The sequence below is a fragment of the Ovis aries genome, chromosome 5, assembly GCF_016772045.2.
Source record: "Ovis aries strain OAR_USU_Benz2616 breed Rambouillet chromosome 5, ARS-UI_Ramb_v3.0, whole genome shotgun sequence".
NCBI classification, from domain to species: Eukaryota; Metazoa; Chordata; class Mammalia; order Artiodactyla; family Bovidae; genus Ovis; species Ovis aries.
The window spans coordinates 88,770,222-89,923,654 of NC_056058.1; the positions used below are offsets into that span (position 1 = coordinate 88,770,222).

The 1,153,433-nt window shown below is 37.0% G+C and overlaps 2 non-coding genes and 1 pseudogene across 2 annotated transcripts; 1 reads left to right on the forward strand and 2 right to left on the reverse strand.

Annotated features, from left to right (window-relative positions):
* Positions 1-164,353: 164,353 nt before the first annotated feature.
* On the reverse strand, positions 164,354-164,426 carry TRNAH-GUG (transfer RNA histidin (anticodon GUG)). Its single transcript has one exon. It is a non-coding gene; the product is annotated as a tRNA-His (tRNA).
* Positions 164,427-332,052: 167,626 nt separating this feature from the next.
* On the reverse strand, positions 332,053-332,474 carry LOC101107352 (large ribosomal subunit protein uL14-like; annotated as a pseudogene).
* Positions 332,475-940,307: 607,833 nt separating this feature from the next.
* On the forward strand, positions 940,308-940,379 carry TRNAW-CCA (transfer RNA tryptophan (anticodon CCA)). The gene has a single exon. It is a non-coding gene; the product is annotated as a tRNA-Trp (tRNA).
* Positions 940,380-1,153,433: the final 213,054 nt, after the last annotated feature.

Here is a 1,153,433-nt window from a genome sequence, read left to right on the forward strand (position 1 = left end):
TCACTTTTTAAAAGTTTTATGCAATTTTAAAGGTTATTATCCATTTACCATGATCACAAAACAGTAGTATTACCCACGTTGTGCAATTCATCCTTGAACTTATCTTATACCCAACAATTTCCACTCCTCCACCCTTATGTTGCCCTCTCCCTGCACTGATGACCACAAGTTTGTTTTGTATATCTGTGAGTCTGCTTCTTTTTTGTCATATTCACTAGTTTGCTGTGTTTTTTGAATTCTACACATAAGTGATATTATACAGTATTTGTCTTTATCTGGCTTATTTCACTTAGCATAATGGCCTGCAAGCCCGTTTGTGTTGTTACAAATGGCAGAATTTCATTCTTTTTATGGGTGAGTAGGATTCCATTAGGAGAAGGCAATGGCACCCCACTCCAGTACTCTTGCCTGGAAAATCCCATGGATGGAGGAGCCTGGTAGGCTGCAGTCCATGGGATCGTGAAGAGTCGGACACGACTGAGCGACTTCACTTTCACGCATTGGAGAAGGAAATGGCAACCCTCTCCAGTGTTCTTGCCTGGAGAATCCCAGGGATGGTGGAGCCATGTGGGCTGCCATCTATGGGGTCGCACAGTGTTGGACACAACTGAAGCGACTTAGCAGCAGCAGCAGCAGCAGCAGCAGCAGCAGCAGCAGCAGCAGCAGCATTCTATTGCATGCATCTATACCACATCTTCTTTATCCATCCATCAGTGATGGATACTTAGATTGTGTCTGTATTTTGGCAGTTATAAATAATGCTGCTTTGTACATTGGGGGCACATGTATATTTTCAAATTCTTTATGAAATTAAAAATCTCATTTTTTTTTTGCTTTTCAGTTTTTTATTTTTTTAATTTTAAAATCCTTAATTCTTACATGTGTTCCCAAACATGAACCCCCTCCCACCTCCCTCCCCATAACATCTCTCTGGGTCATCCCCATGCACCAGCCCCAAGCATGCTGTATCCTGCGTCAGACATAGACTGGTGATTCAATTCTTACATGATAGTATACATGTTAGAATGCCATTCTCCCAAATCATCCCACCCTCTCCCTCTCCCTCTGAGTCCAAAAGTCCATTATGCACAGCTGTGTCTTTTTTCCTGTCTTGCATACAGGGTCGTCATTGCCATCTTTCTAAATTCCATATATATGTGTTAGTATACTGTATTGGTGTTTTTCTTTCTGGCTTACTTCACTCTGTATGATCGGCTCCAGTTTCATCCATCTCATCAGAACTGATTCAAATGAATTCTTTTTAACGGCCGAGTAATACTCCATTGTGTATATGTACCACAGCTTTCTTATCCATTCATCTGCTGTTTATTCTATGAATTTGTGTTTCTTTGCTCACTTGCTTGTTTGTTTTCTGTTTATTTTATTGTAGTATAGTTGCTTTACACTACTTTACATGACGGAACTGACTGATTTCAAGTCATGCTGTAATTTCCCAAGACTTTGTTGGCAACTATATGTATGTGGGGAGGGTGGTCTTCAGGAAAGTATGAATTCCCATGTGAGAAATGACATATTGAGAATCCAAATAATCTTGAAGATGTGCTAAAGACATTCATTTTTGTATAAGAAGATTAGTATATTACAATCAAACATTTTGCCTCTGAGACAAAGTTATGGTTAAAAATAAACTAAATATGGATTGATTTTAATAACTTGGAGGAATGCAAGAACAGGATATTTATTTGCCTTTGATGCTAAGAGTATTCTTCAAGGTATCAAGAAGAATCCTGATATTTCACACATAGAGAAGAAAAACCATGTTTGCATACCACGTGGCTTTATAGTGAAGAAAGCTAATGTTACATACATATAATTCTTTGGTTTTGAGTTTTGTAATCAGCCTATAACCAAAGCATGAGGAAAGCCCATCATTGTTTAAAATTCCATTTAAATATAAACAGTGTGGATAGTGTGAAAGCTAAAAGTGAAAATGTGACTGCAGAGGAAGGAAAATAGAGAAGGAATGTGGGGAAGAAAGGATTTAGGTACTAACATCATCGTTTCGTGTAGAAAAGAGTCAATTGACACTGGAATTTAAGAAAAGTCTAAAAGCATTCTTAAATTTACTTAGTTACTAACAAAATATTTTAAAGTAATAATTTTTCTGTCAAATATTGCAGAACAAGAAGAGGAATGGAGGCATTGTGAGTGTATTCATTTCTTCTATTTTATAGCAGGAAATCATTAGATATTACATGAAATGAAATACAACTGGCATAAGTATGTTATTTAAAGTCTCACAGTAGCTGTGTGAGGAATTCAAATCAAAAATAAGTAAGAGAGGTTTACTCTGCAGGGTGAAGTAGGATGAATAGGGAATAAGATAGAAATTTGGGTCTCTATATAATTCTGATTATTTTATCAACTTATGCATATGTCACTTTAATAACAATTTAAAAGTGTTTATAAAAGTATCACCTGAAGATACCACAGTTTTCTGATGTGATAACTTCAATAAAGCAAGCTAAAGCTTTTCCATTTTGAGATCAGGCTTGAATCAAAAGCGTTCTGGAATTGGGGTGAAGAGGAGACTTACAGAAAGACAAGGTTCTTTTTGTCTCTGACATAGGGAACAACGTAAGTGAGAGTGAGAATCCTGAAAGAGAGGGTAAGAGACAGCTAGTGAGATAAGGTCATAAACTAACTTGATGAATAGATACATGAAGAAAAGATTCAATTCCTTTTAATTTCTTTGAGTTGTTAAGACTGTTTATTTGAACAAGATTCAGTAGAGTTGAGGTTACAAAGAACAACTGGTTATATTAGTATTTTGAATACACATAAGATTTTGTAATGAAAGCAGCTTATTTTTCTTAACATTTCTCCTTTCATTCATATCATCATTTTTCATCAAGTTATTCTTCTGCTCTCTAAACTCTATTATATTCTAAAATTCCCTTTCTATCTGAAGTTCATATCGCATACCATTGCCAACTGTATCTTAGTAAAATACCTCTTTTATTAGAGTAACTCCTTGTTCAGAAATTCAAAATGACTTGTGCTGTATAATACATTCAGGAAAGCAGTGCTATGTAATTTGTTACGGTTAATGAATTATGCTGAGACTGTAGGCATGAACTGGGGATGTCTTGGACTACCTGAGATATATATGGTCACCCTCACTTTTAGTCTGTGATTTTATCTGTAGGATTTTCTTTAACAGTGACTTTTCTCCTAGCTTGAAATTCATCCCTTTCATCTCTCTCCCTCCCTCTCTGTGTCTTGAAATCCATCCTAATTTTCTAGAATAAGAAATCCTCCCCAATGCTTTCCTGTTTTGTTCACACCTCCTTTCTTAAAAATATAGTTTCTGTTACATCATACAGTTCTTCATTAAAGTGGTCTTATATTGCTTTCCCATTATTCTACAGAGATGATTCCTGCTTTCTCAGAATCGTAAACTCCTTGACAACAGAAGTTGTCAAGCAAGCTTGACAATAAATCCTGTGTTAGTAAAGGCCCCAGGAGGAAATAGTCAACCATTCATGCTGGGAAATTGTAAGATTTTCATGAGAAGGCTCTTTGCAAAGGTGTGGGCCACAAACGCCAAGAAATAGCCCGGCATCTTAGAGCTATAACAAAAAGGGAATGTAAATATCACAAGTACCCTGACCTGAGGGATCAGGCAGATGGAGGTGTTCCCAGAGCCCAGACAGTAGCTGTCTGGAACACAGCTATTTAGGGACACAGCCATGTGGAGAGAGGCCAGAGTAAGAAGTGTGTGTGTGTCCACGTGTGCATGCTTAGTCACTCAGTCCTGTCCAACTCTTTGTGACTTCGTCGACTGTAGTCGACCAGACTCCTCTGTCCGTGGGATTTCCCAGGCAAGAACACTGTAGTGGTTTGCCATTTCCTTTTCTAGGGAATCTTCCTGACCCAGTGATTGAACCCACATCTGCTGCCTTGGTAGGTGGATTCTTTATCACTGAGTCACCTGGGAAGCCCTATGTGGCGTGGCACATTTAAATCATTGCAAATAAACTGATTCAAATTCATTGTGAACTTAAAAATCATAATATAACCTCAGAAGAACCTACCTTTGATCCACGCAGATACAGTGGTTGTGCATCTGGCTGTTTCTCTCTCTGAAATTCTTGAGAAAAAGGTAATACTGTTCAAACAAATCACTTGGTGATATTCATATCTTATTCTTCTTACATCTGTAGTGCTATCTTTTAAGGGGACCCAAGTATTTGTTTCTCTGTTTGTGGTGCTATTGTGGGGGGTGCCCAAGTATTCGCTTGGGCAAAAACCCCACCAGGGGTTCCCTGGTGGCTCAGAGGTTAAAGCGTCTGCCTGGAATGCGGGAGACCCGGGTTTGATCCCTGGATCGGGAAGATCCCCTGGAGAAGGAAATGGCAACCCACTCCAGTACTCCTTCCTGGAGAATTCCATGGACAGAGGAGCCTGGTAGGCTACAGTCCATGGGGTCACAAAGAGTCGGACACAACTGAGCGACTTCAGTTCACTTCACTTCTTCAAGTATTTGCTGGGAAGGATTGAAGGCAGGAGGAAAAGGGGACAACAGAGGATGAAATGGTTGGATGGCATCACCGACTCAATGCACATGAGTTTAAGCCAACTCCAGGAGTTGGTGATGGACAGGGAGGCCTGGTGTGCTGCAGTCCATAGGGTCGCTAAGAGTCAGATACGACTGAGCGACTGAACTGAACTGACGGAATTATATATTCCTACCTAGACTGGTGAACTGGCCAATTCTGTGGTCCTGTTACTACAGTGAGGTTACTGCTCTCCCCAAAGTCCTCAAATAAAGCATCAGGAATGGTTCTCAGTCCTCCTTATCTTTTCATCTCCCAGTCCTTTTCCATTTATACTATTTTTCACATCACAAAGCAGAATATAGGACTCAGAGCAGATAACCCATAAAAAAGTGTTGACGGATTGTTGATGTGTTATCAATTTTTGACATTTAATTTAATGACTTTTAAATGTTAATTGGTATTTTTCTTTTGCTCATTTTCTGCCAAAAAACCCTACATAATTCCCCAGTTCTCACAATTAGTGTATTATTACTAAAGGTAAAAGAATAAATCCACTTTTAGAGTTATTTCTTATTTCCTCTCACTGTTGATGGGTCTACTTGAAAAGATAAAGCTCAGTGTTAGCATACACTACAGAGTTTACAAATCACTTTGATATATATCATCTATTTGCATCTTCAGCTCTTGTCTTTGAGTTCTCAACAAACAGTTCTCTTTTGTCATATTTCATATCATTTTAAAAATTCTTTTTTCTGCCCTCATTTAATTGCAGTTGATGATAAATACTAGACTAATGTCTTACAGATTTCACTCCCTTCTTCATTAGCTCCACAGATTTTTCTTGGCCTCAAGAAAGGTGTGGAAGGTTTTTGAAAGATGCATTTTTAAAGATGCAGATTTCTACTCTTATACATTGGAAATCGTGAATTTCATATCCATTTACATTTGCCCTGTAAGTGCAATATTGAATTTCTGTAATGCTTTAAAAGTGAATCGGTCTATAAGCAAACTGTTCGCTATACTGAATTTTAGTGCAGCATTTTCTACTAACTGTAAGTTTTTCTTTTGCAAGAGTATTTGTCTCCTTTTTGTATTCTCAACTATGAGTTGATCTTGTCTTTATTGTAAACTGATAAACACTTGTATTTTTAGTATTCCCTGGTGCTAATAGAAGACCCACTCTGGTGCATTCCCTACTATCATTTAATCCTTGTCATTATCATTTCTACAGACTTCCCTATTTCACCATGCTTCTTTCCTGCCTCTGTATTTGCTCATTTGCATGGTTTGGTCCCATTTTTCGAGTTTTAATCAAGTTGTTTCCCTCTAATTCTTGGTGGCACTGAGGGCTAAATCTCCGCCTGCCCCCAGTATTCTCCTTCCATTGTTTTTCCTTCTTTTACAGATTCTGAGAAAAATGTTCCCTTCTGTTTTCAGTTTCCCCACTTAACCAATAATCTCTTAATTAGCTGCACAGATTTTTCTTGGCCTCCCAGAAGGTGTGGAAGTTTTTTGAAAGATGCATTTTAAAATGTATTCTAATTCATTTTGTTTTTTCTTGCATCACTTCTTATTTAGTCACTTTATAGTTAATACCTGTGAAAGTCAATGCCGGCCACATTTGATGAATTTTTTTACAGAGAGGGCCATGAGGATTTATTCTCTTTTATTCTCTTGCATCATTTACATGAGGCAGGCATGCTGCTTTATCCCACTCTGAAGTAACAGACTTGGTGTAGCCTGATGCTTGGTTCATTTTAAATAGATATTCTACTTAATAGCAAGGTTGAGAAACTCCTGCCAAGTCTAATAGGCATACATGCTTTCAGGTAAATAGAGCTCATAACTTCACAGCCCAGAATAGCAGGGGTTGAGTCAACTAAATTTTTTATTATAGTCATTTAGAAATTCATTTAAATATTGCTCATCAGCATCCATTGATCTCAACATTCTTCATACAGCCTGAAAGGCTAGTATATATACAGCCCTAATGTGTTAGAATGTATCAGATTGTTTATGCCAAATTTCTTGTACAGTGTGTTGATTTCATTTTATGATTTGTTTTAGGCTGTAGGAGTACTGGAGTAAATTCCATTTCAAATTAGACTGATGTGTCTTGTTTAGTTCTAGTTACTTGGGGTTGATTGGTGTAATGAATTTTTCCTTTATTGATCCACCAGTTAATTCTTTCAAAGCCAATAAGTTTGTATGCATGATATTACAAATACACATTTCTGTTGTTTCTGGCTCAATACTTTCTTGCAGAAAGAAGTGGTTTTGCTGCTTAATGAATGAAAATCATTGCTTAGAACTAGGAATATGGTAAATGTTCATCTGCACTGAGTGAATGAAGTTAAAAATATTAGGCTTCAGCTTCATTTGGCATATTCACATTTTATGATTCAGATATGAATTTTGGGATGCATCATGTCTTTTGTTACTCAAAAATGTTATATTTTCTATGACTTACCGTATGAAAGGTTTTGAGAAATTTTACGAGGAGTCTGTGACTACTTGGCATGTGTATAATTAATGTAGTGTTCTTGTCCACCCAGAAGAGAAGATTCATCCTGTTAAACCTTCGTGGCTCGTCATGAACTTCAGTATTTCAAAGAAGCATCTATCAAAGAAAGTAGGAACACCTGTTAGAACTTATAGATGTTGCTGATTTTAAATAGTATTATTAAAATACAATGTATATGAAAAATACATGATTTTTTTTTTGTCTCTTTAAGAACAGACCTTTAACCCCTTTGTAACAGCACTGAGATTGAAGTGAAAGATGACAACTTTAGAACATTAATGATCCAGAGACACGGGCTTTGCTGGGACTGTTTGGCACTCTCGGCCCTTGTACTGGGATGAGTGCTGACGACGGTGGGACAGACTGTGAGAAAGGACTCCCTCCAGGTTTCAGCTTTCCCCCTTAGCCACACCTTCTTCACTGGCTTCTACCCATGCGCAAGCCCGTGGCCCCCTGTATGGAATTATGCAGACACACCAGAAACACTTGGCTTATATTGTATTACAAATGACATTTCCATGTCTCTACATCTCAAGAAACGATACCATTTTCAGAGAGGCTCCTGGGGAGGATGGGTGTAATGTTTTTTTCTACCAGTTATCTCTGAACTTGGCATGGTGTCTGTCACCTTAGAAGCACTAAGTAAAATCCCTAAATGAAGGCTTGTTATAAAGTGCTTACCATAAGTGAGGAAGAATGAGAAAACTTTTAACAAGGGATATAAAGGTCTGCCGTTGAACATCCTCTAGTTGCTGAAATGGTAAAGATGCAAAAAAGGCCCAAGGCTCTGGATGAGTAGTGCCAAATGCACATATTCTCTGAGGATTAGTTGGAAAAAGACTTTTCTTTAGCCTGGAAAAGGGTTTGCTGTGGAGAAAGAACTTCAGTGGATTGTTCAAGAATATTTCATATCCACCTTTAGTCCAGGGTGGATTAAACACAGGGATTTTGTGATCATTTGTTTTTGTATTCCTATTGCCTAGCACACTGGTGCCTAACACACTGGTACAAAGTAGGTGTTTTAAGAACCTCTGTTGAAGGCCTGTTAGACAAAGATGGCAGGAAGTATGTTAGAGATCAGAGCATGAGGTGTCCAGAGTTATGAAATTGCGTGGCCTATTTAAGCAAGGAAGGGTTACTGGAACTTCTTAGCTGTAGCATGAGACTCTTGTGGCTTGAAGAGCCATGGGATAAACATGGAATACAGATTCTACTCATGACTGCAAGCCGTGGCTGAATTCATGACTGAATTTTTGTGTCCTCCCTGAAATTCACATGTTGAAATCATAACCCCCATTATGATGGCATTAGGAAGCAGGGCTTGGGGAGCCAAATTAGGTCATGAGGGTGGAGGCTTTATGATTGGGATGAGTCTTCTTATAAGAAGAATCAGGAGAGGCCTCCCCCACTTCTTCACCATACCCAGTCTCTTTCTGTGTCTGTCAGCACCTTAATACTGAACTTTCCAGTCTCCAGAACTTTGAGAAATAAATGATTCTTGTTCAAGCTGCTGAGTTGATGGTGTTTTTGCCATGGCAGCCCAAACTGAAACAGTATGTCAGAATGCCTAATTAGGTGCTTTGTGTGAAAAGTTCTTAATTAAAATGTTTTTAAAAATGCAAGATGAAAGTGGAAAAGGGATATGGAAGCCATCGCTGCATTTGATCCTAGGATAAAGAGCTAAGTGGTACTTAAACATTGTTCTTCATGCTTCTTCTGGGGACAGCTCAAGCCGTGCATCAGCACCATCCAGAGCAGTTCTTGTGTCTTGTAAGAAGAGAGCCCATAGTGTTTGTAGACATTGCTATGACTGTAAATCCCTGGCCCTGATTTGTTACGAGACCACGTTTTTTTTCCCTTGGCTATAGATAAATTGACATCCAGGGTTCACAACCAACAGGAGCTTGGCAGCTTGCTCCTATGGCTCTGGAGGTCCCTAATGGGGATGTACATGTTTGATAGAATGATGGTCTTCTCTGCAAATTTTTAATGCATGTATGTGGAATCTAGAAAACTGGTATACTGATGAACCTGTTTGCAGGAAAGGAATGGAGACACAGATGTAGAGATGGGCTTGTGGACACTGAGAAGGAAGGAGAGGGTGGGATGGTTTGAAAGAGTAGCACTGATATATATATATATGTATGTATGTATATATATAAATATAGATATAGGAATAGATCTATAGATAAGTAAATACTACCATGTGTAAAATAGATGGCTAGTGGGATGCTCTGTGATGACCTAAAGGGCTCGGATCCAGCTGGGGTGGGAAGGAGACTCAAGAGGCAGGGGATACGTATAACAGTTATACATATACGTATAACTGATTCATGTTGTTGTACAGCGGAAGCTAACACTACATTGTAAAACAACTGTACTACAGTAAAAGATTCTGATACATATAGTAACTCTCGGACTTCACTTGTGGAGTTTCTGTGACTCTCATAGGAAGGGATTTAAGACATTTTCTAATTATCAGATCCATTCAGTTATATCATTTGGTGATGGGGGAAAGCTATACTACAGAGAATTAATAGTAATAAAATATTCTTTAAAAGCATTTCTTACTAAAGGCTTGTGCTCAGTCAGGCAAATCCATCATCAGATTTGAACAGCAGGACTTGTTACTCCAGAGTTTGTTACTTTATTCATATAGATGCAAGTGAGTTTTGCATATAGGTACTTCTTACCTGATTATTACATGTTAATAAAACCTAAAAAGTGCTAGTGCTTAGGTCTTGTTTACTGTGAGGAACAGATTTGCAAATGTTAAAGTATTCAGAAGAATGCTGGAAATAAAAATTAATTGCACACTGAAATGAGCATCTAGATGCCAGGTTTGGCATGAACAAATGTTTGTTCCTAATAAAAAGTAGATCTTTGTAGAAGATGTCACTTTCAACTGCACTCTAGCCAGTTGCAGTTGAAAGTTTTGCCTCCAGTTTTGGGCTTTTCATTAAACTTGGTTCCTTTCGGCTATTAGGTTTATGTTTGAAATATTGCTATCTCTGTATTTATTTGGTGTATGTTTGATCTTGAAACACAGTAAGAAATGCATCACTAGGATATTAAAAGTACATACATTAGTGAGTAGAAGATGGAATGAGGATGCTTGTGGATATTTATATATGTTGACAAAAGCCACATGATGTGAATTTATATTGTGTTCAAGAGAAAACCATCATTAGGCCTGATTAGAATTTACGTGAAAATGAGAGAGATAGAAGGAGTAAATTGTTGGCCTGAACAAAGCATTATCTTTATCTTTCAAGGAACATATTCCAGTGCTTTTTTTTTTGCTATTCGCATTTCACCAGGATGTATTCTTGAGTGACAGATGAGTATTTGACAAAAAAAAAAAAAAAAAAAAAAAAGAAATTCTCGTCTTAGGCAGAATGATCTAGCACCACATTGCGAAGATGATGGTAGTTAATGTTTTATTTTTAAAGTATACATCATATTATTAAAAACCTAATAGCTTCTCTGTCCTGTGTTGTCTCGGGCATGCTGACAACAAAAGGATAAATACGGTGCATACCAGGGTTCCTCTGGTAATACCGAGAAATGACACATGTCATCCTATGATAAATTGGCTCTTTGTCTGTTCAATTTCAAAGCTAAAGCTCTGGAGGCAGAAGTGTTAGGAAGCAGGCATAATTCTGGCGTACAGAGGCCTCAGATGCACAAAATTAGTGTGCATGGAACAGATAACAGAGAAAGAGATCCACAGTGAGAGGAAGTTTGCACAGGTTTGTGGACTTCCTGGGGTTTAGGTAGTATTGGCAGATGTTAGGTGGGGAAAAAACATCTGTAAGCATGATAATGAGCATTCCCAGAATCTGAAGTGACAACTGTATCCAGCACAAATGCTGTCTTGTGGCCCTATTTGCATACCAATTAAATTTTAAAATAAAGAAACAAATATTGGGTTACTGAATTTGCTTGACAAATAATCTGCAGGGCTTACTCAATACAACTGGGTCAGGCATGTTGGCTGTTTGACAGATGTTGTATCTGTGAAAGATTTAAGCAAAAAATGTACCCAGATTGTTACCACCCACAGTTTTATAAGTAGGAATCTGAAATAGGTTAGAGATGGTTTGATACCCTGAGGCAGCCACAGTGGAGTGCTTTTTCTCTGTGCTCTGCTAATGCATTCAGTAGATAATATTTAACACTTAGTTGTCAAAGTAGGAGGTTTAAAAATAAATTGTTGTAAATCTAACATTGCATTTCTTGATATCTAGTATTATAGATTTGAGTTGTACATTATACATTAAGAATTTTTAAGAGATAATTCCAATCTTAACAGTCATCAGAAGCTGAGGGTAGGATTATATGCAATGAGGTTGTCAAGACTGTTTTCCTGAAACTTGAAAAGTTGGAAAACAAGTACATATACTCCTCCGTTTGAAGTATTCTCAAATATATTTCACAGTTTCTGGATTTTGAAATACAAAACATGTGTTTAAAAACAGACCTTTTGAAGGGATGAATTTACTATCTATTGGATGTGACGTATTAGGACAATAAAATTTCAATATAGAGTGCAGTACAATAAACAGAATATTTGCTAGGTACCAGGTGCTATGTTAAGTCCTAATAGCATCGACATGAATAAGGCATGGGCTAGGGTCTTAAACGCTTTATTACCTTGCTTGGAAGATGGACACAATCAGATTATTTCATTATAATCGATTCATGCAAGAGGAAAGGTAACACACCATAAACCTTACTTCTAGGAGTTTATATGTGAAGTTGGATACCAATTCATCATTATTTTATACAATGAACATTTTTCTGAAATGTGTGCAAATCAAACAGGTAAACTGAGTCATATTTCCCTTGATAAAGTCTTCAGAAGCACATTTTATTGCTATTTGCATGTTCTTTCATTTGGTTTATTTTCAGAAGGGATCACATTTTCCTGTTCAAGTACTTTCTATTTCACTTCCTCCTAGTTTTCTTGTCAAGTAGTTAATCATTTAAACCCTGAAATGCACTAAAAGCATTTGCTATTTGAAGGACACCTGGGGTGAACCATCATTTAAACTGAAAATTCCTTTGTTTGAGTGAAAGATATTTTTTTCTTTTATCTGTTTTGCAAAAATAACTGTAATATTTTCCAGTAGAGCATTAAAATAGCAAAAACTAACTTTGGTGGGTATTTTCTTATCACTGTACATTCACTGGTTCAACCAACAGTTGTTGAGATGCTATCAAGTGCTATGACAGCTGAACTGTGTGAAGCTTTTCTTCTTGAGATAGTTTATACTCTGGCTTCCCTTGTAGCTCAGTCGGTAAAGAATCTGCCTGCAGTGCAGGACACCTGGGTTCGATTCCTGGGTTGGGACGATCCCCTGGAAAAGGAAATAGCAACCCACTCCAGTGTTCTTGCCTGGAGAATCCCACGGACAGAGGAACCCGGAGGGCTGTAGTCCATGGGGTCACAACAGTCAGACACGACTTAGCGACTAAACCACTACCATATTCCAGTGGCAGATATAAACCAATGGGCGGAACACCAGAAGGCAGAGGAGGAAATGTCACAATAGTGGTATATTTGAGGTGCTTTGTCAGTTAAAAGAGCCAGAGAACATCAAGGGATAGAGGTGGGAGGAGAGCACAGTGAGATAGGCATCCCAGAGAGGGTGACCCCTGACTGGCTTCTTGAGGAGCTGGTAGGTGAAAGTAGATGGAGGCATCACAGGTAGAGAGTAACTTCTGCAACAGTGTGGCAAGTTGAGTGCATGGTGTAACAAGGGGAATTTCCAGAGGTCTTTTTGATCTACATTCTAGATTAAAGGGCACAAATGAAGTTATAGCAGGAGAAGAGGTTGGAAAGATGAGACATTAAAGGGCAGTGGATGCTACATTAAGTAAGGAAGATCACTTTATCCTAAAGAGATACATGGGTCCCTTCAGTATTTAAACAATGGAATGATACCATCTCATTTGCATTTTACTTTCTTCTATTTTTTTTTGCAAACTAAATTTTTTTAGACCCTAAAATATAATTTATTTCATAAAAGTTAACTTTGTTACAATAGGAATGCCAAATGTTATTTATAGGTTGTTATTTACGAAATAAATAGAGGTGGGATTGGGGCCATTCATATAGCCCTGCATCCCCAAGTCATATAAGCATGCCCACAGCCCAGCTGGGTGGTCCAGCTCTTTGCCCCTAGGAGAGTTGCTCCCTGAATCCAGGCTCTTGGTCATCTCTCCTCAGAGGGCCTGCTAAGGACCCTGGCTCTGCTTCTTGGTTGCTGGGAAGGGGACTGGGGGCTCTGGATCATCCACAGAATGGGGAGGGTCCCTCTGGAGCCCAGGGTGCTGGAAGAGAAGGCAGGGAGAGAGGGCACATAGGAAATAGATCGACTGACCCTGTGAACTCAGAACAGGTGACATTTTATTTAGAAAGAGTGCTCTGACAACAGTTAATGGGTCTAGACGTTCTGGAACAAACAATATAAGGAAAGAAAAAAAAAGGAAGATGATTTGAAAAAAAAAAAAATCCTTAATGGTGCCATGCGTTTCAAACCAAACATTGCCAAATAACCTAATTAGGTTTGAGGAGAAGAAAATGGCCGCCCACTCCAGTATTCTTGCCTGGAGAATTCCATGGACAGAGGAGCCTGATGGGTCTGCCGTCCAGTGGGTCTCAAAGAGTCGGGCACAATTGCGTGACTAAGCAAGCAAGCAGTCGGGTTTGAACCACATTATTTTTACCAGGTAGATGAGACTGGAATGGTTCCTTGTTTCCACTTGGCCTCCCTAGTCCAACCACGCGTCCCTAGGGCTGAGTCCCACTGGACATTTCCTCTCGGGTTGGACAGAGGCTTCCGCCGACTGGCCCAGCCCCTGGGCAACCAGCCCACCTCCTGCTTGCTCTCTGTGGAAAGGCTCTCAAAGGGCAGACGCTTTCTTCTCCCTTTTTGCAGCTGATGTTGCCATTGCCAGAACACCATGGACAGAGTCCCAAGTTCTTTCAACAAAGCAGACTCGCATGCGATGTGACAGGTCTATAGAGCTGCTTATCAACTGGGAAGAGGCAAGGGGGTTGGCACTTCCAGGAATATGACAGAAAGAAAAGGAAGAGCAAAAAGCTGCTATCACACCTGCCACAGAGGGCAATAAGAGGTGTGAGATGGCAGGGCAGAGAGCTAGTGAGGGAGCGGAGTGCTTGGTGAACAAATGGCATATCTAGGGTAGCAAAAGTATGTTAGAAACATTTTTTTTTTAGGTCAAATTACTCCTTTTTGAAAGAAGAGGGTCATTCTGAGTCACATGATTATCACGGTGCTGTAGGTCATTGTTGGCACTAAGGACCTGTGACCTAGCTGCATGCTTGCTTCCAATTCTCCGGTCTGCAAAAATAGAAGACCTTATATATACATAGATTATCTAAAGCGTTAGTCACTCAGTCGTGTCCGACTCTTAGCGACCCCATGGACTGCAGCCCACCAGGTTCCTCTGTCCATGGGATTTTCCAGGCAAGAGTACTGGAATGGAGTGCCACAGAAGGACCAAATAATTCTGGAAATTTTAGGACATTTTCTGAATGCTGTAGATGAATATCCTGCTGTAGATCTCAGCTATATAGGATTAGAATAACAATGAATTTAGCTCTGGAAATCCAGTGGGTCATATAAGTCATAGACCAGAAACTTTGGTGAAAGGTCAATCAGTCTCATTGAAGAAAGTTTTATTTAGGGTTAAATTTTCTTATAGATGCTGGAGTCATTGAAAGAGAAGTCACTCAATTCTTAGCCTTAGTGAGTGTATGGAACCATTGATGGTTAATTGAAATTCTATATGAAAAGAGCTGTTTTAGAGTAATTAGTGGGATCATGGGTAGATTTGGGTGTGAGGAGGCTGGGATGACATCATCACAGCTAAGAATGGTCAATGATATCTTTCTAGAGAAGGCAGAGCAGCAGTGTCTGTGAGAGGGGAGCTGAGGTGCATTCTAAAAGAGGCAGTATGTGTGGGAGACTTTGGGGTGTTTGATTTGGCTGAAGCCTAAACTGGGACGACAGGCATATAAGAGTTAAAGCTGGAGACATGGGCTGGACCTGGAGTTTGGGAAACATATGCCTGCTAAGGAGGCATTGAAAGTTTGGGTGTGGGAATCACTGATGGGTTGTAATCAGGGGTGTAAGTCATTTGACTGGTGGTGCATTTTTTAAAATCTCTCTGATGGCTTTATCAAAGATGGATTTGGGGAAACGGTCTGGGGAGGGGAGATACTTGGTCTGGAGTAGTGGCAATAGTGATGTAAGATACAGATGAGAAATATTTTAGCATTTAAATGGGCAGTAGATGACTGCCATGGACACACTCAGGGTTGTTGGGAGAAAGGGGAGCCAATTTTAGTGAGAAGGTAATTACTTCCATTTGAGACATGGTGACTCAAAGAAAAAAATACCTTAACTTTGATTTTTGAGCAGCACTATCAGTCTGTGCGGTACAGTAGCATCAGGAAGGGGCACAGGTCTTATAAACAACAGCCAAGTATAAAGAAAGAAAGTAGCACAAAACTCAGAAAAGGTGCATGTCAGCACAGGTCAAATGGCTGAGTTTCACTGCTACAGAGATCTCTGCATTGTAAATTTCTGTGTTTTTATGTGAATGTGATTCAGAGTGGCAGAATTTTTGAACTAACTAAGGGCAGGCCATGATGAGAAATGGCTTTCAGTAAATTTTGTGTGACTAGAAATCATCCTCTAATTTTCTCTTAGTAAAATTGATGATCCTGTTCATTTTGTCAGAAGTTTAGTCAGTAGTAACTAGAATGTCTAAGTTCCTTTCCACTGTAACTCACCACATGATCAAATTGTTTAGAAAAACAAATTTTATAGTTCTACCTTAGCTTCTTTTTTCTTTTCATGGCACCCTTCTGATGCATCTCTCTTTTGTATTTTTTCCCTTTATTAATGGAATTGTACTAATTTAGATAGTGTGCCTATTTATATTAGTCCTATTCTATTTATTGATTTTCTTCTCATCAACAAAGCAGGGCACATACTGTCTTGTCCTACTTCTGCTAGTATTAAGTTCTCATTCTTTCCTTGGACCCTTCACTCTAATTTCCCTCTTGTAACCTGTGCATCGACCAGAAGAAAAATTGTCTTTTCAAGCATCCTGTGATTTTTCAGCAACTAAGAAGTGAAATACACAGGTCTTTTGTGTTAGCTATTTATTCATGCAAGCTTAGCAATAAAAATTCAGTTTCATCGGGAACATATTTTGCTAAAAAGTGTTTTTAGAAAGGATATGTATCCTTTCTTGAAGTTGTTATGCCAAAATCCTCAGCATATTTGCCTCCCATGTTTGGATACAAGATTTTCCAAAACAAAAATATTATCCAAAATTCTCTGTTAACTAAGCAGGCAGAAGTCTGTATGGTTCAGGGACAATCCAGGCTGGCTAAACATGTTTTGGGCCTAAGAGAGCTTGTGGCCACTGAAAGACTGATCTGTATCAGGCTCTTCTGAATCTGTTATCTCACTAAGAGCTGGCATTTCCTAACAATACAAGTTACTTCTGGTTTAATTTCTATCTCAATAAATGTTTTAAAGTTTTTACAGATATACTTAAATTTTTACTATTGTCTACATCTATGTTATAAAAGTAATTGACATTCATAATGATGACCCCAAAGTCATACAAAATGTTGAATCAAAGCAATATCACATTTGTTCTATAGCTTCTGAGGCTATACAGTAGATTTTCATAAACAACGTGGAGTGAAATTGAAAGATTTCTTTAACCTGAAGCTTAAGTCTAGTTCAGCCAGAATGCCTCATATTTGACCTCTTTGGTTAACCCTGGTTTGGGTCTATAGCCTTGCTGAAAGCACAACCTTATGGTAGATGGACAGAGGGAATTATCTAGATTTATGGAAGGTACACGTGATAATGAAATATTTAAAATGCAAATGGGTGAAATCCTTTGCACTTCAGTGTATTGAATGTGTTCAAGTCTACTTGGCATAAGGAAGCCAAGTAGGAAATTATGTGTTTAAGGATGGCAAACTACCCAGTCACCTGGAACACCACATCACTTCCCTATGCAGAAGAGAAATTGAAAATGCCCTGAATAAAGGCAAGCAGAACGGTAATGTGCCAACCCAACCTATCAAAGAAAGAAATGGAGAAAATGTGGGGTTGTCAAATTTTATATGAAGACAATAATACATATACTTTTTTAAATACAGAAAGAGATAATTCTAGCTGCTTGAAGAAACAAAGGGGCAAGTTGGAATGCAGTGACAGCTTTATAATACAATAATAGAATGCATGTCTTTGGAGTGGAGTGGAACAACTGGAAAGTAAGGGTCAACATCACTAACTGTGATGAATTAATCAGATTAGGCTCTTGACAAAAGCCTCTTGGAGTTTGAAATGTTCTGCTGAGAAGCCCAGAAACTCCCATATTTCTCAAAGACGCTTACTTAGCTGAGGTGCGAGAAGGTAACTTCCTATTAGCTGGTCTTTAACAAGATGAAGATGTGTGCCTCTAGAGGGAAGCTTTTTTTTTTTTTTTTGCCTATTGATGTATGCTGCTGCTGCTGCTGCTAAGTCGCTTCAGTAGTGTCCGATTCTGTGCGACCCCATAGATGGCAGCCCATCAGGCTCCCCTGTCCCTGGGATTCTCCAGGCAAGAACACTGGAGTGGGTTGCCATTTCCTTCTCCAATGCATGAAAGGGGAAAGTGAAAGTGAAGTCGCTCAGTTGTGTCCGACTCTTTGTGAACCCATGGAGTGCAGCCTACTAGGCTCCTCCACCCATGGGATTTTCCAGGGAAGAGTACTGGAGTGGGGTGCCATTGCCTTCTCCGATTGATGTATAGTTGATGTATAATGTGTTCATTTCTGCTGTACAGCAAAGTGATTCAGTTACACATATATAAACAATGCCTTTAAAATTCTTTTCCATTGCGGCTTATCATAAGATAATGAAGATCTTGTGCTATTCAGTAGGACCTTGCTGTTTATCTATACTATGTATAATAATTTGCATCTGCTAACTCCAAATTCCCACTCCATCCCTCCAACAACCCCCTCCCTCTTTGCAACCACAAGTCTGTTGTCTATGTCCGTGAGTCAGCTTCTGAGATAGGTTCATTTGTGCCATATTGTTGATTTCACGTATAAGTGATATCTGATATTGGTCTCTTTCTAACAATGTCACCTAGTATGATTGTCTCCAGGTCTATCCATTTTGCTGCAGGTGCATCGTTTCACTCTTTTTATGACTGAGCAGCATTCCATCGTATATATGGACCACATCTGCTTTATCCCATCATCTGTTGTTGGACGTTTTGGTTGTTTCCATGCCTTGACTATTGTGGATAGTGCTGCTGTGAGCATTTGGGCGCATATACCTTTTTCAGTTGTAGCTGTGTCCAGATATATGCCCAGGATCATTTGACAATGATAGTTTTTGAGGAGCCTTCATGTAGTTTTTTTGTAGTGGCTCTACCAACTTACATTCCCACCCACAGTGTAGGAGGGCTCTCGAGGGAAGCTCTCTTTCTGGTAGTGAGAGCCCAACCAGAAGTCCAGTTGCTGATGTGATACCTACAGTTGCCATACCATCTAGACTTTCTCAGAGGGCCAGCCCGATAGCACCAGCACCCCAGGCTTCCCGACTTCTGTTTTGAGTTTCTAGTTTATCACAGTTCCATCTATCTGAGTTCTATTTAAGCCAATAAGAAACCCTCAAATAAAATATGTCCTAGGTTCATTTGATTTTGCTGGTATGTTCAGGTTTAATTCTTAGACTCCTTACTATCTTAAAAATGTCCTCCTGCCAGATATGCCATTCTGCCATCAGCTGTCCTTCTAATGAGTTTACATGTTCTGAAAACAATGAGAGATTTACTTATCATGTGCAAAATTTCTATCGCATCTGTAAAAACCTATATTTTTGTATACGTTTAAAGTTTTCCTTACCAAGAATTATCAGATGAGCTCTTTGTTCTCTTTGTCTATATGTTAAGTCGCGTCAGTCATGTTTGACTCTTTGTGACCCTATGGACTGTAGCACATCAGGCTCCTCTGTCCATGGGGTTCTCCAGACAAGGAATACTGGAGTGGATTGCTGGGCCCTCACCCAGGGGATCTTCCCCACCCAGGGATTGAACTCATGTCTCTTATATCTTCTGCACTGGCAAGCAGGTTTTTTTTTTGTTTTTTTTTTTAAACCAGTAGCACTACCTGGGAAGCTTGTTCTCTTTAGGTGCCACAAATGAAAGCACTCTGTTTTATATGGGACAATATGAAACCTATAATAAGTGTCCTGCAAAAAATGATATATGAGCAAATATTTATTGACTCAGTTAGATACTACACATTAGCTACTCTGAATTAACAGCTATGAAACCAACAATTTTCTTTTGCACTTAACAGCTTAATTTTCCTGCTACATAGGTGACAATTTTTATCCATGTTATATTCATTTATGTTCAGTTCAGTTGCTCAGTCGTGTCCGACTCTTTGCGACCCCATGAATCGCAGCACGCCAGGCCTCCCTGTCCATTACCAGCTCCCGGAGTTCACTCAAACTCATGTCCATCGAGTCAGTGATGCCATCCAGCCGTCTCATCCTCTGTCGTCCCCTTCTCCTCCTACCTCCAATCCCTCCCAGCATGAGTCTTTTCCAGTGAGTCAACTCTTCGCATGAGGTGGCCAAAGTATTGGAGTTTCAGCTTTAGCAACAGTCCTTCCAAAGAATACCCAGGACTGATCTCCTTTAGAATGGACTGGTTGGATCTCCTTGCAGTCCAAGGGACTCTCAAGAGTCTTCTCCGACACCACAGTTCAAACGCATCAATTCTTAGACACTCAGCTTTCTTCACAGTCCAACTCTCACATCCATACATGACCACAGGAAAAACCATAGCCTTGACTAGACGGACCTCATCATACCTTTGGTAAAATAGGTATTTGTATTGATTATTCCACATCAATTTATTCTGGGGCACAAGGTGGCATTTCAGTCTGTATATTCAAGTGTTCTTTTATTTTGAAATGATTTTCGTGATTTGTACATTTAAACTTTTGATCCATGACTTTATTTCCCGTCTTTGGTGTTACCAGTATGCATAGTCCGAGTTTCCTCCACCGCCACTTTATAAGCTGCACTAGACCTCTGTTTCAGTACTTGGGCTCCTTGGTGCACAGGCTCTCTCTCTAGTTGCAGTGCGGGGGCGTCTCTCATATCAGCACCCAGACTCCAGAGCATACCTAGTCAATAGCTGTGGCGTGCAGGCTTAGTTGCCCCACGGCATATGAGATCTTAGTTCCCCAATCAGTATTCAAATTCATGTCCCTTGCATTGGCAGGCAATTCTTAACTACCTAGGAAGTTCCTCCCTGGTCTTTTTTTTTTTTTTTTTAAGCCAAATTTATTGATTTATAATTTACACCCAGTCAAGATGCAGAATATCAGCTGTCACCCCAGAACTTCCCACATGCCTCTTTGTAGTCACAGACATCTGCTTTCATATAACTTTTTGCACCAGTGATCCTGTGTTTTGATAGGTCCATTCTTTGTGGCCTGGGAAAAGGTTTACTTTAAGTATTCATGAAATACAAATTAAACAACAATAAATACCACTTTGCTCCGTTTTACTGGAACATATTAAAAATATGAGATTCATGATAAACATAGTGTAGTTGGCAATGTTTTTATCTTACTTGTGGGAAAAAATATCAACATATTTTTGGAGGGAATGATAAAATTTTAAAATATCTAGTTTGTTAAACTATTCTATTTTTAAAGGAAGTGTTGGAGATATGCATTGGTATTAATATATAAAGCTATTAATCACAGCATGTTTTTATAAAACTCAAAAGCTATTGCCAAATGAACATTCAGCTATATGGAATTCATTTTATTGTATCTGTTTAATGGGATATCATGCAGCTATTAAAATATATTAATATGTGCTTAGTTGCTTCAGTCATGTCTGATTCTTTATAACCCCATGAACTGGAACCTGCTAGGCTCCTTTGTCCATGGGATTCTCCAGATAAGAATGCTATAGTGGGTTGCTGTTTCATACCTGTTATAGGATATGATCATTTTAATAGGTAAAAAATGAGTTAGGATTGATTCCTTGGCTTATAAATATTGGACTTCCCCAGGGGCACAATGGTAAAGAATCTGCCAGAAATGCAGGAGATTGAAGAAATGCAGGTTCAATCCCTGGGTTGGGAAGATCCCCTGGAGGAGGAAATGACAACCCACTCCTGTATTCTGGCCTGGAGAATTCCATGAACAGAGGAGCCCGAGAGACTACAGTCCACAGGACCACAGAGCTGGACACGATTGAGCATGCATGCACTCATAAATATTACTCCTTTCTCAGAGATGGTCTGACTCCCAAAGATTCTGTCTCTACCACACCTTGTTGATCTGAATTTTCCAAAATTTCTATAATCAACATGGTTTCTTTTACAACCCCATTTAAAAAAGGAAGTTCAGCTATTTCCTGTGGATGTTATATAATGAATATTTGTTGTTGTTTGTCCCTAAGTTGTGTATAGATGACATTGTCATCTATAATGAATATAGATGCTTCTATATTCTTTCATAATGAATATAGATGCTTCCCTGGTGGCTCAGACAGTAAAGAGTCTGCTTGCAATGCGGGAGACCCTGGTTCGATCCCTGGGTTTGGAAGGTCCCCTGGAGAAGGAAATGGCGACCCACTCCAGTATTCTTGCCTGGAAAATTTCATGGACAGAGGAGCCTGGTGGGCTACAGTCCATGGGAATCACAAAGAGTTGGACATGTCTGAAGTGACTTAGCATACATAATGAATATAGATGGTATATAATTAATATCATGAATAAATGCTTCTGAGGCCACAATGCCAAGTTTGTATGCCAAAAATAATTTTTAAATGCAAGGCTTTCTAGAGTTCATTAAAAATTTTAGAAACTACTTTTATAACAAATAAGATGTCAAGGAAAAATTATAGGTCTTTAAATGCTAAAGTAATACCATTCATTTAAGAACTATTTTAAGAGAAAGTACCTTGAGAGAAAAGACCTGAGCTAATTAAGTTTCCTTTAATGGCTTTTGTGGGAGACATTTTATTTTTTGTTGGTCTTTTGATCTTGATGGCAATCCTTAGACTTTAATTCATGGGTATATAAACATGAAAGGCATATTTGATACAACATTTGGCTGGAATTGATCTACATAGTCATCTGAATAAATCTTCAAAAATCTGTCATGGCAACAAGAATGCAGAGCATAAACTCCTTGACACATGTGACCTGCTCATGTCGGAATTGTTTAAAATGTCTCTTTCGTTTCAGCCCAGTCCTTCCTAGTGGAGCTTTCTTTATCACTTCTCACTTTCATCCTTCTGGATGTTTATATCTAATAAGAACACACTTGTTTACTTGTTTCAGTTAAAATTATTTTTACATTTTTTCACATTTCAAAAAAGCAAATATTCACTTTAATTTCCAAGTCAGATTATGTGGTAGCAAATGTCTGTTTTTTTTTTTTTGAGACATGAATTATGTTCACAGAAATAAAATATCATTAACGATGCAAACTGAATTGTCTTTTTATCTAAGCTGTGAATCCTTGAGAGTAGAGAATGTATATTTTGTTCACTAATTTTTTTTTTTTTGCTTAGAAAATAGAGGATCAATAGCTACTGGTTATAAATGAATATCATACTTACATTGTGAAAAATCAACCTAATTGACAGGGTGTCAAGATAATCTAAGTGACATAGACATATTCAAATTCTCTCTCTCTCTCTCTTTTTTAAAAAGAATGTTTATTTTTTCCAGATATTAGAAAGTGGATATATGAAAAATAGAAATGAAGGAGCATAGAATTGATCTGATTAAGCAAAACTCTGTTGTTCTTCTCTGTTCTTTCACGTGTCATCGCGTGACTTTTTCCTTGTTTCTAAATGGAATGATTTCCCCTTTATTTAAATCCTACAAAACAACCAGGAGTCATGGAACATTTTGGTTCCTCTTCACTTGAGCACTGCTTGTGTTCACAAATTGCTTTCCAGGATGACATGCCTTTAGAGTCTTATGAATCATTAGTTGGTTATGGTTGTAATTTGATAAAGGGACAAGGTCTCACACTGCAGCACTCCATGGGTATGTAAGGTTATTAAGATTTTCCTATCTAACATAATCTAAGTCTAGTAGGACCTTTCATCCATAGTAATTACTGGGATTCTGTTAGTGAACATATAAATAAAAAGAGAGTGACTGTAGACTCACAGAACAAACTAATATAAAACCAATTTTGTCATATTTTTAGTAGATCATGCTCTAAATTGGATGCTCCTTAGATATCGCAACTGTATGGACTAGTTAAACTCAAACCAAACTCTAGGAAGTCCAGTGTCCCTATGGGTAAACTATACCCTTAAATCTTCCTTTCCCAGCATATCAAGTCACCTTGACACCCTTAGTGAATTCTGCTTTTTCTTTGTCAGTGTAGCTGAAAATCTGGTTTGTTTCTAAACAAACCTCTATCAACTCACTGACTTCCTTGGTGAAATACTTCCTGGATACATCCTTTGGGCTAAGTTTTGATCACATTGAGGGCTTCCCTCATAGCTCAGTTTGTAAAGAATTCGCCCGCAATGCAGGAGACCCTGGCTTGATTCCCGGGTCAGGAAGATCCACTGGAGAAGGAATAGGCTACCCACTCCAGTATTCTTGGGCTTCCCTTGTGGCTCAGTGGGTAAAGAGTCCACCTGCAATGTGGTAGACCTGGGTTCGATCCCTGGGTTGAGAAGATCCCCTGGAGGAGGGAAAGGCTACCACTCCAGTATTCTGGCCTGGAGAATTCCAAAGACTATGTCCTCCATTGGGTAGCAAAGAGTAGGACAGGAATGAGTGACTTTCACTTTCATGTTCAATCACATTATCGAGACTTTGCTTAAAAAATGTTTGGAAAATGTTATGTGTTGTATGTTCATTGTTCTAGCTATACAAAAACCTTTCAAGACAGAAATATAGATAGAAATGTAGACATTAGAGGCATTGAAAGAGCAATTTATTTCCTGAGACATGTTCACCAAAGTGGACCCTGTTCAACCCTTTCTTTAAGAGAAAATGTTGGACTTATGGATGGTAATGCATTATGAAAAGAAGAATTACAATGGTGAAACACTAAAGGATAAATAATACTTCTTTTAATGTACTTGTTCCCCAAGGATGAGGGACCAGCCATGATCCTGTTTAGACTCATCCCCAAGCTTGCTGCGTAAATGTAAGAACTCTCCTCTTTTTGTCCCAGGTTTATGGCAAACGCTTCTGTTATTCATAGGCTTGCCTCTGTTTATACACTATCACATTGTCATGGGAAGGACTGAAATGGCAGTGAGAAATTAATCAGAGCTCTACTTAAGGTGAAACCTGAAGATTATTATATACATTCTAAATTGGCAAAATGTTATTTAGGCAAGTTCAGTATATCAGGTGAACTCTATATTTCTTTGGAGCCTACTGGCTCCTCTTAGCTTTCAGAAGAATGGCATACATGTATCTTACAGAAAGGTGTGATTGGACTTATCATGATTGACTGCTCTCTAGTCTCATGGTCTAGTCAAGATTCATCCTAGAGCCCCACACAATTGACATGTACCGTACAGAGATAAACTGTATCTTCTTAGGGTTAGTATATTTTTATTTTCAAGAATGTTAAAGAAAGATCAGAATTGAGAAGTCTATAACCATCCTTCTTTTATTTCTATGGCCTGGAAAAATGTTCCTAGTTTGTCTTTACTCTAGATTTTAAAAATATAAATAAATCAAAAAGGAATCCTGTTTTCTACTCCACTTCTAAAAGCAAGACTTAATAACATTTCATTCAGGGTTTGATCCTTTGTACCAAAACAAAACAAAAGGATAGATAATATCCTAGAAGATTATCTCAAGGCAATAGCCTTTTGCAATGTGTGTTTCATCATAGAACTTTTGCTCCATCCTCGACTGATGGTCATGTTCTGCTATAAACAGGACTGTGACACCTGTCAACTCTACATCAGATCTGCTTCTTGAGGTTTGCAGAATTGTCCAATAAAGGTCATTCAATTCCTGACAAACCACACTAAAATAGACTTTTCACAGGATTGGTGGTTTTATGAATATGGTAAAATGTTCCTAAGGTCTTTAAGCTATGCAGTTAGGTACCTTCCTGAGATAGACTAGGCTGGATGGAAATAAAAACTAGTGGCCGTTCAATATAAAAGAAATGAGTAGTCTGACTCTGAAGTCTTACTTTGGTAGAAAATGACTTGTTTTTCATGCCATGAAAATAAAAACTGCTGATCAATGGAGAAATGAAGTTAGCTTGAAAAAATATTTCTCCTTTTCTGACACTATAAGAAGACATACTTGTGTTATATCATTGAACAAGACAGACTTTTCTCTAAATCATCTGTTGTGATCTGGCGTCTTAAAATGGAAACTATTTTTTTCATAATCAATTAGTTTTTTTTATGATTGACAAATTTAATTTTCTTGTGCTCCAAAATCACTGAGCACGGTGGTTGCAGCCATGAAATTAAAAGACTCTAATGCTGGGAAAGATTGAGGGCAGAGGAAAAGGGGGTGGCAGAGAATGAGATGCTTAAATAACATCACTGACTCAATGGACTTGAGTTGGAACAAACTCAGGGAGATGGTGAAGGACAGGGAAGCCTGGCGTGCTGCAGTCCTTTGGATCGCAGAGTCGAGCATTACTTAGTGACTGAACAGCAACAACAATTGGCATAAATGGTTAAAAAAAGAGGTTAAAAATAAATCTATGTTTCTTTTCCCTAAAAAATAGTAACAAAATGCACCATTTATATCCTTCAAATTAATTATTTCATTGATAAAAAAGACTGCTTAAAATCTTGATCAGTGTAAATGTGGCATAATTATTGTGTTGGGGAGCTTTTTTGTTTTAATTAGAAAATAAAAATATTTGAAAAATTCTTTTGCCTATTGATTTTACCCTGGGATATTTGTGAAAATAGTTGCATTGATAATTCATAGATGAAGGAAGTTTCTTCTTAATATATCAAGATACTTTTACAATAATTTTTTTTTTTCTTGCTGTTGTTTCCCCATCTCTTATCCCTGTCTTTACTGCCAATTCCTATGTCCCTTCCCCATAAAGAGATTGCTGACTTTGGAGAATTGTTTCTCTCAGAGTCAGCATGTGGTGAGTTGATTTTTAAAAATTTATTTATTTTTAATTGGAGGATAATTGCTTTACAATATTGTGTTGGTTTCTCGCATGAAACAATATGAATCAACCACAGGTATATGTATGTTGCCTCCCTCTTGAATCTCCCTCCCACCTCCCACTCCAATCCACCGCTCTAGTTTGATTATTATAACATATCCAGAAAGAAGCTTATACAGGTCTTACATGCGGGACAGAAGGATACCTCTAAAGACTTCTTGACAGATTGGTTACCTAATTTGTGGGCCCATTGCAAAATGAAAATGCAAAATTTCTTGTTCATAAATGATGAGGAATTTTAAGATGGAGACAGCAAAGCATTTGAGCAAGTGAGGGCCCTTTGAGCAAGTGAGGGCCCTATGAAGCTGATCCTGGCTCCTTGTTCTGGGAGCCTCTTAACTCTTCTCTTTCTCTGTTCTTTACATCGCTGAGAAACATTTATTCCCTCATTTATCACAGAATTTGTATTTTCTGTCCCTTCAGCAGTTAGGATCCTTAATTTTCCTTTCTGTCAATTTTGGATTCATACGTTGCCTAGAAACTGTCCAGAGTATCTTTTTTGACAACTTATTCCAGTATATCTTTGATTCAACTACTTCTTTGGTTTTCTTCTTTCCTTTGAAAGCAGATTTTTCTCCTACCCTGCCTTGTGTGATCTGGTTCCCACACTGTGTTCTTTGTCCTTCATCCAACGCTGTTATTGCCTTGATTGTCAACTGTCGTGTGGGGCTCTGGGATGAACCTTGACTAGACCGTGGGACTAGAGAGCAGTCCCAGGGTTCCATTACCCTCACGGGCCACTTTCCCTCAGGATTCCCTCAGATGCTCTCAGGTTATGGAGAGATCTAAGAAACAAATATGCACTAAGAAACAAATATGTGGTTTAGTTTTGAATTTATGGCCTCATTTCTACTTTTATGTGACCTGAACTAGACACTCACTTAGAAGGAGACTAAGGTTCCATTTCATCATCACCAGGAACTCTTAAGAAAACTTGAAACCTTTGGCTTTTTTGTTATTTGTTTTTCTCTCTCCTGGGCCCCACCCAGACTCTTCTAGCTCTGTAGATCAAAAACTAATTCTCAAGGAGGAAGAGGAGGACAGCTCAACAGAAAAGGAAAAGGATGTTTTTAAAAGTGTTTACCTTAGTTCAGCACCTCGAGTACTCAACCCGGAGAGGTAAAGCCAAGAAACCAAAGAACATATCAAGATTCTTTTCAGTATTATCTCTTCTAGCAGTTAGGTCATTTTCTCTAGAGAGCAGTTCAAGGATCTGAGCCAAGGAGATGAGTGAGGTTATTTGTAATTCATCCAGCCTTTTATGTTCCAAAAATAGTTCTAAGTGTCTAAGCAGCTTCTTAATTCCTCCCAGTAACCCAATAAGGTAAGACAGGTAGTGATAATCAGTTTTTGTTCATAAGGAAACTGCGCCTCATGTGACTTGTTTTTTCCAAAGTCACAAAATGAGGGATGGAATGGGGAGGGAGGTGGGAGGGGGGTTCAGGATGGGGGACACATATACACGCATGGCTGATTCATGTGAATATATGGCAAAAACCACTACAATATTGTAATTAGCCTGCAATTAAAATAAGTAAATTAATTTAAAAATTTATTTGAGAACTCAGAATTCTCCATTACCTAATTAAAAAATATTGCTGCTGTCATCAAGATGTTTATTTACCAGTAGAAAAAAAAAATTCTGTCACTGTTATCACAGTAGATGTCCATGTTATCTCTCTAGATTAGTATCATCTGGGTCTCTAACATAATTTGCTATATTCTACTCCTTTCCAATTCTCATCATTCCTAAGTATGATAATTCTTTAGTTTATATGCTTGTAATTAAAAAAAATAAATTCCTTTTTAAGCATTTGAGGTTAATTCTTAGATATTCATTATTTTGATAGTAAGGCAAGATAAAGACTCATTATTGCAATTTTAAGCTGAACTGAAAACTAAAGTTTCCATATGTGATTGGGTATTTGGTGCCACATGTGATCTGTCAGTCACTTTTAATACTTTTTTGCAATGAGCCTTGGGAAATAGATGGGGAAACAGTGGAAACAGTGTCAGACTTTATTTTGGGGGACTCAAAATCACTGCAGATGGTGACTGCAGCCATGAAATTAAAAGACGCTTACTCCTTGGAAGAAAAGTTATGACCAACCTAGATAGCATATTGAAAAGCAGAGACATTACTTTGCCAACAAAGGTCCGTCTAGTCAAGCCTATGGTTTTTCCAGTCATGTATGGATGTGAGAGTTGGACTGTGACTGTGAAGAAAGCTGAGCGCCGAAGAATTGATGCTTTTGAACTGTGGTGTTGGAGAAGACTCCTGAGAGTCCCTTGGACTGCAAGGAGATCCAACCAGTCCATTCTGAAGGAGATCAGCTCTGGGTCTTCTTTGGAAGGAATGATGCTAAAGCTGAAACTGCAGTACTTTGGCCACCCCATGCGAAGAGTTGACTCATTGGAAAAGACTCTGATGCTGGGAGGGATTGAGGGTAGGAGGAGAAGGGGACGACAGAGGAAGAGATAGCTGGATGGCATCACTGACTCGATGGACGTGAGTCTGAGTGAACTCTGGGAGTTGGTGATGGACAGGGAGGCTGGCGTGCTGCGATTCATGGAGTTGCAAAGAGTTAGACATGGCTGAGCTACTGAACTGAACTGAACTGAACTGATTCTCTTAGCATTAAATATCATCCTGCACTTAGATGAGGATATGAAGATTGTACAGTTGCTTAGTTTTTTGCTTTTTTCATTGCTTCCCATTGAAGCCAATGACTAAATGAACAATTAGGACTTCAGTTTTGTGAAATATGTGTTTTATTTGGCATGGACCCTAATGATCAGATAATGAACAGCTTCATTCCTATCAAGAGGATCTTCTAAAGGATGGTTTCATTTTTTAATGTTGACCCTCACTCTGAGAGGCAGGCTGCTCTAATCATGATAGTTAATGACCAATAAGTGGCCATTTGTCACATTTTCATTCTTTATTCCAGGCCTCAGCCAGTCTCTAACATAAAGGATTCAAGCTATGATGAAATGCTTTAACAGGTAATGATGAGAGAGATGATGAGAATTTTTAGGGCAGGGTTCATGCTGCATATGTTCACTGTAGTAATCAAGGTGAAAAATAGTAGTTTAGTTCTGAGGCACTACACAATTTCATTTACTGGACGTTTATTGACTACCTTACTTGTAAGTTGTAACAGTTGAAAAAGAAATGAATTTCAAGGCACAAATCTCTGCCTCGAATAATTCTATAGTAGGAAGTCAAGTTCTGATCAAAATTTAAATAAAATAGTCCAAGATCTACTTGGTTACTAGACTTGTGTGCAGAAAATATTATAAATTCAATGGAAATATCAGAAGTCTCTAAAAGGTATGAAGACCTTTGAGTTGTGTCTTATGTACCCTTGGCTTCTGCATACTTGACTTTAAATATAAACATAACCCAACATTTGAAAAGTTCATAGTTAAATTGTGGAAGTTCATTAACTGCATGATTAAAGCTGATTTGTTATGTTTCAATTTCCATAATCCATTTACAAGGTTTATCCATTTAAAATCTCTAAATTAGCAGTTTTCTCTGCTTCTATTATTCAGGTCATTGCACCTTAGGTAAGCTAAATGTTTAAGTGCTCCCTGTAAAGAAAGCAAACAAAATTTAAATATCTGCCATAGGAAGGTCAAAACAAGGAAAGTAATCAGTAGTCTGAATGGAAAACTTCTATTAGTTTTTTATTTTATCTTTCCCACCTCATCACCATAAAAAATTACAACTGAGTAAATATGATGTTGTAAAATATTTTCTTTTAAAACAAATATTTTAATTCTAAAAGAGAAATTGTAATGTGTAAAAGTTAGGTCATTTGGATTCCTTTGGCACATAGTATTATCAATAACAGGCACTAAAAGAGGCCTTTTAGTTTATTTTTATTTTAAATTTTAGTTGGAAAATGCATCATGAGAAAGAATATAAGATATAAGGCACATCATATCCAATTGAAAAATGATGTAACATTTTATACCTTATTAAATATTTTCCTCTAATTTATATTTTGCACTATTAATTAGATAGAAGAACACACATAAGTGGAAATCAATAAAATGCAAAACACCAGTGGTTGCCAAATGTTAACCTCTCAAAATGGAGTCTTTGTAATAAGAGAGAATTAATAGTTCATAAATTCTTTTTTTAAAAGAAATTTTCTAAGGTTACAGAAAATATCAAGATATAAAATCATTATTGACTATATTTTTAAGCATTAAGAGAACTTTTATAATACTGATGAGAACTTTTTGATTCCTTTAAAGAAATATATATTTACTTAGTTTCTACTGTGTGTGTCAGACTTTGTAGGATATATAAATATCTTTCCTAAGAATCTTAAAATCAAATAGGAGAAGTAAAATGTCAATATAAGTAACTTCAGTAGTATGTAGAACACACACACAAAACATAATTGAGGAACACAAAAAGTAATATGAATATTGACAGATGCAGGTGTCACTCCCAGCTGGTGGGATGAGGAGTGAGCCGAATCATCAGAGATTCCACAGATGAAGTGCCCGTGCGCTGAGATGGACCTTTTAGTGATGAAAGTATAAAGGAAAGTGTTAGTCGCTCAGTTATGTCTGACTCTTAGCATCCCCATGTAGAGTGAGCTAAATCATCAACGATTTCACAGATCAAGTGGTGGTGTACCGAGATGGTCCATTTAGGGATGACATATGTCAAATTTAGAGGTGCCACTCTACAGAAATGAAGGGCATGGTGACATTCTGCCTGACCGAGATGGGGCGGAATTGAAGATCAGGAGCTGAAAACTTTTGGAAAATATCTGTGTGAGTTTATGTATGGAGAGTCTTGAATGCCAAGTTAAAAGAATGAGTATATATCAATATATAAATGAATTATATCAATGAATATATATCAAATGCTTTACTGTTTCTGCTGTACTAAATCTGTGGCTATTTAAAAAGTCAAGGCAGCAAGGTCTTACGCCTCAGGAAGCTCACTTGATGCGTTATGTAGATGCCATAAAAATCAGGAATGGAGTTAGATGATTATTAACCAGTGGAGGTGATGGAATTCCACTTGAGCTATTTCAGATCTTAAAAGATGATACTTTTAAAGTGCTGCATCAAATATGCCAGCAAATTTGGAAACTCAGCAGTGGCCACAGGACTGGAAAAGGTCAGATTTCATTCCAGTCCTAAAGAGAAGCAGTGCCAAAGAATGTGTGAACTACCGCACAATTGCACTCTGATCTCACACGCTAGTAAAGTAATGCTTAAAATCCTCCAAGCCAGGCTTCAAAGTACGTGAACCGAGAACTTCCAGATGTTCTATCTAGATTTAGAAAAGGCAGAGGAATCAGAGATCAAATTGCCAACATCTGTTGGATCATTGAAAAAGCAAGAGAATACCAGAAAAACTGCTGCTGCTGCTGCTGCTGCTGCTGCTGCTGCGTCACTTCAAACCTGTCCGACTCTGTGAGACCCCAGTGATGGCAGCCCACCAGGCTCCCCTGTCCATCTACTTCTGCTTTATTGAGTATGCCAAAGCCTTTGACTGTGTAGATCACAGCAAACTGGAAAATTCTTCTAAGAGGTGAGAATACCAGACCACTTGACTAGCCTCCTGAGAAATCTGTATGCAGGTCAAGAAACAACAGTTAGAACTGGACATAGAACCAAAGACTAGTTCCAAACTGGGAAAGGAGTATGTCAAGGCTGTATTTTGTCACCCTGATTATTTAACTTATATGCAGAGTACATTATGTGAAATGCCAGGCTGGATGAAGCACAAGCTGGAATCAAGATTTCTGGGAGAAGCATCAATAACCTCAGATATGCAGATGACACCACCCTTATGGCAGAAAGTGAAGAAGACCTAAAGAGCCTCTTGATGAAAGTGAAAGAGGAGAGTGAAAAAGTTGGCTTAAAACTCAGCATTCAAAAAACAGGGATCATGGAATCTGGTCCCATCACTTCATGGAAAATAGATGGGGAAACAGTGGAAACAGTGACAGACTTTATTTTTGGGGGCTCCCAAATCACTGCAGATTGTGACTGCAGCCATGAAATTAAAAGATGCTTGCTCCTTGGAAGAAAAGTTATGACCAACCTAGACAGCGTATTAAAAAGGACAGACGTTACTTTGCTGACAAAGGTCCATATAGTCAAAGCTGTGGTTTTTCTAGTAGTCATGTATGGATGTGAGAGCTAGACTATAAAGAAAGCTGAGTGCCGAAGAATTGACGCTTTTAAACTGTGGTGTTGAAAATACTCTTGAGAGTCCCTTGGACTGCAAGGAGATCCAACCTGTCTATCCTAAAGGAAATCAATCCTGAATATTCTTTGGAAGGACTGGTGCTGAAGCTGAAGCACCAATATTTTGGCCACCTGATATGAAGAACTGACTCATTGGAAAAGACCCTGATGCTCCAAAAGGTTGCGGGCAGGAGGAGAAGGGGATGACAGAGGATGAGATGTTTGAATGGCATCACCAACTTAATGGATATGAGTTTGAGCAAGCTCCAGGAGTTGGCAGTGGACAGGGAAGCCTGGCGTGCTGCAGTCCACGGGGTCGCAAAGAGTCAGATGCGACTGAGCGACTGAACTGAACTGTAGAGAGCATTTCTAAGTGGAATGAGGCTTTTTTTTTTTTTTCTCCAGGACTCTCACACTAATGTTCTAATTTCATGTAAGTGAAGGTACTTCTGACATGGAGTAGTCATTAGAATGATTTATTTCTTTTCTCTGCACGACTTCATTCCAGACCATGCAAGTTCCAATGTTCTGCCCTTCCAAAGGTGATCTTCTCAGCAGCTCAAGATCACAGCAAGAGAGAATAAGTGATAGCAAGGACTTGGGTGAGAGGGGAGAGAGTGGCGGAAGATGGGAAGAAAGATTTTTTTGAAATTAAAGAAAGGAATAAATTGGTAAAAAATATTAATACAACAGTTTTAGAGTGAGGGACTGTGGCATGCTTGAATGCTAAATTACTGCTGTAAAATTATGCTGCTGAATTATTAAAGTAATTTGACTTTTCTTCTTATGGTAGGCAGAATTCTAAGATATCCCCTAAGATCCCTACTGGCTGAAGGGCATGTCCTGTAGAGTTCCTTCTCTTTGAGGGTAGATGGGACTTCTGAGTTGTGAGGCTATCTCTCCCATGAGTAAATTAAGTTGTATGGTAAAAGTGATGGAATTTTTGCAGTTGTGATTATGATTCCTTTAATTAGTTAACTTTGAGTCATTCAGAATTCTGAGTGAGCTTGAACTAATCAGACAAGCTCTTAAAAAAGGGTCTAGAATTCAGAAATGTTCTCTGCTGTTGGATTTGAAGGATACTGCTAATTCCAGGGACAGCGGGAAGGCAATTGAGGCTTCAGGGGACAGAGGAAAAGTAGATGCTTCAGAGGACAGCAGTCAGGAGGTGGCAACAAAAGTAGCAGATTCAAAACAAAAGCCAGAAGTGGAGTTTTAATGAAGCATTCAGACAGCAACCTGAAGTAGAGGATTTATTTGGCAAAAACAGAACTACGTTCAGCAACATGGAACTGAACATTATTTTTCATGCAAAGTTAAAAGCAAATTATATTTTCTTCCTGACCACTTGCCCAATCCCTATCTCTTCGAGAGAGACAAGCTTCATCTAAATTATTTCATCTGATTGATAATTGTCATTTATAACTGTATTGCTACTTCTGTCTCTGGTATTCCTTTGGAAAAGGTGAATGGATTCATTACGTATTCTAATACATCGTCTATAGATTATATGATAAAGTCAAGCATGTATCAGCTGATACTTTTTAAGTTGACCTGTCTTTATATTTAGGAATGTGTCTTAATAGTAGGTTTTCCTGGTGGCTCAGATTGTGAAGAATCTGCCTACAGTGCGGAAGACACATGTTCAGTCCCTATGTTGGGAAGATCCCCTGGAGAAGGAAATGGCAATCCAGTATTCTTGCCTGGAAAATTCCATGGACAGAGGAGCGTGGCAGGCTGCAGTCCATGGGCTCACAAAGAGTTGGACACAACTGAGTGACTATCACTCACACTGGATTTGAAGAGTAAGACACCATGAGTTATCCAACTGAAGATAAATGAATTCTGCCAATGACCACATGAGCTTAGAAGAGGATCTCAGGCCTCAGATAAGAAAGACCATGGCTCTGGCTGACGTCTTGTTTGCTGCCTTGTCAAATCCCAACCAAAGGACGCAGCTAAGCACAGTCCAGACTTCTAATCTATAGAAACTGTGAGATAACAAATGTTTCTTTTCCCTAAAGTTGCTAAGTTTGTGGTAGTTTGTTACACAGCAATAAAAATTTAACATATTCCTCATTGGATAAATGCTCTGAGAACAGGAGGATGGGGATAATATATATGGAAAATACTTTTACTAAAAATTGAATGAAAACCCATTGTCACTGCTCAGTGGCTTAGTTAACCTAAACATATTCAGGCAAGTAGACTTATTTCCCCCAACATCTGGTTGTTACTTTTAAGAGTTAGGTGTAGTTTGGGACAGAGTAGTTCATCAACTAGGGCATAAAATGGCCATGTGATACTGTCACAGAGAAAAAATATACCCCTCTTTATCTCCCTTAATGATCACTGGGAAATGATCATTGGTTTGCTAAAGGGAGAAAATGGGCTATTTTGGATAGAAATGGACATGGATTCGTTAACATTATCAGTTAATTTATTGTTAAACTCTATAATTCATTCTACCTCTTTGCTTCTGTCTGGAAAGCATTTTCTTATATTCCACTGAAGAATGTAATTAAGAACTGAATCAATCATTGGTGTATCATAGAGATAGAAATAATGGTTATTAGTTTTATGACTCAGCAGGTAAAGAATTAGTCTGCAAAGCAGGAGACACAGGACACGCAGGTTCAATTCTTGGGTCAGGAAGATTCCGTGGAGAAGGAAATAGCAACCCTACTCTAGTAGTCTTGCCTGAAAAATCCCATGGACAGAGGAGCCTGGAGGGGTACATCCAAATGGCTGCAAAGAGTCGGACAACAACCGAGTGACTGAGCACACACATGCACTGCTCCTTTCCTGCCAGCTTTCCTACTTGATTCTAAAATAATAAAAATTGATTCTTAAAAAGGATGAAGAGATGAACAAAAACACTGTGAAAAGAGTAAAGCTCCAAAGTTATACTGAGAAACAGCTTGGCAGTTTTTTAGGAACGAAGAGAAAATAGGGTGGTTCTCTATAGGGTGAAGCGAAGTCACTCAGTCATGTCCGACTCTTTGCGACCCCATGGACTGTAGCCTACCAGGCTCCTCTGTCCATGGGATTTTCCAGGCAATAGTACTGGAGTGGATTGCCATTTCCTTCTCCAGGGGATCTTCCCGGCCCAGGAATCGAACCCGGGTCTCCCGCATTGTAGACAGATGCTTTATCATCTGAGCCCCCAGGGAAGTCCTCTCTATAGGGTAGCACATGGAATTCATTTATAAGAAGTGCTTCAGTGGCACAGCAGAAAGGTTTATTAGTCCTCTAATTGTGTCCTCAGGAACATGAGCTTGGAAAGGTTGCTTTACCCTTCCCTTCTGAAGTCTAGATTTGATGGCCCATGCCTTATTGTAACAGTAGGAATGGAAATCAGATAGTAACAGAATCTCTCAAAAAACGGAATCAGAGGCTAAGAGGAGATACAGGAACCCAAGCAGGGAAGGCAGAGGAGTAAGAGGAGGGAAGGGAAAAAAAAGAGGGAGCAAGAGAGAAGGCATACCCTAGTGTCCTTTGATGAACATGTTTTGTACCGTCTCAGTTCAGTTCAATGTTCATTCCTGTCCACTCTTTGACCCCATGGGCTGCAGCACACCCGGCTTCCTTGTCCATCACCAACTCTCAGAGCTTGCTCAAACTCATGTCCATCGAGTTGTTGATGCCATCCAACCATCTCATCCTTTGTCGTCCCCTTCTCCTCCTACCTTCAATCTTTCCCAGCATCAGGGTCTTTTCCAATGAGTCAGTTCTTCACATCAGGTGGCCAGAGTGTTGGAATTTCAGCTTCAGCATTAGCCCTTCCAATGAATATTCAGGACTGATTCCTTTAGGATGGTCTGGTTGGATCTCCTTGAAGTCAAGGGACTCTCAAGAGTCTTCTCCAACACCATAGTTCAAAAGCATCAATTCTTCAGTACTCAGTTTTCTTTATAGTCCAACTCTCACATGACCCCGCAGTGAGAGATTTTCTTTGCCCTCATCTACCATGTTCCTTCCTGAATAATATCCAATTAAATATTTTTCATCTTCATAGGGAATTAAAGTTTACAAGTCATTTTTACTGGAATTATGACATTTTAGGGTACAAAGTATATACATGCACGCTTTCATATTCAGTTAGCCTTATTTAGCTTAAAGTTTCTCATCCTCTTCATTGTTTTCCTACAACCACACATTGACTAGCTATGGCCTTTGAGTCATTCTAATGTTTCAGGATACCACCCTTGAACTTCTCATTCTACCTAAGCCAGAAGCTCAAGGTATTTTTTAAAACAATTTTCTAATTGAGTTATAGGTAATTTACAGTGTTCTGTTTCAAGTGTTCAGCAAAGTGAATGCTATACATATATCTATTCTTTTTCTGATTTTTTTCCTGTATAGGCTGTCACAGAGTATTGAGTAGCATTTCCTACGCTGTAAAATAGGTTCTTGTTGTTTATCTACTTTATGTATAATCGTTCTGTGTATATGTTAATTTCAAACCCCTAATTTATCTCCTTCTTCCTCCATGCCCTACTAAAGGTATTTTTACCACGTATTTTGTCCTGAAAAGGTAGTGTACTTTCTTTGTGGTCTCTATTGTTTTTATGACAAAAATATTATCCTTTAATTATCTGTATGTGGATTCATTTATGTATTCTGCGGAGAAATGTGAATACAAATACTTGTCACAGAGCAATGTCATTGGTAACAAATGCATTGAGTTGTGTAGGAAACCGAGGTCATGTTTCACTGAGCTTGAAGATGGGAGCCTATTCCAGGCCTCTGAACAGAAAGTTTGTTGTCACTTCTTGGCCCATCTGCTAAAGTGGTATCCAATGCAGGGCCATGACCTGCAGTAATCATACTCTTCATCTGGAATCTCAGTCTGTAACTTCTTTGAAATAAATTTTGTTCCCCATGCTCTCCATCACCCTCTGTTCTCTGCCTGAATCCAATAGCTTTGCTGTGTCAGAATCATGAGTCTCTAATCACAATCCATCAGGAAACCACTCAGATAAATTTTTCTTAGATATTTTGTCTTTAAAAAGGAACACCAGAATAGGATGTGAACATACCTGTTACTATTATTGTGTCGTTATTCAGACTCCTATCACCCCTGTTCTTTTATTTTTTTAAATACTAAATTTTTTTTTTTTGAAGAGGGAGAAATGCTTACCGCACAATTAGTAGGACAGTATATAATCTGGATAAAGGAATTTTTGACTGTATGAAAGACTCCCTTTAAGCTGACAGGCTTTTCTACAGTTCCATCAGTAGCTTGGTTGAAAATATGAAATGCACGCTCATTAAAAATATGCCTGATCAAAGCTTGAATGGGATGGAAATATTTGACAACAGATTTTGGATTTCAAGAAAATGAATGATGGCCAAAATAATCAAAGGGAAACAATAGAAAGATATATGTAAATACTGAATTTGAGCTCAAAATGTCAATTGCATAAGTACAGGTTAGGGTAATACCTGGCTTGGGAGCAGATGTTCATCAATAGTAATTAATAACAAAGCAGAATAAGAAACAGAATAAGCTACAGCTGCTGCTGCTGCTAAGTCGCTTCAGTCGTGTCCAACTCTGTGCGACCCCATAGACGGCAGCCCACCAGGCTCCCCCGTCCCTGGGATTCTCCAGGCAAGAACACTGGAGTGGGTTGCCATTTCCTTCTCCAATGCATGAAAGCGAAAAGTGAAAGTGAAGTCACTCAGTCCTGTCTGACTCCTAGCTACTCCATGGACTGCAGCCCACCAGGCTCCTCCACCCATGGGATCTCCCAGGCAAGAGTACTGGAGTGGGGTGCCATTGCCTTCTCTGAATAAGCTACAGAGTTTCCACTTAAGCAATAAGATGATGTTTTCTCTATAGATTATGTAATCTTATCCTACATAATATTATTAAAAGAATAAAATATCCTATGTAAATATATATATATACAAGTATATTCATAATTTATGTGTTGATATGAATTGTAGAGTGAGGCATGAGAAACCACACAGAAAACCATCACATTGGTTAACTTTGGAGACAAGTTGTTTTTTATCTAATCTTGTTTTAAAAATTTGAAGTTATAATTGCCATATATAAAATAATGTCAAGGGTATATAGAACTCCTAAAGAAGTAAAATCAATTAATCTCAGATATGCAGATGATACCACCGTTATGGCAAAAAGTGAAGAGGAACTAAAAAGCCTCCTGATGAAAGTGAAAATGGAGAGTGAAAAAGTTGGCTTAAAGCTCAACATTCAGAAAACAAAGATCATGGCATCTAGTCCCATCACTTTGTGGGAAATAGATGGGGAAACAGTGGAAACAGTGTCAGACTTTATTTTTCTGGGCTCCAAAATCAATGTAGATGGTGACTGCAGCCATGAAATTAAAAGATGCTTACTCCTTGGAAGAAAAGTTATGACCAACCTAGATAGCATATTCAAAAGCAGAGACATTACTTTGCCAACAAAGGTCCGTCTAGTCAAGGCTGTGGTTTTTCCAATGGTCATGTATGGATGTGAGAGTTGGACTGTGAAGAAGGCTGAGCACTAAAGAATTGATGCGTTTGAACTGTGGTGTTGGAGAAGACTCTTGAGAGTCCCTTGGACTGCAAGGAGATCCAACCAGTCCATTCTGAAGGAGATCAGCCCTGGGATTTCTTTGGAAGGAATGATGCTAAAGCTGAAACTCTAGTACTTTGGCCACCTCATGCGAAGAGTTGACTGATTGGCAAAGACTCTGATGCTGGGAGAGATTGGGGGCGGGAGGAGAAGGGGACGACGGAGGATGAGATGGCTGGATGGCATCGCTGACTTGATGGACGTGAGTCTGAGTGAACTCCGGGAGTTGGTGATGGATAGGGAGGCCTGGCGTGCTGCGATTCATGGGATCGCAAAGGGTCGGACACGACTGAGCGACTGAACTGAACTGAAAGAAGTAAAAATAATAATAGCATCTATATTTCTGTTATATTTGTATAGAAAACTACAGTTTATATTATATAATAAGTTAACATTCTTAAGTGAAATTATTCTTTAATTTTGACTTTAGTTTTTTCCCTATAACTCTGTAAGATAGGTAAGGCAGGACGTTTTTACTTTTAGGTGTTAATATAAACTCATAGAGGCAAAGTATCTTAATTTGATCTGAGTTCCAGTGATCATAACAGTAACACAAATATGTCTTTCCAGAAGCACTGTTCTGGTTGAGTCAGGTTAGCAACAGAGGAAGAGAGGCCTCATTTGGTATTCTGTGTTGAATGTATGCATGTCTGAATGGGAAAATATAATATACAGTGTAAAATAATATCTTAATGTATATTTTATCTGTATAAGAAGTGTAATAGAAAATAATGCCCTATAATGTAAAATCACATAATAAAGTTAGAGATTTAATCATATATTCAGTTCATTTAATGTTTTAGTAGGGATATTAAAAAACTGAAACTCATCAAAGATAATCATAGAAAAGTGTGCTAACATTCTAAAAATCATGGTTTAAAATTTTAATGTGAAAGAATTGAGAAATGTTTTTAAAGAGCAAGCTCCAAAGGAGTAGAGACCATTTCTATAGGCACAGAATAATAATTTGTTCAATGACATAATTTCTGTCATTTATTTGAAGAAAAGACATTTGCATTACTTTAGGGGATAGTCATAGAAATAAGTACTGAAAGTTATAGTGAGACAAATTCCAGCTATGTTTCTATAAAGAAGAAATTTCTCATGATAAGTGCTTTTTTAAGGCTTTTAAAAATATTTGGGATTACTCAACTGCAGAAGTCTCTTAATTTTAAGTGTCTACTTTTCAGTTTAAGTACTAAAAGCTGTTTTGCTAGTAGCAGAATATTCACAGGTAAATAATAAGCCATATACATGTGATATTTTTTACTGAAACTTAGACTATTATCAAAATTCATTATTTCCATGACCTCAAGGAAAGACTAAGTAATTCAATGAGTGCCTAGGCTCAGTAGTTGTGAGTGCAGGCCTAGTTGCTCCATGGCATGTTGGATCTTAGTTCCTGACCAGGAATGGGACCCGCATTCCCTGTATTGCAAGGCGAATACTTAACCACTGAAACTGCAGGGAAATCCCATAGTTTTTCCAATTTTTAATGTAAAATGGCCAAAAAGAAAAAGGACCACAACTGGAGGAAAGCTTTATGTTTGGGTTGGAGAGTGATTATGGATAACATGCATAGTGTATGTGTGTGTGTGTGTGTGTGTGTGTGTGCGTCACACACACACACGCTTGTTGCAGTCCAACTCTTTGCAACCCCATGGACCGTAGCCCACCAGGCTCCTTTGTCCATGGAATTTTCCAGGCAAGCATAATGAGGCAGGTTGCCATTTCTTCCTCTGTGGGATCTTCTTGGCCCAGGGATTGAACCTGCTTCTCTTGTGTCTCCTGCATTGGCAGGTGGGTTCTTTACCACTGTACCACCTGGGAAGCCCCAAATGCACAGTATACTTTGCTTATTGGGAGAAAAATATGTTTTGGTGACATACCAACAATTATTAGATTTTGTTTTTAGTTTCCTTTATTATGGGTAAATCCTTTGAAGTATTGGGTATATCAGGAAATTGTATATGGGATATTGTTAATGGAGCTTCATTTTACCTTTCAGAAGAACTGAATTTAGAGAAGCTAAATTACATGCTTTAAGCATGTAATGGATCTTGATAGTCACCAAGGGAACATATTTTTGTCTTGCTTGTTTTAAAATAAGTGGCCTATCTCTTTTTTCTTTGATGGTCAGTTTATTTCTTAAATATATATCAAACCAAATTGATTTTGTTGAGAGTTAACCTCATTATCCAGTTCATTTAAGAGAATATCTGTAAAATGCAAGTTAAAAAATTACTTGAAATTTAAGCCAAAACTATTGATGCTGACATATATATATATATTATTAAATTTTGAAGCACGTTTAAAAATCTACAGATTAAAGAGCAGATATTTATACATGAAAGACAAGCCCAGAGATCTGATTTTTTGGAGTGATAAAACTTTTCATCTTAGAAGTTACAATATTATACATTGAAACGTGTTATATATTTTATGTATGTGTGTATGTGTGTATACACACACACACACATATATATATATATATATATTTGGTGTAGAAGGGTTATAGACTCATTTTGTAAGGACATATTATATAATAACTTAGAAATATCTTTTTTGATCAAGTGAGTATAAACTCAGGGTTCAAGGCAGCTTAAAGTTTTGTGGTGGGTGTATTTCTAAACACAATATATACTAAAAACTGTCACGGTAAATATAAAATATGAACAAGACTCTTGAAAGAATTAGAGTGAAAGTTTATAGTATTATAGTATGTATTTCTCAAAATGACTGTATTGCATGATCACTGCTTCAGTGTTTACAGTTAGTTGAAGGCCCAGCTTGCCTATCTGAATGGTGAAATTTTGATATTTTTGCTTAGCTTGTGTTTTAGGAAAGGCAGTTCTGAATCCCTTGTCTACTTTCATAGACTAAGAAAGGCTTCTTGAGGCTATACAGAAGCAACAGAACAGAATTTATAACTATGATTTTCAGAGTAATACTGTGTCTCAAGGAGTGATACAAATAACTGACTCATTTTCTTTCTAGTTGTGTGATAGGATGGCAATCTTTTGCTTAAAGTTTCTCCATGTAAAAAATGGATATATCATGACTACTATCTATCTTTTTGTGAATGAAAATAATTTATAGGATGTGTAAGAGTACTTTGTAAGTGTATAATTTTCTGCAAAGGCTCAGTAATTAACAGAACAGCTCATTTAAAAATATAAATCGAGCATCTTAGATGGGGGAAGAATTCCAGGAAATAAACTAGGCAAGTGCCACGGTGTCACCGTTCTAGGCAGATTGTTTAGCTGCGGCGAGGTATGGTAGTTTTAGCAACTTCTTGAAGCATAAACCTGGCAGACACCAGGTTGCCCTTAGAGCTGACCTTGCCTGGTGACAAGATCTCTGACTTGAAGTCCTATGCAGTTACTCAGTGTGAGTCACTCTGCGAATAAAGGACATGAGGTTTTCAAGAAGCTTTTGGTTTAGTAGGGAAAGCCAGGGTTAAATAAATCTTGATAATTAATATCTTGCATGGAATTGACAAGTGTGCAGGGTAAGTGCAAGCTGCTCAGAGCACACAGTAGGAACACAGAAGCTCTTTCCATGTGGATTAAGAGTTGGTTGGCAAAACCTTTCCAGGGATGTGCCTTGTATTTAGCTCTCTGCTACTGGGCACAAGTTTGTGATGGGAAAGGGGCATAGGCTCCAAGGAGGTAACACTATATCAGAAAAATTCCAAAACAGATTATTTAAGAATTTTCGTTTATTTTATTTCCATCATTTGTTGACTGTTATCTCTCTTCAGTCTGTATTTTATCATGTGTCCTCCCATCCTACCTTCCAGGTTTTTACAGTTTCTTATGCACGATAAAGTCCTGAGTTTAGCTTCCAAGTTTCCCCACAATCTGACACTTACTCATAAATCTTAAAATTCAATCAAAAAGAAGCACTCTCTAGACAGGATGGTATTTGAGATTTCTTGTATGTGAATTTTGGTCTTCACATATCTGAGCCTGTAAAAATAATTTAAGATGTAACCAAAATCCTATCTTCTTCATAAATTTTCTGATTCCACTCTTTGGAAGAAGACCTTCTTTCCAGAGAAAAAGATTTATTGTCTATAATGTTAATTTGTTACTCACTCCATGTGATATTTTCTGGGATTTCACTCACAGAAAATATTCAAATTATAGAATTATTTAATCTGAAAAGAAAGCATGACTACTTCAAAAATAAGTGAGAAAGTTATTTATAGGCCATAATTATATTTTGAGCTCGTGAGTCTTAATACCATAAAGTTTTCACATACTTTTTATCCCTGCTCTGCCTCAAACTCATTCTGAAGAATACAACACATCTATCTTATAGCTTGAGAATTTTTTTTAACAGTTCTGATTTTAACATTATAAAATTGTGCCTAAGATATTATACTTTTCTGTAGCTTATATTTGGTTCTCTAGCTAGTTTTTCACAAGCCTATTAGATAAGAACTTTTATGCCTTCTGTCCTGTCTTCCTTGTCTTTTCCCTTGCTTTTTCTCTCTGTTTTCCCACCCTTCATTCTTCTTTTCCTTCTCATCCCTTCGTGTTTATTCAGTAAATGTTAAAATACACATGCATTTAGGGAGGATGTGACTAGAAAAGGACTGGCTTCCATTAAACAGTCTAAGATAAAGAACTACCAGGATACACAATGGACTCCTTGTGGAGGTAATATAGTTAGATTTCAAGAGATTCTAGAATTAGAATCAGGAAGATGTTTACTTACCAAAAATAGCTACTCGATTTCTTTTTTTTCTCCCTGTAAGAAAAACATATTCTCTTACCTCCAGTTGTCTCTTTTGTATCTGCCCCAATTTCTCCTTTTCTTTGTAAATCTGTCTCAACTAGCTTTTCATCCCACATAACACAAAAAATCACAGCACATCTTTCTTTCTCTGAGAAGCATGATCTAGATTCAGAACCACAACAAACTGATGGGTATATTTGTATTTCAGAGTCCAAATTCTGGAGAGAGAGAGAGAGAGAGAGGTGAGTTTGCTCAGTTCATGAGTTAGGTCTTCACTCTTAATTCAAACAGAAGAAGGTGAAGGATTATGAAGGGACAAACTTGTCAGGTGATGCTACTCCTTCATGGCAGTATGGAGATAGTTCATCCGATAAGAGAGCATCCTGAACCTGTCAACCGTATTTGTCACATGTAGGCATTATGACGACCAAAGGGTGACATTTCAGGAGACAAAAGTTGAGCTAGAATAAAGGAATGAAATTAAAAAAGAAATAAAGAGTATAGAGCTTCATAAGTACATCAGCTGCTGCTGCTGCTGCTGCTGCTAAGTTGCTTCAGTCATGTCAGACTCTGTGCGACCCCATAGACGGCAGCCTACCAGGCTCCCCTGTCCCTGGGATTCTCTAGGCAAGAACGCTGGAGTGGGTTGCCATTTCCTTCTCCAATGTGTGGAAGTGAAAAGTGAAAGTGAAGTTGCTCAGTCGTGTCTCCTAGTGACCCCATGGATTGCAGCCTACCAGGCTCCTCTGTCCATGAGATTTTTCAGGCAAGAATTCTGGAGTGGAGTGCTATTGCCTTCTCCAAGTACATCAACAAATTTAAACTATTATTGACACATTAAATGAAAATACAATTTAAGAAGAATAAAAGTGCAATACAATTTTAAGTGAAATATTTTTTGAATTATTTTCTTTTAAAACTAACAAACATGGATTAGATGTTTCAAGATAATTCCTTCAGCTATTTAATGAAATAATACATCATATGTGTGTGTATATATATATATATATATATATAATGTGTGTGTGTATATATATATGCCTACATATTTTATTTTCTGTGCTAGATTTTAAGGAGATAATAGTGAAAATATTGTAGATGATTTCTTCAAGTAGTGCTGTTATTAGGGGAAACAGACAAGTGAACAGAAAATTACAATGCATTACAAGTTATGTGAAAGAACAGGTTGATTGTGGGAGTGCATAAGGAGCAATTATCTTCAGAGTCTGGGAAAGCTTGCTGAAAGATATTGCATGTAAGTTGAAACCTTAAGAATGAGTAGGAATTAGTCAGAGAAAGAGGGAGGGAAAAGAATTGCAGGCAGAGGAACTGCATGTGTAAAGTCCCTAAGACTAGAGAGACCATGTTTGGTTTCAGTTCAGTTCAGTTCATTCGCTGAGTCATGTCCGACTCTTTGCGACCCCATGAATCGCAGCATGCCAGGCCTCCCTGTCCATCACCAACTCCCGGAGTTCACTCAGACTCCCATCCATTGAGTCTGTGATGCCATCCAGCCATCTCATCGTCTGTTGTCCCCTTCTCCTCCTGCCCCCAATCCCTCCCAGCATCAGAGTCTTTTTCAATGAGTCAACTCTTTGCATGAGGTGGCCAAAGTACTGGAGCTTCAGCTTTAGCATCATTGCTTCCAAAGAAATCCCAGGGCTGATCTCCTTCAGAATGGACTGGTTGGATCTTCTTGCAGTCCAAGGGACCCTCAAGAGTCTTCTCCAACACCACAGTTCAAATGCATCAATTCCTCGGCGCTCAGCCTTCTTCACAGTCCAACTCTCACATCCATACATGACCACAGGAAAAACCATAGCCTTGACTAGACGGACCTTTGTTGGCAAAGTAATGTCTCTGCTTTTGAATGTACTATCTAGGTTGGTCATAACTTTCCTTCCAAGGAGTAAGCGTCTTTTAATTTCATGGCTTCAATCACCATCTGCAGTGATTTTGGAGCCCCAAAATATAAAGTCTGACACTGTTTCCACTGTTTCCCCATCTATTTCCCATGAAGTGGTGGGACCGGATGCCATGATCTTTGTTTTCTGAATGTTGAGCTTTAAGCCAACTTTTTCACTCTCCTCTTTCACTTTCATCAAGAGGCTTTTTAGTTCCTCTTCACTTTCTGCCATAAGGGTGGTGTCATCTGCATATCTGAGGTTATTGATATTTCTCCCGGCAATCTTGATTCCAGCTTGTGCTTCTTCCAGGCCAGCGTTTCTCATGATGTACTCTGCATATAAGTTAAATAAACAGGGTGACAATATAACAGGCTTGACATACTCCTTTTCCTATTTGGAACCAGTCTGTTGTTCCATGTCCAGTTCTAACTGTTGCTTCCTGACCTGCATACAAATTTCTCAAGAGGCAGGTCAGGTGGTCTGGTATTCCCATCTCTTTCAGAATTTTCCACAATTTACTGTGATCCACACAGTCAAAGGCTTTGGCATAGTCAATAAAGCAGAAATAGATGTTTTTCTGGAACTCTCTTGCTTTTTTGATGATCAAGCGGATATTGGCAATTTGATCTCTGGTTCCTCTGCCTTTTCTAAAACCAGCTTGAACATCAGGGAGTTCACGGTTCATGTATTGCTGAAGCCTGACTTGGAGAATTTTGAGCATGACTTTACTAGCGTGTGAGATGAGTGCAATTGTGGGGTAGTTTGAGCATTCTTTTGCATTTCCTTTCTTTGGAATTGGAATGAAAACTGACCTTTTCCAGTCCTGTGGCCACTGCTGAGTTTTCCAAATGTGCTGGCATGTTGAGTGCAGCACTTTGGAATTTAAAGATATTGACAAGTCTGAAACATGAAGAAGCAGCAAGGGATGTGGCTTGAGAGAGGAGTCACAGATCAGGAAGTACCTGGTAAGACATGGTAGAGTTTACAGGGTGGAAAGTTACAACTCTATAGAGCCCTTATAGCATTTTATTCAGGGGCAGAACATGATCAGATTTGCCATTTGTAAAGAAGGAAAACTGTTCAGCATGGCAAAAACTGGAAAAAAGCAACTTGAATTTGAGTGTTGCAACAATTCTCCTGTAGGGTTATCTGAGTTTATAAAATAAGTTTACAGTGGAAATGGAGAGAAGTAGAGGGGTCAAGAAGTATTTTGAAATAAAATATGTAGAACTTGTTGGTTGTAGAGTGTAATGAAGACAGAATTGTTCCCTATGACTCTCAGGTTTCCATTTGAGGATACTGTCTGAATTGTGGCATCATTCACTAATATAGAAACCCTGGAAGAAGAAAAGCAGGCTCCTTGGAAAAGGAAAACAATAATTAGAGTACTGAATAGGTAAAACCTCAAGAAACTGAAAGGCACGTAAAAGTGTCCTGTGGAAAGTCATTGTTTGCTGCCAATTTTTAGTAACAATTTCTTATTTGTAAGATATAGTTTAGTCCTGATAAGAATATGTTAAATACCTTGTAACTTTCTGACTTTAATCTAGCCACATCCCACCCCTCGATTGAGTTTTCTAAAACACGTTTCTGATTATGTTACTTACCATTCAATATCTTTGAAAGTGAAAGTGAAACTGAAGTCACTCAGTTGTATCAGACTCTTTGCGACCCCTTGGACTGTAGCCCTCCAGGCTCCTCTGTCCATGGGATTTTCCAGGCAAGAATACTGGAGTGGGATGTCATTTCCTTCTCCAGGAGATCTTCCTGACCCAGGGATTGAACCTGCGTCTCCCGCATTGTAGGCAGACGCTTTACTGTTTGAGCCACAAGGAAGTCGTTTAATAAATATTGCTGCTAAATGAAAAATAAGTAGTTTATTTATTATTATTGTTTTGCTACCATTTTATAAATAGAAGATACTAAAATTTTTTTTAATGATTCCTAGTTTTCTTTAAATTTACTTATTAAGTGCTTATAATATGTAACACACTACTGATAAACAGAAAGGAAAGTGGAATGAGGTGATGATCTTCAGTAGAGTTTAAATCTGTATAACATTCAGTTTAATTTTACATAATTGTGTATCACAAGAATGAAGTAGAAATAATCAAAATAAAGAGTGCCTTGAAAGTGCTGTCATTCAATAGAGCCTCAGAAACCCAGAAATGTTAAGGAATTAATAAGGAAATAAAGATTAACCATGTGGGTATTGAAGATACTGAAAATATGAAAAAAAAACTAGATTCTCATTTATCTAGTGATGAAAAAGGTCATTCATTATTTTTGTGAGGGCAATTTCAGGAGATCAGTGAGTCCCTAAGTCAATCGTGAGAATATCATGGAGAGAAATGAAGACAGCAACCATAGTCTACATTCAATTGCCTTTTATATAAATGGATGAAGCTGATGGATAAAAGCTGGAAGTAAAACTGATTGATGTGTATGTGTGTCCCTGTGTGTATATACATGTATGAGTGCATATATATATATCATTGTGAAGCTTATAAAGAATTCAGACAATTGGGATCTTCAGAGAGAATATTGTGACAATGTTATAAATTAAAAATAATATTCAGTATCCTATGTTCTTGAGTTGGAATAATTAATATTGGGAAAATGACCATACTACTGAAAGCAATCAGTCAGTTTAATGCAATCCGTATCAAATTAGTCACGGCATTTTTCACAGAACTGAACAAATAATTCTAAAATTTATATGGAACCACAAAATTGCCTTGGCAATTCTGAGGGAAAAGAATAAAGCTGAAGGCACAACCTTCCTGGGCTTCGGATACTACTATAAAGCCACAGCAACCAAAACAGTATGGTATTGGTGCAAAAACAGACATATGGGTCAATGGAACAGAACGGACATCCCCAAAAGAAACCCACCCATCTACAGTCACTTAATCTTCAACAAAGGAGGCAAGGATACACATTGGCAAAACAAGTCTCTTCAAGTAGTATTGGGAAAGTTGGGCAGCTGTATATAAATAAATGAAGTTAGAGCACTCCCTCACAACATACACAAAAATAAAAATGACTTAAAGTCTTACATATAAGACAAGACCCCCAAAACTCCTGGAAGAGAATATAGGCAAAATATTTTCTGACATAAATTGTAGCAATGTTTACTTGGGTCAGTCTCCCAAAGCAAAACAAATAAACACATGGCACCTAATAAAAATTATAAGCTTATGTATAGCAAATGAATCCATAAACAAAACAAAAAGACAACCTACAGAATAGGAGAAAATATTTGCAAATTATGCTACTGACAAGGGCTTAATTTTCAAAATACAAGAATAGCTCAAGCAGTTCAATATCAGAAAAACAACACCCTCCTCTCCAAATAAACAGAAGACTTAAATAGACATTTCTCCAAAGAGACATACCGGTGGTCAACAGACACATGAAAAGGTGCTCAATATCACTAATTATTAGAGAAATGCAAATCAAAATTATATTGAGGTATCACCTTATACCAGTTAGAATGACCATCATCAAAAGTCTGCAAATAACAAATGCTGGAGAAAGTGTGGAGAAAAAGAAGCCCTTCTACACTCTTGGTGGGAATGTAAATTGATGCAGTCATCATGGAGAACAGTAGGGAGATCCTTTAAGAAACTGAAAATAGAGTTACCCTATAATCCAGTATTCCACTCCTGGGCATATATCCAGAAAGAATGAAAACTCTAGTTTAAAAAGATACATACACCCTTTTGTTCATAGCAGTACTATTTACAGTAGCTAAGATAGGCAAGCAGCCTAAGTATCTATTGACAGTTGAGTGGATAAAGAAGATATGGAGCATAAATACAATGGAATATTTCTCAGCCATAAAAAAGAGTGCAGTAATGCCATTTGCAGCAACATGGATGGACTTGGAGATTATCACACTAAATGGATTAAGTCAAAGACAAATATCACATGATAGCATTTATATGTGGAATAAAAAAAAATATGTGTGTGTTAGTTGCTCAGTTGTGTCTGACTCTTTGTGACCCCATGGATGTAGCTACCCAGGTTCCTCTGTCTGTGGAATTCTCCAGGCATGAATACTGGAGTGGGTTGCCATTCCCTTCTCCAGGGAATCTTCCCAACCCAGGGACTGAACCTGGGTCTCCTGTGTTGAGGGCAGATTCTGATAAAAAGAAGATATAAATGAAATTATTTCCAAACAGAAACAGATTCATACATATAGAAAACAAGCTCTTAGTTATCAAAGGAGAAGGGGAGGGATAAATTAGGAGCTTGGGATTAACAGGTACACAATACTGTGTTTAAAATAGATAAATGACAAGATCCCACTCTACAGCACAGGCAGCTATATTCATTGTCTTATAATAACCTATAATGAAAGGAATCTGAAAAAGTATATATCTATGTACATCTATAGCTTATATGAGTAAATACATATTAAAAGAGTTTTGGACAATTTCATAGATGTGGAAAGACCATACAATAGAGTTCAAGACTGCCAAAGCAATCAGGACTTGAGGGAGCAAGGTCCTAGATAAATGGCAGATACAACCAAGGGTCCAATGTTCACCAGCTTTCTCTCTTGAGAAGTTTGTGGGATTCTTAAGTTTCACAAGGTAAAACAAGCAGAAAGCCTCTAAAAAGCGGAGAGCCAAATTAAAATTGCAAGGAGACAAAAAGCATAGATCCAGAATTGCCAATGAAGAAAGGTCATTCTAAATAACCTAGGTTTTTAGATCTGAAGGGCTAGGTTCTAATCATAGTCATTAATTAGAGGTAGAGAATCAACGTTACAAAAACTGCAGCCCAACCCTGAGTCATGCACAGACAAGGAAAAAAAATACTGTTAGCAGAGAGAGAAAAAAAGCCATAAATTTTAGAAGAGTAAAATAAGACTGAGGACTACATTTTCAAGCAAAATGAAAGCAATCAGAAAATGATGGAATGGCATTTTAAAAATTGTGAAAGAAGACAGCTGTTTACTTGGAGTTTTAGAAACTAGTCAAACCATCCTTCAAAGGTGAAGATACAAGTAAATATTTCCTGATAAAAATGGGAGAATTTTTCCAATACAAATTAAATTTTATACATTGAATAATACTAAGGGGCATTCTTAAGGTTAAGGAAAATGCTGGGAGATGGAAATACAAATACACATGAAAAAGTTAGACCCCTGAAAGGGCAAACATGTGAGTCAGTATGAATGAATATTCACTGCACAAAAACGTAGCAAAAATGCATTCCTACACTAGCACTAGAACAGGTAGGTCTGTGGAGTGAAAGTGAATATTGTAATCTCTAGGACAGTCTTTCTCACTGTTTTTATCCTAGGAAAACCCAAATGGAATAATAATTTTGGGGTCTCAGGAAAGTTCTACATAACAGTTGTCATAACTATATTTCACAGCACATTAGTATGATCAGTTAAGTTGTAGATATAATGATGTAATATTATTTTCAATGCTGTTTTTAACAGAAAATGGCATTTTCTGTCTATTTTTTCACTATTAGCCTTTTCTTTTTGTGTTATTTTTTTCCACAAAAGGAAATTCAACAGCATAAGTAAAAAAAAAATTTAGTTTCCCCTTTAAAAAGTTATAATTGACTTTTATCTAAGAATGTTTATACAAAGTAGAAGATATGGTGCATAGCATGTGGTATGCATAAGAATGGTTTTTCCTCCTATTTAAAAATAAAAATATTTTTTTACTCAACTTTCTCTTAAAAATTAGATATTTACATTTAGCTAACTTTTCTTAAAATTAATTTTCATTCTTCACAGATTTTAGATCAGATAATTTTACATATATATATATATATAGTTTATAAACTAACTAAAACCATCAAGCCAAGAATACAGAAAATTATAAAAGCACAAGGAAGGCTAAATACACATGAAAATTACATTCTAAGCGCATTATCCTGATACACACTTAAAGGCAAAGACAAAAAATATTATTAGTAGAGAGAAAAAAGACATTGATGTGCTTTTCTCTTAGGCATTGTATTGTTGGGTCTTATCTTTGTAACCAATCTGATAATGTCTGCATTTTAAGTGGACTTTTAATGTTATCATATATTTAATGTGATTAGTGATATGAATAGGTTATAATCTAGGAGCTTCCCTCATAGCTCAGTTGGCAAATAGTCTGCCTGCAATCCAGGAGACCTAGATTGATTCCTGTGTTGGAAAGATCCTCTGGAGAAGGAAATAGCAACCCACTCCAGTATTCTTGCCTGGGGAATCCCCATGGACAGAGGAGCCTGGTGGACCATAGTCCATGGGGTCACAAGAATTGCACGTGATTTAGTGACTAAACCACCATCACCTAGATTTTTATCTACAGTCATGTTATTTCTTTTCTATTTGTCCCTTCTGTTCTTTGTCATTTCTTCCCTTATTTTCTATCTTCTATTGTTCAATTATCTCTTATGATTTGTTTCATCTCCTTTTGGCTCATTTCAGTGAACGAATATTTTAGTGTTTGTTTATACTAAAACAATCACTCAAATAACAGAACAATTATAGCAGTGTTTGTTGTGTTATCTGAATGATTGCTTAAGTGTTAATAGTGTGTATTTTTGATTTATCACATTTTACCTCCAATTACTATTATACTACCTCATGTATAGGGCTTCCCTAGTGGCTCAGACAGTGAAAAATCCACCTGCAGTGCAGGAGATCCAGGTTCAATCCCTGGGCTGGGATGATTCCCTGAGGAAGGGAAGGGCTACGCACTCCAGTATTCTTGCCTGGAGAATTCCATGGACCGAAGAGCCTGGCAATTTACAATCTATGGCTTGCAAAGAATTGAACGTGACTGAGCAACTAATACTTTCATGTATAGTAAAGTAACTTTAAAACATTATACATTTACTTTTCCTCTCCTGGTCTTTGTGCTATTATTGTCTTATGTTTTGTGTTTATATATGTTATTAAACTCCTAGATACATTGTTCTAATTTTTTATTTAAACAACTAATTATCCTTGGAAGAGATTTAACTAATGAAAAGTTTTACATTTATCCACATATTTACAATTTCTGGTGGCCTTAATTTTTTTTGTTGACCTAAGTTTCAATCTGGTAATATTTTTTTTTCTGACTGAAGGACCTACCGTAATGTTTCTTCCCGTGCAGATCTAGTAACGAGGAACTATTTCACATGTTATGTATCTTAAAAAGTTATTATGATTCTTCATATTTGGAACATATTTTGACTGGGTAAGAAATTACAGGCCAAATCTCCCCCAGTACTTAAAGATGTTGCTCCACTGTTTATATCACACTGATTGATTGATACTTCTATCTTAGTAAAGATGAATTTCAAATGACTTAGTGGTGCTAGTTGAAATTGGCTATTATTTGACATCAGTCTGAAGAAGTTTTCTTGTCTATTTGTAGAGGCAAGTTTGCATTCAGGGGCACTTTCCCAAAAGGGATAAAACATGAAGTAGTGATGAAAGGAGAAAACTGTCTAGCCAACTATACTGACTTATTTAATTTTTATGGCAATAAATAACACACAATCTATTTTTTTTTTCAGGAAGAAATTTTAGTGGTCAATGTCTAAATTCAAGGAGACTTAGAAAAGAGATATTTTGTTGGAAGTTTAGAAAAATGACAGTATTTTTCAATATAAATTTTGTACTATTTTGTAAACTTATTTCAAATAAAGTTGCATATTATACATTCAGTCAATGTGAGCATTTGGGAGTTGTTCACAAAACCTGCACAGATGCTTTCTAAGTGTGAAAGAAAAAAAATAGATAAACTAAAGTTTGTTGAACTTTAGGCAATAAGAGTAATTGTTTTGCACTTTTACTTCAAGAGAGACAACTCATTTGTTGCTTTATTTTGCTTCTAGAATGTAATTTATCTTGTGCCAAAGAGAGCCAACAGGGAATCCAAATCAGACAATGAATGTAGAAAACTTGGTTTTCTACCCAAATACAACTAAAATGATGGCAAGAATACAAAAAACATTTTTCATAAACCCATAAGGCAAAAGATAATTAGAGTGAGGGGATAAAATAGCAGGTAATGGAGATCAACCTGATATTTTAAAATATAACTAAAACAACCTAGACAGCGTATTCAAAAGCAGAGACATTACTTTGCCAACAAAGGTCCATCTAGTCAAGGATATGGTTTTTCCAGTGGTCATGTATGGGTTTGAAAGTTGGACTGTGAAGAAAACTGAGCGCCAAAGAATTGATGCTTTTGAACTGTGGTGTTGGAGAAGACTCTTGAGAGTGCCTTGGACTGCAAGGAGATCCAACCAGTCCATTCTGAAGGAGATGGGTCCTGGGTATTCTTTGGAAGGACTGATGTTGAAGCTGAAACTCCAATACTTTGGCCACCTCATGTGAAGAGTTGACTCATTGGAAAAGACTCTGATGCTGGGAGGGATTGGGGGCAGGAGGAGAAGGGGACGACAGACGATGAGATGGCTGGATGGCATCACTGACTCAATGGATGCGAGTCTGAGTGAACTCCGGGAGTTGGTGATGGACAGGGAGGCCTGGCGTGCTGCGATTCATGGGGTTGCAAAGAGTAGGACATGACTGAGCGACTGAACTGAACTGAAAACATGCAAGTGGCAACTCCCCCAGCAAACTAGAAAAACCTGAAGTTTTAGTTAATATTTTGTTCAGTTCAGTTCAGTTCAGTCACTCAGTCGTGTCCGACTCTTTGCGACCCCATGAATCGCAGCACGCCAGGCCTCCCTGTCCATCACCAACTCCCAGAGTTCACTCAGACTTGCGTCCATCGAGTCAGTGAGGCCATCCAGCTAGCACATCTTCTGTCATCCCCTTCTCCTCCTGCCCCCAATCCCTCCCAACATCAGAGTCTTTTCCAGTGAGTCAAGAAATAATCATATTTGTCCCACAGGATCTTGGGATTTGCAGCAATGGCAAATTGGATACTGGGATACAGTGATGGGAGGGTGGGTAGAAGCAAAGAAGGTTGGAAGTTGGTAATCCAAAGCAATTAAGTGACTTGTTCTATTTCTCTGCTCCAAACAACTGACAGACTACTACTCCCTCTCCAACTGTAGCCTAGATCTGTATGTTTATTCTTCTGGGAAAATGAACCAGAACGACTTTGGATTTAGGGATAGCAGGCACGGTTGAACAAAATGGTACTATACTCAGGCCATGGGTTTGTATCTCCATGGGTTAAGAGTGAAAGATTCCTTTGCAGAAATTGGTAAAACCAAGAGAAACACTGCACTTTGAAGCCCTTCAGCTAATAAACTCTCCTCATGTAAAGTAGGATTTTAATCAACTTTGAAAGTGTTAGTCCTTCAGTCGTATCCGACTGTTTGGGACTCCATGGACTGTAGCCCACCAGGCTCCTCTGTTCATAGAATTCTCTAGGCAAGGAATACTAGAGTGGGTTGCCATTTCCTTCTCCAGGGGATCTTCCTAAACCAGAGATCGAACCCAGGTCTCCTGCATTTCAAGCAGATTCTTTACTGTCTGAGCCGTGAGGGAAGCCCCTATGGAGGAGAATGGGGTAGCCTATTTATGGGGTAGATATTTAAGAACATCTCTTACATGGGAGACAGAGACCAAAACAAGAACTCATAGGAGGCTGAAACAATTCAGGAGATTAAATCAACCCCAACAGATATAAGATCCACAGATGAGAGAATATATTGTTATCCTTGAATTAAAAAGTCTACAATGTAAAAGGAATAATCGGAGAACAAAAAAGAGCTCTTGAAAGTAAAAATGTTGTAACAAAGATATAAAAGATAAATATATAAGAGTTAGAATATTAAGAGCTTGAAGAAATTACCAGGAAAGTAAATAAAAGTCAAAGAGAATGTTGGTGCATACATGATCATGTAATTTACAAAAAAAGGGCATCACTGCAAACCTGCTCGTTAAAAATGGGCTTAGGAAATTATGTCTTTCATTTGAAATGAAAAAAAATTCATTTTCAGATGAAAAAAACTCAACTCCTTACTGTACACTCTGCACCAAAATTAATTTGACATGGATCATAGACCTAAATGTAAGCAATACAACATGAATACAATATTAAGAGTTTTGGGGGGGAAATTTAGGAAAGTATATTCATAAGTTGGATAATCAAAAATTTCATAAATAGAATATAAAGCACTAACCATTAAGCTATGTATAAAACTGAAAACTGAAATTCACTAAAATTATTAAATTCTGTTCAGTTTGCAATGTTTTTCAGTAAAAGATATGTATGATAAAGTTTATAGTAGCTTTGTTCATAACAACCCAAGACTAGAAATAACCTCAATGTCCAACAGTGGTTGAATGAATAAATAAAAGGCTTTATATTCATATATAATCAAGTGTAACACAAAAGTACTTTGTTATGTGCTGTGGTATTGATGCATTTCATCAATACATGTCTGAGTAAAAGAATTCAGACACAAAGGAGGATATGATTCTCTTCATATGTTGTTCAAAAGTGGTTCAAATGTATTCTTTTTAATGGCTGAGTAATACTCCATTGTGTATATGTACCACAGCTTTCTTATCCATTCATCTGCTGATGGACATCGAGGTTGTTTCCATGTCCTGGCTGTTATAAACAGTGCTGCGATGAACATTGGAGTACATGTGTCTCTTTCTATTCTGGTTTCCTCAGTGTGTATGCCCAGCAGTGGGATTGCTGGGTCATAAGGCAGTTCTATTTGCAATTTTTTAAGGAATCTCCACACTGTTCTCCTTAGTGGCTGTACTAGTTTGCATTCCCACCAACAGTGCAAGAGGGTTCCCTTTTCTCCACACCCTCTCTAGCATTTATTGCTTGCAGACTTTTGGATCGCAGCCATTCTGACTGGTGTGAAGTGGTACCTCATTGTGGTCTTGATTTGCATTTCTCTAATAATGAGTGATCAGTTCTGATGAGATGGATGAAACTGGAGCCGATTATACAGAGTGAAGTAAGCCAGAAAGAAAAACACCAATACAGTATAATAACACATATATATGGAATTTAGAAAGATGGCAATGATGACCCTGTATGCGAGACAGCAAAAGAGACACAGATGTGTAGAGTGGACTTTTGGACTCTGAGGGAGAGGGTGGGATGATTTGGGAGAATGGCATTGAAACATGTATACTATCATGTAAGAAATGAATCGCCAGTCTATGCTTGATGCAGGATACAGGATGCTTGGGGCTGGTGCACGGGGATGATCCAAAGGGATGATATGAGGTGGGAGGTGGAAGGGGGGTTCATGTTTGGGAACTCATGTACACCCGTGGTGGATTCATATCAAAGTATGGCAAAACCAATGCAGTATTGTAAAGTAAAATAAAGTAAAAATAAAAAGTGGCATAATTAATCTGTGATGATAGAGGTCAGATTAATGGTTACCTTTGGGAGTATTGACTGAAGGAGGACAGGATGAAGTCTTTGGGGGTGTTGGGGATATTCTTGATTTGGATCATGATGCATGGGTATATAGTGTTAGTCGCTCAGTCATGTCCAACTATTTGAGACCCAACAGACTGTAGCCCGCCAGGCTCCTCTGTCCATGGAGTTCTCCAGGCAAGAATACTAGAGTGGGTTGCCATTCCCTTCTCCAGTCATAGGTATATACATATGCAGTGATTCATCAATATATGTACTTAAATTGTATATACTTTAATCTCATATAAGATGAGTCTCATAAGTAAAAAGGAAAAGAGAGAAGCATAATAGAGTATCCTTCTAGGAGACTTGTTATAGTACACAGGTTTGTTCTTTAGTATTCTGGTTGTCTTCCATTCAAGGACCTTGTGAGGTTACACTTTCCCACTCTTTTGCAGTTAGGCATAAATATGTTGCTTTCTGTATCTGATAAAGTGTGAATACAAATACAAGTTTCTTCTGGGTGGAGGTTTTTAAAGTCATCATATGACTTGTCATGTTGCCTTTTCTTTGCTGCAGGCTTGAGATCCTTTGGAGAGTGGAGACTCTGTCACCGTAACCTCTGTGTAAAGTCAGCATGGAACAAAGCCCTCAGCTGGTTTCTTCTGGACTTACAGTGTCAATGAGAAACAAACATTTGCGGTATTATTAAACCATTGATGTTTGGGTTTGCTTTTTACTGCAGTACAACTTGTTTTGACTCATGCTAGGGTGCAACATTCAGAAGGAGAGCCAATGGTCAAAGAAATAAGGGAAAGCATTTTCTAGAATTGATGGACTTTAATTTCAGGTTTGAAAGTCCCTCCTAGAACTAAGTACAATAAATGAATGAAACACGACCCACATAATTCATGCCACTGTGACATTTTAGAATATAGGAGTAAAGAGACTGTCCTAAAGTTTCACAAAGCAGTGTACAAAAGGATCACAGACAAAGATTTAGGAATTACGTGAGACACGGAGTTCTCAGCATCAACTCTGGAACCTAGAAGACAAACATTTTCAAAATTCTATTAAAAAACATTTACAATCTATTTTTATATATCAGCCAAGTCTATCAATCAAGTGATAAATAAAAATAAAGACATTTTTAAAGGAGCCAAAGCCTCAGAAAAATGGATCTCTAGCTTATTCATTTTTAGTAACCCAAATATTGTCCCTCCTTCTTTCTTTGTAATTCAGTTCAGTTCAGTCACTCAGTCATGTCTGACTCTTTGCAACCCTATGTAATGCAGCACGCCAGGCCTCCCTGTCCATCACCATCTCCGGGAGTCTGCCCAAACCCATGTCCATTGATCAGTGATGCCATCCAGCTATCTCATCCTCTGTCATCCCCTTCTCTTCCTACTCTCAATCTTTCCCAGAATCAGGGTCTTTTCAAATTAGTCAGCTCTCTGCATGAGGTGGCCAAAGTATTGGAGTTTCAGCTTCAACATCAGTCCTACCAATGAACACCCAGGACTGATCTCTAGGATGGACTGGTTGGATCTCCTTGCAGTCCAAGGGGCTCTCAAGAGTCTTCTCCAACACCACAGTTCAAAAGCATCAATTCTTCTGTGCTCAGCTTTCTTTATAGTCCAACTGTCACATCCATACATGATCACTGGAAAACCATAGCCTTGACTATATGGACCTTTCTTGACAAAGTAATGTCTCTGCTTTTGAATATGCTATCTAGGTTGGTCATAACTTTCCTTCCAAGGGGTAAGCATCTTTTAATTTCATGGCTGCAGTCACCATCTGCAGTGATTTTGGAGCCTCAAAAATAAAGTCAGCCACTGTTTCCACTGTTTCCCCATCTATTTGCCATGAAGTGATGGAATGCCATGATCTTTGTTTTCTGAATGTTGAGCTTTAAGCCAACTTTTTCATTCTCTTCTTTCACTTTCATCAAGAGGCTCTTTAGTTCTTCACTTTCTGCCATAAGGGTGGTGTCATCTGCATATCTGAGGTTATTGATATTTCTCCTGGCAATCTTGATTCCAGGTTGTGCTTCCTCCAGCCCAGCGTTTCTCATGATGTACCCTGCATATAAGTTAAATAAGCAGGGTGACCATATACGGCCTTGATGTACTCCTTTACCTGTTTGGAATCAGTCTGTTGTTCATGTCCAGTTCTAACTGTTGTTTCCTGACCTGCATTAAGGTTTCTCAAGAGGCAGGTCAGGTGGTCTGGTATTCCCATCTGCTACAATAAAGACCTCAATTTCCTGTCCCCTTGCAAATTGGCATGGCCTTGTGATGAAGTGCTGCTTATGGGGTTTAAGTGTAGATAGTGTGTGCAACTTCCAGGAAGAGTTAAAAGGGAGTGGACTTGCACTTCCTTTTCTCTACTGTACACATAACAATGGCAGAAACTTGGGCAGCCAGCTTTCACTGTGTCTCAGGGAATGAAAAGCATCAAGACAAAACTAGGAGATTGGAGGGTCGCTTTACCCCTGGATCACTTTTTTTTTTTTTTTTTTTTGCTGATAATAAGTAGACTCTTGGTTGATCCCTTCTCCTTCTGTGGAGTTTCTGTTTCTCAGAAACAAAGGAAACTCTCACTCAAAGGGATTCTGTGAAAGAGGATTGAATATGAGTGACAGGAGAGCTCCAGAACTGATAATGACAGAGAATCTTAGGTTTTGAGGGTGTGGTCTTCTAAAAGGGCTGTATCTTATTTTTTATCCTCGAGAGTCAAAATGGAATATCTGAAATTGGAACATAGAGATTTAGTAATATAGATGAATTATTTAGAAAAATGCGTTAACAATACCAGAGAGAACTTCTAAGAGTTCCAAAATGGGTTGCCTCTGGGGAGTGGGAAGCAAAGGGGAAAGGGGTGAAAATGGGTGTCACAGAGGCATGTTATTTTCCATTATGAGCCCTGGTGAGCTAAGTCAACTAAACTCTGCTCATGTATTACCTTATCATTTACTGTATTTAGAGTGATAAATAAAAAAAAAATTTTTTTTAAGAAAATAGATATATAAACCTATGATTTGTATTTTCCACTGCATCTGAATGAGAAGGGTAAGAAAGTTCTATTGTTTGTGCTAGTTGACTTACCAGGAGGTAATTTAAGGAAATGGCATTCTTAAATTGAGAGACAAAGGTCAAAGACAAGCAATGCCTTAGCTGTTAAAACGTATATCATGAGGCACGGATCCTTAACTGCGTACAGTGGCAGTCCACGGGGAGTGGGGAGGAGTGCCTTTAGTTTGTATCTGTGACTTATTGCTGTGACATGACACTATTACATTTTGGGTTTTAGCATTTTTAAAGAGGAAGTAATAGTTATGAGAGATGAAGAACTCAGAATTAAGTACTGTAGTTATACACAGAAGGGTAATTTGGTTTTGATGTATTGGCTCGAGGCTGTTAACTAATAATACCAAATTTTAAGTAGCATCTCACCAGTATGAAAAAGAGGTAGCGTCATTATTAATGTCTAAACTATAGTGTGTTTCACACAGGATTATGGTAAAGGTCAGGCCATGTTTCTCTGAATTAAAAGCTATTCTGAGCTATCGCATTCCTAATCAACTCAGACCTAAAGGTGCATAGCTCAGTTATAATGAGGCACAATGAATTTAAATAAACTGCAAGATACTGTATAGTGATTTATATGTGCACTGTGGTATCCTTTTAACTCATTAGCAATGAATGATACTATGTGTTTGCAACTGTTTTTTGCTGTATAACTATTTTTTAATCACAATATTTCTTAGTAAAAGTGCCTTATGCTCCCATTTTCTTCCTGTATGTGTAAAGTAAAAGGTGATGGGTGCTCCTGGCATATACCCAAACATGAGTCACAGCAGAAAGAAACCAACACATATCCACTCAAATAAATTTCATAAATTAACCATTTGTGACTATGCTTACATGTTTATGGTTTCATGGTATGGAATGGCCATGGAATTGAGAATAAGAATTGAAGGTTCTATGGAGGTTTCTGAATTCCACTTCAGACTTATCTTTGTGGAGGAATTTTAAAAAATCATTGACCACATTTTAACATTTGTTTAAAAAGCATCAAAATTTACCAACAAACTTTTCTGCCTAATAATTCAGTAGTTTATTTACCATCTTTCATCATCTTATGTATACCCAATAATTTTTATAAACAGATCCCTATAGCTTTCTCATATACCAGGTTTTCATACACTCTAGGGCTTTATTTTATTTAGTAAAATCCTTTTGTTGCCTTTATTTCTAGATTAAGAGAAAATCTTATGCATGGCGTGCATAATCAAACACTTAACTAAAAAGGGGAAATGATTGCATTGGTAATATTCTTTTTATAACTGGCTCAGTTATGTCTACTTTTTTTGTGGTGGTCAAAGGAGACTGGTTATAATATCCTAAAAAATTCTGTTTCTCCTAATGATCAAGAAACCTATCAGATACTCTATTTATCTTCAGTTATACTCTCCACACATGAAATAGCTTCACTACTCTTAAAATTGATTTAGTTTAATACAACCAGGTCATTGCATTATAACAGGATTTCTGTCTTGGGGCTCAACTGCTTTTGAGTTTCATTGTCAATTATTTATCCTTCCCATTCTTTTTCTTGGTGAGTTTTTATCTAATATAGATTTGGCTTTATACTTATTAATTCTAAAATAATGGGCCAGATGTTTCTAAATATTCCTCAATATCTATTCTCTTTTCTTTCCTTTAAGAAATAGGAGTAAAGTTGCACTTAGCTAAATGGCCATCCTACTACAAACTTAGTCTTCCTTGAAGTTAGATATCATGGGCTGAATCATGTCCTCTCAAAATTCATATGTTGGCTTTCTTAACCCTCAGTACCTCGGAATGTGACTGTTGAGACTGGGCTTTTACAAAGATAATTAAGGTTAACAAGGTAATTAGCATGGGTCCTAAGCCAATATGACTGTTTTGTCCTTATTAAAAAGAGGAGACTAGGAGACAAACTTAGAGAAAAGACCACATGAAGACCCCAGAGAAGGCAGCCATCTTTAAGCTATGAAGAAAGGCCTCAGAGGAAAGCCACCCTCTGATACCTTGACCTCACACTTTTATCCTTTAGAATTGTGAGGCAAATACATTTCTGTTGTTTAAACCGCTCAATTAGTGACTCTTTGTTATGGCAACCATAGCAAACTAATACAGTGGGAGTGGCCATGGGATCGAATTTGGGTATAAGCAAAAATGATGTGTGAATTTTTTAGGTCGTTCTTTAAAAGAAAAGTTAGCATATGCTGGCTTATCTCATTTTCCTTCTCACAGGCTTGAACACAGATGTGACAGGGACTTCACTTAGAGCGTTCAAATAAGGATACTACATGGGATGTGGTGGAGCAACAATATGGAAGAAACCTGGCCCCTGAATATTCGACTTTGTGGTGAAGAGCCAGGCAGCCAGCCAGGACTACTCATATCTGAACCATTATGTAAGAGATAAGTAAACTTTTGTCTTGTTTAAGCCACTGAATTTGGGGGTCTCTATTACTATAGTTTAGCCTTTGTTGTTGTTTAGTCACTAAGTCCTGTTCGACTCTCTTGCCATCCTGTGATTGTAGCCTGCCAGCTCCACTGTCTACGACATTATTCAGGCAAGAATACTGAAGTGGGTTGCCATTTCCACCTCCAGAGGATCTTCCTGACCCAGAGATTGAACCTGTGTCTCCTACTTGGCAGGCAGATTGTTTACTACTGAGCCACCAGGGGAGGCCAGTTTAGCCCTTACCCAAACTAATAAAACATGTATTGAGTAAGTGCAGGCAGAGAACCTCTCTTCTGTTTCCACTTTAATTTTTCATTTATATTCTATACATAATAAATAATGTATATATGATAAACTATAAACATTTATAGTTTAAATATATAAATGATAACATCTATATACTATTTGATTGTATATTACATTGTCACACAACTACTATTTTCATTACAATTTTGCTGCAGTGCTAGCAGTAATATATCTAATGGGTGCTGGTCTGTCTTTCCTTTTTTGTGGAGTCATTATCCAGGTGGTCTTTATGAACTAGTATTAAACTCAGTTTTATCCTTCACAAAGATCATCTGAGGGACCAAGGACATCATATAGTCATCATTGTGCACGGGGTCTATCCACAGCCCACCCATAGCCAAGCACTTGTCTGAGGTTTTTATGATTAAGTTCTATTATTACTCTTCTTATCCATATTTTACCAAATTATGAAGCTGGAAAACATGGTGCTTTTCCCACAGGCAGGCTTATTGATGTTCCACATTTTCACCGCTAATCATGCTGTGTGGGTTTCTTTTTTTGACAGACATTGATAGCCATGGTATGTGAGTTCAGTGGGCATAATATCCACCCATTCCATCTCCTACTTATTTCTAAGTCTACTAGATGATTTATGCTAATTTTAAGAAACTTCATTGTATAGAGCTCTTTTCTTATTGTTTTTATAGTCAGACAGTCCAACTCTCTTTCTAACCTAACTTTACATAAAATTACTGCTCTTTTTTGTTATCTGTTATGTGTTGAATAGGCCTGTCTTAATGCGTCAATCCTAAAATTCACAGCAAAGGGAAAAATGATCCTCCTGGAATGAAGTAGGGCATCAAATGCTCCTAGAAGCCATTTAGAAATTCTTTCCCTTGTGACTTACATAAAAACAGCTTGCAAGCAAAGCAGCCTCACGACCACATGTTTAACTGGAGTACTAAATGGTGGGCATTTGCTTCCTCTCTAAAGAAAAGGATAAGTTTAGCTTCACTGGTGGTAATTCCATATCCCCACTCTTACATTAAGTGATTAATCCACTGGAAGCCTGTGATCTGCTTTAGAGTCCTTAGCATTGAAAGACACCCCACATGAGACCTATTCATATAAATCTGAATTCTTCTAAATAGAAAAAAAATCTGCATTTACTCTTAATTTGTTTTTCAGTTGATGGAATATCTTTGAGCATCAATTAGATTTTGAGATTACCATAATTTCTTCTAAAATGCAATACTGAGAAAGTAGAACTTGAAGGTCCTGGTACATAGGGTTTATATCTTAGTATGAAATAATACATTACATAGTCTTTTGGAACATGAAGGATCCAGGGTATCATAGGAACTGGAAAGTTGTGCTAGAGAGTAGCAGAGGGAGGAGAATGCTGAGAGTGTGGTTCTTGAAAGATTTCTACAGAGCTAATAGGTGTTATTTAGTATAACCTAAATGATTCACATAAAATGAATGCTCACAGAACCAAAATCATTAGCATTATCTGCAAAATTAGAGAATGACAATGGTGAAAAGAAATTGATTGATTTGAGGTTGAAACTAAAGCTTCCAAAAAGACATGATTAAATATGCTGTTTATTGTGATTTTGGCTTAGGCATATCTGGTTCTTATTATCTATTGGGATGAATGTGTTAGTTTCTCCCAATATAGCTGCCACATATTTACCTTCCCATTTTTTTCTTCTTTCTCCCTTAATCTCTAAGTTTTCTACTAAATATGAAATATTTGTGTATATGTAAGTGCTGCTGTGCTATGTAATGTGCTCAATAGTGTCTCTTGCCACCCCATGGACCGCAGCAAGCTAGTCTCCTCTGTCCATGGAATTCTTTAGGCAAGAATACCATTTCTGTCCCCAGGGCATCTTCCCAACCTAAGGATCAAACCTGCTTCTCCTGCATTGGCAGGCAAATTCTTTACCACTATGCCACCCAGGAAGCCCGTATATGTTCATGTGTACATTTATTTTTAGCTTTATTGAGGTATATTTGACAAATTTGTAATATATCTAAAGTGCATAATGTCATGATTTGATATTTATATTGTATATATATCTAAAGTGCAGAATGTAATGATCTGATATATATATATTGTATATATATGTGTGTGTGTGTATGTGTTAGTCACTTAGTCATGTCTGACTCTTTGTGACCCTATGGACTGTAGCCTACAAGGCTCCTCTGTCCATGGGATTCTCTGGGCAAGAATACTGGAGTGGGTTGCCATTTCCTTCTTCAAAAAATATATATACACATACACACACACACACACACACATATGTTGTGAAAGGATTCCCACAATCTACTAAATTAATTATTTTCCTTTTTTTCTTCAAAATTCTACACACAATTGATACCATTATGCAGTATTTGTCTTTCTTTGTCTGATTGTTTCACTTTACATAATGCTCTCCAGGTTCATCCATGCTGTCACAAGTGACAGAGTTTCTTTCTTCTTTAAGACTGAATAATATTCCACTATATTTGTATGTGTGCATGTGTATAAAATACTGTTTTTCAATGCAATATATATGTATAGACATATGTAGCTTTCATTTTTATCAGTTCATCCATCAACAAACATTTAGGTTATTTCCATACCTTGGTTACTGTGAATAATCCTGCAGTGAACGTGTGAGCACAGGTGTCTCTTTGAGATAATAATTTCTGTTGCTTTGGATATATACACGAAGTGGGATTGATCTATCATATGGTAGTACTAGTTTTAATTTCTTGAGGACCCCCATACTATCCAGAGGTGAATTATTTTTAAAGTAATGTAAGTCTTTGGAGGGAATGATGCTGAAGCTGAAACTCCAGTACTTTGGCCACCTCATGTGAAGAGTTGACTCATAGGAAAAGACTTTGATGTTGGGAGGGATTGGGGGCAGGAGGAGAAGGGGACGACAGAGGACGAGATGGCTGGATGGCATCACCGACTCGATGGACGTGAGTCTGAGTGAACTGTAGGAGTTGGTGATGGACAGGGAGGCCTGGTGTGCTGCGATTCATGGGGTCGCAAAGAGTCGGACATGACTGAGCGACTGAACTGACTGAAGTTTGTGTGATATGAAGAAATTCCATCTGATAGAAACATTAGCCTAAAAAGGGACTTGTACATATTGTATGCTAACCTAGAATGCCTTGCCCTTAGGCCTTTACCAGTCTACCTTCCCTTTGTCATTCAGATCTCACCTCACATTACCTCTTTTTTTTTTTTAGATTTTATTTTTTAATTAATTTATATATTTTAATTGGAAGCTAATTACTTTGCAATATTGTGGTGGTTTTTGCCATACATTGACATGAGTCAGCCATGGGTGTACATCACATCACCTCTTTTTTGAGGTCTCTCTTAGTCACTCAGGGCTTCCCTGGTGGCTCATTGGTGAAGAATCTACCTGCAAGGAAGGAAAATAGGCAGGAGACACTGGCTCCATACCTGGGTTGGGAAAATCCCCTGGAGAAAGGAAATGGCAAATTCACTACCAGTATTCTTGCCTGGAAAAAATCACAGTCCATGGGGTCACAAGAGTCAGATACGACTGAGCGGCTAAACAACAACTTAGTCACCAAAGATAGGTAGCTGTCTCCTCATACTCTCCTGTTATCACAGATAGATTCTGTCCCACCAGTCTAGTTTATATTATTCTTCAGAACATTTATTGCTGCCTCATATTATTCTTTCTCTGGTATATTTACTTCTTTATTAACTGTTTCCTTCATTAGTAAATAAGCTTCATGAAATAATGAATGTTGTTTGCTTTGTTCAGTGTTAGTTTGAAAGTTCCCAAATTATTTCTGATGCACAGCACACTCATAAATTAAGGAAACCACACTAAATTCATTTTTTCCCTGAGTATATTAACTGATTTTTCTCCCCTTTTTGTCATGAATTAGTTCACCATTATTTGAATTCCATATTTTATATTTTCACTAAGATTTTCTTTTTTCTTCTTTTCCCAATTAAGTCTTCTCAATTCTAGTTGAGGAATAAATGTTTGTTTGCAGTTCTGTTTATTTTCCATTTGTATTTGTGGCCTAGACTGTTGGGAAAATAAATGAAAACTAGAATCTGTCTTATTATGAACAATTTATTTCAAAAGTATGAAGGTTATATGAGGAACAGGGCTTTATCAAAACTTAATTTGTAGGATGAAAAGAGTTGCCAAGTTCCATCACCAACTCATATATACCGTATGAAAAGATTAGCCCCCACGAGAGGCCCTTCAAAGACATACTTTCTGGTTTTGTTTACTGCAATCTAGTTTGCTTTGTTCTGTAGGTTGCTTAATATATCATTTGGTTCTACATGTTTCTTTTTCTTGATATTTCTTTTATACTGTCAGATCCTGCCATGTCCATTCAAATCTAAAATTGTCTGAAACTATCTAAGTCACAACAAATCTGCTGTGTGAATAAAATCTTTATGGAGAGCTGTGAGGTTTCCAAGGCACATGCATAATAGAAATTCAATATCACTTCATTTGAGTACAAGCAGAACTACCAATAGCTTCATATCACAGAGACCTACAAATTTGTGCTAAGAAAAGAATGATTATGACAGAATGCCAGGCCTATGTACAGGAGCCTGGTAATATATTCCACAGGCAGTTGTGTGGTCACCCCAGGGTGCTGGTGTTAGGAGAAAGGGGCACTCCTGAATTTACTGTAGTATTAGAGCTTCTAATATAATCAAATCTGATTTTTAATAACATACTCCTCAGTATAAAATTTAAAATGAAATAGGAAAAATGACAGTCTCTCCAATCTACTTTAAAATGGAGACTCTGGCATTAGCTTCTTTAGCTTTAGTGCTAACAAAGCAATTAGCACAAAAGTAAAGCTTATAAACAGAGAGTTTAACATGTTATCTATTTTATACTTAAAGTGTTAGTAAGAAGTAATTCTCTGGACAAAAACTAAGGTAGGAAAAATATGTGTTTATGTATACAGAAGAGGCAGAGAAAGTTCAAATGCGATTAGGATAAATATTACAAGATTTATTTCCTTAGGATAATTTTGTTGGAATAAATGTTGCTTTAAATAAGGAGGAAAAAAGTTAAAAGTTAATGAGGATTAAAATCATTTAAGAGCTATTTTAGACCAGTTTGTGATTAAATTTACCTATGTAGACTATGACCTTTATGAATACAACATATAAAATTTAATATGCTGAATTATGTTTATATTGATATTTTTCACTTTGGGGAATATTTTTTTAACTGATATTTTTACCTAATACCTACATTTACAAAATAATTATAGAATCTAAATTTATAGTTTTAGCTAGCAACATATATGAAAAATTAATGATCTAATGATACTCCTTGGAACAACTAAGATAAGTCTTATAATTCCTGAAGTCATATTAAAGCTCAGAAGTCTAAAGTCATTATTATAATTGATCTTAATTTAGTATGAAAATGTATGTCTATATAATACCCCATCTTAATAACTAGAACACCTTTGGATGACTCTGACACAGTGATTTTTTATAACTTGTAAAAGCAAAACAACTCAATAATATATAGTTATAAAGCAATAATGAATTAAAATCTTTGTTAAGTTGATCCAAGATTACCTTAACCATTGATTACTTTGAAATAGTCACCATTCCTGTGAGATCTGAGTCACAAAGAGTTAAGATGATTTTAGGCAGAAATACATTCAAGATATAGGAATAGATGATGGAATAGGAAATGGCAGCCCATTCCGGTATTCATGCCTGTAAAATTCCATGGACGGAGGAGCCTAGCAGGCTGTACAGTCAATGGGGTCACAAAGAGCTGGACATGATTAAGCATCTGAGCACGCAAAGAGCACGCACATTCAAGATATATATGCAATTTTTTAAGTTAAAACTTGGTAAAAGGGTGCAAATTTTCAGTTATAAGATGATTCAAGTCTGAGGATCTAATGTCAAACATGGTGACTATAGTAGATAATACTGTATTATTCAGTGGGAATTTATCAAGAAAGTAGAACTTAAATGATCTAAAAAAAGTGATATATGAGGTGATGGATTTGTTAATTGAGTGGGGTGAATCCCTTCAAAATATGTATGTATAGCAGGTTGCCAAGATGTAAACTTCAAATAGCTTACCATTTTATTGTCAACTGTACCTCAGTAAAGCTGGAAAAAAAAATAAGACTTGACTGTGGAATGAAAAAATAAAAGTCTAACCATAAAATTTGACCAGCAAAAATTCTACCCAACTCCTTAAAGAACCATGATTTAGCAAAGAGTATTCTGATTACCTAAAAAAATGACTTCTGTTGTGTTAAGATAGCTTAAGATTTAAAATAATAAATTCTAGAAGCATAAAAAGAGGTTTTATTTTCCCATTCAAGGACTGCTGCCAACAAATGTAATCCATTTAAAGTAAAGGAACCATGATAGGAAGAGTAAGTATGGTTTGGTTTCTCTGAATTAATTAGGTCTCTATGAATTGTGGACCAAGTCTGAAACTCTTTGAAATACTTTTTAAAAAGTGACTAAATATGAAAAGTGTGATCCTAAATGGTACTGCTGAAATAACATTTTACCAGAAAATGAAAAGTTCATGTGCTGTATTATCAAATATTTAAAAAAAATATGTCAATTATTAATGTGATTCTAACTATATATATAGTAAATTGGTTTAACAAGCATGATACTTTATTCAACAGTGTTTCTGGACATCTATAAGATGATTATAATCATTATTTTTATTGATCCAGGTGTTAATAATAGCTGTCACTTATTGAACATCTATAATTTTCCAAACATTGTATGCTGGTATTATATGATGTTTAAGGCTATTGATTTTTAAGTCAGAAGTTGTATTCAAATCCTATTTCTATCATTTACCTTTGGGGACTTCGGGAGATAATTTGTGCCTCAGTTACCTTTTCTGCAAAAGGGTAATTTTAACTACCTCATAGTTTTCTGGTGAGGAAGCATTACAGAAGTTAATTCACTAAACCCCTTAGACTAATGACTGGAACATAGTGTTCAATAAATTTTAGTTAATATTACTTGATAGTTTAGATATTTTATTATGATAGATTTACTATAATTATTTTACAGATTAGGAAATTATGACTAAGAGATTTTATGCAAGTTTCCCCAAGTCACAGAGCTAGTAATAGAATTAAAAACTCCCAAGTTTATTCTCTTTTTGTTATATTGTACTGTCTCTAAAAGCATTGCAAGATTCTGAATTCTTTTCTTTTTAACACTTGTTTTTTTAATTGAAATACAGTTGATTTACAATACTATATTGGTTGAAGGTATACAGCATAGTGATTCAGTAATTTTACAGCCTACACTCTATTGAAAGTAATTATTATAGGATAATGGCTATACTTCCCTGTGTTATACAATATATCCTTTTTGCTTATTGACTTTATGCATAGTAGTTTGTATCTCTTAATTCCATACCTCTAATTTCCCCTCCCAACTCCCTCCACCTTTGATAGCTGCTAGTATGCCTTTTATATCTGGGAGTCTGTTTCTATTTTGTATATAAATTCTAATATTTTTTAGATTCCATATATAAGTGATATCATATAATATTTGTCTTTTTCTCTTTGATTTATTTCACTAAGCATTATTTTCTCTAGGTTCATTCACATTGTTGCAAGTAGCAGAATTTCATAATTTCATTCTTTTTTATGGCTGAGTAATATTCCATTATATATATATATATATATATACATATATATATATATACACACACACACACATATATATATACATACTACGTGTTCCTTATTCTTGTCTGTTGATGGGCACTTGGGTTGTTTACGTATCATGGCTATTATAAATAGTGCTATCATAAACACTGGGATGCATGTATTGTATCCTTTGAAATTAATGTTTTTCTGAATATATACTCAGGAGTAGAATTGCTAGGTTATATGGTAGTTCTGTTTTTAGTTTTTTTAAGCACCTCCATAGTGTTTTCCATAGTGGCTGCACCAGTTTCCATTTCCATCAACAGTGTGTAAGGATTCTCTTTTCTTCACATCCTCACCAACATTTTTAATTTGTAGACTTATTGATGATAGCCATTCTGACAGATGTGAGGTGATAGCTTACTGTTGTTTTGATTTGCATTTCTCTAATGATTAGCAGTGTTGAGCATCATTTCATGTGCCTGCTAGCCAAGTATATGTCCCTTTTTGGAGAAGTGTCTCTTCAGGTCAGCTGTCTATTTATTTTAATTGAGTTTTTTTTTTATATTAAGTTGGATGAAATGTTTATATATTTGGATATTGACTCCTACCAGCCATTTTATTTGCCAATATTTTCTCCCATTGCCTAGGTTGTCTTTTCATTTTGCCAATGCTTTCCTTTGCTGTGCCAAAGATTTTAAGTTTAATTAGGTCCTACTTATTTATTTTTGCTTTTATTTCTTTTGCCTTTAGAGACAAATCTAAGAAAATATTGCTATATTTTTGTCAAAGAATGTTCTATGTTCTCTTCTAGGAGTTTTATGCTTTCAGATATTACATTTATGTCTTAATCCACTTTGAGTTTATTTTTGTATGTTGTGTGAGGAAATGTTCTAATTTCATTGTTTTATGTGTAGCTGTCCAGTTTATTAGATCTAAATTGAAAACATTGTTTTTCCTGCATTATCTATTCCTGCCTTCTTTGTTGTAGATTCATTAACCATAAATACATTGGTGTATTTGAGGGTTCTCTCTTCTGTTCCATTTTTGCATGTGTCTGATTTTGTCCCAGTACCATACTGTTTTGACTATTAGCTTTGTATGATAATCTGAAATCAGGGAGGGTGATAGCTCCAGCTTTGTTCTTTTTTCTCAGGATTCCTTTGACAATTTGGGATCTTTTGTGAAAGTGAAAGTCATTCAGTCATATCTTTGTGACCCCCATGGACTGTAGTCCATGGAATTCTCCAGGCCAGAATACTGGAGTGGGAAGCCTTTCCCTTCTCCTGGGGATCTTCCCAACCCAGGGATTGAACCCATGTCTCCCGCAATGCAGGCGAATTCTTTACCAGCTGAGCCACAAGGAAAGCCCAAGAATACTGGAGTGGGTAGCCTATCCCTTCTGCAGCAGATCTTCCTGACCCAGGAGTCGAACTGGGGTTTCCTGCATTGCAGGCGGATTCTTTACCAACTGAGCTATCAGGGACCTTTTGTAGTTCCATGCAAATTTTAGATCTGTTTTTTCCAGTTCCGTGAAAATGCTATCGGTATTTTGATAAGCATTGCATTAAACCTGTAGATTGATTTTGTTAATATTTTAACAATATTAACTCTCCCATTATTTAACTCATTTCAACCACTCAGGATAAGATAAGAGCTCAGGATATCTTTCCATTTCTTTGTCTCATTTTCAATTTGCTTCATCAGTTTTATAGTTTTCTGAATTATTTCTTAAACTACTAAAGAAAAAAATATGAACAACAGCCATGATATAATAGGTTTATGTGTCCAACAAGTATATTAACTTAATAAGCAATACTACTTTCATCATTATTCCTATTTTGCATATGAGGAAATGGAGAACCCTGAGGAAATTCCTCACTTGCTCAGTGTCATACAGCTAGTAAGTGGCAGAAGTACAAATACTTTCAGTATGTCTCTGTGTCCCCAGGTAAGTCTCTGTATATCTCACATTTGCTCAGAAATGGGTCAGCTCCTAAGGTCTCCACCTACTTGCTCAGCACTGATAGGCTGTATTGCTGAAGTTCAGCTCCTGAGGCAAAAGAGACTTCCTATTCTTTGCAAGCCTTATGACCCTGCTGCTGCCTCAGAGCTGCTCTGCACAGCACAGTGGACACTTCTGCTGTTCCTCTGCTGCTCTGAGCTCTCTCTCCCATTTTTTTTTAAATCATTAATGACACTGTTAAGGGATTCTAAGGTAATACTGCTGTGTTCACTCTGTATTGCAGCTTTCCAATTTTTCACTTAGGCTTCTTTTCCTTCAGATCATGCATGCAGGACTATGCTAGCAGTGGTTGAATCTACAGCCACCATATTGTACAGAGCGTCTCTCATCTAGATTAACTGAGGATATGATGCTGACTTAGGGTAGTCATGTTGGGCCTCTTGAGACTTTTCTCTACTCATCCCTAGTTTATAAGACATGCTTTCAAATAGCTGGAACCCAGAGTGGATGTAGTTTATATTCTTTCTGAGGACTCTTCTCTGCATACATGCAAATTAAATTTTGCTGGCTCATCAAATATACCCAAGCATGCTTGGATCTTGAAAGTTGCTGATAGAAGGCAACAACTAATTCTGAGAACTCCACTATCCGCACATACAAAGAATCAATAATAATCTTAGAGTAATTTACATGTTGACCAAACCAGTCTATATATTCTTTTGACCAATACTTCTGAACTATATTCAGAACTTAGTAAATTTATAATACTGATACACAAGCCAAAATGTAATATGAAAATATAGCTACTACTACATATTTAAATACTTGGGAAAGTGGTTATAGTCTTAGATATTTTATGAAATAATCTGTATTCTTATTAAACAATTAGGTGAAAGAAAGTGAGAGTGAAAGTTGCTAAGTTGTGTCCAACTCTTTGCAACCCCATGGATTATACAGAGGGCTTCTCTTGTGGCTAAGCTTGTAAAGAATCCTGCAATGTGGGAGACCTGGGTTCCATTCCTGGGTTGGGAAGATCCTCTGGAGAAGGAAGTGGCTACACACTCCAGTATTCTGGTATAGAGAATTTCATGGATTGTGTAGTCCACGGGGTTGCATAGAGTTGGACATGACTGGAATTCTCCAGACCAGAATACTGGAGTGGGAAGCCTTTCCCTTCCCCAGGGGATCTTCCCAACCCAGAAATCAAACCCAGGTTTGCTGCATTGCAGGCAGATTCTTTACCAGATGAGCCACAAGGAAAGTCCAAGAATACTGGAGTACATAGCCTATCCCTTCTCCAGCAGATCTTCTGGACCCAGAAGACAAACCGGGGTCTCTTGCATTGCAGGCAGATTCTTTACCAACTGAGCTATCAGGGAAGTTCATCACCAAATATAATATATATATGCGATATATATATATCTTACACATATATATTTATATATATATAGCTCAGATGAGCTGACCCCAGCTCCTGGCTTTAGATTGGGATGTCACTCAGATCAATGGCCATACACTGCATCACATTAATTGGATCAGGACGGGGAATGTGACATGAACTGTGACAGTCAAAATGCTTCACCTTTTGCTTGAGCTATACAGAGTACTATTAAGTCCAGTAGAGTCACTGTTGACCATCTTTGCCACCACATAAGAAGAACCTGCTTGAGAATAAAACCAACAAGGAAAAGAACCAGACAAGAAGGGTGGAGAGGAATAAGTCTTGAGAATGCTGATTTTTACTTGTGGGACTTTTTACTAATATAAATTGATCACTTCCCTTTTCTCTTTAAGAATTGAGTTCGGTATTTTCATCTGCAAGAATCCTACTAAGAGGGAAGAATAAAATTGGAACTGTAAGTGAACTTTCCTAATGCACACTTAAACAAAAACCTTGAATTCCCATTTGAAAAATTAGCCTTGGTGTTACATTAAAAAAAATTAAAAAAAATCTGTAACTAATTTTTGTCTTAATATTACTCATGTCAATGATAACTTTTTAATTAAATGTAATAAAGGTTTCATTGATATTCTTATTTCTCTTCTTTCTTTTCTCTCTTCTTAACATGCTCCCTCTCTCCTTTCATGCATCAGATTTAGAGAATAAAAAATTAGCTTCCATTAATAAAATAAATATAGCTTTTATTTTTATAATATTAGATTTTAACAGGCTATCCACTCAGAGGGAAAAAAGCAACTCTGTCAAAATACTGTTTTCATTACTCTCATCAATTAATTATTTGCTAACTGATTAGTTCATAAGTGATTTGGATGGAATTGCTGCTTGGTTGAGCAGTAAACCAAGGGCTTCCCAGGTGGCTCAGTGATAAAGAATCTGCCTGTACTGCAGGAGACCTGGGTTCAATCCCTGGGTCGGGAAGATCCTCCAAAGAAGGAAATGGCAACCCACTCCAGTATTCTTGCCTGAAGAATTCCATGGATAGAGGAGCCTGGTAGGTTACAATTCATGAGGTCGCAAAGAGTCAGACATGACTGAAGCGACTAAGCATGCATGTATGAATGGCCTAGTGGTTTTCCCTACTTTCTTCAATTTAAGTCTGAATTTGGCAATAAGAAGTTCATGATCTGAGCCAAAGTCAGTTCCTGGGTCTGACCAGTAAAGCATTATTTTGCCAAAGCCCTGTATGCCATGGTGACAAGTTTCAGTCTTACTTCTTGAGACATTGCTCCTTATGTCTGACTTTTGCAGACTCAGAAATTTAGAAACAGAGCTATGTTAAATAACTCGAAATTATGACAGTTCAAATATGAATCCAAAGTTTGACATTCAAGTATTTCAAAAGCTTCTCAGATGTGATATTGTGGTCTTAATTTGTATTGTATCCTTTGAAGACATTTTATTCAGAAGTGTCTGATTTTTTTCTCATTGTTAAAATAGTAAATAGTTATACATATTCCAAGTCACCCTGCTGAAAAGAGTCATCCCATGCTTTCTCTTTTGACTAAAGATATTTAATCTAAAGAATTTAATGCAGGTATACTCTACTTTTAAAATATTAACTTAATATAGTTAATTATATAAAAATAATGTATAATGCAATTGTTTAAATTCCAAATGATGTTCCTTATGGATTTACTGAAATGGCAAGTTCTTGGAAGCATTAAATATTTTATAATAATACTCTGCTTTATTTATTTCCTCTGTATTTGCATAATAAGTTTCTATGTTGTAGAAATAATAGATCAAAAGGAAAGTTTCATTTTATTTAATAGTCAAACAGAATTTCTTGAATGTTGATTGTGAATCAGGAATTTTTGTAAGCATTGAACTATCCCTTAAGGAGCTCTGAGTTTAAATAAGGGTACAGATAAATTAATATAAGTGACAGTGTCCATGACATTTCTTTGTGTGTGAAGAAAAATAAATTATAGTTATCATCTTCCAAGAAACTTAAAATAGAGTTTGGGAAAGAACACATACAAACAGTGAATGATAAAAAATATTGTCGTAGGGTAAATTAGAAATACAATTCTATGGTATTGGCAGTGCTCTATGAAAACAGAAAAAGAAGTTATCGCTTTTAATTGGAAGCACAACTAGTAAAATTTGGATGTACAGGGGCATATCCAAGTGGCAGAATATTCCAAATTAGAGCAAAGGCGCATTAAAAACCTCAGAGGTGTGAGAGCCCCAAAAGGGGTATTTAAGAGAGGGTAGTTTCACTTGACTGGAACATAAAACAGCTGGCAACTTAAGTGTAAAGTTGGAGTGCTTTTGAGATGAGTAGTTGGAGAATGGCAGTGGTATTTTAAAAAAAATCTGGTGGTGGGTATATAAATAGGAATAAAGATGAGTGACCTAGGAGCAACTCTGCTTTTCTTTGAAGGCAGTTTCATGACTAGTAATACTAAGGGATTGTAATATGAAATAGGTAAGACAGGGTAATGTAAAAGGAATACAGGGAATTGATGGCAGGATCATTATTATAATTGTATAGTTCATGTGTCTTTCTGGCTAACTAAATGTGAAAGAGAAATAGAAGAAATTACATTCTAGGTTATATCCAGTATTATGAAGTTTAGTGTGCCAAAGAGTGCTAGTTATGAAACTACGGCTAGCATTAACTTCATTTCTTTAGCACTTCCACAACTACGACCATACTGTTAGCTACTCTTTATAAATGCCATTTCCCTCAGTGGTGAGCTGCAGTTTGGATGCCTCTAGGCAAAAGTGCTAGAATAAATATGACACCATTTAGATAATAGAAAAAGATGTCAGTTCACATATAAAGAATTATATACTTGGTATATTTCACTACCTGAAGAATTATATTCTCTAAAATCGAAGTAAGAATATTACTGTTTCCTTAATGATAGTGGAAGTAAAATGAAAATTATTATACCAATATCTAATTATAAATCAATTAGATATTAATAAATCATGAAATATTAGTGTGGTTCTTAGAACCATGTCACTGGAATATATTTCTTAGTTTTTTCTTTATTGTGGAACATGATAGTTACATTAATCACACAATAGTCATTGAAGATTATAATAGTTATTGAAGACATAATAGACATAATATTATTGAAGAGTTATTGAAGAGTTGCTTCATGTTGAAGAAGGAAACAGTTAAATCCTTTAAAAACATTCTAGGTTGAAATTTCATAGATAATCTGAGAGAAAGAGTCCTTTTCAACAAAACTTGAGGAATTCCTCTTGGGGCCTTTATACACCCAAAGCAAAATTATTTTTCTCATTTGAATTTTTTTCTAATCTTTTTTTAACTCTTGAAAAACTTATCTAATGACTTTAATTTAAAAATGGTGACTTCCTATTGGGTTTTAATGACAATGTCAGTTTTAGAACAGATCCTGGTTTCTTAAAAGAAGACAAAGGTTAATGAATCCTGTAAGAGCCTAGTAAATGAGTTTTTCTAATTTTTTTTTTAACATGCAGAGAGTTTCTGAATTATAGATTTTTTTTTATATGGAGAGTGTCTGTGTATATCCTTGAAAGACCATGTACATGTGGAGCTACTCCATATAATGAAGCAGGTAAAGCTGTGTGGAATATGTATATAAACTAACTTTATGTTTATGTGACTCATGCATGCATACATTTATTTCAGTGTGTGATTATTTGATAATTTCAATTCACACATTAAAGTTTTTCCTTTAAAAATATGTAATGAAATCCATTGCCAAGAAAAATCCACCATCCTAAGGTTTGCAATATTGAATACCCTCCAAACTGTCAGAATCAGATATTAAATACTCTAAGTATATTTTGTTCTTGACTTGGATTGTTATCAACTTATATTAAAACTATTACAGCTCCATAATATAAAATGTGCTGTTAGTGAAAAACTGTAATCAGGTTCTGATTTTCTCTCTTGGTTTAACTCTGAGTTTCTCTGATTAGATTATGGGCATAAATTGGCCTCTGTTATTACTTCCGTTTCCACTAAGCAAGTTGGCAAGGCAGAATCAGAAGTGCCCTGGCCCTGGACATAGATAGGAATGCAACGGAGGAGCAGTAGAACAGAAGAGGCAGATTTTTTTTTTCTTTTTTCTTCTAATGGCAACGCACTCCAGTACTCTTGCCTGAAAAATCCCATGGACAGAGGAGCCTCGTAGGCTACAGTCCATGGGGTCACAAAGAGTCGGACATGACTGGGAGACTTCACTTCACTTCAGCACAGATTCTAAGTAGATTGTGAGGGCTATTGTGAGGGTTTGGTGAGGAAGCTTCTTGGACAGTACCAGGGGTTGAGGGGCTGGCAGTTACAGGACTTCTTATAAAACATTATCCTCACACATACTCTTTTATGGATAATTGTGAGTTCCTACAATGTGCCCAAATTTGTTCTACGTGTTTGGTAAACCTTGGTGAACAAAACTGAAGAAGGAGGGCTTAAACCTCATCGCAGGGTCAAATGTTAACAGGTGTTTTACATCTAACAGGGACAGGACAAGTCATGTTTATTACTTACATCCTAGAATGTAACCATTTTTTACTTCTTCTAACAACTACATGAAGCAGATATACTGACCCAGATTTATAGATGAGAGAAGAGCCCATAACATTTAAGTAAATTACCCAAAGTCATATAATCAGTAAGTGATAGACCATGATTTAAGCATGTCATTCAGATTGAAAATGCTGATCTTTTTTCACCACAGCACACATGCCTTAAGAAGTTTGTGGAATATTATAAACTTTATGTAGTTCAGCAAAATCACTGGGAATGTGGGCTTTGGAGAGGCAATCTTTTTGTGACTTTCAGCTTTGCCTCTTAGATCTGTGACTTCAGGCTGGTTTCTTAAAATTGTTAGCCTCAGTGGAGTAATCATATGTCTGTCTCATCGGATTATTGTGAGGATAAAGACAATAAATATAAAACATCTAGCAAAGTTACTGGGACAGAGTAAGTAAGTGTTAAAATATGCTGTCTCTTCTTATCATGATCATCATTATTTACAATATTTTATTATTCTTTCCTGGTGAGAAAAGCTGTTTACTCATTTAAAATTTGTAACTAGGATTAAGAATCCTGGCTCATGGGGCAAGAAAGAATCTAAGTGTAGATTTGAAGATACAAAATGAGAAATACCAGGTATGTAAAAAAGTGTGCTATTGATTTCAACATTTAAACAATTTTAGCTGACCTGTCACCAAATCCTTGGGTCCTTATGGTGTTTTCCAACATTGAATACTTAAATTAGATACATATCTTCCATTATTAAATTATTTTCATTTGAGAACAAATGAGTACATTTAATGAAGGCATTGTTTAAAAAAGCACAGCATATTTAACTGAAAACATAAATGAGTGAGTTATAATATTTACATAATACATTTGTGCCATATACATCCCTCTTTTCTAAATTTAATGTAATGTTGTACTGCATTTGCCCATTAACCTTACAATTAGACACAAGCTATGCAATTAAATGCTCACTTAAAATTAGCAATTATAAATGTCCTTGCATATATAGTAGCTCCTAAAGAATGCAATGCACTTGCAGTAATATCTACTATATTGTGTGTTGCTTTTCTGCTGTTCAGCAGAGGAATTGAATGGGGAAATAATTTCACACTGCATATAATGCATCTGATATGAAGGAAACTTGAAAATTATTTAGTTACAGATTTCTCTGACCAGGCTTGCAAAGTGGCATATATTATGTTAATGGGCAAGCATTTGAAAATGAATTTGAATATTAAATGCACTAAATTTGGGTTCTGACATGAAGGCAGGCAGAGTTTGATATACAATTTACAAACAGGTTCTCTTTTAACTCTTTCATTGCCATGGCTCACCGTCATGCTTTGTGCTTAACATTTTTAGCCTCACAATTTTTTCATCACTGAAAATTCCATAATATTGGAATCTAATGATTAGCCTGTACAAATGAAGTTCCACTATAGTATTAGATTTTTATATTCTATGTTTAGTTATACTCCATGTTGTTCAGTGAAAAATAGTTGCTTATTCATGAAAGTTATAAGTAGGAAAGAAATGAGACACATCAATCACTTTATTAATGGCATACTATATTTTTTTGCTTTCGTTTGTAAAGTAACACATTTGGGTTGACGTCCATTGGAATGTATGCTACCAAGCCACTGTTATATACTCAACCAAAATATCTTGGTTTCAAGTGGAAGCAGAGATCACCAATTTACTACTAGTGGAATCATCATGTTTAAATTTATAGGAAATGAATAGTTGATAGTAGACCTACCCACCAAAGCATATTTTTATTGAAAGAGCAAAGTATTACAGTACACCGGATGTTTCAGGTCATTTATTTTGTTTTTGCTCTGGGTCATTTTACAAAAGCACTTCTGCTCTCTAGCGTTAAAATGAGAGCCACTCTACTCCCCAGATATTACCCAGCAGCACTTGGGGGCTCTTAATGATTAATACCATCACCGTCCAGCCACAAACCTTTCTGCTGCAGATAATGCCAGGCAGCAAGCGCGCTTGACACTTTTAATGTATAATTAAGTAGGAAAAGTCAGCACTCAGTATGCAAATTTTTCAAAATGATAAATGATGCCATACAGCAGTAGGGATTGATTTGGTGTAAATGAAACTAATTAAGGAAATGTCAAACATAATTAATAAAACAGGTTTAAGCTGCAAAACATTGTCAATTGAATGAATGAGGAGGCATTGGCTCCCATTGTTTCTGCTTTATTTAGGGCTTGTGTTTAGCTTGTACTCTTCCTAAATGCACTTTCGCTACCTCACACCCTCCACTACCAATTCCCAGAGAGGGGGAAAATAAATTTGCTTGTCTCTCCACTGACTGCCGAAATTAATTGCAGAAATCTTGTCCCATCCAAGTGTTACATTCACTCACAGGACATTAACATAACTAATTTGAAAGAGCCCAAATGACTGCATAATAGAACACTGTCAGTATGCCTGACAGTCTTTGGTCATACCAAATTAGCTTGGTTTTCTAATTGAAATTTTTTTCCTTGGACTCTTTTTATAATTTTTTCCTCAGCTATTCATTTTTGATAAGAACAAAGGTTTTATAATTTACAAAAGAGTGCTTGACCTATAATTACTAGGAGGAAATTAGGGGAGGTAGAAAAGTCAGATTTAGTCCTGGTAATGATGCTAGAGACCTTGCTCCCTCTAGGGAGCCTGAAGAATAATGGAATCTTCTATTTTTACGGGCGACCTGTGCACTGGTGCTGACTCTAACTGTGAATCCACTTTACTTTGCAGATCACTTGCTTAACACTAAAAGTGCCAGCCGAATGGCAGGCCATTACTCCAAATGTCATTCAAACCAATGCCATTTCCACACGCCCTTCCCATTCAAAGAGTGAATTGAAGAACATCTGCCAGTCCTCACGTCTCACTTGTAAATCTTCCATGTAGAATCTCATGCAACTTAGTTTGTGAACCATTTAGGTAGATAAGGGTGAAAGGGGTAAGGGGCTTGTTGAGAGTAGGAAATTTAAAGAATGCTGAAATGGGGAAATATTATTACCTGCATGCTATGGATGATGCAATCTTATCATACATGACAGTTTTTCAAAAGAAAGATTCTGCTACCACTCAATCTTCAGTTTAGAGAGCTTTTCCTCAAAGGCTAGTTTTCCTTTTGTGTATGTCATAAAATGATTCAATATATAAGAATGGAATCAGTTCATTTTTTTATACTTTAGTTATGAATTATATACTCACATGTTATTTTAGATTAATTGAGGAAATTGTATGGAACTGCAGATATGGAGTGCATAAGAACACAGATGGCATATAAACTCTCTTAGTCCATGAAGTTTCTGCTGAATAGATGGGTAGAGGTACAAGTGCTGTGGCATGGTTTTATTTGTTTAAAGTCTTGCTTCTATTAAACACTCGACTTCTATGTCTTCTTTCATTTGGATACAAGGAAGTAAGTAATGTTTACATGTAGTAGTATATAAGATTATAAAGACTCCTGACTTTGAACTGTCCAGATCTTTTGGGGCTCATTCCTAAATGTTCTCCACTATATTCTTTCTAGTTTTAAAATAATACCTGCTTGCATGCGCCAGTTGCTCAGTCGTGTCTAACTCTTTATGACCCACAGACCATGGCATGGCAGGCTCCTTTGTTCATGTGATTTTTCAGGCAAGAATATGCAGCGGGTTTGCCATTTTTCTCCTTCAGGGAATCTCCTGACCCAGGGATCAAACCTGTGTCCCCTTTGTCTCCTGCATTGCAGTGGATTCTTTACCTGCTGAGCCATCAAGGAACCCCACATGTAATTATCTATTAATTTTATAAGATTGATTCATTCCATTTTTAAAATCAGCATAATATTTTATATGTTGTATAGAACTGAAAGGAAAGATGGGTGGTTGTTTTATACAACTTTAGATGGAATAGATATGGAATAAATCAGTAAGATTCAAAATAAATCAATTATTACTTCTTTTCTCTTTGTTGAAATAGGACACAAAGAAGTACCTTAGGTTTATTTTATCCAACGTTTATGTTGGTAACTTTGAAAATGTTTTTCTGAGGCACATTTCATATGATCTAATTCTAATTCCACTCCCCCATGCTGTTATAAAATAGGAGTTAAGGAATTTATTGACCAAGAACTATCTGAGGTCAGTTTTCCAGGACAGTCTTTAGCCATAGCTAAGCAAAGTAGATTAAACAATGTCATCAAGACCAGAGAGTTCTCTTTCTCATCCCTTGGCTCTGCTTTCCATTGGGTTGGTTGCATCTTCAGACTCCACTCTTGGGTCCCAATAGCTTCACGATTAAGAGTGTAGCAGTCCAACAGTTCATTGCAATGAGAGAGTTGTTTTCCAGGCGATTAAAGAATTATTCCAGGATTATCCTTGAATGAACCATCAAGGAAGAGGTAGTCATCCTAAAATCCATCACTAGTACAGGCATCTGGAACCAGTTTAAAGACCAAGTCTTGGACTTTATGCCTCCCCTAAAACAGACCCATCCAAAACCAACTAAACTGTGGGTGGGGAAGAGGGATTCCCCAGGGAAAATTGTGCTGTTTTTATCAAATGAAAGAAAAAATGAGAAAATACTGGTAAAAGTGATAGATATACACTCCATAAGTATATAATATAGTTTCTCTAAGCTGAATATATATTGTGTGGTATTCTTATTCACTGCTGGATGTTATTGAATACTTAATTAAAATGGGAAATTTTAAGACTTCTGTGAGTGAAAGGATTGTTTTATACTGAATTCACTTAAAGGAGGAGATAAAGAGAATATTGACTTTTTGATGGTTAATGCTTGGATATTTATAACTGAACAAAGGGAAATATGCTTTTTAGACTTTCTGTTTAAATTTACACAAGAGTCACAAAGATAGTATGGGGAATTCACTATCTGCTTCACAAATCTTCCCCAAATGTTAGCTTACATACTTCTGGTGTGCTTGTCAAAACTTAGAAACTGACATGGTACATGGGTATTAACTATAGACTGTATCAGATTTTTACCAGTTTTTCACTGTTGTTTTTTTTTTTTCTTTTAACTCCCCATTTTTAATGCAGGATACCCTGTGTATTGGGCTTCCCTGGTGACTCAGTGGTAAAGAATTCATCTCCCAATGCAGGAGACATGGGTTCAGTCCTTGGCAGCACACTCCAGTATACATGCCTGGAAAAATCCCATAGACAGAGGAACCTGGTTGGCTGCAATACATGGTGTTGCGAAAGAATCAAACACAACTTAGTGACTAAAAACAACAACAACCCTGTGTATTCGGTCATTGTGTCTCTATAATTCTGTCTAATTTGTGATAGTCTCTCAGTTTTTCTCACCTTCCATGACCTTGACAGTTTTAAGGAGGACTGGGCAGTGTTTGGAGAAGGCAGTGGCACCCCACTCCAGTACTCTTGCCTGGAAAATCCCATGGATGGAGGAGCCTGGTAGGCTGCAGTCCGTGGGGTTGCAAAGAGTCGGACACGACTGAGCGACTTCACTTTCACTTTTCACTTTCATGCATTGGAGAAGGAAATGGCAGCCCACTCCAGTGTTCTTGCCTGGAGAATCCCAGGGATGGGGGAGCCTGGTGGGCTGCCGTCTCTGGGGTCGCACAGAGTCAGACACTACTAAAGCGACTTAGGAGCAGCAGCAGCAGCAGCAGGGCAGTGTTTTATAGCCATTTGGGTTTGTCTGATGTTTTTTCATGATCAGTTTGAGGTTATGCACCACTGGAGAGGATACCACAGAAGCAATGTACTCTTTTCACTGTATCATATCAAAGAAACTAGTATCAACATGATTTATTACTGGTGATCCTAACCATAGTTACTTGGTTACAGTGCTCTCTGCCTGGATCCTCCACTGTAAAATTATGATTTTTCCCTTTCCATAGTCTATTTGTTAGAGGTGAATCATTAAATCCAGTTCACATTTAAGGGGAGAAGAATTAAACTCCATCCCTTCATGGAGGAGTATCAGATAATTTGAAAATATGTGTTCAAACCACTATGTACATGCTCAGTTGCTTAACCGTGTCTGACTCTTTGTGATCCCACAGACTGTAAGCCTCCACGTTTCTCTGTCCATGGATTTCCCAGATAAGAACACTGTAGTGGGTTGCCATTTCCTTCTCCAGGGTATCTTCCCAACCCAGGTATTGAACCTACGTTTCCGGCATTGCAGGCGAATTCTTTACTGCTGAGCCACTGGGGAAATGCCTAAAACCACCATAGTAACATGAATATTGATCTGTGGTTCCTCTCCCTTTTCTAAATCCAACTTGAACTTCTGGAAGTTCCCGGTTCGTGTACTACTGAAGCCTAGCTTGAAGGACTTTGAGCATAAGCTTGCTGGCATGTGAAATGAGTGCAATTGTACACTAATTTGAACATTCTTTGGCATTGTCTTTTTTTGAGATCGGAAATAAAATGGATCTTTTCCAGTCCTGTGGCCACTGCTGAGTTTTCCAAATTTCCTGGCATAATGAGTACAGCACTGTAACGGCATTATGTTTTAAGATTTGAAATAGCAAAGCTGAAATTCCTCCACTAGCTTTGTTCATTGTAATGCTTCCTAAGTCCCACTTGACTTCACTCTCGAGGATGTCTGGCTCTAGGTGAGTGACCACACCATCGTGGTTATCTGGGTCATTGAGAGCTTTTATTGTACAGTTCTGTGTGTTCTTGGCAGTTTTTCTTAATCTCTTCTGGTTCTGTTTTTTGTCCTTTATTGTGTCTATCTTTGTATGAAATGTTCCCTTAGTATCTCTAGTTTTCTTAAAGAGACCTCTGGTCTTTCCCTTTCTATTGTTTTTCTCTATCTCTTCACATTGGTCACTTAAGAAGCCTTTCTTATCTCTCCTTGCTGTTTTCCAAATCTCGCATTCACTTGGATATCTCTTTCCCTTTCTCCTTTGCCCTTAACTTCTCTTCTTTTCTCGGCTATTTGTAAGAACTTCTCACACAATCACTTTGCCTTCTTGTATTCCTTTTTCTTGGAGATGTTTTGGGTCATCACCTCCTGTACAGTGTTATGAATCTCTGTCCATAGTTCTTCAGGCATTCTACCAGTTCTAGTCTCTTGAATCTACTCGTCACCTCCACTGTAAAATCAAAAGGGATTTGATTTAGGTCATACCTGAATAGCCTAGTGGTTTTCCTTACTTTCTTCAATTTTAGTCTGAATTTTGCAATATGGAGCTGATGATCTGAGTCACAGTCAGCTCCCAGTCGTGTTTTTGCCGACTGTATAGAGCTTTTTCATCTTCGACTGCAAAGAATATAATCAACCTGATTTTAGTATTGACCATCTTGTGGTGTCTGTGTGTATAATCATCTCTTGTGTTGTTGGAAGGGGGTGTTTGCTATGACCAGTGCATTCTCTTGACAAAACTTTCTTAGCCTATGCCCTGTTTCATTTTGTTCTCCAAGGCCAAACTTACCTGTTACTCCAGGTGTCTATTGACTTCTTGCTTTTGCATTCTAGCCCCCTATCATGGAAAGGACATCTATTTTTGGTGTTAATTCTAGGAGATCTTGTTGGTCTTCATAGAAACGTTCAACTTCAGCTTCTTCAGCATTACTGATCAGGGCATAGACTTGGATTACTGTGATGTTGAATGGTTGGCCTTGGCAATGAACCGAGATCATTCTGTCATTTTTGAGACTGCAGCCAAGTACTGCATTTTGGATTCTTTTGTTGACTATGAGGGATACGCCATTCCTTTTAAGGGATTCTTGTCCATAGTAGTAGATACGATGGTCATCTGAATTAAATTCTCCCAATACAGTCCATTTTAATTCACTGATTCCTAAAATATCGATGTTTACTTGTGCCATTTCCTGTTTCACCACATCCAATTGAACTTAATTCATGGACCTAACATTCCACGTTCCTGTGTGTTAGTGTTCTTTAGGGCATCAGACTTTACTTTCACCACCAGATACATCCACAATCGGGCATTGTTTCTGCTTGGGCTCAGCCTCTTCTTTTTTTCTGCAGTTATTTCTCTGCTCTACCTCAGTAGAATATTGGGCACCTAAAAGAGATGGGAATACCAGACCACCTGACCTGCCTCTTGAGAAACCTATATGCAGGTCAGGAAGCAGCAGTTAGAATGGGACGTGGAACAACAGACTGGTTCCAAATAGGAAAAGGAGTACGTCAAGGCTGTATGTTGTCACCCTACTTATTTAACTTATATGCAGAGTACATCATGAGAAACGCTGGACTGGAAGAAACACAAGCTGGAATCAAGATTGCTGGGAGAAATATCAATAACCTCAGATATGCAGATGATACCACCCTTATGGCAGAAAGTGAACAACTAAAAAGCCTCTTGATGAAAGTGAAAGAGGAGAGTGAAAAAGTTGGCTTGAAGCTCAACATTCAGAAAATTATGATCATGGCATCTGGTCCCATCACTTCATGGGAAATAGATGGGGAAACAGTGGAAACAGTGTCAGACTTTATTTTTCTGAGCTCCAAAATCACTGCAGATGGTGATTGAAGCCATGAAATTAAAAGACACTTACTCCTTGGAAGAAAAGTTATGACCAACCTAGATAGCATATTCAAAAGCAGAGACATTACTTTGCCAACAAAGGTCCATCTAGTCAAGGCTTTGGCTTTTCCTGTGGTCATGTATGGATGTGAGAGTTGGACTGTGAAGAAGGCTGAGCGCCAAAGAATTGATGCGTTTGAACTGTGGTGTTGGAGAAGACTCTTGAGAGTCCCTTGGACTGCAAGGAGATCCAACCAGTCCATTCTGGAGGAGATCAGTCCTGGGATTTCTTTGGAAGGAATGATGCTAAAGCTGAAACTCCAGTACTTTGGCCACCTCATGCGAAGAGTTGAGTCATTGGAAAAGACTCTGATGCTGGGAGGGATTGGGGGCCGGAGGAGAAGGGGATGACAGAGGATGAGATGGCTGGATGGCATCACCGACTCGATGGACATGAGTTTGAGTGAACTCCGGGAGTTGGTGATGGACAGGGAAGCTTGGCGTGCTGTGATTCATGGGGTCGCAGAGAATCAGACATGACTGAGCGACTGAGCTGAACTGAACTGAATGACCTGGGGGGTTCATCTTTTAGTTTCCTACTTTTTTGCCTTTTCATCCTGTTTATGGGGTTCTCAAGGCAAGAATATCGAAGTGATTTGCCATTCCCTTCTCTAGTGGAAGGAATGATAATTCCCTTCACATTTTGTCAGGTACTAGCTAGGTAGCAGGTATCAGAGAAGGCGATGGCACCCCACTCCAGTACTCTTGCCTGGAAAATCCCATGGATGGAGGAGCCTGGTGGACTGCAGTCCATGTGGTTGCGAAGAGTCGGACACAACTGAGTGACTTCCCTTTCACTTTTCACTTTCATGCATTGGAGAAGGAAATAGCAACCCACTCCACTGTTCTTGCCTGGAGAATCCCAGGGGGAAGCCTGATGGGTTGCTGTCTATGGGATCACACAGAGTCGGAATGACTGAAGCGACTTAGCAGCAGCAGGAGCAGCTAGCAGGGATTGGCCTTCAGGCACTCAGTGTAGCTGGAGAACATGCCTAGTGCCCTGGCTGTCCCGGTGCTGGTCCTTGTTGAGTGTTTAAACCTTCACTGGCCATCAGGTGTCGGTCAATATGCAGCCAGAGGTTGAGGCAAAGGCCCTGCTGGAGTGACTGGAAAGGAAGTCTGGGTAAGGTTGGAGCTGATGTTGGATGATGCCCAAAGATCAATTGCCAACATATGGTCATCATACAAAAGCAATGGAAGCAGGGCATTCAAAAAAAAAAAATCTACTTCTCCTTCATTGACTATGCTAAAGCCTTTGACTGCATCAAAACAAACTGTGGAAAGTTCTTAAAGAGATGGGAATACCAGACCAGCTGACCTGCCTCCTGAGAAACCTGAATGCAGAGCAAGAAGCAGCAGTTAAAACTGGACATGGAACAGTGAAAGTAAAGCAAAATTCACTCAGTCATGTCAGAAAGTGAAGAGGAACTAAAGAGCCTCTTGATGAAGGTGAAAGAGGAGAGTGAAAAACTAACTTAAACTCACCATCATTCAAAAAACTAAGATCGTGGCATCTGATCCTAGCACTTCCCGGCACACAGATGGGGGAGATGTGGAAACAGTGTCAGATTTCATTTGCCAGACTGAAGCTGAAGCCGAAGCTCCAATACTTTGGCTACCTGTTGAGAAGAACTGACTCACTGGAAAAGACCCTGATGCTGGGAAAAACTAAGGGCAAGAGGTGAAGAGAGTGACAGAGGGTGAAATGGTTGGATGGAATCACCAACTCAATGGACGTGAGTTTGAGCAAACTTAATGAGACAGTGATGGACAGAGAAGCCTGTTGTGCTGCAGTATGGTCACAAAGAGTCGGACACAAGTGAGTGAGTGAACAGCAACAACATGAATATTTGGGGAAGATACCCAGAGGCCCTACAACTATCCTGTTCCTCTTTCATGTTTTGCCCAATAAAATGTTTTAGCATTCATTAGTGGATATTGCCTGGAACAATTATTAATGTAAAGTCATAATGGTGATTTTATATTTTCCTTTTCCTTCAAATTATTTTCAACTCTTCATTAAGTAGGTTCTGCTTCTTTCTTTCTTCTTTTTGCTCTCTCATTCTTTCTTTTTCATTCCTTCCCTTTGCTCCCTGCCTGTCTTTCTTCCTTTCTCTCTCTCTCTCTCTTTTCCTTCCCCCCTCTATTCCTTCCTTCCTTTTAACATGTTTATATGATAATGAAAACTATTTGATAAATAAATAGATTTGGAGAAATCACATTACTTGATTTTAAGACTTACTGTGTGTGCTCAGTTGTTCAGTCTCGTCTGACTCTTTGCAACCCCATGGACTGTAGCCCTCCAGGCTTCTCTGTCCATAGGGTTATCCTGGCAAGAATACTGGAGTGACTTGTCATTTCCCCTCCAGGGGATCTTCCCGACCCAGGGATTGAACCCATATCTCCTGCCCCTCTAGCACTGGCAGATAGATTTTTATCACTGAGTCACCTGAGAAGCCCCGATACTTACTATATACAACTACCATTATCAAGGGATTGTGACATTGGTATAGAGAGACGTGGATGAAAGAAACAAAAAGAAAAAGTGAAACTTGGTCTAAACCTCTACCCTTATACAAAAAAATTCACTCAGAAAGGGATCATAGATCTAAGTGTAAAACCTAAAACTGTAAAACTTTTATGTGGCCTGTGGTAGATGAAGGAGTCTTAAATGTGACACTAAATATGTAGTTCATAAAAGAAAGAGAAACGATAAATTAGGCTTTATCAAAATAAAAAATCCTTCTCTCTTTGTAACAGACAATTTAAGAAAATGACAGACTACAGACTAAGTAAAAATATTTGTAAATTACGTATCCAGCAAATAAAATGTATTTTTAATGTATGAAGAACTCTTAAGATTGTACAGTCATAAAACAATACATTTAAAAATAGGTCAGAGGATTCGAATAAACACATGCAAAAGGAGATTCGATGATGGCAAAAAAAAGGGCCCATGAAGATGCATTCACCTCATTCCTTTAGTGAAGTCGCTCAGTCGTGTCCGACTCTTTGTGACCCCATGGACTGTAGCCTACCAGGCTCCTCCCTCCTTGGGATTCTCCAGGCAAGAGTACTGGAGTGGGTTGCCATTTCCTTTTCCAGGGGATCTTCCCAACCCAGGGATCGAACCCAGGTCTCCCGCATTGTAGGCAGATGCTTTACCATCTGAGCCACCAGGGAAGTCTCACTCCTTTACTGAAATGCAAATTAAGGTCCTGGTAAGATACCACTGTGCTTCCCAGGTGGCGCTAGTGGTAAGAACCCGGTTGCCAATGCAGGTAGACATAAGAGACACAGGTTCAATTCCTGGGTCAGGAAAATCTCCTGCAAAGGAAATGGCAACCCACTCCAATATTCTTGCCTGGAGAATCCCATGGACAGAGAAGCCTGGCAGGCTGCAGTCCACAGGGTCGCACAGAATCTGACATGACTGAAGTGACTTAGTATACACCCTTGCATACAAAATACCACTACATATCTGTTATCATGGCTAAGGAAAAAAATACTGGCAGTCATGAAAACTGAAGATCATAACATTTGCTGGTGGCAAAATGGTATAGTTACTCTGAAAGCATTTTGGAAGTTTCTTATAAGAGTTAAACATACACTTATCATTGGACCCAGCTATCCTGCTCCTGGGTTTTTAACCTAGAGAATTGAAAACCAATGTTTACACAAATATCTGTATAAATATATTTATGACACATCTATTCATAGTTGCCAGACCAAACCAAAACAAACATTAATGGGAAGAACTCAAACGTCCTTCAGTGGGTGAATGGATAAACAAAATATTCTCATCCATTCAATGGGATATTACTCAGCAACAAAAAAGACAAACTGCTGATATATCCAACAACTTGGGTGAATTTCAGCGGTATTAAGCTGAGTTCTTATTAGGCTCTTTGTTTCAATTTGTATGACAATTTCAGAAAGAAAACAAAAAAACCCTATACTTTTTGAGAACAGATCAGTGGTTACCAGATGTAAGGTTACGGGAGGAAGTAACTACATGAGGATTGCAAAAGTGAGTTCTGTATAGTGAAGAAACTATTCTGTTTCTTGACTGTGGTGGTGGTTACACAAATCCAATATATATTAGAATTTATTGAACTGAATTTTGAAAGAAAAAAGTCAATCAGTTCAGTACAGTTGCTCAGTCCTGCCTGACTCTTTTCAACCCCATGGACTGTAACCTGTTAGGCTCCTCTGTCCATGGACTTCTCCAGGCAAGAATGCTGGAGTGGTTTTGCCATTTCCTCCCCCAGGGGATCTTCTCAAGCCAGGGTTTGAACTCCAGTCTCTTACGTCTCCTGCGTTGTCACTAGTGCCACCTGGTGAAACCCATCAATACATAAAACACTGCATAATCTGTTCAACACTTTGAACATTGAATGATGTAAGTTGAAGTTTTGAAATATCAAGAATTATATATCAACCCATATGATAGCATATACTATTTAAGTTAAACAGAATTAAAACAGTATTATTACAACTTTAAAGAAAAAGCTATCTGCATGGAAGTCATGATGACATCCAATAAGAAGGTGAACAGTTCTACTGCTTTTGATTGCTACAGTGTACTAGATGCTAGAAAGCCACACTTATATTCAATTTTCGTATGGCTATTATCATTCCCCAACCACATTATTATATACCTGAAAAAGATAAGCAGTAATAAAAGTCAACCAATCCTATATTTCAGTGTTTATAAGACAACAAAGTAAATTTAGCAAGCATATCCAGCATGTTTATGTTTGAAATAACTCTATTTTAGGGTGTACAGTAGTATTTATCTATTAAAAAGCACTTTTGTTTTAAAATTCTCTTTATGTCCATAAAGACAGAAAAATCAAACAACTTGCTAAGGATATCACAGGAACGCTATGGCCACTGTGGCAATCATGTGTTTATTTAGGTTCTCTTCCTCGATGGCTCAGCAGTAAAGAGTCCTCCTGTGATGCAGAAGACACAGGAGACACGGGTTCGATCCCTGTGTGGGGGGGATACCCTGGAGGAGGGCATGGCAACCCACTCCAGTAGTCTTGCCTGAAGAATCCCATGGACAGAGAAGCCTGCCGGGTTGCAGCCCACAGGGTCGCAAAGAGTGGGACATGACTGAGCACAAAGCACATTCAGGCATTAAATCTAGGAAAATAAATTAAACATCCAAATATGATATTGTCAAGTCCCTTGGGAAAAGTTATGTTTTTAATATAAATAGTTTTGTCAGGATGTTTATATCATCAGTATCTTTGGATGAACTTCATTTTAGACTTCTGGATTTTGTAATTACAATCATGGCATCAGATCCCATCACTTCATGGGAAATAGATGGGGAAACAGTGGAAACAGTGTCAGACTTTATTTTTTTGGGCTCCAAAATCACTGCAGATGGTGATTGCAGCCATGGAATTAAAAGATGCTTACTCCTTGGAAGGAAAGTTATGACCAACCTAGAAAGCATGTTGAAATGCAGAGACATTACTTTGCCAACAAAGGTCCGTCTAGTCAAGGCTGTGGTTTTTCCAGTGATCATGTATGAATGTGAGAGTTGGACTGTGAAGAAAGCTGAACGCCGAAGAATTGATGGTTTTGAAGTGTGGTATTGGAGAAGACTCTTGAGAGTCTCTTGGACTGCAAGGAGATCCAACCAGTCCATTCTAAAGGAGATCAGTCCTGGGTGTTCTTTGGAAGGACTGATGCTAAAGCTGAAACTCCAGTACTTTGGCCACCTCATGAGAAGAGTTGACTCATTGGAAAAGACTCTGATGCTGGAAGGGATTGGGGGCCGGAGGAGAAGGGGATGACAGAGGATGAGATGGCTGGATGGCATCACCGACTCGATGAACATGAGTTTGGGTGAACTCCAGGAGTTGGTGATGGACAGGGAGGCCTGGCGTGCTGCAGTTCATGGGGTCGCAAAGAGTCAGACACAACTGAGCGACTGAACTGAACTGACCTGAAAAGAAAACATTCTATTATGGGGCAGAATTGGAAAAATTATTTACAAACATTGACATTTTCTTTTAGACTTAACAGTAGATAGAGTTTATATTATTGTTATTAAAAGCATTTCAAAAGTCATAATAAAAAGCATTTTCCAAGCATTTACACAGAAAATAGAAAAGGAAACACTTCTCCTGTTATGGATTTGTCAATATTTTGTAGTCATTCACTTTTTTCTTTCATATTTTGAAGCTATGTTTTAGATGCACACCAGTTTGGAATATTCTATCTTGGTGAATTAAACACTTTATCCATATATGTAGTTTCTCTTTAGCTCTACTAATTGTTTCCCCTAAAATTTATGTTATCTATAAAATTAAATGGCCGTATTGGTTTTCTGTGGTTACTATGGTTATGTTTTGGTGTAAAATATTTCCCCTATAATTTTATCTTCTGTCTTTCAATACTGTGGTTACTAGTGTTTATTATAGATAGCATATAGTTGGATTTTGCAGGTATGCAGTGTAGCTCTTAAAATGAGAGTTCAAAGTGCTTTAACTGCAAACATTCTTCCTCTCATTACATGGTATTATTGCCAGGATTTTAAAATACTTTTTAACCTCCTAAACTAAACAGTTATATTATTTACTCTATCCATATTATTTTAGATTTATCCATATGCTCATCATTTTTTCTAGGTTGATTTTCTCTCATCCTAAAGTCCATCTTTATTATTTCCTTTAGTGAAGGTCTTATTCTAGCAAAGTGTCTCGATTTTTATTTGCTTAAAATTATTCTTTTCCGCTTATTATTGAAGGATAATTTCTCAGGATATATAGATCTATTCTACTTTATATTATTATTTAAATATAATATTCCAATGACTTGTGGTTTTCATTGTTACTATTAGATTTTAATTTGTGTTCAAAATTATGAGTGCATTTTTGGATGGCTTTTAAAATACTATCTTTTTCTTTAGCATTATACATTTAATTGACATGAGTCTAGGTTTTAGCTTATTTTGAGATAATGATAATCTCAGTGGAGAAGGGATACCTTATTGGGGGCAAGAACTCACTAAGTTTCAAATGTGTGGGAACTGTTTTACTTTAAGCTGGGTGATGAGTTTTTTGTATCCTATTTGGAAATATTAAACACATATGAAAATTTAAATTTAAGAGTGTTTCATTCTCTAACCAGTCATGCTATAAAATTAGGTACATTATTATTTGTAACAATATTATACACTTATATTTTAACATAATATTCAGTAATTTTATTATGCCCCATTTCCTCAACTGGAGTGTGAGCCTGGTTTATTCTACATTGCCTTGTTAATTTTTTAGACTCTTGGGCATGGAGTTCTTCAATGAATAAGCTTCAGTTGATTTACTCATTAGAAAGTGATATGAAATAATGTTAAGAATACAGTTTTCTCAGCTAAATCTCTACAGTATTTAATCTAGTTTCACATTCTGAAATTTTTGAGTTGTTAATTGACTATGCTTAGCATTTTCATTTTGCATATTACTCACTTGTTTCTTGCCTAGATTCTGACTTAATATACCTTTTCATTTAAACAACTCCCATCTTCAGAATGAATATGTCCTGCATAAAACCACAGAAGACCTAAATAAATAACATACTGTGGGGGCTAAGTACAATATCAGGTTAGTCTGTTTCCTTCAGAGAGCCCTGGACCCAAGAGCCCTTCAGTTTTACAATTTGTTGAGGTGCAAGACAGTTCTTGGCTGAGCTGACTCTTTTTCAAAAAAGAAAGGAAAAAGAAGCTTTACTAAAACAAGTGCACACTTAACCCCCACCGCAGTTTCATTTGCAGTGGTGTTTACAATGGCATTTATTGCAAATTTTCTATTTTCTCTTGTAAATGTTTGGAAAATGCTTTCCATTGTAACTTTTGAAATACTTTTAATAACAATAATATAAATTTTATCTACTATTCAGTCCAAAAGAAAATGGCAATGTTTATAAATAGTTTTAATTTTTACTTCTTGACAGTTATTGTCCTTCATGTATCTTGAATTTATGACTTTCTGGAAAATCCTCTATTACCGTTCCACCATTCTGCATATACTCTCTCTAGTCTTCCTCTCTTCCTATAATTTTCTGATGAGTTTTGAACCTTTCTTTTCCTCCATGTCTCACAACCTCTCTCTCAACTAAAATTTCTCCATGTTTTTTTTTTTTTTAATTTCTTCAGATCTATCTTCTTCAACTTCTCAACTTCATATGTGGTAAGTGAACCTAAAGCTGTAATCCTAAGGTGATGTAGTAATGTATTGGGTTGGCCAAACTATTCTATAACATCTTACAGAAAACCCAAACAAACGTTTTGGTCAGCCTAATGTCTGCCTATCGGCTGAGGAGTCCCTTTCTGAGCTGTTTTCTGCTAAAGCATGAGGTTTTAAATGTTTTTGTTTAAATATTATATTCCCATTCTGAATGTTATTTTTTTCCGTTTTATGGTTTTACTGAAAATAAAGCTTATGTTCCCAATAAGCTTCATATAAACAAGAGAAGATTCATTATTCAAACCACATATAATTTAACTAAGAACAATATACAGACTGGCCAAAGGTGATGTTTCATCTGTGTTCTTTAAAAAACAAAAAATTCCCTGGTATGGCCATCTTCAGACAGGATTTTAAATTTGGGAGAACGATAAAGGAAGGTATTTGGATTCTAACCTCTGCTACAGTCTGGCCGTGGGAACATTCCAAATATATTTTGGGGTCCTTTAAAATCATTTCACCAGGACTGAAATGCTTTCACTGAAGATGGCCTTTGCATAATAGTTTATTATTCAATCTAAGAGGTGATTTAGTTATTCTAATTATTAGTAATTTTTTGTAAACTGGGAGTAAGTGATGGAATTCAAGCAATAGGGTATATCTAAAGTTGACTGCTGTCGTTGTTGCAAAGTTGCCAGTCTGTCCATTAGAGATTAGGGAAATATTCAGGAAATAAGATTGTTGATTCTTCCAAGTACATGGAGGATTTATAATAACGATGCGTTCTAATTCTTTATCTTCATCTGTAACATATTGCTAATATTTCTGTTTGAAGTGATAAACAGAGCAGTCTTCTTGCTTTTATAAAGGCTCACTCTTTTCAAGGCTGTGCCAGTTGTGCTAGTCAAAATGACAAATGCCGTATATTACTTTTCCTTTAACTCTCTCCCCATAAGCAATTCTGAGAAGAGACAAAGTTCTTCTGTGTCTCTGAGACTTTGCACAAGGTCCTCACTGTGGGAAAGGTTCCTCTTTTCGTCACCATTCCTCAGCTTTACTCCTATAGCACCCCCAGATTTTTACTCTATCTTTGTAACTTGTGATTATCCCGTGGGATATAGTCTGTATATATTCAGTCTGAGATAGACAGATATTCTCTGAATTCTCTTAACACAGTATGCAGGGTACTGTATTATAATTATCTATTTATTTGAATGATTCTTTATTATTCTCTGATTATTAGATTAGGAGCTCATTGAAAGCAGAGATTTTCATCATCTCAGTTTTTCCAGTGCCCAGCATACTACAAATAAAGTAAACGAAGAAAAAAATACAATCTGGTTTAATTACTAGGCTTTAAATAAAGGGTTTATTAAATTATAAAAATGATCTTTGAATACAGTTGCTATAGAGTTTCTACTGTTCTCCTAAGAAGGACAGCATTTCATGACAGCTATGTTTAGCTAAGCAAAATCATTAGTCAATCTGAGTGTGAACACAGGAACAATTTTGTTAATTTCCTTTCTCAATTTACCTTCAGTTGTTTGTGTTATCCTTCAGTTGCTAAGTCATATCCGACTCTGCGATCCCATGGACTTCAGCATATCAGGCACCCCCCATCCATGTTTACTATCTCCCAGAGTTTGCTCAGATCTTCAGTTACTGAAGATAACACAAAATTTACTTGCTGACTTATATCAAAACATTTTCATGGTAGCAATGGTGGAATTAGAAATACTTTATTCTCACCATGTATAAAATTTGGGGACTGAAGACTGATTCAGATTGTAGAATGCAGAAGTTTACTTTTGTTCTGACTCCTCTCTCAGTTATGAAAGTCTTCATCCTACTACCTTTTGGTCCAGAAAAACTGATATAAAAAACAAAAACTCAAGCCTTTGTTAACAAATTTATGGACATATTTGTATAATTTACATAATTATATGTTTACTATCTGTCTTACAGAAATTCAGTTATGTCCTAACTGGAAATTTATGGAGGATAATTCTCATAAATTCAGTTTACACATTGCCTGGTCTAGCACAATAACAGATGTGGAATGCATGTTTTTTTATAATGATGTAAAAATGTTCAGTTGCAAAGGTGGGCTGTGGTCACATAATCTTCCTGTTCCCTACTCAATGAATAATTCAAGCAGTAGCCTTCACACTCCCCATAAGATTGAGAAGATATACCTATTCCCAAGTCTTGTTTTCTATTATTGAGATGTAAGAAGCTACTGCAAATGCAGAGTCTCTGGGGCCTTGTTACAGGGGCCAGCTTCAAGTTTCTATTGTGAACTCAAAAGGATATGTCAGGAGAAACTTTAGAATCACTAGTGAAAGAGCAGGCATAGTTTCAGCGGCAGTGTCTGTATTACATGGACAGTGTGTGTGTATTTGGCAAAATAGTGTATGTGTTGAGGGGTGTTCCTTCACTTGTTTTGTGTTTTATGAACATAGTCAGGTATTGAAATCTCTCTAAGGATGTTATTTGAAAATATATAATCTTACATGGAGAAATATAGATAACATATTTTGAAATTATGTATTATATATGGTAACTACACATTAATTAGTTATAATTGACATATATGAGAATCTTAAATAGTTGTATGTTTATGTGAGAGGAGAAAATAAAAAAATAAAATGTAAACTTAAATGCAAACCTATATGTGACATGGCTATCTGAGTGATTTTGTAACAATTATCCACTGGACAACAGCAAATGAGTCCATTCATTAGGTTCTTGGAACCTGGGGAGAAGCTATTTCACTCCAAATATATAAAAATAATTATAACAAAATAAATTTTCTGTGTTTATAAAAGGTATTAAATATTTCATGAGGGAAAATAGTGCTAAACTTTAGTAACAGATTTCCCATAATTAAGGAAAACAACTTACTGTGTTTTTTTTTCCCCGAACAAGGTTCTGATTGAATGAACCAACCACTTTCTACACTGCTAAGTTTCCTTTCGCAAGCGTTGCCTGGAAAGAAAGTCCTAGGTGAGTAGTCTCAAAAATATTGCTTCATTTACAATTTTAAATGATATTTTCATAAGAAGTCCGTTGACAAAGACAGCCCAAACAGGAAAACAATAGAAAACTTTATGATGTATAAAATGAATTCTTCAAAAGAATTTTGTTTCGAAATGCCAAGGGTTATAAGTCAAATGTATGCAGCACATATTACTATTTATTACCTTGCATTGGCTGAAATTCATCTCTTCTGACAACCCTGGGTAAATCATGTTACATATTTCATAAAATATGAGTGCTGGTCCTTTTCTGAAGATGCCACTTAGTGTGTGAACTCACTGCCATTGGCTGCCTCCCAGTTGCTGTAAGCTCCCTTAAGACCACTACTTCTGCAGAGTCCTATGGCAGTTGAATCAGAGAAGAAAAGGTATTTATAGAAAACATATGCAAAAGGTTGATAGCTCGTCCAGTTTTTAGTGCACAGACTGACAGCTAAATACAAATTGAGAAATGTAAGTTTCACTTCAAGCAAATTTACTGGGTGAAAACCTCATTTTTTCATTTCATTTGAATACATTCACTGGCTTCTCAGAATATGCAACTTTATAGTGAGCATATTTTTTATTCTTGAAGGCTCATTATTTTACAGTGAGGTTACTGAACCTAGACCACGTAGGGCAGATTACCCAGCATAATATTAATCAAAATATACATGGCAAATGGGATTCCATATAGTGCCATACAGGCATCTGTTTTTAACACAGAATAAAAAAGTGTGTTTAGCTCCTTTATTAAAAGGTATTATGGACAGTTTATTTTTAAGCCATCTCTCTAAGACTGTTAACTGGCATATAATTTAATGTACTCTCAAGGAACTTGACTTTTACTGTTTCCTTCAAAACAATGATATATAAAAGAACCTTGATATAAAGATGCCTTTGACCCTGAGAAAAGACTTAAATAGATAAGAATAAATTAAATGATATTTTAGATGCATGTAACAGTTACTCTGGATCTTGTAAAATAATGTATTTTCTGTTGCCATGTATGCCTTGATGGAAAAATGAGGCCAGTTCTGTTTCTAAAGGCACAACTTTTGTTCTCTGAATAAACCATATCAGTTTTGTAAGTTTTGCTTAAATCTGACAGAGTTGCCAAATGCCTAAATATTTCTAAACCAACGAATGAAAGGAGATCCTGTGAATTTTTATAAGAGAGAAATAAATTCTATTATGTCTGTTTAGGAAATTTGGGACAGTTTAGAGGGTACTAGATTTTATACTATTTGTATAGTATTTTCTTAATAGAGAAAAGGAAGCCAGTTCACTTCCATTGAAATATAGTCAGATAATTTAACACTAAATAGGCAATGATAATGATAGGGATTATGATAGGAGAAGAAAACTAGGCTAAGAAGTATAAAAGAAAACTAAACATTGTGACATTTTTAATTGAGTAAATTGTTTGAATGCTAAGTGGCAAATAGAATATAAATCATAAAGGTAATGCAAGAATGCATGCTCTTTTCAAAGAATTGAAAATATTTGAGAATAATACTAGTAAGTGAAAAACAACAACAAAAGCAGCAATAAAACCTTGACATCACCCCCATTCCTCCTGCAATAAGATTTCATGTCTTGCTCTAGGTACCTAATATAAATGATTTGGAAGGCATCCTAAAAACCTTTATATATATTTACATAGTTATATATATTATTGTTTATATCTATATGTTGACTGTATATACATGTATGTTTACATAAAGGTATTATACACTACATATGTTTGTATATATGTATGGGAATCCCATGGACAGAGGAGCCTGGCGGGCTATGGTCCATAGAATTGTGAAGACTCAGACGTGACTGAAGTGATGGCACAGCACATGTGTGTGTGTGTGTGTGTGTGTGTGTGTATCTATATATATATGTATACACATATAGTCCACATATAATTTAAAAAATTTTTCACTTGAAGTAAAATGAATCAATATTTTGGTATTGTGTCATTTGTCTGGCTTTTTCATACTGTTTTTAAGTGTGGCTAGTACATGGAGAAGGCAATGGCACCCCACTCCAGTACTCTTGCCTGGAAAATCCCATGGACGGAGGAGCCTGGCAGGCTGCAGTCCATGGGGTCTTGGAGAGTTGGATGCAACTTCACTTTCACTTTTCACTTTCATGCATTGGAGAAGGGAATGGCAACCCACTCCAGTTTTCTTGTCTGGAGAATCCCAGGGACGGAGGAGCCTGGTGGGCTGCCGTCTATGGGATCGCACAGAGTCAGACATGACTGAAGCGACTTAGCAGTACTAAGTATCTTAAGCATTTCCCTACTGATAGACTCTGGATTAATTTAAATTTTTGTTTACAAATGTAAAGAAATATTTAGGTCTATGAGGTAGATTTCTAAGTGATTAATTGATTTTTCTGGATATTCTAAAATTTTATCTAAGAAGATTATGCTTGTTTGTATCTCTTCCCCCAATGGTAAGAGAACTCCTCTCACATCCTCATCAACACTTTATATTATCAGCCTTTGTGGATAATCTACTGGTAAAGTTTTTCATTAATTTAACATGCATTTCCATTACTACCAGTGAACTGAGTATTTGTACTTCTTTGTTGCCTACAGACAGACATACACAGACGCACAATCATACATGGATTATAATCTTCAGTTCAGTTAGTTCAGTTCAGTCGCGCAGTTGTGTCCGACTCTTTACGACCCCATGAATCGCAGCACGCCAGGCCTCCCTGTCCATCACCAACTCCCGGAGTTCACTCAGACTTGTGTCCATCGAGTCAGTAATGCCATCCAGCCATCTCATCCTCTGTCGTCCCCTTCTTCTCCTGCCCCCAATCCCTCCCAGCATCACAGTCTTTTCCAATGAGTCAACTCTTCACATGAGGTGGCCAAAGTATTGGAGTTTCAGCTTTAGCATCAGTCCTTCCAAAGAAATCCCAGGGCTGATCTCCTTCAGAATGGACTGGTTGGATCTCCTTGCAGTCCAAGGGACTCTCAAGAGTCTTCTCCAACACCACAGTTCAAAAGCACCAATTCTTTGGCACTCAGCTTTCTTCACAGTCCAACTCTCACATCCATACATGACTACTGGAAAAACCATAGCCTTGACTAGACGGACCTCAGTCGGCAAAGTAATGTCTCTGCTTTTCAATATACTATCTAGGTTGGTCATAACTTTTCTTCCAAGGAGTAAGTGTCTTTTAATTTCATGGCTGCAATCACCATCTGCAGTGATTTTGGAGCCCCCCAAAATAAAGTCTGACACTGTTTCCACTGTTTCCCCATCTATTTCCCATGAAGTGATGGGACCGGATGCCACGATCTTCATTTTCTAAATGTTGAGCTTTAAGCCAACTTTTTCACTCTCCTCTTTTATTTCATCAAAAGGCTTTTTAGTTTTTCTTCACTTTCTGCCATAAGGGTGGTGTCATATGCATATCTGAGGTTATTTATATTCCTCCCGGCCATCTTGATTCCAGCTTGTGTTTCTTCCAGTCGAGCGTTTCTCATGATGTACTCTGCATATAAGTTAAATAAGCAGGGTGACAATATACAGCCTTGACGTACTCCTTTTCGTATTTGAAACCAGTCTGTTGTTCCATGTCCAGTTTTAACGGTTGCTGCCTGACCTGCATACAGATTTCTCAAGAGGCAGGTCAGGTGGTCTGGTATTCCTATCTCTTTCAGAATTTTCCACAGTTGATTGTGATCCACACAGTCAAAGGCTTTGGCATAGTCAATAAAGCAGAAATAGATGTTTTTCTGGAACTCTCTCACTTTTTCCATGATCCAGTGGATGTTGGCAATTTGATCTCTGGTTCCTCTGCCTTTTCTAAAACCAGCTTGAACATCAGGAAGTTCACGGTTCATATATTGCTGAAGCCTGGCTTGAAGAATTTTGAGCATGACTTTACTAGCATGTGAGATGAGTGCAATTGTGCGGTAGTTTGAGCATTCTTTGGCATTGCCTTTCTTTGGGATTGGAATGAAAACTGACTTTTTCCAGTCCTGTGGCCACTGCTGAGTTTTCCAAATGTGCTGGCATATTGAGTGCAGCACTTTCACAGCATCATCTTTCAGGATTTGAAAGAGCTCAACTGGAATTCCATCACCTCCACTAGCTTTGTAGTGATGCTTTCTAAGGCCCACTTGACTTCACATTCCAGGATGTCTGGCTCTAAATGAGTGATCTCACCATCGTGATTATCTGGGTCATGAAGATTCTTTTTGTACAGTTCTGTGTATTCTTGCCATCTCTTAATATCTTCTGCTTCTGTTAGGTCCATACCATTTCTATCCTTTCTTGAGCCCATCTTTGCATGAAATGTTCCCTTGGTATCTCTAATTTTCTTGAAGAGATCTCTAGTCTTTCCCATTCTGTTGTTTTCCTCTAATTCTTTGCACTGATCGCTAAAGAAGGCTTTCTTATGTCTTCTTGCTATTCTTTGGAACTCTGCATTCAGATGCTTATATCTTTCCTTTTCTCCTTTGCTTTTCGCTTCTCTTCTTGTCACAGCTATTTGTAAGGCTTCCTCAGACAGCCATTTTGCTTTTTGCATTTCTTTTCCATGGGGATGGTCTTGATCCCTGTCTCCTGTACAGTGTTACGAACCTCATTCCATAGTTCATCAGGCACTCTATCTAGCAGATCTAGGCCCTTAAATCTATTTCTCACTTCCGCTGTATAATCATAAGGGATTTGATTTAGGTCATACCTGAATGGTCTAGTGGTTTTCCCTACTTTCTTCAATTTCAGTCTGGATTTGGTAATAAGAAGTTCATGATCTGAGCCATAGTCAGCTCCTGGTCTTGTTTTTGCTGACTGTATAGAGCTTCTCCATCTTTGGCTGCAAAGAATATAATCAGTCTGATTTCGGTGTTGACCATCTGGTGATGTCTGTGTGTAGAGTCTTCTCTTGTGTTGTTGGAAGAGGGTGTTTGCTATGACCAGTGCATTTTCTTGGCAAAACTCTATTAGTCTTTGTCCTGCTTCATTCTGCATTCCAAGGCCAAATTTGCCTGTTACTCCAGGTGTTTCTTGGCTCCCTACTTTTGCATTCCCCGTCCCCTATAATGAAAACGACATCTTGTTTGGGTGTTAGTTCTAAAACGTCTTGTAGGTCTTCATAGAACCGTTCAACTTCATCTTCTTCAGCTTTACTGGTTGGGGCACAGACTTGGGTTACTGTGATGCTGCTGCCGCCGCCTGTGTTTAGTGCGCTGGTCGCAGCCGCCTCCGCCTGTGCTTATCTCTGATTGTAACCTTAATCCCCCTAAAACAACTCATCCTGGTAGATTTTATTTTGTTTATTTTATTTTTTTTTTTATGGAAAAGAAAACAGGGTGCATAACCATTATGTGACTTGCCTCAGGAGTTCTGGTATGGTTTTGCTGGAGGGCTCCACCTCAAGGTCTTTTATAAACCTGTTATCAATGTGTCAGCTGGAGCTGCGGTCGTCTCAAGGCTAGACTGGGGTAGACCGCTTTAAGGTTGGTGTCAGGATTCAGTTCTTCAGGGCCTGTCAGGTTTTTGCTGCATGGGTTTCACTACAAGTCAGCAACATGGCCTCCGACTTCCTTCAGAACCAGACAGAAAGAGTGGTAGAGGCTGAGCAAACAGAAACTAGAGTCTTTTTGTAACTGATCTCAGAAGTGCTATATCTCAGAAGCCCATTACTTTTGCCATATTCCATTCAACAGAAGTGAATGATTATGTCCAGTTCACAAAGTTAGGGCATTGTACAGGGGCATATACGCCAGAAGGTAAGCATCCTCAGGGTGCTAGAGGCTACCTCCCAAAAATGTGTAGGATGATGGAGGCCTGCTTTACAATATTGAATTCTTCCCATAGAAGAATATGGTAGGATTCCTTAATGGAATCGTTTTAATTATTTTGTTATTGTGAATGTGTTTGATCACTCAGTTGTGTCTGACCCTTTGCAACCCCATGGACTGTAGCCCATCGGGCTCCTCTGTCCATGGGCATTCTCCAGGCAAGAAAACTGAGTGGGTTTCCATGTCCTCCTCCAGGGGATCTTCCCAACCCAGGGATCGAACTGAGGTCTCCCGTATTGCAGGCAGATTCTTTACCGTCTGAGTGAATGGGATTTTACAAATTTCTACTTGGAGGTGGCATTGCTGTTAAACAAACGTTTCTCTCTCTGTGTATGAGATGTTTATATATTTTATTTTTATTTTACTTTTTGAATTCAATTAGCATTTTGATCTGCAAATAATAATGACTTAAATTCATTTATTTTAATGAAGTATAGTTGATTTACAATTTCTTATTAATTTCAGGTATTCTGCATAGTGGCTGAACATGTTTGCTGATTATACTCCACTTAAAGTCATCACAAAATAATAGCTATATTGCCCTGTTCTGTACAGTACATCCCTGTAGCCTATCCATTTTGCATATAGTAGTTTGTACCTCTCAGTCACCTATCCCCATCCTGCATCTCTTCCATTCCCTCTGGTAAATATCCATCTGTTCTCTGCATCCCTAGGATAAATCTTACTTGATCATGGTGTGTGAACCTTTTATGTATTGTTGAATTTGGTTTGCTAGTATTTTGTTGAGAATTTTCTCCCTTTTTAAAACAATTTATTTTTTAATTGGAGGAAAATTGCTTTACAATGTTGTATTGGTTTCTGCCATACAAGAACACAAATCAGCTATAATTATACACATATGACCTCCCTCTTGAACCTCCCTCCCCTGTCCCCTTCCCACCCCTCTAGGTCATCACAGAGAAGAACTTCCCCGTGTTATATAGCAGTTTCCCACCAGCTCTCTGTTTTACCCATGCTGCTGCTGCTAAGTTGCTTCAGTCGTGTCCGACTCTGTGCAACCCCATAATAGTGTATGTATGTCAAGGCTACTTTCTTCATTGTCCTGCTCTTTCCTTATCCCACTGTATCCACAAGTCTGTCTCTGCATCTGTGTCTTCATTCCTTCCCTGCAAATAGGTTTATTAATACCATTTTCTAGATTCCATATATGTGCATTAATATACATTTTTTTTCTCTTTCTGAATTACTTTACTCTGTATAACAGGTTCTAGGTACATCCATCTCACTCACCTGCACAAAGTCACTCATTTTATGGTTGAACAATATTCCATTGTGTGTATGTGCCACATCGTCTTTAACCGTTCATCTGTCAGTGGACATCTAGGTTGCTTCCATGTCCTAGCTGTTGTAAATGGTGCTGCTATGAACATTGGGGTACATGTGTCTTTTATTTATTTTTTTAAAATTTATTATTATTTTTTTAATTTATTTATTTTTTTAATTTTAAAATCTTTAATTCTTACATGCGTTCCCAAACATGACCCCCCCCTCCCACCTCCCTCCTCACAACATCTCTCTGGGTCAGAATTGAGGTTTCCTCAGGGTATACAGCCAGTATTGGAATTATTGGATCATATGCTTTATTGACTATGCCAAAGCCTTTGACTGTGTGGATCACAATAAACTGTGGAAAATTCTGAAAGAGATGGGAATACCAAACCACCTGACCTGCCTCTTGAGAAATCTGTATGCAGGTCAGGCAGCAACAGTTAAAACTGGACATGGAACAACAGACTGGTTCCAAATAGGAAAAGGAGTGCATCAAGGCTGTGTATTGTCACCCTGCTTATTTAACTTCTATGCAGAGTACATCATGAGAAACGCTGGACTGGAAGAAACACAAGCTGGAATCCAGATTGCCAGGAGAAATATCAATAACCTCAGATATGCAGATGATACCACCCTTATGGCAGAAAGTGAAGAGGAACTAAAAAGCCTCTTGATAGAAGTGAAAGAGGAGAGTGAAAAAGTTGGCTTAAAGCTCAACATTCAGAAAACGAAGCTCATGGCATTTGGTCCCATCACTTCATGGGAAGTAGATGGGAAACAGTGGAAACAGTGTCAGACTATTTTTTTGGGCTCCAAAATCACCGCAGATGGTGACTGTAGCCATGAAATTAAAAGACGCTTACTCCTTGAAAGAAAAGTTATGACCAACCTAGATAGCATATTCAAAAGCAGAGACATTACTTTGCTGACTAAGGTCCATCTAGTCAAGGCTATGGTTTTTCCTGTGGTCATGTATGGATGTGAGAGTTGGACTGTGAAGGCTGAGTGCTGAAAAATTGATGCATTTGAACTGTGGTGTTGGAGAAGACTCTTGAGAGTCCCTTGGACTGCAAGGAGATCCAACCAGTCCATTCTGAAGGAGATCAGCCCTGGGATTTCTTTGGAAGGACTGATGCTAAAGCTGAAACTGTAATACTTTGGCCACCTCATGCAAAGAGTTGACTCATTGGAAAAGACTCTGATACTGGGAGGGATTGGGGGCAGGAGAAGAAGGGGACAACAGAGGATGAGATGGCTGGATGGCATCACTGACTCGATGGACGTGAGTCTGAATGAACTCCGGGAATTGGTGATGGACAGGGAGGCCTGGCGTGCTGCGATTCATGGGGTCGCAAAGAGTCAGACACGACTGAACGACTGAACTGAACTGAACTGATGGTAGTTCTATTCCTAGTTTTTAAAGGATTCTCCATACTGTTCTCATAGTGGCTGTATCAATTTATATTCCCACCAACAGTTCAAGAGAGTTCCCTTTTCTCCACATCTTCTCCAGCATTTATTGTTTGTAGATTTTTTGATGATGGCCGTTCTAACAGGTGTGAAGTGATACCTCAGAGTAGTTTTGTTTTGTATTTCTCTAATATTTTGTGACGTTGATCATCTTTTTTGTGTGTTTATTGGCTATCTGTATATCTCCTTGGAGAAGTATCTGTTTAGGTCTTCTGCCCATTTTTTGATTGGGCTTTTGTTTTCCCATATTGAACTCTATGAACTGCTTATATATTCTGGAGATTAATCCTTTGTCAGTTGTTTCATTTACAGTTATTTTAGCCCATTTATTGAGAATTTTTGCATCTATATTCATCAGAGCTATTGACCTGTACTTTTCATTTGTTGTAGTTTCTTTGTCTGAATTTAGTATCATAGTAATGGTGACTTCATGGAATGAATTTGAGTTTCATCCTCTTCAATTTTTTAGAGTAGTTTGAGAAGGAGAAATATCAATAAACTCAGATATGCAGATGACACTTCCCTTATGGCAGAAAGTGAAGGGGAACTTAAGAGCCTCTTGATGAAGGTGAAAGAGGAGAGTGAAAAACTGGCTTAAACTCATAATTCCAAAACTGAAGATCATGGCATCCAGTCCCATCACTTAATGGTAAGTAGATGGGAAGCAATGGAAACAGTGACAGACTTTATTTTCTTGGGCTCCAAAATAATTGCAGATGGTGACTATAGCCATGAAGTTAAAAGGTGCTTGCTTCTTAGAAGAAAAGCTATGACTAACCTAGACAGCATATTAAAAAGCAGAGACGTTGCTTTGCTGACAAAGGTCCGTCTAGTCAAAGGTATGGTTTTTCCGGTAGTCATGTATGGATGTGAGAGTTGGAACATAAAGAAGGGTGAGCACAGAAGAATTGATGATTTTGAACTGTGGTGCTGGGGAAGACTCTTGAGAGTCCCTTGGACAGCAAGGAGGTCAAACCAGTCAATCCTGAAGGAAATCAACCCTGACTGTTCATTGGAAGGACTGATGCTGAAATTGAAGTTCCAATACTTTGGCCACTGGATGCAAAAAGCCTACTAATTGGAAAAGACCCTGATGCTGGGAGAGACTGAGGGCAGAGAAGGGGACAACAGAAGATGAGATGATTGGATAGCATCACTGACTCAATGAACATGAGTGAGCAAACTCTGGGAGATAGTGGAGGACAGGGAAGCCTAGCTCACTGCAGTCCTTGGGGTCACAAAGAGTCAGACATAACTTAGTGATTGAGCAACAACAAAATATAAATATAAATAGTATAATAACATAAATATATAGTGAATATGTAAATAATATACAGTAAAATAATATAAATAATATAAACATTATATTATTTGAATGTCTAGTTTCAACACTAAGGTACCAGATTTGCAAAGAAGCAGACAAGTATGGCCCATGGACAGGAAAAAATTTAATCAGTAGAACATGTTCTTGAGTAAGCCAAAATACAGTAGTTAAGAAACATCTAAAATCACCTATTATAAATATGTGAAAAGAACTAAAAGAAACAGTGCCTAAAAATTAAAAGAAAGTAAGGTCTTCCCAGGTGGCAATAGTAGTAAAGAATCCACCTGCCAATGCAGGAGACACTAGAGATGCGGGTTTGATCCCTGGCTTGAGAAGATCTTCTGAAGTAGGAAATGGCAACCTACTCCAGTGTCCTTGTCTGGAAAATTCCATGGACAAAGGAGTCTGGCAGGGTACAGTCTGTGGGGTCCACAAAACATCAAACACAACTAGCAACTGAGCCCTCATGAGAATTGTGTACCAGTATATAGACAATGTCTGTAAGGAGGAAAAATTTGTTTTAAAAAGGACCAAATAAGCCTGTATGCGAGAGAGCAAAACAGACACAGATGTATAGAACAGTCTTTGGGACTCTGTGGGAGAGGGAGAGGGTGGGATGATTTGGGAAAATGGGATTGAAACATGTATAATATCATATATGAAATGAATCGCCAGTCCAGGTTCGATGCAGGATACAGGATGCTTGGGGCTGGTACACTGGGATGACCCAGAGAGATGGTACAGGGAGGGAGGTGGGAGGGGGTTCAGGATGGGGAACACATGTACACCTGTTGCGGATTCATGTTGATGTATGGCAAAACCAGTACAATATTGTAAAGTAATTAGCCTCTAATTAAAATACATAAATTTAAAACAAGGACCAAATACATAGTCAGAAACTAAAAGTACAATACCTAAAGTGAAAGATACAAAGTAAAGACTGAAGAGTAGGTTTGTATTGGCAGAAGGAAAAAAAATTAGTAAACCTGAAAGCATCTTAACTGAGATTAAATAATCTGAAACAGAAAAAAAAGCAATGAAGAAAAATAACTAGAAAATTAGAGATATATAAGATACCATCAATAATAAAAAATATATATGTAATGAGACTTGTATAAGCCAAGGAGAGAGGTAAAGGATCAGAAATAATATTTAGAGATTAGAGTCAATAGTTTTCCAGATTTGATTAGAAGCTTGGGCTTCCCTTGTGGCTCAGCTGGTAAAGAATCCACCTGCAGTGCGGGAGACCTGGGTTTGACCCCTGAGTTGGAAATATCCCTTGGTTAAGGGAAAGGCTACCCACTCCAATATTCTGGCCTAGAGAATTCCATGGACTATGTAGTCCATGGAGGTGCAAAGAGTCGGACATAACTGAGCAACTTTCACTTCACTTCACTTTAATCAATATATCTAAGAACTTCCAAGAGCTCCCAAGTAGCATAGAGTCGTAGGTTCACATCTAAGCACACCATAATCAAACCACTGAAACTAAAGGCAAAGAGAGGAATGTTGAATGCAGCAAGGGAAAAATGATTTATCACTTGAAATTATCCTCAATAAGATTAACATTAGGTTTCCCATCAGAAACCACTGTTGGCTAGAAAGCAGTGTGTCCATTTGTTCTCTGTAGTGTCCAACATTGAAGTAACCTAGTTCAGTGTTGAAAGAAAAAGACTGTTAACCAAGAATTCTGTATCCAACAAAACAGTCAGAAAATTAAGGAAAAATTAAAACATTCCCAGATAAACAAAAACTAAGATTATTTGCCATTAGAAGACTTGCTGTACAAGAAATACTAAAGGAGTTCTTCAAGAAGAAATGAAAAAAATCTCAGGGACGTACTTGAATGAATATTAAAAAAAAAAAAAAACGATCACAAAGAGGAAATGCAAATGGCCAACAGGCACATGCTCAGCATCACTGTTTATCAGGGAAATGCAAATCAAAACTACCATGCGATAGCACCTCACACCTGTCAGAATGGTGTCGTAAAAAAGAAGATAAATAACAATCACTGATGGAGATGAGGAGTAAAGGGAACTCTCCTACACTGCTAGTGGGAATGTAAATTGATGCAGCCATTGTGGAAAACAGTATGCAGAATTGTCACAAACCTGAATATCGACTGTCGTAAAACACAATAATTCCACTCCAGGGTGTGTATCTGAAAAAAACAAAAGTCTAATTCAAAATGAAAAATGTACCCCAATATTCATGGGAGCATTATTTATAATTGTCATGATATGGAAGCAACCTAAGTGTCTATCAAAGAAGATGTGGTGTGATTTTATATATATCTATGATGAAATACTACTCAGCCATGGAAAAGAATGAAATTTTGCCATTGACAGCAACATGGATGGATTTGGTAGGCATTATGCTAAGTGAAATAAGTCAGATAAAAGACATATACGGTATGATATGTGAAATCAAAAAAAAAAATGCATCCAACTAGAGAATAAAACAAAAAAGCAGCAGCCTCACAGATATAGAGAACAAGCTAGTGGTTGCCAGTGGGGAGAGGGAAGGAAGGAGGGGCAGTATAAAGGTAGCAGGTTAAAGAAAGAATTATTATGGAGTATGTGAAATCATGAATGTCACACTTTTGAAATCTGTGAAGCACTATAAAATTTAAAGAATCTTCCATTTAACTAGGAAAAAAGTTAGCAAAAAAAAGCACCAGTAATGCGACTAGATAGATAAACCTAAACGTTGGTAATCCTTTTCTCATTCTATTAATAATTGACATAAAAGACGTCTTCACAAAGCATAATTTTCATGTTTGGGAACGCATGTAAGAATTAAAGATTTTAAGATTTAAAAAAATAAAAAACTAAAATTAAAAAAAAAACTGTATTGATTATTCTGGACAGACTGAGTTCCTGTCATTTCCATATGAATTTTAGTATTAGTTTGTCAGTTCTGCAGAGAAGCTAGCTGGAATTTTAATAGGGATTACTTTAAATCTGTAGATCAATTTGGAAAGTATTCCCATTTTAACAATATTAAGTTTTTGGAATATGAGATGTCTTTCCATTTATTTAGGTTCTCTTTAATTTTTCTCAACAGTATTTTATAGTTTTTAGAGTACAAATTTTCTACTTTTATTATATTTACTTCTAAGTATTTTATTATGTTTATGCTATTATAAATGACTTGTGCTCTTAATTTTCTGTTGTATTGCTCATTCCTGCAACTGATTTTAAAATTGCTTTATAATAATATATTTATTTACTGCTAGGTATCTTGGATATTAAATTTGACTTTATTAATGGAAAAATAGGTTGATTCAAGATTCTTACGTATATCTTGAATGATGATCCTATAATTTAGAAGTATTTTGGTCATGTCACCATTTTGAAAGAGATGATATGAGATAGATAACTATGCCAGTGTTTCAGTGCTAAAATACATTTTTATGAGCGTTGATACAGACTTTACCAGATGACCTCTTGGGTTTGAGGACAAAGATATTGATAGAAATTCAACCCATATTCTTATAAAATTCAGCTACTCATTTATGCCATTCTGTAATTCTGTAAAGATGTTGTAAAGTGAACCATGAGAACTTTGGTATCATTTTCTAAAGTATATTTATGTGAGTTTTTATTTTAAAGCCTTGCTACCATAAAAATACAAAATGTGAAATCATTTAATATCTAAATAAATTGAATGTACCATACATGTTTTTAGTTTCTCAAGCTAAACAATGGCAGCTGTCTGTTGAAATTAACTTTTATGCAGAAATAAAATTTATATTTGATTTTATTTGTGTAATTTGCTAAAATTATTTTTCAGGAAGTGTTATTTTGCATGAAAAATTATAATGAGAAAGCTGTAATTTTGTCAACAGTGTTTTTATGACTTATGTGGATAAAATAAAATTTCCAAGCATAAAAATTAAATGTATGCACATTTTATGTGCGTGTGTTCATATGTCTGTCATCAGCTTGTGGAGAGATCTCAAATATCTACTAAGTTAGAAACAACTGATGTATCCAGTGGGCTCAATTAACTCAATATAGGCTCCATGGATTAGTACATTCATTTTTGAATTACTGATTTGTATTCTTTTTTTTCTATTTTATATCCGGCTACTTTCCCAAAGTATACTTTCAAATATTTAAAATAATCTCCAAATTAACAATGCCAATATTGAACTCCTGAATTATTCCCTTAAGAGTGTTTGCCCTGGTTTTCTCATTGCTCAGGAAAAAAAGCCTTAAGAGTCATCCTGGATTCCTCTTTCTCTCATATCTTACATCCAATTTACCAGATAATTATTAGTTGTTGTACATTTATTGTCTAATTTAATGCTAATATGAAGTAGGTATTATTATCCTATTTTCAGATAAATAGAAGATATTAATAATTATCCTAGCAAACACACAGTTCTTACTACACTAGGCACCGTTTAACACTTTGAACTATTTTACTTATTGTAACCCTAATAATACTCCTGATAACCCTGTACGGTAGGTTCAATTACTATATCCATTTTATATGTGGGAAAATGAGGCACAAATTAAGTATAAAAATTTGTTGCCTAAATTCTTATAAATAATGTGTGTAGAAGCCAAATTTGAAACCTGAAAATGGCACCCAAATGCAGTAAGTCCCTTTCAGCTGAAAGGAAGGTTTTAGGGAAACTTAAATGAAGTACTACACAATGAATAGACACTAAATGTATACAATTTTAGTTTTCCTCCCTTACCAGTATCCGACAGGCATTTACCTGGTGCCCAACATGTGCCAGGCATTAGTGCACAAAGACGGGCACAGTGTGCTTCTTGCACACAGGAAGGTTATGATCTTGTCTGAGAGATCAAAGAAACATAAATAACTGAATATATTGTCATCACTAAATATATGAAACATGTGGAGATGAGAGTGAGAGAGAAGCTGCAATAAAAACTTGTGATAGACAAATCACTATTTGTAAAATAGTAGTCAGGGTATTCATATATACATATAAGAAAGAATGTATTCTATTCTTACTCTCTGTTTCCAATGATCCGGTGGATGTTGGCATTTGATCTCTGGTTTCTCTGCCTTTAAAACCAGCTTCATCTGGAAGTTCATGGTTTACATATTGCTAAAGCCTGGCTTGGATCAGTGCAATTGTGCAGTAGTTTGAGCATTCTTTGGCATTGCCTTTCTTTGGGATTGGAATGAAAACTGACTTTTTCCAGTCCTGTGGCCACTGCTGAGTTTTCCAAACTTGCTGGCATATTGAGTGCAGCACTTTCACAGCATCATTTTTCAGGATTTGAAACAGCTCAACTGGAATTCTATCACCTCCACTAGCTTTGTTCGTAGTGATGCTTCCTAAGGTCCACTTGACTTCACATTAAAGGATGTCTGGCTCTAGGTGAGTGATCACACCATCATGATTATCTGGGTTGTGAAGATCTTTTTTGTATAGTTTTTCTGTGTATTCTTGCCACCTTTTCTTAATATCTTCTGCTTCTGTTAGATCCCTACCATTTCTATCCTTTCTTGAGCCCATCTTTGCATGAAATGTTCCCTTGGTATCTCTAATTTTCTTGAAGAGATCTCTAGTCTTTCTCATTCTGTTGTTTTCCTCTATTTCTTTGCATTGATCACTGTGGAAGGCTTTCTTATCCTGCTTGCTATTCTTTGGAACTCTCCATTCAGATGCTTATATCTTTCCTTTTCTCCTTTGCTTTTCTCTTCCCTTCTTTTCACAGCTATTTGTAAGGCCTCCTCAGACAGCCATTTTGCTTTTTTGCATTTCTTTTCCATGGGGATGGTCTCGATGCCTGTCTCCTATACAATGTCATGAACCTCCCTCCATAGTTTATCAGGCACTCTGTCTGTCAGATCTAGTCTCTAAACTCTATTTCTCACTTCCACTGTGTAGTCATAAGGGATTTGATTTAGGTCATACCTGAATGGTCTAGTGGTTTTCTCTACTTTCTTCAATTTCAGTGTGAATTTGGCAATGAGTTCATGATCTGAGTCACAGCCAGCTCCCGGTCATGTTTTTGCTGACTGTACAGAACTTCTCCATCTTTGGCTGCAAAGAATATAGTCAATCTGATTTCAGTGTTGACCATCTGGTGATGTCCATGCATAGAGTCTTCTCTTGTGTTGTTGGAAGAGGGTGTTTGCTATGACCAGTGCATTCTCTTGGCAGAACTCTATTAGCCTTTGCCCTGCTTCATTCTGTACTCCAAGGCCAAATTTGCCTGTTACTCCAGGTGTTTCTTGACTTCCTACTTTTGCATTACAGTTCCCTATAATGAAAAGGACATCTTTTTGGGGTGTTAGTTCTAGAAGGTCTTATAGGTCTTCATAGAACTGTTCAACTTCAGCTTCTTCAGCATTACTGGTCGAGGCATACACTTGGATTACTGTGATATTGAATGGTTTACCTTGGAAACGAACACAGATCATTCTGGACAGAAAAACATCTCTTTCTGCTTTATTGACTATGCCAAAAGCTTTGACTGTGTGGATCACAATAAACTGTGAAAAATTCTAAAAGAGATGGGAATACCAGACCGCCTGTCTCTTAAGAAACCTGCATGCAGGTCAGGAAGCAACAGTTACAACTGGACATGGAACAACAGACTGGTTCCAAATAGGAAAAAGAGTACATCAAGGCTGTATATTGTCACCCTGCTTATTTAACTTCTATGCAGAGTACATCATGAGAAACCCTGGGCTGGAGGAAGCAAAAGCTGGAATCAAGATTGCCAGGAGAAATATCAATAACCTCATATATGCAGATAACACCACCCTTATGGCAGAAAGTGAAGAAGAACTGAAGAGCCTCTTGATGAAAGTAAAAGAGGAGAGTAAAAAAGTTGGCTTAAAGCTCAACATTCAGAAAACGAAGATCATGGCATCTGGTCCCATCACTTCATGGGAAATAGATTGGGAAATAGTAGAAACAGTATCAGACTATATTTTTGGGCTCCAAAATCACTGCAGATGGTGACTGCAGCCATGAAATTAAAAGACACTTACTCCTTGGAAGCAAAGTTATGACCAACCTAGATAGCATATTCAAAAGCAGAGACAGTACTTTGCCAACAAATGTCCATCTAGTCAAGGCTATGGTTTTTCCAGTGATCACGTATGGATGTGAGAGTTGGACTATAAAGAATGCTGAGCACCGAAGAAATTATGCTTTTGAACTGTGGTGTTGGAGAAGACTCTTGAGAGTCCCTTGGACTGCAAGGAGATCCAACCAGTCCATTCTAAAGGAGATCAGTCCTGGGTGTTCATTGGAAGGACTGGTTGTGCATTGGATGCTGAATCTGAAACTCCAATACTTTGGCCACCTCATGAGAAGAGCTGACTAATTGGAAAAGACCCTGATATTGGGAAAAATTGATGGAGGAGGAGTAGAGGACGACAGAGGATAAGATGGTTGGATGGCATCACCAACTCAATGGACATGGGTCTGAGTGAGGTCTGGGAGTTTGTGATGGACAGGGAGGCCTGGCATGCCGCGGTTCATGGGGTCACAAAGAGTCTGATATGACTGAGCAACTGAACTGAACTGACTCTCTGTTTACACGCCTCCCTGAGATACTTCTAAGTTCAAGAAAAATAAAGACTCTTCATGGTCTCAAAGTGCTCAGCCTTTAGGACCATTTTGATTCTCTTTTCCACTAAGGAACACAAAAATCCCATCTACAAGGTATGCTAGGTAATAAAATGAAAGTTCTGAAAGATGAGTTTAGAACTAAACAAAATATAACTTTAGATTTATTTATTTATTTTTGTATGTGAATACATTGCATTTTTCTTATATAAGCATTTGTCAGATAAAATCTAGGCTGTAAATTGTATAATTGGGACAGTATTACATGAGATGTTAAATATATTAGATGCAGTATTTAACCAAGGTCCTTCCTCTTTTTTTACTTCAAGAATTCTTATGTAGATAAAAATTAACAATTGATAAACAGATTCTGAAACAAGGGTCTTAAATATTTATAGACACTAAAAAACCAGTGTTTTCCCTTTTCAGCTATATCATGTTTATGGCTTCTCAGATTATTTAACTTTTTGCTTTCTGCCTCTCTTTGTTTCTCTAGCTATCAAATATATAGTAGAGAAAATGAGAGAAATTGGTCAAAATCTGCGGAAGCATGTTAATTTTAGCAGTAAGTAAATCTTGCTGCTTGAATACCTTTTTTTTAAGGGACAAGATTCTTATAAAGATGTAAAGCAACAGTCTAGTAGAATAAAGTACATGTGCTTTCTATGTAAATTGCTAAGATGGAAAACATTTTATTTCATGGCATTAATGTCACAGGTCAGTCAAGAGTTTATTGCCAATCCAGAGGAAATTCTCTTTTCAATGACATATGTCATGACCTTCAACTTCTAGTAGTTGTAGAATGCTTAAGGTCAACTATTCTTACATTCAGAAAATCCAAATGATGTACATGACAAATGGTAGAGTATATTGTAAATGATTTCTTGGGCAAACACAGTAAAATATTGCACTGTGGGCTGAAAGGTTACTGACCCTGTGATATTATGTCTGACACTAATCATTATTTCCCAATTGAGCTATTTGAAAGGATAGTCAATATTTTGTTTGTTAGACTTCTCCTTTTAGTTTATATGAATTGGAAAGATGCTGCCCCTCCCTGTACCTCACCAAATGGAATATAGCTACTGAAATTTTATCAACTAAAGACAAATTGTAATGAAGAGCAGGATTTCTTTCTTTCTGTACACTTTTTCTTTCTTTTTGCTCTGATTTTAGTTAGTTTTTTTTTGTTTTACTCAATGGAAAAAAAAATAGAAACTTCATGTAAAATTAAAATTTCAGTGTTAATAGTTTACTATCTAGAAAGAAAAATAAATATTGAGCATCCATCCTTTATATGCTATACACTGTACTGATTTTTCCTTTCTTGCTGTTTTCCTTAAATAACAGCCTTAATGTACAATGTTTTAGAAATGATTTATCTGCCTTGTCTCTAAAATGTGCATTTCTGAGTTCTCAAAAGCAACAATGGATTTTTTTTCCTTCTCCAAAGTTGACACGTCTCACCTCTTGTCCCTTTCTACAGCTATCCTCCAGCAGTCCACTGCTCCCCAGAGATTTTTCTCATAACATACTGGATGAAGGGTGCTGTCCTGTTTCACTATATGACCCATTCATTATAGCACTTGTCTATTCTGTGTTTTGAGAGATTAACGCATCTAAGTACCAGATATGCATTCATTTGCTGCTCTTTTTGTATAAACCATGGCCTAATCTTCTCTACACTAGAAATGCCTTAGAAATCACTGTTTACTTTTATTTTAGACTGTCAAAGAGATTAAGAGAAAAAAGTACTACATGAATTAATGTATTTTATTTCTAAATCCTCTGATTGGTAGGGATTATGAAAGAGAACTTCCAGAACCTGTATCACTGCTTTACATAGCTTCTCATTTCACCCCATCCATGACTCTCATAGTTTATGGCACATAACCTAAAACAGTAAACTTGAGCCACTTAGAGAACTTCTGTAACTCTGAGACTAGTACATCTGGGACCACACACAGAAAGTATCTTAGGAGCAAAAACAAACAAAAACCCTAGGAGCAAACACAAACAAAACCCCCTCAAAACCAAAAACCTGCTATATTTTTTATTATGCAATATTTGTGTTTAGCCATTTTCACTGTTATTACATCTCATTATTACATGTTTTGCCATATTTATTACTACTACTCTGCATATCACAGTTACTGTCTATCAAATTCTTTTATTGTCCTAGAATTAACTTTATTCTGCCCCTATCTTTGAAGCAACAGAGGAAAGATTTTTCTATTTAAAAACTAGTGCTGAGATGACTCTAAAATAGAGTGTAAAGAATTCGGAATGTGGGAGCAAGTATCATAAGAAGCTTTCCAGCCAACTTTGGCCTAAGAGCTACAAGAGATGTATATTATCACTGTGCAGATAGAGTGAAGTGAAGCATGTTCATGAGACTCTAACATAAGCCAAGTTAAATTAAAGGCATTCTTTCCTAGATAGGTGCCCAAGAAAAGAACTCAAAAGGTCTTGGTACTTTCTTAAGTAGAGTGATCCAAGAATAGAAATGGCACAGATAAAAGGCAACAACCCATCCTCATTACTGTTAAAGACACATCCTAGTGCCTCCCTCCACTAAAACGTCATTCACCCTTGTAGGATGGTTTGAGAAGTAGTGCTGTTATTATTGTTGTTTAGTTGCTAAGTTGTGTCCAACTCTTTTACAACCCCATGAACTGTGACCTGCCAGGCTACTCTGTTCATGGGATTTCCCGGGTAAGAATACTGGAGTGGGTTGCCATTTTCTTCTCCAGGAGATCTTCCTGACCCCAGGGATCAAACTCATGTCTCCTGCTTGGCAGGCGGATTCTTTACCACTGAGTCATCTGAGGCGTATTCCTTCCCTCAAAATCCTTTATTTTAATTGATTAATTAATCCATTAGAATTGTTTTGAGTGATAAATGGAGACACTGATGATAATTGAGCAAATTGATGTGTAGTCAGCCATGATTGAGTTGTCATTATTTGGGGAAAACAGGAATGATTATCTTCTCAAGACTAGAGAGGATTTACTGAGTAAAGAAGAATTAAAAAGTAACTAGCATGAAAGAAGTATGTTCCTCAAAATTTGGCCTATGACTAGACTTATCCATTCCTTCATCATTCAGTCAAAGAGAAAAGATATCCTCTCTCCCCATATATAAACAGAATAGGAAGAGTACAGTTAAAGCATTACTAATGAACAAAGGTAGTGGAGGTGATAGAATTCCAGCTGAGCTATTTCAAATCCTAAAAGTTGATCCTGTTAATGTGCTACACCCAATATGTCAGCAAATTTGGAAAACTTAGCAGTGGCCACAGGACTGGAAATGGTCAGTTTTCATTCTAATCCCAAAGAAGAGCAATTCCAAAGAATGTTTAAACTAGTGTACAATGGTACTCATTTCACATGCTAGCAAGGTAGTGCTCAAAATCCTTCAATCTAAGCTTCAACAGTACATGAACTGAGAACTTCCATATGTACAAGCTGGGTTTAGAAAAGGCAGCGGAACCAGAGATCAAATTGTCAACATTCGTTGAATCAGAGAGAAAGCAAGGAATTCAGAAAAACATCTGCTTCATTGACTATGCAAAAGCTACTGACTGTGTGAGTCACAACAAACTGTGAAAAATTCTTAAAGAGATGAGAATACCAGACCACCTCATCTGTTTCCCGAGAAACCTATATCATATCAAGAAGCAACAGTTAGAACCAGACATGGAACAATGGACTGGTTCAAAATTGGAAAAGGAGTACCTCAAGTCTATATATTGTCACCCTGCTTATTTAACCTATTTGCAAAGTACATCATTCAAAATGCCAGGCTGGATGAATCACAAGCTGGAATCAAGATTGCCAGTAGAAATATCAACAACTTCAGATATGCAGATAATATCACTCTAGTGGCAGTAAATGAAGAGAAGCAAAAGAGTCTCTTGATGAAGGGGAAAGAGGAGTGTGAAAAATATGGTTTAAAAGTCAATATTCAAAATCTAAGATCATGGCATCTGGTCCTATGACTTCATGGCAAATAGAAGGGGAAAAAGTGGAAACAGTGACAGATTTTAATTTCTTGGGCTCCAAAATCACTGTGGATGTCTTTGGAGCCATGAAACTAGAAGATCCTTGCTCTTTGGAAGAAAAGCTATTACAAACCTAGACAGTGTATTAAAAAACAGAGACGTCAGTTTGCCAACAAAGGTCCATCTAGTCAAAGCTATGATTTTTCCAGTAGTCATGTACGGATGTGAGAGTTGGACCATAAAGAAGAATGAAAGTGAAGAATTGATGCTTTCAAAATGTGGTATTTGAGAAGATTCTTCAAAGTCCATTGAACAGCAGAGAAGTCAAACCAGTCAGTCTTAGAGAAAATCGACCCAAAATATTCATTGGAAGGACTAATGTTGAAGCTCTAATACTTTTGCCACCTGATGCAAAGAGCCAACTCCCTGGAAGAGACCTTGATGCTGGGAGAGACTAAGAGCAGGAGGAGAAGGGGGTGACAAAGGATGAGATATTGGATGCATCACTGACTCAATGGACATGAGTTTGAGCAAAACCCAGGAGATGGTGAAGGACAGGGAACCCTGGCATGCTGCAGTCCATGGGTTCACAAAGAGTCAGATCAGACACAACTTAGTGACTGAACAACAAAAACCATTTTTATTTTGCATATTTCTGCATCCATCTTTTTACTTCTCAAGGTAGCTGAGTTTCTGTGGGTTCCTCAACACAAGGAAACCCTCAGATGCCCTCATCTATGTGAAATGATTTGTATTTTGTGAACGCCATGCAAATAATAGTTCTTCCCGTTTCTTTTGGAACCAGGTATCTATGTGATAGATAGGTTGTTCTGAATTCTTGACCAATTCTTGTGTGAGAGAGCTTGACTGGAGAGTCTGCTAGTGACTATAGTACTTTTAAAGCCAGGAGACATTTTAAATTGCAGATAAGCAACACATTGTTCTTAATAGCTCAGTCATGTCCAACTCTTTGCGACCCTGTGGACTGTAGCTGGCCAGGCTCCTCTGTCTGTGGAATTCTCCAGGCAAGAATACTGGAGTGGGTAGCCATTCCCTTCTCCGTGGGATCTTCCTGACCAAGGGACCAAATCTGTTTTTCCTGCATTGCAGGCGGATTCTTTACCATCTGAGCCACCAGAGAAATCCCACAGATAAGCAAACAAGACCCAAGATTTTTAAGCTATTGCTGTCATGTCATAAAGCAATCATTTGATAAAGCTAGCAATATGGAGAAGGCAATGGCACCCCACTCCAGTACTCTTGCCTGGAAAATCCCATGGACGGAGGAGCCTGGTAGGCTGCAGTCCATGGGGTCGCTAAGAGTCAGACATGACTAAGCAACTTCACTGTCACTTTTCACTTTCATGCATTGGAGAAGGAAATGGCAACCCACTCCAGTGTTCTTGCCTGGAGAATCCCAGGGACGGGGGAGCCTGGTAGGCTGCCATCAATGGGGTCGCACAGAGTCGGACACGACTGAAGCGACTTAGCAGCAGCAACTTAGCAGCAGCAGCAGCAACACCTGAAATACTTGGTTCTTTACCTTCAGTATATATATTCACTGCTTCTTCAACCTCAGTTGACCAAACATTCTCTTATTTAAACTCTGTTACAAGTATCTGTTTTTTATATACTAAAATGAAATAAGTCTTGAGATTTGTTTTTACGTCTGTAAGAAATACTGTAATTATTTTTGTCTCTATTTCAAAGAAAGATCATCTGAGTCTTAAGGGAATTTTTCAGGCCACATCATACATCAAACTGTAAACTGTGAATTTCATAGAGAACTATAGATATCTTAATTTGCATTATCATAGTATGAGTAATGAAACTGGTCAGAGAAGGAAATAATTTATGTACGTTAATAAGAAAGTGTAATATCAGGTTCTGAGTGGATCCCATGGTTCCGAATGCCAATTTCATAGGCTCTATACTCCTGATTTGATCTAATCCGAGGAAAGTGCAGAGTCTTGATCAAGTTCAGTTCATTTGAGTTTCACCCACACAGCAGTTAGAAAGAAGTAGAATCCAAGGATGCCGCAATATAGTACCTTTCCACTTGAATTAATCATTTTCAGAAAAAAGACTAAAAGTACAGTTAAGAAGCAACAAGGGCAAAAGGGAGATTTACTGCTGATTGAAATGGACTAGTAATTCTTTGTTCATCCTCATAAAAATCATGCAGTGCAGCAGGAGAAAGAAATTAAAGGAGCGTTTGGAAGGCCAGTGGCAATGGTGTATCATTGTGAAAAAGGAAAGAAGGAGAGTATATTAGGTGAACCGTAGCACCAAGGAAAGAGAAGCAGGTGTCTGCTGTCCTCCTCTGATCTTGTATTATTCATTACAGAGAACTTGTCCTCATAACAGAGAAAGTTTCTACTTGTAGGAAAGAAAAATATTTTGTAAAAGACACATGAAAACTTTTTTGTGTGCAATTCTTTATGTATATGGAAATATGTTTCTGCTGCCAGAATCAGAACTATATTTGTGGCATTTGCTTAAATGTTTATATTTTTATTGACTGCAGAGTTGACAACAGATATAACTGATGTAAGTGAAAAAGACTACTTTTGTCATGACTTGAAAAATAACTCTTTCTATAGATATTTTAACTTTCCCAAGTGTTTTCATGTCTTTTATGTCCTTCGTCTATTTGTTTACAGGTATTTATTAAGGGTCTGCATCTATGCTAGGCTCTGTTCTATATACTGATGATGCATTGGTTAGTAAGATATCCTTAGAGAGTAGTATTATGGTGGAAAGATAAACAGTGAACAACTAAATGAATAAAATTTTTTGGTGAGTGATACAGAAGCTAAAATCAGGTTGCTAAATTTACGCACAGTTTATTAGTAGCATGCCACTGCTGCCAAGTTGCTTCAGTCGTGTCCAGCTCTGTGCGACACCATAGACACCAGCCCACCAGGCTCCTCTGTCCCTGGGATTCTCCAGGCAAGAATAGTGAAGTGGGTTGCCATTTCTATTAGTATAGCCAGAACTAAACCCAGACCTCCTCATTCTCAGGCCAATACCATTTCTGTTATACAAGCAATAAAGGACAAAATAAGATTTATAATATATGTGGTAAAACAGACGCAAAACAAAGGTGGTCACTATTCTGCAGTGATGTGTGTTTTCCTCGTTATTATTGGATTTGTTTTTTGTCCTTTGTTTTAGTTAAGCTTGTACTGCTTGTTGGAGAAGGAAATGGCAACCCACTCCAGTATTCTTGCCTGGAGAATCCCATGGACAGAAGAGCCTGGCAGGCTACAGTCCATGGGGTCGCAAAGAGTCACACGTGGCTGGGGGCTTAACACAAACACATACCTGCTTGTACATTAGAAACCACTGCTTTACAATATTGGGCTTTCCAAGTGGTGCAGTGGTAAAGAATCTGTCGGCAATGCAGGCAAACCCTGGAAGATCCTTGGGAGAAATACTGGAGAAATACCCCAGTATTCTTGTCTGAGAAAATCCCCTGGACAGAGTAGCCTAGCAGGCATACTACAGTCCACGGGGTTACAAAGAGTAGGACAGGACTAAGTGACTGAGCACAGACTCTTTAGAATATTCATTTTTAGATAAAAACAAAAAACTCCAAAGACTGCTGCTGCTGCTGCTGCTAAGCCGCTTCAGTCGTGTCCGACTCTGTGCGACCCGGTAGACGGCAGCCCACCAGGCTCCCCCCGTCCCTGGGATTCTTCAGGCAAGAACACTGGAGTGGGTTGCCATTTCCTTCTCCAATGCATGAAAGTGAAAAGTGAAAGTGAAGTCGCTCAGTCGTGTCTGACTCTTCGCGACCCCATGGACTGCAGCCTACCAGGCTCCTCCACCCATGGGATTTTCCAGGCAAGAGGACTAGAGTGGGGTGCCATTGCTTTCTCCCAAAAGACTGCTGCTGCTGCTGCTGCTGCTGAGTTGCTTCAGTCATGTCCGACTCTGTGCGACCCCACAAACGGCAGCCTACTAGGCTCCCCCGTCCCTGGGATTCTCCAGGCAAGAACACTGGAGTGGATTGCCATTTCCTTCTCCAATGCATGAAAGTGAAAAGCGAAAGTGAAGTCACTCAGTCGTGCCTGACTCTTAGTGACCCCATGGACTGCAGCCTACCAGGCTCCTCCACCCATGGGATTTTCCAGGCAAGAGAACTGGAGTGGGGGGCCATTGCCTTCTCCCCAAAGACTGCTAGTAAACTTAAAAATCTTGTATATTTATTTAATAGTCCATATTTTACCAATAAAGAGAAAGATTTCAAAGTAACTATACTGACAGGGACTCAGAGTCAAATATGTATTTTTTTTTGTCTGAAATGTGCTCATGCACTAAACTTAATTTTGAAAAACCCCCACTGAAGGTGCAACTGACAGACACTAAGTTTCCCAGTACTTCTGCTTGTCTGAGCCGACTAGAGCCATCACCCAGCTTCTGACTCAGGAACTAGTAAACCACAGAGGAAGGATAGGATGCATCTCCATGTCAGATGGAAGAGGGCTGACACTTCATGTTCCAGGTGGAGCAAAAGGACTGGGCTATGTTTGTGCCGACTGCCTGGAGCTGGTTACAGTGGAGCCCAGAGGGGCAGCTTCTGGAAATCAGTGCCCAGCAGTGTTCTCTTGGGTTGGGATTTGGGGTGTGATTTTGATTACTGCTCTGGCTCTTGCCTGGCTTTTTTGGTTTGCTCAGTTCTGAATCTGCTAGTCAGACTGTCCAGCAATTCTTTGAGCGACTCGATATATTATCAATAAATGCATTCTCTGGTTAAATAGTTTAGAGGTAATTTCTGCTGCTTGCAATGTTAAAATCACTATAACTTTCTGAAGAAAAATCATATATGTATATATTTTTTACAGCTATTAGTTCTATTAGAAACAGATATCAGGTTTTGGATAGGCAGAAGGAGACAGATATATGAATATAAAAAAAAAATCTCTCCAGGTGTTTCTAGCAAATTCTACTACTCCTGTTGAGAATCTCTGGATTAAGACACCTTTCCATTGTTTTAAATGTCACTAAGTAATTATTAATTCATTGAGTCCTGAGCAGAAACCTGGAGGGGGAAAAAATCAAGGGACCATTTGGTAGAATCTTGGCTTTTGTGGGCACAGGAGCCTGGACGTTATGAAAATGCGTTTTGAAAACACATTTGAGGGAGCTGGAGACTTGTGGGAGATTTAATCTTTGTGAACAAAACCAGTCTCAGTTACAACTTCATGTTAAATACACACAAAAATATAAGTATAGAGTATTTTTTAAAGTTCAGAAACACGTTTATAGCATATATTTTGTGAAAATATATTGAATGTAATGAGAGATAATTTCTTTATCAATTTTGTCTAAATGAAAGCATCAGTTTTCCTATTGGTATGAATGTGTAATTAAGAATCTCATGTTTAGGGGCAATGATCAAGCCTTTCAATAAACAAAAGTAACAAAAGCAAAAATTAATGAAAGTAAACAAACAAAAAAAACAAATAACCAGATCTCCCCTCAGAAAGGGAGGAAAAAAATCTATTTTCCATATTCTAAATAGTGAAAGCCATAAACTTCCAAACTTGTAATATAATACAGATTTACTTATTATCTCAGATTTAACTGTTCCAGACCCTGCAAGGAATTGAATTCAATGAAACAGAGTAACCAGCAGTATTAAAAACTTTTAACTTTGGCCTTAAAAAGAACTTTAGTAAAGTGAAGTGAAGTCGCTCAGTCGTGTCCGACTCTTTGCCACCCGTGGACTGTAGCCCACCAAGCTCCTCCGTCCATGGGATTCACCAGGCAAGAATACTGGAATGGGTTGCCATTTCCTTCTCCAAAAAAGAACTTTAAAGTAGACCCATTTCTGACTGTCTAGGTTTCTATGCGCATGCGTGCTAAGTTGCTTGTCATGTCCATCTCTGTGTGACCCTATGGATTGCAGCCTGCCAGGTTCCTCTGTCTGTGTGATTCTCCAGGCAAGAATACTGGTGTGGGTTGCTGTGGCCTTCTCTAAGGGATCTTCCTGACCCAGGGATCTAACTTGCATCTCTTAGGTCTAACCTCTATTGGCAGGTAGGGCCATGAATGCTAGTGCCACTGTTTCCAAGTCCCGCTCAAATCATCTCTAAACCCAGACTTGGAAGACTCTTTTCTTCCCTCTCTGGTCTTGTCCTTTTTTCCTCTCTCCTGCTTTGGTTCCATCACCTTCACCTGAGTATAGACTTCATCTCCCTTCTTCTGGAAGCTTCTGTGTTTCATTTAATTTTTCCATGGTCTCTGTTTCAACATTTTAAAACTTCAGGAGCTCATTTGATTGAGGCAGTCCCTCTTCAGAAGGTGGAGAGAGATGAGGGAAGCTTGACTGAATAGACAAAGACCGCTATGGGACTGGGAAGAGGAGGCTGAGGTTAGTTAAGGGTAAAGATAACAATTTTTATACTATTGTCCCCAAAATGCATGTAATGTTGTGCAAGGTGAAAATATATTAATTTTCTTTGATTTCTTAAATATCTTACATTTACTATTTGGGGGGCAATATTGCTATTTTGTTTTCTCTTTTTGTAAATCCCAAATTTCATTTTATTTTCTTTTCCACAAAAAAATACTCCCCAAAATCTGAACAATAAAATGAAGATAGGGGAAAACCAACTTTCTATTGGATTTTTAGAATCCTAAATTATGTGTCATTTAAGAAATGGCATAACTTGTGCAACCTAGGTAATTGTATATTATGTTCCTGCCCTCAGAAACCCAGACCCTGGAGTGCTACTTTCTCTGTTTAAATACCTGAGTTTTGTATTACTAATACTGTTCAAGTTTATAGAAGTATCCTGAGAAAATCTAAGTAATATCTACATCATTTAAATTCCCTCTCCGTGAACATCTTACCTGCTCAGCTGCTTAGTCATGTTTGACTCTTTGTGACCCATGGACCTTAGCACCCCATGCTCCTCTGTCCATGGAATTTGCCAGGCAAGAATGCTGGAGTGGGCTGCTGTTTCTTACTCCAGAGCACCCTATAGACTTTTCTAAAATACTAATATCTATCTTTCCACCCATCTATCTATCTACATACTAATATGAAATGTCTATCTGTATCTGTTGCGATATACAAATATATTGCTTTTTATGCACCCTGAGAGTCTCAGTTTTCAGAGTTTGAGAACTTTTATCTTCAGATCTATGTTTGAGATTGAACTGGTGCTGGGGACAGTTTATGTTAAAGAGTTGGTTGTGTTATTCAGTTGGGTGTATGCCCCTTACACCCAGGGGATGATGTTTGATTGTTACTATTAGATGAATGTTACTGTCATCTGATTTTGGTGTTGACCGTCTGGTGATGTCCATGTGTAGAGTCATCTCTTGGATTGTTGGAAAAGGGTGTTTGCTATCACCAGCATGGTGGCTCAGAGGTTAAAGTGTCTGCCTGCAATGCGGGAGACCTGGATTCGATCCCTGGGTCAGGAAGATCCCCTGGAGAAGGAAATGGCAACCCACTCCAGTATTCTTGCCTGGAGAATCCTGCGATTCTCCTCCTCCCGGATGGAGGAGCCTGGTGGGCTACAGTCCATGGGGTTGCAAAGAGTTGGACACGACTGAGCGACTTAACTAACTTTCTCTTGAGAAAACTGTTAGCTTTTACTCTGCTTAATTTTGTATCCAAGGCCAAACTTGCCTGTTATTATAGATGTCTCTTGGCTTCCTACTTTTGCATTCCAGTCCCCTATAATGAAAAGAAGATCTTTTTTTTTTTTTTTAATTTAGTTCTTGGAAGGTCTTATAGGTCTCAGAGAACAATTCAACTTCAGCTACTTCAGCATCAGTAGCTGGGGCATAGGCTTGGATTACTGTGATATTGAATGGTTTGCTCTGGAATTGAACTGAGATCATTCTGTCATTTTTGAGCTTGCACCCAAGTACTGCATTTCAGACTCTTTTGTTGACTGAGAGTTACTCCAATTCTTCTAAGGGATTCTTGCCCACAGTTGTACATATAATGGTCATCTGAGATAAATTCACCCATTCCATCCATTTTAGTTCACTGATCCCTAAGTTGTTGATGTTCACTCTTGCCGTCTTCTGCTTGACCACATCCAATTTTCCTTGATTCATGGACCTAACATTCCAGAAGTTCCTATGTAATATTGTTCTTTACAGCACTGGGCTTTGCTCTTTCTACCAGACACATCCACAACTGAGCACCATTTCCCCTTTGGCCCAGCTGCTGCTTCTTTCTTTCTGTAGCTATTAGCCATTGCCCTCAGCACTTCCTCAGTAGCATATTGGACACCTTCAGATATGGGGGGCTCATCTTCTGGTGTCATATCTTTTTGCCTTTCCATACTTTTCGTGGGGTTCTCCTGGCAAGAATACTGGAATGGATTGCCATTTCCTCCACCAGTAGACCCTGTTTTGTCAGAATTCTTTACTATGACCCATCCATCTTGGCTGGCCCAGCATGGCATGGCTCATAGCTTCAATGAGTTATGCAAGCTTCTATGCCATGCCATGACAAGATTGTTATCTGTGAAGGTTCACTGGTCATGGCAAAGCCCTGTTCCAACAACCCAAGAGACTACCCTATACATGGACATCACCAGATAGTCAATGCCAAAGTCAGACTGATTATGTTTTTTATTTTATTTTTTGCAGCCAGAGATGGAAAAACTCTACACAGTCAGCAATAATAAAACTTGGAAGTGACTGTGGCTCAGATCATGAGCTCCTTATTGCAAAATTCAGACTAAAATTGAAGAAAGTAGGGGCACCCCTAAATAATTCAGGTGTGACCTAAATCAAATCCCTTATGATTATACAGTGGAGGTGGCAAATAGATTCAAGGGATTAGACCTGGCAGACAGACTGCCTGAAGAACTATGGACTGAGGTTTATAACCTTGTACGGGAGGTGGTGACCAAAACCATCCTGAAGAAAATGAAATGCAAGAAGGAAAAGTGGTTGTCTGAGGGAGCTTTACAGTAGCTGAGAAAAGAGAAGTGAAAGGCAAGAGAAAAAGGGAAAAATATACCCAACTGAATGCAGAGTTCTAGAGAATAGAAAGGAGAGATAAGATCTGCTTAAATTAACAATGCAAAGAAATAGAGGAAAACAGTAGAATGAGAAAGACGTGATCTGGATAACCATGATGGTGTGCTCACTCACCTAGACCCAGACCTCTTGGAGTGTGAAGTCAAATGGGCCTTAGGAAGTATTACTATGAACAAAGCTAGTGGAGGTAATGTAATTCCAACAGAGCTATTTTAAATCCTAAATGACAATGCTGCTAAAGTGCTGCATGCAGTATGTTAGCAAATTTGGAAAACTCAGCAAGGGGCCGCAGGACAGGAAAAGTCAAAAGAAGGGTGATGCCAAAGAATGATCAAACTACTGGAAAGTGCACTCATTTCAAATACTAGTAAGATTATGCACAAAATCCTTCCAGCTAGGCTTCAGCAGTTCTGTGAACCAAAATCTTCCAGATGTACAAGCTAGATTTAGAAAAGGCAGAGGAACCAGAGGAACCAAATTGTCAATGTTCATTGTATCATAGAGAAAGAAAGGAGTTCCAGAAACAGATCTACTTCTGCTTTATTGACTATGTTAAAGCCGTTGACTGTGTGGATCATAACAAACTGTGGAAAATTATTAAAGAAGTGGGGATACCAGTCCACCTTATGTGTTTTCTGAGAACCTATAATATACAGATCAAGAAGAAGCAGTGAGAAATGGACATGGAACAATCAGTTGGTTCAAAATTCATAAAGGAGCACAACAAGGCTCTATATTGTCACCCTGCTTATTTATTTTCTATGCAGAGTAGAAAATAATGGCATTTCTTATGCCACGTGAAATGCCCAGCTGGATGAAGCACAAGCTGGAATCAAGTCTGCTGAGTGGACTATCATCAACCTCAGATATGAAGATACCACTCTAATGGCAGAAAGTGAAGAGGAACTAAAGAAACTCTTGATGAGAGTGAAAAAGCTGGCTTAAAACTCAACATTCAATCACTTCATGGCAAATAGAAAGGGAAAAATTGGAAACAGTGACAGATTTTATTTTCTTGGGCTCCAAAATCACTGCAGATGGTAACTGCAGCCATGAAATTAAAAGACGCTTGCTCCTTGGAAGGAAAACTATGATAAACGTAGACAGCTATTAAAAAGCAGAGACATCACTTTGCCAACTAAAGTTCATGTAATGAAAGCTATGGTTTTTCCGGTAGTCATACATGGATGTGAGAGTTGGACCCTAAAGAAGACTGAGTGCTGAAGAATTTATGCTTTCAAATTATGGTTCTAAAGAAGACTCTTGAGAGTCTGTTGAGCTGCAAGGAGATCAAACCAATTAATCCTAAAGGCAATCAACCCTGAATATTCATTGGAAAGACTGATGCTGAAGCTAAAGCTCTAATACTTTGGCCGCAAGAGCTGATTCATTGGAAAGACCCTGAGCTGATTCATTGGAAAAGACCCCGATGCATTGGAAAAAATCTTAAAAAAGATTTAAGGCAAAAAGAGAAGGGAATGTTAGAGGATGAAATGGTTAGTTAGCATCACCAACTTAATAAACATAAATTTGAGCAAACTCTGGGAGATAGTGGAGAACAGAGGAGACTAGTATGCTGCAGTACATGGGGTGGTAAAGAGTCGAACATGACTCAGTGACTGAATAAGTGTCAACTAGTGGGTGAAGTCCAGGAATACTACTAAATACACTACAATGCACAGGACAGCCCCTACAACAATCACCCAGTCTAAAGTGTTGATAGTGCCGAGGTTGCAGAACCCTAGATCAAAGATTTGTGAGGTAGTTTCACCACTTCTTTTTCTCTATGCCTTTTACAGCAGCCAATATATGAAATTTCAAGCTTTTACTGCTCCACCTCTCCTGTGGAATATTTTCCTCAAATATAGTTTTAGAAAATATAACTTTTAGGCATTACATCATAATGTAATCTAAGATAGATTTCAAGTGAGTGAATTTGCTCAGTTGTTTCCGACTCTTTGTGATTCCATGGACCGTAGCCCACGAGGCTCTTCCATCCACGGAATTTTCTAGGCAAGAACACTGGAGTCAGCTGCCATTTCCTTCTCCAGGGGATCTTCCCAACCCAGGGGTCGAACCCGGGTCTCCTGCATTGTGGGCAGATGCTTTACTGTCTGAGCCACCAGGGAATCCCAAGATAGGTTAGGTTATCAATATTTTAATTAACTTATCATTAAGAAATAATGCAATATTTATAAATGGATAAAATATTTCTCATGTGAATATTATTTTATATTTCTCCACTTTAGAAGATTACATATTATTAAATATATCCCAGTGATGAGAAAATAGTCTTAGTTTCAGATGGTTTCTGAACATATGTATGTTGACAAAAGATTCTAAAGTAATTATTTAAATTAATGATTAATTTATAAACTAGATTTTTACTTTTTACATTTATTTAAGTAGAAGTATGAGATCCTAGATGGTTAACTTTTATGTAATTTAATGCAATTTTTAATCACTTTTCCAAGAAAAAGAATTTTGAATTTTTTTCCAGTATTTCATTTGAATCAAAATACTGATAATGTACTACCTCCACAAAAAGCTTGTTTTTATATATTTCATATATATGGGTAATAACCTTGCTGAAAAAGTTGACTTAAAGCTCAGTATTCAAGAACTAAGATTCCAGCATCCAGTCCCATCACTTCATGGCAAACAGATGGGGGGAAAAAATGGAAACAATCGCAGATTTTATTTTCTTGGGCTCCAAAAGCACTGCGGACGTTAACTGCAGCCATGAAATTAAAAGACGCTTGTTCCTTGGAAGAAAAGCCATGACAAACCTAGAGAGTGTATTAAAAAGCAGAGACATCACTTTCTAACAAAGGTCCGTCTTGTCAAGCCTATGGTTTTTCCAGTAGTCATGTGTGTATGAGAGAGTTGGACCATAAGAGAAGGCTGAGCGCTGAAGAATTGATGCTTTTGAATTGTGGTTCTAAAGAAGACTCGTAAGAGTCCCTTGGACACCAAGGAGATAAATCCTGAAGGAAATCAATCCTGAATACACATTGGAAGGACTGATGCTGAAGCTAAAGCTCCAATACTTGGCCACCTTATGTGAAGAGCCAACTCACTGGAAAAGACTCTGATGCTGGGAAAGACTGAAAGCAGGAGAAGAGGGAGACAGAGGATGAGATGGCTGGATGGGATCATGGACACAATGGACATGAGTTTGAGCAAACTTGGGGGGATAATGAAAGGCAGAGAGCTTCCCTCCACCATCCTCACCTCATCCTATCCCACTAGGTCTTCAGAGAGCCCTGAGTTGAGTTCCCTGTGCTGTTTAGAAAGAGATATAGAAGTATACTTTTCTTCTAAAATGACATTAGAAAAGGAAAAACACTGAAGAACAGTCTTCTATGTGCCATTTCATTTGCACCTGTATTTTATCAGAAAATAAAATATCTACTTAATGCTAGGAAAATATGTTTATATGGGCTATCTTGTTAAATAGCATTGTTGTAATATTTTGATATTTTAATATAAAGCTTAATGGGCTGGCTGTAAAGGAAAAAAAATTTTAAAATATTTCTTCTTTTAAAATTTTTGCAGTGTTGTGTTGGTTTCTGCCATACAGCAACACGAGTCAGCCATACTTATACATATTCACCCTCCTTTGTGAGCCTCTTCTCCCCTGATTCTACCCTTCTTGGTCACCACAGAGTGCCAGACTAGGCTCCCTGTGTTATACAGCAACTTCTGGCCAGCTGTTGGAGAGTCTGCTAGATTACTGGGCACGTTGCTTTAAATGCCATTCCTTTATTTCCAAGGAAGCAGGCTCCAGACTGGAAATATTATTTCAGATTAACAAGAGGTAAATCAGCCAGGCAAATCTTTCCCTTCCACCATATCATTAAGCTCATTTCATGTGAAGAGGGTAACCAAAGAACTAGAGGAATTTGATTATTTATACTTAGTTGCTTGGAAGACCTTGGAGAAATTTTTTTTTTTTTCCTTAGAATGTTGGATCTCATGAACTAGGTCATGAGCAAAAGATCTGTGTTAAGTCAGGCAGATTTAGTTTTCACATATTTGCTGAGAGGTCTATGCCAAATACTAGGTACATGCAGTACATGGATAATTTGTTCAGTTTCTTTTCTGTAATTTAATACTAAGGAAAGGTGTGGCAAGCTGCCATCATTTAAATGATAACCAGCAGATTTTATAATAGTCTTAGTCTCATAGTCTTAACTAACCAAAATTTTTGGTAAATAAATCCAAAATTATCATACATACTAGAAGGTCTAATTGTTAATAGAAACAAGAAATCATGTTTAGTAGAACAAGGTTGGGGCAAGACACACTGTTAACTGCCTACAAAATACCCATTGAATATTTCTCCTTTGCCTAGAGTTCCTGTTCCCAACCTTAGGAAAGTATACTTCATTGTTTTAAGTCAGTCATAATAGTTTAGACTTGTGATACCCCAAACAGTAACCACCAGTCATATGCAGCTTTTGAGAACTTGATATGTGATGAGGCCAAATTAAGATATGCTATAATTATAAAATAGTTATATCAAATATTGAAGATTTAAGATTTTATAAAAATATAAAATATTTTGTTAATCTTTCCAATGGTAATCTATTAAAATCATATTTTGGTTATATTGGGCTAAAATATATTATTAAAATTACTGTTATTTCTTTCTTTTTATATTTTTAGTACAGGTATTTCAAAATTCAGGATTATGCATGTGCCTTGCATTATATTTTTACTGGCTAACAACATGTAATAATGAATTTTTAGAGTTTGCATTTACCTTAAATATTCTTATTTTGACTTCAGTTTTGAATGAAGAAATGTAAAAAAACATGCCCATCTGGAGGAAAGAAAATGATGCCAAATGGAACTCTGAATCTATACAAAGTAGAAGAGTTTTAGGAAAAGTCACTATATAGGTAAATATAAACTAAATGATTTCTTATTTTTTTCTCTTTTAAGTTGAGATATAGTTGCTTTACAATACTGTGTTAGTTTCCCGGGTACAGCATGGTGATTCAGTATTTTTGCCAATATATTTTGCTATTCCATTGTAGATTTTTACAAGGTAATGAGTGTAGTTCCCTAAAACTTACTTATCAATTTTATATATAGCAGCTTCTATCTGTTAATCCTGTACCCGTAATTTCCCTCTGCACTTCCCTCTCCCCTTTGGTAATGAGAAATTTTCTTTCAATACCTATGAGTCTGTTTCTATTTTGCATATGCATTCGTTTATATTATATTCCAGATTCCATATATATATGTGATATCATATATATAATATTTATAATATTTGTTTTTCTCTGACCAATTTCACTAAGCATAGTGTTCTTTAGGTCCATCCACATTGCTGCAAATGGCAGGATTTCATTCCTTTTCATGGCTGAGTAATATGCCATGATGTAGATATATAGATAGATAGATACGCACATTGTACACACACACACAGACACCACCTCTTCTTTAGCCATTCATCTGTGGATGGATTTTTGGGTTGCTTGGCTATTGTAAGTAGTGCTGGTATGAACATTGGGATGCATGTATCATTTCAAATTAGTGATTTTGTTTTTTCTAAGTATATATCCAGGAGTGGAATTATGATCCCTGGATCAGGAAGATCCCCTGGAGAAGTGAATGACTACCCATTACAGTATTCTTGCCTGGAGAATTCCATGGATACAGGACCCTGAAGGACTACAGTCCATGGGGTTTCAAAGAGTTGGACATGACTTAGTGACTCAACAACAACAGCAAGCATCTCAATGTCACTTTCACATTTTTTTTTCCCTGTGGTTTAGTTCTACTTATTATTTTTTATGAAACAACCATACTGTTTTGCATAATGGCTGCACCAATTCACATTTCTATCAACTGTGTACAAGAGTTTCCTTTTTTCCATGTACTCTTCAACGTTTGTCATTTGTAGACATTTTCATGATGGCCATTCTGACTGGTATGAGGTAATATGTCATGGTAGTTTTGTTTTTCATTGCTCTAATAGTTAGAGACATTGAACATCCTTTTGTGTGTTTATTGGCCATCTGTATGTCTTCATTGAAAAATGTCTATTTAAGTCTTCTGAGCATTTTTTTGGATGGTATTGCTTGTTTTTCTTTTAATATTCAAGTTGAATGAGTATGTATGTATGTATATATGCTCAGAAATGTCCAACTCCTTGTGACCCCATGTAGTGCAATCCACCAGGTTCCTCTGTCCATGGAATTTTCCAGGCGAGAATATTGGAGTGAGTTGCCATTTCCTTCTCCAGGGGATCTTCCTGACCAGGGATTGAACCTGTGTCTCTTGTATCTCCTACATTGACAGGCATATTCTTTACCCCTAGCATCACCTGGGAATATTAGCCCTTTATCAGTTGTATCATTTGCAAATAGTTTCTTCCATTTAGTAGGTTCTCTTTTCATTTTGGTTGTGGTTTCCTTGGATTAGATTAGTTTGATTAGATTTCATTTATTGATTTTTCCTTTTTTTTTCAAAAGAAGTAAGTACCTTGGGGAACTGACCCAAGAAAATATCATTACAATTTATGTAAAAGAATGTTCTGCTTATGTTGTCTTCTAGCTGGTTTAAGCTTTCATGCCTTTCACTTAGGCCTCTAAACCATTTGGAGTTTATTTTTGTATGCAGTGTGAGGAAATGTTCTAATTTCATTGTTTTACGTGTGGTTGACCACTTTTCCAAGCATCACTTGTTGAAGACACTGTCTTTTCTCCATTGTATATTCTTGACTTCTTTGTCATAGAATGACCATAGGTACATGGATTTATTTCTGTGTTCTCTCATCTGTTCCACTGATCTGTGTGTCTGTTTTTGTGCCAGTGTCACACTGTTTTGATTACTGTAGCTTTTTAGTATGGTCTGATGTCAGGGAGAGTTATAATTTCAGCTTTGTTCTTTTTTCTCAGAATTTCTTTCACATTCCAGGTTCTTTTGTGGTTCCATGTAAATTTTAGGATTATTCTAATACTCTAATTTATTATTGAAATACTCTGTCCTAAGTATTTTGATAGGAATTTGCATTAAATCTATAGATTGATCTGAGTATATGGATATTTTAATTATACTAATTCTTCAAATTAAAGAGGATAGAATATCTTTCTATTTATTTGAATCATCTTTAATTTTCTTTATTTTGTTTTGAAGTTTTTAGAATATCTTTCACCTTGGTTAAATTCATATCTAGGTATTTTTATTCTTTTTGATGTGATTTAAATGGGATTTTTTTCTACTTCTCTTTCTGATTGTTCATTAGTATATAAAAATGCTACAGATTTCTGTATATTAACCTTGTATCTTGGAATCTTGCTGAGTTCATTTATTATTTCTAATAGTTTTTGGACAGAGACTTTAGTGTTCTCTATATTGAGTGTATTATGTCATATGTAAATAGTAGTGGTTTTACCTCTTGGTTTCCTATTCAGATGTATTTTACTTCTTTTACTTGTATAATCACTGAGACTATGCCTTCTAAAACTATGTTAACTAGAAGCTGTGAGAAGGGGCCTCCTTTCCTTGTTCCTGAATTTAGCAGAAAGGATTATAGCTATTCACCATAGAATATCATGTTGACTGTGGATTTGTAGTAAATGGCCTTTATTATGTTGAAAGATGTTTCTTTAAAGTATACCTCAATCATCACTTCCTTAGACTTTGCATTATTGTCATTTATTTGTTTCTATCTAGCAATACATTCGGAGAAGGCAATGGTACCCCACTCCAGTACTCTTTCCTGGAAAATCCCATGGACAGTGGAGCCTGGTGGGCTGCAGTCCATGGGGTTGCTAAGAGTTGGACACGACTGAGCAACTTTACTTTCACTTTTCACTTTCATGCATTGGAGAAGGAAATGGCAACCCACTCCAGTGTTCTTCCCTGGAGAATCCCAGGGATGGCGAAGCCTGGTGGGCTGCCATATATGGGGTCGCACAGAGCCGGACACACCTGAAGTGACTTAGCAGTGGCATCAGCAGCAGCAGCAATACATTATAAATCAGATAATCCATTGTTATTGTTTTTGTTTTAAGCTGTTAATTATCTTCTAAAGTGATTTTTCAGAATAAGAAATCACTCTTTAAGCATGCATGGAATATTTTCCAGGATAGACCGTATACTAGGTCACAAAACAAGTCACAACAAATTTAGGAAGTTAGAAATAATATCAGGCTTCCCTGGTGGCTCAGCTGGTAAAGAATCTGCCTGCCATGCAGGAGATCTGGGCTTGATCCCTGGGTTGGGAAGATCCCCTGGAGAAGGGGACGGCTACCCACTCCAGTATTCTGGCCTGGAGAATCCCATGAACTGTATGTAGTCCATGGAGTCACAAAGAGTCAGATAATTGAGCGACTTTCACTTTCCTGTTTCTCTATGTCCACTTTGATGATAGTTTTTTTTTTTTAATCATAAATGGATGTTGAATTTTGTCAAATTTGTTTCCTATTTCTGTCAAGATCATCATGTTATTTTTGTCTTTCTTTTTATTGTTATGGTATAGCACATTGATTGAGTTGACTGTGTTAAGCCATCCTTGTGACTGTAGAATAAATCCAGTTTCATCATGGTGTATGATCATTTTTATGTATAGTTGGATTTGGTTTGCTAATATTTTGTTGAGGCTTTTTGCATCTATATTCATCAGTGACATTGGCCTGTGATTTTCTTCTTTTTTTTGTAGTGTCTTTTTCTGGTTTGGGTATAAGGATAGTGTTAGCCTTAGAGAATGACTTTGGGAGCGTTCAATCTATTGCAATTTTTTGGAATAGTTTGAGAAGGATGCTATGCTGTGCTGTCCTTAGTTATTCAGTTGTTTCTGACTCTGCAACCCCATGGAATGTAACCTGCCAGGCACTCTGTCCATGGGGATTTTCCAGGCAAGAATAGTAGAGTGGGTTGCCATGCTCTCCTCCAGGGGATCTTCCCAACCCAGGGATCAAACCCAGGTATCCTGCATTGCAGCAGGATTCTTTACCATCTGGGCCACCAGGGAAACCTGATATTGTTTCTATCTTCCTAAATTTATTGTGGCTTGTTTTGTGACCTAGTATGTGGTCTATCGTGGAAAATATTCCTTGCATGCTTAAAGAGTGATTTCTTATTCTGAAAAATCACTTTAGAAGATAATTAACAGCTTAAAGCAAAACCAGTAACAATAAATTATTTATAATGTATTTATAATGATTTATAATGTGTTGCTAGATAGAAACAAATATATGACGATAGTGCAAAAGTTAAGAAGGTGATGACTGAGGTATAGTTTTTTAAGTTTTTTATGCTCTACTTCAGGGTAGATTTGATAATTAAAGATGTATTTCAACAATGGTAATGAAAATCCCAAATTAGAGATACAGCTAATAAGCCAACAAAATTGAATCATAAATATAAATATCAGTTCAGTTTTCAGTTTAGTCGCTCAATCGTGTCTGACTCTTTGCAACCCCATGAATTACAGCACTCCAGGCCTCCCTGTTCATCACCATCTCCCAGAGTTCACTCAGACTCATGTCCATCGAGTCAGCGATGCCATCCAGCCATCTCATCCTCAGTCGTCCCCTTCTCCTCCTGCCCCCAATCCCTCCCAGCATGAGTCTTTTCCAGTGAATCAACTCTTCACGTGAGGTGGCCAAAGTACTGGAGTTTCAGCTTTAGCATCATTCCTTCCAAAGAAATCCCAGGGTTGATCTCCTTCAGAATGGACTGGTTGGATCTCCTTGCAGTCCAAGAGACTCTCAAGAGTCTTCTCCAACACCACAGTTCAAACGCATCAATTCTTCAGCGCTCAGCCTTCTTCACAGTCCAACTCTCACATTCATACATGATCACAGGAAAAACCATAGCCTTGACTAGACGGACCTTAGTTGGCAAAGTAATGTCTCTGCTTTTGAATATGCTATCTAGGTTGATCATAACTTTCCTTCCAAGGAGTAAGCGTCTTTTAACTTCATGGCTGCAGTCACCATCTGCAGTGATTTTGGAGCCCCCCAAAATAAAGTCTGACACTGCATCTACTGTTTCCCCATCTATTTCCCATGAAGTGATGGGACCAGATGCCATGATCTTAGTTTTCTGAATGTTGAGCTTTAAGCCAACTTTTTCACTCTCCTCTTTCACTTTTATCAAGAGGCTTTTTAGCTCCTCTTCACTTTCTGCCATAAGTGTGGTGTCATCTGCATATCTGAGGTTATAGTTAATCTCAAAGGAGGCAGGGCATGAGGGAAAAAGAATGTAAGGAAAAGATGCTATCATGGAATATAATTAGCTATTTGGTAGATTTGAACTAAAAATTATCAATAATACCTTAAATACAACTGGTATAAGCCTCTCAGTCAAAAAAAAAAAAAAAAAAGAATGTGTGGAAAAAAAGCAAGATCCAAATGTATGCTGCCTAAAAACATGCCAAAACACAAGGTTAAATATAAAAGTATAAAAAGTGATCTCATACTAACTTATTAAAGGCAAACTGGAGTGAATTGAAAATGGATATGTAAATAGATACTTGAATGTGAATGTTCATAGGAGCACTCTTTATACTTTTCACCAGAATTTTAGTAATTAAACATTTACCGACATATTCCTATTCTTAATAGATGTAAAGAGAGCATTTCACCAAATTCAATATTGATCCATGGTTAAAACTCTTAGCAAACTAGGAGTAGAAGTATACTTATCCTAATAAGGGACATCTACACAAAAACTTACAAATAACACTGTGCTGCGTGCATGCTAAGTTATTCCAGTTATGTCTGAGTCTTTCTGATGCTATGAACTGTAGCCTGCCAGAGTCTGCTGTCTAAGGGACTCTCTAAGCAAGAATATTAGAGTAGGTTGCCATGCCTGCCTCCAGGGGATCTTCCTGACCTGGAATCGAACCCATGTCTCTTATGTCTCCTGCACTGGCAGATGGGTTCTTTATCTTTAGAGCCACCTGGGACAACATTGTGCTTAACTGCAAAAGACTTAATCTTTCCACTTAAAATTGACACCAAAGAAGTGAGGTTGCTCTCATCATTCCTGCTCAACATAGTATAGTACATTCTCAGCAGTGCCGTAGGGTTGTTATTGTTCAGATACCCAGTTGTGTCCGATTCTTTGTGATCCCATGGGCTGCAGCACATAAGGCCACCCTGTCCGTCATCAGTGCAATAGGGTTAAATTATGTTAAAAGCCTACAGGTTAGAAAGAAGTAATAAAATTGTCTTTATCTACAAACATTGTGTTGTCTACATAGAAAACTTTAAAAAGAACTATTTAACCCTATTGCACTGATGAGGGATAGGGAGGCCTTATATGCTGCAGCCCATGGGATCACAAAGTCGGATACAACAGGGCATCTGAACAATAACAACCAAACGGCACTGCTGAGAATGTACTATACTATGTTGAATAGGAATGATGAGAGCACCCTCACTGCTTTGGGGTCAATTATAGGGGACTAGAATGCAAAAGTAGGAAGTCAAGAAACACTTGGAGTAACAGGAAAATTTGGCCTTGGAACGCGGAATGAAACAGGGCAAAGACTAATAGAGTTTTGCCAAGAAAATGCACTGGTCATAGCAAACACCCTCTTCCAACAACACAAGAGAAGACTCTACACATGGACATCCCAGATGGTCAACACCGAAATCAGATTGATTATATTCTTTGCAGCCAAAGATGGAGAAGCTCTATACAGTCAACAAAAACAAGACTGGGAGCTGACTGTGGCTCAGATCATGAACTCCTTATTGCCAAATTCAGACTTAAATTGAAGAAAGTAGGGAAAACCGCTAGACCATTCAGGTACGAGCTAAATCAAATCCCTTATGATTATACAGTGGAAGTGAGAAATAGATTTAAGGGCCTAGATTTGATAGATAGAGTGCCTGATGAACTATGGAATGAGGTTTGTGACATTGTACAGGAGACAGGGATCAAGACCATCCCCATGGAAAAGAAATGCACAAAAGCAAAGTGGCTGTCTGGGGAAGCCTTACAAATAGCTGTGAAAAGAAGACAGGCGAAAAGCAAAGGAGAAAAGGAAAGATATAAGCATCTGAATGCAGAGTTCCAAAGAATAGCAAGAAGAGATAGGAAAGCCTTCTTCAGAGATAAATGCAAAGAAATAGGTGGAAAGAACAGAATGGGAAAGACTAGAGATCTCTTCAAGAAAATTAGAGATACCAAGGGAACATTTCATGCAAAGATGGGCTCGATAAAGGACAGAAACGGTATGGACCTAACAGAAGCAGAGGATATTAAGAAGAGATGGCAAGAATACACAGAAGAACTGTACAGAAAAGATCTTCATGGCCCGGATAATCATGATGGTGTGATCACTAATCTAGAGCCAGACATCTTGGAAAGTGAAGTCAAGTGGGCCTTAGAAAGCATCACTACAAACAAAGCTAGTGGAGGTGATGGAATTCCAGTTGAGCTGTTTCACATCCTGAAAGATGATGCTCTGAAAGTGCTGCACTCAATATGCCAGCACATTTGGAAAACTCAGCAGTGGCCACAGGACTGGAAAAGGTCAGTTTTCATTCCAATCCCAAAGAAAGGCAATGCAAAAGAATGCTCAAACTATCGCACAATTGTGCTCATCTCACATGCTAGTAAAGTCATGCTCAAAATTCTCCAAGCCAGGCTTCAGCAATACGTGAACCGTGAACTCCCTGATGTTCAAGCTGGTTTTAGAAAAGGCAGAGAAACCAGAGATCAAATTGCCAACATCCGCTGGATCATCGAAAAAGCAAGAGAGTTCAAAAAAAACCACCTATTTCTGCTTTATTGACTATGCCAAAGCCTTTGACTGTGTGGATCACAATAAACTGTGGAAAATTCTGAAAGAGATGGGAATACAGACCACCTGACCTGCCTCTTGAGAAATCTGTATGCAGGTCAGGAAGCAACAGTTAGAACTGGACATGGAACATCAGACTGGTTCCAAATAGGAAAAGGAGTATGTCAAGGCTGTATATTGTCACCCTGCTTATTTAACTTCTATGCAGAGTACATCATGAGAAACACTGGGCTGGAAGAAACACAAGCTGGAATCAAGATTGTCGGGAGAAATATCAATAACCTCAGATATGCAGATGACACCACCCTTTTGGCAGAAAGTGCAGAGGAAGCCTCTTGATGAAAATGAAAGAGGAGAGTGAAAAAGTTGGCTTAAAGCTCAACATTTAGAAAATGAAGATCATGGCATTCGGTCCCATCTCTTCATGGGAAATAGATGGGGAAACAGTAGATGCAGTGTCAGACTTTATTTTTGGGGGCTCCAAAATCATTGCAGATGATGACTGCAGCCATGAAATTAAAAGACGCTTACTCCTTGGAAGGAAAGTTATGACCAACCTAGATAGTATATTCAAAAGCAGAGACATTACTTTGCTGACTAAGGTCCATCTAGTCAAGGCTGTGGTTTTTCCTGTGATCATGTATGGATGTGAGAGTTGGACTGTGAAGAAGGCTGAGCGCCGAAGAATTGATGCTTTTGAACTGTGATGTTGGTGAATACTCTTGAGAGTCCCTTGGACTGTAAGGAGCTCCAACCAGTCCATTCTGAAGGAGATCAACCCTGGATTTCTTTGGAAGGAATGATGCTAAAGCTGAAACTCTAGTACTTTGGCCACCTCGTGTGAAGAGTTGACTCATTGGAAAAGACTCTGATGCTGGGAGGGATTTGGGGCAGGAAGAGAAGGGGACGACCAAGGATGAGATGGCTGGATGGCATCATGGACTCAATGGACATGAGTCTGAGTGAACTCTGGGAGATGGTGATGAACAGGGAGGCCTGGTGTGCTGCGATTCATGGGGCCGCAGAGAGTGGAACACAACTGAGCAACTGAATTGAACTGAACTGAACTGATAAAAAGTTATTAAAACTAATAAGTGAACTTAACAAGGATACAAGTTACTCAGTCAAGATAAAAAAGTCAATTCTGTTTTCATATGCACGTTATACGCAACTTGAAATTTAAATTAAAACCCACTACTTATATTTGCACCAAGAAAAATGTGCTTATATGTAAACATAGTATAATATGTGTAAGATGTTTATACTGAGAACTACAAAACACAGATGAAGGAAATCAATGAATACACAAATAAAAGAAGAAAGTTTAGTTTAAGGATTAGAAGACTCAGTATTGTTTAGATGTCACCTCTCTCCAAAATAACATATAAATTCAAAGCAATTTCCCAAAAAATCCAAGTAGGATTTTGCAGACATTGCCAAATTGATTCTAAAATTTGTTCATAAAGACAAAAGAATAGGAAAGCAAAAACAAAATTGAGCTATAGAACTTTCTGTTTCTAATAAGATTTATGATGAAGCTATTGGGTTCACACTCCAGGATGTCCATCTCTAGATGAGTAACCACACCATTGTGGTTATCTGGGTCATCATGACCTTTTTTATATAGTTCTTCTATATATTCTTGCCACCTCTTCTTAATCTCTTCTGCTTCTCTTAGGTCATTGCTGTTTCTGTCTTTTATTGTGCTCATTCTTGCATGAAATGCTCCCTTGATATCTTTAGTTTTCTTGAAGAGATCTCTAGTCTTTCCCATTCTATTGTTTTCCTTTATTTCTTTGCATTGTTCACTTAAGAAGTCTTTCTTATCTCTCCTTGCTAAACTCTGAATCTCTGTACTTAATTGGGTATATCTTTACTTTTCTTCTTTACCTTTCACTTGCATATATTAAAATGACTACTCAAAAATTCACCAATTTTTATGGTTTTTTAAAGGTATGCTTACATGACAGCTGTTACAATAAAATGTAACAAAATTATTTCTAATGATGTTAAATACAACTAGGTCCTCCTAGAGCCATCTTACAGGGAAAAAAAGGAATAAGTTATTTGGCCAACCTCATATAATAATCTTGTCAGGCAGTAGTAATGAAATAATAGACGTGTAGATCAATGGAACAGAATATGGAATCTAGAGATAAGTCTACACATCTAAATCAATTGATTTTTGACAGATATAAAGCCAATTCAATGGAGAAAGGATTGTAGTTTCACCAAATGGTGTTAGAGCAATTAGATCTCTGCAGACCCAAAACCTGAAAGGAAACTTGATACATACCAAAAATTAGCTCAGAATGGTTCATGTACTAAATATATTATACACAACTAGAAGAATTCAAGAAGAAAACAGTAGAATCTTTGTAATCTTGCCTAAAGATTTCTTAGATAAAGAAAATGATTGATTAAAAATTGCTAAGTTAAACTTCATTGAAATTAAATATATAAGTTTTTGAAAGACACCTGTTGAAACAATAAAAAGATGAGTCACATACTATGTGAAAATACTTATTGAAATAAATGTTTGCAAATATTTTTATCTGGTATTGATTTATATCCAGAATAAATCAATATAAAGAACTCTCAACACTCAATAAGAAACAATCATCTCAGTTAAAATATATATAATCAATTTGATCATTTATGAGGTATGAATTTAATTTGCATTTTGCAGATTAATGACATTGAGAATTTTTCATGTTTTTTTATTGTTTCAACAATAATTTTTATTTATTTTCCATTTTATGAGGTATGAATTTAATTTGCATTTTGCAGATTAATGACATTGAGAATTTTTCATGTGCTTATTTTACATATGTTTTTTCCATAAAATGGAAAAATAAATAAAAATTAAAAAGTGGTGATACCAAGCACAGGATATGGAGCAAATGGTAATTGCATCCATTGGTGGTAAGATTTAAAATGATAAAACCATTTTACGGATTCATGTTGATGTGTGGCAAAACCAATACAATATTGTAAATTAAAAAAAAAAAACACTTTACAAAAGTGTATTTTAGAAAGTTACCATTCCTTTACACAACCTACCAATCATGTGAAACTTTATGTTTACACATATATCTATTTGTAAATCTTTGTAATATTATATTTCTTATCCATATAAGCATACACACACCTAATCCAACATTATTCTTAACAGTTAAATATAAAAGAATGGATTTCTGTTTTCATCTATGATGGAGTAATAAGTATTGGCCTTAACCTTTCACTGTAAACAACTCAAAACTAGAACAATATGTGAAGCAATTATTTTTCTGACATTGGAAAATGATGGTAAACAGCTGTTATCCCTGAGAAAAGGAAAACAAAGATGGTGAGCCTTAATATCACCCAGGATTTCTGCCTGATGACAGTTTTCAGACTCTTCGCATGGTCAGAAAACCCAGACAGTGTCTGGTGGCCTTGCTGAGTTAAGAAGCTGGAAACTGTAGTTCAGGGAGGCTGAGACAGTTAGAAATGTCATCAAATAGTTCGAAGAGGGAGTTATACAGAAAAAGCTGCATCTGTGTCCTTTAGTATTTGATGGCGATCAGGCTGCACATGAATAAAGCAAAAGTCCACAAGGCTGCACAAAAAATGACTGATAGTCATTTTTAAATGAGCAATGTCACTCTTCAGTATCCATGCACTTCTAGATGTACTCCTTGTCTTACTCTTGGAGTTTAGGACTACATGCACACTGTGTACATACTAAAAAGTATTGTCCTCTCTAGCTGTTTCCTGAATCCCAACCAAATCAAACTTTCTTCTCTCTAAGGGCTCCAATAACACCAACTACTCACACAAAAATGCTGCTAAACAAACTCATTTGAATAAAAAAGAATTGCTCAGTAGGAATTATAGACAGTAATGAAGATGGTGTAATATTGGTGAAGAGACACATAGAAATCAATGGAAAAACGCATAGACATACATGAATATGGCCATTTGATTATTGTCCAAGGTATAAAGAAATTAAGCAGGTAAAGATTGGTCTTGTTAATAAATACTGTTGGTCATGCTTTTGTAAACATGTCAACTTATTTCTTTACTCAAATATTAATACAAAATATAGATTTAAATGTAAGACATGAATCTTCCAGTTCAGTTCAGTTCAGTAACTCAGTTGGGTCCAACTCTTTGTGACCCCATGGACTGCAGCACACCAGATTTCCCTGTCCATTACCAATTCTCAGAGCTTACTCAAACTCATGTCCATTGAGTTGGTGGTGTCATCCAACCATCTCATCCTCTGTCGCCCCCCTTCTCCTCCCACCTTCAATCTTTCCCAGCATCAGGATCTTTCCCAATGAGTCACTTCTTTGCATCAGGTGGCCAAAGTATTGGAGTTTCAGCTTCAACATCAGTCCTTCCAATGAATATTCAGGACTGATTTCCTTTAGAATTAACTGGTTGGATCTCCTTGCAGTCCAAGTGACTCTCCAGAGTCTTCTCCAGCACAACATTTCAAAAGCATCAATTCTTCTGCGCTCAGCTTTCTTTATAGTCCAACTCTCACATCCATACATGACTACTGGAGAAACCATAGCTTTGACTAGACAGACCTTTGTTGACAAAGTAATGTCTCTGCTTTTTAATTGCTGTCTAGGTTGGTCATAGCTTTTCTTCCAAGGAGCAAGCATCTTTTAATTTTATGGCTGCAATCACCATCTGCAGTGATTTTGGAGCCCCCAAAAATAAAGTCTGTCACTGTTTCCCCATCTATTTCCCATTAAATGATGGGACTGGATGCCATTATCTTAGTTTAACTTTAACAAAGAGAAATAGAAGACATTGCCTATTACTTGGGGTTAGGCCAAGAATTTTAGAAATGGCTCTAAAAGCACGACCCATAAAAGAAAAACAACTGAAAAATTGAACTTTATCTAAATTTAAAACTTTTCTTTGCCAAACTGTCAAGAGAATGAAAACTTACAGAGTGGGAAAGAATATTTTTAAGTCGTGTATCTGATGAATAATTTGTATCTGGAAAATATAAAGAATTCCTAGATTTCAATACTAAGAAAACCAAAGCCCAATTGAAAATTAGGCAAAGGCTTGAACCAACACATCACCAAAGAGGATATAAATACAGAAAATAAGCACATAAAATACCTTCTACATTATTATCCAATAAGAAAATTCAAATTAAAACCATAATGGGATTTCTGTGTGTTGATTTTATATCCTGCAACTTTACTATATTCATTGATTAGCTCTAGTAATTTTCTGGTGGAGTCTTTAGGGTTTTCCATGTAGAGGATCATGTCATCTGCAAACAGTGAGAGTTTTACTTCTTCTTTCCAATTTGGATTCCTTTTATTTCTTTTTCTGCTCTGATTGCTGTGGCCAAAACTTCCAGAACTATGTTGAATAGTAGCGATGAAAGTGGACACCCTTGTCTTGTTCCTGACTTTAGGAGAAATGCTTTCAATTTTTCACCATTGAGGATAATGTTTGCTGTGGGTTTGTCATAGATAGCTTTTATTATGTTGAGGTATGTTCCTTCTATTCCTGCTTTCTGGAGAGTTTTTATCATAAATGGATGTTGAATTTTGTCAAAGGCCTTCTCTGCATCTATTGAGATAATCATATGGTTTTTATTTTTCAATTTGTTAATGTGGTGAATTACATTGATTGATTTGCGGATATTGAAGAATCCTTGCATCCCAATCCCTTGCATTCCTATACACGAATAATGAGAAAGTAGAAAAGAAATTAAGGAAACAATTCCATTCACCATTGCAACGAAAAGAATAAAATACTTAGGAATATATCTACCTAAAGAAACTAAAGACCTATATATAGAAAACTATAAAACACTGATGAAAGAAATCAAAGAGGACACTAATAGATGGAGAAATATACCATATTCATGGATCAGAAGAATCAATATAGTAAAAATGAGTATACTACCCAAAGCAATTTACTAATTCAATGCAATCCCTATCAAGCTATCAGCCACATTTTTCACAGAACTAGAACAAATAATTTCAAGATTTGTATGGAAATACAAAAAACCTCAAATAGCCAAAGCAATCTTGAGAAAGAAGAATGGAACTGGAGGAATCAACCTGCCTGACTTCAGGCTCTACTACAAAGCCACAGTCATCAAGACAGTATGGTACTGGCACAAAGACAGACATATAGATCAATGGAACAAAATAGAAAGCCCAGAGATAAATCCACACACATATGGACACCTTATCTTTGACAAAGGAGGCAAGAATATACAATGGAGTAAAGACAATCTCTTTAACAAGTGGTGCTGGGAAAACAGGTCAACCACTTGTAAAAGAATGAAACTAGATCACTTCCTAACACCGCACACAAAAATAAACTCAAAATGGATTAAAGATCTAAATGTAAGATCAGAAACTATAAAACTCCTAGAGGAGAACATAGGCAAAACACTCTCAGACATAAATCACAGCAGGATCCTCTATGATCCACCTCCCAGAATTCTGGAAATAAAAGCAAAAATAAACAAATGGGATCTAATTAAAATTAAAAGCTTCTGTACAACAAAGGAAAATATAAGCAAAGTGAAAAGACAGCCTTCTGAATGGGAGAAAATAATAGCAAATGAAGCAACTGACAAACAACTAATCTCAAAAATATACAAGCAACTTCTGCAGCTCAATTCCAGAAAAATAAACGACCCAATCAAAAAATGGGCCAAAGAACTAAATAGACATTTCTCCAAAGAAGACATACGGATGGCTAACAAACACATGAAAAGATGCTCAACATCACTCATTATTAGAGAAATGCAAATCAAAACCACAATGAGGTACCACTTCACACCAGTCAGAATGGCTGTGATCCAAAAATCTGCAAGCAATAAATGCTGGCGAGGGTGTGGAGAAAAGGGAACCCTCCTACACTGTTGGTGGGAATGCAAACTAGTACAGCCACTATGGAGAACAGTGTGGAGATTCCTTAAAAAATTGCAAATAGAACTACTTTATGACCCAGCAATCCCACTTCTGGGCATACACACCGAGGAAACCAGAATTGAAAGAGACACATGTACCCCAATGTTCATCGCAGCACTGTTTATAATAGCCAGGACATGAAAACAACCTAGATGTCCATCAGCAGATGAATGGATAAGAAAGCTGTGGTACATATACACAATGGAGTATTACTCAGCCGTTAAAAAGAATTCATTTGAATCAGTTCTGATGAGATGGATGAAACTGGAGCCGATTATACAGAGTGAAGTAAGCCAGAAAGAAAAACACCAATACAGTATACTAACACATATATATGGAATTTAGGAAGATGGCAATGACGACCCTGTATGCAAGACAGGGAAAGAGACACAGATGTGTATAATGGACTTTTGGACTCAGAGGGAGAGGGAGAGGGTGGGATGATTTGGGAGAATGACATTCTAACATGTATACTATCATGTAAGAATTGAATTGCCAGTCTATGTCTGACGCAGGATGCAGCATGCTTGGGGCTGGTGCATGGGGATGACCCAGAGAGATGTTATGGGGAGGGGAGGTGGGAGGGGGGTTCATGTCTGGGAACGCATGTAAGAATTAAAGATTAAAATTAAAAAAAAAAACCATAATGGGATCCCACTACTTACCTATTAAGTGGCTAAAATTAAAAAAAGTAATGACAGTATCAAGTGTGGTGATGACAAAGAGAAAATACAACTCTCATACATTGCTGGTGAGAATGCAAAATCATACATCTGCTCTGGAAAACAGATTGGCAGTTTCTAATGACGTTAAACATATACCTACCATATGAGTCAGCAATGCCATGTTTGGATATTTTCCATAGAGGAGTGAAAACTGATATTCACACAAGAAACCTGTATACAAATATTGAGAATAACTTTGTTAGAGTCGGAGACAGCTGAGTGATACAGGACAGAGCATGGCCAAGACTTGCCCCAGAGAGGAGGGGACATCACAGGGAGGTAGTGAGCCAAAGCGTCTCACCCCGATGTGCAAGTTCCATTACACCATTGAACTTCTCTTTCAAAAGACAAATTCAAAGATAAAATCAAGCATAAAAAAAAAAAAAAAAGAGTTTAATATTACCACTGCAGAACCCAAACGTGACTCCCTTATGAGTGTGAGGCCTGTGTGTCTACACTGGTCACACACCAATGAAGAGCCAGTCCTTACTCCAAGTCATGTTCCTAGATAGGAATAGACACATAGCCTTCTAAATCTCTTTGTCCTTTTTACTGATGAGGAGATGAGGGAAGCTTGAGCAACCACTTTAATGGTGAAACAGGGACGCCACAGGTTGAAGATGGTAGAGCTTTCCTATTGCTAGAGGATATATTGTCTATGAATGTTATATGAAAGATAAATAAACTTCTGCATTGTTTCAGTCTCTGTATTCTTGAATATTTTGTGATAGCAACTTCTTCACTAATGCATTTTTTTCTTGGCTTATCTTCATAAGACCCAATCCCATTGACAATATGCAAGGTGTCCTAGAAGGTTTGATGAGAGAAAATAAGGGAGATGTCTCTCATGCTGAAAATACTCCTAAAGACTTGGGGAGAGGAAAAAAAAATGTTACATAAACTATAAAATTGGCAAATTTTTGTGGCATCTCTCTGAAGACAGCACACTAGGTGCTGAGAAAAGCATTAAGCAGCAGAGATGGCAAAACTGAAGGGATGACAAGGATGATAGAATTAACTGAGCTGACGTTCCCACATTTCAGTGGTATGGGGAAATCTAAGTTATTGACTGAAAAGAATTAATGAAAATGACTTTTGTTTACACACCTGAACTTGTTGCCTTTGTCTTATACCCACTAAAGATATGAATTCTTCCTGTTTTTTATTCTTAAAGATATTATTCACACAAGTCTTGGAGAAATGCATATGACATCTCTGTATGTTTCAGAAAGTTTTGTTATATTTAGTCTTAATGGCACCCCACTCCAGTACCCTTGCCTGGAGAATCCCATGGACAGAGGAGCCTGGTAGGCTGCAGTCCATGGGATCACTGAGGGTCGGACATGACTGAGTGACTTAACTTTCACTTTTCGCTTTCATGCACTGGACAAGGAAATGGCAACCCACTCCAGTGTTCTTGCCTGGAGAATCCCAGGGACGGGGGAGCCTGGTGGGCTGCTGTCTGTGGGGTTGCACAGAGTCACACACGACTGAAGCGACTTAGCAGCAGCAGTCTTATTACCTGGCTCTTTATCTGTTTTATTGTAAGGGCTTACTTGGCTCTGCTCACAACATAATTGAGGAGTTATATGGAGAATATAGGGCTTCCCCTGTGGCCCTATGGTAAAGAATCTGCCTGCAAGGCAGGAGATGCAGGAGACGGGTATTCAATTCCTGGGTTGGAAAGATTCCCTGGAGAAGGAGATGGCAATCCACTTAGAGTATTCTTGCCAGGAATATTTTATGGACAGAGGAGCCTTGGTGAGGTCGCAAAGAGCTGGACACAACTCACAAGTGAGCACTCACTCACTCACCCATGCAAAATATACTTTTAATATAAATGATGATACTGTAACATATTGGCATACTATTTTACATGCCTTTTGCTTCTCTGGTGCATGGACTGTTGTATAAAATTGTATGTATATATTCACTCAACAAACATTTAAAGATTATTAAATATGCACCTGCTAGAACTCTAGTTCTTGTCTCTTTAGGAAAAAAACAAAAAACAGAAAGTTGCTTGTTATTGTGCCTGAAGACACATTTATGATTATTTGATAAAATTCCACCATGGATTTTGGGGTGCCCATCAAGTTACCAGGAACTACCTGTTTATCTTCAGTGATATGTGAGAATTTCTGGGAAAAAATGGATGCCTACTCTCAAAGTTAGGTAGATTTATCCCTCACCTTTAACACAGTAGACAGTGATATATTGTTAGATCTTCCAGAAACGTGAGTTGGAATTCTGAGACAGCATTAAATTGGTTTGAAATGTAATTATCTTTGTCAGCAGACACAGTATTCTATACTTGGTAGCAGCTCATCGGAAAGTTATTGTAAAATGTGTGGTCCCTCAGGGCTCTGTTCTTGTCCTTTTATTTTTATATGTGTTTCATGGCAGTGTCATTAATAAATCTTGATTTGATTATTGTATCTTTGCCAGTATTATTCAGATTCACTAACTGGTTCTTGTAGAATCAAGTCCTGTGATTTTCCAACTCATTTTTTGCTTTATTAAGACATGGGATTGAATGATAAGGATAGTTCCTTCAGAAGAATGTTCATAAAGACATATCTAAGTTATTTTATAGATTTTTTTCATACTTTGCACTTTTCTTCAGCTAGATTACATGCCTTCAATTGAAAAATTACAATAAGGATACTAGGCTGCCCCTATTGGCAGTTTATTTATTTATTTTTATTTTGATGTGGCATAGGAATTTCACAAAAAGATTTTTCATTGTATTATTAACAGAAGATTAACATTGACTTTTTTACTCTGAAATTCTATAATTTTGAACCAAATGCAGAGTTATGTAAATCCAGTGGGACCATCCAATTCTATCACATTATAATAGAATCACTAATAGAAATGTCCCTACAGCAAATTTTATCATTCTCAGGGTTTGACATGATTACAAATGTGTGATGAGGAATTTAATGTGTTTTTAGAAATAATCTCACAGTAAAATCCTGTGGTGGTTCTATCTGGACTATACGGTCAAACTTCAACTCTTGAGAATATTCTTAAGATCCTGAAGCCCCCTTTTCAGCTTTGTTTCTTAATTTTTTATTTGTTTTTTTTTTTTGTTTGTTTGTTTGTATAGATGTGTGAGTCTTTTGCATCCATCAAGCGGTTACTATCTCCAAATACACGAGACTGAGGTTCCCTAATTCTGAATTATACATTAACCTTGCTTTTCTTCCCCATAATTTATGTTAAGTGAGTGCTTCTCTTTTAGTTTTATTTGAAGCCTCAAAGGCTGTACCTACAAGAGAGTCAGGTATTCCTTCCTTCTTGAATACGGTGTTTCCTTATCTCTGCAGCACTTGCTAAGAGTCCATAAAATCAGTTCTAGATAATGTGATTCAGGCTAAAAAAAGAGATTCAGGAGCCAAAAGAATTTTTATCATTGCTAAAGCAGAGGGAGTAAAAAGAATGAAAATACTAGCAAGACAGGCATGGAGTTACTGATGGAGAGCCCTCTAATCCTTGCATCTATTCATATCTCTTTTGGAAACAAGATAACCAACTTTTAGCTGGGTAGGAGGGTGTGGCAACCCACTCCAGTATTCTTGCCTGGAGAATCCCATGGACAGAGGGCTTGGTGGGCTACAGTCCATGGGGTCACAAAAAGCCAGACATGACTGAGTGACTAAGCACAGAACAAACACTTGAGATAAATATTATATTTTCCAGTTTATTTGTAGCTAGGTATGACTTTTTATTAAGTTTAGGGCATTGTGGTGTGAGAAAATGAGTTGTATCACTTATAGAATCTGTCCTCCAAGGTAGAGACTGTTCTTCCATTTCTCTCTTCTCCATTCTGCTTTTTGGAATGTGCTTGGGGTAGTGAACCATCTTGGATTATGAAAGTCAATGTTAAAACCTAACAAAGAGCAAAGCAGCAATGTAGAAAATTGGATCCCTTCATGATAATGGAAGTAGCACTGCCATGAAACTCTAAACTGCCTTCCCCAGGATTGTGCTAGTAAGAAATTAGTTCCTAGATTAAATCACTCTTTTGTTGGATTCTATTACTCACAGTTTAGCCATATCCTCAGTAAAGTAACATATTAAAGATTTTTCACTGTATCTTATGGGCAAGAATTTAATAGTTTTATGAAGTTATGAAGATGAAAGACAAAGACTAAGACTGGAAAATGGATTGGGGAAGAGGCAGAGGAAGGTGAAAGAGGAGAGCTTTTCAGAGGAATGAATCATTTGTGTGGTACAATGAACAATACAGTTTTACAAAAGGAATAAGCAGCGTAGATGCTACTGTAGAAGCTTTCAAGAAGTAGAACTTGAGCAGGAATATAGAAGAAAAGAAGACACTTCTAGAGAAAGGCTCTATTGTTTGTGGTAGAGAAGCAAGACAAAGAAGGAGGGCTTCAGTGTTGAGGAGTAATGGGAACTGAGGGAGGAGGGTAAAATAAAGGCAGATAATGTTAAAACTCTGAATGTCAGAATGAAATGGGTTTGTACAGGAAGTCCATGAGGAATCATCATGTAAATACTTGAGAGGACTGATGTATCTTTAGTAGTTTTATAAATATTGGTTTGATAGGATTATACAGTTATTGACTCCATTGCATGTGTGTGTGGGTCGGGGGGAGCATGCATTGACTACAGAGGAGTACCCAATACAATATGTTGGAATACTAGAGCAAGATATAACTCTTATACCATGTACTTTGTAAAAAAACTCAAACATTTCCTATTTAATGTAAGCAATCTTAGACAAAATATCAGAAGAGTCACAAATTGCATACCGTATATGGAGCATTATCAGGGCAGGGAGAAGGACCCGCATCATCTTATAGTCCACACACACTATTGTTCATTTGCTTTCCATGTGTTACTACATGTTGCAGTTGATGGGTATTTCATTTATGATGATCCATGTATGTTTTGGGCTTCCCTTGTGGTTCAGATGGTAAAGAATCTACCTGCAACGTGGGAGACCTGGTTTTGATCCCTGGGTTGGGAAGATCCCCTGTAGGAGGGCACCTTGCTTATTTAACTTATATGCAGAGTACATCATGTGAAGTATTGGACTGGATGAAGCACAAGCTGGAATCAAGATTGCAGGGAGAAATATCAATAACCTCAGATACGCAGATGATACCACCCCAGAGAGTGAAGAAGAACTAAAGAGCCTCTTGATGAAGGTGAAAGAGGAGAATGAAAAAGTTGTCCTAGAACTCAACATTCATAAAACTAAGATCATGGCATCCAGTGCCATCATTTCATGGCAAATAGATGGGGAAACAATGGACACAGTGACAGACTATTTTCTTGGGCTCCAAAATTACTGGAGATGGTGACTGCCACCATGAAATTAAAAGATGCCTGCTCCTTGGAAGAAAAGCTACAACCAACCCCGACAGCTTATTAAAAAGCAGAGACATTACTTTGCCAACAAAGGTCCATCTAGTTCAAGCTATGGTTTTTCCAGTAGTCATGTGTAGATATAAAAGTTGGGCCATTAATAAAGCTGAGTGCCAAAGAATTGATGGTTTTTTAACTGTGATTTTGGAGAAGACTCTTGAGAGTCCCTTGGATACCAAGGAGATCCAACCAGTCAATCCTAAAGGAAATCAGTCCTGAATATTCATTGGAAGGACTGATGCTAAAGCTGAAACTCCAATACTTTGGCCACCCGATGTGAAGAACTGGCTCGTTTAAAAAGACCCGAATTCTAGGAAAGGTGGAAGGCAGGAGAAGGGGATGACAGAGGGTGAAGATGATTGGATGGCATCACTGACTTGACGGACGTGAGTCTGAGCAAGCTCTGGCAGTTGGTGATGGATAGGGAAGCCTGGCCGGGGGTTGCAAAGAGTCAGACATGACTTAGAGACTGACCTGAACTGATACATTTTCTGGTTTTATCTAATTTAAATCTCCAAAGATTGCCAGTGAATTTTAAAACATCCTGTATAGCAAGTTCATATTGAGGGCAGTACTAACCGTACAAGAAGAAGTAAACTATAAGAAAACTGCTGAGTTGGCAGTTCTTTTACACTTAGTTCAGGTTTTTCTCTGCTGTGTTATCAGATGAAAATAATGATTGTCTTGGTATGTTTGGTATGAATCTATCAGTAAATGTTAAATTAAGACATGAAAAATGAGGGTTTTAATCATAAGTCTCACATATTGGTGGTCAATCATGAACACAATGTCTTTGAGGAAGGACACGTGAAAGATGCCTGAGGACTCTTGAGTGGCTATTTTTGTAGCTTCTAGGTTTATTTTTTCTCTAAAATCAAGTTAATTTGTATAAATGGTGATGCAGGAACCTAGATTAAATTGAAGACAGCAAGGATTCTAGGAAAAACTCATAGATCTTAGATGTATTTTGAGTTTTATTCCTTCATGTTTATGTTCAAAACATTTCATCTACCATAACCAGCTGTTTCCTAGACTGTAAACAATATTGTTTTAAACTTTTACCATCCAGTTACTCAATCTCTATTTGAAGCTCTTCTGTGCTTTTAGTCTTGAGCTGTGGACTTTCTCTGGGTCCTTTCTAGGTCTTTTGGTTTGAGCATTTTGACAGAATCTTAAATAAAAAATACAGGAGAGTTTTAGCCCTTACTCTCCATAATAACATCCACGCCCATGTTTTTGAAGTTTTATGATTTTCCAATTTCACATCTCCTACTTTGTAGATTGATTTTTTTTGTAATTACTTTTTTCAGTTGGTCAAGATATAGTAAGAATTATGTATGTTCAAATACCCTAGAGAAAAGAGGCAGACATGTAGGATGGAGTTTTCTTTACAAAGGTAGGTGTTTTCCAGAGATATACATGATTACATGGTTTAAGTTCTTGGTACTGTCTTAATCTGTTTGAATTGATATAACAAAATACCATCGACTGAATGGTTTATAAACAACAGAAAATTTATTTCTCATGGTACTGGAGGCTGAGAAGTCCAAGATTAAGGCACTGGCAAATTAAGTGTCTGGTGATAACTGCTTTTTGGTTCACAGATGGCTATCTTATTGCAGAAGGGGCAAAAGAACTCTCTAGGGTCATTTTTATTAGGACACTAAAAGGCTCCACCCTCATAACCTATTAATACCTCCCAAAGGCTCACCTTCCAATACCATCACATTGGATGTTAGGCTTTCAATATATTAACTGGGGAAGGGAGGTCTACATTTAATTTATAGCAACTACACTTGGTTTGCTCACTATATTTTTTATGCAAAGAATTAAACTACATTCTATATCCCTTTATAGCCATGATATCTTTTAATTATCTACCTTTTCCTGCCTCATTAGATGATGAAATTATAAGCAGAAAAATGGTTAAATTATGAATCTTTTCATGTGTTTACATTTTGTTGATAATTCTCTGTGAAATCTATTACACAATATTTTGGAGAAATTTGCAATACTAACCTTTATGTCAGTAGTCAAATCAAATGAAAAAATTGGATTCTATGTTTATTTTAAATTAAGTAAAATGTCTAGTGGCTTTTACTTTATAATGTGCAAAAGGTCATGATTTTGAAGTGTATGAACTCTTCTAGGATAGGAGACTGGAGTACCATTCCAAGGTGAAAGTCTATGTTCAACTTCAAATCTGGGAAATTCATTTGCTTCTCATAAATCAGCTTATCTACAACAACAACAACAAAACTGCATTGCAGGGAACTAAAGGTAGCCTGTACTTGATTTTTAGTGTATTATTAAAGAACATGTTGCGACATCAAATGAAAACAAACTAAATCCCACTGAAAGAGACCACTGGAGAGGCAAATAGCATCTGACCTATGTGATTTAAAAAAGTAGTCATGAAACAAAACAAAAAACAAAAAAAAATAAAAGTAGTCATTATGCTTTCTTTTCTCAGTCTTGATCTCTGACTTAAATTTTTACTTGTCAGTCATTGTTTTGTTTTTACAACTGTATTATGAAGGCCTTTCTTGAAAAGATTACATACACACGTGTGTGTGTGTGTGTGTGTGTGTGTGTGTGACCAAAATAAGCATTTTCCTTCCCTCTGCCTGGGAAGATCATACTCAATCATTAGTATTTACATAGCATTTGCTTCCATCGAATTCTAAGAGCAGAGGGATTCTCTTTTAAAGTCATTGGTAAGACAGTTTGTTTTTTCCATGAACATACTGAAATTATGCACTGGGCAAATTAGTGAATTTTACCAAATATGTCTCAAGGATAAATATAGCAATTTTCACAGTGAATGTTTTCCATCTCTCAGGAAATCTGTTTGTCATAAAATGACAAGATTTTTTGGAGGGTTGGGGGAATGGGGCGATTGCCTTTGCAAACTGATTTTGAATTTCATTAAATAACAAGGCAAACCTGAAAAATATTTTATATTTAATGGAAGTACTTAAGCATGATCTTTTGGTGGAAAGCAAATGGAAAGAATTTTTAGCACATCTACTAAAGAAACAGATTTTCCTTTACTGCTCCAGGGTGATCATTATAAACCATAACTTTAAAATTTTAAATTATGAAAAATATCTCATCTTGGGAATTCATGTGAATTTATACCAATAAACTAGTCTTGTAATGTTGTAAGTGAGAATTAGTGTGCTTTTATAAGATAATAATTTTGCTATTTTTCTGTGCAGTAATGCCAAAGTAATCAGGTTTAAAATATGATGGCTTACAGTGAAAATTGACATAAAATATTTCATATTTGTATCTCTACTGCCATATTTTTGGGAGAATGAAGTGAATGAAATACTAGATGGAGAAATAGCTAACATTTTATGCCCTCTCAAGCATATAAATAATAAAAAATCCAAAGTTTACAGATGACCTAAATTCTGTGTTTCACCAGGTAACTCTCTGAAAGATGCACGTCTTCCATCCAGTTATTAAAGCCATAGTGAAAGTTAACTTTGAGAAAGCTAATAAGCTAATTATAATTATGTCACAATACTACAGGGATGTGAGTGAAGAAATACTCAAATTTAAAAAAAAAAAACCTGTTACAGATTTTTCACAATTATTTCACTAAGAAATGTTCTTCCTGGTGGCTATTTTAAAAAAGCAACAAAACAGTGTTGAAGTGTCTTACAAATTGCACCTCAAATCGAAAAGTGGCAAAGTTTTCATTTTCTTTCCATCTCTCTTCCCTCTGTGAATTCCTTCTATTTTGAGTGATCTCTCCAAGGAGGCTTAAACAGTTCAATGCTGTTGAAGCAACCTGTTAGCTTTTCTTTTTGTCTATTTCTCCTATTTATGTGGCATCTGGCTTCCTGGCACCTTCTAGTGTTGCTGTTTTTATTCATACCAAAGCTATGTGGATTTTAATGTAGTTAGTTATTTAAGTTTTGACATCATAGTCAATTCATGTTTTAAGCCAGTCTCTGGTTAGAATGTCTATTTAAGACACAATTCTCAGTATAGAAAGGAAGGGGCAAGAAAAGACCAAGATTTTTTTTTCTTATGAAATTGCCATGCTGTCAATTAGAAATTGTATTATACATGGCACTCCTATCATAACCATATATAACAGAGGTTTGATTGACCAGAAAATTTTTTATAAATTGATGTGATTTGTCATTAGTTTTTCACAAAGGTTCTGGCTGACAGCTTAACAAAAGAGATGTAACACCACTAAAGAGCAGTCATGATAGTAATCATTTTATACATTAAATTATGTATTTTCTTTTACTAATCTATAGCCAATGTTTATTTCCTATTATGCTACCCATATAAATGTAATTGATAATGATCAACAAAATTCCACTATCATTTTAATAATGTATATGCTAATTCCTTATTATTTTCCTAGCAACTGGCAGAATTTTGCTCTTTGCACCTGGAGGATGTTTGAGATTCTGCATAACCCAGGTTTATTTTCTGTGTATTGCAAAATGTGGGATATTCCCTTTAATAACCTGAAATTTTAATAAGGGTCTAAGAAATAGTTGGAAAAAAATCAGTGAACTTGTATTTAAATTAGGTCTTTGAGAGCTTGGAGATTCTATCTTGGTGAACTCTAATTAAATCCCTTAAGGCCACTGGGTCTGCCTCCCTAGTTCTTGATGGTGAAAGTAAGGTCTTCAAAAAGAGTCCCTTGGCAGTATACAAGTGGAGGGGAAAAATCCTACAGCCCTTCGCTATAGCATTTTACAAAGCTAGAATTCCAGAAGGAGTACCAGGCAAGGGGAACTACAGAGGCTGAAACCTGAGAACTAGTAAAGCTGGAAAGTAGAGGAAAAAGAATTTGGAAAGAGCAGTAATTCAAGAACATCATTCACGGAGACAGCAGTGTGGATGTGAAGCAAGACAAAGGAGCAAATGAGATACACATGTGCTGGTAACGATGGAGCAAATCTTAGCTGGCACATTTTGCAATTAACATTTCCAGGAAGAAATGCTCAAATACAAAATTGTCATTTTTTTAGTTCTGACATTAGAGTGTTTTTTTTTTTTTCCTCAGGGCACATTTTCCGTATAAATATCTAAGCTTCCCTGCCGCCCCCCCAACTAGATTCTAGTTGTGTGGGTGAGTTTATCTATGATTGTGAGAACAAAATAGGTATATTGAGTCTTCTTAAGGCCAAGAGGAAATAAATGATAGGCGATCAAAATATGTGGAACTTACATTTGTCTGTATTCTCAGTAGCTTTGCCTGTTCAGTAATGTAGAGGACATGAATTAAATAAACCGTTGAATGAATGCTTCTTTATTTTGTCGACTTGATAGAGGCTGGAGCTAGGGAGATTTTTGTACTTTCTCTTCTCATTTAAGATATATTCAAAAGTAATATTTATTAATAGTTTTCATAATTTAATCTCCTTAACTCATTGTGCACTAAATATTCCATATTGCCTCTTAAAAAACAGAATTGTCAGCCTTGCAGAGAGCTTTTTATTTTTTCTTTTCTTTTTTACCCTAATCATTCATTTTCTACCAAAATATCCAGTTTGGCTGCCAAAGTGTGTGTCAGTCCTTGCCATAGATACCTGTATTGTGTTCCTTTTTTACTTTTTGTCATTTACACTCCCTTTTACTAGACTGTATTTTAGTAGATTAAGACAGGACAAGGATCTGCCAGTAGTGTCAAATACCCACAAAGTTTCCTTCCCCAGTGGGTTCCTGCGAAAATGGACACAGAGCTAATTGAAAAGGAGAGGCACGCTGTTGGGTTCTCATTAGTCTATTTCAGTGCCACGGTCACGTGGACTAGTGCGTTCTTTTATATGTGATTGATATGTGATGTTCTGGCAGCCCCTATCCTGACCAGATGCTCTACAAAGTAGGAATAATGTAGGAAAACTTAGAATTTATACTTTTGTAGTTTGCTCTGCTTTTTATTTCAAAAAGGCTTTTAAAGTCCTATGAATGCTATTTAGATCACTTATATGTCGAGATGGAAATACTGATTCTTGATGCTTTGAATAAACCCCTAACCCCAAAGGCATATTGAGCTACTGGGTGCTAGCTTTGTTCTTGAATACAAGTTCCAAAAAGTTTTATTTACTTTTTGAACTCTTTGCTAGGATGAAAGTGCCATAGTGCTTTTGTGGTCTGCCACTTAAGTGGCTTCATCTTTTCTTGAGGGAAAAATGAAAGTAACAAGCAAAATATAGAGGAGGTTTTAGTTTGTTCTCTGATCAAAAGGGTCATTTATTGATCTGGTGCTTGAAAGGAAAAGATCTGTTTGGAGGAAAGTCATTGTACTATCTAGAGTCTGAACTCTTCTTTTCTTATTATCTATTAGAGCACGATAAGTCTACAATTTTCTTTCTGCTAAAGCAAAACTCATAATTAAAATAAGAGCTCCATCACCATTATGACCATATGACTGTTGTAGTAAACTTGCAAAGCTGAAAATAAACATCCATGCTAATTGAAATGCTGATATTTTAATTAGTCTTAAATGTAGATGATTTCTTCCAAGTGATAGTTCACACTGTAATATTTTCGTTGTTTCCTCTCTTACCCAAAAGAGAAAATTGGGAAGAATTGTCCTTTGAAATTAAATATTATCTACTTTCTTTTCTCCCTTCTCGCTTTTCAGACTTCACAAATTAGCTTGAATACACTACTGAAGGATTGTCTTGGTTACTGGAAGAATACACTTAAAGCAGAAATTGTAATTTCATTTCAACTGTAGACCTACTACATCAAATTGAACAAGTTAGTAAATCCTTCCCACATTTGTTTTCTTCTTGGAAACTTCTAATATGGACAATAAGGAACTAGAGTTTAATATGGGCTTCCCTAGAGTTTAATATATATTGAGAAATTGAGGTACATAGGGCATTATACAAAGAAGACATTTGACCCCTTCTTAGAATCAAGCCTAAAAATTATTGGATGTATGTAATATATATCTAGATAGATAGAGATATATATGTGTATGTGTTGTAGGTATAAATCATTGTAGTAAGTGATGGACTTGGATATATTAATATCATATAAATATTAAATACATGTTGTGCTGATACAACTTTCCCAAACTTTGTCCTTTGGGATACCAGTGTCTTATAATATGTCATATTCTTTGAGGGGAAAAAGGGGCTCCCTGTTGAAATAAATGTAGACTTTTTTTTTGGATATTTATAACATAAATTGGAGAACTAGAGACTCTGGGAAAGAATGCAGAACTAGAACTAATGATTCTAAAACCTATTTTGTCTCACTATAATGATTAATGTAAAACTTTTATTAAAAATTTCATCACTGTTCCAAATATACATTTGGAAAAGAAAGCTTTATACCAACAAAAATGTGCATTAAAACCTTGTAACACTTGTATTTGAATACTGGCTCAACTATTTAACTATAATACTAAAGAGAAAATATTTAGCTTTCTTAGATGTCAATTTTTATTTGCAAAGTACTGTGGGAGATACTATTTATCCCATCCTTGTTGTTTTTATAATGTGTGGCTTATGTGATGTATCAACTTACTGCCCATTCCACTTCTGCTCCACTATTTTAGTTGAGATTTCTTAAAAAAAAACAAAACAACAACAAAAACTTCCTATTTTCCTAAGATTGAAGTCAGTGTCTTTGTTAGATAAATTCCACATATGAGATCATGAATTTCAAGAGTTGTCACTCAATATACAAAACTAAGAATCTGTATCAGTTAATAATGCATTTGGCTAGAAGTCTTAGGAAATCTAAGAAGCGCTTAAACAGTTTTTGTTTACTTTTCTTTTTCTTCTTTCCTATATGGCAAGAAGTCCAGATCAACAGTTCTATCTTTCTATTCCATCGTCATCATTTGCATACTGTATCATACAGCTCCTTTGCATGCCAACCACTTTGGGTGCAGACTGTGGTGTGCCAGACCCCAGGTCCAGAGATGAGGGATTTTATTCAAATTTGAAAGTAGAGGGAAAGGCTAAAAACTCCAGGCATGCTTGGTCTGTCTGCCTAGCATGTGGCAGCTGCCAAGAAAGGACACCTCCATACTCACAGAAGATGATGGGCTGAGCTTAGCGGCAGCAGTGTGATCCAGAATGTGTGAGGGCTATGAATATGAAAAAGAAACTTTTTTTTTTTGGTCCAATTCTTTTGTGTGCTACCCACCAAATGACAATTTGGTGTCGGTAGTCAGGGGATGGGGCATGGGAGGAGAAGATGGTACCCTCACACAGCCAGCAAGCAACTCTCTGGACACTGACTGGGAGTCCTACAAGTCAAACCAATCTAAACTATCTACCTGGTGGCTCAGATGGTAAAGAATCGGCCCACAAAGCAAGACATCCGGGTTTGATCCCTGGGTTGGGAAGATCGTCTGGAGAAGGGTATGGGGGATAGCTACCCACTCTAGTATTCTTGCCTGGAGAATTCCATGGGCAGAGGAGACTGGCAGGCTACAGTCCATGGGGTCACAAAGAGTGGGACATGACTGAGTGACTAGCACTTTCTACTTTCCACAGGTCGAGGGTTCAGTCCTAGGAGACCACCTCCTACCCCCACCCCCACAACATAGGTTGTTACCTGTACTTCTAACTCCCTGGCTACAAATTGGAGGTTCCAGTAACACCCTCCAGCTCAAGATGTCAACGTACGTTGTTACCGATATTTCTGACCAACCAGCTATAAATGAAAGGTTCCCATGACTTCCATCTTGGGTTTGACTGATTTGCTAGAGAGGCTTACAAGAACTCAGAGAAACATTTTACTTCTTAGATCACTAGTTTATTATAAGGGGCATAGCCCAGGAACGGCCAGATGGAAGAGATGCATAGGGCAAGACAGGGGAGAGGGCGCAGAGTTTCTGTGTTCTCTCCAGGAGCCTCACTCTCCCAGCGCCTCCACAGGCTCTCCCACCTGTCCTTTGGGTTTTTATGGGGGCTTCATTACACAGGCATAATTGACTAAATTATTGACCACTGGAGATTAAATTCCAACTTCAGCTCCTCTCCCTTCTCTAGGTGTGGGGGTAGGGCCAAAAGTTCTAACTTTCTAATCCCAGGATTGGCTCCACTGGCAACCAGCCCCCATTCTTCACTGATTTCCAAAAGGCATTATTTAACATAATAAAAGATACCCTCCTTGCTCTTTGAAAGAAAGAAAGTGAAGTGAAGTCACTCAGTCCTGTCCAACTCTTTGCAACCCCATGGACTGTAGTCTGCACCAGGCTACTCCATCCATGGGATTCTCCAGGCAAGAGTACTACAGTGGGTTGCCATTTCCTCCTCCAGGGGATCTTTCTGACCCAGGGATCAAACATGGGTCTCCTGAATTGCAGGCAGATGCTTTACCCTCTGAGCCACCAGGGAGGCTTTACCCTTTACCCTTAGGCAATTTCAAGGATTTTGGGAGTGTGATCTGGGAACCAAAGATAAGACCAGATACAGATTTATTACTATAAATGACAATATCACACTGATAGACTGAATTGAAGAGTTGATGACTTTAGATGTTAATTTATCTTTGGAACCTAGGGTAACTCTGGGTCCAAAAGAAAGAAAGTGTAATCATTCAGTCGTGTCTGACTCTTTGCGACCCTGTGGACTGTAGCCCACCAAGCTCCTCTGTCCATGGGGTTCTCCAGGCAAGAATACTGGAGTGGGTTGCCATTTCCTTCTCCAGGGAATCTTCCTGACCCAGGGATCGAACCTGGGTCTCCTGCATCACAGGCAGGTGCCTTACCCTCTGAGCCATCAGGGAAGCAGAGAGAACCTTATTTTGGTGGCCCTACAATTTTTACCAAAGTTTTAAAGCATCTTGATTATAAACTGTAATACTGGTAGACAGCATACCACATTGGTTAAGAACAGGACTTTGGTTTCATACACAGTTGGGACTTGAATCTGACCAGTGCTGTTGCTTATGTTTGCCACCTTGGGAAAGTCATTTTGCCACTCAGCTTTGATTATTTTTTCATCTAAAAAAGTGAAAATGTTAGTGCTCTTTCCCTTTAGGGTCTTTTGGGAGGATAGTATCTGAAAATCTATTTAACAGACTTGGTACAAAATAGGGCTTTCCTGGTGGCCCAGCTGGTAAAGGATCTGCCTGCAATGTGGGAGATCTGGGTTCAATCCCTGGGTTGGGAAGATCCCCTGGGGAAGGGAAACAGCTACCCACTTCAGTATTCTGGCCTGGAGAATTCCATGGGCTGTATAGTTCAGGGGGTTGCAAAAAGTCCGACACGACTAAGCGCCTTTCACTTTCAGTTTCTCTTCTGCTCCTCGTGTATAACTTTCTATTCACTTCCTTCTCCCTTGGCCATGTCGAAATTTTCAGGAACCTCTGTTTCTCAGGTGGATTCACACTCGCGCAATCCTAATGGCAAAAATGAAGTGGGAATTTCTGTTTCATCCCATCTGCTAGTCCAGACAGGCCAGAATAGGCCACAGAACTCCCTAACCAATTCTGCTTTCAGAAATGCACACTGCTGAGCACATTTTGCTTTCCTTGGGGAAAAGACTCAGGTAACAGATGAGGATGTTGAAATAACACCACACCCACCACTTTCCAGAGAAGCTAATTTAAAATCACTTGCAATCTGGGAGAATCTGTCTCAATATCTTCTTGCAAGAAACTACAGCTAACTGTTTACTGAAAGGTTTCCTGAGAATAGGATTTTATCCAAGACTTGTGACAGTGGTAACATAGAATGAGGCTACAGAGATCTAATTAAAAAGGTGATTTCCTAACATATGGAGCTGCTTTGTGAAATCCAGAGGATGTGCTGTGCTGGGGGAGATTCTGACCCTGTAAATTCTTATGACATTAGACTTAAAACTTAACTGCTAAACACCTTTCAAATATTTAACTCTCCCCAAGTCAATGCACTCCCTGCAAAGCTCTATTTGTTGACTTTTATCCCAGTTGGATCGACTTTGGGGACTGTCTCACTGAGACCTGTGCATTAAGTGGTACATATGTTGAATAAACAGCCAGACAGCTACCAACTGTCAAGTTGCTTTACTAGAGTATAAAAAAAGGCACATATGCCATGTTGAAAGCAAAGGAAAAACAAAAGTTTATAATAGAACTAGGAAGTGGTTCAGGTAAAATTCAGCCACAGGCTTATGTGCATGATTATTTTTGTAAATAGCATTAGGATTATTTTGGAGAAGAAATCATAATCTGGAAGTGGTTTCAGATATAGCACTAAATATGATACCTCCTCTGCTGGCTCATAATTCATTTCTGTGTTAATAAAACGAGGGAGGGGACAGGCCGTATTAATATAAGCAAAGGCTGGGAATGTGCTCAGTTGAGGAAACACAGGTTTGATTTTCTCACAAGCAACAGATGGAAATAAAGGCACAGGTTGTTCTTTGCAGGTATGGAAGAAACAACAGAACACACCAGCTTTTCTGGCAAAGAGATTGGAAGTATTTATAGATAGTTTTCACTCTTGTTACCACCAGCGTGGCTCTCCTGTGATGCTCTGGTGGAACAACATTGACTATGCATCCAGGTGGCCACCTGCTGAGCAGAAAATCCTGGTCACCAGTGATTGATTTGCATAGGAGGCAGAGTAGCCGTGTTATTTTAAAGCATGTTTTAGTTTACTTTGGTATCTTCCCAACTCAGGGATCGAACCCAGGTCTCCCGCATTGCAGGAGGATTCTTACCATCTGAGCCACCAGGGGGTGTTAGGGAAATGGACTCCCAGACTTCCTGTAATCAATGGAGTATCTATTAAGGGGCAGTGGAAGCTGGGACCAAGACTGAGTCACAGGTCCAGAAGGTGTATTGGAGGCAGGATGCACTGAAGCTAAGAGAGAGGGAGGAGGAGAAGGGAAAGACTTCAGACTGTGATGCAGGTCTGATATCTGTGAAATGAAGGAGGTGCGATGGAGAATTCGATGGAAAAAGTCTCACATGGCTGTCCACTCTTCTCAATAGCCAAGACATGAAACAACCGAAATGTCCACTCACAGGTGAATGGATAAAGAAGGCAGGGTTCATATATATACATACATATATATATGTATATATGTATGATGGACTATTATTCAGCCATAAGAAAGAGTGAAATAATTCCATTCGCAGCAACATGGATGGTCCTAGGGATTATCGTACTAAGTGAAGTAACTCAAAGAGAAAGACAAATGCCGTATGACATGACTTATATGTGGAATCTAAAATATGACACAGATGCTTATCTATGAAATAGAAACAGACTCACAGACACAGAGAACAGACTTGCGTTTGCCAGGGGGCTGGGGAGGTATGGATTGAAAGTTTGGGGTTAGCGGTGCTGTGTGCTTAGTCACTCAGTCGTGTCCGACTCTGTGTGACCCCATGGACTGTAGCCCGCCAGGCTCCTCTGTCCATGGGGATTCTCCAGGCAAGAATACTGGAGTGGGTTGCCATGCCCTCTTCCAGGGTATCTTCCCAACCCAGGGATTGAACCCAGGTCTCCCACACTCTAGGAGGATTCTTACTGTCTGAGCCAGCAGGGGGTTTTAGCAGATATACAAACTTTTACATATAAGATGGATGGATATACAACAAGGTCCTACTGTATAGCTTAGGCAACCATATTTGATATCCTGCAACAAACCATAATGGAAAAGAATTTTACAAAGAATGTTTGTATATATATAACTGAATCACTTTGCTGTATAGCATAAATTAACACAATATTATAAATCAACTATACTTCAATAAAGTAAATTTTAGAAGAAGAAAAGAACACAGTACCTTCCAGACAAGGTGGCTGCTGGCCCAGTGATAAACTCTGGAGGAGAAATGCCTAGAAGAAGGGCCTGTGATGGGCAGATATGGCCAGGTCCTGGAACTTGTCACTTCTGCCATCACTGGGTGGAGCTGCCTATGGAAAGTGTGCTCTTACGGTAAAGACCGGGGTGAACTCCCAAAGTGCTTGACTAGCGGTTGTTGGTTGACAGCACTCCTGCTGCAAGTCCTCCTTAAAAGGAGATCTGAGGGCAGTTCTGCAGCTGGCACAGCAAGCTTTCTGAAGATAGCATGGAAGTAGAGTTGTAAGAAGGAATGACTTTTATACATTCATTTGTAGCAAAGGGCAAAGATGACTTGACCTCTGTGGCTTCCTGAGTTTACATTGATACAAATCCTCCAGACTTGCAAAACATTCATGTTGGCTTCTCTTCACTTTCCCATCCTTTCTTTTCTGCATGACTTGGGAATAAAATATATTAGACAGTCAGGGGACGATTTTCCTAGGGTGGAGGAACGCTATCCAAATCTCAGAAAACAAATGCACTTCGCTGGTTCAGATCCCAGTTTTGCCTTCACCAACTTTAACATTTTAAGTAGCTTACCTTCTTTGTATCTTATTTTCCTTATAATAAAAAAAGCAAATCAGTATCAAATATGTTTTATTTGAAGACTGACTTGCTGAAAGATTTTATTTTAGAAATTTTATTTTTGTGAGGTTGGTTCTATTTTTTATAATAATATGTATACCTTTATGATATTTTCACTACAAATGTATGAAAGACTTCAGAATAATCACAGTTCAGAATCAATAAAAATAAATATGCAATTATTTATTGGGCCCTTACTTAGCTCGTAACACTGGGGATGACAAAGGTTGTTAAACAGGAGAGCAAGAATTTGTAGATAGTATTCATTCATTTCAACACTTTGCTTGTTGTTGTTTAGTCACTAAGTCCTTTGAGACTCATTGCAACCTCACGGACTAGCTCACCAGGCTCCTCCATGTATGGGATTTCCCAGGCAAGGATACTGAAGCGAGTTGTCATTTCCTGTTCTTCAGGATCTTTCCAACCCAGGGGCTGAACCCACATCGCCTGAATCACAGGTGGATTCTTTACCACTGAGCCACGAGGGAAGCTTCATTTCAGCACTTAGGTATGCTTATCCTTTTCTTTGGTTAAAAGCAACATAGATTTGTTATCTTGCAGTTATGTAGATCAGAAGTCTGGCACGTGTCTCTCTGGGCTACACTCCAGTTACTGGACTGGGCTGCTGTTCCTTTTGGAATGCTCTAGGGGGCAGTCCCGCTGGAGAAAGAAATGGCAACTCAGTCCAGTACCCTTGCCTGGAAAAACCCCATGGAGAGGGGAGCCTGGTAGGCTACAGTCCATGGGGTCACAAAGAGTTGGCCACGACTGAGCAACTTCAATTTCACTTTCACTTGGGGCAGTCCATTTACTTGCCTTTCCAGGGCAGAAAAACTGCTCACATTTCTTGGATCTTGGCTCCCTTCCTCTAACTTCACAGCCAAATATATTTCATTTATCTGATCATTTTTTCTATGGTCATATCTCCTTTTGAACATAACTAGGAAAATTTCCTAAAGGAAATCAGTCCTGAATATTCACTGGAAGGACTGATGCTGAAACTGAAACTCCAATACTTTGGCCACCTCATGCGAAGAACTGACTCTTTGGAAAAGACCCTGATTGCTGGGAAAGATTGAAGGCAGGAGAAGGGGACAACAGAGGATGGGATGGTTGGATGGCATCATCAACTGGATGGACATGAATCTGAGTAAACTCTGGGAGTTAATGATGGACAGGGAGGCCTGGCATGCTGCAGTCCATGGTGTCGAAAAGAGTCGGACACAACTGAGCAACTGAACTGAACCGAACTGAGGAAAATTTCACTGATTTTAAGGACCCTTGTGATAAGATTGGACCTGGCTGGCTAATCTGGAATAATATTTTTATATCAAGGTTCCAAACTTACTTCACACCTGTACAGTCCCATTTGCCATGTAGGTAGCCGAGTCCCAGGTTCCAAGGATTACATCATAGGCATCTTCAGTGGGCTAAAGAGCTAGGGCAGCATGTCGAAGCTGAAAATGTAAGGAAAAGTTTTATGCCCTGAGGCCGCCAGAAAGGAAAGCAGCAACAGAAGAGGAACATTCCACCCTACCTACCTGACTTTATTTTTCACTGCACTATGGTACACTTTCCTCATAGATATAGCCCTCCTCTGCTTTACCCCAAGGCGTGAACCTGCTGGTCTGGCTGGCTAGCAGACATCCCATTCAATTAGTCCAGCCTCCTAAGTGTCTGTTGTACTGTTGCACAAACTATTTTATTTCCTGTCTCAGTCTTTTTCTTTATGCTCTTTCCAGCTTTTTAAGAATTTTTTTGTTTTTTTGATGTGGACCATTTTTAAAGTCTTTATTGAATTTGTTACAATATTGCTTCTGCTTTATGTTTTTGTTTTTGTTTTTTTTTTGTCTGTGAAGCATGTGGGCTCTTAGCTCACATGCTGACCAGGGATCAGCTCACATCCCTGACCAGCGATTGAACCTGTACCCCTTGCTTTGTAAGGTGACATCTTAACCATTGGACTACCAGGGAAGTCCTGGTGCTCTTTCCAGCTTTGAAAACAACCTCAATCATTGGCTCTGCCTTTTCAAATCAGGGTATTCTTCAAGGTTCTATTAAAGACTTAGATCCTTCTTGAAGATTTTTCTACTTACTTCATCCCACCCTGAACGTTTCTAACTGAAAATCCCACTGGTATTGGGATCAGAGAGAGCCAACTTAGCTCAAAGTGTTTCATATTAGCAATTATCTCCACCAACCCAAGCACTGTTAAACTCCTTAAGAACAAGAACAATCTGTTATGTATCTTTGTGTCTCACTCAGCCAATGCTACATAGCTGGTGCCGAGGCAGTGTTAAATGAATACTTTGTTTATTGAGAAATAGTCAACATTTAAAATATAAATATCTCTAGGAGTTATTTCATCCTTGCAGTTATTAACATTTCACTGTAGTTTGTGTGATGATTTAAGCTACAGTCTATATAAATTGAGATACGATCAGTGGGTTCAAGAAGAAGACTATCTAGAAAGAAAGATAAATGCAAACAACTAGGGGCTGTTAGCCTAGAAGGGGAGCACACGTGGGCTTTCCGTGAAGCCATACGGAAGCCTAAGCATAGACAATCAGGGGATGAGGTGGAAGTGACAGTTAGGCAGACTGAGATAAGGAGATGGAAAGAGAAGGGCCCGTTCTACCCGTTCCATAATTTTGGCCTGACCAGACACATATTTAACATTTCCCTGCATTCAAAGAGCCTGTGATGTAAGAAATGAAATATTTAGTATGTTTGAAAGTAGGATAAAATGTATATTTCATCATGGAACAGATGGATTTTAGAAATTTTGTAAAGAAAAAAAATGGTAGAATTTGGCTGTTTGAATGTAGAAGGGAATGTTGCATTTTGGAATTTCCCATTTCTTTTTCCATTTGCAATTACAGTGAATTTATAGTCATACCTGTCTCTCTCTGTGTCTTTAAATACAAATATGTACATATATATATATACACACATCATCATACAATATATGTTATATATATAAAGACACTATCTGTATATTATCTATATATTTGTCATCAGTTTTGTTAGTTGCATTGCTAAAAAGTGTGATGGACTGTTTAAATTTTTTAACTTTGATACTATAAAATGGATAACTGTATAAAAATGAAATTAAATATGCAGTCATAGGCTAATGTTTGTATTTTGAAAGAATATGTGTGCTCAACATTTATTCAACCACCAAATATCTGACAATTCTTCTGATTCTAAATCATTAATTTAGATTGTATAAGACTGAGTTACAAGATGATTTATTAGTAAAATAAAATTTGCATTTCATTATCCCTTTAATAGTTCTGTGGACAAAATTATATTAATATGGCTTTCAATGGATAACTAGAGAGTAATATCTACATTTTTTTTGGTGCAAAATTTCCAAACAAATTAGGGTGTAAGTTGTACTTCCCATTTTCTTATGCATTCTTGAATAAGATTTGTTTTCATTAACTCTCATATTCTTACAACTAAATAACTCAAAAAAATGTATTCCTCGGCATTACCAAAGAGTCTTTTCCATTCTGTATGTTCTTAAATGAAGCACTTTAAAAAAAGAATTTATTTTCCCATGCTTTGTGATTCAGTGTATTATGCTACATTCTGATTATACTGAGATGCATACATAGCACTTACCTTAATGAACCAACCACAGTGTCTGGCTTTTAACGTGTAAGACAAGTGTTATGAGTTTGATATGAAAATGAGTGGGAATTCCTGCAGACTCCAACAGAGAGGTTCATAGTACAGGGGACAGAACTATGCTCCACCCAGAGTTAGTTTTTATAGCCTACACTCTCTTGATACTTGTCAACTAACAGGAACTTATGTGATTTTTTTGTTAACTATGTGTGTGCTTGTCGGCTTGTCATCTATATTTCAAACTGGGAATGAGTTTCATGTCTCTTTGTCACAAAGTCACAAAGTGCTTTGAGCCCACGACTCTTAGGAAACAACTGACTACAGCAGGTGAGTCCATTGTGGGACCACACTCCCACAGCTTGTCTGGACATCTTTACTAAACCAGAGCCTTTGGAAAAACCTGATCCTTCTGTACTTCTTGAGTATGTCAGGAAAAAGAGTCATATACTGTGATTGCCCATTTAATTTCATTTTAGGCAGGTATACTTTGTATAAATACCAAACTTAAGAATTCAAACTGTCCATCATGTTTTAGAAATGTAATTACCCAAAGGAAAAGAATGTTGAGCTGGTTATCTAGTTAACTAAGAGGTCTCTGACTTTCAGAAATAATCCAGGGCAATATGAGTTCATTACATCTGAATTGACCAACATTTGAAATGAATTCTCACTTCTACAGACCTAGTTTTTTATATGTATTTATTTTTCTTCAGATCCGCTTTATAATTCTCCTCTCCTGTGGTGAGTACAGTGTTATACCTGGCATCTATCAGAATTCTTATTACATACAATAATATGTAGTATAATAAATGTTATAAATATTAGTTGAAATAGGACATAAATAAAGTATTGATGTCAATGAATGATCAATCCAAAGTTATACCTATCCCAATGATTAAGGCATTTGCCAGGGCAGTCTTTGAGGATATCCTCTAGTTCTTTCAGGGAAGAGAAAAAGGCCCCAAATATCTGTTATCTCAGAAGTTGCCTGCCACAGGGAGCCACTCATGTGAATTCATTCCAGGCAATATATTCAAGATGTTTGTGTTTGTCATGCCATGATTTACACCTTGGCCATACAGTCCTTGACTCTCTCCTGACATTCTAGAAGTGTATGACCTCTCTAAAGTGTCTGGACTTTAAAAAGATAGACTAAAAGAAAACCTCCAGTAGAATCTAATGTATTTCTAATAATGGAATTTCAATATAAATATGGGATATTTAAGGCTCTGAATTTCATGGAAATATGTTTCTTTGTCTCCAAAGGCAAGGGATTGTGGCACAAAAATATCAGTGAATTAGTCCCAGTGTCCTTACTGTGAGAGGGCTTCTGCCAGAGTAAAAAGGTTTTGAGGCAATAGTGGCAACTAGAATTACAGCTGGAATTGGGGTGTGTATTTTGGTTTGAAGTAGAAGAATGTGTGCAGGAGATATGGGTTTGATCCCTGGGTCAGGAAGATCCTCTGGAGCAGGAAATAGCTACCCACAGCAGTATGCTTGCCTGGGAAACCCCTTGGACAGATGAGCCTGATGGGCTACAAATTGTGGGGTTGCAAAGAGTTGGGCGTGACTGAGCGACTGGGCACACACAGAAGAATGTGTATGGATTACTCAGTGTGTGGTGGTGTTACACTGATTTGTAAAGTTACACCTTAAAGTTAATAATGATGAGAATGTCTGGGCCCTTTTCCGTGACTTCCCTGATTCACAGGGATTTCTCAGGTTTATGCGTGGATGTGTGGAGAGTGAGGGGTGTGAAATATTGCAATGAATAGCATGTCTGTGATGGTGACAGTAATAGGGGCCCTTGAGATCAAGCTGCTGTGTCCTTTCCCTAGGCTATGGCCACAGGCAGAAAGAGGATTAGAGTGTATATAAATATGTGTGTATACACATATACACACATACACACATACACATATATATATTCAGTTATGACATTGCTATGTCTTTGTCCACTGTTTTCAAAATTTCAAGGATTGACTTTAATATTTTTTCATTCTCCGACTTTACTTCCCTGGTGGCTCAGATGGTAAAGCGTCTACCTGCAATGCAGGAGACCCAGGTTCAATCCCTGGGTTGGGAAGATCCCCTGGAGAAGGAAATGGCAACTCACTCCAGTACTCTTGTCTGGAGGATCCCATGGACAGAAGAGCCTGATGGGCTGCAGTCCGTGGGGTCACAAAGAGTCAGACACGACTGAGCATCTTCACTTTCCTTTTCCTTTCCTTTTCTGCTTTACTTGGAAATGGAAATCTTTGAATTTCAATAATTTTTACCTACAAAATATGAGATTTAGGACAAAGAGCTAACTATAGAAATGATCTTGGGCACTTTTACTCCCTGCATTTACTTTTGAAATTAAATAAGTACACCAAAATAACAAGTCTGCACCAGGGAATTAAGCCAGCTTGCTGTCCCCCAGGCCAACCTAGTACCCCTTCCGGTTCTTTGAATGACTCTTCCAGGATGTATAATTAAGAGGATGGCCTCATAAAATTCTCCAAAATCATGGTTTGGGCTGTGGCTCTTTTGCCTTGTAGTTTTCTACTGAGCAGTGTGTTTTGCACATCTTGAATCTGTGTCTAGTTATGCAGTGGTGCTCACTGACCACATTTCCAGGCGTGTGCTGGAGGGAAGATCCAGACTCAGTGCTTTGGTGGTACCGCTGCAGTAGAACATATCTGAGAACACAGGGACCTTTCTGCAGATAGTAAGATTTTTTTGTACCATTGCTCTATGGGTACATCTTCTGTGTTTTGCCAAAATCAGGCCGGGATATTTCCATTCCTATTCCCTCTCTTTTAACTACCCCCTGGGTTCCTGTTGCTCCTCAGAAATGTATCAACACTGAACATGATGTCTCAGTATAAGACAGGAACGGTCGACCCATCTGGGAGTCTAAGCTTCCTCCACTCATTTTCAAACGAATAGTTTCAAAAACTGCTATTCCTGTTTGTTCCACACAAGGACTGGATTTCCTAGTTCTTAGATGGTTTTACAGACCATTTCCTTACATATTGAGCTGTCAGCCATTGTTACTTTTTACAATCCGGAAGAATATGCTAATTGTACTGACATATAATGCAATATGCTTAAGAACATGCCACTCAAAAGTGTAGGTCTCAGGAGACTTCTACCTGCAAGAAACCTCATCTATAAGGAAATATCCCCTTTGAGATAAAGGCAATTCTTTTGTAATAACATTGGGGAAGGCTAAAATGTGATTTGTAGCACACCACAACACACTATAGTGTGATTTGACTGTTGTATAAAAACATATAGATTTAGGTTGAATTTAAATAGATGGTAGAAAGGGAGGGAGAGAGAGAAAATGAAAGAGAGGAAGAGATGAAAATACCAGATGACTTTTAACTATAAAAAGTTCTCTAAGAAATGACAGAATAGTTAATGCATAGATTTCAAAGAAAATTACTGTTTCATAGTGTTGGGTATTAAACCTCTAATTTCTATAGAAATCTCTAATTTTTCCACATATTATGTCAAGGAACTAAAAATGTCTTCTGTGGATATTTTTATAATAATATTTTCTGTTATATAAAAGGCATTGCCAGACATTACCATCTGCCGTGTAGACTGACAGTGTACGAATCTGATGTCTTTCTGTGACTTCCTATCTTATATAATTGGAGGTTTCAGCCCAGAATGATGCTTCATTTCCACCTAAGGACAACCAAGTTTAAATTTGCCTACAATATTTTAATCAGTTCCCTGCTATGCACTGATAAGACCAGCGCTCTGTGTAGTTAAAAGCTATAAATGTATCTATTGAGAAGGTGTTAAACATTCTCTTCGGGGCTTCTGGCCATCATCCAGAATTCCGTAATACCTTTTGAAATGAGACAGAAAATATAATACATTACAATTGATAAATGTTTCATTTGTACTTTATTTGAGAAATTTTAAGCATTCAGAATGTCTTGGCTACATCAACATTGGGAAGTGTTTTTTGCTTTTTTGCTGAGGTAAGAAAGATGTCTTTGTGAACTTTCCATGTAAAGATTAGAACATTTAATATATATGTCTACCATGCTTTAAGGAGGGTTCAAGGACAGTGCAAGTAGTCTCTTGACTCAGATGAGTTGGTGCATGTGTTTGTGTGTGTGTGTATGGGGAGGTTTAAAGGAGTAAATGTCATCATCCAAGTCGATGAGACGAGATGACTGAGAAAACTTTTGTAGTTATTTATTTAAAAAATAACACCCTTTTCAATAAAAGAGAAATCCTTGTAGTTAGAACCTGTTAATTGGAGATAATGTCTGTGGAACTGAACATTGTCAAAGGGTAATGACCTCCTGCTGCTAAGCCCTGCAAATGTTGACTGGAAGCCAGCACATTTGTTTAGAAAGCAGGAGACGTGGGTCCTTTGACATGGTTATTTTAAAATGGCTTCATTTTTGTTACACGCCAAAATAGAAACTCTATCATTCTAGGCCATATTAGAATGTGCCACTTTTTCTGCCTCTAAATATCTTTGCAGGTTGTGTTTTCACTGCTCTTAAGTGTACCAATTGGCACCTCTGTTCTGCTGAGTGGCTTTTCTTAGAACAATACAAGTTAGTTCAGTTCATCCTGGGGTTTGCCAAAAAGTCTTGAAATGAGTTAGTATTCATTAAGGTATGCCACTCAATATAATAAATGCTCAGTGCTCTATAATTTAGTGTGGCTGACAAAATAGGTTGCGTAATTAAAATGAGACAGTGGAAAGTGTCCCCGACTCTCTGTCCCCTTATGCACTCTGTTTGGCCAGTGTCTGAAATTTCATCTGGCTGAGGTATAAAATTTCACTTAAAATGTTCTGGGTTGACTGAGATTTCTGTCAGTAGGAATGAAAGATCTAAGAACTGGTTTCCTTATGGGACCAGATGCAAATGAAGAAGTGTTACCTGAGATGAGAAGCTCTGAGCGTATTAAGGTATAATATCTATAATATGATTGTGCATGTGCGAGCAGTTGTGTCTGACTCTTTGACAGTCCATGAACCGAAGTCAGTCAGGCTCTTCTATCCTTGGGATTTCCCAAGCAAGGATACTGGAGTGGGTTGTCATTTCCTACTTACAGGGATGTAGTGTGAGGACTCAGTTCAGTTTAGTTCAGTTGCTCAGTCGTGTCCAACTCTTTGTGACCCCATGAATTGCAGCACGCCAGGCCTCCCTGTCCATCACGAACTCCTGGAGTTCACCCAAACTCATGTCTATCGAGTCGGTGATGCCATCCAGCCATCTCATCTTCTGTTGTCCCCTTCTCCTGCCCCCAATCTCTCCCAGCATCAGGGTCCTTTCCAATGAATCAGTTCTTCGCATGAGGTGGCCAAAGTATTGGAGTTTCAGCTTCAGCATCAGTCCTTCCAATGAACACCCAGGACTGGTCTCCTTTAAGGTGGACTGGTTGGATCTCCTTGCAGTCCAAGGGACTCTCTCAAGAGTCTTCTCCAACACCACAGTTCAAAAGCATCAATTCTTTGTCACTCAGCTTTCTTCACAGTCCAACTCTCATATCCATACATGACCGTTGGAAAAACCATAGCCTTGACTAGATGGACCTTTGTTGGCAAAGTAATGTCTCTGCTTTTGAATATGCTATCTAGGTTGGTCATAACTTTCCTTCCAAGGAGTAAGCGTCTTTTAATTTCATGGCTGCAATCACCATCTGCAGTGATTTTGGAGCCCCCCCAAAACAAAGTCTGATACTGTTTCCACTATTTTCCCATCTATTTCCCATGAAGTGATGGGACCGGATGCCATGATCTTTGTTTTCTGAATGTTGAGCTTTAAGCCAAGTTTTTACTCTCCTCTTTCATTTTCATCAAGAGGCTTTTGCGCTCCTCTTCACTTTCTGCCATAAGGGTGGTGTCATCTGCATATCCGAGGTTATTGATATTTCTCCCGGCAATCTTGATTCCAGTTTGTGCTTCTTCCAGTCCAGCATTTCTCATGATGTACTCTGCATATAAGTTAAATAAGCAGCGTGACAATATACAGCCTTGACATACTCCTTTTCCTATTTGGAACCCGTCTGTTGTTCCATGTCCAGTTCTAACTATTGGTTCCTGACCTGCATAGAGGTTTCTCAAGAGGCAGGTCAGGTGAGGACTAGAGATGCCAGCTCCAACTCCACTTCCATCTTCATGCTTTTCAGAGGCATCTTTGCTGATGGTGTTGGAGCCACTTACATCAGAATTGCGTGGAATGGATTAAATTGCAGTGATTCTCTTTTTGACTAAGGAGGGGGAGGTTTTTGTTCATTTTTAAAGTATCTATATTTCTGTCCTGTCTCATCCTCAGTTGTTTGATTCAATTGTTTCAGGATAGGGCCCTGACATCAATATAGAGCTATATTTTAATTTCCACAAGTGCTTCTAATTTGCAGTCAGTGTTCTCCGACGTAAGCATGCCTCAGAATCTCTTGGAGGGTTGTTGAAACACAGCACGCTCTCCCTGCCCTGCGGCCTGTGAACAACACAGAGCTTCTGATTCAGTGAGTCTGGGAGGTGCCTGAGAATGTACATTTCCAACAGGTTACTGAATGATGCTGCTCTAGAAAGTATGTTAAGCCATTTGAATGATGTCAGCTTACTCATGTATTTTTTCTTGATGACACTGAAAAGAAAAGGGACAATGAAGTACAAGAAGAACAGACTAGGGCAAAATTAGGTTGGGTTTTCCCATCATTAACTGCCACTTTGTTATAGCTGAGACACTGTTTTTTGATTTCTTTCAGGTTTCCTATCCCTTTAGTTTGTCTAGAATTGTTTCCATTCTCAAACTCATAAAATTTTTAAAACAAAAATCCTATAGTTGACTCATTGGAGAAGACTTTGATGCTGGGAGGGACTGGGGGCAGGAGGAGAAGGGGACGACAGAGGATGAGATGGCTGGATGGCCTCACTGACTTGATGGATGCAACTCTGAGTGAACTCCGGGAGTTGGTGATGGACAGGGAGGCCTGGCGTGCTGCGATTCATGGGGTCGCAAAGAGTCGGACATGACTGAGCGACTGAACTGAACTGATGACTAGTACTTACTGAACATTAGTAACCACCAGGACTCAGTTTAAATATTTCATACATATTATCTCATTTAATCTTCACCATTAAATGAATATTTTCTTATCATAATCTGTAACTATGTTCTTAAAATCACACAGCTAATAGGTAGCAGGTTTGGAATTGGAAGTCAAGCAAACTATCTCCTGAGCCTGAACTCTTTGTAACTCCTCTAGGCGACTTCAGCATGGTAGAGGCGTTAATCGCTCAGTCATGTCTGACTTTTGCGACTCCATGGACTGTAGCCTGCCAAGCTCCTTCTGTTCATGGGACATCCCAGGCAAGTATATTGGAGTTGCCATTCCCTTCTCCAGGGGATCTTCCTGACTCAGGGATTGAACCCAAGTCTCTTGCATTGCGGGCAGATTCTTTCTTTCTGAGCCACTAGGGAAGCCCCCTAATTCTGCATGCATGCACAGTCACTTCAGTTGTAACAAAAACCTCCCCCTCCTTAGCCAAAACAGAGACTCATTGCAATTAATCCGTTCCACACAATCCTGATGTAAGTGGCTCCAAGGTCATCTTTGCAACCCTATAGACTATAGCCCACCAGGCTTCTCTGTCCATGGAATTCTCCAGGCAAGAATACAGAAGTGGGTTGCCCTGCCCTCCTCCAAGGGGTTTTCCTGACCTGGGGATTGGACTCACATCTGCCTGCATCTCCTGCATTGCAGGTGGATTCTTTACCCACTGAGCCACCTGGGAATCCTCTACTTTGGCAGTCCTAATGGATTTTCAAATATATTATCACAGCTCTGTGAAGGAAATATATCAGTGATTGTTATTGAGTTATTCCCAATGATAAAAATCATGATAAAACAGCTTCCATTTATTGAATGCCTACCTTGGGTCACAGACTATGTTTAGCACTATTAGCAAATCAACTTAAGTGATGAGACAATTAAATGGCAAAATTAGGGTTTAATTTAGGCCTTCTCCTGGGTTTTGGAGTGTCTGCCTCCAAAAGGAGTTGTTCATGTTCCTAAATACATGGTAATTTCTGGTCCAACATTCTGGAGAAATTCAGCTACATTTCCAACAACAACCCTGTATAACTCTGGTAATCTTACCTTTTGCCTAAGCATGTCTGATATAGCCTGTTGTTACAATAATAGAAAAAAAAATGACTAAAATGGTGGTCATTCTGATGTGAATAGTGAATGTGAGGTTCCTAGGCTTGGAGAGTTGCAATGACTTAACTGAGATCGCCCAACTTATGAACACCAGAGTCAGGAACCAAGAGTAGCACCCAATGGACTGGTGACATTTTGGCTTGTTTTCTCTCTGCTACGATAATCTATCCCCTGTGTCTGGTTTGGCACCTTTTCTCGGATCACGTGTGGGAGGAAGTGTGAGATCACCATGCAGATCGTAAATAGTGAAAGTTTGTTTTCACACAGCATTTCTGAGAGCTGGCTCAATGAGTCTTCTGAGCAGATAAGAGGGAAGGGTTGCTGCTAGTGGGTTTCAGGAGTGGTGGATAGCCCTCTGAGGGCCATCAGCCAGACCTCACAAGGTTGTGGTTGGAAATAAATGAGATAACAGATGCAAAGTGCCTGCCACCTGGGAGGCACGTGGCTCAGCAAACAGTAGCCGTTACTGATATTCTCCGGAAGTGGCAAGAGCAGGGAGAGTGAGTGGGTGGAGACAACAGATCACTGGGCTAATGACTCAGATGACTCCCAGGTTTCCAGGATATTACATGAGTCCTAAGAAACACTTGGTTTGTATGGAGAGGGAAATGAACATTTTCAAAACCCAGTATCAGTCATTTTTACACTCTTCTTTACGAGGTTTATCAAGTCATATCAACAGGTTCAGTTCAATTTGACTTTTATAATCTGAGCATTTATGGAGATCTGGACTCAATGCAGGTTTGTTATTGCATGAGAGGTTTTTTTCTGATCATTTAGTGCCGAGAAACGTTTTAAACTCGTGGAGAGGTGGGGTATGTACAAAATGCTCAGACACTGAAGAGATACATATTTTTCTATTTGCCATTCTGTCTGCCTGCTTACTTTATATATCCTTTCCCCACCACACCCCCAGCTCAATTGACTTTCCAATTTATTCATTGAAAAGCACCCATTTTGCAAAGTTGTGGGCACTACCTTACCAAACTCTAGGTGATATAAATTTAGCATAAGTCTTTGATATTACCCGGTTTTTGCTGCTTGCATCTCAGTATTCTGTTTAGTGTCACTTGCCCTGATAGTGATTTTTTCCTGAGTTTTAAAGGTTAGACCCAACTATATTCTCTAACTTAGATAATTCCTTCACTCATCCCATACGCATCCTACTGGCATCAATGAGTGTATGTGAATCCCACTGGTGAGGGGCAATACTTAACAAAACATTTATTATTGACTTTTATTGTCTGTCCCTGTCAGTTTTGATCATGCTCTTCCTTATCTCAGGATTTAGGATTTTTTTTTCTAACAGCTTTCATTTGTAACTTCTTTTAAAAACATAAATGTAGAGAACCCATCTTAGAGAAAATGTGAAAAATAGGCCGAATGTAAATAGTGCATCTCTGAATCCAACTGCTATTAGAATTTTAATATATTCCACTCAGTTTCTTAGAAAGTATTTACAAGTGTACTCATGATAATTAACTATGATAATAATTATAATAATAAACAATTAAAAAGTGTACTTATAATAATAACCAGGGCCATGTAAGTTTGCTTCAGGCAATGCTTATTTTAAATACTAGCATTTATTCTTGAACAGTCTTTAGTAGTAATATTCTAAAAATAGCCAGATATCTTATCCAGTGGATCTGTGATAATATCCTAAAACATTCTCCTACTGTTAGATGGTAAGTTGCTTCTAATTGTCCTTAGTGTAAAGCTGGGCCTCACTAAATTTAACTTCGCATATGTTTTGGCTGATTTCCTTAGGCTAGATTCCTTGGCCTATGAATAATGAGTGCAACTTTGACAAGGTATTTGCCAAATTGCTTTCTAGAAGAATTGCACTAATTTATATTGTCATCAAGAATGAATGGGATGGTGAATTCATTGCACTTTTACCAGAACTTTAGGCGTTTAGTTACTTATTTTTTCCATTTTACATGTCAAATGGTATTTGTTTTAACTTACACTTTCTGGCCACTAGGAAGTTTAAATATTTTCAAGACTATATTTGATACTGTTTTTATTTTTCATGTTAATTGTTTAACTTATTGCCGTTTTACCTGTTATATTCTTAGTGATTTTCTTTGGAAGTTTGAATATTCTGTGTTTTACATGTATAAAAATATAATCAAGTTTTTAAGCCACTGCCACGTTGGTTGAAAAATTTCCAAAAGTTTTTTTTTTTTTTAATAGTAGCATTTCAAATGTTATGATGACATTTGCTATTTTGCTTGGTGTATTCTTTGTAAATTCAAAGTGTAGAAACTGATTTCTTTGTCATTTGGTTTGATAAGTATTCAATATTATTTTCATTTTCTTTGGCTTGATTTTCAAAACATTAAACTTTTTAATACTACATCTGGAACTTGTTTCAGCATATGGTGTGAGGTGAGCATATTTGACTTTTAAATAATTTACTATGCTATGACCCAGCTGCTTGATTTCCCTTACAAGTTGCCAAATGCCCAGTGAAAGAAGAATGCTCTTATATTTTGTGTTCATTGAGATAGCATCTGTTACTTTATTAAGTACGCCAGAATTTTTTTATTGAGGAAACTATGCCTTAGCTGAGCGTCACGTTCAAAACGCTGAATTAATTCTTTCAGATGGGAAGGATATAACTTATTATTTGGTATTTTTTTAATGGTACTCTATTTATTATAAGAGTACACCTTAGCAAAATAATGTAGATACTCTCTGGTTTTTTCAAAAGTGCTTTAGCCTTTAAAATGTTACTGTATCTTTTAAATCTTATAGATGGACTTAGATATCAAATTTGAGTTTGAACTATAGCTCAATAACTGATTGTTTAAGTGGTTTTATGCAAAGTTTTCAAACTTTTGAGACCGTTTTCTCAGTAGAAAATGTGGATAATAACACCTACCTCACAGGACAATGGTAGCTATTAAAGTGAGGAAACATATGTAAAATGCCTGGTTCAGTTCAGTCGTTCAGTCGTGTCAGACCCTATGGACTGCAGGCACGCCAGACATTTAAAAATAATGCCTGGTAGGTGACCTGATAGAGAAAATACACACTCATGGTTTTCTTTTCCGTATGGTACAAACTATTGACCATTTGAATTGGTAGAAAAGAACAAATACTCCTGGAAAAGCTCACATAGCCACTCTTTGAAATATGTCTCATTTAAATTTAAATATAGTTATTTCTGATCCACACTGAACACCAAAGCAAATCTTGGCCTTGGCTAGAGAGTTTATTTGACAATCCTCTGATGTTATAGAAACATTCAGCCCTCTAGATGCACAGAAGCTGGCCTTTTCAAATAAGACTACTGCTTTTTCTTGCATGCATGCTTCAATAGCTCAGTCTTGTCCAACTCTTTGCCACCTCATGGACTGTAGCCCACCAGACTCCTCTGTCCTCCTCTGGCAAGAATACTGGAGTGGGTTGCCTTTTCCTACTCCAGGGGATCGTCCTGACCCAGGGACTGAACCTATGTCTCCTGCATTGGCAGGAGGATTCTTACCACTGAGCCACCTGGGAACCCCAGGACTTTTTTTCCTTAGTTGGACTTGCAACCCTTTCAAGGCAGTACAGTATAGCAGATTGCATATAGGCTGTGCTTTAGTCTAAGACTTTTCAGTCAATGTGTTGTTTGATTATTTTATCCCCACCTTTTCTACCAGTAAAAAGACAACTTACTGGATTTCACCAAAAGAATTATCATTCTTATCCCATCATCAGTACCTGTAAAGATTAGCTGGAAAATAGTGCTGATTTGATTAATAATTTTCTCTTTACTTTCTCTGTTAACAGAATCCTGATCTGACAGCTGCCTACCAAACAATTGCCAAGTCTGGGATTGAATGATTAATTGAAATATTCACAAGAAAAAGTATTTTTGCCATAAAAGGTATGAAAATAGCAAATATATTTACTGTGAGAATACAAAGACTCGACTTAAAAACTAGTTAGTATTATAGTCCTGGAGTGTGAGTCAGCAAACAGTTATCAAGTGGTCTTTTTGAATCAAAATGAAGATCTTTGAATTCAAGGTGGGTTGGTTATAGCATGAATGAAATGGGAAAGAGGAAGCCATAGCTATCACCTCAGAGAGAATCAGCAAGATGGCTACTCGATGCTGTAGATACCATAGTGCTTGGTGCTAGTTCTCAAAAAGAAACTTTGTGGTATTTGCAGAATGTGCTGATGCGTCTCATATTAAAATCTGTCCTAGTGTAGGTACATATTCAGGAGTTCAGTGCATATGCATTGATTTCCAGAAGTCTTGAATTTATCATGCTTATGTCTTTTATCAGTTAGGAAAAATACTTCAAATAATTGCATCTTAATTTCTTCATCTGTAAAATGGAAATATCATTGCATATTTCATAAGCATATTACAGGAAATCAGACAGCATGCATGATAATGCACAATATAGATATTTTGCCTTAAAAGTACTGAAATGGCATTTGGGGTTTGATTTTGTTGATTATGATTGAAACTCTAGTTCAGTCGGTTCAGTCGCTCAGTCATGTTTGAGTCTTTGTGACCCCATGCTTCCCTGTCCTTCACAAACTCTTGGAGCTTTCTCAAACTCATGTCCATTGAGTCAGTGATGCCATCCAACCATCTCATCCTCTGTCATCCCCTTCTCCTGCTTTCAATCTTGCCCAGCATCAGGGTCTTTTCCAAGGAGTCAGTTCTTCACATCAGGTGGCCACATTATTGGAGTTTCAGCATTGGTCCTTCCAATGAATGTTCAGGAGTGATTTCCTTCAAATTGGACTGGTTGGATCTCCTTGCAGTTCAAGGGACTCACAAGAGTTTTCTCCAACACCACAGTTCAAAAGCATCAAGTCTTTGGCACTCAGCTTTCTTTAGTCCAACTCTCCAATGGTCCAACTCGCTTGTTAACATTATTTAAAACTTTGCATTTATTATATCTAGCCTTCCCTGAGGGTTAGTTTCAGGGATATTTTATTTATTCTTGACCTTAAAAAAGAATATCATATTCTATTTTTGCTCTTGATAATTATAAACTCAGGCCCTCTTTATGGACATATACCATGTCTTTGAAGATGTTCCTATCTCTGAATGATTTCTTCACTAGCTCTGACCGTGTTTTATAGCCTGATCTCCATTTGATCTTGGCTTCATGTGGCTGCTAAATTCTAAAATTTCTAGTGAAGCTCATTATGAAAATCTTCCAACCCTTTTCTGAATCTGGCAGGGAATTTGAAAATAACTTTCTTCAAGAAAATGAGAGCATAAATAATAATGAAGCTAAAATGAAAATGAGAGGATGTAATCCACTTGTGAGCTAGAGAAGAGCAAGGTTACTACTCATTTGGTTTGTTGGTGGCTCACCTGATTTTGTCAGCCTATAAAGATTGCTTTTTTTTAATCACTTTGCAATTAGTGCTCTAGTTTTTTTTTTTTTCTTGTGAGGGAAAAAAGCAAAAAAAAAATAACTGTATGCTATGATTTCTTGAGAACTTAAAGCAAAAAAAAAATGAGTTCTTATTCCTTCTTTTCTAGGTTCTAATACTTCTCACATTGAGCTAATGACTGAGTTCTATTCAGTCCTTTGACCTCCACCTAAACGTGGGATAAGAAGTAAAAAGAGAGGACCATCATGGGAGCTCCAGACTTGGGCTCTGTAATCAGTGTTGTATTTTTCGGAGAAGGCAATAGCACCCCACTCCAGTACTCTTGCCTGGAAAATCCCACGGATGGAGGAGCCTGGTGGGCTGCAGTCCATGGGGTTGGTAAGAGTCGGACACGATTGAGCGACTTCACTTTCACGCATTGGAGAAGGAAATGGCAACCCACCCTAAAAGCTCTGTGTTTCTCAGTTTTCTTACTTATTAAGCAGGGGAAGTAATGGCTTCTTTACATCATGGGGTTATTTTGAGAATCATATAAAGTGATGAATGTCAAAATCTTTTGCAAAACCAAAATGTCATTTTTAGACACATGTAAAATACCCCAAATAAGTGATGCTTCCCCCTTCTCTTTTATACTCAGTCTAACACATTCAATTATAAATATCAGTGTAACTTAATTTCATAGAACTGAATATAAGTAAAAGTCTTATGGAACACACACATGTACATTACTTTTGCTCATTTGCCATCGTCAATGACGCTTGTCGAATTACCTTCTTGGCACAGCATTAACTTAGGGCCCAGGTATGTCATAATTCCTCATTGATGTGGTTGCTCTGGAAATTTACTTAAAGTAATTTGATGAAAAGCTTTGGTAATTCAATTATTGAATTCCATGCTTTATATTTAAAGTCTATAAACAAAAATTACAGAAAAGTACTTAAGTTATTGCATTATTTTAATACTGTGATTGAATAGCTTTTGTATTTGAGATTGGTAGGCCACATATTTAAGTGATATATTCATGAAAGTGAAATATTAAAAACAGCTTATGAAAATCTCCCATCTGGCAGTTAACGATTGATCAGAAATCTACTCTTCAGCATTATTTTGAAAATAGCATGAGTTTTTAATTAAAACTGTTCATTCGATTTATTAATGTAAGTAAAACCTCCCATTTGAACAGGTTTAACTTGAGAAAGTGGTTTTCTAAAGCCCCTTTAGGGATTGAATGATACAATTTTCAATAAAGAATAGTTATAAAAGATGTCAGACGTTTTTTCTCCATCGATCTTTTTTGTGTTCTCTTTAATTTTGAAATTGAACTGTGAACATAATTCTGCTTGTGTAAAGATACTTGATGAATTCATGATCTTAATTCTATTATTTTAAATCTAAGCTAACTAAAAGGATCTACAGAGAAAACTCTTTCATAAACTGTGTGAAGGTATTCTTTATATCAGGTAATTTTAGTAAAGCTGGCATGGACAAGAAATAAGCACATTATTTAGCTTAAAATGTCTCACTTGGAAACAACATGCAAAACATTTTATTTAGATGATATCCAATGCTTATGCAGTGGCTGTGTTCATTACACACATCATCTCATTTAATCCTTTCAATAATGCTGTTCCTCAGCATTTGTACTATCTACATTTTACCTGGAAATAAACTGAAGATTGGGAGCTATGCACCTTGTGAATAAACTTCAGGAGAAGGATTCCAGGTCAGGCAATGGACCCTCAATCCACAGGTACTTCCTCACTGCTCTGAACTGGAGTCCAGCCCCTGCTTGTCCTGTGACAGGTTTATAAAGACAGTGCTACTAACTTCTCTCTGAGAACCCCAGCACCTGAATTACAGGCTGTGGTGTTTCCCAACCATAGTGATTGATCAAAAGTGGATTATCACAAATGTGAACTGAGAAACTGTAAAATGGGAAACCCCCTTTTTGACATGTCTGTTCCCCAGGGAAATGTTTGTTTCCCTCATGTTTTACACTGGTAAACGTCATGCTGATATGTTAGATCACAAATGGGTAATTTCTCTGTGTGTTCATTGCACAGTGTTATTGCTGATGTGTTCATGATAATTCCTCTCCTTTCCAGGTGAAAATTTAACAGACGGAGACAGTATATTTGTAGTTGAGCCCTCTAGGTTCGAGAATAGGAGTGAATGGGTAAAGAGGTGCACGCCTGACTCTCCTGCCCTGGTGATGTCTTTATTTTCATGACACCCCCCATGTGAGAGGTTTCTGCAACCCATTTAGTAGCTAAGTGTAGCATACCCATTCACCAGGAATTGAAAGTCAATGTGCTTAATTATTGGCAGTCTTCTTTACTGTATGTATATATGTATAGACACACACACATATACACATATGTCTGTGTGCATATATGTGCATGTGTGTATGCATATATATGTGTGTGTGTGTATATATACACACATATAATGAACATGGGCTTCCCTGGTGGCTCAGATGGTAAAGAATCTACCTGCAGTGGAGGAACCACCAGTTCTCACTGGGTCAGAAAGATCCCCTGGAGAAGGGAATGGCAACCCACTCCACTGTTCTTACTTGGAGAAGCTGATGAACAGAAGAGCCTGGTGGGCTACCGTCCATGGGGTTGCATAGAGTTAGACAGGACAGAGCGCCTAAGCATGCACATAAGATGATGAACATGATTGCTCATGAACTTAGAGTTCAAAGCTGTTGCTGTTGTTATGGGACTCTTCGTCTATTTTGTAAATCTTGGATAAATAGGCTCAGAGGATCTTAAACCTTATGTTATGAATAAGTAGGGCTTCCCTGATAGCTCAGTTGGTAAAGAATCTGCCTGCAGTTCAGGAGACCCCGGCTTAATTCCTGGGTCAAGAAGATCCCCTGGAGAAGGGATAGGCTACCCACTCCAGTATTCTTGGGCTTCTCTTGTGGCTCATCTGGTAAAGAATATGCCTGCAACGTGGGAGACCTGGGTTTGATCGCTGGGTTGGGAAGATCCCCTGGAGAAGGGAATGGCTACCCACGCCAGTATTCTGGTCTGGAGAAATCCATGGACTATATAGTCCATGGGGTTGCAAAGAGTAGGACATGACTGAGTGACTTTCACTTCACTATGAATAAGTATATGGTCATGAGACCACCAGTATCTGTATCTGCCACTGAAACCATGTATAGATATAGATATGCTTTCTTGTTCAAATTTTCCAGTGTGCTCCTTTAATATATTGCTAATAGTCATGTGCCTCAGCATGGGAGAAAGGGAGACTGGAAACTGGTTCTACCAGCAGCTCAGCCTGTGTCTCTTGTGAACCCAGGAAGCTTAACTGTGCTGTTTTTCCATCCATGTCTGTAATTCATATTCTGCTTGTAACACCGAATTACAGCTTTATTATTTTATCGACATTACTCAGAAAAGTAATTTCCAAAAGCTTGGAAGTTTGTATTTCTACTGCTATTTCCTACCTTTTCAACAAATAAGTTCCATGAGCTCTGGAATATGTTCCCTTGCAAATAAATTCCAGAGTGTTTAGTTTTTAGTTGTTTATTTACCAGTACTCTGAGTTATAACAATAATTATGCATCAGAACTTATAAATACTCATACAGATTGAAATTAATTTTAAATGTGTGACAAAGCCAAGATTAAGGGAAAATAAACTGGGGGTTAGGTTGGTATATAAAATATTTGCCCTCAAGTTCTAAACATTTTTTAGAGATAGATCACAAATTTGACTCCAAGGTTTCTAGAAACCAATCAGAAAATAGAAATGTGATCTCTGTCTCTAGTGTAAAAGGAAATGAATTGCTTTGAGGAAGCATATTTACTATTCATGGAACCAAGATCAGGTAGCAAAATTTTATATATTTGTATATTGTAAGGAAGAAAAATTGAAAACCTATTTATCACAGAGTAAGGTGTATCATAGGTCTGTTTTGTGTAAAATTCCTAAATATTGGGAGGTATGACCTTGCCAGGACCTTCCCTAGTGGCTCAGATGGTAAAGAACCTGCCTGTAATGTAGGAGACCTGAGTTCAATTCCTGGGTCGGGAAGATCCCCACCCACTCCAGTATTCTTGCCTGGAAAATTCCATGGACAGAGATACCTGGCAGACTACATTTTGCAGAAAGTCAGCTACAGCTGAGCAACTAACACTTTCACTTTGAGCTTCCCTGGTAGCTCAGCTGGTAAAGAATCTGCCTGCAATGCAGGAGATCCTGGTTCAGTTCCTGGGTTGGGAAGATCCCCTGGAGAATGGATAGGCTGCCCATTCCCGTATTCTTTGGCTTCCCTGCTGGCTCAGTTGATACAGAATCTGCCTACATTTCAGGAGACCTGGGTTCGATCCCTGGGTTGGGAGCATCCCCTGGGAGAGGGATGGCAACCCACTCCAGTATTCTTGCCTGGAGAATTCCCATGGACAGAGGAGCCTAGCAGGTTGCAGTCCATGGGTTGCAAAGAGTCAGACACGACTGAGTGATTAAGTATAGCATGTCACCTTGCCATGGTATAATACAATAAAAATCATATTGTATGATCCAGTCATGCCACCCTTTGATGAGCCAGCCGGTACAAAGAGAGATTTTAGAATGTCAGAAGTGAGGCACAATGTCAGGTCTATAAATGGCTCTAAAGCTTCGACTTAAACCGTTTTATAATGAAACATCAGTTCAGTTCACATGCCCCTGATCCTCCTTAGAAACGGATGGCACTTGTTGCTTCTGAGTAAAAGATTCCTAGTTACCACACCAGCTTTAGCAAAGAAGTTCTAGAGCCAGGAGTAATAAAGGCCCAGGTTGGGGTGGAGGCAGGAAGGGGGAGAGACCATTTCTAACTCATCTCCACCACCCCAGGACCTGCTAGTGGAATGCCTGGCACATGAAAGGACCTAGGTACTTGTTGTCTTATGTTGAGGTTATTCCTGACCCAAGCTTAAAAATTAATTCACTATTTTAATGGAGGTACATAACTTTGTTTTTGAAAGGAGAGGATGATACTGATCTCAATGGGATGTTTCTAGGACAAGATAAATTAAGATATAGTAACACACTGACCAATAAAAAATGCTTGGTAAATATTTGCTGATTCAACTACTGAACTCTAAACAGTATATAATGTAAGAGATGAGAAATGAGTGGAATATCTCAGTTCAGTTCAGTTCAGTCACTCAGTCGTGTCCGACTCTTTGCGACCCCATGAATCGCAGCACTCCAGGCCTCCCTGTCTATCATCAACTCCCAGAGATCAGTCAGATTCATGTCCATCGAGTCAGTGATGCCATCCAGCCATCTCATCCTCTGTCGTCCCCTTCTCCTCCTGCCCCCAATCCCTCCCAGCATCAGTCTTTTCCAGTGAGTCAACTCTTCTCATGAGGTGGCCAAAGTACTGGAGTTTCAGCTTCAGCATCATTCCTTCCAAAGAAATCCCAGGGCTGATCTTCAGAATGGACTGGTTGGATCTCCTTGCAGTCCAAGGGACTCGCAAGAGTCTTCTCCAACACCACAGCTCAAAAGCATCAATTCTTTGGCGCTCAGCCTTCTTCACAGTCCAACTCTCACATCCATACATGACTACTGGAAAAACCATAGCCTTGACCAGACGGACCTTAGTTGGCAAAGTAGTGTTTCTGCTTTTGAATATACTGTCTAGATTGGTTATAACTTTTCTTCCAAGGAGTAAGCGTCTTTTAATTTCATGGCTGCAGTCACCATCTGCAGTGATTTTGGAGCCCCCAAAAATAAAGTCTGACACTGCATCTACTGTTTCCCCATCTATTTCCCATGGAGTGATGGGACCAGATGCCATGATCTTCGTTTTCTGAATGTTGAGCTTTAAGCCAACTTTTTCACTCTCCTGTTTCACTTTCATCAAGAGGCCTTTTAGTTTTTCTTCACTTTCTGCCATAAGGGTGGTATCATCTGCATATCTGAGGTTACTGATATTTCTCCCAGCAATCTTGATTCCAGCTTGTGTTTCTTTCAGTCCAGCGTTTCTCATGATGTACTCTGCATAGAAGTTAAATAAGCAGGGTGACAATATACAGCCCTGACGTACTCCTTTTCCTATTTGGAACCAGTCTGTTGTTCCATGTCCAGTTCTAACTGTTGCTTCCTGACCTGCATACAGGTTTCTCAAGAGGCAGGTCAGGTGGTCTGGTATTCCCATCTCTTTCAGAATTTTCCACAGTTTGTTGTGATCCACACAGTCAAAGGCTTTGGCATAGTCAATAAAGCAGAAATAGATGATTTTCTGGAACTCTTTTGCTTTTTCAATGATCCAGCGGATGTTGGCAATTTGATCTCTGGTTCCTCTGACTTTTCTAAAACCAGCTTGAACATCAGGAAGTTCACAGTTCACGTAGTGCTGAAGCCTGGCTTGGAGAATTTTGAGCATTACTTTACTAGCATGTGAGATGAGTGCAATTGTGCGGTAGTTTGAGCATTCTTTGGCATTGCCTTTCTTTGGGATTGGAATGAAAACTGACCTTTTCCAGTCCTGTGGCCACTGCTGAGTTTTCCAAATGTGCTGGCATATTGAGTGCAGCACTTTCACAGCATCATCTTTCAGGATTTGAAACAGCTCAACTGGCATTCCATCACCTCCACTAGCTTTGTAGTGATGCTTTCTAAGGCCCACTTGACTTCACATTCCAGGATGTCTGGCTCTAAATGAGTGATCTCACCATCGTGATTATCTGGGTCATGAAGATCCTTTTTGTACAGTTCTTCTGTGTATTCTTGCCATCTCTTAATATCTTCTGCTTCTGTTAGGTCCATACCATTTCTGTCCTTTATCGAGCCCATCTTTGCATGAAATGTTCCCTTGGTATCTCTAATTTTCTTGAAGAGATCTCTAGTCTTTCCCATTCTGTTGCTTTCCTCTATTTCTTTGCACTGATTGCTAAAGAAGGCTTTCTTATGTCTTCTTGCTATTCTTTGGAACTCTGCTTTCAGATGCTTATATCTTTCCTTTTCTCCTTTGCTTTTTGCTTCTCTTCTTTTTACAGCTATTTGTAAGGCTTCCCCAGACAGCCATTTTGCTTTTTTGCATTTCTTTTCCATGGGGATGGTCTTGATCCCTGTCTCTTGTACAGTGTCACAAACCTCATTCCATAGTACTGCCACAATAAATATTTTAGTGGCAAAATATCTATGCTAGTATTCTGACTGATGTTACTTTTTTAGTAAATAATCTCAGTTATAAGAATGCACTTTTCCCCATGAGGGTTGATGTAAGTATATTTTATTTTGAATCAGTTCAGTTCAGTCGCTCAGTCGTGTCCGACTCTTTGCGACCCCATGAATTGCAGCACTCCAGGCCTCCCTGTCCACCACCAACTCCTGGAGTTCACTCAGACTCACGGCCATTGAGTCTGTGATGCCATCCAGCCATCTCATCCTTGGTCATCCCCTTCTCCTCCTGCCCCCAGTCCCTCCCAGCCATCAGCTTCTTTTCCAATGAGTCAACTCTTCGCATGAGGTGGCCAAAGTACTGGAGCTTCAGCTTCAGCATCATTCCCTCCAAAGGAGTCCTAGGGCTGATCTCCTTCAGAATGGACTGGTTGGATCTCCTTGCAGTCCAAGGGACTCTCAAGAGTCTTCTCCAACACCACAGTTCAAAAGCATCAATTCTTCGGCGCTCAGCCTTCTTCACAGTCCAACTCTCAAAACTAATTTGTGTTTTATTTTGCTTTTTCCTATTTATGTTAACCTTCTTTCAAGAAAATTGCTAACCATTGATCTAGATTCTAAAATGAGTTGACTGCATAATCTTAATGATCCTCTCTAAATATTTATTTTTCTCTATATTAATATTTTGACTGATATTATGCAGTAGTAAGTTCAGATCATATTACCTAATTTAGTAGAGTCTAAGTTTTGTCAATTAAGTGACAATAAGTTGAATGATGGACAAACCCTTGGTTTCTATATATAGTTAAAATTTCTAGCCTAATCTTGTTAACATATTGTCATATTTATTAGTAAATAATTTGTCCTCCTCCATAGATTATCCTTCAATAAAATAATACATTTTTTTGTCTATTCAAATGATACAGTTTTCTTTAATACTGCCTTGGAAATCCAGTCTCCAATATTTGTTCTTAGATTCTCTTATACTATATATTGTACTGTTAAGGTATAGATTTCCAAACTGGCCAAAGTTTGGTTTGAAATTACATTTTATTTCAACGGCCTGTTTATTGACAACACTTTCTTGAGCATTACAAGGCACAGTCATAGATGTTCTGAAAACTCCCTTTGACTAGGAATTCTTTCTTTACTCCACGTTTTATTTATTTGGACATAAAAGTTGTGTAGAATTGAAGAAACAAAAAACAGTGTCATTTTGAAAATAATTTCAGTTTCATATTTCTGCAGGTATATGTATATGTTTAATCTTATCACATTGTAGATTTGGGTAAACTTTCACCCATGCAGAAGTCCAAGTTTTCTCAGCAATTTTTCTTTTCTTTGATCTACCTCCTGAAGGATTTTTGAAAGTTTTGGTTTTATCCCTGAGAAATGTTTACCTTTTCTTCTAGATCCTTTGTTCTCTTCTTATTCCTGCTAATATAGGGTTTTTTCCAGATATTTAAAATTTTAATTTTATTATCTAAAGTTCTATAATACATTTAAATATGATTTCTAATCTGTTACTTTCCAATCTACTGCTTTAGGCTAACATAATTTAACTCATTATAATAAAGACATTATTTGGTCATTTTGAGCCATCTGTGGAGAAGGCAATGGCACCCCACTCTGGTACTCTTGCCTGGAAAATCCCATGGACAGCAGTCTATGGGGTCGCTAAGAGTTGGACATGACTAAGCTTCTTCACTTTCATTTTTCACTTTCATGGATCGGGGAAGGAAATGGCAATGCACTCCAGTGTTCTTGCCTGGAGAATCCCAGGGACAGGGGAGCCTGGTGGGCTGCCGTCTATGGGGTTGCATGGAGTTGGATATGACTGAAGCGACTTAGCAGCAGCAGCAGTGTCTTTCCTGACTTGATGATTTCAAATTTTATAATTTTACTTAATTATAGCCTTACCTTGTTAAAAGTGATAGTTTAGATATTGACTTCATTAGGCACTGTGGTGGTTATTAATTTGCCAACTGTTTTCAGTTTTCACCTTTTAGACATATGACAGTATATAGCTTTCAGGTCTGTTGTGGTTGTGAGAAAGGGTCCGTAGGACTAGTTCTGTCTACAGAATTCTGAGCAAGAATAATGTACGTCACTTCTGAATCAAACTATTTCCTTAGCTCCAGGCCATGGGATCGCAAAGAGTCAGACACAACTGAGCGGCACACACACTTTGATCGACTGGAATAGGTTGTGTTTGGTTTGACCTTTTCTGGGTGATGCTAATGAAATTTGAAATTGCAGTGCTCCACTCAGAACCCTGCAGATCCTACTAATAATCTACACTCTTTGCCCACCTTCTGTGAGCTTTTACATCTCATAACATGCGCTTGAAAGTCTCATCAGTGGCCTGTCCTCAAGTTACTCGTGACAGTTACTCTTGGGAGCCTACAAACCAGTGATTGACTGGCACATGAAATCCCAGCTTCCTTACCTGCGGAGAGGACAAGTTTGAGATAAACATACCCTCCCGAATTCCCTGTCAGGATCAGTGTAAAGCTACCTCTGTGGGAGCTTACCTGAAATCTCACCCTTGCTTACTGCTTCCCCTTTCTATGTCTTGCTTTCTTGGCACCCTTTTAAGTTTCTGCTGGGAATTTTCTCTTGATAAGTCTCTTGTGCCTCATGTTAAAACCTGTCCTATGAAACCCTACCTAAGATTGGGAATGAAATATATAATATGTGGTTTCATAACAGTGCTTAAGGACAGGACTATAATCACTGCAGATGGTGACTGCAGCCGTGGAATTAAAAGACACTTGTTCCTTGGAAGAAAAGCAATGAGCAACCTAGATAGCATATTAAAAAGCAGAGACATTACTTTGCCAACAAAGGTCCATCTAATTAAAGCTATGGTTTTTCCAGTAGTTATTTATGGATGTGAGAGTTGGACCATAAAGAAACCTGAATGCCAAAGAACTGATGTTTTTGAACTGAGGTATTAGAGGAAACTCTTGAGAGTCCCTTGAAATACGAGGAGATCAAACCAGTCAATCCTAAAGAAATCAGTCCTGACTATTCACTGGAAGGACTGATGCTGAAACTCAGATACTTTGGCAACCTGATGGGAAGAACTGACTCATTGGAAAAGACCCTGCTGCTGGGAAAGATTGAAGGCAGGAGGAGAAGGGGATGACAGAGGATGAGATGGTTGGATGACATCACCGACTTGATGGACATAAGTTTGAACAAGCTCTGGGAGTAGGTGATGGACAGGGAAGCCTGGTGTGCTGCAGTCCATGGGATCTCAAAAAGAGAGAGATATGACTGAGTGCCTGAACTGAACTGAGACTTTAACTTACCATGGTATATTAGAAAATCCCCAAATTTAGAATGTTCCTTTTTAGGTTCAAAGCTTTTAAGCCAGGAATTTTGTCGTGTTTAATGTCCTGTTATTTATCAGATTGAAACAATATTGCTGCTTTAATTTTTTTGTTAAGGCTTGATTTTTATATCATCATTACATCATTTCTTCGCTTTGGGTGGTGGACTTGTAATCATTCTATCTGTTTATAGTCTTTAAACATCTTCAGAGCTCAGGTCACATTATAAGATACATTTGGGTTTGGGGCAAAGCTTGTGATCACATAAAAAAGCAGAGCTTACTGGCCACACACAGGGGAAATTTACCAATAACCTCTCATTATTGTAGTGCTTTCATAAACTGTTGTAACTGGCCATTGATCATGATGGCATATAAAAGTAAATGGGGAAAACCCCACTTCTTTCTTCTGTTGCTGCTTTTATGTGTGGACTGTTAAATGTTATTAACAAGCTTTATCCTTTTTACATGCTATCCAATTTGGTGTACAATTCTGAATGATTTTCTCCTTGCTTTACTTAGTTTCTGAAGTGATATGAATATTTATATGTTGGTTTGAAAAGATACAGTCCTTTAGCAATTTTCAAATGTGGAATTTATTTTGAAGTATCCTTACATATCTTTAGGTCACATAAGGAAAAGCCAAGTGGAAAGCAGATCCTCCAGACCAACCTACTGAAATGGTGAGAATCCTTCACTGCATCACCTGATAGACTAACAGGGCTCATATTGGCGAGCGAACCAAAAGCAGGCCGCCACTGTGTCGCTTGTTCGAATGTGTATTAGACTTTGAAGAAATAAAGCATTTCCCTTCTTGGAAAATGTCTCTTGTGAGGTAAGGGTCTTTGAACTTTATTTTTTGGTCAAGGGTAGAAGTGGCGGATAACTCATAATACATTATGATTAATGTAATTAAACCCCTATTAATTTAATTGCTCTTTATATTTTTATCAGCCATTTCTAGTTTTTCCTTCTTACATCGTTTCTTGAGATGACTTTTATTTACATCTGGTTAATGAGACCAAAAGTTACTAGAAAATCTTTAGGTGCCATGCATTTTATATGGATGCAGGTGACACCCAGCTATCTTTTCTCTGTGCCTCTGAGATAGAGTCAGGGCTAAACAATAAATGATGTATCAGCTCACAGTAAACATTTGGAAAATAATATGCCACATTTTAACATATGCCCATATCTTTCAACTTAGCTTATTCATTTTTAGGAATGTAGTATATAAAAACAAAAGTGATAATATATAAAACATATATATATATATATATAAAATTGGGGGTTATTTTACCCTTGCTTATCATTTCAAAGACCTGGAATTACTCTGAATATCTAAAAATAAGTGAATGGTTATATAAGTGAAGGTACAATTTTAATAGAGAATGTTTTGCAGCTATTAATATAAATGAGTTAAACTAATACATCCTAATGTGAATAGATGCTCTTGATTTGTAAAAGGGCAGTTATAGAAAAACAGGTATTATATGAACCAGTTTATCTTAAAAGAAGAAGCTCTCTGTATTGGCATGAGCATAGAGTCCAGCCTCAAAGAATATATACTAAAAATTTAACATTTAACCCAGGGGCAGCATAGCTGGGGAAAGAATCTGAGCTAATAACATTTTAATGCTTCTGTATTATTCAGCATGACATAGCAGCTACACATTTCTTTTGTAATTTTGAAAATGATAAAGTTTACAAAGTTTTCTGAAGAATAATTCAGAGATAAATGTGTCTACCTCTATTATTTAGGAAACACTTTCATTATCGTTAAAATTATTTTCTTCTAGGTAAGCGTATCTGTTTTTCTCTAAGGGTTTCTGCTTTTGGCTTTTGACAGCAGATTTCTTTTGTAGTATATAAGCAGGAAGACTCATTTCAGACCTTATTTATATGTTGTATCTGTAACTGTTGTCTATGTTGTAGAAAGAGAGAAGTAAGCTATGCAAAGATGACCAAATAAATTCTCATTGTATCATGTCACTAGACAGAGATAGCTCTTCTCCTTTATAAATTCACCTTCAAAGAAGCAAAGAGATCAGATATCAAGTGTTGATTTCATAGACATCACTAACACTCACCAAACCTCTGTGTCTTTGCTGCTTCTGGACATACAAAAGACCAGTTTTCCATTCCCTTAAGTTTAGGCATGGGCATGAGACTTCCCCAGCCAATGACATGAGAGCCAAAAAGAGTGCGTTATTTCCAGTGAAAGCAATACACCTTTTGTTGTTGTAATTGTTTACTTCTGCAACATAAGCTATCATGCCCAATTGATAACAGTTACCGAAAAGACTTCAGTTGTCTGTGTAATACTTGGATCTTATGCTCTAAGTGTTGTCAGAATTTTGTATGTAGGAGACACAACCTTTTAGAATTATCTATGAGATAAAAGAGTTTTTTAGTTATATGAAATTTAATCTCTTACCTAGTGGGCTATGTCATCAGACAGATCTAGGTTCTTATCTTGACTCAAACATTTACTTGGTAATATTGTACAAGCTACTTTACTCATCTGGGTGTCAATTTACAAAAGTGAAACCAAAGTATGCATCCTCATATCAGGTGGTTCTATGAATTAACCACAGTAATGTATGTGACCCAATGTTCTATTTGTAGTGTATGCTCAATAACTGTTAGCCACCTGTTTGGTAGTTCTTGAGAAAATATTCTAAGTGGACTTGAGAAAGTAGAGAGAGAGCATTAAGATAAAAGGAAGAAAACTGTTATTGTTAACAGGATTCCCAGTCTCATCAATTTGGTTAGCTGTATCCTTTGAGATTATGGAGTAATGTTGAAAGAGAATCTGTCAGCCTTTTCAGTGTTTACTTGGGTTTATGATATTTATTCCATCATAGAAGAAAAAGCTAAAGATTTCTCTCATCTACCTCTAATATACATATAGACTAAGTCCTAGTTCATTTTCTGTTTTAAATTTATTGGAATACGTTATAATTGAAATACATTATAACTACATTATAGTTCAGAGTCCCTTTCCCATCCTCTTCTACCTCACAGGTATTAGTCTCTCAGGCAGACAAAATATTGTTCCTCTGTCTCCCAACTCTACTTCTATTCGGAGACAGCAAATACCAGGAGATATATGAGCAAATAGCAGGGGAATTGGAATTGAAAATGCTAGTACTTACACTTTCTGGAAATTGAAGTAGTTCACAGACATCATTTGTTCATATACCAGACAATGGAACAATGGGATATGAGAGCTGCCATCTTGATACGTTAAGCTGTTTATTTAAATATATCCATGCTGGTTCTGGGCTTCCCTGATGGTTCAGAGGTTAAAGCGTCTGCCTGCAATGCAGGAGACCTGGGTTCGATCCCTGGGTCAGGAAGATCACCTGGAGAAGGAAATGGCAACCCACTCCAGTATTCTTGCCTGGAGAATCCCATGGATGGAGGAGCCTGGTGGGCTATAGTCCATGGGGTCACAAAGAGTCGGAAATGACTGAGCGACTTTACTTTCACCTTATGCTGGTTCTGACAGTTGGGATGGAAATGCTTAGTAACTTAACTTCCACTTACAGTTTTGGAAAGTATGACCTATTTAGACAGATTGGGGCAATTCAAACTTACCAGGTTGTGGCATGGTAGTTAAGATGTCTCCCTTACCAAGGATTTGTTTAGGGATGGGCAACTCTGGCCATTGATACATGAGAGAGTCTAGAAGGCAATTCTGGCAAAGGTTCCCTTACTCCCTCAGTAAAGAGAGATTCACAAATACTAATAGTGTCTTTCTTCCTCTAAATATTATCATGTTTGGACTTGATGTCTGGAGTGACTGCAGTTACTTTGTGACCATGAGGGTACCATTTTTGAGGACAGACTTGACACACTGAGATCTTTGATGATGGGGTTAAAACTCTAATTATATCAATCCTGAAATTATGTTGCTAGAGACTTCATGTTGTGTAAGATGATAATATTTTTAAAAGAAGAAATTTGAGTTGGATATTTTTTTTGTGGCCCAAGACTGTTAAATTGATATAGGGTTAAAGATTTGAATTGGGAATATGGTTTGTAATTATTCAAGACTTTGAAAATATTTATTAGGTTTGTGACGAAGACTTTGCAAGAGAGAGCACATGACGAGGAACACAGATGTAATCTCTATCTTCGTATTTTGCAATTTGAATTGGTAATGAGACAATTCTACCTTACAACATACTGTTAATATACAAGTATATCGTGTGACATCATATGATAAGTGCCTAACTAATCACATGAGAAGGGTGCCTAACTCAGTCTTCGGATGTTGGAGAAGGGTTTCCAGAGGGTTTTCTAGTCTGGGATCAAAATGATGATAAGATATACAGCTAGTATATGATAGTCAAGACAGTTGTTTTCCTGGCAGATGGAAGTAATTATTGGTTGCTGTAACCAGGAAGTGCAAGTGGTAATTTCAGTCCCAGCTATATCCAGAGGCTCAAATTGTATCATCATAAACAACCTAGAGTGTGGAGGGATGGAGTTGCCATCAAAAAGGTGAGTTGGGCCTGTAGGTTTCAGAGAGAATTTCAGGAACTCACTTTTGGGCATATTCATTTTGAGATGCCAGTGGTATTGTCAAATGCGTACGTCGGTAGGACAATTTAGTTTAGTCACTCAGTCGAGTCCGACTGTTTGTGACCCCATGGACACCATCACCAACTCCTGGAGATAACTCAAACTCATGTCCATTGAGTTGGCGATGCCATCCAACCATCTCACCCTCTGTCATCCCCTTCTCCTCCTGCCTTCAATCTTTCCCAGCATCAGGATCTTTTCAAATGAGTCACTTCTTCTCATCAGGTGGCCATAGTATTGGAGTTTCAGCATCAGCATCAGTCCTTCCAGTGAATATTCAAGACTGATTTCCTTTAGGATGGACTGGTTGCTGTCCAAAGGACTCTCAAGAGTCTTCTCCAACACCTCAGTTCAAAAGCATCAATTCTTCAGCGCTCAGTTTTCTTTATAGTCCAAGTCTCACATCCATACATGACCACTGGGAAAACCATAGCTTTGAATAGACAGAACTTTGTTGGCAAAGTAGTGTCTCTGCTTTTTAATATGCTGTCTAGGTTGGTTATAACTTTCCTTCCAAGGAGTAAACGCCTTTTAATTTCATGGCTGCAGTCACCATCTGCAGTGATTTTGGAGCCCCCAAAATAAAGTCTGTCACTGTATCCATTGTTTTCCCATCTATTTGCCCTGAAGTGATGGGACCAGATGCCATGATCTTAGTTTTCTGAATGTTGAGTTTTAAGCCAACTTTTTCACTCTCCTCTTTCACTTTCATCAAGAGGTTCTTTAGTTCTTCTCTGCTTTCTGCCTTAATGGTGGTGTCATCAGCATATCTGAGTTAATTGATATTTCTCCTGGAAATGTTGATTCCAGCTTGTGCTTCATCCAGCCCAGAATTTCTCATGATGTACTCTGCATATAAGTTAAATAAACAGGGTGACAATATACAGCCTTGACATATTCCTTTTCCTGTTTGGAACCAGTCTGTTGTTCCTTGTCCAGCTGTAACTGTGGCTCATTGATATGTATACAGATTTCTGAAGAGGCAGGTCAGGTTCTTGCCTGGAGAATCCCCTGGATGGAGGAGCCTGGTAGGCTACAGTCCATAGGGTCGCAGAGTCGGACACGACTGAGCGACTTCACCTTCACCTTCCTTCAGAATTTTCCACAGTTTATTGTGATTCACACAGTCAAAGGCTTTGGCATAGTCAATAAAGCAGAAGTAGATGTTTTTTCTGGAACTCTCTTCCTTTTTCGATGATCCAGCTGATGTTGGCAATTTGATCTCTGTTCCTCTGCCTTTTCTAAATCCAGCTTGAACATCTGGAAGTTCACAGTTCACATACTGTTGAAGCCTGTCTTGAATTTTGAGTGTTACTTTACTAGCATGTGAGATAAGTGCAATTATGTGGTAGTTTGAGCATTCTTTGGCATTGCCTTTCTTTGGGGTTGGAATGAAAACTGACCTTTTCCAGTTCTGTGGCCACTGCTGAGTTTTCAAATTTGGTGGCATATTGAGTCCAGCATTTTCACATCATCATCTTTCAGGATTTGAAATAACTCAACTGGAATTCTATCACCTCCACTACCCTTGTTCATAGTGATGCTTTCTAAGGCCCACTTGACTTTGCATTCCAGGATGTCTGGCTCTAGGTGAGTGATCACACCATCGTGATTATCTGGGTCATGAAGATCTTTTTAATATAGTTCTGCTGTTTTCTTGCCACCTCTTCTTAGTATCTTCTGCTTCTGTTAGGTCCATACCATTTCTGTCCTTTATTGTGCCCAGCTTTGCATGAAATGTTCCCTTGGTATCTCTAATTTTCTTGAAGAGATCTCTAGTCTTTCCCATTCTATTTTTTCCCTCTATTTCTTTGCATTGATCACTGAGGAAGGCTTTCTTATCTCTCCTTTCTAGTGTTTGGAACTTTGTGTTCAAATATGTATATCTTTCGTTTTCTCCTTTGCCTTTCACTTATTTTCTTTTCACAGCTCTTTGTAAGGCCTCCTCAGAGAGCCATTTTGCTTTTTTGCATTTCTTTTTCTTAGAGGTGGTCTTGATCACTACCTCCTATACAATGTAACTAGTTGATTGAATAAACTAGGAAAATGGCTGTATATACACATTTGTGAGTTGTTGGTGTGTATATAGACAGTATTTAAAGCTGTGAAGTGGGATAAGATTTGAGAATAGATAGAAAAGATCCCAGAGATCATTCCCTGAGATTCCAGCATGTAAGAGTGGGGTAGATAAGAGACAATCAGTAAAGAATACCAAAGTGAGCGTCCATAGATATAGGATAAAAATTAGGAAACTGTGGTCTTGGAAGCAGAGATATATAAATATAAAATGTGGGTAGGATAAAAGAGAAATACATTCACAGGCCCCCTCTAGAAACCTGTGTCTATGCTTTAATAATCAGCCTTCTATTCAGTTTTAGGGATGGAACTCCCATATTCCCAGGAAAGGTCATCCTTCCTTTTTTTGTATTTCCCCATTCTCTCTAATGGACAGAGAACAGTTTGAGCTAACTACAGAGGTATTGATTTATTTAATAGGTAAAAGTCAGGAAGGAAATAAACAATACTACAGAAGAATCAGCAAGTAATTACTGTCTTTATTTTCTTTCTCTAGAATCCTTCAAACCCAAGTTCCAAGGGGTAGCTGGGGAACTAAAATCCCTGTATCAGAGGGATTATGGGTTCCAGACCACTGCAATAAATTGAATATCACAATGAAGTAAGTCACATATATTTTTTGGTTTCCCAATGCATATAAAAGTTATTTACACTATACTGAAGTCTATCAAATGTACAATAGCATTATGTCAAAAAACACCAATGTATACTTTCAGTTAAAAAATATCTGATTCCTAAAAATTCTAACCATCATCTGAGCCTTCAGTAACTTGTAGTGTGCTCAGTTGCTCAGTCATGTCCAACTCTTTGTGACCCCATGGACTGAAATCTACCAGGCTTCTCTGTCCATGGGGGTTCTCCAGGCAAGAATACTGGAGTGGGTTGCCATGCTCTCCTCCAGAAAGTTGTAGTAGGAACATCAAAGCTCACTGATCGCCATAAAAATTTGATAATATTGAAAAAGTTTAAATAATGCAAGAGCTACTAAAATGTGACATATATACAGGCCAGGAAGTAAGCAAATGCTGTTGGAAAAATAGTGCCAATAGACTTGCTCAACACAGGGTTGCCACAAACCTTCAATTTGCAAAACTTCAGTATCGGAGAAGTGCAATAAAACAAGGATTGCCTGTGGTAAGTTGTTCTGCCTCACCTTCCTTGACCACAGGTGTCTGCCACCAAAGTTCTAAAATCTGCTTGTCAATGTTAATATTCCTATAAAGTTCAAGAGTCAGAATGTTTAAATAAAGGTGATTTTTTTTAGTTTAAGGCCTTCACCATAATGGAACTTAATGGACAAAAAATGTGAGATACAGGCAGTGAACAATGAAACCTCCTATTCAGGAGAACTGAATCTTCTGCTTGGATGAGTCATGAACAAAAGTTCAAATATGAGTAGATAAGCTTTACATCCAGACAGTCTGACTCTAATCCCATACTCCCTACCAGAGCTTTGACTCCATTTTAGACCCTTGTGAAGATAATACATGTGAAAGTGATTGGGCAACTTTAAAAACATTCTGCACATATAGATACTAATATCCTTCCCTCCACCCCCGTATTTCAGAGATCAGTCAGGAACATCTGGACACCACTTACTTGTTCAAGATTCCTTTCTAAAGAACCTGTGTGTGAGTGTGTGTGTGTGTGTGTGTGTGTGAGTGTGTGTGTGTGTGTGAGTGTGTGTGTGTGTGTGTGCGTGTGTGCGTGCGCGCGCGCCCCCATATATGTGTGTAAAATACTGGTTACTGTAGATGGATTTGTTGAGCCTGTTTAGAGGATGTTTTTCTTTTCTAAGCACCCATTGGCCTTTTGTCACTAGATGGCAGAAACAGATCCTACTTCTGTGGGAAAATGAGAGTTCGTTTTGCATTCGAGGAGGGCACAAAAAAGCTTCCCACAGACAATGTTTACAGGCTTTCTTTATTTTGACATTTCTTCTGAATACATTAATGTTTTGGAAATTCCCTGTTAGGTCCCCTGCAGGGGTATGCCACAAAGTGATCTTGGCTTACACAGAAGAGGGATGGTTTGCATTATGCACTTTGTGTTTCAGTTTATAATTTTAGAATTGAATACTACTTTATTTAAAGTGGGGGGGGGGCCGAGTGGGAAGGGGTTGGAGTTACAGACTAAGAGAAATCAAGATGCTGTCTTACAATACTAAAGCATCGCTACCAGAATATTTTCTCTGAGCCAGAGATGCCTTCATTATAATTCACTCTCTTTAGAATAAGGGAATTGACAGTCGAGGTGTCAAATATAAATATATTTTAAAATTCTCTATGTGAATTTCTATACGGGTGAGAGAATGATTTTTTTCTTTCCCTTTTCTACAAAGTAGTTATTGCTTCAGAGTGCTGTTAGTTTCTTATAAAATTAAATGATAGAGGCAGTATTTATTTTAAAAGCCAAGCTGATGCTCTAGAGGCTGTACAAACAATGTTTTACTATCCAACCATTGATCTCTAATTGCTCACATACCAATTATGACCTTCCTTAAAATTCCCAAATAGAATTGTCTTAATTCAAAGAAAGCCATTACAGCATCTTGAGGCTGAAATTATGGATTAAAGGTTATGCCCTATACATTTGTTCTCATGTATCTTTGAAAACACTTTACAACATAATGTTATATTAAAAATAGTTTTGTTTCTCTTGGAGAAAAATTTAATTCTCTTAGGATTAAAGGACAGTTTTAGTCCTATATTTACTTGCTTAAAATTCAACTTTAAAATATACGTGTCATTGTAGTTGTGGCTGTGGGAATTCCAAAACCATAGGAAGAAATGCTTGGTGAATTCATTTGCATACCAATACCCAGAATGCTTTTCCAGCTCACTGCTATTTAATCGAAGTCAGCTGGTGTCAGAGCTCTGGGAACAAACTGAACCATTTTGACATGCTTCTCTGTGCATGTACTGAGTTCTTTTTCTGCACCAAGGACACAATGAAAACTCCAAATTTGATCACTGCTGTGAATTTTTTATAGACTTGACATTTTTTTTTTTGATCTGCATTTTCTTTACAACTTTCTTTTAACCCTTCCTATGAAACATGATTATTGCGATAAAATTCTGATAAGTGGGTCCAGGACTAATTACCTGGAATATAAGTTAACTTGAATAACTTGTGACTTAGAACACAAGTCAGAGACTTGGGAGAACATATTCTTCAATTAAAAAATGTCAACTCGGAGAGAGTGGTGTAAAATTGGGACACTCTACAGGTTTGGTCCTGGAAGTTGGTGAGGTCTCATGCAAGTCATGGATACTGTGGATCTATTTTAAATTATGTTAGATGATACTGATCATGTTAAATCATGTTATTTTAAATCATGTTAAATGGTACTGATCAGAGTTAAGTGCTAGGGAGGTGGAAGGTGTGAGTTTTCTGGAGAGTGTATCAGAAGGAAATCAATTATGGCTCCTTGGTAATATTAAGAATTATGTATTATGGCATGGCAATAACATTGTGGATATGGTTTTTAAGTATCATATTTTAGAGATACATATAAAAATATTTACAGATTAAATGATATGATATCCAAGATTTGCTTTAAAATAATGTGGGAGAAATGAGTATGGTTACAGATGAAATAAAAATGCCGTGTGTTGATAATTTTTGGATGTGGGCAATGGATATGTGGGGGTGTTTAATAATTGCTCTGTTTACTCTTGTGTCCATTGAAAATGTTCTGCAATAAAATATTTTAAAAGGAAAGGTAAAGACATAAGTTACATAGGACTTATTTGAATTTACTCTAAATTGTCTTTCAAAAAACAGTGATTTGTGTCCTTAGGTATTGTATCACATACATCTGTGTGAAAGGAAGTTATTTCCTCAGTTAATAAATAAGAAAAATGAAGCTATGCAAGCTTTCCTTCATTTTTGACCCTGCCCAGCTGCTCCAGAGCTTATTCTCTCTCTCCTGAATCTGTGTTTAAATTCTCTCTTCTAGATGCTATTTAGTGGTGGTAAAAGTCTCCTTCATCTTGTAAGACTTTTGTATATCTTGGTCTTTTCTCATAACATCTTCTGTCATACTGCTGCATCTCTGTTCAATTCACATGATAGTATACAGCCGTATCATTCTTAAAGAAAATAGTGAAAAAAAAAATAGATTCAAAGAAGTGTCAATTACCTATGAGTAAATGGAGTACTACCAATAACTTAAATTTTTAATGTAGCTCTCCTTACTCATATCTCCTTTTTTATCATATTGTATATAATTCAATAAGATAGATGTCATATTAAAATTATTGTTTTTGCTGTGTTCTTGTTTATTGTTTTGCCACTATGTATATAATGCTAAATACTATTTTTTTTACTTTTAACTGCTTGATGATACCTTACACAGTGGATCATTCTGTAGTATTCTTCCATGTTATGCTTTTGAAATTCATCTATGTTGTGTGGAGTTCATTTAATTTAAAAAATCCATTATATTGTGGTCTATCATATTCTTATACCACTTATATTTATCTGTTTTATTGTTTGCAGACATTTACTTCCAGTTTTGTACTCTTAAAAATAATACTGTGTATATGCACATTCTGGTGTATTTACATATGATATACATGTGCACAGATTACTATAGGACATTTTTGGGTCACAGAACATGGGTATCTTTGATTTTTCTAAGTAAAGACAAGTTGTTTCCAAGATGTGTAACATAACCGGCAGTGTTTAAGTGTTCCTGTGGTTTCACGTTATTGTATTGGCAGTACTTGATATTGTTAAAATGGAATATTTTTTGTTAATCTGGTGTACTGGTATGTGAAATAACATAGAATTTTCTTGATTACTAAAAAGGTTGAGCTGCTTTTCCTATGTTTGTTTGGCCAATCAAGTTTCCTACAATGTGAATTATCTCTTCAAGATATTTGACAATTTCTATTTAGTTTTCTATTTTTATAACATAGACTCTAAGGAATTGTGGTCACTCTCCAAAACATGCAATTATTGTCGGGAGCCAGCGTGAGGAACTCCGCCCATGGCAAAGGTCATGAGGAAGGAAGCTTGGCATACGCAAAGGTGTGATCAAGCCTCAGGAAACCCCCTGTTCCCGAGCATCTACCCCAAAACCAGAGTACTTTACGGGAGCTCTCCCCCATAACCATTTCTCTCAGAGAAGGAGTTAACTTGCAGCTCCAGTTAATAAAAATTCCTGGGCGTGACAAGAGTGTTTCAACTTACGAACTCTGAAGGTTCTCTGGCCTGCCTGATCGGGCTCGTCCGGCCCCCTGTGATTGTTTACAGCCTCCCAACTGTGAGAGGCACGTGATGTTTTAAAACTTTCTAAATACAGACTCTTTTGAGAAGTTAGAAGATCGTTAGTATAGTATAGTGGGTTGATTAAGAATTATATTGGTGAAGGGTTTTTTCATTTGTCCTGCCAATAATTACTGCTAACTCCCTGCCCTGGGTGTGACAAGGATGTCTCAGGTCAAACCTCTCTGCTGACAGAGTAGCTTGTGTGACAACCCCTCCATCATAAACAGCACAGAGCGTTTGGGGTATTAGCGTAGGGCTTTTTTCATTGATGAGTCAATGATTGCCATCAGGCCTCCATATCCTTAGGCACCTGGGAATATATTAATCAATGTATTTGGAATATAGAAAAGGAAATATAGTAGTTTTTTGATGTTAGCAATACTAGACTTTTTGAGTTAATGAATTTTCTCTTTTATTATAGACCACTGTACTTTGCTATAAATCACTATGTCCTTGCTATGCAAAAATGTAACTTTATCACTATCTTAAGACAAAATAGATCTTAAGGGGAACATTGGTGAAAGGTTTACATTTGTTGAGCCAATATTTGCTGCTAAATCTCCATATTCCTGCCCTTATAATGAATATAACTAGCATATAGGAGAAATATGTATTAACCTTTAAGATTAATCATGTTAAACCTTAGGTTAAGTAAATTCCTTTCTTGATTGTAACTCGCTACACCCTCACCCTATAGGAATGCAGCTTTATTTAGAGGGTGGCGCCTGATTTAAGAAAAAATCACCCCTGGAAAAATAAGTTTTCTGGTTAACTGACCGACATCAGAAAGGGTCATAAAATGTCAGCAGACCTCATGGCTAAAAGATGATGAAACTCATAAGACCTTTGTATAATTTTATATGAAGCACCTGATTGTGACAAGGGTCAGGTCTGCTGACCCCCTCGTGACTCTGTATTCATCCCTATGTATAACAAAAAGGTATATAAACAAACCTGAAAAATAAAGAAATCGGATCAGTTTCTGTAAAGACTGATTCCCCCGTGTTGTTTCTTTTTCGCTCCCCGTTTTCCTGGCTGAATTCCCATCTGAAATGTGGGTACTCACCAAGCCTGCTAATTCTGCCTGGGCTTCTGAGATCAGACCGGGAGGCCTCAGTGCCTCCTCTCCTTTGGGAGAATGGAAAGACGCCTGTGGCCTACGTAGGTGGTGATTGGTATTCCATGTAAACCAGTTATTCAGCCTCTTTTCTCCACTAATTCTCCTACTACACTATCTGTTTCTAATCTCCCTCTATATCTGTAATTAAATAAGTTTTTTCCAGGTGCCGACTCCATACCCACCTTCGAATTACCCTGGATCCATCGGGGCTGGACCCTGGCAAATTATAGTTGCTACTAATGTCATCTCCAGTTGAGGTCTTTTCTGAACTCAGTGTTAACAATTCCAATGGACAATTTAAAGTCTTCATTTTACTTGATTTTTTTCTTTTCAGTTGTATTTTAAAACTCCTTTTTTCCTTGACATTATACTCTCCAGATTTTTCAACTCTAACTTTCCTCAGTCTTTGCCTGCTTCTTTTCTATTCTTTATTTTTTAAATCAATTTCTATAAACTAGAACACTATTAACTAGTGTTCTTCGGATTACCATCCTGAACTCTCTTCTCTTTTCATTATTCATTGTATACACAGGGCTTTTGTATACGTGACTTCTGCCTAAAACCTAAAATACATTCTCTTCCCCACCCTCTGCAAACTCTCTTTATATCTGTATTTCTTTTTCTATTTCGCATCTTCTCCTCTGTGTCTCTCATCTGTTTTCTTTCTCTCCTCCACTGTCACCCAATCCTCACTGATTTTAACACTCATTTAACACTCTGTGTTTCAGATTCAGTGAAAATTACCCTGGGAGATCTCCAACAGCTCAGTCCAGATTTTATAATCTTTTCACACCCTAGGCATTCCTTGTATGTCTAGTCCTTTGTGCTATTGTTTCTTGACCACATGCCTCACTAGACACAAAGATTCATGTGTTGAATCCACACCTGCTTTCCCTGGTCTCAATATTATTTCTGTTATATAGTAGGATCTTAATAAATATTCTTGAATAAAAGGATAAGCAGGCTTAGGCCTATGACTTTGCATAAGTGGGATGGTGATACCATTTAGCAATACAGGGAATTTAAGAGAGAAGAGAGTTTATAGAAGAAGATGAAGAGTTTGACTTTGGATACATGATGTTCAAAATGCTTTTGAGTGGGACATTCAAGAAGAGGGACAATAATGCTTGATATGAGGATCTGAAACTGAGGAGAACAATATCGGTTGGGATTATTGACCCATAAGTTATCCCTATGTAGGGGATATATGGGATAATGAGAAAAAAATGATTTGTATATGTAACCTGAAAAAGAGGACCATACAGATTTGTAACTGGCAGTGATCTAATCAAATTCAGCACTTTTTTCATAGGCAGATTTTCTTAGCTCAGCCCATTAGACCTAAGAGTCACTGAGTTACAGAAGGAAAATGTTTAATTCTGTAACATTTCTAAGCACCTGTTTCCTCATTTCTATATAATAAATTCTGAGCAGTCTAGTGTATATACAATAGCAAGATGTATGTGTGTGTGTATTTATTGTTTTTAAATAATTTCACTTCTCGCAGCCCTAGAATGGTCTCCTAAGACACTGAGAGTAAAACCCAAGGTCTTTATATCATGGCCTATACCGTCTTGTGCCTCCCTGCAGCTCACCTTTGTTCTCACTATCTCTTCCTATTTTCTCGTCTGCTCTGCCCACACTGGCCACCTCTGGAGATGCTCTGCCCCTGGCCACAGCTAGGACAGGTTCCCCTCACATATTTGCATAGTTTGTTTCCTCTTTTCTTCATGGTTCTGGGCAAGTGTCACCTTAAAAGAATGGTTTCAGTTGACTTCTAGCTAAAATAGCAATCTCAGCTGTAATACTCCATTCTTTTTTCTGCATTTATTTATTAATTTTTATCTCTTCTTTATCAATTTAACTTGTGTTTCTTCTGCATCCCTCTCCTGAATGTGATAAGGTTAAGGAGAATGTGAATTACTATTCAGCTCATTCTAATAACCTCAGTTCTAGAACAGTGCTTAGCACTTAAAGCCACTCAGTAAATGCTTGTTAAATGACTGAATGTAAGAAAACATGGTAGAAGAAACAGAAGAGATATGGTTTGGTGGTTAACTGCAGGGATTCCGAAGTTCCTATGCCTATGTGACTCCATCATTCACTAGCTGGGGAAATTACTTCAACTCTCAGTACTTCATTTACCTTATATTTAAAATGAGGATCATCATTTCACTTTATACAGTTGCCATGAGGATTAAAAAAGATATTACACAGAAAACCATTGTTCCAAGGCCTGGTGCATAGTCAGCACTCAATAAATATTTAAATATTATTAATATTCAGTTCAGTTCAGTTGCTCAGTCGTGTCCGACTCTTTGCGACCCCATGAATCGCAGCACGCCAGGCCTCCCTGTCCATCACCAGCTCCCAGAGTTCACTCAGACTCATGTCCATCGAGTCCGTGATGCCATCCAGCCATCTCATCCTGGGTCGTCCCCTTCTCCTCCTGCCCCCAATCCCTCCCAGCATCAGAGTCTTTTCCAGTGAGTCAGCTCTTCTCATGAGGTGGCCAAAGTACTGGAGTTTCAGCTTTAGCATCATTCCTTCCAAAGAAATCCCAGGACTGATCTCCTTCAGGATGGACTGGTTGGATCTCCTTGCAGTCCAAGGGACACTCAAGAGTCTTCTCCAACACCACAGTTCAAAAGCACCAATTCTTCGGCGCTCAGCCTTCTTCACTGTCCAACTCTCACATCCATACATGACCACTGGAAAAACCATAGCCTTGACTAGATGGACCTTTGTTGGCAAAGTAATGTCTCTGCTTTTCCATATGCTATCTAGGTTGGTGATAACTTTTCTTCCAAGGAGTAAGTGTCTTTTAATTTCATGGCTACAGTCGCCATCTGCAGTGATTCTGGAGCCCCCCCAAATAAAGTGTGACACTGTTTCCACTGTTTCCCATCTATTTCCCATGAAGTGATGGGACCAGATGCCATGATCTTCATTTTCTGAATGTTGAGCTTTAAGCCTACTTTTTCACTCTCCACTTTCACTTTCATCAAGAGGCTTTTTGGTTCCTCTTCACTTTCTGCCATAAGGGTGGTGTCATCTGCATATCTGAGGTTATTGATATTTCTCCTGGCAATCTTGATTCCAGCTTGTGTTTCTTCCAGTCCAGTGTTTCTCTTGATGTACTCTGCATAGAAGTTAAATAAGCAGGGTGACAATATACAGCCTTGACGTACTCCTTTTCCTTTGGAACCAGTCTGTTGTTCCATGTCCAGTTCTAACTGTTGCTTCCTGACTTGTATATAGGTTTCTCAAGAGGAAGGTCAGGTGGTCTGGTATTCCCATCTCTCTCAGAATTTTCCACAGTTTGTTGTGATCCACACAGTGAAAGGCTTTGGCATAGTCAATAAAGCAGAAATAGATGTTTTTCTGGAACTCTCTTGCTTTTTCGATGATCCAGCGGATGTTGGCAATTTGATCTCTGGTTCCTCTGCCTTTTCTAAAACCAGCTTGAATATCTGGAAATTCACAGTTCACGTATCAGTTCAGTTTATGAAGTGTGCCATTTATTTAGGAAATATTTGCTGAGTACCAATACATGTTAGATATTTTTTTTGAGATTAGCATCACAATGATTAATATAGATTAACCTTATCTATATTATATATATCAGGTATACCTTAAAAACTTTCTTGAGACAAGAATTTAAAGATATAGTTATCATTTAAATAACTGTGAATCCACTTGAAATTTATTATCAAGTATCTAACATTCAAAGACACTTTTGAAGAGTAGCATATTTTTCTTTTTTACTTTTCACATACATAAATAGTAATTCAAATTTCCGTCAGAGCTTAGCAAATTGATATTTACTAAAACTCTAACTCTGGGAAAATTCTCCCCTCCGTTCATATACTATTGATCCTCAGCTCAATGAAAAGAAACATAAAAATCTTCTAATAATTATCCTTCTACTCCAAAATCTGGCTTACAAGCATAGAAAGTAGTCGATGATAAATTCAAGATACTGCCTCTTTCTCGTTTATCTTACTTTAAATGTTATTCATCTGTGCATTTCTTTCTTGTGAATTGAGGAAGCAGTGAGTAAATGTGGTTTATGACTTAAAATAACTTGTATGAAAGTTTTCAAAAACTATTCATGCTCCTCCAGCCCTACCTTTCACACTAAGCATGTGTCCAGGTAAATACCAGGTAACGCTTCTTGGAGACCAAGTTTTCTTAAGAATGCTGCCTTTCTGATTTTTTTCTAAACTCCTTTACAGGGACTGTGATGGATCGCCTAATCCCTTGCTGTCACCTCATGAGTTGTGTTTGTTAGTTGGCTCCTGATGTTTTCAGGGCCCTGCAGCATATGATTGAATCCTAATTTCCTCAGTGTTTAAAACAAAAATTAAATTAATTTTTAGAAAACAAGCTAAAGGCCTATCTTCAGACCGGTTCTGATAGGATTTCCAGGAAATTAACAATACATCTCATCTTATGAGTAGTTGTTATAATCTAGGCGGCATTAAATAGTTTTCTCTTCTCACCCCATTCCCCCAGAAAAAACAGTTCCACCAATTGTTAGAGTCAAAAATTAACATTTGAATATAATTCCCTTAAGTCTTGCAATTTTTTTGGTCTGTTAAAGTGCCATGTTTAAATAAAAGTTGTCACGAAGGAGTAGAACTTCAGTCTTTATTACACTATCATTCTACTATCACTCTTCAATCTTTATTACACCATCACTCTTCAGAAATATCATGGGTGGCTGGAGAGGTGGGAGATACCATCTGGGTGCTTAGGAAGGGCACGTTGTCAGAGAGGGGAGAGACATTGCGTTAGGAACTATGAGAATGCCAAAGAGCACATCATGTATTTTACACTTTCCTTACCCTTCCATGAGAAGAAAGATTTAGATCTGTGTGTAGTCTAATAAAATGTGGTTATAGCCCTAAAATTTAAGAATAAAAATTACTTTTTATTCTTAATGGAAGGACAGAATATTTGAAAAAAAAGTATAGTCTTGCTAAGTTCTTCCTGTGCCATAAAAACACTTAATTTCAAAAAACATTTCCAATTAAATTTGTGAGTCAGTTACCAACTTTCTACTGAGCACATAGCGATATGAACATTTAGGGTTGCCAATATCAGATTATAAGTGAGCTGTTCTAAATAGTGTCATACATTTTCAATAACTTAGCCCAAGACATACCTCTGCTGTCATCATTAGTTTATTTTTGCACCAACATGCTTCAACTTGCCCCCAAAAGATTTTGTGAGCTAAGCCTCATGATTGTTTCTAAATGAAAAAGCTTAACATTGCCATTAGCAAACTAGTTATAAAGCTCATGACTAAAAGAATTATGAAACTCCTAGGGATGAGCTGGAGATTTTAATAGTGTGCTTAAATGAAGGTGAGAAATTAGATTCAATGCTGAGAGAAGAGAATACTATTTAGCAGTGCACATCTGTTACATGCCTGCAACAAACCAGGTTCCATACCAGATGAAAACAGCAAATTCCTTCTAGTCAAGAAGCTTATAATGTGTTGAAAAAAGCAAGTATGCAATCCTTTAATAGGCACTGTAAAAGAAACCAAAGAGGTGTCTTAGAGAGAACCTTCAGCTCTAGCTTGAATGTTGCTCAAGAATTTGGGTGAAAAAGAAGGATATTGCAGCAGGAGGGAAGCATGTGCCCAGGAGAAGGCATGCTGGGTGTGCTAAGGTGTCTAGTAAGGCAGGATGAGAAAGATACCAAAGAATGCTGAGAAGTATACAAGAGAAGAAGGGATTTTGAAAAGCATGATTAGGAGCATGGACTTCGTCCTGTAGAAACCATACCATTGTAGAAAACCATAGCTTTAGAAAGATCATCTAGGTGCATTTTGAAAGAGTTTGGAGTCAGAAAGATATGGCTTTAATGAAGGCCATAATGATGAAATCAAAGGAAACTGGTTAAAGTGGTGCTTGCCAGGATCCAGAAGACAAGAAGAATTTGCAAGTTGGCTTAATTAACTGAAACTGGTTAGAAAATGAAAGGAAAGGAAAAGCAGTATCTGACTTGGACAGCTAATTCAAGGGTGGAGAGAGAAAACCTAAGAGAAAAAGGATTTGTAACTTGAGAACATTTAACTGAAGGTTAACAGAATCTATGGATAAAATGGGAAGTTAATAACAGATTTTTTACTCTATCAAGAGATCTGTCCAGCTACAGATTATTTGAAGTTGTCAGGAATAGGAATGGGATTACACAGAGAGTGAGTCATGTGAGACTAGAATGAACTAAGAAGGGAGCTCAAGACAAACATCAACATTCAAAATGCTTGCAGAAAAGACAGACCTCCAAAAGGAAGACAGATAGTGCTGTGAGAAAGTAACTAGAGCAAGAAAAGAATGCTGCAGTATCAAAGGGAGAAAAACTTTCAAAGCTGTGGGACTGGTCAGTGGTTCCAAAGGCATATTTGGGATCAAAGAAAATGAGAATTTTAAATGTGACCCTTGATTTTGATGATTAAGGAGATAGTTACTGATCATAACAAAAGTATATTTACTGGATAGGAATCTAATGCTAGTGGTTAAATGGGAATTATAGAAGTTGCAATAGTGGATGTATATCATTTTAGAAGCTTAATTCTGAAAGAAAGAAGAAATAAAAGAGAAAAAAATGTGATCTAAACAGTGAAAAAGCAAGAAATATACATATTTTTGATCTCACATTTTTTCTTTTCTTTTTCAAGGAAGATGAGTAAGGTAGAAATGGATTCCTCAGAATGAACATGGACACTGATATTAAACACTTTGTAAAAAATTCCTATTTCTTTGATCATTTTGATCAGTGAAAACTCGATCACTTAGCAGTACCACTGATTTAGATAAGAGGCAAAGGTCTGTTCTTGAATATAAATAGGGCTGTTCTTCCCCACTCCTGGAAGCAGCATGGGATAAGGGTATAATGTTTTAGGAGTAAATCATTTTGTTAAAATAAGAGGCAGGAAGTTGAGGAAATACATTCCAGATGACCTTGGTTTCCAGATATATACTGAGAATAAAGTAGGTAAAAGTTTAATAATCACTTCAAAAGAATAATAAAACTTTGGACAACTACTCTAGAATTGGAAAAGAGAACTAATTAAAATCATTTAAAATTACTTATCAACCTAGAGGGCATTTTTAAAATCTGAAGCCCTATATTTGTAAATGTATCAAATAATATGCTTCTGTGATTTTTTCCTAACACAGCTCAGTATGTATGTAGTAATGTAGAGAGTAGATGACTGGGCTTATCGAGAACTAAATATTTACAGGACAGGAACACAGGAGTTATGAGCCTAAAGGAATTGAGATGCTAGCAGGAGAGAGACTTAAGCTACTGTCCAAGGATTCTAGTCTGGAAAGGGAGGAAGGTAAAGTCAGGAGAAAACCCATTTAGAGACCTGGAAAACAAGGGTGTTGTGTGGTTTTCCTGGAAGCTTGGACACTTGGGGGAAATAGTCAAGCACTTTTCTCAGAAGTATTGGGACCTGTGTACTTCATTTCTATTGTTAAGGGCTGAATCATTGAGAAAACTAACAGTGAAAATGAAAATGGCCTTGAGGACATAGGAAAATGACCTAACAAAACACATCAGGATGAGTTTCAGTTGATATAAGTGCAAAGTTGGCATCCTTTGGGGAAAAACTGAATGATACAAATATGGAGTAGAGAAATAGACAAAGTTAAGTGAAAAACAATAGATTTGGGTAATATCTAAACCAAGGTCTGTGCATTTAAGGCAGTTAATGGGAGGAACTGTGTTTCAGAGTCAGAGCTGTGTTTGAGTGTCTCCTGTGGGGTATGGTCAGCAGTGGCCTGCCGCAGGGGCAGGGGCTCTGGGTGAAGCAGACTTGGGTATGGCCTAAGCTCTCTTGGAGGAGGTCGCCATTAACCCCACCATAGAGCTGCTAGAATTTACACAGGACTGGGGAAACAGACTCTTGGAGGGCACAAACACAACCCTGTGTGCACCAGGACCCAGGAGAAAGGAGCAGTGGCCCCACAAGAGACTGACCCAGACTTCCCCGTGAGTGTCCAGGAGTCTCTGGCAGAGGCGTGGGTTGGCGGTGGCCTGCTGCAGGGCTGGGGGCACTGAATGCAGAAGTGTGTGCGCTGGACATTTTGAAGGAGGTCACCATTATCTTCCTTACGTCCACCATAGTTTGGCCTCAGTTCAAACAACAAGGAGAGAACACAGCCCCACCCATCAACAGAAAATTGGATTAAAGATTTATTGAGCATGGCCCTGCCCATCAGAACAAGACCCAGTTTCCCCCTCAATCAGTCTTTCCCATCAAGAAACTTCCATAAGTCTCTTATCCTTATCCATCAGAGAGAAGACAGGATGAATCAGAGAACCACAATCACAGAAAACTAACCACACTGAATGGAATTCCAGTTGAGCTACTTCCAGTCCTAAAATATGATGCAGTGAAAGTGCTGCACTTAACATGCCAGCAAATTTGGAAAATGCAGCAGTGGCCACAGGACTAGAAAACATCAGTTTTCATTCCAATCCCTAAGAAAGGCAATGCTAAAGAATGCTCAAACTACCACACAATTGCCCTCATCTCATATGCTAGTAAAGTAATGCTCAAAATTCTCCAAGCTAGGCTTCAACAGTATGTAAACCGTGAACTTCCAGATGTTCAAGCTGGATTTAGAAAAGGCAGAGGAACCAGAGATCAAATTGCCAGCATCCATCGGATCATCAAAAAAGTGAGAGAGTTCCAGGAAAACATCTGCTTCTGCTTTATTGACTATGCCAAAGCCTTTGACTGTGTGAATCACAACAAACTGTGGAAAATTCTGAAAGAGATGGGAATCCCAAACCACCTGACCAGCCTCCTGAGAAATCTGTATACAGGTCAAGAAGCAATAGTTAGAACTGGACATGGAACAATAGACTGTTTCCAAATCAGGAAAGGAGTACATCAAGGCTGTATATTGTCACCCTGCTTATTTAACCTCTATGCAGAGTACATCATGAGAAATGCTGGACTAGATGAACCACAAGCTGGAATCAAGATGGCTGGGAGAAATATCAATAACCTCTGATATGCAGATGACACCATCCTTATGGCAGAAAATGGAAAAGAACTAAAGAGCCTCTTGATGAAAGTGAAATAGTGGAGTGAAAAACTTGGCTTGAAAGTCACCATTCAGAAAACTAAGACCATGGCATCTGGTTCCATCACTTCATGGCAAATAGATGAGGAAACAATGGAAACAGTGAGAGACTTTATTTGGTGGGGGGGCTCCAAAATAACTGCAGTAGATGGTGACTGCAGCCATGAAGTAAAAGATGCTTGCTCCTTGGATGAAAAGCTATGACCAACCTAGACAGCATATTAAAAAGCATAGACATTACTTTGCCAACAAGATCCGTCTAGTCAAAGGTATGGTTTTTCCAGTAGTCATGTATGAATGTCAGAGTTGGACTGTAAAGAAAGCTGAGTGCTGAAGAATTGATGCTTTTGAGCTGTGGTGTTGGAGAAGACTCTTGAGTGTCCCTTGGACTGTAAGGAGATCCAACCAGTCCATCCTAAAGGAAATCAGTCTTGAATATTCATTGGAAGGACTTATGCTGAAGCTGAAGCTCCAATACTTTGGCCACCTGATGCGAAAAACCGACTCATTGGAAAAGACCCTGATGCTGGGAAAGATTGAAGGTGGGATGACACGGGTACAACAAAGGGTGATATGGTTTGATGGCATCACCAACTCGGTGGACTTGAGTTTGAGTAAGCTCCGGGAGTTGGTGATGGACAGGGAAGCCAGGCGTGCTGCAGTCCATGGGGTTACAAAGAGTCAGACATGACTGAGCAACTGAAATGAACTGAACCAAAAAGGAAGAAACAACCTAAATAGATTCTTTTCTTTTAAGCAGTTTCAGAAACTTGAGGATTTAGGGAAATTTGGAGATTTTTTTTTAAACAGTTGGATGTGATAAGCAAGAAGTGAAAGTGAAAATTTTAAATAATCAGTAAGAAATTAAATCTCTGAAGGTTTCTCTCATCTCTGCCCATAGAACAAACAACAGCCTTTCAAGAGCAATGTGCCAAGAAATCATTTGTAGTATAGACAGATGTATTTATTTCAGGCGGAACACCAGAAATCTATATAATGTTCTTAGTATAGTTTAGATTATGACTTTTATTTTGTTAAGAGTACTAAGTAAAGTAAGATTTCTCCAGAAATAGATGATTATATACAAAGCAAGCATTAGCTAGTTTATTAATGTAGTAGAGTAGAATTTATAATCATGCAATACATTGAATGGAGTAATAATGATGACTCAGTGGAGAAGGAAATGGCAACCCACTCCAGTACTCTTGCCTGGAGAATCCCAGGGACAGGGGAGCCTGGTGGGCTGCCATCTATGGGGTCGCACAGAGTCGAACATGACTGAAGTGACTTAGCAGCATGGGTGGATCAAATGACAGGTCTCATGTTTGACGTGCATGCAGTCTTATTCTAGGCCACTGAGCCAGACTTTCAGATGGGCCCTTACCTTTCACTGTTCTGGGCCAGAGTTGTCATCAAGCAATGCTCCTTGGTCAGCTGGATCTGCCATGAACCATCTGTATTTCCTCCTCCCTCATGATGCCCATTAAGAAAAGTTTCAAGTCCTCAATTTCACCTTTAGGGAATCTATATATCATTTAATGAAACACCCAATGGCACATTTGTAGGATGATGTTGGCCATAACAAAAAGTGTTTGGGGGAGTTCTAGCAGTTTTATTTTTAAAGAAATAACCATATAAAAATTATTTATTACTAGAAGAAGTCCATGTTCCCAAGGAACACTTAACATAAATTGAGCAATTACTCTGTGCCAGGTAATGTGCTAAGTAATTTAAATGCATCATTTCACCACCTTGGGAAGTAATTATAATTTACAAATTATGAACCTGAGTTTATATAGGTTAATTGACTTCTCCAATAAATGGAAAGCAGGATTATAAACTCAAAACCATTTGAGTGTATAGATTTCTTCAAACTTCATTTATTGATGACCTGCTGGGTTTAGGATATCATTTTGGGTATAGAGAATAAGAGGATGTATAAGCTGTTTTCCTTCCAATCAAACAATTCAGATAAATATGTAAACCACCTTCCATAAGATAATATGACAAGTTCTAAAGTAGAATCATGTATACTGTTCCTGGCAGGGGCAGCAGGGGGTGGCAGATAGGAAAACAAACATTTTTCCCTGAGGAGAGAGAAATTTCACAGTACAGGTGAATTTTGAACTGGAATGTAATGTATGATGGGATTTACCTTGAACTTTTTGTTCTCCACAGTTTGAGAAAATTTATAAAGTATCATTGCAAAAAATTTCTACTGCTGCCTAATTTTTTGGCAGTGGAGGAGTCAAGGAAGAGGAGAGAAATTCAGAAGTAGATTTATATAAAATAAAGATAAAATCAAAACAAGAGTATGACTGATTTTAGAAGTAACTGGAAAAAAGAAAGACAGAAATGGAAGAGGAAAGAAATATCAGAGGACTCTAGGAAGTAAAATACAGAAGAGTTATAGTAAAGGAGATGACGAAATTTTGGTGAGATGGCAAGAAAATTTTAGAGTATCTGACTGCAATGTTATTTTGGGCTATTATACTGAAATATAATATGATTGTCATGAAAAATTTTCTCATAAAAATTAAAAATGTTTGTTGAAAGTAGCAAAAATCAAGTCTGCCCAGAATGAGTATTTGACAACCACACCTTCAAATATAGCAGGTAAAGTCTAAGAGAATGTTAAGTTGTAGCCTCCAAGTAAATCTTATTTTCTTGCTATACGTCTGAGCCTTATTTTGAAAACAAAAATCAATGACGCTGATTTTAGAGTCCATCTTCTGAAAATAAAGCTTAACTTTTCATGGTGAATAAATGGCTTTGTTTTGGCATTTTCAAGAAGGTAGTCAATTCATATGTGCTCTTTTAGAGTATGATTTTTCTTTAAAAATCCTGATGTTTTAATACTTACAAGCCTGTGGAGTGATGTGCTTCCAAAAAACAGAAGACATCTTCAAGAGATGATTATACAGGACTTTGGTGCTTCATGAAAAATCCATTTCTGCTTCTCTAGAAATGTTTGCATCTCAGTTCCATTCCTATCCGCCGTTGTTTTTTTTGGTTGTTGTTGATGCTCTTCTGATGTCTTTCAGGTCGTACATGTGTTTGTGTGCATGTTTATGGCTTATGTTGCTGTTGTTATTGTTCTAATAGAAAGAATTTGAGGTGTGGCAGACTCTTCTCACTCTCTGGCTATAAACTCTTGCAACACATAACAGCCGATCAGAGAAATGGCGAACGTTGTCTGTATTCTCTGTGCACTTGGCAGGGATTTTTCATATTGTATATTATTGGCTCTCCTGTGTGATAGCACAACAGAGCCTTTGTAATGCTCTCAGCAGAGCTATTTATATACTGCGACTCTGCTAAGTATCCTTCCCTCTGCTGGGGTTCTTCCACAGACTCAAAGAGAAAGTGATTCACCCAAATAAAAGAAGTATGGATTGACAATGCTCAGAGCACAGGCTGCTGCAAAGGCAAAATAAGGCTTTATATAGCTCACATTAAGTATTATTATTTTCAGTTGAATGGCAAAATGGAGGTTAGCCTGAAATGAAGTAAAAAGATATTTCTTTCTAGCCTTCAAGATAATTAGAATCAGGTTGGCATGCACCTGTGTTTGATGCTCTAAATATGTTGTGTCAAAGGGTCCCAGACCCTGGTCACCTAGCTTTCAGTGATTTCCTTCAACAACTGTTCAGCTACAGATTTTAAAAGATGAGTCTCAAGAGGTTCCCTGTCACCTGTGGTTACTTTTTGAAATGGATTACTGAAAATCTAAATGACTTGGCTATACACACTAGGGCTTCCCAGGTGGTGCTGCTGCTGCTAAGTCGCTTCAGTCGTGTCCGACTCTGTGCGACCCCATAGACGGCAGCCCACCAGGCTCCCCTGTCCCTGGGATTCTCCAGGCAAGAACACTGGAATGGGTTGCCATTTCCTTCTCCAATGCATGAAAGTGAAAGCGAAAGTGACGTCGCTCAGTCCTGTCCGATTCTTGGCGACCCCATGGACTGCAGCCTAGCAGGCTCCTCCGTCCATGGGATTTCCCAGGTAAGAGTACTGGAGTGGGGTGCCATTGCCTTCTCCACAGGTGGTTCTAGAGGTAGGTAAAGCATCCGCCTGCCAATGTGGAAGACGTGGGTTCGATCCCTGGTTGGGAAGATACCCTAGAGTAGGAAATGACTACCTACTCTAGTTTTCTTGCCTGAAAAATTCCATGGGCAGAGGAGCCTGGTGGGCTCAAAGAGTTGGGGTTGCAAAGAGTTGGACATGACTGAGCTGACCCTTTAAGGAGAATGAATGTAAAACGCAACATCAAAAGGAACAAATGTTATTTTATTTTCAAGGCATCCCATTCAAACTAGTCACTAACAGTCTGAATGGAGAAGGCAATGGCACCCCACTCCAGTACTCTTGCCTGGAAAACCCCTTGGATGGAGGAGCCTGGTAGGCTGCAGTCCATTTGGTTGCTAAGAGTCGGACAAGACTGAGTGACTTCACTTTCACTTTTCACTTTCATGCATTGGAGAAGGAAATGGCAACCCACTCCAGCGTTCCTGCCTGGAGAATTTCAGGGACGGTGGAGCCTGGTGGGCAGCCATCCATGGGGTCACAGAGAGTTGGACACAACTGAAGCGACTTAGCAGCAGCAGCAGCAGCAACAATCTGAAACTGATAGTTAAATTACCTGGGATTATCAGGTAATTAAATTTAATTAGTTAAGCAAGTTAAAATTTTCCTTCATATCATATTGAGGTTGATACTGGATCTTACAGATGTGAAGCTTTACTTTATTCTCAAAATTAACCTGAAACATTTATGTTTTCCTGAATTTATATCAAATTATGCTTATGGAATTATGCTTGCGCTTTTATCAGGATAAAATGCTGGCATTCTAGCATTACCTGGACATGAGGTCTGTTCTTTGTTATCTGATTCAACCAGGGAGGGCTTGCCTGCAATCTGACATTTGTATTCATGTTAAAAGTTCTGATATTTGGATTCACTCATATTCAGTCATGCCGTGTTCAACAGCATGTCTTTAAAAATAGCATAAAATGCATAAAAATAATAAGGGAAAGAGATACTAGCAGAATGTGATGCTTCAGTTAATGTCACACTAACCCGAGGATATGGGAAATGTCAATTTTCAGTGGTTAAGGCAGACCACAGATGTGTGTATAATTCTGGGAAAAAATGATTATGTAAAAAAGTGATGATCTTTTATTTGCTATTTGCTCACTTCTTGGTTATCTGTATAAAAAATTAAGGGACACAGGCAGAGTAACTTTCTGGTTTTTACTGGCACAATAAGGTAAATTCTTGGAAGAAATATGAAAAAAAAAAACTTTCAATTTTAAAAAATAAGGTTTGTCATGTACTTGCTTAATGAATGACATTATTTTGATGAAAAAAGGCAGGGTTGCTGCTGCTAAGTCACTTTAGTCGTGTCCGAATCTGTGTGACCCCATAGACGGCAGCCTACCAGGCTCCGCCGTCCCTGGGATTCTCCAGGCAAGAACACTGGAGTAAGTTGCCATTTCCTTGTTCAATGCATGAAAGTGAAAAGTGAAAGGGAAGTCACTCAGTTGTGTTCGACTCTTAGCGACCCCATGGACCGCAGCCTACCAGGCTCCTCTGTCCATGGGATTTTCCAGGCAAGAGTACTGGAGTGGGGTGCCATCGCCTTGTATTCTTTTTCCAGTAGAGTTCTGTAACTATTCTCTTTTAGGGAAAATAAAAAAAAAATTTTCCCCCACCACTATATATCCAGGTAGTAGCTGACTTGTTTTTTCCTATGTAAGATATGATATAATTTGATTACAAACAATTAGCTAATTTGTTATCAAAAAGGTTTAATAGATTATATTATATGAAAATTCATTGAGATAATAAAAAATTGAAGTTATTAGGTCATTTGTATTCCAACTTTCAAATCTTATGGGTGTGACAAGATACTTAAAGTAACAAAATTATATTTGAGTAAGAAGCCAACTGAACTTGAAATACAGAGGATTTAGCTAAGGAAAAGAAGGCTATACTTAAAATTAGTTTCCTCATTTGATTCCTCAAGAGGCTGTAGAATTTTTTTTTCCCCTGAAAAATAGCTATGCTAGATCTTTAAAAGTATGGCATGGCCTTTGAAAATGCTATTAGCTCTGCCAAGTAGAGTATAGAGGGCTTGACTATCCTTGAATGACTTTTCAGAGTAGAAATTCAGGCAGAGAAGTATCTAAAAAATTTTTCTCCCAATGGTACATCATGTAAAATAGTAGGCCATTTAAATATTTGGGGAAAATGGAATGGATTCTTATGTTAGATACCTATGGGATACTTTTCATGTTATAAACCTCTCTTAAATTTCACAAGTATATTAAGTTATCAAACGCTCTGAGAAGTTCTACAATCAAAAAAGCTGTTTACCCTTGTTTGACACAGAATTTTAAAAAGTATTTGACCATGGAATCGCTTTATTATAAGGTACTCAGAGAAACTAGCATTTTGGGTAAAACAAATTAGGTGTATCGCCTGACAGTGCAAAAAAGTAACTACATTTAAAAGATGATATTGATTATAAGGAATTAAGTACTTCCACAGGTCCTCATGCATATTAATGCATTTGCATATGTAGTATCTGTGTTCTATTTTCCCTTGCTAATCATGGAATAAGTTTTCCTTATTTCTGTAACCAAGCACTTTCCTTTATATGTTTCTCCAAAATTACATATGTTTATCATCAAGAATTTTCCTTTCGGACTCTGTTGAACCCACTTCAGTCAGGCTTTTGCTCCTATCAATTCACTGAAATAGCTGTCATAGGCAATGGTGACCTCCATGGTATAAAATGTATTGATCTCTTTTCAGCTTGACTTTACAGTAGCATGTTTGACATAATTGATCACCCTCTTCTTTTTTAAAGCTTCTCCAGTCAGGTTTCAAGACCCTAGGTTCTTGGTTGCCCTGCCTAATGGCTACTTCTTTTAGTCTCCTTGGTTGGTTCCAGAGAGCCGTAAGATCACTGGACCACTTCTCATTTATTCAGCTTCCATTGTCCAGGTAAGCTCATCTAGTCTACTGGCTTTAATCTTTTCTAGACCCCTAAGTATCCACACTGTTTTTTTCCTTAATTTTATTACATTAGTTGTTTTTATTTTGCTAAACATAATATAGTCCAGTTATAATACACTTTATGACTTTAATATAACCGTGACTTTTCAAAGTTTATAGCTTTTCCACACTGATATTTAATGGACACTTCAAATTCAAAGTGTCAAAACAAATCCTGAAACTCTCTGTTATCCTTCCTCATTCTGCAGTCTGTCCCATCTCAGTAAATAGCAACTCCATTTTCTCCCATATTATTGCTGGTTCAGAACAAACACTTTGTCATGTGGGACAGTGATTCAGTGGCTCAAGACATCATCTGCCAGTTGAAACCATTGCATTTGCTAGACCATCCTTCAGCTCTATAAGTTCATCTATTTTGGTAACTGATATGGTGAGAACCGGAGAAGGCAATGGCACCCCACTCCAGTACTCTTGCTTGGAAAATCCCATGGACAGAGGAGCCTGGTGGGCTGCGGTCCATGGGGTCGCTAAGAGTCGGACACGACTGAGCGACTTCACTTTCACTTTTCACTTTCATGCACTGGAGAAGGAAATGGCAACCCACTCCAGTGTTCTTGCCTGGAGAATCCCAGGAACGGGGGAGCCTGGTGGGCTGCCATCTATGGGGTCGCACAGAGCTGGACACTACTGAAGCAACTTAGCAGCAGCAGCAGCAGCATGGTAAGAACAATGAAACTTTTAGGCATCAAGTTTCCTTAATTATAAAGTAGATTCCTGCTTCCTTAATTTTAAAGTAGATTCCCTGTTGATAAGTAACCAGATGATTTTGCTGGCAGAAACATGGTAGGTGGATAAGAAAAATCCAAATCCAGAAAAGTTTTTTTTTCTTTTCCAGTGAGCTGAATCTCTGCTGGAAATAGTTTAGTGTAATGAGCAAACTATCAAGCAGATGACTAGATGATTGAGTCTAGGCATATATTGATTTTATATTGATCTATCATGGCATCCTGATATTTAACAGTGATAGTATCCATATCAATTTGGGTACAGGGGGACATGTTTAACTGGGCTCCTATCTAGCCTCTATCTTTGCCATGCTAGCACTTTGTTTGTTAGCTCATTGTGAAAGTATTGGGCTTAATGAGATACTGTGAAGAAGAGGCTACATGTCATCCACAGGGTGAATGATTATTATAATCGTCTGCCTGATTATTGAGAACTTTTGTGACAATGGATGTGAGCATTCAAGCTTACAAACATCTTTCCACACTGAAACTATTTCAACAGATCTACCCAGATAGATACCTTCTCTTAAACCAGTTTGTTGTTAATCTTCAAATTAAAAAAAAATTTTTTTTTGGAGTACAGGTGCTTTAAAATGTTGCATTAATTTCTACTGTACATCAAAGTGAATAAATTATATGTGTGTGTATATGTGTGTATATATATATATATATATATATATATTCCCTTTTTTTGGACTTCCTTCCCATTTAGATCACCACAGAGCTTTGAGTAGAGTCCCCTGTGCTATACAGTGAAAGTGAAAGTGTTAGTTGCTCAGTCTTATCTGACTCTTTGCGACTCTGTGGACTGTAACCCCCAAGGTTCTTTACCATCTGAGCTACAATTCACTGAAATCCTATTGTGTCATGCATGTGTGCTAAATTGCTTCATTCGTGCCCAGCTCTGCAACCCCATCGACTGTAGTCTACCAAGCTCCTCTCTCCATGGGATTCTCCAGGCAAGAATACTGGAGTGGGTTGCCATTTCCTACTCCAGGGGATCTTTCTGACCCAGGGATCAAACCTGGGTATCTTGCCTGGTAGGCAGATTCTTTACCATCTGAGCCACCTGGGGAAGCCCTGGTGCTATACAGTGGGTTCTCATTAGTTACCTATTTTATACATAGTATCAGTAGTGTATATATGTCAATCCCAACCTCCCAATTCATTGAATTTCTCTGTCTAGGTAAAGAAGACAAGGAAATATGTCATGCAAAGTTCGACCCTATATAAGATTTTCTTTTCTGTTCTTCCTGGCTTGTCCTTAGGGTACACAAGAAAACAAATTCCTTTTTTTTCCTCCTCAGGTAACTAATCCCACTTTTGAGTCCAAAAGTAAGTATGGATTAAGTACTTGACAGAAACAAGTCATGTGAGTGTATAAATCAAGTTTTTTGTGAAACTTGCATCTTCAGGCCCATTTGGCTTTTACAATAAGTAAATCTTTCACTTGGCAGTCAATGGATGTTGAATACAGTTGAGTTTGTCTTTAAATAACTCTAAGCAGCAGTGTTATCATCATAACAGTATGATTATCTGTTATGTAATAGTGAAGGGTAGAAAAAGTCAAGTCATGTCTCAAAAAGCAATCAGCTGTTTATAGAAGAAGACTTGATGTTGCTATAAACCCTAAGATATTGTGACTATTTTTTGTATGTAATAAGCTCTAGATGATAGCTCAAACCATCACAGGTATGGAGTACCAGTAAACCCACTGGTTCATAAGGACCAAACAACAGAAACATTTATATTAAACCTAAAACATTTGAAGAACCTCTTCTTGTTCTGAGTTTTATACAGAGCTGGCAATATTTGGGGTATTCAGAAATTGGGGTAGAAATGCATGTATAAATGTGGTAAATGCATGCATTTCTGATATAACCCTTCCTCTGAAAGCACAAATTTCAGTTGATAGCTCAGGGCACAGATTGAGCATAATGAAATTTCACGTTTCTTTAGTTGTGATTGTGAGAAAGACTAGGTGAATGCAGAAAACTGCTCAGTTGACTAGAGCCACTTAGGAATACACAAAACACACCCACCTACCCACCCATAAACCAGCTTCAGACATCTACTAGATCTCCGAGTTCGTTGTGTATATTATGAGTCGTAGCTATCCACATCTGGTGTTAAGATGTTCTATCCGGCTTCAGATAACCCTCCTCCCACCACTTCACACTAACTCACCTGCTGTATCACTACCATCACTCACTTGAGCAGATGTTGGGTGTTTATCAAGGTAAAATACCATATTTATCATAGTATTTATGAATTTCTTAATAATGACATATACGAAACTGTGCTACTATTTTTGTTAGGTTTTAAAATTTTTAAATGTGTCATTGATGAAGTGGTGTCCCTAGCTCTACTTTCCCCTTAAGTCAAGTGATTTTATTGTATAATTTTGCATAGCATGGTAATTTTTAGGAACAGTTATGCCATCTTAGAGCAGAACTTCAATGCAATGTGGGAGAGAGATTCCCACAAACAGGAAGATAAGTTGGATATTTAGTGGCCAAGAAATGGCAGTTTTCTACGGAAAACGAAGTAATAAGGGTTGGGAATTGAAGCAAGAGAAAGGGTGCAGTATCAATGTGTTGTGTTTGTTGCATTCTAGACAGTGTGTTATTTTAAAATTCAGTATTTCATGGGAGAATGCTCATGGTAATGTCAGAATGATAGAATGAACATCGTATGACATGGAAAGGAGTAGGAATGACTGCAGAGGAGACAGTGTTGATTACAGGCACTTAGAGATCCTAGAGCCATCTGGTCCTTATAAGATAGCTAGACTCTGCCAACAGGTGGCTTCTTTGGCATGGATGAAATAATAGGCAAATAAATGCCTAAATATAAAATCCTCAGGCTTTCTCCCTTCAAGCAGTTTAAAATTTATCGTGAGAGTTAATATGTTCATAAAACAGTGTTGGTAGGTGATATGTTATCAGTGTCAAATGTGTGCTGTGAATTCTTAGGGTCACAACCATGACAGAAGGCTTTTTGGAGCAATATTGATTTTGCTATGTCTTAAAAAAAAAGGTAGTTTGAATGGAGAAGAGGGAGAGAGAACTCATTCTCCGAGGAAGGCAGAAGAGGGGCACAGGAAGGGGTAGAATGTGTTTGACAGAATAGAAATAGTTTCAAGAAGAAGGAAATACAAAGAAAAGGGGTGAAAGAGAGAGAAATAAACCAAAGACACTAACAAGACAAATGAATGGTGTGCTTAGAAAAGTGTTTTTATAGGGTAATTGTGGGGATGGAAGTCAAATTAGCTTATCAGGAAGAGGGTGGTGAGGGAATAGAAGCGGCGGGGGGACAGACTGTTTATTTTATGAAGTCTGATAGAAAAGGTACCGTAGTAGATCAAGGGTTCAGAATGTTCACAAATTTATTCAAGAGTGGAGTGTGCATGCTTTAAGACAGACAGACTTGAAAAGTGTATAAAAATCTTAAATCAATATACATTTTTGACCTAAAGGATAAACTATCCCTGTGGGTCAAAAGTAATTCTTTTACTTTTTGTTGCCTTTTCTATTTTTATTTATGTAGGCTTTTTTTTTTTTTTAGTTTTTATTTTTTAAATTTTAAAACTTTAATTCTTACATGTATTCCCAAACATGAACCCCCTCCCACCTCCCTCCCATAACATCTTTCTGGGTCATCCCCATGCACCAGCCCCAAGCATGCTGCATCCTGCGTCAGACATAGACTGGCGATTCAATTCACATGATTGTATACATGTTAGAATGTCATTCTCCCAAATCATCCCACCCTTTCCTCTATTATCTCATTCATAAAGTAAAAACTATATTTTACCCCAAATATATAGCATTTCAATTCTAACTGAAAGTATGATTATTCTTATATTTTTCCACTTAAAATTATTTGTAAATATTATTTCTACCTAAATTACCTTGATTTGGAAGCATTTTATCAATTTTGTCATATTCAATTGTGTTCCCCAGACTACAAACCTTTTTTTTTGGTATAGTAGTCTAGAATATGTTTAATTAAAAAAAATCTATCAAGGAAGATGGCATTAGATGGTAATCTTTATAAATATCTGGTATGAATTTGTCATTAACATTCTTGAGGAATACTTAATAACACATAACAAGAGTCTTAAAAATAATCATATCAATTGATTTTAAAACGTCAGTTAAAATAATTAGGAATATATTTATAATGAATTTCATAATAGTGCCATTTATAGTCACAAAAAATTAACCAGTTTTTGTTTTGTTTTTGATAATGGTGGCTTTAAAGATTTAAAATTTCTTGTTTGTACTTGCCTGAATTTTATAAATTATTTTAGGCATAAACTAATTTTATTATCAGAAAAAATGTTTTAAAATATATGAAAATGACAAATACACAGTAACATCAAAATTACAAGATAGCAGGTTAACTCTAACAAAGCTTATACAAGGACATGACATTGTGACATTTTCCACTATAACCTCAACATGAGGAGAGTGGCTATGATTAGGAAAAGAAAGCTAACACTTAAATTTCAGTGTAGCCTTGGAAGATGCTGATGACACAAACAAACGGGAAATTGGATTTTTTTTTTTTTTTGGCAAAGGGCAATAGTGCACAGTTGGTGGTCTGCTGAGTCTAGTCTATCTGATGCTACATGTTGCATTTTTTGAGGAAGTATTACCTCAAGAAGAATCTCCATCTCTCAATGATGGGAGAAGGTGGATTTTTTTCCTTCTTAGAATGCAACCTCTTATTTTTAACTATCAGGGGGATACCTTTGCTTTTATTGGCAAAGTGGTATCCCAGAAATATTTTGCCAAGATCTCAGTTTTGATTTTAGGAAGAGAGAGAAAGAGAGAGAGAGAGATGCAAAACAGTAAATCTCAGAATGTTAAGATCTTAGCTTTGCTTTCACAGATAGATAAATAGATAGATAGATGAATGGTAGACAGGTAGATCTCTCTCTATGTGTCACAGCAATCATAGGCTTATTTTTCATCTTGTGTTTAAAAATTGCATTGATTTCAAGAGCCTGAACAAATGTGGTATATGTTAAGGTATGAAGCAACAAGTGACTTTTCCATTCATCAAAAGTTTGTTGAAAGCATGGTTAACCAGAAGACAACAAGAACCTGTGGAGCAGACAAAGATTAATTATACCTGTACCCATGCAGCAATGTTTGTGTTCCAAACAAATTATATTTGCTTGTGTTTAAACGATGCATAAATCTGATGCGTGCAGATGAACGTGTGTTCAGGATGGGTGAGCACACTTGTTTGAATGTCATATTTATCCCTGTATTTTGTCAGAAAATTAACTTCTTTGGAGTTTGTGCTTGAGCTGAGCATATGGTTGTTGATCTCTGGAGATGACAGCCTATCTGAGCAATAGCTCCTTATGGCTCCAGCTCTCCTCGGCTGGCAGATGCTTTGGGCTTTTCTACAATTAAGTGGAGATCATCACTGTTTTCTTTGAGCACTGCTGTGCCTTGTACTCTGAAGTGTTTTGTTAATCACTGTCTGCCTTCGACAGAAGCTGCCAAAGCTCTCATTAAGTTTGAATTTTGAGATGTCATGCTCGAATGATGGAATTTTATCCTTTTTCTGCATGAATGGAATTGGCTATGGAAAGGTGCCAGAAAAAAAATCATGTCACTAAAGTATACTTGCTTTATATTTGGGGGATGAAACAAAAGGCAGTTGGGGGGGGGCTCCCAATAATTTGTCAGTTCTGGAACATATAGTTTCTTAGGTGATCCAGTTGTGGGGTGCTCCTCCTTACTAACAGCAATGGTTCCTTTACTGCATGTATCAACAATCAGTCATTTCCTTGTTCACAAAGTGAACTTTGAATCTTTCTTACTTACTCCAAGACCTTTCATGATATTTGATATCGATGCTCGACTGTTGACACAGAAACTAGAATGCAAGTTGCACAAGAGCAAAGTGATTTCTTTAAGAACCTGTCTGTCTAACTGGGGCAGGAGAAGATATTTGATAGCAAAGGGGAAAAGAAAATAAGCTACTTTTGCCCTTCAAAACGATTATTCGAAGTTGTATAGACTGAAAACGAAATGCATCTGTTGACGATTTAATGATTTGCTGCAGGAGACTAAGTGTTATGGGAAATATGGTTTGAAAAGACATTACCCATTTCTCTTGGTGAATCTAATTGTTTCAGTTGAATGAGGCAAAGTAGGAAGTAAGCCTTGAAGAAAAAAAATACTCAGAGTAATTAGCTCTAATGCCTAATCACTGGAGTCATAAAGCATTTAGAAATTTATTAAACTGATAAATACAAGTCCTACACTTGCAAAGACTGACATCTCCTGCTTGTTCACAAACTTCAGAAGCACCATTGCTTTTGTGTCTGCTTTGTCTGTAGCTCAGTTTATTTTACTCCACAACACATGTGATGGATATTTCATTGAAATGTCTTAACGGGCATACACAAAACAAAACTCGGACCTCTTTGCAGCAGGAGGAAGGCTGGCTGGTCTGACTACAGTCAGTCACGTTAGTATCCTTACTCCTGTATGAATACAGCATACATTATTCATAAGGCCAGAAATAGATTTTGTAAAACACCCTTTGAATACAGTGCCTGCTCCTTTTAGATTATTTTCATGTATTTGCATGTTAGAAGTGCCTGAGTAAAATGTTGATTGAGATTTCTGAGGCAAAATATTAGTTAATATTTTCCCATGGCTGAATAAAGACAAGGAAACTGTTAGTTTCCACATCCTAGGAACAACTGAGAAACACACTTTAGGCACCTTGCACTATAATAATGCGAACTGTGTGATATGAAATAGGAACTAGAGGAAACAGATAAACACGTGCATGTAAATCCAGTTTTAATCTTTTATTCTGTATTTAGACAAAGAAAGTCACTCATGTTACATACCTTGACTCATGTATTGAGATCCTATTGCCTAAAAGCTTTCCCTCACCTGGATTTAAAGAGCTGTCTTTAGAAAGAAAAAAGATGTTACATTTAGAAAATACAGGACTATAAGATTTGGCCTCTATTCATAGATTTGGGACCTATTGGCTGAGAAAGCCACAAAACCCATCAAATTCATTAAATATTTGGCCTGTGTATCTCACAGTGGCATTGTAAGAATAGTATATTGAAAGATCTCTGAAAACATAATACACTCTATATAAGGAAAGGCAGCTTAACTCCTAACATTCAAGTTCAAAAGTCTACTCCTCTCTTCATAGACCCCTCTTCTTTGGACTCAAAGTTTAAGACATATCAAGTATCCAAAATGAACCAAACGTATTCTTCTAATGAAAATTTCTATAATGGTGTAATAGAGCACTTAGTAATGCTAAGTCTCAGTATAGATATTACTTAAGAATTTTTGAACACTTTTAAGCCAATTCTTTCATTTATAATAGCTATATGAATATATTTCTATCATATTTAGTCTTCTTTAATATTGTCCTAAGTTTTTTCTTATGTCTTAAATAAATTCAGTTATTAAAATTTATTTTCATTAAGTGATTTTGAAATTTGTTAAAGTAGAGTCTAAAATACAAAAGGACTTCTCTGTTGGCTCAGACGGTAAAAATCTGCCTGCAATGCAGGAGGTGCAAGAGATGCAGGTTCCATCCCTGGGTCAGGAAGATCCCCTGGGGAAGGGAATGGCAACCCACTCCAGAATTCTTACCTGGAGAATTCCACGGACAGAGGAGCCTGGGAGTCTTCAGTCCATGGGGTCACAAAGAGTCAGACACAACTGAGCAACTATCACTTTCACAAAATGCAAAAGCATCTGTGACATTAGCAAGTAATTTGTGAGATAATTTTAGGAGATATAATCAACTTCAAAGTGAAAAATATCTTTTAATTAAAAAATCTACTTTAATATGTATATATGGGATAGTAAGATAAGCTGTTTGTAACTTTAAATGCATTCGTTTTTAAAAATAAACATAGTGAATTCTCATTGTAGAAAATGCAAAGAGTAACTGAATAAAAACAGAACACAAGGGGAAGAATAAATAATCCAATTATTCAGAGATAACTACTCCCAGATGTTGGTACTGGTCTCTTATGTTACTTTTTAAAAATTTTATATAATAAAGACCATCTGAATTTTTACACAATAGTGAATCCTGTGCTTTCCTTCTAATATTATATGATACTATATGAATTTAAGACTCTGAAAAGTCTTTATATATAATTTTTACATATGTATTATTATCACATAGATAGCACACACAAGTAAATATAAATATATATCTATATAGACGGTTGCAATTATGAGCATTTAGCATTTTGTCAGTGTTTTACTGTACACTAAATATTTTTTTATATTTAAAACTGTATGATTTTGGTATCTTTTTAAAGAATTTTAGATTTGAAAAATTTAGTTACTGCCTGAAAGGGCATGAGGATTGTTAAGGTTTTGATATGTATCTGTTCCATTCTGTTCAGTCACCCAGTCATGTCTGATTCTTTGTGACCCCATGGACTGCAGCACACCAGGCCTCCCTGTCCCTCACCATCTCTCACAATTTGCCCATGTTTATGTATATACATATACATATATATATATATCAATTCAGTTCAGTCACTCAGTCATGTCCAACTCTTTGTGACCCCATGAATCGCAGCACACCAGGCCTCCCTGTCCCTCACCATCTCTCACAATTTGCCCATGTTTATGTATATACGTATACATATATACATATCAGTTCAGTTCAGTCACTCAGTCATCTCCAACTCTGCGACCCCATGAATCACAGCACACCAGGCCTCCCTGTCCATCACCATCTCTCACAATTTACCCATGTTTATGCATATACATATACTGTCCATCACCAACTCCCGGAGTTCACTCAGACTCACGTCCATCAAGTCAGTGATGCCATCCAGCCGTCTCATCCTCTGTTGTCCCCCTCTCCTCCTGCCCCCAATCCTTCCAAGCATCAGTCTTTTCCAATGAGTCAACTCTTCGTATATATACAACATATATATGTGTGTGTGTGTATATATATATGTACACATATTTGAGATGTACATGTAAGGTTGCTTCCCTGGTGGCTCAGTTGGTAAAGAATCATCCTGCAATGTGGGAGACCTGGATTCGATCCCTGGGTTGGGGAGATCCCCTGGAGAAGGGCATGGCAACCCACTCCAGTGTTATTACCTGGAGAATCCCCATGGACAGACGAGCCTTGTGGGCTGCAGTCTGTGGGGTCACAGAGTCGAACACGACTGAGCGCTTAAGCACAGCATACATAAAGTCAAATTCCTTATTTGGACTTTGTTTTAAATCACGATAGAGATCCTGTTTTTTCATTAATCATAGAATTGTATCCCTTTGAATTTCTGATGAGAAGAGTGAAAACATTGTTTTTTAATTTTTTATTACACACACACATTACAAACTGGAGAAAGCAGCATTTTGCATAAAAATACCTGATACCTTTATAGAGGGAAATCTAGACAATGATGTTGAGCTCCATCCGTATCTGTTGGTGATATAACGACCCAAGTGTTAGCAGAGAAGGCAGAAGTCTTTTCCACCAAGATCACATTGAGTTTAAATGTCTCCTAACACTAGTGTTATTGTCTTCTTGGTACTTTCTTTTTCTCTCCTTCCTCCATACCTGCCCTCACATTCCCACCCCTTCACCACTCTCATATTGACTTTTCAACATCATGAAGACATTTGGAAAGAATAAAATTCAAAATTCAAAACCATCTGCTAGATCTGCAGTGACATAATGAATGTTTTGTTTTGGTTTTTTTTTTTTTTTTTTTTTGCTTACCTATCCCATAAGATCTTCATGAGGATTAAAGTACTGGGTTGGCCAAAAATTTTGTTCAGATTTTTCTATAATATTTTACAGAGAAACCCAAACTTTCTGGCCAACCCAGTAGATAAGCTATGTGAAGCAATTGCCGGTTTGTCTAGCATATAACAAATGCCCAATGAAGCATGACTTTTGTCTTTTGTTATTAATAAATTGGCAGAGCAATGATATGACCCTAAAAAACCTATAAGAGTCTATAATAAATTTTCAGTACAGATTAAGAATAGAATAGTAGGGAGAGAGAAAAATTCCTAAAATTTAGAAGCCTTCTTCCTCACAGAGAACAAGAAGTTCTGTCATTAAAGACATGACTATTTAGAGACCTACATCCATTTACTTCCTGATAAAATTCTGGAGAGTTTTTTCTGGAGTATACATCACTGAAATTAAGATATTGCAGTTTATGGTAATTTTTTTCTTATTTGGAAACAAGCAAAAAATAAGTTTTAAGATTGATTGCTGCCTTGTCCCTAAGTTTTGGTCTCTTTTTTAAGAGAGCAGTTTTTATCTGAAATTCAATGTCATCAGTATGAACTAGGTGCCAAAAAATTTGAAGTGTTAAAAATAACTTTAAAAATACTTGGATTTAAAATGTAAAACTGATTTAAATCATATTCATATTTTAGTACCATGGGTATTTTTGAGTATTTCAAAACAATCCATTTAAAAAAAGACGATGTGCTTCTTACTTGAGGGAAAATCTTTCACCAGCCAGTATATCATAGGCACTATGAGATGGCCTGTGGTCTGGAAATAGTGATATTTCCTCGTTTCTAAAAAGAGAGTATAGGATGGCAAATCATGAAGAAAACACAATTCTCTATTGTGAAATCTGTAATATTTATACCTAATTCACAATATGTCCTTCTGTATTAATCATATCAAAAGATAATTAATTATCAAGAGGCATTTTTGAGCCTAATTATTAGCAAAATGTTACCAGCATCACGTGTAATGCATAGTATACACATTATACCCTAACCTGAAATGGAAATGGAAATGAAAGTAGATTGAGCTAAAGTACCAATACACCAAATAAAACTAAGTCCTAGTCATTAAAAGGTGACATAATGAAATATTTTGGTTATTCTTGCAGGTGTGTTTTAAAAATATTCTTCCCCTAACAAAATTACTTTGTACTTCACTCATACATATTATTATAAACCAGATCAGGCTGTTCTCTCTTGGTACAGCTTCCCAGAATTACGCTTTTTATAACCAGAGAAATTGGGTGTGCTCTCTAAAGATCACTACATAATTATCTCCCTTCAAAACAAGCCCCAAATTTTGAATGTTGAAGAATACAAAGCAGAACCTATCATTTATAGATCCTTAGACTAATGGGTAAGGCTGATTTTTTTTTTTTGAACTTTGATTTAAGGACAAAATCTCTCTTTATCTCTCTTTCTCTTTCTCAAGACTGTTTTCTCTTTTAGAACAAAGTGATGCATTTATTACAACAGATGACAAACCTACATTGATATATATAATATCCATAGTTTACATTAGGGTTCTCTCTAGGTTATACCGAGTATGATTTAGACAAATAGATAATAACATGTATTCACTGTCAAAAGGTATATTTTCACTATGCTATCTCTTTTTAATATATGTGAGTTCACAGTTGCAAATATGGATTAAGATGTTTCATATTATTTTTATTTATTCAGTTTTGAAAACATGCCTCCTCTGAGCACACTGATTCTGTTCTTTCCTACGCATTGCCTTAGCTGAGCTCCTAGAATCATTGCTTCATCCTCCTTATCCTTCCTTCCTGTGTACAGCCTATTCTCAAATGAAGGTACGACTGCTATTTCAGTCGGTATTTCTTCACCAGGAATCAGACTCCCAAGACAACAATTCTTATTGCATTGCTTATATATTTATTTTTTCCTAATTGTTATTCTAATTATTTCCAAGGAGGGAAAAAAACTACATACAACATATTCTACTGTCAGGGAGTTGACACTTGAAAAAGAAAAGGAAGATATAAGCTTGTATACATAATGGCAGTACAAAAAAACTTAATGTGCTTTTATCTCTAGCTCTGTAGAAAACATAAGCTTCTCCCTAGCCATCAAAGTCTAAAACGAAATAGGTGTGTGTGTGTTATAAGGGAATATAATGGGACAGACTTAGTTGATATTCAGCTTCTGATATTCAAAAGTAGAATTACAAATTTGGTACCCAACTTTTGCAAACAAAGTAATTGCCTTGAGGGAAAAATTTCCAAATTCCCTCTTTTTTTTTCCCCCTTGTTTAGCCTTTGATCCTGAAGGATTTGCATCTTGGAATGCTAGTGATAGGTAAGAAAATATCCTTATTTGCATTTAGTGTTCCCCAGGGAGTTGAAGTACCAAAGGCAGAGGATATGATACAGTAGAAATGTCTTCTTTTTTAGTCTATGTAGTGTGTTAGTCGCTCAGTTGTGTCCTACTCTTTTTTTTTTTGAGAATAGTCACTACCCACATTAGGGTCTTTTCATGAGTTGCTGAAGAACAAGAAGGACCAATAGAAACATGATGTTTCCTAAAACCATGGCACAACCTAGAATGTTGTCACTTCTGCCTGGCATCTCTTGGCCTAAGAAAATCACACGACTAGGCCAAAATCAATGGAGAAGAGACGTATAAGCCACAATTCTTGTCAGAAGCACAAGAATATCCATGACCCCATGGACTGTATCCCACCAGGCTCCTCTGTCTGTGGATTTCTCCAGGGAAGAATACTGGAGTGGGTTGCCATTCCCTTCTCCAGGAGATCTTTCCGACCCAAGGATTGAACCCTGGGTCTCCGGCATTACAGACAGTCTTTACCATCTGAGCCATGGGGAGGCCCTTTTTTTCAGTCTAGAGTGGTATTATTAGAAGCTGTGAAGAACAGAAGCAGAGAAAAAGAATCAGCCAGTGTATCTCTTGTCTTAGATTTAGAGAGGGCGAGGAGGGCTTAATAAGATCTTTGGAGAGGGAGGGCAGGAGCTCAGGCACAACACAGCAGTTCTTTGTGGACAGGTAATAAGAAATCAGAGCTTAGCTAGTAGGACACAGACCACACCAAGAAGCCGATGGCAGTCAGTCTAGAGAGTTTCCAGAGGAGATGTGGTCAATCGGGTTATTGTTCCTAATACATGTGACTAGCCTCTGCCGCAGATATATATGTTCATGCCCTCTAGTATTCAAATTTTTGGTGCTTCTGACAAGAATTGTGGCTTATACGTCTCTTCTCCATTGATTTTGGCCTAGTCGTGTGATTTTCTTAGGCCAAGAGATGCCAGGCAGAAGTGACAACATTCTAGGTTGTGCCATGGTTTTAGGAAACATCATGTTTCTATTGGTCCTTCTTGTTCTTTGGCGACTCATGAAAAGACCCTAATGTGGGTAGTGACTATTCTCGAAATAAAAAAAATACATGAAAAAGACCTGAACAGGACCTAGAGCTTAAAGTAGAGTCATTCAAGCCATATCCAAGTGTTTATGATTAACTGAAAGAATTCTGTGACTCTAGCATGAACCTCGATGAGGCCTAAATCATGCCGGAAACTGCCACTTCTTAAAGAGACTAAGAGGTTAGGTTAGGTTGTACCATCGGGGTGTTCCCCATCCACAGCCTGCTGTGTGAGAAGTATGTCTATAACCTTGGAGTCCAGAGGAGACCATGGATAATTTATCTGAAGGCCTGACTTCCCCCTGCTTCTGTGTCTCAGACACTTTACTACAACTAGACTTCATTTTCAGAGAAGACAATGGCAGCCCACTCCAATACTCTTGCCTGGAAAATCCCAAGGATGGAGAAGCCTGGTAGGCTGCGGTCCATGGGGTCGCTAAGACTTGGACACGACTGAGCGGCTTCACTTTCACTTTTGACTTTCATGCATTGGAGAAGGAAATGGCAACCCACTCCAGCGTTCTTGCCTGGAGAATCCCAGGGACGGGGGAGCCTGGTGGGCTGCTGTCTATGGGGTCGAACAAAGTCGGGCACGACTGAAGTGACTTAGCAGCAGCAGCAGCAGCAGACTTCATTTTACAAAGGAAAATATGAAGTGGAGAGAAGCAGAGAATTTTCAAGGCAATGAACACTTCTCAGATAGACAATTTATATCATTACTTAGTTTAGGCTTTACAAATTTGCCTTTTTTAATTTCTTGTTTGCTTATTTATTTCTTCCTAATAACCCCAGTTTTGGAGTTACGAGGAAGACTAGAGTGATTCTAGCTAAATAAAGGTTTTCTCTACATAACCAAATTATAAATTAAAGAAAGACTAATTAAGATGGTTTGTAAAGGTTTCAAGAGGACTTAAGCTATAAGTAGAAGTATGAAAGAATGGGAAGACATAGTTTGGAGAAAAATGATTGGGGTGGATCTCAATTTCATCTGAATATGGTGCTTGGATGTTTGTGGTTGTTTCTGAAGAAGAAAAATGACTCAAAGTCCAAGAGTTTAATTTTCAAATTCAAAGGAAATCAGTGTTATAGCTTAAATTCCTTTATGTGTGTCGAGGCAGTTTTCACTTCTGTGTTTATCTGATTAAAGTGAAGAGCTAAGTAAGAACATGCAAATGGGTATAATTTTGCTTTAACTTAAAGTTTCAGCTGATTTTGATAACACCTTTCTAGATAAACTGTATCCATGAAGGTTTAAAAGGCAAAAGAGGAGACAAGCATTGTAACCCTATTAATTTTTCTGAGAAATCACTACCAGTGGAAACTTTTGTACTTTAAAGTATAGTATCCCAGCCAAATAAGTCTCTAATAATTTAGCTGTCACTGTTCCAATTATTTTTGTTTACATTAGCTGAATCACAGAGGATACTGATATGCTTTTGAAATGCATAAAACATGTGGACTGATAAAGAAAAATAGGTATTTAAAAAATGTACCTTTGGGCATGTTTTCTTAAATCAATAACACCTAGTTATGGATTGGGTGAAATTTTAGATATAGTCCATGATTTTGGTACTTATTATTGATATTATTGGTCCTTTGCCACATTTTATATTAAAATACCATGTACTCTTATACAAACATCTAAAATGAGCAGTGACGTTTTCCTGTTCTATAGATTATAAATCCAAAACATAAGGGGCTAAATTCATTTTTCAAGACTGTTAATGAAGTCAATACCTGCTAACTTAAAAAAAAGTCACAATAGAGATTCATTTCTAATAAAATGATAAATATTAAAGCATATTCTCTCTTTAAAGCCTTTACCTCATTGCATGCTTTTCATATTTCACTAAAATATTCCCATTCAGATAATAGTGACAATAGCCGTTTGAACCAGGTTAGAAATACAAGTGATTCCTCTATAGGAAGATGCCTCAGAGTTTCAAAGATTCTATTCTTTGCATAGATTTTTAGTGAAATATTTTCACTGTTGTGTGTGAAACACTTTATTGATGAAAATCCTTGACATTACATATATTCATTGATGTTATAGCCTTACTGCATATGATTCTGCAATGATTTACAAAACTATCCTTACTGATGGGAAGTGAAAGGTAATGTTGCTTATTCTTAGTTCTTTAACAAACATTTAAATCATGAGTCTTGAAAATATCAGCATATTTTCTGATCCTGATGACAACAAATGGAATTTCTTATCCAGACATCATTTTATGATTTAGAATTATATTTTACAAAGAATTATGTTATAATTTATTGCAGTAGACAGTCTTTTTGTCCTTTGCTTTTATAAAAATATTCTTAGATTTTTCCTTAAAAATAACATATGTAAGACACGCCTTCTAAAATACAAAATTACCACTCCAAAGCATTCAAATATGGCCAGTGATATAAACTTACTGAAGCTTTTTCTGAATTTAGTTTTCCTTTGAAATACAAGTATACTGAAATTCTCTGGGATTGTTTCCAGATTTATTATATCAGTATTATAAAAGTCTCAATTCCTCTGAAAAGAATTGCTCTCCAGATTCACTGGTCAGCATGGATCTATTCATTTTCATCCAACAGAGACACCATGGTAGTTTCATTTCTTGGGCTTTGGCTTCTACATGAAAAAACAGAGCACCCCTCTCTGCAAAAGCTCAGTGAAATACCCCTCTGAGGGAACCCTGCTACAGGTGCTAGATGTAAGCAGTGTTCATGTTTTGATGTTAATTGTTTTCAAAACATTATTAGATTATTTTCAAAATGTTTACCATACAGTGGCATCACTAACTTGATACCAAGTCAAAGTAAATATTGGAGAATTTTCAAAAATCATGTTAGATTTTGCCAAGTTTTTACAGAGCTAGGTAAAGTGCCTTTGGTTAACTTATAAAAGGCTAGTACAAGTTAGCTACTGTAGGATAACTTCATCATTTATGCCACTGCTAGTTAAATATTCAAAACAAGTTCATGTTGTCATATGATTTCAGCACTCTTAGGTAAAGTGAAAAAATACCATTTGGGAACTAATATGTTAAAGTGAAAGCAAAAGTGTCAGTTGCTCTATCTTGTCCCACTCTTTGTGATCCCATGAGTATAGTCTTTGTCCACAGGATTCTCCAGGGAAGAATACTGGAGTGGGTTGCCATTCCCTTCGCTAGGGGATCTTCCCAACGCAGGATTCAACCTGGGTCTTCTGTATGGTAAGCAAAGTCTTCACCGTCTGAGATACAATGTTCAACAACAATAAAACATGTAATTTTTAAGTAGACCAACATATCATCTACTAAGATTAGTGTAATAAGTCAAAAATTTAAAGTGTTAGTTTTACAGTCAAGCTCTAGATTTTAACATAAATAAGTTTCCTTTGAACTCATAAATCATGCTCACTTTCAGTAATATTACTCTTTAGCTCCATTTCCATAATATAATGTTTTGCTCTTTGGAGTTTCCCAGAAGTAACTACCTTTCAACTCCTTTAGAAATAATATGCAAAGGCAAATGAATGTATGTGAAAACACATACTCACTCACTCATCGGTAGTAAAGGAAACTTTTGAAATTCTGTCAGATTTCACAGGTTTGTTCAGGAAAAAGAGGTATGGGAGCCACTGAGAGTGCCTTGATATCTAGATGCTATTCCTCGAACTAATCTTTGGTTTAGACGCACTAGATCATTATTTAACATATTTCCTTTACATGTTCATATGGAGCCTTTTAAGTGGCATTTTTCTGTTGTGTCTTTCACACACCTTAAGCATTTCAAAAGCTGTATTAACAGCATCTTTTCAAAGTTCCCTTTATTATACTTTCTTATAGAGGCATTTTCATTATTGCACATATCTCAATGAATTTAGAAAGTTTAACTGCCTTGAGATTCAGTGTTTGTGTGTGTGTCTGTGTGTGTGTGCGTGAGCACATGTATAAATACACAAACAGACCTTCCGATGAAACATAATACTGAGTGGGTTAGAGCTGTTTAGAAATCTCATACATAGATTACTGGTCAGATTGTAGAGATATTTGAAGCAGAAAAGACGTTAGCTCAGCATAATGAATATGTCTGCCAGCCATTTTTATAATGACTTGCTGCAGTTTTTATTGTCTGACAAACCGTATGCTGTGCTGTAATGTGAGCTTTCTTGTTCGACATAATAAAAAATGATACAGTGTATCCCTCGAAGTCTAGCTGGGTGAAAGGCAGGCAGCAGAGTGCTGCTTCTGCCAACAGTTTGGTTGTGTATTCTGTTGAAATTATTCTGCAGGTGATAAATACACAATTATCATCCTTTATAATGCATTGTTCATGATCTGTAGTGGAGATGTTATTCAGATATAGAGCATTTAAATCCATTCATACACCTAAAATTTCCTTCCACATATTAAATAAGCCACCAGGTGCATCTGAACCTTCTGAGATGAAAATATTTACCTATACTTGGAGAGCCACAGAATAACTTACTTTTGGTTTGTTAATTTATTGCTGTGTTTCACGTGTCACAGGTTTTTGAAAAATTTTCCCATCAAAGAAAACAATATTTCAAAAGATAAAAGGTTCCAGTTACTTCATGGTTAAGTACATTAATATTATATGAAAGATTTAGATTTAATGTGAGTGATCATTTTCAATTGAATGTTCCCATACATATGAAAAGAGCTATGTGTGGTTTTAATAAAAGTGTATTAATATAAGGTCTATGAAGTACACTGGGCGGGAGTCTAATACAATAGAACGGCATGGTATGTATATTCACTTTGGTGATAAATGCTTCATTCTTTCTTTAGAGGATTATTAAAAGTGTTCTCTGGAGGAATAAAATGGTGGAAGTCACACATTTAATAGCTCAGGTACAAAGAGTCAGATTGTGCCAGTTGGCAAAAGTTAGCAGGAAGCTGTCACAATAAATGGCAGCAGCTGCTCATAGTTCTAAAGAGTATGTCCCAGTCAGAACTGAAAACTGATGGCATCTACATTAATACTACCTTAATGGCCCATCTGCTGCTCCATAGGGTCCCTCGCTGCTGTATGGAGTCATAGGCATTTGACAGGCAGTCTCTGTATGCCAGACGCACATGGTGCCAAATGTTTTAGGCTGCTTCATCTCGTTCTGATCTGTCAAATTCTCCCTACTCATTTATCAGGCAAGGAGTTATGAGGGTTTTTCTTTTCTACACATCATTGCCTTTCAGCGTTGGGGAAGCTAAGAGTTTGGAAGGCAAACTATTTTCGTTATTATTATTTTTTTTTCCCTAATTGACAATGCAAGGCGAAGTTGTCTGATACACTGTACTGTACTGGGTAGGTTAACAAAGCGCTGTGACAAGCAAGCTCTGTGGAGAAATCAATTGAGAGCATTTTAAAATGCAACACTGCATAAATATTTTCCTGTGGTTGTACTGGAAGGAAATAACATATATTTCTGTAGAGAATTATTAACTGGGTGAATATTATGAGAGCTTACTTTCAGGTCGTTGAGCTAGAAAAATGCTAATATACACTGGAATACTGTTAAAAATACCTTGATAGGAAATGCAGAGTTCACATTTAAGAACATCTCTTAAACTTCTGTTTCCAGAGTGGAATAGGTTTTACACAGTAAGAGTCCAACATAGAAACCAGTGTGTGTTTTGTAGCAGTTGGTTAAATTGTGCAGAAGTGATATTGGTCACTATTAAGGATAAACTAGTATTTATTTTGAAGGTACTGAAGGTTCAGGCAGTGCAATTCAAATATCAGTCAGGGACTAAAGGAAAATATATAATAAGATTTATAATGCTTTTTATGTTAAAAACTGGAAAACTTCATTTTTGGAAAAAAAAAAATTCTAGACAGTGGGATCAGACCTTGCTTGGGTTAGATGACTGACTTTCTCATTTAGGAGACCAGTTATAAAATGACTGCTAAATCCTTACACTTAAGAAGGTCTACCCCCTTTCTGATGATGGCAGCTGTTTCCACTGGGATCGCCATAGCTTGCCTGGTATTTTACATGTTTTCAAAACAGCATTGTTCTATATTCACTGGAGGTTTTCAGTCAGTGTGATGGACTATGTGGCCGGTATGTTTTGGCGTGGCAATCCTTTTTCTTACTTATTTTACCTTCTTACTTTTTGTTGTCAGTTTCTAGAGTTACTGGGCTTTTTTGGTCTTAATTATTTTAAGAATTTATGATAAATCAAAAAATTGTGCACAAAAAGAAGTCTGTTAAATGGGTGTAAATAAGCCAGATGTTCCAGATGTTATAATGTCCAAACAAGAAAGTATAGGTGGAACACAGTTGTTTTATTCCAAGTTCCAGTAGATTTCTCAGTCACAATCATTTACAGCACTAATATTACCAGTAATTTAATAGCAAGTGCTAAGAGATGTTGCTATGTTTTCTTAGAAGCCTAATTAACCTTTCTTGAAGAATAGATCATGTGTATGTGATAGAAGTTAGTGCCAGTGTGGGTGTATGTTTATACATGTTTATATGCACACGTGTTGTGAAGGAATGGAGACTGTTTTTAGTGGATCCACATATTTAATTATTATTGTTAACATTTTCTTAATTTCTGTGAGTATGTACTCTTTCAATAGACTTTTTAAAAGACAATAGTTAATAGGTAAGTTTAAATATACTGCTATACTTAAGGAGAAGGAAACAGCAACCTTCTCCAATATTCTTACCTGGAGAATTGAATGGACAGAGGAGACTGATGGGCTACAGTTCATGGGGTCACAAAGAGTCGGACACAACTGAGCAACTAACACTTTCACTTTCAAGGTTTATTTAAGGTTCCACCCGTGGCTCAGTGATAAAAAATCCACCTACTAATGCCAGAAAAGTTATGACCAACCTAGACAGCATATTCAAAAGCAGAGACATTACTTTGCCAACAAAGGTCCGTCTAGTCAAGGCTCTGGTTTTTCCTGTGGTCATGTATGGATGTGAGAGTTGGACTGTGAAGAAGGCTGAGTGCCGAAGAATTGATGTGTTTGAACTGTGGTGTTGGAGAAGACTCTTGAGAGTCCCTTGGACTGCAAGGAGATCCAACCAGTCCATTCTGAAGGAGATCAGCCCTGGGATTTCTTTGGAAGGAATGATGCTAAAGCTTGAAACTCCAGTACTTCACTCATGCGAAGAGTTGACTCATTGGAAAAGACTTTGATGTTGGGAGGGATTGGGGGCAGGAGGAGAAGGGGATGACAGAGGATGAGATGGCTGGATGGCATCACGGACTCGATGGACGTGAGTCTGAGTGAACTCCTGGAGTTGGTGATGGACAGGGAGGCCTGGCGTGCTGCAATTCATGGGGTTGCAAAGAGTCAGACACAACTGAGCGACTGAACTGGACTGAACTGAATGCCAGAGACTCAGGTTCAGTCCCTGAGTTTGGAAGATCCCCTAGTGGAGGAAATGACAACCGGCTCTAGTATTCTTGCCTGGGAGATCCATGGACAGAGAAGCCTGGCAGGCTACAATCCATGGGTTTGCAAAAGAATCAGATACAACTTAGCGACTAAACAACAACAACAACAACAACAAAGGCTTATTATTTCTATTTTTAAATAGATCCAATACTATTGTGACTGTTTCCCAATCTGCCAGTAGAATTGAAAACTCAAATATTGAAACTGGTTTGTAACTTGTGCTGTTTTGATATTATGAGGGCATACTGGTGGTGGTTTAGTCGCTTAGTCATGTGCAACTCTCGCAACCCCATGGACTGTAGCCCACCAGGCTCCTCTGTTCATGAGATTGTCCAGGCAAGAACACTAGAGTGGGTTGCCATTTCCTTCTACTGGGGATCTTCCCAACCCAGGAATTGAACCTGGGTCTCCTGCATTGCAGGCAGATCTTTACCAACTGAGCTACAAGGGAAGCCATTGTGATAGTATATCTCAGGCGTATTGTCTGGGCAGATACATAGCTCCAAGTTTTTTTGATAAAAAAGATCAGAAACAGCCCTGTTTTCTTCTTACACACTCAGGCATCACTGATTTTTTTTTACATTTGGGAAGCTTCTAGGATTTAAAAAAAATTGTAAAATTTGGTATTTAGAATATGCTAGAGATGGTGTTAGAAGCAAAATGCACTGCATTTGAACTTTGCAGCAATGCCATGAGAAAAATAATCCTCCTCTTCTCATAAACAGAAACTTAGGCTTCAGGATAGTGATGTGCCCTGGGTTACAGATGAGATTGAATTGAATTGGAACCAAGCCTGTGAGAAGGCCACACCAGGCCACTGCTTACAATTATATTTCAAAAACAGTAAAACGTCCGACACACTTGGGATCTCTCAGCAAAAGCGGGACTGAAAGCAGAAGTGTAGTCCCTGAGAAAGGGCTCACTGTAAAAGGAGTCTGAGAGACAAAGCATGCCCAGGGTCAAGGCCTAGCTTAGAGCGGAGCGTGAACTCTTGCACAGCATGTTGGAATCAGCAGAGCTCATGACTCAGCCATCTGTTTGACATTTGAAGGCCCTTGGGGATAGACCTTGTCATGGATTAGAAGGGCTACAAAGCTTTGGTCTCTAGGCTATTGTACTGGGGGACAGCCCTTGATGAAATGTAGTACAAAGAGACAGAGTGCTCCTTCTCACTCGGAGGTAGGTGGCGCCGATGATGAATGTCTAGTGCAAAGAACGTCCAGTTGGCTTCAGCAATTGCTCGTGAACCACCACTGAGGTATCTGGCCCAGAGAAATACTCCTCAGTTCTAGCTTCTTTCACTGGAGACAGCAGTGTCCAACGAACAGCTTGATTTGTGGAGGCAGGTTAGCAGGCAAAGAACTAGAAAAATTGGAGAGGAAAAACTCGGAAAAGAGAAGGCCACCTGTGAGTCAAATAAAAGAGGACCCAAAAGATATGAATATTTGCCTCTGTTGATTCATGAAAGCATATGAAGCCGAAGGCTGTAGGATTCATACTTTTGGCTCCTCATTGTCAGAATTCATTCTCCCACAGATACTTGAGTGCAACTTCAGTAGGGCAGAGGTATAGACGGTGGATAGCTTATTTCCACATGGCAATGGCTAGCAGGTAGGAAGGCATCCAAAGGAGTGGGTCATTTTTCATACTGTTGTTATTTGGAGTGGATTTTTTCCCCCAGAATTTTATCTTTGAGTACATGTATTGTTTTCCTGGAAAAATAATTTAAAATAGCAAAAAAGAGAAGAAACAGTAAAAAAAAAAAAAAAAAAAAAGGCAAGGAATCTAAGGACAGAAAAGAAAGAAAAATCATTCTCTTAGTTGTTTATAGCTCTAATATGATGATTTACTACAGAGGTCTTAATGTGCCATTTCCCAATTAGACATTCTTCTGCCTTTCTTTTTTTTTCAGTACTAGAAAAGCTATATACACGAAAGATCATTTTTACAGATCTTTTCCAATATTTCTTTCTTTGTGGTGTCCACGAGCTCATATCACGTGTATGATACAGCATAGTCTCACAGAGAATAATAAAGAAGGTGAGAGCAAGATAACGGCTCACTGTTTCCACTGGATAAGTTGACAAGATCCCATTCTGACAGGTTCTGCTGAGTTTAAGAGTTTTCTGGGGAGAGCTGAATTTTTCTTAAAGCACAATCCTGAAAATAAAAGAATAAATGTGTAAGAGAAGCAACAGCATTGACCTTAACAAGAAAATTACCTTGAAAGAAAATGCCTCCAGATATATTTTTAAAGGAAACTGATGTTGGGAGTAGAATAATAATGGAGGCTTAGTTGTTCTCGGGTGTTCTTCTAGTACTTCTAATGGGATCCTGCCTGCCGTTTGCTCCTGGAAATAGTTTCCTCGTTCAAGCTGAGCTCATCTAGAGCTCATCTGGCAGAATATGTCTTGTAAACATGGCTAAATTTTGCAAGTCTCTGTTGTTTTTTTGTTTGTTTGTTTAGGGTCACGTGTATGTGAGCATGCGTGTGCACACATGCACGTCTTACTTTTTAATATATATTTTATTATTTATTCACTTGGTTATGCCAGGTCTCAAGTGAAGCACGTGGTATCTAGCTCTATGACCAGGGATGCAACCAGGGCCCCCTACATTGGGAGCTTGGAGACTTAGCCACTGGACCACTATGGAAGTCCCAATATTTCTTTATGTTAATGATAATAGGTTATATTAGGTTGGCCAAAAAGTTCTTTTGGATATTTCAATAACTTCTTATTGAAAAACCTGAATGAACTTTCTGTCCAATCCAAGTTTTACTCAGATAAACTTTGTCTTATTGTGCAATGAATCAATATATTATCTCTTTTAAGTAGTCTATCCCTGATAGCCCAGTTGGTAAACAATCCGCCTGCAATGAGGGAGACCTGGGTTTGATCCCTGGGTTGGGAAGATCCTCTGGAGAAGGGAAAGGCTACCCACTCCAGTATTTTGGCCTAGAGAATTCCGTGGACAGTCCACAGGGTCACAAAGAGTTGGACACAACTGAGTGACTTTCACTTTCACTTTTCACTGCTATAATAGTTAAAACCAATTGAAATTTTATAACTATTAATCAGTCAATATGTAATTGACACAGGAATTTTGGGGGTGAGGTAGACTCTTCATAGCAAGTTGATCTTAGACTGTCTAACAGATGTTAAGAGAGCCCTGATTTGTCTTTGTAGTGTCTCTGTCTTTCAAAGGATCCTGGTATCTCCTCAACTGCAGTAGGCAAATCTTGGTTTGTCTACACTATTAAAAGTGACCTCACTCTTCTTACCAAGTGATTGATTGAGAGATGGAAGCTTGTCATAGTTCTGTGAAGATTTTAATATAGCAAGAAAGGTTTAGCAGAAAGTTGGAAATAACTTGTGTCTTTTATGTCATTGAGCTAGTAAAAGAAAAGTTGAAAGAAAACACAAGAATTTTTGCTATGTGAGATAATAAAACACTTACTATTTAAGGAATCTTGAATTGAGTGCTTAGTTGCTGCCAGTCAAATCAAATTATTCCAGCCCATGTATTCCTTTTATGAAAGAGTTTACAGCAGAATGTATTGTAGTGAGTTGGTTTGACTATCCTAGTCTAGTCGGAGAAAGACTTATGTAAAGGGTGAAAGTGAGGAAGGCAGGTTGGGATTGGACTACAGTGGCCTTAAATTCCAATTTTAGGCTTTCTACCTGCAGTACATAGATAATGGGAAAATAGTGTGTTGGTGACATTGATCTTGCTCTTGAGGTGGTACATATAATCTATTAGAGGAAAAATACTTAAAATAGAGAAATAAATCAGGAGTCCAACTATGAAGCAGTGAGGGCTCCAATAGTGGTTATAGTGAAAATGAAGATTTCAGATGAGAGAAGCTTGAGAAACAATTGATGGATTTCGTGACGATTAAATACAGGGGAAGAAAACTTGGATGGGACAGTGGATGCTCTGAGCTCTCAAGTCTGAGTAAATAAAAGAATGGAACCATTAATTGAAAACAGGTCAATCAGGAAATGAAGCTATTTGAGAGAGAGAGAGAAATCAGGTTTTGTTTAAGATAATAGTGAAATGTTCAACAGAAAATATTTACCATGCTGTTGGAAATTTAAAATCATTCTTTAATTTGAGAGCTTCAGAGTGATTTGAACTGTATTTTTGGATACAAAAAACAACTTTTTAATGCATCAACCACACCTTTTCTTCTTCGTGTAGTGTGGATCTCAGTAGAGGAGCTCTCATTTGGTTAGCAGTAATAGACATTTGAAACTCCTACATCTTAAATTTTAGCTCCCATTTATTATATGGTAGCTAATTTGTTCTCAAGTACGTGATAATAGAGATTGAACTCTTAAAATAGAGGCTGATTATTATGTCATTAGAATGTGACTTTTAAAAAAACTCCTGGAGACTGTAGAAATGAAGAAAAATACATTGGCGACAAAGGTATTGGAAGATATGATTGTATATAAAATCACTTGACCCAGCCATGTGAGGGAAAAAAAAAACACACCCATTTTTATTAACTCTGGTAAGTCAAACAACTGTTTTTGACATGAAAAAAAAAGTTTGTTGTTGCTTTTATTATTCTACTTGGAAATATCAATTGTACTAAGGAAAGATAGAAGCAAACACAAACAAACAAAAAAAACACCCGGTAACATGTTTTTCTGCAAGGAGAAGCCATAGTACATGAAGCTGCTCTAGGGCCTGGAAAAATGAGATGATAAAATTTCTGGTTGGGGCACTCATTTTTTTTTTTTTTTGTTTAAATGGACCTAAGGAAAGCACCAAGAGCAGCATCAATATAGATGTATGATAACACAGGAAGGATCTTCGGAGATTGGACAGTCTGTGACTTGGTTCAGTTGCTAGCACATTATATAAACTCAACATATGTTGGCCAATTCAGTGCAGTGACTGCATGGTTTAAAGAGGGTTGGGGAGAACTCAACACGTGACTGCCAGAACTGGGTTTGTAATTGTGTAGCTGAGGAAGCTAAGCGAGGTCTCTGGCTATCATGCCAAGTTCCCCTATCTGCTCAATGGGAATAGCACATTCTCCATATTACAGAATTGTAGGCAATGTTTTTAAATGTTTTGTATGTTTTGAAAAACAAAATTTTATAAATACACAGGAAGTTATGGTCATTTTATTTGAGTAATTTTTGACTATTTTCAGCATAAAAGCAAATGCAGCTAATTGAAAAACTAGGAAAAGAGAGGCACTAGGAAACAAGAAGTCTGCCATTTAAGAAATAATGCAAGCAAAAACAGGAAATTATTTTAGATTGTAGTTTTACACATTTGCTCTATGCATCGTTTTATTTTACTCCTTCAGGGGTTCAGATGATAAGAATATTATTCCTTCTTTGCTGTTCTTCGATTTCTATTACTTCCTTTCTAAGCTTTTTGACTTCTTTCTTTTTTTTTATTTGTATTTTCTTCATTGCTTTCCTGCCTATTTTCAGTGCCCTATTCAATTTCTCTTTGATTATATTCTTCTTTGGGCGCCTTGTGATTTATTCTTTATTTCTGAGTTAATGTTGCTTTTAGTATTTCTGTTTCTTTCCTGAGTTCAGTCAACTTCTTTTTATTATTTCCCTCTATTTAGATTTGCTTCTGTTTATTATATTTGAATTTCTGGTTCAAATTGTTTTTTGTTACCCTATCCTTGCAGGCTGGATTGGACATATTTAATCATACTTTAAAAGTTGATTTTTTTTTCATTTTGTCCTGCTTCCTGTTTTCAGAAAGGAGGATTTTATTCAATTGGCCTATTCGACATTTTCTTTCCTGATATTTTACAATAGCTTAATATGGACTTATTGAGCATCCTCTTGTTCACTTTTAAGGTATTTGGGTGTTTTAAGATTCCTAGCTCAATGCCATTCTAATTTATTAGTAGAGCACAGTCCAGGTACTTTGTCTTTTTGTTTGTTTGTTTTATATTGGTGTGGTGAAACAGAGGTCGTAAATCCTCTGATTTATGGTTCCCTTTTGTTATGACATAGCCTAGATTTCCCCCATGTACACATATACATCTAGGACTTTGAGGCAAGCCAAGGAAAATGAGAAAAACTTTCCTAAATGTCTGGTCTCCTTCCCCTTTGGTTTTGCAATACTTCAATTGGCTGCCTACACTTTTATGAGGGTATTAGGCAAAAATTATTGTACTCTAGACTTTCCCCTTCTCCACCCAGTGAGTGATTTTCTCATTTTTCTTTATTCTGTTGTCTACCCCCAAAGATACACATTTTGAAAAGTACCCCTTTTAGATTGAACTTGTTCTCTTAAATCATATATACTTTGAAATTCCTTCCTTATAGCCCATGCTCAGATCTGCCTAGACACTTAAGTAATCTTAGGTGTCAGGTGAGCTTAATGTTCCTGATACTTATTTTGATCCCTCTCAGGCCCCTTCATTAGTTCCCTCTTTTTTCCTCCTTGGGTTTTTTCCTGGATCTGCCTTTGCTTATCTAAAAGCCCTGCAACAGGGCAGGGGTCGAGTGGGAGAAGGAGAGAGAGAGTGAAAGGATGTGTTCTTACATTTAGATCTTTAATCCATTTTGAGTTTTTTTTTGTGTATGGTGTTAGACAGTCTTCTAGTTAAGATCAGAAACTATAAAACTCCTAGAGGAAAATGTAGGCAAAACACTCTCTGACAGAAATCACAGCAGGATCCTCTGTGACCCACCTCCCAGAGTAATGGAAATAAAAGCAAAAATAAACAAATAAGACCTCGTTAAGCTTAAAAGCTTTTGCACAACGAAGAAAACTCTAAGCAAGGTGAAAAAACAGCCTTCAGAATGGTAGAAAATAATAGCAAATGAAGCAACTGACAAAGAATTAATCTCAAAGATATACAAGCAGCTCATGCAGCTCAATACCAGAAAACTAAACGACCCAATCAAAAAAAAAAAAGAATGGACCAAAGAACTAAACAGACATTTCTCCAAAGAAGACATACAGATGGCTAACAAACACATGAAAAGATGCTCAACATCTCTCATTATCAGAGAAATGCAAATCAAAACCAAAATGAGGTACCATCACATGCTGGTCAGAATGGCTGCTATTCAAAAATCTGTAAACAATAAATGCTGGAGGGGGTGCAGAGAAAAGAGAACCCTCTTACACTGTTGGTGGGAATGCAAGCTAGTACAGCCACTATGGAGAACAATGTGAAGATTCCTTAAAAAACTGGAAATAGAACTGCTATATGACCCAGCAATCCCACTGCTCGGCATACACACTGAGGAAACCAGAATCGAAAGAGACACATGTACCCCAATGTCCATTCCAGCACTGTTTACAATAGCCAGGACATGGAAGCAACCTAGATGTCCACTGGCAGATGAAAGGATAAGAAAGCTGTGGTACATATACACAATGGAGTATTACTCAGCTTTAAAAAGAATGCATTTGAATCAGTTCTAATGAGGTGGATGAAACTGGAGCCTATTAATCAGAGTGAAGTAAGTTAGAAAGAAAAACACCAATACAGTATATTAACACATATATATATATGAAATTTAGAAAAATGGTAACAAGGACCCAAAGAGACACAGAGATAGAGAACAGACTTTTGAACTCTGTGGGAGAAGGCAAGGGTGGGATGATTTGAGAGGACAGCATTGAAACATGTATATTACCATATGTGAAATAGATAGCTAGGCCAGGTTTGATGCATGCGACAGGGCGCTCAGGGCTGGTGCGCTGGGATGGCCCTGAGGGATGTGATGGGGAGGGAGGTGGGAAGGAAGGTTCAGGATGGGGGACACGTGTACACCTGTGGCTGATTCGTGTCGATGTATGGCGAAAGCCACTACAATATTGTAATTAGCCTCCAATTAAATAAATTAGTTTTAGAAAGGATATAGTGATTTTTTTTTCACTTATAGTTATTTTGGTGTTTTAGTATTGTCTGTCTGCAGCAGCATCTGCAACTGATGTTGATGACATAGTTTTGTGTAGAGTTTGGTTTTATCTTCTTAATTGTTTGGGACAATATTGGGGGATAGGAAGCTATGCAGCTGCCACTGCGCTTAGCCTTGCAGAAGCACTGGAATTTCATGCGTAACTGTTATGAACGTCTGAGTACAAGTCTTTCTGTGCAGTATTTTTCATTTCTCTTAGATAAGTATCTAGGCATGCAGTTGTTGGATCATAGGATATAGAGGCATCATCAGAGGATGGGGTGGTTGGATGGCATGACTGATTCAGTGGACATGAACATGGGTGAACTCCAAGAGATGATGAGGGACAGGCTTGGTGTGCTCCAGTCCATGGGGCTGCAAATAGTCAGACATGATTCGGTGGCTGAACAACAATAGGATATAGATGGATTTAACTTCTTTTAAAGAAATTGTCTGAGAGCTCTCTAAAGTGTTTGAATCAGTTGGCTCTCTCACTTGCAACAGAGAAAACTATATATTCTTCCAATACAGACATTACAGAAGATTGAAAATATGCCATGTTTTGCTGCTGAGAAGTCAGCTGTCAGTTTTATTTGGGTTTTTATTTTATCTCTGGTTACATTTAATATCTTATTTTTGTCTTTGATGCTCTACAATTGTGCCATGATTCCAGATATGATTTTTGTTTATAATGCTTGAATTTCATTTGAGTTTCTTGGTTTCAGATTTAGGGCTTTTTCATAAGCCTGAAAAATTCTTTGCCATCATCTCTGATAATTGCCTTATCTCTATCATATTCTTCTGAAATTCAAATTTCTAGTACATTAGAGCATTTTAAACTGTCTTTTAAAGTTTCCATTCATTGGTTTGTTTGAATGTTTCTTTTGCATAAGTTCTTTGGTTCTGTGTTCCAATTCAGTAATTCTCTCTTCATCAGTGAACATTATGCTCTTCAATATGTCAAATTTGTTTTATATTTTAATTATGTTATATAGTTTAAGAGTTATGTTTTGCTATTTTTCAGTATGATCAGGTATCTTTTATAGACTTTTTTCCTTGCTTGACTTTTTGAGCTTCTCTTTTACTTCTTTTTTCATATTAGTCATACTTATTTTGCATTTGATTCCTGATAACTGCAATATGTTAAGTCTTTAAGGATATGACTCTGCCCTCTGTCTTTTCTTTTAGATATCATCCATGATTCCTTTTCCCCTTGTGTGTTTTGTGTTTTTTTCTCTTTTAGTGTTGACTTCTTATTTACCAGAGAAGTTTCCGTATGGAAATTTATTCCTTGTTGGGGTAAAATTATACTCTTCCAAGAGGAGTCATGCTTGATTCTGTTGATTCCCTCAAGCACACCAGAAATGCTTTAAATTTTCCTCATGAGGCTTTTCAGACAACAGTTATTATATATTATAGGACTCACATGATTGCGACAAATTCATAGGAGAAAAATTTTGTCTATTCCCTTCCACTTCCCAGGGGGCACAGTGGTACAGAATCCTCCTGCCAGTGCAAGAGATGTGAGAGACCTGTGTTCATCCCTGGGTTGGGAAGATCCTGAGGGATAGGGAGTAGCAACCCACTCCAGTATTCTTGCCTGGAAAATTCCTTTGACAGAGGAGCCTGGCGGGCTACAGTCCAGGAGGTTGCAACGTCAGACATAGATCCATCCTGTTACTTAGTGCCAGCTTTCAGACAGTCGGCTTCTCTTGTTCTTTTCTTCATTGTGGCACCTCCTTTTTTGCGTCATCATTACACTGGTAGTGTGTCCTTTGAGGTCTTACCTTGATACGGAGACTTTCTCATTACATTCTCTACCTTATCAGGTTCAAGGCTTTATATCCTGTTCCCTCTACCTTGCAATCACTGATGGAAAATCGAGGAAATCCGGACTTTGCAAAACACTTCATGAAAAGATTTAAATTCTTAGGGTCCTCTTTTCTCTAACTTTTAGCCACTGTGAATTATTTCACTTCATTTTAACTTTTCCTTTTCTTATTATTCATTTCAGTGGATTTTACCTGGTTGATTCTCCAGGTCCTCATCTGTCGTTCTATTAGATCTGAAAATCTGCATGCAATTGTAAGAGAGTATTGAAATACTGGAAGTCTAGATAATTGGATAAAATTAGATACTTTTTTGATGTTTCCTAGAGCTTTGAAAAAATATTAAATAGTTAAGTTTCAGAAATTAGGACACATTTCTTGTAGCAAAATATTTATATCAACAATTTACGCTCATTTGAAAGTATATTATAATGAATGTAAAACACCAGTCTTCCCTGATACTCTTTTATCTGTTTCTATGAAAAAAATTTCAGGTACACAAAGAAATCAATGCCAATGTAATATGTTAACCAAATGATGTCAAAGTTATGCAGTGCCAGTATTTTTCAGTCAGACTATTGATAACTGTAGAGAGGAGACACAGCAGAAAGAGAGTTTTCTAGGTAAACTATTAAAGTAACACTTTTAAAAATTGAAAGCTGTTTAAGGAGTTAATTTGTTTAGCAACTGAAAAAAACAAAGGCAAGAATATTTTTAAAAATGAAAATGAGTTGATTTCAGAAACTAGTAAAGCTGATAAATCCTACTCAAATAAAGCAATCGGCAAGGTAAAAAAAAAATTAACTTTGTTAAACCAGAACCATTTTGAATATGAAATTTAACTTTATTTCTAAGAGGATTAAATTTTAATTGTAGGTTTTTTTTTTAATTTTTAGTGAATCTAGTGCCAAAGTTTAAATAAAGTCAATTGGTATATACCTTTTATAAAATATGACAAAAATTTGGGCATATATTGAAAGCTGTATGGCATTAATTTAAGACTTTGAACAGATAATGTTGTCATCACTAGTCCATTGGCAATAGAACATACATAATATAAGCCTTCTGAATGTTGAAAGTACCTATTAAATGTTTATTTTCTTGTAAATTAAAAAGCAATCTAAAAGCAGTTTAACTTTTAAAATGTGCTCAGAGATTGTCATAATGAGTGAAGTAAGAGAAGGAAAAATCTGATATCACTTACATGTGTAGACTTTTAAAAATAAGATACAAATGAACTTATGTAAAAAACAGAACTAAAGTTACAGGTATAGAATATAAACTTATGGTTACCAGGGCGTAAAATGGAGGACAGATAAATTGGAAAATTAGAATTGACACTTATAAGCTACTATATATAAAATAGATAACTAATAAGGATCTACTGTATAGCACAGGGAAGTCTACTCAATACTCTGTAATGGCCTAGCAGAGACATTACTTTGCCGACTAAGGTCCATCTAGTCAAGGCTATGGTTTTTCCTGTGGTCATGTATGGATGTGAGAGTTGGACTGTGAAGAAGGCTGAGCACCGAAGAATTGATGCTTTTGAACTGTGGTGTTGGAGAAGACTCTTGAGAGTCCCTTGGACTGCAAGGAGATCCAACCAGTCCATTCTGAAGGAGATCAGCCCTGGGATTTCTTTGGAAGGAATGATGCTAAAGCTGAAACTCCAGTACTTTGGCCACCTCATGCGAAGAGTTGACTCATTGGAAAAGACTTTGATGCTGGGAGGGGCTGGGGGCAGGAGGAGAAGGGGATGACAGAGGATGAGATGGCTGGATGGCATCACTGACTCGATGGACGTGAGTCTGAGTGAACTCTGGGAGTTGGTGATGGACAGGGAGGCCTGGCGTGCTGTGATTCATGGGGTCGCAAAGAGTTGGACACGACTGAGCGACTGAACTGAACTGAACTGAATCTAGAAAAGAGTCGATGTACATATATATATAAAACTGATTCACTTTGCTGTATACCTGAAACTAACACAACATTGTAAACTGACTATACTCAAATAACAATTTTAAAAATAAATAAAAGTGCTCCATTTTAATATTCTGGCACTAAGTGGTAAGAGCCAGTAATTGGAGTCTTTTTCATATATAATTTTGTGTGTTTTGTTTATTGAACTGTTTCTTCCTATTGAGAGCCATTAATTGGTTATTTAATTTTGGTCTAGCTTAAGCTTTGCAACTTTTAGGTGCTCAACAATATTTCTGAATCAATAGTGTAGGGAATTCATTTCTGAATGTTTGTAATATACATATTGGCCAAGTTTTCCCATATACGCATGCCTCCGTACTTCATATGTAGTGGTGGTGATTTAGTGGTTTAGTCACTTGCGACCCCATGGACTATAGCCCACTAGGCTCCTCTGTCCATGGGATTTTCCAGGCAAGAATACTGGAGTGGATTGTCATTTCTTTCTCCAGGGGATCTTCCCAACCCAGGAATAGAACCCAGGTCTCTTGCATAGCAGGCAGATTCTTTACTGACTGAGCTATGAGGGAAGCTCCTGGTTTATATATGTGTGTATCTTTAATTATAGAAGTCTTTATGGAAGTAGTGTATTTTCTAGTGTGAGAAATGAAGCCTTGAAAGATTAGGAAAAATAATTTTTCCAGATCACTATATGAGCATGGGCCAAATGTGACTACAGCTGAGATTTCCTATGTCAGCTACATGTGGATTTCTTTGAGACGTAAGAGAATAAAATCACTTTGTAAGAAAAAATAATCACAGACTTCACACTTGCAGTCTCCTACCTATTCATGTTTAGAAATACTTCGGAGCTTTGGCCAACATCCAGAATACAATATGGACATTTAGAGGTTATCTATTTCAAACTCCTGCTTATTAAAAGAAAACCTAGTTCTTTGGGGGTTTTATTTAGGTTATCTTTCCTTATCTAACTCTATTCAGAGTTGAAAGCACTGCAGTCCAATTTCGCTTTTCTGCCTTTGTGGGCTTGTTCTGGTTTTCTCTTTTGTTTGAACATGTCTATATATTATCCTACATTTATGTAGTTTTATATTTGACAACATTTCTATGTCTATTATCTCATTTTATCTTTACAACAACCATCTGTGCTGCATAGGGAGTTATTATTATTACTATTTTCCAGCTGGAGAAAATAATACGAAGGAAGGTTAAGTGTTTTTTTCCATATCACATAATTATTAGTGGAGCCACAGGATGAAAACCTATGGGTTTTAAATCTTGGCCTAAAGAAGATCTTTCTCTTTAGATCATACGACAGGCTTTACGTATCCAAGTGAAATATGTTAGTTGCTCAGCTGTGTCCAAGTCTCTGCCACCCCAGGGACTGTAGCCCACCAGGCTCCTCTGTCCTTGGGATTCTCCAGGAAAGCATCTTGGAGGGGGTTGCCATTTCCTTCTCCATTTTATATCTATAGTGAAATTAATTTATTCTATATGTGAGAAATATAAACTACATTTTATCAAATTTTGATTAATGACTAAATATTTTTAGCTGACAGTAATCATTTGATTAACATGTTTTTACTCTCAATAGGCAGTCTTCTAGGCAGTATTTTTATCCTGATGATAAAAAAATCAATTTTTTAAAGAAAATTAGTACATCTTCACTTGGCTAAAAGGAAATAGTATGTGAAAATTTAGAGTTAAGAAGAAAGAATTTGGACCTCCTCCAGTTTATACTGTATTCTGTTTTACATTCATGTGGAAATATATATGGAAGTTGAGAAGTCCAAGTATCATTTTGACATATACCCCAAATTATATTCCATGATCATAAAACTGTATGTATACAAAGTGATTTGGTAACAATGGAATAAAATAAATCAATGCATTATTTTTCATCAGGAGGAATAAAATATTCACATAAGTAAAATCTCTGGACTACTGACTGTTAACAATATAAAGGAAAATATTCCTGAAATTTAATATACAATTACATTTTTCTCAGTATTTAACTTTATATGTTTGTGGTGATTCAGTCTTGTCTTAATGCTCAGTGTTTCAGTACACTATAGTGAAGAGCTCTAAGGCACTGTGTGCTTGGTGGTGGTCCTGGCTTTAAACTTTCTCTTCTTTTTAACATATGTTATCCTGTGAGCTTCTAAAACAACCTTGTTGAATGTTTGTTTGTTTTAATTTATTTGCTGCATACTGTAATTTAGAAAGAAACCATCTTTGAAAGGTAGACATGTATGTAGCTTTAGTTTAAAACTAGCTTACTTTCTGTTAGAGACAAAATTATACAATGCAAAAACTGAATATAAATATATGGCTAATGCTTCATATCACTAAACACAAAAATGCCTATGAAAACAATAAAATCCCAATTTTCTCTCAGGAAATTGGTAAATTTTTATATTACTACTCAAAAATTTAAATGTGAATAAAATGGTCATTTTGAATACTGTTGCAATTTAGCAGTATGTATTTATGTATTAGAATCCACATAGAAACCTTTATCAGGTCAGGAAGCAACAGTTAGAACTGGACATGGAACAACAGACTGGCTCCAAATAGGAAAAGGAGTACGTCAAGGCTGTATATTGTCACCCTGCTTATTTAACTTATGTGCAGAGTACATCATGAGAAATGCTGGGCTGGAAGAAGCACAAGATGGAATCAAGATTGCCGGGAGAAATATCAATAACCTCATATACGCAGATGACACCACCATTATGGCAGAAAGTGAAGAGGAACTAAAAAGCTTTTTGATGAAAGTGAAAGGTGAGAGTGAAAAAGTTGGCTTAAAGCTCAACATTCAGAAAATGAAGATCATGGCATTTGGTCCCATGACTTCATGGGAAATAGATGGAGAAACAGTGGAAACAGTGTCAGACTTTATTTTTGGGGGCTTCAAAATCACTGCAAATGGTGACTGCAGCCATGAAATTAAAAGACGCTTACTCCTTGGAAGAAAAGTTATGACCGACCTACATAGCATATTGAAAAACAGAGACATTACTTTGCCAACAATGGTCTGTCTAGTCAAGGCTATGGTTTTCCAGTAGTCATGTATGGATGTGAGAGTTGGACTGTGAAGAAAGCTGAGAGCTGAAGAATTGATGCTTTTGAACTGTGGTGTTGGAGAAGACTCTTGAGTGTCCCTTGGACTGCAAGGAGATCCAACCAGTCCATTCTGAAGGAGAGCAGCCCTGAGAATTCTTTCAAAGGAATGATGCTAAAGCTGAAACTCCAGTACTTTGGCCACCTCATGCGAAGAGTTGACTCATTGGAAAAGACTGTGATGCTGGGAGGGATTGGGGGCAGGAGGAGAAGGGGACGACAGAGGATGAGATGGCTGGATGGCATCACTGACTAGATGGACGTGAGTCTGAGTGAACTCCGGGAGTTGGTGATGGTAGAATCCATGGGGATTCTCCAGGCAAGAATACTGGAGTGGGTTGCCATGCCCTCCTCTAGGGGATCTTCCCAACTCAGGATTGACCCCACTTCCCTGGTGGCTCAGACAGTAAAGCATCTGTCTACAATGTGGGAGACCATCTACAATGTGGGTTCCATCCCTGGGTTGGGAAGATCTGCTGGAGAAGGAAATGGCAATCCACTCCAGTACTAATGCCTGGAAAATCCCATGGACAGAGGAGCCTGGTTGGCTACAGTCCATGGAGTTTCAAAGAGTCAGACACGACTGAAGGACTTCACTTCCCATTTTTACCATCTGAGCCACTGGGAAACCCGTATTAGGATCTACAAAACAGTATATAACTTTAGCATAGAAATTATGCTTCTATGCATTTATACTAAAAATTGTAGATAATTTCATGATTATATAAGTAGGTAGGCATATACATATATTATATATTATTCCTTTGTATTTTCTCTCAAAGAGATACGTAGATAGATTTACAAAAAGATAGAGACAGAGAAAGACAAAGGACTGTGTATTTATATATAGTAGGTATAATAAATTATTAGACAAAATCAAGTTTTAAGCATTCAATGTTTAATAAAACTTTTATAAATTTGTGAAGACATAGAAATAGATGTTAGTCTTGAATGGTTGATACCAAATGTCAGTATTGGTATCCCCTAGAGTTATCTCTAGGGGATAACAATATGAAGGGTTTCCTTTATTTTTCATATATCTTTGTAAGTTATTTAAAAAAATCAGGACACATTTTCATTAAAATATTCATCTTAATGGTATACAAATTAGGGAGTAAGAGTGTTCATGAATTAGAATTAAGGGACAATGGTATGTAAATAACAGTGGTGGCAGCTTATATTCTATTAGGAATTGATGTCACTCTACTGAGTAAGCACTTTGATCTTCCAGACACCACTGTATATGCCATTTTCTTTAGTCCATGCAATGTATTATTTTTCCCATTTTATAGATATGAAGCTGAGACTAAGGATAACTTATGTGTAAGGTGCTATTTTTCTTTCTTATCAGCATATATTATTTCTTTTTTTTTTAATTTTAGTTTTTTATTTTTTAAATTTCAAAATCTTTAATTCTTACATGCATTCCCAAACATGAACCCCCCTCCCACCTCCCTCCCCATAACATCTTTCTGGGTCATCCCCATGCACCAGCCCCAAGCATGCTGCATCCTGCGTCAGACATAGACTGGCGATTCAATTCACATGATAGTATACATGTTAGAATGTCATTCTCCCAAATCATCCCACCCTCTCCCTCTCCCTCTGAGTCCAAAAGTCCGTTATACACATCTGTGTCTCTTTCCCTGTCTTGCATACAGGGTCGTCATTGCTATCTTCCTAAATTCCATATATATGTGTTAGTATACTGTATTGTTGTTTTTCTTTCTGGCTTACTTCACTCTGTATAATCGGCTCCAGTTTCATCCATCTCATCAGAACTGATTCAAATGAATTCTTTTTAACTGCTGAGTAATACTCCATTGTGTATATGTACCACAGCTTTCTTATCCATTCATCTGCTGATGGACATCTAGGTTGTTTCCATGTCCTGGCTATTATAAACAGTGCTGCGATGATCATTGGGGTACATGTGTCTCTTTCAATTCTGGTTTCCTCGGTGTGTATGCCCAGCAGTGGGATTGCTGGGTCATAAGGTAGTTCTATTTGCAATTTTTTAAGGAATCTCCACACTGTTCTCCATAGTGGCTGTACTAGTTTGCATTCCCACCAACAGTGTAGGAGGGTTCCCTTTTCTCCACACCCTCTCCAGCATTTATTGCTTGCAGATTTTTGGATCGCAGCCATTCTGACTGGTGTGAAGTGGTACCTCATTGTGGTTTTGATTTGCATTTCTCTAATAATGAGTGATGTTGAGCATCTTTTCATGTGTTTGTTAGCCATCCGTATGTCTTCTTTGGAGAAATGTCTATTTAGTTCTTTGGCCCATTTTTTGATAGGGTCGTTTATTTTTCTGGAATTGAGCTGCATAAGTTGCTTGTATATTTTTGAGATTAGTTGTTTGTCAGTTGCTTCATTTGCTATTATTTTCTCCCATTCAGAAGGCTGTCTTTTCACCTTGCTTATATTTTCCTTTGTTGTGCAGAAGCTTTTAATTTTAATTAGATCCCATTTGTTTATTTTTGCTTTTATTTCCAGAATTCTGGGAGGTGGATCATAGAGGATCCTGCTGTGATTTATGTCTGAGAGTGTTTTGCCTATGTTCTCCTCTTCAACACACAGAAATCCCTTGCATTCCTATACACGAATAATGAGAAAGTAGAAAAAGAAATTAAGGAAACAATTCCATTCACCATTGCAACGAAAAGAATAAAATACTTAGGAATATATCTACCTAAAGAAACTAAAGACCTATATATAGAAAACTATAAAACACTGATGAAAGAAATCAAAGAGGACACTAATAGATGGAGAAATATACCATGTTCATGGATTGGAAGAATCAATATAGTGAAAATGAGTATACTACCCAAAGCAATTTACAAATTCAATGCAATCCCTATCAAGCTACCAGGCACATTTTTCACAGAACTAGAACAAATCATTTCAAGATTTGTATGGAAATACAAAAAACCTCGAATAGCCAAAGCAATCTTGAGAAAGAAGAATGGAACTGGAGGAATCAACTTGCCTGACTTCAGGCTCTACTACAAAGCCACAGTCATCAAGACAGTATGGTACTGGCACAAAGACAGACATATAGATCAATGGAACAAAATAGAAAGCCCAGAGATAAATCCACACACATATGGACACCTTATCTTTGACAAAGGAGGCAAGAATATACAATGGAGTAAAGACAATCTCTTTAACAAGTGGTGCTGGGAAAACTGGTCAACCACTTGTAAAAGAATGAAACTAGATCACTTTCTAACACCGCACACAAAAATAAACTCAAAATGGATTAAAGATCTAAATGTAAGATCAGAAACTTATCAGCATATATTATTTCTTACTTTCAAAGGTATTCAAATTTACTATTATCACAGGGAAATATATGGTAAGTCCATAGGAATTACTATTTTTTCAATATACTTTATTACATGACTACTAGGTATAAGCAGTGGCTTAAGTTCTGTGTAGGATAGTCTCTTTCCTATTTAGTCTCTTTCACAAAGTAGCATTAGAGCATCTAAGTGAAAAGTATTAACAATTATCATAAGGTAGGTACAAGAGAATTATATTAACTGAGAAGAATCAGGAAATACTGACTAGTCAGTTTTTAAGTTGGATCTTGAGGAGTGGATAAGATTTACCAATGCAAAGATGGGTACATGCATGGTGTGTGGACATTCCAGTATTGGGGGATCATACATATAAAGCCAGACATATGAAAAAATGTTGGATATGCACTTGGAACTGAAAGTGGTTCTGTAACTTTTACACGCAAGGACTGTGAGAACTGCAGAGGTTGTGTAGAAAAATATGGGGCTGATGAAGAGCGTGATGGTCTCCTGGGTTTTCAGCTGGATCACTAGACAGTCTTGAGTTTTTGGCAACAGAAGAACACAGTGACCTTGTTGCTAAAGAGCAAGCATCTGGCAAAGCAGCCTGCATCAGAGGAGAGAGCAGTGTGAGGACACCTGCCACAGAATGAAGGAACCTAACCTCAAGAAGATGCAAGAAGTGTAGGCGAAGTATTAAGCTCTGAGCCAAAGAACAACAATGATTGTGTCACAAAGTTAAAATTGGAGAAATTCAGCAAGAACATTCCCCAAAACACAGAAAAAAATGTTATATTTAACCATTTCCCTGGAGAGAAGTAGAGACCATTTTATGATTGGAGCAATCATTTGAGAAATTTTTGCCTCCTCTGACTCCCCTGAATCCTTCCACATCTCTCTGAACTTTACTTGCTTTAAGCTTGTTTGGAATTGGCATAAACTCTAGGTAGTAACAAAAGGGATAGATAGGTTGTGTAAAACTACCACGTGGAAAGAGGGAAGAAGGAACTTACACCCAACCTCCTCAAGAAGCTATGGGGGTTTTCCACTAACAAGTGCAGAAGTTGGAAAGATTAACTTGTATCAAGTTCAAGCTTTAAATTATTAATTGAGTTGGGATTATTTCAACTTTGAATTGAGACAGTACTAGAACCAGTGAACTCAAGGGACCTGCCTGAGGTTTTCTTTGGGTATGGAGACTGGGGAAGAAATGTACACAAGTCAACTTGACTTAAAAGCAAAGTGAAAGCATGATAAAGTTCCTTTAATGTCTTCATTTCATGACTTCTGCTTGTTTAACTCAACAATATGGTATTGCAAAAATAAAAGTGAAATTGAAATTTATGAAAATGATGAAATTTTTCCTGAAATCAATGAAAATGATATTGGGATCTATTTAACAAACAAAAAATTGATGGATTTAGGAATTTAACAACTAAGAAACAAACTGTTAAGTGTGATGATGTTCAAAGAGTATACCAGGGCATGAATGTCTTCTCTATAATGATGTAATAATGGTTAGAATAAATACTATATACAGAGGTCATCAAGCTGTCCACTTAATATTAGGGGATGTTATTGTATATAAAGTATGCACCAGTCAAAAAAGACAGAATGAATGAAATCAAAAGATTAAATAAGAATCTTGGGAAAATGATGAATCGTTTCAATAAAGTTTGCCGAAATGACTATTTGACCTTCTGAGAAAGTAAAATACGAAGTACAGTAGATCATTTCAGGTTACCATATAATTTTGTCAGAAGAAATTTGACAAATGAAAAACAAAATATTATTTTTGTTTCATATTCATTTAAAAATAATTTTAAATAAATGCCTATATTATATTTGAAGCAAATAAAGCATGCATATATTCATAGTTTCACTAAATAGCTGAAGATGAAGTCCAACTCATGTATTTAAGTTTATCATCTACTCTTAATTCGTAATTATTTTGTAAATTTAGCTTTAAAAAATCAGAGTACTCATATACATATTTATAAAAGAAAAATAATATTAAACTCACAGAAAACTTCTTTTGCCTTCCAAATAAAGTTATATTAAACTTTTGGGTAAATATTCACAACTTATATTATTTTTTCCTATATAATCATTTTCACAGTTAAATCATAAAGTATATCATGGTTATATTTCCTTTTTTAAAATTTTTTTCTTAAAGCTAACATATTTTTTAAAATTTTAAGTGATTTATACATATCTAATCCCTAATATTACCCAAAGTTTCCAACAGAAATATAAACTTTCGTTAAATGATTGAACATTTTAGATGGTTCTATCAATACTTTTTTTCACTGAATAATTGCCTCATAGAACATTTCATTTAGACGTATGATGCATTTGAAGTTAATTTTTGTGTATGGTGTGAATTAAGAATACAATTTTTTTTTTTGGCATGTAGATATTCATTTGTTCCAGCACAGTTTATTGAAACACTACTCTTACCACATTTAATTGTCTTGGCACTATTATTGAAAATTAATAGACCATAAATATAAGGATTTATTTCTGGACAATCAATTGTATTCCATTGGTTTATATGTCTACCCTTATGCCAGTATCATAGACCTGCACATTGTGATATTGTAGTAAGCTTTGAAATTAGAAACCTTGTATCCTTGCACTTTGTTCTCCTTTTCAAGATTATTTTGGCTCTTCTGTGTCCCTTTCATTTCCATATGAATTTTAGGACTAGCTTGTCAATTGTGCAAAAATAATTTCTGGGATTTTAATAGGAATTGCTTTGAATTTACGTATGAATTTAAGGAGTATACCACCTTAATAGTGTAAGTCCTGCAATCCATGAATGTGGAATGCCTTTCCATTTACCTGTCTCTGATAATTCCTTTCAGTGATATTTTGTAATTTTCAATAAAATTGCATGACTTTTATTACATTTAGTACTGTGTAGCTTATTTTCATTTCCTTGAAAGTGGTTATTCATTATTCCCTTAATTTCATTTTTATGTATGCATTTTTGTTGTACATATCGCCTGGATAGAATTATTGTAATATAAGAATATATATGTTTCATGTGGGTATGTATATGTATTCTAGTTTAGCAGATGCTACCAACTGCTTTTTTTCAGAGCAGTTTTGCCAGTTTGTTTCCTATAAGAAGTATACGAGAGTTTTGCTTGCTCCACGTTCTTGCCAGCATTGTACTATCAATTTTTAAAATTTCAGATATTTCATGGGTGTATCTCAAATTTGACGTTAATTTGCAATCCTCTAGTGGCTGACGAGGTGACGTATATTTTCGTTTGTCCATTGGACATCAGGCTATCCTCTTTGGTTAAGTGTTTACTCAAGGGACATGGAGTAATACTTTTATTATGTTTTCTATAATTTTTTAGGAGTTTATATATACTCTATGCATATTTTATCTTATATATTGGTGTATTCCAAATATCTTCTAGATTAAGAAGTTCTCATATCTTAGTTTGCTGTTTTTATCTAAAGTAAAAACTTTTTAGCAAACTACTTTTCTGTCTTTTGAGATGATTATATGAAATTTATCATTTATTTCTTAGTTCATACATTTCTTTTCTAGTATGAAACCAATCTTGTGTTTTTTAAATAAAGCTAACTTGGTCCAGATGTGTAACAATTTAAAATTTTACTAGATTTGACTTTCTGTTATTTTGTTTAATATTTTGAAATTAATTTCACAAGAGAAATTGGCCTGTAATTCCCTTTCTTAAAATATTTTTTCCAGATTTGGTTTCAGTCATGCTACTTACTTAAAATGACTTAGAGGATATTTTTATATTTTTCTGTTTTTTCGGAAAGTTTATTAAAATTGGCACATTCTTTTTATATGTTTAGAAAAATTTCTAGTGAAATAATCTAGGCCTAATGTTTGCATTCTGGGTAGGTTTTTCTTTATGAATTCAGTTTATTGATAGCTGTAAGGTATTCAGATTATTTTTCAGCCTGTTTTGGTGTTATATTTTCAAATTTTTGACATATTATTGATCATAATTAACTGTTATTATCTTTTTCATGTTTCCAGATCTGTTTTGACTACTGTGACACAAATAATTTTGAGAGTGATAATCCCAGATTACCAAGATGTGGCATAAAAAAACTCTTCTCAATTTTAACTACAGTGAATGTGTATGCCTCCCTTGGCTTTGCATAGGGCAATATTTCTCAAGCTTAGCTGCATATCAGACTAAGGCAGAGAATTTTCAAAAATACTAATGACTGAACCTCACCTGCAAAAATTCTGTCACTGCTCTGAAATGTGGCTTGACTACTGTAATGACTTAAACCCTCACAAGTGAACGTGTTATCAGTGAAGGTGTCCCATCAAGGTTAGGAACTGTGGGTTTGTATGAATACATTGTTTATATATTAACTCTATTACTTTCTCATTAGACTTTAATTAATATTGAATTACTTGGAGCTAACAGTGGAGTAAACCAGATATAATATAGAACCAAATATTTAATGACAGTACTGGTTATAGAAATATTAGAAAGCATGCTTTATCAATTATTTCTTAAAAATTTGTCATTGAAAAAGAACCCAAGTCAAAATTTTTGAAAAGAAATAGTTTTTATCCAGGAATATATCTGGGGGCAAATAAAAGTCTACACATTTCCATTTGAACAGTGTCCCATAATTACCTAGCCTTGTATAAGCATGAAAAATAACCTGTTTCATTAGTTCCCAATATACATTAAAATTATCTGCTATATTTTTTATTGAGTTGTAATTGGCCATTGTTTTTTTAAATTTTAAAACCTATCCCATATCCCACCTGAGAAGAACTCAATCCCTGGAAATAAGAATACAGTATCAATACCTTTTTCGTTTTCCAGGTGATTCTTGTGTGCAGGCAGTGGTGAGAATCATTGAAACAGATTATTATTTGCAAAAAATATAAGCCAAATTGAACATTTTATGAAAAATGCAGATGCAGTTTAATTTTAAATTTTATATAATAAAATTCTATTTATAATTCTATTCAATTTTAAAAAGTATATTTGTAGATAAATTATAAATAAAATCTAATGTTTATAATTTAACAAAATATAAATGTACTTCCATATTTAATTGTTATTCTCATTTATTTTAAAGTAATTTTAAAAACCCTCGAAGTTGATAACTATGTTTCACCTATCACTTACTGTCTTCTTAAACTGTTAGCATGGGACAAACCTGACTTGAACTCTTTAGAAGATTCCTCTTTTTTAGGAGACAGAATGGAAGAAAGATTGACAAGTTAGAAAAGATTTGTATTAAGTTAAAATGTGGTGCAATGAGGTGGAAATAAAATAACAATGTGCATTGTAAGGTTTTGAATAAAGTGATCTGCAAATTACTTAGAAAGTTTAGAAAAATAATACTAAGATAATTTTAATGACATTTCATTCAGTAACCATGTCCTGGAGTATTCTTAGTAACACTTCACACATACCATATATATATGATTGGCAGAAGATAATGTCAAAACACCTATAAATATGTGATAAATTCTGATTTAATTTTTATGACGGCTTTTAGTAAAATTACATTAAAAAATTACCCTACTCTTGTTTGATGTTTAGAACATCTGGCATTGTATCTGAAATTTTTTGTACAAGGGATTTTTTTTTTGCAGGAAACATCATATATTTCTAATATTAAAAGTATTATTTCATTCAGTGACACTTATTTATTACCTACTATGAGTCAGGCACAGTGCTCAGAGCTAGGGAGTTACAAGTGTAAATTTATTATTCTTTATTTTTTGAGCCATGGACAAATCAGTTAGCACTTACAATTTAATGTGTTATAAATTATATTATTACTGTTAAAAATAATAGCAACTAACACATGAAAAGATGCTCAACATCACTCATTATTAGAGAAATGCAAATCAAAACCACAATGAGGTACCACTTCACACCAGTCAGAATGGCTGCGATCCAAAAATCTGCAAGCAATAAATGCTGGAGAGGGTGTGGAGAAAAGGGAACCCTCCTACACTGTTGGTGGGAATGCAAACTAGTACAGCCACTATGGAGAACAGTGTGGAGATTCCTTAAAAATTGCAAATAGAACTACCTTATGACCCAGCAATCCCACTTCTGGGCATACACACCGAGGAAACCAGAATTGAAAGAGACACATGTACCCCAATGTTCATCGCAGCACTGTTTATAATAGCCAGGACATGGAAACAACCTAGATGTCCATCAGCAGATGAATGGATAAGAAAGCTGTGGTACATATACACAATGGAGTATTACTCAGCCGTTAAAAAGAATTCATTTGAATCAGTTCTGATGAGATGGATGAAACTGGAGCCGATTATACAGAGTGAAGTAAGCCAGAAAGAAAAACACCAATACAGTATACTAACACATATATATGGAATTTAGGAAGATGGCAATGACGACCCTGTATGCAAGACAGGGAAAGAGACACAGATGTGTATAACGGACTTTTGGACTCAGAGGGAGAGGGAGAGGGTGGGATGATTTGGGAGAATGCCATTCTAACATGTATACTATCATGTGAATTGAATCACCAGTCTATGTCTGACGCAGGATGCAGCATGCTTGGGGCTGGTGCATGGGGATGACCCAGAAAGATGTTATGGGGAGGGGAGGTGGGAGGGGGGTTCATGTTTGGGAATGCATGTAAGAATTAAAGATTTTAAAATTTAAAAAATAAAAAAAAGTAACTTAAAAAAAATAATAATAGCAACTAACTTCAGAGAGCATTTACTATATGCCAGACTGAGTTCTAAGCATTTTTCATATATTAACTCAGTTAACAATAGAACATAGGCTGTTCCTGTTAAGCAGTGAATGGATAGCTATCTCACTCCTGTGACACCAGTGAAACCTTTCTGGAGAAGCTGGTGACTGAGCTGAGTCTTAGAGCAAAAATGAGACCCAAAGAAAGAAAAACTAGACAAGTAGTCGAAATAGAGGGGATAGCGTTTAGAAATGCATGGATACATAAGACAACATGAGTTGTTTATTGAACAGCAAGTAACTTAGTATACTTGGAGTCCTGGGTTTGTGGAAGAGTGATGGGGAGCAAGAATGGAATAAATACAAATATCTGATCATGAGTGACCTATATATCATCCTTATGAGGATGGAGTCTCCAGAAAGGGAAGGAAAGATGTTTAGTCATTTTAAGCATGCTGTTAACATAATCAGAATTTAGTACTTTGAAATGACAACTGTGGTGGTCATTCCTCAATATAGAGAATGGACTTGGAGGGAAAAAGTTGTAGTCAGAGATTTTAGACACTCTTGCTATGGTCAAGGCAGGAGATGATAGCATGGGCTTCCAGAAGAAGGGAGTGGATGCAGGCAGTTGATAAAGTTGATAGATACAAACAGGTAAAATAGGTAGGAATTTTATGATGAGGGAGTGTGATGGTTAGTTTTATGTGTCAATTTGGCTAGACCCCCCTTATCAAGATCTTTTGTCAGATATCATTCTAGATGTTTCTGTGAAGGCATTTTTAGGTGAAGTTAACGCTTACATCAACAGGCTTTGAGGAAAGCAGAGTATCCTCTGTAATGTGAGCAAGCTTCATTCAATCAACTGAAGGTCTTAATAGAAAAAAAGACAGACCTCCCCAGAAGAGGAAATTCTGCCAACAGACTGCTTTTGGACTTGAATCACAATTATTGCCTGGGTCTCCAGCCTGCTAGCCTACCCTGCAGAGTTTGAATTTGCTAAGATTCTGCAATCATGTGAGCCAATTCCTTAAAATACATCTTTCTCCGTATTATACATCTGTTGGGTTCTATTTCTCTGGAGATCCCTGATTGGTACAGAGGGAAGATGAGAAAGGGAACCTAGGATTCTTCTTGTACTGGGTGGTTGGTGGAGAAGAGACAACTTCATGGGATATGAATAATTGAGTTCAGACATATTTCATATGAAGTATGCGGGCACATATAAATGAAGAGGGTCAGTAGATACTTTTATGAGGCTGAAAATCAGGCAAGAAATTTGGGCTAGTTATTGCATTCTAGGGAAAGGGCTAGTAGTAGTAGAAGAAAACTTATTCAGGAAAATAACAACAGCAAAAAAAAAAAAATAGAGACATACAGCAAGAATAGCCACTGAGGATAAGAGGACAAGGAGGCTGAGGAGGATCTTTTAGGGCTGAAAATAAAAACTAGGACAGGGTGATCTCATGAAAGTCAAGAGAAGAGAGAATTTTAAGAAATGATGAGTCAAATGCTATTAAACCATATAAATTTGAATCTTAGGAGGACATCAGTGACCTTAGAAAGAAGGGTCATCTAGAGCTATAAACTAAGATTATAAAAAGTCAAATAGCACTTATAACAATATTTTTGAAAAGCAAACCATATTTTTAGCCATCATACAACTGTGTTTGTCATAAAATAGGAGGGAACATTTCATTAGCATCCATATATTGATTTGATCTGCAGAGTAACTCTGGGGCTGAGAGAGTTCAGGAAACTTGCCAGCTTTCCCCTAGGCAAGCGGCAGATCTAGAATTTGAGCTTGGATGTCCAGGGCTGCATAGGGGCTCATAATAATACAGTGAGTCCCAGAGCTGAAAAGACAAGATAAGAACCTACATAGAGCAACAGGTGAAACAGAGAGGAGCAGAGGAGGAATCCTACATAAAAATTATGCTTGTTTATAAGGGAAGAAAAGATCTGAAGGATATTAGATTGGATGAGAAAGACGTTTATAGCTGACACTGAAGAACAAGACGTAAGGACGCCAGAGGGATCAGTATTAAAGAAAGAGTTCAAGTACTTTTCAAAGTATAACAACATAGAAAATATGTCAATAAATTGTTCTTTTAAGATACTATATAAATCATTTATTTGATTGAATGAATGCTTTTTTGCTTATTAATATTCAGAATGTATAGGGATAAATCAAAAAGATCTTAGTGCACAAATTTTGAAAAAAAACTATAAAACAATCAGTGCCTAAAACAACTTCTAATGCTATTTTTTGAACAAAAAGGTATTGTTTGTGTGCTAGCTATAGTGAAAAAAAAGGTGTATTTGAAGTATCACTCCAGAATTAGCGACTTATTTTTATGCTTGCTTATAATATTATCTAATTTGAAATGTCATCACATTTTTAAAAATAGCTGTATCAATGAGACTTTCAAGGACATACACCAGCAACTCTCACCCTACCCTCCAACATACACAGTTCTTGATAATCTTGTCTTTATTGTCTTTTGTTTCCAGAAGTGGAAATAAATTTTGATTTTCAAATAAATGATTTTTATCTTGACTGGCTGGTAAAATTTATTATCTTGTTCACATAAAATGATTGCTTTAGGCAGTTTCACCTCATAAGTCTTATTATTTAAAGAACAATTTTTGGAAGACCTAGAATATCTTGGTGGAAGTATGTTATTCACTATCCCTTCAAGAAACCCTTGGGATATATGCAGGATGAACACACAGATCTTCTGATCTGCATTTTCCCATTGTCTTCTCGGTGTCATGCACCCTCAGAATTGTTTGCATATAGCAACATATTAACACCTGTCCACCAATCCTGGCTCATTTTGTCATCATAATCTCTTTGTGGTTGTATGCATCGTTTCACTATACTCCTAGAAAATAAACGTTTTCAATTTTTTAAAAAGTTACTAGCCTACATCTTAATACTGACCTACTTGAAAATAATTGAAAGAATTTTTTGATCCTTTACCACTCATGTTGCTTTTATTTATAACTTTGTTATTTTACTGTACTACATAAATAATATGGGTATATTGAAGTCTAACCTCCCTTAGTAAGTCTAATGTTATACTTATTGAAACTTTGTTAGACCTTGCCATATTGATTGAGTGGTTAATTACGGCAATCCAGAAAGGAGAGACGGAAAACATGAATGCCTGAATTTGAAGCTTCTGTTTATTAATTTACTTAGTTTTGCTGAGGATGGTCTTCGTTGCTGTGGCTTTTTCTCCAGCTGTGGTGAGCAGGGGCAACTCTCCAGTTGTGATGCACGGGCTTCGCATTGTGGCAGCTCCTCTAGTTGCCGAGCAAAGGCTCTGGGTACGGGCCTCGGGAGTTGCTGCTCCCCGGCTCTAAGAGCTCAGTAGTTGTGGTTCACGTGCTTGGAGGCACGTGGGATCTTCCGGGACCGGGGATAGAACCCATGTCCCCTGCATTGGCCGGCACAGTCTTTACCACTGAGCCACCGGGGAAGTCCCAAACTTTAAACTTTTAAAACTGATATTTGTATTACCTGGATGTTTTCCTATAAAACTAAATATTTTAGCCAAAAATCTCAAATTTATCTTCTTACAAATCTATTTTTCCAAAATTGCCACATATTCAGTCTAATAATTTAGTCCTTTCAAGTATGAAGCTCTATTTTTCCTTTCTGAAATTCATTTAAATCAAGTGTGCATGTATGTGTGAATGTGAAAGTTGCTCAGTTGTGTCCGACTCTTTGCAACCCCATGGACTAGACAGTCCATGGAAATCTCCAGGCCAGAATACTGGAGTGGGTAGCCTTTCCCTTCTCCAGGGAATCTTCCCAACCCAGGGTTCGAACCCAAGTCTCCCGCATTGCAGGCAGATTCTTTACCAGCTGAGCCACAAGAGAAGCCCACGTGTGTGTGAGTGTAATTTAAGTGATAAGTTATATAGATTTTCCTAGAGTGGGACCATATGATTAAAAGCTTATTTTCAAATGTAAACTTTCCTCAACATATACCTGTATTTAGCACAAGTGCCTTAACTTTGACAAAATTAAACTCTGAATATTTGCTTTTATAATTGTACTTCAATCTGTGCATGACATTTCTTGATAAACAAAATGAAAGGCTTCTATGTTATGGGAGTGATCACTGATGGCAAACAACAGGATGGAAAAATGAGTGGAAGTAATTTATTTTACAGACAATTTTGAAGTGATTTTTTTCCAACAACACTTTCTCTCCTTTAAAATTGCTATATCATGCAGTAGATTTGTAATTTATTACTTTATATTGATAACAACCAACACATTCAGTATAAACACTGCAGAAAACCATCCTTATGGTAGAAACAGACTGCATTTTCTTTCCAAAGAGCTTTCTCTGTGCCAACAGTAAAGACGGCAGGCTTTGTACACCGTTTCCTAGCACAAAAGTTATGTAAAATTTCTTCTTTCAGACCTGTGCAGAAAACAGGAAACTTCCCGTTTAAAGTAAGATCCCTATGCCTAGCCTTTAGTTCTCAAATCACAAATGTTTTATGATAAAGCTCTTCAAAATTTCTTAGTTTTCAAACTTTTATCATTTTCCTCTCAGTAGTATGTAAAGTTCATGCTACCTGGATGTTTTCCTCACAGAAATCACATTACCTGAATATCCTCTTAGGTTTGAATACATTTCATAACTGTTGTTATAGTAAATCCAAATTTACTTTCCTTAATTTATGTATTTATCCCTAAAAGTCTTTGACATTCTTTGTCGCAGACTCATATTTTAAGCAAATCTGTCTGTCACTCAGATCCTGAAGAGTGTGCTCTTGGATCGATGCTTTAACCTTTGGTTTTGGAGGCAAAGGAATATTTATTTTCTAAATTTCCTGATTTCACTGAAGGTGTGTTTATATTTGCCACTCTTCTCCATGTGCTTCAAGATTTCACAACAAAAACCATAGTAACTAGGAGAATACAAGGTACACATTGCCACGTGGCCAGTGGGTTTATATATTTTATAAGATTATTTGAGGCCATATTCATTATTGAGTTTTACTAAACTTTTATACATAATTTGATAAATGGAATTTGAAATGGATATAATGTTTAGGGAATCTTTATGTTAATCTTTCCTGGGTTTTTTAAAAGTTGTGCTTTTAAATTTAGAGAAATAAAATGTAATAAAACCACATCAGAGGGATCAAATTTAATGCTATTCTAATGCCTCTAGAGGGCAGTATTAAATTATTTGAGACTATACCTTAGAATTTTCTCAGGCAAGCCACTCAACATTTGACGAGACTGGAAATGGGAGAAGTGGTATTCTTTGTATAATATTATTCATGGACACACATGTCTGTGAAATCCAGACCCTCACACTTGAATCAACAAGTGTTATAGGAAGGGAGTTTTTAAACTGAGCTTTTATCTTTTTTCCAGAAAAGAGTTTCCTTTCTCTTCTTAGGATCTATGGAGTGTTATTGGCACACTCAAAATATGTGAAGCTTAGAATGTGAAAATAAGGACATTTGTTTTCCAATAGGCATACTTTCCATGCAAGCCACAGAAAGAACCACAGTTTTGACCAGATCACTTTATTTTCACATATGTGGTTTTAAATAATGGATTTAAGGGGAAAAGGATTTAAATTTATTGATAATTAATAACCTTTTAAAAATTGTATCAGTACGAGTATAATTTTTATCCTCTGAGGATTCTTTCTCTCTTTATATCTATCTATTGATAGATATTTATATCTAGATATCTCATATATCCCATGGCCTGTGTATGTGTGTATGTGTGTGTATATATATATATAACAAATAGTATATATTACATGTATAGAGAGTTAGAGTTCTAGATGTAGATATTTATAATATTTTAACTTATCTCTTAGTATGTCTATGAATGAAGAAACAAGTATCAGGGAGAATGAAACCCTTACCAGCTGTTCTCACTTAACTTCATCCTTTTCACACAGAAACTGTGCTCCACCCCTGGAGCATAGGAGATTTCCCTGAGATCAGGATGGATCATTTGGCCTGCTCAAGTAGAGAAACTATAATTTACAGTTTTTCATTTCATTTCTTTCCTTTGTAGATGTATCTTCCGAAGGTATAGAGTCAATTTGATTTTTTTCTGAATAATCAGGTCACACCCTGAGGTGATGAAAGAACAGTGGAGGCCCCAGCTGCTTTCCTGTATTCAAAACGGGTTGAAAGTGTGAATGTTTATTCCTCTTGTTGTTGATGTAAAAGGTAGGATCAGCATGACTGCTTTACTTGTTCTTTTGGCATTCTCTTTGGGAGTGTAGAATATATTTTCTTTTGTAGAATGTGCTTCCAAACCGAATACAGAATCTGAGGGATGGTTTTGCATTTCTTCCAATATTTTTTGTGAAGGAAATATTAAACATACCCTTTAAATTTGTAGAAGCCATGCTTAATTTAAAATTAAGTACATAAGGAAATGTAGATTTTGGTAAAAGAGGAAAACCTTATTTAAGATAATTTATATGTAGCTCATCTTTCTGTGTTTGTACAGTATTGTGAATATTTTATGGAACCTTACATAGTGTCTGAGAGGTACAAAGTATTATTTCTACTTTAAATATGGAAATGCTGAATTTTAGAGTCAAAAGTGACTTCTGTAAGGTTGCACATAGATCAACACTGGCACAGGCAAGGTAAAAAATTCTTCTGATTTCTTCCTAAAATTTCTTCTTACAAAGAAATCCTTTCTCTAGCAGAAAAGAGACATCCTCTGAAAATAAAGAGGAAACAGAGTCCATTTGCTTCCAACTTTCTCTAAACATCAGGAGCCTTCTCAAAAGGCCTGTCTCTAGAATCACACACCCTTTGGTAGTCTGTGAGGCAGACACACTGAACTATAGATATTGTCCCTCCTCCTAAGTCCAAAACAACCATGAACTGATGGTTTTGCCTCAGAAGAGTCTGTGCTTCTACTGTAAATACATAGGATAATCAACAAATAGATTTAAGGCTCTTCTGACATTCAATTTATGTAATTGTAATACACATAAGCATTGTCATGAAGTCTCTGGTTTGGAATATATAATTAAAATGTCTCACCAGCTCCCATGGTAGATAAGGTAACATAACTGTTTATGGTTCACCCGGGGACATTCACACCTGGTGGCAATAACCCTAGCCTTATAAGGGGTTCTGCTCATGACGCCCATGTTCACTCCAGTTCATGAAGCTCTGAAAGGTGGCCTGGCTTGTGACAAACTCTGAGTTCCAGCTATAGCCCCATGCTTGGCAGGCCAAAGTCATTGTTCCCAGTTACTGGACATGTTACAGTTACCTCTGCCATGGCTGCTCATCAAGTTATGTACAAACTGAACGATTCAAAGCCCTCTATAAACTTGCCCAATTTTGCTCACTTAATCAAGCAAATTTTCTTCTCCTACTATCTACACTCAATACAGATGTATCCTATATATGCCCCAGACTTCCAACACTCTTTATTCAATCTAGCTCACGCTTTGGCATTCCAGTTCCTAGTGTATTCAGTGACTTCTTGGGTATCAGTTCTTGGATGTCCCATAGACAGGAAATGTTTACCCTATCCAGCGTGCAGTTCATCATCACTCACACACACATGTTTTCCTTCTGTGATGACAATCCCAGTGAGGCTTCCAATCACAATGAGTAGATTGCTCAAACCTGAGAATGTCACTTCTCTTGTCCATTAGTTCTGGATATTTCTGAAGTCCTTGAATCCATACATTTTTCTCTTCTTCCTGAGACTAGACCATCTTCATCTCTTGCTTAAATTACTATAGCATTTCTCATGATTTAGGCATTCCCTTGTGGCTCAGCTAGTAAAGAATCTGCCTGCCATGTGGGAGACCTGGGTTCAATTCCTGGGTTGGGAAGATTCCCTGGAGAAGGGAAATGCTACCCACTCCAGTATTTTGGCCTGGAGAATTCCATGGACTATACAGTCCATTTGGTCACAAAGAGTTGGACACGACTGAGTGACTTTCACTTCACTTTCCTCTCATGATTTAACCACAGTGGTTAATTATTTCTTTACTTAAAAACTGTAAGTGACTCTTTAGCTTTCAGGATTTAGTCCTTATCTTATAAGAGACTGTAATATCTGGACTTTTCTTATTAATCCAACCACAATCTGGGCTCTGGTGAGAATGGCACCAGTCATAAAAGACTGTATTATTTATTTAGTAATATCTTAGAGGAGAATAATTTCCACAGTGATTTTTAAAGTGTGAGGGAAATTAATGCCTCTGAATGCAGTGATCCAACATTTCTGTTTGTCAAACACATTGCCTTATCTTGTATTTCCACACATTAGTTCAGACTATTTCCATGTAGATCACTTACGCACACCTACTCCTAGATAGCATATTAAAAAGCAGAGACATTACTTTGCCAACAAAGGCCCATCTAGTCAAGGCTATAGTTTTTCCACTGGCCATGTATGGATGTGAGAGTTGGACTATAAAGAAAACTGAGCGCCAAAGAATTGATGCTTTTGAACTGTGGTGTTGGAGAACACTCTTGAGATCCCTTGGACTGCAAGGAGATCCAACCAGTCCATCCTAAAGGAGATCAGTCCTGGGTGTTCATTGGAAGCTCTGATGCTGAAGCTGAAGCTCCAATACTTTGGCCACATGATGTTTGTTATTATTTCATACTGGTTGGTCTAATAATCCCATTCCAACTGTAAAATCCTGAAAACATAAAGACCATAATTTATAAATATTTTATATATATTTTCAACATCATATATAGTGTTTCACATAAATATCTACTTTTTTATTATATTCTCCCTAAAATATTCATCTTTGCCTCTAAATTTAAAAGTCAGGTATTTTGTATATTTCTATTATAATTAAAACATTACTTAGAAAAAAATGATCAAACAATACAATTATAAGAGCAGAAATTTATTTAAATGGCTTTATTATAATTTTTTATTTTCCTTTATTATGAAAACATAGAATATTAGATTTGAAAAAAAATTTATACATGATCTAACTCAACTCCTGTTATGGACTTAGATTCCATGGACTGGAAATGAACGAAAGTCTAGTAGACTTTCATAATGCCTTTCAAAATAGTCCTATATATGTTAGCCTGAGTTTTGCAAAACATACAAGCTTGACTACATCAGATTCTTTTGAATTATCCTTTGGATCAAATACAAAACATTATCTAAGAAATATGTCTATTAATATATCTAATCTATTTATTATTTGGATTCCTCTTTCTTTAATGTTCTTTGTGTCCATTACTCTGCTACCATCCCCTATATTATATTATCTAGCAAAGTCTCTTACCTTTTCCCCACATGTAGACATGTGTCTCCTACTGTAAAGTCTATTATCCAGGAGGTATGAGAGGCAGAATATTATAGTGCTTAAGAGCATGAACTCTGGAGCCACTGACTAGATTAGAAACCCTGCTTCTCCACTTGCTGACTGTGGGAATTTGGGGAATCTAAATTAATCCCTCAAGACCCCTGTTTCCTTATATGCAAAATGAGGGGGAAAGTAATACTGAGCAGTTAGGATGGTTGTAAGGATTAAACTATTTAATATATTTAAATAGGTTATTTAAACTTTATAAGTTATAGTTATTTAAATTTTACAAGTTATAGTTATTTAAATTTTACTTTTTAAAGTAAATTTTACTATTTAAAGTTCAAGGTGGGCTTCCCAGGTAGCTCAGTGGTAGAGAATCCACCTGCCAATACAGGAGATGCTGGAGATGTGGGTTCAGTCCCTGGGTCTGGAAGATAAACTAGAAGAAGAAATGGCCACCCCTCCAATATTCTTGCCTGAAAAATTCTATGGACAGAGGAGCCTGCTGGGCTACAGTCCATGGGGTTGCTAAAGAGTTAGACATGACTGAGCAACTGAGTACACACAGCACAAAGTTTAAGGGAAATCACAAATACTTAGTGAGTTTACATGATGCTTGTATTATAATCGCTGGTACATATCAACTTATAAAAGGACATTCTTAACATGCAATGTCTGAAGAAGTTTGTGCATGAAAATTTCAGAACTATCTGTGCTCTGATATGCTGTGCTGTATTCTAATACATCTACACGTCTTTATACGTGTTTGCCATTTATGAACTCTATGCAGTTTCTTAAGACATTTTTGAATAAAATGATTCCAGTTTTGTATTGCTCAATATATTTCCCAAATCCTTAAAAATGAGTTCCTTTTGAGTTATAAAAAGTGAAATCAGTAGTAAAAATGATGTTATCTTTGTACTTTTAAATCTTTAATGACTTTCATGATAATGTAGCATATTGAATTCTAGACAAACATCATATAACCAATGTATAGTGATTGATATAAGAAGGAATAAATCTAATTTTAGCAATTTTCTAAACAAGATATTTGATTTCACAGTTGGTTCAAGTGTGCAGTGGCTTGTTAAAGGTTACTTAAGGTTTCCACCAGATTAGGCTGGAATAACTAAGAGGAGTTGATATAGAATGAATAGTTGAGCAAAAAAGAGCTGATCATGAGATCAAAGTGAAAATAAAGACTAACACTAGCTTTTGTGAGATGAAAATACAAGATAATGATAGTCAGTAATCCTGGTTTATAGATTCTGTAGCGCTTCACTTACACGATTACTGTCAATATGTTACAGGGAAGCATTTCCTAATCACTCAATTCCTACCTGGGTTTGTACCCTTTTAAACTACTGAAAGAATGTATTTATTTATTTTCTGATTTTTTTATTTTTTGTTTTTATTCGGTAAGTCATGTCCAACTCTTTGCTTCCCCATAGACTGTAGCCTTCCAAGCTGTCTGTCCATGGGATTTCCCAGGAGTGGGTTGCCATTTCCTTCTCCAGAGGATCTTCCCAACCCAGGGATCAAACTCGTGTTTCCTGCATTGCAGGCAGATTCTCAACCACTGAGCCACCAGGGAAGCCCCCATTTCATTTTTACTTACTTTTTATTCCAAATGCATTTTATGTATCCATTTAATAATAATTTTGTATTTTCTTTTATATTACACAATTCTGAATAACTCAGCCAGAAATTTTTTTCATCTGTATAATTTCCATGCAGAAATTTCATACTTCTTGTGCTCAGCCTCTTGGGCTCATGAGGAAGTGTTGGTGCATTGCTAAGAAGCATCTTGATCCCCTGCTGGGTCTGTTGGGTGAATTAAGAGGTGGGGAGGTGGGACAGGAAAAGGGACAGGGCAAAGAAGAGCCACATTTCTTGCTCACTTTTTCCTCCATTGGCAACTCAGTCCTTTTGTGTTAACAAGCTCTTCTGGGAATATAAATCAAGAAGGCCAGAACTACAGATCATTTGTTTTTGTACTCTGCCTAAATCATATCGACAGCTAGCAAGAATTATGTTACTGTTTGAGAGGAAGGTGAAAAAGTCTGGAATGCAGGAACAATGGGGTAAAGGAGAAAAAGGAAAGGGTGAAAAGTTCCCAGGGCAGCTTAGGCATCATTCCCCTATGGATTCCTCGCTAACTCTTCCTTCTTCATCTTTCATTAATTGTTGGTAGCATAGGGTATCCTGTACTATTGGGCTTTCTAGGAGATACCTGCAGTAAATATGCAGATTATCCTTGATTTATTTTGTTATTGTTCAATCACTCAGTCGTGTCTAACTCTTTGCCACCTTGTGGACTGCAGCACGCCAGTTTTCCCTACCGTTCACCATCTTTCAGAGTTTGCTCAAACTCATGTCTGTTGAGTCGATGATGCCATCCAACCATCTCATCCTCTGTCGTCCCCTTCTCCTCCTGCCCTGAATCTTTCTCAGCATCAGGGTCTTTATTTATTTTACATCAACCTTTTTACTGGGTGCCTGTTGGAAAAGAGTGTTACTCAAAGTGATCAGAAGTGGATACCATGTTTCCCAATTATCTTTTCCTTCAAACCAAACTCTAATTGACCCTGACAGGCATATATGGCAGAGTGTCAAAAACAGGAAGTCAAGATTTGTTTCATCACCTAATTCATTCTCTTGTGTCAAAAAAGGGGAGTGGGGGTCATAGAGTTAGGCCCTCCACACATCTTGATCCCTTCCAGATCCTCATCAGTGCTTCTAAACCTCCATACCCTGTAATCTAACTCGACACACAGGCATGCATGCATGTATGTGTCCTCTCAGACCGTCTTTAACCTCTGATTTTTTGGTTTTGCCAGGACATCCTTGCATCAAAAATATGCCTGTGTATTTTTTGATCTCCATTGTCATAGGCTTCCATTACAGACTTTATCCTTTTTATTTTTTTTCAATTAACTCTTATTCTGTCAATAGTAAGATACAGACTGAACAACCTAGCAACAACCCTGGTTAATTTCTGCAAGAATCACTTAAAAGTAAGAACAGTAATCTATGTAGTCTGGTCTCATGAAAAAGGCACATCTCTTCCATAGTGTGACTTTGATCCTAGTCCCTGAAAATAACAACTCAGTCTCATTTCACTATGCGGTATTTTACCAGACTTCTAAACCAGTTTATAAAAATAGGCCACTTATAAGCTAAGAAGAACTTTGAGCCATTCAGCACAGGTGACATTGGCAGCTTCAACCTTTATCTCCTGAGAAAAATGGGTGGTTTTTGATTCGTCCCATTTTAGGCAGTGGGTTTGGGATATGCTAGCTTTCTTACAGAAGAGTCAGAAGGCTAACTTCGTCTCTGCCAGTTAAAATTTTAGATAAGTTGAAATTATTTTATCTTGTGTATGAATGACTGGATCTTGGTAGGTGTTCAGAAATACTTATTGAATTGAATGAGTCAGGCAGGTTTTATGGACCAACTCTCCCATCTGTACAAAACTACTAGAAAAACCATAGTCTTGAGTAAGCCCCATTACTCAAGGTGGCCTATGGGTCCCTCCACCCAGCTCTGAAAAATTCTTCTCTTTAAGTGGAATCGAGCTCAGACTGAGCTCTGGCCTTCTCTGCTTATCTCAATAGTCTTGAATAAAGTCCTCCTCACCTGTTTAATTTTGTGCAGTGTTTGCCTTGACGAGTTTTCCATTACATGGTGGTTAATACTACAAATGAACCAAGTGGTTCATAGATGCATAGAATATTCTACTATATAAACTATTTTGTTTCTTAAGTAGCATTAATGAATCATCTACTATAAATACTTCTGTAGAAATTATATTTAATGTAACAAGTTCAAATTATAAGAATTTTGTATCTGTTTTATCATAAATATATCATTTTGTTGTATATAAGAGTATGTGGGTTTGTGTTTATTCTTGAATATGTGATACATCTGTTTGTCTATAGAGAGAACACAAAAAAATTCTATTTCTTTGGCACACCAGTCAATAAGCCCAGAGATGCTGTATTTGAACTTTAAATTTCTCATGCAGAGAATCCAATAAATTCTTCCACAGATTCCCTTTGGCATCTGAGTAAATTTCTAGTGCCCTTTAAATTTTTATGGCTGTTTCTTCTCCTCTCTTACCCCAGAGGCAGTGTTTCACTACTTTCACAATATCTCCTCACCCTTAGTTACTTGACTCGCCCCCCACCTCCAGTGTTGAATTAACACATAGCTTCTAGACTTCACTGGTTTCCCCCCGGAATATGTCTTTCCAGCCCCTCCTCTTTTATTCTTCCTTCTTGCTTTTTTTTTCTTTTTTTTTTTGACACTCTATCACTGCCTTTAGTGTATAAACATAAGATACCCTTAGTATTCCCATAGATTAGCCTAAAACCACCCAAGTCCAGGTTGCTCTGTACATTTGTATGTATGGTATGTATGTTCATATTTATAAATGCATTAAATTTTGCACAGGGTCATGTAAGATAAAACTAACAAAATGCACGTTTATATTATAATGAGTGCTGATTCATAATAAAACTTTAAGGATACACAGTTCTTTCTATGACAGGCTTATATGTCACTAATTTACTTTCTCAAATCTGATAAGAAAAATGTCAGACGTTTTTGATTAGTTTTGGTTCTTAGAGGCTATGTGCTGCAAATATTCTTGAAAAATATCAGAGTCAAGGACAGCAAAAAATGGGAAAAATATATTCTGTTGAACATATTGGTTTGACAGTTAAGATCTTAAATATACAGTGAACATTAATTAAATAGGTAAATATTTATATGTACTATATCATCACACAAAGATAATTGAACCAAATGAAGTAGAAACCATCTTTTAAGTGTAAGATATCGAAGCTGGTTCAAATTATATAAATTGGTTGGGTTGAGGTCATCTAATCTGCTCTTCCATTTTGATGATGACTACGGATCACCCATCATTGATTTTGCCAGTATAGTGGGTAGTGAGGTTGGAGGAATCCAAAGTGATGGAACTGACATATGGCACTTATTCTATTGCCCTCATATCTATGTGGTGCCTATAAAATATCAATGATTCATGCATAAAATCACTGAATTCTTAGTCCCAGTAAAGTTAACTGTTGTAAAGTGTTGTTTAAAACCTCCTTTATGCTGTAAGGTAGCAGCTTCTTTAGCTTCTTAGGAAAATAATCTGCATTATTTATGAATTGATTTTAATTTCAAATGATGAGATTACTAGCTATGCACTCCTTTTACCTGTGATGAGACACATCCTGATGAATATAGATGTTCTTTGATAGGTAGCACCTCGAATGTGCAAAATTTTACTGTGAAATTATATGAATTTGAATGCTACTTCAGTTTATGTTGGATTAAATTCATATTTCTAAATTCAGCAGCCTCTTCTCTCTCTTTCTTGGTTCACTTTCAACTGTCAAAAGTCACAGCTTTCCCCAAAGCATTATAAATAACATAAAACAAATGTAAACGAATGAGAAATAAGGATGACAAATTCCCAAGTATTTTGGGGAGGTGGTAGGGGACGTGTGTGAAAATGCACTCCTTATTCTATCCACAGTTAAATTCTGTGTTATTCTTACAGATTCAGGACATTATAAAGCAGAAATACATGTTTTAAATTTTCCTTTAGTCTTCTTGTTGTTGTTTAGTCACTAAGTCATGTCTGACTCTTTTGCAATCCCATGGACTGTAGCCTGCCAGGATCCTCTGCCCTTGGAATTTTCCAGGTAAAAATAGTAGAGTGGGTTGACCTTTCCTTCTCCAGGGGATTTTCCTAACCTGAGGATCCAACCAGTGTCTCCTGCACTGGCAGGTGGATTTCTTACCACTGACCCACCGGGAAGCATTCATTTAGTCTTAGGCCTTTACTAATCTTTCCCGTTCTTAAAAATTTTTTGGGGAAAGTATAGCCCACCCTGTTTTTATTGTCTGTATTATGGAAAATGTATGGCAAATATAGATAGTGAAAAGAAATCATTGGGTTTTTTTTCCTTTATATACATGTCAAAATATATTGGCTATATTTCCTGTGGTCATGTATGGATGTGAGAGTTGGACTGTGAAGAAAGCTGAGTGCCGAAGAATTGATGCTTTTGAACTCAAGTGTTGGAGAAGACTCTTGAGAGTCCCTTGGACTGCAAGGATATCCAACCAGTCCATTCTGAAGGAGATCAACCCTGGGATTTCTTTGGAAGGAATGATGCTAAAGCTGAAACTCCAGTACTTTGGCCACCTCATGCGAAGAGTTGACTCATTGGAAAAGAGTCTGATGCTGGGAGGGATTGGGGGCAGGAGGAGAAGGGGACGACCAAGGATGAGATGGCTGGATGGCATCATGGACTTGATGGACGTGAGTCTGAGTGAACTCTGGGAGTTGGTGATGGACAGGGAGGCCTGGCATGCTGCGATTCATGGGGTCGCAAAGGGTCGGACACCACTGAGTGACTGAACTGAACTGAACTGAACTGATTGTAATGATTTAGGATCAAATTTCCTCCCAGGTGGAAGAATTTAACACTAATTTTACAATTTATATAGTAATGGGAATGTGATCAAATACAGTTTCTGTTATTTGATAATCATTCAAGAATATTTGTACTTGAATCATATCTGCTATCAGTGTATCTCTGAAAATATAGGCCACCAAAATCTTAATTCAATACTGTGAATAAAATTGAATAAATGTATGTATTTTACAAGTGGAAGATAAATTTTTTATGTCTAAAACTTTAATGGGATTGTTTGAAATGATCATTTTTCAATTTTTCTTCACACAAAAATTTACCAAAGTTAAGTCTCTTGTATTTCTTGGAGTAGAGGATGTTCTTAACAATAATTAAGACATGTCAACATTAGAATTATTAAAATGTATTTTTCTTATAAATTAAAAATATCAAAGGAATGAATAGATTTTATGCTAAATAAAGTAACCAAGTTACATTTTTTATTGTTTTTAAACTAAACCAAAGTTTATATTTTGGTAAAAATAATAAGTGCCGTTTTTAGAGCATGATGTTGAAAAGTCAGAGGCCATTTTATGTTTTTTATTAACATTCAGCCTCTACAATTACTGATTTTTTTTTTTTATTTTAGAAATCATCATCTACATTTCAAAACTCACCAAGCACTGTAAAACATCTCTATGGCTACTTGATAAACCATTCTAAACTCAGAGATTTAAGCGGTATTTTATTTGCATACAATTATGTTCCACAACTTTCATGCATTGGAGAAGGAAATGGCAACCCCTCTCCAGTGTTCTTGCCTGGAGAATCCCAGGGATGGCAGAGGCTGGTGGGCTGCTGTCTATGGGGTCGCACAGAGTCGGACACGACTGAAGCGACTTAGCAGTAGCAGCAGCACGTTCCACAAAAGTCGAAATCTTCAGCTGGAATCACATGGAATACTGAAGCTGTCACATAGTTAGATAGCTTGAATGAGATGACATGTATAGGTTATTGGCTGTGAATGTGAACTCTCTTTTGAGTTTCTCCTCCAAGTAGCCACTGCATATGTCCAGTGGGCTGGACATATGGGCTACCTCAAAGAATGATTGTTTCCAGATTCCAAGAATATTTGATCCAAGAAGCAAGCCCATAGTGTTTTAACAAGCCCCTGCTTGCTTCATGCTATTTGGCCAGAGCAAGTCACATGACCAAATCCAGTCTCAATGTGGTAGGATACCACACAAAGGTATAAATATCTAGAGGAATGATTCGGTCATCAGGGGCCACTCATGTAAGAGTTTACTGCAGCATTATTGATCAGAATATAAGAACCCCTACTGATTGAAGATCAAATCTGAATATAGCCTTCCTAGATTCATTTATAATTTTTATTATAGATTCTTTTCATTTACAATTTAAAAACCATAGAGAAAATCATGAGAAACTGAATTTCATGCTGAAAGATGGTTGTGAATGTTAAGATTTTCTCTATAGTTTTAAGTTAACAGTTGAAATGGAAAATAAAATGAGACTGTGGACAGAGATTTGGAGTTGTAGACATAATCAAATTATATAGACATAAAACAAACTGGAATATTAGACTAAGAGATCATTATAAAAATATCAACGACAGTTTACACATTTTAAAGTAGTAAGAATGGGTACTATATAATTTTTATTTATCATGTTATAGTTGATAAAAAACCTTTCGGGTCCTTTCCTCTAAAGTTTAAAGGAGATTCTCATATTTTGGGCTTCCCTTGAGCCTTAGCTGGTAAAGAATCCACCTACAGTGTGGGAGACCTGGTTTCAGTCCCTGGGTTGGGAAGATCCCCTGGAGAAGGGAATGGCTACCCACTCCAGTATCCTGCCCTGGAAAATTCCATACACTGTATAGTCCACGGGGTTTCCATTTTTCCTATAACAAGTATTCTGAGTAGCTTTTTCATTTCTTCATTTGTGCCTTTCAACAAATATGTAATGTTTTTGTGTTTTTATTACTCTAATTTGTTGATTCTCATCTTTCATGTTTGAAAGCATAGGACATAGAGTAATGTGGATGCTTAAGCGAAAACACTGTTTCACTTTATATGACCTCCTCAATATCACTAAGTAGATATTTTACAAACCGCCTCCCTTATATCCTGGGTTACGTAGTCTTAAAAATGTCACCCAAAATAACTTTCTGCCAAAGCACTTGTCATCAGCCCTCTTTATTTCCATCTATTTCTTTTCTCATCTAATGTGGTTTTCTGATCTGAATTGCCTTTTCTTTCCTTTCTTTATCTTTTCAAAGATTCTATTGTAAGAATCTCTATTTCTAGACAACCCACTTTAACTTCCTTCAGAAGTTCCCAGCACCCAGTTTCCTTATTCAAAATGATCTTCAGTAGAAGTGAGAGAAACTGATATTCTAGCAGTTGCAAAAAAAATATAGAAATAAATTTGCATATATTTGAAATTCACATAATAGGGACTAAAATTGGAGAGGGATTACTTTACATGTAAAAGTGCTTTTCAGATTGTAAAGTGCTGTACAAATCTAAGGTATTATTATGAATAATAATGGTGATGTTGATGGTGATCATGAAATCAGTAGCCTTTACTAAAGACTAGTTCAGCCATGAGGAGTTGTTCAGTTAATTTAATATTCATTGTGGAATGCCTTCCAAATCATTGAACTGTCCACATTATAATAGCAGCTATTTCAGGAAGATTTTTAACATGGGTTCATTTACATATCAGAGTCTTCCTGAATGTTCACTTTCAATGCTAATCTGTATAAGATGAAACTATAAACTTGGAATCCCTATTGTCATGTGGTATAATTAGCAGATAATTTGATAATTGACTAGTTCTGCCATTTTAAATAGAATTCCTTCAGTCTGTTAATGTTTGGTTTATTTTAAAACTCATCCTACAACAAAATATAGAGATATATATGTTATTTTGCACAAAATGCAAAATCAATGGTAAACCATAAGTACAGAAGGGACATCATTGTAAACTAGTTATTGATGTGCTAAAAGTCATTTATACCTGCCATGGAAGATAGATTGTGACACTATTAAATTAACTGGCATTAGGTATACTAACATAGCTGCCATGTAAACCAGAAATCCACCATCTGTAAAATGTTATGCATTTTTTTTTGTGCAGATAGCTATACAGTATTTTGACAACCCCAAATCAGTTTTAATCTGTCAATTTCAAAGTTTGTCACCAGAAAGTTCATCTGAAGGAGAATGTCTGTTCAATTCATGTTAAATGCAAAATGATTACAGTAGATAACACTTAAAAATGCACCATTCTTGGAAAAATAAAGTTGTTTAACATGGTTATTATGTACTTTCAAGGCATAATACAGTTTTTTAAAAAGCTCATCTTAAAATGCCGATATGAAGTAGTATAATGAAAGATATATTTACTCACAGAAGGCATCTGGCAATAGCAGTAAAAGTAAAGATGCTTTTCTCTGCAATAATTCTTCATTCACATAACAATATGTAAGGGGGTAAAAAATGGTGTAGTGCTGAATTTTCATTTCTGGTTCAATTTGAGGGAGACTTGACACTCTCTTCCAAAGTGAACATTTTTTTTTCTTTTTTTTTCTACCGTGTCCACAGCCTTTTCCCTCTGCGTTTAAAGCCATTTGGCTTTAGTGAGGAGTGAGTCCCTTTACAAAAGAATGAAGAATCTCTTTCTACAGCACCCTGTCACTTAAACATTTCACTGGCAACATTGAGCAGCAGCCCAAACTGTCAAGGTATAAAAAAATTTCTGCCTTTTATTCTCAGAGAAATTATATTAAGAATTGGGAGAAAAAAGATGTCCTAAGACAACACGGTATCTGGCATCTGATTGCTCATGATTTTTGTTGTTATTTTTTCTAATTTTGATCTATTTTGCTTAGATGTTATATGTTACATTAAGTTCAGTTCAGTCACTCAGTCGTGTCCGACTGTTTGCGACCCCATGAATTGCAGCACGCCAGGCCTCCCTGTTCATCACCATCTCCCGGAGTTCACTCAGACTCACGTCCATCGAGTCTGTGATGCCATCCAGCCATCTAATCCTCTGTCGTCCCCTTCTCCTCCTGCCCCCAATCCCTCCCAGCATCAGACTCTTTTCCAATGAGTCAACTCTTCGCATGAGGTGGCCAAAGTACTGGAGCTTCAGCTTTAGCATCATTCCTTCCAAAGAAATCCCAGGGTTGATCTCCTTCAGAATGGACTGGTTGGATCTCCTTGCAGTCCAAGGGACTCTCAAGAGTCTTCTCCAACACTTGAGTTCAAAAGCATCAATTCTTCGGTGCTCAGCCTTCTTCACAGTCCAACTCTCACATCCATACATGACCACAGGCAAAACCATAGCCTTGACTAGACCGACCTTAGTCGGCAAAGTAATGTCTCTGCTTTTGAATATACTATCTAGGTTGGTCATAACTTTCCTTCCAAGGAGTAAGCGTCTTTTAATTTCATGGCTGCAGTCACCATCTGCAGTGATTTTGGAGCCCAAAAAAATAAAGTCTGACACTGTTTCTACTGTTTCCCCATCTATTTCCCATGAAGTGATGGAACTGGATGCCATGATCTTCGTTTTCTGAATGTTGAGCTTTAAGCCAACTTTTTCACTCTCCCCTTTCACTTTCATCAAGAGGCTCTTTAGCTCCTCTTCACTTTCTGCCATAAGTGTGGTGTCATCTGCATATCTGAGGCTATTGATATTTCTCCCAGCAATCTTGATTCCAGCTTGTGTTTCTTCCAGTCCAGCATTTCTCATGATGTACTCTGCATAGATGTTAAATAAGCAGGGTGACAATATACAGCCTTGATGTACTCCTTTTCCTATTTGGAAGAAGTCTGTTGTTCCATGTCCAGTTCTAACTGTTGCTTCCTGACCTGCATACAGATTTCTCAAGAGGCAGGTCAGGTGGTCTGGTATTCCCATCTCTTTCAGAATTTTCCACAGTTTCTTGTGATCCACACAGTCAAAGGTTTTGGCATAGTCAATAAAGCAGAAATAGATGTTTTTCTGGAACTCTCTTGCTTTTTCGATGATCCAGCGGATGTTGGCAATTTGATCTCTGGTTCCTCTGCCTTTTCTAAAACCAGCTTGAACATCAGGGAGTTCACGGTTCACTTATTGCTGAAGCCTGGCTTGGAGAATTTTGAGCATGACTTTACTAGCATGTGAGATGAGTGCAATTGTGCGGTAGTTTGAGCATTCTTTTGCATTTCCTTTCTTTGGAATAGGAATGAAAGCTGACCTTTTCAAGTCCTGTGGCCACTGCTGAGTTTTCCAAATTTGCTGGCATATTGAGTGCAGCACTTTCACAGCATCATCTTTCAGGATTTGAAACAGCTCAACTGGAATTCCATCACCTCCACTAGCTTTGTTCATAGTGATGCTTTCTAAGGTCCACTTGAGTTCACTTTCCAAGATGTCTGGCTCTAGATTAGTGATCACATTAATGTTACATTAAACAAAACAGCAAAAGGAAAATAATAGTTCATGAAAAAGTTGTGAAAGAAACTGAAGGAACAGCATGGTTCTTCAACACTTATAATGGATTATAAACATGAATGCATGAATGGGGCAAATATTTACCTCAATATTAGGATCTTTGAAAATATATACATTCCAGGTAGGTACACAAAAATATTTATTTTTATTTATAATTTTAATATTATTATTTTGCCTAATTATTATTATCATTATGCTTTTTAAATGACTGAAAAACATTCATCTTGGTCTTTCTCACTATTTTACAAGAATTTTGAACACAGTTTAATGAAAGTTTACTTTTGTACAATACCCTCTGTTCTAATTGTGTTCTTCAAAATGTTGAAGAATATTTTTTATGGAAAAGAAGTGGGTTTTATTTTTTGGGCTCCAAAATCACTGCAGATGATGATTGCAGCCATGAAATTAAAAGACGCTTGCTCCTTGAAAGAAAAGTTATGAGCAACCTAGACAGCATATTAAAAAGCAGATGCATTACTTTACCAACAAAGGTCTGTCTAGTCAAGGCTATGGTTTTTCCAGTAGTCATGTATGGATGTGAGAGTTGGACTGTAAAGAAAGCTGAGCGCCAAAGAATTGATGCTTTTGAACTGTGGTACTGGAACAGACTCTTGAGAGTCCCTTGGACTGCAAGGAGATCCAACCAGTCCATCCTAATGAAAATCAGCCCCGAATATTCATTGGGGGACTGATGTTGAAGCTGAAACTCCAATACTTTGGCCACTTGATGTGAAGAACTGACTCATTTGAAAAGACCCTGATGCAGGGAAAGATTGAAGGCAGGAAGAGAAGGGGACTACAGAGGATGAGATGGTTGGATGACATCACTGAGTCAATGGACATGGGTTTGGGTGAACTCTGGGAGTTGGTGATGGACAGGGAGGCCTGGCGTGCTGCAGTTCATGGAGTCACAAAGAGTCGGACACGACTGAGTGACTGAACTGAACTGAATGGGATAATCTATTTCAGATCTCTCCCTATCCCTCCTTGTCAGAGCTAAGTCCTTTATCCAAATGTCCACTAGACATCATTCAGTCATCTAGTATTTATTCATTTGTAAGTATATAGGAAAAATCAACATTGTCATTGTCACCATGGTGCTTCAATTCTTCCTAGAAAATAAAAATTCAAGTAATCACACACATCAATGTAAAATTAAATCTGTCAGGAAGAGTACAAGTGGGAATGATGTGAGAGCATGTAATAAGAAGATCTGATGTAGGGAAAGTTGCTGTGAGAAGTGATGCTTAAACCGACATTTATCAACATGTAAAGACAGGCAGTGAACATTAGCTAGGTGAGGAGAGAGATGAGTGTTCCAGGCTGTGGAAAAATCAGTTTTAAAGATTTTTATAGAAATGTCCTTGTCTGTTTGTCTCTTAAAAAGGCCAGTGTAGCTTGAGCATGTGTCAGCAGATGCTAGTCAGGGGAAGTCAGATCTTACTAGCCTTTGTAAGCTGTGACAAAACATTTTATCTTTATCTTAAGAGCAAATTTTCAAGCAGTCTGAGGGGTGGTATGTTATGATAGATATATTAATTTTCAAAATATGACGACGCTAGGTATAGATTGGAGAAAAGACTTGAGGGAGACCAGAGAGATGGAAGAGGAACTACTGTGTGGTGTACCTAAGAGGAACTTGATGGATGAGGCCAAATATACTTTGGGGATAAAACCATCAGGGCCCGGTGATGGAGTGATATTGAACGGGGAGTGAGAGAAAGTGAAAGAAGGTAAAGATAAAATCCTGACTTCTAAATAGGGCTGCCAGAATACTGTCCAGTTACACTGGAATCAGATATATAATGATTTTTTCTTTTAGTATGAATATGTTTCCTGTAATATTTGAGACATATATATACTAAGAAATTATTTACTTGAAATTCAAATTTATTTGCTAGATCTTGCAACTCCCTTCCTAACTTGCCATCTCTGAATTATAAACTTCAGTAGAGAACCAGGAGGAGAACATGAGTGAATTTTCCTCTTCAAGAGTTACTTTTAATTCTAGTACACCAGAGAAGAAATATCAAAAAGGTACTTGGATCTGGATTAGATTTAAAAAGATTTGGGGGAAGATATTTTTGTATGGCTTCTAATTCCTTTTGAATGAAATCATTTTTTAAACCATCAATTCATTTGTTTCCCTTAATTTCTCATTTTTGTTAGTAGTGTTATCATTATCTCAAGGAAATAGAAATTTAATTATTACTATTGGTTACACTCCTTATTTTAAAAAATAGCTTTATATATTAGAAATATCTAGTCAGAGGAATAAAACCACCATATGACCCAGCAATCCCACTTCTGGGAATATACACTAAGGAAACCAAAATTGAAAAAGACACGTGTATCCCATTGTTCATTGCAGCACTATTTACAATAGCTGGAACATGGAAACAGCCTAGATGTCCATTGACAGATGAATGGATAAAAACGTTGTGGTACATATACACAGTGGAATATTACTCAGCCATAAAAAGGAACACATTTGAGTAAGTTCTGATGAGATGGTGAACCTAGAACCTATTATACACAGGGAAGTGAGTCAGAAAGAGAAAGATAGATATCATATTCTAATGCACATATATGGAATCTAGAAAAATGGTACTGAAGAATTTATTTACAGGGTAGCAGTGGAGAAGCAGACATAAGGAATAGACTTATGGACATGGGAGAGGGAAGGAGAGGGTGAGAGCCCCTTGGACTGCAAGGAGATCCAACCAGTCCATCCTAAAGGAAGTCAATCCTGAATATTCATTGGAAGGACTGATGCTGAAGCTGAAATTCCAATACTTTGGTCACCTGATACGAAGAGCTGACTCATCTGAAAATACCCTGATGCTGGGAAAGATTGAAGGCAGGAGGAGAAGGGGTCGACAGAGGATGAGATGGTTGGATGACCAATGGACATGAGTTTGAGTAAACTCTGGGAGTTGGTGACAGACAGGGAGGCCTGGCGTGCTACAGTCTTTGGGGTCACAGAGTCGGACATGACTGAGTGACTGAACTGAACTGAGGGATATATTTCATCTCCAATGGGATGACATGTGCTAAGTGATTTTGCAGTTATGAATCAAGTCCATTCAGTTCCTATGGATGATTTTCAAAGCAGGGAAAGGCAGGGATGAAAAGAAGGAAGACACTAGGCTAATTTGGGGCCTGGGATTGTTTTTGATAGATTAACTTCTGGCCATCTGTCAAAAACATATAAGTAGAAAACCAACTAGTTTTTCTTCATTGTTGTCACTTTGAATGAGTCTTGCTTTTGCAGTTAAAATAATTCCTAGACCAATATTGTTTATACTAGGAGTCAATTTTTGGGTTCATTGTTATTGAAGTTTGTCTCAACAAACAAGTGGATCTAATCAGTAGTTAAAAATGACCCTTAGCATTTGATATCCTCTGTATCTTAAATCATAAATGCAACCTGACAGAATATTAAGTCCTCACATTCAAAACTTTTGGAGTCCTTTCCAGAAGTCCTGCTTTTACCTGACTCATTTCCTAACCTTTCACTGAGAGTGAAAAATGATATTTGAGATCAGTAATCATGAGCAGACCATATAAGTAAGCATACTATTAACTTGTCATATCAGCGCTTAGTTACTAAAACAGAATTTATTTATTTTTTTGCTTGTCGACATAGGCATGGAGTTCAGAGAATCCATGACAATAACCATGGTGATGAAAAGATTGACACTGAGGAATCATTACAGAGTTAGGCAAGTTATCCTCTATCCAATTAACTTAAGCATTAATGTTTGAGTTACCAATTGAAAAAAAATAATGTTTCATCAGAGAGGAAGGAAATGTCTCTATAGAAATCATTGCCTAGATTCCAATTATTTTTGAAATATGGAGCAGTAAATCAGAATTATCTTAAGCAACTAGATGCCATAGATTGAAAGTCATACTTTCTAAACAGTTTCTGTTATGGCAATAAATATTATTTTTCACTATTCTCCAAAAATAAAGAAGGATAAAGAAGACTCCTGATCCCTATTTTTCAAAGCTTAGTTCCTGGACAATTCACTTTGAAATCATGAGTACTTTATTCACTTATTCTATCATTAGTAGTTTTTTTCAAAACTATTCATTCATGAGCTATTTATTAGGTATTTATCATATGCCAAGTGGTGCTTTGGAGCTTCGCTGGTGGCTCAGAGGGAAAAGAGTTCTCCTGCAATGCAGGAGACCAAGGTTCAATCCCTGGATCAGGATGATCCCCTGGAAAAGGGAATGGCAACCTACTCCAGTATTCTAGCCTGGAGTATCCCATGGACAGAGGAGCCTGGTGGGTCTCAAAGGGTCAGACATGACTGAGCAACTAACACTTTCACTTTGTTTCAAGTGGTGCTTAATCTTCTGGGGCTACGGTGATACCTAAGGAAGCATCTTCTCTTGCTACTAGAGATGTGTGTTTAGAAAGGAAATTGCCCTGAGACATCACAGATCTACCAAATAAGAATATCTGGTGATTGGGCCATCTGAACTTTTGCCCTCGATTTATAGGGAACATTGCTAACAGGGAGAAAAGCTGTCTACCATTAGTCATTTCTGGAATTGGTACAACTTGAGATACAACTTTAAAAAGTATATATCTTTTGCCATCTCTTTCCCAGAAATTTCATATATGAAATAAATGAGGAGTTCTCTTTTCTTATTTACCAGTAAACACACATGCACAAATCAACAAACTTTCACTTTTCTCACTAACTTGAGAGACTAAAGGCAGGTACTGGAAATTTATCTTTTTATCTGAGTGGATGTTTCTGTTATGCATGAAGTCTTCGATTGACTTTATTCATACCTCTTCAGTTTTTCTTTGATTTCCGCATTTGATTGCTTCTTCCATTCTGTTTTCCTCCCTCTACCATCTTTTTAAAAACATCTATTTAATAATGTATATTCAATATAATTTGTTGTTTCATTTGCTTCATCAATGGCAGTAATATTTTCCAGCTTGTATATTTAGGGCTAATGTTAGTGTTTCCTTATATTAAAGCTATTCTACTCTGTTGGCCACTTTAACTATACTTTTAAGCCCTGCGTTTTATGTTTTCTAACTGGATTATTCTTCCCTCATAACTTCTCTAATTATTCTTTCAATAGTACCATTTTGGGGTAGATCAATATCTTAACTGCACTTCTTTATAATATGTCATCTGCTTGTGTTGGAAGGCCTAGGCCCCACACAGCCAATAAAGTTAGCAAAGTCACTGCCCCAAAGATAAAGTGAGACTAATTTGCTTTGGCAGCCAACATACCCCAAGAGGTTTGGGAGCCCAGCCAACCTGAACTTGGAAACAGTGATGAAGCTGTCGACTGCTCGAGACTCTTTTAGTTCTGATTCAGTGCAAAAAGGGTGACGTGGGACAAAGTGGTACCCAACTAGATTCTATGGGGCCTAGATTTCATTCCCTGAGTGTTGCACCATGAACCAGTTTAGACAGGAAATAATGTAGAATAAGGCAATTCATCTCTGACAGAAAACATTTTTAGTATTAAATATAATATGTTAATTTTACGGTGCTCTTTCTGCAACTGCAGGTAAGGGACAGCCATAAATACTTTTTAAAGTATAATTTAAATGACTTGATTTGTTGCATTTCATGACCCAATATTCTTGTGATTTTGCTGAAGTATATTTACAATAACAGAGTTGAGATTTCAACTATTTCGTTTATGCTTTCAGCTGAGTTTGTTTTTTTTTCCTGTGAGTTATGGTGAAATACCTCCTCAAAGGGCATATCCAGGATATTCTTACTTAACTTCAGTGTAGGTATGTGTTGCTAACAATTTCTCAGTGTCACAATCAAATACAGTGATTTTTCAATACATCATTTCTTATTTGGAAATCCTCAGGGAAATTTTAATCATGTAGCAGTCTTAAAAATCCTGAACACCAGACTTTACTGTGTACAAGAAAATAGGTGAATACAGCAAAAACGAATGTGATACTAATGCACAAATAATAAACACACAGAGTTTAAATAACTTCTTCATCAAATTTGCCATCTTTGATTTGGAAGACATGTTTACTATATAACAGTTATAACTCTGTAAAGTGATATGGACTTAATTTTCAGGTAAATTTGAAAATTTTAGAATTGTGCAAGAATTGTGCAAGAATTTATAAAACGTGCTTACTTTAATGCTATTTTAAAGATACTTACAACATTATATTTTGAAGACTTTTATCATGAATAAATATTCTGTGCATTGCACAGGATCCCATGGTTGGTTTGATGCTAGAGTCTTCCTTTGAAGCCAAGCCAAGACAATGAAATACTTAGATTCTTATTCCTAATTTCTCCTCCCATTAATTTCTGTCATCCTGATGGTTGGCAGCTGCAAACCTAGCTCTTACCTCTAGGCTAGTGGTCAAGCAAGCTTCTCTTTCCTGAACTAATGGCTGTACAGCTCCTTGGATTAATTGGCAAGTCGACGGGGCAGCCTGTGTGTTGCTTCCCCCAGGAGACCTGGACCTTGACAACAGCAACTTTTTAAATTCAGTTTGGCCTTAAGTTTGCTCCCAAACTTAACCCTTGGTAAGCCACTGGTATTCTGATGGATAGCCATATTACATATTGAGTCTCCTGGGAAAGGATTGTCTTTCAAAAAGACTAAAGTGGGAAAGAACACTGGTTAGTTGTAAAGTAAGTAAACCAACAAACATCTTTGAAAGGAAGATGTTTCTTTTTCTAAAACCAACTGTTGTTTTGCCTGTTTATGCACAGAAAGGACTTTCAGAGAATTTTAAGAAAAACTTTTTCTGATGAACTTTGCTGGATAGTTTTTTTTTTTTTAAGATTATGTTTGAATACTTGCTTCCCTTATACTTTTTCAAAATTATGCCAAGTTGATTTTAAATTTAAAGATTTTACTTTTTAAAAAATTTATTTTTAACTGGAGTATAATTTATGATGTTGTGTTGGTTTCTCTGTACAACAATCAGCTATATATATATATCCTCCCCTTTGAGCCTCAAGATTTTGCTTTATATTTGACCAATAAACTTTCTAAATGACCTTGGAAATACAAGATGAAGTACACTTTCTTCTGTGTAAAATTAACAGTTTGGATAAGATGAAGTCTTTTCCAATTCTAAAATTCTGGATATAGTTTAAATTCAGCTAGTGATTCTATATTTATTCTCTAGAAATAGAAACAAAACCTCAAATACTTCTAATTAGTTTTTCTGATGAACAAAGATAATTTCATCTAAGTTCAGGTGTTCTTTATTTTTATTCAATCACTCCCAAGTTGAGTGTTATATAACTAAATTTAGCAGGAACTGATGCTGCTAAAAAACTATTCTCCTCAAATGACCTGATGCTCCAGACCAGCAATGTCCAATAGAAATATCAATTGGGTCACAGAAGTAATTTAAAATTTTCTAATAGTCATATTTAAAAAAGTAAAAGGCATATATCCAAAATATTATCATTACAACATGTAGTCAGTTTTTTAATATGGTATAATTTGCCCTGTTGTGTGTGTGTGTTTTGCATTTTCTACATCTCAATTAAGAAGTCAGAAGACAGAAGTGAAAGTCGCTCAGTCGTGTCCATGGAATTCTCCAGGCCAGAATACTGGAGTGGGTAGCCTTTCTCTTCTCCAGGGAATCTTCCCAACCCAGGGATCGAACCCAGGTCTCCTGCATTGCAGGTGGATTCTTTACCAGCTGAGCCACAGGGGAAGTCAAGGCACTACATTTTAATCAGAAATATTTAACATGTATCTGACTTCATGAAATTTAAACCTGGAAAAATAGAACCACACCTACAAGTTTTTTCACATGTACTTCATTAATCTTTCAGTTAAAATAAATTTGAAAACTAAGTTTCTTATTGGCACTAACCACATTTCAAGGTCTCAGTAATCACAGCTGGCAAGTGGAACCACATTACACAGCACATACTGGATGTTGATCCACTTTTCACTGGAGATGGAATGAAGTTTTTCAAGCTTCTTATTTAACAACAAAAAAAATTCTATAAAGGCTGAAAGACACTTTCCTGTTAAAATCATGAATTAACATTTAATGAAATGCTAAGATGAATAGGTTTATCTGAATTTTTAAAACTCTAGTTCTCTATGAATGCCTATTTGAATGCCTATTGCCTGCACAGAATAATTATTCTAACCCTTGTTTTTGAAATAATCGAGGACACTATCTTTTTTAAGTAAAATTCTAAGCAAGAGGTAATTAAAAAAATAGTTTTCTATTTTTTTGCTGAGCTCTTATAATTTTGCCAGTTTATGTTTCTACCTCAAGAATGATGAGAAAACCTTATCCAAATCCAAATATCTAAATAATTTGAGTATCAATTTCTTAAGTACACATACTACGAATGATCATTTTGAAGCTCAAATATTCTAAGCTATGAGGAGGAAAGATTTCCTAATTTTCAATATAGTATTTAACAAAGACAAAAGTCTATATGCTCATTACAAAAAAGATATCTATACATCAAATTTTAGAGTTTTAGAAAGAAAATTAAATGTCATATATCTAAATTGCACACTTCACAAATAAGAGAACTGAGCTGCAGGGCCAAGTGACTTGTCAAAATCACCACTATTTTCTAGCAAATCCTGAATTGGAACTCATGCTTTCTTAGTATTCTTAACATCCTTATTTCCTGTTATCCTTGCTTAGTGCTTTTCTCAAATGTATGCAATTGCATGTACATAAATGTAAGATCACAAAATTATTATATACTTGATTCCAGAAGTGTGTATGTTGTGGGTTAGTCACTCAGTCATGTCAGACTCTGAGACCCGTGGACTGTAGCCTGCCAGGCTCCTTTGTCCATAGCATTCTCCAGGCTAGAATACTGGAGTGGGTTGCCATGCCCTTCTCCAGGGGATCTTCCTGACACAGGGATCGAAACTTGGTCTCCTGCATTGCAGGCAGATTCTTTACTGTCTGAGCCACCAGGGAAACCCATAATTCCAGAAGGCTGCTGGGCAAATACATACAACAATAGAGACATTTGTAATACCTCTGCTTCTTACATACTAAAAATGTGCCCTAAATTTTAGCAGTAATAATGTTCATTTTATGCTTTTATCTTCTCTAACCTGCAAGATGCTTAGGGCCCCATACAGATGTACATAATAAAAAATAACAACTTCAAAAAATTTCCTATAAAACATTTAAAACCAGAAAACTTATTGCAAATATCCTCTTAAAAATGTCGAAGGTGAGGATCAAGTTTAAAGAAAATAAACAACCTTTGCGTGTATAATAATTTGTTTTAACTATTAATTAATCAAAATAAAGCAAAAATATATCATTTGCATTACCAAATATATTTTACCAACAAAATAGCAATCTACCTAAAAATCCTGAATAATGTTTTGTTTGTTTTGTGAATATAAGTATAACTTTGTTAACAAAGCAAAATTCAGAAATTCATTTAAAAGTCAGGCATTTATAGACTGTCCTGATAACTGGTAATACATTATCCCCCAAACATTTCAAATTTGTAAAGAATTCCTAATTCAAAATTGCTAATGTAATTTTGTAAAGTTAGTAAAAATTTGCTACCTAAAATGTTGATAATTATGGAAGCTGAATGATAGGTACATGGCAGTTCATTTATCTATGTTTTATACTTTGAATATATAATTTTAACATTTTCATAATAAAAAGGCAAAAAATAAAGACACACCTATTTTTAATGATGGAATTGTAGTACTCAAAGTCTTTGTAGAGATGTAGTTAAAATGAACTATCAGTGATAAAAGGAAGGTATTAATACCCAATAATTTGTATACTTATTATATGCTAAGGATATCATGAAATAATGGGATAAAAGGATTTAAGAGAAAGCTCAGAAATGGGAAGAGTCAGGATGTATCTATGCTGTAAATAGCAGGAACTCCTGGGTCTTCACTGTAGTTTTCACTCTAACATTAATGTAGTTTATCCTTAACTTTCTTAGAGTCTCAAATTCATAATTCAGATTTTTGAGTTGAGAAAAATATTTCTATTCACTTGAGTCAGTCAGCGGATTAGCTTATTCTAGGTCAATTTCCCATTTCAGGTCCAATCAGCTGAGGCCTGAGGATTGAGGTCCTTGTATATGAAACAATCCTTTTCTGAGTAGTAGACAGAACAAATTCTTCCTAAAGGGTTAGGAGAAGGAAGGAAATTTTGAATTTTTTTCCCCATTAGTATTGCACTTGCTTGCTATGTGCTTACTGTGTGGCTTCAGTCATCTTTGACTCTGTGCCAGGCTTCTTTGTCCCTGGGGATTCTCCAGGAAAGAATTCTAAGTGGCCTGCCATTCCTATTCCAGGGGATCTTTCCAACCCAGGGATTGAACCCAAGTGTCTTATGTCTTCTGTATTGACAGGTGGGTTCTTTACCACTAGCGCCACCTGGGAAGCCCCAATATTGCACTGTCCCCCATGTTCCTGCTGGTCTCAATGTGCCAGCTCTTTCACCAAAAGTTATATGCATTCCAAAATTTTCGAGAAGGTCAGCCCATTGTTGTTTGATTCTTATTCTTGATTAGAGCCTACATTTTATTAGCATACATGTCATATTCATTTTATTTCAGTATTGTGCCAACATGCTCTAGTCTGGGTTTCTCCAGGTCACGCTGACTTGGGAGTGATGAAAGGGTCAAAAAATTCTGTAACGAAGTGGTATTTCAGTTGCCTCAGATATGGACTGGCACAGTTTCAGAGTAGAGAATAACATGGGGCGATATCTAGGGTTTTTTCTGGACTCTCTTTGAGTATTCTCAAGATAGCTAATATTACTCCAATCCTCATCCACACATGACTGAGTTCAAAGATAGGAAACAGGCAGCAGCTTTCCAATAAATGTACTGATAAGTATCTCACTGGTCAGATCTAGGTCACAATCCTCTGCCTGAGAGCAATGGATCTCAGCTTGTTCTCCACGAAACACTGAAGTTTGATTAGAAAGTAAGGAGAAAGTACATAGCTTTGTTGTAGACATGAAATAGTGTCTCCTCTTACACCCCTTCACTGTAGTGCAGACACTAAAATTTGGATGGAATTGACTGTATTCCAGTGGTCTTTGATTAGTGAAAGCCAATGCCCCATTCATTTCTTTCCATGGAGGTTAGTTCAGTTATCCAGGCTTTAGCCAATTGGCACATGGCATTTCTCTGGCCACAGGAATGCTTTCAGGCCTGGTGTGATCAAAACTAAACTGACAGGTTTTGCTGGATCATCTAGAGAGCAGCAACTCTTTCTTTTCCTGGAAAATTCCTTAATGCAAAGGACTCCTTTGACCATTTTGTCTCAGTGAGAAAAACCAAATTTAGGATGAATTTGGCTCTACAGAAGGCCAAGCAGAAAGAAAAAAATAAATTAGTTTTCACACTGACATTGTTGAGCTGCCAAATCAAACCATGAATTCTACCAGTTAAGAGAGCCAGTCAATCCCCTTGTGTATTAGTTTTTAAGAATCAGAACTTATGAAAAATGTGTATTTATGTAAGGAACATGCTTTACCAAATCTGTTGTAAGGATTTTTTAAAACCAAACTTTTACTAAGAAGGGTAAAAGTTTTTAAATTATTGCAACTAATTATTAGATCTTTTTCACTGCAAGTTAGCCAGTCCATGCCAAAGAAAAGCCTTTACCTTGAAGTTTTTCAAAGAGATGTTAGATACTTTTTAATTTTGTGTCAGTATATGTAAAAGATTTCCTTTTTACTGTATATACAGTATGTTTGTGTTGGTTTTATATACAATCAAAACTTTGATTTTTTTCTTTAAAATTTACAGATACGGTTTATGTGGCTTAAGTGTAGAAATGCTGAATATTTAATTTAAATTTGCTTCATCTGTACGTGAGTACAATAAAATTGGAATTTAGTCTGTATGTTGCAAGATTCCTAGTACTCCATTCCCAGAAATTTTGAAGGCGATAAAGGAATTCCTTTCACACCCTGAGTTATCATCAGGGGCCTGTGGTTTGGTCTTTCTTTACACCTTTGCTGCCAATGCTGCAGGTGCCCTTTTTGCCCTCCACCTGCTTAGAGTTACCAACCTTGTTCTGCTTGGTTAGGCCCAGTGGCCCAAGACCGCTTGGTTCCCATGCAGGGATTTCTTAATTTGGATTATGCAACATTTATATAAAGGAGTTATGGAATGATTATTCATTAATAAATATACTTGCTGCTGTGTTAGTTGCTCAGTTGTGTCCAACTCTTTGCGACTCCATGGACAGTAACCCACCAGGCTCCTCTATCCATGGAATTCTCCAGGCAAGAATACTGGAGTGGGTTGCCATGCCCTCCTCGAGGGGATATTCCCAACCCAGGGATTGAACCTGGGTCTCCCACATTGCAGGCAGATTCTTTACCATCTAAGCCACCAGGGAAGCCCATAAAATATGCTTGAGCTGTTCCCAGATATTTCTCCCCTTGTCAGGTTGACCTGTGAATCCTGATTCCTTGTGCCACAGACACACAACCAGAAACTCACGTTTGAGGTTAGTTTATTTGAGCTTAAAATACAACTTATAAAATTTATGTGTGGGTATATTTATTTCCCAGGTGGAACAATATGAGAAAATTCTAGTTGGCTTGCTTTCCTAAGGCTTTCAAAATTCAAAGTAGATGGTACCTAGGTTAGCAACGATATAACCTCTGACCTTCTAGCTCTGGCCTTTCAGTGACTGATGATGTATTTAAGATGCCACTGGGAGTTTGAGCAGTCTTATGGATCGCTTCTCAACACTGTAAGAAATCAAAGCATAAGACTTAGACATTTTTGTAATATGGACTTTTCGTTAATTATTTTTGTATTAATTCAGATACTGTCATTAGGAATGTTTATTTCTCCTGTATGTAATTTTTGTCTCTAAGTAACTATGAGAAAAGTAAACTAGTTTTCACTTTTTTAATCTATCTCATTGTTTTTAAATGTGTTTACCTACATAAGAGAAATTTCATTCAAGTATTTACACATGAATGTATTTGAGTTAGTGTCCTTTTAATATTTTCTTAAAATGTGATGGGCAGATGTATGTGAAGACTGCATTTAATGAATTGATACCACCCTGCTGAGTCTTAAGCATCGGTGCATGCCTGTGCTAGGCCAGGTTTCATTTCCAGTTTATTTCAATTAAGTGTCTGTAATGTAATTACATGGCACAGGAAGGATCTGTTGATGTTGTGAATTTGATTTTTAATAAGATTACTCTAAACTATCATGTGCCTTTATAACTTCGAAAATTCCTGTTAGGTAATTATCTTTCTATCAACTGTTACGAAAAGTCTCATTTACACAATTATCGGCAAGATTTCCTTTAAGGTGGGTTACAATGGGAAAGGTACCTAGACTCACTTCTTGGTTTATTAACTGTAGAATCTTTTTTAATACACCTGGCATTTCTTAGCTAGAGATAATTCCAAAATATCATACATAGAGTTTTCATTTAGAGTAAAAATTCATTAATTACATTATAAAATTTGCCTTTTCTTAACTTTTTATCCTACTACTTCTCTATTCTTCACGTATATTTCCTTCATCTTGTTCTCAAATTTCCAGAATTTTTATTGGGGAATGAAGCAGTTTTTAATATTCCTGTTACTAATGATTATTTGGGTTTTTGGTTTTGAGACATCATTTCCCTGCAAATCTCTGTGTCCTGAGTTTACTGAGTTTCACTCTTCAATTGATACTTACTTGGTTAATATTCTTACTAACAGTGAGCAGGAAATTGTAAAAATTAGTGGCATGTGTTGTTGAAGAGAAACATCCACAATAATAATTTTGTATGACTTACAATATTAAGTACTATCTTAAATATTGACAAGTACATATATACTTCCTTTATTTTATTCATTATTAATCATTCATGTCTTTCCCCAGAAGATTTCAAAATTAGAAGCATGTTTGCAAAAATTGCTAATTAAGGTCAAGCTTAATAAACACTGAATTGAACATATTCATATAACCTAAATATGGTAAGTTGATAAGCATGAGTTTGACTTTATTTTACTATAAACTTATACTGAAACACAAATGGAGTTATTTTTAATGTAAGAATTTCCTTTTTTTTTTAGCTGTGTCATCAGGCTAGAAAGAATTTATTTTATTTTTATATATTTTTGGTAGAAAAATTACCAGTTTAAAATTTTTCCAGGTTTTCTAATTTTAAAATCTAATCCTCTAAATATAAACAGTGTTCAGAGGCAAAAAGGTGGGGTCTAGATAACTGTATAAATATATGTTAATAACAAATACAGTATTAATACTAAATCAAATTATGATGAAGACTGTATATATTTATTCAGAATTGTTTATTGTCACATACTTAAAATAATTCAAAGATATAATGAAATCTTATTAAATATAGAATTTCTATGACTACTGATAGCATATTCAAAGTAGAATTTTTTTCCCTCTGTATTAAAGTATTAGGAACCTAAAATAGGAAATATAATTGCAACACTTTTTAATTTAATTTATTCATTAAGTTTTTACAACACTGATGTGTAGATAATAGACTTAAATCCTCTCTGTTAAATAAAATACTCGATGCATATTTGTCACGGTGATGTCTTTCATCCTGAAAATTGAAGGTGACGTCATAGCACTGCCCTCCAAGAAAACCTTTGGCTGCAATCTCTGACATTCAACCTCTCTGCAGTCTTTATCCTGGACATTTGAGACTCAAGCTGCCACATTATGTGAACTATAGTCAGTAACATACCAACTGGTTTTACTCACCAGGGAACAAGCTGAGATTGAGTAAGTAGCATGCTATAGTTCTGAAATTAACAGTTATCTTGACAAGAGTTGTCTGTCTTTTTCTCTTCTTTTAATTGATGAACACTTATTGGATCTCTAGAGAACTGTTAAGTGACTTAGGCTAGTTGGTTCAAAATAGTAGATTGAACCAATGAATTTTAACCCTTTAGTTTTTTTCTCTCCCTGACTCCTAAAAATTGAGCAGATTGTCCAGTTATTTTTTTCTCTGATTATATAGTTTTTCATGTGTAGCACCACATTGATTTTGTTCTTATGTGAACCAATGACCTAACATTTACTCAAATTTATTTGTTAAATACTCATAAAAGAATGATTTAATATCTTAATTCACAATAGGCTGGGATGGGTAGGAAGAATTTCTCCTGGTATATTGATTTACATTTGTAAATCTCAATCCTATAACTATGTTTTGAAATGACATTTACCAATTCTGGCCCTTTTGCAATAGCAATGACAAATATTTTATTTGGAAGAGAAAATGCAATTTTTGAAATGTTATTTTTTATTAGTACTTTAACATGTGTCAAGATGTGCTAGTTATTTGTTGACCTGGTGTCTGTGAACTCATAATTTCATCTTCTTTTCTAGAAGAGAGAAGACCCCTGCCTGCCAAGGGTAACTCTTTGGTGAAGGGGTCAGAAGTGAGCTGTTAGCAGCCAACACTTACAGTAGCTGATGGATGGACACACTGCCTGGTGAAGGGAATCTGTGTGGAGCATCAGAGTCTGCTGCAGTTGGAAAGGGATACTATAAATATTTCTAAAGTGATGAAATGTCATATAAGGTAGGTCTCAAAAATATGCTGAATGAAAAGCTTAAGGAGCCATTCCTGGACACGACTGAGTGGCTTCACTTTCACTTTTCACTTTCATGCATTGGAGAAGGAAATGGCAACCCACTCCAGTGTTCTTGCCTGGAGATTCCCAGGGATGGCGGAGCCTGGTGGGCTGCCATCTATGGGGTCGCACAGAGTCGGACAAGACTGAAGTGACTTAGCAGTAGCAGCAAGATAAATTTAAAAGTGATATTCCATACAAAGAATAATTTTTATAAATCATTAATTAAGCATTCAGTATATCACAGTCAATTAATATGAGTAAAATGTAGATAAGTATTTGAATGAAAAAAATTATAAACATTTCTATGGGAGAACATAATAATACTATCTTTTATGATTTTTTTTGTAAGGATGACTTTCACTTGAAGTGTTGATTGGCAATAAGATTAACTATGACATACTATATGTATTATATTGATATATTCATTTATATATTTAATACATATTTATTGAAAACAAACTATGGATACAGTGCAAAGAAAGTTTTACAGAAGTGAGCATTTGTGATTATGTAGTCTTACAACAGTATTATCTTATAAACTAAGGGTTGAATGCTACAAAGAAAAATTTACTGATGTACAAGAGTATATTTCAGGTATGAGAGAGTGAGTCTTGGAGTGTAGGGAAGGTTTCCCTGAGGAAATGATGTTTGAGCTGAGGTGTGAATGGTGGAAAGTGTTAAAGAAGATAGTGGAGACTATTTGAAGCCAAGTGGACACAATATTAAGATGGAAGGGAGAATGGTGCTTTCAAGGAACTGAACAAAGTCCAAAGTAGTAAAAGATTTGTGAATATAGGGAAAAGGGTTTGAAATGATCATTTAGAAATAAGCATAAAACTTAATTTGAAACTCTGAAAAAAAAAGAAATAAGCATAGGCTAGTTTATAAAGAATCTTGTAGAGCATAGTAAAATTTGGATCTTTATTCTAAAAGCAATGAGACATCATTGAGGAGCTTTAAACAGAAAAATAACATTACCACAATGAATTTTTATTTTTAAATATCTCTCTGGTCTATAAAGTGGGACAGGAGTGGATAGTTGCAGGGCAGTGAGTTCTCTGGGGAGAGATTGTGAATTTAGACAAGTGGGGAAATGGTTGGGATAAGGTGGTGGCTTGTGGGGTATTAGGCAAGAACAAAGAAGAATCTTCCATTTCTGCTTTTCCTGCTGGACAGATGCTCTTGGATAGGAGAGTCTCCTCTTCTCAGTGGGCTGATTTTCCTCTCATTCTGCCCTCTTGACATGGCTGAGGGACAGCAGAGGGGCCACAAAAGTGCAGGGCTACTTCCAGCATTCTGGATAAGAGGTGCATGAAGGTTATAACTTTTTGTAACTCTTGTGCTTGTTATATTTCTACTTCTAATTCTGAATCTGTCTAAGTTATGTTGAATTGACTTTTCAAATTACCTGAGTGATTCTGGTTAGAGCGTCAATATGTTCTCAAAAAATTTTTGTTTAATTCTCCCTTTTTTCGATATCAGGCAATCCCACTTTGAAATGCCTAGCATGAAGCTGGGCTTCCCTAGTGGCTCAGAGTTAGTAAAGTGTTCTCCTAAAAGGCAGGAGACCCAGGTTTGATCCCTGGGTCAGGAAGATCTGTTGGAGAAGGAAATGGCAACCCACTCCACTACTCTTGCCTGGAAAATTCCATGGATGGAGTAGCCTGGTAACCTACAGTCCTCGATTATCCATTGGTTACCTTGATTACCCATTCTTCACTATCTAATCGATAGGGACAATCTGGAAATCCATGGAAATGGGGCTAAGTCAGCAGTTCAAGCATGTACTTAAAGGAAGGTACTGCGTCATTCAGGTTCCTCCCTGATAGTCACTAAGGGAAAGAAGATTTGGTGAGAACCACTGAAGGCGTGGCATAATTCCTTTTGGCATAGTTGAATTTTTGGTGGAGATTTTCAGTGGAGACCTCAACTAGACTTCTCTCAATGGAGCTCTTTGGTTCAGGGTCATGATTTGTTCTAATAATGTAAACTTGAAAATTGCTAACACAAAGTGGCACATTGGGTGGCTTCCCAGGTGGTGCTAGTGGTAAAGAACCAACCTGCCATTGCAGGAGACATAAGAGACACGGGCTCATTCCCTGTGTTGGAAAGATCCCCGGAGAAAGGAATGGCAATCCACTCTAGTATTCTTGCCTGGAGAATCCCATGGACAGAGGAGCCTGGAGGGCTACAGTCCATAGCATTACAGAGTTGGACATTATTGAAGCTACTTAGCACTCACCCACACACAGCACATTGGGTCACCATATAATTTATTGTCTAAGCCAGAACAACTTTGAAAGTAAAAGAGTGTTATGGACCATCATACTGAAACAATAAGCGATTGAGAATGCCCTAGAAACATCACAAAATGCAGTCATGAGCAAAGAAAGAAGCCTTGAATTTGCTTTAAATTATCAGCAATTCCTTATGTAGATTTCATCAATGGAGATTGGCGCTGTTTATAATTTACATTGCTTTATATGTCACTGTCATTCACAACTCATTTAATAGGAAAAACCAACATTAACTTGAAATTTAAAAGCCCACCTTTTTTTTTTTTTTTGTCAAGGAAAAAGAAATGTCATAGGATTATTGTTTAGATAGTTGTCTTTAGCGATTATAATTTTGGAAGGTTCTGTTTAATTAGAACCATAGAATGTGAAATTATGTTCAGAGGGAATATGTCATTCTTTGTGGCTGCTCTGAACCCTTTGACCATCCTTGTTCTCCTGGTTTTTGACATATGCATTCCTAGACTCCTTCTTGACTAAATGATAGTTTAGGCTGAAGTAGAAATCTGATGGAATCTTCTGAGAAGCCTATTGTTTTCATTGGTAAAAATTACCCTTAAGTGAAAGTGAAAGTGAAGTCACTCAATCGTGTCTGACCCTCAGCAACCCCATGGACTGCAGACTTCCAGGCTCCTCTGTCCATGGGATTTTCCAGGCAAGAGTACTGGAGTGGGGTGCCGTTGCCTTCTCCGAAAAATTACCCTTATCCAGCTTTAAATGGAGAAATGATGCCCCAGCTGTAGTGTCAGCCTTGTGTTCATGAAGAAAAGCCAAAAAATAGATATCCTGGACTTGAATTATTGAGCTAGTTAAACAGTATTCAGTGTTAGCAGCAGCAGCTGGGTTTTTGTTTTTTGTTTTTTCCTTCTCTTTTTGAGAAAAATTAACTCGTCTTATGTAACACACTGTTCATCAGTTTTGCTTCCCTGGTGGCTCAGATGGTAAAGAATCTGCTCACCATGCGGGAATCCCAGGTTTGACCCCTGGGTCAGGAAGATCCCTTGGAGAAGGGAATGACTACCCATTCCAGTATTTTTGCCTAGAAAATCCCATGGACAGAGGAGCCTGGATGGTTATAGTCCATGGGGTTGCAAAGAGTTGGCCATGACTGAGCTTCTCACTTTCACTACATCTTTGCATGAGAAGCACTCCAAATTGTCCAGAAGGTGATTATTAAGCAACTATCCAACAACTTCCTTCCATAAAAGTTGTTCAGTGTGATCATTATCATGAATTCTGTTTGTATGCTAACTTGCTTCAGTCGTGTCTGACTCTTTGGGACCCTATGGACTACAGTCCACCAGGCTTCTCTGTCCATGAGACTGTCAAGGCAAGAATACTGGAGTGGGTTGCCATGCCTTCCTCCAGGGGCTCTTTCTGATCCAGAGATCGAGCCTGGATCTCTTATGTCTCCTGCATTGGCAGGCGGGTTCTTTACTGCTAGAGTCATGTGGGATGCCCAGTTTTATGTTTATATCTAGTAAAACTTTACTGGTAAGTGAAAACATGGGCCCAAAACGTTCAGTTAGGTAAAATGGACGAGAGATCACATTTACACAAGAGTAGTGACGGGACTGGAGCAAGTCTGTCTACTAACTGGTCAGGGCTCTCTGGGTGCTTCTGAATGGCTCAGCACTGCCCTGGCCATGCTTTGGCCTTGCCTGGTGGTGTGCCAGGCCTGAGCCTCACTTTGTCCTATACAGATCCCTCCCCTTTCTTTGAAAATTTACCCTTCAAATCTTTGAGAACTATGCTTGGTGAAAGATAAGAATCAAGATCCAATTCAATTAGGTATAAAATCACCTTTCCATAGAATTTTGTTGGGGGCCTCATTGTACTGTGTAGCTATACTTCAAAAACCTGTGTACTTTGCACAAATAGCTACTCATTAAAAGTCTATTCTTATCTGAAAGACAAAAGGTTGAAAGATAAAAGGTGTGACACTCACCTGACTTCTCTTTGACTCATATCAGAAATACTGAAGTTTCTAGGAGGCTGGTAGTTTAACAGTAAAGAACACCTCTGGCTCTGTGTCTTTCAGTGCAGTGTCTTAGCCCTAACTGCTTTAGGTTTTTTCCTTAACAAAAATTCAGCAAAATTTTTGTTAAATGTCCTGATACCATATTTTCTAATTGGATTCTATAATCATATGCTTATATAAATTTGAAAAATATAAACATTATTCTTAAAAAATATATATATAAGACTTTTTACAACTAACATTCCTGAACCTTTATGGTTAGTAGCATAGCAAATGTCTTAGACTCATTTGATCCAGACTTTTTTGCTGGAGGTGACTGGGGGACTGATGTCTCATAAAACACATGGGGTTTTGTCAAATTCACCTGCTAAATTTGAAGGTGTACTTTTTTCTGGATATGGGGTTCTACTGTTTGCATAGTGAGATATCTCTTTTTTTGTGCCCCCCTTTCTAAGTATTAGGTGTTTAATTTTCCAACATATTTGTATCTGAGGCCTAATATCAGAGTAGTCTCATGACATAAGCTGAATTTTGAGAGTGGGAAAACTTTGCAAGTGGGAAACTGTTCAGTTTGAGGTATCTGGAGCAGCAATCTGCAGACCCATGGGCTCAATGTACATTATGACATGCTATCTGACTGAAAAATGAAAAATTCAGTAATGAGCTTTAGAGCTGGAAGATTCTTAGATATCTACTTCACTCTTATTTTACATAAGAGAAAATTAGTCATCATAAAAGTAGACTGGCCTACTCTTGGTTAGCAGCCAGTTGGTGGAAGAACCAGAATTAAAATCTTAAATTATACTTTTTCACAATACACTACACTGTCCCACAATCCTTGGAATACAGAACTGACTTAATACATGTTTCTCGAATATATACATGTTTAAATTAATACAAGTAACAGTATGTTTTCTCTGAGGCTTCCTCTCTATACCTCCCTTCAGTCAGTTCAGTCTCTTGTGTCTGACTCTTTGCAACCCCATTAACCACAGCACGCCAGGCCTTCCTGTCCCTCACCAAATCCCAGAGTTCACCAAACCCGTCCAAAGAGTCGGTGATGCCATCTATCCATCTCATCCTCTGTTGTCTCCTTCTCCTCCTGCCCTCAATCTTTCCCAACATCAGGGTCTTTTCAAATGATCCAGCTCTTCACATGAGGTGGCCAAAGTATTGGAGTTTCAGCTTCAAATTCAGTCCTTCCAATGAACACTCAGGACTGGTTGAATCTCCTTGCAGTCCAAGGGACTCTCAAGAGTCTTCTCCAACACCACAGTTCAAAAGCATCAATTCTTCAGTGCTCAGCTTTCTTTATAGTCCAACTCTTACATTCATACATGACCACTGGAAAAACTAGACTTGACTAGAGAGATCTTTGTTGGCAAAGTAATGTCTCTGCTTTTTAATATACTGTCTAGGTTGGTCATAATTCTCCTTCCAAGGAGTAAGTGTCTTTTAGTTTCATGGCTGCAATTACCATCTGCAGTGATTCTGGAGCCCAGAAAAGTAAAGTCTGACACTGTTTCCACTGTTTCCCCATCTATTTGCCATGAAGTGATGGGACCAGATGCCATGATCTTCGTTTTCTGAATGTTGAACTTTAAGCCATCTTTTTCACTCTCCTCTTTCACTTTCATCAAGAGACTCTTCAGTTCCTCTTAACTTTCTGCCATAAGGGTGGTGTCATCTGCATATCTGAGGTTATTGATATTTCTCCCGGCAATCTTGATTCCAGCCTGTGCTTCCTTCAGCTCAGCATTTCTCATGATGTATTCTGCATATAAGTTAAATAAGCAGGGTGACCATATACAGCCTTGACATACTACTTTTCCTATTTGGAACCAGTCTGTTGTTCCACGTCCTGTTCTAACTGTTGCTTCCTGACCTGCATACAGACTTCTTAAGAGACAGGTCAGGTGGTCTGGTATTCCCATCTCTTTCAGAATTTTCCACAGTTTATTGTGATCCACACAGTGAAAAGCTTTGGCATAGTCAATAAAGCAGAAATAGATGTTTTTCTGGAACTCTCTTGCTTTTTCGATGATCCAGCGGATGTTGGCAATTTGATCTCTGGTTCCTCTCCCTTTTCTAAAACCAGCTTGAGCATCTGGAAGTTCATGGTTCACGTACTGCTGAAGCCTGGCTTGGAGAATTTTGAGCATTACCTTACTAGCATGTGAGATGAGTGCAATTGTGTGGTAGTTTGAGCATTCTTTGGCATTACCTTTCTTTGGGATTGGAATGAAAACTGACCTTTTCCAGTCCTGTGGCCACTGCTGAGTTTTCCAAATTTGCTGGCATACTGAGGGCAGCACTTTCACAGCATCATCTTTCAGGATTTGAAATAGCTCAACTGAAATTCTATCACCTCCACTAGCTTTGTTCATAGTGATGCTTCCAAAGGCCCACTTGACTTCACATTCCAGGATGTCTGGCTCTAGGTGAGTGATCACACCATTGTGATTATCTGGGTCATGAAGATCTTTTTTGTACAGTTCTTCTGTGTATTCTTGCCACCTCTTCTTAATATCTTCTGCTTCTGTTAGGTCCATACCATTTCTGTCCTTTATTGTGCCCATCTTTGCATGAAATGTTCCCTTGGTATCTCTAATTTTCTTGAAGAGATCTCTAGTCTTTCCCATTCTGTTGTTTTCCTCTGTTTCTTTGCATTGATCGCTGTGGAAGGCTTTCTTATCTCTCCTTGCTATTCTTTGGAACTCTGCATTCAAATGGGTATATTTTTCCTTTTCTCCTTTGCTTTTCACCTCCCTTCTTTTCACAGCTATTTGTAAGGCCTCCTCAGACAGCCATTTTGCTTTTTTGCTTTTCTTTTTCTTCGGGATGGTCTTGATTCCTGTTTCCTATACAATGTCATGTACCTCCATCCATAGTTCATCAGGCACTCTGTCTATCAGATCTAGTCCCTTAAATCTATTTCTCATTTCCACTGTATAGTCATAAATGGTTTGATTTAGGTCATACCTGAATGGTCTAGTGGTTTTCCCTACTTTCTTCAATTTCAATATGAATTTGGCAGTAAGGAGTTCACGAGCTGAGCCATAGTCAGCTCCCGGTCTTGTTTTTGCTGACTGTACAGAGCTTCTCCGTCTTTGGCTACAAAGAATATAATCAATCTGATTTCGGTGTTGACCATCTGATGATGTCCATGTGTAGAGTCTTCTCTTGTGTTGTTGGAAGAGGGTGTTTGCTATGACCATTGCGTTCTTTTGGCAGAAGTCTATTAGCCTTTGACCTGCTTCATTCTGCACTCCAAAGCCAAATTTGCCTGTTACTACAGGTGTTTCTGGACTTCCTACTATTGCATTCCAGTCTCCTATAATGAAAAGGACATCTTTTTTGGGTGTTAGTTCTAGAAGATCTTATAGATTTTCATAGAACTACTCAGCTTCTTCAGAGTTACTGGTCAGGGCATAGACTTGGGTTACCGTGATATTGAATCATTCGCCTTGGAAACGAACAGAGATCATTCTGTCGTTTTTTGAGATTGTATCCAAGTACTGCATTTCAGACTTTTTTGTTGACTATGATGGCTACTCCATTTCTTCTAAGGGATTCTTGCCCACATAGTAGCTATAATAGGTATCTCCCTTAGGAATCTATAAAATGTTTCTCCTAGATTCTTTCTTAACTTCACTTTTAAAATCTTAATTCTAAACTAAATTAGAATTAAGAATTAATTCTTAATTAAATTAGAATAAGAATTAATTCTTAATTAAATTAATAATTTAAATCTTAATCTAAATTATTTTTCTGAGTTTCTTTTTACCAATCATAAAGATCACTACTTCATTCTAGAACTCTTCCTTGGTTATCAATAAAAGAAATAAGGGAAAAAATTGAGTGGCATGATGCTTGGAAACAAAGAAAAAAGTAAGAATTATAAGTGAAAGTGAAAGTCGCTCAGTTGTGTCTGATTCTTTGCAAACCCATGTACTGACTATACAGTCCATGGAATTCTCCAGGCCAGAATACTGGAGTGGGTAGCCTTTCCCTTCTCCAGAGGATCTTCCCAACTCAGGGATCAAACCCAGATCTCCCACATTGAGGGCAGATTCTTTACTGGCTGAGCCACAAGAGAAGTTATTAGAAAAGAGTTCCTTTTCATGCTTCATGCCATTTCCTGCCAATCGATGACAAAAGTACATTTAATCATTTATGAGTGCATCATGATTGCCAAATATGTCCCTGATAGATGTTTTTCTGTGTTTTTAATTTGTGAAGAACAGTGGCCTCTGAACCAGTGAATCCACACTTCCTCACTTTGATCTTGTATTAATGTATTTTCTGAAGATATATAACATACTCTTGATATTTTTGTATTTTTTATTATATTTGAGTCCATGACATGCAATTAATCCAGAACCCCCAATCCCCATATTTTATACCAACCATTCCCCCAAATCTGAATTGAGAGACACAGTTGTGTGAATATGAAGACAGATGCAAAAAAAAATTATATTTGTGTACTGAAAGATCATATAATGAAGATCACAAATATGAGCAAACAAATCCATATCATGAAACCAAACTTTGAGGCACATATAATTCCCTTAGTAATCTAAGATTTTAGGGAGAATTTCCCTCAAGTTGGCAGAATAGGCAAGAAGCTGCTACACACTCTATAGTGATCTGTTTCTGAACGAAGTAGGGAAACATTCCAGAAGGACATATTGAAGACAATTAATTCTCCAGATTAATTGACACTATTAATTGAACTAGATTTCTTCTTTACAACTAGTTCCCATTTCTCCCAGCTGTTTCATATTCATTTGTATCACATACTATGCCTCACCCCAGGGTTCTGGATATTGAAATCCATAGATCAACTCATTTGTGTAAGTAGTCTAATTTCTCTTGATAACCTACCAGGAGCAAGGTAGGAGGACACTTTGTCAGCTTCTTCTTGGTGCTGGCTTTTTTTTTTTGCATTTTTAAATTTAAATCTGATAGTCTTTATGATACATAAGGAAAAAGAGAAACTTCATGAACTATATGAAATAATTTATACCATCAGGGCAATCCCATAAAAAGAGAAAATGAACGCCAAAATGATATAATTTAATATGGCTTGAAAATTTTTCTGTGTTAAGATAGCTATTGTTTTCTGTTTGTTTCAGTGTTTGTGTGTGCATATGCATGCTCAAACTCAGAGTTTTTAGAAGCATTTTCCCTCTTGGTCTTCTGTTAAAACAGAAAACTTTAAGGGAGAGTAAAATGTTAAACCTTTGCTACCCTGCTGTCAGTGAATTTATTAGATACTTTGTTCAATTGGTGAAAGTAGAAATACTGAGTTTTGAGACACCAAGAAGATTTTGTCCACTTCAAAAATTTAAAATAGGGCACGTATGAAATTGGAGGGACTGAAGCTATACTTAATAGTCCCAATTGTATTTATAGGGATGTTTGATATATCTTGAGGACCTGCTAATAGTAGGAAACAGTCTGTACACATATGGAGGTAGGTTAAAGAGCCATCATGACTTAATTGTTAGAAGTGTATTAATTTAGTAGAGACAAAGTCAATAGCACTCACGCCATCATTGAAGTCAAATCACTCTTTATTCTTATGTTCTGCACTTGATGTACTTGGTGCTCAATAGGTTGAATCAAAAATGATTTTCAAAGTGAGTTGACAGTGGTCAGATTTCCTTTATAATCGGGTGCCAAGATGATTAGGCACACATCACATTTACGAAGGCCTTCTCCTCAAGTAGCAATTTCTATAATACTGGTTAAAAAAAAGAAAAAGCTAGGCAAGATGTGGTTTTTGAGTACAGGTTCTCAAAAAATGTGCAGAGCTGGAATGTAATTGTAGGCTGTATTATGAACTCAAAGGTTGGCATCATTTCAGCATAAAAAATAACAGTTATGGGAATGAGGACCCCCTTTTTGAATCATGAAAGTGCTTGTGTATGGATATTATAAGGGATTTTCCTGAGCCTTATTCTTAAACAGATTACACTATTCAAAGTCTCAAAGAATCAAAATCGTGCTCAGCTGGGGCAGTCAATGTGCAGTCTAAACATGTGACAGATGCAGAGAAAACTTCAAAGATGCCATTACAAATGCCTGCAGAGATATTTAAGGAGCCAGATGCTACTGTTTCATGTCTTCCCGCAGCTCTGAATGTGTCCTGTGATCACCTTCCAAAGAGGAGGTGTGGTTCAATCTGGTGAGGAACAGAGCACCACCTCATCTTCCCGGTGCTGTCCACACACATTGTATGGCCGCGGTGCGAGGCTTTGGGATCAGGGTTTCTAACAGGGAGGACACATATATGAATTTGCTATTCCTTATGAAAGCAGGAAGGTACAACTGCAAGGAAATATGTGTCCGATGTATTCTCTGAAAGCTTTCCTCTCTAAAAAGTGTGATTTATAGGTGTGCATTGCCATGGAAACAATTTTTTTTTCTTTAACTTTTGCAATGTATTTAGACTCTAAAAGAAGTAATGAACATATTCATATGGTCCATGTTTATTTTCCATTTTGTTTGGTGGTGAGAAGTAAATTACTTGGGACAAAGTATTAAATGTTTTGTTTCATTTTCATTACTAATGCCTTCTGGAGAAGAACTTAATATTTTGAGCTGACATGAAGCTCCAGGTAAATACAAAGACTATGAGATTTAACTAAAAATTTAAAAATGCCACCTGCTTTATTTCACAAGGATTCCTTTTAGTTTTCTTTTCCGTTATAGTCTATGTAAGATAGTTTGTTTTACTGCAGCTTTTAAGAACATACATTCATAGGCTTATTCAAAAGAAGCATAAAGCATCAAAGATAAATTCTAGGAAATATGTGATATAGTATTAAAACAATCTAGAAAATTTAAATCACTATGTAATGTCTGACCATATTTTTTTTTGCTTTGAAAAAGTGATTCTACCCAACTTTGTTCCTTTTTTATTATATGAATGATGTGCCCTGGCTCATCCTTTTTGAATTCAATCTATGGAGAGATTATTTTATTAATTTTTAAATTGAAATTTGTGGCATATTATAAAAGACAAAAGGCATAATTATTTACATGAAAAGGGATGGCTATAAGTGGAAAATAAATAGCAAAGGATATTTTTCTTTCTAGTGTAAACATCTGGCAGTAATCCTTGCTTACACAATTAATGGGCATTTAATTGGCAATGATCAGTTTATTGCCACAATATGAAGTGAATGTTTCCCCAGGAACAAACAGCTGTTGCAAGAATTTCACAGTGATTTAGCAAACACCAGGTGATAGCTGTATCTAGAATGAAGTGTTCTGTCTCTCAGCAAATCACAGTGCTTCGAAAAAACAATGAAAAGTAGCATAGCCAAAGAGATCCTATCGTCACTAATGTTAACATCTATCTAAAAAGCAAACTTCATGAAACAACACACTAATTTTGCTAGATGTTATCCATGCCTCAAATATAAAGAAAGAATACCTCCAAGAAGCAATAATAAATTGGCATGACATTCTTCTCTTTAAAAGTAGTATTTTATGTCTTGTTTTAAAGACATAACAGTTGACAAAACTTTTGTTGTATTCTAATACTTTATCCTTTCAAAAGTCTGAGAAAATTTGATAATCATGATCTAATTTTTTTGATTAAAAAGTTATTGAAGTCATTCAACGGTTACTGACAATTATATTCTTTCTTAATAGATTTTATTCAACTATCTAAAATTAAATGTACCGTTTTTTAATTTGCATTGCTTGTGAGCTGCTTTCCCATTAAGTTTTAAATAAAAAGTTTTTCATTTTTCATTAGGCACTCTTATTACTAATTTAATAAAATGATAATAGCTATGCAAAGTTTCTGTTACTACTCAGCTTTTGGCATATATTGAATTATACATTTTAAATGTAGCACACTGGCAGACACTGTTATTTCATAAAGCTGAGTTTCATTAGCAAAGAAAGTAATTTTGCTTCAGCAAAAAAATGCTTTTATTTACTATAGTATTTAGTATTAGCTCATACTAGAGTCTCTGAACAATGAACTCAAATGAACAAAGCATCAAGGGCCAATTTAGAGAACAATGCTTTTATTTTTTTCACGTATGCATTCTACAATAATTCATCTCCATGACAAAAGCAGACAATCAATCATCTTCTATTGTGCCTTTCTCAATAAAATTACCATCCTTGATGTAACAAAAAAAAGCTGCTTAAGTAATAGGAACAGCTTTACACGCTCAAATCAATAAATTGACCATACTTCAAAAAAACTTTACCCATTAATATGACAATACAGTTTTATGTTTAACTTATCCACATTAATATACATTATTAAGTATATTGTTCTTTTTCAATTCAAGAAAGTGAAAAATAAGAAAGTGTGTTAAAAGAGTGCTTTCAAGGGTCTCTGTGACAAAACTTTGCAGCTTACATATGTGTTGATATAACTGTGTATAAACTGGAATACTATATGTAAATTGTAACAAGAGCATGTAAGAATGGGAGATTTAAAACAATCTTTTGATATATGATATTATTCTAAAATGAGATATTTATATGGTAGTATATGTTAAACATACAAACTTATGCACATATTTCAAAAAGTGAAATCTGAAAATGTCACGTGAATGTAAAGGAAACTTAAGTTCAAATGTTAAGTACAAGTTTCCACACTGGGAAGGTGAAGAAGGAATATTAGAGATATAGGTATAGCTGCATACACATTCTAAATAACTTGGTCTTTACTTTCAACTATAAGGATAGAAATTTAACATGATAAATGAAAGTTTTTTGAAGTTTTTTAGCTAATATAGAGTACAAACTGATATATGTATTTTATTTTCATATAGTTTGTATATATATAAAATACTATTTTGAGTCTTAAATTTCTCTCACAGAGATCAAAAGGAATTGCAGCAAAATTCATAGATTAAAATATAAATAATTTCTATATAACCTAACAGAGCAACAGGATAAACTTAAGCTAATAACACTCATGTCATTAACCACTCCGAAATTCAGATGACTTTAGAACCTCTCCTTAATTGTATTTTCTTTTTTCTGAATTAATGAGGCCAGGCCATAACATGTTTCAGGAAGATGAAATCCTTTGTTATAGAAATGCAAATGCTGTGACTTAGCTTCTAAGATCCTGTATGGTATAAACAACTGTGTGAATAGTTTTATTGCAGTATATAGAGCATCATAATAATTCATAATTTTCAATAACTTATCTACCAGTTACATAATTAAATTCTTAATACTTTGTGCTCATATCACCTGTAAGTTTACAGTATGTTCATGAGTTACACCATGTCACAAGAATGACATTCTAAATTTGATATTAAATATTCTATTTGATTTTAACCTCATAGTAATTCATCTGAAAAATTGCAATCAAAACATATTACTATACCTGCAAGTTTAAAGTAAACAGTAGTGAATTTTTTTTGCTGCATTTCATTCTAAAATAAATGTTTTAATTGAAATGTTTTTAGCTTGTAAGGGACTTGAAACAGTTGCTTATTTTATTGCCCTTTTCTTTCCTCATGAAGTGCTTAATTCACTTTGATTTAATTCCCACTCAATGTGATGTATAGTTATTTACTGAGAGAAATTTATTAGGAATCAGTTCTTACTATGGAATCTTGCTTTCTTATATATTACTGTTACTCAGTTCAAAGAAGGAGATTTCAGGGAAAAGTAAAAGTAGAAAATTTTATGTTGGATGTTTCACTTTTGTCTTGCCATCTTTAGCTTTATTTGCTGAAAAAAGAAAAAGCGGAATGTATAACTTAATAATAAGTCAGAATGTTGTTGATCATGCCATCACAACAGTGTCGCTCAATTTTCTTGAACTGTTAACTTATCTTTATAGGAAATCTAAGCCTTAGGAGTGCGGTCTTTCTCCCAGGTCTCAGGAAACAACTTTACAGTTGGGTTATTTTCTCTTGTAGTCATCACATCCATCCTCTCTTCTCTGTGTTCCTTTCTCTTTTCCTCCCCTTGTCTCCTCCTCTCTTTTCCCTTTCTTGTTCCCTATGATCGCCAGAGTTCTTTAAGTGTAATGAATAACCTCCTGATGATTTCGTTGCAGACTTCACCTTGGAGTCAGGGCTCAGGAAATTTCCAGCAAGTACATCTGTTTTATTAATCCTGGGACTTGTTGCGTGTGTGCTCAATTGTGTCTGATTCTTTGCAACATCAAGGACGGTAGACCACCAGGCTCCTCTATCCATGGAATTTTCCAGGCAAGAATACTGGAGTGGGTTGCCATTTTCTACTCCAAGGTATCTTCCTGACTCTGAACTTGAATTTCTTCAGTCTCCAGAGTCTCCTGCATTAGAAGGCAGATTCTTTACTACTGTGCTACCTGGGAAGCCTCTGAGACTTATTGAATTTAGTTTAAATTATATAACTGGTACCACTGTCTATGGAAGTCGTTGATTTCTTTCTTTTATGGATGGCAATATTTCTAACAGTAGTCCAAAACTGAAGAAACTAGAGCCAGCTATGTTTATAGGTATGTAAACCCAGAGTATTCCATCAAAATTTGAAGGTTTTTTTTCCCTAGTTTTTAAAAAAACTTTATTTAGATCACTATGGTGCTTCTTTTTATTTTTGTTTTTAGCTGCATAGCTACTGAGTGTTTTTCTTGCCTGGGGTACAAGAAATCTCTTTCTTTCCTTGGAGTAAGAAATTATTTTGAAATATGTTGTTTTAATTGAAAGATTTGGTAGAGAATATGTGTTGAAACCATAATATCATTAGAGAGAAGTCAAGGCAGACCTATTGGACAAGACAGTTTACTCCAGTTGAATGACTGTATTGCCGTTGTATGCACCAGGAGCATCTGGAGGGCTTGCTCAAAAACAACACACTGGGCCCCACCTCCAGAGTTTCTGATTCAGCAGCATGGTGGGTGACAGAGAATTTGCATTTTCAACAAATTCCTAAAAGTTTGCTGATTTTGAGAACTACTATTAAGTTAAGCTAGAAAGATAAACCCATCTGAATGTCAGACTTTATTTTGGGGGGCTCCAAAATCACTGCAGATGGTGACTGCAGCCATGAAATTAAAAGACGCTTACTCCTTGGAAGAAAAGTTATGACCAACCTAGACAGCATATTCAAAAGCAGAGACATTACTTTGCCAACAAAGGTCTGTCTAGTCAAGGCTATGGTTTTTCCAGTGGTCATGTATGGATGTGAGAGTTGGACTATGAAGAAGGCTGAGCGCCGAAGAATTGATGTTTTTGAACTGTGGTGTTGGAGAAGACTCTTGAGAGTCCCTTGGACTGCAAGGAGATCCAACCAGTCCATTCTGAAGGAGATCAGCCCTGGGATTTCTTTGGAAGGAATGATGCTAAAGCTGAAACTCCAGTACTTTGGCCACCTCACACGAAGAGCTGACTCATTGGAAAAGAGTCTGATGCTGGGAGGGATCGGGGGCAGGAGGAGAAGGGGACAACAGAGGATGAGATGGCTGGATGGCATCACTGACTCGATGGATTTGAGTCTGAGTGAACTCCGGGAGTTGGTGATGGACAGGGAGGCCTGGTGTGCTGCATTTCATGGGGTTGCAAAGGGTTGGACACGACAGAGTGACTGAACTGAACTGAACTGAATGCAGAGTTCCAAAGAATAGCAAGGAGAAATAAGAAAGCCTTAAGGGAACAATGCAAAGAAATAGAGGAAAACAATATAATGGGAAAGATTAGAGATCTGTTCAAGACAGTTAGAGATACTAAGGGAACACTTCATGCAAAGATTGGCAAAAAAAAAAAAAAGGACAGAAATGGTATGGACCTAACAGAAGCAGACAATATTAAGAAAAAGTGGCAAAATATAAAAAAGGGTCTTAAGGACCTGGATAATAACAGTGGTGTCATCACTCACCTAGAGCCAGACATCCTGGAGTGTGAAGTCAAGTGGACCTTAGGAAGCATCACTATGAACAAAGCTAGTGGAGGTGATGAAATTCTGGTTGAGCTACTTCAAATCCTGAAAGATGATGCTGTTACAGTGGGACACTCTATATGCCAGCAAATTTGGAAAAATCAGAAGTGGCCACAAGACTGGAAAACGTCAGGTTTCATTCCAATCCCAAAGAAGGGCAATGCCAAAGAATGTACAAACTATTGCACAGTTGTGCTCATTTCACATGCTAGCAAGGTAATGCTCCAGTTCCTTCATGCTAGGCTTCAACAGTGCATGAACAGAGAGCTTCCAGATGTACAGACTGGATTTAGAAAAAGCAGAAGAATCAGAGATCGAATTGCAAACATCCGCTGAAGCACAGAAAAATCAAGAGAATTCCAGAAAAACATCTACTTCTGCATCATTGACTATGCTAAAGCCTTTGTGTGGATCACAATAAACTGTGGAAAAATCTTAAAGGGAAGAGAACACCAGATCACCTTACCTGCCTGCTGAGAAAGCTGTATGCAGGTCAAGAAGCTACAGTTAAAACCAGACATGAAACAATGGAGTGGTTCCAAATTGGGAATGCAGTATGCCAAGGCTGTATGTTGTCACCCTGCTTGTATAATTTATATGCAGACTACATCATGTGAAATGCTGAGCTGAATGAATCCACAAGCTAGAATCAAGATTGTCAAGAGAAATATCAATAAATTCAGATCTGCTGATGATATCATCCTTATGGCAGAAAGTGAAGAGGAACTAAAGAGCCTCTTGATGACGGTGAAAGAGGAGAGTGAAAAAACTGGCTTAAAGCTCAACATTCAAAAAACTAAGATCATGGCATCTTGTCCCATCACTTCATGGCAGATAGATGGGGGAACAATGGAAACAGTGACAGACTTTATTTTGTTGGGCTCCAGAATCACTGTGGATGGTGATTGCAGCCATGAAATTAAAAGACGCTTGCTCCTTGGAAGAAAAATTATGACAAACTGTATTAAAAAGCAGAGGCATCACTTGGCCAACAAAGGTCTGTATAGTCTAAGCTATGGTTTTTCCATTAATCATGTACAGATGTGTGAACTGATCCATAAAGAAGGTTGAGTACTGAAGAATTGATCCTTTTCAACTGTGGTGTTAGAGAAGACTCTTGAGAGTCCCTTGGACCACAAGAATATCAAACTAGTCAATCCTAAAGGAAATCAACCCTGAATATTGATTGGAAGGACTAATGCTGAAGCTGAAGCTCCAGTATTTTGGCCGCCTGATATGAAGAGGAAGAGACCCTGGTGCTTTGAAATATTGAAGGCAGAAGAAGGGGATGACAGAGGATGAGATGGTTGGATGGCATCATTGACTCAATGGACATGAATTTCTGCAAACTCAGGGAGATAGTAAAGGACAGGGAAGCCTGCCATACTGCAGTCCATGAGGTCACAAAGAGTCAGACATGTCTGAGTGACTGAAAAACAACAGAAGATACTTTAAATCTTATAATTTTGAACCTTATAATATGATGGATATGTCATACCATTTAGGGCCCTTTTAAAAATTATGATTTAATAGTTTCCAAAGACTGCCTTATTTCATATAATAAGGATTACATGCTGAATGTGTTTTGATTTCTTTTTGCATGACTTTATTTATAGCAGTTTTTGGTTCATAGAAATATTGAGAGGAAGGTATACAGAGTTCCATATATTCTCTGCCCTCACATACATATGGCTTCCTCCATTATCAACATCCTCCACCAAGAGGCATAATTTTTACAGCTGATGAACCTATATTATGTATCGATACAATCACTCCAACTCCAGATTTTGCATTTGGATTCACTGTTGCTGTTATAAATTCTATGGACTTGAACTAAAGTATAATTGTGTGTATCCACCAGTACAGTAGTGTCTATGTGTACGTGCCGTTATAGTTTCTCTGGTGGCTCAGGGGCAAAGAATCCTCCTGCTAATGCAGGAGATGTGGGCTTGATCCCTCAGTTGGGAAGATCCCCTGGAAAAGGAAATGGCAACTCACTCTAGCATTCTTGCCTGGGAAATCCCATGGACAGAGGACCCTGGCAGGCTATAGTCCATGGTGTCACAAAGAATTTGGATATGACTTAGTACTTTGGCCATCTCATGCGAAGAGTTGACTCATTGGAAAAGACTCTGATGCTGGGAGGGATTGGGGGCAGGAGGAGAAGGGAACGACTGAGGATGAGATGGCTGGATGGCATTACTGACTTGATGGATGTGAGTTTGAGTGAACTCCAGGAGTTGGTGATGGATAGGGAGGCCTGGTGTGCTGCAATTCATGGGGTCGCAAAGAGTCGGACGCGATTGAGCGACTGAACTGAACTGAACTGAACTAGCAACTAAATGAAGCAAACCACTACAGTATTGTACAGCAACGTTTCACTGCCCTGGAAATCCTCTGTGCTTTACCAATTCATCCTTCTCCAGCACTGGGAACCAGTGATCTTTTTGCTATCTCCATAGTTTTTCATTTCCAGAGCATCATACAATTGGAATCTTATGGTGGGTAGCCTTTTCATATTGGTATCTTTTATTTAGTAGTATGCATTAAAATTCTTTCAAGACTTGATAGCTCTTTGTTTTTTTTTCCTTAGTGCTGAATAATATTCAATTGTCTGAATATACCACAGTTTATCAATTAGACTGCTAGAGGACATCTTCATTGCTTACAAGATTCGGCGATTGTGAATAAATCTGCAATAAGCATTCATTTGTGGGTTTTTGCATGGACATAAGTTTTTAACTCCTTTAAGTAAATACCAAGGAGAAAGACTGTTGAATCATGTGGTAAGAGTTTTAGTTTTCCAAGAAATCACCGAACTGTCTACCAAAGTGACTATACCATTTTGCATTTCCATTACCAATGAATGAGATTCCCTCTTGTTCCACATCCTTGTCAGCATTTAGTGTTTTCAGTGTTCAGGATTTTGACTATTCTAATAAGTGTGTAGTTTTATCTTGGTTTTAATGTGCTTTTACCTCTTGGCTTATGATGTGAATCTGTTCATCTTGTTTGGTGAATTGTCTGTTAAGGTCTTCAGTCCCTTTTTTAATTTGGTTGTGTGTTTACTTATTGTTGAATTTTAAGAGTTCTTTGTATATTTTAGATAACAGTCCCTTATCAGATGTGTCTTTTACGAATGTTTTCCCCTCATCTATGGCTTGTCATCGCATTCTCTCGATTGTGTCTTTGGCTCATTCAGTTTGTGCCTTAGGCTGATGTCACCAGATCCTAAGATTATTCTGCAGAGCTGTGTATTTTTACCAGATGTTGCTTCTAGAGATCAAAATTATTTATAAGCTGGAGTGTCAATGGTCTGACTAAAGATAAATTTCTTTTTATAATTGTACTTCAGCGAAGTGAAGATTTCTAATGCCTTGACCCCTCTTGTTTTTTTTCCTTAGAATTAAACAGTCCTGCCTTCATTTGCTCTACTATCCAACGTAGTCTACAACCTATCACTTCAATCACTCTCTTGTCAGTTACCTCCCTTCCCATTTCTGTTTGCTGTTCAAAATTCTACCTCTATATCAATCCAATGTTGGTATTTCCCTCAGCTATACCAGGGATGCTGAGTGCTGCTGGGAGGAAATCACACTGAAAAACCACTGCGAGGGGTTTCCCAGGTGGCACCAGGGTAAAGAACCTGCCTGCCAATGCAGGAGACATGAGACATGGATCCAATCCCTGGGTTGGGCAGATGCCCTGGAGGAGAGCACGGCAACCCACTCGAGAATTCTTGCCTGGAGAATCACTCAGAGAGAGGAGCCTGGTGGGCTACAGTCCATGGGATTGCAAAGAGTTGGACACGACTGAGCGACCTAGCATGCATGCACTCAACCACTGCAGATCCATACTCTCCACCTCAGGTGGATCCTCATGCTGTCTGGAGGTCCTTTCTTCAACTGACTCTCTTTTCTATGCATTATACTTACTTTGAAGCTTTTCTTCTTTCAAACATTTTAGTCAACCACATCAATACTTACACTCAGAAAATGGTTGTGATTCCTGCTTTACAGGGAAAATGCTAGAAACTGGATAAAAATACAAGTTGCCACCAAATCTACCCTACCCCTAAAAGGGAGTGAGAGCGAGATCTTCACTCCTAAGAGAAATGCCTGTTTCAGTGCTCTGAACAAACCTGTTCATTAGTTAAGTTCAGTCACTCAGTCGTGTCCAACTGTTTACAACCCCATGGACTGCAGCACGCCAGGCCTCCCTGTCCATCACCAACTCCCAGAGTTTACCCAAACTCATGTCCATCAAGTTGGTGATGCCATCCAACCATCTCGTCCTCTGTCGTCCCCTTCTCCTCCTGCCTTCAATCTTTCCCAGCATCAGGGTCTTTTCCAGTGAGTCAGTTCTTTGCATCAGGTGGCCAAAGTCTTGGAGTTTCAGCTTTAGCATCAGTCCTTCCGAGGAATATTCAGGACTGATTTCCTTCCATACAAATATTTAGATATGTATATAGCCATGCACACATATATACATGCAACAGGATATTACTCATCCATAAAAAAAGAATGAAATCATGCCATTTGTAGTAACATGGATGGATCTAGATATATATATATATACAGACAGAGAGAGAGAGAGAGCACATGGAACCATACTCCGTACTTTGTAATAAACCATGAGGGAAAAGAATCAGAAAAGGACACGCTGAACCACTGATGTATACCAGAGTGTGTGTGTGTGGGTGTGTGTGAGTCAATCAGTCATGTCCAACTCTTTGTGACTCCATGGACAGTAGCCCGCCTGGCTCTTTTTCCATGGAATTCTCCAGGCAAGAATACTGGAGTGGGTTGCAATTCCTTTCTCCAGGGATCTTCCCATCTCAGGGATCGAAACTAGGTCTCCTGCATTGCAGGCAGATTTCTTTATCATCTGAGCTACCAGGGAAGTATACCAATATAGGACTGTGGAAAGATCCTGAGCCAAAAGACCTGCTGGTCCTTGAGCTGCAAATAACCTTGTTTTGTGACCTTTTAAAAGCCTCTTTGGTTTCAAGGGGCTCAGTTTATTCATTTGTAAAATAAGGGGGTTGGAGTAGCTGATCTCTGAGGTCTCTTCAGCTCTAAACTTCATCATTCTCTCATTCTTGTTTTATCTGAGAATTTCATTTGTCTATGTGATTTCTTTCTTGCCTCTGAAATGATAATTGAGGGTTGATTATACGTAGCCAGTCCAATTATTCATAGATCATAGATTTTTATTATTATATATGAAAGATTAAGATGTATGAAGGGCATACGTTTGAAGTCTCTACAAAGCCTAATGATTAAAACCCTATTATATAGCTAAAAATGTTCTTCTTTAGAATATTATACTGGGCTTTTCTGTAAAAGATGGAAAACATTTTAATAACAGTGCTTAATATTTAGTGTGTTTCCATTCTTGAAGAGAGCTGAGTTTTAAAAATATGTGTGTTAAAGCTGCTTTCATATACATTTATATTACATCATTATTGGAAGCACTGAGCCATGGCAAGCGATCTATTACATCATGATTTACTATGCTGTATTATGTCAACTGATGGATTATAGCATGTCCTGTTTTGATATGTAAAATTTTTAAGATAATTAAAGAAATAAAGCACAAGAATAGTTCATGTACTGTTTTAAATAAAAATCTCTTGTTTTTTCCATTCTCCAAAGTCTTTTTAGATATTTTAGAGTATTCTATATTTTGGCGTAGCTGAGTGTCAGTGTATTAGCTCAGTGAGTATATAATATGCCCAAGGAAGGTGGTTAAAATTGGGAATATGATTTAAATGGTAGATGATACCTTTTGAAGGATCTAAGAACTAAGACATTTTACAAATCTTCACATTATATCTACTTTTTCTGGTTTTTCAGTATTACATCAACCAGCTCTGTTTAATAAAAAATAAAAATATTTTACCTGCTATACTACTCAGCTCTTACTATCATCATAAAGTTGCTACCAAGGAAACAAGAATAATTCTTTGTTGGCCAAGGACAAAGAAGATCAGTTTTACAGAAAAGTTATCTGTACTTTTAATCTGAATGATGGCATAACAAATCTGATGCCGACTACAGGTAAACAAGCTAATAAAACCACAAATTTCTAGAATTAAAATGTAATCTTACAACAGTACAATTTCTAAAATGCCTAATATTTATTGTTTACATATATTTCATTTGAAAATATAAGTGTTGTCCTTACTAAATATGATAGATCTAACTTCATAAAATCAAAGGATAATAATGCAATAATATTGTTATGAAATGAATAGGATTTGGGTATCAGAGCTAAGTTCAATTCCTGCCTCCACAATTTGCTAGCTGTGTGGACTGGACAACTACTTAAAGTCTCCAAACTGGTTTCCTTTGTGTAAAATGGGAAAAATAATCCTCTACTTCTTTGGAATGTTGTATAATGTGATATGACACATTAAATGTGCCTAACAGAATATGGTTGACCCCAAAAAACCCTCAATAAATATTAGCTATAGATAGCATATTCAAAAGCAGAGACATTACTTTGCTGACTAAGGTCCGCCCAGTCAAGGCTATGGTTTCTCCAGTGGTCATGTATGTATGTGAGAGTTGGACTGTGAAGAAGGCTGAGCGCCAAAGAACTGATGCTTTTGAACTGTGGTGTTGACTCCTGAGAGTCCCTTGGACTACAAGAAGATCCAACCAGTCCATTCTGAAGGAGATCAGTCCTGGGTGTTCTTTGGAAGGAATGATGCTAAAGCTGAAACTCCAGTACTTTGGCCACCTCATGCGAAGAGTTGACTCATTGGAAAAGACTCTGATGCTGGGAGGGATTGGGGGCAGGAGGAGAAGGGGATGACAGGGGATGAGATGGCTGGATGGCATCATGGACTCAATGGATGTGAGTCTGAGTGAACTCCAGGAGTTGGTGATGGACAGGGAGGCCTGGTGTGCTGCGATTCATGGGGTTGCAAAGAGTCGGACACAACTGAGCGACTGAACTGACTGACTGTAGTCTGATTTAGGCCTGTGCAATGGGTGGTGTGTGTGTGTGTTCAGTTGTGTCTGACTCTGCAACCTCATGGTCAGTAGCCTGGCAGGCTCCTTTGGCCATGGGATTATCCTGGCAAGAGTACTGGAGTGGGTTGCCATTTCCTTCTCCAGGGGATCTTCCCAACCCAGGGACTGAACCTGGGTCTCCTCCATTGGCAGGCAGATTTTTTTTTTTTTTAATACCACTGAGCCACCTCAGTGAGGCCTGTACAATACTTCATATTTACTATCTGCTCATCAAAGAGTTTCTTTCTCATTTTTCATCAATTAAATCTTTCATAATTTTAGAGACTGTACATTCTCTCAGACCAATGTTTTCCTTTTTTGTTTGGAGAGTTTCTGCCACAGTCATACACCATAGGTCTGTCTGAGGCTGTCAGCATCCCTTCATCATCGGGCGCTTACTCCTTCTGGGTGGCCGTGTGACAGACCTCTTTCTGTCTCACTTGGTTCTGGTAATTGTCCTCCTCCCGCTCTCTCAGGCCTAAGGGTGGGGTGGGGGGCAGGTGTTTTGTTAGTGCTCTAGCCCCTGGTTACTGCACTAACCTATGACTTCCCTACATTCTGCCTACACTTTGTAAGTCTATATGAGATTCTCCTTTAAATACTTAGTTTGACTTTGCTTTTAGTTTCTTACTGTAGGACCTCAATCCCTTAATGTATCTTCATGTTACTGTTTAAATAGTAATTTCTTGAAAACAAAAGATATTTAATACTTTTTTTGGTGGGGGGAGCAAATGATTTTTTTTTTTTTTTTACAAGTACACCAAAGAATCATGCCATGCTGCCAGCATTGGAAGCAATCCTGGATGACAACTCAGCACATTCCTTTGCAACTGGTCCTGTGATGGCAGAATCTTTCATCTCGCCTTTATGGTTTGCTATGACCCCAGCATTATCTTCAAAATAAAGAAACAAACCATCTTTTCTACGGTATGACTTTCATTGCTGAATTACCATCGCTGGATGTACCTTCTTTCTGAGCTCTGCTTTGCCTTTCTTGACTGTGGCCGTCACCATGTCACCCACACCAGCAGCAGAAGTCTATTCAGTCGTCCCTTGATCGCCTTCACTGATATGATATACAGATCCTTGGCTCCTGTGTTGTCAGCACAGTTGATCAGGGCTCCAACCGGAAGACCCAAGGAAGTCCGGAATTTAGCACCAGAGGACCCACCACAACCTTGCTTTGACATCTTGAACGCCGGAAAGGGACAACAACAACAACAAAAAAGCTTTACTAATTTTTAATTTGCACCTTTTACAGCCATAAAGTTGAGGATTTGTTGGTGGCTTAGATGGCAAAGAATCTGTCTGCAGTGCAGGAAACCCGTGTTTGATCCCTGGGTCAGGAAGACCCCCTGGAGAAGGGAATGGCTACTTTAGTATTCTTGCCTGGAAAATTCCATGGACAGAGGAGCCTGGCAAGCTACAGTCCATGAGGTCACAAAGAGACAGACACAACTGAGTGACTAACATTTTCACTTTTTTCTTTTTTTTCTTGAAGTGGTGGATTAATAGGAGAAGAAACAGTATATAAGTTAAATAACAGTGCTAGAATTGAGGTTTTGTAAGGATATGTGTGGGCAAGGGCTGAGGAATCTTTCCATCTTTTACCCATACCCTGCTAGAAGTCAAGAATGCTATGGAGAAAAACTGCCAGTATTTCCAGGAGCTCACTGATGAGATGGGGCTCCATTGGCTTCTATCGCCACTGTTTTGTAGCAGCTAGAGAAGGAATGAGGATAGAGAGTGATGGCAGAGCTCTTTAAAATTTTCCCTTTTTTAAAATTCATATTTCATGGCATATAAGGCGATAATCATGTTGGGTTCAGCTTAACCTTCCTTCAGTGCCTCTTTGGATACTATGGCATCAAAGTATAGGTAAAAGACAAATGTTGGTGGTTTCCCAAGGCATTTCAGAGCTGTCTATTCCTAGTTATGAAATATGGATATGAATATGATATGGATATTAAAAGAAACTGAGATTGCTATCTATAATCTAGTAAAATAATCTATCCGTGTATATACATATAGATATATTAATATATACTTGACAGTCATATTCATGGGGAAAATAGCTTCTAAAAATGTCTGTATAATCAACAGAAAATGTTTTTCAAATTTGCTGTCATATTCAATGTCATTTACTAATGTTCACATTTTGCTTAGGTTTTCACTAAATTTATAGTTTTTCAAAACTAAATAATTTGAAAGGATTGTATATTGCAAGGTATTATCTCCTCATAACCTCTAGCACATCTGTATGGCTCACTTAACAATCCATAGAACTGCAAACTTGGATTAGAGAAGATAACAGGACGGTCCTTAAACCTGTCTAATCCCTAAAGGTACACCTGTGGAAAAAGAAAGCTGGAGGTGGGATTATGAACACATAAAATATATTGTTTTTCTAAAACTACCAAACTTGACTAAACTCTATCCTTTGGTTCTAAATATATGTTTGGAGCCCAGGAAATAAAACTGGAACACTATTTACTTCATTACAAAATTTTCCATTTAATACTTAACTCTAGCTTTTTTAGCAATGGGGGTTTGAATTCAGTAAACCATTTAGGCATTATTTGCATACTTTTGTGAAGGTAATGTGATAAAAGAATCATCTGTAAATATCTAATAGAGTTGAATATTTAGGTGAGTATATTCCCATGGGAAGTCTTACAGTTGCTATAATTTTGCAGAAGAATGTTGTTACAAACATCTGATTAGTTTAAGCTACAGATTTAGAAAAAAATGAAAAAGAATAGTCGAAGGCAGTGCCTATAAATGTTTTTTCATCCACTGTACTTAGGAAATTGTATAGATTCTTAACTAGAGAGAATTAATATTTTGTTTTTTATTAAAAGATGAAAGGACTAAACATTTCCTGTATCTTGTTAAGTGACCTATAAAAGCTGCTTTAATCATTTTATAGCTTCTTTTTGCTCTCAAATTTATTTGAATATGGTTCTTTACTAACTAAAAATACTAAGTACTAATTTGAATTACATTTTGCCAGTTAACAATACTTTAAAGGGTAGGGGTTTCATTTTTCTCAGATGTTAGTTTACCTGGAATCCTTTGGTTTTTGAAAAATAAAAATATATACCATTAGATGGTGAAGGCACACACCTAAGTAGTTAGGATTGACCAATGATTAATATATCCTATGTGATATTTTTGAGTAACGCTTTCAATTAACATATTGAATGAGTGCTACAGGGGAAATTATATGAAAATTGATTATTAGTGATGGTATGTCAGCATTAGTGAAAGTGGAGAGTGAAACAGCTGGCTTAAAACTCAACAGTATAAAAAAAAAAAATCTTAAGATCTTGGCATCCAGTCCCATCACTTCGTGGCAAATAGAAGGGGGAAAAGTGGAAACAGTGATATATTTTATTTTCCTGGGCTCCAAAATCACTGCAGATAGTGAGTGCAGCCATGAAATTAAACACTTGCCCCTTGGAAGGAAAGCTCTGACAAACCTAGACAGTGTATTAAAAAGCAGTGATATCACTTTGCCAACAAAGGTCTATATAGTCAAAACCTACTAGTTTTTCCAGCAGTCAAGTATGGATGTGAGAGTTGGATCATAAAGAAGGCTGAGTGCCAAAGGATTGATGCTTTTCAACTGTGGTGCTGGAGAAGACTCTTGAGAGTCCCTTGGACTGCAAGGAGATTAAACCAGTCAATCCTATAGGAAATCAATCCTGAATATTCATTGGAAGGACCATTGCTTAAGCTGAAGCTCCACTATTTTGGCCCCCTGATACGAAGAGTCGATGCATTGGAAAAGACCCTGACGTTGGGAAGAATTGAAAGAGAGGTGGCTAGCAGAGGATGAGATGGCTAGATAGCATCACCAACACAATGAACATGAATTTGAGCAAATTTCAGGAGCTAGTGAAGGACAGAGGAGCCTGGCATGTTACAGTCCATTTGGTTGCAAAGAATTGGACATGACTTAGTGACTGAACAACAACATCAACAACAACATGTATTTGGAATAGTACATGCAGGAAAAAGTCCTGTCTATAACTTAAGGATAGGTTTATAGAGAGAAGAATTCATACAAAAATTTTTAAATATTTTGCTTTATGAATATTTCAGATATTTAAATCCAAAGAGATTTTTTTTTCCTTTTCATGTAGACATAAGTTGTCAAACATCTTAAAACCTATAACTTGATTATCATCCCTTATGGAAAGTCCCTGTAGCAAGTTTTTACTACCATACTGGCTCAACATATTGTAATTCATACACTATCAAGATCTCTGAAAAATCATTGTTCATCTTTGTGTGACTAGGAGTATGAAATACCCTTTCTTTTATGGACCTTTGTCCCATAAATGTTAATGCACCCATGAAACTGATCTGATGTCTTTTAACTTTATTTTTAAAATCTGGTACTGAATCCCTAGATTATACTATCAGGACAATGTCATTGAAGAACAGCTCTGGGCAAAAATATGAAGTATGAAGCTTATTTCCTTCCCATTAGATTTATCTGTGCTGTCCTGATAAACTTCCCATGCCTATCACAATAACCAAAAATAAATTGAAAAGCTTAATGTCAAGTGAAAGTGAAAACTACGTCTCTACAGAATATCACAGAATTTATTTCCCTAATGCTCACTCAGTACCAACTATGTGTCAGGCACTTTTTGAGGTGCTCACTAATGATACGTTGAACAAAAATAACAAAGTCCCCTATCCTCCTAGTCTCATTGTCTAATAAGGAGAAGACAGAGATATATTTTTGGAATAAAATGAAAGTGTTGTCTTGGTTAGGGAGAAAGGTGAAGCAGGCGATAAAAATATGAAGTTTCAGCTTTTAACAGAGTGGTTGGAGAGGGACGGTTGAAAAGTGATACTCAAGCAAAGACCTGAAAGAGGACGGGAACTGATCCCTGGAGCAGAAGAGGGGAGAAATGCACTCTTCCAAGGAGCTTGGCTTGTGTGAGGAAACGTGAGGAGAATTGAAGGGCTGCCACAAAGAGTGTGGGAGCAAAAATAGGAGTAGACGTGACCGGAGGTTGGATCTTGTCAATCCTGGCAGGTTGTGTAAAAACCACACTTTTATTCAGAGAGGGAGTTCACAGCAGAGCGATAAAGAAGTGTACATTTATGCTTTAAGAGGAGCATTCTGGTTGCTGAGTTGAGAACAGGCGCCAGGCTGTGAGTGAATCAGAATGCTGATGATGAGGGGATGAGAAAAGACTGAAAGTGAGATGATGTAAAAGTTCAATCTGTGGGTTGTAGAGATTCCAAAGGCCATGTTAAGAAACAAAATGTCCTGTTTTGAAGGTGATGGAATCTTTAAGAGTAAATTTTAAAAAAAGAAAAGGAAAAAAGCTTCTGAGAGTAGAAATCCCTTTTCACATGGTCGTGTGATAATCATGTTTGTATATGGTACTGCTCTGTGATATGTCAGGGATTCTGCTATAGATCATCTGACTGAAATTAAAAGGAACAGAAAAAAAGATGTTTATCTGGATTAGCCAAGGAATATGATATGTTAACAATATGGAACTTTAGCCTGAAGTAGTTGGTAGAATGTTTCATTGGTACTCTATTCCTAGGAATGAAGTATGTTGTTCATAAAATCCAAAGGAGGAGGAATGTAGTGAGTTGACCCTGATGAATAGATTGCCACCAAATCAAAATTTAACTGGTTGAACCTTTAACATTAAGTGATCAAGAGAGTTCTATGCAAACTTCTAGTCAGAGGAGGAGGAAAAGGAGAAAACAGGGAATTAATGTTCAATGAATGTTTACTGTGTTCTAGAAACCATACTGTCTGCTTTTCTTATATTTCCTCATTTAAATTTCAGAACATTTTGGAAAGTGGAATTAAGAGAAAAATAATTATGGAAAAGCATTGAGGGTAGTGTGGCTGGGAAGTATGAAAAGGGAAATAGTCCATGTGCCCAAGAAACTGGATTAAGAAGTTGCTGAAAAATTTTAAGTAATATTGTGATAATCATATTTGCTTAAATTGTTTTGGTAACTGTGTGAAGACTGGGATTACTTGGAGTTAAAGCTGGAGACAAAAGACTAGATATGAACATGTGAAATCAACAAATAAAATAGGTAACTATGACCAGAAGTAAGGCAGTGACTAAGAATATAGTGAAGATGGACTAGGTCCAAGATATATTAAGAAATTAAAACAGCAGGACTTGATGCTTATGTGGTAGGATTACATATAAGTCTTAAAAGGACAGAGATATGTCGAAAATGATCCCATATGATCTGGGTTGATGATGAAGAAGAGAATTTTGCTGTTAGTCCAAAAAAGAAGAGGGGAGGAGAGGGCTGCAGGGGAAGAGTTGTGGCTTGGCTCCCTTAAATGATTATCTACGCTTGGACATGTTGGTTCTAAAATTCTCTTCCACCATTCAAATGGACAAGTAGCTTGATTACACAGTTTAGGAGAGTGGTATAAATGAAAGAGAGAGATTTGAAACTGATCTCTATAGAAGTCTTGCACATAGATAAGGTCATGAAAATAGGTAGAGTTAGGACAGAGTAAAGGAAAACAGCCAACACTGAGAGAAAGAAGAGGAGTTCATGGGAAAAAAAAAAAAAAAAAGAAAAACTATGGAAGATCAATGAAAAATTTGGAGGAAAAAGAAAAGGGCAGCATGGGAGCCCCAGGGAAAGAAAGTTTAAGGAAAAGGGAAGAGACAACAAATAAAAGTGTAAGAGTGTAGTCAGAGAAGATAGGAACCTGCTTAGAACATTTAGCTCAGGCTTTTCTTGTGATCTGAATAAGAACAACAGAAGACCAGTGGTTGAGGCAAAAGTCCAATTGAGTTATTTTAAAGAAGGCATTAGGAGTTAAAGAAGTAGAGGGCAGAATGGAAAAGCTCTCTGTAGGAGCTCTAGGAGGTGTCATAATGATCCCCAAAGATGTCCACATCTTGTATTCAGCACTTGTGAGAATGTTACTTTACATTGCAGATATGATTAAATGATGAACTTTGAGCTAGGGAGATTGTCTTGAATTATCTGGGTAGGTCCAATGTAACCCCATGGCCTTTTTAAGCAAACAAGGCAGGGCAGTCAGAGAAGGAGATGTACTGATGGAAGCAGAAGCCAGAGATGCAGTGGCTGGCTTTCATGATGGGAAGAGACTGAAAGTTAAGGCATGTGAGAAGGCTCTCGAAGCTCTAAAATCCTAGGAAATGGATCCCTGGAGCCTCCCCAAAAAAAGACATTTGGGCCAACACCTGAATTTTACACAGGTTGAAACCCATGTTGGACTTCTGAAGTTTATGATAAATGTTAGTGATGTGCTTTACTCTCCAGGTTTGTGGTAATTTTATAAGAGCAACAGAAAACTGATACATTACCTTTGGCTTCGGAAGAGGAGGAAGAGAAAGGTAAGAGCACAGTGTATGAATGTGTGTGTGTGTGTGTGTGTGTGTGTGTGTGTTTGTGTGTGTGTAAAATCATCAAGGATTCTTGAGACTACCCTCCTGAAAATTCTGTAATATTAGAAGGTTTTATTTGCATGCAACTATATAAATGGTCGTCACTTATGATAGTTTTACTTGCTTCCTCTCGTACATGTTTGCGAGGGCTGAAGAAGCAGAGTAGAGAGCTGTACTTTTGGATACTTTGATATTTGTGTACTTGTGTTGTCGCATTTTTATATTCCTCTCATTTTATTTTATGTATGTAAATTCTGTTCCCATGCTATTTTTATGCATTTTAAAGAAATCTCTGTTCAGAGTGTTATTCATAATAATAATGTGTTCCATTTTTTTAAAACTAGTGGAAAATAAGTTCCTGCAATATAATGAGGACCCATGACACTATTCAGGCTTTCAAAATGAGGTGAAAATCCTTTGATTTTAACTTTCTATTGGTCTCCATAATCATCTCCAACTCATTCCACAGCATAAGCATCAGAGCAGCAACATGTAAAACTTCTCAATGTCTGTCAAAATGACATAATACCTGGAAAGAAATGGCCTAGTTTAAAGAAAAGTTCAAGTGTTTGCAATCAGAGTAATCAGTAAAAAGTGATTAGATATTAATAATGGAACGGAATTCTCAATGTTCTCCTACTTAGTCATTAATTCATATTTTTCTCATTGTTATTGACTACAAACCATAATTATAATTTATAAATATTTTAGATCAAATGAAATATTTGCCTCCACTGATTATATACAAATCATGCCTTACCAACTCAATGCACACCTTAATTCTCAGACCATTGAAGCTAAATGTTAATGACTCCATTCCCTCCATCCTCCTATAAACAGAAGTCAAACTCATTTTAAAGTGATTAAAATACAGATTTTAAGGTTAACCAGGTTTTCTGGCTTGTACCTCCTGTTTCTGGAGTTGTCTAAGAAAATTTAATGTTCAAGACAATTTTCTCTGACACTCCTATGTAATTTTATTTTAAATTCAAACAGCATTTTTTTTTCTCTAAGCAGTACTTCCCTCTATGCAATACATGCCCAGTGGTTTCTTTTCTCCATACAATTGCGTGTGCTGATCTTTCTGTCTGCACTTCTCTCTTTCTCCATCTTCGTCTATCTCAAAGCCTAACTGCAGTTCAGCTTCTTTCCTGATGCTTTGCTTGATTTTAAGGGATATAAATGCACCTCCACTTCCTTTTGCAATGTAACATAGCTCTTTGTGAATAGATCATCCCTTCTCTTGGATAGAGTGAATGCATCTAGGTGAAGGGAAATGATTCGTCTTCTGATAGCTGCATCTATGGTGCTCATAGTGGGGGCTTTCAACAGGGCAGATCATCTATAATGAGTAAGCAAAGAATGAGATTCTATTCTCCTCTCTTAGTAGGTTGCTGTATTAAAAAAATTATTAGCTATATTCAAATTGTTCTTATGAATTTTGATAAGTAATGATCTTTAGTCCTTCAGGGTAGCATTGCTTAAAAAAAGAAACTCTTCATGAGAAATATCTAAAAATGGAGAAAACAGATTTCAAATCATAGCTACTCAGCTTTGCTTAAAAATACCCAGATATGCTTCCTAATTCATCCATTTGTGATCATGACTCACCATTTCTTTTATTTGAGATTCATGCTGCAGTGGAATTATTTGATTTTATTGAAGTTCATTTAATTTATACTTAAAGTATATATTTTATATAAAAATCTAAAGTAACACCATCATTATATTTTTGTTCACATTTCATATCTCTGATAAAATATAAAAAATAGTGTATTTGGCAATTAATCTCATTTAGACTGTCTGTGGTATTTCCAGTAGTCATGTACAGATGGGAGAGTTGGACAATAAAGAAGGCTGAGTACTGAAGAATTGATGCTTTTGAAGTGTGTTGCTGGAGAAGATTCTTGAGGGTCCCTTGGACAGCAAGGAGGTCAAACCAGGGAATCCTAAAGGAAATCAACCCTGAATATCAATTGGAAGGACTGATGCTGAAGCTGATGCAAAGAGTTGACTCATTGGAAAAGACCCTGATGCTGGAAAAGATTGAGGGCAAGAGGAGAAGGGGGCAACAGAGGATGAGATGGTTGTAAGGCATCACTGACTCAATGGACATGAGTTTGAGTAAACTCCGGGAGATAGGGAAGGTCAGGGAAGCATGGCCTGCTGCAGTTGTAGGGGTCCCAAAGAGTCAGACATGACTTAGCAAGTGAACAAGACTATACTAACTCATTTGATCTGTATAACTGCTTTACTGTTTACATACAAACATAATCCATATGTAATAGATGAAGAAAGTAAGGCAGAGTTTAAGTAACTAAGTTAACTGGTTATCAACAGAGTATAGGTTTGAACCTGTAAACTATAATTCTCAGCAACTATATCTGAGTGACTCTGAATACTCTTAAAGGCTTTTCTTGATTTTTCTAGAGTGAGATTCATGCCACCGTTTTCCGTTTCTTCCTGTCTTTCTTGTTGCTTCACCTCTGCGATTGAATCTAGTATGGAATTTTTATATGGTATTGGTATTTAAATTCTTGAATGTACTTAGTTCACAAGATTTGAATGCATTGATACCAGGAGCATGATATTTATCATCCCTTTCTCTTAGTGCAACTAAGTCAAATGTAACTTTAGTCTTCTACTTTATAAAATGAAAATGAAAATAAATGTTCAAGACAAATGAGGATATCAATTCAGGTTAAATATATAAAATAACCAACATATTTCTTAAAACATAATTGCTGCTATATTTTTTTCATTTAGCTCTATTTATTTTATCTTGCTTTAATACTCGGTTTTAGAATTGGAGAAAAGTATCTGTGTCATGAGAACATACTTTTTTATTTGTGAAAATTTCTAAATAAAAATGACTATCTGTGGTATGCAGTTGATTGCTGACTGTGTTTTCTAGTTCTTTTCCATATGGCAACCCTAAACTGTCCCTATCCACACTGATTACCCACCTTTTTCATTTACTGACTACAGATTTCTGGGACACAAACACAGTTCAGGGACAATGGTAAATGTTATATTGTTTGTGTGTGTATATATATGCATACATTCCTAATCTTTCAAAAAATACTTTGCAGGTTTAATTATAAAAATGAACATAAAGGTATAAGTTCTAAATTCTGAAATCTGTTTATTTATAGGATCATGGAAAAAGCAAGAGAGTTCCAGAAAAACATCTATTTCTGCTTTATTGACTATGCCAAAGCCTTTGACTGTGTGGATCACAACAAACTGTGGAAAATTCTGAAAGAGATGGGAATACCAGATCACCTAACCTGCCTCTTGAGAAATCTGTGTGCAGGTCGGGAAGCAACAGTTAGAATTGGACATGGAACAACAGACTGGTTCCAAATAGGAAAAGGAGGACATCAAGGCTGTATATTGTCACCCTGCTTATTTAACTTATATGCAGAGTACATCATGAGAAACGCTCGACTGGAAGAAACACAAGCTGGAATCAAGATTGCTGGGAGAAATATCGATAACCTCAGATATGCAGATGACGCCACCCTTATGGCAGAAAGTGAAGAAGAACTAAAAAACCTCTTGATGAAAGTGAAAGAGGAGAGTGAAAAAGTAGGCTTAAAGCTCAACATTCAGAAAATGAAGATCATGGCATCCGGTCCCATCACTTCATGGGAAATAGATGGGGAAACAGTGGAAACAGTGTCAGACTTTATTTTTTCGGGCTCCAAAATCACTGCAGATGGTGATTGCAGCCATGAAATTAAAAGACACTTACTCCTTGGAAGAAAAGTTATGAACAACCTAGATATCATATTGAACAGCAGAGACATTACTTTGCCAACTAAGGTCCGTCTAGTCAGGGCTATGGTTTTTCCAGTAGTCATGTATGGATGTGAGAGTTGGGCTGTGAAGAAGGCTGAGCACCAAAGAATTGATGCATTTGAACTGTGGTGTTGGAGAAGACTCTTGAGAGTCCCTTGGACTGCAAGGAGATCCAAACAGTCCATTCTGAAGAAGACCAACCCTGGGATTTCTTTGGAGGGTGTAGGGAACTAGGTTTAAAGAAGGTTGAGAAGTGCTTGCAAACGAGACTCTCAACCAGGGCTGAACATTCTTGCAAACGAGATGTTCTGCCCAGTGTAGGGAACTAGGTTTAAAGAAGGTTGAGAAGTGCTTGCAAACGAGACTCTCAACCAGGGCTGGACATTCTTGCAAACGAGATGTTCTGCCCAGTGTAGGGAACTAGATTTAAGGAAGGTTGAGAAGTGCTTGCAAACGAGACTCTCAACCAGGGCTGGACATTCTTGCAAACGAGATGTTCTGCCCAGTGTAGGGAACTAGGTTTAAGGAAGATTGAGAAGTGCTTGCTAACGAGACTGTCAACCAGGGCTGAGCATTCTTGCAAACGAGATGTTCAGCTAAAAATCCTGTTTGTTCCCATGGGAAAAGAACATTGCTTGCACACAAAGATGTTTCTCTGATTCCTCAAAAGGAACAGACCTTGGGACAAAACGGATTCTAAGTTGATAAGGAAGTTCCCCAAAACAAAGTCTTAGCTGCAGTAAATAAGCCAAGGTAAAGGTTATCTCGCCCTGCGCCTGCGCACTGTATAGTCTCTGAATCATAGTGCTTGGCAGCTTGCCCTGGAGGGGGTTGTGCAAAAGATATAAAATAAAGCAGCTGTAAAAAGCAAGTGTTAAAATATAAAGATTTAAACCACTCTGCAGTGTTGGTGTTTCATTCCGTCGCCGACAGGAGGGAACGATGCTGAAGCTGAAACTCCGGTACTTTGGCCACCTCATGCAAAGAGTTGACTCATTGGAAAAGACTCTGATGCTGGGAGGGATTGGGGGCAGTAGGAGAAAGTGACGACTGAGGATGAGATGGCTGGATGGCATCACGGACTCGATGGACATGAGTCTGAGTAAACTCCGGGAGATGGTGATGAACAGGGAGGCCTGGCGTGCTGCGATTCATGGGGTCGCAAAGAGTCGGACACAACTGAGCAACTGAACTGAACTGAATGTGATTATAAAGCTTAATTTCAGGGAAATATTTGGGTTCCACAAAACATAGGTCATAAATTATAAAATATACTCTTCTTTCAAGTAAGCTTATAAAATTCATCTTCAAATAAAATAAAAATAGCAAGGCTTTATACACTAGAATTTTCCAAACTATTAAAAAAACATTTCTTTCATCTCTGAAGCAACTATTTGTATTCCAGGGAATGCAGTTTGGAAAATGTTGATTTGATATGAGACCATTACAAAAGTTAAACCTATGGTTCCAAGGATGTATGATATGTTTAAAGCTGTTACTTGAAAAACTGAGTTAGAAAATGATTTAGAAAATTAACGGTTACATTATTTTCTCTTATAGAAATTCTTAGAAATTTTAATATAGTAAATATGTTTGTTGTGAATGCTCAGCCGCTAAGCTGTGTCCGACTCTTTGTGACTTGATGGGCCATAGCCTGCCAGGCTCCTCTGTCCATGGAATTCTCCAGGCAAGAATACTGGAGTGGGTTGCCATGCCCTCCTCCAGGGGATCTTCCAGACCCAGGGATCAAACCCTCATCGCCTGCATCTCTTGCATTACAGGAGGATTCTTTACCGCTGAGCCACTGGGAAGTCCTCCAGAATTTGTTATTAGTATGCTAATAATATGCGACAGTCTCTAGGAGCAGGGGTCCCTAACCCTGGCTGCAGACTGATACCTGTCCATGGCCTGATAGGAACTGGGCAGAGCAGCAGGAGGTGAGCCATGTCTGAGCAAACAAAACTTCATCTGCTGTTCCTCATTTCTCTCGTTACTTCCTGAATCTTCCCTCACCCCCCACCCTCTGCTGTGGAAAAATTGTCTTCCATGAAACCACTCCCTGATGCCAAAAAGACTGGGGACCCCTGTCTAAGAGGATAATTCCTTTTTTTTTTTTTGTATGTGTGTGTGTGTGTGTGTGCGCGCACGTACACGCTCAGACTGTTGTGTCTGACTCTGCGACCCCATGGACTGTAGCCTGCCAGGCTCCTCTGTCCACAGAATTTTCTAGGTAAGAATAATGAAGCAGGTTGCCATTTCCTCCTCCAGGGACTCATCCTGACCTAGGGATCAACCCATGTCTCTTGTGTCTCCTGCATTGGCAGGCGGATTCTTTACCACTGTGTCACCTGGGAAGCCCCACTTCCATTTGTAGCCTAGCCCCAAATGGTTTGATTATTGGTCATTTTTTGGAGAGGGAGCTTGAACAGCTGTTAACCCTTTGCCTCTGAAGAAGCCTCCTCTGCCTCTGCTGTGGGAGTCTAATCTATTGCAGTCTCCCTCAAGCATTCTGTAGACCCTGAATGTTGAATTGCCACCTGTTTGCTATGACTTAGATATTTAAATTTCTTAGCATTTTATAGTTTTGTGTATGTATTCATAGTTTGTATTAACAAAGCAATTCTTTGTTTAACAGAAAAGTCCTTATTAAGATCTCATGGAATACTAGTGCTACAAATATAGAGTTAGAAACATGGTCCGAGATCATCGGTTCTCAGTGTGTAGCCTCGTGATGAGCAGTATCAGCTTCACCTGGGAATTGGTCAGCAATGCAAACTCCCAGCCCCATCCCAGGTCCATTGAATCAGAAAGGTAGGGTCTATAATTAGTGTTCTAACAAGCTCCCCAGGTGATTCTGATAAACATTACAGTTTGGCAACCAATATTTACATGTTTGTAAGACTGAGCACAATAATAAGTGCAGATATTTTTTAACTGGACTCACATTAGAAAAAAACTTGTAATGAAATTTTAAAGGTATTGTTTTGGGCTGAGCTATGTCTCACCAGATTTCAAATGTTGAAAAACCCCTCATAGTATAAGGACTTTAAAGAGATAATTGGGGTAAAATGAAATCATATGGGTGGTCCCTACCCCATGTGACCGGTACCTTCATAAGTAGTGGCAATTAGGGTACACAGGCACACAGAGAAGACCGCGTGAGCAGGTAGGGGGAGGCAGCCATTTGCAAGCCAAGGGGATGGAGGCCTCGGAAGATGCCAGACCTGCAGATTCCTGAATTTTGGACTCCTTACTTCTAAAACTGTGAGTCAATGAATTTCTGTTGTTTAAGCTATCCAGCCTGTGTATTTGTTTTGGCAGGCCTAGCAAATTCGTACACATATAAATTTAAATCACTAAACTCTTGGATTTAGAGTCAAATCTGTTCAAGGGGATTTTCTGCTATTATAAAGTGCCGTGTTTACTTTGGATTTCATCTTCATGAAAGCTCACAAATGTTGTAATATTTTGGAAGAAATGATACAAAGCATTCTTTCAGTTGTTTAATTATATCTTGAGTTGAATAAGCCAAAAGATAGGAAAGAAAGTTTTGAGCAGAGATAATAACTCTTGTTAATGTAATTAGCCTCTTCTTTCTTTTTATTTTGTCTAATTTTAAAGTAAAAGCTTGTTTCTAATCACCTCACCCTTTGGGTGTAAAATTTTTTTGTTTTTACACATAGCAATGGTAGCATTTACTATTTTGTCTAGAAAAGAAAGACTTCATTGGAAGACACTTAAATTGTCTTGTATAAACTCCATTACTTTTGTCATTTATGAGTACAAAGTATATTAAAATAGAAAGAGTAATATATTTCCCTGGTTTTAAAAAATATTTATCTCACACCTCATTAATAGATTTAATACCATTATTGATTTAAGTGATGTCTGTGTATTGAGTATTTTAGGCCTTAGGTGGATAGTTAATTCTTTCTATATATCTGCTTGTTATGAGTCCTATGCTGACATATATTTCATAATGGTTCCTGTTGATTGATCTAATTATATGCACATAGTTTTATTGGAGCTTTGTGAATCTGGAGATACCCATGTTTGCTAAATGTTCTACAAGCACAATTCAAAACCCTTTAGGCTTACCAGGATTGTTTCCATAATCCTTAATTGAGAATAGTAAGCCTTGAGAATTTTGAGATACCCTGCCTAAATCAAGCTTTGGGGCCAGAAAATTTTCTCATTAGATTTTTCTTTTAGAGAATCTTTTAAAAATAGGTTGTGTATTGTTACAAAAAAAATAACGAATGCCATTTTAGAATGAAATGAAACATTTATTCCTGTGAGTGCATGTAAATGTCCTTGCTTTATGGTCTTTGATTTTCAAATTTAAAGAATGCTTGGATGCTTGGGGCTGGTGCATGGGGATGATCCAGAGAGATATGGGGTGGGAGGGGGGTTCATGTTTGGGAACTCATGTACACCTGTGGTGGATTCATGTCAATGTATGGCAAAACCAATACAGTACTATAAAGTAAAAATAAAAATAAAAAAAATGACTCTTTTGCAAAAGAACATACAGAATTACATCATAGTAAGCAGTGAATAGCAGAGAAATAGTAATATTTCAAAGCAAAGTTAAATAACCCTTAAATTACTATATTTTATGTATAAAGATAAATATGGCAGAACTATATTAATTTTCATAACTTCAGGTTAATTTTATTGAACACTCCTGAATGGCAGATATGAATCTGTGAATTGTAGGGTATTTTTTATTGGTTTACATAATACATTAAGAGTATCATCCCAATGCTTGAAACATGAAATTGTGTCTATGATTTGTGAGCTTTCTTTTCTCTCTGCAGTTTTAGCTATTTTTACATGTTTTTTCCTTTGTATTGCTTGAAGAATAGTTCTGATAAATAAGATTACTCTGTTTTCTATCCACTCCAGTGTTTTGGGGTTTCAAGTGTCATTTTTTTAACAAAGCTTTAGTTCACCAAAAGCCCAAGACAAACCTAAAGTTTTGAAATGTAATTCCATAGATATATTAAATTTTTCCTGACTGAATCATTTTATTTAATAACTAAAATCTTGTGAAGCATAAACTAGCAAACCAGTAATGCTGATTGAGGTTTCTCTCATAAATCTTACCTGCCACCCTCATCAGATATACACATGCTTAGCAGCAGTAAGACTCAAGGGAAGGCAGTATTGGAGCTGAATAATAGCAGCAGGGGTGGGGGGCAGGGCTGCTTAAAAAAGGAAAAGAATAACAAACGAATGACTTGTTAAATGGTGGAGAGCTTTGTGAACCATTAATTTACATTCTTGGAGCAGCTAAAGTAGTTTGCCTTCTTGGTACTTCTAACCTTGATTGGAGAAGAATTGTCTAATACACTTTGGCAACCAAAATGATAACACCCAGTTCCTACAGGAAGCTAACTGGGTTTGGTTCATCTGAAGTTTTCTGTCTATGGATGTTGATAGTTGCAGTGTAATTTTTAAGAAGTTATTTCTAAAAGAAAGACAATGATCAATACAAGTTAAAAGATCTTTATGATTCAGAAAGGATCAAAAAAATCAAACAAAACCTGAGAATATTTGAGCGGGACTCCAGTGTTAAAATGCATCCGTGTTTATCTACGAACATCTCTTGTCAGGAAAACACCTATGATCAACTCATATCTGTCTATTTGCAATACTTTGAGACATTTATTGTTAGGCACTATATGAAATACTTTATCTTCTTAAGAGACTCATGAAGGTGACACCTATCTTTTACATACCTTTTACAGATGTAAAAACTGAGGCTTAAAGAGATTTACTTAAAGAGAGTTTGCTCTTGGCCAAGGGTTGGGGCAGGAGTCAGTCCTAGGCCTTTTGAATGCATTCTTTAAGCGGCATTGCCTGATGGTGAAATAATTGTTGAAGGCTTAACATTAATAAACTGGAGCACTTTTCTTAACAAAAACCACACTGAACCACAGATACTAAGAAATTGGTAATCTCTAGTTTCAAACGGAAAACACAAGAGATCTGTCTGTATTTGCATCTTCATATCTGCCTTGTCTTCTAGTTCACTCTTGATCCCTTAGAGTGTATTAACATACTAAAGTTGAAATTTAAAAATTTAAATTTATAAAATATGCCTCCCAGCATGTATACTCCTGGTTAAAACACACGTTTTCCTTTTTTTGTATCTGTCCCATTCAAAACCTTTTTCTCTGGATAATGCTTTTAAATTTCTTTGTTTATAATTCAATTGTCTTTTTCTTTTTTCCACGTATTTTCAAATAGACCAAGTATTGATCTTTAAAACTGTTAGTGATGTTTTGTTGAAACTTTCGGCTATGATTCAGTTTTTTTGCCTAAATGTAATGATATACATAAACAGAGATGGGATAAAAAAGTTGAAATAGTTGAAATATAGCTCTGTTTTAAATCAGAATTAGCAGCAGTTGTCTTGAAAACATTGTGAGTTAACAGTATGAAAATGTAGTATGCAGCTGTAGTTAGTGAGTTTGCTTTGTTATGTGCATAATATGAGCTTGTAATGGAAGTAATGTCATATAGTATTTAACTCTGACATTTAGTGTTTGCCCTAGTAGATGGTCTTCCTTTTTACTTAAGTGCCATTACTTTTATGTAGTCCATTTTCATTGCATTTAGTCCCATTTTAGTAATAATGCTTGCATGATTTACCAGGCAAATGCAATCTTTGCCCTGAATGGCACAGTGCAAGAAAAAATGGAAGCTGTTAAGAGGCTGAATGGCAAAAAAGTATTATTGACCTATGCTGGCAGCCATGTGTTTCAATTATTTTCAAGAATCCATTTGTCAAATAAGTGAAGCGATGTGGGACGTCAAGTTCAAGCTGGGGTTAGTGCCTTTCTACATCTGATATGATGTATCTTCTGTAGCCATTTAATTGAATTACCCAATTTATTTTTCAAGCAACAATGCTCTACCAAGAGCCATGACATTAAATAATTAAATATGAGTTTAAAAGTCTGCATTTTGTGTAGTTCATCATTCCTCTGCAGCAGAAAGTGAACCCGAGAGCCTGAGAATTTCTGATTTTGGTGTAGTAAAAGCTTAGCTTCTGGGGAACAACCCTAGCTGTCCCAGGTGGAAACATTTTAAAAGTAATACTTCATAATTCTTCTCTGAACCCACCGATGGCATAAACACTGAGAATTTAACTGAGATGACTCAATCATTCCTTGAGAAACACCCCTAGTTTACTCATTCCTATGTGGATGAGTAAACTAGGCTGTGATTCTCTTACCTAATTAGAGCTCTTGATTTAGGTTTAAGAATGGTTTTCTGTTTGAACTGCCTCCGTTTTGTGACTATCAAACCTAATGCATAGAACAATCAGGCTTTCAAAGAATTTTGAAGTGGAAATACAGCTAAAAATACCTGTGTTTTCAAGTCACTCAAGTATTTTGAGCCGTTATCACTTATAAAGTTGTTGAAACTTTTAATGAAAACCAAGTTAAGTGACCATAACTCTTCCGTTCATGTGTTTGAGGGGGTACAGTGGGGGAGAATTCAAAGCAGATGCATGCTGGCTTTAGTTAAGATAACTACTGTGGAAAAGAAATTATTTTTTTACAGGGGTATTCTATACCAACTATTAAAACACTTTATTTCAGGTTTTCTTTTGTTGCTAACTTTGACATAGAGATGTGTTTTTGATCTGAGGAGAATAATTACTGAAATGCAGAGAACAGAAGCGATTTATATTTTTTTCAATTAACATTCAACAATTAAATTTTAATATGGTCAGGGAATTGTTCAGATTCTTTTGTATAGGGATACTGCACCTTTAATTATCTGCCCTCTGGTGCCAAGCCTTTTCTTTGAGTGCTTCCATAAAAGCTTATTGCAGCTAGTTATTGAGCAAATTAGTACTTGAGTTTTGGTGAAAAATGTCTTTATTAGTCCTAAAACTGGAGTCTCTGTGCATTCCCAGAAGGCGTGATTTTGTTTGATGAATAAATCTAGTAATTATCCTGCTGTTAGGGCTGTACCGCAAATGTCATAAGCAGATAAACAGAGGGAGTAAGCCTTCCGTAAATTCTCTAATTATCTATGTTGGACTACTTATCGCCTGCAGATGATTTATGAGCGTATTGATATATCCTTAAGTATGTTCATTTGAGTCCACAGATGCAAATAATTAAGGGACTAGTCATTTGCAAAGGAGGCTTCAGGTCAGGGTCATTTCATTATAAAATTTCAGCCTGGCTTGTACTATAAAACAAGATATAGATATAATCTCCTCGACCAGAATATTTCCTAAGAGACATTTAATTTTCTTTCCTTGTATCCCTATCTGGAGATGTTATTTTCACCCATTATTTTTATTAAATAAGACTTTTTCAACTTTCCTGTGTCACCTATTTGTATTTCATTTTGAGAAATAACAGCTGTCCTGTGTTTAACATTTCTAAATTTCTTAGCAAAATGATCAGTGGGAAAAACTAGAAATACTTTCAAATCAAATGCCATGTTAGAATTCATAAAACATGTTTTATTCAAATACAGGTGTTTTATTTTTTTCTTTGACAATTTCAGTTAAGGTAACTGATTTCCTTTAGCTGTATAAAATTCTATAAAGACTATTTTGTGCTCTTACTTTCTAATGAAGAAATCAAATGTTTCAGCCCCTCAAATAACTTATTTTAATAATTAAAGCTAATATACCTGTAAATATTGGGGAAAAAATTACTGAAAAGTTGAATGTGAATAGTTAATAAAAGTACTTGATACTAGGCCTCCAACACATGCAATTACAGTTTAAGATGATGAATGACTTTAAGCTATCTGACATATTTTGGTACTTTTTGAGCTCTGATGTTTTGGGAAGAAAATATACCTGTTAAAGGAGAATGTAGACATCACAGTGTATTTTAAAAATTGTACCAAAACAAAATGTTTTTGCTTAATGCAAACAAAAACAAATTGGTATTTCTAGAAGTCAAAGAACTAAATAGAATCACATGGGTCTAATCATTGACTTGATTATTTGGTTTATGAGTAATGAACAAATGTGTTTCTGGCCAAATCCGTATTAAACTGAGCTTTAGGTACATAATTCTTGAAGGCTACTGATGGTGTTCTCAAAGGATTTATTTCAGTTTCAGGTCATTGTATTTCCCAGCTGACAAGAGCAAATTAATTGGAAATTTACGTAAACTTAAAAAAATTGAGGGTTGCCCCAAGAGTATCAAATTAAGAGGGCCAGTTGTTCAAACCGACTACAATCAATTCAGTCTACACAGAGCTCTTTGTAAAACTGATCTGAAGTTTGATATTGGAGGCAGATTCTTAGAGTTGCTACCAGCTGAAAATAAAGATTAGCTTAGAATTTGGTAAATAAAGGGACATTTCTGTTTAATATTCTGTTAGTAAGGTGGTATTCATGAATCTACCATAAAAAAGCAATTTTGTATGTGCCATTTCTTGCTTTTTTTCCCCCTCCCAAAACATTCACAGACCTCCCTTTCCTTCTCCCCCCTGTCTACACAGTCATGTATAACAGTGATCACATTCACTTGCTTCGGGTTCCACATCTCGGACCTGATATTCCACTATTCTTTCTCTTCCACGGTGGACTAAAATGGTTAAGGATTGTAAAATCTACTAACAAGAAAAATCCAGTCAGCTTTTATCTCAGCTTGTCTATAAAGATGCCTTGAATTCCAACCCACTTCTAGAAATGAGCTTATCATAGGTGCATAGCTGAAGAAATGCATCTTATCATACAAATAGCTTATCAGTAGTAAGTCATGAAAACTAAGTCTTAGAATTAGAGCTCACCCCAAAACCACTTTTCACATTCTAGCAGTCATATGCAAAAATTGACATTTTACAAGTATTGCATCTTTGAAAAGTCCTTGGCAAGTTGTTTGTGTAGATTTTCCCTAACTGAGGTGAATATGCAATTGAGGCTAGCTTCATCTTATCAGGAAAATAATACAGATGTAATTCATATTTTTATAAATAGAATACAGATAAGTTAAATCTTAAAAGTTAGTACTTGAAGAGTTAAGCTTTTCCTGAAATGTTATTTCAGCATGTATGAAATTATGCATCTAGAAAAAAAAAAATCCTTAAGAGCAAATTACATAATTCATGTTCTCAATGAGTTTTGTGATTCATCCAAGGTCATGTAGCTAGAACAAAATAAGAAGGTAAGTCTTTCAACTCCCTCCCAGTCCCTTTGCCCTTACAGCGTTATGTCTAATTACTCCTGCTCTTCAGTTCTCTGAGTATACTTTCTACTCAATTCATCATTCTCTTGACATATAAGTAAATCTAGAAATGTTAGGTATTAAAAGTTCTCACTTTAGAGCATTTTGGTATCTTTAACATTTTTAATTGCTCACTAAAACTAGTAAGAATAGAGTTTCCCCTTAATGACAGAAGTTGAATTTTATCTTTTACATTTTCAAATATTAGCATGAAAACCAATCACACAGTTAATAAACATGTGACAAGCAAAATTTTTGAAGGATTTAAACAAACACACACGAACAATTTTGCTTTAATACATGTACTTATTTTTCCATAGCTCCTTTTTTCTATCATTCTAATCCATCTCTTTATATGGTGCTTAAGTTAAAAGTCTAGTGCATGACTATTAATTAGGATATGGTTAATATCATTAGTAAAGAAGGAAAATAAAGCCAGTAATTAATAACTATTTTCTTCTCATTTAAAGTATATTTTGTTTGTTTATATACAAAATATTATACAGGTTGTATGTCTAAACATGTATGTATATATGTATATGCATTTATATATGTGTACCTATCTATATAGTTACTGATCTCAAAACTCCTTCTGCACTGTAATTATTTGTGAGCAAGTTTGTTTTTCAGAAGATGAAAAACACAGGTAGCAAGCAATTGCAGTATATCTAAAATTGTGCTGAAACTGTGATGCCTCAGATAGGATTGGCTCAGACATCCTGGGTCCCTAAAATTACATCATGGGAATCTTTACTCTGATTAGCTGCACTGCACAATGATTTCACTGTTTGAATCGTAGCCACTGAATTGCTGGAGAGCTGGGAGGCAGAGAGGGGTCATGCAGATGTCAAGGAGATTGAAGGCAATTTTTTTGGCTTTCTGATGTTGACTTTGTAGTATTGGGGTCAGAATGTTTTTATTTCTTGACAAATCCTTTGGAGAAGTAGTTTAGTCATTTTAGCTTAAGTCCCCCTCCCCACCAGTTCCTGAATATTATAGGTCTTTTTGTGCCTATTTGTTAAATATAATGGAGAAAGAGGACAAATATAACAAATAACAGTGTCATTGACGGTGCTTACCCTGAAGTTTACAAATGGTTACATTTTTATCAAATGAGCATACTCATATCCCCTCACTCTGTATTTCTTTCTCACTCTATTTCTCTCTCTCCCTCCCCAACAAATACTAGAACACCTTTTTATTTAATTTTGGTTCCTGAATCTGGGAATGCATAGAGAAAAAAGTGAATAGCAGTCTTTCTATGTGGACATTCAATCACTGTCAATAGCTTATTTTTATGAGTAGTAAATTTGCTTTCAAAATAAGCACAGTGAAGAAAAAGAATGTGATGCTAGAATTTAAAGAGCAGTATATCACTTGACTAGTGTTCATGCATAAAATAGAATCAGATCCTACTGGGTTTGTGATAGGACTGTTAACTGACCTACAAGGATAAAGGCACAAAGGTAGATATTTAATTCCCTTGCTCCCTGCCCAAGTGAACATTTTTCAAAAGAGCTAACTAGTAGAGTCATTGATTTTCCTTTTTGCTCTTCTTTGATTCTCATCAACATTTGAGCTTATTCCTATTATCATGACTTCATTAAATCTCATAGTTTATTACAGAGGAAACATGCCTGGTAAGGAAGTAAACTGAGGTTCAGGAATACCATAGATCATTATTTCCAATTTTTATAGCAATTTTACTTACGTCTTACAAAATTGTCATAGTACTTTGTTAAGATATTCTCAAATTATATTGTATCTTTTTCCTTGTTATTGAGGACTTTTCCTTTTTCTTAACAAGTTTATAGAACCAAGTTGGAGAAGTTTGTGTGCATTTGGTTTAAAATCATTGCCTTTGATTTTATATTTGATAATAAAAGCAAAAGCAAAATGCCAGGCAGCTTATCATAACTCAGAATTGTGCTTCTTATTTATATATATGTATATAGTATGTGGTTGTAATGTTTTAATTTCCTACCATGTTATTTATTGAAAAATTATATGACTATCTTTACATAGTAACATTTTTGTTTGGTTTACAGAGCTGAATCTTAGAAATATTGTAAATGCTTCAGTTTTTCTAGTTTTTAAAAAGTCGCAAAACAAGTAATTTGCTTTTACTTTTTCATCTAGAAATATCAAAGTTGAGTCAAAATTTAGAAGAGTTAAGAATGAAATAAAATGCCAGTAATTTTCATTATTTGTAGCCTATAGACCTTTGCTAACTGAACAATGAGGAAAAACATATTTTAAAAATTTTCCAGTGTTTATAATCTTGAGGATTTTACCCAGTTATTCAACATCAGATGAAAGGTCATCAGCAAGTAATATATGAATTGTTCACTGTATGGAATATACTTTGGATTTTGTCTGATTCAAGTCATTTGAACTCAGTTGCTTTTAATTTCTGATTGGATGTAGTCTTACATGTGGTGTACTGTAACCAGAGGGAGTGGACAGATCCATAGAACACCCCGTTTCCATGATTCTGTCAGTAGTTTACACTGAGCAAAGAAAGAAATTCACTTACAAACCAAAATTACAACCGAAGAATTTTAAAAGTGCTTTGTTTAAGTTAGATGGAAAATCTGAGTAGTATGTGTGATTTCTAAGATTATCTGGTGTGTTGCACGGGATTACAAAGGATGACTAGATTTTAAGAAGTATAAAACTTAAGACGCACAGGCATTTCTTTCCCCTCACATCTTTGTAAAGATTATTCTCCTCCTTTGGCCAGTGGTCAGTCTTCAGCTTCTTTGACAAAGATTGTTGAAGGGGGTATGATAACTTCTTAATGTGACTCAAGGCCAATTATTTTGGTTAAGTGTGCTGTGAAATATTATAAACTTCCAGCTAAAGTAGAGCACATGATTATAATTAGCATATATAGAAGTTATATATGGGGAAACTTGTTAATTGTACTTAACTAGCATAATTTACCGAGAAGGCAATGGCACCCCACTCCAGTACTCTTGCCTGGAAAATCCCATGGACAGAGGAGCCTGGAAGGCTGCAGTCCATGGGGTCGCTGAGGGTCGGACTCGATTGAGCAACTTCACTTTCACTTTCATGCATTGGAGGAGGAAATGGCAACCCACTCCAGTGTTCTTGCCTGGAGAATCCCAGGGACGGGGGAGCCTGGTGGGCTGCCGTCTACCGGGTCCCACAGAGTCGGACACGACTGAAGCGACTTAGCAGCAGCAGCATAATTTATTGCCATAGATACACATAGGTGGTAACAATTTTCTGGAACTGAGCAGGTCTGCTTGTTGATATTTAGTCCTTTTGAGGATGTTGCAAAGAGTAAAAGTATGAATTAATATGAAGTGGGACAATGCAGTGGAGCTTGGTGAAACATTTGAACCTTGAGTTACACCTCATATACTGCCTTTGTCTCTAACTATTTTGTCCCACCTCTGTACTTGTAAATGTTTATAATAATTGTAAAAATTTATTTGAATCATAAAATGTCCATTTCAAAAAACAAAACGTTAAGAAAATCACCCATTTACAACTCAAAAAGTCAAATTTTTAGTGTTTTTATTTTGTTATTTCACATGATCTTACAGTACACATAAATGGCAGACTTGTGAGAATAACTACATGGCTTAACTGTTGAGTGGAAGAACAGTGTTCATCATACAAAGTAATTTTTAAACTTTTTTCCTATAGTCACACATTTGGTTTATCTCAGATATTTGCTATTGTATATTTATTCTGCATATTGCCGGTGTAGTCTCAATTTTCTACATTTTTGATACTTTGTGTTAACATAAATATTTATATAAAATATTTTATAATATACCCTGATATGTCTAAAGATTTAAGTTGAAGTGTAATTGCATTCGGGCCCAACTTTCTATATAAGTAGACTAGCTATTTCTGTGTGTTGTTTGGGAAATACAGGAACCACGTGGGTGTTATTCCCATTATCTTGTACTACCTGCAACTTCATCACTCAAGAATCACTTTCTAAGTTAAAACTCTGCTCCCTACTGGTATCTCATTAAATTATTATCAATCAGTCAATCTGCTGGTAAAAATTTATTCAGTGCTCTTTCTTGACAAGTAGAAATCAACACTGGAATAAAACATGGATCAAAGGAGAGAGAGAAAGGGCATTCTCACATTTTAGGCATTGCCACACAGATAACTTTACTTTGTTCAACTCTGGTTATGAGGAAAACACAAAGGATAAATGTTCTTTGTTCAAGGGGAAAATCCTGAAATGAGATGAGCTCAGAAATGAGAACCCACATGATAGGTAAAATAAACAAGCACACGGGTAATGACAGCAAACCTATTACCTATCCACTTGTCTAAGATAAATAGTTAAGCAGATGCAGAGGATGAACTCTTGTCTGTTTTCATAGTACTATCTAATATTGGTCAAGGATAATAAATGCAAATATTACAACACTGTGGATCTACACGGGAATATGAACTGACATTGCATATTTTAACAATGGCAGATATTTCCTTATATTGATGCCTTTCATTCCTTCATTCTCAGAAAGATATTGTTTATCTGAACCCCCATGTTCTACTGGAATCAGCACTATTTTATATGTTTAATCTTTCCTGGATCTTCATACTTTCTTCTCTTCCTTCATCTAAGTCTCCAAATAGTTCCTTTAAAACACACACACACACACACACACACACACACACACACACACAAAAGTGCTTTAAAAATAACTTCTTAGTTTCCTACCATCTTATGAAGGGACCACTATGCAAAGCCATCTTTAGTGTCAGTGAAAGTAGGTTGTAAATGTTCTGTATATTTATTTTCCTTTTCACTATGAAATGACGTTTTAGGACACTACTATTAGGCTTATTCTTCTAACACTTGATCTAATGAAACAATACAATTCTCCAAATTGACATTCATTTTCATATCTCATCTCTTTTATAACTTCTCTGTTGCCTTTTCCTCCTCTCACTACTTCTTGACATTCACTTTCTTTGGCTTTTGGTTGTCATTTCTCCTACTTTTCTATTCTCTTATCTTAGCCTTCATCTTTATGACTCCTCCTATGTGCTATGGCAATCCACTCCAGTACCATTGCCTGGAAAATCCCAAGGACAGAGGAGCCTGGTAGGCTACAGTCCATGGGGTCACAGAGAGTCGGACACGACTGAGCAACTTCACGTTTGTTCACTGTTCATATATAGATATATATGTGCTGTTTAAATACAGATAATTTCTAGGGTTCTTCTGGGTTTTTCTCCACATGGTTACTCTGTAGGATCTCATCCCCTGGGAGAGATCGTGTCTTTTACCATCTGTTTACTAGTGATGCCAGAATTTATATCTCAGGTGTCAATCTGTCTCCTGAGCATATTTTCTATATTTCCACCAGGACAGATGCCCACTCTGCATTTGTAAAATAAAATTTATATTTCTTAGCAAGGTGTAACCCTTGTCCTGTATTCTGTCTCCAAGCTAAAAACATTTAGGTTCATTCTTGACTAGTTTTTCTCATTCACGTCTTACATTCAACCAGTTATTTTGACTCTACTTCAGAAATGTCCCTAATATCTGAATCTTCTCACTCAATTATCAATGCCTCAAATCTCATGAAAGCATTCTACGCAAAGACGCTACTATTTGTTCTGGGTGGAAGACCTTGATTTGGAGAAGGAAATGGCAAGCCACTCCAGTGTTCTTGCCTGGAGAATCCCAGGGACAGAGGAGCTTGGTGGGCTTCCGTCTATGGGGTCACACAGAGTTGGACAGGACTGACACGACTTAGCAGCAGCTGCAGCAGCAGCAACACTATGTGTAAAGGTGATACAAGGTACTTGGGAAAGATGAAGGAAATATTTACCCACTTGCCTATTGTTGCTGATCTGGACTGTTGAATTAGCCTTCTCATTTCTCTCCCTGCCCCACAATCTCCAGTCGGCTGTTATCTTTTTGCTTATTGCAACTACAGTATTTTTCTGTAGAGACGATGTACCAACGTTCATTTTGTTCTATTTATTAAAAATTTCTTCTAGAATCCTGTTGCATATGTAGGAACACAGAATCTGGGACACTGAATGGATCAGGCATATTTTCTCAGCTCCCCTTCCTCCTCTACATTAAATTAATCCTTTCCAAGCACAGCAAACTTTTCACTATTTCCCAAACTCTGTCGATTTTTAGGTGCCTTTGTAGATGCTATTATGTACCTTGGAATGGCATTACCCATCACCACAACACATTTCTATGTTTGATTAAGATTAATCAGTTCATTCCTGTAAGCATGTTTTGTCACTAGATTCTTCCCTCCTTGTAACTTTTTTTTTTTTAAGTTGCACTTTGCTAAGTCTACATACAGTTAAATCTTTCACAACTCTATGATAGTTTCAATTGACCTTGTGTTTCTAAGGGACTAAAACATTTTCCTAAATCTTTAGCACTTTTCCTAATATGTTAGTTGAATGATTTAATGAACTTAAATTTGGAGGTGGTTTTTTTTTTTTAACCAAGACTACATTTCTGACTTTAATTCTGATGCAAGGGAAAAACAGCAAAGCACAAAGAACTCCAGCAGGAAATAATGTATTTTGAATATAAAAGGTAAGCTCTTCAGTTTATAAATATGAGGCCTTGCTTGATTCAGAGTATATTAGAAGTTCTAAGGGAAGAACAATAACCATGAAAAACTATCAGAGGAAGATAACTGTTCACTGGTTGGGTTTTGGGCTTTTGTTTTTCTCATCATTTACAAGTATATTTTAGTAAAGGCACTATATCAGTTCAGTTCAGTCGCTCAGTCGTCCAACTTTTTGCAACCCCATGGACTGTGGCATGCCAGGCTTTTTAGTCCATCAACAATTCCCAGAGCTTACTCCAACTCATGTCCATTGAGTCTGTGATGCCATCCAACCATCTCATCGTCTGTGGTCTCCTTCTCCTCCAGCCTTCAATCTCTCCCAGCATCAGGGTCTTTTCCAATGAGTCAGTTCTTCGCATCAGGTAACCAAAGTATTAGAGTTTCAGATTCAACATCAGTCCTTCCAATGAATACTCACGACTGATTTCCTTTAGGTTGGACTGGTTGGATCTCCTTGCAGCCCAAGGGACTCTCAAGAGTCTTCTCTAACAGCACAGTTCAAAAGCATCAGTTCTTTGACCCTCAGCTTTCTTTATAGTCCAACTCACTTCCATACATGACTACTGGAAAAACCAGTTTTGAATAGATGGACCACTGTTGGTAAAGTAATGTCTCTGCTTTTTAATATGCTGTCTAGGTTGGCCATACCTTTTCTTCCAAGGAGAAATATTTTTTTTTTTTAATTTTCATGGCTGTAGTTTTTGGAAATTATTCATAGGTGGTTTGAAACCTAATACAGAAGATTGCCCTAATAGTACAACTAACAGTAAGGAGTATGTAGCCTAGAGTGAAGAGCCATAGAAATAGTGCAGATAACACAGTGCCTAGACATTTACAGGGGCAAAAGCACATGGATCCAATAGTGGTTCTGGTTATGAGAACTGATTAAGAGACAAACAGAAGATGACACTAACATGGAAGTCAGCAATGCTGCCTGTGGTATTGTAAGAATGATGGGGAAAGTGTGTGTGTTTATCGGAGGTAGAGACCAGCACAATGAAATCTTTTAGATGCTGTGAAAGAGTCAAAACATTGGGTAACAAGTAGAAATTTAGAGTGAACTTTCTTCTAAAATCTACTTTATGGCTTATTTTACATTGATATGTGTACATCAGTAAACACAGGACTAAATAACAAAAATAACGGTATGATAGTTCTCACAGATGTATCACTTTATGGAGCTTTATTATATGTTGTGAATGGCACTAAACATCATCTCCTTTCATTCCATAACAACCTGATAAGTTAGATATTAACCCAATATTGGAAGTAAGGAATCTGAGGTTCACAGAGGTTAAAGAATTTGACCAATATCACACACCTAGAAACATGCAGAGCAATGACTTGAGTATGGGAACTTTAATGCAAAGCTCCATATTTTTAATAGCTACCATTATATTGTACCCTTCTGAAGCTATTAGACATTTCTACAATGTTCTTTTTATGATAGCATTTTATATTGAAGTTTATGTTGACTTAAATCCTTATTAAAGACGTAGCCAACCTTCAGAAAGGCAGTTCAGAAGTGTCTGTTTTCTTATATTGCTGAGAATTTATCTAACTCATGCTTTCATTTGAATATTTTTATAGTTATTAAATACAAAACTGTGTATTTCATCTTAATATGTGAACTGATTTTAAGAGCTACTTTAAGATTCTAATTCTTTCTCTTTAGATCAATATTTATAATTCTATGTAACTTTTGTGGAGTGGCATTTTAAAAATAGAATATATAGCTTTTCTTAAAACTTTGGGTTGTGCAATCTGTATGTTTGAGTTCATTCTCATTGCAAAGTTTGTTCAGGGCTAATTATGTTGTGTGTGTGTGTGTATTTGCAGTTAATAAGCTTAGATACTAGGGGGGAAAACAGTGGAAAGATTATACCACAGATAATTAATAAAAATCAATTAGTTTGTTAATGAGTACTCTGTCAGTACCCAAGGTGGCAGAAACCAGCTGGGGGAAAGAAATCAGGATCTCTGAATAGGACATTTAGAATGCCTGAGTCCTGCTGAGAATTCAAGAGGAAATAACTATAAGAAGCACTTACTTGGGTTAAAACTGGCTAAATTTCCTCTTGAGATTGCAATTCCTCTAGCTAATAAATCTAGTAAAAAAGTGATTCACCTTTAGTGTATGCCATAAAGCATTTTCTGAGGCCTTAAGTACATTGCTCACTGCCCTGTATTAAAAACAAACCCATAGTTGTAAATGTCAATGACTTAGAATATTAGAGCCCTTGCATCTTTCTTATGTTAGTAGAAAAGCTGGAAGCACCCATTACCTCTATGACTTTTTACATTGTATTTCTATAAATGGCAAAAGTCAAACATGAGCTGACAGGGAAATACAATATTTGTCTTCCAATGGTCCTTGGACAAAAAAAAGCAGAAAATTGCAATGACAGCAATTGACCTTCATAGAAAGTTTTTCAGAACCCATCCTCCCATTGTTAATTATATTTATGTTAAAATTATTACATCTCCATCATATGTAATTATGGATCATTTATAACAGTAACACAAAAGATGATTTACATAAAAATAAATCCATTTGATATATCTTCTCTAAGGATTGAGGAAAAATGCATTCTAGTGGACTCATAGCTTTTATGTGAATTTGTATGTACAGTTACATTGTAAATAAATATTTTCCAATAGTTGTTATGAACCCAGATATGATTGCTAATGGATCTCCCTCTTGGATAAAAAATCAAGTCTAAAAGATGTTTTCAGTACTGTTTACTCTTTGTAATAATTGTTCCAATTTCTATGAAGTAGATTTATAGTATAGAATAAGATGTACAAAATTGGTATGGAAAAATTTTGCCTAATAGCTCCCTCTGAGTATGAGTTAGACTCCTGAGGGTAAAAGATCATTGATTTGACTTAACTCAATAGTTGGCTTCCATAGATAATAAGGTCCTCTAATTATCTATACAATTTCTGGATAGTGAAACGGAGAATGCTCACATGTGGGTAGGAGAAAAAATAGACTGCATGCATATAAATAAATGACTAAGAAATTTTAGATTATTTTTAGTCAACTAAATAAGTCAATAGGTTAGTGTGCTTTTTTCTTCAAATATATACAGAACTACGTGCTTAAAAACCGTGTTCATACAATGGGCAAAAGTGGTATCTACACTCATTTAAGTAAATTGGATTACAGTTTCCTTTTTAGTGCTTTCTGATTTTTCCTCTAGTACAGTTTTAATTTCCTAGGAGGCAACAGTAATAGTCTCAGTTTCATGACCTTACATTTCTTTTAATGCATGGGATTTTTCAGAAGTTCTTGCTTCTGCCTACATATAAAATACAATTATGCTCTATTTCAAAATATGTTGAAAAATGAACTCATCTCATATTCATTTTAAGAATACATATAGAGAGATTACACAGAAATGAGGAATTCATCTGTGAATAGGTGAATTTTCAGAGCACATATGTTAGATTTATCATTTTCCATTTAGCCTTTGCTACTCCATCAAGAAACTGGATAACATTCTTCATACTTATTAACCAGTTGCATGATTTTTTTCCCATCAGCTGAAAAGAAGGAATTTTTTGAGGCCATTTCCAAATTCTTGGAAACCCTGAGAACTCAGGGACAAACCAGCCTGACCTGTGGGATGGATCTAACTCCTTTCAAAGTTTCATGGCCCCATGAAACATGGCAGAGTTAGCTCCAGCTTATCACAGAATTAAAATTTAATATGGGAAATTAAAATTTTAGCTTGTAGAATGCATTTCACTTTCGCTCTTTTAGGTGCTGCAGACTTTCACATAGGCAGTATATGATTTTACCCTTTCTCTCTTTATTGCTTTTTAATTTTAGTTGAAGGATAGTTGCTTTACAATATTGCCTTGGTTTCTACCATACATCAACATGAACTAGCCATAGGAATACATATACCCCCCCCCTGCTGAACCTCCCTCCCACCCCCTAACTCTTCCCACCTCTCTAGATTGTTATAGAGCTCCAATCTATAGTTGGAGTTATAGTTCCCTGAGTCATATAGTAAGTTTCCATTTTTGTCTATTTTACCCCTTCTCTTCAATGTTAAGGAAATTGAGGCTTTACATTACTTATTAATATGGCTAGACTTGTGAATGAACCGATGACCTCCAATATGGGAAAGCTGAGGAATAAATGCCTGTTCTGTCACTATATACTTAGACTTTTAAACCCCTCTGTCTTGGCTTTCCAGGTGGCACCAGTGGGAATGTCAGTGCAAACTATGTAAGAGGCAAGGGTTTGATCCCTGGGTCAGGAAGATCCCCTGGAGGAGGGCACGGCAACCCATTCCGGTATTCTTGCCTAGAGAATCCTTGGACAGAAGAGCCTGAGGGGGCTACAGTCAGTGGGGTCACAAAAGAGTCAGACGTGACTTAGAAACTAAACAATAACAATAAACTCTTGAAGCGTAGAGCCCAGTAACATTGCTTTCATTTATGTCACAACTAAAATGTTTGTGAATAAGAGTCAGATATGACTATAGCAACCTAGTATGGAAGCATGTGTCTTGGCTAGTTCATCTGAAAATAAGGATACTATTTCATAAAATTATTGTGAATATTAAGACAAGGTAACTTTTTAAAAGAACATATAATCATAGTACACAATAAGTGTAGATAAGTTTTTACAAAATTAATTTTAATGCATTCAAAATGTATAAACTATTCCTTTGAAAGATTGCCAACCAGTGGAGTTGCTAGAAATAAACACTTATTCCCTCATTTGGTATTAGATACTGTGTTATTAGCGCAACAAATTATGGAACTCTTAGTATTTGCCAGGATTAATGGTAGCTGCTGGAGATCAAGAGGAAAAAAGTGCTGCCCTCAAAGAGTCTATTCTGGTTGAAGAGATTGAAATATCTAAATAAATAATTAAAACACAATGTGATTGGTGCTATGAAATAGCGTCAGAAAGCTATAAATTTCAACTTCCAGGGAGGCCTCACAAAGGAGTTTCAGTAGTTCTTGAAGTTTTAATAGAAATATTTCTAGCAAAGACAGAGGAAAATACATCTTCATTAGTGCAAACAGAAAGGATGGATGAGGCTGCAGCTGCTTTGGCTCTGCTCTAGGCCTTTCTCATTCAGGGAGAAGAGGTTAGAGGATCAGCCCAGTGTGGGGCCTTCCCACTGTCATGCAGAAAGGAAGAGCAAGGGGGTGAGCCCAAGCCTGCAGTCACACTTAGAACTTCTGTTCAGATGTGCTTGTGACGCACCTCCACATTCTGTGAATCAAAGAAAGGTACATGGTCAGCCCCAAATCACTGAGTAGGGTTCAGTATACTGTGTGTTTCTCTCTCGAGGGTAGTAGAGGCCACGTGACAATGCGCAGGGATGACAGTCTCCCTGTGGAAGAAAAGAAAAGAAAAATTGAACTGTAAGATGAACCATCCCATGCATTTAGGGAGTTGGGGTGGGGTGGATCTTTTGTGATTGGACTAAGACCATTTAATTGTAGTGAATGGGGAGCAATAAAACAAGAATGATAAATACTGCCAAATTGTACAAGATCTTGTATCTTACTGAAACATTGACTTTATCCATGATGAGAAATACATTTTTAGAAATACGACCCTGGCCAAAATGTAGAGGAAGGTCTGGATAAGGAGAAAGTGGAAGTATACAGGCTGGTAATGGGAAGAAGCTTACAAATACATGTAGAGGACCTGGGGAAGTTAGAATTGGCAGACAGACCCACTGTGGGAGATGAAAAGTAAGAATGTGAGAAGAAAGTAAGAAGGGGTCCAGCTTGGATGGCTAAGTAATGAGATTGAATGAGCCGGGAAATATGGGGAAAATCAGTCATGACTAGCCAAGAAGGAGAGTCTTCTGCTAAGGTCAAGGTATAAGTCAAAGGGAGGTTTTAGAAAATGAAACTTGTGGGCCGATTTCAAGGGAAAGCAAGACGCTAGAGTGAGAGGGATCCCTGCAAAAGCAAATAGGAAATGGCAGTGAGAAAACGAAAGTGATATTAAGCAGCAAGCTGTGATTAGAAATTTTAACATATGTATGGCCACAGAACTGATAGTCAAAGAAGGAAAATGCTGAAAAAGTCAGATATACTTGTCTCAGTGTTCTGGCCCATTTTCTTTGTCAATGTTCCATCTCAGTTTAAGAGTACATGGACATTGAGAATGACATGAATGCAATGAAAGGAACAAGGTATAAAGTCTTTTCTAATTAGGTAAACTCAATAAGGTTAAAGGCCAACCATAAACCAAGTTATATTTGTAAAAGGAGTTTTGAAAATGACAAACGATCAGGAGAAATATACATTTAAAACATCAATTTTTAATTTTCGTACATAGTAATCTCATGATAATTATTTTTGTTATGCTTTTTTAAAAGTTACTCATTTCATTTTAGGAATGTAGAAACAGTCAAACAGAAATTAGCATCAATAATTAGCACAAATGGCAACCCACTCCAGTGTTCTTGCCTGGAGAATCCCAGAGACGGGGGAAGCCTGGTGGGCTTCTGTCTATGGGGTCGCACAGAGTCGGACACGACTGAAGCGACTTAGCAGCAGCAGCAGCAGCAGGTCTCTGTACTAAGGCTTCTTGAGGGGCTCAGTGGTAAAGTCTCTGCCTGCCAGTGTAGGAGACCTGGGTTCGATTTGTGGGTCAGGAAGATCCCCTGGGGGAGGAAATGGCAACCCACCCCAGAATTCTTGCCCAGAGAATCCGTGGATAGAGGAGCCTGGTGGGCTACAGTTCATGGGGTCACAGAGAGTCAGATATAACTTAGCGACTGAGCATGCACACACTCTGTATTAAGTTAGCCTAAGTGATTATGTGGATCACTTCTTGATCAATTTCGTTTATATAGCCAGAGTCAATATTAACACTGTAAATATCATGTACTATTCTTGTACAAAGCTAACATAAGACAGAATAAAATTTTATAAAGGAAAATATTGTTGTTATAGATTTTAAAATGAGGCTGGTTGTCTAGCTTGGACGGAAAGCAGCAGGTCAGAAAGGTCCTATTGGGTTTAACACAATCGAGTCAGATTCTCAGCTTAACATTTCCAGAAATTCAGTTTGAAAAGTTACTCAATTATTAACTTCTTAAAGACTGACTCAAGTTTAGTGTGAGCTGAAAAAACCCATCAAACCCTAACTTATAAACCATAATGTTCATTTATTCATTCACAAAGTATGTCTTTTCACTCAAGATTATATGAAAGAAAATTTTCCTGAGGTAATACCATACATATCTTGCATGGAAGTAAATAAAATAAAATTTAAATACAATTCTAATCTGAATTAGAATTGCTATCAGGCTAGAACTGGACAAGATTCCTTTCTGTAGTCTAAAGATAATTTTCTCTACATACCCAATATTGACTGAATTCCTGAGGCCCACTCTGGATACAGTGACTTGGGGCTTTCCTGGTAGCTCAGACGGTAAAAGCTCTGCCTACAATGCAGGAGACCTGGGTTTGATCCCTGGGTCAGGAAGATCCTCTGGAGAAGGGAATGGCAACCCACTCCAGTACTCTTGGCTGGAAAATCCCATGGATGAAGAAGCCTGGTAGGCTACAGTCCATGGGGTCACAGAGTTGAGTGAGTGACTTTACTTTCACTTTTAGGAGTTCCAAATATGGGACCAGGAATCTAATCACAGTGTCTCAGATGATTCTGATCCTGAGATAAGTTTCAAAAACATTGGCAAGAGATATCAACACTTGCTCAACTCCGTTTTCAAATATGGTTTGTGCAGATTTCTGACTTCTCTTTCCAGATTAAGAATAAAATTCTTGCACTTTAATAGTTTATTCTTTAACATTTCTTAGTTGCTATGGCTTATGTGAGAAATAGGCTTCAGTTCATTTCAGTTGCTCAGTCATGTCCAACTCTTTGCAACCCCACGGACTGTAGCATGTCAGGCCTTCCAGTCCATCACCAACTCCCAGAGCTTATTCAAACTCATGTCCATGGAGTCAGTGATGCCATCCAACCATCTCAACCTCTGTCGTCCCCCTCTCCTCCCACCTTCAAGCTTTCCCAGCATCAGGATCTTTTCAGATGAGATTGTTCTTTGTGGCAGGTGGCCAAAGTATTGGAGTTTCAGCTTTAGCATCAACCCTTCCAATGAATACCCAGGACTGATCTCCTTTAGAATGGACCGGTTGGATCTCCTTGCAGTCCAAGGGACTCTCAAGAGTCTTCTCCAACACCACAGTTCAAAAGCATCAATTCTTCACCACTCACCTTTCTTTATAGGCAACTCTCATATCCATACATGACTACTGGAAAAACCATAGCTTTGACTAGATGGACATTTGTTGGCAAAGTAATGTCTCTGCTTTTTAATACGCTGTGTAGGTTGGTCATAACCTTCCTTCCAAGGAGCAAGCGTCTTTTAATTTTATGGCTGCAGTCACCATCAGCAATGATTTTGGAGTCCAAGAAAATAAATTTTTTCACTGTTTCCATTGTTTCCCCATCTAGTGCCATGAAGTGATGGGACTGGATACCATGATTTTAGTTTTCTGAATGTTGAGTTTTTAGCCAACTTTTTCACTCTCCTCTTTCACTTTCATCAAGAGGCTCTTTAGTTCTTCACTTTCTGCCATAAGGGTGGTGTCATCTGTGGTTATTTATATTTCTTTTGGCAATCTTGATTCCAGCTTGTGCTTTGTCTAGCCCAGCATTTCTCATGATGCACTCTGCATATAAGGTAAATAAGTAGGGTGACAATATACAGCCTTGACATACTCTTTTCCCAATTTGGAGCCAGTCTGTTGTTCCACATCCAGTTCTAACTGTTGCTTCCTGACCTGCATACAGATTTCTCAGGAGGCAGGTAAGGTGGTCTGGTATTCCCATCTCTTTCAGAATTCTCCACAGTTTGTTTTGGTCCACACAGTCAAAGGCCTTGGCATAGTCAATAAAGCAGACGTAGATGTTTTTCTGGAACTCTCTTGTTTTTTTGATGATCCAGTGCATGTCAGCAATTTGATCTCTGGTTCCTCTGCTTTTCTAAACCCAGCTTGAATATCTGGAAGTTCATGGTTCACATACTGTTGAAGCCTAGCTTGCAGAATTTTGAGCATTACTCTGCTAGAATGTGAGATGAGTATAATTGTGCATCAGTTTGAGGATTATTTGGCACTGGAATGAAAACTGACCTTTTCCAGTCCTGTGGCCACTGCTGAGTCTTCCAAATTTGCTGGCATATAGTGCAACACTTTCACAGTATCATCTTTTAGGATTTGAATAACTCATCTGGAATTCCATCACTTCCACTAGCTTTGTCCCTAATGATGCTTGCTAAGGCCCACTTGACTTCACATTCCAGGAGGCAGTGATCAAGACCATCCCCAAGAAAAAGGGGATGGTCCGCTTTTCATCACTAGAATGTGATGGTCCACATTCTAGTTCTAGGTGAGTGTTCACTCCATCATGGTTATCTGGGTCCTGAAGATCTTTTCTGTATAGTTCTTCTGTGTATTCTTGCCACCTCTTCTTAATATCTTCTGCTTCTGGTAGGTCCATACCATTTCTGTCCTTTATTGTGCCCATCTTTGCATGAAATGTTCCCTTGGTAGCTCTAATTTTCTTAAAGAGATCTCTAGTCTTTCCTATTCCATTGTTTTCCTCTATTTCTTTGCCGTGGTCACTGAGGAAGGCTTTCTTATCTCTCCTTGCTATTCTTTGGAACTCTACATTCAAATGGGTATATCTTTCCTTTTCACCTTTGCCTTTAGCTTCTTTTCTTTACTCAACTTTTTGTAAGGACTCCTCGGACAACCATTTTACCTTTTTGCATTTGTTTTTCTTGGGGAAGGTCTTGATCACTGCCTCCTGTAAAATGTCATGAACCTGCATCCATAGTTCTTCAGGCACTCTATCAGATCTAATCCCTTGAATCTATTTCTCACTTCCACTGTATAATCGTAAGGGATTTGATTTAGGTCTTACCTTAATGGTCTAATGGTTTTTCCTACTTTCTTCAATTTAAGTTCGAATTTGGCAATAAGGTGTTCGTGATCTAAGCCACAGTCCACTCTTGGTCTCGTTTTTGCCGACTGCATAAAGCTTCTCCATCTCTGGCTGCACAGTATATAATCAGTCTGATTTTGGTATTGACCATCTGGTGATGTCCATGTGTAGAGCCTTCTCTTGTGTTGTTGGCAAAGGGTGTTTGCTATGACCAGTGCATTTTGTTGAAAAAAACCGTTAGCCTTTGGCCTGCTTCGTTTTGTACTCCAAGGCCAAATTTCAAGTCAGTCTCTTGACTTGAAATGAGCATAGCTTTTGATTTTATAGAAACTTGGTCTCTGTAGTATCATGGTTCCATACCACACAAGGTGAATTATTTTGATGATAAATAGTGTCACTTATTTCAGGTGGCTTCCCTGGTGGCTCAGAGGTTAAAGCGTCTGCCGGCAATGCAGGCAACATGGGTTCGATCCCTGGGTCGGGAAAATCCCCTGGAGATGGAAATGGCAACCCACTCCAGTATTCTTGCCTGGAGAATCCCATGGATGGAGGAGCCTGGCGGGCTGCAGTCCACGGGTCGCAAAGAGTCAGACATGACTGAGTGACTTCACTTTCACTGACTAATTTCACAGGAAGATTTCAAAGGAAAATCTCATCAGTGCCTACATATAGTTCTTTTCATTATAGTTTACAATTTGTTGTTCAGTCGCTAACTTATGTGTGAATCTTTGTGATCCCTTTGACTGTAGCACACCAGGCTTCCCTCTCCTCCACTATCTCTTGGAGTTTGCTCAGATTCATGTTCATTGAGTCAATGATAGTATCTAACTGTCTCATCTTCTGCCACCCTCTTCTCCTTTTGCCTTCAACCTTTTGCAGCATCAGAGTCTTTTCCAATGAGTTGGCTCTTTGCATCAGATGGCCAAATTATTGCAGCTTCAGTATCAGTCCTTCCTGTGAATAATCAGGGTTTATTTCCTTTATGATCGACTGGTTTGATTTCCTTTTAGTCCAAGGGACTTTCAAGAGTTTTCTCAACACTATAGTTCAAAAGGATCAATATCCCACAGAGCCACCTAAGACGTGGCAAACTGCAAATCTACAATAGCTTGTCCAAAACTTTGCCAATGAATATATTAGAAATTCAGAATGATTTGCATTTTAAAAATTTAATGGGGCATTTTCTATATATTAATTGTATCATACACCAAGCGTAGTTGAAGCTGTGCTCTGTAATAAGTGGAGAAAAGTGTGTGTGTGTAAGTATGTATCTTACTGTTTTGGGTTCAGATCAGGTTCTCACCAAGTGAGTCTTCTGTGTCATGCTTGAGATTAATCCTGTGTGTGTTTGTTTCTACTTTGAAATAGCAATGAACAGATCATAAACCTATATAATAGAAATGAGTGAGAGGATTAAGAGAAGTGAAGTGAAAGAATGTATTTATGTCATTCCTCAATCAGATATGAATCCTTATCCTTGTTTTGTGCCAGGTACTGTAATTCTATGTGAAGACTATGGTTATAGTTCCTTTTAAAATTGACTTGAGGAATTAATATTGTTAACCCGAAGACAGTATTTGAGAACAGACAGCTATATCTCTTATGGGATGTCTGTTTCATGGTGTATCTCTCCGAGTTTGATCAGGATCGATGGACTGACTTTTCCTGGAGACTTTTTACCTTCAAAGGTAAAAAGAGACTGTGGAAACCCAAGGGTTCTGTCACCCGTGTCAAAGCAAGAACAGTGGTGGATTTTGCTGAAACTGATTATGAATGTCTCCCACTACTGGCACAGCTGAAGTACAGTCTGTCCTTATCCATGTGAGGGGAGAGTAGAAATGAAAATGAAAGCAGGGCTTGGCAAAGGTAAAGTTAAGATTTGACTATTAGGCTAGTGCTTTGATCATAAAGATTCAAACATATCTTCTGTGAGAATGTATTAAAAGGTTAATGAAGTTTTGTACCTTTTTGGACTTAGAACTAAATTGTCAGGTCAGCAAATACGAAAAATTTTTGTACTGTGGACTATCCTAGGAAATTGTCTGGGGGAAAAATGAGATGCCCTTATGATTTATTTCAGAACATGCAGGATCTTCAAACTGTTCTACACAATTCTGAGGCTGTTTCAAAGGAACTATATAGAGGTAATCCTGTTTAAAAAGAAATTGGGAAGGTTCAAGAAAATCCCTTATGTGAAAAATCAGGACAGTATTTTTTTCCCTGTGATTTATATACAATTTATAGACCTTTGAATCAAATATTCACCATTTTAATAATTTTTGAGAGACAACTGCTTCACTGCAGTCTGTAGCATGAGAATCACATCATAAGGCTGCATATAATTGTTATACTGCCATGGGTTAAATGAGCAGAGCTTGAAGTGTTATTTTTTGAAAAAATTGAAAGGTTGTGGCAGTAATAAAAAGGTTGAATGGTAATGCCTCTAATTGAACAGTAAGGCCTCTTCCCTATTAAGTCACTCTTTCATCTGTCTTTTTAATTATTTCATTATCATTTTGTACTGCAGTTCACAATGAAATGACCATTTGTGTTTAAGTGAAAGCTAATTATTAGGACTGAATTATTGTGCAGTTTATTGATCCCTATGGTGGATTAAGGGTTTTAAGTTCGTCTAGACAGAATAGTTAGCAAAATGACAAAAGGAAACATATAAGACCCTTGGGAAGAATCCCTGTGCTCCATAAGCAATTAATGCCTGCCAGGTAATGGAATTTAAGTTTATACTAAATCCAGCAGAGCTTTGACATTTCAACTGCCTTATAAACACATTAGTCTAATGAATTAAGACTTATGAATTGTGTTTAGACACAAGTAGGAATAGTAAGGCCAGTATATTTTCAGCCAGCATTGATTGAATGAAAAATAGATCATTTTCTCTCTGAATCTGATGAAAAATGGAATGTGTTCTTCTTTGTGTTTATCTCTGTTCATTCTGTTCTGTGCTGATGGATGTGTATTAACAATTTCCATTTCCCAGAGAACACTAATCTCCCTTATGGATGTGAAAAGTACGCAGTGATAAACCAAGAAAGGGAAACATACATATATGTGTGTATATATAGTACTGCTGAGTAAGAAGCCAAACAGCCTATTCATCTCAATCCAGTGCTGGGCAATTTTTAAAGCCATCTGTCATTACAGTGATGAATGAACCCTGGTCTGAGCTGATGATACAGCCATTGCTGTTATTTATAAGAGCATGTTTTTGAGTGGGCTTCGAGGAGATTTTACCCAATCCTTTAGTTATGTGACTTTTTTCCCCCTAAACTGCTTGGTTATCAAAACTCTTTTGACAACATGGAATAAAGCATTTTTGAAGGAAAGAAAAGTGTTAAAACTCTATTGATAGCAAAGATTTTGGCAACTACCTTAGGAAACCATGACAAATTAATTCAGACAGAGATGGTGCCAATTTTTCAGGTATTCTTTGCTATCTTCATTTTCAGCCTTCCCACAAAAATCTCTTAGTGTACCAACCATGATTATTTAAGGATTAGGTAACAGACTTTTAAGTAATATGCTATAAAAATCAGGTACATTTTACCTGCATAGATTTATCTGAATGAAAAATGTGGTTTGTTTTTTTTGCTATGAAAATTGGAACAGTATTGAGTATTTTAAGAACAGACTTCTGTTTTATATATATATATATATATAAAATCATGTCAAAGACTATTCAATGAAGAGGTACCATACCAGATAGCCAGAGGCACAGTTTAAATATTTAAGTATATTTATACAAAATATGTTTTAGGTACTTATCATATAAGTTTGCATTATATTGAAAGCATTTTATGCACCAGATATAATCTATTTAGCAATTGCAAAAATGTTTGCTTCCATTATATTTATGCACAATTTTATTGCTTGCATTTGACAGTGGCAAAGTAGCGAGTTTAATAAGCAAGCTTAAGTTTTTATAGCAATGGTTATGGACTTTTATGGTATTTAAACTAGATTAATCAGTGAAGTATGATAAAGTCGAAGAATTGAACAGACTGTGTGCTCTTAAATATAAAACACTAATGGGGAAATCTTGCACGAGGCTGTATTTGTTATTATGAAAATATAATAAAAGGATAATTGGTGGGGTTCTCTTTCTAGGAAAAAGCTGGGTTTTCTTAGCTTACGAAGTCAAATTAATGCCTAGGGAAATAGGGCATCCTTCTTATATATAGACATGGTGCCACCTACATGAGAGTCGTTTGCTTTTTAAAACCTAAAATAAAACTTATGCCCTACATTATGCCATTATATGGCTGAATTGCAACTATTATCCTATAGAAAATCATACCAAGCATTTTTTTTTAGTTTTATCTTTGTAAAATTGCATATATTCCCCTAGACAGACATATTCAGATGTTGATTTATAATGTTTGTATGACTGGACGATTTTGTTTTCTATTTTGAAGAAAAACTGTTCACTCCTAATGAACAAAGTCGTAAACTATTTTTCAGAATGCTTGAAGTTTGAATGCTTCAAGTCTATTGGGGGGAGAGGGGTTAAAGTAAGTTCAAGCAAAGAGGATTAATTCACTTTATAATAAATAATAGGCATATATGCTTCAGTCAATTAAGTCATGTTCTCTAAACTTAGAAATACTAATACTTGTATTCATTACTGATTATGCATAACATACAGCATTAGATCTTAGCACTTTAATGTAGCAAACATTTATTGTCTCAGTTTCTCTGGCTCAGGAATCTAGGAGCTGGGTTTCTCTGTATCAAAGTGAAGTCACTCAGTTGTGCCTGACTCTTTGAGACTCCATGGACTGTAGCCCACCAGGTTCCTCTGTCCATGGGATTGTCCAGGCAAGGATACTGGAGTGGGTTGCCATTTCCTTCTCCGGGGATCTTTCTGACCCAGGGATCAAACCAGGGTCTTCGCATTCCAAGGCAGATGCTTTACCGTCTGAACCATGGGGAAGCCCTCTCTGGACCAAGGAGGATCACAAAGTTTCAGTCAAGCTGCCAAGACGGGATGGCGTCACACCGAAAACCTTGTTGTCCTTTCCTAAACTCACTCATGTGGCTATTGCCCTCCATTCCTTGCCACACGGGCCTTGCCATAAGGCATCTCACAAGGCAGCAGCTAGTTTCCCTCAGGCCAAGGGAGGGAGTGACCACCTAAGATGGAAGCCAGGCATTTCGTAACCTAAGATCAGAAGGGACATGCCATCATTTCTGCTGTATTTTGACATAGGACTAAGTCAGTAAGTCAAACACACTTCAGAAAGAGGACGGACAATCTCCAGGAGGTGGAGATTGTCATGGGCTCTTTTACTCATTGCCTCCTACAAAGTTGATGGCCTAGCAAAAGAGAGGAAAGAAAGAAAGAATGTGAAGTCTCTCTCAGTCGTGTCTGACTCTTTGTGACCCCTTGGACTGTAGCCTACCAAGCTCCTCCATCCATGGGATTTTCCAGGCAAGAGTACTGGAGTGGGCTGCCATTTCCTTCTCCAGAGGATCTTCCTGACTCAGGGATCGAACCTGGGTCTCCCACATTATAGGCAGACACTTTACCATCTGAGCCACCAGCGAAGCTTTACAAAAGAGTGAAAACCAACTAATTAGAGCAGAATGTTGTGTCATGTTAGGAGTGCACACAGAGTGAAAGGACAGCTCTGTTGACAGACTGTTCTGTAAACTGTTCGGTGGGAAAGATCATCCAAAAAAGATGGGAAGAACCAGTATCCAGTGACATATACGGTAGTGGCAAAAAGAGTGTTTCTGGTTGAGGGATATGTAAAAAGGTTTGCAGGTAAGTTTACAAGTTGATGCCTGCAGCTAGAAAACAGTCTGTAGTAGGAAGGATGGGAATTTAGGCTTATGTTTTTGTTGTTGTTCAGTCACTAAGTCATGTCTGACTCTGGGAGTCCCTGGACTGCTGTACACCAGGCTTCCCTGTTCTTCACTATCTCCCAGAGCTTGCTAAAACTCATGTCCATTGAGTTGGTGATACCATCCAGCCATCTCATCCTCTGTCGTCCCCTTCTCCTCCTGCCCCCAATCCCTCCCAGCATCAGAGTCTTTTCCAATGAGCTCAACTCTTCGCATGAGGTGGCCAAAGTACTGGAGTTTCAGCTTTAGCATCATTCCTTCCAAAGAAATCCCAGGGCTGATCTCCTTCAGAATGGACTGGTTGGATCTCCTTGTAGTCCAAGGGACTCTCAAGAGTCTTCTCCAACACCACAGTTCAAAACCATGAATTCCTAGGCACTCAGCCTTCTTTATGGTCCAACACTCTAGGTTGGAAAAACCTAGAAAAACCATAGCTTTGACTAGATGGATCTTTGTTGGTAATGTAATGTCTCTGTTTTTTAATACACTGTCTTGGTTTGTCATAGCTTTTCTTCCAAGGAGCAAGCATCTTTTAATATAAGATGGTATAAGATGATAGTTGATTGATATGGTGCATACTCACAATCCAAGAAATTGTTTATAAGAAGTTACATTTTATGTTTATTACACACCTTTCTTAAGGGCTTCCCAGGTGGTACTAGTGGTAAAGAACTTGCCTCCCAATGCAGGAGATGTAAGAATGAAGCTTTGATTCCTGGGTCAGAAAGATTCCCTGAAGTAGGGCACAGCAACCCTCTCTAGTATTCTTGTCTGGAGAATCGCATGGAGAGGAGCCTGGTGGGGTATAGTCCTTAGGGTCGCAAAGAGTCGTACATGACTTAAGCAACTGAGCATCACACACATACCTTCCTTACAGACTTTTCATCTATTTATTCCTGTAGGGACTACAGTAACTTTATCCAACTTCATAATGTGTATATTAAAAAAGAAGAAAAGAATGTGACAGGGTTCTAAAGACCCAAGCCTTAGAAGAGCATCCAGGTGTTACATGATGGCAACTTTGGTTAGAATTTTCAGGTATACATAAACGACCCTTGGATAACAGGCAAATTAAAATGCACCCACCACTTACCCTAGATTCTCCAAATCCAGAAATAATAAATTATATATTAATACATTCCCAGACAACTACTAATTCACTGGTAAATTGTGCCTGTTAGTGTGTCTTGGCCTTCGATGATACCTGCAATAGAGTCAAAGCCAAGCGATGCTGTGTTGTCAAGTAAGGATAATAACAGAACTGACCTCAGATTTCATTTCCTCATAGCTCAGAGGTGATGCATTGTTTCTTGTGTATTTTGCAGAGGATTTTGCCAGTTGACTCACTCACTCTGTTATCAAGACGGGAGTATGTGAGCCTTACAGAGGGATGGACTAACTTTCTACAGAAAATACTGTGAATGATGTCTCTCTATCAAACCAGAACTGGCTAAACTTTTGGGTTAGAAGTGTCTTATCATTGAGTCACCTCTCTAACATGCATACAAAACGACATACACACTAAAGCTATGATCAACCTAGACAGCATATTAAAAAGCAGAGACATCCCTTTGCCAACAAAGGTCCATCTAGTCAAACTATGGTTTCTCCAGTAGTCATGTATGGATGTGAGAGTTGGACCATAAAGAAAGCTGAGCGCTGAAGAATTGATGCTTTTGAACTGTGGTGTTGGAGAAGACTCTTGAGAGTCCCTTGGACTGCAAGGAGATCCAACCAGTCCATCCTAAAGGAGATCAGTCCTGAATATTTATTGGAAAGACTGATGCTGAAGCTGCAACTCCAGTATTTAACCACCTGATGTGAGGAACTGACTAATTTGAAAAGACCCTGAATGCTGGGAAAGATTGAAGGCAGGAGGAGAAGGGGATGATAGAGGATGAGATGGTTAGATGGCGTCACCGACTGGATGGACATTAGTTTGAGTAAGCTCCAGAAGTTGTTGATTGACAGGGAAGCCTGGCATGCTGCAGTCCGTTTGGTCACAAAGAGTTGTATCTGACTGAGTGACTGAACTGAACTGACTGAAGCTCAGTTTAATAATGAGCCTAGTATTTGTTGGGAAATTTACACTGAATTCATAAAATGTCTTTAATTATAGCATAGCTAGTGAAAAAATATATACTAGTAGTTGAGCATTAAGATTTTATTTTCTTCAGGAAAAACTGAAACTTCCTAAATATTTGCTCAAACAACTAGCAAGCACATAGGACTGCATGTTTTATAGTCCTGTAGGAGAAAATGGAAATATACTATAGGTGTTAATCCTAGGCTAGAGTTAGACATCATGGATTTAAATCTTGGTTTCATTGCTGGAAAATTTCTAGAAAGTACCAACTTCTCTAAGACTCAGTGTGATCATTGGGAAAAAAAAAATGAAATAATAATGATGCTATTTCACAAGGAGGTTCTGCAGTTCAAATGAGTAAGCAACTGAAAAAGTTAACAAATGCACTGCCTAAATATTAAGGTAAAGTCACTCAGTCGTGTCCAACTCTTTGCGACCCCGTGGGCTGTAGCCTACCAGGCTCCTCTGTCCATGGGATTTTCCAGGCAGTAGTACTGGAGTGGATTGCCGTTTCCTTCTCCAGGGGATCTTCCCGACCCAGGGATTGAACCCGGGTCTCCCACATTGTAGACAGATGCTAAAGGCACTTAATATATTTTAGCTATTCTTATCATTAAATTGCCTTTCAAAAATTGTTCTTATTTGGTTTTATTTTCTGATTTTTGTTTTTATCCTTTTTATTTATTAAATAACAGAAAGCTTAGTATAACTTACAGAAGCTAAACATGAGAAATTGTTCTTAAGATCAATTTGATGAGTTGATCATCAGAAACCACTATAAGTATTCATATTATTCATTTGCTTATTAATCAGTGCTGGGTGTTTTTTTTAAAATCTTTTATCACTAAGGCACTGGGGCTATAATCCCTGCCCTCATGGAGTTTACAATCTATTGTGAAATAAAGATGCTAATTACGTAAACAAATGCAAAAACTGAAACTGACGTGCTGGTTATAGAATTTGTTGCACTCATATTAAGAATATGATATTACATGCTAGGAGTAAAAGTGTCAATCAGCCTACAATTTTGCTAATAATAATTGTGAATTTTAAAAACATGCCTTTTTATTTGAATGTATGGTTAAGTAATATGCATCTAGCTTAGTGACTAGTGAATAATCAGAACCTAATCTATTTTATATAGCCATAATTATGTGCATATTTACAGGTACTATTAAAAAGGAATCATCATTTGGGGCCATAATCAATGTTAATACCAATATGCTACCCAATATACATCAAAATAAGTTTTTGCTACTGAGAAAATGAGTAACCTTCAGTGATATGTCATACCTAACTATAATAGAGGTTAGTTTTGTTTTTGAGACTGTTGTTCTAACACTCAATATAAAACTTCACATATCTTAGTGAATATCAGAATCATAGACCCTTAAAATCTGCTTACTCCAAATTTTCTCCAGTGCCTAAAATCTCTATTTTATATCCGGAAAATAGTTTCACTATACTTTGGAACACTCTTGTGACCCTTAATTATGTTATAATCAATAATTTAAACAAAATTGGCTCAGACTATATTGAACACTCACACAGTTCACAAAACTTCTTTGAAAGTTTTAAACTTTATGATATGATAATTTGGTGAATGTTCAAGAATGGTTTAGCCTAGTAGCATACAGAGCATGTAAGTGCCCAGGTGAGTAAACCATTAGTTTCTTAATATAAGAAGAGTTAATTCTGAAAGACAGTTTGCTACATTTACTAATATTTTGAGTTAAATCTAAATGCACACATTTGATAATGAAAAAGTCAATGGAGTGATCACTCTTACCTACATTTGCTATTTATTAGTTTTATAGAACCACATTTTCTCTTAGAATAGTGGAAAACACTGTGAATTGATTAAATTAGTGCATTGATTAATTTTTAATAAGATTTCATTGAGTGAACAGTTAATAAAACCTAAGAAAAAGTTGTACTATGAACCTATGGATTATAAAAGAGAAATAATCTTCTCTGGTAGGTTTTATATTAGAAAAAGTATAACTAGAAAGGTTTGGGTTTTAGAAACTGAGATAATATTAGACATATTGACAACTTAATGTATTTTCATCATGAGAAATTTAACCTCAGAATTCTAATTGTAAGGCAAAACTGGAGGAAATAAACAGGAAAATGGATGCATTTTCAGGGTACTTCGGACTCATGTGAGATATAAGCATTCCATTATGTAAGCATGTTAGATGCCTATATAATAATCTAGAAGTCTCTAATAAAGTCTCCTTTTCTTTAAAACAAATGATCAAATCCTTCCATAATTTATTTTGATTGATCCTCTTCATTCCTGAATTTCCTAAGAAGGGGTCATTTCTGATATCTCTGTAACCTTGCTGAGGCATTAATCCTTATTAAATATCTAGCTTGAGTCATTTGTTACCCCTTCCTGCAAGTACTCGTTTATTATCCATAGAATGATTAACATTTGTTGACCCATTCTAAGAGCTTCCTCTGATTATAATTAAATGTATTTAGAATTTGAACCTCAGACTAAAATAATTTGAAGATGTAGACTAAGACATTAAAATCACATAATTAGAGTTTGAAAGAAGCAGAAGGGGTGGGGACATTGAGGAAAACTGGGCTACATCAGGCTTTGGCACCTTATCTGCTAACAGTTGATTATGGCATTTGCTGTACTCGTATTAGGTCTCCCCTGGTGGCTCGGAATCCGTGTGCAATGCAGGAGACCTGGGTTCAATCCCTGGTCAGGAAGAGCCCCTGGAAAAGGGAATAACCATATCAATGTGATATTACATGCTAGGAGTGGGCATTTTTTTTTTTTCAAGTACGCTAGTGAGCTTTGAGATATCAAGTGAGATTCAGAGAAAACAGAACGAGATGTTCGCAACTTGGAAAAGTGGGGACAGAGATAAGGCCCCCAAAAGAAAGAGAACATAAATATACAGCAGATACTGAAGAACTGAGAAACCAATGATGAAGAAACAGCAAAATTAATGCATTATAAATCTGCATGTGGCAAGTTCTGTGCATAAAACCTGTCTCACTACAAATGGAGAAGCGCAGCCTGTAAGAAGAAGGCTTACTTGTTTAGCGCATGCATGCTAAGTTGTTTCACTCTGTGATCCTGTGGACCACAGCCCCCCAGGATCCTCTGTCCTGAAAATTAAATATAAACTTAGTAGGCATGTTCTAACAAAATGTTTTTTTAAAGCATGTATATCCAGGAAGATAACTATTACTCAAACTACTTGTTAACATACACACCAATTCTAATAAGTAGATATTAATCTAGTATGTTAAATTATTGAGCTAATTTGTAGTTTAATTCTATTAAATTGTATTTTATTCATTGCACTAGAAATTTCTCAGGTCTCTGAACTAAGAAATTATTGACACCACTTCTGCATCTTCTGCTATCAAGAAACTTACTTCCTAATGTAAGAACTCACAGCATACACATATGAATTGAGATACTTCTCAATGTGTGTGACTGGATAAGAGAACTTGGCTGGTCTGTACCCAAAAGAAAATTTCAGGATCCCCCTAAGAGCTTTGAGAATTAAAGAGTTAAGTTTATTGAAAGAAGGTAAACCTAAAAAAAAGGGGGGAGGGGCTTTAAAAAAACATAAGGCTGCATATTTCTGAGTGAGAACTTGTGTGTATGGCAAGTGTCAAAGGAAATTTACTTGAAAGGGTATTTTTTTTTTTGTCATTTAACATTTTCTACAGGTAAAGCATTTTGTGTTATAAATTTAATTGGCTTAGATAATACATTTTCTACCTACATGATCAATGCAGAAAAATGGAACTCTACCAATTCAGCCTAAAATGAGTCCATTTATTTTAATCTCTCTAAAGTGTGTTTAGCTATAACCACCCAAGGTCTTTATTCTACCACACTTGTATAAGTCTGTGTGAATTTTTGAAGTTTATTTCATGATTATTTTTCTTTTAAAACTTTCCTTTTTCTGTTTGATTTTGATATCTTTCCCATTTTCTTTGAAATGTTCTAGCTTATTTAAATAGACTTACAGCTAATAGGTTATCACAACACTATAAATTGACCCTTAATATGTGGCCATGACTCCTTTAAATTTTTATTGTGTTTTCCCCCTCTAATTACTTTATTTGCTTCTGATAAAAAAAAAAATCCTTGGTTAATGTTCTATTTTAGACTTGCCTTCTGGTTCAGGTGGTAGAGTCTGCCTAAATGCAGCAGACCCAGGTTCAGTTCCTGGGTCAGGAAGATCCCCTGGAGAAGGGAGTAGCAACTCAGTCTAGTATTCTTGCCTGGAACATTCCATGGGAAGAGGAGCCTGGCGGGCTACATTTGGTGGGGTCCCAAGAGTCTTCATGACTGAGTGACTAACACCTTCACTTTCATGTTCTATTTTACTGTTTTCTTTTACCTAAAGATCAAAAATTTGATCAGACATATCATTGTAGGAGATTTCTAGAGATTACGAGTGAAATGACACAAAACAAGAAGACACACATGCAAGAGACAGACACCACTCTGGCCAGAGGAAAAATAACTGCACAAGCAAGCAGGCTCGCGGTTTATTTTTATATAGCCCCCCTGGGCAGAGTTGCAGACTGTATGACCAAACTTGTTCAGTACAGTGCATGTGCATAAATGTTATCGTACAGCAAAAGGGAGTGAAATTCCGGCTTACTGCAGAGTCTGTCCAGAGCCCTTATCACAAGAAGGGAATGGTCCCTTATTTGCAAGGGGCCATTAATCTCAGGGCTGTGTCCGTCTCCTTGGCAGAACATCCTGTTTGCAAGCAGCACATCTCCACTTTCCCTATCGTGGCCGCATTAACCCTTCATATCATTTTCTTTAGGGGCTTCCCATAGGTGGCACTACTGGTAAAGAACATGCATGCTAATGCAGGAGACATAAGAAGCACAGGTTCGATTCCTGAGTCAGGAAGATCTCCTGGAGAAGGGCATGGTAACCCACTCTAGTATTCCATGGGGTCTTAAAGAGTCAGACACAACTGAAGTGACTTAGCAGCAGCAAATCATTTTCTTTAGTCTATTTTTTTTTCCTTTTTAAAATTTCCTGTTCTTTCTTAGCACTCCTTTCCCCTGTTCTCATTTCTAGAATAGAAATATATGTTCATTTACATTTACTCTCCTATATTTATTGACAAATGTTATGAATTTTTTCCATACTTCATGTTTGTCTGAACTGTTTGCAATATTTGTTATACTCAGAGAAATGTTCTAATGACTTAACTGTGAACATAACAATTACAAGGAGTTAACTTTTATAATGACTGATACATTGTTTTAGTTTATTGGAACAGCATATAATTATACCTTTCAATTGAATTTGATTAATATTTTCATTACCATAACTTATAAACTTTGTCTCACATTTTTATTTTTAACTGGAAAAAATACATTTAATTAACTTACATGCAGGGTACATCATGAGAAATGCTGGGCTGGATGAAGCACAGTCTGGAATCAAGATTGCAGGAGGAAATATCAGTAACTTCAGATATGCAGATGACACCAGCCTTGTAGCAAAAACAAAGAACTAAAGAGCCTCTTGATGAAAGTGAAAGAGGAGAGTGAAAAAGCTGGCTTAAAACTTAACATTCAGAAAACTAAGATCATGGCCTCTGGTCTCATCAGTTCAGTTGCTCAGTTGTGTCTGACTCTTTGCGACCCCATTAACCACAGCAATGTTTCAAAGGATGGAACAATAATTGTGTTGAGTGTTTACAAAGTATTAAAAAAACTAGAGATTAATGAAAACCTAAATAAAATATTAATACAGAGAATTTCAGCATATTAAGAAATAATCATGACCAAGTTATTGCAGGGATATAAGCATAGCTTAATATTAGGAAATCAATATAATTCACATATTCTTAAATCTTACCACTAACATTAATGCTAAAAAGGCAAAACCAATACAGTATTGTAAAGTAAAATAAAGTAAAAAAATAGACATTCAATAAAATCTAATATGTAGTCATGATTTTTAAAGATTGAAAAAAAAAAGTTAATGGGAGATAATATTTCCTTAATATGGTAAAGTATATGTACCTCATTCTAAAAGTCAGCATCTTTTTAAAATTAGGAAACATTTTTTCCACTAGAGTCAAGAAAAATGAAAGTATACATAATGTCTCTTCTCTGATTTTATTGGAGATACCATAGGTGTTAGTAAATGCAGTCAGGGAAAAGTTATGGGACGTGAACCCTGGAAGAGGAAGTTTCTCTGGATTGGTGTAAGACATATTAGTGCACCTGATGAAAAATCAAGAGAAACAATGGGAGTAACAGGATACAAAATTAATATATTAATAGCTAATACCCTTCAGATAGAAGGTGAAAAAGTGAAATTTCTTGGGCTTCAAAATCACTGAAACCATGTAATTAAAAAAATGCTTTCTCCTTTGAAGGAAAGCTATGACAGATGTAGATAGCATATTAAAAAGCAGAGATAAAACTTTGCTGACAAAGTCCATATGGTCAAAGCTATGGTTTTTCCAGTAATCATGTATGGATACGAGAATTGGACCATGAAGAAAGCTGAATGCCGAAGATTTGATACTTTTGAACTGTGGTGCTGGAGAAGACTCTAGAGAGTTCCTTGGACTGCAAGGAGATCCAACCAGTCCGTCCTAAAGGAAATCAACTGGGAGAACTGATGCTGAAGCTAGAGCTCCAATATTTTGACCACCTGATGCAAAGAGACCACACATTGGAAAAGACCCTGATGCTGGGAACTATTGAGGACAGAAGAAGGGGGCAACTGAGGATGAGATTGTTGGATAGCATCACTGATTCAATGGACATGAATTTGAGCAAACTCTGGGAGATAGTGAAGGACAGAGAATCCTGCAATGCTGCAGTCCATAGGGTTGCAAAGAGTCAGACACAAGTTAGTCACTGAACAACAACAAAGCATACTGTAACTCACTAGAAAACCCAATGAAAGAAGATTTCAAAAGGAGTGAAATATACTTTACCTAGGAATGTAAATAGGGAAACCACAAAATCTGGAAATTTCAAATACACCTGCACATCAAAATAATCAACCCTAAAAGACATAAGTGTTCTAAGGCTGATTCTACATCATGAGAGTTTAGGTCTACAGTTACTATATAAATCAAATAAAAATTTCTATAGAAATATATTCAAGACCAGATAGGAAAACTCTGAAAGTAGGAAAAAAGGTGAAGGATAACTCTGCCAGATATTACAACATAATATGTGAAATTGCTATTAAATCAGTGTTAAAGCTGTGCATTTTGGCACATGATTAGATAGACCAATGAAGTAGAATGGAAATCTAGATGTAGATCCCAAAATAGAAAATGAAATATGGTCTATGTGGCTTCTAAAATCAGTGTGCATGTGGAGGGGGAAATACAGACTTAAAAATCTGAGGTGTCTGGCTAGCCATTTAGTAAAATATAAATGGGTCAGAAATCTATATTTAAAATAAAAACTATGGATTTACTAGTGCAAAATGAGGATGAATTGCTTTATAATCTCAGAACATGAAAAACCTAATAAGATTCCAGATTCAGAATCGGTAACAGAACTAATTACTAAATTCAAATATAGTTTTAAAGTCTGTGTGTATGGGGTAAGAGAAGCTCCACAAAGCAACTTTAAAGTGACTAACTAGAGTGAAATATTACCAGCTTTTTTCTTAAAGGGATAATCTCCAAATAAATATCTTTCAAAAAGTGAAAAGATCCAAATTAATTGTTTAAATGGAAATAAATATAAGGATTAATTGAAAGGAAAGGCAAATTACCCATAACCATATGACTCTATGTTTAACCTCACTTGCGTGAAGTCAAATTTAAATCAAGATTACACTGAAATACTGCTTCTTACTAGCAGAGAGGAAAACGTTTGATAGTTTGACCATATACTCCTTTGGCAAAGCTTTGGAGTACAGTCGTTCTCATGTACTATTGATAAAGATGAAAAATCCTACAAATCCATGAGAGGATTATTTGGCAGGATCAGAAAAAAAAGACAATTTTCTCTTTGACCCAGAAATTCCACTGATTGAAGTCTACCCTAAAGGTAGATCTTCACAAATATGAAGCGACATACAAGGTTTGTCACGTAGGTTCTTGGTAAAAGCGGAAGAGTGGACATGAAATTTCCAGCAAAACGAGGCTGTGGTATACCTTCAGTGAGCCTATTTGGTGAGCTTATTTGTATAAATTCAGGTTTTTGAGATCAAGAAATCTGTCTCTCTCGCTGTGCATTGTGATGCTTCTGCTCCTTCCTCTGGGAAACTAATAATCTTCTTAGATATGATTTTGTGCCTTCTTTTTACATGTTATCTTAGTTTTTAATCTCTCTGTGCATTCTGGATAAGTGTCTCAAATTTATCCTCCATACCACTGACTTGATTTTCTGTAATCAAATCCAATTGGGACTACCTCCAATGTGGATTTTTATTATGCCACTCTTTTATGCTGCCAGCACCCTTTCCATCTTAACTCAGTTTTATCCTTAAGGCTTCTTGCTTCTGCTTCCTATAATTCATTTCCTCTTGCATTATTTTGAGGACAACAAGCTGCTGCTTGATTTTTTTTTTTAAGTATATATTTTTCCTGTGAAGGTTATCATCAAAGTTCTTTTTTTCCCTTGACTATTAAGTGTAATTTCCCTTTTCTTCACACTGAGGTTGTAATTCATAGATGTATTTTTATTTGTCTTGAGTGGGCAGAGTGTTTACCCTCAGGGTATGGTCCCATGTCTCACAGCTCCCCTCACTATTTAGTTGATGGTAGGTGGTGTATCCTCTTATATCTCAGCCTGAAGCATCACCCTGAGCTTGATTTGCAATTCGTAAAGTAGTCCTGTAAACTGAGTTTCCATCATCTGCTGCTTCAGCGCTAAACTTCTCCTGTTCCAATATTCATTTACTGTTGGAAGTCTTCTTTGAACATAATAATGCTAAATCCTTACTTCTTCCCCAGTGCTGCTCCTTGCTTTTTTTTTTAAGTTCTATACTTGTGAATATAACGTTTGGATCAACATAATTCTACTTAGGTATAAGAGGGAGCGAAGCCAATACTTGTTGGAGGTAGCGCTGTTCACAGTATTTTGAATTTTTGTGCATATCCTGTCTTATTGGGGGGAGCTATTTTGGTCCAGAGTGTGAATTGTTTTACGTATAGTACAGGAATGGATCATGAACTAATAAGCAGAAGTGGCACCCAGAGTTAAGCCCATAGCCTTTCCTGTGGCTCCCTTTGAATCTTGAATACTTCAATTGGTGATTAGTAGGAGCAATATTACGCATTTCTTATGTACCATCATTTTAACCCAGAAGCATTTTCTAAAGTTTTCTTCTTTTTTCAATGAAAGATGCTGTCCAGAGATATCTTCCTTGAGATCAGATGGAATAACTTTATCTTCCTTGAAATCAGATGGAATAACTTTTTAAAATTAGCTCCTCTATAATAATTTTGTATATAATAGTCTGTGCATCCATTTCTTCATTCCTTCCATTTATCCTTCCTCATTTTACATAAATAGAGATCAAAACAAACATGTGTTTAAAAACTTTTCCTTGATTTCCAAATTTGTTAAGCTGGGTAGATCTTCATTAGAAGATTGTGTTATATAGCTCCCTGTCTGGCTGTCAGAAGTTAGCAGTTACTTCTTTATTGTGACTTTGCCATACTTAAAGTGGCCTACTTTGAGTACCTGTTTCAGGGACTGGCATATGCAGTAAAAGAAAAAAAAATTCCATTTCTAGCTTAAACTCACAAGTGTTCAAGTATTGTGTAAAGAGGGTGGTCTCTTAGTTGCCTAAATTCTAAATGATAATCTTTTCTGATTTGGTTATCTGTGTGTATGATATATGTGTGTGTATGTATACACAGATGTATTGCAGCCATGAAATTAAAAGACACTTACTCCTTGGAAGGAAAGTTATGACCAACTGAGATAGCATATTCAAAAGCAGAGACATTACTTTACCAACAAAGGTCCGTCTAGTCAAGGCTATGGTTTTTCCAGTGGTCATGCATGGATGTGAGAGTTGGACTGTGAAGAAAGCTGAGCGCCGAAGAATTGATGGTTTTGAACTGTGGTGTTGGAGAAGACTCTTGAGAGTCCCTTGGACTGCAAGGAGATCCAACCAGTCCATTCTGAAGGAGATCAGCCCTGGGATTTCTTTGGAAGGAATGATGCTAAAGCTGAAACTCCAGTACTTTGGCCACCTCATGCGAAGAGTTGACTCATTGGAAAAGACTGTGATGCTGGGAGGGATTGGGGGCAGGAGGAAAAGGGGACGACAGAGGATGAGATGGCTGGATGGCATCATGGACTCGATGGATGTGAATGTGAGTGAACTCCGGGAGTTGGTGATGGACAGGGAGGCCTGGCGTGCTGCGATTCATGGGGTGGCAAAGAGTTGGACACGACTGTGACTGAACTGAACTGAATACACATGTGTATATACACAAGCTTCCTCGGTGGTTCGGATGGTAAAATATCTGCTTGCAATGCAGGAAATGCTGGTTCGATCTGTAATTGGATAAGATCCCCAGCGAAGGGAATGGCTATTCTCTCCAGTATTCTCACCTGGAGAATTCCATGGCTTAAGGAGCCTGATGGGCTAGAGTCCATGGAGTCTCAAAGAGTCGCACATGACTGAGCTACTAACACAACAGCAACGTGCATATACACACACACATGCACCCATTTCAAGATATCAATAAAAACTGATTCAAAAGTGATAGCCATTTCCAAAAATAAGAGTTCCTGTGAATCAAAAGAGTGTCCACTGTGATTCTTGGGGCCAAAGCTGCAAATATGTTGAGCCCAGGACAGCTGCAGAAGGCACTGAGGTATTTTATTGCTCTGTGGGAAGTAGAGACCGGATATACGATATTTCCAATAGCCCCTCAGGACAGGAGCCACTGAGAACCATCATTGAACCTACTTTTGGATGAAGATGCCAAAAGCACCTGTGGAAGAAAATGAAAAGTCTTTACACAGATAATTAAACACAGAAGAAGCTGAGAGAAGGAGCAGCAAAACTTAAGAAACCTCACCTAGCTTAAATCTCTAAATCACAATTGGAAAACATGGTAAATAATAAAGTTACTTTAAAAAATAAAAAATTCAGTTACCTATTGCAGGAAAAAGAAACGTAGAACAACCTAAAAATTGAAAATGTGTCTAGGAATCTTTAAGAATTAATGAAAGACTTTCTTTATATATACATGTATACATATCTATATGTATTATGCATCTATGTACACATACCAACTTCCAAGGAATTATAAAACAACACAAGTAGGAATATGAACTTTCTCTGCTGCAGTTTTCTAGCGTTCAAGCTTCAGCTCTTAAGATGTTAAGGCACAGTTTAAAGGCATCAAGAGCAGAGTCTTCCTGACTTGGCTGATTCCTGGATAGGCGGTTGTTTCTCCAGCTCCCTGGGAATCCAGAGGCAGTTATTGTAGTAGCAATTGTGGTGGCTTCTTGATTCCAACGTCTGTCAAGGGGAAATTATGCTTAAGAGATGGCCAGTTGAGTATTTTGGAAATCACTCCAGACCTAGAATACATGTCTACAACTCTTCCAACAATTTTTACAAGCCCTCGATTTCCTGAGTTAAATCACTTCTTATTTACAGTTCTTAAGAGATCCTGAAGGATGGGAATAAGGTTTGGAGATTTGACAGGATTTGGCTTGAAGCTGGTTTTCCATGATCATTAGAAATAGGGAGGTCTGTAGTATGTGGGGGTAAAAAATGACTCCAGTGTTATCTGGAGTAGTATGAGAAGGGGTGTCGAGGATAGCCTTTGGCAGACTAAACATTTGCTGTTACAGGTCATTGAAGGGAGAACTGGGTATACAGACTGGCTCTCTCAATACAATAAAGAGAATAAAGAAAGAAGAACACTTTCATGTCCTGGCAAGGTCACAGACCAAGGGGTTTCTATGAGGCCCTAAAAGTCTCTCTGACTCCTTCTAGTTTGAAAGCCTACTCAGCTGGAAATTAGATGCATAGCTGGTAGTTGTTGTTCGGTTGCTCAGTCATGTCTGATTCTTCGCAATCCCATGGACTGCAGCGTAGCTGGAGTCCGCTGTTGGTCAAATTTCAAAGCAAGTTCAATTCACAACTTTGCCAGATTCCTTATATAATTGTCAGTACATTTATTGGGAGAGCATGGACCCCCAAGAATTAGAATAGGGACTTTTAAACAAGTTTAGAAATGTCTAAACCCAAACACCAAAACTCTAATGAATCTCTTTGAATAGCAGAAGCAATCTCTTCAGTGACTAAGAGGCTTATCTTGTCTCATAACCTTACCTGAAAAAATAACCTTTTAAAGGAAGCCTGCTTTTTTTTCATACCCTTAAGCTTAGTTCTTATTACTTTCAAGATATATAACTCAAATCATATTAGTCACACATATGTATATTTTATTAATTATATATATAATTTTATATATACATTTCTGTATATGTGTATATATATATACAGAGTCTTCCTGACTTGGCTGATTCCTGGATAGGCGGTTGTTTCTTTCTCCAGCTCCCTGGGAATCCAGAGGCAGTTATTGTAGTAGCAATTGTGGTGGCTTCTTGATTCCAATGTCTGTCAAGGGGAAATTATGCTTAAGAGATGGCCAGTTGAGTATTCTGGAAATCACTCCAGACCTAGAATACATGTCTACAACTCTTCCAACAATTTTTACAAGCCCTCGATTTCCTGAGTTTTATATGTATATGTATATATATATATATATATATATATATACACACACATACACACATACACACATATACACACATTTCTGGTCACAATCACTGCAAACCAGTTTACTTACAGTGATTGTGATCAGAAATGTACTGGAGTGGGTAGCCTTTCACTTTTCTGTCAACTCCAGGGATCGAACCTAGGTCTCTCACATTGCAGGTGGATTCTTTACCAGCTGAGCCACAAGGGAAGCCCAAGAATACTGGAGTGGGTAGCCTATCCCTTCTCAACTCCTGACCCAGGAATTGAACTGGCGTCTGCTGCATTGCACATGGATTCTTCATCAATTGAGCTAGGAGGGAAGCCCATTAATGATACATATAGTATATACATGCTTAACTAATTTACTTATAGTGATTTTGATCAGAAATGTTTGGAGATTATTGTACTAGTTAGCAGTTTTCAAAGAAGCCAATTAAAGACCATATCTTCTTTAGGAAGGCCAGAAATATAGGCCAATGTTAGCATTAGCTAGAAAAATCAGAGTGGATAGACAATATGACAGCTGGCTTCTAAACCTCATTTTGTTCATGGACTGTTCTTTTGATTTCACTTAGTCCTCTGTTTTCTCTTGTATCTCACTGAGCTTCCTCAAAAGTTGATTATTTTGGTTTCTTTGTCAGCCCCTTTGCAGATCTCCATTTCTTTGGAGTTAAGTTATTGAAGCTTTCTTAGTTTCCTTTGGTGGTGTCACGTTTCCCTGATTCTTCATGATTACGACAGCCCTGCATTGGTGAATGTGTGTTTGAAGGAGAAAATACCTCTTATGGTCTTTATAGGCTGGTTTTGGCTGGTAAAGACATTCTTCTATCAGGTCCCTTGGTCAATGGAATTATCTCTGGGGTCCCACTGAAGCAGGGTTGGAACCTGGTTCATGGTTGCTGCTATGCCCAAGTGGTTTTGCTGTTGCTGGGTCTGTTACCAGAGGGTTGGGTGGGCATAGACCCTGTCTAGTCTCTGGACAGGCAGAGCTGCCTCCAATATCTTGGTCAGCAGGGCTAATACTAGGGCAAATGTCCCAGTTGGATCCCCAGATAACCAGCCTTTTACCAGGCGCATGGACAGATGTGGCTTCTGCCAGTTCTCTGAGAGGACTCCCACCAGATTCCTGGACAGGTTGCTGGGAAGTCAAGGCTGGCTTGGGAATGTGTTTGTGGGGCTGGATTGAAGACATAGGGCCTCTTCAGGGCCTCCAGCTATGACTGAGGTCTGCAGGGCTGCCTTTGGGGCACATAGACTGTCTTCCTTGGTTTTCTGGATGGACAAGTTCTGCTCTTGATCTGTGGGTGAGAAAGGGAAATGGTTCGTAGGCTCCTGCAAGGTCCTCGCTCAGAATCGAGGTTGGTGTACCTGTTACCCAAAGCATGGATGGGTGGCTCTCCTCTCAGGTCTCTTGGTGGATAGTACTACTGAGATGAGATGGAGCTGTAGCTGAATCCTTTAGGGACTGGGGCTTGTAGCCAGGACCATACTTGGTGCCATACAGTCCTGCCATCTGGGCTTAGACCTACCTTCTCAAAATGTTCTTACACTACCTTGGGCTCCACCAGGGTTTTACAAGCTCTTATCTGGATCTCAAAGCTCCTACAAAGTTGTTTCCATTCATGCATGACTGCTAAATAATAGTTGCTGTTGGATGAGTGGGGAGACTCCTATTTAGCTATTCTGCTTATGTTGTCATTTCACACATTTTGATGAGTTGTGTTTTCATTTTTGTTCCAAATATCTTTAAATTTTTCAAGATTTTTTTTTAACCTACATGTGTTTAATCTTTCACTGTTTGGGGATTTTTTTCAGCTGTATTTCTGTTACTGATTTCTAGTTTACTTCTGTTGTAGTTAGAAAGCAGACATGATATGATTTCTATCTTTTTAAATTTGTGAGGATGTGTTTTATAGCAGAGAATATGGTCTTCCTTGGTGAATGTTTCATGTAAGCTTGAGAACAATGTGTATTCTGTCATTGGATGAAGTAGTCTATAGATGTCAATGATATCTAGCTGATTGATGATGCTATTCAGTTCGGCTATACACTTACTGATTTTTTTTTGCCTGTTGGATCTGTGCATTCCGCGTCGAGGGCTGTGCAGGTTTCCAGCTATAATAGTGTGGATTCATCTCTTTCTCTTTGCAGTTCTGTCAAGTCTTGTCTCATGTAGCTTGATGCTATGTTGTTAGGTGTATACACGTAATGGTTTTCATGTCTTCAGGAAGCATTGACCTCTTTATCCTTACATAATGGCTACCTTTGTCTCTGATAACTTATTTTGCTCTGTAGTCTGCTCTGTCTTTAATATGGATACTCCATCCTTTTTTTTTTTTTTGGCTAGTGTTACCATGGTGTATTTTTTCTGTTCCTTTAATTTTAATCTATATGCGTGTTTATATGTGTGTGTTGTAAATTAGAGTTCTTGTAGATTACATATATTTGATTCATGTATTTTATTTTATTTTTTTTAATTTTTTTGTTATAGTTTTTTATTTTTTAAATTTTAAAATCTTTAATTCTTACATGCATTCCCAAACATGAACAATCTATTATTAGAATCTCTGTTTTGTAGTTGGTGTATCAATGGTCATTGATATTTAAAGTGTTTTTTTTTTTGTATAATTGAAAATATATACCATATGATTTACTGTTTCTGCTTGTGGTCCATGTTGTTTGTTTCTATTTTTCTCTTAATACTTTAAATATTTCATTTTATTCTCTTCTTGCTTGCGTGGTTTCTGAGAGTATGTGGAATGCAGGCTTTTCTTTGCTTCTCAATAAATAAGGTGCCAGTATTTCTCCACCGCACCCCTCAACCGAATTCTTTAAGATTTTTTTATCTTTGATTTTTCTTAAGTTTGAAAATGATATGACTACATATAATTTTTTGCATTTGTTCTGCTTGGTTATCGCTGAGATTCCTGTGTCTATGGTTTTGTGTTGCACATTAATTTGAGAAAATTCTCTTTGTTTTAAATATGTCTTCTGTTTCTTTCTTCCTTCATCCTCTACCTGAAAAATATTCCTAAATCCTTTTGGGTTAGTCACTTCAACTGGAATCCTAAGGATTCTCAACCAAACTAAGTAGAGTATCTTCTGCTACCTGGTTACACCCAATGCACAGCTTCCAGTTTTATTCCTCATCAATTTGTCTGAATAAATCTCAGATTTATAAGATCATATGACAGACTTTTGAATTGCCTGTATTCCATATATACTTATGTTGATCAACCCATATCAAATCCAATAATTTTAAGAAGAGAATGTTAAAGTTGAAATAAATAAGATTTAAATGCAGTTGGAAACAACTGATATTTAACTCAGTAGTTTTCACTGCAGGCAAACCATTGTTGCCTCATTATTTTATGTTCAAGAAAATATGAAAGTGAAGTTGCTCAGCTCTGTCTGACTCTGCAGCATGGACTACCAGGTTCCTCTGTCCATGGGATTCTCTAGGCAAGACTACTGATGTAGGTATCTCTTCCCTTCTCCAGGGGATCTTCCCAACCCAGGGATTAAATGTAGGTCTCCCACATTGCAGGCAGACTCTTTTCACCATCTAAGGCACCATAGTGGCTCATTTGTAAAAATCACCCCAATGAATAAACGCAACTTCATTCTCTTCAATAAGTTGTCAGCACTAATCATGCCATTCAGCTATCCTGAATCCTGACTGTTGAAGGTTTTTGGCTTTATATTTGTGTATGCTTTCAAAGATATTTACTTAGAATACTATTTGGGGGTATAGAAAGTAATATTAGCATTTAACTTTCTGTGGTATTTTCCTCTGAAAAAGGAAACTTTGTTCCACTATCGTTAATTTTTTGTGCATTGATTACCATTTCAACAGTTTTCCTACGCCGTGATCAATTGTCAAGGAATTCTCAGCAATTCTGACATATCTGAATCAATCAAATTAATGAAATTGAGTACTACAGAAGTTGAAGTTACTGAATTCTTCTCTCCTTTTTTCATCTGTAGCTGAAAGTTAAGGCAAAATAACTGTCTGTATTTCCAAATCTCATGAAATTTTAACTTGTTTGAAGGTTGGAGTTATAGCGCTGCTGCACCAGATACAACCTGCTTGTCTTTGTTGCTCAGTGTCTTACATTTAAATATGACTCTTGGCATCAGTAATAAGATTTTTGAGACACCCTGTTAATGTCCCTGTGGAAGAAATGTAGAACACAGGCGCTTACCTATCATCATAAGGATAGGCTATTTTTGCCTTTTCTCTCAAATTTCAACTTTAATAGGCACAGTAGAGGACAAAATCTTTAGTCTTAAACTTGTAAATTTCATTATGCTTATTTTTCATGAAATGAAAGTAGGGTTGAGTACAGAGCTTTCCTTCAAGTTAAAATATTTTGTAAAATTGAATTTATGTAATGTTAGTTTTGTACATAAGTAATGTGAAAACCATCTTTTTTTGCTTTTATTGTCACTATATGAAATAGTCTGCTGATAAATATTTGGGTCCTTTAATTAGACATTACAATCTTGAACGTTTCTTACTTCTTTAGTTGTATATCCATACCATTCAAAATTTTGTTTAAATGTAGTATGACTATTTATTACACTTCATCTTTTTTCAAAGTGTGCTTTTATGTTTAGATTTCTGTAACTAATGAAAAAGTAAATCAAATAATCTACTGATTAAAAAGTGAGCATTTGCAAAGAACATACCAAGTTTTCACATTTCACCTAATTTTGGACATGTGTTTTCTCCTTTCTGTGGCGGTGGGGCGGGGAGGGGGGAACACACACACACACACAAAACTTCAGGCTTAATTTGTCTGAACTTTTGAGTCATTATAATAAAAATGGTATAAAAGTATCTTCTATAGAGGAATCTGGCTGCTACCTAGAAGGAAAAATGTTCTCATGAGGTAGGGTCAGTTAAAAGGATAGGAAATTATCTCTGCAGGGAAAAGAACATACAAAGTAACAACCTTTCCCATCTCAATCTTCTTTTCTGTATTATCCTTAATTTGTGGTGCCACTCAGTATAGGAACAGTATATTCTACAAAGCTTGTGGAAATGCTACTTCTTGATTCATCTTTTTTTACAACTAAAATTGATGAGATCTCATGTAAGATTTATTCCAGAATTGACTGTGTAACATAATTTTCCCCCAAAACACTGAGAAAATACTTCATGGATTTAATTTTTCTAGAGAGTCTTTCACAATTTCTTTTTGGTACTAAAGACAATGTGTTCAAATGAGAGATCACTAACTGGAAACACTTTTAAATTTAATGAGCGTGGCTTCTTCTTTGAAATTGTAGGTTTTAAATCCAGATGATACTATGTCGCTTTAAGAAAACTTACTTATACTGAGTATTTTGTCATAACCTATAAGGTAAGACAATTTGAAAAAAAAAATGGACACACATGATGTATAACTAAATCACTTTGTACGCCTGAAACTAACAACATTGTAAATCAACTATGTTTCAATAAAAGAGAAAGAAAATTTAGTACCCCTACAGCAATGTTTCTAATACATCACAACAAAGCTTTCCAATGTTTAACCTGGATAAGACTTAAAGTTTTCTAAGACAGGTTAAATATTTGTTAGTTGGTTTCCTTGGAATCTTTTACAACTTCTATTTACCTAATTTGTATATTGAATAACAATTTGCATATTCAACAACTTGTTCCAATTACTGTGTCTGTGTAAGAAATTACCTCATCTAATAATGTATTATGATCATGATTTGTATAAGTCAGGAAATAAGACAAAGCATAAAGGGTATATAGTCTGTTTTTGCTTTAAAATATCTAGGGTCTCAGCTGGCGGACTCTAGACTGAGTGACAAATTCATCTGAAGGTCTATTTATTTGCACATCTGGTGGTTTATATTGTCAGTTGAGGCCTCTGTTAGGATAGGTACAAGATGACTGTTTCATATTAAGGCATTCTATCCATTATTCTTATCCATAAGCCAAGTAGAAATCAAATGAAAATGGTAGATCGGAAAGGGAAATTCTTGTTAGGAAATACAGCAATGTATCACATGGCAACTCTAGATCAACTCTGGAGAAGCAAGCATTATTTAACTGGGAACAGAGCTGCTACAAGTAAAATTGTGGTTTCATTATTAAAGCATATTAGAATGTGTATTATATGGGCAATTATCCATATCTGTCACTCTTGGTATTCTCTAAGCCTGTGTTAAAATTCTCTTAAGCTTTGCGCTTGCCTTTGCTATACAGTTTTATCTGCTACAAAGCTTCTAATTCAATTCCTGCTTTCTAGGGCTAGAGATAATTATATTCTAGTCTGAACCATATTTGAAATGAGTTGTTTATCATTCTGTCTGCATTCATCCCATTTTTCTGATAAATTTAAATTCAGAGTTACAGTTATGGATTCCCAATCACCAAGCTGGAGATAAAAATAGGGAAAGTTTTCTATCCATGTTTCCCTAGTTGCATCTTGTAATCCAGGAAGCTTTATTAATTGATTAGTTATATGCTACCTGTAGAATTCACATTTTGAAAGTGGAAAGTTTTCATATGTACCCAGTATTTTTCATTTCTTAAACTTATATTAAAAGAAATATAACTTTCTCTTACAAATATATATTAAATTAGCAGTTAACGCTAACTCAAAACACTAAGACTCAGTAATAGAATGGGAAGGTGATCTGATGGGCAACTAGTTCTCTTACCAATTCATTCACTGTAAAACATTCATTTTGTGTTTTGGCTTTAAATCTCATTGAGTTTTGCTCAATTCCCTATTAAAATTCCCTATTTAAAATGGTTTTAAAACTCATTGAGTTTTGCTCTTGATTTCCTCAGAAGAAAATATCCAGAGACCCAGAGGTGGTGTTTTAGTTTTAAAATTCCCTTTTTCTAGTGCTGAATGCAGCAAGTATTACACTGAATAGACTAAAACCCAGTTTATTTAGTCGCTCTTAACCTTACTGAGATTTTAATACTAAAGCAATCTGTTACCAGTAAACTATGCAGTGCCAATTGTCTTCTAACTTTTAAATTCATTTCTTTCTCTTGTGTTAATGGTAAACAGGATAGCTGAGCAAAGGTGTGGTCTGTACCACACCAAAGTTACTTGGCAGAGATCATATCTGTGAAATTAGTGTTTTATTACTTACAACATAACAAAAGCTTAGGAAGTGACCATAATTTACCAGGTGCTGAGCTAGATCTTTCAGAGACAAATTAGTTCTTGTTTCACACTTAATGGAAAGCATAGAGAGCACAGATAATTGTGGTGCCCATAATAAGTACTACTTGGATAAACACAGTTTGTTACAGAAACCCTGTGACTTTTGCCATTTGAACATACTAGAAGAAATTGAAATTTGAATATTACAAGATAAACAGCAAGAGCCAGATCTTTGTTTGTAAAGTAAATTGTTATATTAAATATATTTTATTCTTCTGTAAAAGTATTTTTGCCTATCAAAGCTAGTCAAGGTGAATCTTGGTAGAATTGGGTGCAGAAAATAAAATCACTATAAGAGTTTCATCCAAATAGATGGTTAGATAGAACAGAGTGAAAGCTAGACTAACAGATGGGGAAATATACAGTTTATGTGATTTGGGAATAAAGATGTAACATCTGTATTTGACCAAAGAGCATGAGAAAACAAGTTGAAAAGCCTCTCATCCTATGATTCCATAACCTTTATAATGTTAATGCTGAAACTGCTCTTAATACTGGGATTCATTACTTCAAATCAGAAAATTCAGTTTTCAAAAAATCTCCCTCCTTAAATTTCCAAATCATATTACAAAATGCCTTCCTTCCCCACTCTTTTTAAATTAGGGACTCAAGTATTTTGCTTTAAATTGGAAATGAATTGTGTAATTTACTGTTTAATATTAAAAATCCTTATCACATCCAATTGAGGACCGAAAAGAAATCTAGAAGAATGTTGCTGTTCAGTCGTTGTCCTGTCCAGCTCTTTGCCACCCCATGAACCGCAGTATGCCAGGCTTCTCTGTCCTTCTCTATCTTCTAGAGTTTGCTCAATCTCATGTCCACTGAGTCAGTGATGCCATCCAATCATCTCATCCTCTGTCACCCTTGTCTCCTCCTGCCCTCAATCCTCCCAGCATTAGGATCTTTTCCAGGGAGTCAGCACTTCATATCAAGTAACCAAAGTGTTGAAGTTTCAGCATCAGTACTACCAAAAATGAATATTAAGAGTTGATTTCCTTTAAGATTTACTGGTTTGAGCTCCTTGCAGTTAAAGGGATGCTCAAGAGTCTTCTCCAACACCACAGTTCAAAAGCATCAATTCTTTGGCACTCAGACTTCTTTATAGTCCAACTCTCCCATCTATACATGATTACTGGGAAAGCCATAGCTTTGAATATATGGACCTTTGTTGGCAAAATGATGTCTCTGCTTTTTAATTTGGTGTCTAGGTTTGCCATAGCTTTTATTCCAAAGAGCAAGTGTCTTTTAATTTCATGTTTGCAGTCACCATCTGCAGTGATTTTGGAGCCCAAGAAAATAAAATGTGTCTCTTTCTACTTCACCCCCTTCTATTTGCCATAAAATGGTGGGACTTGATGCTGTGATCTTCGTTTTTGAATGTTGAGTTTTAAGCCAGTTTTTTCACTCTCCTCTTTCGCCTTCATCAAAAGGCTCTTTAGTTCCTCTTCACTTTCTGCTGTTAGGTATCATCTGTATTTCTGAGACTGTTGGTTTTTCACCCATAAATCTTGATTCCAGCTTGTGAGTCATCCCACCTGGCATTTTGCATGATTATACTCTGCATATAAGTTAAATAAACAGGGTGACAAAATACAGCCTTGACATACTCCTTTCCTAATTTTGAACCTGTTCATTGTTACATAAGTTAGTTTCTCAGTTGTATACGGCTCTTTGCAATCCCATTGACTGTAGCCCACCAGGCTGCTCCTCTGTTCATGGAATTCTCCAGGCAAGAGTACTGTAGTGGGTTGCCATTTCCTTCTCCAGGGGATCTTCCAGACCCAGGGATCGAACCAATATCACCTACATCACAGGTAGATTCTTAACTGTTTGAGCCACCAAGGAAGCTTGGCTTTCCACCTAAAGGGTCTAACAGTTACAGTTGTTCCAGGTAAAGGTCTGACCATCACTTCTTGTCCTACATAGAAGAACGTGCTAAAGCCCAATTATTACTCATTCAAATCATATGTTCCAACCCACAGAAGACTCAGAAGGCTCATAGAATTAGGGTCCAGAGCATTTTCTTCATTTTCATTCAACTCAACCAAATTTCTTCATTGATTAGTTCCTATTTTCCTTTTTAAATGTGAAGTCCCTTAGACTTGTCACTACTTTTCTCCTTTTAGTCCTGTTCTCCTATATGCCCTCAGTCTCTATAGCTTCTTTGGTTACCCTACCAAAGTGCTCAGTTTTTCTCTGAATCTCTAAGACATGCTATCTGAATCAAGATAACTCTAGATAGTTATTTCTCTAGTTACCTCCACTCTGCAGAGATTCAGGTTTTAGGGTGGTAAGTAGAGTTTAGAAAATGCCAGATCTCACAGGTAGAACATATTTTGGGCAGTCAAGTACTTCATACAACCAAGACAGAGTAATGGGGTTTCCTTCTCTAGCCTTGCTTGATCTTCTTTGTTATAGCCAAATGACCCCTCTATCAGATCATTCAATTGCTGTTCGGATTTTTCTTAGCTAAATAGGTCTCAGGAGGAATACTCATCAAGCCACAAAACTAGTAACTTTATTTACCTGCTTTTCCCTCTTATCCTGACTTGGACGTTGAAAACTTTTCAATAAATTTGTTATTAGTAAAATTTCCTTAAAATAGACTGTTTGCATTAGGTAAAACTTCCCCACACAAATATTTAACTATATTTCTAACTCTGTCTTCCATCATATGAACATTTTATACACTTAACACTAATTTGAGTCATATTCAAAGAGTCCTGACATAGATGTTTTCCTAACACTCTTTGTCTTACTCCGTTCATTTGAAGATGAACTTTTTGGTTGATTTGAAGGCTTATACACATTTATTTTTTTGCCCTCTGTGCAGAACTCTCTTGTTCATTTTTCTCTATGGTAGTTGGCTCTTCTTTCTCAGATTTTTGTTTTATTTTCTATTTTCAGTCTTAGGAACATCTTCAAATGGGAAAACAAATCCATGTCCTTTTTTGGGGTGGGTAGCTTTCTCAGACTGTTTCTGCCCTTAGAAGTTTGGGAAACCAATCTTTTAGAGAAGTTTAGATCAATCTGTGGTTTGTTTTGCAATCTATCTCACTTAAAAACTTATTAATCTTCTTGTTTAATAAATATTAGCCCTTAAAAGATATTTCCTCCTCTATTTTATGAAAAAGAATTACTATTTACTACATTCTTAATGTGATCTTTGCACTGAGTCTCCTTAATTTTTGAAAAATCTTAAGGTATGGAAGCAACATTTTTAGTTTCCTTTTTATAGCAAAACTGAGTTTAAATTATCTTTACCATTTAAGTTACTTAATTTTATTTCCTGGTGTTTGTTATCTCCTGGTGTTATCTCTGAACACTTGGTTTGTCACATATTACAAATGAATGTCTCCATTTTGTTTCATTTTAACATGCAAATTAGCCAAATCTTATGTGAGGTTACTAATTTTGAATCAGTCAGTTCAGTTGCTCAGTTGTATCTGACTCTTTGCGACCCCATGTACTGCAGGCCTCCCTGTCCATCACCAACTCCCGGAGTTTACACAAACTCATGTCCATTGAGTCGGTGATGCCATCCACCATCTCATCCTCTGTTGTCCCCTTCTCCTCCTGCCCTCAATCTTTCCCAATATCAGGGTCTTTTCAAATGAGTCAGCTCTTCACACCAGGTGGCCAAAGTATTGGAATTTCAGCTTCATCAGTCCTTCCAAAGAATATTCAGGACTTATTTCATTTAAGATTGACTGGTTGGATTTCCTTGCAGTCCAAGGGGTTCTCAAGAATCTTCTCCAACACCATGGTTAAAAAGCATCAGTTCTTCATTGCTCAGCTTTTATAGTCCAACTCTCACATACATACATGACTACTGGAAAAAACATAGCCTTGACTAGACGGCCCTTTGTTGGCAAAGTAATGTCTCTGCTTTTTAATATGCTATCTAGGTTGGTCATAAGTCTCCTTCCAAGGAGTAAGAGTCTTTTAATTTCATGGCTGCAAATCACCATCTGCAGTGATTTTGGAGCCCCCAAAAATAGTCTGTTTGCCATGAAATGATGGGACCAGATGCCATGATCTTAGTTTTCTGAATGTTGAGTTTTAAGCCAACTTTTTCACTCTCCTGTTTCACCTCTGTCAAGAGGCTGTTTAGTTCTTTGCTTTCTGCCATAAGGGTGGTGTCATTTGCATATCTGAGGTTATTAATATTTCTCCTGACAATCTTGATTCCAGCTTGTGATTCATCCAACCCAGCGTTTCTCATGATGTACTCTGCATATAAGTTAAATAAGCAGGGTGACAAGATACAGCCTTGACGTACTCCTTTTCCTATCTGGAACCAGTCTGTTGTTCCATGTCCAGTTCTAACTGTTGCTTCCTGACCTGCATACAGATTTCTCAGGAGGCAGGTCAGGTGGTCTGGTATTCTCATCTCCTTCAGCTTTTTCCAGTTTATTGTGATCTACACAGTCAAAGGCTTTGGCATAGTCAATAAAGCAGAAATAGATGTTTTTCTGAAACTCCCTTGTTTTTCAATGATCCAGCGGATGTTGGCAATGTGATCTCTGGTTCCTCTGCCTTTTCTAAATCCAGCTTGAACATTTGAAAGTTCATGGTTCATGTATTGTTGAAGCCTAGCTTGGAGAATTTTGAGCATTACTTTGCTAGGGTGTGAGATGAGTGCAATTGTGCAGTAGTTTAAGCATTCTTTGGCATTGCGTTTCTTTGGGATTGGAATGAAAACTGACCTTTTCCAGTCCTGTGACTACTGCTGAGTTTTCCAAATTAGCTGGTATATTGAATGCCCCACTTTCACAGCATTATCTTTCAGGATTTGAAATAGCTCAACTGGAATTCCATCACCTCCACTAGCTTTGTTCATAATGGTGCTTCCTAAGGCCTACTTGACTTCACATTCCAGGATATCTGGCTCTAGGTGTGTGATCACACCATCGTCATTATCTGGGACATGAAGATCTTTTTTGTGCAGTTCTTCTGTGTATTTTTGCCACCTCTTCTGAATAACTTTTGCTTCTGTTAGGTCTATATCATTTCTGTCCTTTATTAAGCCGATCTTTGCATGAAATGTTCCCTTGGTCTCTCTAATTTTCTTGAAGAGATTTCTAGTCTTTCCCATTCTATTGTTTTCCTCTATAACTTTTTACTGATCACTGAGGAATGCTTTCTTATCTCTTCTTGCTATTCTTTGGAACTCTATTCAAATGGGTATATCTTTCCTTTTCTCCTTTGCTTTTTGCTTCTCTTCTTTTCACAGCTATTTGTAAGGCCTCCTCAGACAGCCACTTTGCTTCTTTGCATTTCTTTTTCTTGGGGATGGTCTTGGTCCCCTGTCTGCTGTGTAATGTCATGAACCTTATTCCATAGTTCATCAGGCACTCTGTCTATCTGATCTAGTCCCTTAAATCTATTTCTCACTTCCACTGTATAATCATTAGGGGTTTGATTTAAGTCATACTTGAATGGTCTAGTGATTTTTCCTACTTTCTTCAATTTAAGTCTGAGTTTGGCAATTAGGAGTTTATGATCTGAGCCACAGTCACTTCCTGGTCTTGTTTTTGCTTACTGTATAGAGTTTGTCCATCTTTGGCTGCAAAGAATATGATCAATCTGATTTCAGCGTTGACCATCTGGTGATGTCCATGTGTAGTTTTCTCTTGTGCTGTTGGAAGAGGGTGTTTGCTATGACCAGTGCATTCTCCTGGCAAAACTCTATTAGCCTTTGTCCTCCTTCATTCTGTACTCCAAGGCCAAATTTTCCAGCTATTCCAGGTGTTTGACTTCCTAGTTTTGCATTCCAGTCCCCTATAAGGAAAGGAGATCTTTTTTGGGTGTTAGTTCTAGAAGATGTTGTAGATAGTCATAGAACCTTTCAACTTCAGCTTCTTCAACATTACTGTTTGGGGCATAGACTTAGATTACCGTGCTATTGAATGGTTTGCCTTGGAAATGAACCAAGATCATACTGTCATTTTTGCATCCAAGTATTGCATTTCCAACTCTTTTGCTGACTATGATGGCTATCACATTTCTTCTAAGAAATTCTTTCCCACAGTAGGAGATATAATGGTCATCTGAGTTAAATTTACCCATTTTAATTTGCTGATTCCAAAAATGTTGATTTTCACTTTTGCCCTCTCCTGTTCAACCACTACCAATTTGCCTTGATTCATGGATGTAACATTCCAAGTTCCTGTGCAATATTGCTTTTTACAGCACTGGACCTTTCTTCAATCATCAGTCACATCCGCAGCTGGCTGCCAGAGCTTAAACAGGACTGGGAAATAGACTCTCGGAGGGCACAACAAAACCTTGGGCACCAGGACCCAGAAGAAAGGAGCAGTGACCCCACAGGAGACTGCCCTGCACTAGCCTGTGGGTGTCTGGGAGTCTCTGGCGGAGGCGCAGGTCAGTGCTGGCCTGGTGCAGGGTTGGGGGCACTGAGTGTAGGAGTATGTGCATGGGATCTTTAGAGGGAGGTCACCATTATCTTCATTACCTCCACCATCGTTTGGCCCAAGGTAAATAGCAAGGAAGGAACACAGCTCCCCTCATCAACAGAAAATTGGATTAACAATTTAAAGAGCATGGCCCAGTCAATAAGAACAAGACCCAGTTTCCCCCTCAGTCAGGCTCTCCCACCAGGAAGTTTCCATAAACCAGTTATCATTTTCCATCAGAGGGCAGACAGACTGAAAAATACAATCATAGAAAACCTAATCACATGGACCACAGCCTTGTCTAACACAGTGAAACTATGAACCATGCCATGTAGGGCCACCCAAGATGGATGGGTCATGGTGGAGAGTTCTGAGAAAATGTGGTCCACTGGAGAAGAGAATGGCAAACCACTTCAGTATTCTTGCCTTGAGAACCCCATGAACAGTATGAAAAGGCAAAATGATAGGACACTGAAAGATGAACTCCCCAGGTCGGTAGGTGCCCAATATGCTACTGGAGATCAGTGGAGAAATAAATCCAGAAAGAATAAAGGAGCCAAAGCAAAAGCTTTACATAATACTTTGTCAAAGTAGATAATAGAAGTTATCTCAGATGAGTAACATTCAGTTTTCTGAAGTCATTTCTTAGGATTTCAAATTCATTAGGTTTATGATCTAGCTACCCAATCATATTTTGTCACTGGAAGCAGTAGAAATATCACTGTCTTTCCTGATGACATTAATCAATGTCTTCCTCAACCTGTCGAGGAAACAAGGCCACACGTTTTAGTTACTTGAGTCTGAAGCTTCCAACTTATAGAATTAATATCTGTTAGGATAAGCTGAGTGTGTTACAGTGAGAACTACCTTAAAATATTATTAGCTTAAGAAGACAACCATTTATTTCTTATTTCTGCAGAATCCACTGCAGACCTGGATATGTTTCCAATGCAACAACAAAGTAATCTAGGATGACCAGAGTCCTGTCCATTTTATAGTTCTTCCATCTGAAATGCACAGCAGTCATTGGTGTCATAAGGAAAGAGGTCACTAAATGGATTCAAACAGCAACAGAAAGCTTCTATCTGGAGATGATGTACATGACTCCCTCTCTCTCTCAGCCCCTTAGTCAGGCCTGATCGCTTGTCACATGACTCTGGTTTCCTGTGAAGAAATGAACAAGAATAATCCTCTTCTATACCCAAGAAAGAAGACTTAGATGTGAATGGGTTATACCACACTCCCATATCTTTCTTTTGCAGATTTCTGCCTCTTAACCTAAGAAAGGAAAATCAGTATCCATCTTAGAAAGTAGAGAGAGGTATGAGATGAGTACGATCTTGTCTTATGAGTAAAACTAAGATCTAATACGATCAACTGTTGACTGTAAATATAGAATGTTTCTTCATTTCAGATGTTAGTTGTGGTCAATCAGCTATTAAGGTCGACATTAAAATCAACTGGAAAACTTGCACCTCGTGGCTTCAAACATGGTGCAGTAGAATTTCTTTGACTTTTAAAAATTTCATTCTGCTGCCCTTCTTTGGTGCATGATTGAACATGATGTGAAATATCTTCTCTTTCCATAGCTTATACATTCGGTGTATCTCCCTCCTTGCTTCTCCCTCAGTCTCTTTTCCTCTCTCCCTCTGTCTCTCCATCCTTCCCTCTTCATCCCTTCTTCCTCTCTTTCAGTAGCTATATAAATGGAAGAATTTATTGAGAATTTGGGATATTTATTTGGGATATATATTGCAGCAATGCAAACCTCAACTTAATATTAGTCACCTCTATTTTATAGAAGTTCTCCTGTAACAGTTCTTGGATCAGCCCTTTTGGCTCTTTATCCTCTTACCATCTTTCTACCACCTCCTTTCTCATTGCTGCCCTTCTCTATTAGGTGTAAGAATATTCCTATTTTCTGTCCCATTCAGTAGCATCTGAAGCATCAAACTCCGGATTTAGGGCCATATTATTCCCCATTCTCTGAGAGAGAGGATAGAGTTCCATAGCTTCATTTATACCAGGATAAAGATAGAATTCTTCTGGGGTTGAAATTCAGCACTCAGCAGCTTGATTTCTGCCTTCCAATTAGGACAAAGGAAGGTATCATATATGCCTTACTTCCAGAAGCCAGTGTTCTTTCAATTAAAGCATCAGATAAAACCCTTATAGGAAGACAGATTGGATTTCATTATCTTAAAATTTCAGTTATGAAAAAACATTTAGATGTATTTATTAATATCTAGGATCTTATAACTACCCAAGAATTATAAGTCTAATAAATTCATTTAATGGATTTTCAGAGCTTGTAAATTTTCACTTTATTCTTAGGGAACTGTTCAAATTAATACTTCAATCTCAAAGGCAAACGTATTTCCTAACTGCAAAGTAAGAAGTATTTAGCAGGTAATTATCTTGCAACTTTCACATGTAGTTATTTTGAAAAAGACAACCTTACTTTCAAGGTCATCACATGTTTGATCCAATGAGACACATCTTAAAATTTATTGAATTCAAAATTCTAAAGAAAGAATATAGTTCCTTCATGTGACTTAGTGGCAAAGCAAATTAGATTGCAAATGTATGTATAAAAGAGAGCAACACTTAAACAAGATACATCTTCAGGTTCATTTCTAATCAACCTTTATCACTTATTATTCACCCTATTAAAAATGGAGAAGGCAAGCTTGATAGGCATGTCAGATGAATCCCTCAAAGAGATACATGTCAACATTTAAATAGAAAATATGGAAATGCTAAATTACAAAAAGTGCATTTTTATTCATTCATTTTTAAGCAATGAAAGATAATGAGCAAGTTCCTGAAACTTTGAATAGCAATCCAGTGATGAATTATTAGGACATTTCCCCTTGCTCAACAATCTGACTTCTGGATTGGGATAAGCTCATATGGACAGTTTTAATGGTAAGATTATAAAATAATTTGAAAACTATGTAATAATTAATGAATAATTATATAACATTCAAACTTTTTTTTATCAACAAAATAGACTTTAAAAGCAAGACCGCTGGGGAGAGGGGAGGAGAGGGTGAGATATATGGAAAGAGTAACATGGAAACTTACATTACCATATGTAAAATAGATAGCCAAAGCGAATTCCAAAAAAAAAAAAAAAGACCACAGAAAAGATAAATTTTTGTGGCTCTGTAAATATTTTCCCTTTTATAAAAAACATGACTTCTTTGCTTCACGTTTTATGGCCATAGAAAGTCACTTTTATTTCTTTAAATAAAAATTAGAATTACACTTGCTATACATCCTTAGTTTAGAACATTTGGTTTTGACAGCAAATTATTACATGATTATGGGCAGATGTAGATCATATTTCAGAGAAGGCAATGGCAACCCACTCCAGTAATCTTGCCTAGAAAATCCCATGGATGGCGGAGCCTGGTAGGCTGCAGTCCATGGGGTCGCTGAGTGGGACACGACTGAGCAACTTCACTTTCACTTTTCACTTTCATACATTGGAGAAGGAAATGGCAACCCACTCCAGTGTTCTTGCCTAAAGAATCCCAGGGACGGGGGAGCCTGGTGGGCTGCCGTCTTTGGGGTCGCACAGAGTCAGACACAACTGAAGCGATTTAGCAGCAGCAGCAGACTCTCTTTAGGGATTTGAGAAGTATAAGTTAGGAATAAAAAGCAGAAATGTATGCAAAAATTCTCCATTGAGGGATATTATTATTTGCTACTGTCTAAAGTGAGAACAAGAATGAAATATATGCTACCTTGTGAAATGTTAGAGTTAATAATGTTACTTCCTAATGCTCTTTTCTCTAAAAAGCCTCCTGATTTCTTATTGCCTGAAGATTCTAACTGGGTCATCAAAGTGACCTCCAAAAACTCCTACTGTCTAGAGAACCTGTGATGGATGTGAAATTAATTGGCACACACAGTACTTCAGTTATGTGATTAAATATGACCAAGAATTGATATCATGGTCTCTGTCATGTTAGGAAATGTAATGTAGAAATGATCCTCACCTTAGCCCAAATTGTTAATCTATAATTAATTTTAATTCATATTTCCTGGTAATTTTGTTAAAAGAAATAATTATATTCTTATAAGTTTTTAAATATTTTAATATACTTAAAACAGGTCATCATTTATCAAGAAACTTTAAAAAAGCATGTGGGGATTGAGAATAATAAACATAACCTTAAAATATTTTTGTGTCTTTAATTCATTAAATATAAATTTTAGATTCTCTTTAAATAAAAGAAGTTCAATGTATTTCTTAAAGAATAACAAGCCTCAACTTTTAAAATGTTTTATAGAAAAATTGAGATTGTAAAGGTTTTGTAGAGCTTTTAGAGGATGATATGGTTGGATGGTATCACTGATTCAGTGGACATGAACTTGGGCAAACTCCAGGAGATGGTGAGGGGCAGGGAAGCCCAGCATGCTGCAGTCCATGGGGTCACAGAGTTGGACACGACTTGGCAACTGAACAACACAACAAAAGATTATTTATAATCTTTTTATTCTTCAAATCTGTATGGATAATGTTTCAGAAATAAGGATGGGAATCTAGATTGCATAGAGAAGAAAATTTCTCCTTTACCTCTCTCAAGACTCAAACCCTGAACAATTTTTTTAAAATATAACAAAACCTTGTCAGTTATTACCTCACCAAGTAAATTGCAATAAGATACAAAATTTATGGTGAAAAGACAAATTTCCATCATGTTCCACCTAAGATATCATAGTAACACTGGTTCTATTGCTTTGTTCTTTCTGCCAGTTAGGATTCGCCTTAGCTTCTGAGAATGTGTCTGGACTAGGCAGCATCTAACAAGTACCATCCTTGTTGCTCTGACTGTATCAAGTTGTTTTTTTTGTTTGTTTTGTTTTTTACAAAAAGTTGTTTCCTGGCCAAGCATAATGCAGATTGACCTAATAGAGAAGATTTCTTGACTTATGCCATATGGGCAAAATAGTAACATATCCACAAAGCTGTTCAACTTAAAATGAAGTTGCATTTAAAAAATGAATATAGAAATGTTTATTTTATAAAAAGTCATTCCATAATTAGTTTTCAGGTAAGCAGGGCTTTAGAATAAAATAATTCCCATGTTTTTAATTTTAAAATGTCATAAAAGTTTATCTTCAAATTTTTTCATCTATTACTCTAAATTCTGATAAATTAAACATTTAAATGAAAGTTTAAATGATACAGTGCTTAGCTTTTAAAACATTTCTGAATATGTGAGAAAGCTCTTCAATTTCTTTGTAATAGAGTAGGTACAAAATTAAGATTTTACAGGAAACATGGAAATATATTTTCAAATATGAAAAAGAATGAGAATCCCATAGCATATAAGGGATATTAGCTTATTTTATACATTTATAGCTTTTCTAAAGATGTATCTATAATTATGCTTCCAGACATTCATATTTTGAATAATCAGCAATGACAAATCATTTCAAATTTTAAAAATTCAGTTTATGTTTCAAATAGACACAAAATAATAATCTCTAGAAATGAATACATGGGGGAATTCAAATGAATTGCCATTAGGATTTCTAGATATAACATAAAAAGTCTTGGCATTAAGATGTACTAACAGCAAAAATATTGTTTAACACTTCAAAGGAACATTACAGCAACATTTTAGAAGAAGAAAATTTGAGGTGTAACTTCATCAATAATTTTACTTAAATCAGTTTTAAGGACTGTCTGATCTTTGGTTCTGGATCAAAGAAAAATAACTTGCATTGCAAAATTTTAACCTTTTAAAAGAATCTTTGTGCAAACTTGATGTGGATGGAGCAAGACTGTGACAGTAAACAGGAACAATATCTCTTGTCTTACTGATAAAATTTTATAGTTGTCACACCTGACCTGAGTTGTGGTCATTTATTTCTTTTAAACTGTCCAAGATCCCCATTTAGCAAAGTCAAAGCTGGACGCTTTTATAGAGGGTGCATGTATTGCATGTATTATAATTGTGATTAAATATTAAAATTCATGGATTCTGAATTTAGCAAAAACCCATTGTAGATGATTCAAGGTGAATAGACAAATGATTTTTTTATCACCTGTTTTTAATTTTTATTTTTCCTAGATTTTTTGAGGCATAATTGACAAAATTGTATATATTTGAAGTGTATAACCTGCAAGTTTGACATATGTATACATTGTGAAATATTCACCACACTGAAAGCTTCATTTCTGTGTATATGAAACTCATAGGTCTCCATGTAGATTCAACCAAAATAAGATTTCACTGAGAGATACATTAAAAAACTGTCAAAAATCAGGTAAAGGTTTTGACCATGTCAAGGGAAAAATAGGAACCAAAACAAACAGCTTCATTTCATAGAGGGGAGTGCCCATAAAGCTGTCAGTGGGGTTTACAGCTGAAACCTTGCAGACTGTGAGAAAAGGAGATGATATAGTCAAAGTTTTGAGAGAGAGAGAAAAAAACCTGCCAACCAAGAATGCTTTACCTGGCAAAACTGTCCTCCAGCAATGAAAGAGAGAGAGACTTTCCCAGACAATAAAAGCTGAGGGAGTTCCTCTTATCATTAGACCTGCCTTGTAGTAATGTTGAGAGGTTTCTTCAAGCTGAAATGAATGAAAATTTGCTAATTAGTTAAACAAAAACATAAAACCACACTGATAAAGATAAATATGTAGTCAAATCAAGAAGGCTCTAATACTATAATAAGGGTATATAAATCACTTTAGTATAATGTTGAGACAAAAGCATTAAAAACAACTGTAGCTACAATTATTTGTTAATAAATACACAGTATAAAAAGATGTAAATAGTGACATCAAAACACAAAATGTGAAAGAGGGAAGAAAAAGGGTTGACTTTTTGTGATGTGATCAAAGTTAATTCATATTTTTTCAGGTTCTTTCCATTATCATTATAAGACACTGAATATAGTTCCCTGTACTATATAGTAGGACTTTATTGTTGATCTATTTTATATGTGGTAGTTATTTGCTACCACAAATAACTATATATAAATATATATAATAACTATATAAATATATGTGGTAGGGTATTTGCTAACCCTAAACTCCTAATTTATGCTACCCTCCTTACCCTTTGCTATATGCTGGAAACTAACACAACATTGTAAATCAACTATACTTCAATCTTTTTAAAAGTTAATTTATCAGTTTAGAATAGATCACTATAACTGTTATATGTAAGTCTCAAGGCAACCACAAAGCAAAAATCTGTAGTAGATATAGAAAATATTAACTTAAATATTTAATTTTACTGCCTTGGTTTCTCTAATTCTGAAATTTTGACCCAAATGAAGCCATGGTATTCATAAAAATCATATTAAAAATATGTGTGTATATACGTATGCTTATGGGGCACACACCAAAGCTTACGTGCATGGATGAATGAACAGTTAAATGAACGACCGTGTAGGTTTTTTTCACATTAGCATTGATGTCAAAAGATATAACCAGTCTCCCAAGTCCATTCACATTGTGTCACTATAGGAATTTCAAGTGTTTAGTCTATGGCTTGCTTGAATATATTGAAATTTCTTTTATCCAGATATATTAGAAGCCCAGAATTTTCTAACCTGAAGGAAAACTGGCACTGAATTCTAGGAAGAACTCTTTTGAAAACCATTTGTGATCTTTACTTTAGAACCTAAGGATTCATGTTCAATACTTTTCTCTGTGGCTGGAGTAAAGCCCGTTTCTAATTTTCTGGGATTATTGCAAAATAAGGCTGGGCCTCTAGCCAGGTATTAAATGTTGGTCTAATTCAGTCCTCATGTACAACTGTGTATGTTTTGTAGTTGTTCTAGGTACAAGTTTAAACAACTTAAACTGAAAAGCTGGACAGTATCTGTCTTATTGTGAATCTCATTCAACCTGAAATTTAATTACGTTACTATGTGGTTTTGTAATGTGGATTAATAGTTTTATTGTACTTGTGTGATTAGTTTCTGTTTGTTCTAATTTCTTTTTTGCTCTTTCTTGACCTTGAGGTGGAAAAAGCACAGAAGATGTATTCCTTCAATTTAATGCCAGTTTGAGGTGTTTCTCTTGCATCATCAGATCAATGAAAAGTAAATAGCCTACACTTCTTGTTTCACTGTGCAGTATTGATCTTTCTTCAGCTTTTGCTTCCCTTTTTCCCTGCGTCTTGTGTCTTTCAACCCCTGGGACTGAAGTGATTGCCATAGATTGGACAAGCTAACAAGCGCACGATAAGGAACGCGTGTTTTGTGGCTTACTCACACATGCCTGGTATATAAAACCTGCTTCCGCATCGAAAGAAAGGTGCCATTTTGTGTGCGGGACACAAGCCACTAAGAGAAAGAACTGGAAGGACAAAACCAGGAAGGAAGATTTTTTTTTTTTTTTTTTGCTGTCCCAAATCTTTGCTGATAGTGCTAAATTAGGTGATGAAACTCCGTTGAAAAGTAAAAGACAAGTAGCCTGCGGGGAAATGTCATGTGCTTTTAGCTTTAGCAAATGACTGGATGTTGGCAGCCTGCGGGTAAGTATCTACTGTCCTTTAGCGTCTGTATTTTCTCAGGAATATTTGCTTTGGTTTTTGATCTGTTTGGGTTTGGTTTTTGAAGACTAATGGACAATCTTAGAGCTTGAAGTATAGTTATTAAAATTTTGATTTTATATCTAATACCTGGAAATATAGATTTAAGCCACATACTTTACTTGACAAGAGGCATTAGGAGATATATCTGCTCCTTTAAAAATCTGACTTATTTACAGCTTTTGAGGTAAAAAGTGTTTTTTTATAAAGATGTGAACTAGTCTGCTTTTAAAATGTCAAGTAATGGAAGGAAACAATAACTTTATGAAGCTTAGAAAGAATTTGTTTACTTTCTGCCTGTCTTTAACATACTCACTGTAGAAATAGAACCCCCCCCCCCCAACCAAGTTTTATTTTTGGGCCCTCTGTGTCCATAGATTTCTCAAGCATTGAAAAGTGGACAAATAAATAATTGATATTCTATCACACGCTATTGTCTCTTACAGAAGCATATTTTATGCTGTGCAGCTCACAGGTTATCTGACATCATGTTAGGATGGTGGGAATACAGTTTCTTGACTGAGGGCTTTTTAGTCATTGCTACTATTGGTAGGCAATTCTGTAAAATAAAATATATGGAAGCAAGGAAGTTACGCTTAATTTTTTTTTCTTTATGGTTATTTAGTTTGCAAACCTACAGAGTACCATTTTGATCTCCATGAATGAAAGGGTCACATAGCAGAGGAAATAAACAAAGGTTTTGCTTCTCATCGGGAAACTTTAACCTCTCTTAAGTGTTGAGATAGAATGAGGATGTGTGTAGCATGTTTAACATTTTACTGACTTTAAGAAAGAATAGTTACAGTGCACAGGTTCCTGAGTCTGATATACAGATCTCTGTCCGGCTATACATGAACTTCATAGGGACACCATAGATACCCCTGCAGTGCAGCTTATTAGCACACTGTTTCAACACGACACTTTGGTATCATTAGTCTTTTGTTGTCCAAATAGAAAACAATGTGGAGGGAATGAATTAAGCATCATGTTCAGGCTGTTGTATCTTTCTCAGATCTTTATGGCATTTTATGCTTTTTGGAGTTGGATGAGTGTTCTAACTCAAGCTATTATGTAATCCTTAGGGTAACCCTAGTGCTGATTTGAAAGCTATTAATTTTCTATTATAGTGTGCTAAAGATGTTCTATAGTGTGGCACTCACCTGCATTATTGAGTCAATGACCAATTGCAGAGTTGCTCTGTGGTGGTTGGAGCTTAACTCAACCCTCTGGGATCTCATTTATTATTTGCAGATATTGATTTTGGAAATAGAAAAGCTAAGATGTGTGAATACAATACTGACTTAGACCTGGCCTAGAGCTGTTAACTCTTAATGGTCTGCATATTGTATGTGTTAATATGCAAAACTATTAAATGTTTTATGGATTTAGCCAAAATAAATTTATGCTGGTCACAATAAATGTTAGTTTCCGACAGTGTGTAAATACAGAGTCCCCAGATGATTTTGCTGTATGTTCATAGAATCTAAACTTAGCCCTTATTGATGATTTTCTGATGTCTTATAAATGCAAATAGGAGAAGAATAATATATCATAAACAATATGCTAAAAACAAATCCCTGGTGTATCTGGGATATGATCTCTAATTAGTGTCTATGTGTATGTATGGGGGAATCTTAGTGATAATTTATTTTTCTTCAAGAAACACCATAGTTTGGACAGTTCTAGGGGAGTGTCCTCAAACAGCTTCTGACACTGTCAAGGAAAAAAAAAAAACCATATAAATTGGGGAAAGGGAGGGTTTCCCCTTAAGGAATCTAAAATTCAAAATAAAGCCATGGCTTAAAATGGCAACCTAGCATAAAAGGTCTCTTGACTGAGGGGACCCGGAAACTCCAAAAGGCTGGCAAATTTGCAAAGACAGGTTCTCATGAACTATACAAGGATTATTCTCCTATGCTCTGTGTTAATTCTAAGGCTTAAACTGTATACATTTTCTAAAAACTTGGATTTCTCTTTCAAATGTCTTCATTATTTTAGTAGAGCAACATTTCTGGATAGCCAAATTCATTGGAAACACTTACAAAATCATGTTGTTTGATTTAAGGTAGGCCTTTAAAAAAATATTTTCTGCCACTTTTTATTTAACAACAAATGTAAAAGAGCAAAACCTATCTTATTAAAATTTTCAATCAACTATCTTCACAAGTAATAAAATGGGATTATGTTAACAATCCATTTACTCATATAAATTATGTGAAAATAATTGACTATGTAATCAGAAACACTTAAGTAATTTCTTGTGAGCCTTACATGTTCAAGATTAAGCTATATCATGAAAAGTAGATATGACCTTTGCATTTCTCCCTCTTTAGCAATGCATTTCATTTCAAAACTCACCAGTCTTGTCTCCTATTTGCAACTATTGCATGCCAGTGTCCTCAGTAAATTCAATTATTCCTTCATTTCCTGCATTAATCAGAAATTTATCATATCTATGCGTTCAGCATGACAGATAATAAAAATATAAAGGAAATGTGATTCAAACAAAAAATTCAATACATGTTAAAGGAAAGTAATAAGGCCAAACCTCTGATTTTAATGAAGCTCAATTATAACATTATAAATAAATATTATAAAAAAGCTCTAACACAAAACCATAGTATTTTTTAAAACAAGTTGTTTTCTGTCAGAAGCAAAAGTGATGCACTGTATATGAAAATTCACCAAAATATAGAATGAAAATGTTTTTCAGTATGAATTTAATGTTTAAAAAATATTCCTTCTGGTTAGTGATAAGTAGAAGGATGTCTAGAATTGTGTAATGAGATTGTTTAATAAACAAAGATGTGTTTAGTATCAATTATGGGACATGGGCTAGTGATATAAAGAAAAAGGTATATTTTCAGCCCTTGCAAGACCACAGAGTAGAGAGGAAGACACACCAAACAGTAATCAATTTCACTCTCTGGAACATCTCTATTCACTAAAGACGTTGTAGCAAAATATCTAAGGGGATTTTTTACATTTTTCAATATATTTTTATAAATGTTAAATCATATTTAATTGCCTTTCAGTTCAACTTTAAATAATTAAAAAATTCATATGATCATTTTGTTGGCTCACGACATGTTTGGTAGCACATTTATAATATACACATGACCTGGAGGCTTCTGTAGGATTTTATTTCAAATATTGATTGGACTGGGGACAGTTTGAGCATCAAGCAGAGATGCTCATAAATTAATGACACTGAATTTGTCTTAAATAACCACATACCTAGTAGTGAAATAAAATACCAAATCCCAAACATGCTTACAGTAGACCTAATATTTATAGCTTAAATGCCAAGTTGGCTACTGACGTGATATCTCTTGAGAAAGTTTTAACTAGGGTAGAGATCCAAAATCAAATCTTTAAAACTCATGGCAATGACGACCCTGTATGCAAGACAGGGAAAGAGACACAGATGTGTATAACGGACTTTTGGACTCAGAGGGAGAGGGAGAGGGTGGGATGATTTGGGAGAATGACATTCTAACATGTATACTATCATGTGAATTGAATCGCCAGTCTATGTCTGACGCAGGATGCAGCATGCTTGGGGGCTGGTGCATGGGGATGACCCAGAAAAAAAAAAAAAAACTCAAGATTATATGCTTCTGATTTATAATCCCAAAAGTACATTTTCAATGACACATTGGTGATCTGACTCTGCAAATATTTGTCTAAAATGTTTAACATTCTCTTGTTTAAAGTAATTGTAGCTTTTTTAAAATATGAAAAATATAATCAAACAGGAGTCAGTAGTTTTAATGAATACTCTTTCCTTTTTGTCAACAAATTACTGTGATAATAAACTGACAAGGGTCAGTCACAAACCTTGTCCCATAACTGACAAGGTTTTGCATGATTAGCGAATTTCATGTGTGTGTGCTAAGTCACTTCAGTCATGTCTGACTCTGTGACCCAATGGACTGTAACCCAACAGGCTCCTCTGTTCATGGGATTCACCAGGGAAGAATACTGGAGTGGGTTGCCATGCCCTCCTCCAGGGAATCCTCCCTATCCAGGGATTGAACCTGTGTCTCCTGTGACTTCTGCAATGCAGGTGGATTCTCTGCTGCTGAGCTACCAGGGAAAATTCAGGTCAATATATGGATAGCATTCCTTTCAACTATACAGAAGCCAAATAGCCCATCACTGGTGCAAATTACTATCCTCTAACTCTTCATAATGACTATGAGGATATATGGCTTTTCTTCTTCCTTTTTCTTACATGATTGTCATTGTCGTTACACTCTACTGGCTAACATACAAATAGCAAAAAGGAAAAGAAAAAAAATCACAGATGTGCTATTTTCATTAATTTAGAAGATGCTTTTTTCTGGCGCAATACTTTGTTCATATGAATATCAACCAAGGGTGATCTGTTCTTTCAAGTGAAGTACCCTATGAAATAGTACCGTAAACATATTTCCAATACAAAGTTTCAGCAGTGAGATTTGAAGCACCCTGTCATGCAAAAGTAAGGCATTACTCAAGAGAGGCAGTTTTAGCAAAAGGTCACTGTTAGGCTTGAATGGGTAGGCAATGAGTGCATAGCTGTTTTATCACTATCCGTTCATCCAATGGAACAATTTTATTTTTGAATTTAAGAGTTCAGAGGTGCTACTGACCCTTGGTCGGAAAAGATGCTGATGCTGAAACTTACTCTTCTTAATGCTTTACTGTAATTTACCTACTTATATGTCTAGGCACCTACAGTAGCAGTCACCACTGATATCTATTTGACCCAGGCTTTTAGATTCTTTTGGCTTTACGTGGCTTTTATCCAGGCTCAATATTTTATAAGAAAATTATTTAAATTCACCCTGAGGATTGCAATGTAATTTCCTCTCCCTTGACTCTCAACTATGTTAGTTCATAGTCTTTCTCCTTGTACATTCTAAAAATCAAAATCACACAAGGACTGAACCATCATAAACCCATGATCTCAAATTAGACCTCTGGTACTACTTGATCATGCTTTTATTAAGCTTTTCATGACTGCCCTATTTCCCAGTAGCTCTGTCAAACATGTTCCCCATTTCCAAAGTTTCAGACCCCACTTCTTTCTTTGTCTTAGATTTCTGGTACCAATTCACATTTAGTTCATTTGGTTCTCTTTCGAACAAGGTTAATTTTAATCCTCCACTTCCTTTGAGTAGGATCAGAGCATTCTGGATATTAACTGAAACAGATTGAATTCATCACAGTGGAGGACAGGCTTCTCTTGTGGCTCAGCTGGTAAAGAATCCACCAGCAATGCATGAGACCTGGGTTCAGTCCTTGGGCTGGGAAGATCCTCTGGAGGACGGCATGGCAACTCACTCCAGTGTTCTTGCCTGGAGAATCCCCATGGACAGAAGTGTCCGGTGGGCTACAGTCCATGGGGTCGCAAAGAGATGCACACGACTGAGCAACTAAGCACATTGGAGGACCCTGAGCATTCTTCTCCCCTCCCTTTTTTTAACCTGGAGACTGTGATCTGAATCAGAAAAATTACAAAGTAGTAGAACTTCTGTCAGGCTGAATTGTTAGAGAAGCATGGAAACCAGTTGTCTTGGAGTCAACAGATTATATTTTCACAAGAAAGTGAAAGTCGCCGAGTTGCTCAGTCGTGTCCGACTCTTTGCGACCCCGTGGACTGTAGCACTCCAGGCTCCTCCATCCATGGGATTCTCCAGGCAGGAATACTGGAGTGGGTTGCTATTTCCTTCTCCAGGGGATCTTCCCAACCCAGGGATCGAACCCAGGTCTCCTGCATTGCAGGCAGACGCTTTAACCTCTGAGCCACCAGGGAAGCCCAAACAGGGAAGCAAACAACATAATTTTAAGCCAATGAGATGTTGGGGATATTCCACTGAATAGCCAAAAGTGTCCTTACTAGTATGCCTTGACATTTAGGTGATGGTCTTCTTATCCATGATCCTGAAAGAACTGAGATAGAATCAGAATATTTCTGTATCTTTTTGTGCATCATTGTCAAAGGAAAAATTGGATAGTGCCAACTTTGTAACTGTAATCCTTAAACAATGCTTGTCTGCTTGTTCTGAGACAATGTTTAAATACATATCTTCACTCTAAATAATAAAATATTTCCATCTCTATAAAATAATGCTGCAGTCCATGGGGTCACAAAGAATCAGACATGACTGAGCAACTGAACGACAACATAAAACTTTACATTGAAGTTAGTATTACACAGCACTACTGACTCCATGGACATAAATTTGAGCAAACTATTGGTGATAGTGAAGGACTGGCGAGCCTGGCATACTACAGTCCATGAGGTCACAAGGAGTCTGATACAACTTAGCGACTAAACAACAACAATCAAATATATACTTTATATACACATACATCTAGTTTTACACATTTATAATTATCTACTAACATCTTCAAGATCATATTGCTGGTCTAATAGAGCCAGATTTTAAGACCAAGTATTTATGAGCACAGATCCATGACTATCCACTCTGCTATACCATCGTTTTTCTGAAAATCTTTATTTCCTTGGCTTTACTGTATGCACTATCCTAAGTATTATTTACTACCTATTAGTTATTGTATGCTACTTGTATGACTTATAAAAGTAACTTTCTTTGAACCTAAGTATACTCATGTATAAAATGAACCCAAGACTGTATTTGACAGTTTTTAATTAGACTAAGTGAAATAATATAAAGATATTGTGATAGCTTAGTCTCTGATGCTTTTGAGAAATGTTCTCAAAATGCTCTAGCATTTGAGAAATGTTAGATGTGTGTATGCTTCTTTATACTTTGCTTATATCATTACCCTTTTCCTGAATTGACCAGTTTCTTTGGTGATGAAGTTGTTACCGATTTTAAGATTTGTACCCCATTGTCTTCCAGGTGGTGCCGTGGGAAAGAATCCACTTGCCAATGCAGGAAATGCAAGAGACAGGGGTTCGATCCCCATTACGGGTCGGGAAGATCCCCTAGAGCAGGAAATGGTGACCTGCTCCATTATTCTTGCCTCGAAAATCCCATGGACAGAGGAGCCTGGCAGGCTGCAGTCCATGGAGTCACAGAGTCGAACATAACTGAGTGCCCACACAAGCACACATCTTCTTTCCCAGCCTCTTTGTCTTTTGCTTGAGTGTTTAATTTCTTATTTGTTATACGTATTTTATTTTTCTGTTATGTACATATGTCTTATTTTCTCATGGATTCTGAATTCCTTGAAGTCCGAACCTAACTTGTCACCATTCTTTATTGTACACAAATATCTGATGCCACTGATGATTTTTATGAATAGGCACATCCTACTTGAATATTCTAGTAAAAAAATATCCTTTATGTTAAACTGTATTTATCAACCACTGCACTTCTTGGAATTCTGAATGTAGTGTCAACCGGACATATCATTCATACCAAGCCATTACTATTGCTTGCTGCATAGTGGCATTTTCCTAGCTCAGCTCAAGGTACAACATTGGTGAATTTAGGAAATGGGTTCTGTTGTAAACCAAGGGGAATAGCTTTTGACTTTTATTCCCTAGTCTTACTCCAGAATGAAATAGATTTAATACTATTTTTTCTCATTCAGAATTTTGTCTCTTCTATCCAAATATGTTGAGTTCATTCGTTCAGTCATGTCTGATTCTTTGCAACACCGTGGACTGCAGTACACCAGGCCTCCCTGTTCATCACCAACTCCTGGAGTTTACTCAAACTCATTTTCCATTGGGTCTGTGATGCCATCCAACCATCTCATCCTCTGTTGTCCCCTTCTCCTCCCATCTTCAATCTTTCCCAGCATCAGGGTCTTTTCCAATGAGTCAGCTCTTCACATTAGGTGGCCAAAGTATTGGAGTTTCAGCTTTCTTTATAGTCCAACTCTCACATCCATACACGACTACTGGAAAAACCGTAGCCCTGACTAGACAGACCTTTGTTGGCAATGTCTCTGCTTTTTAACATGCTGTCTAGGTTGGTCATAACTTGGTCCAAATATGTATTAGTTACAAATGAGTGGATAAGATGTACTTTTATCTATAAATATTTCTTTCAGAGATGTTGTTCGGATAACAGACCAATGAAATAACAGTTAAAAAATGTGTAGTGGAGTTAAGGCTGGAAAATTATGGCATCAGATGAGTTATGCAGTGGAAGTGCAGGTGCTTAATCACATGCATTTATTTCCTGTCCTTTGCTGGGTTTTATTAGTAGATTCTCAAAATAGGATTTTATGTAATACACTTATTAGCAAATACTTTGTGTCACAGAACCATCCATCAACATTGCATATGGTACTGCTACTATATTTCTATGTTCATTGTCTGAAGTTGGCTACCATAGCCTGTGTTTAAAGCTTTTAACTCTTAGATTCAAACCCATAATGTTTCTGGACATGTTCAGTGTTTTAAATGCAAAGTGCTTCTATAGAAAGTCATGATATGACGTCTCAGAAGATGGATGGAGCTTCTGTGCCGCTTTCCTTTTTTTTTTTTCTTTTTTTAAAGCTACACTAGTATATGTGAAGACTGACATTCATCAAGATTAAAGTGCTTCAATTTCAGAAAGTAACAACAACTCAAGAGGGGCCATCAGTGACTCTTACTATCCTGCAACACTCATGCCTAACAAAGGATTGAGCTTTTCCTTGTTCTCTTTCTTTCCTAAAACACCTACTCGTAACACTGATTTAGTTGTTTTAAACTGAAAATTTATTGGCCCACCAGATCCCAGATACAATGTCTACTATTCCTTTTTTACCCAAAATACAGCAGTTGTGGAAATCTACAATAAAACAGTTGGTCAGTGAAGTCACGAGATCATTCCTAGAGTAGAATCACTATGGAAGAAGTAGAATGAAGCCTGAAGCACAGGCTCCAAAGCCTGGCAGACTTGTAATTGCATTTGTGTTCTACTGCTTATGAGGGATCCTGAGCAAGTAGCCTAAATGCTTTGCAACTTAATTTGTCCACGAAGAGAAAAATGAATATAACAATACAATATTAATGTAAGGACCTACATTACAGAGATGATATGTGCATAGATTAAATGAGATAGTGAATTTAAAGTCTTAAAATGCTCAGTATGGTGTCTGGGATGTGGTAAAACCTCCAGTCCATTTTAGCTTCATCATATGATCTTATTGATGCAGTCGCTGGTACTCTTGATCATTCAGTGTTGACTGGTCTCAGAAAGACTGTCTAACACTGATTATAATACCTTAAAATTCTCATTTTTCAAATGCAGTATGAAGATACAGTTTTTGGCAAGTGCTGCTGCTTCTGCTGCTAAGTCGCTTCAGTCGTGTCCGACTCTGTGCAACCCCATAGATGGCAGCCCACCAGGCTCCCCCGTCCCTGGGATTCTCCAGGCAAGAACACTGGAATGGGTTGCCATTCCCTTCTCCAATGGATGAAAGTGAAAACTGAAAGTGAAGTCGCTCAGTTGTGTCCGACTCTTAGCGACCCCATGGACTGCAGCCCACCAGTGTCCTCCGTCCATAGGATTTTCCAGGCAAGAGTATTGGAGTGGGGTGTCATTGCCTTCTTCATTTGGCAAGTGCAGTCTCTCCCTATAGGCCATGTTAGCCATATTATAATCAGAATATTACTTGTAGGCTGTATTCAGAAGAACAAGAGTTTGTGGGGGTAATGGCACTAGGCTGTATCATCATTAGGCACCCCATCTTTTTAGAGGTGCATCACATCTGCTCTCAGAATATCCTCTCTCTGGATATGTTTGAGTTTGCTAACAGAATGTGTTATGTCAGATGCTTCATTTAATTGTTACTTTCTTTTTTTATGTTAGAACTTCAGTCAGGTTTTTTAAGTGATCCACTGTTTTGATTTTCTTGTTTAACTTTTAGTAGATACCATTATTTGCATTATTCCTACGTTTTCGAGGGGTGCATCTCTAGAACTCTTGGAAATTTTTAGTGTGTACTACTTATAGAATAGTTTCTTAAAAATTGCTTACCTTTAATGTGTCTTGTTTCTTTCTTTTCTTACACTACTTTCTTCCTGTGAGATACAACGATTGCTTTGCCAAGTGATTTATATAATTTCGAATGTTGATATTGATTCTACCTTTACTTTGAAAAATGAATAAGTATTTTGTAAGAGGGCTCCATGGGTTTCCCTGGTGAATCAGACAGTAAAGAATCTGTCTGCAGTGCAGGACACCTGGGTTTGATCCCTGGAGAAAGAAATGGTACTGACTTCAGTATGCTTGCCTAGAGAATTCCATGGACAGAAGATCCTGGCAGGCTACAGTCCATGGGGTTGCAAACAGTCAGACATGACTAAGCAACTAACACCACCACACCAAGAGGGTTCAAATTCACGTTAATTCTCTTTCTGGTTAAAAATTGATATGAAATAGCATACGGAATAATAGAAAATTAAGTCTTGGAGATCATTTATTAAATGTCATTATTAGTAGAAAACTTACTATATTCAAAGATGCTATCTAGAATTATGAAAACATGTAAACTTTATTACTAAAATTAATAATAGAAAATCATGTATCCCGTTATTTTCATTTAGTATACACATATCCTAAGTTTATAACTTTTAAAAGGTCTAATACTTTATATAAATTGATGCTGTAGATCATTGCTTAAATGAAATATAAAGATGTTACATAGTATTAATGTTATAATTCTTTGTATGGCTGCTACTGCTGCTGCTAAGTCGCTTCAGTCGTGTCCGACTCTGTGCGACCCCAGAGATGGCAGCCCACCAGGCTCCCCCATCCGTGGGATTCTCCAGGCAAGAACACTGGAGTGGGTTGCCATTTCCTTCTCCAGTGCATGAAAGTAAAAAGTAAAAGTGAAGTTGCTCAGTTGTGTCCGACTCTTAGCGACCCCATGGACTGCAGCCTACCAGGCTCCTCCATCCATGGGATTTTCCAGGCAAGAGTACTGGAGTGGGGTGCCATTGCAGGTGTCAATTCATTATCTATCTGGAAAAGTACAATACTGAATTTTAGTTAATTGATTTATTATAGAAATTAAGATATTTCTGTAAGTTATAAGCCAGAATAGTGTAAAAAAGAATATGAGACAGAACTAATAATTCCTTGATCTCATTCAAACTCTTTACTTAATATAATCAAACTATCAAATTTGTGTATGACCACATTTATTTCTCACTTGGGAAAACAGAATGTGAATTATTTATCAAAGAAATGTTAAAAGGCATTGTATATTCTTAGTGTATTCAGTATGCAGAGTCATTTGAATGAAGGAACAGATAATTCAGGTCAAAAACGGATTCTTTTCATGTGTAAGTTATTTAGTGTATAAAGTGAAGTGAAAGTTGCTCAGTCATGTCTGACTCTTTGCTATCCCATGGACTATACAGGCCATGGAATTCTCCAGGCCAGAATACTGGAGTGGATAGCTGTTCCCTTTTCCGGGGGATCTTCCCAACCCAGGGATCAAACCCAGGTCTCCTGTATTGCAGGCAGATGCTTTACCAACTGAGCCACCAGGAAAGTCCTGTTTAGAGTATGAGCACATTAAAAATGATCACTTAGGAATGATTTACTTATTTTCCTTGATCTGTACTTTGTACATGATTTTACAGATTAGTTATTTAGTATAATTAAGTATTCAAATAACCAAAAATTTTTTGTCAGCCTTTCTAAATTATGTAGGTAAAGGTGATAAGTTTCAGAAGCTTTAAGGATACTCCTCTGTAGGGTACAGAATGCTAAGAATATTGAAGGAGTGTATGTGTCTGCCAGAAGCACTATTGTCTCTTTCCAAGGGATCCTGGTGCAGCCTGTTGAAAATGATGAGGTATACAGCATATACTGTTAAGATTCCTCCATAAACCCAGCAGTAATTCTAGAGAAATAGAATATATATATATATATATGTGTATGTGTGTATATATATATATGCATAAAGGTGTGTATGTGTATATATATGTATGTGTATATATATGTGTGTGTGTGTGTGTATATATATATATATATATATGAGAAAGAGAAAAAAACAATTCTTCCCTTAAGGACTTTTCAGATGGAAGATAAAGAAATGATCAAGTAAACAAGAATAATTATTATTGATCAAAAAACATGTTTGATTGCAGATTGTGGCCCAGTCTTGTGCAAGAAAGTCAGGATACAAAGGAGAATGATGCAAACTGTGCTCTCAAGGAGCTCATAGTAGAGTTCTGGGATTAAATAAAATAATTTTGAAGAGGTGCAGTGGATATAAAACCATAAAAGACAAAGAAGTCTCAGGAATTTGGATCTTTATATACTAGAAAAAATATATTTTAACATTATATACTTTTTTGTCTACATAATTAAATTTTATTCTAATAAAATATAAGCTTTAAGAACGGAGAATGCTACCAATTTTGTTCGCCAATTAATCCCTTTCGTCATTTTGCAAGGAGCCTGGACTGTTCTATGTCTTGAAAAATATAACCCTGAACACTGAAATCTTAGTCCAAATGAGAAATTGTCACGCTTTTGATACTAAGTTAAAGAAATAACAGCTATTATTCATTTATTCATTAGTTTAATTTTCCATTTTATACTTTTCCATTTTGGAATTTAAATATCTTTAAAAGGATTTGTGTGTGTATATATATAATATATGTGGATAGTTTGAGTAGCAGAAAGGGAACTCTGGGTTAATCGATTCTTCAGTAATAGGATTTTTTAAAAATCTAGAAAAACACATGATTATTGGTAAAAAGGTAGAATCTCAAGGAGAAGTGTAGGTTTAAGGTTTCAAAAAAGTACAACTAGAAGTACTGTGTGGGTATATACGTTTATGACAGCAGGATTTCTGCTCTTGGATGTCTAGGTGAAATCATGAGGAGGCAAAAGCTGCAAGAGTGGGTCTAGTTTAAAGAATCCTTGTGCCCCATTGTGCCCCTCACCATAGCAGGGATGAAGGACCGCAGGACAGACGTATCTGGAGGGGCCGGCTAAGAAGAGCAAGGTCAGCGGGGTCTGAGGACGGCTGGGCTGCGGTGTGCTTCCTCAGTGGTTTCAGCTCTCTCTCATGCTCAGTCAAGACCAAGCAGAAGAGTTATCAGAGATGGCCCCTCAGTTAAGCACTAGAGGGGCCTCCCAGCCTCCTTTTTTTTTTTTTTTTTTTTTTTTTGAGGAAGTTCAGGAGTACGTAATAAACTGGGGTTAAGTTTATTATAGTCCCTGGAGCCGAGAGCAGTCTGCCGCTCCCTACATCATGGCTGGGAGCCCTCGGCCAGACTGTGGGCAGAACAGGCACAGAGCTGCTTTACTGAGGGCCACGACGCGGCCCGGCTGGTAGCAAACATTCAGAGAGGGCTGAGTCACTTCGGCCATGACAATCTCTGCCTGCTGCAGACAGGCTGGGTCCCGCTGACAGATGAGCTTGTCACTCCCAGTAGTCTCTTCCCCATTTCCAAAGTAGAAACTCAGCCAGATTTCAGGCCAATCACGCTACAGGAGCAGGATCTGCTAAAATCCTTAAGTCCTCCTTCTAGGCCCTCTTCTGCTCACAGTGGTGCAGAAATGACACTGCCTTCCCAGTCCCATCCTCGTAGAACTCCGTGCTGGTTTCCCTTCCCCAGTTCTTGTGAGCCCAGAAGTTCGTGGAGTTTCCACTGGCCCCATGATACTGACAGTAGGCTGTCCCTCCATCCCAGTCTTCTGGGAACCTAGGCCTAAATTCTGCTGGACTTGAGCTTCATCCTCACTGCTGCCTTCATCCAAGAATGGGGCTTCTGCATGCTTTGCTTTTCTCAGAGGTTCCTCAGAGACCAGGACTTTCTGTATATGTGGCTCATAGAGTGTCTGGGGTAGGGGAATCGGGGAATGTAATCTTGAATCCGCAACCACAAGTCTTTTTTTTTTTTTTTTCTGCTTTGAGCAGGAGTCTTGTCTCTGACAGGGGGTTCATTAATGAAGGTCAGAGGCTCAAAAACAAACAAAAAACATCTTGACTATTTTGAGTGTATGTTTCCATGAGTACCTAGTGACACTAACAGAGCACAGGTGTGGAGCAGGAACCCCAGAAGCCACAAATAAACCAAACGTACTTCTTTTTAAAATCTTTACCGTTTTCTTAAAATTTACTGTCATTTAAAAAAGGCAGATCTGGTAACATGCTAGGAGGATGTCACTGGAGTTGGCTGCCATCCCCTATATACAGGACATGACCTCAGGAAGTTCCATTACATCCTGTGTGCCTGTAGTCATTTCAGTAGTATCCAACTCTTTGCGACCCTATGAACTGTAGCCAGCCAGGCTCCTCTGTCCTTGGGACTTTCCAAGCAAGAACACTGGAGTGAGTTGCCATACCCTCCTCCAGAGGATCTTCCTCAGCCAGAGATCGAACCCATATTGTCTGTTATGTCTCTTACACTGGCAGGTAGAATCTTTACCACTAATGCCACCTGGGAATCCCAAAGTGAAAGTTTTAGTTGCTCAATTGTGCTTGACTCTTTTGAGACCCCATGGACTGTAGCCCACCAGGCTCCTCTGTCCATGGACTTCAGACAAGAATACTGGAGTGGGTAGCCATTCCCTTCTCCAGGGGATCTTGCCAACCCAGGTCTCTTGCAAGGCAGGCAGATTCTTTACAATCTTAGCCACTAGGGAAGCCCATTACATCCTATTGTGTTTCAACTCTGGGGTGGACATTGTTTGTCGTTATATTTCATACTTCTTAAAAGAATTTAAAACTAAAAAAAAAAAAAAAAAAAAAAAACAAACACTTTACATGTAACCATGCCGTCCCTGCATGCTTAGTTGTGTCTGACTCTGTGTCCCTTTGGACTGTAGCTTACCAGGCTCCTCTGTCCATTGGGTTTTCCAGGCAAGAATACTGGAGTAGGCTGTGATAGCTTACAGTGAATGGTGAATGATGTCACCAGATTCGTGGTCTCTGAAGGAGAAGAGTAAACTTTGGGACAAAAGACAGTCTCAATCACTCAGAGCTTTGTGTAGATGTTATTTAAAGTGCAAGTGACAGAAAAAGCTTCTGACATAGACATCAGAAGGAGGCAGGAGAGCACCTGTCCCACTAGCTTAAGTGGGGCCTTATATTTTTCTCAACTAGCTACTGAGAATAGATAAAAAATACCTCAAGTCTGTGAGAATTTTGCCCAGACCCTTTCCCATAACATACATCCAAAGCTCAAAAAAAAGGCATGTTCTTGAACAAGAGATAGAGCTGCCTACAAGGCCTACTTGTCTGAGGCAAAAGAATGTGAAAAAGAGAGTGTTTACCCCTTCCTTATAGGGGCTTTAGACTTAGACTTCTTATCAATCTGCCTAAGTTAACTCTCTCAGTTGCCATTTCCTTCTCCAGCGGATCTTCCTGACCCAGGGACCTAACCTGTGTCTCCTGCATTGCACACGGATTCTTTACCTGCTGAGCTATTGGGGAAAGCCCTGACATACAACACATCCTCCAACAGGCTACTTAATGCAAGGAAAATTGGAGTAAATGTTTTCTTAATGGAAATATAGACTTCTGCTGTCTGTTTAATGTGCACAGTGTAACTTTTTTGAAAATATGTCATTGTGAAAAAAAAATCTGTAGATTTTTTAGAACTCTAAATACACTTCAGAAAAGATATATGATAAAAAACCTTAGTGAAATGAACAGATAATCAAGAGTTTCAATAATCATTGTTTTGGAAAGCAAATGAAATGACAATATTATGAAATAAAACTATTGAATAACTAAAAATATAAACCTAACAAATTTTATATTTAAACTTTGACGTTTAAAAAATATCATCTATGTAGCAATGTAAGAATTATGTGTTTCAAACAGAAACATTTCCAAAGGTAGTTTAATAGTATTGCTTCATTTAGTCTTGCATATGGACAGGGAGGCCTGGCGTGCTGCGATTCATGGGGTTGCAAAGAGTTGGACACGACTGAGCAACTGACCTGATCTGATACATATACTGTGGTGTTGGAGAAGACTCTTGAGAGTCCCTTGGACTGCAAGGAAATCCAACCAGTCCATCCTAAAGGAGATCAGTCCTGGCTGTTCACTGGAAGGACTGATGTTGAAGCTGAAACTCCAATACTTTGGCCACCTGATGCGAAGAGCTGACTTATTTGAAAAGACCGTGATGCTGGGAAAGATTGAGGGCAGGAGGAGAAGGGGATGACAGAAGATGGGATGGTTGGATGGCATCACTAGCTCAATGGATATGAGTTTGGGTAGGCCCCAGGAGTTGGTGATGGACAAGGAGGCCTGGTGCGCTGCAGTTCATGCGGTCACAAAGAGTCGGACGTGACTGAGTGACTGAACTGAGATGAAACAGTTGAACTTAGGAGAAGAAATAATTTGTGGTTCCTTCCTGTCATCTCATTTTACAAAAGGTCTTAAAATGTATGTGATGTGTATATTGAAGAAGGCAATGGCACCCCACTCCAGTACTTTTGCCTGGAAAATCCCATGGACGGAGGAGCCTGGTGGGCTGCAGTCCATGGGGTCGCTAAGAGTCGGACACGACTGAGTGACTTCACTTTCATGCATTGGAGAAGGAAATGGCAACCTTACTCCAGTGTTCTTGCCTGGAGAATCCCAGGGATGGGGGATGTGTATATTAGTTTGTGAGGTCTGTTATAACAGTACCTCAAGCTAAGCTAGATCTATTATAACAGTACCTCAAGTTATGATACAGAAAGGTACTGAATCATAGTTCTGGAGGCTATATCTCAGGTCAAAGTGTCAGCGGTCCATGCTCCTTTTTGAAAGTACGAGGGAAGAATTGTTTCAGATCTTTCTCCTAACTTCTCTTATTTCCTTGGCTTGTGGCAGTGCATCTCCAGTATTTACAAAGTGTTCTCCCTGTGTGCATTTTAACTAATTACACTGCAGTGACCCTTTCCCAAACAAGGCCACACTCTTAGGAACTGGTGGTTATGGTATGTAGCTCTATATACTTTCAACATATGGATAAGGGGCTATAAGATACAACGCATAATAATGCAATGAAAGCCATTTTTGATTAGTTTCTCTGAGAACAATAAACAATTATTTATTTTTATATGTTAAGGGGCTTCCTAGGTGGCACTAGTGGTAAAGAACCCACCTGCCGATGCAAATAGACCCAAAAGACTCAGGTTTGATCCCTAGTTCTGAAAGGTCCACTGGAGGAGGACATGCAACCCACTCTAATATTCTTGCCTGGAGAATCCCATTGACAGGGGAGACTGGAAGGCTACAGTCCATAGGGTCACACAGAGTTGGGAATGACTGAAGTGACTTAGCAGGCACACATATGTTAAGAAATGTCTTAAAATTAATAGAAATAAGCCAAAATTACAAAAATCTTGTTTTCATTGGTTGCTATTGAAGCTGGTATGGGTACAAAAGATAAATTTAAGTGACACTAATTTGAACATAGTTCTCTTCATTGCATTATTCTCCAGGAATCATTTTTTCTTTTGTGGGGGTAGGATAAAATAATAAAAACAGAGCAAGTCATGGATGTGGTCATGATTATCATGGATTAAATAATCTTGATTTAAGTCACAGTAAGTTTACGACTGATTGGTGAATGTAGAGGTCTGGTGTACTGCACAGAGATCAGATGACACTGTTGGCATAATACACCAGGAGATGATTTTTACTTACGAGAGATACCAATTTGTTAATATCATTTGAGAAAGTGCCTATGTCAGCTCGCTAGAAAATATTGGCTCAAAGACTTGGCTTTTTAAAAAATTGGCATTATAATTCATTTGAATAAACACTTTGAATAATTCTCTGCAAATGAGTTCAAAAGTAGTTATACAAATATGTGCTTTAATTCATTTGGAAAGGAGTAACATGTCCAAATTTTCTATCCTGGTATCAGATTCCAGAAATGAAATAAGTGATGGCCTGGATTACTTTCCAAAAATTAAAATTTTAAAGATTGGACACTCATATATATATATGGATTTAAAAATCTCAAATATTATGGGTACTTTTCAACTTGCCTTCTGGTATTAAGTCAGAGGGGTAATAAACTGCTATTAAGCTTTTATTCATGTTCTATATTTATTTTAAAATTAAAAATATCTAATTAAAACTATAATGCTATATACAGTACATAATTTTTTTAAAATAGATTTTGTTATATTCCCATTAGTTACCTTTTCTTATGTATACATGATGCATTTTATTTATTATACAATAGAACTGTTCTACACATTATTAGACATATTGAAACACAAAACCATTACTCAGCTTCAAATTAAATTGTGCTGCAGATTAGACTGCATGTGATAATATTTCAAAGTTTTTAACATACTTAACAGATTATTCATTATAAGTATTTACCACTTTGACATGTTAAAATAGCACTCATTCTTTTTACAGTGCCAAACACTGTTCTAGGTAGATATGAAAGTACTACCATTTTACCAAGGAGGAGACCAAGATTCAGAGCAATTACTTTCTAAGACCAGACCAGTGATTGATCAACCCAGGATTCCTTCTGAGTCCAGAGTTCATGCTCTGATATATCAGAGCATGTTGCTTCTGTTTGTAGTACAGAGTATATTATCTGTATGAACATATATGCATTCAAAAATCTAAATTATTTAAACAATCTGAGGAAAAATAGATATATAATTATGGCTGGAAGAATGGCTGGGAAAATTCTTCTAGCAGTTACTGTATGACTTATGAGCTTGAAAGCATGGGTTTGAAGTCAGCCTGTGTTGGTGACCTGAGGAAAATCACTCAAACCTTCTAAGCCTCAGGTTCCTCAGTCAAATGGGGTTAATCATGCGGTGGCTGTGAAGATTATCTGAGATGATGGATGTTAAGGCAACCATATAGTAACTCATAGGGAACCATCAATAAACTTTCCCTGATAAAAGAGATCTGTTTCATGCACTGCAAATATATTCTTGCATTCTTTTCCTTTTTCTAATATCTTTTGATGAAAAAATTTTAATAAGCATGTTAAGTGTAAATATGTAGAGAAGATGGCACACGTCAGAATTGTACAGAAGTGATGTTTTGTTAAAGTGAACCCATCATGTAAGCAGCACTCAGAATTCAAACTGGAACATTATCAGCATCTCAGAAACCCTCATCCTACTTTTTGTTCTTGCTCTCAAAGATCATCATTATCCTAACACCACAGAGCAGTTCAGTCTGTTTTTAAACTTAATGTAAATGGCATCATAGAGTATGTCTGTTTTCCTGCTTGGGTCCTTTTATGTGACGTTATATTTGTGTGATTTAGATATGTTGGTGCATGTCGTTGCGATTTGTTGATATGTATCACTATATAGAAATTCATCATACTGATATTACATCATTGACCCCCCCCCATATTGTTAAAGAACATTTATGCAATTTCTATTTAGAGTTACTATAAATAATGCTGCTATGAACATTCTTCTATAGGTCTCTTTGCAAACAGACGTGTACATTTCTAGGATACATATCTAGAAATGAAATCACTGGTTTATGATGTATGCCCATGTTTAGCTTTGTTAGATATTGCTAAAATGTTTTCCAAAATGATCACATCAATTTACAGTCCCACCAGGAGTGTGTGCATGTTCTAGTTACTTCTAACTCTTCAACATTAGCAACTTCAGTTTTTATTTTAGGCGTTTCGGTTGGTGCATACTAGTGTTGCTTTGTTTGATTAATTTGTTGCTTTTTGGTGTTAAATGATAGTGATCATATTCTCTGAAGTTTTGGCTACATATGTGTGTGTGGTGAATATTAGGCCTAGAAAGTTCTCTCATACTCTCTCTATCCCTTTCAAAGGTAAAAACTGATTTCAGTATCCATAGATTCGTTTTTGTAAGTTCCTTGCCTTCACCTAAAGAGAGTCACAGGATACGTAGACCTGGCTTCTTTGGCTCAACAAAGAGTGTACAATTCTTCCATGTCTTACATTTATGAGATATGTTTACTTTTTATTGGTGAGTAGTAATTTTTAATATAAAGTTACCAGTATTTATTCATTCGCCTATTGATTATACATTTGGATTATTCCTTGTTGGTGAACATAGTATTTTCATTATTAGCTTTTTTAAAGTTCTTAATACTATATAGAATAGCTCTGTCCAGCAGAGCTTTAGATACAGTCCACTAGCCACATTTGACCACTGAGTATTTACGATGAAGGTAGCAGTAGTATGACCAAGGAACAAAAGTTTTAACTTTGATTTAAATAGCCACATGTGACTAGTAGCAAAAGAGACAGTATAGTTCTAGATACACATCTTTTTGTCTGATATATGGAATGTTCTCTCCCAGTCACTAGCTTGCTTTTTGGTTTAAAAGTTTATTTTCATTAACAGTCTTAATTTTGGTAAACTGCAGTATTAATGATAATTTTATTTTCTACTCGTCTGTTGCTACTGTACGTTTTTATATATATGTACTTTTTAAATGCCGACCCCTTTATATTGAGACTGTTGAATTCCATTATTAGATCCAGTAATGTTTGGGCTTTGTTTTGCTTTTCAATAATTCTTTAGGAATACACACACATGCAATTATGTCAGGAACTCATAGATCTGAATCATGCTAGAAATACTATTAATACAGGTCTGGTTTTATCAGGACCTCTTGAAATCAAAGACATAAAATAACAAAAGCATTAAAAAGAACAGTGAGAAAATATATTTCTCTAATTTAGTTACTTACAAGGACAGTTTAAATTCTGATTTTTGAAGTTTGCTTGGGAGGATATCGTACCAGTTCATCAAATTCTTTGTGCATCATCTAATGGCTGTTTTGTGTCAGTTATTCAAGTCTCTCCCAGTAATAGGTCTCAAAGATACAATACAGAAATATGCTGAGTCTGTAGAGTCTCTGTCTAAGCCCAAAAGTATGCTCCAAGTGAGTGAAGACCCTTGACACGAGAAGATTATATGAGAACATAATAAAAAGAGCTGTAGCTAGGGCATTTACAAGAGCTAGACTGACACATTAAATCTCTTGAGACCCTGAGGAGAAGCTGGAGTAAGAGCTAAGAATCTTTCAGGGTTACAGCTCTCTCTAGTATAAAGAACATGGTTAAAAGGATATAGAGTTAACAGGTAAATTGGTTTAAATAATTCAGGTGAATATATATGAATAGTTAATTATAAAATTACAGTATACTTCTAGTTTCCTATAACTCAAATTAGTTCTATCTGTAGAGCCTTATATCTGTGAACTCTACATTTAAAGAGCACATAATCTCAGAAATGGAAATTTCAAATTCCTTCTTGATATTAAATGGGTGCCTACATACACTTATAGTGTAAGCTGTAGGGCAGAAACTGAATCCATTTCCACTTAAATATTATGGCAGAAGCCTCAAGAAATATCATAAAAATGACTAAAATATATGATGCTGTAATGCCTAGCATTAAGTTGCTGCTGATTCTTCAAGTAGTAAACAGTGAAGAAGAATAAGATGTGTAGCTTTTGAAGTGACAAGAGCTGTATCTAGTCACTGGAGTATTATTTAGAAAATCTCTTCTCAAGGCAGTACAGTATATTGATGTTTCCCATATATTTTCCCCCCTAAAAAGTTATCTTTGTGGCTAGAGCCTAAAAACAGAGAGAAAATGGGACAATGATGATGAAAAGAGATGTCAAACATGCATGAAGGGTAGCCAATGAAATGAGTTTAGTGGTGAAATGACGTGACTCTGGTGAGACTGGAGGATTAATCTTTATGTAATACTGAATCAAAAATGCAGAGTGGACAAGAGAAGAATCAAGCTTTGATACTGGGTTACTGAATTGGAACTTTTGAACAAGGCCATGACCAATTATGAGAACTAAATTAATTCATCAGGAGAAAAATCAAATTGCCTGTGGTTTCTAAAATTGTAATAATTGCTTAAAGCTAGGTATGCATATAAAATCACTGGGTGAGCTGTGGGAACTAATTCACTGGAAACTCCTGTGGGTGGTGTACAACTTTAAAAATATTAAAAATTGCTAATGATTAAGCCCCATTGAGTTGGCAAGTTAATAACATTCCAGTGAGATCTGTAGTAGAAAATGCTTCATCAGCTTAAAAAAATATTAAAGATCAAAGTGTAATAAAGAATTGGCTATTTATTTTAGCACATGAATTGGAAATCCAGGTCTCCAAATGTATTTTATTAAGGTATTTTCTATCTAAATTAATGGTGATTATCACTAATTTTGTTAATATCAAATTTTCCAAACTTTGATTTTGTGTTTGTATCTAGTTTTTGTATCATAGTTGCAAAGTGAAAGCAAAATAACCACTGTCTTTATTACTTTATTATACAGAGGTAACAGATCTTATGTTATTATATATTCTAATATTTATATTAAAGGGTCGTTGCATTGGTAACATGAAGTCTTAGAAACTAGACTGCAAGGGAAGCCCCTATGTCAGCATATTTAAATTTGTAGAATGAAGTGGGATAAGGTTGGAGTTAAGAGAGAGACTTTCTACTTTACAATTTTTGGAATTGCTTGAAGTAAATAAATAAATGCAGTTCAGTTCAGTCGCTCAGTCGTCCGACTCTTTGCGACCCCATGAACTACAGCACGCCAGGCCTCCCTGTCCACCAGCTCCTGGAGTTTACCCAAACTGATGTTCATTGAGTTGGTGATGCCATCCAGCCATCTCATCCTCTTTCGTCCCCTTCTCCTCCTGCCCTCAATCTTTCCCAGCATTAGGGTCTTTTCAAATGAGTCAGCTCTTCACATCAGGTGGCCAAAGTATTGGCGTTTCAGCTTCAACATTAGTCCTTCCAATGAACACCCAGGACTGGTCTTCTTTAGGATGGACTGGTTGGATCTCCTTGTAGTCCAGGAGATTCTCAAGAGTCTTTTCCAGCACCACAGTCCAAAAGCATCAATTCTTTGGCGCAAAAGCACTGGTAGTTTAGGTACATATGACTGGATATACTATAGGCTACTATTACCTATCCAGCCCTGCTTTGAATCAGAGTAGGGTAAATTTTTAAACTGTTGGACATGGGAAAAGTGTATACAGAAAGTTAGGCCAGAAGATGAAACTGCAGGACACCTCTTTTGGGGAAGGAGAAGAGGAGTAGGAGTTCCCCTTAACCCTAGTATTCTCCTGACCCACACTCCATGCCTTAGAAAATGCACATTTACCAGCCATAAAATTTACTAAAATAATGGCCACTGTGCTAGAAATCAGGGAACCACAGTGTTTGATTCTTCCTATATATTCTTTTTTTATATAATTAAACTTATTTTTAATTGAAGGATAAATGCTCTACAAAATTGTGTTGATTTCTGCCAAATATCAACATGAATCAGCCATAGGTATACCTATGTCCCCTCCCTCTTGAACATCCTTCCCACCTCTCTCCCCATCCCACCCCTTAAGGTTGTTGCAGAGCCCCAGTTTGAGTTCCCTGTGTCACAAAGCAAATTGCCAATGGCTATTGATTTTACATATGGTAACATACATGTTTCCATGTTACTCTCTTCATACCTCCCACCCTCTCTTCCTACACCTTTGCTCTGTCCATAAGTCTGTTCTCTATGTCTGTGTCTATATTGCTGCTGTGCAAATGGGTTCAACAGCACCGTATTTCTGGATTCCATATATATGTGATAATTTATGATATTTGTTTTTCTCTTTGTAATTTACTTCACTCAGTATAATAGGTTCTAGATTCACTCACCTTATTGGAACTGACTCAAATGCATTCCTTTATATGGCTGAATAATATTTCATGGTGCATATGTACCACAGCTTTATCCGTTCATCTGTCAGTGGACATTTAGGTTGCTTCCATGTCCTAGCTACTGTAGATAGAGCTGCAATGAACCTTGGGGTACCTGTGTCTTTTTCAATTTTGATTTCCTCAGAGTATATGCTTAGCAGTGGGATTGCTGAGTCATATGGTGGTTTTATTCCTAGTTTGTTAAGGAATCTCCATACTGTCTTACGTAGTGGCTGTTACAATGTATATTCCCACCATCAGTGCAAGAGGGTTTCCTTTTCTCCCCATCCTCTTCAGCATTTATCATTTGTAGATTTTTTGTTGGCCATTCTGACAGATGTGAGGTGATATCTCATTGTAGTTTTAATTTGCATTTCTCTAATAATGAGCGATGTTGAGCATATTTTCATAGGTTTATTAGACATTTGTTTGTCTTTGGAGAAATGTCTGTTTAGGTCTTTTCCCCACTTTTTGATTTTTTTTTTCTTTTTGTCTTTCTGGTATTGAATTGAATAAGCTGCTTGTATATTTTGGAAATTAATCCTTGGTCAATTGTTTCATTTGCTATTATTCTCTCCCATTCTGAGGGTTGTCTTTTCAACTTGTTTATAGCTTCCTTTGCTATGCAAAAGCTTTTAAGTTTAATTAGGTCCTACTTGTTTGATTTTGTTTTTATGTCCCTTACTTTAGGAGGTGGCTCATAGAGGATCTTGCTGTGATATATATATGAGAGCGAGCGAGAGAGAGTGTTCTGCTTATGTTTTCCTGTAAGAGTCTTATAGTTTCTGGTCTCACATTTAGGTCTTTAATCCACTTTGAGTTTATCTTTGTGTGAGGTGTTAGGAAATGTTCTAATTTCATTTTTTTACATGTAGCTGTTCAGTTTTCCCAGCAGCATTTATTGAAGAGACCATCTTCGCTCCATCATATATTCTTGCCTTCTTTCTCAAAAATAAGGTACCCATAGGTGTGTGGGTTTATCTCTGGACTTTCTATCTCATTCCATTAGTCTATATTTCTGTTTGTGCCAGTACCATACTGTCTTGATGACTGTAGCTTTGTAGTATAGTCTGAAGTCAGTAAGGTTGATTCCTCCAGATCCATTCTTCTTTCTCAAGATTGCTTTGGCTATTCTGGGTCTTCTGCTTTTCCATGTGAATTGGAAGACTTTTTGTTCTAGTTCTGTGAAAAATGCCATTGGTAATTTGATAGGGATCACACTGAATCTGTACATTGCATTTGGTAGTACAGTCATTTTCACAATATTGATTCTTCTAACTCAGGAACCTGGAATATCTCTCCATCTGTTTGTCATGTTTGATTTCTTTCATCAGTATCTTATAGTTTTCTGTGTACAGATCTTTTGCCTCCTTAGGTAGGCTTATTCCTAAGTATTTAATTTTTTTGTTGCAGTGGTAAATGGGATTTATTTCCTAATTTCTCTTCCTGATTTTTCATTGTTATTGTATAGGAATGCAAGTGATTTCTATGTATTAATTTTGTATCCTGCAACTTTGCTAAATTCACAGAGTAGCTCTAGTAATTTTCTGATGGTATCCTTAGGATTTCCTATGTATAGTATCATGTCTCCTACAAACAGTGAGAGTTTTACTTCTTTTACAATCTAGTGTCCTTTTCTTTCTTTCTTCCTTTCTTTTTCTTTCATTGCAGTAGCTAGGACTTCCATGTTGGACTTCAACTATGTTGGATAATAGTGGTCATCCTATATACTCTTAAAATGGACAACTGCCAGGTAGCACAGAATTGAAGCTGGATCAGGATGGTATGGAAGGGTCAGGTTTATCTTACAGACTTCTGCCTAACTAGTTGCGCTGACTCATTTCAGTTACCTTGATATAAAATGACTCTATGAACTACGTATGCAAACTTTTTGTACTTCAGTTAACTCGTTATGGGGATTTCCTTTAATTATGTTAATTACATAACATTTTGTTCAAATGAAGGAGTTAGATTGATTGCTATAATTTTCTGGTTCAACTTATTTTTTTTAACAATACATAATATGTGCCTAGCTTTTCTTTACATCTGTTAACAGCTTATTTGTTGGTTTCGCCCATACCACAAACATGTTAAACACTGATAATTTCCTTATGGGTTCTCAGGTGGGTTACTTAAGGATTACTTTGACTGGTTAATTCATTTTATTTAGCACTTTTAGAAGCTGTTTATAAACTCAAATATTGTTTATATTTGGTCTATGTTGCATGATACTAGTATAGACAAAATTACTTGATGGCATAAGAGAAGACAATTATTTGACCACCCTTGTTCTCATCTTACATTGCAAAGTAACCTAATGACAAATTGATTTTGCTAATAGAGAGAGCATTTTGTCAGCAGTTATGGAAAATCCAGTTGACTTTTTTGGTCACTATTATGATATTCACCAAAATAACTTTCTAGACACAGAAAGAATAGTACTTCTCTGCCTCTCTGGAGTTTTGTGTAGTCATGGATCTTGCTTTGACCAATAAAATTTGAATTGGAATGATGCATTGATATAGGAGATGCCATAAATTTAGAGAAGCCCTGAAGAGCTACCTGGACCCACAGTGGAATTTATGTGACCGAGAAATAAACTTATTGTGATGTGGCACTGAGATTTGGGGTTGTTTTGAGTATAACATAACGCTAGAATATCCTGACTGAAAAACCTGAAACTTTTTGATAGACATTTAGCAGTGCCTAATGAAGAAGGCTGAGCACTGAAGAATTGATGCTTTTGAACTGTGGTGTTGGAGAAGACTCTTGAGAGTCCCTTGGACTGCAAGGAGAGCCAAGTCCATCCTAAAGGAGATCAGTCCTGGGTGTTCATTGGAAGGACTGATGCTGAGACTGAAACTCCAGTACTTTGGCCACCTGATGCAAAGAGTTGACTCATTGGAAAAGACTCTGATGCTGGGAGGGATTGGGGGCAGGAGAAGGGGATGACAGAGGATGAGATGGCTGGATGGCATCACCGACTCGATGGATGTGAGTCTGAGTGAACTCTGGGAGTTGGTGATGGACAGGGAGGCCTGGCATGCTGCGATTCATGGGGTTGCAAAGAGTCGGACATGACTTAGCGACTGAACTGAACTGAATAACACAACATCATTATGTTCTTAATGAACCCCATGAATTAATTATTTTATATATTCTACATGGGCTTCCCTGGTGGCTCAGATGGTAAAGAATCTGCCTGCAATATGGGAGACTGGGGTTCCATCCCTGGTGAGAAGATTCCCCTGAAAAAGGGAATGGCTACCCACTCCAGTGTTCTTGCCTAGAGAATTCCATGGACAGAGGAGCCTGATGGGCTCCTTCAAGGGGTCGCAAAGAGTTAGACACGACTGAGCGTCTAACATGCTTTGCGTACATTATATGAAATTAATTTCTGTTGGTTCAGATAATATTTAGGGGTTGCATTCAACATATTTTATAATATTTAGTATTCATTTCCCTATATTTGTTATTTCAATCTCATTACATTTTCATTAAGTACAATTCTCTTATTAATATATCTTTTTCCAAACCAAAATAACCCCTCCTTAGAAGCAATTACTGCATCTTTTTTGTGGAAACACACTTAGAAAACTAAAGATAATGTTACTTCAGTGTTTCCATTCAGCTATGAAGGCTTCCCCAGAGTTTCACTGTTGAGCTTTTGACACTAAACCCAGACATTGAGCATCATAGCAAATTCTCAACAAGATCGTTATCTAACATATGAAGTATCATTCCTTTAACATAAACACATATGCTTTTAAGTGATTTCTTTCTGGATGGCTTAATTTAAGAACCCACATCTTGCATGTCTTTTAACTGCACTTTAATAATAAGTTTTCATGGACAGAAGCCACAAAATCATGATAAAACACATGGCCTGTTCACTGGTAGTATCAGGGTCTATAAGACATTATGGGATTTAATTATAATTCATGTAGAAAATAAGAACCTGAACAAATGGAAACTGGTGTAACTGAATTGGGAGAAAATATTTCAATATTTTTGGTGTCCTCAGGGACTTTGGCTACACAAGTATTAAAATGGAACATGGATATTGGTAAAATTTCACATATTTGGAAGTTTGACATAAAATCAGGTATTGTAGCTCAACTGGTAAAGAATCTGCCTGCAATGCAGGAGACCTGGTTCAATTCCTGTGTCGGGAAGATGGGATAGGCTACCCACTCCAATATTCTTGGGCTTCCCTGGTGGCTCAAACAGTAAAGAATCCTCCTGCAATGTGGGAGACCTGGGTTCTATCCCTGGGTCAGGAGATCCCTTGGAGTAAGAAATGGCAACCCACTCCAAATTCTTGCCTGGAGAATCCCCCTGGACAGAGGAGCCTGGTGGGCTACAGTCCATGGGGTCACAAAGTCAGATATGACTGAGCAACTAAGCACAGCACATTCTTTTTCTTCTGAGTAGAAATATGCTCAAAATATGACTCTCTTTACCATGATCACCAAACTCAAAACATGAGTTTTATTAGGAAATTTTTCTTTAAGAGAATTAAGGGGATATATTGAGGGTGGAGTTAAAACAACCCACCTCCTGCCTCCTCAGATCTCCACAGGTATATGGGTGTGTGAGCACTCTAGTGAGGTGGCTTGTAGTGGTAGGGGTATAAACACTTACCATAACTGACAGGCCTGGGAAGAAGATGGAGAAAGAGAGGCTAAATATAGCACCAGGGCAGGATTGTTGGGTACAGCTGAGGATGCCCGTACATAGGAGGATCTCTTCTCAGAACCCAAGTGACCGAGGAATTTGGCAGAGTATAGCATGGAGGTAGGGTAAGACCAGCAGGTTAGCACAAAACATACCCCTAAGAGTTCATACAGTTCTCTAGGTTTCCCAACCATCTTCAGAGACACAGAAGTGGACAGTAAGAGGCCAAGAACAGGAAACAGAGGAACGAGGGACAAATGAGAAAGTAAGATCGACACATAGCTGAGACATGTATCGATCCCTGTAGCATCCTCCACTGTTCCCCTCCACATTATTTAGGAGGACTGGAAGGAGAGGAACATACGCGTCACTTGTCCGCTGTTTCAACCCATATCCGTGAGAGCCTTTGAATGAAGTTTGGAATATTGGTTAGTAATTTTGGCTCTGAAGCCAGACCGCTTAGTTTGGTGCCTCAATATCACTAAGCAGGTGGGTCCTTAGGGAAGGTTAATTAACTTTTCTTGACCCTCTGTTTCCCTATCTATTAAACAAAAACAGTAGAAGTTTCTTGAGGTTGGTATGATTAATAAGTAACATAAACAAACAGCTGGGTATATAACAAATAGTATTTGCTACAACTGCTAAAACTACTTTTATTACTACCTTGTAATAATGGCCATTTTTCTGAAAGGCAGTGAAAATGAAATGGGTGTATATAACACTATGAACTCAGATCTCCTTTGAATATGTAGATGCTAGAGATGTGATGAATAGCAACACTAATCATGTTTCCATTTTTGATGTGAATGTTCAGTGGGTTTGATACTATGACTCTTTACTGAATGAAATGGCTAATTTTATTTTACCATTTTTGTGTATTCTTCACTCTGCCTTCTTCATCTAGTTACTTTTATTTTCTTTGAGACATTTAGTTTCTCTAATCATTATCAAATACTTTTAGGTGAATAAATGATATTGGTGTTGGTTGATATAAAGGGTTTGTGAAGAGTCATAAAAACTGCACTTGAATATCTGAGAATGGAAAACTTTGCCAAACAAGCAAAGATATTTACACAATGAGGGGGTGAGTGAAAATGCCTGAACAGGAGAGAGTCATAATGACTTTGGAAATTATTCTGTCATCAGTGTTTAAAAAGCAGAAAGGTTAGGGGACTGAAAGTATGAAGGTGAGTTAGGAGGTAAAGAGGTGAGGTGATGACTAGAATGTATAGCAGGTTGTGTAAGACTAACACACAGAGAGGGTAAACTTGAGATTAAAGTGGTAGAACTTGGAAACAATTGAAAATTGGAACAAATAAATGGAAGTAAATACACATATGGAATCAAAGTGAAAGTGGAAGTCGCTCAGTCACGTCCAACTCTTTGCGACCTCATAGACTACACAGTCCATGGAATACTCCAGGCTAGAATACTGGGGTGGGTAGCCTTTCCCTTCTTCAGGGGAGCTTCCCAACCCAGGGATCGAACCCAGGTCTCCCACATTGCAGGCGGATTCTTTACCAGCTGAGTCACAGACTATCCCAAATAATAGTTAATGATCGGGAGGCATTTCTTACAGAGCTTGATGAAGGAAAAGGAAAATATTCTTACTTGTATGGATAAGTAACTTTGAATTTTTTATTTAGTGCAATTAGAGAAACAGTTCTGTGAAATTAATGATAAGGTCCTTTGTGGTAGCATGTGAGTTCTTTGGAGAAGGAAATGGCAACCCACTCTAGTGTTCTTGCCTGGAGAATCCCAGGGACGAGGAAGCCTGGTGGGCTGCCGTCTATGGGGTCGCACAGAGTCGGACACGGCTGAAGTGACGTAGCAGAAGCAGCAGCAGTGAGTTCTTCAGTTATATAGAAATTGTAGAATCTGAAGAACCTCTGAGAAATCCCACCTAGATGCTATAGACAGTATTCCCCAGTCATAACTGAGAACTTTTTTTTTTTTTTTACTATTTTCAAAACTGGTTTCATATTAGAGCAGAGTTAAAGAATGACAACATTAGTTTACAAATTTTGCATCTCTGGGTCACAATCAAAGTGAAAGTGTATTACTGTAACATCCCTGGGTTTCTGAGCAATTCCTTGGGACTTCTGTAGTGGGAAATAGAGCAAGACAGAGAAGCTGGGATGTGGATTTCTAGTTGCCCCTTCAAACTTGAGCCATTCCTCTGTTTTATGTATGGAGTTAACCATTATAACATTCTACTTGAAGGAATAATTTTGTGACCAAAAGAACTGGAAATTATCTTTTTATGGTATTTGTAATACTCAAGTACACTTGTTAGAATAAACTTTATAGCGATGTCTTTCTCGTTTTCTAGTATCCATGCAGTGATTAAGTTCTCTGCAAAGTCTTGAGTCAAAGAAGCCCTTATGGATATTGATTTGAACAGTATGTGGACTTGATGGTATGCAGTGACAATTATATTCAGGCTTCTAGTTCTCAGAGTGTGTAGGACAGAAAAGAGGTCCTTCTCATGGACTCACTGAATCAATCCTCCAGGCCTCTGCTCTGATGAGTTACATACATATCGTGCCCTGGGCAAGGTCACTTGGCCTAAGGCATTTTTATAGACAAGATCATTCTAGAGGCATCTGAGGCACACATTTAATTTCTCAGGTCCCAAACCAATGTATCTTGAAACACATAAGTTCATTAAGGTTTCTGCAAACATTGTAGTGGGGAAATGCTAGAATAAGTGACAGTTTCCTTTGACACTGACATGGTCAGTGTTAAGAAGGGCTTTGGCAGGGGACAGACTTCCAAGGTGGGGAAAAAGGCAGCATGTAGATCCTGGTGTAACTGTTTGAAAATACAACTTTGAAAGATAAGAAATTGAAAGATGTGGTGGATTATATTAGTTATCTGCTGCTGCGTAACAAACGACCCCCCAAATTTGGTGGTTAAAACAAAACAATTTATTATCTCTCATGATTTATGTGCCAGAAATGTTACTAAGGAAGTCATAACAGAGATGGCTTGTCTCTTTCATGACATTTTGGGCTTCAACTGGAAAAGTTCAAAGTTAAGTGTTAAAATTATCTAAAGTCATGCCACTAACATGTCTGGTGGTGGATGCTGGCTATCAGTGGGGGACTTAGCTAAAACTGCTGCCTGGAAGACTAACATAATGTCTACATAAGGCCTAGCCTTCCTCACAACATGTTGGCCAGGTTCAGAAAGACAGAGAGACAGAGAAAGAGAACCAGGAAGAACTCACTGCACCTGGTATACTATAGCCATATAAATTAGAAAGTTACTTTCACCAACTTCTATTTGATGCAATTATAAAAATGCACCAAGTTCAAGAGGAAAGGATGTGGACTGCATCTCTTGATAGTTGTATTACTGTAACATCAAAGAGAAATTTGTGAGACAGAATATACATAGGTGTATCCATTTTGGTATGATGCAATCTGCTAGGAGAGAAGTAAAAAGTGATGAAAAGTGATGAGCATATTATTGTGCTTTGTTCTGGGGTGCCAATGATACCTTTCTTCCCATTGGCTCTGAACCATTGAAAAATATATACAAGAGTCAGCTTGATAATGGATAAAGCTTCAGTGGAAAATGCAGGTCAAAATCTAAATCAAAATGGTTTTCCCATTGAAATGAATTACTCACCAATCCACAGAGATGAGAAAACTTACCCGGTGAGATTTTCCTCACTTTGAGCAATAGGAGCAGATGCTATGAAGAGGAGAAAAATATGAGAAAGAAAAAAAAAATGGATGTACATCTCTGGCCAAGGTACATTTTCTTTATATTGTGGAAACATCTTCAGTTGGAGTTTGCTTGCAATGCTGCCAGATATAAAATGGAATCGAGGGCAGGGAGAGTCTTAACAGGTGTTGGTACAAACTTAAAGCTTCAAAGGGACTTGCTTTTTGCTGCCAAGAGGATTGATGCAGATGTACGCTTTGGCTTCTGTAGACTGAAATGAAAAGTTTGTGAATTTATTCCATGTTAAACCCCACTGTTATCTGACCAGCAAGGAAGCAGTTCTCCCTTAGAAATGGCCTCTTGTCATGAAATATTCAAATGAAAGATGGGCAAGGTTTTGATTTTTAATGATTCCATAAAATGTACTTTGTGCTATGGGTTTGTGTGTGTGTGTATGTTTTTCGGAGCCAGACTTTTTATTTAATGCCTATCTTCCTCTCTCTCTTGTCTCACTCTCTGAGTGGATTTGTGAAGCTCAGGCTTGAGGCTTGCAGAACTGAAAGGCCTTTCTAGCAACACAGGTAAATCACCTGCAGCTGTGAACACTCTTCACAGAAGGTTAAATTTATTCCACGCTATAGAGTAGGAGTTCATCTTTGTAAATAATTGTATTATGTTCCTTTATAAACACTTTGGTAGAAGAAAATTCCTGGTTTAACTCAATAACATATTACACTTTCCCTGCCCTGCGAATTAGATTGATTATGGTGGCATGTGAGATTGATAATACATAGATCTGTGTTATGACAGCCATTGTTTTAGTGCCAAGTTGAAGAGAAATGCTTCCTTAAATGTATCATTGTATAAAATATTGACCTGGAGAACTTCATTATTCAAGCTGGAGAGACAGTCACTACTTAGCAGTAATAAACTGTTTCTGTGTTACATTGAGAATACTTCGGGAAATATGAGAGTTGTCAAATCTCTTGAAAATCCTGTCTTTATAGTACACATGACACTAAAGCTATAGCTGTATTTCCTGCTAATAAAAGCAAAGGCACAGACAGATGTGAAGGCTATCACAGCGCACTGACAAGAAACTAAGAAAAATGAATACCTAGTTGAGGAGCTGGAAAGACACAGGCCAATGACCTTGAGAAGCTTTACTCTTTCGAGATATCTTTGTTCTTGTAAGGAGAGCAAAGATAATGCTGCATTAGTGTAAAAAATAAAATAAACCTGAGTCTCTAAACTGAATACATTTTATGAAAAATATCCTGAAGTGTCTCTTAACAAAAAGTCACGTGAGATAACATAAAAATAAGAAATGCTGAATGCCTGCCAAAATATCTTAGGAAAGAAAGACATTTTAGCAGTTTCCAAAAATGATATAGAGAAGTGCAATTTTTTAAAAAAATGACAATTTGAACTAGTATGACATTTATTTCATTTGTTAAAAAAAAATCCTTTCTTCCAATTAAACTCAACATCTCTTTTCCTCTTGTAGCAATGGTAATGAAGTCCCCCCACCACCCCACTTTTTAAGAAATGCTGTGGTTAATGTTATTTAAAAAGTAAAAGCAACTTGCAAGGCTTTTTGTGAATTGCTGTTAAAGTGACCTCCAATTTGTCTGAAATAGAAACAATAAAAATTAAAGAATAATCAGGAAAAATAAGCATGTGAGAAAAATGCTAATTAATATTTAGTATAACTAATCATCCCAAAATGCTTCATTAATAATTAGAGTATTCATTATAGCTTTAGTGATTTATTTGATATTATTTACTTATTTTTTTTGAAACTTAAAATTCCATTAAGAATATATGTGGTAATGCTCAGTTATTTACACAATTAAATTTAATAGAATGTGTGTACATGCTAAGTCGCTTAAGTTGTGTCCCACTCCGTGACCCTATGGACTGTAGCCCACTAGGCTCTTCTGTCCATGGGTTTCTCCAGGCAAGAGTTACTAGAGTGATTGTCATTACTTCTCCAGGGGATCTTCCTGATATAGGGATCAAACCCACATCTCTTATGTCTCTGACACTAACGCCTCCTGATTTCTTTACTTTTTAAAAAAATTTAGAATTACATTAAGAATACATGTGATCATTCTCAGTTATTCAGACTATCAAGTTTAATAGACTACTTATCAGTTCAGTTCAGTTGCTCAGTTGTGTCTGACTCTGCAAACCCATGGACTGCAGCACGCCAGCTTTATCTGTCCATCACAAACTCTTGGAGCTTGCTCAAAATCATGTCCATCCAGTCGGTGATGCCATCCAACCATCTCATCCTCTGTCATCCCCTTCTCCTCCTGCCTTCAATCTTTCCCAGCATCAGGGTCTTCTCAAATGAGTCAGTTCTTCACATCAGATGGCCAAAGTATTGGAGTTTCAGCTTTAGCATCATTCCTTCCAATGAATATTCAGGACTAATTTCCTTTAGGATGGACTGGTTGGATCTCCTTGCAGTCCAAGGGACTCTCAAGTGTCTTCTCCAACATCACAGTTCGAAAGCATCAATTCTTTGGCACTCAGCTTTCTTTATAGTCCAACTCTCACATCCATACATGACTACTGGAAAAATCATAGCTTTGAGTAGACAGACTTTGGTTGGCAAAGTAATGTCTCTGCTTTTTAATATTCTGTCTAGGTTGGTCATAGCTTTTCTTCCAAGGAACAAATGTCTTTTAATTTCATGGCTGAAGTCACCATTTTCAGTGATTTTGGACCTGAAGAAAATAGTCTGTCACAGTTTCCATTGTTTCCCCATCTATTTGCCATGAAGTGACGGGACCAGATTCCATGATCTTAGTTTTTTGAATGTTGAGTTTTAAGCCAACTTTTTCACTCTCCTCTTTCACTTTCATCAAGAGGCTCTTTAGTTCCTTTTTGTTTTTCTGCCATAAGGGTGGGGTTATAGATAATTCCATTTTAAATTTTTCAGAAATTTAAGTTGGTTTTATTTAACCAAAATTTCTTTGTTACAGTAAAACTTCATTTATTTGATAATACCTATCAGTAAAGGTATAAACTGCATACTTATTTTTAAAGTGACTATGAAAACTTCTAAAGAATGGTATTTTGATTCTTAGGCATCATTTTATTGTCTGAAGTTTAGATATTGTAAGAAGAATAATTTTCCACTATGTACTATAAGTATTTTGCTCTTATTGTGAACATTTTAGTACATAAAGAGGCATTACATTAGCAGATGCTCCAAAATGTTTTCCAAAGCTCTTAAGAAAAATGTGATCCTAGAAGGAAATGCAGGAATAAGTACACACACATACACACACACACCTCAAAGGAAGTAAGGAGAAAGAGACTTTTTAAAAGGAAGAAATGAATGATGTCATGTACTAATGGAGATAAACAAGGGTAGAGTAATAAAAATATTAACAAATCCCCTTCCTACCAAAATTTGCTTTGGGGTTTAGCATTGAATTTAATCTGTTAATATGAACACAATATTTATTTGTATCACATGATTTTGATTCATTTTAAACCAACTAAAAATTAGCTCTTATATTCCATTGTTCCTGAAATCTTTGTTTTTAGCACTTTGGTCAGGAGTTCTGAAGCATCTTGAGGCTTTCCATTTCATTACCCTACACAATCATTTCTTGTATCCTCCTCAGTGGTGGGATTAGGGAGAATAGCCTCCTCTTTCTCAGACTTTTCCCCTTGAAAGTTGATTGAATATACATATGTCAAAATTGCCAACATCCACTGGATCATCGAAAAAGCACGAGAGTTCCAGAAAAACATCTATTTCTGCTTTATTGACTATGCCAAAGCCTTTGACTGTGTGGGTCACAATAAACTGTGGAAAATTCTGAAAGAGATGGGAATACAGACCACCTGACCTGCCTCTCAAGAAACCTATATGCAGGTCAGGAAGCAACAGTGAGAACTGGACATGGAAAAAAAGACTGGTTCCAAATAGGAAACGGAGTACGTCAAGGCTGTATATTGTCACCCTGCTTATTTAACTTATATGTAGAGTACATCATGAGAAATGCTGGCCTGAAAGAAGCACAAGCTGGAATCAAGATTGCCAGGAGAAATATCAATAACCTCAGATATGCAGATGACACCACCCTTATGGCAGAAAGTGAAGAGGAACTCAAAAGCCTCTTGATGAAAGTGAAAGAGGAGAGTGAAAAAGTTGGCTTAAAGCTCAACATTCAGAAAACGAAGATCAAGGCATCTGGTCCCACCACTTCATGGCAAATAGATGGGGAAACAGTGGAAACAGTGTCAGACTTTATTTTTTGGGGCTCCAAAATCACTGCAGATGGTGACTGCAGCCATGAAATTAAAAGACGCTTACTCCTTGGAAGGAAAGTTATGACCAGACTAGATAGCATGTTAAAAAGCAAAGATATTACTTTGCCAACAAAGGTCCATCTAGTCAAGGCTGTGGTTTTTCCTGTGGTCATGTATGGATGTGAGAGCTGGACTGTGAAGAAAGCTGAGTGCCAAAGAATTGATGCTTTTGAACTGTGGTGTTGGAGAAGACTCTTGAAAGTCCCTTGGACTGCAAGGAGATCCAACCAGTCCATCCTAAAGGAGACCAGTCCTGGGTGTTCATTGGAAGGACTGATGCTGAGGCTGAAACTCCAGTACTTTGGCCACCTCATGTGAAGAGCCGATTCATTGGAAAAGAGACTGATGCTGGAAGGGATTGGGGGCAGGAGGAGAAGGGGACTACAGAGGAGGAGATGGCTGGATGGCATCACCAACTCAATGCACATGAGTTTGGGTGAACTCCAGGAGTTGGTGAAGGACAGGGAGGCCTGACGTGCTTCGATTCATGGGGTTGCAAAGAGTCGTACATGACTGAGTGACTGAACTGAAAAGTTCTTGATGATTTTATGTCAAGGAAATAAAAAATAGTTGAAGAGAAAGCAAACCGATTAATTAAAGTACATGTTACTACCAGTTCAATATCTTCCACATGCAAGTAATTAAGGAAAGTATCCACAAATAATCAGCGAAGTGAATTCAAGGACTTTCTGAGATACAGTGCTGTAGTAACCCATTCATGAGCTGTCAAGAAATGGTCTACTTTCTCGACATAAGACTCTAAGGCTTACTGTCTATAGTCAGGTGATTTTCTTAAAGGATCTTTCCCTTATAGCTCAGCTGGTAAAGAATCTGCCTTTCTTTAGGAGACTCCAGTTCAATTCCCAAGCTGAGAAGATCTGCTGGAGAAGGGATAGGCTGCCCACTCTAGTATTTTTGGGCTTCCCTTGTGGCTCAGCTGGGTAAATAATTAGCCTGCAAGGTGAAGGTCCTGGGTTTGATCCCTGGGTTAGGAAGACCCCCTGGAGAAGGGATAGGCTTCCTACTCCAGTATTCTGGCCTGGAGAATTCCATGGACTACACAGTCCATGGGGTCACAAAAAGTCAGACTGAATGACTTTCACTTTTGCTTTCATCTTTGCCATCAGTAGCAATTTGACCATCATATATGACATACATTATAGATAAGTCCATGTCTTTCCTTTTTATGTGTTGTTATACTATCAATTATAAAAAATTACCAAGTGCCTTAATATTTATCAAATATAAGTCACTATATAAATCTTGCATCAAACTGAAAAAATAACTAGAACTTCACAGTGTACTCAGAAAAAGGTCTACTTTCACTTGGACCATGGAGAACTTCTTGCATGGAACATTATACTTGAATCCTGGGTGTTCCAGTAAAGTGAAACATACTTAACACTTCTTTTCTTCATAGCAATGCTGTGTTTGATTAGAGATATTTCCATATCAGTGTCCTTATTCAAACCATTATTATGTCTTTTAGTAATAAGATAGAATGTGAAAGTGAAGTTGCTCAGTCGTGTCCAACTCTTTGCGACCACATGGACTGTAGCCTACCATGTTCCACCATCCATGGGATTTTCCAGGCAAGAATACTGGAGTGGGTTGCCATTTCCTTCTCCAAAAAATAGAATGTAAGAGATGCTAAATATTAGTTCCAGGCAGATACAAGATGTCAAGTGGTACTGAGGTAGTCAACTTGTGTGTCAATCTAAGGTTCTAGAAGATAACATATCCATTTAAATTGCCATGCCCCCCTTTGCATGCTGGCAAACAGGCTATTTATCACCTCTTTCTCTATTTGGTTCAGTTCATTTAGTCACTCAGTTGTGTTTGACTCTGCGACCCCATGAATCGCAGCACGCCAGGCCTCCCTGTCCATCACCAGCTCCCGGAGTTCACTCAGACTCACATCCATTGAGTCAGTGATGCCATCCAGCCATCTCATCCTCTGTTGTCCCCTTCTCCTCCTGCCCCCAATCCCTTCCAGCATCAGAGGCTTTTCCAATGAGTCAACTCTTCGCATGAAGTGGCCAAAGTACTGGATTTTCAGCTTTAGCATCACTCCTTCCAAAGAAATTCCAGGGTTGAGCTCCTTCAGAGTGGACTGGTTGGATCTCCTTGCAGTCCAAGGGACTCTCAAGAGTCTTCTCCAACACCACAGTTCAAAAGCATCAATTCTTCGGTGCTCAGCCTGCTTCACAGTCCAACTCTCACATCCATACATGACCACTGGGCAAACCATAGCCTTGACTAGACAGACCTTAGTCGGCAAAGTAATGTCTCTGCTTTTGAATATGCTATCTAGGTTGGTCATAACTTTCCTTCCAAGGAGTAAGCATCTTTTAATTTCATGGCTGCAGTCACCATCTGCAGTGATTTTGGAGCCCCCCAAAATAAAGTCTGACACTGTTTCCACTGTTTCCCCATCTATTTCCCACGAAGAGATAGGACCAGATGCCATGATCTTCGTTTTCTGAATGTTGAGCTTTAGGCCAACTGTTTCACTCTCCTCTTTCACTTTCATCAAGAGGCTTTTGAGTTCCTCTTCACTTTCTGCCATAAGGGTGGTGTCATCTGCATATCTGAGGTTATTGATATTTCTCCTGGCAATCTTGATTCCAGCTTGTGCTTCCTCCAACCCAGCGTTTCTTATGATGTACTCTGCATATAAGTTAAATAAGCAGGGTGACAACATACAGCCTTGACATATTCCTTTTCCTATTTGGAACCAGTCTGTTGTTCCATGTCCAGTTCTCACTGTTGCTTCCTGACCTGCATATAGGTTTCTCAAGAGCCAGATCAGGTAGTCTGGTATTCCTCTCTTTCAGAATTTTCCACAGTTTATTGCCACTTGATATAAAATAAAAACATCAACTCTGGTTCCAAAATTCTTCAACAGTAGAAGTATCACATCTTGACATGGATGCTGTCTATCTGTCTTAAGTTGCATCATAGAGTGATAGGGGGAGAACTTAAGAAAACATCAACAGAAATCTGGTCAGCCTGTCCAGCTAGGATTTGTCCTGTTTTCGTAGAGTCTCATTCTAGCAATATCTCAGGCTTTTTTTTTTTAAGATTATCAGTCAAACAAATTTTTTTTTTAAAGTGTGTCTTATGGAGGTATATATTGGATTGGCCAAAAAACTTGTTTGGGTGTTTCTGTAATATCTTTTGGGAAAACCCGAATGAACTTTTTGACCAACCCATATTTGTGTATTCTCATTCACTTTATACTCCCACATTTTCCTACCACCTGTTATGACAAAGATGATAGAAATAGAGGCCTTTGTTAAAGGTTCCCTTTGGCCTTTACCCACAGAATCCAGAGCTCCACTTCTCCCTTCTAATTACACAACTGGATGCTTTTGAATAACATCTACCTATTCTGAATACTGAGCACATAATGAAACAAAACTACACAGTTTTAGGTTGAGGCAGAGGTAATCAGGGAGCTGGAGTGAGAGAGAGGTAAGGAAAGCAGGAATTGAGTGAGCCAGACAAATGCTATTACAGGATCGGCCATGGGTTAACAAATGAGATACTGTAGGCCACAGCTGAGGTGCTACTCTTAGACCTTCAGTGGATAGAGCTTTACAGCTTGCAAGTCATGATGCTGACCTACAGTGACAGGCGTTTTGTGTGTTCTCAGGTTTTCATGTGTAGGACTAGTGTTTTGTTAAGATATCTGGCTGACTTTATTTTTCTGGGCTCCAAAATCACTGCAGATGGTGACTGCAGCCAAGGAATTAAAAGACACTTACTCCTTGGAAGGAAAGTTGTGACCAACCTAGACAGCATATTAAAAAACAGAGATGTTACTTTGTCAACAAAGGTCCGTCTAGTCAAGGCTATTGTTTTTCCAGTAGTCATGTATGGATGTGAGAGTTGGACTGTGAAGAAAGCTGAGCACTGAAGAATTGATGCTTTTGAACTGTGGTGTTGGAGAAGACTCTTGAGAGTCCCTTGGACTGCAAGGAGATCCAACCAGTCCATTCTGAAGGAGGTCAGTCCTGGGTGTTCTTTGGAAGGACTGACGTTAAAACTGAAACTCCAATACTTTGGCCATCTGATGCGGAGAGCTGACTCATGTGAAAAGACCCTGATGCTTTGAAAGATTGAGGGCAGGAGGAGAAGGGGATGACAGAAGTTGAGATGGTTGGATGGCATCACAACTCAGTGGACATGGGTTTGGGTGGACTCCAGGAGTTGGTGACGGACAGGGAGACCTGGAGTGCTGTGGTTCATGGGGTCACAAAGAGTCGGACACGACTGAGCAACTGAACTAAACTTGGTGATAGAGACTTCCCTGGTGGTTCAGTGGTAAAGAATCTGCCTGCAAAGCAAGGGACATGGGTTCAATCCCTGGGTAGCAGAGAATCCCTGGAGAAGGAAGTGGCAGTCCACTCCAGTATTCTTGCCTGGAAAATTCCAATACACAGGGGAACCTAGTGGGCTACAGTTCTTGGGGTTGCAAAGAGTCAGACAGGACTTTGTGAATAAACAGCAACTTGGTGACACACTGTATTCTGCCTCTGTGTCAACATTAGTAATGGTGTTGGTTAGATGGTACAGTTTATTTGGATGAGGGAGTGATAAAATAGTGTAGGATTTAGTTTTGAAGTAAATGTTGGCAGGGAGGGGAGGATATATTAGTTACCTTCTGTGTTTCTCCTCTCTTTCATTGGGTTTCCTCTAGCCAGCCAATGCATAGATGCAAACTGGTCATCTGTTTATAGATGAACTGCACGAGATAGTCTTCTTAAGTCAGAACCTTGGGGTATAGCATCTGGTACTTTAGCCCTATGAAAGGCTGACATTATGATAATTAGTAGAGACAAATGTGCAAATCCTATAACCTACATTCTTGGATGGGTTTGTAAATGAAAATGCAAGTATACTAATTCTAAAACGTACTGGGAATCAGTCGACTATCATAGCAAAACATTGGTGTCCAGTGGTTCAGGAGTCTGTTCCAAGAATTAAGGCACTTGAAAAACTTAATTAATATTGGAAATCTACTTTGTAGATTTAACTTTAAGAGAATATATATTTTTAAACCAGCTGGTAGCCTGTGCCATGATTTCCAAGGTAAAGTACTTTGGGAGAACATGAGGGTACATGTTGTGGAGTACTAATTTTACTACAAAATTTTATTTCTTCTATCAGGAATTAGTTAAACCATTTAAAATATTTGTATGAAAAGATACACAAGTTGTGGAAAAACGCAAAATGCAAGCAGGTATTTTTAGATCAAGCACAAAATACAATTTCCATTTTTGAGGAGATTTGGTGGTAGGAAAAAAAAAGAAAAAGGTTCAGCACACACTGGATTGTGTACCAGTAGTTTATTTCCTATCTTTTTAGTGAACTATAGTCAGAAAATTTGTGAAAGATTCATTGGCTGAATTGACACCCTGCTCTGGGGAGAGGCTGGAGATGCATTTCCATGGTGGGGGAGATTCACAGACATATCCTTCCCCTCCAACACATCTTTGGACAGGCTCCTTGCTGACCGTTGTCCATTTTACTCATCTTACAGCCTCATTCATTCTTTTTCTTAATATACTTTCACAACTTTTCTAAATTTATGGCTTATTTTATATTGATTACATTTTAGGTTGACTGCCTCCTGATGATATATAAAGGGTATCTTAATCTCATGAATTACCTGTTTCTAAATCACAATGCAGATTGAGTTACTTTATAAAAGGTTTGCTGGCTCCATCTCCATTACGTGGATTTTGATCAACAACAATTACATGGAGCAGACCATCTTTTCCTGAGTGGTTTTGCATTTCCTTTACCCTTGTCTTAACTGTTTTTTGACCTAGATTCTTAGATAACAATGCTTTCAAGCTTTTACTTTTTGCTTATCTTCAACAACATTTTTTGAGAGATTCTTACTTTAAAAAGTTGGGGGCTGATGGTAAGGTTGTCCCTAATTAAAAACCATTGGTTTAATAAATTCAGAAATAGCATGGATCCAAACCTATTTGCTTTCATATGAAGAGACACAAAAGAACAGGACCAAAGGAATCTCCTTAAATAGACAAATGAAATTATGGATAGACAATCACTTTTCCAGAAGTTGGAGGCTGACATGGGGCAGGGAGATCAGTAAAGCAATCCAAACCACATATGCAAATTAAGGATTAAGTTGAATGGAGCCATTTAGAATTCTAGCATTTCTGGAGTGCCAAGTGCTTCGTTTGTCCCTGGGTGGTGATTTTTATTTTTTTAACTGATCCATTGCAAAATGACAGTCTTCTAACCTGCTCTTATTTTGGCAGGACAGTGTTTTGCTATCAATTGACTGAAAACAAAATAAAACCTACTATAGGAAGCTATTTTTAAGCAATGTGAGTAGCTTGAACATACATGCATTTCTTTGTAACTTTCTAAGTGGTTGAACAAACTTTTATTCTTCGGATTAGTAAGGAGTTAATTTTTGTGATTACAAATAAATTGATGGGCTAAGTTTCACATATTAACAAATTATAAACTATATGAATCAAAGTAGCCTTCGCTTTTTTGAGATACTACAATAATGTTATTTCACTTAGAGTTATTTATCTGAGATCCAGTAGCTAGTAAGTGCATTTAAATTTTGAACCCTGATTTATATAAAGCCAAAATGTTACCAGTTTGCTGGGATGATGTCCTATAAATATAATTTAAAGCCCCAAAGAGTTAGTTTTTTAACCTCAATAAATATTGACTATATTATATATGTCAGCAGTTAAAATGTTAAAGATATGTAATGTCATTTGCTAGAAACAGTTCAAGACTAGACCAGAGATAATAGCTATGTTTTGCTCTGGGATCTTCATACTTGTTTAGTTTAAGGACAGGTAAATTCATCCAGAAACCTGCTTAACTATACTGTCTTCTGGTTTATTTAAGTATTTTGTCTAGGATAGCAAACTTTCCCACACTTCCCCTTTTTATTTAATTCTTGGTGAGAAATTGACCATTCAGTCATGTTCCACTCATTCATTCATACAACTTAAGTCAAGGAATACATTAATTTCTGCAACCAACTAGAAGATATAAGACTGTAGATCTTTGTAAGTTACCTTAGGGGTGAAATAATTCAGATATCCTTTTCTAATTTTTCACTGAGAAGTGAGCTACAGTAACACTTTGCATTGTAGAATTCAAACAGTAGAATCAATTTGGTACCCTAGCCTTGTGAATTCACAATTATAGCAATTGTGCATGTTTGGCCAGGAATTATTTGAACATTGCATGAAAATAGAATAATCAAAAATAACAAGTCATAATTTTATCATTAAAGCTTTTTCAAACGATTGTTTCTAGTTATTTAATATATGTAGTAAAGTAAAACACTAGCAAATCCTTAGTGTACATAGGAATGGTACACAAGGTGGCCACTTTGTTTTATATTCTTTAATGAGACTAAACTTATTGTAATTGTTGATTTCTGATATTCCTCAGGGTCCCTTGACAGGGTGGCTTGTTACCATTAAATGGACTTGAGTTTCCTTTTTTAAAGGCTCCTCCTTTTTGATCTCTGATCCTTAGGATACTCATATCAACTAAACCTTTGATTTCTTTTTAAAGTATTTTCCAGAAAATGCTTACAATGGCAGCAACTTGATCATTTATGTCATTTTGGGGTTTACTTTTTCAACTTTTGGAAATGGCTTTTCCTCATAATTTTCTAATATATTAAAATTTAAAGTTTTAAAAAAATTCAAGAGGTTTCAAAAAGTATTTGAGTTGATGATAATTTCATGTCATGCTATACATTCTCACAGCATTTAGTCAATTGGTAAAATGTTTCTATTATTTTGAGATAGAATGTTTTTGTTTTAATGGGTATAAAGAATAAACTGACCTTTTAAACATATTTTTGACATCTGTATAAATTTATCAGCAACATTCTCATTTAGATACACAGGTATGAAAAAGATATTTAAGATACAGTTATATGGATTAACAAGTCTGGTGAAAACTAACTTTTTATGAATTTTTAAACATTTAAAAGTAGTATATGTTCAGCAAAGAAAATTTAACAAATGTAGAAACCTAGAAAAGCACCAACAATAATGACCATAATATTTTCATTTATTTTCTTCATTGGTTTTAGATACAAATTTATATTTTCCCTACATCATCACCAACATTATATTTTTTATATATGATTTATTTTCCCAAGTATGCTTGTGAATTTAAAATCATGTATAAATTTTGTTTTATATATAATTATATATATGGATGCAAAATTTCTGTGGGTTACTTTGCTGTGGTATCAAAGAATAATAAACTCTTACAGGTGACGTGTTTCCAAGGGGAATTTCTTCGGTTGAATTGTATATTGGTTTTCATAGTTAGGGATAATGCAGTAGTTCGCTTTTAAGGAATAGACAGGTATCACAAAAAAGGTATGTTATACTAATGTTTAAGTGAGTGCATTAGAATAGCCAGTCAGATATGGTTTGCTGAGGTAATTTTTTAATATATACATTTCATGGTACCTTGGGTATTGTGTAATTGATAAAATATGTTATTACTATTGTTATATGATTTATGCAATCCTGGGTTATTAGTTTTAAACTTTCTGTAGAATAGGTGAATTACATCATCCACCAACATTTTTACATTTATATGTATGATGTGTTTCTCCTTGGCTTCATGTTAGTTTATATTTCTGTAACCCTCGCATGAGAGAGGGTTACAGAAATATGATTTAATTAGAGTAAAATTCTTACTTCACAAATTTTTCCTTCCAGAATTCTCTACTGAGCTCTGGAATTTGATACTTCAGGAGAAACATTCTAATGCCCCCAAATACTTATATGTTTGAATCTTATGTGTATTATTATTTTCGGAGTGCTTGGTGGATTCTCTTTCATTCTTGTAATAGAAACTAAACTATCAGTATATTATATGTCCATCTTGCCTAATAATGTTGATGTGTTCCAGTCTTCATATTGATGTAAAAAGAACCCTGATTCACTTATCAGTTTGATCAGAAGTATGATGCTCATTTCCTGGCTTCTAGCAGGCTTTCTTTATAACTTGGAGAAATTGCTTCAGCAAAAATTTATCTAGCGAAGAAAGATTGTAGAATTAAGACTAGGAGTAATTGCAGTCAGTTTTTTCCAAAGAAAGGCCAGATTAAGAGGCGTTGTGCTCTGGTGGCGCTTATATTGTACTTTTTAATGGGAGGATGTTGGGCAGGAGGAAATAGTATCTCAGCTTTTGTTCAGATGGTCTAAACAGAAGTGGCACATAATGAAAAAATTTGTAAATATTAGTTATATTGTTTTTAGTTAATGGAAATCCCTATGAAATTCTGATAGGAGATTGGACATTAATGCTGATTTCTAGGGCTTATTTTCAATGATATATATATATATCTGTATAATTTCCTGAGTCATTAAAGGTTTTCTATCAGAGAGTGGACATAAGATATTTTAAATAAAAGGTTTACCCTAAAGCTTCAGGACAGTATGAGAAAAAGTCAGTCTCTTAATTGTGTCGGATTCTTTGTAACCCTATGAACAGTAGCCCACCAGGCTCCTCTTTCCATGGAATTCTGCAGGCAAGAATGTTGGAGACAGTAACCGTTCCTTTTACCAGGGGAACTTCCTTGACTCAGGGATTGGACCTGGTTCTCTTGGACAGTATGAATACTGGATCAAACAAAAAACATAAATTGAATTTGTGGATTGTAATAGTATATTTTATGAAAAGGGAATGATATAGCTTTGCTTTACTTTGCATTTATATGAGTTGATAATACTTGAAGCTTTGCATCTGATGCTTGGAATACTCCTTAATAGATCACCTAGAATGAATTCAGAGAAAATAGAGCAATATAATGAAGTAATTTAATAATAAAAACAGCTGTCAGTATTGAGCACTGACTTGTAATGATACTTTATTCATCAGTTTTCTTCATTTCCCTTAACAGTCCTACAGAGGAAGTATTTCCGTTTCCATAAAGAGAAGGAAAGTAAGAACTCTAAGACATGAATATTATGAATATGTTTTACTCATTGGTAACTCGCTCAATAGTGCATAGCTACAAAGCAGAAGCTCCAGTACTTTGGCCACCTCATGCGAAGAGTTGACTTGTTGGAAAAGACTTTGATGCTGGGAGGGATTGGGGGCAGGAGAAGAAGGGGATGACCGAGGATGAGATGGCTGGATGGCATCACTGACTGGATGGACCCGAGTCTGAGTGAACTCCGGGAGTTGGTGATGGACAGGGAGGCCTGGCATGCTGCGATTCATGGGATCACAAAGAGTCAGACACGACTGAGCGACTGAACTGAACTGAACCGAACTGACAAAGCAGAAAAGCCCAGGAAAAGTGACTCTAAGAACATTAGTGTAGTGATCATACCCTCACTGTTGAATTTGGAGATGGTCAGTAAAAGAGAAGACTTGCTAATAAAATTGTTCAATGCTAAGAGAAATTGATGTGGATGAAGTAAGTCCATTGCCACAACTAATGTCCAAATCTGTTCTGGTAGGCACGGAGAGGAAATTCTGCAGAAGAGGCTTAGACTTTGGTGGTAGATTGGACTGGATAGGCATTAGAATGCTTCCAGTCCTGAGATTCTAAAGTTTTTATAACTATTTTATGTTAGTTCAGTAACATATTGGGCCTCCCAGATGTGGGAACTTGTCACAGTGGTAAAGAATCTGCTTGCCAATACAGGAGACGCGGGTTTGATCCCTGGACTGCAAAGAGCCCTGTAGGAGGAAATGGCTACCCACTTCATTATTCTTGCCTGGAAAATTCCATGGACAGAGGAGCCTGGCAACTACAGTCCATGGTGTCGCTAAGAGTCAAGTTTGACTTAGTGAGTGAGCACACACACATACACCCGCAGTAAAATACTGCTTTCATTTTCTCCTCTCTTTACTTAACTTTTCCAAGCTGCCATTTCTCTTTGTTGATTTCATATATGCCTTGCATTTTCAGAGATGAATGACAACCTGTCTCTTGTACTAGGGTGCAAAGCAACCTTTCCTTTACACATTTTCTCAAGTTTACAGCTTTTCTGGCAACATTACTGGGAAGCATAGAGAATTTTAACTTTCCTTGAAGCTTTACTAAATAACCTACAAAGGGAAGGATAGAGGTCGGTTTTAAATTATAAATGTGTGGATCGCCACAGGAAAAAATACTATTTTTACTTTTGTCTTAGCCCATACCAGTAAACTCTGTTTCTTTACAAATGTAGAAAAATAATCATCTTAAAAAGTGCTATACTCAGATCTGAGAACTGGAAGAGAATTCCCCATGTTAGAATCAAGCAATGAGAATTATTTGATCCAACTACCTTCTGAAGATAGATTTTGGCAATGGCTTCAGACTGCTGATCATGTACTATTTGTTAGTGAATATTTTGTTCTTTCCATAAATATCCCCCAAAGAGGAATTCAGTTGAATCAAAAAATCCATTTATTGAGTCTTGATACTTGACAGATATGTAAACATATTAAGGATTCTTTAAATATATGAGTGGTTTAGTTGTAAACACAGCTTGAATATATCCTAAAATATACCTATTAAGCTCATTAATTTAAAATACTGATAAAAGGCCAATAAATTGATCTCATCAACAAGGCAAAATGCATTGATTCATCCAACAGATTTTTTTTTTGTGAGAAATTTTACATTCAAGGGGGGGAAGGAGAGAGAAAAAATGTAATATTTCATCAATTATTTGGTGAATTAAGAGAGATTTGGATTGTTAAAGTCAACTCAGGATAATTATAGTTCTCAGAAATCCCAGATGTGTACACCCACAGGCTGAGAAATAAGAAGTCTGGGACCTTCCACATGATTCCTTGGGCTTCCTTTCCACACTGGGTCAAGCATTCTTTGGCCCGGAGTAATAGACCAGGTCCTGAGTTTTGTGGGTCACCTCAGTGGGGAGCAGAATTTCTGTTAAGAAACATCCATTGTACATCCAGATCATTCGAGAGTTTATTTGACATTCTTCAGGGAGCCAGTGACTTTATCAGCATTCATCCGAGAAAGCCAAAACATAGGTCCTGTCTGTAATATGTTTATAGTGTCTTTAAACTTAGTTTTAGTTAATCTAAAACTTAGAATGTAAAGTAAATCCATCCTTGGGGATTCCATTATTCTCTTTTAAACCTTTTATTCTATATTGGTGTATAGCCTATTAACAATGTTGTGATAATGTCATATTTACAGCAAAGGAACTCAGCCATACATAAACACATATCCATTTCCCCCCAGATTCCTTGTGGATTTTAACTTCTTAAATTACATTATGTAAAGGCTTTTATTAAATTATGTACTGATTTTGTCCTTCTTTCTTTGATCATACTATCAAAGTCTTTCTCTGTTTTACACTTAATATTCCTAGGACTGTCAGTCTGTATATGTTCTTGTACTTTTGATAGGCGGATTGTATTCTTTAAAAAAAAGTCTTAAGCAGCAATACCATGCAAATGTTAAATATAATTTCATAAATATTAATGACAAAGATCAATAAGTGTATCCTAAATGTTCCGAAATGTTTATCAAAGCTAACAAACAATCTCAGCATTCTTTTAGTATATCTTCAAACCCTGAGTATTAAATGACTAAGAGAACATAAGACTCAAGCTTATTATATTTTAGAATTTTGCATGAATTCTTAAAGTCTTTGGAGCTTCTGGGCAAAGTGGAAGGTTCAAATCTGCCCTAAAATTTAGGGTAATTATATTTTATCACAAATATAATTACAGTTTTAATTAGAGAAATATCAATGTCAAGTTGGCAGGTGGTTCAGCTGGAACTGTGTAGTAATTAAATAGATATAATGCCCCCCAAAGTCCAGCAGACAAAAACAAATAAATTTTTAAAAAATTGTTTAATAAAATTTATAGTGTGATATAAACTGGCTTTAATTTTTTAAAGCTTTAGAAGTCTTGTATCTACAAATATATGCATGGTTACATAATGTAATTTTAAAAATTATCATAAATGTAATTTTATTGGTTTTAAATATCTTTCATATGCAACTGTGAAAATAACTTTGACTTAATGCTTACAATGGATAATGATAATCACAATATAAGTTTTTTGTTTTGAAAAAAACTCAAATTGCAGCTTTACTCTGTTTAGAAATTCTATAGCTTTGTGCCTAGTCTTATTTTATGTTTTAAAATGAGTTCATTTAACATGATCACTGGATCATCAAAAAAAGCAAGAGAGTTCCAGAAAAATATCTATTTCTGCTTTATTGACTATGCCAAAGTCTTTGACTGTGTGGATCACAATAAACTGTGGAAAATTCTGAAAGATATGGGAATACCAGACCACCTGACCTGCCTCTTGAGAGACCTGTATGCAGGTCAGGAAGCAACAGTTAGAACTGGACATGGAACAACAGACTGGTTCCAAATAGGAAACGGAGTATGTCAAGACTGTATATTGTCACCCTGCTTATTTAACTTATATGCAGAGTACATCATGAGAAACGCTGTGTTGGAGGAAGCGCAGGCTGGAATCAAGATTGCCAGGAGAAATATCAATAACCTCAGATATGCAGATGACACCACCCTAATGGCAGAAAGTGAAAAGGAACTGAGAAGCCTGTTAAAGGTGAAGGAGGAAAGTGAAAAAGTTGGCTTAAAGCTCAAAATTCATTCAGAAAACTAAGATCATGGCATCTGGTCCCATCACTTCATGGCAAATAGATGGGGAAACAGTGGAAACAGTGTCAGACTTTATTTTGGGGGGTTCCAAAATCACTGCAGATGGTGACTGCAGCCATGAAATTAAAAGACGCTTACTCCTTGGAAGAAAAGTTATGACCAACCTAGATAGCATATTCAAAAGCAGAGACATTACTTTGCCAACAAAGGTCCATCTAGTCAAGGCTATGATTTTTCCAGTGGTCATGTATGGATGTGAGAGCTGGACTGTGAAGAAAGCTGAGCCCCGAAGAATTGATGCTTTTGAACTCTGGTGTTGGAGAAGGCTCCTGAGAGTCCCTTGGACTGCAAGGAGATCCAACCAGTCCATTCTAAAGGAGATCAGTCCTGGGTGTTCTTTGGGAGGAATGATGCTAAAGCTGAAACTCCAGTACTTTGGCCACCTCATGCAAAGAGTTGACTCATTGGAAAAGCCTCTGATGCTGGGAGGCATTGGGGGCAGGAGGAGAAGGGGACAACAGAAGATGAGATGGCTGGATGGCATCACTGACTCGATGGACGTGAATTTGAGTGAACTCCAGGAGTTGGTGATGGACAGGGAGGCCTGGCGTGCTGCAATTCATGGGGTCGCAAAGAGTCGGACACGCCTGAGCAACTGAACTGACACCGTCACTAGAAAACCACGTAATTTGTAGTGTACACAGTGTCACTTTAAGACCATAACTGTGAATTTGTTTTCCGTCTTACTCTTATATGTCCTAAAACCGCCTTTCTAAAAGCTGCAGACCCGAACTTGTTAAAGTCTGTTTGAAGAGCAGTAACGTTTTTCAGCTCTCTCAGTAGATAGAATAAGTTTCAGGAAGTGAACCATTGATGTGGGGATGTGTTGTGAGGAATATCACTTTGGATTGACAAAGCAAAGTCATTCAACTTTCTGAGAAGGGGATGTTTATATCTGTCATTTCATAACTGTGAGCTACTGGGATTTTAGCAAGACTTCAAAAAAAAAAATGGACAGGTGTTTGCATACCCTGTTTGGAGAGGGAAATTTATTTTTCAGCTCCTTTCCTAGTTTCAGTGATGATAAAGAGATGAAAATAATTTGAGAATCTGAATTTTTTGGGTGAATAAAAAAAGCTACCAAGTTTCTTTTATTTGATTACTGGATTAATAAGTACTCAGTCATCTTCCTACTTTCATAGACTTTACTGAATTCTATTAGGTTTATTGAGATATTGTATAAATGCTATCTACTAATGGATATAAGAAAAGCAGATGTTTTGTTTGCATTGCTTTGAAGGGATACAAAATTTGAAGTTGTGTGAATTCTGCTAAAAACTCCAGATCTGAAAATAAAACCTTACCAGTCTAATGAATACAATGGCCCAAGAGAATAACTTCTAAAATTAAGAAATAAAAATGCCTTCCTTAAATGAGTTTGGCATCACACATAGTGAATGAACAGAAATGATTTTAAACACTGATGTGGCTCTATATTTAAATTTATTGACTTTATAATGTACAGTATGAGTTAGAACAACCGGTGCTATTTATTTGTAGCATTTAAGCCAGAAGCCTCTGTAGACAGGAAAATAATTCTATCCTGGGTTGTATCCCATTTTTCCCCCACAGAGTTTTAAGTACTTCTTAAAAACTCTCTTGGACAAATTGTGAAAAATGTTCAAAAGTCTTATAATAATTTGTACAAAGCACCTTCTTGTGTAGAGTCATGTCTCAAATGGATATTTATTTCTGTTGAATATTTTTGTATTTTGCTGCTAAGTAGCAAGAACCAGCAGTTGGGAGTTATAAAAAGAGTTCTAGAGAAAATTTCTCTGAAAGTGTAGCAGAGGAAAGGATAAAGAAGAAATATCCTTTTACTAGCCAAATGTCCTTTGAGCCAACACATATTAAAATGATTTCTGTTAAAGCAAACTTTTATATCACAAAGTTTTGGATAAAGCTTGGGTCAGTAAGTACTTGTTCTAAGGTAATATCTATGTGCAGTGTTCAATTGACTTAATATTTAACTAAGGTGTTTATGCTAAATTTCCAAGTCAGTCGTCAGGAAGGGGTTCATTTTTAAATTTTATATTTTGAGGTAAAATATAAATGCTTTGAGATACATAGTCCTTAAGCAGACAATTTCATGAGTTTTGATGAATATTTATACCCTTGTAACCAACACCTCAATCAAAATATAATATTGTGTTTCTCACCAGTGTATTCTATCATTTTATTGGCACGTACTGATCTGATTTCTGTTTTTATTCATTGATTTCACCTGTTCTTGAAAGTCTCATGCATGAAAACATGCAGTGGGTACTCTTTCACCAGGTTTATTCACTCAACATAATTTTTCACATAAATGGTTAGTATTTTATGTATTTTGATGCATGATTCTAAAAACTCACAGTAAGGCTGAAAGGTAAAGTTTAAAACAGACAGTTTTGTAGGGATATTTTATAACAGATGTACTAATTATTTGCTCTGCAATACCTTGATCATAGAACTTATGAACACCTAGCTGGTGGTAGCAACCAGGTTTTCCAAATCGTCAGTCATCATTTTTCTCTTGTCTGCATAGATTACTACTCTTTAGCTGCCTGCTGAATGACAGCCATTCATGTTTTTACATGAATTGGTACCTTTTATTATTATTATTTTTGTCACACTGTGTGGCATGCAGGATCTTAGTTTCCTAATCCGGGATCAAACTAATGCTCCCTGCAGTAGAAGTGTGAAGTCTTAACCATTGGACCACCATGGAAGTCCCTGAATTTGTACTTTTTAAATTACTTAGTTTTTAATGCTGAATAGTACTCCATCATATACATACACTACAATATTTTTATTCATTCATGTTGTCAGACACTTCGGTAGTTTCCACCTTTTAGCTACTATTAATATAACTGTAAAATGTGCTTATAAATATTTTGATGTACATATATTTTTATTTTCTCTTGTATTGAAACCTAGGAGTAAAATTGGGCCATAGAATTGGTGTAGATTTAACTTGAAAAGAAACTGCTAAATATTTGCCAAGTTATTTTAAACTTCCACTAGCAATGTATTAAAAAAAAAAATCTCATTCTACCTCCTTGCTAAATTTTGGAATTCTCAGTTTGTTAAATATTAGCCATTTTAATGTGTGTGTGTGTATAATGGTATCTTCAGTTCAGTTCATTTCAGTCGCTCAGTCATGTCCGACTGTGTGACCCTGTGTACCGCAGCACGCCAGGCCTCCTTGTCCATCACCAGCTCCCGGAGTCCACTCAAACCCATGTCCATTGAGTTGGTGATGCCATCCAACCATCTCATCCTCTGCCATCCCCTTCTCCTCCTGCCCTCAATCTTTCCCAGCATCAGGGTCTTTTCAAATGAGTCAGCTCTTCACATCAGGTGGCCAAAGTATTGAGTTTTAGCTTCAACATCAGTCCTTCGAATGAACACCCAGGACTGATCTCCTTTAGGTTGGACAGGTTGGATCTCCTTGCAGTCCAAGGGACTCTCAAGAGTCTTCTCCAACACCACAGTTCAAAAGCATCAATTCTTCGGTGCTCAGCTTTCTTTATAGTCCAACTCTCACATCCATACATGACCACTGGAAAAACCATAGCCTTGACTAGATGGTATCTTAGTTTGCTTTAAGTTTCCCTGATTAGGAATGATATCGAATATTTTTTCACATGCTATTGGCGATTCATGTATCTTCCATTGTGAAGTTGCTATACAAATCATTTTTATCAATTTTTAAAGCTTCATTTTCTTTCAAAATGCTTAGCTTCATAGCAAAATTGAGAGAAGGGGACAGAGACTTTCCATTTATTGCTGACCCCACACATGTGTAGCCTTCTCTCTTACCAACATCACTCAACAGAATGGCACATTCATTACAACTGCCTATCCTAATTTGACATATCAAATCACCTAAACCTCTTATTTTTAATGTTTGATATTAATAAAGCCACCTCAGCTTTCTTCTGCTTTCAGTTTCCATGATACATTTTTCTTTACTTTCAACCAGCTTCTCATCTGTGTCAGTTCAGTTCAGTCACTCAGTCGTGTCTGTGGAGTCTCTTTGTGACCCCATGGAGTCCCATCTGTATACTTAAGCTAAATCTCTTGTAAACTGTTTTTGATTATGTCTTTTTTATTCTAAAAAGCTCTGCTTTAAGTATGAGTGTTTTGCATATATACTGTAATTATTTATAACTTTGGATTTGTAAACCAGTGTTCTTTTTTTTAAAGAATTCTTTTTTCGCTTCTGTCTCTTGTTCTTTCATTTAGATAATTTTAGTGCTTCATCTTAGTTACTCTATTTGCTTTTTATATATGTGTTTGCATTATTTTTCATAGTAGTTGAGATGTGTTTGCTTGATGCATCACTGTTTATGATAGTATTAAATTTAGTCTTGCACTTGCCCCTATATTTACTATTTCCAGTGTTTTTAATATAATTCCAATTAATCTGAATTTCCAACAGGCTTTCTCAACTTTTTTCAACTGAAAATGAATTTATTTCCCTATCATTTTGGAAGCATATTTTCACTGGTTACAAGATATTAGGACCTATTTTCATGTGTGCAACATTTGGGGAATCTCATTTCATTGTCTTCTAGCCAACATTTCATAAGAAGTTTGTCATCATTTATATTACATATCATACTGTTTTTCTGAATGCAATTCATCTTTTTCTTTGTTTTTAGAGTTTTCCTTTGTGTTTTATTTGCAAGAGTTTGTTGTGATATGGCTGAGTGTGATTTCTTTATAGTCCATTGATATATTTTGCCAAAATACTTTAGAATAACTTTATCCATTATTGCTTTAGGATTGTCATTCATTGTTTATGTTTGTGTGTGTGTGAGTCTGCTTGCCCCCCACTATTTCACTCCTTTCCTGGAATTTCAGTACATGTAATTTTGAATACTTAATACCATTTTTTATGTTACTAAGCCTCTCTTTCTCCACTCTTCAAATTCAGTTCAGTTCAGTCACTTAGTCATGTCTGACTCTTTGTGACCCCATTAACTGCAGCTCATCAGGATTCCCTGTTCATCACCAACTCCCGGAGTGAGCTCAAACTCATGTCCATCTAGTCGGCAATGCCATCCAACCATCTCATCCTCTGCCATCCCCTTCTCCTCCTGCCTTCAATTTTTTCCCAGCATCAGGGTCTTTTCCAATGAGTCAGCTTTTTGATTAGGTGGCTAAAGTATTGGAGTTTGAGCTTCAGCATCAGTCCTTCCAATGAATATTCAGGACTGATCTCCTTTAGGATAGATTGGTTGGATCTCCTTGCAGTCCAAGGGACTCAAGAGTTTTCTTCAACATCACAGTTCAAAAGCATTAATTCTTCAGTGCTCAGCTTTCTTTATAGTACAACTCACGTCTATCCATGACTACTAGAAAACCATAGCTTTGACTAGACTGACCTTTGCCGGCAAAGTAATGTCTCTGCTCTTTAATATTCTGTCTAGGTTGGTCATAGCTTTTCTTCCAAGGAGTAAGCATCTTTTAATTTCATGGCTGCAGTCACCATCTGCAGTGATTTTTGAGCCCAAGAAAATAAAGTTTTTCACTGTTTCCATTGTTTCCCCATCTATTTGCCATGAAGTGATGGGACTTGATGCCACGATCTTAGTTTTCTTGATGTTGAGTTTTAAGCCAAGTTTTTACTTTCCTCTTTTACTTTCATCAAGAGGCGTTTTAGTTCTTTACTTTCTGCCATAAGTGTGGTGTCATCTGCATATCTGAGGTTATTGATATTTCTCCTGGCAAACTTGATTCCGGCTTGTGCTTCTTCCAGCCCAGCATTTCTCATGATGTACTCTGCATGTAAGTTAAATAAGCAGGGTGGCAATATACAGCCTTGCTGTACTCCTTTCCCAACTTTGAACCATTCCATTGTTACATGTCTAGTTCTAACTGTTGCTTTTTGACGTGATTGCAGATTTCTCAGGAGGCAGGTCTGGTGGTCTGATATTCCCATCTCTTGAAGAATTTTCCAGTTTGTTGTGATCCACAACAAACTCTTAAATTAGACATTATATGTTACTCTGTCCTCAAGTTTATTGAATCTTTCTTCTGTAGTCTTCAGTCTAGTGTTTATCACATTGAGTAAAGTTCTGATTTCAGATGTTATCTGATGAGCATGGGCTTTCCTGTTTCCCTATATAAAAGATAATCATACCATGCTATTTTCTAGTGTTTGTTTGGAAAAAATCACCTTGTATGCTTTGTCTGGTTTTATAATTTTTTGTGTTAGGTAGTTAATTCCAGTAAGAGTTACTCAGTCCTGTGCTAAATAAGAAATCACCTGTCATGTTTTTTTAAAAAATTTCTTCAGTGTTTATTACTTATAACTGCTATTACTTTTTTGCAGGTATAGCTGAAAGAATGATTTCATAGTACTAAGCTATAGAGGTTACTAAAAGAATTGACTATAATGATTTGAGGTTCTATATAAAAAGTACAATTGTGCTATTACAATTAGATTTAGAATTAATGATATTAGATGGTCAAATTCAATCAGCTTTGATATACTTATTTCTTTTGATATCTCCGCTTAACTCTCAAAATGTCTTTTTCTCTATTCAAAGTCCGGTTTTAGAAGTTTAGATAAACTTTATATCAAATACTACAAATGAAAAAGGAAATGATAACTCAAATTTTCTATTCGTAAACTGGCAATATTTGAAAATGATCATAAGCAATAATTTTTAGTTGAATTATGCCAATTAATTACTTACAGAAAAAGAATATATGGAATCTAATTTTTGTATTGTTTTGAGTTAATCAGTTATATTTGTTGAGTTTGAATTTTTCAAATAAGTTGCTCTTAATTTTAAGTTTTTAATAGAACATTACAATTAGTTTGTAGATGGTCTGTATACATGAAATTTGGCATTTCTCTACACTCACAAATATGCTTTCTTGAAATTATTGACTGTTCTACGTCTTCTTAAACTTACTCTAATTATTAAATTGTAGAATAATTATTGGTTATAGAATAATGCCTTTTAATGTACAATAAAACAGGAAAGTTATAGTGATCTATTTCTAAACTTCAACAGATTTTCTCAGCTCATCTGACTCAATTTTAAAACAATAGTATGTATCATTTATAATCTCATAGCATATTTTTTACCATACTATAATATGATAGAAAGTGCCTCCAACAAATTGGAGTCCTGGTTCTATTTCTGTCTCTTACTTTCAACATGTGAAAATTTGTGATCTTTTCCATCTTTCCAGACCCAGTGATCTTATCTGTAAAATTGTACTGATGCTTTAGATCAGTGTTTCTTAACCAATGCATGCACAGAATAACTGTCAGTATATCTGCCTAGTGTTTACTTATACTTTTTATTATAATATTTAATATTGCCAAACACAAAACTTAGGTAGTTTAAGATGGTATAAAACCTGTGCTATTCCTCAAGTTAAGAAATAGTCCAATTTCTCTTTCCTTAAATTGGGGTTGGATTTGTTGACTCATTTGACATAGAATATGATAGAAGTGACAATGATCGAATCTCTAAGGATGTGAAGAAACCTTTTAGCTCTACTGGAGAGGGCATCTTGAGCATTCTTGCTGTGAGCCCTGAGTAGCCATGTAAGAAATCAAACTACCCTGAGACTATTTGTTGGGATAAAATTAGCCATGGGTCTCTAGTGTTTCTGCATATCTCATGAACAGAGTCATTGATTGTCATTTTGAGGGGGCTATCTTTTCAATAACGTTTGTACTGTGAACAGTCTTGATAGATGCAGATAGTGTCTCCTGCAGAGCAGAGGGAAGGCATGCTTGCCAACCATTATGAAAATTTTAGGTTCCCCAAGTTTAGGATTTTTCTCATGGAACACAAGTTCCTATATGTTTTGGTCTACTTTCCTTATCCTGTAGGACCTGAAGACATGGAGAGCTGATACAACTATTTCATTTCACTTATATATATAGAATTCAAACAAAAAGTAACATACCAATTATATACAACCCAAATGACACAACTAACATGTTTAGGTTCTGTTTTTAAAATGTTTTCAATTTTAATACATTCTTTCTGTGGGGATAAAAATTAGCTATCATATTGCTCTTTTGTTAGAAGGTGATCAAGTAATTTAGAATACCCAATTGGATAAAGGTTCAGGAGTAAAAGAAAATACGATGAGAGATGATTATGTTATCATATATGACATATAGGACAAAAACTCCTCTGGATGCAGAAACATAAAAAGTTATCACAAAAATAAACATAGAACATAAATTCACTTTTTATCATTATTAATCTTTCTTTAACAAATATTAAGAATTGTATAATTTCTCCATAAGATAGAGGCCTTAGATAAGAAGGAAGACTTGAAAGAGGTTGCGCTCATGGTGCCATATACGTTAGAGAACTTGTAACTGGTGCCTAAGACACCAAGCGTGAGAACTTGTAGAGACTCAAGATATCACCGTACCAATGTTTTAAAATGATTTGGTGTCTGAATCTAATACTTTCAAAGATGAGGCAGCTTGTTATGCTTTCTAGTTATGAATTCAATTAAATAATTTTTATTTATACTGTGTAATTTAACGGAGAAGGCAATGGCACCCCACTCCAGTACTCTTGCCTGGAAAATCTCGTGGACGGAGGAGCCTGGTGGGCTGCAGTCCATGGGGTCACAAAGAGTCAGACATGACTGAGCGACTTCACTTTCACTTTTCTCTTTCATGCATTGGAGAAGGAAATGGTAACCCACTCCAGTGTTCTTGCCTGGAGAATCCCAGGGACGGTGAAGCCTGGTGGGCTGCCGTCTGTGGGGTTGCACAGAGTCGGACACGACTGAAGTGACTTGGCAGCAGCAGCAGCTGTGTCATTTAAGAGATTTTGCATTAGGACTAGTTAAAAAACATTGAATGGTTTCAAATAAAGGAGTGAATAGTTGTATTAGCATAGGAACAAGATGGCCCTGTGTATATGATAGAGTTGTGAGGAGAAATCTATTGTCTGTAGATAGATTGATATACACACACAGGTCTTCTCTAACCCCATTAGGGTAGTCTAAAGTGGGGTAGGTAGATTGGATGTGGATAGAATTAAGGAAGCATTTGTGATAATCAGTTGATTTGAAATTGAGGAGGAGAATGTTTTAGGAAGCATGGTAATCACTGTAGAATGTTGGTGGAATCATGCAAACATAATTAAAAATAATGAACTTCTATTTAATGATTATAGGTTGCCAACCACTATCCTTTCACTTGATATGCATTCATTTGCTATTCCCAGAAACTCTGAGAGACAAAACTATCATCATCATCATTTTGCATATAAAGACCTTGAAGAGCAGAGAAATGAAGTAAACTGCCAATGTGACACAGTTAGTAAGTGAAGCATCGAGGATTTGAACTTGGCTAGCTTCTACAGTTTTGCTTGTTGTTGTTTATTCACTCACTCGTGTCTGGACTTTTGGTGACTCCATGGACGGTAGCCCACCAGGCTCCTCCGTCTATAGGATTTCCCAGGCAAGAATCCTGGAGCAGGTTGCCCTTCTCTTCTCCAGGGGATCTTTCCAACCCAGGAAGCAAACCACATCTCCTGCATCACCAGGCAGTTTCTTTGAAAATGATCTGTTTGGTATAGTATCAAGCAAGTCATTAGGGACTTCAGTGAGAGTTGTTTCAATGGAACAGTGCAGGTAGAAATTAAAAAACAGTCAGTTGAAGCGTGTCTATTAACTTTCATTTTCAGGGAAGAGTAAGAGGTAGCAACATTGCCCTGAGTGGGAGACTGTGCAGATTGTATGGATAACTGAACTGATCTAAGGAATTTTCCTTTGTGGCAAAGCAGGCAGTATGTATACCTGATCAAAGCTGATATCTTTATTTGGCCAAATTCAAGGCAGTATTGATACCTTTGGGCTTCCCTGGTAGCTCAGCTGATAAAGAATCCACCTGCAATGCAGGAGACCAGGGTTCAATCCCTGAATTGAGACAATCCCCTAAAGAAGGGATAAGTGACCCACCCCAGTATTCTTGAGCTTCCCTTTTGGCTCAGATGGTAAAGAATCCACCTGCAGTGTGGGAGGCCTGGGTTTGATCCCTGGGTTTGAAAGATCCCCTGGAGGAGGGCATGGCAACCTCCTCTAGTATTCTTGCCTGAAGAATTCCCATGGACAGAGGAGCCTGGCAGGCTATGATCCATGAGGTCACAAAGAGTCGGACACAATTGAGTGACTAAGCACCTTGGTACCTTTAGGGGCTTTTGTATCACCCCAAGCTCTTGCTTCTCACTGGAGAAATGAAGCTCCTTCAAAGTCCACAGGCATAGAACATTAATCAACTTGCACTAAAAGAAGCATCTTTTTGTAGTTTCTGAAGCCATTCATGATTTGCAAGGTCTGTATGAGCAGGCTTGTAAAACTTAAGGATGCCGTATCCCTATTTGTAAACAGTGGTCCTGTGAAGAAAGCCTTTTGCCAAAGGCTTTCTTTTGCCACCTTTTGCCAAAATAATGACTTTCTAGACTTTCTAGGGGTTAATTGGCCTCTGCTCTCCAAAATTTTTGTATCCATATAAGAGTCAAAACATATAAATGTGCATCAGAGATTAAATACACACAAATTTTCTGATTGCAGAAAACAAAGTAAATAGGATAATAAAGTGATTTTGGTTTCTAGATTCTGTCACTCTTTTTCTTTCTAATATGTGGCTTTAATTTTCCAGCAATGATAGCAACTGTCATATGGCAAGACAGTTTTCCCTTACAAATTTGGATTAAAAAAAAACACACACAACTTCCTTTTATAGATCAGCTATTCCAATAGTGGATGAACAACAATTCAGTTCAGTTGCTCAGTCATGTCTGACAATTTGTGACCCCATGAGCTGCAGCATGCTAGGCTTCCGTGTCCATCACCAACTCCTGGAGCTTGTTCAAACTCATGTCCATCTAGTTGGTAACGCCATCCAACCGTCTCATCCTCTGTCATGCACATCTCCTCCCACCTTCAATATTTTCCAACATCAGGGTCTTTTCCAATGAGTCAGTTCTTCGCAACAGGGAGCCAACATATTAGAGTTTCAACTTCAGCATCAGTCCTTCCAATGAATATTCAGGGCGGATTTCCTTTAGGATGGACTGGTTGGACCTCCTTGCAGTCCAAAGGATTCTCAAGGGTCTTCTCCAACACCACAGTTCAAAACCATCAATTCTTTGGCGCTCAGCTTTCTTTATAGTCCAACTCTCACATCCACACACGACTACCGGAAAAACCATAGCTTTGATTAGACGAACACTTGTCGGCAAAGTAACATCTGCTTTTTTGTACGCTGTCTAGGATGGTCATAGCTTTTTTTCCAAGGAGCAAACGTCTTAATTTCATGGCTACAGTCACCATCTGCAGTGATTTTGGAGCCCAGTACAGTAAAATCTGTCACTGTTTCTATAGTGTCCCATCTATTTGTTGTGAAGAGATGGGACGGGATGCCATGGTCTTAGTTTTTTGAGTGTTGAATTTTAAGCTAACATTTTCACTTTGCTCTTTCACTTTCATCATGAGGCTTTTTAGTTCTTTGCTTTCTGCTGTGTGGTATTATCTGCGTATCTGAGGTTATTGATATTTCTCCTGGCAATCTTGATTCCATCTTGGCTTCATCCAGTTCAGCATTTCACATGATATATTCTACATATAAGTTAAATAAGCAGTTTGACAATATATAGCCTTGACATACTCCTTTCTCAATTTGGACCAATCTATTGTTCCATGTCTGGTTGTAACTACTGCTTCTTGACCTGTATACAGATTTCTCAGGAGGCAGATAGGTGGTCTGGTGTTCTCATCTCTTGAAGTATTTTCCACAGTTTATTGTGATCCACAGAGTCAAAGGCTTTGCTATAGTCAGTAAAGCAGAAGTGGATGTTTTTCTGGAACTCGCTTGCTTTCTCAGTGATCCAGTGTATGTTGGCAATTTGATCTCTGATTCCTCTAAATCCAGCTTCAACATCTGGAAGTTCATAGTACTGAAGCTTGGCTTGGAGAATTTTGAGCCTTACTTTGCTAGCATGTGAGATGAGTGCAATTGTGCAGTAGTTTGAACATTCTCTGGCTTTGCCTTTCTTTGGAGTTGGAATGAAAACAGACATTTTCCTGTCCTGTGGCCATTGCTGAGTTTTCTAACTTTGTTGGCATATTGAGTTCAGTACTTTCATGGCATCATTTTTGAGGATTTGAAATAGTTCAACTGGAATTTCATAACATCCACTAGCTTTGTTCATAGTGATGCTTTCTAAAGGCCAACTGACTTTACATTCCAGGATGTCTAGCTCTAGGTGAGCGATTACTCCATCGTGCTTATCTGGGTCATGAGGACCTTTTGTGTATTGTTCTGTGTATTCTTGCCACCTCTTCTTAATATCTTCTCCTTCTTTTAGGTCCATACCATTTCTGTCCTTCTGTTAGGTCCATACCATTTCTGTCCTTTCTCCTTCTGTCCATACCATTTCATACCTTTGCATGAAATATTCCCTTTGCATCTCTAATATTCTTGAAGAGATCTCTAGTCTTTCCCATTCTATTGTTTTCCTCTATTTCTTTGCACTGATCACTGAGGAAGGCTTTCTTATCTCTCCTTGCTGTTCTTTGGAACTCTGCATTCAAATGGATGTATCTTTCCTTTTTTCCTTTTCTCCTTTGCTTTTAGCTTCTCTTCTTTTCTCAGCTCTTTTAAGGGCTTCTTAGACAACCATTTTGCCTTTTTGCATTTCTTTTTCTTGGGGATGTTCTTGATCACTGCCTCCTGTACAATGTCATGAACCTACATCCATAGTTCTTCGGGAACTCTGTCTATCAGATAAGTTAAGTATGTAATAACAACAGTAAGATTTTGTTAATCAAAATATTAATCAAAAATTAATAAATGAGAATTACTGTAACATTTATGCCAAGTATTAGATCCATAATAACTTTAAATAACTTCAATTTTATTGTATTTTGTAACAAAATATAGTACTTTTTAAAATGAGAAAGATATTTTATACTTTACATAGTATCTCTGTAAAACTGTATATGAATTTCTTCTGATCTCACTCAAGTTGAATCAAAGCTCTTTAGTAGAAAGGCCTATTAAAGTTTTTCATCAACTAGCAGTGAGCTAAAAGAACAGAAAGAAAAATACTGCCATGATTTTCAACTTACCCATTAGTTTCTCAACAGAGTAAACTCAACTTATACAGATATGCCTAGCTAGCTTGAAGTCACTTGCCTTGGGCTAGCAATTAACTATTTGCCAAGACTTGAGTGTTTAATAGGAATGAAACATATTGTTAGATTGATGAGGACTATAAATAATAGGTGTACTTTTAATAGGAAAAAAACTCACAAACTTTCCTTTCCCATTCCTGACTACCCACCTATACCATTTTCTGCATCATCACAGACAATTTTCTAATTGTGTATTTTAAATATTATACATCCTATAAATGAGATTTTAATAGTAGGGGCTCAGAAGAACAGTAGTCTATATAGCATTTAATCTTTGTTGTTTTATTATTAATCAAAAGATTGACTTAGTTTTCTCTAAGAATTATTAATAGCCACAAGAAAATTATTGTGAAGGCAATGGCAACGGAGAAGGCAATGGCATCCCACTCTAGTACTTTTGCCTGGAAAATCCCATGGACAGAGGAGCCTGGTAGGCTGCAGTCCATGGGGTCGCTGAGGGTCGGACATGACTGAGCGACTTCTCTTTCACTTTTCACTTTCACTTTTCACTTTCATGCATTGGAGAAGGCAATAGCAAGCCGCTCCAGCACTATTGCCTGGAGAATCCCAGGGACAGCAAAGCCTGGTAGGCTGCCATCTATGGGTTTGCACAGAGTCGGACATGAAGCAATTTAGCAGCAACAAGAAAATTAGGATGAAAACATTATGATATTCTCAGATGATTTTGGCATCTATAGACACTAGTCTAAATATTTCTGTGAATTAGGATGAATATGGTAAAGATAAGCTTACGTTTTCTGTGTAAACTCTTGCCTGATTTTGCAGAGTAATGTTATAGAGTGCCAAGTTTTTATACCAGAGTTGCCTGCATCAGAAATCTGCAGGAAGTGTTTCTTATTAATTTAAAAGGGAAACATGAAATTTATTTTTATGCTGTTCATTTAAAGAATTGCAAACTTCAGCAGAAAGCAGGTTTCTTAGAGGAAGTTTTAAATCGATCTCTTAGTTGGTTGGCTAAAAAAGAGCTCCTAATTGTGAAGACAAGTTACTCTAAAGGACTTGGGACCTAACAGGATGTACAGTGCTCCCTCCACTCTTGGGGCTTATTCACATGCAGTCTTTGCTCTAGAAGAAATGAAAAGAGATTTCCATTCAGTGTAATGATCACTGCTCTTTAGTCCTTTCAACAGTTAAAGTTTTCAAGATGAGTCTGGCCAGGCTTTGAAGGGCTGTTCTCTTGTTTATGTGATTAGCTAATCTAGACAAGAGTTTAAGGGAAACGATCTATAGGAGGTGCTGAGAACCAGCGGGAGGATGGACAGAGGTGAAAATAAGGGAAGAAAATTCATCTACATACCCAGCAGGTATTGGTCATTTATATATTCATCTGTTTTCAGTTCTCAACTTGATAAGAGTGTGTCCATTTCATGGTGCCATGCAGAGAAAATGAAGTGTGTAAGGTCATTCAATAAAGATTAAATTAAAAACATATTCCTATTGCACCCTCAGGGTCCATTAGCCTTGATGAGTGTACAAATACGTTCTTTGTTATGTGTGCTCCATCCTGAAAGAGATTGTGTGCTTCGCTCATTATAAATGTGCACCTGAAAAGATTGAACATTATCCCCTCTTTTTTAACTGACCTGTGGCCACCGCTGGGTTCATTAGTGCAGAACATCTTTTCCACTGGCTGAGTCTGCCCTATTGTTTGCCTTGGCCAGGGTCAAGTCAAGGGCACCCAGCCTAGATTGGACTCATTTGTCACAGGGTCTAGCAACAAAGCTGATTTCAGCAGAGACGGGGTGAATTTCATGGGGCTGAAACACAACCTTTGACACCGAGAGCCCAGGGCTGCTCAGAGCTGCACAGATGGCCTGCCACCCTTAGGCATCTAGGAACAAAGAATTGGTGAATTATAACAAAAATAAAGTTTCCACAGTCAGCATATATTTTAAGTGTTTAAATTATTTGTGGGGATTTTTGACAGTCTAAAATTGCATCTTGAGCACTTGTGATAATCGCTGTGCTTTTTAGACTATGAAGGAAAAAAACAATTCAGTTGGGGGCTTATTGCTTAACTGGTGTAACGTGTAAAGTGTAGCAATTTAGTGTGGAGTGCAGGTTTTCCACGGTCAGCAGGAGCCGGCATGAACAATGGGTCGTGCTGAGGTAGCATGTGGAAAATGACTTTAATACACTATATAGAATGGCTTATTGCCTTGGTCAATAGGCTGCAGTGAAGATGGTGTATTCAGCCACTTGGGAAGGTTAAACCTGTCAGGGAACACCGTGACTGATATGCAGGGGCTGCTTATGAGGTCTCTAATGGAAAAACCTGACAAGCAAAGTTATAAAGGTTACACTTGACACATACTTCAGCATTATGCCTTATATTAATCCATTTTTTTAAAGGTAGGGTACTTTATATTTGTTAGAAATTGATGCCACAATAGTATTAACACTCCAGAGGAAACATTTAAACTTTGCAGTAAAGTAAGGAGCATTATGGGATGAGATCACTGCTTGGGTAAGGACACTTGTCTAATACACTAGCAACATAGTTCTCATAGAAATAACTCTGATACATTAATACTATACTTTATTAAAATCATTCAGGATCCATAATTTAATAAATGAATAAATCATGGTATTTTCCTCTTTTGGAGGGAATATTTTTTTGTAATTGCATTGTGGAAGATACTGGAAGGATAGGAGGAGGATAGGGAATTAATGTTTAGGATGTTTTTCTTTCCCTTCTCATTTGAAAAAAGAAACTATAGAATAAAGTTTGTATCCTTGCACTGAAATTTGGGATGGCAGTATATTTTTTTAAAAGTGGATGGCTTGAAATTCTCAAAATGATTTCCCTAGGATTCTATTCCTATTGGAATATAACTCCAGAATAATGTTATTGATAATCATATGTTCTTACCCAACTAGATATGTGCGTGTATATATATTATAGTACAAATATATTAAGGTGGATATAAGTGGGCACTTAGCTTCAATTTATAAAGAATGGAAAGTGGGTAACAACTCAAACATTCCTGAAAGAGTTGATATTATCTAGAATCCTCAAATTTTTGTTGTTTTAACAATCAGTTATCTAATATTCCTTCAAATTACATATCATAATCAAAGAGATTGACTAAGAGCAGGGTATTTTGTTCTGTTATCACTAAGGAGACTATTATATTTACTTATTCAAATTATGAAAAAGCCCTGAGAATTACATAATAGTATATATAGAAGATAGACATACAGTATTTTACTTCCTCTTTTGCTCTCCTTTTCTAACTTAATGAGAAGCATAGGAATTGTTTGTAAGTTTTAGAAGAGTTGTCTATAAAAAATTGACAATACTGGAGCGTGAGGCACTTCATGGTCTTTTTAATTGAGAAGAAACTGTAATTGAGTGTTAGATTTCTAGCAACATTTTTGACACTTAGACATAGGAATGTAGGAAGAATTAGAAGTGGAACTCCATAAATAGCAATTTCCAATATCTAAGGTAAATTGTGCCTGGCTAACTTACCCTTGTGAACATATAGAGGTCAAACTTATCCAAAAAATCGAATTGTAAAATTATATTAAAATAGTTAAAATTAAACTAAATATAATTGCAGAAGTTTGACAAAATTTCAGTTGTAACAAAGTTAATATTCCTGTGACTATACATATACACACATAATTTATACACACATGCATGCACACGTTTTTTCGAGTTAGGTATAATTAAAGTTAAAATCTGGTACTTAAAAGAGTACCATAACTGTAGTTACTGAACAGTATAGATTGATTGCATTACAATCCAATCTTTAAAACATATTTGGAAAGAAGTTAGACTTTAAAATAATTTCCTTTGGTCTTAAGTAAAAACATATAGATGTTCTCTTTATCTCCTGTTTTCCCTGCTGAAACTGTTCTTTTTCTTTTGAAGTGTTCTCCCGATCAAAACTGAATGAGTAGGAGTTCAAATGAAGTATTTGCATTTTATATGTTCTTTCACAATTCATTGTTTTAGCAATACACAAATGTTACCAGTTTAGCAAAACGTTACATGCGGTTTAAAAAGTTTTGTGTATATTTCATGTATTCTATATATTTTTCAAATATTTCTGATTGGATACTTAAAGCCATGCTTGAGTTTATGCATACTATATGTCCAAGCTTATAGATATGGATTATTTCTTTATGTTTTTCTTCTGAGTCAAAAGAGATACGTATGCTCTGAAAACTTCAAAGATTTATGTATGGGTGCAGGGAAACGTCTATGATATTAAAAGTACTTTGAGAGAAGGTAAATTGATTAAATCTTCCAAAGCACCAAGCCAAAGTACCCAAACAACTCTAGTCAGTTAAGCCACTGAATCATAATTAACTCAAATAATGTGAGCAAAATTGTTAAGCTGAAAAATTGATATTTAACACTGTAGTTGAAACCAATATACTAGGCTTAGAAACATTTTCAGTCTCTTAGAACTATTAGACAATTTTACTGTTGCTTTCATTTTTTCAGTTTTATCATTTATATGCAAACAAAAATTGGAGGATAAAAAAATAGCACAAGTAGAACATATTATAATGGTCTGTGGTCCTTTTATACCTGATCTTCCAACTAAATGGAAACCAGGCTTCTTCTGTTAACAATATGAAATAAGTTGGTCATGCCAGTGCACTTCTCAGTGAACAAAATGGATAATATTAAAAGAGCATCAGTTCGTATTAACCAGCAGTTTCAGCGGAGGCCACAAACTGAGTGGATAAAGAAATCAAATTACTTTCTCAGTCCTTGGAGCCATTATTAAAGTTTTTGAGGTTCACAGAAAGAAAGATTGTGCATCTTACTTCTCCTTTGCCTTTCTTGCAGATTATCATAAAATTTTATTCCCACAAGTTATCCTCAGCACTAAATTTTCTTAAGAATGATTTTTGGTAAGTTAGGATTATGTGATTAAGGTTTCACCAAGTCTCAACTGGAATTAATTTCTGGAAGACACTATCCTATATCCCCTGATTCAGCATTTCATTCTTTATAGTTTCATAATAATGTCAGCCTACAGGCAATCTTACCAACCAATTTTTTGCTCTATATTTAGATTATTATTATGATAATATGTGTGATACATCTGAGAAAGAGAAGCAAAATAGTCTGAAAAAGACAATATTAATATTTATAAAGCTAAGTTTTATGAAATCTCAGTTTCAGATAATTTTGCTTCAGAGGATTAAAGAACTCCCCCTTAGGCACAATTTGTTCATTCTTGCTCACTCATCTAACATCTTAAACATCACTTGATAAATGAGATTGCATTTTCAGAAATAGTTTCTCACTTAAGCATAAAAAAGGAACTGGATATTTTGCTGTTGAAAGAAATTGTACCATTGTCAGATTGCTCAGAGACAAATATTGTGGAGATTTCTTCTTAAATTGAATAGGAAGTATAATCAACTTTGCATAAACTTGCTAAGATACACATCTCATGCTGAGAAAAAGGAAAGTTTATCTTTTTTTGAAGAAATTTTTTATTTATAAGCCTCACAGAGTGAGTAAGACAAGTAAATACATGAATGCTGAAAAGTTAAGCCCTTTTTTCCCTCAGCAAATGTGTGCTGTTTTTGAAGTTAGTGATGTGCCATTTGTAGAAATATGAGCTGTGAATAGCAGTCATCCAAAGTTAAACATGGCTTCCTGGTGGCTCAGACATTGAAAAGTCTGCCTGCAATGTGGGAGACCTGGGTTCAATCCCTGGGTGGGAAGATTCCTTGGAGAAGGAAATGGCAACCCTCTCCAGTATTCTTGCCTGAAAAATCCCATGGACAGAAGGGCCTGGTGGGCTACAGCCCATGGGGTCCCAAAGAGACATGACTGAAGTTCAGTTCAGTTTAGTAACTCAGTCGTGTCCAACTCTGTGACCCCATGAACCACAGCATGCCAGGCCTCCCTGTCCATCACCAACTCCTGGAGTTCACCCAAACCCATGTCCATCGAGTTGATGATGCCATCCAACCATCTCATCCTCTGTTGTCCCCTTCTCCTCCTGCCCTCAATCTAGCATTAGGGTCTTTTCCAGTGAGTCAGCTCTTCGCATCAGGTGGCCAAAGCATTGGAGTTTCAGCCTAAACATCAGTCCTTAGCACAAAGTTAAATAGTGTAACAGAAAGGCTCTTGTTAAGCACATGCACACTTAGATGGAGGTACTATTTTGTTTGTGAAGCCAGTGTTTTCTGCTAAAACTTTTGAAAATTAGGATGGGATGGGATTACATAGGGGAAAGAGATTGCAATCACTGTATTTAAAATGATACATGATGTTTTGAAAGCAAATTAGAAAATCCATTTTTATTTCTTGTTTATAATTGAGTCAGGTCACAACCTCATTGAAAATTACATGATACATGTTACTTATGCCAGAAGACCTGCTTGATCTTGGGTTGACTTAGAGCTTTGACCTTGCCTCCAGAACATGAAGCATTCTTGTTAACCGATGGAGAGGTCACTGAACTTACAGCATAGTCTTGGTGTTCATTTTAATAGATCAGTAATAAGGTGAAGGGGAATACTCCTGAGAATGACTCTAGTAGACTTATCGCCTTTTCGTTATTAAGACCTCTTAAGATAATTGTTTTCCAAATTATAATATGATCATTTTTAGAACTTCTAGATTTAACATTGATTTATGCTAGTCAGATTCCATATTTGCTGTTTCACATATTGCTAATTGTCATTGTTTGATACATTCGAGATCTCTTAGGTTTATTTAAAATTCTTTGCTGTATATTTTTCTCCTAAGATAACAGGAACAAAGTTATGGTTCTCTTCCTCAGAATGACCATATTAAATATATTAATGCTGCTCATGTGTTAAAGTCATTTACTTGTGTTTAAGCACATCGAATTTTATACACAAGTTTGTATTTAGCATAGGTAAGTGCATAAAATGTGCTTCAATTAGACTTTCATATTACAAATATCCTTTAGGTACTGAGAGGGCTTCAGCAGATTTAAAAAAAATCAACATTCTCTTTTAGAATGAACCATGTCTGATTAAAATATCTAAGTATATGATTTTTAAAACAGCAGTCTATAGGTTAGTTTTCCTCAATGTCATTAAGGACCTGAATGTTTTAAAATATTTGCTAATTTTTACTAAGCATTACCTTGTAAGTGAGATTTTAGGATCATTTCACTTCTAAGTATCTAATCCGAGCTAGTAAAGGCTATATAGACATTAGAATTCATGACGCACCCTTTTGTAAACACTAATTCATCTAGTCCCAGAGTTTTCGAGGTTAAAGAAAATGTTTACAACATGAGGAGAAACAACATATTAAGGAATTGGGAATATAAATCTTTATCATATTCAGTTAGCTAGCTTTTCATTAATTATAGCCATGATTTTATTTACATAAAATCACAGTGATCAACTTTGCATGATTTTTTTTTAAAGGGAGAGTTTTTTTTAAATGAGTTAATTCTCTGTTTATTCAGAAATTTTACCTTAAACATTTTCTAATAATTTACCAAACTAAAAAAAAAGAACTCATCTCATTATTTTTTTCTTCCTTTAATATGAACTGTATTGATACATAGTTAACATAAAATTGCACATATCTTATGTGTATATTTTGACAAGTGTACACATCAGTATAAACACCATCACTATCAAGATATTGAACAATTCTCTCACCCCAAAGAGTACCTTTGCTACCATTTGAAGTCTTATTTCCCCAAACTCTGGTTCAGGCAACCACTGGTCTAATTTCTATCATAGAATAAGCATAAGTACTCTAACATAAGGTAAGTTATGTTAAAAGTTATGCTTGTTCTATAATTTAATGTAATTGAAGTTGAGCAATGTGTTTGGCCCAGCCTTTTTTGCTCATAATGCTGTTTGGAGATATATTTAAAATTTTCCATGTAAGCGTTTTTTTTTTTTTTTTAAAATATCTGAGTAATGTAATACTTATAACAACATTGATCGATTCATCTGTTGACGGAAATTAAGTTTGTTCTCACTTTTCATCTATTATGAATATTATTATTATGATCATTCATTTATGAGGTTTTATGTAGATAAATGTTTGCATTAACTATCCTAGGTGCCTAGGATTAGAGCCACTGGTCCTTTTCAATTTCTCTCAGCAGTGTTTTATAATTATCAGTGTTCAGATCCTGGGATAAAACTCAGTTGGGAATGATATACGTATTTTAAATTATTTTTCCTTGATTCAATTTGCTAACCTTCGGTGAATTACTGCATCTATATTTATAAGTGGATTGTTCTGTAATTTTATTTTAATAGTAACCAATTACTATTTAACATAACATGTTATATTTAATAGTAATCCAACATAACACATTTTATTTTAATTTATCTAATAGTAACCAATTACTAGTTAACATAAACATGTTATGTTTAATAGTAATCAAATACAAATATGTTTGATTTGTTTTCATCAGTTATGTCATTTTCTGATTTGTGTATCAGTTTTGGAGACCAGCATTATGGTCTCTAAAACTGACTTGAAGTATTTTGTCCTCCTCTATTTTCCAAAAGCATTTATGTAAGCTTGTACTAATCTCTTCAGTATTTGATAGCATTCACCAAAGAAATCATGTGATCCCGGGGTTTCATTACAGAAATCCTTTAAAATTATAAATGTAATTTCTTTAATATGGATAGGGCATTTACATTTTCTGTTTATCCTTTTGCCATTTTTTAGTAACTCGTGACTTTCTAGGGATTCTGTTTAAATTATTGAGTTTGTTATTGTCAATCATTTATAATTTTTTTCCTATATCATTTTCATATACATGGATTCCATAGGATGGCACTTTTTCATTCTTGGTATTGGAGATGATTGCTTTTATTTTCTTCTTGTTCAGTTTTATTAAAGATTTATCAATTTTCTTGTTAGTTTTTAAAAAGTAACTTTTGGTTTCCTTAATTATTTTTCTCTCTGTTCCACTGACTAGGTCATTGCTTTCTGTTCTTATCTTCATTATGTCCTTCTATTTACTTTGGGACTTTTCTCTCCTTTACCATGACATCTTAAAACAGAAGCTTACAATGTTGATTTCATATATTTATTACTTTCTTAGGTAATCATATTAAACCTAAAACTTTTATCCTGAAAACATTGTTTTAGTTTTGTCCTATAAATTTTCGTATGTCACACTTGCATAAACATTTTAAAATACTTTCTGAATTTACTGTGATTTCCTCTTTTGCCAGAGGTATCTTGATAGAAGGTGCTTAATTTAAAAAAGAAAGGGATATTTGGAGTTGATCTTGCTGTAGTTTATTTTTCATAACATTCCATTGTGTTCATGCTCTCTATAAATCCAGTCTTTACAATGTATTGATTTTTTTGGTGCCTCAGCAAAAGTTCAATACTGGTGAATGTTTTATATACAGTAACACGTAATATATATTCTGCTGTTATTGAATGAAGTGTTTATAAATTGTTTTATATATTCTTTAAATTCAAGTCTTCTATATACTTATAAATTTTTTGGCTACTTATATCATTTAAAAGAGAGGAAAACTTGAACTCCAGAATAATAATAGAATTGTCTATTTCTTATTTTAGTTCAATAGTATTTGATGTATTTGTTATGTATGCAAATGTTATATATATTTGCATGTATGTATATTTGGTATATTAGCTATATATGCATATAAATATTTCATAAATGTACAGATCTATATCCCTGCAGATTTAGACATATAATATCATTATATGTACATAAACATTTAGATTGTCTGAGTATTCTTAATTAGCATCCCCATTGTTAACATATTTCCTTCTATCTACTTAGTATATTCTTTATTCTGAAGCTAACTTTGTTTGCTTTTAATATAGATACTCCATCCATCATGTAATTTGTGTTTTGTATGCTATATCTTTCCCTGTAATTTTAACTTTTCTGTATATTTAAAGGTTCAATTCTTTAAGAGAGGGTATATTGGGTTTGCCTTATATCCATTGGACTACTTTACCTTTTATTAAAGTAATTAGCTCATTTGCACTTATTATAGTTACTAAAATCCTCAGATTTAAGTCTATAATTTTTCTGTTTTCCATTCATCCCCTGTATCCTTATTCTTCCCCGCCTTTTTTCTTTATTTCTTTGTATTGATTTTAATACATCTTTTTGTGTTGGCTAATTTTGTTGTTCAGCCACTCAGTTGTGTCGGACTCTTTGTGACCCTGTGGACTGCAGCATGCCAGGCTTCCCTGTCCTTCACCATCTCCTGGATCTTGCTCAAACTCATGTCCATTGAGTCAGTGAAGACATTCAACCATCTCATATTCTGTCGTCCCCTTCTCCTTGTGCCTTCAATCATTCCCAGAATCAGGGTCTTTTCCAATAGTCAACTCTTCTCATCAGATGGCCAGAGAATAGGAGCTTTAGCATCAGTCCTTCCAATGAATATTCAGGGTTGATCTCCTTCAGAATGGACTGGTTGGATCTCCTTGCAGTCCAAGGGAATCTCAAGAATCTTCTCTAACACCACAGTTCAAAAGCATCAATTCTTCAGCACTCAGTCTTCTTGACAGTCCAACTCTCACATCCATACGTGACTACTGGAAAAATCATAGCTTTGATTAGACAGACCTTTGTTGGCAAAGTGATGTCTCTGCTTTTTAATACACTGACTAGGTTTGTCACAGCTTTTCTTTCAAGGAGTAAGCTTTTAATTTCATGGCTGCAGTCACTATCTATAGTGATTTTGGAGCCCAAGAAAAAATATCTCTCACTGTTTCCATTGTTTCCCATCTTTTTGCCATGAAGTGATAGGACCAGATGCCATGATCTTACTTACTTGAATGCTGAGTTTTAAGCCAGCTTTTCCACTCTCCTCTTTTACCTTCATCAAGAGGCTCTTTAGTTCCTCTTTGCTTTCTGCCATAAGGGTGGTGTCATCTGCATATCTGAGGTTATTGATATTTCTCCTGGCAGTCTTGATTCCAGCCTGAGCTTCATCCAGCCCAGCATTTCTCAAGATGTACTCTGCATATAAGTTAAATAAGGAGAGTGACAGTATACAGCCTTGCTGTACTCCTTTCCCAACTTGAACCATTCCATTGTTCCATGTCTGGTTCTAACTATTGCTTCTTGACCTGCACAGAGATTTCTCAGAAGGCTGGTAAAGCGGTTTACTATTCCTATCTCTTTAAGAATTTTCCACAGCTGCTTGTGATCTCAGTAGCAAATGGATTTAGCATAAAGTAAAAATAGACGTTTTTCTGGAATTCTCTTGCTTTTTCTATGATCTAGTGGATGTTGACAATTTGACCTTTGGTTCCTCTGCCTTTTCTAAATCCGTCTTGAACATCTGGAAGTTCTCGATTCACATACTGTTGAAATCTAGCCTAGACAATTTGGAGCACTACTATGCTAGCGTGTGAAAGGTTGTTGCTGAACGAAAAGATGCCAGGATTCTTGGCTGCCGGAGGAGAATAATTCAACCCAGGCTAGATATGAGGCTTGATCGCTCAGAGCTTTTGTGTAATAAAGTTTTATTAAAGTATAAAGGAGATAGAGAAAGCTTCTGACATAGGAATCAGAAGGGGGCAGAAAGAGTACGCCCCTGCTAGTCTTCAGCTGGATGTTACATAGTCACTAGCAGTGTATTAATGAAAGAAAGGAATGTCTTAAAACTCAGAATGGCACCAGGTCCCTCGTCCATAAGATGTATTTTGGGATAATCTTGGCACCAGAGGATTCATCCCGGGCCATAAAATGATTGACTTGAATCTTGTAGAAGGGCAGATTACCATATAAATAGTTTCGTTTACATAGATTAGGGGAACAATGTCTGAGTATAACATACAGTTTTGTCAAGTAGGTTCTGAGTCCCAGAGTTTGGGGTAAATGCAAACATAAGCATTAATATAGCTTAAGACAAACATTTCCATAAGAAAAATGCATTGGTTAACTTAAGGTTTCAGAATAGTTAACTTCAGGTGAAACCAGGTGTCGTTATGGCAACACAGTATTTTAAGAGAAACCTCCTTTTAAATTTGTATAGAGAAGGAAAAAAAAATCGCATTTGTTTCCTCCTGCCACTTAAGAGAGATAAAAATGTCTGAAACTTGCAGCCTATTTCCTCCATTTGGAGACCCCTGGCCTTCCTGCCTGTTACCCTCTCACCTGTGAGATGGGTGCAATTGTGTGGTAGTTTGAACATTGTTTGGCGTTGCTCTTCTTTGGGATTGAAAGGAACACCGACTTTTTCCATTCCTGTGGTCATTGCTGAGTTTTCCAAATTTGCTTACATATTGAGTGCAGCACTTTCACAGCATCATCTTTTAGGATTTGAAATAGTTCAACTGGAATTCCATCACCTCCACTAGCTTTGTTCATAGTGATGCTTCCTAAGGTCCATTTGACTTTACACTCCAAGATATCTTGCTCTAGGTAAGTGATCACAGCATTACAATTATCTTGGTCATTAAGATCTTTTGTGTATAATTCTGTGTATTTTTGCCACCTCTTCTTAATATCTTCTGCTTCTGTTAGGTCCATACCATTTCTGTCCTTTATTGTACTCATCTTTGTATGAAATACTTGGTGTCTCTAATTTTGCGTGAGATACTTGATATCTCTAATTTTCTTGAAGAGATCTCTAGTTTCTTCCCTTCTATTGTTTTCCTCTATTTCTTTGCATTGTTCACCTAGGAAGGCTTTCTTATCTCTCCTTGTTATTCTTTGGAAATCTGCATTCAGATGGGTATATCTTTTTCCTTGCCTTTCGCTTCTCTTCTTAATTCAGCTACTTGTAAGGCCCCATCATAAAACCATTTTTCTTTTTTAAATTTCTTATTCTTGAGGATGGTTTTGATTACCACCTCCTGTACAATGTTGCAAACCTCTGTCCATAGCTGTTCAAGCACTCTGTCTATCAGATCTAATCTCTTGAGTCTAATTTTACTTCCACTGTATAATCATAGGGATTTGATGTAGGTCATACCTGAATGGCCTAGTGGTTTTCACTACTTTCTTCAATTTCAGTCTGAATTTTGGAATGAGTTCATGATTTGAGCCACAGTCAGCTTCCAGTCTTGTTTTTGTTGACTGTATAGAGCTTCTCCATCTTTGGCTGCAGAAAATATAATCAAACTGATTTCAGTATTGACCGTCTGTTGAAGTCTATGTGTAGAGTTTCTGGTGTTTCTGGAAGAGGGTGTTGGCTATGACCAGTGTGTTCTCTTAACAAAACCCTGTTAGCCTTTCCCCTGCTTCATTTTGTGCTCCAAGGTCAAAGTGAAAGGAAAGTGAAAGTGAAGTCGCTCAGTCATGTCCAACTCTTTGCGACCCTGTGGACTGTAGCCCTCCAGGCTCCTTCGTCCATGGGATTCTCCAAGCAAGAATACTGGAGTGGGTTGCCATTTCCTTCTCCAGGGGATCTTCCCGACCCAGGGATCGAATCCAGGTCTCCTGCATTGCAGGCAAACGCTTTAACCTCTGAGCCATCCAGGTATCTCTTGACTTCCTACTTTTGCATTCCAGTCCCCTTGAAGAAAAGGACATCTCTTGGTGTTAGTTCTAGAAGGTCTTGTAAGTCTTCATAGAACCATTAGATCTCAGATTCTTCAGCACTACTGGTTGGGGCATAAACTTGGATTACTGTGATATTGAATGGTTTGCCTTGGAAATGAACAGAGGTCATTTTGTCATTTTTCAGATTGCACCCAAGTACTCCATTTCGACTCTCTTTTTGACTGTGAGGGATACTCCATTTCTTCTAAGGTTTTCTTGCCTGCAGTAGTAGATATAATGGTCATCTGAATTAAATTTGCCCATTCTGATCCATTTTAGTTCAGTGATTACTAAAATGTTGATACTCACTCTTGCCATCTCCTGTTTGACCATTTTCAATCTACCTTGACTCATGGGCCTATCATTCCAGATTCCTATGCAATAAGTATTGACTTATTATAGGTATTTTAAATATAATTTAGTGATAATCATAAGGTTTGAATATGCATCATTAACTTTTCCTTGTCTGCATTCAAATGATTTGATCTAGCATTCTATTTAATATAGAAACCTTCCAGAACTACATTTCCTATCCCTTTTTCATCATTTTACTGATTGTCTTGCTTTTTACTTCTACTTACGTTATAAACTTTAAAATACGTAGCTTTTGATTTTGATTTAAATATCCAATTATTTCTTTTTAAAGATATTATATAAGCATATAAGTATAAATGTAAGCATAGACATATTCATATACATGAGAGAGATTTTAAAGAATTAGCTCTCCTGAGTATGAAGACCTGATAAATATAAAATGCTTGGGTTAGGTTCCTATGCTCATACATCAGGAACAGTTACAAGTCGAGTCTGAAACCAGTCCGCTGGTCATAGTTCATAAATTGGTGGCCATTCAGTGGTGATTACATATTATGCAGGATCATGTCAATCAGGCCTGGGTTTTTCCTTCGTGTATCAGCTGATCATTGGGAACTCCCCTTGAGACCTTAGTACAGCAGGAGTGGGGTAATGGAGATTGGGGCCTCTTCTTTGTGTAACTTATTTGCACCTTCAGGAATTGTTTGGGGCCTGATTTTTATATACCACTTCCGTTTAACGATGGAGTCCTCCTGTGTATGCTCAAGTCATGACTTGGTGGGTTAAATAATGTCTAGTTCATTACGCACAGTTCAGATCATATGGTACTTGGTGGTCTGTTATTAAAGCATTCCACAACTACCAAGGTCCAATGGTAGGGCAAAAGCTGTTTCTCAAAAGGAGAGAAGTAATTTTCAGAGGATGGCTGGGATTCTATGGCCTTGCAATGTGGCTTCACCCAACAGTCCTGCCAAAGGCACCACCAGCTTCCCTATTACACTGACACTCCAAGCACCCCTGGACCTACTGTATCACATGGGGCAGGTGGCAGAGCAAGTTGCGTGGTAGCCTGGACTTGCTAGAGAACTTTCTTGAAAAGAACAACAGGAGGCCCTTATCCCCATCCCTTAGTCCAGTCCTGTTCTCAAGAGGCAACTACTTCCATCGCTTTCAGCTTTTTTCTTACTATGGTATACATTTCTGTTGTTATCAAACCAAACTCACCTGACATACAACAAAGTCAATCTATCAACACCAGGGTATGATGAAGGAAAGAGTAGTGTTTTTTGTAGGGTGCCAGGCAAGGGAGTGGGAGACAGCCTCAGATCCACTTGGTCTTTGAGTTAAGGGTTTCTAAAATCGAATAGGTGAACTGGGATTAATGATCCATTGTGACATTTCTCAATCTAGTTTCAGCAGCCAGGATGCCTATGCTTACAAGTTGCTGGTCTTTTGATCCATATCTGGAGGCTGTGTTAGGTCATCTCGCCCTCAGAAACAACCTGAATCTGTACATTAACCATGTTATTGACAACAGCAATTGCCGTCATCTGACTCTGGTTGGTTATTGTTTAGGCAGCACAAGATTGCGATCATACGGGACCACAAAGGGAATAAGGTTTTGGGTAGAGGGGTTAATCATAATCAACTCAGCAGGGGAACTTGGTTTTAGGGAGACAGCTTCATTTCCATACTTATTAAAAATTTACATCTATATCTGTTCATTTCTTTACATTTGTGCATATGTTAAGTTGTGACTATGGAAAACAGGATTGATTTTTCTTGTGTCCTCCTGCCAAAACTATATCCCTATTCTCTTATTAGTTATAACTTGAAAATCAGCATTCGTGCAAACATTCCTTTGATTATTGTGCATTGCTGAGACATAGTGTACTGTGACTATTAAAACTGTACAATTTTACTTTTCATTGAGTTAGTAATTCCCTTGTTTTTTGTTTGTTTGTTTAATGTATATGCTGCTGCTTAGTTGCTCAGTCGTGTGTGACTGTTTGCAACTCCGTGGACTGTGGGCCACCAGCTCCTCTGTCCATGGGGATTCTCTTCAGGCAAGAATACTGGAGTGGATTGCTATGCCCTCCTCCAGGGGATCTTCCTGACCCAGGATTAGAAACGGGGTCTCCTGCACTGCAGAACCCTACCAGCATAAGCTACTCCCTAAATTTTCCCTAGACTCTCTACCACAGCTAAAACCCCTTGTTACAGTCACACATGACAGGTGTTTTGCAGCCTGACCTCTCTCTTCCTCTATCATCTCTCTATCTTTCATATCCCGCATCTACTTCTCTCAGTTGAGACCTTCATGCTGATATGGACGTGCTGCTTGATAAGCCACTTGTGCAGCTCCCATCCTGGGCGTCTTCCTTCACGATTGTATGGGGGAATTCTCTTCATCTCCTTCTTATGTTGATACCTGGCTTCCTGGACTCCATTTCTCATTCACCCTTGGTTTACTTCTTTGTTTTACTGCAGTCAACTTCAAAGAGCTTGCTAAGAAGGTGTGATGTTGTGATTATAATAAGTTTATATTTGTTTTTTAGATCAGATTTTTGTTCTTCAAGCTTTTTAATTTAATTGAAGTATAGTTGATTTACAATGTCATGTTAATTTCTGCTGTACAGCAAAGTGACTTATTATATACACATATTCTTTTCCATTATGATTTATCCTAATATATTGAATAGAGTTCCCTGTGCTATACAGTAGAACCTTGGCGTTTATATATTCTCTGTGTAATAGTTGGCCTCTACTAACCCTAAACTCTCAGTCCCTCCCCGACCCTGTATCCCCCATGGCAGCCACAATCTGTTCTCTATTTCTATGAATCTCTTTCTAATTCATAGATAGGTTCATTTGTATCATTTTTATTTTAGATTCCACATATAAGCAATACCCTATGGTATCTGGTTTTTTTTTTTTTTTTTCTGTCTAACTTCACTCAGTGTGATAATCTCTGGGTCCATCCATGTCACTGCAAATGGCATTATTTCATTCTTTGTTTTCTTTACAACCAAATGGTATTCTGTTGCATGTATGTATCACATCTTTTTTTATCCAATCATATGTCAATGAACATTTAGGTTGCTTCCATGTTATGGCTATTGTAAATAATGCTGTAGTGAGCATTGGTATACATGCATCTTTTCAAATTATGGTTTTCTCTGGATATATACAGAGGAGTGGGATTGCAGGATCATATGGTAGCTCTATTTTTAGTTTTTTAAGGCACTTCCATACTGTTCTCTATGGTGGCTGTACCAATTTACATTCCCACCAACAGTGTAGGAGGATTCCCTTTTATTCACACCAAAAACTAGCAGTTTTTCAGGTCACTTGTTAAAGGGCCAGAGTAGCACACCTAAATAAAGAATATTTTGCCTTCAAAATTCAGAAAGGCCCAGAACAAGATATAATTTAATTTGGTTTCAAAATTTATCTTATCATTCAGGCCATTTCCAAATTATTTCCAACGGGTCAGCTCCACTTGGAAATGAAAGTAGAAAATCCTGCCAAGGTGTGTCTGATTCTGTAGTAGAAATCACCATGCAAGATTTATAGAACTTCTGAATAAGTCTCTTAGATTGCAGCCTAAAGAAAATACCTGTTACTTTAGTATAGTAATAGCAGAATGTCTTTTAATAGAACATGTTCATTTGTTATCTAAACAGTTTACTTTTGTGAGTAGTTATATGTTGATATGAACTGATCTTTCAGTATTTTAAGACATGAACTAAGCCAAGTCACCTAATTTTCTATAATTTGGAAACCATTAAGAATTAGAATAAATGATTCCATATGTATAGGAAAGGCAGGAAAAATGAATAGTATATTACATTTTCACTGATCTGAAATTTTCTGTATATAAGAACTGAATGCTATAATAGGGCCCCATCTTTCACAGATACTGAAAAACTGCTGAATGTATTTTTTGAATTAAAATCCAGGTTCACAGGCATAATATATGTGAGGTAGCAAGGCAGAATACTTTAAACAGGAATATTTCTAAAACTTCTAAGCATAGTGTTCTATAAAATTTTGAAGAAAATGAAGTTTTGAAGTTACCATAGATGAGTTCAATAATTCATAATGTGTAATAATTCTTTTCTCCATGAATGAGCTGGCACAGGGACAACCACAACCTGAGGAGAGGATTGTAGAATCCTGCAGATAATTTAATAAGTTACCATTATTTAAAAAAATTTACTAGATACAGTCAAACATTCTTTGAGAAGTGTAGTCTTTGTCATTAATTCTTTCATAATTAAAATGTAGAAAGAACAGAAATAGTAAATTAAACAAAGCTACAGTTTAAAGAAGTATACAGAAAGAAAAAAAAAGTGCCATCAGGCATATGGAAGAGTCAGAAGCTTTTGTGGTTATTCAGTCATTAAGTCATGTCTGACTCTTTGTGGCTCCATGGACTGCAGCATGCCAGGTTTCCCTGTTTTCCGCTATCTCCAGGACTTTGCTGAAATTCATGTCCATTGAGTCAGTGATACCATCTGACCATCTCACTCTCTGTCACCCCCTTCTTCTTTTGCCTTCAAATCTTTCAAAACATCAGCATCTTTTCCAATGAATTGGCTCTTTGCATCAGGTAACCATGGTATCAGAGCTTCAGCATCAGTCCTTCCAATGAGTATTTCGGATTGATTTCCTGAAGGGGCTGCTTTTCCCTTGTGACACTCCAATCCAGCAACAGTTCATGAACAAACTTCTTTTGTGAGAAATCAGAAACTCATTGAAAAGGTCTTGCGTGTTGCGAGAATGTGAAATCAGACTCACCAGAGCCTGCAGGGAGACTCCAGACTCCATCTCTCCAGAGACCCTACCTTTGTGTAGCGCCACATGATCAGGAGAAGGAAACGGCAACCTTCCTGGAGAGGAAATGGCAACCCACTTCAGTATTCTCGTCTGGAGAATCCCCGTGGATGGAGGAGCCTGGTGGGCTACAGTCCACTGGGTCACAAAGAATTGGACACGACTAAGTGACTAACACACACACAAACACACACATGAACCCATGATCAGGAAGAAACCTCCTAGTTCCCAGGTTCACCAGGTGGAAAAAGTTGGTCTGTACATCCCACACCACTGCTTTTTGACAAGTCTCCACAAAAGACTGGCTTCTGCTTGCCAATCTTGGAACTCTTGCTGGACCAGCATACTCTGGCTGTCTAAAGGAAAACACACATGATTGCTTGGATTGGTAAAAGGCCATACACAAAAATCAACTCAAAATCTATTAATGGTTTAAAATTAATACCCCAAATTGTGAACCTTCCAGAAGAGAGCATAAGGGGAAAATCTTCATGACATTGATCTTGGCAAGAATTTTATGGATATGGCACTAAAAACACAGTCAACAAAAACAAAAATAAAGTTATATCAAAATAAAAAGCTCCACAGCAGAGGAAACAATCGACACAGTAAAAGGCAACCCACGGAATGGGAGAATATATTTGCAAACTGTATATCTAATCAGGATTGAATCTCCAAAATGTATAAGTAAAGCCTATAACTCTTAAACTTAACATAGCAAAAAAACTAATAACCTGGTTTTAAAATGGCTTCAGCACCTAAATATATGTTTTTACAAATGGCCAAAAGATATATAAAAAAATCCTTAGTCACCAAACATCAAAAAATGGAAATAAAACCAAAGAGAGATTTCACCTCACATCGATCAGCATGGCTATTGTAAAAATAATAATAAAAGACATGTGTTGGCAAAGATTTAGAAAAATTAGAACCCTTGTATATCACTAGTAGGAATGTAAAATGGTACAGTTGCTATGTAAAACAGGATGGAAGCTCTGCAAAAATTAAAAATAAAACTACCATATGATCCAGAAATCTCACTTCTGGACATTTGTGTAAAATAATTGAAGTTAGGATTTTAAAAATATATTAGCACTCACGTGTTCATTTTAGTTCTAAAAGTGGCAACCTAATTGATGGATGAATACATAAAGAAAAAGTATATACAATGCTACAGTCATTTCTTGGTGTCCACAGGAGGTTGATTCCCTCCGATAAGCACATCCTCCCTTATACTTTGAATCATCTCTGGACTGCTTACAGTGTAGAACAATGTGAGTATTATGTAAATAGTTGTAAATACGATGTAAATGGTAGGTAAAGAGTTCTCTGGGTGTGGCAAATTCAAGTTTTGCATTTTGGAACACTCTGAAAGTTCTTTTTTTTTTTTTAATATTTTTGATCCATAGTTAGTTGAATCCATGAATGTAGAACCTGCAGATAAGGAGGACCGACTGCATACTATTCAGCCTTAGAGGTGAAGGAAATTCTTCAATATGTAACAATATGAAAGAACCTCGAGGACATTATGCTACATTAAAAAAATCTAATCACAGAGGCAAATACTCCATGATTCCACTTTTCCATTTATTTTTTTAAAGTGTTTTTCTAAGATATGTGTTCACACAATCTAAACTGATTCTTAAAAGAATATAATGACCCCTTGCAAACTAATAATTTCCTAAATTTCAGTTGTTTTTAATAACTGTCATCAACCTTATATTTTTTTCTTATTTTGATTTAGGGAAAAAGCTATTTCTATATAGAGCCTCAAAGAACAGGAATGTCTGTATCCATGATTTCTAAGCTTGCTGCTTATATATCTCAAAAGACTTTCTATGTAGCTATTTGTCCCCATTAGAAGAATGGCCTTTTCATGCCCAAAAAGGATTTAGACTACTCTGACTGTGAGATAGAAATTTGGATTCTACTAGGGAAACTATCGGAGAAGGCAATGGCAACCCACTCCAGTACTCTTGCCTGGAAAATCCCGTGGACGGAGGAGCCTGGTAGGCTGCAGTCCATGGGGTCGCTAAGAGTCGGACACGACTGAGCGACTTCACTTTCACTTTCATGCATTGGAGAAGGAAATGGCAACCCACTGTATAATTTGCACAGTATTCTTGCCTGGAGAATCCTAGGGACGGGGGAGCCTGGTGGGCTGGAGTCTATAGGGTCGCACAGGGTCAGACACAACTGAAGCGACTTAGCAGCAGCAGCAGCAGCAGCAGTTGTTTTCAAACTGCTTCTCAGAACATTGCAGCCCTTTTACTGGGAGTTTTAAAAAATAGATCTGAACAAAAGTTTCATAAAAGACAATGTTATTACCAAGTTCATTTTGTAGTTAGAAGCAAAGGACAGTATATTAGAGTCAAGAATTAATACTGGACTTAAAATCTAACAAGGAGATAACTCCAGTTACTTATGTTACTTTTATGATTACTTTTGGTCTATCCCCTATTTCTGATCCTGGAAAATTAATCTACAAGCTTCACTTACATTCTATGCTTTAATTACTTACTTTCCCAACCATTTAAAAATAGAAATTACATTTATCTTCTAAAAAGCTTAAAACATAAAAATAACAAATATCCAAGCATTAATTATGAATTTTTAAAGCAGATGAAATAATTATTAAAATGTAAAAAGCAACATTTAAAAGAAAACATAATAAAATCATCAAAATATCTTTTGCAATTAGAACAATAGAGAAGAATCCAAAAAATAGAGAATAATAAAAAGTTAGTGTTCAGTTCAGTTGCTCAGTCATGTCTGACTGTTTGCAACCCCATGTACCACAGAATGCCAGGCCTCCCTGTCCATCACCAACTCCTGGAGTTTACCCAAACTCATGTCCGTTGAGTCAGTGATGCCATCCAACCATCTCATCCTGTTATCCTCTTCTCCTGCCTTCAGTTTTGCCCAGCATCAGTGTCTTTTCTAATCAGTCAATTCTTCACATCAGATGGCCAAAGGATTGGAGCTTCAGCTTCAATATCAATCCTTCCCATTAATATTTATGACTGATTTTCTTCAGGATTGACTGGTTGGATCTCCTTGCAGTCCAAGGGATTCTCAGGAGTCTTCTCCAACACCACAGTTCAAAAATATCAGTTCTTCGATGCTCAGCTTTCTTTGTAGTCCAACTCTCACATCCATACATGACTACTGGAAAAACCATAGCTTTGATTAGACAGAGCTTTGTTGGCAGTGTAATATCTCTGTTTTTTAACATGTTGTCTAGGTTGGTCATAACTTTTCTTCCAAGGAACAAGCATCTTTTAATTTCATGGCTACAGTCACCATCTGCAGTGATTTTGGAGCCCAAGAAAATAAAGTTTTTCACTGTTTCCATTGTTTCCCCATCTATTTGCCATGAAGAGATGGGACTGGATGCATGATCTTAGTTTTCTGAATGTTGAATTTTAAGCCAAGTTTTTCACTCTCCTCTTTCAATTTCAACTCTTTAGTTGTTCTTTGCTTTCTGCCATAAGGTTAGTCTCATCTGTGTATCTGAGGTTATTGCTATTTCTCCCAGGAATCTTGATTGCAGCTTGTACTTCATCCAGCCCGAATTTTGTTTGATGTACTCTGAATATAAGTTAAATAAGCAGGATGACAATATACAGTCTTGATGTACTCCTTTCCTGATTTGTAACCAGTCTGTTGTTTCATGTCCAGTTCTAACTGTTGCTTCTTGACCTGCATACAGATTTCTCAGGAGGCAGGTAAGGTGTTCTGGTATTCCCATCTCTTGAACAATTTTCCACAGTTTGTTGTGATCTACACAGTCTAAGGCTTTGGCATAGTAAATAAAGCAGAAGTAGATGTTTTTCTGGAACTCTCTTGCTTTCTCGATGATCCAATGGATATTGACAATTTGATCTCTGATTCCTCTGCCTTTTCTAAATTGAGTTTGAACAATGGAAATTCACTGTTCATGTACTGTTGAAGCCTGGTTGTTAGAATAACAGTGTGTTAGAATTAAAGAAATTAATGCTTTAAAGGACTTATAATACTGTATCTGGGGCAGGCAATGGCAAGCCACTCCAGTATTTTTGACTAGAAAATGCTATGGACAGAGGAGCCTGGTAGGCTGCAGTCCATGGGTCACAAAGAGTTGGACATGACTTGAGCGACTTCACTTTCACTTTTCACTTTCACGCACTGGAGAACGAAATGGCAACCCACTCCATTGTTCTTGCCTAGAGAATCTCAGGGATGCGGGGAGCCTGGTGGGCTGCTGTCTATGAAGTCACACAGAGTCTGACACGGCTGAAGCAGCTTAGGAGCAACAGCAGCAGCAATACTGTATAGTCACTGAGATAGTTATGTAAACAGTAGCAGTAGACCACAACCTAAATAAATCTTGGCATAGTAAATGAAAATCACACCCTGATACTATTTTGCTAAATAGATGCCAGGAAATCAAGTACAGTACACTTTTAAAAGAACAAGGAGCTTACATCTGACAACTTGATGTGTTAATGCCAAAGTGTACTTGCGCATATTCAGATGATAGAACACATCTAAACTTGTAGGAAAAATATAGTAACCTAGTAAACAATTAAGAAAAACACTAAGAATTCTGAAATTAACAGGGCTAAGCAACCTGAAATGATGGGAAGGGATCTGAGGTAGTAAGTTCAAGCAGAGGCTACAGATGTCCTATAGCATTTTCCAATCACAGGAAATAGAGTCTTGCCTTTAATAGTCAAAAGGAATAAGTGCCAACACTGAGGGGGTCCAGCAAGATGAATAGGAACACTGAAAAGGCTCTGACTTAGAAAATAAGTAGATTAAATTTCAGCTAGCAAAAGGAGACAAGATAGTCTGTTTTACACTGAACTCCTGAGTGTGGAGGAGTAGGGGGGGAAATTCTCATCTATGAATTTCCAATTACAGATTTGATTATGTAATTTATATTAAAAATTTGTTCAAGCCCCAATATATAGAACTAAATTAAAGGAATCTTATTGGGAATTTGAGTTTCTGAAAGGACACATCCTCAACCTGAGATTCTCAAGTTTCCCAAAAATAAAGCTTCATCAAACATACATTTCAAAAACAAATTTCAAAGAAAAAGTGTACATGGGAAGAACAACAACAACAACAGAACTAAACTAAAAATAATTTAGAACTTTAAAAACTTCAGTAAATGGCATTGGCAGAAACGAAATGTGAAATGTTTTAAGAAGATTAAAATATTTAAGGTATTACCAATTCTGAGAAAATGAGATAATGTAATTTAAAAACTGTAATATATTAGGAAAAAGTCTTCAACAGGACAAGTAAAATTTTTTAAAAATTAAAACATCAATAAATTGCATAGATATAGCAAAAGAGAGAATTAGGGAAATAGAATGTATATCTGAAAGAAGTACCTATTATATAATTCTAAAAGAATAAAATGGAAAGTATTATAGGTTAAAATATACAGAGTAGAGTGAAATGTGGCACCTGCTTATTTAGTATTCTATGGGATGAAAGATCTCCTGGAGAAGGGCATGACAACCCACTCCAGTATTCTTGCCTGGAGAATCCCTATGGATAGAGGAGACTGGTGGGCTCCAGTCCATGTCACAAAGGGTCACAAAGATTTGGACATGATTGAGCAACTAAGCACAGGATGGGAATAGAATAATAATGGCTGATAATTTTCCAGAACCTTTAATTGACGTGATTTTTTAGGTCCAGGAAGTTCTAAAAATTCAAAGCAGGACAAATAAAAAATAAATGTTTATTCACATAACATTAAACCTAGGCAGCAATAAAAGTGAAAAGACTGATTCCTGATATTAAAAAATAGCAACTGATAACCTGCTTAGCTGCCACAACAATAGAAGCTTATAAACAACTGGAAACATAACTTCAAAAATCAGAAAGGCAATGACTAGCAATCTGGACTTTTATTCACAAACAGCCTTTCACCATCTGGGTAAAATAAAGACTTTTAAACAACAAACTAAACCAAATAGTTTGCTATAAGGAATCTCTAATGTCACACTTCAAGGAGAAAGAATTGATCCCCTGAAGTGTGTTTGCACTGCAAGAAGAAATGGGAGCTATAAAATTAGTAAAAACATGGCAAAAGCTACATCTCTTAACTTTAAAGCAAAGATACAGTCATAAGTAAATGTGAAACTATAATAGAGTATAGAGGATTGGTTAAAATTATATAATTAATGACTGCTGTAGTAAGAAAAAGTCCATAAATTTTATACAGCTGTTATCAAGCACTGAAGATTTTTTAAAAAATCAATAATTTCTAATTCTTTTAAGCAACAGAGAAGAGATAGTTTTAAACATTTTAAACTTTGCTAGTACATTCATACAAGGGCAATACGAGTAATATGTCAGTGTTTTTACTTCCAACTATAGCTATAAAAATATTGAATATTTGCTATCAATGTATAATGCCACATTTCTCATAGATACAATTTCTATATTAAATAAGTGAATAGTTGGTCTTGACAATATTCCATTGGTTTGTCTCTGTTAGTATTATACACTGTAGTTGTTCGTATTTTGATATCTGATATCTTCACCTCGTTCTTCAAAATTGTCTTGAGTGTCCTTGGCTCTTACTTTCAGTACATAAATCACATTTTGATACCTAGATTTTGATAATTTTGATGATACCTAAAAATTTTTTTAGAATTACACATAGCTTACTAAGTATTTTATCATGAATGACTATTGAATCTTTTTGAATATTTTCCTCCATAATTTTCATTAATCTATTAAACGTGAAGAAAATGACATTAATGTATTATCTAATGTAAAACCACTTTCCCACTTCTGGGATATGTCTAATTTTTCCTAATGTATTACTGATACAGTGTTGACTATCTTTTCATACTTTCCTTGTAAATATATTTATGTCTTCGTCGTCATTACCAGGTTGATAACATAAAAGGCCCTGTAAGGAAGATTCAGAGGACTAAATCACACAGGCAATATTGAGCATAATACCCTTTCATTGTATTAATAAACCATACATGCTGCTTTAAAATGGTACAATTAAGGAGATATTATCTCATCTTACAAAATATCATCTAAACAGCTGAGTGAAACAAGGCTGAGATAGAAAAGAAATCCAACAATGATCATGGTCCTAATTAGCAGGATGATAAATTAATCATGATTATCACAGATTTACAAACCAAATGCCTTTATTTATGCAAGTAAAGAAAGGCAAGTAAGCAATAAGTTAGTGATAGAAACTTGGGAAAACACTACTGGCAGTATTATTTATTATTACAATGATGCAGTCATGCTAATAATGATCCCCAAGCCCAGAGTTCCTCCATATGAGTAACAGGTAGCATAACTCTTGTAGAGTATGAACCCTAGTGGGTTTTAACCAGTACTCACTATTGCTCCTTTATGATGACTAAATTAATGAAATATGAAACATTTAAGGCACATGCATTCAGTAAATTTAGCCATTTTCTGTATCAGTGACATGTTTATAAAAAATTGTGCCAACTTAAATTCTGAAAATGTTACATTTATTTCACAATTTTTATGATAGTTCTAGCTGTATGATGGTTTTAAGAAATTACCAAAGAGTATTAATAGTACTGAAGATAAACCATGTCACTTTTTATCCAAAATGGCATGTTTTATTTTTTTATGTGTCATGGAGGTGGAGCATCAGATGTGTCCTGAGCCAGTTAACATAGTTCTTCTGGATTTAGTTTTTACCTGTTTATGCACAGGTCAAAAAATGTGCATAAACACAATTGAAAATTGTGGAAATTGCAAGAAGAAACAGTCATTCCTAGAAAACAATTTAAGAATAAAAAGAACTACAAAGAGAGAAAGAGAGATCCTAAATTACTTCTTAATGCATAACTACTAGCGCATTCCAATAAAATTAGGAAAATTTAAAATATTTAGAAATACATATGGCAGAATCCAGCAATAATCACTCTTATTGAAACCTATGTATAAATATATATATGTCATTCCCTCTGAAAGTTATGCTCTAGACATATTATTAATATTATTTACTGCTGAACATCTACACACACATTTTTATATATACATTTTTATTTTCTTTAAATATAGAGTACCACTTCATGTCTGAACTTTAAGGGAGTAGTTAAACATAGGAAAATAATTAAATATAAGTGTTTGAAAACCTGGAAATGGAAGTATAAAATATGCTTGTGTTAGTAACACTGTCTAACAACTCTAAGTATAGTTTCTTTAACTAACTTAGTTGAGTGAATCACTTTTCCTTGATTGGGCTCTAAATCTGCCACCCTCTAGTCTTGTGACTCAACTCACTTTCTCTGAGCCTTAGTTGTTTTATTCATGAGTTGGATGAGTTATTTAATAACATGCATTAAGTTACTCAATAATGATTCCAAACTTTTAGGATTAAATATCTAGGAAAGTCTCAAATAAATATAAAAATAGATATCTTTCTCTACTCACCAATTTACACAGTTGAGAGTAAAGAGTGAAAGTGTTTTGAGATTGCCCATGGTCAGGAAAGAGGAAATTATAAATTCACTTACACTGAATGGTTTGATTTTGTTTTTGTTTTAATAACAAGTGAAAGTAACTATTGCAAAAAATTCAGAACATAGCCTTAGTATAGATCTTTGGAAAATACTACCTGAAATGGATAAACTGACAAAAAATGAACTGTCTGGAACAGTCAAGCTTAGCAAATCTTGTTAGGACTTTTCAGGGGTAAAAATAAATCTGTAAAATGGAACAAATTTTCCAACTTAAAATTAGAAATGTGGCCCATGTCCATTCTTTAGCAAACTGATCGCTGTTTTTATTTAAACCCAGACATCTGTAGCCTCTCCACAGATTATGAGAATTGTGATCAGAAACACAACATATGGTACCAAGTGATGAATCTGAGGAGACACAGCTAAGTTTAGATCTAACTAAAATTTCTAGGTTTCACTTTAAAACTAAATGTAAGATAAATTCTGGCGTCATTTATCATTACATGGAATTAATATGTGATCTCATTCTGGCTGCTAAAAATAGATGTACAAATGTAACGCACACTTTTTTTGGGTCTTTCCAAAAACACTTGCTGTTTTCTTTTTGTTTTTGTTTGCTTGCTTTGCTTACAGATATAATAACTTAAGACTTGACTATGAGGGAAAGGTAAATATAAACATGTATACATGTTATCTAAAACTTCCAGTGAATATGTAGATATAAAATCAATAAAGCATGTAATAGATTAAGATGTTACTTACATACCAAAGCAATTCTTATAAGATGTGGATAGTTATTTAGTCTTTCTAGATTCTTATATTTTAGACTACTATGATGATATCCATACATTCACAGTCACATAATTAAAATATACAGATACTGTAGAATTTTTTAGTCCTGAAAACTTGTTTTTCAAAAAAGTAACCTATAATAGATATATGCAAAGTGAAAGTGAAAGTGAAGTCGCTCAGTCGTGTCTGACTCTTTGCGACCCCATGGACTAGTAGACTACCAGGCTCCTCCCTCCATGGGATTCTCCAGGCAAGAGTACTGGAGTGGGTTGCCATTTCCTTCTCCAGGGGATCTTGCTGACCCAGGGATCGAACCTGGGTCTCCCGCATTCCAGGCAGACGCTTTAACCTCTGAGCCACCGGGCAAAGTAAGCTATGATACCTCTTTGTGTGAAATACCTAATGAAGACAATGGATCAAATCCTATTTGTAAAACATCCATTGTATGTCAATATCAGAATAAACTATGAGACTTGTATTTAAGAATACTTCATATACTGATGGAGAAGAAATGGGCAAATTTAGCTCCCACTGGTTACCAAGCTTCTGGGGGAACTGCCTGTTCTTTACCCTGACTTTGAGATACTTTAGGGTTCAGTTCTCTACTAATGCTTTGCCCCTTTCAGGGGTAAAGGATGATCTTATTCATCTGATAATTTCACCGTATATTGGAAAAATGGTGAGGCCATCCATCTACAATCTTCCACTAGCATATCTGGACACAAAACGATTACTGTCGTTCTATCATGTCATTTAGAGATGCATAGATTGGGATGGGCTTCCCAGGGAACTTAGTGGGTAAAGAATCTGCCTGCAGTGTAGGAGAAACAAGAGACACAGGTTCAACCCTGGGGTTGATAAGATGTCCTGGAGAAGGGCATTAAAACCCACTTCAGTATCCTTGCCTGGAGAATCCTGTGTACAGAGGAGCCTGGCAGGTTACAGTCCATAGTGTTGCAGAGTCGGATACAACTGAAGAGAGTGAGCACAAATTGGGATGGGAGAAGCAGGTGTATCACAGTGTCTCTCTAGACCATTCCCCTAAAAACATCATGAAAATGGTTGTCTTCGTCAGTTTTTTCCCAGCTTTCTTAAAACTTTAGGTTAGTGCTTAAGAGCCCAAACCAAGGAACCAGAGTTCAGTTCAGTTCAGTTCAGTCACTCAGTCGTGTCCGACTCCTTGCGACCCCATGAATTGCAGCACGCCAGGCCTCCCTGTCCATCACCACTCCCAGAGTTCATTCAGACTCATGTCCATCGAGTCCGTAATGCCATCCAGCCATCTCATCCTCTCTTGTCCCCTTCTCCGCCTGCCTCCAATCCTTTCCAGCATCAGTCTTTTCTAATGAGTCAGCTCTTCCCATGAGGTGGCCAAAGTACTGGAGTTTCAGCTTTAGCATCATTCCTTCCAAAGAAATCCCAGGGCTAATCTCCTTCAGAATGGACTGGTTGGATCTCCTTGCAGTCCAAGGGACTCTCAAGAGTCTTCTCCAACACCACAGTTCAAAAGCATCAATTCTTCGGTGCTCAGCCTTCTTCACAGTCCAACTCTCACATCCATACGTGACCACTGGGAAAACCATAGCCTTGACTAGATGGACCTTAGTCAGCAAAGTAATGTCTCTGCTTTTGAATATGCTATCTAGGTTGCTCATAACTTTTCTTCCAAGGAGTAAGCGTCTTTTAATTTCATGGCTGCAGTCACCATCTGCAGTGATTTTGGAGCCCCCCAAAATAAAGTCTTCCACTGTTTCCACTCTTTCCCCATCTATTTCCCATGAAGTGATGGGACCAGATGCCATGATCTTCGTTTTCTGAATGTTGAGCTTTAAGCCAACTTTTTCACTCTCCTCTTTCACTTTCATCAAGAGGCTTTTTAGTTCCTCTTCACTTTCTGCCTTAAGGGTGGTGTCATCTGCTTATCTGAGGTTATTGATATTTCTCCCGGCAATCTTGATTCCAGCTTGCGTTTCTTCCAGTCCAGCGTTTCTCACGATGTACTCTGCATATAAGTTAAATAAGCAGGGTGATAATATACAGCCTTGACGTACTCCTTTTCCTATCTGTTGCTCCATGTCCAGTTCTAACTGTTGCTTCCTGACCTGCATATAGGTTTCTCAAGAGGCAGGTCAGGTGGTCTGGTGTTCCCATGTCTCTCAGAATTTCCCACAGTTTATTGTGATCCACACAGTCAAAGGCTTTGGCATAGTCAATAAAGCAGAAATAGATGTTTTTCTGAACTCTCTTGCTTTTTCCATGATCCAGCGGATGTTGGCAATTTGATCTCTGGTTTGTCTGCCTTTTCTAAATCCAGCTTGAACATTTGGAAGATCATGGTTCAAGTATTGCTGAAGCCTGGCTTGGAGAATTTTGAGCATGACTTTATTAGCATGTGAGATGAGTGCAATTGTGCAGTAGTTTGAGCATTCTTTGGCATTGCCTTTCTTTAGGATTGGAATGAAAACTGACCTTTTCCAGTCCTGTGGCCACTGCTGAGTTTTCCAAATGTGCTGGCATATTGAGTGCAACACTTTCACAACATCATCTTTCAGGATTTGAAATAGCTCCACTGGAATTCCATCACCTCCAGTAGCTTTGTTTGTCGTGATGCTTTCTAAGGCCCATTTGACTTCACATTCCAGGATGTCTGGCTCTAGATGAGTGATCACACCATCATAATTATCTGGGTTGTGAACATCCTTTTTATACAGTTCTTCTGTGTATTCTTACCACCTCTTCTTAATATCTTCTGCATTTGTTAGGTCCATAGCATTTCTGTCCTTTATAGAGCCATCTTTGCATAAAATGTTCCCTTGGTATCTCTAATTTTCCTGAAGCGATCTCTGGGATTCAAATCTTGGAGCTTGTATATATTTCCTGTAAGGATTTGGGAAAGTATTTATATTATCTGCACCTGTTTTTCACTTGCAAATTAGGGAAAATAGTAGTTTAACCTTACTATTTTTGTAAGTTTTTTGTAAGTGTTAGGTACAATAATTAGCTAAAGTAGCTTGTATCAGTGTCTGGCATTTAAAGATCGGTTAACACACGTTACTTATCAAGATTTGTCATTTGTTGACCATTAGTATCACCAATTCGGAGAAGGCAGTGGCAACCCACTCCAGTACTCTTCCCTGGAAAATCCCATGGATGGAGGAGCCTGCCTGGTGGGCTGCAGTTCATGGGGTCGCTAAGAGTCGAACACGACTGAGCGACTTCACTTTCACTTTTCACTTTTATGCACTGGAGAAGGAAATGGCAACCCACTCCTGTGTTCTTTTTTTTTTTTTTTTTTTTTGCTCAAGACCACTTCACACTTTTTTTTTTTATTTTTATTTTTTTTTAGTTTTTTATTTTTTAAATTTTAAAATCTTTAATTCTTACATGCATTCCCAAACATGAACCCCCCTCCCACCTCCCTCCCCATAACATCTCTCTGGGTCATCCCCATGCACCAGCCCAAGCATGCTGTATCCTGCGTCAGACATAGACTGGCGATTCAATTCTTACATGATAGTATACATGTTAGAATTCCCATTCTCCCAAATCATCCCACCCTCTCCCTCTCCCTCTGAGTCCAAAAGTCCGTTATACACATCTGTGTCTGTTTTCCTGTCTTGCATACAGGGTCGTCATTGCCATCTTCCTAAATTCCATATATATGTGTTAGTATACTGTATTGGTGTTTTTCTTTCTGGCTTACTTCACTCTGTATAATCGGCTCCAGTTTCATCCATCTCATCAGAACGGATTCAAATGAATTCTTTTTTATGGCTGAGTAATACTCCATTGTGTATATGTACCACAGCTTTCTTATCCATTCATCTGCTGATGGACATCTAGGTTGTTTCCATGTCCTGGCTATTATAAACAGTGCTGCGATGAACATTGGGGTACATGTGTCTCTTTCAATTCTGGTTTCCTGGTGTGTATGCCCAGCAGTGGGATTGCTGGGTCATAAGGTAATTCTATTTGCAATTTTTTAAGGAATCTCCACACTGTTCTCCATAGTGGCTGTACTAGTTTGCATTCCCACCAACAGTGTAGGAGGGTTCCCTTTTCTCCACACCCTCTCCAGCATTTATTGCTTGCAGATTTTTGGATCGCAGCCATTCTGACTGGTGTGAAGTGGTACCTCATTGTGGTTTTGATTTGCATTTCTCTAATAATGAGTGATGTTGAGCATCTTTTCATGTGTTTGTTAGCCATCCGTATGTCTTCTTTGGAGAAACACTCCTGTGTTCTTGCCTGGAGAATCCCAGGGATGTGGGAGCCCAGTGGGATGCCATCTCTGGGGTCGCAAGGAGTCTGACACAACTGAAGTGACTTAGCAGCAGCAGCAGTATCACCAACTACCTCTTCCTGGGCTTTTGCCAGCAAAGATGACACAAACCTCCCTGTGGCTTAGATTCCCCAACCTATGTGTTTCTTAAATCCCTAATTTCAGCCAAGTCTTAAAGAACAGAAAGGTGAGAAATCTCTTTCTCAAAAATCCAGTGCCATCTAAAATCTTGCATGTTAAATCGATTACCGTCATTATTGTTTAAAAACTTCTTTTCCAAGCTCATAAGAGACTTTATCTTACTTCCTTATGCCGAAAGGACTATAAGACTGGAAGCCCCACTTGACTCATGATGCATTCATTATTGCCTGTGTCTCCTAGGGTCTAAAGTTTCCAAATATCAAGATTAGCTTATTGGCTCCCTAAAACAATTTTATCCTGGTGTAGTAGTCCATTTTGTTTCTTTTTAAATTGGAGTGTAATGTATTACCATGAATTTAGAAGCTTAAAACAATACCCATTTACTGCTCATAGCTCTGTACATGAGAAGTCCAGGTGGGCTACACTTGGTTCTCAGCTTAGTATCTCACAAAGTCATATTCAAGGTATCAGTCAGCTTTGGCTTTTATTTGGAGACTTACAGGAAGCATCTCCTTCCAAGCTCTTTATTGTTGCAGTATGCAGCTTCTTGCATCTATAGAACTAAGCTCCTGCTTCCTTGCTGACTGGTGGCTCAGGATGCCTTTAGTTTCTAAAGATCTTTCTCAAGTTCGTTCCAAATGGCTCTTCTATTTCCCAGCCAGCAACAGTGCACAGATTCTCGTCATGCTTACACTCCTTGATTTCCCCTTCTGCTACCAGCTGGAGACAACTCTGCTTTTTAGACCCATTCCCTATTTTTAAGGCAACTTAGTAACCTTAATGGCATTTGCAAAATTTCTTTACCATGTAGCAAAACATAATCACAAGAATAACACTAGGGAATAATGGTCATGGGACTATTTTAGAATTTTGCAAATCACACTCAAGTGGTACATGAAGATTTAGAGATCTGCTCCTCTGTAATCATATAGTGTAATAGTAAATCACAGGAAGAAATATAGTCAAATAATAGCAACAAACATTGAACCAACACATACATAGTGTGCTATTTCTCATATATCGTTGCTTGCCCCAAAAAATTGCTTCATAAACTATTAACTTTATCAATAAGTAAAAGTAAGGCTGGAGGCAAGGGACATATCATTTACCCATTTTCCATTTGTTAGGATAGAGAATATTAATTTTGAATATTAATTCAGGCATCTTATTCTGTAAGTCAAACCATTCCTTACCACATTTTTAAAAACTTAATATCTGTTTTTCAAATGTGACTTAATTTGTTATTAAGAACAGTGGGGTTTTTTTTCATTATAAAACATACTTATTTCAATTATTCTTGTTTTTAAATTTTTATTTTGAACTTTGTTTTCATTTTTCTTACCAATTATTGTCTAGACGTTAAGAAATGTAGGCATTATTGTCTATAGTTTCTTTTTTTGCTCTAAGGTATTAAAATCACTTCAAATCTCATTAAGAATTATAATTGTCCCTCCAAAAAAACTTCAAACTATCCAGCCTTTTAGGGAAAATTTAATATAAATTTCTTATTCTCTACCGCTCTCCTATGAAAGAAATACTCATTTCATTGTAAATTCCTAGGTATATTTTAATTTTTTAATTATGGGAAATCTGGAATAAAAATATGCAAAAGTTGTTTTTAAGGTGCTTCATATCATCCTCTGGCCTGAGGCTATGTTCTGAGAACCTAGCTGTGCTGAGACTCAGCAGATCACCCTGCACAACAATGAGTTTCATATTTAAGGATTAAAAAGTAGCCTTTATGCTTCTGTTTCTTTTAAATGTGCACAGACTTTGGTTATGGAGGAGCACCAGTTTTTTCATTTGGCTTCTTTATTTAATAAACAGGTAATTGAAATAGTAGCAATATGCACGTACCCTGTCTAATGAAAATAGAATTTAGTATTTGGGTACTTTTATCTGTCATGCAAAAACATACATTTGTTAGGAAGAAAGCACTTCCATAGTTAGCTGCTGATGGGCTTAGCTTTTTATGACCACAGAAAGTTTCACTCTCTAGTCTTCGGATTTGAGCTTTCTTTTTTTAAATTTTACTTTAGACTTAAGAGTGAGATTAAAAGATGCTTACTCCTTGAAATTAAAAGACGCTTACTCCTTGGAAGAAAAGTTATGACCAACCTAGATAGCATATTCAAAAGCAGAGATATTACTTTGCCGACTAAGGTCCATCTAGTCAAGGCTATGGTTTTTCCTGTGATCATGAATGAACGTGAGAGTTGGACTGTGAAGAAGGCTGAGCACCGAAGAATTGATGCTTTTGAACTGTGGTGTTGGAGAAGACTCTTGAGAGTCCCTTGGACTGCAAGGAGATCCAACCAGTCCATTCTGAAGGAGATCAGCCCTGGGATTTCTTTGGAAGGAATGATGCTAAAGCTGAAGCTCCAGTACTTTGGCCACCTCATGCGAAGAGCTGACTCATTGGAAAAGACTCTGATGCTGGGAGGGATTAGGGGCAGGAGGAGAAGGGGATGACTGAGGATAAGTTGGCTGGATGGCATCACTGACTCGATGGACGTGAGTCTGAGTGAACTCCGGGATTTGGTGATGGACAGGGAGGCCTGGCGTGCTGCGATTCATGGGGTCACAAAGAGTCGGACACGACTGAGCGACTGAACTGAATTACTTATCTGTGATCTATCATTCAAAAGCATTTCTTTTAAAGTATCTGCCCCAGAAGTCATAGTTTTCATTTGAATCCTTCTCCTTTGCTCATAAACTTCTTATATATATATTCTCTGCTTCCTATACATGTTGTCTTGCCAAAACAGCGAGATATATCATGTACCTGCCACTTACTAGAAATGCCTGATTTCTGGAACCATCTGTTTCCTGTTGCTGCTAAAGAGCAAGAAGTCCAATTAAGAATGGTTATAGAGGATAGAAAAGTCTTCTTGATTGTATAGGCAATTAGCCAATGGAATTTAACATGAAATTTCTGTTCTTAGGGGATTTCAATTACATGATAGATGAGATTTTTCTCCTGAAAGATGAAACTAAATAGAAAGACTTCAAAAATTTTTTTGTCTTTTATTACATTTATTTCCACCAATATTGAGTGATTATTTTTATTGACTGCTACTATACATGGAAGGGAGAAGACAAGTGTTACTTACTATAAATGTCAAAGGATCTATGCACATTTTATGAAGTTGTAATAATTGATAAACTCAGCAGAGACCAAATCAACTGAAAATAGATATCTGGGAGTAAGTCTGTGAACAGCTAGAGAAATTTACACCTACTTAACTCAAATGGCATGCTTACATAAAGAAGAATGGCCAAATAAGTATAAATTTTGTATAAGACTTTATTATTTTCTCTACTTAGTTGAATTCCACTAGTGTTCTTTTTTTATGTCAGAGAAAGAAAATGTGACCATTACTGTAATTCCTTTTTTTTTCTGTTAGTGAAAATTGCAATACAAAATAGGTAATGCAACCCTCATGCTGCCCATGAACAGTAGTACCTCAGCATATCTCTACGTGAAAGCTTATTTTACTATCACTTAAGGAACTCATTACCCTTTTATGAGGCTTACATGCTGCTTTACAAATATAGCACTCTAGTAACATTAAGGAAGCATCATTATTCTTGCCAGTGGCATTTTTTAAAACAAGGAAAAACTAGTTTGAAAATAACTTCCTTAGCATTCTTAGTCTTTCATACCATGCTAATATTTCCCCAAACTCTTGTTGAAACCTTAGTTTTATTTTAGTTCATCTATCATCTGGAAGTTGAGAAATGTGAGAAAGCTTTTATGATTCTGATTGAGATAAGAAACTGGATCATCTTTAATAGAATTTCAGGTCCACTTCTACATAGCCAATGGATGTTCAACATGAAATTTGATTTAACATTGACATAATTTGATTCAAATATGAGAACATGTACTTAAGGCCCAAAAAGTCCATTAAGTTAGAACCCAGCTATACTACATTATGGAAAAGGCAATGGCAACCCACTCCAGTACTCTTGCCTGGAAAATCTCATGGATGGAGGAGCCTGGAAGGCTGCAGTCCATGGGATCGCTGAGGGTCGGACACGACTGAGTGACTTCATTTTCACTTTTCACTTTCTTGCATTGGAGAAGGAAATGGCAACCCACTCCAGTGTTCTTGCCTGGAGAATCCCAGGGACAGGGGAGCCTGGTGGGCTGCCGTCTTTGGGGTCACACAGAGTCGGACATGACTGAAGTAACTTAGCAGTAGCAGCATACTACATTAACAGTGATAGAGGTGTTTTCAAAATCTCATGTGAGGTCTTCCCCAAGGTGTCTTGTGAGTGAGTCAGTGAATGAGTGAAGTCGATCAGTTGTGTCTGATTCTGTGACCCCATGGACTGCAGCTTACCAGGCTTCTCCATCCATGGGATTCTCCAGGCAAGAATACTGGAGTGGGTTACCATTTTCTTTTCCAGGGGATCATCCCCACCCAGGGATTGAACCTGGGTTTCCCGCATTGGAGGCAGATGCTTTAACCTCTGAGCCACAAGGTGTCTTTTTTTTTTTTTTTTAACAAAAACTAAAATATGAAATTTCCTAAGTGATTTATTTCACATAGAGAAAAGATTCAAGGTTGAAAGTGTGAAAGTGTTAATCGCTCAGTTATGTCCAACTTGTTGTGACCCCATGGACTATAGTGCACTAGGCTCCTCTGTCTATGGAATTCTCCAGGCAAGAATACTAGAGTGGGTAGCCATTCCCTTCTCCAGGGCATCTTCCTGATCCAAGGATAGAACCCAGGTCCGAATTGCAGGCAGATTCTTTACCCTCTGAGCCACCAGGGAAGCTCCCTCCTAGAGAGAAGGATATTTGATATATCATGAGTGAGATATTATGATAGGATTATTTTTCCAAGTGACTATCAATGAGACATGTGAAATATAATTTAATAAATTTGTTAAGGCAATAAAAACATTACTTTAGAATTGAGGTAATGCCCTGAGTACAGCAGCATAGATGACTAAGGACTTACTAGCTTCTATTTCTGTATGAAATGTTATATTTCTAAGGATGTTCTGTACTTTCTAGAGTTAATATACAGCAGCTGCTTCAAAATATGAATAAATTTGTATGATTTATTAGTATTAACCACCATCTGTTTTACCAATACTTCCTGATTACAGTCTTTCTTAAAACAAAGATTTTTGTCTATACCATGGAAAAGGACCTCTAAGAGTTACCTGTTCAACTTCATTTATTTATTTATGTTTGGCTGGCCCTGATTTGAACCAGGATGTATGCCAGGGCAGCTGGGGGAAGATGACACTACAGGGATATGAAAAATTCATAACTATAAAATATCAGGTAATGAATAACAAATATATTCACTATTTTGTACATTACATGACAGCTAGCTTCAGAATGCTACATGTTTTTTTCTTATAGTGGGAGCTCATTATAAAAGTATTAATAGAAATTTTATTGCCCATCCAGGAACTTTTAGAAAGATAAAGAAGACACTGAAAAGGGGGCTTTTCTACCTTATTATGCAATTGTTGATACTAACATTCTAAACACAATTTGTGGTTTTATAACCAAACATAATACTGTGTCAAGTAAACTTGTCCCAAATTTCACATTTCCAGATGGACATACAAGAACCTGTATATCAGATTCAACTATTTCAACATTATAATATGGTACCTCAATTATATTTTCATTAGATTCAAGGTCATTTTTAGAGCTTAGGTGATAGATTTTGTAATCTTTGTGAAAGGACCTTTGATTCTTTTTAACCTGTCATTATTGGCAAAAATTAATGTTCTCTTTTGATAAAAGTCCTGATAATGCCATTCATGGAACATGAACTTGGCATATCTCTCCCACTAACTCTGTCCATTCCATTTTACCTCTTTGCATCTTAATCTTGCTTCATAGGAGGAATAACATTTTAAATGTAGCTATTAAATTCTAAAGAGGAGAAAACTGTTCAAAACTTTTATCTAGTGTGTGTGTTGTGTGTTTCAGTCGCTTCAGTTGTGTCCATTTCTGTGACCCTATGCGCTACAGCCCACCAGGCTTCTCTGTCCACGGGATTCTCCAGGCAAGATTACTGGAGTGGGTTGCCATTTCCTCAAGCAGGGGATCTTCCTGACCCAGAGATCAGTTGAACCAGTGTTTCCTATGTCTTCTGCATTAGAAGGCAAGTTCTTTACCACTAGCTCCACCTGGAAAAATAACACATGTGTTTGCTTACTTCTTAGTTTTGTTTTAGCTTAATCAGGTACATTTTAAACACAAAGTATCAAAGCACAATATCTTGGTGACACCTAGGGATTAGTAATGGAGGAGGCAATGGCGCCGCACTCCAGTACTCTTGCCTGGAAAATCCCATGGATGGTGGAGCCTGGTGGGCTGCAGTCCATGGGATCGCTAGGAGTCAGACATGACTGAGCGACTTCACTTTCACTTTTCACCTTCATGCATTGGAGAAGGAAATGACAACCCACTCCAGTGTTCTTGTCTGGAGAATCCCAGGGACGCGGGAGCCTGGTGGGCTGCCGTCCATGGGGTCACACAGAGTCGGACACGACTGAAATGACTTAGCAGCAGTAGGGATTAGTAAAGACAGAGAACCATTTAGAAAAGCTTAGAAAAAGCTTCCTCATTTCCAGTTTTCAGAGAGCAGCTTTTCAGGAAATAGGTAACATTTTATTAGGAAAAATGAGGAAAAGAAATGTAAGTTTTTTACGTTAGTGACATGATCAGAGTTGGGTTTTAATTAATAAAGAGTTAAATAGGAGTTTCTATTGCAGGGAGAGTCAAAAGATGCTTTCCACTGTCTTTGCCATCTTTTTGAGTTGATTCAAAGTATAAAATAATTCAAACGTTAGAGAAACTGTGAGAAGAATATCACTCTCAAGGTGTCAGTAAACTGATATTTGAACATTCATTAGATTAAAAATATTCATTAGCTATAACCATATGAGTAGCACAAAAGCTAGATACTATTGACACCAGTATTATTGTTAAATAACATTAAAGTATGACTTCAATTGCAATTAAACTTGGAAAATTATGTATAGAGAATGATTGACCGACATATGAAATTGTCACATCAGTGTCCATCTGGTAATTTGGGCCTCAAGATAAATATAATTATTCTTATATTTAGCTATGAATATACAGATTACTATGGAATTCTCTGGTAGCTCAGTCAGTAAAGAATCTGCCTGCAGTGCAGAAGACCCAGGTTCAATTCCTGGCTCAGGAAGATCCCCTGGAGAAGGAAATGGCAACCCACTCCAGTATTCTTGACTGGAAAATCTCATGGACAGAGGAGTCTGGCAGGCTACAGTCCATGAGGTTCCAAGAGTCAGACAAGACTTAGTGACTACACCTCCACCAGGTGCATTATGATTAGAATTTTAACATAAACAGTTGCAAATGAGAGTAAACAATATAAACATGGAAAAGCTAAAATTCAAGGTATTTCTTAAGCAGTGATTATGATTTGATGAATTGAGTGTTAATATATTTTTATCCAACATCTCAGTGGAAAATTCTGCAGACACAATATTGATGATACTTTTTCTCATGAATCAACTGATTAGCTTTATTTGTTAGCAAATATTTGTGTATGTATTATGTCTCCAGGCTTTGTTCAAGGCACTAGGAATAAAAGGTTAAATAAAATAGACATGGTCCCTTTTGCAAACATGTGTTGGATATAAGTTCTAACAACACTAGATTTCCATTAATTATTGATGAAGCCTTGGTTTATCTCAAACTTCTGTAATGTCAATATCTCATGTGGAAAAAGAATGTGCATGGGTACCTCAGGTGAACCTTTATCCCTCCTGCTGTCCCCTTTTCTCCTACTTTATGCCATCTGCATCTGCTGTAGTTTATTCAACTGTATCTCATGCACTTATTTACCAAATATTTCCGAGCACCTGGGATGGTGGAGTCATTGATTTGATCTCTGGTGGTGTAGAGGTAGCCCAACTGGTGAAGAATCCACCTGCAATGCAGGAGACCTGGGTTCGATCCTGGGTTGGGAAGATCCCCTGGAGAAGGGCATGGCAACCCACTCCAGTATTCTTGCCTGTGAATCCCCATGGACAGAGAAGCTTGGGGGGCTACAGTCCATGGGGTCGCAAAGAGTCAGACATGACTGAGTGACCAAGCACAGCACAGGTGTAGAAGGAAATATAGACGGAAAATCTGTTCAGAAAAAATCCCCTAACTAAATCTTGGTAATGCCCCCAGTGAAATGACGAAAATAGCAGGTGTTGCCATTGGAGGGGATATAGAAAAAATTTCCATGGGAGTAGATGGAGACAAACATAAAGAACTACTAATACCAAATAAAGAGAAAATTTTAATATGAAATAGGTGTTTAAAAATCTGTGAGGTGTCAAGATACATTAAGTCTGATAAAAATAGCTTGCTTTTTGGCTAGTAACTCACAAAAATAATGGGAAAATTAAAAAAAATCAATTGGACGTATAATTTACAACAATGTTTCCGCCCCCAAGAATTAACTAATGTGACAAAAAGGTGATACCTGATTTTTCTTTTAATTTTTATAACTGCCAATTTTATTCTGGTAGTACTAATCTAGACTAATTTATAGAAATCAGGTTATAGTATCATACCACAGGCTGGACAGTATGTATTTAACCAAACACTGTGTAAACCCAGCATGTATTACTTTAGCAACTGAAAATCAGTGAATTAGTGTTTTATAAATGTTTATGTCTACCTATAGTATAAACCTTTACTGACATTTTTCTTCAGCCTCACTTTTATTTTCAATGCTTTAAAATCAATTAATAGCATTGTGATAATATAAAGTATCTTCAACTAGAACTGCAATTTTAAAACTTCTATTTGTTTTAATATATAAATAATAATGTATACTGTTAACAATATAGTGATTGATTTCTCCTATTTATCATGGAAATCAGAAGTAATATAAGAATAAACTTAGATTAAGAGAGGAAAAAGTATATCTAATCTGGAGACATTGCTGGGAAATATTTTCTGTAATGTGTACCTGGAATGTTGGTATGCATTGAGGATCTCTGATAAAATATATTGGAATATGTTGTGAAGAAGGCAAACTTTTTTTTATTGCAAGGCTTTCCCAGATCTGATAGATCATAAAATCCACAAGGTCATAGTTTATTTCTGTCTAATCTACCTCTGATACTGTGTGTGATTATCAATAAATATTTATTGAACTAGCATATATCATGATACAACTGCTTTTCCATAGAAGAGCGAAAATAGACAGTCATTTTCAAATATATTTGATCACAGGACCAAATTTTCCCAGAGAATTTTTTGGTATAGACCATATTTTGAGAAATGCTAACATTTATGTCATTCATGAAAGAAGAGACTGTATTACTAGAAATACTTTTCTCTAAAACTTTCTCTAGGGCAAGTAAAAAGAAACAGTCTATTATAAAGAAAATTCAGTAAGCACTTATTGAATGCCTACAGCTCTAGTTTTTGTGCAGTGTATTGAGAATACTGATATGGCTTGAATCAAGCCCGCCTGTGTGTTCCAGACCTTGCCACAGGGTATTGAAATAAATGTGCTTACCTGGCTTACTGTACTCTGAACACTGGTATTCATAGCAAGGCAGAGACACAAATAGGAGGCTCTTTCCCCAACTAGGGTGTTGAGGGGTAGCTTGGAAGGAGGACAGGCAGAGCTGAGTCCACCAGTTCAGTTCAGTTTAGTCACTCAGTCGTGCCCACCTCTTTGCAACCCCATGACTGCAGCACGCCAGGCCTCCCTGTCCACCACCAACACCCAGAGTTTACTCAAACTCATGTTCATTGAGTCGGTGATGCCATCCAACCATCTCATTCCCTGTCATCCCCCTCTTCTCCCACCTTCAAACTTTCCCAGCATCAGGGTCTTTTCAAATGAGTCAACTCTTTGCATGAGGTGGCCAAAGTACTGGAGTTTCAGCTTTAGCATCATTCCTTCCAAAGAAATCCCAGGGCTAATCTCCTTCAGAATGTACTGGTTGGATCTCCTTGCAGTCCAAGGAACTCTCAAGAGTTCTCCAACACCACAGTTCAAAAACATCAATTCTCCGGTGTTCAGCTTTCTTTATAGTCCAACTCTCACATTCATACATGACTACTGGAAAAACATTAGCTTTGAATAGATGGACCTTAGTTGGCAAAGTAATGTCTCTGCTTCTTAATATACTGTATAGGTTGGTCATAACTTTTCTTTCAGAGAATAATCTTTTAATTTCATGGCTGCAGTCACCATCTACAGTGATTTTGGAGACCCCCAAAGTAAAGTCTGTCACTGTTTCCACTGTTTCCCCATCTATTTGCCATGAAGTGATGGGACCAGATGCCATGATCTTAGTTTTCTGAATGTTGACTGTTAAGCCAACTTTTTCACTCTCCTCTTTCACTTTTATCAAGAGGCTCTTTGGTTCTTCACTTCATCCATGAGGGTGGTGTCATCTGCATATCTGAGGTTATTGATATTTTTCCCGGCAATCTTGATTCCAGCTTGTGCTTCATCCAACCCAGCATTTCTCATGATGTTCTCTGCATATAAGTTAAATAAGCAGGGTGACAATATACAGCCTTGACATACTCCTTTCCTGATTTGGAACCAGTCTGTTGTACCATGTCCAGTTCTAACTGTTGCTTCCTGACCTGCATACAGATTTCTCAAGAGGCAGGTCAGGTGGTCTGGTATTCCCATCACTTTCAGAATTTTCCACAGTTTATTGTGATCCTCACAGTCAATGGCTTTGGCATAGACAATAAGTAGAAGTAAATTTTTTTTTTGGAATGCTCTTGTTTTTTTGATAATTCAACAGATGTTGGCAATTTGATCTCTGGTTCCTCTGCCTTTTCTAAATCCAGCTTGAACATCTGGATGTTCACAGTTCACCATACTGTTGAAGCCTGGCTTGGAGAATTTTGAGCATTACTTTACTAGCATGTGAGATGAGTGCAATTGTGTGGTAATTTGAGCATCCTTTGGCATTGCCTTTCTTTGGGATTGGAATGAAAACTGACCTTTTCCAATCCTGTGGCCACTGCTGAGTTTTCCTAATTTGGTGGCATATTGAGTGCAGCACTTTCACAGCATCATATTTTAGATTTTGAAATAGCTCAACTGGAATTCCATCACCTCCACTAGCTTTGTTCATAGTGATGCTTCCTTAGGCACACTTGACTTTGCATTCCTGGATGTCTGGCTATAGGTGAGTGATCATACTATCATGATTATCTCATGATGATCTTTTTTGTACAGTTCTTCTGTGTATTATTGCCACTTCTTCCTAATATCTTGTGCTTCTGTTAGGTCCATACCATTTCTGTCCTTTATAGAGCCCATCTTTGCATGAAATGTTCCCTTGGTATCTCTAATTTCTTGAAGAGATCTCTAGTCTCTCCCTTTCTATTGCTTTCCTCTATTTCTTTCCATTGATCACCGAGGAAGGCTTTCTTATCTCTCCTCAATATTCTTTGGAACTCTGCATTCAAATGGGTATATCTTTCATTTTCTCCTTTTCCTTTCTCTTCTCTTCACAGTTATTTGTAAGGCCTTCTCTCACAACCATTTTGCCTTTTTGCATTTCCTTTTCTTGGGGATGGTCTTGATCACTGTCTTCTGTACAGCATCACAAAGCTCCATCTATAGTTCATCAGGCACTCTGTCTATCAGATCTAGTCCCTTAAATCTATTTCTCACTTCCACTGTATAATCATAAGGGATTTGATTTAGGTAATACCTGAATGGTCTAGCGCTTTTCCTACTTTCTTCAATTTAAGTCTGAATTTGGCAATAAGGAGTTCATGATCTGAGCCACAGTCAAATCCCAGTCTTGTTTTTGCTGACTGTATAGAGCTTCTCCATCTTTGGCTGCAAAGAATACAATCAGTCTGATTTTGGTATTGATCCTCTGGTGATGTCCATGTGTAGAGTCTTCTCTTGTTTATTGGAAGAGGGTGTTTGCTTTGACCAGATTGGGGAATCTTCCTTGTAGCTCAGCTGAGTCCATACGTGAAGGAATCAGTGACAGGAGAGTGTAAGGGAGCTGTAGGTAGACGGAGCTACAGTGGAGAAGCAGCAGGAGTTTTAAAGGAGCTGCTGCAGCTAGAAGTCAAGGCATAGGTGAAAGTAAAGTTGAGGTCACATCAAGCCAGGTCTGGAAGGTGTGTGAATACCTTGCTAGGCATGTGCTCAACCAAGTGCCAGCTATTATGGGAGCCTCAGGAATTGTATGATCCATCTACACAGACAAGATATGAACAAAAGTTAATCACAGATAGACATGGTAGCTTGAGGTAGTAACACATGAGGAATGAAGCCAGTGAGACGCCAAATGATATTTGTTATGCACTTATGTGCCAAGCAGTTTATTTGATTTTATCCATTTAATGGCTGTCTGAGGAGGCCTTACAAATAGCTGTGAAAACAAGAGAAGTGAAAAACAAAGGAGAAAAGGATAGATATAAGCATCTGAATGCAGAGTTCCAAAGAAGAGCAAGGAGAGATAAGAAAGCCTTCCTCAGTGATCAGTGCAAATAAACAGAGGAAAACAACAGAATGGGAAAGACTAGAGATCTCTTTAAGAAAGTTAGAAATACCAAGGGAACATTTCATGCAAAGATGGGCTTGATAAAGGACAGAAATGTTATAGACCTAACAGAAGCAGAAGATATTAAGAAGAAGTGGCAAGAATACACAGAAGAACTGTACAAAAAAGATCTTCATGACCAAGATAATCATGATCACTCACCTAGAGCCAGACATCCTGGAATGTGAAGTCAAGTGGGCCTTAGAAAATATCACTATGAACAAAGCTACTGGAGGTGATGGAATTCCAGTTGAGCTATTTCAAATCCTGAAAGATGATGCTGTGAAAGTGCTGCACTCAATATGCCAGCAAATTTGGAAAACTCAGCAGTGGCCACAGGACTGGAAAAAGTCAGTTTTCATTCCAATCCCACAGAAAGGTAATGCCAAAGAATGTTCAAACTGCCACACAATTACACTCATCTCACATGCTATTAAAGTAATGCTTAAAATTCTCTAAGCTAGGCTTCAGCAATACATGAACCATAAACTTCCAGATGTTCAAGCTGGTTTTAGAAAAGGCAGAGGAACCAGAGATCAAATTGCCAACATCCGCTGGATCATGGAAAAAGCAAAAGAGTTCCAGAAAAACATCTATTTCTGCTTTATTGACTATGCCAAAGTCTTTGACTGTATGGATCACAATAAACTATGGAAAATTCTGAAAGAGATGGGAATACCAAACACCCTGACCTGCCTCTTGAGAACCGATATGCAGGTCAGGAAGCAACAGTTAGAACTGGACATGGAACAACAGACTGGTTCCAAATAGGAAAAGGAGTACATCAGGCTATATATTGTCACCCTGCTTATTTAACTTCTATGCAGAGTACATCATGAGAAACACTGGGCTGGAAGAAGCACAAGCTTGAAATCAAGATTGCTGGGAGAAATATCAATAACCTCAGATATGAAGATGACACCACCCTTATGGCAAAAAGTGAAGAGGAACTAAAAAACCTCTTGATGAAAGTGAAAGAGGAGAGTGAAAAAGTTGGCTTAAAGCTCAACATTCAGAAAACGAAGATCATGGCATCCAGTCCCATCACTTCATGGGAAATAGATGGGGAAACAGTGTCAGATTTTATTATTTTGGGCTCCAAAATCACTGCAGATGGTGACTGCAGCCATGAAATTAAAAGACGCTTACTCCTTGGAAGAAAAGTTATGACCAACCTAGATAGCATATTGAAGAGCAGAGACATTACTTTGCCAACAAAGTTCTGTCTAGTCAAGTCTGTGGTTTTTCCAGTGGTCATGTATAGATGCGAGAGTTGGACTGTGAAGACAGCTGAGCACTAAAGAATTGATGCTTTTGAACTGTGGTGTTGGAGAATACTCTTGAGAGTCCCTTGGACTGCAAGAAGATCCAACCTGTCCATTCTGAAAATCAGTCCTGGGTGTTCTTTGGAAGGACTGATGCTGAAGCTGAAACTCCAGTACTTTGGCCACCTCATGTGAAGAGTTGACTCATTGGAAAAGACTCTGATGCTGGGAGGGACTGGGGGCAGGATGAGAAGGGGACGACAGAGGATGAGATGGCTGAATGGCATCACCGACTCTATGGACAAGAGTTTGGGTGAACTCCGGGAGTTGGTGATGGACAGGGAGGCCTGGCGTGCTGTGATTCATGGGGTCGCAAAGAGATGGACATGACTGAGCTACTGAACTGAATAAGCCTTTGAGTTTAGTCAATATCATCAATTGCCGGTTCAGAAATTGAGAGGCAAAACACACACACAGACACACACACACACACACACTGTACTGCATAAGAACATGGACTCTAAAGCCAGGGTGCTGGAGTTTGAATCCTGTTTGTGCAACTTGCCATGTGCAGACATGGACACTTTACTGTAGAGATCTGGAGACTTAGAGATAGACACATACATTGTGTGTCAATCCCTTTACCTCCAGAAAAGCACTGAAAACAATGCCTATCTATTATGAAAGTGAAGTGAAAAGTCAAGTAACCTGCCCAAGGTCATGGAGCTACTTTGTATCAGGGTCAGGATTCATCTCAAGTCTGGCTGATTTCGAAGCTCAGCTCTCTTTTCACTGTCTGAAGACAATGCATGATTAATTTCTAAACACATGGTACAGATAAGAATTTCTAGGGGGCTAACAGCTGGGAGAATTTATTTCAGGTTGAGGTAGTCAGAGAGCTCTTTATTGAAGAAAGGGATTTGAGGCAGGCCCTGAAAGATGAATGGAGTTGCTTGAAATGAGAAGAAAAGGAGTGGTTATTTTAAGTGAATGTGTTAGCATCAGCAGAGTACAGATATGCAAATATCCATCTATCAATATATTTTTCTTCTGACTTTGGTAATACTAACAAAAGAATAGCCAAGTAAAATTAATATGAAAGAAAAGTATTAACTTAAAATCTCACAACTCTTGTTGTGATATTTTTTTTCATTTGTTATATTATCTGAAAATGTTTGTCCACAGATGATTTATTTTATAGCTGTGATCATATGAAAAATCACTGGTAAACTGTTGGTTAGTCTAGGACTATGTGGCATGTCTCTGTTACTATACTATGTAATAACTGAGAAAAATCACTTCAGCTGCTACTTACCAAATCATATATATGTGCATATATGTGTACAAACATACACATATATAATACACATACACATATATAATACATATATATATAGTATACATACACATATATAATGCTTTAATATATGCCCTAATATTTAAATAAACATCATTATAGAAAAAAATGCCTGAACAACACTGTTGGATCATAGTACAAAAGGAAGAAAAAAACATTAAACATTTGTGTTAGTTAACAGTTTATTAGTTTCAATTGTAGAAAATGATATTACTTTAAAATCAATGTGCAAATGAATTCTTTTTAACGGCTGAGTAATACTCCATTGTGTATATGTACCACAGCTTTCTTATCCATTCATCTGCTGATGGACATCCATTAAAAAGAATTCATTTGAATCAGTTCTGATGAGATGGATGAAACTGGAGCCGATTATACAGAGTGAAGTAAGCCAGAAAGAAAAACACCAATACAGTATACTAACACATATATATGGAATTTAGAAAGATAGCAATGACGACCCTGTATGCAAGACAGGAAAAAAGACAGCTGTGTATAACGGACTTTTGGACTCAGAGGGAGAGGGAGAGGGTGGGATGATTTGGGAGAATGGCATTCTAACATGTATACTATCATGTAAGAATTGAATCGCCAGTCTATGTCAGGTGTAGGATACAGCATGCTTGGGGCTGGTGCATGGGGATGACCCAGAGAGATGTTATGGGGAGGGAGGTGGGAGGGGGGTTCATGTTTGGGAACACATGTAAGAATTAAAGATTTTAAAATTTAAAAAAAAAGAATAAAATAAAATAAAATCAATGTGCAAAGAGAAATTGACTCTCATAATTGTGATTCCGGAGTTCAAAAAATGTTCTATGTTGAGCTCCAAGCATCACTAGTAAGATGAACTCAAATCTCACCAATTCAGAACTGATATAATTACAATAACAATAATAGCTAGCTTCTCTAGGTGCTTGTGGATGGAATGTTTCAGGTACCCTTCTGAGCATTCTTGAACACTTAATTTATAAGGTCATTTAATTTTCACACAGCTGGATGAGGTAGATGGTCAGGGAACTGAAACAAGAGAAATTAATTACTTGCCCAGATCCATAGTCTCAGTTGCGAAGAGGATGGAGCCCTTGAATTTTCCAGACCGGAATCATTATCCTTTCCAGTGATGTTCCTAATGGTAGAAGGACTCTGTCTCACCAAAACGCAAGGACGGACATGGGAAAGGATTTCAGAGCAGGCAAAATGGTAGATATCCACTACTGGAAACCACTTATGAAAGACAAGGATCTTCTCTTCGTCCCAGGATCTTTCCACTCTCCTCCAAATTTGCCAGAATAAAGTGGAGACAAAAGAGCTAAAATGCTAAATTCTGTTTTTATTGGACAGATTATATACTCCTACCATTTAGATTGCATAATTTACTGAATAGAAGAGTTACATGAGAAGATTGGAATTGCTCTGCAACCACTAAAATGTAAATGCCTGTACATATTTGATAAACAGCATCTTAAAGGCAGTATTTTACTTTTTAAATCTGAGACTGGGTTGATTCATCCTTTGGCAGCCTGAACGTTCTGAAGCACAGAGTTTAAGTATTCCAGTCTAAACCTGGATAGATTATTTGTATAGCCCATCATTTCCCAAATTCTAATTATTCACCTACCAAATTTATGAACTAAATACTGAACTGAATACCCTCTCTAAATACTATTAGATTAACTAATATTTCTTGCTTCAAATGGAATATTTTAAAACTTAATGTCATGTTATAAATGAATACTGGATATTTTCCAATATATTTGATTGTAATTATTCTAATTTAAAAATGTATCAACATAGTACCAAAATCCAAACTTTGGGCCATCAGTGACAGTCATATATCAGAAAATACTAGATTTGGTTCTTTTCAAGGGCTTGATGAAGAAAGATGCCATAGTATCCTTGATGCTGACACTCCTTATATGTCCTTCACTGACACCAGCCTAACATCACACTGTGGTTTCTATCTTTGAATTATATCTGATCTCGTTCATAAATGGTATCAGCAAACACCATACAGCAGTAGTCATCTATTTTTCAGTTTATACTATATTTGGAGACTGTCCATCTTTACAGTTAAAGTAAAATTGAAGGCAACATAAAAACAATATGTCAAGAAAGGTACAAAATATAAACTTATTCACTGTTTTTGATATTGAAAAGTTGCAATGAGTTGAACAACGTAAAAGTTTAAGTTTTGAGAAAAAGGACCTCTTAATTTCTTCTCATTCTTAGTTCCAGAATTTAGACTCATGTTAAGAGTAGCTTCCCCAAGATTGAGTAAGTCAGAGCTTGGTTGTCTCGGGAAATATATTGACCAGCAAATACTTGGAAGGAGAAGGGACGCGTGTGTACTAGTTGGGATGGGAGGATAGGAGGGAGAAGAAAGATACATTAGAATTGTAGTCAGCTATTGAGAAGTGATGAATCGAAAGGAAAGCCATCCAAATCAAAAGAGAGATGCCCATTTTTCTCACTTGGCCATGACTGCTTCCCTCTAAGAAAGAGGAGGCTGCCGTGTCTGTTTCATCCTGAGTTCCATTCTGTCCTGGAGTCCTGCAAGACAACTGGTTGTATGTCTAAAAATACATCTTGGACATAGAATGGAACTTAAGGTACAAACTTATAAGAGGAAAACAGTACTAGGCTCCAGTAGACTTGATTAACCCATAGTTTTGCCCGCCTCTGTCTATGCATGTAATTATTTTATGCATTTGTTTACTTGTTTTCAAACACATGTGCCTCTATCTCTGGCAGAATATGAAGTCAGGAGCCATGCCACATTTGTCTCTATCACTACAAGTGAGGATAAAAGTACTATTTCATAAGGTTATCATAAGATTAAAGGAATCAATTCATTAACAGGTTTTGAATATACTGTAAGCAACAAAGACCTTGATATATGTCAGCCATTTGACTGGACCAGAGAACTGATGAATGGCCTAAAATCAGCTTCTTCCTAGATATCTTGACCATATTGAAACTTTTATGATCACAAAAGAGTTTTCTTTATAAAGAGCTGTTTGAAAACATTTATCTTGCCTTCATCCCACTACATCTTAATCAAGTCTACTGGAAACCAAACAGTACATGGAACACAGCATCAATTTTGCAGGCCACTGTCTAGCGTTCTTTAAAGTTCCTCAAACACCTCATTCAGACAGCACAAGCACTTATGTTCTTCCCTCCATGTATTCTTTTAAACAGAAGTAGTGGCTAAAATTGAAGCCACTTCAATAGAAAAAATTTGTACAGTTGATTTACTCTTGTTTCCTAATACTAATAATAATGAGAGCTATTGATTTAAAACTGAGCAGCACTGTGTGCCAAGCATGGTTCTAAATGATTTTATGTTTGATAATTTAATTTTAAAAGCAATATCACGAGATTGATATTTTAATCTCCTGTGTATCAGTGAGTAAGTTGAGGCATTGAGAAGTTAAATAATAATGCAAAGATTGAAAAATTAATATATCATAGAACTTGAATCTAAACCAGGATTTCAATCTTATGTTTTATCTTTTAAAATACCCTTTTTTTTTCTGTTGATCATATTTTTTTTTTATTTCTTGAGTGGGAAGAGAGTTTATATCCTGCCTTTATAGTACTGTAGGCATTTTTATTCCTGTTTATCATGTTGATAGAATCATTCTAACTTTTTTATCTTTTATATCTAGCAGCATAAAAAAGTTGCGCTTAAATTACCCACTACATTTTTCCCCCTTCATGTAAATCTGAATTTATATTAACAAAAGAAAAACAGTCTTTCCATGTTCAAATATTTTGGTCTCTGGGAATATTCCCCTTGAGGGGTTCTCCTCTATACCTCATAAATCATGGAATCACTATCCGATTTTGTCATGCCAACTAAGTAGTCATAGATACATCACTAAATGACATGTGATTTATAGTTCTAGTAGGTAATGTCTGATGGAAAATATCCTTTAATGTCATCTTTCATGAGGCTAAGTGCCCTTCATTAGCGATTACTGAAAGTTTTTAACAATCAAAATAGAAAAAAATTTTAAATGTTATCAGAACTGTTTCAGTGTCCTTATCAGACAGCATGAGTATATGTGTTTTATCTGACCTCTCACTAACATCTGACTAACTTTTTATTCCTTAAGTTTAAAAGCAAAATACAAATCCTGTGAAAACACGGAAAAACAAAGGATTGTGATAGTGTTTTTGTGGAAATAGTGTCAGATTTTATTTTTGGGGGGCTCCAAAATCACTGCAGATGGTGATTGCAGCCATGAAATTAAAAGATGCTTACTCTTTGAAAGAAAAGTTATGACCAACCTAGATAGTATATTCAAAAGCAGAGACATTACTTTGCCGACTAAGGTCCGTCTAGTAAAGGCTATGGTTTTTCCTGTGGTCATGTATGGATGTGAGAGTTGGACTGTGAAGAAGGCTGAGCACCGAAGAATTGATGCTTTTGAACTGTGGTGTTGGAGAAGACTCTTGAGAGTCCCTTGGACTGCAAGGAGATCCAACCAGTCCATTCTGAAGGAGATCAGCCCTGGGATTTCTTTGGAAGGAATGATGCTAAAGCTGAAACTCCAGTACTTTGGCCACCTCATGCGAAGAGTTGACTCATTGGAAAAGACTCTGATGCTGGGAGGGACTGGGGGCAGGAGGAGAAGGGGACGACCCAGGATGAGATGGCTGGATGGCATCACTGACTCGATGGACGTTGAGTCTGAGTGAACTCCGGGAGTAGGTGATGGACAGGGAGGCCTGGCATGCTGCGATTCATGGGGTCGCAAAGAGTCGGACATGACTGAGTGACTGAACTGAACTGATGTAAAGTTTTCTTCAATATGCTTTTCATGCCCATGTTGTTCTTTTAGTTTTTATAAAAATACTCCGTAATTAAGATTGTGAATATATGTAAAAATATTTTTAAAACATAGAGAAAAGATCCATCTCTTATCATACCAATTATTATAAGTAGTTATTTAAAGGTATAATTATAACAAGTTTAAGTGCTATACGGAAGGAAATTCTCCAATAATTTGGACAGCTGAAATCAGTGCCTGAGAAACATTTGATTTTGTAGTACAAAATCTAAGACCAGTGAATTTTTAAAAAGATCCTGGAAATAATCTTTTTAATTATTAACAGTGTGTGTGAAGTTATAGCTACTATTTACCAACTCGCTGTCATTTTTATCTTTCTATTTGAAGAATACGGCAGCTCTCATGGTCATCCCTGATGACTCAGTTGGTAAAGAATCCTCCTGTTAAGGCAGGAGCCTCAGTTCGAATCCTGAGTTGGGCAGATCCACCGGAGAAGGGATAAGCTACCCACTCTAGGCTGGAGAAGGAAATGGCAACCCACTCCAGTACTGTTGCCTGGAAAATCCCATGGACCAAAGAGCCTGGTAGGCTACAGTCCATGGGCTCGCAAAGAGTCGGACACGACTGAGCGACTTCACTTTCACTTTCACCCACTCTAGGACTCTTGGGCTTCCCTTGTGGCCCAGCTGGTAAAGAATCCACCTACAAAGCGAGACTGGCTTCAGTCCCAGGGTTGGGAAGATACCCTGGAGAAGGGAAAGGCTGCCCACTGCAATATTCTGGCCTGCAGAATTCCAGGGGGTCGCAAAGAGTCAGACAAAATTGAGTGACTCTCATACTTGAGGAAATGTCCCTTGATTCTATGCAAAATATCTAGGAGCTATTTTCCAACTCCCTCTTACACTTAACTCTTTAATGTGACTTTACAATCATAGGCGCTGCTGCTGCTGCTACTGCTAAGTCGCTTCAGTCGTGTCCGACTCTGTGCGACCCCATAGACGGTAGCCCACCAGGCTACACCATCCCTGGGATTCTCCAGGCAAGAACACTGGAGTGGGTTGCCGTTTCCTTCTCCAATGCATGAAAGTGAAAAGTGAAAGTGAAGTCCCTCAGTGTCTGACTCTTAGCGACCCCATGGACTGCAGCCTACCAGGCTCCTCCATCCATGGGATTTTCCAGGCAAGATTATAGGAGTGGGTTGCCATTGCCTTCTCCGAATCATAGGTGAGGTGAGGTGAAAGTCATTCATAGCCATATCCCTTTACAGTCATACCTGCCAGTCAATATTGAGTCCCCTAGGAAAGTACTGAGATAAGGATTTTAGGGTTCATGTTTTACTGAGGGTGTATTTTACAAATTTGTAAAGAAGAAATAAGTCAAGAATGGAAATGACCCTGAACAAGAGAGGTTTTAGATAAAGTCTAGCCCTGGCATGGTCCACAGGGGAAGGTCTCTAGACCATAGGGCTTATCCCTTTACCCACTCGTTCATATTCATGCCTATAAACAATTTGGTGTGCAAACTCCCAATCTTTGTTACATTCACTTGCATATGTATTTAGAAGCATATTATTTGCATCTGATAAAATTTAGTATACATATTTTCTTGAAATTTTGCCCTTCTTCTTTCCTTAATGTGGCTCTGTGTATATATGTCACTCTTCTTAAGAGGTAAGTATTATTCCAAGGAACATGTTGTTCAGTTGCTAAGTCTTGGCTGACATTGCAACCCCATGAACTGCAGCACATCATGCTTCCCTGTCCTTCACCACCTTCTGGAGCTTGCTCAAACCCATGTCCATTGAGTTGGTGGTGCCATCCAACCATCTTATCTTTTGTCATCATCTTCTCCTCCTGCTTTCAATCTTTCCCAGCATTAGTGTCCTTTTCAGTGAGTTGGCTCTTTGCATCAGGTGACCAAATTATTGGGGCTTTAGCTTCAGCATCGGTCCTTCTAATGCATATTCAGGGTTAATTGCCTTTAGGATTGATTGGTTTGATCTCTTTCTGTCCACGGCTCTCAAGAGTCTTCTCAAGCAACGTAGTTCAAAAGCATCAATTCTTTGGGACTCAGCATTTTTTATGGTCCAACTCTCACATGCATACATGACTACTGGGAAAAACAGCTTTGACTATTCAGACCTTTCTCAGCAGAGTGATGTGTCTGCTTTTTAGTACACTGTCTAGGTTTTTCATAGTTTTTCTTCAAGGAGCAAGCGTCTTAAATTCATGGCTGCAGTCACCATCTGCAATGATATTGGAGAAAATAAAATCTGCCACTCTTTCCACTTTTTACCCATCTATTTGCCATAAAGTGGTAGAACTGGATGCCATGATCTTAGTTTTTGAAAGCTGAGTTTTAAGCCAGTTTTTTCACTCTTGTCTTTCACCTTCATCAAAATGCTTTTTAGTTCTTCTTAATTTTCTGCCATTAAGATGGTGTCATCTGCATATCTGAGGTTGTTGATATTTCTCCCAGCAGTCTTGATTCCAGCTTGTGGTTCATCCAGCGTGACATTTCACATGATGCGCTCTGCATATAAGTTAAATAAGCTGGGTAACAATATATAGCCTTGATGTACTCCCTGCCCAATTTTGAACCAATCTGTTGTTCCATGTCTGGTTCTAACTGTTGTTTCTTGTCCTGAAGGTAAGGTGATCTGTTATTCCGATCTCTTTAAGAATTTTCCACAGTTTGTTTTGATCCACATAGTCAAAGGCTTCAGTGAAGTCAGTGAAACAGAAGTAGATGTTGTTTTGGAACTCCCTTGCTTTTTTCTATGACACAGTGAATGTTGGCAATTTGATCTGTGGTTCCTCTGCCTTTTCTAAATCAAATTACTTTTTAAAAACTATCTGAACAATTATTATTTTACAAATTAGAAATATATTAGGCAATCAAGTGGCAATTAAACTAGAAATTAATAATAAAATCAGAAAACAGCATAACATACTTTCCCAAGAAAACTTTTGAAGCTATTTGTTAAAAAAAAGGCTGTCATCAAAGAGGAGCCAAACTAAAATTGAGAAAGTTGTTAATAATAATGAAAAACTTTATATCAAGATCTAGGCAGTGAAATAGAAAACTAATAGCATTAGATATGTATAGGAGAAATAAATAATAAAAGTGAGTTAATGCATAAATCAAAAATGAAAACAAAAGGAAAGCATAAAGTAAAACATAATAATGTCATAAATTCATTAGAAAATAGAAAACAGCCTAACCAATATGTGAATAGAATACCTTAAAATCATTAGGCAAATCCTAGAGAAATTAATCAAGAAAAAGGAGAAGAAATCACAAATATATAAAATATAAAGTAAGGAGAAACTAACATTAAATCCCAGGAAAAAGTTAAGACATTCATGAAAATAAATTTGAAAGCACAATGTAGTAGATAATTCCCTAGGAAGAAAAAAAAAATAATTCCCTGCATTAATCTCTGAGAGAAAGTAACTTTACTTAAAATAATACCCAAGAAGCAATACAGAGTTATCAATTTCCCAAGAAGCAATAAGCATAAGAGGTTACACAGGGGAATGTTTGTTTATGTCAAAATTATCAGCAAAATAATAATATTGTCTTAACCTATGTTTTCTTGAAAATTAAATAGATAATATTTTTATTAATTTAGAGTCCATGACTTTTGACTGCCTTTTTTAAACAGATATTAATTGTCTGTTAGGTATATTGCATGTATTTTATTTCAGTCTGTTACCTGATGTTTATGTCATTTATGGCTACTTTTTAAACAGAAGCCCACAATATTAATCAACCCTACAGTCTCTCTTTGTGTTTTCAAGTTACTGCTCTTGCTTGGGAAGGCCTTTTTCATGCAAATTATAAAAAGTATTCTTTTATGTTTTATTTCAAACCTTAAGAGTATTTAAAAAAGTTGTTTCTGAAGACCATCTGGTACATATTGTTGTGCATTGTGTAATAAAAAGCTATAACATTCAGCTTCCTTCATATGTAACCAATGTCCTGATATCATAATTAATACATCCAGTACTGATCTGAAATTCTGTCTTTAACATGATCACAAATGTTATGCATAGATCTTCATTGATGTCTGTAGACTCTTTCATTTATTTGTCATTTGTACTCACTAACATCTTTATTTTTCTAGTATTCTTCAGTAATTTTTATTAATTTATATGAAATACATACTTTTGCAAAAGATAATAAAAATTATAGTAAGATTATAATGAAACACTTATCCACTGCTTTCTTACAATCAACTGCCAGTTTCAGAAGAAGTTACCACTTTTAATGTTTTTTTCTCTTAGACCGTATCTCTAAATAAAACTAATACAAACAAATTTCACTTTACTTATATATCAACTTTATACATTACTTTTTATTTTCTAATTTAATTGAACTCTCCATGCCTCCTCTTTCTCATGCCAATATATTCACAACACTATTTTTAGCTACTTTATTGGATATTTTGGGACTTTAAAGAATATAGTTATTTCTTTTTGTTCCTTTCTTTATAGATACTATCTCTTAAACCCTGACTCTGATAGTTGAGGGTATTGGAGATTCTAGAATTTACTCCTTTTATCTTCCAACTGCCATCACTTCTTAACTGAATTTTTACTTTGAATTTATAGATTGGTTCCAAGTCAAATATTAATAAACATTTCTATGACTTTGAAAACATTGCTTGTTGCAGCTCACAGTATTGATAGGCAACTGTAAAATGTTTTATCTCTTGTGCTGATTTTTTAAGCATTTTGACTAGTAATTTTTACAATAGCTAATTTTTGTTTAAGTTTGTAGGTCTTCCAGTATTTCCAGAGTAACATCAAATCTGTGAACTCTTTTCCTTGAAAATATATCTGGGAGTCCTCTACCACTTGTTCCAGTCTGGACCAAGTATTCATGGGTTCTATTATTTATCTTGAGATTCCTCATAATTCTCATTGAGTGGATTCTTTTTCCTTAGTCTTGTGTATTTCACTTCCTTGTCTATTATCTTATTTTTTCACTATTTCACATGGTAAGAAATGTGTCACATATCTGAAATAGTTTTATTAACAGTTTTCTCCTATACTATTTGGCACTGGATTCTAGATACAATTGTTTTTAAAATATTCAACCATTGTAATTCTAAGCCTTTGAAAGTGATCAGTTTCTTCTTCCCCTTTATCCTTTCCATCTTGGGATAAACCTTCCTATTTATAGAAGGTTTATCATTTTCCTTTTGTTCTTAGGCTTCTAAAATGTCATGTTTGTGTATCTTGAATTCATTAGAATTACTATTCTAATAATAACTTATTTTATTAGATCTACTAATACTTGATGATATTTTTCATTTTGAAAAGTCATGTATTTCCTTTAATAATACCAGGTGGTGCGAGTGGTAAAGAACCCACCTGCCAGTGCAGAAGACATAACAGTTGTGGGTTCAACCCCTGGGTCGGGAAGATGCCCTGGAGTAGGACATGGCAGCCCACTCCAGTATTCTTGCCTGGAGGATCCCATGCACAGAAGGGCCTGGCAGACTACGGTCCATAGGTCACAAAAGAGACATGACTGAGGTGACTTAGCACAACACTTAGCGCAATAAAAATAATAGTACTAGACCTAGCATTTGCATAGCAGTTAATTTTGCACTGCCAGACGCACAGATATCAGATATATCTGAACTCAGGTAATCTTCACAGCAATGCCATACAGTTTTTGCATCTGGCATTTTTCATTTATCATATACTTTTTGTGATTCAGAGATATAGTTGCATTTATCATTATTGGTTTACATTTATTATTAAGTAGTAATTTCCTTCATGAATATACCATGATTTGTTTATCTCTTCTGCTATAGGTGAACATTTGTGTTCCTTGAACTTTTTAGTTATTTCAATGAATGCTTCTATATACGTTAGTGACAAATCTTTTTCTGGACATATGCTTTCATTTATTTTGAGTAAATAGCAAGGGCTAGAATGGTCAAGTCATATGGTGATTATGTACTTATCTTTTTAAATGAATTTTCAAATTGTTGTCTAAAATGATTTTATCATTTACATTTGGTCCACTGGTTGCTCTAAATCCTCACCAATACTAGGTCTAGTCAGTCTTTTATTTCTTATTATCTTTTTAATTTTAGACCTTTTAAGAGATATGTTCTAGTGTTTTATTGTGTTTTTTTTTGAAGTTTTCCTAATTACTAATAATTAGCATCTTTTAATGTGATTGCTGGGAATTAGATATCTACTTTAATGAAAAATATTTTCAAATGTTTTGCTCTTTCTTTTTTAAATTAAGGCTTTATATTTAGAGTAATTTAAGGGTTACAGTAAAATTGATAGGGAAGGTACAGAGATTTCCTATATACTCCCATCCCACATATGATTGCTCTCCCCCATTATCAACATCCCCTACCAGAGGACTGCATTTGTTACTAATGATAAAACTGCAATGACATATCATTATCACACAAAGTTCATAGTTTATATTAAAGTTCACTTTTAGAATTTTGCATTTTGTAGCTTTTGACAAATATGCAATGATGTGTATTTTCACTGCTCTAAAAACCCTTTGTGTTCTACCTATTCACTGCAACCAACATTTGTAAACTCTCGTAACCACTGATCTTTTTTTTCTCCATAGCTTTGCCTTTTTGCCTGCAACCAACATTTGTAAACTCTGGTAACCACTGATCTTTTTTTTCTCCATAGCTTTGCCTTTTTGCCTTTTCATACCGTTCATAGGAAGCAGCACTATGAACAAATCTAGTGGAAGTGATGGAATTCCAGTTGAGCTATTTCATATCCTAAAAGATGATGCTATGAAAGGGCTGACGCAATATGCCACCAAATTTGGAAAACTCAGCAGTGGAATGGAAAAGTTCAGTTTTCATTCCAATCCCAAAAAAAAGGCAATGCCAAAGAATGATCAAACTACTGCACAATTGCACTCATCTCACACACTAGCAAAGTAATGCTCAAAATTCTCCAAGCCAGGCTTCAAAAGTAGGTGAACTGTGAACTTTCTTATGTTGAAGCTGGATTTAGAAAAGGCAGAGGAACCAGAGATTACATTGCCAACATCCGTTGGATCATCAAAAAAGCAAGAGAGTTCCAGAAAAAATATCTATTTCTGCTTTATTGACTATGCCAAAGCCTTTGACTGTGTGGATCACAACAAGCTGTGGAAAATTCTGCAAGAGATGGGAACACCAGATCACTTTACCTGCCTTCTGAGAAATCTGTATGCAGGTCAGGAAGCAAGAGTTAGAACTGGACATGGAACAACAGACTGGTTCTAAGTCAGGGAAGGAGTACATCAAGGCTGTATATTGTCACCCTGCTTATTTAACTTATATGCAGAGTACATCATGCAAAATGCCGGACTGGATGAAGCACAAGCTGGAATCAAGATTGCTGGGAAAAATATCAATAACCTCAGATATGTAGATGAAACCATCGTTATGGCAGGAAACCAAGAGGAAACAAAGAGTCTCTTGATGAAAGTGAAAGAGGAGAGTGAAAAAGTTGGTTTAAAGCTCAACATTTAGAAAATGAAGAACATGGCATCTGGTCCCATCACTTCATGTCAAATAGATGGGGAAACAGTGGAAACAGTGTCAGACTTTATTTTTTGGGGCTCCAAAATCACTGCAGATGGTGACTGCAGCCATGAATTTTAAGATGCTTGCTCCTTGGAAGAAAATCTATGACCAACCTAGAGAGCATATTGAAAAGCAGAGACATTACTTTGCCAACAAAGTTCTGTCTAGTCAAGGCTATAGTTTTTCCAGTAGTCATGTGTGGATGTGAAAGTGGGACTATAAAGAAAACTGAGCACTGAAGAATTGATGCTTTTGAACTGTGGTGTTTGAGCAGACTCTTGAGAGTCCCTTGGACTGCAAGAAGAGCCAACCAGTCCCTCCTAAAGGAAATCAGTCCTGAATATTTATTGGAAGGACTGATGCTGAAGCTCCAATACTTTGGCCACCTAATGCAAAGAGCTGACTCATTTGAAAAGACCTTGATGCTGGGCAAGGTTGAAGGCAGGAGGTAAAGGGGACAACAGATGAGCTGGTTGGATGACATCACCGACTTGATGGACATGAGTTTAAGCAAGCTTCAGGAGTTGGTGATGGACAGTGAAGCCTGGCATCCTGCAGTCCATGGGGTTGCAAAGATTTGGACATGACTGAGCAACTGAACTGAATAGTTTTACTTTTCTAGAATGTCATACAATTGGAATCACACAGTATTTAACCTTTATGCATTGTCTGCACTAGTAATATGTACCTGAATGTCCTCTACTTCTTTTCATAGCTTGATAGCTTAGTTTGTTGTTATTTAATCACTTAGTCACGTTCAGCTCTTTTTCAGCCCCATGGATTATAGCCCTCTAGACTCCTCTGTCTAGACAAGATTACTGGAGTGGGTTGTCATTTCCTCCTTCAGAGGATCTTCCTTATCCAGGGATCTAATATGATTCTCCTTTATCTTCTGCACTGCAGGTGAATTCTTTACCAGAAAGCCACTGAGAGAGCCCAGCTTAATTCATCCTAGCATTAATAATTTTTCCTGATTTGTCATAGTTTTTTTTTTTATCCATTCACCTACTGAAGTACACCTTGCTTACATCTAAGCTTTGACATATGTAGATAAAGGTACTATAACCACCTGCAGAATTTTTTTTTTATAAATATAAGTTTTCAACTCATGTAGGTAAATACCAAGGAGTTCAATTGCTGGATCATACATTAATACTGTATTTAGTTAAAAAATTGTGAACTAATTTCCAAGGTGACTATGACACATTTTATTCCCACCAGCAGTGAATGAGAGTTTCTGTTATCCCATGTCCTCCTCACCATCTGAAGTCAGTGTTTCAGATTTTAGCCATTCTAACAGGAGTGTAGTACTTTTCATTGTTGTTTTAGTTTACATTTCCCTGATGATATATGGTGTAGAGCTTCTCTTCATAGGCTTATCCATCATCTGTATATCTTCTTTAAAGAGGTGTCCATTAAGGTCTTTGTCCCTTTTTGAAATTGGGTTGAATCTTATTGTTGGCTTTTAAGAGTTCTTTGTATATTTGGAATACATCTTTTATTAAATGTGTCTTTCTTATAACTATTTTCTCCCATTCTGTGGCTTATCTTCTTATTCTCTTGACATTGTCTTCTGCAGAGCAGATGTTTTTAATTTTAATTAAGTTTAGCTTCTTACTTATTTCCTTCATGGTTTGTGTCTTTAGCATTATATCTAGAAAGTTATCACCCTACCTAAGGTCATGCAGATTTTCTACTAAGTTACCCTTTGGGGTTTTATAGTTTTGTATTCTACATATCAATCTGTAATCCAATTTTTTGGTTAAGTTTTGTGAAGAGTATAATATCTGTATCTAGATTCATTTTTTTTGTCTTTGCATAGATGTCCAGTTGTTCCAGCAATGTGTGTTGAAGAAGCTATCTCTGTTCCATTTTGCTGCCTTTGGTTCTTTGTCAAAGATCAGTAATTAGTTTAATGTTTCTATGGGGTATATTTCTGAGTTCTCGATTTCATTTCTCTGTTTGCATATTCTTGTACCCACTTACCAGGTGGCTCAGTGGTAAACAATTTGTGTGCCAAGGCAGGAGACACAGAAATTGGGGTTCAATCCCCGGGTTATCCCCTGGAAGACAAAAGGCAACCCACTCCAGTATCCTTGCTTGAATGATCTCATTGACAGAGGAGCTAGATAGGCAAAGTCCATGGGGTTGCAGTGTGATACACAACTGAGTATCTGAGCACTCACATGTGTACATACATTCTTGTAACCATAGCACACCCTCTTGAGTACTGTAGCTTTACAGTGAAGTTCAAAGTCAGCTAGCATTAATTCTCAAACTTTCTTCTCCTTCAATATTGTCTATGCTATCATGATTCTTTTGATTCTCTAAATAACCTTTAGAATCAGTAGATTAATTTGAAAAGAACTGACATATTGACAGCATTGAATCTTTCCATGAACATGGAATATCTCTCCATTTACTTAGTTCTTCCTCAAATTTCATCAGAGTTTTCCTCATGTGTCTTGTATGAATTTTGTTAGATTTGAACCTAAGTATTTCCTTGTTTGGGTGTTGATTTAAATGATATTGTAGGTTTTTTAATTTAAAATTTCACTTGTTCATTCCCAGTAGATAAGAAAGCAATTAACTTTTGTATATTAAATTCATAGCATGCAACATTGCTTATTAGCTACAGGATATTTTTCTGTTGCTTCTTTCAAATTTTCTACATAGATGATCATGTCATGAGTAAATAAATGTAGCTTGTTTCTTTTTCTTTTCCATTGATCTTTTGTATCCTTTGCTTATTGATAAATTCCTCTAGCTCAGAGATTATTTCCTCACCTGCATTCACTCTATAAATGAGTCCATCAGAGGCATTCTTCATTTCTGTTAGTGTTTTTAAACTTAGCATTTTTTTTTTAGTTCTTAGAATTTCCGTGTCTCTGCTTTTGCATGGTATCTGTTTTACTCATTAGAACCCTTAGAATATTTATTATAGTTGTTTTAAACCTTACTCTGCTAATTAAAACATCTCTGGCTTATCAGGTTCTAATGCTTGCTCTGTGTCTTCATATTGTATTTTCTGCCTTTTGGCATGCCTTGTATTTTTTAAATTGATAGCTGTACATTTAGAAATTTGTATACTATATAAAGGATATATATATATATATATATATATATATTAATAAATAGGCCTTCAGCAATATGGTGGTGAGGTGTGAGGTTCTAGAAAGTGAGCTTGTGCCTCTGGAATGTGATCTTCACAGTTTCTCAAATTTTTTCCAATCCCTTTAGTTGGGATGGGAAATCTAGAGTTGATCTTGTTCTGCTCTGGTAAGCCAAGATTCCCTGTATTTGCTTGTCTGTATTTTCAACCTTGTGAATGGTGGTTTGTCCTATGTATTGTTACCTTTCAAGGACTCAAGGTGATTGTTAATTTTTTAGTTTGTTAAACTTTTACATGGTATTTGGACAAAACTACAATGTCAGGTCCTCATGTGTAGAAATAGAAACTGGATGTATGCTTCTTTTTGTTTTTTTCAAACTGTGTTTTTGTTCTACTGAGTTTGGGTGGTTTTTTATATCCTCTGAATATAATTACTTTTTCAGTTATATTATTTACAGATGTTCAATATCTTATATCAATGTTTGGCTTTTGGATTTTTAAGGAGTAACTTTCACAGGGCATGAGTTCCTATTTTGATAGTCTAATAGTTCATTTATGTAATTATGAAACATGGTTTTGACATCATATTGAGGAAACATCTGCTTAAGTTAGGGTTAAAACAATGTCTATTCTGTTTCCCTCTGTAAAATTGTATGATTTTAGATTTTTACAATTAGGCCTATGATTGATTTTGAATAACTTATCTGGCATTAAATGTGGATTAAAAGAATTTATTATTATACATAGATACCTAATGTTTTCAGCAGTACATGTTAAAAAGATTATCTTTTTTTCACTCAGTTTCCTTTGAAACTTTGTCAAATATCCATTTATAGTACATGTGTGGATATATTTCTTAAATTTATGCAGCTCTAGTGATCTATTATCATGCTAAAATCCCACTGTCTTATTACAATAATTTCATAACACATAGAGATGAAGTAATGTAAATTATCCAAACTAGTTCTTTTTAAAAATTGTTTTGATTATTCTAGGGTCTTTGGATTTTCATCCAAATTTTAGAATCTGGATATTTTTTTCTTTGAAAACATTTGCTGGATATTAAATATAACTATATCACTATGTCAAGTAAGTAGATCAATCAAGAATTTACATCTTAAAATTTTTGAAACATGAGATCATGAACACATTTCCATTACTTAGGTTTTTTGTATTTCTCTCAATAATATTTTATATTCTGTCATTACATAAGTCTTACACATCTTTTGTTGGATTTATGCTTAAGAGATTTATACCTTAATGGTACTATAAATGATATTCTGTATTTAATTTCAATTTAAGTTGTCTTTGTTAGAAACAAAATTTATTTTTCTATATTGGTCTTGTATCCTGTAATGTTACTAACTTATTAGTTCTAGAAGCTTTAATGTAGATCCTAGGATTTCCAATAGACAATTATATCCTCTACAAATAAAGATCTTTACACCTACTTTACATATGGTAATATAAGTGTCCATGTTACTCTCTCCATACATCTCACTCTCTCCTCTCCTCTCCCCATGTCCATAAATCTGTTCTCTATATGTTTTTCCATTGCTGCCCTGAAAGTAAATTCTTCATTACCATATTTCTAGACTCCATATATATGTTAGTATATGATATTTATCTTTCTCTGTCCAACTTACTTCACTCTGTATGATAGGCAGTATGTTTATCCAGCTCATTAGAACTGACTCAGAATGGGAATTTGCTGTATGTCTCAGTTCAGTCAATTCAGTTCAGTCGCTCAGTGGTATCCGACTCTTTGCGACCCCATGAATCGCAGCATGCCAGGCCTCCCTGTCCATCACCAACTCCCGGAGTTCGCTCAGACCCACATCCATCGAGTCAGTGATGCCATCCAGCCATCTCATCCTGGGTTGTCCCCTTCTCCTCCTGCCCCCAATCCCTCCCAGCATCAGAGTCTTTTCCAATGAGTCAACTGTTCGCATGAGGTGGCCAAAGTACTGGAGTTTCAGCTTCAGCATCAGTCCTTCTAAATAAATCCCAGGGTTGATCTCCTTCAGAATGCACTGGTTGGATCTCCTTGCAGTCCAAGGGACTCTCAAGAGTCTTCTCCAACACCACAGTTCAAAACCATCAATTCTTCAGCACTCAGCCTTCTTCACAGTCCAACTCTCACATCCATACATGACTACTGGAAAAACCATAGCCTTAACTAGATGGACCTTAGTCGGCAAAGTAATGTCTCTGCTTTTGAATATGCTATCTAGGTTGGTCATAACTTTTCTTTCAAGGAGTAAGCGTCTTTTAATTTCATGGCTGCAGTCACCATCTGCATTGATTTTGGAGCCCCCAAACATAAAGTCTGACACTGTTTCACTGTTTCTCCATCTATTTCCCATGGAGAGATGGGACCGGATGCCATGATCTTCATTTTCTGAATGTTGAGCTTTAAGCCAACTTTTTCACTCTCCTCTTTCACTTTCATCAAGAGGCTTTTTAGTTCCTCTTCACTTTCTGCCATAAGGGTGGTGTCATCTGCATGTCTGAGGTTTCTCATATTGATATTTCTCCCGGCAGTCTTGATTCCAGCTTGTGTTTCTTCCAGTCCAGCGTTTCTCATGATGTACTCTGCATATAAGTTAAAAAAGCAGGATGACAATATACAGCCTTGACATACTCCTTTTCCTATTTGGAACCAGCCGGGAACTCAAACAGGGGCTCTGTACCAACCTAGAGGGTTGAGATGGCGGGAGTGTGGAAGATGACAGGAAGGTTCAAGAGGGAGGGGACATATGTATACCAATGGCTGATTTATGTTGAGGTTTGACAGAAAACAACAAAATTCTGTAAAGCAATTATCCTTTAATTAAAAAATAAATTAATTTAAAAAAAACAAGCCAAAAAAGACTTTTACTTCATCTTTTCATTATGTCAGTTTATTTGTGGTGACTTAGTGATTTATAAGGGAGTAGGAGATGGCAAACCTCTTCAGTATTCTTGCCAGGAGAGCCCCATGGACAGAGGAGCCTGGCGAGCTACAGTCCATGGAGTCACAAAGAGTCAGATACAACTTAGTGACTCACTCAACAACAACGATTTATCATTGCTTATGGTTTGTGTGTTACTGGGGTCATTTCTAATTGCTTTTGCCTGAACTCATGTGACTGCCTCAGGATCGTCTCTGTGTTATCAAATCTCTGTGTTATTTCTATGGACAGGAAATAGACCGAGAAAGTCACTTAACTGAAAATATGATCCATTTAAAAGGAAAGGAAAGGTATCTAAGACCTTTGATGGAAGAAGCTATAAATAGTATTTACATTTAATGAGAGTATTGATACATTTTTCTACATATTGCTTCTATATATACATATGATTCTAAATATTAATATTTTAAATTTGGTCTGTAGCTAAGGATGTTATCTTGTTAAATATATTGCAGTAATCTAATAATCATTAATATCCATGAACATTAAATGGACATGAAGTAATCTAAATATCTATGGTGATATTCTGTCTTTATTGTTGATATTGGTCACTTCTTTTCTATTTGATCAGTCTTATGCAGAGCTATTACTTTTACTGATCTTTATGAAGAGTCAACTTTTGATTTATCTATATTTCACAGATTTTTTAAAACACTGTCTTCTAATATTTGTTTCAAAATCTTTAATTTTTTTCTTATTTTACTATGATTCATAGGCTATTTAGACATATATTGCTTAATCTCTATTTGAGAATTGCTAGATATATTTTATATATTTCTAATTAGAATTAAGTCTGAAAATATGCTCTTTGTAATTTCCATCTTTCAGATTTGATTGAAACTTGTTTTATGGTTCAGCTTAACAAGATAGACCATCAACATATGGTCTATCTTGTTAAGTGGTCCATATGCACTTGAAAAGAACATGTTTGCCACCATAGTTTCAAATAGTGTGCAGTAAATTGGGTCACAGTTTGGGGATTTCTTACAAAACTAAACATACTCTTACTCTATGATCCAGCAATTATGTGTCTTGATATTTAGCTCAAGGAGTTAAAAACTTATGTCCACAAAAAGTCCTGCGCACAGATGTTTATAGTAGCTTTATTCACATTTTCCAAAACTTGGAGGCAATGAGGATATCTTTCAGTAGGTAAACAGATAAACTAATCTACCCAGATAATATGTTAATATTAAACACTAAAATTGAGTGATATGTGAAGGTGTGAAAAAACGTAAAGGAAATTTAAATGCCTATGACTAACTAGAAGAAGTCAATGTGCAAAGGCTACACGCTGCGTGATTCCAACAATATGACATTCTGGGAAGACAAACTATGGAGACAATAGAAAGATCAGCTCTTAATAGGGACAGCAGGGTAGGAGATATGAGTAGGTAGAGCACAGAGCATTTTTAAGGCAGGGCAAATACCCTGCACGATTTAATAACAGCTATATGTTATTATACTTTTTCTAAATCCTTGGAATATACAACACCAAGAGTAAGCCCTAAAGTATATGGACTTTGTTAATTACGATGTGTCAATCTTCATTCTTGGTTAAAAAAAATTACCATTCTAATGAATGATGTTGATAATGAGGGAGACTATGCATGTGTGGGGTTAGTATGTTGTTAGGAAATATCTGTACCTTCCTCCCAATTTAGCTGTATAACTAAAAGCTGCTCCTACAAAATAGTCTTAAAAATAATAGATTGGGTCGTGATGGTAGAAATGTTCCAGTCTTTTATATCCTTATATTTTGTTCTATATTAATCTACTCATTATTGAGAGGGAAATGTTAAAATCTTCAAGTAGGATAGATTTGTCTATTTTTTCTGTGTCTGTTAATTGATAATGAGAGATAAGACTATATGTATATTTTAAATATTGAGCCATTAGGATATCCTGAGTTGGAAAAACTCTGCTGTATATCTTCTGATATTAGTGGATCCAAGAGATTTAAATTATGTATGTGAATAATCTATGTGGAGAATAGGGGACGTAATGGATATTGAAGAGTTTGAGGGGCCAGAGTTGTAGAAGAATTACTGAAATTAATGTACCATCACTGTGATTGAACTCAGAATTCTCCTAGAAATGTTTTTCAGTAAAATATTTCTCCGAGAAATGTTTTCAGAAAGTGAAAATCTCTTTAGTATTTATATATTCAGTTAGAAATTATCATTTAGTTTGTTACATATTCCCTTGATTTACTTTTGTATTATTTTCTATTTGACTTTACCTACATCTATTTTAAATGTTAAAGCAGAGTACTTGCTCATGATTTCTTCTTTGTTTCTACATGGTGCCTCGAGTTCTCTAATCTACACAAATATGAGCTTATGAATCACAAAATACCTGTCTTGAAAGGACTATCTAAGACGATCTCACCTGACTGCTATCCTTTATGAGAGTCCACACTACCAAATACCAACGAAGGAATTAACAGCTTTTTCTAAAGCATTTCCAGTAACAAGAATTCATTCTCCCTTGAGATAGCCAATTCCTTTAATTGATCTACTAAAACTTATACTCAACATTGAATGAGAATAGGTCTTGCTTTGTAAAATTAATCAGAATGCTTACATCCATAATTTTTAGAAAATGCTACATCTGTAAAAAATCTGATTCATAAAATAGCCATGAAGTAGATAATTTACTTTTTATATCTTTCAGGATATCTACAGACACATATATATGTACTTATACACAAACTAACAAATTTCGGTATCAGAATCCTTTTTCTAAGGCTACTGGAAATATATATATATATTTTTCCAATAGTAGGGCAGGATAGTATTAATATTTGATAGAAATTCAACCAAGGACTTGCTGAGCAAAAATCAACAACAAAAAAAATCTGAATAAATAAAAGAATTAATGAGTTCATTCTTTAATAACTCATTTAACTGATGTTTTTGGTAAATCTGAACTATGTTCCAAATGATCACTCTAAGTGCACAGGCTGCAAATAAGGGAGGGGTGGTCATTCAGAGAAACATGCATTTTGTATTTGTTCTGGTGGCAGAAGTAGGGAAAATGGACAACAAAATACAACAAATGTCTGCTAATGTAAACATAAATCTGTGATAAGGATTGAATGGAAAATTAATTTCAGTGCAGGGAGAGGCAAATCAATCAATGGTCTACTTTGTGGCAGGACATGTTACAGACTGGTTACTAGGGACCTTGGGCTTCTCCTGTAGCTCAGTTGGTATAGAATCTGCCCGCAATGCAGGCAGTTCAACTCCTGGGTTGGGAAGATCCCCTGGAGGGGGGCATGGCAACCCACTCCAGTACTCTTGCCTGGGAAATCCATGGACAGAGGAGCCTGGCGGGCTACACTACATGGGGTCACAAGAGTCGGACATGACTTAATGACTAAACCACCTTGCGGAAGCAGCAGTAGTGTCTGACCTTGTTCTCAAAGTATTTTATTAAGATGGTGACCAGAGTTCAGATAGAAGTAAAGAAATTCAAGCCATATAGCTCAGCTTAGGGCTCAGAGGTTAAAGCATCTGCCAGGAATGTGGGAGACCCAGGTTCGATCCCTGGGTTGGGAAGATCCCCTGGAGAAGGAAGTGGCACCCTACTCCAGTACTCTTGGCTGGAGAATCCCATGGAGTGAGGAGCCTGAAAGGCTACAGTCCATGGGGTCGCAAAGAGTCGGACACGACTGAGTGACTTCACTCTGTATCACTCTGTGTATGGTTTCCAAGATATAGATAGCATTCCATTGCTGCTATACAGTAGTGCCATATGCATTCTGTAAAAGTCTTATTTACTTGGTGTATTTTATTATGCCACATTATAAGGCTAGGCTAAGCTAGACTAGGCTAAGTCACTTCAGTTGTGTCTGATTCTTTACAACCCTATTGGACCATATCCTGCCCAGGCTCCTCTGTCCATGGGGTTCTCCAGGCAAGAATACTGGAGTAAGTTGCTGTGTCCTCCTCCAGGGAATCTTCCCAAGCTAGGGATCAGATATAACCCCCATCTCTTCATCTCCTACACTGGAAGGAGGTTTCTTTACAACTAGCACCACCTGGGAAACCCCAATATATACCTTAGTGTGCTATTTATATAAGGCCAGGAACTAAAAGTAGTATAGTTATTACTGGCGAGTTAACTGCCATTAAGTGTATAGTGGTGTTAAGACAATTTTAGTGAACATTTATCTGTTATAAAATTTTTAAAGATACTGGTCCCATTTAACTAACACTATGATCCACTAGTCAAGATTAAATATTTAGTATTAACTTATTTTTGTTGCTTTTTACAAATGTTGGTTTCCCCCCCACCCCCCTCAATCCGGGTCATTCTACTTCAGAATAATCTTATTTAAATAAGTAGTCTTTCTTGTGCTATCATGAAATGGCAGTCTCCAAGCATTTCTCATGGTTCCTTGGTGGGATGGTCACTTAATGATCAAATTAGAGCTCACTCAACCAGATCCATGGTAACAACAGTTACTAGACTGCAGTTAGTTGTTCTTTTCAGATTTACAGAGCATCCAGGTGGAGTTCATTACTGTGAATCACCCAGCATGCTCCCCTGGCAGCAGATTAAGAAAACAGTCTAAATTAGAGATGGCTGCACTGCTAAACTTATTCGTTGTTCAAAATAAAGGCCCCCTGCGCTTAGCCACATACATCTTATCTGTAGCAGCCTTCTATCCAGGGAGGTCTCTATTACTATTATGCTGCTATAGTTGTACAATGCCTAAAATATTTATGAAGCTGAAAGCTGAAAAATTACAGATCTGCAGCTAATACATTCCACAGCTGCATGTTCTTGTTTGCAAATTTATAACTGGGAATTTACTCTTAACAAACTCCAGCTTTTGAACAATTGGATATATTTCTCCAACTCTCTGTGTTGCCCAATCTCTGTTGCTCTCGCTCCCTGGGCTGGGATGGCTGCAATGGTGGTGCAGCCTCTGGGGAGGGAGGGAGAAGAAATGGATAGAACTGCATGCCATCAGTCACCAACAGCCCCTCTGGCTGATTAAGTAGCAGGTGTTAATAGGAACCCAGGGGAGTGCTCTCGGGTTCCCTTTAGCTGGAATGATAGTGACATGATTCAAGGCCTGAAGGGTTTGGGGCCCTTATAGGGTGGGGGAAGGGAAGTAGACTTATAAAGTGGAAAATAATAGAAGAGTATCTTTTTTTGATAGACATCGCCTAGTGCTTGAAAGATTTGCAGTTTTTGAAGATTTGAACAATGAAAATTCTGATACAAATGTGCCAGGCATTTAAAAGAAAATGAACAGATGTACTAAAAGCACTGCTTACTCTGTATAATTTTGGTTTTATTGGAACTTTATCATAAATGATTTTAATTTTTACTTAGAACAGATACTTATTAGGTAAATATACAAGGGATTTGATGTTACAAAAATATGAAAATATGTCACAGGACTTTTAAATTGCAAAGCATATGCTTTTATATAAAGTGTACAAAGTTCAGTAGATGTGATTGATAATCCAAATCAGTGATTATTAAACTATTAAAAAATGAGATTTTATCTGTAAATTAATTTGAATCTTTTGTCTATCTCAGAAGAGTTGTTTAAAACTTGTTTTAATTTTGATATATACAGTATCAAAATACTTTAATTCTCCAAATGCTATCATGCTTCCTTCTGTTCACTAAACACCCCTTGACTACTAACACCATTGATTATCTTTTATACTTTAACAAGTAAAATTTACAAGGAGTACAACAAGGCTGTATATTGTCACCCTGCTTATTTAACTTATATGCAGAGTACATCATGAGAAACGCTGGACTGGAAGAAACACAAGCTGGAATCAAGATTGACGAGAGAAATATCAATCACTTCAGATATGCAGATGACACCACCCTTATGGCAGAAAGTGAAGAGGAACTAAAACGCCTCTTGATGAAAGTGAAAGAGGAGAGTGAAAAAGTTGGCTTAAAGCTCAACATTCAGAAAACGAAGATCATGGCATCTGGTGGCATCTGGTTCCATCACTTCATGGTAAATAGATGGGGAAACAGTGGAAACAGTATCAGACTTTATTTTTTTGGGCTCCAAAAATCACTGCAGATGGTGACTGCAGCCATGAAATTAAAAGACACTTACTCCTTGGAAGAAAAGTTATGAGCAACCTAGATAGTATATTCAAAAGCAGAGACATTAGTCTGCCAACAAAGGTCCATCTAGTCAAGGCTATGGTTTTTCCTGTGGTCATGTATGGATGTGAGAGTTGGACTGTGAAGAAGGCTGAGCACTGAAGAATTGATGGTTTTGAACTGTGGTGTTGGAGAAGACTCTTGAGGGTCCCTTAGACTGCAAGGAGATCCAACCAGTCCATTCTGAAGGAGATCATCCCTGGGATTTCTTTGGACGGAATGATGCTAAAGCTGAAGCTCCAGTACTTTGGCCACCTCATGCGAAGAGTTGACTCATTGGAAAAGACTCTGATGCTGGGAGAGATTGGGGCAGGAGGAGAAGGGGACGACCCAGGATGAGATGGCTGGATGGCATCCCGGACTCGATGGATGTCTCAGTGAACTCGGGGAGTTGGTGATGGACAGGGAGGCCTGGCGTGCTGCGATTCATGGGGTCGCAAAGAGTTGGACATGACTGAGCGACTGAACTAACTTTATAATTACATTTTGTACTTGATATAATGCACTATATATTTTGGGGGCTTAGTTTACTTAATATGTTTGTGATATTCATGGATATTTCTGTATGCAGTTATATTCAATATTATTTTGTGTAGTATATAACTGGGTGAATATACCATATATTACTGGGTGAATAGACCGTAATTTTGGAGAAGGAAACTGCAGCCCATCCCAGTAATCTTGCCTGGGAAATCCTATGGACAGAGGAGCCTATAAGGCTATTGTCCATGGGGTCACACAGATTCGGACACAACTGAGCAACTAAGCAGCATGATGTAATTTATACAATGTAAAACTGATGGATATTGAATCCTTCCAAAACAGATATTAAACATAATATTTGTGAGGGCATTCCAACCCATGTCTTTTGGTGAGGATAGGTACACATTTCTGTTTGATATAAACATAGGAGTTAATTTCTGGATCATAGGGTATTTAAATGTTCGCCTTCAGTAGATGTTGACAATTCTTTACTCTCACTGCTGGAAATAAGGTCCTGATTGTGTGTGTGTGTGTGCGCACGCACGTGTATTCAAGTGTGTGTATTGGAAGCGGGGGGAGAGAGAGAGAACTATTTTTTAGCATATATATGACTATTCATGTTTACTGTCTTTTCTCTTTATAGTTATAATAAGGAGAATTTTCTTCAGAAATTTTTTTCCAATTTATACAAATTATGAAATTTACTTGCATGAGGTAGTAGATAACACATTCTACCCCTTGATTATTTTTTTCATTCCTGATGTAGACAGTTTTTTCTCTTTTATTAGTTGTTCCAAAGGTATTTCATTTTTATGAGCTTTTTAAAAGAAAATTTTGCTTTTATTTTTTTCTCTCTCATTGCAAGGCTGCTGGCAACAGCTTTTCTCAGTTTGTCTTAAAATTAGTTTAAAACTTTATTTCAAGAGTTTTTAGAATTTTTTGAGTAGAGAATTCTGAGTTGCTTTTCATCTTAACACTCTAAGTATTTGCTCCATTGACTTCCCAGTACCGTGATTATTAGTGACAATTCAGATATCATTGTTTCACTCTCTCCCCCACATGGACTTTTCCTCCCTACCATCCTTTGAAAGCAACATGTCTTTTCTTTGATTTTCTTAAAAGTTAATTTTTATTGGAGGTGGCAGTAGTGGTAAAACAAAAAACAAAAAACACCCTGCCTGCCAATGCAGATTTAAGAGATGTGGGTTCGAAACCTAATTTGGGAAGATCCACTGGAGAAGGGCATGGCAACCCACTCCAGTGTTGTTGCCTGGAGAATTCCATGTACAGAGGAACCTGGCAGGCTAAAGTCCATAGTGTCTCACAGAGTAGGACACAACTGAAGCAACTTAGCACATATCACACATAATTCATTTACAATGTTGTGTTACTTTCTGTTGTATATTGAACTGAATTAGTTATACATGTAAACACACTTACAGAGAAGGCAATGGCAGGCCACTCCAGTACTCTTGCCTAGAAACTCCCATGGATGGAGGAGCCTGGTAGGCTGCAGTCCACGGGGTTGCTACAAGTCAGACATGACTGAGTGACTTCACTTTCACTTTTCACTTTCACACACTGGAGAAGGAAATGGCCACCCACTCCAGTGTTCTTGCCTGGAGAATCCCAGGGATGGGGGAGCCTGGTGGGCTGCCATCTATGGGGCTGCACAGAGTCAGGCATGACTGAAGCTACTTAAATCACTTGTCACTTGCACAGTCGTGTCCGACTCTTTGCGACCCCATGGACTGTAGCCCATCCTCCGTCCATGGGATTTTTCCAGGCAAGAATACTGGAGTGGGTTGCCATTTCCTTCTCCAGGGAGCATAAACACACTTTTTCAGAATGCATTCCTGTCTAGCTCATTGTAGAGTATTGAGTAGACTTCCTGTGCTCTACAGGTTCTATTAGTTACCTATTTTATAAAGAATTATGTGTATATGTCAATCCTAATCTCCCAACTTATCATCCCTACACACTCCTTTCCCTGTTAATAACCTAAGTTTGTTTTCTACATCTGACACTTTCCGTTTTGAAAATGCATTCCCTTGTACCAATTTTTTAGATTGCACATTTAAGTAATATCATCTAATATTTGTCTTTCTGTCTGACTTCATTCAGTATGACAATTTCTAGGTCCATCCATATCACTGCAAGTGGCATGATTTCGTTCTTTTTATCAGTTCAGTCACTCAATCATGTCCTACTCTTTGGGACCCCATGGACTGCAGCACACCAAGCTTCCCTGTCCATCATCGACTCCTGGAGCTTGTTCAAACTCATGTCCATCAAGTCAGTGATGCCATCCAAGCATCTCATCCTCTGTTATCCCCTTCTCCTCTTGCCTTCAATCTTGCCCAGCATCAGGGTCTTTTCAAATGATTCAGTTCTTCGGATCAGGTGGCCAAAGTATTGGAGCTTCAGCGTCAGTCCTTCCAATGAATATTCAGGACTGATTTCCTTTAGGATGGATTGGTTTGATATCCTTACAGTCCAAGGGTCTCTTGAGTCTTCTCCAAGACCAGAGTTCAAAAGCATCAGTTCTTTAGCACTCAGCTTTCTTTATAGTCCAACTCTCATATCCATACATGACTACTGGAAAAACCATAGCTTTGACTAGATGGGACTTTGTTGGCAGTGTAATGTATCTGCTTTTTAATATGCTGTCTAGATTGGTCATAGCTTTTCTTCGAGGAGCAGGTGTCTTTTAATTTCATGGCTGCAGTCACCATCTGCAGTGATTTTGGAGCCCAAGAAAATAAACTCTGTCACTGTTTCCATTGTTTCCCCATCTATTTGCCATGAAATGATGGGGCCAGATGCCATGATCTTAGTTTTTTGAATGTTGAGTTTTAAGCCAGCTTTTTAATTCTCCTCTTTCACTTTCATCAAGAGGCTCTTTAGTTCCTCTTCACTTTCTGCCATAAGGGTGGTATCATCTGTATATCTGAGGTTATTGATTTATCTCCTGGCAGCCTTGATTCCAGCTTGTTTCATCCAGCCTGGCATTTTGCATGATGTACTCTGCATGTAATTTAAATAAGCAGGATAACAATATACAGCCTTGATGTACTCCTTTCCTAAAATCTTGCCATATTTATTACTATAAGTGTGAAATGTAAAGAAAATTTCATTGTTATTAAAGTGAAAAAAGGAGAACAGAAATACATCCCTTAGATGACTGAGATATTAAAGATAGCAGAAAAGACTTTGAAATATCTATCAGCAGTGTAATTAAATATAGGAAAAGATAGATAAAGTAGAAAACAATGATAAAGTATATCCTGATAGAGTTCTCTTTATGGCTGAGTAATATTTCATCGTATATATATATATATATATATATATATATATATATATATACAGTGGCATCCCACTCCAGTACTCTTGCCTGGAAAATCCCATGGATGGAGGAGCCTGGTAGGCTGCAGTCCATGGGGTCGGTAAGAGTCGGACATGACTGGGCGACTTCACTTTCACTTTTCACTTTCATGCTTTGGAGGAGGAAATGGCAACCCACTCCAGTATTCTTGCCTGGAGAATCCCAGGAATAGAGGAGCCTCATGGGCTGCCATCTATGGGGTCTCACAGAGTCGGACACGACTGAAGCGACTTAGCAGCAGCATATATCACCACATCTTTTTTTTTTCTTTTATAAATGTATTATTTTAGTTGGAAGCGAATTACTTTCCAATACTGTAGTGGTTTTGCCATACATTGACGTGAATCCATAATGGGTGTACATGTGTTCCCCATCCTGAACCCCCCTCCCATCTCCCTCCCTATCTCATCCCTCTGGGTCATCCCAGTGCACCAGTCCCAAGCACTCTGTCTCACGCATCAAACATAGACTGGTGATTCATTTCATATATGATTATTATACGTGTTTCAATGCCATTCTCTCAAATCATCCCACCCTCACCCTCTCCCACAGAGTCCAAAAGACTGTTCTATACATCTGTGTCTCTTTTGCTGTCTTGCATATAGGGTTATCATCACCATCTTTCTAAATTCCATATATCTGTGTTAGTATACTGTATTGGTGTTTTCCTTTCTGGCTTACTTCCCTCTGTATAATAGGCTCCAGTTTCATCTACCTCATTAGAACTGATTCAAATGTATTCTTTTTAATGGCTGAGTAATACTCCATTGTGTATATGTACCACAGCTTTCTTATCCATTCATCTGCTGATGGACATCTAGGTTGCTTCCATGTCCTGGCTATTATAAACAGTGCTGCAATGAACATTGGGGTACGCATGTCTCTTTCAATTCTGATTTCCTTGGTGTGTATGCCTAGCAGTGGGATTGCTGGGTCATATGGCATTTCTATTTTCAGTTTTTAAGGAATCTCCACACTGTGCTCCATAGTGGCTGTACTAGTTTGCATTCCCACCAACAGTGTAAGAGGGTTCCCTTTTCTCCACACCCTCTCCAGCATTTATTGCTTGTAGACTTTTGGATAGCAGACATTCTGACTGACATGAGATGGTACCTCATTGTGGTTTTGATTTACATTTCTCTGATAATGAGTGATGTTGAGCATCTTTTCATGCGTTTGTTAGCTATCTGTATGTCTTCTTTGGAGAAATGTCTGTTTAGTTCTTTGGTACATTTTTTGATTGGGTCGTTTATTCTTCTGGAATTGAGCTGCAGGAGTTGCTTGTATATTTTTGAGATTAATTCTTTGTCAGTTGCTTCATTTGCTATTCTTTTCTCCCCTTCTGAAGGCTGTCTTTTCACCTTGCTTATAGTTTCCTTTGTTGTGCAGAAGCTTTTAATTTTAATTAGGTCCCATTTGTTTATTTTTGCTTTTATTTCCAATATTCTGGGAGGTGGGTCATAGAGGATCCTGCTGTGATTTATGTCGGAGAGTGTTTTGCCTATGTTTTCTTCTAAGAGTTTTAAGGTTTCTGGTCTTACATTTAGATCTTTAATCCATTTTGAGTTTATTTTTGTGTATGGTGTTAGAAAGTGTTCTATTTTCATTCTTTTACAAGTGGTTGACCAGTTTTCCCAGCACCACTTTTTAAAGAGATTGTGTTTTCTCCATTGTATATTCTTGCCTCCTTTGTTGAAGCTAAGGTATCCATAAGTGTGTGGATTTACCTCTGGGTTTTCTATTTTGTTCCATTGATCTATATTTCTGTCTTTGTGCCAGTACCATACTGTCTTGATGACTGTAGCTTTGTAGTAGAGCCTGAAGTCAGGCAGGTTGATTCCTCCAGTTCCATTCTTCTTTCTCAAGACTGCTTTGGCTATTCGAGGTTTTTTTGTAATTCCGTACAAATTGTGAAATTATTTTTTCTAGTTCTGTGAAAAATACTGTTGGTAGCTTGATAGGGATTGCATTGAATCTATAGATTGCTTTGGGTAGTATACTCATGTTCACTATATTGATTCTTCCAATCCATGAACATGGTATGTTTCTCCATCTATTTGTGTCCTCTTTGATTTCTTTCACCAGTTTTTTATAGTTACCTATATATAGGTCTTGTGTTTCTTTAGGTAGATATATTCCTAAGTATTTTATTCTTTTTATTGCAATGGTGAATGGAATTGTTTCCTTAATTTCTCTTTCTGTTTTCTCATGTTAGTGTATAAGAATGCAAGGCATTTCTCTGTGTTAATTTTATATCCTGAAACTTTACTATATTCATTGATTAGCTCTAATAATTTTCTGGTGGAGTCTTTAGGGTTTTCTATGTAAAGGATCATGTTATCTGCAAACAGTGAGAGTTTTACTTCTTCTTTTCCAATCTGGATTCCTTTTTATTTCTTTTTCTGCTCTGATTGCTGTGGCCAAAACTTCCAAAACTATGCTGAATAGTAGTGGTGAGAGTGGGCACTCTTGTCTTGTTCCTGACTTTAGGGGAAATGCTTTCAATTTTTCCCATTGAGGATAATGTTTGCTGTGGGTTTGTCATATATAGCTTTTATTATGTTGAGGTATGTTCCTTCTATTCCTGCTTTCTGTTTTTTGTTTTGTTTTGTTTTTAGATTCTTTCTTCTGCCCTTGTTTTCAGCCTTTTGATTCTGATGTGTCTAACTGTAGTTTTCTTCATATTTATTCTGCTCATGGTTTCTGATTTTCTTGAATACATAGGTTGATAGCTGATATAAATTTTTGGAAAATTTCTGCTGTTATTTCCATAGTGTTGCTACTATACTGTTACCTCTCTTCTTTCCCTTTTTATGCTCTGATTGGATATTTTCTCTTGATCACTCTTCAAGTTCAGTAATCTAATTTTCATTTTTATCCAATTTGATGTTCAGCCATTGAGTTCTTAATATATATATTGGTTGTCCAGTGCTATAGTGCCTATTTTGTCCTTCTTTATACATGTCCTTTTTCCATGGATATACTCTAGCATTGATTTTCTACTTTATCTATCTTTTCCTATATTTACTACACTATTGATAGATATTTCAAAGTCTTTTCTGCTCTCTTTAAGACTCAATCATCTAATGGTTCTGTTTCTGTTCTCCTTTTTTACTTGAATAACAATCAAATTTTCTTTATTTTTCACATTTAAGGTTATTTTTGGATGTATGCTAGAATTTGTATATTAATTAACCAGGGGCTTCAGATGATACTATCTTCCAAAAGAGTTTTCTCTTTTTTCTTTGTTAGATGTGAAGGAGAGATAACATCTGTCCAATTAATGATCGGGACAGTTGAAAATAGCCTGCAGTTTTAGTAAGATTCATCTTCCTCTAGTCAGTTCCTAATTCTAGAATGTGGTCTTTGGAGCTTTCAAGATGGTGCCAAGGGTGGCTTTTCCTCAGACCTAAGAAAGTATTGGAAATTGAACTCTGTTCTTCAGACTTCTCAGCATATTCCTCTAGTCTCCAACCCCAAGAACCCAGTCTGGTAAATATCTTGAGAGTGAGACTAACTCTGTGATTGAAACTTGCCTCTACCCTAGAATACAATTGTTTTTTGAGAACTTATGACTACAGAAGATTTACTCATTTTAGAAGATTTTGTCCTGGCTCTCCTTCATACTGTGCTATCCCTAAAATTCTAGGTTGTTCCTCTAGCTGCATGCAGTGAGGGCTTGAAAGATTCTTCTCTTCCCACCTAGTAGAGGTTCATCACTTATACTAATCAAAGTCTTCAACTCAAGCCTACGATTACCAAATGCCTTCAAGGGAAAAAGCAAAAAGGAAAGCTATCTCACCAACAAAGCACTCTTTACTCTCTGATATTTTGTTCATCTAGTCTTTGTTGCAATGATGTCTTTGTGATATCTTTAAATATTATAATTTAATTTCAGTTTCCTAGTTTTAATGTAGGAGCATTATTTTTATATGACCTACTGTATCATATTCAAGAGCAGAAAATAATTTTATTTATTAGATTTATATAAGCACTGTGTCTTCATCCTGCTAAGGAAAACAGAAGTCCTTCCTGTGGAATTTTAAATCGGGGATGTACTGGTAATTGTTTAACAATTCTGCAAACAGGAAGTTCTGCAAACAGTTCTGCAAAAAGGAAGGCAGAGTGGAAGAGAGTGGAACCCAGATTTTTAGGTGTGTTCATTTGCATGGTGTAAATCCTCCAATCGTGGCCAATTCCAAGAACCCCACATGACATACTGAATGCAGAGTTAGGAAAAGATGCACAGTCCTGCTTGAATCAGTGTCTAGAGTTGCAATATGTTGAAATGATTTTCTGAAACAACTAAGGGTTGAAACCATAACTTTTCCTAGTATAATTTTGGAGTTGAATCAAGTTGACCTTTCAACAGGGAAAAAGAAAGTTTCAAATGCAAAGAAATTCAAGATTTGGACTTATGTTAACTCAATCATTGAAAACCAGTAAGTACATTGTTAAATCACTGGTATCTACTATTTATAGGTATTATTTCTCATCATTATAGTTATCTTAATAATTTATTGATTGTACATTAGCAAGATGTTTTAGCTAGAAACATGAAATTAAGTTTATATACATTAAAATATTTATGATGTCTTGAATATTTTCCCTTGAGACATTACAAGCAGCAATAGTAATAGAAATATGTAAGAGATATTTTTTTGGAAAAGTATTGTTACAATTAAATTATAACTGAATGCTATAAAAATAAACAAGGTTGTTCTTTCTTTTAGAAAAGGAGAAAGTATAACATTTAGAAGACCGCAAATTATTTACTATGTTAGAGAATATTGTGAACTCCCATTTTCCCGATTCTCTGGCTCCATAATTAGAAATTAAGACTCAGTGATTAAGAGAAAAATGTAATTACCCCACATTTTAAGAGAGAAGAAAATCGTTTCTGGGTGGCCTATCCAAGGCTTTTTGCAGGTAGCAGAAGTGACTCTCAAAGGGTTCCAAGTAAACTTTAAATGGGACACACATACACCAACACACCAAAAAAAAAAAAAAGAGAGAGAGAGAGAGACAAGGACACAGAGTTATGTAGTTTACTTCCCCATCCTAGCTGATGAAAAGCCAGGAAAAGATATACCTGACATTTTCAGCTGCTAAGGTGAAAATTTGCCTCCTTTGGTAGGAAAATTCCCCAAACAAAGTTCTAGATGCTTGATAGTCAAATAGGATGATAAGTACAAATTGTATCACCTTGAAAGTAATTTATGGTTTATCAAACCAAGATAGTAGAATTAAAATAAATGTATTTTATTTTAATAAATAAAGTAAGGAAGCATTACCATCTGAGTGACCATACAGTTTAATATTTATTCTGCATTGTCTTAATTCTTGCATTTTATTTCCTGACCTATCAAGTTAAAGTGATACAGCGGGATTAAGTGTTTGCTACTTAATTAGTTGATTTGCAGTGGTATAGTTCAGCCTACATTAATATTATTCAGCTTGCTGATGCTCTTCATACATTAAATATACAATTGTCTTTTCAACTTTGACACCTAAGTTCAATTCAGTTCAGTCACTCAGTCATATCCAACTCTTGGCAACCCCATGAACTGCAGCACTCCAGGCCTCCCTGTCCATCACCAACTCCTGGAGTTCACCCAAACTCATGTCCATTGAGTCAGTGATACCATCCAACCATCTCATCCTCTGTTGTCCCCTTCTCCTCCTGCCCCCAATCCCTCCCAGCATCAGAGTCTTTTCCAATGAGTCAACTCTTTGCATGAGGTGGCCAAAGTATTGAAGTTTCAGCTTTAGCATCAGTCCTTCCAAAGAACAGCCAGGACTGATCTCCTTTAGAAGGGCCTGGTTGGATCTCCTTGCAGTCCAAGGGACCCTCAAGAGTCTTCTGTAACACCATAATTCAAAAGCATCAATTCTTTGGCACTCAACTTTCTTCACAGTCCAATTTTCACATCCATACATGACCACTGGAAAAACCATAGCCTTGACCAGACAGACCTTTGTCGGCAAAGTAATGTCTCTGCTTTTGAATATGCTATCTACGTTGGTCATAACTTTCCTTCCGAGAAGCAAGTGTCTTTTAATTTCATGGCTGCAATCACCACCTGCAGTGATTTTGGAGTCACAAAAAATAAAGTCTGATGCTGTTTCCACTGTTTCCCCATCTATTTCCCATGAAGTGATGGGACCAGATGCCACCAGATGCCATGATCTTCATTTTCTGAATGTTGAGCTTTAAGCCAACTTTTTCACTCTCCTCTTTCACATTCATCAAGAGGCGTTTTAGTTCCTCTTCACTTTCTGCCATCAGGGTGGTGTCATCTGCATATCTGAGGTTATTGATGTTTCTCCTGGCAATCTTGATTACAGCTTGTGCTTCTTCCAGCTCAGCATTTCTCATGATGTACTCTGCATATAAGTTAAATATACAGGGTGACAATATACAGCCTTGATGTACTCCTTTTCCTATTTGACACCTAAAGTTAATTAATGGATACTAAACCAAATATTGGGACTTTCCTGGTGGCTCAGTCAGTAAAGAATCGGCTTGCAATGGGAGAGAGCCAGGTTAGATTCCTGGGCCAGGGAAGAGCCCCTGGAGAAAGAAATGACAACCCACTCCAGTATTCTTGCCTGGAGGATTCATGGGAAGAGGAGCGGGTGCCTCAAATGGGAACCCACATTCCATGAGGTCACAGAGTTGGACACGACTGAGCAACTAACACACACAAACAAAACATTACTTTAATCTTTGAAATTTCCCCATTTGCCCACAGAAAATCAATTCCACCATCAGATAGAATCCTAAGAAATATTTTATTATCTACTCAGTCTGGATTTTTCAGGAATACTCATGCAATTGTTTACTTCTTAGGAATGCTGGATCTACTTCCATGCCTTCCCATCTACATTTACTCTTCATATCTCAGCTCAAGTTTTATTCTGACTCCTATGGTAAATGTGTTTCGAGTACCATGGGATAGTATTTTATAGTACTTAACCGAATTGTAATTTATGATTAAATTGTCTCCCTCAGCAAAAGGATCATTCCAATGAATCAGAAAATTACACCTTTGACCTCAGTTCCTATAGATATGAGAATACCTGGTGTGAATAGGTAACCAGTATTTGTTGAATAGATAAATCAATGAAAAGTAAATAGAAAGACAGTTGAATTTCAATAAAAGGCAATCAATCAATAAACATTTTTGAACCAATTAAATGAATTATGTATGCTTATCAGTTACATCTATTCAAGGCTATGGTTTTTCCAGTAGTCATGTATGGATGTGAGAGTTGGACTGTGAAGAAAGCTGAGTGCTGAAGAATTGATGCTTTTGAACTGTGGTGTTGGAGAAGACTCAAGAGACCCTTGGACTGTGAGGAGATCCAACTAGTCCATCCTAAAGGAGATCAGTCCTGGGTGTTGTTTGGAAGGAATGATGCTAAAGCTGAAACTCCAGTACTTTGGCCACCTGATATGAAGAGTTGACTCATTGGCAAGGACCTTGATGCTGGGAGGGACTGGGGGCATGAGGAGAAGGGGACAACAGAGGATGAGATGGCTGGATGGCATCACCAACTTGATGGACATGAGTTTGAGTAAACTCCGCGAGTTGGTGATGGATAGGGAGGCCTGGTGTGCTGTGATTCATGGGGTCTCAAAGAGTCGGACATGACTAAGTGACTGAACTGAACTGAACTGATCAGCTATGACAGTCACCCATCAAATTTTATCTTCATATCAACTCTGTGGTTTTATTGTACAAAATTCTTGGCAGGAAGATTTAACTACTATTATCATCATCAGTGGACAGATATGAAAATTGACAGTTTAAGACCTGGGATGATACTTCAAGAATCATTTACCAAACTAATGCCTGGAGGATATGTACTAAATGGTACTAATTTTGTAAGTTCAGTGACCGAATAGAAAATGCAAACCCCTTTCCTTTCCTTAATGGAACTTTGTACAGTGTCTTAGACTTTTGACTAAGATATTACTAATGGCACTAAATAAGTTATTAAAGACTGCTAATATTTATTATGTTAAACTAAACGATTAATTCAGTAAACTTGTTCATAACTCTAAGTTGGTATTTGCTCAAGAAGTATCACTACCACACAATGTTTGGCAATACAGTAAAGCTCTTCTTGTATGTGTGTGTGTGTGTGTTTTAGTAATTGGAAATCTTGCAATTTTAGAGGCGGATTTTTTGTAATCAGTGCATTGCTGAATTTTTTTGATTATGTTGTGGTTTTGAATAGCTGCTATTCTTGAAAATCTTATGATAGATTTATCTTCATCATTATCCAATCCACTTGTTGGGTTCGTGTTTGAGGGAACACCCTCCTTTGGGAACCACTCAGTTCAGTTCAGTTCAGTCGCTCAGTTGTGTCTGACTCATTGCGACTCCATGAATCGCAGCACACCAGGCCTCCCTGTCCATCACCAACTCCCGGAGTTCACTCAGACTCGCGTCCATCGAGTCGGTGATGCCATCTAGCCATCTCATCCTTTGTTGACCCCTTTTCCTCCACCCCCAATCCCTCCCAGCATCAGAGTCTTTTCCAATGGGTCAACTCTTCGCATGAGGTGGCCAAAGTACTGGAGCTTCAGCTTTAGCATCATTCCTTCCAAAGAACACCCAGGACTGGTCTCCTTTAGGATGGACTGGTGGGATCTCCTTGCAGTCCAAGGGACTCTCAAGAGTCTTCTCCAACACCACAGTTCAAAAGCATCAATTCTTCAGTGCTCAGCTTTCTTCACAGTCCAACTCTCACATCCATACATGACCACAGGAAAAATCATAGCCTTGAATAGACAGACCTTAGTCGGCAATGTCTCTGCTTTTCAATATGCTTTCTAGGTTGGTCATAACTTTCCTTCCAAGAAGCAAGTGTCTTTTAATTTCATGGCTGCAGTCACCATCTGCAGTGATTTTGGAGCCCCCAAAAATAAAGTCTGACACTGTTTCCACTGTTTCCCATCTATTTCCCATGAAGTGATGGGTCCAGATGCCATGATTTTCATTTTCTGAATGTTGAGCTTTAACCTGTGTTAATTTTTATACGTAAGATTAACATTACTGAAGTTTGTCTTTCAAACTTAACTCATAATAGCAGTAAAAGGATTATTTAAAAATATTTATCCTACCTCATTCACCAGGTCTGGAGCTATGACTTGTAACCTGTTTGCAACATAAACATCCCCAAGGTATTGTATATTATGTTTTTCAAGGACAGCACTTAGAGAGCCAGTGATAAAAACGTATGGTACACAAATGAGAAGCATCATAAGCCTATCCCTAAAACAAATGATAGTATGTGCATTATCTCCTGCTGTAAATCAATTGTCTTTATCATCTCAGATAGTTTTAATTTCTCCACTGGAGACTTTTTTCTGACTCTTTAAGTAAAAAGTTGGCAAGCTGCTACTTTCAACAAATAGATCTCAACCCTTTGTCAAGAATTTTGTCCTATTTTTGAGCTAAAAGCACCTGGTGGTCTCTTTTGAGTAAATTATCAGTAATAATAAAGTAATGAAGTTTGAAAATGACATGCATCATAATATGCTTACATATAAAAATTAGAGTAGGTTCAAAAATTATATCATAAAACAACCATTTTTATTCCCTTCCATTCAGATAGAACTTCCCATTTTTGCAGTAGGCCAAGAGGGTTAACTAGCATAGGCAAAGTTAATTCTAGAGAGAAAAGCCACATTAACTTTGGTGAGACTTGGAGATATTATTTTTATCAAGTATGAACTTACAGAAAATTATATTGAATAGTGAATAATTAGCATTATTCTCAGCCATTTATCAGTTACAAATACTTTAATGTAATTGATTAGACTTTTAAACAAATTGTCACTATAACTTAAAAGAATTCTCATTTAGAAAGGTAAAGTTGGTAATAGCTTTAGTTATATACAATAGATGCAAAGTAAGAATAAAAATCTTCCCCACAATTTGATGCTATAGGGATAAATATACATCAATTCTTGCCAAATAACAAGTATATTAAAATATATTTAGTTTACATAGGTGGAGATAGTTCTGAAAATTCTTGGAGCAATTTGAAATAATTTGCCGAAATTAAAACAAGTTATAAATGTAGATTTGAATGTATCTTTAGGTTTCTTATGAAACTAATTAAATCAGACTTAACCTTTTCCTGCCTAAGGTCCTTATAGTTTCTCCAGGTTTAAGGCAAGAAATATAAAAATAGAAAGCTTTAGAAATTTGGAGGGAATTAGAGTAAATTTATAACTTAATCTATAATTCAAAATAACAGACTTTAGAATAAGTTCCCAGAAGTTCTAATTAGCTCTGCAAATTGGCAAGTTTTGTTCAGTTTCATCTGATAGCTTTGAAGAAGTAACTTCTGAGTTTAGGTAAAGTCTATTCCATATTTTCTGGCATCCCTACTAGCCAAATATTACCATAAATTACATTGTAGTTTCCCAGATTGTGTTTCTGCACAAATGTCTTAGTAGGACTTATGATGAAGCAAACATGAGTGGAACAAATTCAAGTTTCTTTATATAAAATGGCCAGACCATCTCATAGCTAACATGCATTGAAACTCTCTAAGAGAGGGAGGGATATGGTATTGGCAAGGCAGAGAGATGGAGAGAAGCAGAGACAGAAAAACTGAGAATTCAAACTAATTTGAACATACTGTTTGACAGTAGTATTGCAGTAGTATATTCTGCTATTTCTTCTGAAATCACAATCACATTAAACTTTGGTAACATTTTTTTCTTCCAGATTTGTAAATCATCAAGTTCACTTCATGTCTATTTCTCTTTAGATTTAAGAACTTGCACGTTAATGAGTCTCCATGTTCCTCAGAGACCCAAATATCTTTAAAATGTTATTTATTAATATTTACTGCCTTAGTAAGAGTTCTATAGCTCTTTTTACTATTTTCCAAAAGTGCAGGTGGCCAAATCATTTCTTTTAGGAGTGTTCAGATTGCTGTTCCTCAAAGCCTGTTCACTCAATGAGGCTAAATACACATCCATGCAGGATAAGGATGGTATTGAGGCAGAAAAATCCTGAAGGACCTAGAGACCAAAATAAGCATGTTTTCAACTCCTCTGACATCTGGTACTCAATGTGAAATAGCAATATTGAAAAATTGCTAAAAGAGGCTTATTTCAAAAATTTAATTCAAATAATTATATATTAGTCTCTGTCAGTATCATTGAGATAGTGATACAGAGAAGTTCACTAGCATGTTCAATTTGAGAAAGCTATTCCTAAAATAATACTTTACTATAGTACAATTTAGACATGATGATTCATTTAAAAATATTTTTTGTTTGTAACAAGAGGACATTTTCCCCCCGCCCCGGTATTGAATTGGAGAATATAGAGAACACTTTTTGTGACTCTAAGTTAAAGCATTTTACACTGCTCAGCTTAATAAGGCTCTTATGATGATTGTTGAGAATTTTAGTGCAGTAAATTTGCACTATAATAGAACACTCTTCCCCTTCAAGCAAAGCTTAGTCCTAGGAGAAATTTAAAAATTCCAAGTCAGAACACCTTTCATCAGCCTGAATATTGAAAACTGCCTTGAATTAGAGGAAACCTGTTGGGAAATTTTATTTGACATATTTGAGCTAATTAATGTTTAGTTACTTGGTTTGTTAATTATTCCTCGACATTGTACAAACATTTATTGTCCACTATATATCGGACAGGCTTCCCTGGTGGCTTAGATGGTAAAGAATCTGTCTGCAATGCAGGAGACCTGGCTCCCATCCCTGGTTTGGGAAAATCCCCTGGAGGAGGACATGGCAACCCACTCCAGTATTCTTGCCCAGAGAATCCCATGGACAGAGGAGCCTGGTGGGCTACAGTCCATGGGGTTGCAAAGAGTCAGACGCAACTGAGCGATTAAGAGCATATATCAGACACTAGTGTAAATGACAAAGAATAAGATAGCATATACCAGTTTTATATTTTAGTGAAAGAGACAGAATTTTTTAAAAACACATATAATATCAAATAATAGTAAATTCCATGCAGATATATCATGTGGCCATTGTACACTGGATGATGAATGGAAGATAACACTTAAATTTGAGTGGCACAATAAACCAGTTAAGCAGAAGTCAGTGAAAAGAACATATCATGCAGAATGAGAAGCTAGCACAAAGATTCATTCAAGCAAAAGTTAGTTTGAAAGAATAGAAATTCCAGTGCAGTTGCAAAGTGGATGATGGGAAAGAGATGGAAGTTGAGAAGAAAACAAAGTGGCAGCAAAAAGAACATTTAAGTCAGATTAAGGAGGTTTTTAAGTCTTAAAGTATTTTAAGTAGAGAGTGATCATCTGGAAAAACTGCTAGAATAGCACAGCTATAAGCAAAGAAAGAGACTATTGCAATAGGCAGAGATGGTAGTGAATTCCAATTCACTAGCCTTGTAGTATTGGAATTGAGAGAAGTGGATGTTAAGGGAAATTTCTGGTTGTCCACAGAGACTAACTAATGGGTTGAACATTGCATGTGAAAATAAAAAAAAAAAGGTTAATATATAGTATTTAGTTCAGTCACTCAGTCGTGTCTGACTCTTTGCAACCCCACGAATCACAGCATGCCAGGCCTCCCTGTCCATCACCAACTCCCGCAGTTCACTCAAACTCACGTCCATCGAGTCCATGATGCCATCCAGCCATCTCATCCTCTGTCGTCCCCTTCTCCTCCTGCCCCCAATCCCTCCCAGCATCAGAGTCTTTTCAAATGAGTCAACTCTTCACATGAGGTGGCCAAAGTACTGGAGTTTCAGCTTTAGCATCATTCCTTCCAAAGAAATCCCAGGGTTGATCTCCTTCAGAATGGACTGGTTGGATCTCCTTGCAGTCCAAGGGACTCTCAAGAGTCTTCTCCAACACCACAGTTCAAAAGCATCAATTCTTCAGCACTCAGCTTTCTTCACAGTCCAACTCTCACATCCATACATGACCACAGGAAACACCATAGCCTTGACTATCACTTAGTTATGATCTGATAGTTATGACTATCACATAACCATCACTTCATGGGAAATAGATGGGGAAACAGTGGAAACAGTGTCAGACTTTATTTTTTTGGGCTCCAAAATCACTGCAGATGGTGATTGCAGCCAGGAAATTAAAAGACGCTTACTCCTTAGAAGGAAAGTTATGACCAACCTAGACAGCATATTCAAAAGCAGATATATTACTTTGCCAGCAAAGAGTATAATATAGTCTGAACATATTCTACTCAGTTATTGCTGTCAGTTTTTAACTTATTATGGTATTTCTTGAAAAATATGACCAAAATTTCTGTTTAGTTTTTCTTATACTTGATAAATGAAACAAAGATTTTTGAGAGGACTTCTAGCTTTAATAAGTGAAGATGGTAATGAAACCATAAACAAATCAATAGAAAAACACAGTAAGGCAATATGATTCTCTGGGTTAAAATGCCTCCCTATGCTTATTTCATGTTAATATGGGAAAGTTCTAGTTATCAAATGGTATAAGGAAATTGTACCATAATCTATCTTTACTACCTAGATAAAAGTTCAAAATGACAATATATAATGCATTAGCCTCCAAAAAATATTTATTCAAAGAGGAGTTTCATGATTCAGTGGCAGTATGTTTGTAAAACATTGTGTATTTGCAAAACATTTTATATACACATACATGCATGTGTATGCTAAGTCATCTCAGTTGTGTTGACTCTGGGACCCTATGGACCGTAGCTTGCCAGGCTTCTCTGTCCCTGGAATACTCCAGGTGAAAATACTGGAGTGGGTTGCCATGAACTCCTCCAGGGGATATTCCCCACCCAGGAATCAAACTCCCATCTGTTATGTCTTCTGAAATGTCAGGGGAGTTCTTTACCACTAGAATCACCTGGGAATCCTATATACCTACATATGTATATGTAAATATGAAATATATATATATATAAACACATATATATATGAAATAAGAAGTAATATTAACATTTAAATTATGTAAGTTCTTTGGGAAAAGCTAATATAAATGCCCAGATACACAATTTATCAATATGTTACAGAGCAGCAAAATCATATTCTGCTTTTATGTCCCAGGAATGAGAGATCTTCAGGGGAACCATGTTACTGGTAAATAAGTTAAATTTGCTAAAATATGGAAAAGCTATATTTTATAAAAGTTATCTTATATAATTAGGTATTTAAACCACCGAGAAGTAGAAAGTAAGGTCCCTCTGAATTATTGCCCAAGAATTTTAGACTTCCGTGGGATGCTAAAACTGAGTAATAGTTTGTCATGTATATCAAAATTAAAAAAACAACTTAAGCAATAGAAGTATGTGGCAGTTACAATTTGCTATGCCTAATTTATCCCTCCCCTACATCTTTCCCCTTTGGTAACCATAAGTTTGTTCTCAAAATCTGTGAATCTGTTCTGTTCTCTAAATGTTTCATTTGTATAATTTTTTTTTAGATTCCACATATAAGTGATATCATATGATATTTGTCTTTTTCTCTTTGACTTCACTTCTCTTTGACTCACTACTATATATAAAATGGGCATCCCTGGTGGCTCAGATGGTAGAAAATCTACCTGCAATGTGGGAGACCTGGGTTTGATCCCTGGGTCAGGAAGACCTCTGGAGAAGGGAATGGCTACCCACTTCAGTATTCTTGCCTGTAAAATTCCATGGACAGAGGAGCTTGGCAGGCTACAGTTCATGGAGTTACAATGTTGGACATGACTGAGTGAATAACTTATGTAAAATAGATAACCAACAAAGACCTACTGTATATCACAGAGAACTCTATTCACTATTCTGTAATAACCTATATGGGAAATGAATCTGAAAAAAGAATGGATATATGTATAATTGAATCGATTTGCTGTACACTTGAAACTAACACAGTTTTGCAAATCAACTATCTTCCAATATAAAATAAAAATTGAAAAAGAAAATATTTAATTCTAGAGAGTAAAATAAACTAAAAAAATTTTTGCTATGTCTAGAGCTAAGATACACTATGGAAATATTAGGATGGAGGTGAGTAAACTTTTCACAAATATAAATAAACTATACCCGTGAAGAGTTGCTGCCTAAAACTTTGGGTTATCTCAGAATAAACTTTTCCTAGAAGTGGTTTTTTTTTTTTAATATAGTAAACATTTCTTACTCAAAGAATATGAAAGTAGATTTTCCCTCTGGGATTAGCATTTATCATCAGTTACAATTTGTTTTTTGGCTGTGCCGGATTTTTGTTGCTGTGCAGGCTTTAATTGTGGTGAGTGAGGGCTACTCTCAAGTTGTAGTGCATGGACTTCTCATTTCAGTGGCTTCTCTTGCTGTGGATCACCCGCTCTAGATGCCCAGTCTTCAGTAGTTGTGGCTCCCAGGCTCTAGAGCAGTGTCACAGGAGCTTGGTAGCTCCAGGGTATGTGGGATCTTCCCAGATGAAGGATTGAACCCAGCTTCAGCATTGACAGGTGTACTCTTTATCACTGAGTCGCCAGGGAAGCCCAGGATTAGCATTTATTGATACAAGTTGAAATGTAATCTTGGCAGTGGAATGAGGCACAATTGTGTCGTTTGACTTCAGACTGAGCGTTAGTCCTAATTAGAGGTTTTATAGTTTAAAGGCCAATAGATTTTGGCTTTTGTATCAACACTACTACTGAGGCTGAAAACTTGGCCTCTGTGTACTGTGCAGAGCTGAATCTGGAGTTTTGGATAAAGTAGAAAAGGCTAGCTTTATTGATTTGCTAGGCAAAGGGGGCCACAGTGTGCTAATGACCTCAAAACTGTATGTCCCATCCCAAATGTGGGAAAGGAGGAAGGTGGGATTTGGTGAGCAGATTCATAGCCTAGGCTCAAGGGGAAGGTTGCTGATAAGGATCAGGGTGTATGCAGGACCGGCATTCCTATGATCCCTACTCCAGTAGTCTCCCCGTGATCTTCCCTGGTTCTCAAGGTATCAAACTATGACCTCCTCTCTGAAATGAAGACTGCTTCATCAAGTTGTTGTTGTTCAGTCCATCAGTCCTGTTCAAATCTTTGTGATCCCATGGACCACAGGCTTCCCTGTCCTTTACCGTCTCCCAGAGCTTGCTCAAACTCATGTCCACTGAGTCAGTGATGCCATCCAAACATCTCATCCTCTGTCATCCCCTTCTCCTCCTGCCTTCCATCTTTCCCAGCATCAGGGTCTTTTCCAATGAGTCAGCTCTTTGCATCAGGTGGCCAAAGTATTGGAACTTCAGCTTCAACATTAGTCCTGCTAATGGATGTTCAGGACTGGTTTCCTTTAGGACTGACTGGTTGGATCTCCTTGCAGTCCAGGAGACTCTCAAGAGTCTTCTCCAATTCCAAGTAGTTAACATTTTCCATTTGTTGGGAGTTATAGCTCTGCAGAAAAGCTCGAAGATATTGTGATGTGTATTCCTTGAGGCAGAACCAGGATCCTGGCTCAAGGCTGTACTATTATTTCTTAACTGCTCCTCCCTCGTCCCTGCATCCCCTCCTTTTCCTGTTTAGAAGCTGTTTGAACCTGTTCTTTGAAAATTAGGGAAGGTCAGGAAGGCTGAAGTCTATTCCCTACAAACAAGAACCAAAGGACACAAAAAGGCTTCCATGCCCAGTAGTCCCAGTAAGAAGTACCCTGCTTGGTATCACTATCTACCAGTTGACAGTCTAGCCATTTTGTGTAAATTTTATCCCTTTCTTTGTCAAAATAATGGCAAGTGGTAACTATGTTCATCTGATAGACTGAGTGGGGGTGGTTAATAGGATAATACAAATAAAAGCATTTGTTAAAATTTCTGTACTCCTGTATTGTCCCTATTAAGATTATAACTGCCTCAATAAGATGTGAACCTTTGGCAGGAAAAATACAGAAGACCAAAAAACTAAATGTAGGAATCAGATGGTTTCTATTCAGGAACTCTTATGTTGATGTTTATCAAATTAGAGATTGAATCAAAAAAATTTTAAACTTTTTTTTTTTTTTTTTAAATAATAGCAGTCAGAAACCTACTGCTGTTGTTCAGTCACTAGGTCCTGAGCAACTCTTTGTGACCCATGGACTGCAGCATGCCAGGTCCCTCCATCCTCTGCTATCTCCCAGAGTTTGCTCAAACTCATGTCCATTGAGTCCATGATGCCATCTAACCATTTCATCCTCTGTCGTCCCCTTCTCCTCCTGCCCTCAATCATTCCCAGCATTAAGGTCCTTTCCAACGAGTCAGCTCTTCACATCAGGTGACCAAAGTATTGGAACTTTAGCATCAGTCCTTCCAATGAATATTCAGGATTTGATTTCCTTTAGGATTGACTGGTTTGATCTCCTTGCTGTCAAAGGGACTCTCAAGAGTCTTCTTCAGCACCACAGTTCAAAAGCATCTATTCTTTGGTGCTCAGTCTTCTTTATGGTCCAAATCTCACATCCATCCATGACTACTGGACAAACCATAGCTTTGACTAGACGGACCTTTGTCAGTAAAGTCATGTTTCTGGTTTTTAATATGGTATTTCGGTTTGTCATAGCTTTTCTTCCAAGGAGCAAGTGTCTTTTAATTTCATGGCTGCAGTCTCTGTCTGCAGTGATTTTGGAGCCCAAGAACATAAAGTCTGTCCCTGTTTCCCCATCTATTTGCCGTGAAGTGATGGGACTGGATGTTACGATCTTTGTTTACTGAATGTTGAGTTTTAAGCCAACTTTTTCACTCTCCTCTTTCCCTTTCCTCAAAAGGCTCCTTAGTTCCTCTTGGCTTTCTGCTATTTGGGTGATGTCATCTGCATATGTAAAGTTATTGATATTTCTCCCAGCAATCTTTTTCCAGCTTGAGCTTCATCCAGCCAGTATTTCACATGATGTACTCTGCATATAAGTTAAATAAGCAGGGTGACAATATATAGCCTTTTTGATCTCCTTTCCCAATTTTGAACTAGTCAGCTATCCTATATCCAGTTCTAACTGTTGCTTCTTGACCCTCATACAGGTTTCTCAGGAGACATTTCTTAATAGGAATAATGTGCTTTTAAAGTTTTTAAAAAATCCTGTTTTTTAAAACCACATATTAGAAACAGAAATCATATTTTTTAATTGGTATTTCTTGAATATCTGGCTTATTAGATGTCTGCTTCTGCATTTAATCTTGTGGGATGTGTTGCTTAGGAGTACTTGGAAATTCACTCTTAAGCAGATATGTGGTCAGGAAAGTGGGGGTGTCATGGACTGCCCATAACTTCCCAGGGTCCCCAAAGAATATTTTTCACCACAAGATAAGGACTCTACTCTAGTAAAAGGGAAGAGTGAATGAATTAAGAATATTAGTGTTCCAAAAAGTAACCTTTTATTTCTAAATATTTTGGCATAAAGGTAAGCTTGAAGACTGATATTTTGGTTGATGGAAATATTCTATTGCAACTTTTGGAGCAACGTTTTGATTCAGAGTGAATAATACTTTTAAAATAAGGGACAAGGACTATAAATGACTGAATTAATTCAGAGAGGTCACACCTTAAAGTGTAAGAAAAATTTAGATAATTTAGCAAAATTTTGCTTGATTTTAAGGGAGGCTTCTGAGAATCAAAGAAGCCTCTTTTGAACAAAGAAACTCTTTGTTACCTTCAAGTTGGTGAGCCATCCAAGGTTTTCTTGTTTCACTCGTGGCTTTGGTTGCTGGGTTAATTGGGAATTGAGTGTTGCGCCGTTTGCTATGTGAGATATTTTGATTTAGGATCAGTCAGAGGCCAAATGCAGTGGTGAGCATCTAGCTGTTCAATAAAGTAGGAGCTATTTAGTCTGATTTGGGCACTATGTTCATCAGAGTGTGATGCGACCCAGTGTTGGGCCTGGTCAGCTATAATACTTCATAAGCCCTCACGACAATCTAGAAGGAAAGTTATAACTGTTTATGATTATTGATTTATAGATAAGAAGTCTAGATTCACAGAGGTCAAATGTCTTCCTCAAAATCCGTAAACTAATATGTGTCAGGCTTGAAATTATTCCCACCACTGTCTGCTTGCAAAAACCGCATGTTTTCAAACCCAGGTCATATTTAATGGTCCTTATTTTTAAAAATATTTTATTTACTATGGCTATGCTGAGTCTTCACTGCCGTGCAGACTTTTCTCTAGCTGTGCTCTATGGGTTTCTTGTTGCTGTGGCTTCTTCTGTTGCAGTGAACAGTCTCTAGGGCGCACGGTCTTCAGTAGTTATGACATGATGGCTCAGCAGGTGGAGTTCCCAGGCTCTAAGCACAAGTTGCATAGTTGTGGCACATGGGCTTAGTTGCTCCATGGCACCTGGGATCTTCCTGAATCAGGGATCAAACCTGTGTCCTGCATTGGCAGGTGGATTCTTTACCACTGAAGCACCAGAGAAGCCCTTTAAAGGTCTTTAGAAACACTAATTTCCCATTCTCAAGAATTTACTGAGGTGGGGACTTGGGAAAGCTTGGTCTTTATGAAGTTAGGGGCCTAATGTGCAAGTGTGAGCTCTGATAAAGCAGTTTCAGCAGGAAGAGTGGCTATGCAGAAGCAGTTTAAGGTACTCAAGACTTCAGCGGTCAGAAACAAGACTGAGCAGAGGTTCAAAATGTCTTTCTTGCTCCACTTTGGAGAATCTCAGTAATACAATGTGAGAAACTCATATAGACAAAAAGTATAAGTTTGGTTGGCTGATTGAAGTATAAACTGCAGTCTTGGAGAAAGGCTTTTATTAGAGGCAAAAGCAAATTTGGCAATTAAAATATGTGGACATAGAAGACTGCCAGTTTGCAGGTGATTCTGAGGTGGAGATCTAGTTAATTAGAGCCCTATAAATTACATCTAACCCTCATCTGTGTTGTTGTTGTTGTTGTTCAGGTCCAGCTCTTTGTGACCCCATGAACGGCAGCATGCCAGTTTTCCCTGTGCTTCACCATCTCCTAGAGTTTGCTCAAACTCAAGTCCATTGAATCAGTGATGCAATCTGACCATCTTATCCTTTGTTATCCCCTTCTCTTCCTGCCTTCAATCCTTCCCAGCATCAGGGTCTTTTCCAGTGAGTCAGCTCTTCACATCAGGTGGCCAAAGTATTGGAGCTTCAGCATCAGTCCTTTCACTGAATTCTCACATGCATACATGACTGTTGGAAAAACCATAGCATTGACTAGACATACCTTTGTTGGCAAAGTGATGTCTCTACTTTTTAATATACTTTTGAGGTTTGTCTTAGCTTTTCTTCCAATGAGCAAGTGCCTTTTAATTTCATGGCTACTGTCACCATCTGTAGTGATTTTGGAGGCCAAGAAAATAAAAGTCTGTTATTGTTTCCATTTTTTCTCCATCTATTTGCCGTGAAGTGATGGGACCAGATGCCATGATCTTAGTTTTTTGAATGTTAAGTTTTAAGCTACCGTTTTCACTCTCCTCTTTCATCTTCATCAAGAGGCTCTTTAGTTCCTCTTGGTTTCCTGCCATAAAGGTGGCATCATCTGCATATCGGAGGTTACTGATATTTCTTCCTTGTGGCTCAGATGGTAAATAATCCACCTGTTTCCTTCTCCAGGGCATCTTCCCAACCCAGGGATTGAACCCGCATCTCTATGTCTCCTGCTTTGGTAGGCAGGTTCTTTACCACTAGTGCCCCTGGGGAACCCAATGCAGGAGACCTGGGTTCAATCCCTGGGTCAGGAGGATCCCCTGAAGAAGGGAATGACAACCCACTCTACAATTTTTGCCTGGAGGATTCCACTGACAGAAGAGCCTGGCAGGATATGGACCATAGAATCACACAGTCAGACATGACTGAGTGACTAACACTTTTATAAAGTACCCGTTGTGAACATATATATTTCTATTTCTGTAATGAGGCAGATTTTACTCTCATATTCCCTTCTTGACATAGAGCGGGTCATACGGTATGGAAGCACAGAAACTGCACAGACACACAGATACACTTTTAAAGGTATAAAAGCAAATTCTTTCTAACTTCACTACCACAGAATTTGAAAGGCCACTCTGTCATACTAATAACTGACCTATTCAGGTCATTTTGCCCTCTGTTCCAACCAGTGTTAAGAATAATCAGAGTCTTCTAGAGGAGGTAACTGTCTTGGAGGAAATAGTATCAGTAGATTTTTCTTTTTCCCTTTTAGCAGGGGCATAGGTAGTCTGCCAAGTAAATGTAATCTATTTATAAGTCATGTCTACCACTTTCATTGGAAATTCTAGATTTTAACAGTTCATTCCTCTCTTCTTCTCTTCCTTCTTCTTTTCTCATTGTTTTTTTTTTTCCCTCTAAAAATATCACTGTATCTATTATCTTTGTACCAGGATTAAAACTATGAGTGGTAATGATTTCCACAGTATATTTCTTTGTTCTTTTCTAATTTCTTGATAAATAACACAGGAGCCTTAGAGTGTTGAACAGAAAATGTATACAAAAATGAAATATTTAGAAAAATCAGTGTATGAACAAGTCACAGGGTGAGCATTTATGGAACTGAATAGTTTTCCTGGAATTGTTTTTATCTCACTCCCTGATGAAATGAGCATTTTCAAGATGTTTTCTAAAAATCATGAGAAACTTTTTATTTCTCGAGGTTTTCTACACTTTGGAATATTTACAGCTAAAATATGCATATATATTTAACTTAAAGATGGAAAGAGATAAGGGAAGCTTGTTTTTCTCATGTAATATATTACAGAATGCATGAATATTCTATAGCAAATGCTTATTTTCTGCCATCAAGAAAGTCTGTATTAAAGATGGAATAAAAAACATTAAATTGTGAATGCCATTCACTTTAAACCTTGATTCCAATGTTCTAAATAGGACTAAGTCTGGTGTAGTATCTTAATATTTTTTTTAATATATTGATAGCAATATACACAAAAAATACCTAGGCTAGTTCTAGATAAAATCTTCGAACATTTGGGTTCAACTATAGAAATTCTAAAGACCAAAAAGTGACCATTTACTAGCTTAATACAAATATATCAACTTTCTCTTGTCTCCTAGCTTACTGTCATATTTCTTCATTTTCATTCTTCTTTTTTTTTTTTTACTTTTTACGATTGTTCTGTACATTAACAACTTTTTTAAAAAGTTAAAGTTCTGTGATTAGCTAGAAGCATTACTTTATCACTTGGAAACATGTAGGGTCCTGAGCCTTGGATGTGCTGTATTGATTTAGTCATAAGGCACCTAAGCACACAGTGCCATTTGTACAATAAGAAGTTGAAAAGCTTTTCCTATGCAGCTAATATTGCAACTTTTAGCCCAATCAATATCTAGTCAGCAAGTCAGAAATGGTGGTAGACCTCATTCTACACCAGTATTTTAGATAATAAAATGTTAAATCATTTCATGAAATATAACAAGTTTTCTGTTGCAGATTTAATGTGACAAGATAGTATTTTATACTGTTTTTATTAGCAGTATAACAAATGGTGAGTAATAAATTCAGATACAGTGCAGACAGACTGAGGCTGTCAGAAGTACTGAGTGGTTTTGTTTGATTATTAGAGCACAAAGCCAGTAGGTCGAATACATGAAGAAAACCTTTTTGTTCTTGCCAACAAATGACAAATATTTTAGGGTACTATTTTACAGTTCTTTTTTCTGAGATGCTATTACCATTCACATAAAACACATGTTCCAGGATGTCCAATTATGACATAATGTATATATAAATGACTTCTAATTTCTGTAGAAATTGGACATTTTCTAACATCCTTAGATGCAATAACTATAGGTGACTAAAAGGGAGAAACATCATACACATTTTGCTACTCATGATAAGTGGAAAAATATTCAGTAATCTTATTTATTTACTAGCACATATTTGGTACTCAATGCTTGGTGAAAGAATGTGAGGCAGAGAACTTTTAAGAATGGTTGATCATGTCATTGTGCAGCAGAAACTAACAGAACATTGTAAGGCAATTATCCTCCAATTAAAAAAAAAAAAGATAGGATCAGACCTGGACTAGGATTCTGGAATTGCCACTTACTGGTTATATATGTTTAAATTAATTGAAACATCTAGATCCCAATTTTCTGATGCATAAAATGGGGGCAAGCTTTGTTGAATGTATGCTTAAATATCTGGCAGTATATTCCTCTTAGATGCTGTTGTTGTTCAGTTGCTTAGTCATGTCCGAGTCTTTGCAACACCATAGACTACATGCCAGGCTTCCTGGTCCCTCACCATTTCCCAGAGTTTTCCCAAGTTTATGTCAATTGAATCAGTGGTACCATCCAACTGTCTCATCCTTTGTCATCCTCTTCTCCTCCTGCCTTCAATCTTTCCCAGCATCATGGTCTTTTGCAAAGAGCCCTCTTAGATGAGAATACCCTAATTTGAATCTGTTCTGTCCCAAGTTAGCTAAAAATGTGAATAAAGAAATAACCATAAAAAAGGGAAAAAAAAAAGAAATGTTACAAATCTTGAATTTTAAGGTCATTATATATATCCTTAGTTATTTAGAGGAAGGTCTACCTTCCTCTAATATGAGAAACTTATTCAGAAATATATCAAAAATAGAAAACCAAAACCACTGAGAAAATCATACATATTTTACACTCCTCTTGGCTAAATTTCAGAGATAGTCATTTACCTTCAGGACAAATGTTTGAGCCTTCTGGTCTAGGTAATTTTGACTAAAAATCTTAAAGGAGCTAAACTAGTGGTTGCAGACCATGGAAAAAACCTCTCTTTCTGGCCATTGAATGCCACAGAATGACCAAATCTGCAACACTCTCCAGCCAAAGCCCACATCACTAAAAGCCTTCTGTGACTCATTGTTAAATATTGTTTCTGCAGTTGGCTGAATATGTATACCACCCACCCCCCAACCAAATTCAGATGTTGAAATCCTATCCCCCTAGTGTGATAGTATTGGGAGGTAGCGCCTTTGGGTGGTGACTAGGTCATGAATGGAATTAGAACCCTAAAAAAGGAACCCCAACCAGCCCTCATTCTCTTTCAAAAATGTGAGGATAGAGTGGGAAGTTGGCAACACAAAAAGTGGCCTTCAGCAGATACAAAGCACACTGGCATCCTGATCTTGGACTTCGAGGCTCCAGAAATGTAAGAGGTAGATTTGCATTGCTTGTAAGTCTATGGCACTTTGTTATAGCAGCTCAAACTAGCTAATAGTTTCATAGAAATGCTGCAAAATTACCACAAACTGGGTGACTTAAAGCTGAGGAAATTTATATTCTCATATTTCTGGAGGCCAGAAATCAGAAACCAAAATATAAGTAGAAGTGTACTCCCTCCAAGAGCTCTCATGGATAGTCTTTGACTCTCCCAACTTCTAGTTAGCTACATGTGCTCCTTGACTTGGGACTATATAGCTCAATTATATACCTCCATCTTCACATGACCTACTGTTCCTCTTTGTATCTCAAATACCCTTGAGTTTTGTCTTATAAGAGCACCAGTCATTGTATATAGGGCTCACTTGGATAATCCAGGACCTTGAAATCCTTAACTGAATTACATCTGCAAAGACCCCTTTTCAAAATAAGGCTATCAGTTTAATTCAATCACTCAGTTGTGTCCTATTCTTCACAACCCCAAGGACTACAGCATGCCAGGATTTCCTCTCCATCACCAACTCCCAGAGCCTACTAAAACTCATGTCCATCATTCAGTGATGCCATCCAATCATCTCATCTTCTATTGTCCCCTTCTCCTCCTGCCTTCAATCTTTCCCAGAATCAGGGTCTTTTCCAATGCGTCAGTTCTTCCCATCAGGTGGCCAAAGTATTGGAGTTTCAGCTTCACCATCAAGTCTCTCCAATGAATATTCAGGACTGGTTTCTCCTTGCAGTCCAAGGGACTTTCAATGGTATTCTCCAACATCACAGTTCAAAAGCATCAATTCCTCCACACTCAGCTTTCTTTATAGTGCAACTCTCACATCCATACATGACTACTGGAGAAACCATAGCTTTGACTAGATGGATGTTTCATGGCAAAGTAATGTCTCCATTTTTTAATATGTTGTCTAGGTTGGTCATAGATTTTCTTAAGGAGCAAGAATCTTTTAATTTCATGGCAGCAGTCACCATCTGTAGTGATTTTGGAGTCCCCCAAAATAAAGTCTCTCACTCTTTTCATTGTTCCCTCATCTATTTGCCATGAAGTGCTGGGACCAGATGCCATGGTCTTAGTTTTATGAATGTTGAGTTTTAAGCCAACTTTTTCACTCTCCCTTTTCACTTTCATCAAGAGGCTCTTTAGTTCTTCTTAGATTTCTGCCATAAGGGTGGTGTCATCTGCATATCTGAGATTATTGACATTTCTCCCAGTAATCTTGATTCCAGCTTGTGCTTCATCCAGTGTGGTCTAGTATTACCATCTCTTTAAGAATTTTCCACAGTTTTTTGTGACCCACACAGTCAAAGGCCTTGGTGTGGTTGATAAACAGAAGTAGATATTTTTCTCGAACTCTCTTGTTTTTTTGATGATCCAGTGGATGTTTGCAATTTGATCTCTGGTTTCCCTCCCTTTCTAAACCCAGCTTGAACATCTGGAAGTTCACATATCACGTACTGTTGAAGCCTGGTTTGAAGAATTTTGAGCATCATTTTGCTTGTTGTGAGATGAGTGCAGTTGTGCAGTAGATGGCAATTGTGCTTTGCTTGTAGTGATGCTTCCTAAGGCCCACTTGACTTTGCATTCCAGAATGTTGGGCTCTAGGTGAGTGATTACACCATCTTGGTTATCTGGGCTATGAAGATGTTTTATGTATAGTTCTTCTATGTATTCTTGCCACCTCTTCTTGATATCTTCTGCTTCTGTTAGGTTCATACCATTTCTGTCCTTTATAGTGCTCATCTTTGCATGAAATGTTCCCTTTGTATCTCTAATTATCTTGAAGAGATCTCTAGTCTTTCCCATTCTGTTTTTTTCCTCTATTTCTTTGCATTGATCACAGAGGATCACAGAGGAAGGTTTTCTTATCTCTCCTTGCTATTCTTTGGAACTTTGCATTCAAATGGGTATATCTTTCCTTTTCTCCTTTACCTTTGTGTCTTTTCTTTTTTTTTAATTTTTATTTTTACTTTATTTTACTTTACAATACTGTATTGGTTTTGTCATACATTGACATGAATCCACCACGGGTGTACATGCGATCTCTCCTATTTGTAAGGCCTCCTCAGACAGCCATTTCACCTATTTTCATTTCTTTTTCTTAGAGATGTTCTTGATCACTGCCTCTTATACAAGGTCCTGAACCTCCCTCCATAGTTCTTCAGGTACTCTATCAGATCTAATCCCTTGAATCTATTTGTCACTGCTACTGTAAAGGATTTGATTTACGTCATACCTGAATGGTCTAGTGGTTTACCCTACTTTCTTCAGTTTGAGTCTGAATTTGGCAATAAGGAATTCATGATCTGAGCCACAGTCAGCCCCTGGTCTTGATTTTGCTGACTGTATACAGTTTCTCCATCTTTGGCTGCAAATAATATAATCAGTCTGATTTCGGTATTGACCATATGGTGATGTCCATGTGCAGAGTCTTCTCTTGTGTTTATACTCATGGGTTATAGGTGGATGTACATTTTTGGGAGGCCACCTCCCAGTCCACTACAAATATGAGAGAATAACCAAAGAATATTAAGCATTTGAGGAAAATATTAAGGGAAAAGACTAACATAAAATTACAGAAAAAGGGATTATGATTTCAGCAATATCATATTAGTTGGTTCAGCCCACCTGCAGATGATCAAAAACTGGAAACAAAATATACACACACACATGCAATTATTTGGTGACAGTGACTGAAGAAAAGCAATAGGATAAGAATATATTTCTTAAAAGAAAGGAAATACATTGGATAAGATTTTATCTTATGTAAATTTGGCTAAATTCAAGCAGAAAGCTTATTAAAACTTATTGACTGGAAGAACTGGCAGATGGTCTTGGTTTTACCAGAATAGCTGGAAAATGAAGGAGAAAATCAAGGAGACCAAAGGCTAGGAGCAGATGGGGGGAATTCAAAATGTCTATTGAAGGTCTTCCCTAATCCTGGGTAACACTAGAACTGCACATGTGTAAAGAAAGTCCAATAATACTGACAAGAAAGCAACAAGCAAAAAGTCTAGAGGGCTGAAATGATCGGCAAAGACTTTAGCTGCTTCCTATAGCAGGGTTAATGAGATTTGATTTGACTCCAACTTACTAGTTGGCTAGTAAAATAAACAAAAGCATTTTTCAAGTGTACTAATATATGCCAGAGTCTCTACAGTATATTATTCAAAATGTTCAATGAAGGACTCCAAGACCTATGAAGGAATATAAATATGAGAAGTGTAGTCAAGAGAAAAAAAAAAAAAAGGTTACCAGTAAGTGACCCTTGAGACTACCCAGATGTTGAAATTAGTAAACAGATTGTAAAGGAATAATTTTTTATTTGCAGATGATGTAATTGTCTACATAGAAATTTCTCAAGACTCTATAAATCGACTGTTATGACCTACAAGTAAACTAAACAAGGTATAAGGATCAATATACATACATGGATTACATGTTAGTAGAAAACAAATAGAAAATAATATAGAAAAATATTTTTAAATTATTGGGAACAATTTTAAGAAAATAAAGATTTCAGTAAATGTAAATATATATCATGCTCAAGGAATCAAAGACAAAATATTGTTAAGATCTTTATAGATCAGTTTCTTCCCAAAGTGACCTATAAATTCAGCATATTCTCAATCATAAACCCAACTAGCTTCTAAAGATGAAAACTTACAATTGTTCTAAAATTCATATTTAGTATCTGAAGTGAATTTTTACAAGAGACAGTGTAGGTGAAATAAAGCTGAGGAATAAAACATGAGAAGGTAGGAGCACTTAGATTATGTGACTTTAAGACCACCTAAGTTACTATTATACATTCGCTGGTGGCTCAGACGGTAAATCATCTGCCTGCAATGCAGGAGACCCAGGTTCCATTCCTGGATCGGGAAGATACCCTGGAGAAGGAAATGGCACCCCACTCCAGCACTCTTGCCTGGAAAATCCCATGGACGGAGGAGCCTGATTAGCTACAGTCCATGGGGTCTCAAAGAGTCGGACACGACTGAGCGACTTCACTTCAAGTTACTATTATTAAGACAATGTGGCTCTAGTGCAAGAAAGTAAAATGGATCGCTGAAGCACAATGGAAATTCCAGAAATAGGCAAACACATATATGGTTAATCCATCTGAAACATGAAGTCAAGCATATGTCAATGGAAAAAGAAACAAAATATTTTCAACAAATAGTGCCAAAACATCTAGATATTTATTTTTATAAAGGACTCAGTCTCTGATTTATACACATGCAATATTTAGTTTGAAATGAATTGTAGATGTAAATGTAAACGCTAACACTATAAATACTCCAGAAGAAAATAAAAGTAAAAAAGATTTCCAAGACAGGTCACAGAAAAAACTATGAAAGAACAATTATAACTTGGACTTGATTAAAATTAAAATCTTCTGATCATCAAAAAAACTCATATCCAGAATAAAGATATCCTAAACCCTACAGTAAAATACAAACACAAAAAGTGTACATATGATTTGAAAACACTTTTCGCAAAAGATATATGTGTATATGTATACACATATATGTATGCATCTTCTATTTAAATTTTTTCTCTGAAGAAACGTCTAATGCACTATTGCTCCAATAATAGGGATGCATCATGCAGGTGAAAGTGAGCACAAAATAAGCGATCCCATTTATATCACATCTGTGTAGCTAGTGAGAGTGAAAGTTATCTTTCCCAATTTGAAAGTCGAATAATGTCCCTGCCTCAACTCTATTTTTGAGAGGTGCTTCCAACTAAGAGGTTATTATTCTAGTGAACAAATTTCTTTTTCAGCAGAAATCTAGTGTGATTCTATACATAGCAATTATTTTCTATATGCTTTGTATTCAGGGTTTGGAGCTTTGTTAGGCCTTTGGTACTTTCACAATTTATGTGTCACTTGATATTTGAAAGATGCCATTTTCTGGCTGGAGCCTGGTCTTAATCATATGAGCAAGGGTCAGTTAACTGGATTGTTACTCTTGAATTTTGAAGCTCCACGGAGTAACTAAAACATGAAAGAACAGAATGAAACTCTTCTAGGTTGGTGGTGATCGTGGAGGGATGAGAAGAGGGCAGCCTATCAGAATTAATGGCAGCAGCTCTAGTGGTAGCATCCTCCATTGATTTCTATGTTGGTCCTTGGCTTTCCACTTCATATCTTTATCTCTATGTATTTCCTAATCCTGATTCTCCAGTCTTTCCATAATTCAATGTGCTCTCCACTAGCTTTGTAACAAATACCTTTTTTTACTTAACCAGAGACAGTTGCTGATATTTGCAACCAGGAATCCTGATTGCACATTACATACATCTTAATTCAGTTGAGCATGCAAGTTTTAAGAAATACTCTTATTTGGACATGGGCAATTCTCAAATTTCCCTCTGTCCACAGCACTTTTTAAAGGTTTTGTTGGTTTGCTTAGAACTGCAGTTGACTAGCTGCTGTAACAGGGCTTCTCCATGCATTGATATGTGCTGTCTTGCACAAGAATTTAGAGGTTGAGGGAAGGAGGCTAGTGTTTGCTACACAGACTTTCTCCCGGCTTCCACAGCACTTTGCATGCATGCTTAGTCACTCAGTCATGTTTGACTCTTTGTTACCTCGTGGACTGTAGCTTGCCAGGCTCTTCTGTCCATGGAATTCTCCAGGTAGCCATTTCCTTCTCCAGTGGATCTCCCCAGCCCAGGGATGGATCCTGGGTCGCCTATATTGCAGGCGGATTCTTTACCATCTGAGCCACCAGGGGAGTCCTCCACAGTGTTTATTGAGTCAGAATTTTAAACAGTTATTCAGGTGCATGCCAAAGATGGGATCCACTGGAATAAATGTGGATTTATTAATTGGATTTCAAAGTGAGTTGTTTTCTGATAATTTAATCAGGTTCTTAGTGCAGGTATGAATAGAAATCTTGTTTTTTAATCTGTTGAGAAAAATTGCTATTTGACAGAGGCCCAAGGTATTTCAGTTGCTTTAGCTACTATTTGTGGGAAAAATGGAATGTAAATAACTTAAGGTTTTTAAAACCAGGCTGTGTAAATGAATTAAGGATTAGGAGATGGTGAGAGAGGAGACTTCAGGATTGCTGGAATCACTGTCCTAATGAGTGGGTTTCTGGGGAAAGCTGATCAGCTGTTTTTCATTTACATTTATTCCAGACAGAATAAATACAAGTACACTGTTTCAGAGTGAATGTTAAGAGCTGGCGATAAGGTGGATTGAGGGAAGAGGAAATGTCTTCCCCAAATTGCTGTAAATGTGGGAAAGAATACCAGGATGAATGACTGAGGAAAGTTTCTGACTAAAGAACAATAAAGTGGCTTAAATCATCTGCTCAGTTTCCTTTAAACCCTTGGCACCCAGAATTCAGGAGCTGAGAGGAACATCCAACTTCTTAGCAGCCAAAAAACTATATTAAGGAACACATTTACCACTAAATTGTTACTGAATTTAAAGGAAGCTGATGAATGGCTGGCAAAAGGAGGCTGTCTCATGATGTTCTGAAAGCAAAAACCAGTTAAGAGGGTCAGCAGATCTCTAATTATAATGAAGCAGTTAACACCACTATAATTAAAGCTGTATCAGCATTTCCCTTGCAAAATGCTTTTCGTGAGTTGAAACTCAGCTGTAAAGATTCAATCTGGGCTGAAAGTTGGCATGTAAGGCTCAGGAACTCAGCAAGGGAGGGGCATAGAAGGGAGATTTTTAAAAATTTATTTACCAGACTTTCAAGTACAACATATAGCCATTAAGCTGTTTTGAGGAAATAATAAATAATGCATTCTTTCAAAATTTGAGTGCATAGGAAACCCCAGGTGCCATAGCCATAGTGAAAGAGAGCATTTAAGTTGTACACATTGGAAAACAAACAACAAAACAAGTTGAGCTGAAGGATAAGTTTCTGATTCTGTGAGTAGTGTCTATTTTGCAGAGAATATGTAGATGTTGCTAAGAGCATATTTAGTGATCTTAAATATTTATTTGCCCAAGAAATTTAGATGACTCCAATGAAGCTGCAAAACATACAGCAGCACAGTGGGTTAGATTAGAAAGGATGCTATATCACTTTATCCCCTCAGACTTCTTTGATAAATACCTTTAATCTAAATGCCTTCATTTCTATGTCTTCATTTCTTCACTTTAAACAAATGACTTTCTGTATGTTGGCTAATAATGATTTCTCGTGATATAGAAATCTTTATTTTATATATATTCCATGTTTGCACCCTAAAATATGCAATGAATAATTCATTAAGAAAAACAGTAAGACATTAAGGACCTACTATGCACCAGATGTCTAGAGACTCATTTTAAACTTTATAATGATCGTATTATGCATTAATTTTATTTCAGAATGTTAAACTTGCATTAAAATATAATTGACTTTGTCATGTTTTTGCTTTAATATATATTACTTTGCAATTATTATTACTTTTATTTTTAGTTTGTAGTGTAGGCACTCAAAGTTCTGTTTTTAGAGTAGTTAAGATCCAGTTTGCTCATTCTCATCTAATCTATAACTTTGTTAGGGTCAAGGTGATTAAGCTAAAAAAAAAAAAGCCTCAAATGAAAAACCAGTTGAGATAACTCTCATATTAAGAAAAATTAGTTGAATATTCAATACATATATATATACATGTATATTTCTATATAGACAGTTATCTAGAAGAATAATCATCAAGCTGATTAACATGATTAGTGATGGGAGACAAGGAAATGAGAACCCAGATTAAGAATCATAAGAAAGTGAGTTTAAACTTTATTGTTACTTTATATTTTTATAAGAGAAATACATTTTTGTATTTCTTTGTTTAAAATAAATTTAAACAATAAATGTTGAAAGAAAACCTTGTTCTAGCAAATCTGGTCATTATAGAAAGATGTACAGTTAAGTTATACACAGGGAATAATATAATATCATCTGTCACCTTTTATTTGCACTTGCATCTATGGTTTAAATGACTTCGTAACACATGTTAACTCAAAATGAATCTGAAAACTTCTTACACAGAACAGAAAGTCATCAATATAGTACAAAGTTTCCACAAACTAATCCAAAAAGATTTTGTATCTTCAACCATGCCAATAACCTTCCTGCCAAATGTGTGATTGATTACAATTAAGAGAGGAAAAGCTGTAGTAGCTAAGAGATTGGACACATTTTGTGTTTCTAGCCTTTTCTAATCCACCATTTCTCCTTGCATGTATTTCAACTGTGCTTGAGTCCACTGTCTTTGTTAGTTTCTCCGTTATCAAACTCTTGGGAACACTAATCTTAGTAGCAGCTCTCACTGCCTGTAGATTACCAGCAGGAGCAAAGTGGCAGTTATTAAAAATCAACTAACAAAAAGTGGAAAGTAGGTTTTAGAGGCTGTGGACACGTGCCAGGTATCTTTAAAATAGGTCCAGCCAATTTGACCTGAATTAAGAAGTTATTACTCTGGAATAGCTTTCCAATAGGGATGTGGCCAATCATGTTTCAATTTAGACAGAGAAATTGAGTTTAGCCAAATAATATGTAGATAATCAGGAATAAAAACTGGGGACTTCCTGGCTGTCCTGGGATTAAGACTCCATGCTTGCACTGCAGAGGCGCAGAATCAGTCTCCGGTCAGAGAACTAAGATCTGCCATGTCTCATGGCCAAGACAAACAAACAAATAAAAACAGAAGCAAACTTGAAAATTTCAAGCAAGCCATGATAGAAAAAGGAGAAAATGAAGGCACAACCTTATCACTTCAGATTGGCTTGGAGCTCCTCACTTCTTATTCACTGAGTCTGTTATCCAGTCGATAACTATGTAGTGACCATCTACTTTGTCATTTTTGACATCAGGTCTGAGAATACAAAAAGAAATCAGCCATGATGTGACTTTCGTATTTATGAGCCTTAAAATATGTTCTCATTTTCTTCAAAATCTCTTGCTGAAAGTTAGTTTGATACAAAACCAAAGATAAAAGTTACTTTAGGATTATCATCTTGTGCCCTTAGCTCTTTGCTCTGATCTCCAAGAACTGATTTTTCCTCTTTAAATGCTCAGTTTCTAACCCCACAAATGTTTCATATCAATATTTACACATAAACATATGTGCAAATATGCTCAGACTCAATCCATTAGAGGGTAGACAAGGTAATTTGCAGGGAGAGAATTAACATTAAAGCCAACAAAAAAGGAATAGAATAAAACGGAATTGAGTGTGCTAGATAATGAAATGGAGTAGATTTATGGTAGTGTAGGTTAGATACGTGTGTGTGTGTTAGTCTCTTAGTCGTGTCTGACTCTGCGAGACCATGGAGCGTGGCTCACCAGGGTCCTCTGCCCACAGGATTCTCCAGGCAAGAACACTGGAGTGAGTTGTCATTCCCGTCTCCAGGGAATCTTCCTGACCTAGGGATTGAACCCAGGTCTCCCACATTACAAGTGGATTTTTACCATCTGAGCCACCATATATATTGAATATAAATAAAAATATAAGTATAGATATATGCATATATGTTTCTTGCCAAATAACACTTTCTTCTGTAGAGGTACTTATATTTTATTTCCAACTGTTTCCAGAATATCAGTATCTTCTATTAAAAGAATTTATACTGTTAGTCGACTCTCCTGGTGGTCCAGTGGCTAAGAATTGATATGGTTAGTAAAACATTGGAGGACAGGATGATCACTTTTCGTTTTTAACAAATACCAAGAAGGAACTGCCTATTTTTGCCTATGTATAAGGTCATGATCTCATGGCCTTTATTTAGGAATAGCCCAGTGATTCCTGTGAGATTTTATCCCAGGTAAATAAAAATATGCATCTATCCAAGTCTTTTTAGTGGGGAAATACCTTTAAAATGTTGAATAAGATTGCTTGGTTTTTCTGTATTCCCATGTAGAATAACTTGTGTATGAAACACTGCACCGAAAGTGAAAAACAGAATGGTTGTACAGGTACAGGATGACTATAAGTGTGTTGGTTGTTCATCCTGGTGAATGCGTGACTAATTAACCTGTGGCTCCTTGTTGCTGTCCAGCCTCAGAGACAGTACATACCTTGTACCCCTAGCCTAGGAAAAGATAAAAATTCAAAATTTTTACTATGGTTTTTACTGAATGAGTGATCACTTTCACACTATTATAAAGAGGAAAAATCTTAAGCCAAACCTAAAGGGGACCTCGTGTGATTACATAAGATGCAACCATTGGAGGAAATGAGTTGAATAGTACACTGGACCTCTCTATACTATCTTTGCAACTTCCTATAAAACTATAATTCTTTCAAGCTAAATAAAAACTTTTTAAAAATGAAAAAAGAAAACAAAGTCTGAGGATATTTCCAGATAAAGATGCAATAATTGATGGGCAGAGAAAACAAGCATTTCTACTACAGATAAATTATTTGGTGGTTGGTTTCTATCTATGTTGATTTTTGAAGAAAATGCTGTGGCTTGATACAATACAAATTTTAAAATATATGATTACCTTTGTTTTTGTTTTCTTCATTCTAGAAAGCCAACCAATCATCTTAGCTACTGATATTAATACTGTTGTTGTTCTTTTTTAGGTTATAAACTTCCCTGTGCAAAGGGAATGGCAGGCATCTTAGAAATCTCTAATTGTATTCTGCTGCTGCTATTGGTACCAGTTTGCCCTTTCCAAAGTACAGTCCAACATGCCTGATATTTCTGTTCTAATCTTTTTCCTCCAAGTGAAGTATAGTGATAGCTATCACTAAATATTAATACTTGCTTTATTTAGTCTTTGTGAAATATTTCATAATCCAGTTTGCAATATGTTTTGAAAATAAAATGCTATTTATATGCTGAGAGTAAAAGGAGAGAGGGTTTAATTATTTCACCAAATGATTAGCAAATTTGGGTGAATTAAAAGTTTCAAATAGCAAATTTTTATAATCAGAGTTCTTAAGATTTTGGAAAAGTACAAATATAAAAACTACATTCAGAACTTATGAATAAATAATTTGAAAAAAATTGAATTTTTAAAATTAAAAAAGCAATTTAATAACATATGCTTGTTAGTAAGAGTTTAAGTGTAAAATTTTCCTTGAATAAGCAATCTTACTAAACTGATGCTCTGAACATCCATATTTTAATGAATTCCTTACCATGTAATTAATTAAATAATAAAAATGTAAGAAACTTAAAGTATACAAGAGGATTTTGTAAAACTTCAGACATTTGAGAAAAATTATATATGAATATGTTCAGTTATCACACTAATCATGCTTTATCCTTCACAGATATCACTGCAGAATACCAGACCCTAATCTTTTCAGGGTTTGTGATTAAGTGGGCTGATTTTCTACCTGATTGTGGCTCTGGGAGTAAGGTACTAGAAATGGGTATCTATTAAGTTTTATTGACTATTCATAAAGGCATATAATAACCAGCTGGATCCTGTAAACTTCACGGTGGGTGTTCAACTATATTTACCATTAACTCTGCAAACAATATGTATACTTTCATTTCAGGTTAACTAGCAAAAATCATTACCCAAAATTTGTACAATCTTGTTGTTCCAAGCCAAGTTAAAATGCACAGGAGACCAAGAAAACAGCACACCCTTACTTTCAAATGGATAGATTGGTTTTGGAAGCCCAAACACTTGAAAAATATTCTCCGTTTGCATTTTTTTTTTCTGACATAAATGAGGCTGTCCTGTAGAAGTCATCTTACTATGAGGATGGAAAAACATTTCTTTTTAACTTTAGGCATTTGTAGAAAATCAACTAGACTATGAGTGTCAAAAGACAAGTCCTTTGGTAAAATAAAATGTTCAAAATGGTAAAATCAAGACTCACATCAAATATTAGTTGAACATGGGTCAAAAATTGAACTTTGGAGGTTTTGACTAATCAAAGATACTTGATTAACTGAGGGAACTGGTAAGATATTATCTGCTGGAATGAAAATTTGACTTAGATTTACTATTACTGTTGATGTTCATTTGCATTGTCATGAAGAGAAATGAGTTGTGTTATCAATTTTCTATAATGTAATTTTTATACAGTATTTCAAAGACAATTAAAATACACATTTCAGTAGAGTCAGATAGTCCCCAGAGAGTCTACTAGTCAGTGAGAGCGTTTCATTGAAAGGAGAACTACTAATATCTTTTGTCCTTTTCTAAGCCTAACAATGTTTGCTGACAAATTTGTCTACTTTGCTCACTGCTTATATTTCCAGTGTGAAGAACTATGCTTTCCTTTTTGGATGTGTCTCAGTTCAGTTGCTCAGTCGTGTCCAACTCTTTGCGATCTCATGAATCGCAGCACGCCAGATCTCCCTGTCCATCACCAACTCCCAGAGTTCACTCAGACTCGCGTCCATCGAGTCAGTGATGCCATCCAGCCATCTCATCCTCGGTCGTCCCCTTCTCCTCCTGCCCCCAATCCCTCCCAGCATCAGTCTTTTCCAATGAGTCAACTCTTTGCATGAGGTGGCCAAAGTACTGGAATTTCAGCTTTAGCATCATTCCTTCCAAAGAAATCCCAAGGTTGATCTCCTTCAGAATGGACTGGTTGGATCTCCTTGCAGTCCAAGGGACTCTCAAGAGTCTTCTCCAACACCACAGTTCAAAAGCATCAATTCTTTGGTGCTCAGCCTTCTTCACAGTCCAACTCATTTAAGGTTTATTAAATGAATATATGGAAGAATTCAAAGAAACCAAAGAAAACCTTTCCAAAACAAAAATGAAACCCAAAGAAATAAGCAAAGAAGACTTATACTTTTAGAATTCAGTGCAGTTCAGTTGCTCAGTCAAGTCCAACTCTTTGCGACCCAATGGACTGTAGGATGCCAGGCTTCCCTGTCCATCACCAGCTCCCAGAACTTGCTCAAACTCATGTCTACCAAGTTGGTGATGCCATTCAACCATCTTATCTTCTGTTGTCCCCTTCTCCTGCCAGCATCAGGGGTTTTTCCAGTGAGTCAATTCTTCGCATCAGGTGGCTAAAGTATTGGGGCTTCAACTTTAGCATCAGTCCTTCCAGTGAATATTCAGGACTGATTTCCTTTAGGATGGACTAGTTGGATATCCTTGCTATCCAAGGGATTCTCAAGAGTCTTCTCCAACACCACAGTTCAAAAGCATCAGTATTTCGTTTCTCAGCTTTCTTTATTCTCACATCCATGCATGACTACTGGAAAAACTATAGCTTTGAGTAGATGGACTTTTATCAGCAAAATAATGTTTCTGCTTTTTAATATGCTGTCTAGGTTGGTCATAGCTTTTCTTCCAAGGAGCAAGTATATTTTAATATCATGGGTGCAGTCACCATCTGCAATGATTTTAGAGCCCAAGAAAATAAAGTCTCTCACTGTTTCCATTGTTTCTATTTGCCATGAAGTGATGAGACCTGATGCCATGATCTTAGTCTTTTGAATGTTGAGTTTTAAACCAGCTTTTTCACTCTTCTCTTTCACTTTCATCAAGAGGCTCTTTAGTTCTTCTTCACTTTCTGCCATAAGGGTGGTGTCATCCGCATGTCCTATCTTCCCTGGTGGCTCAAATGGTAAAGCGTCTGCCTACAATGCAGGAGACCTGGGTTTGATCCCTGGGTTGAGAAGATCCTCTGGAGAAGGAAATGGCAACCCACTCCAGTACTCTTGCCTGGAAAATCCCATGGATGGAGGAGAGTGGTAGGCTACAATCCATGGGGTCATAAAGAGTCAGACATGACTGAGTGACTTTGCTTTGCTTTCATCTGCATATTTGAGGTTATTGATATTTCTCCCGGCAATCTTGATTCCAGCTTGTGCTTCACCAGCCCTGCATTTCACATGACATACTTTGCATATAATGGTGATATTATACAACCTTGATGTACTCCTTTTCCAATTTGGAACTAGTCTGTTGTTCCATGTCTGGTGCTAACCGTTGCTTCTTGACCTGCCTACAGATTTCTCAGGAGGCCAGTAAGGTGATCTGGTATCCCTATCTCTTTAAGAATTTTCCACAGTTTGTTGTGATCCACGAAGTCAAAGCTTTTAGCATAGTCAATGAAGCAGAAGTAGATGTTTTTCTGGAATTCTCTTGCTTTTTAAATGGTCCAGTAGATGTTGGCAATTTAATCTCTGGGTCTCTACATTTCTAAATCCAGCTTGAACATCTGGAAGTTCTCAGTTCATGTACTATTTAAGCATAGCTTGGAGAATTTTGAGCATTACTTTCCTAGCATGTGAAATGAGTACAATTGTGCGGTAGTTTGAACATTGTTTGGCATTGCCTTTCTTTGAGATTGGAATGAAAATTGACCTTTTCCAGTCCTTTGGCCACTCCTGAGTTTTCCAAATTTGCTGGCATATTGTACTGTAGCACTTTCACAGCATCACCTTTTAGGATTTGAAATAGCTTAGCTGGAATTCCATCACTCCCACAAGCTTTGTTCATTGTGATGCTTCCTAAAGCCCACTTGATTTCACACTCCAGGATGTCTGGCTCTAGGTGAGTGTTCACACCATTGTGGTTCTCTGGGTCATGAAGATCGTTTTTGTATTGTTCTTCTGTGTAATTCTTGCCATATTTTCTTTATATCGTCTGCTTCTCTTAGGTCCATACTGTTTCTGTCCCTAATTTTGCTCATCTTTGCATGAAATATTCCATTTGAATCTCTAATTTTCTTGAAGAGATCTCTAGTCTTTCCCTTCTATTGAAGTAAAGTCGAAGTGAAGTGAAATTGCTCAGTCGTGTCTGACTCTTTGTGACCCCATGGACTGTAGCCCAGCAGGCTCCTCCATCCATGAAATTTTCTAGGCGAGAGTACTGGAGTGGGTTGCCATTTCCTTCTCCAGGGGATCTTCCTGACCCCGGGATTGAACCCAGGTCTCCCACATTGTGGGCAGATGCTTTACCATCTGAGCCACCAGGGAATCTATTAGTTTCCTCTCTTTCTTTGCATTGATCACTCAGGAAAGCTTTCTTATCTCTCTTTGCTCTTTTTTGGAACTCTGAATTCGGATGGATATATCTTTCCTTTTCTCCTTTTGCCTTTAGCTTCTCTTCTCTTCTCAGACAAAATCTATTTGTCACTACCACTGCATAATTGTTGGGGATTTTATTTAGGTCATACCTGAATGGTCTAGTGATTTTCCCTACTTTCTTCAATTTCAGTCTGAATCTTGCAGTAAGGAGTTCATGATCTAGGCCACAGTCAGTTCCTAGTCTAGTTTTTTCTGACTGTATAGAGCTTCTCCATCTTTGACTGCAGAAAATATAATCAGTCTGATTTTGGTACTGACCATCTGGTGCTAGCCACATGTAGAATCATCTCTTGTGTGTTGGAAGAGGGTGTTTGATATAACCGGTGTGTTCTCTTGGCAAAACTCTGTTTGCCTTTGTCCTGCTTCATTTTTCACTCTGAGGCCAAACTTGACTATTACTCCAGGTATCTCTCGACTTCCTACTTTTGCATTCCAGTATGACAATAAGGACATCTTTTTTTGGTGTCAGTTCTAGAAGGTCTTGTAAGTCTTCAGAGAACCGTTCAATGTTAGCTTCTTCAGCATTAGTGGTTGGGGCATATACTTGGATTATTGTAACATTGAATGGTTTGCCTTGGAAATGAACAGAGGTCACTCTGTTATTTTTTGAGATTGCACCCAAATACTGTATTTTGGACTCTTTTGTTGACTATGAGGGATACTCCATTTCTTCTAAGAAATTCTTCTCCCAGTAGTAGATACAATGATCATCTGAATTAAATTCACTCATTCTGGTCCATTTTAGTTCATTGATTCCTAAAGTGTTGATGTTCACTCTTGCCATCTCCCTGTTTGACCACTTCCAATTTACCTTGATTCATGGACCTGACATTCCAGGTACCTATGCAATACTGTTCTTTATAGCATCAAACTTGACTTCTATCACCAGTCACATCCACAACTGGGCATTATTTTTGCTTTGGCTCAGCCTCTTCATTCTTTTTGGAGTTATTTCTCCACTGATCTCCAGTAGCATATTGAGCAGCTACTGACTTGGGGAGTTCATCTTTCAGTATCATATCATTTTGCCTCTTCATACTGTTCATGGAGTTCTCAAGGCAAGAATAGAACAGAGAACAGAAAGAGGAAAAAGAGAGTAGGGAGGAAATGCAGGTGTATTAATTAAAGTTTAATCAGAAAAGCTCTTTGTACTTTTCCTTGAACTCTCTTTTGGAGATAATTCAATATTCTAGAGAGTAAATAACATTTTTCTCAATGTGGTTTCAGTTGAAGTTCTTTTAGTATTCCTTTGGCAAAGTCAGTTTGGGTTAGATTTTTCAGACTGCAAATTGACCAAATAAATGAGTACTGAAAAAACAAGCATCTGACATCAAGCGGCTACCTAAGGAAATGTCCAGGTGTATGTGATTCAAGTGTTCATATGAATGTTGGATTTTGGAGTTGTATTTGAAAATCCATATTTTTTAATAAGTTTTTTAATTAAGCAAATGTAATGCTTTGTGATCAGAACTTTTCATGTGCTGGATAGTCTCATAGGACTTGCTTTTAGTTACTGATCCAAAAATATTGTCTAAATCTATATATGGTAAAGAGTATTATTGTATTTTTAAACAGAATATCCTCCCAAGGACTTTATATGTTTAAATTATGTTTTCTGAAAGAAATATTATATACTGTCTTCTTTAAGAGTGCTTTATAGTAATCATTATTCACCGAGTGTCTCATACAGTACATTGGGGAGTGGGAGGCTTAAATGTGGCTAATAACTATTCATTCAGATTCATTAAATGATTGTTTGAATGAAAATGGTATGTATAATTTTTCGTAAATAAATCCTAATGCAAGTAAATAAATTCCTGAACACTACATTTATATGCAAAAGATAAATATAGTGACATGACATAATCTATATCTATACAGATATAGATCTGAATCTGTATCTATATAGATGTCACACTATATCTCATGATCTCAAGATAATATCATGCTTATATCATTTGTAAAATATTAGGGCCAACTTTTACATTTTGATTATAGGAGCTCTTAGTATTCACCTTAAAACATCAAACAACCTTGTGGATAGACAAAGAAAAGACCATAAAAAGAGTCTTTTACACATTGATTTTTATAAAAGCGTTTTCCTGTAGAATCAATAGATGCATAAAGAAATAGAAGACCATTGATTTTAGAGTATGAGAATGGAGTTTATGAAGATGGCAACCTCCAACTGCAGTATATCAATACCCCTTTGGGCATTTTTGCAGGTGTTTAGGTGTTAAGATCCCTTTCAAATTTTGAGTTAATTATTGTATTGTGTGAGTGTGTTGCATTCTACTGCTTATTTAAATCATAACTATAACTTGAAATCTGAGTTGTTAGACACAGAGTTGGATTTGGGGAAAGAATTTTTACTCAGACTCTTCAGGATATTTGCTATATCACAATATTTTAAAATAATTTTTGAAATACTAGTACAGGTTAAGGAATAATAAATCTGCTGTATTATATCTATAATGGCTGGAATAAATTATTTGAATTTTATAATTTAAAATATTCGTAGAAGTACTACCACATTTTCAAAGTTTTAAATATGAAAATTATATTAGTCTCCTGTTTTTTTTTTTAAAAACAGTGTATTATCTCTGATGAACTTGTAATAATTTGGAAACATTTTCCTGGACCTCTGAGCATTTATGTCTGATATATGGGTGTATGGACTTCCCTGGTGGCTCAGATGGTAAAGCGTCTGCCTACGATGTGGGAGACCTGGGTTTGATCCCTGGGTTGGGAAGATCCTTTGGAGAAGGAAATGGCAGCCCACTCCAGTACTCTTGCCTGGAAAATCCCATGGGGGGAGGAGCCTGGTAGACTACAGTCCATTGGGTCGCGAAGAGTCGGACACGACTGAGCGACTTCACGTTCACGTTCATATGGGTGTATAGACCGACAGGTGAATTGGTGTATGGACAGATAGATAAATATACAATTGAGAGATAGATGGAAGAAAAGAAGGAGTTTTGGTTAAAAGGGAAGGAACAAATATTTGTCATATGTATATTGCTTACAACAAATATGCTTAACAAAAAAAGTGTAGACTTTATTGAACAGCAGTTGTATTTTACAGGACTAAAATTGAGATAAAGATCCTTAAATCCTGAACTCCAAAAGTTGTAAGCCACATTTATATGGGTCCCAGTTTCTTTCCATATATCTGACTTGTGGGGAAGTACTATATGTATCTATTAGATTAGGCCACTATAAAAACTCTAGACTCTAGATGAGGAAGATAACAGGTGCCATAAGTGTTTCATTATATTAACATTGCTGAATAATCAAATTAGTCATCTTTCCCCTATTATCTGTTCTATCTACTGAATTCCGCATTTTGTGTGTTTCTATGTTCTTCTTGGGAAAGTCAACAGTAGTTGTGGGCATAATCTACCTTCTGATGTTCTGTCTCTAATCTTATCCTGGCCAGGCCATTTCTCTTTTATTTTTTATGCTTCACAGTTCCATCTATTTCAATTCTACACTATTCTCTACTAATACTGTCTGGTTATGACTTTTATTGTGTATCACCTGAACTTTAACAATATTTATAAAAATTGTCTCTAATATCAGCACATCCTTAAATCTTGCTAACAGATTTATATGTGAGCATGTTATTTCCCTGTCTCCAAACTTAAAAGGTATGCCTATCTATTATTCACAGAACAAAATACCTCACTTTTAAAATACAGTAAAATAAATAAAATAAAATACCTGCACTATGAAGGCTCTCTAAGGCCTTATCCTTTTCTCCATTTCTAGCCTTTTTCCCACATATCCTCATTCACTTATGTCCTTCTTAGACAACTGAATCCTCTTTGAATGGAATATATTTCCCATACCACAGCCTCAAAGAAAAAGCCTTTTCATTTAATTTTGCATGCTCGACATCAATCTAGTAATTGTAGAACTTGATAAATTAATAAATGGATGAATAAGTGATACTGTTTTAAAAGAAAAATCTCTCTAAGAAACTAACATCTATTTATAAAAATAATATATATTGTGGTATGCTAGATCAAACTATAAATATCATTAGTTCTCTTCCAAATATTGTGAACCTAGAGATGATTAACAAGTTGCAGACAGCCTATCATCAAAATAATTGAAAGCCTTGAGCTTCAGGACAAGATGAAACTGAACAAGCATATGAAAACCGTGGTGTTGTAAGGTTCACTGTGATAATAGAAGTATTTGCCATACTAGATTAAATTGGCTAGTTGTCTCATGGGCTGCCATGACAAAGTATCACAAGCTAAGTAACTTAAAAACAAACATCTTTTCTCACAGTTCTGGAGGCTAGCTCTGAGAGGAAGGTAATGTCGGTAGGGTTGGTTTTTTTCAGAGGCCTTGCTCTTTGGCTGTTTCCATTCCAGTGGCTATTTTTTTTTTTTTTTTTCTTTTCCATGCCTGAATTTGTCTTTACTCCGTTCATGACTGGGGCTTCCCAGGTAGCACAGTGTTAATGAATCTGCCTGCCAGCGCAGGATTGGGACGATCCCCTGGAGTAGGAAACGACTGTCCGCTCCAGGATGCATGTCTGGGATGCTGCCTGGACAAAGAAGCTTGGCAGGCTACAGTTCATGGGGTCACAAACCGTCAGACATGACTGCTTGACTGAGCACACCCACACTGTCCATGTCTGTGTCCTGATCTTCCTGTCTTTTACTTTCATTTTAAATACACATACACACACACATACATATATATTTAAAATTTATGATGTGTTGGTTTCTGCCATATACAATGCAAGTCAGCCGTGATTATACATACCCTGTCTCCCTCCTCTCTGCCCCTCCCATCACTCCAGGTCATCAAATCACCTGGCTGGACTCCCTGTGCTATGCAGCAACTCCTTAAGAGCTGTCCATCTGATACCTGATTGTGCGTGCATCTTGATGCTACTTTCTCCATTTGTCCCACTCGTTCCCTCCCCAGCTGTGCCCACGAGTCCATTCTCTACATTTGCCTCTCCATTCCTTCCCTACAAATAGGTCCATCCAGCAATTTTTCTAGAGTTCATAAATATGCATCAATATACTACATTTGTTTTACTCTTTCTGACTGACTCTGTGTCACAGGCTCTAGGTTCATCCACCTCAGTGGAAATGACTCACATGTATTCTTTTTTACGACTGAGTAATATTCCATTGTGCATATATGCCATATCCTCTTTTAAAGGTGTTATTCTCATAGGATTAGGGCTTACCCTCATCACTTCATTGTAGCATAGTTTCCTCTTTAAAAAATTATCTCCAAATAGGTCACATTCTGATGTACTGGGGTTAGGACATCAACACATGAATTGGGTAGGAGGGAGCATACACAGTTCAGCCCATAACACGTTGAGTTCCGAGATAATAAAAATAATACTATAAATAGTTGTAACTTTAGTCAGTTGAAAAACAGAATATTAGTAGATGGTATTTTACCAAAATCATTTGAATTTTCCATTTTCGAGTTTAGGTACAATTAAGAATGTTTATTAGACATCTTGAAAGTGAGGATGCAATTGACTTTATATTCAACAAGTTCTATTTGTTGCTCTTGTTCAGTTGCTCAGTTGTGTCTGACTCTTTGCAACCCCATGGACTGCAGCACACAGGCTTCCCTGTCTTTCAGTGTCTCCCAGATCTTGCTCAAAATCATGTCCATTGAGTCTGTGATGCCATCCAACCATCTTGTCCTCTGTCGTCCCCTTCTCATCCCACGTTCAATCTTTCCCAGCATCAGGATCTTTTCCAATGAGTCAGTTCTTTGCATTAGGTGGCCAACTTCAGCATCAGTCCTTAAATGAACATTCAGAGTTAATTTCCTTTAAGATTGACTGGTTGGATCTCCTTGCAGTCCAAGGGACTGTCAAGAATCTTTTCCAGCACCACAGCTGGAAAGCATCAGTTCTTCAGCACTCAGCCTTCTCTATGGTCCAACTCTCACATCCATACCTGACTACTGGAAGAACCATAGCTTGGACTCTATGGACTTTTGTTGGTAAAGTAATGTTTCTGCTTTGTGTTGTCGTTGTTGTTAATTAATTAACTTATTTAACTGGAGGATAATCACTTTATAATATTGTGATGGCTTTTGCAATACATCAACATGAGTCAGACGTGGGTACATGTGTGTCCCCCCATCCACAACCCCCATCTTCCTCTCTACCCATCCCATAGTTCTGCATTGTCCTGGAGCATGGGCTTTAAGTGCCCTGCTTCATGCATCAAACTTGCACTGGGTCATCTCTTTTACTTATGGTAGTATTCATGTTTCATTGCTATTTTTTCAACATCCTACCCTTGCCTTCTCCCACAGAGTCCAAAAGTCTGTTCTTTACATCTGTGTCTCTTTTCCTGCCTTACATATAGGATTGTTGTTACTGTCTTTATAAATTCCATATATATGCATTAATATACAGTATTGGTGTTTCTCTTTCTGACTTACTTCACTCTGTATGGGCTGCAGTTTCATCCACCTCATTAGAACTGACCCAAATGTGTTCCTTTTTGTAGTTGAGTAATATTCCATTGTGTATATGTACCACAATTTCCTTATCCATTCATCTGCCGATGGACATCTAGGTTACTTCCGTGTCCTAGCTATTGTAAACAGTGCTGCAGTGAACACTGGGGTACATGTGTCTCTTTCAATTCTGGTTTCTTGGTGTGTATGCCCAGAGGTGGGATTACTGGGTCTTTTGGCAGTTCTATTTCCAGGTTTTAAAGGACTCTCCACACTGTTCTCTATAGTGGCTGTACCAGTTTGCATTCCCACCAACAGTGTAGGGGCTTCCCTGTTCTCCACACCCTCTCCAGCATTTATTGCTTGTAGACCATTCTGACCAAAGTGAGATAATACCTCTTCGTGGTCTTGATTTGCATTTCCCTAATAATGAGTGATGTTGAGCATCTTTTCATGTGTTTATGAGCCATTGTGTGTCTTCTTTGGAGAAATCTCTGTTTAGTTCTTTTGCCCGCTTTTTGATTGCATCATTCGTTTTTCTGGTAATGAGCTGTATGAGCTGCTTGTATATTTTAGAGATTAATTCTTTGTCAGCTGTTTCATTTAGTATTATTTTCACCATTATGAAGGCTGCCTTTTCACCTTGCTTATAGTTTCCTTCATTGTGCAAAAGTTTTAAAGTTTAAGTAGGTCCCATTTTTTATCTTTGTTTTCATTTCCATTACTCTGGGAGGTGAATCAGAGAGGATCTTGCTGTGATTTATTTCAGAGTGTTGTACCTATGTTTTCCTCTAAGAGTTTTATAGTTTCTGGTAGTACATTTAGATCTTTAATCCATTTTGAGTTTATTTTTGTGTACAGTGTTTGCTTTTATGCTGTCTAGGTTTGTCATAGCTTTTCTTCCAAGGAGCAAGCGTCTCTTACATTCATGGCTGAAGTCACCATCTGCAGTGACTTTGGAGCCCCAAAAAATAAATATTAGGTTTTCCTATCCTTAAGTATGGAACATCCTTACATTTATTTGTTTTCCTTCATTTTTTTTTCATCAGTTTTTGCAGTTTTCCACATAAAGATCTTGAACATATCTTTTTAGATATATAACTATTTCATTTTCATGGTGCAAAAGTAAATGATACTCACTTGAGATTTTTTTCTTCCACATTGATTGAAATGGAATCAACATAGAACACTGTGTAAGTTTAAGGTGTTCAGCATAGTCATTTGACAATACATTATGAAATGATTTTCACAATAAGTTTAGTGAACATCCATCATCTATACAAAATTAAATAAACAGGAAGAAATAATTTTTTCCTTTTGATGAGCAGTCAGGATTTACTCCCTTAACAACTTTCATATGTAACATATAGCAGTGTTTATCTTTATCAGGTGTACATTACATCCCTAGTACTTATCCTATGATGGGAAGTTTGTACTTTTTGATTGCCTTCATCCAATTCCCCTTCCTCCCATCACCAGCTCTAGAATTCTGACCTCATTTTCTGTGAGTTTCTTTGTTTATGAAATATAATTGACCTACAAAACTATGTTAACTCCTATTATACAACATAGTGATTCAATATTTCTATACATTTCAAAATGATCACCATAGTAAAATCCAGGTATGTCACTATGGAAAGTTATTACAAAGCATTGACTGCATTCCACACACTATGTTTCATACCTATGACTCATTTACTTTGAAATTGGAAGTTTGTACCTCTTTCTCTGCTCCTTTGTTTGTTCTCTGTATCTATAATTCTGGTTCTATTTTGTTTGTTGATTTGTTTTCTTTTTTAGATTCTACATGTAAGTGAAATCATACAGTATTTTTCCTTCTCTGACTTATTTTACTCAGCCTAAAACTCTTTAAGTCCCTCCGGGTTGTTGCTAATGGCAAGATTTCATTCTTTTTATGGCTGAGTAATATGCCAGTGGGTGTGTGTATATCACACCTTCTTTATCCATTTACAAATCCATGGAAATGAAGATGCTTCTGTATTTTGGCTAGAGTAATAATGCTGTAATGAAAAAAAGAAGTATATATCTTTTCTAGTTAGTGGCTTTTTATTCTTTGGTTTAAAACCAAGGAATTAAATTGCTAGGTTACAAGAAAGTTTTGTTTTTAAAATTTTTTGAGTCATTTCCATGCAACTTTCCACAGTAGCTGCACCAATTTTCATTCCCATCAACAGTTCATGAGGATTCCCTTTTCCCTATATTCTTACCAGCACTTGTTATTTGTTGTCTTTTTGATAATAGTGATTCTGATAGGTTGTGGGGGGATATTTCATAGTGACTTTGATTTGCATTTGCCTGAAGATTAGTGATGTTGAGCATCTTTTCATGTGCCTGTTGGCCATCTGTATGTCTACTTTAGAGAAATGTCTATTTCTTAGTCAGATTTTTTTTTTTTGAGTTGTATGATGTCTTTGTATATATGACCTATTAACCCCCTATCAGATATATCATTTGTAAACACTTTGTCCTATTCAGTGGGCGGCCTTTTCATTCTTGTTGATAACTTCCTTCATCTGCTATTCAACAGCTTTTTAGATTCATATAGTCCCATTTTTTTGTTTGTTTGTTTGTTTTGCTTTTGTTTCCTTTGTCTGAAGAAATAGATCAAAAATACTAAAGCTGATGGCAAAGAGCTACTGCCTATTTTTATGATATCAGGTCTTACACTTAAATCTTTAATTCATTTTGGATTTTTTTCCATGCATGGTATGAAAAAATAGTCCAGTTCAATTCTTTTGCATATAACTGATCAGTTTTCCCAATAACGTTTATTGAAGAGGCTGTGTTTTCCTCCATTGTTTGTTCTTGTCTTCTTTGTCATAGATTAACTGCCCGTTTAAGTGTGAGCTCCTCTCTGGGCTCTCTATTTGATGCCACTGATCTGTGTGTCTGTTTTTGTGCCATTACTATACTGTTTCAATTACTGTGGTTTTATAGTGTGCTTTAAAACCTGAGAACATAATACCTCCAAGTTTGTTCTTCATTTGCAAGATCACTTTAGCTATTCAGGGTCTTTTGTGTTTCCACACACATTTTTAAATTATTTGTTTTAGTTCTTTGAAAAGTGCCATTGGTGTTTTGACAGGCATTGCACTGAATTTGTACATTTCCTTAAGTAGTATGGTCATTTTAACAGTATTGCTTCTTCCAATCTATAAGCACAGTATGTCTTTCCATCTGTTTTTGTTGTCCTTAATTTCTTTCATCACCAGTGTTTTATAGTTTTCCGAGTATAAGTCTTTTAACTCAGGAGATTTACCCCAGGTTTTCAATTCTTTTTTATTAAACTGTAAATGAGATTTTAAAAAATTCTCTAATAGTTTGCTTTTAGTGTATAGAGATGCAAAAGATTTTTATATATTAGTATTGTATCCTGCAACTTTACCAAATTCACTGATGAGATCTAATAGCTTTTTTGTGACATCTTCAGGATTTCCCATGTGCAGTATCATATGTCATCTGCAAACAGTGATACTCAATTTTTCCTTTCCTATTTTGTTTCCTTTTATTTCTTTTCTTGGTCTGATTTCTGTAACTAAGATTTCCAATATTATGATAAATAGAAGTTTTAAGAATGGACATCCTGTCTCATTCGTGATTATAGATGAAAGGCTTTTATCTTTTTACCATTGAGTGTAATGTTAGCTGTGGGCTTGTCATATATGGCCTTTATTATGCTTATTAAATATGTTACCTCTGTAACCACTTTGGAGAGTTTTTATTTTAAATGGTTGTTGAATTTTGTCAAAAACTTTTATTCACACATTGGTATGATCATATAATTTTTAGTCTTCAATCTGTTAATGTGGAATATCACACTGATTGATTTGTGGAAGTTCAACTGTACTTGCATCAGTGGCATAAATCCCACTTGATCATTATATTTTATTCTTTTAAAGTATTATTAACTCAGTTTGCTAATGTGTAGTTGAATTATTACATATTTTCCTCAGTGATATTGCCCTGTAATTTACTTTTTTGTGTGACATCTGTTAAGATTTGGTACCAAGGTGATTCTGGCCTTGTAGAATGAATTTGGAAGTGATCCTTCCTATGCAGTTCTTTTTTTTTTTTTTTGGTGATAGTTTGAGAAGGATAAGTGGTAATTCTTTTCTGAATGTTTGTAGAATTTACCTGTGAAGCCATCTTGTTCTGAACTTCAGGTTGTTGTTGTTGTTGTTTTTAACTGATTCAGTTTCATTACTGGTAAATTTCATTACCAATTTTCATTATTGGTAATAGTTCCTATTTATTCCTGGTTCAATTTTAGAAAATTGTACATTTCTCAGAATATGTTAATTTCTTTTAGGTTGTCCATTTTATTGGCTTATAATTTTCATAGTAATCTTATGAAGGCTTCCCAGATGGTGCAGTGGTAAACAATCCGCCTGCCAATGCAGGAGCTGCCAGAGATGTGGGTTCAATCCCTGGGTCAGGAAGATCCGCTGGAGGAGGAAATGGCAACCTGCACAATTATTCTTTCTTTGAAAATCCCAAGAACAGAGGAGCCTAGTGGGCCACGGTCCCTGGGGATACAGAGAGGCAGACACAATTGAGTTACTGAACACACACAGACACACACATGCAATCTCTTATGATCCATTGTGTTTTGCCTAATGTGCTGTTTTCATTTTTGTTTTGTGGTAAGATGGTTGCATTTCCTATCCTTGGAGAAGCTGCCTTTTATAGGAGACCTCCTGTGTATCCCAGCAGCAACTCCTCTCTGGCCACCAGAGCTAGGTGCTCTAGGGGCACCTCCTATATTGGCTTCATGAGTACTTCTGTTGTGGTGAGCTGACTACTGTGGGCAGTTAGGTGTGGCTGGCCCCCACTCTGGTTGGTTGCCAAGCAGTGTCTTACAAGGATTCTGACAGCTCCTAGTGGGTGGGACTGAGTCATGAGGCTGCTGATTGCAGCATCCCAGTGGGCCCAGGGTTAGTGTTGGTCCACTGGTGGGTGGGGTCAGGATCTAGGGTGAGAGGTTAAAGGGCTGAGGTCCTAGATCTAGCATGGGCCTGCTGGTGGTGGTGCTAGATTCTGACACAGCTGGATTGGAAGTTCAGAGTGTCTTGAAGCTGGGGTCAGCTTGCTTGTGGGTGGAACCAGGCTCCAAAGGGTCCCAGGGCTAATGCCAGCCAACGACTTAATGGAGCCAGGTCCCAGGATCTCTGGCTGCAGGGCCCTGGGGGTCCCAGAGCTGGTGTTGGCATGTCACTGAGCCCAGCCAGTCCTTGTGATGGCTGCTGTGTGTCTGGAGTGTCCTAAGGGTGGTCTTAGCCCAGTGGTGGGGGGAGGGGCATATTTCAGGGCATCTAGTTGAGGAGCCCACTGTGTCCCAATTAGTATTGGCCTGATGGTCCTGGGGTTGGTGCAGGCCTACTGGTGGGTGGGCTGAGTCCCCACATTGCAGGCTGTGGGGCTATAGTGGTCTTGGTGCTGGTGTCTACCCACTGGTGGTTAATACTGCAGCCCAAGCTGGTACCCCAGAGCCAAGATCTGAGGTCTCTGGTTTCAGGGCCCTAGAGATCCAAGAATTGGTGTCTGCCTGATGGTGCAGAGACCAGGGCCCATGGGTTCCTGGGATGGTTACCTGCCTGTTGATGTGCAAGTTGGGCCCAGGGCTAGTGATGGCCCACTGGTGGGTGGCGCTCCAGGTCCCCAGGAGTATTCAGGAGGTATTGCCAGTGCCCTGGTGGGTGGCATTGAGTCTTGGGCCCTCTGGGGCATAGAGCTGGGTTCTAGGGTGGCTGTGAGCTCAGGAGGCCTTAAGACACAGTTCTTCTAGTGAGTAGGGTATCTCTGCCTAACTAGCTGCTTGGCCTAAAGGATCCCAATACAGATCAGCTGGTGGGTGGGACTAAGTGCTGGCACTAAGTAGGGTTTCAAAATGATGCTTGCCAACACCAGTGTCCTTGTGGTAGCACAAGTTCTCCAGGGTAAGTTGCAGTTGACTCCCACTTCTCTGGAAGTATCTCCAAGTTCAACATGGGATTGTAACACAGGCTCCTTTCAGATTACTGCTTCATGATCCCAGATCATGTGAGATTTTATATATGACACAGACCTCTGGTTATCCCAAGAGTAAGCCCTGCTGACATTCAATGCCAAATGTTTTTGGGGCTCATCTTCCCAGTGCAGGATGTCTGATATGGGAAACCCAGTGCGGGGCTCAGACCCCTCACTTCTCGAGGAGAACCTCTGCAATTGTAATTATCCTCTTGTTTGTAGATCACTAGTGATGTGGGCCTTGACTCCATGTCCCTCCTACTTGCCTGTTGTGGGTCCATGTTTATATCTTTAGTTGCAGAAGACTTTTTCTGCTAGACTTCATATCTTTCTCATCAAAAGTTACTTTGTAAATAGTTATTTTGGTGTGCCCTTTGGAGGAGGTGAGCTCTTGCTGTGCTCAGTTGCTCAGTTGTGTCTGGCTCTTTATGACCTCATGGACTGTAGCCCACCAGACTCCTCTGTTCATGGGATTTCCCAGGCAAGAATACTGGAGTGGGTTGCCACACCCTCCTTCAGCGGATGGGACTGAACCTGCATCTCTTATATTGGCAGGTGGATTCTTTACTACTGAGTCACCTGGGAAGCCCAGTTTAGGATCTTCCTACTCCACAAATCTTGCCCCCTTTTGTAAATGATGTGTTTTTAATTTCACTGCTGACATAGAAGAAAAGGACTGATTTTTGTATATTTACCTTATCTCTTGCAAACTTGCTATAGTCACTTATTAATTCCAGGAGGTTCTTTCCTTCTTTCTTTATTTTGTCAGTTGTTTGGGATTTTCGACTTAAACCATCATATTACTTGTGAACAAAGATGGCTTTATTTCTCCCTTCCAAATCTCTGTTTTTATTAGTAGTCTTTTATTATTGCATTACTAGGACTTGTAGTATAAGGTTCAATAAAAATGGTGAGAAGAAATAGTTCTACTCTGTCCCCAATCTTAGGGGAAAATCATTACATATCTCACCATTAGGTATGATGATATCTGTAAATTTTCATAATTGTTCTTTATGAAGCTGTGGGAATTCATTTTTATTCCTAGTTTGCTGTTTTGTCAAATGCTGTTTCTGCACCTTATTGACAGATCGTAAGACTTTTCTTTTTTAGTCTGATGATGTGATGTGTTACATTAATTCATATTCTAATGTTGAGCCAGCCTTGTATTCCTGAAGTAAATCCCACTTGTGCATGAAGTATACCTTTTTATATACATTGTTAGATTCAGTTTGCTCACGTTTTGGTGAGAATGTGTATGTCTGCGTTAAGGAGAGATAGTCATTTGTAATTTGTCCTTTTTCTGTTTGGTTTTGGGGTTAGGGTAAGTTTGTCCTCATGGACTGAGTTTGGAAGTTTCCTTTCTACTTCTATTTTATTTAAGAGTTTGCAGAAAATTCACTTATTCTTTTCTCTTTCTTTTTTCTGTTTTAAATTATGCAAGTATGATAACACATTTACAGGAGACTTGGAACATAAAAGCAGTTATCTATAGTTACACTATATATTACAATTTTAAGTAGCTAAATTAAGATTTTTTAGTTGGTATTTTAACATCAAACTCTCAAAAATTAATAGAATGAATATACGGAAAGTAGATGGATATAGTAGACCTGAAAAGCACCATGAACCAATTCAACATAATTACAATTTATACAATTTTCACACAACAGTGGGATACAAATTCTATTCAAGTTCCCATAAATTAGGAGATACTGAAACATATCTAGGGATATAAAACAAGGTGGAAAATTTCACGGTCTAAAGGTACTGCAATCATAGAATATGTTCTCTTATCACTGGGATTATATTAAAAGTCGATATCAAAAGCTCTTTGAAAATAACCTGCATACTTTCAAGTGCAATGTCTTGTCACTTCTCTCAATGCTTGTGGCATTCAGCAGTGAAACAAAATCAGTCTGTTACTTTCTATTTTGCGTGGGCATTAATTTTTCATACAATTTGTTTAATAGAGAAGACCCATTCAGATTATCAGTTATTGTGAGTGGTGGATTGTATCTTTAAAAAAGTTAGTCTGCTTTATCTAAGTTATCAAATTTGTAGGTATAGAGTTTTCCCAGCTTTACTGAAGTATAACTGACAAAGCCATAATATGTTTATAGTGAAAAAGGTGATTATTTGATATACATTTTAAAATGATTACCACAATCAAGTTAATTAAATCCATCACCTTGTACAGTTTTGTGTATGAAAGAATGGTCAAGATCTATGCTTTTTGCAAATTTCAAGTACAAATACATGTTATTAAATATGGTCACCATGTACATTAGATTTTCAGAACTTATTCATCTTATAACTGAAAGTTTGTACCCTTTGAACAACACTTACCCATTGTTCCCCACCTCTCACCCCTGGCAACCGCCATTCTACTCTTTGTTTCTATGGGTTCATTTGCTTTTATTTTGTTATTGTTGTTCAGATTGACAAATAAGTGATACCGTACATTATTTGACTTTCTCTGTCTGACTTATTTCCTTTAGGATAATGTCCCCTACTTTCATCTATATGTCACAAATGGCAAGATTTCCTTCTTTTTCTAAGACCGAATAATACTCCATTGTGAGTGTGCATACACATCACACATTGTCTCTATCCATTCATCTGTCAACAGACATTTATTTCCACATTTTGACTATTGTGAATAGTGCTACCCTGAACATAGGAGTCTAGTAACTCTCCCAGATAGTGATTTTGTTTTCTTTGGATATATAAAGAAAAGTAGGAGTGTTGTATCACGGGGTGCACGCTCAGTCACTCAGTCATGTCGGACTCTGCGACCCCCAGGCTCCTCTGTCCATGGGATTTTCGAGGTAAGAATACTGGAGTGGGTTGACATTTTCTCCTTCAGGGGATCTTCTCGAACCAGGAATTGAACCCATGTCTCCTGTGTCTCTTGCATCTGCCGGCATATTCTTTCCCACATCGTATGGTAGTTCTCTTTTTAATTTTTTGAGGAAGCTGCATTTGGTTACCATAATGGCTATACCAAATTACATTCCCACTGAAGTGTACAAAGGTTTCCTCCTCTCCACATCCTTACCAGCATTTGTTACCTCTTGTCTTTTTATTTGTCTTTTTGATGATAGCTATCCTAACATGTTAACATCTCATTGTGGTCTTGGTTTGCATTTTCTGATGATTAGTGATATTGAGCACCTTTCAAATCTCTACCAGCCAGTTGTATGTCTTTTTTTTTTTTTTTTGAAAAAATATCTATTCAGATCTTTTGATCATTTTTAATTTTGGTGATTTTTTGTTTTTCTCAGTTTTACTTTTTGTTATTGAGTTCCAAAATTTTACATTACATTTAATCTGTAGATCATTTTTCATGCTATTAATTTTAACAATATTAATTCTTCTAGTCTTAAGTATGACATATATTTCATATTTTCACTTGTTTCTTTCAGTTTCCTTTATTAGCATCTTACATAAGTGTACAGATATTTTCTTCCTTGGTTCAATGTTAATTATTTTATTCTTTTTGATGCTATTATAAATAGCATTGTTTACTTATTCTTTTGGTGGCTTGGTGATATTGTATAGAAATGCCATTGATTTATCTTATATGATGACTTTGTATCCTGCAGTTTACTGAGTTCATTTATCAATTCTAACAGATTTTTTGGTGGAGTCTTCAGAGTTTTCTATATGTAAGATGATGTCATCTACAAACAGAGACAATTTTACTTCTTCCTTTCTTATTTGGATGACTTTTACTTCTTTTTCCTATTAATTGCTTTAGCTAGGACTTCCAGCACTATGTTGAATAAAAGTTATGAACAAGGGCATCCTTACCTTAAAGGGAAAACTTCACCACTGAGTATGATATTAACTATGGGCTTATCATTATAATTTGTTGATGTGCTTTTTTTAAATATCTAATTTGAGAGTTTTGATCATGATTGGATGTTGAATTTTATCAAATACTTTTTCTGCATTTATTTAGGTAATTATGTTTTTATCCTTCATATCTTAAAGTGGTGTATCACATTGCTTTATTTGTGGACATGTAGCCATCCTGAGGTCCCAGGTGGAGCAGTGGTAAAGAATTTGCCTCTCAGAACAGGACATGCAAAAGACCCAGGTGCAATCCATGGGTCAGGAAGATGCCCTGCAGGAGGAAATGGTAATCTGCTCCAGTATTCTTGCCTGGAAAATCCCATGGACAGGGGAGCCTAACAGGCTACAGTCCATTCGGTCACAAAAAGTCAGACATGACTTAATGACTTAGCCTGCACACACACACACACACACACAGCCATCCTTACATCCCCCAAGATTAATTCATACTTGAGCACAGTCTATGATCCTTTTAATAGTGTTCAGCTTGATTGTTTTGCTCATGTTTTGTTGAGTATCTTAGCAACTATGTTTCTCAACGTTATTTGCCTATAATTTTCTTTTCTTTTGGTGGTTCTCATCTGGTTTTGGTATCTGCTTTGGTTGGGTTTGGGTTTGGGTTCTCATCTGGTTTTGGCCTTGTAAAATAAATTTGGAAGCGTTCCCTCTTCTTTAATTGAGGAGGATTGGCATTATTTCTTCTTTAAATGTTTGACAGACTTTACCAGTGAAACCATCTAGATTTTGAATCAGTAATCAAAATCTCCCAAAAGAACAATCACCTTACTAGTAGCTGGTATGTTCAGACTGTCTGTTTCTTCATGATTCAGTCTTGGTAAGTATGTTTCTAGGAATTTACCCATTTCTTCTGGGTTATCCAGTTTGTTGGTATATAATTGTTTTAGTAGTCTCTTATAATCCCTTGTACTACTGTGGTTATCAGTTGCAATTATTCCTCTGTAATATCTTATGTTTTATTTGAGTCTTCTCTTTAAATATTCTAGCTAAATATTTGTCAATACTGTTCATATTAAAAAAAAACAGTTTTTTTAAAATTATTATCTTTCTAGTCTCTTTCATTCCTATCTGCTTTAATCCTACTTCCTTTGTTCTCCTAACTGTGGACTTAGTTTGCTCTTTTTTTTTTTTTTTTTTTTTAGTGTTGATGTAAAGTTAGATTGTTTGAGATTTTTCATTTTTTCTTTAAGCACTTATTGCTACAGGCTTCCCTCTTACACTGACTTTGGTGCTCTCCATAAGCTTTGATATGTTGTATTTCCATTTTCATTAGTCTCAAGACAACTTCTGACATCTTCTTTGACCCATTAGTTGCTCAGGAGCATGCTGTTTAGTATTCACATGTTTGTGAATTTTCCAATTACCTCCTGTTACTGCTTTCTCATTTTGTACCATACTGATTGGGAAAAAAATCTTCGATATGACTTCAGTCTTCTTAAATTTGTTAGGACTTGATCTGTGGCTTAACATATGATCCATCTTAGGAAATATTCTGTATGAACTTGATAAGGATGTGAATTCTGCTATTGTTGGCTATTATATGTATGTCTGTTAGGTCTATTTGGTCTAACGTATAGTTCAGAATGTTTCTTCCCATATTGATTATTTCAATGACCTTTCTGTTTCTGCAAGTGGGTTTTGAAGTCCCCTACTATTATTATCATTCTGTTTCTCCCTTCCAATCCATTAGCATTTGCTTTTTGTATTAGGTGCTCCCATATTGATGCATATTTACAACTGTTATATCCTCTCGATGGATTAGTCCTTTATCATTATATAATGTACACTTTTGTCTCTTGTTACAGTTTCTTACTTAAAATCTGTTTTGTCTAATGACGTATAGCTAACTTCTTTTCTTTTGATTTCCACTTGCATGAAATATCTTTCATTGCTTCACCTTAAACCTGTATGAAAACTTAAAGCTGAAATGAGTTTCTTGTAGGCAGCATATGGTTGGGTCTTTACTCCTTTATCCACTCTGTCTTTTGATTGGAGAATTTAATCTACTTAAATTCAAAGTGATTATTGCTAGGTAAGTGCTTACTACTGCCATTTTGTTGATTGCTTTCTGGATATTTCAGAGATCTTTTGTTTCTGTCTTCCTTTTGATTATTAACTGCTTTGATTCCTTTCTCTTTATCTACTGTATATCTACTATAGGTTTTTGTTTTGTAGTTACCATGAAGCTTATAAAAAAAAATCTTATAGTTCAGTCTAAGGTGGTAACAACCTAACTTCAACTGTCTACCAAAGCTCCACATTTTTTGGATTAATTAGTTATTTTTGTTAATTATTTATTTAAGGTATGGGCTATTAGGAGTTACAAGTAGTAGATACCCAGAAGAACATTTCACTCAGGGACATTTCTCACACACCTTCTCCAGTCACTCTTGCCTCATCAGCTACGTAGTCTTTTTCTGTTTCATTCTCTTTTTCTGTCATTCTATAATTCTGTCTAAATATTTTCTCTTACAAATATACCTTAGCCTATCTCCTGTATTTTAAACCTTCCTATATGACGATTGAGCAACTTCACTTTCACTTTTCACCTTCATGCACTGGAGAAGGAAATGGCAACCCACTCCAGTGTTCTTGCCTGGAGAATCCCAGGGATGGGGAGCCTGGTGGGCTGCCGTCCATTGAGTCGCACAGAGTTGGACACGACTGAAGCGACTTAGCAGCAGCAACAGCATACAGAAGATAACTGATTCCAGATTTTCTGCATGTATTCCCTCTAAACACATTAAATACCATCTTCAAATTTATAAAAACCTATTACACTAAAGATGTTAACTTCATGCTAGGGCAGAGTAAATATTATTATATAGACATTTACATAATATAGCAATATAACTATATGGCAATATAATTTTATGTTTATATACATTTTATATATTTTATGTTATATATATACACATATATATGTATGTAATATAAATGCTTGAACATAGATATCACTAAATAACATTACTAAATATTTAACTATGAATGAAATTTATCTGACAGGTATATTCAAAAATCATTTTTAAAACTTTTCCTGTCATATATAACTAATTTTAACATAAAATTTCCAAAATGTATTCAGAAGTAAAGATTCTTTAATCAAATTGTTTTTATTGATGAGGAAATTGGGGCTCTAAGCTACATAGTTTTACTAACAGTATTAGTAGATGCACTAACTTGTAGTGTTCTCCCCATTTTACAGATGTGAAAACTGAAACACGCCTAATTTATCCAGTGTCATACAGTTGACCAGTGAGGAATCAGAGAGTTGAACCCCTGAAATCTCTTAGTTCTGGGCTCTAAAAACTGTGAAATACTGCATATCTTAAAATCTTTTATTTCAAATACTCTTTCTCTTATGCCCAGTTTAATCTTAAATCTCATCTAGTTAGAAAAACAGAAAACTAAAAGTAAAAGCAATCTTTTTTCAGTGGGATGTTGCTTACATGGTTTTTCCTCTTCCTTCTGGGAAAGATAATCATTAATTATAAATGATTGCAGGTGAGTTGCAGTCAGCCCAGGAACAGACAAATGACAGTTTCTGAGAGGAATCTCTAAGGTCTTCATGTAGCTGACAGTTCATGGGAAGGACAAACCCAACTTTCTAGAGGAAAAAAAATAAAACAGTAATCATTATTTGCCTTAAATTATAAAAACTAGACTCTAAAGCTAAAGATGAGTAAAGTTCCTTCTTAGAAATTCTAGGACAAACTATTCTTTATTTCTTCCATGTATTACAGATCTTACAAATGTTTCACATTGCAAGTATTACAAAGAGTCACCCTTTTCCAGGGTCTCATAAAACCTAATTAAATAATATTTATGTGAATTCAGTTGATCAAGAAGAAAATTACATCTAAATCTTCACCAGGTAACTTTGACATGTAAGCTTTTTTTCAAAACTACTTTCAAGTTAGGATTGCATTGGCTCACCAAATTTGGCCTCTGGTTCTTAGTTACACTGCATTCCCTAATGCTGTTGCAGTGGAGATAATTATAATTCATTCTTATTGATCAAAAGAGTGACTTTCTTTTTTGGGTCTTAGCTGACAAAGACTTAAAGCAATTGCTCCTGGCATTTTCACATTATTATGAAAGCTGTCTTTCCTCCTCTTTACAGTAAGCAATAATGCATGGATTCCTATCCAGTGCTCTCATATCTAATAGTGCATGAGCTTAAATCAATTACAAATTTATATTATATACACTCAGTGTAAAATATTCAAGAGGATGAAAATATACCAGTGCAGAAAGCAAGATAACAATGGAAAATATATATTTCATCTTTTATGAGCGAAGATATTTTAATACTTATATATAAAAATACCAATTATATTAGTATTTAGTTCCTTAAATCATAAATTTATTGATAATTTTTTGCAAGGGATTCTGTAATCTTAAACGTCTTTTCCTTATTTAATAGCTTAAGTCAAAGAAAGAAAATTATGAATTGCTGAAGCTCAAACACTTTTATTATAAATTAACCCTTTTATTTCTTTCCCTTCATTGGTCCTGTGTTCAAAAATATTTTTTGCTTTTCATTCTTCATTGATAAGCTAATATGTTTCTATTTTTAAAATTAAATATTATATAACTACTAGTAAAATGTTTTAAGCATTATAAAAATGGTGTCATGATAGTTAAGTTGACATACTTTTAGTCAAAATGAAGGAAGTTAACATTTTATTTCACTGTCCATTATATAGTTTTAATATCTTGATAAGAACTTGGAGATCAATTTTACTGGTTTCACCATTTGCAAACACTTGGACTTCTATATTGAAGTCACTGTTATAAAAGGAGTTTTGTTTATTTTTCTGTTCTCAGGATACCCTTTCTACTCTAAGAATCATAAAATATTTCCACTCACTTTTTTAATTAAAAAAAAGTTGTATACTTGCTCAATTTCAGTTAACATGAAACATCTAATTTTTTGAATCCTTTCCTTTGGTATTTTTAATGTCTCAGAATTCACATTAGTAAGATTTAACTACATGGTTCTAAGTAGATAACAAAGAATATGACTAAAATGAAAATATGAAGGTTTTACATCCTTAGGCCAGTGGCTTATCTATTGGAGCATGTTCAGTCCCTGGTGTGGCACAAAAACACTTGATTTCACTCTTGCTCCAAAAAGAAATACCTCTGTATAAATGGTCCATGTAGCAATTTGATCATTTACAATTGAAGGGCCACTTTAAACCAGAGTAATACACCCAAGAGAGTCATGGTTTCCACCAAAAAACAATCACAATAGACTGATGCAGTGGTTTCAGGCACCAGAGGGACCAACTTCTTCATAGAAAAAACCTTAAAGTGAAGCAGCCTGTTCCACAGAACAAAGTGTCTCCTTAGAATGAACAAGTAAGGTGGCTTGGCTGAAAGTGCAGATGGTTTCCTCCAAAACTATTGTGATTAGCTGATATTTCCATTTCTCTTTGGCCTAAATCTTCTTCACCTTGACATGCGATGACATTATTAGAAGGGTTTCAGAAATTGTAAAATAGAAAAAAAATTATTCGTGGAGATACACTATTAATATATTTTAAAAGAAAGACATAGCTCTACTATGAAGGATAATGTAAGCCAGACCAGGACACAGGCGCATTAATGCCTCCTTGAGAGAGAGAGACAGAGAGAGACACAGAGAGAGAGAGAGAGAGAGAGAGCAAGAGAGAGAGAGAGAGAGAGACAGTGTGTGTGCGTGTGTGTGTGTGTGTGTGTGTGTGTGTGACAAACTCAAACCAAAGGAGATAGCAAAGGATCTTGGAATGAACCATAATCCATAGAAGTATGCAGCCAAAGTTGAAGAAGGAGTGTGAATATTCCTGAGAGCTCATGTTATGATCAGGTGGCAGCAGCAAGTTTTTCTCTATGAAGTTTTTAGTTCATAAAGAAATAATCATAATATATCAGATAAAATTAAATATAAGTACTATATTTTGCCGTAGATAGAACTAGAACTGATTCTAATTCTGTGTACAGGTATCCCTTCCTTTGCTGAATAATTTGTGCAGCCAAATTGCCTACAAAGCAAATTTTGCAGCACTGTTCTCAAGTCATAGAGAAGACAAATCAGTTGGAATCCGTGTACTTAGATATTAGTCCCAACAGTTGCACTCCTGATGGCTGTGTGAATTTGAATAAGTTATTCTCTAACCTAAACTCAGTTTCCTTACCTATGTACAATTGAAAGTTTTTCTGGTTCCTGGAAATATCCAGTAAAAAATAGGCATGAAGTATGTATATATGGCTCCTAATGCTTGGAAACTTGGTTAATGCGATTTTTCTTTCTCCCTGTATTTATTTGTTTTCTCTCCTTCCCATATACTTTCTAGCTTATTGTTGAAAGCCAGAAAGAGAGAGAGAGCACAATGCATTTATGGGAAATTCCTTCAGTAAGTTAACTTTCAAAAGATAGGAGGACTAGGTTAGTGCACAATATCCTTGGTTTATCATATAGCACGACTTATATCTCTTTACTTATTAGAGGATTTCATATTTCCATGCCTCTTCAGAGATAATTCTCAACATCCAATCATTCCCATACTGAATTATCTCTCCCCATTGGTATGCCGGTAGGGACTATTGTATTGCAAAATAATCTGAGGCTGTATTCAGATAAAGCAGAGAAGAATGTCATTCATTACAATGTTTCATATATGCTAAGTTCAACACATTTCCTTCTCTGGATTTGAGGTACGTCTAACAATCAATGACATGTCACAGTGTTAATTGGGACTATTATTTTTGCTTTTAAAATCAACCTGAAATACTGATGTATCAAATATTGGTGGGATCTTAAAGTCAAGGAAACATGGCGACAACGTCTGCCATAGGCGCAGGAGAGACCATATAGACCAGCCTTCGATTTTCATACAGTGTATGAAAGAAACCTTCCAGGGTCTATGAAATATTTGTAGAAGTCAAAGTTTTACTGTAGAGAAATGTCTTTTTTTTTTCTTACCTTGAGACATTTTGCTCATTTATATATTATTTTATAACTAAGTGTGTGTTAGTCAGTGGCAGCCAACTCTGCAACCCCATGTAGACTGCCAAGCCACTCTGTCCATGGGATTCTCCAGGCAAGAATACTGGAGAGGACAGTCATCCCTTCTCCAGGGGATCTTCCCAACCCAGGGATTAAACCTTGGTATCCTGGATTGCATGCAGATTCTTTACTGTCTGAGTCACCAGGGAAACAGTCGTATACTACAGGAAAAAATACAAAGATGTAAAGTGTGATCCTATTAAGTTCAAATAAGTTAAATCAGTTATTTTTTAAAAGAAATCATTAAAACCATGGCTAGAATCTTACAGTCTGTATCTGCTGTAAATTATTATAGTTATATAAATATTAATATTTATATACTATATATTTCTGGCTATATATGCATTGATTCAAGGCCACTAATTCTAAATTTTAACTTCTTTTAAAGAACTTATAATCAAAGACACATTATGACTATAATTGGTGACTTTCTTTCACACTGATACCAAAAATCATTGTACATTCTACAGTGAATGGGATCTTACATTTACTGTAATACTGTTGAAAGATACTTATAAAAGTAAGTAAAAGACTAACTTATTTATTGATTATATATATATATATATGTCTGTTACTATACATTTTTTCCTCTTAAAATAAATTGCCCTTCTAGAGTATATATTTTAGGAAAGCATATTACAAACTTATAACTGCATTTAAGAGCAGCTACATTTCTATCTAAATACGCAAAGAACTCAGCGTTTTGAAAGCATCCTTTTAATTCCAAAAAAGTAGTATTCCAAAAGTATTCCAAAACTTTATTGATGAATAATACTACATCATTTGCATAGAACCTGAGTTTAAGCTCAATGATTACAGTTTTCCTGGTGTTAAGAAACTTATTTTGAGAAAATATCATTAAATTATGTTCTTTTAACAATATTATAAATTTTACACTTGATTTAATGGGAAAAATCCATGAAGAGATTTACAAGTTCATTAAAATATGCATTTTAAAATGAGTAAAAACACATAGATTGAAAAATTATAACCTTTTATCTGGCATAATTAATAAATTTGAGAATGCCTTGTATTGTTAAATGAAGATGAGTGAGTAAAGATATAATTGTGAATATTTATAATTTTGTCTTAATATTGAAAAGCTGCAAAGTTATTTCACTGGTGGTTTGAGTAAATACATAATAGTTTGTTCATACAATAGAGAGAGTATGCTGATGTTTAAAACATTAAGAAAAGAAACAGGCCCATCTATGAACATAAAAATTAGTGTCCTTTAAATAAGGTTATTAAAACTACTACAGAGTTACCCATGTTTTGAGAAACACAAATGCTTATGTTTCTAATATTTGAAAAGATGTGTACACTTCTGATTTTCCTGTAGTGAATATACCTTGCTTTGTATCAATAGAAATGGACAACAATTTTAACATAAATACACCTTATTCAACAGAACTTAACAAATAGAACAGCTGGGAAATATAACAAAAATTTAAAGACAAACAGTTTTGTCCTCTCACACATTTTCTTTCCTAACTTGTGTAAAGAAATAATATGTGTATTATTTGACTTTTTGAGTGTTTCACTTTAGGAAGGCAAAGGGTTTTGGAACCAGCGCATGTACAGAAATAGCTCTCTTCCCATGTAGACATTCCCTGCACAAACTGGGAACTTATATGATAAGGATCTCTCTCTCACACACACCCTTAAATAATGATTCGATTGAAATTTGGAGCCTTCTTTTGCTCATATTGAAAGTCATTCCCAAAAGAAGTTGTTTCAGATTGTATCATTACTATTTGAACTGGCAGCAGTGACCTGATCTGAGCACAGGGCCTTCATCCTGACCTTTGATGTGCTGTCAGAAGATAGGTTAAATCCCAGGCTTTTGGCATCGGGTTTTAATTTGATATTGTGGAAATGAATTGCATACTCAGTAGTAGGACAGATAGTGACTGCTTATTACCTATCTTGTGAAGCCGTTGGAGGCACTGCTCAGGTGGAACAATCAGGAAAAAATTAGAATTTGTCAGCTTCATTATGTGTCTGGTAATTTGCCTCATTCATAATAAGTGTTTAGAACATTTCTGATTAGCTGTCAGGAGTTTATTACTTCTGACAATAGACTGTTGCCACGTGTATTCTGGGAGAGCACTGGTTAACAGCATATGGGAACTGTTTCTCCTGCTGCTTGAAGAAATATTTAGCAGTCCTACAGTTTTAGGAACTATGAGAAAACAAAGTGCTGAGATCAAAACAAAGAGGATGTGAGCTTCTTACAATACAGAATTCATAAACGTTTTCCACTATGTGTCTGACAATGATATATATGTGTATTATAGGTATGTACTTAAGTGTGTGTGTGCACATGATTTTAGAAGAATGTTATGTATTTTAAAAGTAACAAGAAACCTTGGAAATTGAAATTCAAAGTGGATTTATCCTGAACAGCAGGGCAAAGCTCTGTTTTAGGAAAAATTAAAAGCATATGTTTCAGAATTCAGCTCTAATTTGCAATGAATTGCTTCAGTAAAACCACTTATATCAGTATTGTTAATCTTAATGGTTACAAGTGACCCACGTTTTAATAATCCAGACCATCGGTCGAGTACAAATCTTTTTTTTTTTTTTTTTCTAATTAAAAATGTTTGACCACAAGAGGGAGTTCCTTGCCAACTGTTTACTTATCCTCAACAGATATTACAGGCCTGGATTTCCAAAGAAAAATACCTTCAGATATATTTAGTTTGTTCTGTGCTTTTGGACTAAGAAAATGATGACAATCTATTTAAATGTAGGCCTTCATAAATTTCCAGATTAAAATATAATTTGCAATATGAAATTTTTAAGCTAACATGCTAATCACTTTTTAAGAATAAAATGATGTACCACGTTTTTGAAAGAGCTTCCAAATTTGTACCTGCAAAATTGAGATGTACTGGTTTGTGAACAGAACCCACAGAGACACACCGAGGAGCTTTTGAGGGTGCAGGTTACCTTTCTGTACACCAGTTTGCTTACTTTCCATGAGTAAAGATAGCTTCACTTACGTAAGTTAATGCATATATTTTTGCTGAACTTGGTACCATCAGTGAACAGTGCATAGGATATGTAATGTGACATTCAAACTACAAAATTAACATATTTGGAGAGGAAAAATGTGTTCCAACTAGCGACCTCCTTAGAATGTAAGTAAAGGCCATTTCCCTTATGATTAGGTGCATAATATACACACTAATTGATCCAAAGATTAGAAAGCTAAAAATATTTCCTACTTCATAACAATTTGAGTTAAAAGTGTGTGTAACTCAGAGCATCCCAGTGAAATGTACACTGAGAAAACTTCGAAAAAGAATCAGCATAATTAGGAAATGTGGTTAGTTATTGAATACTGTTCCAGGCTACTTTTCATTTCAGGTAAAAGGGTAACTTGCTTTAAAATTTGTGAACAATCCCCCCAAGAGCGTGATTTCTCTTGTGACTACTTCCAGAAGGCTACGCCATAGCATTCAGAAGTCACACTCCACAGCATCTTTCCTTATCTTTTGATTAGAGCAAGAATCGCCTCCAAGTCGAAGCACATGAGCACTTAGAGATAGACCCTCCAGAAATACATATCGAGATAATTAACAAGTATAACCATAGTACATGCAGTAATTTTGGCAAAACTTATTTGGAGAAAAGGACTGCATCTCACATGTGTTCCTGGTGTGCCTTTACTGCACTGGCTGTAAATATGGGATATAAGAGAGGAAAATACCAGTAATTCTTTTTGCCGTTCCCTCCCACCCCCTATGGTTCTTAGGGTTGTATTATTTTAAACCATTTTTGACACATTTGACCACATGAAGTCATGCATTTTTAAGAGCTGTTCTTTTTACAGTAACTCGAACTGACAAGTCAGGGAAGCAGACTTCTTTAGTGACCCAAGTAGTCCTGCAGCTCACTTGAAAGGGTTCTCTCCACCTGTTTCCAACACACACACACCGTGAGGAATAAAAAGACAGTGCAGGTTTGCATATATTTGAGAGCAAGAACTTAAATAAAATACAGAGTAAGTCATGAGACATTGTGAACACACACGCACATGCACACACACATTCAATTACAGACAGTAATACATGTGAAATGAATATTCTTTGTTCATGTAGAGAGGAGGTCATGAAAAATCTTTTAAAATTGAGACTGAACTCAAGATGACATGAAGCTGGATAGATGGAGAATCTCACTCATTTTTTCCGTGCAGTGGTTGTAGGATATTTTGTGTTATACACTATGGAATAGGAGCCTGGAAATTCTCTCTCTCTCTCACACACACACACCCCATACATGCACTCTTCTTTGTGATTTGGTTATATTGATTTTCAATGGATGTATTGAAAATATGCCTAGCACTAAAACTCAGGGAAAACATCTGGACATTTTGGTCTCCTTAATGTAAGAGATTCAGTTATTTGAAAATACGCTTAGTGACCGATATGTGTGTGTGTACATGTGTAATTTTTTCTTCCCTGCTTGGTTCCATGAAGACAAAACCTTTATCATCATATGTTGTCATTATGAAACATGGTAATTTCCCAAATTTACCTCACGCACATCTAACACGTTTACCTCTCGAACGCTCCTTGGTAGGTCCCTCATACTATCAACATAAGCACATTTGAAGATGAATTAAGGAATAATGCCAGGGGTCTGGAAGAGAGTGTCAGAGTCCACAAGCCAAACTTCAATTAAACAGAAATAGCAATGGGAAGCCAGAGAGAGACAGAGTGGCTTGTTCATGGGCCACTTTCCAGAACTTTCAAAGTAAAAAAATTGTAATTTAGCATCCTTACATGATAAGATAAAGACTGACAGAGGATGTCAGCCTTAATAGTTGCACTAAGAATTTACATTTATGTGAACTTTTAAGAAGGCTGCTGCTGCTGCTGCTGCGTCGCTTCAGTCATGTCCAACTCTGTGCGACCCCATAGACAGCGGCCCACCAGGCTCCCCTGTCCCTGGGATCCTCCAGGCAAGAACACTGGAGTGGGTTGCCATTTCCTTCTCCAGCGGGTGAAAGTGAAAAGTCAAAGTGAAGTCGCTCAGTCGTGTCCAACTCTTTGAGACCCCATGGACTGCAGCCCACCAGGCTCCTCTGTCCAGAGGATTTTCCAGGCAAGAGTACTGGAGTGGGGTGCCATTGTATTTCTAGTAATGTCCTTTTTTTTTTAACTTGATTCACAAATTTTAAATATTATCAGTACTATTGATGCCTTTATCGTCATGTTTATGAATAAATTTTGATTTCACAGAACCAATTTACAAGCAAGTGTAATAGACAAATTTCCTTAATAAGAATTCTGAAATAACAGAACTTTCTGGCCCTGTGTACCAAGTCAGGTAAGGTGAGTAAGTTTTTAAAATCAAAATATCTTAGATAAATTACAATAATCCATTCAAAAAAAGCCCAGTTTAAAATATGCCAAAATATCCACACGCCACCACTGGACTGAGGGCTTCAGTTAACACTGCAAAAAGCTATCTTTAATAGCTATTGGATGCTCAGCAGGATGAGCAAGGCTGGGATTAGAGATAATGATACTTGTTGGAACGGCAGGGAGGCAAAGGAAAAAGCGATTGGCCTCCCTTGGCTTTGTAAAAGCATATTGGGAAGAAACTTACATTCAGGAGGACATGATACCAGACAGTGATACATTTAATAATCTCAATATTTCTTTTTTCTTTTAAGTTGATCTGAGACGGCTCTTTCGAATTTAAATATAGCATTGAAATACATTGTTAAATCTCTTCATGTTGATGCCTTCTTTTTTTTCCGGTTTCCTTGCCTACATTCTATCTCAATCCTTGTCCTCTTAAGTGAATATTAGTGTGTTGATGTTGTGAGTAGATGGTCGAACACCTTAACCTTTAGTCCAAGCGAATTGGGGAAGCCAGATTGATGTGTCTCATGAGTTGCTGTGGCTGTGTTACTTCCATCTTCTGAAACTTAGAGACCTTCCCATCATGTTCAACAAAATACAAATATCATAGACTGGAGTTTAAGTTCCCCTCCTAAAAGATATTAGTCTTCCATTTTAACTGACACTGCCCCCATGTGAAACAGTCTTTGAAACATTCCTTTCTGGCTCTTGTACCACGAAGATAATTTTCCTCAGGCAGGAATATCCATACTGTCCTGATAGAAATTTATCTACCATTTAAAAACCTACATCAATAGGCATGTGTTCTATAAGTCATTCTCCACATCTCTTATGAATGAAGCACCTACTGCCCATCTCTTGATAACAATCATTTTGTACCACTGAAATAGCATGTATGCTGGAATTATATCCACTCCAGTGTTCTTGCCTGGAGAATCCCAGGGACAGAGGAGCCTAGTGGGCTGCCATCTATGGGGTTGCACAGAGTCGGACATGACTGAAGGGACTTAGCAGCAGCAGCAGCAGCCAGAATTATAGATATTTATGTAAGGGGCTATCTTCTCATCATATTTTGGGCTTCCCTCACAGCTCAGTTGGTAAAGAATCCACCTGCAATGCAGGAGACCCTGGTTCGATTCCTGGGTCGGGAAGATCCCCTGGAGAAGGGATAGGCTACCCATTCCAGTATTCTTGGGCTTCCCTTGTGGCTCAGCTGATAAAGAATCCACCTGCAATGTGAGAGACCTGGGTTCGATCCCTGGGTTGGGAAGATCCCCTGGAGAAGGGAAAGGCTACCCACATCAGTATTCTGGCCTGGAGAATTCCAGGGACTATAAAGTCCATGGAGTTGCAAAGAGTCAGACACAACTGAGCAACTTTCATACATAGCACAGGCCATGTCATGCCTAACTTAATTGCCTGTTTTTTATGTAACAGACTCCACATAAGTTATCTGTGAATTGATGAGTTAGTCAAAGTTTGACTAAAATAATATATTGCACTGACATGTTTATTAACAAAGATAACCTAACTTGTTAAGATTTTGCATCTATTTAAATTCATTACATTTATCATTACCTATTGTTCTGGATTGTTCCTCCAGTGGCCTTAGGAAGTACTTCTGTTTGTTCCCTCATTGTCAAGGACGTACGTTATAAGAGGATTAGGTCCAGTGAGTAAATTGAGGCCCAAGTGTTTAATTTTCTGGCTCATTCTCTGACAGGTTACCTTGGGATGACTATTTCTTTTGATTAAACGTCAGAGCTCCCATCAGGAGGTCCTCTTCCCATCTTTCTTCCAGTTCCACTAACTGTCCCCTCTCCTCTTAACCCTTCAGACTTAGGTCTGATACTAAATCTCTTTTGTTACTAATCCTGAGAGACAGCACTATTTCTTGTGGCCATTCCCCATTCCACACATGCCACGGATAGTACCTTTAAAACTCTCTTGGTGTGTTTCCTATTTAATTGTGTCATCTACTTTCCAAAAAGATCCCAAATTATAATACTTCTAAAAACATGCATGGGTTTTGGGGCACATATACACTGTCATAGTATAACTACAAATTGACAATACTCAACAGCCATGGGGACTTACATAAACTAACAAATAAATATGCTTTCCCAAGAGGACTGTAGAAACAATCTGGAATAATTCGGTCACCATTAATATGATTGACTGTGGTGTGAGCATTAGCTTAGGTACTATTTTTAGCCGTTACTATATAACAAAGACCCTGGCTTCCCTGGTGGCTCAGAAGGTAAAGAACCAGCCTGTGATGCAGGAGACCCAGGTTCAGTCCATGAGTCAGGGAAGATCCCTCGGAGAAACGAAAGTCTACCCACTCCAGTATTCTTGCATGAAGAATTCCCTAGACACAGGTATATATAAATATACCTATCTTTTCTTTTCAGTATTTAAAGTAGCTGAAAGTGATTATAACCCTTGCACAGCCATCTCTTGTCAACCAATGCCTATATAAACTCAATACACTCATTATTCAAATTATATATATATATACTCAAATTATAAATATATATACATTATATATAATTATTAAAATTTTATATATAATTTATATATATACCTTAACGATAAACACCTTTTATTTAAAAGAAATTCTATATAAATTGAGCTACTTACCACTGAGAAGTTACTGATGTAATTTGTTATTCATCCGTAAGTAGGCAACACTGATTGCAAAATTGTTCTTTAACATGTGTAAACTGTCTTGTTTCTGTTAGGGGCTGAAGAGACCCAATTGCAGTATGCAGTTTATCAAGAGTGGAGATAACAAAACTGTGTATTTAAAATAATTAATAAAGCATGTACTTGAAATAACCTCTTTTGGAAGTCTGAGAATTAAAGTGGACAATTTGTGTATATAATATCAATCTTCTGGTGGGACACTACACACAAAATCAACAAACATAAAATGCTACAGTAAAAATCATTTTCTGCCTTAAAGTTAAAAAAAGTTCAAGTCAAAAGGCTTGCATTTTAAAAGAAAACATAATTTTTTGGTTAGTGTGCTTAAATGCTTTTCTCTAGCTACAATATGGCTGAACCAATTTGAATCCAATTTTATAATTAAAAATTGCTCCCCCTCTGTGAACTTGTAGTAATGTTTCATCCAAAAGCAGATTATTACAACCAGATTATAAACCCCTAAAAAGAAGGGGGGGCAGTATAAATGGAAACACCCACACAACCTTAAGTACAATATAGCAGCGCAAACAGCATTGCTCTAATGACAGTAATCCTGCTTGCTTAGCTGTATTCATGCAAATGACAATTTAGTACAGATGTGGCACACATTTGCATGGTTAATAGCATCATTTTTTTCTCCTTTTCTACTCCTCTGTAGTATGATCAGCTGCTGTGCCTAACATTACAAATTCTGTGTGCTATTCTAACATTAGTGAAAGCATAAGGCTGGGAGTTTCCTTGTCAGTGATTTGCCTAAAACACGCATATGCACAAAAGGTCGGGAGGTGGAAGAGGTGGCAATGAGGGTTGAAAGTGGTGATTGGTGCTTCACTGGGGCTTTCTCCTTGTAAGAGACTCCCTTTCAAGAATGACTCTGGAATAGAAGCAGTTTTTATTACCCAAATGACCTCAATAGTTTCCTTCTGTTTCAACTACAAATTCAGAAAATTTCACATCTATGTTCAACTCACATAATAGTTTCTTAACTAGATTTATGTACACATCTCTCCCCTTCCATTTGAAAACAAGCATCTCAATTCATGAAAAGAGCACTTCCAGTTTTTGTGAGATTAGATGAAAATAAATATGCAAAATAAGGACAGTTTGGTCTACGTGGAAAACTAATACACATGTAACTTATTAATCTTATTATTAAACATTGCCTGATGCTTAAAATGGGAGCTTCCCTGATAGCTCTGTTGGTAAAGAATCCTCCTGCAATGCAAGAGACCCCAGTTTGATTCCTGGGTTGGGAAGATTCGCTGGAGAAGGGATAGGCTACCCACTCCATTATTCTTGGGCTTCCCCTGTGGCTTAGCTGGTAAAGCATCCTCCTGCAATTTGGGAGACGTGGGTTCGATCCCGGTGTTGGGAAGATCCCCTGGAGAAGGGAAAGCCTACCCATTCTAGTATTACGGCCTGCAGAATTCCAAGGACTGTAGAGTCCATGCTGCTACTGCTGCTAAGTCACTTCAGTCGTGTCCATACGGTCACAAAAAGTCGGACACAACTGACTGACTTTTATTTACTCACTCAATGCTTAAAATGCTGGTATGAAAAAGAACACTATATTAAGTTAAGGAGCTGATGCATTTATAGCCAAGAAAAGTGGTATGTTATCTCATTTTCTGTTGTTGTGCCCAATGCATAGATACACATAAAGAAAGAGAGTCAGGCCCAGAGAAGAGAGCTAAATTTATTCTACAGTAAATACTTGTAGACTTCTGTTTAACATAACACTACAATAACATTTATGGATTGTTTCATTTTAAGAAAAGACCCTGATGCTGGGAATGCTTGACGGCAGGAGGAGAAGGGGATGATAGCAGATGAGATGGTTGGATGGCATCACTGACTCAATGGACATGAGTTTGCACAAACTCTAGGAGCTGGTGGTGATGGACAGGGAGGCCTGGCATGCTTCAGTCCATGGGGTTGCAAAGAGTTAGACATGACTGAGCAACTGAGCTGAAATGAACTGATTTTTAAGAAATTATGGAAGATTCTTATATTTCATTTTTTAATATGGAAGAACATTTCATATGTTCTGTGTTTCTCATCACTTTACTAAATTTCAAAATTATATCAGTTATTCAATCTAACCCTTAGCGAAAAGGAGCCCTAATTCTCACTTCAATATTTTCTGCATTTTTCTTCATTTACTTGATTTTACGCTTCCTCCAAACCTCTAGCCAATCCCAAGTTACACGCTACCATTTCCTACTGTCCAAAGATACTCTTTCCTTCAAATTACATGTCTGACATCTATGACAATTCTTGACCTTTGTACAGTGCTGTTTAGACAGTATTGGTATCATTTTTCAAGGACATAGATAATTGATAGATTTATGTGGAGTTTTATATAGAGAAAGTTTCTATAAAATAGTTACATATGTAAAAATGTAAGTACATAAAATTATAAATTGTACATCTAAGCCATTAGATTCCTTTTCCACTTTCTTCATTCTACCTAAATGTTTAAATAAAAAATAAGGCCAGTTTGACCAGTAAGCAGTAGTATAATGTTTGATATATGAATGTGACTTCTATGTACTAGGCTTCATTGCTATGCAGATATTTTACTATATCTTACAAAGATTTATAAATATTGGAGTGGCATGATAAAATTATTGATTGAGAAAAATATTCATAGCAATGTAGAATGGAATGGGAAAACACAAAAAGAGGGAAATTTTTATTTTTGATGTTAAATTTTAATTAGAGTCCCTTGACCAGATTCACAATTTTTCTTTCCAGCCTCAATATCTGTAAATGATTTTTTTAGAATTAATTTCATTTTATATTGGAGTATAGTTTATTTACAATGTTGTGTTCAGTTCAGTTGCTCAGTCATGTCTGACTCTTTGCGACCCAATGAATCACAGCACACCAGGCCTCCCTGTCCATCACCAACTCCCCGAGTTCACTCAAATTCACGTCCATCGAGTTGGTGATGCCATCCAGCCATCTCATCCTCTGTCGTCCCCTTTTCCTCCTGCCCCCAATCCCTCCCAGCATCAGAGTCTTTTCCAATGAGTCAACTCTTCACATGAGGTGGCAAAAGTACTAGAATTTCAGCTTTAGCATCATTTCTTCCAAAGAAATCCCAGGGCTGATCTCCTTTAGAGTGGACTAGTTGGATCTCCTTGCAGTCCAAGGGACGGACTCTCAGGAGTCTTCTCCAACACCGCAGTTCAAAGGCATCAATTCTTCAACGCTCAACTTTCTTCACAGTCCAACTCTCACATCCATACATGACCACTGGAAAAACCATAACTTTGACTAGATGGACCTTTGTTGGCAAAGTAATGTCTCTGCTTTTGAATATACTATCTAGGTTGGTCATAACTTTTCTTCCAAGCAGTAAGCGTCTTTTAATTTCATGGCTGCAGTCACCATCTGCAGTGATTTTGGAGCCCCCCAAAATAAAGTCTGACACTGTTTCCACTGTTTCTCCATCTATTTCTCATGAAGTGATGGGACCGGATGCCATGATCTTCGTTTTCTGAATGTTGAGCTTTAAGCCAACTTTTTCACTCTCCACTTTCACTTTCATCAAGAGGCTTTTTAGTTCCTCTTCACTTTCTGGCATAAGGGTGGTGTCATCTGCATATCTGAGGTTATTGATATTTCTCCCAGCAATCTTGATTCCAGCTTGTGTTTCTTCCAGCCCATCATTTCTCATGATGTACTCTGCATATAAGTTAAATAAGCAGGGTGACAATATACGGCCTTGATGAACTCCTTTTCCTATTTGGAACCAGTCTTTTGTTCCATGTCCAGTTCTAACTGTTACTTCCTGACCTGCATATAGGTTTCTCAAGAGGCAGGTCACGTGGTCTGGTATTTCCATCTCTTGAAGAATTTCCCACAGTTTATTGTGATCCACACAGTTAATTTTAGGTATATAGCTAAGTGATTTGGTTATACTTCTATCCATTTTTTTTTCAGATTCTTTTCCATATAGGTTATCATAGAATACTGAGTAGAGTTCTCTGTGCTATATAGTAGGTCTCTGTTGGTTACCTATTTTATAAAATAATGGTGCATTGGAGAAGCAAATGGCAACCCACTCCAGTGTTCTTGCCTGGAGAATCCCAGGGATGGGGGAGCCTGGTGAGCTGCCTTCTGTGGGGTGGCACAGAGTCTGACACGACTGAAGCGACTTAGCAGCAGCAGCAGCAGTGCATCTATGTTAATGAGAAACTGCTAATTTATCCCTCCCCCATACATTTTTCCTTTGGTAACTTTAAGTTTGTTTTTGAACTCTGTGACTCTCTTTTGTAAGTAAGTTTATCTGTACCTTTTTTTTTTTTTTTAGATTCCGCATATAAGTGTTATCATATGACATTTGTCTTTTTTTTCCCTCTGTCCCTCTTACCTTATTTTTTAAGCTTTTATTGGAGTATGTATATTTGATTTACAATGTGTTAGTTTCAGGTGTACAGCAAAATGAATCAGTTATACATAGACATATACCAATTTTTTAAAAAATATTCTTTTCCCAAGTAGGCCATTACAGAGTATTGAGTAGAGTTCCCTGTGCTATACAGCAGGTTTTCATTCATTGTCTATTTTATGTATAGTAGTCCGTGGGGTCACAAGAGCTGGACATGACTTAGTGACTAAACCACCACCACCAGTGTGTAAATAGTGACTAAACCGCCACTACCAGTGTGTACATACCAATCCCAATCTCCCAATTTGTCCCTACCTTCCTTCCCTTGTGGCTCAGCTGGTAAAGAATCTGCCTGCAATGAGGGAGACCTGGGTTCGATCCCTGGTTTGGGAAGATGCCCTGGAGAAGGGAAAGGCTGCTGACTCCACTCTTCTGACCTAGCGAATTCCATGGACTGCATAGTCCATGGGGTCTCAAAGAGTTGGACACGACTGAGCAACTTTCACTTCCTTAAACCCTAGTAACCATAAGTTTTTTCCTACGTCTTTGACTCTATTTCTGTTCTGTAAAAAAGTTCATTTGTACCATTTTTTAAGTTTCCACATATTAGTAATACCATATAATATTACTCTTTCTCTGTCTGACTTACTTCACTCAGTATGACAATCTCTAGGTGCATCCACGTTGCTGCATATGTCATTATTTCATTCTTTTTTGTGGCTGAGTAATATTCCATTGTATCTATGTACCACATCTTTTTTATCCATTCACCATTCCATAGACATTTAGGTTGCTTCCAAGTCTTGGCTATTGTGAAAAGTGTTGCAATGATCATTGGGGGTTCATATAACTTTTAGAACTATGGTTTTCTCCAGATACATGTCCAGGAGTGGGATTGATGGATCATATGGTAAATCTAATTTTAGTTTAAGGAATCTCCATACTATTCTCCATAGTGGTTGTACCAATTCATATTCCCACCAGTGATATAAGAGGGTTTTCCTTTTCTGCACACCCTCTCCAGCATTGCTTATAGACTTTTTGATGATGCCATTCTGACTAAGAGTCAGATATGACTGAGCAACTTCACTTTCACGTTTCACTTTCATGCATTGGAAAAGGAAATGACAACCCACTCCAGTGTTCTTGCCCAGAGAATCCCGGGGATGGGGGAGCCTGGTGGGCTGCCGTCTATGGGGTTGCACAGAGTTGGACACGACTGAGTGACTTAGCAATAGCAATTCTGACCAATGAGGGGTGATACTTCATTACAGTTCTGATTTGCATTTATCTAATAATTAGTAATGTCGAGCATCTTTTCATGTACCTTTTAGCCACTTATATGCCTTCTTTGGGGAAATGTCTGTTGTCTGTTTAGATCATCTGCTCCCTTTTTGTTTGTTTGTTTGTTTTTTTTTTTTTTGATACAGAGTTGCATGAGCTGTTTGTATATTTGAGATTAATCCCTTGTTGGTTGCTTCATATGCAAACTTTTTTGCCATTCTATGGGTTCTCTTTTCATTTTGTTTATGGTTTCTTTTGCTATGCAAAGCTTTTATGTTTAATTAGGTCCCACTTGCTTATTTTTGTTTCTATTTTCATTAGTCTAGGAGGCGGATCCAAAGATTATTGCTGAGGTTTATGTCTAAGAACATTCTGCCAATGGTTTCCTTTAAGAGTTTTATAAAATCTGGCCTTACACTTAAGTCTTTAATCCATTTTTGAGTTTATTTTTGTGAATAGTATTAGAGAATGTTCTAATTTCATTCTTTTACATGTAGCCCTCTAGTTTTATCAGCACCACTTATTAAACAGACTGTCTTTTCACCACTGTATATTCTTGCCTCCTTTGTTATAGATTAATTGACCACAGGTACATGGGTGTATTCCTGGGCATTCTCTCCTGTCGCATTGATCTATATTTCTACTTTTATGTCAATACCATACTGTTTTGATTACTGTAGGTTTGTAGTAAATTCTGAAGTCAAGAAGCCTAATTTCTCCAGCTCCATTTTTCTTTCTCAGGATTGCTTTGGCTATTCCGGGTCTTTGTGTTTTCATAAAATTTAAAACAAAATTTATTTTAGCTTTAACTTTAAATAAGCTATGATAATAATGCAAGTGACCTGTGTAGATGGATCTAGATATAGAAATTTTTGTGCAAATGAGAAGAGGAAAATGGGTTCTTGAAATGCTTAAAGTACATAATTAAAAGGAATTGGTGACTTTTGTCTTCTGGTTCTACATGTAATGATCTTGAAAGTATTCGCTCCTTCCTCACGAGTAAAAAACTAAGCAAACTTAAAATCAATGACTTGTTTGCGTTCTATAGGAAGACACAGGGCAAACCACTGCCCTCAAAATTAGAGACAGAGAGACAAATATAGGGAGTTGGCTTACCAGAGCGAAACTCACAAACAGAAACCTATGCTGAGATAGAAAAACCTGAACTCTGATTGACAAATTGCTGGAGGTATAGTGTGGATACATCTGAGTGTTAAAAACTCCAGGGGACCTTCACAAGGTGGCACCTTAGTATAGTGGAGTTTAATTCCAAGAAATCAACCAGGTTCCTACATTAAAAAAAAAAAATCAGAGGAAAAATATCCTCTTGTTTCCTTCCCTGGAGAAGGGAATGGCAACCCACTCCAGTATTCTTGCCTGGAAAATTCCATGGACAGAGGATTCTGGGGGGGCTACAGCCCATGGGGTCATAAAGTGCAATTAACAATATCACTTTCACTTTCTGGTAGGAATATAAATCATTTTGAACAATGCCAGAATGCTCTATTTCTCCTAATAAAGGCTGCCCTCAGGAGAAACCAGTTAACCAGAGCTTAACCTACTGGACTATTTTCAAAATCTAACTGACATTAGAGAAGAGAAATGCCCAATGCCAATAAACTTTAGCCATTCTGTTGTGTCTAAGGGGAGAAAAATTCTGACAAGTTTTTATGAAATCCATAATGCAGAGGCACAGACTTACTATGAGGCTATGACCTAATCAAAATTTGTGGGCTTGAGTGAAAACAGTGCTTAAAGAAGAATTTATAGCATTAATGTAGATACCATTGACTATGAACAATGCAGAGATTAGGGGTGCCAGCCTCATATGCAGACAAAGAATCTGAGTATAACTTTACAGATGGCCTTCTATATTGCTGATTCCACATCCATGGCTCTGCATCGGAGAACCTTGTGAGAGTGGTATTGGGTATGGTGATATCTTTTCAGATAACAACACTAAATGTGGAATCCATGAAAGAAAAAATTAACAAGCTAGACTATATTAACTTTGAAAACATCTGCTCTGAAAATGACAATCTCCACAGAATAAGAAGACCAGCCACAGGCTGGGAGAGAATATTTATACAAGAATATGTTTTCCTCTTTTCTAATAAGGGACTATTATGCAGGGTTACAAAGTCTACTTCAAAATCAACAATAAAAACAGAAACAGCCCAGATTAAGAAAATGGGGCAAAGACCTTAACAATAACTCACCAAAAAGAGAAACAGGGAAAATAGGCACATGGAGAGATGTATCATCAGGAATGAAAATTAAGACAGCAGTGAGATACCATTACACACTTACCAGAATAGCTGAATCTCAAACAATGAGAACATGAATTACTGTCAAGGATCCAAAGCAACAGAAATTATCATTCATTGTTGGCTGTGGTTGTTTTTTTGTGTGTGGTTGTGGTTCAGTCACTCAGTCGTGTCCAACTCTGCAACACCAAAGACTGCAGCATGCCCGGCTTCCCTGTCATTCACTATCTCATGCGGTTTTCAAAACTCATGTCTATTGAATCAGTGATGCCATCCAACCATCTCAACTGTGTTGTCCACTTTTTCTCCTGCCTTAATCTTTCCCAGCATCAGGGTCTTTTTCAGTGAGTCAGTTCTTCATATCAGGTGGCCAAAGTACTGGAGTTTCAGCTTCAGCATAAGACCTTCCAGAGAATATTCAGGGTTGATTTCCTTTAAGATTGATTTTTTGATCTCCTTGCAGTCCAAGGGACTCTCAAGAATCTTCAACATCACAGTTGAAAGCATCAGATCTTTGGTGCTCAACCTTCTTTATGTTCCAACTCTCACATCCATACATGACTACTGAAAAAACCATAGGTTTAACTACACAGACCTTTGTTGACAAAGTAATGTCTCTGCTTCTTAATATGCTGTCTAGGTTGGTCATAACTTTTCTTCCAAGGAGTAAGTGTCTTTTAATTTCATGGCTGCATTCACTGTTTGCAGTGATTTTGGAGCCCAAGAAACTAAAGTCTCTCACTTTTTCCATTGTTTCCCCATCTATTTGGCGTGAAGTGATGGGACCAGATGCTATGATCTAAGTTTTTTGAATGTTGAGTTTTAGGCCAGTTTTTTTCACTCTCCTCTTTCACCTTCATCAATAGGCTGTTTAGTTCCTCTTCATTTTCTGTCTTAAAAATGTGATCGTCTGCATATTTGAGGGTATTGATGTTTCTCCCAGCAATCTTGATTCCAATTTGTGCTTCATCCAGCCCGGCATTTCGCATGATGTACTCTGCATATAAATTAAATAAGCAGGGTGACAATATACAGCCTTGATGTACTCCTTTCTCAATTTGGAACCAGTCTGTTGTTTCTTGTCCAGCTCTAATTTTTGCTTCTCTACCTCTCAGGAAGCCGATAAGGTCACCTGGTATTCCCAAATCTTTAAGAATTTTCTAGTTTGTTGTGATCCACACAGTCAAAATCTTTAGCATAGTCAATAAAGCAGAAGTAGATGTTTTTCTGGAATTCCCTTTCTTTTTCTATGATTCAACACATGTTGGCAATTTGATCTCTGGTTCCTCTGCCTTTTCTAAATCCAGCTTGAACATCTGGGAGTTCTCAGTTCAAACACTGCTGAAGCCTCGCTTGGAGAAATTTGAGCATTACTTTGCTAGCATATGAGATGAGTGCAATTGGGTGGTACTTTGAGCATTTTTTGGCATTGCCCTTCTTTGGGATTGGAATGAAAACTGACCTTTTCCAGACCTGTGGCCACTGCTGAGTTTTCCAAATTCGCTGGCATTTTGAGTGCAACACATTAACAACGTCATCTCTTAGGATTTGAAATAAGTCAGCTGGAATTCCATCACCTCCTCTAGCTTTGCTCATAGTGACCCTTCCTAAGGCCCACTTGAGTTCACATTCCAGGATGTCTGGGACTAGGTCAGTGATCATCCCATCGTAGTTATCTAGGTCATTAAGATCTTTTTTGCATATTTCTTCTGTGTATTCTTGCCACCTGTTCTTAATATCTTCTGCTTCTGATAGATGGATACTATTTCTGTCCTTTATTGTGCCCATCTTTGCATGAAATATTCCCTTCGTATCTCTAATTTTCTCAAAGAGATCTTTAGTTTTCCCCACGCTATTGTTTTACTCTATTTCTTTGCATTGTTTACTTAGGAAGTGTTCCAAAAGTCACCTCATTAACATAAACTCAAGTGTGGTTGAAAGGCAGTTGTTGAATAACAAAAGATAATTTGTTGCTTTAGGAAATTCCAAGGAGTTTAGGACCTTTACACAAGGAACAGGGACAAAGACCAAATATACATTTCTTATAATCATAATATCACTTGTGCTCAGCAAATCAACACTCTTCCCCTCCTTCCAGTTTAATTAGCTTTTCATTAAGAATCTTTTGACATACCCACACCTAGGATTTTATTATAGGGCAACCTACAAAGAAATCTCTTTCCCGAATTCCAGATGTAAATTGAGACAAAGGCTCAGTGTTTGCATTTCAAGATTTTACCTGATGTTCCACTCTGGGATGAAACATGGAGAGACTGAAACACAATCAGGTTGCAACCTCCGAGTCTGTGCTTTGATCTCCTTTCTTTTTCCAGCAGTCCTAGTACTCCTGTGAATATTAGATTCTCCTGATCCTCAATACCCTATTCTGCTTCTTTGTATCAGGAAGTGGTGTTGTTTGCTTCTTTTTACTAAAGGGGAGAAAAGTTTTACTTGACCCTTTCAGGGTCACTAGCCAGGTCGGAAAATTGAACTGACAAAGACAGATTAACAGGCAGAAAGCATATACATTTTATTGAATGTTTTACATGTACATGGGGGCCTTCACAAGAGAATAAAGACACAATATGGTGACCAGAGCAAGAAGGTCTTATACTTTGTATACAAAAAAATAATAAATTTGTAAAAATATTGACAAGACGAAGGGGTTTGGGGTTAGGGATAGTACCTGGTCAAGAAGTAACTAGGAAGATAGGGGTAAAGGTAGCAAGGTTTATTTGTACAGATTTCTTGGCCCCAAATTCCCTATCTCAGGTGACAAGAATGTATTATTTTCCTCCTAATACAGGGAGGAAACTTTCATATGCAGATCTATCTTTTGCATTCAGGGAAAAAGAGTGAGCGGAGGGAGGTCAGAGTGTTCCTTTCCTGCCTTGCCAATTTCTCAAATTCTTTTAAGATTTTCTTTCCTTTTTTTTTTTTTTTTCTTTTAAGATTTTCAATAGGCCAAGGTGCCATATTTTGGGGTAGCATGTCCTAAACCCCACCATCACATTCAGTTCAGTTCAGTCGCTCAGTCGTGTCTGACTCTTTGCGACCCCATGAATCGCAGCACGCCAGGCCTCCCTGTCCATCACCATGTCCCGGAGTTCACTCAAACTCACGTCCATCGAGTCGGTGGTACCATCCAGCCATCTCATCCTCCGTCATCCACTTTTCATTAGAGAGGCAATAAATTTGAATTTTATTTTCTCTTTTAAGAAAGATAATATCAAGCCTACTGTTTCACTGTGAACTTGGAAAAATTCTACCTTGTCAGTGGATGCGTTAACCCTTTCTTTCTCACATGTATTTGGATGGGGTTAGTTACACAGACAGATTTTCCAAACCCACCAAAAAAAAAAAAAAAAGATTCATTTCCAGATATTTATTGGCTAAAAAGATCACTGAAGGAAAAGAATTGGCTTCAGGGCAAAGTTCAGAACAATTCTTAATCTTCAGAAACATGGTGCAAAATTGAGCTCCAAGGGCTCAAACTCTTAAAGCTGGTTACTCCAAAATTAAGCTCTTTTGCTTCAATAAGGAAACTGTTGGTATTACTAAGTAGTCTTCCAATCAAGTGGTCATTAAACACAGAGTCATATTGCCTCTCATAAAAAAATCAAGTCTTACACTGTGCATCACATCTCACTTTGCATTTTCAAATTGAAATCATGTATGAGAATATATGATGCTCCTGCTGCTGCTGCTAAGTCGCTTCAGTTGTGTCTGACTCTGTGCGACCCCATAGACAGCAGCCCATCAGGCTATATATGACTGGGTGGGTGCTAAATCAAACCTGGAATCCTAACTATAAAAGGATCTAAAATGTAACTTTAACTTAGCCCATGGTAACTCATACTATAAGGAAGTTGAAATGGATATTGAATATGCCAATCTACAGTATATTACATGCCAAACAATGAAGACAGTACATGGTACAGGATAATTTAAAAAATATTTTTAAAGTGTTTTTTGGTTATCGTTGTTATTATTTGTGTTAGAATTTAAAATTTTAACTTCATTTTTCTCACACTCAGATAAGTTCACTATTTCCCTGACCATATGAGATCTAAAATATTCAGGGTTATTTAATGGACATTTGCCATTTGTTTAAACCCACCTGAAACAGAATTGTAAATGGTCCAAATGAATATCTCGGAATTTACTTTTTCCTAAAGCTAATATCTCCTCTCCACTCTAATTGTCTTTGATTTGTTCTAGTCTCTTCTATTTCTCTTTTCTCACATTTTTGGACTCAGTTTTCTTACCTGATTTCCTTTCCTTTTCCTTTCCTTTCCTCTTCATCTTGCCTTTTATCATTCCTCTGCCATTTATTTTTTATCCTTTATGTATTTGCATTGCATGGACATTGAAGAAGCATCTTTTCACTTTAACAATTTTTCCAAATTAGCAGTTAAATTGACTTGAAATACTTAGCCATGTTTATATACTTTAATAACATGTTATAAATTAATTTAATAACTTGCCTATTTTTAAAGATTGAATGCTTACTTTCATCCTGTCTTTGTCAATAATATAATTATATTCCTATCCAATAGAAATTAATAATTTATAGAGGAAGATGATGTGGTTCCTGGTTGCTTGTGTCACTTTTACATATTTCTAAAACTGTAAAGTGTTTCACAATATGTAAACCCCCAAAAATAGCTAGGAAAATTCTATCACAGTTGACACTTAATGCTTCTCCATTAGAATCTGTCTCCTGGCTGGCTTACTTTTATCACCAGTATTTATGGCACCATTCTCAAGGAGATTCAACATTTTCAAAGATATCAGAGCAATCAAAACCAGGCAGGCAAATGAGCAAAAGAGAGCATTGCTTTTGAGAACCAAACAAAAAAAGAGTTTCACGTAAATAGCTTACAGGTAGGATTGACTCAGCTTCAGGTGATGGAGAGAGCAGATGGAAATCATGGTAATGGGTCAGAGAGCCAAGAAAGTTATGTTAGCTGAGCTAATATGCAATGAATTATTCTAAACTCTGTGCAGAAAATCAAAAGAATTGCACGGCAGAGTGCTATTTGTACAAAACTTGTCTATAATCTATATACAGCACAAAATAGGTAGCAGTTTATCTGATGATAGGAAACTATAGTAACGCCTCATCTAGATAGCATTCATTTTAAACTATATATCTCATATATATAATTTTTACAAATTCCCCTTCATAAACTATTTAAAAAATTTTGATCCAGTTAAACTACATTTTCCCACAATATATTATTTTGTACAGTGTATTTTTCTAAATTACTGAGATTAAACACATTTTAGCCCTTTAGTGAAAACATGGGTCACCATTTTGAATATTTATCATCAAACATTTTTAATATCACAAATCCTTGTCAGTTTTTGTGTACCCAGTCTTTCCTCTTTGGTACTAAGTGATCACTTTTACTTGGATCATCCATTTCCTTCTGGCTTCTGATCCTAATGTATTGTGGATTAGAAAGTCTGCTCACTAGCTATGAAAATTTAGCCAAATTACTTAACCTATATGTACCTGTTTCCTCATCTATATGTGGAGGCAATGGTAGCATACTCATGTAAGGCTGTTGTAAGAGATGACAAAATATTCCATGTGAAGTATTTAGAAGTTTGTCTGAAGTTCATTGTTCAATAGATTTTATCATTAAACTACAGAGGAAATTTGAAAAGAATCATTGAGAGTTTCTCTTTACTCATATTTCTTTTCCAGCAAATGACTATTCCGGGTTATACATGTTATAAATTTGTTTAAAGTTCCTGTTGTGACATCTGAAGTACATGTGTGCATGTAAATGTTGACACATTTCAGAACACAATTTATAGAGAGCAAAAGAGAGTCAGATTCACTTTTACATGTTAAATAGCTTTTCTAGAGTGTCAAAAGTTGATAGCATCTTTTCCAAAGGGTGCCTTATTCATATGAACTAATTAAGTGAATGAGTTTTCTAGCTTTAATTAAGTGGAGTGTTTATATAGGTATATGCATGTTTGTATATTCAGAAGCAATAAGGGTGAGATTTTAATACAGAAAGAAGAAATAGGCACTAAGAAAGTTCAAGCCTGTTCAATTAAAAATTCTACCTGATAGTTTTATGCAATGCAAAGTTAATGGAGTGGTTCGAATTCCATAAAGTGGTACTTTTTTTTATCATCTGAAATGGCTCATGGATCTCATATGAACATACCTAATGTTTCTGGAGCATTACCTCTTCAGAGGTATAATCACACTGTGTATCAATAAAGATGAAATACGTGGTAAGTGAAATTTTACTTTCTAGCTGCTTTGGGATTATATGGCTAATAGCCATGGGGCAGACACTTAGGCAATTAGAATAGGGAGACTGCTTAGCTCTGAAAGCATAGGCAAGATGCTAAAGTGTGCAAAATGAGCTCACCAGATGGGGCAAAATTGGACCTTCATGGAGGATCTTAAGTTTTGGTGTTCAGGAGCGCAGAGAGCAAATATGCTTAGGATATTATTTTAGGGAAGATAGAAGAAAATGGAAATAGTGGGAGTATACCTGGGCCAACTGCATTGTCTTTTGTGATCTAGTTCTGTGGGAAGATTGATAGACCTACAAGAATCGGGACTCAGCTTCTAGCAAAACAGCTGAATGGCTTTAGACAAGCTATGTCTCTGTGAGTCTCAGTTTTACCTCTTACAGAATAAAGATATTCAGAAACGTTAGCTGAGTGCCTGCCATGTTCAAGCTGTCAAGCTAAGCTTGGGACACTATGAAAGATGACACAATTCCTTCTTTTGGATTGGGAGCCTTCCATTACGAAAAGGAAGATTGATATCCAGAGAGGTACTACAACTTTTATTTCTCCTATAGGAAGAGAGTGGGAGAAGAGAAGGAGTGTATCATCTTAATTGCAGATGGGGGCAAAGAAGTGAAATAGTAGGTATTTGTGAGGGATATGGAGATAGCAGAGACTTCAGACAGGAAGGGCATGGTGGAAATTCTGGGTACAGCAAGCCCTCTGACACGGGGGTCAAAGACTAGAATGTAAACGCTGGCAAGTAGTTAAATTATCAAATCTTGAATGCCTATGTGTTTTGAGGAAAACAAACACTCTTGTTGAGCTAAACAGTCAATTGTCATGGCACTCTGGAGTAGGGTGAGAAAGATTGTAAGATTTCAGTGCAAACAGTTATCACACTATATCCTGATAGGATTCTATTCTAACTCCATTGATATGAATCAGACAATTGTCCTGAGCTGTGTAGAGTCACTTTTCGCAATAGCTTCTCACTTTGAAAATCCTTGAGAAACTTTCTCATGTAAATGTTTTTACAATTATCTGAGGCTATGAATCTACATCAGGATGAGTGCTATAGCATCTTCAATGTAACTATAAACTTTTAAATTTCATGTTTAGACTCCCTCAGGGTGATTGCTATAAAGATTATTCAATACAATGTAAAAAAAATGGAAGGGATAACAAGCATGAAAAGTGTCCCAACAATTATCACTTTCTATTTAAAGGAGAGAGTGATTATCCTCTAAGTTTAACTTTGGTCCTACAACCCCTTAAAATGATATAAGGGGAAATAAACTTAGGTTCATTTGGGAATCCTCAAAATGCAGACCAGAATATTAATAACTAAATGCACTGCAGGTAGCATTGCACATCCCCCATGTTTATTGAATCCCTTTGAATATCTGACAATTAGGGAAAACTATTTAGAACAACACGTGGGACAGACTAGCAATGTATCCTATGAATAGCTTATATCACATAAGGTGCCAGATGATCAGTTTTAGTAAATCCTACTTTATGCTCTTGGTCCTAAATAAAGCTTCTAACATAAAGGTGATGGACAGGGAGGCCTGGCGTGTTGCAGTCCGTGGAATCACAAAGAGTCGGACACAACTGAGTGAAGTGAACTGAACATAAAGGAAGCAACTGTTCCATCATGATGTGTCATAGCATTTTAGAAATGGAAGAAAGTTGCATATGCATCAAGTACAATTCCCTTGGACTATGTATTAGGGTCCTCTAGGGAACCGAATCAACAGGAGATGTATATCCTGCTGAAAGAAGATAGAGATTTATTATAGGAATTGTTTTATGTGATTATAGAGGCTGAGAAGCCCCACAGTCTGCCCTTTGTGAGCTGGTGTCATTCATTCTGAACCCAAAGGCTTGAGGAGTGCCAGTGTCCAAGGACATGAGAAGATGGGTGTCCCAGTTCAGAGAGAGAGACCGGGTGAGGGAATTCACCCTTTCTCCACATTTTATTCTGCTTGAGCCCCTAAGGAATTGGTGGATGCCCACCCACATTGGGGAGGGGCACGTGCTTTGTTCAGTTTTCCAGTTTGAATGCCAGTCTCTTGGGGGAACATCCTCACAGACATACCTGCAAGTAAAGGTTTACCAACTAGCTGGGCATCTTAGTCCAGTCGAACTGGCATATAAAATGAACCATCATAGCCTAGGTGAAGAGAAGTGAAAGATATGCCCAAGTCCACACAGACCTAAACCTTCCCCCTGGCTCTTAGTCCAAGGCTCTTGCACAAGCAGCTTGATGCTTTGTTATGCAGTAATAACACTAAATACAAATTTTAATAGTTCTAGGGAACTTGTGAGTTGTGAGAACATATATTAAGCAAACTTAATATAAGAAAATCTATGTTTATGTACATGGTTGAATTTCAGTAATTTGTATCTTTGTATAAGTGTTTGCACTGAAAGCTTCCTTTAAGGCACAAACCATTAGCTTATTCAAAATTTTATTGGTTTGTACTATATTAATGGCACTATGTATTTATAATGTAAAATATACTCATAACTGCTTTTTAGTTATTTGCCTTTTTTCTGTTCTTGGAGGGTCTAAATGTGTTAATGGATAGATAATACAAAAAGAAACTTGATTATTGCCCTGGTAACAGGCAGCCAACAAAAATTATTTCAAAATTTATGGCACTTATTTTGCATAGAAATATAGGGAAATGTCTTGAAAGTTATGACCCTGGTTCTAATATAGGGAGGAGTAAGCCTGAGGAGGACTGGAACAGTAATATCTAAGTATCTAACACTATTGATTGGTCAGAGAATAAAATATTAAAAAAAATAAAAGAGTTAAAAAATTTGATTCTCTTATCTATATACCTTATAAAATATTACTACTGTTTGAAAAACAAAATTTGAAATTTTCTTATACAGTGCTTCTTCTAAAATCTTTTCATTAGATCTTAAACATTGTTGAAAATCTTAACATCCTGGATAATATGCTCGCTGTTTCTCCTCTCATATATGCCACTAAGTGCATGCCACTTAGTAGACACATAACACAAATTTGTTGAATGAATACATGGTAATTTTCAATGTAGGAATAATTTTAATACATCAAAGAGAATTATTCAATTTCCTGGTCTTTAAACATTTTATTAGAGGAATAAATTCTCACTGCGAATGATCGTTATCTCAACTTTATTATCTCCTGTTTATTATGGATGTTACACAGCAAGTGGAAACCAGGATATCAATTGCTCAGTAACCATAACTACTAAGGATTTTCTCATATCGGTATAACTAGCCAAAGAAGTTTGATCAAAATACCAAGGAGTGTTTCACCAATAATCAAGTAATGCATTTTAACTGTGTCCTCAATCATTGAGTCCAACCAAAAAATCTATACTAAGAAGTTTATGTTGTGATATTAAAGTCTAGATAAATTGCAAACTGCAGTCCAAGATTACTTAGATCATGTCTTTATCTTTTTTAAGAAGCTGCAGTAACTAAGGAAGCATCTGTAAATTGAGTTTAAACTACTCCATAACACCGCTGACTTCCTGTCCATTTTTCTGTGACTAAATATTACAGGGCCCTAGAACTGACAATAGCCTAGCCTGTCCCCAGTGCATGTCCTAGAAAAGAGTCAACAGAGTCACGAGCAAGTGTTAAGTTCCTGATGTGACTCCTGCAAGTCTGCAGTGATGGTCTCTTGTCTCTCACTTCCATCCTCTGTGTGCTCCTTAGATGAAGACCCAGCCCAAGGCAGCTTACCAGAAACCCAGCTCTTTTTCATTTGAATTGACCAATCCAGACTTAGGTCAGCAACAACCCCCAAAAAACTCTGCCCGCAGACCCTACTAAAGGCATATGCCTCAGATCCTGTAGCTCCCTCTCTGCCTGTATCCTACCTGGATCACCCTATATAACTGTTGTAGGCATGTCCATACCTCCAGGACCTGTAATAATCTTATCTCTCACCTTGCCTTCAAATCTTTATTGAATTGTTGAACACCCTGGAGGCTCTACTTAAATGTTCAGTTCAGTTCGGTCCCTCAGTCATGTCCAACTCTTGTGATCCCATGGACTGCAGCGTGCCAGGCCTCCCTGTCCATCACCAACTCCCGGAGTTTATTCAAACTCATGCCCATTGAGTTGGTGATGCCATCCAACCATCTCATCCTCTGTCATCCCCTTCTCCTCTCCCCTTCAATTTTTCCCAGCATCAGCGTCTTCTCAAATGAGTCAACTCTTCACATCAGATGGCCAAAGTATTGGAGTTTCAGCTTCAACGTTAGTCCTTCCCATGAACATTCAGGACTAATCTCCTTTAGGAACCTTAATGTTAATTTAACAAAAATCACATGGTACTAGGACTTCTGTTTCTAGAATATAGATAACATTATCAATATGATATAAATACATCAATGACACTCAAGTAAATATTTGGCTACTGACAATTGCAATAATTTTGGAAATACAAAGAATTTGGTGTAATAGGGTGAATTTTACTTTGTGCATCATTCTTCTTATAGCCTATGCCTATAGGTAAGCAGCATTTAAAATACTCTATTGAAGAAGGAATCTTGGCCAGATTGCTTGCATTAGCTTTGGAAACTCTTTGTTAACTATTCTTCTACGATTACAGTGAAGCCTGAGGCCATATTGAAGGGTAATTGAATGACGATTCTTGGTAGTAATTTGCAGAAATTAAGGAATAATTTTCCACACTGTGTTTATTGACCTTGTGAAAGCTATTGATGTCATTAAAAGGCCTGGCTACATAAAGATAGTCAAGTATTGTGGTAGACTTAGCTTTCTGCCACTAAATCCCTCTGTCAGAGTTGGGGTCATTTCATGCCTTTTTTTTTTTTTTTTTCACTTACTCAATAAATGGTTATTGAGTGTCTGCCCTGTTTCAAGCCTCTCAGTTGATGAAGGAGCAACAAATAATAGTGAATAAGAAATGATTTTTTGTGTAGCTTGACATTAGTAGCTTAGGAGATTCAGATTTAATACTGGGCTCATTTTGACCTCCTATGCAGATTCAAACAGCTGTGTCTCCCACTTGTCTTCCTATCTCTGAGTTATTGCCTTGTTTCCTAGCTTGGTACTCCTTGAATATGGGGGATCATTTTGTACATGCTTCCTTCTAAGTATTTCTAATTCTACCCCTGATCCCCAGAAGGTTTTGCCCCACTATCACATTCCCTACCTCAGCATTGCCATCACAAGCCATTACCAGATTCCTCTGATTGTCTGTTTCTCTTCCATTCTGGGACTTTGAGATAGATTTTGCTATTGGAACTTCTCAGTGCAAAGTGCATGCCAGTTTCAACTTCAATTATTTCATGACAGTCTTAGGACCTTTGCTATATATTGAACAGTAAGGATGCAGAGCAAAGAAATAGAGGAAAAGAACAGAATGGGAAAGACTAGAGATCTCTTCAAGAAAATTAGAGATACCAAGCGAACATTTCATGCAAAGATGGGCTCAGTAAAGGACAGAAATGGTATGGACCTAACAGAAGCAGAAGATATTAAGAAGAGGTGGCAAGAATACACAGAACTTTACAAAAAAGATCTTTAAGACCCGGATAATCACGATGGTGTGATCACTCATCTAGAGCCAGACATCCTGGAATGTGAAGTCAAGTGGGCCTTAGAAAGCATCATTACGAACAAAGCTAGTGGCGGTGATGGAATTCCAGTTGAGCTATTTCAAATCCTGAAAGATGATGCTGTGAAAGTGCTGCACTCAATATGCCAGCAAATTTGGAAATCTCAGCAGTGGCCACAGGACTGGAAAAGGTTAGTTTTCATTCCAATCCCAAAGAAAGGCAATGCCAAAGAATGCTCAAACTACCGCACAATTGCACTCATCTCACATGCTAGTAAAGTCATGCTCAAAATCCTCCAAGCCAGGTTTCAGCAATATGTGAACTATGAACTCCCTGATGTTCAAGCTGGTTTTAGAAAAGGCAGAGGAACCAGAGATCAAATTGCCAACATCTGCTGGATCATGGAAAAAGCAAGAGAGTTCCAGAACAACATCTCTTTCTGCTTTATTGACTATGCCAAAGCCTTTGACTGTGTGGATCACAATAAACTGTGGAAAATTCTTCAAGAGATGGGAATACCAGAGCACCTGACCTGCCTCTTGAGAAATCTGTATGCAGGTCAGGAAGCAATAGTTAGAACTGGACATGGAACAACAGACTGGTTCCAAATAGGAAAAAGAGTACGTCAAGGCTGTATATTGTCACCCTGCTTATTTAACTTCTATGCAGAGTACATCATGAGAAATGCTGGACTGGAAGAAACACAACCTGGAACCAAGATTGCTGGGAGAAATATCAATAACCTCAGATATGCAGATGACACCACCCTTATGGCAGAAAGTGAAGAGGAGCTAAAAAGCCTCTTATGAAAATGAAAGAGGAAAGTGAAAAAGTTGGCTTAAAGCTCAACATTCAGAAAACAAAGATCATGGCATCCGGTCCCATCACTTCATGGGAAATAGATGGGGATACAGTGGAAACAGTGTCAGGTTTTACTTTTTTGGTCTCCAAAATCAATGCAGATGGTGACTGCAGCCATGAAACTAAAAGACGCTTACTCCTTGGAAGGAAAGTTATGACCAACCTAGATAGTATATTCAAAAGCAGAGACATTGCTTTGCCAACTAAGGTCCATCTAGCCAAGGCTATGGTTTTTCCAGTGGTCATGTATGGATGTGAGAGTTGGACTGTGAAGAAGGCAGAGCGCCGAAAAATTGATGCTTTTGAACTGTGGTGTTGGAGAAGACTCTTGAGAGTCCCTTGGACTGCAAGGAGATCCAACCAGTCCATTCTGAAGGAGATCAGCCTTGGGATTTCTTTGGGAGGAATGATGCTAAAGCTGAAACTCCAGTACTTTGGCCACCTCATGAGAAGAGTTGACTCATTGGAAAAGACTCTGATGCTGGGAGGGATTGGGGGCAGGAGAAGGGGATGACAGAGGATGAGATGGCTGGATGGCATCACTAACTCGATGGACACAAGTCTGAGTGAACTCCGGGAAATGGTGATGGACAGGGAGGCCTGGCGTGCTGCAATTCATGGGGTCACAAAGAGTCAGACACGACTGAACGACTGAACTGAGCTGAACTGAAGGATGCAGATATGCAAACAGCTTTGCAAGGGCTTAGAATGTTTGTTTCTACTTTAAATAAGATCTGCTTTACCTTCTAGGCTGTGAGTCTTTGAAAAATAAAACTGGGGAGGAAAGGCTTCTCTCTGCCCTTTTGGCTAGTCTTTTGGCTAGTCTTGGAATTAAATTAACATGAGACAGATTAACAGGAGGAAATAAAATTTAATTTTGTACATATGGGAACCTCATATACATGAGAGGTTCCAAGACAAAAGTAAAATGAAGCATATATGTCATCCTGAGCTAAGGAATAGAATAGGAACCTGGGTCTTCCAAGAATAGAAAGGTTATTCATAGGATGATAATGTGAGGAGGAGATATTTACTAATTAGATGTCTGCCCTGCTATGTAGAGGGGGCGACTTAGATAAAATTTATCTTCTGTAATAACTCTTTTCTGGGGAAAAAATTCCCAATTTAAATTCTTCTAGCTAGTTAAAAGAGAGCCTTCTCTTGAACTCACAGGATATCAATTGCCTTTAGTTCAAAATAATCCTTATGCAAAAGTAATGCATATTGGAGAGACTCTGTCTGAACCCCTACAGACCCAGACTGTATTAGGTTGCATTCATGTCCTGTCACTCAGCATTTAATACATGGTTATTTTGTTTTATTAAATACTTCAATGCTTAATATAAACATTATTACATAGAATAGATGAAGAGGATCACTTCTTTCTCATCCATGCGTAACTCAGCTCTTTTTTTGCCAAGGGAAAGGAGTCACTTAAAGCTATCATTTCTAAGTCAGCATTATTCACTGCTCCCTATTGTGTTAACTTCAAAATAGCCTAGTACTTCAGCGATTGGTTAGGCAGAGTCTCCCCTAAATTCCCATAGTAGCCTTCTTGTTGACCTCTTTGGTATTGGCCTAACTAGCCACAGTTTAAAGAAAAGTAAAATCTAATTCACATGCTAAAATATTCACCATTTTAAAGTGTGCAAGCTGGTGGTCTTTAGTATATTCACAGAGTAGTGTAGTTGTGGCAACTATTTAATCTCTGGTATTTATAACTTGTACCCATTAGCAGTCAGTCTTCTTCCCCTCCAGTCTTTTGAAGCAGTCGCCTCCTTTCTGTATCATTGGGTTTGCTTATTCTGAATACATTTCCCATAAAAAGAATAATGCAGTATGTGGCCTTTCGTTTTAAAGACTCATCATGTTGCAGCATGAATCATTCTTTTTTTCTTTAAGCATAATAATATTCTAGTCTATGGACGTGTTGCATTTTATTTGTCCCTTCATCTGTTGATGGACATTTGTGTTGTTTCACTTTCTGGCTTTTATGAACAGGGCTGCTATAAGCATTCAACTACTAGTTTGTGTATGGACATATGCTTTCAATTCTCTTGGATATATATGTAGAGTTAGAATTTCTGGGCCATATGGTAACTTTATGTGTAACTTTTTGAGGGACTGCCAGACTGTTTTCAAAAGTGCCTGCACTATTTCACTTTCTGACCAACAGTGCATGAATTTATATTTCTCCACATTATTGCCAATACTTATTATAGTTTGTCCTTTCAATTATAATTAGAATTTGTGAAGTTTTCAGTATCATTGTGATGTGTAATAACTCCCATGACCATTGATGTTGAATATGTTTATCATCTATTTGTACATCTTTGAAAAAAATTCTATTGAAATACTTTGTCCATTTTTTCAGAGTTACTGGATTTTTTTTTTTTTTTACTGTTGAGTTATAATAGTTCTTTATATATTCTGGATACTAGCCCCTAATCAGATGTATAGTTTGCAAATATTTTCTCCCATGCTATGAGTTTCATTCTATGACTTTTTTATTTTGTTCTCTGAAACACCAAAGTTTTAAAATTTAATGAGGACAATTTCATCTTTTTTCCTTTGGTTGTTTTCGGTGTCCTATCTAAGAATTCGCTGCTTGATCCAAGGTTACACACTTTTATACTGATGTTTTCTTGTAAAGAAGTTATACTGTTAACTCTTACATTTAGATCGTTGATCCATTTTTAGCTAATTTTTTTTAAAGTGCTATGATGATCACAACATTTTTCTTTTGCATAGTTGTCTTCAGCACTGTAAGTTGTCAAAAATTTTCTTTCCTCACTGAATTATCTTGGCACCCTTGTCAAAATTTAATTGACCTTAAATATACAGGGTAATTGTACTCACAATTTTATCCCATTGATCTATATATCTAGCCCTACAGCAGTTCCACAAAGCCTTGATGAATGTAGGCTTACAGAAAGCTTTGAAATTAGGAAGCATGAGTCTTCAAACTTTGTTTTTGCTTTTCATGATTGTTTTGCGTATTCTGAGTCCCTGCATTTCTATATGAATTTTAAGATTTTGAGAGGATTTTGTTGAATCTGTAGATGAATGTGGGGAGTATTGCCATGTGAACAAGTCTTTCTTCCACTTTACAAACATCGGATATTGCTTCATTTATTTAAATCTTTTAAAATTTCTTTCCATGGTATTTTATAGTTTTCACTGTACAAGTCTTAACTTATTTTCTTATTTTCATACCTAAGTATTTTATTATTTTTTATTTGCAGCATATATTCAACTATGTAGACCGCACTTACAAAACTCTACAAGTAAACATCTTGTAGAAAATGGATGATAACAAAAGTAAGCAGGCCAACCAAACGCATGCTCTCTCACACTGACACACATACAGACACACACAAATATATGACCAATTTTTTTTTTTCACAGTCCAACACCTGCAGTAACCAAAGAAATGCTACTTTAAAAAATTAGATGTCATATTTTTCACCAGTAAGTTGGCAAAGTTTTGAAGTATTTGGCTATAGTGGATATTGTTTGTTTGGTTGTTTTAGTATTACCGGAATTGATCAGAGTTTTGTAAAATGGACATTAGTGGAAGATAGTAAACTGTTATAGCCTTCAAGAGAGGGATCTAATAATTCAAATACAAAAACTTGTATATATAAGCTTCTAACCTACTATTTTACTTAAAGAATTTATTCTAAGATCATTATAGATATGCACAAAGATTTTCCTAGTATTTATATTGTTTCAAAGGATTAAAAATTAGAATAACCCTAGTGTGTTCTAGACTTCCCTGGTGGTGCAGACAGTAAAAGTGTCTGCCTACAATGCGGGAGACCCGGGTACAATCCCTAGGTTGGGAAGATCTCCTGGAGAAGGAAATGGCAATCCACTCCTGTATTCTTGCCTGGGAAATTCCATGGACGGAGGAATCTGGTAGGCTACAATCCATGGGGTCGCAAAGAGTCGGACACGACTGAGCGACTTCACTCACTCACTCAGTGTCTTCTGACTGGCAATTGGTTAAATCAAACAGAACAAATCCGCAACAACCAAATGTAAAAGGACCATTAAAAATGATGAGTAAGAATACTACAAATATGTAAAGAAATGGAAAGATGTTTACAGAATAGTAAGTTTTTTTTTAAAAATCAACCTACAAAATAAAACATTCATTTAAAATAATGATCATATAGCAAGGAAATACACCAAAAAATTAAACCAATGTTTTGGCTACACACATCTGTGTGGTTAACAGTGAATTTAATTTTCTTCAAATTGCTTATAATTTAAATGAAAATAAAAAGAAGACCAAACCTCCCTCTAAGGTGCAATGGGGAACCACAGACCCTGGCATCTTTGTTTATACCTTGGTCCCAACTGCATGTTGGCAGCCTTCCTAATGCTGTGCTTTGTAGTCTTGGTTTTCCCTTCGGTCTGTGAGTCCCTGATTTGGGTTTGGACACGACTGAAGTGACTTAGCAGCATCAGCAGTAGCAACTTGAGTTCACTCATACTTTGATACTCCCCAGAGCTCACCACCCTGGCAGCTCTCTGCTGCCCTCAACTGCCACCAGTAGACAACCATCATGTCAGTCCAGCGGGACCCGGTTTACACCAGGCCCTTGCCTTCTTCTGAAGACAGCTTTTGCATTTGCTTAGATCTAAAAGTCCATTATACAAGTTCTTGTTTAGATGACGTAGTTGGGAAAAACAAACAGAATTCACAGATCATTTGCTCTTTGCACCACCAAGCTCTAAAAACCTCCAATAACTATTTGTCTGTCTTCAGCTGGAAGATAATTGCCCAACACCAAATTGTAAAGACCTGTGTTTTTATTTTTTTTCTTTCTGCATCAGTTTCCCATTTATGATCACCCCATTTATGATTTCCCCAGCTCAGCTTTCATAAATGGATCCTTCACTCATGGAATACCTACTATGTGACTGGATCTGAGTTGTAGGACCCCAGATGAATAATAATTTATCAGCAAGTGCTCTAGACTAGCACCGTTCATTAGAACTTTCTGCAGTGAAGGAAAGGTTCTCTAACTGTTCTATTTCAAGAAGGTAGCTACCAGCCACATATGGCTATTGACCACTTGAAGTATGACTAGTGTGACTTGGGAACTGAAATTTTATTTAAAAATTTAAATTTTCATCATGTATTTTAATGGTTTTATATTATTTTTCACACCAGTATAAATAGAATTTCTCATTATTTGTGTATAGAAATACAATTAATTTTTGTATAATGATCTTGTATTCTGCTCCCTTGCCAGACTTCTTTGTTAGCTTAGTAATTGTGGATTCCTTGGTACTTTTGATATATTAATATAAAATTATGGTACCTTCAATTATAAATGAAGTTACTTATTTCTTTTCAGTCTGAATGTCTTTTATCTTCTTGTCAAGTTTCCCAGGCTAGAACTTCAGTACAGTGTTGAATAAAAGTGGTAAAAGCAGGCATCCTTGTCGAGTTCCTGATTTTAGAGTGAAAGCTTTTAAACTTTCATCATTTAGTCTCAATTAGCTGTGATTTATTATTTATTTTGAGGTGATAGATATCCATTATTAGGGTGAGGGAATTTTCTCCTACTCCTAGTTTGGTAGGTATATTTATCATGAAGTATCTTGATTTTTGTCAAATGCTTCTTTTTCTAATCATGTGGAACGTGTTGTATATTCTATTACTATCCTATTACTCTGGTTTATTACATTGATGGAGTTTATAGGTTGAACCAAACTTGCATTTCTGGCATAACCCCACATAGACATGATGTATAATTCTTTTCACATGTTGCTGACATACTGTTTGCCAGAATTTTGTTGAGGACTTTAATGTCTATATTTTTTGGAGGGAAGGTTATTGAGCTAAAGTTTTACGGTATTGTTTTGATCAGGCTTTGGTATTTGAGTAATAATAGGTTGTATAGAATGAGTCATGAAGTATCACTTCATCTTCTACTTTTTGCACACAGTTGTTTCAGTTCAGTCACTCAGTCATGTACGACTCCTTGCGACCCCATGAACCGCAGCACGCCAGGCCTCCCTGTCCATCACCAGCTCCCAGAGTTCACCCAAACCCATGTCCATCGAGTTGATGATGCCATCCAGCCATCTCATCCTCTGTCCTCCCCTTCTCCTCCTGCCCCCAATCCCTCCCAGCATCAGGGTCTTTTCCAATGAGTTAGCTCTTCGCATTGGGTGACCAAAGTACTAGAGTTTCAGCTTCTGCATCAGTCCTTCCAATGAATACCCAGGACTGATCACCCCTAGGATGGACTGGTTGGATCACCTTACAGTCCAAGGAACTCTCAAGAATCTTCTCCAACACCACAGTTCAAAAACATCAATTCTTCAGTGTTCAGCTTTCTTTATATTCCAACTCTCATAGCCATACATGACCACTGAAAAAACCATAGCCTTGACTAGACGGACCTTTGTTGGCAAAGTAATGTCTCTGCTTTTCAATATGCTGCCTAGGTTGGTCATAACGTTCCCTCCAAGCAGTAAGGGTCTTTTAATTTCATAGCTGTAATCACCATCTGCAGTGATTTTGGAGCCCAGAAAAATAAAGTCAGCCACTTTTTCCACATATATCTGCCATGAAGTGATGGGACCAGATGCCATGATCTTTGTTTTCTGAATGTTGAGCTTTAAGCCAACTTTTGCACTCCCCTCTTTCACTTTCATCAAGAGGCTGTTTAGTTCCTTTTCACTTTCTGCCATAAGGGAGGTGTCATTGCATATCTGAAGTTATTGATGTTTCTCCCGGCAATATTGATTCCAGCTTGTGCTTATTCCAGCCCAGCGTTTCCCATGATGTACTCTGCATAGAAGTTAAATAAGCAGGGTGACAATATACAGCCTTGACATACTCCTTTTCCTATTTGGAACCAGTGTGTTGTTCCATGTCCAGTTCTCACTGTTGCTTCCTGACCTGCATATACGTTTCTCAAGAGGCAGGTCAGGAGGTCTAGTATTCCCATCTCTTGAAGAATTTCCCACAGTTTATTGTGATCCACACAGTCAAAGCCTTTGACATAGTCAATAGAGCAGAAATAGATGTTTTTCTGGAACTGTCTTGCTTTTTCCACAATCCAGCGAATGTTGGCTATTTGATCTCTGGTTCCTCTGCCTTTTCTAAAACCAGCTTGAACATCAGGAAGTTCATGGTTCACATATTGCTGAAGCCTGGCTTGCTGAATTTTGAGTGTTACTTTACTAGCATATGAGATGAGTGCAGTTGTGCGGTAGTTTGAGCATTCTTTGGCATTGCCTTTTTTGGGGATTGGAATGAAAACTTTTCCAGTCCTGTGGCCACTGCTGAGTTTTCCAAATGTGCTGGCATATAGAGTGCAGCACTTTTACAGCATCATCTTTCAGAATTTGAAGTAGCTCACCTGGAATTCCATCACCTCCACTAGCTTTGTTCATAGTGATGCTACCTAAGGCCCACTTGACTTCACATTCCAGGATGTCTGGCTCTAGGTGAGTGATAACTCCATCGTGATTATCTGGGTCATGAAGATCTTTTTGTATAGCTCTTCTGTGTATTATTGCATCCTTTTCTTAATATCTTCTGCTTCTGTTTGGTCCCTACCATTTCTGTCCTTTATTGAGCCCATAATTGCATGAAATGTTCCCTTAATATCTCTAATTTTCTTGAAGAGATCTCTAGTCTTTCCCATTCTATTGTTTTCCTCTATTTCTTTGCACTGATTGCTGAGGAAGGCTTTCTTATCTCTCTTTGGTATTCTTTGGAATTCTGCATTCAAATGGGTATATCTTTCCTTTTCTCCTTTGTGTTTCACTACCCTTCTTTTCACAGCTATTTGTAAGGCCTCTTCAGACAGCCATTTTGCTTTTTTGCATTTCTTTTTCTTGGGGATGGTCTTGACAATTGTTTATAACAGTTTTATTTATAATGTCCAAAATTTGGAAATAACCTTCATTAGAAAGACGAAGAAACATACTCTGGTACACATATATTGTTTTTGCTCTTTAGTTGCTAAGTTGTGTCCAACTGTTTTGCGGCCCCATGGACTGTAGCCCACCAGGTTCCTCTGTCCATGGGATTTCCCAGAAAAGAAGGCTGGAGTGGATTGCTGTTTCCTTCTCTAGGGGATTTTCCTGACCCAGGGATGTAACCTGCATCTCCTGCATTGGCAAGCAGATTCTTTACAGCAGAACCACCAGGGAATCCCTGGTGCACGTATACAATATAATATTATTCACCTACAAAAAGAAATGAGGCATCAAGCCGTGAGATCACATGGAGCAAACCTAAGTATATGAAGCCGACTGAAAAAGGCTACATATTGCTTGATTCTAATGATAAGACATTTTTAGGAAAAGAAAGACTGTGGAGACAGTAAAAAGATCACTGGTTGCCAGAGGTTCAAGGGGTGAGAGGGAAGGAGGAATAGGTGGAGCCCGCGGTAATGTTAGGACAGTGATAAATACATGACATTATGTACTTGTCAAAACACATAGAACAGTATGACACAAAAAGGCGACCCTAAGGTGAATTATAAACTCTAGTTAGTAATATATGAGCATTAGTTCATCAGATCAGCAAATGAAGATGTTAGTAATAGGAGAAACTATTTGTGAGTGAGCAATAGAAATTCTATTTACTTTCTCCTCAAATTTTTGGTAAATCAAACTGTTCTAAAAATCAAGTATACTAATATTAATATATTATAGTCTAATTCAGTTAAAACCAACTTAATCACAGTAGCATTAAAGTGTGCCTATACATTCCTGTTCCCTCTTCCATACTTACTGCTATTATATGTGAATGAAATTACATCTTCATAAATTATAAGCCCACCTACAAGGATTTGTAATTATTTCTTTATTTGCTGTTATTTTTAAAAAGATCAGCAAAAAGGAAAAAAAAATGCATTATCAAAAACTGTAACATTTATACTGTATTTTTATATTTATCTATGTTACCAGTGTTCTTTTCCATGTGCCTTCAGATTATAGGTGGTAGCTTAGCACCAGGCTAGGTACCCCCTGGTAACTTGAATGCATTTCACCCTGAAAGGTTAATTCATCTCAGTCTGAAGAAGTTATTGTGCTCATGGTTCAAGAAATCTTCCTAGTAATATAATGAAATCAGCTCCAGGTGTCTCTGCCACAAATTCCAGAAGAGTTCTTCCATGTTAATAAACTCTTCCTTGTCCTGCCATATATTCCACCTTCTCAGGCACAGGTTCTTCAAGGTGCTAATTCAACTCTCAGGATTTATAGCCCCTTTAGCCAGATATTTCAACTCTTTGGGTACATGTGCTATTTCCCCATAGGTAATAACTTATTTCCCTGCATAGATTATGCTGTAATATAAAGCTTATTATCAATATCTAACTGTAGTAATGAGGGAAGGCACAGGCAGACCACTAGGACAAGCATTATCTTCTCTTAAAGCAGTATGAGTTGCGGTATTCAAAATATCTTCATGTGTGGAAAGCCTTCTCTGCTCTTGGAAGGAAAATTATATGCTTCTCTTGATCTAGAAAATTTAGAGAGATTTTGCACACTCAGTATTGGTAGGCTTATTTACCCAGAAGTCAAACTTCATCTCAGATTTCCCTATTTCCCTATCGAGGTCCTGACTTTGACATAGGAATACCATAGGGTGAACATGAATCTGTCTCCTCTGCAGTTCAGTCATACTCAAACCCAGATTCTGGGCTTGATTTTCAACATGTCCCTCCCTATGGCTGTGAGGTTGGGATCTCTAAAACTCCTTTTCAATTCATTTGCTTTTCTTTGTTGTTGTTCAGTTGTCAACTCATGGCTGACTCTTTGTGACTCCATGAACTGCAGCGCTCCAGGTTTCTCTGTTCATCCTTATCTCCCATGGTTTGCTCAAACTCATGTCTGTTGAGACGGGGAAGTATTCCAACCATCTTATCCTCTGTCATCCCCTTTCTCCTTTTGCCTTCAATCTTTCCCAGTATCAGGTTCTTTCCCAGTGAGCTGGTTCTTCGCATCAGGTGCCCAAAGTATTGGAGCTTCAGCTTCAGCATCAGTCCTTCCAATGAATATTCTGAAATGATTTCTTTTAGGATTGGCTTGTTTTATCTCCTGGCAGTCCATGGGACTCTCGAGTCTTCTCTGGCACCACAGTTTGAAAGTGCCAATTTTTCAAAACTCAGTTTTCTTTATGGTCCAACTCCCACACCCATATATAACTACTGGAAGAACCATAGCTTTGACTACTCGGGTCTTTGTTGGCAAAATGATGTCTCTGCTTTTTAATACACTGTCTAGGCTTGTCATAGCTATTCTTACAAGGAGCCAGAGTCTTTTAATTCTGTGGCTGCAATCACCATCTGCACTCATTTTGGAACCCCCAAAAAGTGATATCTGACACTGTTTCCACTGTTTCCCCATCTATTTGCCATGAAGTGATGGGACCAGATGCCATGATCTTAGTTTTTTGAATGTTAAGCTTTAAGCCAGCTTTTGCACGCTCCTCTTTCACTTTCATCAAGAGGCTCTTCAGTTCCTCTTCACATTCTGCTGTAAGGTTGGTGTCATCTGAGGTTATTGATATTTCTCCCTGCAATTTTGATTCCAGCTTGTGCTTCATCCAGCCCAGCATTTCACATGATGTACTCCGCATAAGCAGGGTGACAATATACAGCCTTGATGTACCTGTTTCCATTTTTTATACCAGTCCATTGCTCCATGTCTGGTTCTCACTGTTGCTTCTTGTTTCTCAGGAGGCAGGTAAGGTAATTTGTTACTCCCATATCTTTGAGATGCTTGTCATAATCATGGATTAAAGCAATAGTTTATAGCCTTCTTGTTTTTCCAAAACCTCCAGTATCATTCAGTTCAGTTCAGTCGCTCAGTCGTGTCCGACTCTGCGACCCCATGAATCACAGCACGCCAAAAGGAGCCAAGTCACTTCTGTTACTCACTGAGGAAGTTTTAGCCTCCTAGAAACTTGGGCATGAAGTAATATTTAAGTCTAATGCTTTACTGGGGTTACCCTGGTGGTACAGTGGTAAAGAACTTGCCTGCCAACGCAGGAGATGCCAGTTCCATCCCTGGATCAGAAAGAACCCCTGGAGAAATGGCAACCCAGTCCAGTATTCTTTCCTGGAAAACCCCATGGACAGGAGGAGCCTGGTTGGCTATAGTCCATGGGGTCATAAAGGAGTCGGACATGACTTAGGGTGTAAATAACAATGCTATAGAGGGGTGTGCAGCACCCAAGGCAGTGAAACTGATGGGAAAGGTCTAAACACAGAGCAAGAAAGGAAAGAAAAAGATGCAGGCACTACTTTGCAAGAACAGTATTCTAGCCTTGCAGGAAGTCTTAGACAGGTAGTACACAAACTACATATCAGAACAAATCACAAGAAGGATAAATAAAAATATGTCTTCCATACCTCCACTGTTTCTTGTTCCCCACTGATTAACATTTGTTTTCTGGAATTTTTAAAACTTCTTAGAGGTTTTATGAACTACCCCTTTTAGAAAAACTGTCAATTATCATATTTAGCTTTAAATTGTCTACCAGTAATATTCATCCTAAGTCCCATCTGGGCTTGTCCAATGAAAGGAGTGCAAATTGCCTCTTTTGAAAAATAAGTTATCTTTTATTTAAAAAAATGTAACTTATTTTAGTTCTGAAAAACATTTTCACATACCAATTGACACCTCTAAATTTATAGTTGTAAATTTCAACTGAGCTGCATTTATACCATAATATACTTTAATATATTAGATTTTATGTCTCATACTATACAGTTTAATGTATACTACAGATGTATTTATATATGTGAAAACATTAATAAAAGGTAAAAAATCACACTATATACATTTATTCATAAAATTTTGAAATTTACTCATATTTTCAAGAACCTGCAAGACACATTATTATTTTACCTGATTTTAAAAATAATGCTTTTATCTTTTGGAAAAAATAATAGCAAATCATTTTTAGTATGGATGGTTGAACTTCATCATGTGTTTTACTACATAGGTAGAGATTATGGATTTAGTTTGCTGACATTTTGTTTAGAAGTTTTCTGATTTAATGACTTTACTGAATATGTTTAAGTAAAAGGAATTTTAAAAATTAAAAACACAAATAAAAGTATCTATTGTTTTGTGCTATGCTTTTCAGGTTCTGATATCAAGATTTTTCAACTACATGAAAGGAGTTGAGTAATTCCTTTTTTATATATAAATAAATAGTTTGGTAAGATTGGAAACATAGGTTCTATACATAATTAGTAAAAGGCAATGACAAATTATCTGGAAACTATAGAATTAAATTTTTCTTTTACCTGAGTAAAATTTTCTATCCATAAGATGTAGTGTTTATCAGCAAAGAATAAAGCTGTACAATTTTGATTAGAGAAACTGAAATATTATGAATTTAGTTTGACTTAAATATTGTGCTGAAGTACAACGTACATGAGATAAACACAATTTATGATTTTTCAACTTTAGATATATTTTGTTGGTACGTATTCTCTACTGACAGTTCTTTCTCTGTCCAATTAAAATGTTTTAATAGTATAGTTTTAGAAATGGAGAGAGAGCTACCCATGTGAACAAACACAACACCTCCCATAATCTATTGAACATTTTAGTAGGAAATATCACCATGACTATTTTTAACTTATTCATTAAAGTATATGTTTTATTGATAATTGTTTCATCAGCAGTGAATTTCATGTCATTTTCTATGTTATAAAGTTTGCATCAGTCTTGTGAATTGTAGTATGTGAATTATCAGCATACTATGGTATACAATTTTTGTGTTTTCAAAACTCTGTTTATAATATTGTATGATTAATGTGGTAAAACTTCCACTTTTTATTTATTTATTCAGTCAGTTCAGTTCAGTCGCTTAGTCATGTCCGACTCTTTGTGACCCCATGAATTGCAGCACGCCAGGCCTCCCTGTCCATCACCAACTCCCTGAGTTCACTCAGACTCACATCCATCGAGTCAGTGATGCCATCCAGCCATCTCATCCTCTGTCGTCCCCTTCTCCTCCTGCCCCCAATCCCTCCCAGCAACAGAGTCTTTTCCAATGAGTCAACTCTTCGCATGAAGTGGCCAAAGTACTGGAGTTTCAGCTTCAGCATCATTCCCTCCAAAGAAATCCCAGGGCTGATCTCCTTCAGAATGGAATTGTTGGATCTCCTTGCAGTCCAAGGGACTCTCAAGAGTCTTCTCCAACACCAATTCAAAAGCATCAATTCTTCGGCGCTCAGCTTTCCTCACAGTCCAACTCTCACATCCGTACATGACTACTGGAAAACCATAGCCTTGACTAGACGGACCTTAGTTAACAAAGTAATATCTCTGCTTTTCAATATGCTATCTACATTGGTCATAACTTTCCTTTCAAGGAGTAAGCATCTTTTAATTTCATGGCTGCAGTCACCATCTGCAGTGATTGTGGAGCCCCCAAAAATAAAGTCTGACACTGTTTTCACTGTTTCCCCATCTATTTCCCATGAAGTGATGGGACCAGATGCCATGATCTTCGTTTTCTGAATGTTGAGCTTTAAGCCAACTTTTTCACTCTCCTCTTTCACTCTCATCAAGAGGCTTTTGAGTTCCTCTTCACTTTCTGCCATAAGGGTGGTGTCATTTGCATATCTGAGGTTATTGATATTTCTCCCAGCAATCTTGATTCCAGCTTGTGCTTCTTCCAGCCCATCATTTCTCATGATGTACTCTGCATAGAAGTTAAATGAGCAGGGTGACAATATACAGCCTTGACATACTCCTTTTCCTATTTGGAACCAGTCTGTTGTTCCATGTCCAGTTCTAACTGTTGCTTCTTGACCTGCATATAGGTTTCTCAAGAGGCATGTCAGGTGGTCTGGTATTCCCATCTCTTTCAGAATTTTCCACAGTTTATTGTGATCCACACAGTCAAAGGCTTTGGCATAGTCAATAAAGCAGAAACAGATGTTTAGAAAGTGTAAATCCATATTCTGATCCAGGGAATAATATTTTCATGTAAAAGTTGTATATCCAGTCTAAAACCTCTAAAATTAGAGAAAACTCTTAAAAACTTTACGTGAAACTAAACGACTCAGCGCTGTTTGGCAGATGATGTAAATCGGTGAGAAAATGCAAAACAAATTAACCTATAGAACAAACTGACCTATAAATTGTTCTGCCAGTTAACACTACATCAGCTTTAAGGGTGTTTAATATAATGGCTTGTATTTGAAACAAGAGTTGTTCCTCAGTCCCTTGAACCTTCCAGTCAAGTCTCATACATTTTGATGAACAATAAAGAGGATGACTGCACAAAGGATTCTCAGTCACTGCTGCAAGAAATTGAACCAAGTGGACCAGTTACCATAGCTGCCTCATCCCTAGTCATCACTCCCTTATGGTGGGAATGGAATATGAGATTCACATGGTCTTTATAAGGGCCAAACACCTCCTGGACATACAGAGTATGGGAGATGAGAAGGGGTGAAGAGAACAAGGGTTGGAGGACAGAAGTATGTGAGTACATGCTCCCGCTTTCAGTGGGATTAGGACGGGATACCATTTGAGCCGTTCAGAGTTGCCACAAGGTCCTCTTCACCTCACTTGGTACTTCAGGACCTGGAACATTCAACCCATAGGCAGTGCATATATATTTAGTTTCTTCATGTATTGGATGCCAGCCAAGGCATAATTGGCTGATTAAATTTGGCATTTTGTTGATTCTGTGAAGATAGCTTGAAGCTGTCTGAGTTTTGCAGCTTTAGAGCTCTCTTGGCACGTGCAGATTGTGTCTCTTTAGCTTCCACTGTTGTTCATTGTTCAATTGCTAAGTCTTGTTTGACACTTTTCCACCCTATGTACTGCAGCACACCTGGGTTCCCTGTCCTTCACTGTTTCCCAGAGTTTGCTTAAATTCATGTCCATTGTGTTGCTGATGCCATCCAGCCATTTTATCCTATGTCATCACCTTCTCCTCTTACCCTCAATCTTTCCCAGCATCAGGATCTTTTCCAATGAGTCGGCTCTTTGCATCAAGTGACAAAAGTGTTGGAGCTTCAGCATCAGTCTTTTCAATGAATATTCAGAGTTGATTTCCTTTAGGATGCCTGGTTTGATGTCCTTGCTGGCCAAGGGACTCTCAAGAGTCTTATCCAGTACCACAAATCAAAAGCATCAATTTTCCACTGCCCAACCTTCTTTATTTCCAGCTCTCACATCCATATATGACTACTGGAACAACCATAGCTTTGACTATAGTTAACTTTTTTGCAAAGTGATGTCTCTGCTTTTTAATATGTTGTCTAGGTTTGTCGTAGCTTTTCTTTCTAAGGAGAAAGCATCTTTTAATTTAGAGGCCACAGTCACTTGAAAATGTTTATTTCAATATAGGATGTTCCTTAAAAATTAAAAGATTTCATCTGCAGGTGGCCAATCTTCCAATATTCAGGAAATATCACAGATTAAAAGTATAACCTTGCTTTTAAGGATCTGTTTGAAAACAATTTGGTTATAAACTTGACTTTCTTTTCAGTGATTACAGTCTGAATATTGTTTATTGATTTACAGTAGCTGCTAATATTTAGAGAATTTTGCTGCTTATACTCAGGCCATTTAAATTGTGACCCTTTAAAAAGTAATTCAAAAGCAATATCACAATAAGTTTTATGCAAATTCAGCTATAGCTACTATTTACCAGGTCTGTGAACTTGGATAATTATTCACCTTTCTTTGTCTCATTTACTTCTGTAAGATGGAAGTAAGAATACCTTAAGTGTGATTGTGAGAATTTTAGGAGATAATGTCACATAGAAAGTGGTAAATAAATTATGATTTTCATTTTCTCTATGTACATATAGAAATAGAATCTTCTGGTGCTCAATATAAGCACTTTTTTAGAAAGTGTGGAAGAATATTTCAATAGATAGGATAAACTATTTTTTAAGTATTATGGGATGTATCTCAATTCAGACATCTCAAAATCAGACAATAGCTATAGGTTATCATTGCTTCCAGAGTTTCACAACTAAGTATGACCAAACGGTGCCATTATTTGGCAAACAATCAGATAATTCATGCAATTCCTCATATATATCTATGCATTATTTTGGTAGGAAGAATATGATCTATCAGTTCTTGAAATGAAGATCTACTGATGAAGTTTGGTATTTCACATTTATTTTGAAATAATAGTCTATGAATAAAGACATTCACACAAAACCTAGTTCATGCTTATGATACATCTTCTATGATTGTAATTTCTTTTTTCTTTATCATCTTCAAAAATCTCTTCTTCCACTGAAGTTGAGTCTGTTTATAAGTAACATATTTTCAGTATATCCCTCATAGAAAAGAATTCATTGGGATATTGTAATATAACATTTTCAAGTAAATTATTAAAATTTTAATGCATGTATTATCATCTTTTTTATCTTAATTTACCAGATTATAGGTACAAAGCAGCAATGTTCCTGCTATTTAGAGTCAGGGTATGGAAGTTGATATCCCCACTGCTGCTGCTGCTGCTACTGCTACTAAGTCGTTTCAGTCGTGTCCGACTCTGTGCGACCCCATAGATGGCCTCCTACCAGGCTCCTCTGTCCCTGGGATTCACCAGGCAAGAACACTGGAGTGGGTTGCCATTTCCTTCTCCAAGGAAAAAGGAAAATATCTACTGAGGTAGATATCCCCACTACCTCAGTTAATTCACTCCCTTTATCCGTTCTCTGATTGTATGTTTAGATACGTTGGTGTGATAATTTTAATCCCTCATTTCAACTGGACCTGGATGTCTTTTTTGTTATTCTTTTTCATTCTGTTTTACTTATTTAAGTTTTATTCCAAAAGTATAAGTGGTTCTATAATAGGAAAATTATCATTTGAATTTATATCATCAAAAGATCTCAGAGAAAAATCAAATGATCAGCTGGAGAGATATGCAGAAGACATTTTATAAAATTAAAATTCATTCTTGATCCAAAATCTTAGTCAGCTAAGCATAGGACATACATTCTTAACTTGATCACACATACTTAACTTGAGTATATACTGGAAAGTAGCAGCTAGCATTACAATGAAGTACAATTTGTTATGTATTCCCCTTTACCAGAAATAGGAAATTAAGTCCTCAAACACCATTATTAAAATAGTGGTCAGGATTGCTCTATCCAGTGTGAGAAATCATGAACTGAGAGGGAAAAATTTGTCATTATTTGCTTATAGAATAACTGGCTAGCAGAATCAACAATTTCACAGAAATCAGTTTTCTTTCATATAATATATTTAACTGTTGTTTTGATGTACATGTAAAGGGACCTCATAGACCCCTGAAAAAGGAAAATGATAGAAATTAGGGGCATTGCATTAGAATTAGTACCCTGCTATACACACATGATATTTCAGTTCCTGCAAAGCTTAGGTTGCCCCCCCGCCACCCAAAACTTATCCATGTTTAAGCATGGAAGAGAATTTAGGTGCAAATTATTTTGACTCTTTAATATTACTAGCAACATACTTTTAATCCTTAATTGATTCTCATGGCTTATCAATATGATCATTAAAATAAATAATGTTTTCTTCCTATTTATAGTTTTTTTCCAAGTAATTTTATGTAGTTTACAAATAGTAGTTTTTAATATTGCTTTGATATAGTTTTTTTATATAAATTAAGACTGTAAGGGAATTCAATCATTATTACTTAATCCACTGTATCATCCTTATAAACGTTTAATAGTTTTCCCAACATAAGAAGAAAATCTCTAACTGCCCCACAAGATCCCCAGCCATCACTAACTTCTCTAGCCTTAACTGCATGAGAATCCTGGTGGCTCTCTGTATTTTTCTTATTTCCATGTTTCCTCCCGCTCCAAGGTATCTGCAAGTATGTCTTCTATGCCTGGAACTCTCCAGACCCTCCCCAGTTTAACTCTCTACTTTCTTTCAGAACTTGGCCAATTTTTTATTATTATACCTCATGTCCTTCCAAGTTCAAATTACTTAAAATAGGCTCTCATTTCAAAGCATAATATTCCTAACTCACCTACTTCATGATTATCACAGTTGCAATTTTATATTATTTGGTTAGTATTTATAGCTACTATGTACTATAAGCTTATTTGTTTAAAAGATATGTGAATACATGTATGAACCTAGATTACATGTTTCGTAGATCACTACTGGTAAGAACACACAGTGTCTCTTTTACCAATAAATTAGTAAAACCATTCCCATTTTATTGTAGGTCTTGGGTATATCACAAGTGAACTGAACTTTTTCATATTTGTACCCAGTTCTAAAATTCTTTGGCAGTAGATGAGCATCCATAAGTGTTAACTATTTTTTTAAATGTGCTAAAACTTAACTGTAGATTCATTTGGAAGTTATTTGGACTATGGACAATAAGCTTAACTGACCTGATTTAAATGGTAAAGATTTTCACGTCAGCATATGAATGTCTGATATCTCTCATGAGCTTTGAAATTTTATTCCCCAAAGATTACTAAACACCATTTATTAATATCCCATAGATGCTTTAATTCTATAATTTCCAAAGCCAATATTGTATTTCTTTTATTCCTCTAATTATTGCTTTTCTTCATTTCCCTTCTTTACATCCTCACTGTGACTGTTGCATAGTTGCCCTGTTCCATTTTACCTGACCTATTCTAAAAACCTTGCAACAGATCATTTCTGAGCTTTTTTTCCTCCCTGCCCCATGACTACTGAAAGTTATAACATGCTCCCATCAGTAAAGTGGGTTGTTAAAGCAGTATTTACAATAAAAGATGTCTCACTGGGATAGAAAAGGAATACACTAAACACCCACACATACAGCTTTAGAAAAAGTCTCACTTGGATATTCATAAATATATCATAAAGAAATATCTACCATTATGTGTAGGGAGCGGCTTCCCCAGTGGCTCAGAAGTAAAGAATCTACAAGCAGTGCAGGAGACAAACGTTCAATCCCTGGGTCTAAAAGATTCCCTGGAGAAGATAATGGCAACCCACACCAATATTTGCCTGGGAAATCCCATGGACAGAGGAGCCTGGCGGGCTATAGTCCAAGGGGTTGCAAAAGCACTGGATGTGACTTACTGACCAAACAACAGCAATGCGTAAGGAACAAAGAACTGAACATGTGATGACTTAAACAGGTGTTTGCATTTTGTTTTTAACATAAGAATCTTGGAAGAGAGCTTCTATAAACTATGCAAGAACCTCAGCTCTCAGCAATTTTCTTGGATATTATGGACACACAGTTGTTAGGCCATTTCAAGGGTCACCTCCTTATTCAAGACAGACAGAACTGGTGAAAGGAAACACAAACAGAATGCCCATTTAATGATGAAAGCCCTCCTAGAAGTCTTGCACAGCCTAACGTTTACATATTACTGGCCTGGACTGTCAGATGTCTTCCACTCATTGCTAGAGGAGCAGGTTCAGTGGGTATAATTTTTATTATCCACTATGCTGCTGTCTATGGGGTCACACAGAGTCGGACATGACTGAAGCCACTTAGCAGCAGCAGCAGCAGCAGCAGCAGCAGCAGCATGGTGGATTTAGGAAAAAAGAAAGTGATTAGAAATAAGAACTAAAACTAATTTGTGATATCTGTCGTGCCACTCCAGTGAAATGTGTCTGATTGATGTTGACGACTGCTGAGTGATGGTCCTCATTCCACTCCTGTAACTCACCAGTTCATTTTCCTCACTGCCACCATGGTGTCCTTTCTTTAAAATAATGTAATCATGCACAAACTTACCTAAAATCTTTAGTGGAGCCTTATTTTTAACACAGCAGCAATTTCGAGCACCATGGTTTTAATGGTACATTGATGTGATGATGTGTTAGGCTCACATGTATAGTATGAAAATTTTAGTGAATAGTTGACTTCAGTAAATCAACTTGTGGAGAATAAAAATTGTGGCAGTTCTACATTCTGACTTGCTTATTTTGGGACATGATTTCTTATGTTACATAGTAAAGGACCCACATAGATGAAGTACAAGGCATTACGCTAACCTTGGTTCTGCCCACGGCACTGAGTCTTGTACATAAATATCATCTGTCATAGGTGCCATGCAGAAACATATGTTGAAAACTGCTAACTTGCAAGAAAACGTTCAAAAAGGTTCATGGGAACCAAAATATTCTTTGTGGCCTGAGACTTACCAATCTTTTCAATAACCGTGCTCCTGCAGGCCCCAGGCTTTTTACTTTCACAGTGCCCTTTGGTCTTTGTGGCCTTGCTTTCTGTTTCAATACATTTTTTTTTTCCCTCTGTGTCATGGCATTTCCATAACCTTGTCTAGTCATTTTTAAGAATGACTCTGAGTCATTCTTAACCGTCATTCTTAAAAATGACTCTGAGTCATTCTTAAAACCTCAAGTTAAATGTAATTTCTTTCACAAGCTCTTGACCTCTCAAGTCATAGGTAAATTCTTTTCCTGTCTCTCCCAGGATACCTTATTCATACCGCTGTAAAAGGTTTCAATTAAATTATGTTATGCTTCCCCTCTTTTGACTGTGAAATCTAATGAAAGTTATAAACTATGTTCTATTAATCCATATATTTTAACCACTAACATTTTCTGGCACATAACAGGTGCTTAATCATTTATTCATCCAGTAAACATTTATTAAATCAAAACAGGAAATCTTTATTTGAAAAACCATTTTATTGTGATACTAAATAAGGAATTAACCCTTTAGAATTTCAAAGCTAAATTTTAGTTGTTGCCAAAATTTAGAACAGTTAATCAATGGCTTGATTACAGAGAGCAACACTAACAGTATACAGTTCCCATGTTGCTTCTCTATTCAAGGTACTATAAAAATAACTTCCACTGAATCATTTGTTGACCTAAGTATTTATAGTATTGCCACTTGGAAGCTACATAATATCTGAGCTATTAACAGAAAAAAATCTTTATAAAATATAGAAAAAATATATTTTAAATGTATAAAATATATAGAGAAAATATATAAAATTTTATAACAAAAATTATATAATATATATTATATATAATATATATAAAATCTTCACAATGTATATTCTAAATATCTTACAATTTTATTTGTCAATCATACCTATTAAGGGCTTCTCTGTGGCTCAGACAGTAAAGCGTCTACCTACAATGCCGTTCGATCCCTGGGTCCGGAAGATCCCCTGGAGTAGGAAATGGCAACCCACTCCAGTACTGATGCCTGGAGAATCTCATGGACTGAGGACCCTGGTGCACTACAGTCCATGGGGTGACAAAGGGTCGGACAGGATTGAGTGACTTCGCTTTCACTTTTATACCTATTAAAGCTGAAAAAAAAAAGAAAAAGCCCAGGAAATTTTTATGCACATTGAAGCTTAAAAAATGCTTCTTTATTTCACATGCTGAGATGGAAAAGAGGAAACAACAAAAAGTAATCTGTATCTAAACTTTGTGAAGGATAGTCTAGACTGTTGCTTTCAAAATAAACCTGAGACCATACCAGAGGAAGAAGCAGAAGCCAGGAATGGGGCATGAGCATTCCAGGCAAAAGGATCACACATAACCATCTTAAGACCAGAAGTTGCACTTTGAACTAAAAAATGGCCAGTTTGTCTGGAACATGAGTGACAAGAAATGTGGTTCACTTCAGTCGCTCAGTCGTGTCTGACTCTGAAACCCCATGGATTGCAGCATGCCAGGCCTCCTTGTCCATCACCAACTCCCAGAGTTTACCCAAACTTATGTCCATTGAGTTGGTGATGCCATCCAACCATCTCATTCTCTGTCATCCCCTTCTCCTCCTGCCTTCAGTCTTTGCTGGCATCAGGGTTTTTTCCAATAAGGCTGTTTTTTGCATCGGGTGGCCAAAGTATTGGAGCTTCAGCTTCAGCATCACTCCTTCCAATGAACAATGATTTCCTTAGCATGGACAAGTTTGATTTCTTTGCAGTCCAAGGGACCCTCAAGAGTTATCTTCAATACCACAGTTCAGAAGCATCAATTTTTTGGCATTCAGCTTTCTTTATAGTCCAATTCTCACATCCATACATGACTACTGGAAAAACCATAGCTTTGACTAGGTGGACTTTTGTCATCCAAGTACCATCTCTGCTTTTTAACATGCTGTCTAAGTTGGTCATAGTTTTCTTCCAAGAAGCAAGTGTCTTTTCATTTCATGGCTGCAGTCACCATCTGCAATGATTTTGGAGCCTCCCCGAAACAGTCTGTCACTGCCTCCATTGTTTCCCCATCTATTTGCCATGAAGTGATGGGACCAGATGTCATGATCTTAGTTTTCTGAATGTTGAGTTTTAAGCCAACTTTTTCACTCTCCTCTTTCACTTTCATCAAGAGGCTCTTATGTTCTTCTTTGCTTTCTGCCATAAGAGTGGTGTCATCTGCATATCTGAGGTTATTGATATTTCGCCCAGCAATCTTGGTTTCAGGATGTGTTTCAGCTAGCCTGGAATTTCTCATGATGTATTCTGCACATAAGTTAAATAAGCAAGGTGACAGTATACAGACTTGACATACTGTCTATTTGGAACCAGTTTGTTGTTCCATGTCCAGTTCTAACTGTTGCTTCCTGACCTGCATACAGATTTCTCAGGAGGCAGGTCAGGTGGTCTGGTATTCCCATCTCTTTCAGAATTTTCCACAGTTTGCTGTGATCTACACAGTCAAAATCTTGGGGCATAGTCAATAAAGCATAAGCAGATATTTTTCTGGAATTCTCTTGCCTTTTCGATGATCCAGTGGATGTTGGCAATTTGATCTCTGGTTCCCCTACCTTTCCTAAATCCAGCTTGAATAATTATAGAAATTCTCTATTACTAAACTTTCAAAGTAAGAAGTTACTTAAGTGACTTTAAGAGTTAGCGGAAAGCCCAGGAAATCCTGGAGATTTATCCTACCTCATTTTCCTCGTGACTTTAGCCTTCACTGTGAGAGGGTTATGAAGTGAGTGCATGTAAAGCACATTTTGCAATGAGATCCTCTCCCTTTAAATGGCATCCAGTGTTCCTCAGTGTATCTGGAAGGTATAGAGAGATGTTCTTTTTTCTCTGTTTATAATTGTGCTAAAAAACACATAGAATGCAAACTACTCTCAATTCATTTGTAAATGTACAATACAGAATTGTTCACTATCAGCACAATGTGGTAGAGCAGATCTCAAATTTATTCATGTTGTGTAACTGAAACTTTATATCCATTTGACAACTCCCATCTCCCCTCCTCCCACCAACCAAGCAACCTCCATTCTTTTTTCAGCTTTGAGGAGTTTGACTATTTCAGATACCTAATTATAAGCAGAATCATGGAATATTTCTCCTTTTGTCACTGACTTATTTCATTGAGTATAATGTCCTCAAGGTTACCCATGTTGCAGCATATTATAGCATTTATTTTTGTATATGGCTGAATAATATTTCACTGTATATATAACCACATTTCTGTTATCCATTCACCAATCAGTTGACATTTAGATTATTTCCACCTAATTTAGCCACTGTGAATAATACTTCAATGAATATGGGAGTGCAAATATTTCTTTGAGATCCTTATGTCAATTATTTAAGATTAATATCCAGAGTAAGGATTATTGGATCATATGTTCTATTTAAAATTTTTTTAAAGAAACATCCTTTCTAGAAGTGACACCATTTTACGTAACCACCAATGGTGCACAATGGATTGCAATTTTTCTGCATCCAATTTAACACTTGTTTTCTGTTTTTGTTTTATATAATATTTATTCTAACAAGTGTGAGATAATATCTCATTGTGGTTTTGATGTGCACTTCTGTGACAATTAGTGATGGAAAGCATATTTTATATACCCATGTGCCACTTGCTTGTGTTCTTTGAAGATCTGTGTATTCAAGTCATTTGGATATTTTTAAAACAGGGTATGTTTTGCTAGTGAGTTGTATTGTTTTCTTATAGTTTTTGAACAATAATCTCTTATCAGATAATGGCTCTGTAGCATGCTTTTCAGTCTGATTATTTACTCTTCTCTGCAGAAGAGAAAGATTTTGTTTCTTTTCTATTCAGTTGTGTGTATATATGTTCATACCAAACTCTTAATTTATCTCTCTACTCTCAATCCCATATTCCCTTTTAGTAAGCATAAGTTTATTTTCTATGTCTCTGAGTCTATTTCTGTTTTGTAAATAAGTTAAGTTGGATCATTTTTTAGATTCCATATATAAGTGATACCATACCATATTTGTCTTTGTCTGACTTCACTAAATACGATAATCTCTAGATCTACTCATGTTGCTGCAAATGGCATTGTTCCATTGCTTTTTATGGCTAATATTCTATTATATATATGCATCACAGCTTCTTTGTCCATTCATATCTGAGGGACATTTAGGTTGCTTCCATGTCTTGGCTATTGCAAAGAGTGCTGCAGTGAACACTAGTGTGCATGTATCTTTTAGAACTATGGCTTTCTCTGGTTATATGCCCAGGAGTGGGATTGCAAGATCATATAGTAGGTCTATTTTCAGCTTTTTACAGAGCCTCCATATTGTTCTCCACAGTGGCTGTACCAATTTACATTCCCACCAACAGTGTAGAGGCGTTCCTTTTTCCCTACAATCTTTCCAGCATTTTAGGTTTTGACGATGGCCATTCTGATTGGTGTGAGGTGATACCTCATTTTAGTTTTGATTTGTGTTTCTCTAATTATTAGCAATGTCAATAATATTTTTCATGTGCCTTTTGGCCATCTGCATGTCTTCTTTGGAGAAACGTCTATTTAGATCGTCTGCCCATTATGGTGGTTGTTGCTTTTTGACATTAAGCGGTGTGAACTATCCATATATTTTGGACACAGAAGTTTTTAAGTTTGTAAATTAATTACTACTGGAAATTTTTCCTTTGTAAACTGGGCTTTTGTTGTCGTATCCAAAAAATCATTGCTCAAAAGAATGCCATTATCATTGTTCTCTCCTATGTTTTATTCTAGGAGTTTTACAGTTTCGAATTTTACATGTAAGTATTTCATCTATTTTGAGTTTATTTTTGTGTATGATTAAGGTACAATTTCATTCTTTCACATGTAGATATCTAGTTTTCTCAGCAGCACTTGTTGAAGAGACTATGCTTTCTCCAGCTTTTATTCTTGGCACACTTATCAGAGATCAACCTTCTGCATATGTATGGATTTATTTCTGGTCTCTCTGTTGTGTTCTGTTGGTGTATATCTTTATCTAGTACCATAATCCTTTGGTATAGCTTCATGATATGCTTTTAAATTAAGAAGTGAAAGCCTCCAGCTTTGTTGTTCTTTTTCAAGATTATTTTGGCTTTTCTGGGTCCTTTCAGTTTCATATGGATTTTAGGATTTTTTTTTCTATTTCTCTAAAATGACAAGGAAATTTGGAGAGGGACTGCATTGAATCTGTGTATTATTCTGGTTAGTATAGACATTTTAACATTAACTCTAATACTCGAAAAACACAGGATGTCTTCCCTTTATTCAGCTCTTCTTTAACTTCTTCCAGCAATGCTATGTAGTGTTAAGCATGCAAGGTTTATACCTTCTTGGCTGAATTTATTCCTAAGTATTTTATTTCATACCATTCTATTATAAATGGAATTATTTTCTTAATTTGATTTTTGGATAGTTCATTGCTAATGTATAGAAACAAAATTGATTTCTGCATTTTGATTTTGTATTCTGAACTGTCAGTGAATTTTGTTATTGTTGTTGCTGTTAATTCTAATAGGCTTTTTTTTTTTTTTGATAGAATCTTTAGGCTCTCCTCTATAAAAATATCTTGTCATAGATCTCTAACATCAAACATTAGTAATAAATTTAATTGTTTTATTTCTGATTTGGATAACTTTCCTTTTTACTGCCCAATTGCTCTCTCTAGGACTTCTAGTACTATATTCAATATAATCTGCAAGAGTGGTCATCCTTGCCTTATTTCTTTTCTAATTGGAGTATAATGACTTTACAATGCCATGTCAGTTTCTGCAGTACAATGAAGTAAATCAACCATATATATTTGTTTACATACACATATCCCTCTTTCTTAAACCTCCCTCCCCATCCCACTCATCTAGATCGTCACAGAGCACCAAGATGAGAGAAAGGTTTCAGTTTTTCACCATTGGTTATATTGCTGCTAAGTCACTTCAGTCGTGTCCGACTCTGTGCGACCCCATAGATGGCAGCCCATCAGGATTCTCCGTCCCTGGGAACTCCAGGCAAGAACACTGGAGTGGTTGCCATTTCCTTCTCTAACGCATGAAAGTGAAAAGTGAAAGTGAAGTTGCTCAGTCATGTCCAACTCTTCGCGACCCCATGGACTGCAGCCTACCAGGCTCCACCGTCGATGGGATTTTCCAGGCAAGAGTCCTGGAGTGGTTTGCCATTGCCTTCTCCCCATTGATTATATTAGCAGTGAGCTATTCATATATGGCCTTAATTATGTTAATGTACTTCCTTTTTATTCCTACTTGTTGAGATATTTTATCGATAGGTTGTTGATTTTTATTTAAAGCTTTTCTGTATGTTGAGATGATTCAGTTCAGTTCAGTCACTTAATCGTGTCCGACTCTTTGCAACCCCATGAATCGCAGCACACCAGGCCTCCCTGTCCATCACCAACTCCCGGAGTTCACTCAGATTCATGTCCATCGAGTCAGTGATGCCATCCAGCCATCTCATCCTCTGTCATCCCCTTCTCCTCCCGCCCCCAATCCCTCCCAGCATCAGAGTCTTTTCCAATGAGTTAACTCTTCACATGAGGTGGCCAGAGTACTGGAGTTTCAGCTTTAGCATCATTCCTTCCAAAGAAATCCAGGGCTGATCTCCTTCAGAATGGACTGGTTGGATCTCCTTGCAGTCCAAGGGACTCTCAAGAGTCTTCTCCAACACCACAGTTCAAAAGCATCAATTCTTCAGTGCTCAGCTTTGTTCACAGTCCAACTCTCACATCCATACATGACTACTGGAGAAAACAGCCTTGACTAGATGGACATTTGTTGGCAAAGTAATGTCTCTGCTTTTCAATATGCTATCTACATTGGTCATAACTTTCCTTCCAAGGAGTAAGCGTTTTTTAATTTCATGGCTGCAGTCATCATCTGCAGTGATTGTGGAGCTCCCCAAAATAAAGTCTGACACTGTTTCCACTGTTTCCCCATCTATTTCCCATGAAGTGATGGGACCAGATGCCATGATCTTCGTTTTCTGAATGTTGAGCTTTAAGCCAACTTTTGCACTCTCCTCTTTCACTTTCATCAAGAGGCTTTTTAGTTCCTCTTCACTTTCTGCCATAAGGATGGTGTCATCTGCATATCTGAGGTTATTGATATTTCTCTCAGCAATCTTGATTCCAGCTTGTGCTTCCTCCAGCCCAGTGTTTCTCATGATGTACTCTGCATAGAAGTTAAATAAGCAGGGTGACAATATACAGCCTTGACGTACTCCTTTTCCTATTTGGAACCAGTCTGTTGTTCCATGTCCAGTTCTAACTGTTGCTTCCTGACCTGCATATAGGTTTCTCAAGAGGCATGTCAGGTGGTCTGGTATGCCCATCTCTTTCAGAATTTTCCACAGTTTGATTGTGATCCACACAGTCAAAGGCTTTGGCATAGTCAATAAAGCAGAAATAGATGTTTTTCTGGAACTCTCTTGCTTTTCTGATGATCCAGCGGATGTTGGTAATTTGATCTCTGGTTTCTCTGCCTTTTCTAAAACCAGCTTGAACATCTGGAAGTTCACGATTCATGTATTGCTGAAGCCTGGCTTGGAGAATTTTGAGCATTACTTTACTAGTGTGTGAGATGAGTGCAATTGTCTAATAATTTGAGCATTCTTTGGCATTGAGATGATCATTTATTCTTTATTCTGTTAATTTATTATATCGTGTAGATTGATTTTCATGCATTAAACCATTCTAGTATCACAGGGATAAATTCCACTTGATCATGTTGTGTGATCTTTTAATTTGCTGTTGAACTTGGTTTGCTGATATTTCGTGGAGGATGTTTACATCTATGTTCGTCTGAGATTTTGGTCTATAACCTTTTTTTTTTTTCTTGTATCTTTTAATGGCTATGGTGTCAGACTAATGCTGATTGCACAAATACATTTGGATTTGTTCCTTCCTCTGTACATTTTGGGAAGACTTTGCATACCATATGCATTGGTTATTCTTTAAATGTTTGGGAGAATTCATCAGGGAAGGCAGCCTCTGGATTTTGTTTTCTGAAAGGTTGTTGTTACTTATCCAGTTTCCTTACTCTTTATTAATCTGCTCACATTTTCTATGGTTACATATGTATAGATTTTGTTTCTAGAAGTTTATTCCTTTTTTTCTAGGTTAACTAATTTCCTGGCATGTTTTTTTTATAGTAATCTCTTATCCTTTATATTTCTGTGGCATCACAGTTGCAATGCCTTATCCTTCATTTCTGATGTTAGATTTAATTTAGTTGAGTCTTCTCTTTTTTTCCCCCGTAGTCTAGTTAAATGTTTGTTAACTTTTTGATCTTAAAAAACAACCTCAGCTTTGTTGCTATTTTTCTTGATTTTCTCTTTTGTTTACTTCTGCTCTAATCTTTATCATTTCCTATCTTCTGCTAACTTTGGTCTTGGCTTGTTCTTTTTCTGGTTCATTGATGTGTAGAATTAAGTTGTTTATTTAATTTTTTTCTTTTAATGTAGATTTTTTGCAGTGAAATTTCCCTTTAGTATTGCTTTGCTATATCACAAATAGTTTGATATATTTTCATTTTTGTCTCTAGATATTTTTAATATTCTTTTTGATTTATTCTCTGACTTACTGGTTGTTCAAGTGTGTGTTGGCTAATTTCCACATATTCATAAAATTTTCATTTTTCTTTCTGATTGCCAGTTTCATTCCTTTGTAACTGAAAAACATATTTGGTGTAGTATCAGTCTTAAATATATTAATATTTGTTTTGTGATTTAACACGAAGACTCTGATGCTGGGAGGGATTGGGGGTAGGAGGAGAAGGGGATGACAGAGGATGAGATGGCTGAATGGCATCACCGACACGATGGATGTGAGTCTGAGTGAACTCCGGGAATTGGTGATGGACAGGGAGGCCTGGCATGCTGCAATTCATGGGGTTGCAAAGAGTCGGACACGACTGAGCGACTGAACTGAACTGATTCTGGTCAATTCCATATGTACCTGAGAAGATGATGTATTCTATTGATGTTGTATACAACACTGTGTATATTTGTTAGGTATATATGCTCGTTAGTGTTCAAAGTTTATTTTCTTATTGGTCTTCTGTATGGATGTTCTATTCATTATTGAAAGTGGAGTATTGCAATTTCTACTATTATTGTGTTAATGTTTATTTCTTCCTGCAGTTCATCAAAGTTGCTTTATATATTTAGGTGCTCTGGTCAGTGGAGAAAGAAATGGCAACCCACTCCAGTATTCTTGCCTAGAGAATCCCGTGGACAGAGAAGCCGGTGGGCTGCTGTCCATAGGGTCGGTTGCACAGAGTTGGACAAAACTGAAGCAACTTAGCATGCATGCATGCTCTGATAAGTGCATTTACACTTATAATCATTATGTTGTTCTGATAAATTGCTCTTTTTATCATTATATGATGCTTTTGTCTCATGTGACAGTTTTTGATTTAAAGTCTGTTTTGACTGATATATATATATGGCTACCCTGTACCATTTTGTTTCCCACTTACATGACATATCTCTTTCCATCTGTTTCAATTTCAGCATTACATGGGTCCTTGAATCTAAAGATAGTCTCCTGTAGAGAACCCATGGTTGGATCTTTTTTTTTTTTTTTAATTCATGTAGCTTTGTTGTATGTTTTTAATGGGGAGATTAATCTATTTACATTTAAATTAATTATTGATAGGGAAGGACTCATATTGTCATTCTGTTCATTGTTTTGTGTTTATTTTGTAGCTTTTCTGTTCTTTTTGGCTTCTGCCACCTTTGTTTCTATTTTACTGTTTTTTTGTGTTTTTTTTGTAGTGACAGGTGTTAGTTCCTTTCTCATTTTATATTTTCTTTATGGTTATCACAGGGTTTACATAAAACATCTTTTGGTATAATCTAGTTTAAGGTGATAAAAATTTAAATATCTACATTAACTCTATACTTTTACTCCCCATCTCTGAACCCAGAAACACATTATATTTTTAATGGTATTGATTGCATTTTTTAATATAACTTTATTTATTTTAATTGGAGGCTAATTACTTTACAATATTGTATTGGTTTTGCCATATATCAACATGAATCCACCACAGGTGTACACGTGTTCCCCATCCTGAACCCCCCTCCCACCTTCCTCCCTATACCATCCCTCCGGGTCATCCCAGTGTACCAGCCCCAAGCATCCTATATCATGCATCGAACCTGGACTGGCGATTCATTTCGCATATGATATTATACATGTTTCAATGCCATTCTCCCAAACCATCCCACCCTCGCCCTCTCCCACAGAGTCCAAAAGACTGTTATATACATCTGTGTCTCTTTTGCTGTCTCTCACACAGGGTTATTGTTACCATCTTTCTAAATTCCATATATATGTGTTAGTATACTGTATTGGAGTTTTTCTTTCTGGCTCTACTTCACTCTGTATAATCGGCTCCAGTTTCATCCACCTCATTAGAACTGATTCAAATGTATTTTTTAATGACTGAGCAATACTCCATTGTGTATATGTACCATAGCTTTCTTATCCATTCGTCTGCTGATGGACATCTAGGTTGCTTCCATGTCCTGGCTATTATAAACATTGCTGCGATGAACATTGGGGTACACGTGTATCTTTCAATTCTAAACAGACATTTCTCCAAAGACATACAGATGGCTAACAAACACATGAAAAGATGCTCAACATCACTCATTATCAGAGAAATGCAAATCAAAACCACAATGAGGTACCATTTCATGCCAGTCAGAGTGGCTGCAATCCAAAAATCTACAAGCAATAAATGTTGGAGAGGGTGTGGAGAAAAGGGAACCCTCTTACACTGTTGGTGAGAATGCAAACTAGTACAGCCACTATGGAGAACAGTGTGGAGATTCCTTAAAAAAACTGGAAGTAGAACTGCCATACGACCCAGCAATCCCACTGCTGGGGATACACACTGAGGAAACCAGAATTGAAAGAGACACGATTACATTTTTATAATAGTAACACATTTATGTTTATAGGTATAGTTATGTTTGCCTTTGTCTTTTAACTTCTGTAACTTAGAAAGATAATTACACACCATTATTATAGAAGTACAGTGTTCTATGCCTGTCTATAAACTTATCTTTACCAGTGAACTTTATGTTTTCATTTGCTTCTGTGTGCTGCTATTTAGTGGTACTTATTTCAATTTGAAGAGCTCTCCTTTACAATTAATGTAAGCGAAGTCTACTGGTATGAACTCCCTCAGCTTTTGTTCACCTGCAAAAGTCTTTGTTTCTTTATTTTTGAAGTTTTACTAGATATAATATTCTTGGTTGGCAGTATTTTTCAGCACTTAGAATATATCATCTCATTCCTTTCTGCTGAGAAAGCCAGTTACAGTCTTAAGGGGCTTCCCTTGTATTTGATGTTTCTTTTCTCTTGTTGCTGTGAAAAAAAAAATTTTTTTTAACTTTTGATATTTTGGTAATTTGATTGTAATATGTCTTGGTGTGGACTTCACTGGATTTCTCTTACTTGGTTATATAGGGCTTCTTGAATCTGAATGCCCATTTTCTTCTCCAATTTTGGAAAGTTTTCAGCCTTTAAAAAAAAATAAACTTTCTGTCCTTTTCTCTCTCTCCTCTTGTTTTTAGGACTATAAAGTGGGTAGTGACATTCTTAATGGTGTCCCATAAATTCTTAGGTTTTCCTTACTCTTTTTTTTTTTGTTGTTTTTCCTCTTCAAAATTTCAATTGAATATTATAAAAGTCTATTGATTCTTTTGCTTGATTAGGTCTGCTGTTAAACCTCTCAAGTGAATTTTTCAATACAGAAAATATATTTTTCAGCTTCAAAATTTATTGATCCTTTTTCTTTTTAATTCTAATATTCTATCTATTGAAATTCTAGCTTTGCTTATGTATCATTTGCCTGAACTCATTTATTTGAGCCTCTTTACAAGAATTAATTTTTTAAAAATAAGTAATTCACAAATTTCCTTCCGGGTCAAATTCCAGATTTATTTTAATGGACCTTATTTCCCTATTTCTTCATGTTCTTTTTCTTGACTTGTGTTTATAGATTCCTAATTAAAGAGATTTTCCAGTATTTTTTTTTCCTTTGAAGAGCTCATAATCTCTTCTTTTGCTGTCTGCCAGCATATTGGGGATCATCTAAAGAAGCATATTGCCAGCTATTTTCTCAGCAGTCTCTAGGTATCTGTGTGCGTGCTCAGTTGCTCAGTCATGTCTGACTCTTTGCAACCCCATGGACTGTAGCCCACCAGGCTCCTCTGTCCATGGAATTCTCCAGGCAAGAATACTGGAGTGGTAGCCATTCCCTTCTCCAGGGGATCTTCCTGACCCAGGGACTGAACACAGTGTCTCCTGTATTGGCAGGTGGACTCCTTACCACTAATGCCACCTGGGGAGCCCCCGTAGGTCTCTAGGTTATGGTAAGTCACAGCCATGCCCAGAGACAAGCTAGACAAAAATAGACCCTCAGACAGAATCACTGAAGCACCAGAACATTGAACATATGCTCCCTTTGTTTTCTGTTTCTCCACTGAGGGAGAATTATCAAGCTGTACTAGCCTCTGTTTGCTATTCTTTAGGTCTTCTGGAACTACAGAAAGATGCTGAACTTAGCTTTGTCCTCCATGGTCCCCAGCCATCAAGAATATGCTGGGTGCTGTCAGTGCTTCAAGACAAACCAATCCCTTAATCAGTAACTCAAAACACCAAAACACAAGACATGTTACATTCTTCTCGTCCCCATCCTGAAGGAAAGGCCAGTGAGCTATAAAGTCTTTCTGTGTAGTATCATGAGTCCTCTGGAACAACAGAATGCCACCAATCTCCTTTTGTTCTCAGGGTCTCAGGCATCAAGATTATGCTGGGTCCCTTCAGTGTTCTGAGATAGGACAGAAACCGGACTCGTAAGTAGCCTCCACTGCTGAAAATTATATGGACTAGTCCTCTGTTTCTTTCCCCAGGGAGAGAGCCCAGGAGCTGGGATATTCTTCCTGTTCATGTGTTCTGTGCTGAGAGGAGGAATTTTGGCGAAAAAATTAGATGTATTTTCCTGATGGCTTCAATGAAGCTTATTTCACACTCACTCAGGATGCAGCAATCTCTTACCTAGTTTCTAGATGAATCACTCAAATAATTGTTCTAGTATTGTTATTAAATCAGTGTTTCCATAGGAGGAAGGAAAGTCTGAGGCTCCCTAGTCTGTAATCTAGTTGCCATAACCCTGGAATGAAGAGTTTGCACTAACAATTTAAAATATTTATATTCTCATTTTGCATTATATTTATACCTAATTATCCCATCACTTTCCCCTCATTTCCAAAAAAGAGATGACTTTAAAAATGCAAACATCACCATAATGTAAGTTAATATTGCTGCAAGTTTAAAAACACATTATGTCAACTACACACAAATTCATTTTCAAGGTAACAAAAACAGTACTTCAGAAAATTTTCTGGTATTTTTGATAGTTACACTGAAAAAGGCCCCACAGAACTGTAACTTGTATGATGAACTGAACCATGTCAAAAATATTTCTAGACTAAATATAATGTGGAATTTCATAGGGCATTTTTTTAAACATTTACCTATAGAGAGCAGAATCATCACTTCCAAATATATTATACTATATTCTTTCAGCTGTTTATACTTTGCTCATATTTCCAAAAGAATTTAAAAAGAATAATTAACTTGTGTATTTTAGATAGTTTAAAATTTACATTTTAAAAGGATATAATTTCCAGAAGCTTCAAATATTGACATTTAAAAAGTGGCTACATCCTTTTTTTAAATATGTCCTTTAGAATTTAACTATTCTAGCAATTTGATATTTTCATCATCTACTTAAAAATATGAAGATAAACTTAGTAACAGTTGGAAATATTATAGCATTTCTCATTCTCCTAAAATTGTATTTTCACTCACCTTTCTCTCAAAATTTTATTCTAAAATATATGCATACTTTATTTTTAAAAGCTTTATTATCACTAAACATGCTTCTGTAAAAAAAGCAGAAGAATTCATATTAACCTTTTAAAATTTCTTCCCTTCTTAGGCTGTAAAGGTTAATTTTCTTTGTTATTGATTTCTTTAAAGGGTTATTATATCATTTATTTCATAGATTATTCCATGTTTATTTCATACTTGAATAAGTAGGATTCACTAAGAATTTTATTCTTAAATGTAAACATGCAAAAACTTTGTTTAGATAATAAGTACATTTTCTTAGCAGTAAGATTTTTATAACACTGTGACTGAATTTTTAAAATTCATATAAAATTATGTATCAACATTCCCATTGGGATTATTTACCAAAAATTAATTAAGATTATCTACAAGTGAAGAACTCTACTAGTTTTTTCTTCACATGTTGTTATTAAATAATCAGAAACCAATAGGGCACAAAAAGATGTAATATTCAATTACTAAAATAATTTAGTTTTACTGCCTAACTCTTTCCCTTCTGAAGGTGCCCCATGGGATTTTCTATCATGAGCACTTCTTCACGGTAAAATTAGCATGAGGCCTAGGATTCTTCTCTTTGTGAACAGTTCCAAATATTACTAAAAAGGAAGAATGGGAAAGGAGAACATGATGGACTGGCAAGTCCCAGATCAGGATACATGTCTACATGGAAAAATCAGTCTAACTGCACATGGAAATGAGCCAAGAGAAAACTAATGTGTAGTTTCTAAAATATCCCCAGAAACTGTCCCATTTCATGAACAGATGGGAGTATTTAATGCAGAACTTTTCTATGTTGCTTTTATCGTGGACATTCAATACTATGGGGACTCTACCTAGGTCATTAAAAATAACTTCTACAAAGCACATATGACACTCAACATGTAATTTGTCTTCATTCAAACATGTAATTTGTTATGGAATTCTGCCAAAAAAAATGACTACAAAGTGTTTGCTAAGTATCTGAATTTGTTCAGTTTTTAACAGCCTTTTAAACGTTATACCAGAGGACTTCTAACAGAAATGTTGACTTAAATTTCAGGATAATTTACCTTGAATTATTCTTTCTGGTAGAACTGAGAGAACAGACCCATTTAACTTTTAAGTTATCTGTATTTTTGACAATGAAACTATAGTCATACGTAAGAAATCAAATGTCTTCTCTATAGAAACAGGCTTGAATCTAGTTCCTGTGAAATATGTAGTTATTTACTTAGTTATCGCATATAAATTTAGTTATATGTTTACCAGTGGGATTTCCCTAGTGGCTCAAATGGTGAAGAATCTGCCTGCAATGCAGGAGACCCAGGTTCTATCCCTGAGTTAAGAAGATCCCCTGTATAAGGGAATGGCTACCCACTCCAGTATTCTTCCCTGGAGACTTCCATGGACAGAAGAACCTGGCAGGCTATAGTCCATGGGATCTCAAGAGACTGAGTGACTGACACTTGCATTTATCAATAAGCGTATATCAAATATCAACTCTATTATAGAGACATAATTCTTGGCATGAGGATTGAGTTGTGAATACACTGGAGTCACTGTCTGAAAGTGACTTACACTTTAGTGGAGGAGACGGACAAAAGAAAACCAAAGATGAACAATGTAATGGTATGTAAGGACAAGAGAAAAAAGAACAAATAAGGGGATAGAAAAGTGAATGAAGAGGATCTACTTTATGTGGGGTAGTCAGGGACGGCCTCTCTTTGGAGGTGACATTTTGGGCAATACTGATGAAATTGAGAACCCACGTTCTACTTTCAGCTTTGAATTCCATATGTTGTGCTGTGCTTAGTTGCTCAGTCATGTCCAACTCTTTGCAACTCCATGGACTGCAGCCCGTCAGGCTCCTCTGTCCATGGGGATTCTCCAGGCAAGAGTGGGTTTGCATGACCTCCTCCAGGGGATCTTCCCAACCCAGGGATCAAACCAAGGTCTCCTGCACTGTAGGCAAATTCTTTACCATTGGAACCATCAGGGAGGCCCACTAGTCCTACCTATTAATATCTGCACATTGAGAAATGCTGCCTTAGTCTAATCATCCATCCCAATGAAATGCTATACCCCTGAGAAGGCACAATGCAATTACTTACAATTTATCTGAATAAATTGCCATCATCTTGTAGCCTTATATGCGAGATCACATTTGGATGTCCTTAATTGAAGTTCTGGCTGTTTTCTAACTCATTTATGACTTCGTTTCACTACTTGCTAAAGTATTATGGGAGGCGAGACAAGGGGATTAACTCACCTTCATGCCAGTGTATTTCGTTACTCTTGTAAACAACAAAGCATCTCACATAAACGATGTTTTTGGCTACCTTAATTTTCAAGTTATAAAGTAACAGCTTTACTTAATGAATGACCTGACTCAGTGCATAAGATATGAGGTCATTAAAATAGGTTTTAAAAAGGAAGATGGAGGACACAAATCTAATTTAATTGATTCGTCTAGAGAACTTTCCCACTAACCCTTCCTCTCGAGGTGGTATTAAGGTGAAGGTCCTGCATGAACATCAATAACCAGGGCCGATACTGACCTCATAAAGGTTAATCCATCACAGAATCCTGTCCATGAAGTCAAAAGACAAGAGAACATCAACAGAAGCTTCAAAACAGTTTATTTTGTCTCTAATATATTTCACTGCAAGTTGATGGAGGGTGCAGTAGGGGCCAATAGTCAAATAGTCATGCATGCAATTAATCCTCTCCTCACAGAGACTCGTGACTTCACAAGCACAGATTTGCTATTGATCAAAAAGGAAGGGCACAGACGTTAGAGAGCAAGCCCTTTATATGCCAGTAACTTTATAAATTAATTGTTCTTTTTATTAAAAAATAAATGTGCTGGCAACATAAAATTCCCTTTCCTTCCCTCTATAATTCTCTGAAAACATAGCTTCACCTTATACCTCACAGGGTGTTTGCATTCTCCTAAGTCACTAAGTTACTTTTCATTCAGGGAATATATTTTATTGAGGTTTTACCCATCTCCAGTTGCTGAAGTAGGTGGTGAGGATACATTACTGGACAAAAGACTGAGACTCTGACTTTAAGGTGGCATTAAAAATAGGGAGGCAAATACTCTAAATACTAATATAATCCAGAGTGGCAATTGGGGTAGGGAATAGACTGGGCATTAAAGAAAGTCCTCTTGGGGGAGGACCTGAGGTAAGACCAGGGGCTAGTGTAAATGAGGGGAAGAGCTTTGTGAACAATGGAAAGGTAAAGGTTATCAGATGGGAAAGAGCATGTGTGTTAATAAGCCTAAGTGAATGGGGGATGTGGAATGAAAACCTGAGAAAGAGAGAAGCAGATTGAGACTGTATCATGTAGTCTTACAGCCCATAGTAAGGAGTTTATTGTGGTGGAAAGTGGGAAGCTTTGACTGGTTTTAATATTTGCATCATATGTTCTGATTTATGATTTAGAGAATCACTAGAGATAGTTGCTACATTGGGCTTTTGTAAATTTAGTATGCATTAGAGGGAAATCAGAAAGAAAACGCCTGAAATAGTCCAGGAGAGAGAGAATAGATTGGACTTGGATTACTTTTGAAATGGCAAGAATTGATGGGACTCAGGATGAATGCTACTGGTAGAGTAGACAGTACTTACTGTTCTATAAAATATCAGATGTGAAGAAACTAAAGAAATGAATGAGAAGATAACCATATTCCCCACCCGACCCCCTTGAGCAATTAACTGGATGTAGAGTTGCAACTAACTGGTTGATCAGTGGTGCCATTCCTAGGAAGCAAAAGTTTGGACAGTGGAGATAAGTTGGAATAAACTGTCCTGTTTCAGCTCTATTAAGTTAAGAATAGTGTTTGCAAGTGTTGGTAAGATGATCTGAGACAAGATCGGAACTGGTGAAATGGAGAAAGAAAGTTACTCTCTGCCATTAGCATCACATGGATGATGGGAAAACACTGAGTCTTCTGATGGCAGCTGTGTTTGCCCTCTTCTCTTTTTGTCCATCTGAAAGCCTCTTTGCACTGAGTCCTGTGATGAAATGCCTTAGGATATCTGATTTTGGTGTTTTTGAGGACTCTTACCTCAATTTTTAAATACAGAAGTAGCAACGATACTTTTGTTTTTATTGACGTATACTGAAGCATATTTGATGTGCAATAAGTTTCCAGTGTAGAAGGAAGGAAATGGCAACCCACTCCAGTATTCTTGCCTGGAAAATTCCATGGATGGAAGAGCCTGGCAGCCTACAGTCCTTGGGGTCACCAAGAGTCAGACACGAATAAGCGAATTCACCTTCATTTTGCAAGTTTCATGTGTACACATGGTGATTTTCATATATTATACTATATTTATATCTGTTAAAAACAATGCCTAATTTTTCTCTGTGTACAATATATTCTTGTTTACTTTATATGTAGAAGGTTGTATTTCTTTAAATGAAAACCCTTTTATTTTGTATAGGGGCATAACATTAATAATGTTGCGATAGATTCAGATGAACAGAGAAGGGGCTTAGATATACAAATCAGTTCAGTGCAGTTCAGTCGCACAGTCGTGACTGACTCTTTGCAACCCCATGAATCGCAGCACACCAGGCCTCCCTGTCCATCACCAACTCCCGGAGTTCGCTCAGACTCGTGTCCATCCAGTCAGTGATGCCATCCAGCCATCTCATCCTCTGTCGTCCCCTTTTCCTCCTCCCCCCAATCCCTCCCAGCATCAGAGTCTTTTCCAATGAGTCAACTCTTCGCATGAGGTGGCCAAAGTACTGGAATTTCAGCTTTAGCATCATTCTTCCAAAGAAATTCCAGAGTTGATCTCCTTCAGAATGGATTGGTTGGATCTCCTTGCAGTCCAAGGGACTCTCAAGAGTCTTCTCCAACACCACAGTTCAAAAGCATCAATTCTTCGGTGCTCTGCCTTCTTCACAGTCCAACTCTCACATCCATACATGACCACTGGAAAAACCATAGTCTTGACTAGATGGACCTTAGTCAGCAAAGTAATGTCTCTGCCTTTGAATATGCTATCTAGGTTGGTCATAACTTTCCTTCCAAGGAATAAGTGTCTTTTAATTTCATGGCTGCAATCACCATCTGCAGTGATTTTGGAGCCCCCAAAAATAAAGTCTGACACTGTTTCCACTGTATCCCCATCTATTTGCCATGAAGTGATGGGACCAGATGCCATGATCTTCGTTTTCTGAATGTTGAGCTTTAAGCCAACTTTTTCACTCTCCACTTTCACTCTCATCAACAGGCCTTTTAGTTCCTCTTCACTTTCTGCCATAACGTTGGTGTCATCTGCATATTTGAGGTTATTGATATTTCTCCCAGCAATCTTGATTCCAGCTTGTGCTTCTTCCAGCCCAGCGTTTCTCATGATGTACTCTGCATACAAGTTAAATAAGCAGGGTGACAGTATATAGCCTTGACGTACTCTTTTTCCTATTTGGAACCAGTTTGTTGTTCCATGTCCAGTTCTAACTGTTGCTTCCTGACCTGCATATAGGTTTCTCAAGAGGCAGGTCAGGTGGTCTGGTATTCCCATCTCTCAGAATTTTCCACACATCTGTGCAAACTCCCCTTCCATCTAGACTGCAGCATAACTTTGATCAGAGTTTAAGTGTTATACAGTAGGTCCTCACTGGTTATCCATTTAAAATATAGCAATGTATACATGTCCATCCCAAACTCCCGAACTATCCCTCTCCCCGTCCTCCCTACCCCATAATTGTATGTTCATTTTCTAAGTCTACGAGTCTCTTTCTGTTTTATAAGTAAGTTCATTTGTACCATTTCTTTTCAGATTTCCCATATAAGGGATGCCATACAATATTTTTCCTTCTCTGACAATTCAGTCAGTATGACAATCTCTAGGTCCATCCATATTGCTGCAAATGGCATTATTTCATTCTTTCTAAGGGCTGAGTAATGTTCCATTGTGTACATACACCTCAGATTCTTTATCCATTCATCTGTTGATAAACACTTAGGTTGCTTGTATATATTGACTATTACAGAAAATGCTGATATGAACATTGGGGTTCCTATATCTTTTCAAACTAGTATTTTCATTTTCTCTGAATATATGCCCAGGAGTTGAATTGCTGGATCATATGGTAATTCTATTTTTAGATTTGTGAGAAAGCTCTAAACTGTTTTCCATAGTGGTTGTACCACTTTGTACAGTGTACAAATGTACTGCAGTTCCTTTTTTTTAAACATCTTCTCCATTTGTGATTTGTAGACTCTCTGATGATAGCCATTTTGACAGGTGTTAGGTGATATCTCATTGTGTTTTTCACTTGCATTTCTCTGATGATTAGTGATGTTAAGCATCTCTTCAGGTGCCTATTGACCATCTGTATGTCTTCTTTGGAAAAATATCTTTTCAAGTCTTCTACTCATTGTTTAATTGGGCTGTTTTCTTTTCAATAATGAGCTGTCTGAGCTATTTATACATATTTGGGATAACAACTCCTTACTGATCATATTCTTTGCAAATATTTTCTCCCATTCAGAAGGCAGACTATGTTTTGTTGATGGTTTCCTTTCCTTGCAAAGCTTTTAAGTTTAATCAGCCCTAATTTATTTATTTTTGTTGTTTCTTTTGCCTTAGGAGATTGATCCCCCCCCCAAAAAAAAATACTGCTATGATTTATGTCAAAGTGTGTTCTGCTTATGTTCCTAGGAGCTTTCTGGTTTCAGGTCATACATTTAGGTCTTTGACCCATTTTGAATTTTTGTATATGGTGTGAGACAGTATTACAATTTTATTCCTTTCCATGCAGCTGTCCAGTTTCCCCAGCATTACTTATTGAAGAGACTGTCCTTTCTCCATTGTATATTCTTGCTTCTTTTGTTGTAGATTAACTGACCATAAGTGTATACATTTATTCCTGAGTTCTCTATTTTGTCCCATTGATCCATATTTCAGTCCTTGTGCTAGTACCCTGCTGCTTCAATTACTGTAGCTCACTTGTGTAGACTGAAATTGAGGAAGTAATACTTCCAGCTTTGTTCTTTTTTTTTTTCTTCCCTACATATGAATGAGTTCCATTCTGAAAGCATGTTTATAAGTCCAGTATGTTCATAAGTCCAGCAGTCAGCCTAGGTACCAACTAACACAATTGGCTATATAGTAATAAACTGTAATAGGTTTATTATAAGAACTATTAAAAGTGATATCTCTTCTTTTTAATATGCTGTCTAGGCTGGTCATAGCCTTTCTTCCAAGGAGCAAGCATCTTTTAAATTCATGGCTGCAGTCACCATCCACAGTGATTTGGGAGCCCAAAGAAGTAAAATCTGTCATAGTTTGCACTTGCTCCCTTTCTGTTTGCCATGAAGTGATGGAACAAGATGCCATGATGTTTGTTTTTTGAATGCTGCATTTTAAGCCAGCTTTTCAGTCTCCTCTTTCACCCTTATCAAGAGGTTCTTTAGCTCCTCTTCAACTTTCTGCCATTAGCATTAGTTTATACTTTCATGAATTTTTGTCAATTTTAATTAATTATTTTAAGTAGTAAGAAAAGAAACTAAATGAATAAAATTTATAAAAGCTACTTCTAAACATTTTAAAATTTGGCTTGGAGAGACATGAAGCAGTCATTTATTGCATTTTAAGATAACTATTCCAGTTAATTTAAGGTAAGCATTCTAGTTATTTCCAAAATAATGAATAAAAGAACAAATTTTATACAAATATGCCTCTAGGCTACCTAGCTTGTGAATAATGTATTAGAACATAACATTTCAAGTAAGGAGTTTTGAGGTAGGCTGTTTCTTATGCATTACCAAAGAGTTGTGTGTGTATATGCTCCATCACATCTCCCCATGGACTATAGTTCCGCAGGCTCTTTTGTCCATGGGATTTTATAGGCAAGAATACTGGAGTGGGTTGCCATCTTCCTGACCCAGGGATAGAACTCCTGTCTCCTGAGTCTCCTGCACTGGCAGGTGGGTTTTTTACCACTGTGTCACCTGGAAAGCCTGCCTAAATGCACTTTTAGTGGGCCTGTTGATTGGCTGTGGATTTTGGTTGTCTGTTGTCATTAGTTTTTATACATGCTGTAGCAAAATGGTTTACAGTCTGCCTCCAGAAAAAGGAAAAGTAAATATGTTACTGAGCACATTTCTGTTGCCATTTTAAGGTTTTTATTAAGACCTTATGGCTGCAGATCTACAGAGGAGTTCTCTATAGACTGTCCTCAACATCTTTCAAGAAAACCTAATACTATTCATGAAAGATAATATCGTTTTTATCTACTTTTTTGAGTGTGAATGAAATATTATTTGGAAATGGTTAAAATCAATATTTATTCCAATGAAATGCCAAAATATATAATTTACCTTCAATTTTCCACAAAAGCATAGGATGGGAGTTCAAAATATCTAGGCTGATACTGCATTGGCGGCATTATGTTAGCAAGTTTAGTAGCATGAAACAGTTAAACATTAGCAACTATTGACATATGACAAATTTTGAAGTAGCCATTACCCCTGCATTTTTCAAGTGTCATAAAACCTTTTAATTGCACAAAACTCCATCAAGTTTGTGCTTGATGGTGTAGCTCAAGGCAAACACTCTAGTTTGTCTTAAATCTGGGTTGTTCACCCCAATTTTTAAAAAGGACAACCATTGTTACAGTGTTTCCTGAAATTAGAGATCATGTACAGTATTCAAAAAATGACTATAAATTTTCGTATTGCTTTACTCTAATGGCACATGAATTAAAACTGCATTATAATGAAATTGCTACTGAACATTCCCATTAATATCAAATGAATTCATTATGACCAGCACAGTTACAATGAATACTAAATGAATTAATAATAATGAACCATTTAAAGTGTTGCCTAATTGTTTTATTTCATTTTTATGTATATTTTGGTCCTATTTTAACTGTTGGGTTAATAGAGAATGACATTAAATAATTCATTTTCTTGCCTAATATTGGATAATGTGTTCACACTGTTTTCTGATGATTTCTGTATGTAACCCTCTTTGTTTCACCTCAGACTTCCCACCTATTATCTCCTTATTTGATACCACTAAAGAAACTAGCTGCAGTCCATGGGGTTGCGAAGAGTTGGACACGACTTAGTGACTGAACAACAACAAGAGAAATTAGATGAGAAAATACAAGCTTTAATTTGATACGAAAGAGAAAGCATAAAGATAAAAAGTAACATTGGGCCCCAGTCATTTTCATGATGTCCCTTGGTGAGCCATACAGGTGCCTGAAAATGTGGTCTGTTAAGTGATCTGTTTAGATGCTGAAAACAAACAAATTGCCACCAACAAAGGCTTGCAATCATGCTTGGTTTGTTAGTTTTTCTGTCTCTGCCTATAGGCAGAGACCACCATGCAAGGATAATTAAGTGTGAGGAAATAATTATATAAAATTTCTATAGTTTAAGAAAAAAGCACAAGCTACTTAATTACTATTTATTATCAAATGTTTTAAACCTTGATTAATCATTTGTTTTCTAAAACATCTTTAAAAATGATTTCTTTTTAATTGGAGGATAAGTGCTCCACAACATTGCGTCAGTTCCTGCCATACATCAACATGAATCAGGCCTAGGTACAGGAGCGTCTCCCACCTCCCAGCCCATCCCACCCCTCCAAATTATTATAGATCATCAGTTTTGAGCTCCCTGCATTATACAGCAAATTTCCACTTGCCATCCAACTCCACGCGTGGCAAGGCACATGCTTCAGTGGCCCGCTCTCAGTTCCTCCCACTCCACCCCACGTCCACAAGGCCACACTCCAGATCTCTGCCTCCACTGCTGCCCTGCAGACAGGTTCCTCTGCGCTATCTTTCCAGATTCCATGCATATGTGTTAACATACAGTATTTGTCTTTCTCTTTCTGACTTACTTCACTCTGTATGACAGGTTCTAGGCTCATCCACCTCATTGGAACCGACTCAAATGTATTCCTTTTTATGGCTAATATTCCATTGTGTGTATACACAACTTCTTTATCCACTCATCTGTTGATGGACATCTAGGTTGCTTCCATGTCCTAGCTATTGCAGCGCTGCAGTGAACGTTGGGGTACACATGCCTTTTTCAGTTATGGTTTCCTCAGGGTATATGCCCAGTAGTAAAATTGTTGGGCCATACGGTAGTTTTATTCCTAGTTTTTTAAGGACGCTCCATACTGTTCTCCATTGTGGCTGTGTCAATTTGCATTACCACCAACAGTGCAGGAAGGTTCCCTTTTCTCTATACCCTCTCCAGGATTTATTGTTTGTAGAATTTTGTGTGTGTGTGTGTGATGGCCATTCTGACTGGTGTGAGATGATACCTCATTGTAGTTTTGATTTGCATTTCACTAATAATGGCGATGCTGAGAATCTTTTAACCATATGCTTTTAAATTACTTAGAAGCTTGTTAAATTCACTATCAGCTGCCTTGTCACTGAGTAGCACTGTGTTGGCACAGAAAACCTAGTTTCCATGACTTTGTGGGTTACGAGCTCTTGCCTTATGTCTGTCAAGGATCCAGTCTTCCTCAAGTCAAAATTAGAATTTTAACTGTTCATCACAGAAATGCCTTTCATATTGACAACTTCCTCAGAAAGAACGCTGGCCATAGGTATACTGTCTTCTGAAATGTTATGAACAGTCTTCACATGATGACATTTTAAGTAAGTAAATATTATCAACTGGAAAATTCACTTAAGACTCTAGATTTCTGGCATCTTTGATAAGTAGGAAACTATATTTACATGTCCTCTATAATGCTGTATGTTAATAATTGAATGGAATGGGATAGAAATCACACTCTGAACATATTTATGGCACCTACATGGCCTTCATATATACATTTAGGTTATAATCTCAAAGGATATATTCTTCCCCGAAATCTTTCCTATCATCCTCCACAGTGCTTGAGATTTCCTTGGTAAAGAACATGTATATAGATAATTTCCAGTATGGCTTTAAGAACAGGACAGTAAATAGTGTCTCATAAGCAAAGTGTTTCTAGTCATGGAGGTTCCTGTTATGGATATCACTGCATTTTAACAAAATACTGAATCAACAGAAACCAAGTAGGTGATTTTAGATAGAGATTTTAGGAGACAGCCCCCATCTAATGGCTGGAAAGAGACAATCTGAGGCCTGGATCCTGAGAATGATATATGAAAGCCGCAGACATTACTTTGCGGTGCTAGACTAAGATGAAGGATGTTTGGCAGAGAGTAAAATGGTACCAATTTAGAGAATATTTTTAAGAAATCAAATGTGTTCACTGAGCCTGTGATTCACTTACATTCAACATCATTTGTCCCAGCAGTCCTTTGATGTTTTCTTATCAGTCTCTTAAAACTGTTTCCTTAAAGAGAAAGCAATCTCCTTGGAATACTTTTTTGTACAAAAATTGTAATTTCATTCTGACTTTCAGAAATAATGGGTTTCAAAGGTTCTGAAAATGCATACCTACTCTACATCAATTAAATATTACTTGCTGTTATTGTATTTTTGTAAGTGATATAGTTAGTAAATTACTAGGAGGGAAGCCTCAATTTTATGATGTGTAATACTTTACTAAAAGCTGTAAGCTGTTTCTTTGATGCTTGCTGTTATTTAGAATTTTAGTGTAAGTTTTTCTGAGGCATGACTAAATGACCCTTTCATTCTATAAAATTAAAGGATGTTGAGTTGGACAAGGGGGACTTTCTTGGTCTTCCCTGGTGGCTCAGCGGTAAAGAATTTGCCTACAATGCAGGAAACATGGGTTTGATCCCTGGGTTGGGAAGATCCCTTTGAGGAGGGCATGGCAACACCCACTCCAGTATTCTTGCCTGGAGAATCCCATGGACAGTGGAGCCTGGTGGGCTGTGGTCCATGGGGTCACAAAGAGTTGGACACGACCAAAGTGATTAAGCACACACACACAAGCAGAAGTCTCAATTTTACTGATGCATAATAATTTAGTAAAAGCTTGTGAAGGTTACTATTTGCTTGATGCTTACAGTTATTGGGAATTTTAGTGTGAGTTTTTCCAGGACATGACTAAATGACCCTTTCATCTATACAATAAAAGGATGTTGAGTGGAGAAAGGGGGCATTTCTTATACTTATCTGAGAAGTATGGAGGATGAGAATTTGGATTCTATGATTGGGTATCAGTAATACTTATAATAATCTTCTTCTGTGGACTTTATGCCTTATAAGACTTTATGGAAAGGTTATCGAATCAAATTGCCTAGTACAGTTGTCATTTTTATATTTGCTTTGGTGAAGGTCTACCTAAAAGAAGCAAAAATCCTCCTAGACTAGGACCATCCCTGAACTCTTTCCCTTAGTTATCCAGAGAATTTCAGACTGCCTATATTCTTTTCATGACATGCTTTCTCTTTTGGGTAACTAAACCTTTCTTTCTTTCTTTTGTAATAGACTTTCCCAACCCGTTTCTTTTACTTAAATTGAGGAAGAGCTCTTTGAAAAACCTTTCATCAAAGGGATGGCTGCCCAATCCCTGAGTATTCTCAGAACTTTTCATCATGGAGGTTTTGAGAGTGTTTGATGCCATCTGTGCCTCGATTTTCCTTTCTTCTGATTTTTCTTCTTTTTTTTTTTTTCTGCACTGAGGTGCCAGCCGAGCCAGCCTGTGCCTCTGTTTTCTGCCAAAAGGAAAAAAAAAGAGAGAGAGAGAAATACCATGAACACTAAAATAAGAATATTTTTTTCAGTGTTTCTGGTACAAGCACTGTACATTTCCACTGAGTTTTCTATAAGAATCTGTTTTTATCATCCTTAACAATAGAAAAACCACAAGAAAACTTGTGGTCTATTAGCAGAAAACAGAGGCCCTGGCAAGCTATGGAGCAGCTCAATCCTACAGTTGGGAGGCTGGGCAGGAACCCAAGTTTGTCCACGCCTAAGAACAACACTGTCTGCTAAAATTACAGTTTTCCCTTTTCACAAACCTCAAAGTTGTGAAACTTTACTAACTTTAAGAAAAGAACAGTTGGCCATACAAAAGATACACTTCCAAATCCATCGAACAACTTACTTATACTTGCAAATGAACCACTTGGAGTGAGTCTTAAAATGTATTTGTTCCAATTATTCTGCTAAGGTAGCAAGCAGAAAGTAATCATTTTCTATGTATACTGTGAAGAAGAGACTCCAAATGTTGGTTCCAAAGAAAGCATTTGACCAATAGTTGGTAAGTGGGAGTGTAAGAAGGAGAGCTGTGGAAATGATAGCCACATTTGCAAAAACCAAGTGTGTTTTTGCAGTCTCTTTATGCTCAGGATGATATAATAAAATTAGAAAAGAGTCTTTTTTGAAAACTCTGATACTCCCTGCTTCCAGTTTTTACAGAGACAAGTATTAGTAACTAAACATGGTCATGTAGCTCATTAGATCATATATGTTAATGGAAGGAAGATATAAGTCAATACAGGTTGGCATTCCATCAGTAAATTGAATTACATTGTAGAAGCTTTTTTTTTTATTTTTTTTAGCAAACCTGGACCAATTACTATCTGTTTCAGTCAAGTTCCATTCAGGTGACTGACTATGCCAGTTATTTGAATAGGGGACATTTAATAAAAAGGACTATGTATTGGGAGAAAGTAGTTAACTAGTGAAAGAGGGGAAAAGGTTCACAAGGGGGTTCAAAAGTAATTGATCTCAGACAGTTACTGCCTCCATGTTGAGAAGAGGATAAGAAAGGAGCTAAGGACAAGGTGAATTGCTTTATCCTGCAGCTGAGCTTCAGACCTGTTCAAAAAAACAAGGGTCTCACAGGAAGATGCAGCCTGCTAGAGGTGTGGTGCATCTTTTTGTAGGATGTCAGCTGGCTCTGATCTATAAAAGCAGTGCTCTGTTGCCCCCTCCACTGTGTAGGAGGTCAGAGCTGGAAGGAGCTGGAGATAGAGGGTAGTCTAGGCTCTAGGTACAGCCCCAGGATCACAAGTTGAATCATAGTCACTGAGGGCAAGACCTGGAAAAGGACTGTCTTCTTGCTGGTATTGCCTTGCTGAGCCAATGCAGGCTATAGTGGATAGTTCAGCCTTAAAGAAGAGTGGTAAATATACATGAAACACAGTATGAAAATTAAGACTCTATATTCTGCTGTGATGGCAAAAAAAATTTTGTATTATAAGTAATTTAAAGATTTCTGAATTTCAGAATTCATTATGCTAGCAACTTGTGCCTGATAATCAGAAATATATTTCTTATATTCATAATATTCTGTTCCAGTTCAGTTCAGTTCAGTTGCTCAGTTGTGTCCGACTCTTTGCGACTCCATGAATCGCAGCATGCCAGGCCTCCCTGTCCACCACCATCTCCTGGAGTTCACTCAAACTCATGTCCATCGAGTCTGTGATGCCATCCAGCCATCTCATCCTCGGTCGTCCCCTTCTCCTCCTGCCCTCAATCCCTCCCAGCATCAGAGTCTTTTCCAATGCGGCAACTCTTCGCATGAGGTGGTACTGGAGCTTCAGCTTCAGCATTATTTCTTCCAAAGAAATCCCTATTTTTTGTTTCCTGTAGTAGAATTTAAAAATCACTTATCTTTATATGTTAATATTTTAAATTACTATTAAGCGTGTTTCAGGGTTTCAGTCTTCATCTAAATTACCCAAATTTCCTTCTACCCTTCACTAATCTCTTACATATAATTAATTTTCAAACATCTCACATGGAAATATTCATGGAGAGAATTATTCTAGTTTTGGCCTAAATAAATGAGGACCTGTAAAATAACATTTTTATGAGATTTCTTGATGCAAAATGCCACAAGCTATAATTCTCTACAACAGAAGATTTTGTTCGGTGAGATGACCTATTTATTTCTAGCATGATTAAAACAATCAGGTTTTAGTATAATTGAACGATTTAATAAACACATTGAGTGGCTATTATCAGCAAAATTCTCTGAGAATCTGAAGCAGAAATATTGTTCTTTACATTTGTAGCCTCAGACAAGGGCCACAAAAGTAAAAATATGCAAATAGGACTATATCAAACTAAAAAGCATTTCTACAGTGGAGAATACTATTGACAAAACAATTAAGTAAAATCCTGAGTGGAAGATATTCATAAAGTATATAGCAGATCTGGGATTAATATCTAAAATATAGGAAGAACTTATACAACTCAGTATCAAAAACAAATAATGGATTAAAAAATGAACAGAGTAAATGAATAGATGCTTTGGCAGCAAACTTTTATATGGTCAACAGGCCTATGCAAAGATGTCCAGCATCAGTAACTATCAGGGAAATGTAAACAAAAACCACAATGAATTATCACCTGATATCTGTCAGAAAGGTGATTATCAAAAAGTCAAGAAATAACAAGTATTGAACAAGATGCAGATAAAAGTGAGCCCTTGTGCACTGTTGGTATAGATATCAATTGGCACAGCCACTGTGAAAACAATGTGGTCATTGCTCAAAAAAATTTAAAAAATGACCTAGCATTTCACTTCTGGGTATTCATTTTAAAAACACAAAATTCCAAAAAATATAGGCAACCCCTATGTTTATTTACAATTTACTTATTTACAGCATTGTTTACAATAGCCAAGATATGGAAACAACCAAAATGTCCATAGATAAAGGGCTGCATAAAGAAATGTGGTATATATTTACAGTGGACAATTATTCAGTCAAAAAATGAAATCTTGTCATTTGCGACAACATGGATAGATCTAGAGAGAAAGTAAAAAATACTGGTTGCTAAATTGTGTCTGACTCTTTTCGACCCTATGAACTATAGCCCACCAGGCTTCTCTGTCCATGGAATTCTCCAGGCAAGAATACTGCAGTGGGTTGCCATGTCCTCCTCCAGGGGATCTTACCAACCCAAGGATTGAACCCAGATCTCCAGCAGTGCCAGCAGATTTTTTGCTGTCTGAGCCACAAGGGAAGCCCAAGACGTACAGTGCAATACACTAAATGAAATTAGTCAGATAGAGGACAATTACCTTATGATATCACTTATATGTGGAATCTAAAAAGAACAGGCAAAACAGATTCATAGAAATAGCAAACTGGTGGTTTCCAGAGGAGAAGCAGGGAATAGGCTAAACAGGTAAAGGGGATTAAGTGCTAAGTAACTCGGCAGTGGCACCCCACTCCAGTACTCTTGCCTGGAAAATCCCATGGATGGAGGAGCCTGGTAGGCTGTAGTCTGTGCTAAGGGTCAGACACGACTGAGCGACTTGCCTTTCACTTTTCACTTTCATGCATTGGAGAAGGAAATGGCACCCCACTCCAGTGTTCTTGCCTGGAGAATCCCAGGGATGGGGGAGCCTGGTGGGCTGCCATCTATGGGGTTGCACAGAGTCAGACATGACTGAAGCGACTTAGCAGCAGCACTTCCAGTTACAAAATAACCAAGTTTACAATGATGTAATATACAGGATAGAGAATATAGTACTAGTATTGTAATAACTTTGGTGGCAGATAGTAACTAGACATCATGGTGGCCATTTTGAACTGTATATAAATATTGAATCAGTGAGATATATGTCTGAAACCAATATGATATATGACAATCATACTTTAATAAAAATATCTTCACCTTTTTAAAAACAAAGGAGAATAGTTTAAAAACTGGCTGTTGTTTCCTAGAAAGTTTCAAGTACTTAAAATATTTATTTCTCTGTGATTTTGAAATAACTTGTAATATAAGGGTGCTATCTTTAATATTAAAAGAAAGATTTATATGTTTACCTTCCACAATTCTTGTCTATATACAAGTATCAGTATAGAAAAACAAAATCACCAGCAAACAGCTTTATTGTTTTTATTTATATATTGCATGGTTTATATCACTGTCTTTCTATCTAATCAAAGAAAATATCTAGGAGATTCAAGAGACATTTACTGGACGGGGACTATGTAGGGACTGCTCTAAGAGATGCCTGGGGATGTACGGATGAAACAAAGATCTTGATCTGAGGAGCCCATTCTTAGGGGAGATAGCCATGCAAATTATCACTATGAATTGAGCTATGTGTGTGTCACCAAGAACAGAGCCTGACTGTCCTACACTCATGCTATAATGTCTGGGGCTGTGAAGGTTAACTAGGAGAACAAAGAGCCCCGAGGGATACTCAGGAGAGGCTAACTGTTGAACCTGATTATAAATGACGATGGAAAGATGCTACTTATTGGCCTAGAAGAGAAAGGTTGGGTGAGTAGGAATGTTTATAAATTGGTGGCCAGCGAAATATAAGCATAATGTTGTTAAGTGTAGCTTTAGAACATATTGGAATTGGCCATGGTCTGTGGGGGACTATGGAGAGCTTCTTTGATATAGCATTATTCCTTTGAGATTTTTCCAAGTTGTTGTATGGGCTTTCCTTGTGGCTCAGCTGGTAAAGAATTTGCCTGCAGTGTAGGAGATCTGGGTTCGATCCCTGGGTTGGGAAGATCCCCTGGAGAAGGGAAAGGCTACCCACTCCAGTATTATAGCCTGGAGAACTCCATGAACTGTATATCCATGGGGTCACAAAGGGTCAGACAGGTCTGAGTGAATTGTGCTTCACTTTCATGTTGTATGTGTCAATAGTTTGTTCCTTTTTATTTCTGAGAAATATTTCATTGTCTGGATATACTATTATTTGTTTATAAGTTCCTGGACATGTGGGTTGCTGCCAGTTTTATAAGAAAACTACTATTTTCTTGCAAGTATTTACGCAGATACATGTTTTCATTTTTATTGCAAAATACCTAAGAGTAGAGAAAATAGAGCATATAATATAATAATTATACAGTTAACTTTACAAGAAACTGCCAAACTGCTTTTCAAGATGACTGTCCCACATTGCATGCTCTCAGCAAGGCATGACAATTCTAATCATTCTGGATCTCTGTTAATACTTGGTATTAAAAAAAAAACTTGGTATTAAGCATCAATTTCAATATTAGGAATTCAGGAGTAGTGGTGTTTTACTATCGTCTAAGTTGCATAAAGATAATGATCTGTAATGCTGAAAACATTTATTTGTGCTTATTGGACATCTGCCTATTTTCTTTGGGAAGTGTATTTTCAAATGTCTACTTAAAAAATGCGGTTATTGGTCTTATTTTTTAATTGGAGGAGTTCATTATGAATAAATGGAGAAGGCAATGGCACCCCACTCCAGTACTCTTGCCTGGAAAATCCCATGGATGGAGGAGCCTGGTAGGCTACACTCCATGAGGTTGTGAAGAGTCGGACTTGACTGAGTGACTTCACTTTTCACTTTCATGCACTGGAGAAGGAAATGGCAACCCACTCCAGTGTCTTGCCTGGAGAATCCCAGGGACGGGGGAGCCTGGTGGGCTGCCATCTATGGGGTCACACAGAGTTGGACACGACTGAAGCAACTTAGCAGCAACAGCAGCATGAATAAATAAGGTTTATTCTAAATGAGTTTGAGCAAATTCTGGGATATAGTGAGGGACAGGGAAGCCTGGCGTGCTTCAGTCCATGGGGTCACAGAGTCGGACATGACCTAGCAGCTGAACAGCAAATTCTGAATACAAGTCCTTTAACTTGTTTGTGTCATGAATATATTCTCCTAGTCTCTAGTGTGTCTTTTTATTTTCTGCAAAGTGTAATGGAATTTGGGTAGAGAATACATTAATATGCATTTTTTTTCTTGTATGTATTTCTAGTGCTTAATCCCTACCCTACTCTTCAAGAGACAACTATTCTTCTCAGGTAGAATTATTATTTTTGCATCAGGAGTGAAAAATAAAGAGGATATCAGCATTTAGCTTTTCATATGTGAAAGGAAACTGTCATTATACAGAAAAAATAGTTTTGAAAATCTGGATTTAATGAGAGAAAGGTCTTGTTTAGATTTTTTAACTTTTATTAATTTGTCAAAAGAATAAGTCCTGGACTACTATATGACATAAAATCATGAATAAAAATCCTCTCTTCCTCCCATGAGAGTATATTTGAAAATATAAATAACTTCACAGAGGGTCCATCTAAGGCCAGAAGAGAGGAATCAGAGAGCTCATACCTACCATCTCGGCAAACTATGGGAAGAGTTTCAGGGAAAGCATACCGATAAACAAGAGCATCTTGATATCCTATCCAGACTGAAATCCTCTGGACACCAAAGTAGAGAAGAAAGCGATTATCACTGGGGATTTTGTCTTTTTCTTAATTAGAATTTAGGGACTATTTCACGGGTAGTTCAGTTCCAGACTATGGCAATTACAGTGGAAACTGTAACAGTAGAATGTGCATGACTGCTTGAAGGAGTGAAAAAGAACCCCAGTGATATCCCCAGTGATAATCGCTTTCTTCTCTACTTTGGTGTCCAAAGGATTTCAGTCTGGATAGGATATCAAGATGCTCTTGGTTACCAGTATGCTTTCCCTGAAACTCTTCCCATAGTTTGCTGAGACGGTAGGTATGAGCTCTCTGATTTCTTTTTTCTGGTCTTAGATGGACCTTCTGTGAAGTTATTTATATTTTCAAGTATAAATAATGCCGGATTAGCATTCCTAGCACCCTTCTGTTCCTTTGATCATGAAAATGTCTTAGAAATTCTTAAGTAACTTTGGAGTTGGGATGGAGATTGGATATCAGAAATGCAGCAGAGATTGGAAAAGGGCTGTTAAAGCTTGTCCAATCTTTGACAAGCCCCAGGGGCTACCCCAGCCTGAGAACAATTGAATTCATGTATAGAGAGTGTTGGGCTAGGGTCTGGTCTACACAGGAAATAGTCAAGCTCTTTAGGAGAGCTTCCTGTACAGAGGACACTTCCACTAACTGTAGCAGTGACAGAGGATTGTGGGTCTCCCCGGAAGGCTACAGTCTGATAGCACCTCAGATGTCATCAGTATAGGAAGCAGCTCAACCACTCACTCTTCAGTCTAGACCAGCAAAGCTCAAAAATTCCATAAGCATCTCTAGCGTCCTTGCCTCCAACCACCCATGTCATCTGTCATCTCAGGTATCATTTTAGAGAGAAGTAAACGGATATGGAGAAAACATGGCAGATTCAGCATTTGTCTGAAAGACTGAGTCAGCAAAGTGTGACTAAATCAGAGGCAGCAAAGTGGTTAGAATTCCTCCCACCCTAACATTATATAGGAGATGAAGTAGGTACAAGAGAAAGATTAGGTTCGTAATTGGCTCTGATGGTTTGCTGGATAATTTCTGAAATCACATTTGCTTGGACAGCTATGTAAGTCTATGACTGAATTTTTAGCTCTTGAATTTTAACTATTAGAACTAAGCCAGACACAAAATGTAAAGAACAGCTCTCTGAGCTTCCTCTCTGATTGCTAGGCTTTCTCTTTTGATGCACTGCCTTCTGCTTCACACATCCAGCTTTCATAATATAAATTTTAAAATTCTAATTTATTCTCTCCTTATCAGGGAGAGGGTGATGAGGTGTGAGACTAACTTAATGCAACTCTCGCAGTGCTTTAAAGCACTTCTGATTCCTTAGCCCAGCTGGACCCACTCTCCTCATCATGGTGATTTCACTCCTTCCCTCAGTCAAGTTTCCTCTACTGTTCCGTGTGCACATTTGAATCCAGATTATGAACATGGATCAAGGTGCATCTCCATTCACATAAGATGATGCTTTTGCCTTCTGTTTAAATATTCCTTCACATTTTAGTAACACTTAATAACATTTATGAAAATGTTACTTATTTTCACAAATAACATTTATGAAATACATGAAATAAATAATATTTATGAAAAATAGCCAAAGGAGCTGTATGCTGAAATTACAGAGAAGGCCACTAGGGTTCTATTAGGAATCTGGGTCTGGTCCCAGTCAAGTCGGTCTGTTACTGTTTTCTTTTGGCCTGGTCTCACCTCCTTTGGGGCTTCTCTTGTGGCTCAGATGGTAAAGAATTGACCTGCGATGTGGGAGACTTGGGTTCAATCCCAGGGCAGGGAAGATCCCCTGGAGAAGGGAAAGGCTACCCACTCCAGTATTCTGGCCTGGAGAATTCCATTGACTCTATAGTCCATGGGGTTACAAAGAGTCAGAGTGACTTTCACTTTCTTTCACCTCCTTTTGTCAGCAATAGGAAGTCACGTTGTTTTCCAAGTCAATGGAAAACTAACCCTGAGAAATCTGGGGTGAGGTCAGTTGATAGAAACAGATGTTAGTAGTAAAATAGTGCAGACCAGAAACTACCTAGGGAAGATACTTCCAACGTGGGGAAGCCCCTATTACACGCCTGTGATACTTAATATGGAACACTGCAGTGACCAGGTGTTCCTTCAATGAAGTCTCCATTCTAGACACATCCTTTTCCCAGCACTTTGATTGAGTTTCCTGGCAAGCATTCATGCAAGTAAATATATTGAGATTACTTTCATTGATGTGAAAGACTATGGGGAGACCCGCTAATGGTAGGGTATTACCTTCTGATAACCACACTATTTACACTCATCATCCAGAAAGGCAGAGAACCAGACTGTTCCATTAAGCTGTCAATCAGAACTTATGAAGAAGCACAGATTGTATGTTACCAGTTTAAATGTAACAAGGCATGAAAATTATAGGATTTTGAGAATGCTAGTCATTCTCTTCCTCCAAAAAGTATACTCAGGAAATTATCTTTCTTTTTCTGAATTCTTGAATATTTAGGCTCCCACAGGCTCTTCATTGTTGTGCTTTTGCAGTCATGTATCCAGAAGAAGAGATATAGCTTGATATCTTACATTTCTGTAGCACTTTACAGTTTATGGGGGCACTTTCCTGCCCCACACACCTGCTTTCCAAATGATATTCTCTGCAAAATATTTCCTCATCTCAGAACCACAAATTCTAAAAATGTTTCTTAGAAGTCTATTAGTTAGCTTTCAGAATAACAAATCAAATTTGCAATTCTTATAATGTTGCAACAACATTTTGAATGTTTTTAGTGCATATTTGTATGACTTTGAAAAGAGCTGGAGTATTTTAAGTATCACTGTTAACTACCAAGTTTTGGAGAAAAACAAGTTAATGGAGCAATCGGTTTTATTTGGTATAATAAGGCATTTCTGTCTTTCATTATTTATAATTTTATTGGGAAAACATGTGCTAATGCAAAAAATTTTCATAAATGAATAAAACATAAGGCAGAGTAGTAATTAATATAAAAGGATTCAACAGCACATAAAGGTGGTTAATATATTTGCCTCTTCATATATCAATGCCAGTTATACTTCCTTAGAAGACACTAAAGATTGAAAATCAAGCAGGCTCATTAATTAGTCTTATTCTCAGTTAACTTGAAGGTTTGCTTAAAAAAGGAAATCAGGTTGACTGGGAGCAAGAATGGATAGTTCAGATAAAAAAGATCAAGAGGGAAAAGTATACAGGAAGGAAAGTGGAAATGTGTCAGCTTGCTTAGCAGCAAAACAGTCTCTGTTATTAATTCCAAGGGGAATAATGTCTCCTATCTTGTCACTGAACACAGTGGATGTTTGAGGGGAGGAGGTTGTAGGATCTGCAGAAAATATGATAGAAAATAAAGTGAATACCTGGTGTGAGAGAGAGAAAAGGAAGAATGAGAAGAGTCTTCAAAGCTAATGTTCTTGGTAGCATTGCTATTTGTATAGGCGCTTTAATGAGATTCTTTTGGATGTATGGAAACAAGACTTACTGGTTTCTTCGAGAGGCAGACACAGATATTGTTCAAAAAGGGACAGAGTTCCCATGGGAAGGACAAGAAATACAGACGAACCAGAAAATCACCATAGCTGGGTCTGGGGTCAGGTCCTCTTGATGGACCCCATCACAGAAGTATATGGATATTGTCACACTGATGCTTCATCCCACATGATGTTGTCTAGCTGTGATCGCACTGTTAATGTGCCTTTTCTTCCCCACTCCCCATCAGTCTTGATGCTTCTCTCTAGTTCATAGCTTTATTTTGTTCTTGTTATAGCTTCTTCATAGACACATACTTTGCACATTTGTGAGAAGCCATTTTCCAGCTCTCTTCCACAAACTGCCCAATTAGCTGGCTGGATCAACTCATACCATCTTTGGCCTGAACAACTGTGACCTGGAGAAAGAGTGAAGACACATGGCTGTCTTGGCCTGACTCTCCAACAAGGGCTTTGGGTAGGGCGGTTTTCCTTAGAAGGGCTGTTGGCATTGTGTATAGCAAGATGACTTCCCTGATGGCTCAGAGGCTAAAGCGTCTGTCTGCAATGCAGGAGACCTGGGTTCGATCCCTGGGTCGGGAAGATCCCCTGGAGATGGAAATGGCAACCCACTCCAGTACTATTGCCTGGAAAATCCCATGGATGGAGGAGCCTGGTAGGCTACAGTCCATGGGGTCACAAAGAGTCAGACACGACTGAGCGACTTCACAATCAATCAATCAATAGCAAGATGAACAAATCTGAAAAAAGGCATACCTGAAAATACCATTGGCTTTCTTACTTGCCTATGATTTATGAACTTCTGCTCATATCTCTTGTGCTTTTTTGAGTTTATTTCTTAATACTCTTCACTTCAAAGACTAGGAAATAGTATATGCCTGTTTGTATCAAGAAGTTGGAAATAAAAGAACGAGCTCATATGGATGAACGAATGTTTTTCCACAATCTTTTCTAATAGATGGACTGATCATAGTGCTAAGTGACTCATTTGAGCACAAATGAGTGTTTTACATACAACATCCTGTTGTTGTTTACTTGCTTAGTCATGTATGACTCTTTTGTGACTTTGTGGACCATAACCCACCAGACTCCCCCGTCCAAGGGATTTCTAGGCAAAAATACTGGAGTGGGTGCCATTTCCTTCTCCAGGGGATCTTCCCAACCCAGGGACTGAACCCACATGTCCTACACTGGCAGGCAGATTCTTTACCACTGAGCCACAGGGAAGCCCATACAACATTCGACTGCAACGTTATCGTTATATGGTTGCTGATTCACAAGACTCTGAATTTCACATTGTGTGTGTCTTTTCTTGGGCATTCTGTGGTCATTTCTTCTATAAAATTTACTGAAGCTAATTTAAAAAACTTTGTTTCCAGTTAGGTCACTTGTGTTCCTATCTTTGTTTTCAGTGATTAGCTTTGGTCTTGTGAATGCTGTCAAAATATTAAGATGTTGATATAGTTAAAATTAAATATAAAGTCTAAATCATGTCCAATTATTACAGTCAGGTGGAGTGGAAGCCCTTTGCTACCCAAGAAGGACATTTTTAAAAATTCAGTGAGAAACCTGTTTTCCTTCATTTTAGTGTTACATATAGGCAACTTTTTGAATAACCTGCATAATTGAGCTATTCTCTTAATGAGTCACAGTATGAGAGATATGCAGCATAGTGTGAGCATCTTCTTTTGGCAGCTGATCTAATCACCCTTTAATTGTGTTATCACTTCAGTTCAGTCGCTGAATCATGTCCAACTCTTTGCGACCCCATGGACTGCAGTACACCAGGCCTCCCTGTCCATCACCAACTCCCGGAGTTCACCCAAACTCATGTCCATCAAGTCAGTGATGCCATCCAACCATCTCATCCTTTGTCATCCCCTTCTCCTCCTGCCCCTAATCCCTTCCAGCATCAGGGTCTTTTCCAATGAGTCAGCTCTTTGCAACAGGTGGCCAAAGTATTAGAGTTTCAGCTTCAGCATCAGTCCTTCCAATGAACACTCAGGACTAATCTTTAGGACAGACTGGTTGGATCTCCTTGCAGTCCAAGGCAAGAGTCTTCTCCAACACCACAGTTCAAAAGCGTCAATTCTTCAGTGCTTAGCTTTCTTTATAGTCCAACTCTCACATCCATACATGACTACTGGAAAAACCATAGCCTTGACTAGATGGACCTTTGTTGACAAAATAATCTCTCTTTTTAATATGCTATCTAGGTTGGTCATAACTTTCCTTCCAAGAAGGAAGTGTCTCTCAATTTCATGGCTGCAGTCACCATCTGCCAGTGATTTTGGAGCCCCCCAAAATAAAGTCTGCCACTGTTTCCCCATCAATTTGCTATGAAGTGATGGGACCAGATTCCATGATCTTCTGCCACACTAAGTCAAAAAATGGCTCACAATTTCTTGTGTGCCTTTCATGTAAGAAATGAAGAATTAGCATAGCATACATTTGTAGGCTATGCTAAGAATTTTTCATGAGGTTTAATTAAAACAATTTCTGGGAGGATAGTTTACAGATATGGATTTAGACAAATAAATACAAGTATAGCAAGGGAATTAGACTTGTGTATTTAAAGGCTGCTACTCTGAAGTGGACCTTTGTGTCTACCAACTTACAATTTTCTTTGTAAGAGTTTTTGAGTTCTGCTTTATAGTTAAGATACTGCCATGAAAAAAATCAACACAAGTTTACTAGTGGAGTAAGTTTATTAACTATGTGATTATTGATTGGGAATAAAAGTTTTGGAACATTTTCAAAGATTCTGTCATTCAGAATATAATTGCACATTCAAAAATAATATAAATCACATGGTTTGTGAAATTCTTAGTAACAATAAAAATAAAGCATGAATCGTAGCCATGTTAAAACTAAGGCAAATTATGACTTGACCATTAAAACGTTTCTATTTATGTTTCTCGCCATTTGAAACACATAATTTTGCATCTAGCTTTAAAGTCCTTGGAAACTGATAGGAAAGTCAATACACTTTTTTCTTCTTCTAAAGAGCACTGCTTATTTTTGTTTCTTATGATCAGTCAAGGAAGGACTTGGAAATAAGTTCAAAATTATTCATTCTCTATGCTACAATATACTAAGCCAGAGATTCGATGTGCAAAAGGCACATTATATGCCATTTAAAAACTGCTGTATCTCATGTTTTATTCTAGAAAATTATTAGACACAGATTCAGCCATGAAGCTAATATTAGGAATAATAGTAAGAGCAATGCCATTTCATTTCCTGGACTATTGCTCCAAACACTAAATCAATCTCAGTAAAATGTCCTCAGACATTTCATGTGCCTGGGAGAAATATCAATAACCTCAGATATGCAGATGACACCACCCTTATGGCAGAAAGTGAAGAGGAGCTAAAAATCCTCTTGATGAAAATGAAAGAGGAGAGTGAAAAAGTTGACCTAAAGCTCAACATTCAGAAAATGAAGATCATGGCATCCGGTCCCATCACTTCATGGGAAATAGATGGGGAAACAGTGAAAACAGTGTCAGACTTTATTTTTGGGGGCTCCAAAATCACTGCAGATGGTGATTGCAGCCATGAAATTAAAAGACGCTTACTCCTTGGAAGAAAAGTTATGACCAACCTAGATAGCATATTCAAAAGCAGAGACATTACTTTGCCGACTAAGGTCCGTCTAGTCAAGGCTATGGTTTTCCAGTAGTCATGTATGGATGTGAGAGTTGGACTGTGAAGAAGGCTGAGCGCCGAAGAATTGATGCTTTTGAACTGTGGTGTTGGAGAAGACTCTTGAGAGTCCCTTGGACTTGCAAGGAGATCCAACCAGTCCATTCTGAAGGAGATCAGCCATGGGATTTCTTTAGAAGGAATGATGCTAAAGCTGAAATTCCAGTACTTTGGCCACCTCATGCGAAGAGTTGACTCATTGGAGAAAACTTTGATGCTGGGAGGTATTGGGGGCAGGAGGAGAAGGGGACGACCGAGGATGAGATGGCTGGATGGCATCACTGACTCGATGGACGTGAGTCTGAGTGAACTCCGGGAGTTCGTGATGGACAGGGAGGCCTGGCGTGCTGCGATTCATGGGGTCGCAAAGAGTCAGACACGACTGAGCAACTGAACTGAGGAGGAGTGAAAAAACTTTTGGCTTTCTTGAGATGAGAGTAAGTCTGTCACACATTAAACCTGCATCTGATGTTTGAGTTGCATTTTTAAACCAACCAACCAAACCAAACCTGATACTACAGTAAATACTGTAAAGGAATGATTGAATAATTCTGGTAAGGGAGATAGCTTCCTAAATTTTAGCTTTTGGAGAACAGAGTCTTTTCATAGTGTTCCAGATGACAAATGTTTTTTCAAAATCTACTCTATTCAAGGCACAAAGAAGGTGTTATACAGAAGAAAGTAACTTAAAACAATGTAGCTAAGATCTAAACATATGAAAACAATTGAGTTACGGGATAATAACCTTTCTAATCTGCCAACTATAAAATTCAATGAGAAGGAATGCTTGCTGAATTGTTAGCCTCTTTGGTTGTTGTTGTCATCACTAAGTCCTGTCCGACGTTTTGCAACCCCATGGACACTTAGTTTTCATATATAGAGAGCCATGTTGCACATACAGAATTGAAATCCTTCAATGTGGAGTTTCACCATTCATATAGCAATGACAAAAAGAAAAGCTACTTGAAATTATTTCAATTATAGAAGATCATTTTGCCAATATTTGAATGTATATTTTGTGGTCAGTAAATTAGCATCATAAATATATATGTGTATATATAATCAAGTTGCTTGGAGGTACTTTTCATCAAACACAAGGGAATGATGTAATAAGGATATTATGTGATTCATTTTTTTAATGTTTTAACTTTTCACTGAGCCTTACTTTCTTCACTGAGTTGTTATGAAACCTCCATGGAGCTGAAGCCAGTGCCTGACACATAAAACAAATAAAAGTTTAGCTATTGTTACAAGAAGTCTGTTTCTCTCATATAAGTTTATGCATGTCCTTTTATATTTTCATATGAGTGTTTCAATGCCCTCTAAGGTATGGATATTACATTGTTAATATTTTCTTCTAGTTTATTCTTAAGAATTGATAGTAATGATGAAACCAAAGAATGAGTATGTAAAGCACACAAAAAAATGGAAAGTTCAGAAACTACGAAAATTTATTAATATATATACTTTGTCTTTTATTCTTGATTTTGAAACAGGGTGAACTTATATCCATTAAGTGCCTATTTTCTTTTTCTGGTTTATCTCTCTTAGCACAGAGTTGAGGTAAAGGTCAATCACTGAAAAGATATTGTGTTGTTACCTACCAATCTGTTTGATACAGGTTGAGTCATGGTCTGGTATAATTTTAAACTAGATACAATTTTTCTGAAAGCAACTCATATTCTCTTTGTTGGACTTAGGCTACATATAAGATATGGTGAAATTAAACAGTTTTTTGGAAGGAAGGATAAATTATAAATACAAAGGCCATGTAGTATTTTTTTTAACAAAGTCATTTTGACTTTGAAGTATTTGCAAAGTAATATTTCTGTACACTGAACATTTTCATATATTTATGTACAAAGCTAAACTTTGAAAAAGGTAAAAAATTATCATCACTAACAAGAATGAAGTTATTACAGCAAAATAACCCAAAATTTAGAGCAGTTAACTAAGCTCAAACAAGGAAAATTTCATTAAAACACATTTTCTATGTATACAAACTCTCAAATATTTATTTTAGTAAGCAAACTAATGCTGTTGAATTTTCATATAACATATAGTTATGAATAATTTGCATGTTTTTAGATAAAGCTATAATTCTACATGTGCAAAGTACAATTATTACTTTGAATGACTTCCTAAGTTTTAAAATGCAGTGAAGGATTTAACTTATATGCAGAGTATATCATGAGAAACGCTGGACTGGAAGAAGCACAAGCTGGAATCAAGATTGCCGGGAGAAATATCAATAACCTCAGATATGCAAATACCACCGTTATGGCAGAAAGTCAAGAGGAACTAAAAAGCTCTTGATGAAAGTGAAAGAGGAGAGTGAAAAAGTTGGCTTAAAGCTCAACATTCAGAAAATGAAGATCATGGCATCCGGTCCCATCACTTCATGGGAAATAGATGGGGAAACAGTGGAAACGGTGTCAGACTTTATTTTTTGGGGGTTCCAAAATCACTGCAGATGGTGACTGCAGCCATGAAATTAAAAGATACTCCTTGGAAGAAAAGTTATGACCAACCAAATAGCATTATTCAAAAGCAGAGACATTACTTTGCCGACCAAGGTCCATCTAGTCAGTATAGATGTGAGAGTTGGACTGTGAAGAAGGCTGAGCACCGAAGAATTGATGCTTTTGAACTGTGGTGTTGGAGAAGACTCTTGAGAGTCCCTTGGATTGCAAGGAGATCCAACTAGTCCATTCTGAAGGAGATCAGCCCTGGGATTTCTTTGGAAGGAATGATGCTAAAGCTGAAATTCCAGTACTTTGGCCACCTCATGCGAAGAGTTGACTCATTGGAAAAGACTCTGATGCTGGGAGGGATTGAGGGCAGGAGGAGAAGGGGACGACCCAGGATGAGATGGCTGGATGGCATCACTGACTCGATGGACGCGAGTCTGAGTGAACTCCGGGAGTTGGTGATGGACAGGGAGGCCTGGCATGCTGCAATTCATGGGGTCGCAAAGAGTTGGGCACGACTGAGTGACTGAACTGACTGAAGGATTTAAACTTTTGTTTCTTTAAAGGAAACTTCACCTTGCATTTTTTGATCCAAATGGTTTGGCTTTAACTCAATTACTGTATCAAAACAAGGATGCAAGTTGTTTCTGTAAATTGCATTTTAGAATTTATTGCAAATATAAAGAATCCTTAACTTTCTACAAAGAATTTGTTTTCTAATATAATTTAAAATTATCTTACTAATAAAAGTACTTGATAAAATTGAATTCAATTATTTAGATTGTAAGATTCTTAGAAAACCCATTTTTGAGACATTTCTCACAAGAACAACAATTTAGCTGGTAATTTCCTTTACACTCAAATTGTTAAAATAGCTATTTTACTGTATTTTAATAACTGTTACTAGATGAAACATTTCTTTTATAGTTTAAGTGTATATTTTCATAATTTACCATACTTATGATCAATTTAGGTTTTTCTGCTAAAGACATAAAAGATAATAACTTAGAGACAACCTATTAGAAAGTAAGTTAAAGTGAAATAAATGAAATAATATTGATGGCCTTGTTATTGATACTTTCAAAATAGGATTAAAATATAATATTCCATACATAAAAATTCTATTTAAGGTCATAACTCATGGATTACACTCTTATAAGACAATTTATTTGATTTCAGGAAGTAAGGATTATTATTTCTGAAGCAACAAATTTCATTTTTTTTCTCCTCTGGAAAATTCTACATATGCAGATAATAAGCTACTCTAATTAAAAAGGGATATTATGACCTCAGTTTATCTGACTTATTTGACTTCTCATCTAAAGTCTCCAGCTTTTCCCCCTGCCCCCTATCTCCTAAGCTACAAAAATATCATGAGAATTGGTTACAAACAAATCAGTAGTTTGAGAGCATACACTTTTAAGGATAATCCACTCTGTGGTGCTATATTTGGCAGACATTGTTTCCAATAAAAACCTTCTCACTTCTGCTATATATGCTTATTTAAACTGTGTTTTGCATTCTAGATCTGTGATTTGTGTGTGTGATTTATGTGAAATATCTCTCTCTTAGTAGCATAGTTGTCATTGTTTGTAACATTGATTCCTCCTTGTAACTTAGTTTTGGTTTTGTTTTTGTTTTGATAAGCCTCCAATCTCATCTGTACTATCAGACTTCAAAAAAAAAAAATCAGCCCGAAGATACAGATGTAGACTTGATATTCACGAGTGGTCTAGATTTTCTCAGTTCCTAGGCAAATACCTTTTTCGTAGAGGTGAGTGAATGGATTCTATATACTAGGAGATAGAGTATAAATATTTTGAAAGGGATAAGCATTTGAGTAATGTATATATGGTGTGTGTTAGTTGCTTAGGTGTGTCCGACTCTTTACCACCCCATGGACTATAGCCTGCCAGACTCTTCTGCCCAAGGAATTCTCCAGGCAAGAATACTAGCATGGGTTGCCATTTCCTTCTCCAGGGGATTGTCCTGAACCAGGGATCAAACCCAGGTCTCCTGCATTACGGACAGATTCTTTACTGTCTGAGCCACCAGGGAAGCTCTGCAGTGAGGCATCTGATTACAGCTATGATGGGCAAAGTGGAATGTCAGTTTGAGTGAAGTTTCTCAGTCCTGTCTGACTCTTTGCAACCCCATGGACTATAGCCTACCAGGCTCCTCCATCCATGGGATTTTCCAGGCAATAGTACTGGAATGGGTTGCCATTTCCTCCTCCAGGGGATCTTCCTTACCCAGGGATCAAACCAGGGTCTCCCGTATTATAGACAGATGCTTTACCATCTGAGCCACCAGGGAAGTCCCCCTCTAATTGTCTCTGTTCCTCCTTTGCATATAAAAAGAAGAAAACTATTAACTAATATTCCTGGAATAGTCCTCTAATTTATTTTAAATTGCTTATGTTAACTAGTATATTTGCCAAGTCAGGTTGCAGGAATGTAAACCAAAACCACTTGCAGAATGTGTATTTTCTGAGAATATTTAAAATTGCCAAAGATATTAAATATGTAGTGCAGGGAGAGAAAAAAATGGAGAGAGAGATGGCCTGAAGCTAAGGAAGGTACCCTCCCAAACATCACCGTGTACAGTCAAAGAAAAGGAATGACCCTTGACTACTTCCCCTCTCGTTTTCAGGAAAATCTCTCTCTCCTCATTTCTTTTCCCCGTGGTCAGGTTGGCTGCATCTCCAAACACTTGTAAGTACTGTATGTTCTGACATATCCTGAAGTCATGCATTAGCACCTTTTCATTCAGCAAAGGGTGAGAACAGATATCTTTTGGCAGCTGACAGCAGGGAGCAGGCAGAAAGAACGGAAGGGAAGCTGGAGGATGGGGACATGGCAGTGGCCTGGTGGCTAGCAGGACTAATGCACCAGCTGTGAATAACCGCCCCCCTTTTATTTTTTTGCCTCCCATCTACCCAACAGATGTCTCTCTGTCATTGTCATGTCCTCAAGCTATCCCAGTAAATGATTTGCACGTTGCAACTGAGTCACCCATGGGGCAATCGAACCTCTTCACAGCTCAAAATTGTTGATGTGTGCACAGAGGAGGGGCCTGTGGTTGGACCATACACTGGCAGGAGCTGGGAGGGGCTGGGGGGGGGCACCCAAGAAAGGGAATGCAGAAGAGGAGCAGGAACCAGAGAGGGTAGTGAAATATCAAGGCTACCTTGTTTTGCCCAGAGAATTAAAAAGAAGGACACATGAATGTCTGCCTCTACTTGGTCTTTTGACTCTCTCAGGCTGAAGCAGCCCCTTGCTGCTCTGCTAGACATACATATCACTTTGAAAGATTAAAAAATGCAGAATGCAGTGATCTATATTGTATATATGGTTTATTCTGTGGAAACAATGTTAATAAATATACTGAGAGCCTGCAAAGTTTGCCAATATAAATAATGTGGCATTTCAAAGTCTGTCAGTAACTGTAATTGAATTTTTCAAAGTAAAAATACAGTTCGGTTGTAAATTGGAGTCATACTTGACATTAGTTGGGCATTAGAAGATATTAATTAGATACTGCTCACTTCTTCTCTCTGATTTCTTTATATTAGATGAAATTATCGGGAAAGAGAAATTTGCAAGCATGCAATTTAGAGATTTTTATTCTCAAAAACAAGCTGCCTGGTAATTTTTAGTGGAAGAATAAATGCTTTTTTCAAAAACCTTGTCAGTGAGCTGTCTAAAACATGCCCTTCCCTATATGAACACAATATGGAAAAGCTAATCCATTTTAATACTTTGTAATGATAATAAGCTACAGTGAACAAGTAGCCTAGGGAAAAGAGAGTAGTAGTCACCTTTAAACAGAAAGAGAATAGCAAGTAATTGTACATTTTTACACTAGGCTGATGACAACATTTCCTGTGACTTTGAACTTACTTTGGCTGTCACCAGCCTGGCAAACATTCTGCATATCAATCAGACAGTTGTATTTCTTGCATGACATTTGCAGCCTAATGTAGACATTTACTTATGTGATCCTTATATGTAAGCAGACCGTTTATATGTAAATAATTGTGTTCCTTCATGCTGCAGATGCTGCATGTAGAACTGTTCAGACCTTTTAGATCTCAATACCACATGCAGGTTTCATTTATTGTTGTTATTCTTGCTTAAATCTGTCTTCCTCCTTCTTTGGCATGGTTCACTCCTGAGTTGTGTGGTTTATGTGATTGTGCAGTGGTATGTGTGTCTGTTTTCCAGCAGTTAATTCTATTTCTGGAAACTCAATCCAAATAATTAACAGTGTTTGAATCTAATTTTTCTTGAGGATTTGTCATGTTGATTTCTTGTTTTGTGTTTAATAAGATACTATAGTTAATTATCACAAAAATATATCCAGATATTGACTTAATTTACATAATTTTAATGTATTCTGGGCATGTTTCAGTATTTTCTTAGTTCCTGTTATCTTGCTCTGAGTGGACATATTTGGGGGGGTAGCAATCTTTTTGTTTTCAGTTTAAAACTTTTAAGTATCCAAGACCTACTCTTGTTAGGTTCTTTCCAAATAGCTTATTCTTTAAATACTTTGCTTTTTTATTAAATAAATCAGGTGCCCCCACACTGCATCATGTCTATTATTCATATTTATTTTCTAGCTGGTCTCATCTCCAAAGTAAGCATTTTTTAAGTTAATTTTAATTTTATATTGGGGAATAGTTGATTTATGATGTTGTGTTAGTTTGTTGTACAGCAAAGTTGTTCAGTTATACATGTATGCATTCATGTCCAGATTATTTTCCCATATAGGTCATTATAGAATATTGAGTAACGTTCCCTGCACTATACAGTAGGTCCTTGTTGGTTATCTATTTTACACATACAAGTGTGTACATGTTAATTCCAATCTCCTAATTTATCCCTCCCCTCTACCTTTCTCCTTTGGTAACCATAAGTGTGTCCTCTAACTGTGTGAGTCTATATCTGCTTTGTAAAGAAGCTCATTTGTATCATCTTTTTAGATTCTATATGTAAGTGATATCCTATGATATCTGACTAAGGAAATGGCAATCCACTCCAGCACTCTTGCCTGGAAAATCCCACGGACAGAGAAGCCTGATAGACTACAGTCCGTGGGGTCGCAAAGAGTCGGACACGACTGAGCGACTTCACTTTCACTCAGTGAGATAATCTCTAGGTCCATCCATGTTGCTGCAAATGGCATTGTTTCATATTTTTTTGAATCTATGTACCACATCCTCTTTATCCATCCCTCTGTCAATGGATATTTAGGTTACTTCTGTGTCTTTGCTATTATAAATAGTGCAGCAATGAACATTGGGGTGCATGTATCTTGTACAGTTACGGTTTTCTCGAAATATATGCCCACGAGTGGGACTGCAGGGTCTGCGGTAGTTCTATTTATAGTTTTTTTAAGAAACCTCCATGCTGTTCTCCAGCCTACATCCCCACCAACAGTGTAGGAGGGTTCCCTTTCTCCACACCCTCTCCAGCATTGTTTGTAGACTTTTTGATGATAGTTGTTCTGACTAGTGTGAGGCGATACCTCATAGTAGTTTTTGTTTGCATTCCTCTAATAATTACCTGTGTTGAACATATTTTCATGTGCTTTGGGGGCCATCCATATATTTTCTTTGAAGAAATGGCCATTTAGATCTTGAATTGTCCACTTGAAAAAATTCTTAGAAGTCTACAAAATTGACTTTGATTTGCTTGCCTTCATAGAAAACAAATACACTAAAAATACAACTCCCAGGGAATTTATTTAAGAACTCTATTCAAGGAGAGAGTCGTGACTTCACCAAGATGGTAACACAAGTTCTTCCTGACTTAGCTTTCCCTCACTAGAACAGCTAACAATTATAACTCATGGACAACACACCACTGAGAGAATCCTACAAGATGGGAGTGAGGAAGAAGCACCTCTTTGCACCATAGAAACCAAGATGGGCTGCACTGGACAGGTAAGAGAACTCACCCCACAATGTTGTCTCTTTCCTGAGGCTGTGGTTCTTCCGGTGGTCAAAAAAAGAGCCCAGGGCTTACTTCCAAGACCCCAGGCCTTGTGGGTCACTTCATGAAAACATTGACTCCGGACTTGCCTCAGGAAGATTGTAGGGGAATTTGTGAGGCTCAACTGCTACAAACCTGATTGTGGCAGAGAAGAGGAGGAGGGACTCCCAACAACCATCACTCAGCTCTTTACAGACCAAATTCCTATTTGCAAAACCCAAGGAGTAATGTCAACCAGCCCCTTTTCTCATCTGCAGAACCAAGCTGGAGAGGCAGTCTGGCCAGGGAGTTCAGCAGGGCTCAGGTCTGCCTACTTGAGGTTTTTAAAGAAGGAGTCCTGCTAGGGCCTGTGGGCAGAACATGCTCCAAGGCTGATGAAAGAGCTGTGTAATAGCTCCACTTTCTGTGAATCTTGGCTTCTCTGCCCAACCAGAAAATTTGGGAGTTGCCTGAGGAGGGCAGAAGCCAGCCAGAGTCATAGTTTCACCCACTACAGGGTCTGACCCTTGTCTCATCTGACAGCAAAGGCTGGTGAGAACACCTGGAAAGATGTATAACTGAATAACTTTTAGGCCAAGAGACAAGCAGAGCTGATCACCCCCAGAACAAAGCCCAAGGATGTTTGTTTGGGCAGGAACTAGGGGCATGGATCAGCTTGAGGCCTGGAGCTGTTTCTCTGACTGTGTCCAGGCAGGGAAGCCAATTTGTAGCCACAGTTATTTCTGAATAGAGCCTTTAGCCCTCCTGACCAGGGAACCTTACCAGAGAAGCTGCGTGTCTCATCCAATAGCTCTGCATACAGTGGTCTTGAACAAAGAACACAGGAGTGGCTTTTCCTGTCTGCAGAGCAAAACCAGTGGCTTCACCTGACCAAGATATTCAATATGTACCCTTGCTTTATTCAGGTCCCCAGTGATCCACATAGGCCCTTCTATTGTTGTCTGGCCAAGGCAGGGAAGCTAATTCATAGCTTTACTTACTGCTGCAAATAACACCCGTCTTGACAGTCTAGTAAACCTTACCAGAGCATCCAGACAACTGTAGAGAACCCCTTCCTCTAGACTCACTTGGGCAGAGAACAAAACCAGTGGTACAGTTGACCCCCTATTTCCAACTGACCTCAGCACTCAAACAGTTGCATTGTCCCCAAACAGACCCTCATAGCAAGTCCAGCCTTCTTAAGGATATAACCACCAGACACATCCAGAAATCCAAACTGAGCTCACTAGTGAAGAACTGCTCTGCATAGGAAATCTACAAAATTTTGGAAGGGGAGTCCATTTATTCAAATGTGCAGATACAACAGAAGGAAACAGGGTCATGAAAAATCAGGTAAATATAATACAACCAAAGGAAACCGTAAAAGTCTTATAACTGATTCTAAAGAGATGTATATCTATGAGCTGCAAATTTCAGAATAATCCTCTTAAAAAAGTTCAGTGAACTACATGAACACATAGACAAAATTTCATGACTATAGTTCAACAAAGCAATTGTAAAAAAGAAACCCTAGAAATTCCAGAGCTGATAATATGATAAGGATTGGCAGAATTTAATAGAGAGTTTCAATTTGAGAACAAAAGAAAGAATCAGTGGTCTAAAAGATAGGACATTTGAAATTATCCAACCAGAGGGGCAAATAAAGAAAAAAAAATGAAAAAGACTAAAGAAAGCTTATGAGACTTATGGTGTACAATAAAAAGGACAATATTCACACATTAAGAGAATTCAGAGGGAAAAGAGAAAGGAACAGAAAGTATATTTAAAGCAATAATGGCTTAAAACTTCTTAATGACACGGAGAGAAATAAACCTCCAAATCCAAGAGGCCCAAGAGCTGCTAAATATAGCTACACCAGAGTACCGAAAGTGAAAGACAAAAAATATCAAAAGCAGAAAGAGAAGAAAGAGATGTTATGTACAAGTGAATCCCCTAAGACTATCAGAGGATTTCCCAACATAAACTTTTCAGGCTATTAGAGAATGAGATGATATATTTAAAATATTGAAAGAAAATACCTGTTAATCAAGAATACTATACCTGACAAATCTGTCCTTCAGAAAGGAGGAGGGATTAAGATGACCTTACATACACAAAAGTTGAGGCAATTCATTTCCACTAGACTTGCCTTATAAGAAATGCTAAGGAGTGTTTCTTAAGTAGAAATAAAAGGATGCTAATATCACAAAAGTATAAGGTCATGCAAAACTCACTAGTAATGATAATTACATAGTTAAAATTGGATTCTATAGTCAAAGTTGGATTCTATAATATATGGTAATGGTTGTGTGTAAATCACTGTAAAGAAAAAAAAAAAGTAAAAAATAACCAGAACTACAAAATTTTGTTATTACACAACTTAAGAAAAAAAGATACTGTAACATGAGTAATCTAAAATGTGAAGGTAAAGAAAATTAAGATATAAGTCTTTATAATTCTGTTTAAGTTGTTACAAGTTTAAAGTAGGGTGTTATAATTTTAAGATATTTTATGTAAGCCTCGTGATCATCACAAAGGAGGAACCTGCAGTAATTACAGAAAAGAACATGCTAAAGATCAAAGCATCCTGATATCGTAAGACATCAAAGCTCAAGAAAACACTGAAGGCTAAGAAACAAGGAACAATGGATCTACAAAACAGCAGAAAACAACAAAAGGCAAAACAGTAAGTGCTTACTTAGCAATAATTATTTTAAATGTAAATGGATCAAACTATCCAATAATATGCAGTCTGGGGCTTCCCAGGTGGCTCAGACAGTAAAGAATCCACCTGTAGTGTGGAATACCTGAGTTCGATCCCTGGGTCTGGAAGATCTCCTGAAGGAGGGCATGGCAACTCACTTCAGTATTCTTGCCTGGAGAATCCCCATGGACAGAGGAGATTGGTAGGCTCCAGCCCATGGGGTCACAGAGAGTCAGGCACTACTAAGCAACTATGCACAGCAAATATACTGTCTAGTTTAAAGGCACACACAGACTGAAGAGATATTTCAAGCAAATAATAACCAAAAAAAAAAAAAAAGGGATAGAGACACTTATATCAGACAAAATAGACTTTAAAAATAGTAAAAGAAGACAAATAATTTTACTACACAATGATAAAGGGTCTGTTCATCACGAAGACACACCAATTATAAATATTTATGCTCCCATCATTGCAGCATCTAAATACATAAAGCAACACCTAAGAAGATTAAAGAGCAATGCAATAATAATTGGGGACTTTGATCAGTTCAGTTCAGCTTAGTCACTCAGTGGTGTCCTACTCTTTGTGACCCCATGGACTGCAGCACGCCAGGCCTCTCTGTCCATCATCATCTCCCAGAGTTTACTCAAACTCATGTCCATTGAGTAGGTGATGCCATCCAACCATCTCATCCTCTGTCGTCCCCTTCTCCTCCCTCCCTCAATCTTTCTCAGCACCAGGGTCTTTTCTAATGAGTCACTTCTTTGGCCACCTGATGCAAAGTATTGGAGTTTTAGCTTCAACATCAGTCCTTCCAATCAATATTCAGGACTGATTTCCTTTAGGATGGACTGGTTACATCACCTTCCAGTCCAAGGGACTCTCAAGAGTCTTCTCCAACACCACAGTTCAAAAGTATCACTTCTTCAGCTCTCAGCTTTCTTTATAGTCCAACTCTCACATCCATACATGACTACTGGAGAAACCATAGCTTTGACACTCTACTCCAAATGATAGATAGTTTATCCAGACAGAAACTGAACAAGGGAAGAGCAACTTTGAACAACATAGACCAAACAGACCTAACAGAGATACATAAAAAATATTCTATTCAACGGCATACACATTCTTTCAGGTGCACATGGAATGTTTTCTAGGATAAACCATATATTGGCCACATGTCTTAGCAAATTCAAGATTTAAATCATACCCAGTGTGCTCTCTGACCACACTGGTCTAAAACTAAGAAATCAATCAGAAGATAAAACCTGGAAAATTCCCAAATAGTTATCCCACGGCACTGGTTTCAGGAACCTCTGTGGATACCTAAATCTGAGGATGCTCAGTTCCTTTATATAAAATAGCATAGTGCCATAAATAGAGTTGGCCATCTGCAGACGCAAAGCCCGCAAATACAGAAGGCTGACAGTACACTGCTGAAAAAAACAAGGTATGAGAGAAGAAATTAAAAGAGAAATAAAACAGCACCTTGAAACAAACATGGCGAAATTCATAAAATGCAGCAAAAGCAGTTTTAAGAGTTCACGGTCACAAACACCTATATTAAGAAACAGAAAAATTTCTTCCTTCAGAAAAAATAAGCTGAGCCCAAATGGAGAAGGAAGGAAGTAATAGAGATTAGAGCAGAAATGCATAAAAAAGAGAACAGGAAAACTATAGAAAAGATGAACCAAAAAGTTGGTTGTTTGAAAAGATGAATGAAGTTTACAACTTTTTAGCTAGAGTAACCAAGGGAAAAAGAGGACCCAAATCAATAATAATATAAATAAACAAGGAGACATTATGACTGATACCACAAATACAAAGGAGCATAAGAGGCTACTATGAATAAGTGCACATCATCAAACTGGATAACTTACAGGAAATTTTAAAAAGTCTTAAAAACAGTAAATTCTTAGACTGAATCAGGAAGAAACAAAGTCTGAATATACCAATCTATAAGAAAAGAGAATTAGTAATCAAAAACCTCTCAACTGAAAAAAATAAAATCCAGAACTGATTTCTTAACTGGTGAATTTTACCAAATACCTAAAGAATACCAATCCTCAAAATATTCCAAAAATACTGGAGAGGAAGGAACATTTCCAGATTCATTTTATGAGGCTGGCATCACCCTGATATCAAAAACAAAACACAAAAATTATAACAGAAAACTACAGACCAATATCCCTGATAAATACAGATGCAAAATTTTCAGTAAAATATTAGCAAACCAAATTTAGCACATAAAAAACATCATTCACCATGATCAGTTGGATTTATATCTGGTATGTAAGGATGAACAAAGGAAAGGGTTAGTTGCTCAGTCATGTCTGACTCTCTGTGAGCCCATGGACTGCAACTCACCAGGTTCCTCTGTCCATGGGATTTTCCGTTCTCTTCTCCAGAGGAACTTCCTGAACCCAGAGATGGAACCCTGGTCTCCCACATTGCAGGCAGATTCTTTACCGTCTGAGCCACTAAGGAAGTAAGGATAGTTCAACATATACAAGTCAGTTTATGTGATTTCATATTAATGGAATGCAAGACAAATATCATGATCACCTTAATGGAGGCAGAAAAAGTCATCTGACACAGTTCAACATCCACTCTTGATAAAATCTTTTTAATAAATTGAATACATCAGGAATGAACCCCAAAATAATAAAGGGTATAAGCAAGCCCACAAGTAATTTCCTACTATAAAAGACTGATAGCTTTTCCTCTAAGGTCAGAAACAAGACAAAGATGCACACTCTCAGAATTCCTATTTAGCATGGTCCTAGAAGTCCTCACCACAGCAACCAAGCAGGTAAATATAAATCAGACTTTGAAAGGGAAAAGGTTGTCTCTATTTGCAGATAGCATGACTTTGTATAGAAAACCTAATGATTCCATTACAACGCAGATCTAATCAATGAGTTCAGTAAAGTTTCAGGATGCAAACTTAACATAAAAATAGTAGCATTTGTATGGTGGTGGTGGTTTAGTCGCTAAGTTTTGTCCGATTCCTGAGATCCCATGGACTGTAGCTTGCCAGGCTCCTCTGTCCACGGGATTCTCCAGGCAAGGATACTAGAGTGGGTTACCATTTCCTTCTCCAGAGGATCTTCCTAACCCAGGAATCAAACACTGGTCACCTGCATTACAGGCAGATTCTTTACCAACTGGGCTATGAGGGAAGCATTTGTACACACTAGCAAATTATCTGAAAAATAAAATTATTCCATTTATAGTAACATAAAAATACTTAGTACGAAACACAAAATGTCAAAGCATGCCTGAGAACAAAGCAGGAAGAATTACACTCCCCAAACCACAAAAATAATCAAAACAGCCTGCCAGTGACATGAAAAAAGACATATAGGTCAATGAGACACAACTGAGAGCTCAGAAATAAACCCAAGCATATATAGTTGATTACTCTTTGACAATGGAAACAAGAATATACAATGGTAAAATGACAGTCTATTTAGTACGTGGTGTTTGGAAGGGTAGATATTTACATGTAAAACAATGACACTAGGCAAAATAAAGGACAAAAAATGATAAGGACCTAAGCAGAAGAGATTAAGAAGAGGTGGCAAGAATACACAGAAGAACTATACAAAAAAGCTCTTAATAACTCAGATAACCATGATGCTGTGGTCACTCACCTAGAGCCAGACATCCTAGAGTGTGAATCAAGTGGGGCTTAGGCAGCATTGCTACAAACAAAGCTAGTGGAGGTGATGAAATTCCAGCTGAGCTATTTCAAATCCTAAAAGATGATGCTATGAAAGTGCTGCACTCAATATGCCAACAAATTTGGAAAACAGCAAGGGCCACAGGACTGGAAAAGATCATTTTTTCATTCCAATCCTGAAGTAAGGCAACAAAAAAAGGTTCAAATTACTATACAATTGCATTCATTTCACATGCTAGAAAGATTATGCTCAAAATTCTTCAAGCTATGCTTCAGCAGTATGTGACTCAATAATTTTCAGATGTACCAGAGGAACCAGAGATCAAATTGCCAACATCAGCTGGAAAAGCAAAGCAATTCCAATATATACATATATCTATCTATCTACCTACCTACACATATACATTTCTGCTTTATTGACTATGCTATAACCTTTGAGTATGTGGATCACAACAAATTGTGGAATATTCTTGAAGAGATGGGAATATCAGACCACCTTACCTGCCTGCTAAGAAACCTGTATGCAGGTTTCAACCTGTATGCAGGAAGCAACAGTTAGAACTGGACATGGAACATCAGACTGGTTCCAAATTTGGAAAGGAATATGTCAAGGCTGAATATTGTCATCCTGCTTATTTAACTATATGCAGAGTACATCATATGAAATGCTGGGGTGGGCAATTCACAAGCTGAGATCAAGATTGCAGGGAGAAATACCAACAACCTCAGATATGCAGATGATACCACAGAAATGGCAGATACCACTTTATGGCAGAAAGTGAAGAGGAACGAAAAAGCCTTTTGATGAAGGTGAAAGAAGAGAGTGAAAAAGCTGGCTTAAAACTCAAGATTCAAACAACAAAGATCATGGCATCCAGTCCCATTACTTCATGGCAAATAGATGGGAAACAGTAGAAACAGTGTCAGATTTCATTTCCTTGGGCTCCAAAATTGCTGCAGATGGTGACTGCAACTATGAAATTAAAAGACACTTGCTCCGTGGAAAAAAAGCTATGACAAACCTAGACAGAGTATTAAAAATCAGACACATCACTTTGCCAACAAAGATCCGTATAATCAAAGCTATGGTTTTTCCAGTGGTCGTGTATGAATGTGAGAGTTGAAATATAGAGAAGGCTGAGCACTGAAAATTTCATGCATCTGAATTGTGGTACTGGAAAGGACTCTTGAAGGTCCCTTGGACTGCAAGGAGATCAACTTGTCAATCCTAAAGGAAATCAACCCTGAATATTCATTGGAAAGACTGATACTGAATCTGAAACTCCAATACTTTGGCCACCTGATAAAAAGAACTGACTCATTCGAAAAGACCCTGATGCTGGGATAGACTGAGGGCAAGAGGAGAAGGGGATGACAGAGGATGAGATGTTTGGATGGCATCACTGACTCAATGGACATGAGTTTGAGGAAGCTCAGGGAGATAGTGAAGGACAGGGAAGCCTGGTATGCTGCAGTTGATGGGGTTGCAAAGAGTCAGACATGACTTAGTGACTGAACAGCTGAACAACAATGAAACTAGACTCCTATCACACTATACTTACAGGCATGTCATTAAAGCACAATCAATAAAGTAAAAAGTGAAACTGCAACAAACTAAAAAAGGTTCATCAAACTAAAAAGGCAAAGAAACAGCAAAATAAAAAGATGACCTGCTAAATAAAGAAATGTCTGTAATATCCAGTAATGGTTAATATCCAAAATACATAAAGAACTCATACAGCTCAATGGTAACAAAAGAATCAATTAGAAAATGGGTGAAAGTTATTTATACAAAGTATTTATATGAAGGTCAATGAGTATATAAAATGCTCATCACAATTCATTTAGTGAAAAGCTAATCAAAATCACAATGAGATACCACCTCAAACCTGTAAGGATTCTACCTCTAACATCTGAGCAATGTCCTCAGTTCCTACCTACAAAAAATGAGTGGTAGCAATGTGTATTGATTCGAAGCCAATGGAGTTAAGAAGTGAGTGTGCCTGCTCTCTCATCTCTTTCTATAACAAACTTGGTTCTAGTTATTAGAAACAGTTCATCCAAAAGATGAAAGAAAAGAGAATCAGAAGGAGGAATCCAGCAGAATGTACAATAAGTATGGAACTGTTGGGATGTGAAAAATTATCTATTTTTTGGTTAGCTTCAACTGATTTCCATTATGTTAAGCCATAGGCACTAGGATTTATTACAACAGTTAGCATTCTATTATTATTATTGAAAACATTACCTAACCTTGGAACAAAAATCTAAAATGCACTGGTTTAGCAGTCAGGTAATAGGTGACAAGGGAATTAATATCAGAAGGAAGACTTTCCTCTGAATCCTCACATGAGAATTATTAAAGAAAAGATAAATTACTATCTTGCTAATCTGTAGGGATTTCAGGGTAACAAGCAACACTCATTACCTCAATTGTGTGAATGAAGTCATGAACAGAGAAAATAATACATTTCTAAGTTTACATCGCTCACTCATAAAACTAAATAGAAATCACCCTATGAATGAGCAACAGTAGATTGTACCTTTGGCATAGATTCCAGAAACACCAAGTGGGCAAACACTGAAATCGTGAAGAATGTGTGGGTATACCAGCACACTTGGTCAGAAAATAATGAATAGAGTGATTATAACCACAGAGAGAAGTTACCATGGCCTTTCATGTAGAGTTCATGATGAGTTGCAAATGCTAGATTATTACAGAACACCACCTCTGTACCATCTGAATATTATACAACCCTTAGGCAGTAAAAGAATGAATGAACAGTCCAGATCCTAAGGCAAAGTAGCTGCAGTAGTGTCTTTTCTTCCATCAGGATTTCAGAGGCAGATTGGTTTCAGTGCTCATTTGCATTCTGTGTCCATAGATTGGAGCAGATGTGTTGGAAAAGGGAAAAATCTGAGAAGAGAAGAAACAAGCATTCCCCGAGAAGCATTTTTGCCTATAACCTAAGCAAGAACCCATTGCCACCTTTCTGTATGTCTTTTATTGAAAAGTACATGAAAATATAATGAGATTTTATTCCAGTTCATTTAGGCTAATTTCTTCTGAGTTTAATGACAGAGGGAATCTCACCTTGAGTTTCTTCTCTGTTCTCAAAATCCAAAATTAAGCCATATACATGTATAAAATTTTTTAAGAAAGCAGTTGGGGTTCTTGGCAAAGGTACTAATGCAAGAAGCTCCTGAACTCACCTCCTTCCACAGACAAACCAAATCAATAGCTATATATGGAACTATTTCCTGTGAAATAAGCCCCCAAACTAGATGAGTAATTAATGCTTTCAAAATGTGGTATTGAATAAGAATCTTCAGTCCCTTGGACAAGGAGATCAAACCACTCAATTCTGATACCCTGGATATTCACTGGAAGGACTGACACTGATACTTTGGGCACCAGATGTGAAGAGCCAACTGGACATGAGTTTGAGCAAACTCTGAGAGACAGTGATGGACAGGGAAGCCTGACATGCTGCAGTTCAGGGGGTCACAAAGAATCAGACATGACTGAGCTACTGAATAATGAACAACAATTCCTATACATCAGGCAAATAAGAAAAACACCCACATTGAAGCAGATATTAGTGGCTGATACACAGTCTCACCATAAACCCTACCATTGGTTTGGCAACTTATAATCAAGGGGGAACTCCATGTGTTTCTGAGCTTTTTCCTGGAGTGAAGGGTTTGGGTCCTTCATCTGGCACCTCAACGTTAAGACTTATAGCTGAGAGATCACCTCCTCCAAAAGAAAACATCTTTGAAAGCCAATGGAGCTTGTGTGTTCAACACCCACAAAGCTATAGTAAACTGAGCAACAGTTCTAAAAGGGCTTGCATAGACTCACCATAATAGCTCAGTTGGTAAAGAGTCCACCTGCAATGCAGGAGACCCTGGTTCGATCCCTGGGTTGGGAAAATCCCCTGGAGAAGGGAAAGGCTACCCACTCCAGTATTCTGGCCTTGAGAATTCCATGGACTCTGTAGCCCATGGGGTCACAAAGAGTCGGACACAACTGAGTGACTTTGGTTTTCACTTTCATAGACTCACCACAGCTATGCAATGGCAGAGGCAACTCACTGAAATGACTCTCTCCATTCAGAGAGCCAATGAAGCCATCTTAAAAGCTTCAGCCTGATAGGCAGGCATCTAATTTTACCTACATGAAGAGCCCATTGAAATACCCGCTGAAGAACGCAGAGACTGGTAGAAACCATTTTTATGCTCCCCCTCTGCCTCACTCCAAGTCACAGCTGTCTCCCAGAAGAGCTTCTGGCCCTGTCTGGTACCCTGAGTCTTGCAACTGCTACCGAGGGGTCACCCCTTGATCACATGGCTCTGGTGGGCAGTTAGGCTTAAATTTCCAAGTTCCACATGTCAGTAACAAATGGAGGGCACAATACAGAGAGTCTTTTCAAGAAAGAGGCCTGTTAGCTTGTCTTAACAGTGGTGATCTCAGGCTTCTAATTAAACATACATCTGGTAGCCAACCAGAATCATCTCTAGAGACCAAGGAGGCCAGTGGGTCCCACCCTCACAGTCTGCCTCTGCCCCACTCCAGGTTACCAGTATCTCTGAGAAAGGAGCTTGTACACATATCTGGTGTTCCAGCTTTGGTGTTTACTGCCCAGAGAAGACATCCCTTGATAACCTGGCTCTGGTGGCCAGTGGGGCTTATGTTCACAGGTCTAATAGCAGCAAACAAACTATCCTTAACTAGCTATCAGCCCAGGGCTCAGTGAAGAGGGTTAGACAGAAATACCTCCTAGGATTCCTCAAAAAGGGTATATTTGCAAATTTCAGAAGGTGCTGCCTGTAAGTCCAGTTTACAACCGGCTTGAATTTAGGTGCTGATTGAGATCTTCCATTTAGTACAAGGAGCCACTGAGAAAAAAGTACGGTGCTGAAGGACAACCAAAAACCAGGGAAGGATTGTATAATAAAGTTCATCTCCTGCATGAGGCTACACATACAAGTCTGGGAGCAGTGGCTACTGTGTCTACTACATAGAAACCAATACATAGAGTAAAGAAACATAAATATTTTCCAAGCTAAAGAAAAGATAAAACTTGAGGAAAAAAGCCTTAATGAGATGGAGATGCGTGATTTACCTGATAGAGTTCAAAATAAGAGTTATAAAGATACTAGGGTGAGGAAATGATGTATGAATAAAGTGAGAATTTTAACAACAGGATAGAAAATGGAAGAAAGTACCAAACAGAAATCACAGAGCTAAAGAACGGAATGACTGAACTGAGGAAAATACAATAGAAAGAGTTTGTAAGGCTGTATGAAAGAGAAGAAAAGGTCAGTGAATTCAAAGACAGAGCAGAACTCATCCAGTCAGAGCAGGGAAAGGAAAAGTGAATGGAAAAAGATTGGTGATAGGATGATAGGAACAGAAGGAACCTATGTGACCACAAATGGAACGATACACTTACCAAAAACAAGGTGAGAGAAAGGGGAAGAAAACTTATTTGACTAAATAATGGCTGTAAACTTCTCTAACTTGGGGAGGGAAACAGACAGACATGCAGATCCAGGAAGCTATTGGAGTTCTAAATAAAAAGAACTCACACCCATGGCAACATTACATCATGAATCACCTGTCAAAAGTTGAAAACAAGGAATCTTAAAAGCAGCAGGAAAAAATCAACTTGTTACATCCAAAGGAACCACCACTAGACTATCAGCAGATTTTTCAGCAGGAACTTTGCAGGTAAGAAGGGTGTGATGTGATATAGTCAAAATGCTAGGGAAAAAAGATTCCAACAAGGAATGTCTATCCAGCAATTTTTTTTCCAGAATTGAAAAAAAGATAAAGAGTTTTCAGACAACAAAAGCTAAAGAATTTCCTCATCATCAGTAGTCTTGCCTTGAGAACCCCATGAACAGTATGAAAAGGCAAAATGATAGGATATTGAAAGAAGAACTCCCCAGGTCAGTAGGTGCCCAATATGCTACTGGAGATCAGTGGAGAAATAACTCCAGAAAGAATGAAGGGATGGAGCCAAAGCAAAAACAATACCCAGTTGTGGATGTGACTGGTGATAGAAGCAGGATCCGATGCTGTAAAGAGCAATATTGCATAGGAACCTGGAATGTCAGGTCCATGAATCAAGGCAAATTGGAAGTGGTCAAACAAGAGATGGCAAGGGTGAACGTCGACATTCTAGGAATCAGCGAACTAAAATGGACTGGAATGGGTGGATTTAACTCAGATGACCATTATATCTACTACTGCGGGCAGGAATTCCTCAGAAGAAATGGGAGTAGCCATCATGGTCAACAAGAGAGCCCGAAATGCAGTACTTGGATGCAATCTCAAAAACGACAGAATGATCTCTGTTCGTCTCCAAGGCAAACCATTCAATATCACAGTTATCCAAGTCTATGCCCCAACCAGGAATGCTGAAGAAACTAAAGTTGAACGGTTTTATGAAGACCTACAAGACCTTTTAGAACTAACACCCAAAAAAGATGTCCATTTCATTATAGGGGACTGGAATGCAAAAGTAGGAAGTCAAGAAACACCTGGAGTAACAGGCAAATTTGGCCTTGGAATGCGGAATGAAGCAGGGCAAAGACTAATAGAGTTTTGCCAAGAGAATGCACTGGTCATAGCAAACACCCTCTTCCGACAACACAAGAGAAGACTCTACACATGGACATCACCAGATGATCAACACCGAAATCAGATTGATTATATTCTATGCAGCCAAAGATGGAGGAGCTCTATACAGTCAACAAAAACAAGACCAGGAGCTGACTGTGATTCAGATCATGAACTCCTTATTACCAAATTCAGACTCAAATTGAAGAAAATAGGGAAAACTGCTAGACCATTCCGATATGACTTAAATCAAATCCCTTATGATTATACAGTGGAAGTGAGAAATAGATTTAAAGGCCTAGATCTGATAGATAGAGTGCCTGATGAACTATGGAATGAGGTTCGTGACATTGTACAGGGGACAGGGATCAAGACCATCCCCATGGAAAACAAAGGCAAAAAAGAAAAATGGCTGTCTGGGGAGGCTTTACAAATAGCTGTGAAAAGAAGAGAGGCGAAAAGCAAAGGAGCAAAGGAAAGATATAAGCATCTGAATGCAGAGTTCCAGAGAATAGCAAGAAGAGATAAGAAAGCCTTCTTCAATGATCAATGCAAAGAAATAGAGGAAAAGAATAGAATGGGAAAGACTAGAGATCTCTTCAAGAAAATTAGAGATACGAAGGGAACATTTCATGCAAAGATGGGCTCGATAAAGGACAGAAATGGTCTGGACCGAACAGAAGCAGAAGATATTAAGAAGAGGTGGCAAGAATACACAGAAGAACTGTACAAAAAGATCTTCACGACCCAGATAATCATGATGATGTGATCACTAATCTAGAGCCAAACATCTTGGAATGTGAAGTCAAGTGGGCCTTAGAAAGCATCACTATGAACAAAGCTAGTGGAGGTGATGGAATTCCAGTTGAGCTGTTTCAAATCCTGGAAGATGATGCTGTGAAAGTGCTGCACTCAATATGCCAGCACATTTGGAACACTCAGCAGTGGCCACAGGACTGGAAAAGGTCAGTTTTCATTCCAATCCCAAAGAAAGGCAATGCAAAAGAATGCTCAAACTACCGCACAATTGCACTCATCTCACATGCTAGTAAAGTCATGCTCAAAATTCTCCAAGCCAAGCCTCAGCAATATGTGAACCGTGAACTCCCTGATGTTAAAGCTGGTTTTAGAAAAGGCAGAGGAACCAGAGATCAAATTGCCAACATCCGCTGGATCATGGAAAAAATAAGAGAGTTCCAGAAAAACATCTATTTCTGCTTTATTGACTATGCCAAAGCCTTTGACTGTGTGGATCACAATCATTCTGAAAGAGATCAGACCACCTGGAGAAATCTGTATGCAGGTCAGGAAGCAACAGTTAGAACTGGACATGGCCATCAGCAGATGAATGGATAAGAAAGCTGTGGTACATATACACAATGGAGTATTACTCAGCCATTAAAAGAATTCATTTGAATCAGTTCTGATGAGATGGATGAAACTGTTATACAGCCACCAATACAGTGGAATGTGTGGATCACAAGACAACACAGATGGTAAAAACTTCTCAGAAGAGAGGTGGGATGATTTGGAGAATGACATTCTAGACTATCACCTGACAGCATGCTTCTTGAGAAATGTTATATGCAGGTCATGTTTGAATGCAACAGTTAGAACTGGACATGGAAAAACAGACTGGTTCCAAATAGGAAAAGGAGTACGTCAAGGCTATATATTGTCACCCTGCTTATTTAACTTATATGCAGAGTACATCATGAGAAACTCTGGACTGGAAGAAACACAAGCCGGAATCAAGATTGCTGGGAGAAATATCAATAACCTCGGATATGCAGATGACAGCACCCTTATGGCAGAAAGTGAAGAGGACCTAAAAAGCCTCTTGATGAGAGTGAAAGAGGAGAGCGAAAAAGTTGGCTTAAAGCTCAACATTCAGAAAACGAAGATCATGGCATCTGGTCCCATCACTTCATGGGAAATAGATGGGGAAACAGTGGAAACAGTGTCAGACTTTATTTTTGGGGGCTCCAAAATCACTGCAGATTGTGATTACAGCCATGAAAATAAAAGACATTTACTCCTTGGAAGAAAAGTTATGACCAACCTGGATAGTATATTCAAAAGCAGAGACATTACTTTGCTGACTAAAGTCCGTCTAGTCAAGGCTGCGGTTTTTCCAGTGGTCATGTATGGATGTGAGAGTTGGACTGTGAAGAAGGCTGAGGCCGAAGAATTGATGCTTTTGAACTGTGGTGTTGGGAGAAGACTCTTGAGAGTCCCTTGGACTGCAAGGAGATCCAACCAGTCCATTCTGAAGGAGATCAGCCCTGGGATTTCTTTGGAAGGAATGTTGCTAAAGCTGAAGCTCAAGTACTTTGGCCACCTCATGCGAAGATTTGACTCATTGGAAAAGACTCTTATGCTGGGAGGGATTGGGGAAGGAGGAGAAGGGGATGACATCACTGACTCGATGGACGTGAGTCTAGGTGAAGTCCGGGAGATGGTGATGGACAGGGAGGTCTGGCGTGCTGTGATTCATGGGTCGCAGAGAGTCAGACACGACTGAAAGACTGAACTGAACTGATCTGAACTGAACTGAACTACAAGAAATAATAAGGGATCTTCTCTAAGATGAAATGAAAGGCTGCTGATTGGTAACAAGTAACACATAAAAGTATAATCTCACTGGAAAAGGTAAATAGATAGTAAAATTTAGCATAACTTAATGTAAAGTTCGGAGAAGGCAATGGCATCCCATTCCAGTACTCTTGCCTAGAAAATGCCATGAGTGGAGCAGCCTGGTAGGCTGCAGTCCATGGAGTCGCGAACAGTCAGACATGACTGAGCAACTTCACTTTCACTTTTCACTTTCATGCATTGGAGAAGGCAATGGCAACCCACTCCAGTGTTCTTGCCTGGAGATTCCCAGGGACGGCGGAGCCTGGTGGGCTGCCATCTATGGGGCTGCACAGAGTCGGACACGATGGAAGCGACTTAGCAGCAGCAGTAATGTAAAGTTGGTGGGTAAATCACTTATAATTCTAGATAAGGTTAAAAAGCAAAAGTAATGATAAGTATAACAATAATAATTTGTTAATATGTATACAAGACAAAAAGAAATAAGGGATAATGTCGAAAACATAAAACTTGGTGAAAGTTTTAGTCGCTCAGTCATATCTGACTCTGAGCAACCTTATGGACTGTAGCCTGCCAGGTTCCTCTGTCCGTGGAATTCTCCAGTCAGGAATATTTGGGTGGGTTGTCATTCCCTTCTCCAGGGGATCTTCCCAACCCAAGGACTGAACAGGTCTCCTGCATTGCAGGCAAATTCTTTATCATCTGAGCCACCAGGGAAGCCCCATAAAACTTGGTGGGGGTGTAAAAATGTAAAGCTTTGGAATGCACTCAAACTTAAGTTGTTATAAACTTATAACAAACTATTTTGCTATTTTATATATATTTCAAGGTAATCACAAAGTAAAAACCTATACAAGCATATTTCAGAGATATTCCAGGTCACTTCAATAAAGCTAGTCACACAAATTTTTGGTTTCCTAGAGTGTATTAAGGTCATGTCTATAGTGTGTTCCATTAAGCGTGCAGTAGCAGTATGTTTAAAAATATTTATAAAGCTTAATTTAAAATATAAAACAAAAATATTACAGTAGTGACATAATAGATCAAAGTACACCATAAAAATATAATAATGAAAAAGTTTGAAATATTGCAAAACTTACCAAAATGTGGCGTGGCAATATGAAATGAGAAAATGCTGCTTGAAAAATGGCACCGGTTTGCTTGTGAGATGTAGACTTGCCAGAGATTTGTATTGCTTATAGCAGTACAGTAAAGTGCAATAGAGTGAAGTATGTCTATATTACATGCACGGAAGACAAAGAGGAAGAAATCTAAGCATATCACTCCAGAAGATCATCACATCCAAAGGCAGAAAGCAGGAGAAGAAACAAAGAAGGGACTACATCACAGCCAGGAAACAACTGGTGCAAAGCTAATAAGTCCATGGCACAATTACTTTCAATGTAAGTGGACTACATTATCTCATCAAGAATAGAGTGGCTGAATTTACCCAAAATCTGTACGCTGCCTAAAAGAGACTCACTTCATGTATAAGGCCACACACAGACTAAAAGTGAAGGAATGGCAGAAGATATTCCATAAAAATGGAAACCAGAAGAAAGCTGGGGCAGCGATACTTATGTTAGGCAAAAGAGACTTAAAGCCTGCAATAAGAGATAAGAAGGTCACTATAATAATGATAAAGCAGTCAGTTCAACAAGAAGATACAACATGTGTAACTATTTATGCATCAAGCATAAGAGCACCTAATATATAAAGAAATATTAACAGACCTAAAGATACAAATAGAAAGCAGTCCAATAATAACAGGGATATCCCAGTTTAATACCCTGACTTGCATCATCCAGACAGAAAGCCCAGAAATAAATCCATCCAAATATGGTCAATTGGTTTATGACAAGGAGCCAAGAATATGTAATGGAGAAAAGGCCATCTCGTCAATAAATAATGTTGGGAAAATGGAGCAGCCACCTATAAAATCATGAAACTGAACCATTCTCAACAACACACACAATAATTAACACAAAATGGATTAAAAAGATTTGAGTGTGAGCCCTGAAACCATGAAACTGTCAGAAAAAAAACATAGTAAGCTTCTTGACATCAGGCATAGTGATGATTTTGGAGCTGATTTCAAAAGCAAAGGCAACTAAAACAATAATTAACAAGTGGGATCACATACACTAAAAAGCTTCTGCATGAGGGTAAAGGAAACAATCAACATAATGAAAAGGCAACTTTAGGGGGAAAAATGCAAATATATGATAAGAGGTAAATATCCAAAATAGATAAAGAACTCATAAAACTCTAAAAAATGAGCTAAAAAATCCAATTACAGAAATGGGCAGAGGATCAGACGGACAGATGGCTAACAAGTATATATGAAAAGATGCTTAACATCATTAATCATAGGGAAATACAGTCAAAACCACAATGAGGTATCACTCATACCTATTAGAAGAAATATTATCAAAAAGACAAGAAGTAAATGGTGGTGAGGATGTGGAGAAAAAGAAATACTTGAGCTTTTTTCATGGGAATATAAATTGGAGCAGTTACTATGGAGGACGGTATAAAGACTTCCCAAAATATTTAAAATAGAACTAATCTATAATCCCACAGTTTCACTGCTGGGTATTTATCTGAGAAAACAAAAACACTAACTTGATACCTTCACCTGTACATTCATTTCAGCAATACTTAGAGAATCTAAGACATGGAAGCAACCTAAGTATCCAGTGATGGTTGAATGAATTAAGAAAATGTGGTATAAAATGTAAAGCTGATGTGTACTAGAATATTATTCAGCCATAACAATGAATAAAATCCTGCCATTTACAACATGGGTGGACCTTGAGGGTACTTTGCCAAGTGAAATACATTAGACTGAGAAATACAAATTCTATATGATCTCATTTTATTTCCGTGCCTGCTTAGTCATGTCCAACTCTTTGTGACCCCATGGAATGTAGCCTGCCAGGCTCCTCTGTCCATGGGATTCTCAGGCAGGTATACTGGAATGGATTGCCATTTCCTTCTCCAGGGGATCTTCTCGACCCAGGAATTGAACTGGCATCTCCTGCATCCCCTGCATTGGCAGGGGGATTCTTTACCACTGAGCCACCTGGGAAGCCCCCAGAATACTGGAGTGGGTAACCCTTCCCTTCTCTAAGGGGATCTTCCCAATGTAGGAATCAGACCAAGGTCTCCCACATTGCAGGCTGATTCTTTACCAGCTGAGCCACAAGGGAAGCCCAAGAATACTAGAGTGGGTAGCCTATCCCTTCCCCAGCAGATCTTCCTAACCCAGGAATAGAACTGGGGTATCATGCATTGCAGATGGATCCTTTGCCAGCTTAAAAAATGAAACAAAACAAAATAAAACATTCATAGATACAAGGAATAGATTATTTCTTGCCCAGAGTTAGGGGATGGGTTGGGTAAAGTGGTGAAGGGAGTCAAAGGGTACAAACTTCCAGGATGTATTGTACCACAATGTGATTATAGCTAATCATATATATTTATGATCGAAATATAATTATATTTCAAATATACTGTGTTATATATTTGAAAGTTGTTAGAAAAAAATCTTAAAAGTTCTCATCACAAGAAAAAATTGTATCTATGTGATGGATGTTAACTAGACTTCTTGTAGATTTTGCAAGACATGCAAATATTGAATCACTATAAATCTAAGATGGATACAATATTATATGCCAGTTATACCTCAATAAAAACCAAAGTGGTCCTATACAGTATCCTGTGAAATTTTTTTGGCCTTCATATATAAAGCAAGGACACTGAGGTGTTTACAAAACAAATGTAAGGCTCTTTAAACAATGCTGTGTATATCTAGATTGTATGTATGTTTATATGTAGGAGGTTTTATTGTTTATTTGACTTAGATACTTATAGTTATTTATAAACATGTTAGAAAGCTATTATAATCATATACATCTTAGAATGTATAGTCTTATTAAAACTTTAATCATGTGTTAAACACACCAGTGTTCTTGGACAAATCATATTTCTTCCATATCTCAAAAGTGATTGGCCACCAGATGTTTGAAAATCAATCAGAACTTTTGAATAATATATGACAATATATATTCAAAGGTTCAACATTATGAAAAACATTGCTTAAACATTTAAAGTGAATCTATATGTAAAAGATAACTGAGAGATATTAGATCAATACATAAAATTAAGTATATATCCAGTTAAAAGTCCATAGAAAATACTAAATATATATTTTTATAGAAATTAAACCACATGACTAATGATATAGCATAATTTTAGCAGCTATGATACAAGCTAAGCAATATTTCAGTAGCTTCATACAACTGTTTTGCTTCTTGTATATGTAACAGTAGAGTGCCAACGCACATGTTCTGGGTTGGTTAGTGACACTGCCCTATTAGATAAGTCAGGTAACTTGGTTCCTTCTACCCTGTGGCTCTGCCATTCCCTGGAGCCATTCTGTCCTCTGCAATGAGCTGTTAGGTGCAAACCGAAAAGATGGGAAAAATGTGCCTGCTTCAAAACTGTCATTGTAGCACATCATTTCTGTTGACATTCCTTTGGAGAATGGTATGATCCTATTAAACGGTTTGAGAACAGAGTTCTCTGTTGGCAGCTGTTTCACAAAATATCAGAAATGATGTGAAAGTTGCAAAAGGCAGAAAATGGACTTAATCAGTCTGAATGGAAAAAAACAAAGTCCAAAACCTATCTAGGAGAAGACATTTATTACAGAAGATAGTAGTTACAGAGGGCTCAGAGTGAGGTGGTAGACATAAGTCAGACCTGGTATGGTGACCAGTGTGAGCTGGTGAGAATCACAGTAATGATAGCCAGGTCATTTAACCCCCCGAGCTGAACAAGTGATGACCCTGGGAAGGTTAAAAGGAATGGAAACGGGATTGCAAAAAGATACCTGCACTCTCAACTTTACTGCACTACACACACTACACACACACACACACACAGTGCAGTGTTATTCAGCCGAGAAAAAGAAGGAAATTCTGCTATTTGTGGCAAATGGACAGAACTTGAGAAAATATTATGCCAAGTGAAATAAGCCAGAACAAGAATACAACTACTATATGATATCACTAATATGGATAATCTAAAAAGTTAACTATGTAGAAACAGTAGAACACTGGTTGTCAGGGGCCAGTTGACTGGAGGATCAGAGAGAAGTTGGTCAGAAGGTACAAAGTTGCAAGTAGAAGATAATTAAGTTCTGAAGATCTAATGCACAGCACCGAGAATAGTCAACAATAACGTATTATGTACTTCAAAGTTGCTCAGAGATTAGATTGCAAATGTTCTCAGCACAAAAATGAAATGATAATTGTGTGACATGATAGCAGTGTTAGCTAAAAGCTTGGGGTTAATCATATTGTAATATAGAGATGTATCAGTTCAATGCCTTTTAACATTTTAAACTTATGCAAGGTTACATGTCTATAACCCAACGAATAAAATTTCAAAATATTAAAAAGTTCACAAGTCATCATAAAAATATCAATTGACAATTTGAATAGAAAAAAAGTAACTATATTGTGCATTTAAATAAGATAAATGACAAGCTAAGTTAATAGATAATAAATACTAAAGAAAGCTTTACCAAGTAAGTAAATGTATGCATATACATGTATGCATGCACATATACACACACACACATATACCTACACATACCCTTGTGTTATGTATACTTGGGTATAGATAGATCTCAGATCTCTATCTGCACAGATACTTCCATGTTGAGGAAAATAATCTAAATTAGTTGTGAATTATAGAACAAATTAAAATAAATTACAGAATATGGGAAACAAAAAAGACATGAGAATATTATGAATCAAAACCTGTCATGTGTGACCAAAGCCGGAAATATTTAAAGCTACACAATCTCTTATAAATAAACTAAATTTTCTATTAATGAAGCTAAAAACAAAATTAAATAAGTTAGAAAAATAATATTGGTTTGGCCAAAAATTTTGTTTGAATTTTCCATAAGATGTTGAAAAGACTAGTAAATAAGACAAATCTTTGGAAAGTCTGAAAAATTGGTTTAGAGAAGAGACAGGCAAAAATTAGTGTTAAAAAACTTTAGGGTACATATTATATATTCAGTTTTAGATTAGTATGTATAATTTTATATACATATATAGAACTTCTATGTTTGAACACACAGAGAAAACTTTTTATTTTCTAGGAAAACTTAAATCACCAGATTCAAGAAACACAGATGTCTAGTAGACCAGTAACTATAGAAGATATTATGCACGAGACAGATATTTTTCTATCAAGGACTCTAAGCCCAATAGTTTAATTCTAACAAAAATGGCAATGAAGAAATAATTCTTTGTTAAGTTAATATTCTAGTGCAGAGAGAAGTGGTGGGATGGGGTTGGGGGGAGAAAGAGAGGAGAAGAGAGAGGGTGTGAAAGGAAAAGGGAGACAGAGGAAGTTATTTAGCATTTTTTATGAAACTATAATAATGCTAATTTTAAACCTGGGCAAGGATAATAAGCAAGAAAAGCTAATTTTATACAAAGAAAGATGTGAAAATCCTCAATACAAGATTATCAAAATAAAATAGTGTTATTAAAATGATATTGTTGTTTATAAAAATATTATTAAAAGAATAATGCATTATGACCATTATAATGGGATTATCTCAGTTTAATATAAGAAAATTTATTAATATAATTACTCATATAAACAGATTAAAGAAGAACAATTATGATCGCCTCAATAAATCTCACAAAAGAAGTTGATAAAGCTCAACACTTATTCTTTATTAAAAAAATAGTCTTAGCAAATCAAGAATAAAAAGAAAATTTCCTTGATTTATAAGCTATTCAACAGAAATCTCCAACATGTGTCATTTTAATTAAGATTCATTACCATAAGCATTATAATTCAATGCAGTAACAAGATAGAACTTCTCAGTTCAAAGTTACTTTTTGAGATTATATCAAAGGATTTAGCCCTTGCAGCTAAAGAGGTTAAAGAAATCAGATATATAATACTCAGAATGGTGTGATTTTCCTTGTTACAGATTATAAGATTATCTACTTGGAAGATCCAAAAATGTAATCTTTTAAAACTATTATAATTTATAGAAATTTAAGGAAAAATCTACTATCTACAAAAAATATAGAAAGTTAACCCCAAATAAAATTTTACCCTATTCACAGCATCCTGGTTTTCTCTTTATTCACTTAAACTTCTTTTAAAAACATGAATTTTTAACTGATAATGAAATGTTTAGCTTCCAAATTTTATGGGTATTGTGAGTAGTAAGAAGCTGCTTATGCATATTAATTGTTAGGAGATGACTGCCAGTAATGAATAGATTTTAAAACGCATTCTGAAACACATTTCATACACTAAAAAAAAAAAAAAAAAGAAAAAGAAAATCTATGGGTACTACTATATTGGAATGGAAAAATACAAGTGATGTTGATAATGCTGTTTTAGAAATTTCAACATGGTCAGTTCCAATTTACCTGCTCTCAAACAGACTTGAAATATATTTTAAAATTCCCTACTATAACAACTCATTTTAATACAGTATAATTTCTCTGTAATCTAAACATTGCAACTCTCATTTATCTCTGAAAAATATTGTTATAAAACAGAGATCATTAATCTGCATGTACTTATGTTTATGTTAAACAATGGGCATGTATTAATTTTATAACAGTATTCTAGTAATTTCTAGGGACATCTTATTTTGTATCACTCACAAACATAACTCCAAAGTTTTAAATGTAAGACAAAGCATTGCCCTAGAAAGTTAGTACTGATTAAAGTCACAATGTGGTCTTTTGTGCTAGTGTTTTTAATAAAATATTATCAGTGGTAAAATGTAAATAAAAAAGCAAATTGCTTCATTCATCATGCATTTTAAGCAGTTAAAATGAATGAACTCTCCTTTGAGAAAACATCTGACTAAGCAAAATAATGGTTATGAGTTGGAGAAAATGTTTAATGAACTTCCTTGTTAAAATGCAGTTATTTCAGAGCCCATTATTGTTTTGAATTAATTGAAGTTTCTTTGCTCAGAGACTCTTTTCTTTTTTTTCTTTTTCCACTTAATATACCAAAAGAAGTGACCTTAGTAATTCATGTAGATGCCAAGAAGTTACTAAGTGGGGAATGCTGGTTGACATAACAGCATGTGAATGGAAGAGTGTAATCCATGAATTTTCTTATTCACTTATCTGGTGTCAATTTAAAGGCAAAGATGTTGCCAATGATTGAGTGCAATTGTTCTTCAAACAGCTCACACTGTAAGCTTTCTGACTGATATTCATATCCTATTTCTTGTTCTGAAAACACACCTATTTACTATATATATGGAAGTTGAAATTATATTCTGTCTGCAGCATATATGTGTATATACACACACACACATACATGCACACATACATACCCATTTGTTTAGGGCAATGGGAGTGAGTGTTCACTCCCATTTACAATGGGAGTAAAGGTTCACATAAACCTTATAGCAGCTTTATTCATAACTTCCAAATCTTAGAAGCAACCTAGGTGTTCTTCAGTAGAATGGATAAACCGTGGTACATCCAGATAAAGGATTAAGTGCTAAAAATAATGGAGCTATCAAGCTATGAAAAACATCAAGGAAACTTAAATACATACTATTATGTGAAAAGAGCAAATATGAAAGCTATATATTATATAATTCCAACTAAATGATATTCTGAAAAAAGCAAAACTATAATAAGAGATAGTAAAAAAACAAACAAACAAAAAAAAAGGTCAGTGATTGCCAGGAACTAAGGGAGAGAGAGAAATACGTAGGTGGGGCACAGAGGACTTTTAGAACAATGAAATTGGGCTGTTTGATACTATAACAATAGACATATGACATACATTTGTCCAAGCTCATGGCATGTACAACATTTAGAATGAACCTTAAACTTTGAACTTTGGGTGAGAATGACATGTCAAAGTAGGTTCATTGATTACGACAAATAAAGTACTCTTTTGAGAGATGTTGGTAGCAAGGGAAGCTGTGGGAACAAGGGATATATGACAAATCTCTATATATTCTACTCAATTTTGCTATGAACCTAAAACTGTTTTAAAAAATTATTAAAAAATGTAAACCTAATTTACTAATGGTTCTAATATTTAAAGTAGGCCAGTATTGAAAAATAGATAGTTCTATACCATGGTGAACCAATAAGATGATTCAATATGAAATGAATTGATAACGCCAGTCCATGCTTTTATAAGGAATATATTGTTCCTATACACAGTAGAAATTCAGTAGATATAATACAGTGTTTGCTTAAGCTATAGAGTAAGCAAAGTAGAAGTTTAGATAAAGATAAGAGGAAAATTTATGGAAGAACTAATCTTAAAAACAACAATACTAACAGATCACAGCTAGAGACATGTTGAGTGAGCCCATTCATAGTAGAACAGTGAGATAGCACATAACGTGGTATCTGATCATGAGAGATAACAAATATGGAGGGTTTGCAATTATAAGGATGGGTCTGAATCCAGAGCTGACTCTTAAGTCTCTTCATAGTTTTGTGATCTTGGCCAAGTTAATTTATGTCCTCAACAATCCATGTCTCTACTTCTTCATTTATGGTGAGGTGGGAACAAGGTAAACATGAACAAGTGAGCATAACTGGAAGAAGTATACAGACAAAATTTCACCATCATCATCAGGATTCCTGAACCATGAAGCTGGCATTCCACCGCAGCCCAGATCCTATGGTGCAAGTGATAGAAGCGAAGAAATACGTGCTGAGTGAATACATAGGAAAATGCGGAGATAAGAAAACACATAATTGTGAAGAATTAGGATCCTTTCTGTGATCCTTCAGGAGGAGGGATGAAAGAAAGAAATGAGAGAGAGAAAGACTTATTTATACCTACTGTGTATCTTTGGTATACAAATTCTGCAAACCATATACATTCTTCAGACGTGTGTTTGGTATTTGGCTAGTGATATTAGACATCTAATATATTCTGGCTATGATCCTGCACCATTAGGTACACAAGTTATTCATTCATTCATTCATTATGGTCATTTAAATGACCATAGTATGCTAGGTATCAGGATAAAGTCTTAAATAAGACAATCTCTCTGTCTTCCCGAAACTCATATTCCAAACCAAAAGGGGGAGATTGACAACCCAGATTTCACATTTTTTTTATCAGATAGATTTTTAAAAAATCAAAATTATACAGCAGTATATTCAGAATCTTGAAAAACATATTTTAGATTTTTATTTTTAATTTATGAATAGCAAAATTCACTCTTTTTAGTGAACAGTTCTATGAGTTTAGACAAATGCATGCAGCTGTATAACCATAATAAAGACACAGTTTTATCATTCCCCCCAAATCCCTTGTAAAAGCAAGCTTTTCGTAAGCTTTTGGATTTTTTCAAAGGAAACAAACTTAATACAAGAACAGCCCAAGTGATTCACGTTTTTTTGTTTGTTTGTTTGTTTAAACTATAAGTTCCATAAGTAATCTTAAGGCGTATTTAGCTTCAAGACAAAGAGATCATTGCAAAGTAGCTTAAATGAAAACACAAAAACATGCAACACAGTCCTTGTTAGTGAATACAGGAGTGTCTTATATAAGTAAAATGTAGTATCACTACCTACGAGAACTGTCGAATCATTTCTTACTCCATCTTCTTATCCTGCTCTGCATAATCTCTTGTCTTTGTGGCTTTCTGAGCAACTGCTCACCCTGTGACCGTGGCTGCTCTAAAAAGGGCACCTTCAAACCCTGTGTCCACACGATATCACAGACTCTGCACCCACAGAGAACTAACATGCACAAATTCAGGCCCCAAAATCCAAGGAAAAAGCTAGATGTAGCCAAGGAGGTAAATCATATGATGCACAGAGTTACTCATTTTAGAGAACGTAGAATGGCTTTGTCAGTTTCCTACTTTAGTACAATGACGTGTCAAAAAGAGTTGTAGTGTTAACAGAATTAATATTATTAACAATAATAGAAATACCAGAATTCCAAAAGTCAGAGGATCTATTAAAGTAAAACTAAAAGAAAAGATGGATTCCAGAATACTGATTAATGTTGAAATAAACTGCCCAATATTTAGAATCTGGAGCACTGAGGAAGACTTACAGATTTCCTGAAAGAAGTTTTGGAGCTAACTCTTACCCTAACTTATTGTGATTAACTTAAACTCATTAAGAAATAAACACCTTCTATTGCATGGCATTGACAATGCAAATAAAACATTAGTGGTTATGAGTGACTTCCTGGACAATCAAAGTTAAAATTCTTGATAGATTTTTGACACTGTCCACAGCAGTTGATAAAAAATAATGTTTATATTCCTATAATGACACAGCAGTGATATTGGGCTAGCATGTTAAGATTATATACAATTAAAGTTGCATGTACAATAACTTTTGCTCCTAAATGTCCTGATAAGGAAATGGTGTAAATTCGGTTACCAGGTACATTATCAAGTATCTGGGAAATAAACTTAAAACCTGAAATTCTAAAAACAAAACAGAAAGGGAAGATTGTTTTACTTTTGTTTTCTTTTCTATGAGCTCCAAGATGATAAAGAGATATGCAGAATAATCTTTTCCTCATACTGGAGCCTAAAAGAAAATCAATAATTTTATTTGAAAGCCAAAAATAAAAAAATAAAAAAGAGTGGGGAACAATGAGAACTAAAATGTTTAGAAAGTATGTTTTCAGAACCTAAATTCTATCTAAAAGTTTTACATTATTAGTTTAGTGAAAATGAATCCTGATTCAGTAAAATAGGAATAACTCATTACCAGTGAGTTGCTTTCCATATTCGTACTTATACTCCTTACATAGATATAAAGTTATAAGCTATCTTCCAGGTTCTCCTCTTTGGTGTCAGTTGTTCTTGGTATCATGAAATAAAATCTATTCAGGTGCATTAGCATGTGAACACATACACTCCCACACATATTGATACATAGCACCAAATTTTGTTTTGCTTTCTTCCAAGCAGAAACTTGATGATGATTGAAATCAATCATGGACCAAGACGTCTACTACAAAACTTGCTACGTAATTGACATATGTATACTACTATGTATGAAGTAGATAACTAATGAGAACATACTGTATAACACAGCTCTGTGGTGACCAAAATGGGAAGCAAATCCCAAACCAAAGCGGGGATATATGTATCTGTATGGCTGATTTACTTTGCTGTAAAGCAGAAACTGAGACAACAGTGTAAAGCAGCTATACTCCCCCCCCCAAAAGGTGTGGAACATATATACAATGGAATATTTCTCAGCTATAAAAAAGAAAGAAACAATACCATTTGCAGCAATATGGATGCAACGGGAAATTATCATAGTAAGTGAAGGCGGTCAGAAAGAGAAAGACAAGCACCATATTGATACCACTCATATGTGGGATCTAAACCATAACACAAATAAACCTATCTACAGTGCAGAAACAGACTCGTACACATAGGAAACAGACTCTGGCTGTCCAGGGGGAGGGCCAGGGTGAACTGGGAGATTGGGGTTAGTAGAATGGCAGTCCACTCCAGTGTTCTTGCCTGGAGAATCCCAAGGACGGCGGAGCCTGGAGGGCTGCCGTCTATGGGGTCGCACAGAGTCGGACACGACTGAAGCGACTTAGCAGCAGCAGCAGCAGATGGAAACTACTATATTTAGAATAGATAAACAACAAGGTTCTGATGTATAGCACATGGAACTATTTTCAATATCCTGTGATAAATCATATCACAGGATATTGAAAGGAAAATATTTTAAAAGAATGTATAAAAACTTGCTACACCATATGATACCACAGAAAATAATCAAAATTAGTACAATAAAAATCCTACACTGATGAGAGGATTGGGCTAAAGCATCTAAAATCTTGGTGCAGAATGGACATGTATCTATACAGAGAATGTATTCTACATTTGAAATAGTATAACCTGCGAAAATATATTTGCTCTATCATTTAATGATCCATCTTTCATGGAAAAAATGGCTGTATTCTCCATCTTCAATCCACCTGAGGTCTCTGAGAAGATACTTTCAGTTGTAGTTAAAGTAATGGACACAGTCTTTAGAACTTCAGAAAATGGATTTTGAGCTACATTTCTAGCTAGTTTTGATAGAAAATACATGCAGCAGATAGAGGTTTAATGTAGTTGAATTCCCCATTATTCAGTGACTAATTACTCATTTTGTGGTGATCCAGGTCTGTGACTTCTCTCTTTTTTTCCCTCTGGCTGCCTGCCTTTGGCCATTTCACAGTTCATTAGCACCTTCAAAATCTAATAGGCAAGTGAAGAATAAAGACATGACTCAGATCAGTCAATTTTACAGTTTTGTATCACTGGGACTACAGTTTTGGTGAGATGTACTATTGAAACTAATACCTAAAATGGAATTCAAAAGGCTTTTCTGAATTTCAGATAATCGTTTTCTATCATCAGAAATACTCAGATTGATTCCACTGACTTGGCATAACTAAGTAATTTTTTTTAGGATTTTTTTTTTCTCTGTTGAAATCACTTCTCTTTCTTATGTAATTACCCAGGAATCACTGGTTTACTGCATAACATAGACACATAACAGACATAGAATGTGCTTGATTAAAAGCATGGGAAGAACACACTGCATTAAATTAAAAAATCTGCCTTACATCGCCTTGGTCCCCCATCTTCTTAATGGCTTTTACTTTAAGTAAATTAATCTAATAAGCAAATAGAATCATCTAAATAATAATAATATAAATATATGACACATATCCACATCTAAGTATATATTTAAAATAATATGTAAATAAGTATGTGGTATACCTACATGTCATAGTTACAGTATTTTGTCTAGTGTATTTCTTCACATTTTTGCAGGTCATTTTTATGCTATTTGCATATATATTCTCATATTTTAAGATTCATATCTTTTTATTACATATTTTAATTAAGATGAGTAGATAATCATACTTAATATAGTATTGCTTCTTTTTCAGGTAATAATTGTATATCAAGACTAATAAAACAACCAAAGCCCAAGTGACATCACTTATGTAAACTTTTTTTCCAATAAAGTTACTGTGAGACATAAATTGGATAATGTATAGATTATATATTGTCCCAACACCTAGGGCACAATAAACTATCAACAGACAGCATCTTACATTAAGATTATATACATAGTTATATGAGGTTCCCTGATAGCTCAGTTGGTAAAGAATCCACCTGCAATGCAGGAGACCCCGGTTTGATTCCTGAGACAGGAAGATCTGCTGGAGAAGGGACAGGCTACCCACTCTAGTATTCTTGGGCTTCCCTTGTGACTCAGCTGGTAAAGAATCCACCTGCAATGCGGGAATCCTGGGTTTGATCCCTGGGTTGGGAAGATCCCCTGGAGAAGGAAAAGGCTACTCACTCCAGTATTTTGACCTGGAGCATTCCATGGACTGTAGAGTCCATGGGGTCGCAAAGAGTCAGACACAGTGCCTGAGTCAAACTGAGTGGCTTTCACTTCACATAAGTATACGTGTGTGTTTATTTGCCTCTGCTTACACTTTCAGGGTGAGAAATTTCACCTCAGTGCTACTTTGCCTATTATATACTTGTCACTCTAACAATCTCCTGAAGGATGCGTGTCCCATTTGTACTATGTACAGGGTTTACCTATGCATTTCAGAGGTCTGGGGAATCTTCTACATTTAAAAGGGCCAGAGTCTAAATACCTGAGTTCTAGTTTTGACTATGCTTGAATGAACTGTATATAACTGTGAATAAAACATTTGACTTTTCACACCTCCAAAAATGGCCATAGTTCTTGATGAGGAAGAAAGAGGAGAGTGAAAAAGCTGGCTTGAAACTCAACATTCCAAAAACAAAGATCATAGCATCCAATCCCATCTCTTCATGGAAAATAGAAGGGAAGAGTGGAAGCAGTGTCAGACTTTATTTTGGGGGGCTCCAAAATCACTGCAGATGGTGACTGCCGCCATGAAATTCAAAGATGCTTGCTCATTGGAAGAAAAGCTATGACAAACCTAGACAGTATATTAAAAAGCAGAGACACAAATTTGACAATAGAGGTCCGTCTAGTCAAAGCTATGGCTTTTCTGTAGTTATATATACATGTGAGAATTGGACCATAAAGAAGGCTATGCCAGAGAATTGAAGCTTTTGAACTGTGGTGCTGGAGAAGGCTCTTGAGAGTCTATTGGACACCAAGGAAATCAAACTAGTCAATCCTACAGGAAATCAGTCCTGAATATTCATTGGAAGGACTGATTTGAAGCTGAAACTTTGATGCTTTGGCCACTTGATGTGAAGAGCTGACTCATTGGAAAAGACCCTGATGCTGGGAAAGATGGAAGACAAAAGGAGAAAGGGGTGGTGGAGGATGAGATTGTTAGGTAGCACAGATCCAATGAACATGAATTTGAGCAAACTCTGGGAGACAGTGGAGGAGGACAGATAGTGGACAGAGGAGCCTGGTGTATTCTAGTCCATGGGGTCACAAAGAGGCAGACACAAGTTAGTGAATGAACAGCAACTGTGTAATATAACAAGGATATACAATATCATGATATCACTGAAGATGTTTTGTAATCCATCAAAGGATATTAAAGTAGAAATATTGGAAAGCAGTTTAGATTCCATTCTATAAGCCTCCATAAGTCATGAACACTAGAGAGTCAAAGGTAATAATAAAATTTAAGACAACAAGGATGGCATTGACTTGCTACTGCAGGGATCTAGCCTGTTCAATAAGAAAGGGGCAAGTGCGAAGAGGTGACGAAGCTTAGCACAACAAAGCCTCAGGAATGCATCTATCATAATGATTTCAGTTAAGACTTACTCATATACAAAACTCAAATGTCTGTATCCATTTTTGTCATATTGTAATTTGAAATTAATTATAGGATGCAGCCACTTGCATATCCAGTCTCATATCTGATTTTCTACATGACAGATTCCTGAACACCAGGGTCTAAGGAAGTGTTATGATCAAATATAGTATCAGATTCAAGCTCATTACATATAGTTTTAACTGGTTCTCTCCCAATTCATTAATTCCATTTCACACAATTTTATTACTCTTCAACCCCATTAATATATTTTAAAATATTTTCTCCCCTTCCAAGCCCTACCTCTCATGTCCATACATCATATTCCTGTGTCTGATATGAAAAGGGAAAGTGTTAGTCACTCAGTGGTGTCCAACTCTTTGCAACCCCTTGGACTGTAGCCCACCAGGCTCCTCTGTCCATGGAATTCTCCAGGCAAGAACACTGAAGTGGGTCGCTATTCCCCTCTCCAGGGGTTATTCCCAACCCAGAGATTGAACCTGGGTCTCCTGCATTCCAGGCAGATTCCTTACTGTCTGAGTCACCAGGAAAGCCCTATGTCTACCACTAGACAATGAGTCGTTTTGACTCTTTGATATTATCTCAGCTTATAGAAACAATTTATATACTGGTCAGCAATGAATTTGTATCATTTGGGAGATCTACTGCTCAAACATTTTGCTACCAGCTTATCTTGAATATTAGAGGGTTTTGGTTTTTTTTTTTTTTTTTCGTTAGAAAGTCTTACTTTCCGTAAAGGAGTAACCCAAGTTAGACGTTTTCTTCACACACCACTAACCTTTTTTTATGTTGTAGGGTTTTGGGTCCCCTTTTGTCTTATAAGTTTGATAAAATTTGATAAAATGAGACTTCTTCCTGGGTATACTTCAAGTTATATTAAGGTAGTCACCCTTCTGTGGTTTACTTATCCAGTGTTATCCTCATTCTCTGAAATTGTCTCTTCCTAATCCAGTTCATGTATCTTATTTGTCTTCAGAAATACACCTTGTCTCTTACCCTTGTTTTCTCCAATTATTTTGTGTGTGTATATATCATATTTACATTAAGGCAAGAATGGTGTCATGGATTTCCTGAGTAATCTGCTTTTTTCAGTATCCAGGAACTTCTCACAAATAATTAGGAATATATTAAGCATTTAATAAATATTAGTTGAATTGATTGAATGAAAATGACTAAGTGCTCTGAGCCAGACTAGGTATGAAAGTATTTAGATGAAAAGCTACATTGATAAATAATTCAGTTCAGTTCAGTTCAGTTCAGTCGTTCAGTTGTGTCCGACTCTTTGTGACCCCATGGACTGCAGCAAACTACGCCTCCCTGTCAATCGCCAACTCTTGGAGTTTATTCAAACCCATGTCCATTGAGTTGGTGATGCCATCCAGCCATCTCCTCCTCTGTCGTCCCCTTCTCCTCCTGCCCCCAATCTCTCCCAGCATCAGGGTCTTTTCCAATGAGTCAACTCTTCGCAAGAGGTGGCCAAAGTATTGGAGTTTCAGCTTCAGCATCAGTCCTTCCAATGAATATTCAGGACTGATTTCCTTTAGGATAGACTTGTTGGATCTCCTTGCTATCCAAGGGACTCTCAAGAGTCTTCTCCAACATCATGGTTCAACACTTCTCCAACACACTTCTCTAACACCACAGATAAATAATTGGATGACCAAAAAGAACCCAGCAAGTGAAAGACTGTAGGGGCGATTGACAGAGAGGAATTGAGGATCATCAGGAGGAGAAAAGGAGAATAAAAGACATTGAAAGAGAAGTTTTTTTAATAAAGGGCAGTATTTTCCAGAGGATGATGTACTATTTAGACACTCCATGTACTTCCTTTGTATTTCTGTTTTTAAAATAGAGCATCTTTGTCCAGACTATTATTTTAAACTTCTTTGACTAACACAAACTATGTTCAAAAAATTATAATAAGAAATGTTTGAATAGCAGCTTTTGTTTTTACAAAAGAAAGGCCAATTGGGTTAATCTTGTACACATGACATTATTATTATTGTTTTTCAAGAAGGAAAATTAACATAAGACTCTTTATAAAAAGTCACTAACAGTCTCATTTTGTGAATGGAAGTAAATTACTGGACACTAGTAACTATTACTACAAAATGGAGATGCTCATTTTTATAAAGATTTCCAAACGATAAGGAGAGACAGGGACAGAGTACATGCACACACATACATACATGTTTACATATTATATGCATACCTTAGAGACTTTATATATACTTTATAAAGTTTGTGTATATACATATATATACATACACATATATATGTGTATGTATATATATATGTATACATATATATGTAGTTCAGTTCAGTTCAGTCGCTCAGTTGTGTCCGACTCTTTGAGACCCCATGAACTGCAGCACGCCAGGCCTCCCTGTCCATCACCAACTCCTGGAGTTCACTCAGACTCACATCCATCGAGTCAGTGATGCCATCCAGCCATCTCATCCTCTGTTGTCCCCTTCTCTTCCTGCCCCCAATCCCTCCCAGCATCACAGTCTTTTCCAATGACTCAACTCTTTGCATGAGGTGGCCAAAGTACTGGAGTTTCAGCTTTAGCATCATTCCATCCAAAGAAATCCCAGGGTTGATCTCCTTCAGAATGGACAGGTTGGATCTCCTTGCAGTCCAAGGGACTCTCAAGAGTCTTCTCCAACACCACAGTTCAAATGCATCCATTCTTCGGCCCTTAGCCTTCTTCACAGTCCAACTCTCACATCCATACATGACCACAGGAAAAACCATAGCCTTGACTAGACAGACCTTAGTCAGCAAAGTAATGTCTCTGCTTTTGAATATATATACACTTTATTATATATATATATATAGTATATATGTGTATATGTAGTATGTATATGTATACATATATATGTAGTGTATATGCATGCACATATATGTAGTATATATGTATACACACTTTATTTAAAAAAGATACTCACAAATGTATACATATAAAGAGAGAAAACTACAAAGTAAAAGATTGGTAAATCTGAAACTCCAAACTCAGTAAGATGCTGTTACTGTAAGCCAATGAGAAAAAAAATAAGCTAAACTACCACTGATCCTTGAACAATGTGGGGATGAGGAGTGCTGGTTATCTATGTCATGGCCCTTCCTCACACACATGCTTCCTCCTTAATCTAAGGTTCTTCCATATCTGCATCTACAGATTCAACCAACTGCAGATCATGTAGTACTGTGGTATTAACAGAAAAAAAAATCAAGTATAAGCATGCAGTTCAAACCCTCATTGTTCAAGGCTCAAGTGTAATTATTTCAATGCTATAGTAGTCTATTTGAAGCATTTCAACTGTGATTGAGCATGTTAAGCATGACTACTAGAACACAGAGACATTTTCTTATTGAACTCTTTGCATGTTAATTTATTTAAAATAAAATTATTTTCTATCCTATGTTGAATATGAATTAAAATCTTTGTCTATAGATAGTGATACATTATGATTATTAGGTTGCAGAATAGCTAATTTATCCAGATATCCTAAGCCTACATCTGGATGTTTTCCTAAAATTTAAAACGGAAGTAATATAAACATATCTGAGTAATATATTACATGAAATCCTCTGTTACTGAAGTCTCATTATACAAATAAAATCAAAAATATAAAAATCACTCTACCAATGATGAATTAACTCAATGTAAGTGTTTGCTTGCTTTTTGCTGTTGTTGATATGGTCTTAAAAACAACCATAGGTGGGTAAAATTGCATATGGTTCTCTTTTATTTAGGGGGGTTCCCTTTCCAACATTATTATGAAAACACTTGCATAATTAAGCTAATATCTTGGAATCATCATTTGATTCAACAATTATGTAAATACCCAAGAGAATTGAAAACATATTCATACAAAATTGTACATGAGTGTTTATAGCAGCAAGATTCATAATAGGCAAAAAACGTAAATAACACATATTTCCATCAACTGATGAACAAATATATTGGTTAATCATATTCATACAATGAAACATTAAAAGGAATGAAATGCTGATATTTTCTGCAACTTGGATAAACTTTGAAAATACTATGTTTAATGAAAGAAATCAAACACAAAAAGTTACATATTACATGATTCTGTTATATGAAATATGCAGAATAGGCAATTTCATAGAGACAGAAAGTAGGTTAGTTACTATCAGAGAATAGCAGGAGGGACTGAACAGCACCTAACAGCAGGTGTAAAATTTCTTTTTAGGGTGACAAAAATATTCTGGAATAAGTGGTGATGGGTTTGCAACCTTGTGTGTGTATGAAGACTATGGATATGTATACTTCCTAACAGTTAATTGTATGGTATGTGAATTATATCTCAAGCCAAAAATATTCTAAAAGACAATAATATTTTAGATTAGTCTTATTGCTTGATTTGAACAAATTATAAAGTTTGTAATATTTCCTACTTTGGAGATTTTTCAAAATTAGGAGATTAATTTTATCATTCATAACATTTATTCTCTATAAACAGTTGCTCCATAGCCTTTACTATTGTCTGAAAGCAAGTATGATTATTTCTCTCATGAAATGTTGGATTTCTAATGGTAGTGAAAGACCTTGAATATGAGAATTCCATGTGTTCCCCATCCCCCACAAAAAAAGTAAAAATATCAAACATTATCTGAATTTGCAAATCAAAAGTATAATCTCTAGGATGTTGGACCAAGAAAAAATAATTTTAAATATACATATTTCAGGATATAGAAATTAGAAATTTAGTAAGATTCCTTCCTAATTTTGTTACCTTGATATCTCCTTTAAAGGAAAGAAACTATATTTGCTTGTAAATTTCTAGCATAGAGACAATCTCTGAAGTTATACAAAATTATCCTATAGTTCATTACAAATAGGTTACTGACAAAAATAAAATAATGAATCCACATTGAAGATCTGAAAAATAGCTGTGTACAATTTTCCACAAATTTTTACCTACTAACATTCATCCAAAAGCAATCCAGAGTTCAAAGAACCTGGTATACTATAAACTTACAAAACAATCAAAAGAGAGAATTCTAAAAGACTTTCATTTTTAACTGGATGATATTAACCAAATAGTAGAAAAAGATAAAATAATATAACCCAATATGGAATGTAGGTATCAATTTGAAACTCTATTTTCCTGGCAATTAATCACTTCCTATGAGTGTCTAAATACCCAAAGTATTTTCACAAGTTTCTGCCTTCCATGAAAAAAAAAAAAAAAAAAAAAAACCAACTCATCTCTCACTGCTTCCCTATGAAAATCTTCCATTCCAGCCAGGTTTGTCTTTCAGCAGGAATCTAAGAACTCAAATGAATCAGCAGCCATGAAGCAAGAAGGCCTGAAGATTGCAGAATGGTGAAAAGTGATTGGTTCTCAGGAACAAAGCCATGCGTGCAAGCAGGTGATACTCAGAAGGAGCAGATTGTGCTAATGTGGATATATACATGCCCAGGATTATGAAATCACATCTTTAAGATGCCTCATTACTAAAACACTTTAGACTACAAAGATGTATGGCATAAACAAAAGACAGAGTTCTAAAGATTAAAGAAAGAAATTAGGAATATAGAAAGTTATAAGAAAGCAATAACATAATTTATGCAAAAGAGGAAATTTCAAAACAAATGGTGTAAAATTGAAAAAAAAAATTCCTGCTATCTATATGTGCCTATGGTTTTAACTACTGTTTTAAAATAAAACTTGAGTTGTATTGAGCTATTTCTAGCAATTAAGACATTTAATTAGTTATATTATGTGAAGAGTTTTTGTGATTGGCTATTAAATTCAATTATTTAAAAATTAAGAAAAATTGATTTATATTCTTTTTTGTGTTAAAAATATGAAGGTGATTTTAATATTCCATATTTTTAGGTTTGAGCCGGCAGCCAGCAGTTGAAATTGACATGTGAGAGTTCTTCTAAGTCCCAGATGCTAGCTGCCAACTGCCTTTTTGTTCTTGTTTCCTTGGAAACGGAGGTTGATTTCGTGAAAACAAGGTAAGTACAACTTTTACAGAAGAGAAATGGAACACTCCTTTGTCAACTTGCTGGTTGAGACCTATGGGGGCAGCTTTCCAGAAAACTGAAGTTGGAAGCCAGTTGAGGCATAGAGATGTGTATGACAAAGCCTCAGTATCCATGTTCTTCCTATTTAAATTGACTGTAGGAAAATGACACAATAGGATAGTCAAAATGACCAAATCAAAATAGTCAAACCTTTATCAAGAAAAAAAATTTGTGCCTAGGTTGAAAAACGTGAGATAACAGCACCTCCAACAATGAAATGCTTTTAAATGTTCAGTTATATTAAATAGGCCTTTATTGAGGGACATCTGTGTCAACATTTCTCAGAATTCACAAGGTGACCCACCCATAGAGACTGAGGGGACAGGTAAGGTAAGAGGAAGCAAAAGAAGACATTTTCTGTCCCAAAAGTGTTTTACCAAAGTTCTTCATGTGACTCTGATTCTCCTTATCCCTTCTTCCTTTATAAATCACTGGTCTGATCTAGCTATCTATTTTTTTTGGGAAAAGAGGCACAAAGGCACAGAAAGATATAGTTATTTGTATAAAAACTGAAATCTAGCTAGTGGCAAATTAGACAGAGAACCTAGCATTCTGCTTGTTCCAAACACGTCTATTTTATACAGTGTTATAGAATGCTGCTATAGTTATGATTTCAAAATTCTCTTGATCATTTATTTTTCTTTAGGTACCATCAGGTGAATACAAAGAAATGTAATCATGGTATGTTAGGATCTTTCAAAAAGTATAAGGATTTAAACAGTTACCACTTAAAAGCTAACAGTTACTTTTTTAATATCATGGTTTACTTGTGGATGCTATACATCCTAAACTGGAAAATACATCAAAAATTAGGAAAGGATATTGCTTCATTAAAAAAAAAAAACTTAATCAGAGATGATCCTTTTAGCTTTAATTTAAATAACAGGATTTATTTAGAAAAAAATATATCCACTAAGAGTTGCACCATATTGTGTGGAGAGTCTTTGTATCACTGAAGTGAATTTCAGACCAAAACAAAGGCTATAAAAGCCCATGGCTACATCTGTTACCTGTTTAGGTGTCTTAAAAACATACTTACGTTTTTAAAAATTGGAATTCTTTGCTGGTATCACAGTAATGACTTAGTAAATTGTTGGGTGTTGTCTGCTATTTTAAGAAAAGAACTGTCTCTTTAAAATCATGATAAAACCCAGAACTTAAAAAGCTAATTTCTATTTCAGTGAATCAAAGAACAGTGATTAAACACAAGGTTCCTTCAATGATGTTCTATCACAGCCTTCCTGTTTCCCATCACACTACATATGGTCCAATTGTTTACAGATTACAAAAAAAAATCCCTGCTCAGATGTTAAAACAAGATGTTTTCTTCACTTTCAAATGGCAGGCTGACTGCCAATTTTTACAATTAGTTATTCTGTGCAAAGAAAAAAAAAAGTTTAATTATCACGACTTCTTATGTTTGGACATTACTCTTGTGATGGCTATCAACCTGAGGCTTGACAGAAATGAACTCTGCTCCATGACACGGGGGGAAGCCTCTTGGGAAGACAGCTTTTTGTCAGGGAGAGGGAGTAACAAAATAAGGAGAGCAAAGCATCTTCACCAGAAATAGGTATCGCAACATCAAGGCAACCCAGCCACCTGCCAGTGACGACATTTCCCTGTGGCACCGTCTGGCAGACAGAATTTCACAGTGTTAAGCAACAGGGCTGCGCACACCATGAGTGCACCTATCAATGGGTCACTGATTCTTTAAAACAGCCTTGCTGAAGAGGGTAGAGTGGTGATGGCAGGGCAATACACTGGCAGCAGAAAGACCCTCTTTTAGAGGCTAAATCCCTGTTTAGGATGGCATGACCTCAAAGCTGGCATTCTCATTCCTTAGAGGGATTGTTGGCATCCACATTACATTGTCAGAGTATGGTTAGCTGGAAGTTGAAGAAAATGGATTAATGAATTTATGTACTTAGGATTATATGTATTATACAGTTCAGTGTCTATATACCCTCAAACCTCCAAAGAGCCTAGTTTTGGATAGAGCAGTCGATTGAAAAATCATAGGATAACAAGTGGCTCCAAGAACAAGGATCTTGGCGGGTGGAATTAATGGAAGGGGTCTGAAATGTGTTATATTATTTTGCTCCATTGTGTTTGGCTTTAATAAGATTCTGCATGAAGAATCAGCCATTTAAAAATTACTTAAGAAAATGATAATGAATATATGTTTCAGGAACAGCTGTGCTAGTATGGTGTCTAGTGATACTTCCTTTATGTTTCATGGTGTCTGTTTAGAAGTGGAAATAAGGAGGAGCCAAAGGCCAACTTTCTGAGGTCTGTCCAAACCTGGATGACTTTGCATGCTATTCAAAGATTTTGTCAGTGGATTAGTCAAAACCTGTAATGTAAGACCTTTTGGCTATCTTGAAAGACATGCCTCTAATTAAAATTGTGTAAAAATTATTAATAGTTTCACCATTGATAACATGTTGGTGACAAAGGGGGATATTCAAATGACAATGGAAGTATAACTGAAATTCTCTCATCTCACCCCAGTCTTATTCCCAAGGGTAACATTGCTAGTCCCACAACAGTTCTAAATAACAGGCTTATCCCTCTGTTTCTTGTTTTATCATTGTTAGACCAGATCAATTTGCTCTCCTCTAGGAAACAACTGGGGTTCTGACAGCTCAGTTGGTAAAGAATCCTCCTGCTGTGCAGGAGACCCTGGTTGGATTCCTGGGTTGGGAAGATTTGCTGGAGAGGGGATAGGCTACCCACTCCAGTATTCTTGGGCTTCTTTTGTGCATCAGCTAGTAAAGAATCCGCCTGCAATGCAGAAGACCTAGGTTCAATCCCTGTGTTGGGAAGATCCCCTGGAGAATGGAAAAGCTACTCTCTCCAGTATTCTTGCCTGGAGAATTCCATGGACTATATAGCCCATGGGGGTCACAAAGAGTCAGAGATGACTGAGCAACTTTCCCTTTCAGAAAACCACCGAGGACTCTACCTCAAACCTACCCACTTCTCTTTCACACCCGAATTTTGTTAGTTTTATTATAAATTTTTCTTTCTACTAGTGACTCTCATTTTAAATTTCTTTGCATGAATTTTAATTACTTAAGGAATATATCTCCTCCTTAAAAATCTAAAATGGTACAGGTAAGACTGTTATCTTTACTCTCTTTCAACGTGCACAAATAACTGAATACATATAAGGCTGTGATTCAGCAAACAAAGAAATTTCTCATTGGTCAAGTGTCTCTAGTAATCATGTATTTGTCGTTTTTAGTCAGTAAGTCGTGTCCGACTCTTTTGCAACCCCATGGGCTGGTAGCCTGCCAGGTTCCTCAGTCCGTGGGATTTCCGAGGCAAGAATACTGGAGTGGGCTGCTATTGCCTTCTCCAGGGGATCTTCCCAGGGATCAAACCCACGTTTCTTGCATTACAGGTAGATTCTTTAACACTGAGCCACTAGGGAAGCCTGTATCAGGTATCCCGACAACATACAATTGTGTGTCACATATACAGCTTATATATGAAGTTGAGAGAAGTCACACCTAGCATTTACTTTTTTTAAAAAATTGGAGTATAGCTGATTTATATATTGTTAGTTTGTGTTGTATAATGAAGTGAATCAGCTGTATATATACATATATCCCCTCCCTCGTGGACCTCTCTCCTTCCCCCTCCCATCAGATCCATCTAGGTCACCACAGAGCACGGAGCTGAGCTTCATGTAAGAGTATACAGTAGGTTTCCACTGTTTTACACATGGCAGCGTACGTATGTCAATGCCAATGTCCCAGTTCATCCCACCTCCAAGCCCTATGTGTGCACATCTGTTCTCTATGTTTGCATCTCTATTCCTGCCCTGCAAATAGGTTCATCTGTACCATCTTCCCGGTTTCCACATATATGTATTAATATTTGAAATTTATTTTCCTCTTTCTGACTGACTTCACTCTCTTCAATAAGTTGTACTAGGAAAACTGGAGAGCTACATGCAAAAGGATGATATTAGAACATTCTCTAACCCAATACACAAAAGTAAACTAAAATGGATTAAAGACATAAATGTAAGGCTGGACAATATAAAACTTGTAGATGAAGACATAGGAAGAATGCTCTTTGACATAAATCACAGCAGGATGTTTTTTGGCCCATTTACTTTTAACATCCTACTTAAAAGTTCACTTCAGTTTAAGAGGATGAAAATAGAAACTGTCTCAAAACTACAGTGATCCTATAGTAAGAAAAATTACCATAGCATTTTTATATTATTGCTCATTCATTCTTAATTTATTCACTCATTAAATTATTCCTTCAGAGTCAGATATTATGGATTCTTGGGCTTCCCAGTTGGCTCAGTGGTAAAGAATCCAGCTGCCAATGCACGAGACACAGAGACATGGGTTCAGTACATGAGTCAGGAAGATCCCTTGGAGGAGGAAACAGCAACCCACTCCAGTATTCTTGCCTGGAGAATCCCGTGGACAGAGGAGCCTGGCTACAGCCCATAGATTGCAAAGAACTGAGCACACCCTCAAGCACATTATGGGTACTCAAAAGATTAACAGCCAGATATTATTCTAAAGATTTCAAAGTGTAGTAAAGAGAGCAGTGGTTCAATTCAGTTCAGTCACTCAGTCGTGTCAGCCTCTTTGCGACCTCCACGGACTACAGCACGCCAGGCCTCCCTATCCATCGGCAGCTCCTGGAGTTCACACAGACTTATGTCCATCGAGTCAGTGATGCCATCCAGCCATCTCATCCTCTGTTGTCCCCTTCTCCTCCTGCCCCCAATCCCTCCCAGCATCACAGTCTTTTCCAATGAGTCAACTCTTCGCATGAGGTGGCCAAAGTATTGGAGCTTCAGCTTCAGCATCAGTCCTTCCAATGAATATTTGGGACTGATTTTCCTTTAGGATGGACTGGTTGGATCTCCTTGCAGTCCAAGGAACTCTCAAGAGTCTTCTCCATCACCACAGTTCAAAAGCATCAATTCTTCAGCACTCAGCTTTCTTCACAATCCAACTCTCACATCCATACATGACCAGAGGAAAAACCATATCCTTGACTAGACGGACCTTTGTCGGCAAAGTAGTATCTTTGCTTTTTAATATGATTTCCAGGTTGGACATAATTTTTTCTTCCAAGGAGCAAGTTTCTTTTAATTCATGGCTGCAGTTACCATCTGCAGTGCTTTTCGAGCCCCCAAAATAAAGTCTGTCACTGTTTCCATGGTTTTCTTGTCTATTTGCCATGAAATGATGGGACTGGATGCCATGATCTTACTTTTCTGAATGTTGAGTTTTAAGCCAACTTTTTTACTCTCCTCTTTCACTTTCATCAAGAGGCTCTTTAGTTCTTCTCTACTTTCTGCCATAAGAGCAGTGGTTAGTCTCCAGTTATTGATTTTTAAGCCAATATGAGGTCATTCAAACTAAGTATTAAATCTCTTTTCCAATTGTTGCCTTTGGTAACAACAGAGCCCCCTATTTGGAGGGTGTGGGTATAATATATGCTTCTCTACAGTTTCCTTTACATCTCTAATGCTTCTGCAACCCCCTTTTCATATCTGGTTTATTGTTTCTACTTAATTCTTACACCAAGAAATGTATTTACACAAAAGATCTTCGTTAACTTCATTAACAAAGCCATGCTTCCTTTTACAAGGTTGCTAAACCCTACTTTTCACATTTTTCATTATTATTTTGAGAAAAAGTTAGAATTCTAGTAAAGGTCATAATTTACATAAACTTAATAAAATGCGACCTGACTCTTGCGTTGACTTAATGTAAACCTCCTTAAGAATCTCTTTAATTCTAAAATATTAAGCCTAATTAACCCAAACAAAATTTGACACTCTGACTATGATACTGAATATAGTTCTCTACAGTGTTTAAGTTTGGAGGGTCAATCTACAACATTAAGCCAACACTAGCAATTACTCATGCCAGAATCTTCAATAATTTCATCTCTGAAAATAGTAGGCAGAAAGTATTCATGATTCTTTTTTGAAGGAATGGACAGGAGCTGGGCCAGGTCACAGGAAACCAACTTTGGTCAAGACTCCAGTTCAATAAGGGATTTTGGATTTCTGGGCCCAGTTATCTCATTTGTAGGGTAAGATGCTCAGATACGTGCAGTTGTAACCTATTTTATGTATACTTCCTGTATACTGATGAGAAGAAATCAATTATTCAATTATTATTATTCACTGGGAACATAATGTTAAAATATTATGGTGTGTCAGACTAGCCCATAGGAGAGTAAGGTATATATGGAGATCAGAGAAGTTATCACAGAAGATACTAGATACATTATGAAGGATGGGAGAAGGGCATAGAAATAAATTTGGAATCGAAGCAGATGACATCAAGCTTAAGACAAGAAGATCACACAGAGAATGTCATGGAGTGTGAACAAAGACCAATCCAGAGGCTGTTTAGATAAAACATATGTTTTCCTAGGCATTAATTTTAAACATTGTACTTTTTTTTTCTTTTTGGATAACAGAATCCTTCTTTCAAATGATACCTCACATAATAATTCATTATTATGTAAAAACATTAAATAAAATTATAGTAATTAAATATCAATTTTAAGAAAAAGTTCTTTAAATTTATTTTACCATCATTAATAGCAATAAGAAATATATTTTTAAAAATCAATAATCTGGAAGTTAGATTTAGTATCAAAATCAATCTTAATGGCTAATATATTTTTAAATGATTAGGTTTTAATGAGATTGCATATGAGAAAACAAAGGTCTTCTGTATACTTAGGTACCATTTCTGATGCTCTTAATTCCATTTTAAGATCCTGATTTTTCCTTCATGCATTGTACCTTTTATCACTAGATACTATATTTGGGTATTTTTTATATTTGTTATTAATCATTTTAAAAAGTGTCACATTTTCCTCTGTCTCTTTGACCATATGAAGTCTATTTTTAATAGCTGTTCTTATGGACTGAATATTTTTTCCTCCCCCTCTGTCCTATATATTGAAATCCTAACCTCCTAGTATGATAGTATAAAAGGTGAGGCTTTTGAAAGGACATTAGGTCATGGAAGGAACTCTCAGGTATGGAATCAATGTCCTTATAAGAAGAGACAGGAGAACTTTCTCTTTCTGCTGTTTCTATCTGCTGTGTAAGCATGTAAAGAGAAGATGAACATTTGCAAACCAGAAAAGAGTGCCCTAACGAGTATCTGCTGCTGCCTTGCCCTAGGAATCCCCAGCTGCTAAAATTGTGTTTCATTGCAATGCCAAAGAATGCTCAAACTACCACACAATTACACTCATCTAACACGCTAGCAAAGTAATGCTCAAAATCCTCCAAGCCAGGCTTCAACAGTACATGAACCGTGAACTTCTAGATGTTCAAGCTGGATTTAGAAAAGGCAGAGGAACCAGAGATCAAATTGTCAACACCATGGGATCATTGAATAAGCAAGAAAATTCCACAGAAACATCTACTTCTGCTCTACTGACTATGACAAAGCCTTTGGCTCTGTAGATTACAACAAACTACGGAAAATTCTTGAAGAGATGGGACTACCAGACCACCTTACCTACCTCCTGAGAAATCTGTATGCAGGTTAAGAAGCAACAGTTAGAAGTGGACATGGAACTACAGACTGGTTCCAAATTGGGAAAGGAGTACATCAAGGTTGTATATTGTCACCCAATTTATTTAACTTATATGCAGAGTACATCATGAGAAATCCCAGGCTGGATAAAGCACAAGCTGGAATCAAGATTGACAGGAAAAATTTCAATAACCTCAGATACACAGATGATACCACTTTTATGGCAGAAAGTAAAGAGGAACTGAAGAGCCTCTTGATTAAAGTGAAAGAAGAGAGTGAAAAAGCTTACTTAATTCAACATTCAAAAAATAAAGATCATGGCATCCAGTCACTTTATGGCAAATAGATAGGGAAACAATGGAAACGGTGAAAAACTTTATTTTCTTGGGCCCCAAAATCACTGCAGATGGTGACTGCAGCCATGAAATTAAAAAAAAAAAAAAAAAACAACACTTGCTCCTTGAATGAAAAGCTATGACCAACTTAAACAGCATAAGAGCAGAGACATTACTTTGCCAACAAAGGTCTGTCTAGTAAAAGCTATGTTTTTTCCAGTAATTATGTGTGGATGAGAGAGTTGGACCATAAAGCTGAGCACCAAAGAATTGATGCCTTTAAACTGTGTTGTTGGAGAAGACTCTTAAGAGTCCCTGGACTGCAAGGAGATCCCACCAGTCCACCCTAAAGGAAAATCAGTCCTAAATATTCATTGGAAGGACTGATGTTGAAGCTGAAACTCCAATATTTTGGCCACCTGATGCAAAAAAACCTGGCTCATCTGAAAAGTCCCTGATGCTGGGAAAGATTGAAGGCAGGAGGGGAAGGAGACAACAGAGGATCAGGTGGTTGGATGGCATCACCACCTAAATGGACAGAAGTTTGAGCCAGCTCTGGGAGTTGGTGATGGACAGGAAAGCCTGGAGTGCTGTGGTCCATGGGGTCACAAGAGTCAGACACGATTGAGTAAGTGTAGTGAACTGAAAATTGTGAGAAATAAATGCTTTCTGTTTAAGCCACCCAGTCTTTGGTATTCTGATATAGCTGGCTAAACTGGCTAAGAGTGTTGTTTTAATGTCCTCATTTTCAATTCTGTCTTTTTTTTGTCATCTCTGAGTCTGTTTCTGTTGATTGATTCTTCCTTTGAATACAGGGTCCATGTCCTACTTATTTGCATGACTAACAGCTTTTTATTTAATATTTGACATACAATTTTATATTGTTGGTGGCTGGATTTGTTGTAACCCTTTAAATAACTATTGAGCTTCCCTGGTAGCTCAGCTGGTTAAGAATCCACCTGCAAGTCAGGAGACCCAGGTTTGATTCCTGGTCAGGAAGATCCAATGGAGAAGATAGGCTACCCAGTCCAGTATTCTTGGGCTTCACTGATGGCTCAGCTTGTAAAGAATCCACCTGCAATCCAGGGATACCTGGGTTTGATCCTTGGGTTGGGAAGATATCCTGGAGAAGGGAACAGCTTACTACCCACTCCAGTATTCCTGCCTGGAGAATTCCATTGACTGTTGCAAAGGGTCAGACATGACTGAGCGACTTTCACTTAAATAACTATTAGGGTTTGTTCTGATATTCTGCCAAGGTGCTTAGAATCAGTTTCACCCTTTTGAAGTTTTCTTTTAAGTTTTTCTATCATAGGTCCATAATACCCCTCAATCTATAGCTAATATGTCTCTAATACTGCAAGTGCTACTCTTGATGACTCTACCCCCTACCCTGTGCATTAGGAGTTTGGCCCATTTTGGATTACTGGAACACAAACCATTTCCACCCTGCTGTGATCCCTGGAGTTTAATCTTTCTAATTTTTTCTGGTCATTATTTTCCTATTTTCAGTAGTTACCTCACATGAAAGTGCAAATAAGTACTTGACAGAAAAACTCAAAGGGACTCTTCTGGAGACCTTCGGAGTATGTCTCTCTCCTTCAGTCTTTCTGAATAATATTTTATACTGCAAATTCTAGCCCCGTTTGAATGATGAACTCTGGACTACTCAACTTGGAGAAACTGCCAGTCTCTTAATGGGTTCTCCCGTCCAATAATATGGCTGGGAACTCTCTCAAAACAGTGAGCTGATATGTCTAGGGTTCCTCTCATTTGCTCCTTTTCTCAGGGATTACTGTACTCAGCTGCCTATTGTCCACTGTCTAACAAAATCATTGCTTCATATATTTTGTTGAGGTTTCTAGTCACTTAAGGTGAGATGGTAATTTTTATCCCTGCTATTCTATCATGGCTGGTTTGCAGAAATCCCTGATGTATTTCTGCATTTGTTTTACTGAGAGAAGTGACAGAGAGAGGGAAGAAGGTAAAGAAGGGGTGGGGGAGAGGGAGGGAGAAAGAGAGAGAGTAAAGAAAGTTAATTATGAATCACAAATAACTATAGTTATAAAGCAGGTAATCCTGATTGACCTGAAAATTATAGGATTTTCTTATATTAAAATGATCAAGAACTTTTTATTTTTAGTAGATCATGTAAAGTTAAATCACTAAAATATCTAACTGCTCACATTTCTTTTACTAAATATAAACATCATATAGTTGTTAAACAGAATACAATGTCTGCATCAAAATATTCTCAGAATACAGCATATTACTTTTAAGTGCCATTGTGCAAATTTCTGTGATTCTATGGGGTGAGAACATGCCATTCTATCTGACATTTCATTGACCATGGCTTATATGTGGACAAGCTGAATATTCATTAAATTTAAATGAGTGGCTGTGCATACATCTGAATTTAAGGAATAACAGATGGAGGAAGAGAGGGAGAGAGAAGAAGATTAGTGGGAGAAGAATGAAAAATATAATATTGACAATTCTTTAAAAAGTTCAGATTGCAAAATTCTCAGGGTGTATTTAGAAGAACTTCAAATATATCTATAGAGGGAGCCAAGGATTATAGAGTTCTGAATTATATTTGCAAAACACTTGTTGAAGATAAAATTTTTTCCATTTAAATAGCTAATATAAAATTTTTGAAGTTATTTTTTAAAAACTTCACATAAAAATGAATGAAATAATATAATTTGCAGTAACATGGATGGACCTAGAGATTATCATACCAAGTGAAGTAAGTCAGAAAGAGAAAGACAAACACCTTATGATATCACTTGTATGTGGAATCTAAACTATGATACAAATGAACTTATTTACAAAATAGAAAATAGAAAAGAAGGTGAGGGAGGGATAAGTTAGGAATTCAGACTTAAACTACTGTATATAAAACAAATATCAAGGTCCTAGCATATAGCACAGGAAACCATATTCAAATCCTACAATAAACCATAATGAGAAAATATTTGAAAAAGAATATACATTATTTGGGGGGGGTTGTGCACCAGAAACTAACACAGCATTGTAAATCAACTATACTTCAATTTGAAAAATTCACCTCAAAACAGAATTTCAAAATGATTTATACAGAAGGATAATGCAGAGAAGTAATGGGAAATTAGTAGGGAAGAAAGGGAAGAGTCATCACCTGGTCCTTGAAAACCTGGATACAGGGTTTGGACTCATTCTCTAAGCCAGTGATGTCCAACATGAGGTGTGTCCCATTTACAAATAATGAGCCATGAGGAAGCAAATATAAAAACAGTTTTTCCTTTTTTAAATTTATTTAAATATTTTAATTAATTTTTAAAATTAATTTATTTTTAATTAATTTATTTTTTTGGAGGCTAATTACTTTACAATATTGTAGCGGTTTTTGCCATACATTGACATAAGATTTTTATAATGTTGTATTGGGTTCTGCCATACAATTATGCAAATCAGCCATAATTATGTATACATCCTCTCCTTCCCTAGCTTCCCTCCCCTCCCCTCATCCCATCCCTCCAGATCATCACAAAGCACCAGACTGGGCTCCCCATACTAGACAGTAACTTCTCACCAGCTATCCACCTTGTATCTAACAGTGTATATCAGTTGATGCTACTCTCTCCAGTCATCCCACATTCTCACTTCCCCACTATAAGTCCATTCTCTACATCTGTGTTTTATATTCTCCAAAACATAAAAATCATAGGAAAAACTTCCAATACTGTGTGCATATCTAGTAGCTACATGAGTATGATAGAGATATAAATATGCATATGAGTATATGTTAACTATTTTCCTAAACAAAATTGTATAATTAACAATTCTGGAGATTATTGTTCTAAGCAAATGGGGCAGAGACACTAGGAACTTCTTAAAGAAGTAACAGGACCAGAGTGGTGATTTATGAAGACCATCCCAGTGTCTTTGTGTAGAGTTGTCCCAAGTATCAGTATCCCAGGGAGATAGAATGAGTCCATCTTTGGAAGTCTTATCCTTCACTAATAGTCTTTCTTATCTCTACTAATGCAAAACAATTATTCTGTACTAAGTGGCCATTTGAGATCACTTTAAAGGGTGAATAACTTGGAATATTATTTTGTTAGTGCAAAATACCCAAGAACAGACATTTACACAGGCAGTGAGGGAGACCTGGGTTTGATCCTTGGGTCAGGAAGATCTCCTGGAGAAGGAAATGGCAACCCAATCCAGTATTCTTGCCTGGAAAATCTCATGGACGGAGGAGCTTACAATCCTACAATCTGTGGGGTTTCAAAGAGTCAGACCTGAGTGAGCAACTTTACTTTCTTAGAACTTGGCCCTGAGAATTCCAGAGGATAATTAGGCATTTGCTTGTGGAAGAAACTACCAACTACTTTTTGCGCTTCATTCTGGGTAGAACGGAAGGAGGCAGGGTTCTTCAGCTTCTGAAAATGCAGCCTGAAGGCACAGTGTTACAGAGATTTAACTAGCTTTCTTTTTGGATGGATTTTATCCTGCCTGAAGGCACTATAAGGTATAGTGTGAAAGGAAGGGCAGTGTGTGTGTGTATTTTATCCTGCTTGAAGGCACTATAAGGTATAGTGTAAAAGGAAGGGGTGCGTGTGTGTGTGTGTGTGAGAGAGAGAGAGAATTAAAGTTACTTTGGTGAAGAAGAATCTTAATTAGCAAGCCTGAAAAGACTTTAAATATCAAGAAATAAATGAATCAGCATTTTGATGCTGCTAAAAGGGGATAAATGTAAATACAAAGACCATAAATCAAAGTTATCCTTTATTTTTTAGGTGCTAGCTACAATTAAGACATACTATTTTAAGAATGTGTTATGAAGTTAAAAACTAAATATATATATATTTAAATGTATAGAAATTTTAAAATGTAATATTTTCAATTATTTTAATTGAAAGATTTCATTAAAAATTCTTTTTTAATGAAATCTTTAATAATTATGTTTTGAAACTTAAGTAGTGGTAGTATACATTTATATAATATATAATAATTAGAGGCCTGTGCTGTCCAGGAGTTACATCTAGCCATAGGTGGCTATTTAAAATTATATTTAAAATAATTAAAATTATATAATATTAGAAATTTAATTTTTCTCTAATACTGGCCACATTTTAGGTATGGACAAGTGCTACTGTTTTTGACAGCTCCATCACAGAGTTGGTATAGACTATTACATTTAAAATAAATCTGAAAACAATTTAAGAAATCACAATAATAAAACACTGAAGATATTTTGTCTGTATTTACATTTGTGTGTGGAATACATAACTGATAACTATTTTAGTATTTTAAAAAGGCTACTAAATTATTTTTTTTTTATTTTAGGGATGCTGAAGTGAAACCATTTTGATAGGCATTTTATACACAAAAATGGAGCTGTAGCTAGTAACAAGTGATTGTCATCCATGTGATTAATTCACAATGCGTACCACTTACAATTAGGGAATCGCTGCAATGGTCTGTTATCATTCCTTCAATTAAACAGGGAAATAATACATTTTACAAGAATAAAAATTAATATGCATTTGGCAATCTATCAAATTAACTCATAATCATTGTGAATTTCTCAATTAAAGCCTTAAACCCTTGCCTTACTCAGAATAACATTAACAGAATTTTTGAAATGAAAGTATAAAGTTGATCTTTTAAAACACATCTGCACTAAGTTTGATAAGTAATTATTATAATTAGTGCTTTTGGTGAATATTTTATTAGATGAATTCAGTTTGCTTCTTAATAAAAGAAACGTATCTAAGATGGGTAGATTTCATAATAATCAAAGTTTAAACTTATAAAATCTAAGGTACGACCAAAAGAATCACAGGATTTGATTTAGGAAGGAGCTATCAGCAGTTTAGTCCTAGTGTGCTATAGGTGTAATTTCATTCTATGTTAAAGCTCTAGTGTACTTAGGTATAATTTAATCCAAACACAAATTTACAGATGAAGTGATGAAAATGCAAATACGTATGTGTAAATTAAGAGACAGGTCCAAAATAGAGCCCAGTTTTCCAGAGTACCAAGGCAAGAGCATACCTCTTTTTGTATTCATGTCAAAGAGGCATGAAAAAAAGGGGACATTAGCTTAGCAAAAGCAAATAGAATCCAATGCCTTATCTTATCATTAACCATTTGAATAAGGAACATGATAACTTCCAAGGTTACACATAATTCATATCTGACATTCACGAGGATAGGAATAAATGTCCGCTTAACTGCACATAAATCATGATAGAATAATTCCTTTAGACATTAACAATTAGAGTGGTAGTCAAAATGAAAACGATCAATCCAAAGTCTTGACTTAGCATACCAGGCCCTGATTGATCTGGATCCAACTGAAATTCTATCACTTGCAATAGTAACACATAGCTTTGCTTTATTTAGTCAGTAAAATTTCAATCCAACCCACATTTACTACAGCTGTCTACTCTTTATCTCGAGTTATTCCAGACATTAAGGTTCACTCCAGAAACGAGGCAGTTTTTACTATCTACAAGGAATGGAGAAAGATGGGAAAGCAAATCTTTCTCAATTACTTGACGATATTAATATTGTAATAAAAGAAAATAAAAAATTGGAAAAAAGGTATTAAGATCTCTGACAAACACCCATGCTATGAAATACTTAAAATGGGGTCAATTCATGCTTTAAGGAGATAATCCATGATTTGAATTTCTAATTGCCATTTCCACATTTTTTGTTTTCTAGTTTCTTCAAATTTTAACATATGTAACTGAATAAACAACCTATTTTACTAAAAATCTGAATTTCTCCTTGTACTCTGTTGAACAAGCTAGACATCTAGGGTTATCCTTGATTCCTTCTCTTACATATGCTACTTCTATTCAGCTACCAAATAGAATACTTCCAATTTAATCTCCCAAGGGTCTTTCAGGTCCATGCTTTCGGTGTCCATCTTCACTTTCACTAATCTTGTTCAGGCCCCTATCATCTTTCCCTTGGATATCTTCAGTTATCTGCTAGCAGCCCTCTCTTATTTCAGTGTTATCTCTCCTCCATCCACTTTATGAAGACAGAGGAGCATTTTAAAAGGCACATATGAACATGTCACCCTCTTGCTTAAAATCTTTTTTTTTAAGTTAACAATAGTTTAATTTAAATGGAAAATATGCTTGTCATATTATTATTTCCAACATTGCTCTGAGTATACAGATTTTCCAGACAAAACTTGGGGGGAAAAGTGAACCTAATTTTTTTTTTACTCTATATAACCAAATATAACCCTTTTTATACCTCCTTCCTAAAAGAAATGGGGAAGAAAACAAAACAAAACATTTAATGCAATCACAGTTTTACAGCTTTTAAAATATTAAATGGAAAGTGTTCTCCTGGCTTATCAAGCAAATCTTTTAAAAGTTCTTCACTGCCCTGAATAATATGAGCTGATCTTTTTACCTCATCTCATGAACACCTTTATGATACAGCAATGTGGCACTTCTTCCAGTTTCTCCAACCTACTTGGCTTGAAATCTCACCATCACCTTTTTTCCCTTTGATAGAAAGCTTCTATTCAACTCTCAAGATTCAACTTAAATGTCACCTCCACCAGTAAGTACTCCCAAACCCTTCAAATCTAGGTAGGTGCTCCTTTAGTTTTCTTGACTTCGTTTTTCACAGCATTCATCACATATTTTGAAATGACTAGGAGCAGTGAAGCAGGACCTAACATATTGTTATCTGTGGGATTCTCTGCTCCTGGCCTATAGAATAGGCTCAGTAATTATTAAATGGAAATTTTAATTTCTGGGACACATTTTTTCTATCTTAAGATGAATCAGTTAGTGTAATAGATTCACTTTAAATACACTTTCAGTTTTAAACTTCTCTGATTCTAAGATTATAGATACCTTAGGTTCCTAAACTGAATAGACAATTCTTGGTTTCACAGATTGCTACTGTACTGTTTCTTTTATACATTAGATGTCAGTGTTCATTTCTTTATTCATCTCTGTGTTCCCAGTCCCTTGCTATCCATATTCAGTCTTTATCAGATGAGTAAATATTAAAGTACCAAGTAAGAAATACAGTATTTTCCAAAAATTTATCATTTTAAATTTCTCAAAATTACAATTACAGTTGTCCCTTGATATTTGCAAACCTGACTCATTGGAAAAGATCCTCATGCTGAGAAAGATTGAAGGCAAAAGGAGAAGAGGGACAACAGAGGATGAGATGGTTAGATAACATCACCAACTCAATGGACATGAACTTGAGCAAACTCAGGGAGACAGTAGAGAACAGAGGAGCTCAGCATGGGATCCCATAGGCCGTGGGATCACAGAGAGTCGGACATGACTCAGAGATTGGACAACAAGCAACACCATCCATAGGGTGCTGCTTCCAAGAGTCCCTGCAGATATCAAAATCCATGGATACTCAAGGCCCTTATATAAAATGGCATGGTGCACTTGGCCCTCCTTTTCACAGATTCAACCATCTGTGGAGTCAAGCAACTGTGGATGGTCCTAGGTTGGTTGAATCCAGAGATGTGAAGCCCTTGAAGGAGCGTCAATTGTATATTTATTTTAAAAATACGTGTAGGAGTAGACCTTTGCAGTTCAAACCCATATTTTTTTTAGGGGTCAGTTCAATTCAGTCGCTCAGTCGTGTCTGACTCTTTCCGACCCCATGAATCACAGCACGCCAGGCCTCCCTGTCCATCACCATCTCCGGGAGTTCACCCAGACTCACGTCCATCGAGTCTGTGATGCCATCCAGCCATCTCATCCTCTGTCTTCCCCTTCTCCTCCTGCCCCCAGTCCCTCCCAGCATCAAAGTCTTTTCCAATCAGTCAACTCTTCGCATGAGGTGGCCAAAGTACTGGAGTTTCAGCTTTAGCATCATTCCTTCCAAAGAAATCCCAGGGTTGATCTCCTTCAGAATGGACTGGTTGGATCTCCTTGCAGCCTAAGGAACTCTCAAGAGTCTTCTCCAACACCACAGTTCAAAAGCATCAATTCTTCGGCGCTCAGCCTTCTTCACAGTCCAACTCTCACATCCATACATGACCACAGGAAAAACCATAGCCTTGACTAGACGGACCTTAGTTGGCAAAGTAATGTCTCTGCTTTTGAATATGCTGTCCAGGTTGGTCATAACTTTTCTTCCAAGGAGTAAGTGTCTTTTAATTTCATGGCTGCAGTCACCATATGCAGTGATTGTGGAGCCCCCCAAAATAAAGTCTGACACTGTTTCCACTGTTTCCCCATCTATTTCCCATGGAGTGATGGGGCCGGATGCCATGATCTTCATTTTCTGAATGTTGAGCTTTAAGCCAACTTTTTCACTCTCCACTTTCACTTTCAACTTTTAAGTGAAATTTTAATGCATTGTGAAACACTAGATTCAGAAATATCCTAATTTTAACAAGTTTTACATAATTTGTTTAAAGCATGTAATATGGAGCACATTCAAGTTTTGCTAACCTATTCTTTCCTCTCCCATCTCTACTAGAAACATATTAAAATCTCAGAAAGTAACTTTTTATACCTATAGGAGACTCCATGTTTTTATGCTTTCTTTTGAGTAGAAGGGAAATGGTTCTATTTAGCAGACAACAGTGATAGATAAAATTGTGAAAAGTGAAAGTGAAGTTGCTCAGTCATGTCTGACTCTTTGCAACTCCATGGACTGTAGTCCACCAGGCTCCTCAGTCCCTGGAATTCTCCAGCAAGAGTACTGGAGTGGGTTGCCATTTCCTTCTCCAGGGGATCTTCCTGACCCAGGGATCAAACCTGGGTCTCCTGCATTGCAGGCAGATGCTTTACTGTCTGAGCCACTCCCAATTACCTTCCACCCCCAGCTGCTATTCATGGATGAGGCTGAAATCTCCCTCTATTGCAAAATCAGGAAAGAAACAGACACATCCCCCAAAGAAAGCTCACATTTCCACATAGTCACAGTGCCTTCTGTGCATGAAAGAAACAGTCACTCCAGAAAATAAATGAAAAGACCTATTAACTGGGTGTTCTAAGAAGTTAGTACACTGGATGAAATTGGGGCTTTGTCAGAGCAGGGAGTAAAAATAAGTTGATGTTAAATATCAAGTGGACTAGAAGGGAGGAAGTAGGAATGTGACAAGAAAAAAAATATGATTTTTTTGTTCTATTGAGCATATATACCTCATATATGAAATCATCTGATATACACAGATGTTTATTTGTAAATACAGTCAATTATATTTTGTCCCAGGATACAATTTTTTGTTCCCTTTCAAATTGTATTTGTATATATTTGGCTAGGCTAAGTACTAAACTTACATTCTGCTAAAAGAAAATACAAATTTAATGGTATAGTGTTATAGATTGAGAGTAATCCAGAAACTTAGAATCATGTCTCTTCCTAGATATCTTGAAATGTTCTTTCTCTGTACACTACATGCATCTGTCCTGGCTTTGCTATCAACTTGCAGTAGCATATGGGAGAATCATATAAGTTCCTTAGATCCCATATATAAAATGAAGTACTTCATCATTTCACTTATAAAGTCCTCTGTGCATACACCTGATAAATTTATCATGCCCATAGGATGTGATGTGCTCATGATAGAGATGTGAAATTAGCCTCATATATCCTGACATGTTTATAGTATCAACCTTTAAGTCATGTCTGTGTATTTATTCTTGTAGCAACAGTAGCAGAGTATCCATGTCTTTCAAATAAAGATGTTCTTGCATTACAAAAAGGTTTGAAGCCAACAAGTTAAATAAAATGAATGATCTGGTAACTGTATTCAACATAAAATTAAAATAAATGCTACAAAATTATAAGGGGTGGTTCACATGTTTCTTTCCTAGTCAAACAAATCAGTCTTTAAATAGGCCTGCTTAAAAGTCTGAATATTTTTTTTCTAGTACACTCATTAGTTATGATTATCACAGTATCATACATTTAACTATGTGTTAAATTTATCAATAGATTAATGGCAGGATAATTACTTTTACCCTAATGAGAGCAAGTTTTATTTTCTTTTTTTTCAAATTCTCCCAAACTGCAGTTTCAAAATGTTTTGCTTATTGATCAAATCAAAAGAATATATCTCATTGATCATGGACTCTGATCAGAGTGTGCTTACATGTTAGTTATTTCCTGTGAATCCTTGATATTTTTTCTGCGTTAGGACTGGATCAATGAGTACTTGTATTGCCAGAGTCTCTCTTTGAATAGCTCAATTATTCTTATATGTGTTTGATCCTAAGATGCCAAATTGTTAAATATAACATTCATTTATTAATGACATTTCTGGAGAAAAGAGACACTACTTTAATAAAGCAAGCATGTACATTGATTCTAATAAGCACTAAAATGTATATGAAAATATAGAACATGTATACTATCATGTGAATTGAATCGCCAGTCTGTGTCTGACGCGGGATGCAGCATGCTTGGGGCTGGTGCATGGGGATGACCCAGAAAGATGTTATGGGGAGGGAGGTGGGAGGGGGGTTCATGTTTGGGAATGCATGTAAGAATTAAAGATTTTAAAATTTAAAAAATAAAAAACTAAAATTAAAAAAAAAAGAAAAATATGATAATATGTATATTTATTACTATATGTGCATATGAAATATTTTATCTGTATACAAACACACACATTTTCTTGATGCACTCAAATGCAACATATTACTTTATGGCTGTAGGAACTAATGCCTAAAGTAACTAAACTATGGAAAGGAGTACAACAGAGTGAATTTAAGGAAAAGAAACTTTGAGTTCCAGATTTTATTCCAAGCCTGCCATTTTTTCCAAATCTATGTGATCTAGGCAAGTTATTTAATTCATCTCATCTAGTTTCCTCATTTGTAAAATGGGAATATTCATAAAACTCCACATAGGACACAACCAATACCACCATATAGGACTGTTATCAAATAATGGATATCGAGTGCTTAGAATAGGTAATGGTTCATAAAATTGCTCATATAAAGAATACAGTTTTAGAATTAGGCCCTTTTTCTTCCTGTTTCAGCTGAGAACTTTGAGATACTAAGTGGCATCTGTTCCAACACTGCAAAGTGAAAATCTGGATCACTTAAGGAAGGCTAAGCAAAAGAAGCAGCCTAGATCCTTAGCTGAGCTGACCACTCACTTCCAACCTCTAGAGAGGTGAAGAGGATTCACACAGTCATTGGGTATTAGTGGGTCTTTCAAGGAGCTGTTAGTTTGAAATGGTACCCAACTTCACCCCCACCCTTCTTTCATACAAGGAGAGTTTACCTTGTGGTCTCCTGGAGTCTGTGGGGCTCAAAGCTTAGACTTGATCCCGTGTTTTTAAAAAGTGGATATGTGAGAAGTGTGGTTCCCCATGCATGGGAAGAGGATCCAGAGAACCAGGTAGCTTCAGAAGCTTTCTACATTGCTGTTTGATAAAGGAGCAAGGATGTATGAGTGTTTCTCAAGAACCAGAAGTGAGCAAGTGGAACACAGTGGGCTGGAGAACATGAGATGCTATCTGTATTCCACCTGAGAAAGACTACATAGCGGTTTATCAGACTTTAGTGAAGACTATGAGAGAAGGTCCAGAACCAATACAGATCTGTAAGACAACCGCATGGAGAGGCAGTGATTCCCTCCAAAGGAAAGAGGAAACCACTGGATTCCCAAGGGAGAGAGAAAGAGTATAAGTGTGTAGTGGAAGAAAAAAATGTATTGCTTCCATCATGGGGAGCACTGCAGAAAGTTTCAAAGTTTCACTGGTAGTTTCAAAGCCACTCCAAGAAAAGGAGGCAACATGGATCACCCAGCCAAGAAAGAATCGGCTATAAACATTGTTCAGAGCCAGAGGTGGCCAGTTCTCCGTGGTGTGTCTGTCCTTACTCACATGCTGTTTCCCCACCCTCCTGACCCTCAAGCTTCCTTTCCCATCACAGCAGATAAGACTCTTGGGTCGGGGGTTGAATCTGAGCAGAAGATAGGATAAAGGGAGAAGCTGACTGAAGTTGCTAGCCTTGCCATAGGCTACTAACCTCCAAGGACCCTGGACTGGGTAAGGAAAAGATGCTTTTAAAAATAAAGTTTGGAGGTTTTGAAGATCACCTGGTTTACACCCGTGCTAGCCAATACAGAAGCCACTAGCCATGCTTGACTATGTAAATTTAAAATAAGTAGAATTAAATAAGACTAAAATTTCAGCTCATTGATCATACTCTTCCATATTTCAAGTGCTTGATAACTACATGTGGCTGCTTTACTGGACAGCACAAATATAGGACATTTCTAGTAGCACTGGCTCTAGATATTACCAATTTCTGAATTGAGAATTTTGCTTGCTTGTTTGTTGCTAAAAGTCATCAGGAGATTATTTGTTATTACCTGAGTACAAGCAGATAGCCTGACTTCACAGAGAAGAGTGAGATGGCTAGGAATAGAGAAGAGTAGTTGATATTTGGATTGCACACTGAGTTATAGCTCTTCAGTATATCAGTTTTACATGGAGGCAAAACTCTCAGCCCTATTTTAAAGTATCAGTCATCATTTGCAATAATACAAATCAAATGTATTGTCTGTGACTCTATCTCCATTTTTTTTTTCTTTCTTGGAAAACTTTAGGTAAAGTGAGAAAAGAATATTAAAGAGTCAGTAAAGGGATTTGTTGTGTTAGTCACTCATAGTCATATCCAACTCTTTGCAACTCCATGGACTGTAGCCTGCCAGGCTGCTCCATCCATGAAATTTCCCAGGCAAGAATATTGGAGTGGGTTGTCATTTCATTCTCCTGGGGCTCTTCCTGACCCAGGGATTGAACCCAGGGTCTTCTGCATTGCAGGCAGATTCTTCACTATCTGAGCCAGCAGGGAAGCCTGTAAAGGAACATTTAAACCAAATAAAATAATGACATTTGTAAGGTTCTGAAATTCATTCTAAATTTTTTAAATGCTTCTGAAAATAAAAGTATTACTTAAATGTTGTAAATATTGTAAAAATGTCATTTTTATAGGACCGAGAATCTGAGAATTTGTTTTTTTCAACTTTTGTGAATTTGAATTGCTGTGATAATAAAATGTGTAGTCATGATAATTTAGTCATTAATATAAATAATGCAGACACTTAAAAATCTTCTTGGATCCTCATGAGTTCCAATAATCACTATGGTTTTCTTCTTTGCCATGCACCCAACCCAAGACAGAAGGCAAGTAGATTTAGTCTACTTATAAACATATTTGTTCTCTTTTTACCCACTACTTTCTGAAGATTTAATGTGACATATTAAAACATAAAATCATATGAAATACTTCATCATAAACACCAACCCTACAAAAAATTCTTAGCACATTACTCCATGGGGAAATAAGTGTAATCTTTCTGCTGAAAACATATGGCAAATTCACAAATAGTGCTTTTGCAGGTGCTTTAGATGAGAATAATGTTGCTTTTAAATCTCCAGGAAAGTGACAGCATGTTAGTGCTGGAGATGCTAGAGCACTTCAAGTCCAACCCTCACCCTTGACAGATGCAGAAATTGAGGTCCATTGTCATTTGCCTTGGGTAGCAGGTGGACTTTACAAATGTTACCAACAGGCGATTTAGAATGGGAAAAACAAAATTCATGCATTGGCCCTGACAAGTATTTGTTGGCAAATTTGGGCAAGGTGCCCAATACCTCCAGACTTCATATTCTTCCTGTGTAAACTGAGAATAATAATAGAACATGTATCTCATAAATTTCTTACAAGATATATTTGTAACATACATAGGTTATTCTAGCCATCATTTTTCTTCTCATTTAGTGCTTTATTCCCTGTCCATCACTAACACTTGGAGCATACTCAAACTCATGTCCATCGAGTTGGTGATGCCATCCAGCCATCTCATCCTCTGTCATCCTCTTCTCCTCCTGCCCTCAATCTTTCCCAGGATCACAGTCTTTTCAAATGAGTCAGCTCTTCACATCAGGTGGCCAAAGTATTGGAGTTTCAGCTTCAACATCAGTCCTTCCAATGAACACCCGGGACTAATTTCCCGTAGGATGGACTGGTTGGCTCTCCTTACAGTCCAAGGGACTCTCAAGAGTCTTCTCCAACACCACAGTTCAAAAACATCAATTCTTCAGTGCTCGGCTTTCTTTATAGTCCAGCTCTCACATCCATACATGACTACTGGAAAAACCATAGCCTTGACTAGACGGACCTTTGTTGGCAAAGTAAAGTCTCTATATTTGAATATGCTGTCTAGGTTGGTCATAACTTTCCTTCCAAGAAGTGTCTTTGCATTTCATGGCTGCAATCACCATCTGCAGTGATTTTGGAGCCCCACAAAATAAAGTCAGCCAGTTTCTACTGTTTCTCCATCTATTTGCAATGAAGTGTTGGGAACAGATGCCATGATCTTAGTTTTTGGAATGTTGAGCTTTAAGCCAACTTTTTTCACTCTCTTCTTTCATTTTCATCAAGAGGCTTTTTAGTTCCTCTTCACTTTTTGCCATAAGGGTGGTGTCATCTGCATATCTGAGGTTACTGATATTTCTCCTGGCAATCTTGATTCCAGCTTGTACTTCTTCCAGCCCAGCGTTTCTCATGACATACTCTGCATATACGTTAAACAAGCAGGGTGACAATATACAGCCTTGACATACTCCTTTTCCTATTTGGAATGAGTCTTTTGTTCCATGTCCAGTTCTAACTGTTGCTTCCTGACCTGCATACAAATTTCTCAAGAGTCAGGTCAGGTGGTCTGGTATTCCCATCTCCTTCAGAATTTTCTACAATTTATTGTGATCCACACAGTCAAAACTTTTGGCATAGTCAATAAAGCAGAAATAGATGTTTTTCTGGAACTCTTGCTTTTTTGATGATCCAGTAGATGGCAATTTGATCTCTGGTTCCTCTGCCTTTTCTAAAACCAGCTTGAACATCTGGAAGTTCACAGTTCACGTATTGCTGAAGCCTGGCTTGGAGAATTTTGAGCGTTACTTTACTAGCATGTGAGATCACTGCAATTGTGCAGTAGTTTGAGCATTCTTCGGCATTGCCTTTCTTTGGGATTGGAATGAAAACTGACCTTTTCCAATCCAGTGGCCACTGCTGAGTTTTCCAAAGGGGAAATATTAAGGGAAATAAATAGATCTCTCTTGTATGTGAAAATAGATCCCACTATATCAAGAGCTCCAAACAGGTAAAACACATTGCCAGAAAATATTCAGTTCAGTTCAGTTGCTCAGTAGTGTCTGACTCTGCGACCCCATGAATCACATCATGCCAGGCCTCCCTGTCCATCACCAACTCCCGGAGTTCACTCAGACTCACATCCATTGAGTCAGTGATGCCATCCAGCCATCTCATCCTCAGTCGTCCCCTTCTCCTCCTGCCCCCAATCCCTCTCAGCATCAGAGTCTTTTTTAATGAGTCAACTCTTCGCATGAGGTGGCCAAAGTACTGCAGTTTCAGCTTTAGCATCATTCCTTCCAAAGAAATCCCAGGGCTGATCTCCTTCAGAATGGACTGGTTGGATCTCCTTGCAGTCCAAGGGACTCTCAAGAGTCTTCTCCAACACCACAGTGCAACAGCATCAATTCTTCAGCACTCAGCTTTCTTCACAGTCCGACTCTCACATCCATGCCTGAACACTGGAAAAAACACAGCCTTGAATAGACGGACTTTTTTTGGCAGAGTAATGTCTCTGCTTTTGAATATACTATCTAGGTTAGTCATAACTTTTCTTCCAAGCAGTAAGTGTCTTTTAATTTCATGGCTGCAATCACCATCTGCAGTGATTTTGGAGCCCAAAAAAATAAAGTCTGACACTGTCTCCACTGTTTCCCCATCTATTTCCCATGAGGTTATGGGACCGGATGCCATGATCTTTGTTTTCTGAATGTTGAGCGTTAAGCCAACTTTTTCACTCTCCTCTTTCATTTTCATCAAGAGGCTTTTTAGTTCCTCTTCACTTTCTGCCATAAGGGTGGTGTCATCTGCATATCTGAGGTTATTGATATTTCTCCTGGCAATCTTGATTCCAGCTTGTGCTTCTTCCAGTCCAGCATTTCTCATGATGTACTCTGCATATAATTTAAATAAGCAGGGTGACAATATACAGCCTTGATGCACTCCTTTTCCTATTTGGAACCAGATATAATTCTTTCTGTAACATTAGGCCCCCTGATACTCATTTGCACCCAAATTTCTAAAAGAAAAAGTATAACAGAATTTATGAAACATAATCAGGGCTTTGGAAGACATATTATGTTAAAGATAAATGTTTCTATATTTTATAGTTATCAGCAAAACTCAACAATGTCCATGTTAAGAAAGGCAACAACTTACTGACCTCCCTGGTACGTCTTTGTCACCAACTTTCAGAGAGTTTGGTATCAGAAAGACTTGGAAGACACTTGCCCTGTATGGTTGTACTGTATTCCTTGGGTGACTTTACTCAAAAATCTCACCTCTTGGCTTCTTGACAAGCTGCCCTTTAATAATATTTTCCCATGTTGCTAATTCAGATGCTCTCAAGATCCCTCTCAAGATCATCGCTTAGATTTGTCATTAGCAGCAATTTGCCAGACCTCAAAATTTCCATTTCTATCATCTACTGATACCACCCCTTACCTTTTCATGTTTTATAACTCAACTGCAACAAATCAAGGTCTCCACTGAAGTGAAAGTAAGCCAATCTTCTCTTCCACTTTTACTTTGAGTGCCATCCCCTATTTGCTCTTTCATTTTTTTTTCTCTCTCGGCATCATTATCTATCAACAGCTATAGTAGCTACATGTATTTATTGGAAATATATGCTCTAATGTTGCCTGTGCTTAAAACTGTCCCCTCATTTTTCTGTTTCCCTTTTAATAAATATTCTATTTCCTACTAATTAGTCAGTCCTCACAGTCGCTTCTGTTTGTTCTTCCTATCACTGTAAAACTGCATTGTCAAAATCACCAATAACCTCCATCACACCAAATCCAATGGATAGTTCTACTCTCTCATTTTTTCTTGATAGTTGAGACTTGCTCTGCTTGGCTTCTCTCCCATCCATTGGCTTCACTGTCCTACCACTCTCCTGATTTTTCTTCCCACTACACTGCTTTCTTCCATTTCCTTTGCTTACTCTCCCTTTCTACCCATCTCTACTTGGAATCTCTTTTGTTCTTTATCTATACCCTCTCTTTAAATAATCTCAAGTGCCTGTAAATTTTAATTGCCTCTTATATGCTGATGACTATCAACTCCATCTCCAGTATCTCTCCTGAGTTCCAGTTAATGGATCCCACTGCATATATAACTTTAAGGTTGGATGTCTAATAGTAAGTTCTCCTCAAAGCAGGCCCCTTTCATACTCTTCTCCCTATTAGAAAAAGGCACTAACTTCTAATGCATTTTTTTAAGAAAAACTCCAGGAACTATGATCAAACAGCCTCTAGAATGAAAGCCACAAACAGAGAAAGCTAACCAAATTATCACAAAGATCACAGCCTCGTGTTACTCAATGAAACCATGACCCGTGTTGTGCAGGGCCACCCAAGATGGATAGGTCATGGTGGATTGTTCTGACATAATATGGTCTGTGGAGGAGGGAATGTCAAACAACTTCAGTATTCTTGATGTGAGAACTCCACGAATGAAGTTGAAAAGGCAAAAATTTATGACACTGAAAGATGTCATAAACCCTACAGGTTGGTAGGTGCCCAACATACTACTGGAGAAGAATGGGTAGCTCCAGAAAGAATGAAGAGGCTGGGCCAAAGAAGAAATGAGACTCAGTTACAGATGTATCTGGTGGTGAAAGTAAAGACTGATGTTTTAAAGAACAATATTGCATAGGAATTTGGAATGTTAGGTCCATGAATCAAGGTGAATTGAACATGGTCAAGCAAGGGATGGCAAGAATGAACATGAACATCTTAGGAGTCAGTGAATTAAAATGGATCAGTTCAGTTTAGTTGCTCAGTCGTGTCTGACTCACTGTGACCCCATGAACTGCAGCATGCCAGGCCTCTCTGTCCATTACCAACTCCTGGAGTTTACACAAACTCATGTCCATCGAGTTGGTGATGCCATCCAGCCATCTCATCCTCTGTCATCCCCTTCTCCTCCTGCCCCCAATCCTTCCCAGCATCAGGGTCTTTTCCAATGAGTCAACTCTTCGCATGAAGTGGCCAAAGTATTGTAGTTTCAGCTTCAGTATCAGTCCTTCCAATGAACACCCAGGACTGATCTCCTTTCGGATGGACTGGTTGGATCTCCTTGCAGTCCAAGGAGACTCTCAAGAGTCTTCTCCAACACCACAGTTCAAAAGTATCAAATCTTCAGTGCTCATCTTTCTGTGAGCAAGAATCCCTCAGAAGAAAGACAGTAGCCCTCATAGTCAACAAAAAAGTCCAAAATGCAGTACTTGGGTGAAATTTCAAAAACAGCAGAATGATTTCAATTTATTTCCAGGGCAAACCATTCAACATCACAGCAATCCAAATCTATGCCCCAAACACTAATGCCAAAGATGAAGCTGAATGATTCTTTGAAGACCTATAAGACTTTCTAGAAATAACACCCACCAAAAGATGTCCTTTTCATCATAAGGTATTGAAATGCAAAAGTAGGAAGTCACGAGATACTTGGAATAACAGGGAAGTTTGGGCTTGGAGTACAAAATAAAGCAGGGCAAAGGCTAACAGACTTTTGCAAAGAAAACACACTGGTCAGAGAAAACACCCTCTTCCAACAACATGAGAGATGACTCTACAAATGGACATCATCAGATAGTAAACATAAAAATCAGATTGATTATAATATTTTGCAGCCAAAGATGGGAAAGCTCTATATAGTCACCACAAATAAGACCTGGAACTGGCTGTGACCCTGATCATGTGCTCTTTATTGCAAAATTCAGGCTTACATTTAAGAATGTAGGGGGGAAATAGACTATTCAGGCATAACATAAATCTCTTATGATTGTATGGTGAGGGTGTCGAATAGATTTAAGGGATTAGATGTGATAGACAGAATGCCTGAAGAACTATGGATTGAGCTTTGTAATATTCTTCAGGAAGTATACAAAATCATCCCCAAGAAAAAAGAAATTCAAGAAGGCAGAAAGGCTGTCTGAGGAGGCCTTACAAATAGCTAAGAAAATAAGAGAAGGGAAAAGCAAAGGAGAAATGGGAATATATACCCAAATAAATGCAGAATTCCAGAGAAAAGCACAAACAGACAAGAAAGCCTTCTTAAGTGCATAATGCAAAGAAATAGAGGAAAACAAAAGAATGGGAAGAACTAGAGATCTCTTCAAGAAAATTGGAGATACCAAAGGAACATTTCATGCACAGATAGGGTCAGTGAAGGACAGAAATGGCAAGGACCTAACAGAAGCAGAAAAGATTGAGAAGAAGTGGCAAGACTACATAGAGAACTATACAACAAAGGTTTTAGTGACCCAGATAACCACCATGGTGTGGCCACTAACCTAGAGACAGACATCCTAGGGTGTGAAGTCAAGTGGGCCTTAGGAAGCTTTACTACAAACAAAGCTAGAAGAGGTGATGGAATTCCAGCTGAGCTATTTGAAATCCTGCAAGATGATGCTATGAAAGTGCTGCACTCAATAGGCCAGCAAATTTGGAAAATTCAACAGTGGCCATAGGACTGGAAAAGGTTAGTTTTCATTCCAATCTCAAAGAAGGGTAATGCAAAGAATGTTCAAACTACCATATGGTTGCACTTGTTTCACATGCTAACAAAATAATGCTCAAAATCCTTCAAGCTAGGCTTCAATAGTACATGAACCTAGAAATTCCAGATGTACAAGCTGGAATTAGAAAAGTTAGAGGAACCAGAGATCAAATTGCCAACAGCTGTTGGATCATAGGAAAAGAAAGAGAATTCTGGGCGGAGAGGGGGCATCTACTTTTTCTTCATTGATTATGTTAAAGCCTTTGACTATGCAGATCACAGCAAACTGAAAAATTCTTAAAGAGATTGGAATACCGGACCACCTTACCTGTCTCCTAAGAAACCTGAATTCAGGAAAAGAAGCAGTAGTTAGAACCAAACATGGAAGAACAGACTGGTTCAAAATTGGGAAAGGAGTGCATCAAGACTGTATATTGTATCCCTTTTTATTTCACTTACATGCAGAGTACATCATTTGACATCCTGGGCTGGAAGACTCACAAGCTGGAATCAAGGTTGCTCGTAGAAATATCAACAACATCAGATATGCAGATGATACCCCTCTAATGGTAGAAAGCAAAGAGGAAATAAAGATCCTCTTGAAAAGGGTGAAAGAAGAGAGTGAAAACGCTGGCTTAAAACTCAACATTCAAAAAAACTAAATCATGGCATCTGATTCCATGAATTCACTGCCAATAAAAGGGGAAAAAGAGGAAACAGTGACAGATTTCATTTTCTTGGGTTCCCAAATCACGGTGGATGGTGACCACAGCCATGTAATTAAAAGATGCTTGCTCCTTGGGAAAAAAAAAAACTATAACAAATCTAGATAGTGTTTTGAAAAGCAGACAACACTTTGCCAACAAAGGTCTAGGTAGTCAGAACTATGGTTTTCCAGTAGTCATGTATGAATGTGAGAGTTGGACCATAAAGAAGGCTGAGCACTGAAGAATTGATGCCTTTGAACTGTGGTGCTGGAGTAGACCCTTGAGAGTCCCTTGGACTGCAAGAAGATCAAACCAGTCAATCCTAAAGGAGATAAACCCTGAATATTCATTGAAAGGACTGACACTGAAGCTGAAGTTGCAATACTTTGGCCGCCTGATGAGAAGAGCTGACTTATCGGAAAAGACCCTGATGCTAGGAAAGATTGAGGGCAGGAGGAAAAGGGGTGAGATAGGATGAGATAGTTAGATGCCATCACTGACTTAACAGATATGAATTTGAGCAAACTCCATGATATCATGAAAAATAGGGAAGTCTGGCCTGCTGCAGTTCATGAGGTGGCAAAGAGTCGGACATGATTTATAGACTGAACAACAACATCTTCTGCTTCATATGATGCCTTTAAGAGAAGGAAAACGTTAATGACATTTTAAATTCTGTCTTTAACCATGAGTGTCCTGGAATAACACCAATAGTACTGCCAAGAAGCTGCAGGTATTTAGCATTGGACAGAAGAAAATATAATTTTGGATGACTCATTGACAGTTCTTCACTGCCTCCACTACTGTACGGTAAGATTAAAAGTTGGTAGCCATATAAATCCTATAACTACATAATGTTTGGTTCATTTTCCTTTCAGGTTTATAAAGAAATTTTTGTTGTTGTTCTTGTATTTTTAGGGGCATGGGAAAAAAAGAATGAAAAAATATTACAGATGCTCTTTCCTGTCCTCTTCTCCCTGGAATATTTTGTTCCAGGAAATTTCCACCTATAAAGATCATATTCAACTTCTAAAGACTACCTCAAACGATGCCCCCTTTATCACTATTACCCCATTTCTCAGCTGAAACTGATCTCTTTCTCCATTGAACTTGAATAGTAGCTTTGTTTAGAAAGTATTTTTTTAATACTTTTTTATTTTTTATTTTTTTTAATACTGACTGAAACTCTGTTTAACCGTGCTTCCCTGGCAGCTCAGCTGGTAAAGAATCTGCCTGCAATGTGGGAGACCTGGGTTCAATCCCTGGGTTGGGAAGATCCCCTGGAAGAGGGCATGGCAACCCACTCCAGTATTCTTGCCTGGAGAATCCCCATGGACAGAGGAGCCTGGTGTGTTACAGATGGTGGGGTCACAAAGAGTCGGACTCGACTGAGTGACTAAGCACAGCAAACTCTAAACACAGATTTGAAGGGAAAGTTTTAATACTTTTCTGGCCCACAGACCCTCCTTTTGCAGGGTTATCTCAAGATCACCTAAGAAAATTAATTCAGAAATATACTCCACACAAAGCAAACAACAAAAAGTCTTTACATGAAACCAAAACCAGAAAAGTTGCTATTCCTCCCAAGAATAAGCCAAAGCCATTTCCATTATTTTGAAAACTAAAGTAGTCATAATGAGATAATGTCCTGTGTAAAAGGTGAAAAACACAACCTTGGATATATATGATGTTCCCTTTCATCTAAGAGAGTTAGTATAAATCTTTGCAGCTGCTTTCCTGAAGAAATGAAATTAAAATGATGAATATAAACTGCTGAAGCTCCTCATATAGCCCTGACCCTTTGTGGCCTTTCATTTCTCCCCCTGCCCCCACCTTACTTTTACATATCCCTGAACATAATAAGCCTGCCACCACTAATGTTATAAAGTAGTAATTGTTCCTAATTGGTAGGGAGGCGACAGACCATTCTGGTAATGTTGTGAAACTGTAAGAAAGGAGGAGTGAGAACCTTCACAGGCCCAGCAGTAATTATCCACTAATTTGGCCTGTTTGTGTGGGGACAGCTCATTATAGCCCTTAAGAAACCTCAGAATAAAGAGGGAAAGTAGGTAGGAGGCAAGGTTAAATAATTAGTGTTCAGCAGGTTTTTTTTTTTTTTTTTTTTTAAGATTCAAAGAATAGGATTGAAGGCGGGAAATGTGACCAGAGTAACAATTAAGAAATGGTAGAACATTCTGAACTAAGTGAGCTTTATGTTTTTGTGGGAGTAGGGGTATTTAAGAATCCTATAATATGGCATAAAAAATGGCATATCACTTTTATTGCACATTTTCAATTATGACCCTGATCATCCCTTTACATTTTATGGTGCCAATCTCATGCTTAACAAGAGATTTATTCCCATGAGTTCTGAAAAGATTTTCAGTTTTCATAAAATGGTATATAAGAAAGTTTTCATACCATTTTATCTTTAGCATTTGTAGATTTGCTTTGAGGGTTGAAAACATTTATGTGTACACGTATGTGCAAGTAGCATACAGACTTTGCAAAGAAATTGTTATTCAACTACAACTTTCTTAGTAAACCAGAGTTCCCAAATTCCTCACCTCTGTTTATCTAATACCCCTATTTCAAGGCCAAGTATGCTTACTCTTGGCTATCCACTTGTATCTATCACTGTTGTTTAGTCCCTAAGTCATGTCCAACTTTTTGTGACCCCATGGATTGTAGCCAGCCAGTCTCCTTCTGCCCATGGGATTTTCCAGGCAAGAATACTAGAGTGTGTTGCCATTTCTTTCTCCAAGGGATCTTTCTGACCCAGGATCAAACCCACAGCTCCTGTATTAGCAGGTGACTTTTTATCACTGAGCCACCAGGAAAACCCGTGTATGTTAGGCACACATATTTGATAAATAACTGGTCTGTACAAAAGTTTTTCAGAAATTTTCTAAGGACATCATTTTTAACACTTTTTAAAGAAAGCAATATTATTCTAATCAAATTATGTGATTGCAATTAAAGTTATTTGTCTACCTAATAGAAATTGAAATGCAACAGATGAATGATTTTAAGTTAAATGATCTCTATAATATGATTCACTCAGAAAAGAGCTATATATGGCTTAAATATCTTCACACTGAAGGACTTTGGGAGAAGTTCTAGAATGTTATGTATCCCATCCCTTTGCTAAGTGGTAAGAATATAGCTAACCATAATAATAATAATAATAAATAGAAGCAAGTGATCTAAAAAATTTAAGTGAGAATGTGATGTTAATATAACAAAGATTATATATTTTGTCCCTATATGGATTAGATAATTTTGCCATATTGCAATTCAAAACGAACTTCCCTGAACCAAAGTTGGGTTGGAAATGTATTTTGACAATAATGGGGATTGTATGGTGGTAATATGAGTAAATTAGTAAAGATTATTACCAACATCTGAAAACAATTCCAAACAAGCCACAAGTGCTATCTACTAACAATTAAGAATTGTCTTCATTTATGAAGAAAGAACTACAGTATATAAATGATTGTATTCATTACAGTCATATTCCTTCTCTTTGAAACATTTGTTGGTATCTGTCACTGAATGGCATGTTTTTAACTACTTTACAACTCCTGAAGTTTATGTCATATGTCAAAAAAATTATTTCTATATTGGCTTTTTAAACTTTTTAATTTGCATTCCATTAGACTAGTGGTTTTCCAAATTGTTTTTCTCAAGATCAATTTGAAGACTATCAATAACTCCATGCCATTTTCTCAATTTGCACTTTCACTCTCCTTAGATATCCTCCCTGCCTGTTCATGGTCATATCTGACTCTTTGCAACCCTGTGGACTGACTGTAGCTCTCCAGGATCCTCTGTCCATGGAATTTTCTAGGCAAGAATACTGGAGCGGGTTGCCATGCCCTGCTCCAGGGAATCTTTGAAACCTAGGCAGATTCCCATATTGCAGGCAGATTCTTTACCAGCTGAGCCACAGTGGAAGCCCAGGAGTACTGGCATGGGTAGCCTATCCCTTTGCAGGGGATCTTCCAGATACAGGAATTGAACCAGGGTCTCCTGCACTGCTGGCAGATTCTTTACCAACTGAGCTATCAGGAAAGCCCACCTGGGAATCCCCCAAAACTATTAATACTTACTGCTACTGAAATCCAGTTTCTATGGATACAATAGATTATAGATGCTCAACCTACATTTCTGAGCAACAGCATCTTAGAAAATTAATATTTGAACATTTTCTTAGGTTCTTATGTTTGATAGTAATATTTCCTCTGAAATTAAATGAGCACACAGATTTATCATGATGTTTTATCTGACCCATTAGAATTCTCACTTTTATTGATCATTGAATAAAGTCCTTACACTTATTATAATCTGTCTTCTAAATGTGTTCAATGTGGTTTTTAGTTCTAAACTGCTATATTTTAGATGATTACTACAGAATATACCAATTCTCACGAAGTATTCTGTGTCCTGCCTTTCATTTTCTATCCTTCCTTTCAGGTGTCATGGGATCACATGCCTAGTTCTGGCTACTGGGCTGAAAATGAAAATTGTAAGTGGCACTTCTAAAGAAGTTAAGAGAGGATATATGTAATACACACTTCATCATCCCCTAAATTTGAAGACACTGGAAAGTACATAGAGATACAACAGCAACACAATATAGAGCAATGTAGAGCAACAATTTCCCATCAGGAACATTAAAAAGAAATGTTTCCATCTTTTTCAACTTATGATAATTACTTTTAGCAAAAATTTGGGGTATTATGAATGTTGAAGAAAATAAATATTTCTACCAGTATAACTAAAAATCCAAATCAAGAAATAAAAATATATCTGAAAACCACTGAAGGATCAGTACTGAAGGATCCTCTAATCCAGAGAGAAGGAACCACAGATGAAGAACTGATCTTTTGATGATAGTTTCCCCCCTGGAATCTTTTCTTTATATTCAATTAATTAATTATTACTATTATTATTTTTGGTGACAGGCAAGAGACAAATAATTCATCCAGATGACTAAAACAAAGAGGCAGAAAAAACTGATGGGTCTTTTTATAATCTCAAGGAGCTAGAGAGACAAAACTGTAGTTTGGAGTTGTTTAGGTAATAAATGATTTAAGGAGTCAAAACCCTGGAGAGAAATAGACATGTAAATTTTAATGGGCAGTAAGATAATACCTAGGTGACTTAATAGAAATGATGCATGGCAGAAGGCAAAGGAATGTTATAATCAAAGTACTAAGGGGAAAATAGCTGCCAACCTAGAATTTTGTACGTAGCTACACTATCCTTTATACATGAAAGCAAATATATTAACAAACAAACAAAAATTGGGAAAAATTTGTGACCGGAAAATCAAATCAAACTATATGAGATACTTAGTGGTGATTGCCAAGCAGAAGGAAAATAATCCTGAAGAAAAAATGGTTATGCAGCTTTATAATTTTTCAAGATTATTTTTACTATTGTGTGTGTGTGTGTGTGTATTAGAGAAATGTTGAAATTATTTGTTCTAGTTCTGTGAAAAACACCATTGGTATTTCGATAGGGATTGCATTTAATCTGTAGAACACTTTGGGTGTTATGTTTATTTTAACAAAATTATTCTAACCCATGAACACAGTATAGCTTTCCATCTGTATGGACTTCAATATCTTTCATTGTTGTCTCATACTTTTCTAAGTACGTTTCTAAAAGTACACAACTTTTACTTCCTTAATTAGATTTACTCCTAGGTATTTTTTCTTTTGATGTGATTGTAAATTGTTTTCTTAATTTTTCTTTCTGATAGTTCATTGTAAGTGTATAGCAATGCAATGGATTCATGTATAGTAATTTTGTATCCTGCAACTTTATCAAATTCTTTGATGATCTCTTGTAGTGAGTAGACATCTTGAGGATTTTCTAGGTACACTATCATATTACCTGAAAACAGTGACTGTTTTACTTCTTCCTCTCTAATTTTGGCTCCTCTTGTTTCTTTTTCTTGTTTGATTTTTGTGGTTAGGACTTCCATGACCATGATGATTAAATGTGGCTTTAGTCTGTTAACCTTCCTACTAACTTTTTATGTGGTCAATTTCCTATATTTACTGTATATTTGCCTTTACCAATTAGCTTAAAAAAAAAAATGTTTATAGTCATGACCTTTGATTTTTCACTTAGAGAAGTCCCTTTAACGTTTTTCTTAAAACTGCTTTGGTGGTGCCAAACTCTTTTAGCTTTACCTATCTGTAAAACTTTTGATCTTTTCATCAGATATGAATGAGAGCCTTGCTGGGTACAGCATTCTTGGTAGCAGGGTTTTCTTTCATCACTTTAAATACATTGTGCCACTCCCATATGGACTGCAGAATTTCTGCTTAAAAGCCAGGTGATAACCTTATGGGAGTTCACTTTTATGTAATTTATTGCTTTTCCCTTACCGCTTTTAATATTCTCTCATGTCTTGCCACTTTGATTATGTTTTGGTGTGATCCTCTTTCAATTGAATGTGTTTGGGATTCTCTGTGCTTTCTGTACCTACATATTTGTTTCCCCAGGTTAGGGGTGGGTTTCAGCTATTATGTCTTCAAATATGTTCCATAGCCCGTTCTCTCTCTATTCTCCTTCTGAGAGTGCTGAAATGCAACTGGTAGTATGTCTGATCTGGTCTTAGGTCTCTTAAACTGTCCACAGTTTTTCTTTCTACCTTTTTTCCTTTTTCTGTTCAGATTCAGTGATTTCCATTACTCTGCCTTCCAGCTTGCTAAGCAGTTCCTCTGTATCATTTAATCTACTGTATTTTTTACTTCAGTTCTTCTTAATCTGTTTTTTTTTTAACATCTTCTAACTCTTTGTTAATCTTCTCATTGTATTCATTTATTGTTCTTCATGATCACTATCTTAAACTCTTTATTGAGGAGATTGTTTAGCCCCACTTTACTTCCTTCTTCTTCTGGGGTTTTATCTTATTCTTTCATTTTCATGTTCCTCTGTCCTCGTATTTTACCTAATTTCCCATTTTTATTTCTATGTATTTTGTAGGCTGGTTATGTTTCCTGATCTTGAAGAAGTGGCCTTTTGTAGTTGATGCCCTATGCCTCCCAGTAGCACCGTTACCCTCTGCTCATCTGAGCTATATGTCCTACCTGTGGGACCCACAATGGGTGTTTTGGTCTGCTTGTGGGTAGTACCAGGATCCAAGATTTCTTGGGGCTGGTGCCTACCCACTCATGGGTAAGACTAGCCCCAGAGCTACTGCCAGTTCACTGATAGGCAAAGCTGGGTCTTAGGTTTTCTGGTTGCAGGGCCCTTAGGGTCTCAGAATTATGTTTTGGCCTGCTTGTAGGCAGGGTATAGGCCCAAGGTGTGTTAAGGATGGTATGTACACACTGGTGGGCTAGTTCCAGGGCTAGTGGTCAGCTATTGGTGAACTGATTCAGGTCCTAGGTCTTTGCTGCAGGACCCTAGAGGTCCAGAGACTAGAGCTGGTGCACTGAGGTATGGGGCCAGGTCCTAGATTCTCTGCTGGACAGGGCCAGATCATAGGGTGGCTATAGGCTCCTGTGGTTTTGAGCAACAGACCTGCTGGAGGGTGGGGGTATGTCTCCTCCTAGCTTGTTGCTGGGCCTGAGGTTCTTCAGTACTGGTGCTGACAGTCTGGTTGGTGGAGCTGATTCTTGGTGCAACTAAGCTATGTGCTGTGCTTAGTCACTCAGTGTTGTCTGACTCTTTACGACCCCATGGACTGCAGCCTGCTAGGCTCCTCTGTCCATGAGGATTCTCCAGGCAGAAAACAACAAAATTCTGTAAAGCAATTATCCTTCCATTAAAAAAAAATTAATTAAAAAAAAAAGAATACTGAAGTGGGTTGTCATGCCCTCCTCCAGGGTATCTTCCCAACACAGGGATCAAACCCAGGTCTCCCATATTGCAGACAGATTCTTTGCCAACTGAGTCTCCAGCGGAGCTACAGGAAGGATTCTAAAATATCACTTGCCAGCATCAGTGTTGTGTGGTAAAACAAATTCCTTAAAATAGCTTTGATGCTAGTGTCTGTATTCCCATGGCAAACCCCAGCTGTCTTTTGTCTTTCCACGAGGCTCTTCAAGATCAGCACGTGTGTCTTTCCCAGGCTTCTTTCAAATGACTGCTTCTGCTTTGATCCCAGAGCATGCGAAGTTTTGTGTGTGCCCTTTAGTAATGGAGTCTCGATTTCCCATAGCCCTCTGGCTCCCTCAAAAAGTAAGCCCTACTGGCCTCCTTCAGAGCCAGTGATTCTTGGGATTCATCTTCTCTGGGCAGGATTCTCAGGCTAGGAAGTCCAGTGCAGGACTTCAGGCACTTGTTCCTTGGGGAGAACCTCTAGTAATTATCTTTCTGTGTCTCCTGTTTGTGGGTCACCCCTCTTACCTATCTTGTGGTTACTTCTTTGCATCTTTAGTTAGAAAAGGTCTTTCTGCTGTTGCTCTGATCTTTCACATCAACAATTTCTTTGTAAATATTTGTAATTTTGCTGTTCTCATGAGAAGAGGTAAGCTGACGGTCTTCATACTCTACCATCTGGGACATTCCTATTTTACCTTCATGAACTATTTCTCTGAAGCATGCAATGCTGTTGGATAGCATTTTACCTACAGTGGAACTTATTTCAAAATCGGAATCAATCCTCTAAAGTCCTGCTGCTGTTTCATTAAGGAAGTTTAGGTAATATTTTAAACCCTTTGTTGACATTTCAAACATCTTCAAAGCATTTTTGGCCAGGAGTAGTTTCCATCTCAAGAAACTACTTTCTTTTCTCATCTGTAAGAAGCAACTACCTATCTGTTAAAATTTTATCTTAAGATTGCAGCAATTCAGTCCCCTCTTCAAGTTTCATTTTTAATTCTAGTTCTTTTGCTATTCCCCCATATTTGCAGTTACTTCCTCCACCAAAGTCTTAATCCCCTCAAAGTCATCCATGAAGGTTGGAATCAATTTCTTTCTAATCCCAGTTAATGTTAATCTTTTGACATCTTCCCATGAATCATGAATATTCTTCAGTTCAGTCGCTCAGTCGTGTCCGACTCTTTGTGACCCCATGAATCGCAGCACACCAGGCCTCCTTGTCCATCACCAACTCCCTGAGTTCACTCAGAATCACATCCATCGAGTCAGTGATGCCATCCAGCCATCTCATCCTCTGTCGTCTCCTTCTCCTCCTGCCCCCAATCCCTCCCAGAGTCTTTTCCAATGAGTCAACTCTTCGCATGAGGTGGGCAAAGTACTGGAGTTTCAGCCTTAGCATCATTCCTTCCAAAGAAATCCCATAGCACCTAAAATGGTGAATCCTTTCTAGAAGGTCTTAAATTTACTTTTCTCAGGTCCATCAAAGGAATAACTATCTATGGTAGCTATAGCCTTATGAAATGTGTTTCTTAAATAATAGGTTGGAGTCAGAATTACTCCTTGATTCATAGGCTGCAGAATAGATGTTATGCTAGCAGGTATGAAAACCATGTGAATTTTGCTGTACAAGTTGTTAGAGTTCTTGGGTGACTGGGTATATCAGTGGGAAATAATATTTTGAAAAGAATCTTTTTTTTTTCCTGAAATTTAGGTTTCAACATTGGGCTTAAAATATTTAGTAAATGATATTGTAAACAGATTTACTGTCATCCAGGCTTTGTTTACCATACTGAGAGCACTAGTAAAGTAGATTTAGCATAATTCTTAAAGCTACTAGAATTTTTATAATGGCAAATGAACATAATTGTAAATTGGCTTCAATTTAAGGTCATCAACTACATTAACTCCTAACAGCATCAGGTCAGTCTTTTGAAGATCTGAAGCCAGGAAAAGACATCTTTCTAGCTGTGAAATTCCTAGATGGCATATTCTTCCAATAGAAGGCCATTTCCTCTACATGGAAAACCTGTTGTTTAGTACAACCGCCTTCATTAATTATATCAGCTAGATCTTCTAAATAACACAGCAGCTCCTACCTCAGCATTTGCTACTTCACCTTGATCGTCTATGGAGAGAGCTTCTTTCCTTCTATCTCATGAACTGACCTCTGCTGTCTTCAAACGTTTTTTCTGCAGTTTCCTCATCTTTTGCAACCTTTGTAATACTGAAGACAGTAAGGGTGCTCCCCTAGATTAGGCTTTGGCTTAAGGAATTGTAGCTGGTTTGACCTTCTCTCCTGATCACTGCAACTTTCCCCATATCAGTAATAAGTCTGTTTCAATTTCCTATGATCCATGTGTTCACTCTAATTGGACTTTTTAAGTTCCTTCCAGCACTTTTCCTTTGCATTCACCACTTTGGCTAACTCTTTGGCAAAGAGATCTAGCTTTTGCCCTGTTTTAGCTTTCAACACGTCTTTCTCACTTAGTGTAGTCATTTTTAGCTTTTGATTTAAAGTGAGATATGTGCAACCCTTCCTTTCACTTGAGGTCTTTGTAGGGTTATTAACTGGCCTAATTTCAGCATTGTTTTGTCTCAGGCAACAAGAAGACCCAAAGAAAGGTAGAGAGATGGGAGCAGTGGGTTGCTGGAGCAGTCAGAACACACACAACACTTATCAATTAAGTCTGCTATCATGTATCGCCACAGTTCATGCAGTTTCAAAACAATTATAATAGCAACATCAAACATCACTGATTGTAGGTCACCATAGCAAATGCAATAATAATAAAAAGTTTGACATTTTGTGAGAACTACCAAAATGTGATGCAAAAACATGAAGTGAGCAAATGTTGTTGGAAAAATGACACCAAGATGTCTCCTCAATGTGGGATTGCCACAGACCTTCCATTTGCAAAATTGTGATATCCGCAAATATTATAACATGTAATATTTCACAAGAGTCGTACATGACTTAGCAACTGAACAAGAACAACGTTATCTGCAAAGTGCATTAAAGTGAAGTCAGTAAAATGAGATATGCCTATAGTAAGATTATAGACATGGGATCAAGTAATTTGGGCTTCCCAGATTGTGCTAGTGGCAAAAAATCCTCCTGCCAGGGTAGAAGACATAAGAGACATGGATTTGATCTCTGAAATATAAGCAATTACATTTTAGGCTAAATATTCCAGTTAAAAAACAAAAATTTAAAAACAATTAAAATAGAGATTCTGATTGCATGTTATTTAAAGAGATCTCTGCTAAATAGCCCCAGTACCCTTGCCTGGAAAATCCCATGGATGGAGCAGCCTGGAAGGCTGAAGTCCATGGGGTCGCTGAGGGTCGGACACGACTAAGCGACTTCACTTTCACTTTTCACTTTCATGCATTGGAGAAGGAAATGGCAACCCACTCCAATGTTCTTGCCTGGAGAATCCCAGGGATGGGGGAGCCTGGTGGACTGCTGTCTATGGGGTCACACAGATTCAGACATGACTGAAGTGACTTAGCAGCAGCAGTTGCTAAATAGGACAAAAGTACATTAAAATAAAGCTGTCAAGAAAAAAGAAAAAAAATACACAAGCCAAGAGAAATGGCTGCTGACACATTAATGTCAGAAGAAGAATACTGAAAAGGAGTATCACTAGGTTTAAAGAGTAATTTTGTAATGATTAACATATTAATTCACCTGGTATATACAATTGCATATACACTGAAAAACAGAGCTAAAAATTCTAAAAAACAAAAAGTGTCAGAACTAAAGATTAATAAATTAATAAATTAGTCTATCATGAAAGTGGTAGAATTCTTCATGCAACAATTGATTAAAAAGATAAAATTTCCAATAAGTTAAAGATAAAGATATGAAAAGGAAATTGATCAGCTATGCCTTTCACTGCAGGGAAATTAAAGTGATCACAATTAACCAAAAGAGTGTATTCCCCTATGTTTGGAAACATATTGAATGACCATATGGTTAGAGAATAAATCATAACAGAAATGTAAATTACTCTGAACTAAGTTATAATAAAATATTAGATAACAAAGTTATAGGATACAACTAAAGCTAGTCTTAAGTGGAAACCTATAACCCTTAAACTCTGTAATAGAAAAACATTTTAAAAAGGCTAAAAGTCATGTGTGTTATATAAGAAAGACAAAAAGCCACGTGAAATTTGGAAAAGATGAGCAAAATAAACTCAAAGTTAAAAGAAAATAGTTAAGATCAGAGAAGAAATGAATAATACAGATAATAAATACATATTAGAGGATTTCAAAAATGGAAGTTGATTTTTAAAGCATAATAAAGTGATAACCATTGCCACAAATGTTCAAGAAAGGATGATAGCACAATTTATCAATACCAGGAATAAAATAAAAGAGATAATTATAGATTCTACAACAAATAGAGTGCAAACGAGATAATATTGTGAACAAAATTATGCCAATACACTTGGAAAATAACAGAAAGTGGACAAATTCCTTAAAAACCAATCTGAAAAAGTGACCCAAAAGTTAAATTAAAACATTTACACAAACAAAGCCTTGAAAACCACTGTCCTTTGTCAGTAAAATGTACAAGTAAATTATAGCACTTGGCAATAACATAAAAACAATTGCTATGTGCCATATGAATGAATCTCATAAGAGTAATATTGACTGAAAACCACAAAAGGCTTTCTGTGTTATTCCATTTATACACAATTCGAAAGAAGAAAACCAATCTGTGATCTTAAAAAAACATAAAGATATTTACTTTGTGAGGAAGTATAGGTAGGGAGAAAGTAAGAGGGTGCTTTGCGGGAGGCTGGCGGTATTTTATCTCTTGATCAATTTGTTCATTATACTGCTGTGCTCACATCATGAAAATTCATCAATTTGTTAATTCATGATTTGTACAATTTCTGAATAAATCACGGTTCTCCACCAGTGCCCCCTGCCCTAACACATATTCCCAGAGGACCTTCTACAATGCCTGGAGCTATTGTGGTTGTCACAACTTGGCAGGAGTGCTACTGGCATCTAGTGGGCAGAGGCCAGAGATGCCGGTAAACAGACTACAATACAGAAGACAGCCTCTCTCCGCACAAATTTCTAGTTCAAAGCGCGTCAATAGATCCAAGTTTAAGAAATCTTGATAAATATAAGTCAATATCAAAAAAGAGAGAACTACACTGACGTCGAGTTTACTCTGTGTGGAAATTTAAATACATAAACGACCAATTCCATCAATAGACAATGTATATAGGGAATGCACAAAATGAATTGAAGTTAATAAAATGTCAGTGCAAATATTTATTTATTTTTTTTTATTGCTTTGGTGTGTCTTTTTTTTATTTTATTTTTTTTTCAATTTTAAAATCTTTATATTTGAGGAAGACTAATAATAAACCAGAATTTTAATCCCAAGTCCACTGTTATATATTCATGTGTAGGATTTTAGGAAGACTGCAACTAAAATCATACATACTGTCAGTCCAAAAGTTTAAAAAACTAAGGTAAAATAAATGTGCCCTAAAGCTTACATATATAAGGATAGAAGTGAGTATTTATTATAAACCCATATTTCCTATAAGCCAAATCAAAAAGGGACGTGATGGGATGCATAATTTTAATTTTCTGATAAAATGAAGCATACTAATTCAGCATAAAGTGGGGGAGGGGGAACCCAAACACTACTGACACAGTTTTGAAGGGGATTTGTAATGTGAATAATTTACAAAGTCCATCGAACAACAGAATGTTGTGCACTGAGCCAAGAAGAGTTTTAAATAAAGTATAGCAGTTTGTAAGACATGCCTATATATTTTAAAAATCAAATATCAGTGTCGAGGGCATAGCATAAAATGTACAGTGTACATGAGTGGCACTCTCTGAATGGCAGATGGGAAATAAAATGGCTGGGATGATCATGAGAGTTCAGCACGGAGACGCAGAACTCAAGTCGTCACACCAGGAGTTCGCAAACTAAGCAGCCTCCATTTCTCACCATGGACCAAACCTGTAAACAAAATTGTATTGGAATATATTCACATCCACTCATTTACCTATGGTCTACCCCTCTTTTCATTATACAGTGGCATAGGTGAATGGTTGTGACAGACTTCATATGTTACCAAAGTCTAAACTATTTACTATGGTGCTCTTTAAAAAATAATAATAATAAAGCTGACCACTACAGAGGAAAAAACTCAATACTTAGTCCATCCTTCAGGTTTCAGTAATACTGTGTAAAATTTTTGGAAGACGCAGTATAGCAGATAGTTTGAATTCTTTATTAAGCCTTGGAGTAGGAATATTTCAAGTTATTGATTAGAGGGAAACATAATTATAATGCAACTTATTATGAAAATCGGATAAGCTTCCATCTATTCTTTCCTATGCAGATAATCTAACAGTCTTAATAGAAGAAATGTAGCCTCCTTATCTTTTAATACAGCAACAAAGCTGTGCATAAGTACTTGGATAATACTCCTTATCCTAAATTTCTCTATTTTAAAATCAGAAATTTGGACTAAATCAGTACTATGGTAGGCAAAATTCTAAAGAGACCCCCCCCCAATACTTTCATTGATAGGTTATTCAAAGACTAACCTAGGTACTGCTGCGAAGGCACTTTGCATATATACAAGATTACTAGTCATCTGACCATAAAATGGAGAGATGGTGCTGGTTTCACATAGGTTCAATGTAATCACATGAATCCTTAAAGGAACCAAAGGAAACAGAGAAGTCCTTCAGTGAAATGTAATGGAGGAGGAAAACATAAAGATGAAACAGGAAAGGAAGTCAGAGATATAGAAACATAAGAAGGATTTACCCATTATACCTGGCTTTGAAAATCGAGGAAGGATTCAAAGAAAAACAATTATTCTTATTAAGTTCTGGATAGATCTCTATAAGCCTTTAAAAAAATCATTTGGCTGTATACTGTTTTTTCATAGGAAAACAATTTTATAATGTTTTTCAGAAATATAGAGGAATAGTTTACTACTTTCCCTTGAAATGTTTGATATATCACTTTATGATTGTTACTATTACTAGACCAGAAAAGTTTATTTCAGTTTGGCAGCTAATTAGTAATGGAATATGAATTTTAGGATTGCCGTCACATTGTAGAGGAACTTTATCAACGTTCTTTTCTATATGAGTAGTACAATCTATAATATTTTTCTGTGTGTGCTGTGGTAAGTCACTTCAGTCATGTCTGGCTCTTTGTGACCCCATGGACTGTAACCTGTCAAGCTCCTCTGTCCATGGAATTCTCTAGGCAAGAATACTGGAGTGGGTTGCCACGCCCTCCTCCAGGGGATCTTCTTGGATTTTCCTGGAGACTACATTTTCCCAACATGCATGTGAGACTTTTTTTTTTTTTTTGTCTTCTACTACAAACATATTTTCGGTACTGGGTGCCTAGAATTTGTCCATATGACCTCTGGTCCCTATGCCTTTGGGTCATGATATTTGGAATAATTAGTAATGGCTTATCTATACGCACAAGGGATTGTAAACCACTGAAGTCCATAAACCGAAAATAAATGCACCTACATCTCAATATTTTCCTAGCAAAATATCCCAAATATTCATTCTTAAATGCCAAATCTAATGGAGAGACAGGGTGAAAGAAGACAGCAATCTTAGCTGATTACAATGAAAAGGTTCTACCTAATTTTACAAAATAGCATGACCAAGTGACAGTGTTATAGGCTTTCTCCAATGGCCTTGAAAGGGTAAATGAGAATGAGGGTCCTTGAAGCTGAAATAAGCATCACTTGCTTTACAGTAAAACTACTTCTGACTACATTAGATTACAATACAGTCATTTTTCTTTCAAAGATTTATGGTCAGTTGATATTTACGATGAGCTGTCCTAGTGTGGTGATAAATTTCAGCTAATCCATTCTTTTGAATAGTGTTGGTGAAATGGCTAATTGAGATTATTAGCACAGTCTGTGAACATATTGCCTTAATTTAGTGCTCTTAATAAATGAGTTAATTGGTCAAGGATAGTATATTTTAGTGATGAGTGGAATTTTGTTAAAGGCATAATATTCAGAATGGCAAAATATCTAACTGCTTTTTTATATACTCTAGTTAACCTATTATATCACCTCTTCTTCCTAACATCTAAAGTTATAACAAATCCAACTTTTGGTAATATTTTACATAAATATTTCCCTTACTCCTAAACTAGAAGACATGTGCCTTGGTTTAAACAGAAAATGTCAAACATACGTGCTAGTCCATGTTACCTCTATGAACAGATATTAGAGGAATTTTGGGTTACGGAGTTTAGAAACTATGTTAGTTTGACAGTAATGTGGTCAATTGGAATAGAGCAGATTCTATAACTTCAACATTCTAGCTTCAATTTTTACTTAAAAAAAAATTCTGTCTGATATCAGCATGAGGACAGACGAAATAACAAAAGGCGCTTGTAGGATTGAGACTATGGTGCCTGAAGCCTTGTGAATTTAGTAAATTTACCCTTGGAGTGATTCACATCTAAAAGTGAGAGCTTCTATGTTCCTGTGAAAAGTGGAGTTTGGTTTGTTTTTGCTTAAATTGCAGAAAATAAAAAAAAATATTCAAAATTTTGTTCTCAAGTTTTCCTATCAAAAATATACCCCAGGAATGTAATAATGTAATATTTCTTTTCAGTGTACTTTGAATGTATTCTAAAAGATGTAGATATACTCCGTCCCCCCCCCCAAAAAAAAAGAGGAAGAAGAAAGGGGAGAAGATGGAAAAACAAATGGCCCTCTGACTTTTAGTTAACTGAGTAACCAAGGTGGTTTTGAATAGATGTGATAGAAGAAACTGTATACATACAGCATCCTGAGTTCAGAGAATTTTCTCCAAGGGAATGATCAAGCAAACATAAAGAATAGCGTGAGACAGTATTTTGAAAACAGAAGCACTTGAGAAATATTTTCCATTTTTAAAATAGGATAACTATTTGCCAAATGTTTAAGTTGGGTGACTGCTACAATATTTAAATTTTTGTATGAAATTAGCAGTCTTTTGGCAAAAAAAAATTATACAAGACAACTGCCAGATTAAAATACATACACTCAATCTGTCCTTTACTCACCACTCATCCTCTCCTCCTGTTTTTCTCTTTTTTCTTTCTTACTCCTTTAATCAGAGAAAAGAAGGGTCTCTTTTTCCTTTGTAATCAGAAATGGAAATAAATCCTGCATGTGTGAGGACTGAACAAAGTGATTAATCACAGACCATTCTGAGCTTATTAAAAGCATTCTGGTACAATATTTTTAATCCAGAAGAATATATTTCTTATTTATAGAGAATCCAAAATAGCTGAATAGGAGCATATGTTCATGCATCATGGACATTTAAAAATGTCCACATAACAACTGTTCATTTGCTAATATTCTAATTAGTTATAACATTAGTTATAAGACCACTGAAAGAAGAAATTTTTATAAATTAAATCTGGTCCTCTGACAGCAAGTGTAAGTGGCTTTGAACAAGTTGACCTTTTCTATCTGTCTTTTCCCTGAGAAGTAGGACATCCATTCTTTCATGTGCGTGCCTAGTTCCTCTGTCAACCATTCTTTTAAATAAAAATGGTGTTTCATAAAAAAGTATCTACAACACCCATACCACACACAAGAGCTTTTCTTCAAAATATCTATTGAACTTTGTATGCAGCAAAGTGCTTTGTCTACTTTCCATTTTCACAAATGTGATATAAAAGATCTGTACTCAAAGGCTGAGATGTAACAAAATTATTTTTAGTGCTTAATTGGGGCCATCGGCAAGGAACATAGGCACGTCTCTATCTGTGAGCATCCACTGATGAAGAAATCAATTTTAGTGTACTTGTTACTACTGCCTTGATTTACACTGAATTACCAGTAGTTTTCCCTGTCATCCTATTTGCACTATCAGTGCCCTTATCGAGACAGTTGATAGGATAAATCATAAGATTCATAAAGGTTACTCAATACTGCAACTATTTACCTTTTATGCTCATTAGACATTTACATAAAAATCATATTTGATGATTAGTTGGTATTGGTAACAGAGTCCAGCCACAACTAGAGACTTATTCATTTGTAGGTACTATTCTCCAAGTGAGATATTGCTGATAAACATTCTTCATGGGTTTGCTGATAAATCTTTAATTCAATGAGTTACTGAATCATTGGAAAATGGCACTGCTGTGATTTCTTTTACCAACTCTTCATCCAGTAAACATTCAATAATGTCAACTGTTCAAGGCTTTAGATTTTTAGCCGTTGTATTAATTTTCTCCATTAAATACGATTCAATAGATTATAATAAACCTCTGTGGTTTATTTTTAATAAGAATATGTAATAAGAGCTTATCATATCCATATTTAAAATAGTATATTTTCCTTTCAGTTGTGAATTATTGGTCTCAATATTACATCTGTGTGGCACTGTGACACTATTCAAACATGTTCTGTTGCGTGAGACACACAAGTATTGATATCTACAGTCCCCAGATGTACACCTTTTATCAGACTTTTATTTCCTATTTATAGTTTTCACTATTTCTTTTGAATCATTTTCCCTGTCTTGTGAGTCAGATAATTCTCTGGCATTTAAGTTTCATCTCTTTCAGCATCTTTAGAGGTTGTCAGTGCAGCTAAGTGTTGATCAAGTGAGTCTTCCACCTCCCTTGTGCTATGTAAATAATCTATTTTTAAAAAGAAAATGAACGTATTGCAATCTTTTCTTTAAAATAAAATTCTTTAAATTTCCAAACTAAATGTTGTAGATAACTTAAAAATTCAGTAAACTTTTAGGAAAAAGTTATTTTTATATTATGCAAAGCTAAATAGCAAATTGCACTTATTTACTGTGTTTTACATCTGAATGTAAGGAAAACTTCAAGATTCAAAATTATTATTTTTTGATTGACAAGAGGATGCAGAGACTAGAAGAGGTATAAGTGAAAACAACTAGTAACATCAAAAACAAGCTTCAAGAGAAACTGAGCTACTCTCTGAAAATGCACACGTTTATACCTTAAATTTACCATGTTAAAACTTTTAGAAAACATGAGAACATAAGTACATGTTCTATGTCATGAGAGCAGTGATATCATCATGTATAATGTAGTATCTGGAACACTGCATTAGAGACCAATCAGAGAAGGAAGTGATGAAGGCAAATGACATCTTAGGATTATTATGAAAATAATTTTGATCTTGTGACCTTTAACTTATACTCTGACAGTGTCTCAAGGTAACTCACTTTTGGAAACACTAGTCTAATGGGATAATTGAATACAGAATTAGTATTTATTCATTCTTGCCATCTCTTTTATCAAATCTGTTCTCTTGTACACTCCATGCCTATCCTATGCATTGCTTTAAAATTTTCAAACATCTATTATCATAACAGTTTTAAATATCCGCACATTTAGCTCAACATAGGAACTAATTCAATAATGCAAAATTCACTCTTACAATTATAAAAAATGGAAGAACTTTAAACAGCCAATTGGATTTTTCAGTTATTTAGAAAATATATGAATTCATATTTTTAAAATACAGGAATGAAAATATTTCTCACATATTTAAATGTGTTTTAATGTTAACCACAGGTGACAGGTATTGTTATAGATAAATGTATCTTAATCCTATACTAAAAATAAAAAAGCAAGGATGTGAAATAGTACTTATATTTTAGAAGTATGCTTCACAATGAGTTGGAAGGAAAATATATCAAAAAAGAAGACCAACCTATAGTTGGTTTGACAAAATTTGGAAGAGGTAAAAGCAAAAATGAAAGAGTGGGGAAGAGATGCAAGAATGAGGACAAATTTAACAAATAATTGGAACAAAAGAATAGTCTTAACCCATAAAAAAACCAAGATCATGGCATCCGGTCCCATCACTTCATGGCAAATAGAAGGGGACAAAGTGGAAGTAGTGGCAGATTTTATTTCACTGGACTCCAGCATCACTGTGGATGGTGACTGCAGCCATGAAATTAAAAGACACTTGCTTCTTGGAAGGAAAGTTATAATAACCTGGACAGCATATTGAAAAGCAGAGACATTAAAAAAAAAAAAAAGCAGAGATATCACTTGGCAGACAAAAATCATATAGTCAAAGCTATGGTTCTTCCAGTGCATCATAAATAAGGCTAGGGGCTGAAAAACTGATGCTTTAAAATTGTGGTGCTGAAGAAGACTCTTGAGAGTCCCTTGGAAAGCAAGGAGATCAAACCAGTCAATCTTAAAGCAAATTAACCCTGAGTATTCATTGGAAGGACTGAAGCTCCAATACTTTGGCCACCTGATGCAAAGAGTCAAGTCCTTAAAAAAGATCTTGATGCTGGGAAAGACTAAAGGCAACAGGAGAAGAGGATGAGAAGGTTAGGTAGCAATATCAACTCAGTGGGCATGAATTTGAGCAAACTCCAGAAGGTAGTGGAGGATTGAGGAGCTGGCATGTTGCACTCTGTGGGGTTGTGAAGAGTTGAATGTTACTTAGCAACTGAACAACAACAACACTGATACTTTAATATGATGATTATCTAGGTTAATATTTTTGTCAAGCAGTAGAAGTAGGTAACAATAATTTTTAATTTTATGTTTATAGTGTATATAGTACTTTTTTTTACCAATATAAATTTAATAATACAGATAGAAGATATAGGAATTTGGTGGGAGGTCTGAACCTCAGCAGAAGTCCTTGAGAACAAGTGGGAGTCAGTCACAAAACTGAAAAACAAAATGAATATGTCAACCATTCTTGAGGGAACTGTGGTCTGATAAGCTGTGATTTCGGGTTTTCAGTGTCATTCTGCCAATTTTAGAGGGACGTCTAATTGCTGAGATATCACACTCTAACACACCACAAATTATGATTGTGGATGACTTCATAGTTCAGAAAACAAATGAGATCTTATCTTTTCTTGTTTTCTTGTTGTAAACTCTTCATTTAAACTTCTGAATGTGATGGTATTTTATAGTCATAGGAATTTCCTACCTCGGAGAGGGCTTCCCAGGTGGTGCTAGTGGTAAGAACCCGCCTGCCAATGCAGGAGACATAGGAGATCCAAGTGTGACCCTTGGGTTGGGAAGATCCCTGGGAGAAGAGCATGGTAACCCATTCCAGTGTTCCTGCCTGGAGAATCCCATGGACAGAGATGCCTGGCAAGCTACAGTCCATAGAGTCTCAAAGAGCTGGACACAGCTGAAGCAACTTGGCATGCACATACCACATGGAGAATATGAGCCTGAACTGTGAAGTCCAGCAGAAGCAAGAAGAAAGCAGAACAGTGACATGCAGAAATTAACAGAGCTTTGGTACAATGCTAACTGATATGAGCCTCCATTTTCAACTTCCATTTTATCAGAGTTACTAAATTTTCACTTAAGCTAAATTAGATATGGTTTCTGTTACCTGCAATAAAATAATCGGGACTAATACAGTAATTCATTTTCTCTATCTCCCATGGAAAACATCCCAGTAAAGTTATAAGGCAAATTTAGTAGAAGATAATTTCCTTTTGACAATTGGAGGTTTAATTAATACATGTTTTCCCCCTTCTGATACCAATTTTGAAATCCCTGCACATGAAGTCTCCCATTAAATTTCAGGCTATTACATTAGATGTAGGGTGAGGAGCTACACAAGGAATAAGGCTACTTCAGCTAAAATTGTTTCACTAAATACTGGAGGGAAAATGTGTTAAACATAGGTGTATCTATCTATCGATACATGTGTGTGTGTGTGTGTGTATACATATATATATTTGTCCAAGAATAAACTCTATTTTCCTCCTTAGAGATAAATATCCAAATACTAGGGCCCTAAATCCTCTATGTTAGTCATAGAAGACAAATTTTTATGATTTTTGACACATTTGTACTGCTAGACTTCACTAAAGCATATGAAGCACACATGTTACCCTGACAGCAAAGAAATGAAAATTATGCACTATATATATTTTTCATTGGCATCTTTGTAGACCTTGCCAGTATCTGAACTGTTAGAACATGGTTGAATGTCAGTTTTGCGCAGGAATTTTCAAGCAGGTTTGTAATAGTGTTGAATATATTTGGTCATAAAATTTACTATTCAGAAAAAGCAAACTTTCTCCAAACATGAAATTTTATAAACAGCCATTAATTGTTCAATATAGCAAAGCTTTTGAATTCTAGATATTCTGTTAATACTGATGTGGCTTTCCTTAAGAAAAATAATATATCCTCTATTTTAACACTGAGTTATAATATATAGTTTCAGTAGTGACCTCATCTGTCAGACTGCTTTAAGAAAGCACAATGTTAAAATAGCACTATGGGATTTTAGATTATTTAGAAGATTTTAAAAGGACTGAGTTCATTAGTAAGTGAGAATTTTAATAAACATCGAAAATACCCTCACAGTTTCATTATTTTATTCTATCATGTTATATAACTGCTCGTAGGTCTTTGCCATTGAAATCATAGCTAATGGACAGTTCACAGGTTTTAAAGAAATTGGAAAGGCCCATATTTTAAGATGATTTGCAAAATTTTTATAATTTAGTATCGACCTTCAACTTTGGATTCTAATAAATGAACGAATATTCATTATTGAAGCAAAATATGAATATTTAAAGGAAAACTCATCTCATCATTATGGGATTCTGATGAGTATATTTTACCTATCTACGCACAAACACACACACACACATATATATATATATATATTCATACATAATTGAAAAAATAATATAATTCTGTGATAGAAAGTCTAAAATAAGTGTGGCATTAATATGATAAAACTTAATTTTTATTCATGAGAATGAAGTGCAGTAAGGCATGACTCCACAAGGAATTCAGCACACAGAACCTTCCAGCTCATGGTTTAACCAGCCTTAGGATGTTACATTTTGTCCTCATGGTCCAAAATGGTTGAGCTATTATATCAGCATTCCAGGAAGTAGAATAGAATCATTGCCCACTAAAATTATAATGTGATTTATAAGTTTAAGTTATTATCCTCTTCCTTTTTATTTGAATGGGTAGAAATATTTGGCTCATCCGGTTTTCTAATTTCTTAAATTGAACAGTCATACATTTTCAGTATCCACCTTAAATAAAATAATTTAAGGCCATAATGTTTTCTTTCAGTACAGCTTTACTATAATTCATTGTTTATTCAGCAAATGGTCCTGGAAAAGTTGGACAGCTATATGTAAATCAATGAAGTTAGACACACTCTCACAGAATACACAAAAATAAACTCAAAATGGCTTAAAATCTTAAACATAGATATAATACCCTAAACTTCGTAGAAGAAATAATAGGCAAAATATTCTCTGGTGTAAATTGTACCAATATTTTATCATTTCACCTGCCAACAAGGTAATGCTCAAAATCCTCCAAGCTAGGGTTCAACACTGCATGAACTGAGAATTTCCTAATGTACAAGCTGGATTTAGAAAAGGCAGAGGAATCACAGATCAAATTGCCAACATCTGTAGGATTATAGAAAAAGCAAGACAATTCCAGAAAAACATAAACTTCTGCTTCATTGACTACACTAAAGCCTTTGATCTTGTGGATCACTACAAACTGTGGGAAAATGCTTAAAGTTACAAGAATAATGGACCACCTTACCTGACTCCTGAGAAACCTATATGCAGCTCAAGAAGCAATCATTAGAACCGGACATGGAACAATGGACTGGTTGCAAATTGGGAAAGGAGTACGTCAAGGCTGTATATTGTCAACCTATTTATTTAACTTCTATGCAGAGTACATCCTGTGAAATGCCAGGCTGGATGAAGCACAAAGCTGCAATCAAGATTGCCAGAAGATATATCAATAACCTCAGATATGCAGATGACACCACCCTAATGGCAGAAAGTAAAGTGGAATTTAAGAGACTCTTGATGATGGTGAAAGAGGAGAGTGAAGAAGCTGGCTTAAAAATGAAGATCCAAAAAACAAAGATCATGGCATCTGGTCCCATCACTTCATGTCAAATAGATGGGGACCCAATGGAACCAGCAACAACTTTTTATTTTCTTGGGCTCAAAAATCACCGTGGATGGTGATTGTAGTCATGAAATTAAAAGATACTTGCTCCTTGGAAGAAAAGCTATGATAAACCTAGACAGTGTACTAGAAACCAGAGACATTACTTTGCTGACAAAGATCCATATAGTCAAAGCTATAGTTTTTCCAGTAGTCATACACGGATGTGTGTGTTGGACCATAAAGAAGGCCGAGCACTGAAGAACTGATGCTTCGAACTGTGGTGTTGGAGAAGACCTTGAGAGTCCCTTGGACTGAAAGGAAATCAAACGAGTCAATCCTAAAGGAAATCAACCCTGAATATTCATTGGAAGGACTGATGCTGAAGCTGAAGCTCCAATAACTAGGCAACCTGATGTGAAGAGCGGACTCACTGGAAAAGACCCTGATGCTGGGAAAGATTTAAGACAGTAGGAGGAGGGGAGAACAGAGGACGAGATGGTTGGATGGCGTCACCAAAATGCAGATGAGTTTGAGCAAGCTCCTGGAGATAGTGAAGGACCAGGAAGCCTAGCATGCTATAGTCAATGGGGTCTCTCAAAGAGCTGGACGTGTCTGAGTAACTGAACAACAGCAGCAATGTTTTCTTAGTTCATTTTCCCAAGGTAATAGAAATAAAATCTAACAAACCAAAAAAAAAAAAAAGATAAATGAAACCTGATTAAAATTACAAGCTTTTGCAAAGCAAAAAAAAAAAAAAAGTGTTAGTTACATCAGACTCTTTGTTACCCCAATACCATGTGACCCCATAGCCTGCTAGGTTCCTCTGTCCTCAGAATTTTCCACACAAGAATACTGGTATGGGTAGCCATTCCTTTCTCCAGCTGAATCTTCCCCACAGAGGAATAAACCCAAAGGAAACCATAAACAAAATGAAAACAACCTACAGAATGGAGAAAATATGTTCAAAGGATGCAACCAGAAAGGGTTTAATTTCCAAAATATGCAAAACAGTATGGAGATTCCTCAAAAACAAATTTACAGTAGAGTTGCCACATGATCCAGCAATCCTACTCTTTGGCATATACCCAGACCAAGCTATAATTCAAAAAGATACACGTACCCCTATGTTAATAGCAGCACTGTTTATAACAGGCAAGATATGGACTCCACCTAAACGGCCATCAACAGATAAATGTGTAAGAAGATACAGTATGTATATACAATGGAATAACACTCAGCCATGAAAGAGAATGAAATAATGCCATTTAAAGTAACATGGGTAGACCTAGAGATGATCATACTAAGCAAAGTAAGTCAGAATAAAATGATAAAAGCCATATGATATCACTTATATGATAAGGGATTAGGAAGATCCCCTGGAGGAGGGGATTGTGACATGTATTTGAATTATGAATCCAAAATGGAATACAAATCAACATATCTACAGACCAAAACACATATAAAAAAAGAGTCCCAGGTACAAAGAACAAGTCTGTAGCTACCAAGAGAAGAGGTAAGGGAGGGAAAGAATGGGAATTTGGGATTAGTAGATGCAAACTACATATATATGATGGATTAAACAACAAGGTCCTACTATATAGCACAGAGAATGCTGTACAAAATCTACTAAAGAGTAGTGGTGAAGTAACTATACAGCTTGGATCAGTTTTGTTTTTAAAGTTGTCCTATGGGTCATGTGTTGGTTATTTCCACTCTCAAAAGTGTCCTGGTTGACGGTAAATTATATAGTCACCTAACTAATGACTCATACAATCACTGGGAAGCTGGAGAACGATATTGGAGACTAAGCTTTTAGGCACAGTATTTGAAACTATGTTGCCTCAGTGATGCTTAGTTGCTCAGTGATGTTCGACTCTTTGTGACCCCATGGACTATAGCTACCAGGCTCCTCTGTCCATGGGGATTCTCCAGGCAAGAACAGTGAAGTGAGTTGCCATGCCCTCCTCCAGGGGATCTTCCCAACCTAGGGATCAAACCCAGGTCTCCTGCATTGCAGGCGGATTCTTTAACATCATAGCCACCACTGGCCTGTTAATATTGCTGCTTGAAAGCAATATTACCATCAAGCTTGAAAGGTCAGGCTCTCCACTTTAGTCCAATAGCTTCTGTCATCCATGCCACTTACGCTTTAGGAATTGCACCATGTGCCTACTAATATCCCTGAAAAGTGAACACTTCCAGGAGTGAAGAAATCTTCTCAAAAGTACCGCTTCTCCATTCTGAATCAGTGGCAAGTACTGCACCTGCCCCTTCAGCATGCAAGTCAGAGCATTCCTTGCAGTTAGGATGCAGGCAGTTGTTCTGAGCTCTGTCAGTCATACACACCACTGCCCACAAGAAGGCTACCATTTTTCTTATGGTTTCTTAGTTTTCTGGTTAAATTAGAAATGTTTCCCTTTACTGGAACTTATAGCTTCTTAAGTTTTTTTTTTTTTCTTTCTCTTATTTATTTGTTGAAGAGATGGGCATTTTCTAAAATGTGATTCTCTTTATTCCTTGGAGAACCACATATCAGTATCATTCTATTGATTATACACTTGAAATTCATTAAATATATGGTATAGCAAACAGAAAATACAATATCCTTAAACCCAGTTTCACAGTTCAAGAATTGATGAATTAAGTGTGCTCAGAGAATAACTCCAAGGATTAAGTAAATCTTGAAGGCACTGCATTTGTGTCAGAAGTGGGACAGATATGATTGTAAGATGGGTTGACAAAGAAAAGCGCTAACTCTTGACTATGTTATTAAATGCTATCATATGAAAGAGGGGAGAGGCTTTGTCTCCACTTAAAGATAGAACTAGGATAACCAGGTACATCATATGAGTATTAATATTTCTATTTAACATTAACTATTTTAGATTTATTTTTGTTAAATTAACAGAATTTTTCTACTGAATTAGAGATTGTTGTTAATCCATAAAGACCCACTTCTAAATCTAGACTAGAGTGTGCTTTCAAACAAAAGTCTTTATCTTTAAAAATAGTAAGAAACAAGCTGTCTTAAAAATAGTTTGTTATCCATTAACCAGTACTATAGCATCATTTCAAAGAACACTGTCAATTCATTGGTAGGCCAAAGAGCCCAAGAAAAGCACAATTGTAGCTTTACATTTATGCCATTAACCAGGTTATGTATGAGTAAAACTAAATAAGCATAAGTAAATGAATCTCAGATGAGGACACAGAATCTCAGAGATATTAAGTAATTTGTATAAGGCCAGACTGCTAAGAAACGGCAGAGACAGTATTCATGAGCCCATGAATCACAAGCCCAACCTGGCTCCAGAACTATCAATTATGACATGCCTTGTGTATGAAGCAATTTACCTTTAAGAGAGATTCAAGGAAGGTGTTAAGTCGCTCACTCAGTTGTGTCTGACTCTTTGCGACCCTGTGGACTATAGCCCACCAGGCTCCTCTGTCCATGGGATAAGGAAGGTGTTACTAGTCGTCAAATGAGAATAGCATTATCTATATGAAAAACTGAAATATTTTATAAAGATAAGGAAGGCTCTATCACTAGATAACTCACAAGTAAATAATTACTGTTAGGAAAACAGGTAATGTAGTTTGAATTGTCCAATTGCTTTTCTTGTTGTCGTTCAGTCGGCCAGTCGTGTCCAACATTTTGCAACCCCATGGACTGCAGCACGCCAGGCTTCCCCGTCCATTGCCAACTCCCTGAGCTTGCTCAAACTTGTGTCCATTGAGTCAGTGATGCCATCCAACCATCTCATCCTCTGTCATCCCGTTCTCCTCCTGCCTTCAATCTTTTCCAGCATCAGGGTCTTTTCCAGTGAGTTGGCTCTTCAAATCAGGTAGCCGAAGTATTGCACAGTTGGGAAGTTAGGAGCCCTAAGGACTCATGAATATTCTACATCTAATTATAACAGACTGAATTATGGGAAGACATATGGGAAGACATAAACAATACAGCCTGCTGTTATATAACTTGAAATTGTCAGTGGGCTTTGAGCGTATGCCTATTTGCATTTCCTTTCATTGACTAGTGAGAGGTACAAGCCCTACTTTCCACTGGGCAAAGTGCAAACGAGGAGACTGGAAGTATAAAAGGGGAAGCCAACAGTGATCGATAGGAAGGATGAAGAGAACTCCTTTGAGAAGGTCTGACTAATAAAAGATCTGTCTGCTTGAGCTGAACTGAGCTGTAACTTGTCTGTCGTTCTACACCTTTTGGTCCATCGCTCCAAATTTTTGTTGTGATGAGACAAGAACCAAGGAAGAGAAATAAACCCACTGAATTTTTCAACTAGTGAACTTTAAGTATATACAACTAAGTCAGATATATATTTCCTTTGGGCAGTGAGTAGGTTTTCAGATCAATACAAGTGTAATATAGACCAAGCATGGGAAGAATATCTGTAGAATTATTTGTAACCAATAAATATTTCATTTTTATATAGTCAGTTACCTAGTAATTATGCTTTCACATTGTTGGTTACAGTAACATGAAAACTATCAACCACCCTGTCAGCACCATCATATTTCATCTCCATAGCTATGTAGTCTATTTTCATGATTTTCTATTTGCATTAGATATTATTTACCTGAAAATATTTGAGCACACACTGTCTTTGTTATATAAACCTAGCCTTAGTAAAAAAAAAAAAAATGAGGATATGAATTTTAACTTATTCTGGTTAAACTAATTGTATAGATAACATGAGTAATGTTTTCTCTGTGCTTCACATGGCAACCAGGTTTTCTAAGGTTAAAGTAAAAATCTTTATCATTACTATCAACAAAGTTACCAACAAAAAGCTATATTGAACCCCACAGAAATGTTTTACATAGAGCTACTTAAGTAACATATTGCCTTGAGGCATCTATATGATACCACAGAATTTCAATTATCTTCTGGTATTTTATTACATTCTATTATTTTTTTCAAAAATAGTCAATGGTAAATATATTTAAACTGGTAAATGCTAGCCACCTATACTCTTCTAAGAATTATTAAAGTTTTAAAAATTCTACACAAACCTTTTAAATTTAACAGCATAATTAAGTGAAAAAAATTGTTGGAATTTTAAGGTCGAATAATTATTTTAAAAATTGGCTGACATAGCCACCATAGAGTATTTATAAACTTATGCATCATAGAGTAAAAATATTCTCAGATAAAAATGTCCCCATGGTGCTCATATTTGAAAGCACATGAATTAAATATGCCTCCCTCATCTCTGGTGGTACATGGAATTTTTATGTCTTAACTAGGCTTTTGTATTTATTTTATGTAAAAATACTAGTATGCCACTAAAATTTTTATTTTTCTGTAAATGTCATAGCATAAGATATAAAAAACATAGCATTGCCTTTACTTAAAATGCTTCAGTTTTACATCCCCAAATTACCTCTAAATCCTATTGAATATAACATACCTACCTTCCTTTTCTTATGGGCTGCAAGAATATTTACTTTATCTACATGTCATCCTTCTCCTTTCAATTTCAACTGCTTGTTTATTTCTCTTGCTTAGATATATCTCTCTTCATTTTTCTAAATACTGAGTGTGGATATTGTATTTTTATAATTCAAAATTTTCCAAGCTTGACACATATATCAAAAACTGTTGTCTAGTTAGGTATGATTAATTAGATAGCTCAGATGGTAAAGAATCTGCCTGGAATGCAGGATATCTGGGTTCAGTCCCTGGGTTGGGAAGATCCCCTGGAGGAGGGCATGGAAACCCACTCCAATATTCTTGCCTGGAGAATCCTCGTGGAGAGAGGAGCCTGGCAGGCTACAGTCCACGGGGTTGCAGAAAGTCGGACATGGCTGAGCAGCTAAGCACAGCACAGAGCATTGTTTAAGCTAACATAGTGAAAACAATGAAATGTCCAGGCCCTGCGGCTAGATATCCTGGCTCTAACACTTCTGCTTGTGTGCTGGTGAGCAAGTTACTGGAGCTCTTAATGCCTCAGTTTTCTAATCTGCAGAATGAGGATAATAAGAATGTTCATGTCATTGGATTGTTGTGAAGACTAACGGGATAACCCACTAAGACCTTGAAGCAATAAACGACACAAAGAAAACATGCATTATAGTTAGATATTTAAGGAGTTGTGTTGCTATAATCATTACTACTGTACAACAATAGTAATCATTATTATCATTATATAATCTGATTTAATTTGAAAGTCATCTCTTTAAAAAATCCCACCAGGCACAATATAGAGCCAGACACTGAAGATACAAAGATGATCACTTTTGAGGAAAAGGAAGAAACCATAGAGAATACTATAGGATAGGCAGAACAGAAAATGTGGAAAGTGCACAAAGCTGCGAAACTATGCAAGTTCAGTTTTATAATCACGTGTAAGGAGACTAGATTTATAAGATTTCAGCAATAAACAGTATTTGAACTCTATTTGAAACAAAATTTTAAAATCTGAAACAGTCGTAATTTCCTCAATAGGAAATCATTTTCCATTAAATCCCTATTTAAGATAGCCCCGGTCACTACTTAACATGATGTTATACAGTCTTTTTTTTTTATTTGTTCATTTATTGTTTTGCTCAATAAACTCTAATTTCCATGAAGCCTGAGGCTTCCTTTTATTCTGTTACTGTTCTGGCAGTGGCTTCCTTGCATATGGTAATTTGGCCATGTAGGCTGACTATATGGCATTTCCCAAACTGATTCGATCCTAGACCTTTGTCCCTGCGGCTCATTTTATGGAACTGGTATACCTTGGAACAGACTTTGGAAGACATCATGCACTGCATATCTCCAGTTTCATTCTCCAGGTCCGCTTCCTATCCTTTTCCTCTCACAATTTGCCCTGGCGTGCTGATAGCATTGACAGGCTCCCCTTGCTTCGGTTTCTGGTTGGATTTAGTCCATCAGAAACAGTAATAAAAGATCCTGAGGAAAGAAGGAGAATGGATTGATGAAGACATTTGTTCTCCAGGTCCCTCTTCTTAGCTCATTGTGGTTTGGCTGTACCTTTACTGAAGGCCACATGTTCTATGAAGTGGTTCTGTCCATAAAGCTACCCTGTGTGTACAGGCAACCTCCTGCCCCTCTTGTCCCATCAGGCTAGCTTTGGGGAAGGTGTCCCAGGTCCCCAGTCTCTCTTTTTTCAAGCCAAATCTGCTGTGCATCTTAAATAGACCCTTTGACAAACTGTCTTCAATCGTTCGGTTTGGTTATACTATCTGTTTCTTGTGTGTGTGCGTGTTGTTGCCTCAGTCATGTCTGACTCTCTGCAACCCCATGGAGTGTAGCCCACCAGGCTCCTCTGTCCATGGGGTTTTCCAGGCAAGAATACTGGAGTGGATTGCTGTGTCTTCCTCCAGGGGATCTTCCCAACCCAGGGATAGAACCTGTGTCTCCTGCATTGGCAAACAGGTTCTTTATCACTAGGGCTATCTGGGAAGCATTGCTAAAGCCCTATTTCACACTGAGTTATAATACCATTATAGTCTTAGTCTTTTAAGTGGATGGGTATTTAGGTAAGGTCCGTCTCAAGATGTCTTCTTTTCTCAGTCTACTGGATAGAGGTTTTAGAGGTCCACAATTGGGCAACATGAAGTAAGAGTACCCCTGAATGTAAAATATTATATATGTCACAAACAAGTATTTGATTTCTGTGGAGAGAATCCACATATTTGTAACAATTCTCAGAAACAAATAGGAGAATAGTCATACTCCTATAATTACAATTCCTAATCTTTGGCAGCATTTCTACACTAAAATTAATACACATGAAAATGGATGTGGGATGTTGATGGTTGTTGATGTCCTATATTACCAAATTATTTGAAGCTTTCTGCTCCCCTCAAAGCCCTATATAAGGCTTTAACACTCATACTAAAGGGGAAGAGAATTGTGTCCTGTGGAACTAGTCAATGGAACATCGTGACTATAAAGAATATAGACTCTGAAATAAACTTTCTAATTTAGAGCTATAGAAAACTATAGTGTCTTCTAAATTTATAGTTTCCAGATATATCTGTTATCTAAGTAGTGACCTGAATTATAGAAAATATATAAATTCTTCACAACCCCAGGAAGTGGATGGTCAGGAAATAAAGAAATTGGAAATGTTTCCTCCTCCTGTGAGCTTTCAGATAACAATGCATTTATCTCTCCTCTTAAGGGTTGTCACTGTCCTCCCAAATGGGAAACATTACAGAAAGTATCACATTTTGCCAGGTTATCCTTCCCAGGATGCAGGTATTGTAACCATTTTCAAGTTGTCAATGAAAAACTCAGAAGCCTGATCATGAGTAACAGTCTTTTTTCACAAAGGTTCCCACTAGGGGCTTGGAGACATCTTGAACATTAAGTTATTTGTATACAGCATTAACATTACCAAACTTAAAAAAACAGGTGTGACTTATGGTAAAAGTCAGTTCAGTTCAGTTCACTTCAGTCCAGTCGCACAGTCGTGTCCGACTCTTTACGACCCCATGAATCGCAGCACGCCAGGCCTCCCTGTCCATCACCAACTCCCAGAGTTCACTCAGACTCACGTCCATTGAGGCAGTGATGTCATCCAGCCATCTCATCCTCTGTCGTCCCCTTCTCCTCCTGCCCACAATCCTTCCCAGCATCAAAGTCTTTTCCAATGAGTCAACTCTTCGCATGAGGTGGCCAAAGTACTGCAGTTTCAGCTTTAGCATCATTCCTTCCAAAGAAATCCCAGGGCTCATCTCCTTCAGAATGGACTGGTTGGATCTCCTTGCAGTCCAAGGGACTCTCAAGAGTCTTCTCCAACACTACAGTTCAAAACCATCAATTCTTTGGGGCTCAGCTTTCTTCACAGTCTAACTCTCACATCCATACATGACCACAAGAAAAACCATAGCCTTGACTAGACGGACCTTAGTTGGCAAAGTAATGTCTCTGCTTTTGAATATGCTATCTAGGTTGCTCATAACGTTTCTTCCAAGGATTAAGCGTCTTGTAATTTCATGGCTGCAGTCACCATCTGCAGTGATTTGGAGCCCCAAAAAATAAAGTCTGACACTGTTTCCACTGTTTCTCCATCTATTTCCCATGGAGTGATGGGACCGGATGCCATGATCTTCGTTTTCTGAATGTTGAGCTCTAAGCCAACTCTTTCACTCTCCACTTTCACTTTCATCAAGAGGCTTTTTAGTTCCTCTTCACTTTCTGCCATAAGGGTGGTATCATCTGCATATCTGAGGTTATTGATATTTCTCCTAGCAATCTTGATTCCAGCTTGTACTTCTTCCAGCCCAGCATTTCTCATGATGTACTCTGGATATAAGTTAAGGGACTAGATCTGATAGATAGAGTGCCTTATGAACTATGGAATGAGGTTTGTGACACTGTACAGGAGACAGGGATCAAGACCATCTCCATGGAAAAGAAATGCAAAAAAGCAAAATGGGTGTCTGGGGAGGCCTTGCAAATAGCTGTTAAAAGAAGAGAAGGGAAAAGCAAAGGAGAAAAGGAAAGATATAAGCATCTGAATGCAGAGTTCCAAAGAATAGCAAGAAGAGATAAGAAAGTCTTCTTCAGCAATCAATGCAAAGAAATAGAGGAAAAGAACAGAATGGGAAAGACTAGAGATCTCTTCAAGAAAATTAGAGGTATCAAGGGAACATTTCATGCAAAGATGGGCTCAATAAAGGACAGAAATGATCTGGACCTAACAGAAGCAGAAGATATTAAGAAGAGGTGGCAAGAATACACAGAAGGACTGTACAAAAAAGATCTTCACGATCCGGATAATCACGATGGTGTGATCACTCATCTAGAGCCAGACATCCTAGAATGTGAAGCCAAGTGGGCCTTAGAAAGCATCACTATGAACAAAGCTAGTGGAGGTGATGGAATTCCAGTTGAGCTATTTCAAATCCTGAAAGATGATGCTGTGAAAGTGCTGCACTCAGTATGCCAGCAAATTTGGAAAACTCAGCAGTGGCTACAGGACTGGAAAAGGTCAGTTTTCATTCCAATCCCAAAGAAAGGCAATGCCAAAGAATGCTCAAACTACCACACAATTGCACTCATCTCACATGCTAGTAAAGTAATGCTCAAAATTCTCCAAGCCAGGCTTTAGCAATACATGAACTGGGAACTTCCTGATGTTCAAGCTGGGTTTAGAAAAGGCAGAGGAATCAGAGATCAAATTGTCAACATCCGCTGGATCATGGAAAAAGCAAGAGAGTTCCAGAAAAACATCTCTTTCTGCTTTATTGACTATGCCAAAGCCTTTGACTGTGTGGATCACAATCAACAGTGGAAAATTCTGAAAGAGATGGGAATACCAGACCACCTGACCTGCCTCTTGAGAAATTTGTATGCAGGTCAGGAAGCAACAGTTAGAACTGGACATGGACAACAGAATGGTTCCAAATAGGAAAAGGAGTATGTCAAGTCTATATATTGTCACCCTGCTTATTTAACTTATATGGTAAAAATGTGCTCTCCCTAGACCAAAAGCTGTGTCTCTTATCTTTATATAGGAATATACCTTACCAGAATTTTAGTAATTGGGTACATTAAATTTCCAGAGAAATCCATTTATGTTTCACATCTTATAAAATTCTTTACAGAGATATTTATTTCCTATGTGTTTTATTAAGTGCTAGATACAGAGATGAACAAAACTAATATAAATTCTGCCTTTGTGAAGGTTGGTCTACATTTTTTAAAATTTAGATATATTTGGAAGATGTATGCCATAAAAAGTTGCACATTTTGACATACTTTTGCATATTTGACAAAGTTAATTTATAGATATTATTTATATTCATCTTTGTCAGCAAGTCTATAATTTTCCAGATGCCAGTGAGTCTATATTATCATTCTGAAACCTCAAGGGTATACAATAAGGTCTTGGTCATAGTAGAGATACATATGTAGAATAAATGATTTCTTTAAAAGTGAAGAATAGGCCCCCTTCATGGATTATTATTGAAAAAAATTAAGTTGAAGAAAGTAGGGAAAACCACTAAGCCATTCAGTGCATGAAGTGAGTGAAAGTCACTCAGTCACGTCTGACTCCTTGCAACTGCATGAGCTGCATAGTCCTTGGAATTCTTCAGGCCAGAATACTGAATTTGGAAGCCTTTCCCTTCTCCAGGGGATCTTCTTAACCACGGAATTGAACCCAGGTTTCCCTCATTGCAGGCTGATTCTTTACCAGCTGAGCCACAAGGGGAGCGCAAGAATACTGGCGTGGTTAGACTATCCCTTCTCCAGCAGATCTTCCCAATCCAGGAATCAAACCAGGGTTTCCTGCATTGCAGGTGGATTCTTTACCAACTGAGCTATTAGGGAAGTCCAATACATTCAGTTATGACCTATATCAAATCCCTTATGATTATACAGTGCAGATGATGACTGGATTCAAGGGATTAGATCTGATAGACAGAGTGCCTGAAGAACTAAGCACAGAGGTTTGTAACACTGTATAGGAGGCAGTGGCCAAAATCATATCAAAGAAAAATGTATGCAAAGCGGCAAAGTGGTTGTTTGAGGAGGCTTTGCAAATAGCTGAGGAAGAAGAAAAGTGAAAAGCAAGCAGGAGGGGGGCTGTGGAAAGGGAAAGATATACCCTACTGAATGCAGAGTTCCAGAGAATAATAAGGCTTTCTTCAATGAACAATGCAAAGAAGTAGAGGAAATCAACAGAATGGGAAAGACTAGAGATCTCTTCAAGAAAATTGGAGATATCAAGGGAAGATTACATACAAGGCTGGGCAAGATAAAGGACAGAAATAGTAAGAACCTAACAGAGGCAGAAGAGATTAAGAAGAGGTGGCAAGAAACAAAGAACTATACAAAAAAGGTATTAATGACCTGGATAATCACCATGGTGTGGTCACTCACCCGGATCCAGACATCCTGGAGCATGAAGTCAGGTAGGCCTTAGGAAACATTACGACAAACAAAGCTAGTGGAGGTGATGGAATTCCAACTAAGCTATTTAAATCCTAAAAGATAATGCTGTTAAAATGCTGCACTCAATATGTCAACAAATTTGGAAGACTCAGCAGTGGACACAGGACTGGAAAAGGTCAGTTTTCATTCCAATCCCAAAGAAGGGTAATGTCAAAGAACGTTCAAACTACTATGTTCAAATGTTCAAACTACTCTGTTCAAATGTTCAAACTATTATGCTCATTTTGCATGCTAGTAAGTTTGTGCTCAAGATTTTTCAAGCTAGGCTTCAACAGTATGTGGACCAAGAGCTTCCAGATGTACAAGCTGGATTTAGAAAAGTCAGAGGAACCAGACATCAAATTTCAAACATTCGTTGGATCATAGAGAAAGCAAGGCGATTCCAGAAAAACATCTACTTCTGCTTCGCTTATTACTAGAAAACCTTTGATTCTATGGATCACAATAAACTTGAAAATTTTTAGAGAGATAGGAGTACCTGTCTCTTGAGAAACCTGTATGCAGGTCAAAAAGCAATAGTTAGAACCAGACATGGAAGAATGGACTGATTCAACATTGGAAAAGGAGTAAGACAGACTTGTATATTGCCACTCTGTTTATTTAAATTGTATGTAGAGTACGTCATGTGAAATGCCAGGCTGGATGAATTCCAAACAGGAATCAAGATAGCCAAGGGAAATATCAACAACCTCAGATATACAGATGATACTACTGTAATGGCTGAAAGTGAAGAGGAACTACAGAGTCTCTTGATAAAAGTGAAAGAGGAGAGTGAAAAAGCTGGCTTAAAATTCATCATTCAAAAAACTAAGATAATGGCATCCAATCCCATCACTTCATGGCAAATAGAAGGGAAAAAGGGGAAACAGTAATAGATTTTATTTTCTTGGTGATTTCTCCAAAATCACTGTGGATGGGGATAGCCATGAAATCAAAAGATGATTGCTCCTTGGAAGGAAAACTATGACAAACCTAGACTGCAGATTAAAAAGCAGAGATGTAACTTTGCTGACAAAGTTCCGTATAGTCAAAGCTATGGTTTTCCCAGTATTCATGTACAGATGTGAGAGTTGGTCAATAAGGAAGGCTGAGCACTGAAGAATCAATGCTTTTGAACTGTGGTGCTAGAGAAGACTCTTGAGAGTCCCTTGAATTGCAAGGAGTTCAAATGAGTCAGTTCTAAATGGAATCGGCCCTGAATATTCATTGAAAGGACTGATGCTGAAGATCCAATAATTGACCACCTGATGCAAACAGCTGACTCATTGGAAAAGACCCAGAGGATAGGAAAGCTTGAAGGCAAAAGGAGAAGAGGTTGCAGGGAATTAGACGGTTAGATTTTGACTGGCTCAATGAACATGAATTTGAGCAAACTCTGGGAACCAGTCAAGGACACAGGAGTCTGGCATGCTACAGTCCATTGAATCACAAAAAAGTCGAACACAACTGAGCAACTGAATAATAGCAACAACCACAAAGATGAGGCATCATATTTTAAAGTCTAATTTTGCATCAAAATTAAATATTAAATCTATTGTATATCTAACTTTATGATATACAATATGGTAGTTTGGGGGCGAAGGAATCTTTAAATTTAATTGGTTAAATGGCTACATTTTCTAGTCTGCTTATCAAAAATAACTACATTTTAACAAAATTATTGAAACCCTCATAGCTGAGTTTCCTTCAGTGTGGTTTTTCACACACATGTATCAGCATTGCCAAACATATTATCATACTAGATTTTAAGAACCACAGCCTCTCTCAGTTACTTGAAAATTAAATTATAATAGTGGCAATAATGATCATTAAAATAAACAATTATAATGGCTTCTTTGGTCTTCATAGCTGTACTTGTGTGATCAGTCGCTTTGTGGTGTCCGACTTTCTATGACCCCATGAACTATAGCCTGCCAGGCTCCTCTCTCCATGGGATTTTTCAGGCAAGAATATTGGAATAGGTCGCCATTTCCTACTCTAGGGAATCTTCCCGACCCAGAGATCAAACCCGTGTCTCCTGCACTGGCAGGCAGATTCAGTACCACTGCACCATCTGGGAAGCCCCTAGTGATAATACCAATGCTAGAAAAGAATGCTTAGAATTTACAGCTAGAGAGATGATCAAATGCTACAGGGAAGCCTTCATCAATGCTTTCTATGGCAATGATAAAGAGTCCCAGAACTGAATGGAAAGGAAAAAACACAGAAAAAAGATGAGATGAGATCTAGTTCAAGCAGAGTTTCAGTTCAGTTCAGTCGCTCAAGTTGTGTCCGACTCTTTGCGACCCCAGGCCTCCCTGTCCATCACCAACTCCCGGAGTTCACTCAGACTCACGTCCATTGAGCCCGTGATGTCATCCAGCCATCTCATCCTCTGTCATCCCCTTCTCCTCCTGCCCACAATCCTTCCCAGCATCAAAGTCTTTTCCAATGAGTCAACTCTTTGCATGAGGTGGCCAAAGTACTGCAGTTTCAGCTTTAGCATCATTCCTTCCAAAGAAATCCCAGGGCTCATCTCCTTCAGAATGGACTGGTTGGATCTCCTTGCAGTCCAAGGGACTCTCAAGAGTCTTCTCCAACACTACAGTTCAAAACCATCAATTCTTCGGGGCTCAGCTTTCTTCACAGTCTAACTCTCACATCCATACATGACCACAAGAAAAACCATAGCCTTGACTAGACGGACCTTAGTTGGCAAAGTAATGTCTCTGCTTTTGAATATGCTATCTAGGTTGCTCATAACGTTTCTTCCAAGGATTAAGCGTCTTGTAATTTCATGGCTGCAGTCACCATCTGCAGTGATTTGGAGCCCCAAAAATAAAGTCTGACACTGTTTCCACTGTTTCTCCATCTATTTCCCATGGAGTGATGGGACCGGATGCCATGATCTTCGTTTTCTGAATGTTGAGCTCTAAGCCAACTCTTTCACTCTCCACTTTCACTTTCATCAAGAGGCTTTTAGTTCCTCTTCACTTTCTGCCATAAGGGTGGTATCATCTGCATATCTGAGGTTATTGATATTTCTCCCAGCAATCTTGATTCCAGCTTGTGTTTCTTCCAGTCCAGTGTTTCTCATGATGTACTCTGCATAGAAGTTAAATAAGCAGGGTGACAATATACAGCCTTGACGTACTCCTTTTCCTATTTGGAACCAGTCTGTTGTCCAGTTCTAACTGTTGCTTCCTGACCTGCATACAGATTTCTCAAGAGGCAGGTCAGGTGGTCTGGTATTCCCATCTCTTTCAGAATTTTCCACAGTTTAAATCGCCTTAAAAGATGCATTCACTTTCAACTGGTGTGTGTGAGGTGCAGTGGGAGAGGTGGGAGGGGAAGGTGAGATGGATACAGCAGCAGATTAAAAGTGATCATGACAATAAAAAAGGAAATATTTGTATAATGGTATATACCTGTTTGTGTTTCTAGGGCTCTTTCCTCCACAATATGTTTTTGATAAAATTTACAACCAAAGCAAAATATCCTTTTCTAACCTATTTCAACAGGGAAAGTCTTTTAGAAGAGCACTTTGGAGCTCAAGCATGACTTTGAATAAATGAAGCCTTGGGTAGCATAGTCCCTTGTGCATGGTTCAGTTCAGTTCAGTTGCTCAGTTGTGTCCAACCCTGCGACCCCATTAATCGCAGCACTCCAGGCCTCCCTGTCCATCACCAACTTGAAAAGTTCACTCAGACTCACGTCCATCGAGTCCGTGATGCCATCCAGCCATCTCATCCTTTGTCATCCCCTTCTCCTCCTGCCCCCAATCCCTCCCAGCATCAAAGTCTTTTCCAATGAGTCAACGCTTCGCATGAGGTGGCCAAAGTACTGGAGTTTCAGTGTTAGCATCATTCCTTCCAAAGAAATCCCAGGGTTGATCTCCTTCAGAATGGACTGGTTGGATCTCCTTGCAGTCCAAGGGGAGGTATTCAATAAATATCAGTTTTAAGAGTAAGTAAACTTTTGGACCACACAGCCAAGGTGAAGGTATTTGTTGACAACCCTCACTTTAAGTCTATTAAAGATAAGTAATAATATATCCAAGACTAAACACTGGGGTGGAATCATACATGGGTAAAAAACATTTGGGAATTCAAATACATTCAACGTGGCCATTAAAGTATGATGGAGTACAGTCACTACCCAAGATTTTTAAAAATAGTCTAACATTTCTACAAAGGGATAGTAATATTATGCAGAAGTTCTGTATATGGAAGACGAAAGCAGAGCTGTTCTGGGTGAAGCAGAGAGATTTGCCTCTATCTCCACCCCACCTACCTCAGTTCCCTTAGGCAGCTCTGCAGGGGCTAAGGACTCAACTGTATGCAATCTTAAAACCATTAGAAGAGAAAATAAAGGATTCCCATGACCTCGCTAAGAGCTGAACATGACTGAGAGACCTCACTTTCACTTTTCACTTTTCTGCATTGGAGAAGGAAATGGCAATCCACTCCAGTGTTCTTGCCTGGAGAATCCCAGGGATGGGGGAGCCTGGTGGGCTGCCATCATCTATGGGGTCACACAGAGTCAGACACGACTGAAGCGACTTCGCAGCAGCAGCAGTATGACCTCCAGAAAAATATATTTGATTTAACATTCTTAATTTCTGGGCTGAATATAAACATCACCAGATACTGACTCTACCCCCAAACAAATAATTGATGCTTGCCACTTCCTTAAATAATCTTTGTTATCATATTATCAAAACACCAGCCTTGAAAATTCACAGTAAGCTCAACTTTACCTTTTTCAATGTCTCTTTAGAAATTCACATGGTCCTGGAACCAGGTTTCCATGGGAGGCCAGGCAAGCTCTGGGTTTCCCAGCAAGGCCTCAGGATTCTCCAAGTTCACATACTTGACTCAGTTCCATGACAGTAGTTTAGGAACTCTCTTTGTGGGCGGCATTGCTTCACAGACCTGACAGGATGGATAGGGAATGGCCCTTGTGCCTGATCCATAACAGTCATTGCCTGTTACACACATTTCAAGATTCATTCTGGCTATGAAGATAATCGAGGCAGCCGACAGTTACCCCGCAGCTGCATGGATTTATGATGGCACTGTCAAGAAAATGAGCCAAAATGACACAGTAGCTGGCTTTAGCTGCAAATAATGTGATCGGCTGTAGAGTGGTGGTGTAGCAGCTGCTGTCATTGCAGGTAATAGGCAATAAAGAAGCCTGATAGCAATACCTGTCATTTCTTAATGGCTGACTTCACTGAAGAGCTTTCGTGGCCTTTAACATGGAGATAATAGAAGATACAACAAATTTTACAGCTTTCACGTTGCATTCATAATTTATCTTGAGAGTACTACCCCAACAAGGACAACAGTTGTCAGCCTGAGAAAGTACAGAACTGCCTTTGAATTGTGAGAGATCGTCTATTATTATCAAGAATGGAATTCAAGCACAGAAAATGCCCTGTGTTCTTGGGCTGTGATTCCTGTCCAAATGTGTTTAGTTTACTGTAAATCTACTCTGGTGAATATTTTGGATAGGATACCTCATGGAGTGATTTAATCCCTCTACCAGGAAAAAGCATGGACATTTTTTTTCTGTAATATGGAAGCTTTGTATTGAGTAGGGTTTGGTGTAGGATGAGCTATAAACCCATGAAAAATGGCCTGCCTTCTTTCTGAAACTACATTACGTTAGTTGAGGCAAAATGACTACTTTTAAAATATAGTGCATCTAATTTTCAAATGAAAATGGAAACATCATTGGTTTTATGCTGATTTTTAAATATTGAAGCAGATGGAAACAATAGTTGCTAAAAGCAAGGAAAAGGTAGCCTGATGAACATTCTGCTTTTAATGTTTTTACTTTTTGTCCTAAGGGGTATGAATTTTATTTATTTTTCAGAGTTAGTAGCACTAGGCTAGGGGTAATATACATTTATTAAAGTTGATTTTGAGGAAATCTTTAAATTGTCTCTCCTGTATCACACTCTATAACAGCATCCAGTGTTATTAAAATGTGTTTTCTTCCCCCAAGTACTACCTCACTCATCCTCTTTCACATGATAAAACACAATTGATAGGGCACTATTAGAGAAATGTTTATAATGCAGCAAAGGTATGATGTGCAATTCAGAGTTTACTACCATATGGATTTTTTATTCAAAGCAAAATTTAAAAACAAGAATATATACAACCTGAGAACTATTAAACTTATAAGGGATATATGACATGAATACAATTTTTTTTTAATATTAATCAGAATATGATGAATGTATAACAGACATTGTCTTCCCTGGTGGCTCAGAGGCAGAGAATCTGCCTACCAGTGCCGGAGACATGGAATTGATCCGTGGTCTGGAAAGAATCCCGGAGGAAGAAATGGCAACCTCTTCAGTACTCTTGCTCTGGGAAACCCCCATGGACAGAGGAGCCTAGCATGCTACAGTCCATGGGGTGACAAAGAGACGGACATGACTTAGTGACTGAACAACTTAACAGACATATTACAGAAGTACAACATAGGACACAATAGAAATTCAAGCTTATATAATTATTTACAAGATGAAATATATGCACTGTTGGTAAACTTTTCGTGTTCTTGGATAAAAATTTGGGTATGTCCCAAATTTCTTCCATTTCTTCCCCTCAAAAAACTATGATTAACATTACTGCTTGGCAGCTCTAAGGCAGGGCTAATGACGACCTCCTCCAACAGGGCTTAGGTCACATGTTGCATAACCCAGGTCTGCTGCAGTTGGAGCCCTGCCCCACGGAGGCCACTGCTGACCCATGCTTCCACAGGAGACACTTGAACACTCAAAAGCAGGTGTGGATCAGTCTCTGTGGGGTCTCTGGGTCCTGGTGCTCACAAGATTTTGTGTGAGCCCTTCGAGTGCAGATACGGGGTTTGATTCTAAACATGGTTTCACCCCTCTTACCATCTTGCTGGGGCGTCTGCTTTGCCCTTGGATGCAGTTTACCTTTTTTGGTGGGATCAAACATTCTCCTGTCAATGGTTGCTTGGTAGCGAGGTGCAATTTTGGAGCTCTCACAGGAGATAAGTGCACCTCCTTCTACTCTGCCATCTTGGTGTTCCCAGGAAACACTTGCTCCTTGGAAGAAAAGCTATGACCAACCTAGACAGCATATTAAAAGCAAAGACATTACTTTGCCGACAAAGGTCTACCTAGACAAAGCTATAGTTTTTCCAGTAGTCATGTATGGATGTGAGAGTTGGGCCATAAAGAAAGCTGAGTGCTGAAGAATTAATACTTTTGAACTGTGGTGTTGGAAAAGACTCTTGAAAGTCCCCTGGATTGCAAGGAGATCCAACCAGTCAATCCTACAGGAAATCAGTCCTGACTATTCACTGAAAGGACTGATGCGGAAGTTGACGCTCCAATAATTTGGCCACCTGATGCAAAGAACTGGCTCATTAGAAAAGACCCTGATGCTGGGAAAGATTGAAGCCAGAAGGAGAAGGTCACAACAGAGGTTGAGATGGTTGTATGGCAACACCAGCTCACTGGATATGAGTTTGAACAAGCTCTGGGAGTTGGTAATGGACAGGGAAGCCTGACAAGCTGCAGTCCATGGGGGCTGCAGAGTCAGACACGACTGAGTGACTAAAGTCCCAAACAGTCTTTTTTCATGTTTAAAGAATAATCTGTTTTACAGTCAGCATGATTTTCAAATACAACATGGATCTATTTAAAACATCAGAAATCTAGTCCACTTATCCATTTTTATCAATTTATCAATGAATTATCAACATGCTGTGCTATGCTTACTCTCTCGGTCCCATCTGAGTCTTTGTGATCCCACAGACTGTAGCCCACCAGGCTGTTCTGTCCATGGGGATTCTCCAGGAAAGAATACTGGGGTGGGTTGCCATGCCCTCCTCCAGGGAATCTTCCCAACCAAAGGATCGAACCCAGGTCTTCTGCATTGCAGGCAAATTATGTACCATCTGAACCACCAGGAAACCCAAGAATACTGGAGTGGTTAGCCTATACCTTCTCCAGGGGAACTTTCTGATCCAGAAATTGAACCAGGGCCTACTGCATTGCAGGTGGATTCTTTACCAGTTGAGCTACCAGGGAAGCACCATTATCAACATGACTTAGCATTAAATCATTTATACCTAAGCTATTGACAATGGGATACTATATGGTCCCTCTCTCGTTCCATACTTACCATCAGTTGTTAAGTGGGATTTCTCACTCTGCAGTGTCAGGCTCATAGAGATGGAGTATTTAGGAAAAGAGCATATCCTTAGCAGGTGGCAGATTAAACTAACGTTTGTTAGGGTTTCTTTGATTCCTCAAAGATTCCTATTTGTATCACCTATGGCAAGTATTTCTTGGTTCTAAACATTACTTGTCCCTCTTTTTATAGTTCCTAGGAGCTGCTGCTGGGGTGATTCTGTCCCTCCAGGCAGTGTTATCATCCAGAGTCCCAGATGATCATAGGTTAGCACTCACCCCTCATGTATGACACACCTGCTCTCATTGGAGACACTCAAATATTATGTGCTCTGGCAAATTCAGAACATATGGTCCATCTCAGTGCAAAAGCAACTCTTTTGATCTCTCGCTTTGTCACCAAATAAGCACGTCATCAACTTAATTCCTATGTGTTACAAGGAAGAGGGAAGACAGAATTAAATCCATCATACTACTCTACCAACCACATGAATCACAGATCAAGTCTCAATGTGTCCTTGTTAAAACTATTCTTCCCCACTTGAAGAAGTGGGACTCAAGCCTCTTCAGTAGTTCTCTACAAAAATACTCCACAATTTTTTCCCCAATTCTTTAAAATCTTTTTGTGAATGCCAGAATCATTCTATTCATGGTTCTCAAGGGGTAAATAGACAAGGAATAAAAAGACAGTAAACAGGCAAGGCCATTTTAACTATCACAAAGACAGGGGTGTTACAGTTATTTAGTCCCTAATGTATCAGCGAGGATCAGTGCTATGAAACATTCATAACAATTCTATTGCCACCTAAAAAAAAGTGTCCACCAATAGAGAAATACTAACCCGTTTAGTCATTTTCTTTGAAAAAGTTCATATTTTTATCCAGCATTACACTTTGTTGTTTCATAACTATTGCATTTCATCACATCGGTACAAATTTAAAACTTTGCAACCGTGAACCATGTATATATTTTTAAGAAAAGTAAAATCTGCTCTGGAGCTTAGGGATGGTAGGAGAGATAATATCCAGTTGGGCAAATTTAGAGAGGCTTCATGGAGATGGATTTCAATTGAATGATGCTGACAGGCACAGATATTTACAAGTAGTGGGAGCAGGGCTATTTGTACTGAACTCAGTTTTTGTAACTTATACTTCAAAACCTAGATAAAACATGCATTTACATAAATCTGTATGCAAAGGTACTCTTGAGATTAATAGTTTATGAGTATAAAAAGACCCACACAAAGAGCTGTTTTATTGCCTAGATTTATACTACTATGCTCATTAGGTAATCTGTATACATACATAGTTATCTGAAAACTATGATTCATTCTCATTTTTGATCTTTGTGGGATTAGAAAACTTTAGGGTCATTTTAAATGCATAATAGCATTCCATCTCTGTAACTATAGGCTCTTTTAATGCTAGATATACTTCTGAAAATGACTAAAATATACTTCTTTTAGTTCAGAATTTTCATTGAGTATTATTTTCACTGGGCCTTTTATAGACACTCACTGCATGCCTTGTACTTATGTTATCTTTGTTTACCTTGGACTTTATTTACACATACCATTCCCCCTCACCACCAACAGGATAAAGGCACAACTCCTTAGCAAGGCTTACAAAATCCTATTTTCTTCTATCTCTAGTCTCATCTCTAATTCCATCCCTCAGTCCCCAAAACTTTCTTCCAAATGGGATCATCTGCTTGTAGTTTCCCACAAGAAATGCATTCTTTATCTGTACTGATAGTACAACCATGATCACACCTACCAGTGTCCCATTCCTCAATCTTCAGGTTGATCACATGCCACTTTCTCATAGATGCTTTCAGTGACTCCCTACCTCTGAACCTCATACCATATTGAGCATTCCTTTTATATATTTTTGGTGTTAATTCTATAAGGTCTTGTAGGTCTTCATAGAACCGTTCAACTTCAGCTTCTTCAGCATTAGTGGTTGGGGCATAGACTTGGATTACTGTGATATTGAATGGTTTGCCCTGGAAACAAACAGAGATCATTCTGTCCTTTTGAGACTGCACCCAAGTACTGCATTTTGGACTCTTTTGTTGACTGTGAGGGTTATTCCATTTCTTCTAAGGGATTCTTGCCTGCAGTAGTAGATATAATAGTCATCTGAATTAAATTTGCCCATTCCAGTCCATTTTTGTTCACTGATTCCTAAAATGTTGTTGTTAACTCTTGCCGTCTCCTGTTTGATCACTTCCAATTAACCTTGATTCAAGGACCTAACATTCCAGGTTCTATGCAATATTGTTCTTTACAACATCCGACTTTACTTTCATCACCAGTCACATCCACAACTGGGCATTGTTTTCAGTTTAGCTCAGCCTCTTCATAAGCCTCTTATCCATCAGAGGGCAGACAGAATGAAAACCACAATCACGGAAAACTAATCAAAATGATCGTATGGACGACAGCCTTGTCTAACTCAATGAAACTATGAGCCATGCCACGTAGGGCCACCCAAGATGGATGGGTCATGGTGGAGAGTTCCGACAAAATGTGGTCCACTGGAGAAGGGAATGGCAAACCACTTCAGTATTCTTCACCCAAGAACCACATGAACAGTATAAAGGCAGAAAGATATGGCACTGAAAGATGAACTACCCAGGTCGGTAGGTGTCCAATATGCTACTGGAGAAGTAGGGAGAAATAACTCCAAAAGAAGGAAGAGACAGAGCCAAAGCGAAAAAATCGACCAGTTGTGGATATGACTGGTGATGGAAGTAAAGTCTGATGCTGTAAAGAACAATACTGCATAAGAACCTGGAATGTTAGGTCTCTGAATCAAGGTTAATTGGAAGTGGTCAAACAGGAGATGGCAAGAGTGAACATCAACATTTTAGGAATTGAACTAAAATGGACTGAATGGACGAATTTAATTCAGATGACTACTGTATCTACTACCGTGGGCAAAAATACATTAGAAGAAATGGAGTAGCCCTCATAGTCAACAAGAGAGTCCAAAATGCAGTACTTGGATGCAATCTCAGAAACAACAGAATGATCTCTGTTCATTTCCAAGGCAAGCCATTCAATATCACAGTAGTAATCCAAGTCTATGCCCCAACCAGTAATGCTGAAGTGGCTGGAGTTGAATGGTTCTATGAAGACCTATAAGATGTTCTAGAAATAACACTCAAAAGAGATGTCCTTTTCATCAAAGGGGACTGAAATGCAAAAGTAGAAAGTCAAGAGATACCTGGAGTAAGAGGCAAATTTGGCCTTGGAGTACAAAATGAATCAGGGCAAAGGCTAACGGAGTTTTGAGAGAGCATGCTGGTGATCATAGCAAACATCCTCTTCAAGCAACATAAGAGAAGACTCTACAAATGGACATCACCAGATAGTCAATACTGAAATCAGATTGATTATATTCTTTGTAATCAAAGATGGAGAGGCTCTATACAGTTAGCAAAAACAAGACTGGGAGCACACTGTGGCTCAGATCATGAACTCCTTATTGCAAAATTCAGACTGAAATTGAAGAAAGTAGGGAAAACCACTAAACGATTCAGGTATAACTTAAATCAATCACTAACAGTTATACAGAGGAAGTGACACATAGATTCAAGGGATTAGATCCGATAGACAGAGTGCCTGAAGAACTATGGATGGAGGTTCACGACATTGTACAGGAGGCAGGGATCAATACCATCCCCAAGAAAAAAGAAATGCAAAAGGGCAAAATGATTGTCTGGGGAGGCCTTGCATATAGCTGTGAAAAGAAGAGAAGCTAAAGGCAAAGTAGAAAAGCAAAGATATACCCATTTGAATGCAGAGTTCCAAAGAATAGCAAGGAGAGATAAGAAAGCCTTCCTCAGTGATCAAAGCAAAAAATAGAGGACAACAGTAGAATAGAAAAGACTAGAGATCTCTTCACGAAAATTAGAGATACCAAGGGAACATTTCATGCAAAGATGGGCTCAACAGAAACGGTATGGACCTAACAGAAGCAGAAGATATTAAGAAGAGGTGGCAAGAATACACAGAACTATACAAAAAAGATCTTTATGACACAGATAACCACAATGATGTAATCATTCACCTGGAGCCAGACTTCCCAGAGTCTGAAATCAAGTGGGCCTTAGGAAGCAACACTAGGGACAAAGCTAGTGGAGGTGATGGAATTCCAGTTGAGCTATTTCAAATCCTAAAAGATGATGCTGTGAAAGTGCTGCACTCAATATGCCACCAAATTTGGAAAACTCAGCAGTGGCCACAGGACTGGAAAAGGTCAGTTTTCACTTCAATCCCAAAGAAAGGCAATGTCAAAGACTACTCAAACTACTGCACAATTGCAATCATCTCACAGCTAGCAAAGTAATGTTAAAAATTCTCAAAGCCAGGCTTCAACAGTACCTGAACCATGAACTTCCAGATGTTCAAGCTGGATTTAGAAAAGGCAGAGGAACCAGGGATCATATTGCCAACATCCGATGGATCATCAAAAAACAAGAGAATACTAGAAAAACATCTTCTACTGCTTTATTGCTTATGCCAAACCTTTAACTGTGTAGATCACAACAAACTGTGGAAAATTTTTAAAGAGATGGGAATACCAGAACACATTACCTACCCCTAAGAAATCTGTATGCAGGTCAAGAAGCAACAGTTAGAACCAGACATAGAACAACAGACTGGTTCCAAATCTGGAAAGGAGTACATCAAGGCTGTATATTGTCACCCTGCTTATTTAACTTCTATGCAGAACACATCATGCAAAATGACAGGATGAATGAAACACAGGCTGGAATCAAGATTTCTGGGAGAAATACAGATGACACCAATCTTATAGCAGAAAGTGAAGAACAAAAGAGCCTCTTGATGAAAGTGAAAGAGGAGAGTGAAAACCTGGCTTAGAAATCAGCATTCAGAAAATAAAGATCATGGCATCTGGTCCCATAACTTCATGGCAAATAGATGGGAAACAGTAGAAAGTTTACAGACTTTATTTTCTCAGGCTCTAAAGTCACTGCAGATGATGATTGCAGTCATGAAATTTAAAGATGCTTGATCCTTGCAAGAAAAGCTATGACCAACCTAGACAGCATATCAAAAAGCAGAGACATTACTTTGCCAACAAACGTCTGTCTAGCCAAAGCTATGGTTTTTTCAGTAGTCATGTGTGGATGTGAGAGTTGGACTACAAAGAAAGCTGAGCACCAAATAATTGATGCTTTTGAACTGTGGTGTTGGAGAACACTCTTGAGAGTCCCTTGGACTGCAAGGAGATCCAACCAGTCCATCTTAAAGGAAATCAATCCTGAATATTCTTCGAAAAGACTGATGCTGAAGCTGAAACTCCAATACTTTGGCCACCTGATACGAAGAACTGACTCATTGGAAAAGACCCTGATGCTGGGAAAGATTGAGGGCAGGAGGAGAAGGGAACAACAGAGATTGAGATGGCAGGGTGGCATCAATGACTTGAAGGACATGAGTTTGAGCAAGCTCTGGGAGTTGGTGATGGACAGGGAAACCTGTCATGCTGCCGTCCATGGGGATGCAAAGAGTTGGACGCAACTGAGCAATTAAACTGAACTGATCACAGTTAAATAGTCATTAAAGAGGAAGGTAAGTATTATTTTTAAATGTTATTTAAGAGCTATTAGAAGACAAGTTTATTTTAAGCATTCTATTTTTAAAAATGTTAGGCATCAAGTTGATGTTTGAGGATTCTGTGTTCCTTATCTTGATGAAAAATCTACAAATTTCATCCTTTAGCCTTAGAGTTTTTAAATTTAATAAATTTAAGATAGACTCAAATATATATACACATACACATGTGCACAAACATACACATAATCCATATGTGTATTTATGTATATATATGTAAATATGTGGGCTTCCCAGGAGGCTCTACTGGTAAAGAACCTGCTTTTCAATACAGGAGCCACAAGAGGCACAGGTTCGATCCCTGGCTTGGGAAGATCCCGGGGAGGAGGGCATAGCTACCTACTCCAGTATTCTTGCCTGGAGAATCCCATGGACAGAGGAGCCTGGTGGGCTACAACCCACAGGGTCACAAAGAGTCAGACACAACTGAAGCAATTTAATATGCACACATGCATACATGTAAATATGTACGTCTACACAAACATATGTACAAGAAAAGAAAAATTTACTGTACATGAGCAGATAGAAATGAAAAAAAGAGAAAGAGAAGGACTGACAAAATTATTACTACACTTAATGTCTCCAGTGATTCAGAAGGGCTTTTAACACCAGCAATATGGGGGCCTGAAGGAATCACTTCTGTGTGTTTCTGATGGAAACAATAGAATTTATTTCCACCAGGGAGACTCAGAGATAACAATCTTATTCTGTTTTACTTAAGGCTTTCTAATCGTGTGCTGCTCTTGAGAAATTTTATTTCCAAGATTACATTCCTATAAACCTGAACAAATTTTATGATAATAGAGCTTTGCTTCACTTTTACTGAATACCCGCCCCCTTTCTTTCCCATCCCCCAATATATTGCAAGCAATTAAATCTTAAAATTAGGGAGTTTTTTTCCAACTAGGGAACATAATGAGGATGTATATCCATGAAGATCTCAGGGTAAATATTGATATGCTAATTACATAGGTAGATGATTAATCAATGAAAAATTCAAGAAAATATGCACTTATTTCATCTACAAACATACAGAATTTTAATAATTGAATTAGATATATGGGAATGGTCATTTGATTTGAATATGTAGCTAGCACTAGGATTTCTTATAATTTCTGACTGCTTATTTGATGTTTCTGCTGCTTTGAGGAACTTACTGAACATCACTGATCTCTATCTGAATCGTCATTTTGTAAGCATGTAATGGGTCAAATGGTTTTCTGGTGTTCTCCTGGATACTTCCCTCTAATCACTCAGTTATTCTTATTCATCTTTAATAACTTTGTCTGTTGTCATTATTAAATGACCCATCAAGTTCTTGAATACCAGATACTGGTCATACAGGTATATGCTAAATGTAAGATGTTTAATTTTCTCCGTGAAATCTGGAAGATACATTGCTGCCTAGATCCCAAGATATCTTAGCTTACATTAAGGGCAAGTGACTTATTTAATAAATTATGAGTCTTTTCAGTGTCGTATTTTCTCTATCCTTTACATGTACAGTTATGGCACTTGAAAAACATTAAAGGAGCAAAGGAATAAGCCTTAAATTTATTACAGATCACATTTAAGTGCTTCTCTGGCCTCATGTACTAAGTTTTGCTCCTTATAGGATAATACAGCCTAAACTAAACAAATTTCTGGATTCTGTGGGATCCAGTGCTACACAGTATAGAAAGTGAGTATTTCTAATCTTCAAAGGTATTTCTGTCATTTTGAGGACAAGATTTATGTGTTTTATACATATTTAATATAGTTATTCCTTAAGTTAGCACAGATCTAAGTGGTAATAGACACTCAAAAAATGAGTTATTTTTTGGTTGTCATTTTGATGACAATGCTGAAATGTATTGAGTCACATTGTCCTTAATTTGCAATGAGTGCTTTATGAATAATAACAAACCTGCCATAACAATCCTATGAGATAGATATTATTATTAACTCCAGTCTATAGGTGTTGAAACTAAAGCACAGAGAGGTTAAGTAACTTACCCAAAGTTATACTCTAAATAAGGGGAGAAGTCAAAATTAAAATACAGACTGTCTGACTCCAGAAGTTATGATCTTAACCATGATGGAATGTACCATTTATATTTCCATAATAGGTGATATATCACTTATGCATTAATATTATAGTCTTTCCATTTTATATTTAATATTGATTATAATGGTTCAATTTACACTATGAATTTTAACCATCATGAAAATAAGTTTCCAGGGAAATTAACTAGCATTCATGAGATCAGCTTATTAAATTAAAACTAGTCTTCTGAAACACATCCCATATTTTTCACCTTGTGTCACATTACTTTCCAGGACAGCTCTGGTCCTGTTTGCAACTGGCACTCTCTAGTTCCTACACTGGGACCTTGATATTACAGTGCAAATGATACTCAAATGTTTTAAAAACAACACAATCTTAAATTATAGTCATGCCTTAGGCTAAATTTGCAGACCAAGCAGTACAATGTCTATAAAGATTTAATTTGATCAGAAATGCAATAACTAAAAAACATAAGGGCCTGAAAATGGGCACTAGTGACTTCACTGTGAACTTTTGTACTCATACAAAAAAAGGAAGTAAGTCCTTGAACCTCATGAGGGAAGCAAGCAGATAAAACTTAGACTAGTATTTAAATTGTAACCTCAATGGAAAAAAAAAATATTTTTCCCTTAATAATGCTTTAAGATTAAAGTATATTTCACCTAATCATATTATTAGTGACACTAATATTATTTCAGTCAGTAATTTGGCCAATATATCTTTTTTTTATCCCTTTGCTTTCAAATATTCTGCCATGATATTTTAGTTACCCTCTTGTATGTAGCATAAGGCTTTTGTAGGCAAATAATGGCTAAAAGACTTTCATTTCATGAGATCTCATTAATTTGTGAATGCTACCATACATGGAAAAAAGAATTTTGTATGTGTGATTGAGGTACTGGACTTTTAGGATGGGGTGATTAGAATGGATTGCTTGGGTAGGCCCAACCTAGTCAAATGATTCCTTAAAAGAAGACAAACTCTTCTGGTTGTGGTGAGAGAAAGACACAATAGAAGATGGGTCAACAGATGCAACATGAAGAGAACTTTACTTGTCATTGTTAATAAAAACATTTAAATAAATATATAAGTAGTATTTATATAATATTATATTAAATGTTTAAGATCATTTTAATAAAATTTATTTTTTTCTTTACCATCTGAGCTACCAGGGAAGAATTCCATGGACAGAGGAGCTTGGCAGGCTACAGTCCTTGGGATTACAAAGAGTTGGACACAATTGACTAACACTGTACTTTTTTTTTTTTCTTTAGAAAAATTTGTTGTTGTTTTGAAAGTTAATGAACCATGATACAGGTCATTTATTTGTGCTTTAAAAAAATTAGGTTTATTGAGGTATAATTAGCATACTAAAACTTCAGCTTTAATGAGATAATTTCACATAAAAATTTCAACTTAATGAGGTACAATTGACATGTAAAATTGTAATTTTTATCTTTAACTTCCTTATGTATTTATTTTTAAACATATATTGATCTTCAATACTAATTTACTTATGTATTTGCTTGTTTGTTTTTGTATTTTTGTTCTTCTTTCTTGACTTCATCTGGTTTCATTAAGATTTTTATTTGTCTTTCTTCCCTTCCATTAAATGTTGTTTTACCCATTAAGTTGTGTCTGACTCTTTTCCAACCTTATGGACTATAGCACACCGGGCTTTTTTGTTTATGTGATTTCCTAGGCAAGAATGCTAGAGTGAACTGCAATTTATTTCTCCAGGGGATCTTCCAAATCCAGGGGCTGAACCCACATCTCATACATTGGCAAACAGATTCTTTATCACTGAGCCACTAGGGAAGCCCTGTTCCATTAAAGAGAGGGAAACTTTATGTTCACTTTGTATTATTTTTATGCTATTATTTTCAATAACTCAAACTTATTTTGTATATTTATTTTAATCTTGAACAATACAAAAATAAGATATGTTTTCACTAATCAACTAAAACCTGGTATTTTAGTTACTGTTTTCTCCTTGCATTTAAATATTCTACAAATTGTTTATTATTGTCATTATGATTATATTAGAGTCAATGATAGTTTGATTCCCACCCCCACCCCCCCCCTCAAGTTGTAACTCTTTCTTTGCTTGTAATTATTTCTTTCAGCTCACTTTCCTTTTGGATATGATTTTCTTCTCACTGAATTCTAGTGTGTTTACCACAAAAAATCAACTAAACACAAAATGAGTAAGATAGAAAATGAAGAGCCAAAATACACAGGACATACAGAATAAAATAGCAAAATGGCAGAAGAGTGGCCTTTCTTATCAGTAATTACATTAAATGTAAATGGATTCAACTTTCAAATCAAAAAAGGAGTGATTGACAGGTGGATTTTAAAAAATGATCCAACTTATATGACATCATATATGTGGTCAGATTGACAAAATGGACACTAAGAATGAAGCCTAATGTAAAGTATGGCCTCTGGGTAGTTATAATATGCTGATACAGGTTCATCAATGTAATAAGTGTACCCTCTGGTAAGGGATGTTAGCAATGAAGGAGGTTATGCCTGTGTATGGGCAGGAAGTATATGGGAAAATTTATATACCTTCCTTTCAATTTTGCTGTGAACCTAAAACTGCTCTAACACTGACTTAAATATCTTATTGAAAGTGAGCACATAGGTTCAAAGTGAAAAGAGGCAAAAAGGTATTCCATGCAAAAGGGAGCCAAAAGAGACCTGAAGTGGTTATACTAATATCAGACAAAATATACATTAATGTAATTATATTATATGCTGATAAAAGGGTTAATCATTAAGAAGTTACAAAAATTTTAAGTATACATCAAGTTAAAGAGCCCCAAACCACAGGAAGTGAATTTCAGCAGAATCAAAGGGAAAAATAGATGATTCTACATTATTTAAGGGATCCCTTTAGTTCAGTAAGTGATAGAATATCTAGAGAGAAAATCAGCATGGAAATAGAGTGCTTGAACAACATTATAGGAACCAATGTGGCCTAGTAGACAAATATAAAACTCTAGTCTACAGCAATGGAATATCATCACTCTAAAGTACACACAGAACACTCTCCAGGAATGAACATATTTTAGGTCACAAAATAAACATCAAATATTTTTCAAAAATGAACTCATTAAGGTATCTTCTCCCAAAACAATGGTAAAACACTTGAAATCATAACAGAAGAAAAACTGAAAAAAATCAACAAATTTGTGAAAGTTAAAGAATACATTCCTTAACAGCAAATGGGTCAAAGAAACCATAAAGGAAATTATAACATGAAAATGGAAAAGTGAAATTGGAAACACAACTTGTCAAATCTTAAATAATGCAGCAAAAGCAGTACTCAGCAAATTATAAAGTTATAAACACCTACACTCAAAAAGAAGTGTGAACTCAAGTCAATAACTGAATGTTATACTTAGAGGAACTGGAAAACTAAGCCCAAGGCCAGAAGGGGAGAAAGACAATAAAGATTAGGGTGTAGGTACTAAAACAGAGAAAAGGAAAACAAGTGAATAAAATCTAAGAGTCAAAAAAAAAATTGACAAACATTTAACTAGACTGATGAGAAAAAGAGTAAAAATAAGCAAAATCAGGAAGAAAAGGAAAGACTATTAACTACCAAATTTAAAGAAACAAAAGTGTTTATAATAGGATATTGTAAATAATTATATGCCAACAAATTAGAATATCAAAATGTACTAGAAAAAATTTCTAGAAACACAAAAAATATAAACTTGTTCAAGAAAAAGTAGAAAATATCAACAGACCTAAAATAAGAGATTAACTTAGAATTAAAAAACCTACCAAGAAAGAAAAGTCCATTTCCAGTTAGCCTCATTGGTACATTCTATCAAACTTTTAAAGGAAAATTAATACCAATTCTTCTCAAACACTCCAAAATACAGAAGAGGAGAGAATCCTCCCTAACTCATTTTGTGAGACCATCATTACCTTGACAACAAATTAGATAAAGAAATAACAAAGAAATTTCCTGAATAACAATCTTTAAGAATATAGACTCAAAAAAGCTTCTAAAAAAATACTAACCAACCAATTCCAAAAGTATATTAAAATAATTATACATCATGATTAAGGGAGATTTATCCAAGGAATGGAAGTCATGATTCAATATAAGAAAATCAATCAATATATCACTTCAATAGAGTGAAAAAAATGATTATTTCAATAGATGCAGAAAAAAGCTTGTGACAAAATTCAATGCACTTTCATGATAAGGGGAAAAAAAGCAATGAGCCTAGGAATTGAAGGGGATTTTCACCATATGATAAAGGACATTTATGAAAAACCCAAAGCTAACATCATATTCAGTGAGGATTGATCTTTAGATGCCTCTTAAAATCAGGAAAAAGACACGGATATCTACCTTCACCACTGTATTAACTATTCTTTCGGAAAGGTCTGGCCAGAGCAATTAGCCAAGGGAAAGGAAGAAAGGCCATTCAAATTGCATAGAAAGAAGTAAAACTACTTCTGTTCCCAGGTGACATGATTTTATATATATATTTTTTTTTTAATCCACAGAAAGATACCAAAACTAAGTGAATTTAGCAAAAGTTGCAAGTTACAAGATAAAAACTCAAAAATAAGTTATGTTTCACTAATAATTAACAGTTCATAAATAAACTTAAGAAAAAAATGATACTTTAGCATCAGTTCAGTCGCTCAGTCGTGTCTGACTCTTTGCGACCCCACGAATCGCAGCACACCAGGTCTCCCTGTCCATCACCAACTCCCAGAGTCCACCCAAACCCATGTCCATTGAGTCAGTGATGCCATCCAACCATCTCATCCTCTGTTGTCCCCTTCTCCTCCTGCCCTCAATCTTTCCCAGCATCAGGATCTTTTCAAATGAGTCAGCTTTTGCATGAGGTGGCCAAAGTATCGGAGTTGCAGCTTCAACATCAGTCGTTCTGATGAATACCCGGGACTGATCTCCTTTAGGATGGACTGGTTGGAACTCCTTGCAGTCCAAGGGACTCTCAAGAGTCTTCTCCAACATCACAGTTCAAAAGCATCAATTCTTTGGTGCTCAGTTTTCTTTATAGTCCAACTCTCACATCCATACATGACCACAGGAAAAACCATAGCCTTGACTAGACGGACCTTTGTTGGAAAAGTAATGTCTGTGCTTTTCAATATGCTGTCTAGGTTGGTCATAACTTTTCTTCCAAGGAGTAAGCATCTTTTAATTTCATGGCTGCAATCACCATCTGCAGGGATTTTGGAGCCCAGAAAAATAAAGTCAGCAGAATGTGGTCCACTGGAGAAGGGAATGGCAAACCACTTCAGTATTATTGCCTTGAGAACCTCATGAACAATATGAAAAGGCAAAAAAATAGGACACCGAAAAGACAAACTCCCCATATCGGTAGGTGCCCAATATGCTACTGGAGATCAGTGGAGAAATAACTCCAGAAAGAATGAAGGGATGGAGCCAAAGCAAAAATAACACCCAGTTGTGGATGGGACTGGTTATAGAAGCAATGTACTTTAGCATACAAAAGATTAAAATACCTAGGGATAAATTTACCTAAGAGCTTTTACCTAAGAGTCTTGCATGCTGAAAACTATAAAGCACTGGTAAAAAGAAAATTAAAGAATGCTTAAACAAATAGAAAGAAACCTGGTGTTTTGGCATTATAAAATAATACTGTTAAGATGTCAATTTTACCAGTAGCAACCTATAGATGCAACACAGTTCCTATCAAAACTCCAACAGTCTTTTTTCAGAAATAGGAATCTGATGTTTAAATTCATAGGAAGTTTCAAAGAGCCCTGAATTGGCAAACCACTCTTAAAGAAGAAAAAAGCTGGAATGCTCCAACTTCCCAATTTCAAAACTTACTACCAAATTTCAACAATCAAAGCAACATAGACATTTCTCCAAAGAGGATATCAGTTCAGTTCAGTCACTCAGTTGTGTCTGACTCTTTGTGACCCCATGAATCACAGCATGCCAGGCCTCCCTGTCCATCACCAACTCCCAGAGTTCACTCAGACTCATGTCCATCGAGTTTGTGATGCCAACCAGCCATCTCATCCTCTGTCGTCTCCTTCTCCTCCTGCCCCCAATCCCTTCAGCATCAGTCTTTTCCAATGAGTCAGCTCTTTGCATGAGTTGGCCAAAGTACTGCAGTCAGCTTGAGCATCATTCCTTCCAAAGAAATCCCAGGGCTGATCTCCTTCAGAATAGACTGGTTGGATCTCCTTGCAGTCCAAAGGACTCTCAAGAGTCTTCTCCAACACCACAGTTCAAACGCATCAATTCTTCGGCACTCAGCCTTCTTCACAGTCCAACTCACACCCATACATGACTACTGGAAAAACCATAGCCTTGACTAGACGGACGTTAGTCGGCAAAATAATGTCTCTGCTTTTGAATATGTTATCTAGGTTGATCATAACTTTTCTTCCAAGGAGTAAGCATCTTTTAATTCCATGGCTGCAGTCACCATCTGCAGTGATTTTGGAGCCCCCCAAAATAAAGTCTGACACTGTTTCCCCATCTATTTCCCATGAAGTGATGGGACCGGATGCCATGACTAATAAACATGAAAAGATGCTCAACATCTCTCATTATTTAAGACATGCCAATCAAAAGTATAATGAGATCATTACCTCACACAGGTCAGAATGGCTATCATCAAAAAAATCCACAAACAAAAAATGCCGGAGAGGGTATGGAAAGAAGGGAATCCTCCTACACTGTTGATGGGACTGTAAATTGGTACAGCCGCTATTGAGAAGGTTCCTTAAAAAACTAAAAGTAGAGCTACCATATGACCTGGAAATCATACTCTTGGGCATATATCTGGAGAAATACTTGATCCGAGAGGATAATGCACCCCAATGCTCGTTGCATCACTGTTTTCAATAGCTGAGACACGGAAGCAACCTAAATGTCCATTGACAGAGGAATGGATAAAGAAGACGTGGAGCATCTACACAATGGAATATTACTCACCCACCAAAAACAATGAAAAAATGCCTTTTGCAAAAACACGGATGAACCTAGAGAGTGCCATAGTGAGTGAATGAAGTAAGACAGAGAAGCAGAAATATTGTATGACATCCTCTATACATGAAATCTAGAAAGAGGAAAGAAAAGAAATTAAGTTACCCTCAAAAGAGAGTGAGACTCACAGAAAACTACTTATGGTTGCTGAGGGATAGGGATAGTTAGGGAGTTTGGGAAGGTCACGTCGCACTGCTATATTCAAAATACACAACCAACAAGGACCTATTGTATAGCAAAAAATAAACAATCAAAGCATTATGGCACTGGTATGAAGAGAGACATACAGGCAAAGGGAAAATAATTGAGAATAAATAAACCCATGTACCTATGACAAAGTTTTTGACAAAGTTATTAAACCTATTTAATAAAGAACAGCTCCTTAAATAAATGGTGCTAAAACTATTAAAAACTGAAATTGGATCCTTACTTCATGAAAATTAATCAATAGGAATCAATGACCTAAATAGTACAGCTAAAAACATAAACCTCTTGAAGAATATAATATAAACAAATCATGACCTCCAGTCTGGCAATGCATTCTTAGATATGAATACCAAAAACATAAGCAAAAAAGAAGGAGTAGATAACTTACACTCTTCCTAAACTAAAAACCTTTGTTTAACAAAGAACATTATCAAGGAAATGAAAGGACAACTTACAGAATGGAAGAAAATATTTAAAAGTTACATATTTATAAGGGTTAATATCTAGAATTTTTACTTAAAAACCTCTTACAAGTCAATAACTGAAAGAAAACAGCCCATTAAAAAGTGGACAAGTGAACAAAAGGCTTTCATAGATACTTCTCCAAAAATACAAATGAAAATGGTCAATTAAATAGGAAAAGATGCTCAACATCACTTGTCACTGGGGAAATGTAAATCAAAATCACAAGATACCACTTCACAGACATGTGGATGGCTAGAAGGATTTATTTTTAATCAAAAATAACTAAGGCTAGTGAAAGTGAAGTGAGTGAAGTCGCTCAGTCATGTCCAGCTCTTTGCAACCCGTGGACTGTAGCCCACAAAGCTCCTCCATCCATGGGATTCTCCAGGCAAGAATATTGGAGTGGGTTGCCATTTCCTTCTCCAGGGGATCTTCCCGACCCAGGGATCGAACCCAGGTCTCCTGCATTGCAGGCTGATGCTTTAACCTCTGTGCCAAATGCTAGTAGAGAAGCAAAGGAATTGGAACGCTCATATATTGAAGGAACATATAATGGTACAGCCACTGTGAAAAATGGTTAAACATTTCCTCAGAAAGTTTAACAGAATTATCATATAATCCAGCAACTCTACTGGAGAACAACTTATAGAATGGATACCCCAAAGAATTGGAAACAGGAATTCAAGCAGATACTTTTATGCCAATGTTCCTTATAGATTATTACGACAGTCAAAAAGTAGAAACAATAAGTGTTCACCAACAGATGATGGATGAATAAAATGCGGCATATATACACAATAGAATAGTATTCAGCTATAAAAAAGAATGCTGTTTTTACACATGCTACAACACAGATGAACCCTGGCAACATTATACGACATGGAACAAGCTAGACACAAAAGGACAAATAGTGTAAGATTTCATTTACATGAAATATATAGAATAGGTAAATTCGGAGACATAGAAAGTAGATTCAAAGTTACCAGTGGCTGGAAGTAGAGGGAAATGGGGAATTATTGCTTAATAGGAACAGAGCTTCTGTTTGAGGTGATAAAAGTTTAAAATAGTGGTGATTGTTGCACAACATTGTAAATGTAATCAATGTTATACCGTACATTCAAAATGCATGAATTGTACATTTAAAACGCAAAATTTTAGGTTGTATATATTTTATCACAATAAAAAGCTTTAATTTTATACATATACAAATATGCAGATATACATATAAAACAATTCTTAACAGAGAGCAAACTTCTGGGGAGTGGGCAAAAGAATTTGGAGTATCAAGCGGACTTAAGTATTCACTTTATAATTTTTGAACTATTTTTATTAAAAAACAGTACGTTTACAATTTAAAATGTAATTTTAAAATAAAACTATATATTTGATAATTCTAAAAATGAAAATATGTCATCTATTATTTAAATTTTATGATGAAGAACATGGAATAAAACATAAAGCTAAAATATATAAAAGTTGATTAAAATTTGACTAAACATTTTTGTGATCACCTCATAATGTGCTGTTTCTACAATAGTATCTTTTCCACTTTTATTATACTCTATTTATTTATATATGGTCTTAACTGTATTCAGCATGTATTCATCTATTCAGTGTTTACTGCATGCAAAGCTCTGTGCTGGCAATTTTCACATCTGGTACCTCATTAAGAAGAAAGTACTAGATTTATATTTAAAACTATATTTCTCACCAAACATCACTTGACTCTTTCCTTCAGCCCCAGTAGTGGCTCTATTTTCATTTTGACTCTGGGCCTCCATGAAAGTAAATAGGTTCAAAAGCTGCCATATAGATTCAAGCATTCTAGTCAGAAACATTCACTGTGAGTTTTAGATAAAACTTACATCTTCAAAATTATATTCAAAATGACAAGCTAGTAACATGTGTTGATTTGCAACAGGGCTCAGATGGTAAGGAGTCTGCTTGAAATTCGGGAAACCTGGGTTCGATATCTGGGTCAGGAAGATCCCCTAGAGAAGGAAACGACAACCAACTCCAGTATTCTTGTCCGGAAAATCCCAGGGACGGAGGAACCATGGGGTTGCAAAAGCATCGGACACAACTGAGTGACTATCACTTTCACTTATGAAACTTAAGGCACACTGTTTAGGAGATAATAAATCTCCCCTTTGAAATAGGTCTTGTACTTGTTCTTAAAAGACGCAGAGATTAAGTTATTCACCATCAAAACTTGAACACACAGAGTCCAGGAAAAATAGTTTCTAGTTTAGATCTTGCCTGCATGCTAAGTGTCTTCGGTCATGCCCAACTCCTTGCAGTGCTACGGACTGTAGCCTGCCAGGCTCGTCTGTCCATGAGCTTCTCCAGGCAAGAATACTGGAGTGAGTTTTCATGCCCTTATCTTATGTAAGTAAAAACATATCATCACAGTCTAGCCTCCTTTAGAAATTAATAATAGTCATCACAAAAAGAATCTTAAAAAGCACATTTTCACTTTTTTTTTTTTAAACAGATGAGGAAGCACAGATTCTGAGTATAGGACCTGACTAGAACGGTGACCTCCCAAGGGCTGCATGAGGACATTGAGGCTGGATGTGTGAACCATGCTGATTTATCAGTTTTCAGTTATTTTTATTACGTTCCTGTGTGTACGCTTCTCACAAAGTAAGCAAGACACAGCAAAGTTAAATAAGTTAGTTACCACAAATAAATGCATATGAAGCTACTTTTTTTTTTTAAACGGGACCAAAGCTTCAACACAGTCTTTTCTGAGACATAGAATATACAAAGAAACATCAGTATTTTTAATCATTTATAGCATTTTTCCTTATCATATTTGGTTATCTCTAATAAAGACCATGTGTATATCTGATGTCTTCTCTGTGTTCTCATAGACAACTCAATTCCTAGATTCAGGTTACTCTGTTATTCCTCATTACTAGGCACAGATTTTATTTAATGTGCAAAAGATACAAACTAGAGGTTTAATATGATTAATTTTAATTCAAATAACACAGAATTTTTTCTTTGGTAGTTATTCAAACAGTTGCCTGAAAGATGGGAACTAAGTCTTGACACATTGTTCTAACTTCACACAATCACACAGGGTAGATCCTGGGGCCGGTTTTAAAGCAAAGAACTTCCTTGTGACAGCTAAATGCCAAAGCTGTGGTTTTGAAAATATAAAACCATTATTCGTTTTCTTTATCCCCTTCCCCACTCTTATATCTTCTGCTTCTCCTGCCCAATTTACAAGACTCTAGGCTTCAAAGACAAAGTATAACAACAACAACAAAAAATGCCTCAACCAGCATTGATTTTCATTATTCATATTTTATAAGATAAAAATTAGCTGACACAGCTGAATAGTGAATATAGCAAGAGGTGAATAAACAAACATAATCAGATTTTCGTTTGTTTGTTTGTGGTCATCTCTGATAATGTTATTCGGCATAGATTTTTCTACTCAGGTAGAAGCTAAAAGCACCAACTGAAGAGAAAAGATTTTCGGTGTCAATGAAGTTAAAACATGTCAGCAGCAGTGCCTTCTGTGAATATTGTCTCACATGAAAGAAAGGATGGATTGAATTCATATCTGAAGCAAGACAAGATTTTCCATCTGACCTCATTATGTGCTTCTCTGGAGTGCATCCCTGGGTTTCTGCCGGAACTGCAATGTGTTGTGTGGAAACCAAACATAAAACGCCTTAGTACTGCTGTTCCTGATGCATCTTAATAGGAGGGGGTATTTACTGTTTAGCCACAGTCATCTCTTGACTCTAAATGTCATAACGATGTGCTGGATCTCTTTGCTAAAGCAATCCCCTTAAGTGAAGGCATGTGCTAATGAAAAGGGTTTATGCCATACTGCTGGAAGCAAAGATAAAGTAGCATTACTGTGTATCACAAAGATTTGCATGGAGATTTTTTTATGGAAAGATTTTTAGAAATTTGACGGTTGCTCCTTTATAAATAATTAAACATACAAATTATCACTGTTACATACAGCTGGCTTCCTTTTCTGTGAGCACTGGTAATTGATTCAACAATATATTGCTTAAAAGGTTTGTAGCATTTTTCTTTATTCCTAATCAAACTAGAAAGTTATCCAGAGGTCAGAAATAATAGACAAGTTTTCTCTAGATTAATTTTGTGCTACATGGAGAGATTTCCTGTGTGATCTTGTACCATAAAAAAGGCATCTATTTTTTCAGCCTTGTTTGTGCAAAGGCTTAAATGTACATATGCATGTATATATTTGCCTATGTCATACTAATGGATGAAGAAACACGCCAGTGTTTATATCATTATTGTATGTAAATATATATGTTGTTATATATGCATCTACGGTTTATTTTTTAAATATAGTTAACACAGGGAACAGAGAAGGAAATGGCAACCCACTCCAGTATTCTTGCCTGGAGAACCCCAGGGACAGAGGAGCCTGGTGGGGGCAGTCTATGGGGTCGCACAGAACGACTGAAGCGACTTAGCAGCAGCAGCAACACAGGAAAAATAATTTTGAATTTCAAAAGGTATCATTGCTAAAATGTTTCCATAATATCTGAGCTATTCTGTAAATTAATTATCATTATCCTTTAGAATGACTCACTGGCAGTAAATGACTCAAAAGACGTCATTACATAGATGTCTATAGATACAGATTTAGATATAACACAGATATATTTAGATGTACTATTTTGGTGAAATTGATATCAATATTCTATAGTTCCACTTAATAAGTTGACATTAGTTTACATTTTTAGTAGCTACAGCAATATATTGTTAAATCAATGTTCACTTTATAAAATAATAATAAAATTACAGAATCTAATGAATAGGTTAACTTAAACAAATTTTGAGGACTTAATGGAATCTTTTGGTCATTATGTTTGGTATGGAGAAGGCAATGGCACCCCACTCCAGTACTCTTGCCTGGAAAATCCCATGGATGGAGGAGCCTGGTAGGCTACAGTCCACAGGGTTGCTAAGAGTTGGACACGACTGAGCGACTTCACTTTCACTTTTCACTTTCATGCATTGGAAAAGGAAATGGCAACCCACTCCAGTGTTCTTGCCTGGAGAATCTCAGGGACGGGGGAGCCTGGTGGGCTGCTGTCTCTGGGGTTGCACAGAGTCGGACACAACTAAAGCAACTTAGCAGCAGCAGCATGAACTCTAAAAACCTCTGGCCTGCAGTGAGTCTTAAATTTATCTACTGAGGAGAATTAACTTTTTGAAAACTGAAAGGCCATGTGATCTGTGACATAATTTATTTTATTTTAAAAAGTAACTACTTTATTTCTTTTTTGAAGCAAATTCTAATGAAATGCATACCACATCCCCAGCATTGTTCTTAATGCTGGGAAGCAGAGATAAGGTAAGTTTCCTCCAACCAAGAGGCCACCCATCAACTAGAGAGCTCCCATCTAATGTGGAGCTGTTGTGAGAAACTAAGTTAAAAATTTACATACTTGATAGTTTACCTTCTAGGAAGTGGTACCTCATACCCGACCCTTGCGGCATAGTAACTCATTTCCAAATATGAGAATCAGACAGAAAAATACTTTACAGTGGAGAAACCTAGTAAACACACCCTCAACCAATCCATGAAGACTAACACTATCAGTGATGCCATGTGGATATTAAGTCTCTCCAACATGTGATAAGAATAGATCTTTATATTTCTGATATTCTTTCCAAAATTTATAACCCCAGACTAGTGTTGGAAAAAACTGAATAAACCTAAATTTAAGTGATGGTCCTTCATGGTATTTAGCCAGTACTCCTAGAGATTATCATGATAAGCAGGAAAAGCCTGAAACTCTTTCACAAACCAGAAGAGACTGGGGAACCAAAATAACCAGATGTAATGTGGTTCCCCGAACTGGGTTTTGAACACAAAAAGGACATTCAGGAAAACCTGGTGAAATGCAAAAAAAGTCTAGCGATCAGGTGAAAAAAAATTGTTTTAATTACATATAAATTTAAATTCGAACAAATAGCTCTATGAAATTAAGAGGAACTGTCATTACACCAATAGCAAGTCAATTTTAAACTATCTTGCAGTGAAGAATGGGGGAAACTCAGCATTCCATGTAACCAAACCAGTGTTACCCAGCAAGTATGGTGTCATTGATGTTACAACATGTGAGTCCATATGAAATATCCTCAGCCAGTGGTTTGCAAAGTGCTTTTGGCAGAACAGTAGAAACTTCTGAAAGAGCAGTGTTGATTAACCGAAAGACATGGCACCAGGTATGTCTCTACCTCTAATTCAATTATACTATCTCAGAGTCACACAATATTATATTTCACAAGAAGGATCCATGGCTTAGAACAAAACAGAAGAAAATCCATTTGAATTTAGGTAAGTGCTTACAGAACTTTTATGGGTATACACATCACAGGACATCTTGGTCAAAGCAGACTCTGATCCAAGAGATCTGGGATGAAGTCCGAGATTTTGCATGTCTAACAAGTGATACCCACCCCAGGTGATGGGAGCACTCCTTGTCCAAGCAGGGCACTTTAAGTAAGAGGGACGTAAATCAAAATTTTAAATTGCTACCTCATCCATAATTTCATAGAGGGTAATTTGTTGTTATTTTTAAGTGAGCTTTATAAGTTTTACTAACATATAAAAATTTTCATTGATAGCTAATTTCTAGTTGAAAAATATGAAATGTAATTTTTTGAGCTACAGTCTTCTCCATTTCTGATCCCTCATACTCCCAATCTCATTCTTATTTCTCCTAACAACCCCCAGAAACTTCACCTCATATAACCAACTTCCCTTGACCACAGCCATCTCAGCCATCTCATCCTATAGCCAGTCATTTCAACAATAACAATAACTGAGATGTTCCTATGCTAATTACATTTTATCATAGCCCATGCCAAACCTGATCTCAGGCAGTACTATCAGTTACATCTTTATAGAAAAAGGAGAAAAGTGGATGTTTCAATTCAGTTACATCACTCAGTCACGTCTGACTCTTTGCAACCCCATGGACTGCAGCACGCCAGGCCTCCCTGTCCATCACCAGCTCCTGGAGTTTTGCTCAAACTCATGTCCTTTGAGTTGGTGATGCCATCCAAGCATCTAATCATCTGTCATCCCCTTCTCCTTCCACCTTCAATCTTTCCCAGCATTAGGGCCTTTTCAAGTGAGTCAGTTCTTCACATCAGGTGGCCAAAGTATTAGAGTTTCGGCTTCAGCATCAGTCCTTCCAATGAATATTCAGGACTGATTTCCTTTAGGATGGACTGGTTGGATCTCCATGCTTTACATTTCATCTAGGCATTTGCTGCACATTTTAAAAATGTATTTCATGTTGATTCTTATTCCATTCTCAGAACTTTCTGCAACTTCACAGGCAAAATTTTATTTCAAAACTCTTAGGACTCAATCTATTTTCTGCTTCCCAGATTCTTGATCTTAAAACATCTTTGTCTCAAAACTGATATCTCAAACAACTGAACAACACATTTCCTTCACAACAGATGATCAATCAGTTTTGAATTAATGTCACCTCCTGTCCTTGTTTTCCAAGAAGGTCACCAATGACCATTTGCCAATTCTCATGACATACTTTTTTGCTCATTTTAGCATCTGAAACCATGGGATAGCTGCTTTAAGAAATACTCTTGGATTTCTTCAACTTCAGATTGCTTTCTAAACTTCTACCTAGTTTTCTCATACCTGCTTTGCTGGCTTTTTAAAAAACTTTTGCTGTAAAAGGCAGTAGTTTGCAAAAGTTATATTTGACCTGTAGAATTCAATTACCTGATTTTGAATCTTGGTACAAAAGTTTTCTAGCTGTATGATTTTAAGCAAGTTACTACACTTTAAGTGTTTTCATGTTTTCATCTATAATATCTGGTTGCTCTTATCTATCTCATATGGCTGCTTTATAGATTACATGAGTTAATAAGTAAAATGCCTAGAACTATGTCTGACAGATAGTGAGTGCTAGATAAATTGGAGAAGGCAATGGCACCCCACTCCAGTACTCTTGCCTGGAAAATCCCATGGAGGGAGGAGCCTGGTAGGCTGCAGTCCATGGGGTTGCCAAGAGTCAGACATGACTGAGCGACTTCACTTTCATTTTTCATCTTCCTACAATGGAGAAGGAAATGGCAACTCACTCCAGTGTTCTTGCCTGGAGAATCCCAGGGATGGAGGAGCCTGATGGCCTGCCATCTATGGGGTCGCACAGAGTTCGACACCACTGAAGAGACTTAGCAGCGGCTAGATAAATGTCAATTAGTACTGTTACTTATCTGCAATCATTCTTTTACATAGTTTATCTGCCCTTCTTTCCTCAATCATCTTCTTTAAATGTTTCACATTTATCTGCACCTTTAACTCAAGAGTTTTTCAACATTACCAATATTAACAACTGAAGCTGGACAGTGCTTTATCATGAGATGCTGTCCTGCAGATTGCAAGGTGGTTGGCAATATCTCTAGCCTTTATCTGTTAGATATCAGTAGCAACCCCCAAATGTAACACACACACACACACACACACACACACACACACACACACACACACACTCTTAATTGTTTCCAGACACTGCCAAATATCTCATGGGGCCAAAATAGCCCATAGTAGAAAATCACTGTTCAAATTCCTTTTTGTCTAAGGATATTTTCTAGGAATGTCTTTTTGATGCTCTGACATGTCCAAAGGTGAATTTACCATATTCTTCCCCCTAGACAAGTTTACATATTGTTTTATCTACTCTGCTAAATAAGTATGGTAGAAAGCATAGTAATCTTAATTTGTTTTCTCTCTCTTGCTTTCTACAACCTAGTAAATTGTGTTAACTATGCAATCCCAGTATTTGTTTTTCACCATTTATCCTTTAGGCATGCCCACTGAAATTATCAGAATCAGCCCTCATTTTTTCAACAGTGTTATGCCAACACCCCTCTCAGTGGTAGACACACTCTAATGTCAGTAAGACAGAGATCCAGGCATGATGAACTTCATATTCTAGTCGGGGGAATAGGTAAAAAGTAAATAGATTAATAAACTGTGTGATTTACAGCAGTGATATATTTCATAAAGAAAATAAATCAGAGTGAGAGGATTAAAGAACAAAAGATGGTCTTTTAATTAGGAGGTTAGTAAGGATGTCTTGGAGAAGGTGACACTCAAGCACTTTCTGTGAAGAGTTAAATTACGAAAAAATATGGGGATGGCACCAACTGAAATCAAAACCTTGGGGCGGCAATGAACTTGGCAGTTCTGAGAGAGAGCAGCAAGATCAAGGTGTTGGAGATTATTTAGTATCTGAGGTACTTCTTCAGATTTTAAAAGAAAGACAGTAACCAGATTCTAAAATAAATGCATAAGCAAAAAAATCCTTCATGTTACCAAAAATAGAGATGGGGCTAAGGTAATGAAATTTCAGTAAGCCATCTGATTACTTTGATTTTCATATTTTTAGCAATAAAAATATATTGTGATTGCATATAAAATAAAACATCTTCAAATTTATTTATGCATTTTATAAAAATTCTCCATTTATAGAAGCTATATTCAACTCCTAGTTTAGAAAGCCAATATTCAGATTATATTTATAAAATGTCGACAGTTGTGTAAATAAATATACATCCAGAGGTACTTCAAAAGCATTTAAAAGACAAAATATTTTGAGATAATTACTACAGCACTAGAATTCTCCATGAAAAACATGTGAATTTTTGTGTAATACTCTTAAAATTAGCTTTAAAATCCAAACAATGCAACCAAAGAAATGATTTCAACATAGCAATTACATATGGTACTCATGTTATATAATGGATTTAATATGTAAATAATATACTTTTTAAAATTAGCATAGTCCAAAAAATTAGTTCCAAATGTTAGCAGTGCCTGAAACAACAGTTAAAATTTACGGTGTAACAATATTTTGCCTTCAAAACTTTTTTTTTCCCCCTCCAAACTCTCCTTGCCCCTGCTCTAAGAATTCATTATTCAAACACTAAAACTTCCTTTGGGAAAAAAAAAACAATTTAAAAAATTGCCTGGGATGAATTTTACTAAATCACTCTGTCTGTTTTATGGTTATCGTTTTGTCACCTTTACTTTCTAGACTTGAGTTGTATGTACCCAGTTTCTCCAGGAGAAAGGGTAAATTAAGGGCTGAATGGCAGACCCAGTTTAGAAATCTGCTTTTGGTATTTAAGTCACAAATTCTTAATTCAATTTGAAGGTAGAGTTTTTTTATTTACAGATGCTCTCATTAGCCTTCTTGCTGTGGAGACAGTTACCTTCCTTGCTTCTATTAGTCCCCACCAGATTAAATTACTTATCAGCTCCGTTCAGTTCAGTCGCTCAGTCGTGTCCGACTCTTTGCTACCCCATGAATCGCAGCACGCCAGGCCTCCCTGTCCATCACCATCTCCCGGAGTTCACTCAGACTCACGTCCATCGAGTCAGTGATGCCATCCAGCCATCTCATCCTCTGTCATCCCCTTCTCCTCCTGACCCCAATCCCTCCCAGCATCAGAGTCTTTTCCAATGAGTCAACTCTTCTCATGAGGTGGCCAAAGTACTGGAGCTTCAGCTTTAGCATCATTCCTTCCAAAGAAATCCCAGGGTTGATCTCCTTCAGAATGGACTGGTATATCAGGGCATTTTTACACTTCTACTCAAGCTGGTGCTATGTAGTGGTGGCGGGGAGAAATACTGGTAGGGAGTGAATGGTTATCAAGAGAAAGTTTACTTTCAGTGTTAAGAATTAATTTAACTGAATCGGTGCAGTGAACGTGGTAAACACCATCCCCTCACTGTTGTTTGTCAGGGTGTGTTAGATCACCCTGGATTGCTTTGTCAATAATCTGCCTGGCCTGCGAGCTAAAAATCTAAGATTGCTCAGATGACTGACAGGCTGGAGATAGCTGATAATTCTAAGGAATTGGAGGTGTGAAATCTTTAAGGACCATGTCTACAGTATAAATGCCAGGGTATCTCCACATCACTCTGTACTTACAAAGGCAACAGCATTGTTAATGGCAGCCTGTCTGTCCATCAAGTTCGCTACCAGCGGATTTATCCCTCTTTCACTCCTTATCTTTCTTTGCTGTGTTTATTTCGAAACCAGCTGCAGAATAAATTGCCTCTTGTCTTCACCTCCTACACTGAGTACAATGATATGTTCTGTAAAGCTGAAAATCATGGTGTTTTTCGAGCACTCTTTTTCAGAACACTGACTTCTAATTTTGTTTGTTTATGAATATGTATCGTTCTTTTCTCCTGTGGGGGCTTTTAGCAGAACACTAAAAATGACTCTTATTTACTTGGCAAATGCTCAGGATCTAGATAAAGGTATGTGTGTGTGTGTGATATCTCATAGAGAAGAAATAAATAGAATTAAGATAATCATTTTGTTATTACCTTGAATAATTCATTAGATCCACTCTGTTTTAATCAAATAATTAAAATTAATAAACAGCCAAATAAGCTGAAAATTTGTGTTTCTATTAAACAAGTTTCAGAATTTAATGTTTTAGGTCTCCTTCCTTTATGCACATCTGCCCATTTGTACATTTTTAACTTATGAGTGGGAGTAAAGAAGATGATTGTGGTTAGGCATTAAAATTTATATAATGTCCAAGTTCTGACTATAAACCTGAACCTTCTCATGTTGCTGGTGGGAGTATAATTTGGACAAATTACTTAGGAAACTTTTTGCTAAGCCTACTGTTAAGATGATCACACACATACTTTTGTACTAATAAAGCCTCTCCCCAAAATATACAGATATGCATTCTCTCAAAGACACGTAAAAACCATCAAGAAATATTTGTAAAAGCCAAACAATGTCCATAAAATATGTAAATAAATTATATACATAAAATATGTATAGTACATGTATAAACACTATTTTCAATACCGATAAAAGCAACTGAAGTGTGACCAGCACTAGGGTGGATTAGTAAAGTGCACTATATATATATACATATATACATACATATATATATATATTCATCCAATGGAATACTATATAGTGATGAAATGAATAGCCTACAGCTATCCATGACACATAACATGGATCTCACAGACAATGTGGAGTTGAAGGAGCCAGACACGTACACTCAATGGTCCTGTTCATGTAAAGTTCAAACCCAGTCACAAAAAACAAGCTAGAAGCGATCCCTGGGCATACACTGAGTATGAGCAGACTCTGGGACTCTGGTAATGTCCTGTTTTTTTCACATGGAGGTGCTTAGATGTTGGGTTTGTGTATTTGTCTGTTGGCTTAAAATTTATGAAGATGTATACTTAACATTGGTAAATATTTCTGCATTTATGCTAATATTACAAAAAAGTTTAAAGCTTTTAAAATGTGCATATTTTCAGGTAGCAATGCAACTATATGCTAAAATATAATTATCAACCATCTTCTACATTCTCACTAAACTGTGTTTCTTGGTTATTTGCAAAGGAAGACAAAGATTAACAAAGAAAAAAAAAAAAAGGTGAGGTGGGGTAAGAGGGCTTTAGATAAAGGTCACAGAGTATAGCCTATGGCCATACCACCCTGAATGGGCGTGATCTCATCCTATAAAGGTCATAATTTATGAAAGGTGCACATATATGATCTGGATAACAAACAGTTTTCTATTATGTCATGAGTGTTTAGACACACACACTGTGCATAAACACATGCACATTTATTTGTGTATATTTAAATGAACATTGTGGTCTCCTAAATTGGTAAATAATGAAGGCAAACATTCAGTCTTATTTTACAATATAAAAAATTATAATTTAATTTTGCTAACTATCTGATAGTCAATAGGCAGTCATTGTTATGACTGGATATTATATGCAGCAACAGAAATACCATTCTTTCATTCGTAGAACCTTTTTGAGCACATATACTTCTAAGCTGAGCATTGTGCTAAGGCCAAGGACATGAGTATTGATAAGATGCAGTCTTTGCCTTTCATGAACACAATGACCTTTTTCTTTCTGTAAACTCATCAGCTATTCAATATCTACCAGTATCTTAGAGCTATTTCAGCATGTTTCACTGACTGCAGTGTCTGACTTGAAACACTGCCCAGTGGTCTACATACATTTTTAAAATCTGAACCTTAAGAGGTACATTAGTCAACTTGGGCTGCACACATGAGATGGTTTAAACAACAGATATTTCTCACAGTTCTAGAGTCTCCTTCCTGGCTAGCAGATGGCTGACTTTTCTTTGTAGCTTCCTCATATGGCTGAGACAGAGAATTAATTGTCTAGTCTTTTCTGCTAAGGACACTAATCCAGTCATGAGGACCCCACTCTAAAGACCTCATCTAAACCTAATTACTTCCAAAGGCTCCCATCTCAACATACTGTCACACTGGAGGCTAGAGCTTCAACAGATGGATCTGAGGGGGCAAACAGACATTCAGTCCCTGATGAGAGGCAATATTTGACAATGACATATTTTAAAAGAACTGTATTTCTCTGTATGAGGCTCCTGAATTTACATTACTGCCCTCCCCCCTCCCTTGGCTGTTCCTCTTTAACAATGACATGAAAAAATGGTAAAGAATATATTTGCCGATTCCAATTCATTTTGTACCTGTGACAGTAATTATGCAGGTAAATTCATTATTATCATTAACACTAGACTTTTCTCATGACCACTGCTTTGATATAAAATGAATGAACAATTAGAACAGAAATTTATTATCACAATTGTCTGGTACATCAAAAATGATTTTATTCTTTAGAACATCATCTCAAATTGTCAAGCTAAATGGAAGAAGTAGTTTTTAGAATCTAAAATTTGATTTAATTTTAGTTAATATTTTGTTTTTCAGAAAAGCAAGATCTCTGTCACTTTGAAAGTTTCAGTAACTTTTTTTTTTTCCAAATTTTTCGTTTTGTATTGAAGTATAGCCGACTAACAAACAATGTTGTGATCGTTTCAGGTGAACAGAGAAGTAACTAACTTTTTTTAATGTGGAAACTTTTAAGGAATATTTACCATCTCAATTTTGTCTTAAATAAACTCTTTTCTAGTTGAGCTACATTTATAACAATGCAAAGTTAGATCTCCCTATGGATCTTTCTAGTAGTAATCCTACCTCACTATTAAATAAGCCATCTTCCCTGGTGGCTCAGTGGTAAAGAATCTGTCAATGCAGGAGATGTGGGTTCATTCCCTGGGTCAGGAAGATCCACTGGAGAAGGAAGTAGTAACCACTCCAGTATTCTTGGTTAGGAAACCCCATGGACAGAGGAGCCTGGCAGGCTACAGTCCATGGGGTCACAAAGAGTCAGACACAGCTTAGCAACTAAAACAACAACAAAAACAGCAGCAATTAAACCAAACATATGCATTTAATATACTTCAGTATCTTATATCTGGCTGTATGTCATCAATGCCAAATTTTGTAAAGGTCTGAAATATTTGGACTACATACGTTTGAACATACAAATGTTAGAAAAGTGAAAATCATGTGTGTCTCCATGTATCTGTTGGGGTATAATCAGAATAGATCTGAAACAAATTTTTATTCACAAAAACTTACAGTATGTGTGTGTGTGTTTTCACACCTCAGTTATTTCAGAAATCATGCTCTGTCAGATCAGTGTGTAGAATGAACACTGTGAAGACAATTGTTTTTTTTTTTTTTTTTTTTCTCCTCCCCTTGGGCTTTGAACAAGTTGTGGTATGTATTGGGAAGCTTCTATCACCTGAATCATCATTTCAAAGAAGTGGCCCAGGAAGACACAACTAGTTGGGTGTAGATGACATGCTAAATTAAACCAGTTTGCTGTCTTTACTGCTTCTGTGATTGCTAACAGATAATAATGGCTGGTGGAAAGTGAAAGTGAAAGTGAAAGTTGCTCAGTCATGTTAACTCTTTGTGACCCCATGGACTATACAGTCCATGGAATTCTCCAGGCCAGAATGCTGGAGCCATTCCCTTCTCCAGGGGATCTTCCCAATACAGGGATCAAATCCAGGTCTCCCAAAATGCAGGCAGATTCTTTACCAGCTGACCACCAGAGAAGGCCTAGAATACTGGAGTGAGTCATCTATCCCTTCTGCAGTGGATCTTCCTGACCCAGGAATTGAGCCAGGGTCTCCTTCATTACTGGTGGATTCTTTACCAACTGAGCTATGAGGGAAGCCCCATAGTGGCTGGTGAGTCTTAATAAAGGATGTGAAAGGATGCTCTGAATGAGGGAACACAATATACACAGGCATGGAAATGAGAGATGGTGTCCCAGAAGCTTTGATTGGACCAATCTGGAAAATAAACAGAGCTAATTTAAAAGGGAGTAATAGCAATAGCCAAGACAGTGGGAAAGAATCTGCCTGCCAGTGCAGGAGACCCAGGAGACAGGGCTTCAATCCCTGGGTCAGGAACATCCCTTGGAGAATGAAATGGAAACCCACTCTAGGAATCTTAGTTGGAAAATCCCATGGACAGAGGACCCAGGCAGGCTACAGTCTATGGGGTTGCAAAGAGATGGACGTGACTGAGCACACAAGTCGCTCAATAGTGTCCACCTCTTTGTGACCCCATGGACTATATAGCCCATGGAAAGATCCAGGCCAGAATACTGGAGTGGGTAGCCTTGCCTTTCTCCAGGGGATCTTCCCAAACCAGGGATCAAATCCAGGTCTCCCTCATTGCAGGCAGATTCTTTACCAGTTGAGCCACAAGGGAAGCCCAAGAATACTTGAGTGGATAGCCTATCCCTTCTCCAGCGGATCTTCCCAAACCAGGAATTGAACCAGGGTCTCCTGCATTGCAGGTGGATTTTTACCAACTGAGCTATCATGGAAGCTCAATCATCAAAAAAGCAAGAGAGTTCCAGAGAAACATCTACTTCTGCTTTATTGACTATACCAAAGCCTTTGACTGTGTGGATCACAACAAACTGGAAAATTCTGAAAGAGATGGGAATACCATACCACCTGACCTGCCTCTTGAGAAATCTGTATGCAGGTCTGGAAGCAACAGTAAGAACTGGACATGGAACAACAGACTGGTTCCAGATAGGAAAAGGAGTACATCAAGGCTGTATACTGTCACCCAGCTTATTTAACTTATATGCAGAGTACATCATGAGAAATGCTGGGCTGGATGAAGCCCAAGCTGGAATCAAGACTGCCGGGAGAAATATCAATAACCTCAGATATGCAGATGACACCTCCCTTATGGCAGAAAGTGAAGAAAAACTAAAGAGCCTCTTGATGAAACTGAAAGAGGAGAGTGAAAAAGTTGGCTTAAAACTCAACATTCAGAAAACTAAGATCATGGCATCTGGTCCTATAACTTCATGGCAAATAGATGGAGAAACAGTGGAAACAGTGGCTGACTTTAATTTTCTGGGCTCTAAAATCACTGCAGATGGTGATTGCAGCCATGGAATTAAAAGATACTTACTCCTTGGAAGGAAAGTTATGATCAACCTAGACAGCACATTAAAAAGCAGAGACATTACTTTGTCAACAAATGTCCATTTAGTCAAGGCTATTATTTTTCCAGTGGTCATGTACGGATGTGAGAGTTGGACTATAAAGAAAGCTGAGTGCTGAAGAATTGATGCTTTTGAACTGTGGTGTTGGAGAAGACTCTTCAGAGTCTGCTGGACTGCAAGGAGTTCCAACCAGTCCATCCTATAGGAAATCAGTCCTGAATATTCATTGAAAGGACTGATGCTAAAGCTGAAACCCCAATAATTTGGCCACCTGATGTGAAGAACTGACTCATTTGAAAAGACTCTGATGCTGGGAAAGATTGAAGGCAGGAGGAGAACAGGATGGCAGACGATGAGATGGTTGGATGGCCTCAGCGATTCAATGGATGTGAGTTTGAGTAAACTCCGAGAATTGGTGATGGACGGTGAGGCCTGGTGTGTTGCGGTCCATGAGCTCACAAAGAGTCGGACCCTATTGAGCGACTGAACTGAACTGAGTTGAGCACACAAGACATAGAAACAACCAAAGTTTCCACTAACAGATGAATGGATAAAAGGCTGGTATTTGTAGCAATGTGGATGGACATGGAAGATATCATGCTAAGTGAAGTAAATCAGAGAAAGAGAAATATTGCATGGTGTTGCTTATAGGTAAACTCTAAAAAATACAGCTAGTGAATATGCCATGAAAGGAGTTTCTTCACTTTTTGATAATAGGGACATTCCTAAAGGGCAAGTGCCAATGTCCAAGTGCTTATCAAGTGTCTATTTTCATCCCCTATGTTGATATCATACTGTCAGTTAAATCAGACTGCCAAAGCTAGAGTCATTGTTGGAAGGGATCAGACAAAGGAGTTGGGCTCATGGAGGCCATTACTGTAACAAAATACTACAATAGCCTATTAGATTAGATGAAGTAATACACAAAAAGTCATTACTGTATGCCTAATACATAATAGGTACTCAATAAATGTTGACTACTATTAACACTTAGTAATGTTATCCATGATTATGCATTTAACTGTCATCCTCACAAAGGAGCTATTTTACTTACTCCTTATAAACTGGTTTTAACAATGCTCATGTGGTCTGCCTATTCTTTCCCAATACTCAGTCTTGACTCAAGACTTGGTATTTGGATTCAGCTCCTAAAGAATTTCAGTTTCAAAATGGATCAATAAAATGTAGATATTTTACCAAATATTCCTTAGGGCAATAGATGAAATTTATACTATATGCCATATCCTGAAACATACTTAAATTCTTCCTTAGGATTTCTTTATCTTTGTCAAATTCTTCTGTCCTGTCCTATGCTTTTCTCCTCTCTATTAAGCCTCCAAATTGCTCTCTTCTGTCCAAACCTGTTCTCATCTTCTCCAAGTATCCATTACTCAGGTAAACAAAGGTCTGATTGGTAGCCTTAATTAAAATTATATCTTTCTTCTCTCAGATATGTCCCCAGTCACATCCCTCTAACCTATTCAAGGAGAAGAGGGAAAAATCTCAGAGTTTCAAGTCAGATATTGCTTAAAATAAAGAAAAACAAATTAAAACAATGTTAGAGATCAGACCGTCTAATAAAATGCAAGGTAGGTATTAAGGAAACAGAGAATAACAAGATAGTTTCAAAGAAATTATTAGTTCTCATGTCCAACTTTTCCAGCTGATCATAAACAAAGTACTAAGAGAATCAGTCAACACAAATATGTTCAAAGTGCTCCAGGAGGACACAGTAGGAAGTACCTCTGAACGTCCATTAAGTGAGCTTTTATTCCTGGTAGAATAGGCCAGCATCCTGTGTCGGTAGTGTCACGCACAGTGCTTTCTTGAAGCCCTCTACTTATTAGAGTGTTTTCTTTTGTGTTTCTCTTCCCCCCCCCCACCTCTCTGAACTTGAACTGATTGCCTCTGTTGTGTACTAACTGCAGACCTTCCCTGTGATCCCTGACACAGAATCAAACCCACAGTTTCTACTCTCACACCTGCTATTACCCTTTCCTTCAAACACACCATTTATCCTGACAGTAAGTAAACCCTTCTGGAGAAGTATTCCTTGTGGAACTGTAGTTTGTCTTTTGGATTATCTGAAAGATCAGTTTTTAAGTTCTCCTTTGATACTAAATATAGGTCTATTCCTTCTATGAACAAGCTTAGAATGGACCTTTTTATTGCCGGTGGAAAGCACACCAGAGGAATAATAGTAAGCAACATTTTAGTTTATGTACAGAAACTTTTGAAATCTCCTATTTTGTCACATTAGTCTGATGTGAAAGATAAAGTTGCTCAAGAAATGCTATAAAACTGGCCTCTATATACTTCTAAGTGCAAGAGACATTGGCTGTTGGAATAAATCCTCTGTTGATCAACACCTTTTTCTTTTTAAGGAAAAAAAACCAACAGAAAAGAGTTGAGAAAGCTTTACAAGGTAGGCAAGTTGCTGGGTTTATTTGTGTGTGTGTGTGTGTGTGTGTATTTTGTGAAACACAGGACTTCTAGACAATATAGTTACCATTGGTTTGAGGAAGGAATAATGTTTTGTTTTATACATACTTGATGGATTTGAAATGACATAAAAAACTATTAATAACACTTTTCTTTGTTGAAAGCACTTGTTAACTAGATTGTTTATAACAAGATTATCTTGTAAGTGAGGTTAATACCACATTTTGGACCTTGATAAATTAGCACAACTAAGAGAGAAACTGTAGAGGCAAGGTCATAAACAAATTCGTATGAAAGGTCACAATCCCCTATAATGCTCCTATACTCATAACTTTGCATTTCTGTAGGCTTTTTATGTTCCTCAACATCACTCAGTTTATTTGTATGCTCAATGTAATTAAGTTATTTACTCATATGCGAGATATCAGACTATGTATTTACTAATTTATATACTGAAAACAGTTCTTCCCTCTAATTTCCAGCTAAAATTTAAATGATATATACTTATCACATATTGTGAAATGTGGGGTTTTTTTATGAGATTTTACATTTTCACCGAGGTTTCACACATAACAAAAGAATCAGTAATCACTAAACTAGAGAGGGGAAATGAATAGATATTCAGATTTCCAAGAAAATTTTAATCTGAAGTTAAGAAATTGATCCTTTAAATGTCAGAGATGGTTGCAACTTTATACCATACACAAAACAAAGTCAAATGTATTAAAGAATTGAATATCAGACCTGAAAACATAAAACTCCTAGAAAAGAACACAGGCAGTAAGCCCTTCACAGTCTTAGTATTGATATTTTTTTTATTTGACAATAGAAACAAAAGCAAAAAATAAATAAAAAGGACTACATAAATCTATAAAGTTTCTGCATAGCCAAGGAAACCATTGACAAAAAAAAATTATTTGATAGAAGAAAAAATTTATAAATCATTCACCTGATCAGGAATTAGTGTCTAAAATACATAAAGAACTCATACAACTCGGTAGCAAAAAACAAATAACCTGGACAGAGGATCTGAGTTAATTGATATTTTTCTAAACAAGACATACAGATGGCCAAAAGTACATGAACATGTACTCAACATCACTAATCACCAGGGAAATATAAATCAAGTCACAATGAGGCATCACCTCACACTTGTTAGAAATAGATATTATGAAAAAAATAAGAAGTGTTCACGAGGACATGGAGAAAAAAGGAACCCTTGCGCACTCTTGGTTGTACAACCACTATGGAAAATAGTACAGAGGTCCCTCTAAAAAAATTAAAAATAGAACAATTGTATGACCCAGCAATTCCACTTCTGGACATTTGTCTGAAGAAAATGAAAACACTAACTTGAAAAGATATCTGTACTCTCACATCGTTAGCATTATTTACAATAACCAAGATATGAAAACAGCCTAAGTGTCTACCGATGAACAAATAAAGAAACTGCGGTACAAATAGGCAATGGAATATTATTCATCCATAAGAGTAAATCCTGCCATTTGCAACAACACGGATGGACCATGAAGGCACTGTGCTATGTGAAATAAATCGGAGAAAAACAAAGCCATATGATGTTACTTATGTGTGAAATCTAAAACAAAAAGAAGAACAACAACAAACTCCCCCAAATGAACTCATGGATACAGAAAACAGGTTGGTGGTTGTCAGAGGCGGGAAGTGGGATTACAGGTGGGAGATGAGAGTGAAAGTGGTCCGCAGGTACAAGCCTCCAGTTATAAGTCCTGGGGATGTAAGGCACAGCATGGTGAGTCTAGTTACAATCCCAGCCTGGATATTTGAACACTGCTAAGAGAACAGATCTGAAAAGTTCTCATCACAAGAAAATAATTGCAACTGTGTGGTGATGGATGTTAATTAGATCTAATGTGGTGACCATTTAGCAATACATAGATATATTGATACATTACATTGTACACTTAAAACTAACATAACATTATGTTAATTTTATCTCAATTTTAAGAAAATTGAAGAAGAACTAAAAGTTGAATACTGCTTGATGTAAAAACTGATTATGAAGCTACAGTATTCAAAACAATGTGGTATGGATGCCTCATAGGCAAAGACACCAGCGGAATAAAAGAAAATATAAAGACAGATACACACACACACAGCTATCTAACTTAAGGCAAAATTACTACTGCAATGAAATGGAATCTGAAAAATAAGCATTTTTGGCTCAAAGTAATCCATTTCAGGAAAAATTATTAAATCCAACCTCACCTGATACACAAAAATCAAGTAACATGGATCATAGACCTGAATGTGAAAGGCAAATAGTAAAGCTTCTAGAAGATAAAATAAAACTATCTTCCTGACCAAGAATAGACAAAAATTTCTTTAATAGGACTTTAATCATGGAAAGCAATAATCCTAAAAAAAAAAAATAGAGGTTGAACTACATTAAAATTAAGATATTATTTTTGTTTTAAAAGGTAGAAAATTAAAATATAAGATATAGAGTGGGAAAAGGTTTTTATATACATAAGATGGACTTGTACCTAATACTACATTTAAAAAATTCCTGCAGTAAAAATAAAAGATAACTGATAACTCTATAAAAATATACAAAGGACTTGAAAAATACTTCACAAAAGAGGATATATGTACTGCTTCTATGCATGTGAAAGTGAGGCATGAGGGAGATGCGCTCCCCAACCCCTGCCCCAACTCTAATGGAAAGAAATTTGAGTTGATTTCCTATGAGCAGAAACTTCAAAATATCAAAACAGGACAATGGAGAGAGGAGGCTGGGCCCTACCCAGATAAAAAGATAAGAGGCTGTATATTTTTCATTCTCAAAGTCAAGGAAGCCTTCCCAACTAGAAAGTTCCTTGGATGTCAAAAGGAGTGTACCACCACACAGTAAGTGATCTTGGCTATGAGATGAATATACACACATGGGAGGATCCTGAGATGAGCCAAATACAGACTAAGAAGCAGGCAAATTAAAATGGTTCACCAAAGGAAACCTAGAAGAGATGCTCATAGCAGATAAGTTAAACCACCACAAGGGCGTGACTCTCTCTCTCTGAGTCCGCCTGCAGTCTATCCACACTTACTGTACTCTTCTCTTCCTAATAAACTTTTACCGGTCTCACTACTCTCCATCTTTGTGGGAATTCTTTTCTGAAAAAGCAAAGAGCCAAGGTCTTGTCACTGAGCCCTGGTCTAGCGGTTGATTCAGTGCTCTCACCCGAGAGACCAGAACTCAATCTCTGGCTGGGAATCGAAGTCCTGCTTCAAGCCGGGCCAGGCGGAGGCCACTGGAGATCAAAATGCTGATCAACTTAATTCCTTGTCAGCAAAGCGCAAACTAACTACACACCCAGAAGAATGGCTGAAAAGTATTGACTACACTGAGCTTTAACAAGACTGTAGAGCAAATGGAATTCTCATTCAATGCTTGTAGAAATTGGTACAAATACTTAGAAAACTTATTGAGCACACCCACTAAACACTACCTATGATCCATTATTTTTTTGAAATGAATGCACCAATATATGGTGTGTACAAAACAGTTTGAGAAAACAATGCCATTAGATTAATATAAACATTTTAATTATATATATTAGTCTTTAGAATTTACCAACCACATGCAAATCTCAAAAATGTTATAAAAGAGAAGTGTAATTAATGAAATATAACCTACCATATCTGTTAACATCTTAAACTACTTCTTCCCAACATTTTTCCAAGTGGAGAAATATGCTATTATAACATGTATTTTTAAAAATTGAAACCATGCTGTTACTAGACACATAGTGATGTTTCTGGCTTTTATCACTTTTATACATTTTAGAAGTATTTTATAAGATTTTTATTTTGTTTTGGATACGTGTAAAATTTACACATTTTAAACTATGAATAACAAATATGAGTGGAATTGTTATACTACAGTAAAGAAGAGAAACATTTTAAAGCTATGAAACATTTTATAAAAATCATACAGTGTTAAATTTATAACAATTTTATGCCACTCAGTATAGTAGAACCCAGACCACATAGTATACAAAATTGTTAGCTATAAATATATATATATTTTTTTACATATTTTCTTAGAAATGAGGTTTTGTCTTTGTGACCCTTCATAGCTCTCTCTTATTTTTATGAATGATTATTGTTCAATTTACTCACTGGTGGTTAAAACATTTTTGTAAATGACTAGTGAGAGTCTCTTATAAATTACGGATATCAACATTTCCTGTAACACTGCATATAAATTTTATTTCTCATCTTGCTAATTTAAAAACTTTTAATGTAACATAGTTGAAGTGGTTTATTTCTGTGTCACCTTAGCCAGGGTAGGAATGTTTGAAAATCTCCAGTACTATGTGGTTCTAGATTCATATTGGCCACAAATAAAATCTGAATGAATTTGGAAGGTAGAAGTGAAGCAGCAACCATATTTCTTACGCTCAGAAGATGACTGTAGAGTACCACACACTGTGGCATCTCAAACTGTACTCACTCATCTGCAGTCTCATTCTGATGATGTGGGGAGCCTCCTTCCAGCTTCCTATGGCTCTGGGCCAGGTGGGGGTACAGGCCATGGTAAAGGCTGCAGCTTCCCCTGCATGTTTGCCCTGCAGGAGTCGGAGACAAAGAATGATGTTGATTCTTGTTCATTATAGTGACTCTTTTATCCTAGGTATTGTGTGTATCCAGCTTCCCTTTCTACTACTGATCTGACTGATACCTAATGGCTTATAGCTAATGGTTTCACTCTCAATATCAGAGCATCACAGAGATGCCTATTCCAATTTAAATAAGTGTGTGAGTTCTAATCCTCATATAGAAATGTCTTATTCTGTATTACTTATGTTCTGCTTCTTTAATCAAACTGATGCAGAAACTGTGGATGGAAGGACTTCTAAATATGTGTTATCCTGCACAGAACCCACTACCCACATGTGGCTGTACAGCTGATATAAGACTCATCAGAACCAAGATGTGTTGCATCTATAAAATACGCAGGAGATTTCAAAGGAATAAGAAAAATAAAAACATCTCAATTTTTATATTGACTGCATACCAAGATGCTAATATTTTAGATACGGTGATTTAAATTTAAAAAATTATTAAAATTAATTTCACTTTAAAAAATTAATATATGGCTACTAAATATTTTAACAATACAGACGTAGTTTGTATTTGTGGGTTACGTATCTTTTTTTTGGATAGGAACATTCTAAAAGGTAGAAGACTAGTAATGAGTTCCCAAAATTGGCTCTCAACTATATGGAATTGGTCTCTGATCTGATAAGATTAAAGGTATCAAGCGACTTCCCTGGTGGTCCAGGGGCTAAGATTCCATGCTCCCAATGCAGGGGGCCCAGGTTCAAACCCTGGTCAGTGAACTAGGTCCCACATGCTACAATTAAGAGTTCTAAGACCACAAGTAAGATCCAGTGTAGCCAAATAAATATTTTTTAAAAACTAAAGGTTTTATGACTATTTTAATTGGTAAATGGAATACACATAATACAAGGAAATGAAAGTCGCTCAGTCATGTCTGACTCTTTGTAACCCCATGGACTATAGAGTCCATGGAATTCTCCAGGCCAAAATACTGGAATGGGTAGCCTATCCCTTCTCCAGGGGACCTACCTGATCCAGGAATTGAACTGGGATCTTCTGCATTGCAGGCGGATTCTACCAACTGAGCTATCAGGAAAGTATCGGTAATTTGTATACTTAAACATCAGCTGTAGACAACTGTAGTAAAGTACCTACAGAAGGCAATGCTTTGGGCAAGCAAGTAGCTAGCTATTGAATATCACAGTAAAACTAAGGCCTATGCCGTATTGGTATGGGTGGTTTCTTCTAAATGCATTGAAGAACTTGGGGAGAAAATTGTTAATACAGGGCTTGAAATTCTCATCCCACGATCTGGGTAAAGGCCAAGAACGCTATGGCTGCTCCCAAACGCTACCTTTTGTAGTGACAGGGTCAAAATTTTTGGAAAAGAAATGAAAACTCTAATTCTGAAGATGACTGAGTTTCAGTGAAAATTATACTGCCAAAATTATGGGTTCTGCGATGCTAAAGTCTGAGCAGTCATCGGGAAGAAGTCAGGCACTGAAAATGAAATGACACAAGTAGCCTGACTTTAGTGAAACTGAAGACATCAAATCCCTAAATTCTGCTGAGCTTCCTTTGCCAGTAGATGACACCTTTCTTCCCCTAATTGAAGAAGCTTGCCTGTCTTTGAATAGAGAACATTGCAAAGATTTGGACTCAATGTTTTAGCTCAGGTAGTTGGGAGTGACTGGAGAGGACTGATTTACTGACTGAAACCAAGAACTAAATGAGGTCTATAGGCTTGTTACGGCAAAGGATTTGAATAATTTAACAAAGCTATGACTCATGCTATGCAGGGTCAACCAAGACGGATCGGTCATAATGAAGCGTTTCGACAAATCACGGACACTGGAGGAGGAAACAGCAACCCACTCCAGCATTCTTGCCTGAAGAACCACCCCAGGAAAAGTATGAAAATGCGAAAAGATAGTGACGCTGGAAGGTGAGCCCTCCAGGTCAGAAGATGTCCATATGCTATTGGGGAAGAGTGTGGGCAATTACTAGCAGCTACAGAAGAATGAACTGGCTGGGCCAAATCAGAAACAACACTGCTTTCCAGGTGTCTGGTGGTAAAAGGAAACTTTGATGCTGTCAAGAAAAATAACACATAAGAACATGGAATGTTAGGTCCATTCATGGTGAACTGGACATGGTCAAGCCCAAGATGCCAAGAGTGAACATCAACATCTTAGAAATTAATGAACTAAACTGGATGGGAATGGGCAAATTTAATTTAGATGACCATAATATCTCTTACTGTGGGAAAGAATCCCTTGAAAGAAAAGAAATAGCCCTCTTAGTCACCAAAAGAGTCCAAAATGCAGTTCTAGGGTGCAACCTCTAAAATGACAAAATGCTTTTGGCTTATTTAAAGGCAAACTATTCAACATCACAGTAATCCAAGTCTATGTCCCAACCATTGATCCAAAGAAGCTGAAGATGACTAGTTTTATGAAGACCTACATCCCCTTCTAGAAGTAACAACAAAAAAGATGTCCTTTTCATCACAGGGGATTGGAATGCAAAAGTAGGAATTCCAGAGATAATTGGAATAACAGGCAAGTTTGGCCTTGGAGTACAAAATGAAGCAGGGCAAAGGCTAACAGAGTTTTGTCAAGAGAACATGCTGGTCATAGTAAACATGTTTTTTGAAAACACGAGAGACGACTCTACATATGGACATCAACAGATGGTCAAAATCAAAATCAGATTGATTGTATTCTTTACAGTCGAAGATGGAGAAGCTCTATACAGACAGCAAAAAAAAAAAAAAAAGACCTGGAGCTGACTGTGGCTCAGATCATGAACTCCTTATTGAAAAATTCAGGCTCAAGTTGAAGAAAAAATGGAAATCACTAGGTCATTCAGGTTTGACCTAAATCAAATCCCTTGAGATGATACAGTGGAGGTGATGAATAGATGTAAGGGATTAGATCTGGTACACAGAGTGCCTGAAGAACTAGGGAAGGAGGTTCCTAACACTGAACAGGAAGTAGTGACCAAAATCAGCCCCAAGAAAAAGAAGGCAAGAAGGCAACATGGTTGTCCGAGGAGGCTTATTAATAGCTGAGGAGAGAAGAGAAATGAAAGGCAAGGGAGAAAGAGAAACTCTCTGGATACAGAGTTCCAGAGAAGAACAAGGACTTCTTAAATGAACAATGCAAAGAAGCAGAGAAAAATAATAGAATGGGAAAGACTGAGATCTCTTCACGAAAACTGGAGATGTCAAGGGAACATTTCATGCAAGGACCGGCATGATAAAGGACAGAAATGGTGTGGACCTAACAGAAGAAGAGATTAAGAAGAGGTGGCAAGAATAACAGAAGGACTATAAAAGAAAGGTCTCAATGACCTGGATAACCACAATGGTGTGGTCACTTCCTTACATCTGGACATCCTGGAGTGTGAAGTCAAGCGGGCCTTAGGAAGCATTACTATAAGCAAAGTTAGTGGAGGTTGACAGAATTCCAACTGAGCTATTTAAAGTCCTAAAAGATGATGCTCTTAAAGTGTTGTACTAAATATGCCAGCAAATTTAGAAAGCTCAGCAGTGGCCACAAGACTGGCAAAGTTCAGTTTTCATACCAATTCCAAAGAAGGATAATGCCAAAGAATGTTTAAATTACCACACAGTTGTACTCATTTCACACACTAGCAAAGTTACACTCAAAATCCTTAAAGCTAGACTTCAGCAGTATGTGAACCAAGAATTTCTGATGTAAAAGGTGAGTATAGAAAAGGGGGGGGAACCAGAGATCAAATTGTCAACATTCCTTGGAAAATGAAGAAACCAAGAAGAGTTCCAGAAAAACATCTACTTCTGCTTCACTGACTACACTAAAGCCTTTGACTGTGTGGATCACAACAAACTGTGGTTTATTCTTAAAGAGATGGGAATACTAGATCACCTTACCTGTCTCTTAAGAAACCTCAAGAAGCAACAGTTAGAACTAGACATGGAACAACTCTCTGGATCAAAATGGGAAAGAAGTACAATAAGCCTCCATATTGTCACTCTGCTCATTTAACTTATATGCAGAGTACATCATGTGAAATGCCAGGATGAATGAATTACAGTCTAGAATCAAGACTGCCAGGAGAAACATCAACAGCCTCAGATATGCAGATGATATCACTCTAATGGTAGAAAGTGAAGAGGAACTATGCAGCCTCTTGATGAGGGTGAAAGAGGACAGTGAAAATGCTGGCTTGAAACTCAACATTAAAATTCTAAGGTCCTGGCATTCCTTCCATCTCTTTATGACAAAGAGATGGGGGAAAAGTGGAAGCAGCAACAGATTTTATTTTCTTGGACTCCAGCATCACCATAGTTGGTGATTTAAGTACAGCCATGAAATTAAAAGATGCTTGTCCTTTGAAGGAAAGCTGTGACAAACCTAGACAGCATACAAAAAAGCAGAGACATCACATTGCCAACAAAGATCTGTATCAAAGTTTGGGTTTTTTCCGTAGTCATGTATGGATGTGATAGTTGGGGTAAAGGATCAGCATTTAATCACCAGATATAAGTTAATTATATTCACCATATTTAGAAGAAGAGCCAAATATAATTAGAGAACTCTGGTGTTGGCTAATGGATCATAGCATCCCTAAAATTGAAATAGATCATCAGTTTACTAAAATCTTAGTTGATTTTTCTAATTGGAAAATCACTGGGTCTGGTGAACAGGAATCTGACTTCAGTCACAACACAAGAGAATCAAAGCTTTTTCACAAATTGCAAATTTCATCAGTTTATCAGCTCAAAGCTGGATTAAAGAGGCCAAGTACTCTTGGAGAAGACATAGCTACACAACCAAATTTTAATACTGTCAACTTTTTCTTCTTATTTTCACAAAGATATCTGATGCTGTTTACCAATGTGGCTATGCTTTGAAAAAGAGGAAATAAAAAGACTTTTCCAGGGTTACAGAACTCTGGCTCTATATTGACACTAATTCCTAGAAACTTACAGTGCTGAGGTTCACCTCAAAGTGGGCCTGAAAGCTCTAAACTCCAACTTTGGTTGTTTTCCCACTTTCAGAATGAACAACTGGAATAAAGATATTCAGCAACAGGTGGAATCTCACATTTGTTCCCTCACCTATGGAGATTGTGCTATTATAATAGTAAAGGCTAAGTAAAAGTCATTAACTAGAATTGCCTCTACTTGCTTCTTGGAAGAAAATGTATGACCAAAATAGATAGAATATTAAAAAACAGAGACATTACTTTGCCAACAAAGTCTGTCTAGTCAAAGGTATGGTTTTTCCAGTAGTCATGTATGGATGTGAGAGTTGGACCATACGGAAAGCTGAGCACCAAAGAATTGATGCTTTTGAACTGAGGTGTTGGAGAAGACTCTTGAGAGTCCCTTGGACTGCAAGGAGATCCAACCAGTCCATCCTAAAGTGAATCAGTCCTGAATATTCATTGGAGGACTGATGCTGAAGCTGAAACTCCAATACTCTGGCCACCTGATGGGAAAAACTGACTCATTGGAAAAGACCCTGATGCTGGGAAAGATTGGAGGCAGGAGGAGAAGGGGACAACAGAAGATGAGATGGCTAGATGGCACCACTGATTCAATGGACATGAGTTTAAGCAAGCCCTAGAAGTTGGTGATGGACAGGGAAGCCTGGCATGCTGCAGTCCATGGGATCACAAAGACTCAGACACAATTGAGACACTGAACTGAACTGAACCAAAATAGTCAACTGAAAGTAGTAGTACAGGATTTAATGCCACCAAGCTTGGTGCCAAAATCAATGGTGCAATGATAGTGATTCTTAATATATACCCTTCAACTCACCTATTTGACGGGTGCATATAAAATGGTATTTAGGGAATTAGAGTGGACTATGGGCTTCCCAGTTGGTGCAGGTGGTAAAGAAGTCACCTGCCATTGCAGGAGATATATGAGACACGGTTTGAACCCCTGGGTTGGGAAGATCCCCTGGAGAAGAAAGTGGCAACCCACTCCGGTATTCTTGCCTGGAGAATCCCATGGACAGATGAACCCAGTGGGCTACAGTCTATAGGGTTGCACAGTCGGACATGACTGAAGCAACTTAGCAGGCATGCACACACACACAATGGACTATATTACACCTGATCATATGGTAACTCCAATTACAATTGCTTTTTAAGTATGATTTTATTGCTGGAGCAACTCAACTTATCTTTTGACACCTGATTTAGTGAATGATGTTTTTCTACACCTCTGCTGTGAGTGCTATGTCACTTACTAGAAGAAGCTTGCTTTCAACTGACAGGATCATTAATACACTTTTTTTTTTTTTTTTTTTTTACTTCAGGGCCACATCATCTTCAGTCTTATCTAAATATCCAGCCTATAGGATCCCTAGTCACCTCTCCAATCCATAGGACATTACACTGTGCATTATACTGACGACACTGTGCTGATTGCAACTGGTGAAAAGGAGAAAGCAACATGGTATGATACATGCATACCAGGGGGTCTGGAATAAATTACACAAAGATTCAGAGGCCTGTGATCTCAGTGTCTTGGTGATTACTTACTGTAGTCTTTCCATAGTGGAGAGCAGCCTACTCTTTGTTCCACTAAGCTAGAGGCCTATCACCTGCTGGGATTTTTTGAATTTTTAAAGGAAATACATATTTCACTTGGTGGATTAATTCCACTCATATGTCAAGTTATCTGAAAGGCTGCCAATTTTGCATGGACCCCAGAGCAAGAGAAGTCTCTGTTATAGTTAACAGTGCAGACTTTTAGGGTTTGGGAGCAATGCTATGTCACCCTCTGCAAATAACTCTCCATCTTTTGAGAAACAGCTTTTGGTTTGAGACTGGATTATAACAGAGATTCTACGTATTGCCACAGTGAGCCCAAATCACTGACGACTTTATGCTTCACAGAAGCAGCTAGCTAATATGAGTCAGAGACACCAGTTTAAGTATCCTCGGAACTCCAGGAGATACACAGTAAGTTATCTGTGTAGACCAATAAAACCCAGGTTTGATCCCTAGGTCAAGAAGATCCCCTGGAGATAAGGGCATGGAAACCTACTCTAGTATTCTTGCCTGGAGAATTCCATGGACAGAGGAGCCTGGTGGGCTACAGTCCATGGGATCACAAAGAGTCAGACATGACTGAGTGACTAACACTTTCCTAGGTTTTTAAGTAGAAAAATTACCCTGTAAGAAAGCGGTAGGAAAAAGAATAATCAGAGGAGAAGTAGGCGAGGTATAAACGCCCACAGCTTCCTAAACAACCCTTTTTAATATCCTCCCCCAACTATGATATACGCACAATTTGGGTGAGTAACTAAGAGGCACCTTGTGAAGGCGGTGCAGAGGTATAGGACCTGCCTGCCAGTGCAGGAGACATCAGAGATGTGGGTTTCATCCCTGGGTCGGGAAGATCCCCTGGAGAATGCAATGGCAACCCACTCCAGTATTCTCGCCTGGGAATTCCATGAACAGAATAGCCTGGTAGGCTACATGAGGTCCATGGGGTTGCAAGAGTCGGGCATGGCTGAGTACACACACAGTGAATGCTCTAATGGGGCATTCTGATCTCTCTTCAGGAATAAAGGACATGTTTTCCTATCTTCTGGTAGCCAGTTGACGGTCTTCTGTATCAGCCTTCTTAGTAAACTGCCCAATTTATCAGCAATAAATTGGAGAGAGGTGACTCACCAAAGTTCATGCCCCCTGGAAATAATAGATCTACACAGGAGTATAAATGTCTGGCCATGTACCAACTGTGGACAATTCTGAAGGGTCAACTAAATGTCAAACTTCCCAGAAATGTGTTTGCCACCAACTCAACTTCTCCATCTACCCAATTCTTTCTCCTCCTTTCCCCAACAGAGGTTGATCCTGAAATGTGCTTTTACATGTCCTCAGGATCCAGTGGAGCATATGCCAGGATAAGGTTTTGGACTAAAAACCATTGATAATATGTAAAGCACACATAGCCCCTGGTAGAAAGTAGCAATGTTATGGCTACAGTTTTCTTAAGTGAAGAATAGGGATGAGATAGTGCCAGAGAGAATTATACTCATGAGTACAACAGGACAAATATTGGGAAAATACAGAAGATATGGTAATGAGGAAAATGAAATTTATTGGCTCATCTGGGGATAATTATTTTTCATGAATGTTCATAAAAACATTCAACATAATGAAATGTTGTTTATTATTTGTCAATTAAAAGCTTACTGTGAAAGCGGGCAACCACTTGGCAGCATATAAAAGACTAGTTTCCTGCAGCTGAAGGGCACAGAAGGCTAGAGGGTCAGCCTAGGGCTTAGTGGTAAGAGTAGTAGAATTCTAGAGAAAGTTAAATTCTAAAGGTGGATCGATATGTTATACCAAGAACATAGCTATCGACTAGAAACTTGAGATATTAGAGGAAGACATCTAGGTGGACAGATTGGAAAAGTGGTAAATCCTCATATTCTCCTGAACCTTCTGAACCAGAAGAACTGGCTCACTAGTCTTTTTTAAGGCTAGTGCATCCTCCTCTTAGACACTTCTCCTGACCAAGGCAGCATGTGACTTGCTTCAGGATCTCCATCTACATATATTCCTGGCCCCTAGGCTAATAACTAAGGTAGGTCATTGCATGACCCCGCAAGGGATGTACTGAGATGGAAGAAGAGGAAAGGGACCAAAGCCTAAAGGAAATATAAGACCTAGCTAACATGTACTACCTGGAATCGAGAGACTGCATAAAGAATTATATCCTAAGGGTGCTGCACCATGGGGAATGGAATATGGATAACGGAGAGTTTACTAAAATGGGTTCAATCTTCCAGGATAAAAATGTAACATTCTTTCAAGGACTCCAGAATACAGGTGAATAAACACACAGCTTCCAAAAAAAGACAATACTAGCCACAGGAAGTAAATTGAAAGATTGCAATGAAAGTGTCAAAGAGAAGGGTAAAAGGCTCAAGGAATTTGTAGACCTGTTTTTGGCCACCTTAATTACCTGCATTAGTAGTCTACCACCTCATTTTGAAACGAAGAGAGGGCTGACACATATTATCCTTATGTCTGAAAGTTCAGATAAAAATAGTCAAAGTTTGACATCCTGTAACTAGCAAGCCCTTCGTCTCCCTCCCAGTACTTGAAATAAAGATGAGCAATAACGTATAAGAACATTTTCTAAATCTACTTACTTGACTATATTGTTCTGCCCTAGGTTCCCCAATCCAAACTTCTCTTTTTTGGAAACTCATTTATCTATACATATCATTCCTAGTTTTCAGTATTATTAGAACTTGTAATCTCATTTCTGTGTAATCTCTTGAGTATATAACTAAATTTTCTGTACCTGAATTTAGAATATAGCTATTTTTTAGGTTATTAGTTTCTTCTCTATTCATTGACAGATTTTTTAAAAAAAACCTAATTACTTTTATTCAATTAATTTTTTCATGTTTTTTAGGAAGTTTACTATCACATATCTATAATTTGAGGATACATTTTTAGCTGTAAAATAGGGAGAAGTAAAAAAATCTCTACATTTAAATGTTCAAGTTCTCCCAAAAGCAAGGTTCATGTTAAAAAATTGTTCAAATTTGTGAATTTTTGAGTAATATTCCTTTGAATTTTCTTGTACCTGCGGCATGTAAGCTTCCTGAGACTCTTTTTTCTATTTTCTTATTATATATTTACATAAAGTTACATAGAGGATTTGGGGCTTCCCTGGTAGCTCAGATGGTAAAGAATCTGCCTGAAAGGCAGGAGACCTGGGTTTGATCCCTGGGTTGGAAAGATTGCCTGAAAGAGGGCATGGCAACCCACTCAAGTATTCTTGCCTGGAGAATCCCCATGGACAGAGGAGCCTGGCGAGTCCATGAGGTTGCAAAGAGTCAGACATGACTTAGCAACCAAGCACAGAATATAGATGATTTATAACTTGCATTTCCTATGGATAAAATAATTTGATGAAAGATTAGAGTTAATTATACTTTGTTTTCTAAATTAAAAATTGGTTTTATTATTTCTTTGAACTTCAAAATACTATGTGTTCATAGTGTAAACAATATACTTACTAAAGTGAAAGAAAAAAAATCAGCCAATCTTACTGCTCAGAGATTATCACTATCAATATTATCTGTCTATATTATTCTGATTTGATTCATAGCTTTATAAAAATTAAATTCTACTGTTCATGCTGTTCTGACATGGTATTAGGAAGTTCTCTATGTTAAAAATACAGAAATATATTATTTTAATGCCTGAAAAAAAAATCTTAATCTACTAAAGTAATTCCATAACAATGAACAGTTAGAATTATTTTGTAGCACATGCCACTAAAAATTCAAATCCGTCCCCATTGCTGCTATTTGCTCCTACTCTGGCCCTTCTCCTTATTCATTTAACATATTGTAAGATAGGCTACTGATTTTATTTCTATTCCCAAATTGTAACCATTTTAAAAGTTTCGATGTATATTACACACTTAAAAATTTCTCATTCCTTTGACCCTTACCTTTCCAATGACTTAACTCTCACACTCTCACCTACACACTCTTGCAATCAAACCCATTGTTTTCATCAAATGAAATGAACAAATCTCCAACAAACTTCTCTTATTTCAGATCACTTGTTCACATTCTTCTCCTACTGCTTTTGAACTCATTGGAACCTTGCGTGCAGTGACTCCTCAACTTTCTTCCTATTCATAAATACTCATTTTTATTTCAGAGGTATATCCAAAGCATCATGATTTAAGTCAGGCTTTAAATTTAATATCTTAAATTTTCTTATTCATATACTTATATTACCTTGGATAAATAACCCAAATTGTTTACTTTATCTCTGCTTTGAAGAACATAACATAACTGTGAATATGACTACAAGTACTATAAATTAAGTGTCTAACTTTTATAGTCTTCAATACTTATTCACTAGTCAGAGAAAATACCTCACTCACCTTTTCCACTTTCCTTCTCAGTGGACCTACTTCAAAAGAATAGTAAAAATATATCTATTCTTTAAAGCCTATGCTACAAAACTTCCTAGTATTTTTTCCCAGAAAAAAATAAAAAGTTATATTCACCTACACATCATAACTTAATTTCTCAATTCTGCTTTGGATATCAAAACATACCTAGTCTCTGCACTAGTCACTCCCACTTGCTGTGCCTATATCGCCAATTTATTCCTCAAATCTTGTCACTTCCCTGTGTTTAATATCTATCAGGTTTCTGTAAACCATCTCAAAATGTAATGGTTTAAAACAAAAGGGTAGTGACTTCTGCCATGAGAGCATGAGGAGTTCTACCTACCCACTCCACAGTTAAGCTGGTAAACGTTATAAAAATGACACAATTAGATGAATTCTCTGGAAATGATCCTAAAGGCAAACAGTGGATAAATAAATGTATATTCAAGAAAACCTATAAAATATCAGTAAGAAAGGTGAATATTTGAACCAAGACTGCCACAGATGGACTCCCAACAAACAAGTCTAGGGCCAGATGGCTTTACAAGTAAACTATACCAAACATTTATAGAAGAGTTAACACCCATCCTTCTCAAACTATTTCAAAAAGTTGCAGAGGAAGGAATGCTGCTGAACTAATTCTATGAGTTCAGCTTCACTCTAATATCAAAATCAGATAGAGAGATCCCCAAAGAGCAAATTATAGGCCAATATCACCAAGGAACATATATGCAAAATCCTCAACAACGTATTAGCAAGCCAAATCTAATAATATATTAAAAAGATCATATACAATGAACAAGTGGGATTTATTCTAATGATGTGAGGGGTTTTAATAGCTTCAAATCAATCCATGTGATACATCACATTAACAAATTGAAGCATAAAATCATATGATTATCACAATAGATGAGGGAAAAGCTTTTGGCAAAGTTCAACATCCATTTATTATTAAAAAAAAACTCTTGAGAAAGTGTGAATAAAGGAAATATACCTTAATATCATACAGTATCATACAGGCCACCTATGACAAGCACACAGCTAACAACATAGTCAATGATGAAAAGCTGAAAATGTTTACTCTAAGATCAGGACCAAGGTAAGAATGCCCAATTCTTGCCAGTTTAGTTGAAAACAGTATTGGAAGTTCTAGCCACAGCAATTAGACAAGAAAAAATAAAGGAAATTAACATTAGAAAGGAAGAAGTAAGTCTGTAACTGTTTGTGGATGACATAATATTGTACAGAAAAAATCTTTAAAACATATCCAAAAAGCTGTTCCAGATCATCAGTGAATTCAGTAAAGCTTCAGGATATAAAATTAATATACATAAATTTGCTGCATTTCTATACACTAAGAGAACCATTGGAAAGAAATTAAGGAAACAATCTTCTTTACAATTGCATTAAAAAGAATAAAATAACTAGGAATAAACCTAAGAAAGCAAAAGACTTGTACTGAGAAAACTATAAGACAGTCATAAAAGAAATTAAAGATGAAAGAAACAAGTGGAAGGATATACCATGTTCTTGAAGGGGAAAATTATTATCATTAAAATTACCATACAAACCAAAGCCGTCTACAGATTCAATATAACCTCTATCAAAATATGAAGTGCAATTTTTAACAGAACAAGAAAAAATAATTTTATAATTTGTATGGAAACACACACAAAAGCCCAAAATAGCCAAAACAATCTTGAGAAAGAAGAAAAGACTTAGAGGAGCTGTGCTTTCTGACAGCAGACTAAACTCCAAACTACCATAATCAGAACAGTTTGTTACTGGCACAAAAACAGACACATGTATCAGTGGAACAGGACAGAATGCCCAGAAGTAAACCCACACACTTCAGGTCAGTTCAGTCGCTCAGTCGTGTCTGACTCTTTGCAACCCCATGAATTGCAGCATGCCAGGCCTCCCTGTCCATCACCAACTCCCGGAGTTCACTCAGAGTCGCATCCATCAAGTCCGTGATGCCATCCAGCCATCTCATCCTGGGTCGTCCCCTTCTCCTCCTGCCCCCAATCCCTCCCAGCATCAGAGTCTTTTCCAATGAGTCAACTCTTCGCATGAGGTGGCCAAAGTACTGCAGTTTCAGCTTCAGCATCATTCCTTCCAAAGAAATCCCAGAGCTGATCTTCTTCAGAATGGACTGGTTGGATCTCCTTGCAGTCCAAGGGACTCTCAAGAGTCTTCTCCAACACCACAGTTCAAAACCATGAATTCTTCGGTGCTCAGCCTTCTTCACAGTCCAACTCTCACATCCATACATGACTACTGGAAAACCATAGCCTTGACTAGACAGACCTTAGTCGACAAAGTAATGTCTCTGCTTTTGAATATTCTATCTAACCCATACACCTATGCCCTACTAATCTAGAAAAAAGAAGACAAGAATATATAATGGAGAAAAGACAGTCTCTTCAATAAGAAATACAGGAAAAACTAGACAATTACCTGCAAAGCAATAAATTTAGAACATTTTATAAAGTCATTTATAAAAATAAACTCAAAATGGATTAAAGATGCAAATTAGAAACCATAAAATTCCAACAGGAGAACAGAGGCACAAAAGTCTAACATAAATCATAGCATTGCATTTTGCGGCTTATTCTCCTAAAACAAAGAAAATAAAAGCAAAAACAAACAAGTGAGACTGAATTAAATTAAAACCTTTTGAATATCAAAGGAAGCCATTGATAAAACAAAATGACAACCTACTGAATGGGAGGAAATGATTGCAAATGATATGACTAATAAAGGGTTCATATTCAAAATATGTAAACATCTCATACAACTAAACATCAAACAAAGAAGCAATTAAAAATGGGCAAAATATCTGAATAGACATTTTACCAGAAGCAACATGCAGATGGCCAACATGTACATGAAAAGTTGCTCGACAATGTCAATCATCAGTGAAACACAAAATGAAACCACCATTAGATATTAACTCACACCTGTTAGAACAGCTATCACATAAAGAACACACAAATAACAAATGTTGGCAAGAAAATGAAACCCTTATACACTGTTGGTGGGAATGTAAGTTGGTGCAGCCACTGTGGAAAATGAAAAGGAGCTTTCTCAAAAAGTTAAAAATAGAACTACCATGTTGTTGCTCAGTTGTTAAGTCGTGTCCAACTCTTAGAGACCTCACAGAATGCAGCACACCAGCCTTTCCTATCCTTCACTATTTCCCAGAGTTTGCTCAGACTCATGTCCACCGAGTTGGTGATGCCATCCAACCATCTCATCCTCTGTCGTCCTCTTCTCCTCCTGCCTTCAATCTTTCCCAGCATCAGGGTCTTTTCAAATGAGTCAGCTCTTCATATCAGGTAGTCAAAGTATTGGAGCTTCAGCTTTAGCATCATTCCTTCCAATGAGTTTTCAGAGTTGATTTCCTTTAGGATTGACTGGTTTGATCTTCTTCCTGTCCAAGGGACCCTTAAGAGTCTTCTGTAGCACAATTCAAAAGCATCAGTTCTTTGATGCTCAGCCTTCTTTATGGTCCAACTCTCACGTGTGTACATGACTGCTGGAAAATTCATAGCTTTGACTATATGGACCTTTGTTGGCTAAGTAATGTCTCTGCTTTTTAGTACAGTGTAGATTTGTCACAGCTTTCCTTCCAAGAAACAAATGTCTTCTAATTCCACAGTTGCAGTCACCATCCACAATGATTTTGGAGCCCAAGAAAAAAATCTGTCACTGTTTCCACTTTTCCCTATCTATTTGCCATGAAGTGATGGGACTGGATGCCATGATCTTAGTTGTTGTTGTTGTTTTTAATGTTGAGCTCTAAGGCAGCTCTTTCACTCTCCTCTTTTGCCCTCATCTGGAGGCTTTTTAGTTCCTGTTTGCTTTTTTTTTTTTAGGCTTTTCATAATAGTGTTTATTTTTTCCATATATTTAGAGATAGCTCCCTATACAGCTGTATGATTCACATGTACCTTTTTTTTAATTTTTATTTTTACTTTATTTTACTTTACAATACTGTATTGGTTTGGCCATACACTGACATGAATCCACCACGGGTGTACATGCGATCTGCTTTCTGCCATTAAAGTGATATCATCTGCATATTTGAGGTTGTTAATATGGTAGAGAACTATCATGTGACCCAACAATTCTATTCCTGAGTATATATATCCAAAAACACACAAAAAATTTCCAAATTAGTGTTTGGAAATGTGCATGCACCCTAACATGCATAGAAGCATTATTTAAAATTCCCAAGATATGGAAGCAACTTAAGTGTCCATCAACAGGTGAATGGATAAAGAAGATGTAACATATATGACGGAATACTACACAACCATAAAAGTAAAATGAAATTTCTGTTTTTGCAACAACATGATAGATATGGAGGAATACTAAGTAAAATAAGTCAGATAAATACAAACATTTATGATATTACTTATTGTGAAATCTAAAAAAAATACAGCAAATCAGTGAACATAACAAAAAATAAGAAGACTCACAGATAGATAGAATACACTACTGCTTAGTGGGGAGGAGGTGGAGGGGAGGAGGAAGATAGGGGTAAGGATAGGTGACTAAGAGGTATAAACTATTATGTATAAAATAAATTAAGCTACAAGGATATAGTTTATAACATAAGAATTAGATAATATTTTATGATAACTATAGAATATATGCTTCAAAAATTGTGACTCACTTAGTCATACACCTGAAATTTATATACCATTGTACATAAACTGTAATGCAATGAACATATAAAGAAAGAAAGGGAGGGAGGAAGAAAGAAAGAAAAGAAACAGACTGCTACACAGATATGCATCTCCTTTCCTCACAGCTCCCTACTGGGAGACTTTCCTTACAGGGAGAGTAGGACCTAAGCATCTCTCACCCTTTCCCAGCTGCTTGTTTCTGAGGCTATGTCATGCAGTGAGTGCCATCATGATGTGAGGGCTCCCTTTGGCCAGCTAATCTCTAGTCATGATAATTTTAGCCCACATAGAAAAAATAAAGAACAGTGGTAACAGTAATTATCAAAAAATGCCATATTTTTCTCTTTTATTTTCACAACTGATTTTAAAAAGCAATGGTATGAAATAATATGTATAGAATATAATGCTGAGCCTATAGCATATTTCTCTGTAACAGATAGAGTGCATTTGCCAATAATAGCACAAATAGAACAGGGGTAGCAACACTTTAAATGGCTAAGGAAATGGCTAGAGACAGCAAAGTAATAGTGAAACGATGCATTGTTGGGTTTGTATCATTAGTAGATACAATACACACAAAAATAACAGTAACATTAAAAATGGAAAAAAGGTAATAGGAGCTATATTGGGGTAATGCTTTTATATGTCACTAGATTCACACTAGCATAACGCTGAAGTCAATTCTGATAATCTGAAACATATATAATAAAGCCTAGAGTAACCAGAAAAAGCAAAACAAAACTTCAAAATATATGGAAAAGAGCCATTAACAAAATTAAACTACATTAGAAGATATTTACTTAATGCAAAAGAAAGTAGTAACAGAAAACTAGAGGAACAAAATAAAAGACAGAATATATGGGAAAGAATATAAAGTGTTATAAAATATATCCTTGTAGCTTAATTTATTTTATACATAATAGTTTGGACCTACCTACCCCTACCTTCCCCCTCCCTTCCTCCTTCTCCGCACTGATAAGCACTAGTTTGTTCTCTGTATCTGGAGTCTGCTTATCTTTTCTTATATTCACTGATGTGTTGCATTTTTTAGACTTTACATATAAGTAATATCACATATATTTGTATTTCTCTGTCTGACTTTATCCAGCATAAATTTGCATAAATCCAAAAAGCTGAGAAAAGAAGAGAAGCTAAAAGCAAAGGAGAAAAGGAATAATATACCCATTTGAATGCAGAGTTCAAAAGAATAGCAAGGAGAGATAAAGTGTTCCTCAGCGATCAATGCAAAGATTTAGAGTAATACAATAATACGGGGAAGACTAGAGATCTCTTCAAGAAAATTAGAGATACCAAGGGAACATTTCATGTAAAGATGAGCGCAATAAAGGACAAAAATGGTATGGACCTAAGAGAAGCAGAAGATATTAAGAAGAGATGGCAAGAATACACAGAAGAATTGTACAAAAAAGTTCATGACACAGATAATCCCGATGGTATAATCACTCACCAAGAGCCAGACATCCTGGAATGCAAGTCAAGTGGGCCTTAGGAAGCATCACTATGAACAAAGCTAGCTAAAGTGAAGGAATTCCAGTTGAGCTATTTCAAATCCTAAAAGATAATGCTATGAAAGTGCTGCACTCAATATGCCAGCAATCTGAAAAACTCAGCAGTGGCCCAGGATTGGAAAAGGTCAGTTTTCACTCCAATCGCAAAGATAGGCATTTCCAAAGAATGTTCAAACTACAGAACAATTGCACTCATCTCACATGTTAGCAAAGTAATGCTCAAAATTCTCCCAGCCAGGTTTCAACAGTACATGAATCATGAAATTCTATTCACGCTGGATTTAAAAAGGGCAGAGGAACCAGATATCAAATTACCAACATCCTTTGGATCATCAAAAAAGCAAGAGAGTTCCAGAAAAACATCTATTTCTGCTTTATTAACTACACCAAAGCCTTGACTGTGTGGATCACAGCAAAATGTGCAAAATTCTTAAAGAGATGGGAATACCAGAGCACTTGACCTACCTCCTGATAAATCTGTATGCAGGTCAAGAAGCAATAGTCAGAACTGGACATGCAACAACAGACTGGCTCCAAATCAGAAAAGGAGTATGTCAATGTTGTATATTGTCACCCAGTTTATTTAACTTATATGCAGAGTACATCATGTGAAATTCCAGGCTGGATGAAGCACAAGTTGGAATCAAAGTTGCCAGGAGAAATATTAATAACCTCAGATGTGCAGATGACACCACCCTTATGGCAGAAAACAAAGAAGATTTAAAGAGCCTTTGGATGAAAGTGAAAGAGGAGAGTGAAAAAGTTGGCTAAAAACTCAACATTCAGAAAACGAAGATTATGGCATCCGTTCCCATCACTTCATGGCAAATAGATGGGGAAACAATGGAAATAGCGAGAGACTTTATTTTCTTGGGCTCCAAAATAACTGTAGATGGTGACTGCAGCCATGAAATTAAAAGATGCTTGCTTCTTGGAAGAAAAGTTTTGACCAACCTAGAGAGCATATTAAAAAGCAGAGACATAACTTTACCAACTAAGGTCCATTTAGTCAAAGCTATGGTTTTTCCAGTAGTCATGTATGGATGTGAGAGTTGGACTATAAGGAAAACTGAGCTCAGAAGAATTGATGCTTTTGAACTGTGGTGTTGAAGAAGACTCTTGAGAATCCCTTGGACTGCAAGGAGATCAAACCAGTCAATCCTAAAGGAAATTAGTCCTGAATATTCATTGGAAGGACTGATGCTGAAGCTGAAACTCCAATACTTTGGCCACCTGATGTGAATAGCCAACTCATTGGAAAAGACCTTGATCCTGGGAAAGATTGAAGATGGGAGAAGAAGGATACAACAGAGGATAAGATGGTCGGATGGCATCACCAACACAATAGACATGAGTTTGAGTAAGCTCCAGGAGTTGGTGATGGACAGGGAAGCCTGGTGTGCTGCAGTCCATGGGGTCGCAAAGAGTTGGACATGACTGAGAGACTGAACTGAACTCTATAGTATAACATTAAATGCAAATATATTAAACAATGTAATCAAAGGCAGAGATTTTACAACTGGTTTACAAAAACATTATCTAACTTCATACTTAATGATGAAAGAAAGGAAGATTTTCTCCTAAGTTTAGGAAGAAGACGCTGTCTTCACTTCTATTCAATCTTGTACTGGAGGTTCCATTCAGAATAATTAGATAAGAAAAGAAACAAAAGTGATCTAAATTAAAAGCATAACTCTGCTTATAGGTGACATGATATTATACAAAGCAAATCCTAAGGAATCCTCTCAAAAGTATTAAAATGGAAAAGTAAAATCAGTATCCTCAGGTTGCAGGCTATACGATCAATATGCAAAACCTAATTGCCTTTCATACACTTGTTTTCTTAATTTGTTTTGCAGATGATTAGAAGTGTACTCACAGTAACATCAAAAAGAATAAAAATATGTAGGAATAAAAAAATATATACTCAAACTACAAAACATCGTTTTAAGAAATTTTTTAAAATCTGAAAAGTTGTTTTTTTTTTTTAACTTTATGTTTGTCAGTCAAAAGACTTAACATTAAAGTGCCAATATTCCTCAAACTGATCTATAGATCCTATGCCATCCATACGGGAGTCTCAGCTGACTTTATTGTAGAAACTGGTAAGTTCATTCTAAAATTCGTATCAAGTGGGAGGGACCCAAACTTGACAAAACAATCCCCAAAACAACAACAACATAGGGGAAGGACTTGGGCTTTCTAATTTCAAAACTTTCTAGAAGGCCATAATCATCAAAACAAGTACCATGTACCTGTCATGGTATGGACACAAAAATAGGTATATAGATCAATGGACTAGAATGAGACTCCAGAAGGAGTCCCACGGTAAATGGATTTTTGAAAGGGATGCACAACCACTAAATTAAAGAAGGAATCGTCTTTTCAATATGTAATCCTGGGACAGACATGTGGAAAAAATAAAATTAGACCATTTTCTTACACTATACACAAAAATTAACTCAAAATGGATCAAATATCTAAATATAAGAGCTAATTGTATAAGACTTTTAAGAGAAAACATAGGAGCACATCTTTATGACTTTAGATTTTGCAAAGGATTCTTACAAATGATACCAACATTATGGGCAGCTGAAACATCAAAAATAAGTAAGACTGGACTTAGCAAAATTAAAAACTTTTGTGCTTCAAGAGATACCATCAGAAAGATTAAAAGAAAACCAATTAAATGAGATAAAATATTTGCCAATCATGTATATGATAAAGGACCTGTGTCTAGAATATACAACAAATCCTTACAACAGAATAAGAAAAATAAACGATCCAGTTAAAATTGGAACAATATCTGGAAAGTTAGTTATACATCTAAAAAAGAAATAAGTGCTGAACAAGCACATAAATTGATGCTCAACATCACTATTAGCAAAATGCAAATCAAAGTCACAAGCTGATACTACTTCACACCTACCAGCATGGTTATAATAAGGAAGACAGTAGAAGGTAGCGGTGACAATGTGAGGATTCTCTAACTCTCGTACACTGCTGGTAAATGTAAGAGAGTGCAGTTGCTTTGGAAAAGAGACTGACACTTGCCCAAATGATTAAGCTTATTGTTACTCTATGATCCTCTACTCCCATACAAATGTACAAAGAAAATTTTAAAAAATACACACAAAATTTTTTAAGAGAATGCTTATAGCAGCATTCGAAAGATACCATCAGAAAGCGGAAGCAACAAAATCCTTTGTGACCCCACGGACTATAGCCCACCAGACTTACCTGTCCATGGGATTACCCAGGCAAGAATACTGGAGTGGGCTGCCATTTCCTACCCCAGGGGATTTTCCTGACCCAGGGATCTAACCCACATCTCTTGTAATTCCTGTTTTGGCAGGCAGATTCTTTACCACTACACCAACTTGGAAGCTAGCCACCCACAAAATTCCACATATCATAGCATTTCATTCATATGAATCTCTGGAGCAGGGAAATTTAGGATACAGAAAACAGATTGCTTAGAGCTAGAGAGAGCGGAGAAGGCAATGGCACCCCACTCCAGTACTCTTGCCTGGAAAATCGCATGGACGGAGGAGCCTGGTGGGCTGCAGTCCATGGGGTTGCGAAGAGTTAGACACGACTGAATGACTTCACTTTCACGCACTGGAGAAGGAAATGGCAACCCACTCCACTGTTCTTGCCTGGAGAATCCCAGGGACAGGGGAGCCTGGTGGGCTGCCGTCTATGGGGTCACACAGAGTCAGACACGACTGAAGTGACTTAGCAGCAGCAAAGAGAGATGAAGGATCAGGGGATGACAGCTAAAAACTATGAGGTTTTATTTTTGAGGTTATTCAAATTTTTAAAAAATGTGTGACGACAGTTGCACTTATCTCTAAGTATACTAAAAACCAATGAACTGTATACGTAAATGGAGGATTTTATGCTGTGTAATTTACCCATTCTTGTACATTTTAGTTCACTAATTCCAAAGATGTTGATGCTCATTCTTGACCATTATATCTACTCACTGTGGGCAAGAATCCCATTGAAGAAACGGAGTAACCCTCATAATCAACCAAAGAATCTGAAATCCAGCACTTGGGTGCAATCACAAAAACAACAGAATTATCTTGGTTTGTTTCCAAGGCAAACCATTCAACATCACAGTAATCCAAGTCTATGTCCCAACCACTGAGGCCAAAGAAGCTGAAACTGAATGGTTCTATGAAGACCTACAAGACCTTTTAGAACAAACACCAAAAAAAAAAAAAAAAAAAAAGATGTCATTTTCATCATAGGGGATTGGAATGCAAAAGTAGGAAGTCAAGAGATACCTGGAGTAACAGGCAAGGTTGGCCTTGGAGTACAAAATGAAACAAGGCAATGGCCAACAGATTTCTGTCAAGAGAACAAGCTGGTCATAACAAACATCCTTTTCTGACAACCCACAAGATGATTCTATCTATACATGGATATCACCAAATAATGGTCAATACAGAAATCATATTGCTCATATTCTTTGTAGCTGAAGATGGAGAAACTCTATACAGTCAGCAAAAATAAGACCTGGAGCTGACTGTGGCTCAGATCATGAGCTTCTTATTGAAAAATTCAGACTTAAATTAAAGGAAGTGGGGAAAACCACTAGGCCATTCATTTGCTATGACCTAAATCAAATCCCTCGTGAATATACAATGGAGGTGATAAATAGATTCAAGGGATTAGATCTGATAGATAGAGTGCCTGAAGAACTATGGACAGAGGTTTGTAACACTGTATGGGAGGCAGTGATCAAAACCATCCCAGAGAAAAAGAAATGAAAAAAGTCAAAATGGTTTTCTGAGGAGGTTTAACAAATAGCTGAGGAAAGAAGAGAAGCAGAAGTCAAAGAAGAAAGGGAAAGATACCCAAACTGAATGTAGAGTTCCAGAGAATAGAAAGGAGAGCTAAGAAGGCCTTCTTAAGTGAACAAGGCAAAGAAATAGAGGAAAACAATAGAATCGGAAAGACTGGAGATCTCTTCAAGAAAATTGGAGATATCAAGAAACTATTTCATACAGTGATGGGCATGATAAAGGACAGAAACTGTAGGAACCTAACAGAAGCAGAAGAGATTAAGAAGAGGTGACAAGGATAAACAGAATAACTGGGTATTCACAAAGAATAAAAAAAGGTCTTAATGATCAGGATAACCACGATGATGTAGTCACTCACCTACAGGCAGACATCTTGGAGTGTGAAATCAAGAGTGGGCCTTATGAAGCATTATTACAAACAAAGCTAGTGGAGTTGATGGAATTCCAGCTGAGCTATTTAAAAACTTAAAAGATGATGCTATAAAGTGTTACACTTAATATATCAGAAATTTGAAAACCTCAGCAGTGGCCATCAGACTGGAAAAAGTCATTTCAATCCCAAAGGAGGGCAATGCCAAAGAATATTCAGCCTATCAGATAATTTGCTCATTTCACAAGCTAGCAAGTTTATGCTCAAAAAACCTCAAGCTAGGCTTCAACAGCATGTAAACCAAGAACTTCCAGATGTACAAGCTAGATTTAGAAAAGGCTTAATAACCAGAGATCAAATTACTAACATTTGTGGAAAATTCTGAAAGAGATGGGAATACCAGACCACCTGACCTGCCTCTTGAGAAACCTGTATGCAGGTCACGAAGCAACAGTTAGAACTGGACATGGAACAAAAGACTCGTTCCAAATAGGAAAAGGAGTATGTCAAGGCTGTATATTGTCACCCTGCTTGTTTAACTTATATGCCCAGTACATCATGAGAAATGCTGGGCTGGAAGAAGCACAAGCTGGAATCAAGATTGCCGGGAGAAACATCAATAACCTCAGATATGCAGATGACATCTCCCTTATGGCAGAAAGTGAAGAAGAACTAAAGAGCTTCTTGATGAAAGTGAAAGAGGAGAGTGAAAAAGTTGGCTTAAAGCTCAACATTCAGAAAACTAAGATCATGGCATCTGGGCCCATCACTTCATGGGAGATAGATGGGGAAACAGTGGAGACAGTGTCAGACTTTATTTTTGGGGGCTCCAAAATCACTGCAGATGGTGACTGCAGCCATGAAATTAAAAGACGCTTACTCCTTGGAAGAAAAGTTATGACCAACCTAGAGAGCATATTAAAAAGCAGAGACATTACTTTGCCAACAAAGTCCATCTAATAAAGGCTATGGTTTTTCCAGTGGTCATGTATGGATGTGAGAGTTGGACTGTGAAGAAAGCTGAGCACCAAAGAATTGATGCTTTTGAACTGTGGTGTTGGAGAAGACTCTTGAGAGTCCCTTGGCCTGCAAGGAGATCCAACCAGTCCATTCTGAAGGAGATCAGCCCTGGGATTTCTTTGGAAGGAATGATGCTAAAGCTGAAACTCCAGTACTTTGGCCACCTCGTGAGAAGAGTCGACTCATTGGAAAACACTCTGATGCTGTGAGGGATTGGGGGCAGGAGGAGAAGGGGACGACAGAAGATGAGATGGCTGGATGGCATCACGGACTCGATGGACATGAGTCTGAGTGAACTCCGGGAGATGGTGATGGACAGGGAGGCCTGGCGTGATGCGATTCATGGGGTCGCAAAGAGTTGGACACAACTGAGCGACTGAACTGAACTGAACTGAACTGTTGCATCATAGCGAAAGCAAGGGAATTCTCCCCCACCCTGATCCCCTGGCAAATCTACTTCTGCTTCATTGATTACGCTAAAGCCTTTGACTATGTGGATCACAACAAACTGGAAAATTCTTAAAGAGACAGGAATACCAGACCACCTTACCTGTCTCCTGAGAAATCTATATGAGGATCAAGATGCAATAGTCAGAGCCGGACGTGGAACAACTGACTGGTTCCAAATTGGGAAGATCTTCAAGGCTGTATATTGTCATCCTGTTTATTTAACTTCTATGCAGAGTATACCAGGCAAAATGTGGGGCTGGATGAATCACAAGCTGAAATCAAGATTTCCAGAGAAATATCAACCACCTCATATCTGCAGATAATACCACTCTAATGGTAGAAAGAGAAGAGCTAAAGAGTGTCTGAATGAGGGTGAAAGAAGAGAGTGTAAAAAGCTGCCTTAAAACTCAACACTTAAAAAACTAACATCATGACATTTACTTCTATCATGTCATGGCAAATAGAAGGGGAAAAAGTAGAAGCAGTGATAAATATTATTTTCTTAGGCTCCAAAATAACTGTGGATGGTGATCGTAGCCTTGAAATTAAAAGATGCTTGCTCCTTGTAAGAAAAGCTATGACAAAACTAGACAGCATATTAGCAAGCAGAGACATTACTTTACCAACAAAAGTCTATATAGTCAAAGCTATGGTTTTTCCAGTAGTAATGTATGGATGCAAGAGTTGGACCAAAAGGACGCTGGGCACTGAAGAACTGATGGTTTTGAATTGTGCTACACAAGACTCCTGGGAGTCTCTTGGACAGGAAGGAGATCAAACCAGTCAATCCTAAAGGAAATCAACCCTGAAAATTCACTGGAAGGACTGATGCTGAAAGTGAAGCTCCAATACTTTTGGCCACCTAATGTGAAAAGCTGACTCATTGGAAAAGATCCTGATGCTGAGAAGAGGGTGCCAGAGGATGAGATGGTAAAATGGCATCGCTGACTCAGTGGACATGAATTTGACCAAAGTCCGGGAAATCGTAAAGGACAGGGAAGACTGGTGTGCTACAGTTCATTGAGTTGCAAAGAGTCAGACACAACTTAGTGATTGGAGGACAACAATGTTGTATAAAATATCTACAAAGATTGCTTAAAACATCAGTGCTGTACAAATTATCTCAAAAGATTCTTTAAAACAATAACCCTTTCAGTTCCGTTTAGTTCAGTCGCTCAGTCGTGTCCAACTTTTGGCAACCCCATGAACTGCGGCATGCCAGGCCTCCCTGTCTATCACCAACTCCCAGAGTTCACTCAGACACATATCCGTTAAGTTGGTGATGCCATCCAGCCATCTCATCCTCTGTTGTCCCCTTCTCCTCCTGCCCCCAATCCCTCCCAGCATCAGAGTCTTTTCCAATGAGTCAAATCTTCGCATGAGGTGGCCAAAGTACTGGCATTTCAACTTTAGCATCATTCCCTCCAAAGAAATCCCAGAACTGATCTCCTTTAGAATGGACTGGCTGGATCTCCTTGCAGGCCAAGGAACTCTCAAGAGTCTTCTCCAACACCACAGTTCAAAAGCATCAATTCTTTGACGCTCAGCTTTCTTCACAGTCCGACTCTTACATCCATACATGACCACAGGAAAAACCATAGCCTTTACTAGATGGACTTTGTTGGCAAAGTAATGTCTCTGCTTTTTAATATGCTCTCTAGGTTGGTCATAACTTACCTTCCAAGGGGTAAGCATCTTTTAATGTCATGGCTACAATCACCATCTGCAGTGATTTTGGAGCCCCCCCAAAATAAAGTCTGACACTGTCTCCACTGTTTCCCCATCTATTTCCCATGAAGCGATGGGACCAGATGCCATGATCTTAGTTTTCTGAATGTTGAGCTTTAAGCCAACTTTTTCACTCTCCTCTTTCACTTTCATCAAGAGGCCTTTTAGTTCCTCTTCACTGTCTGCCATAAGGGTGGTGTCATCTGCATATCTGAGGTTATTGATATTTCTCCCGGAAATCTTGATTCCAGCCTGTGCTTCTTCCAGCCCAGCATTTCTCATGAGGTACTCCACATATAAGTTAAAACAAGCGGGGTGACAATATACAGCCTTGACATACTCCTTTTCCTATTTGGAACCAGTCTGTTGTTCCATGTCCAGTTCTAACTGTTGCTTCCTGACCTGCATACAGTTTTCTCAGGAGGCAGGTCAGGTGGTCTGGTATTCCCATCTCTTTCAGAATTTTCCACAGTTTATCGTGATTCACACAGTCAGAGGCTTTGGCATAGTCAATAAAGCAGAAATAGATGTTGTTCTGGAACTCTTTCTTTTTCTATGATACAGCGGATGTTGGCAACTAGATCTCTGGTTCTGCTGCCTTTTCTAAAACCAGCTTGAACATCAGGGAGTTCATGGTTCACGTATTGCTGAAGCCTGGCTTGGAGAATTTTGAGCATTACTTTACTAGCGTGTGAGATGAGTGCAGTTGTGCAGTAGTTTGAGCATTCTTTAGCATTGCCTTTCTTCGCGATTGGAATGAAAACTGACCTTTTCCAGTCCTGTGGCCACGACTGAGTTTTCCAAATTTGGTGGCATATTGAGTGCAGCATTCTCACAGGATTTGAAGTAGCTCAACTGGAATTCCATCACCTCCACTAGCTTTGTTCGTAGTGATGCTTTCTAACACTTTAGCTACTCTCAATTCCAAAATTTAGCCAGGATACATGTGAACGGCTAGTCTGCTCTATGTGCTTAAAATCAGGGCTATTCTTATTACCATTTTCAACTGAGAGCTCAGTTGGTTTGGGGAAAAAAAAGCTGATACTGCTTTCATCATTTCTATAAGTGGCTACAACAGCTAGGGACTGATTAAACCTCTCTCTCCATCAGCAAACCTGAGCTTCTGTATAGGGACCCTTGATCCTGGGGGAAGTGGGATGCACACATGCATACTGCTTCAGTCGTGTCCAACTCTTTGCAACCTCATGGACTGTAACCGACCAGGCTCCTCTGTCCAGGGGATTCTACAGGCAAGAATACTGGAGTGGGTTGTCATTCCCTCCTTTAGGAGATCTTCCCCACCCAGGGATCAAACCCACATCTCTTGCATCTCCTGAATTTGCAGGCAGGTTTTCTTTTCTTTTTTTACCATTGAGTCACCTGGGAAGCCTTTGGAGAAATGGGATATGCCATCCTAATATGTATCTCTTTGGCGTGTGGATTGTTTTGAACTGAAGGTAATTATGACCCAGCAGACCCAGAAAAAGCTTTTCACATCTCCCTTAAGTGCCTATAAATATTCATGCAGGGGGCCTGGATCAGGACAAGAGCTATTACTGAAGATAACTTTTATATTAGACTTATCTGCATGGCTTGGCAGACATTTATTTGCCAAACATTTGCTTTTCTCCTCTTCCTGTGAATTGTCTCCCTTTCATTTGAATCCCCTTAACCTACCTCCTTTTCGGATCCCTAACCCCTTTTTCCTAACTCAGGATGGTATATAAGCCTCAATTACTTGACTACCTTGGATTCTCATCTATTTGCAGGATTCCCATACATCTGTAATGAAATTTCTTTTTTCTCCTTTTAATCTGTCTTATGTTGATTTTGTTATTAGACCAGCTAACAAAACCATAAGAGAAGAAGGAAAGATGTTTCCTTCCAAGAATTCCAAGAGGGTGAAAGTGGAAGCTACAAATCTCTTAAAGCTGGTGTTAAAATTCTAGACTCTCACTTCCATCATATCTATTGGTCAAAGCAAGTCACAAGGCTACCCCAAATTCAAGGTGTTGGAGACTACATTCTTCCTCTTCATGAAAGGCATAAGAGATGGGAACACAAAGAAAGGAGGAAAATTGTTGGTGGTCATAATTAGTGAAATTTGCCACCGTATTCCATTTTTAAAAACTCAGCAACCAACAAGGCAGTGCAGAAGCAGACCTCCTAGAATCCATATCTTTGGTCTATTCCCCATCTCTTTCTTTCTCTTTATAGCCAATCTTTCTGAGAACTCTTCCTATAGTCTCTCTCCCTATTTCTTCACCTACCACTCACATATTGACTTATCCTAAAGTGATGCACCAAGTTTAATAATAATCAAATATTAAGCTCATATATTTCAAATTTCTTTTTAATTAGTTGTATTGCAGCTTCTCCTCTAACTCAGTCAGGAAGCATAAAACCATAAGTTATAAGGATGATTTTAGAACTTTTAACAAGACTAAGTTTGAAAGTCATCTTAATGAAAAGGAGAGATTCATCAAGTTTGCATTATCACAGTCAAAGACTGGAAGATTCAGTTCGTAAAGTTCACCTATGTATAGAAAAGAAGGAATGATAATAAAAATCACATATTGTAACATTTATTGTACATTTGCTATCGAAGGCACTTTGTAAATATTTACTTCACTCTTGTAACATTATACAGGGCTTTCCAGGCTTCCCTGGTGGCTCAGTCAGTAAAGAATCTGCCTTCAATGCAGAAGACCAGGGTTTGATACCTGGGTTGAGAAGATCCCCTGGAGAAGGAAACGGGGCTTCCCAGGTGGCACTAGTGGTAAAGAACCCCCTGCCAATGCAGGAGGCTCAGGTTCAATCACTGGGTCAGAAAGACCCCCTACTCCAGTATTCTTGCCTGGAAAATCCCCCTGGGAGGTTACAGTCCATAGGGTCACACAGAGTAGGACATGATGGAAGCAACTTAGCAGAAACAACGTTACTACGAGTAAGCAGTTTTATAGTTTACCATATTTTATCCATTATGGAAGTTCAAGAGATTGTGTTACATGTTACACACACTTAATATAACTTAATATACATCTGTATTATCTATCTGTGTATCTAACTATGCATCTATAAATCCAGTTACTCTATTTTTAATCTCCTACCTACTACTAGAATGACAACTCCATGAGAGCAGGAGTTTGTATACTCAATGAAAGGTACTTAGTAACTATGTGCTCTGGAAATAAATAAATATATTTACTAGTTAATTTTGGTTACCTGAGTGTTTTTTTTCTATCTTCTGTTTTAAATTTTTTTTTAAAATTAAGATTATGAATTATACACATTTACATCTTGCTCTTTATCATGCAGAAAATATTCTTTCTTGTTACTATTCTTCAAAAGCCTGAATTTTTAAAGAGTAGATAATATTCTATAACATGAATAAATAATTCTTGATATCTAATTACTGATTGCTGGTCATTTGCACTAACAATACTACTATAAGTTATAGTGTAGCAAATATTCACATAAAACGTTTTAAAAATTTTCTTTAATAATCATTAATTCTTAAGAATAGCATAAATATTTTTAAAAATTTAGCATGATAGCAAGTTGTCATCCAGTTATTTTACACCAGCTAAGTAGTGAATGAGACTATATCTTTTATTTTACTTTTAGCAACACTGGTATTAGAATTTTAAAATAAATTACAAATTCACTTATTTAAGAGTGTTTTCCTTGCTTTGGCTTCATATTTTCAAACACTATTAAAGCCACATATGAAGACCTTTCAAAGATAGAGTTTTCCTTGGAAATATTTTTACTTTGGATTTCACAAATGATAACTGACCAAGAGTTACTATCTCTGGTTTCGAGACTGTCTTCTTGAATCTTGCAGAGTAATTCAATTTATTATTGTTGCAAGAAGATTAAAAAACTGTATCAACCAGGACAGGTAGTATGTTGAGGAGTTAGAAAAGTGGCATAATAATTGATAGGAATTATTCCATCTATAACTGAATTATTCTAACCAGTCATTCCTAAAGGAAATCTATCCTGAATATTCATTGGAAAGACTGATGCTGAAGCTGAAACTCCAACACTTTGGCCACCTGATCCGAAAAAGTAACTCACTGGAAAATATCCTGATTCTGGGAAAGATTGAAGGAAGGAGGAGAAGGGGATGACAGAGGATGAGATGTTTGGATGGTATCACTGACTGGATGGACATGAGTTTGAGCAAGCTCTGGGAGTTGTGTGATGGACAGGGAAGCCTGGTGCACTGTAGCCCGTGGGGTCACAAAGAGATGGATACAACTGAGCTATTGAACTGAAGTCTATCCATAGGCATAGGAATTATTCTATCCCTACCTCATTTCTGTCCAGGATTTGTTACTGAGTTTTTGTCTTCTACTGTTGGAGATGACACTTGAGAGTCCCTTGGACTGCAAGGAGATCCAACCAGTCCATCCTAAAGGAGATCAGTCCTGGGTGTTCATTGGAAGGACTGATGCTGAAGCTGAAACTCCAATACTTCGGCCACCTGATGCGAAGAGCTGACTTATTGGAAAAGACTCTGATACTGGGAAAGATTGAGGGCAGGAGGAGAAGGGGACAAGAGAGGATGAGATGGTTGGATGGCATCACCGACTCAATGGACATGGGTTTGGGTGGACTCCGGGAGTTGGCAATGGACAGGGAGGAGTGCTGCAGTTCATGGGGTCACAGAGAGTCGGACATGACTGAGCAACTGAATTGAACTGAATACATACTTAAATTCACAACAAGATCTTCAACTTTCATTCTGACCTTGGCTGAGCCTTTCATCTTTAACCACCTACTCCCACACTGAACTATCAACCTCTGTTCTTGAAAGTCCACTCCCCCACATGCTTATCCATGCCACCCTAGATCTAATAATCCTGGTACATCATATCTGTTCACATTAACCTTCAGCTTTTCCTCTATGGCAAACTCCCATAGCAGACATCTCTACATCTCATCTTCCTTGTTTCCAGCTCCTCTTTTGCACTGTGCTGAAATTTGTGCATATTTCCCACTGTCTTACCATGTCTACTTGGAATTCTTAGGTCCACTATTCACTCAGTCCTCCTTGTGTCATAATTGAACTATTCATAATTGTTAACAACAATTCTTGCCTATAGTAAGGTAAGGGGACTCAGGCACAGTGTATCTAAAATCCCTGAGAGAAAATAAAATTAGTATCCTATATCTGACTTGGGCACCCCTGACAGATCACCGAAAGGTTTGTCCCCATGGGCGGATGGTATTTTCAGTCAAACAAGTAAGACCCAAACATATGTTCATAAAAGGACAAACAGTCTTGTTCTCCATATATAATAAGATTAATTTTATTGGACATTAAAAAGGCATAGTAGTTGGGCATGAAAAAGATATCGTTGAGCATTAAGTGAAACATGAAATTTCCTTTTAGTTAAGATTTTCAGATATGTAATACTTTTAAATGAGACAAGGTTATTATTCAAATATATGCATCTAGATCTTTAAGAAAAGAAAAGAAAGATGGCAAACTGCTCAATATCTGGGATACTTGAGGAGCAGCCAAACTTGGAGCCAGAGCATCAGTCTTAATCCTAAAGTCTTTTTGAATGGAACTCTACATTGACAATTCTATTCTCTGTGTTTGCTTTTCGCATAGACCCAATGAACCTGGCAAAGCTACTGGAATTAGAAATTACAATTTGGAGCTGGAGCAAAACAGAATGTTTAATGCAGACACACCTAGGCAGCAGGAGGCCCTTCTGGCAGTCTGTTCTATTGTGTTTTTGTCATGATTTCTAATCCAATTGCAAATTTAAGAAACTTAAACATTTTTAAAACTGAAAGTACTCAAGAGAGAATTTTTTTTTTTCTTTTATGGGGACTTGTTATCTTCAAAAGAAAAGCAAAACTCTGCCAAAGGAAAATGTTTTTGTTGTATTTTAGTTTTATCCTTACATGTGGGTGGGAGGATGGAAGGAACCCAACATGATTTTTGCTGTCTTATTTCCTTTTCCATACTTTGTTTTAAATGCTGTCATTGAGTTCAGGGGCCAGGAGAGGGAGACGTTAATATGGAGATCATAACGTGAATCTTTTTAGGGGTTTCTTTTGTTCTTGGTTCAGTTTCTAGCAAGTTAGACTGGGGAGTATTGCTGAGAAGGCCACAGGATTGAGGGCCGTAAAAGTCAAGAATCTTTGTTTTCAGTGATAATCTTATAACAAATGGGAGCCAGGTGTGCAATATTTGAGTTGGCTGCCTCTCAGAGTTTTTATTTATTTTTCTTTAGGTATGCAACAGCTAGGGAAGCTAAAATGAAAATGCAATCTTGTAGTGTCTATTTTGGGTGGTGTTTGAAATTACCAAAAATTACAGGGAAAATATGAATAAGAACACAAGCCCTTGGGACAGCACATGAACTCTGGAATCCTCCCAAATACAATAAGTCTTTCTTCCTCAACTATTAAAATAACATGATGTCATTCTTTTTGTTAGTACGAGGCCACCCATCTGGTTTAAACTCCTTCAGACGTATATTGTAATAGGTCATTGACAGTATTCATGGATCAAAGAGGTGAAAGAGACCTAGAAATGACCTGATCTACCTCTTCTTTTGACTACTCAGTAAAGTATTTGACCCAGTTCAATGACAAAAATGAAATTAGTGATTATTTCTTATACTTCCAATTGGAGTCAGCTCTTTTCTCCTTGGAACACTTGCTTCCATTTCATAATGTGAAATCAGTAGTTGATGGAAAAAATAATTTTTAAATAAGCACAGATAAATTCTTATTTATATCAACTCTCAACACCTTCTATTTCTCAAAATATCAGAACTTGTAGAGGAGGATTCATTTGTCTGCCAAGCATCTATTTTCCCATCTTTTGATTTCTGCACCCTGATTTCTCTAAGATACATTTTCTACTAATTAGCTTCACACATTTGCTGGCCCCATTCACAATCCCATTTGAGTCAGGTCAGTTCATTAAGAATGTCATATGTCTGTTCACTACTGAGTCATGCTACTATCCCTAAAACAAACCAATCTAAAATAACTGTTAGGCTTTTGCAGATATAACCTTAATGCAGCGATCTCTTAATGCTATGGTTGTTGACAGGCCACAGTTAACATGCATTGCTTCTGAAAGCCATCATGTGAGCAAAAGAGAAAACATCTGAAAATAGGAGCTATCTAATGAAAGAGTTCATAGGAGTACACAGAAATAGGTAGGATAGGGGCACAGTGTTTGAAGAGTTGTCAAATTATATGAAAGTTCAAAGAGGTATTAATGTTTAGATTCTATTTTATTACACATTTTTCTGGACTCTTGCGGTAATAAAATTCTACATTCGTTACACATTAGACTGGCGCTTTCAAAGCATCATTTTTCAAAACAATGAGGTAAAAAATAAAGGTAAAAGTGCCTTTGGAGTGACTTGCATTTTTTCCTTCTACCCCCATTGAATTCTTTGTATTAACATGTTTTTAAAGAATTAGTCTGAATCAGAGTTATTCTAAGATAGAGGTATTTGTGAACCAGATTAACTGCATGAGAAACGGAAGTAAAATCATTTTTTGATATTTTTTTAACATTCCAAATCTGTTTGAGGCTTAGAAAATCCAACATGAAGTTAATCCCATCTCACTACAAATGTGTGTATTCACAGAACAAAAAGCATTCCTATACTTATTGAGAAAAATAATGTTGATTTGTGTATAAAACTAGTTTTAAATGCATCCAAGTAGATTTTCTTGTTCTTTCCTTTTTAGCAAATATCCATTCTTTATGTGCTTGAACTATGTTCTTTTTTGTTTTCCCGTTATTGACACAGTATGTACTAAGATTATAAAGGAGATAATTTAAGGGCAACTTCATACCTGAAAAGTTGAAATCATTGGTTTCCCCTTACAGAAGACTCCCTGGGGAACATAATACAGGGAATCATGGGCAATTTACTACTAGTTGTGATATGTATCTGTCTGATGTAAAAAATCAATGGTTTCTCTTTTTTAAAAAAATGGCCTCCCTGGGGAACAGAGCGTAGAAGGTCAGAACAGCTTCCTAGTTTGCATGCTTGGCTATGTTTTCCAATGGCAAACAATAGCTCTTCAAGCAATGGCACTTTGGTCTCTGGTGCAGTGGATGCAACCCTGCGTTCTCCAGCACATCTACCACTGTGCTGCTATTATGTACAGGTTCTTACTTGAAAGAGAGGTGGAGGATTTTCAACATGCAATTACGCCCTGTTCACCTGCCATGCTCTCAAACTTTTGTGTGTGATACTCCTCTATGCCCCACCCCACCCTTACCTCAGGAAGGGAAAATCATTATCACATTTGTACACAACACTTAGGGCCTGCTTTTTCTTTTTCCCTTGTACCGAAAATATAGAAAATAAAGCATGGCAGCATGGTAATGCATTAGTGACCTATATGTTTTCCTGGCCAAATAGCTTAATTTAGTGCCAAAGCAAATTTGTAAACACTATCTCTAAAGGTGCTGGTTGTGCATGTATGGGTTTATGTGTGTGTGTGTACATCTAGGGAGAGGAAGGGGAAAGACTATATATACTGAATGAAAAAAAAATGTAGGATTTATAATTGGCTTTTAAAAGATTTTGTTAACAACGTAAGTGTAATAGTGGACAACCTGAGACATTTCAAACATAGTTGAGACACTTAAGATAAATTATTGGGGCTTATTACCAAAATACATCTCCTTTTTAGTAGAAATCAGCATCCTGGGCCCTTCCTCAAATTCCTTGCATTCAATAAAGCTACATGGTTGTCACAGTAGAAAAGCCAGCCCAGTTCCTACAACCTTATTTGAGAAATAGGCAAGGAATGTGTGGGAGTAGGATGTATATATCTTCTGTCTTATTGTTAACATGGAGATCCTCAAATTGCAAGAAATTTCAAATACTAATAAATTAGGAAGAAAATTGAAATTCTGTGAACATTTTCAATGAAATTTAATGTAATATTTGATAGTACTAACTAGGACCCTTTATTCTGCATCCATTTTACAATCTTTGCCTTGTTTTCAATGGCTGAGTAAAAGTTTTCACATAATGATAATCAATTTTATAGCATTATAGTATTCTATTTAGTTTGGGCATGCAAAAGCTAATGCTTCATAATGAAGTTAAGTGACATGTATTACACAGAATATTTTGAAAAAATTGAAATGACATGAGAAATCTGATAAAGGCGAACAATTATACAGAAATACACTGTAAAATCATTAATCTCTAAGAATGGCGAAACAATTTTCCTATGGTATGTAGGCATAAGATAAAAGTCTAAAAAAATTAGTATTCTGGTCTCATAAATATTATTATTTAAATTTTTTCCAAGTAATTTATTTTTTAAAATTTTATTTGGAGGATAATTGCTTTAAATATCGTGCTGGTTTCTGCCATACAACAATATAAATCAGCCATAGGTATACATACGTCTCCTCCTCTAGAACATCCCTCCCACCTGCCACCCTATGCTACCTCTCTAGGTTGCTTATTAGAATGTTTTCTCTTTTACCTTCATACATATATTGTGTGTATATATATATATATATATATATGGACTTATATATTACATTATATATTTATATAACTATATATACATAGATGGATCATAGGTCATAGAGCACTGGGTTGAGCTCCCTGCATCACACAGCAAATTCCCTATCATAACTTTGTAAAAATTATCTTTAGGAATTGGCAAAACCATTATGTAAGAAACTGTAAAGGGGCCACAGGACACTAAGCGTTTGCCAAAACTCATAAAATGTATAACTTAACATAATGGAAATTAAAAAAATAATAACTTAGGAGGCTGAGGGATTCCAGGAAGAAATGCAGATTGTGACAGAAGAGTCTTAACTTATAAAGGTATGAAATAAACTCACTTAGGATGGTAGGAAAAAGATACTGATGTAAGTAACTGGAAATGAGGGAAGACTATAAGTGTAAATGCAAAAGCAACTGTCCCTAAGCTCCGCAGTTTAGCTGATGGCATGTTTTTCATGGGAGTATGAGTTAATAATTCTAATCTGTCATACATGTATACTGGAATTTGAATAAATAACTGGATTCTAGGTGATGGAAGCCAGATTTCTCACTATTGGAGTAGGTGATTACAGATAAGCAAGGGGAAGAGGCTACAATGTTCCATGTGTTAATGAATTAGAGTTGAATATATCAGTATAGGCTTCTCAGAATGTTTTCTGTTTTACCTTCATACACACACACACACACACACACACATATATATATATATATATATATATATATATAGTGTGTGTGTATATAAATGTACTATATATATAAGAGCTAAATCAAATCCCTTATGATTATACAGTGGAAGTGAGAAATAGGTTTAAGGGACTAGATCTGATAGTTAGAGTGCCTGATGAACTATGGACTGAGGTTCGTGACATAGTATAGGAGACAGGGATCAAGACCATCTCCATGGAAAAGAAATGCAAAAAAGCAAAATGGCTGTCTGGGGAGGCCTTACAAATAGCTGTGAAAAGAAGAGAAGCGAAAAGCCAAGGAGAAAAGGAAAGATATAAGCATCTGAATGCAGAGTTCCAAAGAATAGCAAGAAGAGATAAGAAAGCCTTCTTCAGTGATCAATGCAAAGAAATAGAGGAAAACAACAGAATTTGAAAGGCTAGAGATCTCTTCAAGAAAATTAGAGATACCAAGGGAACATTTCATACAAAGATGGGCTCGATAAAGAACAGAAATTGTATGGACCTAACAGAAGCAGAAGATATTAAGAAGAGGTGGCAAGAATACACAGAAGAACTGTACAAAGAGATCTTCATGACCCGGATAATCATGATGGTGTGATCACTCATGTAGAGCCAGACATCCTGGAATGTGAAGTCAAGTGGCCCTTAGAAACCATTTCACACCAGTCAGAATGGCTGTGATCCAAAAGTCCACAAGCAATAAATGCTGGAGAGGGTGTGGAGAAAAGGGAACCCTCTTACACTATTGGTCAGAATGCAAACTAGTACAGTCACTATGGAGAACAGTGTGGAGATTCCATTAAAAACTGGAAATAGAACTGCCTTATGATCCAGCAATCCCACTGCTGGGCATACACACCGAGGATACCAGAATTGAAAGAGACATGTGTACCCCAATGTTCATCGCAGCACTCTTTATAATAGCCAGGACATGGAAGCAACCTAGATGTCCATCAGCAGATGAACGGATAAGAAAGCTGTGGTACATATACACAATGGAATATTACTCAGCCATTAAAAAGAATACATCTGAATCAGTTCTAATGAGGTGGATGAAACAGAGTGAAGTAAGCCAGAAAGAAAAATACCAATACAGTATACTAACATATATATATGGAATTTAGAAGATGATAACGATAACCCTGTATGTGAGACAGCTAAAGAGACACAGATGTATAGAACAGTCTTTTGGATTCTGTGGGAGAGGGAGAGGGAGAGGGTAGGACAATTTGGGAGAATGGCATTGAAACATTTAAAATATCATATAAGAAATGAATCACCAGTCTAGGTTCGATGCAGGATACAGGATGCTTGGGGCTGATGCACTGGGATGACCCAGAGGGATGGTATGGGGAGGGAAGTTGGGGGGTGGTTTCAGGACTGGGAACACATGTACACCCATGGCAGATTCATGTTGATGTATGGCAAAAACCAATACAATATGGTAAATTTAAAAAAAAAACTAAAATAAAATAAAATCTGAAAAAACATTATGTATTATAATGTCAATATTGTAAAGCAATTATCCTTCAATTAAAAAAATTTTTAATAAAAAAAATTTTAAAAAAAGAAAACATCACTGTGAACGAAGATAGCGGAGGTGATGGAATTCCGGTTGAGCTCTTTCAAAACCTAAAAGATGATGCTGTGAAAGTGCTGCACTCAATACGCCAACAAATTTGGAAAACTCAGCAGTGGCCACAGGACTGGAAAAGGTCAGTTTTCATTCCAATCCCAAAGAAAGGCAATGCAAAAGAATGCTCAAACTACCGCACAACTGCACTCATCTCACATGCTAGTAAAGTAATGCTCAAAATTCTCCAAGCCAGGCTTCAGCAATACATGAACCGTGAACTTTCAGCTGTTCAAGCTGGTTTTTGGAAATGCAGAGGAACCAGAGATCAAGTTGCCAACATCTGCTGGATCATCGAAAAAGAAAGAGAGTTCCAGAAAAAGATCTATTTCTGATTTATTGACTATGCCAAAGCCTTTGACTGTGTGGATCACAATGAACTGTGGAAAATTCTGAGATGGGAATAACAGACCACCTGACCTCCCATTGAGAAACCTATATGCAGGTCAGGAAGCAACAGTTAGAACTGGACATGGAACAACAGACTGGTTCCAAATAGGAAAAGGAGTACGTCAAGGCTGTATATTGTCACCCAGCTTATTTAACTTCTATGCAGAGTACATCATGAGAAACGCTGGGCTGGAAGAAGCACAAGCTGGAATCAAGATTGCCGGGAGAAATATCAATAACCTTGGATATGCAGATGACACCATCCTTATGGCAGAAAGTGAAGAGGAACTAAAAAGCCTCTTGATGAGAGTGAAAGAGGAGAGTGAAAAAGTTGGCTTAAAGTTCAACATTCAGAAAACGAAGATCATGGCATCTGGTCCCATCACTCCATGGGAAATAGATGGGGAAACAGTGGAAACAGTGTCAGACTTTCTATTTTTGGGCTCCAAAATCACTGCAGATGGTGAGTGCAGCCATGAAATTACAAGACGCTTACTCCTTGGAAGAAAAGTTATGAGCAACCTAGATAGCATATTCAAAAGCAGAGACATTAGTTTGCCAACAAAGGTCCGTCTAGTGAAGGCTATGGTTTTTCCAGTGGTCATGTATGGATGTGAGAGTTGGACTGTGAAGAAGCCTGAGCGCCGAAGAATTGATGCTTTTGAACTGTGGTGTTGGAGAAGACTGTTGAGAGTCCCTTGGACTGCAAGGAGATCCAACCAGTCCATTCTGAAGGAGATCAGCCCTGGGATTTCTTTGGAAGGAATGATGCTAAAGCTGAAGCTCCAGTACTTTGGCCACCTCATGCGAAGGGTTGACTCATTGGAAAAGACTCTGATGCTGGGAGGGATTGGGGGCAGGAGGAGAAGGGGACAACAGAGGATGAGATGGCTGATGGCATCACCAAGTCGATGGACATGAGTTTGAATGAAATCTGGGAGTTGGTGATGCACAGGGAGGCCTGGCGTGCTGCGATTCATGGGGTCACAAAGAGTCAGACATGACTGAGTGACTGAACTGACTGACTATATATATATATATATTTATGTAACTATATGTACATAGATGGATGATAATTATTAGTAGATACAATTAGTATTAGTAGATTATATTATAAAGTAGATTAGTAGGTAACATGTAAGTGGGCTTATATACTTACATATATTTCCTTGCTCTATCAGGTAAGAGAGACTAGAAGCAATGACCTTCCAATAACAATAAGCACACATAGAATCTAGAGCCTGAGTTCTAATACCATTTTCCAATAAAAAAGAACCGTGATTCCCTGGAAAATGACTAATTCTAAGTTGGAACATATGAGCAACAAAATAAATACAATTATATTGAGCTATAACCCAAAGTATAATATAATAATCTATGATTCTATAATTATCTAATAAATGGGGAAAATAGATGCATTTTCCATAGAGAAGAATAACAAATAATTTACATATTCTATTCTCAAGGAGGTGGAACTTGACTCCCTACTTCTAGGTATGGGCTGCAGAAAGTGGCTTGCTTATAAGGAAGCAGAAACAGAAAGTGAGAAGGGAATGACTTCATAGTGGAAAAAAACCTGAAAAAATACTACCTCAGTCAAGTAGGTAATCAAAGGTAACATCAGCGGTGATAAATCACGTTGATTTTATCCTTTATATGATGATAAAAGCATTTACCTCTGTGAGGTTTTGGTTAAAATCTAATAATTTTAATTTAAGTACAAGAAGAATACTTGACAATTCATAACTGAAAGACATTCTGAAAAATATTTCACTAGTACTTCTAAAAATCATCAAGGTCATCAAAAACAAGGAAAATAAAAATAGAAATTATGGATAACAATTCCATTTATCATTGCATCAAAGTGAATAAAATATCTAGATATAAAACTACCTAACGAGGCAAAACACCTGTACTCAGAAAAGTATAAGACACGGATGAAAGAAATTAAAGATGACACAAACAGAAAGATATACTGTATTCTTGGATTGGAAGAATCAATATTGTTAAAATGACCATACTAAGACAGCAAGGAGATCAAACAAATCCTGAAGGATATCAACCTGAATATCCATTGGAAGGACTGATGCTGAAGCTTCAACACTCTGGCCACCCGCTGAGAAGAGATGACTTGTTGGAAAAGACCTTGATTCTGGAAAAGATTGAGGGTAAGAGGATAAGGGTATGACAGAGGATGCGATTGTTGGATGGTATCTTTGACTCAATGGACAAGAGTTTGAGCAAACTCTGGGAGATACCGAAGGACAGGGAAGCCTGGCGTGCTGCAGTCCATGGAGTCACAAAGAGTTGAACCTGACTTAGCTACTGAACAACAACCACCCAAGCCAATCTACAGATTCAACATGATCTCTGTCAAATTACCAATGTTTTTTTTTTTTCACAGAATTAGAACAAGTAATTTGAAATTTTATATAGAAACAAAAAAGACCCTAGAATAGCCAAAATCATCTTAAGAAAGAAGAACAGAGCTGGAAAAAGCAGGCTCCCTGACTTCAGACTACACTAGCAAAAAAAAAAATCCTCTGAATATGAGAAAATGTTTGTAAATGATATGACAGATATATACTCAAGTGGAATACTACTCAGACAAAAAAATTTCCATTTGCAATAACATGGATGGACTTGGAAGATATTATACTAGGTGAAGTAAGTCAAACAGAGAAAGCCAAATGCTATATGATATCACTTATATATTATCTCTAAAATACAACAAACTAGTTAATATAACAACAAAAGAAAGAAGCAGACACAGATATAGAGAACAAACTAATGGTTACCAGTGGCAAGAAGGCTGAGGGGAAGTGCAATACAGGGGTAGGGGAGTGAAAATACAAACTTTTAGGTGTAAAATAAACTACAAAGCTATACTGTATTGTACAGCAAATATAGCCAATATGGTATAATAACTGTACATAGAACATAACCTTTAAAAACTGTCAACCATTATATTGTACTTATGTAACATAATATTGTATAGTAAGTGCACTTCAATAAAAGAGCAAGGAAATTTTGAGAAATCATCATACCCTTAGAAGAGTCTAAACAGACATAGTGACTCAATAAAATATGGTATCCTAGAAAGAATTCTGAAACAGAAAACTAACTTCAGGTAAAAACTAAGAAAATCTAAGTAGACTTTAGTTAATAATAATCTATCAATATTTGCTCAATAATCATGATACATGTCACATAGTATTATAAAATATTAACGATAGAGGAAATTGGATGTAGTTCCTTGGGAAGTTGCACTATCTTCACGACTTTCCTGTAAATCAAATGCCAATCTAAAATTTTAAAGTCATGTAAGAATTGACTTTATCGTGGAAAGAATAATAAACGCTTCACATATTGAAAGCTTTTTATACATGTCATCTATGACACTACTTTCTTTTACTCCCAACCCTCTTGTTTAGTATAAATAGAACCTTCAGCAACCTGGTATTTGTCTTGCTTACTCCTGCATTTATTTGTTCATGTCATTCCTACCTGAAAAAATGTCCCAGTTTTTCTTCAACTGCCTAAACCTCCTTCAAAGGACACTTTAAAATCCTACTTTTAGGAGATTTCCTATATTCCTTTTGAGTGTTCTTACCCAAAAATGCATGAGAAACTTTTAATCCTTATCCCCAAATTTAACATGGAAATATTTACGTATTTACATTGTTCATTACGTTTGTATATGTAACCCCAGCTCTCCAAAATATTAACATACTTTATACTGTTAACTCCCTTATTCTCCATGGCAAGTAAAGCAAACTATTTTTTGCTAAATAGATATTTTACTGATTTTATAATGTAAACAGACAAATACATATGTCAGAAAGTAAATATTATTTTCTATCATGTTATTTTGTTTGCAGATAAACGTAGGCTTTTAATGATAAATATTTTTAAAAATATAATATTAAAGGAAAAGAAAAGTGGATGAAAATCAAAACTAAGAGTGAGAAATACAGGAAAAATGTTTAGGAAGAGTGAAACAAAAGACCAGAGAGAGATGATAGCAAATTTCAAGGAAATATTTGTCATGCATTTTTTTCTTTTATAAAAAGGTAAAAACTGATCATATTTAAAGATAATAAGAAAAAGAATATATTTCACCCATTTTAAACATTACTAAGTATTTGTGTTCTCCATTTGTTTGAACAGATAATTAGCATATTGTGAAGAATTAAGTTCTTAAGCCAACATACTACTTTTCCTGCATTGCCTTATACTAACTGAGTAGAGAACTTTTTAGAAAGAAAACTTCAAAACCAAACTTGGATCATGTGGCAAGAGGACACATTGCTCTTAATATCTGTTTTGAATTTCCTCTATGTTTAAAAATAAAATAGCTGGGCACATGATACTCAGACTATATTCCTAATTATTCACAGGAACTTGATGTGGCCATGTGATGATGACATTCTGGCCAATGAAATATAATTAGAAGATTTTATAGCAGCTTCCGAGAACTTTCCTCAAAAAAAGATAGCTTGTATGTGTTGTCACCTTTTGTCATTTTCCCCAATGTTTATTCAATTATTGTCCAAAAATCTAGTATTAATCACATAAACTTATTGTTTCAATCCAGATTGTCAGCTGTTTAAATTGTCAGATTTTTAAATAAGAAATATATTAATTTTGATCAATATTGAAGAGTTTTAAAGAAGAAAGCTACTAAATAAAGAATATCTTGGAGACATAATCAATAAAGCAAAAATACTCACAAAATAGAAATATTTTGACTTCAATAATTCAGTCTTGGACTGAAAATCTAGAGAAATGTTGAAAATGATGTGTGAGGATCTGTTTGTGAAAGGTAGCATAGACGTACAGCACCAATTTAACATTTCCTTAAATTATTATTAAATTGAATCCTTATTAGATACATGGTTTAAAGGACTCAGCTAACAGTATGGTAGCTTACCAATACCTAGAAATGAATAAGATCGACTTTATAAAGGAAGTGGGAATTTATTTCAGTTTTATCAATTTTTAAAAAAGCTTAGATATGCATTATTATCTCTACTTACCAAAAGAAAAAGAGACACTGAAGTTCTTGGAAAGAAAAAATAAACTTCTCTTAATCAATTTGTAAAGATAGTTTGTCTCTGAGCTCTGACATTATATTAGCCTGCTCCTAGTGAAGGAACTGTTGCCATCTTTGTTGGGGTTCTTGTTATTATTTGAATACATGCATTCAAATGTATGGATGTGAGAGTTGGACTATAAAGAAACCTGAGCGCCGAAGAATTGATGCTTTTGAACTGTGGTGTTGGAGAGGACTCTTGGGAGTCCCTTAGACTGCAAGGAGATCCAACAAGTCCATCCTAAAGGAGATCAGTCTTGGGTGTTCATTGGAAGGACTGATGTTGAAGCTGAAACTCCAATAATTTGGCCACCTGATGTGAAGAGCTGACTCATTTGAAGAGCCCCTGATGCTGGGAAAGATTGAAGGCAGGAGGAGAAGGGGACAACAGAGGATGAGATGGCTGGATGGCATCACCGACTCAAAGGACATGGGTTTGGGTGGACTCCAGGAGTTGGTGATGGACAGGGAGCCCTGGCGTGCTGCAGTTCATGGGGTCGCAAAGAGTCGGACACAACTGAGAGACTGAACTGAATACATGCATACTTGCAGGAAAGATTCCTTCAGAGAAGAAAATAAAGAAAAGGCCAATATTGTTTGTATTCAGTGGATAGATCAAGGAAAGTATGAGAAAGTTGACAGCACTTATTTTCAAAAGGCAGATTTTCTCCTTGTTATTTTTACATTAATTGAGTAATAGTCACTGGCATGTAAAATAATAGCATTTCATTTCTACTCATAGTCAGCTATTCATTATTCTCAGTTTGATTTTCTTATGCATTGGGTTTCTTTTTATTATTGAAACACAGAGATTTGAATCTAAAGAAATTTGTTAAATCAGATTATGATTATCTGGACACTAGGGCCATATGGTTTGGGAAGAAAAGGAATGAAAGATCTTGATTTAGTTAAGTTTGTGGCTCTTATTTTAGTGAGGATTCTTGAACTAAGTGCTTAAATAAATTTAGTGAAATGAATGTTGTAGATACCAAGAACATCAAACTTTTAGAAATTACTTTACTTCTTGGCAAATTGTTGTTTCTTTAAAGTATTTCAAACACCCAATAAAAGAGGCTCCTTCTCCATTAGTACATTCATAGACAACAATATTTGGATAGATTAAGTGAAATGAATCAGAAACACATGTATTACATTACTTTTAAAATCAACACGAGTTTAAAAAATTATTGGGAAAGTGTCTGGCAAAATGGGTTATTCTAAGACGAAAACATTTTAAAAATGGATGAATACATTTCAGAAACCTGAAGGAGAAAAAAAGAAACAGAGAACTGTTTTGTAATTAGAGCAGAACATATATTAATTTAAATAAATTTTATTTTATTAGAGAATCCTCTCTGGCTTGGCTCAGTTAACAATATTTTATGTAAATTAATTATACCACAAATAAGTAATTGCCCTATTTTATATATATGGAGGTTCACATGGTAAAGAATCTGACTGCAGTGTGGAAAACTTGGGTTGATTCCTTGGGTTGGGAAGATCCCCTGGAGGATGGCTTGCAACCCACTCCAGATCATGATCAAGATGTGAATCCATGATTTCTTAATTCCCTAATGCTCGTCCATATCCACCTCAAGCTCTAAATGAAGAGTTTTCAGAACTATAGATTTAAACCCACAGTGGCAGTCATCCAGCTCAAATAGGGTTCACTTCAGTCAGTTCAGTCGCTCAGTTGTGTCCGACTCTTTGCGACCCCATGAATCGCAGCACACCAGGCCTCCCTGTCCATCACCAACTCCCGGAGTCCACTCAGATTCATGTCCATCGAGTCAGTGATGCCATCCAGCCATCTCATCCTCTGTCGTCCCCTTCTCCTCCTGCCCCCTATCCCTCCCAGAATCAGAGTCTTTTCCAATGAGTCAACTCTTCGCATGAGGTGGCCAAAGTACTGGAGTTTCAGCGTTAGCAGTGACCTAAAAGTGTATGTGAATATGAAAGTTAAAAGGTGGAGTGCAAAACATTTTTAATTCTTGTCCATTCACTGGAAACAAAAATACAAAAAAAGCAGAAAGATAGGAAGATGAAGGAGTTAGGTTAGAAGATGTTCAAATGCTTAGAATTCCAAGGAAGGCACACCACATCATTCACTAGATGAGTCATTCAGTTGTTTTCAAAACATCACTAGAATTTTCCAAATATAGATTTGCCTTTGAGCTTTATGATACTTTCAAATCAGATCATTTCAGTGTTGATTTTTATAATGGATGACCTCACATAGCAAAGCAACTCAAAACTCTCAGGGTAAGATATACCTAAGGTTTCATCTATACCCCTCAATCATTTTTCATATGAGCATCTTAAATAAATATGATTTACCATTGAGCTTCTTTAGGGTGCAATGTAAGGAAAGTGTCATGTATTCTTTGGCAACAAATTAACACAACTTTAGGAACATCAAATTTGTTTAAAATTATTCAAATTTTGATTTTATTATAATTCAACCACAATAATATAGTAAGTCTAAATGTGATGATTCTTCATGAAGCATGTAGATTTTAACTTGGGAGATATTCATTTTATCCTATTGAAATCTGTCCAAGGAAATGAAATATACGACATGATCTGCTTATTGATTTAGGAAATTTTTGGTAATTTTTAATTCAATCTGATCCTTAAAATAATAAAAGTTATCAATGAATAACTTTTATCTATGAATAACTGTATGTTCAACTTATCTTTGATTTTTTTTCCATTAAATCACCATATAAAGTGATTTGAGCAATACTGGAGTCCACACCTTGATTTGTACGGAACAGAAGACCTCATAGGGGTTAACTTCCTTATGAAGTTTCATAGAGTTAGTTAATAGCCAAACTGAGTCTCAGCTGATCCCAAACTGTAGATTAGCATGAACAGATGGTTTAAAATTTGCAACCAATGAGAAAACAATATGTTAGTAAGATTGCAATGCTGACGTTTGCTACCAGATAGTGATTGGAAAAGACTCTGATGCTGGGAGGGATTGGGGGGCAGGAGGAGAAGGGGATGACCAAGGATGAGATGGCTGGATGGCATCATGGACTCGATGGATGTGAGTTTGAGTGAACTCCAGGAGTTGGTGATGGATAGGGAGGTCTGGCATGCTGCAATTCTTGGGGTTGCAAAGAGTCAGACACGACTGAGCAACTGAACTAAACTGAACTGAGTGATTGTACTTGTATCTGTTATACAACTACTCATATGGGCAATTGATACCTGTGTGGTAAAAGATAAAATGTCCCATTTAAGAGGTATTTAAAATTTTAATCCTATACACTTTCTTGGTCCTTGTTGAAGAATCAACTCCCTTTCACCTCCTTTGCAAAATCTTACCCCTTTCCCACCAGGTAATGTAATCCACTGTCTCCTAGGTACCCCCGGAACAATCATTTCATAATCATATAATTATACTTACTCACAGTACACTGTGTTGTGATTATCTAGTTGTATGACTATTCCCTTGAATAAAAAATGAGTTGTGGAAAGAAAGATTCTGGGACTTATTCATATTTATGCCCCTAATATTTGCTATAATACTTACTATGAGGTAATGGCAAAAGCATCTTTATAGATTTTTTTGACTATAAGTCTCTAGTCATGCTTTATATAGGACTTTCTCTTTTCACATTAAATCTATCAGCAAATGAAAGACTCTGTTGTAGATATATATATATTAAGAATTTGATGACCTTGTTCCATCCCTCCTGCCACCTCCTACTAAAGTCACTATCAGATCTTCCTGAGTTATTATAATTGCTTCCTGACTTCTTTCCATGATTCTGTACTTGCCTACCATGAGCCCCCCCCTCCCAAATATACTTGTCCCAGTCATCTATACTTAATACTTCAGTTCAGTGACCTTTGTTTTTCAGTTGAAAAATGTCAGGTAAAGTAATAGCTGAAGTAAATTGGGAGGCAAACAATAATTCTTTGGAAATTGTAACTTTAAGGCAAAGAGTTGGAAAACAGTATTGGGTATGACTGCCTAAAATAGGTAAGCCCAAGAGAGAGTTGAGCTCAGTGAAGGAATGGCTAGTTCTTCAGTAGATACAAAAGGAATAGAGACAATTTTGTGGTCTTATAGACTTCAGCAGACTAGCTGCTGAAATACAGTCCAAATGGCAGGTGACAAATTCAACAGTAGCAGAAATTTCAACTGAACAAAATGACATGTGAAAAATATGAGATTAAGAGTATTATTCCAAGCTCAACTTCTCAGTTAAGAAAAGGGACCAAGGGCCAAAATCAGATAAAGGATTGCAGCCTTTTCACTCATTCCAGACTGACTTACGGCAGTTGCCATCAAGAGAGAGAAGATGAAGCAAAAGGATGGATGTGGTTAATGAAATTGGTATCTTATCAAAAACAAATTTGTACGATGCCTATTGCGCTGTTGAAGAAATACTGTGCAAAAGAAATAAGCTTTGGTTCTTAAAAAGCCTTGATTTTTTAAGATGCAAAGCAATGCTTAGCCAATAGTTTCCATGAAAGGGAGAAGTCTTTAAATTCAGCATACCCTTCAAGGAAGCAAAGCTCCCAACACCCATCTTGGATAAAGCCAAGGAGATACCTCCAAAATGACAGAAACTAGAGCTATGGAAAATAATGGGGAAAGCAAATCTTTCCAGAGAACAAAATGAAAGCCTTTAAAGTGGTGGCCCTCTGGGGATCTGAATACTTTCTTCCTTCCCCTTATATTGCATACCTTCCCATTCGGTTCAGTTCAGTTCAGTCGCTCAGTCGTGCCCGACTCTTCGCGACCCCATGAATCGCAGCACGCCAGGCCTCCCTATCCATCACCAACTCCCGGAGTTCACTCAGACTCATGTCCATCGAGTCAGTGATGCCATCCAGCCTTCTCATCCTCTGTCATCCCCTTCTCCTCCTGCCCCCAATCCCTCCCAGCATCAAAGTCTTTTCCAGTGAGTCAACTGTTGGCATGAGGTGGCCAAGTACTGGAGTTTCAGCTTTAACATCATTCCTTCCAAAGAAATCCAGGGCTGATCTCCTTAGAGGTATTTAATGTGGTGATCTTGTCCTCCCATGGTATATTACATCTGGTGACATATATTATTATATTTTATTTAGTATCAAAAGCTGTCACACAGAAGAGATATCTTGGATTTTGAACTGAATATAGTGACTGGGTGACACGTTGAGCATTTTAAGTGAGTGTATTATTTGTGAAGAGAGAGAGAAATATACATTTGGTGATCAGAAGGGCAGACAGTAAGTGAATTTGACTAAATGCCTACCCTTCTCATTTACTCTTCCTGAGTTTATACAAAGGCTATATTTCCCACCCTCCCTTGCAGTTTGTGAGGTGAGGTCACATGTTCCCTTTAGCATGAAACACACTATTTAGACGAAAACAAAGGTCTTTTAATGATGGCTAGTATGATATTATAGAATATTCAAAGAGGACCTATAGACAAATTATTATATGTAATCAAATAACCAACTGAATAGCTAACTTTAAAAATTAAACTGCAAAAATCAACATTTTACATGCTGATTAAAGTCAATTAGAAAACACCACAGAAAAGAGATTCTATTTACTGTGGCAATAGAAACCATGAAGATATTAGGATTAAACCTAATAAAAATACCTCTATGGAGAAAATTATAAAATATAACAGTGGCATAAGACAAGATTTCATATTTGTTAAGACATAGAACGTCTTTATGTACTGAAAGACTAGTATTAACATATCAAGTTTGCACAAAGTGATCTATAAATTAAATGCAATCACATTAGCAACAGAGTTTTTAATGAAGTCTGACAAACTTCAGAAAATCTACATGAGAACAAAGGATCAAAAATTATCAAGATATTTTGTAGGAGAAGAAGTCAGAACAGTTAACCAGTGAGGTACTGATTAGTATAAAATGTTAATAATTAAATAGTATAATATTTTCAGAGAAAGAAGCAAATAGAGATTTGAGAGTTCAGAAATATGCATTATTAGAAATGCATTAGAAATTATGTCAGACAGAGATGGTATCAAGTAAACTCTGTTAATATTAGTAACAATTTAGTAATTAGTGCTGGAAAAATTGATTATCCATACAGAGAATTTAATACCTATGCCATAAAAATGGTGATTGGTGGATTAAATAATGTGCTATTATGTTTTATAATAAGAATATATATATTTTGGTCTTTTCCACAGTTCTTGGACACAGAACTACTAAAACCTTTGCAACATCTTGAGTAATAAGGATCTTGGGAGGATCTTTTGTCATAGTATTTGCTCTTTTGTCCTCAGTTTCTGAGATTGCTCCATAGCACTAAAGGTGAAAGGAATGCCTTTTGTTATTCATAAAAAGACAGTTTCAATCACAGTTGAGTTTACGTTAAGGAGTTGATTTTGCACAAGTCCCTAGACACCCACAGGATGGGGGCTGCTTGCCCAGGAGAACCAATGCTATAACTAGAGGACTGGAACTTTCGGCTTCCTACCTCCCTGCTCCCCAACCTTTGAAGGGAAGAGAGGCTGGAGGTTGCACTAATCACCATTGGCCAAAGATTTAATCAATCTTGACTATGAAATGAAGCCTTCATAAAATTCTGTATAGTATAGGGTTCAAAGAGCTTCCAGGTTGGAGATGACAAGGAGGTCCTGGAGAGAGCATAGTAGGGCTGCATTCCTTGCTCCATAACCTTGTCTGGGCATCCTATTCTTCTGGCTGTTCCTGAGTTGCATCCTTTTATAATAATTCAGTGACCTAGTCAGTAAACTGTTCCCTGAGTTCTCAAAACCATTCTAGCAATATGGAATCAAAGACAAGGGTTGCAGTAACCACAAGTGACAACCTAAACTTTCAGCTGGTGTCTGAAGTCAGGAGGCAGTCTTGTTGGAGTGAGCTCTTAACCTTTGGGATTTGATACCAATTCCCTATAGTAGTGTTAGAATTAAATTGAATTGTAGGATTCTCAGCTTGGAAAATTGCTTGGTGTAGGGGAAAACAAACCCATATATTTGGTGGCAGAAGTGTTGAGAGTGTAGCATGGTAGAGAAAGAGAAGCATTTTTTTTTTCTCTTTCAAATAAATAAATATATAAAGTCAAAATTTATAAATTACAAAACAAGAGGAAATGTTTTTATGGTCTATGAATAAAAGTATTTCTTGGAAAATTCAGAGGAGAAGCAGAAATGGTAAAGTGATATTCATTAAAATGACTGTGGAAATTGAAACATATTTCAATAAAAGACAAAAGTTAAAAACCAGCACGAAGTGGTAAAGATATTTTCAGTGGAAAAATTTGACACTGACATAGATTTTATAAAGAACAGCTATAACCTAGTAAGAAATACTATAAACACCAAATAAAAAATTGTGTAGAAGTTTGGAATAAAGAATGGAAAATATAAATAGCATCTCAACTTCACTCTATATCATGAAAATTAAAACAAAAATGAGAATGCAAATGAAAATAAAATGAAATATTTCTCATCCAAATTTTTCAAAATTAAAAGACCAACTATAACAAGTGAGGATACAGATAGAGAGACAGGCTCCTATCCTACTGGTAGGAATGTAAATTGGTATGAGCACTTTGGAGTGATATGATCATGTCCTGTAAAATGGCAATTTCAAATTAAATTATGTACCATAAAATAATTATTGTATGTGTATAAGAAAACACAATAAAATTATTATTACAATCTTATTCAGAATAGCACCTTCCCTAGAGGTAAAACATTAGGTCTAAAATAGTATACGAAAATCTATCAAATACTGATGTAAGGTGTAAGTACCATTGAAATGGTTTCAAATTGGAAACATACACAAAACTTTCCAGTCCATTTTGAAGCTAGCATTAGTCTAATTTCAAACAAGACTATCACTGAAAATTAATCCAGATATTAATTTCACTGTGAATATAACATAAAACACTAGATAAAATACTAACAAACTTGGGATAGTAGTATATAAAAAGAGAGATGCAACTTGGCTAGTTCTTATTTAATCCCAAGAATGTAAGGATTTTCCAGATCAAAATAAATAAGTATATATAGAGAGAGACAGAGAGAGAGAGAAAGAGAGGTAACTTACTACATTTATGGAATAAGGCCAATAGATTAGCAGTAAATAAGAACAATTAAGAATCATGTAAGGGATTTCTATTTCATTTGGCAATGTAAAAATAACTGGAACTGAAATCACCCTGATAAGGTAAACAGTCCTAGAATTGGCAGGGTGAAAGCATGAGGAAATTATTTTCAGACATTGAACAGCAGGCAGTGAAGACTGCAATTTCTAAGAAAAGAAAAACTCATGGGATGAACCCCATGATGGTTCTGGATCTCTACAGGGAGCTAGAGATCAAGTAGACATCACAATATGTGACTGCTTACATGAGGGTACCACGGGGCAACTACTTGCAGGGCACATCCAGATAACAGAAGTCAGGCAGTACTGAGGGACTTAACGAGCTCAAGCTGTAGCCAGAAGACAGAAATCATGAGTCTCAAGGAAGGTCCTAAACCATCCCAAAGAAAAAGAAATGCAAGAAGGCAAAATTGTTGTCTGAGGATGCTTTACAAATAGCTGAGGAAAGAGAAGCAAAAGGCAAGGGAGAAAAGGAAAGTTATACACAACTGAAGGCAGAGTTCCAGAGAACAGAAAGGAGAGATAAGGTCTTCTTAAAAGAACAATGCAAAAAAAAAAAAAAAAAAAAAAAAGAGGAAAACAATAGAATGGGAAAGACTAGTGATCTCTTAAAGAAAATTAGAACTATCAAAGGAATATTTCATGCAAGGATATGAATAATAAAGGATGTAAATGGTAAGTACCCAACAGTAGCAGAAGAAATTAAGAAAAATACACAGAAGAACTATACAAAAAAGACCTTAATGAGCTGGATAACAATGACGGTGTGATCACTCACCTAGAGCTGGGCCTTGGGAAAAATTACTATGAACAAAGCCAGTGGAGGTGTAGAATTCCATCTGAGCTATTTAAAATCCTAAAAGATGGATGCTGTTAAAGTGCTGCACTCAATATGTGAGAAAATTTGGAAAACTCAGCAGTGGCCATAGGACTGAAAAAGGTCAGTTGCCATACTAATCCCAAGGAAGGGCAATGCCAAAGAATGTTCAAATTACTGTACTGATTTCACATACTAGCAAGATTATGCTCAAAATCCTTCAGGCTAGGCTTCAGCAGTATATAAACTGAGAACTTCCAGATGTACAAGCTGGATTTTGAAGAGACAGAGAAAACAATTTGCCAACATTTGTTGGATCATGGAGAAAGCAAGAGAGTTCCAAGAAAATACTGACTTCTACTTCACTGACTGTGCTAAAACCTGGACTGTGTGGATCACAATAATCTGCGGGAAATACTTAAAGAGATGGGAATACCAGACTGACTGAATTGTTCTCCTGAGAAACCTGTATGCAAGTCAAGAACCAACAGTTAGAACCAAGCATGGAACAACTGACTGTTTCCAATTTGGGAAAGGAATACAAGACTGTATATTGTCACCCTGTTTATATAATTTATATGTGGAGGACATCATGTGAAATGCCATGCTGGATGAATCACAAGCTGGAATCAAGATTGCCAGGAAAAATATAAATAACCTCAGATATGTAGATGATAAACATTCTAATGGCAGAAAAGGGAAGAGGAACTAAAGAGCCTCTAGATGAGGGTGAAAGAAGAGAGTGAGCAAAGGAGAGGAGATTTTTTTTTTTTTTTCAATTTGCTCATCTGTACGGTAAACTTTCTGTATGGTTGTAAATTAGACCCAATCTAAATGTATATTTGAGACTGAAATTTGGCAGGCCTCAAAGTTCTCTGAGTTTAATACATATTAAATTTGCTGTGTATGATAGAAATATATTACATAAACTTTCTTTTTTTGTTAACTTCCCTTTTACATACTAGTGGGAAAAATTATCCTAGTAGATGTTTGAACAGCTTGATATCAGTTACCCTGAGAACCATCCTTCTAAGATATTAGCACCTGGCTAGCGTTTAAACATTGAAATAGCTTGATAACTAACATCCTATTTAGGCTCTAGTATATATCCCGATTTTTCAAAAACTGGTAACAGAACAGATTTTAAAGGTCTATACTGCTTTTCAAATACAATCATTTTTTAAATGGTTGTTTATTTACATTGGCATTTCTACTCACCAACAGTCTAATGAATCTGCAAACCACAATTAAAACACAATGCAATAACTGTACAGTGCTACTGAAAGTTTTAATTTTGTAAATTATAAGTATAGGGTGTTAACTCCTGCCCAGAATGTAATTAAAGAAAAATAAGTATAATAGAGCAAATTAAAAGGTTTAAGGCTTTTAAAGTAAGATTCAATCTATCATTTCTCCCTCATGGAGTGAAATTGTCATAAATGAAATTGTGTCTTTCTATTCTATTTAGAGCCATGTTTTCAAAGTACATATGGTGAGCAAAGTGTGTAAAGTTATAAACATATTTAAAGTGTAATGGTGTACAACAATCGCTATAATAGTAAGTAAAGCAATGCCATAAAAATGAAGAAAATATTCTTCAACACATTGAGAAAGTTATTTTCAAAGCTTGGCCCATTAGGTTGGAACCAGAAATTTCCAGATAATGCCCACATTTGCATGACAATAAATATTTTACATTCCTTTGATGGCTTAGCACTTATTTTGGAATGGATGGTAGCACTGGCTCTGAGAGAAACAGGAAGGAAAAAAAAAAAAGACCTGCTGAATTATGTGTAGTCAAATAGGTTAAATAGAAAGCAGAACTTTACAGAGGAGATACATAGTTAATCTTTGCTCTAATCAGAGATCTGCTGATCCAGGGACCCACTGGGATGCTGGAGCAGGTTTATGCATCTGATACCAAGGCAAATTTTGGCCACCTCTGCCCTCTTTGATGATCCATGTTCACTGTATCATGGCATGTCCAGACCAAGTCTGGGCACAGAAGCCTAACAAAGAACTTTGAGCACAAGTAGCTATCTTGCTCTTGTGAGCTGCAAAAATTCAAAATTTTAGTGTGCTTTTCTCTTGCTCCTCTATTTTAGAATGTTCATTACCGTTTAATTAAGATGAAAATACCAAGGAGAATGAAAACATTGTTACTTTGCTTAAGTGGTTTGGACTCAGACTGCTGTGGATGCAGGCGTTTTCTCTGCTGCACAAAAGCATCAGTGCAATGGAGAGGGGTCAGCAAACTTCTTCTTGAAGGACAAGACAGTAAATAGTTCAGGCTTCTTGCACCGTGCGGTCTCTGTCACAGCTTCTCACAGAATTCTGCCACTTTAGTGTGAAAGCAGAGCTAGACCGTAGAGAAACAAATGAGACTCCCTACATTCCAATGGAAGGCTAACTACAGGCCCCGAAACCTGCGCTGTACGTAACTGTCACATTTCACAAAGTAATCCGGTTTCTCTTCAACTACTTAAAATGACAAACATGATTCTTAGCTCCTTGGCCATACCAAAACAGGTGGCAGGCTGGATGTATGCCCATCTGTGAGTAGAACAAAGGCAACCCACTCCAGTATTCTTGTCTGGAGAATCTCATGGACAGAGGAACCTGGCAGGCTACAGTCCATGGGGTAGCAAAGAGTTGGACATGACTGAAGCGACTTAGCATGCGTGCATGCACACATAAAGAAAAGTAAGATAAGTACTTAACATAAACTTGTACTCTTTCATTTCATATTTAGTATTATCTGAATTTGTTTTGCTAATTAATTCCTGAAATATATCACAGTGGTGGTGGTGTAGTCGCTAAGTCCCGTCTGACTCTTGGGACCCCATGGACTGTAGCCCACCAGACTCCTCTGCCCATGGGCTTTTCCAGTCTAGAATGCTGGAGTGGGTTGCATTTCCTCTGCCAGGGGATCTTCCTGACCCTGGGATTGAACTCGTGTCTGCCTGTGTCTCCTGCATTGCAACTGGATTCTTTACTCACTGATCTACCTAGGAAGACCAAAATCTCAGTTTAAAAGAATCCAAATTTACCATCAAAGCAGTTAGTATGGAAATGCAGTTTAAAAATGTAAAACTCACCTGAAAACCTCAAATTCTAACTATTAGGTTAACCCATTATATTACATGAATGCCACCATTGTGTTTATATGTTTGAAATAGAATAAGATACTTGTCATGTAAGTTCAAGTTAGATTTAGAAAAGGCAGAGGAACCAGAGACCAAATTGCCAACATCCATTGGATCATTGAAAAAGCAAGAGAGTTCTAAGAAAAACATCTATTTCTGCTTTATTGACTATGCCAAAGCCTTTGACTGTATGGATCACAATAAACTGTGGAAAATTCTTCAAGAGATGGGAATACCAGAACACATTACCTGCCACCTGAGAAATCTGTATGCAGGTCAAGAAGCAACAGTAAGAACTGGACATGGAACAAAAGACTGGTTCCAAATCAGGAAAGGAGCACATCAAGGCTGTTTATTGTCACCCTGCTTATTTAACTTATATGCAGAGTACATCATGCAAAATGCCAGGCTGGATGAAGCACAAGCTGGAATCAAGATTGCCGGGAGAAATATCAATAACCTCAGATATGCAGATAACGCCACCCTTATGGCAGCAAGTGAAGAACTAAAGAGCCTCATGATGAAAGTTAAAGAGGACAGTGAAAAAGCTAGCTTAAAACTCAATATTTAGAAAACTAAGATCACAACATCCGTTTCCATCACTTCATGGCAAATAGATGGGGAAACAATGGAAACAGTGGCAGAATTTATTTTCTTGGGCTCCAAAATCACTGCAGGTGGTGACTATAGTCCTGAAATTAAAAGATGCTTGCTCCTTGAAAGAAAAGCTATGACGAATCTAGACAGCATATTAAAAAGCAGAGACATTACTTTGCCAACAAAAGTGTATCTAGTCAAAGCTATGGTTTTTCTAGTAGTCGTGTATGGATGTGAGAGCTGGACTATAAAAAAAGCTGAGAGCCAAAGAATTGATGTTTTGAACTATGGTGTTAGAGAAGACTCTTGAAAGTCCCTTGGACGGCAAGGAGATCAAACCAGTCAATCCTAAAGGAAATCAGTCCTGAATATTCTTTGGAAGGACTGATGCTGAAGCTGGAACTCCAATATTTGACCACATGATGTGAACTGACTCATTTGAAAAGACCCTGATGCTGGGAAAGATTAAAGGCAGGAGGAGAAGGGGACAACAGAGGATGAGATGTTTGGATGTCATCACAGATTCAATGGACCTGAGTTTGAGCAAGCTCTGGGAGTTGGTGATTGACAGGGAAGCCTAGCGTGCTACAGTCTATGGGGTCGCAAAGAGTCGGACAAGACTGAGCGACTGAACTGAAGATACTTGTCGTGTCCTTTGTCAGTGTAAAATGGGAACATTTGCTATGATTTCCCTTAATTAGAAGAAGTCTCGCTCCTTAGCCACCACTGAGACGGTATAATTTTACAGGGCTGACTACTTCATTATGTGGCAAATGATCTTACTGGTTAAGATTTTCCATTGATCCTTCTAGACTCTTTTACATCAGAGATTGTCACTCTACCTTTACATTTAATATTCTTCCCATATTAGTTCTGCTTCATGAGACACTATTGGAAGTATCAGAAATTATAGCCCTTGCTGGAAACAAAGGGAGGAGATGGTGTCAAGAAAATGAAACCAGGAAGCTGTTTCTGTGTATTTGATGTTTGTTGAATAAATCAAATTTAAGTTGTCAGGAACTGTGTTCTTGCTCTAAGTGTTTCTAGTAATAAAACCATTTCCAGCTAAACCATCATTAGGAGAGAGAGAGAGAAAAAAAGGGAGAGAGAGATATGAAGTAATTTACAAAGTCATCAGCAGTCTTTTGATGTTTTTATCTTACCTTGCAAACTAAAGCAAGTTGTGCCACTATCTATCAAGTCTTCGATAAATAAATGTCCCTTATTCCCAGTTCCTGGCATATACTACATGCCCCAGGAATGTTCTTAAATGAACAATCTGCAATTTCGGATTCACTTTAAACTAGTTCAACATCTTCTTTTATGTGATTGCTTAAATATCCATCTGTGATTTTGTATTTGGACTTTACTTTCCTGGGGACATTCCCTGTTGCCCAGAAATATTGTTTGTGTAACTCTTTGTATCATCATTAAAACTTTGTCTTTTGACCACTAAGTGTGATATCTGGAATTAGAAAGTGCTCAATAAATTTATCTATAATTATTCCCCCCAAATTCTGCTTACCTAGCATTTTGTTAAATGCATGTGAAGTAAGTTGTTTAGGCTGATAATTGTTTAAGGTGTTTTGGGTTGGGTATAAACTATTAAAAAGGGACTACTATGTGCACATCAATTCCAACAATTAAGGTACTGAGCATGTTTTTAAGATGATGGAGTCTTGTAAAACTCTTCAGATCCTATAATTCAGTAAGTTCCCTACAAGACAGTCCATATATAGGTACTCATAAGTCAGTGAATAAATAAATATCTGTTTTATACACTGATTGGAGTTCACACTTTAAAACCTAAAATCCTCTTAAATATACAGTTCTCACAACCACTTCATGAGATAGATAACATTAAAAACACTTGTATTATACAGAAAAGAAACCAATTCACAGCTATACTAAGCCATTTTCCCAAGATCACAGTTGTTAAACAGTGATGACAAGATCATAAGATTAATCCAAGTCTGATTCCAGGGTACTAACTCTAAACCAGCACAAAATCTCATATGACAAGGTCATTTTAACTCTATGATATTAAGTTTCAAGTGAGTTGATTATAATTTCATATATAAGCCTACATATTAAAAACAAAACCTAAAATTTAGGTTTTTCCAAAATTTCTTTGTTGAGCAAACAATGCAAGATTAAGATATTATGAAATTATTAATTCAAGCAAAAACTGTTTATCAAGTATCTGTTATCTAGAGTGGTCCAAATACTTTAGACATATTTTTAAACAAAGTACACAAATATCCCTGTTATTAAGTAACTGACAGTCTTGTGGGTCAGTTCAATTTTCTTTAATTTTCTGCCCTATATTGGGTAATTTTCAAGAATTTAGAGTAAATATAACCAATACACAAGTATAGGGCTTCCCTGGAAGATTAGACTGTAAAGAATCAGCCTGCAATATGGGAGACCCAGGTTCAATCCCTGGGTCAGGAAGATCCCCGGGAGAAGGGAATAGTTACCCACTCCAATATTCTTGCCTGGAGAATCCCATGGAAAGAGAAGACTGGCAGGCTACAGTTCATGGGGTTGCAAAGAGTCTGACACAACTGAGCGACTAACACTTTCACTTTCTTTCATATTTGGCAATTTTCAAGAATTTTAGAGCAAACATAAACAATCTATAAGTACAATGCCACAGCATTAAAATGTTTTGACATCTAATGTTGAGGCAAATGGGACTATATATCCCTGTTTTAGTCAACATAGGAATGTTCACAAGTATGCTTTCCTTCCATCTTGTTGTTTAACAGATGCTAACCATTACATTTTATCACCAGCTAAGGGGGAAGTTGCTACTGCTACTGCTGCTAAGTCGCTTCAGTTGTGTCCGACTCTGTGCGACCCCAGAGATGCCAGCCCACCAGGCTCCCCCGTCCCTGGGATTCTCCAGGCAAGAACACTGGAGTGGGTTGCCATTTCCTTCCCCAATGCATCAAAGTGAAAAGTGAAAGTGAAGTCGCTCAGTTGTGTATGACCCCTAGCGACCCCATGGACTGCAGCCTTCCAGGCTCCTCTGTCCATGGGATTTTCCAGGCAAGAGTACTGGAGTGGGTTGCCATTGCCTTCTCTGGGGGAGAAGGAGGAAGTTAGGCAGTACCTTTTTAAGGAGAGCCAGTCTTCTTGCTGTGTTCACTTGGCTTAGCTTTCAAGAAAACTAAGAAGAAAGTAAGTAAGTAAGATGCATCCCTGGGAAAGAAGAGTGAAATCTTTATTATTTATATTGCTAGCCCTTACTGGAAGTTTTGAGATTAATATTCATTTCACTTCTAAAGTTATTATTTACCCCAGCACATACCAAGTTCGTTATAATGCAAAAAGGAAGAATGTTTTCTCTTTTCTTACTGTTTAATATCTTTAAAGACTTCCTAAATTAAAGTAGTATTTATCAATAATAAAGAAAAACTAATGTTTAGAGAAGTTATTTGTTTTCTTTTAAGGGTAAATGCATTCTTTTTTAATAACAAAATTCTTAATGGCTTTTATAAAATAGAAGATTATCAATGCAAAAATATTCCACTAATTTGAATTTCAATAAAAACTTTTAAACAACCTAACTTGTTTTTATGACAGTTTGGGGAAGGTAAAAGAGTATGATTTTACATTTCCTCCCTTTTCCATCAAAAAACAGACATTGAGAATTGTGGCAGATCATTTCATTTATCTTTATGGAGTAAGGCTATTAGGACTTTATGACTGCTTAGCAATATCAATATATACACACAATCACACATATATCTATGAATTGGGTCTGTGTACATACATATAAATTTTATTCACATTTTAATAAAGTATAAAAATTAAGTCTCTTCTCAGTTCTAGACTTTCTGAATAGTTAACAATCAAGAAAGCTCTGGAGGATTCTTAGCTTGGTACTTAGAATTGCTAGCAGAGTACTTTTGACTCAGGTACTCAAGCAGATACGGAGTAAATCAAAGAGAAGCAGAGAAATGTTTCAACGTCATTCTGAAACCTCAGATAGCACTGGCACATCAGAAGGAACTTCACGGAATCTTGACTCTGTACAACTCTGCGATGGTTTTTAGTTTCAACCTTTCTATTTTCCTTTAGACTCTACAGGTTTTTATGGGGCATAGGATTTAGGAAGCATATCAGGGCGTGTGAAATGCTATAAATACTTTTTTTTTTAAACAACTATTACACTAGTGATTAAGATTGGTATCATAAGAGAAGAACTGAGACTCTTTTTTCTGCCAACTATAGAATTATCCTTATTCCTATACTAAGAAATCATATAAAAGTAGTCATTAAACATAGGATATAGTAGTAAAATAGGTATATCTATTAATAAGAATAAAGTAAATATCTTTGTCTCTAAATTCAAATTGTCCATTGTGTAGTTCATAAGTATCATAGAATAAGAACTTATTCTGTTTTCTAGATGCATATCAAACACAGAGGAAAAAATAGAACTGATAACGCCTCATTTTTAAGGACAATTGCAAATATGAGGTGTAACATACTTCCAAAGCAACAAGAAAAAAGAAAAGTTCTCTGCAGAAAATTGACAAACAGGGAAAAATAATATGTACAAAGACATAAGTTCTCTAATGTTGCTATTAAAAACAGCATATAAATAATAATCAATAGATGTTGATTGCTTTCCTATATAGATGACAATACTCATATCAAACAAAAATAACAACACAAATAATAAAGCTGCATGCAAGAATGATAAAAGAATTCAGAATGTATTTAGGACTGAGAAGGACTTTACACAGCAGCAAAGAGCAAAATGGAATAGTATTGTACTTGGCTGCTTTTCCTATCACATTCAAATGTATTATTTAACTACATTTTAAATGTATTAAATTAATGGGTGGCTATAAAACTGTTTCAAAAAACAAAACACTTTATAATTGAGCATAGCATTCTACCAGCATTTCCACATTTTTGAATCTCCTTGATTTAATGTTTCTGGAGTTTCGGTAATGCTAAAGTGGCCTTTCTTGGTAAACACATCACCACAAAAATGTGATATATGTGTTCCGTATCATTTCCGGCATTATGTATGTGGGTTGTGGTTGTTGCTTGAGTTCCCATGACTATTAAGTGAGGAAGTTGGGTATAATTCCTGGCAGCATAGTAGTTTATCTGTTGTATTATAGAGTGGATCATATTTCAAAACATTTTTCTGAGATCATTACAAAAATAAAAAACAAATGGCAGGGATATCAGCTCTATCACCAATTGCTTAGTAAATGTTAAAAAAAAAGTTGCTAAAAATAGTCACAGGAAGCAGTAATTTCAATGACAAATTGTTGGGCTGTTTACTTAGTGTGCTAAGCAATATATTTTTGATCAAAGATAAACAGTTTAAAAGTTACATTGGCGCTGCTGTTGGAGAGGGGAAGGGTAGAGAGGAAATTGCTATTCCCCGAAGGCTGATGTACCTTGTAAAACAATCTGTCTTCAAACCAAAATGAAAGCGCGCCAAAAAAAGCTCTGAATTGCATGACGAGACCCTAGAGATGCCGTTCATTACACAATTTGCTATAGCAGTTTGCAGATGTCTCATTTTGTGGGTCAGATTAGGCACTTTATTTTTGTGTTTGTTTTTTTAAATTATATTGCACAGCCTTGGTTCTCAGTCCTTTCCTGATTTCTATCGCCATTTCTACACAGGGTGCAATATCCATTTTGAGCAAACGGAGACACGGCATCCTTGTGTCAAACACTGTGACTGATGAAAGAGCTTCTACACTCTGGCTCTGAAGCAAGTACCGTACTTACTAGAAAATGGCCCTTTTATATAGTGCATCCAACTATAATATTGGAAGGCTGGACTTGTAACCACTTTAGAGAGAAAGTACCCAAGAGTACACGGTGAGCTGATCAGCCGAATGCCAACTCCAAGCTGCAATGAGGCAGTAATTTCAAACGACCCATTTTGGCACATTTGACTTTAAGGATATAATCCTATAGCATTTACAGAATCTTTGCTAAAGCCAATAAAACTTACCTTATAAGCTAAGGAGAACTGCTCACAAAATACTTTCTTCAGAGATGTGTTCAAAAGTTGAGTTTTTTGGTTTTAACTGAGGTCTTATTCAGGCAATGACAACTCTCACAAGGGAAATATTCTTTTTTTTTTTTTTCTTAATTTGGGAAAAAAGATATCATTATGCCTTGGGAAGTATTATATTTTCATAATCATCTGCAATGCTCATTAGTCTTATTATATCTGAAGCACTTGTATTTGTTGAAGTAGAAGCAGCTGAGATAAAAGAAATTTGAAAGTGAAATCATTACACATTTGAGTCAGTGCCTTTTCAAACTGGAAGCTTGCTCTATTACTCTTAATGAGCTGATGCCCCAAACACTCAAAACAGATTCTTATTCTTAACCTCTTTTGAACCTCTGATTTAAAACTATGATGTGCTTTCATAAGAAAAAAAAAAATGTTGATGCTGATTTATAAGCTGTCTTTAATTTGGGGGAACAAGAGCCCATCTTTCAAACTACTTGCTAGTGATATTTAACCAGGTCTGAAATGCAATAAATATATTGGTTAGGATTGTAAGGAAAATCTATTTTTATTAAGTATTTTAAAACTTTTAGGATTAAGTATACATAATCTAACCCATGGGGCTTCCCCAGTGGCTCAGCAGTAAAAGAATCTACTTGCAATGCAGGAGACATAGGAGACTCAGGTTCGATTCCTGGTTGGAGAAGATCCTCTGGAGTAGGAAACGGCAACCCACTGTCCCGTATTCTTAACAGGAAAATTCCATAAACAGAGGATCCTAGCAAGAGTCGGACATTACTGAACACGCCCACAGTCTAATCCATAAGCCCTTGTTAGGCATAGGTGCTTAAAATTTAAGAAAATACTTACATGGCCAAATTAGTTACTCTGATTAAAAAAACATATGGAACTAAATACACTACATACATACAGGTACAAGTGAAACTGGGGAAAGCTGGATAAGATTGGTGGGTTGTAATAATATTAATATCTTGGTTTTATACAATATCATACTGATGTGTACCATTGGTAGGAAGTAGCTAAGTGTTCTACAGAATTTCCAAATTATTTCTTTCAAGTTTATATGAATCTACAGTTATCTCAACAAAAATTACAACTAAAAAAGTTACATCATTATTTTATCTATCCATAGTCTCTACTTTCATATAAGGAATTTTAATTTAATAAATGTTCTTGATATTTTAATAGACACTATATAGTAAAAATTACATATCCTAAATTTAGCATATTAGAAGTTGCAGATGACGAAACTTTCTAAGATAATAAAATGCAATGTTAGTTTAGAGGGAGAGAAGGAGAGTTTCAATATTTGAAAAGAGAAAATTTCTCATTCCCAGATACTTTTTTAATGTATCTAGTAAAATCACTGTTATAAATCACTAAAAGCTACATATTGGTGTTGATCTCATTTTAAGCTAATGCAATCCAGCTTTACATTCTACTTTGTAAATCAAAAGAAACATGGGACAGGGGAATGCTTGTACTGAAGTTCTAAAGTTGGAGGAAGGCATCACTCTTAATCAAGAAGCACTAAAGTGATATATAGTGCTGTAGAAAAAGTACCAGATCAGAAGAAATGAAAACATTTATGTTTAATAGTTTCCTTTTGGTGACCTTAACTCTGCTAAATTTGTCTTTGATAAATTGCGACAGAGACTGTCAGCTAAAATGGTCAACATATTCACTATTTAAACAATAACATTTTTGCAGTAATAATCTTAAATGTGTTTAAGACGTACTACTTTTGTGAAATATTAAGCTCTATTCAGGACCCCAGAGACTATAATGACTCAAACTGGTTTCTGGTGTGAACAATGGGCATAGTTCCAATAGCATAAAATTACAATTAACATCAATTCATGAACTATGCTCAAGTAAACTATGTATCTTTGGTTCACCTATATAGAACCTATAATATTTCCAGGTGCTTTGTATCATATTTCATTACTTTATTACCAGCAAAATAAAGACAACGGTGATTCCACTCATGGTAAAGACTAATTTCCTCTTAACACGACAGTGACTATCGTATCTACAGTAAACCCAGAGGTTAGTATTTCAGTACAGTGTCAGTGGAATAAACCAAGGAATTGCCTTTGTGGGTAGAAATTCACCTTGAATCGTTACAGTTGGAAACAACAATCTCTTTGTTCTTGTCATTTCCCATTGAGTTTACCTATATTTAAGCTCCTTGAGAGGTTTCAAAGAATCAGACCACCAAGCCAGGGTGTATTTTCCTGGAAAACTACTGAGAAGAAATAGACCTTGTAAATCAAGGAAACTTTACTAGTTCTTTGTCGTTTGTCAACACTAAGTTTGTGCTATGCCAAGCTGCAGGGGGAAGAAAAAAATCAAATATCCAAATATTATCCAATACCCAATGTCCTGATGTTTTAGAGGTTTACAGCCTTGAAACTGTCAGTGTATTCATTCATAAGCCTTATAAAATGCGCATGTTAGTTTTTTGTTTTCTTTCTATTGCCTTTTAAAATTTCCAAAAATATTCACTAAAATCACTGTCAAAGTCAGGTGAGAGACAGGAAAATAGAGAACTAATTTTTCTTACAAAATATACTTAGCATCCTACTGATCAGTTATTCAGGTGATTACTCTTTTTATTTAAAATTGTGATTACTCTTATTTAAAATTATGTATATATCAGATTTGACTTTATATTCTGGCACACATGATAATATGGGCAACATGCTATCAAAGTAACTAGACTTCATTTAAACAAGATCTGCAATGCTCTAAAAAGTTTCAGTTCTAATGTGAATTTTTTCACCATCTCTGTAAATTTCAATGAAAGAGATAAAATTTTACAGAAATGAAGGTGAGAAAGATTGTATGAAATATATATGTATATATTTATGAATTATGTATGTTTCTTCTAATACACAAATATCACCAATCACCAGGAGATTCAAACATGGGCAGTGATAGAGGTCCAAATATGTTTCAATTTTTGCCTCTACTGTCATATAAAAAACCATCATAATGCATTTATTTTTATACATTGTCGCTTAAAGGTTTTATTTGGCAATGTAGGACATTAGAATATGTTTTTAGTGAGCAGTTTGCTTAATTTCTGGAGAAGGCAATGGCACCCCACTCCAGTACTCTTGCCTGGAAAATCCTATGGACAGAGGAGCCTGGTAGGCTGCAGTCCATGAGGTCGCTAAGAGTCGGATACGACTGAGCGACTTCCCTTTCACTTTTCACTTTCATGCACTGGAGAAGGAAATGACAACCCACTCCAGTGTTCTTGCCTGGAGAATCCCAGGGACGGGGGAGCCTGGTGGGCTGCCGTCTATGGGGTCACACACAGTCTCACACAACTGAAGTGACTTAGAAGCAGCAGTAGCAGTTGCTTAATTTCATTGGAGATGTTTAGATATATGAAGTGTGGGTCTCCATTGTATTCTTGCCCTACGATTAGGTGAGACTATACAGATGTATTTTTTATGAAGACATGTGCTCGCCTCCTTCCCTCATAGCTATGAGGCTGCTAAAGCTGAGTTCACCCCTGTTTTCTTCCCCACTATTTGCATGGCTTTCCTTTATAATGGACTCTAAGTTTCTATGATACGTTTATACCTTTTGGAAGGACTGATGTTGAAGCTGAAACTCCAACACTTTGGCCACCTGATGCGAAGAGCTGACTCATTTGAAAAGACCCTGATGCTGGGAAAGATTGGGGGCAGGAGGAGAAGGGGACAACAGAGGATGAGATGGTTGGATGGCATCACTGACTCAATGGACTTGGGTTTGGGTAGACTCGCAGTTGGTGATGGACAGGGTTACATGCTGTGGTTCATGGGGTTGCAAAGAGTCGGACACGACTGAGCAAATAAACTGAACTGAACTATACCTCCTAACTAAGTTGTTCGAAGATAAAAAGCACTTTTCACTTATCTTTAGAATTCTTAGGTCCAGTAGCACAATTAGTAGTTGCTCAAGAAAATGTTCAATTTTACATTGCATCTGTCATTGAAGAACATCTATCTGATGTTAGTACATATAGCGCGTGTGTGTGCACGCGCGTGCGGGCTCATTCATGTCTGAGTCTTTGCAACCTCCTGGACTGTAGCCCACAGGCTCCTCTGTCCATAGAATTCTCCAGGCAGGAATACTGGAGTTGGGAGCCATTTCCCATGGCATGGTAACTTCCTAGATATCGAACTCAGGTCTTACATCTCCTGCATTGGCTGGTGGATTCTTTACCACTGCCTCCACTTGGGAAGCACATGTTAGGACAGAGTAAATAAACTTGATTTTCTTGTGAACTTCTGGCATCCTCATGAAATTCAATTTTCTTCATTTACTAATACATGTAAATTTCCCATGTAATTAACGCATTGATTTTTCTTCCTTGCGGAGGCATTGATTCTTTTTCCAGTAGTGATGCATGTAAAGACATTAAACAAAACCTATTTTTTTTTAACAAAACCAATGTTTAGATTTGAAATGTGTCCTCCAAGAATATACTGCAGTCCTAACCCCCAGTACCAGTGAATATGACCTTATTTTGAAATAAGGCCTTGGCAGAGAATAAATATAAGATGAGGTCACCACAGCAGACCCTCATCCTATATGACTGTGTCCTTATGAAATGGAGAAACCTGGGCCCAGACACGAGGAGAGTGCTGTGTGAATATGAAGGCAGATACCCGGGAGATGCTTCTCTAAGCTGAGGAATGTCAAAAGTTGCCTGACAACTACCAGAAGTAGGAGACAGGCATGGAACAAACTGCCCCTCATGGCTGTCAGAAGGAACCAAACTTACTGACACTTTGACCTCAGATTACTAGCCTCCAGAACTCTGAGACAGTACATTTCTGTGATTTCAGCCACCCAGTTAGTGGTACTTTGTTAAGGCAGGCCTAGGAAATGAATTCTCATAACTGCTTATTACTTGGGAAAATATAAATGATTAGAGTGACTAAAGTGTGAATAGTTGTATTTTGAGAGAATTTCTAGAATTAGCCATTGGGAAATTGCAAAGAGAAAAGTCCAATTTGGAATGAATGCCTATGCAAAACCAGACGTCCTAGTGAGAATGAGGACAGGTGGGTTTTTATGAGTGGCTTTAGCATAGATTGGAATAGCATGAAATAAAGGCAGGGGAAAGGGAATAGAAGATCCTAAACTTTCTAATTGTGTCTTTTTATTCTCTCCTCATGGTCCACCATTTGCTTTTTCCTAACGTGATACCTGCCAGGGAGATCATATGGGTAAAGCATCTCTGCTTCTAAATTAGCCCAGAAGTTAAAAAAAAAAAAAATTTCCTGGTTTGCTTTCCTGTGAAGATTTAAGATAAAATGTAAAGAGAAGCATGCTGATGATAGAAAGGTTAGACTCAGATTTTATATTTTTTAAAAAAGGAATTTTTAAAACACATATTGTGTGTGAAGAGATGTAGCAGGGTACTAATAGTGTAGGCCTTTTAAAAATCAATAATTGGTGTTAGTAATAAGAGCTGTGCTGACAGCCAGCTGTGACACTGCCCTCATTCCAGCAGTGCGGAATGGGAAAGGAACCAGCAATGATTACCAACTCTAAGTATCGCTCGCAGTCAAAGCTTCATTTAAAAAATTAGTAAAATACCCTTTTTTACCTTAAAATATGTGTCCCAGTATTGAAAGAGGAGCTATATAAAGAGTTCAGAATAGAACGGCTGCAAACTGTTCAAATCAAGAGTATTTCCCAGTTGGGCTACCGGCCTACATTGTAGAACTTAGACTTTAGTCAAAACCTCTTCTCCCAATTAAAGAAAAAAGGTTGAGGTGCCCACAGGCCTTTGCAGCATGTTTGGTATGACTTCTAACCCCCCTTCCACTTTCTGTATATGCCTCTTCTTTATACCACCTCCTGATCTCGGGGCAAAAATCTAGTCACTAATACAAATTAGGCTGTTAGCCTCTCTTTCACAATTTTTAGAAGCCAATGCTGAAATTCACTGTCGGTCCTTGCTTGGCTCCTATCCATGCTGCCTGTGAACATTTGGTCATTTTTATTCAAATCAAAGGGAGACGTTTTTGTTATTGAATATGTTATTCAAAAACGAGCAGCAACAGATTCCATTTCTTACCGTGGTATTCGTGCAGGCCTGGCATTCTACACATAATATCTTAATGAGGAAATATATCTAACCACTGCATAAGGAAACTTTAGATTTTCAGCTTTGACTTTTAGCTACAGCTCCCTTGCATGTGACCTTACAAAATCCCTTAAATCTCCAAGAGCCCATTTCTCATTTTCCTCTGTGCTTCCCTGGAGCTGATCCAGTGGTTTTTAAGGGAGCTCTGAGCTTGGACAAGCTCTGAAGGGCACAGGGCAAGGCAAGAAATGGGCCCAATGCTCCCTGCTTACCGTCCTGGAAAATAGGTATGATACTGTCAGGCTCACCCGGGTCCCATTGCAATTAATGTTTGGAAAATGTTTTGAAATCCCAGAGTTAAAAAGGCAATGTCAATGCCAATTATTTAAGTATCTTATTTCTAAAATACTATCCAGATTATTTTAAGCCTTTTTTTTTTTTCCTCTGTACATGTGATACAAAGGCAATGAAACTACCTGGAAGCAGAAAATGATGGGGTGGTTTTATGGTCTTTTAAAAATGGCCTCAGCAGAATATCTCTGTGACCTGGAGCATGTAGCTAAATGCAGAATGGGTCCTCAAGTCATCCCATCACTTAAATACCAAGGAAATGAGTCTAAGTGCAGGGTGTGTTGCTGTGTTGATTCTGACTATAGTTTTAGCAGTTTTCAGAAGGTGATGATGCTTTGCTTGGCTTTGTGTTTCTGACAGATTTGAGGAGGGAAGCCACACGAACAGTGGAGAATGAAAGATGGGATAAAAAACTCATGTTAGATTTTGTGGTGCAAAAAGAGTATTAAAGCCAAAGAACTTACAGAAGATTCTGTAAAACACGAATGTTTTGAACTTTGAAAATTTTCCACTCTACATATCCAACATATTTTTGCTGTATGGATATTTCTCAGTCCAACACTGAGATTAAGGATAGAATCCAAAATGTTTCTTAAACAATGTTTAAAAACTGGCATTATTAAAAATCTTTGAGTTCATATACAAGATAGCAGTTTTAAAGTAGGGAAACCAAGTTGAGAACAAATGTTTCTGAAGATGCCTGCATTAATTTGGAACAACAGCTTTTTAAAACTACAAAGGCTTGCTACTTGGTACAAATTATAACACCCAATCTATCATATGAAACAAGGAGTGGATACTCAATCCTGGGTACATGGTAAAAAAAAAAATGTCTTTGGAAATATGTCTTTTAATACTTTACTAAGAAAAGTTCAAGTGAAACTGTGTGTCTTTCATGTTCTTGCAATTTATGTTTTGTGTTTTGTGGGTTGTTTTGTTTTTTTTTTTTTGCCTTTTTGGCAGTTTATTTAATATTTGAAAATACTTTTTGTATCAATTAGCAAATTAGCAGTTTATCTGGGTGGAAAAGCCCCATCTGAGTTACTGAGTTACAAAGTGAATTGTTCTGCAGCTGCAAAATCAAGTGCCTCAGCTGAGTTAATGCTTTTCATGTCTTTCGCATGTGTCAGCATTAGTGGAGGCAAGCTTCTATGAAGCTTTGCATGTGAAGATGATGCTGAGCACACCAGATTCAATTCTGTTAAATGCTTTTTGCTTTTTTTCCCCTCCTATCTCCGCTCTCTCTCTCTCTCTTTTTTTTTTTTTTTTTTTTTTTTGGAATAAGGCACAAAAGGAGACTTCAAATCAGGCTGAACTTCAAGCAAAAGTTAATGCTATTCTCTTTTGGGTTCAACCACCCACTTTGCTTAAGGTCACTAGTTGAGGCTAATGCAGCTCAGAGGGGCTGCAGTAAACTTGGCATCTCCTTGATTAGGCTCCCTGCTGATCTAATACACATACTAGCTCACTTGCCAAGTCAAATAACACATTTAGTGAATTGGAAATAAGATTTAAGTGGGCCAGCACAATGCGGCTTGCCCTCTCATCTTTTTACCGAATCCTTCTCTTTGTAGGCAAGGCTGTGAAAACTGCTCTTGTTAGAGGGCTTAATCTTCATTTTTTTCCTGTAGATTATTTGGAAACAGGTCAATTGAATGTTGGAGCTGCTAACTCCTCCCACTACAAAAAGAACCTGCTTGTGGCATACTGATTGCATCATTTAAATGAAAGGCTCTTATCATTAAAGAGCAAATACTATCGTATAAGGGTCTGTTAGAATTAATAAAAAGAAATCCTGATATTAAATGCATGCCTTTTAACAATGTGTTTATTTCTTTGTCTTACAGACTTTTCTAAAGCTTGCTTTGCATTAATTGCTGATGAGTAATAGAGGGGGACGATCTCACATCAGTAGATATTCATCTCCCCTGGCTGTTCTGCTGCAGTTAATTCTTAAATACAGTAGGTTCTAATAGGGTGACATTTCTATAGTGCCTTTCATAAGAGCAGTCTAAAGCATGTCACATAATGTTTGACTTTGAACTATTCAGGTTCTTAGTGACACAAATCTCAGGGTAAATTTATGCCTTCGTGGTTTGTTTCTTAAAAAAAAAATGAGTCATTGTATTTGTTATAGTTTGAAATTTATCATAGATTCACCATAGATTATCAAGCTATCCATGCTATAATAATCTGTAACTGTCCTTATCTCTGTGTTAGATGTGCTGGGTTACGATGTGTGTGGACTTTTTATGATCTACTTATCTCTTCTGGTCATATAGATTTATGTGTATCTCTTTTCTGACTAAATCTGAAATCAGAGCTTGCATTCTGAAGAAATAAAAGATGTCTATTTAAAATCTAACTACTATTCTCTGACATCTGAGAGTTAGAGAAAAATGACCATAATGCCCTCCAAAACAGACATTCAAGTTGCTTCTTTGCAAAGTGAAACTTCAAATGTGTGAAATTTAAGATGTACTATGAGATGAAATTAAGTATCCCCAGAATGATAAACAGACGATTGATTTCAAGGAACACTTTTACAATCAAACATTTAAATATTTACAATTGTTTCTGAGTGGAAAGGATTTATTAACCCAAAGCAGCTAGTTTTTCTATGAGATGTGAAATAGATGACATAGTTTATACTGTTTGATCATCACAATTCGCTTCTAAAATACCAGATCTCTCTACTGCATAACTTCACAATTTGTAAAACAGTATTAGTAGTAATAAAGAACTAATCAATTTAGCATTCTAATCTGGACTTTTACTTTTCTATTCACTGCTTCACGGCACTTTGTTTTAGGGAATTGTATAAATATGAGGTCATTGCTCTGTCACCTCATCCACTATATTTTGCTTTTCTTTTGTTTTAGACACCAATAATGTTAAACTCATCTTTAATGGAAAAAGCAGGAAAAACAGGAGGATTACCAACTTTAAAGCTGTTGATTAAATTGGAAATAATTATGAAAAATGAGATCTTAGTAGCCTGGGATTTTTTTTCATATATTTGTAAGCACTGTATTGTTTTTTTAATAACAGCTGCAGATAGATGGCACCTCACCTCTAGGTAAGATCTGACTGCAGTGAAGGCGTTTTCACCTCAGTACATTTTTCAGTAGAGAAAATAAAATTGGCTTATGGATGCTCCACTGGTTAGAAGATATATTTCTCTTAGATGATTTTCCTTTTTTTTTTTTTTTTTTTGTAACAACTTACAACAACTTTGGGATGCCATGATGTCAAGGACAAATACGAATAGTTGGTAGTTTTTAAGTATCTTTCACTGCTCTTTGTATTTCAAAAAAACACATCTTCTGTTGATGTTCACATGTTCAAAAGGTAGGTAATAATTTAAACTTGTACATTAAGAATGGCTGGGAGGGAGATTTATGAATGGAAAGTTTAAAATAAGAGCCCGAAAATACTATGCTTTGGATAGAATAGACCATATTTTAGCTATTTCTTTCTCACGAACAAATGCATGCCAAACTAACACCTGTTTAATTCTTAGTATCAAACAAAACAATTTTTACTAATGATATTTGACATTTTTTCTTTCAGTTTCTTATGTTCTTTAAGATAATTATCTTAAATATATAATATCCCAGTAAACTATTAGGATAAAATTATTTTTTTTACAAATTTATTTATATTTGCTGCCATTTCTGATAAGCAACTAATGGCAAACTTGCCTCCCTTTTTAAATTTATAAACAGTACAATATTTACCCTAAATTTAATTCTCACAGTCTTTTGCTTTTCCTATTCCCAAAGAATTAGCTATAGGTTGGAAAGGAGTATTTCAGTTTGGTATGTCTGCATAATTTTTCTTTCTCCCCAGGGGCAAAGTGGGAAGTCATATTTCTTAATTTACATGGTGTGTTATGGTGCACACAGGAATGACTTCAGGAGACTGTATATGACCTACATCTCTCTAAAAGGAGCAAGGCCCAGGAAGGGTAAATTCTTTCTTAAATGACTATGAGTGACTAGTAGCCAGAGAGTCAGGACCTAGAATTACAATCTTTCAATAGCAAGTTCACAGGAGAATTTTGGAATTGCCTGCTACTATCCCCCTCCTTAACGAGTTATTATAGAAGTCTAACTAGAAGTGTTAGCCGCTCAGTCGTGTCTGACTCTTGTGACCCCATGGGCTGTAGCCCACCAGGCTCCTCTGTCCATGGAATTCTCCAGGCAAGAATACTGGAGTGGGTTGACATTTACTACTCCAGGGGATTTTCCCAACCCAGGGATCAAAGCCGGATCTCCTGCATTGCAGGCAGGTGTTTTACATAGTGAATATACACATAGTAGGAAATCGCTAAAGAGAGTACTTTACCGCTAAAGTCTATACAGGTAACCAATAAAAATTATATACCCCCACTACCATTAATACTGTTATTAATGATGTTATTAAAAATAAGTATCAAATAGCAAGTTTAATAATTCCTCATTCTAGATATGATAATATAATTCATTTAATTTGCATTAAAATAAAAAGTGATAAATGGTGAGATTCTTATGCCTAGAATAACTCCTAAATTACAACTAGAAATTGCAAGCAGTATGTTTACACTGAAACTGCGTTTTCCCAGCTTTATAACTAACTATGAAAGTTTTCATAAAAGAGTTTTCCAAAATACTTAAGTGAATCTTTCTCTTCACCGTTAAATTGGGAGTACAGCATATTTTATAGTTGATAAATATAAAATTCCTTTTCCAATTCCTTTATTGTATCTCATAATAGCAAAATGGGCATTTTGGTATAAGGAAATTTTTATTTCATTGTAAATATTGTCTCTATTCCTGAAATACAGGAATAATAAACATAATATAGAGAGTCTAGTGATCAAAAACCACATGCAAGATGTAGCTGTAGCATTTAAAAATTAAAGCTTGGATAAAATCATATTGTTCTAAACTTTCATATTTCATTTTACAAACATCTGTTAAACATCTGTTATGATCTCGATATTGTCTCCCCATAGTTTTTCCCACATTAAGGTGTTTAGGAAAAGAAGTCCGGAGCCAAAGATACTTGACTGCAATGACCATGTCTTATTAACTATTTTTTAATCTAGACTTTATCTATGGTAAGTGTCTAGTCTCTAGTAGGTATTCAAAAAATACTTGTTCATTGGATAGACTAGAAATTCCCATATTGGGTAGTTTGTTTTAAAGCTATTCTCAATTATTCATCTGGAAGAAAAGGCACAAAAATATTTAAGTAGAAACCTATGAATGAAAAAAGAGGGGGCCCAAATAATTAGGCTAAATTTTTAAAGTAAATTTTTGAGGTTTTATATATATATACATATATATATTTATTTATTTATTTATGTGTGTGTGTATATATATATATTGTGTGTATATATATATACACACATACATTCACAACTTTCTTTCACTAATAACTATAAAAATACTTTATAATATACTTATTATAATATACTTATTATTATCCATGTAGCAAATTTTGTCTAATTTCACAATAATACTTCTCAGGAGAACTTGGGGTATTCATTTATCAATTTTTCTATGAAAAGGAGTAACAAGAATGTTACAGGCTTTAACACTAAATATCAGAAAGCTAACTGAGCCTGCTTTTTTCTGTATTCAATTCCACTTCTGAAATGAACTTTGACATTTAAAATGTACTAACTATTCAAAAATCAGTTGGAAATACACATATTCTATCACTTCCAGTATCCAGTTTTACTATCACCTGTTTTATGGAAAATCATGCCAAAAATCTACACTGTGCTGATAGCTCTACTTTAACACAAACTACACACCACATTCATTTTTTGTCAAACAGCGCAACTGGCTAGAACCTGGTAATATTTAAAATGAATATGTCTTAGATAGCAATAGAATCATAATTCTCTCTGTGAAAAAGAATGACCTTCTTTAGTTACTAATGGAAATGCTGTATGTCATAACACTTTACCAACTATAAATGCACTTCTTTCTTCTCTCCCTATCTGTTCCTACATAAGTAGTACACGTGCTATCAACAGTGTGAACTCTTCTCAATTTACAACCCTGTAAAAATGTCCCTGCATTTCTTATTATCTGAGCTGATGGACTAATTAGAAACAGTCAAGGTTATACCTAGGTGTGCTGATAAAAAATGCTTCTAATTGGCCCTGAGACTGAAGATAATTCAATTACAAATCTTTTCCATTTGATTCATTCTTTTCTTTCTTAGAAAGGATTATGTTGATAGGATTCAGGTAATGGAACTTGGTGGCTTAGGAGAAGCATTAAAACAAATTTTTCCAGCTTTCAACTAATGTGATTAAATTTTATGAAGTTTGTGTTTCTTCTTAAAATCTTATGGAGCTCAAGTGCTCATGTGATTCCCTCAGAGCAGGATTGAGAAGTTGGGTGAGTTGAAGAGGCGTTACTAATCTCTTAACATGTGCTCATTAAAGTCCTAAAAAGATTCAAAATACTCATTTCCCCATATCACAATACCTAATAAATGAAAATACACAATTTTTTCAATTAAGTCTTTGTGACAAATCTTTGACTGACAATACTTGCATGTAACACCTCGAGAGGACACTCATGCAGTGATTAACAAAGAGTGATGTAAAAAAAAAAACTTTTATCCTAAACTTTTTTTCTGGGTATTTACCAAACCCATAAAAATTAAATGTATTACTTTCTCTTACTCCCAAGGAAACATAAGTGGCAGAGATTAAACCTATTTAATTCCACATCGACATTTAAAATTTGGCAAAAATATTAAGCAATTGAATTGGGCAATATTTCCATTTTTTGTGTGCAAGGAGCTTGAATTGCACGGTACCTTCATTCTCCTTGAAAGATGAAAAAACAATGTATTAGGTTATAATGGGAACATTTTAAGATTTAGTATCCAGAAATTAAATGTATCATGAAACGATAGGTGGAGTTTAATGTACACCCTATCAGTGTGGGTCAGTGACCTGGAACATTTTGAGGATTAGTATGAATAGAAAGCATTCCCTTCTATTTTCTCTTCATATAGGAATCTATTTTAGTATCTCTTTCAGTAGGTCAAAGGCTCTTTCCAGTGATTCTAAGTAGACAAGAATTTCATAACTCAACTTATATTAATGAAGAATAACACAGGAAGCTCTAATACATGCACGCTATATTTGCATATAAACATTTACGTATGAGGCTATCTAAAATTACACAGAACAATATATACACATTTTCCCAGATTTTTTAAAAAGAAGTAGCCTAGAGCTGGATATATTAGTAAAATGCTTAACTGTGACATACATTGTAGATAAATCTAAAGTCAGTATAAATATATTTCACAAAATATATTCAAGTATTGGCAGCATTTATAGGAACACTTGGTTTTCTGATTCATATTACACATACTTTGCATATGATCACTAGAATTTTTATTAAACCAATCATTCCTGGAGTTTGATAATTACCTTTGAGTAAAGGAAGGTACATGTCTCAGTGGAGTATCTCTCTTGCCTTAGAGAAAATATTAATTGGAGTCAATTTTCGATTAGATCAAAAATGTTGTGAAACTGCCCCATCAGCAAATCCCTTCTCCCTACAATGGAGAATGTTCCAGTAAGTTGCCATATGACAACCTCAGCAGAGGGCCAGCTATCTGAGTACAGCACCAGCCTGCAAAGTTGGTAAAAAGCTTTACACTCGACATGAAGAGTAAAATGAGAACTTTAACTATATAAAGTTGTCATTTGTCAGTTCTTTAAATTTCAAAAATGAAATAAATCTGTTTCTATTAACATTCAGAAGATATGTACATATATGTATACATGTGTGTGAGTATATGCATGTATATCTACATATGCATGTAGATATGTGTATATTTAAATATATAAGATCTGATGTGTGCATATACCCAAACATAAGCCTTTTTCCCACATATACACACACATATATATATGGCCCTATAACTTGATTTACTCATAATGCTAGCTTTTCACAGCCTCCTACGTTACAAGTAGGAAGGTGGGCTACTTTTATATCTTTTCAAGCTATCTTAGACTGACAAATTTAATGCTTTTGCCTAAGTGATGTATTACCTAGCTAACAGTGATAGCTATGGGATTCATAGGAAGAGAAAATAAAAGTTACTATTTAATATTTTTAAGCCAAGTAAACTACGTAAATGCTTAACAATATTAGGGAGACTGGTGAGCCCAATTCTTAACTAACTTAATATAGATCCTGTTGTATGCAATAAGCAAACTTCTTGTTTTATTAAATACAATGTTTGTTTAAAGTCACGCTTTGACTCCATGAGTCTTCCTCAATATTTACATAACTTAGAGTTAAAGCCTATCACTGTCAAGTGAGGCGTGTTTCTCATTGCTGCTCTCTTTAATGGGCACTGTAGAGCTGATGGACTGGAAGATTGCCCAACCTGCTGTAATTGACATAACTGACTATTTGACCACCCCTGTGCTTGCTTTAGATCCCATATTAGTCTTATGCTTTTTGCTTCACAAAGCTGTATAACAGCTGCTGTTCAAAAGAACATATGCTAAGGACATGGTGACTAAATTCAGCCCTAACCAAAAACTTCAGGAATTCTTTGAGAAAAATATGCCAAATGACAGTTCTAATCCTTGAATCACCTCTGGAATCCTCAGTGTCACATGGATCAAAGAGTTCAGGGCTTGGATGTTTAGTAAAACTTAGTTATTCACTTCCTGCAGCAGAACATTTGTGTGTTACCAATGCTGTTGGTTCTAAACGAAAAGAACCTTTAAATGGAGGTTTTTCACCATCATATAAAATCGTTTCACTACCATATAAAATGAACAAAGCTCAAAATCATTTCCTGGGACATGTAGTTTGCATTTGTCTTTCTCATTTTGACAGTTCATCATGAAAGTTTTTTTTTTTTTTGGTGTTTTTGCACTTTAGTAACAACATTAAGCATAATTTAACTTTAGGGAAAATTATAGCTATAAATAGGAAAGCTCTTGAATGGCACATTATTTCTAAATAAATAAAGCTAAGAAAAATATATTAATAAAACTAGATCAGGAAGGCATTTATCACCAATTATTGACTTTAGACATATACACACACACCTCCCCTGTAGGGAATGGTCAACAGAAATGATGGGAATTTACATTCCTCTTAAATTATGCTTCTGGGCACTAATTTTATCATTCACAGTATATGTTGTCTTTTGCACACACAAATCTTGGCTTTGACATCCTAAGAGAGTTGTGGGCGGTACAAACTACTGGATGTGAGAAAGGCTACAGGGATATACTGGACAACATGGGAAATACAGCCAATGATTTATAAGAACTGTAAATAGAGTGTAACCTTTAAAAGCATAAAAATCTGAAAATTAATAAAAAAGAAAAAAGAACAAAAGTATTATGTTTTCTATTCTAAACTGTTCGAATCATTTCCTCACTAATTACATGTAACTTTTGTTTGCAAAACCTGTCACTATTGACCCAATTACTTCCTCATCTGATTGACTGCAAAGTACCTTTTCATAAACGATTTCCTATATCCCCAAATAATGTGCCAGTAGGTTAATTGACAGCTATTACTTTTGGAAGCTGATATCTAGGGGTAATTTTCTGATGATGATTTTTTGCCTTATTTTGCATTTATAAATACAGAAATCCTATTAATGCCATTTCCCTTGCTCTGTGGGACAAAAGTTTGGAAACCTGATGGAATGTGCATTCTTCAAACAAATGCTGAGATATGTTATAATGAATATAACCTTCATACAATTGACATAAAAATTGTCCTCATATGGGATTCCTCACCAGTGGTGTTTTTTTTTTTTTTTTAGAAAATTTTAGATATCTTTCCAAGTTTTAATTGTTCAAGGTTATCAGTTGAAAAATAGGAAAAAATGGGAACAGATTATCATCTTTCTGTGAGAATTATGGCTTAAATATCAATGCAGAGGTTTATTGGTTTGAAGGAATCCATAGACATTAAGTAGAAAGCAAGACACTCTGACACTCGGAGACACATGAGTAAGGTGGCTATTTTCTGGACCAAGAGAATATCACACAGGTCAGAAGCAGCCATGACCTAAATGTCCTGTATTGCATGTAATTATTGTCAGTTATGTGTTTGTTGCTGGCTTAGTGTGCTGTTTATAAGGAGTCATTATTTAAAGTAAATACTAATAACTATACACACATATATATTCATATATATATACACACACACACACATATGTTTATGAGTTCAGTACAGTTGCTGAGTGTCGAACTCTTTGCAACCCCATGGAATGCAGCACACCCGGCCTCCCTGTCAATCACCAACTCCTGAAGTTTATTCAAAATCATGTTCATTGAGTTGGTGACACCATCCAACCATCTCATGCTCTGTCGTCCCCCCTCCACCCACCTTCAATCTTTTCCAGCATCAGGGTCTTTTCAAATGAGGCTATTTTTTGCATCAGGGGGCCAAAGAATTGGAGTTTCAGCTTCAGCATCAGTCTTTCCAATGAATATTCAGGACTGATCTCCTTTAGAATGGACTGGTTGGATCTCCTTGCAGTCCAAGGGACTCTCAAGAGTCTTCTCCAACACCACAGTTCAAAAGCATCAATTCTTTGGCACTCAGCTTTCTTCACAGTCCAACTCTCACATCCCTACATGACTACTGGAAAAACCATAGCCCTGACTAGATGGACCTTTGTTGGCAAAGTAATGTCTCTGCTTTTAATGTGCTCTCTAGGTTGCTCATAATGTTTCTTTCAAGGAGCAAGCATCTTTTAATTTCATGGCTGCAATCACCATCTGCAGTGATTTTGGAGCCCCAAAAATAAAGTCTCTCACCATTTCCACTGTTTCCACATTTATTTGCCATGAAGTGGTGGGACTAGATGCTATGATCTTAGATTTCTAGATGTTGAGCTTTAAGCCAACTTTTTCACTCTTCTCTTTCACCTTCATCAAGAGGTTCTTTAGTTCCTCTTCACTTTCTGAGGGCTTCCCTGGTGGCTCAGAGGTTAAAGCATCTGCCTCCAACGCAGGAGACCCGGGTTCGATCCCTGGGTCGGGAAGATCCTGGGTCGGGAAGATCACCTGGAGAAGGAAATGGCAATCCACTCCAGTATTCTTGCCTGGAGAATCCCATGGATGGAGAAGCCTAGTAGGTTAAGTCCATGGGGTCGCAAAGAGTCGGACACGACTGAGCAACTTCACCTTCACCTTCTGACATCAGGGTGGTGTCGTCTGCATATCTGAGATTATTGATATGTCTCCCTGCAATCTTGATTCCAGCTTGTGCTTCATGCAGCCCAGCATTTCTCCTGATGTACTCTGCATAGAAGTTAAATAAGCAGGGTGACAATATACACCCTTGGCGTACTCCTTTCCCTGTTCAGAACCAGTCTCTTATTCCATGTCCAGTTCTTACTGTTGCCTCCTCACCTACACACAGATTTCTTAAAAGGCAGGTTAGGTGGTCTGGTATTCCCATCTCTTTCAGAATTTTCCACAGTTTATTGTGATCCACACAGTCAAAGGTTTTGGCATAGTCAATAAAACAGAAATAGATATTTTTCTGGAACTCTCCTGCTTTAATGATGATCCAGCAGATGATGGCAATTTGATCTCTGGTTCCTCTGCCTTTCCAGCTTGAACATCTGGAAATTCATGATTCACGTACTGTTGAAGCCTGGCTTGGAGAATTTTGAGCATTAATTTATTAGCATGTGAGATGAGTGCAATTGTGTGGTAGTTTGAGCATTCTTTGGCATTGTCTATCTTTGGGATTGGAATGAAAACTGACATTTTCCAGTCCTCTGGCAACTGCTGAGTCTTCCACATTTACTGGCATATTGAGTGTAGCACTTTCACAGCATCATCTTTTAGGATTTGAAATAGCTCAACTAGAATTCCATCACCTCCACTAGCTTTGTTTGTAGTGATGCTTCCTAAGGCCCACTTGACTTCACATTCCAGGATGTCTGGCTCTAGGTGAGTGGTCATATTATCATGATTATCTGGGTCATGAAGATCTTTTTGTACAGTTCTTCTGTATATTCTTGCCATCTCTTCTTAATATCTTCTGCTTCTGTTAGGTCCACACCATTTCTGTCTTTTATTGGGCCCATCTTTGCATGAAATGTTCCCTTGGTGTCTCTGATTTTCTTCAAGAGATCTTTAGTCTTTTCCATTCTGTTGTTTTCCTCTATTTCTTTGCACTGACCACTGAGGAAGACTTTCTTATCTCTCCTTTCTACTCTTTGGAACTCTGCATTCAGATGCTTATATCTTTCCTTTTCTCCTTTGCCTTTCTCTTCTCTTCACAGCTATTTGTAAGGCCTCCCCAGACAGCCATTTTGCTTTTCTGCATTTCTTTTTCTTGGGGATGGTCTTGACTCCCACCTCCTGTACAATGTCACAAACCTCTGCCCATAGTTATTCAGGCACTCTTTCTATCAGATCTAATCCCTTGAACCTATTTCTCACTTCCACTATATAATCATAAGGGATTTGATTTAGTTTATACCACAATGGTCTAGTGGCATTCCCTATGTTCTTCAATTTAAGTCTGAATTTGGTAATAAGGAGTTCATGATTTGAGCCACAGTCAGCTCCTGGTCTTGTTTTTGCTGACTATATAGAGCTTCTTCATCTTTGGTTGCAAAGAATATAACCAATCTGAGTTCAGTGTTGGCCATCTGGTGACGTCCATGTGTAGAGTCTTGTCTTGTGTTGTTGGAAGAGCGTGTTTGCTATGACCAGTGCATTCTCTTGGCAAAACTCTATTAGCCTTTGCCATGCTTCATTCTGTACTCCAAGGCCAAGTTTGCCTGTTACTCCTGGTAGTTCTTGACTTCCTACTTTTGCATTCCAGTCCCCTATAATGGAAAGGACATCTATTTTGGGTGTTACTTCTAGAAGGTCTTGTAGGTCTTCATAGAGCCATTCAATTTCATCTTCTTCAGCATTACTTGTTGGGTCATAGACTTGGATTACTGTGATATTGAATAGTTTGCCTTGGAAATGAAGAGAGATCATTCTGTCCTTTTGAGATTGCATCCAAGTACTGCATTTCAGACTCTTGTTGATTATGATGGATACTTCATTTTTTCTAAGGGATTCTTGGCCATGGTAGTACATATAATGGTCATCTGAGTTAAATTCACCCATTCCAGTCCATTTTAGTTCACTGATTCCTAAAATGTTGACATTCACTCTTGCCATCTCCTATTTGGCCACTTACAAATTGCCTAGATTCAATGACCTAACATTCCAGGTTCCTATGCAATATTGCTCTTTATAGCATCAGACTTTGCTTCTATCTCGTCACATCCACAACTGGATGTTTTTTTGCTTTAGCTCTGTCTCTTCATCCTTTCAGGAGTTATTTCTCCACTGATCTGCAGTAGCATATTGGGAACCAACCTGGGGAGTTCATCATTCAGTATCCTATCTTTTTGCCTTTTCATACTGTTCTTGGAGTTCTCAAGGCAAGAATACTGAAGTGACTTGCCATTCCCTTTTCCAGTCGACCACATTTTTTCAGAACTCTCCACCATGACCCATCTCTCTTGGGTGGCCCTATATGGTATGACTCATAGTTTCACTGAGTTAGACAAGCTGCGGTCCATGTGATCAGATTAGTTAGTTTTCTGTGATTGTGGTTTTCATTCTGTCTGCCCTCTGATGGAGAAGCATAAGAGGCTTATGGAAGCTTCCTGATAGGAGAGACTGACTGAGGGGGAAACTGGGTCTTGTTCTGATGGGTGAGGCCATGCTCATTAAATCTTTATTCCAATTTTCTGTTGATGGGTGGAGCTGTGTTCCCTCCCTGTTATTTCAGTTCAGTTCAGTTCAGTCACTCAGTCCTATCTGACTCTTTGCGACCCCATGAATTGCAGCACACCAGGCCTCCCTGTCCATCACCAACTCCCGGAGTTCACTCAGACTCACATCCATTGAGTCAGTGATGCCATCTAGGCATCTCATCCTCTGTCATCCCCTTCTCCTCCTGCCCCCAATCCCTCCCAGCATCAGAGTCTTTTCCAATGAGTCAACTCTTCACATGAGGTGGCCAAAGTACTGGAGTTTCAGCTTTAGCATCATTCCTTCCAAAGAAATCTCAGGCCTGATCTCCTTCACAACGCACTGGTTGGATCTCCTTGCAGTCCAAGGAGACTGCATTTACCTGGAGCCAAACTATGGTGGGGACTTCCCTGGTGGCAAAAGCATCTGCCTATAATGTGGGAGACCTGGGCTTGATCCCTGGGTTGGGAAGATCCCCTGGAGAAGGAAATGGAAGCCCACTCCAGTATTCTTGTCTGGAAAATCCCATAGACAGAGGAGCCTGGCAGGCTGCAGTTCATGGGGTTGCAAAGAGTTGGACATGACTGAGTGACTTCACTTTCACTTTCAAACTCTAGTGGAGGTAGTGAATTTAACGGGACCTCCTTCAAAAGGTCCTGTGCATGCACTGCTACACTCAGTGCCCCTGGTCCTGTAGCAGGCCACCACCGACCCATGCTTTTCCCAGAGACTCCTGTACACTCATGGGCAAGTCTGGGTCAGTCTCTTGTTGGGTCACTGCTCCTTTTCCCAGGGTCCTGGTGTACCCAAGGTTCTGTTTGTGCCCTCCAAGAGTCTATTTCCCTAGACCTGTGTAAGATCTAGCAGCTCTATGGTGGGATTAGTGGTGACCCCCTCCAAGAGGGCTTATGCCATACCCAGATCTGCTGCACCCAGAGCCCTTGTCCCTGTGACAGTTCAGTGCTGACCCATACATCCACAGGAGACACTCAGACACAGTTCTGTCTTGGTCTCTGTGGTATCTCTGGGTCCTGGTGCACACAAGGTTTGTTTGAGCCTTTTGAGCATTTCTGGTGGGTGTGGTTTTTGATTCTAAATGAAATTTTGCCCCTCCTACCATCTTGCTGGGGTTTCTCCTTTGCCCTTGGATGTGGGGTATCTCCTCAAAGTCGTTCCAGTGCTGTGCAGCTGGCGCTCCAGCACCTATGGTCTTGCTGGGGCTTCTATGCCCTTGGATGTGGAGTATATAGGTTCCAAGAAACAAATTTAAAACTAAAATGTTACTAAGTTGATAACTGACACATGAACTACCGCTAAATTGGTAGGAGATTCAAATATTTATTAACACATCGCTGACCAGAGATACATTAATAAGTCTTTTGTTACCCAAATATTATTCACCAGACTGTTTAAATATTCACTTATGTAACATATCATTGGCCACAGGCATTAGTTTCTGCAAAAAAACCCTAGTCAATAATGTATTAATATTATCCATTAATTCTCACTGGTGTTTTCCAGTGTTTTAGTATTTTCCATAGGCTACAGTCCTTGAAATATTCTAGGAGAAATACAAAGAGAAGATGACATGTCATGAAATCTTTATTGTAAAATATGACTCATCTCAAATATGACTTAGCAAAAGTAACATTATTTCGATGGTAAAACCAAAACTAAAATAACAAAAAAATATTTCATCATTAAAAAGTAAACATTGTCAAAATGACTATACTATCCATGGCAATCTGCATATTCAATGTAATCCTTATCAAATTACAAATGGCATTTTTCACAGAAGTAGAACAAAAGCTTGTTAAATTTATACAGAAAAAAAAAAAAAGACCGCAGATAGCTAAGACAATACTGAGAAAAGAAACATGAAGCTGGAGGAATCAATCTTTCTGACTTCTGACTATGTTACAGAGCAACAGTAATTAAAACAGTATGATACAGGTATAAAAACAGACATGTAGATCAATGGAACAGGATAGAAAGCCTACAAATAGATGAACATACCTATGAGGACTGGGAAGAAGGCTGAGCACCAAAGAATTGATGCTTTTGAACTGTGGTGTTGGAGAAGACTCTTGAGAGTCCCTTGGACTGCAAGGAGATCCAACCAGTCCATTCTGAAGGAGATCAGACATGGGATTTCTTTGGAAGGAATGATGCTAAAGCTGAAACTCCAGTACTTTGGCCACCTCATGTGAAGAGTTGACTCACTGGAAAAGACTCTGATGCTGGGAGGGATTGGGGGCAGGAGGAGAAGGGGACGACAGAGGATGAGATGGCTGGATGGCATCACTGACTCGATGGATGTGAGTCTGAGTGAACTCCGGGAGTTAGTGATGGACAAGGAGGCCTGGCGTGCTGCGATTCATGGGGTCACAAAGAGTCGGACACGACTGAGCGACTGAACTGAACTGAGCTGAACTGAACTGGTAGTCAATCAATCTATGATAAAGGAGGCAAGAATATAAAATTAAGAAAAGATAGTTTTCTCAGTAAGTGGTGCTGGAAAAACTAGAAGTTACATGTAAAAATGAAATTGGTGCATTCCCTAACACCATACACAAAATAAAATCAAAACAGATCAAAGACCTAAATGTAAGGCTAGACACTATTAAACTCTTAGGGGAAAACAGAACACTCTTTGACATAAATCATAGCACTATCTTTTTGGATCCACCTCCGAGATTAATGAAAACAAAAATGAAATAAACAAACGGGACCTAATTTAACTTAAAAGCTTTTACCAGCAAAGGAAACCATAAACAAAAAGAAAGAAAGAAAAAAAAAAGACAACCCACAGAGCGGGAGAAAATCTGCAAACAATGTGACTGACAAGTGATTAATCTCCAAAATATACAAAGAGCTCACAAACTAAAAAAAAAAAAAAAGAGGGAGAGAGAGAGAGAAACAAAACACACAGAAGATCTAAGTAGGTATTTCTCCAAAGATAACATACAGAGAGCCAAAAAGCACATGAAAATGTGCTCAACATCACTACTTAACAGAGAAATACAAATCAAAACAGCAGTGAGGTATCCTCACACCAATCAAAATGGCCATCATAAAAATGTCTACAAACAAGAAACGTTTGAGAAGGTGTGAGAAAAAGAGAGCCCTCTTACAGTGTTGATGGCAATGTAAATTGGTAAAACCACTATGCAAAGCAGTATGGACATTTCTCAAAAACTTAACAAAAGAACTTCCATTATAATCTAGCAATTCTACTTCTAGGCATACTTCTGGTGAAAACCATAATTTGAAAAGATATATGTACCCAATGTTCATTGCAGCACTATTCACAACAGCCAAAATATGGAAACCACCTAAATGTCCATTGAAAGAGGAAAGCAGGACCCAAGGATAGTGGTATATACACACAATGGAACTTTACTCAACCATCAAAAAGAATGAAACAATGCCATTTGAAGGAAGATGAATGGACCTAGAGATTATGATACTGAGTAAGGCAGAAAGAGGAAGATAAACATCATATGATCTCTCTCATGTGCGGAATCTGATTTTTAAAAGATACAAGTGAACTTATTTACAAAACAGAAACAAATTCACAGGTCCCGAAAATAAACTTATTGTTACCAAGGAAGAAATTTTGAGGGGAAGGATAAATTAGGAGCTAGAGTTTAACATATATACACTACTATATATAAGATAATCAGCAAGGACCTACTGCATAGCACAGGGAACACTATTCAATATTCTGTAATAATCTACGTGGGAAAAAAATCTGAAAAAGAATGAACGTGTGTGTGTATGTGTGTGTGTGTATAGAACTGAAACTTTGCAATATGCTTGAAACCAACACAGCAGCAACTGTAAAACAACTGTACTCCAATAAAGTTAAATAAATAAATGAGCTTATATGAAGCAATATAACTTGAAAGCCAAAGTGGAAATGCTTTGGAAAGCACTTGTAACTACTCAACCAATGTCCATAGAAATGAAAAGTTCTCTACATCTTGAAAATTTATCATGGAATAACATTTAATACTTTTAGATAAGGAAATCGGAGATTTGTATGTTTTAAAACTATTTTTAAGAATGATAACTTGAAAGTATTAAGTACTGGAATTTTATTTTCGGTGTTTTCAGTCAGTTCGTTTACTCAGTTGTATCTGACTCTGTGACCCCATGGACTGCTGCACAGCAGGCTTCCCTGTCCATCACCAACTCCCAGAACTTGCTCAGACTCAGGTCCCTAGAGTCAGTGATGCCATCCAACCATCTCATCCTCTGTCATCTCCTCTTGCCTTCAATCTTTCCCAGCATCAGGGTCTTCTCTAATGAGTCAGTTCTTTGCATCAGGTGGCCAAGTATTGGAGCTTCAGCTTCAACATCAGTCCTTCCAATGAATATTCAGGGTTGATTTTCTTTGGGATGGACTGGTTGGATCTCCTTGCAGTCCAAGGGACTCTCAAGAATCTTCTCCAACACCACAGTTCAAAAGCATCAATTCTTTGGTGCTCAGCTTTCTTTATGGTCCAACTCTCACATCCATACATGACTACTGGAAAAGTCATAGCTTCGACTAGATGGACCTTTGTTGGCAAAGTAATGTCTCTGCTTTTTAATATGCTGTCTAGGTTGGTCATAGCTTTTCTTCCAAGGAACAAGCATCTTTCCATTTCATGGCAATGTTTTAAATTATTTGAATTTGTCATGCATTTTACATTATTTCTTTCCTTTAACATCATCTACTAATTATCTACAGCAAATATTTTACATTTCATTGAAATATCTAATCTTGTTACAATTTTGGGTGAATGATTTATTAGCATTTATTATTTTTCTTTTATAGAATTACTCCTGAAACATATAGTATAACCCTAGTACATAAAAATGTTGGTATGATTTATTTTGTTCAGTCATTACACTTAAAAACATGTAAATACTTTGTTATGACAAAGAACAATTTATGAATTCAGCCTTCCCCAATAATTCTTAGGAACTCCAATTTTTCCCAAATCCTGAAGATTAGCATCCATTGGAAATTAGAAACACTAGCCTTGGATGAGTTCCAGAGTTTGTCTGTGACCTTGTCATGTTCTTTATGGTAAAACATGACTCAAAATTGTTGCTAGTCAAACAAACGGAGGCCGTGCACAAGGACCATACTTGATCCTTTCTGCTTACTTAGAAAATTTTGAGTGAACATTTTAGAGTTTAAATAACCTTTAGACAATTTTCATCAGTTATCTTTGCAAAGGACTCTCTTATTTATTCTAATTGTATATTTCTTTATCATTGATATACTGTTTGATGTGACTCGACAGAAGATTTCAACCTAATGTTAGCAATGAGTATATGTATCCATGATATTGTTTTCAAGTTACAGATAATCTGATGTTGTAATTCAGTTGGGTTACACCTATGTTAATGTATATTAAGTTCATAAAATTATTCATACATGCTTGAAATCCACTTCACATAGAAGAAAAATTATATTAGGGGTATGGCTGTGAGAGGTGGATCATAAAGAAGGCTGAGTGTCAAAGAACTGATGTTTTTGAGCTGTGGTGGCGGTGAAGAGTCGAGAGTCCCTTGGACTGTAAGAAGATCAAACTGGTCAATCCTAAGGGAAATCAACCCTGAATATTCACTGGAAGGGCTGATGCTGAAGCTCCAATAATTTGGCCATCTGATGCAAGAGCTGACTTATTGGGAAAGACCCTGATGATGGGAAAGATGGAGGGCAGGGGAAAAGAGGATGATAGATGTTAAGATGGTCGGATGGCATCATTGTCTCAATGCATGTGGGTTTGAGCAAACTCCGGGAGATAGTGAAGGAGTGGAAAGCATGGTGTGCTGCAGTCCTTGAGGTCACAAAAGTAGGACACGACTGAGTGACTGAACAACAAAATATTCCTAAGGGTTTCCAGCTCCTTTGCTTTGAGGGACTGACTACAAAAAAAAAAAAAAAAAAATGCATATTCCACTAAATAGTAGTGATACACCGTCAGGAAGCATTTAACAGGAGGCTTCCTGTGTGCTGTTTTGGATCTGTCAGGAATTCTCTGTTCCTTATTAACTACTGAATATTCAGGAATTAAGAGGAGAGACAAGCTGAGGAATCCAGGCATTTCCTTCATTAGTTTTTCTATACAGTGATAAGTACCCTCTTCCTTTTTATGAACCATACGGTAAAAGTGATTATTTACAACCCTCTCTCTATCATATGGATGACCTCATGTTTCCTCGATAACTTGTAAGTTTTGATTTTATCTCTGCTGAAAATTGCTAACTTGTAAGACAGTATAAATACCTACACAATGTTGAATAAAACACCTTTGCTCCATCAGAGCTTTGGTCTCCATGTATTGCTGTCTTGCTTGCGCTCTCTCTCTCACCCCATGGAGAGGGCGCCTGAGGCCTTCGTGAACAGAGCAAGCCCTGTGTCAGGGGGTTTATTGGCTTTCTGCGTAAACCAAGGAATATCACCCTCTTTCTTTTTCCTTTACTTTCTTATCGGTCGACTCCAGACCACCAGGTTCTGGTCCATTAAAGGACCCCAACAATACACTATTATCTTAGAAATTTTAAAGCTTCTCAGAAGTATATTTCAATCAAACAGTGTCATGGAATAAATATTTAACTTTGCTGGTAGACTATTTTATAATCTACTTATGGTTAATTATAAACAGTTCAAACTACCTATCAAGTTATATTCACTTTATACTTCACAGAAAAAGAACTATGATCAAACTGCTTGCTTGCATGACAAAATTTTAAATAATGTCTTTAGGACAATTTCAATAATGATTTGAAAATTGTATGAGAGAATTAAGGCTACTTAATGATTGAAAAAATTAAGAAAATGCGCCTGCCTTATATTTCTTCTTATATGTTCCCCTATAGCAAAACATTGCTGGGAGAAATATCAACAACCTCAGATATACAGATGATACCACCTTTATGGCAGAAAGTGAAGAGGAGCTAAAAAGCCTCTTGATGAAAGTGAAAGAGGAGAGTGAAAAAGTTGGCTTAAAGCTCAACATTCAGAAAACGAAGATCATGGCATCTGGTCCCATCACTTCATGGGAAATAGATGGGGAAACAGTGGAAACAGTGTCAGACTTTATCTTTTTGGGCTCCAAAATCACTGCAGATGGTGACTGCAGCCATGGAATTAAAAGACACTTACTCCTTGGAAGAAAAGTTATGACCAACCTAGATAGTATATTCAAAAACAGAGACATTACTTTGCCGACTAAGGTCCATCTAGTCAAGGCTATGGTTTTTCCTGTGGTCATGTATGGATGTGAGAGTTGGACTGTGAAGAAGGCTGAGCGCCGAAGAAATGATGCTTTTGAACTGTGGTGTTGGAGAAGACTCTTGAGAGTCCCTTGGACTGCAAGGAGATCCAACCAGTCCATTCTGAAGGAGATCAACCCTGGGATTTCTTTGGAAGGAATGATGCTAAAGCTGAAGCTCCAGTACTTTGGCCACCTCATGCGAAGAGTTAACTCATTGGAAAAGACTCTGATGCTGTGAGGGATTGGGGGCAGTAGGAAAAGGGGACGACAGAGGATGAGATGGCTGGATGGCATCACGGACTCAATGGATGCGAGTCTGAGTGAACTCCAGGGGAGTTGGTGATGGACAGGGAGGCCTGGCGTGCTGCAATTCATGGGGTCGCAAAGAGTCGGATATAACTGAGCGACTGAACTGATAGCAAAACATGTCTTTGGAGCTCAATAAAATAATGCATATTAAAGTTCCTCAGGATTTGCAAATGGCACACTACAATAAAAATAATGGTGATAAAACTTGGTATTACTTTTTCAAGCCTGAATATGTTCTTCTGGTGACAAGACTGGGATTCTTTGATATTACAACTTGAAATGCTTGAGATCTCACTACTTCTCACTCAAAACACACCTGTAATCCCTCTCCCTTAAAAAAAAAAAGACAAAACACCCCAAAGCTAGTTTTGTTGTTTTATCAGTTTAAATTTTTTATTCTTGACCACTTCTTACAGATTAAATGGCTCATTCCAAAAGGTATAGATACTGCCTTTGGAAATGTACGTTATGCATAGGATTGAGCATGGTCAGAAAGTTCTATTCTGGATTCTATGACATTAAAGGGAATTTGTCACTTTATCTGCAAGAGAGAAAAAATATCTGTCAAATATCACTGGACAAACATTGTGAAGGTAAAACAGTCTTTAAGTAAATTTGCTTTCAGAGGATATCTCAAGTTTATTCTTAATCATCATTGGTGTTTGCTGCTGCTGCTAAGTCGCTTCAGTCGTGTCTGACTCTGTGCGACCCCATAGACAGAAGCCCACCAGGCTCCCCCGTCCCAGGGATTCTCCAGGCAAGAACACTGGAGTGGGTTGCCATTTCCTTCTCCAATGCATGAAAGTGAAAAGTGAAAAGTGAAAGTAAAGTCGCTCAGTCGTGTCCAACTCTTTGTGACCCCATGGACTGCAGCCTACCAGGCTTCTCCATCCATGGGATTTTCCAGACAAGAGTACTGGAGTGGGGTGCCATTGCCTTCTCCACATTGGTGTTTAAATCTAAGTAATTATTCAAAGCACATTTCTAAAGAGAAAAAGCCTCAGTGAGTAGTTCAACTGTAAATATGGAACACGTGCCTTACCAGACTACGCTTTTCAGTGACCTAGTTGGGATATTCCAGGTACCACAGGGTGAAAATTTACAACAGATCTTACCACTGTATGTGTAATACTGCTCACATCAGTTCAGGACTAGTCTTAGACCAAATCACTGAGTGCTGAGTCAGCTATGGCTCTTAATATCTCCAAGTTATCCACCCCATACAGTTTTTCCTTCAGGTTTACCCTCCATGTGACAAGGTCTTTGTTTATCCACCTTCCTGTTTACCTCATATCCGTAGATATATTTTGGGTGGCCTTATAGGTGCTTTTAGATTTTAATAGGGGTCAACTAGCAGATGGAAGAGAACTATTTACACAAAAAACAACATTTTCTCTAAACCAGGAATTGGCAAACTATGGTCTGTCAGCCCAATTCAATTCACCACCTGTTTTCATAAAATTTTATTGAAATTCAGGCATGTCTTCTCATTTACACATTGTCTATGATTGCTGTAGAAACTGTATAACCCACAAAGCCTAAAATATTTCTTCTCTGGCCCTTTACAGAACAAGTTTGAAAGTGTTTTAACCAATTTTCTTAAATGTAATCAGAATGAAGGGCTAAATAAAGGCAATTGATAGGTTCCGGGACAACAGAAATGAGATGGTTGAATGGTATCACTGATTCAATTGACATGAGTCTGAGCAAGCTCTGGGAGTTGGTGATGGACAGGGAAGCCTGGCGTACTGCAGTCCATGGGGTTGCAGAGTCGGACATGACTGATCAACTGAACTGAACTGACCCATATGGCATGATGCAGTGGACCTGGGGTTGTGTTCAAAAAGTTTTATTTCTAATATGTCCCCAGGTGATGCTGATACCGTTGGTTTGAGGAACAAATTTGAGAACCTCTGTTCTAAAGTGCAGGGGTACATTCCTCTGTTTTAAGCTGTTTAGATGTGCTGCAATTTTAAACAGCAGATGTAACCGTGCATTTAAAATCCCATAATTTTCAATTTTTTTCAGCTTGTTTCTACATCTGAATTTTTCTAGGCACTGAGGATACAGAATACATATGTGTTCCCTGATTTCCTGAAACTTTTAGTCTAATGAGAAAGAGAGGTATTTACTCCATAATCATGAAAAACATTAATAAAAATTTAAAACTCAAAAAAAAAAAACAGCAGATGGATATTGGTGCTCTTAAAATAGCATTTACCTTCTATTCAAACCTGGAAAAATAGCATTGCTAGGAGAAACAACTAAAAGTAATTTCCTCTCTTAGAAACATGAAATGTTACCTTTAAGAATTAACATGTTCTGCATTAAAATGCAGAGCATTTTTTTTTAAACCACATACTCAATCCACAATAAATACAATACGATCCCTCATACACAATTTGAAAATTTGTAGTATGATGACACATTTTGCCATTAAACCCTTTGAGGTAAATTTGTATCTGTTTTATGTATGGATGAGAAAAATTACAACTTACCATACTGGAGTTTAAGTGACTTCTCTAATTATTTAATGGCGGGCTAAAGTCTAGATCTTATGACATAAAATAATTTAGTTGGAAGATAATTGCTTTACAATATTGTGTTGGTCTCTGCCATACATCAACGTGAATCAGCCATAGGTATACATGTATCTTCTCCCTCTTGAATCTCCCTCCACGTCACACCCAATCCCACCCCTCCAGGTTATCACAGAGCATTGGACTTAAGCCCCCTGCCTCATACAGCAAATTTCTACCAGCCATCTAACTCCACACATGGCAATGCACACGCTTCATTGCTACCCTCTCAATTCCTCCCACCCCGGCCCTCGAGTCCACAAGACCATTCTCCACATCTGCGTCTCCATTGCTGCCCTGCAAATAGGTTCCTCAGTACCATCTCTCTAGCTTCCATATATATGTGTGAATATATGATATTTGTTTTTTCTCTTTGCCTTACTTCACTCTGTATAACAGGCTCTAGGTTCATCTACCTCACTAGTACTGACTCAAATGTGTTCTTTTACAGATGGCTAATAAACACATGAAAAGATGCTCAACATCTCTCATTATCAGAGAAATGCCAGTCAAAACTACAATAAGGTATCACCCCACGTCAGTCAGTATGGCCATCATCAAAAAATTAACAAACAATAAATGCTGGAAAGGGTGTGGAGAAAGGGAACCCTCTTGCACTGTTGGTGCAAATGCAAATTGATACAGCCACTATGGAGAACAGTATGGAGAGTCCTTGAAAAACTAGGAATAGAACAACTCTATGACCCAACAATCCCACCACTGGGCATATACCCTGAGAAAACATTAACTGAAAGAGATGCATGCATCCCAGTGTTCGCAACACTCTTTATAATAGATAGGACATGGAAGCAACCTAGATGTCTGTGGACAGAAGAATGGATAAGGAAGCTGTGGTATATATACACACACACAATGGAATATTAGTCAGCCATAAAATAGATCTTATGACTTTTAATCCAGCACTCTTTTTCCACAAGATTGTTCTGTGTATCAAATCAAACTACCCACTTTCTTAAAAGACTTAAAAATAAAATTGGGCCACCATCGTTAAAATTACTGCATACAGTTGAATAGAGCTGGGCATTTGAACTTTCACTGCTAAGGATGCTTATATTTGAGTCTATAATAAACTGCTACCCATGCAGAAAAAGAAGTCAAAATGTGAATTTGTGGTGACTGTGGTCAATGAAAATGTGGTTTCCTACATTATGATATACAGTTGGGACCAATAGTTTAGTAGGATGATAGAAGGATCCTTTTGCTGTATGTTAACCAAATGTCATTAGGCAAAGGCAATTGCGGAAGTAGTGGTAAGATGCTCACCTTGGTTAACGATTTGGAAAAAAAAAAATCTCTGGAGATTCAAAAGTAGGTGCAGTATATCCGTTTCTTTTATTAACTTTGATGCATTATTGGAAACTGAAACCACTTAAGATGACTATAAACCGGTCTATTAAAGTGGGATGGGGGAAAAAGTCTTGGGTGAGATTAACTTTTAAAGTACACACAGCTGGTAAGTAGATTAAGTTATGATAGTAGTAGACTGGTTTCAGCATCTTTATTTCATTTTTAGGTTACAAATGTTGGTCTTTATGAGAATATCTTAAGGTAATACCTGGAATAAAATTATATGATGGGTTTTCACATTAATATTTTTTGATTCTCACAGATTTGTTAAGGGATCATTTTAATAATGGAGATGTTTTACTTTGTGATGTTAGGAAAGACTACATAAAGATAAAATTACATAATTTTTCTGAGCTTGACTTTGTAATGAACTAAATAATCACAACAGGCAACTCAGTAATAAATTATATACAAAATAAAATTTTTTGCTTACTTTGTATTACTTGTAAGGAAAAACAAGAGAATTTGTTAGGTTTGTTTACCTCTATTAGTATTTTTTATTTGCTAAGAGTGCAAGATAACATACCCACTTTTAGATGAACTCAGTCTTGAAATATGAGTAAGGCATTGGAAAGTACCTTGAACAAGCAGTTAGCAAATTCTGTTTTCTTAGTTTTGCCACTGACCAATTATGTGATCTAAGAAAATTACTTTTGGGGGGGACCAAATCTATTCAGGTGCATTTTATCATTTCATAACTGTTTCATTCAAAAACAAAATCTCATGATGATATGTCATACAGTTCCATAATCAAGGTAAATCTCCATGTGTTGTGATTATATCTGTAGTGATTTTCTAAATTGCTGTCTCATGGCCTATTGTACACATCATGCTACAGTTAACTTTTTATAGGACAGGATCACAATTTTGCCACCAAGCCCCTAAAGTTAATTTTGCATGACCTACTGGTGATTTTCAAGTAGAATTGGGGCTGTGGACCAGACAGAAAGATGCATACATACATACCAATATGTACTTGAACATGTGTAAAGATACATCCCAGAGATGTATAAAGCCAGAATAATGGAAAAGAGCAACAGTTACTCCTTGCCTTGCACGACTTTAAAATTTACTATGGATCATTTAGAAACTGATAACATGTCAAAATGCCACCTGAGATTTCTTCAGCAGCCAAGGGGTAGCCTTAGTGCTAAGGGCAATCATTTTGGAAGTTTGAATAGCCATTTCTTTCTCCAGGGAATCGTCCCAACCTAGAGATTGAACTCCGGTTCTCCTGAATTGCAAGCAGATTATTTACCATTTCAGCCACCAGAGAAGCCCTCAGAACTACAATGACATAATCATAACTATTAATGAAATATATCATTACTTTTCTCTTCTAAAACATATAAATTATCTTGTGTTGGTTTTCACTTAATATTATAAATACGGCTAATATATTACAAATATGAATTTTAAAAGTATACAAAGTATAGAAAATGATTTACTATTTTTTCATTAATTCTATATTACTCATATAGTCTCTAAAAATTGATTGGAAGATTTTTGTTCTAATTTTTAGCTTTAAGTTCAGTTGCTCAGTCGTGTCCAACTCTTTGTGACTCCATGGACTGCAGCACACCAGGCTTCCCTATCCATCATCAACTCCTGGAGCTTTCTCCAACTCATGTCCACTGAGTCGGTGATGGCATCCAACCAGCTCATACTCTGTCATCCCCTTCTCCTCCCACCTTTAATCCTTCCCAGCATCAGAGTTTTTTCCAATGAGTCAGCTCTTCACATCAGGTGGCCAAAGTATTGGAGTTTCAGCTTCAGCATCAGTCCTTACAATGAATATTCAGGACTGATTTCCTTTAGGATTGACTGGTTGGATCTCCTTGCTGCCCAAGGGACTCTCAAGAGTCTTCTCCAACACCACAGTTTAAAAGCATCAATTCTTCGACACTCAGCTTTCTTTATAGTCCAACTCTCACATCCATACACAACTACTGGAAAAACCATAGCTTTGACTAGACGGACCTTTGTTGGCAAAGTAATGTCTCTGCTTTTTAATATGGTGTCTAGGTTGTTCATAACTTTCCTGCCAAGGAGCAAGCATCTTTTAATTTCATGGCTGCAATCACCATCTGCAGTGATTTTAGAGCCCCCCAAAATAAAGTGTCACTGTTGCCCCATCTATTTGCCATGAAGTAATGGGACCAGAAGCGATGATCTTAGTTTCTTCTGAATATTCCATTTTAAGCCAACTTTTTCACTCTCCTCTTTCACGTTTATCAACAGGCTCTTTAGTTCCTCTTCGCTTTCTGCCATGAGGGTGGTGTCATCTGCATATCTGAAGCTATTGATATTTCTCCCAGAAATCTTGATTCCAGCTTGTTCTTCATCCAGCCCAGCATTTCACATGATATACTCTGCATATAAGTTAAATAAGCAGGGTGAAAAAGTATAGCCTTGAAGTACTCCTTTCCCAATTTGGAACCAGTCTGTTGTTCCATGTCCAGTTATAATTGTTGCTTCTTGACCTGCAAAGACATTTCTCAGGAGGTAGGTCAGGTGGTCTGGTATTCCCATCTCTTTAAGAATTTTCCAGTTTGCTGTGAATCACACAGTAGGCTATCTGCATTCCCTGAAATATTCTATCCAGCTTCAAAGATCTGTTAATATATAGATATTAGAAGTCTCCATCATGTAGTGGGAAGAAAACACATGTTCACAGCATTAGATTTCTATTTAATATCATGCCTATGTAATAACTTAATTTTTTTTTGACATTTTCCAAACTTACAAGGATTTTTCACTACCATGAGGTTTCCCACCCCACTCCCAAAACCGGGATTCAAAATGAAAACTGCTGTTTTGTTCTGACCACCCTCTATCCTTCAAAGCCTGGTTAAGCATACAACCCTAAGAAGAATTCATCGGTAAAATACTCTGCCATAAGTCTCTATTGTTTCAGCAAAAAGATAGAAATGGTTTGACACTGAGACCAAAATATAAAGTCTGGTAAAGCACATTCTTCAAAGAAACACTGAGAAGAGAATGGAAGTAAGTTCACTTAGGAATGTGGTCCAAAAACATCACCAACTGCATCTGGTGATCATATGCCAAATCCCACCATGGTGAAAAATTACTTGAAGCTGATCCTGGTCAGTTGTTTAGAAATGCCCCCTTGATTCCTGTGTTGTCCCTAGAAGCTTACTCTTGAACAGATCACTTATTCTATTGACCTGATCTTAAGTTTTCTCCCTTGATTCCTGTGTTGTCCCTAGTTTACTCTTGGACAGATCACTTATTCTATTGACCTGATCTTATGCTATATCAAATCCAAAGTCATACATTTTACCCTAATTTACTTGGTAATAATACAGCTTTGTATCAGACGGCATGAAATTTTCTTTCTTTCTGGTCCTTCACCTGAATGTGGGTCTAACGTACTTCGTGTTTTAGGTTTTTTTTTTTTTTTTTTTTTTTTGTAATGTGTACCTCATTTGGCACACATATAGGTAATTCATTCTTCGTTTCTCCATTTGGGGACTTTAAAAATCAGGATTATGCTTTGTTCCTTGTTCCATTGTTTCCTGGAATGCTTAAGCACCTCTGGAAAACTGGGTAGCTTGTTAGATTGAGTTGAAGAGCCTTAGGGATCCATTTTTCAAGGAAGTCTATTGGGTCTGCCTCCTCTACCCCTTTAGGCAGTCCAGTAATTCTGACATGCTAGTTCAAAATAGTATCTTAAAACTATTATACCTCTTCTGGCACTGTATCTCTTTCATTTTGAACAATTGCTTTATCATTAGATTAAGCTTAAGTGTCTGGGAGCATTATTTAATGTTCTTTATTTTTTGCTTTAGAGTCAAGGTTTACTGCTTGTTAATTTCAAATAAAAAAGGAAATAAATACCCAAATAAAAAGTCAGGCTGTTGTCATAGATCTAGTATGTAATAGATTTGTTCTTTTCTAGAGAAGCTTCCTTGAAAATGTTAGACAAACGTTTGTGTCTGCCCTTGCCATTTATTTTTACCTCCTATATCAGGAAATTCTTTCTATATCAGATCCTTTTCTTGATGTTTGGTGTTCTACAGAATAAACTGTACCTATGCATTTTGCTTAAGCCTTTCAAGTGTCCATAGAAATATTTAGGGAAGCATTAATGGACTATCATGCGAAGAGTTGACTCATTGGAAAAGACTCATACTGGGAGGGATTGGGGGGAGGAGGGGAAGGGGAGGACAGAGGATGAGATGGCTGGATGGCATCACTGACTCGATGGACGTTGAGTCTGAGTGAACTCCGGGAGTTGGTGATAGACAGGGAGGCCTGGCGTGCTGCCATTCATGGGGTCGCAAAGAGTCGGACATGACTGAGCGACTGAACAGAACTGAATGGGCTATCACTGATAGAACTTTTAGCTGTCTTCTCTGTCTTCTCTCTCACCTCCATTTGCAGTTTTTAGGTAGATGGTCATATAAGTCATGGAGAAGGCAATGGCAACTCACTCCAGTACTCTTGCCTGAAAAATCCCATGGACGGAGGAGCCAGGTAGGCTGCAGTGCCTGGGGTTGTGAAGAGTGGGACACGACTGAGCCACTTCACTTCCACTGTCATGGATTGGAGAAGGAAATGGCAACCCACTCTAGTGTTCTTGCCTGGAGAATCCCGGGGAAGGCGGATCCTGGTGGGCTGCCGTCTATGGGGTCGCACAGAGTCAGACACGACTGAAGCGACTTAGCAGCAGCATAGAGGTCAAGTTGACCAAGCATAAATATTTGCTCTAATATTTTTTCTTAAATAATAATGATAATCATCTATTTTACATATAGAATTTTTGCATTATCCAATCCATTTCAATGTAAGGTATTTTCCCTGACATTATAAATATACTTTAATTGAACAGAACTATAGCTCAGATTTTTAAAGCACTATGGATTAGAACATCATTTTACAGCCAAACAGAAACATGTTCCCAATCACCAAACTTGAATTATTGTTATGTAGCTTGAGGCTTGTATTAAAAATCACTGAATAATTGCAATCAGATTATTATAATCAAGTACAGGAATAGTAATTACAGGTTACAATCACTTTAAGCTGCCCTGGAAGTCCTATATTCTGAGCATATGCATATTAAAAGTTTATGTTAGTGATAAAATTAATGAACAGGCTGTAAGCACTTGTCAGAAGGAAAGATGTCTCATATCTTACCATATAGGGAGTTATATTTTCATATCAAGGAAAACTGCCTACATTACTCTTCTCTCATAAGTTAGAATATAAAATAATAACTATTATTCAATTGTGAAACTGAGTTTATTTTAGTATCTGACTTTAATCAATTACATTTTCTTATGATGATTAATATTTGGGTTTCATTATTCATTTTATTGGTTTAAAAAATGAAGAAAGCTACTTAAATGTAAATGTATTTTGTGTTCCCCAATGAACTGTAATTGTACAGATCTTTAACAAAAGGTAAAGTTTAAAAAATATTCCTTAAACGATAAAGTCAAAGAAAAAAAATGCAATCCTTTTCAAATGATATGATCTGGTCCTGAAGAGACATAAAATGGAAAGGTATTCAATATTTGCTGAAATAGTGTATTAAAGATGAGTATCTATGTTATATTAATATTCTGATTAAAACCCAGCCCTATTTCAACTTTAATAATCTTGTTCTTCAAACAATGAATACGGCATATGAGATATGAATTATATTTTGATAGTTGGGATCTAAAATTAGAACCTGAAACCAAAAGAAGCCTAGAGCCCTAGGGGTCCAATCATGGGGAAGTGGCTCCTGCACACATGTGCCAACCACTGAATCATTTTATTATACTTTCTGATTCACAGTGGAAATGGGGACCAGAGTGAACATACGACCATAGAATATAAGTAGAAAATATATGGCTGTGACAGGGCAAGGAAGTCAGAAGGGGAAGGTGTGAAAAGGTTAAGTGTGTAGGTGACTTCCTGGGCATGTCACTCCAGTTCCTCATCCAGATGTATTGTATTGCCGAGGCGGCCTGCAGCACCAAGTGAGAATTAAGAGGAAATGATGATCTATATGGACAAGATAGACCTGCAGCCCAGGAGATGAGTCTCGTGCCAGGTTCGCAGGTTTTCTACAGCCACCGTGACAGACAACATAAGCCAGATGAAAGGCCAACCAAACACCCAGATGCTGTTGCTGGAAAATTACATATTGGAGCTCAGCATCTGGGTCTCACAGCTGCCAACTTTACCCCACGGGTGCCTGCGGTGTTGGCTCAGATACTGGGCCAGATAGAAGGGAGTGGGCACCATGGAACAAGACCATCACCAGAGTAAAGAAGGAGGAGGTAGAAAGCCAAGCGTGTAATAAAATAGCATGAAGCTGCCAATATAGTGTCAAAAGCATGAAACCATACTTCAGGCCTCCAGACATCATGCGAACAGCAGGTTTTCCCTCTTCAGTGTGTGCTACTCCCTCAGTAGTGCCCAACTCTTTGCAATCCCATAGACTTTAGCCCTCCAGGCTCCTCTGTGCATGAGATTCTACAGGCAGGAAAACTGGAGTGGGGTGCCATTCCCTTCTCCAGAGGGTACTCCCGACCCAGGGAACAAACCCAGGCCTCCCACACTGCAGGCAGATTCTTTACTGTCTGAGCCACCAGGGAAGACTTCCCTTTTTAGCATAGAGATATAATTTAAGGGGTGTTAATGGTGGGCCTGTGATTACACTTTTGTACTGTGTGAAGGATGTCAGTCATAAAAGAAATCATGATTACATTATGGGTTACAATGCCCTACACCTTTACACCTAGTGAAAAATACCTAGGAGGATGGCTAAGCAGAATGAGGAGAGCCATTTGGTACAAAAGCCTATATCAATAGGGTAAAAATGTACCAAGTCAATATACAAAACAGCAGGTAAAATCCAAGATGGTGACAGGGTAATGAAGTGAGCATTACAGCCTCCGCTGGTTTCACCTCAGGATTCTAAACACCATCACTTTATAGCAAGCAGGCACCTCACTGTGGATTGTCTTCTCAGGAACCTGCAGCAATACAGATACAATGTGAGGCTTTGGGGGAAATTGTACGCCCAGACGCATGAAGCTTGGTGTATAGATTTCAATTAATAATCAAAGAAAGCAAATGAGTGTTTTTCCAATCAGTGTATGTTTCCTTTCAGGTGGTTTGTTTTCCTTCTGATTTATGGATTCAGAAATATCTTAGAATTATTTTATATATATCTTTATTTTTAGATTGTTTTTGGCTAAAATATATATATATTCTAACTCATTAATAGGTAAATGAGTAGAATAGGGCATAATGTTACTATATTTTTTAAGAATACCCTATTTAAGGAACTAAGTTGTTATCAGTCAAAAATATTAACACTGATGAAGTAATAGTATATTAGACTGAATATAACCAGAGAAAAATTGATTCATTAAACTTCTAATCAAAATGGTTATTTTTGTATTAGTTGTTCAGATGCAATCTTCTGAATTTCATTTCTAAAATAAATATGTGGCTCTACACTTTATTTCTATTTATTTTAATGCATTACATTTAAATGATTACTTTTAAACACATTAATATCTCTGATTTCTAAAATAATTATTTAGATGTGTATGTATCTAAGAATGAGTAAAATTTGAATATTGCTTAAAACGTATGTTTTCCTAGTCCACTTTAGTCAGTAATTATGTTTTCCCATAATAGTATTATAATTATAATTTAAATAATATTAATACAATAAATCTCCTCTTATGTGAAACCACAGCCTAAACTCTTTTGTAATTGCCAACTTAGGCCAACTGTACTCTGCAAAGGAAAAGATTACATATGCAATTTTCACTATTGCATTGCAATAGCCTAGCACCATGCCCCATGCCTGACATATACCAGGAGCCCCATAACAGTTTGATGAATGAATATATCAATGTCTCTTATTAAGGATAAGCACAAGATTTTTATGTCTATAGTTATATACTGAAAATGTATTCCCCAAAAGGAGTTGTTCTCAGACTTTTCACAATAGGCCTCATCTATATTCTTTAAAAGTATTGAGATTTGCATTTTTTAGGTATTGCTAGAAATAACCTATCTATATTAGAAATTAAAGCTGAAAATTTTTAAAAATATTTTAACAAACCCATTAAAATTTAAAAAATAAGTTTTATAGAAATAACAACATCTTCCAAAATAAGCAATAGTGAGAAGAGTGAAATACCTTAGTACTTTTACATATCTTTTTAATGTCTGGCTTACAGAAGACAAATTCTCATATCTGCTTCAGCATCCAATCTATTACAATGTTACTTTAAATAAATTATATGAAAAAATCTGGCCACACATAGATATACAATTAGAAAAGAGAGAAAGAACACACTAGGGGAACTTATTTTTAATGTTTTGGATCTAGGGGTTGAATGTTGGGTTCAAGGGTGTTCATTATAACCTGAATGAATGAATGGATAAAAATGCGGACCATGTAAGATGGCAATGTGTTAAAAACCAAAGGTTATGATTAACCTAATTTTGTGCACCTGAAATCAACGTGTGTGTATGCATGTATGTGTACATTTGAGAGACACAGACATACTTTTTCTCAAGTAGTAGTAAGTATAACAAAGCAAAATAAAACAGGATGCAGAGATAGAAACTTATGAGGGATTTTTATACTGGATATGCATGTTACATGTAAATGTTTGTATATATAAACACATACAATTCATATGAGACATCATCACTATTCTCATGTAACTGAATAAACAGAATGATGCTGAGTCGATGCTGCCATGTCTACCAGTACAGTGTGCGAAAGAGACAAATATAAACGGAGCAGATAAGTGTGGGATAGAGTTGAGTTATCTAGGTTTACTTGGACAACCAGGACCAAATTCCTGGCTTTGTGTTTTTGTACAATACTTGCATTTATTTTTAAGATCTATGTAGTGAATAGTCTTGTGAAAAATTGTCTCCTGTAAAGGTATTTTTGAGGCTGCTATTGAATTGCAGCTCGATTTCTTCATGGGAATCTCAAGTCAGGGAGAAACAAAATGATTTTTGCAAGATAAGTATTACTTTGTTCTTGAGCAATTTGTGTTTCATCTGAGAGAGATGGGACCAACTAAATTTATGTTTTCAGTTTTCTGGGGTCCACTACAGAAATGCGAAGTTAACTTGGAACTAGATCTGTAGCAAATATATAATCTTTGAATTAAATTTTAAACCACATTTCCATCTCATCTATTTGTATTTTTCTTTTTTACCCTCAGTTTTAAGGTATTCTATGTTATTTTCTTCAATCAACCTCATTTCTTAACTCTAAAAATATAAATACATAAAAAATAGCCATTAAGTTTATAGGTTATTATGTCTGTAGCAAAAAAAAAAAATCTGTTTTTCCTCCCACACAACCATTGTGCTAAAGAGAGTCTTATTTCGTGTGTGTGTGTGTGTGTGTGTGTGTGTGACCTCCCCAACAAGAGGTGTGACTCAATCAATTAAGGTAACTAAAAATAGGCTAAACAAAGGCTCAGTGTAATGTGGAAATTTATCATTTGTCTAGGAGTATATTTGTTCAATATAGATTGTCAATCTATATAGAAGGAGGGGAAAGTTAACTGTAAATAAAGCCTCAGTTAGTACAAACTGAGGAGCAGTTGTAGATGTCTCAATACTGAGAAATTAGTATATTCTACCAAATATCTCCTCAGAAAGACTTAGAAGTTCCAACTCTTTCCCTACAAATGGAGACTTCTCACAGCCAAATTTTTTTTTCCATTAAATTTGTAATTTTCATATTTATGCCCTTTTCCTAAAATAGTAAAATGATTTTCCTAATCTCAACCGGAAAACACATTCTCAATCTTCAGGTTTTCTTTCAACAATGATAATAGCAATACTTTACATTTTAGGAACCCCATTATTTTCCTTTCGGGGACTTTCTTCCGAAGAGCTCAAAGCCTTGCAAAGTGCTCTTAAGAAAGTTATATTCACGTTTCCCTTCCTTTGATCCCAATGATGAAATGCAACCACCTCTCTGGTGAAATACAGCCACTGCTTATGACAGTGAATAACAATTCCATACAATTCACAAGAAATAACATACCCAATTAAAACTGTAAAGGGAGCTGAGACAGACAGACTTTAATTAGTGAAGCTGGAATGTGGCCAAGCAAAAAAAGTACCGTGAAAAGTGGTCATGACCTCATTTTAACACTCTGTCTTATTCAGAAGACCACATCTAGAGTAACCCATTGCATCAGGCTGACTTGGGACACTGATTGATTCAGCCCTGAATAAATGGGAACAATGTCACATACTTAATCATCACATGCATTTATCAAAGCGGTCAAAGATTTTCCTCAGAGAAACTCCTCCATCAGTTAACGACCCTGTGCATGTCCATTCACAAGTCAAGGAATCACACTGGGGTTACCCTCCCCTTTCATAACTATTTTTAAAATAATATATGTGCTGCTGCTGCTGCTAAGTCACTTCAGTCGTGTCAGACTCTGTGTGACCCCATAGACAGCAGCCCACCAGGCTCCCCGTCCCTGGGATTCTCCAGGCAAGAACACTGGAGTGGGTTGCCATTTCCTTCTCCAATGCATGAAAGTGAAAAGTGAAAGTGAAGTCGCTCAGTCTGTCTGACTCTTAGTAACCCCATGGACTGTAGCCTACCAGGCTCCTCCGTCCATGGGACTTTCCAGGCAAGAGTACCGGTGTGGGGTGCCATTGCCTTCTCTGAATATATGTGCTATCAAGTACCAAAAAACACACATTTCTATATAATTTTGTAAGATCAAAGGCCAAAGGAATTTCAATGTAAACATTAGGTATTCAGAGGCAGCCATCCTTTATTCTAAAAATAACTTTTCTAGAACTGTCAGAAGCTAAATATGACAAGTGTCTCAATCCAGTCACCCAGATCCATTCATTTCATGACCACAGAAGGTAGAGTAGCAGGGGATAAAAATAAAAACAATTCAAGAATGATAAGCCTTATACTGCATCAACTGTTTAAACATGGCTCAGTGATATTATTATTTGATTTAAAAAGGGCTTCCCTGGTGGCTCAGAGGGTAAAGCGTCTGCCTACAATGCAGGAGACCTGGGTTTGATCCCTGGGTCAGGAAGATCCCCTGGAGAAGGAAATGGCACCCCACTCCAGTACCCTTGCTGAAAAATCCCATGGACAGAGAAGCCTGGTAGGCTACAGTCCATGGGGTTGCAAAGAGTCAGACACAACTGAGCAACTTCACTTCACTTGCAAATTTCATTTGGGCTTCCCTGGTGGCTCAGATGGTAAAGCGTCTGCCCACAATTTGGGAGACCCAGGTTCAATCCCTGGGCTGGGAAGATCCCCTGGAGAAGAAAATGGCAACCCACTCTAGTACTCTTGCCTGGAAAATTCCATGGATGGAGGAGCCTGGTAGGCTACAGTCCATGGAGTCATTTTCTAAATAGCAAGGATATATTGAAATCTAATCTGTGTTTTACGTTCTGTATGGTTGGATTTTTATGTAATATTGGGTTTTATGCCACTTTTCTCCCTGAAATTGTTGTGGAAGAATATATTTTCATGTTTATTTCTTGAATGCTTCCATGACAAGGATGTCAAAGATAGACTTACAGAAAGCATTTCCAATTATGTCCTCTTTCCAGCATGCTGGTCTCCAACAATTACTTCTCTATTTCCCCATTCAGCAGTTGCTCTGCTGCCACAATGGAGGAATGAGCTGGTGATATCAATGGTTGACATTTGTCTCCATTGACCTTAATTTGTGACTATTTTAAAGCGGCCATCCTTTGACAACCAAAGATTTTGTTTATGTAAAAGTAGACCAAGTTTTACATTTAAATTTATTCCTTAAAAAAATGCTTAAAGATACTTGTAGCTTTCAAAAATCTCAGACTATATAATCAACTGCTAAGAAAATTGACTTAATGTCTTTTTGTCTGTAGTGAACTTCCCTGGTAGCTCAGATGGTAAAGAATCCTCCTGCAATGTAAGGGACCCAAGTTTGATCCCTGGGTAAGGAAGATTCCCCTGGAGAAGGGAATGACTACCAACTCTAGTATTCTTGCCTGGAGACTCTCATGAACTGAACAGAGGAGCATGGCTGGCTCTACAATCCATGGGGTTGCAAAGAGTTTGACACAACGGAGTGACTAAGTACATGTATGTAATAAAGAGCTTTTCTTTCCTTTTCTTTCCAACATTCCTTTCCCCTTTTGATAATAGTACTGGTTTCCCTGGGTGCAAGGGGTGCTGATCTGTACCCCTCCACTCTATCAAGGATTTATGCATGTGACTCAGGCCTGGCCAATAATAATCTTTCTCCAGGGCAGCTTGCTATTTCCCTATGGATAACAAAACATTGTTAAGACTGCTGTCTTTGTATTGTTAAGCAGTCATGGTCTTTGCCACACAGTAAGCCTTCAAAGGATGAAGAGATATAAAGAGAAAGAGGACAGACTATAGACACAGGGAAGTCCTTGAATCTAGGCTATAATGAGGCCTTTTGCACTGCTCTTTCATGTTTGCTTGCCAAGCTCAATAGATTCTTCTTTAGTGTAATTTGAACTGAGTGAAGCCAAGAATACTGACTCAAATATCAAGTGGACTATAAACTATGCACTATTAAAAAAATATTTTTAAAACTATTAAGAAAAACAAAACAAAACTAAGATCATGGCATCTGGCCCCATTACATCATGGCAAATGGTGGGGAAGGGGGAGGGGGGCAGGGGGGGAGGGGGGATGAAGGGGGAAGGGAAGTAGTGACAGATTTCCTCTCCTTGGGATCTAAAATCACTGCAGATGGTGACAGCAGCCATGAAACCAGAAGACGATTGCTGCTTGGCAGGAAAGCTCTGACAAACCTAGACAGTGTGTTGAGAAGCAGACATATTACTCTGTCGACAAAGGTCCAGATAGTCAAGGCTATGGTCTTTCCAGTGGTCATGTACGGTTGTGAGAGCTGGACCATAAAGAAAGCTGAGCATCAAAGAATTGATGCCTTCGAACTATGGTGCTGGAGAAGACTCTTGAAAGTCCCTTGGACAGCAAGGAGAGCAAACCTGTCAATCTTAAGGGAAATCAACCCTGAATATTCATAATGCTATAGCTGAAACTCCAGTATTTTGGTCATCTGATGCAAAAAGCCGGCTCATTCCCTGATGCTGGGAAAGATGAGGACAGAAGGAGAAGAGGGTGTCAGAGGATGAAACGGCTGGATGGCATACTGATGCAATGGACATGAACTTGGGCAAACTTCAGAAGATGGTGAGGGACAGGGAGGCCTGGCCTGCTGCAGTCATGGGGTCTCAAAGAGTTGGACAGAACTGTGTGATTGAACAACAACAAAAAACTATCCACAGTCACTGTGTTGGGACTGGTTATCCAGAGCTGCACTTCAGTGTCAAAGAGATGCTGTCCCTGGCCTCATGATGCTAACAGACTTGCAGTGGGAGGAGGAAATGAGCAGAGTTAATAAAATATAACATGTGAATTTTTAAAAAATGACCATGGATGATGGAAAAAGAAGAACATACTTAGAAAAGATGGTCAAAGAAGCTTTGTGTAACATTTTACACAAAGTAACTTTAAAAATATGTTTCATTCAGATCCTTTAAGTATAGTTTTAGTCTTTTAAAGTGCTTTTTGCTTTTACTGATAATTAACAATGATGATAACAGCCAATAATATTTATTGACTACCCCTATGGTTATCACTGGATGACTTTTCTATCTTCTTCCATGCGGTCTAAGAGATTGAAGGTACATCTACCTCCATGCACTTAATAATTGAAAGATCGGGAAAGACTGAGAATAAGTGAAAATGATGATCTTCCAAGTTGAAAAGTTCTATTTAATTCCAAAGTCTTATTGCCTTTGGGTAAACTTACTTCCTGATGCTGAGGTAATAGGCCAAATTTTGGCTAGGAAAGCACTAATTAGGATGCAGAATGACTGTAGAGAAAGGTTTAGCACTGTAAGAATTCAAGTATATGAACCTTTATATACTAGAAGGATGTGTAAAGAAAGAATAGGCTGATTGTACATAACTTCGTGCAGTTTTTTTTTTTTTTAAATTCAAGTTGGATAAAACTTTCGGGAAAAAAAAAAAACCTACCTCAAATTTGGGAGAAAGTAAGTAAGTTGCAGGCATGTCTTATGAACATATGGTTTGTCTAATACCATGATGAGCTATTAAAGAGTATAGTTTCACATTTACAGGAAAATAATGCATGCACCAGGTTCTTAAGAATGCTTATCTCAACGGAAAATACAATACGAAAAGAGGACAGATTTTTCTCTTTCTACATTATTTATATCTGCAGTGCCTGAAATTTATTGGTAAAAATGTGGTGAAGGATGCCCACTCTGAAATTATGGAGATCAAGCACTGTCTCCTCTGATTACTAGCTAGTATTTAATATCTGAATGCTTTTTTTCCCCACAACTGTAAAATTGTGATAATGATAATTTTACCTTACAGAATGATTTTGAAGTTTACACAGGATAAAAGAAAGTACGGAAACCACAACTACTTATAGTCCCTACAGTGAGCCACTCACACATGCTGGGCCCTGGAGGCTCAGTATCAGATAGAGTCAATGAGTTTCAAGCCTCCAGAAACTCCATTTAAAGATAAGAGAGTACCATCTTCCTACAACTTGTTATTTTGCCTGTTGTATTTACTAAAATTCAGAGAAAGAGGCATGAGGGCAGTGTCACTACTTTTTCCTTTGTCTTTTTGTGACTGGGACTAAAGGTACTGGCGAAATATCTTTAAAGAATGAGTGAGGAAAATTTTAGTTTTCCTTAGTTATACTTAAATCCAAAGAGCCCTTCCTGTGTAAGTAATGAGTTTGATTTGAGGGAAACCGTGTTTCATCTCGGAGAAGGCAATGGCACCCCACTCCAGTACTCTTGCCTGGAAAATCCCAGGGACGGAGGAGCCTGGTAGGCTGCAGTCCATGGGGTCGTGAAGAGTCAGACACGACTGAGCGACTTCACTTTTGACTTTTCACTTTCATGCATTGGAGAAGGAAATGGCAACCCACTCCAGTGTTCTTGCCTAGAGAATCCTAGGGATGGGGGAGCCTGGTGGGCTGCCGTCTATGGGGTCGCACAGAGCCGGACACAACTGAAGTGACTTAGCAGTGGCAGTGTTTCATCTTGGGTGGCCGAACCAAATGTTCTTGGAAGTCTGCTGCCCTAGAGGTCATTAAATGCAAGAATTCATTGCAAAACTCTCAAGGTTGCAATTAAAGCAATACAAAGCCATGGACTGCCAGGGACAGAGACAGTTCACTAAGATGGGCACATTGTGCCGACCAACAGAAACCTCAGTATTGCTTTCCCCACAATCTTGAATTATTCAAGGCTTCAAGATTATAATTGTTACTCAGTTTGTGAGATTCAATCTGTAGACTTGGGGGCAGGGGGGGAGTCAGTCACTGCTCCCACTGCTGTCACCATGACTATCTGAAATCTTCACAGGTATGAGGTCTTAGATTATTTTTCCCATGAACCCTCTGGGTCCACATTTCATTTTTAAGGGCAAGCTATCAAGGAGCACATCACATCTATATTGTCACATGCAGCTTCTTTGATAAAACCAGCTCAGAAGGAAGAAGTGCCCCCACAAATGCATCCATGGTCTCAGAGGCAACTTGGAGTACCTTAGCGTTTCATGACATGAGCATCATTTTTCCAGTTCGTTCAGACCTTACCTTTTAAATATCCCCTTATCTATTTCAGTGATTTATTAAACTTACTATGTACCAGGCAAGAATATGTATACTATCTCTTTTTAGGATCTCAGTGAGCATAAGGTAAGTGGTAGTATCTTCCTTTCATAGGGGAGAAATGAAAACCTTAGTTATAGAAAAGATAACCTTAGTTATATGGATACACAGTTATACAGGGGAAAGGGGAAGTCCCAAGTCCATATTTAATCCAAGATGCCACCACCACCAACTAAAAGACATAGATTCTAGTCCCCAAAGGAGGCACATTGCCTACTTGAATGTCTATAGAGAAACAGAATCTCTCCAAAGATCTTACATGTTTCAGTTTTAAGTTCATGGGCTAGTAGAGACTCATTACTACCTACCTATCCCAATTAAATGAAACTGGAATTTTAAACACGTGGTTACTGTCATTTGATCCAGTACTCAGAAGAACAGAGCAGAATTGAAAGCACTGGTATTCCAAATGCCTGCCCAATACTAGCCACTTCTCTGACCATGGGCCTCAGTGTCTGCCTGTGTAAGATGAGGCAGCAGCCAGGAATCTGAGTTGCAAAGACTATCTCCAAACCTCCAAACATCTAAACTCCAAACTTTATAAGTTTTAAATCAGGTTATTTTAATCTCATACAACTAGACAGTATATCAGCCCTATTTCTAAATCTGCAGATAGCAGCAGTAAGAGAGTAATGTTGTAGGGGAATACATTATATCCACTCCTACATTCTATGAGTTTATGGACCCATATTAAAGAACAAGATTATTGCACATATTTGAGCTAGTTTCTATAAACAAGCAAAAATCAGGGTGATAGGATTTGCCTCTATTAGAAAGACTAAGAAATAAGGAAACAACCCATGATTCCATTTCTTTCAGCTTCCTGATTTTTAGGTTTGTTTACTATATGCCAAACACAACTTAAAATTAAAGTAATAATTTAGAAGTTATTGCTTTAAAGCAAAGGAAGAAAAGGGTCTCTGCAGAGAAGTGTTTCCCTTGAGTCTTCCTAATACTGATTAACACTAGTTTTTGAAATGTTAATTAGTTTTGAGCTTAACAGCTAGTCATTGTCTAAAAGGGCATGGAGCAAAACTTTTTCAAAGTTTGGACTAAGAAGTATTTAACTCCTTAAAGCCAAAGACTGGCCATTTACTCCATTGCTGGCCACTGAACCATGAGAATGCCAGGACTGATTAGCTGTGGTGATTAGCAGACTGACATTAGGGCTAGAATCACTTGTCATTTGCTTACACTGACAGAATGCCTTAAAGCATCTAACTTTTATCAGGGCAATATATTCCACTTAGTAATAGTACGCAATGCATATTTTAAAAACTTATCAACTAGGAAGAGGTTTACTGCAATGCACACATTTTAAAAATAAGATCTAAAATTACTCTGCTATATTTCAGTGATTGTCTCTGTCATTTAATTGGTATAGTGGTAGAAAACACAGCTTTTTGTTTTTAGGCTGTATCTTAGAGACCATATTTATTACTTCTATATCTGCACTATCTTAGTATCACATTTTTCTATTGCTTCTCAGTAGAGTAAAACATTCTTAAAATAGCATTCACTAAAAACTTCATAAAAGGAAGAATTCTTATGGGGAAATATGACATTATAGAAAACAGCTACAGTCTGAATAAGACAATGGAAATTGGAAAAGTAGTTAGAAATGTTTTATTTACTCAAAAATGTTTGTCTATAAAGCAGAAATGTCTGTAGATGTAGGTGAGTGTACGCATAAATTCAGTATTATTTACTCCACTTTACTACTCAGAAACAGAGACTTAAGTAATCTGTCCAAAGTCTTAGAACTAAATGACAGAGCTTGTTTTTGAAATGTTCTTTCCATTTATATTACTGATATCTTCAATTTGTTGTCCTTTATTTTTACTAAGCACAAATAGGTAGGTTTTTCTTTAACATTTAGATATATTCAACTTATTTAACCATATGTGAGACAAAAATCTAGCCTGCCACTGGTAAAATATGAAAAACTAAGCTGTGCTTGAGGATATAGGAAAGGATTGAAGTACCAATAAACAACCAGAACAATCTTAATGCTGGTGAGCGTGCTAACAGTCTTGGTAGGGAGGCCAGAGGTCCAAGCAGCAGAAGAAATAAACTGCAAGTGGCAGACTTTTTTCCCTTTTCTGTCTAGGTACCTTCTTCCACCTGAACTTTCCTTAGTTCAGTTCAGTTGCTCAATCGTATCCAACTCCTTGCGACCCCATGGACTGCAGCACGCCAGGCCTCCCTGTCCATCACCAACTCCCAAAATTTACTCAAGCTCATGTCCACTGAGTCGGTGATGCCATCCACCAGCTCATCCTCTGTCGTCCCCTTCTCCTCCTGCCTTCAATCTTTCCGAGCATCAGGGTCTTTACAAATGAGTCAGTTATTCACATGAGGTGGCCAAAGTATTGGAGATTCAGCTTCAGCATCAGTCCTTCCAATGAATATTCAGGACTGATCTCCCTTAGGATGGATTGGTTGGATCTCCTTGCAGTCCAGAGGACTCTCAAGAGTTTTCTCCAACACCACAGTTCAAAAGCATCGATTCTTCAGTGCTCAGCTTTCTTTATAGTGCAACTCTCACATCCAAACATAACCACTGGAAAAAACATCGCCTTGACTAGACGGACATTTGTTGGCAAAGTCTCTACTTTTCAATATCCTGTCTAAGTTGGCCATAACTTTTCTTCCAAGGAGCAAGTGTCTTAATTTCATGGCTGCAGTCACCATCTGCAGTGATTTTGGAGGCCCTAAAGATAAAGTCAGCCACTGTTTCCCCATCTATTTGCCATGAAGTGATGGGGCCAGATGCCATGATCTTAGTTTTCTGAATGCTAAGTTTTAAGCCAGCTTTTTCACTCTCCTCTTTCACTTTCATCAAGAGGTTCTTTAGTTCCTCTTCACTTTCTGACATCAGGGTGGTGTCTTCTGCATATCTGAGGTTATTGATATTTCTCCCAGCAATCTTGATTCCAGCTTGTGTTTCATCCAGTCCAGCATTTATCGTGATGTACTCTGCATAGAAGTTAAATAAGCAGGATGACAATATACAGCTGTGATGTACCCCTTTCCCAATTTAGAACCAGTCTGTTGTTCCATGTCCAGTTCTAACTGTTGCTTCTTGGCCTGCATACAGATTTCTCAGAAGAAAGGTCAGGTGTTCCGGTATTCCCATCTCTTTCAGAATTTTCCACAGTCTGTTGTGATCCACACAGTCAAAGGCTTTGGCATAGTCAATAAAGCAGAAGAAGATGTTTTTCTGGAACTCTAGCTTTTTCGATGATCCAACAGATATTGGCAATTTGATCTCTGGTTTCTCTGCCTTTTTTAAATCTAGCTTGAACATCTGGAAGTTCTCAAACCTTGAGCTAATCAATGAGATTTTCTTATGGAAATATTTTTCTTAATGACACCATGTATTTGCTTTGGAATCTGTGTTTCTTCAAATTGGTTCCTAACATTTTTTCTTTTCTCAAACCTTGGGCTGATAATGGCTCAACAAACCAGTATTCATATCAACTATTTTATGGCAAAGATGACACACCTTGCGCCACTCTATCTCTAAAATGCATATCGTGGGAGAGGGCCTGGTGAAACTCCCTCAGCCTTGAGGCATCTCTCTCATCTGATTAGCAGCTGGGAAATAGATGGGGAAACAGTGTCAGACTTTATTTTTCTGGGCTCCAAAATCACTGCAGATGGTGTATGCAGCCATGAAATTGAAAGATGCTTACTCCTTGGAAGAAAAGTTATGACCAACCTAGACAGTATATTCAAAAGCAGAGACAGTACTTTGCCGACTAAGGTCCATCTAGTCAAGGCTATGGTTTTTCCTGTGGTCATGTATGGATGTGAGAGTTGGACTGTGAAGAAGGCTGAGCACTGAAGAATTGATGCTTTTGAACTGTGGTGTTGGAGAAGACTCTTGAGAGTCCCTTTGGACTGCAGGGAGATCCAACCAGTCCATTCTGAAGGAGATGAGCCCTGGGATTTCTTTGGAAGGAATGACACTAAAGCTGAAACTGCAGTACTTTGGCCACCTCATGCGAAGAGTTGACTCATTGGAAAAGACTCTGATGCTGGGTCGGATTGGGGGCAGGAGGAGAAGGGAACAACAGAGAATGAGATGGCTGGATGGCATCACTGACTCGATGGATGTGAATATGAGTGAACTCCGGAAGTTGGTGATGGACAGGGAGGCCTGGCGTGCTGCGATTCATGGGGTCGCAAAGAGTCAGACATGACTGAGCAACTGAACTGAAAAGACATAAAATGTCTTGCTAAAAACTAGCAACGGGACATTCTTTCTGTCCCCTTCTGATGGCTACGTCAGAAGCTTTCCCTGTCTCTCTTATATTTTAACAAAACTTTGCTACACAAAAAGCTCCAAGGAGTCAAGCCTCTGGCCCCAGACCAAAATCCTCTCCTCCAGAGGGTGTGAACCCCAGCGTAGTACATGGCTCACAACCACAAACTTTCACTGGGAAGGCACATGGTATCACTTAAGGACACAAGTATTTATATTAGGAAATAAAAGAATAACCAGAGCAGATTTTCATCTAATGAGATTGACACTTATAAAAAGACTATTCTGCATGTTGGGTCTAGAGTTTGCTCTAAGAGTCATGATGGGAGAGAACGAGGAAAACCAGAAATGGAGCTGTGAAAGGGAACCTGAAGCAGCACAGCAGTGGGATAAAAAGGAAAAACTGAACCTCACAAATGTTACAAGAAAAAGAAAATTCTCAAACTTATTTGTAATGGTTGCTGTCTTACATAAGGACTTTTAATAATGCTGTATTTTTCTTTATTACCAAAATTCCTCCACGGGAACTTTTTAAATCACTGCCCTTAAGCTTTCTTTGGCGTTGTTGCTTCTTCCCCACTTCCTCCACACTCTTTTGAATCTATTTACGGTTCTCTCCTTTCGTAGCTATTGACATGCACTGTTCTTTATGGTTGAATTCTGTGCTTGTGTTTCAGGCTGCTTGTATTTTTCTAAGCCAGATAAGATATTTGGGTACAGTGGTTAACATTCACTTGCATTTTTATAAGATTAATAAAACTGCTGCTGTAACTGAACCAAGCATGAGTGCAGGCTGCTTCATCTCAAGGAGGATGAGAACTTGCTGGATTGTGGTTAAACTCTTCAGGAACCACTCCAAGCTGAGAAGCTTAGAGAAATAAAAAGAGCCAAACAACACTCCACATGGCAACATGATTGTGTGACTTCAGCTTCCACAATCTTGTCAATGAATTCACAAACCACATTACTTATGTATGTGGTAAGCTATGTGGTAGGCTACGACTTAGAAGTCTGCTATTAATGTCCAAACTTTTCAGCTGGAGTTGGGATGGAAAAACCATTAGAACAACCAAGTCACCCAATTAACTAAGCTATAACCAACCACATACTGCATTAACAGCAATCTTCTGAAATGTCTTTTTAGTTTACACCAAGCATGTTCTTCTTTCACACAATTAAATCTATTAACTCACAGTTTGTTGAGTTTAAAATTACATAAAGAACTAACAATATTCTAGCAAATCTGTGTAAGGGCATGGATGAGTGATGCATTCATGCCCTTATACAGATTTCCTAGTATTTTTTAGAGTGTGTGCATGTGAGAGAGGGTTGGGGGGGGGAGGGATGGAGGGAAAGGAAAAAACACAGTAGTTATATGCATAATCACATAATTATTTAAATATTCCTTTGATTTTACGAAGTCCTTTTTATAGAATTCTCATTATTAAGCAAATGTTTCAAATGACTCTTATCCTCAAAGGGATATTTTTCTGATCATTTGTATATTTACTATTATTGGAACCAAGTTTATGTATAGTGAGAAGCCTTTGCCATCAAAGCTGAGTCTAAGTGTAGGCTCTGCAACTCTTGCTTACGTGACCTTGGGCAAGTGACTTTGTTTCTCTCATTGCCATCTGTAACACAAAGATTATAGCATGGATTCTAAAAATGCAAATGGAAAAAAGTTCTGCACACAGAGTTATATGCTGTCTGCCTCGAACAAGCTTTCCTGTCACCTCTAACTCTCTCCTAAGACAGTGATTTTCATCATACAGAAAGCCACCAGTCCGCTATCCAACCTACCTTTCGCAGCACCTCTGAAGCATATTTCCAGGATGAAGGTACAATTTTCAAGCTTGTGAAGCTTTGAATAAAGCCTCATATTTATTGAGAATTAACCAAAGAGGGAACCAGAATACTCTATGTTTAGACAGTGTGCCCAGACAATTTCCCCTTATGGACAAATTTGTAGGATTAATTTCATAAGAATATTAATTAATTTACAGCGAAACTAACAGCCATAGATCCCAAGCAGAGGGGGCCAGACTATGCTTTTCATGTCTGCAGATACAAAGTGGAACAAAATAATCATTGGGAAATTCCTTTGCAAATCTGGAATCAAAGCAAAGGGGAGCTAATTAGAGTGAACAAATGTTTTAGCATCATCATGGTAAGAGAGCATGATAATGCATCCCATCTCTCAGTAGAGATGATTTTAATAATATTGCTAGCTAACACTATGGAACACTTGTGTGCTAAGTACTGTTGTAAGCATTTTATATGAAGAAGCTCATTTAATATTTATAAAAACTCCTATTAGATGGTCTATTACTATCTCCATTTTACAGTGAAGAAACTGGCACAGAGTGGTTAATTACCTTACATAGCATCACAAAGCAAAGGAGAAGGAACTTGCCAGTAGGGCCTACATTCTTCCTATCTGTTCTTTAGAATGAGTTTCTTTTCTGCAAAAAGTTTGGGTAGTAAGAACTGCCAGTCTTTGCCAAGGATTCTCATTTTCAATATTCTCCCTCATATTCACTCCTCTTCAGGTACTCTACAAAAATGACATGCAGGTTTATATCTGAAGGAAAAGAAAGCAGCAATCACACAAATTTTCAGGAAAAAGCACTTGAGGCGAGAAAGAACAGTAAGTACAAAGATACTATGGGTATGTTAGTCTATTTGACTGATTCACAGCCAAATATTGCAGAGCTGGGAACTTCTTTCTTGGCATAGTGCTACTTTGAGTTCATTGTTTTGTTATCAGGAGATCATAATTATTTCATTTGGGTATAGGTTCAGGGTAGTTGCAGACATGAAAATAAGAGGCAGTACAGGCAGTCATTAAAATATCTAATCTCTATATGTGTGTGTGGCAATCAGACCCAGTTAGAATCCTGGCTCCACCACTTACTCTCTCTCCAGGTTTGAGCTAATTATTGATGTCTCTAACATTGAATTTCTCATGATAAAATGGAGAAGCTACCAACCTCACAGAACTACTGTGAACATGAACTTAAATAATCCACATAGAGCCCAGAGATTAGCACCCAGACACATAGTCAGGGTTCAGTATAAGGCAGTTTCTCCTTCTACATGTGCCTGATAACTAGCTCTCTCTCACTTTCTCAGGAACTTGCTCCTGCATCTTCAAACTTCCCTTTCCTACTGTGTCATCTCTACAGACATTCAGGAGCCTGAGCAGTTCTAAAGAGGCAAAGAAATCTCTTAGCCCCACATTAACCTCCAGCTGCAACTCAAGCTCTTTGCTACTTTGAAGTAAGTTTTGAAAGGCATCGTCTACTCACCTGTCCTCCCTCCCTACTTTAAGTCTCCTACTGTCTCTGTGCCAACATGACATTTTGCACAGGTACTGCTCCACTAACTCTGCTCTTGCGGAGGCTACCAAGTGATTCCACATTGCCTAAAAGTAAACCCACTCTTTATTTGTTGTTGCCAGGACATTTCAGTGTGATTTGACACAGCTAGGCGGGCTTCCCAGGTGGCTCAGTGGTAAAGAATTCGCCTGCCAACACAGGAGACGTGGGTTTGATCCCTGGGTCAGGAAGATCCCCTGGGGGAGAAAATGGCAACCCACTCCAGTATTCTTGCCTGCAGAATTCTACGGACAGAGAAGCCTGGCAGGCTACAGTCTATAGGGTGGCAGACAGTCAGACATGACTGAATCCCCACACACACCTTTCTTCATCCATTAGAAAAATCATTCACTTCCACGGCTCTATGAAAGTCTTTACTTGAGTAAAAAATCTGGGAAGACCCACTTCTTAGCTAACCTGTTTATAGACATAACCATGTCTTATACTGTATCTTTGACCCATCTTCCAAATTTGCCTCTTTTTCCTTTATCATATCAGCAAATATCACCTTCACTTGCATCATGTCAAAGCTAGACCCTTGTCATTTTTTATCTCCCCAAAATCCGGTTTTAGTTTTGTTGATTTTTCTCTATTCTATTTGCAATTTCATTGATTTTTGCTCTAATTGTCATTATTATTTTCTGTTTGGTTCACTTGTAGTTTTCTCTTCTTTCTCAAGTTTCTTCATGTGGAAGCTGAAGATCTGTTCTCTTTTGTAATATACAAGTTTATCATTATACATTTTCTTTAAAGGAATCTTTTACTGGATCCCACAAATTTAATGAAATGATTTATTTTCATGTAGTATAAAATATTTTGAGCTCTCCTGACATATCTTTGATCCATCAGCTATTTAGAAATGTATTATTTACTTTTCAAGTATTTGGGATTTCTCAAGTACCCTTGTTATTACTTTATTGTTTAAGTCCATTATGGCCTGAGAATAAATATAAATTGCATGATTACCATGCTTTTATGTCTGTGAAGGTTTATTCTATGACCCAGAATATAGTCTCTCTTGGTGAACAATCTGTGTAAACATAAGGAGAAATTGACTTCTGCTGCTGTTTGATAAAGACATTTATTTATAGAATAAATATCAATTAAATACTGTTGAATCATCTTATGAGTAAAATGTCATCTTACATCTTACATAGATGTAAGAGGGTTGTAAGATATATGTTGGGCCAATGGATCTGTTAATTAGTGACAGGAATACCGAAGTTGCCAACTCTATTAGTTAATTTTCTATTCTCCTTTCAGCTCTATCAGTTTTTGTTTCATATAGTTGCCTGCTATGTTGTTAAGGTGCATTCATGTCTATTTTAAGTTTATTGTTAACATTGTCATTATAAATCTTCTTGGAGAATGAATCTACTTATCATTATGTAATGCCTCTCTTTATTCCAGATACTTTCTTATCGTGAGGTCTACTTGGTCTAGAATTAATGGAGATACTTCGTCTTTGTTTTAATTCATGCGAGCATGGTATATCTTTCTTCATTACCTTATTTCATTCTTTTGTTTCTCTGAATTTTAGCTTGGGAAGTTTCTTTTGGTATGTCTCTAAGCTCATACAACTTTTGTTCAGCCATGTCTAGTCTACTGATGAGCCCATCAGAAACATTCTTCATTTCTGTCATAGTGCTTTCTATAGAAAGTAATGACAACCCACTCCAATATTCTTGCCTGGAAATTTCCATGGACAGAGGAGCCTGACGAGCTATATTCCATGAATTTGCAGTCAGCCACGACTGAGCATGCATGCATACACACACTTTCTTTTAATTTTAGAGCTTTCATCTCTCTGCTTACATGACCACTTCTCACATGTCTTCTTCCATTAGAGCCCTTAGCATGTTAATCATAATTATTTTAAATTATCTGGCTGGTATTTCAAAGACCTATAGTAGGTCTTTGTTATATCAAAACTGGTTCTGATGATTGCTTTGGCTCTTCAAACCATTTTTTGCTTTGCTTTTGCCTTTAGAATTCCTTGTGATTTTATTGTTGTTGAAAGATGGATATATGTTGGGCCATAAGAACTGAGGTAAGTAGGCCTTTATTGTGAGAACTAGTCTAATCTAGCTAGATGTTCTTATACCTATAGCTGCCAGAGATTTCAGTTTCCTCTAGTGTTTTTTTTGTCCCTACGCTCAACTTTGGACCTCTCTACTTTTAACTTTTCTTGGATCATTTTATTTAAATGTGCTTCTTGCAGACAAAATACATTTTTTGTTTTAATCTACTTTGATAATATCTGCCTTTAATTAGTGCACCTGGGTTATATTTAACACAATCATGGATATGGTTAGATTAATACTTACTATATTTGTATTCCAATTATGTGTAAGTTACAAAGGAACCCTCTTACACTGTTGGTGTGAATGTAAATTGAGGCAGCCACTGTGGAAAACAATGGAGATTCCTTAAGTTAAAAATAGAGTCACCATATGATCCAGTGACCCCACTGCTGATCATAGGTGCAGAAAAGACAAAAATGCTAAATCAAAAAGATACATTATCTTAATATTAATAGCAGCATTAGTTATAACACCCAAGACATGGAAGCAACCTAAGTGTCCATCAACAGATGAGTGGATAAAGAAAGTGTGTTATAGATACACAATGGAGCTTTATTCAGCCATAAAAAAGAATGAAACGTTGCCATTTACAGAAACATGGAGAGACTCGGAAAATGTTAAATGGGGGCAATGTCTATTTTGATCACGGCTGTATCCTCAAGTTTCTGACAGTATGCTTGTCCCAAGAAAGAACTCCATACATATTTAGTATAAAAATTAAATGAAATATTATCACCATTTAATAACTCAAAAAAATGTCTTCTATATGTCTAGATTATTTTTCCACAAAAATTTAAATTACAACTTGCCTCCTTTCAAAAAGTTTCAGGCAGCAAAAGAACATATGCAGGCATCCAGCTGTAAATGGCACACCAAAGGAGAGAAAGAGATAGTATGGTGTGACATATATAAGCCATTAAATAGGAAGCAGAAGTAAGTGCAATTTATCCTGCAACTAGAATTTAGTCAAAATGCAGACAGAGGTAGAGTCTGATCCTGATTTGTTGGTAAATAACATCCAATGGGAAAAACTAAAGATGGTGATGTCAGTCCCCACTTTGGTAGTTTCTTCAGCACAGCTTTACAATAGATGAGAGATCTATTCCTGTGTAGTGCTTAGAATACCATTCATTTGCATGAAAGTCCAAACTAGAAGGTTTGGAATGACGATTTAATGTTAAAGATTGAATAAAAAAGACTTCTGTTTCTGACAAAATGTGAAAGTGTATTCAAAAACATTTCAAGGAGGAGGGAAGGAAACACTTAAATTGCTGGTTAGAGAAAAGTTATTTCTAAGTGTGCAGCAGAGCTGTCAGAACAATAAAGAAAGTGGTTGGGGGCCCATTGCAATAAGAAAGCCCAAAACCAGGGAGTTAAGAAGCAATGGTGTTTGCCCTGGGGAAGATGCCAATCTCCATCAACCTAGCATCTGTGTCCACACAAGCACAGAAATCGGGCTTGGAGCTATAGCAAGAGAAAAAAGGAGATATAGCATAATACTAGACTACAGAAGGGCAACAACCCTAGAGAATCGACTAGCTAAAAACCTGCCAAAAAGAAGGAAATGGTAGAAATACGTGCCTGTCTTCCAAGAGAAATTCTAACCAGTCACATGAGTTTGAGTACATGATTCATATTAACTATTTGGCAAGAAAAATAAAGTAGAAAATGCAAATGCTTCCTGAAAAAAAATTTAGAAAGGAAAAATCTCTTTAAATCTGGGTGTCAGAGCTCCCACAGATGAAAAGACAAAGGACATGCATTTACAATCAAATATTCCCCCAAACCCTAAACTTATAAACTATTACAATTGAGAATCAGCTGAAACAAGTGAGCAAAACCAAGAAACTCCACAAAAGACTTCTAAAGAAATGACAAATAATGGGATAAGAAGCATTTAATATAATTAAATGAAGCAAGATACTGGAAGAATAATGAAGAATAGGAGACTATAAAAATGACAAGGCAAGTATCACTACATGATATTCTTGCCAAAATGTTTAAATTAAGTTGAGTCGTGAGGAAACAATCAGACAAAGCCAGATTGTTCAACATTCTACAAGACAACTATACTTGATGTTTCAAAAATATCAGTGCTATGAGAGGGAAAAAAGGATAAAAGGTACAATTCTAGATCAGGGTACCTTAACCTCAGCACTATTGACATTTTGGGCTGGATAATCCTTCCCTGCAGAGATTGCTCTGTACATGGACAGTTTAACAGCATCTCCAGTCTCCACCCACTAGATGCCAATAGTTCTCTCCCCACCTCCCACAAGCTGGGACAACCAAGCACTTCTGTGAACATTGCTAAATGTCTCAGAGGACAAAACTGCCCCACTGAGAAGCACTGTTTCTAGGTTAAAGATAGTAAAGAGAAATGATAACCAAATACAATGCAAGATTCTTGACTAGATCTTTGATTAAAAGAAAGCTTTTGTAATTTACAATTTGGAGACCATTCGAAAACCCTGAATACTTATTGATTTTTAAAGAAGATACTATTATGTTGCTAAATTATTGGATTTCTTGGGAGATGTGTGCTGACTTATTAAGAGAGAAAATAAGATACTGTAAGTTTCAAATCGTAAAAAACACTACAAGTGTGAGTCTATGTGTACGTTTCCATGTGTGTGTAGAGAGCAAGAGATGTTAAGTGCAAATGTGACAGCATATTAACAATCATTAAGTTTAGGGGAAAAGGGGATGTGTGTTCAATTTATTGAACTATTCTTTCAACTTTATTCCAGATTGAAGTTTTTCCTTTTCTTTTTCAGATTGAGCAATAATATTGAGCAATCTATTCTTCAAGGCCCAGTTTAAGTACCAAATTCCTTATGAAATTTTCCTTCTAGAATCACAACTCACCTCTCTCAAAAACACCAACCATGCATACTAAAAGAGTGTCCAAGAAGTACTTAAGTGATATTCTGACTCCAAATTACATGTGTATGAGTTCTCCTACATCACCAAGCAATTCTCTGACACTAGCTGGGTGTCCTAAAATTCAACTCAATTCTAACCCTATTTACCTGGAGATAACATCAGATCCCACATGTTAAGAACTCAGTCCTATAAGACTGCTTCCTCTCCAACTTCAGAGACCAATGACCTGGGGTTCTGACCCACTGTCTATAGATTCACTGGAGGTTCTAACACTCCTTCTTGGGTTCAGTTGATTTTCTAAAGCAGTTCACAGTACTTAAGAAACATTTCACTGACCACATCACCAGTCTATTTTAAAAGGATATAAATAGCAAAAGCCAGAGGTACGAGCTCACACTGGATGCGATACAGGAAACGGGCATGAAGCTTCTATGCCCTCTCTAGCTGTGTCACTCTCCCTGATTTCATGTGTTCTAAAATCCAGAAGGTCACCAAACCCAGTCCTTTGAGGTTTTGTGGAAGCTTTATTATATACACATGATGCATTAAATAACGGATCACTGGCAGTGGATTCAGCCTCCAGTCTCTCTCCCCTAGAAGCAAGGGAACTTAAAGTTTCAACCCTCCAGTCACATGATTGGTCCCTACTGGCAACCAGCTCCATCCTTAGGTGCTTTCCAAAAGCCACCTAATTAACATGAACTCAAGCAGCGTTTTTCCAGCAGTTTTCCAGTAGTCATGTATGTACGTGAGAGCTGGACTATAAAGAAAGTTGAGTGCTGATGAATTGATACTTTTAAACTGTGGTGTTAGAGAAGACTCTTGAGAGTCCCTTGGACTGCAAGATCCAACCAGTCCATCCTAAAGGAAATCAGTCCTGAGTGTTCACTGGAAGGACTGATTCTGAAGCTGAAACTCCAATACTTTGGCCACCTAATGCAGAGAGCCGACTCATTGGAAAAGACCCTGATGCTGGGAAAGACTGAAAGCAGGAGGATAAGGGGATAACAGAGGATGAACATGGTAAACTGATGCAAATATAAACAAATTTGACTAAGACAATAACATTTGTGGAGTCAAAAAAAGATAAAACTAAAACATCAGACAGCAATATTATGTAAACTGGGTAGAGATTTATAAGCACTAAAACAGTCTAGCATTTCCATATGACACTGATGACAGTGTTATTGATTCTACAGTTTTTAATTTATATATACATTTAAAATCTTTTAGAGGTAGCACTAAAACAGTAGAAATAGACAGATGCATAGCTAACCCACCTGGTAGGCAGGAAAAAAAAATCAACTAAACTTCATAAAATTAACCAATCCAAGATAGCAAAAACACAAAAACAATACCCTAAATCAATTTGTATGCAAATTTAAAGTGAAGAAATTCAAAACTGATACAAAGTGATAAAATGTAAGTTATATCAACTTAAATGTAATTAGATTAAACATTCCAGGGAAAAGATTAAGTATGCATGCCAGGATGTCTGAAAAACCTATCCCACCCCACCATATGCCAATTAAAAAGATAAACTCTAGAACATGAGAATATAGAATACAGAAAGCAAGGTGGATGGAAGGAAATATACTAAGCAAGTATGAATGGAAGAAGAGCTAACAAAGCTATGTCACTCACCAGCCAAATAGCTATATTAGTGATAAAGACAGTCATTACATGCTATTAACAACTTAACTAGGAAGGCACAATAATTCTTAAACTAGTGAGAATCTAAAATGCAGATTCAAAATACACAAGTTAAAAAAGAAAAAATAGAAGGAAAAAAACTCATAGCAAAAATTTGTTACACTTAACAACGTGGAAGGAGATAGTAATACCTCTCAGTGATAAACGAATAAAGGTTAGGAGCAGGACCATACAGATGTGTAAACCTAAATATAATATTGCTTGCAAAAGCAACAGCTGGAGAATATACTTTCCTCTCCTCACTCCCAACCCCCACCCCACATTCACCACCAATATACAGGAAAGAGTTAGAAAACTGGATCATATACTAGGCCAACAGCAATTCTAAAGACATATTGAAGAATTGTTATCATACAGATTACATTTTCTGGCAACTACAAATTAGAAGAGAGTGACAATGACAAAAGCTTAGTGTTAGAAATTAAAGTTCGCATATCAGAGATGAAATTATAATGAAAATTAGAAAACACAAGTGAAAAACTGAAAACAGTATATAACCCTCCTTGAAGCAAGAAAAGCAGTATAAATTAAAAAATACTTAAATATTTATATTATAAAAAGTGACAAATTACATAAGAATCTAAAAAAGAGGAAATAAAAGTGAAGAAAGTAGTGGGAAAAAATTAAGATATTGATAAGATGGAATCCAGGATTAAATAGGATCAATAAAGCCAAAGTCACTTGTTTGAAAAGGATGATACAAAAAAACTTCTAGAATCCAGGAAACAAAGAAGAAGCAAAAAATATTTAGAGTGAAAGAGGGAACATAACTGCTGCTGCCATAGAGATTAAAAGGATAAAAGAGTATTATAAAAATATGTATATCAATAAACCTGAAAATGAGGTGAAATGGATACTTCTCAGAAAATTAGGAAATTACTAAATCTGACTCCCACGAGAAAGAGAAAATTTGAGTACCATGGTGATACAGAATAAGTAGTTTAAAATCTCCCCATTTCAGGGTGCTCTCAGGAGAAAACCTAGTTGGAGAAGCAAGGAGAGGAAAGGAAAAAGAGGGAAACTGAGAACATGGTCTCAGGTAGAGTCTGACCTTGGCTTTATCCGGAGGCAAAGCTTGGAAGCAGGATCCCACAGCAGCTTCTCGAAGCAAGAAGCCCTAGCTTTTATGCCCTAGGGTTTATTGGCTGCCCCTGGGTAAATGGTTTAATATTCTAGGTATCTCCAGGTGAGCTGACTTGGCTCAGGTCAGACAAGGCAAGTCCTCAGCAGCGACAGGTGTAAACCATTGGCTTCAGCACTCCAGCAGCAGATGGGAACCAGCCAACAAAGGGGATGTGAGCAGAGCACTAAAAATAAGTTGAGAGAAACTTTTGCAACACTCCAGTGCTTCCCAAAACTCACAGATGAAGATCCGGAGCACCTTGTCCACTCGTGTGCCAGAAAAGATCCTTAATTATGAAAGCATTACCTGGATGTTTGAGGTTACTGTATCTCTAGAGGGAACCAAAACAAACCCAACTCTGATGTTTCCATTAACTACTGAGAGCTACATCAGAAAATCACTCCTGGTGATTTCATTTACAGGAGCATGCCTCTTAGCTTCAGTCACATTAAACTCCATGGACTCTATGGACTGTACCTCACCAGGCTCCTCTGTCCATGGGATTCTCCAAGCAAGAATACTGGAGTCGGTTGCCATGCTCTCCTCCAGGCGATCTTTCCAATTCAGGGATTGAACCTATGTCTCTTACAACTACCTGCATTGGCAGGTGGGTTCTTTACCACTAGAGCCACCTGGGAAGCCTTCATTTACAGGCAGAAGAGCTTAAATTGACTAATAGGAATTTTGAGGGTGAGTTTTGCATCTCTCCTATAACCCAGACTTCATGGTTACCTGTGTACCTGAAAGTCAAAAGGGGACTCCTTTATCTCAGTTTCAGGTGGGACCATGGAGGCTTCCCTGGTGGCTCAGATAGTAGAGAATCTGTCAGCAATGCAGGAGACCTGGGTTCAGTCTCTGGGTGGGGAAGATCTTCTGGAGAAGGGCATGGCAATCCACTCCAGTGTTCTTGCCTGGAGAATCCCATGGACAGAGGAGCCTGGTGGGCTACAAGCATCTCGAGAGTCAGACACAATTGAGCGACTAACACTTTCACTTTATCTCAATTTTAGGTGAGACCATGGAGGTCAACAACAAAAGAATTGGTGCAATTTCCCCTACATTCCAAAGACATATGCCAGACTTGTAAAAGGGGTGCCCCCAAAGTGGCAGGGAGATGCTTCATTTCACACCCACGGACCAATGATGGAAGAGCAAAGTCAAAGCACGCTGGGAAGAGAAATATTTTTGCAGAAAAAAAAAAAAATCTGAGAATGGTGTAAATGTGTAAAGACTTTCCAAGCCCTCCCCTTGGGAGATGGGTAGATGCTGTGTCCTCCTCAATTCAAGACCACAGAGATTGTTGTCAGGTGATTGCACAGAGGGTCTGTGTTGTGATCACTAGGAATGGGAACGTGGAGGGCTGGTATCTGACCCCCCTTTAGGAAATCTAAATGTGAGAGGCAGAGTGGCTATGAGACCCAAGAGCAGAGAAACAGTGAGACGCAATGGAAGGAAACCGTCCTAGAGCCACCTGCAGAGGAAATCCATGTAGTTCTAGAGGCTTGGCTGTGGACCACAAGAGACAGCCTAGAGCTATCTAAAGTGGAACTCTGGCAAGACAGCCACAAGCCATGATGGGGCAATGGCTGTAGCAAAATGAATCTGTATAAAGCAGTGGTCCCCAACCTTTATGGCAACAGGGTCTGGTTTCGTAGAAGACAATTTTTCGACTGACAATTTTTCAACTGACCGGGGCAGGGTATGCTTTGGGGATGATTCAAGTGTGTTACATTTGTTGTGCCCTTTGTTATTATTACATCAGCTCTACCTCAGATCATTAGGCTTTGGATTGTGCAGAAGTTGTGGGTCCCTGGAATAGGGAACGTAGGGGTTGACTGGTGAGGTGTCCCAGGGGCAAACTTCACCCCTTTCCCTCCACCTTGGGAGTTGCTATTGAAGTTCCCCCAAAGGATTATTTATTTTTAAGTCTAGGAAAAGTAGCTCAGGAGATCAAAACGCCAGCTTTAAATATTTCCCTAACCTGACGCATTGTGTCCTCTAGTAAGTCCCCTTTATCTAAGTCACTTTCTCATCTGGTGTGAAACACTGAAGGGGCCCCAAACCAAAGTGGGGAGAGTGAGAGCTGGAGCCAGGAGACATTTTTGCACAGCCACTCTCCCTCTTCCCTGTGGGTACCCTCACCTAAAAACAAGGTAAGAAGGAAGGATCCTTCCGCGGCATAGGTAAAGAATTATGCAACCGTGCCCGCATACCAGACATTTTGATTTTTCAAATAATGCTCTTTGTGAGACTAAATTTTTAAAAATAAATAAAAGAACAACATAGGTTAGGATTTCATTTAAGGGGTAAAGAAGAAATTTGTAAGGAATGAGTTTAAATGGTCAATGCGGTTGTTCAGTCTGAGTCATCCAACTCTTTGCGACCGCATGGACTGGTGCACTCCAGTCTCTCCATCCTTCAGGTAAGAAAGGTGTTTCTTTTTTTTTCTTTTCTGCTTATATCTTAACAGTTTCAGCTTTTTAAATAAAATACTTATTATGAGTTGAATTGTGTTTGCTGCCAATTCAGGTATTAAAGTCCTAATCACAAATACTTTAAAAGGTGTCCTCATTTGGAAATGAGGGGGTCTTCCCTGGGGCTTCCCTGGTGGCTCAGAGGGTAAAGCGTCTGTCTGCCTGCAATGCAGGAGACCTGGGTTCGATCCCCTAGTCGGGAAGATCCCCTGGAGAAGGAAATGGCAACCCACTCCAGTACTATGGCCTGGAGAATTCCATGGACAGAGAAGCCTGGTAGGCTACAGTCCATAGGATTGCGGAGAGTAGCACACGACTGAGCAACTTCACTTCTCATTTGGACATAGAGTCATTGCAGATGTAATTAGTTGAGATGAGGTCACCCTGGAGAAGGGTCAACCCCTAACTCATTATGACTGAATCTCTTACAGAGAAGGGGAGGTTTGCACACAGGCCCATATTCAGGGAGAAGGCCATGTGAAAGTTAAGATGACCATCTGCAAACCAAGGCAGAGTCCTGGAATGGATCTTCCCACATAACTCTCAGAAGGAACCAACCGAGCCAGGCCCTTGAGTTGAAATTCTAGCCTTCAGAATTGTGATAATGAATTTCTGAGGTTAAGCTGCCCAGTTTGTAGTACTTTGCTGTGGCAACCCTAGCAGATTAATACAATTATTCATTGATAGAGGGCTTCCTTTTGTTCTAAATAGTCAATTTTTAGTCATTTTTAACTACTAGAAACTTTAGCTCAGTAATTTTCATTATTTCATTCAACGTTTAAAGGTCTGTGTATTACTTAACCTTTGGGAGCTTCAGGTTTTCATCTGAAAAAAATTCAGATGAAATTTCACTTCCAAACTTCAAATCCTGTGGTGGCTTCCCATCGCAAGGACACCTATGTTAAGAATTCAAGATCCTTAGCACAATCCACAAGTCCCATATGCTCTACATCTTGCTTGGGTCTCTAAACTCCGGTTCTCTTTTTGTTCCTGCCTTTGCCTCCATTGGGAAGTTCCCTGGAGAAGGGAATGGCAACCCACTCCAGTATTCTTGCCTGGAGAATCCCATGGACAGAGTCAGGCATGACTGAGCAACTAACACTTTCACTTCACTCTCACATGCCTCCTTTAGCCACACCACCTGAATAATATAAATTTATCCTGTTCTTAGGACCTCGGCACATAACTTTGCTTTATTTTTTGGTACCAACCACCATAGCTGATGAAATCTCAACACTCACTGTTAGTACCTCTACCTCATCATCCTGGCTTTTTCCTTCATGTTTATTTGTTCCTGATATAATCTTATTTACTGATATGCTTATCATCTATTCTCTGATCCCCAGAAATTAATTTCCTTGAGGAGAGGGACTCTGTCATTCTTGTTTATCCCTGCATCCCAATGATATGAGACAGAAAAGGTGCTCAATCAATATTTTTTGACTGATTGACTCTAAAATGAGCAGGATGGCCTCATTTCTTCCAATTTATAGGACTAATTCTCTACACTTTTCACATTTGGCTTATTAATATATGTGGTCTTTAGACCTACAATCAGAGCAACATTATCATTCCTTTTCCTGCCTTTCTCCACTCTCCACTTAGGCTGATTAATAAGCTGAATCAGCTAGATGAATGTCTGTGACATTGATGACTTTATAACATGTGTCAACCAGTTTTTAGCGTGTAAATTCTTAGATTAAAAGTATAAAATTTAGAGGAAATTAAATTATAAATCTTTCATGGTTTTTCCCGTCACCTCCAATAAAGCCTAGAATATTTGATTGATCTATTTCTTTTTTATTCTTTGGAGACTGTTTGATATTTGCTCAAAATAGTGTTAGCATTACCTCCAGAGTATATTTTCATGATTTGTCTGTGGTGGTGGTGGTGGTGAAGTCGTTCAGTCGTGTCCGACTCTTTGCAACCCCGTGGACTGTAACTTACTAGGCTTCTCCATCCATGGGATTCTCCAGGCAAGAATACTGGAGTGGATTGCCATTTCCTTCTCCAGGGGATCTTCCCGACCCAGGGATTGAACCCGGGTCTCCCGCATTGCAGGCAAACGCTTTAACCTCTGAGCCACCAGGGAAGTACCAGTGTCTTAATAATGCTTTCTTCTATTTACATATTCAGTACATATTCCTCTCATCATTCTTTTCTTTCCTCCTCCAATCATTTTAACTTCCACTAATAATAGTGTATTTTTCCTAATTCATCCTGCTTCCAGCCTCTGTGGTGAATATTAAGTTATAAGCTATGTTATTTAAACATCCATCCAGGTTCACAAGTATTATGTGATGATCTAAGAGCAGACGAGTAAGAATCTGGGGAATAACTGTATTACTAACTGTATTTTTCATGCTTAAAATTAGAGAAAATGATGAAAATAAGTAGCAGCATGATAGCAGTATATAAAACTTCAGAAATTTAATTGAATTAATATTTAAAGCTTGAATAAAATTAATTTTCCTTCCTCCTCTAATTCATGTTTGCATGGGACATGGATGAATTCACTTGCATAAGTATTAGTCAATATGCTATGATACAAACTTCTGGAGGGCAGAATACAAAAATGCTTATTGAGGCTTTGCTGTATCCATAGTACAGAATCCATAGCTCTGGAATTGTATTTAAATTTAATCAGTTCAGTTCAGTTCAGTCGCTCAGTTGTGCCCAACTATTTGCGACCCCATGAATCGCAGCACGCCAGGCCTCCCTGTCCATCACCATCTCCCGGAGTTCACTCAGACTCACGTCCATAGAGTCAGTGATGCCATTCAGCCATCTCATCCTGGGTTGTCCCCTTCTCTTCCTGCCCCCAATCCCTCCCAGCATCACAGTCTTTTCCAACGAGTCAACTCTTCGCATGAGGTGGCCAAAGTACTGGAGTTTCAGCTTTAGCATCATTCCTTCCAAAGAAATCCCAGGGCTGATCTCTTTCAGAATGGACTGGTTAGATCTCCTTGCAGTCCAAGGGATTCTCAAGAGTCTTCTCCAACACCACAGTTCAAAAGCATAAATTCTTTGGCACTAAGCCTTCTTCACAGTCCAACTCTCACATCCATACATGACCACAGGAAAAACCATAGCCTTGACTAGACGGACCTTAGTCGGCAAAGTAATGTCTCTGCTTTTGAATATGTTATCTGGGTTGGTCATAACTTTCCTTCCAGGGAGTAAGCGTCTTTTAATTTCATGGCTGCATACACCATCTGCAGTGATTTTGGAGCCCAAAAAAATAAAGTCTGACTCTGTTTCTACTGTTTCCCCATCTATTTCCCATATTTATTCTATAAAGTTTTCTGTGTTAAATGCTGTATAAGTCATGGCTACTTGGACCATGGGCTTCTTGGGTGACTCAGTGGTAAAGAATCTGCCTGCCAATGCAAGGGATGTGGGTTCGATCCCTGGGTCAGGAAGATCCTGTGGAGAAGGGCATGGCAACCAACTCCAGTACTCTTGTCTGGGAAATTCTATGGGCAGAGAAGCCTGGTTGGCTACAGTCTATGGGGTTGAAAAGAGTCAGACATGATTAAGCAACTGACCACACACACACTTGGACCACAACTCTAAAACAGTTGGGAAGATAAAGCTAATACTTAAGCTATCATATAAATTAATGTAAAATATTACACATAAATAAAATTGAAATAAAACAGTAAAGTTTAGTTAAATAAAAATAGTTGGAAAAGTCATCTTTTGCTAATATTTTAATGTGTTGTTTTACAGTCTGTATCTCTGCTGCTGCTGCTAAGTTGCTTCAGCGTGTCCGACTCCATGCGACCCCATAGACGGCAGCCCATCAGGCTCCCCCGTCCCTGGGATTCTCCAGGCGAGAACACTGGAGTGGGCTGCCATTTCCCTCTCCAATGCATGAAAGTGAAGAGTGAAAGTGAAGTCGCTCAGTCGTGTCCAACTCTCAGCAACCCCATGGACTGCAGCCCTCCAGGCTCCCCCGTCCATGGGATTTTCCAGGCAAGATACTGGAGTGGGGTGCCGTATCTCTACCTCTTCTGAAAAGATTTGCAGTCACTAACCTTGAAGAAGCATTATTGACAGCTGTTAAGTGTATCATTTATTTAGCAACATAGATAAATAACTAAAAAATGAAATAAGCTTCTTGCGTTAACAAAGTTATGGGAAAAATACATGATATAGGAGGAGGAACACAGATTTCTTCAATTGTAACCACCATAAACATGCTAGTTCTGCCAAGATCAAACTCAGTGCTGCAGAAAAAATTGTTTGTGCAAAGACTCTCACCCCTTGCCTGAATACTCTCAAGGCCTTCCTGAAAAGTTTCCACTACCCTTCCTGGCACTCTGTAACCTAATGCAGGTCAAGCACATGTGGTACATAGACAGGCATTCTATACTATCTGCTGGGAAAAATAACAGGGCATCTTAGTCATCCCATGTGAGCCCAGATTCTTATATTTGATCCATTACCATTCCCAAGCCTTGAACCAAAAGTCTTGAACCAGGGTCTTGAACCACAAGTTTCTCCTGAATGCCATACTCTTAGGCTACAGCTCTGATTTGACCAGCATGTTTAATTTCCTCCCCTTGTGGTCTGTTTCTCTAAATTATAGTCATTACAAGCAGTAAAGGGGCTTCAGTTAAGCATATGGTGACTTGGAAAATGTATCTGCGCCTGTCCTCTATCTTATGGGTTTTCATGACTATTTGAACAAAAATCAGGAAATAGTAAAGGACTCCATCCTAAGATCAGGCTTAATATACAACTTTACACTGCCAGTCTCAAGGTGGCATTTTGGCATGAAACTCAATTTTCTCTTAGAATAATTTGCATGGGAATTATGGGCTAAATGCTCTCAAAGTGTCTAAGCTATAATTCTTTATGAGACTGCACTTTGGCATTTAACTACAGCATATGCAAGCCTAACTTAGAGGCTTAGTCTTTACATTTGTCCAAATTCTCAACATGATGCCAGCCAACTTTTAATGAAAAGCATTGCTTCCCGATATGATTTACTTGCTCTGTGAATTTTTTTTCCTAGAGGGATTTTTGCTTTTCATTAAATATAAACTGAACTTTTGCTGAGACTTCTGCCATTGATGAAAATTCTCTTTGTAAACCTCTCATCTTCCAAACTCCAAACCCTATGCAAAAATAAAATAGTAATTAATCTAACTTGTCTCCTTCCATGCTATAATAAATGTTTAGACTATACAGAATGATATTCTGTTGTATGAAGCTAATATTTCAAAGTCCGTCAGCTTTGTGCCGCTTATGGTGAACCACAGATTTCGGAAGAAAATACAAGACAAAGAGGAACAGGAAAGAAGAAAAAAAATCTTAAAAAGAAAAAAAAAATAGAGTAAAGGAGTTAGGGGAAGAGAAAAGTAAGGTTACTAGAAACTGCAGAAGCTGCATTATCTGTTTATAATGTGGCTGTAATACTACACTGGTCAGCAAGTATAATGTAAAAGGTAACGTGGAAGAGTTTTATATGCTTTTCAGAACTATAAAAGGAGTGTGAGTGGATTTTAAACATTTTGATTAGCACCACAAAGATTTTAATGCTTTATTTAAACAGTTTGCTATAGGGCAAACACATTTGGTAGACAAGGAAAATGAAAGCATGGGCATCAGTTTCTCTGTTTTCTATTAAGTAATGTTGCGAAGTAAGCAGAAGTTGGATTCAGATATCAGATAATTATCTCCACACTGTGTGTCACAGTAAATAATTTTAATTGGTTTAACTTCAGGGACCATTACTGGCCTAATTAGAAACATGAAAAGGCTACAAGTATTAGGAAATATCCTGAAGGAATGAGAACATTAGCAATTCTGTCAAGCCATTTTTAAAATAAGTACACAGTAGCAGCCACATTTCAGTGAAAGGCAGGGTACTTGAAAGGTGCTTTTAGGAAAACAGTGCTTGGGAGTGTGTAATAAGAGATCTGTAACAGGACTCATAGAAATGGGGTAACAGGCTGACATGTATGCTATTATTGTGTTAAAAACATAGTCATCTTGTTCTGATGGCTGTTTTTAAAAGAAGCAGTTTAACGTTTTCAAAGGCAAGGAAAAGTAATTGAGGCTGGGTAAATCTTTATTGAGAATACGTTGACTTCCTGAAAGATGAAATGATCTTTGAGTAAAATAGATTTACCCAAATACCTTCAGTGTGCAGGGGAGATGAACTGAGTGAAGGATGGAGTACTCTGTGTGGACTGGGGTCACTTCTTCACCTCGGGTTCCCAAGATTCATGAAAAAATGAATGGAAATCACTCTTGGAAGCATACATAAACATGATACACACTGCACTGAGGGTATAACATAGTTCATACTTCGAAAATGATCGTTTTCTGAATAAAAAGTGAGATACTATGGCCGTTAGGTCAGAGATGATGCTTAAACAAGAAAGCTCCTGGGATTTTCAAACTTTCAGAGTACGAGTTTTCCATCATATGAAATAAACAGAATGCTATCTAATGTTTCAGTGCATAACTAATAAGAACTTCTAATCAATAGTTTCATTGTACAATGTGGTTTTTTTTTTTTTAATTTATAATCGTGTTTTTAACTTTCCACTTTCTGAAATTGCTGATGGTAACATTTGACTAACTACCCTCTTTGGGATATGAAGATTTTGAATGGATCATCCAAGCTGAAAGGTATCAAAATCACCCATATTTTTAGTCACTTTTGTTTATTTGTTTTAAATGCAAAGAATAGAGAAACTATGTAGAAAAAGGAAGGCATGGTAAAGTATGGATCGTTTAAAGAAAATCTGCATTACTAGAGAAGAGTAAATAGTATAATTTTGCACCCTTGATATTTGGGCACACTGTCAAATACAACACTTTATTAATATAATTTTGTATTTAAAAGGTTAAAAAAAATAGTCCCACCAGATTTGTCAAGCAAAATATATGCCTGTGTAAAAACCCACATCACAGATTATCCCCACATATATGTTCACAGACCCCTGCCCCAGACTCATATATATTCAAACATGCGCAGAAACCCATTTCAGCAGTTTGTGCGTTTACACTGAATGCCCTAAAATAATGCCACCAGTTATCATAATTACCTTTTTAATATTTCTTTGTTTTAAAATTTTGGTGAATCTTGTTTGACCCAGGTACATACAGTAATTTAGAATCACATCTTCTTCCAACAAGATTATAACAAATGACCTTTGCCTTTGTGGAAATATAGAGTGTATACAGATCAATAAAACAGAAATAATTCATATGGAATATTTTAAGGTACAAAATAGATTAATCGCTTGTAGGTTTGTTAAGGAAAACACACACATGATTGTTGATAATTATAAAATAATACTTATTGCCTGCCCACCAAGCACATGTTTCATATTTCAAATTTCTTCCAAATGTAGAAGAGGGCGGGAGGGTGATGGGGAGAATAAAAATGTGGTTGCTTATACAAATATACACACTTCTATACGTACACAAACATACATACATATGTTCAGATATTTCAGCTTTGCCCATATGTTCCGAAAATAGCAGTCTGGAAAATTTGTACCCACACATCCTGCTCTCAGAGTATGGATACAAATGAAGACAAATTTCCTTAGGACCCAAATTATTCAAGAGAAAAAGATCTTCAGGTCCCTTCATTCTTCCAGGACACTGAACACTGCAAAGCAGCCTGAACACCCAAATCTACTCCTCAGAATCCCAGATGGATCCTTTAAAGGATTTAAGATTACTTCCTCTCATATCCTTCTTCTCCAAAATAAAATACCTGCCACTATATTCAGGGAATGGATAAAGGAGTAAAGGTTCAGATTGGGGTATGGGCCTTCGTTTAAGAAGTTTTCCTTTAAAACACTAAGAGGAGTTCTGCCACCCAGATGGCAACAGTTTCATCCTTCTTCTCACCCTCTTCTGTGATCCTTGCTCTTTTTCTGTTTGTGTGCATGCGCGTGTGCTCAGTTCTGTCTGACTCTTTTGTGACCCCATGGACTGTAGCCTACCCGTCTCCTCTGTCCGTGGAATTTCCCAGGCAAGACTGCTGGGTGGGTTGCCATTTCCTTCTCCAGGGGATTTTCCTGCCCAAAGTCCACTAACCCATGCGCAGGGCTGTCACTTACCAAAGAGTAAGCTAGGACTCAGAAAAAAGGCACTATATATTTTTTAAATGCTGTTAGTGACTACATTTTTCATTACTAAAAGTGAGACTAGCTAAGAAAGTCAGTCTGCAAAGGAGAGAAGTAGATGGTCGATTGACGAGGAGCAAAAATAAAAGATGGACTAAGCACTGGGGTGGGTTCCATTAAGCCTTCCTGTTCAACTGTTTTCCTGCACTTGTCTCACTGTAATCTCCAAACACCCTTCCTTCCTTTCTGCTTTTGTTTGGATCTTACAAAAGAAAGAATTTCTGCTTATATAATTCTTATATAATTTATAGTCTGCATTAATAGTATCGATAATTCTATGAGATGAAATTTAAAAATAACTTCTCACTAGTAGAAGTAATTTTGTTATATTCATCACAGTAGCTTTTTTTTTTTTTTTTACTTTGCAGTCAAGTCTATATTAAGTTACAATTCTTAGGCTAAAAAAAAACACCAATTGCCTTTTAATGTAATCTGAAGTTATCCACTGGCTCCTTCCCATCACAAAACCCAGGGATCTCAGCAGGTCCTATAGATTTAAATTACTAATATTCTGTTAAATCTTTAGGGAAGAAGTTAGTAATAACGGAATTCACTACACAAAGCAATGAAGCCTCATAATTAAAGACTGTATTTGGATAACTTTATAAATGTTTTGGTGCTATAATTTACCATCTCCTCAGCTTTTACTGTCCTATGGTACAAAATGAAAGGCAAGACATAATGGGGGGCCTACCCCTTGGAAACCTGCTTCTTGTAAATTCCTTTAGTCATTAACACTTTCTTCTAGATTCTCCTAAATTAATTATTACTTATAACCAACTATAAATAATTATTTATTCCTCATTTTACAACTAGACTCTGAGGTCCTGATTAGGTTTCCTATATGAAAACCTTCTTAGGATACTAATTCTCAGATTGGATTACTGGGAAGCTTGTTAAAAATGCAAATATTTGGGCTGTACAGTGTAGATCATCCTTCAGTATTTTGAATGGCACCCAAGAATCTTTAAAAACTTATTAAGCACCTACATAATTCTAAGTGGGCTTCCAGGTGGCTCAGCAGTAAAGAATTCACCTGCAATGCAGGAGAAGCTGGAGACTCAGGTTCAGTTCCTGGGCTGGGAAGATCCTCTGGAGGAGGAGATATGAGCCCACTCCAGTTTTCTTGCCTGGAGAATCCCATGGACAGAGGAGCCTGGCGGGCAACAGTCTATAGGGTCCCAAAGAGTCAGACACCACTGAAGAACTGAGCATGCACGTACGTGATTCTGATGCAGTCAGTTCAGGAAAAAATATTTTGCAAAAAACAAGTTTTTAAAAAATATTTTTTCTTTTGCTTATCAGGATTTTAAACTTAGAAAACCTGACATAATATGGCAAACACTTGAGAATATTTTTAACATTAATTTATATAAATTACAACTGATTGTATCTAATATTTTGACTACCAAAAAGAATAAAGTTAACTGTTTAGTTACAAAGATATTAAAAGCTTTGTATATATTTTTATTTGATGCCAGTCAATAAACTGAACCAAAACAATAGTAAGATTGGGCCTTAAAAAAAGATTTCTAAAATTATTGTATTGCAGATAACTATACAAAAACAATATTTATCCATGGTCCTTTCAACTGATCATCATAAATTATGTTAATTTTTAAAGTGAGATACTTCTGTTTGCTCTAAAACTTTGAAAAATAATTTTTAGTTTCCTTGTAGTAAGATATGGATGCTACTATTATAATCATGGTAGGAATTAACATTTCTATTTGTATATATAACTTATGAAGTACCAAATTTAAAAAACAGTGCTTATTATTGGCTTTATTAATGGATGATTCCTATTCCAAAGGAATTTATCTAAATCTCTTAATGGCAGCTTTTATATTTCTATAATGAATTGATTATGTATTTATCAGAGTTATACACAATAAAGTTATTTAAAGCATCAATCCCAAGATCCCTAAATGGGATTTAATATAGAAGCCATTGTAGTAAACCTGCATTATGTTCTCTAAGGAGAAACATAATTCTAATTAAAGACATTTATATTGTACTTTATACATTAAACTTACTTTTTAACTTCATGGATATTCAGCAAACTAGGTATAAGTTTATATATACTTTAGTTCAGTTCAGTTCAGTCACTCAGTCATGTCTGACCCTTTGTGACCCCATGGACTGCAGCATGCCAGGCTTCCCTGTCCATCACCAACTCCCGGAGTTTACTCAAACTCATGTCCATTGAGTCGGTGATGCCATCCAACCATCTCATCCTCTGTCGTCCCCTTCTCCTCCCACCTTCAATCTTTCCCAGCACCAGGGTCTTTTCCAATGAGTCAGTTCTTTGCATCAGGTGGCCAAAGTATTGGAGTTTCAGCTTCAGCATCAGTCTTTTCAATGAATATTCAGGCCTGATTTCCCTTAGGATGGATTGGTTGGATCTCCTTGCAGTCCAAGGGACTCTCAAGAGTCTTCTCCAACACCACGGTTCAAAAGCATCAGTTCTTCGGTGCTCAGCTTTCTTTATAGTCCAACTCTTACATCCATTCATGACTACTGGAAAAACCGTAGTCTTGACCAGATGGACCTTTGTTGACAAAGTAATGTCTCTGCTTTTTAATATGCTGTCTAGGTTGCTCATAACTTTTCTTCCAAGGAGTAAGTGTCTTTTAATGTCACAGCTGCACTCACCATCTGCAGTGATTTTGGAGCCCCCCAAAATAAAGTCTGCCACTGTTTCCACTGTCTCCCCATCTATTTCCCATGAAGTGATGGGACAAGATGACATGACCTTAGTTTTCTAATTGTTGAGCTATATATACTTGATAATTTATAAATATAAAATATAAAAAGAATCCTATATTTGGGTCAATATCAAGATAAAAATGAGAAAAATTTGTTACTTTTCTTTAAACACAACTGCAACCTCCAAAGTGTGACATAACTTAAATTGCTTTGCTTGCCTCAGTGGTAGATGAAGTTGATATAATTTTTTAAACTTTACAACAATCCACAATCACAGAAATGTAATATGTGGTGTGACTACCTTTCTATTATATCGTTATGTCTCTATATGCAGTAATTTATTTAATCCACTCTCTATTATTGCAGGAGAGCATTTCTTGATTTTGGCCATTAAAAACAGTGCTACAGTGAACATCCTTAGTCACAATCCTAGGCAAAAATCATCTAATTATATCCTTATTTTAGAGTAAGGTAATCACTGCATTAAAATGTACCTATATTTTTAAAGCCTTTCATTAATAATAAATGTCATTGATTTCCATCTTCCTAGACAATGTTTTGAACAAGACTAATGTATTACTTCAAAAATTATATTTTTGTTCTACCTCTGTTAAGATCTGCATTACGGTGTTTTTTGGTTTGCTTTTTCTTTTCATATGACTGGTGCATTTTATTTTTGTTCAGTTTTGAAATTCATTTTATTTTTATTTTTGTTCTTTAATTTTAGAAACATGGGAATGCACCTGCTGCAGCCCCATGTTTTGGACACCCCACATGAAATGTTCATGGTACTGGAATTCAGTTCATACAGGAAGCACCTGAAACTGAAATGTTCATGGTACTGGAATTCATTCAATGGTAAACATAGAGGGGATGAAAAAATATGCAGCCTATGTTACCCTGGAGTTTTCAAATAAGTACCCTAATAAATTGAGAGTTACTAGTTTAGAATAGATTATCATTCTTTAAATGATTATGATTTATTAAAATATCACCAATACTAAGACAGTCTTGAATGGTTTGTGTCCTTGAAGTCTCAGAAGTCCCTTTGTGACTTGGTTTAAAGGACTATAAACATTACAGATCATTCATTCCTTCAAGTGGCATTTATCTTATATGTAACATATGCTAGAAGCTTTGAAGAATACAAAGTAATGAAAAAAATGGTACCATGTATACAGAGGAAAATGCAGATAACCACACAAAGCCTACCTATTTAGTGTAATACCAATGGTATAAGCCACAAATGTTTTCAGAATTCACAGGAACTATAGTCTACTGTGACCTGGAGAGGTGGTAGAAGCTTCAGGAAAGAATTAGAACTTGGGCAGCATATTTAAGAATGGACAGGATTAAGCTATTAAGTAAGGGTAGCAAGGAAGAAAGGCATAGGAAGTGATTTTGAGCATGAGAGCAAGTTGTGATGTCCAAGACAGATGAATTTCCCAATATGATAAAGGATAGATTACAATATGAAAGACTATAAAAATAGAGGAACTATTTAGACTACCATTTACATAATACAAATGTGAGATAATAAAGATTTAAATAAGATCATGGAACTGATAAAGAAGAGGAAGGCATGGATATAAGGGAAAAGGTTAAATTTGATTTAAAATTTCTTAACAGATTGAGAAAAAGAAAGCAAAGTAAAAGAGTAAGGTACAGTAATAACTTGCCAGAGAGACTTTGGAAATGAACATACTGTTATCGCATCATATGTATGTGGAATGCAGGACTGCAGATAGAACAGCTTTTGACTTGTTTAATAATATGAGCCTGGATTTGGAAACCAGACATTAGAATGGAAAGGGGCAGGTCATGGCAGTTCATTGTGAATCATGATGAAAGTACTACCTGCAGCCATGACTAAGTAAACTCATCAAGAGAAAGAGGGGAAAAAGGTGTTGGACCTGAATCTTGGAGCCATGCTATGGGTGGTACATGGGAAGTGAAGCAGGAAGAGAACCGCAGTTTGTAAACATGCACGGCTTTTACATGGCCCAAAAGCATCCGGGAGAGATGATTCTTTCCCATCATATGTGGGTGCACAGTCAGTGGCAAAAATAATTCTGTCAGAGTTCTAGACTAACTGAAGTTACTTTTAATTGCTCTCACTTCTGAGACAGATTTCTTCTGCCCTCCAGGAAGCTAACTGGTAAACATCTCTGGCTACCCAAATCATTTCTTCAGACCATCACTACATCTTGAATTTATCCCATCTTTCAAATTCTATAACTGTATTCTCACTTTTTCTTTTCTTTCCTCATTCTAATCAAAGAGTTGAAAAGGAAAACAATCTGATTCTCAAATTAATGCTCAAGAAAGTAAGACAATGTGATCATTTAAATCATCTCAAAAAGGTATGGGAATCTTTCATTAAGTAGTTGAATCTCAAAACTGTGAACTCTGATAGATCTGTCTCTGAGTTGTAAGTCTCCTCTCCAAAACCATTACTTACTCAGGCAAACCATGGCCAGCAACAGAAAGTTAACTGTCTAATATCACAAGCACTATTGTGGAGTTATTATCCAGTAATACCTAGTTCAGTCATGTTAAACTGGATAAGTATATGGAAGGGTCCTTAATTTTTTCTGGAGCTAATCTGGGGTCAGGAGAAAACAATATAAGGGACACATAAGATAACAACTGAGCTGAGACTAAACCATGAATGATTAAGGAAACAATAGCATCCTAGAGAGAGTTTACACAGCTCTGAAATGACTCGCTGTAGAATTCTAGTTGGACAACACAGAGGGAAAAGACTGAGTGAATTCAGCTAGCTGAGAGAGCTCGCATAACCAGAGGTCCTCAGGGGCGGTGAAGTGTTGGTTGATGGGTATAATGACTGCAAGTGTGTCAGGCAGAGTTTGGAGTTGAAGCCCAGGCAAGTGAAAGCCTAAGTCGCTTTGTCTTGTCAGACTCTTTGCAACCCAGTGGACTGTAGCCCGCCAGGCTCCTCTGTCCATGGAATTCTCCAGGCAAGAATATTGGAGTGGGTTGCCATTTCTTTCTCCAGAAGAGCAGGAATCTTGGAATTGAAAGTCCTGTTTCGAGGTAAAGAAAGAATGAGGTCATGCTGTTGAGAAAGTTGACACAAAATGAAAAAAAAAAAAGAGTTGAGTAGAGGTAAGTGATGAATTGCAAGGCTAATCTTTAAATGGACAATTTGAATATATGGACATCACCAAGGTTGGTGGGACCACATGTGGTAAAAATAAAAACATTATGTAGTTTATAAAGTTATTTACTAAAAAGAACATTAGAAATTAGGATATTCTCAAATACTATAAAAAATAAACTAAAAAAATGGAATGGAAAGTAAAAGTGCTAGTCACTCAATTGTGTCTGACTCTTTTTGACCCCATGGATTGAAGCCTGCCAGGCTCCTCTGTCCATGGGATTCTCGAGGCAAGAAAACTGGAGTGGGTTGCCATTTCCTTCCCCAGCGAAAAATGGCTTAAAGACCTAAATGTAAAATTGAATACTATAAACCTCCTAGGCAAAACACTCTGAAATAAGTTACAGCAAGATCTTTCTGGATCTGCTTCCTAGTGAAGGACTTCCCTGGTGGCTCAGACGGTAAAGTGTCTGCCTATAATGCGGGAGACCCAGGTTCAATCCCTGGGTCAGGAAGATCCCCTGGAGAAGGAGATGGCAACCAACTCCAGTACTCTTGCCTGGAAAATCCCATGGATGGAGGAGCTTACAGTCCATGGGGTCCCAAAGAGTCCATGGGTTCACAAAGAGTCAGACACAACTGAACAATTTTACTTTCTTTCTTTCTCCTGGAGAAATGGAAATAAAACAAAAATAAATAAAGGGACCTAATTAAACTTAAAAGCTTTTGCATAGCAAAAGAAACCATAAACAAAACAAACCTACAGAATGGAAAAAATAATTGCAAATGATGTGACTAACAAGGGATTAATCTTCAAAATATACAATCAGTTTATACAGCTCAATACAAAAAAATTTCAAATAAAAAAGGCAGAAGATATAAATAAATATTTATCCAAAGAAGATATACAGATGGCAAAAAGGCATGTGAAAATATGCTCAACACTGCTACTTATTAGAAAAATGCAAATCAAAACTACAATGAGGTATCACCTGACACAAGTCAGAAAGGCCATTGTCAACAAGTCTACAAATAATAAATGCTGGAGAGGGTGTGAAAACAAGGAAACCCTCTTACAAGGTTGGGGGGACTATAAATTGGTACAACCATTATGGAGAACAGTATGGAGTTTCCTAAAAAAAAAATATATATATATATATAACTACCATATCATCCTGCAATCCCACTCCAGGACATATATCCAGAGAAAAACTGTAATTTGAAAAGATACATGCACCCTAATGATCATTGCAACACTATTTACAATAGCCAAGACATGCAAGCTGCCTAAGTGTCTACTGACAGATTCACAGATAAAGAAGATGTAGTATATATTTATACAATGGGATATTACTCAACCATGAAGAGAATGAAATAATGCCATTTACAGTAATATGGATGGATCTAGAGATTGTCATACTAAATAAAGTCAGGGAAAAATAAACATCATATGATATCACTTACACATGGAATCTAAAATAAAGGATACAAATGAACTTATTCACAAAACAGAAATAGACTCACAGACATAGAAAACAAATTTATGGTTACCAAATGGGATGGAGGGAGGGAGGAAAGGAGGGGAGAGGGATAGGTTAGGAGTTTGAGATTAAAATGTACCTACTACTACTTTAGTCCATTCTAAAGGAGATCAGCCCTGAGTGTTCTTCGGAAGGACTGATGCTAAAGCTGAAACTCCAGTACTTTGGCCACCTCATACAAAGAGTTGACTCATTGGAAAAGACTCTGATGCTGGGAGGGTTTGAGGGCAGGAGGAGAAGGGGACGATAGAAGATGAGATGGCTGGATGGCATCACTGACTCGATGGAACTGAGTCTGAGTGAACTCCGGGAGTTGGTGATGGACAGGGAGGCCTGGCGTGCTGAGATTCATGGGGTGGCAAAGAGTCGGACATGACTGAGCGACTGAACGGAACTGAACTGAACTACTACTATATAAAACAGACAACCAACAAGGACCTACTGTGTAGCAGAAGGAGCTGTACTCAGTATCTTGCAATAATCTATAATAGAAAAGAATATTTTAAAAGAATATATATATATATCTTAGTATATGTATGTGTAACTGAATAGTTTTACTGTATACCTGAAACTAACACAGCATTGTAAATCATGATATTTCAATAATTTCTTTTTAAAGAGAACATCAGTGTACAAGGCAGTAAAAGTAACAATTTTAAATTCTATTTCAAATTTTTTTTTCTCAGATATTATGTGAAACTAAAAGTTGATATGTTCAAACAGATCAAAAGAGACTGGGTTAACAAAGAAGACCAAATTTCTGTTTTCAGCATTTTTAATTAATTAGTACTACGAGACTCTAACACAGAAAGGTATATTATGCGTATTGCTTAGCAAAAACATATTTTATTTCCCTCCTTCTCAGGACCTCTCAAGTAAAATATTGCTTTAGCTGCTATGCAGAGGTTGATCACATCCTCTGTAAGAGGGGATAAAATTGAGACTTTAATGGGTTGGGCCACAGGGAGGCCAACACTGAATCAAGGGGAGATACATAGAAAAGGTGAGACTAACGAAGGAGATTTTGTACTAGTGGCATGATTCTATGTCACCAGGCAAAGAAGAAAGATGTAGCGGAAGGTCTTCTTGGGAAGAAAGCCTAAAGAATACAGAGGCTGAGGTGGATTCACCTCAAAGTGTTGGAGGAGCACACACCAGATAAGGATGTTACCTGCAGTCCATCAATAGTAAAGGGAAACTCAGTTACGTAAGAATCAGCATGAGCGACTGAAGATGATTTCATTAGAGACTGATTGTTAGGAGTTTTACATAAATGAGAGAACACATTAACATTTTGTTAAAGAATTCAAAGAACTTCCAGATATGTCTATTTCTTTGGAAATAAAAGTTTGGAATGGTACTCAGAGTAACAGGATGGCAACATTTCAGGTCATTATTATTACAGATGGAGATATAACTTGGGTTTACCATCATCTCTATATCTATCTTGGGGAAAATATCTCTATATTTCTAATTAAGACTTTAGATGAAAAAAAATACTAACTGAAATAAAAAAATTAACTGATTTTCCTACCCAATTCTGCACTTAAGAAGGAGAAAAAACAACAACAACTTGGTTTTTACTGCTCCATTTGGGTCCCTGCTGTTTGCCTCTGTAAAGTGATTCACATTTTCATGCAAGACTTTTCCAAATGTTTCAGCGGTGTGAATTGGGATTTATATCTGTGACTATCTCCAAGTTCCTTTATCTGTTCGAGGCAGCAGGTTTCTTATCTGACAGCCTTATAATTATGGAAGAAGCTGCATATTAATGATTCAGTGCTTACATAAACAATTGGCCTTGGAGAAATCTAATGAACCAACTTTGTAGGATTTGATTTTGCCTAATTAAATGTAAATAACATTAAATGTTGTATATGCCAGAATTTTTACAGAACCTTATGAATTTTTTTATGTACACAAAGTGTTATGAATTCAGAGGTTTTAACAGTTATCTTTTAATTCAGCTATTAGGACAATACAGTTTGACATCAGATACACACTATGAGTATGAGGTGCCTGCACACATGTGCACACCAAGTGTTTGTGTATGCAAGGTATAATACTCAATTGCTGATTTTTTTTTAATTTAATGCTCCTCCTTTGAAGTTGGCAGCTTGTACATTTTTATCTGAAGGTTTGAATCTGTATTATGCTTTGAAGGAACAAATGGCCTCCATGTGGTATTTGGCTTTCCCTTGCCCATCTCTATTACCCTGGATCAGGATGAAATTCATTCTGACATAGTTTTTTACTTAAACATATGCACCTGATCTTTTCCACTGGTCCTGTGCTAACACATGCCACCGTTTAGGGATATGTACAGTAATTGGCTTTTAAAACAAGAGGATAATGTCATTAGGAAAAAAGGGTATAATTAAACTTATATATTTTTTTGACTGTGTGGATCACAACAAACTGGAAAATTCTTCAAGAGATGGAAAAACCAGACCACCCTACATGCCTCCTGAAAAATCTGTATGCAGGTCAAGAAGCAACACTGAGAATTGGACATAGAACAACAGACTGGTTCCAAATTGGGGAAAGTGTGCAACAAAGCTGTATATTGTCAATCTGCTTATTTAACTTCTATGCAGAGTACATCATGCAAAATGCTGGGTTGGTTGAAGCACAAGCTGGAATCAAGATTGCCAGGAGTAATATCAATAACCTCAGATATGCAGATGACACCACCCTTAAGGCAGAAAGCAAATAAGAAGTAAAGAGCTTCTTGATGAAAGTGAAAGAGGAGAGTGAAAAAGCTGGCTTAAAACAACATTCAAAAAACTAAGATCATGGCATCAGGTCCCATCACTTCATGGAAAATAGATGGGGAAACAATGGAAACAGTGACAGACTTTTTTTTCCTGGGCTCCAAAATCACTGCAGATGGTGACTGCAGCCCTGAAATTAAAAGAAGCTTGTTCCTTGGAAGAAAAGCTATGACAATCTAGACAGCATATTAAAAAGCAGAGACATTACTTTGCTGACAACGGTCCGTCTAGTCAAAACTATGGTTTTTCTAGTAGTCATGTATGGATGTGAGAGTTGGACCATAAAGAAAGTTGAGAACCAAAACTGATGCTTTTGAACTGTGGTGTTGGAGAAGGCTCTTGAAAGTCCCTTGGACTGCAAGGAGATCCAACCAGCTCATCCTAAAAGAAATCAGTCCTGAATAATCATTGGAAGAACTGATGCTGAAGCTAAAACTCCAATACTTTGTTCACCTGATGTGAAGAGCTGACACTCTGGAAAAATACCCTGACACTGGGAAATGTTAGAGGCAGGAGGAGAAGGGGACAACAGAGATGAGACAATTGGATGGCGTCACTGACTCAATGGAGGCGAGTTTGGGAGTCTGAGCAAACTCTGGGGGCTGGTGATGGACAGGGAAGCCTGGCGTGCTGCAGTCCACGTGGTCACACAGAGTCAGACAGGACTGTGTGACTGAACTGAACTGAACCTTACATATTAAAATAATAATATCAACTTTGTGGGGACTAAAGGATAGAAAGATTATGCATTTTATGTGTGTTTGATAGTTGTGAAAATAAGATAAAAAATAGTGCCTGGTTTCCAAAGTGATACTCAGCACATAAATTTTAAAAGTATTCTGCAATAGAAGATGAGGCTAACAAGCTCTCTTAGAGATCAGTAGTCTGATATAATATTTTTGAGCAGTTGCATGCACTGATGACAGGGTTAAGCAGTAGGCCATGAGGAAACAGAGAGACCGTTTTGTTAAAATACTGTCAAATCTGAAACTTTGCTTTTCTTAACACTGGAGTGTCTAATCAACACAGTCATCTGGATCTTTATAGTCCTATGAAAGTGTTAGCTCACTGATGGGGTCACTCTTTGTGACCCCATGAACTGTAGCCCACCAGGCTATTCTGTCCATGGGATTCTCCAGGCAAGAATACTGGAGTGGGTTGCCATTACCTCCTTCCGGGGATCTTCCCGACTCAGGGGTGGAACCCAGGTCTCCTACACTACAGGCAGATTGTTTACCATCTGAGCCACCAGGTATGGTTCTACTTTTTAAAAATGTGAATCAGTAAAATATCTGGGCAACTTAACTAATTACATTTTTAATTGGCCTCTCAATCTCTAAACATTAGAGCAACACTCACCTAACATTTTCTCTCAAAACCTAAGGGCTATAATAGGAATGTCACAGGTAAAATTCAGGCCTGGTCAACCTCCAAACTGGCCTAGGTATGTCATGCACTTTTTCTGTTATAATAGTTAAGCTAATTTTTAAGTCAATTTTCTTTTCCATGACTCAGTTTCTCCATCTGCAAAATAGAAAGAGTAATACTTAGCAGCTGTATTTTTGAATAAACGGAATAGCAGATGTCAGACAACTAGGCATGCATGTCATTATTCACTCTGAATGCAAACACATCTCCTGAAGCCCACCATTCCTATCCCACTATTGCCATTAGACAATACTCAGGAAAGATTAGGATACCAATATATTTTCTAATACCACAGAGGCAAGTCATAACTATTTGCTTATATTTTGAAAAAGTAATTTTTTTTAGAAAAATTTCAAAACAGAAGACACATACTATTTATAAAGGGACTAATACTTTTAAATGGCTCACCTTTGTCATTGTTATTTTGAGTCACTAAGGTGTGCCCATCTCTTTGTGACCCCATGGACTATAGCATGCCAGGCTCCTTGGTCCTCCATTATCTCCCAGAGTTTGCTCAAAATTTTAAGTATAGTACCCATATAATATACAATGGACATTCATTGTTTTATTTGACAACAATCTATACATATTTGCTGTTTGTTGAGTGCTTACTATCTCTGAAGCGTTATTCTAGATGAAGAAATACAAGCAGTGAACAAGATGATAAAGTCTTTACTTTCATGGAACTTGCCACTTTGTAGGAGAGACAACAATAAAGAAATGAATATACAATGATTGATCTCTGATGAAATAATTCTAGTGAGAGAATAGAAATTGATTGTGTGTGGATGTGGTATTTTAGACAGGACAATCAGAGATGAATAATCCATGGTGTGATATTCTCCTGAGTTCTGGATTATGCAACAATTAGCCATGAGCAGATATACCAGAGAAAGTCTTCTGACAGCAAATAGCAAGAATAAATGTTCTAAGGCCATAATAAATTAGATGTTTTGAGAAATAGAGAATAAACAATGGCAACCCACTCCAGTATTCTTGCCTGGAAAAGCCCATGGACAGAGAAGACTGGCGGGCTATAGTCCATGGGGTTGCTAGAGTTGGACAAGTCTTAGTGACTAAATCACCACCACACCTCAGTGCAGCTGGAGCACATTGAACTGAGGCCTAGAATGGAGAGGAATGAGGACTATTTTAAATGGTATTGTTTTCTTAATTTAAATTTTTGACTATTCATTGCTATTATATATGAACACAATTGAATTTATATATGTATGTATGTATTTGCTCTGTATCCCATAGACTTGCCAAACTTAAATGGTAGGTCTTGTAGCTTTCTCTAGTTCTCACTGAATTTTCTATTTAATTCCCATGTTGTCTAAAACTAAAGGCAGTTTTACTTCTTTCCCATCTGTATGCCTTCTATTTTTCTTCCTGACTTTATTGTTGAAAAATCACAGTACAATGTTGAGTAGAGTAATGAGTGTGTATATTTGTCTTGTTCTTATGGGGAAAAAAATTAGTCTTTCGCTATTAAATATTTTGTTCAGTTCAGTCGCTCAGTCATGTTGGACTCTTTGTGATCCCACAAATCACAGCACACCAGGCCTCACTGTCCATCACCAACTCCCGGAGTTCACTCAAACTCATGTTCATCGAGTCAGTGATGCCGTCCAGCCGTCTCATCCTCTGTTGTCACCTTCTCCTCCTGCCCCCAATCCCTCCCAGCATCAGGGTCTTTTCCAGTGAATCAACTCTTCACATGAGGTGGCCAAAGTATCGGAGTTTCAGCTTTAGCATCAGTTGTTCCAATGAACACCCAGGACTGATCTCCTTCAGAATGGACTGGTTGGATCTCCTTGCAGTCCAAGGGACTCTCAAGAGTCTTCTCTAACACCACAGTTCAAACGCATCAATTCTTCGGCACTCAGCTTTCTTCACAGTCCAACTCTCACATCTATACATGACCACTGGAAAAACCATAGCCTTGACTAGATGGATCTGTTGGTATTTCATAGATGTTCTTTATCAAGCTGAAAAAGTTCCTTTTGAATCCCATTTTACTGAGTTTTTGGGCTTCCCTGGTGGTTCAGCTGGTAAAAAATCACTCCAGTATTCTGGCCTGGAGAATTCCATGGACTGTATAGTCCATGGGGTCACAAAGAGTCAGACACAACTGAAGGACTTTTTACTGAGTGTTTATTATAAATGAGGGTTTCCCTAGTGGCTCAGATGGTAAAGAATCCATATGTAATACTGGAGACATGGGTTTGATCCCTGGATTGGGGAGATCCCCTGGAGAAGGGAATGGCAACCCACTCTAATATTCTTGCCTGGAGAATTCCATGGCTAGAGGAGCCTGGTGGGCTACAGTCCATGGGGTGACAGAGAGTCAGACACTACTGAATGACTAACACTTTATCATAGAGGAGTATTAATATTTTGTCAAATACTTTTTCTTCATTTATTGAGATAACCATTTTTTTCTTTTTTGTTAATATAGTTAATTGCACTGTTTGATTTTTTTAATGATAAATCAGCCTTATATGTTGAGATAAACCCCAATTGATTTTATTGTATTGTGTTTTCTATAGAGTGTAGATATATGTTGAAATTATGTTTAGAATTTACATCTATGTTTGCGAACAATCTAATTTGCACTAAATTCATCCACTTACTTTTCGTCTCAGATATTGTAGCTTTCCTATGTAGAAGTTTGACTTAGGTGTTTTATTTGGCTGCTGGTTCTTTTATAATTTTCAAGTCTCTTTTTAACTTTTTAACATATAGAATACAATTATAACAGCTGTTTTTATTCCTTTCTGCTCATTGTAATGTCTATTTTTATTGGTTAATTTCTCATTGCACATCTTGTCTTCCTGCTCTTTTGCATGTCTGGTAACCTTTGATTGGATGCTAGACCCTGTTATTTTACCTCATTGGATGCTGCAAATTTTGTACTTCTGGAAGTATTCTTGAGTTTTCCTTTGGATCAGAATTAAGTTACTTGGAAACTTTCTGATCCTGTTTGGTTTCTTATAATGATTTTTTAATGATAGATATGGACAATACTTGTGCATGTGTGCTAAGTCACTTCAGTCATAACCAACCTTTTGCAACCCTATGGACCATAAACTGCCAGGTTCCTCTGTCCATGGGATTCTCCAGGAAAGAATAATAGAGTGGGTGTCCGTGCCTTCCTACAGGAGATCTTCCCAACCCAGGGACTGAACTCTCATCTCTTATGTCTCCTGCATAGGCAGACAGTTTCCTTACCACTGAAGCCACCTGGCAAGCCCTATGGACTATACGTAATCTAGGGCTAATTATTTCCCGCTACTGAGACAAGGCCTCCTTGAGTACTCTACCCAGAGTCCCATGAATTGTCAGTTTTTCCTATATAGCTGCTGATAACAGGCATTAATCTAGACCCTGTGTGAGCCTTGGCACTGTTCCCTTTAATCCTGCTGGATAGTTCTCTGGCCTTTCGCCGTTTCTTCATATGCAGACTCTGATCACTGCCCTATTGAGTTTTTTTCCTTAGGTCTCTAGGACTCTTTCTTCATGTAGATCTCTCTTCTCTTGTGCTCTGCTGTGGGTGCTGGGTTTTTCTAGTGTATTCTCTCCATGTATCACAGTCTGGAATCTCTCTTAAGGCAGTAAAACAGGGCAATAATAGAGCTTTCCTAATTGATTTTCCATTTCTCAGGAATCACTATACTTTGTTGCTTGACTTCCATTGTCTTAAAAATTTCTTAATATTTTTATCTGCTTTTGGTTATTTGGGTCTGCAGGGTAAACCTGGCCTCTCTTTTATTATCTTGGCCAAAGCTGGAAGCTATTTTTGTTTGGTTAGTGAATAGAAACAAAGTAATCAGCTGAGAATGAGAAGGGATGGGGAGTTTTAAGTTTTAACAAGAGAAGTAAAGGCATGAAATAGTTCTCCTAGCCAGTAGCCAGGCAAATTTACTCCTGAAAATGTGTTAAGATTCCTAAGCATTATAGTCAGTCTCCAATAAAGAAGGCAAGAATATACAATAGAGAAAAGTTTCTTTAATAAAGTCTTTAACAGTTGATGGTATCAGGACATTTAGGTCTTTAGTTCATTTTGAGTATATTTTTGTGTAGGGTGACATCATACTTGATACCATGAACTCTTAGAGAAAACATAGGCAGAACATTCTTTGACATAAATCTCAACAATAGTTTTTTTGGAGGTACCTCCTAGAGGAATGAAAATAAAAAATAATCAAATAGACCTAATTAAACTTAAAAGTTTTTGTACAGAAAACAGCAAAGGAAACAAAATGAAAAGTTAGCCCACAGAATGGGAGAAAATATTTGAAAATGAAATGGGAGAAAATACTAGAAAATGAAATGACCAACAAAGAATAAATCTCCAAAATGTACAAATAGCTTACAAACAGCAACAAAAATATCTAATAAAAAATTAAAAATAGATGAAATATCTAGGTAGATATTTCTTCAAAGAAGATACACAGATAGCCAAAAGGCACATGAAAAGATGCTCCACATTACTAATTATTAGAGAAATGTAACTTAAAACTACAATGAGGGATCACTCCACACTGGTCAGTAATAGCCCTCAGCTAAAAATCTACAAACCGTAAATGATTGAGAGGGTGTGGAGAAAAGGGAACTCTCTTATGTTGCTGGTGGGAATGTAGATTGCTATTCACAGCATGGAGGTTCCTTAAAAGACTAAAAATAGAGCTACCATATGAACCAGCAAAGGCTTCTCGGGAGGCTAAGTGGTAAAGAATTTTCCTGCCAAGCAGGAGATGTGGGTTCCATCCCTGGGTCAGGAAGATCCTCTAGAGAAGGAAACGGAAACCCAATCCAGTATTCTTGCCTTGGAAATCCCATAGACAGAGGAGTCTGGTGGTGGGCTACAGTCCATGGAGTCACAGAGTTGGTCACAACTTAGCACCTAAACAACAACATGAAACACTAATCCCACTCCTGGGCTTATGTCCGGAGAAAACTATAATTGGAAAAGATACATACATTCCAATGCTCATTGCGCCACTATTAACAACAGCCAAGACATGGACGCAACATAAATGTACCTCTATAGAAGACAGATAAAGACAATGTGGTACATATATACAATGGAATATTACTCAGCCACAAAAGAGAATGAAATAATGTCATTTCCAGCAACATGGATGGACCTAAAGATTATCATACTAAGTGAAGTAAGTCAGACAGAGAAAGACATATCATATGATATCTCTTATATGTAGACTCTAAAAAAAATGCTACAAATGCACTTATTTACAAAATAGAAAAAGACTTCAAAAACAAACAAACTTATGGTTACCAAATGGGAAACATGGTGGGGAAGGACAAATAAGGATTTAGGAATTAACAAAGACACATCACTATATATAAAATATATAATCAACAAGGGCATACTATAACACAGGAAAATCTACTTGATATTTTGTAATAACCTATATGGGAAGACAGGGGCTTCTTAGGTGGTGTGCATGGCAAAGAACCTACCTGCCAAGGCAGGAGACCTAAGAGATGTAGGTTCAGTCTCTGGGTTGGGAAGATCCCCTGTAACAGGGCATGGTAACCCACTCTTGTATTCTTGCTTGGAGAATCCCATGGACAGGGGAGACTGGCAGCCTATGGTCCATGGGGTTGCAAAGAGTTAGACATGTTTCGAGCAACTTAGCAGGCAGACAGGCAAGTATATGAAAAAAGAATCTGAAAAATAATGGCTGTGTATATGTGTATGTGTGTGTATGTTTGTGTGTGTACATATGTGCGTGCTTCCATGCTAAGTTGCTTCAGTGGTGTCTGACTCTGTGATCCTATGGACTGTAGCCTGTCAGGTTCCTCTGTCCATGGGATTCACCAAGCCAGAATACTGAAGTGGATAGTGGGTTACCATGCCCTCTTCCAGTAGATGTGCCCGACCAAAGGAATGAACCTAAATCTTATTCGCAGGCAGGTTCTTTATAATTAGCACCATCTGGGAAGCCTGTATATATAGACATATGTATGTATGTGTGTAGGTGTGTATATATATATATATATATATATATATATAGGACTGAATCATTTAGCTGAACACGTGAAATAAACACAACATTGTAAATCAACTGTCCAATATAAAATAAAAATTAAATTGAAAAAAAAGATTGCTAGGCATTATATGTAAAGGTAAGTATCTTCACACTAAGGACTACTATGAAGAGGGTTAAAATAAGCCTGTATAAATTAAAACTTCTTTAATTTCTCATGTTAAACTTGTCTTTATTTTTCATCTGAAGCTTAGTGTCAGGCCTTGCATGTTCAATTCTACTTCAATGTAAATGAAGAAAGATTTAGCTACTTCAATTAATTGAAAAGGAAATGATTTCTGGTGGCAATATTTAAAGACAAAAATGTACAGTAGGCTGATAGTTTTCAAAAATATTTCATTATAAAAATGTATTAGAATGTAAAGGAAATCTCAAACATATAATTGGATGCCTTTAAACAATTGCTCAGTTGATCGAGGAAAACTGATGAGCATTGTTTTCTATACAGGTTATTTGCCTTTCTGCAATGCAGGTCAAATTCCTTAAGAACATGTTAGTCTAACTGTTGCACATGTTGGCTTTAATCTTTTTCCTCCAAGATTTATCTCACTCTTTACATTTTTACAGCATTTTTTGATAAATCCGTTTTGCGATTTCCTCAAGATGCTTGTTTTTACTTTTTTTGTATATACCAAATACGTAACACAGCAAAATACATTAGTTTTTGATTTGCACTTTCCTGGCTTTATGTCATGTATAGTATTTGTTGACTATTTTTCACTTTGAATTATTTAGCTTACACCAGTGACTCAAATGAGAAAAAGTTTATGCTTCTGAGTCACAGATGGATTTAATATACAAACATGAAGAAGTATTTGTTTGAATTTAGAAATTTAGTATTTTATATATTTCTTAATCACTTTTACCATTTGTAATTATTAATCACTAAATTTTATATACATATTAATACCTTTATATTTCTGCCAAATTTCCCTAATTTCTGAGCAAATTATTTTAAATAGTCTTTTTAAAAATGACTATTATGTCCATAGCATTGTAGCAGACCAATGGTGGAAGCAATGACAATTAATATCTGATTATTGCCATTAATAAGAATTCACTTTTATTATTAAAACAGGATTTAAACAGATGAAACAAGAGGGATACAAAAGATCTGAAAACCATCCAACTGCTGGTTTATTTCCACAAATGATGACATGTTTAGATATTCAGAAGAGAATAATACAATTGTGAAATGGACTTAGGCATCATTATAGATATACTACCAAGATAGACAGTGGAATGTCAATGTTATTTGGAGGGTAACAAGCAGCAGGGAAGGCAACACAGAGACAGCATTTTGGGCACCAAGGGGGAGAAACCCATGATTATATTGTGGGATGTGGAAGGTGGGGACAGTAGAGAGCAGAGAGTTTGCACTGGGAAAAGGTGAGAGTAAAGGTGAGTTTGGATGAAATTGTCGAAGGCATTAAAGTCAAGTTTCAGACTATTTCAGAGGAGCCCTCCAAGGGCTCTCCCAAGTATTACTAGGTAAAAAAAAAAAAAAAAATCACTTCTTTTTCCAATTAATAGCGAGCCATTAATTTATGCCATTCAAGGGCAGCTGAAAGTTCCAGTTGGGTCAGTCTTGCTAATTTAAAAGTGTCAGTCTAACTAAGTCCTTCGAGCTCACCCCGTAATATTTACTTCCCTGCGTTCTACAAATTACCCATTAAATATATTCACAGGAATCTTGATTTAATCTAGAACTAGCTGGACCTCAAAGAAAGAATTTTCCTTTCTTCCTAAATGTCCATATCTATTTTAAAAGCTTTTTCTGACCATTTTGTTTATTTTTTAAATGTTTCTCTGGCCTGATTTTCTTCTTACATTGTGAAATGATCTAAGAGTTATAAATGGCATTGGGGAAGAACAAAGCAACCCAGCAGTTGCAGAGAAAGCTCAGTACACGCCATAATTTTCTGCTCTGAAGAGATAAACTGATCAAGGATAGGCTACAGTGAAGCCTGTTTATTGTTCTGGCTTTAGCACATTAAAACTAGCAATGGTTCAATAAGAAGCGGTTGCGTTAAGAATTTTCTTGCCAACTGTAAAGTTCCTTGTTGGTTTCATAGATGGTTTCCCCCCTGAGGAAATCTGTACTCAAAGGGGAGATTTTTAAACCCAAGAGAACACGCTTTCATTTGAAAATCTATGAATAAGCCCACAACATAGTGAATGAAACATCAAGAAAATGTAAACATCTTTATGGTGGTGGAATTCCCTAAATAGAGTGCATGACTCTTGTGATAAAAAACAGCTGTTCTTCATGTGTCTCTACAGCCCAGCACAAGGAGAAATTCTGCTCAGACCCCTTAAGTCATTTCAAATCAGCTTAAAGCATCTTTGGCGCCCTTAAATATTAATGAAAGTCAACAAGCAGTGAAGTCTTTGCCCTACAGGGACTGTCACTGGTCAGCTCCTTGCTGTTTGTTTCTGAGTTAATCAAATTACTATATCATTGGTGCATTTGTACCCTCCACCATTAATGATGAGTGTCTTTGAAAAAAAAGAGGATGTCTTGGCATAATGGCACATTAATCCTGTGGGAGACGGGGGAGGGGCATTCTTTTACCAAGATTGCCCTTGTGTGTGAGGTGGAAGTATAGATGAAGATCACTGCCAGAAATCAACCTTTAATAAGTCAGTCTAAAAGCCACTTCACTTCACATTATACCAGCCAGCTAGGAAATATGCATGTGAAGAAGAAAAAGAAGCTATAAAAGGAAGAGTTTAATGATTTTAATTTCTTAATTTGGTTCCTCTGATGTAGTATCTAGATATTAGGACCATTCTTAATATGCGTGGAAGTAACTTCAGAAAAATCACTCCTGCTGTAGAGCTAATTGTTATCAAAATGAAAAAAAATGTTCCGGATGATGCCGGTACGACCTATTTGCAGTTGGCAAAACAGACCCTGTCTTTCCAGCATCAAAACGGTTAAAATGAAGAAGCCAGGTTATTACACATTTCAATTCCAGAGTCAAATATAAAAATTTCTATTATAGGGACAATTAATTACATCTCAAAATGGCAAATGTGCATCCTTGTCAGGTAGAGTGTACTCTGATGGCCTTTCCTCAAACACTGAATGTGGAGATTTGATCTCTTCTAATGGTGCTGAGAAAAGGGTAATTACGCTATGGTCAAAGCTAATTTGCTTTCTGCCAGATGAACTGTTGTATTTTATTGTACGCTGACATTTTAAAGTAATTACGGCACTGTTGACCTTAGACAATTCCAGTTGTATCGCTGTCTACAGCTGCAGCGTGCGCTCTACCTTTGGCTGGCAGACAGTGGCTGTAACGAGGTAATGACACGGACAAAGAGCACCATATGGGGCTCCTTTGAGATACACAAAGCCCAGTGAAAGGAAACAAGAAAATTTTAACATCATCATTACAGTCACACATCTTTACAGCTATAAAGGATCCTGTCCACACATGCTTGTGCGCGTGCACATACACACACCGACAGGCAAATAATCTAAACACTTTGCCTGCTTCTGTCTTAGGTGTGTGCATGGGGATGTGTGAGCGTGCGTGCGTGTGTGTGTGAGTGTGTGTGCGTTTCTTTTGTAAATGGCAGCAGCATCAAGAAGAAAAAGAGATCAGGTAGAACTGAACATGAAGGACTGGTCTTCCTCTGACATGAGTTCAAAGGCTAAAGACTATTGATTGAGATAAAAGCTCAGGTTCTTATCTAATGTTAAAGACACGCCTTGTTGTCTGAAAGCCATGCACATAATTAGGCAGAGAGAAGAGCACTTGAACCACAAAATCACTATAAACAGAGCTTCATTAAACTTAGATATTAGTTAATTTAAAGGAAGAAGTTATTATTCACTGATATATTTTAATGATCTATCTGGCTGTCTTTTTCTATGGTAAGAAATAAAAACGTGTCCAGAGTTCGGTCTGGTTAATGTATCCCTGCTAAGACAGCAAAATAGATTAATACCACTGGAAAAAAAGACTTCATCCTCTCAATCAAAAATGTACAGGATATTGAGCTACGGAATTATTATCAAGAAGAGGTGGGAAAAAACTGATCTTTACCATCATGTTAAATATTTTATTCTGTTTATTAGGGTATGTGAAAATGGACTATGGAAATGCATGCTTGCTTCCAATAAGCTGTGGGTATTGCCTGCATCATAGCTTATGGCCTACTTATGTGACAATTACATGGAGCAAAAAAAAAAAAAAATCAATTTATTTCCTTTTGAATTATATTTGTGTCATTCAGGGTTTTTTTTCCCCTAGTAATTATTGGAAGAGCCCCCGTGTCATTATCTTACTGAGGAAAAAAATTAATTTACAAATTATGTTAAGAGATAGTAGAGATTGCTCTAGTGTCCTCAATTTATTTTTGACTCTGACATTTATTTTTCCCTAAAGTTTATAATTTTTTTCTAGACTTTTTCACTTTTATTAGTATTTCATTAGTGTTTGGAAAACTCTATGACAATATAGGTATCTTTTTTTTTTAAGGCAATGTTCATTTAACAGGGTTACTAAAGAATTCCTATTCAAAACTGAAATTATATGGAATTAAAGTGTATATTAAAATGATCATTTCTGTGATGTTTACTTTTGAAGGCCTGTGACTTAAAATTTACCTTATTTGTAACCCAAGTGAGAAAGAAGTTCTAAAGCAAGCACAGTTGTCTCTTTTTAAGCTGCATTTTTGCTTTACCATAAAACTTAGGAAAAACTGATTAACTTATCTACTATATCCATTGTGAAGGTCTTAGGAATACATTAATGCTATTTTTAAAAAAAATCCTTGCAGCTACTGAATTCCACATATAATTTTTGATATCATTAGAACTACTAAACTATTCTGGCACTATAATGTTGGTTCAAATACACCCAACCATGTTCCTATAATAAAAAGAATGAGTGACCAACACAGTTTAGAATGTGTAGGAGCAACAATATGAAAGCAATATACCATAGGAAGTGATATATTAAAAGACTTAAAATTGAAACACTTTTGCTCTTTGCAGATTCAGATGTGCACTCAACACTAGGAAAAACAACTGGAAGCATGAACAACTTGTTTATTTGTATTTTCATTTTTTGTCATTGTTAGAGACAACAACTCACACCTAAGACCTAATCAGTTCAACTCCAAATATCCTTGATTTAAAATATTCACTACATTTGTTGATGAGTAAGATCATGGAAGCATACCATTTCATACTTATAGAAACTTTTAGAAGAGATTTATTTCTTTATTCAGGAGCGCACTTAGTAATGTGAAATTGGTACATTACTGTCTAGTTTTGTCTACGCTTCTAGCCTTTAAAGGTAGAAAAAGATAAAGAAGGAAAAGAAGACTTTTAGAAAGCTGCATCAAAAAAAAAATGTGGAAAGCAAGAATCTTGACTGTGCTTCTGAAAGAGGAAGGGAGTGAGGGAGATACATGAGTTCGGAGCATTCATGGAATCAGGGAACGAGTTCTGATAGATGGAGAGTGAGTGGGAGAATGAAAGAGAGTGACAAGAAGTAAGAAATCACTTCCCTGAATTAAGAGTGAGCGATGCAGTGAGAGAAGCGGAGAGACAGATAGATGGTGTTGGAAGCACAGATAAGGCGAGAGCTACTCCGCGGAAGCAGGGAGACTGTAAAAGACCATTGCATAATAAAGAAGATGCACGGCGTGCAAACCAGGACATTAACGGTGATATCCGGAACTGGACCCTGCAAAAACCCCAATTACTTTGACGCTGACAGAATACTAATAAAAATAAATGAATAAAGGGAACACACAAAATAGAACAAAAGACATTTAATGGTTCCGAGTTCTAATCCTTCCTGTTGATTGTTTTTTTACCCTTACTAAAACAAATCTCCCAACGTGACATGCCAACATCAAATCTTCAATTCTATTCTGTGAAATGGGCTAAGTAAGGAAGACCTGAAAAATCTTGAAATAATTGCAAGGCTAGGATTTCAATGCAATATCTCAGCAATTACACTGGTTACTTGAGAAATAGAATTTTTCATACCATTAAAAGATGGCAGGGAAGGATTTTTTCCATATGCAATACAGGCTGTGAAACAAAACCAGAATTGGCAAGGGGGAGGACAGTTTTCTGGAAGGTTAGAATTTTAAAGCAAGCATTTAAAAGTCTTTGGAAAAGTTTTAAGAGATGTGTTAGAAGCAAAATGATTCTTTCAACTCTACTTAAATTGAGCTAGTTTTCCATGCAAAGCTATTTTGAGCCATAAAAAGACAGTAACTCTAATCAAGTATATAGATTCATTAAGGACCATACTAGATCGAGGTCAAATATGTGACCCTCCAATCTGGGTGCACTTAGCTGAGGCAATACTATCTCATCATTACTATCTTGAATTTATTGTCCATGAAATAGGCTGTTGCCTGCTTTTCTATCAAAACAAATATAAAGACTAATCCAGCACGTAAAAATGTAAGTCAGAGTATTGAATCTTTGTAGCTGGACTGGATATACTGCAGAGCAAGAGAAGTCTGCATAACATTTTTTAATATCTTCCATAAAATAATGTATTTTCTCTCCTAAAGATCCATTGCATAGAGTGGCTTTCATTAATTTCAGGAAATGGAAGCCAATCTTTGTCTATCTGCCTTTTAAAAAATGTCATCTAAAAAATAAAAATAATAAAAAATGTCATCTATGCAGGAAAGTTTTAAACAGTCAGTATTTTGCCTATCCAGAATAAAACTGGCCTGAAAAACAAGGGCACAAGGTTCTGAGGAAATTCCAAGTGATTAAAACACCAATGTTGTTAGGAAGACTAAGTGTAAAAGTAAACATGAAAGGTTTGTAGAAAAATTCAGCTGAAAAAGAAAAATACATATGTATGTATTGATTTCCATATATTTATATATACTTTTACTACTTTGTGAAGCTTTAAGAGGAACACTTCTGTATTGAGAACTCTTTCAAAAAATAATGGCTAGAAATTAGTTTGGTGCTGATTTAATCAAAATGCTAGGTTTACATATTATTTTAGCATTTTCTCATTGAAAGTCTTTATTGAACATTTATATAAGGATTAAAAAAGAAGTAATTTAAGATTACTACAAAGTCAATTAAGTCAAATCTTCAACTGCTCATAATTTCCTTTCCTATATAAAGTTTGGCCTTCAATAAAACTTTTTCCCTTTTCTATCACAAGGTAAAATAATTCTTGTTATAAATTTGGACCAGTGGCAATTTCCAATTGTACTAGAAAACTATTCTTATGCTGGTTGTTATTACATAATGTATTTTACATAGATTAGCCTAAATTAAGAGTCAGGGAGAAAATCTTTCTTTCATCTCATTTTTTTTTCTTTCTTTTTCTGAATGATGAGTGACTGTCAGTGTGTGGACGCTTCTTTTCAAGGAATGTGTGAAGCTGTCACCCTGCGGCAGCTGCAGGACAATCCAGATGTTACACATATGAAATCCTGGTCTCAGCATGGTGATGATCGTCAAATGAGAACAGCCTAATTGTAATGCCCGAGCCTCCATAAAATGACAATTTTTGGAGAGTTGAAGGAGGCCAGTATCTTTCAATTATTTTTAACCAGTATCTTTTCTCTGTTAAGTTTTCATTATCTTCTTCTTGCTTAGCGTTAAAAAATATTTTAAAGTCTGTTTTGGAAAGGAATGAACCTATACCTCATGATCAGATTTCATTAGTATTTATAGAGAAAAAAAAAATGTTCCATTTTAGAGGTTTTCTCTCATCATCGCTATCGAGGATGACGAATTCTGATCTGAGGACAGTGTGCGTGCCACGCTGGCATCCAAGCCTGTTTATGCAGGTAATGGCTGGTTTAGGACACCTCTGAACTGTCACGTACCATTTGAATTAATGAGGCCATACAGGTCTAAGGTCTCTAAAAAGGCCTCTCTAGATTAGGGTCTATTAAACCTGCCACAAGCTGCTTAGTGTTCTAAAAGTGACAACAGAGGCTCTTTTGGCTTATCATTTTGTTCTTTTCTTTTTTCCATTCCCTTTTCTAATTTTTTAGAATCTTGAAAAACTATATTTTCTTATTCTTCAGCTAGTACTTTGGTAACTTAGAGTGAAGAAATTCCCACAGATTTCTGAGACACTCCAACATTCTTTAAAGAACATTGATATGCCAACGGGGGGAAAAAACCCATGATATCAAAAAAGAAAAAATTAGGTTGAAAAGTAGGTTTTAGAAACTGCATGGTGAGTTAGTGAGGCTGTTAATATTATCTTGTTTTGTTTTGTTATAAAAGATTATTTAATGTAGCTACATTTTAGCATAGTAAAATGGCAGAACCTTTTTAAAAACTGGCCTTGTAATTACGGATAAACAGAAAGCATTATCTCTGCTTAGGTATAATCTGATATTTAGCTGAGAGATTAAAATATCATGGTATGTATATGAAGGGCACAAACATCAACAAATAAAGAAATGATAATTAGCATTCTTTAAGGATTACATTTAATAGCATTCTCCTGACTATAATTTTATTGCCATAATATTGTCTTCATATTTTCTTGTATCTCTTTTGTCTGCTTCCAGTATTATTTCAAAACTCTTCTTCAGATGTCTATAGTTTTTCCTGGACCATGAATATTATTGCATTAATGGACTTTTGCTTTTGCTTAGAAAAATTTGTGTGCAAAATCAATTTAACATCTCCAAATCTATTAGGTGCTTAGCCTTTAATTTGGTCCACATTAACATTAAATGGTCAAAATATGAGGTTATTTTTGGAGTGATTATTATGATTGTAATAAGGCCTGACACTTACGCCACTTCAAACATGCAACCACCAACAGTTCTATTACAACAAAAGAGCTCCCAGCATAACACATTTTAATAGTCAGAAGAGTTGTGAATTCACAGCTTTGCACAGCAGGTGTGGCTGCACATCTTTGCACCCCTAAATACACTTGCTCATCTAATCTGACAGATTAGACAATGGCACAAAACCCCCATCACCGATGTCTAAACAAAGACTTCATTTCGGAAGAGACAAAGCTTCATGCACACTGTGTTGCCACTAATAACTTTTCCGAGCGGAAAACAATGTATATTTTATTAATGAAAAACAAATTGCAGCAGGGAAGATGAATGTCTTGGCTTTTCTGACATTTTACATAATTTGCTTTCCCTTCCCTTTTGTGCCTTTAATATTTACCTTCATATCAATCTTGATGCAATTTTGTTAATTAGCTGTGGTGCTGGCAGCAAAAAATGGCAGGCATCACAGTCCAGGACCTTAAAACCCAGTTGCAAGGAGGAAACAATTTTGCAAATTTTTGCGTTTGTGTGTGTGTGTGTGTGTGAGTAAACTAGAGCGGAAAGCATCACCTTAATTAGAGCCAGAAGTAAGATGGACTTTGGGGCACCCACGTTTTGGTGGCAAGGCGCTTGGCAATTTCAAATAAGATAAGGCAACGTGATTTTCTATTCAACTTCATCACAGCTGAACATTATAAAGTGAGACTAGAGATGTGCATATTTACCATAAAGGACTGGACTGAGCATTAATGGGCTCGGGGGGCTTATTTGGAGGCAGCTGCACTTATCATGAAACAGGAAAAGGAAATAGCAGCCCTGGTGTGCTGTAGGTCAGTCACAAATGTCGACTGGAGAGAGACATAAATTTCCCCCCGACTTCAGCCTGTGACTTGCAGAATACCCTTCTAGCATTTTCCTATAATTTAAAGATTAGGTAAGGAATATCACGAGTGTGTTCGATGAAAATATTAATTTAGAGATAAATCCTGTAAGTGCTCTGAAGCAGCGGCTTCTGCCGCAGTTACACTTCAAACAAGACTGGCTGCTAGTTTTGTCAACAGTAGGAGGTCATGGAAGGCTGCCAAAGAAAACAAACCTTTTTCAATAAAATGCTTTCAGTTCCAAGTAGTCACAGAATATCCCCTGTACTGGTTTATTACTGATATTTAAACTTTGATATACTATCTTTTGCTGACAATTTCTTGAGTTAGAAATCTTAATCATAAAATGAAGTGTGGCACACACACCAGAAACGCAATTAATCACAGCAAACTGGCAAGTTCAAATAATTTTGTTATTTTTGGTAAGGGGAGGCAGAAAACTATAGCAAAAGTTATGGTTAAACTGTTTCTCTTTCTTTTGAAATTTATTTGCTGTTTCCTGAAAGACACATGATATATACTGTTGAGGAAAAGCTTGAACCTTCCATAAAAAGAGAGATGTTTCCCATTGAAGGAACGGTTTTATTAATGATAATGATAAGGTGAATTTCATTTTTCTCTATCAATATGGTGTAATTGATCCTAAAATAAAAGTACTCTACCTCTGTCTCTTTGTTTACATGTATAAAAATGTTAAAATAGGCAACTCAATGCACAATGGATATTCAGATTTGTCACATATTTAATAACCTGTATTAGAAGTTGATGCACTTGAAAATATTGTCCAGGTAAGGAAAACGAAAGTTGATGGGACTGATTTCCAAAACCAGCTCTCACATGTAAGGTGAGCATTGTGCTAGACGACTGGTTACTAAAATTTTCATTTGCACTTTCTAACCCAAGAGGCCTTGTTTGAAACTAGAAATCCATTAATGGTCTTCTGTCTTATTGGTTGGAAAGAAAAACACATGTAGCTATACACACTGAATTCTATTAAGTGGGTACAGGATAATACCAAATACGTATTTCATGTTCATCATTGAGATTCATAGGAAAATTTTTGTTTGATATTTTTTATTTTTTACCATTTATTATTATTCAAGTCCTAAAGATATAAGAATAAATGCAAATTGAAAATAATGTAAATTAGAATTTCACATATTCTTAATGATATCCTGGAGTTGTAAGATATAATTAACATTATATAGAGTGCCTGGAGAACCCAGGTAGGAACAACATGAGAATTTAAGTCTCAATATTAGAAGTGTTGATGCAAAACTCACAGGCACTTCTCTTGCTTGCTCCTTATTTTCTCAGAGTATGGTTCAAGTGTTTTAATACTTACCTTGGCATCTTGGCTGGCTTTAAAAGTAACCTATGCATGGAGAACCCTGACACTTTGGTGCAGGCATTATCAGCACAGTCATATCTGTAAGCTATGCTTGGCCACCTTTATTGTTTTACTGTTTTAAAAGCTATGTTCCACTTTGAAATTACATTAAGAATATAAATTTCAACCTCAAAATTATGATTCTATACAACAGACGCAGAATGTGTGCTTTGTGGCACATGATCCCTTTCACTTAATATTAAGCATTCATCCTCTCACATTTTTTTTTCTATTTTTGAAAACTATTTGAAATGAATAGACATGCACCATAGGATTCTAGACCCTGTAGAATCCCAGGGCCTGTACAAACTGAAGCCTAGCAGTCTCTTGTGCAGACACTGCCAGCAGAATATTTGAAGTTGATGCAGCTTAGGAAAGAGGCTGATCTTCACAGAAAAGCTAGAATTTCTAAAAAAAAAAAAAAAAAAAAATTTAAAGCTATTTCACTCCTAATCATAGACAAGCATTAAAGATCTTAAAACATGACTGTGATCAGGCAGGTTTTTTTCTGGCATACTTTTTAAGTGAATACTAGTGTCTACACAATTTAGAATGAAGACCTGATGTTCTAATACATCCCATATAGTCTCATTTTGAAAGCCATCAACTATGTGATCTTCCTGAGTCTCAGCCTGTGCCCTTCTTTAGTACAGCTAAAATGAGTGGAAAAGCACAGAAATCATTTAGAATTGATGTGAAATGGATCTTTTTCTAGCTGTCCTAAGACATGGCTGAGATTGCCCATCACACATCCAACTTGATTCCTTCATATTAGTCGATGTAGATTACAAGCCCAGGCTATTCTATTTTTCTTTTTCTTATAATCATCATTTCTCACTTCTAACCATATACAGGGGAACAAAAGTCATCATAAAGAACTGAGAAAACAGAGATAATGAGAGGTAACGTTTTTCATCATTTTCTTTCACAGAACTAGTTTAGAGTTTTAATTTAAGTTTTATCTGTGAATTAACTCTATCTAGAATTTTATGGTACAAAGGAAATAGGAAGCTTTCTTGTTTGGTTAGTGTGAGTTCTAGCACTGTTGATCTAACATTAAAGATATTAATTTTTGAATTGACAATAAATCTAATTGCTTACCGCTAAGGAATAGTGTATTTCTGTGATGGAAAACAGTTTGGAAATAAGGATTAAGAAAAATATTTCATTATACAAGCAGGCTATTCTCTTTTAAAGATTTTCTCTAATACAACCATAATATCAAGAATTGCCACTGGAAAAAATTTGCAGTTGGTCATTTTGATAGATGATATATCACCATCACTTGATCACTATGATCACCATCACCTGACTGAGAAAACATGGGCCACAGACAAAGAGAACTATAGTGTGAGAGTTCGGGGCCATTGTTAGCACAGTCAAAAAATGGGGAAGTTTATTTATCTGCTGATGTCCATGAATAAGTCAATAGTTGCCATTGACATCTTGTGATATATGTCAATATTTCTTTATTCAGCGAATAATTGTACATCATTATATATTCATAGAATTCAAGTATTATAATACCTGCTGAGGTTAAAAACCTATGATATGGCCCTTATCTTCAAAAGAAACCCAGAGTGTAAGAGGAAATTTCACAGCGGTATCTGGTTCTCCACTAAATCATTTATGACCTTCTCTGATCAGGGTCTGCAGCCCCAGTGAGGTCCCCAGGGCTGCCTGGACAGCTCTCTCACCCATTCTTTACAGCAGCTATTTCAAACTCAGTCTCATCTCTCCAAGACACTTACCCTGACACCAATACCTCACTCCCAGGAGATAACCTTTACTCCCACTCAGCAGGAAAAGCAAAAAACCATTGAGAGTCAACTCCTTCAACCTGCTGACCTCCGATGTGTACCAAGTCTTCTTCCTCTTCTCTTGCCACTTCTATCAGTCTACCAAAACTGCTGTCACTAGTGCCGCACACGGATGCACGTTCAGTCACTCTCTTATTTGGCCCAGACATAACTTGATATTAAAAAGGACTTCCATCATTCTCAAAAAATATCCCGACTGCTGGCTTGTCTGAATATTACACTTTTCCCAAACGACTGTGGTCATTTCTATTCTAGGGATTTTGCCTGGTTGTTTACCCTATTTGCCTCTTAAATGCAGATTTTTAAAAATCTGCTTCTATCTTTACAATGCATGAAAGCACTATTTTAAAGCCTGGTATAGCAAGAGTGATGGAGATTTGTGTTTGCCTCTTAGTGGCCAAAGAAACTTATAAAAAGAAATTTGCTTTTAAACTTAAAAAAAGAAATTTGCTAGTGTTATATTTCCCTGTACTTCCATTTCTTTTGTAGTCAACCACAGTATTCAGGTATTGCCTATTGTGTTCAAAGCACCATACAGGCTTTCTGCCTGTTTACAGGATCAACTCATTATGTCTGTTATGTGAGGTGCACACTAAGACTTTGCAATCATTACTACCAAGTAGAAACACATCAACTTTTGATTTAGTTCAATCGTGGGGCAGGGTTTGTGTCCTCTTCGTGAAATTTTTCATCAACCCTCTCAAGTCTTATATCATAGGTGTATCCAGACTTATCAATAAACAGCAACTTGTATAGACTCTGGAAAGTACTGACCTCTAAGATTTTCTATAAAAACTGAGCAACAAGGTTGTATATTACATTCATTTTATCTGTACAAGGAGCTTAGCCTACAAAAGTATGTTAAGTGATGACACTTTTCATGAGCCTTACCCCTTTCCTTAGGTCAAATATCAGAGATGTCACTTCACTGCTTTTTGTGGGAACCATGTTGCAAGGGCTGAACATGGAATCGTATTGCCCAGAAGCTATTATAAAAGAATTAATGAAAATGTTTGCATAATAGATTATAAGGTATTCTAAGTTGCCATTCATTTTTTTACTTCACTAAGACAGGGGTTTCTTTTCAAATATATATATACAACTCATATGAGTCTAAAATATTAGGATAGGAAAGTACAGATTCTGAGTAATTTATTAACTATAGGCTCAGAGCATGTGTGGCACCCTAAAAGGTTTGCTAAATTAATTAGGTTTTGTATTTGTACTCTGGGGAGTTTTTCAATAGAAGCATCATTGGGGTTATTTATGCTGCTTTGAGATAGCAAAATATTGAACTGTCCATGTTGGTGGAAAGAACATATCTTTGAGGAGATCATGGAAACAATGACCGGTTGCTTTGCAAAGCTGATGTTCTCATGAATTGCTTTTCTTAAGGAAAATAAGGGCAGAGCTCTCTATTTCAATGTAAAAGGATGAAACAAAGAAAATTAAAAATTAATTTGGAACTCGATATCTTGAAAATCTTTAGAAATGAGTCATTTACCTACTTCTCATGGTCTCTACTAGTTGAAGAAGGAAAGTCTATAACACATACCATGATGGAGACAAAGTCTTAACCAAACTTTTTCACCTCAATCACACCATCCTTTTAAAATAGCCAGCACTTATGGTTTATTCTCTTCATCCACCAGGTCCAAACAGCAGGGAAAGGATCTGGGAAGGTGGGGGTGGGGGGGTGGGGGTGGGGGAATGGCTAAGTAAAGATATAACCTGTTGGAATGGAGATAGAGACATTTGAGAATGTGTTCTCCTGCCTGTAGTAAACATCTGACAGAGAAATTAGAGTTGACACGTCTTCACTTTTTTCCTTCTCTTCAAATAACACCTTCTTTACTTTCACAGGGTGTATAGGAACACAAAAAAGTGGACGCAGGATGGTTGCAGTGGGGTCGGATAGGGTCTTGCCAGGGCTCTAGAGACTAGCTTCAGAGATCATACTGCTTTGCCCACTCTGAAAACATCTATTGTATAAAAGGCTTTTTAGCATCCTTGATAACTAATAGGTTGGTCATTTAAACTGGAAAATTTACAAGCATGTGGAAGTTAAATAACATACTCCTAAATAACAAATAAGCAAAGAAGAAATCATAAGAGAAATTAGGAAATACTTGACAGGAATGAAAATGAAAACACCAGAGAGCAAAACTTGTGAGATACAGTAAAAGTAGTCTTTAAAGAAAAAATGACCTAAATCTAGATCTACATCAAATGTCTACTTTAACGTCAATTGTAAATCAATTATATATCATAAGCAATTGGAAAAAGTGGAGAAAACTAAACTCAAAACAGGAAGAAGGAAGGAAATAAAGACTTGAGCAGAAATAGCTGAAATGGGTAATTCAAAGATACAGAAGTCAGTAAAAACAAATAGAGAAATCTACAAATAGATTGATGAGGAAAAAAAGAGAGAAGACTACTAAAATTGGGAATTGTAGTAACGATATTACTTCTCACTTTACAGAAGTAAAAGGAATTATAATTGGATAATATGAATACTTATATTTCAACAAACTAGGTAAACTGGATGAAAGGCACAGGTTCTTAGAAACATACAACCTACCAAAACTAATTCAAGAAGAAAGAGAAAATCTGGATAGACCTAAATAAATGAGCTAGTAATATAAAAATTTATAACAAAGAAAAGCCCAGGGCCAAATGTCTTCATTGCTGTATTACACCAGATGTTTAAAAAAGAATTAATGCCATCACAGAGGGCCAGGCTGTGCTCCCTGTGTTAATCAGAGGGATAGGGTAGGAGGAGGGAAGGGAGGTTACAGATGTACAGTCATGGCTGATACACGTTGTTGTATGACAGAAACCAACACAACATTGAAAAGTGATTTTCCTCCAATTAAAAAATAAAGGATTGATACCAATCCTTCTCAAACTCTTCCAAAAAATAGAAATGAATGCTTCTTAATTCATTCTATGAAGCCAGTATTACCCTAATTCTAGAGTCAGAAAAGATACCATAAGAAAAGAAAATTATGTCAATATTTTTATGAATAAAGATAAAATGCTAACAAATGGAATTCAGGAGTATATAAAAAGGATGATATACCATTACCAAGTTGGACACATTCCAGGAATGCAAGATTTGTTGAGCGTATTAAAATCAACATCATATATCACACTAATAAAGAAAAAAGGATCATCTCAATAGACGCAGAAAAAGTATTTGCCAAAATACAACACACTTTCATAATAAAAACACTTATAATCTAGGAGTGGAAAAAAAAATCCTCAACCTGATAAAAGACTTCTCTGAAAAATCCACAACTAGCATCAAATGTAGTGGTGAAAAACTGAAAACTTCCTAAGGTAAGGAACCAGACAAGGATATCTGTTCTTTTTATTCTTATACAACACTATACAGGATTTTTAGCCAAGGAAATTAGGCAAGATAAAGAAACAAAATGATTCAGATTGGAAAGGAAGAAGTAAAACTATCTACTTGCAGGTGGCATTATCTTACACATATGCAAAATGCTAAATAATATACACATAACAACCCACTCCAGTGTTCTTGCCTGGAGAATCCCAGGGATGGGGGAGCCTGGTGGGCTGCCGTCTATGGAGTTGCACAGAGTCGGACACGACTGAAGCGACTTAGCAGTAGCAGCAGCAGCACCAGACACACAGTCACAGCCTGTAAATGAGTTCAGCAAATTTACAGGATATAATGAAAAGTTAAAGTTTTAGTTGCTCAGTTGTGTCCCAGTCTTTGAGTATGACCCCATGAACTATAGCCTGCCGGACTCCTCCGTCTATGGAATTTTCCAGGCAAGAATACTGCAGGGGTTGCTATTCCCTTTCTTTACCACTTTCACTTTCATATTATCCATGAACAACCTGAGAACAAAATTAAGAAAATAATTCTATTTTCAATAACATCAAAAAGAATAATATATTTAGGAAAATATTTAACCAAAGAAGTGCAAGACTTTTATGCTGAAAACTAGAAAACATATTTAAATTAAACGAGTTAAATAAATGGAAAGATATCCGCTGTTAGTGGATTAAAGATGGCAATAATCCCCAATTGGTGTATAGATTTCACCAAAACCAATACCAATGAAGGGCTTCCCTGGTGGCTTAGACAGTATCGAATCCACCTGCAATGAGGGAGACTTGAGTTCTATCCCTGAGTTGGGAAGATCCCCTGGAGAAGGGAAAGGCTACCTACTCCAGTATTCTGGCCTGGTGAATTCCATGGACTGTATAGTCTATGGGGTTGCAAATAGTCAGACACGACTGAGTGACTTTCACACACACACACACAATACCAATGAAAAGTCCAGGTGCTTATTTTTATAGGAAAAGAAAAACTCATTTTAAAATTTATAATCCAAGGGACTCTAGATAACAAAAGCAATTTTGAGAAACAAGAATAAGGACTCATATTTTCCTATTTTAAAACTTACTATAAAGTTATAATAATCAATTTAATGTTTACTGGCATGAAGCTAGATGTACAGATCAAAGGAAAATAATTAAGTGTTGAGAAATGAACCCATTCATCTATGGTTAACTGATTTCTGACAAAAGTATAACCAAGAGTGTTCAGTAGGGGATTATAGGATTATAATAATTTCAACAAAGAATTTTGGGAAACCTGAATATCCACATGCAAAAGAACGAATTTGGATCCCTCACACAATACACAAAAATTAAGTCAGAAAGGATCACAAACATAAACATAAGAGCTAATAACTCTGAAAACCTTAGAAGGATTTAAACATATAAATTCACATGAGCTCAGAACTGTCAAAGATTTCTTAGGTATGACACCAAAAGTAAAAGCTACAAAACAAAACATAAATAACCTAGACTTTATCTCAATATAAAAACCTTGTGCTTCAGAAGACTCTATCAATAAAATGAAAAGACAATCACATAATTGATAAAAATATCTATAAATTATATATCTGATAAGCACTTACTATCCAGAATATAAAAATAACTCACAACAAAACAAAGAAATAACTCAATTATAAAATGGGCAAAGGATGTGAATAGATATTTTTCTAATGAAGACATACAGATGGCCAATGAAAATGTAAGAAAATGCATCATTCATCATTAGAGAAAGGTAAGTCAAAACCATAGTGAAATACCACTTCAAAAAATAAGGATGTTCATTGAAAACAATAGAGAAAATATAACAAGTGTTCGTGAGGATGTGGAGAAGTTGGAATCACATACATTGCTGGTGGGCATATAAAATGATACAGCTGTTAAAAATTTTGGCATTTCTCAAAAAGTTAAACATATGCCACAGATATTCCACCTTTAGGTATACACCCAAGAGAACTGAAAACATGTCATACACAAATGATCATAGTATGATTATCATGACATTCAAAATGTAGAGGACCTAAAGAGACATTTCTCCAAAGAAGACAAACAGATGGCCTATAGATACTTGAAAAGATGCTCAACATCACTAATTATTAGAGAAATACAAATCTTCAATGAGATCTCCAATGAGATACCTTCATTGAATGAGGTACCTTCATGAATGAGGTATCTTCAATGAGATACCACCTCACATGGCCCCAGAATGACCATCACTAAAAAGTCTACCTATAAAAAATGCTAGAAAGGGTGTGAAGACCCAACCATCCCTGTTGGTAGGAATGCAAACTGTTGCAACCGCTATGGAAAACAGAATCTCACACAAAAAAAGAAAACTAGAGTCGCCATATGATCCAGCAATCCCACTCCTGGATGTATACCCAGAAAAAACTAAGTTTAAAAAAAATGCACCTCTATTTTCAAAGTAGTACCACTGACAATAGCCAAGACATGGAAACAGCCTAAATGTCCATCGACAGAAGAATGGATAAAGAACATTTATTGTGTGTGTGTGTGTGTGTGTGTGTGTGTGTGTGTATACCACTCCGGTATTCTTGCCTGGAGAACTCCATGGACAGAGGAGCCTGGCAGGCCACAGTCCATGGGGTCGCACAGAGTCAGACATGACTGAGAGACTTTCACTCACTAATATCAGACCAAGTTCATTTTGATACAAAAATCTATAAATGGATAAATGTAGGATGATGGAACTTTATCTGGAGATGTTGAGAAGACATGGATTTTCTAACTTAATTTGGAGGTAAATAGAGGGAATATCTATTTATTGGCTACACTAGTAAGATAGTCTAATGTATGCTGTGGTAACACAACAACCCCAAATTTCCATGGCTGAGAACAACATTTGTTAATTGTTTCCAAAGATATAGTTTTATTTTCTGTGATTTTACTTTGTCATCATCTTAGAGAACAAAAAAGGGAAGATCAGATGTTGGATAATTGCACTGTCATATATTAAAAATATTCCCTTTGCTATTTTGAAAATTAAACATCATTCAAAAATTATAATACTCTTATTTCTGACATATAAGTATCAGTACATCACATTTAAAATGAATTTAAAAATGATTCAAGTTGAAGTTACACAGGGTTAGTGAAAGATTTATTTTATATGTATCTGCCAAACTTCAATCTTCCAAATACATCATTTTTTTTTCAAAAATCCTTACCCATCAAAAAGCTTTAGAATCACACCTTTCATTCAATTTTCCTAATTATTGTCATAGATGTTTATATTAATTGTGTGAGGTTACATTTGGATCATTCTGTTTTACTTTCCCTTTAAAGCTCACAGGAAGATTTCTTCTTAGATTGTATGTAAGAATTCAAGGACCTTATGACTACTGAAATCACTATAGTAGAGAAGACCGAAATCATGTTTCAGATTTTTAATGTCTTGAAATATCCCTGCCAATGTTATAAATGTCATTCCTACCAAACGGTTGAATTCTCTGTATTTTCCACTGCTGCATAAATAGTTACTTTTGTGGTGGTCATTTGATGGCAAAGCAGATCTAATAGGATATTTAAATATATATGTATAAATAGATCAATTTGCTTCACTCATTTGCTTAAAACACTCCAGTGTGCTTAAATTAATATTCACAAAACTGTCCGTGGTCTACCTGAACCTGCATGGTCTGGTCCTTGCCCATACTTTCCATCCCACCTCCCTCCAGAACCGTGAGGTTGTACAAGTCTTAGAGCCCTCCAAGGCTCTTGTCTATCGTATCTTTATTTCCACTGCAGATTTCACATGGTTGCCTCCTTCTCATCAATGTGGTCTCAGGTCAAATATCACTTCTTCCAAGAGAAGACTTTCTCTAAACACCCTTGTAAGACTATTCCCATCACTCTAATATTATTCAGTTTTATTATTTTTATTGCACTTATATAACTCCCTGGCTTATTAATTTGCTTGTTTATTCTAAGTATTATGCTCCTAGAATGGGAACTCCCTGAGAACAATGTATACTTAGTGCCTAGTTGAGTGCTAAATTGTGGAATGAATAAGTGAAACATGCCTTGGGTAATTCTGACATGTCACATTACTAATCGTTTTGATGCTCCCCATCCCCCAACTCAAAGCATGCGCATCATTGAACACAGCTTTTCCCAAGTCTTTCAACAACTCCTTTGTCAAACAGCTCATCTCAGAGATTTTCAGAGCAAAGGAGCTTCTGCATTGAGTCACTTCTAAAATGCATTAATAATCATTCATTCGCACTATTCATTATTGTGCAAAGACTGATAGGAGCCTGGTTTGAGGACCATAGGTTGCTGTATGAAATGTGCTTATTTTCCTAGACCCCAAAGAGTATTCTCTGTGCTCATCTAAGGGCAGAATTTGGCCATGTGTGGTTTGTCGATTACAACAAACATATGGGGAAAATGGCTGAGAATGCTCAAATATTAAAACCATATGTTACTGCATGGGAAACTATGCCTTATTAAAAAACAAAACAAAAACTGAGAATCCAGCTAGAAACATACAGCTCAGAGCTTTTGCTTTCAGGGTTTAACCAGCACTTAATTTATTAGACAGAAGACTTCCTTTTAGATTGAACTCAGTCCTTATATCTCAGAGCAACTACTTAGTTAAAATATTTCTTTAGACTACAGAAGGTTCCAAAAATCAAACATCTTGCAAAATTTGAGAATTCATTAAAAAGTAAAAGTATTCTGAATCCTGTGAGATTTTTAAAATTCTATTTTAAATGCCATGAAGATTTCATAGCTTTTATATATACGGCTCATATAAATGGAATATTTAAACTCTTTTTCTCAATTAACATCACATCATCTTCATAGAGGAATAGAACAGATAAGGAGCTTGAATGATATATTTATAAGATATTAGTCTTGTAATAAAGACTAATAAAATTTAGATCAGAATAGGATTTGCAGTGGAAGTGATGCTGAGCATCAGTGGAAGACCTCAGAATAGACTCATACACATTTCACATGAACCTCACTTATGATCCTTCATTAAATCTAATATACCATCAATCGTAAGATATACCACTACTAAGAAATAAAAATGCTGCCAATTAACTAAGATGCAATGCTCTCTTATCACATAAAATGCAATACACATTCTGATTTCACAGAGTTTAAAATGTGAAACCATATGCATGCTTGAATCAATGAAGTATGTTACTGCTGCTGCTGCTGCTGCTGCTAAGTCGTTTCAGTCGTGCCCAACTCTGTGTGACCCAATAGACGGCAGCCCACCAGGCTCCCCCGTCCCTGGGATTCTCCAGGCAAGAACACTCGAGTGGGCTGCCATTTCCTTCTCCAATGCATGAAAGTGAAAAGTGAAAGTGAAGTTGCTTAGTCGTGTCCGACCCTTAGCAACCCCATGGACTGCAGCCTTCCAGGCTCCTCCATCCATGGGATTTTCCAGGCAAGAGTACTGGGGTGGGGTGCCATTGCCTTCTCCAAAGTATGCTATTATATAGAGTTAAATTTTGGTTTAATGCCCTAGTATAAAGCAGCAGCATAAAGCACCAAATTCAAGGTACTGTAATCAATTCAATAAATTTTCTTTTGATGGGTTCACACTTCCTTTCCCATTTTGGTCTCTGTTTCTTTGGCTAAGGATCTCAATGTCCTCTCCTCTCCATTCCCAACCATACAAAGAGCCCTGGAAGGAGGGAGTCCTTTTCGAGCTTTGCTTTCCAGGGAGAACCAAATACTCCAGACCTTTCCTTCCACCTTTCTTCTTTCTTTTTGTCCCTGATAGATATTGAACTTCTAGATTACTTTGGGCTAGGAAATTTGATATCCAAAGATAAGCCCATTTGATCATTTCCCCAGTATTTGCCTTTTAACTGCAGATGCACAAATTCACAAATTTTAGCCCAATTAACACCAGCCACCTATAGTGGATTTGAAGTATAATCACAGGCTATATTTTGAGATATAGACACAACTAAACATGTAAGTATATTCTCATTTCGATTCAAATATAGAGGGAGGCAATATACTACATTAGAAGGAGCATCAGCTTAGGGATTCACTGAGAACTTGTTTTAATGTCCACTATGCGATCTAGTCAACATCCAAATTATGTTGATTATTTGCTGCCAAAGATGGAGAAGTTCTATACTAACCCTATCATAAAGCATGAGTTGTTATTCCTGATGATTTTCTTCCTAACTTCACATGAGTTGTTTAGATATTCTTGGGTACATACATATCAAAAGCATTTACCAAAAGTCTACACAGTTATATAACTGATAGTTCACATTGTGACAATTATTTGAAATGCTTTTTTTCTCACATGAATGAAACTAATATTCTATACTACTAATGTGTTTTTAAAAATTGGAACATAGGGTTTTCTATGTATTTTTTCCTTTTATTATAATTTAAAACTGCCATGCTTTGGTGAGAGCACACTTCTACAATGAGAAATACAGAACTTTTATCTCTGCTACATTTCTCTGATTATTATTACCTTTCCTGAACGGACATTCTTCCTTTTCTTTTAATTTTCCATGTCTTATCTTTAACTTTTTATTAAGTTATAACCTACTCCTTACCTTTTCATGACCACTCTTCCAACTCTGAGGTTTTCTTTTCTTATTTCAATAAGACTATAAATTCAATAGATACACACTTACATTGAACCTTGTTTCTTTTAGAGCTAAGATTCAAAACATACCCATTTATTAAAAGATGAATTTGTGTCCATGTCCACAATTACCTGTACTTTTTTATTTTATATAAACTTCTATAAATAATTTTTTCCGCTTGCTTACATTCTCTCAGGTTCAAGCTTTTTCAAGCAAGTACAAACTCTAAATAGTTTTAAAGAAACAGAAGTTCAGTTCTAGCAAAATTCTATTGCAGGGAAATCATGCTCCCCACTGAGCAGGTTATTAGACATTGAGACATGAAGGCAACTAATCAGAAGTGAAGAAAGGTGAATTTGACCACAGAAGGCAGTGAAGAGTTCTCCCACTGAAGATGGCTGAAATGAAATAATACACTAAGGAAGGAGAGGAAAGGAGGAAAAGTAAGATGGAGTCAGGCTAGATAATAAAGTGAAATCTTTTTAAAAATAGAAAATACTGGAGAACTAGTGGTTGGCAATGGAAAATGTACCAGTGGACAGGGAGGACTTCAGCATTTTAAAAGGAAGAAGGCAACTGATGGACGAGAAAGGACAAAATTATGGACTTGACAGTCAGTTTAAATGTTAATGGAGAGTTCCCGAGTGTGTAGGAGCAGCTGCTGACAGGAACTAAGGATACATCAGTTTTAACTATCACCCTAGGCAGATGAGTCCCAAGTCCTGTCTCTCGACTTAACCTTTCTCCTGAACTCCAGTTCGGTGGGTGGGCTTGTCACTCAGGGACACACAGACAGCAACTACGCTTCTATCCAACTTATCCTGCTATTATTAGTCTACAGACACATATCTATTTCTGTCTGTCAATTTGTCTCTGTTAACTTCACCATACCCTGGCTTCTCTTTTTCCACTTGCCTTCTAAAAATACACTATTTGATACATTGACAGCATCACTACATGTGATTTAGATCTAGAATCTTTAAAGGGAAGAATGTTGAATGGAAGAATGAACAAATTGATTGACAGATGGATGGATGACTGAATTTCTTGATCACTTAGTATCTGCCAAGTGCTATTCTAGTCCTTTTGCATACAGACATGTCAAGAGATGAATTTCCTGTCTCTACTTTGTTGATACAGACAAAACAAACACAGCTTATGCCCATTTGTGATAAGAGCTAAAAAATTAAGTAAAGCCAAATGAGAATTGAGAATGGTGGATTGCAAGAGCTGTTATAGTTTGATTGATCAGAAAAGGCCCCCAACATCTGTCACTTGGGCAAAAGCTAAATGAAATGAAATAAACAATATATTTGGAAGAAAAGTTTTCTAGGTCCAGGGAAAGCAAACTCAAAGACCCTATCATCAGAAATTCTTAGTCTGAATGTGGTAAAAATTACTCTCTACTTTGGTAGATTTGCCTATTCTGGATATTTCATATAAACAGAATCACACAATATTCAGGTTTTTGAGTCTGTTTCATTTTATTTAGTGCTATGTTTTGAGATTCATCCATGTTAAAGCATGTATCAATACTTCACCACTTTTAATTGCTGAATAGCATTTCATTAAAGATATGTTACCAGTTGGATTTTTAATAAAAATAATGCAGTTTTGAATATTCACACACAAGGTTTATAAAAACTATGTCTTTATTTCTTGTGGGTAGATTCTTCAGAGGAGAATTACTCAGTTTCATGGTAAATTTAGGTCAAGAGTTTGGTTTTGAACTAACATTCAGGTAGAGATATTGTGAAGATAGCTCATGTATTGGTCTAGAATTTAGGAAAAAGGTAAATAAAAATTTAAACATTATACACATGAATTCAAAATAATTGGACCATGTAGGCTCAGATAAGTAGTAAACAGTTTAAAAAAGAGAATGTGCTGAGGAGTAACTCTTAGGGCATGACAATTTAAAGGTTAGGAAAATGAGGAGGATTCCTAAAAAGAGAGTACATGGAACAAACAGGGAAAAGATCAAAGCAGATACTTTGTGTGTCCTGTGGACCAGGTGCCCTTGGCCAGTCCCTAGGCTCTGCTGAAACTGGGGTAAGACAGTTTCAGTCCATACTAACAGACTCCCAAGTTCTCCTGCTTCACTGCCTCAAGAATTTTTTTTTTTTTTCCCAAAATGAAAAGACTCACTCAGCCCTTGTGGTGGTGTATGGAATCAAGGACCCCACAGGCAGTTCTCAGTAATGAGAAGACAGGACTCAGGATTATAAATGCCCCTGTCTCCTCTCCTTTGGCAAGATAATTTTTAATTTCAGAAAAACAAAAAGACTGACTGACATTGATTCAAGACAAAATAGGAGGAAAGAAAAGGAGGAAATTGAGATGCATATAGAATTTATTTCCGGGAGTTTTGTTGCAAGGCAGAGAAAAGTGCCAGGGTGGTAAGTAGACAGTGATAATCAATGAGAGAGCTCAAGAGAGGGATTTGTTGTAAAGGTGGAGAATGTTATATTGTGTGTGTACACTGGAAAGAAAAGGAAGATGCAGGAAACAGGGAGAATTGCTGGAGCGATGTCTTTGAGTAGGTGAGGAGGCATTTGATTAGGAACAAGTGCAGAATGTTACATGAGGATAACAGATTTTATCTGTTTTAACCAGGAACTGCAGAGGTTCAGGATGTAAATGTGAGTATTTTTGGTATATTTAAATGGGAACAGGTGTTTGATCTATGGCTTGACAAGTAAATTTATTCCTGAACATCTAGAAAACACACTCTACCTTCTATTAGAACCCATGAACAATGAATATTTATGCTTTATAGTGGCTCAGACAGTAAAGCGTCTGCCTGTAATGCGGGAGACCCAGGTTCAATCCCTGGGTCGGGAAGATCCCCTGGAGAAGGAAATGGCAACCCACTCCAGTATTCTTGCCTGGAGAATTCCATGGATTGAGGAGCCTGGTAGGCTACAGTCCACGGGGTTGCAAAGAGTCAGACACAACTGAGCGACTTCACTTTGCTTTGCTATGCTTTATAGTAAACCGTTCCCTTTCAGACCATCCTAGCACATCACAATTTCTTTTCCGTGATACTGAGTTAATGGATACAGAGTGAAAGTCCTGAGTATGGGTGGAAGAGACCTACTCGCTGTGAAATGAGAAGCAGCCTATTGCAGCAAGTGAGAAGAAGGCAAACATCTTCACCCACCAGCCAAGACGAAGATCGGGAAATATGTACGTAGGAAAACAGGTATGAATGCTTGCAGAAAGTATAGATGCAGTGGCAAAAGGTAATTGTGGAATCACAAATGTTAGACAGATTTAGCTACAAAGCATGATCCAAAAATCTGCCTTAGCATAACAATTGTATTTTATTTTATGTCTAAAATTCTTATGATTTTCATTTGTTTTGAGTAGAAGAGTGAGACCAAAGTCTTAATACACATTCTTATTAGAAAAGAGTCTCAAAACCACATAGTAGATAAAGTCTTACTATAGCAATTGAAGAACTGGTCATGTTAGCTTAGCATTTTATTTTTTCTGCTAGTATAAAACCATATAATAACTCCTGTCAAGTCTAAAGAAAACATTGATTTCCGTTAACATTAAACCAGTAATTACTATGGTCAGACACTGACTGGTAGGTACTAGAGATAAAAATGAGTTAAGTTGTCTCTGCTACTGTGGAATACACAAAGGATTGCAATAGAGTATTATTTAAAGACAAAGAACTTGGTAAAAAAAAAAATTAGCGTATGATGATCTTTTCTGGGAGATGTCAGTTAGGTCATGACAGAGTAATAGTCCCATAAAAAGGGTTTTTACATAGACATTGACTAAGGAAGGGCATTTTAGACATAAAGCTAGAGCCACTTCACTTTTCTTGGACTTAGTTTTGTGTCTGTATAGTCGGATTATGTAAGACTTTTCAAACTCTACTCATGGAGTTCTTTACAAGCCACAGTAAACCCCAGAGAAGTTTGGGAGGAGAAAGTCAAGATGACCAATTAGGGCTCTTGGCCTCTCACTTCCACTTCAAAGAAGTGATGTCTTCACGGAAATATCTCCAGTCAGTTCAGTTCAGTCGTTCAGTCGTTCAGTCATATCCAACTCTTCGTGACCCCATGGACTGCAGTACGCCAGGCTTCCCTGTCTGTCACCAACTCCCAGAGCTTGCTCAGACTCATGTCCATTGAGTCAATGATGCCATCCAACCGTCTCATTCTCTATCATCCCCTTCCCCTCCTGCCTTCAGTCTTTCCCAGCATCAGGGTCTTTTCCAACAAATAAGTTCTTTGCATCAGGTGGCCAAAGTACTGGAGTTTCAGTTTCAGCATCAGTCCTTTCAATGAATATTCAGGACTGATTTCCATTAGGACTGACTGGTTTGATCTCCTTGCTGTCCAAGGGACTCTCAAGAGTCTTTTTCAACATCACAGTTCAGAAGCATCTGTTCTTCGCTGCTCAGCTTTCCTTATAGTCCAACTCTAACATCCATACAGGACTATTGGAAAAACCATAGCTTTGACCAGATGGGCCTTTGTTGGCAAGGTAATGTCTCTTTTTAACATTAAAAAGACAGCTTTTTAATGTGCTGTCTAGGTTGGTCATAGTTTTTCTTCCAAGGAGTGAGCGTCTTTTAATTTCACGGCTACACTCACCATCTGCAGTGATTTTGGAGCCCAAGAAAGTAAAGTCTGACACTGTTTCCACTGTTTCCCCATCTATTTGCCATGAAGTGATGGGACTGGATGGAAACATAAAAGGAGTTCCATTAATTAATTTTTAAAATTAATTTAAAATCTGTTTATAAAAAAAAATCATCGGGTAATTTGATCTCTAAGGTTCCAGATCTAACCTTTCAAAGAAAAAAATCTTCTAGTGATACTGTGCTGATTGGTAACATTTTGTTTATTATCAGAAGAGAAATCTAATTTCTACCATATTCTAGGGACTGCAACATGGCTGCCACTTTTGAGGAGGAGTGTGGGAAAAGAGAAACTGGGGTCCTTTTGGGGGCAAAAAAGACAAGCAAAGGCACTGGATGAGGGTGAAAAAGTCTCCTGAAATGCAAAGGCAGAAAGGAACTAGAAATACATTCAAACTTTGCTTAAGACCAAATTTTGTCTCTGAAAAGCTAACTAAAATATTCAAATGAAAGACGATAAAGTTATAAATACAATGTGTGTATATATATATACATATATATGTGTATATATATGTATATATATGTAAACATATTAATATATTTCAGCTCAGTCGCTCAGTCGTGTCCGACTTTTTGTGACCCCATGGACTGCAGCACAACAGGCCTCCCTGTCCCTCACCATCTTCCGGAGCTTATTTAAACTCATGTCCATCCAGTCGGTGATGCCATCCAACCATCTCATTCTCTGTTGTACCCTTCTCCTCCTGCCTTTAATCTTTCTCAGCATCAGGGTCTATTCCAATGAGTCAGTTCTTTGCATCAGGTGGCCAAAGTATTGCAGTTTGAGCATCAGTCCTTCCAATGAATATTCAGGACCGATTTCCTTTAGGATGGACTGGTTGGATCTCCTTGCAATCCAAGGGACTCTCAAGAGTCTTCTCCAACACCACAGTTCAAAAGCATCAATTCTCTGGCACTCAGCTTTCTTTATTGTCCAACTCTCACATCCATACATGACTACTGGAGAAACCATAGCTTTGACTAGATGGACCTTTGTTGGCAAAGTAATGTCTCTGCTTTTGAATATGCTGTCTAGGTTGGTCATAGCTTTTCATCCCAGGAGCAACTGTCTTTTAATTCTCACTGTTTCCATTGTTTCCCCATATATTTGTGATGAAGTGATATTACGTGAATATTTTATATAGGAAACCATGATTTATAATTATCTAACAGGAGAGAATGGTGCAATATCTATATCTGTGGCCCAAGTCCTTTGAAAGTAGTCAAGACCAAAAGTAAGAGAAGCAATTGCCTGACACAGTTTCTAAAATGCAGAAGAACCATGGTGATTTTGTACTTCTAGAATTCATTTTCTTTTTTTTTTTTTAGAATTCATTTTCTTTATCAAATAATCCAATTTGAAATTTCAAACATGTTAAATGAAAACCTCCTAATGCCACACACAAAAAATTACATTTCATCATAAGTTAGTTTTCTAGAGGTCATAAATTCTCCTTTAGACAAATCAGCACTTTACCTACAGTAAGTTTCAAAACTGTAACATCTCCAATAAAATAAAGTTGTGAAAACCTAATCATTTTTTTAATTAAAAAATAGGTAAACTGCTTTTTAGATAAGCTTTAGGGTACAGTATAGATTTTTACATCATTAGTATAAGCTTTCATTTTCTGTAGTTTTCTTTTCAGTTTCTATTTTTTTAATGCCAAAGAGCACACAGTCTGTTTTATATTAATCAGTCAAAAACACAGCTGATAAATTTAACACTGAGTCCCATTTTCCTAAAGGTTTGCTTGAGAAATGTCAACATTCCTATGATATCCCATTATGTGTTGTTATAGACATTCATTTTGTACAGTTTACCTGCAAAAGTTTAACAATTACTAGGTTAAATTAAAGTAAGTCTTGTCCTCAGACCATTACCTTGTGTCACAAGACCACAAATATGCTTGCATTGCTTTTCTATAAATAAATTGCATTTCTTATTTTTGTATATTACCTTCATGACTTTGTGACAATAGTAGTAAAACAGTTACTGTTTATTAAAGCTTAGACATAGAGATTTTTATAATAAATAATTATTAATCCAATTCAAAGAAAGGCAATGCCAAAGAATGCTCAAACTACCGCACAATTGCACTCATCTCACATGCTAGTACAGTAATGCTCAAAATTCTCCAAGCCAGGCTTCAGCAATACGTGAACCATGAACTCCCTGATGTTCAAGCTGGTTTTAGAAAAGGCAGAGGAACCAGATCAATTGCCAACATCCGCTGGATCATGGAAAAAGCAAGAGAGTTCCAGAAAAACATCTATTTCTGCTTTATTGACTATGCCAAAGCCTTTCACTGTGTGGATCACAATAAACTGTGGAAAATTCTGAAAGAGATGGGAATGCCAGACCACCTAACCTGCCTCTTGAGAAACCTGTATGCAGGTCAGGAAGCAACAGTTAGACCTGGACATGGAACAACAGACTGGTTCCAAATAGGAAAAGGAGTACGTCAAGGCTGTCTATTGTCACCCTGCTTATTTAACTTCTATGCAGAGTACATCATGAGAAACGCTGGACTGGAAGAGGCACAAGCTGGAATCAAGATTGCCGGGAGAAATATCAACAACCTCAGATATGCAGATGATACCACCCTTATGGCAGAAAGTGAAGAGAAACTAAAAAGCCTCTTGATGAGAGTGAAAGAGGAGAGTGAAAAAGTTGGCTTAAAGCTCAACATTCAGAAAATGAAGATCATGGTATCTGGTCCCATCACTTCATGGGAAATAGATGGGGAAACAGTGGAAACAGTGTCAGACTTTATTTTTGGGGGCTCCAAAATCACTGCAGATGGTGACTGCAGCCATGAAATTAAAAGACGCTTACTCCTTGGAAGAAAAGTTATGACCAACCTAGATAGCATATTCAAAAGCAGAGACATTACTTTGTCGACTAAGGTCCGTCTAGTCAAGGCTATGGTTTTTCCAGTGGTCATGTATGGATGTGAGAGTTGGACTGTGAAGAAGGCTGAGTGCCGAAGAATTGATGCTTTTGAACTGTGGTGTTGGAGAAGACTCTTGAGAGTCCCTTGGCCTGCAAGGAGATCCAACAATTCCATTCTGAAGGAGATCAGCCCTGGGATTTCTTTGGAAGGAATGATGCTAAAGCTGAAGCTCCAGTACTTTGGCCACCTCATGCGAAGAGTTGACTCGTTGGAAAAGACTCTGATGCTGGGAGGGATTGGGGGCAGGAGGAGAAGGGGATGACAGAGGATGAGATGGCTGGATGGCATCACTGACTCGATGGACGGGAGTCTGAGTGAACTGCGGGAGTTGGTGATGGACAGGGAGGCCTGGCGTGCTGCGATTCATGGGGTCGCAAAGAGTCGGACACGACTGAGCGACTGAACTGAACTGAACTGAACCTTGTTTTATCCCATATAAGTAAAATTGGCATGTATCTCTGGAATTGGGATCAAAAAGTGAAGTTGACTTTCATATATATTTTAAAGACCTTTACCACATAGTGTACTCTGCTTAATTCAACAAGTGCTACTGTGTTTGCAGATAGACGAACTTTGTGACTTTGAAAATTGTTCTTCACAATGCCTTTTATACGACATTAATTTTACTGTGCACCAGAGGTAACTGAGAAACATATTTAGTTGGTTAAAATACTATAGTCGGTGACAGTCCTCCATGCAATTTTCAAATGAGAATCAAACAAATCTTGTGTGGTGATGTGCAAATTTTCAGTCAATTTTAACTGGTTTGGCACTTCCTAAGGTTAAGGTAGTTTAATGGTTGAAAGCAGGTTGCGGTGAAGCTAGCTGCACAAGTCAAAGGGTAGAAGATTAGGATTTCATTATTTTAGCTCTTGCCATGCCTGTTTTCTGTCCAAACTGTCTCTTGCCACCATTTAACTCATGCTTTTAAAAGACAAGAGGGGTTGAGAACTTGAGGGCCTCTGGCTTCATTTTAACAAGGTGTCCCTAGCACTTTGGTACATAATTTGTCATTAGTGTCAGAGGTCACTGGGCGCTTGAAACCTAAGTCAGCAGATGGTCATTATGACAGCTGTTATGTTTGAAAGGCAAAGGACGTTTTGTGATATATATTTTCGTGTCTTAGTGTTACACCTCAGAGTATGTCTGAGAAGATTCTAGTTTAAATCAAGTCATCCTTGTGGTTGTCTGCTTACAATGAAATGCCAAGAGATGGGGCAGTTTTCAAAGACATTCCAATTGGTTATTTTAGCCTAAACTTTACACCATGTAATTATTCATTTTCCTCCTCATGCTCAAGCACTGATTATGGATTTCCTAGTTCTAGTTTCCAGTAAATTTCTAGTTCTTGTTTCCTAGTGCCCAGTTTCCAGGAGAGTAAATAAAACCAACATTGAGTTAAAAAACAAATTATTAAAATTTGTTAATGTTAATTCCCATATCTAGACAGGTTATTGAAATTACATAAAATGTTAAGAGCTATGGATGAATTTCTATACTACAGCTAAATATTGTCTAAAAGCAGTGCCAGATGAAACAAATAAAAAATATTTTATTAGAGTCTACTGTACTTCTAAATTTGTTAAACTTTACTAATTTCCTCATTATTTCATCCTAGTTTTTCTTATGATATGTCATACCAAACAATTAACAATTTGATCAGTCCTAAGAGCTAATATTGAAAAGAAAAACTTACTCCTGCCATATTCTATTAGAAAGCCCCAGAATAATTGGTGAAATAAATGTCTGTGTCAAATGAAAGAGGTCTGTGTGTGCTGCTGCCGCTAAGTTGCTTCAGTCATGTCCGACTCTTTGTGAGCCCATGGATGTAGCCCACCAGGCTCCTCTGTCCATGGGATTCTCCAAGCCTGAATACTGGGGTGGGTTGCCATGCCCTCCTCCAGGGGATCTTCCCCACTCAGGGATTGAACCTGCACTTCTTACATCTCCTGCACTGGCAGGCAGGTTCTTTACCACTAAGCCACCTGGGAAGCACAAAAGAGGTCCACCAGTTCTTTAAAACCTTTTGTTCCTACAATCATTGATTTAGCAACAAGAGGCATTGGGCATAATCTAGTACCATTATATACAAAGATATGTATTTCTATTAAAATTTATGATCATGGAAGAGAGAAGGTCATGAAGATAGAAGCATGCTTGAGGCCGGATGAAAATAAAAAGAGAGATTCTAGTGCTGGCCTGGTAGAAGTGCACCACTGAAGGTCTGAGCACGTGAATGATGATCTCCTAGTACAGGAAATAAATGATACAGGTTTGAGGGGGAGATACTGATGGTAGCTGTGGGGCCTTCACCTAGCTAATTATCTGTGGGTCACCAACTCCATTAAACATTAAACTTAAACTTCCTGTGAATGTAAAATTCTTGACTACTGTTGCTGATAATTTTTCTCACAGAAGATATAAGGAGCAATAAGAATTGTAACTCTGAAATTGACTTGGATTTATAAGGAAGAATTGCACAATGATCTGCAAGTAGTAGTGACCTTAGAATAAATTAAGATAGCATGTAGTTGAAACTGGGCTTTCCAGGGAGTGCCAGTGGTAAAGAAACCACCTACCAATGCAGGAGACCACAGAGATGTGGGTTTGATCCCTGGGTCAGGAAGATTCAGAGGAGGGCATGGCAACCCACTCCAGCATTCTTGCCTAGAAAATCCCATGGACAGAGAAGCCTGGTGGGCTACAGTCAGTAGGGTCACAAAGAGTTGGACATGACTGAAGTGACTTAGCAGCAGCAGCATAGTTAGAATTAAGTTTAGCAGTGTGCAACAGAAAGCCCAAATGAATTGGTTTAGTGGATGGGAAATAGATGGGGAAACAGTGGAAACAGAGTCAGACTTTATTTTGGGGGGCTCCAAAATCACTGGAGATGGTGACTGCAGCCATGAAATTAAAAGATGCTTACTCCTTGGAAGAAAAGCGATGACCCACCTAGATAGCATATTCAAAGGCAGAGACATTACTTTGCTGACTAAGGTCCATCTAGTCAAGACTATGGTTTTTCCAGTAGTCATGTATGGATGTCAGAGTTGGACTGTGAAGAAGGCTGAGTGCTGAAGAATTGATATGTTTGAACTGTGGTGTTGGAGAAGACTCTTGAGAGTCCCTTGGACTGCAAGGAGATCCAACCAGTCCATCCCAAAGGAGATCAGCCCTGGGATTTCTTTGGAAGGAATGATGCTAAAGCTGAAGCTCCAGTACTTTGGCCACCTCATGCGGAGAGTTGACTCGTTGGAAAAGACTCTGATGCTGGGAGGGATTGGGGGCAGGAGGAGAAGGTGATGACCGAGGATGAGATGGCTGGATGGCATTACTGACTCGATGGATGTGAGTCTGAGTGAACTCTGAGAGTTGGTGATGGACAGGGAGGCCTAGCGTGCTGCGATTCATGGGGTCGCAAAGAGTGGGACATGACTGAGCGACTGAACTGAACTGAACATGACTTGATTTTTTCCTGAAAAATTCAGAGGTCAGTGTAACAAAATCCAGGGTTAATATAGCAATATCACAAATCATTCCAGATTCCAGGCTTCTTTTAGCCCTGCATTCAAACCACAATAGGTTAAGAGCACAGGTACAGAATTCAACTTCTGTTTAATCTTTGGCAAGTCACTTCATCTGTCTCTACCTCCATATCTACATCTGTAACTAGATTTACAATTACTTACTATAAATTATTTTAATGGAAACTGTTAATTGGAACAATGGAGAGTAATTTTTTATAAGTACTCAAAACTAATAGTGGCTAAGATCTAGTAAGTGTTCCTCATATCCAGGTGCTGTTCTTAACTCTTTTCTTAATTAAGGTAATAAAATTGTAAAATGTGGCATCAAACACCAGCCATATGTCATCTAGGAGTTCATAAAAGTGTAAAAATTGTTTACTGGAAATTCTTAGACAGACACATATTTCAGATTTTTAGGAAAGCCATGTATAAAATGAAATATTGGCAAAAGTGCAGGCATGACCTGGTATCTAAAATGCCATTCTTCAACTCTCCAAAAGAAGATTCTTAAGGGCAGGACAATTAAGCAAAACAAAAAGAAAAATCAAGGAAGAAACGAGCAGGGAATATCTCAAGAAACTACATAGTTTGTTTGGATAATCTAACATTTACAAATTAAAAATATCATAGACTTCTATGACCAAAACCATGGAGATTTTGAGTAGAGAAAGAGAAAGGAGAAAGTTAAAATGCGGTAAAATTTTATGGACAAAACTAGAAAATGGAAAGTTAAGCTATGCATGATACACAAAATTGAGCAAAAAGGGAGAACCACTTGGTTTGGGGAGATGAAACTGAAACATAGAATTTGCCATCTTTTGGTCTTCATCTTCAACCTCAAATGGGAAGATTCATACGAAGAGTACAAAACGTACCACTAAGACAGTTACCTTTGTCTGTTTTTTTTTTTTTTTTTCCCTGCACAATTTTCCTGTATTGTGCTTTGCACATAGTGTTTCTGTTATCTGGAATATCTTTCCTCTTATTCTCTCATGAAACACCCATCCATCCTTTCTGAAGAAGTTCACACAATAATCCAATAAAGTCTAAGGAGAGTCTGAGATTTTCCGGAAAACATATCTGCTAAACGATAGCCAAGCTTCTTTTTGCACAGGGGTGGGATAAAGCCAGCTAAGGGTAGGCAGATAGATCAAACTCAGCATTTTAGTTCAGATGCTAGAGCTCATTCTAAGTAAAGAAGTCAAGAACAGATAGATTCAGCCCAGGAATAAATGCCAAAGTTGGAACAAAATGGGAAACAAAGTCACACAAGTCCAGTGAGGTGAATATCAGGCTTACTTAATGGTTCCTATTAGGTGGAAATGTTACGAAATGAATTAGCTTTATTTAGTGTAAGCTTTAATAGTGAATTTAGTATGAACCTTAGTGATTTCCACATATTTTTTGGCATGTCTTGAAAAAATGTCTCTGGTTGTTTTAAGTTGTCTTTTCTAGTTGACAGCTTCAGTCTCCGCAGCTGTAATGGACTTTCAAGGCAAGTTAAGACAAGTAAAGAAGATGATCCACGTACAACATGCTGCTTTGTTCCTGACACAGAGTTTTTGCTCAATACTGGGTAGCTTTCAAACTCAGGGATAGCTACCATACCTTGCCTAAAATAAAGAGTTAAGATGAATCAACAGCATTTCAAGTTTCAAAAACAAAATGGTTTAAGACCACTTGAATAATTTGCTTACACGAAGTTGAAATCACTTGCTTCCTCTCCTTCCTCCCCCAATCCAGCTCCTCCTTCTGACCTTTCTGTCTCTGCCAATATCATCACCCTTCCTGGATTACTCAGGCTCAAATATTTAAAGTCCTATTTGAATTTTTCTTCCTCATTCATGCATCCGTTCACTTGTCAAGGTATGTAGATTCTAAATGCTCCATGTCACTCATATCCATTCCCATTAACAGAGTTCAAGTCCTCATCTCTTTTCTCCTGGACCGTTTAAAACCATCCTAACTGCTCTTTCACCTCTGTGTCTCCCTGACACCCAGGCATCCTCCAGAATCCTTCCTGTTGAATTTCAACTCATGTACTTGAACCCATCATTTCAACCTGTCAGTATCATTCAAAATCTTAATCATGTCATCCATGACTTGTTATCTTTCTGTCTCCCGCCTCTGCTTTCAATGTCATTATCCAAATCATAAAATTAAAATAATAGGCAATAAGATAAAGCAAAGTGCTCTACTAATACAATTGAAAACCATTTCCAAGGTCGATTTCAACTCAAAGCAATTTAATTAAATAAATATTTGTTGGTGTCCTTCCATCTACAATGCAGCGCAGTGTGGAAAGAAAGCATTTCACTGTCTTAGCCATCAAACAGTCCTGGTTTGATACCATAGTTTTCTACATGATAGTAATCTGAAGAGGAATTTTAAGTCTACTAAGCAGACAAAATGGTAATACTATACCTAACTTATAAGCTTTAATGCTAATAATAAAATAAGGAAAGGCAATCTAGTTCACTGTTCAGAATACGGTGAATGCTTAATGCATTTTACTTTTAAAAGATTAAGCATCACACTGCATCTGCAGAAACATGAGTAAGACACGATTCCTGTTCTCAGTAAACTTATAGTCCCACTGAAAATGATTATAGATGTGAAAAGGAAAGTACACATATGTTAATAAGAATGCTGAATGTGATAAGTCCTAGTGAAATGCCGTGGAGTTCAAACTAGGCATTATACCTGAGGGTTGGGCCTCATAGATTATTCTTGAAATTGACTTGAGGGCAATGAGAAATCAGCGGAAGCTTTTAGAGAAAGAGTTACATGATTAGAACTAGACTTTAGGAAGGCTCAACAGAGAGAATCTTATAGGTTTAGGGAAAGAAAGTCAGATGAAAAGATATTAACATTATTTTTTATCTTATTTGACTCTTACTCTGCATTTGAAACTATGGCCTCCTGCTTCTTTCTTGATCTTGTCTCTTTTCTTCTTCAAACTATCTCTCTCTCAAAATCTTGTCCAAAAATCTTTAGCCATTTCTCACTCTTATTTCCAGCTTCTTTTTTTCTACTCCTACAATAATTAATGTTTCCTAAATTCTGTCATTTCTTCTTTTCCTAGCACCCCATGTATACTTTCCCTAAATGATTTTATCTAGCCTCAAAAATTCAAATCCTACCTGTAGTTTTTGGATAGTGGAGGACAGGGAAGCCTGGCGTGCTGCAATCCATGGGATTGTAAACAATCAGATAACTGAGTGACTACACAACAACAACCTGTATCTTGACAGTTCCCCAAACCAAATTTCTTCACAGAACGTTCTTGAGCTAAAGACTTTTATTCACATCGCACCTAAACTTTAATACTCAGTTACTTCTCATTCAAGTCAAATTAGGTACCATCTTTAAAATGGACTATCACTCTCTCATTCATTCATTTATTTAGCAAATAGTTTTTGAGATGTGGCTATGTCCCAGATACTATTATAGGCCTTGGGCTTCACCAGTGAATGGAGATATCAGTCCTTGTAGAACTTACATCAGGTTCACCCTGCCAATGGAATTTTTGTATTTTGATTCCGATCTTGACCCCTTCTCTACCCCCATCAATTCTTTCTAATCCATCAGTTACTCTCCAGTAACTTCAGGATAAAATCAAGTATCTCAGAAAACATCAAAAAAAAAAAAAGTGACCTAACCTATACTTACCAAAAAATAGGTCATATTTTGTCATAATTTACAATTTTTTGACCTTAAATTTTTTTAAAATTTATTTTTTTAATTGAAGGACAATTGCTTTACAGAATTTTTTTTGTTTTCTGTCACACCTCAGCATGAATCAGCCATAGGTATACATATACCCCCTCCCTTTTGAGCCTCCCCCATCTCCCTCCCCATCCCACCCCTCTAGGTTGACACAGAACCCCTGTTTGAGTTTCCTGAACCATACAGCAAATTCCCTTTGGTTATCTATCGTACATATGGTAATGTAATATGATTTATAATTCATCATATAAGTAATGCTCTAGCTCACTTTTAGCCTTTACCCTTGCTTTTTTACTCTATTTGAAAAGTTCTCTCCTCTTCACCCACACCCCAGCTAGCTAATATCTACTCATTCTTTGAAACTCAGCCGAAGCATCAACCCTTTCATCATCGTTCTTCCAATTCCTTAGGATTGAGTAAGTGGCCTTCTCTGTGTTCCCAGGAACATTTTATATACCCTTATCTTAGCCAGGTGGTGCAGTGATGAAGAATTTGGCTGCCAATGCAAGAGACGCAAAAGACATGGTTTCAATCTCTGGGCTGGGAAGATCTCCTGGAGTAGGAAATGGCAACCTGCCCCAGCACTCTTGCCTGGAAAAGTCCAAGGACAGAGGGGCCTGGTGGGCTACAGTCAATGGGGCTGCAAAGAGTCAGACGTGACTGAGTGACTGAGCACACACACACACCTTAGCATTTACTACATTTGCTTTTTATCTCAGTACAAGTATTTCATGAACCAATGAAATATGGGGACTTGGTTGTTTTTCTGAGTAGGCCCTGCGCCAGTTATCACAGTTACGCTTCTTAGCTCCAAATCCATTCGTCTTTGCCTCGCTTGGTAATACTATGGCTGGACTTCGCAAATGTTTCTTCTTTGCCATCTGACATGAAACAAAGCTTTGTTAAGAGAAGGCACAAGAAGAACAAGTACAAGTAAAAATCAGACCTTTCTTAGGGACCAGCCCAATCACACCCTCCTGATAAACCTTTTGCCGGGACTCTCTCTGGCCTGACTGCTTCTTCCAGCAAGTTTTTCACTCACTCAAGGGGACATTCCTAAGTATGAGGTACATCCCATACCACCCTTAAGCAAATTTCTCAACACTCATATGGGTGAATCTTAGGGAACAACTGGACCCACTTCTCACTTCTGCAGATTTCCTAAGCACTGGCAGGCTGTGTGTTTCTGTGGCAATCATGCTTTCTCCCAGGAGCTCTAAATCTCTGCATTTAGAAGAATTATTCTTCTAAGTTATTAGTTCCCTCTTGTTCACTCTCAAATCTTATACCTAGATAAAGTAGTTGCTTTCTGCACATCTTTTCTCTCTAGCCTTAGAGATGTTTTTATTTGTGTCTGTGTATGTGTTTTGTTTTGTTTGTTTGTTTTTTGCTAGTTAACCCTTCATATTGACTTTTCCCTGTTTACATTACTGGGTGCTGGGTTGTTTTTTTTTTTTCTTTTCCTCCTGGCTGGATTCTGATATAATTCCTAGCATGATACTAAGCACATATTGAGAACAAAATAAATTGTAGTTGAATTGCTTAATGATCAAAGAAAGAGGCTGAAGATATATATTATTCTTCAGCTACATTAGCAGAAGAAGGGCTAGGTATAAGGATCATTGAGAATTCAAACTTTACAGGAGATGGCAACTAATTACATATGGGGACAAGACAGAGCCAATGATAACACCACAATTTTGAGCGTAAGAGACTGGGAAAATAGTGATACTATTAAAAGAAACAGACAACTAAAGAGGAGAAATTCTTTGGAGGGAGAGATGCAAATTTTAAGTGACTTTAAAAATATATTAAGCTTATCTCTTGAGAGAATGGCATTTCCTGGGGTGTCTGGAATATGTGTGGTTATATTAATCAAGTTACTCCAATAGCTAAAACATCCAATCCAAAAATCTCAACAAATGGCTTAATGGGCAAGCTGTCTCTTTGTTGTTGACATAACAGCTCAAAGTCAGTGTTTGGTTAAAGAGCTATCACATGGTGATTTAGGGAACCAGGCTCCCTCCTTCTCATGGTTTACTTTTCCCCTGGGAGTCCTTTGCATTTGGATGCACATAGGGAACAGACAGAGAAAGGAAGCTAGTTTGGAGAATAACTGGCTATATTCTTTTTTTCTTTTTTTTTTAATTTTTTTTTTAGTTTTTTTTTTAATTTTTATTTTTACTTTATTTTACTTTACAATACTGTATTAGTTTTGCCATATATTGACATGAATCTTATACCTCTGGCATGTTTAAGGTGAGACAGAAAAAAGAGAAATAAAAGTCTGTATCAGTTTGATCTTATTAGATCTTATTAACCATACAATTGTATGTGAAGTAATCCTAAATGTTCTCAGTATAGAGAAAGATGTGAGAGATCAGAAAAAAGTCCCTTTTTAAGGAATAAAATTTAACAAATAAAATTTACTTTTTTATAAAAGTACTAAAATAGCTTGCTCTCAAATGGCTCTATTCAGTAACAGCCTGGTGTTTTACACATAGCTTATAAATGAAAAGCTGGCCTCTATAACTAAATTGCTACTGCTTATAATGGGAACTACTGAATATTCAAGTTGCGAATCTTGACTTGACAAGCATCCTTTACATCATTTCAGAAGAAATGTTTCTTTGACATAATTTTACACATCAAATATAATAATGATAACTGCTGCTGCTGCTGCTAAGTCACTTCAGTCGTGTCCGACTCTGTGCGACCCCATAGACGGCAGCCCAACAGGCTCCACCATCCCTGGGATTCTCCAGGCGGGAACACTGGAGTGGGTTGCCATTTCCTTCTCCAATGCTTGAAAGTGAAAAGTGAAAGGAAGTAGCTCAATCGTGTCTGACTCTTCACGACCCCATGGACTGCAGCCCACCAGGCTCCTCTATCCATGGGACTTTCCAAGCAACAGTACTGGAGTGGGTTGGCATTGCCTTCTCCAATAATGATAACTAACACTTTATTATTATGTGTTATATCATGTCATCAATGGAATATATGGATTATTTCACAACTGCCATAAGTAATACCTTACCCTCACTATGGCCATTGGAAATGTACTTTTTTCCAATGTTGGGAACATATGGAATCTCCACTCTGTATTCTCCCTGAGTCTTTTTCCTTCCTCCACTTAACAACCTATGCCACTGTAGCTCGTAGAGGCTGCCTGCTGCTGCTGCTGCTAAGTCACTTCAGTCATGTCTGACTCTGTGCAACCCCATAGACAGCCCACCAGGCTCCCCCGTCCCTGGGATTCTCTAGGCAAGAACACTGGAGCAGGTTGCCATTTCCTTCCCCAATGCATGAAAGTGAAGTCGCTCAGTCGTGTCCCACCCTCAGCGACCCCATGGACTGCAGCCTTCCAGGCTCCTCCATCCATGGGATTTTCCAGGCAAGAGTACTGGAGTGGGTACCATCGCCTTCTCAGAGAGGCTGCCTAGGAGTTACCATTTGTGGACAAATAGGGAGAAATAGCATTATCCTTTCTGCCAAGAACATGTTTTTATTTTGAGAAAAGTCCAAAAGCATTTTCTACAAAGAAAAACTATTAAAAATTCAATGATATATCAATATTATAAATATAATGTTCCAGTAGAAAGATACCTGATAAATATTGTACAACATGAACAGAAATAATAATGACTAATACCTCTAAAGAATTTACAGAACTACCCTTGAATTTGGGATTAAATCCAAACTCTTTAAAAGAAATTTTCCTCTATTATATTGAATCTTGAGCCACATCACCAAAGTTATTTTGAGTTATTTTCCTCTTTGCTTTTATGTTTCAACAATAGTGGTTCTTTTTCTTTTAATTTTTAGAATATTCAAGCTTTTCCCTACTTCATTGACTTGCAACATAGTTGTTCTTTCTTCCTGGAAAGTTTATTCTTTTAATTTTCTCCTGCATGTTCTTTCCCATCATTCCTCTCACTTTTGAGGATAAATTTTTTCTTAGCAACTAATGTGAAGTAGATTCTCCTAACATTTGTTTGTTTGTTTTTTAATAACACTTTCTAAAGTTACTTCATAGTATTTATCACAATTTATTATAATAATTATTTTGCATGTTTATTTAATGTTAAAGTTCTAACCTTAACTTCATTTTCTATTCATTCATTCATTCAAGAATTCTAGTATAGGAAATTATTAGAATGTAATTGAAAGTGAAAGTGAAAGTCGCTCAGTCATGTCTGACTTGTTGCGACCCCATGCACTATACAGTCCATGGAATACTCCAGGCCAGAATACTGGAGTGGGTAGCCATTCCCTTCTCCAGGGGATCTTCCCAACCCAGGTATTGAACCCCAGTCTCCCACATTGCAGGCGGATTGTTTACTAGCTGAGCCAGCAGGAAAGCCCGAGAATACTGGAGTGGGTAATCTATCCCTTCTCAGTGGATCTTCTAAACCCAGGAATCTAACTGGGGTCTCCTGCATTGCAGGTGGATTCTTTACCAACTGAGCTATCAGAGAAGCCCAGAATATAACTAGAGATATCTAAAAATTCAAGTAATGTTAGTATATGTAAAATAATTTTTAAATGTTCATTCTAGTTTGTTATGGCTATGTGGCATTGGCTAACAAATAATCTCATACCTTAATGATTTAAAATAACAACTGCTTTATTATTCCTTATAATTTTGGGGCTCAGGAATTCGGATGAATTCTGTTGGATGGTTGCTATTTTTCCTAATGTGGCATGCATGGAGAAGGGGGTGGCATTTAGAGTCTGAGATAACTCCACTCATATTTTTGGCACCTTGGTAGGGATGGATAAAGGAAGGCAGGGTGCAGTTCGGAAACTTGACTGGGCCTTCTTTAACATGGAGGCTTTCATTAATCAAGATTTTTTTTTTTCCATTTTAATGAGCTATGTCTTTCCCTTTAGTAATTCACAAAATACATGATTTCTAGTAAACGTTTACATGGCTCATGGCTCCAAGAGATACTTTGTTTTGTTCTAGCAAGCAAAAAAAGTACCATGGCCGTTTATGAACTAGCTTCAGAAGTCCTATAGCATTATTTCCTGCATACTCTGAGGTTCATAGTAATCACATGGCCACCCAGATAGAAAGGAATAGGAAACTGACCCCACCTCTCCATTGAAAATTGTTAAAGAATTTGTAACCATGTATAAAATCTCAACAATAATAACATTCTCCAATATTGTGCTAATTGAGTTCTGGATAAACAAGAATCAGAAATTATATGCCCTATCCTTAAGGGTCATAAAAATAACTTAAAATTTTATAAAATTTTAACAAATTATAAAATTTCAATTTTATAATTCATGAAAAATACATAATTTTATTTGTATTTACTTTAAACAATACACAGTATATAAGACATAATAATGTATATTCCATAGAACATACAATGTTCTCTGGAACATTCCAGGAGAAACATCTCTTCCTCTCTACCCATCAAATTCTATTCATCTTTCGGGTCTCCATCAAATCCTTTTTACCTTTTAGGTTCCAAATCAGATATCAGTAGAGTTGGTGATGTACAGGGAGGCCTGGCATGCTGCAGTCCATGGGGTTGCAAAGAGTCGGACATGAGATGAACTGAGCTGAACTGAACATTTTCCATTTGAAATCTTTCCCAAATCTACCAGTCAGAACAAAGCTAATCTCTACTATATTCGTAGAATACTATGAAAGTATATTATAGGACTTATAACAGTCCATTTAAAAATTCCACATTTCTTCTCTTAGAATATGTGTGACTAATGATCATGGTACAATATTCTGATGTGGCATAGAGTACATACTCAATAAATGGATAGTAAATAATGGGTACTTCATAAAACATAAGGCATGGCAATTTGATCAACAAGCTTATCACAGTAAATTTTAATCATAAATTAAACTGATATTTATAATCTGGGAAGTATATTTATAACAGCATTTCTATATGAAAATCCATTTTAAGTTGTCAATTAACAAGTTGAAAACAAACATCGTGAGCTCTATCATTGTTTAATTCATATTCAGTAATGTCATGTACTTCATCTGGAGGAGTGAAGAGCTCCACCTTTGCTTTCATACACTTGGGAAGACATACAGGGTATTTTAGTCTCAAGTAGTGAATAAGAGCATAGATTCCAGAGTCAGACTTGCCTTCATGCTAATCCATTCTTCAATACATACTAATGAATATGTCCACAGAAAACTGTAATTTGAAATGATACACGCACCCCAATGTCCACTACAGCACTGTTTACAATAGCCAGGACATGGATGCAATCTAAACATCCATTGACAGAGGAATAGATAAAAAAGATGCGGGACATATATGCAGCGAAATATTACTCAGCCAGAAAAAGAATGAAATATTTCCATTTACAGCAACATAGATGGACCCAGAGATTATCGTAATAAAAGAATGAAGTCAGATAGAAAAAGACAAATGTATGATATCACATATAAGTGGAATCTAAAAAAAAAAAAAAAAGATACAAATAAACTTACTTACAAAACAGAAACAGACTCACAAACTTAAAAAATAACCATACGGTTACCAAAGGGGAAAGGTGGAAGGGAGGGATAAATTAGGAGTTTGGGATAAACATATACGCACTTCTATATGTAAGATAGATAATCAACAAGGATCTACTGTATAACACAGGGAACCCTACTTAGTACTCTGTAATAACATATATGGGAAAAACATCTGAAAAAGAAGGGATATATGTGTATATATAATGGAACATTATATACACAACACTGTAAATCAACTATGCTTCAGTATAAAATAAAAAAAATTTTAAAAACAATAACTTTAGGCTTTTAACTTTTTTAAAGCTTTGGTTTCTCCACCTGCGAAGTGGGAAGGATTGTAACTATTTCATAGGGCTGTTGTGAAAGACAAATGATTATTGAGGAAAAGTTTTAAAGTAATAACTGATACATAGTTAAGCATTTATCAAAGACACTTCATAGTTCTTTGTATTTCAATCAGAAGAATTAACACACTTATTTATGAATATATCTAACTTCTTTATTTTTGTATTTTGAATGCTTAGAGGTAACCAAACTTGTCTCACGCAACTAATTAACCCTTATAAGACAAAACTCTTTATAATTACAATTTGCATTTTTGTTAGCAGAGTTCTTTCATGTTTATTATTTACAATCTTTTTAAAAATTCCATAAAAGGGTAATCAGAGGTTTTGACCTTGTCAAGACTACCTCTGGGTTTAAAATTCTCCATTGAAAAAATAAAATAAACTGGTGGGAAATCAATATTAAGCAATTTGTAAGGTAACTTCTGGAGTCATGATTCTGGTAATTATTTAAAATTTTAAATAGAATACTCACTGAAATAACATATACATACCAAAAGGGAACAAATAATAAACATCAGCCTAATTAATTTTCACAGTTTGAACATAGATGTGTAACCAGAATGTTAGTACTGGTAAAACTGGAGAAGACTCTTGAGAGTCCCTTGGGCTGCAAGGAGATCCAACCAGTCCATTCTAAAGGAGATCAGCCCTGGGTATTCTTTGGAAGGAATGATGCTAAAGTTGAAATTCCAGTACTTTGGCCACTTCATGCGAAGAGTTGACTCATTGGAAAAGACTCTGATGCTGGGAGGGATTGGGGGCAGGAGGAAAAGGGGACGACAGAGGATGAGATGGCTGGATGGCATCACCTACTCAATGGACGTGAGTTTGAGTGAACTCCGGGAGATGGTGATGGACAGGGAGGCCTGGCGTGCTGTGATTCATGGGATCGCAAAGAGTCAGACACGACTGAGAGACTGAACTGAATTAAAATATTTACTTATATTACCACATCTTCTCAAATATATGATTATTTTTGTTTTGGCATTTATGTTTCAAAATTGAACACAAATGTTTCCAAAGATAAAAAGAATTAAATTATCAAAATAGTAAATATATTTGTACCTTTAAAGTTTTGCTTTATATACAATGGTTGGCTGTGTTTTGAGTCAGGAATAAGTATTTGCCTTAAAGGTCAATAATAAAAATTCCTTATAGTTTTATCACTTGTTACCTTAGAAGGCAAATTACCCTTTACATAGGCCTTATCAAATAAGGTACCAGCTATTCATACACATATATATACATACAGGAATATAAATAATGAAAAAGTACAAGTAAGTTCTCTGCTTGAATTTTCAGTAATTAAGTCATTTTATTAATGGTATTTCCCTAAGAGGCTAATCACCAGTCACAATACTGAAAAAGTTAATAATGGAATTTAAATGACACTTGGAAATTGTGATTGAGTCCCTCGTGGACTTTTAAGTTTTATTTTCCATCAAGGCACCTACCTAGAGAATCTTCAGGATTATAAAACATAAATAGCTTGATATTTAGCAATGGGATAAAAAAATGTTTCCTTTTTTTGCCTTTTTCCAACCTGTATTTGGTCAACTTTCTTCTGTGGCATGTAGATCCTGAAAGATACCTCTTCAAATGTGGGTATCCTTTCCCACAGTAGAGCAAATAAAGTTAAATTGCACTGAACAGTACAGTCTGCTTAGAAATTAAAACTTGAAGATAGGGATAAATTGTGTTTGAGTTTGCATCTCACTTGATGTGTACGTGCTTTACGTCGCCTATAAATCTTACAGATAAACCATTTGTCTTCAGACTTAAACAGCATCCTTTCCCATGCATAGCTTTTGGCCATGGATTTCGGAATGTGTCTTGTAAAAAGTATTAAGGAGAAACAGCATACAAAAAATTGAGACGGGGTAGGTAGGTAGCCACTAATTAATGAAAAAAGAACCCCAAATAACTCCAAATATTTAGGCTTGGTGATTTAAATGTGCTTACAGGGGTGACTATTAGCCTGTTTGAGAGATGGCCAGTTCATTCATGGCACAATGCAGGTCCCCAGACACACCGCTGTGCTGGGAAACAAAGAGTGGGACAGCCCCACCCTCGCTCATTCTCCACTCCTGCAACACCCTTGCTCACAAAGCCCCTTTCAACTGTGCCTTTATTCTGGATGTTTACTTTTACTCATTCAGACCTCCTTTTGCCATCTCATGCACAGCGTCCCCCAGCCCTCCCCAAGCTGAATTCTGATACAACCCACCATAAACCTGCCATTGAAGAAAACAAGCTGCAGGCTCAGGATTCTGTGATTTGGGAGAAATGCTTTGCGAATTTTCACTTTTTTTACAAAACAGTAACTAAAGGTATTTTTATGCAAGCTAAAATGAAGTTCCTGGAGATAACTATTCTGCAGTAACAAAGGAAAGTTATAGCATAAGCGTGTTAGAGGGTTTTATTCCCCTTGACATTTTAAATAAGCATAGGAAAATATCACCACATGAATGGTATAACAATGGCAGAATAAAAATATCTATTGTATTTTATAGTTGCTGTGCTTGATTTTGAGTGTGGTTCTAATTTTTAAGGTAGCTTTTATAATTCAGAAGTTTATAAATCCTTGAGCATGAGACAAATCAATGTGTATATGATATTACCATTTGAAATTTTATATATATATATAATATTTTGCTATGTGATTACATACAAATAACTTTGCAAGAAATTTTACCTCTAAAGGGGTGGGGGACTTTTAAATTAAGTTATTCCTTAATTATTAATCCAGAAAATTGACAAATAATATTTAACAAATGTCTATTTTTTTAAAGTAGCATAATCAGATCAAAGGAATGTTTATAATGATATCACCATTTACAGCTGAAAATTTCAACAATTGTATAAGTTTACTAGACAATTCTCCAAGTCATTTGTGTAAAATGGAATAGATTCTATTCAATTTCATCTTCTGAACAAGGACTACCTTATTTTAAAAGTATTTTAAATAATAAAAAATTGAATTCTGGCACAAATCTATGAAAAAAAACTTTAATTTGAATTAATCAGGTACAGGTTATTAAACCCAATGGAGCCTACTAATTCACTGCTGCCTACTTTTATGTTTTAAAAAAATCATTTTAAGTAGCTACACTTTTTTAAAATGAAATGCATATTTCAAATGCTATGGGAATCCACAGCATAGTAAGCAAGATTTATAATAGCTTTACTCAACTATAATATTGTATTTTTTCAGTATCTTTAAAGGAAAAGTTAAAATAATTTTTCCTATCAAGGAAAAATGCTATTTCCCAATACCTCCACACTTACTTTTAGAAATACGCCCACATTCAATGTACTATCAAAGGCTTTACTTTTAAATTAATAAAATGATGAAGTTTTATCTATTCCATCCATAACAAGAGTTACATAAACACATTTGAATATTTCACTCATTTTCTTTGAACGTGTAGCTCACCTATGCCTCTTTAATTAGGATGCTCCCTCTCTTCTAAACTCTCAGATACTTTCATTAAAGCACATGTGCATGCAAGCAATGATGACCCTTTAGACTAGTCGTAAATTTAGTCTCTGGGAAATGAGAAGGCTTCACAGATGACTTAATTTGCTGTGGGAACCTGCGCTTCCTCCGCGTGTAACCTCTGCATTTGGCTGCCTGTGACCTTGAGCACCATCCACCTGCTGGAAGCCATGTTTGATTCTCCGGCCAGGGAAACGCCTGCCTGACAGCAGAATGGTATCATAGGATAGTGTGAAGGAATTTTTCTTTCTCTGTCATCATTAAGGGGGTTCCCCCTATGGTGAGGGGAATGAAAAGTACGATTTAATGTTCTCTGGAGAGTGGCAGGGGGAAGAAAGGCTCAAAGCTTTGCATGCTGCTTTCCGAGTGGGTCATTTCAGTCCTTGTGGCGAATGGGATGTCCCCATGGAATTTGCCATAGACTGTCTGAAAAGAAAGGGATTAAGACCCTTTTCAGGATGGAAATGTAACAAAAGGACCACTTTTATGATGTAGCAGCATAAAATAAGGGGTTCTATTGTGCAACTGATTGCTAAAGATCTTTGAATCGGGTAGCCTAGCCTGGTAGGCCCCGTTCCCGGCGGGTTTGGAGGCTTGTACAGAATGGCCCGTCTATACTAGAAGCAGAGTTCTGCTCTCATTTAGGGGCAAGTAAGAGATTATCAGTTTGTTCCTACATGATTTTTTTTTTTTCACACCTACGGAAAAGTGGCCTGTAGGGAGATTATACTCTAGTGAAAGTTGCTGCTAATTAAAACAAGTAATTAGTGTTCCTCCAGGCTTTGCGGTTTCACTCACTTTTGCCCGCCAGACAGCATTAGTTTAAAAGCAATCCAATTTCTAGCAATAACAGAGTGTAAAAAAGTCATTTAACAAGTATATAAGTGTAAGGTTACAGTTCCGGCGTTGATTTATCTCTTCTGGGCTATTTAGAAATACTGTAGTAAAGTTGAAGAGAAAGAAAGTTGAACGGCTTTTTAAAAAATTTAACATTAGGAAAAAAAAAAAGACTACATGCCTCAGTCCATTTACAAAAAAAAGAAAAATGACAAGCAAAATCTGGGAGCCTATGAGATTTCCTAAATTACATTAGGAAACCAAAATTGGATTTAATGCTGTTTTCCTCAACCCTCACTTAGCATTTTGTAAACAGATCATTTCATTAAGTCCTTTTGTTTCTTCTCTCGCCTTGCTGAAACAAGGACTTTTTATTGACTGATTCTCATTGAAATGAATTGAAACAGTAGAGTTTAACACAACACGTTATTACCTCTTTTTTTTCACAATTCCAAAATGACTAGCGTGGCTCTAGTTTGCATATCTGGTGGGAGGACTTAGTTAAACTAGAGAGATCTTGAGAGAGATTAAAATATTTTATTATAAAGAGATATAATAAAAATTAATATTAAAAATCATACCTACACTGAATCATGCCCTACTAAAATTCTTGTCTAATTGCTCAGTTTTTTAACCTGACATCCTTTTATAATTGCTGCCTTTGCTACTTAAAATGATGTATTTCTGAGGTTGATATCATCAAAGACATGTGTGGTATTGTGTAAGAGATTATATATAGCTAATCATTAAAATCAACCATAAGTCTACTTTCCCCTTAACAAATCAATTTATAATATTTTAATTAATATATAGTTTTCATATCTGTGTGTTCTCCAATGCTATACTTCTTTTTTTAACATAAAAGGATGCCAGCTACTCTGCAATACACAAAACTTTGCTATGCTTTTTATATAGTGCTAGTCATACAAATAAAATTCTCTATGTGAAAAGACATTTATAATAAACAGTAAATACCACAAAAATGACAGCTACTGTCACATATTCAACTAGTAGATTCTGAACTTAATCATCTTCTTTAACAGATTACAATTAATAAAGTATTAAATAGCCCGATTTTGATTATTTCAGGTTAAAATAAGACTAGACTGATCACATTTTAAACATTAATTTGGAAGACAAAATGTCTTTCATAAAATCTAGCAGCTTGTTTAAATTAAAAAATAAATTCCATCGTGTAATTTTTGAACTCTAAACTAGATTTTATAATTTCAACATATGCTGTTTCTTTCCTGGACTTTATTTCCTATGATTATTTAAAGTGTAAGAATTTTGGTAACCAAGCTCAAAAATATTTTGTATGTATCAGAGGGTCAGTATGTATTTGAATCTCTACTTAATGTTTAAAAATATCTATGAGAAGAAAAAGTATATTTGGCTATAACTTTTTATTTAAGAAGGAATCTAAAATAATGAAGACTGCATTCATTACTAGGTGTGTTTATTATACAGATTAAGTTTCCAAAAGATACTCAGCTCTCGAAATTCTAAAATTGCTTTATAATTCTTGCAGAAAGTTTAATGCAGTATATGGAAAATCTTTCTGCAATATCATACCTTTTTTCCCTGATAATTAGAACAGTGCTCAACTGGTATTTTAAGATATTTTATTTTGGGTTTTACCTTTTAATGGTATAAAGCTTCTTTCGAAATCAGCCTTTGATAGTATTTGATTTTCTTAAATTGAATTTAAGCTGCCTCTATCAAGTCTCTTTTTGAGCTCAGAATATGCTTTTTATTTCAGGCCTGATAAGCTGGAGAATGTGACTATGGCAGCACAGACCTGGGGCACCAGAGGGCAGACTGTGCAGAGACCTGAGAGGCCTCTTTAAGGGTCGTGATGGAACCAGAAAGGACACCATAATAGCTCTCGTTTTATGTATTGAGCCATATTTGCACAACAATTCCATTATAATAGAGAGATAATCTTTGGAAGTAATTTTTAAAACAGCAAATGTATAAATGCTGAGTCTCAAGTAAAAGAAAACAATTTTCCTAAGCCAAATGTCTTTCCTAAGAGATTTCAATGGTCATTTGATTCTGTCTTAAGGATAATTTGACCTTATGCTTCACCCATTTCTTCAGTACACATCTCAAATATAATTGTTTTCATTTGAAGTTAAAGAAAATAGAACAGCTAAATAACCCTTTGTGATTTGCTTTACTGCATTGTAGCGCTTTTGTCTAACCAAAGAAAACTCTTAAGCATGCAATTATTAGTATTAAAATTGATGCCTCCAAGAGTTCAATACCAACTTTGCACACACACACAAAAAAATCACATACTGAGAATAATGCTGACTCCAGATCCTCTTTACATTTTTATATATTGCTTGCAATATAGCTATTTAAGTCCAGCAAGCTAGATCATACTCAGTCTTTGAAGCTAGAGATGGTATTATCTTTACATAATGTAATAATGTTCAATAAATGCCTATTGAATTCAATATGATTTAATTTCTTGGATTTTTATCAATATTTCAATAAAGATATAGTGCAGATAGCAATTTTCATTGCAAAATAATTTTGGAGTTCCTAACAAAGATAAAATGTATAAAATATTATGTAGTCTATGATGCATGGTATTTATAGAAGACCAGACCTGTGTCATTTCATATATACAAAGTATAGAATGTATTCATCATATAACATCACTAGACAGAAAGAGTAAAATTAGAATATAAGAGAAGCTACACCAAGACAAGTATTTTGTGTATTAATGCATCATCTCATTTATTATAACACTTTCAGAGATGAAGACTCAGGAGCTTAGATGAGTTAAGAAACTTTCCCCAAACAAGCCAAGGTGACGGGGATTTATTTTAAAAGATCATTTTAACATGTTGCTGGTATGTACCTTCCATGTGCCAGTCACTGTACTACAGCACCTCGTGGGCATCTGTGGACAAGATCCATGAACTCCCTACTATCTGGAGACACACATTCTAGTAGCTTCTAGACAAATGCACAAGTAACTATGCAATAATAGTGATAAGTATTATAAAGGGCTTCCCTGGTGGCTTAGATGGTAAAGAATCCACCTGCAATGCAGGAGACCTGCGTTCAGTTCCTGGGTTGGAACGATCCCCTGGAGGAGGGCATGGCAACTCACTCCAGTAGTCTTGCCTGGAGAATCCCCATGGACAGAGGTGCCTGGTGGGCCACAGACCACAGAGCTCCAAAGAGTCGGACACGATGGAGCGACTAAGCACGCATACATATTATAAAGGCAATCAGGATAATTTTCTACCAATAAACAAATCTGTCTCCAAGGTAATTGCAAACATTTCCTTATTATTTTGACATTTTGAGCCTAAATTCAGGCATTTACATTTATTTCTATTCTATTTAATCTGGATACTTTAGTCAGTTTTCCCCAGATTTTAACTTCCTTTTGATTCCCAATGTGTTTACTTTTTGAAAAGCCTGTGGTCACTCAGAACACACCACTCATGCCACCAGCAGCCAGTGCAGACTGCATTCAACTTTTGCAGGTTCACTTTATTCTTCAGAATGTAGACTGCTACTTCAATCCTCTCCCTAAAAGAGAACTGATTTTTCATTTGCAACTGATTCCACTAAACGTCATCCCATGCTGTCATTTTTTAAATTAATTTTTATTGGAGTATGTGAAAGTGAGAGTGTTAGACTCTTTGCCATCCCATGGACTGCATCCCACCAGGCTCCTATGTCCCTGGAAAATCCGGGGAAGAATACTGGAGTGGGTTGCCATTCCCTTCTCCAGCGGATCTTCCCTACCCAGGGATCAAACCTAGGTCTTCTACATTGCAGGCAGATTCTGTACCATCTGAGTTTCCAGGGAAGCCCCTTATTGGCATATAGTTGCTTTACAATGTTATGTTAGTTTCAACTATACAGCAGAGTGAATTAGCTCTATGTAAACATACATCTCTGGAGAAGGCAATGGCACCCCACTCCAGCACTCTTGCCTGGAGAGTCCCATGGACGGAGGAGCCTGGAGGGCTGCAGTCCATGGGGTCGCTGAGGGTCAGACACGACTGAGCGACTCCTTTCACTTTTCGCTTTCATGCATTCGAGAAGGAAATGGCAACCCACTCCAGTGTTCTTGCCTGGAGAATCCCAGGGACGGGGGAGCCTGGTGGGCTGCCATCTGTGGGGTCACACAGAGTTGGACACAACTGAAGCGACTTAGCAGCAGCAGCAGCAGCAGCAAACATACATCTCTCTTTTTTTTTTTGGATTTCCCAGAGCACTGAGTAGAGTTCCCTGAGCTGTACGGTAGGTTCTCATTAGTTATCTATTTTGTGTATGTGCGTGTGTGTGCTCAGACACTCAGTCATGTCTGATTCTTTGTGACCACATGGATTGCAGCTCACCAGGCTCCTCTGTCCATGAGGATTTTCAGGCAAGAATACTGGAGTGGGTTGCCATACCCTCCAGGGGATCTTCCTGATGCAGGAATTGAACCTTCATCTCTTAACGTCTCTTGAAATGTCAGGTGGATTTTTTACCACTAGCGCCACATGGGAAGCTCACCTATTGTATCCACAGTATCAATAGTGTATGCGTGTCAATGCCAATCTCCCAATTCATCCCACTCCCCTCATTCCCCCTTGGTGTCCATACAATTTTTTGGCTATGTCTATGTCTCTATTTCTGCTTTGCAAATAAAATCATCTATATGATTTTCTTGATTCCACATGTATGTGTTAATATACAACATTTGGTTTTCTCTTTCTGACTTACTTCACTCTGTATGACTATGTCATTCCATACTGTCTTGATTTCCTCCCTTCTAGGCTGCTATTCATTTGATCTTGCATCTTTTATCACAAAACCACTGGGATGGTTGCATTTCTTCATCTTCAGTATAATAGCTAACATTCATTAAACGTCTACTGTATGCCCCCATTATTCTAAACATTTTTCTTTACAATTGTACCTCATGTAGTTCTCTGACTTTATAAAGAGAAGTATTCCTGCCATTACTGTTTAACAAATCAGGAAAATGAGAAGCAGAGAAGTTCCCAAGATCATACACTAGGAAGTGACAAAGCCTGGACTTAGAAGAAGAAGGTGGTCAAGAGATTTTACTGTTAATTTCATGTCTCAGAGTTTTTTGTTTTTTTGTTTTTTTTTTTAATAACACTAGAGCCATCTTCCATTTTTAAATGGATGACCTTAGAATCAGGCCTTCCCTTCCCAAACAGTTTTCCTAAAGTTCAGGGTATAGTTTAATTATATTCAGTGTACCTACTCATAGTTGTTGTAAGTTCTAAGCTGAGATTACACCCTCGTAGGTTTTTAAACACTGCTTCTTCAAGTCTTATTTCACGGAAAGGGAGACTGGAAGAACAGAAAGGCAGTGGGCATTTGCTGTGCAGGCATCCAGAGTTGCCTTCAAATCTAGTTCTGCTGTTTACCAGCTGTGTTACTTGGACAATTTTTATAATTTCCCTAGACCTGGTTATTCCTTTTTTTCTCATTGAGGATAATATATATCTCAGGAGGTTGCCATGGGAATCAATCTAATACATGAAAGTGGTTTGGTACATGCTTTGCTCTCAGTAATTTTGACTCTATTTTATTTGGAATTAAGATTGAACTGGCAATTCTTTTCATTATTTCTTACAAATTTGGAGAGAAAAGTTTCCAAAATTAAGCCAAGTTTTATCAGATGCTCTGTCATTTGGCTTTTTGATTTATCATAGTTTGTGGAAAGTCAGTCGTATAGTTATTCATCATTCATTTGCTTATCTACTCAACAAGCAAGGCAGTGATCAAGCAGTTATAATTGAACCATTATACCAGGCTCTGTTCTAAGTAACAGGATTTCAGTGGTATGTGAGAGATGGCACCTACTATCAAGAAGTTTGCATTCATAAAATGTGATCACAAGTATAAAATAAGTCAGCAAAGGAGCTAAACTTATGTTAATATCTATAGTGTGTAGAATTATTGACCTCTTCTCTCTTTCAAGATGGTCTGCAGTTATTAGTTCCCTCAATTCAGTTTCAGTGGTAAAGTTAAAAAGTTTATATGCATGTCCTTCCAAGATCTATTTCATCTCTGAAACACTATGCTCTGTAATCATGTCATGGCTGGTTCTTTCTTTTTATTCCTACTTAAATGCCATTTACCATATTTCCAGTCAAAGGTTTATAAAATTTACTGGAAGTAGAATGACTTATTTTCAACTGGTATCACTTTTTACTCCTTCCATTAGGTCAATTTGTACACATGTGCACATAATATTCTTTGAATTATTGTCCAATTTACCTTATCCGTTGCTGAAGGTATAAGTTTTACAATAGATCATTGGCTCTATTTTTCCTGATGATTTCTGGGGGCCTCCTATACCCCTTTTTCTACTTTCTTCAGTTTTTCCTATTGTTTCTCAAAGAGTTATATTTTATAGTATATCCTGGGCATTTCCCCTAATCTCTTTTAAATTTTATTAAAGTAGCAGTTCTGTTACAAACTAAGTTGGGCTGAATATGTCTAGAGGATAATCAACAACAGGGTACTTACGTCATTGCAATGTGGGGAGCATTCAGTTTAGATATGAAAACACATTGAAAGTTCAACCTCCAACCACGGTACCCTTAGACTGAACCTCTAGAAAAAGTTAAGGAAGAATAATTGCACACACTGTTACACAACAAAGGCAGAGCCTTGATGACCTGCAAGCACAGCCTAAGCCACATATGACACACACAGACTCTTCTAGCAGTCAGTAAATCCTACATTCTGTTATTCTTTCCTTCCATTGCTCTTTGGCCACATTGATTGTCTATCAACTGCCTCTTATCCTTGTATGTAAACTTCACAAGGAGAAGAAAGTGTAATTGCTACTACTCTGCTAGAGCATTCCTTAAATACTCACTGAATAGATGGCATGAATTGGATAATATAGTACTGAAAATACGATGAGATCAAAGTGCTTGAGTTATTATCATGTAGCATTTGGAGAGACCCTTGTTAAAGGAGATATAATTTTAACATTCTAGAGCAAAGTAGTTTCACAATTATTGTATAATTTTAGAGTTGACATTGAGTCACAATTACCATGGTGTGGCTCTAGTTTGCAATATGACCATTCACCTTGGGAAAAAAAAATGTTTATTCTCACAGAAACCTTGCTGCTATATCCACAAAATAATGAGTAGTCTATAGAATGCAGACTTGAAGCTAAAGTTTCCTTTCATTCTTTCATTTTCTCTCATCCTTAATCAAAAATTTCATTTGCGAAACTGTTTTCTATCGAGTGTGTACTATGTGCCAGACACTGAGAACAGAGCACTGTAGATGCAGAAAAGAGAGATATAATCATAGCTCTTGGGTATTTTTTCACTGAGTAAGATGAAAAAATCAACAATGGAGGCAGAGTGCAGAAAAGTAAATACACCACAGAATTATAGCAAAGCAAGGAAGGAGGGAGAAAGAAGCCATAGAGAACAGGAGTATCAGAGAGCTCTTCCAGATGGAGATAGTTAATAAATTGAGTTCTTAAAAACAAATCAAAGTTTTACAGGATGATCAAAATAATCGAGCTCTAACATGTCCACAATGACTTATTTACCAGGGGGACTAGCTACTTCCACTGATTAAATTTGATTCTGGGCAATCTGACTCATGTTTAATGTACGTGTTCTTTGTTCTCATACTAAAGAACAACCTGTAATCCATGAGTCGTGTTTTAAATGTAAATGCCAACAATACTTCTGTTTCTTATTTACTTCATGTAGTTCATTTAATTCATGTTTGTTCAGCAGCACAATGAGAACATTAAACCACACTTTTTAGCCACTCCTCCCTACAAATAAACATGTATTTCCTTACTGACTTCTAATTCTGAAAGGTATCATTCTATACTTCTTATGACCATCTTCATTTAACTAAATCTAGACTTTTTTCACTGTTTTTAAAACTTCTACCTTTTCTTTCTCTCTTTTTAATTTTCTATTTTTGTTTAAAAGCCATTGAACAGTTTATTCTTGTCTCCTCACCGCTGAAATTGCTGTTAATTAACTAATGAACAAATACTTAATTTCTTCTGAAAATAAACTTGATCAAAGTTTTCACTATAATTCATAAGAATCATGTTTATGCATTTGTTAGGACGTAAGACTATAGATTTATTACAGAGAACTACTAAGAAAGTAAACATCCTGATAAACTTTTCCAATATATTTGGTAAAAAAGAAGTATATGGTCTTCAATCAGCCATCATTTGTTTCTTAATTACTGGTTTCAACAAAAAATTATATCTTACTAGTTCTTTCAGTAAAGATCATGAGTCTGAAGAATGTAAAAAGTACCTTTTCTACCCTGATCAAACACTTAACTTCTTTCTTGTCTGTTTACTATCTCCTTGAATAAGTCACATCTATTCCAAACTTTTCAAAAATGTCTCTTTCTGTTTCAGTAAAAGCCTCCCTACCTACCTTCAGGGCATGGCTGAAGCTCACTTGGTGAAAAGAGCAACTGCAATTGAAACCCAGAGATGAAGATACCAGCCTTTGTTCTCCATTTTGTAGCCACATGATAGTATATGAGCAACTTATTTTTCTACATTTTCCTGGGCCTGAGATTTGGCAAATGAGAAAAATAGATGAGGTCATCTCTAAAATCCCTTACGGTTCTTAAATTTATAATCCCATTATAAATCACCCTTAATTACAAGGGCCCTTGGGTTTGGTGCAGTTAAATTTATTTGGGGCTTTTATTTCTGTTGTTGTCCTATTTTTCTGTGTTTATTTTCCTATGATCACTTTGATGGATACAAGCCCCTTCATTTGTCCTTTGCAAAGCTACATAATCTTTAGCAATTAAATTAGTCAAGCTGATATAACTCATGGCCTCCTTCATGCTAGAAATTTTGATGTAAATTTTGTACAACTAGAGACTTGAATTATGGAAATTTCATAAAGTTCAATTTTACTCTTATGTGTGGCATTCTTTTTTACTCTGGGATTTTATTGATGGTTTCAAGTTTGCCTGAGCCAATGGCTCAGAGCGAGCACCATCTAAAAAAAAAAAAACTCAGGAAGGTGGTATTTATATTTGTCCTGGCCTTGAATTCACGCTGTGTGTCTCATAAAGCAACCTAGCATGAGACAGGAGACGAAGGGATACTCCTATCAAACAACTGCTCAGAGAGAAGTGTGTGTGATCTCAGTCCAGTTCAGAGCAGAGAGTTGTCCACCTTGCAAAACTCTCCGCTCAGTGGAAATGATCATCCTATTTGTTGTCAGTCTCATCCAAGAAGTTCAATACTGAATGGACCTATGAACGATATTAGTCCTTTAAACCTTCAAAGGGCCTCCTGTGCATCAAAGACAGGCCCTTGTCACCTGACCCCACCAGTTCATGAATGATGATCTTTTTAAGGCCCTTAAGTCAGCTTTAAAAGAGAGCACTAAAGTAGGTTTTCATAAAACAGAACTGGGAAAATTGGAAAGAGGGAAACATTGAGATGGTCTAACATTGCAGGGCTTGAAGGCATTATTCTTCTTTTGTTGTATTAAGCAACCTAGTTTTAAATGACCAAGTAGAGACCAAAACAATAGGAACAAAATAAGGAATATTTTTAAGGAATGGTTTACTTTAGAAGATATTTTAACATCTTTATTAAACCAAAATAGAGTAATTCAACACCAAAAGAAAATGTAATTTGGGTTCTTACAGAATGTATTATTTATATAAATTGTAGGGACTTGATATCTGCTTAGTGATAAAGATGATACTAGTGATCATTTTGATTATGAAATAATATAAAACAAAACACTTTAAAAGGAAGTTCCTACCTTGAGTATAGGAGATTACCCTTCTTAATTATCATTTTTAAAAGTTTTAGGATTATTAAGAAATATATATTAATTTATAACACACGAATAAAATTAGCTAACCATGTTTATAGAATCACTGATATAAAGAAAAATGTTGGTTGAGGGCTTAAATAATTACCCTAAATTCAGAAGATTAAAGCCAAAGCTAATTTAATGTGGTCCTATTATCTCCCATCTGAACCTTAAATAAATTATATAACCTATTCTAAGACATATTCCATCCTTTGAAACAAATTTTGATGCAATCACTTAAATAGTAAAACTCCTTTTGCCTTCTTTGAAAAAGGTGGTGCATGTTTTCTGGGGGTTTGTTTGCTGTTGTTGTTTGTTTTAGTTTAAAATTATGTACTATAGTTAAAATACCATAGCCTTGTAGATTTCAGTTTGGTAACCAACAGGAGCTTTGGCCTCTCAGGACTTTCTCAGATTTTTATTTTTTACTTTTTTCCTTCTTTTGCTTGATCTTTCTTTGTTTTTCCTTTCTCTTAGTTTCACTGCATGATAAATTCTGGATTATGTCTCACTGAAGCTTCAACACTACTTTTAACAAAGTGGCTGAACTTTTAACCTTTGAGCCCAACACTCTTTAAAACTATCACCAATATCCACTGCACTTTTTTTTTTTCTGTAGTTCTATGTCGGCTATAGGGAGGTTAAGCCTTTTAGTATTTAGGACCTTATTTACCCAGGTTCCTTGTAATGGTCAATAGAGAGGATTTAATTCTTTACTGGTCTTTCTCAAAATTCTTGGAAAAATAAAATCCTGAGGCCTTTAACTGTCCATACTACTCAATCGTGCTACTTGATTGGTAATTAGTCTGCAAAAATACGGAGTTCCTCGGTGTCAGTTTTCAATAGAAAGTCACTTATTTATAACCAGGCTTCAAACTTCCAACACAAAGGATGATTTTTTTTTTTTTAACCAGGTCATCTTACAGCATCCAAGCTCATCCTCCTCAGCAATGCATTCCCCTGCAAGGCAGCACAAGCAGCATTTTCTAGAATTCCATAGCCAAACAGCTAGGATGCTTTCCAGATGCTCAAAAGGAAAGAACTTTTTTTTTTTTTTTAACGTAGAATTTATACTTACATATTCCTCCTTGTGCTACTACAAACATTCATAAAATGTTACTCCAAGTTATGTCCTTCTATGAGGAACCAAAAATCTGGCAGTTCTCTGTCTTATTTGTTAAAGAAATAATTTGATAAGCAGCGAACACTAGAGGGGGAGCTTACACGTTCAGGAGACAGCTTCAGACTCTATGGGAGAGGATGAGACTGATACTAGAGCTACTGACTTCCGCAAGTCAGACTAAGACTTGGTCAGCCATGGCTTGGAAGTCAAAAGGTCAAGAATGGTAGATGGCAATTTATTGCCATTTTCCAAAAAGGCAGGGAATCATAAGTGGACTTGAGAAGCTCGGTTGCTGCTCATGCCATGATATGGAATATTTTAAAGACCCTTCTGGAGGCAGTTTTAACAAGAAAAGTAGGATTACAGAGACTTTCCTCCCTTTACTACGACAGTCTGTCATTTAAATGTCTAAGGAATGATGGAATGAATTATCATAAAATTTTGACAAATTTGATGGCTCAAGCAAAAAAAAGGGAAATAGGCATTCTGATTATTAGCTTCTAATAAGACATGACATTTAAAATGAATTTACATAGTAGTTAGACCTTTGTATTTTTTCCTCTGATTTAAAAAAAAACACTGAGATTATTTTCTTTGAAAAGAAAAGGACTTATTTCAGTTTCTCTTCTCTCTAGTTTAATGATTATAAATTCTATTTTAATGCATATATCTTTATCCCCCATAACCATAATCTATTTGCTTTCCACAATTTGCCTGAGCTTCAAAAATCTTAAAATGTGTCTTGGTAGCATGTAGAATATTTTAGTAGACATATTTAGTAGAATTTTAGTTAAAAAAATATAAGCAGCCCTCTTATTTGTTATTAGCTTATTTTTTCTATATTATATTACAAAAGAGTAGATAAGTCTTATTGATTTAAAAGAACAAACTGCTCCAAAATGAAAAAAAGGCAATAAAAAGGGATTAACCAAAGTATTGAAAAACAAAATTAATTTTCTCTGATCTCAACTTCTGGTGCTTTACAACCAAAGAGCAAGTTCTGTTTGTAATAAACTATTTCATTAACCCACATGAGCAATCTCTGATATGATGTTTATATCATTTACTGAAAAATCAAACTTTTGAAAAAAAGGGGGGGATAGTTCAATCACAATTAGTCACCCTTGAAACCTCTTGAACTTTTAGTTTAAAACTGAAATAGCCTGAGACATTTCCCAAGTATGTACTTATTAATACAATAATAAAAATTATTTCTTTACAAAAAAACTAAAAGAAATATGAAACACTTTAAAAAACACTTCTGGAATGTTTTTCATTGTGTCAGACTTTGACAACTAGAAGTGAAGTAGAAAGAAGCACTTAATTTTAGTGAATAAACTATATAAGGATGATGTAACTGATCAAAATCTGACTTTTCCTAAAATTACTTATACAAACAGAGGAATGTTATTTAATAAGATTATTTCCCTGGTATATTAAAATGTGGATATATTTTTTGCTTTCCAAGGGATTTCCTAGAACTGTGGTGACTAGATTTTTAAATTTCTTTTCTGATTCCAGTAGTGTTATTCCCCGGAGGTTTGTTTAAGGCTAAGAGGCATCTCCCACAGGTCTGGATAGCAATTGTTACTTAAACATTTTTATTTATATACTTAAATAATAGAGTAGATGTAATATGGATTAAATATAGTAATTGTAAGTTTCTACAGTTTCATATTACAAAAGCCAACTATTAGGCTACCCAGTAAAACTCTATCTTGAGGTTGCTGGTCTGGCCCACAGGCAACAGGGCAAATTGTGAGAGTGACGACACGGTGGTCACGCTTTCCTGGAGCTCGGAGTTTGCAGCTTTGGAGTTAGGCAATTGGATGGGAACATGAACTGGCTATAAAAATGTAGATTTTCCTTTGTACTGTCAGGACTAGAACCATTCTGTTTACTCAGAAGAAGTGTTTAGTTAACCATTTGTGATCTCATCAAAGAAAAAAAAATTGTCATGTTGAAAAAAATGCTTCTAAGTCCCTTGGGAATATTAATAAAGCTTTACTAAAATATTCTAATTCCTCAAGTCAAATAAAAAAGTAGGCGCTCAGTGCTCAGTTGCTTCAGTTGTGTCCGACTGTTTGTGACCCTATGGACTATAGCCCTCCAGAGTGTACTCTGTCCTTGGGATTTTCCAAGCAAGAATACTGGAGTGGGTTGCCATTTCCTACTTCAGGGGATCTTCCCAACCCAGGGATCGAACCCGTATCTCTTATGTCCCCTGCACTGGCACTAGCACTAGCCAATGCGCCACTGGCACACCTGGAAGCCAATATGAAGGGCACTGAGACTATGAGCAAACGTAATACACTTGGACACTACATCCAACATAAGTAAGACCTGTCTCAAGTCCCTTGATCTGTTTGTGCTTGATCTTTCTAATCAAGTGTATTTTCTAATATTTGTTTTATTTATGTTTCAGGTGACTTAATTCCTATAAATCTTGGATTTTTTAAAATTTTCCCAAATTGACCTAAACTTACTCTAATTCTAACTTTAAGTTTTATAAGACAAGTAAATTTATTCTTATTTTATTTCTTCCATTTCCATTTTGTATTTTAGGAATTTGAAAATGATTAAAATAAAAAATCATATATGTGATATGTATATTCATTTTATGAGTTTCATTTTTATTATATATTAAATGCATTCCTCTTTTAACTTTATTGTGTCACAATCGCAGGGAGGAAGATGTTACAACTACATTATCAGTATATGTCTAAATATTATTTAGACACATAAAATAAGATTCAGACCTAGAAGTATAAGTGGGAGAAGATAAAGTATGATGCCTGATTTTAAAAATAGTTTAATAGAAAATTAATAGTTAAGTATTATATTCACTTGACAGTGAAGAATCAATAATCTTTAATGATGTTTGCTATTCCCCTTACTTAGAAGAATGCATCATTGTAAATGTCTCTGCTAATGACTAGCAATATAGCATGGAAATCCATGTCTACATTCTTCCTTCAAGGGCTTTAGAATTTATTTTCAACATTTCACGACAATATCATGCTGTTTGTTCTGTGTCCTACGATGATATATTTTACTTTGAAACATAGACAGGACCAGAATGACAGAAAGAAAGACAGAGAGAGGTAAGAATATACTTACAAAGGTGGAAAATAACAAAAACCATTGTAAAAGATCTGAAATCAAATGGTGAATTTTTTAAGTACTTCATATACTTGAAACAAGATATCTACATAGAACTGTGTTAAAATGTAGTTAACAAGATAGGAATGTATATGTCTTTAATATTAGGTTGTTCTCACAGAGGCTCATGTTTTGATTAGCCAATCCGTTGACTCAGCAAACAAAAGCATACTGATCCCCTACCATATACCACACACTATACTTAACTCTGACTTACTATAAACCAGACAAGAAAGACAAGCACTATTATAAAGCTTACAATATAACAGGGATTCAGATAAGTAAATTGACAAGTATGATAAAGCAAGAGTAGGCTATTATTGGCTACTCCAGTATTCTTGGGCTTCCTTGGTGGCTCAGCTGGAAAAGAATCCACCTGCAATGAGGGAGACCTGGGTTTGATCCCAGGGTTGAGAAGATCCCATGGAGAAAGGAATGGCTTCCCATTCCAGTATCTTGGCCTGGAGAATTCCATGGACTGTACAGTCCATGAGGTTGCAGAGTCAGACACGAATGAGAGTCTTTTACTTTCACTAGGAAAAACAACTTATCCAGATTTCAGAAATCAAAAAGGATTTTGAAGGGAAGTGCTGAAACAGTCCTGAATGGATGAAAATAAGTAAATAACTATAGAAGGAAATAGGGTGGGGTTGGAAGGAATGCTCAGGGAAAATGAACAAGAGAGTGCAAGGGAGGGAATGATGGGAGAACGGTAGGTTAACAAATCTGTTAGCCACGAATGAGCCCAGCTTTACCTGGGAGTAATGGAGAGCTGCCAAACACTTGCAAGAAGAGGAATGATCAAGGATTTGCATTCTGGAAAGCTTGTCCTCACAATGTGGAAAATGGATTGAAAAGCAACAAAATTGTAGGCAAACAAGTCATGTGGGAAGGATAACTGTGGTCTAACCTAAATCAGTGACAGGAATTACAGAGAAAAGCAGCCCTGTCTGGCAGCTATTTAGAAGGTAGAGTGGACGGAGGTTTGTCTTAGATTAGATGTGATAGAAAGGGAAAAAAAGTAATCAAGATTATAAACAATATATTAATTATATCAAATGATCTCACTGCTGATTTAATGTGCTTATTTGAGCCGACTGACTATAACCCCAAATACGCTGAGATGATACCATAAGGAAGCACATGGCATAAACAAGTTTAACCACCTATATATTCTCCATAATCTTAAACACCAGGATAGTATTTTGACATGCAATCAAATTTGCTTACTTTAGTGAGAATATGATTTTTTTGTAACCACTTCAGTTTTACTAGAAATTTCTGAGTTAAAAGAGAATTACATCTATTTTTCATTAAATTTTATAAGGCAAAAAAGTCCCTAAAATAACAATTGTGGCATATGTAGAATCATAAATACTTGCCAACTGATGAACTGCAGAGAAAATACTTGATAATGAATAATCTTTCTTCCAACCTTAAAAAATGGCAGTATTGAATCAAAAGCACTTTAGAAACAAATATTTACAAATTTGTGCTTGTGTAATTATTCATATAGGTATATATGGAAATGTTTACATTAACCTTTTAATTTAGTCCTATTTCCTTACTCATTCAATAAACTATTATTTTATGAGATATATGCAAACATTTATGCAAGTTATTTAATATAAAAGTCAAAAGGATTAGCTGGCTTACTAGATTCCCTCATTTCAGGATTATTAGTTTTAAGCATTGCTGCAGAAGGAGAGAGACAAAGAGAGGAATCCAATTTGCACCAAATAATTCACCTGCATTTTTGAAAAACAGACCAAGGAAAACTTGAGAATATCTAGACAATAGAGAAAGTAGAAATTTACCTAGAATAATTGATCGCAGAACTTATAGTTTTGACAGGAGGGCATCCCTAGTTTTTTTTTTAAGTGTAAGTGTAGAATCCTGTGATCTGGCAGGTTTATTTTTTTCATAGTAAACATCCCCAGTGATTAAGAAAGAAAGTACATGAGATGGGGTTAGGGCATGAGTCAAGATGTGGAGTGTGGAATTCTGTTAATTTCCTACCTTTGATTTGGATGTCTAGTGCCTACTTTTCTGATGAAGATGATAATTTCAATGCCCTTATCCCTTTAACCACTTATATCCCTCTAGTCCTGCCAGTAGTCCTTCTAGGAGTCTTTCCAGGGGTCAAGCCAAATATTAAGAGAAAAAAGGGTGCTTCATATATTTGCCAGTTTATAATATTTCTTTAATATTCTCAAACCCAAGTACATACAAAATTGTAATTTCTAAAAATAAAAATCTATAAAACATCAAATATATTTAGACTGTTGTTAGAAATCAAGTTTACTGAGACTACCAGCCATGCAAAAAATGCTAGGTAAAATTTATGGTATGGAAAAGTTGCCATTCCGATGAAAGCTTCCCTTGTGGCTCAGACGGTAAAGTATCTGCCTGGAATGCAGGAGACCTGGTTTCAATCCCTCGGTCAGGAAGATCCCTTGCAGAAGGAAATGGCAACCCCTCCATGGATGGAGGAGCCTGGTGGGCTACAGTCCATGGAGTCTCAAAGAGTTGGACACAACTGAGCAACTTCACTTTCACTTTCCTATAGGTAGGATACTATATGTTCTGGTTTTCTTGGCACGATCCATAGTATGTCTGTTCTCTGGCCTTACTAATAATAGTTCTCTTTCATTCTGAAAATATATAAATTTGAATGACAAAATATGTGGTTACCTTACTAATAGAACTTTAGCACCATAGATGCTTGAACAACATCAGTATATAGTACTCTAAGAAGGATGTCATTATTTGGACATAATGATAAGGGGACATGAGGTTCAATATTACTCATAGGTTTTGATATTGTACTGCTTCTAGGAAATCATGTTTAATAAACAAGAAAGTTAAAAAATAACAAGAAATATCAAAATTATGTAAACAAAGCAGTGAGTACACACGCTTCATGTGGCTGGTGAAAATAACACTCTATGCTACTTAACCTTTATGGATTATTTTCATGACTGCATTATTTATAAGAAAGTTCAGAAAGTGAATCCCAAAAGGATCTCTGACTCAGGTGTCTATATATGGTGGTTGTTGGGGATTTCTAGTAGTTCTCATGAAGCCTGAGGAGAATGTTTCCCATCAGTGAATGACACTATCTTTTGCCATTCAGCACAAAATTTTAGAATTCAGAATCTCGTTTTGTATTAGTAACCCATTGGGAGGTGCTACCTGCATTATTCTTTGCTCATCTATATGAGTCAGTTAGTTAAATGGTACAGAAGAGGAAACACATTTCATGAAATTTGAAAATCTAAAGTGAAATTGATAAAGAATTGATTTTAAAAATAGACTTGAAAGTATCCAAAAGACCCAGTAAAATAGGTGGCTTGCAACGTGTTAAATGTGTTTATTTGCACTTTCAAAGTTCAGATTTCCTCATACATTTTCATACTGATGGAGATAAAATGCTAAAGTCTTAAATCCCTCTATGCCATGCTGAGTTGCTAAGGGCTGTTGAGTTTTTGTTATTTCTCCTCTCGAGTTAGCTCTGATTACGCCTGCTGAGTGAAAAATTTGTATTTGCTGACAGAAATAGGAACCACCCCACGTGCACTTGCACTCAGCAAATGCTCCAATATATCACAAAGATTTGCTCAACCCACCTTCAGAGGCCAAATCGAGCATGTTATTTTCTGTTTAGATCTGATTCTGGAGCCTATCAGTCAGGAGTGTTTTCCAATCTCTGATTAAAACAAGGCCTACAAAGCTGGAAGTGTTCACACACAGTCTCATTAGAGTGCTGGATAGAGTGACCCAGGCCTTCTAGCACAAAGCTCTGAGTGAACTTCAAATATGAGAGTGCATCAATCAAATCCAAGCAAGGCTTTTATGTCATTTTTCTACTTTGCCTTTAAAGTCCTATAGGAATGCCCTTTCCAGCTGTACAGCCGAAAAGCATTCAATAGAAACAAAAAAGCAAAGACCCTCAACCCCCTGCCCCCTCCAAATGGGTATGGTTTTACCTCCCCCACCAGGCACTAGAGAGTCCTCTGTGCGTTTAAATTATTTAGCATGTTCAACAATGCAATGAAGAGTACATTCGCATCACTCAATGGCTCTGTATTAATTATTTCAACCCATATGAAAACGAAACCAATAAAGTCAAAGGCAATGAGATTGCATATGGTGTATCTTAAAAATAAGTAGCAGAGAGATTGGGTAAAAAGTAAAACAAGGCTAAAGGAGGCTTTTCACTCCTAGCCCCCAACCCTAACCCCCAAATTCACTTCTTTCTTTCTGTGTTGACTTATACCACTAAGAAAACAAACAAACAAAAAAAGCAAAGGAATAAAATCATAAAGAAACATCAAGAATCTTGGCAGGAAAGATGATAAGGCATAAGTCAGAGAAAGAGGAGTCAGGCATTTAGTTAATGTTTCTTCTATACACAGCTCAGGGCACTAGAGTCATTTTCAAAAATAGATCTTTAAAAGATAAGCAAAAAAGCAAAACAATATAAATTTGTCCACTAATATCATTAGAGGAAAATGCATTCATGCAGTTAGTAGTGATTATTAAATTTAGGTACTTTTGCTTCCCACATCAGGCCAAGAAAACATTATAACACAAGTAACATCGGTATGAATTAAATAAAATGAGGCTTTGAAGCTTGAAAACAAAATAATTTAAAAGGAGAAAATAAATCTCTCTTACCGTGTAGATAAAGTTTTCTGGATTTTGCGCTCCTCTTTAAACAAGTGAATTGTTCAACTACTCAAGATATCCTATGTTTATCCAGTTAGTAATAGCAATCTACCGGAAATACAGTGTACATCAGAATATTGGACACATACATGGCTTATTCAAGGGAATTCCCTGTATGCGTACATTTGTTTCCATTTCTGAACTTTACTAAATGTGAGGCAAATACTACCCACAAATAGCACTTCACCCACTCAAATATATTACAGCCTGTAAAAGAGTGTTTGAATTTAGAGCAATATATATTTTTTAATTTAGCATGTGTTTCTTTACAGGGCTTCAGATGTTTGGAAGAATTATGCAGATTTTATAAATGAGTACTAGAGCATTATGCTACTTGATAGTGTCCCATCTGCGCTTCCCCTGTAGTGTTTGATGGGGCATCTGTGTAAATTGCTTTTTTTTTTAGTTAATTAGTTTATTGCATAAAACTTAACACACTACCTGATGAAAACTTTTGTTCGTTTCAGCACTTCCCCCCCTAGAGTTGATATTCATCTTTAGCTCTAGTGAAGACTAACATCTTCCTTTGTAGACTTCTAAATTGAAATAATAAAATAATGCTTTAATTCCCTCTTTACTTATAGAGCATAATAACACTATGCTTATATGACAATAAATACTAAGAGCATGTGTGCTCATTCATTCGGTTGTGTCTGACTCTTTGTGAGCACATGGACTGTAGGCTGCCAGGCTCCTCTGTCCATACAATTTTCCAGGCACGAATACCGCAGTGGCTGCCATTTCCTTCTCCAGGGGATCTTCCCAACCCAGGGATCAAACCCATGTCCCTTGGGTCTCTTGCACTGCCAGGCAGATTTGTTACCACTGTGCCATCTGGATTATTTAAGAGGTTAAGTAATAATTTCAGTTGGTCACCCCAGTATTTCATATATTTTGTCATAGCTTCCCAACTGAAATATTTTCTAATATGTTTTCCAGGGATATGTTAAAATATATACCTTAAAAAACTTCCTAGGGAACAGATACACATCGTCACGAAGTGTGTGCTGCCAATCTTTCTTTTCTCTCTAGGGTATGTTTGCCTCTAATTCAGTTGTTTAAATTATGTCAACCTAGAAGCAAAAATCTTGATGAAATAAACTATAAAACAAAACAAATTATAAAATCAGTTTTCATTTGCCTGTATCTTGCTTAGAAAATATAATAGAAATCCCAGATGATAAACTAAGTTTTTCAAGTTCATCTCAATACTTATTCTCTGGAGAAGCAACATAAACTAAAGGAAATAGACACCCAGGACAGATAGGAGAGTTTCTGGAAACATTTGATAGGCAATATAGATTATTGGTTAGGGCTTTCTTGGTGGCTCAGGCAATAAAGAATCTGCCGGCATTGCAGGAGACCCAGGTTCGATCCCTGGGTTGGGAAGATTCCCTGGAGAAGGAAATGGCAGCCCACTCCAGTATTCTTGCCTAGAAAATTGTATGGACAGAGAAACCTGACAGGCTACAGTCCAAAAATTCACAAAGAGTTGGACACGACTGAGCAACTAACACACACATACACACACACACACACACACACACACACACACACACACACACAGATCATTGGTTAAGGGCCTAAGTTCTGAATGCAACCTATATGAGTTGTGTAATTATGAATTTTTTTTTACAAATTTATACTCTCATTTCTTTACGTTCAAAATGATCTCCTAATGGTATTTACCACACAGAATCATTGTGAGTATTAAATAAGCTGATATTTGTCAGTGTATAAACAGTGTCTGGCAAGTAACAACTGCTCAAAAATGTTAGCTCTTTCAAATTACATTTTGGTGAGAATAGCAATTTTACTAAAAACATAAGCTTACATTATGTCTGAGCGTATGAAAAGAGTAACTATTACTTTTTCAAAACTTAAAATTCTTATTTTATGAAACATTTAATTCAAGAAGACTTATATGTAAGATATATTCTTTTTTAAAAATAACCAAGGGGACAAAAAAGGCAACTATTATGTTTTCAAAAATAAAATACTTATTTTATGAAACATTTAATTCAAGAAGACTTATACGTAAGATATATTCTTTTTTAAAAATAACCAAGAGGACAATCCTCTCTAAAACTACATTTTATTTCATGAATCTTTCAGATTGAAGTCTTAACACAGTCTTCCAGTTTTGAATTATATAACTTTAGAGCTATTTATTTCTTCTTCCACATTATGGTCAGCATATAGGTAAGCTCCATATGTTTTAAATAGTATACTATATAAACAATTTTTTCCACTTATATGCTGTATAAATTATTTATCCAATGAGGTTAACTATTTATTTAGTGGGCACTGATACTATAATTGATCTATAACATTACATACTAATATTTGTGCCCTGTTATTTTCTCTGTCAAATGTATTTTTTTAAAAAAGAAGACTATAGACAGATTTTGATATTGAACTTACCTTATCTAAAAATTTGGAAAGCCTGTCAATGAGGTGTACCCTTGGAATTTAGAAAGTTTTAATATATGAAAATCAAAATGTCAACTACTCTGAATTGGAGCAAACTGAATCACGAATTAAACCCCCACACTGTATAAAGTGTAGTAAGCTCCATGAGCGTTCCTAGACTCACATATAATATATATTACATCCAATAGCATAAAAAGTTTAAAAGTTACCTATTCTGTATGATAAAAATATTTATATGCATTTTGCCTCAAGATTTAAAGTATAAAGGTTTCCAGCAGTTGCTTGACACTCAAGGGAAGAAAAGAAACATCAATTTGATACCAGTTATGAAAACTATTGAAGAAAGACTATTTCACAGTTACGGTTTACCTTTTCCTTATGGAAGATGATACTTAGTACAATCTTAGTTGTGAGGCAATAATACTTTAGCAGTGTTTTCCTACATAAATGTACCATTTACTCCAAAATCTAGTCTCCACATTTCCTCTATTTTGAAGTATGCTCACCTTCACAAAGGCCAGAAGATAAAAATTACACACACATATGCACATACGCCATGAATCTCTGAAAGTTAAAAATCAAATAAAATGTTCTTCAATTTTTCATGCCTAGTTTGGAAGATTTGTCATAGGTAATATTTTATAAATATCAAACCTACATGTGATTTTCCAGCCATTGAAGAGTCTTAATGGTATAGGAGACTAAGAATTACTCAGTTTTCCCTTGATAGAATAAAAAAGTTATAAACCCCATACCTTTCTTGGGTATTCCACGTTATTCTGTAAGAGCTAGTTAAAGATACACAGATTCCATTTTTACAATATAAGTGTTACAAACAAATACTATTTGGGGAAGTTTGGATCAGATTAATTTTTCTGAGTTTTATTCTACCTACTTGACAAGATATCCAAGATTTTTCATAAATATGCTAAAGTTAATACCCTTTTCTCTGAGAGCAAGGCAGGTATAATCACAGCTATGAAATCATACCTATGGACTATCAAACATGGTTAATTTTTTCTTTCCTTAATAAAATCTTCCCCATCATTTAAGTTTTAGTTTTCTTAACTTTTTTTAAGATGGCATACCTTTTCTAAAACAATACCCTATTTTATATTTATAAAAACAGAATTCTTTGCCTACATTCATTGTTATTATTATGACTACTTTTATCCAAGGGGTTAAAAAAAAGAAACCAATTTTTCAAAAACAGAAGTTCGTATAGAGAAATTTGAATTGGTCAAATGAGAGGTGAAATTCATACACTGGCAATAGTACTGACAAAGCAAAAAGTATCCAGTCAAACAAAGACTTTCCCAAATTTGCTAATCATTATTTTTTAGACGGTTTCCACCCACCTACCCCCACCATTGTATCAAGTTGAAGTGTCTGAAAGAAGATAGACCCCAAAGAGCAGTTTAAAATGCTTTAATTTTTTTTTAATGTGATACTGTCCTTTTTAAGGGTTCTTTCATATGTGATCAGTCAGAGATACTGACTTTTGTGAGTTAACACAAAAGTGAAATATCACTTTTAAGTGCTGTCTCTCTTTGGAGATTTAATGTGCTTTGTAATATCTCTGAGATCAGTCAGGGAGAGACGAGAAAAAAGAAATTTGATTTTGAGTCTGGACCAAAGCTCGGTGACTTGAGAGGCACCTAAACATAATGAAAAGGAAGAAGTTTCAAAGAGAAAGTTGGCAGCTATGACCAGAAGCCACAGGGCTAGCAGCACTGACATCAACCAGAGGCAGATTTAGAGGGGTACCCTATGATCTCGCTTGATACCATTGACACTTCAAGACCCAGTTTCATTGGGGAACAGTCCAGTAAAAGAACACCTCCAAAGGACACAGCATGGTTGCGGTATTGAGAAAGACATGAAAATGCCAGCACCAAGGCCTAAAGCTGTCCTTTTCTCCTCCAAAGATCACATACATCTGGGGAAAGCAAAAGTCAACATCTGAAACCTGCTTTTTCAAGCTTGACTTGAATGATATAAAGTTGGCCGTATAATAGCCAGATGCTTACCTTTCTGACCTAGGTTTGGTCTAAACTAAGAACAAGTTATTAGCTGATTCCTAGTAGTCTTCACTTACCTCCTGGTGAATAACTTTCTACTCTGTTTTTTTTTATTATTTAATTAATGTAACTGTCAGCTAAATTTGTGTCAAATACTGAAAATCAGCACAGAATGCTCTGATCGCTTTGCTGTTTCCAGTGTTTTCAAAGATCTCTGTATTTCTGCTAACAGTTCTGAAGGTTGAAATGGATGCCCAAGTAGCTATGTATGAAATGCAAATTCTAAGTTGGTATAAATAGTATCTGAACAAATAATAACAATATTAATCTGTGAATTAAAAAAATCATACAGATATTTTAACATAGAATGTGTATGTTGACAAAAGGGGTGGGTGCTTGAGTTCCACGGAACTTCAGGACACTTATACAACATAAGAAAACAAAAATCTAGAACAATTATATTAATTATACATGGGATTTTAAAATTATGGATCAAATGGATGCATCATGATGATATCCATTTTTGGCATCTGTCCCCAGTTATGTATAAGGCTAAAATAGAATTGAATTATGGTTATAGAAGGCTTTACAAATTTGCTTATGTAAGAACTTTGTTCAAAATGAGAGAATTATTTGTCAAAATAACTAAAGGAAAAATATCACTTTCAGTCTAGGTGCTCAGACAATTAAAGGAAAGAAATGATAATTACCGTTTCGAATATCTTTATGCTCAACTTCAATAGAAGATACCGAATTCTCTGTCTGCCTCCTGTATGATCACTGCCTTCAGTATATAATTTTGGATATATCTTCATGACAGCAACATATCTGATTAATTTGATATAAAAATCAGTTAAATTTAGTGAAAAAAATGAGTATAATATCTTCTTTCATAGAACAGTAATTGAACCTTAATGTTTCAGGAGACTATCTTAGCATTTTGTGGGCACTTTGAAAGCTCTTTAACTGAACAACAGTTTCAAAAGACTGAAAACTCCCATAGAGTAAAATCATCACTACACCTTTAGTATTAGCCAAGGTGTCTATTTTGTGAAACCAATTCTAAAGGAATTCCTAAGGAATCAACATTTTTTGAGGTAACAGAAGTTTATTTCTGTTAATTATTAAATGAAGTGAGATGTAAATATGTGACTTTAGTCACAGTCATAAACTAAATTTATAGAATTTCAGTCCTTATTGTCAAAGTTCAAACAAGATTGTCTGATAGCATTATAAATACTGGCAAAGAAAACATAATCATTCAAAAAAATACCAGAAATTTATCTATTGGAAAGACATTTAATAATATAGAGCATGTGGTTATTTACAAATGAGTGTTATATGTCAATGATATAGTTCCCATAAGTTAAAATGTGAAAGTAGTACTTAAAATAAATTTTACCACCTAGCATCCCAAACCCCTCCGTCTCTTTAGGCATTTCTCTCATCAAATCTAAACAAATATCTTATCCTCACATGGAATACCTACACTAGATATAATCCTTGGCTCTGTTTTTTGTTTTAAAGTTATCTTGCTGGTCTTTATAGAGCTCCCACATCCAGGGGCCACACAGCCTAGAATTAAGTCTATAATTTTGATCATATGTCAATATTAATAAAGCAAAATTCTATCAAAAATAAAACATTGTTAGTTTGAGACATCTTTTCTATCTCTAGTTTTTACATAGCTAGTCTATGATTTTCCTATGAATAGATCTGTTTCTTTGTTAAAAAAATTTATTAAGTCATTCATATGTGTTGATAAATATAAACCAGCATGAAGAAATATGAGAGAAATCCTATGGCAAACATTGGGAGTAATACATATTACTGTCTTTTCTGCTCATATATGATTATTTGTCTTCATAAATGTATCCATAGGAATGTCAATGTCAATTATTCCTCTCCACAAATATTTATTTAAATTCTACCATATACCAGGTTCTAGGATTCAGAAATGATAAAATCTGATGAAGTTATTCTTCCCATGGAGTATACAATTTAGTGGGAGGAGACAGAATATGTTAAGTAATAATAAATTTTTTGTATAAAATGAAGGCAGGACACAAAAATAACAAGGGACTGGAATATATCCATTTATTGTATGATTCAACTGGTGTTAATAAAACTATCTTTCTCATTATCATGACACCCTTCCAGCTAAATAAGTTTTGTTTTGCCTAAAGTATAAAGTTGAAGGAAATAACCAGGGAACTTTATCCAGAAAATCTAATTATCATTCTATCAGTTTTATAAGACTTCAAATGACCTAAAATGATCATTTCCTAATGATTAAACATTAAAAGGCTAATTCAACTAACATTTAGTGGGTAGGATTATGCTACATGATTTAACTTGCATATACATACCGTCTTATTTAAGATTTTCCTAGTCATTCGATGCTTATTATCGTATAAGTCTATTGTACTCAATACTCTACAAAACATGTTGCCTGACAAGTTAACAGTCTAGCCCTTAAATATCTTCAATTGCTAGTTTGTGGAATGCTTCATTATAAGGCAATACAACTATTAGGCTAGTATTTACCTATGTCTTCTCTTTAGTTTGGTGGTATCTCAGTTTTTGGAAGGAAAAATGGCTCTACCAGTTTTTAAAAGGTCCAGTTAGGAATCAATTTCTGAGTTTCAATTATTTAAATATTGATAGTTTTACTTCAAAATTTCTGTCTATCAAATTATTCCTGGTTTCAAATTAAACATGATTCTTGAAACACTGTCCTTCTTGCTTTCACAAAATAATGTGTTTTTTAAAAATAATGTATGGAGTATGATAAAAATTCTAGAAATTTAAATATTTTCAATTCTTTTTCAATATTATCCATCAATAAAGAAAAATTTGCTGTCACCAATTTCTCTTAAATTCATATTAATTAAGTAGTCTGAAAGTGAAAGTGTTAGTCACTCAGTCATGTCTGGCTTTTTGCAACCCCTTGGATTATGGCTCGCCAGGTTCCTCTGTCCATGGGATTCTCCAGGCAAGAATACTGCAGTGGGTTTCCATTCCCTTCCCCAGGGGATCATTCTAACCCAGGAACTGAACCTGGGTCTCCCTCATTGCAGGCAGATTTTTTACCATCTGAGCCACCAGGGGGAAGTACTTAAGTAGTCTATATAGTTACAAAAGTATGATTCTCATCATTTGTGATTACTGTCTGTAAAATATACCAATATATATTTTCAAGAGTTTGGTTAGTGAGCCCCTAACTTTTCATGAGGACTACTGGAAAAAGAAACAAAAATAACAAGAACTACTCCATACATAAATTTGAGGGCCAGCTTTTCTGGGTAAATATTGAAGTGAAATTTTTCTTCAAATTTTTATTATCACATAGTTATCATATTAAATAACTGCATCTGGGAGCTCCACATCCTATAAGCAATGGTTGCTATGAAACTTGTTTATAATTTTAAGAACAACTATATTTAGTACAGAATTCCATGATTGTGTGGAAAACTTTCCATATGTACTATCTCACTACTCCTTTCTATGGTCTTTAAGGCCATTAGAACTTTTTTTTTTTTTTTTTTGAGGAGTTTAATTTGAGTCTAAATCTTCAGCTCCTTCAGAGGACCCTTGAGAAGGTATGGAAGAAGCTCTATATCAATTTGTCACTTGCAATATCTTTTTTGTGACATAGAGGAGAGAAATGGATGCAATTTCTCAAATGAGAGTTCTAAAAATATGAGCTATTGGCCCAATTTAATTCTAATTTCATGGATAGCTTAAACACCAGCTTTTATTATGAGAAAACATGTCTATAGTCTTGCTCCAATTGCTGTCTTTCTGTGTTTTTCACTGTCGCAGAGGAGAAAAGCATACCCCATAATCTTATCTAAAGAAGGATATGAACCAGGGTTCACATAGCAGGAATGATGCATATCTCAACCACTGTGAAGGCAGGAATTTCTAAACTATTTATTTTTGTTTTCAAAAAATATTTACATTGAATAAAATGAGCCATAGATGGTGACAGATTTTGTATCACCCTTCAGAGATGTATCATCTACTGCTTGAGGCCAAGAAATGAGTAGTTTCCATAATTAGGAAGCAAAATTGAATAATTGGACCATGGCTCATAAAGATTTTTTCCTTTAAGAAGGAAAACTATGTAATCCTTAAGTCCCAGTCAAGTGGGCTTACTTGATTTATGCATTTTAAGCACACAATTAACTTGTGCTCATTTAACATAGCTACAAACATTCAAGCATAGATTTTTTAAATTCTCTCTCATCAGAATAGTCACACAATAGTTTTCTATTCACTCAGAGTTTTCTTTGAATAAAAATATACTCTTTAATTTTAACATAAATTTGAGAAAGATTAAGAAAAATAGAGAAGTGTTACCCCTGATAAATGAAACATTTAACAGTCATCACAGCATTGTGAATTATAACATTGTGAAATGATACTACAAATTTGACTCACACTTGCCTCTAAGGCAAAGACTTAATGATTAACATTTACAAATACTGTATCTTATTATACCTTTATTCAGTTTATTCTCACATTGTATTGTATAGTAGAATATGTTTCACTAGGCAAAATCATAAAGTACTTATAACGTGATGATAAACTGAAAAAGGTTTTCAGTTGCATTTTTTTCAATCATTCATTCATTCATCAATTCGGTGGATATGAACTGAATGTCTACTATGTCCTGGATGCCAGGGCTATAACCATTAAGAAGATAAAGGTATAGCTATAAAGGAACTTGTAGTCTAACTCCATGAAGGAAATGGGCTATTACAGTTACCTAATTTAAGCCTGAAGGGTTTGTTCTAATCCAAGTTTTTTTCTTGAAATTTCATGTAATGTTGGAGCCTTCAATAACTCAATAAATTAGCCTTGGTTTCTTCTATCTACTGAATGACACCCTGAAGAAATACCCAAATAGTTCAGTGTGTCTGCTACTTTTCCAACTTTCTGAATCAAGACTGGTTTTGGAAAACGTTGAGTAGATGAGTATCTTTGCTTCACCACATTCTTCCTAGTTTACTCATTAACTTTTAAGATATTGTTCAGTCATTCAATCTATCCATGAGCTTTAAAGAAAGTTCAAAAGAACATGTGGAGCCCTTCAGAAATCAGACCCTAGAAAAATTTATAACATGGATATCCTGTAACACTAACAATGTTGGGTTATTATTATTGTTAAATTTATAGATAATTTCAGGGCTTTGATTACTTTGAGGAACATATAATGCATACAGGACCTTTTTACCTAGGAATCAATGAATTATATACATATGTGTGCATGTATGTGTGTGTATATATATTTGTACATTTATATATTATAGTACTTGATGTCTGGAAGTTTGTTTTCTTAGAGTCACATATGTGAGCATATATGTGTGTGCTTATATGCATAAACATACACATACATGACAAATGAAGGAGTTAAATTTCTGAGGCCTCTAAATTTTAACATTTTCCAATATTTTTGGCCAATCCCTATAATAAAGTCCTAGCCATTTATCTATACTATATTATCAAATGTTGGCAGCAAAATGTGTCTCAAAATATTATAAGGTCATTCCCAGAAAACCATCTCAGAGAAGCAATAGCCTTGGGCTTTCTGTTTGATCATGGTTGATCAAAAAATTACAAGGGTAAAAGTAGGACAAGGAAAAAAATGGATGTTAAGTATACTACTATTTCTAGAACTATCCTAATTGTTATATGTCACAACTATAAAAATTTAAAAATTAGAATAGCTTGTTTTTTTTAGTTTGTTTTTAAAAATGCATATATTTGCTATTTTCACTATGAAATTTTTTACATTACAATCACACAGTATATTATTCTAATATTATATGTAACATTATCATTTCCAACATGTTAAGAATTTACTGATACTTTGAAGAAAACATCACCTCGATTTGCTTTGCATTTGCATTACTAAATAATTTGTATTTTTAAGGAGAGTTTTATATAGCAATTATATATGCAAAGAAAATGATACTTTCGTCAGTTCCTATAGTATTCATCCAGAGAAGGCAATGGCACCCCACCCTAGTACTTTTGCCTGGAAAATCCCATGGACGGAGGAGCCTGGTAGGCTGCAGTCCATGGGGTCACTAGAGTTGGACACGACTGAGCGACTTCACTTTCACTTTTCACTTTCATGCATTGGAGAAGGAAATGGCAACTCACTCCAGTGTTCTTGCCTGGAGAATCCCAGGGATGAGGAAGCCTGGTGGGCTGCCATCTATGGGGTCGCACAGAGTCGGACATGACTGAAGTGACTTAGCAGCAGCAGCAGCAGCATAGTATTCATCATGGCTGCAATCAATGCTTCCTTAACCATTATTTGTCTATTTAAATTAAAGTTGATTCATATATATATTTTCCTACAGTAGAATGATTCAAATATTTTCATAGGATGAACATCTAAATTTTAAATAGTTGATGGGGGCTATTGTCTAGCCTGTAAATAAGAACAGCAATAATGTGTAACAAAATTGAGAGATAAGTAAACACTTCATTGATGTCATCAGCCTCTGCATTTTTAAAAGATACTTTTTCATCTCTGTGGCACCACTTTCATCGTTAGATGCTTAGTACCTTTAAGATTTCATTAGATACCTTCTTGCATCTATGCATATAGTTTTCAGAAAAACTAATGCATAGCTAGTTACATTAACTGTCTGCTAGGTATTTGTGGATTATTACATTATTTATTACTACATCACTGTGCTTTAAGTCAATAGACTGTATTGCTAAGACTGGTATGTAGAATTTCTCCCTAAAATTCTGCAAGAAGAAATCCTTTGTGGACACTTATGGGTGTGGAGAGGGACAGCTTTCTAAAGTAGTTCAGCTAGTGTTTATTTAGCACATACTATGTGCAAAGTACTAAATGGCAAGAAAGCAAGTACATTCAATCCACACTGCACATAGTCTTTTGGCAACATGGTTTCCATTATATATTCGAACTTACTCAGGTTGCCCAATTCACAGAACTGTAGTTGACTTAAATGTGAATTAAAAGTTTAATACTTTGACCACATGGTAATTTTTTACTCCTTTAGGTCCACCTTCAAGACTTGTCTGAATGAATAGGTTCACTTGGTTCAAATTTATTATGAAGATGTTTTAATCATATTAATGAATCTTTTATTTATGGAATGTCACTAAATAATAGGTTTGCCTATAACTGTTTTCTCTTTTTGATCCCAATTTAACTTTTAAAGAAAGTTATTAAAGATGGACACCCAGCACCTATAACCATGTATTTGGAGCTCAAGGAGGAAAAATGATAAAGGTGAATAACCAGAACATTCACTAATTCCTTTCTTCCCCTGAAGAAAGGATAAGGATTATTTTATAGAAGAATAAGGAGAATTTTATAGATGAATATGATAACTTTATAGAAGAAGAATAATAATCAGGATAATTTTATAAAATCATTATTCATGTTTCACAAGAAGTTATCTGTCTGCTAAATCATAGTCTATCTTTAGAAATGACTCCCCCTAAGAGAACTAAAAATTGAGAAAACTAGTTTCCTCTGGACCAAAGGGAACCTGATTCCCCAGAAAGCTGTAACTCTTCTGAACTCTTCTGAATTGGTTTTCCCACTTTAAAATCTTCAAGGGCATACTGAAATAAGTCACAAAAGAGTTATGTCTTTCCCTCTGCTCTCACTACTTCCTATGTAAAGAAAACAGGCTCTATTTTCTTCTGCTCCAAAGTAAAGTAACTGTTTCACACATTACATATCTCATTGTAGGTTAACACATTGTTATAGTGATAACTCAGCTTAATAGCTGATTAGATGTGTAAACATGCCAATTCTACAATAGTCTTTTCTAAAAACTTGTATGGAACCATGGGGGATTTTCACAAATATCTTAAATAATTCAATCCTAAAAGTCAATTTTGCAATCAGGATCCAGTCTCCTGTTTCTTAAGGGAGTAATAAGAGAAGAAGAAGACAAGTGGAGAACCATATTCAAATGGATTTAGGAAAATCAAAGATTGGTGCTTACCGCTTACATGTACTATAATGATCAGAAAAGCTGTATCACCCTAGTGTTACCCTCTCAACCAGCAGGGATGGTGCAGTGGGGAGTGAGTAAATGTGGCTCAGTGGGGTGTGTACTCATATGATCCTAACATGATTTATGCTACAGTAAGTCAGAGGAACAGCTTAAAGTTTCCTGTGGTCCTAGAGAGAGGCAAAAATTGCAATCTCTTATGTATCACAGAGACTATTAAAACAACTCTGTAAGAGAAGCCATGTAGGTTCACAGGGGAGGGATACAGGTAGGCTGTGTTTGGTCCAAAAGCCAAACTCTTTAGGTAAATAGATCCCTCTGTGAAGCCAGTTTAGGAGATTGCAATGGTCATGATCAAGATGCTTATCCCCACCCCCAAGTTTGACGACTGCATAAGCCTCAGAAATACAGATTTCTACCAACAGGTATGGGTAAAGAACACTGAATGGCTAACATTATCTTCCAAATTAAGAACTGAAGTAGATTCTAAGTTCATTTATAGAAAATTACAATGTTATGCATCTTATACAACTGTGATTAAGTGCTGAGATGCATTCCTGACAACACTGTCATTCTTCACTAAATGATGATCACTTCTGCCAACTGTACAGACAAAGATTCAGTTACCAAAAAAAAAAGGATATGTCCCAAAAGATGTATTCAAATATCATACTCACAACTTGGCTTAGAAAGGCTGCCATTTACTTACCAGGTCTTGGCTTTCAAAATCCTAAGTAAGTATGGAGAATAACAGTTTGATCAGATGATGTAGCTTCAGTGATGGCTTGTTCAAAAAAATTGGATTATAAAAGTATCCATGTGTTACTTTTATGAATTGTAATATCTTAATTTTACATTAATATTATTGATGTCAAAATGATGGAATAAAATATAACTCAGTTCCACAAAATTCTCTCCTGGAGTAAAATTGGAGGCAGACAGCCCAAGTTTTTAAGGTGAAGTTTCTTCTTTGATTTTCTTCACAACTATAAATACCATTACCTAAGTAAAAGCTAAACCCAGTCCTCAGTAATTTCAAAGAACACTTTGGATGTTTGGTTTCAATGTCTGCTTTTTAATAAGAAAATATGATTTGTTACCAAATTCAAAATGCTAAGAATTGGCTTTTCCCTCTGAGAAAGTTTGTGTGTGTGTGTGTGTGTGTGTGTGTGTCTGTCCTGTAGCCCCACCTCAATTCATGGTAAGGCAATTTCCCACTTATTTAAATGAACCATAGACAGAATTGTTCTTATATGTAAGTGAGAAGAATAGAAGTTTAAATAGCATGAATTGAACATCAATAAAATGAGAACTGACAAAGCCAAAATGGAGGAAAAGTATTTCACCTAACAATTGTCTATACTGGAAATTTCTTTGATCAAAAAATCCATTAGTTGAATCATATAAGATAAGGCTTAAATGCAAATACATTTCATGGGACACACTGACAAGTACAACGTAATTGTAAATTAATGACATCAGACTTTTACTGAAAATTTTTATCTTTAATAAAGCAGGTGCTGAAAGAGCCTGAAAGCAATGTATGCCAAATTTTAGCAGACTGGGTGGGGAGGAGGGATGCCACAGAAAAATAAAAAAGACAGTGTTGTCTTAGATTTAGGGTCATAATTAGCAACCCACTCCAGTGTTCTTTCCTGGAGAATCCCAGGGACGGGGGAGCCTGGCGGGCTGCCGTCTCTGGGGTCGCACAGAGTCGGACACAACTGAAGCGACTTAGCAGCAGTAGCAGTTAGTTCTATTAATGTTGATAGCCATGTTGGGACTATAGTGATTAACAAACAGTTCTTCAAATGTGTTTCATTTCTTCAACATATTTACTGAGCTCCTACTATATCTAAGGCATTCAAGATATAGCAGTGAACAAAATTAACAAAACTCCCTGCCCTCAAGGAACTTCCAAACTGGATAAGAAGTATATAAACAAACACACTATATATGTCAGAGCTTAAAGACCTTCGGACATGGATAAAGAAGGAAATGAAACGTGATCTTGGTGTTAGTAGATTTATAATTTTAAATTGGGCACTAATGGAAGATACAGAAAGGTAAAGACCTGAAAGAGATGAGGGAGAAGGACATGCAACTATTCTTGGGAAGAACATAATGAAATATTGGAAAAACCTGGTGCTGAAACAATTTTGCTGAATTTCAAGCCAACCATGTCTGTGGGACCACTTCATAATATGTGTTGTTCAATTTATTGCTAAGATTTACAATTCTGTTGATATAATTTCATATATGTAAATGTACAATACACATAATGTATGTTTATATTTATGTACATCCTCATATGCAAGTTTGTTCTAGTGCATACATTTATGCAAAAATCTTTTCATGATCAACATTTCAATTTATCTTATCTAATAGGAATGGGGCATAATGAATTAAACTAGAAAGAACTCATTTTATACTCTGTATATCACTCAAAATTAGAGTTACAAAGCTTATCAGAGTATTTTAAACTGAGAGAGTAATTTAGAGACAAAAACGAGACTACCCATTGTTACAGCCCATTAAGTCTTTTTAAAAAAATAAGCTCTCTAATTTAATAGTTAAAGACCTAATAATTTTATAACTAGGAACTATTGTACTTTTTAAAAAAAAACTTTATTTTAATCTTCAGATGAAAATTATGCAATATCTTCCTAGTTTAAAAAATTACTGTATATATTTTTGTGAAATTCAAGGGACACTGTCAACCCCAGTGGAGTCAGACTGGCACAGATTCGCAACCCCGTTTATCTTCATAAGGACAGCCTGACTGTGACACCTCACCTTACATTCTTCAAAGAGGCTACATGTAATATTAAGGGATTTTTACAGAAAATCATGCAGTTAAAAAAAACAAAAAACATCCTTCTGTAACAAATCAATGTATTCCAATGCATCCGCTCAGTAGCTGTGGCTTAAATACGATTTGAGAGATTTTTCAAAAAAGAAAAGGAGAGAAGGAAATGAAGGCAAGAGGAATGGGAAGGAAAATGAAAAAATGATACTGCCTAGCTACAAGCTGCAGAGGGAAATTAATATTCAAAAGGTTAAGGTGTCTGTGAAATGTATGTAATGAGTAACACTCATAGTTTGTTACTATAGGTTCATTGCCTCTAATGTTGAGGACGGCACATGGATAATTTACGATTCCCATTGTCCCCTCTGCAGGGATTAATTCTGAATTATTTATGTACCTATATACGCAGAGAACTGAAACATTTTAGTTAAAGTCAGCCACTCACTCATAGTCTTGAAATTATGCAGCCCTTGTTGCTAAAAATGATGTTAGCCTCTTGTGATTTAAGTCATAACATTTTATTTTCAGTCCCACTGAGAGAGAAGGCATACAGGAGGGGGAAAAAAAAGATATAATTTTCCAGAATATATTTCAGAATGCATTTTTTAAAGATGTAAATAGATAATGGTAATTTTGTTGAGTCAAATTATTGTTGTAGAGAGCATGTAAATAAACCTTTATTTTATTCATGATTTGTGATTTTGTATCGGTATACTCTACGTCTTGTTTTCATACTGGAATCTTTAAATACAAAGCCTCTGTGTTTCAGTAAAGGGAATTCCACCTACGTACTAATTAATCAAAGAATGAAATTTCATTTTTGGAAAATTGTTCTAATCCATTCAGATTTCACACCAAACCATTTCATTTAGTCAACTGAACCCAGAAAAAGTACTATTTCCACTTACATTCCTGTGATTACTCACTGCTATTAAAGGCTCCTTTGACTACATGAGAGTTAATGAAAAAATGCAGGTATTACACACTTCCCTGAAAAAAAATAACAGATTATATTCTGAACTGATAATGTGCTTGATAGGTGTTAACCCCCTCAGCATAAGGCTATCTGATGATTTTTAATAAATTGAATTTTAAAACAGTGTGTATATTTAACATGCATTGTTTTGCATCTTTTAGTGTAAATTAAAGGTTTCAACAGCAAAATTTTGATTGAGAAAAGTAAAAATGCCTTCTATACAATTCTTTTAAGAAAAAATTCTTAATTAAAAAAGTCTCCAAACAACTGACCCTGAGCCTTTGGAATTCAGATTCCGCAGTCTCTTCTGATCTTAGGTTCATGTTTACCTAATAATTAGGGTGCATCTCAAGTAGACACCATGCTGCATAGGGTATTGAGTATGAAAATAGATAAGGAATTTGAAGTTTGCAAAAGCCAAAGAATTTATACATACATATAGGCCACCCATACGACATCAATTTCCCTTTTAGCACCCACCCCATACAATTCAACAATTGCTAATAAATTAGGGGGAGGGGCATATTGATGTACTGCTTGACTCTAACACAAAGAAGTGTAGTTAGCAAAAAGCTGCAGTGGGTAATGAACAGTATTTTAACTCGGCAGTTTAACCTCCTTGTCTGTCAGCTGTGACCTTTTACCAACCCCAATGAGAGTCTGATTTCTCACTTTTGCTACTCACTGCTGGATGAGTGAATGTAGAATTTGACAGCGAGAGGTTTTACATGAAAAGGAAAGGTACTTAAAAAGCATGTTTTGTGATGATAGGCTACATTTATTCACTGTTCATTACACTGGGTGCAGCAGCAGCCTTGGTGGATTGATTGGGTGTGAGCGGCTTGTCTGCTCTGGAAGTGAAGAGGCATTTATTGACCTGCATGGGAGCCGGAGTGACCTCTAGATGACCCCCTTTTCACCTGAAATTGACCTTGAAAACAACCTAGGGTTCACTCCTATTTTAAATAGAGGGAAATTCTTCAAACAGCATGTGAATTATTAGAATTGATATATTGAGCATTTCCTTTTTTCTTTCCTCCCTATTTTTTTTTTTAAACTTTTACAGAGGTAAATGCATGTAGGGGGTAAGGCGAGTGTTGGCTTTTGAATTTCCAGACCCTGCAGCTGCTCTGCTTGGTGTTTGTCCAGATTTATGGATGGGGCCAACCAGACTTTGGACTGCTTGATGTAAAATTTTATCATTCATCATTATTGATTAGAGTCCACACTCTGTGACAGAACCCAAACCTTACTATGACAATTGCTATTTCAGTTGTTATGGACCATAATGGGCCATAGGGATGATTTAAAGGAGCACAATAGCTATCTGTAATTACACATGAATAATCCATGAATTCTACACCACAACACTTATAATTAGACCCTAACAACCAAAGCTTGAGACACTTATTCTTGTTCTTTCTTTGGCACCTGTGCCAAAAGTTGTCAATTTACAAAAATTTAAGCACAGCAAACTTACCCCTCCAATGCTGGAAGTTAAGTTTTCATTATTAGTTAAAAATAAATCACACTCTTGGTAAGTGATATAATAATGCCTTTTTACAGATGGTATACACAGTAATTGAACTTGCTTCTTATTAGGAAGAGATGCGCATTATTTCATCAATTAGCATTGAGTAAATATATTATTTGGTAGAATAGAAGGTAGAATCAAGAAAGAGAAAATAAAATATTTCTTACTACTGATTTCACTTTAAAAAAAAAAAAAGTTTGACTTGAAGTCTTTTAGTCTTGTATTTGGCCAAAAAGTTAAGGGGCAAAAAATGAAGCCCATAAATTATGTTTAAGTATAATAGAAATGTCTCACACAAGTTTTAATAACTGTTGAAACTAATACGCTAATCAAGGGAGTCACATCTTATTCCTCAACAATAAATTATTCTCTAATTTCATGTGGAATGAGGAAATGGAAAAAATGTTAGCCCACTGAGCTTATGTGCAAACCCCAAGGTCCAGAGGGCTGGCACAAACACACCTACTTTAAAAAATCACATATATTAGTGGCTCCTTAAGATATTCCCATGTCTAGAAGATATCTTGAAGTGAAGTCTACTCTGTGGATATGGTAGTTTTAAAGATATTAAGAGTGGCCATTTTTTCCCTTGGTATTTCCAGAAGACTCCAACACTTATAGATCCAAGAATGGGAAATCTACACAAAGGTTTTGTCAGCTTGCTTCTGCTAGCTCTTAGAATTCGCGGCACCAACTGCTAGATTTAGTCCATTTTGAGATTTTGACTTCCTGACAATGTAGGGAAATAGTTTTGGCAGTGTTTTGGGTCTGTCTATCATGTATTCCAGAAAAGTGTCCCTTCTGCCTAGTTTATGACAACATTTCAGTAGTTCAACCTATCTGGGGCATAATAGTGTTGTTTAACTCCAAAGCATTTTTCATACTGTTCAAATATTTACATGCCGGGCTACAGGCTTATTAGCAATCTGGTGAAGTATTTGTAAATCTGGATCAAAATTCTGACAGGATATTTACTGCATCAACTTGACCTATTTTCTATCTAAAGCCCTACTCCATAATTCTTGTTTCATTTTATGTTAATCCTATGCATAAAAGGCAGTAACCACGACATTTGTACACAGTAACACCCTCACATCCACACAGGAGGATTCCACTAATCTGATGTTCCTCCACCTCCCTCAGTGTGTGAGGTGCTTACACCTGTGACTCCTTCAAAGCTCCATGAGGCGCTGGTTTAGCCAATGCATGTTATCTATAACATTTTCTTTTCCTCTGCTCTCGTTACACTGATGAACCACTGCAAGGGTCCTCAGCAGGTTAGAGAACCTGTAAATTGCAAGAATTCTAATTTAGGATTATATCATGATTTTTTAATCCTTGGGAATATTTTTCCCCTGCAAATCATTCTAATATTGAAATGTGTTTTAAGAATTCCATTAAGTGGGTTTCACTGCAAGACTGAAATACAACACTTAAGTTTTTAAAAGTAACTAAATTCATATTAAATAAAAGATGACAGGTTTTTTTCCTGAGTCATGTAAATAATTTTTTTAGAACACTATTTTTTTAGTACTATTTTCTTCTAACTGTTCCTGTTTGTCTATTCATCAAATAAACTCAAATCAAGGGTGTGTTTTCTTGAACAGCAAATTCTATATGGAATACAACAAAAATAAAGACTTGAAATTGGTATGACATTAGAAACCCATGTACTTATCTAGTCAGCTTCTATCTCATCTTTGTTCCTACCTCTCTATAAAGGATAAGGCAGTTTTGCCCAAAGGAAGAAATAAAGGAATCCTCGTTAAAAGGTACATTAATGGAAAAAACAGAATGGCTTTACTGGGGACATGTGCAGAAAGGGATGTTTGAGTGGTAAATGATAATTTACTTTTGAGGTATATTAAAAAGGTTTAATCTTACTGATCATGAGTTAAATTGGATGTTTTAATCAGTTAGCGAGTGCCAAAAATAATTATGCCAGAGCGCTTAGTCTGCAGAACGTGTACACAAAGCATATAAATCCTTTGCTTCCCCAGGGGTTTCTCAGAATAACACACAACTAAGAGACAAAAGCGATATCAAACTCATATAAATTAACATTGCAAATGATCTGAAAAATATAATAAATAACATTATCCCATCACTTTGAATATGCAGCACAGGGAAGGGTGTCCAACACAAATATATGCTTTAATCTTCTGTATCCTCACTAAACTTTTTCAGTAAACTTTTCTTCCTTTTACTTTCTATAGTTCAATTCAAGGTCATTCCTTTCATTGAAAGAGCTGGGCAGGGTGACACAGCATAGAAATCTGTGTTCCCTTTAGCAACGAATGTGAAAAATACGATTATTTTCCTAATGAGTTTTTATTGAGGAAGTAAAATAAAAGAGTTGGACCCAAGGACCTTGGGAGTTCTTTGAAGTTCTAAAATGTCTATGATTTTAAGATTAATATCAGCTATAATTTTGATACTATCAAATAAGTAAGAGAATATAAAAATATGGATAAAATCATATAAACTCTTGCATAATGAGTTTTGAACTGAAATACTTCTAAACTACAGTTTTAAAAGCTGGGGTAAGTCATAAGCTTTATCCCATTTATATGAAAAATATAAATAATATGTATAATTTTATGTGTTAAATTTGCCACATCTCCTTAAATCCTAATTTAGCTTTCTTTTTACAAATATTACATGCCCTAAGTACACTTTGATAGTTTGGTCCATTTATAACATTATAGTTTGAAAATATTGATATCTTTACCATTTTTTCTATTGATAATTGGACAACATTTTATGTGCAAACAGCATTTCCTAAGATAAATAATAAAATCTTCTGGGGCATAGATTATTTCCAGTCACTATTTAAAAGTATTTTTCAAATTTAAAAAACAAATAAAGTTTAGGTAGCCAGACAGGGAAAAAAAAAGTCCCTAAAATGTGTGTTTTCCTTTAAATAGCAGAATTCGCTCTGGAATATTTATTCATGTTTAATGTAAAAGCTTATCATTTTCTGGTGGTTGATGATTACTGAAAGCTAAAAGAGTGGGATGAGGTTAAGTGAATGATCAGTTATAAATCTGATGCTTTTCCCATTCTGTAACTTAATTGGTTTATACTGATTTTGTATTGGAGTATTTAGGGACAACATGGGGGCTTTTCTGTAGATCTGAACAGCTGCTTGATTTGTTAATAAAAGAGGTTATCAGTAGCCAATCGCTCACAGTTGAAAAAATGCATGCACTCTCTCTCCATTGGAGAGAGAATTTTTTACATGTGGCTTTTGTGTTTGACATTGTTGCCTTTCAGGTGATTTGGGTATATCCACTTGTCCCTTTTGTAACTCAGTTTACAAAACAGAATTACTACATACAAATTTTTACTCTGTGCAATGGGTTCAAGTATTCACTAGAATTATTCCTCTTTAGAGCACAGGAATAAATGTACCGCCCTTATCATATATCATGGATCAGTTATCACTACTATTATTGTGAGCCAAATATCCCTTTGGGGAGCTTATAAGTTAGGGACCTCCACCAACTAGTTTGTGTATAAATCAACAAACACAAGCCCAAAATCTTTGCAAACAATATGAAGATATTCATATATGTCAGGTTAAGAGACTTTCAATAGAATTATTTTGAATTGACTTTGTTTAATGCCCAAAGAATGCTACTTTAAAGAGAAAAGAATTTCTAACCAATCATATGGGAAAGAAGTACTTAGGGTACCATCTTATAAAGCAAAGAAAATTAAATGTTTTGCTTCAAATAGTAGGCCATCCCTCATGGACAACAAAAAATACATTTGCCAAAGGAATATGCACATTAATTTGTGTTACCTCTTTCAGGACAAGGATCATTGAAAAGCTATTTTTTACTTGTTTGAGAGATATGGTACTTTACTGAATATGTAGTTTTCACTTTTTTCTAGGTTTTCAGTATAATTTCAATGGTAAGTTAAATAACAGATATATTTGTATATAGTTCTAATAACCATTCTGAAAATGAAATTTTAAAGTTAATTTAATGCTAATCAGTTTATTATTTGTTATTCTTTCCTATTCCATTGATTTCCTTAAATATTATCTGATCCAGAAGAGATAACTCAAATGACTGGACAGTCATAGACCTTGTTTTAAATTTCATTACTTTATTTACCCTGGTAGTTAATAATTCTTCCATTCAGTGAATTCACACTAAATAATCAAATGCGGAAATGTCAATGGTGATATATTGTTGAAGTTCGAAAGAAGAGATGAAGAAATTTCATAAATACACTTGAACTTTAAATTTCAAATTAAACTTTTATTTGGTATATTATTATTAATGAATACATTATTATCATCATTCCATTTCCAGAGAATATTATTTTAGTTTACAAAAATAAGAATTCTGTTTGATTTTTTTAAAACAAAACTCCATGATCAAGCATTAAATTATTTCCTTGCATATACCAATAATTCCTGTGCCACTCTCTTGATTTTGGTTAAAACCAGATTTATTCTTCTTCTGCTCCCACATCTGTAGAGTTGAAACTAGCTAGAGAAAAATACCCCATCATGCTGACTAGTCTCACTTTATATTTCTGTTCATAGGTTACAAGCGGACCATTAATGATGTCATTAATACATCTCCAGTCCATTCACACTTGTGTTCTCCTAGACAAGTATTTGACATCTTCTTACTCTTTAGACCTCAGCATCCTCTTCCCTGTCCTAACTCAGCTGATCATTTTTTTTTCCCTTCACTGAAAAAAAAATGGAAGCAATCAGAGAACTTCCAAAGAATGCACCACTCACATTCCCCAGTACATAAACTTGAACACTCTCCATTCCTGCTTGATGTTATTCATGCAATTTCCAAGCTCTTTCCTCAGTGAAAGTCTGAATTTCATACAATTTCCCATCTTTCATTCCTCGTCAAGGGCATAGCACCAGAAATTCTGCCCCTCACTTTCTCCTATAATATCAACTACTCACTGTGTGCTACTGATGGCTCAGCCAGTAAAGAATCCACCTACCATGCAGGAGAGTTTGACCCCTGAGTTAGGACAATCCCCTGTTGGAGGGCAAGACACCCCACTTCAGTATCCTTGCCTGGAGAACTCCATGGACAGAGCCTTGCAGGCTGCAGTCCATTGAGTCACATAGAGTGGGACACCACAGAAGTGACGGCGCACACAGTGCTCATCCTTTGCTAGACCATTCCCATAAGCATCTGGGAAATAATATGTTGACTATGATAATGTTATTTGTCACATCTTAGTACAAAGGTGTTTTTCATCTTTTTGCTCTCTTCTGCAAAACTCAACAGACTTTTCTATTCTATATCTAATTCCTCTCCTCCCATTCTTTATTAATGTTACTTTAACCTGGACTACCACCACTACTGCCAAATTCCTCTCTTTGGTCACAACTCCATAATTTCAGTAGTAGACCCACTGATCAATTCCAAGTTCCTGTCCTGCTTAGTTTATCAGCAATCCAGAGCTGATTACTCTCTCTTCCTTGGGACATTTCCTTCACCTGAGTTACAGGTCACAGTCTTATGATATTCATCCTCCTTGACTATGCCTCCTTCTTTTTCTCCTTTACTTTATCTCCTCTTCTCCTAAGCCTCTTAATTTGAATGATTCCCAGAACTCATTCTTTGATCTCCTCTTTTATCTACAACTTCCCTGGTGGCTCAGACAGTAAAAGCATCTGCCTACAAAGCGGTAGACCCAGGTTTGATCCCTGGGTCAGGAAGATCCTCTGGAGAAGGAAATGGCAGCCCACTCCAGTATTCTTGCCTGGAAAATCCCATAGATGGAGGAGTCTAGCTATGCCTCATTCCTTGGTGATATCCCATTATTCTATGGCTTTAAATAGCATCTATATGCTTATATTTCCAGTTCAAATATCTCTCCTGAATTGATGACCTGACACAAATCATGTATATTTCTAACAGACAAATCTAACATATGCCCAAATCTGATCTTCTCTCCCAAATCTGTTCTACCTACAGTCTTTTAGACTCCAGTCAATGACAACTGTATCCTTCATTTATTTAGGCAAAAAAACATGTTTAATCTATCTGCAAATAACTATCTAGGATCTAGCACCTGTTACTTCTCAGCTCTCTGCTACCATCTTCATCAGAGCTGTCTTCTCTCATCACCATGGCAGGTCTCCCAGCATGATAGTTTACCCCTCCTCCTGATAGTTTATTAATACTACAGCAAAACACAGCAATACAATGTAGTCATGACCATGTTCTATCACTGTTACAACTAGTAGTGAAATGACTCTCCATTTCAAGTTAGAGTAAAAGCCAAGATCCTTACAACAAAACCTAAAATTCCTGACATAGACTAGAACCCACTTCCTCTCAATCCCATTTTCCATTCTTCTCCCTCTTACCTGCTCATCCTACTCCATCTCCATTCAATTGCTTGGGGCCATTGCTCTAGCTATTTTCTTTATCCAGACCATTCTTCTTGCAGATATTCATTAAACAAATACTTTCCTTTCAAGTCTTTGCTCAAAGCTTGTAATGTGGCCTAGGAAAAACATTTAAAGATGAAAATTAAACTTCTTCCCCCCAAACTATTGATCCTCCTCAACCTGCTCTATTATCTCTTTATATCTATAGCACTTATCTACTTATTATTTGTTATATGACTTACAAGTTTATTTTTAATTTATTTTTAAAGTTTGTTTTTAATTTTTCTATTTCCTCTTATCACTAGACTATAAATTTCAGAAGGAACCAGGCATTTTCTGTTTTATTAACTGTTGTATTACCACTTTTCAAGACCACACCTGACACTTATCCATGAATATTTGTTGAAGAATTTTGGTTTAAAAAATAGCAGGAATAAAAAAAATATGTATGTCTCATGTCTTTTGAAAGTTCTCATTAAATATTTAAAACGCTTTTGGTTTGCAAATCTTAGTTTTAAACCTAAAATTTCAGTTAAATAATCCACTAGTTTCATTTCTTCAAATATTTATTAAACACTGTCCCTGCAATAGCAGAGTCTAATTTCAAAGAATTCATATTCAGAGAGAAGAGAGAGACAAATGTCTGCCATAGCATAAGTGCTGTGAAAGAGTTATGCACAGGATAGTATGAGAGTATAGAAAACTTAACCTGAAGAATTCTCTACTGCTGCTGTTGCTGCTAAGTCACTTCAGTCGTGTCCAACTCTTGTTCGAGCCCATAGACGGCAGCTCACCAGGCTCCGCCGCCCCTGGGATTCTCCAGGCAAGAACACTGGAGTGGGTTGCCATTTCCTTCTCCAATGCATGAAAGTGAAAAGTGAAAGTGAAGTCACTCAGTCATGTCAGACTCTTCGCAACCCCATGGACTGCAGCCTACCAGGCTCCTCCGCCCATGGGATTTTCCAGGCAAGAGTACTGGAGCGGGTTGCCATTGCCTTGTCCAGAAGAATTCTCTACCAACTGGCAAAAAGAGAGTGTTGAATTGGAGCAGAAATAGGAGGTGACATTTAATCAGTTAATACATAGTGGTAGTGGTGGTATAGTCACTAAGTCTTATCTGACTCTTGCTACCCAATGGACTGTAGCCACTCAGGTTCCTTTGTTCACAGGATTTTCCAGGCAAGAATACTGGAGCGGATTCCCATTCTTTTCTCCAGGGGATCTTCCTGACCCAGGGATCGAACCTGGGTCTCCTGCACTGCAGGCAGATTCTTTCCCTACTGACCTACCACAGATAGCTGATACGTAGTATGTGCATACTACATGTCAGGTATAGTGAGAGTCAAGGGGTAGAAATTGTTCCAGCAAGCTGATTCTGAAGTACCTATATGATATCTAAGTCACAATAACTTGTTGACTTTTCTATGCACAGGTCTTGAGCCCAACAGAGTTGTTTGGGCTGGAAATCATCACTATATAACTATTGCTTGAAGTAGTAGGCATTTGTGAGCTTTCTTAAAGAAACAGAGCTATAGATAGAAATTAGAAAATATAAGATCTATCATAATTTCTAAAAACATCTGCTTTATTAAGTATATAATTCATATCAGATAAACATTAAAACATAATCTTAGAAATGAGGAGAAAATAAACACACAGCATATACCCTCTTCCCCTCTTCCAATTCTGCCAGATAAACTTTTCTAAGGCTTTGAAATTTTTTTCTGAATGTGTATATATTTTATAGAGCTAATTTTAAAAATTTTATAGAATACATAGTTTGATGACATTTAAGAATTTTAAATGTATTTATTAGGATTACATATTTTGTGACAATCTTTTTCTAATATGTTTTATTTCATAAAATGATGTATCACTCTCTATATACTATAAGTATACATTCAGATCTTTGATAGTTAAAGCTTATCAACAACAGACAACAAAAGTAGAGTGTAAATTTCCAAGCTATCCATATAATACAGTATTTAAAATAAAGTGAATAGGTCAGTTTAAAAAATAGGTCCTATCATGTGGAATTAAGTTGATTCTGGCAATAAAAAGTTCTCATGGAGAACAGTTGGGAGAAAGTGATAAAACATATAAATCATTTCTTTGAAGACATTGGAGAGATGCTGAGGCACCAAAGAATTGGAGGGTCTAAAATTCCAGAGAGAGGAGAACCTTGAAAGAATGAGCTGACTTTTGCAGCTGCTTTTACTACGGGGCTCTTGCCCACTCTAGGCTTGAGCAGGACACTGAGAATTGGGGTTTTGAACTAATAGAGTGTTACTTCCAGGAAACAGAAAAACCAAAAGAGCTTCTGATTAAGATTCACAAGGGAGGCTAAAGTATATGGCTGGGCTTTACCTCAAAGGACTGACCAAATTCTGGGGCTTTACAGAGTAGGAGATTAAAAGCTAAAGCATAAAATCTCTGAAAAGTAGGTTGAGGATTTTATCAGCTTCATAAAATGAAAGAGTATGAGAGCTGCCAAGAGAATGGGGCCACAATTTCTAGGACTGAAAAATAAAACATCTGAAATTCATATTAAACGGTATCACCAGAATGTTAGAGACAGCAGCGAACTGTTCAACAGAAAGAAAATGTGCAGGTTAGCAGAATATATCCAAACGAAAATAAAGGCAGGGAGGAGGAAAGATACATTAAAGACTAGAAAAGGCATAAGAAGAATGTGTGAAAAGTGAAAAAACTCTAGAATATAAATAACTGGGCTCCTAGAAGGAGAGGAGAGAGAGAGAGAACAAGAAATTGGGGGCAGGGGGTGGGCAGAGAATGGGGGCAGGAATGGGAGACAAAGAATCTTTGAAGAGACATTGGCTACAAGTTTTCCAAAACATAAAAGACATCAGCCCATAAATGTGAGAAGTCTTATGAATACCATGCAAAATAATTACAAAGAAAGTTATACCAAAGAACACCCTAAGAAGACTGCTCTAAAGCAAAAACAACTGAAAATTAATCAGCAGTGAAAATGAACAAAGCACCCAGACACACACACACACACAAATCTGAGTCTAAAGACATATTTCTATATGTTCTGCATAATTGTATTTGTGTATAAAAAGTTCAAAAATGGATATCTGCAATCTTTAGTGCTAAAAGTCATGAGGGAGGGCAGTGACTAGAAAAAGGTGCAAGTGGTATCTGGGGTCTAGTAAAGTTCTAATTCTTAATCTCAGGGCTAGTTTCATAGGTGTGCTCATTTTGCACAAGTTCATGATAGACATTTAGGATACTTTACTTTTCTGTATGCATTTTATACTTTACTGAAAGTTATCACTTTAAAAAAAAAATGGATACTGTAGGAGCAGAATACAACCCCAGACCAGTGGGGTGGATGGAAAATGGAAGAATCGACAAAGAAAGTTAGATTTGACCACTGGGATTGTACACCTGAAATATGACTCAAAAACAACAACAAAACTTGAAATGATCATAATTATTAAATAGCCTTAGGAAGTTCTGTAATAAACAAATGTAACTACCTGTGAAAAACGTTTTGTTAAGAAATTGTGAAACCACCCTACATTTTTATTTCTGGATACCAGCAATGCTTTAGCTAACACATTTTGAGTTGGGTAAGAATTTTAAGATTTAATGTTCTAAGAAATCAAAAGGAAGCAAACAAAATAATCATCTCATTTTTAAAGTAATAAATACATACAATTTTATGATTTTTTACACAGTGCTGCCAAGTATATAATTTTCTAGTTGATTTCCTTCTTTTCAGTCTTTCTTGATTGTTTGACAATTTTTAAATAATGGTATTAGAACTTGAGTGAAAATGTGAAGTGCACAAGTCAGTGGGTGTGTATATATTTAAGCATAGAATTAAGATGGAAGTTTTTGTAAAAGGATGTAATTTTAGCTTACTTATGGGGATTACAGATATGGTACAAGATAAGAGATGTGACAGAAAAACTGGTTCAGTAGCAATAATAGTAGGTGACATATTAGCAATATAGCTAAGTGCCAACCAAAGTCTTTCACAGTTACTATGCCAGGACTAAAATAGAAATCAGACACATGTTTCTATCAGATGGGGGCTCATTGGTAAGATGCAGCTGTTGTCATCAGTGCAGAAATTGAAGATAGATTTATACTTGAAGAGGTTACAGCATCTTCTGATGATCTAAATTCAAGTTTCACTTTAAAAGACATGATGCACCTAATAATGAGATGTCAAGTAATTTTGGACACCTTGCCAAGTGGTGATTCTCAAAGCATATAACAAAAATCTCTACATAATCATTTCTTTTTAATTCAATTAATTCTTAGGAAGTACTGTGAAAAAAAAAAAAAACTGTTGTCTCTCAATATTTATTCCTCCCTTGTTTTTTTAACAATAGAATTCCAATTTTTGATGGGCTGTCATGCGCTCAGTTAAAGACTGCATTTCCCAGCTTCCTTTGCAGATGTAGCTATATGACTGAGTCAGTAAGATGAAAATTCAGTATTATATATTTGAATAGTGGGAGTCATCCTTTACCTCTTCATCCCTTACCCTGACTTCTAGAACATACACATGAACTGGAATTCCACTAGCTACCCTGGATTCCATGGGCACATCCTGCTGCTGCTGCTGCTGCTAAGTCGCTTCAGTCGTGTCTGACTCTGTGCAACCCCATAGATGGCTCCCCCGTCCCTGGGATTCTCCAGGCAAGAACACTGGAGTGGGTTGCCATTTCCTTCTCCAATGCATGAAAGTGAAAAGTGAAAGTGAAGTCACTCAGTCATGTCCGACTCTTCGCGACCCCATGGACTGCAGCCCACCAGGCTCCTCCATCCATGGGATTTTCCAGGCAAGAGTACTGGAGTGGGGTGCCATTGCCTTCTCCTGGACACATCCTAGGAGTGATAAAAGGATGATCTAAAAGGAACTTAATATCTGAAATAGTTTTGGAGCTGCCAGACCAGCCCTGTTCCGCCTACTTCAAGGAATTTTAGACACTAGAGGAAAATTAACCTTTTAGCTCATGATAGAATAGGTATGATATGAAGCTAAACCTAAATCTGATGCAAGTATTAATACATATTAAATATAGGAATGGTGTGTGCTTGCTGTTCCAAAAAAAAAAAAGAGAGAGAATTAAAGCTCACTTTTGCACAGTGGAGGGAACCTTATAATTTAGCTTCAGTGGAAGTATAGGCATTGTTTATGCTGTTCTCTAGTAAGTGAAAAAGGACACTTTGGTCAGAAGTACAATTTAACCATAATTTAGATGTATTATCTGCCATAATTAAGAACTTAAATAAAGATTAAGACTAAAATAACTGAAGATCTCATTGGGTAAAATGTCTAGACCACCCTATGCATACACTAGACAACTGAAGAGTGAGCTCAGATAATCACTCCCATTTATTAAACGTATTATGTGGGATGCGTGATCTTTGTATTGTAATCTAATGACAACATAGAGACAAGCCTAATCAGTTATGGACAATACAAAATACCAAACCAAACTGGCCACACCTTAATTCAATTCATGTGATTATATAAATCTGTGATTGACACTTAAAATAAGAAAGTCTTAAAACTATGATTCTCTTCTTGGGATCACCACAAGCACAATTCTATATTCACACCTTTCTGCCCTCTTAAGTAGTACTTACAAAACAAAAATCTAAGATATAACTAGATGTGTGCTCAGTTGCTCAGTCGTGTCTGACTTTTTGCAACGCCATGGACTGTAACTCGACAGACTCCTCTACCTATGGAATCTTCCAGTCAAGAATCCTTGAGTGGGATGCCATTTCCTACTCCAGATAACTAGATAAATCCAAGATAAAACTGACTCCAACACATAAGAAAAAAAAATACTCTAGGATTCTGCAATCCATGCATAATTGGCTCATGACCCTGAAAAAACAATCCTTTTGAGGTTTGTTTCTCAGTGAAAGTATGTAGTATTACTTGGGAGGAAACACTCCCAGTTCATATAGCTTTAGGACGGGAAGTCCAGAACGAGTTTTGTAACCAAACCACTTAAAAGCTTTTTATAGCTTCACTGACTACCCTAAAGCCTTTGACTGTGTGGATCACAACAAACTGCAGAAAACTGTTAAAGAGATGGGAATACCAGACCACCTCACCTGCCTCCTGAGAACTCTGTATGCAGGTCAAGAAGCAATAGTTAGAACTGGACATGGAACAATGAACTGGGAAAAGAGTTCCAATTTTCCAAATTGGGAAAGGAATGTGCCAAAGCAGTGTATCGTTACCCTGCTTATTTAATTTATATGCAGAGTACATCATGTGAAATGCCAGGCTGGATAAAACACAGGCTGGAATCAAGATTGCCTGGAGATATATCAATAACATCAGATATGCAGACGACATCACCCTTATGGCAGAAAGTGAAGAGGAGCTGAAGAGCCTCTTGATGAAAGTGAGAGAGGAGAGTGAAAAAATTGCCTTAAAACTCAACATTCAAAAAACTAAGATCATGGCACCCGATCCCAACACTTCATGACAAATAGATGGGGAAACAATGAGAGACTTTATTCTGAGGGACTCCAAAATCACTGCAGATGGTGATTGTAGCCATGAAATTAAAAGACACTTGCTCCTTGGAAGAAAAGTTATGACCAACCTAGATAGCATATTAAAATGCAGAGACATTACTTTGCCAACAAAGGTCCATCTGGTCAAAGCTATGGTTTTTCCAGTAGTCATGTATGGATGTAAGAGTTGGACTATAAAGAAAGCTGAGTGCCGAAGAATTGATGATTTTGAACTGTGGTGTTGGAGAAGACTCTTGAAATCCCTTGACAGCAAGGAGATCCAACCAGTCCATCCTAAAGGAAATCAGTCCTGAATATTCATTGGAAGGAATGATGCTGAAGCTGAAACTCCGATACTTTGGCCACCTGAAGCAAAGAACTGACTCATTGGAAAATATCCTGATGCTGAGAAAGACTGAAGGCAGGAGGAGAAGGGGACAACAGAGGATGAGATGGTTGGATGGCATCAGTGACCCATAGATGAGTCTGAGTAATCTGGAGATGGTGAAGGACAGGGAAGTCTGATGTGCTACAGACCAGGGGGTCACAAAGAGTTGGACATGACTGAGCAACTAAACAACAACAGCAACAACATAGCAAAAGAAATGAAAAAAGTAACACTTTCAACTTTCCATATATACATATAGAAGATGTATAATTCTGTTATATATATGAAATCACATTACTGCAGAAAAATCCCTATTCAGGCCTCATTCTGTAAGTGAATACTTCCCACAGACACATTTAAACATATACCAAACACGTGCAGGGATAATACTTCAAATACCTTCACTTACTAAAGGCACTCACACTTTGCCTTGAAAATTACTCTAGACTTTCCTATTCTCTAATTCTGATTTAAAAAAAAATGCTCTTGGGTCTCTAATTTCAATACCCACTGTTGATTCAGTGACTCTGGTCAGCTATATGTCCACAGATTCTTTTCAATTCCTCCCAAAGGAGAGTGGGTCTGTTTCCCAAGCCATTGCATTTGGGCTAGTTTTATGATTTGTTTTAATGAATAAAATATGACAGGACTGAAGTTGTAAAACTACTCAACCCTGGACCTTGAGTCTTTGGCTCCCAGCAATGTTGCCCTAAGACTGACATGTAAGGAGCCAATCTAAACTCCTGTTGATAACAATCCATGAAGTACTGAGACTCTCCAGCCAACAGTCTACACCATCGGCCATCGTGGACATTCTAGCCCATCATATTCTCCAGTGAAATGTAATTTCCTGAGAATTACAAGAGGCAAACCGTCAACAAAGAAAGTTCCCAACTCAGGATGAATGGTAAACGGTTCCTGTTTTAACACATACAATTTAATGTTGGCTTGTTGTGAGGAAGACAATTGATATAGTTAGTACCTTATCTTCCTCTCTCTCAGTAGACTCCCAGATTGATGACTTGTCTTCGGGCCACGGAACTTAGTTCTGGCTTTTTTCAAATATCTACTACTAAAACACAACTTGAGGATAACTTTTGCCCCATTTTCATGGTTTGCAGCCATGGTAAAGAGATCTCACCCAGGGATCTAGCTCTCTAGCCCTGTAACTGTCCTATTTATTGCCTACCTCCTTCTCTGGGTTGCTGCTCTGTGTATGTACCAAAATGGAATCCTTAGATATCAGTCAGATTTACTCAGTAAATTTCTTCTTTCTTAAAAATGGTTAATTCTGTATTTGAAAATGGCCATACAAAGATGAATAAACAAAGACAAAATTCATACCTTAACTATAGAGAATTAACTAAATAAATAATTTAAGAATAAATATGTAATATAATAGATATTGACTGACATACCAGAAATTATAAAATCTTGAAGTATAGACGTCCTGTGGTTTGGGAGCTAACTACCAAGCTTTCCTCAACTGGGGATTGGTGAAGGTTTTAAATTTAAGTCCTCAAATACCTTGGAGAAGGAAATGGCAACCCATTCCAGTATTCTTGCCTGGAGAATCCCATGGACAGAAGAGCCTGGTGGGCTAGAGTCCATGGAATCACAAAGAGTCTGACTGAGTGACTAACACACATACACACAAATACCAAGGTCTTCATTATGCTTTGATTAGAATAGGTTTGGTTTTATCCTCTCAACAAATTTTAATCTTCTAGTTCTCAAACTGATTTGTTAATTGCAGAATAAGCTTGGCCTATCACTAATTGTTCAATTCCTAGTCTGAACTTCATACAGATTATCAACCATGATACCATGGTCTAAACGTTTCTGATCCTGAATACTGGTGAGTACATCCATGTAATTACAATAACTATTCCTATAATGTTCCAGGATTCTGCAAAAGTTTCATTGAAAACAACATTCATGAAGTGACTGATGGAATTGTGACTCCAGAGGTTCCTATAGCTTTTGCTTTTCTATCAAGAAAAATGTAATTGATTGTGGCATTGGAGAGTTTCTCCTTGACTCAGTTTCTCTCTTAACTGTCACTTTCTATTCATAATCAATTACCTGTAGATTTGGTTCAAAGCATTTTGTCACATAAGCACATATATCCTTACAGACGATTTAGTCTTTCACCTATCAGCTGCTTCTAATTGTCTGCCACTCCAGATTCAACTATTTAACTACTACTTAACCACTGTTAAGTTTTTGTGAAATTCCAGTGTATAGCTAAAAAGTTAATAATATTTTTAATATCCTTCTTTTCTTCTGTTAGTCAATCCTTAAATACTTTCTCCTTTCATGGACCACAGAGAATATACTATATGTTTATTAGAGAATCATGTAAACAATTCACATTTTTTACAATCCTTTGGTCAAAATGAAGTAATATACAAAGTCTAGAAATACAATGATATTTTTTCAAAATAACTCACAGTTTGTGTGTTCAGTAATGGAGAAACAAAATTAGACCCTTCTGCAAACTTCCGTTTTGCACATCTGGGGCAATTTAACAATCAACACTGCCCCACTTGTTAAGTTAATTCCTATTTCTTGGCAAGGAGAGGATATAATGCCTACTCTAGAGTAATGGTATGATAATTCTACATAAAGTCAGACTTGTGATTTTTTTACTAGGGTTCTGGAACCCAATATCCACCATAGGAGTCAGGGGTGTTTCCCACACCAACAGGCAATCCTGACACCAGCTGAGAGTCCTAAATTTAACTCAATTCTGACATTGCCTGGGATAGAGTTAGATTCCACAGGTTGCAGGTTTTCCCCTTACCCTGGGACCCCCACCCCCACCCCAACACTCACTTCAGATGCCAGTCTCAAGTCCAGGTTGTTACCTACACTTTTGACCAGCTGGCTATATATTAGAGGGTCCCATAAACCCCACTCAACTCTTCAGCTCAATTAATTTGCTAGAGTCACACACAACTCAGGAAACCCGTTCACTTACCAGATTATTGGTTTATTACAGAATATAACTCAGGGAACAGCCAAATGGAAGAGATGTACAGGGCAAGGTGTGGGGAAATGGCACAGAGCTTCCAGGCCCTTACTGGCTGTGCCACTCTCCCACAACTCCACCAGCTCAGAAATTCCCAGAACCCTCTCCTCTTGGGTTTTTAGAGGCTTCGTTTCACAGGCATGATTGATTAGATCATGAGTCACTGGCCATCGACTGAACATCTAGCCCCTTCTTCCCTCCCCAGAAATTAAGGGATGGGGCTGAAAGTTCTATCCCTCTGTAGTTTGTTCACCTGGCAACCCACCCCCACACTTAGGTGCTTTCCAAAAGTCACCTCATTAACGTAAACCAAGTTAGGGTGGTTAGGGGCTTGTTATGAATAATAATCCTTTGCCTTTATGACTCTGAAGCATTTTCAGGAACTGAAGACCAGAGACTAAATATTCTACAAACGAGGTCGGAGGGAAAGATGGCGGAGGAATAGGACGGGAAGATCACGTTCTCCCTCACAAATTCCTCAAAAGAACATTTCAATGCCGAGCAAACTCCACAAAACAACTTCTGTAGGCTGGCAGAGGACATCAGGCAACCAGAAAAGCAGACCATTCTCTTCAAAACAGCATCCCCCCTCCCCACAGCGCGACTGAACTAGTGAGCCTAAAAACCAGCAAACAGAAGAAGTTAAACAGAGGAAACCACCTTGGAAGTGAGCCCACACGGCCCATAACATCAGAGAAGAGCCAGATATATTTTTAATTTTTTAATATTTTTTAAAATCATTCTTTTTTTTTTTTTGCCTTTTGCTTTTTTTTTCTTTTTTTCCGAGCTTTTTTTAAATTGTTAAGTCTTCTATTTCTCCTCTAATTTTTATTTCTATAACCTAGTATTACTATTTTTTTTTAAAAAAAGACTTTTTTTTTCTTTTTTTTTTTAAGGCAAACACCATATATACTCTTTGGATGGTAGTTGGTGTTTTGGTTTTTTTGTTTGTTTGTTTGTTTTTTAATAATTCTTTTTTTTTCTTTCTTCCTTTTTCCCTCTGCTTTTCTTTAATATTGTATCTTTGAAAATCCAACCTCTACTCCAGATTTTTAATCTTTGTTGTCAATTTTGTACATTTAAAAACCCAAACTTCACTACCCAAGTTTACCTGAGAGCGAGATTACTGGCCTGTCCACTCTCTCCTCCTCTGGACTCTCCTTTTTCCTCACCAGGTGGCCTCTGTCTCTTTTCTCCCCATCTCTTCTCTATCCAACTCTGTGAATCTCTGTGTGTTCCAAACGGTAGAGAACACCTAAGGAACTGGTTACTGGCAGGATTTGTCTCTCTCCTACTCATTCCTCTCTCTTATCCTCCTGGTCACCTCTGTCTACTTCCTCCCTCTCCTCTTCCCCGTATAACTCTGTAAATACCTCTGAGCAGTCCAGACTATAGAGCGCACATAAGGAAGAGACTACTGGCTAGCTTGCTCTCTCCTCTCTTGATCTCACCGCATCTCATTCCAGTTACCTCTAACTACCTCCTCCATCTTCTCTTCTCCTTGTAACTCAGTGAACCTCTCTGAGTGTCCCTCAAGGTGGAGAAACTTTTCATCTTTAACCTAGATGTTTTATCATCGGTGCTGTATAGATGGAGAAGTCTAGAGGCTACTGTAAAAATAAAACTGAAAACCAGAAGCAGGAAGCTTAAACCCAAAGCCTGAAAACATTAGAGAACTCTTGAATTCAGGGAACATTAAGCAATAGGAGCTCATCAAATGCCTTCATACCTACACTGAAACCAAGCTCCACCCAAGGGCCAACAAGTTCCAAAACAAGACATACCACGCAAATTCTCCAGCAACACAGGAACACTCCCCTGAGCCTCAATATACAGGCAGCTCAAAATTATCCCAAAACCTTTGATGTCTCATAACCCATTACGGGTCACTCCACTGCACTCCAGAGAGAAGAAACCCAGCTCCACCCACCAAAACTCCAACACAAGCCTCCCTAACCAGGAAACCTTGACAAGCCACTGATAGAACCCCACCCAAAGTGAGGAAGCTCCATAATAAAGAGAACTCCACAAATTATCAGAATATAAAAAGGCCACCCCAAACGCAGCAATATAACCAAGATGAAGAGACAGAGGAATACTCAGCAGGTAAAGGAACAGGAGAGTTGCCCACCAAACCAAACAAAAGAGGAAGAAGTAGGGAATCTACCAGAGAAGGAATTCCGAATATTGATAGTGAAAATGATCCAAAATCTTGAAATCAAAATGGAAACACAGATAAATAGCCTAGAGACAAGGATTGAGAAGATGCAAGAAAGGTTTAACAAGGACCTAGAAGAAATAAAAAGAGTCAAAATATAATGAATAACACAATAAATGAGATCAGAAACACTCTGGAGGCAACAAATAGTAGAATAACGGAGGCAGAAGATAGGATTAGTGAAATAGAAGATAGAATGGTAGAAATAAATGAATCAGAGAGGAAACAAGAAAAACGAATTAAAAGAAACGAGGACAATCTCAGAGACCTCCAGGACAATATGAAACGCTCCAACATTCGAATTATAGGAGTCCCAGAAGAAGAAGACAGAAAGAAAGATCATGAGAAAATCCTTGAGGAGATAATAGTTGAAAACTTCCCTAAAATGGGGAAGGAAATAATCACCCAAGTCCAAGAAACACAGAGAGTCCCAAATAGGATAAACCCAAGGCGAAACACCCCAAGACACATATTAATCAAATTAACAAAGATCAAACACAAAGAACAAATATTAAAAGCAGCAAGGGAAAAACAACGAATAACACACAAGGGGATTCCCATAAGGATAACAGCTGATCTGTCAATAGAAACTCTTCAGGCCAGGAGGGAATGGAAAGACATACTTAAAGTGATGAAAGACAATAACCTACAGCCCAGATTACTGTACCCAGCAAGGATCTCATTCAAATACGAAGGAGAAATCAAAAGCTTTACAGACAAGCAAAAGCTGAGAGAATTCAGCACCACCAAACCAGCTCTCCAACAAATTCTAAGGGATATCCTCTAGACAGGAAACACGAAAGGGTGTATAAACCCGAACCCAAAACAATAAAGTAAATGGCAACGGGATCATACTTATCAGTAATTACCTTAAACGTAAATGGGTTGAACGCCCCAACCAAAAAGACAAAGACTGGCCGAATGGATACAAAAACAAGACCCCTCTATATGCTGCTTACAAGAGACCCACCTCAAAACAAGGGACACATACAGACTGAAAGTGAAGGGCTGGAAAAAGATATACCACGCGAATAGAGACCAAAAGAAAGCAGGAGTGGCAATACTCATATCCGATAAAATAGACTTTAAAACAAAGGCTGTGAAAAGAGACAAAGAAGGCCACTACATAATGATCAAAGGAACAATCCAAGAAGAAGATATAACAATCATAAATATATATGCACCCAATATAGGAGCACCACAATATGTAAGACAAATGCTAACAAGTATGAAAGGGGAAATCAACAATAACACAATAATAGTGGGAGACTTTAATACCCCACTCACACCTATGGACAGATCAACTAAACAGAAAATTAACAAAGAAACACAAACTTTAAATGATACATTAGATCAGTTAGACCTAATTGATATCTATAGGACATTTTACCCCAAAACAACGAATTTCACCTTTTTTCAAGTGCTCATGGAACCTTCTCCAGGATAGACCACATCCTGGGCCATAAATCTAAACCTGATAAATTCAAAAAATCGAAATCATTCCAAGCATCTTTTCTGACCATAATGCATTAAGATTAGATCTCAATTACAGGAGAAAAACTATTAAAAATTCCAACATATGGAGGTTGAACAACACACTTCTGAATAACCAACAAATCACAGAAGAAATCAAAAAGAAATCAAAATATGCATAGAAACGAATGAAAATGAAAACACAACAACCCAAAACCTGTGGGACACTATAAAAGCAGTGCTAAGAGGAAAGTTCATAGCAATACAGGCATACCTCAAGAAGCAAGAAAAAGTCAAATAAACAACCTAACTCTACAACTAAAGCAACTAGAAAAGGAAGAGTTGGAGAACCCCAGAGTTAGTAGAAGGAAAGAAATCTTAAAAATTAGGGCAGAAATAAATGCAAAAGAAACAAAAGAGACCATAGCAAAAATCAACAAAGCCAAAAGCTGGTTCTTTGAAAGGATAAATAAAATTGACAAACCATTAGCCAGACTCATCAAGAAGCAAAGAGAGAAAAATCAAATCAATAAAATTAGAAATGAAAATGGAGAGATCACAACAGACAACACAGAAATACAAAGGATCATAAGAGACTACTATCAGCAGTTGTATGCCAATAAAATGGACAACATGGAAGAAATGGACAAATTCTTAGAAAAGTACAATTTTCCAAAACTGAACCAGGAAGAAATAGAAAATCTTAACAGACCCATCACAAGCACGGAAATTGATACTGTAATCAGAAATCTTCCAGCAAACAAAAGCCCAGGTCCAGATGGCTTCACAGCTGAATTCTACCAAAAATTTCGAGAAGAGCTAACACCTATCCTCCTCAAACTCTTCCAGAAAATTGCAGAGGAAGGTAAACTTCCAAACTCATTCTATGAGGCCACCATCACCCTAATACCAAAACCTGACAAAGATGTCACAAAAAAGAAAACTACAGGCCAATATCTCTGATGAACATAGATGCAAAAATCCTCAACAAAATTCTAGCAATCAGAATCCAACAACACATTAAAAAGATCATACACCATGACCAAGTGGGCTTTATCCCAGGGATGCAAGGATTCTTCAATATCCGCAAATCAATCAATGTAATTCACCACATTAACAAATTGAAAAATAAAAACCATATGATTATCTCAATAGATGCAGAGAAGGCCTTTGACAAAATTCAACATCCATTTATGATAAAAACTCTCCAGAAAGCAGGAATAGAAGGAACATACCTCAACATAATAAAAGCTATCTATGACAAACCCACAGCAAACATTATCCTCAATGGTGAAAAATTGAAAGCATTTCCCTAAAGTCAGGAACAAGACAAGGGTGTCCACTTTCACCGCTACTATTCAACATAGTTCTGGAAGTTTTGGCCACAGCAATCAGAGCAGAAAAAGAAATAAAAGGAATCCAAATTGGAAAAGAAGAAGTAAAACTCTCACTGTTTGCAGATGACATGATCCTCTACATGGAAAACCCTAAAGACTCCACCAGAAAATTACTAGAGCTCATCAATGAATATAGTAAAGTTGCAGGATATAAAATCAACACACAGAAATCCCTTGCATTCCTATACACGAATAATGAGAAAGTAGAAAAAGAAATTAAGGAAACAATTCCATTCACCATTGCAACAAAAAGAATAAAATACTTAGGAATATATCTACCTAAAGAAACTAAAGACCTATATATAGAAAACTATAAAACACTGATGAAAGAAATCAAAGAGGACACTAATAGATGGAGAAATATACCATGTTCATGGATTGGAAGAATCAATATAGTGAAAATGAGTATACTACCCAAAGCAATTTACAAATTCAATGCAATCCCTATCAAGCTACCAGCCACATTTTTCACAGAACGAGAACAAATAATTTCAAGATTTGTATGGAAATACAAAAACCTCGAATAGCCAAAGCAATCTTGAGAAAGAAGAATGGAACTGGAGGAATCAACTTGCCTGACTTCAGGCTCTACTACAAAGCCACAGTCATCAAGACAGTATGGTACTGGCACAAAGACAGACATATAGATCAATGGAACAAAATAGAAAGCCCAGAGATAAATCCACACACATATGGACACCTTATCTTTGACAAAGGAGGCAAGAATATACAATGGAGTAAAGACAATCTCTTTAACAAGTGGTGCTGGGAAAACTGGTCAACCACTTGTAAAAGAATGAAACTAGATCACTTTCTAACACCGCACACAAAAATAAACTCAAAATGGATCAAAGATCTAAATGTAAGACCAGAAACTATAAAACTCCTAGAGGAGAACATAGGCAAAACACTCTCAGACATAAATCACAGCAGGATCCTCTATGATCCACCTCCCAGAATGCTGGAAATAAAAGCAAAAATAAACAAATGGGATCTAATTAAAATTAAAAGCTTCTGCACAACAAAGGAAAATATAAGCAAGGTGAAAAGACAGCCTTCTGAATGGGAGAAAATAATAGCAAATGAAGCAACTGACAAACAACTCATCTCAAAAATATACAAGCAACTTCTGCAGCTCAACTCCAGAAAAATAAACGACCCTATCAAAAAATGGGCCAAAGAACTAAATAGACATTTCTCCAAAGAAGACATACGGATGGCTAACAAACACATGAAAAGATGCTCAACATCACTCATTATTAGAGAAATGCAAATCAAAACCACAATGAGGTACCACTTCACACCAGTCAGAATGGCTGCGATCCAAAAATCTGCAAGCAATAAATGCTGGAGAGGGTGTGGAGAAAAGGGAACCCTCCTACACTGTTGGTGGGAATGCAAACTAGTACAGCCACTATGGAGAACAGTGTGGACATTCCTTAAAAAATTGCAAATAGAACTACCTTATGACCCAGCAATCCCACTGCTGGGCATACACACCGAGGAAACCAGAATTGAAAGAGACACATGTACCCCAATGTTCATCGCAGCACTGTTTATAATAGCCAGGACATGGAAACAACGTAGATGTCCATCAGCAGATGAATGGATAAGAAAGCTGTGGTACATATACACAATGGAGTATTACTCAGCAGTTAAAAAGAATTCATTTGAATCAGTTCTGATGAGATGGATGAAACTGGAGCCGATTATACAGAGTGAAGTAAGCCAGAAAGAAAAACACCAATACAGTATACTAACACATATATATGGAATTTAGGAAGATGGCAATGACGACTCTGTATGCAAGACAGGGAAAGAGACACAGATGTGTATAACGGACTTTTGGACTCAGAGGGAGAGGGAGAGGGTGGGATGATTTGGGAGAATGACATTCTAACATGTATACAATCATGTGAATTGAATCGCCAGTCTATGTCTGACGCAGGATGCAGCATGCTTGGGGCTGGTGCATGGGGATGACCCAGAAAGATGTTATGGGGAGGGAGGTGGGAGGGGGGTTCATGTTTGGGAATACATGTAAGAATTAAAGTTTTTAAAATTTAAAAAATAAAAAACTAAAAAAAAATAAATAAATAAATATTCTACAAACGATCTTCCCCTTATCACTCAGGAAATCCCAAGAGTCTGGGGAGCTGGGAGCCAGGAACTATAGACGAAGATCAAATTCATGTGAAAAATATGTGATTGAACATCTGAATGACCAAATATGTATTTATTATAAAGAAGGTGCACGCACGAGTGCTAAGTCACTTTCACTGTGTCCGACTCTTTGTGACCCTGTGGACTGTTGCCCACCAGGCTCCTTTGTCCTGAGATTCTCCAGGCAAGAATATTGGAGCGGGCTGCCATGCCCACCTCCAGGGGATCTTCCTGACCCAGGGATCGAATCCGCACCTGCCATGGCTCCAGCACTGCAGGTGGAGTCTTTTACTGCTGAGCCAACAGGGAAGCCACTTATAAGCCACAATGTTGTGATACTATAATCTGTAACCCAGATTTAATCATTGTCTCTGGATAGTTTTCTGAGCCTAGTATTTCACCTTTCTTTTAAGTTCTCATTGGAGTTCTGTGTCCTCTGAGAACTAAGTTCTCTCTTGCTCCTTCCAGGAACGTGGATTAGGGGGTCACAAACTCAAATCCCACAGACACCCGCAAGACACATAGTGAGACTGCAAGATGCAGGGGGCAGTAGAGAATGTTGAGGCTTCCATGTCCCGTGTGAAAAGGACAGCTGCTCAGCTGTGACAGATTGTTGCCCTATAGGAAAGCTAAATCCATTATTTTCTTATCTTCCAGTTATTTCAAAATAAAAGCTCATAAAATCCATATTTTTTCCTAAGAAATTTCCCAAAGCTTTAAATGTTGTCAAATAATGTAATAACAAGAACTTTAGTCACACACTCATGTGCACGCGAGCACGCGTGCACACACACACACACGCACGCACAAAATCTGACCCAGGGCTCCGTTTCACAAATTTGTGATGAAAGCTTCGTCTCAAAAACCTTGGCTATCTGGTAAATGGGAATCTTTATATGAATAAATATATTAATAATAGCAAATTTTTTCTTTTTAGAAGTATAGAGGTATTTTCAAGTTAGAAAAGAATCTTAAAAATCATTCTTAAAAAAATGATTCAGCACCTTCTGGGGTGGCAGCGTGGTTGAGAATTGGGAAGTGGCCACACTCTCTTCTCTTTCGTTTGTTCATTCATGTCTGACTCCTTGCGATCCTATGGACTGTAGTCCACCAGGGTCCTCTGTCCATGGGATTTTTCAGGCAAGAAAACTGGAGGGTATTGCTGTTTCCTGCTCCAAGGGATCCTCCCAACCCAGGGATCAAACCTGTGACTCTTGGGTCTCTAGCAACCCTGGAACCACACTGATCATCTCTAAATCCTGCTTCTGTAGCTTATTAGTCATGTGACCATGGGCAAGTTAATTAAACCTTCAGTGCCTCATTTTGTTTTTAAAGTTGAGGTGATTCCCTGGTGGTCCAGTGGTTAAGAAATGGCCTGCCAATGCAGGGGACACAAGTTCAATCCCTGGTCTGGGAAGATCCCGCGTGCCTCAGAGCAACTAAGCCCGTGAACTACAACCACTAGCCTGCCATGTAGAGCCCTTGCTCCGCAGGTAAATCCACCTCAGTGAGAAGTCAGCACACAGCAACTAAAGAGTAGCCCCTGATTGCCATAACTAAAGAAAGGCTGAGTGCAGCAACAAAGACCCAGAACAGCCAAAAATAAACATAAATAAAGTTGAGGTGATTATAAAAATAGCAACCCCAACCTCATTGTGCTCTGGGAGTTAAATGAGCTAATTTTTGTGAATCTCTGAAATCAGTGACTAACCTGCTGTGTATTTGTGTGTGTGTGTGTGTGTGTGTGTGTGTGTGTTAGATACATAAATTTCACATATACATGTTGTCACTGAAACATTTTTCTACTGAAAAGTTTGAATGAATAAATTCAAAAGTCCTAAGAGACCAGGTAAGCAGTAAGTCTATCATCCCAGATTACTGGTGGAGAAGTGACAGTGCGAGGAGAGCATCACGTCACAAGGGACTTCTGCAAGGACACTTAGAATTATTCTCCTTTTTTCCCCTCGCTGAAATGGCAACTAGGGTTGTTCACAAAGAATCAGGTTATGAGTCAATAATTCCTTACTACCCAGGAGAAGTTTCTATAGCATGAAAGTGAACAGAATTATTCTATTTAAATGACCTTTAAGAGAAATCAGAACTTATCTAAATTATGAAGAGAAATACATTCACAAAATAGCTTTTAACATCTCAGAAGCAGTCAATCTCTGGGTCTATAAAGTAGTTGCATCAGTGAGTAAGGAGAAGTAGAAATTATCTCCTTTCTGATGTCTATGTGACTTGTCAATATAGTCACAGGTGAAAAACAAGAGATGAGCATCCATAAAAGATAGGAAGGCCTCCTATCGCTGGTGCCATCATCGGGAGAAGTTGTTACATGGAAATGACTAACTCTTGTTGTCAGTTTTCATTTCCTAGATTCATTCTTGATAAAATCAAGATGTGAAGTTTCCTGGTAGGTTGGGAATTGAGATATTATCTGACTTTTACTGGACAAGTGTTCTAGGTTATTGAAAAGAATGTACTGAAAAATGTGTTTTATTCTATGCAGGCAGGAGTTAGGTGACTAAGATTCAATGGTTCTAAATGGGGGAGTGATTTTTTCTCCCCATGTAATATTTTGGTTGTCATAAGTGTGTGGGAAGCTGCCTTTGGCATGCAGCTTCTATTGGGAAGAAGCCAGGGATGATCCTGTACATTCTACAGTGCATAGACAGTCTCCAAAACAAAGCATCACGTGAACCCCAAAGGTCAATAATGACAAAGATGAGAAACCCTGAAATGAAATGGAGTGGTGTTTAATACATTATCTTGTGCTGAATTAGGAAGACGATAATTGTATTTTAACAGAGTTCCACTGGATAATACTGATAATTTTGATTATGCGGTATGATATAAAGCAAAGAACATGAGTTACTTTCAGGTGAAACTGGTTTAAATCCTAACCCCTCCACTTTTTATCTATGTGAATCTGGATCCTTCTGTGTCTCAGTTTTCTCATATGTAAAATGAAGATATTAATAGTACCTAAGTCAATGAGTAATTGGGAGAAATAATAAGTTCTTGTAGACAAACTACCTAAAATGGTGGCTGAAGCAAACGAAGTTCAATTCAGTTCGGTACAGTCGCTCAGTTGTATATGACTCTTTGCGACCCCATGGACAGCAGCATGCCACGTTTCCCTGTCCATCACCAACTCCCAGAGCTTGCTGAAACTCATGTCCATCAAGTTGGTGATGCCATCCAACCATCTCATCCTCTGTCGAAAGGCAACAGTATATTAAATGTTAGCTAAAAATCAGTGAATGATGATAAATAAAACAGATGGAAAATGCCTATCTTGCTGTAGCAAATTCCTCCTCTTTTAACCTAGTTGATGAAATAGAAAATAGGACATTGACTTTAGTCTTAGCAAGGAGTATAATCATTTTACAAGACCGCGCCTATTCTTCAGTTCTTTCCATTGTGCTCCAGTCAGGCTCATCTCTACTATTTACACAGCGCTAAGCAACACAAGGATGTAAAGTGTGGTCCCCATGTCTTTTCCTCTGTTCAGGCATTCCTAATTGTTGAAAATTGAAGTTTATTTTATAAGGGATATTTCAAGCTTTTCTTTCTTTCAACTATGGCATTAGTTCAAGAAAGGGTCAAATGACATAATAGGTATATACAACTTTCTGATATATTTGCAAAGATTTTTTTTTTTTTAATGGAAAGACCTGGTACTCTATAAGGTGCAGAAAGATATACACATTTTCCAAATTGTTTGCTAAATTGACTGGCTATATTTTTCTAGACAGAATTTCTTTTTTCTTTTTCCCAGTGTCCTTCCCAATGAAGCTATTTCAATATATCTTCACTTTTCTGGAGGTAGTGAAGTACTCAGCCATCATGATATTTATGGCAGAGTCGTGTTCTCTTTAATCGGGGCTTACATTCATTGGGAATAAAAAAATCTGTTTACTCTGCTGGAGAAATTAGGCACTGAAGAGATTGTTTTAGTTCTCTTTGTTTATGATGATTTGTTAGCTCTCAACTGCAGAAATAATCTTGTTGTTTACATTAATCTATGGTGGCAGTATTAACTTCACATCATACATAAATATAATTATTGATCATTACCAGCTTTAATTCAGTGTTAGAATTACAGATTTACATAATTGTGCTATTAAGTATAAACTTGAACTTCATATCTGGGGTCACAAATAACTGGAGGCACTAGAAACAGAAAATTCTGATTATATGTCATTCATATTTTAATATACACTGTTGCAATTTTGATCAGTGTTAATGTAAATATTTTTATGTATAATACTTTACAGCAATGAGATGCTAATGGGTGGAAATTACAGCAATATTGATCTAGCTAATAAAATGTAATACATTAGTAAGAAAAGATATTTATTCTATGCTTCAACTATTAGTATACATTATCTGCCTAAGGAATGTGACCTCCATCACCAGGGAAGAAATATTTTTGAATCAAACACTATAAGCTTCTTCTCATTCATAATCATGGTTTTCCTCTTCTCTGTCTTTTTTGTTGATGTGGATTCAAAAAGGGCAATTACACTTCTGTGACATTAAAATACTCTCTCTCGATATAACTAATACATGAAAAACATTCTATGGTAATCAATCAACAAAGTTGAAAGTTGACTTGTCTAGAAATATTCTTTAAGGTGCTATGTATGTCTGCATTATTTAAGTCTGAATAAATGGATTACATATAACAATGCTGTAAAGGCCTAAATTCTAACCTTAGAAATTCAATGGGCTAAACTTTTTCACAAACATCAATACTTGGGCGCAAACTTTCAAATAAGGCAATTTGGATTATGATATCAAAAACTCAGTAGACCTCTAGCTTTTTAACAATATATTAAGACTATTTTTAGAGCTATCTTTCCAGGGTTTCATAAAAGTAAAACTGGAAAGGATTATAAATATTTACTTACTTTTGTTTTCATTTACTAATTCCTGTATATTATTGAATTGTATGAGATTGCCATATTTGTGGATCAAAACTGATCAAATATCAACAACTTCATATGATCCATCCTGAATATATACCCATCTGTCAATCTGCTTATCTCTTTATCTACCTATCTATACCAATCTACTTTTCTAAATACTTCTTTTAAAGTAAAGATAATATAACTTTGGACAAAATTTCAAAATACAAAGATAAAAATCAAACACAGAATTAATTTTCCTAGTAGTCTGTTATCCTAAGTTAGTTTTGGGCCCAAATTAAAATTCCAAATTATTATTTATCTATTTGTGTAAATGGTGTTATACAAATGGCTATTATTCTGCAACATGCACTTATTTAACCTTTTCAGTTCAGTTCAGTTGCTCATTCGTGTCTGACTCATTGAGACCCCATGGACGCAGACGCCAGGCCTCCCTGTCCATCACCAACTCTCGGAGTTTACCCACTCACGTCCATCAAATTGGTGATGCCATCCAACCATCTCATCCTCTGTCATCCTCTTCTCTTCCTGCCCTCAATCCCTCCCAGCATCAGGGTCTTTTCAAATGAGTCAGCTCTTCACATCAAGTGGCCAAGTATTGAAGTTTCAGCTTCAGCATCAGTCCTTCCAATGAATATTCAGGACTGATTTCCTTTAGGATAGACTGGTTGGATCTCCTTGCTGTCCAAGGAACTCGCAAGTCTTCTCCAACACCACAGTTCAAACGCATCAATTCTTCAGCGCTCACCTTTCTTTATAGTCCAACTCTCACATCCATACATAAATACTGGAAAAACCATAGCTTTGACTAGATGGACCTTTATTGGCAAAGTAATGTCTGTGTTTCTTAATATGCTGTGTCAGTTCAGTTCAGTAGCTCAGTCGTGTCCGACTCTTTGTGGCCCCAAGAACTGAAGCACGCCAGGCCTCCCTGTCCATCACCAACTCTCGCTGTTTACTCAAACTCATGTCCATTGACTCGGTGTTGCCATCCAACCATCTCATCCTCTGTCACCCCCTTCTCCTCTTGTCCTCAATCTTTCTGAGCATCAGGGTCTTTTCAAATGAGTCAGCTCTTTGCATCAGGTGGCCAAAGTATTGGAGTTTCATCTTCAACATCAGTCCTTCCAATGAACACCCAGGACTGATCTTTAGGATGGACTGGTTGGATCTCCTTTCAGGCCAAGGGACTCTCAAGAGTCTTCTCCAACACCACAGTTCAAAAGCATCAATTCTTTGGCACTCAGCTATCTTAATAGTCCAACTCTCACATCCATACATGACTACTGGAAAACCATAGCCTTGACTAGATGGACCATGGTTGACAAAGTAAAGTCTCTGCTTTTGAATATGCTATCTAGGTTGATCATAATTTTCCTTCCAAGGAGTAAGCATCTTTTAATTTCAGGCTGCAGTCACCATCAGAGCCCCAAAAAATAAAGTCTCACACTGTTTCCACTGTTTCCCCATCTATTTCCCATGAAGTGATGGGACCAGCTGCCATGATTTTAGTTTTCTGAATGTTGAGCTTTAAGCCAACTTTTTCACTCTCCTCTTTCACTTTCATCAAGAGGCCTTTTAGTTCCTCTTCACTTTCTGCCATAAAGGTGGTGTCATTTGACTGTCTGTGGATATTGATATTTCTCCTGACAATCTTGATTCCAGCTTGTGCTTTCTCCAGCCCAGCGTTTCTCATGATGTACTCTGCATTATGAGTTAAATAAACAGGGTGACAATATACAGCCTTGACGTACTCCTTTCCCTTTTTGGTACCAGTCTCTTATTCCATGCCCAGTTCTAACTATTGTTTCTTGACCTGCATACAGATTTCTCAAGAGGCAGGTTAGGTGGTCTGGTATTCCCATCTCTTGAAGAATTTTCCACAGTTAGTTGTGATCCGCACAGTCTAAGGCTTTGGCATAGTCAATAAAGGAGAAGTACATGTTTTTCTGGAACTCTCTCACTTTTTCTATGATCCAGCAGATCATCTGGTTTGATCTCTGGTTTCTCTACCTTTTCCAAACCTAACTTGAACATCTGGAAGTTCATGGTTCAGATACTGTTATTTGAGCATTACTCTGCTAGTGTGTGAGATGAGTGCAATTGTGCAGTAGTTTGAGCATTCTTTGGCATTGCCTTTCTTTGAGATTGAAATGAAAACTGACCTTTTCCAGTCCTGTGGCCACTGCTGGGTTTTCCAAATTTGCTGGCATATTAAGTGCAGCACTTTCACAGCATCATCTTTTAGGATTTGAAATAGCTCAATGTAATTCCATCACCTCCACTAGCTTTATTCATTGTGATGTTTCCTAAGGCCCACTTGACTTCGCATTCCAGGACATCTGGCTCTAGGTGAGTGATCACACCATCGTGATTATCTGGGTCATGAAGATCTTTTTCATGTAGTTCTTCTGTGTATTCTTGCCACCTCTTCCTAATATCTTCTACTTCTGTTAGGTCCCTACCATATCTGTCCTGTAGTGTGCCCATCATTGCATGAAATGTTCCTTTGGTATCTCTAAGTTTCTTGAAGAGATCTCTCATCTTTCCCATTCTATTGTTTCCTCTATTTCTTTGCATTGATCACTGAGGAAGGCTTTCTTATCTCTCCTTACTATTCTTTGCAACTCTACATTCAAATGGGTATATCTTTCCTTTCTCCTTTTTTTCTCTTCTCTTCTTTACACAGCTATTTGTAAGCCCTCCTCAGACAATCATTTTGCCTTTTTGCACTCCTTTCTCATGGGTATGGTCTTGACCACTGCCTCCTGTACAATGTCACAAACCTCTGTCCATAGTTTTTTAGACACTCTATCAGATCTAATCCCTTGAATCTATTTCTCATTTCCACTGTATAATCATAGGGAATTTGATTTAGGTCATATCTGAATTGTCTATATATTGTCACCCTGCTTATTTAACTTATATGCAGCATGAGAAACCCTGGGCTAGAAGAAGCTCAAGCTGGAACCAAGATTGCCGGGAGAAATATCAATAACCTCAGATATGCAGATGAAACTACCCTTATGGCAGAAAGTGAAGAGGAACTAAAAAGCCTCTTGATGAAAGTGAAAGAGGAGAGTGAAAAAGTTGGTTTAAAGCTCAACATTCAGAAAACTAAAATCATGGCAGCTGGTCCCATCACTTCATGGGAAATAGATGGGGAAACAGTGGAAACAGTGTGAGACTTTATTTTGGGGGACTGCAAAATCACGGCAGATGGTGATTACAGCCATGAAATTAAAAGATGCTTACTCCTTGGAAGGAAACTTATGACCAAACTAGATAGCATATTCAAAATCAGAGACTTTACTTTGCCAACAAAGGTCCATCTAGTCAAGGCTATGGTTTTCCAGTAGTCATGTATGGATTTGAGAGTTGGACTATGAAGAAAGCCAAGCGCTGAAGAATTGATGCTTTTGAACTGTGGTGTTGGAGAAGATTCTTGAGCGTCCCTTGGACTGCAAGGAGGTCCAACCAGTCCATTCTAAAAGAGAACTGTCCTGGGTGTTCTTTGGAAGGAATGATGCTAAAGCTGAAACTCCAAAACTTTGGCCACCCCATGTGAACAGTTGACTGATTGGAAAGGACTCTGATGCTGGGAGGGATTGAGGGCAGGAGAAAATGGGGAAGACAAAGGATGAGATGGCTGGATGGAATGAACTCCAGGAGTTGGTGATGGACAGGGAGGCCTGGCGTGCTGCGATTCATGGGGTCGCAAAGAGTCGGACATGACTGAGCGACTGAACTGAACTGAACTGAATGGTCTAATGGTTTTCCCTACTTTCTTCAATTTTTGAATTTTGCAATAAGGAGTTCATGATCTGGGCCACAGTCAGCTCCTTGTCTTGTTTTTGCTGCCTTTATAAAGCTTCTCCATCTTTGGTTGCAAAGAATATAATCAATCTGATTTCAGTGTTGACCATCTGGTGATGTCCATGTGTAGGTTCTTCTCTTGTATTGTTGGAAGAGGGTGTTTTCTATGACCAGTGTGTTCTCTTGGCAAAACTCTATTAGCCTTTGCCCTGATTCACTCCTTACTCCACCGCCAAATCTGCCTATTACTCCGGGCATTTCTTGACTTCCTACTTTGCATTCCAGTCCCCTATAATGAAAATGACATCTTTTGGGGGGTGTTAGTTCTAGAAGGTCTTGTAGGTCTTCGTAGAACCATTCAACTTCAGCTTCTTCAGCATTGCTGGTCAGGGCATAGACTTGGATTACTGTGATATTGAATGGTTTGCCTTGGAAATGCACAGAGATCATTTTGTCATATTTGAGATTGCATCCAATTACTGCATTTCAGACTCTTCTGTTAACTATGAGGGCTACTTCATTTCTTCTAAGGGATTCTTGCCCACAGTAGTAAACATAATGGCCATCTGAGATAAATTCACCCATTCCAGTCCCTTTTAGTTCGCTGATTCCTAGAATGTCGACATTCACTCTTGCCATCTCCTGTTTGATCACTTCCAGTTTGCCTTGATTCATGGACCTAACATTCCAGGTTCCTATGCAATATTGCTCTTTACAGTGTCAGACTTTACTTCCATTACCAGTCACATCCACAACTGGGTGTTGTTTTTGCTATGATTCCATCTTTTCATTCTTTCTGGAGTTATTTCTCCACTGATCTCCAGTAGCATATTGGGTAGCTACTGAACTAGAAAATTCATCTTTCAGTGTCCTGTCTTTTTGCCTTTTCATACTGTTCATGGGGTTCTCAAGGCAAGATACTGAAGTGGTTTGCAATTCCCTTCTCCAGTGGACCACATTTTGTCAGAACTCTCCACCATGACCCGTCTGTCTTGGATGGCCCTACATAGCATGGCTCATAGTTTCATTGAGTTAGACAATGCAGTGGTCCATGGGATCCAACTGGTTAGTTTCCTGTGAATGTGGTTTTCATTCTGCCTGCCCCCTAGTGGAGAAGGATGAAAGAGGCTTATGGAAGCTTCCTGATGAGAGAGACTGACTGAAGGGGAAACTGGGTCTTATTTGATGGTTGGGGCCATGCTCAGTAAATCTTTAATCCAATTTTCTGTTGATGGACGGGGCAGTGTTCCCTCCCTGTTATTTCACCTGAGACCAAACTATGGTGGCGGTAATGAAGATAATGGGACCTCCTTCAAAAGGTCCTATGCATGCACTGCCACACTCAGGTCCCCAATGCTGCAGCAGGCCTGTTGACCTACGCCTCCACTGGAGACTTCTGGACACTCATGGGCAGTCTGGGTCAGTCTCCTGTGGGGTCATTACTCCTTTTAATCTTTTAAACAATTTTTAAATTGTGGTAAAAATCACATAACATTGATTTACCGTCTTAAGCATTCTTAAATGTAGAGCTCAGTAGTAAACATATTCACATTATTGTGCATTCAATTTCTAGAACTCTTTTCATCTTTCAAAACTGATACTGTCTACTCATTAAATACTTCTCTGTTCCTCCCTCCTCCCGGTCTCTGGCAGCCATCATTCTATTTTCTGTCTCTATTTTATGTGGAATCATATAGTATTTGGCTTATTTTGCCTGGTTTATTTCACTTAGTATATGTCCTCAAGCATAGATCAGAACTTCCTTCCTTTTGGCTAGATAATATTCTGTTGTGTGTACATACCACATTTTGTTTATTCATTCATCCTTCATTGGACTTAAGTTGCTTCCACCTTTTGGTTGTTGTGAATAGTACTGCAATGACCAAGAGTGTGCAAATATGTCAAGACCCTGCTGTCAACTCTACTGTGTAGATACTTAACATTGGACTTGTCAGATCTTATGGTAAATCTATTTCTAATTTTCTGAGTGAAAGAGGAGCAAACTATTTTCAACTGAACCATTTTACATTCACACCAACAGTGCATAAGCATTCCAATTTCTCCAAATCCTTGTCGAAACTTCTTTACTGTTTTGTGACAAGGATCGCCTTTCCAACAGTTTCCAGTAGCATGTTCCTCATATCTATCTGAGATGTCATCAAAATGACCTTTAATGTCATATTTCTATCAAAAATCTGTGATGGGTAATGTGGGATTTTTTTTTCCAGTTTTGAAATTATCATTTGATTATTGTTCAGGGCTAAATGTTTTAATTTATTTTTAACTGGAAGCTAGTTACTTTACAATATTGTGTTGATTTCTGCCATATATCAACATGAATCAGTCATAGGTATACATATGTCCCCTCCCTCTTGAACCTCCCTCCCACCTCCCATGCCATCACATCCCTCTAGGCTGTCACAGAGCCCCGATTTTGAGCTCTCTGAATCATAGAGCAAATTCCCACTGGCTACTATCTTATAGTAATATTTATGATCCAATGCTACTTTCTCAGTTTGTGCCATCCTCTTTCCCCCACTGTGTCCACAAGTCTCTTCTCTATATCTGTGTCTCCTTTGCTGCCCTGCAAAAAGGATCATCAATATCATCTTTCTAGATACCATATACACATGTTAATATAGAATATGTGTTTTTCTCTTCCTGAACTACTTCACTCTGTGTAATAGGCTCTAGGTTCGTCTGTCTCATTAGAACTGACTGAGACATGTTCCTTTTTATAGCTAAGTAACATCCCATCATGTATATGTACCACAACTTTCTTTATCCATTCATCTGTTGGTGGACATCTAAGTGAAGTGAAAATTGCTCAGTTGTGTTCAACTCTTTGTGACCCTATGGACTATACAGTCCACGGAATTCTCCAGGCCAGAACACTGGAATGGGTAGCCTTTCCCTTCCACAGGGATCTTCCCAACCCAGGGATTGAACCCAGGTCTCCGGCATTGCAGGTGGATTCTTTACCAGCTGAGCCACAAGGGAAGCCCCCACCTAGGTTACTTCCATACCCTAGCTGTTGTAAATAGCTCTATGATGAACACTGGGATGTGTGTGCCTTTCAATTATGGTTTCCTCAGGGTGTATGCTCAGTAGTGGGATTGTTGGGTCATATAGTATTTTTATAGCCTGAGTCTCAGAAGTCCTCCAGCTTCTTCTCATTATAGTTTCAAAGCTACTTTATACAGTTTCAAAGTTACTTCCACATTTTAAATTATTTGATGCAGAAGTACCTCCACACATATACATCTCAGAACCAAAATCTGTATCCATTAGCTTAAGTTGCTATAAAAATACCAGAAACTGAGTGACCTAAACAACTGACATTTACATTTTTACAGTTCTGGAGGCTGGAAAGTCCAAGACCAAGGCTCCATTAAGGTTCCATTGTGGCTGAGAGGTTTCTTCCTGGCTGACAGATGGCTAACTTCTTGCTGTGTTCTCAACTAGCAGAGTGAGCAACTTCTTTGGTTGCTCTTCTTTAAAAACACAAACTCTAAAGGATCAAGTCCCCACTCTTAATCATTATATCCCTCAACCATTATTATCTCTTTGCTTCAAGTACAATCACATTGGGGGAGTACAATCATACGTATGGATTTGGAGAGTCAAAATTCAGCCCATAGCATATTTTCTTTTACGTTGCTATTAAAAATGGGATTTTTTTAAATTTTATTTTTATAGAAAGGACGTGAACTTTTTGTATTGCTTTTTAAAAATCGCTTTATTTATTCGTTTTTTACTGTGCTGGGTCCTTGTTGCTGCTTGGGCTTTCTCTAGGTGTGTTGAGGAGGGGCTACTCTCCAGTTCTGGGGCATGGGCTTCTCAGTGTGGGGGCTTCTTCCTTGTTGTCAAGCACAGGCCCTGCAGTGCACAGGCTTCAGTAGTTGAGGCTCCTGGTCTCTAGAGCACAGACTCAATAGCTGTGGCACACAGGCTTAGATTCTTCGCAGTATGTGGGATCTTCCCAGATCAGAGTTCAAATACCACCATTGCTTTTGTAAGGAACAATCTTAATATTTTATCTTAAAGTTTCCAATAGTTTTGTGGTAAAAAAATAATTTGACCTTTCTTGGCATAAAATCATATTATCTGAAAATAATATTTTCTTCTTACTCAACACTCACATTATAATTTCCTCTCATCTAATTGCATCACCTAGTACTCTGAAGAGCCCTATTAAAACAGTAAGGTTAGTTGGTACCCTTCTTTTGTACATGAGAGAAAAATGAGATCCTTACAAATTGTTTCTCACTCAAAGGTATACGTAAAACTATTTTCAGAGAAGGACAATATCGTGTTATAGCTCATCAAGCCCTTTGTTGTTTGTTGTTGTTGATAATGGTGATGTTCTTGTTCTAGTTACTGTTGTTATATTATTATTGGGGAGGGAAAAATACTTGAGTAAAAATCATGTACCATAGATTTTTATGTTATTTATAGGCAGGAGTTTCTGGACTTGTAGAACCAGATTTTCACAAGCAAATTTGATACTTTGCAGATTAAGAGAATGTTAAACACTGAAACAGTTCTACCTCCTCATGAGGACACCGATACAGAAAATGCTTAGGTGAGCATGCCTCAAAATTCATTTCCTCACAAATGTTTTGCTTTTCCCTCTCTAGTAGTTCCCTCACAATTCTTCCAATAGGTAATATATAAGGAGAGAAAAACTCATGTGACTGCTAATCTCCCATTAGCATCAGTATGAGTACTATGCAGCATCAGTACTTTTATTAAGAACAGTTTTGAAACCTGTCTACAAGTCATTCAGCAAGTGAACTTAGTCGCTTTGACTAGGTAATAGATAAGTATAAGAAGAAAAGAGGCTCCATAGTTGCTGGAGCAATACTGGTAGCCATAATGACAACAAGAAACCAAGCTTGTTACATTTCTGAATAAAGCGAAGTCTCCATATACCACAAAGACTTGGAAAACCCCTCAACTTTTCTACAAATCTTTCTCTGTAAGACTAAGAAACTTGTGAAAACAGTCTGCCATTTGATCCCCTGTCAAATAAGGTAGTTTTAACATAACAGTTGTTGCTGCTGCTCCTGTTGTTCAGTCACTAAGTGGTGTCTGACTCTTTTGCAACCCCTTTACTAATTTTAAATCTTTTGTTTATGTTAACCTGTGGATTTCAAGGGGATTTTGGTTGGTTTTGCTTTGCCTTCAGTAATCTCTCAGTTGATCATTTAATACATATAATTGGTGGGGTGGGGGGTGGAGAAGATAATAGAGGACCAATCAAATAAGGGATCAAATATGAGACAAGTTTTTGTTCTGGTGGCTATAGTTTGGTTTTCTATTTTATTATTTGATTACTTCACTGGTGGCTCAGACGGTAAAGCGTCTGCCAAGTCAAACACGACTGAGCGACTGAACTGAACTGACTGACAATTCAGGAGACCCAGGTTTGATCCCTGGGTCGGGAAGATCCCCTGGAGAAGAAAATGGCAACCCACTCCAGTATTCTTGCCTGGAAAATCCCATGGACGGAGGATCCTGATAGGCTACAGTTCATGGGATCACAAACAGCCGGACACGACTGAATGACTTCACTTTCACTTTTCAAGTTAGTTAGAGCTTCCTTTGGGAAGTCAAATAGAGATGGAAGCCTCTGATCCTTCTCACCTCTCCTAGAACTAATGTTTTCATCCTCCTTCACCACCAAGCCAAGCTGTACCAGCACCATCCCTCTTGGCCATCTTGTCTGCCAGTATACTACACAGCCATAATTACAGCATTCTTAATTTTCCAGATTACGTGGGTCTATACTTTTTCTGGGGGCTTGACTGGTGGCTCAGACGGTAAAGTGTCTGCCTACAATGCTGGAGACCTGGATTTCAATCCCTGGGTCAGGAAGATCCCCTGGAGAAGGAAATGGCAACCCACTCCAGTACTCTTGCCTGGAAAATCCCATGGACAGAGGAGCCTGGTGGGCTACAGTCCATGGGGTCACAAAGAGTTGGACATGACTGAGCGTACTTTTTCTACTAATCTTTGAAGCCAACTGCCTATATGCCCTGAGTTCCAGCCTTGCCTAATTACTTTCAATCTACCAGACTTTTGTATGTCCTAATCTTTGTCCACCAAACTTTCTTTCTTTAGTATATTTTCTCCACACCTAACCCTTTCTCTCTTCGGTCAGCCTCCATCCTCCAATCCCATCAGTTGTCCTATCATCTTCTATCTAACTCTCAAACAAACATTTACTCATTTAACAATATTAAATCCAAATGGCACTTCATCAGTGTCCTGCAGATATGTAAGTACTGGCTACCTTTTTCTTGCATGTCTCATTTATACACACTCTATCCCTCTGTTATCACACTACCTTTAATAGTTTTTTATTAACTCACTGGAATATCTGCTAGATAAAGGCAGGGTTTTTTACCTGTTTTGTTCACTGCTGCGGCCCTAAAATTATGCCTAATGGTTGGCAAGTGGCTAACAACTATTTGTTTCATATTGCTTTAATTTGTTGATATGTTTATATCCTTCTGCTAAACTACAAGTCACTTAGTACAGAAACTTTATTCTACTAATTTAGGGTTTTCCTTTAGAAGTCAGAACATAAATAAGCAATTAATTAATGCTTGTTAAAGTTTCTTAAGATAATCTAATATTATTCTATAATATTTTGGAAATCCTACTTAATTTGCATTGAGATTATAAACCAAAGAGACAAGTGAACTTCCCAGCCTCATTAGCCTTTGAAATTATTGTTCCCCTTTGCCCTACATGGAGCACTACTGATGCTTCAGTAAAGAACAGACAATGCTTCCTCTGTAGGCAACTAAGGATCCTCCAGGAGGATACCAAGTTCACCATCATGGTTCTAGGTACAACAGCTCAGCCTCAAGGATATAATGAAAGCTTAGTATTAAGAGACAGAATGCAATGGGAACTAAAGAACTCTCTTTTCTATTCTTTCCTTAGTCTGCGGACTTTCTTAAAATTTGCATATGGGATGAAACTTTTACTTGTTCATCCAAAGAACATGAAATCATGCAGCATCAGATATGCACAAGTCATTTAAAATGTTTTTTAGTTGTAACCTGATTTTGCTTGCAATGTGAATTACTGTCCTTTGCATTTTAAGCTTCCTAATTTGTGGAAAGGGATAACAGTGCAGACTTTTTCACAAGATTACTCTGTCACTTAACTAATTAATACCGTAATTATAAAGTACTTAGAAAATATAACACACTGTACAAATGCCAAGTGTTGTTATTAGAATGATTTGAATGCTCAGCTCATCTAGATTTACTATGTTAGCAAGGCAAATAATTCTAAACAGTAAGAAAGCCTCCACGATACATACTAATTAATCTAATTTAAACATTTATTATGTGCTATAAATATGCCTTGTTAAAATATACATTTTAGTTAAGGCCACCATTAAAGCCATCCTTCAGAAATCGAGTTGCTTGAGGTCTGCATAAAATGATTTCTGCATTGGCCTTTCATAGTGATGGTTTACATCACATTTATCTCACAGATAATTTCCTTGTTGATTGATTTGTTTATTTGACTGCATGCTGATCACAGGGATTCAGCTAATATTAATTTTTAAGTGAGAATAAAAAAAGGAAAATTGACACACTCTCTTTGTCCCTGTAGAAAAGATCTGCAAAGAAACAATATATTTTTAACTGCCATGCTATTCAAATCTCTAATATTCATTAGGGGTACATTTCTAGAAAGGAAATACCCAAGTGTAGAAGATGGAAACATGATGTGTGTTTTAGGGAAAACTTGATTTTGGCAGTAAAAGTCACACTATCTCTATAGGTTACATCTGCAGGTCCCAGAGTGATAGAACATTAGTAAAGCTGAGTGCAGTCTGTATGTGGGTTCTTATTGCCACAGTACATCATGAGAGAAAACACAATGACTAATTCTCATGTAGAATAAAGAGCTTCTATGAGGGTTATTTTTTTCCTAAATGAATTCACTTCAAAAAATTAACTTGTTCCTAGTAACAGCCCTTTAACCCACTACAGTCAAAAGCTGAATTCCTTGGTTAGGTTTTTAGTCTCATTAAAAAAAAAAAAAAAAAAAAAAACAAGCCAGCTGGTCATGAATCAATATGTAAACCTTTTTCTCCATAGAACTCAAAGTAAATTGCTATTGCTGAGTATAATTCCCCTGTGGAATACTACCTTCTGATCCCTGCAAGCGTCCTCTTTCTGTCAGAAACCTAAAGACACATATTAACAGTTGTAAAATAGCAATAAAATATAAAAAGAAATAACCTGAGGCTTTTCTGGATTCCTTCATATTCACATCAATGAAAATGTTGTTTGACCTCTAATTATGCTTCATTTCCTAGTGCAGATTGAACAACTGCCCACACTTTTCCATTGAAAACTATAAATATGCCAATAAATGAAGTTATCACCCCACCTACTGACTCTGTTCTAACATACTGTCCTTTCACAAAACAATGTACTTTCACAAATGACCACTCGTTGGAAATGGCCACCCCTCTACAGCTAGAAGTGAGCTAAGAACTGGAAGAAAGAGAATATACATCAGGAAAGTAAACTTCGGAAAAAAAGAAACTTTGACTGTATTCACTTCTTTGTCTCTTAGTTGCCAGACCCATCAGGGTAATTTCAAGCTTCTGAACCACCACAATGAAAGAAAAGCAAACTCTGTCACAGTTTCAGTTTACAAATAAGATGTATTTTTGAGATTAAAAAGCAATGTATTGGAAAATGTGGTACAAACGGAAATTACTTTTTAGTGGAATTAATGGTAGTTCCTAAGTAATAGAATAAACATATTGACATAATTCTCTTTGGAATATTTCATAACCATTGTGAAAATAAAATATTCTGAAGCAAATTTACATTTGTCTTTCTCTTTCCAGCTGCTCCCTATACATTTATCTTCTATCTTTTTAACTTAATTACATGAGTAAGAACATTAATTTCAAATGCAGTTAAACGCTGAAATCACTGAATTTCATTTCAATATTTTATTTACTGTTAAATACAAACATATATGATCCTTCCAAATAGCTTCATGTCATTCAAATGACCCCTTAGACAAATTTTCAGTGTGATAAAAAACACATTTAGATTACTTGTATTTTTCAGCAACTTGACATCTCCATTGATGGTCATATAATTTTTATAATAAGGGGCATCTGAGGCAGCTAAGGAAGCATTTATCATCAAATTTAACTACTAAGTTTATGCATATTTTAAAAGAAAGCACAAACTGCCTTTCTATAATAAAATATATAATTAAATATTATTAGTTTTTCTATATATATATTTTGTTTCTATGGTGATGGCCTTTGATGCTATATAGTAATATCTTAATTTACGAATTTCCTATGAGTTGAGCAATTATATAAGAAATCAGAAATGCAAAAAAAAAGAAACTGAAAAAAATTATTATGTCACATAAATGTTGCTCTTTGTAATTTTACCCATATGACAAAAACCTCTGAGCACCCATTAGTTGAGATTAAAAAGAAAAAAAAAGGCAGGTCCTAAGGAAGTCATGAGGTCTGATAATTTGTCTCCAGTGCAAACAGTTCCTTTACTTGAAGCTTTAACTCATCTATTGATGACCTTTATTTTCTCCTGTATTTTTTAAAATTATATTCCCCAATTAAATAAGGAGAAATCTGATTATTTTTCAAGGATTGTGTTGATTGGGCCCTTAATGCAAAGTGCTCCCTGCAGAATGACTAAATTAATACCCATCAGGTACATGACTCTCCAACATCACAGAGGGACTAGGATCAGGACTTAACCCACACAGCTTTTTCCTGTCCTATGGTGATATTCTGAGCATTGTTGAGCAAAGGGACAGAAATACGTTTGATCATTGCTTAAGTTATTTGGTAGTAGTTCCTTCTATGGTGTTTGGAAGAGACTCTAAAGGCCAGTCTGATTGTAGCTTTTCCACATCAGTTGCTGGAGTGGAGAGCTGGTCTTTTAATTTCTAATTTTCTCCAAACAAAATAGAGGTTATTGTTTGTGAGTCTTTTTTATTAATAAAACTATTACTCTACTGGTATTGCTTTTTACCTTCTCACTTAGCCCTCTCATAACTAAGCACAATTAATAACATACATAGCATAATTTTAGTAGAAATAAGACTTTATCCTACACACTGAAGAGGGGAACAAATAATTAGAGAAGGTCAAAGCGATGGGCAGATAAGTAATAAACTCAAAGTATTTGACTAATAAAAGAAAAGTCTATGGTACACAATGATTTCCTGCACATTGACAGGGCAGCAAAAGGCAGCTAATACTAGAGTTTGATCCTTAACTTCACTAGGTCATTTCTAGACCTGCTCCAAATTACTCTTAATCACTTTTATCTTTTAAAATCTCTGAAAGGGGGCGTGGCAGGTGCTGTTACAGAAAGAAAAGTAGTGTGTAAGAGTGGGCTGAAAAGTGAAGAAGGCTAAAGATGAAAAAGGTCTCAACCCTCTGGAAATTCATTTAGTGAAATCAAGGCAATAGTACATTACTATTAAGGCAATAATATAGTACTATCATGTGTAGAATTACTACACTTTAATACAGAATATTGTAAAGCTCTAAGGAAATTAGTTTAACAGTTTGCCTTATCTTTTACACAGTCAACTATAAATATCTAATACTGAACTAAACTTTGAGTTTTCGAGAGTACATCAGAAACCTGTGAAAATCATGGCAAAAAAAAAAAAAAAAGAGCCAAAATGTCCTTGGGCAAACACCTTTTAGGCTACTAGCACAGTCTAATACTACTTAAGATGTAATCAGCTCTTCCATTTCAAGGATATGCTTTTCTTCCAGGCATTATTTTGTAAGGGGGAGATAGTGCTGACTTTTGTGTGGCTTTAATTTTGACTCTTTCTCAATGAAAAGTTTTATGATTTAAAAATAACCTTTTTTCTTCCTCCTTGCACATACTTCTGCAAAATTTACCAAATCCCATTTGTTACTCTTTCTCCACAATTCAGTAGGAATGATTAGGTATCTTGTTACGCAAATCAAGGGCTATAAATTTGAGAGGATTAGTTCCATTGTCATAAAGTGAAATACATGGTTTTTAGAAATTTGATCCAACTTCATCCTGTTCTGCCATCTTGAGACTTCATGTGAATAATTTATACTATTTAAATCAGATTCCTTTAAAGTAATGGAAAATAGAGGAGTAATAACAATAATGCAGTTGACCCTTCAATTACAGGGGTTTAGAACCCCATGAGTCCACTTACATGCACTTTTTTTTACTAAGTACCTACTATAGCACTCCACTATCTGAAGTTGGTTGGCTCTGCAGATATAGAACCATGGATAAGCAGGGCCAAGCATAAAGTTATTATAAAGATCTTCACTCAGAGAGTGGGTATCCCTAACCCCTGTGTTGTTCAAGGGTCAAATGTAATCATAAGTATCATTTTATAGTTTTCCATAATATGCTAATTCAATGTAGTTCAGTTCACTTCAGTCGCTCAGTCGTGTTCGACTCTTTGCGACCCCATGAGTTGCAGCACGCCAGGCTTCCCTGTCCATCACCAACTCCTGGAGTTCACCCAAACTCATGTCCATCGAGTTGCTGATGCCAACTAGCCCTCTCATCTTCTGTCATCCCCTTCTCCTCCTGCCCCCAATCCCTCCCAGCATCAGAGTCTTTTCCAATGAGTCAACTCTTCGCATGAAGTGGCCAAAGTACTGGAGTTTCAGCTTCAGCATCAGTCCTTCCAATGAACACCCAGGACTGATCTCCTTTAGGATGGACTGGTTGGATCTCCTTGCAGTCCAAGGGACTCTCAAGAGTCTTCTCCAACACCACAGTTCAAAAGCATCAATTCTTCAGCACTTGGCTTTCTTCACAGTCAAACTCTCACATCCATACATGACCACTGGAAAAACCATAGCCTTGACTAGATGGACCTTTGTTGGCAAAGTAATGTCTCTGCTTTTGAATATGCTATCTAGGCTGGTCATATCTTTTCTTCCAAGGAGTAAGCATCTTTTAATTTCATGGCTGCAATCACTATCTGCAGTGATTTTGGAGCCCAAAAAAATAAAGTCTGACACTGTTTCCACTGTTTCCCCATCTATTCCCATGAAGTGATGGGACCAGATGCCATTATCTTAGTTTTCTGAATGTTGAGCTTTAAGCCAACTTTTTTACTCTCCTCTTTCACTTTCATCAAGAGGCTTTTCAGTTCCTCTGCTGTTATCAAATATGTGGTTTTCATCCAGACTTTATCTGAGTATAGATGTCAAAAATATTTTACTTGCTCTTAGACGAATAGATTTCTTTTTTAAATTTATTTATTTTTTAATATAAATTTATTTATTTTAATTGGAGGTTAATTACTTTACAATATTTTATTGGTTTTGCCATACATCAACACAAGTCTGCCACAGGTATACACGTGTTCCCCATCCTGAACCCCCCTCCCTCCTCCCTCCTCATACCATCCCTCTGGGTCATCTCAGTGCACCAGCCCCAAGCATCCAGTATCATGCATCGAACCTGGACTGGTGATTCATTACATATATGATATTATACATGTTTCAATGCCATTCTCTCAAATCATCCCACCCTCTCCCTCTCCCACAGAGTCCAAAAGACTTTTCTATAGACTTCTTATAAAATACTAGATGAAGCAGAAAGACACAATAGACAAACTTCCTTATACATTCTTGATTTTAGAATCATCCCAAAATCTCACATAAATACTGGAAAGAATGTGTAAATTTTGGTGATACAATACAGAGAATTAAGTCTAAAGGAAATTGCTTTTTTCATTTCATAAAGTATAGCTAAAGAATTTATGTATGAATAGCAAATAAATGGCAGCCCACTCCAGTACTCTTGCCTGGAAAATCCCATGGCCGGAGGAGCCTGGTAGGATGCAGTCTATGGGGTTGCAAAGAGTCAGACACGACTGAGAGACGTCACTTTCACTTTTCACTTTCATGCATTGGAGAGGAAATGGCAACCCACTCGAGTGTTCTTGCCTGGAGAATCCCAGGGACAGGAGAGCCTGGTGGGCTGCCGTCTATGGGGTCGCACAGAGTCGGACACGACTGAAGCGATTTAGCAGCAGCAGCAAATAAAAGTGAAGGTGAAGTTGCGTCTGACTCTTTGCAAACCCATGGACTGTAGCCTACCAGACTCCTCAGTCCATGGGATTTTCCAGGCAAGAATACTGGAGTGGGTTGCCATTTCCTTCTCCAGGGGATTACCCTGACCCAGGGATCGAACACCTGGTCTCTGGCATTATAGGCAGATGCTTTACCGTCTGAGCTACCAGCAGATTTAAAAAAAAACCTGTTAAACTAAAGAAACAGAGTACACAGATTCATCAAGTCTAATAAAATAGGCTAATATTGGGATGACTATCCATGAATCATGAAATGTCTAGTTGAAAATGTTATTTACTAATATTCTAGTTACTTTTGTAAATCACAAGCTTGAACATTTTAAGAAACCATCCTATATATCCCCAATGATTAAAGCATTATGCTTCAGAAATGCATATTTAATTTCATTTAAAAATCCATTTTCAAGAATGGTGGCAATATACAGGAAGGAAGAGGATGAGTAGTATTTTATTGTGTGTGTGTGTGTGCGTGTGTGTGTGTGTGTGTGTGTGTGTGTGTGTGTGTGTGGTGGTGGTTTAGTTGGTAAGTCATGTCTAACTCTTGTGACCCCTTGGACTTAGTTCACCAGGGTCCTCTGTCCATGGAATTCTCCAGGTAAGAATACTGGAGTGGGTAGCCATTCCCTTCTTCTGGGGATCTTTCTGACTCAGAGATCGAATCCAAGTCTCCTGCATTGCTGGCAGATTCTTTACCATCTGAATCACCAGGGAAGGCCATATACACCATATCTTCTCTATCCATTTGTCTGTTGATGGGCATTTGAATTGTTTCCATATCTTGGCTATGTAAATAGTCCTGCTATGAGCACTGGTGTGCAAGTATCTTTTTGAATTAACGTTTTCATTTTTTTTCAACATTTACACAGGATTAGAATGTCTGGATCATATAGCAGTTCTTGTTTTAATTTTTTGAGGAACCTCCATACTATTTTCCATAGTTGCTGCACTAATTTACATTCCCAGCAACAACTTAGGAGGGTTCCCTTTTTCTCCACATCCTCTCCAACATTTATTATTTGTAGATTTTTTAATGACAGCCATTCTGAGTGGTGTGAAGTGACGCATCATTGTGGTTTTGATCTGAATTTAATAATTAGCTATGTTGAGCATCATTTCATGTGTCTGTTGCCCACTGTATGCCTTCTTTGAAAAAACGCCTATTCAAGTCTTCTGCTCATTTTTTTAATTGGGCTTTTAAAATTTATTTATATGAACTGTTGATACATTTTAACCCTTTATTGTATCATTTGTAAATGTTTTCTCCCACACAATAGGTTGTATTTTGTTTTGTCAACAGTTTCCTTTAGTTGTACAAAAGCTTTTAAGTTTAATTAGATCATATTTATTTATTTTAGTTTTATGTTTTTTCCTTTAGGGGACAGATTTTTTTTTAATTGCTATGATTTTGTCAAAGTGTGTTCTGCCTATGTTCTCTTTGAGGAGTTTTATGGTTTCAGATCTCAAAAACAGAATAGAGATCCCAGAAACAAAACCTATGGTCAATTAATCCATGACATAGGAGGTAAGGATATACAATGAAAAAAAGAGGATCTCAAAAGTAGTGCTAGGAAAACTAGGCAGCTACATGTAAAACAATGAGATTAGAACATTACCTCACATCACATACAAAAATAAATTCAAAATGGATTAAAGATTTAAACGTAAGACCCGAAACCAATATTTTTAATCAGATTAAATAGATCATAATAAATATTTTTGGCTTTAATTCTAACAAACACTCTGAGTCATAGGTATAGAGGCTACTGCCTATTCTTTCCCCAAAGTACCTGAGGTCTGAAAGGAAAACAGGATCAAGGGGAAAGTTGACTCCTTCTGCCCAGATTTAGGTCTTGGATGCTCCATGCTTAACCCTGGAGAAACAAGAGAAAACAAATTTTCCCTCTTATAACCATTTTTGCCTAATATTTTGGTGAAAACAAATAATAGACTTCATCCTCTGGAGAGCCATCAAAGAGAAGAGACATCTCTAAAGTTCTCCCTTCACCATAAGTTTGCTCTCTCCCAGGTTAAGGGGCTCTTTGTGCTAGTTTCAAAATAAGAGGGCTCAGAGACCATGAACATTTCATTCAAGGTCAATTCCTGCTGGAAGCACTTGAGTGTTCCCTTGATGCTGCCTGAAGTTTGTCTCTTGATGTGAAAGTCACAACAGAATCCTTCTTGGAACCAACTAGCTGGGGAAAAAAATGATTAAAAATAAATAAACACTTAAGTACATTATGCTGTATGCAGAGATATATATTAACAAAACTATGCTAAGAGATAGCCCACACAGTGGGCTATTCCAACTCTGTGGTGGATTGGTCTCCAATAACATCTACTCTCTACTCTCTTTTTTCTTACTTTTGTTGCCTTGTCACATTTTTTTAAATTTTTTAAATATGAATTTATTTATTTTAATTGGAGACTAATTACTTGGCCTCATCACATTTTGAAGGTAGCATTTAATTTTTTTTTAATTAGGTAGCAAAAACCTTCAAATTTTTGTTCTCAATGTAATTTTAACAATGAGTGTTTAGCACAGCTGTTCACACTCCATGAAATAAAGTTTCCATTCTGATAAGAACCATGGAATTTAAGCCTATGTTTTGCCAGAGATTTGCATGTGTAACTCAGAACTCAAAAGAGTTAAAGATGTGAAATCAAATACAACAGCTCATAGATTAAAAGTCACAAAAACTTAAACCATAGAAAAGTAGCATTAAAACTTTCATCTTAAAATATTTAGAAATGAAACATTTGGACATCCACATTAGGAGATATGTAATTGATAAAGTATTCAAGTTGTAATTGTTGGCCACTTAAAATAATTTGATCTCACAAATCAAAACGAAAAAAGTAGTGAATTCTAAGTGGATGCTTTGTTAGTCTTTGTTCAGTTCTTATAAAGCATAAATATAATACTATTTATTACTTCAGCAATAGTTTCCATATAGAATTATAGCTAAATTTAGTAACCAGAATATTTTGTTTTGAGTGAAGCATGAAACAGGATTATGTGGAACTGGAAATATCTAGATACACATTGTTATTACTTATAGAAATGGAATATTTTATATAAATAGATAAAATAATATGCATCTTTCATTATTTATAATTATCTTTCAAAAATTTGCAATTCTTTAGGCAAAATAAAATCCAATCATAAAATACAAATAGTCTATTTCTGTAGGATTATCTAAATGCATTGAAGTAGTAGATTTGAAATTTAGAACTGTAACTTACTGCATGGATTAACTATATAAGTCAGATACAAAGCAAATAAATTTATTCTATCTTTGCAGTCCTCACATTGCACATTATTTTACAAAAACATCACTCTTAAAACTATTTGTGAAATTGGTTTTCTATAAATATCAATTTCATACTTGATGCGATATGGCTACTTACTCAGTATCTAAAAGATCTTTAAATTGGGGCTCAGATGTTTTAAGTGGGTTGCTTCTTTTCCACAAATAGTTTATTTATAATTCAGATTTTTGAAAGCAATAGATTTTTGAAACCAAGAACTATATGACACACAAATTACCCAATGTTTTTTTACATAATAATTTAAAGTGTAAAGATCTAATACAATTTGTCTATTCATTCCCCATAAAAATGGCTTTACAAAGTATACATACTCTTTAAACCATTTTTGTAAGATAAGGTTACAGTGACTAAGAAAACAATTGACATTTTAAATAGATTTCCATTGCAGGTACAAAGAGTGAATACTTAATGAGAACAATGACTGAAATCTAACAAAAATTATGGAGACTCACAATCTTGAACCTAGTTTGTCTAACTTATTACCTTGGCTCCTTAGAACCTATGTCCTTCCAAGGTACACTGTTATGTGGTGCATTTTTTTAAAAAGCTCAATTTATCCATGTATCCATAACAAACCTAACTTGCGTTACCTAACACAATATTTATTCTCTTCCCATAATAATAGTAATGTTAATTTATAATTCTTTGGGCAAAATAAAATCTTCATCACATACCATTTGTGACATTCCATTCCCTACTTTGTCAGGGACAAAGTTCCTTCTTATTTATCTCTAATATCACTAGGAAGGCCCTAGTGAAGTCACTCAGTCATGTCCAACTCTTTGCGACCCCATGGACTGTATGTCGCCTACCAGGCTTCCCCATCCATGGGATTCTCCAAGCAAGATACTGGAGTGGGTTACCATTTCCTTCTCCAGGGGATCTTCCCAACCCAGGGATCGAACCCAGGTCTCCCTCAGTGGAGGCAGATGCTTTAACCTCTGAGCCACCAGAAAAGAAGTACTTGAAAAGGTATAAAATAGCCATAAACATTTTGGTGTTGGTTTATTCATTTGTTCATCCAACACTAACTGGGCACAGTGAGCATTTCTGTGAAAGCTGCTAGTAATGAAGAAATGATGAGGCAAGCCCAGAAATGTTCCCTCCTATAGATTACTCCCTCCTGAAGGAGACAGACAGTAATGATCGAGAGAATGGACCAGCCAGACTATCAGGAACACCTGCAGTTGAACAAGTATCTGCAACTGGTTGCAAGGAGAGAGAACACATACCTTAGGAAATGTGTGGTGTATCTTAGCAAGGGCGTTAGAAAGAAGGATCATAGGGCTGGGGCTCTGGTTGGGTAATATTGGTGACTATCATAAAAAAGGAACAGATCTATGAGTGGATATCTCAATAAACCTTATCTATAGAGAAGGCGGATTAAAAGGCAAGGATAAAGCTGTAACTGCTTTCAAAAGCTCTAGGTCACTTATATAAGAGAGGGGGAACATGGCTATTCTGTGAGTTGTGTGAAGACCTTGCTGATGGGAATGTTCTGTGGGATCATACTCAGCAGGAGAACATGATTCAGCTATAAAAGGGAGATCAGTTTTTAATGACATTGAAATTGAGGTCTAGGTTTAAATCTGTTATCAGTCCCCAGGGCAGCTTTTTTTTCCCCCCTCATAGAATATTCAGAAAATAAATAAGATAAAATAACAAGTATCACTAGGATAAATTTGTATAATGTGGCCAAAAAAGACAACTTTGTGAAGATGACATTAAGCCAAGACCTGACACATAGTGATATGAGATTTAAAAAGAACCTACCAGGCAAAGCCAAGTGCAAAGACCTGAGGAGAAGGACTCTTCTGGTGGTCCAGTGGTTAATAGTCCGCCTTGCAATGCAGGGAAAAACCGCTTCCTTCCCTGGTCAGAAGTATGATTCCAATGGTCCCTATGATAAATCCTATGACTTTGGAGTTAGAAGAGATACCGTGACCTATTACAGCTACTGAAGCCCACAGGTTCTGGGGCCTGTGCACCACAAACTACTGAGCCCCTGCTGCTGCTAAGTCACTTCAGTCGTGTCCAACTCTGTGTGACCCCATAGATGGCAGCCCACTAGGCTCTGCCGTCCCTGGGATTCTCCAGGCAAGAACACTCGAGTGGGTTGCCATTTCCGTCTCCAATTCATGAAAGTGAAAAGTGAAAGGGAAGTCGCTCAGTCGTGTCTGACTCTTCGCGACCCCATGGACTTCAGCCTATCAGGCTCCTCTGTCCATGGGATTTTCCAGGCAAGAGTACTGGAGTGGGGTGCCATCGCCTTCTCCTGCACCACACCAAACATCCTGTGTGCCACAAGGAAAAATCCCGCGTGAAGCAACAGAGATGCCGCATGAAGCAATAGAGAACCTGAGTGATTCAAGGAAGACCCGAAGCAACCAAAGAAATAAATAGAAAAGAAAAAGAAAAACATCTTCTAAAGAGTAAAACTTAAAAGAGAAAACAAAAAAGAAGCAAGGAGAGCAGGGGTTGGACATGTTTTCAGAACTAGAAGGAAGATTAGCATGTCTGAAAACAGCAGTGGAGGTATTGAAAGCATATAAATGTGGGTGTGTGGAATGATTATTCGGTAACTTCATGCTAGGTCCAAACACAAGTATCTGAGTGTTATAGGGTGAATTATGTCCCCTCCAAATTTATATGTTAAAGTGCCAACCCCAAGTACCTCAGAATGTGATCATGTCTGGAGATAGGGCCTTAAAAAGGCACTTGAAATGAGATCATTATGAGTAGACGGGCTCAACTTCATTACGACCAGGGTCCTTATAAAAAAAAGAAATTGAGATATAAACAGGTATGAAGGGAGGACAATGTGGAAACAAGAGAAACCAAGGAGAGAGGCCCCAGAATAAACCCACCCTGCTAACACCTTGATCCTGGACCTCTAGCCTCCAGAATTGTGAAAAAATAAATTTCTGTTGTTCAAAGTTCTGCTGTTTAATTTTGGGTGGTATCTTGTGACTGCCCATCAAATGAATGCACTTGAGTTACCAAGACATCACTTTCGATGCCCAAAGCTATGAAATCAATGCTAAATGTTCACTGAATCTATGTTTAATTTTGCTTGAAAGAAGAGGTCTTATATAGTTAGTGACACCAAAGATATTTACCTCTCTGGGCTTCAAATCTATACAGAAGACTTAGGACAAGAAGGTAACTGTATCTCTTCTAACTCCAAAGTCAGAGGATTTATCATAGGGACCATTGGAATCATACTTCCAAAAACACAGCTCTGTATTTAGATCATATCTTTCTTCTAAGCAGTTCAAAACACTTCAAAGACATTTTCATATCAATTCTCACAGCATCCTGTGAAGGCAGGTAGGAGGGAAATATTATCATTCCTATTTGACATTTCTATACACCTACTCACTTGATTATAAGATCATTTTAACTGAATGTATAATTTTTTCAGTGAAAAGAATATATGCCCAGGAAAAAAATGATGTTCCCAAGAAAAACAATTTTTCACTGTCACTCTTTCATGATGAATGACCTAAACATTTGTAATATAGAAAGTAATCCTTAAGATTTTAATTTAGGTGCTATTTCTCCTTCCTCTTTATACTCCCTTAGAAAAAAAAAGATAGGAATATCAATAAAACAGCAGCACATTTTTTAAGTAGCGCCAGTTCAGTTCAGTTCAGTTCAGTTGGTCAGTCGTATCTGACTCTTTACAACATCGAGGACTGAAGCACACTAGGCCTCTCTGTCCATCACCAACTCCCAAAATTTACTCAAGCTCATGTCCATTGAGTCAGTGATGCCATCCAGTCATCTCATCTTCTGATGTCCCCTTCTTCTCCCACCTTCAATCTTTCCCAGCTTCAGGATCTTTTCAAATGAGTCAATTCTTCACATCAGGTGGCCAAAGTACTGGAATTTCAGCTTGAACATCGGTCCTTCCAATGAATATTCAGGACTGATTTCCTTTAGGATGGACTGGCTTGATCTCCTTGCAGTCCAAGGGACTCTCAAGAGTCTTTTCCAACACCGCAGTTCAAAAGCATCAATTCTTTGGTGTTCAGGTTTCTTTATAGTCCAACTCTCACATTCATACATGACTACTGGAAAAATCATAGCTTTGCCTAGATGGACCTTTGTTGGCAAAGTAATGTCTCTGCTTTTGAATATGCTGTCTAGGTTGGTCACTGCTTTTCTTCCAAGGAGTAAGCATCTTTCAATTTCATGGCTACAGTCACCATCTTCAGTGATTATGGAGTCCCCCAAAATAAAATCTCTCACTGTTTCCATTGTTTCCCCATCTATTTCCCATGAAGTGATGGGACTGGATTGGAAGGGAAGTGATGACCAACCTAGTTAGCATATTAAAAAGCAGAGACATTACTTTGCCAACAAAGGTCTGTCTAGTCAAGGCTATGGTTTTTCCAGTAGTCATGTATGGATGTGAGAGTTGGACTGTGAAGAAAGCTGAGCGCCGAAGAATTGATGCTTTTGAACTGTGATGTTGGAGAAGACTCTTGAGAGTCCCTTGGACTGCAAGGAGATCCAACCAGTCCATCCTAAAGGAGATCAGTCCTGGGTGTTCATTGGAAGGACTGATGCTGAAGCTGAAACTCCAATATTTTGGCCGCCTCATGCGAAGAGTTGACTCATTTGAAAATACCCTGATGCTGGGAAGGATTGGGGGCAGGAGGAGAAGGGGGAAGGACAACAGAGGATGAGATGGCTGGATGGCATCACTGACTCGATGGACATGAGTTTGGGTGAACTCCAGGAGTTGGTGATGGACAGGGAGGCCTGGCGTGCTGCGATTCATGGGGTCACAAAGAGCCAGACACGACTGAGAGACTGAACTGAACTGAACTGAACTGAACTGATGGGAGCAG